Consider the following 1,142,448-nt stretch of genomic DNA (forward strand, 5'->3'; position numbering starts at 1 on the left):
TTCGTACTTTATTTTCATATTTCACGTATATTGACTTTGATATAGAGTATCTTATCAAATTTATTTTTAAAAAATGCTTGATATTTTATTAAAGGGGAGCAGTAGTATTGTTATGAGTTTTCGGAAAAAACTGAAAACTTTTATGATATTATAAAGTGATTTTTGCCATTTCTCTATAAGCATTTGGCATCATTGCATCAGAGATGTTGCAAGCAAACAAACCTGTCCATAGTTCCACGGCATGCTACTTCTAGCCTTTCAATGTTCTAAGGAATAAACACCTTGCGAAAAACTGGGCTTGGGCGACTGTAAAATAGAGATGGTGACGTGTAGACCTGAAATAATAAAAGTAACCTGAGCACACTTATTCCCGTAAAATTAATTAAAAAAAATTAAGCAAAGTCATTAATATGAAAAATATGAATTAATATGTTTTAAACTTGCTCAGTGATTTTACTTTTACGATAACCATTTAATTCATGTTCACCAACATTTAACCACTTTACTTAAATATCCCAAAATTCATTATTCACCAATTTATTACTTTTATCCGATTGTTAAATGTCCCAGTAACGACAACGTACTGATATTGAATGATATACAATCGTTTAATATGCCAAAACGTGAGCCCTACATTACTCACAAACCGTAGCGAAAATGCTACCAAAAACATTATCATAAAACATGAGATTGAGACAGCAATCTCCGATCTAGACCACTTGACGATAACACACTTTGTACTGAGGGGTGCAATGGACACCAAAACGCGAGGGTCCTCTCCAGATACAAAGTTTTGTTAAATACAACGAGCTGTGCAATGGTCCCAGACCAGCTCAGTATCTTAACAAGAAACAATAAACAATCGTCACAACAACACAAGCAAGACAAGCAACAATCGGTCATATAAATATATAGATATTTCATTAATGACATTTTTAATTAAAAAGGTAAAATATCGGCGTAAGATAGAAATAAGCATACTCTGTGAGAACCTACTACTACACCCTTTCTTGTAGTAAGACACTACACCAAACCAACACAGCTTATTTCACGTTGCTACACCCTTTATTGTTTTTATTAAATAACTTAACTCTTTAGTGACCAAAACTCAAATGAATTTTATAAACCAAATATTTATCTCAGACTCTTTTATCGAAACCTAAGTGTAAACCGTATTTGGTTACTTACGGTACCGCTGAGCTAGCTTAAGTTTTGTAAATATCCTGACCCTCTTTTCGGTCAGACCGATAAATTTCATCTTAATGACTATGTTTATTGCTTATGCTTCGGCCTCCGTGGGCGTCATTAATAAGCCTAGAGCTGTTTTTTTTTACATTTTTTATTAACTCATAAATTAACAAATTAAACATAGCGTTTACAACAACACAAAACTTATCGAGAGCGAGGAGAGCAGTGAGCCATGGATGGCGGTATCGAGACGAACGAACGAACTGTCAGAAGTTCTGCTTGCGCGAAGGCTGAAAAACGCACTCGTTTTGTCCAATATTGTCTATCTCTTTTTAACACATGGAGAGGCGCCTATGACTCTAACTAAGAGATGGCGCTAGTCGTCCTTTGTAGTAAATTAAAACATGGGTGTCTCAAACATCGCCCCCGTTGAAAGGAAAGTCTTTCAAAGGTCATCTCTATCGTCTTCAGAAGGAAGAAGACAAACTTTAACGATGGAGCGTTTGACGATCCCGTTGGAAGTTTTCACAGTCACCACTCTGATCTTGCCATCGCTTCCTGGATGCACCTGTGTGATTCGTCCAAGGGCCCATCGATTGTGAGGAAGGTTAGACTCTCGAAGCAGTACCATACTACCAACTTGTAAATCAGGGTTCTTGTCAAACTGCCACTTGGTTCTCTGCTGCATTTGCTGCAAATAGTCATGAGACCAACGCTTCCATAACTGCTGAGCTAATCGCTTCACATATTGATAACGCTTAACGTAGTTTATTTTATTGTTCTGTAGATCTCGTTCGGGAACTGCAGTAAGAGGTTGGCCAATTATGAAGTGAGCGGGTGATAATACGTCGAGGTCATTTGGGTCTTAACTTAAAGGTATTAATGGACGGGAGTTTAACGCCGCCTCCACCTGAGTTATAAGTGTGTAAAATTCCTCGTATGTTGGTAGTTATTACGCGTTTAAGATGATGCTTAACGGATTTGACAGCGGCTTCCCAAAGTCCACCGACATGGGGAGAGCGCGCTGGTATAAAATGCCAGTTGATTTGGTTCTCATTTAAATAACCCTGGAATGAATGATTTTAGTGCTTTCAGTTCATTATTGAGTCCAACAAAATTGGTGGCGTTGTCCGAATAAATATCAGAGCATAAACCTCTCCGAAAAACAAAACGCTTCAAAATGCTGGCAAATCCATTACTAGACAAATCCGTGACCACCTCAAGGTGCAAGGCCTTTGTCGCCATGCAAATAAAAACACAAACATACCCCTTAATTACTTTTCAATTTTTAGTTTTGCCATCCTTCAAATCAAAGGGACCTGCATAGTCGACTCCGCATGACATGAATGACTTCGAAACTACTACGCGAGCTGGTGGCAAGTCGGCCATTTGTCGATAATGAAACGGCGGGTTTGACTTAAAACATGTTAAGCATCTTTTTATGCAAAAAGCAACCATTGACTTTCCCCGTATAGGCCAATAGTTCTGTCTTAGGTGTGACAAAGTACCTTGGATTCTCGCATGTAAGCTACGTTTAAGCTCATGATCGATGATGAGTTTGGTAAATGTATGATTATGGGGAAGAAGTATTGGATGTATTTGATCATATTGAAGTTGGGAATGTTTGAGTCTACCACCGACGCGAATTAAGTCATTTGAATCCAAGAAGGGAGATAACGATTTTAAATTACTTTTATTTTTTACTTCTTTGTTTCGCATTATCTGAGAAAAATCTTCGGTAAAAGAAACTTGTTGCACTAGTCTAATCAGAGAAGTTTTGGCATAGTGGAATTCTATATTCGTAATGAAGTCGTATGTTCTACGAACTTTATTATTTCTACAGTTATGAACAAATCTGAAGCGAAGAGCTACTACTCGAATAAGTTTGTTTAGGTTAGAAAATCTGTCGAATAATTTAAAATCTTTAGTTATAACGTTAAAAATTAATTGAGTTCTAGATTTGTATTCGGGTAATTCGTCAGGTAAATTAAAAATGGTAGATTTTCCTTTTGGCCACTTTTCATTTGCTTCTCTTAAAAATGAGGGTCCGTGCCAATATAAACTAAATTCCGGCAATAATTGAATACTTATTCCTCACGACAATATATCTGCAGAATTTTCACCGGATGGTATATGATTCCAGGTAACACCGTGGCTAAGCCTTTGAATTTCAGATACGCGGTTAGAAACAAATGTTCTCCAAGTGCCCGGTTCGCATGATAGCCATGACCGCACTACTGTTGAATCAGTCCAAAGGAAAATATCATTTATTGGTATTGACATCGCGGATAAGCATTTATCCAAAAGCCTAACAAGAAGAAGCGCGCCGTATAATTCTAATCGCGGAATAGAAATCACTTTAATCGGGGCTACACGAGTCTTAGTGCATCTGAGACCCGTCAGCATTAGTTGACCTTAAATACAAAGAACACGCATAAGATTTTTCGCTTGCGTCTGCAAACCCGTGGATCTGTACAATATTTATTTCTTTAACTAACAAATGTCGTGGAATTTTAATACTATTAATGCTACATAACTGCTTACGAAATTCAATCCACTGAGTCCATAAATCCTGGGGCAATGCTTCATCCCAACCCAATTGCGCCTGCCAAAGTTTCTGAGTTAAAATTTTTACCCTAATAACGATAGGTCCGAGGTAAAGTAGGTAACCCAAGAGGGTCAAATATTTTTGCAATAAATGATAAGATAGTTCGTTTAGTGACAGGTTCGCTTTCGTTAAATGGAGTTTGAACATTATATTCAAAACAATCAAAGGAGGCTAGCCAACAAATTCCCTGTGTTTTGGTATTGGAATCATCGGTTATAACATAACCTTTATGAGTATTTTCAATTAAAATGGAGTCAGATAAAACCCAAGAATCATTTGACTTTAATTTCCGCAGTTCGAAGCCGTAAGAGTGTAAAATGTTGATTATATTATTTTTTAGCTTGACGAGATCTTCAACAGAATTTTGACCGCTGAGAAGATCATCAATATAAAAATCACACTCGATAATATTGCTTTCATTAGGAAACTGTTCGCGATTGGCCAATGCTATTTGCTTAAGGCATCGAGTAGCAAGAAACGAAGCGGGTGCTGTTCCAGAGGTTACCGTATTTAAAACGAAATGTTTTATGGGCATATCAGCATTCTCGCGCCACACAATACGTTGCAAGTTGTGTTCTTCCGGGTGCACGAAAACTTGTCTGTACATTTTTGCAAGGTCACCGATTAAAACGAAATTATGTTTCTGAAAACGCAAAAGAATCGAAAAGAGATCTTGCTGAACCGTTGGACCGACTTTGAGTACATCGTTTAACGATAATCCTGATGTTGATTTCCCACTCGCATCAAAGAGTACTCGAACTTTAGACGTAGTACTGTCCGGCTTCTCAACTGCGTGATGGGGTAAATACGAGACAATAGTTTGGTTACTAAAATCAGGTTTAATCTCGGTCATGTGTCCTAGCTCTTCGTATTCTTTCATAAATTCTTTATACGCATTAAATAAATTTGAATTGTAAATAATTTTCTCTCTATTGCATACATTCTGCGGGGCGCCATGCTATGAGTTTCACCTAAATCTTGATAGTTATCTTTGAGCGGAAGTCTGACTACAAAATGACCGGTTTCGTTACGAGTTAAATTTTTGGTAAAATGTGTCTCACATTCGAGTTCTTGTTTCGTTAAAATACTTTTACGAGAATCCTGAACCTCTTCATAGTTCCAGAATTTTTATAATTGCCTGTTGAGCTCGAAGTTTGTCAACAATGAATTAGAAGAATAGTTATTGGAAAGATTGACTCTAATCTCATTTTGATCAAGAGGAATTTCACCGGAAATAATCCAGCCGAGTCGAGTCTTTTGTAAAACTGGCATATTTTTGCCTAACTTGAACTGGCCTATACACAAAAGCTCATAAAAAATGACAGCGCCCAACAACATGTCAATTCCTTGAGAACAGTTATAATCTGGATCTGCCAATGTTATATTTTCGGGAACGTGTAATTTGGAAAGACTAAATGTGAATTGTGGACTTTTATCGGTTATTTTGTCAATAACGAAAAAAGATAAATTGACTTTAAAATTGTTTGAAGTTGAAGACAACGTGATTTGAGACTTCTTTGAAATATAAGCTGTGGCCTGACTTATGCCACGCACGGGAATGTTGATCGAAGTTGTAGGCAAATTTAAGCTTTTTAAAAATTCAGCCGTGACGAAATTGGACTGCGACCCACTATCGAGAATTATTCGACACTTTAGGGGCTGTCGATTAAAATCAAAGGCATAGACAACCGCTGTTGATAATAAGACAAAAGGCTCTTTAGACTCTTGTGAGTAATTCGCTAAAACAGTGTTATTCTGAGAAATATTATATGGAATAGAAGTTACACGACCGTGCTGTGGAACCTCCGAGTGGTTTCGAGAATAGCTAGTATTTCTGGAATAGTAATCATACGTATCGGATCGTTGACTTTGGGTTCATATATATATATATATATATATATATATATATTTTTTTTAAGAATTTAAGTCCTATTAGCTCCTATAGCAATCTAGACAGAGTTTATTGTCTTTTGTTATATGTGAGGGTATTTTATTTTAATAAGACGTTAAAGGTATTCGTACACTAGCGGATTTTTAATTTGTTGTTTTTACATAAGGTGCTATTTGATTGGATCTCAGGTGAGTAATCTTGAGGAAACTGTGTATTATTTTTTGTTTTTATTAATTTTACATACAGGGTGTTTAATTCATTCTGTTTTGGAAATAAAGAATTTTTTTAGTGTTTTATTTTTTATCTATTGTACCTTGTGTGTTATATTTGCCATTTATTTTGATTTGTATATTTTTTGTGTATTGTACTGTAGTTACTTCCATTGTTCAGCAAGGTTGGCGTGTATTTGTCTTGAAAGATGTCAGATATAAGCTTGAAGAAACTCAAGGCTAAAAAAGGCCAACTAAAGGGACAACTAACGCGATTTGAAAAGTTCTTTTAATATATATATATATATATTATTTTATTCATTATTCATTCATTCATTATTCATTTTGTTGTAAAAACATATATATATATATATATATGTTTTTTTCTACTTCCTGATGCTCCTGATGCTTGCACCATTTTTCATCAGGTATTTCAATTGTTCTTTTATTTACAGCGAAAGATTTTGTATTTATTCCTAACATTATAGTCTTATGACAGGACAATACATATTCTCTAACATTTCTACAGAATCTACTTGGTTTTTGTCGAAGCTCTTTATGCAAAAGATAAGAAAAGTAATGTTAAATAATATACGATAACAATGTCGGATTTAAAAAAATATTTAAATTACTAACACCGCCATTGCACATTTGTAGATTAACTATTTCTCGGATTAAAATAAAATATTAGAAAAAAAATAAAATAAGGATTTTTTAAAAAAATTTTCATACTCATTTGTAAAGAAGTCGTATCCCTAAAATGAGTCCCTAATAAAGTTCTTTCAGTTCCTTAATTGCCTAGTCAAATAATCAGCATGTTTAAAATTAAAATTAGAACTAAACACAATATAATTCGAGCATTCTTCTTTATAATTTCCTAAATGACAAACAAGTTTAAAAGTTTCATAACCACATATCTAATTACAGTTATGATATTTTTGCCATTACTAAGACCTGGTTGTCTAATAATATTGCTAATAATTCCATAAATATTGATGGTTATCTGCTAATCAGACAAGACAGACCTTCGCGAGGGGGAGGAGTGGCTGTTTATATGAAAAGTTTCCTAAAATATAAATTATGTATAAATCAAACATTAAATTTTCTGGAGCATATCTGGATTAAGGTTCTTGTTAATGGCTCGAGTCTTTTAGTAGGGGTAATATACAGGCCACCCAATACCAATTGTAATGAGTTCTTTGCTTGCTTTGAGGATACTCTTTTACAGTTTTTTACGACTACCGATAAAATATTGTGCTTGGGTGATTTTAATATTGATTTCTTGGATGACAGTTCTGCAAACACCAGTACCTTAAATAATATTTTACACACTTTTAATCTAAGTCAATATGTTTCTGAGCCAACTAGATTGACTAAAAAAACCCAAAGTATTATAGATTTAATCTGTTTTGATAGTGATTTTAAAATTAATACTGAGGTAGAAGATCTTAATATTTCGGATCATCTTCTCACAAGATGTAACATTCCTTTTCAAAATGAGGCTCCACCGAGCTCGACAGTGGTTTATAGAAATTAAAAAAAAATTAATTTGGCTGAATTTCAAATGGATTTAGAAATGATCGCTTGGAATGAAATTTATAACTTAGATACAGTTGATAAAAAAGTTAATTTTATTACGTCAAAATTAATAACCCTACTTAATGCACATGCTCCTCTTAAAACTAGAAAAACAAACAATAAAAAACCATACTGCCCGTGGTTCACGGATAATTTGAAATTATTAAAAAAGTTAAGGACTGATGCACTTAATCGCTTTCGTTATTCACGTTTGCCAGAACATTGGGAATACTATAAACAGCTTCGGAATACATTTACATCAGCATTTCGAGCTGAAAAAAAACATATCTAAATATTAAGCTTTCAAACTGTAATGCAAAAGAAAAATGGGCGGAATTAAAAAAAGTTGGCATCATAAATAAAAAAATAAATACAATACCAGATCAGCTAAGAAATCTTAATGAAATCAACACGCAATTTGTCAATGCAGCTAACTCTACTATTTCTCCAAAACCTGAACTCTTGGATTTTTATAAAAAAAAACAAAAAAACAAATAAGGAATTTAATTTTACTCAGGTTACTGAGGAAACTATTTCTAATATTATACTTAACATGAAGTCAACTGCATCTGGAAGTGACAATATTAATAGCACTTTTTTAATATTATGCTGCCCCTTTGTTATACCTTACCCACTTAATAAATTGTTGTTTACGAGATTCAGTTTTTCCAAGTGATTGGAAATCTGCTATAGTGGTTCCGCTTCCTAAAGTGAGTAATCCTGAGACCTATAGTCAACTTAGATCCATTTCTATTTTACCATCTATGTCTAAAATTCTGGAAAAGGTTATGGCGTCCCAAATTTCAGGCTTCGTGTGGTCCAACAACCTTTTGCCAGAAAAACAATCAGGATTTTGCCGTGGTCACAGCTGTACGACAGCACTTGCGGATGTTACGGATCAACTTACTGGTGCACAAGACGAGAGTAAGGCAAGCGTATTGGTGCTCCTGGATATTTCTCGTGCTTTTGATATGCTAAATTATGATATTTTACTAGCCATATTATCTTATTGTGGTTTTGGTGTTAATGCCCAAGCTTTGGTTAAGTCGTTTTTAAGTAAAAGGACGCAAAGAGTAACGCTTGATAGTACATTTTCCACACTTATGTCTATTTTTGCTGGTGTTCCTCAGGGAAGTGTCTTGGGCCCTCTTCTTTTTACCATTTATACGTCTAATTTTATAGCATCCTTAAAGTTTTGTAAATATCATTTTTACGCCGATGACACACAATTAATATACTCGTTTAAGCCGGAGGATGCTGTAGAGGCAAATTTTAGACTAAACATAGATCTTAAAACTCTTAACGCACTATCGGAAGATCATTTATTAAAATTAAATCCCCAAAAGTCAGTGGCTTTACTTTTCTGCAGTGAAAGACTTCGAGAAATAATTTATAATAAATTAAGACTCACTATTGGGCAGTGTAATATCTCTTTTAGAAACTCTTCAAAGAACCTAGGTTTAATAATTGATAATAAACTTAAATTTGATGAACATATAACTTCATGTATTAAAAAATCTTACTCAGCCCTGAAATCCCTTTTTCCCCACCGACATTCTTTAGAAAGGAAAACAAAAATAGAATTGTGTCAAGCACTTGTGTTGTAACATTTTAATTTTGCTGATAGCGTTTATGGGCCCTATTTGGACACAACTCAGGCTGAAAGAGTGCAGAAAGTACAAAACTCTTGTATACGATTTATATGCGGCATTAAAAGAAGGCAGCATATATCACATAAGCTCAGGGAACTTAATTGGCTTTCTATGTACAATAGAAGAATATTGCACTCGGCTTGCTTTTTTTATAACATTGTTAAATATAAATGTCCTATTTATCTTAATAAGAAAGTAGTATACCGTACGGATATCCATAATCTTAATATACGAAGAAAACATATTTTTACAATCCCAAGACACAATAAAGAGTCTTTCAAAAAGGGATTTTCATATAACATAGCCTCCACCCTTAATAAATTCAAAATTAATACATTTAATTTTTCTGTTGTGTATTTAAAAAATAAAATCAGGCAGCAACTCCTTTAGCAATTTTAGATTTTTACCATTGAGTTTAGCAGATCTAGGGTAGATGTAGATAATAATATTATTCGTCCACATTGTTAGTTTGGTTTAATGTAAGTCTTTTTGCCTACTTTATATATAATTGAGTTACTGGCAAGAATTGAGGAATTATTGTGAAGGTTATTTGAGTGCTATAATGAAAAGTGTATAGCAATGCATGGGCTTTAACAGCCCCTTGCTTGGGAGGGATGCTGAATAAAAAGCCTTTTGTTCCAGTATTATATGTATGTAAATATTATAAACTATGTAAATGTTATGGAACAATAAAATGATTGATTATTATTATTATTATTATATGAATAATAGCCACAATAACCATAAACTCCTATGTGTATTTTTCTGATGCGATACGACTTTACATAAAAGTAAGAAAGATAAATAAGTATTATAACTTTTGGCCTCTCAAAACAACATTAATTGAACCACTAGGTAATAAGATATTAGAAACGTTTTCGGTTTTATTAGATAAACTACCAAAGGTATCTGACATGTGTAATTCATTAAAAGAATTAGTAAGAGCAACAAATAGAAATTAAAATAAATAAAAATATATTAAATTAATAATTAGTAACTAAAAAATAATAGAGTAAATAGTAAAACAAAGGAAAATAAAACAAATTTACGTAAATTAAAAGCAAAAGTTAAAATAAAGCGTTAGTTATATAATAGAACACCCGCGTCGGCATCCTTTAGTGTAACGTTTGTTGTTACACTAAAGGATGCCGACATTGCATTAAACCTTAAACATTACGCAATTGCATCAGCCGTGTCTTCGCACACACGGTTGGAATAACTTATTAGCAGGATCTGAACGATCCGCGTGTTTGGCGTAAGCGTCTCAAACACAAAAAAACAATGAGTTAAAATAAAAATTCTGGACAAAAAAATTTCTACTCCGTACACACTTAAGGATTTAAAAAAGAACTTAAAACAGAAAATTTAATTTTATATTCAGAAAATTATACCTGGAGCAAAGGTGTTTTATACCTTTACGTGCTAAATTTAGCAAAATTAGTTCAGTATTATTATCAGCCCTAAAAAAAAATTAATTTTCACTCACAGCAAAAGTGTTTCTTTACCCTCTTCTCGGTGAAACATACCGAAATTAGTTTATCCTTGAATTGAATTGAATTGTCGAAACAGTGGACTGCCAAGGCAGTTGTGCATAACTGCATATAGGTCTCCTAATGGACCCGTCATGCCCCACCGGGGGTTACCAGAGCCCAACGGCCTTAGAGAAACCGATAAGGCTCTCTGGTCTGAAGGACTTAAAATCACTCGGTACACTGAAAGTGTTACCCAAGTATTTGAACCTGGCGCGCGTGAGTGCTGGGCACTTCCCGACTACATGGTCAACGGTTTCATCCTCCTCACAGCACCATCAGCATTCCGGGTTGTCCGCAATACCGATAGTATGGAGATGGCTTCTTAAGTGCCAGTGGCCGGTTAAAAGACCTGTCACTAGCCGAATTTCGCGTCTTTTTAGGCGTAGCAGATTTTTGGTGAGACAGGCAGAGGGGCCATCTATGTGCGCTTTGGTCTGTCTCATACCAGGGGACTCAGTCCATCTTCGGTGGGTCCACTTGTCCAGCAGATCCTTCATTGACGCGACCGCAACGCATTTGGCGATACCAACTATGGGTTCCGGCCCCATCGGCACATTCGCGGATCCCAGTCTGGCAAGAGAGTCCGCTTCCTCATTACCTGCATGGCCTGCGTGGCCAGGTATCCAGATGAGCTGGACCCTGCAGCCAACCTGCACCAGTTTTTTCAGGACTTTTATGCATTCTAGTACAAGCTTGGAGCTTACCTTTGCGGCCGTGATAGCCTTAATAGCAGCTCTACTGTCCGAGCATATTGATACGACTGTATTGCGGTGTCCGCAGCTTAGGATTTTCTGTCCGCATTTTAATACAGCGAATACTTTGGCCTGGAAGACAGTGGCGTGCTCCCCCACCGAGTATGCCCTACTGGTATGTGGGATCCCACCACCATAAAGCCCTGAACCAGCTCTGTTATTCATTCTGGAGCCATCTGTGTACCAGATGGTCCCCCTATTTAGCAATGCAGGTCTGTTGGAATGCTGCCACTCCTCTCTACCTGCAATCTGCGTCACAAATCCCTCGCAGTCCACAGTCACTGGAGCCATGCAGTCACTGCCCATCAGAAGGAGAGGACATTCCTGTATGGCCCGTGACCAAATTTTTGCGTGACCGGTCTCGCCAGCACGTAGTTCGCCGAGGACGTATAGCCTGTACGCAGTCCTCATTGCCTCGAATTGCACAACGAGGTCCAGAGGCGGAAGGCTCAGCAGAGTCGCGAGCGCTCTAGTTGGCGCCGTCCGCATGGAACCCGTTATGCTGAGACATGCAAGCCGTTGGACTCTGTCTATAGTTTCTCCTTTTATCAGAATAAAATAACTCTAGTTTTTTAAATTATGTCGGGTTATAAAGTACCCAAGCAACTATACATGTTGAATTAGAATTCCTAAAAATATTTTAATCCTATACCCACAGCAACGGTGTTTTTTTTGTCCTCCAATTGTCGAAAATACCGAATTTGGTTTATTCTTTTATCATAGTTAAAAAATTGAAGTTTTTTAAAATACATCGGCTTTTCAACATCGGCTTTTCATATAATAAGTATCTATAGATACTGTATTATCATTCTTGAAAAAATCTTAATTTTTTACCCGTAGCAACGGTGTTTTTTTACCCTTCAAATGTCGAAAACTACCGAATTTGGTCTATTCTTTTACCATAGTAAAAAAATTCTAGTTTTTTTAAATGCGTCGGCTTTTTCAAAAGGCATATATAGTAAGTATCTACAGACATTGTAGTATCACCCCTTGAAATATCATATTTTTTCACCGCTAGGAACGTATGTTTTTACCCTCTAATTGTCGAATATACCGAATTTGATATATTTTTCTAACATGGTAAAAAAAATATAGTTTTTTAAAATAAGTTGGCTTTTTCAAAAGGCTTATATAGTAAATATTTATAGATACTGCATCATCATTCTTAAAAAAAATTTAATTTTTCACCTCTAGCAACGGTGTTTTTTTACCTGCCAATTGTCAAATATACCGAATTTGGTCTCTTCTTCTAACATAGTAAAATCATTATAATTTTTTAAAATGCGTCGGCTTTGTTAAAAGGCATATATAGTATATAACTATCTTAAGACATTTTAGTATCATCCCTTAAAAAATCATATTTTTTCACCCTCAGCAACGGTGTTTTTTTACCCTCCAATTGTCGAATATACCGAATTTGGTCTCTTCTTTTATCATAATAAAATAATTATAGTTTTTTAAAATTGGTCGACTTTCTCAAACGGTATATCCAGTACGTTAGTAGAGATATTGAGTTATCACCCCTAAAAAAAATCTTAAAATTTTGACCCTAACAACGCGTTTTTTTTTTGCTTTTTAAATAATAAACGACTTATATCGATTTTAAAATAATTTTTTTCCGATTAAATTTTACATATTTTTTTTTATTGTGCCGACATAACAAAATTATTAAAGAGGAATTTTTTGCGTTGAGAAAATGCATCTACTGGAATTTATAATTCATCTAAAGGTTTGCATGTGTTGAGTAAACTATTAATTTTCATAAGCGCCGCTTCGACATAACGCGCGACCTCGTGAGCCGGCAACCGCCGTTGCTGGTATTCCGTTGCTAACATTACTCCGGTCAAGAAAATCATATTCTTGATATCAGCGTTTGCATCAAAATGATCTTCTGTGTTCCAATCCTTCATAAACTCTTTGATTTTTAAAACACGGCTAATGCAGCAGAGTTTAGGTATGTAAGATAAAAATCATGCTAATTTATCACTTGCATAACTATAAGTTTTATAAAAGCGTTGAATTCTGCTTTGCAGTTCGATGCCTTCTTAACCGGAGGAAAATTACGATATACTAGCCTATGTCATATATTAAAATAAAATAAATAAAAATAAAAATGTCGGCAAAAGTTTTCTATTTTCAAAGGTACTCAAAAAGACCGCCTGATTGAGCCAAACAAAATCCTAGTCTATTGTAAAACTAGAGTTTTCCAACATTTCGACTGGGATATTGTTTGTGGCATGAACTATTTTTGCACGAAGCTCTTCCAAAGTATTAGCATGTTGATGTTTATGGCGATAGATGGTCTCTTTGAGGTATCCCGAAAGGAAAAAATCATTAAGGGATAAGTCTGGAGATCTCGGAGGCCATCGAATAAAGCCTCGAAGTTCCCTTTCTGGCCCCAACTGTCGAATAGGTGGCTCTTCGACATTTGATGGCATTTACTACAATCTTGCATACAGCCATCCAGGGCCCCCGTAACAGGGTGTGTAACGCACGCGGGCGCCATCTGATAGAAGCGGTAAGAAAATTAAAATCCAGAAAAAAAAATTATAATAATGCGCAGGGTGTGCAACTAAACTAAGTTTGTACACCCACGATTTTATTTTTAATTGTTAAATGTTTCAGAGGTCAGGATACCTCAAAAATATTTTTACCTGTACTTTCTATTTTTGGTTCTTAGTTTTTCACTTGAGTAAAATTACCTCTACTCTACGACTACAACATTAAATTCAGGATAAAAAGACCTTTAAGACGAGGTACCACTTGATCTCCTTCTAATTTAAAAATTTGAAGGCACCTCTCACCCTCTCTCAGGGATTGATACTGTGGAGTTAAACCAAGGGTTAAACGTAAAATATGATAATATAATATTTTTACGGAATTCTACTAAAATATGTAAGGAAAGTTTTGTAAGAATAGGTTGAGTAGAAGTAGTTTAAGAAACTATTGCAAGATTAAAAACAAACAATAAACAACTATACAGATCGAGCGATATTAAATAAAATCCATTCTTCTATCAGAGGATCCTGGTATGTGGCCTAGAACCATTAAGAACGAGGAAGTCAGAAGGTTGGTTCTTTAACGAAAATACTTAAAAAAAAACTCATTATTAAGGCTATCAAATTCAAAACGAAATTGTAGAATTAATATCTTCTAAAGTAAAAAATAATATTTAAAATATGGTACGCTCGTACTTTCGTTATTTTAAACTTTAGCCGCAAAACAGAGGCGCGACATAAAATTATTTAATGTTCATGTTTTTAATTTTTGGTCTTAATGTTAAACATTTTTTTATTTCATTTTTTTTGTTGATGTATATATAGGCAGAAGTATCTATGGTTATAATATAATACATTTATTACATAACACCCTGTATAATTAGAATAGAATAAACATAGGTAGTAGGTATACATTTTTAGTAAAAGTCAGTATAATAGAAAAACTTTTTATTACAGACTACAAAACAAAATCTAACCTATGTTTTGATTTTGAAAAACGTATGGTTATATTTTCTATACTTATATCTAGATCTAAATGTACATGAAGTAATGCTAGATCTAAAAGTCTTTCTTGTGACATTCTGTTTCTCAGCCATATCTTCAATCTGCGTAAAGCTGAAAAGGTGCGTTCAGCTGACGCTACACTAACCGGAAGGGTCATTAAAATTTGTAGTAGGATGCTGCAGTTTGGATAAATCTCTTTCACATATAATATCACACAGTTTAAAAATATCTATTACAGAAAGTTCTTTTTTATCTTTTTGGTCGTTGTCGATTTCTCTTAAGAGTTTCATTTTCCAGAGCATAATTTCAGACTTAAATGCCGTTTCACAGGTTGACATAGCCTCATTAGATAAAATATGATGATAGGTTTTCCACAAACTACTTATACACGAATTAATTGTTTCATCATCGGATTTAAGTAAATTGTTTGGTAATAAAATTGCAAGATTAAAAACTGTTATTGCTTCACTACTGAAACGAAAATTTAAATTCGAAATTATGTCATCTAATAATGGAATGTATAAACTTATCCGATAGTATTCTTCAACTGTTTCTACATTATAATTTCATCTTCTTGTTTGCCATGACACTATTCTGGGTTTTTGTAAAGGTATGTCAAATCTCTCAGCCTAAGTTGATATGTCGTTCCATATTCTATTGAAATTAACATCAGCATTTTCTCTTTTGGTTTATAATAACTTCATAAGATCGGTGATAAGATTTTCAGCGGAAACTAGATCCAAGCTTTGTCTTTGAAAAAGATTGCTCAATACTATTGTTGTTGAGAATATCAATCAATCAATCAATGCTTTATTATCATAAAATTTAAAATTTTGTCGACAAAGCTATTATTTAAATAAATCATACAAACAAAATATACACAAAGACAAAACAAAAAATACAAATATATAAAAATAAAAAATACAACAAAACATACAAAAAACTTAAAAATTTTATAAATTGTTTAGGTCACATTTCCTTAAAATCTATAAAATATATATATATCGTCAATACATTTTAAAGCAGCTATGAATGAAGATGTCATTAAACTATTTAATTGAATGTTAGCTTTAGGACTAGAAATATTGTCATTCCAGTTTTTTATATTTTCTAGGACTTCTATGATAAAAACCAAATTGTTTTGGAAATATAAAAAAGTTTCATGCCTTTCTACCCATCGAGTATCACAAAGACTATTCAATTTGGTATCTAAATGTCTTTTCAATAAATAACTTCTTTTTGCGGATGTATAAAAAAAGGCAATAACTTCTTTTATAGTTCCAAAACACTTTCTAATACCTTGAACTTTTATACATTTTGATAAACTTAAATTTAAAGAATGACTATAACAAGGTATTTTACCTGCCATTTTAGCTTTTTTCCTAATTTCGCTGATAGCAACTTTTTGCACAGATGTCATGAGGCTACATGTATCGGTACAAATTCCGACACAATTATTTATATCAAAAAAGTTTTTTTCTAATATGTTTAATACGGACTGCCCCAATCGTATCCCATCGATTTTGGGTTCATTCTCAATACTAAACTCAGTCTTATAATTAAGTTCATGCACATCAGTGAATCCAATAAAACTTTCTTTTATATCTAATTTATAAACATATCTTAAAATAATAGTGATCTGAGATGTAGCAGAAATATCGGTGGTTTCATCAAACATTATAGAAAAAAACTTTGATTCATTGACAAAACTTCTAATTATACTTAAAACTTCTTCGGCCCAAAAGTCAATTATAGAATTTTGGGTACTTTTAGATATATATGTTGCACGTGAACTGGCAGTTTCCAAATGATTCTTAAGATTATTATCGCCCGCGCAGATTCTCATTTTTAAAAGGGCTCTAAAATTACCCTCATTCGTAATTGACTGTTGTAGAATCTGACGGCAAATCTAAGAATCCGTCATCTCTGTGACCCCTCTTTTTCTATTTTCCTGAATTTGTTGTAATCTTGCAGTGGAGAGTTGGTTTTGAATATCAATTTTTGGCTTGTCAAAGTTTCTTAAAAAACCTACACTTTTTTCAATTGCTGCTTTGTGGCAGGCATTATTTTGATGGGTTTCTAAATAACCATCCTTGCCAAGCAGTTTGTCAAATTTTTTTAAAGTTTTTTTTACCAAAACGCTTGCTTTTATCTCACACCGGCTTTCACCTACAACTTCAGATGCAAAAAGGGAGCAAAATCGACAAAATAAGCCCTGTTCACTAGGAGAATAAACTAACCAAGTATATTTCTGCAAATGGCCATAGTTTAAGTACCTTCTGATCACTTTTTCATGTAACTTTTTTTCTGATTATGGCAAAGTATAATTTTTTTTGAGGAGGGAAAGGATTTTGAAACAATTCTTTTTTTATGAAGTCGGTTAAACGTTTTTAAACGTTTGCCTCGTTTTGAAGATGTAGTCCAATATCATTGAAATTGTGAGTTACAGATGAGTCGATTTTTGATGTTTCTTCAAGGGCAACGGCAGCTGGTTGAGGGTCTGTCACACTGGTACTCGTAGTTTGCATCAACGGTAAACTACAACTTGAAAAGGAGCCACTGTGTTCATTATTAGATGTTGGAGGTATCGGTCGCTTTTAAAAAAAAATCCATAGTTTTTTGTTTTTTATTGGTTGGTTCCAATATTCAAAACTACCCCAAAATATAATGGAAATTTACCTTAGATATTCTAAGTAACAAAATTTAATCAACAGATGCAAAATTTAATATTTATAAAAAATATTAACGATTAAATCTTAATATTATTGTAGTTTATAATAATATTTTATTCGGGATATAAATATGAAATGCATCAAGATTACAGAATACAGCCACAGTTCAGCCTAAAATCTAAATACCTCACTTTAACAAGACGTTCTTAAGTGTAAGACTTATCCCATCCAAAATCCAATAATAAGTAGTATACCAAATCGTCTGTGCGGCTGATTCCCCGCGATTCATCTACCGTCGTTAAACAGCGCGGCGCACGAAACTCGACTCGACTTGACATGTTCCCTTCAACAATAATTAAGATTTAGAGTACATAAATACCTAGCCTAAAGAAGAACATGTAATGTACGACGAATTTCTTAGTATTGGGATAAGCGGAGCAGTGAAGCAAAACACCGATTCTTTTGTCACCAAAAGACAAAACAAGCTTCAAGCGGCAATTTAAAATAAGATAAATAAAGGGATAAAGAAGGATGTGTGTCATAATTTTTGAGGATAAGTTTTTAAATTTAAGTCGTCTGTTATTATACCTAATACGGATCTTGTTAATTTAAAATATAATTTTAGATTTGTTAGGCTGCGTTGTATTATTATTTGTCTTTAAAAAAATCATCCTATAAAATAATGCACTGATAAATAAATGTTATTAAATTATTTTTAAATTTTTTTTAGGCCGTTTCGGGATTTTTTTAATTTCAATAATTTAACACGAGATGGATGTAATTATTAATTAATGTGAATGAGATAAACGAATAGGAAAATTACAGTAGGGTTCTATTAAATTATGCCGAGCGAAGAACCAAAATTTAAAGCTTCAAGCTCCAAATATATTTACGTGACAAAAAAACAAACTGCCTTGAAACAACAAATAACGATCGGAGACTAAACTTATCTTAATGCATAGTCGGTATATAGGCGATATTAATTTCGTTGAACAAATATGTAGATACAATGGCCACAACTGTAAAATAATACATGCAGCGAGCTTTTGCGTAAATGCCAACTTCTTTACCATTATTTTTAATGACCATTTTATATCAAAACATAGTAGTCAAGGAGGGGCAATTGCCCCCATTGCTTCCCCCTTGGATCCGCCAGTGGTATCAACCCCTGAGCGAGGTGAGAGCTGCCTTCAAATTTTTAAATTAGAAGGAGATCAAGTAATACCTCGTTTTAAAGGCCTTTTTATCCTGAATTTAATGTTGTAGTCATAGAGTAGACGTAATTCTAGTCAAGTGAAAAACTAAGAACCGAAAAATAGAAAGTATAGGTAAAAATAAAATATAATTAAAAATAAAAACATGGGGGCGCAAAATTAAATTAATTGTTAATTTTTAAAAAGGTTAGAATCTTTAGAAAGTCTCATAATGTGTCCTAATAATTATTTTCACGTTTTTAGTGCATTAGATTTTATTTAAAGTAGTAGTTTAACATCACCTTGCGCATTATTATAAATTTTTTTTTCTGGATTTTAATTTCTTTTTGGCGCCTCTGTCAGGTGGCGCCCGCATGCGTTGCATGCCCGGTTACGGGAGCCCTGTGTGTATCTAGGAATCTGAGCAAGCAAAGAAGACTTAAGAGACTGGCCAGACAAACCCAGCAAGACTAGAGGGATATAACTCCATTTTATTCAGATACGTCAATTTAAGGCTTCACAACGCTATAATAATATTCGCATAATTGCAACTTTTTCATAGTCCTCTATCGACAATGCTTCTAAGTTGAATTCCGAAAATCCACGAGAATTTCAACAACTATTAGAATTTTTTTTTATGATCTCTAAAAAATATTGGATTTTTCACAAATCACTAGAATTTAATTTTCTTTTATTATTTTTTTATTTTTGAATAGTTATTAATTTCAATATTTAAGAAATATTAACTTCATTATAATTAATTCAAAAAGCTCACATCTCAAATTCTATTCGAGTTTCTTTCAAAACGTTGAATAATTGTAATATTAAAAAAAATATCTGTATTACAATAATACTGTGCGTCAGCAAAGGCATATTAAATTTTTACTTGTATGTACTGTCAATAGTTGAAAAATCAATGAATGTAAAAGATATTTAAGTGAACCTTAAATTTATAAATGCTCAGATTTTTCCCCTCCCACCTTAAGCTTATTAAAGTAAAGACTGTGTGGATTAATTGCCTAAGTTGTTCCTATTCTGCAAAAGGATGTCAAATCGCCAAGTGCCTACAGTGTCAATAGGTACTTCAAAATAATGGATTAACAATGTATTATCGTTGATTGAATATTTAAGAATGTACTAGAATTCGATAATTTTTTACCAGAAAACTTTCATTTGTAGAGGTTTGCAACCAACTAGAAACGATTTAGATATCTATTATTAATTGTTAAAAAGTTCAATTCGAATCTTTTGGGAGTTTTGGAAGTTATAGTCGTTTATATCTTTCTACATGTAACAATTCAATAATTTTTTATCAAAAAACTTTCGTTTGTAGAAATTTGCAACCATCTGAAATCGGTTTAGATATTTATGAATAATTACATAAAAAAGTTTTATTCGAATCCTTTGGGAGTTTTGGAAGTTACAGGTTTTAATTTTTTTTGTACATCTGTCAATTTAATAATTTTTTACCAAAAAACTTTCATTTGTAGAGGTTTGCAACCATCTAAAATCAGTTTAGATATGTATTATCTTTTATAGAAAAAAGTTTTATCCAAATCCTTTGGGAATTTTGGGAGTTAGAGCCTTTTTCAGTTCTTTAACATTTGACTTTTTAATTAATTTTCACAACAAAACCTTAGTTTGTAGAGGTTTGAGACCATCGTAAGTCGATTTAGGCATTCATTGTTAATATCTGGACAAAAAATGATTAAAATCCCTTTCAGGGGAATTTTAGGAGATACGGGCATAGATTAAATAACAGGGAGCGCGGACTATAAATTGGTTACTGGCAACCGAAATATCGATCGGACGCTAGCTTCACACACATCGACAATAGCGGCATTTACACGTAACGTTTTAACCGCGCGCCTGCGGAACGCGCGATTGCTCGCATGCAAATTTGGACGGTCAACACTGCGATCAAAACTGTGGTTAAAAAAAAACTCGTAACTTACCAAGAAACTCTTGCGTTTGGTTAAAACTATTTGGAATGAATAGCGAGCGTAAATCCTTACGTGTAAAGGATCAATCGCGCGCGATTACATGGCGCGTGGAATTTGTATTTTTTGAAAAGGTTTAGGAGAGGTTTTCTTTTATTTTTTATATTTGGTTTTATTTCTATTTTTCTTCGTTTCTTTATCAAAATAATATTACAGGTAAGTTATAATGATATTCCATTAATTCAACATTTGCGAGAAAACTATCCTGAAGATTATAAAAATTACCTAAGAATGGACAATAATTTGGTAAAAGTGAGAATATTAAAAAAAGACACAATCATGAGGAAAGCCATTGGTGCCGAAGAAAAACTAGTTGCTACTTTGAGATTTTTGGCCACTAGGCGTTCCTATGAGGACTTAAAATTTTCCACAGGGATATCTGCACCAACTTTAAGCATTTTAATACCACAAACTTGTAAGGCTATATACGAGGCATTGAAAGAAGAACATATGAAGGTAATAATGTAACGTTTATTACTATAAACAAACAAAAAATACAAGAATGACAAACTACAATAATTGTATATTCTCATAATAATGTTTCACGTTATTTTGCAAACTGTGTTCTATTTCTACTTTACTACTATTTGAATATGACGGAAATGTTACTCCACCAGGGGATGGTGTAGGGGTTGGTACGTACTGATTTTGAGACGTTGATGAGCTCGCAGATGAAAAACTTGTTAAGTTGCAAGAGTTTTGGCATATATCTGTATTTTCAGATAATTTATTTCTTAATTCTTTTAATAGTGCAGAATTTATTATGGACTCTGAATATAGTGCTTGATCGGATTGCATTCTTTGTAATTTTTTGGCAATATTACAACCTATGGCCTCAAATTCACTCATATTTTTTTGGGACGTCAATGCCGTTGTGCAGACCTGCATAAATTCATGCTGGGTCTCCTTAATTGTTCTTTTATTTATTGGTTTTTTAATAACGGGTTTGGGCAAGTTTCTTCCCTAAAAAGAGTAAAATATATATGTATATATATATATATATTATATTTGAGTTTCCCTCGACGGAGGAAGAATGCTAATTGCAAAAGGATTTTACGAAAAATGGCAGTTTGTCAACTGTGGTGGTGCACTAGATGAGAAATACATTCGTATAGTACCGCCAGCCCATAGTGGAGCGATGTATTACAATTATAAAAATTTTTACAGTATCATTCTTCTTGCCTTGGTAAACAGTAATTACGAATTTATTTACGTGGATGTTGGGAAAAACGGAAGATTGTCAGACGGGGGAGTTATAAGTTATACTGACTTTTATAAAAAAATATTGACTAAAAACCTTAACTTACCCGATAATACAAAAACTATTAAGAAGTTAAATTTTGTGTTCATTGGAGATGAGTCATTGCCCGTTAATGAACATATCTTAAAACCTTATGCTCAAAGAGAATTAGACAAGGAAAAACTAATTTTTAACTACAAATTGTCGCGCGCCAGAAATGTAGTGAAAAATGAATTTAGAATAATTGCTTCTAGATTTCAGATATTCCATAGACCTATTAATAAGGAACATGAAAATATTTGTTATGTTGTTCTGGCCATTTGTGCCTTGCATAATTTTCTTCGTAATCGCTCCACTTCCTATGTTAGTGCAACAACTTTTGATAGGGAAGACACATCACATAATTTGTTAAAAGATTGGCGAAAATAAGTGTCCATTATTTTTTAGCAGTGTTCCCCATCAAAAAAAAATATTCATATTTCCACGGGTTTGAATCCACTCAAACGGTATTTGATTTAGAATCTGAGATTTAAAGAAACTTACATTATTGTTTTTGTTTCTTTTGATTATGAAGTCCTCTATAAACAACACTTATTTTGATTTGTTGCCAGCATAACTGTGTATATTATACAAGAGAAGTAGCGTTTATTACCCAAAATGTCCACTAAAAAATTAAATAATCATTGAATTACACCTGGCGAAAACATTAATAGATATCAGCTCAAAGCGGCCAAAGCGCCCGAGTTTTCAAAAGCAATGGATGCAAAGCAGTTAGCAGAAAGACGAGTGACTGTTGACAAGCAAAATTCTCGGGTTCACTTCATCCCATTTGCAGACTTTACACCGAAAGTTTTAACTGCGAGAAAAATGCACGATCAATCGCACGCGTAAGTGTTTCTGTATAAAGGTAAATAAATCCGAGAGGTTTGAACGCGTGATTCTCTCTGAACAAGCACGCGCGATTTTCGACAAGCCTTTACACGAGTTATGTGACGAGCCACCCTGTAAACTACACAGAAGCCAAGATGCTGACCCTGCAGTTCTCCCGAAACAAAACCAATGTGTCCGCCATTTTTCAGTCAGTCAATTGTAGCCCGTTATTCATGTAGCATATACTAATTGTAATTTTAATTAATAAATTGTTTTTAAAAAGGAAGTTCGGGAGTTTAAGAATTTAAGTCACGTAAGGTTTTAACTGAGCGAAATAAAAAGATCATGTTTTTATTTTATATACATATTTGTTCCAGTTGAACTGTTTCTTTTTGGAGCGCGTTATGTCGGAGGGTCGTTGTTGGAGCAAAGAAGCTGTTACAGATTTTATTAATATTTACCGAGAATATCCATGCCTTTGGCAAATAAAAGTAAGGAATACAGTAACCGAAATTTTAAAAATGTCGCCTATGAACTCGTTAAATTCTGTAAAGAAGCTGAGTTTCCGAAGGCCAACAAAGATTTTGTTGTTAAAAAAATTCAGAGTCTAAGGGGATCGTTTAGAAAAGAGTTGAAAAAAGTGAAGGATAGCAAAAGGTCTGGAATGTTGCAAGATGATTTATATACACCAGTGCTATGGTATTTTGACCTCCTTCAATTCACCATGGATGAAGAGATTCCGGCTAATAGTGTATCGAATATTGACGAGGAAACTACCGAAGATCTGATAGAATCTGAATATGGTGAAGAATCTAATATTAACGCATCTACTACGTCACAGCCTAATAATAATCAACAGAAAAACGACGTAAGTATTATTTATTTCCAAACAAACATATTTTATTGATTACTAACATTTTCCCAACTTAAACATTTCTTCTTGCCAAGGAATTGCACCTTGAGCGCTGTTAAAATACGATTTAAAATTGTCCCTGTTTTCTTTTGATGCAGATATTGGATTTGTAGATCTACTTTAGATATGCGAAAATTATTTTTTTTTAAATGATATTTACGTTAGAACATACCAAACAAAACTACTAAAAAGAAATGTTGTACGGAAATGTGGTATATTTGAAAGGTTTATATATAATTCTTTGTTTTTTCACTAAATACAGGTTCATCTATGATAGTATTATATATATTAATACAAGCTATTTTGTTTGAATTTTTCTTTTAGATACATTAGCCTTTACAGAGTAGTGCTGTTTGTTTAATTAGTTTTATAAAAGGGAGTTTCGAAAATCGTAATAATATCAATTAGGTATTATTTTTAGGTAGCTTATTTGTGATCTAATCTAGGTTTATAAAAGCAAATTTAAAACTACGTAATTGAGTATTAGATCAATACCTCAAAGCTAGTTTTATAAAAAATGTGTTATAATTATTACAGTCAATTAATGTAGTTAAACATTTATTGATCATGGATTGTTTAAAGTAATTCAAATTTAAATTCTTATTTTTGTAAATTTGGTATTAATTATTTTAGCTCAACTGAAGTATTTAAAAATATTTAAAAAAATATTCACCGGATTTAAGGATTTACTTAAATCCTTAATTCAGTCATTGTTTTACGTGAATATTTGACAAACTCCTTTCATTGTGAATATGTTTTAACTAGGCACCTTAATCAAGATCTGGAGAATTTATTTTCTGTAATAAGAATGAGATGTCCAAAACTCTTCACAATTGGATGACAACTCAGACCAGTGAAGTTTTAATTTCAGATATTGAAGCCAATAAAAATGTAACTTATTTTTATTTCGAAATTGCATCTACAAGCCATATAAGTAGTTTCACTTTTTATAAAAATATTGAATAATTCAAATAAAACCATAAGTTTTAAAATGTATTCTAATGTAATGTTTTTGGATATTTTATATTTTTTTATAAAAATCTTAATAGAGAAAACGAAATGTGAAAACAATTGTGAATTTGTGAACATTTCTTGAAAAAGGATAAATCAGAAATAAGCGACAAGAAATAAATACATTTCAAATTCATAAAAATTACTAAATCAAATAATCTATTTTCTCTATTAAGGTCATAAGACCATTTCTTAAATTTATGTTAAAACAATAAAATCATTTAATAAATTCATAATTAATTTGTAACATTTATAAGACAATTTATAAAATATAATTAGATAAATACAGTGCTTTCATTTCAAAACGAAGCACCCTTAATAACTTTCTTAAAAAAAAAAAAAAAATAATTATAATATAATATAATAAAAATAAATAATAAAAAAACACGTCAAATTAGATATACAGGGGGACGTTTAATTATGCATTTACTGAAGTTCTGTCAATCACCTCGTCACCTCCAGCTAACCTCACTTTAATATTCAAATAGGGACCCCCATCGTGTGATACATCATAGTAAGCAGCGTAATTCTCTATTCAACGGTACCACAAAAAATTAAATCGGTAAATGTGTAAGCAAATAATTATACGAAAATGTCTAAAAATAATGAATATTTTATTTACGCCAAACTTTGGTATTTTAAATGAATACTTTTAGTGTGGTACCTACATCATTTTAAAATTCTTACATTTTTTATAATAGATCATAAAAAAATACAAGCAATTTAGAAGTTAAAATGTGTGGTAACAAACAGTACATTTCAAGTTCAAGCAAATTATTTATTTTTTTAAGTAAAGAATGTGTACCGTTATTTGCGAGAAAATAGAGTGTCTTCAAATTTTTTGCAAAAATCTTTGCAGTCTTTTAACTTTGTATGTGTATTTATTTCACTTATATTTTTTGCGAAACCTACCTAATAGGTACAAAAAATCACTGCAATATAGTCAAAATCGCTCTTATCGTGCGGGTGTATCGGATTATCAACGACAAACTTTTGTAGTTACGTTTCATTTCAATTTGCGCAACAACGTTTTTTAAATACAACGCGTCAGATAAACGAAACAGATATATGCAGCGTTAATGTATCAAAAGAAGATAAAGTGATAAATGTCAGTGGTTCTAAAACAATTACTTTCATAACAAACATGCCTGTCTCGTTTCGATTAATGGATGACATTATTTGTCACAAGATAATTTAAATTTCAAATTATGGAAAAGAAAAAGCCTTTTTGTGGATTTCTAAATCCTCAAGCCAAAAAAATGGTACTTAATGTTATTAATTATTTCGAGAACGAAAAAGAAAATAAAGGGTTGCCTAAGAATGTACAAGAAGAAGTAGCTAAAGCGCTTGGAATTAGTTTAAGAATGGTGCAAAAGGTTGTATATGAAAACAAGAACAATCTTATTCCCAAGAAGGAAAAAAAGTGTAAAAGGAAGAAGCCGAAGACTGAAGATTTAAGTGAATGTGTAAAAATGGAAGTAAGGGATAGGATTTATGAACTATATAGGCTAAAAACAAATATAACGCTGCCATTTCTGAGGGATGTTTTAAAGCAACGCGGCACTTTAGAAATTGGACTTTCTGCTTTATCAAAATTAATTAAAAGCATAGGTTTTCACTATAAAAAAGACAGCAATAGAAGATATTTGTGTGAACTACCAAATATTGTGAGCCAACGAATAGGATTTTTAAGACAATATACACAAAATGAAAAATCAAAGTTAAGCAAAGTGGTATTCTTAGATGAAACTTGGATATTTTCAAACGGGAGTGGAATAAAATCTTGGCAAGATGAATCTGTGAAAAGCGTGAAATGAAAAAAAGGATGTGGTCAGGGAAAACGATTTATTATTTTACATGCCGGGTCTTCAACGGGATTCGTTCCAGGTGCAAGTTTAATTTTTTCTTCTAAGTCTAAAAGTATGGATTATCATGACAATATGAATTACGAAATGTTTGAAAAATGGTTAAAGGAATAGTTAATACCGAACTTGCAAGAACCTTCCTTAATAGTAGACAATGCGTCGTATCATTCAAGAATTTTGAATAAACAACCAAATGGAAGTTGGAAAAAAAGCGAAATTTATGAATGGTTAGTAAAAGAAAATCAGAATCCCTTGCCATATATGCTAAAATCCGAACTTCTTTCAATTGCAAAATCGCTGAAAAGACCAAAAATATATGCTGTTGACGAAATAGTACGTGAATATGGCCACGAAGTTTTAAGATTGCTACTATACCATTGTCAGTTTAATGCCATTGAGCTTATATGGGCAGGGTCAAAATCTTATTATGAGAAGCATGTGGGTGCTGGGCTTAGATCTGACCAGGTTGAAGCTGTTTGGAATGAGGCATTGAATCACATCACAAAGGAGTATTGGCGGAAATCAGTGGATCACACAGAAAACATTATTAGAACCTGGTGGAAGAGAGAAAAAGTACTCGATATCCAAGTTGAACCATTGATCATTGCTCCATTTGAAGAAAATTCGGAAAATGACGAAGAGTTTTCCGACTCTGTTAGTGATAATGATAGTTATAATTAGTTTCTTTTTTTAGTCAAATTTGTTACTTCATTTTTACACATTCACTTAAATCTTCAGTCTTCGGCTTCTTCCTTTTACACTTTGTTTCCTGCTTGGAAATAAGATTGTTCTTGTTTTCATATACAACCTTTTGCACCATTCTTCAACTAATTCCAAGCGCTTTACCTAGGTACTTCTTCCTGTACATTCTTAGCAATCCCTTATTTTCTTTTTCGTTATTAAAATAATTAGTTTTCTTTTTGCATTTCGTTTATTATTAAGGTATGATTAAAAAGTACAGTAGTGATAGTAAAGATTTTTTTTAAACAAAGCTAAGTAAATAAATTGGTGAATGCGCTGGGGAGATAGATATGCCCGGCGCATTCTCCATTTTTAATAGTTAGTTTCAATCTTTTTTCGCCTTGTAATGTGTACATAAATAAATATTCATAAGAAAACGAAATTTTAAAGAACTGTCGTAGCTCCCCTCGTATTTATCTTTTTAAAAAAGCTAAGTAAATAAATTGGTGAATGCCCTGGGAGATAGAAATGCCCGCCGCATTCACCAGTTTTTTTTAGTTATTTTTTATCTTTTTTTGACTTTTAACTGATATAAAAGAAAAGATAACACAACTTTTTTAATTCTCTGTGCATCAACGTATAGATTGAGTTGAACGACAAATAATAAATCATAAAATTAAAATGTCATTTTAAAAGTGAGATTGTAACATGAACTTGCCTTTAAACAAAGAAAGTAGTTTTCTGGTCTCTGACTGCACTGCATCACACACAATACAAATTAATTGTTTGTCATTATACCAAAATGTATAGTTTCCCAATAATTATTACAAAAAAACACAATCACAGATAAACAAAGAAGAAGACAAGATCAAATAATCGTTAAAAATTAGACACTGTGCCCTGAAATCTACAAATTAGTATGTTATGCACATACATAGGGTCATGCTAAATCGTATACTAATTTCTCAAAAATTTAGGTAACAACCATTTTTAAATGAAATATGTACAATTTTAATGAAAGGCTAGGGAGGCATTTTTGCTCTCATAAAAAAAATATAAAATGCTTAGATTTAGATATTATTGCGTAAAGAAAAATTGTTATTGAGAATTCCGTCTATTTCGGACAATTTTTCAAAAAAGAAAAGTAAATATTATGTCTGGCAACTTAGCAGAATATCGGGGATTCTAGGCATATACCGATGAGGCGTATACCCAACGGGCTTTATACTTATGGGTTTTTTCACGTCATGAAAGGAAATAACCAACGTATGTTTTACATGTCGAATCTCGGATACGTAGTATTCCGCCGACATTTTTACGGCGTTTAAAAAGCAGGCGATTTATTATTGTTAAAACTGTCGGTTTGACGCGTGCAATTTTTCAATTTTAGTTAAAACAGTGAGTTAATAAAATGGTGTATACGCTAGCCGAAAGAATAGAAATAATTTTCCTTTATGGAGCTCAAGATCGGTGTGCTCGCAGAACCGCGAGAGCATTTAATGAAAGGTATCAAGATAAAAACGTGATCCATAAATACGTATTAGAATTGATACGAAAATTTGAAGAGACGGGATCGATTTACAATAAGAAAAAATATGAAAATAGAGTTGTCGATGAAGCATGCCAAGTTGAAGTACTAGGACAATTTGCTATGGATCCAACTTTGTCTATACCAAAGGCCGCAAAACTAACAAATATTTCCACTGGTTCCGTACATAAAGTTTTTAAAAAAATAAGTTCTTTCCTTCTAAAATTCATATTCTTCATGAACTCGGAGAAGATGATTTTGATAGGAGAATTCAATTTTGTGCCAGCGACGACGATTGACGACGATCCCCATTTATTGAAGAACATTTGCTTCAGTGACGAATCCGCCTTTTTTTTTAATGGCCTGATGAACAGACATAACTGTAGATACTGGGATAATGAAAATCCGCATGTTTTTCGGGAAGGTTTTTCCATACCCAATATCCCCAAAAAATTAATGTTTGAGCAGGAATTTGTGGGAATGAAATAATCGGGCCATTTTTTTTGGAAGAAAATTTGACTGGCGAAATTTATTTAAACCTTTTAGAAAATGCAATATACCCTTCCATCATCCAATCTATGGAAAATCAAGTAGATCAACATGGTGCTATATTATTGAATGAAAATAATAACATTTTCAGCAGGATGGAGCTCCCGCGCACTACACTTTGGTAGTTCGAGAGTGACTTGATGAAAATTTTCGAGAAAAGTGGATTGGCAGACGTGGTGCAATCGAATGGCCTGCGCGGTCTCCGGACCTAACCCCACTAGACTTTTTTCTTTGGGGCTACTTAAAAAGCAAAGCTTATAAAACCCCACCTGAGAGTATTGAGAATTTAAAAAATAGAATATTTCAAGAATGCAAAGAAATTAGCGGGCAGACCCTTGCCAATGTTCGTAAGGAGTTTGAAAATAGGCTTTTTTAATGTCTTGCTAATAACGGCGCGTATTTTGAACATTTAATAAAATAAATTTGTTAAACTAATTAAATTTGTTTTTCTACCCTACCGATTTACACTTTCATTGCTTCTTGGTCAATTAATTTTATTTTTTTTTTTACAACCATTGATAGCATAATGAATGCCCTTTAAAATAATGTATCACACCATGAGGTAGCCATTTGACATACCAAAGTTTGGCGTAAATAAAATATTCATTATTTCTAGACATTTTCGCTAACTATTTGCTTACACATTTACCGATTTCATTTTTTTTGGTACCGTTGAATAGAGAATTTTACGCTCCTTACTATGATGTATCACACGATGGGGGTTCCCATTTGACATGTTAAAGTGAGGTTAGCTGGAGGTGAGGAGGTGAGGAGGTGATTGACAGAACTTCAGTAAATGCATAATTAAACGTCCCCCTGTATATCTAATTTGACGTGTTTTTTCTTTTTTTTAATTTTTTTTTAAGAAAATTATTAAGGGTGGACGTTTTGAAATGAAAGCACTGTATAATAAACTTATGTCCATGGCAAATTGATAAATATTTACAGTTATTAATTAAGATTCTGATTTATATAATAACCGAGAATGGGAAACTCAAAACCAAATTAGCAAATCTTAAAAAAAAAATTTAATTATACCACACCAAAAATTAATTTTATCTACAAGAACTAAACCAAGGTCTTACAAAAATTGTTTCTCTATTTTTTATGAGAGCCACTTTCTGTTTTTCTTTCTTTTAAATAAAATAAATGAGGAGCTCTTAATTCTAATTAAAAATGCTAAGTCCTGTTGCCAATCACTATAAGTTAAATAAGCCAAAAATAATGATAAGCAGAATAACTTTTACTATATTAAAACAAAACTATGGGATAAATATACTGTATAGATCTCTAAACTCAAATATTAATTTATTATTTGAGGATTTACAGGCATTTTTTGATGACAAATTGCAAAATAATATGAAAACTTTACAGGGAATATAAATATTGACTTGAAGGACGTAAATAGTAGTACAGTAAATGAATATCTCTATCTCATGTCAGATTATGGTTTTTTATATTAAACTAACAACTAGATATGACTCAGACTCCTGCTTAGACCAATTTTTATCAACACCGGCACAACAACAAAACAAATGAACTCTTACATATTAGATACTTGTGTCACAGATCACTATCCAATTATGATCAATATATCGCAACACAACACTCAAAATTCTCTTTCAACAAATAAACAAGATACATATACCAAACAAAAAATTATTGACTTGGAATTATTAAAAATAAACATCATAAACTATGATTGGAGATTACAGAAATTCAGGACTCTGAAGACGCTACAATTATTTTTGTTAACAAAATTCAAAAAATGATGAAGGTATCTGAAAGAATAGAAGTATTTAAAAACACTAAAAAGAGAGTAAGGGAATGGATAACAAGAGGATTGATTGCATCAATTATACACAGCGATAGACTGCAGAAAAACCTATAACAATATTACGATCATGAATTACATAACACTTACAAAGCTTATAAATATCATTTAAATAAACTAGTAAATATAACAAAGTATACATTTTATAAAAACAAAATAATAGTAACAATAATGATATGAAAAAGTATATAAAATCATAAATAATATAACCGGTGGAGGCAAGGGCAAAAAAACAACCCATTGGTTATTAAGGATGAACAAGACCAACCTTTTAACGATTCTCTGGTGATGCCTAATATTTGCAACAAATACTTTGTGGATGTCAGAACAGAACTCGAAAAATAAATAAAAGTGCCCCTACTACCACATATATTATACCCAAACCAAAGTCGGCATATTTAAAAAGTTATCTATCTGGAAAAGCAATGGTGACCATTTTGGGTCAGACCAGAACTTCAAACCAGAATTCTTATAAAGACGCTATCGACCTTTCAATCGAAGAATATGCCAATTCTGAACGTATTATAGATTTTTACATACAGAAACTTCTTTTGATTCCGGCAGTTAAACATGAACGAGACATTTTTGGTTTACGAAAAATGTATAATTCGGCCACGACTACAGTGCGATCTCTTAAGACTCTGGGACTACCTTCGGAACAGTACGGACTGCTTGTAAAGTCAATAATTTTTAAAGCTTTGCCTTATAATATGCGAATCGCATTTAATAAAGATAAGCAACATGTTAAGAAATATGATAAGTATTACGATAATTCTTTTACAGCTGCAGGTTTATTATCGTTTGTGAAAAATAGTTGTTTATTTTGTAAGGTAGATAATCATCAGTCAGCTGAATGTCTTAGTTCTATGAATATTTCTCAACGAAAGAATTTGTTAAAACTTCGTAAAAATATTCGTTTGGTGATTGATGGTGGAAGTCAGAAAACAGAATGTATCACGTACTCTTGGGTTGCCAATTATCGGAAAACATAAGATTTCTGTTAACGGTTTCCGAGCTTTTCATAGTGCACCAGTAACATTGTTTAATCGTGTTCATGTTAAGTTAAAGAGTTTTCTTAATAAGGACCTAATCGAAATTTCGGCGATCGAAGTTCCGCAGATTTGCTTCGATTCCCTTTAACCGCCAGCTATGGAAGATTCCACAATTAGGGAGTTTTCATTAAAATATCGGGTGTTAGTATGGGTGATAGTGACATTAGTGGTATAACATTGCTCATTGGCACAGACAATTATTGGAAAGTTGTCACAGGTGACACAAAATGACTGTCCAGTGAACTGGTGGCTGTAGATACTAAATTTGGGTGGACTTTACATGGTTCTCAGGGTACATCGAATAGTGATCACTTTTTTAAATTTTAATTTAGTAACGGTACTTAATCTACAAACAGACGAACGTTTTTCGGAGAACTTTGATATTGAACGGTTTTGGAAATTAGAAACATTAGGTATCAATTCGAACGAAACTGCAATTAGCGTTTTTACTAAAACTTTTATGCGCGATAACATTGATTTTAAAAACGGGCGGTATGAAGTGTCATTGCCATGGAAATCGAATGCAACATTAGATTCAAATTTTTCTGCTGCTTTGGTGCACGTTAAAATCTTGATATTGCGACTTAATAAACTATGAAAGCAGTACGTGAATATATAAAAAATGACTGTGCCAAACAAATTAAACAGTTTAATTAAACGAGCACCTATTTATTGGGGAAAACTTGGTGCCTGATATGCTTAAAATTCTTTTAAACTTTAGAGTTGGTTCTATCGCTCTTATAGCGGATATAGAAAAGGTTTTTCTGCAAATATCGCTTGCAGAAAAAGATCGTGATTGTCATTTATTTTTGTGGTTCGAGGCTGACTTAGATAGCAGTATCAATGGACTGCCAAATATTGTGACGTATCGAATGAAAAGGGTTACTTTTGGTCTATCATGGAGCTTTTTTTTGTTATCGGCTACACTTAGAAAGCATTTAAATAACCAACAAAAACCTTTTACGGGCTACGTAGTTAACTCGTTCATTTTACATTGATGATGTCATTCTTTCTGTAGATTCATTTGAAAAGGCTGTGGACATTTACGAGCAATCAAAAGAGATTATGTCATCGGCGAGTATGAACTTGAGGAAGTGGGTTTCAAATGATTCAAGAATAAACGAATATTTCAAGAAAAATGATAACGCATCAGAAATTGCCCAAGTAAGAAAAGTTTAAGGCATTACATTTGATTCTTGTTCGGATCAACTAACAATAGGTTTATACAGTTAGAGGCAAAATTCTGCTGCAAAGAAATTGGAAGGCAAATTTAGGATGGGATATTGAGTTGCCTTTAGATTTGAAGAAGGTTTGATTTAAATGGTGTTCTGAGATTCTAATACTTATTGATATGTAGATTGAGAGGTGTGTCGTACCTGATAAAAAAATAAATGATGTTGAACTTCATATTTTTGCAGATGCAAATGTACAGGCCAGCAGTTACTTATGTGAAAGTTCTTCTTTCTGGAAAGGTTATGTATTTATTGTCAAAAAATCAAGTGGCTCCATTAAACGAAAAGGGAAATAAAGAACTTACTTTGGCAAGGCTAGAATTGACTGCTGCTTTATGTGCCGCTCACCTCCAACGCTATATTAGGGATTACGTTAACTTGAATATTTTATCAGTTTTTTTATGGTCTGATTCCAGGATCACATTATATTGGATTAGAGGTAGAGCAACGAAATGGAAACCTTATGTTCAAAATAGGGTAGAAAAAATTTAGCGACTTGTCAAAGGAAATTGGAAATATTGCCCTGGAAAAGACAACCCTGCAAATTTACTCACTAGAGGAGTTTCATCTAAAATATTATTGGAGTCAGGTTTTTGGAAATATGGACCAGGATGGTTAAAAGTCACGAGAATTGGCCACCTGATAAATATCATGAAATTGGTAACGAATTATCAGAAATTAAGAGTTTATTAGTGAATGTTGAGAATAACGCATCATCAGAAACACTTTTCGATTTAGATAAATATAGTAAAATCGAAAAGTTTATTCGAGTCGAGTAACAGCGTACGTTAAACGATTTTGTTGTAATTTGAAAAAGTCCAAAGAAAAATTAAATGGCATTTTGTCAGTGGAGGAGCTTAAAGAAGCCGAGAATTACTGGATAAGAAGTGTTCAAGCCCACGAGTTTTTAGACGAGTTTAGGTCCCTCCAAAAAATATTTCTATAAGTTTTAAATCATCAATCTTATCACTACGGCCGTTTCTAGATGGGAATGGACTACTTAGAGTTGAAAGTATATTAGAGGAAGTAACTCTGCCCTATGGTACTATATATCCTATTATTCTACCGAAAAAGTCATCTCTGACTGATAAGATAATTTGGCAGTGTCATAAAGATTCATAGTGGTGTTAATAGTACATTAGCACAAGCTAGAAGCAAACACTGGATTATTCAAGGTCGTCATCGACCAGTCAAGACTCTTTTGGGCCAATGTTTAAAATGTCTACGACTAAGAGGAAGGGCGGGAAACGAATGTTTTGCACCGCTATCGAGAGACCCAATGACGGAAGCTGCACCATTTAAAATTACAGGGTAGATTTTGCCGGACCATTGTATATTTTGCAGGATGGATTAAGAGTTAAAGTGTATATAATGTTGCTTAGCTGTGCAGTAATGCGTACGGTACATTTTGAGCTAGTCCCGAGCCTAAACACCGAAAGCTGCATCAGAGGTTTAAGGCGATTTATTTCACGTCGAGGAGTGCCTGAAGTAATTTACTCTGACAACGCAAAAACGTTTCGATGGACAGCTCAAGAATTGAAAGAGTTATTTGCGTTATTCAGAACTGATCCAGTTCAAGAATATGCTCAAAAATACAAAATAAAATGGAAATTCATTGTGGAAAGAGCTGCATGGTGGGACGGATTTTGGAAGCGCATGGTAAGAACAGTAAAAGAAGCTCTAAAAATAACTCTTTCAAAAGCTGTAATATGCCAAGAAGAACTACAAACCATTTTAACGGACGTTGAAACCACTGTCAACTTAAGACCTTTAATCTATTTGGATAATCATAGTATAGATGAAAAATGGTTCGTATTACAGAGGTTTATCCAGGTCGCGATGGACGAGTTAGAGCTTGTGAGATAAAAACAGCAGACGGAACAAAACTAAGATGACCAGTGCAACTTCTTTTCCTATTAGAAGTTACACATTCGCCCCCCGGGGAGGATGTTAAAAATCCGTAAGAAAACGAACTGAATAATAAAATATATACTATGCGTAAACTCTCCAATACAAAGTTTTTGAGAACGCCTAATATAGTAATAAAGCGTTCCAGGAACTATTTTGCAAACCCAGGAGTATGATGATCGTGGCGCGAAATTCAGTAAGTCGGCTAATTTTGATTTTGGGATGCATATCGGTCGTTCTATCAACTTTTGTTATTTTCTTTGTCGCGTAATATTATCCTGTAATATATCGTATTTTTATATCTTCAGCTAGACTATTAAATTTGTGTACGAATCAGCCCAGAGTTTTATTTGTTATTTCATAGATAATCAATTTACGGGCGACTGTTAGGTTGCATCCGCTTGGTAGATTCATTAGGAAACTTCCAGTAAGTCTCCGAACTTCTCTCTGTTGGCAACAATTTAACTCAGCAATTACTTTTCGGGGAAGAAGGAGGATTTAGACATATGGTTGATCCAATTGATTGATTATTGGTCGATTAAAACTGACATCGACTTGTGGACATACAAAGGCGTTTACATCTTTTGGGGCTTCAAGCAGAAGAACTTCACAAGGGCTTTGTACTCCAAGGTCTCGCAAGTCACCTTTCTGGCATAGGAAAGTTCCGGGCACCTGTTATTTGTTAAAGTTATTTGCAATGGCATTGGTGAAGTGATTATTCTTACTTACAATACTGGGATGCATAAGCTTAGCAAAAGTAACAGAATTTTCAACATCTTGCAACACCGCATCAATAATTTCATATAACTTTATAATTTGAATTAAAACTAATTTAATAAACAATTCTTTTTGATGGTGTGTCACCGCGTTTTCAACAAGTAAACTTATTTGATTGATTTTTGATTTAATAAGTTTTTGATTTTTGCTTATTTTATTAATAGTGGCATTAAATTTATAAAGAATACTTACGGATACGTTTTTCATATCTTTCACCTTCTGAGGCGTCTAAGTTTCTTGTTATAGTTTTAAAAAATGAACCAGCAATATTTATTAAACCTCTTTTAGACATACTCTTTTTCACATAGGTTTATGTGTAATTATTTCTTTAATTTTATTTTCAGCCCTGTCTTGTATAAAGGTTAATATTTTTAAATAATTACTCGTATTATTAAAATAATTCTGATGGGTCATAAGAGCAGCTGTAATATTTTCTGCCCTGTCATGAAGTTTATTCAGTTCAAGAATGATTTGGTTCAGGTCATAATTAACGTGTGGGTGTAACTTATAAGTTGAGCACGTCCTAATCTGTATGGCAAAAGTCCTGGATTATATGGTACCTATGTTAATGTAATCTTATCTTCATTTCCGACTACGGTCGCGGTTGCCAAAAAGCTGAAAGAAAATTATGTGCTTTAGTCAAAGCTATAAGTATTTCTAAGGGGGCGTTTTAAATTATCCATATGAATTTTACCGTGGCTTGGTGTGGTTATTATTTTTCTATTTTCATTTATTGCCTTAATGTTACAAGGTTTTACAAATTTATCGGATAATTTTTGCCTTTGGTGTTTTTATATATAAATTTGCTGATTACGCTTAAAGATTTCAGGTTTATCAGGTTTTCGTTAATTTTATTAATTAACTTTTCTTTATGCTCAATAAGATATTTATGTAGATTTTCATACAAAAGTCTAGCCTTTTCTTTCTCTTGGAAATTTACATAGTCAGATAAAATAATTTGATCTAATTTTATGTCAAATGGATCGCTGGGTGAAATGTATCCGCTGATTATATCGATAGGCTTCAATTTTGTAAAAGAATGTCGTGAATGATTATAAGCTAATAAAGCATAAATAATTTTATTAGCTCTAGGTTTAATTTTAAACTTCTGATTATTAAATAAGCAAATGTGTTCAGAAAGTCTCGAATGATGTCTTTTAATTAGTCCATTGGATTGAAGGTGGTTTGATGAACAAAAATGTAATTGAATTTTATAGAGTTGAAGCAGTTCAGTAAATATCGTATTTTTAAATTCTGTATCATTATCTACTATTATTTGCTTTGGTACGCCGTGATGAGAAAAGAATAAAAGTAAAATTTGTCAACGATTTCTGTTGCAATAATTAAAGATGAAAGAGGATACCCTTGAGCGTATTTTAAAAAACTGTCGATTACGGTTAAGAATTTAACTTGGTCAAATGTGTAGGTGTCTATGTGTAGTATTTCGAAAGGTTTAGATGCTGTGGGTGTTATATTCGTTTGCATGTTTATTAGCTTACGTTTATATCACATTTTCTGGAAACTTTCGCAATTATTTATAAAAGTTTGAACAGAATTCTTTAAATTAGGCCAAACATATAGGTCTTTGATTTTATCTAAAGTTTTATCGATACCGCGATGATGATTGTTTTCTGGTATTCCAATAATAGGGTTTTCACTTTGATTGGTATGAACCAACATGTTATCGCTATTACCTATATCGATATGTGGCTCGTGATCAGCAGATGGGTCATTGGCCTCTAAAATCTCGTCATTTCCTATTTGAATCATAGTTGATATTTGGTCTATATTTTTATCTTGTCTTGATGTTGCTGGTTCTGATTGTTCTTCTAATTTCCTAATAAACTTTTCAATATATTCCTTAAGAGCTAAATTTTCAGTTTGGTTTGTCTCTTTCGTATTTTTCTATTCTCGCTCTATCGAGATGTTAAGTACTATTCATGTTAAGTGTACCTTTTACCCATACCGGTTACCCATACGATAGCTAACAACTCTTTTTCTGTTGTAGAGTTGTTTCTCTCAGAATCATTAAGCGTTCTCGACGCATATGCAATGGGTAGGTCATGACAAGAAAGTATTGCTCCAAGGGCTACATTTCTTGTGTCGTCGTGAGGTTAAAAGTTTTACTGAAATCTGGGTAATGAAAATCGGTTCATTGCTTAGCAAATTTTTGCAAAGGTCAAAGCATTGTAAATATTCGACGTTGAATTCGATTTTTGCACCTTTTTTAAGCACTTAGTTAAAGGTTTAGTGATCTTTGAGAAATCCTTTAATATTCTTCGTTGTTTTAAGAATTGAGAATTTCTTTATGGCTTTTATTTTTTCTGGATTTGGTCTGACACCGTCTGCTGTTACGATATGTCCGAGGTAAGCAACTTCTTTGCGTAAAAATTCGGCCTTATCCAATTGTATTTTGAAGTTAGATTCCCTAAGACGTTCGAATACCCTTTTAAGTCATTCCAAATGTTCTTGTAATGATGTAGAAAACACAATAATGTCATCGAAATATACAAGAAATTTTTCATTCTGTATTCTTTAAGGATATTATCTATTACTCGCTAAAATGTCGCCGGTGCGTTTGTTAACCCCAAGGGCATGCGCCTGAATTCATAATGCCCTTGTTCTGTATTAAAAGCTGTTTTTTTTCGATGTCAAATACTGGCATTTGCCTAGTTTGTCCAATAGATCGGTAATGTTGCGTAACGGATATTTATTATCCAGGGTTTTGACATTTAGTCCTCTTTGACAACTTGACACTTTTGAGTGCCGATGCATCTTGCGACAACCCAAATTGGGGAGCTCTATGGTGACCTACTGGGATGAATAATTTTTTATCCTAGCATTTTATCAATTTGCTTTGCTACTTCGACTTTGTGAATCTGAGTATAACGATATGTTTTGGTATATACGGGAATTTTGTCTGTCTGATGTTCGAATTCGGTGCTTAATTTTGCTAGTAAAAGTTAAGGGATCATTTACATTATACAAAATGTAGCTGTATTCTTATTTATTAAATTTAAAATTTTATATTTTTCTTCTTCATTAAGATGACTTGTTCGGAATTTGAAAAAATCTAACTTTGAATTTTGTAAACGAATACTTTCATCATAATTGTTTACTTTGATAGTTTCAAAGGTATTTTTATGAAATTTTTCAACTTTAATCTCACGAGAAAAATCTAAAGTTACGGGATCTGTATTGTTATTTAATATTGTTGTTAAAGCAAGTCCATTTCTAGCTATCAGTTGCATCTGGAATTTCACAATTATGAAACTTCTGATGTGGGATTATAATTTCACCATTTTTTACAGACGTTTTAACTTTTATAACCTTCTCGACTCGCGGTGCAATTGTTATGCAATTTAAGTCGTATTTGGTTTGTTGGAATTTAAGTTTTATATTAGAGTAAGGCGTTACTAAGTAACCTTTATCAAAATCAAGTTTTGCTTATAACATTTTAAGATTATCAAGCCTTATTAAACCATTAAAAATTCTATTTAAAAATTAAATTTAAAAAGATAAAATTTTAAATATTTAGGCTTAGGTAAAAATTTTTGAAGCAGGAATTAATGAACTGAATTGATGTGCTGATTTTTGGAAAACAGTTAAAACTATAAAAGGATCATGAAAAATTTTATCGGAATAAAATCTTTCTGCAATATCAGGGTCAATAAACTATTTTGTCGAACCTGAGTCTATTAATATTTTTATATTAGTGTAAGGGCAATTAGCAATTGGGTGAATATTGTTCTCATCATAATGTTCACAAGCTTGATTTTGGTAATATTGATAAGCAGGATAATCAATATTATTTGTATTAGTTGATTCCGTACTATACAACTGCTCGATTTTACATTTTGGGGGTTGTACCTAAAAGTACCTGAATTATTTGCAAAAGGTTTAAGTTGTGTAGATTCTACTCCTGACATTGGGGTAGCTGGAGGAAATTGTTCAATTTGATTTGGTCTACAAACATTTGTTTGAGGTTTAGGTCTACCAAAAACTTGTGAGTTAGTGAAAAATTGCTGGGGTTGTCTACTAGGGTTTGGATTAAAATTTGATTAGGGTTAAATGGTTTAATTATACTTTGCTGAGGTTTTTGTACATTAAATGCATTAGCCAAATTAATTTTTGGAATATTATCTTGCAAATAGTAAACATTATGTTCTTGAGTTATGAACAGTAATGCTTGCATAAGGCTAGAAGGTCTCATGCACCTTGTAGTTCCTAACGGTTCTTTAAGACCCGATAAAAAAGTTTTTAAAGCTAAGTCATTATAAAGATTACGTTTTAAAGCTTTGCATTATCATTATCTTCGTGCAAATCTGCATAAGAACATAATAAATTCAAAATATGTAAAATTCTATCGTAAAAATTATTAGGCTTCTCATTATTTCTTTGTTTCATTAAAACCAAATCTCTATTTAAACAAACTTCATCCCTTTGGTCCGAAAAATTACGGCTTAGGGTGTCTTTTAACTCTTCCCATGTGCTAACATTTTGAATATTAGCTACAAGTCTTGCTTGTTCAGTTAACTTGCTAACAAGAGTACGTAAAATAAAAAAAATTGAAAATTATTAGCATTATTTCTATCTGTAAAAGCATCAATTATTGATTGAAAAGTATCTTAATAACGATTAAGGTCATTTCGGCTACCATCAAAAACAGGAACGCAATTTAAGAATTTCGGCTTAAATTGAACCATTATTAAATGAATTAAATTACTACAATCTAAATTATTACGATTAAATGTTTCCGTAGGTGGGGAAACAGAGTTAGCTGAAGATTCAGTTGTAATATTTAAATTCTATAAATGGTTAGTTATATCTTCAATATCTGACATCAAATAATATATTCAATCAATGGTAAAAACTATCAATAGCACTTACATTACTAGAAGTTTAATCTTGGTCATGTCGATATATAAGAGTGAGATTGGCCGGCCCCGGCAGCGTGGTGGGTATATACCTGCCTAGCAGTCGTGTGGCCCTGTTCGAGTCCCAGACTTGGCATGGTCGTTTGTGATGTTCGATTTAGTTTAAATACTAAAAAATTATATAGAGGCTTTTCGTGACTAAATGTGCTCAGCACAAGGTCAATAAATGAATTAAAAAAAAAGAGTGAGGTTCTGGTTGAGCAATGTAGTCTCTTCAAAAATCCAAATCCTTGCGATAGATGACAATTTTGGTTCTACCCCTCGATGTTAAGCCAGACAGATTGGGAAACAATTGGATAGATTAGGAATTTTCGATTTTCAGAAAGAATCCACTCTGTATAACAAGCCTGCCAATGTCACAACAAAAATATCCTTTACAGTAAATTCGGCAAAACGAAAAAATCGATCGTCGATTCGTATCGACGATTCTATAATAAAGATATTTAAGTATATTATGGGCAACATAAACATATATAAAAATAATAAAATATTCTTCAGAAACAATCACCTAATTTGGTAAATAATAAGAAATAACTAAATATACGCTGGACAAAAGTAGATAGACAAATTTAAAAAATAACCAATACTCTTTTTTTTTCGAAGTATTTTTTGTTTATTACAAACTAAACCATCTACAATATTAGTATTTCGTAAAATACCCATTATTGTCTATTAGAGCCTGACATCTACGTGGCATTGATTCAATAAGATTGTCTATGAGTCTAAAAGCAATATTTTCCATTTTTGTTGCAACCGTTCGAATAATTCACCTTTATTTGAATAGTTTGTATCCTAATATCTATATTTGAATACTAATATCACGATCTACAATTTCCCATAAATTTTCGATGGGATTAAGCGGGTGACTGACATGGCCATTTTAAAACATGGTATTTTTTCTTCTTCGAAAAATTGCTTCATAATTATAATCTTGCTGGAATTGGAATCTCAATGGTAAATTGTCTTCGACATAGGGCAACATAACATCTCTGAGAATATCCCTGTACATAAACCTGTCCATTATGCCCTCTATGGGATGTAACGGGCCCATTCCATAACCTGAGAAGCAACCCCAAACCATCACTGATCCACCTCCATGCTAACTGTGGGTTTTGTGTACTTGGGATTCAAACACTGGCCAGAAGGACGTCTAACATATTGAATTCCATCGGAATTAAACAAATTAAACTTCGATTCGTTCGACATTACAAATCCCTAGACCCTGTAATTCTATCTGAATTTAACGAGAAGTCATGAAAGAGTTATTTTGGCTAATTTGTTTTAAATTGCGTACAGCTCTAATGTCTATTTTTTTGGTCGACCAGATTTATTTTTTGGCTCTAATGATCCTGTCCTTTCATATCTTTTGATAATTGCCCAAACAGCTTTTCTTTTAACATCAAATCTACGAGCAATATCAATTTGACGATCACCCGCGGGATATGCATTAATAATGCGTTGTCTTAAATCAAGAGAGAATCTAATTCCGCGTGGCATGTTGCATCTTAAGTTAAGGAAGCAATACTATACTAATTTTATTTTATAAATATCTAGATAAAAAAATTAATTCCAAAATTGTTTTTGTCTATCTACTTTTGACCAGCTATATTTATATTATTGCTTTATCTGATAGCAAGCAAAATATTTAACTGAAATTTATTGGTATCTTTTTATAGACCGCCTTACAAATAACAATAATTTAAAATCTAGGGGACCTGTGGGTAAATCTTTAAACAATTATATAAAAATAATACTTTGTCTATCTACTTTTGGCCACTACTGTATGTGACAGAACATAATATGCTTCGTAAGGGCTTCTTAGTGATATATATATGGTAGAAAGAAAATATTCGATTCGATAGTGTTTTATATTTTTTGTTATTGTATTTGGCGTGGAAATTAAATAAGGGTGAAATGGTAAGTTTTATATTATATCATACAAAAAATAATATTTATAATTGGACCTATTCCAATAAAGTACCTAATAAAATCCAAAATTAGTTTTATTACAATAGTTAGATCCTACGTAAAACTTAAGGATAATCTCTTAAGATTTGGCTTTTGGGATATTTTAATTTTCATTATTTCAAATAATATGGCTTTTAACTATTAAAAGTTAAATAAAATATTATACAAATTTTGTTATGGCAAATCATTGCCTATAATTCAAGTTAAAATAATAAATGTCTTGATTATAGGAAAAAAATTCAAATGAAATTTTTTAAATAAAAATAATTTTTTTAAATCTTTAAGGATATTAAATATACAAAATTCAGGTAATTAGACGTTTACGTGGTACTCTATAATAGGTAATAATATACAGGGTGTTTCATTCAAATTACCGAAGTTGACATCTCCTTCCGGAATAGCCGGTAGTGCCAAAACTGTCAAAATATTTTATTCGTCTATTACCCAACGATCTCACCACGGTTCTTTTTTAAATGTTTTCTGAGCCTAGAACATCTTAATATATTTTATATTGATCTAGCATATACGTTATATATTAGATTCACTTGCTTAATTCTAGGAACCACAGTAGAGAAAATGACCTTCTGGCGTAAAATTTCGGAAGCAAAAACAAGTTAGAGCCTAAGAACAGGAGAAAATGGCTGGCAAAATAAACGATTTCTTGGTGAAGACTCCAGTTTCCAATGCAGAAACAGAAACTTTAGAAAGTCAATGTTCTGAAGCGGTCGCTGCTTCACCTGTTCCTGCACTTGAACCATCTACGAGTACATCAACTTGAAAACGTAAAATCGGTTGAACCCACCGACTCAACAATAGAGGCTACAAGTGAAGATGAAACCGAAGCCTTGACTGAAAGGGGCCCTGTGATGACAAGCACAATTCTTCTATCAGAGGATCCTGGTATGTGGCCTAGAACCATTAACAATGAGGAAGTCAGAAGTTTGGTTAAGCGAGGACCTCCTTTGATAGGACGCAATTATCAATTTCCTACAAATCAAGACAAAAGAAAATTTTTAAGTATGTACAGTATGTGTCCCATTTTGGATACGTTTGCGGAATATCTCCATTATTTTTAGAGATAGAGAGTTGCGGTTTTCGCGACACTGTGCTACTTTTCCATAAAACTAAAGATGCCGTCAACAAAAATTTCATAGCCCCTTTAGTTTTTAAGATACAGGGCATTTTTGAAAATTTTGCATTTTGGGACATCATATCTCCGTTATTTTTACAGTTTTGGTAAAAGTAAAAACTCATTCTTATAGATTTTTTAGGTGTAGATATATATATATTTTTTGATATAACTATTTTAGGGTTTTGATTGACATTTCTCTGTTTTTGATTGAGTTTATGCTCCAAAACCCATTTACTTTCGTTATTTGTGAATTTTGTCAAAAAAATGGCAGCATTTGAAAATTATGAAAAATATGATATGCTTGTATGTTTTACACAAAGCAATGAAAATGCTGAAGAAGCTTCGGAACTATATTTCCATAGGTAAATTAGAAGCGGTTATATAACGTTTAAACGACAATATATTTGAGCACGGATCTTTTGTTCAGCCGCGTTCTAAAGCATACAATAAAGAAAATAGGAAAGAAAAAGAAATTGATGTTTTAGGTTATATAGAAGCGACTCCCTTAAATTCATGCTCGAAAAATTGAAAAGGATCTTAAAAAAATATAAATATTATCCATAGAAATTTAACATAGTTCAACATTTACATCCTGGCGATGCCGAGCGCCGGACGCTATGTTGCCAATTGTATTTGCAGCAAATTGATGCCAACAACTTATTTGGTTTAATATTTGAAAGGGCACAACAAGGACGCTGTGGAGTTGGAGTGTCTTGTTTTATTTTGGGAAAACAAGTAGTATACCGAATTTTTGAAAGGGGTCTTACAGCACGTAGGTACCTAGACATACTTGAGGAAGTTGTTCCAGAGCTTCTGGAAAATATCCCTTTAGCCCAATGTAACACTGTCTATCTACAGCAAGATGGTGCCCCAAGTCATAACTTTCTAACCATTCACTACTCGATTGCAATTTTTTATACATTTATTTTTTAATTAGTAAGATCTCAAGAACTTCAAGACTCAATTTATTAAGTATTTCAAAATCTGAGAAGAAGACAAATTATTATTTTGAATGCTTTTGTGCCAATTTTGTACCAGAGAAGATGGTGGTCATTTTGAACATCTCTTGTAAAAATCTTGTTTTGTTATATGGTTGTTTTCTTATAGTGTTTATTAAATTTATATATTTATTTTTTATGTTTTTTTATTAAAAAAAAAAAAGAATGATGCAATTCCCTATTCGTCGTTATTAATTTGTAACTTTTTATTTGTCTGTTATTGTTATTCATGACCTACTATTAAATTATGCATTTACTTTAGAAAATTGTTAGATATGTGAGTATTTTTAAAAATAAGTCCATACTTTTATATATTTTTGAAAAGGTAAAAAAAAGGCACATTTTATAAACTATAAATATATAAGTTTGGGTTTAAAAAAAAAACATAAGTTTGGGTTATAACTTAAAAACTATTAATCAAAAAAATATATATCTACACCACTAGATTCTACGGAAAAAATCTATAAGAACGAGTTTTTACTTTTTTAAAAACTTTAAAAATAACGGAGATACGATGGGAGTCCCAAAATGCAAAAATTTCAAAAATGCCCTGTATCATAAAAAATAAAAGGGCTATGAAAATTTTGTTAACAGCATCTTTAGTTTTACGAAAAAGTAGAACAGTGTCGCGAAAACCACAACACTCTATCTCTAAAAATAACAGAGATATTCCGCAAAAGTACCCAAAATGGGACAACCTGTACTTTGTCAGAAAACTGGAGAATGGTGAAACAATAGAGAGAATTTGGCTTATTTATTCAGTTTTAAAAAACTCTATATTTTGTATTCTATCAATACTTTTTCTAATTCAAATGGTCTTTTTGATTAGCAACACTTATCGTTATTTCCTCATTTGACCCTGTGATGAGAGAACATCTTAGTCGAATGCAGACCTCCCAGGAAAAAACTCATTATTTAGGCTTTCAAATTTAAAACGAAATTGTAGAATTAATGTCATCTAAAGAAAAAAATTATATTTTAAATATGGTATGCAATTCCAAATATTATTCAATAATTATGGACTGTACCCCAAATACAAGTCACACCGAACAAATAAGTCTTGTTTTGCGTTATGTGGTCTTAAATCAAGATTGTAAAAAAGTTCAGATACAAGAAAGTTTTTTAGCTTTTAGCCCAATATTCGATTCTATAGGAAAAGGACTATTTAATTTTGTAGTTGAAATTTTACAAAATTTAAATTTAGATATTAAAGACACAATATCCAAGCATTTAAATTTATTTGTAGTGTAATTATTTGGTATGATGTTTTATTTCAGAATATTATTGTAAGCAAAATGATGCAAAGTATAACAATTGACAATAAAGTATGTCAAAATTATTTAAAGAATTTAGTCGATCATTTTAAAAATTATAGAAATGATTGAGATTTAGAATTTCTTTGAGGAAATAAATGCTCAAGCGGCAAAATTAGCCGCCGATCTTGAGATAGAGCAAAATTTTTCCGCAATCAATACTACTAGACGAAAATATATATCAAAGTTTTTTGATTATGAACACAGGGATAAAGCACCTCAAAATCGCAAAACTGCGTTTAAAGCTAATTTTTTTTTGAGAATAATTGATCAAGTACTAAGGTCTATAAATAGTAGATTTGATATGATCTCTAATTATGACAATATTTTTGTTTTTTTTGTAATATTTTTACATTATGTGACCTCCTAAATGATCTCCTAAAGAACTGCCAAGCTCTACAACAGAAGCTTACTGATGCGGTAAAGATGGAGGCTGATGTTGAGGCAGATGTTTTGTTTAATGAGATTAAAGCTTAAAAGTTATTTTCAATTCCTCATTCTTCAAATCCTCTGGATATATTTCAATATATATTTGAACATAATTTAACCTCATCTCTGCCAAATGTTACAATTTCCTTAAGAGTCTCCAGTATCTGGGACTTCTAGGAACAGGACATTTTCAAAAATAAAAATAATAAACAAAATTTTTTCATCAACTATGCATCACGAGAGCAATATTAGCTATAGAGCAAAAGATGGTTGACAAAATCGATTTTGATGAAGTTATAAAAGAATTTGCTGCCGTTAAATCAAGAAAAACACCTACATTTAACATTTAACCTAATAAAAGTTCTAGTTTTAAGTGAGGAATTACAGATGTTTTTTTTGTTATTAATTAATAATTTATTAATTATTATTTCCAATAAAAATAAAATTCAAAAAATGTCCGTTGTTTTATTATAAAATAAAAAATATATATTTTTTTTATAACTGGAAAATAAATGTACAAATTATGAAAGCAAAAGAAGTGTAAAAAGGGGCGTGGCACTCCAAAAAGTTTTCGCCGCTCAGTCTTGCAGGGGCCCTGATACACGTTTCAGTTTATAATTACACACAAAATATGTGTGTATATATAATGTGCACATTCGCATACATTATCATATTCAATAAACCAAAAAAAAAAAATAAACCAAAATCTGAAAACCCGCTTACCGCTTAGTAGTTAAAACAAATGTGTAGACTTAGGGTATCACATTTAAGGTCCTATATAGGGTAATAATTTGAAAACTTATAACGGCTACATCTGAGAAAAATCATCGCTAAAAATAATTTCTTAATAGGGAGGAATAAACAAAGTAATGTAACTTGCGTTTACTACGCTTTTGTTCCTTATCCACCCCAAGTTCAAATTCTTAAGTGAGAATCCCCTGCTTGTGATATCTTATCTGAAAGCCCTTAAAAACCCTGTTCATGATACTCTACAAGGCTATCATCGATCTAGAAGTTTTTTATTTATTAAATAAAATATCATTTAATTAAATTAAAATTGTATATTTTGTTCATTGTTTTCAAAAGCATAATACAAGATGAAATCCCTCCACCAAGAATCCATTACATGGTTTCTTTTATTATCAAAGGTTGTTGTTTTTTTTTCAGATCACAAAAATTAGGTAATGTTTTAGTTACTAAACAAAAAAGTCCATGTATTTATGGACAAAATTAAACATTTGCGCGAAAAACCTATTTATATGCTTAATTTAGATTAAATGATGTTCTTATCAGATTGGGAGCTCTATATTCTAAAGGCATTTTTCTAACGTTTTATGCCATGTAAATACCGTTTATTATGAAATTAGTTCTATATTTACAATTTCGATATCTGCTTTTTCATACTTATATTAACCAGATTAACAAGTTTTAATAATTAGGAAGGAACATTCATTATGCGTAATTCGCTATCTTATGAACTGAGCTTTAACCTTTAGAATGAGATTTTACCTAAACCGAATCCAAGCGGTCTATCGGTAATTACCAAATGGTACTATATACTAAATGGTATTAACCAAACACGTTCAAACGGTTATAGTTATAACCGTGTTGAGATACGTGACGTCACAATACCTTTATACGTCATCAATTTGGAACAGTCCGGAGCTGTTTTCTAAACGACAAATTTCAAAGATATTAAAATAAGTGCGGGAAAAAATAAAAACAAACAACAAATTATTTCCTTTTTAAAGATCACAAAATTTATTATGGCTAATAAGTTTTCTTTTTTGATATTTATGTTTAAGAACTAATTACATATAACATTACTGGCGTCTGGGGTATTATTTACAAACAAACAAAATGATGACAGCGACAGCTGACAAGTTACGAAGTTTCTTCAACCAAACACGTCCAAGCGGACACGATTGGTTATGTTATAAAGGGACTTTTCAAGGTCAACGAAGAGCCTAACCGCGGTTAAAACCGATAGATCGCTTGGAATCGGTTCTATAATAGTGTCATATTCTATTATAGTGTCATGTCCTTCTTGTTATTTGTGAATTATTATTTGTTTTTTTTTTGGTGCTGGATTCTGGATTGATAGTAATCAAATTTTTGAGCAGTCAAGTTAGTTTTTATTTCAACTAGAATGAAATTTAATGATTTACATAAAGATGCACTCCAAGTTATAAATAATGATGACATTGTTCCTGAAAAAGATTTATTAAAAATACTCAATAATTGCTGCCAAATATTAGTGGAAGGGAAAGAAGGTCTGTAAAAAAAAATAAGAATTTTATATATCTTTAACCAATAAATGATTTTTAGATACCGCATATTTGTCTAAAAACCCCCTGATCAAATTAAAACAACTGTATATTACATTAATTTATCTGTTTGCTGAAAGCAGAAGGCACAGTAAATCTTCTGTTGAATTATCACATTTTCTGATTAATGAATGCAATATAAAAAAAGAAAAGGCAATCATAATAGAAAACTACTACAAAACATCAACAAATAATCTAAAATACCAGTTGCTAAATATTGGGAACTATGCTGCACATATTACAGACATTAGATGGAAAACTGACTACACATTAAAAGTAGGTTTATTATCTGCAGTAATTTTTTTTTACATATTTTCTTTTAGTCATGTGTACTGGAACAGTCAGAAGGGCCAGTTTTTAGAATATCCATAAAAACTGAAAAGTGTCTGCCGAGTTTACACGAGCCTATTGTAAATTTTATTAATTTTACTTGCAACAGTCAAGAAATGCAGGATTTGGTATACAAGCTTAAAGATGCTGTGAGGCATTGTCATAAAGTTACTAACAGATCTAGAGATTAAACTGAAAAAACCCCAAAAAATTGAATATTTCTGGGGTTTATTTAATTTTAATCTAAAAGAATTCTAGTATCTGGAATCCTAAAGATGTCTCTAGTTTAGGTTCAAATTGAAACTTTAAATTCTAATAATGTAGTTATCTAACTTGTGTACATCTATACTATAGGTATACTTTTTTCTTTTCTTTTTTCACATGAAATTTTCTATGTCTAGTTTTAGACTTTATGGCAGAAATGTAAATGCAAATGTGTGGTCCATTTTATTCTATTTATGGAAATAGGTTTTGGGTTTCTTTTAAACAAAAATTTTTTAAAGTGCCTTTCTATCCTGGTTGCATTTATGTCAAATTTTATTTTTTATTAACCTATTTGTTATAAAATAAAGCTTACTGAAACTTTGTGGATTTCTTTTATCTCACTTTTACTATTATTCTACTATTTTCACAACTCTCAAGTTTCTGAGTTATCTTGTTATAAAATATGACCAGGTTCTGATTAAATGATTAGTAAAAAATGTATACCAATTATGTAGTGATACCACGGAACTTGTTTTTTAAAAAACTTTATTCAAATAGGAAATTACTAATCTACTACAGAGTTAATTCAGAACTGATTTTTAAAACAATAATTATAAAAAACATAAATCATCTGAAGATGCTGAAATGGTAACTTACAAAATGTTGATACTGCAATATAATAATGTTACTAAGTCGATTTGTAAGGAATGTAACTTGTAACTGTAACTCCTCCCCTCTTAGAATGAAGCATTGTCTAGAAGCTTTACTCTTGAGAATCTTGGTTGAAGAGAAACATACTGAAAGATAGGATCTTCATCATTGAATTTGTACCAGTTTCTGCACATTGTTCTTTTTCTCATGAGAAAAGGTAATACTGCCACTAATAGGCTTATATACTAGGTGATTGTCCACAGGCTTAGGATATGCTATTTGTTTGAGTATGGGCTTTCTTCCTATGCGATTATGGACTGTGTCTGGGTGCAAGTCTTCCTGCACAGACTCTAACTAACTAAAGGAATATCTCTAACTCTAAATACTCTAACTAACTAAAGGAATCTACCTAATCAAGCAGTCCCTCCTTGATTAGGTAGCTCTCACATCCATTTGAGTTAGGCATTTCACTTAAAGGTTTTCAGATTTAGGCAAAACTGTCAAAAATTGGGTTAATTCTGGAATTATTTTCATATGGTTCTCCAGGACCTGAAGTTTGTGAAAGCAACATTAATTTGTTGTTTGTATCAATCAAATATTGGTTTCACAAGACACATTTAATGTTTAATGTCAACTGCAATATGTTTGGATATGGTATAGCTTATTCTCAATACTTCAGTCATTCAGTGGTCTAATCTAATTCATCATTTTCAGATTTCAGAAAATATTTAATTTTAGGTGTTATTATAGGGAAATCTGAATTATGTTGAGTCAGAATTGAAAGTAAATAATAAAGTTAAGAAACATTTGGGTGCTCAATTGGAAGTGAAAAAAATTATATTATTCTGTTAAGATCAATTTGGCAAGAAATTTTTGTGATATTTTCAAAGTCGAATATATTTCCGGGTTTCACGTCAAAGAGTTGATTTTGATATAGTTTCTAAATTTTTTGTAATTCTAAATATAATTCTTTTGGTTTAATTATACTGGGTTGCATTGTACCAAGTTGACAAAAGATTACTGAATTTTTGATGACTTGTACGGTATTTAAAATAGAATTATTTAAGATTAGATAGAGTTTAATATATCTTTGGCAAATAAAATATTCCTAAAATTACAATTCAAATATAGAGTAATGGCTTTAAAAATAGAGCCTAAACCATTAATTAAACCACGCTGTGTGCGATTATGTTTCTGATACTGTATATTTTCGATCTTTTCAGAAATGGAACGTTGGTTGGGTACAGTTAACAATTTTATAATAATTTGTTAAGTCAAAATTGTATGTTACATTGTGTAAATAAATTTTAATTCTATTGAACTGTTCATTTAAGTTACTAAATTTGTTGTAGTTTTGCAGGATACAGATTTATGGGCAGGATGCCTAGGTTGCTGGTAATCGTCCTTGTCGAGGTGCAAGGAACCTGAAAGATTTTAAAATTTGTAAGGTTTCTTTCTAGGTCTTTTTACGTTTGAAAGGTGTATTTTTTCCCACTGTGTTGCCATATCTTGTATTTAGTCTTGCAGTTTTTAACAAGTGGTCCAGAGACTTAATATTTTAATTTTTATATATATTTATCTTTTGCTTTGTTTTTGTCATTATTTACATAGACAGTTTGAGATATTGCTGGAAGTTCTTTATGGTTTTATTAACCTTATTTATGTCTGCTTCTTTTTTCTTTTGAGTGTCATTAATTTTCACATACAGAATTTTAATTTTTTTGCGATGCGATAAAATAGATATTAGCGAGTTGACTATCAATGTTTATATCTAGAGGAGAATTTGGGTCTAAATGACCTGTTATGATTTCGTAAGGTTTTCAGTTAGTTACAGAATGGATATTAGTAGTAGAATGTATGTTTTTGTGTGCAAGAATAGTGTAATTAATTTTTAAATCTGATTATATGGAAAAGCAACTGTGTATTAGTGATGTCAAACCCTTGAAAAAAATTGACGATGTTACTTCCTTCAAAATTGGTGTTAGGGAACCACTTCTTAAGGTATTACTCGATGGCAATCTATGGCCCGTAGGCACTGCTGTAAAAGAATTTCGCCCTCGTCGCAATCCTATATCTAAATTAACAACAGGCGTCGACAAAGCAATAGATAAAGATGTTTTTATCAAAATGTAAAAGGCCTAAGAACTAAACTTAAAGACTTTCTCTGCAACGCTCAGGCTGAAGATTATACTATTATATCTCTTACATAAACCTGGTTAGATTCCGGTATTAATAATGAAGAATTTCTCGGTTCTAGCTATAATGTTTATAGAACCATAATGTTGATAATAGTTCCAAAAGTCGAGGTGGAGGTGTGCTTCTTGCTGTGAAAAACTATATTAAATCTCGTAAACTGGATATTGCTGATCCATCCATAGAAGAAATTTGGATTTTAGCTGATCTGGGCAACCTGCCTTGGCTGTATTTATATCCCTCCTATCGTGGACATATCTGTTTATAAAAAGCACTGTATAACCGTTGATTGAATATTTGGGAAGATACGAACCTTATGGGCTAAAGCGTGACCGCAAATATGCGTGAAAAATAGATGGCGATTCTCTCCAGTATGCGCGAAAATAATTTCGTCCGTCGCTTCTCATTAGTAATCGGCCGATCGTCCCTGAGTCGTGTGCATACCCCTATAAACTGTTTATCTATGGTCGTGTGGGAGAGTTTTTGCACAGGTTCGTGTTTGCCGTATTGCAATTTGGTAGTTGTTAAAAAATTTTCTTGGATATCATAATCACAAATAGATAGATATATGTAAATGTTTAGTTTGTGAGACAATGGCTCCTTTAGGCAAAATTAATCAGTGTGCGTATCGTGGGTGCTATAATGTAAGAAAATGTAAAAACAATGTTCTCAGTTTTTTCAAATTTCGGATTTTAAAACCAGTGTTGCTTAACCAGTGGATAGAAAATATAATGCGGAAACATATGTTATGGATGAAAATGTATTAAAAAACAAAGTCGTTTGCGAGAAACATTTTGACAAAATATATATTGCAGTAAGTAATAAGCGAAAGAGACTTTTAAAATCAGCTGTACCAATTTCATGAAAAGGTATTATTTTTGATATTTTACTGTTTCCTTCCAAATTAGTGTTATAAATTTACTCTAAATTATAGAACCGGCCTCTAGAAACACAATTTCTTTGCCTGATACCTCATGTAACGCTCAAAGCCTTGAGAGTTTAGATGCAAAAGTTTCATCAATAAATTGGGAAAATGGTAAGTAAAGAATATTATAATATTACTTAAACTTGACACTTTATTTTTTATAGGTAGATTTTTTTAACTGTTGTATTAAAAGTACATGAGTGGGTATACTTTTAATGCTCATTCTCGTGCTCGCATTACTGAAAATATTCCTATTTGCCCTTTTGCATATTTTCAAACCGTTTTACAAGTTGGTGTCAAACCTTACCTATTACGACAATAAGTATTATAATATTATAACTATAATTATTATTATATATTACTTACATATAGACAGGATAATTCTTTTAATGCACAAATGTAAATGGACGATAGATCTCATCATTTTAGGATAAAAAGTTTGTTTGTTTTTTAGCAAAATTTGGAAATGCCTATTTATTTTAAGAAAGCTTCGCTTTTCAAAAAAAGTTCTACAGCAAACAAATATTTTAAATTTAACAGGCCACTTAATTTGCTAACTAGAAGATGTTAAAGACGTATCACAAACATTTTTGGGCGGGATAAAGAAGCTTTTAAACGGATTATACCTGAATGTAATTTTAACTATGTCGTGGTTTTTGTTTTTTGTTGTTTTAATTTTTGTAACTTAAAGAACATTTATTTTAATAGTGTTTTTAATGTTCTTGAAATTACTTTGTTTTATCTCTGTAATTACTTGAATCCATTTCAGTGTCCTGAGGATGACTTAATATAAGTCGAAACGTCGACATTTAGGTAAACAGGTTTCTGTTTTATTTCTGACCCCACCCAACAACCCTCCGCAATATTGAAGATATTGGGTCACAAACACGAAATTGAAAATAAATTTATTTATTTATTTATTTATTTATAGTGTTAAGCGTTTATGTACCACCCCCGAAAACCCTGTACCTGAAAAAAAAGAATTATGTAAAATAACAAGCCCAGAACGACAGGCAAATGAACTATGTCAAATATCAAGTCCCTCATCCACAAAATTCGATATAAAAAAACAGTTGGGTGCTGTACATTTTAAAATAGATGTTTTAAAAAACCAAATTAGGGCTAAAAGAATGCAACATATCCGTTTAAAAAGAAAAAGAAATGTAAATACAAATATTTTGGATATGTTTAAAAATAAAAGCCCTAGTTTAAACACGTTTCTTGGTATGCAGTTAGCAACTCGGAAAAGAAATGTTTGGAAGTTAGATGAGAAGCATTTAGCTCTTTCCATCTATTATAAATCTCCTGGCTGCTATAAATATTTAAGAAATAATTTATTTTTTTCTCTTCCATCAGTCCGCACGATTTAGTCATGGTTAAAAATAAATAATTTAAAAACAGGTTTAAAAAATGAGTTGACAAAAAAACTTTTTCTAAAAGTAAAAACAATGGATAAAACTCAAACTGGACTATAATAAAGTGTATGATTATATCGAAGGCGACGAAGATCTAGGTTTCCTTGGTCGCAAAAATTCGTTAGCCAATACTGCACAGGTCTTTTATTTAAGAGGCATATTTGGGAACTGGAAAATTCCCCTATGTTACTTTACATCGAACGGACCAGTTAAGGGTGAAGATTTATCAAAAATAATAAAATATGTTATAAGGACATTAAAAAAATTAACTCTAATACCAGTTGCTTTGGTATGCGTCCAAGGAACAAGCAAAAGATATGCCTTAAATATTTTAGGTGCATCAAAATTCAATCTTTGCATAGATATTGATAATTCAAAAATTTTTACGATTTTTGATGTACCTCACTTGTTAAAGTCATTACGAAATAATTTTATGAACCCCAAATTAAAATTTAAAATCAATGAAAATTTTGTTTCTTGGTTTGATATTATAAAAACTCATAATATTGATAAAAGGAGTTCTACCACCAGAACGTTAACAAAAATAACCGACGCACATATTAAACCTAGCACATTTCAAAAAATGAGAGTTAAATACGCAGCTTAAGTTTTTTCAAACTCAGTTGCTGCTGCTGTTAAATCAGCTGCTCAATTAGGCATTTTGAAAAGCGAAACTGCTTACGATACGTATATGTTTTTAAAAAACAAACTAAAATAATTATTTTGTATTAAGATATCTTTAATAAAATCTTTTTCAGTTGTTAAATATTGATTATTACAAGTAATGTATTTTTCATGGTATTTTCTAAATTGATTTTTGCTATAAGTGACGTAATACCCAATAAAATAAGTAACTTATAACAGATCTGAGGATTTTGTTTTTATCTGCTAGTCTTTATAATGTCTATAAACACTTTAAATGGTTCCTGTACTATTGTATGGAGGTGCACCGCAGACATTTTTTACTATTAATAAAATATAACATAACTACGAATCAATCAAATTAAATTCAATTTCTTGGTATCCTGTTGAAGTAACAGTGAGAAAATGTATGTCTAAATAGCCATAAACATTTCTAATCTGTTTTCTATGTCTTTATAGCAATTAAGATGCTTGAAACTAACACCATTAGTCAATCAAATGCCACTTAATGAGGCAGGATGTAACTACAGGTGAAGAAGAGCTTAGTTATCAAGAAGAGTATCAAATAGGTAGAAATGTACCGAAAAAAAGGACAACTTAATTGAAAGATTATGCTGTTGTTAAGAATGCAAATTCTGGAGGTCATGTGCAAGAAGCAGAAAATAAGTTTACATCAGATTTGGATCTAAGCAAAACAAAAGGATATAAGCTCCTAATGAAATTTTTCCTGATTTTTAGAAATATTATAAAAATTATTACTTTTATTTTTAAAGCAGGTGACCGCTGTGGTATTCAATCTGTTATACCAAAATTTCTAGATACACAGCCTACTAAAATATTGTGCCCATCGAGGAATCCTTGAATATTATTAAGGAAAGCTCAGGAAGGGCACGACCCTTGCTGAACGACTACCAGTTGATGGAGTTATGGGGCTTTTTGAAGTTTGTCTTCGTTTGTTTTTAATTCCTACTTTTAAGTCAAGGTTTATGCTCAGGACGAAGGACTCTCAATGGGAGCCCATTATCTGCAGTCTTTGTCAACATTTACATAGAGTGGTTCGAAGAGCACGCTATAAGAACAGCACATTCTAAACCCAAGATGTGCTTTCAATACGTAAATGACATATTAATCACCTGGGACAAAAGCGACGCAGAGCTAACGGAGTTTCTAAAACATCTCAACAACATTAGACTCAGCATCAAGCTAAGGATGGAGTTGGAAACTGAGTCAAATCTTTCTTTTTAGACCGAGAAATGATAACGGGCGCCTTAAGGCTTTAATCTACCGCAAACCCACGCATCCTGACCCTTGCACTTGTACTATAACTCAAATCCGGCGTCAACAATGATGGGAATCAAGACACTATATAAAAGAGCTGCCATAATTTGCAACAGTGACGACCTTAGATGGACATAGAAAATATCACCAAGGACCTTCAACAAAATAGGTGGTTTAGTGGCTACCCACTAAAGACCCCGTACATCAGGAGAACTTCAGAGAAAATCGCAAGAAGGAACTTCAACGTGAAAACTGCTTTTACGTTGAATACAACCATACGAGGTTTAGTATGGAAGACCAAATCAGAAAGCCTAGTGGACACATGGCATTTTATACAAGAACTCTATATATATAAAATACCATGTGAATGCGGGGACTCATACATTGCGGGCACTTATACTCGCGAGACAAAACGACCCTTGGAAGTTAGGAAAAAGGAGCACCAAAAGTGGACGCCAACAGGACATGTTTCTAGATCAGGAATTGCAGAACACTCTTAGTTTAAGGGCCATAACATACATTAGGCAGAAGCAAAAATTCTATGTAAGGAATTGGAAAAAAAGAAAATTTGTTGAAGCAACGTACATTGCGCAAAATCAAAGAATTAGCTAGCCCATTGTTAAAATACCCAACATCTGGAAAAGCCTACTGTCATCACTGCACGATATAATGCATTTAATCACCCATGACAAAAAGTTCCACATCATATAAGCTCGTAGAAGAGTAGTTGGTCTTAATTTACACTTGATAACGCTTGGAAAGAGACACCAACCGAAACGTCGTGTAAAATTTAAAAATGGGAGCATTGCAGGTTCGAAGATTTAGTTATTAATAATTTTTTTGCCCAACTCTAGTCACCATTTTATGCATATTAATAATGCGCAACGACACTACGAGTTATCCCGCAATACTGCCTGGTAGTTGTTAAATGTTGACACCGGTCAAGGTGATGACCTTATGCTTCCTAGAAATAGTCTAAGATGGTGTGCGGCTGCCGCTTACACTGTTGTCAAGTCTTTTAAACCGAAGTGTTCAACTGAACAAATGTTAAATTACATAAAATTAGAATCGCACCGCGATTTAATGGTGACTAAGTAATTTGATACAATTCTATGTAGCGCCTTAATATCCAGGTTGCTTTAAATAAAACTTGCATCGTCCACAAACACAGGTTTTATTGCTGATATTCAGGCTATCGATATCATTTACACACAGTAGAACCCAAATAGGTCGCAAGAATGAACCTTGACGCACCCCACATTCTCTCGGTTTGCAAGAATACGTCGTCATATCAACACTTACAAGCTGACTTCTGTCATTACGATATCTCTTAAGCCATTATAGAGGCGTTCCTCTAAACCTCTAAAGTAATGGATCTCATCTACAATGGCAAGATGTGGAAATATAAATAAAAAATTATATACTTTCAAAAATATTTATTTGACATGGTAAAAGACACAGCAAAAATACACATATTATTATATACAAAAATCTTAAGAATAAATGTAGCCTTTTATACTCTAGCATTGCACAATCAACAAAATCTTTTGGAATAATTATTATTTAAAAGTATGTAATTATTTAAAAGCTAATTTGTGTAAATGCAGCTTTTTTATTTCTTAGGTATGGCACGTACATTTTTAACATTGCACTTAAAATATTTAAAAAAAAAACTAAATAGTGAAAGAATATACTGGATGTTTCAGAACTGTGGGATCAAACTTCTAGAGGTTATTCAGTGCCACAGTAGAAAACATTTGAGTATACATTCATTCCCGGAAAAGTGTCATTACGGCCCTAAGACGCGTTAAAATTTAAAAAGACGATGAATTGCCTAAATAGGATTTAATGCATTTAATTTTTGCTTTTCACATCGTACATGATATCATCACAATAATTGTTCAAAAGGTCTTCCTCCAACTTGAATACACCGATTTAAATGTCGCAGATGATTTCGGCCGACTTAACTAAAAATTTAATACTCGTTTTGAATAATTTCAAAGTCTGCTATTATTCGTCCAATTAAGTCTTGTTCTGTTCTACTGGAGTTTCGTAGACCAAAGAATTTACATGTGCCCATGGCCTTGAATGGGCCATAGCCCCATTTAAGTTAATGCCCAATTAAATATGTTGCTGATGTTTTATTTAAAAAAATGCATGTAGGCCAGTCATCTAATACATACTAGTTCGCAAAAAATCCGGTAGTTATGAATTTTTGGTATGTTATTAGGATCAATATCAGCTGCTTAAAACCAAGTTTGCAGCTTTAAAAGACTTGTGCTCGCTGCGGGGTGTGATTCAAACCAAGCGAGCCATAGAGGACGCAAACTGCCTTATTGTGTTTACACACAGCTTTGGACATGGGAAATTCTTATGAAAAAGTAATCTTTGTTGGAGAGGATGTGGATTTGTTAGTTCTCTTAAATGAATCGAGCTTAACTGTGGACAAAGTGTTCTGCCAGAAAAGCAGCAGAGGTGAATGAGGTTGTTAACAGTTCTCCTCTACATCATTTAACCGCAAAGAGCTGTCACTATCCCTCAGATTTGAATTGTTTTTGCACGCTTTTACCGAATGCGATACGACTTTTGCTCTTTTCTGGCACGGAAAAATGAAGGTGCGAGACGTTCTTAAAAAACATCCACAGCTCGTTAATTTAGCTAGCATTTTCCTGCAATTTGATGCCACTCCTCCGAAGAGATACGTTCGGCTGGAAGAAAAGCTCCTTGTGGCTATGTATGGAGGAAGAACCGACAGCACACGACACGACCTCCGTTACGAAATCTTCATCCAACCAGCTGCCAACTCCAACCCCACCTGGGTCGTCTGCCGCCAACTGAGGAGGCTGTTGCTTAACATTCTTATTGCACATACCACCAGGTATAGTATTCTGGAAATGGTTAATCGTATTATAGATTTTTTATTTATTTATAGGTGCAGATGTGGCTGGGAAGAGATGTGGATGGTGTAGAGGAGGAGGGTGAATATGCCAAAAAACAGGCCTTAAATGCTCGGCTCTTTGCAAGTTCTCTCGGGGAAAGTCATGTCAAAACGACCCTTGAGATCAGAATCAACGAGTCAAAATCAAAGAAAAATCAAATCGAAAATCAAAGAATTAGACGACGAGGAGGATTTCGATAAAACTATACCTGATGAGATACTGCGTGTAGTCCTTTGTAACCGCGCTGGGACTACCAGACCCACCAAAACCGGGACCGTCCAAACGGTCCAAACGATTTTTTTTGATATTATAATATTTTATAATACATTATGTACTAGAATAACGTTGTGCATTCCTTCTGCTCTTCTGTACTACTTAACAAATCTTCAGGTTCTGATTTTATTTATAATATGAATTATATAGTTGACATTTTACTCGAAAGCAAAAAAATGAAGTTTTTGAAGTCCTGTATCTCGAAACATATTGGTTGTAAATAGCTGTACTTGGTCTCAAAATAAAGCAAATTTTATCGGCTTTAAAAAAGCTAAGCTTATTTTTTTACATAGCTTCCATTATTTACGACTTATAGCCTAAAAACGAAATAAAGGCCAAAAATTTCCCCACCACGCAGCGAGCACAAGTCTTTCAAAGCTGCAAACTTGGTTTTACGTAGCTGATATAAAACCTAACGACATATCAAAAAATCAGAATTACCGGATTTTTTGCGAACTTTGGCCTTTTCGCGGTTTGAAACATGCTCGTCTCGGAGAGCTGCCGATGAATAGCAATAAACTTTTTGTATCCCGGATGCTGTCGTTCGGTATCATATTCTTGATATGATACCGGTGCCGCTCTTGCATTGCAGCTTGTTGCTCCGTATGCCAGATGCATATCCGCCAATTCTTAATTGGTAAAGTTTCCCATTAGCAACAATAATTTTTTGTTAAATTCTTGCAAACTTCATAAATAAGATAGCACGACTAAGGTGATATGGAATGCAGCTACAAAAAACAATCTCTGTTATCGTTTTTAAGATAGAAACACACAAGCGCCGGTTTGTTTAAAATCATCAACTATACATTTTTAAACATTGACATTTTGAACAACTGTTGTGATGAATATCATGTACAAAAGGCAAAAATTAAATGCATTAAATCCCATTTAGGCAATTCACCGTCTTTTTAAATTTTAACGTGTCTTAGGGTCGTAGTTCCGTAGACACTTTTCCGGGCATGGTTCCCTATATTCAATATTTACTAATGTTGCACTGAATAACTCCTAGGATTCTAAAGTTCTGAAACACCTTGCATAAAATTGATTTTATTATATTATAAGAAGTACTAAGTGATATTTTTAATATAACTAATATAATTATATAACATATTTTTGATAATTGCCTAATTTTGAAAATTTTAAAACTACTAAAATAAAATATCACAATTTTTGGGAGAGCACAAATGAATTGTATTTTGTACTTTATAATAGGTAAACTAGGGCGTTTTATGTTAGCTTTATTTTAGAAGTTTTTATTTATATGTAGAGCATACATAATATAACTTTTAAAATCGGTTTTTATAGACCCTAATTTTGTTAACACTGGGACTTTTTACGTAAACTATATAAAAAAATGCCAATGAATATTAAAAAAAACCCATCTAACATATTTCTAGATGAAGACATTGGAAAAACCACTGTATACCATATGATTCTTTCTAAGACAACAAAAATGTGAATGTATTCTGGAAAATTTAACACAATATACTAAATAGAATAGGGCAGTAGTTAATTACTTGTTTAATAAAGCAGATATATGAGTTTTGTTTTGCACTATTTATATTCACTGAAGAACATCTATAAAATATTTACTAGTTTTGCCTACATAAGCATTTTTTAAATCATGTAGACTTTTAAACATTCAAAAAGTAATCAAACATCAGGTATTTCTTGAAAGTGAATATGTTGCTTTTGTTCCTTTTCTTTCGAATATTTAGGTATATGCAAATGTTTTAAAATTATTGGTAACAGCCAGATTCTTAGTTCTTGAAATAAATCACGGATTTATATTGAAAAGAGGCATAATAACTACCAAGAGATAAATAAATGTTAATAAACATATTTTATTGAAATGTACTTTATTGAAATATTTAAACTGTAACTAGTATGCCTAGTAGTAAGTTTTGTTTATAATATCTAACGAATTTTTTTCTAAAAATGTTCTAGTAAAATGTGGCATGTTTACTAATTCATTTTCTCACTTTATATTAAGTATAATAATTTATTTAAAAACATATTGTTAGTAAGTAAGCAAAACATTGATTGAACAGCACAAAAATACTTATCTTTTAGTAAATAGTAGGGGCGTAATAATACTAGTTTTTATGTTGTATTATTAGTTTGCTTGAGAAGAAACCAGTACATAATTAAAAATTAATACTCTAGCTCACTAAACTTCCTAAATTAAAATAATAGTGGACAAATAAAAATATTTTATATTAAATTAAAACTTAACTATGAAAAGAAAAGAATGTGCAAGGTCGTATGAAATTTGGCAATTAAGAATGAACTAATGATGACGAAAATGCCATATGGAAATCAAGAATACCAAGGTATTCTTTATTTCCTGTGGATGGTATACTTTTCTGATCTACGTTGAAGTTTTTTTATTTTTCATTTATCGAGGAAATTATATTAACATTATACATATAATTTGTCATTCCAAATGTATAAAAACATTTTTTATTAATTCCTTGACAGTATTTTAATATCACTATGAAAATACGAACTTTTTCCCACATATAACCTTGCATAACTAGCATTAAAAAATAGTACTAATCTATCGATTAACAAAAGATTATCTGCTTTAAATAATAATCATAAGAGACTTTTATAAGGTGCCAGCTATGATAGACGAAATTTTTGAAAGAATTATCAAGCATGGACTAGAAAAAAATGTATTTTCTTTAGAACTATATTATTATGAAACTTTTTGACTAAAACAGTCATAATTTGGGAATTGCTATTAGTAATACAACATAATTATAAACAATTTTTTACGCAAAAGTTGAAAGCTAAGAGAAATAGAAGATTCTCCAATTCATGAAATGAACTAAAAGTTGTTTAAAAGTGATTTGTTTTATCCAGAACATACCTTGACGGAACACTAGTGAGATCTTCCATGATTTTTTAGATCTTAATTTAGAAAATATAATCTTACTTTTTATTTCCGATATAATAAAGTATAGAAAAAAAATTTTTTTTGGCCCATTTTTTTAGACCAGAGAGCCGAGTGTTTTTCAATATTCCATTTTTATACGGAAATGTGTGCGGAAACGAGTACGTTTTCGCATACCCATAGAAAAAAATTTAATATTATTTACTCGAAAAATGATTAAAAAAGTGAGTTATCGTGATTATATTTTGGACATGATGTGTTTATTTCATCAACTTGACTTATTATGTCTTAGTCACTTACACGAAATAATTAATGCCATTATGAAAACTAGAACCGTTTTAACAAAATAGAAAAAAAATGTAAATACACTACTACTTAAAAAAATGTTCAAACAACAAATTTGTTGCCACAAATCGATACTCAGACGTATGAAATTTAAGTTAAGTATTGGGTTAAAGTGCTAAAGTAACTCAAGTGTAAAATTATAGGGGTATTTTATAGAGGAACTATTGGTGACAATTAAAATTAATTTTTGGTACATAAGTAAAATACATTTTAAATGTTTCGGGTTTGTGTCTATTTATTTTATATATTTTTTATAGAAATATAAAAAAAGTAGGATTTCGGTACAACTTTTGTCTTTTTTAAATCTTTTAGAATCTTTTTTGGATTATCGTCTTTTCCATAATTAATTTATTAGTCAGTTTATACTATAAATTAATTAGCATGTCACTTTCACTTAGCACACACAGTTTCGTCGACCAAAGTTGAAATATATGATTTAGATGTTAGAAAAAGATAATCTAGAGAATGTGTTTATTATACATTTGTATTTTGAATTTGAAAGTCCATTATGTGACTTTTTAAGATCTCACAACACTGAATAAATGTCCAAAGTGCTAAACGTAGATTGCAGTAGACAATGCTTTCAACACTGGAGATAGTCAAAAGAAAGAGTAAAAGGAAAAAATATACACGGCCCTTAAGTCCATTAATGGATTATAGCTAAAAAACTGGCTGTGGAAGCTTAATGGATTATATATTTTTTCTTACATTAAGCTATAAATGACATTTAAAATTATAAATAAAAGAGTTACATAATAAGATTTTAAAATTGCAGATATCTCGTTACTTCCACATTATTTTATTATTATTATTCTAGATTTATTCTAGATTTTTAATAAGCTTTTCATTCCTAAATAAAGAATAACTTTTTTTTTTAATTCAAGACATAAAATGAAAGAGAGAGAGAGAGATTTAAAAACATAGTCACAGAAGACAACAATATTCTATATTTGATTAAAAAAAAAATACAGCCTAATACCAGTAAAAAAAACTGATTCATTTTTGCATTAAATGGAGTTAAGGCTGTAGTTTTACAGTAACATTTAAAAAGGAAAATACCCTATTCTGATACTAAAGTTCTTAAAATAATAATAATAAGAATTTAATACACATTTTTGGTCAAACAATTATTATACCATTACTATATATACAGGGTGGTTTAAATTGGACTGGAATAACTATTAAAAATATATAGAGTATTAGTTAATAAGAGATTAAATTTTGTAACACTTTAAAAAAATCCTCTATATCCTTCTAATAGTACATTCGTTTTGGCCCACTCCTTAAAAAAACAATTTTATATTACAAACAGTCAAACCTTTTCTGGCATTTTTTTAGCATAGAACTTAATTATAGGAACTTATAAATGCAAATATCAAAATAAAAATCAAAATAGTCAACATAAAATATACAAAACAGTTCTGGTCAGAAAATTTTAAAAATACACAAAGACATACACAATCGGATTAGAAAAACTCATTTGATAAAAATTTCCTTACCGCTGTTGATCTGGGATGGTTTTTACTGGCTTTTAGGAGAACTTCTGACTTACTTTTTTTCTTAAAAAATCTCATTTCATCCGAGTGTCCCGGATGTAGCATTTGTTTATACCCATCAGGCTCGCAGAAAGTACTATAAGTCTGATAGAATTTTTTGTATCCTCCCTCTAGGACATAGATTTCTGGATAGTTGAGTGCTGGGTAGTTTTGGGCATTTTTTATGCGGTCTTCCCGTCTGCGGATAAGTAAAAGAACTCTTAATTATATAATTAACTTTTATCCAATAGACTATGAAGGCTACATGACCATGTGAGCCAGTTAAGAGAAATTGATCTGAAGATGATATAAATAGTAGGGGTAATAAAAGTGATTTTAGTGGTGATAACACTATAGCAGACAGACATTATTATCGAACTGAGCGAAATAATGTAATTTTAGTTTGCTGTAGTTTTAAGTAGGCATTTGTAATAATCTAAAAAAAATATTAACATTTTTAATAAGCAATTGGGTTTTCTAGGTGTGCTTAAATAAGAAAATCGTATTAGTTCTATAGATTTTTTTGTAGTTTTATTTATATTTATTAGCAGAACATCGAAAAATTTCTCATTGCGGCTGATAGTCTTTTTGAGTTTAAAGTTATGGAGTACACATTTTTTTGGCAGATCTTTTAAGAAAACTTATCCAATGTACATTTTGATAAAACTGTCCAAAATGTAACAAAATGAAACTGGAGATTCTTAAGAAACGCCAGACAAACACACCTTGTGGTGGGGATGAAGTTGATATAGAAAATAGAGGTAGAGAAAAAAAGCTCTTTAAAAAAATTAATGTGAAAAAATATATTTTTATATAAAAACAAAAACATTTAACTTAGGTGAAGCTAGGTTTAGGTGAAGATAAGTATTTTTAAGTCATATTAATAATCAAACATATGCTAAATAATATTTTTCTTCAGTGTTTCTTGTGAAAGAGGTTCTAAGACGAGTTGATATAAAAGAGTTTGTTTTATTTTAAGAAGAACTCAACTAGATAGAAAAAAATCATATTTTGATTATTTTGAAATATAAATCTGATTTGTAGATTTAACTAAAAGTCGTTTTTCTCGAAAATCACTGTATATTATGTGGCTTATATATATTGTTGCCCCAAATGCTTCATATAATCTAGACCATATAGGTCTGAATATAACATAACAATTATGAATATAAAAAGATCATTACTTTTAAAATTTATAGAAAAAAGGGTAGGTCTACCTACCTTTAAGGGATTTATTCTTGCAAAAAATTTCATTTTTTTTTGTGAATCAGTTAGAATAACTTTCGTACGAAACATTTAATATTTAGCTCATTTACCCACTTGTATCACCATACTGTACTGAAATCGACAAATACGTATGTAAGACTATTGTTATTAAAATTAATATTTTGTAGCTTTAAGTTTTAATATAACTTTTTCATACCTTTTATGATTTCGCAATTGTTAACGCAAAAAATAAAAGGTCAATGAAATCTGATAAACTAGTTTAATTTTTCTTTACTTTTTCCTCCTTTGAAAACAAAGTTTGTATCATAAAACTGAAAAGTTTGAAATTGGGGTAAAATTGCAGGAAGAAATCTACTTGTTTGTTAATTAGAGGTTAACCAAAGTTACTTGGCCTCTGATTTACATATAAAAAAGTAAAAGGTCCCCTCTACTAGGAAGAGACAGGAAATAAGATTGTAGTGCAATAGATTGTGGTTCTCATAGTGCATTTACATACAGTGTGGTGAGTTTAACTGGAATAAATTCAGTTAAAACTAATCAAATTTTATCTCGCAAAATTCCTGAGACCCGTCGATTTTTGTTTATTTTTTTTACATTTCAAGATAGTTTTTGTATTTTTTCACCTACAGGGGGGGTCCAAATTAACCCAAACTTTTTTTTTTCAAATGGAAAGCCACTTTTTTTAAACTCTCATTGAAAAGAGCCCTTTTTCCTGATTAAATTGCCCTATTTACTTTTGTGATTATCTAAAGGAGAAATACGAAAAAAAAATAAAAACTATTAAATTATTACAGGTCGCGAAATATTTTGTGTTGGTAAATTTTTGGCGTGTTTGTTTATTTTATTGGTATCGAGACATTGTTGTAGTGTCACTAAAAAAGTGAATTTCAACCAGTTGTTAAATAAGTTAACTTATATTGAAAAAATGCCTTATTTATCCAAATCCCACAAGATGATCACATGAAATCTTAATGATGATTGGTTATGGGGACAGAAGTCGTACTCAGCTAGAGGTTGTCCACTTATTCAGGCAGAAATATCCAGATTTGCCACCTATTAATCAAGGTACGGTTAGTAAAATCGAAAGCAGATTTCGAGAAGTTGGGCACTCGTGAGGGATGTTTCAAGACAAAGGTCTTCTAAAATCGATGAAAACACCCAATTAAATGTATTGTTAGCGATGGAAGAAAATCCGGTAATTGCAGCTAGAAGAGTAGCTCGCGAAAACTCTATTCATCATAAATCTGTGCTAAAAATTTAAAAAAGTGCAAACAAACGACCTTATAAAATGCAACCCGTTCAAGAGTTATTGGAAGACGATCCAGATCGCAGAGTTCAGTTCTGTGAATTAATGATGAAAATCGCATATCTTCGGAGTGGATCCTTTTTTCTGATGAGGCTACATTCACCCTTAATTACCATGTTATTAAGCAGAACTGTCGCTACTGGTCTGACGAGAACCCACACTGGGTAAGGGAAACTAATACACAATATCCCCAGAAAACTAATGTTTGGGCTGGCATAATTGGCAGGCAAGTTATAGGGCCCATATTCTTCAATGATACTTTAACTGGAGAAAGATATCTAGAATTTCTTGAACATGAACTAGTTCCAGTCTTACGTGCCTTATATCCGAGTCAGTTCGATCCAGATTTGTATGATGAAAGAATCTGGATGCAACAAGTAATGTACGCCAGTATTTAGATGACAATTTTCCAAACAGATGGATTGGTAGAAGGGGTGCAATCGAGTGCCCGGCACGTTCTCCCGATCTCACCCCACTTGATTTTTTTCTGTGGGGACATTTGAAATGTCAAATTTATATGAGCAAACCAGGAAACCTAGACGAACTCAAACAAGGTATTAGGCAAGAAATCCGACAAATATCTCCAGAAGTGTTAGAAAATGTCAGAAACGAATTTTATTATCGTCTTGGGCTTTGCCAACAAGTAAATGGTGCTCATTTTGAGCATCTTATACATTAAACGCAACTTTTAATAATTTAATGGTTTTTATTTTTTTTTCGTATTTCCTTTAGATAATCACAAAAGTAAATAGGGCAATTTAATCAAGAAAAAGGGCTCTTTTCAATGATAGTTTTAAAAAAGTGGCTTTCCATTTGAAAAAAAAGTTGGGGTTAATTTGGACCCCCCCCCCCCCTGTAGGTGAAAAAATACAAAAACTATCTTGAAATGTGAAAAAAAAATAAACAAAAATCGACGGGTCTCAGGACTTTTGCGAGATAAATTTTGATTAGTTTTAACTGAATTTATTCCAGTTAAAGTCACCACACTGTAGTTTTTGTAATGGCTATACCATCTATCTAAATATCTTCATCTATAAATGTGAAAATCTGTTTATTCCGTTATAACTTATGAAATGCAGAATGGAATAGCACGAAATTTGGAGTACTAACTTCTTTTATCCCCGGGAATGCAATGGACATAGTTCTATTTGCAAATACATTGCTAACTTTGCAATAACAAATCACCATAGTTGACGCGATCCAATACCCAAAGTCGGTAAGCTTGTAATCATGCATCATTCAGCTTGCATCGATTTTTATCGATGGGCTAACGCGAGCAGAACCGCGGGTTAAGGCTAGTCTCATTATATCATTGATTAAATATTTGGGAAGATACGCAATTCTGTGTTTTGAAATGTACCCGGTCGACATCGATTGCCGGTCAGTTTCGTTCACCGGCCGAGGCGGAAAATCTAGGAACGATTCATTTAAGCTGCTTGGACTTGGCTTCTTTGAGTAAGGTTTTCAACGACGCTGGAATCTCCGGCTACGCGGTCGTGTTGGTTATTTTTTTAAGACAGAGATGATGCTGCCAGCTATGTTTTTATTTTTTTTTTAACATACAACACAGTGGTGTCATTTAGGTGGTCAAGTTATGTATGTACTCAAGGGTGAAGGCATGCTAAAATTTCTTACAAGTTAAATTTTATAAACCAATAATTAATTACAAAAAGCTATTTTTCACAAAATTACCAACAAAATTTAATACAAGTTATAATTCCAACAACAAACATGATGTTTTTCAAAAGGATCAAGTTCTTAAATAAAAAGCCTGTTGCACTTAATTTACTAAAAACTAATATACAAAAATATGTGGGACAAATTTTAAGATATAAGTAGGTTTCACGTAAATATAAAGAACCATTAAAATAGTTTATAAGACTTAATATCTATGGTAATATGATTCAATATCTGAAAAACTGTGCAACGTAGGATCTGTAAAATATAGCTTTTTCGGATGAAAAATATTGAAAAATAAATACCTTTAACTGAAATTAAAATAAAATTAAAAACAAAAAAGTTAATGGGGTTTTGAGTGAGGATGTTAATAGGACTCGATAAAATATGGGAAATAGGCAACATTTTAAGTTGCGATACAGTCAAATCTTTAATTGGCAGTTGTTACAACTACACTTAAAACTATAGAAAGTTAGTAAGAACAAAAAAAAAACAAAAATTTTGTTTAAAGACCCCGCATCACGGTTATACAGGACGTCCAAAATAAGGATAAACAGTATGAATCTCGGAAACAGTAGAAGATACGAAGTGGTATAATTAGAGGAAAGTTGCACAATATAGTTTCCTTTTATAATAAACTATTATAAATTCCAAATACTTTTCGCTCGGAAGAATAAAAACATTTGTTTCTTGGCTTATTGTTGATACTAGTTTGCCCACAATAACACCTACAATTTAACTCATGTTAAAAATAATTCTGCGTAAAATAAGTGTTTTAATTATAACTAAAGAAACCTAGACTAAGGTAAGAGATGTAATGTATAAAAAATTAATTTTATATTGTTTTTTTTTATAATTTTTTTTTTTTAACGGATTATACCTGAATGTAATTTTAACTGTGTCGTGGTTTTTGTTTTTTGTTGTTTAATTTTTGTACACGTAAGGAACATTTATTTTAATAGTGTTTTTTATGTACTTGAAATGATTGAAGTCATTTGAAATTCAATCCATTTCAGTGTCCTGAGGATGACTTAATATAAGTCGAAACGTCGACATTTAGGTAAACAGGTTTCTGTTTTATTTCTGACCCCACCCAACAACCCACCGCAATATAAAATTATTTATTATCAATGAATCAATCAAACAATCAATTTATTAATGCCAATATGCAAAATAGTACTCACACAAGTCAAGAATTACAAAGTTAAAGTTAAAAGTTAAAAAATAGGATGACTGTTTATAAAAATTGATAATAAAATTTTTCCTAAAACACTACATAAAACTCATTAAAACCAAAACACAGTGATTGATATACATACTATGAATAATACACAATCACAATGTGTCTTAAATAAAATGCAATATATAGGTAGGTACTCAATATCACAGATAGAATGTGAAAAAACTCTGAATGTGATAAACTCTTCAGTTGAACAGAAGGCATTAGAGACTAGAATTTGTTTTATTTTATTCTTCAAACGTTCCAAATCTAAATCCATATAGTCGGTAGGAAGTTTATTATATAACTTAACAGCTAGAAATCCGGGACCACTCTGACACCTTGTTAAGTGTTGGTAAATTGGAACTAGCCTATTTATGTTTCTAGTACCATAGTTGTGTATATCACCATGTACTTTATACCGATCCCTATTACTTAAAGGTATGTCATAATTTAAAAGGGACATTCCTGGAGCGATTTTAAGTCAAAAAGTTCATATAAACATGGGTCCTAAAATGATTAGTTTTTAAGATACAGGGTGTTAAATTTTTATTTTTTGTTCGTTTTTAATAAATTTTTCAAATACGGTTTAAAATATTGAACTGAATTTTGGCACAGAATATTATGGCATAAAAACACATTTTTTAGTAGATGTTCACCTACTTTTTTTTAGCAACCAGTGACGTAGCTATATTTTAGTAAGTAATTTTTAATACAATTTTACAAAAAAAATACTACGCCATTGACTTACGAAAAAAAATATGATTTTATCTTAATTATCAGTCAATTATAAACAAAAAATTCCTCCATGACTTTTGCTGTGAATCTTACCGTTTGGGTGTAATCGTTAATTAAAAAAACGTCTTTTATGCATAAAATGCATCTTTAAAAATTATGGAAATAAATCAAGTTAGCTTTGCTCGTTGCCAGGAACTGTTTTTTTGTTGTTGTAAACATTATGACACTCACATTAATGATTATTTTTGATTGTGTTAAGTTTGATTTTATTTTCAGTTTTTATTAGGTACATTTCTCAAATATTTATTTTCAAGCTATTTTTTACAAACTGGTGAACAAAAAGCAACAACAATTAAATACAATACATACATACATAATTTACAACAAATGTTGGAAATGACCACCTCTTGCCTCTATGCAGGCTTCTGCTCTTCTTCTCATAGAATCACGAACTCTTTCGAAAATTCCAGGCGTGTTTCGTATAGTTTCACATCCGTCAATAATTCTATTTCTTAGTTCTTCTAATGTCACAATTGATGTCTGATAAACCAATGTTTTTAGGTGTCCCCACAAAAAAAATCTAGGCTATTTAAGTCAGGTGATCTAGGTGGCCAAAACTGTGGTCCTCCACGGCCTATCCATTTATTTCGGTAGACTCTATTTAAATGCTCACGAGCCAATATGCTAAAGTGGGCTGGTGCACCAGCATAAACCAAAGTTGTTGCCGTAACTGAAGAGGAACATCTTTGAGAAGCAAAGGCAAATCATTTTGTATAAGGCAAAGCATTGCGTCCTGGTAAAAAAGATGGTCCAATTAAATGATCGGATACGATACCGATCCAAACGTTTATTGAAAATTGTTCCTGAAAATGTGTCTCTGTAATCGCATGAGGGGTTTCTTGAGCCCAGTAATGATTGTTATGGAAATTGATTATTGCATTTCTGGAAAAATTTGCTTCGTCCGTAAACAAGATGTTCGCACCAAATTGAGGATTTTGTGTTACTTTTTGGAGATACCATCTACAAAATTGCGTACGCGGTTCATAATCTCTAAGAAGCAATGCCTGAACCCTTTGTATGTGAAAGAAAGAAGAAATAAGAAAAACCAACTATTATAGTGGAAAGTATGTAGATATGCCTCTCATCGATGTGGTAGCAAAGGCACTTTTATTTCTTTTTCTAGTTCTGTACTGACCTCCACAAAGTATTTGTTACCAATGTTTGCCATCACCAGAGGATCGTTAAAAGGTTGGTCTTGTTCATCCTTAATAACCAATGTATTACGTTTTGCCCATGCCTCCACCGGGTATATTATTTATGATTTTATATACTTTTTTCATATCATTCTTGTTACTGTTTATTTTGTTTTTGAAAAAATGTTTTGTATAATGTAATTGTTATATTAATTAGTTTATTTAAATGATTTCTATAAGCTTTGTAAGTGTTATTTTGAGTGTTGTGTTGCGATATATTGACCATATTTGGATAGTGATCTGTGACTCAAGTATGTAATATGTAAGAATTTATATACCTATATATAATATATTATATATATTAGAATTTTTATTACCACTTGTTTTGTTGTTGTGCTGGTGTTGATAAAAAAATAGTCTAAACAGGAGTCTGAGTCATGTCTTAGTTCATAGTGTTAGTTTAATATAAAAAACCATAATCTAAATATAAAATTAATAATAAATTAATTTTAGATTTCCTTAAAAAAGTAAAATAAAGAAAAACAGAAAATGGCTCTCATAGAAAAATGAGAAACAATTTTTATAAGATCTCGGTTTAGTTCTTGTAGATAAAATAAATCATTTTTGATGAGGTTTATAATTAGATTTTTTTAAAGATTTTCTAATAAGATTTTAAGTTTCCCATTTTCTGTTATTATAAATAGAATAATAAGAAATCAATAGAAAAAATCAAGAAATAAATAGAGAATAAGAATCTTAATTAATAACTGTAAATATTTATCAATTTGCCATGGGCATAGATTTAGTATATTAATTTTTGTTTTATCTAATTATATTTTATAAATTGCATTATAAATATTATGAATTCATTTAATGATTTTATTATTTTGACATAAATTTAAAAAATGGTCTGATGATCTTATTAGAGAAAATAAATTTTTTGACTTATATTGCTTGTAGATGCAATTTTGGAATAACAATAAGTTACATTTTTATTAGCTTCAATATCTGAAATAAAAACTTTACTGTCATCCAATTGTGAAAAGTTTTGGACATATCATTCTTATTACAGAAAATAAATTCTTTAGATCTTGATTAAGGTGCCTAGTTAAAACATATTCACAATGAAATAAGTTTGTCAAATATTAAGTATAACAATGATTGAATTAAAGATTTAAATAAATTGTTAAATGCAGTGAATATCTTTTTTCAACTATTTTTAAATACTTCAGTTGACTTACAAAAAATAACATATAATACTACACAACTTCTAAACAATAACAAATAATACTACAATAATTTGTGTGTGTGTTAAATAACTCTAGTCTGATGATGGCAAGGACACTTACTGAAATGCATCGCTCCTGAAATTAGAGGATTAGCATTTTATTTGTGGAGAAAAGACTTCCCCTACTAACTTTTCAAAACTATGTTTTAGTTTTGTTATTGTTTTTGGTTGCTGCAGAAACAAAAACACTGATAGGTGAATTTTTTGCAATTAGGCAACATGCCCAAATTTGAAATTGATTTGCATGCTCCATATTCTCCTAATAGGCCATTTATAAAAATTTTCCTGTATAGTTTTTAAATCTGCAAAATCTGTATATTATATAAGGTTAGTTACTCTATATAAGGAGCATGAATGTTTAAAATGCCAGACATCTATATGTAGTTAAATGTGTTAATTTAACCTTACCTTAAACTCCTAATCATTTTAGGTCCCCTCTCCTTGGAAAACTCACAATGGAATATTAAAATATGTCTCTCATTTTTAGGTTTTAATGGCTTGTTTAAAAGTTCTAAACAATTTTCTTTGGTATATATATTTACTGCTCCTTTTATATGGCCACCATGAAATTCATATGGATATCTACTATCAATGACCTAAAAATATTTTATAATATAAAGTTATGATTTGAAACAAATTTAGACATGGGATAATTAATAAACTCTCTTTTAAAATTGTGAAGTGGTAACATGTTTTCAATTTGTATCATATGTATCTCCAGTCATTGAACCCCAGAAGCAAATACCATTCTCCAAGACCATAAAGTGGCCAAAATAAAATAAACTGACTTCATATAAATAATGTTGTGTAAAGTGACTACAGCACAATATTTGTTTATATACCTAAAATAATTGATGTATGACTGACAAACTGATTTAATAGATATATAACATACTGAAAATTATATTAGAGGGATAGAGTTGGACTAAAGATTTACTTATAATAGGAATAATACAGAAGACATAGGATTCAGCCCTCAGAAACACTTCCTTAAGATCTTTGACTAAAATGACATAGTCCACAACGATTATATTCAATCTGCAGTTAACATGAAGCATTTTGTATGTTAATAGTACTCCAGTATGTTTTTCCTGTATTCTTTTATAATAATTGGAAACTTGCATTCTAGTATGGTATTCTTATTAACATTAATTATTTCTTAACCATTAACCTTTATTACAACCACAATACCCATGAGAATACCTTAATTTATACAGATGACAATAATATTTTGCCATTCCCTTGAGCTGGCTGCTACATTCAATTTAGGTTGAACTTTTTAAACATTCTGACATAATGTATTGAACCTTCTAGAACATTCATCATCAGGGTAGATTAATAATATAGAATTACTCTCATAGACCAAGATAAATTTCAACAAAGGTAGATCAATTCATTAAAGTTGGGAACAAACTTGTACTAGTGTCAGTTATTGTCTAATACCACAATTTGGACTTTAGACATACACTTGCAACTTGCATCTGTATAATGTCAAAATTCTTAGCTCTATCACTTGTTCAAGTACTTTGTTGAAAGTGGGATTCTCACACTGCAAGTTTTTAAACATTATAAGCAAAAAATTCTTGCTTTCCAAACTCTGCAGTAAATAAAAATATTAATTTCTCTATATAAGCAGAAAATTTTAAATTAAATTCTGAGGCTCTAAAAAATATCTAGTTACTAAACCTTACTACATTCTTAATAGATTCGATTATAATTTAATAGATTCATTAATAATGATAGTTTAACACACATTCTTTTTTCCTCGTTCTATTTCTCAGATAGTAATTTAGTTATCAATAAGAATCCAATTATAATGGGACAATATTTATGAGTTTTTCAAAGTTTTACAAAAACAGCTGCAAATATTTTTTTTGACATTTTTGTGACATTGTAAGTATATGAGGAGTGGCACTTTATTATATTTTAAAGCTACCATATTCATCCAATATTTTAAAGGTGATATGATATTGGAATATTTGGAGACCTCTCTGGCCATACTATTGTAGCCTCTCTATACATTTTTCTGCACTTCCCCAAAATTACAAAACATCAACTTCCACATTGAAATTCACTTTTGTTTTTTCTTTTTAAACACAATTTAGCTGTCAATAACAGCTGTTAGAATGGTTTGAAATAATTTAATTATTTTTAAATTTAATTAAAACATTTTTGATCATAAGTCTGTAATCAGCAGATATTTAAAAAAAAATTGCAAACAGATTTCACATTTGACATTCAATTTGTAAAATAAAAAACATCCATTTAAAATTAGAAAGTTCTCTTGAGGGAGAAAGGGACAATTGTCAAAAAGATCATGAAATGTGATTCCCCATATACATGTGTCACAAAAATGTAAAAAACTCATACTGTATATGTAAAGTTCATTCTCTGATCTTTTAAAAGATAGACTTAGGGACAACTGCAGGTGTCTTTAAAGCATCAGGAAGGAGAGTGAACATATATTAAAGAGAGGAACTTAATCTAACCAGGTGAATACTTATTTTGCCTCTGCTGGGTAATTAACTTTGGATTTTAGGAAATAAATATAAGTGTGATTTTAGAATTATTGGCCCTTGAGAGTGCAAAAGTCATAAAAATGACGATATCAAATTTCTTTGGCTGTGATTGTGATATTGCAGAACTGTTTAATTTCTGTTATTTTAGTGAGGATTTTGATTTAACAGAATACATGAAGCTTTATGGTATTTGTAGATTTATATTGAGAAATCCTTTTTAATTATTGTTGTCCTATTATCAGAAATAAGGAATTTATAAGCTTGGTAAGTGTGATTCTATTCAAGACAATAGAAACCTGAAGGCTTAAATATGGCATCAGATATGTATTTATCTATTCCAACTTTATAGCACTGATGACAGGCTTTTCTATTTGAATTTTACCAGTAAGATATCCAGTTTGGACTTAAATCTAAGTCAATATGATGTCATTTGATGTCAAATATGTTTTTCTGCCCTATGGGCAAAATAACTCTTTTTATCATGTCAGTTATTCTCTCTTCAACTGAGTAAGAATTCTCCATTTAAGCATTATTTAAAGAGAGAAAATAGCAAGCTTTCAATGCATGTATTTATATAAATTTATTTTTTGTTACATTGGTTTTAATATTTACTATAGAAAATAAAAATGTTAAAATCACAAAACATGGCAGAACACCTAATTTGCTTTTTTAAAATCTAATAATATAAATATATGTATAATTTTTTAATATTGACAAATCATTAAAATATAAGTAAATACAGTAAATATTAGAAATAACTTACCATAAATGATGTCAGTATATCAACATACTTCCCCTGTAAGATATCTTTCATTGTATCAATTGAGATGCTTTTTAGATCAGGGTGGCAACCAGAGATAACAGGCAAAGCATAATTTTTTGAAAAATCTCCTATTAAGTTTTTACCTTCACTGTTGTCTACAGCAAGCTTTACCTTATCTTTTAGTTCCAAAGAGGCAACATTGTCCTCCTCATCATCAGAATGCTCTTGCAAAATTTTATCATTGAAATCAAGAGGCAATTCACTAAACGTTTCAGCTGTATTAAGAATCCTCAGTCTTTTTAAACTTCCCCTGATAGCAAATGAAGGGCTATTTGATGGGCTTAGAAATAGTCTCTTTTTATTACTGGAGCCTTTTTTATTTGGCGTAGAATCGGGCACTGTAGGCGAAAAAATCATGGTTGCCTCATGGTCCTCCAATAAACTCAAAGGAGAACCTTCAAATTTTACTAAATGTTCCACTGGATCCTCGGAAAACCCAGAATCTTTTGTGTCTGGATCGAAAAGAGATATTTCGGTAGTATTTTCACTTAATTTTGGGGAAAATCCCGAAGGATTTATGGAAGACATTCTTACTACAATCACTAATCCAACCAAAATACCACTGTGATACGGGCCGAACAAACCAAAGCAGCTGTTTTCGCGCGGTTTTTATTTTGACACAAGACAAAATATATTTTGACAAATGGAAGCTGCTTGTAAACAGTCGAGAAATTAACTCATATTATTGACTGGTGGACTTTGCTACTACTACCAAACGTAACAAGATGCCATATATTCATCAATCAAAGGAACTTTAGGAAGTTAAATCAAAATTATACGAGGCATTTCATTCGATTACTTACTAAGTGTAAAAAGTACAATAAATTTATCCGATAGGTACCTACTTACAAATACTGTTGGCATGCTTTACTAGATTTAAAGATTACTGGCGAAATAAAAGAAAGCGAGGGGAAATGCCCAAAATAGACCGATAGTCGAATGAAGCGCCTCATATAATTTCGATCGAACTTCCTGAAATTCGTTTGATCGTTAACTCAAATTTCGGTGCTTCATTTTTCTTGATTACTTACTATAGGTATAGTTATTCAAAGTCTTATTTTGTTTTGTTAATTCTAAGGTAAATACTCTTGAAAAGAGACATGAGGTTCATGTATATTTAATGTGGTTTGCGGTTTTTTAATTTTCAAAATTAAAAAGCATTCACAACTAAAAGAAAAGTAATAATATTTCCGTAACAATTTGCTTGTCATTATAGAATAAACATTTGTGCTATTAATAATAATAATAATAATAATAATAATAATCTTTATTTAGCATAAATAGCTACATACAAAAACAACAAATTTCCCAAAAAATTAATAAAAATAAAAATACATATATCAATAATAATGTTCATAGAGCTAATTCAACAACATATTTAGTCAGCAAGAGTACATATATAAATAAGCAATAAATATCAACTGCTGGGTATCCCGATCCTCGACACTTGCAACGCCCCGGTTTTACCAGGAACAGCAGCATCCCGGTTAATCCAAGGAATACCGCAATATTCCGGTCCGTCTAAACATTGCCATGTCGGCGACCTAAGCACCCCGACACCAAAACTGGTTCAGATTTTTTTTAAAATTACCACATACATAAACCTAAAGCGCTCTTACTAACTTTACAATAATATTATTAATTAATTAATTATTAATATACCCTTATAAATTAATCAATATACGCTTATTGTGTAAAAAATATAAATACATATGCACTTGAGGTTACTATTACATGTGGATCTAAACAAAACAATTGATGTAATCAAAATTTGCAGTGCTCGCAAATAACCATAAAATGTTACGCCAATAAGTGAATCTCGGTCATGAGGTTAATTACCTATGGGCTGGTGAAATAGATCGAATACAGGGTGTCCTGGTTTTTTTTTTAAAGAGACTATGTCAAATCCCGGTTAATCCATGAATACTTTTTCAGTATCCCGGTTGTTCCATGGATAGCAAACACAGCTCTTCTGCCACCCACAAACACCTCATCATTGTCTTCACTACAATATTTATCTGCACATATATTTACTATAATAATTCAAGCCACATAGTAAAATTAAACTTAAAATAAGTGTTAAACTAAAATCGTGATCCTAAACAACATACTATAAAAAATAAACAAAATGAAAATAAAAAAACAATTAGGCAAAGGTAACAAAATCCTAGGATAATATATGTGCCCTAACCAGCCTTTTAAAATTATTTGCAGAATCACAGTCTCTTATGCTTGTTGGTAATCTATTAAAATCTTGGAAGCCTCTCTGTAGGACAGAATTTAATATCTGGTTACAGTTACACCTATCGATTAGTATGAAATTGTTACAGTTTCGAGTTTGATAATGATGAACATCTCTAAAAAACTTCACCTTCTTACAAATATATGATGGTAACATATTATTTTTAACTTTATACAAAAAAAACATAGATGCTAAACATAATTTTTTGTTTAACAGACAACATATTCAGGACGTTATGCATTATTACGATTGGTGTATATCTATTGCATTTCAAAATAGTTCTCATTGCTCTGTTCTGTACAAGCTGCAACTGTTCAATTTTAAAGTTTGGTAAATTGTATAAAATTGTTGAGCAAAATTCAAGATGCGGAGCTGCAATGCTATTATACAGTAATAGTTTTGTAGCCATTGATAATTGTTTTCCTACTCTAGCAATGAAACCAATTTTTTTTTGGAAATTTTCTAGTTATATAATCAGCGTGTGCATAAAAATTTAAGTTACAATCAAATATTACTCCCAAGTATTTAATTTGACTCTCATATTCTATCTTTTCATTATTTACCAGAATGTTAATATCTTTCACATTAATGTGCATTAATTTCCTCTTTTTCCTAAATAAACAAAATTTCGATTTTGATGTATTTAAACAAAGACTATTACTGCAAAGCCATTTAAATAAATTAGATAAATCATTATTAAGGATTATTTGCCATTCATTTAGATCCCTCCCGATTAAATAAATCATAGTGTCATCAGCAAAAAGCTCTATTTTACAACCACTGATTGACGATATCATTAATATATAACAGAAATAACAGGGGACCTAAAACAGTTCCCTGAGGTACTCCATATTTGTTTATTAGTAATTCTGACACACTGTTTTTAAACTTGACTTTTTGGACCTGTTTTGTAAGTAAGATTTAAACCACAATAAAACTTTATGTTTAATACCCATCTTTTCCATTTTTTTTACAGATTAGCGCTATTTACAGTCTCGAATGCTCTCTTAAAATTGAGAAACACAGCCAGAACAAAGTTGCCCTTATCCAGTTCTTTCAAGAAGGTATCGCATATATTAATTACAGCAGATTCACATGAGTGACGCTCACGAACACCTGATTGATTTATCACGAAAATATCGTTAGAATCACAGTATTCTTGTAGTTGTTCTTTCACAGCAATTTCTAACACTTTCTCATAAGCCTCCACAGTATTTATTGGTCTAAACTCATTGTGGAAAATAGTATTTAATACTTTTGGTACAGGGATTATTGTTGACACTTTCCAAGCCTCTGGAAATACTCCGCTTGAGAGTGATGTATTTACTATATTTAAAAGTCGATTTCCAGACACACTACATACGTCACACAAAACGTTTTTTGAAATTCCATTTTCTCCGCCTCCGACATTCTTCATGTTTTTCAGAATTATCTTTAATTCAGTTTGGGATATTTCTTTAAAATTTGAGAACTCCGGATATTGAATATTAGGGGGATTGACAAAGGTGTCATAAGAGAGAATAGTTTGGAATACTATTGATAATATCAATTATACTATTTATAAAATATTTATTCAACTTTGTTGCAATTTGTAATTCATTTGAAATCATTTGGTCATCAAATTTAATTTCGTTTGGCAATAAAATATTTTTTCCAGAAAGTAACTTTTTGAGGTTTTTCCACATTTCACGCGGATTTTTTTTATTTTCATCAATAACTTCTCTAAAATATTTATCTTTTTTATTTTTAATTTGATTAACAATTAAGTTTCGTACTCTTTTGTATTCCCTCCATACTCCATCATCTTTTTCTTCAACAGCCCTAACATATAAATTATCTCTTACATTCATTCTCTCACGGATATCAAATGTAATCCAATCTTTTTGCAAATATTTTTGTTTTAGAACAATGGTTTTATTTGGGCACATAGAATTTAATATATTTGTGATACTATCAACAAAAATATTTGCCAAAATATTCACATCCGCACTATTATTTGTCCATTCAGTATCATAAAGATAATCATGGAGTTGGTTTACATTGTAGCTCTTCATACACCTACGATTAATACGAACATCGCGGTTTTCACTTATTTTCAGAGCAGGATGTACAGCCAGAATACAATGATCACTTATCTTGGGTGTTAAATGACAAATTATAATCAATTAATGTCTGACTTCTATCTGTAATACGAGTAGGATAGTCAACAATTTGAGAAAAACCATTTGTGTATATGGAAGATAGAATTTTTTCACCATAAAACGAAGGTTTAAGTAAATCAAAATTAAAGTCTCCTACAATAATGTTGACACCCTCAAACGCACTAACCTGATCAAGATAATCATTAAAAAAAGTTCACAAACTTTGCATTTTCAGTTTGAGGTGGATGATATAAAACAGTACAAAGATATTTGACTCTTGATATTGAAAATTCTAGCGATAGACTAATAACTTTGAACACACTGTGCATATTTTAATTTATATTTGAGATCACTTTTTATTAATGCCATGACTCCTCCAGTTCTTTTATTATCTGTCAAGCACTGTTCAATATGGTAACCATCGACATTCAACTCACACAAATCAATATCTGCACAAACATGAGTTTCGGATAAAAGCAAAAGCTGAGGCTGCCAATCACTTACAAATACATTAATATTATCTTTATTATTTAAGTATCCCTGGCAATTAAAATATATAACACTTGAACCTAAGATTTCAGAATCTAATTGCTATTTAATACATTTACCCTTTTGAATATTTTCGATTCTTTTAAGAGTTTCACAATTAGTTCTATCCCAAAGCACATGATTAATATTAAGAGACAAGCCATATTTTTTATTTGACAACATACAATTTGAACATTTAACAAGAGTACTATTATATTCTTTACTGTCATGATTTTCACTACATTTTGGACAAACTTTGCTCTGTGTGCAGTCTTTACTAACATGACCATATTGACAACACTTGTAACACATAATAATGCCATATTCATCGAACACAGGACAGCGATATTAAATTAAATCTATTTCTAACAATATTTGTTCGCCGTATTACCCTCATATTAAAATTTTTTGAACTATTATTTAAATCATTTTGCTTAATTACCTTTGTTATTATATCACTGTCACTATTCACATTTTCATTTTCATTTACACCTACCACTTTGATGCGTCTTTGTAACATTTTGGGTCTATCAACACTATAGCTTTCACCAAGTTTACTTTGAATTTCCGATTGGATGTTGGTAATTTCTTTTTCCGTGCCACAGTTTAAAATTAATCCACCTTTTTGTTGTCGCTCTGCCCAGTGTTACTCCGATTCCGATGTCTGTTGGATTTACTTTTGTTTTTAAATCTTCCTTTATTTTTTTGATATCCTTTGGAATCGCGCCCTTCTGATTAACAACTAGGACCTTACTTTGGGTGATCGATGCATATGATGGTTTCTCAGACACTCGTTTTTCAGCAATATTATTTTTTAATTGCATACTTTTTAAATATGCAATTTCTTCTTTAAGGCTGATGTTTTCAGCCAATAGTGTATCAACTTTTCCATTAAGTGCATTAGTTTTACTGACCAATAGGTCTAAGGTACAATTCATATGATCTATCAAGTTTTGGTCGATGCATAGATCCTCAACTCGGCTTCTTTTCCTCGATCTCTCGGTTCTGTTACTACTGTCAGTACATGTTTTACATTTCCAACTTGTTTTCTTTAAGTGGAATCCTCTTAAATCAACATTTTCACACTTTCCATGGAAAAACTCATTACACTCTGCATACTCGATAATTCCCTTAATATCATCAAAACCTTGTTTACACTTGTAACACGTAGAACGGTGACACTCGCGTGATGCACCTCCGGTCTCCGCCATGGTCGGTATTCTATTCTATACTATTCTATATATTTATACCACTTCGTATGGACACATATTAAATAAATATTAAAAATCCGATATTATACAGATAACTTCCAACATAAATATATATTATAGCTTAATATAGGATAAAATATACTTCTATGATTTTCTATTAGAAAAAGTTGATTATTTTATGCATTAAATATATATATATATATATATATATATATATATATATATCTACTATATATATATACTAAATAGGATTATTGATGTAGTAGATTTATCAAATGTGCTACAGAATTATATGCCTGAAAAAATACTAGTCTAGCCTAAGACTACTAGAAATAATTATGTTACTTATCTACTATAATTTATGTAGAACTAAACGACACACCAATATTGCGACTTATACAGTGAGGACGCGCAAGGAACAAATTCATTTAAAATTCAGGGGTGTGTTCGTAAAAAAGAACGCTCCAACATGTAAATTTTTATTTTTTTGATAATGAATTCATGTACAGGGTGGACCAAAAATGAGCTACGACTATCTGCTACGACTTAATTTTTTTTAAATATTAACACCTATTTTATATTTTATTTATTAATTCTTTATAAAATTTTAAGTATATTTTGTATACCATGTCCTTTACTTAACCTCAACGTTTATTTAAGAAATTTGCGATTAAATTTTTATAAATAACCATGAATTTTTGGACAGTTTATGAAAAAAAAACAAAACAAAAAAATAAAATAAATGTTCAAATTGTTGACCATTAACTTCCTGGCAGTAACCAAGTCGATATTCAAATTCTTGTAATACTTTACTTATTGTTTGAGGCCGGATATGTTGTATTTCGGCTCTAATTCTATTTTTTTAATTCTTCTAAACTTTAAGGTTTATCAAAATAAACTTTAGATTTTAGATAACTCCATAGATAAAAATCGAATGGGGTTAAATCTGCTGACCTTGTTGGCTCTTCAATAAAACCCTCCCCTTCCAATCCATCTATTTGGCAAAATGTTGGTAAGGTAATCTCGTACTGTTCGCGAATAGTGTGGGGGGGGGCGCGTCATCCTGTTGGAACGATATCGAATCTGCCGGTATAAATGGGTTTTCACTATGTATTTGGTTAAAGTGAAATCAAACTAGGTACTAAGTGATTTTAAAAGTAAGCGCGCCCTCAATAAAACAGGGAGCCTCAATTGACGTGCCCACAATTCCTGCCCATAGGTTTAACTTCTTGGGAAATTGTGTGGGACTTTCCATGCTTCAGTATGGATTTCCTGGTGCCCAATAACGAAAATTTTGCCTATTTACAGAACCATTAAAAAAAAACTTGCCTTGTCGGAAAAAAACAATCTTACTTATAAATTGTGGGTTTGCATTACATTTATTCATCATTGTTTCGTAAAACTCTTTTCTGCGGATGTGATCATTTTCAATAAGCTGCTGAAAGGAATTTTATATGTATGCCATTTATTCCTATGCAAATATTTTAGAACACATGATTTACTAACCGCCTGATCTGCAGCAACTTGTCGAGTTGATTAATGTGGATTTTCTTGTAAATCGAACAAAATATCGAATTGTCTGTTTTCTGGAAGCGTGGGACGATCCAGGTCATATTTGTCTTTGACATGACCAAAATCTAAACTTTTTTTCAATTTTGCTTATTACCCAACGGGTAATAGGCCTCTCTGAGTACTTATTGGTAAACAGATTGCAAACTTCGGCCTGTGTTTGAGTTTGGCTCCATATCCTACCATCATCAAAATTTTAATTCTTTGCTTTTCAGTTAAACGCGCCATACTTTTAAACTTTGCAACTGCACTTGATACTTACTGACGTTTACTAAAGTAATACATACTGTTTCCATGCGATTAAATAGTGACAAGGTGTCAACACTTAAATATATCTGTTAAAAAACTCTAAAAAAATATGTTTAAATATGCTCAAATGACCCAAACAGTTAAAAATTTATTATTAATGTTGGTAATAGGTATAAGACATGGTACACAAAATATACTTAAAATTCTATGCAGAATTTAAAAAGTGAATAAAAAATAGGTGTTTCCATTTAAAAAATTATAGCGTTACTTATTTTTGGTTCACCCTGTATACATAAATTTATTTTTAGAAAAATCGCGCCAAAAAATAAAAATCGACGTGTTCGAGCTTTTTTTTTCCGAACACACCCCTGAATTTTGAATGAATTTGTTCTAACTTGTGCGTCCTCACTGTATGTAACTCGCCTCCTAGGCGCCGCCAGAGCTCCTTATCTAGACTATTATAGTTCAAGAAGATTCGCTAACCTTCCTCCTAAGAGATGTCGTGCACACTGCCCGCTTACTTTACATTGATTCTGGAATGACTAAGAATAGCTGATATATTCGTGGCCTTGCCAATATCGTTCCCCTGCTCCCTCCCTAAGCATATTTCGTGTCGAAATGATTCCACGACAGTGGATGCCCATATCGATAGAGTTGCGGTAAATAGTACACAAAGACCACTTCTAACACACTTCAAATCATCCTCCAGTCCAACTTATCCAGTCTTCATGCCAGCTTGGGAATTAAGAGGCTTTTCAGGTCTTCGGCAAGCAACTCCTAGACTTTTAGAGAACACAAAGAGTCCCATACATTCTTATATTTTGATTTCTGTTGTATCGCCTCTTTGGCAACCAGATTGAAAATATGTCTACCAATCTCTTTATCAGTTTTCTTGAATGCTTAACTGACTTTGGAGTAACACAGGCGTAGCTTTTGAATTTTATTCGAACTTTTTGCAGAAAACCTCAGCTATTCGTCCAGACATTTGTAAAGGTATACCCACACAATGTGCCAAAGCATTCTCAGCTGGAGCATTAAACACATCTTGCTGCACTTAACAGGTCACACCGTACCCACTCTTTCAGCTAGTCGGTTAAAATGAATAAATACCGCATGGCGACTTTTGTTTTCCGTAAAAAACATCGTTGGAGAATCTTGTTCCTTCCAGACCAGGATGTTTAAAGTTTCGATGATCCTTCTGTCTTAAGGTCATAAAGCCTAACCAAGTCACCACTGTTGCGTTTGGTCTCTGGCATTAACATCATATGCACCCTTCATCCGATCAATATCATCTTGAGTAGAAATGCTCACTGGACTATGATTTGCCATCACTTTTCAAGCCAAAGACTCTAATGTGCTTTCAGGGATGGCAGATCGATCGAACAAATGAAGAAAGTTATCGCAGTGTCTGGTAGCTTGAGACTACTTACTCCAAATACCGACTAATGGTTCTATTTGGTTTGTACCATCTGACTGCGAGTGTATTGCAGTATTCCTCGTATTCCAGCACTGTTGAAGAGCTTGAATCAGCTGATCTCGGTTTCAAACTTTTTTTGAAACTTATTCTAAACTCTTCGCTGAAGCATATTCTAGACACGTTCTATAGGATTGAAGTCAGGTGATTGAGCTGACCAGTCTAAATCACGAATGTTCTGTTCTTCCAAACAATTTCTAGCTATATGTGGAGTGGCATTATTATGCATTAAAATAAAATTTGCATCAATATTTTCGGTGTATGGGATAACAATAGGTCCTAGAACATTTCTAACGTAGCGATCTAATGAACGTAGCGATGCAGAAGAATGAGCTCAGTTCGACTCCCAAGAGAAATTTCTGCTCATACCATAATTGTGCCTCCTCTATAACTTTGAATCTCCTGTGTATGGTGGATTCCATTTCTTGTGATAGGTCAAATCCCCTTCAATTCCTCAAAAAGTTGCCTCACCACCGATCATCATTGAAATCATCATATCATTGAAAACGTAAAAGATTCATTCAAAGCGCTATAAGCGTTTTTAATACAGAGGAAAAAAATTGATTTTTTTGAAAAATTTCAGTACCCTGTATTTTAAAAACGGCGCTCTTCCGACCATGGCTTTCACATTTCGCTTCTAATGACGTATTTCCATCACAGTGGATTTTAGGTCATTCAGGTGTTAAGAAAAAAAGAAGGATCTATTTTCTATGTCTGACCTATGTGCAATGCACCAAACAGAAAGCAAAAATTCTAAGTAGTCTTTCATGCGAATCCATTATTCACCTTTTCTTCTAGTACTAGCATTCTTGCCAGTAGTTATACCTATTACTTTTTTCTTTCTAATGCTTCCAATGCCAATATTTTTAAATATAATTTTTACCGAATCCAAAAGTCCCTCCGCACCGCGTTTACTAGATTTACTTTCCACTAAAAACACCAATGATAGTTTGCGCTTTTCTGTTATCGACCAGTAACAAATTTGTTACCCATATTTGTTCACAGAGCCATCAATTCTTAGATAAAGCGTAGATTACTTAAGTTGATCTACAATCTTTACTATATGACAATAGAATAATGATGTTAGTTCTATTGTAATAGAACTATTTTGGTAATAAAGCAGAAGACGGATTTAATGAACAAAACTCGGTATCTAGGCTGTTGTCTTTGTACGAAGCTATTTGAGTTGCAGCATGAATTCTCGACAAGGATCTTGAGGGCCAAGAATGGGCAAAAAGAATTAATTAGAGACTATCGTTGTAGACCTCAATTCAATTAATAACTTAACTTTTTTGAAAGGATTTAAGCGTTTTTAACCAGAGGGTTGTGCTAACCATTTTTGTTGCATGTCAATAAAGCTATTTGTAAATTGGTGTCTAAACGATCAATTATTCTTTCTAATTCTGTCAGCTATGAGTTCTAGTGATTTCCTTATTATCTAAAATGACTGGTTCAGGTACACAATTAAAATGCATAATGTTTGTTTTAGAAACTTTAAAGGATAATAGGTTACAATCATACCAGTCCTAAATATATTGAATATCACAGTTTATGGTACGCATTAAGATGTCTCTGTTAGGATGTGTCCATAAAATGGTTGTATCATCTGCAAATAGTCCCTTGATTTTGGTATTTACAATGTCATTAATATATAACAAAAACAGAATAGGTCCTAAAACTGATCCTTGTGGAACACTAGATAAATTGTGTATTAATTTTGAATCAAAATTTCCAACCTTTAATGTTTGCTGCCTAAATTATAAATATAGTTCAAACCAGAGAAAAGAGCTACCTCTAAAGCCATATGTTCCAGCTTTTGCAGCAAAACTCTTAATTTACACAGTCAAAAGCTTTTGAGAGATCACAGACTACTGCTGCAGCAAAGTCTCCCGCATTAAGATCTACATAAAGTTCAGCAAGAAAGTAAAAAATAGTATCAGATGTATTTTTTTTCGATTGGAAGCCGAACTGATTAAGGTTAAGAATCTCTTGTTTTCTAAAAATGATGTTACTCTATTCTTCACTAATTTTTTCAGTGTGGGCAAGAGTGCAATGGGCCAAACGTGTTCGGGACTATTGGCATCGGTACATTTTGGAAGTGGGACCACCCTGGAAATCTTCATATACTCTGGGAAGGTACCAATCAGAAAGGATTCAGTGGTTGATTGCCTCAGAAAGCGCAACCACGGTACAATCGGGCAGATGTCGAAATATTTCCAGTGAGATTCCATCCCAATCACTACTAGTCTAATTTTTTAGTTTCCTGAGTACCTGCTTTATTTTATACTGGTTCGTTGGTGTGAGAAAAAATTAGTCAAGCCATCTCTCCTTAGAAATCCAGGGGATTAGTTGCACTTTTAACATTACTCGATAGTCTTTGTGAAACATGGCAAAAAAATGTATTAAGAACCTCAGGCTCAAGCGATGGCTTAGAATCGCCTTTCTTGGCTTTGCCGCGCAGTTGGTTGACAATGTTCCAGCACTCCCGTTGTCCATTAGAAGAAAATGTTAATTAGGCTTGAAAATTTTTCTTTTTTGAATATTCTATTACTTCTCCGTAAATTTTCCTGTAGTTGTTAAAATAATAGATAAAGAATGCGTTGAATTGAATTGAATTGTCGAAACAATGGGCTGCCAAGGCAGTTGTGCATATAGGTCTTGTAATGGACCCGTCATGCCCCACCGAGGGTTATCAGAGCCCAACGGCCTTAGAAAAACCGATAAGGCTCTCTGGTCTGAAGGACTTAAAGTCACTCGGTACACTAAAAGTGTTACTCAAGTATTTGAACCTGGCGCGCGCGAGTGCTGGGCACTCCCCGACTACATGTTCAACGGTTTCATCCTCCTCACAACACCATCAGCATTCCGGGTTGTCCGCAATACCCATAGTATGGAGATGGCTTCTTGCCAGTGACCGGTTAAAAGACCTGTCACTAGCCGAATTTTGCATCTTTTAGGCGTAGTAGATTTTTGGTGAGACAGGCAGAGGGCCCACCTATGTGCGCTTTGGCCTGTCTCATACCAGGGGACTCAGTCCATCTTCGGTGGGTCCACTTGTCCAGCAGACCCTTTATTGACGCGACCGCAATGAATTTAGCGATACCAACTATAGGTTGCGGCCCCATCGGCACATTCGCGGATCCCAGTCTGGCAAGAGAGTCCGCTTCCTCATTACCTGCATGGCCTGCGTGGCCAGGTATCCAGATGAGCTGGACTCTGCAGCCAACCTGCACTAGTTTTTTCAGGACTTTTATGCCCTCTAGTACAAGCTTGGAGCTTACCTTTGCGGCCGTGATAGCCTTAATGGCAGCTCTGCTGTCCGAGCATATTGATACGACTGTATTGCGGTGTTTGCAGCTTAGGATTTTCTGTCCGCATCTTAATACAGTGAATACCTCGGCCTGGAAGAAGGAGAGGACATTCCTGTATGGCCCGTGACCAAATTTTTGCGTGACCGGTCTCGCCAGCACGTAGTTCGCCGAGGACGTATAGCCTGTACGCAGTCCTCATTTCCTCGAATTGCACAACGAGGTCCAGAGGCGGAAGGCTCAGCAGAGTCTCGAGCGCTCTAGTTGGCGCCATTCGCATGGAACCTGTTATGCTGAGACATGCAAGACGTTAGACTCTGTCCAGTTGAGCACGAATTTTCGCTTTCTCCGTACATGGCCACCAAACGTTAGCCCCGTATGTGAGAAGAGGTCTCCGTCTGAGCGGACAGCTGCCCTCTATGCAGCGATTATCGCACGAGTCAGGTTGACAGTCCCGATCTCTGTGTCGGCCGGAAGTCTGTACCTTGCCGGCATGTCCGCAAGACCACCGACTAGTTCCTCTCGAAGGTACCTTGGGTTTTTGTAGGCTGGGGTATCGCACCGAGCCTGCTTCTTTAATTCAAAAAGAATGTGCCTGTGGTCCGACATTGTGACCTCAAGGGACACTCTCCATGAGCTGAAAAGCTTCACAGTACTAGGTGAAGAGATAGTAAGGTCAATAATTGATCGACCCCTATTGCAGTAGAAAGTTGTGACACTGCCTCGGTTGAGTAGTTCTAGGCCATTTGAGCACAGGAAGTCAACCAGGGAGCGGCCCAATGGGTTCTCATCTCCGCATCCCCAAAGGCCGTGATGTGAATTCGAATCGCAGCCCATGAGAAGCGGGAGACCAAGTCTTCACAGTATTTGACCACCGCAGTGACGGCCGGGGGGGAGGGGTGAGGCGACGTTGATATGGAGCTCAGTGAGCCTTTTGCACAGAACAGTGGTGGACGCTCTTCCATGCTGTAGATTCGCCTGAGCTGTAGATTCGCCTGCAGAAATGTTAAAGGCATGCTGTATGGTGTGGGGCTGGCTGACTGCCAGCACGCTTAGTCCTTGGAGTTGGAAGGGCCATCGTCTACGGATTGCCCTGGCCCCTCGAAAGCTGCGGTGTCAGCAGTAGTGACCTTTTCTAAGTCGGCGGCCGGGGACCACTGTGGAAGTAGCCACCCTGGTGTCATCAGCCGCTTTCTTGCTCTCGATAAGGGAGACAGAGGCCCTGGTGATGCTATAAAATAGCGAGCCCTGTCTGTCCCTTATTGTTTTGGCCGATCCCTCATCCACCCTTACCACCAGCCTGAGGTTCTTAGCCTCTTCCTTGCGCTCCCACACTCTTGACTGGGAGCACGGGAAGCCAGGATTTTGAAGCTCCAGAAGCCTCGAGGTGTCCTTGTCAGACTTATGTCTTATACCCGGGATCCTTAAAATGGCCCAGCGTAAGCGAAGCGTGGAGGGATCCACTGTCGTCAGCGTGACCCCCTCCCAAGGAGAAAGACTTGGGAGTGCCCGACAGAGCCACTCCAGACTTTCCTGGTTCGCGGCCGTTAATAGAATGTGGTTTCTGATCAGCCGCGGTGGATGGCATTGCAGTGACTGTGCCTCACTGCCGGACGAAGTTCGCAGTATGGCCTCAGTCACCGAGTCCACGAATTGAAGCAGCTATTCGCCAGTGAAACCGACCTCGGGCTGTCCCGTTCGGCACACTGCCAGCTGCAGCTTGGCGCTACCGACCAATCGCGCATAGCTGACATGAGGCTGGGTCCGCGGTCTCTTAGCCCCGCCAGCGCGCTCGGTTGGCGTAGACCTGGGTGTCCTGAGCCTTTTGGTACCTGGTGCCTCCTTAGTGGAAGCCCCAGGCTTGCAAGCCTCTGAGGGAGTAGGTGCCAGGGCCGCCGCGGAAGCCGAGCCCAGGAAGCCCTTGGCCTCTTCTGCGCCCCTAGCCTTCCTTCTCCTTCTTTTCTCAGAACCGCAGAGGTTCTTTCTTTTCAGCTGTGCCCTGTTGAGAGCTCCAGCTAGATCGTCAATGTTGACGTCAGGGATTACCGGATTCCCTGCTGAGACAGAGCCCCTCGGGGGTGGGAGAATGTGTGGGCCCATCAGAGGAAGGGCCCGCAACAGAAGCTGAAGGAAAGGTGAGCTCTGATGTATCAGAGCCCGCCATAGTGGAGGGGAAACGAAGGGGAGAGAGAGTTTTTTTGTTTTTTTGATGGTCTATGTTGGTCCCACGAGTATGTCGGAAATAGCGGTCCACCCAGGCAGAGCCGTTTACCTGGGTAAGGCTGGAAGGTCGCCCGGTATTCCAAAGGGAACGTCAGCGACCGTGTTTTGTCCCACGGCCATTCATCCCTCGGCACGTTGCCTACACACCTTGGATTGGGCTAAAGAAGAGAAGAAGACACGCAGGAAAAGACGAATACTAAGAAAGAAGAACAGCAGACTGAGGGCGGCAGATAGTAAGCAGAAAGAAGAGAAAGCAGAGGCACACCCAAGAATAGCGGAAGAAAGGTGTGACTCTAGTCCAACAATCCCAAGTGTTATTGCTGGGGAGTTTATCGACGTCCAGTCTAGATCTACAGTTTCAACAGGGTTACGGCGTGTAGGATGCAGGCTAGACCTGCATTGACGGGAGTATCCTGTAGTCTTGGTAGTTTGATGACTATGGAGGTGCTAGCCAAGAAGAAAAACAAAAAGGTCTCCGTGCAGGTCCAACAAAACTACCCAAGAGGTGTGCTAGGGACCGTTCAGCCTTACGCCGATTAGAGCCCAGACCACCTCCCCAACCCCAAAGAATGCGTTACTGATAAAAAATTTACGAATACAATGAAGGGAGTTCTTAAATTCAAATTAAGGTATGAGCAACATTTTTCATAGTTTCAAGTTTGTGTATTGTAAACCAACTTTAAACTATGAAAAGTGTTCCTCCTAACTTCAACAACATGACTTTTAAATTTTAAGACCGGTTTGAGAGCGCCATACTGGTCGAACAAGAACAACTGAACCTATATATGAACGTTTTATGCAATTACAAGCACAACAGGATAGAAAGATAGCTGCAGGTCAGTTAGCAATTGAGATAAACCGTACACACAATATTGTTATGAGCGGCCAAACTGTCAGAAACAAGTTACATGAGTTCAGTCTAAGTGTTCGTAGACCGCTCCGTGTTCCGCCGCTAAGAAGAGGTAATCGGGCGCTAAGATTAGAATGGGCTCAAAAACTCCAACAATGACGTCATGAAAAATGGGATACAGTATTATTCATACACAAGTCCCGGCTTTCATCCAGATTCTCGTCGATTTCGGATGTGGAAGCGTTCTGGAAACTTAGAACGTCTTGCTGCGGTTCGGGAAATGTACGGCTATCAAGAGGGTACAGTTATGGTGTGGGGTGGTATTTATACCAGAGGAAGTACTGACCGCATTTTGTTGGAGGGTTTCTTAAATGATGTAAGTTACCGAAACACCATTCTCCAACCTGTTGTGTTTGCGTATGCAGCAGAAATTGGACCCAATTTCCAGCTAATGCACGATAATGCCCGCCCACACACAGCTCGTCTAGTACGCTACTTTATAGGATATTCGCAAATTAATATTTTACTATGGCTCGCACAGTCTCCAGACCTTAATCCAATTGTTAATCCCAAACATTTATGGGATTTAATGGGACTGGTTTAACTGGTTTGATGGTTTTTTTTTGTTGAAATCTAGGCAAAAATTGCAATATACTAATGTTGTCATTAATTTTTAGAAACATAGATGGGCGTTTCGAATTTGCTTTGCGAATTTTGCTATTTGCTTAAGAAAAGAGAACTTGGTCACCGGATACATGAATGGCTCTACTGTTGTAATTTATAAAAACCTTCATTTTCTTAACACAGAAGGACTTGTAAGTGAATTCCTTGCAGAACTTTCAGGCCTTTACTGTACTGTAAGGCAGTGGCGGCTGCTCATTAGGTTTGCAGGTTGGCGCAACCCCAAAAAAAAAAGACTTAAAAAAACGAAACATTTTTATTTATATTATAGAATCTTTTGTAAATTGAAATCAAGTATTCATTTAAAACTTTACCAAAACACCCTTAAAAAAACAATCATACTACATCGCGTCGCATCGAGATCGCTGACGGACGGTCGGCGGTGTGCACACAAAACTGCAAACTACTCGATTATATTACGGTGTATTGTAAAGTTGCCTACGTCGGACGAGGCGGCTCTATTGTTTCTTATAAGGTGCGTGTGGTTGCAAGAATAGTGCAAACCTTGTTTATTTTACCGACAAATTTAATAAAATCCGATCATTGATTCAGTTTATGGCGCGGTACTTTGTTGTGTTTTTATGTGTTGAATTAATTTACTGTTTTGTAAACATAATTTATATAAATAAATTTTAATTTAAAGCTTTAGTGGTAAAAATGAATTCGGTGCAAAGTTTAATTGCAAAGCCGTTCTGTAGCCGATCATTAAATGATAAGGCTGAGATAAAAAGACTTGGCAGGCCTACTCCGCCTTTAAAAATAGAACAATCTGTGTCTAGCAAAAAAATGACTTTTATGAGAACGTTTAATCTTGACTTGTACAATAAACATACGTGGCTTTGTGGGTGTCCAATAAAAAATGCTTTGTTTTGTTTTCCTTGTTTATTGTTTGGAGGCGAAGTTTCTTGGACAAAAGTAGGTTTTACTAATCTTAATCACTCAGGAGACCGCATTAAAAAACATTCATCATCAGCAACACATATGGAGAATATCGTACAATATTCACTTTTTGGAAGTGTCAATGTAACGGTCCAATTAAGTGGTGCATATCGTCGAAATATTGACCTGCATAACGAACAGGTAAAACAAAATCGAATATTTTAAGCATTATTATTAATTGGGTACGTTTTCGTGGAGCTTTCGAACTCGCGTTAAAAGGACATGATGAGTCTATGTCATCTTCTAATCCTAGGGTTTTCCGAGGCTTGATTGATTTTAGTGCTGAATTAGACGGTGCTCTAAAACAACATTTACATTTACTTATTTAGCATCAGTATTTAAAGGTACATCTTTCAATCTTGCTCTTTTTTCTCTCACTATTCTCGTATCTGTCACAGTTTTCGATTTACTTCCAATTTGCAATTTATCACTGAAACTATAAGTGCTAGGGCCTTGTGGATGGTCTCAATGGATAGAGAAAAACGAGAAAATGAATAAACTGTGGATTTATGTCGATAGATCGTATAGTTTCCTTATCAGAGATTAGGATTTTTAATTTTTCGGGTACTTTATGGTAGTACTATATTTTCACCAAAAATTAATTTTTTGAAAATCGAACTAACTATACCAGTGGCATAATCTCATTCCATAGACCACGAAAACATCGTGTTACGATGGGATCTGTAGGACTTAAAAATTCAACATTTACTTTTAAAATTCAAAAAATGCCTTTTTTGATTTTGAAAAATGATTTTTTGGCCCAAAAATGGCCTCAAATTTTAAATATCTTGGAAAAATTCAAATCAGCTTCGTCAAACAAAAAAAACTACTTGTTATAAAATGTCAGAATGACAATAACTAGCCTAAGGCTATTCGGCTTCGGCAGCCGCTATTTCGCCTATATTTAAGATGTAACACAAATGTAGCCGATTCAATAAAATGTAACACCCTGTATACTGTGACCAAATATTTTGATACTTTATTGTAGAAACTCGAAAAAATAATCGATGTACCAAATTTGAAACAATTCAAAATACGACCCTAAATACGAGAAGAAAATTGAAATTTTGTCACTAGATCTGAAAATGATGCCTTTTAGACCATACCATGCATATCTTTGCATTTTTTCTATGACATTAATTATGACTAAGTATAGTCAAAAAATAGAACTCTGCAATATATGAGAAACTTTCTGAGGTACATCGTTAGAAAAAAAAATTGATATATTTTTTTTCAACCGATATATCCATTCTCGTGTAGTTTAAAGAAATTGGAGCACAGTTTCAAAAAAATATTCTTGTAAGTTGGATTACCAAATGACCACCTTAATGGCTTATACATTTGAAAATATCAAACTTTCAAATACAAAATTTTGTTATATTGCTAAAAATCTCTTTTAGAAACCCTATATCTATTACGCACTCTAGGGGCAAGTCGAAGGTTAAATATATTTTGGGCATTTTTATGTTTGCGAGTTATTATGAAATTAAATTTTTCAGATAAATAAACCCTTTGTAAAAAGTGGTCTATCTAATTAAAAGCAATTTTATCAAAAGATAAATTACAAATTAATTTATAAAACTTTTGAATATATTTGAACATTACAAATATTTATTTTTGAAATTTAATTAAAGTTTTAAAAAAATAAGTCGTTTTTTTATTTTTAGCACAAAAAAACTATTATCATTCCCCTATATCGATATTGTACCAAAGCTGGCTCACCTTAAAAAAAAATGTTGTCTTAGCAGTGATTTTAAACTTTGCAGTTATATTTAGGGTCAACAGATAAATAAGGTATCATACCATCACCCTTTCCAATTAAAATTTTAGGGGTAGTATTATTCCTTCCTAGGGATTGTAATATTGAAGTATGGCAATAGCTTTACAATATTAAGTGTTCTCACCAAAAATAAAATTTGCATATCCAGGATTTAAAAAAAAAGTTTGGGCCGTAACAGCCTCGGTTTTTATTAATATCGTTACGGTATATATAGTATAGGTATACCATAGAACATTGTTTTCCAAATAGTCACTTGTCATTGTAGACATTGTTTTTCATATAGTTTATATGCAGACGACCTTATAATTTAAATAGAAGAGCTGAATCATTCTATGATCTATTGTTCTTTTAATTTGTATATTTGTAACCAAGAAACATGCAATTGTATTTTGTTTTCTAGAAAATCTTTACAGCGGCAACTGAAATGAGATTTGAATAACATTATTTCTTGACTGTATGAAGAATCTGGATGTAGCGTTCGATTCTAGGATTGTCGTTTGAAATGTCATATTGAAAACATTGTATGAAATGTCATATTGAAACAGGCTATTAAAAATCTTGGTTTTATTTTTCGTGTAACCAAGAGATTCAATAACATTCAATCTCTAATAATATTGTTCAATACGCTTGTACGACCGCTGCTTAAATAATAAAATGATCTGGAACACAATGTATTTTAAGAATATTTATCGACTTTAGAGTGTACAGAGCAAATTTATATATATGTATAGAATAGAGTTTTTCCCGTTCATAAAAAGGGTGTAAATCAAAATAATCAATATCCAAAAATAGTCAATTGATGTATTTACACGCTTATACTACTAAATATGATCACTAACGACTAATATGAATATTTATATTCACCGTATGTATTTTTTACTATTTATGTACGATTTACTTAAATCTCGTGCCAATATTCCGAACCAAACTTTGAAATGTCAACTGATTTCCCAGCGAGGACGCGGCTCCTTATATACTTGGCAATCTGGAAGATTCTTGCTGACCTTCCAGGCGTCTCCAGAGATGTGCGGACTGCGGTATACTTGCATTTGTCATTACAGAATGCCGAAAAACAGCAGCACCGACGCTGTTGCCAACATCGTTACAATTCATTACTTTTCATACTTCTTTCATAACAGATGCCATTATTTGTATAAAAGTTTTTTAAACTCGTTTGCTTAGCATTTTTTTTTAACATATTGTGCTCTTTTGTAATTGGACAGCTATGTTAGAAACTCTCGTTTATAAATAAAAAAGTCATAAATAAAAAAGTTTGGTTCAGACAGATAAAAAAGAACATTGGATCCGGATCTCTACTGAAACGTAGTTATTGTAAAATTTTAAGAATAGTAGGTTTAATTTTAAGCGCATTTGATGCGACAAATTTTAAGGTATAAAACGAGAATTGACGTAAATAAGAATTGCGAAAGTCCTCTAATACTCCAGTATTTAAATCTAAAGGTGGGTATTGACTTGCAATAGAACATATGCACAAATCAAATGCGCCGCGCACTCCAAACAATCGGCAACAAAAAATTTTGCGCGCAGCGTTCTAGTTATTTGCGATGTTCGCTGCATTCCGATCAGTAATCAACAACTGCTACTGAATCATCTGAACAAACAAACAAATTCTCTTTAACCAAATTCCATTTACCGACAAACCTCCGAAAATGTTTTGCGCGTTCTGTTCTGTTCGGCACAACGTATGCACTAGACAAATTTGTTACAGCGCGCGCGGCGCGTTTGGTTTGTTCGTTTCGTTTTGTGACCACCAATACCCACCTTAATAAATTAAGCGCACTGTAACTATTTTATTTCGGTTCTTCTCAATTTGTTCTAAACGTCAATCCTAAATACCATATGGTATAGAGTATTTAATAAGCTAGAAAGAGACAGATCAATTCTAAATTCACTTGGCCTCTTAAAGAAAATTGTGTTTTGTATATGACATGACCCATTAAGTGCGTGTTTTGCGTCAATCGGCTGCGCAAGATTCTCAGATCAAAGTCGCCATATTGGTAACTATCTAATCAAAAATATTAAGTAAGTAAATATAGGAAATTTCCACGTATCACCTGTGACTTTTCTGGTTTTTTCCCTTTAAAAAAAATCTAGAGACTCTGGTGTGTAAGTAGGTGTATAAATTCTACAGGCTGGCCCCTAAATTTAACCTGGAACATCCCCGGAAAGTAATAGTTATTGCATAAAAATCACACAATAGTTTTTGACCCAAGATTTTTTGTGTCTATTAGGAAGGGTTGTGCCCCAAGAATTGAATTTATATGTTTCCGTGGGCTTGTTTCTAACAAACCAATCATTTTTTGCACAATTTTCAACTTTACTGGGTTACACCAATCTCCTGAAAATAGTAATACTTGGCAGTATTTTGACAGATGTTACATTTTTTTGACATTTTAACTAATTTTGAGGTGATTCTTGCCAGAATACAGTTACATTACATTGTTTTCAATTACTTTAACTCTGTCTGAGGTACACATTTAGTATATTTAGTAAATCCAAAAACTTTATTGAAAAACTTTATTTTCATGAATTTTTGCTGTTTAAATTCTTTAACAAAGGATTTGTACTGAAAATTGAGATGACTTCATAGTTCATATCAGCTTTAGGTCAACACTGTTTTATATGTTTAAATGGTAACAAATCCAGGGTTATATCTTATAGACAATTTTTCAGCCAGTTTGTGGCCCACTTCCTAATAACTAAGGAAGTAAAATAAGTCCAAAATATAATGAAACCATAATTTTCACCTTGCTCAAATAAATTGTCATGTATAGTCTTAGTTAATATCTTAATTATTGAATGTTTATTAACTAACAGTTGAGTAAACTTCCAAATAATGAATGCTCCATCTTTTTCAGGCCAAGTTATTAAGTTTTGATAGTAAAGAAGATTAGTGAGCAAGTGTGATGTCTGTGTTAAACCAAAGTGGTGAGGAGCAGGTGGAGTGTCCTTTGTGCATGGAGCCTCTTGAGGTGGATGATTTAAACTTCTTTCCATGTACCTGTGGATATCAAGTAAGTTATTACTTATAATAAAAAATGGATGATATTTGCTTCATATTTAAAGTGTAGAATAATAGATCTGAATTGTTCATCTTTACTTAACAATGTTATCCTTGAAATTCCCACTTATACTCTTAAGAATTAGTTTATTTAAGAATAAAATATCATCTAATATTCATCTAATATTCTATTAACAAGATCATTAACTACATTAAATAATCCAATACTGGATAATTATACTACAGAAGCCCATTACAAGTTTTTAGAACTGGTTCGGATTAGGTTGTTTATGTGAGGTAACAGTTTTGTGTTATTTAAGACCTTTTTACTTCTCTTACTGTCAGTATTACTCAATATTTACTATACCTTAGATTCACAAAACCGTTAACATGATTGCAAAAATAAACCTTTAACAACCACTCTAACACTTTTTTCTGATAACTAACAGCCTTTAGAACCTTTAATATATTTTTAATGATGTAGCCTGGGGGTGCAGGCTTCTCTGTCCTGTATATTTTTTTAAAATTTCAAAATTGTGACCCTGTTATTTACCTAACAGCCTTTAGAACCTTTAATATATTTTTAATGATACAGCCTGGGGGAGGTACAGGCTTCTCTGTCCTGCATATTTTTTTAAATTTAAAAATTATGACCCTGTTTTCAGCTGGATTTGAAGCTATCATTTGTTTTACTGGTAATTAGGCTTTCTTGAGGTTTTTGAAAGAATCTTAAAATTGTAAACATGATATTAATCATTAATTATATATTGTATTGATATTATATTGATGTATTTAATGGATATAATCAATTTTTTATATGTGAGTTAATTGGATAAAAGTAAAATACAACAAATTTGTAAAAAAAATAAATAGTTGAATTTGATATGTCAAATGAGAAGTCCCATTGTGTGGTACATTGATAGATGTTACATTTTTTTGAGCTTTTAACTAATTTTGAGGTGACTCTTGCTAGAATACAGTTACATTAATTTTTTTGAATTACTGTAACTCTATCTGAGATACACATTTAGTATATTTAGTATATCCAAAAACTTCATGAATTTTTGCCTTTTAAATTCTTTAACAAATAGTTGTAACAATAGTTGAATAGTTGAATTTGATATGTTAAATGAAAACTCCCATTGTCTGATACATCATTGTATGTAGCATCAAAATGTCTATACAACAGTGCTAAAAAAAAATTAAATTGGTTGATGTACTAGTGAATAGTGAGATAAAATGTCTGGTAATAATGAATGAATATTTTAGCAACATCATACTTTGCTATGTCAAATGTCTATCCTGTAGTGTGATTTATTTATTTAGTAAAACGTCAAGATATACATCCATTTACAGAGTAGGTGGAACTTAACTAACACTCAAAACTACTCTGTATACTAGCACACAATTGAGAATGAAAGTAATACAATAGAATTTAATACTTGTGACATATCTAGTAATTTTAGATCTATGGGTACCTTTTATAAAATTTGACAAAATTTAGAGAGTATTGTCTTAAGTCTGGCTATTGATGCCACATTCCCCAAATCACAATTGACCAAGAGACCAAATTTGATTATATAATTTGCACATAACAATAAGTAGTGAATTTTTATAATAATTGGTATGAGTACTGTCCATATAAAAAGTCATAGTATTACATGTGATAATATACCTGGGTGCATACAAGTTAATTTGGTAGAGTAAATCCGGAGCATTTATAAAATTATTTAATCCTTTCAGATAATTTACTTTATTGCTCTACATTATGTCAGGTATATGTCAGGAAGTCTTAGAACTTGAAATGAGGCAATTAAGACTTCTCAGCTTTTCGTAAATGAACTAAAAACTGAAATGAGCCAAAAAGACTTATATATTACGCGATTACAGAGAAACTCTCAGGCTTGTCAAGAAGATAGAGAAGGAGTTGTTGAACCAGTTAAGAAAGTATGAAGAATAGAGCTCAAGCTTACAAGTAAAAATAGGACAAAATCTAGAGCTGGAGAGGTATCAGGATATACAAAGAACTGACAATAAAACACAAACATCACTACTTGTGAAAAATGGGTTCGGACATATAACTCAAAAAAATCAAAATCCAATCAGACAAAAAAACTTCTGTTAAACATACTGTTTCCCATGCTTCAATTGAAATACAAACTGAGGAAATTGTGCATGGACACTGAGGTGTAAACTGAAGATGAATTTCTGCCAACATTTTCAACATGTCAACTTATAATTCTTCTTTGATCAAAACTGCCATTAACAAGAGTGAATATGAATCTGCTAACTGATGTTCTTAGTATAAGTCTTTAGAAAAAGCAAACTCATACCAGAAAAACCAGCTACCCACACAGATGTAGGACTGACTAACTTATAATGACAATCTGCCAAGTCACTGGATTTATAATAATGATGATAATAATAATAGTAAGAAGATACTACTACTTGGTGATAAAACTATATTTAGATTTAGGAAAATTATTTATGATTCTCTCAGTTAACGTAATTTTAACATGTAAACAATAGTAAAAGCTAATGCCTTAAGTGTTGAAATAATACAAAGTCTTCCTAACTTAGCAAAATATTATAAGGAAAATGATACAATAGTAATCCTTGCTGCCCTAAATAATTTTTTTAAGACAAAATAATACTCTTCTTTTGGGAAACTAAACTTAAAATTATAGGAATATCTGGATACAAGCATAATCTTGGTGTCAAGCATAAAATTAGTGTCAGTTTTATTTTAGAAAATTTTATTACTAAAATACTATGTAAGCAATCTAAGTTTTATGCTAATTTTAATTTAGATTATAATCTTAATTTTATTTTCTTTTGATACATCCTACACCTGTTATCGGTTATTGTTCTTTTGGATTAATAAAGGCATATTATATTATATATTATCATATATTTTGACTTTACTCTCAAATGATTTTAAGGGAATGTGTAAAAATGTCAATGCTTTCCGGTAGTAAATTCAGTTCCCTACACATTCTGGCTAGGGCATAGTTTGGGACTCATTAAAAAGAGACTGCGAGAACGCGAATTACCCTTTGAGGTACAGAGAGTCCAACAACACCTAAAAGCTCTAGCATATCAGTGAAGGAATTTACAATTTTATAGGATAGAATGAGATCTAAATAAATGTGCCTAGTTGTTTATGTATATAAACTATGTATTATATATTATTATATATTGTTATTGTATTATAACCTCATGTGCTCATTTATAAAATTCAATGGAGAATCAAGCTTTAAAGCAACAAAAAGTAAAAGGTATGTTTGAATCCTTTTTCCTGGATATATAAAGTATTTAGATATTAATAACCATGATGCTGATTTCAACACTATGTTTAAAAATGATTCCCACTTAAAGAATCTTACCTATATTAGAACGATTCACTCAGATGATAATGTCTTTAATAAAAATATAAATATAATTTTGGATGATGAAGTTTTTTTGCCTGAGGCAGATAAAAGTGGCAATTCTATAGTAATAACTTTTCCTAATTTAGATGATGCAGCCCCTCTAATGGGTCAAACCACTAAAAAGGTTGAGACATAGGTTGATATTGCCTAATGAAATAAGAACAAGTATGACTTTTTATTTTTGTCAGAGCACTGGCAGCAATTTCCCCAGCTGCAGGAAGTGTGTTTAATTTTTCTATCTATTATAGTAGTTTCTGAGAAAAAGTTTTAAACACTGTAGTCTATAGCAATACAAAAATGATAAGTTTAGGGAAAATTTTAAGTTTGGGAAAAAGTCCTTATTGTGTAGAAAAAATGTGGGAATGTGCAGGCATTTTCATTGGAACTTTTAAAGTAATTTTATTTGTTGTTTGTAAATCAACTAGTGGTAATTATAATGATTTCCTATTGATTAAATAATCTTCTTGACAGTGTCCTTAAAAACAGCTATTCTGTGATAATGGGAGGTGATTGCAACATAAACTTTCTTGTCCTTTGTCTTAATTTGTCAATGTTTTTTGATCCGATAGGTACCTTTAATCTGTGCCATATCATTAGAGAGCCAACAAGAATAACAACACACAATCTTGTATTGACAATTTTCTTATTCCAGATGTCATGTCTTTTGAGGCTATGCTTATGGATTTGAACCTATCAGATCATTTTGCCCAATTTTTGTGTTTTGACATTCAGAAGATTAAAAAAACTAAAGTAATCTCTGCATCTGTATTGTACAGACAAATTTTTTCAAATGATAATTTTGCTTAATTTTTTATCATTGTTAGAGGATGAGAACTGGCACAATGTTTGTATGGAAATATGCGCTAACCCTCCTCTTGATACTTTTTTAAAAATATTCTGTTATTATTGTGAGATGTGTTTCCAATTGGTAAAAAAATTAAAATTAATTAGATTAAGAGAAAAAGGATCTTTCTGTAATGATATTGGTAGGCATGACTCAAACTATAGGGCAATATGTCAAAAATTAACTTAACATATATATATATATAAAAAATATATATTTTTAAGGGAACAAAATGATAAAAAGATTTTTGGAGCTGCAAATAAATCTAAAACTATGTAAACTGCAAATAAATCTAACAATCTGTGCCTGTCAAGTAAACAAGCAGCCAATGATTTCAACAAACATTTGACAAGTTTCCTTTCTCAGTTTAGTACCTCTATTGATTATAATTTTAGGTTTTGATTATAATTAATCTTCAATAATTTTCTTAAAAAATGTAGATTTGTTTTATGTGATGTTTTAGTGTTTATTATAAATTTGTGTTTGGAGAAAGCAAATTTTCCTGATAAATTAAAAATAGCTAAAGTGATGCCTCTGTTTAAGAAAGGGAATGCTAATGATTACACAAATTATCAAGCTATAGGTTTGTTGTCTAGTTTTTCAAAAGTTCTTGAGTTGCATATAAAGAATTCTTTATCTTCTTATTTTAGAAAATATGAATTATTAAACTCTGTGCAGCATGGTTTTACCTTTTCAAAAAGTATAAAAACAGCTTTATGCCAATTTACAGATTTTTCCTGTGCTTTTGATTTTGGGGATCATAGCATTTTCATTGTCAACATACTATTTTCAGAACAGCAGCCAGATTGTTACAATTAATAATGAGAGGAGCAATTCTTGCCTAATAACTTAGGGTGTGCCTCCAGGCTCTAACCTAGGTCGTTTTATTTTTGTTGGTATATGCTAATGATCTGGTGTCTTTTATAGTGGGCATTGCACCTAACATAAATGTCATATCTGATGCAGATGATACAAATGTCTTGATTGAAGGTAAGAACTTGAAGACTATTGTAGCATTGACTGAAACAGTGTATAATAGCATAATTTTATGGTCTGAAAAAAACAAGTTATTCCTCAACAAGGATAAAACGCATTTTGTGGCTTTTTCACGAAGTAGGCAGGCAGTAAATGATGTTATTTTATTTAATAATACACAAACAGAGTTACATTCATCAAGCAGTTCTAAACTATTGGGCTTTACTTTTGACTATGATCTAAAATTGAATTCTCACATAGATAGTCTTTGTAATAAAGTAAAAACTTGTTGCTATGCATTAAAATTTCTTTCACAGCATTGTGGTGAAGCAGCTTTTTTAATAATCACTGCTCATATTATGCCAATTTTCATTTCTTTATGCAATATGGGATTTTGAACTGGGGAATGAGACCTCTAGCTTCAGCTTCATATAGTTTCTTATTCAGAAGTATGCCATTAGGATCATTAATAATGTTAAATTGAGAGAAGCACTAAAAAGCATAAAATCCTTACATTGATTGGAGTTTACATTCTTGAAATAAGTACTTATGTGCAACTTTTTAAGCAAATAGATCTGTCCAGGTATATAATTAATACTCATAGGCGAGACCTTTTATTGCCAGATGTTCACCAAACAGCATTTTATCAGAAAAATATTATTTACAATGCTTGTAAGAGTTATAATCACTTGCTTAGCTGTCTTGCTTTTTACTAAAACTTGCTCTCTTGATTTTTACTAAAATTTCCAACAGCATTTCCAAAGGTTTGTAGGGTGTGCCATGTAGGCGGGGCTAATACTAACTTTCTTATTTTAAATCGGACTCCCTATATGCTATTATATTTTTGGATTCTGCACAAAATTTCAAACATTTTGATGTATCACATTTTAAGTTTTGATTTTTTATTTTCAAAATGTTTTAAATTCATAAAATATGCGTTTCAGTTAACAGTTTTTTTTCATAATCTATTTTATGAATGTCCTATAAAAAATGTGGCATTTTTATGATTTTGACATTGCTACAAGACGTGCCTTTACTGTTGTATAATCAGATTGCAGTTTCTTTTAATTTTTTTTATGAATATGGGCTATTTAAGTGAAAAGCACAAGATTGAAATCTTAATGATGATTGGGTACGGAGATAGAACAAGAACGCGAAATGAAGTATTTATTCAGATAGAAGTATCCTGATTTACCACCCATATCTCAAAGTACTATAAGCAAGATTGAAAAACAGTTTCGGGAAAATGGTCATGTAAGAACAATAACTAGCTTTTGTCGATTCGCGCTTAATGAAGACACCAAAATTAATGTGTTATTAGCCATTGAAGGAAATCCTAATATTCCCACTAAGGAGGTAGCGCGCGAATTGGAACTGAGCCAGTCTTCAGTAGTAAGCGTTCTTGAAGCAGAAAAATTTCATCCCCATAAATTAACAGTTCTCCAGGAATTCAATGAAGAGGATGCAGGTAGAAAAATGTAGTGAATTTTGTGAACAATTTATGGAATGCAGAATAATAATACAGAAAACATTCTCTTTGCCGATTAGTCGACATTTATGCTGAAGTGAGAGGTAAATCGTCAAAATTGCCGTTATTGGGCACAAGAAAATCCATGTTGGATGAGGCAAGGCCACACTCAACACCCTGAAAAAGTAAATGTTTGGACAGGAATTCTATGTCAGCAAATTATAGGCCCTATTTTCTTTGAAGAAAATTTAAATGGAGGTACAATTTTTACAAGAAGAACTAATTCCACATCTAGCTGTTCTATTTCCTGATCCAATAGAAGCTGATATGCTGAATAGAAACATCTGGTTTCAGCAAGAGGGTGCACCTCCCCATTTTTGAAACTATCTGGATACTATTTTGCAGGCATTGACAGGAGAGGACTTTTTGAATGGCCACCAAGATTGCCAGATTTGACACCGATGGATTTTTTTCTATGGCGATATTTGAAATCCAAAGTTTATGTGACCAAGCCGACAAATATTGAGGAGTTAAAAGCTACAATAAGGCAAGAGTGTCGAAACATTTCTCCAGAATGCATAAGAAACGTTTAAAATAAATTTGTAGTATGTTTAGGGAATTGCCAAATAGTAAATGGTTACATTTTGCAACACTTATTAAAGAAAAGATTTGAAAGAACCCTTTCTAAGTTTATGAAATACGTTTTCTTGAACCCTGTATCTTAAAAAAATCTCCACAAAATGTTTGGGATTTTGATTTTGAAATGTGGATAATCCAAAAATATAATAACATATAGGGTGTCCCATTTAAAATAAGAAAGTTGGTATTAGCCCCGCCTACATGGCACACCCTGTATAAAAACTTTTTATTGTAAAAAATGCGCAAATTACGATCTCAATTGACGTGTCCGAGCGTTTTGCGAACACGCCCCCATTACAAACTCACACTGTATAATCCCCTCTTCATTCCTTTTTCCTTTAGCTATATCAGAAATGAACTAAAAAAAAGAATGCAATAATTTTGTGTGAGACAATCTGAAAGTTGTTAAACTCTCCAAATTATTCACTTTCATTAACTGGAAAAGGCTGCTTCTTTGTAGTGTGCATACCAGAATGCTCGAATTCACGTTGACATTTATTAGGATTTTCAGTCTCTGGTGTTACTTCAGAGCGATTTCTTTTATTAGAATTATTATTATTAATGTTAGAGATAAATAAGTGAACTTTTATTAAGGCTGACTTATGATGAGGCTCAATATTGTTTTAGTTTGCCCTTTGGTTTCACACCACACTCGGTATGGCTCATAACAAAATTGTACAAATAACCATAGAAACAGACTGTTAAACACGTAGCGGCTTTCAACATGCACGCGCCAGGTGGACACCTAACTTAAATAAATGAAGCATAATAAATTAATTGTTTAGTATAAATATGCGCAAACTTATAATAAATTATAAATGCGTTGTGTTCGTCTCGTGACGTCACTGGCAATTTTATTAATTAATTATTGATATTATGGGGAAAATTTTAAACGATTTTTAAACAAATTATTAGGATAATTAAAATAACTATAAATATTAATAAATATGTATATGTTTGCAATGTAAAGAGGGTATTGATCTTTAGGAACATTTATGAGGATAATAATAGTAAAGCAATAGAATTATAATGGAGGTTTTAAGGTTTAGGCCACATACATATCAGAAAAATAATAATTATAATAATTGTAATAGTAGAATACACGGTGTTTTAGAGTTTAAGGACATTCTTAAATAAATTATATTAATACTTTTCTTAAGACTAATTTATTTCCCAAATTGTGAATTTTAGCGTCACATGACCTTCATAACTTCTTTGCTATTTGTCCGATTTACTTGAAATTTGATATTTAGGGTTTATTTAGGTTGCAATGAATAAATTTTGTCAGATATTTGACATATTGAATAAGGTCATGTGACTTTCATAACTGTTTTGCTATTAGTCCGATTTTGTTGAAATTTGGTATCTGGCCTTTATTAAGGATACAATTAATAAATTTTGATAGGTATTTGACATATAACCCACTATATTGACATACAACGCGACTATATAACACATTATGGTTCTTTAAAGCATGATACTCCAAGAACTGGTCCTTTCTTTCCTTTGCATATAAACTTTGGCCCCACCGACTAACTTATGTATACCTGATATTTGTAGTTTTTTTAAGACTTCCTTTAAACCTCTTCACTGACCACCTCATAATTATGTTCCAGTAGAATTGTATTTGTGGAATCATTCTAGGTGAGCATGTGCAAATTAATGTGTTAGTGGACAATACATTGTCATATGCTATGAAATATTTTATGTATTTGCCTTAATAAGTGCTTAAAAATATATGTTAGAATTACTTTATCGACTTGCATTTTAATATATTCTTCTGTAAGGTACAACATAGCGACCATAAACCAATAATTTTTGATTTCCACTGCAAATAAATTGGCTTTGAAAAACGCGTAGGTTTTATTTAGTGAACATAATAGCGAGCTTCTTATTACAATGCCACTTATTGAAAGTCAGTATATTTTGCAATATTTTATTGTATAACATCATTTACATTTTTAATTTGTTAATTACTAGTGCAAACATTCTTTTTTCTTTGTATATTGATACAAATGCAATTTGCATGTTTAATAGGTCTTTTATAGACTCAGATAGCATTTTTAATTGTGAATAAAGAGTCCAAAAAAATCTAATAGAATTAGAATATATAATTATATAATAAATAAATAATACTGGATGGAATGGTTGTATAGCTTTTACGGAATATTAGGTTAATCTTTGTATATATTTTTTAAATAGCTAAATGCCCACTGCGTTGCTCGCGTGGAATTTGAAAATAAAGGACTTCTTTGTAAACAACATTTTTTGTTTTGCCTTCTTGTAATATAAAATGTAATATAAAAATATCAATTTTCAACGCTATAAGTTTAAAATCAAAGAATTTTTGTAGATTGAAATTTTTGAGAATCTGTTTTTATTAAAATGAAGTGTTTTGTGGTTTTTTTCCGAAAAGCAACGAATTTAAGGATAAAAAAAGATGTTAAAATCTTAAAGAAAAAAACAAAAAAATGGAAATTAGTTAAATAAATAAAATAAAACTGATGTGTTTTACCGTTTTTTAAAAAAGTACATAGTCTTGAAGCTATGATACATAAGGGGTGGTTTTAACCCCTTTCCGATGGAATTTCAAAAAATCCCTTCATAGTGGAAGCCTACATAACCATAGGAATGTTGTCCCCAAATTTCATATTTCTAAGTTTTACCGTTTGGGCTGTACGTTGATTATTAATTAGGACAAGTCTTTTTATATATAGATTAAAATTTTTGGCTATATTGTGATAGTAGAAACATTCCATGTCTAAGATTTTATTAGAAAGCTAAACAATAATAATTGCCTTTCACCGTTTTTGGGTGGGAAAGTATTTTATTTTTTCTAAAAAAATAGATATGAGCTATAAATATTAATGGTGTATCACTAAACTTTGGAAATGAAGTCATAAAGAACATATTTACCTATATACATTACAATTCAAACTCAACAATAAACACTATTGAAATCAGTAAATAAATATCTTTGTATGTGAAAAAAAGAAAATGCCCTTACAGACATCAACTTATTGCTTATTGTCAATCAAAATCGAATATGGGGCAAATAAATATTAAAATTTCAAAAATTTACTTGCCTTTCTTTTGGAAATTGGTTTGGTTGATTATGACAGACTTTAATTAAATTGACATAAAGTTTTAAACATGCGCTAAATTAATATATATCTGAAATTAAGTAGTACAAAATACTTGCTCAGTTTGAGTTAATATTACTTTCATGGAATACAGCAAATTACGATGGTTGTTTGTTTATTCCGGGAAACAGTGTTCAACTCACTTGTAGATTATTTAAATATATCAATTATATGATATACAAAGAAGTTGAGCTTTGCCATTATGATTATTTTTCTAAGCACACGTTTGATGGCTATTTGAAGGCATCAAGATTGTGTAATGTAAAACCTCTATTTTATATAATCAATTCTATAGCCTGCAAGATTGGAGGCTATAGGGTTGATAAAGTTAATGTACATAATTCAGTTTTACAAGAAATTACTGTATTAAATATAAAACAATCCTACAGCCTAATATTTGTTTAGTATGGTATTTAAAAAGCTAGAAAAAATTAAAGCAAGATTAGCACTTTTAAATTATTTTATTAAAGTTCTCTTCTGAAGATTAAAATCATGAGTGGTTAAAAAGTGTTATGTAGTAATACAAGATTTGTGGTAAATGAATAATAAAATAAATCAAATATTTCCCATGTTTAAAAGAGATTGCCTGAAACTGGAGGTTTATAAGGAAAAACCTACCCAAAGTGTAGAAAATAACATAACTGCTGGATATAGGTTCAATATTTTAAAAAGTAAAGGTAATAATCAGTTTTTAAATATAAAAGTAAAGCTTATAATGATAAACAAATTATTTCATAGTATTACACAAATACATCTTACCTAAACAAAAACTTATTCAGCTTTTCCGATATAATCCAGTCTAAAATATCATTTTTTCTTTGCAGATCTGCCGTTTTTGTTGGCATCGAATTCGCTTGGATGAGAATGGCGGTTTGTGTCCTGCGTGTCGTAAAGCGTACTCCGAGAACCCGGCCGATTTCATCCCACTGTCCCGCGAGCAGGTATGAGCCACTTCTAGCTATTAACTGTCTTTTTCTAATTCGTCCTTTTCATTACTCAGCTCTAGTTTGACAACTGTTTTATTAAATTTAGTTAAAACCAGTTTTATCCATTTCCCCTCAATTATCAGTAACTGCAGAAAATTTTAAATGAATTACATTTTCTGAGGAAATTAAAGACTAACTGCAGGCGAAAGCATCAGGCGAAAAATTGCTTTTTTAACCCTATTAAAAATCTAATTTTATATTTGTATTAGTCGGGAAAAAAGGAGCTGAAAAATGGGTACCGTGTGTTATAACTTTGAAATATTTTGTTAGGTAGCCAAGTTGAAGGCGGAAAAGCGACAACGTGACCAGCAACGTAAGGCCAAGCTCTCTGAGAGTAGAAAACACCTGGCCAGTGTTAGGGTAGTACAAAGGAATCTGGTAAGCCCATCTTTTTATCTTATAAGTATCCTAATTGATATTCATAAAATTGTTATAATAAACTTGGCCTTGGTGCTATCATAAAGTTCCCAATCTAGACTATTAAACTCTAATACCGGCGAGCTTGAGGGTATTGCAAGTACAGGTCCCGACAGTGAAAAATTTCACGATAATATGAGACAAGTACCACGCGTACAGGTCCCGTCAGTAAAAAGTTTCAGGCCATTCTGTGAGAACGGTTAGAATAAATTAATTCTTGTGGTAGACGAATTTTAACATAAAAAATATTGCTATATGTTTTTAGACAGAGTTTTCACGATTTAATAGTGCAACTTAAAAAATAATATTATTTTTTATGTCAATAATAATGAATTTTTTTTTTCTTTTTGAAATAGGTAATACGTAAATTGGATCAGTTCAACACCTCAAAATGATACATTATACTCTGTGACAATAAAACTACTGTCCTCCAAATAATTCCAAATGGTTTGTGATAGAAAAATTAAACTTGTGAGAATTAAAGAGTGGGATTTTACCGGCAGCGTTATTTTCCTTATTTTTAACTTAATATTAACATTTGTTTTATTTTAATAATACCTATATCTTTACTGCCGTGAGCTGTACAATACGGCAACGCCTCGCTTTTGCTTGCTTCTCTCGCGACACGATTGGCTTTTGCTGCTTAAAACGAAATATTTTCACCAGACAACCAAGTATATTATAGGGAGCAGCAGTATCAAAAAATTTTAGTTTAGTTTTTTTTATTTTAGGGGGTCCAAAAAATAATAAAATATAAAGTGTTTAAACTTGAAATAACACGAAATTAAAGTTTTGTTTTAAAATGAGTTTGTAGGAAAAATATTCTCCTTAAATCCTATTCCAAAAAATAAAATTTTTTTAAACCAACATAAGGCAATATTTGCAATGATTGTGTTTTTATATTTTTATGTTAAGAACCTCTAATTTGGTTAAAAAAAATTTCAATTAATTTGTAGGCAAAATATAAATTTTTTAATCATATTAATCTTTTACTTAGCCAAAATTAGTAGTGTGCAATGATTTTTGCCACAAATATTAGGTTTCCCTCTGGGATACCGCTTTAATTAATAATTTGAGTTTAATTATACAGGGTGTTCCATAAATAGTGAATTATAAATTTCTTATAAAAAGAGGTTAAGTTAAATTTTCTTACTTTCAAGGTACATGGTGATAAACTTAAATGTTTTTATTTAGCATTTATTCTTCTTTTTTAACAACATTTTAGATAGGATTATCTTTATACAGGGTGTGCCAACAAGGTGTACGGCTAAGATAGCGCCTTAACTATACGAGGTTAAAAAAGTTCTACAGCAAAGTTGTAGGGTTGACAAAGACCTACGAACTAAAAATATTTTTATGTATACTGGGTGTGTCACAAAAAAGTTACTATAAAATATGATTTTTTTTAAATAGTACGCCCTGTATATTATGGTACTAAAATGTGAGGCAAAAAGAGTACTTTACTTTGGTATAACGTTTTTAAAATTTCCATGCGGCGTCGCAACGTAATACATTTTTTTATGTTAGTTTTTGCCTTTTAGAGGGTTCGTTTAAAAAATCATAATTAACTTAAAATTTATTCTGCGCTTATGAAACTTGTACCACAGTTAGTCTAGGGTACCTCCTCCAGCATAGTATTTTACAGAAAAGTTAAAATATCTGAAAAAGTACTTGGGTTGGCTATGGCTATAGGACATATTAAATAAAAAATGAGGGTATTTGAGGGACAAACTTAATTAGATACAAATATACAGGGTGTTCCATTTGAAAAATTTGAGAAATTGTGTATTTAATTTCAGCAAGTTTGAAAGTTCTTTAAAAACACCCTGTATTAAAAAATTACAAATTATCATAGTTAGCCTAGAGGAGGTACCCTAGACTAACTGTGGTATTATAAGTTTCATAGGCGCAGAATACATTTTAAGTTAATTATGATTTTTTAAACGAAGCCTCTAAAAGGCAAAAAATAACATAAAAAAATTAGTTACGTTGCAACGCCGCACGGAAATTTTAAAAACGTTATACCAAAGTAAAGTACTCTTTTTGCCTCACATTTTAGTACCATAATATACAGGGCGTACCATTTAAAAAAAAAGCATATTTTATAGTAACTTTTTTGTGACACACCCAGTATACATAAAAATATTTTTAGTTCGTAGGTTTTTGTCAACCCTACAACTTTGCTGTAGAACTTTTTGCTCTACCTCGTATAGTTAAGGCGCTATCTTAGCCGTACACCTTGTTGGCACACCCTGTATATCGCAAATCTTAAAATTAACCTTTTTAAATTTTGTAGTAGAGGGCGCCACCAGCACCATTTTGATTTTTTAAAAATTTCCTAACTTTTTATTTAATTTTTAGTTAATTTAATTTTTTATTTGAAATATGCATTTATCAAACAGTTTTGCTTTAAAAAGATGAACTGTTACATTAGAAGTTTTTAATGCACTTAATAAATAAAAATGCCATTCATAAACTATTTAAATTGCTGTATTACACTACAAATGACTGATAAAAAATACAAAAAATAAATAAAAATTTTGAATGTTTGCCAGTAAATGATCGACAAAGGTCGCCGAATCTTAAAAAATAATTGCTTATTTTGGAATGACTCAGCAGCAGTTAATATTTTTACCATGAATTATTTTCTTGTGTATTTTCGTAAGCATTTAATTTCATATATGCCTATACAGATCGTGTTTTGGTTCGTTACTTATAGGAAACCGCATAGAGGCGAAATTTTGCAACGTCGCGCGTGTACGAGTGCCTGCGACAGAGCACCGCCCCGGCCGGCCCGAGGACGGGATTAGTAAACATCTGACTTTCGTGGGAGCTGCGAAATTGTCTGACAAAATGTCCTAAAATATTACGCGAAAATCCAGGCATTTTTAAAATATTTATTCTAATGCGGGTTTTACAGACATGACAATGTGTAAAACCCGCATAGAATTGTAATCTTAAAATGTTTAATATGCTGTGTTTTGCATAATGAAAATTAAAGCGTTATTCTAATAAAAAATAAAATATCAACTCTGATCAAAATATAATAAAAAATCAGAAATAAAACTCTAATAAACAAACTTAACAACATATAATTTTTTAAATAAAAGGCTAAAATAAACCGCCTTCTTTCGCTAAACAAAAACTTAACCTATCGTAAAAGCTATTTCTCACCTCCAAAAGAGTTTCAGGTAAAATGGAATTGACACCTTCGACAATTTTATTTCGCAACTCCTCTTAATTTGTTGGCCTACTAAATTCATGCTTGTAAATGGTCTGCTTAAGGTAACCCCACAGATAAAAGTCATTTGGAGACAAATCTGGAGATCTAGGAGGCCATTTAATATCGCCAGTCCCACTAATAAGGCGGTTAGGAAAAGTATTTGTTAAAAATTCTTTTACCCTAGCCGCGTTATGAGTAGGACAGCCATCTTGCTGAAAATAAACCGATCCCAGGTCTACATCAGGAAGGATTTGAATGGCAGGAAGAACTTGGTTTTGCACCAACTCAAGGTACTTTTAGGCGTTTAAAGTGCCATCAATAAAAAATGGCCCTATAATATTGTCGCCCAAAATACCTGCCCGAACATTCAATTTCTGCGGATACTGGGTACGGAACTGAAAACTTCTGTGCTCGTTTTCCTGAGACCAATAACGAATAATGGAAGGATTGTGTTTGCCATGTAATGGAAAAGAAGATTCATCAGAAAAAATCTTTTTTAAAAAATATTCGTTTTCATTTGCCTTTTCCATCATGGTTTCACAAAATTCCATTCTTCGCCATTGGTCTTCAGGAAATATTTCCTGAGTTTTTGAATACTTGAAACATTTGTACCCATATTTTTTCCAGATACAAGCAACAGTTTTATTGCTCATTCCCAGTTCCTCTCCAACACTTCTAGTGGACCGTGTCGAATCAAGTTCTAGGGTACTGCAAACCATTTCTTCCCGCCGTTCTATATCCTGGACCACTTCAACAGGTGGTTCTTGACGTTTTGTGTGCCATTTTTTACAATCTTGAAGACAAAAATATCTCAGTCTCAAAATTTGTAAGTAACCACATTTAAAACCGTTTTTGCGCAAAGAATCGGCCTATTCTCAAATGTCACTGAAAACAAATCTCTACATTGTACTGTCGAATTGCCTCCATATAACCATTTAATTAGTTGAACTCTTTCGGAAGGGGTATAAACAGCCATAGTGAAAAAAACACGAAAATAAAGTGAGGTCTGCTGACTCCCGGTTCAAAAAGTAAAAACGAAAAATTCCGCCGCCTGCAAGCCGCAACCAAGCGGTGTTGCCATTATTTTGGGTAATACGTAGCTCACGATAACACGATCTGTATATGCAAAAACCTAATAGGTTAAAGTCGGAATCTCGTGCAGGGCAAGGACTTCCATGTCGTACGCAATAAATAACAATAACTATAAACTAACAGTAATAGAACTAACAATAACAACCCTGACATCGACAATGACATGTCTAGTGTATCTTGTCAGGTACACCCGACTTGACAAATATTTTAACCTGAAGTAGGAAAATAAAATGTTAACTTGATCACATTGAAAACTTTACATGTAAATATCTCGGAAGGGGATAATCGTAGCGATATTTTTAAAGTACACCTTTTTTAAGCAAAAATATTTGAACAATGAATAAAAATAAAAAATTGAATTAAGCCAATCCTAAAACAGTTTCAACAGAATTAAAAAAATTATCAAGTTTTTTGCTGATGGCGCCGTTTATGGCAAAATTAAAAAAAAGGTTAATTTTAAGATTTGCTTTATAAAAACAAAACCATATTCCAAATTTTGTTAAAAACGAAGAATAAATGGTATATTTATGAAATGCAAAATTTAAAAAAATATTAAATTTATCACCCTGTACAGTATTGTGCAAAAAGATAGCAACATTGAACTTTCCTGTTATATATCTTTTAGTATCTATTTTATAAGTAAGGTTTATATATTATTTACAAGAATAGTTAGAGCCTGTTTATATTTTCATATTATCATATTTTTTATATCGTAATAAATAAAACACTTTCAAAAAAAACACTATTATTCAAAAATATAGCAACAAAAAATAGTTTTGATTCTAAAAAATATATAACCCAACTAAATTAAAATCAATTCAATATTTCGTGTAGTACCCCTTCTCCTTTATAACATCTGCACATCGTCTTGGCATGGACTCAATTAATTTTATAATATAGTAATTGTTCACTTCTTTCCAAGCCTTTTCCACTATTTCAAAGAGAATATTTGTATTAGAGCATGTTAGGTGCCTGATTTTGGTGTCAATGTAATGCCATAAATTCTCTATAGGGTTTAGGTCTGGCGATTGAGATGGCCAGACCATTACATTTATTTTTTCATCGGATAGCCTCTTAACAAATTGAGAAGCATGTTTTGGATCGTTGTCATGCTGAAATATGGCTGTTACTGGCATGACTTTATCCATATATGGCACTAAATGTGTTTGCAGAATGTCTTTGTACATGAAACGATCCATTTTGCCCACTATTCTTACTATGGGTCCCATGCCACGGGCCGAGAAACATCCCCATACAAGAATATTTCTTCCTCCATGTTTAACTGTGGGGCAAATGTACTTTTTGTTTAATCTTTGTTCACTGGGGCGTCTGACGTACATCACTCCATCAGTCCTGAATAAATTATATTTAGATTCATTACTAAATACGACTTTCTTCCAATCAGCTACAGACCAGTGGACATGAGATTGGGCAAAGTGAAAACGAGCCTTGACGTTCTTCTTTGAGAGTAATGGTTTTTTGGCGGGACGACGAGCAGGTAAGTTGGCATCAAGTAATCTTCTCCTTACGGTACTGGAACTGAGGTTTACTCCTCCACCCTCTTTTAATTTTGCCAAAATTTGGGAAGAAGACAAAAAAGGATTTTCTTTGGAAATTTGTAGCAGCTGCCTATCCATCCTCAAATTTGTTTTTCTGGGTCTACCAGGAATGGGCGCCGGTGCAGCTGTTCCAGTAAGGCGAAATTTTTTGCAAACTCTAGATACGGTTGACCTGTGAAGCCGTAAGCTTCTTGCAATGTCACTCTGCCTAACACCATTTTCGTAATGCTCCACAATAATTTTTCTTACATCACCAGAGACGGTTTTTGAGCGACCCATTTTAAGTTAATTCAAAAATAACAACTTTACAGCAGGTAAATCGATATTTAACTGATAAAATAAATGCGAAACAAGAATGTTGCTATATTTATGCACATTGTCTAAATAAACAAACATGAAGTTCCTTACTCTGCATTGGCATTCTTATGATATCCCGGTAGATTTGTAAATAATACAGACGCGTGTACTTAAAAGTAAAGAAATAATATGGAATAAATAAAGGAGCAAATAATATTTTTGAAAACATCGCTTGTTGCTATATTTATGCACAATACTGTATCTTGGTTATCTTTAATCTTGGGACAAGGAATTTTTAACCTAACCCAGTTTTTTCTTTAAAGAAATTTGCTGTTAAATTATTTACCATTATTTATGGAACACCCTGTATAAAAACTAGCTTTCATACTAACCTCAAAATAGTTTGCAATAAGGGATAGGGATATTGCAACAAATTAGGATGTTGATTGAATTGAATATGGTAAATATTTATAACATAAAAACAATTGAATATTGTTTTCAGTTTCACCCGAAATGACCTTAACTACGTTATTTCAAATGAAACATACTCAGTCCATTTTATTGGATGACGCTTAATATAAATAGCCGTAAATGTTTATGTTCTGGCCTACTTCGCTTTTCCGTGAGATGTAGTATGAATTTTGGGTTTTTTTTAAATATACTTGCGATACTTAAATAAATATATTAAATTTAGACTTTAGAAATATTCAGAGAGTCGAAAAAGTCAAATATGCATGGTATTCCAATTAAAATAAAGAAGAGATCGCTTTCGGTGACATCCGAAAGACATTTAATTGTTATTTATTCTTTTAAATGTTCAACATACTCGACACTATCAACACACCATGTTTCAATCTTATATCACAAACTATTTCGAAATTTCAATGTTGACAGTATTTTCAATGTCGCCCTGTATAATATATCAATTTTATGTATTGAACTGGTCCAATTTATCCATTACCTGTTTCAGAAAGATGTGCATTATTATTAACATAAAAAATACTAGCATTATTTTATAAGTTGCATCATTCAATTGTGAAAAGTCTGCCTAAGAACCTGCGATATGTTTGGCGGAAAAATTTACCTACCGTAAAAATTAATTTAGATTCTGACACCGGCATGACCGTTATGTGGGAAAAGTGAGCCGCGAGAGCAAAAGCAAGGCGTGAGTCTCAGAGCGACGTTGCTCCTGGCATTCGCCAACACCGTGTCATAGAATGATGGGATACTTTTTCACTGTCGGGACAGTGTAATGTTAAACACGGTTTCAATAATAACTTAATCCATTCGGATAAGGTCCAAGAAAGGTTGATGGATCACTGATAGCCTCAAACTACCTGGCAATGAACATGGACGCTTTACGTAGAACGACAAACTTATATATTGAGGGTTTACTGCTCGTAGCATAAAGATATACATATATCATAAAGATCATATCATCCAAAACATGATTTTACAGATTTTAATAAAAACGATTTAAAAATAGGCTTAAAATTCTTAGATAAAATTTGTCTAGGAAAGGCTGTAGTAGTAGTAGTAGCAACGCCGTATGATTAAAAAATGAGCAGTTGTACTCTACTACCATGTCGGTGGTGCTCAGTTGCACCACTGTCGTAATAAACAAAGTAATAAAAAGGCAGTAGAAGTGTGAAAGAAATTTGAGTTTATAGTCTTCAGCCATATAGTTTATAATCAAGAACACATTTTAGTTGATATATGTTTTAGATATGACTATTTATCTGACCAATTTGGTCAATAGAAGCCCTAAAAACGTGAATTTGTTTATGCGACTCTGGTTTGTTAAATTTTTAGAGCATAATCGAAAAATAAAAGTAGTCAATATACATGTTAGAGCGTCCAAGTTTTTTTTTGTTAAGCGCAACAACGTCGTAAAGTCAGTCTTTTCGTCGGCAAAGAGTATGGCGGACGTTGAGATCTCGCTCCACATAATATCGGGCCATTTTAGTTGAGTAAATAAGTGTTTACAGTCCACTAAGTCTTGATTATAAAACAAGATTTTTATAAAAATTGATATTCTGGTATATGAGTATGGTCTTTGCACAGTGCTTTTAAATCTTCATACTGCTTTTTAGATATTGGGATTTTTTCTCTGTAAGCTTTTGAAGGTTATAAAATAATTGAAGAACTTTTTGCTCACCTTAAGTTAAAGGGAATTTCCTTATACTGATTGCCATATCTGCATTTAACCAACATTGAATTCGTAAAATCTTTGCTAAAGAATAAACATTTAGCATTAGTTTAATTTATTTAACTTTCCTTTGGAACGTTTTTTAGATTGAAGTCAACCTAGTGGGTCAGTGTACTCTTCACGAAGTGATCGTTTGGTTTTTCGAATGGTCTTTTTTCAACTATTACCATCATTGTGTTCTTCTTCATTTCGTTTCCTTCAGTGTGCCCACCGTTAGGTTGAAAGTCTGTATTATTCCTAGTCATCTATATCTTCTGCTTCTTCAGTCTATATATCATGAATTTTAACGTTTAGATCCTTAATAGGGTTATCTTAGCCCTCTGCAGAGTCTAATATAATAATATTTGGTCCTTGACTTCTTATCTAAGGACTAATTAAGATAAATAATTTCCCGACGTATTTGGACAAATCGAGTCAAAATCAGTTATTCTAATATCTAACTATTTAAGAATTAATAACCTATTTAAGATCAATATTTTGAAATAATAATCTATCAGGTTTTGAAAATGTTCACACAGTATTTTAATAAGTCAGCTAACTAAATTCAAAGACGCTCAAGAATATGTTTGAATAGTATTTTGTGCTAAGATGCTGCGCAGAAAGAAACGGAATTATTTTCTATTTATTAAAATATTATAACTGCAGATGTGTTATAGAAAAAATACAGATTTTTGTGACACACAAAACTCACACGAATTCTGCGAAAGACCATTTTACGGTAGTTCACGTGGAGGGATTTCCTCCACGTGCGGTTAATGCTCAAATAGAGGCTTTCTTAGAGAAGCATCCAATCCGTCAATGCGCCCAAATAATATGGCACCAAGATGGAGCTCCACCATACAATGCAATATCTGTTTGAATTGAAAGGTATGAAATAAGAATATCTAGGTGAGGAACCATAAACTGGACACCAACTAGTCCAAAACCTACACCTTTGGATTCATTTCTGTTGTAGTTTTTAAAAGACAAATGATATTCACAAAGAAGTAACAAATAAAAAAAAATAACTTAGGACTAGAATTTTAAATTCTATAAACCAGCTTAAACAGAAAAATTCAAACTATTAGTAATGCAATCTATAAGTTAGAAAGGGACTTTCACAGTTGTATTGATGAAAATGGTGGATATATTAAGTACTTTTGAAATTTTACTATTTTGGTCGTATATAGTTAGGAGTTCATATGTTATAAAGAAAATAAATTGCATTCTAATTATTGAATTAATTTATATGTATTTTCATATCAAAAGTGATATCTGTTGAAAATGGTTTTTAAACCTACTCTACTATACCTTTCTATTGTTAAAACACAAACAAATAATGTTAATAATGTATATATTTTTGAAATAAGAAGGTAAAGACCTATCATTTAACAAATAAAATACATGGTGTTCCATTTAAAAAAAAAATTTCATTCTTTAAATTCTTGCAGCTAAGAGAAAGTTCATTGTTTACATGTGGCTTTTTGGTTTTGAAGATGTGTGTTGATGGAAAATGCTTTTGCAAATAAAATTTACAAAATAAATGTTGATAATTTGTTTTAAAAGCATTTAATAATTAATTCAAGTGTTTAAATTTACAGGTGTTCGTCGTAGGTCTTCCACCTAGGCTAGCGGATCAAGAAGTTCTAAAACGGCATGAGTATTTCGGGAAGTTTGGAAAGATTCATAAAGTGGTGATAAATCAGTCTACATCATACGCGGGTTCGCAAGGTCCCAGTGCAAGTAAGTGAATAGTTTCCAACATATAGCATTTAGGCTCCCTTCCAATTGCAACATTATTTAGGTAAATTTTTAATCACAAAAATACACCACAATGCTTATAAAAGAAATCGCGTTTACTTTTTTATTAGGCTTGTATCTGTCAAAGTATATTGTTATCTCTCCGAAATCCATTTCAATAAGGGTTGAGAAATAATCTTTTAGTTGCCCAATAGCCGTTTAAAATAGTTGTAAGACAATTTGAAGTGACTAAATTATTAAAAAATTGGTAGATTAACTTTATATTTACAAAATATGCACTATAATATTTTTGATATACTATTCAACATTTTAGGTGCCTATGTGACTTATCTAAAAAGCGACGATGCTCTGCGAGCTATTCAAGCTGTCAATAATGTCACAATAGACAACAGAGTGATAAAATCGAGTCTTGGTACCACAAAGTACTGTTCCCATTTTATGAAAAACCAGGGATGCCCAAAGCCAGACTGCATGTATTTACACGAATATGGTGAGTTCAAATATTGGGGTGCTAATCTAACTAACCGAGCAGCACATATATGCTTGAAGTGATATTATAGCACGCTATAAAACATTATATTTTGTCATCGTTCCGTAAATAAGATAACAACGTAGTCTCTACCAATAACGTACAACACGAAATTTAAAGAAAAACAATCCCCTGCTCCCCTGGTCTCAAGGGCTCCCACGATGGTCCGGATTCACATCCAACTCATTCTGTTTTCGTGCCGTACATCGCGTATCGTTATGAGTGAGTTCAAATTTGTTTTTCCCCTGTTTTCACAATGAGTTTCTTTTTTATGTGTAACTATAGTTAGGGTAAGTAATATTAAGGAATCAAAAGACACGTTATCATAGAATATTATATAATTTTAATTTTAACATATAATATAATATTAATCTTAAAATTAAAAAATACAAAAAAATTTATGAAAAATTGCAATTGAGTATTGAAGGGCTGTGTTCCTTTTCTCGATTTCGCACATGGTCTATTTCAAGGTCGACACAGGTCGACGAAATATTGTTTTAACGAGGGATGATGACGATGTGGCCTTTATGCGGCCAATGTTGCCGATGTGCAACCGGCGTTGCCGTCAATGGCACATAAACTTATTTATTTGTTGATTCTTAATTATGATATTGATGACTTGTATTGTAATATATTTGATATTGTAAGATATTATAACATATTTTACATAGAAATAATATTTTCAATTCTCTTAATATTTAGTTAAAAACAAAAAGAATAGTTCTCTTAAGTCAAAGTAATATACTTAAGAACGATGAAAGCAACATATTGAACAGTTGTGAATTATTATGGTATAATTTACATTTGTTGTTTTGTTAAAATATTATGGTTAATGATTTAAAAAATTATTGATAATAAGTTTTTAAAATATTGCAGAAATAAGTTACAATAGATTATTTTTGTTGGATAAGAAGTCAATTAAAATCCAAGCTCTTCAAAACTTTCTTTTCTTTATTGCCAATGTTTTCTCCTACATTACGCCTTCTTCAGGGCGCTTAGCTTACAGGTTTTTAAGTATAGTCAAGTATTGAAGTGCTTCTAATATCCTGGAGAAATCCCATCCTATATAGTTCTTTTGTCAATGTGATCCAGAAATATTTTTCAAAGGTTTAATTGAAAATGTGATATTCAAATTGTGTATACTATTATGGTATACTTTACCAAAATTTTCGTGGATTTTCTAAAATATTATAGCATATTTTACATAGATTAATATTATAATAATAATTTTCATTTTCTAATTTAATTGCTTAGGAAACTATTGTTTCAAAATATTAGGACATATTTTAGATAAGAATAATAAGAAGGGCATATCAAAATGTTATAAAATACAAATTTTTCTAAAATATGCTATATTTTAGATCTACAACCCTTAAATGCCCCATGAAGCACACAATGCTCTCCTTAATATCATTCATGAAGATAATTTATAATTATTTTTTTAAATTTTATGTGATAATAAATGTTATTATTGTTCTACTGCAAATGGCATAATAATACTATAAAATATTAAGATATATTTGACATAAGAAAAATAATGGCATACTAAATTTTGTAATTTATGATGGTATATTTTACAAGATTTGTTGGTGGCTCTCTATGGAATATTTTAGATCCACAACACCTAAGATCATTTATAAAAATGATAGATAATGATCTTTTTTAAAAATTTGACGAGATTATAGACGTTATAGTCCGTTTTTTGCAAAAAAGAATGATATAAAATATTATGATATCTTTCACATAAGAAAATGAAGAGTGGCATATTAAATTTTGTAATTCATTATGGTATATTTTACCAGATTTGTTGTTGGTTTTCTAAAATTTTATGGCATATATCATTTATGCAAGTGTTTGATAAGGCCCTCTTCTTAAATTTTCTATGGGATAACTAATATTAAATCGTTCTGTTGCCAATGATGGATTAATTCTGTAAAATATTATAGTATATTTTACATATAAAAAGCAAGAATGGCATATTAAATTTTGTAATATATGATGATATATTTTACAAGATTTGTTGTTGGCTCTCTAGAATATTATGGCATATTTTAGATACACAATCAATACATGCCCCTCCTTATTATATATCATTTATGCAAATGATCGATAAGGATCTTGAAATTTTGCGAATTATTATGGTATAATTTTGCAAAATTTGTTATCGGTTTTTTGATATGTTATGGCATATTTCAGATCCACAACCACCAAATGCTAACCCTAAATATTTGAAAAGGTCAGGCCTAGTTGAAAACTTGGTCAGCTTAATTATATTCAAATAAGAATTCTGATGAGAAAGATAGCAATGCAAAGACAAAGGCAGCAAAAATATTGTGTATATATTTTAAAAAACTTGTTCATTTTTAAAAATATGCCTTTTTTACTTACTGAATAATGTCTTCTTAGAATTCATAGGTTAATACATACATATTATCCCTCCCTTTCTGCGGAGAGCTTATTGTAAAATATAATTAGAAATTTTAAAAGTTTTTCAGCTTGCTTTAATATTATTAGAGGTTTTATATCCACGAGCATCTATAAAAGGGCCCTCCTTACTCAAAAAGATTTATAATGATCTTTTCATAGATTCTTATTGGATAATAAATATTTTATCCTTTATATGATGCTGAAATTTGCACTTTAGCGCAAACAATACATACAGAACTAGTAGGTATAGTTCTGGTTTTGAGTCCACCTTCTGTATCTTGTTAAATAGGCCTTGAAATAAATTCAGAGGTTGCCTCAATCCTCAATAAGCAAGTGGCTCAAAAATACTCAAAAATACTCAAATTTCCAGGCATTACAAACCCAGATTGGAGCCGTCCTCTCTGCTCTGTATCATTTAACAATAACTCTGATTTCATGAGAAAAAAAGGGGGAGAGACAATCTTATGTGGAATTATTGAGTAATGTTAGCAGCCTGCTTTTGGACTTTCATCATATATACGCCGTTATACATATATAAATATTAATATTGGATCTCCAAAAAAATTGAAAGAGACTCTAGCAAATGTGTGTGCAGATAAATGGTTGTTCTGAAACATCCTTGAAGAGTGACAGAAGATATTATAAGATGTCTGGTTTGGTTTTTAATGCATGCTTAACCCACATATTGTATTCAGCAAAATGTAATTCCTTCTTAGTCGCTCCAGCAGAGGTCCTGCTAAATTGTCGGTCTGCTAAGTTGTCGACATGATTGGCAATGTTCCAAAATCATACAATATGTTCCAATAGTTCATCTACATTCTTTTATGCCAATATAAAAAGAGGCTCAAGAAATTCTTCACTTCTTAAAAAAAACTCAAATTCTAAAGTCTGTTTAAGGATTAAATATTGTCAAACACATAATTTATAAGTGAAAAAAGTTCAAAAAAAGCATCTTTTAGTTTAAAATGTTTTTTACCAATCTTCTCACTAAAGTTGTATTTTCTTGCGCATTAATAAAACCACGGCCATTGGATCTCTAATTGGAATGAGAGATATGTAGTATAACAGAATTATGATTCCTTTGTTATGAAGTTTGACAGTGACCTGCAAATAAAAATGTATATATTTGTTGCTGGTCAAAGAGCTTTATTCAGCAAGGCCTTGAGTAAAAGACGTGCCCCTGGAAACGACCGGTTACAACATTTACTATCAATCCGTATAATTCTGTTTTAAAGCTGTGGAATCAGTTTCGCTGTTCAATGCAAAAAAGCTTTTCTGCATCATCTTCAACCAAATTAGAGTTTCTGCACCAATAATAAAATAGATTATTAGATTATTAGGTTTATTGTGGGTGGGGCATCTTAATTGGGTCCCTTCACTGCTACCTTAGGTCTATAGTGGCTCACTCCTTAAGAGTTCAATAATTTGACTGTGAGATCTTCAAAGAGATTAAGAAAAAATTTCTTATTCCCAAGAATAGAATAACTGATCATCATATGATTTTCTTAATTTCTATCGGTCAATTATAGCTCAGATTTGTAAGCCTTTATTAGCAGCATAGGAACTATTTAAAGTTGCTAAAGGTTTAGTTGTTAGGGCTCTTTTGCGAAAACTAAAAATTAAATTATGATTTATTAATAAATTAAAGAATTAAGAATTCTTGGGAGGGATCATGTGATCAGGTTGAATTATTTGCAAACATTGGTTATAGTAGTATATTAGAGCAGATTTCTTATAAATCCGCAATGTTATTAGCTTTTGCCTCTGCTCAGAGGAATCTAGGTTTTTCCCTTTTAAGATTAAAGCCCTGGAAAGTTTAAAATAATTATTCAAAGTCGTGAAACTTTTGGTCCAAGTTAAATACGGCTAAATCTTTGCTCGCCATTTAAAAAAGAATATGAGAATATAGAAACTACAAAATCTGTATGAAATTCTCTATATACAACACAAACAATTTTAAGTTGGATCCTTAGGTTCGATGATTAGGTAATTGTTTAATATTTTCTTCATGAAATAATTCTTATATAGATGTTTATATATGACACAAACGTGAAATTAATGTTTTGTATTTTAATATCTTTGTTTTAAAGGTTTTTATTTTTCATTCTACAGTTGCACAATAATCTACATTCTTTAAACATCTACGGAATGAGGACGAAATATAATTACTAAATCAAACGAACTTATCTGTAATGAAGTTCGATTGATTTAGTAATTATTGAAGTCCTCGTGAAGTAAATAAGTCCCTCCCACCCTGACTTATATCCCCCATGCTTAATTGCGTCAACTGCAGTTCATTCAAGTCTTGAAATAACTGAGACTTGAAATGACCAGAGAATAAGTTGGATGTGTATTCGGACCATCGTGGGAGCCCTTGAGACCAGGGGAGCGAGGATTGTTTTTCTTTAAATTTCGTGGTGTATGGTTTGAGTAGAGAGACTACGTTGTTATCTTATTTACTTTACGAGGACTTCATATAATTACAGTCGAACTTCATTACAGGTAAGTTCGTTTGATTTAGTAATTATAAAAAAAAACTTTTTTGTAGTTAAACTTGATCTTATAAACTTTCTGTATATTGTGTATAAGCTCAAAAAGAGCCCATACTTACTATACTAATACTAATACTAAACTACTTTTATTGGTTTTATATAAGATTATATTATCGATTCCCGTCTATAATAAAGCATTGATAGAATGATTTTAATAATGCTTTATTAGAAACAATAAAATTTCGCTAATATAACTAAATTATGACATAATTATCCTATTTAAAAAGGGTTTGTTAATGTTATATTATTAACTTATAAGACTCTATACAGAGTGTCCCACAATCGACATCACAGGCTGTAACTTTTTTATTTTTAAATGTAAAAATTTAAAAAAAAATATTTTTTATAGTTATGGAACCACTACCCAAAATTACTTAAAAAATCTACCCCCTAAAAACCACCCCAACTATTTTTTCAAATGGCACCACCATTATTTATTATAATGTTTGGAATTCTTGTGAAATTATTAATTTACTTTCTTTAAAAAATCGTGTGAAAAAATCTAACATCGAAGACGTTCTCGATAAACCATTTCTGCTTCACGATCATTTTTTCTACGCTCTCCGTAAATAAGATGCATATCCACATATTCATTTGGAGTAAAAAGTTGCGGCATTATGCAAGACAATAGCGGAAACTATGGAATTTTTTTATAGCATTTAAAAATACCTTATACCTAAATATTTTATGCTGAAGACCAAGTTAAATTCTTTGTTTACACATTTAAAAATACGCTATACCGCTGATAATTTTTAACTAAAGTCAATAGTGTTTGGAGCGTTATTGGCAAATACTCTTGCTCTTTTTAACTTGTTTGAATGATGTATATAAAATACTAATAACTTATTTTAATAAAGACTTAACTAAAATTTTCTAAGGTTTTTAACAAAGGCGTGAGTGAACTAATACGAAAATCACTAAAAGATATTCTGTGTCTTACGTTTTGACACGATTTTTTTATGAAATTGAATAATTTTACAAGCATTCCAAACATTAAAAGAAATAATGGTGATGCCATTTGAAAAAAAAGTTTAGGTGGTTTTTGGGGGAACAATTCGGGGGAATTTTTTTAAAGTAATTTTGGGTAGTGGTCGTATAACTATTACAAATACATTACCTTAAAAAAATGTATATTTAAAAATAAAAAAAATTACAGCTTGTGAAGTTGATTGTGGGACACCCTGTATAAATACATCAATTTATATTCGGCTGAAAATATTTTACAACACTCATAGAGGTTAATAAAATCAACAAAACTTATACCTTTTATAAAAAAAACACCTATCCTGTTGGTTAAGCTGATCATACCTATAATGTTTATTATACAGGGAAACTTTATTTTAGAATTCCCCAGGCAAATGTTTTCTTGAGGAACGAATTTTACTGTGCAATAGAGGTGCATATTTGAATCTCATTTTTGATGCCCCTTTGGATTATTAATGATATTGGGTGAGCAAAAAGGATTTCCTAAAATTAAGATTTAAAAAATAGCCTTTTTGCTTTGGACTTTGCACTACATGTTTTATACTATATAGTGCTTTCATTTCAAAACAAACCACCCTTAATAACTTCTTAAAAAAATCACGTAAGTCTAGATATACAGGGAGACGTTTAATTTTATATTTGGCAAAGTTCTGTCAGTCAATTGCTCACCTCCAACTAATCTCATTTGATATGTCAAATGGAAACCCCCATCGCGTGACACATCATTGTAAGCATAATGAATATTTTATCGTCGTCATACTTTGTTATGCCAAATGGCCATCCTATAGTGTGATACATCATTTTAAAGGGCATACATTCTGCCACCCGGTGTATAAAAAATGTAAGTTTATAGACTTAAAAACAATAAGAGTACACACAGTAATAGACAAAAGGTATTTAATAAATAAACAATTTAATCAGTCCACAGAATCTATTTTATCAAGCTTAAAAGGTGCTCCGTTATTTGCGCAACAATAATAAAGTCTGTTTTGAAATTTCTCATGAACATTGGCAAGTGTTTATCCGCTAATATATCTTATACATTCGCGTGTAATTCGATCCTTTAAATAATTAATATCTTCAGGTGGGATTTTATAATCTTTCCTTTTTAAATGCCCCTAAAAAAATCTAGTGATTAGTGACCGTACCCGCCATTCAACTGAACAAGATCCACTCTCGAACTGTCTAAGCTTAGTGGAAAGGAGCTCCATCTTGTTGGAAATACAAATTATTTTCGTTTAGTATCCCAACACCATTTTCATCCACTTGGTGTCCCAAAGATTGGACGATTGACGGATATACTGTATTTTCGAGGAGGTCGAAATAAATTTGTCCAGTTAAATTTTCTTCCAAAAAAAATGGGCCGATGATTTCGTTAACATAAACCTGCCATACATAATTTTTGTATGATCCTCTTGAAAAAGGTATGGAATTTTTATCGTCGTCAATTCGCTGGCACATCAGTTCACAAAATTGAATTTTCCTATCAAAATCGTCTTCTCCTAGTTGTTAAAGGATTTGAATTCTTTAGAAAAACTTTTTTTCATTTTGGGAACCTTTTGAATAATTAGTTAACTCTGTGACTTTGGGGATGGATACTGTTGGATGCATTGCGAATTGTCCTAGTACCTCAAATTAGCATGTTTCATTAATAACCCTTTATTCAGTACACATTTTATTGCAAACAGATCCCGTTTTTCCAACTTCCTTACCAATTCGAGTATATATTTATGGCCTACGTTCTTGTCTGGATGTCTGTCACTAAATGCCCTTGCGGTTCAACGAGCGCACCCATCTTTAACGCCATAAAGGAAAATAATTTGTATTCTTTCGGCTAGCGTCTACACCATTTTAAGTCATTCGTACATAAGTTTTTAACTAAACGTCAGAATAATAATTTGAACAATAATAATCAACTGGTTTCTAAACGTTTTAAAAATGCTAGTTACTGTGTTATTTTTGTACCTATTAGGTACTGCAAAAAACACTAGTAAATTAAGTACGCGAAATATTATACTGAAAAAAATTTTGGGAAGAATTTCAAAATAGCATTACTTATTTTATCGCAAATAATAGATTCATATTTAAAAAAAAAAATCGCTTCAACTTTTTATTACTTTGAACTGTTTATTACCATACATTTTTACATATTAAGTATAAAAATCACATCAATTTTTTTTTGGGGAAGTAAGATGGAAAATTCATAAGAAAAATGTCTTTTATTACCACACATTTTTGGTTACTATTCGCTTATACGTCAATCGATTTTGTTTTTTTCGATTGGGGTAGATAGTAAAGTGTATGCCCTTTAAAATACATTTCTAAACGTCATCCCAGGTGTGTGCACGTGAATTGTGAGTTTAACAAGCTGTCTCTTAAAACTGACTGGACTGTTTTATGTGTAAATCGAATAAGTTGCTGTTAATACTTGCGGGTAAACAGTTTCTTGACCACTCTCCCTGTAGGTGTATAAAATTGTTATTTTAAGTAAACCTAAATATAAAATTGACTGCAAGCACAGTTCTACAGTAGCGAATTTGTTTACATGTGTTGGGACTATATTCCCGACAATTGTGCAAAATGGAAGATCTAACAAATAAGCAGCTATTAGCTTTACTAATCCAAAATATGCAGTCTATAAGAGCTGAAATAATACAAGACCTTGGCACCAAACTAAACGAAAAGATGCAAGCTGTTAAAAAACGTGAAAAGGAGAATAAAGCACTCAGAGACAGAGAGTTCAGCAATTAGAATATCAGACTCGTTCTAAAAACCTTGTCCTGTTTATGAAGATCTTAATGCTATATTATCGGAATTTGCACAGACTATGCTACATATTAATATTATATCCCATGACATTGATGAGGCCTTTCGGATTCGAAGATCTGAAAATAGTAATAGAGTAAGATCAATATTAATTAAGTTTGTAACGAACTCTGCCGTTCGTTTCCTGTTAAAAGCGGCGTAAAAACTAAAAAATACTATGCGGGTATGCGATCTCAGAAGACCTACCTAAAGAGTTACTTAAAGAAAAAGCTCCTATTTTATAAAAAGTCTGCCAAAAACCAAGGGTACGCCGTTAAGTTGACGTTAAACAGGACTGTCTAATAATTCATAATAAAACATGGCGCCTGGAAGATCTGCAAAAGCTTGTTCCACAAAATCCTAAACTATCTGAATCAAGCCCTGACCGACCATTGGAACAACGTTCATCGAAGGGAAAAACGTCAGTTCCTGAGACGAAAACTACAAACACAAGATACAACTTTCGTTCAAAAAACTAAAACAACCCAACATGTTCGAGAATAACAGTCCATCACGCTATTATCAAAATGTGCGCGGCTTAAATTCCAAAATCAATACATTCTTTTCTTCAATAAGCGATTGCGAGTACGACATTGTCGCATTAACAGAAACATGGCTAAAATTACTTCACCCCCTTTCACCCATTTCCCCTCAGGGTCATCCCCTTAAACATTTTAAATGGCAAGGGGTATCGAGTAATAGCTTGTTTAAAAGTCTTTTATTTTGACGTTTGATTTTTTTAAATAGGTCGATTCGTTTTCGAGAAAATTAGAAAAATCTTTGTTTATCTTAATTTGTTCAGATAGGAAACAAAAACATGAAAATATCAGTTTTTATTTCAATAAGTGTTCAAAATGTTGCCCGTTTTTGGCCAAACAATGATGTAGACGATGTTCAAATTCCTGAGGGACATTTTCAAAAACATGTTGTGGGATATCGAGGCAGCTGTCGATGATGCGTTGACGAAGTTCATCCAAACTTTCAGGTTGGGGAGTAAACACAATAGATTTCAAATAACCCCGTAGAAAAAAGTCTAGCCATTGCCGAACGGGAAGAACATAGTGAGGAGGAGCGCCGTCTTGCTGGAAATATATTTCAGACGACGAGTTTCCAGATAAATGGATAGGGCGAAGGGGGCCTATAGAATGGCCTGCTAGATCTCCTGATATAACGCCGTTAGTCAGTCAACATGAATTACCAATTCTCGGTTATTGAGATTTAGTATACAAATATATTCTTTTTTAGGGTTGATAATTTGTGGTTGCTTATTTTTATCTAAGTTTGGGATTATTACTATAAATTATTGAAATATAGTTTATACTGTGATGTTGCGGAGAATATATTGGTTTATGTATGTTTTTTACTATATCTTAAAAATTATTGAAACATTATTGAAACCTTTAGCTCTGTAAATGGTTTATACTGCTGGGCTGTACTGCTAAAAATAAATAAATAAAATCAAATAAATAAATAAAATGGATCACTCTAAGGGTAGCCTAGAAGTTAAGTTCAGTAGGAGCATCTCCTAGACAAAATAGTTTACTATGATATTTGGTGAAGAAACTCTGTTGTAATACGTTTATTTTTCACGGCCGTCTGTTGATTCCTCGAATTTCTTATTTTTGGACGGTTTACTAGGACGTACACATCATATCTAGTTTATTTGATTAAAAGAAACACGAACAGCCTTTATTTATTCTAGCTTCACATCAAGCTCTTGGAAAAAACACAGTAGGCGAAGTGAATATTCGCCAATTGTGATACACTTGAGACTAGCATTAAAGTTGCGGTACCTAAAATAAAGAGGTTTTATATTTCAGAAAATACATACATTTAATTCATTACGGTTCCGCTACCTATCCTTTCGAGTAGCTGCTGCGGCCAATGGTGAGAGGCAGGAAGAAATTATTTTACGGCGGCCGGTATAGTAGAGACATTCTTAAAACGATAAACGTTATATTCTAGGGCTGATTTACGGTTTTTGGCTTTCCGACAGCGCAGCGGCAGTGTATGAGATAGGTAGTGATGCAAAAATCCACACGCTGGTAGTGGTCTAAGTTGGTTTGAAGAGATGTCAAATATGGATCGTTGTTATAGAAAAGGAACAAAAACACGACTTAGGTTGAACGCAAAAAGAAAACGTTTAAAAAAGAGAATATACTTACGTTATAGTATACGATTTTTTTAAATTTGAACAATGCCATTGATAAGGGATCGGTACGCGCATCGAATGGCAGCTTAATATTTTAGTAAGGCACTTCCACGTGTTTATATACAGGGTGATTAATGACCGAATTTTTAGATGTAAATGGACATTGAATTTTTCTGAAAATTAGGTTTTTATCGTGGTTTATCAAACCACGCTTTATGATCTAAAATATTTTTAGATGTGCGACGTTTCCGCTTCTCTCAAAACGTTAGCAACTTTGACTTTTTAAATGGAATGCTCTGTATATCACTTTCTTTACTAGTTTTTTTTAAATCATGGCCTTGTATCTGTAGCCGTTAAAGAATAACTTGATTTTTGTTTAATAAAAACCTAGGCGAACTAAATGCTCACATCATCGATCATCTCTATATACAGAGCAAAATACATAAAAAGAGAAAAGAAAATATAGCACAGCGAGTTATTACCTGTTTTGAAGAGATAGATGAAAGCGAAATTAGAAGAGTGACGAATTGACCACCAGAGTGACGAGTGACCACCAGAAAACGTTTTTATAAATGTCTAGAGAATAATGGTAGTCATTTCGAAAATATCCTGTAATAATAATTTTTTTGGTACTTTTACGTATAACGAAGTACTTTGTAGTATAAATAAGCATTTTTTATCCAGTTTTTGGTTGTAAATGTAGATAAAATATGTTAAATTTTCTACATGTTCTTGCTATTCTTTGAGCAAATTATGCATAAATAGTCGCACCAAAACTTCATTTGAGTAGTAATAATATTCATTTTTTGAAAATTAAGTTTACTATAAAACATCATAATAATATTATAACTAAAATTTTCACCGTATCTCACATTTATACCTATTAATAAGAGAATAGATTTAAAATATAAATAATCTGATTTTGTAGTTTTTATTCTTTAAATACTAGCGGTCAAGAATTTGGGCAGGAAATCTTCAGTTTTTTTTTCAGGAGGATCGCCTACGCCGCTCTCTTTTAATCCTTCAGTTCATATTACCATTTACTTACTTGCACTTCCCATATTAAAAATCTACGCACCGCCACTGGATGATACTCCTAAAAATAGTAAAAAAAGTTCCTGTAAGTATATACAGGGTATTTCACCGCCAAGCGGGACATAGGTAATTTTTAATAGGGTCAAATATTGGCTCTCCTAATTATTATAGAGAAATATTGTATTAACAAATAATATTATAATTTAAAAAGCACCAAAATCTGCAACCAACAAAATAACTTTAATTATTTTTGGTTTGTTCGTTTAGCAGTAACAGCCAAAAATCTTTACGAAAATTTGTTTTTTTTATTGCCTCGTATTCACAGATATACCAGCCAAAATTTATTACCTTGACAGGTGATTAACATCAAATAATTTGGAAGAGGGAAGTGACTGTGTTGCTCGAAGAATAATACAAAATAATCAAACCAGATGTATTTAAAGCAATTTATTTTTAAAAGCTTAGCAGAGCGCTTGGGCGTATGAGCCTTCATCAGTGCTAACTGAAAATGAGTTGGGTGTTATATGCGTAAAAAAAACATTAAAGCTAAAGGTGCATAAATGGAATGTACTACTTGTCAGTTAAGCCCAGAAGTTTTCCATGGTGGGAACACATTTGATAGTATCAAAGTTATTCTAAGGAACGATAGTGCATTTAAAAACACTTAAGATTATACAGAACACTAAACAGGACGAACAGTATTTAAAAAGGGGGACATGTTAGTAGTGTCCTTCGTGTTTTGTTTACATTTTATTGTAGTTCTTAGATGGCGGGAAATACTATTTTAAAATATGTTAACCTATAGTCTATAGCTTCCTTTTTCCAATTTTCTAATTAAAAAGTTTGCTTTTATATCGTTAAATAGATAACAATTTCCTTACCCGACCAAAAATTTACTGATCGGTTGCTAACTGGTTAATCAACATTCAAACTTTTGAAAGCTTTTGCGTTTAAAAAGTAATATTTTCAATTATGTGATAAGTAAGATATTCCTCCTTTCTTGTTTACTTTTAAGACTTTCCTATTTTTTTACTAAAAATAATAGCCATTTTTAAAACAATAATGCTTTATATGTATTTACTTAAAAAAAAAAAACATATTCTATTCTAGCAGGTATCCTAAATAAAAGGTTAGCGTTTAAAAAGGTCTTTAACCTCTTTAAATAACAATGTTGTGGATAAAAAAACACATTTATTTTACAAAATTTTTATAAATATTGTATAAATATCATTTTAGAGAGTGCATTAAAATTTTTTTTATAAAGATAATCCTTCAAAAGTTACTGAGAGTGATTTGTTTTATTAGCAATTCTTCGTTCACCTAATATAACTTACTACAAAACATTTATAAAATGATTTTATGTCTTTTCTATAGATAGCTTAACACAATATAGTAATACAACAACAATCTTATTGTTCTATAAATGACTTATACCAACTTACTTATGGCACTATAAAAATATTTCATTTAACTGTCACACAGTTATCTATAAAACATTGTTATAAAACATGGTTCTTTATAAGATTCAATTATTTTAATTAAAGCCGTTAAGTAATATCTTATGGTTCAATATGCCCTTAGTATAACTAATATAAAATAATTTTGTTTAGTAGTAGATTGTCTGTGCTGCTTGGCGACTTCATTCAGGGTTTCAAAAATAAAAAAAATACACATTTTGACAGCTTTTATTATATTTAAATCAAAAGAAAAAATCTTAAACATGGATTTATAAAAGAAGTTAATTATCTTCTTATTAAACAGATAATAAAATTGCTTAGTAGGTTTTTGGAAACAAAATATTAATATTATTGATACCAATTCACATTTATATTTTTAATTATGTAAGTTATAGGGTCCTCATTTCAATTACAGACCACCCTAAGAAAAATTATAAAAAATCTTGTTGATACTAGTGTGCTACAGCACTTACTACTTACAAATATTAGTGGGTATAACTGAAGTTGTGATAAACGTCAAAAAGAAGTATTTATGTGAAAAAAACTAGATAACTAACAATATCAAGAATAACAGTTTTTTGGATTACAGCTAAATGTTTTTCCTGTGATCTGTAGCACCAAAAAAAAAACTATTACTAAACTATAAAATCTGATTGATGATTGATTTGATCTTTTATGTTTTATATAAAATAAATATTAAACCAGTTATTTTGAAACTATTTTTTCTGCACAGTTCTCATATAATTGTTAAAAATGTTTATTCAGTTAAAAATTACAACAAAATTAATACCTGCAAGTCAATTTATACTAGTTATATTTCCAAGTTAGTAAGTTTATAAGTTTGTTACATTAATTTATCCTAATTGTAATATTAAATAATTGGGGTATCCAGTTCAACGGTGAATTTCTTCACTTCTTCCAGTATTTCCGTACAAGCTCCATCTTTGTGTCACCTGATTCACCATAATAGTTCTTTTCTTGCTTTGTTTTAAGGAGACCCTGAAGCTAGCTTTACGCGAGAACAAATGCACGCGGGGAAACACCAAGAGTACGAGAAGAAGCTACACGAGGATCTCCTGGCGCGGACGAAGGCTCAACAACAGGGTGGACAGCAACAGCAGAGCATAGATGTCAAAGGGACTCCATCATCCTCGGCTGTTCAGAGTAATAAAAGCGCGAAAGAAGGGGCAAATGTTGTGAGTACATTATTACAATATGTAAGATAATATAATAAGTATGCAGAGTTATTTAAAGTCGATGCGTTCTTAAGGACAAAGTCCACTGAATCGCACACAACATCAAAATATAGGGAATGGGGGGTTGCTTTGTTAAGGAGACGAAATTCTCTGGCTCTCTACTGAACGTGCAATAATTCAGTATACAGTTTGGCGAATAGATCACTCCACATACAGTATCCCAAGATGAGCGAATTTATAGGTAAAAATGACAAAAAATTTTGTAGTTGAAATCAGATGATCTTGGCGGCCACTCAATTAGGCCGCGTCTCCAATTCATTGATTTAGAAAAGTACTATTATTTAATATATATATTATATATTATATAGTATTAATAGTATATACTATTCAACCATTCTGCTACTCGAATAGTGGAGTGCGCCGGACAGCCGTCGTGTTGAAAATAAAGACTTATTCTTTGATCAACTGGTAAAGGTTATAAGTTCTTCAAAAAATCTTTCCAAAATTTAAAGATACGTTTCTTGATTAAGAGATCCTTCAATAAAGTATGGTCCAATAATACCTAAATGGTAAGATATGGCGCACCATACGTTGACTTTTTGAAAATATTGCCTCTTGCCATGGATTACAAAGTTTGGCGTTTCATTGGACCAAAACCGACAATTTTGGGATAAAATTGCACCATTTTTCGTAAAAGTAGATTCGTCCGAGAATATTATTTTTTTATGAAAATCCCTGTTCTAAAATTTTATCGCCTAACCAAGTAGAAAATAATAAACGGCGCGCTTCATCCCCCTCTTCTAAAGTATGCAAGTACCTTGGGTTGAATGCTTTAATATTATTGGCAAGATAAATTCTTTGTAATTCAGATTTGCTTATGTTCAGCATCGCCGACGTAGCTCTCAATGACATCCGAGGGTTCTCAGCAATTGACTCCAAAGCGAGGATTGTGGCAGCATCATTGTCACCGTATTTCTTTTTCTCCTTTTTTTCATCTCAACACTACCCGTGGCCTCAAAAAGTTTAATTAGTCGTCTCGCAGAAGATATTGTTACTTCGACTTTCGGATATTTTTCACGAAAAAGATTCAAAACGTACTTTAACGACATACTATTTCCACTACCATACGATTGCACAATAAAAATTTTCTGCTCCAAATTTAACATTTTTCTCTAAATTCTGATAATATTAATAACTTTACAATAGGATAATGACATAAGTACGTTTTTTGTGCATAACTTTGACAGTGGCAATGTTTTAAGTTCGACAAAAACTCGTAAATGCAGCAAAAAAATAACCCAATATAGTAAGCGGCATGCATTCCACGAGCAAAAAATTCCTACCGATCGTAAAAAGTAAAATATTTATTTGGTTTTTGTTAATTAATAAATAATTTAAACGTAAAAATCGAAGTAGGCCTATGGTTATGAAATTTGGTATTCGGGGATAATTTTGCATTCTAAACAACTTTTTCTTATAAACTTTTTTTATATCTTGCCAAGAAATACTACTTTACCTACTCATAAAATTTTAAAAATTCTCCTATCAAGGCATGCTTGATTTTAAAAAAATACAAATATGCTAAATTTTATTTTTTAACCAAGCAGGGCTGGATGCCAAATGGTCAAATTTCAACTACAAAATTTTTGATAATTTTGACGTATAAATTCGCTCATCCTGGGACATACTGTATAAAGTTCCTAACAGGCGAGATGTTGCAACGCTGCCGTCGCGACAATACGCTAGTGTTCGAGGTTCGAGCTCGATTATTATAAATTTCATTTTACTCTCTTGCGGCAAAACTTTAAAAAATATTAAGCAACATTGGTATAATATTTTTCTAATTCAGGAATTACATGCGTAAAACCCGCATACATACAATTGTAAGTAATTACAATTTTTTTATGCTATGATTGTATATTGAAGTTATATATTGAAATTTAAGTATTGTTCTTATTAAAATAAAATATAAACTCTTATAACAAAAGAATGTAAACATTATATAAAAACAGAAAATAAAACTCTAAATATAAAACGTAACAAATAATTCTTTAAATAATAGGCTCAAAAAGACATCCTTTTTTACCTAAACAAAAGGTTAGCCTATCGTAAAAGCTGTTTCTTACTTCCAAAAGAGTTTGATGTGTAATGGTATTGGCAAATTCAATAATTTTGTTTCTCTACTCCTTTAAATTCGTTGTCCTACTATTATGATGTTCATAAATAGTCTCCTTATGATAACTCCATTAATAAAAGTAATTTTGTGACAAATCAAAAGATCTTGGAGCTCATTACCGATAAAAATGAACCTTTTGGAAGGAAAAAAACATAATTAAGGAATCTGTTTTATTTTAATCCCTTCAGACCGGATTTTTTTTCACTAACAATTTTTTTTTTTTTTAAAGTTTAAAGTTAGAACGGTACAAAAATGTAAAAACTGACAAAAACTTAAATTTTTATCTTTTGTTTTAAAAATATTTAGTGTACATGTGGTCCAAAATACCAAGTAAAAACTAAAAAACTTAAAAAATTACTTATATGCATACAAGTAAAATTGTTTATTTTCTAGGATTTATATGAAATTTTGTAAAATAATTTCTTCCTTTCATAAGGCTTAAATGACAAAACGCATGTGTTCTTCCTTTGCAATCAACTAATTTGCATCTTTAGATTCATCATACAGTGGAAGATAATCAAATTGAATTTCTGTTAGAGGTCGTTTTTCACCTCATGCATGTGGTACAGGCGATGGAATGGGCGATGAACATGACAAAGACGGTCGCCCTCTTTTACTGACACTAATTGGTTTGCAATAATAAATCAAGCTTTCAGCAACATGCATTCTAAAAGTTAAAAGATCATAAATGTCTTTTTTGGGAATTTTAGCTCGCTCATAATCCTTCTTATATTCAATCCAACTGGCTGCTAATGCAAAGTCTACCATATGCATTATTACTATCAAAGTCCATTTACGAGACCATGGGAAAATTCTATAAAGAATTATTAGCTGGTCTAGAATCTACACCACTCATACAATGATTGTACTGTTTCACAATTTCTGGTCTTTTTACTTCAATATACTTGGACGTCTGTTTATCCCAGCTTTTAACAATGTGTTCCTCACCCTTTCCTACAAAGTTGGAGGCTAAAAACACAGAATTATTGTCCAGCCAATTGACTAGAACTATGCTATCACCGCTTATTATCTGCTCAGAGTTTCCCCGTCCTTTTTTTTTCCCATTTCTTTCTCTGATGAAAGAGGTGGTTTGAAAAACCTATTTACCCGAATAGTGCCAGCTGCGAAAAAAACTTTTTCGTTTAATGCTTTTACTTGATAAAATGAATGTGACTTGTAAAATGCTGTACCTTGATAAAAAACAATCCTAATTTTCCAGTAAATGGAATTATTTGCTCATCAATACAGAACTCTTTTTCCAGTTTTAATTCCAAACACCTTTTACTTACCGCTTCACTTATAGGGCGCACCTTCTGCAGTTTATCAGTGTAGTCGTCAGGTTTATCCAAGGTATTTACAAGGTGCAAATTGGATCTCAACTGGAAAAATCGGTCTCTCCAAAAAAAATTCCTAAAACTCTCTCCCAGTAGGTTCGAACTCTGGAAAATGTATGTAAATTTCCAATAATTATATGAAGACCAAACAGAGTTTGAAATATCGATGCGCTAGCATTTCTAAAAGTGCAATTTTTGCGCAGCATAAATATTTGTGTAAAAAACACTGTGTTTCCAAAGTCCAATTTAGAAATGTAGGGTTCAAAGTATTCAATAGGAAAAAGTAGCATTAAAAGTGATTCTGGTTCTACCAGGTCTTTCACTATAGGATTAATATTCTGATGGTCCATAATTACTGGTGGACTATAAATTGTTTGCTTCCAAACAACTGACTTTTTTTTATTCTTTCGAACTAGAGCTAATGGTATGTTCTCATCTTCACTATTTTCATTATCATCGCTCTATTGTATTGCTTCATTCTCCAAGGTTTCTGCTTGTCTTGAGTTAACCACATTTCCGCCCGGGAGTAAATAGGTTTGGGAAAAACAAGGAGCCTCTACTATTTCGTCATCATTATCCTCTGACCAAATTTCATCCCTAGCTTCAACATAGGTATCTTCCAAGCCGGAGAGATCACTATTTTCAATCATGTCTATAAATTCTTGGACGTGGCTGGGGTCATTCAAGTTGTATTGTTTCTCTTTTTTATCAATTTTTTGGCCTTTTCTGTAAAAAAACATATTTTCTTAAAAAAAAAGGTATTTATAGTACAAAAACAATTAGTACCAAATGTACGTATGAATACAGTAACCGATACCATTTCTACATATGAATGTACAATCTAGTGTTAGACCACATAAATACAAAAAAATCTAATATTTCAAGTTTTAAGAAAAATAAAACATTCTTAGTGCATTTCTAAAAAGAATAAACCTACCTGACTCAAAGTAAAATACTAAAAAAAACACCAAATAAATATTGATCGCGGCCCGCGTGCTTGCGAATTGTAAAACCTTCGGTACGTCACTAGATGGAGCCATATGAATTATTTTTTAAGGTATTCTATACATGGAGATGTAGAGCAGGTCTGCGGTAGGTTTAAATGTAGATAAGGTAAATAAAAAAAAGGCTCGGTCATGCATCAAATATATGTTTCGGCGGATCGCAGGTGGCAAATGGTCTATTAAATCTAGAAGATTGTTCTGAAGGAATTCCAAATAAAGTTCTCCATTCATGTGTGGTATTTGGCCATTCCGTTAATGGAATGGCCCAATAAAAAAATAGCCAATGATTCCTGTCCAGATATTAATTGATTGGAACTGATGTTGATGATGAGAAACAACAGTGGCATGAGGATGTTCATCAACCGATACATGCGAGTTATGTAAATTTACAATATCATTATGGGTAAACCCTTCATCAGTAAAAAGAATAATGCTAATGAAGTTTGGATAAGTTCGCTACTGATCTAATAGCCAGCCCGAAATCCTCAGGAGTTAGTCGATGCACTTTTTGTAGTTGGTATAACAGCTGTTCTTGAAGTACTTTATGTGTTATTGTTCTTGGTGTATTAAGCGGAGCGACTAATTTTCGAGTGTTCGTTGAAATAGTATCAGCTACAGCTACATTCAAAATATGTTCCTCCAATTGTACCGTACGTACTGTTCTTCTCTGACCAGCATCAGTACTTTTTTCCCAAAGCTTCCTTAAACTACAATAAAGAAAGTCAATAATATCTCCCTTAATAAGTAAAATCGTTTCAATTTTAATAAGTAAAATTGTTTTTAGTTTCCCTTAGATGTTGGTAAATTCGTTTAAATTTTTTTTGATTTGGAATACTGCAATTAGGAATCTTTCGTTATACAACCTTTTTGCTTCCAATGCATTGCAAAACGCAAGACCATACATAAGATACATATCTGTATACTCACTCAGTGTGAATTCCATATTTCGACTTAAATTCAAATTAAATTCATCAAGAAATCCAAAAATCGATAAATTATTATCGAAATAAAAGATCAATGTATTAATAACGTCACAGATTACAACTTTTAAAAGATAAGCATTTATTTATTGTGTACCCTAGAAACATTTGCTAGAATGGTCCGTTTAGAAAAACAAAAAAGCCGATAAAAAGATGCAAAAACATTATCGTTTATATTCTTTTTCCGGATGTTTTTTTAAGAACCACACTGCATTTTTAAAAATATATCCTTTTTCAGATTAAACAACTTAAAATGGAACTTCTGTTGTTTGAATAACTGTCGCATCGCTGAAATAATAGAATAGCTGAAATAAAAGAATATATCATGATTCTTTTTAATTAAAATAAAACAGTGATATCTTTTTTTCTCCAAAAAGGATTTATTTTATCGATAATGAACAAGAGTGCCTTCTTGATTCTTTATTTTAAGGTTCAAACTATCCTTATTTATTATTTCATAATCTTTATTATATAGGGTATCAAAAATGTAAGCTTTATAATGTAAAAACTATTACTGCCTCTGGCAGACCACTGTTTTGGCAATTTCAATTTCAATGTACAACCTTGTCCGCCCCTGGTAAAATAAATAAGGTAAATGTGTTTTAAGGAATCCTTTTTAAAAGGTCCTTAGTAGTGTTGATCACGTTAAATTTGTATTAAATTTTACCGAGTACTTCAAAAGTTATTCCGAAAGAAAAACCGATTTTCAGCAGCATCTTTAAGGGGGCGTATCTTCATAGAGAGAGATTAATTTTTTATTTTCTACCTGAATCCGAGAGATTTCCCACAATTTTGGGGACACTTTGTATGTACAAAAATCTGAGGGAATTATTTAGATCCCTCTATACTATTACTTTCAAAAGATTCTTAACTTGCTTGGCAAATAATAACTGTCATCGCTAACGCATTTAAAAAAAAACAATAATTCACCGCTTTTATAGTATTTTGGGATCCTTTATTTCAAGATGAACCACCTTTAATAACTTCTTAAAAAAAAAGTCATTCTAGGTATACAGGGGGACATTTAATTATATATTTAACAAAATTCTGTCAATCACCTCCTTACCTCAAGCTAAACTCACTTTGATATGTCGAATAGGAATCTCCATCGTGTGACAGATTGTAAGCAGCATTAAAATATCTATTCAACCGTGGCAAAGAAAATTAGATCGGTTGACGTACCAGCGAATAGTGACGAAAAATGTCTGGGAATAATGGTTATTTTAAACTTTGGTATTCACAATCTCCTAACTAACCGAAAGAAACAGAATCGTATAAGCGAATAGTAAGCAGTGGTAATAAAAAATATTTTATCAACTTCAACTTTGGTAGATCAATTGGTATCACAGTGTCACACATTGTTTTAAATCGCAAACGATTTTCCATCTTACTTCGTCAAAAAATGGATGCAAGTTGAAGCGATTTAATAGTCAGTAAAAATGTATGCCATACTGCTCTGTGATGGCAATGCAGATATGTAAAATCGAATGAATCAAATCTTCTTTATCTTTTGGAGCAGTTCGTTCCACTTCCATCTTCATTAATTCAAATATGTTTTCAATGGGACTAAGATCTGGTAAAGGTGCTGAGCATGGAATTGTTTTGTTACATTTGTTTTTGGAAGTTGGTGTTCTTACATCTAATATTGAGTATAGGCAAAAGTATGACATCTTGCAGGATCCTGCTGACAACACCACCCCTCTGAATATAAAGCATGAGCCGTTTCAAGAAGAAAACCATTTAAAATAGCACAATACATTACACTATTAATACTTTGCCATCAACTATACAGAGAGGCGTAGCACCACGTTGAAAATTGTTCCCCAAATCATTATTTTAGTGGAAAATTTGAACGGTTATATATAGAGGTGTTATTACAAATATCTTTTTTGGTTTCCTTGATATGTAACATTGTTTTTTTAGTGCCATGCGGACAGTTTCTTCACAAATTTATTTTTCGTTGATTTCTAAATATTGACCAGTTTTCGAATCCCTAGGCTCGGATGTTGTCCTAAATTCACTAAAGCGTTTAAATTGTTTCCGCCAATCTTACGCGATCTTCCCGACGCTGGTTATATATATATATATATATATATATATATATATATATCTGAACCAGTTTTTATCCTCCTAATTGTCTTATAAACTGCACCTTTACTGTGTTCAGTTACTTTGCACTAGTTTTTTAACGTTTCGAACACCCTCTCTATACAAATATTCCACCCTTTTTATTTTTTCTACTCGCAACATTATTTCGCAAAACTCAAGACTGTTTACATTCAACACTATTTGATAGACCTGTTTGTAGATGTTGCCATACGATTTGATCCATAGCCCACTATCGGCACAATCTACTTTGACAAATTACTTTTGTCTTAGAATCTTACGAAAAAAATATATTAAAATTACAAAAAATTAAAAAATCCGGATATTTTTTGGAAGGATTATATAGTAGTAGCTATGCACAAACCCTATCCCTACTTCAAAAATAATCTTACTATCAATTCCATATTTCAATATTGATCGCCCATTTGTCTTTCCTATTTACTTGATTTTAAAAAATCGGACGCTAAAATAAATACGCTTCCTATAATAATAAAATTTATCATTTTACTTAATATGAGCAAAACCCATTTTGCTAAGCAATGTTTTTTTTTACAGTCGAACACCACTTCTTCGAAAGATAATAGTAATGGTGGCAATAAAGAAAATTGGCCACAATTAGACAAAGAAAAGAAACAAGAAAAGGACAAAGGAAGAAAAGGCAAAACGAAAAACAACGGGGATAAATGTAAAGAGCATAATAGTAAAAAAGATGGGAAAACTAGCAACAGTAATAGTGAGAGTAGGTCGTCTCAAGACAGTAGAACCACTAGTACAAGTAGTAATGGTAGTCAGCATAATATAATTAGTACATTAGAAGGTAAGTTAAAAAGATTTACTCCATTATTTTCAGCTTTAATAATCCCCTTTAATTTACGTTTACACCAACATCTGCCAAGCGCCAATGTTTTTGTTATTTTTTGTTATTATGATGGTTTTTTCATGAAATGAAATATCGCACAGTGCTTCGACTATATGGGAAAATGGGACAAAAATCATAGCTTAGGTTCTGGTAAACGGACTTAAATGAAACAAAAACTGTCGAGTAGCTGATTTACTAAGCTACATATAAAGCAAGAAAAAGAAATAATATATTAAACTTTAGGGATACAGGGTGAAGTAAAAAATATCGTTTATTTTCAAAAACCAAATGTTAATTATATTTATATATTTTTTCAAAAATATTATATAACTTTAAAGAAATTACGTACATGCCCAAATGTCTCCTATAAAAATAAATCCATGGTGTCACAAACAAGAAGCAAACATATATTTTTAGTACATTAGTACATAAATTAAAATACTGAATAAATCCAGTGTAACGAAAATATTCATGCATTATGGGTTCAATTCAACAATTTTTCTAAATCAATTTTCTCGGGTATAAGAAATTCCTCTAATTTTGCATCTATAATATCTTTATGTTTTTTACTGGTGATTTGTCTCTTGCTGAATATGTGAGGATCTGAAGTTAAAAGCAAAGCAGTCATTAAGTCCTGATTACTGTTAAGTCTTGAATTTTTTCGTAACTGACCAAGTTCATGTCTTGCCTCCAAGGCTTCTTCGCTTAATTGCCCTATGGGTAGATCAAATGAAGAAATAATGCCAACACCATGAATTAACAATTTGTGGATAGTGAGAGGCATGTAATACCATCCATATAAGTTCAGATATTTCTTTTTTATCTCTCTCACTAAAACATTAAAATTCTTCACATACATTTTTCTGCCAGAAGATACCATTTTCAAAATAACTGAAAACTGTTCAATGAGACTAATATCTATGCCAGTAATTTCAGGGCTTAGTTGAGGACTTTGAAAAAATCTTATGGCCATCATTTTATGATCCATATTTTTGCTTGGGCTTGTCCGCAATCAAGCCCATTTTAATTTTAAATTCGGATTTAATTTGTTTCTTTCATTCTTCCAAAATGGGCTTTTTGTCCTGTCCTCTGACTTGCCAAGTCTTAAATAGTAATTTGTAGGATATGTGGCGCAGGGATTTAAAACTTTTAATCAAGAGATGGAGAGTGGAAAGTCCAACGAAAGTTATCTTGATTTACGGGTTTTCTTGGCACGGTTTTTTTTTTGATTCGCCTCTTTTGGAGAAGCACCGCAAATATAGCATTTTGATGACGACGAATTTTCTGTTAAGGTGTTACATATTTTTCCATCAAGCATTTTACACTTCATATCAAAGTTGATTCCAACTTCATATCAGATTGTTTATCTATTCCAGCTTCATTTCAGATGTTTTAATTCCCACTGGCAATGTGTCTATTTTAGTTTTTCTTAGTTCGTAAATACTTGAAAGCAAGTTCTTTTCAACTGAGCTATTTACAACACTACGATGATTATTATATTTTCGCTCGGATAAATCGAGGTCTAAAACTTGCTGTAGACTTAGGGCACTTGTGTTAACTTTTTTGTTCATTTCTGCAAGGCTAGCCGCAAAAAGAAGTTCTTCAGCGCTGTATTTATCAACTAAATACTAAACTCTTCTCCTTTTTGTTTTTGATGAGCTCTCAGAAAACGTATTATTTTGTAGCCAATATATGTAGTAACTATTGAACAAAAAATCTAAGAGTTCTCTTGCGATCATTTTTTTAAAACTCAATTTAAGTTTTTAAGTTTATATTTTTTTTTATTTTGTACATAAAGTTCAATGAGGACACGTCTTTTTTCCTTATAATATTAAACATATACAAAAGACTGATAATAAATATTAAAGTACCTTCTTTCCAAATTAAAAATACTTTCGAATCAGCACAAGTTGAAAAAGAATGCATCTAAATTTGTTTATTTCTTTGATAAAAATATCACATTGTTCTTTAAGCTTCATAAAAACATGATAAGCGAAAACAAGAACTTTTAAGAATATCTCTGGTTATTCTGTTAATATCCTATATATTTGTTTTGGTCTTGTATAGAGAGAAAAATTATTTTTTTCCATAAATTATTTTTGTCAGGAGGAAGCACTGTGCGTTGTAAGGAAAATCTCTCAATGCCGTTTTGTAAAGCTTAAAAAGTGATTATGAGAAAGTGTGTTTTGTTTATTCATACCTCTTGAAATAATCTAAAAAAACAATTTCGGTTTTCAGGCATTTAAACCTTTTTAAGCGGCATATTGTTAGGCTTGAAAATGCGCAACTTTTCTCTAATTTAGCCAGCTTCGTAACTCTTTTGTTTTCCAAGATCAGCTTGGAACCATTGTATATGAGCCCTAACAACTATATATTGGAACAAGTAGTCATTTTACGAATAAAATTCCAGTTTACCGTAATTCTTTTAATTTATTTTTTTTTATTTAAAAATAATAGATTAATAACATTTTTTATGTTTTAGAGAATTATTTTTAAGGTTTAATAAAATTTTGATGTTAAATAATATTCATTTAATTGTTTGATAATCAAAAAATGTTGACAACTAACTGTTGGAACATGGGTTGCTTTTGCTCAAATTTTTCCAGTTTTATTAGCATGACGCGAACATGGCTTTGAATAAACAAAAGTAAGTAGTGCGTTGTCAACAATAAAAATTTTGATGCGTCACTTGACCATTAATAATCAATTACTGTCATTTTTATTACGAGTAAAATACAATAATGGCTCGTGGAAAACCTACTGATCTAAAAGTGCGAGAAATTATTATCCGGCAGTACCATAAAGGGAAAACAATGCGAGAAATCTCCAGTGAATTAAATGTTGCAACAACTACTATATTTAATATAATTAAAAAATATGGTGAAACTGCCGGTATTGGTGTTCGCGGCAAAAGTTCAGGACGTGGCAAAAGTTCAGGACGCAAAAGTTGTTTCTCAAAGAAATGTAAGGAACTTGATTAAAATTTGTAAGTCGGGAAGAAGAAATACCCTACGAGAAGTAACTGCAAGGTGAAATAGAGAAAGTGGGATAAATGTTTCCAGAGAATGCTGCCGCAAATATATCCACAAGAGCGGTCTTTATAAGGTATGTGTGTTATGTGCTATATTATTTTCATTTTTCTCATTTTTTCGCCTAGGCCAAAGAAAAACCATTGTTAACGGAGACTCAAAAAAGCAAGCGTTACATTTGGGCCAAATCAAAACTCTGGTGGACCAAAGAAAATTGGAGCAAAGTTATTTATAGCGACGAAAGCAAATTTGATGTCTGTGTCGGAGATTATCAAAAGCGTGTGATTCGGGACAAAACAGAAGCATTCCATAAGGATTGTCTTAAAAGGACTGTAAAGTTTCCACAGGGCATCATGGTGTGGGGTTGTATGTCAGCTAAAGGGTTGGGAACGTTACACTTTATTGATGGCATAGTAAATGCAGAAAAATATCAAGACATTCTCGAACATTCGCTTTTACCAAGTGCAGCAAATTTATATCCATCTGGAGATTTTATCTTTCAACGGGACGGTGCCTCATGTCATACTGCTAAATCTACCAAAAAATGGATGGGGGAACATAATATGAAAGTTTTGTCACACCCCTCTAGCAGCCTGGATCTCAATCCAATCGAAACACTTTGGCACAAAATGAAGCAACGCCTAAGAAATAGTCCGCAGCGTACTTTGCCACAAGTACGTGCTAAACTACAGGAAATAGGGGATAGTTTCACCCCTGAATTTTGTGAAGGTCTAGTTGGTACAATGCCTCATAGAGTTCAGGCTGTTATTCAAGCTAAGGGCGACGTTACGCCTTACTAATTGGTATTTTCCTTTTTTAAATATTTAGTTGTCAGCATTTTTCAATTATTTACCAAGTAATTAAATACTAAATAACTTAAAATATATAAGTAATTTATAAAAACAATATTAAACATTATAAAAAAGCTTGTTCATTTCATATTGATTAAAAGAAATGATTGATTATGAGAATGAATAATTAAAAGAAAATTTAATGAAATATTTTCGCTAAATGGGCATTTTATTTCAAAATAACTGCTTGTTCCAACATATAGTTGTTAGGGCTCGTATGTATTATGTTATTTATTCCCTAAAATATTGAATTTTTATACTTGTACTTCAAGTATGAAGTTGGGCGAACGCGACGGTGTTACCGATTTTTATTAATTAAGTGTTTTTAAATCATTAAATTTGGAAAAGCCGTTATGATGCATCAGTCTCAAGTTTTTATCAGTCCCACTTTTTAAGTCTTTAATTGTCTCTAGTTAGTTGGCGTAACATTTATCCTTAATGGCTTCCCACAAAAAATAGTTCAACGGGCTTAAATCGCATCTCTGAGGCGGTCAAATGACTTGATTAGTTGCTGATTAGTCGATTTTTAAAGTCGGAGCACAAAAGTTCACGTTCTGTTACGTTGCCTGTGTGACAAGTTGTGTCATCCAAATACCAACCAATAAGTCAAATCGTCCAAGCCATCCTTTACGATTTTTGTTTAAAAGTTCATGTAGCTTGCTCGGTTCACGTTCGCCAGTGGTGGTAACGGGGGCTCCCCCGAGTATTTTCGAATAAAAATGGGTCGATGACGACGCCAGACCAAAAACCACACCAAGTAGTGACTCGTTATCACACACACTCATACACACTCGAGGTCACGAAATAATTCATGTTATATTGTATCCCCATATGGTTTCATTGTTAATTTGGTAATTTGCCTTAAACCTGGAGCCAATGAGTCTTCTTTCATTTTTTTTTGTAATTAGATCCATCACAGCTTTTATCACTTCACTGAATTATTTTTACGGTGGTCCATTTTTCTTTAGACGTGAAAGATTGGATATTAAATAGATACATTAATTTGAGAAGTAGTTTTAAGAGGTCTTCTCCGCCACAGTGCATTTATTACATCGTGACTCATTTTTCTGTGTTCATTTTTCTTGTGTTATTTGCGTTACCGTACTTATATTTAAATACTTTGACATATAACATATATAATAATGTTTGTTAGCATGATACATTGTAACAGGATATTTGTAGGCGTAAATACCATAATATACGCCTAATTAGCGTTTCTGCATTTTAGCAATATTGAAAAGGGTCTTGCTAAATTTATTATTAAATCATGTAGCGTAATTTACCGTTTGTTTAGAAATTAATAAATCCACTAGATGCTAAAAAATAGTTAACTGATTTATTACTCATTCCTAGAAATATTATTTAAACTTGATTAATTTGCTACTATTTATTTCCATTTATAAAATCGCGTTAATACTTCAATTTGATTCAATTGCTCTCCTAGCGGAAACGTCAGTTTAGATATACAGGGGTCTATACAGATATACAGGGGTATATAAAGTTCTGTCAATCATCAATGACCCATTATTGTAAGCAGCGTTAAAATATCTATTTAACAGTGCAAAAAACATAAGTCGGTTGACGTACCAGCGAATAGTGACCAAAAATGTCTGGCAGTAATCGATATTTTATCGACCTCAAACTTTTGTATTTTAAATGACCATCCTAAGTGTGATACATGATTTTAAAAGGCATACAATCTCCCATCCAACCAAAAAAACAAAATTGGCTGACGTATAAGCGAATAGTAAGCAAAAATGTGTCGTAATAAAAGACATTTTATCAACTTTGGTAGAAAAAAATGATGCAAGTTAAAATGTATGGTCATAAACAGTTCATTGAGTCCAAATATTTTTTTAAAACTATGCATCTTTTATTTGCGAGAAAATAACTAACGCTATTTTGATATTCTTCCCAGTATAATATTTGGAGTATTTATTTTACTAGTATTTTTTGCAGTACCTATAATAAATACACAAATAACACTGCAGTAACTAACATTTAATACATTTAAAAACCAGCTGATTTTTATTTGTAAATTGTCATCTGACAGTCAATAAAAAATTTGGAAGTGCGAATAATTTTAAATGGTGTATACGCTAGCCGAAAGGATAGATATTATTTTTCTTTCTATGGCGTTCAGCATCGGTACGCTCGTCGAACCGCAAGGGCATTTAGTGACAGACATCCAGACAAGATCTTATGCCATAAATATCGGTAAGGAAGTTTGAAAAAACGGGATCTGTTTGCAATAAAAAGTGTACCGAGGAAAGGGTTGTTTATGAAGCATGCCAAATTCTGGTACTGGGACAATTCGCAATGGATCCAACATAATCCATCTCCAAAGTGGCAGAAACAACGAACGAACAGAGAGAAGACGATTTTGATAGAAAAATTGAATTTTGCGAACTGATGTGCCACCTAATTAACGAAGACAATTGGTAAAGAACATCTACTTCAGTGATGAGTCAATTTTTTCTGAATGGACTGGTAAACCACCTCAACTGTATGTTATATTTATAAAAAAAATTATAATTTAATAATACTTTACTTGGATTAAACGAAATTTGAATGGACGGATGGGTAATAACAGGAAGGAAAAGTCGGAAAAGGAGGGTAAAAGTATGGAAAGTGAGGGTTAGAAAATGGGTACAAGGGAACCAATGGAAGGAGGGAGAGAGGAGGGCGACTTACTATAGAGGTGATGGCTTAGGGGATCTTCTCAAAGGGAAGCCGACTAGCACTAACCACTTTGGTAGAGTGGTGTAGATTCCACAAGAATAAGATTTTCAATAAAATATAAGCGCCACCTGTGTGCGCCAAAGTGTTATGGTGTAATTAATACTGTTATACCACATTGAAAGAGCTACATTAACAATAGAATAAATATTAACCATTTACTTTGGCTATTAAATTATATTATGCTATTTAAATTACAACTTTAGTATGAGAGCACCTTAAAACTCATGGGGTCACACCAAAAGTCCCTTGCCTAACTTAGAAAGTTAGGTTATCTTTCAAAAATCAAAATAAACATAAAAGAAAATATTATACATTCAAGTGAATCTATATTAAAAGAAAAGTTAATAATCAAACTTATTCCTTTAAAAACATGTTGTGTTGCCCTTTCTGAATATAGTGTCCATATCAATGGTAAAATCTCATATTCTGTTGTTTGGGGCTAAAAGTTCGCGTGAGTACTTTCGAAATAGGCCTATTTATCCAGTTTACAAGGAGATCTATACGGTCTATTTCAATAAAATAACTAATATGTGCCTAGTTATTATGAAACTATTCAAAACAACAGTGTAGTAGTGAAATCTAATAATGAGAGTGATAACAATGTAATTTTGAGGCTAGTATTCAGTATAATATACTACAGTAAAGCTAATAAATGTTGACAGGACTTTGGTTTACTGGTTAGGTGGTTTACTGACTGCATGGTTCTCTATACATCACAAACATTGATCAAACCTGGCTCCAAGAGGGCTGCATGATTGAGATGGAGCACCTGGGTGTATCGGTTTAACAGTGAATGTCAATGTAGATGTTGTGGACGTTATTGGAGTAGATGAGTGGAGATTTCTACTTCTTACAATAGTGGATGAAAACCAGGAGAAAAAAAAAGCCTGAAAGTGGAAGAATACCCAGATTTAGGAATCGGCAATAGAGTAAGTAGATATAAGCATTGATGGTTAAACTTAACGGTATGCTTGAGTCTACTTATATAAAATTACATGTGTAATATGTAGAGTATCATAAACCAAGATGCCAAATGAAAATATTAGGACTTGCCAATGGAATTGGCCTTTTCTCGGGAACACAAAACTGCACACTTAAACAAAGAACCTTGAAAAAGTTGGGATTTAACTACACCACTTAATAATCCTGCACTATTGCAGTATGACATTTAGTATCCACAAACTAAAATACCCAAAAGGTAAGTTTTCAACTTTTCATTGGAGTAAAACCGGTAAAAATACCAAGAACTCAACCTTCTTCAAAGGCTTGTTCTTCAAGGCTCCTAGAGGTCAAAGATTTTCACGCCAGAAATGGTTTTAGTAGGGATATAGGAGAATGAGCTGGGATCTTATTGGCTAGGATATGACTTCTGACATTAGTGAAATCAAAACAATTAAAAAAAAATAATATTATGATTAATAATGTGAGTTTCATCGTTTGAAGGTTGAAAATTATTGATATCAAAAATAGAATTAACACTGAAATGATAACTGTTTATTTTATTAACTTTAGCACCAGAATAACTTGCCTTCTAAAGTTCTATAATCCAGCCATGCTTTCGCTAACATTTTGGATTTATTTTCCTATTCTTTATGTATTTGAAGAAAATAAACTCTTGACATTTAGATACTGGGATAATAAAAATCACACCTTTTTCGAGAGGATCATAATCAGTATGCTAAGAAAAATAATGTATGGACAGGAATTTATAGTAACGAAATCATCGGGCCATTTTTTGGAAGAAAATTTTGTCAAATATAAAATTAAACATCCTGTATATCTAAATTGAGGTTTTTTTTTAATTTATGAAGGGTGGTTTGTTTTGAAATGAAAACTGGACCAGTGTTCCGGAAATTTCGCTTACCTTTCATGTGTCTCCAGAGATGTCGTTTGGTGTGTCCGCTTGCGTCACTGCGATGATTTTGGAATGACGAAGAACAGCTGATATTCGCGGCGTTGTTACATTACCCCCTTCCTAAGTTTATGTTCTGGAACTAGCTGGCTCAAAATTCTGTATATCCCGCATATTTCGCCCCTGCCTGCTGACAATGTTTACAGTCCTTCGTCTGTCAGACGTATTCTTGATACTAATATAGGTCGACAATCGCCCCTCGTAGCAACTTTTCTTAGCTTGGTGGGAGTGCAACTAGAGCTTTCTGGATAGTGTCTATTTATATGATCTGCTTTGCCACATTTCTGGCACCTCCGGTCCTGGCTTCTGCGTCTTTCAATCGCCTTCCTAATCATCCGCTTCACTGATTCCTCAAAATCGTCTTCCCTTGAAATTACTTTCCGGACACCACTCTGACCCTGGTTCGTGTTCTTGGCAGCTTTGAATTCAAGTGTGCATCTACTAGTTTTGGTTAATGTGCTGATAGTAAGTACTCGTGAACTAAAATATGTAATTATTTGCTAAAGGTGTAGCAATATTTTGCAAAGACCTACAAATAAACTGTGTCCGTTACCAATTGCTAATTATTTTGTGTTAAGCCAAGTCGGGTAGTTTAAAAAAATTGTAATAGTTTTTTAAAGAACGTTTAAGATAATTTAAATATTTTAAGTATATTGGGTGGTATGTTTCGTCCAATTAAACTTAATTGTGAAACGGATAGTGAATTTATTAAAAGAATAATATGGTCTTCTTCTTAACATACGTTGCTCAAACGTTAAGCGAGCTAAGTTTAGTTCTCGCCGGAAAAGTGTTCGTACCACTTCTAAAAAGATGTCTTCCAAGAGACTTTTCAAAAGAAACTTTTTTTAGAATTAGGAGGGGTTACAAGCCCAAGTAATTGAAGTGAGTGATTAGAACAATTTCAGTAAATATACTTCAAGAATTTTAAGATCTGTTAATGTATTTAAAGCTACTCATTTAAAATATAGTAAAGTTATTATATCTTTTTAGCTTTATCTATTAGCTTTAAATCAAAAAACTAATCAATTAGATTACATCTTCGAGAATTTAGTACAGTAACACTTTCATCAAATGTCTTCTGTATAGTACCTCTATGGTGTTAGTCAAAGGATTCTCGGAGCAACGGACAAGTACTTATTTTCAATAATTGTTCTTGAAGACCGGCTTACTCAGATTTTTTTCGAAATATTTAATAACAGATATTTAATTTTTTTCGATACCTTTACTGCTTTACGGCAGAATGGTCACGATTTTGTATAATTATAATTATTTTGGAATACTCGAAATGGCTATTCTTTGACGATCTTTGTGACGATTGACGAATGATGATTTTTTATAATAAACCGAGTTATTACTTTCTATTTGAATAGTATTAATTCATAAAAATACAGAGTTTTTTAATCGATTTAGACTCACTTTTACATAACCTGTTTTCTTTTTTCTCGAAAATCCATTGCCTATTGCATAGTAACAAAGTAGCAAAAAAAAACAAAGTTCACGGTAAACAGTAAAAACCAAAACAGCCGCAGTATTTTATTGGTAGACAGAATTCTATTTTGTAATACGTTAATACTTTCCGGCTTTGTCGCATAAATTTTATTCTTCAAATGCTCTTGGAAAAAGTAGTCTAGGGGTGTAAAATCAGGGCTTCTTGCCGGCCATTCAATTTCACCTCTTCTGCCAATCTAATCTATGATTTGGAAAAGTCGTATCTAAGAATCTTCCTATATTAACTCCAAAATGAGAAATGGCGCCATCTTGTTGAAACCATATTTGATGCAAATTAGCATTAGCATGTTAGCTTATTTCAGGTACTATCTGATTTTCCAGCGAGATATCGGGGTGGCATATAAATTCGTATTTAAATGCCACCCTCAATAAAAAAGGAACCAAATATACTTCCCCGACATTTACTTTTTCAGGATACTGGGTATGTTTCTCACGCATCCAGTGCGGATTTTCATCTAACCAATATGAACAAACTGTAATTATGTCGATTCGCTGTGCCATTCAGCATAAATTTTGACTGATCAGAACAAAACAATGTTTTTTAATAATCGATTTTCTTCACATTTTTGCATCATGATATGACGACAGCGGTGGTCAAACTCATCTTCAAATAATTCCTGTTTTAAGGTATAATTATGAAATTTATTGGGTTTAAGGACATTTCGAACGATTTCGTTGGTAACTCGGCGTAATGATAAATTTGGGTCTTCAACAAAATGTAGTATTTCTAAACCTTTTTGATCATTGCTTACAGTTTTTGCCCTCTCTATTCGTTGACGCTCTTTGCAACTTCCAGTTTGTTCAAATCTCTGAATTGTTCTTATCACTATAGATTTCAAAATTGACGTGCAGCCTTGAAATGTTATATTGAAAAGCTCTTGGATCCTTGAATCATAAGTAGTGCGGTTTTTTTTTTCTCTCAGAAAGTGATATACTTATTAATATATTAAAACTAATTCATGAATGAATTCACATGTTCAGTAAGGCTTTAATTATAAGTAATCCGATACTTACAGGTGTCATAAATAAGCAAAAAAGTAATGAAATCACCTCAACTGATAAAATGTTACATGAAGTTGGGTTAAAATTTTGCGTAAAATGGGAAAATGCATAACAAAATATACTATTCCATTAAAAAAACGGAAACTTTCTCTACTCATATATACTACAACTCTTGTACATGCAAAGTTACCAGTCTCCTAATGTATATCTGAAAGAGATGTTTAATTTTTATTTGGGACACTTTCTTCTTTTCTTCTTCTGGTTCACGAATTATTAAGGAGGTCCGCGAATTTTTTAACTTAATATTTTTTTATGTTGATGTGATGAAAAATTAAAAAGTCAATGAATTATTTTTTTTAAATCTATATCCATGATTTTACTTCCTTTCTTGTTGATGGATATCTAACAAACGTTAAATACCTATCATTATCTAAATCAAAAAGTGTTTTTTATCACTGTATGAAAATATTTTAGGATAGTTTGGTTACATTTACTAAGGTAGGTATGCAAAAATGTCAAACCAATTGCAAAACATTTTAATCGGTGATACAATTATTAAAATTTTGGTAAAACCGACCTGTTTTATTATTTGGTTGAACATAGAAAAAATTAAACTCATGCTATATTCAATAAATAGTATGGCACTTTGCTTCTACGGAAAAAGAAATGGGCTATAATTCTTTAATTTGCCTTATAGGAAAATTTTATTTGTATCTATAATTATACGAGTAGTTCAGACTATTAAAAACAATAATTTTATTATGTTTTTATTTTTAGCAAAAGATTCAGATTCGTCGTATCCCTCACCTGAATTATCGAACGAACCAAGTCCTTCTTCTTCCCCGCCTAGTACACAATCGCCACCGCTCCTTGAACCACGGGAGCCTACTCCCAGCGAATCTTCTGATTCGTCCCTGGGTCCCGCTCAGTTCATAGCCCCGCCCACCGCTTCGTTTTCCGTCAATAACGTGGCGGTTAATTCTTCGTTTGCTAACCAGCTGCCTCCCAGCCTAGGAGGACATTTGGAACACGACAGTAACTCGTATTTTAGTTCGAATGGTTTTAGTAAGTTGCAAAGCAACTTGCACCAAGGGAATGTGATAGATAAGGAGCGATTGTTAGCAGATAGGCAGCGACTCAGTGGCGGAGAGCTGGGCGTATCTAGGAGTTTAGGGGAGGCGTTGCACGATGATCAAGGGCACCAGGTGAGAAATCTTAAATTTTATTCAGTTTACTGATTCCAAGATTCTTTAATCAGGCGCATCCTTGCGCTTAACTGGCGGAGTAAATGATTATTTCTGACTTTGTCCCTCGTGACCACCTCCAGAATGACGAGCACTTTCGCTTGAAAGGTCGTCGAATATCTCCTCTTCTAGCCTCACTTGGACTTGTCCTCGATCGGTGTCACTATGATACACTCCGATTCCGAATGCATTTAAGCACAACGCACCGCGCCTCGGACAAACAATTATTTCCGCTGTTTTGATTGGTTTAGACCGAGCGCAGGTACGTTTTGCTGCACTTGACTAAAAGTGGTGCAATATGCCATATTCTCTTCAGCATCCGGGTCAAGACCGAACACAGGTGCGTTTTGCCATGAGGCTTACTGAAACGCGGTACATTATGCCTTGCCTCGTTTCGCATGAGATGTAGGTACGACAAACGTTTCAAAAGAAATAATACAAGTATATCTAGGAAAACAACAAATACATTAGTACCTTTCACTGAAAATAATTATAAATAAAACAGAATATTTTAAGATCTGATAAGTAGTAGATATGCTTACGATCTAGTGATCTGTACCATGCGATTTTGCATTTGGCAGATTTTGTTTAACATTAGCACCCAAGTTACGCTTTCGTTTGATCGCAGGACGTGTGTCACTGAAAGGTTGACCTCCACATGGCAACCTTCTGCTACCTCTTGTTACTCCAGCTTTTCTTCTGGCGAGTCCGATAGGCTGAACATGTATTGCTGCTCCTGATCGCTGTTTCAGAGCAATATTCGTTCCGAAGGTACTCAGAAATACGTCCTAACTTGCTCTGCTCTTAACTTTATCCAATCTTTTCAAACATCCGTTAACAATTGAAGAAGTACCAAATTTTTGTTGTTTTATTTTTATTTTGTCAACTAACATTGAGAAGGTACTGTCGCTAACATCGCCACTTGCAACATTTTCCCTGAGGGACATATCTTCTCCAACCAGGCGACGAATATTATTTGTTAAGTTTTCATATGCATTTTCTGGATATTCAGGAACAATAATCGAATTATCAATTATTTTATTATTTGATGTCATTTGCGTGTAAAATTCTTTTTAGTTGGCCTTATCAGCTAGTGCTAAGATTGCTATATGGAAACGGTTATCTGCAGTTGGCTCATTAATATCCAAGAAAAAATAATAAACGCCAGCTTGGTGTTCGCACAGAAAACCCATATTTCCACTTTCACACGAACAATAGCCAATTTATAAATCTACATTATAGAGCTCGATACTTTTTTCACTTGGTACTTTAAAGCAATATTCGTTTTGCCGTTCAATGATCTCTTTTGAAAGGTATGATGCCTTATGAATTTGTGCTTCAAGTGTAAGTCGATTTTTATCACAACGACCGTTGACAAAATCTCTAAGATGTTTCACATAGTTCCATAACCGTTGATGAGAAATCAACGAGAGCAACGACATTATATGCCTTACATCTTCTAAGAACATCCTTGTATAATCGAACGGTAAATTATTCGTTTGATTCCCATGTGTTCTAGCATCACGGTAACACAGGGATCAACTTACGATTCCAATAATTTGTTACATCTTTCAAATTTGAGTGATGATTAATATCTGTTTGAAAAATTGCTACAGTACTGGACTATCTTCTTTAACAATGAAATGATTTTTATCACAAGCCACCTGCAAACAACTTGCTCAATATGGAAAGTACAAAGCAGCAAATTCGCTGTGGGAAATACTTGATTCAGGGCTCTCCTTTCCGCTTCGCTATCGTCGGTCATAAAGAGCTTTGGTTGGCTTTGACCAACAAATCCATTATTGCCAATAACATTTTTAACAAGCGGAAACCCTGATACATAATCTATAAAAGTTTGCGTCTTGAATATTATAGTTGCTAATGGTGCAGCACTAACCGTCAACCTGAAGGTTATTCTATTATGTTGTGCATTGCAGGAGGCGGTACTGTCCACAAAAACAATATCTCCTACATTTGATAGGTCATATGCTTCCTTCATTAAAGGGGTGACAATAACAATAGTGAATGGATCTGTTTGAATCTCTAGAGTGATTCCCAACTTACCATATTCATCTTGTTTTTCTTTCAGCTTCTAAAAAATACAAATACAAGATGCGAAATAGCACAATGAAATATAAAAATGTAATTTATAAGCTACTACTGTAAACATACCTGCAGGACACCGACAACATCACGTGGTCCTAGGTGCAGTTTTTTCCAACTGTCGTACCAGTACCTGACTGTACGATATTTTGGATTCAATGATCCTTTAGCCAAATCCGTTTATCCATTTCAAGCTCTATTTTTGAAACATGATAATTGATAGCTTCTGTTATGCCTAATCTATTATCAAAATACGATTCAAAAGTCATTCTCGCATCACGTGAATCAGGCAATGCACCAAATATATCAGCACTGTCTATGCTGTGGCTATGGACGTTATTAATTGTATTTAGACCAGGTAGGTTATTCTGAAAAATATCTCAATTATAAAAGGCGTCCCTAACTAATTTCATCAGCCTTTCTAAGCTCATCAATATATTTTTTTTATAATTAGATACATACTATAATTTTTGACTGAAATTGTTTTAAAGTGTTTACAGTGTGAGTTTTTCCAACTTAATGCAAATTTAAATCTGCTATGAATGTTTCATATCATCTAATACAGCTTCTGACCAAAGCACGACCCCTTGTAAGTTGTTGGGGGTTAGATACACAGTCCTAAGTAGTAATTTTTAACTTTTTTTCGAAAGTAGATGGGTATACCACACCCTAGTGGTTTGCTATACTTAGAAGCTTTATTTCAGGCTAAGAAGCACTTAAAGCAAGTTTGAACATGTAACTCTAATTTTAGGATTTTTTTTAAAGGGATAATATATAAGGATGTTTCACCCCAATGGCTTTTAAGGAGTTTTGAGAGTGTAACTCTATTCTTATTTTTCTTTGAAAATTATCTCTGGCGGTTATTTCATCCCCAACGGCTTGCAAGGCAAGGAGTTGTGCTTTAGTTAAAAACTATTAGATACTAAGAAGCACACGAAAATTTAAAAAAATTGCGAAATTTAAAAAAAAATCTTTTAAATCTTATTATTTACTTTTATATGATTATTTCTTCTTTAGTCACCTCCGTTATTAATTTAACAATAATAGAAATCTTGGCTTCACACTCTAAATTTTTTGACTTTCGAGAATTACTTGTTTTCTTTCTAAAGGAAGCACGATGATAAACATAATCCTTTCTCAAAAAATTGTTTCCTATAAAAAACTCTGCATTATGCAAAAAAAAATGCATTTAAAATATTATACTTTGGATATTCTGGAAAAACTTTTTGAGTGTTTTGAATCGTTCTAGAACCGTCCTTTTTCGAAACTTCAAAAAAGCTGGTATGTTCGCAGAAAGGATCAGAAACTAGTCAGAGCTACTCTAATGTAATTGAAGTTTTTAAACCATTCCACACTGTTTCGGGTCAGTCAAATAGGCGCTGACTAGTTTCTGATGCCACTACGAACGAGTCTTATTTTATTATTATATTACATTGTTATAATTTTTTACCTGCACGTAATACGAGTCATTTATTCACCTATCGCACTCTTCAATGGAATTTAACTCAGCGTAATATCTTTAGTACGAGCTAAATATATATGGCGAAGGATACGGTAAAACTGTTGACAAAATTGAAGAATACGAAATAACAAGCTAATCAAAAACGCAGCACGCACTAAATGGCAATTGACAATATCCACCTCGTTTCAGTCCTTGTTGCCAAATGTACCTGGGCTCAGGCCAGACCTACATCGCATGCGAAACGAGACAAGGCATAATGTACCGCGTTTTAATAAAGCCTCACGGCAAAACGCACCTGTGTTCGGTCACGTTTCAGTCAAGCGCAGCAAAACGTGCTTGCGCTCGGTCTAGACCAATTACAACAGCGGAAATACTTGTCTTGACCGAGGCGAAGTACATAGTGCGCCCCGGATGTACATATGTGACCATTCTTAAACCGTCTTTGCACCATATTTGCATATCTTTTTGAGATCGAACCTTCGTGTTCGATCATTCATCCCTGCTTGTTATCTCTATCTTAAAGGAATCTCCTAGCCATTCACTATCCTCTAGCTTGCATTGAGAGGCAGCATGATAAATAAGGTTTACAGTTTTTTGCAACTACCAAACATTTTTTTAGGCTTGAAGTATGCTAATAAAAATTTTTTTAAATTTTCTCTCAAGAAAATAAATGTTTAAAAAATAATTTTTCTAATGAATACAGTGCTTAAACGAAGTCTTTTGTTGTATGTTTATTTACAGAATAGCCTTACAGCCTCATTAAGGGGGTATAGTGCTTAGTTGCCAGTTTTCCGAGATCTAATCCGCTCTCGTGATTGGTTACTTTTCGCATCTTAGAAAAGTACAAGAAAAAAAACTCATCAGAATGAATTGAAAATTGGTCAAAGTGTTTCTTAGATAGGATGCTCAGACAAATAAGAAACGCATATATTGTTTATTGATCCGTTATAATTTACATTTTGTGGTTTGTTGTTATTGGCTTCTTTCATAAGCTGAGCTGTTTAGGCTGGCTTCTATCTTGGTCAAGAATTTTTACGTGGTTGCCATGGTGTTTTACCAATCGTAATTATTTACAGTTTATTAAATTTAAAGATAACCAGGTCGAATATCAAAAAACAAAATAGGCGCCGTGAGCGGAATATATGAGAAAATCTGTGTTCTAAATTTCAAACATATCTGATGTAAGTTTTCTTAATCTTGTACTTTTCAGGCTTTTTTTTGTTTTTACCGATTTTTTCGAATAAAACTATATTTGATACATTCAAGCAGTTTTTGAAGAACGGCTCCATATCCAAATCAATGAGGTTAGTTTGCTTTATTTTGGAGATTATCCAATTTATTTTGCAATTCCAAAAATGTTTAATTTTCAATCTACAATTTCAATGTTATTTTATTATACAGGGTGCGGCATAACTGTCTCCCTATTTTTAACCTTTCCTCGTAATGCCGTGCGGCGTCGCAGAATAGTGGGGGTACCGCCACTAAGAGTAATTATATAATACTCTTAGTGGCGGTAACATAATAAGGTATGGGAAACAGTTTTGTTTAAACATGTTTTAGTCTGAAGCATCATGTGGACCAACGCACAGCGCGCATTCGCCGTGGAAGTGTACCTCCGCGAAAATCGGTCAGTTATTGCTGCGCAACGAGCGTTCCGGATAAGGTTTCAAATTCCGCGAAATGAAGGAGTCCCGGACCGAAAATCAATTGTGTTGAGGGTCAAGAACTTCAGAGAAACTGGGTCTGTTATCAAAAAAGGAGGTGGACGGCCACGGACAGCTCGGACACCCGAAAACATCGAGACTGTGAGACGTTCATTTTTACGGCCACCTAGACGTTCTGCAAGGAGACACGCAGCTGCCCTTCGTTTATCTGACCGCACTGTGCGAAGAATTCTTCACAAGGATCTTCGTTTTCATCCATACAAGATGGTTCTGGCACAGGAATTATCAGAACGTGATTGGAACAATCGACGTGCTGCATGTGAAATTATGCTTCAAAATTTACCTCAGAGCGCAGTTTTTTTTAGTGACGAGGCACATTTTTACTTGTCTGGCTGGGTAAACAAGCAAAACTTTCGGTATTGGGTCGCTGATAATCCGAGAGAGATACACGAGAAGCCTCTACATAGTGAGAAAGTGACAGTTTGGTGCGCCGTGTCTGAAATGGGGATAATCGGCCCTTATTTCTTTGAAGAAGAAAATCACGCTGTTACTGTCAATTCGGAACGCTATATAGCGATGATTCACAATTTTTTCGCCCCAGCCTTTGCAGGACTCAATGTGCAAGATGCCTGGTTTCAGCAAGATGGGGCAATAGCTCACACATCTCGAGCTTCAATGCAAGTATTGAGAGAAATGTTCCCCGGACGTTTGCTCTCCCTGAGAGGCGATATTTCTTGGCCTGCACGCTCGCCCGACCTAACGCCCTGCGACTTCTTTCTGTGGGGTTACCTAAAAGCTGAAGTCTTCAAACATCGTGCAACGACTATTAGACAACTAAAGGATGCAATCCTTCGCCTGGAAATTCGCAGAATACCCCAAGAAATGCTTGCAAGAGTTATACGAAACTTCAGAAGTCGCTTGCACCCGTTCGATAATGGTGGAGGGCACTTGCCAGATATTCTCTTCAAAACCACATAGGACAAAAATGTTTTAGTTGTACTTTTAAAATAAAAAAATAAAATCTTTGTATTTCAAATAACATTTCTTTTATTAAGCCTTAAAAACAAGGAGACAATTATGCCGCACCCTGTATATTATTTTCAATGTTGTTTTATAAGGTTTACCGAATCGTGAGTTGCGACCCTTATTGTGAACTCTTATGGAACATATGAATTAAAACGTGTTAGTAAATTTGGATATTATTAGGGTTTAAACGCCAAGATATTTCTTCTAGAAAAGATTTTCATTTACATTTTAGCAATGAAACACCTATCTTACATCATTTCTAAGAAAGCAAAATTGCTTGGTCGTCAAAAAATCGTCATGTGCGAAGGGTAGTTAGGGGTGGTTTTCCAAAAAACTATTATTTTTTTCTCCATCTAATTGACATCTAGACAACATTTTTAATAATCTGTAAAAGTTTTGTTTAAAAACTCCCAACGGAAGTATTTTGTTTTTAATTTTAAAATCGTGTGCAACACGCAAAAATATGGAACAAATTTAATAAAAAAATAAATCAGGGCGAAAAAACACTCGCACACGTCGATTAGTGTTTTGCGCGTTTTTTTCAACAGAAATTTTCATATCTCATCTAGCCGTGGTCAATATCAACTTTCTTATTTTAAATCGAGCAGCCTGTATGCTAACACCAGAAAATATTAAAGTGAGATTTTTCCAATAAAATAATGCCAAACTATCAACCCGTAAAGATAAGAACCTGCGATCCGTAGCCTGTTATCGATCTTGATTAATTCTCTCTAAAAACTGTCGGTGCGTGCTTCTTAACTCAATATTAAATAATATTTTTTATGAATTTATGAAACTATTCATTTATGGCTACGTTTCACTCTTTCCATATTATTTTAATGTTCAATATCACATATCAGATCATATTAGATATCAGTTCGAATGTCGAATACTTTAGCACTTTTAAATTAGAATTCAGACTAATAAAGAAAGCTTATCGATTTTGTGGTGATGCCGCAGTCGCCAGTCACTTAGAGATTAATATAAACAAATACCATAATTAAAATCAAAATAATATGGAAAATATTTGGAACTGACATATACAAGGTGTTCCGTTCATCATGTTACAAACTTCTAGAGTAGATAGAAAACGTAAAAAAAGAAAAGCTCATATGAACATGGGTCTGGAAATGTTTCCTGTGTATAAAACGAATTTCTGGAAAGTTTTTTTTTAATATCAAATATCTTTTTTTTTTAATATAAATTTAATAAATATTTGGCAAAATAAACAAAAAAACTCAAAATTTGAATAAATTAAATACACATACTGTCCACTTAACAGAGGATGTAGAAAATAAATTAAACATATCCAAATCATTCAGCTACAACGTTTTAAACAATATAATTAAAAAAATAGATGCATAATAAAATAAAATAAATATAAAGATATTACAATAATAAAGCCTTTACCCGCAGGCACTATGGCCAACGGGGGTCTTTTACGAAATTAAGAATTTAAAAATAACTTGTTAGTTGCTCCATCTGTCGGAAAAAGTCTAGTATGACCGCCGACTACGCTCCCGTAAAGTTTGGATATTCTTAGTAAGCTTTGTATCAATAGATAGCATTGCTAATGCTTTCTTCATTCATAGGACTTCGCAAAAAAGTTTTAATTTTCTTTATTGATGAAAAATATCCTTCACCTTCGACCGTTGTCATTGGTATGCTAATAATTATTTGTAAAAGTGTAAAAGTGGCAGAAAATATGGTCTGATTATTGTCTATAAAAAATAAAAACAGTGCCTTTTCACTACATTTTCCAAAAGTATTATAGTGATTTTACATAAGTATTGCAATGGAAAATTTGCAAATTTGTCACAGGAAAAAATAATAGCTGCATTTATTAAATGAATCGTAAAAATGATTTGTAAAAGAAAATCTTATCTTTTACGTGTATATTTATAGTATCACAAACTTCCTTGGCTGCTACCGTCCAGCAAATATGTGAGTCTTTGTACAGCACCTATTAGTTTCAGCTTTAGTAGTAGTAGTTGTATCGTCAGAAATTTCATTTTCGATTGTTTTCAAACCGTCTGTCTCTTTTTGGATGCAGTTTTCAAAACACTTTGTTACTGTTTTTCTTCGCACTGCGTCAGTCAATGTTTTTGTGATTGATTATTATGATAAAATATTAACATGTGGCAATATTCGATTAAATACAGTCAGCCAGACCAGAAAATTAGAATCTTGTAACATACAACCTAATTTTGTTTTCAAGTAGCTTTTATTTCTTTCATGCATCCTATTAACAATCTGCGATATTCGCATACCGTATTTATTGATCTGCTTTTAAAATTCCATCTGTTAGCAGACGATCTAGGAACTCTTGCACCAATAATTTTATTTTTATTAGCAACTCATGGAGAATGGGAAAGAAATTGAAATTTCACTTAAATTTGAAAAAAAAAAAAGTTAAAATAATAAACTCGCACTTTTGGATTTTGTCTAGTAATAAAATCAAATTTAGCTGGTGGGCATTACAGTGAACGAAAAATGCTATATTTATGCATTTTTCGTCCCGTTGAATCAAGGCTTGGACATCATCGAGACATCCACTAGCGCCGTCATAACTTTGCGCTATAAGTTTCTCTGACCTATTAGCACTTTAACATTAAACTTTAGCACTTTAGTATTAAATAAGTTTTTATACATTTTGAGAGACTAACTAGATCGTGGTCAGGTGGGATGACAAAACTCCAAAAACGTTCAACCAGTCTAAAAAAAAAACCTTTAAACACTGTAAATTTTATAAATGTGTCAAGTCTCATTCGCCAGTAAAATTTATGAAATTTATGAGCCATCTTTTTCGTCGTGACCACAGAGTGCTAATTCAAAAGCTTTGCAAAATTTTATGCAATCAATAATTTTTGAAAGCACATACCTGTTCTTTCTAATTTGATCGTTTTGCTGTTGAATAGTCCGCCTATAGGCACTGCGCTGTCGTATATTTACTTTTGCCAAAAGCTGTATTTCCACATTTCCAGTTGCATATTGATATGAGCTTGACATGACTGTTTTCATGCTTTTTAATCTTTTGTGCTAAATGTACCAAGTCGGCTATTCCATTTTTTTATCGAGACAGGCTCTGCAACCCCGCGACCAAACAACAAACAGCAAAAACAAAATAAACGATAAGTTGTGCTGCAAACTAAAACTACAAACGTCTTAGACTTACCCTTTGTGATTTAAGTTAAATTCATTTCTGGTGTAGGTCTCCCGCTTTGTGTATTTCAATTTTTGCTCCAAATGCAAATAACTAATATTATTTTTTAAATATTCCACCGTCAAATTATTAATTTTGACCTAATACATACATACTTAATATCTAGTGGGAATATTGCACTATGTTAAATTTAACCCACAAGTCTCTTTTAAGAAATTAAAAAACTATTTTAAATTTTCACTTGGACACATTTATTCTTGATACAAATGACACCTGAACGGCGTAAATTACACCTGACGTCCCGTCGTTTGAAGTTTTGCAAAATGAGCTAGGAACTAAAAAATAGTATTTAGGTTGCTAATGATGTGTGCCAAATTTCAAATTTTTATATAAACGCATTCAAAAGATAAGAAGGGGAGGGAGCGAGGGCAATTAAGAGTATACATGTATGATACTGTTATTACCCTAATATGATGTATATTTAGTGATTATTGTTATTATCAATATTATTAAAAAAATTGATTGTTCTGTTGCAAGACAATTTTTGCAATTAAGCCATTCCCTAAATATAGTATCGATTTTTTAGGTACTAACAGATACATTACCAAACATAAATACTACCGAAGACTGGGCGGCAGCATTCGGTTTTATTCAGCCATCTCGGGAACAAGACCATCTGCCACAGAAACTACAACAGAGGGAAAGTAATAAATTATCCGGCTATCCTGGCTTCGGCCCCTTGGGTACTCATGAGACTGCTTTTGGTAAAGGTAAGGATCATTTATATTTTTTGAATCAATAAAAATATAATCTGTCATCATTAAAAAAGTATTTGTTAATTAATGTACGTAGTATTTCATATGTAATAACTGAAAATTCTAAGATTCAGTTATTCACAGAGTATTTGCATTTGAATTTAAAGAGTTTCGAAAAATTCCATAGCAAAGTTGTAAAGTTGCCAAAAATCTACAAACTAAAAATATTTGTACATATATAGAGTGGGTCACAAAAAAGTTTTTTTTTAATGGAACGCCTGTACATTTCACAAAATGATTAGGCACGAAGAGAGCTTTACGTGAATATAACAATTTTAAAAATTTCATGCGGTATTGCCAGGTAATTTTTTTTGTCTTAGAGAATTTGTTTAAAAAATTATATAACTAATCGCGGATTCAACTTAGACTAGTGAAATTTATACCACAGTTAGTGGTATAAATGTGTGTGTTGTGTGTAAATTGGGTACAAAAAATTATTAACGATAAATATTTATTTGCAAACTTTGTACATTGCTATGCACTTCAAATAAACCTTATAATGAGCAACGCAGCTTCAGTTAATTTGTCTCTGTTCAGCTTTTTTTGCTCATTTAACTGAGATTTGTTCCTTTTTTAGCCTCGCCTCAAAGAACACAAGTATTGAATGAGATATCACATAAACCTTGCGATTACGATAACGCATTACCATGCGCATCAGAAAAACTAGATGGAATTTTTAATAATTTTTAATTTAAATACAGTTTATGAATAGCAAAGTGGGCTGATTAACAGTTATGTATATTTTAGAGAACGACAAAAATATTAAATGAAATTTAACTATTGAGCAAGCCGGTGCATATAAACTTAAATTAAAGGACAGAGATTTCATATTTTGGTTAATAGTGTTTACTAAAATCATGCCACATGTTGAAATAATTTTTAAGCAACGCAGATGATTATACTAACCCGGTTAAAGCTAGACAAGATTTTTGATAACCTAGACGTCTTGGAGCTTGTAAAAACCTATGAAGCTATTTCTCCAAAAAGGCGACCTTATCCTCGTTTCGATTTGTTTTAATGAATCAAAAACTAGAGGCTTTGGAAGTTTGTGATTTCATATTGCAACAGATTAGGGTTCGATTTACTTTTACAGGATATCTAGTAGCTATCGCATTATTTGTGAAAGAACATTTTATTGAATATTATAAAAGCTTTCCAGATAAATTGCTTTATGAAACAGTTAAAGTTTATCCATTCTTAAAGAAAACCCGTCTAAAAACAGCATTGCAAGTACTTTATGAAAAGGAACTTCAAATAATTTCTCAAGCCATTGCTCTTTTATCGTTAGTTTCACAGGAAGAAATAAAGATCACTTTTCAAACTATTAAACTATTAAAAAATGCTTCTTCATGTTAAAGAGGATGAAAACTTTTCTACGTAACTCGATGAAAGAAGAAAGCGTTGGCGATGTTTTCATCTGAAAAACATCTGATTTTCAATATTTTTATACTTTCCGCGAACATTTTTTTTCCGCGCTAGGTCAACCTGTGCCCTGCTTCTCTTAGAACCTACTAGTCTCCACTGGTTGCAAGACTTGCCCAATTGTGCAAAACTTGTGGGTTGCCATCCTTATTGTGAATTTTTATGGAAAATATGGATTAAAATTTATTTAGTAAATTTGGATACTTTTGTTTGTGAAAAACTCGTGCAGAGAATAAAGTATCTGGATTAATGGACAAAAAATACAGAACAAATATGTGTGAATTTTAATGATATTATTGATGCATGCCAAACCAAGCAAAATTTGGACTCGGCAAGATTAGATTATTGTTAAAGGTTAGTTTCCGAGAGTATTATTAGCACAAATGTAAACTAAGCAACAAATCATGCAGCAAAATCTACTTTAAGTATTATTGGAAGTGTGTGTTTCTCAATATTTTTTTCGGCTAGATCATTTTTATAATTAACTATCCAAATTGTAGAAAAATACTTGACTATATACTTACTATAAACAAGTGTAGTGTACTATAAGTAAGTATTAAACTACTGTATACTCATTTTTAATAATATGTTGTAGAATTTTTATCGTTGTCTAGGATTGGTCATGAAAGTAGGACACAAGAAAACAACTTACAATTAAATAATATATGTTAATATATTATTTAATTATAACAATATAATATATATGTTACACAAATATCGTCGTCTTTTACAAATATTGTCTTTATTATCGTCTTAATATAAATCACTCGTCTTACACATACCGTCATCGTTTTTATAATAATTCGCGAGTGGCTCTCCGCGTCTATCTTTTACTCAACACGTTGAGGGCGCCAGTAGTAACAGCGTTGTCACGTTTACTTTAAATTATTGTTATTGTCGGCAAAATATTAAAAACATTGTAAATTAATTAAAATTACACCTACACTCGGCCATATCTGACATCTAATCCGACTCGGATTCGCTGCCCTAACTACCATGGTGTCATATGTTCAGAACATGTAGAAGTCTTTGATCCGGGTCATTGGTCCATCATAATATCCGACTTTGACTACATCATATCTTTCATTAGGTTTTGATTTAATAATTTCATAAGGACCTAGGTATTTCTATATGTAGTTTGAGTATAGAGCCAAACTGAGTTCTTTTTGTAGCGACAAGGTCTTCTTTTTTATATTTCTTTGGTGGTCTTCGCCTTAAATTATACTGCTTACGATTTTCCTCTTGCACCTTCTGAATTTGAATTTTGGTGGTTGTCTTTGCTTGTTCCTCTGTTCAACCAAAGAATCTACAGGTTCTTTTTCTAATAGTTTCTTAATAAGTAAATCTTCTTTGTTCCTCATTTTTACTCCAGTTATTATTTCAAATAGTGTAGTGTTGATACTCCTTTGAATGGTACAATTTAATATTTTTTGCACCGCATCCAAGTGTTTATACAATTTCTGGGAGTCACTTAATTTAGTCAATACCGGAATGATTATTCTATTAATTATTTCTACCTGACCGTCACCCCTTGGAACACCAGTTATAATCTTCATATTTTTTCCTCCTTCCAATAATTTATAAATTCCGTAATGGTGAAAGCAGTTACTCCATCGGTAATGATCCCTGCTGAATTTCCAAAGATTTTTTGCTAAAGTTTCACCTTTTCAGCTACTCTGGCTGTCGTCGAATTGGTTGCATATAGCCATACAAATTTAGAAAAATCATCAATAATGACTAAAATATGCTGATAGTTTTTGTTAGTTGATGGTACTGGACCCAAATAGTCTGCTTGGAAAGTATGTAAACTTTATTTACGGGGTCTCCCTTTTTTTGCCTTCTTTCTTACTCCTCAAAATACATGCAACACAGCTTACTAGGGACCTCTGACTTTTCTCTTTTACCTTTTTGTTTTTTATCAGCTCTTATTATTTCCGACTGCATTAATTAAGAAACAACAAATAATTCCAAACCGTTGTCGTATTTATATAAAATATCATTTTTCAAGAAGTAATCATTATACTCCTTTTTACTTAGTAATTTGTTAATTGTACTTGTTAACTGTACTTGTTAATTTGTCTTATAGCCTCGATAGACTCATCATTGTTCTGCGCTAACTTTAAGCGTGGCATCAGTCCGTCTTCATTTCCAAGATTGGCGTGAATCACCATAATAAATGGATAGCGACTCAACGCATCAACATGAACCATCTGTGTCCCTTATCTATGAACAATTTCATAACAGTACTCTTGTAATAACAACGCCCATCTGGTCATTATCGGTTATTGGGCGTTTTCTTTTTTATCCATCGCCTTTTGAAAAGCACAGTAATCAGTCAAAATTTTAAATTTATTCCCAAGTAAATATACTCTAAACTTTTTTACAGCTTGAATGATAGCTAATACTTACTAATAATTTTTTTCTCCTTATGGGCTTATTTATTAACCGATTTAAAAGATAATCATATCAAATTATTGGGAAAAAGAAACCGAATTTCAAAAGTGGTTGTTCCCAATAAGGTGCTATTTAAAAAAATTAACTAAAAGCCAAAATTAATAGTTTGGATAGTTTAAATAGGGGTGTAAAAGATTTAAGTCATAAAATGCAATGAAAACGATTTTTCCGTGATTACTTGATTAAAAATTAAATGAACGCATTGATGATACCCTATTTTAAAATTGTAAAAAATTATTTTTTCCATGAGTAAAAAATAAAGTATCATTCTCAGAATATTATTTTTTATTAAAATACGTAATAATATACCAAGTGTCCCATTTAAAATAAGAAATTTAGTGTATTTTCCTGTTAAAAGTGATGGAAAACAATAGAACGTGTCAAGAGATGCTCTTATAACAAATCTATCGATTAACAAATTTCATTTGTTTATCTTGAAAAATAACAAAGGTATTTAGTGTTCCCTTTTTCCTGTGTCACCCGATATATACAGAGACAGAACGGTTAATAAAATTATATGTTTAAAATGTAATCTTACTCTATTAATCTTACTCTTAAAAAAAAAATAGGAACAAAAGCTTAGTAATTTCAAAAGCAGACAAGAGGGACTGTTTTGTTATGATGAATGGCGACGATTGTATTCAAAAGGTTTTATATTATATTCAATAATTTTATAAAAATTGAAAACAATCCCTTAAAAAAATTATAAACAAAATCAAAACATGTTTTCATACCTTCAAGGAATTTTTTTTAAGAATTTAATGCGCCCAGGACTTTAGTTGCTAGTAACCCTCTCTGTGCCAAGATTATACAGGTTACCTAAAATTCACAAACCAAACATACCTATCCACCCGGTAGTTAGTTTTACTAATAATCCAGTGTGCATTTTATCAAAATTTCTTCTTAACCTTATACAATCTTTAACCCAGTTTAACCTCCAATTTGCATTAAAAAAATACAATAGAACTCATAAACGAAACTTAAAGATTTTCCTATATCATCTGACTCTATAATGGTCTCACTGGATGTTTGTAATTTGTTTACGTCTCTCCCAAAAAAAAGATACAGTAGTTCTAGTAATAGATATTTAAAAATCCAGGTGGCTTTCTGATAATACCGTTAACCAAGTTTTGTCTTTATTGAACTTATGCCTAGCTCAGGAGTACTTTCAATAAAACTTTTTATCTGCAACCCGAAGGCCTTGCCATAGGAAGCCGTTTATCTCCTTTCCTGGCAAATGTCTTTATGCATGATTTAGAAAATAATTACATACTGTCAAATAACGAAATTAAATTTTATAGAAGGTACATTGATGATTGTTTTTTGTAGTATTAGATGGCGACACAAATTAACAAGTAATTTACTCCAAAAATGTAATGATAATTTAATTTATCCTAATATCAGATTCACCCTAGAAATTGAAAATAATAAAATTTAAACTTTTTAGACCTCACTATTCATAGGAGAGTTAATCATGTAAATTTCAGTTTTTATAGAAAGCCAACGCAGACAGATCACGCAATTCATTGTTACTCCAACCATCCTTTTCAGCATAAAATGGCAAAAATTTGATAGGAATGATTTGTTTTCGGATCCAGTTGAATATTTGCGAAATTATTCTAATAAACATCCGTTCTTAAGGCATTAACGTCACTTCCAGTGTCTAACAAAGCAATTAATTCAACATTATTAATCGCTAACCGCACTGCTTACCACGCTTATCGCGACTAGATATTGCCTCAATAATATGCATTCTTTTCGAAGCTTCCTGATTTTGATCTTCTCGATTACCAATAGCTGGTTTCGAACAGATTGTGGAAATATGCACATAGCACCTAGTTTGCCACCAAACTAGAATCAACAATCATTGTTGATATTTTAATTATAATTAAAGAAACCTAGACTTAGTGCCCTGAGGATGACTTCATATAAGTCGAAACGTCGACATTTAAGTAAACAGGTTTGTTTTATTTCTGACCCCACCCAAAAATCCTCCGCAATATTAAAGATATTGGGCCACAAACACGAAACTAAAATATATTTATTTATTTATTCTTCTTTTTGTTCTTTTAGTCACTGATTAATTTACCACATTAATTTCACATACCTATTTTTTAAAAGTATGGGTTCATTACATACATGTATATGTTCGGATTAAACATAAAATGTAACTATCAAAGTAGTTAGACACATAACTTAGAACTTTTAAATAGCCTGCTTAATATTTTTAATAATGGAATGTGAATTTTTCATCCAAGATTTATATTCCTTTTCTGATTTATATAAGAAACTAAGCGAGTAGCCAAAGAGCAAAAACACGGGGTATAACAGTATAAGATGCTGATCGTTAAGGGTTTTAGTCCTTTAGGTAATTTTAAGAAGAACAGTTGAAATAAATTTAGTTTATGGTAAAAATAAAGAAAAATAGGTAAAAGGCGCTTACGCCAAAATTATGAGAATTTCCGTAGGGTTTTTTTTTTCTGCCTTAGCCTCGTGTTTCTAAACTCTTGTATTGACTTCCTTGGTGGGTACAACTTTCTGACGATGTGTGTTCTAAAGGCTGTTCCAAGGTTAGCTTCTTCGTGCTTGAACTGTTAAATAGGCGGTGTATGCGATTTTTCTCTTACCGTAGCACGAAACTTCCGATTGCGCTATAAGGTATTTAGCCAGCTAAATAGTCAGATTAGCAGCGTGAAACGCACATAAAAACTATGTAAATTTGTTACGCAAATAATAAATACTAAAAAGATTTTTAAAAAAACTTATTTCTTATCTTTTGAATGAGACTAAATTATATTGTAATGCGTCAGATAATAAAATTTATAAGTTTTTCATTAGTTTTCTGATGAGTCCATGCCATTTCTTGTTAAAAAGTGTCAATAACAAGTCCTCAAAGTCTTATATCGGTACGCGAACGTAGTATATTTTCGTTTAAATGCATCCTTTACGAAATGACTTAGGGCTGTGTTACGGACTGGCAAATCATAGAATTCTGATTCGTGATGCATTTTACTTTCATGTTTATGTAATTTTATCGCAGTGTGTTATGTATGCTCGGTCATCCTTTAACCCACCAAGTTTGCCGTTTATCATAAGAGTACATAAGAATCGACCAGTTTCTAACAATTCATATCAATATGCGATGTAACCAAAATTTTCATTATTATGACACTAGCAATCCATTTTTTATTAGAGAAATTCATCACTAACACAGGTGGTCGCCTAAAGCTTAGGCAGGATATAGGGCAATACGTTATTGAACCGCATTTTTTTAATGTGAAATATATCTTAACTTCTAATATATGTAACTGTCCGTATTCGAGAAAGGATTTGGTTTCAGCATGTTGAGGCTCCAGCTTATTGCAGTGAAGTGGTTATAATTTTTTTAAATGAGCATTTTGATATTCGATGAATAGGTAGAGGTGGACCGGTAGCCAGCAAGGTCTCTCTCGCTTAACTTAACAAAAGTTAAGATATCTTAAAAAATAAATGGTTTAGGTATAGGAGATATATTACAAAAAATTAATGAGTTTCACAGATAAATTTAATAAAATAAGAATACACCGGGTGTTTCAGTTAAAAATGTTGAAATATTGCATATTAAATTTTGGTAAATTGTAATCCGTAGTTATTACAATTTTTTAAACGAATCCTCTAAAAGACCAAAAAATAAGAAAAAGATTGACAAAAAAACATTGACAACGCTGTAGGCAAACAAAAAAAGTTGTATGAAAATAGTTATCTTCATGCCTAATCATTTTGTTGGATTTATCATAAGAATGGTAAAAATATTTTTAGTTGGTAGGTTTTTGGCAGCCTATTACTTTGCTATAAAAATATTTGTTTTACTTCGTATATAGAAAACCCCTACAAACGAGCTAAAAGTTTTGCCTTCTGGTTATCCCGACAATGCTGAATGAATTTGGTTCAATTGCGACGAAACTAAATAGAGTGCATTCTACCACGTCTCGCAAGCATTTAGTTTGCCTAGTTTGCCCGTAAAATATTTTTAATTTTCAAAAAGAAATTTACAACATTGTATGTCGGATTTGCTGATATTATTTTTTTTAGTCATTTTCTACTTATTTTGCTATAGTGTATTCACAACCAAGAAGCCAGATGTAACCAATGTATCTAAAATGACTGGGCTTATTTTCAAGGTAGGCTGGACAAAAAAAAAATGCATTTGTGATCTTTGATTCTCAACTGAATGATGGCGGTCGCCAAGGCAATTATATGCATATTAGAGTTTTTATAGTAAATGTTTATTTACTTAATTTTTATGTGTTTTTTTAATTTAGAGGGAGGGTAATTAAGCTGGTTTTTATATTTTAACAGGTCTCATATCCATCCTAATTTAACCGAGTTATTTTATTCCCTATTTTAACTATATTGAAGGACAAAAGCAAACGAATATGGTTGAATGAGTTCTTTCGGTCGTCCTAGCCAACGCTAGCAAACGCATGTGTTGGCCTTTGCTAAAGTTCTCTTACGCTTTGACGTATACACTAACGTCTAAAGAATATCTAAAAACGATTTAATTTTTCTAGGAACATTATTTAGTATCGGTTTTGTACGTTTTTTACTCTATATAATTTTTAAATCTCTGCGACAGATAAAAAAAAATGTGTAAAAATCGAAAAATTGTTTTTTTTTTGTACCTTTGCGCCATCTAGCTACGACGCAATTGGGCATACAGCGATGACGTCATGCTGTATACGTATATTTTGTCTAACAAGTTTTTTCTACAACATATTGTTTTCTAAAAAAAAATCGAATCCAAATTTTTTTTTATTTTTCTAAAAAAACGCCATAGATCTCAGCCGCAACTGTAATATTTTTTGTTAAAATCGAGCCTTTTTTACCTTTATCTAATGTAATTTTGCCTGGTTCTGAGATATAAAAGCTGATCTTTCTAGCCATTGTAAATGCTGATCAGGATATAACAATTAGCAATTGGTCAAATTTAGATTTACTTAAAAAAAGTAATAAATTTGTAAAGGGGAAACCGCTTCTGACAGCCGGCTTACTCAATCATGCATACAAATTTAGAAGACTGATTTTGCCAGCTTGGCTCCTATCGTACCACGTCTACAAATGCATTACATCCAGTTTCTCATACAGATATTTTCCAATGTGGTTTTTTAATGGTTTTAATATCAGACTACCTAACCGTAGTACAACTGTTAATCTGTTTCAAAAATTCCTTATCCTAAGCATTCCCTTAAAAGATCTTCCATTTACTAGAGCTTCAAGATTTTTAGAACATGGCTAAAAAGCTTTCGAACCTATCACTTGGTGGAAGAAACCAATACAAAGTTCTAACCATGTTCGTCTCCTGTGTGAGACAGATTGAAGCTTAATAGTAATTTTATTTAATAACGAAGTTCCTTAAAAATAATAAATAAAGTAGCAAAATGAAAATTTATGATGCAATTATTCAAAAATCAGGTTCTTATTAATATTTTTTATTATTGTTTCGAAGTTTCTTGATGAGTATATTAATCTCGTATTAATGTCATCATCAAAAAAGTCTAGCATCTGAGCTGCTTTTTAGACACAGTTTATGGTATAGTAATTGGTAGAAAAGTCATTGTGTTATTCTTGGTAGAAGCCATAGTAATCATTGATTTCAGTACTCGATCATTTTTCCCAAAGTGCAATATTATTGTAATTGCTCTTATACGTTTTACTTAAACTTTAACAGTACTTGAACTGGTTTACGCCGGTTTGCGTAATATAATTTGATGGTTTACATATGGACTGTATTTAATTATTTATTCAAATTAAAATGGAAAATGTCGACGCCATACAGAACAGATTGCAACTACCTTTTTTCACTGTTCTTTGGTATCCCCTGGGATTCCAGGAAGTCTTTGAAAGGCATAGTATGATTGATGTACAAGGTGTCCCATTTTGGGTACTCTTGTGGAGGTATCTCCGTCATAGTCAATAGTTTATCTCTAACTCAATCTAACGCCAAATTGGCAGATCTTTGTAATTCTTTGAACAGCAATAAAAATAATCATTGGCCTCCTTCGCAATTTTCGTATCGTATTTTAAATCATAAAAAATAAAAAATTGAGTGATCTGGAAGCTAACGGAAAATTTTCGTCGGAAGGTGTTCTAAATTCGCTGCTTCTAAATATCCTTCTAAATAAAAATACCAAAAGAATGAAAATAAACTGGTTCTGGAAAATAGACCAAAAGTTGATCAAAAAACCGATAAGATATTTGATATTTATTTTTGTCTCTCATCATAAACCATATGCATACATTTATTTGCGTGTTTATGAAAAAAAGTGTATACTATTGTAGTGTATATATATATTTTTGGAACAGTAAAAAAAAGGTAGTAAATATAAAAAAAATTATTTACACCACTGTATTCTAGAAAAAAATCTATCAGAATATTCTTTTACCTTTTCAATAAGATGAAGGATAACGGAGATACAAGGGAGGTCCCAAAATGCTACATTTTTAAAAATGCCCTATATCATAAAAACTTAAAGGGCTATTAAAATTTTGTTAACGGCATCTTTAGCTTCACGAAAACTGCATCTCTTTAACATTAAAAATAACGGAGACACCCCGCAAAAGTACCCAAAATGGGACATCCTATTACTATTATACATCCTGTACCTATTGTATATGGTAATTGATAATATTTTGAACGTTTTTAGATTCTCTTCTGGGAGAAAGATTCTTTCTTGAATCAAGTCACGTACCGTTCATTCAAACCTACTGTACCTTTTAAAGGATTTTTGCAGGTTTCTTGTCATTGCGTATTAAGTTCGCGCGCATCTTCTTAAATTTTAAATTAGACTTTTTGTCTTCGGGTCACCATCATCGATTGCATCTCTTCAAATACAAACCTAATATTGAAAAATAAAATTGGAGACTTTGGACTAAGCTTAATCTAACCTCAAATATAGGGTTTTCATTGATTATCTGTTAGTTTAAATTATTTATCGTAATCCAAGCAATTGATTCGTCGGGTTAAGGGATCAATAAATATAAGTGCAGATTTATTTAAGTTTTTAATTCAATATTACATTTTATTATTTATTCCCCTGTTCCCGATCCGGATATTCATATGAATTAGCAAATCACCGAATTCTTTGTTGAATTAATTTAGGCCCTATTATAATATCGTCTTAGGTACATTACATATTTATATTTTCTCTCTATCATTTTATTATTATTATTATTTTAATATCTGTGCTTCATGAATATTTCGTCCGACATAAACTTTACTGGAATTGTCCGTAAAAATTCTAACATTTCTCATCTTCCTTCACCTTATTATTAATTATCCAGTTAACTCTTTTCCTTGCTCTGGAAAAAATGCATTGTAAGTTTGAGTACATAGAAATTATTTTCAGTAGATAAAAAGAAGGTCATTCTTTAAGATAGCTTGTTAGATCCTTCGGTGTTAATAATTTATAGGTCTATTCCGGACCTACCGTAGACGCCACGTATATTTAACATGCCTTCATCAAGAGAATGCTGCTCCCTGTCTTTCAACTTTTTGATTTATGAAATAAATATGATTTTAATAATATTAAATTGTGGTTATTATTAAAATATACATTCCAATCAAGTGTAGCTTTTAAATATTTAAGCCATTTCATTCAAGTTAACTGCTATTTAATTTATTTGTTTGCAGGTATAGATAATTTTAGTGGTTTCTACGAAATATCAAAAATACAAGAGAACCTTATGGATGCGTTAGCAAGTAAAACAAATACTTTTAACATTAGGCCTCAAGAAAATCCTCCTACACACATTTCAAATGGTTTAGATCACAATATGTCAAAATTCTTTAGCGATTTTCATAAATTTAATAATAAGGTAATTTCTAGGAAGTATTGGGAGAAGGAATATTTCATGAAGATTGTATTGTAGGAGCCGCCTAGCCCATCGTCTTTTCAAAACGGTCTTAATGGTTTTCATAATGCTTACCATCACATAGTTCAACAGAAACAATTAGAGGAACAGCTTATGAATCTCTCTCTTAAGCAGAATAATTTTGGAGCACAAACGGTAAGATCTTAAAATACAAGAATACTTGAACAAGTATTCTGAAATGAAATATATTCAGGAATTACACATTATGATTATTTTAAATGATTAACACATGAAATTCAAATGCCGCAAATATTTATTACTTCTCATAAATGCCGTCAAATTTGTTTTTTCACAAAGAAACCTAATATAAAAAAAAGTTAATATGAAGTGTGTTTTATTCTGTACAAAATAGTTTTAAAAATTGCAAAGAGACGTAAAATATTCATTAACAAAAGCATAGCAGTATTGTATATTTGAAATTTATTAAATAAGAACTCTGTACTGCTGACATGTGGTGTTCCACAGTTTCGCAGCGTATGACTCCTTTATTGGATACGAGTAGCTTAAATAACTAAGTATGTTTTATCAAATATAAACTTGCGTGTATATAAATCGGCCCAGTGTAAACTTGATTTATTAACTATATTTTTTAAAATTATTGATGAGATCAAATAAAGAAATATGCTGTTTGAAAGGCAATTTAATATTTGTAAGTAGAAGTTCATTCCTGACGAGAAGTGGCTATAGTATTGCGAGTTAGGAAGGGCGGGAAGACTTTTCTCCACAAATGAAAATGCCTATTTTTTAGTCAAGAGTAATGCATTTTGATGAATTCAATCATCATCAGACTCTTACAATACATAGCTGCAATATTTACCTGATTTTTTTTCATGGGAGAAAATAAGGTTTTTTAAAAAGGACTTGGTCAGCGAGCTGTTACTCGACAATTGAATATGACACGCGCAGTTCGAAGAGTGTGCGGACGTTATGAAGAGACAGGCGGAAGGCAATTTACAACCGTAATGAACGCTTTATTTTGTCAACAACATTAAGAAATTAATGCTGTTATTAATTTATAAATGCCGTGTAAGTGCAACGGCAGCTCCTTGAGGTGCGACATTATAAAACTTAGGAGGAGGAGGTTAGTAAACTTAAGTAACTTAAAAATCTGTAAAAGTAAAATCTATGTACGTTTACGTTTAAATAATGAATCCAGTAATACGCGAAAGTTTTTAATAAAATTAGTAGAATTAGAAACTGTTACTTCTGATTTTTCTATAGAAATGTCATGTTATAATTTTAATAGCAGAATCGCAAGAATCGCCCAAAAGAATATGTTTTTGAAATAATAACATTTAATTTTTTTTACTAATAAATTGACCATGCATAAAAATGTTTTAATTTTTTTTTGCGGTAATCGCATGTCGAACGAAAAAAGTTCAAGAAATCAAATTTGCCCTAAAATGAATGGAAATTATAAAAATATTTTTTATTTTTAAGCAGTGGCGTACATAAAATTTCTCCAAAATATTTAGTTTACGTTCTTGTTTGCACGCGACTGGTTAAACTTAAAAAATTTCCTGCACCATAAAATGGCTGTTGATACTCAGATACTGTGTGCTAAATTTCATAAACATATCTAGGAAGTTTTTAAAGTTATGAAGAAACTAATTTCTTCTTAAGATTTTAACATCCTGTAGCTCAGAAATTAAGGGGTTTAGGACATAGCTTTATTTAATATTTTCTTTTTAAAATTACCTAAGGATTAACACCCTTAAAGATCAACTGTTTCTATAAAATCCTGTAATACCCGGTATATATTCAACATGTATTTATACACGTAAATTAAATAATCTAAAGAAATATGTTTATAAGTCTTTTGAGCCAGGAATAATATAACAACAAACAATAAATAATACCAAATGTTAAAAAACAGTAAGTAGGGCACAGATTTTTAAGTTTTATAATGTCATACCAAATAACTTTAAAAATTTTGGTAGTAATATCGGTTTAGATAATTGTTTCAAATATAAAAATATTTAATTTTTTTGAACAGGTAAAACAAAAAAAAAGATAAGTAGATTATAAATTGATGTTTATTATGACGGTTTGATGAATGTTATTATATTTTTTACTGTAAGAATTTTAGGTAGTATAGGTTATTTTGAATAGTCTAGTAATGCTTCAAGGTATTTTGATATAGATTTGATTAATTGTAGATTTTATAAAGTTTTTGTCATTTGTTTACAGTCACTAACATGTGTTTATACATTTATGTGTGTGTCCAATATTGTTTGATTATAACTTAGAATGTTAATTCTAATTTAAAATCCAAATAAAATATGAAATTCGTCGAGAAATTCCAATAAAAATCACTGCAATATAGAAGGCTCATCCACCACCCCGCCAGGAAAATCTTTGGCTTAGTTAATTTTGTAGTTCAGGTTGGCGCTGTAATTCAAAGAGATACGTTACCATTGCTGATTGATCTAGGGGGATATGTTTTGTGAACAATGGGGTCTGTTCTCTTCTCAGACGAGACCAGAATATGCTTCCATGGCTGCGATTGAAAAAGGAAAGTGTACCGAAGGCCAAGAGAGCGATTTGCAGATTGATGCATTCACGAGCGGGGTGCAATTTCTATGGGAGCTCGAACCGATCCTGAGTTCATTCGTAGCGGTTATTGTATTCACGGAAGAAGAGTTTTAACAGCTGCTAGATCTATCAAGGTTTTAGCAATTCATGTGGTACCTTAAGTCGACTACATTGGAGACGAATTTACCTTTATGAACGACAATGCAAGGCCACACCCTGCAAGAATCGTACAGTGTCCCATTTAGGGTACTTTTGCGAGATATCTCCGTTATTTTTAGAGATAGAGAGTTGCGGTTTTCGCGACACTGTGCTACTTTTTCGTAAAACTAAAGATACTGTAAACAAAATTTTCATAGCCCTTTTATTTTTTCAGATACAGGGCATTTTTGAAATTTTTGCATTTTGGAACCCCTCTCATATCTCCGTTATTTTTAAAGTTGTTGTAAAAGTAAAAACTCATTCTGATAGATTTTTTCCATAGAATCTACTGGTGTAGATATATTTTTTTTGATTAATAGTTTCTGGGTTATAACTCAAACTTATAATTTTTTTTTTAATTTTTTAAACATCCCGTATATTTATAGTTTATAATATTGGCATTTTTTTACCTTTCTAAAAATATATAACAATATAAACTTATTTTCAAAAATACGCAAATAACTAACAATTTTCTAAATTAAATGCATAATTTAATAGTAGGCCATAAATAAGAATAATAGACAAAAAAAAAGTTACAAATTAATAACAACGCATGGGGTATTGCATCATTCTAATTTTTTTTTGTTAATAAAAGAACATTTAAAACAAATATATAAATTTATAAAACACTATAAGAAAGCAACCATATAACAAAACAACATCGTAACATGTTCAAAATGACCACCATCTTCTCTGATACAAAATTGGCACATCTTTGTAACCCTTTGAATAGCATTGAAAATAATAATTTGTCTCCTTCTCAGATTTTGAAATTGCATATGAATATGCTAAATGAATTGCATCTTGAAGTTCTATTAGATTGTTGCATTGTCTTTTATACACTTGATCTTGTATATACCCCCATAAAAAAATCTAAAATCAACAGATCAGGGGACCGTGGATGCCATCTAACAGGTACGTTGGTACCTATGCATCTTTGAGCAAAGTTATTTTCAAGAAATGCCCTTACTAGCCCAGAGTTATTACTTGGAGCACCATCTTGTTGTAGGTAGACAGTGTTATATTGGGCTAGAGGGATATTTTCCAGAAATTCTGGAATAACTTCCTCAATTATGTCTAGGTACCTACGCGCTGTAAGATTTTTTCCAAAAATTCGGGATACTATTTATTTTCCCTAAATAAAACAAGACACTCCAACTCCAAAGCGTCCTTGTTGTGTTTTTTCATATATTTTTTTAAGATCCGTTGTGCGTCAGTTTTTGGCACTCCAATTTCTTGTTCGATTTTTCTGCATGAGCTCGAGGGTGTCGCTTCTATATAATCTAAAAGATCTATTTCGTTTTCTTCCCTATTTTCTTTATGGTAAGTTTTAGGACGCGGCTGAACAAAAGATCCGTGCTTAAGTAAATTATCCTTTAAACAAGCAAATATGCCAAAAAACGGTTGCCTTCTCTCTGGATATCTAACAAGGTAGTCATAAAACGGCTTCTAACTTACCTATGGAAATATAACGTTCCGAAGCTTCTTCAGCATTTTCATTGCTTTGTATAAATTATAAAACATACAAGCGTATCATAATTTTCAAATGCTGCCATTTTTTTGGCAAAATTCACAAATAAGAAAATAAATGGGTTTTGGAGCATAAAATCAATCAAAATGTCAATCAAAACCCGAAGATAGTTGACATTTATTTATTTGTCATTTTTTTGTTTCTTTTTATAAATAGCCATGGCCATTAAATTATGAATATTATCATTTAAATTTAGAAAATTGTTATTTATTTGCGTATTTTTGAAAATAAGTACATACTGTTATATACTTTTAAAAAAGGTAAAAAAATGCTAATATTATGAACTATAAATATAAAAGGTGTTCCGTTTAAAAAATCATAAGTTTGAGTTATAACTCAGAAAATATTAATCAAAAAAAAAATATCTACACCACTGGATTCTACGGAAAAAAATCAATAAAAACGAATTTTTACTTTTACAAAAACTTTAAATGTAACGGAGATACGATGAGGGTCCCAAAATGCAAAATTTTCAAAAATACTCTGTATCTTAAAAACTAAAAGGGCTATGATAATTTTGTTGACGGCATCTTTAGTTTTACGGAAAAGTAGCACAGTGTCGCAAAAACCGCAACTCTCTAATTTTAAAAATAACGGAGATATCCCGTAAAAGTACCCAAAATGGGACACCCTGTACAAGATTACATTGTAGAAGTCTGCTTTCGAATTATGGAGAGGCCAGCATACAGTCCTGACCTAAATTGGCTCGAACATTTATGGAATGAACTGAAACGAAAAATTTGTCCTAGCGTCAAATGGGGTGTAAGCACACCCCAAACTCGATCCCAGAGCTTTTTGTATCAATAAAAGAAGAATGGCTTAACATCCCACAAGAAATAATAACAAACTTGATTACATCTAGACCTAGTCGTGTGAGAGATGATATTAGGGCGATCGGAGGTCATATCCATTTTAAAAGGAATAAGTGTTAAATTTTAATTTCTCTATAACCCTAATTTAATTTTTTCAAAACATAAGAAGTAGAAATAAGTATTCATATAAAATCGTGTTAAATTACCTTTCAAACAGCATATTTCGTTTATTTTTGATCAGATGAATAATTTTAAAAAATATTGTTAAAGTCAAAAGGTCAATTCTTAGAAAATAGGTAATATGCATAGTCCAAAACGATTTTAAAGGATATGTTCAAATTTAGACCTTTATTAATTTAGTTTAAATTAATTAAATTTCTTTTTGTAGTTTTTTCTCCAGCGAGAAAAGTGGCTTTCTTGCGTAAAACACAAAATAAAATATCTCTTTCTTTCGCATACTCTCTGGCATGTATAAGAAATACGCTATTTTTAGAATTATGTGTGTTTTTCAGAGTATATACCAAAATAATATCCAAACACCCACATATACGAATGGGGACACGTCATTGTTAAATGGTGGTATTGGTTCTGTACATTGTCTATATTCCAAACCACAAGTAAGATCGCTAATATAAAATTGAATTTCCAAGTCTTACCTTATTTATTTTAAGGGAGTCTCACCACAAACTCAAAACACTAGAAATTCAGAGGCAGAGTTGGACTTCGATCCTTTCCAAGAAACACAAAAAGCATTTGCAGAAATTATGGCAAATGAACCAAGTCACAAACAACATAATCCAGGCCTAAATACAGGTAATTTTGCAATTTATATTAGGTCATACTAAGGATGGTAGGTAATGCATAATTTATTTTTAGGTCGTCAAATAAATGGGCTAGTTCATAATCAAAATAGTACACATATACCTCCACCACCTCCAGGCTTTTTACAACAACAACAAACGCATATGAACTCTTTCGGTAAGCAACACCTGATAATAACTATATACTTATTTATTTCTTATTTTTCTACTTTAGGTAGTAAAATTTTGCCTTTTCTAAATATGTCAAATAGTCAACAACAAATTAATAGTCCATCAAATAATTGGCCTAATAGCTTTAATTCACAAATGCAACAAAAAAGTAAGTATTTCCAATAATTATTATATTTCATATATTCTTTTAAAAATTCGGTATACTATATAACGATATATCATCCTAGTCTAGTCATCCCATCCAAAATTAGGCGTAGTCTAGTAGTGATTCTACTGCATTTCGACAGCAAAAAATCCCGTGTTTTTTTATTATTAAACTGTTCCTACAAAGCACACAGTACCTGTTACAAAAACGTAGCCATGAAAATGTTGTAAAATCCAATTAAAAACATTAGTTGTTGAAAAACAAATTTTTTAAAAGATATACTCAACGAGTAGGTTACATAAAAACGAGCTACGGTCGGAACGCTCTGATAGCGAGGAGGGCCAAAGGAGGTCAAGTTAGTTTAACCCAATTTGTTTACTAGGTTTTGACAATATTATTAATTGAAGATTCGCAAAAACAAACGATGGAAGCGAAAGACGTCGTTTACGAGAAACGATTGCACAATTTAGATGAAAAACTAAAACGAAAAATACATCAAAGTAACAATAAAAAAACAAAAAAACTTTTTTTTTTAAATTTAACAGTAACATTTTTTGTTAAATATTTGTCGTAAATTAATGGTACAAGTTTCATGTTCAACGCCAAACGTTAGCTAATGATCAACTCTTCTTTGTAACATACTATACCGTACATGTTTAAAAATAATAAAACAAAGTTGAATCTTTTATTTATTTTAAAAAACGTGTTTTGCTTGAAATTTTTGGTTGCAGCTCTTTTTATTCGATTACGGGAATTTTTTCCGTCGAAACGCAGATAAATCATACCTACAACTTTTTACTATTTTACTGGACTTCTTGACCTCCTTTCCCATTAAAAAGTTTCGATGTTATGCGATCCAGCTATTGCCAGAACAAAATTACAAAACTATTAAAAACAAAATTAATATTTTTTTTTAAATCCCATTGGAGTGTGAACAAAAACTGTGAAACGAAACTTTTCAACTGTTTCAATGATTTAGTTTTGTGGAAAAACAAACTAGGGGGAGGCGGTATGGAGTGTTAACATTACTACACACTTGCTCGTATTCTTTAAAATAATTACATGCAGATTTTTACTTCAAATAAGCCTTTGGTGAAATTTAGTAAAATATAGAAGCAAAAGAACGAATAGGTTTTTTTTAGTTGGGCTTAATGCAAATAATGAAATTTAATTTTAAAAAATGCCTAATAGTACTTCTGTAATTTACAAAAAAACAATTTTCAGTATTATCTCATTAAATAAATTGATTAAAAATTTCGGCAAACCAATTATTGACCAACACTATTTTTTTAGATATTACAAACACATGTAACGATTGGAAAGTATTAGACCCGGCCATCTTGAGCTCTAGCCGAAGCTACCAGCTACCTCAGATGCCACCTTCACAGGGTGTTCGAGATCCCTATGCCATGTCGCCCCTCGGCAGCCAGCCACAAATCACACAAAACGGCCCTGTAAGACCATATGAGTTTCCGCCGAATAGCAGCAATCCATTTTCGACGTTCACGCAACAAATACAGCAACCCAATTTAAATTCATTTACACACCTGAACACGCCCCAGAACGTGAATAATATAAATTGGTTTGCACCCAATGATATAAATTCACAAATTTCCAGCCCACCGGGTTTTAGAAATAGTCAGACGTCTAAGCAGCAAGAATGTTAAGGTTTTCTGTGGTAGATGTTAGCTATATATGGATCGTATTTATTTAATTTAAAAAAAAAAAGATGATTATTGATTTATTCAAGCAATAAATGCGGCATAACTCTTTATTTCTTTTAATTAACTTGTGCAATATTTCTGTCTTACCTTTTTTTTCTTTATTTGTCTTGACGCAGATCGACACGGCAAATACCTGGAGAGTTTTAGTGGTCCAAAAATATATGTTTTTTTTTTTATTCATATCTTTCAATGGTACAATCTTCCAGCCCATGATTAAGATAGGCCTAAAAGTAATGAATAAGTGACTTCCTAATATTATTTGTACTAATTTGGCATAAACATTTTTAACAACAATCTTTCTTGTAAGAACTCATTTTGTCTCCTTATACTTTTTTTTATCTAAAATGAGTGAAAAAAAAGAGTGAACTCATTATCAACCAATCCTAACAATTTCAAGGGTTTTTAAAGTTATATGAAGCTACTAAAAAAAAATTTTAAAGCTGTTTCGCCGGCATACCTCGTTGAATTCGTACGTTGTTGCAAGAAACTATAAGCATGTACTGTTGTTGTAAAGTTGATGTAAATTCGTCAGTATTAGGTATTGCAAGAAACTATTTTCAAAACCTTGTTCTATAAAGGGTTTTGAAATGAGTTATGATTAGAGTATAAAATATTTTTGCGCCCTTAAAACTGCCCAGGCAAAAAATGTATCAACTAAATTATTTATTTGTGCTGCATGAGACGTGCGATCCATAAACAAGCTATAGCAAAATATTCCTACTACCAAATCTTATCTAAATTTAAAAGATTGCATTATGGAAATTATAAAATACTGGTGCGTGGTCACAGAAAATTGAACTAATATTGTCTATTGATTTCAGTATAATTGAAAGTAAAACAGCTAAAATATAATGTATTACAGTATTGATTTGGGTTTTATTTATTCCCTTTTGAAGGGACTGACTTTACTGTATTTCTGATGTATTTCATTATAGTCAGTTGTCTTTTGTAATATATTTTCTTTTAAATTTTCCCTTAAAAAGAAATCGAGAGGCGTAAATCAACCACGCCTTTTGATCCTGGTTATACTGACTAAAATTTCAGGAGAAATCTTCGCTTAATGTGCTGGCGGCTCCAAGAGTGCATGTTATGTCGAATAACCTGTTTTAAGGTTAGTAAAACGAGATTCATGGGTATTAAATAGAGACAAATTTATATTAATTTAAATTTTAAAGTATTATTTTACGATGGTGTTTTAATCCCAGAGATCTTAATTTTAAAATCTGAAGCAACACGTCGGGTCGAACCCTGAACATATGAAATTATCAGTCGTAAAAGCTGTACATCGAGAGCTTGCGGGTAATGACAACCAGGTTCGTCGTCGACTTTTTTCTGCTTAGGTATTTTTTTCTAAGATTCTTGTTATTCCAGCGTAGGTAGGAGTGCAATTAGATAAGGATAAGGAATGTACAAGGAAGCAGAAAGGAAATATTGAGAAAAGAATGAAAAATTTTAAAAATATATTAAGTATATAAATAAACAGCATATAAAACTAAAAAAAAAATCTTCTGATTCAATTGCAAATTACCGACTGTAGATACCAGAATGTACTGACCTTAGGTTTGTTGTGAGTTAGGCACCATGTGTACTTCACTCTTTCCCACACTCGTAGGTGTTTATACTTCCCTAATCAAATCCGTCCTCGAAGAGTTCGATAATTTGACTGGGAGAATCATTCTTAATATGTTCCATCTTAGGTAAGGCATTGCCTAAGATGGCCTGTCAGATTCTCTCTAGTGCCGAACATCTGCATAGGATGTGCTATGAAGTCTCGTCTTCCTCCAGGCATAGTTTGCATTCGGTGATTTCCTATTAGGGCTTTTAGGTACTTCCTGTTGAGTTCTCTTCTGGTATCTGTTACCTTCCTTGTTACGTCCAGCATGAAAGCCTTCGCATGGTTGTGTCCTGGTAATCCTTCCCAGTAGCGCTTTGCTTTGTTGTGCACCAGGTATGTTTTGCCGTATTTTAGGCAATTCCTTATGCTGGCTCTGGGCCTATCAGGTTGAATTCTGCCCCTTTTTTGGCTAGCTTGTCAGCCGCCTCATTTCTTGAAAGCCTAGCATGTCCCGGAATCCATATTAGGGTAATTTTGTTCTCTTCCCCAAGCAGTATGAGTTCGTTTTTGCAGCTCCATATTACTCTTGATGTGCAAGTAGGGGATTCTAGCGCTTTTAGAGTCGCCTGACTGTCACTTTAGACTTTGATGGCCTTGTTTTTAAGTTGCATTTGGTTAAGCATTCTTGCACAGATTTCAATGACATGTCTTTCCGCCTGAAAAATTAGGTCTTAGGCCTGATACCTGAATTTCTTTGTCACATAATTAATCCCCAATATGGCAATGTTCACGGGCTTCTTGCATTTCAAGCCGCTGTATTTTATTCTTAGGGTAAGCCATTTCCACATAATATATACGATTTTCAGCTTTTAATGCTTGCATGGAAAAAGCTATACTTCTATTTAATAAGTTTAATTCGTCTTTTCGTATCTTTCCTTAATTATGTTACCTTCGTTCTTCAATCAAATTAGAAATGGTCGAAAAATAGATTCCGCAATTCTTTATTTTATTTTTAAGAATATATTATTCTAGATCTTGGTCTCATCTACGGCTTGCGATGCTCTGCAGCTCCATTTTTTCAATGATATCATCTTATCATCCTTTTTGAATTGAATTAGATCAATATAATTGAACAGAAGTAAACGATGTTTTGAGTCAATGTCAAAATCAAAAATTTTTAACATTGTGTTGATAATACTGTTTTTCATCTTACTATAATACTAATCAAATAAATTTTCCGGAAATCATTCATTTTCGTAATTTTCTTGTTTAGAAAAGGAGAAAAAATAAAACAAATAATGTAGTAAAAATCAATTTTAATGATTTAGATTATATTTACAGACTCCTATTGCTAACGTTTTAGCAACCATTTACATTTTAGACTTATTTACAATATAAGGTCAACAAAAAATTTCGGGGTAAGAAAGAGCTCAAACCGCAAGAGTTTATTTGTTGACTTTTATTGAGAAATTATCTCTAATTTATTATAAAAATAGAACTACCTGTTAATTTATTACCCTTCCGAGTCTACATCACATCACATTATTAACTTGATTTGTATGAGAAATTCTTAATCTTATAACGACCAATAGTTTTCCTAATGTTTAAACCTATTGGTGGCACTCAATATTTAAAACTGTACAAAAACTTATTTTCATGAAAATTCAATTTCTCACAAAAAAATTTATTAAACCAGAAAAAAAACCAAAATTGCATCAAAGAATATAGAACAATATTGTTAACCTGACTTACAATATTAATATTTACCCTGATGAAATCGTTTTTAACTGGAGAAAAAAATGTTATATTTGAACTTTTTTGATGCAAGCATTTTAATGTGCAACTTTTTAATGTAAAAAGAGCGACATTTTGAATATTAAATTAGGCACAAAATTTAAAATATGCTTCTAAAATTCTGCTTAAAAAAAAGCACAAGGATTAGCATAATAAAAATTAAAAAGCCTTAAATATTTGACAACCGATTTCTTCTCCAGTCTATTCTTTAGAGATAGTGGGAACATCCTTATGCTTTTAAAAAGTATCGTATAAAGAATTCTATTAAAAATCCATATAACACAAAGTATGGTATAAGCCAATATTATTTTATAATAATGCATACTAAATTGTGAAACAGAGGAGACCGATAATTTTCTAGGCGCAAAAATGTTTTTAATTTCTTGTTGATCTGTATAAAAACATAGTTCGACTATATTACTTTTTTATCATTTTAAAAGTGCTTCAGTCATAATAAAAAATAAACTTAGAAATTCTATACTTAAAGCTAAAGTGATATATGTTACATAGTAACAGTCCTGTTAAACCAGAATATTGAAATGGCCAATATACCATGTTTCTTCTCAACCCAAATAACCTATGAGAAGAATCATAATATTAAAACAAAATATAATTCGCCGCATTTTTCCAAAAGAAATATTTTGAACTCAACCAGCTGGTAAAAAGTGGGAATTGGGGCATTATTGTTTGTGCCGCAAAATCAATAACCTAAAAAACTATATTTGGTTTTTACAAGGTAGATTCTTTTCTTGAAGCTATTTTCTTATGTACAGAGCATCCTGAAAAAAAGAGATTAGAATTAACACTTTTATTTTAGAAATATTGCAAAAAATATAATGGTGTTAAAGTAAAATAGTTAACATTATTATTTAATTACAGAAAATATAATTGGCTGTTACCCGTTAAAACGTAGCTATTTATTGGTTTTAATTCAATGATACTAATGGAATAATTAAACTTAAGATGCAGTAAACAAATGTATGTATTAGTATGTAGTAACGTATTAAGCAAATAAATATCTACATTTTCTATGAAACGCGGTCAAACCAATCTGTAAAGCCAAATTTGAAAAAGAAAAATTTGCATTTCTTTTGAACAATAAAACTTTTTTACGAAATTTCAATAACAATTATAAAATTGACACGTAGAAACCTATAGGCCCGGCCTAAATAATAAGCCCAGCATAATCAAAGCCGTAAACGTTTTGTCTGTTTTTTATTTGGGTGTAGGCGAATTAAGTTTGCTTTTGTTAGTGATGTGCCTTTATAGAGCTTATTTATTTTTCAATAATTATTTATAGGAGCATGGATGCAAAAAAAGACGACTTAAAATTATATTAAAAAAACACTTCTGCCGAGAATGTTAAGAAAATGAAAAAAATAGGGGATGCAACGCTCTGCCAATTTAAACGCACTAGGTCGGAAAAATAGAAATTTAAATCTTTAAAAAATTTAACAGCTTCGATGAGATGCAAATCCTATTATAGACACAAATTCAAAAATTATACCATTAAAGAAAAATAAGAGCAAAACTAGCAGTGCTTAACAAACTAATTCCATCTAAAAAAATATTTCAGAGCACTTAAAGGATGGTAATAAGTTAAACAAGCAGTTTTTTACTAACTCAGGTATTTCCATTTGGAAAGGTGTAGAATATCATTATCAAGAAAATAAAGAAAACTGCTTTTGAATGTTACGGTCTCCACAATATTTTCTTGAGCTTTGTTAGGGTTACACTTGTCAGGTTAATCAATGAATACTTAAACAACTATTTTCAAATAGAAAAAAGTCGTCCATTTTCTCAAAGAGAGCTAGATTTTAAAATCTAAAGAGGACTACACAAACTCTCGGTCTCGTTGTGATGTTGCCCTTTTCTCTAATATACATTATCTACATTCATTTGACTTTGAATACTGACTTCTTTATACAGGGTGTCATTGAAAAGGTGTAAAAAAATCGAAAAGGAAGGGCACTTAAAGAGTTTTGTTTTAACATGTAAAAAATTAAATAAAACTTCGAAAAAAAATCCTCTGCCATAAGTTTTAACTCTAAATTAAATGATGATACTGGCAAAGTTTACTGAATAAAATACAAGTTGCTTCACTCGGCGAAAAACCTTTTATATTTCGATCTCAAAGGCAGGCCGCCGAGCTCCTCGCCGACGGGGAACTAGTAAAAAATGTAAAGGGGAATTCTGGTAAAAAATAGGTATTATTTTACGAGTTTCGTCTAATTCGAACTGTAGGGGAAGACGGAGCACGATTTTATAATAACTTTATTATCTGGCATAAAATTATTATTTAATGTACCTACTTGGGAAAAATATGTAAATTGATAATACTTTAAATTATTTATTTTTATAGCCACCAAACTAAATAAATTTTACATTATCAGAGTTTACGTAATTCAAGAACTAAATGGTTAAATTTTTTTTGTTAATAATTAGGTACTTAGGTAACAATGTAGTCTCTTAAGCTGGATTTATACAGACAAATAAAGAAAAATAAAATAAGAAGTTGACCAAAATCCAACTTTCATATTTTATTTTATGTGAAAACGAAACTGCGCACGTTATTTTGGTCACAACACACCCTCTCAAGACAGAGAGGTACTATAACCTGGCATGTAATTGGTTACCCTTATTTCTTATTTGTTATTTTATTATATATATATATAAATATATATTTTATATATGTATTTTCATTTTTCGGACATCTAAAAAACATTAAACCACTTCCACGCTTTGTAAAACAACTGTGTACCGAACAATAAGTCGACATTTTAATATAAAATTGTAATAGATTATAATAATTTGCCAGTCCACTGAGTCCACCCGGTACAACTAGTAATAAAACGCTCGCACATCAAAACGATTTAAACTCTACTCACTGTGTAACCCAACAGATTCGATTGTAGGACCGTCGCCCGGCAAATGAAGTGAGGGGCGGTGAATAAGTAATTCGGCGCGTGGAGCCCAGTGAAGCAACTTGTATTTTATTCAGTAAACTTTGATACTGGTTTCTGGGTTCAAATGCAGGTTCTTAGGCGCTAATGAATTCTAGCAAATATCCGGTAAAAAGGTGCACTGCGATTTGGATATTTTTGGACATACAAGCGCTCAGCCAAAAGACCGTTTCCGTTCGCACTTCATTTTAATTCAACAACTATACACTATAACAGCACACTTCAACAACAATAAACTGAAAAAAATACTTGTGAATCAGAATTTTTTTTTGCGCACATGTAAAATATTGCAAAATAAGACCGCATATCTTCAATTAATCAAATAAGTATGCATTTAATAAGGAATTTTGGTATTTGGTTTACTTCATTTTTTAAAGCAACAAGATGTTTTAAAAAATCTAACCCTAACTCATGCATTTTCCGCTCTATACTTATAGGAACTTGTTTCACTACTTTTAGGAGTGCTATCAGCCATCGATTCTTTTTACACTATTTCAGTGATCCTGTATATCTTAATGATATTTTTAAAAAAATGCTTGATATATTATTAAAGGGTGACAGTAGTCTTGTTAAAATAAGTGAAAGTTTTTATGATATAAAGTGATATTTTTCGATTCCTACAGAATCAATCAAATCTACAAATCAAAAAATTTCATCTGGCGTCATTGCATCAGAGATATTGCAAGCAAACAAACTGCCCGTAGTTACAGGGTATGCTAATTCTAGCCTTTTAATGTTCTAAGGCGAGAACATTCTTCTTCAACAAATTGAAGAGAGAACAATTTACAAAATTTGTTTTATTTTTTGCTTAAAAATACTAAATTTAGCGCCAAACAGATTTATTTGTCCGAGCAGGCTAGCATTTATTTGTCCTAGCGCTGCGAACCAGTCGAATAGTTGTTTCATTGATGCTGTAGTTAGTGTGGTGAAATGGTATTACAAAACATTCAGACTGTCTGATATTTCGAGAACGAATTCTAAGTTTAAAAAGTTACAACAACTGAGAACATTCTATAGAAGCACTTTATAATTTATGTAGAAAACATAAATCTCGTAGTATTCTTCTCGACTCTGTAATGAATTTAGACTATCTCTCATCCACCGATAGTTATATTCGTCCCTGTAATATCCACTAAAGGCTCTTTTGAATTCTCAAAAATTTATTCTCGACTTTTTTCACCCAATGTAATAATAATGATCACTCAATGTAAGATGGAGACCAAACAACTGATCTTTACTCCAAAGTAAGTCTAACAAGGGAGCAATAAAGCTGTCTGAAAGTAAACCTATACCAGTCAACACTTGACTTCCGAATGAAACCATTAGTTATAGGATTGATGGGGGGTCTCAAATGATAATTTTGAGTCTATCCAGATTCCCATCTTCGAAACTGTTTTAGATCCAATTGGACGATTATTTATTGGGTTCATAAAATATACAGGTTTTCTTTGCCTTAAAAAAAAAAATTTATGGCACTTATTAATTTTAATTGACATTGTGTTAAATTGAGCAAAAGAACTTTTAAGCACTTTTTACGGTATAATTTAATAGACATTTTAAGTGATCTAGTACTAAGGACCTCTTAAAACGGAGTCCTTAAAACACATTTATCTTGTTTATTTTACCATGGGCGGACTAAGTTGTACATTATGATGCTTACAGTTTTAACACCCTGTATGATAAAGACTATGAAATAATAAATATGGATAACTTGACCCCTAAACTAAAGAAAAGGCACTCTTGTTCATTATCGATAAAATAAACCGTTTTGGGGAAACAAAATAATTAAGGTATCACTGCTTTATTTAAATTAAAAAGAACCATGATATGTTTTTTTTTTCAGCGATGCGACAATTATTCAAACGACAGAGAAGTTCCATTTTACGTTGTTTAATCTGAACAGATACATGATTTTAAAAATGCAGTGTGGTTCTTAGAAAGGCACTCTAACGAAATTGGTTAAAAAAACGTAAACCTATGTTTTTCTTGAAACGAAAAAACAACCTGAAAAAGAATGTAATAAATAAAGAAGCTAATAATTAATTAAAAACTTCAAAAGTAGATTTAACATGGGTTCCGTGACGTCTGATATACTCGCGGATACGACGAATCGTGGACTGCTGTACTTGCCACAACAACCTTGGATTGTTTCTTATCACATCACAATGAATCTTGGATTCTCTGTAAAAGTTCGTCCCGAGTATCGATAGTAGTTGAATACACCAAAGTTTTGAGGTGAACCCGTAGGTAAATATCCAATGGCGTTAAATCGGGAGGCCGAGGAGGCCAGGCAATGTATCCTCTACCTAACCAACAGTTTGGAACAACGTTATTCAGGTGGTTCCTTACAGCAACGCTGAACTGTGGTGAGGCTCCATCATGTATAAAATGCATATAATAACATGTTTCGATGGATCGCAAGTGGCAAATGCTCTATTAAATCTAGAAGGTTGTTCTGAAGGAACTCTAAATAAAGTTCTCCATTCAATCGTGGCGGTAATACGAATGGCCCAATCAAAAAATTGCCAATGATTCCTGTTCAGATATTAATTAATTGAAACTGATGTTGATGATGCGAAACAACAGCGGCATGAGGATTTTCATCAGCCGATACATGAAAGTTATGCAAATTCACAATGTAATTTTTGGCAAATCCTGCTTCATTGGTAAAAAGAATAATACTAATGAAGTTTGGATTGGTTCGCTGCTGATCTAATAGCCAGTTCGCGAACTGTACTCTATGAGGAAAATCTTCACGAGTTATTTCATGCACTTTTTGAAATGATATATGTATAACAGCTGTTCTTGAAGTACTTTATGTATTATTGTTTTTAGTGTATTAAGCTGAGCGGTTAGTTTTCGAGTTCTCGTTAAAGGAATATTAGCTACAGCATCCAAAATATTTTCCTCCAATTGTACTGTACTTACTGTTCTTCTCAGCATCGGTACTTTTTTCCCAAAACTTCCTAAAATTACAATAAAGAAAGTCAATAATATCACCTTAATAAGTGGAATCGCCTACCAGTTTCCCTTAGACATTGGTCAATTCGTTGAAATGTCTTTTGATTCGGAATAGTGCGATTAGTAAATCTTTCTTCATACAGCCTTTTTGCTTCCAATGCCAAACAAATGTGTGTGTTCTTTAGTTTAAGGTTCAAGCTATCCATACTTATTATTTTATCTTTATCATAAAGTGTGTAAAAAAATTAGGATGCCAATCATGCATGCATGATTGTTATCTTATATTTATTATATCTCGTCAATTTTTTTTTAAAGCTTTTGTGCTACTCCGTTTTTTTACATCGTCACAAAAACAAATAATGATTTTAGGATCAATGTTTTTAAGCAGAGCAGATAAAAAAATATTGAATAGGAAAATATTTCTGTTTGGATAAAGGGCAAATATTAAATATATAGATTTCCTCCCAAATTGCTTTATTGTCTTAATTTTTTCTTGTTATCTCCATTATTTTATAAGAGGTAGATAATTTCACGAAATATTTAGTGGTAGTTAAATTTTATTAATTTTTAATTCATTTTGAAATAGCAAAACTCATAAATAGTATGTTATAATGTTATATATATGTAATGATTCAACATTGTAATAATGCTAACTTCTAGGTTAGAAAAAGTTTGTAATACTAAAGGCATTAATATACTGTACAGGTTCCAGACAAGGACTCTTTGTTTCTATACCTTATTAATATCTTAGAAAAGAAATAAATATTCTATTCTAAATGTAGATTATAAAAATTGTAGTATTAGCTCTTTACATAGAAAGTATAAAAAAACTCATTTCTCCTTTCAATTGACCAATGCATGATGGTTGTATTTTATTAATTTTTTATTGCGAAGGTATTGTTGCTATAAATTGTTAGAGATTGGGATGATTTAATTAATTAAGTATATAGATGTTATATACTATAATTAATTAAGTTTCATAAGTTTGTGTTGATGTTTTGATATCTATAAGATCCTGCTCAGGACATATCTTCATTATAGTAGCAATTGTAAAACCATAATAAAGTTAAGTTAGAAAGAGTTTTTTAATTTCAACAACTCAAAAACTTTAAGCAAAGTAAGACATAGTATAGTATAATATACTCAGTTATAGTTTTTTTAATAACTATGAGGTATAAATTCCGAAATTCAAACTATTAATAATAAATTTCACAAATGAGAAATGATTAAATAAATAACTTCTTAGATTTCAATCACAAATCAGAGTACCAAGTCCCAACACTCCAACTGAATTTTATTGTTTTACATATCTAAATATTCAATCAGCAATTGGTCAACATTCATTTTAATATTAATACCCTGTGTTATTGCTAACCACTCGATACACAATGGTATAAAAATACTGTGTGTGCACCTTTAAACATTAAAGTTAATAACTCAGTTAATAATAACAACAATAATTGATAAATCGAACCCAAAAAACAAAAGTAAAAATAGCACTCAAAAACAAAGCAATAAATAAACCTCTTTCTAGTCATAATTATATATTATATTTTATATTAAATAAGAGATTGTATATTTATTATCAATTATCCATTTATTTATTTATTTTTTTACTTTAAAATATTGATTGGTCTTAATATTAATTGGAAGATCATTAAATATTTGTGGTCCCACACAATAATTATGATTCTGACAGAGAGCATGCTTGAGACTTTGCAGAGCTACTTTTTGTTGTGAAGCATTTCTTGTGCTTTGAAATGTATCAAATTTTTCTTATAGTAATTAGATTTTAGCATAAATCGAATTACCCCTTTTATATATATTTGTTTAATGTTTAATAAACCTCTTTCTCTAAAAAGTAGTTCCGATGGATACCTTTTGCTTATAATTATCCACTTTTGTACAACGTGTGATTTAGAAATTACTGTAGGTCCTACGTTACCCCAAATGAAATAAGAAATCACAGACTCAATAAGTGCATAGTAAATCGTTCTAAGGGTTACCAATGGTAATATATTCCTCAATTCATAAAACTTAAAGATTAATTTTTTGATCTCTTGAGTAACATATTTTAAATGCTCTTTCCACTTTAAGTTTTCATCTAGTATGTTGTGTGAGGTAGATAGTGAGCATGTAGAGAGTGAAAAAAAGGCCATAAAGGGTTTTCTACACCAGAACTATAAAAGATATGATAGTGACCACGAAAATCCTATAAATCTTTGATTATACACATATATCAAGGATTATAATATATGATATATAGCTCTGAGGATGATCTCTGATGAAGAGAGATTGAAACGTTTGAAATACTTTTTTTGATCTATACCCAACCCAATGCAACCACAAAAATTAAACAAGCTTACAATTTGAGGTCACAAGAAATATTAAATCACTTTATTACTTCATTTATTCTGACACAATGATAGTTGTAATATTTTTTTACAGGTAGTAATTGTAAGGCGTTAATAATTTATAATTTAATAATTACTTATAATTAACTTAATAATTTAATAACGTAAGAATAATCTCGCCATTCTCACTATTATTTTTCCAATAAAGACATTATTTATTTTATTTGAAATTTTCGACTAAAACCCATTTTTGAATATTTGTTAGCCCAATAAACTTAAAAAACTATTAAAATATTATTATCCTGTTAGTAAATAAAACAATAATTTTCACACTTACCTAAATTAATCAGTATAAACAATGTATTCTGGATCTGCCACCTCTACTTGGACAAATGGGGACTGCATCATATGCATATCACTGGCCCTATTTTGACCACTATTTCTTGATCTAAAATTACAATTTAAGTTACAAAAAAAACATAATTTTGAATTGTAATATGCTGTTCAACTTTCTACACTTATGGACATTGCCAATGCTAGAGGAGATATATCCAAATTGTGGCTAAGTGTAATGAAGCTATAGTGTTTATATTAACTTATACAATTACTTTCTTTAGTGCATCCGTGAAATAATTTTAATGGAGTTATAAACAATAATGATAATAATAAGTTTCAATAACGATTTCCCAATTTCAGTTACATAATCTTTTTACCTATCCAAAAAAAGAAAAGAGTGTAAGCAGAAGTGTAAGTAAAATATTTAAACTAGAGAACTGTGATAAAGGCATTTGACAAAGTGACTTATGAAATATTCTGAAAGCAGTAAAAAAATTAAAAAGAGCAATATCTTTACACTTTTTATTGACTAGTCTACACAATCTAGTTAATTGACTATTCATACCATAATTTGTTGTGTGGTATTTCACCGAGAACGATTTTTGATCATGGGTGAGTTTTTGAGGGACATTAAGAGTTATAATATCTTAAAATAGGTCTATTCGGAACAATTAAATACATCACAACAATTTTATATAAAGTGAACAGATCAAGTATAGTGTGAGAAGTATTGAGACGATCTTTCAAAGAATTTAGATCTAAGAGATTTTCCAATTGTAATCAATGTCTTATGTTATATTGTGGTGACCAAATTGGACTAGCATATTCTAATATAGATCGCTCATAGCTCATAGGCTTATGCACTTGATTGACTATTACAGAAAATAGATGAGATTTTCTTTTAAATTATATTATCTAACAATTTTGCCACTATGGACATTTTTTAAATTGGACAGTAATTTTTAATATCATGCTTATCACCATTTTGAAAGACAGGTATTACAAATGACAATTTCCAAAAGTCAGAATAGATACTAGAATTTAATAAAACACATTGACAATTTGTAAAAAACAATACAGGTAGGCTATCGGGACCCGTTCCCAAATTTGGTTTAAGATCACTAATAGAATTAAAAACTAATTAGATTTTGCCCTCAATATCACAGTTAGGATTGCATGTTACAATTTAGCTTTTCATGTACAGAGCCAAAATGATCTGAAAAGAAATCTGCAATTTGATATGTGCTTTCACTAATTTGGTCACCATAAGACATTGAACTAGATAACTCAGAGTTTTTATTTTTACTACTGATAATATTTTGGATCATGTCACTGTGATTTTTGCAGCTTATATTATACATTCCTTTACACTGCACGATAAAAAGTGAATTGTTGATAGTCAGCTACAGAATTAGAAAGTTTCCATTTTTTATGCCTAACTTTTTTATTAATAATAGCAGATTTTAGCTCTTGACTATACAATTCTGGAAATTTTTTGGTTTTAGCTTTAAGCCTGGAAACATGAAACTATAGCTCTCAAAATAACATAGTAAAAAACATTTAGAGCTTTATGGATATTCAGACTATTCAGAATCAAATTCTAATCAATATTTGTAAGATAGAGATTAGGACCTATATAACCCATTAATTTAAAATTATAGTATTTATATTCACTACTAGACTGACTATACAAGGATCATCATTTTAATTAAGTGAAAAATTAAATATAATCGAAAGATGACATATATCACAGGGCAGTAGAGAGGTAACCACACTTAAGGTAACCACAATATCAGAGTTATCTTAGAAAACAAGATCGAGCAAAGAGCCGAGAGTATTTTTTATGTAATTTTTTTAAAATAGGTTAAGAAATCCAAAGTGGTCCACTAAATAAGAGGCCTGGAGGGGAGCTGATTGTCCTTCAATAATACCGTACTCGTCATTGTCCAATGCAATACTGGGTAAATTGGAATATAATAATAATAATAATAATAATAATAATAATAATAATAAGCCTTTATTTCCAACAGGCAACTGGCCCAATAACAGGAAACAGTAAAACAATGAAAAATATAGTTTAAAGAAAAAAACACAAAACAAACCTAAAAGAATGAATGAAAAGAAAAGAAAAAAGTAAAGTCACAATCTCACAAGTTATCCAAAAAATTAGAACAAATGAATTGAACCGTTCCAATAGTTGCCAATGATCAAACCCTCTAACTGGATATATGCCATCCTGCCTAAAGGCCAAAAACTTAGCAAATCTACGCTGAACAGATTCAAGACCAACATGATTCTGATAGAGCGGGTTCCATATACCATAAGAAACTACTAAATTTCTCAAAGACAACTTTTCACAAGAGATTACATTAACCAGGTTATTTTCTAAATCATTTGTGATTGCCTCATCGGATGTATCAACTATCAAATTGCCCACAAGGAACCCGTTACATCCCACTGCTGCATATAGATGACCCAATTTTGAGCTTATGCAACCGTAAACACTCCTAATAAGTATCATAAATTTTGAGATATCATATTAAAAGAAAAAATATAAGTATAAGACAAATTTCCAGAAACTATTATTCAAAATATGTCTTCGAATATAAACAGCATTTGTAAAATTAATTAAAAAAAAACAAAAATCTTGGAAAATGATGAGATATTAAGTAATAAATATATTACAACAGGCTTAATTTATATATGTAACAAAACACTGTGCTTAATTTGTTGCCACACTGCTCTAAGTATAAAAATTGTATAATATCAATTGATACCTAGACATTAAATGGATGGATTTATGCTATCTGGATATTATAAAAAGATAAATGTAGTTACCTCAACACATTAAACAATATATATGTAACTTACTTGGCTTTAGCATGTGTCAAGATATGGCTTTTAAGATTTGTTGACTGGGCAAATTTTTTGTTGCAACCATCAAATGGACACACGTAGGGTCTATCTCCAGTATGAATTCTTACATGGGTCCTGAAAAAAAAAGCATTTAATTATATGAATTATACCTTGTGGGTTTAGTGTAGCTCACCTAAGATTAAAATCAAGGCTAAACCTTTTGCCACAACCTTCGAAGGTACACTGAAATGGTTTTTCGCCAGTGTGTACCAACTGATGCCTTTTTAACTTGCTACTTTCTACAAATGCTTTTCCACATTCTGCACAAACATGAACTCTAGGACCATGTGTATGTAAGTGCTTCCTCATTGCAGAGTTATCCCTAAACATTTTATTGCAACCTTTATGAGGGCAAGCTAAAAATATAATGTGTAATTAGAAAAATGTATAACATTTCTATTACATTAAATTATTTAATTCCATATTTTTTCATAAAATGTAAGTTAAACTATTCTTACCAATAGTTCTTTCTGACATGTCTTGATTAGGTCTTCTGACTCTTGGGCTTTTTAAACCAGGTCTTGCAAATTCTGCAAGTTGTTTGGGGTCAGACAAGTCCAAGCCTGGCATTCCTTCAGTTGCTAGTTTTTTGCCAGTCATATATTCAGTGTAATCTGGGTCAGGCTCTGGATTAGAACCTTCATCTTTTTAAAAAAAGTAAAAAAATATATATATAGTTTATTAAGTTTAATAGAAAGGTTTATAATGCTATTTACCAAACCTCTCAAGTGTTGATCATGGAAATCTTCGAATAACTGTTTTAATGTCTTTTGAACAATTTTTTCAACATAACTCAAACTGATTTGTATAGATTTATTCCTATAGGCAATTTTTAATTTAAAAAGTAAAGGGTATTTTAGAAACTATTCTACAGGTTGCTATTATAGTCACTACACTGCTGACAAAATCCATTTAATTTTCAAACTAAAATAACTTTAAATTTTTGCCAATTTAAAAAAAAGAGAAGTTAGCCAGACATCATGGACACTTATCAGATATACAGTATAACAAGAAATAAGAATGAGTAAACAATAAAGAATAAACTTTTTATTTACTTTCATGAATATAGAGAAAATGACCTGCTAAGTACTTAGCAGGTCACCTAGCTATAAGGTCTGATGATGCTTCATTAGCGAAACATGTCACCTGAATAATTAAAAAGACATTTTGAGACTGAGACTTGGAGTTTTCATTTTTTCTCTAGTTACATAGGTCTCTTTGAGATAATGGACGAGTTCTTTCAATTTCATGAATATATTTTTAAACAAAACTAAGATTTTTGAATAAGACTTAAAAGCTGAAACAAGAAATTTTAAAAATGTAGCAGAAAAAAAATCTTTTAAGACTTAAGTTCTAATATTTGTTAACTTAACAGAAAGTTTTGTAAAATCCTGTATACAATATCAAAAATTTACTCACAAACTTGTTGACCCTTCTAACATGTCTCTATTATTTTTCTTAAACAGTTGGATAATATACAGTATAATATGTATATTTATTAATTATGTGAGGCCCCTGCAGGGAGAGAAATAAAACGGGAGACTCCGAAACTCCTTTATTGTCGTTTTTTATTAAAAATCATAAACATTACTTTTCCGACATCCTATTTTGCCTCCAAACCATTTACGCCATAAATCATAAAATTAAAATAACTTTATATCTACTAAAACAGGGAAAATTTCAAATTAAAAGCCTCGGTCGCCATGATGGATTTCCATTGCAAATCATTCCGCCATTTAAAAATATGGCAGAAATAAAGTATGGCGGCTCGTAAAGCACAACAAACTAGAGTTTCCGGGCTTACTTGTTAAAATATAGTTCGTTAATCAATTTTCCCCGTTAAAATTACACCCATAGTGTCCCTAAGTCGTGACCCTATTGACCTTCAAGCTGACCAGCTAACAGCCGCTTTTATCGACGGACAGCTAACCAATATAAAGTAAAACAAAACACAAGCAAACATAATTTTAATACATCGTTTTTTAACCTACCATCGCTTGCACCAGAAGCCCACATTGTAACAGAAAACTCGCCTTCCATAGTTTTTATCTGCACCTGCTTTTGTTCCCATTTTCTCGGCTTTGACTCTACGTGCATGTCGCTAAGCAAAAACTCGTTTTCTCGTTTAATCACACACCGATTTTTAATATGCTTCCTTTTTTTCGAAGGCCCCGCAGTTGTTTCCACATACAAATCCCCTTGATCGGGCACGGGGACTTCGTAGAGGTTCAACGGGTCCCCCGAATCGTCTATAATTTCTTCGTGCGTTTCCAAAATAAGTTCTCGACCCTCCAGGTCTTGCGGTGTCATCATAGGCTCGCCATATTCGACGATTGTTTCTACGGTATCCGACATATCCACTGGAATTGTCTCTATTTCCACGCATTCTTGGATGTCTGGCTGTATTTCCACTTCACACATAACATTGGGATGATCCGCCATAATTCAAAAAGTTGTTTATAAAAGATGGACGAACAAATATGGCCACTCGTAACCACAATGGCTGCCGCGAACTGACTAATGGTTGCCGTTCGGCCATCTCTTGTGCAGGAACGTATCGGTTTGCCCTCGTATATCGCCCGTCCTATCTTCGTCTCACTCGTTAATCGAAACTTGATAATGCCGCTTACAGGTTAAACAAAGATAGGGCGCTGGACCGACCGTTGTGACACAGTATTTATTGGGAGAAAAAGATTAAACTACAATTCGACGTGACTCTTGCAGGCGTGGCCTAAGGTTGGCATGGTTACCGCATAGACAAACGTGGATATGACAAGGATGGATAATAGAAAAGTATGTTGTATTTATCGTGGCGCCATCTTTACTAAGTAAATACGCGGGTTATTTAAAAAAGATACAATTAGGTAGAGTTTCTTGTTTTGCTATGTGAAAGTGAAAATCAGAAACCCTGAATAGTTTATTACAGACTTTTGGTCTGACAATGCATGCTGCATTCCAACAAGAATAATGAGTAATAGTGACCATTCTAGTACAACCCTAGTTCATTTTTGTACAAATCTGTCCTGAAATAATTATTTGTATTTTGTAAGATAGGTCTTTCAGATCATCAGGCGTTTTGGTTGAAATTTGTTATTTGAAATTAATATTTATCTAGGATGTACAGAAGTCGCTTAATAACTGAGCGCAATTATTCTCAATGACTAACTGGAATAGCCTTGGGGTTGATTGTGTTTTATTTGAGTATTTTCTTTCAAAAGTTCAATAAATGTTTGAGGTTTGTTATACGGTTTTTAAAAACTTTTTCGAAAACCAGATGCTTACTTACATTTCTTTAAAAAACTCGTTCTGAATAACAATTTATTAGAGAAATAATTCAAGCAGCTAAGCAAATATTTTATAATAACAGCATAAACTTTGCTTCAAATAGGCCATCAAGAAAAAAGAGAGAGAAAGTTGTCAATAGTTTTAGAGGCCTTAGATGGCATTGTTTATCTATTTTAAAGCCTGATAAACTTATCGATAAGTAAAAAAATAGTATATCGTATCGCAAAGAGTATTACCACAGATGTATATACACATATGCGGATATGTGCGGAGCTATATACATGTGTGGTACTACGCAATATGCAGTTCTGTATCAGAGTTTTTACTTTAGGCCTGTAAATTTTGAGGAGCTCAAGGAAGTAATTCAGTCAATAAATAACAAAAGATCTTTTGGTTAGGATGACATGACAGTTTAAGAATGCTTTTTGACTGGTTTCTTACATTACAATACGACCCTGCATGAAATCTCCTTACTGATGCAATTAGTACTTCCATTAGAAGGAACAAATTTTTGGCTTTTCTAAAGAAAGGCTCATTGTGTCCCTTTTTATGGGAAGGAACAGAGAAACACCATCTGACTACATACCAATTGCTATTTTGCCTTCACTTACTAAGATAATTATAAGAAGATAACATACCGAATATTTGGCAAGAAGCAAAATAGTCTTTAATTCTTCGCAATTTGGCTTTTCAGATAATAAAGGTATGTTTCGGTTGCTTGCGAAGAATGTAATATCTGAGTATCAATGATGGTGAATGTGTTTCTGTGGTATTTTGCGACATATCTAAAGCTTGCGATTGTGTTACACAGGTCTAGCCTAGTGTATTAGCCCTGTTGCAGATGATACTAGAAGTTTGTATAGTATCACAAAGATATCTATTTCCTAAGGTATATGATTAATAAAGATTCTAAACATATAAAACTCTAGTATGAATCTTTTTACATTTCACATCTTCAAAAAAATATTTTGAACTTTAAATGTAAATATTCTTAGGGGACAAATTCACAATTTAAATGATTGGAAGTTTTTACATATTATTATCGACTACAAGCTGGAATTTGAAAATCATATAGGCAATATATATATCTGCTCCTGTGTCATCAAGATTTATACAATTTCTACTGTGGGGAACGAAGCTGGTGCTGTTGTGGCAAGAAATGTTTATTTTCGTTTCGTCTAATGAATCGCATTTGAGATATGTATGTGTATGCTTTTGCGGCTTATGCTCTACAGCATTATTTAATTTACCTTATAATTCTGTATTGGTTCTGCAGAAGACAGCAGTGAGATATATTTAAAAACTTGCTCCCAGAGATTCATGCTGTCAATTTTTTACCATGGGTAAAGTACTGACATTGGTATGTATTTTTATCATAAAAACCATCTGCTTAATGCTATTCCTATTCCTTCATCTATTTCCTAATGTTTATAGACTTTGTGCATCTCACCTAACAAGATTACCAATGCCTCACATTTACTCTTACTGTTTTTATTTTCATTTATTTACATTACTACTCTTTTGTTGAATAGTAAAAAGATATAATTTGCCTCTTGCCTTGGGAGAACTTAGAAAGTTCAGATTTGGTGACAAAAAAATGTTTGAATTGAAAAATTATTTCATTTGGTTTTTACAGTATTGATGAATATGTAGGTCATAGATTTTGACCAATTTCTACTATTTTAAAAGTTTTTTCTAGGCTTTGTTTTGTAATACTAAACATCTCTTTAAAACCACAAAAGCACAACCAAATACTTCCCACTGTAAGTGCTAAATTCCTGGTCTCACAATTAATAATAATTTAAAATGTCAGGAACACATCAGAGCTCTTTCGATAAAGCTGTCTCCTAGTTATTATGCCTTGAGCGCTTTCCGATCACTTAGACCCACTTCTACCCCAGAAACACCAATTGTGTATCTGTTTACCTCTACTTGCGTGAATTTCACATTGTTTCTGGAATAGCATTCTGGGATTTTTGTAGTCCTACAACCAGTTTTTCTTTAATATTTATTTATCTTATAGAAACGAATATTTATAAAAAAAATGAAAATCTGTCAATCTGCAAAAATCAAAGCAAATGAAAAATGTATAAAAAAATCTAGCAACCCTCAACAAGCTACCAACCAACTTATCAACAAAAAAACTAAAATGAGACGTTTGACCCAAATTCAAAACTGAATACAATCAGTTTTAATAACCAGTATAATATATATCTTACTATACATTTCCTAAAGTTTTCAAAACCAACTGAAAAGATAGTACCTCCCTTCACGAATAAAAACTGATGACTGCAACAATTATCGACCCATATCTCTGTTGACAATATTGTCAAAAGTTTATGAACGTATTTTAAAAAATCAAATTAACAAACACTTCCAACTGAGTCTGACAAACTGTTCGCCATAAATCGATTTGGATTCCAAAAAAAGTTCACAGCTTTAGCTATTGACCATTTCACATAAATCTTAAGATTTTGAGAAATATCTTAATACTCTTGCTTCATTTTTCGACACCACAAAGGCCTTTGACTGCTCACACATAGCATCCTCTTAAAAAACTATCTTTTTACAATTGGCAAGATGACGCCACTCAGCTTCTTGACTCGGTATCTCTCTAATCGTGATCAACATGTCTATTTCAACAGATGCAATTCTAAGAAACGCTCTCTCTGGAGTTTGCCATTTTTTATAAATAACCTAGTGTACTCTGAAGGTGAAGAAGTCAAGACCGTGTCATTTGCTCATGTCAAAACTTTTTATATGAGCTTCAGATCACCAGTAAGAAGTTGAACAAGAATGACATTGTACCCTGTCTCAAAGTAGAATGAAAGCTAAATTTCAGGGCGTACATTTGGATGCTGGATTAATCTGGAAACAACACCTAAGTAAAATAGCAAATGTCATCAAAATGCAATCATGATGGTAGCCATACTTATTTTTTATAGTAGATAATTATTTTCCCAGGTATGAATTATCCGTCATTTGTATTATTTAAAGACATTTATTTGTACATCTATAATACAAGCTATAAAAAGAAATACTAAAAGAATGTATTAGAAATGGTCCAAGCCTGGAAAACAAAATAGTTGAGATATCTCTATAAAATGGCAAATTAATTTTAAGGAAGCTTGATCTTAATATTAAATATTAATGAAAATAGTTATAATTTTGAAGCATTCCTCAGGTAACTCTGTAGGAGTTGCAAAGAAATCTTAAAAATAGATTAAACCTTATGATTATGCGAATACTATTTTGCTCAAAGCGAGGATATAGCTCATTCCAGCCCGTTACAACCCCAAAATACTTTGTTAAAATTAAATAAAAAATAAATTTTATAAGCCCCGTTTTTAGTTCATAAAGGCTCTATGAAAGTATTTTTTACAATAATATCACTACCTAATTGATTTTTTTTTGTAATTAACATTTAAATTAAATCAAATATGTTTAGGACTGGGTTTCTAAAATTCCCAATTAAATAATTATATCCAGGGTTGTAATTCGCGTTGTTTCATTCAAAGAAAATCCAACCTCTATTCGTAAGAGACTTGTACCCTTTTCTGATTTTAAATGCACTGAAAGTGTGTAATACTATTGTGCAAAGTTAATTTGTATTAGTAAGAGCAATATTTATTTATTCTCTGCAAATGAAAGTTGCTCTTAATTGAACACCCTAAACGGAGTGCCACAAAACATTTTTTTAGAGGGCTGTTAACTTCATTTAATGGGTAAATAAATTATTAACATATAAAAAATATATATATATTCTAATTACGAATAGAAATAAATCTCTACTAAAAGCTAAAATTAAAATCAGTAAATCTAATGTTTAAAAACAACCATCAAAAAACACAAATCAAAACTATTTTATTATACTATTTTATTTACAAAGGAAAAAATAGTTTAACCCTAAGAACACACCTCTTTTTACTTCCTGTTATTAAGATATCCACCTTGGCTCATTTTTTGCGATAGTAGAGCATTTACTAAAAAGAGAAATTAGTAAGTTTATAATAGTATTGTTTTATTAACCGCTTTTGTTACTTACTTTTGTTTAATTTCTTAATTTCCTCTTCCATGTCATGAATTCTCTTGTTTGCGGAGAGTAAATCGCGCCGCATGTTATCAAGATTTTCCTTATTAAATTTGGACTTGTAGTCTTGAAATGATTGCAAAATTTGGTTCATTTTGCATTTCTGCTCTATTATGAATTTCTCCTTCTTAGATAAGTCATCTTGCAGTTCATCCACCTAAATAACAAACTATTTAATTACAATTAAAATTGATTTTTACACGCATATTTTTAACTCGAGAAATGTCGTTTCGTAAAAATAAACTATCTTCAAATTTTACCTGTTGTTGCTTTATGTCAAAATGGCCATTGAACTGCACAAGCATATTATTTGCCTGTACTAAATCTTTTGAAAGTTCGCTGATTTTGCTGTCCTTCTGTGTTACGATTATACTTAATTTTTCAAGATCTTTTTCCAATTCAGTCTGAAATTAAAAACTAATTAAAACTCATGGTCCACATACAGAGGATGATCCTAAAATGACGTTTGTCTTTATTTTCTGACCTTAAACTTAAGTCCTTAATTTAAGTAGTCCTATAATTGGAACATTTGCTGAAAACTCTTTATTTTACTCTTGACACGTGTTTGTTATCCTCTTCAGATGTTAGGATTTTCAGGAGAAGATTAAAAGTAAAGTAAAATTATTTACAAGTGGCCTTATATACCAAAGATGTAACCAATAGAGCGAAAAAATGCAATAAAGCATGGTCGAACAAATTTTAAACACTAAGTAAATAATGCAATTGACTATAAGGGATTGGACCTTTATCCCTTAAAAGAATGGTCTTTTTACTTTTGAATATTGCAAAACTTTCGTATGCATCTAATTTTCTATTATTATTAACTGTTTTAAGTAGTTTTAAGTGTTTTTTCAAAATTGGAGGTTTATACTTTTTTACTATTACGTTTAAAAAAATATATAAATACATAGCTCCATTATATCAAGATCAAGTCCTGGATTTGGATTGCAGTCAAAGAATGCAATGAATTGAATGAAACAATCAAATGATGAAATTTCATAAACAGGAAAAAATCAAACCAAAACTTCATAACATTACCTACAAACACAGGATTCCCGGATGTCGCAGAATAAACTCAAGAGTATAAGTATACAAGGTGTCCGGAAAGTCAACGATAATACTGAAGGGGCTGATGGAGCAACTCATAAGCACCCAGAAAAACATAAAATGACCTTAGTAAAAAATCGATGGTTTTCGAGATATTGGCACTTTAGTGGAAGTCACCAAAATCCTACTCTTGGATCAGACTTTCGATTGTCACGCCTTAAAAATAGATATTTTTTAGAATCTCTTTTTAGCTATGCAACACTGAATAGCCATTTTACTGATCAAAGACAAACATTAAACTAAACGGCCAAAAAATTTAATAAGAAATCTATTCTAAAATAAAGTATTACTTATTTTTATTTTTTAAACTTTGAATTTGACTGCTCATACTGGACCGAAAAATTGTACGGCAACCTGGCTAATACCTTAAAAACTTTGCTCATATATATATACAGGGTGTCTCACGACGAATAGACGCGATCAATATTTCGGAAACTAATTATTAAAAAAATTTGAAAATTTGGCAACATGGCACAGTCGATGAGGGCCACACAACTAAAATATTTTGACAGTTGTGACGTTTCCGGTTATACCGGAAGTAGGTGTCAACAATCGTTATTTTAAATATTTTTACATATATTTGTATATTTTTACATTTTTGAGTTCCACATGGAATGCTAGGTATATTTTATGTATAATGTCCTATACCTATGTGTAAAAATTAAAATGAAAAAAATCATTAAAAGTCAATTTTTTTAAATAGAAACCCCCTATTTTTATATTTTTTTCATAAAGATAATTAAAAATGAGGTTAACTTTATATAAGGTTATCTAGTCCAAAAATTAATAGTTTCCGAAGTATTGGCAGTTTAAATTTGGCCTAATATCAAAAGCCGTATAGTAACACGGGTCAAGAATTGTTGACGATTAGTTGATCATGACGGTTGTCATAGTAACCGCTAGAAGCGGCAGTAAGACGATGGATTATATGCATTAAATTTATAAGTGACTTGCTATTTAAGTTTTCTTCGTAAAAGTGTAATTTAATGTATAATTTAATTAAAAAGTGTACATTTCTGTTATAATCCATTATCTTACTGTTGCTTGTAGCGGTTGCTATGACAACCGTCATGGTCAACTAATCAACAATCCTTGAGCCGTGTACAACTATACGGGTTTCTTTAATATTAAGCCAAGTTTAAACTGTCAATATTTCGGAAACTATCAGTTTTTGGATTAGATAACCTTATATAAAGTTAACCTTATTTTTAATTATCTTTATGAAAAAAATATAAAAATAAGGGGTTTCCATTTAAAAAAATTGACTTTTAATGATTTTTTCATTTTAATTTTTAATGCTAGTTTTTGACCCCCCTAAATCTTTTTTGTAGCCAAATATTAAAATAGTCTTTAAAAGTGGCCCTTTCTTTAAAATAAAACCGAAACTAACCAATAAATAAAGGCTACTAAAAGGGAGTAATCGGTAGATATGTTAGGGCTTATAAATATAGTTTTTCACATGAAATTAAAAATATGTCAAAAACGGTTACACTTAGGTATAGGACATTATACACAAAATATACCTAGAATTTCATGTGGAAGCCAAAAATGTTAAAATGTATAGGGTGTTCCATATAAAATATCGAAGTTGACACCTACTTCCGGTATAACCGGAGACGTCACCACTGTCAAAATATTTTAGCTGTGTAGCCCCCATCGACTGTGCAATGTTGCCAAATTTTCAAAATTTTTGAAAAATTTGTTTCTGAGATATCGATTGCGTCTATTCGTCGTGAGACACCCTGTATATATCCACGACATCCGTAGGAATAACGGAAGATAACGAAAAAAATGATAGATCGTTTCGGTTGACATTTGCAACCAATTTTTTAGAAACCGTGTTACATAACCGAACCAAATTTCAGAAATTGTATAGTTACGGTAATCGGCACAACCGGAGGAACCGGTTAAGTTACGGAGCTTACCCTCTAATACATGTGCGAAAGAATGTTTTAACGAAAGTTTGTTTATTTCTTTTAAATAATCTAAGCCCAATTCAAGTATAAAGTATTTCTAATCTATCTTTAAATATTTATTTATTCATAACCACAAATCTCAATATCACACCGTAAAGTTATCTACTAAAAGGTCAGAAACTAAATAAGTCACATTTTCAAATTTTTAACCTTATCCAAAGTTTCTGTTTTCAAATATTTTAAACGTTTAAAGCCTTTAAGGGTTTAAAAAATTAATTTTAATTAGAATTTGTAATTCTCCTTGTAGGGCGATTGTAGATGTACAAAATTTATATATTCGCCATTGGCTGAAGCTTTGAACCGATTATTTTTGAGTGATTTACTTTATATAGCATGTCTGGTCTCTTGATCTTTTTTGCTTGAAGTGCGGTATCTAGCATAAAAAATTAAATCCATTTTTGTGCATTACTTTATTGCTGAGATGTTATTTTTTAATTTAATAGTAATTGCTGCATTTTTTATTTGGAAAAAAATAATGCATTGTAATTAAATCTTTTTCAAAAATAACAATGTATTTAAAAATACTATTAAAAAAACAATAAGCTAATAAATATTAATATAAACAAAGATCAACAAAGAAACATACCCAAGAACCAATATATATTTTCAATGATAACTATTTATAATGTCTGAATTCTAAGGTTCCAACAATATGTGCAAATACTGGAACAAGAATTACAATACATAAACTGGGACGTTTTAGGTCGTAGTGAAACAAGACTAAAGGAAGAATTAACTACCACCCTCAAATCTAGACACTTGTTAAATCAGAATAAATCAGAAACAAACTATATAAGGCGAATAACTGTGAGGAGGCCAATTATGGGGGATTTTAATGCTAAGATCTGCCAACACGCCATTATATCCCAAGCATGGATAAGTTTGGCCATGCTCATAGAAACAAAAGAGGAGATATACCATAAAATTACTGCAGAAATAAAAATATATACTGCATGAATTCCTTTTTTTGAAAGCTTCTCAAAAAAGCTGGACTTGAAGAAGCCTATGCGGTAAAGTTAAGAATGAAACTGACTATATCCTGACCAATAGAAATGAATAAACATAAGATTCGAAAGCAGTAAAGAATTGCAGCAACAAAAATATGCAACAGTTGAAGCTTTGAGCCGGAATAAAGCTACTTTAAAAGTATATAAAGTATATAACCAAATCAACCCATACAAAAGAAATCTAATAAAATGGAAATTCAAAAAGAGAGTATTATATTTAGCGATCGTAGGGAGATGGTGACTGCTGTTTAAGATTGCTACAAAAACCTGTCCAGTTCCAAAGTAAGGAGCCGTCAATATCAGAGGTAAATAATACAAAATTAAGGATCTGAAGAGATCCCTGAAATAAATATCGGAGAAATGGATACAGCATTACATCAAATGAAAGACAGAAAGAGTCCAGGCGAAGATCAAATACCGAGCGAAATTATTAAAATAGGAGGTGAGACGCTGATGAAGCATGTAATTGTTTCTTAATGAATGTTTAACAACACAAGAAAAAAGCATAACTAAGTGGCAAAATGCAGAAGTCATCCTGTTATACAAGAAAGGAGGCAGAAACAATATATCTATCAGCTTATTATGACACTTATATAAATTATTTACAAAAACTAGCACTATAAACCACCTACTGACACTTGCGTACTTTTATTGAAAAAGAGTAAATTATCTCACCAAAACATTTTACGCTTGCCTTGGAGGATGTCCTCAAAAAACTTGACTGACTAGAACACATGATTAATATAAATGGAGTGCGTCTAAACCATTTACAAGAGATAAGATTACAAAGATAAAGATTACGAGTACAGAAGACATCCAGGCAACTACTAACGACCAACCTCTAGAAGTTTTCTCAAAATATATTTACTTAGGCCAAAAAATTCAGCTTGGCGCAAGATTGATGGTCTTTATCAATCTTCTGAAATCACAAGAAGAATAGGCTTCTCCTGGGCAGCTTTTGAAAAACTAGGATTTATGCCTAAATCCTGTGAATTGTCTACAAATTTAAAAAGGAAAGTGTTTGATTGTGTGTGATGGCGGTGCTTACATATCAGGACAATGACAATTACTTGCAAAAATGGAGAAAGCTATAATAGCAATTAGTTTAAGGGATTAAGTTCGCAACGAGGAAATTTATAGAATAACCAAAGCACAACTGAAATAAAGATGGACTGGTCATACAGCAAGGCAGATTGACCAAAGATATGCACATAGGATAGTCATTTGGCGCCCAAGTGAGACCAAGCGAAGCATCAGTAGCCCCAGAGACCATGGCGAGAGAATATCCAAAATGTTACAGGAAGGAATTAGATCCGGGCCGCTAGGGATAGAAAAGCGTGGAAGATTTGGAAGACGCCTACATCCAGGAGTGCATAAACACGGACTGAGAACAAGTAAGAAAGAATATAAATAAGTAAATAAATAATAATACATTTAAGAGATTTATTATATCTAATTTTTTCAAAATTTGGTATAATTATTGTGGCCACTACTTTATGAGTGCAATGACTTCCGACTTTTACTATATCTCATAAACAAATGTCCATTTACCTTTTTATTTTCCATATTTCTGTTTGCAATTTGAAGGGTTTCCAAATTCTTTTGTAAATCTGCTACATTTTTCTCCAATTTAACCCTTAAAATATTTAAGGTACTGTTCTCCTTTTTTAAATCGTTAATGGTCTGATTACTTTCCATATTTTCCACTCTAAGATTTTCCATGGTTCGAATAAGGCGATCACTCGAATCCACTTTTAAATTATTCTCCTCTTTTAACACCTTTATCTTAATTTGTAGCCCTGATATTTGTTTATTAAATATCGAAATTTTGCCTATCAAATGATTATATATTGAACTCGATTTGGAGTTAAAGAACTTTTCAATATGTTCAAGACTCTACAAAATAACGTTTTTTTTTTAAATTTATCTATGTATCTACCGAAAATATAAGAGTATAAGACAAGTATGCGTTAGTATAATATCCACCTTACAAAATTGTTCAACCTCTGCTTTTTTTGCAACTTCAAGATCTTTTAAGTCTGCCTCTTTTTCTTGAACTAATTTTCTAGATGTTGAAAGTTGTTTCTGTAGCCTATTATTAACTTCCTAAAAATCATTATAACAAATATGTAGAAGAAAATTAGTTACTTAAAATATAATAAATATCTAGTAATAATAAAATACCTGAAGCTCATTTATTTCCAAATACATTTCAGATATAATTTCTTTGTGGTCTGTGGGCTTCAGTTCTAAGGTCAAATAGACTATGCTTTTTATTTTTGATTTCGTGAAGAAAACTAAGGTGCACGATTTTTCCGACAATTCACATTTTAAAAACCTAATTAAAACACAAAAATATATAAAAATACATATATGATTCATTCAAAAATTTACTTACAATTCTTTTTTCTGAAACTGATAAAGCATTTCCACAATATTGGTTTTAAATTCTGAGTAGTTGATATCCAAACATTGATTTACTCTCATAACTTCAAAATCCCCCAGATCCACATAGTCTGTAAAGTTGAAGGAATATTCTGACAAATCTCGCAGTTTAATTTGCTACAATACAAATAGTTTTTCCAAATATGCAAATTGAAACACTAGTGCTAAAACTTAAAAGAAATAAAAACTATCTAATAGCTTCGGTGTAACACATATTTTAATTCGATTTAAAATAAAGAAAAAAGGTTTTACTTTCACACGTCAACTTGATTTCTTAAAAATGTGAAAAGTAAACTTAAATAGGATTTCTTTTTTGCGAGAAACAATGAATTTTATATGTTCTTAACCAACTATTAAATGTTCTCTTTGAAATATTACATAAGTGTTAGTATAAATAAAATTTTTAAGAACATTAAATTTTGTCGTTTGAAAGAAAACCCCAAATAGCAAAGCAAAGTGTAAGTAGCATACTGCAGTCCAAAGTGAAACGTAAAAAATCATTCTGAAAGAAGGGTATAAAAAAAAACAAAAAAGCAGAGAAAAGAATTAAATCAGTTCTGAATAATGCAAAAACGTCTGAAGGAAAGATAAGGAAGATCTAAAAAGCAGTTTTTTTTAAATTCATTATTGCGTTATTATAATTTTTAGATATGGGAAAATTAGAACCTTAGGAACAAAACTGAAGGGAAAAGCAGTGTCATTCAAATGTCTGAATCAAACTGGTTAAGCTGGAATCTACCTGGGTTCTGTTGATAAGGTTGAGGTATAACCAAATATGATCAATAACGAAACATATTGTAAGATAGCTCATAGGATAATACAAAAAGAACTTTTAATGATCTGCCTAAGGTAATGAGATCCCAATAAGTAAATTTATTACTTTAAGACAAAATCACATAATTTTTCCTTGATAAAAGTATGTATATTATATATAGTATGTTAAAATGTCTCAACAAATTTATTAATACCCCTTGTCATATACTTTATTTCAGTTTACTCAATTCCAAGTTCTAATAAATCTGTAATTAAATATGATAAACTTCTTCATGTGACTTAAGTCTTTATTTCTAAGAGTTTCTAATATCTTCCTATATTTTTTTAAATAATCTTTTTCATGCTTTTTAATATTTTCTTTAGTGAAAATTGACACTTTAAATACTTATAGTTTACAGCTAGTCGTATTTTATTAAATGTATTACAAATTCCTCAAAAGCAAAAACACATTACCTTTAAATTATTAAACAAATCGAGTATTTGGATAATTCACTGCCTATATGTATATTGAAGAACATTAACTTTAGGACTGTTATTGTGACCCGAGTGTCTTTTAAGTATACTTTAGTTGCTAAAGTTCTTTATGAAGAAATACAGTAAAGAATTTACTGTCTGAAGTAAATTCTATAAATGTTGACTACTATTATTAGTTATTTTGAGGGGGGGAGACTATCCACTTTGAACCATCCTCCACAAACTCTGGCACAGCTAATCCATCGAGTTGCTAGAAATAAGGTTCCACAACCAGTCTTCCATCATCTCACTTTGTCGATTTTGTATATAGTAGTGTATGCAGCTGTGGGGTTGCCAAGCATATTATTAATTTTTTTCTTATTACTTATCTATAGAAATTTTTGCAATTGGGTCATTCTTGCTGTTATTATTTGTGCATTACCTCATTGCCAAAAAATTAAATTATTCCTTCTTGGTGGAATACTTCTTATATCAGTGAGTATAGTATATATTCTAATATAATTAGTAATTGCTGACGAATATTTTTTATGCATTAAGCAAACAGATTTAAGTATAGCAGTATAAGTATTGATGATAAGGTTAACAATTTTTCAGAAATAAAATTTTGTGTCAGTTATTTAAGTGTTAATGTCATAATATTGATCTAAGTTTGACTGAAGTATTGTTAATGCCTAAGTAGCTAAGTAGAAATGATCTAATGACTGCACAATTTTTAATGGATCAAGGACAATTTTATTTTTAATTTTCAGTTCAAGAATGCTATCATCTGTTTTTCTATTTATTATGGATTTAATTATTGTGGAAGACTCTTCCACATCGTTTTAGAATTGCATTTAACACAGTCAATTTTTTATTCATAAACAAGCTTTTTTTCCTCCCTTAATATGCCCTTGAACTTATTTCTACAAAGCTTATAATGTTCCCATGATTCAGGTGTATTTAAAATTTTAGATTTATTGTATTTATGGATTTTATTTTTATAAGCCTCTTTAACCCTTATATTAAACCATCGAATACCCCTCTGTCTCCCCATACAAGAGAGTGTCATTGGTGCTACTATGTCAAGACTACTTTTTAAGTTGCAGAGAACATTTTGTAAAATGATATCAACATTACAACTATTATATTCCCATTTACAGGTCACAAGGTACTTTGTGCATTTATCTATATCTAACCTACTTCTATTTTCCTTAGAGAAAAAAATATTTATTTTATTATTCTTTGACATAAGATTTACGGCTATTGTTTAATGATCGGAGATTTTATAGTTATATAATATTTGAGCCTCTGATTTAAAGTTATTTGTTATAACTAAATCTATGATTGAGCTAGTACTAGCAGTTATATGTGTATTTGTTTATGATTTGAATACCATGATTTGAAATTATAAATTAACTATGTAATTAAACTATGTGATATTTATGTAATTATATTATTAATTATTTATGTAATCATTAAACTATGTAATTACTTAGTATCATGCTCATTTTGTTTTTTCCAATGTATGAAATCCAATGAATTGAAATCTTCCAATACAATAATGTCCTATGCAAAATCGTACTGATGAAGCCAGTGCCTAATTTTGGAATAATCCAAAAATGCACTATGGCTGTTGTTTGGTGAATGGTATAATACGACTAGATCAAATTTGTTTTTAGTAAAGCTTATTTTTATATAGAAAAAACCAAAATTGTAATATATATTTTTTGTAGATAGTACCTGATATTTTAAAGGTTTTTTTTTATAAATGACTAATCCCCCAGTAGCTCTCAATCTACTCTAACTATATTATACTGAGAAATGCAACTCTAAGTCATATATTGCACTAGTTATATGGGTTTCAGTTAAGCATACGATAAGATTTGCCTTTCGATATGAAGAATTCAACAAGAAATAAATATCTGAAAAATAAAAGAAGAAAAAAACACCTGAATTTTCATCAAATGAATGTTCATTGTGAATATACTGTAAAACTACATAAATTTGCAATGTAAAGAATTAATAAATGATGAACAGCATGGCTATACAGGATAATTTTCTATAGTAACTAATCTAATTACTTACTAAACTGACAGGTGCCTTGGAGAGGAAGTAGGTTGATGCCATATTATGACTTCTTCAACGACTTCATTTGACAATGTAAATTACTTGCTGATGGTTAATGTTAATAATCATAGGTTTTTGTAATGGGTTTGCAGGGTAGGGTAGTTAGTTTTAGCAGGGTTTCATGACTGAAAGTTGAAAATAAACAAGAGTGACTGATGTAAACTCTGGAGTCCCTTAGGGAGGCCACTTTTCCCCTTTGCTATCTGGTCTATTTGTGTTTAAAAATTTCATTTTGTAAAAAGAAGAATAAGATTTTATTGGGCATAACGGGTCCATCAGGAGACCTATTTATTTATTTATTTACAGGATGTCCCCATTCTAACAAAATTACAAAATAAATTATATCCTAACCCTAAATGTATATAATTATTCTGCCATCAACAAATATATTAATAAGATATTGTATAATGAACTTAATCTACTAAATATCCATTTTCTATAAATCAACAATATATCTATCTAAATGTACATTAATATGTAGCAGCCCAAGATATATAAATAAGATAAAACAACCAGAAAAATTTAAGCACAAACCAACCAATTGGCCAAAAAAAATATAAAACAACTAAAAATCCACTAAGTCAAAAGCCTGATTAAATCTATTTCTCAACATGTGGAGTTGATTAATTGGAGAAAATTTACCATAGTTTGTATGGTGACATTCAACCAGAAAAAGGGACGCCTTTTTAAGGACTCTAGTATTGCACCTAAAGTTTATCCGCGATAACAATTCAGGGCATATAGGCATCAATCGCATTATTAATCAACTTGTGAAGAAATATCATCACACCTAGTTCGATAGTCCTCAAGAGACGTCATATTTAGCCTTGACTTAAATTCCAAGAAAGACTCATACATTTTATTGCCAAGCACAAGTTCTGAGAAATTTATTTTGGACCTTATCAAGACTGTAAATATGGTTAGCATGATAAGGGGACTAGACTATGGAAAAATAAGATATGACACTACGAATAAGTGTAAGATATAAAACTATGAAGGCAGCTACTGAAAAGTCTTGAGTATTTCTAGTTATAAAACCAAGAGTATGAAAGGCCTTACTAGACAAACTATCTATATGGGGTATGAAAGTCAGGGAACTGTCAAACAACACCCCCAAATCTTTAATTAGCGATACTCTTGAAAGTATATTACCATTTATGTGGTAGTCAAATGGGACAACTTTTCTATATTTAGTAAACGAAATGATAAAACACTTATACTTATTAAGATGTAAGCCATTAGAGACAGACCAATTATATAGAGAATCTATGTCTGATTGTATCATTAGGCAATCAGACAAGTTTAAAATATGTAAAAATAGCTTCAGGTCGTCTGCAAATAATAGGAATTGGCAAAATTTGATAATACTATAAATATCGTTAATAAATATATTAAAGGTGACCTGAGGCACGCCTGAAGTGGCCAAAATAGGAACTGAAAGTGAACCCGTTACATTAACAAATTGTATCTTTTTATGTAGGTAACTATTTAGCCAAGAAGAAACCACTTAGGGAAACCATAGCATCTTAATTTAAAAATGAGCAATGACTGTGTCAAAGGCCTTCGAGAAATCAGTATAGATGGACTCAACATGATGACCCTTCTCGAAAGCCCTGATAATGAAGTTACCTAAACCTATGTTGCTCGTTGATCAAGAGACCTCTACAATGCCAAGTAAGATATTTGTTCAGGATAAGCTCAAAAAGCTTAGGGATAGCAGATAACATAACAATGGGCCTGTAATCATTATTTTTTTACCAATCATCATTTTTTTTATCACTATTTTTGAATACAGGAGTTATTAAGCTGTCACACCATTTCTTAGGGAAAATTTGTAATTATAAAGACAAATTAAATAATATACATAAAGGTCTAGACAAACTTTAAACACATCTTTTTAGGAAATAAGTAGGAACATTATCAGGACCATAACTCAGTTTGTCCTTAAGACCAAATATAGATTTAAAAACCTCAGACAGGGTGAACTGGATAAAAGGCATGTCGACAGAATTTGCTACTGGAGAATTAAAGTTATTATTAAGTGAGATTAAGTGAGATATATGCACAACTGCCTCTGGCAGCCCACTGTTTTGACAATTTCAATTTCAAGATTTTATTGTCTTATGTAGGTTAAAATAGATAGTCTGTTTTTGCAAAATAAAGTACAGAATACTCTTTGATTTTCAAATAAATTTTAATGAACCATGTATATTTGATCAATAATCAGTTCAGTCACACTGGATGCTAGGATTTACTTTGAAGAATTGCAAGGATCTTTTATTGGTAATGTTTAAAGGTGGATTCATAAATTCCATACAGTATGCAGTTAAAAGTTAAAACGTAAGAAGTAAGCTACATGCAGTAAGAATTGTGCAAATTCATAATATATAAACGTAAGAAGTAAAAAAAACGTAGCCAAATTAATCCTATCTCTCTTTCTGAATATTTCCCTCTCTAAAATCCCTACTAGCCTTTTGATTAGTTATATTGGCGAACATTGCCGATCACTTACAATTCTGTAAGAAGTATGACGCAACAAATGAAATTAAACCGTGTCATATATTACCTCTCATACATACTTACCTCTTACAGCTCGCATCATATGGCAAAATATGAATAGCTCCATTTGAATATTAATAGTTTATTTTCCTTGTGTCATACGTGTTACTTCTTACTGCTTACTGTACAGAATTTATGAACCAGGCTTAAGTCAGTCTATGTAAGATTGGTCAGATCCACAGAATAATTCAAATTCAAATATATTTATTGTCTAACAGGAATCTAATCCTAATCACTAAGACAATATATCAAAATATAAGTAATAACAATTCATATATCATGAAAAATAATAATAATCATATATAAAAATATAACTAATAGGTAATCATAAAATATGTTCGAAAAGAAAAAATATATATACCGGGTGGTGCGTCGCCGAGCGGAACATAGGAAATCCCATGTAAATTTTAATGGGGTCAATTATTGGATTCCCTGTACATTTTACAGAAAAAATGTTAAATAACTTTTTGAAGAGACCAATCTGGCAAACCCTCGTGCAAAGTTTCAAAAAATTTTAATAAGCGAATCTTGAATTATTCAATTAAATGTAATTGCAAAATTACCAAATTTTCGGTTCAGAAACCAGACCACCAGCCACCAGCAAACAATTTGTTAAAAGGCTTTGTCAAATCTGACGTACAGCCGAATACAAGAAATGTTTTTTTTTTCGTTTTATTAATGTCACATCCATATATTCAAAGTAAGACAGTCACGTTAACATTACTTTTTTATCTAAACTTTTATGTAATATAACGATGAAGTTAAACCAATAACAATTATTATAATCGGTTATTAAAAAAATAATTTTATCAGACTTAGAATTTAATTAAACCAATAGCAGTATCTGAAATATTTAAAAATATTTTCCCATCAAGCCTATCTGGTCCATTTCAACCATTAAACCTATTGTTAGTAAATTCGAGTTCAAAGCCATAGCAATAAATAATTGTAAATATTAACTCAGAAGATCGAAAATAGATCCCAAAAAAGAGAGAACAGAACTCTTAATATTTTACTAAGTGTGGAAAAATAAAATAAAATACAATAACTTTTTTAAAAATAATACAGAATTACATAAAAACATCAATTAATCAAATGTTCAAACATACCCCCATTAACAGCTAAACAATATCCTAACCGATCATAAAATTCATTTCTAACGTTACTAAGTTGATATTGGGAAATTTTATTACATTCTAACGAAATAGCGTTTTGTAACTGATTTAGATTCTCAATTTTTACACTTTTATAAATGACCCCACAAAAAGAAGTCATTCGGTGAAAGATCAGGTGACCTGGCTGACCAAAGTATCCGGTACCGTGGACCAATAATATTGCCGTTAAAAGCATTTTCCAAGCACTCTCTAACCTTATGGGCCTGGCAACCATCCATTTGGTACCAGATCATTTGATCTTCCTGAACAACTTCTTCCAAGGCGGGTCCAATTTGATTTTGAAATAAGTGAATAAGTTGAATAAGTGAATAAGTGAATAAGTTGATTTAGCAATTCCAGGCAGCTAACCCAACCATTACAAAATTTGAACAGAAAAGGCAAACCTGCACAAATGGTTTCCTCATGAAGGGAAAGCATATTAAATCAAAAGATTATATAACAATCTTTTGATTTTGATAAATCAATTTGTCTGAGCAATTTAGCTCTGTCAACACAGGATGTTTATGAGGTTATTACATCCTCTAAGAATAAGCTCTGCGCTGGACCAAAGAAATGTGTTTGTGTTCTTACAAAACCAATACTGTTCATTTTTAACAAATCTCTAGGTACTGGTTCTTATCCCACTCTCTGGAAGAGAAGTTTTCTAAAACCCATTTTTAAATCTGGTAGTAGAAATGAAATTTCCAATTATCGGGCTGTGTGTAACCAATCTGAGTTGCCAAAGCTGCTTGACTGCCTGGTCAGTCATAGGATTGCCTGGAGTTTTAAATCTTTATTCAATCCTCAGCAATTTGGATTTATAAAAGGCAGATCTACTGATGCTAATTTGGTGCTGTATGTCAACTACCTCTACTGCAGCTTGGAGAAGGGACTTCAGGTTGACTCAATATATACAGATTTTTCCAAGGCTTTTGATAGGGTTAACCATGGGATACTCTTGCAGAAGCTTAGGGCTTTAGGTATTGTGGGGCCTCTTCTTCAGTGGATCTCGGGATTCATCAGAGGTAGAATCCAGATTGTTAATCTTGGAGGTACATGTTCCTCTGAAATTTTGGTGCCATCTGGGGTGCCATAGGACTCTCACTCAGGCCCTGTTTTGTTTTGCTTCTTTTTGATTGATTTCGTTTGGAAACTTGAAAATTGTGGTGTGCTAATGTTTGCTGATGATGTGAAGCTATTTAGGCCTATCACATCCCTTTCCGATGCTGTGCTCCTGCAAAAAGACGTTAATTTTTTCTTTGATTGGTGCCACTTGAATAGAATGTCCCTTAATATCAGTAAGTGCTATAAGATTACTTTTTCTAAGCAAAGAAACCCTATTGCTTTTCTTTATAAAATAAATAATGTAGCAATTGGTGTCAAAACAGAGGTTTCTGACTTAGGAATATTTATTGACTCCAGGTTGTCTTTTAAAAGTCACATCAATCAGGTGACTGGTAGGGCAATAAAAATGCTAGGTTTTATCCAACGGTCTACTCTTGCTTTCTTGTTACGCCCATCTTGGAGTATGGCTCAATTGTGTGGTCCCCATCATATAACTGCTACATTGAGCAGATTGAAAAAACTCAAAATAAATTTTTAAGGGTGGCTGCTTTTAGATGTGGTTACAGGAGACAGGAGTATTACTATCAGTGGGTCAGGGATAACCTGAACTTACCCACCTGAACCCACATTAGAGTCATGAAGAACATTACTCGACTTATGTTTTATGCATAAGCTTTTAAATGCTACTATAGATTGTCCCGAGTTATTGTCTCTTTTTAAACTTAGGGTGCCTTCCAGATTGAATAGACAATCAGAAATATTTTCAGTCCCATTCCACCATACCAATTATTATGGTATTAATGAGCCAATTACATGTATGGCTCGAAGTGCTAATGGTCTGTCAGGACAGATAAGCTTTTTTGACTCTAGGATTACATCTTTTAAGGGGCAGGTAAAGAATATTATTTCATAGGGGCTTTAATTAATTAACTCATCTACACCTTTCATTGATTTATAGGTAGTTTTGTATCTGAATATATATGTTTGTATAGGTATGCTATGTAACACTTTTGTAAATGGATTCCGTAAATAAATAAATAAATAAATCTGCTGAGTAACAAGTGCTGATTGTATCCTTGTTTGGGATAAATTCCATCAGTTTTAAAAGCTATATGTTTCAGAAATTTACATTGAACAAATTCAAGTCTAACAATGTGAACAGTATAGTTTGGATACCAGAGTGGAGCTACATAAAGTAATTGCGATTTTATTAGGGAATTAAATAAGATGATTCTACTTGATATACTGTTGAAGTCTGATGTAGATCTTATAATAAAACCAAGAGATTTTAAAGATGACAATGATATTATCTATAATACAAAAATTAAGCTCTTGTCAATAGTGACACCCAAATCACGAACATAATCACAATTAGAAATAATTGTACCATTTAATGTATAGTCCAAGCTAATTTCATTTTCAGCAAAGAAATGGACATCTTTTTACACTTTTCAATAGACACCAAGCCTATTAATCTTGCACCAGTTGTAGATTGAATTAATATCAATTTGGAGAAGCAAGCAGTCATCCCAATTAGTTACAATGCGAAATATCTTTAGGTTGTCATAATGGATTCAAGATTGCTTGAGAGAATACAAAACAAATTTTTGGGGTATTGTAATTACAGGTTTAATTTCAGTATCATTTCAGAACATGATTATTCTCCTATTTTACACACATTAAATTTGATTACCCTAGATATAAGACATATTTATGAATGATGTTTTCCTAATTTATAAAATTTTAAATAATATTGTATCTTTTATATTTGCCAGAGAACACTTAAAACATTTTAAACTCCTTAAAGGGATTCTACTAAAAATATTTAGTTTATCTGTTGATGTGATGAAATAGAGCTTATTCAAAGTAAAATATTGAGATGAGACCAATATGTAGATAATAATTTTTAATAAATATTTACCAGCTTATCACCAAAATCAAAAATATTTATGTTCAAGTTTCTTTCTTCCAACAGACCATTCCTTTGATATATTGGAATAACATGATCTCCCTTATATACAATCTGTTCATAATTTGGCATCTTAATATAGATTTATATAAAACAAAAGCCAGCTCTGCTAGCCTAGCCGGGCCCATCCAAATTATAGTAAAAAGATATTCTTATGTCGGATGTCGGCATCAATTAATACTTTTTCGTCTGGGTACAGGTTATAAAATAAAATGACAAAAATAAGCATCAAAAAATAAAATAAACGTAAAAAAACTAGGCAACAAGCCAAACAAGTTATTAGGAAATATACGGGAGACAGAGAAAAAGTACAGTTCTCTTTTAAGGTGTGCACACACTATTTTTTTTACTATTACTATTTCTTCCTTTGAAATGTTTATTTAACAAAAAATATAGTTTTTTAAGCGCATCTTATCCTTATATAAGTTTTAGGATTTTTCGTAATTATTATTACTTAAAAAATAATATAAGTAATCAATAATAATCGTGATTACTGTTCAACGGTGAAAACGTCATTTGTCAAGAAATGTTTATTTATCTTCTATATTTATAAGACTGAAATAAACTTGCTACAAAAAGACGTAAACGATTTAACTAACTTAAATAAGATGTTAGACTCCGTAAAGGTGTTGGAAGTTGAAAAAGATACCTGTTGTTCCGACATTTGTGCATTGAAGGAACAGCTACAGATATCTAAATCTGTTGTTATTAATTCTCCAACACAGCTACCATCTAGGCCAAATACACCTGACGATAGTCGACCTCGGCTTCTCTTTTTTGGTGAAAATTGTAGCAGAGTGTTCCCAAAACATTTACGTTTAGAGTTTGAAGCTTACTACAAGGTCCAGTGTTTCCTGAAGCCGGGCAGTTCAAGCAGTGAAGTGATTAGGACAGCATCAAATTTAGTTAAGGACTTTACGAAAGAAGATTTTTTAATAGTAATGTTAAATGGAATTTCTTCGTCATCTGATGTTTTAAAAAATTTAATTCAAAATCCTGTTAATACAAACACTTTAGTGATGACAAGCCCTTATACTTATTTAAACCATAATGTTATCTATAATAATAAGGCCCTTTATCGTATTTTTCATGCAAATAATATTAATCTGTATGGGATTTTAGAGTCTAATCACGCTAGTAACTTTGGTTCAGACTTGGCATCATTATTACATGCACATATTTTCAAATATTTTAAAATTACTATTTCATCGAATAAATTGTCTTTGAATCATCAAATTAATGAGTCTGAACTGATTACTGATCGTGAATTGAATTCTTATTTTTTATAGACATGTCCACGAAGGTTGAATCTCATTCATGTTCATATTCTACTAGTAAGATTGAAATTAGCTCTTCGAAAAGCTTAAGTATCTTTATTCTTAATATACAATTCTTAAGAAACAAGATGGATGAGCTTCATCTTTTGCGGGACACATGTAATTTTCCTGATATTGTACTTCTGACTGAGCACTGGTTGAGGCCTAGTGAATGTTTTTTAATATCTGATTATGTTCCTATATCAAATTTTTGTCGTCAACAATCGATACATGGAGGAACCATGATCTTGGCTAGGCAAACAATTGAAACGATTTTTTGTAATATTGATAAGTATGATAATCTTGTGTTAAACAATGTTTTTGAATTCTCTCTTTCTTTTTGTAAGCGTTTTAATGTATATATTCTTTGTGTTTATAGGCCACCTACAGGAGATATTGCTATGTTTCTGGACAAACTTGATTCTCTTTTATCCCAGTTGTCCCTACACTCTAAGGTTATATTAGCTGGTGACTTTAATATCAACTACACTGATGAAACCTTGCCACGTACTTCTCTTTTAAGTATTTTAAATTCTTACGAAATGCACGTTCTTTCTCCCACACGAATAACTTCTTCATCTGCAACTACAATTGACTATTTCTGTACAAATTTTGATGACGTTTTATGCACAGTACTCCCATCTGGTATTTCCGACCATGAAGCTATTCTTGCTAAAATGCCATATAATACTGTATTATCTTCATCTCATTATATGGGAAGAATTTTCAGCAGCAGAAATTTCAATGCTTTTTCTGCTGCTACAGCTTTGGTAAATTGGAATGCACTTGAAACGGCTTCTGACCCACATCATCAGAAATACCGTAGTCTGTACAGAAAGACAATTAAAGCAGCAAAATCTAATTATTATAGGGTTCGCGTAAATATGTCATCAAATAGGCAAAGAGAGTGTTGGTCGATTATTCATGATTTTAGACATTACCATAGAAAAGTATCTGAACCGGAGTTAAGACCTGACATTTTAACGACTATTATTGTAATATACCTAATATCTTGCTCAAGGGCATCCCTAGTAACATTGATCCCTTACACTTCAACAAGTGTCGGTTGAGCATTCATTTTTCTTTCATCCTGTCGATCTTAACGAAGTAAAAAATGAAATCAAACGCCTAAAAAACCATAAATCATCTGGAGCTGATGGGATATCTTCGAGGTTGTTACTCTTTTTGCCTGATTCAGCCTTAAATGCTTTAGTTTCTGCCATAAACAATTCTTTACATATTGGCATTTTTCCTTTATGTTTAAAAGAGGCAGTGGTTATCCCTCTTCATAAGGGTGGAGATTTGGATCAGCCTTGTAATTTCGGTCCCATTTCTATTTTGTCTACCCTCTCTAAGATAGTTCAAAAACTTGCAAAAAGCAGAATTTTGTCCTTTTTACATCATTATGGCATTTTGTCTGAAAATCAGTTTGGATTTCAAGCCGGTAAAGGGACTCATGATGCTGTTTTTAGCTTTTTGGAGAGCGTCTATGTGTCCTTGAATTCTGGAGAGTCATCGGCGGCAGTGTTTTGTGATCTATCCAAAGCATTTGACTGTGTGGATCATGGAATACTGTTATCTAAGCTCGATAAATATGGTTTAAGGGGCGTAGCGTTGCGGTGGCTTGAGTCCTATCTATCAAATCGTACTCAGAAGGTTACAGTGTCTGGGCGTTTGTCTGCTTCTAGATCCCTAAAATGCGGCGTTCCCCAGGGTTCAGTGTTGGGACCACTGTTATTTTTACTGTATGTGGATGACTTGAGTTCATTGAAACTGCAGGGCAAGGTGGTTCAGTTTGCTGATGATACCACCATACTATGTAGCCATAAAAATTCTGATTATATTAAGACTTGTATCCTTGAAGACCTTCAGATTTTATCAGGGTGGTGTGCTTCCAACAGGCTTGTGTTTAATGTAAGAAAAACGTCTATTATGGGGTTTAAGTGCGATGTTCAGGGTCTGATGTTTGACGAAAATTCCCTCTTGCAGAATAAAGAGTGCTGCAAGTTCCTAGGAATTACTATTGATGGTCGCCTTCGGTTTGAAGATCATATTTTACATTTAGCTGGGAAATTATCTTCTGGATGTTTTGCATTAAGAATGGCAAAACAAGAGCTGGGAGGGGTGGTTGCACGTTCAGTGTACTTTTCACTTATTGAATCTCATATTCGGTATGGCTTGCCTTTTTGGGGTTTAACCAATAAGGAGCTACTTAACATTGTCTTTGTTATTCAAAAAAGGCAGTTAGATACCTGTGTTCTGCTAAGTTAAGAGATTCTTGCAAACCCCTCTTCATTTCTGAAAAAATCCTAACTCTTTTTTCACTCTTTATCTTAGAAACAGCTGCTCTTATTCACAAAATTCCCGAACTACCCTCTGACACTGGCCATTTGACTCGTCGTGTAAATGATGTTCCCCTACCTATTCCTACGTCTTCCCTTACCAAAAACTCTTTTATTATTATTAATTTACATAAGTAAAAAAATTTACAATCATGTTCCTCTATGTGTTTGTTAGACATATATCGGATATTAAGAAATTTAAAAGAGAATTAAAAACGCTTTTATTGTCTAAGGCATATTATAACCTGGATGACTTTTTTAATGATAAGTTTTAACCTTGGACATGTTGGCAAGTTTTTTTTTTCCTTTTTTCTTCTCTAGTTTTGTCAACAAGTTTACCTTTATGTAGCAATTGATTGTTTTATTTAGTTATCTTTAATTCAAGTATGTTCAAAAAGTTTTGTCTTCTTGTGTTTAATTTTGTTCATTGTTTTGTCAATTTTTGAAATTGTATTTTTGTTTTGTTTTTTTTTAGCTTGTAGGATGCTATCGCGTAGGATTTGCTTGTAGGATAGGATCTTGTGTACAAAGATTATTCTTACGTAATATAGCACATTTTCTTTCTTTCTTTCTTTATTATAAATATTTCTAATTTATTTGTATGGAGTTTATGCACGAACTTAATAATATACCTAATGCATATGGCCCCCACACCCAAAAATGACCACTGACTGTGGCCGCCATTTTTATAGTGCTTGTGTCCTTTTGATGTTGGTCACTCTGAACATTTTCAGTGTTGTCTACAAAAAATATATTAAATAACGGTTATGAAGTTGACGACTCTGACGTTTGACGTGTGATCTGTCAGAAACTAAATTTATTTTCTTATTGACAATGCTTATGTTTTTAAACCACTCACATAATAAAATTAATTAATAGAATTAATTCTATTATGTCAGTGTTCTCATTGGGATTCCAAACTCACGCACTAAAATCTCGACACGATCACTCGATATGATCCATTCTAATATCAAAATCCATTGGAAAAACTTTGTGGCACTAGGGCGGTACCGACACTGGTTCGGTTCAGTTAAAAAACTGCACTGTTGCATTGCCAATAGTTTTTAGATTTAGCCTTGAGGGGAAAATTTAAAAATTAGCTCTTGGTTAAGGTTATGTTTTACGCTACTTTCTCTTAAAATTTAGTTTTTTCAGTTCGCGTTATCCTTCATCCCATCAACACGTGGTTGTTCGTCCTTCCTATCCTTTAAATCCCTTTCCCAGACCCTTCCCAACCCCATGCCGGTGGTAGCCGATCCTATTCACGCCGGTAACCAGGCCGGATGATGCCGGATGCATCGTGGGGGAGGCAACATCGTGCACTGAAAAGTTTCGATTGTGATTGGTAATTTAATATAGTGAAAGTGTCCATTCGGGGAACATATCCGACGGTTTTTCCGAATCTCCAAATCGAGCTAACAAATTGCGTCGTAGCAGAGCCATCAATTGAACAGAACAAGATTAAGAAAATTTAGTTTTACTTATCCAGCGAGGACGCGCAAGTTGGAACAAATTCATTTCACAATTCAGGGGTGTGTTCGAAAAAAAAAACGCTCGGACACGTCAATTTTTATTTTCTATCGCGATTTTTTTTTATGGTAAATTCATGTATACAGGGTGAACCAAAAATAAGCAACGACCTTCAACTACAATTTTTTAAATAGACAATTTTTTATTTTTTATTCCATTTTTTAATTCCGCATAGAATTTTAAGTATATTTTGTATACCATGTCTTATACCTAACACTAACATTATCAATAAATTTGCAACTGTTTGGGTTATTTGGGCATATTCAAACATGTTTTTCATAGTTTTTTAACAGGTATATTTGATTGTTGACACCTTGTCACCCTTGAATCGCATGGAAACAGTATGTATTACTTTACGTAAATGTCAGTAATTCTCAAGTGCAGTTACAAAGTATGGCGCGTTTAACTGAAAAACAAAGAATTGAAATTTTGATGATGGCAGGATATGGCGACAAGAATCGAACACAGGCCGAAGTTTGCGATCTGTTTAACAATAAGTACCCGGAGAGGCCTATTTAATGTTCGGTAGTAAGCAACATTGAAAAAAAGTTTAGAGATTTTGGTCATGTTAGAGACACATATGACCTGGACCGCCCCACGCTTCCAGAAAACAGACAATTAGATATCTTACAAGAAAATCCACATAAATCAACTCGACCAGTTGCTGCAGATCAGTCGGTTGGTAAATCATGTGTTCTAAAATATTTGCATAGGAACAAATGACATCCATATAAAATTCTTTTAATTCAAGATCTTATTGAAAATTATTACATCCGCAGAATAGAGTTTTGTGAAATAATGATAAATAAATGTAATGCAAACCCACAATTTTTCGGTAAAATTGTTTTTTCCGATGAGGCAAGTTTTTTTTAAATGGTTCAATGATTCAAAAATACGCAAAATTTTCATTATTGTGCACCAGAAAATCCACACTGTAGTATGAAAAGTCACACACAGTTTCCAAAGAAGTTAAACATATGGGCAGGAATTGTGAGAACGTAAATTGTGAATCCCTATTTTATTGAGGACGCACTTACCTCTGAAAAATAGTTAGAGTTGCTTTAAAATCAGATAGTACCTAGTTTAATTTCACTTTATCCAAATTAGTGAAAACCCATTTATATTGGCAGATTCGATATGGTTCCAACAGGATGGCGCCATCCCACAGTATCATCGCGAACAGTACAAGATTTCCTTACCAACATTTTCCCAAATAGATTGACTTGGCTACTGTCAGGAAGTTAATGGTCCACAATTTAAACATTTATTTTGATTTTTATGTTTTGTTTTTTTTTATAAACTGTTCCAAAAATTCAGGGTTATTTATAGAAAATTTAATCGCAAATTACCTCATAAATGTTGAGGTTAGGTATACAAAATATACTTTAAATTCTATACAGAATTAAAAAATAAAATAAAAAATTGGTGTTTCTATTAAAAAAAAAGTAGTTGATAGTAGTAGCTCATTTTTGGTTCACCCTGTATACATGAATTCATCATTAAAAGAATCCCGACAAAAAATAAAAATTAACGTGTTCGAGCGTTTTTTTTTCGAACACATCCCTGAACTTTAAATGAATTTGTTCCAAATTGCGCATCCTCAATGTATGCCATTATTTATCAAATTCGCTAAATAATAACCGCCATGTTTTCTACTTCCGGGGTAGGGACTAGAGCGGCACGACCTCCCATAGCTCGTGCGGAACTGGGTGCACTCAAGACAAAAAGTACCACCTTAGTGCCCCAATGGATTACAGAAGCCTGCACTAATTACACCAATGGTGTAATTAGTGCGTGCTACATTTTTTCTCTAATAGATTTCGCTATAAATAGCATTGTCAATTGTGGGTATAGCGGATTGCCTAGTTTTTGGCGATTTGAAAACGACACGTTTGGGTATATGTATGGTCTGCATCAGACGATATAGACTGTGAGTAAGTCTCAAAGTTAAGTCTTTAATAAGAAGTCTTTAAAACATGAATAATGTTTCATGTAATGAATTATTGTGAATTGCCAGTCTATGTTGTTTATCATAGAATAATATATGGAGTTTATTTTTTACTATATAAACTTAATAAATATACCTGGACTGCCAATTCAATGAAAAGTAAATGACCACTACTAGGTGGTCGCCATTTTCCGTTTTTCTTCCCGACTTTGAAGTTAGGGTTGTGTTTTGACCGATGTTCATTGTATCTCGCCTTTGGTTTTTCTTTTTTTGTTTTAGTTCTTTAATGCTTGTTTATAAAAAAGTCCATTCGATTTCAATCAATTTGAAAACCATTTGAAATAATGTTGTTTATTATACAATATTCATGAAATTCTTCATTTTCGACAAAGCAGGGATACTTATCATGCAACATACTATTTTTGTTGGTACATATTTTAAAGCTTTTTTAAAACAGTCCGAGTTCTTGGAGTTCTTATTTACTGACTCCATATATCTTTTTCTCTCCTTTCGTTGACCGCCAGCTTAAAACTATAAAACTATTTATATTAAAAATATAATTACATATTATTAATATTATATAAATAATTATTAAAACAATTTTAGCCAGCAAGAAATACTCTCAGTATAACTTATATTTTAACTTTATAAGGCCCAACTAATTTTAGACTTAGCTAACTAATTATGCAACTTAGATTTTATACTACTATATTTTAGTTCAATTAAATATCTTTTAGGGCTGCATAACTAGGAATTTTTTGCTAAAAAGTTTTCTTAGCATTAGGCATTTCATAGACAACGTTTTCATGTTTTTTCATTTTATTTATAATTATTTAATTAATATTATATTTATGTAAAATATTATACACATGTATTACTACTTTTGATTGTACAAGATGTCAGGAGTCCGACTTGTATGGCCGAAATGAGTTCGTATGGAGTAAGTCCATGCGTTTAATTGCGAGTATTGTTGTAACAGATTACCGCATATGGTATACTTGAACAGGATGTTCATCGGGGTTATCGGTGTAGTTAGCATGAATCATTTCGGAAGGGTAGACTTGTGTAAACTTGATATATTTGTGTTCTGTGATGCTTGGTTTGTTGTTGGGTACTCGAAAACGTTGACGTTATCGAGATCTTATCGTCGGTCTTCGGGGTTTCTGTTATAACGGTCCACTCAAGTTTTGTTAGTATATTTCGGTTTTTGGCACGTTTAACAATTTTCCAGAAATTGGTAGACATTTTTAGAAAGATAGGGTCAAGTGTATTTTTCTTTGCTCGGTCTTATGCTTTCGTTGATTCCTTTTCCGCGATGATAATGATCTAGGATTTCTGGTATTTCATCCTTGTCTGAAGTTCAAACTAAATCCCAGCAAGTTCTTATTTTAGTTTCTTTGTCGACAAATATAAAGCTAAATAATTCTAACGGTTGGTTTCAAATTGTCTTCTATACAGTAAGTTTCAGAGTCAATAAAATTTGTGGGTTTAGTAATTTAGTAGTAATATGTAATTCCAGGTTTTAAGGTCCTAAAATTATTAGATATTTCCTATTTATTACTGATTTGCTATGGACGATGTTAATATTAGAAGACATCAATCACGTATCAAAGTGTTTTTCAAGTCTTCTATTAATTCATGAATGCAAGTCTTGTAATTTCTTTTGCCAAAAGAAGGTAATTATGTTTTTATGGGATTTATCTAAGAGTTGGTTATTTGATCTTTTTGTTTTGGAGTAATCTAGTGATGATGTTGTCTCATAAAGTTTTGTCAATTTATTATATTCTCGTATCATATACTCTTCAGTTTCTTCAAAATCATCTGTAGCAGGAAGACAGGGGTTTTTTCCTTTTCTTCCGAGTAATTCCCTCTTGATCGTTGAATACTTGATTTCCGCGCTACAGAGGGTTCTAAAGGCAAATACGATCGGAAGATCTGTGCCAATGGGACCTTGGCAAAAAACAGCATCTATTGCAAATACTCTTGTATCGGTAGTAAGTAAATTAGGATATGCTAAGGTGGGTTCTGAATTTAAGACTTATTTTAATTTGTTAAAAGAGGTTTTAAATTCTAAATCGAACAGAATATTTGTATCTTTTTGAAGTAACGTGGTGAGTAGTTTCGAGATTTTGGCAAGTGGGTTGAAGCGGCGATAATAACTTGTGAAACCTAAAAAAGATTTTCTATTTTTCTGGGGTTTCGTTTTTAGATTTTGGGTACAGTCGACTTTAGAAGGGTTAAATTTAACACAGTCTTTAGTGAGTAGATGTCCTAAGTATGTGATTTGTTTGCAGAAGAATTAATTTCCTCTAGGAAGACGTTTAAATACATAAAATACCTTAAAACTTTAAATACCTTAAGACGTTTAAGACGGTTAGTGAATGGTGGGGGAATAGATAATAATGTCGTCCATATAGACTAGATAGCGTTCATTTTAGATGCCCGAAGGGATGTTGTCCCGAAGGATGATGACATGTTGGAATGTATACGGGGCATTTTTTAAACAAAATAGCATACAAATAAATTCGCCATAATGGCCATTGTCTACTGAGAAAGCCTTTAAATCTATCTCGATCTAACTAGAAGCAGGGTCGAGGGTGGAGAAATATTGGTATTTTCATAATTGATGCAATATGTCAGGTATGTATGGTAGATGTGGAATGGTAAAGGGTATTTGTCATTTACGGTGCATTCATTTAATTTGATGACACGCTATTTTTGTTTTCCGGAAGCATCCACTTTCTTAGGTAAAACCCAAGACCAGGGTGATGTCGTATGATGCCTTGGTCTAACGTTTTTTTAGCATTCCAATTTAATTGCGTAATTTTAAGTAACGTAATTTTCAGCATTTCAAGCAGACTTCTATTGTGACTTCTTCTTCCAGGTTAAGATGTTCAGTTCTTAAATGATCTTTTATAATATGCCTTTTGTCTATTGGTAATATATTGGAAGTTGTTTTATGCCTTAATGCTAGGGTATTGTTTTAAAATTTGTAAAAATTTGTTTTGTATTTAAATCAATTGTGCATTGATAATTATCTAGAAAATCAAGACTTAAAATTCCATCGAATTCTATGTCTAGGTTAAAAATGAAAACTTTATTTAGGTCTTCCGCATTAAAAGGATCTAGAGTAGATTCGGTAATTTGCAATTTTTGCTTGGTTATGCCTTGAATGGTAATATTTTCTTTGGATCTATTGTCTATTAAAAGTTTAAGGATATCGGAAGCATCTTTAATGTAATATAAATTTTTTGCATTGACGGTAAGAACTGAATTTAGAAAAAGTTTTGTTCGGGGATGTTCAGGTTTGGGTTCAAGTCATCTAGGTTCAACGTTTAAATAATATTCTGGACAGATTGTTCTCTCCGGAAAGTGATTTTGATCTGGAAATGCCAGAAAATTTTGGTAGTCGCTTTCAGGGATTCCATTGTCTTGACAATTTTCCTTATATTGGTTATTATGTGAATATTAGTTCTGATCCTCTTCTAAGTAAGATTCTTGGTTATTATCAAATTGGTTGGAACCTGGTATATAAGAATTATTAGATTTCAAACGATGTGCATGATTTTTATATTTGTTTACTTAGTTTGTATTTTTCTACAAAAGAAAGAAACGGTTATTGTGTTGATCTAGGTTGGGATCTAGCTTGTAATGAGTGTGCGTTGGTGGAAAGCGTTGAACTTGTGACTGATATATATTTGGTCTATGTTATTGTTATAAGAATAACTAGATAGTGTGTTTGTGAAAAACGACAGATAATTGGTATAGTGTCATATATGGCCACAATTGGAACATTTCTTCAAAGATATTCAAATAGGTTGTTGTTGAGGTTTTAAAGTATGACCTAAAGGGTTGAACTTTTAAAATAAAAGACTTGCAGTTAAGTTTGATTAAGTATTTAAAAGATCTCTTGGATTCCCAGCACGAATGATTTGGCCGAATCAAGTTTCAAACCCGTAAGAAAGGTACTTGAAGTCTTAGTATCGATTAGATTACTTTGATCAAGTTTTTGATCAATATTTAGTAAAGACGTATGCATTTTCAAGTTTCGAATTTCTAAGCGATTTAAAAATGTAAGAGGAAATTCATTTGGAAGTTGTCTAAGACGTTGTAGTTTTGTATAAGAGACGATAAATCTCTAAAATCTCCAAAATGAAGATTAAGAAGTTGCTTTATTTCATTATACGATTGTAGATGACTGGAATTTATTAGTATAAGTAAAGTTTTTTGATCGCTTAAAGCCATGTTATTTGCACAGTCGTACAAAATAATACAGGTATTTAATGAAATTTGATCACCTTCATATTCAGGGATAATTGAAAATATCTCTGGAAGTTCTGTTATCTATTTTAGCGATTGTTGCTGTACGAGCTCCTTTCGGAGGGATTTTGATAACTAGAATTATTATATTTGAAAATTAGAATATTTAAACATAAAGATTTATAAAATAATTAAATATTAATCAAATGGGTAGCCTATATCAGATTGTCGAACAAATGGTATCAACAAATCACTTTTATATTTAAAATGAAAACGGAATGTTTCAATTACGTACATTAAAGTCAGATAAATGAAGTTGTCTTATTCTCTATTGGTCAGAACGAACAGAGGTTGTCCGACTGCCTGTGCCAATGAGGGAGGACGTCTTGTTTGCTCTCTGAACATTGTCCGTTGTTCGTTAGGAGATTAGTATGCGCCGTTAACTGTTAGAATTATCTTGTTCTATTCATGTTTTACGGCTCCTACTGACTGCGCCAATCTATTTAAAACTCTAGTTCGCTTTTAAAAAAAGGTTTTATTTATTAAAATAATTGTTATTTAGTTAAAATAATGATTAAAATTGAAAATGCAAATGGACATAGATTAATTACACAACCTAAAACTAATCTTACAGCGCTAACTTAGAATTATTAGGTGTGCTGTATTTGTACAAAATAGTATTATAGAGGTGATAGCGGTTCCCATGGTAGGAACATCGAGTGTGGACAATGGTGGAGCTGCGTCGGCGATTCCCATGGGAAAAAAAAACAGGCAAACGGTTTGCCAATCGGCAGAAATACTTATGTGTTCAATTCCTAGGACTGCTGACTCTAGATTGTTGCGAAATCACTCACATGGATGGTTTTGTATTTCAACATATAACTTGCATAAGGATATTTTTATATCTCCTGTAGTCCATATCTTGCTCCGCACTGCAGAGTCATTTTCTGTGTGTCTGTCCATTTTCGGCTTTCCGTTGCTAATCAGGAAGAACGACATTTGGAGGTGCAGTCAGTGCTGCCATTTTATCTTCTTCTTGTGGTCACCATACGCGGGGCGACGCCACATGCTTCACTACTACCTGCGAGAGACTATAACATTCATACGATTAGCAGGAAGCTTATTCTGGAATTATTCGGTACTGGTATCTGATGAAAGACATAAGATAAATAGAGACAAGGTAGGTATTAGTCAATACAGTGTTTATTATTAATTTTTTTTTTGGTGACGGCTCTCTCTTAAGTTGGTGTCTCTTGCTATTTCCATTATGTTTTTTGTTTTTTCTTTTTTGTTGAAGACTACGATATATGATCTATTGCGAATTATTTTCCAATCAATTATAACAGTTTTGCTCGAGTAGAATTTTGCGTTTTTATTCTCCGCATATTCTTTGGGACAAAGATATTTGTATTAAAGGAACATTTCTGTAGTTTTTTTTCTTTACGCAAAGATTGCCACGTCGTTGTGCAAAATTTTGTGATCTCTGGCAGCTAAGTACGCGCATTTTGAGACAAAGTCTACATTTGTTTTTAAGTACTTTTTGATGCAATATATACTTTTTGCAGAGTCTGGTACAAACAACATGAACTTGTATAACTGTCATAAATCCCTCGGTTTCTGGTATTAAGTTGCTGCGCGTTAGGTATATCACTGATAAAATTAGGATCAACTCATTACCATCTAGTGCTGTAGACAACCTTCTGTGAAGGTTGTTTTTCTTTCTATAGTTGTTTAGTTCCTATGTACCCATTTTATTTTTTTGTTTTAACCATTTTTTTTGCAGGTGCTTCGCCTACAGTGCGATTGACACTGTTATTAAGCAAGTAAGTAAGTATATAGGTTTTCTATATCTTTATCATGTGCGTATTTTAGATTTCCTAGACCTTTTCTTCCTAGGTAAATTCTGTAGATCAGTGGGACTTTATTTGTGTATTCTAAAGCTATACATGACTGCTGGCAAAACCCAGGTGTTAATTGATGCGACTTTTGCCCATAAGCACAGATCGTTTTAACTATTTATTTAAGATATTTCTTTAAAGATTCATCTACCACGCTTTTTCCTTTCGTCTATATTTAAGGTTTTTTTTAGATCTACATATTTATATTTTCGTCCCAAGGAGAGAAAACCTCATGGTCTAATAAAATTATATTATCGCTTTTGTGAATTTTTCCAGCTTTAACATGAACAAACGCGTATTTTTCGAATCCGAAAGACATTTGTTTAGATGCTTAAAGCTCGACACTAACTGGCTTTGAAACTGTTGAGCACTTGCAGCATAACATTTCAGGTCATCCATGAATAGAGTTATTTCGAAGAATGAATTTTAAGACATGACCTTCTTGATATAACTAAGACATAGTTATTTAATTTAAAGCCAGCCAGAACCAAATTGGGTTTAAACTATCTCCCTAGAATATTCCTCCTTAAACTGTTATACTTCCTGTTCTGAGGCTTGTGTTTAGCACGTTTATGCTTAGTGAGCTTCCCAGCATGCAATTACCTGCTCTTAGCAATAAATTGGACTCTGGCTTACTTTTTAAATATTAAGCACTTTCAGCAACCATGAATATAAGTACGCAGTTAATTGCCTTTCTATAGTCTAACCAGGCTATTGAGTTTAGGATTATGCTCTCTTTACTTTCGCAAGTTATATGCATTTTATTGCCATGCTCTACCGCCACAGTTTCTTACATGTTTTTTTTCGTGGTAGCAGCTCTAAGAATGGTGTTGATTATCGGCAAGCATACTATTGGCCTATAGTTTTGAGGATTGTTAATTTCTTTGTTTTTCGGAAAAAGGTATGTTATGACATTATTAAAAAAAATTGGAATCCTGTCTATTGACATTGCACTAATTCTCAACTTTATTAAGATTTACCTGAAGGAATTCGCAATAGTCTTCAGTATCTATTTTTGTGTACAATTTTATATCATCCGCAAACAGTAAACTCTGACAAGACAGTAATTTGGCAAGATCGTTTATAAATAATAAAAAGAGAAGCGGGCCCAAGTTAAATCCTTGCGAAACTCCCGAATACACTTTATATACAGGAGACTTAAAGCCTTCATATTTTACAAATTGTTAACGACCTCGTAAATAAGATTTTATTAAGAACTATTTCAAAAAGTTTGGAGAAATTACATAAAATCGATATAGCTCTGTAATTTTGAATGTCGTTCTTCGGTCGGATTCTATCGGATCTTATCGAATATCATTCTTTTTGAATATTGGGGATATTCTTGCAGTCTTCCATTTATCGGGAAATACTGTTGAAGACAAGATAAGATTAAATATGTGCGTAATACGCCCTGACAAAACGCGAATACAATCTTTAACGACAAGACTTGGTACTCCATCGGAACCGGAGGTTAACTTACTTTTTACTTTATTAGATCTTTTATTGTACAATCCTGAAACAGCATTACTCCGGGAATACATGAAATTCCTTTCTTATTCTGTACATGTTTCCAAAAATTGTAATCTACATGAATTCGATTTTCGGCTGTTCGAGAAAATTTTAAAAAACAACTCTAATTTGTTCTTTAATATCGCTTCGAACTACTTTAAATAGATTTTCATAATAATGAGTTCTACATTTCTTGAGTTTTTTCTGAAATAAATTCTTTAGTTTGGTATTTTTTAAGATACCAGAATTAAACCAGACTGGAAATTTATGTTTTTTAATGATTTTAAGTGGAACTGCTCTATGAAATATTTCATTAAGTGTACTATAAAATCCGTCGCAAGATACATTAGAGATTCAAAGAGGCAAACACCTCCTGCCAGTCAGCAGCTTCGATTAAGCTATAAAACATTGGATAGTTAGCACGTCTAAAATTGAAACAATTCTGTACCAGTAAATTGTGTGTGGAATTATTGGTCTGAGGTAATTTACCCTTAAAATTCACTATTAATGAAGATTATAAGAATCACATTCAACAAAAGAAAAACTACTTAAATTAACTTAACACTAAAACAAATTGGTTATTACTAAGTCCAGAATTCTTCCATTAACATTAAGGACGTTATTACGTTGTACGAATTCCATTATATTCTTAAAAATCCCAAGGTTGATCTCACAATAGAGTCATCCTGGTGACTAAGAAAATTGGGGATATCAAAACCACCTATTATAATTATTTTCATGTCACACAAATATTGCAATGTTTCAAAGTAATAGTATACATTTAGAGGTAACATTTTAAACTCCGTTTAACAGCTAACAATACACCTGAATACCTCCACCCTTCGACAATCCAGTTCTGTTTAGATTTCGGTAACATCGGTGTACATCGTAAATGTCCGGAAACAGTTCAGAGTTCGCGACATTATTTTGTAAATTCGTCTCTGTTAAGATAATCGTGTCTATTTCCGCTAAGTAAACTTCGAACGCTTTGATAACAAAAAACTATAGCGTCGGGTTGGGAAATCAGGCGTAGCTGTTCAGATGAATCTACGAGTGGTTTCTGGATCCCCTTGTTAAGCGAAAATTGTGTTTGAGAAGGGACGAGATGAATGTTGCATATAGCTCCACTTCTTAAAAACACATATATTTCCTTGGGCATACGAATATCTCAGCGTAATTACTCAGCTTTAGTAATTACGCTGAGATATTCGTTAGGTATAACGATCTTAAAGGAAATCAAGGAAATCGATGTTACACTTGTTCTGAGCTTAACAACTGTAGCTTTACATAGAGGTATGTGCGCATGAGGTCAATATTATTCCATGGCATTGTGCCGTCGAGGATGATACAAGACTTGGTTGAAATCTGTAATTTCCGAATCGTGGAATCATTTTGTAGTTGTGTGTTGTTATTATTATTATTTTAATTGTTATTATTATTATATTGTCAATGTTTGTTTTAATCTTATAAGATTAATAATAAATAAATAAACGATTTGCCTAAATAACCTGTTTGATTGGATTTGGCGACGGATAATATGGTACGATTTTTTACTAGTGAAGACGCTCCTTTACGTATATGTTGGCGCCGAAAATAAAATAAAGAGATGTCCCGCAAGTGACGCAGTCATCAATGTCATTCTGTTCTTTCCACCTTTTTGCTGACGGTGGTGTGGTGTGCTATTCTCAATAAGCCGTGAGTTTTTTTTTATTTATTTATAGTGTTTTTTCATTAAAACGGAAGAAACTGGCTTCTATTACAAAGAAAAGGGTTTAGAAACGTCACGGTTGATAGATTTCTTGGATTAAATAATTTTTTTCTTCATTTTTTGACATGTAAAAATTCTACCCTCAGATGCTCTTATGTAACAGACTGCAGTAATTTGCAGGGATTATTGTTCTATTTTATAACAAAAAAGAATGAATTTACTATATTTATGAAAAATATTTCCTATTTTTGCTAAGATTTATAGTTTTAATCCTTGGGTTTTACAAACCCTACATATTGATTTGTAGGTTATCTTGCATTGCAAATGTCAGTAAAGCTCTGTATGTAAGTTTCATCCTATTCTGTTACATAATATATAATTTTTATTTATATAATAACCTGTGGTTTATCTAAATTTACCAAAAACTTGCATAATATAACACTGAATCAATATCACATGCTATTGACATTTCAAGGCTATAATCAAACCAAAATTTATTAAATTACTTGGAATTTGTTTTAGGCATACTTAGCTCAGCTCTTAAATTAAAAAAATTAAAATAGTCTATTAGTATTAAGAAGCTATAGTTTTGTGTTATTATCTTTAGAATAGTTGTGTAATCAATAAAGTTAAGTGTAATTAATATTTATCAGTAAAACTTCTTATCTGGTAACATTTTCTTGTAAATCTCTAATTTTCATATTTTTTACGTTTTTCTTTTTCAACTAAAGCAAGTAAATAGGGTTACTTCTCTATATATAAAATTACTGGATGATTGATTCTAGTTTTTTCTGGAATAAGATGGACTTTAATCAATATCTTGGTCATATGGTTCATAATCCTCTCAGTTCTCACAGTTCTTACACATACATTTAGGCAGTTGGACAGGATATTAAAAATTTAAATCTATTATTGTGGATATCATGAAAACAGGGAGCTAACATTATTTATTAAAATATTGAATATGAGAGAGATTGGTTGAACATAATTTTGTAAATTACTAAGTTTACACTTGATGTTAATGCAAATTAAAGAAAAAACCCTTTAAGGATTGAGCAAGGGATTTATATAAAATATTCTAGAATGCCTAGAGTTTATTCTTGGTACCCGAAAATTTAATCCAACCAAAAGGGTGGGACAGTCAATCTTGTTATGAATAAGGTTATATAAGAACTTTATGGAAAGAATTTCTCTTCTTTTTGCTAAGGGTATAATATTAAATTTATTTAAGTAAAATTGACTATTATCTCTAAACCAGAGATACTTCATAAACTTGTGGTGAATGCACTTAATATCATCTATCAGGTAGCTATAATTTGGATACCAAATTAGAGATGAGTATTCTATTTTTGAGTGTATGTAAGAGCCCAAATTAGATCCTTGCAGAACTCCCGAGCACACTTTATATATATGAGACTTAAAGCTTTCATATTCATTTATTTATTTACGGAATCCATTTACAAAAGTGTTACATAGCATACCCATACAAACATATATATTCAGATACAAAACTATCTATAAATCAATGAAAGGTGTAGATGAGTTAATTAATTAAAGCCCCTATGAAATAATATTCTTTAACTGCCCCTTAAAAGATGTAATCCTAGAGTCAAAAAAGCTTATCTGTCCTGACAGACCATTAGCACTTCGAGCCATTCATGTAATTGGCTCATTAATGCCATAATTGGTATGGTGGAATGGGACTGAAAATATTTCTGATTGTCTATTCAATCTGGAAGGCACCCTAAGTTTAAAAAGAGACAATAACTCGGGACAATCTATAGTAGCATTTAAAACCTTATGCATAAAACATAAGTCGAGTAATGTTCTTCGTGACTCTAATGTGGCTAAGTTCAGGTTATCCCTGACCCACTGATAGTAATACTCCTGTCTCCTGTAACCACACCTAAAAGCAGCCACCCTTAAAAATTTATTTTGAGTTTTTTCAATCTGCTCAATGTAGCAGTTATATGACGGGGTCCACACAATTGAGCGATACTCCAAGATGGGCCTAACAAGAGAGCAATAAAGTAATCTGAAAGTAAACAAAGACAAATCAGTTGTAGACCGTTGCATAAAACCCAGCATTTTCATTGCCCTACCAGTCACCTGATTGATGTGACTTTTAAAAGACAACCTGGAGTCAATAAATATTCCTAATACAGAAACCTCTGTTTTGACACCAATTGCTACATTATTTATTTTATAAAGAAAAGCAATAGGGTTTCTTTGCTTAGAAAAAGTAATCTTATGGCACTTATTGATATTAAGGGACATTCTATTCAAGTGGCACCAATCAAAGAACAAATTAAGGTCTTTTTGCAGGAGCACAGTATCAGAAAGGGATGTGATAAGCCTAAATAGTTTCACATCATCAGCAAACATTAGCACACAACAATTTTCAAGTTTCCAAACTAAATCAATCAAAAAGAGGCAAAAAAAAAACAGGGCCCGAGTGAGAGCCCTGTGACACCCCAGATGGCACCAAAATTTCAGAGGAACATGTACCTCCAAGATTAACAATCTGGGTTCTACCTCTGATGAATCCCGAGATTCACTGCAGAAGAGGCCCCACAATACCTAAAGCCCTAAGCTTTTGCAAGAGTACCCCATGGTTAACCTGATCAAAAGCTTTGGAAAAATCTGTATATATTGAGTCAATCTGAAGTCCCTTCTCCAAGCAGCGGTAGAGGTAGTTGACATACAGCACCAAATTAGCATCCGTAGATCTGCCTTTTATAAATCCAAATTGCTCTTTAGAGCTTTGCGCTCAGGATTAAATAAAGATTTAAAACTCCAGGCAATCCTATGACTGACCAGGCAGTCAAGCAGCTTTGGCAACTCAGATTGGTTACACACAGCCCGATAATTGGAAATTTCATTTTTACTACCAGATTTAAAAATGGGTTTTAGAAAACTTCTCTTCCAGAGAGTGGGATAAGAACCAGTACCTAGAGATTTGTTAAAAATTAACAGTATTGGTTTCGTAAGAACACAAACACATTTCTTTAGGAAGAATGCCGGAATCCCATCTGGTCCAGCGCAGAGCTTATTCTTAGAGGACATAATAACCTCATAAACATCCTGCAACAGAGTTAAATTGCTCAGACAAATTTATTTATCAAAATCAAAAGATGGTATGTCATTGACTTGCTCATCCGTATAGACGGATGACTTTCATTCATGACTTTCATATTCAACAAATTTTTTACAACCTCGTAAGTAAGATTTTATTAAAGCAACTAAATCCTTAGAAAAACCAAAAAATGTTGGCTTATGAAGAAGTACAAAGTGGTCAATGTGGTCAAAAGCTTTGCAAAAATCAAGGTATATTACATCAACCTGACCTTTATTATCTAAATGCTGACACAAATTCTCCTTTAGGCAAGCCAGGTTTACTGTACAGGAGCGGTTTTTGACGAAACCAAATTGATTAGGTGCTATGTCTAATTTGACATGGCATATATTCTATTATAAAGAACTATTTTAAAAAGTTTGGAGAAGTTACATAAGATCGATATAGCTCTGTAATTTTGAATGTTGTTCTTTGGTCCCTTTTTGAGTATCGGGGTTATTCTTGCAGTCTTCCATTTATCGGGAAATACTGTTGAAGACAAGATAAGATTAAAATGTGAGCAAGTCCCTGACAAAACGCGAATACAATCTTTAAAGACTTGGTACTCCATTGGTACCGGAGGTCAACTTACTTGTTAGTTTATTAGAGGTGGTGACAATTTTATCTTCCGAAAAATTATAAGAGCAATTTAGAGAGATGTTAATAGTCTGGCTCCCTTCAATACCAACATTAATACTAGATGGGTCTGACTCAATATATACGCTTTGAAAGAAAGTTCCAAATGCATCAACAATTTGCTGTGGATCTTTTATTGCTATATGATTTTGAAACAACATTACTCTGGGAATACCTGAAATTCCTTTCTTATTCTGCACATAGTTCCTAGCTGATTAATGTTAACATTAATCAGCTGACTTTTATTGCCAAGTTAAATAATTTATTGATAAATTACTTGTGTTGAAATTTAAAATGTTTGAAATTTTTGTTTAATTAATAATTAATAATTTAAGTTTGAAATTACTTAATTGAGTAAAAACATATTTATTAAAGAATTTAATTCTTTAAATTTTGGACTAGTGCGTAGAGTAATTTGGTATTTTTGATTTTCTTTGTGTTTTCTATGGTAGTAGAAAAAATGTTGTATGTTACATGTGTTATGTGTGTGTGTAAAGTCCCCTTTTTTATTCATGGGAATTGTAAAATTTTTGATTCATAAAAAAGTATTGTTTAAACACTTGATACATAAATAACTATTTTAAGTTATAATAATTTTTAAAATACTTTATTAAAAAAATTGCCTGTAATAATTCAATGTTAAATATATGAGATTTTCTTCTTACAGGTCAATAAATTATAGCTAAGAATTCAGCATGTTTTCATCTCTTTTTCCCAAAGTTTGGTGTCAGGCGGCTGAAAGCACACCAGAACCAGCAGCACCTCAACAAGGTAAATTTGAATTTAGTCGAGAGTAATGAAACTGTAAAAAGTATTCAGTTTACTATAGTCTGCCAATTTATTTTTAAGGTCTTGTTAAGTCTTTAGTCGCCGGAAGACAGATTGCCGCCGCAGCCGTAGTTGAAGGTGACAGCTGTGAATTTGGTTCATTAAAGTACTTTGCCCTTTGTGGTTTGGGAGGTAAGAATCATCAGATTGAATTTACCTTCTTTTTTTCTGTTACCATACACATTTTATATGTTTTTACTTTAATTTTATATAATAATTAACTTTTAATTAATAAATTTTTAAGTTATCTGAAAGGGAATAAAATATGTCTTTTTATTATTTTTATTTACAGGGTGTCCATTTAGTATCGGGGTGCTCAATTGCGGCTAAACCTTGAAACAGAAGAAATCTTTAATAGGGGGAATGTTAAAAGTTTCAGAGGCTACTTTTTAAAGTTTGGTTGATACAGAGGGTCCCAAAAAAACGTGGTACATAATTTGAATTTTTTAAAAAATAGAACCACTTATATTTTTTTTCCGAAATGGGAGTCCCATTTGACTCTCTCTTTAACCCTAAAATGCGATATTGACTATTTATTAAGAATTTAAAGAATTTTTCACAAAAATCAATGTTTTCCTTAAATATTAGTATTTATATTTAGTCTTTTTTCTTTAAAAAAAATCTATGTATAGTCTTTGGCTAAGTTCATTTTATCTTTCGAAATTTCAATATTTATTTTTTTTTTACAGGGTGATTAAAATCGTTACTCAAATAATGGCATTTTCAATTCAATTTTACACTATTTTTTTTAAATGGAACAGCCTGTATCTAGCAATGCCTTTTTAACAGAGTATTCTTTGATCTATAATTTGATACCAACCAGTTTGCCAAATTTTCTTGTTAAAAGAAGAGTGATACATATTTTTCATAGGCATTAGAACACTTACGACGAACACAATTAATAGATATTTTATGGAATTAGAATGACGAGCGCTTTGTCACTCTGGTCAATTCTATTTTGAACACGTTTTAGTAAGAAAAAAAGTGAATACTTGTAATAACCATAATAGTAGTATTAATCCCTGATGCTCATCTGATTTAAAAATAGGAATTTTTTTCTTACAAGTAAAAAGTTAGCGATAATTCATTTATTTTTTGTTGTGTGATGTATACCAATTATAATGTTTACTTATCATCCATGTTAAGTAAATTTGTGTCAAAATGAATTACTCTCAGTGAGAATTAGTAAATTAAATATGATTATCGGTGATCCCCTTGGGAACTATTTTTTGGCTACAAGGATTTATTAGGAAACGTTTCAAATAACCGACATCCTGATGATAGAGTGTTGACGAAATTAAAAGAGCGATTGGAGCGTATTGGAAGCATAGAGTACAAAAAGCAAACTGGAATGAAAACAGTGTTAAATGAAGAAAACCGATTAATAATCACCATGTCGGTCGTTGCAACACCGGAAATTAGGTCTTTAATTACAACTAAATGAGAACTTAGAAATATCGAAATCGTCCGTGAAACAAATGTCTCAAGGAAAAAAATATAATACTTATCATGCGCAGTTACATCAAGAACTTGCCAAAAATGATTTTGAAAAAAAAAACTTTTTGTCAATGGGCGGCAGAAAACGGGTTTTTTTAAAAAATTGGTACCTTTCAATGACTAATGTACATTCCATAGAGATGATTCTGTGATTCATGATTCAGATTCTGTGATTCATGATTCAGAAAAGCCCCATCGAGTTATCAATAATTTTTAACACAGATGGAGCATCAATGATTGGGGTGCCATTGGTGTACATGATTTTGTTATTGGTCCATACTTTTTTGAAACGCTTCTGGATTTCTCCTTATGGGGAAGTGTGGGAATTTATTAGGGAAGATATGGTGGAGCGCATATAAGAGTCTTTTAGACGTATTATGCCTTCACGCTTCGTGTAGTTAGATCATTCGCACGTACGGCTGATTTGTGTTTGGAGCAAAACGTTAGACATTTTGAGCAATTTTTATGATCGAACTTATTTATAATGTTTCTAATTAATGTTTTTGGCGAATTCTTGATGTAATTGAACTTGATGGGAGTCACATTTATTTTACTCGTGGCATTTTGCTACGGAAGATTTCTGTTTTTGTCCCTGTTTGTTTTACTCTAATTTTCGGACTTTCTACAACCCACTTGGTAAATGCCAATTTGATTTCTTCATTTAAAACTGTTTCTAGGTGGTCTAGTTTGTTTTTTATACTCTACGCTTCCAGTATGCTCTAATAATTCTCAAGTAAAATTAAATGTTGTAATGCCTATATAAAAAAATATTTCATTTTTCTTTTAAGAACAAATTTTGAGAAAACAGATATGGCAATAATAGATACGGCAATACAATTAGATATTGGCAAATTTATTGGTATCAAATTAAAGATAAAAGAATGTTCTATCAAAACGAGTTATTAGATACGGGGTGTTCCATTTAAAAAAATTGCGCAAAATTAAATTGAAAATATCATTATTTAAGTAACGATTTTAATCACCCCGTATAAAAAAAACTAAATTTTGGAATTTCAAAAGATAAAATCAACTTAGCCAAGAACTCTACATAGATTTTTCAAAAAAAGAAAAAACGTCGGTGGTAAATATTTATATTTAAGTGAAACTTGAAAATTTAATTTTTTAATTGTTATAATAATTAGGCAACGTCGCATTTTAGGGCAAAATAATTTTGGGGTTAAAGAGAGAGTCAAATGAGACTCCCATTTCGGAAAAACAAATATAGGTGGTTCCATTAAAAAAAAAAAATATGTACCACGCTTTTTTGGGACACTCTGTATCAACCAAACTAATTTTAAAAAGTAGCCCCTCTAACTCAATTAATATTCCCCCTATTAAAGATTTTTCCTTTTCAAGATTTAGCAGTAATCGAGCACCGCGATATTAAATGGACATCCTGTATAGACATAAATATCAACTTAACAGCAACATTATAAATGAATTAGTTCTGTCTAATACATTTAAATTTACCCAAAACTCTCATTCTTTATTTTAGTATGGGTATACACGATCCAGTTTCAACGGATGCGGTACCGCGTGGCATATACGCGACACACTGCGTTGAAAACGGATAGGCACTAAAAAAATTCCAAAATTTAATTGCTTCGAGACTTTCATCGGGAAATAATGTCTTCATTGCTAAGAATTATTTGGTGGTCTTGAAGCAGATGATTTTTTGCGAGAGTCAGTATAACGTAAAAATTGAAGACATCCATATTTTGAAAGTGGTGTAGAAAAAAAAATCGACAAATTTCATACAAATATTCGGCAGTATCATGTAAGCTTTTCAATTAATACAGAATGTCTAAAAAATCATTTGGCGAATTGTTAACTGTATTAAAACAAGATATTTAATGTAATAAATAAGGTGAAAATAGCTAAAAACGCGCGTTACAACCGGAACGTGTATCGCGATACATTTAAGTACGTGTGTTGGTTAGGGACCATCCCGTCGTCCGTTGCTACCGTAGCAAGCTGCGTTGCTCTTCCGTCGATGCGGTGCTAACGCTTCGTGTATCGCCTCCTATTTAAACCTATGTGTTGTACTAATGCGGTACCGCACCGTTTTTACCGCATCTGTTGAAACCGGATCGTGTATACCCGCAGTAAAAGTTATATTTTGAATTGTGCGCAATATGGGGGGTAATTTGGTTATTATGTTGTACATTTGCTTTCAGTGTTTTTATTGTAACAATACTAATAGTAAAAAATTACAAAACGAACCACCCTTAATAACTTCTTATAAAAAAACACGTCTATTTAGATATAAAGGGAAAGTTTTTAATTTTTTATTTGACAAAGTTCTGTCAATCACCTCCTTACCTCCAGCTAACCTCATTTTGATATGTCAATTGGGAATCCCCATCGTGTGATACAATAAAGCAGCATTAAAATGTCTATTCAACAGTGTAAAAAAAAAAAAAAATCGCTTGAAAAATTGATGCAAGCTGAAGCAATTTTAGCAGTAAAAATGTATGATAATAAATAGTTCTTTGAGTCCAAATATTTTTGTATGAATGTTTGGATACTAAACGAAAATAATTTGTATTTCTAACAAGATAGAACTCTCCCGCACTACCCTTTGACAGTTTGAGAGTAGCTGAATGAACGGTTTTCAAAGATGTGAATTGACTGGCGTGGTGCAATTGAATAACCCGCGCGAGACTTAACACCACTAAATTTTTTTGGAGGTATTTAAAAAGCAAATTTTATAAAACCCTACCTGAAAATGTAAATGATTTAAAGGATCGAATTACTCGCGAATGTAGAAATATTAGCAGACAAACACTTGCCAATTTTTGTGAGGATTGTCTCGCGAATAACGGAGCATATTTTAAGCACTTAATAAAATTAAGTCTGTGAACTCATTAAACTGTTTATTTTTTAAACAGCGTTGGGTGGTCAGTTGTATGGGCTTTGAAATGATGTATCACACTATAGGATAGCCATTTGACATACCAAAGTATGACGTCGATAAAATATTCATTATTACCAGACATTTTAGCTCAGTATTCTCTGGTATGTCAACCGATTAAAATTTTTTTGGCACTGTTGAACAGACATTTTAATGTCTGAACCGACATGTGACATATCAAAGTGAGGTGAGGACGTGATTGACAGAACTTTGTCAAATATAAAATTAAATGTCCCTCTGTATATCTAGATTAAAGGGACTGGTTCAGAATGAAAGTACTGTAATTTTATTTTATTTCATTTATCAAAAACAAATAGGATGTTAACAGGCTGAAACCCAATGGAACATCCACAAATAACAAAGTGTTTCAGGTGTACTTATACAAAATTAAAAAATAGTACAAGAGCAGAAATACAATAAAGTGCTAAGTTTTTGTGTTCTTGTTAATTAGAACGAGGATCTCTGATTCTCTTCTTAAACAAAGAAAGAGAGCGGCAAAATAAATCTACAGAAAAAAAATGTTGAATTATATAAGAAAAGCATACGACTTAACGGCGAATTCCTTGCAACATTGGTTCTATACAAACAGACTGAAAAGAAATAAGAAGTTCAAAAATTTCGCTAAGGTATATGGAAAGGTATTTGGGATATTAGATAACTCGAGTTAATCTTATTTTTAATTATTTTATAGAGAAAGAACATGTTTGTGTGAGAGCGCCGTGTTTCAAGAGAATATAATTGATATTTAACAAAAATCTTAAAAATTTATTTTGTATTGCTTCCAATTTGTTAGCATGCATCGCATATTGCGGAGCCCAGACGACGGAGGCAAAACCCAAACGACTATAAATACAGGCAAAATATACTGCTTTTAGAGAGCTTTTACAGGTTAATAGCCTACTATTTCTTACAATTAATCCCAGCTTTCGATTACACTTGATGCTTAAGTAATTAATATATTCTGCGAAAGTTAGCTTTTGATCATATATGACACCCAGATCCCTCACTTTATCAGTCCTCTTAAGTAAAATTCCATTAAAATTATAGTCGAATTGAAATAAGTTAGTATTACGTGTGAAACTAATAAATGCGCATTTATCATAATTAAGGTAAAGTTTATTTCTCTGACAATACTCATAAAATCTGTCCAAATCATTTTGTAAGAGAAAGCGATCGCCGAGATTATTGATGCAAGCAAAAATCTTAATATCGTCTGCATAAAGTAATATTTTGAAAAACCTAAAACATTTTATAACATCATTTAAATAGATTATAAATAGTAACGGCCCCAAGTAGGAACCTTGAGGTACGACTGAGGTAACTGGATATGTGGAGGACTGGTGGCCATGTACAGTGACATACTGGGATCGATTAAAAATGTACGACGCTCACCACCGCAGGAGATCTCCATGAACTCCCACTCCAGCAAGTTTCTGTAATAAAGTGTTATGATCAATTTTGTCAAATGCTTTGCTGAACTCGGTGTACACAGAGTCTATCTGCGTCTGACAATCCATTGAACAGAGTATATATTCCGAGTAAACAACTAAGTTGGAATCAATTGATCGTTTGGGAAAAAACTGTGCTACTCATCGATAATTATAGGTTTTAGAAAATGTATCAATTTATTATGAATTAATAATTAAAAAATTTTACTGAAGATATCAAGTTTACTTATTGGTCTATAATTTTTCACACTAGATTTTTTCACCACTTTTATAAATTGGCACCACATTAGCCATCTTCCACTTGCAAGGGAACACACATTGCTTAAGATATAAGTTATAAATAATAGACAATGGTTTACAAAGCGAATGTGCACATTTTTTTTACAAAAAAAGACGGTATACCATCAGGCTCGCCACCCTTACTCTCGTCCAAGTCACACAGAGATCCATACTTCCTCTGAATCTAAAAAGAATGCATCAGGAATAGTTGCATCAAATATGGGTGAATTATTATGATTTACTAACTGTATATAGGATTGAAAAGCTCCCCTAAAAAAATTTGAGAATAGTTGGCTGACCTGAGGTCCCTTACTTATACATAAATTTATGTTATGATCTTTAAAAATGTCCCCCCAATCAAAATGATCAAAATGCAAATTTAGACCATCGTAATCACCTTTTTTTAAATTATAGACATTAGGATTATTCTTGCAATTAAGTTTATCCACAGGTAAAAGGCAAATATCAGATTCCATAGATTTATGATGGTGGTGCTCTTGGACCAAAGACAGCTGACAGTGCTTAATATTTTGACAAAACACTTAATCGTTGGTTAAAATTCAATCAAGTATTCGGTTATTTTGGTTTTTGAGATTATTTATTTGGAAAAGACCAAAAAAGTTAAGCATATCATAAAAAGTATTAAATTTAGGGTTGTGATTTTCATCTACATAGTAATAGAAAGTTTCTCTCGGTATCCAATTAATAGTAGCGAAGTTAAAATCACCGCAGATTAAAATTTTGTCCCCTAATATAAAATTTGGTATGCTATAAAACTTATCCAAGAAGCAGGTTAGCGCAATCATTACGTGGTGGAATATAAACACAACAAAAATGGGCTTTACCGCCATTTTTAAAGTAAATCGTAACCCAGACATCCTTTGCATCACTGTCCCACTCTGAACATCGCACAACAGTATATTCGTTTCACGCTCCCAGTCTGTTCTCGGTCTCGTCGAAAAACATGGTAACCATCGAATAGTTCTGAATCTAAAATATCTAAAATACCAGCATTCAACCAGGTTTCTGTTAGAAAGATACAATTAAAGTTATTGGAAAGTAAATTACACTTGAAATCCTTGAGTTTTAGATATTACATTTTGATAAAAAGATGAAAAAAACATGAATAGGATATATTAAGACTAAGAAAATATCACTGCCGCAAATCTAAGTTAAATTTTAAAGAAAAAGCCTACATAGTAAGTAAATCTTCCTCACTTCTTATTTGCTTGACATTGCTTCCGGTCATTGTTCGCACTAAAATATTGCCATTATTAATCCAGACATATTTGTAAGACTTGGCTCGAGCTTGTTCGCGAGTTTTTTTTAAAAGGGAGTTTATTATGTGGGGATAGATGTTCATTTATGAATATTATTATTACCTCTTCTTAGTTTTGAGACCTGGAGAACATTATCTCTTACTTTGCGTGATGCATATTTTATTACCACATTTTTAGGCTGATCTTTGCGAAAGGATTGAACCCTCTGCGCATGCTCTATAGCATCTTCTTCAACTTCAACTCCGATCAAGGTGTGAATTTTTTTGACTATGCTAATAAGATCCAATAACATAATCGCTAAAATAATAAGAAAATAAAATAAAAAGTAACCGTACCAGTTTACCTGTATATTTAATTTATTGTTGAAATAAGATTCTCTAATTTTTTTCTGTCAAAGCTTGATGCTTGCTGGAATCTTGTTGTAAATGATGACAGCATTCTACGAAAAACTTCGCCTGAAATATGGTAAATAATACCGAAGAATGCTTAGTCTATTAAAAAATCTTATGTTGACATTAGGTCTATGTACCAATTTGTTAAACAAATAGAGGGGTGAAGATGTAAGATTAATTCTGGGGACAAAAATATTGAAATACTGGAATAAATTTTTTTTACGAAGCCAGGCAGTTAATTTTATATCATAGTCTCAATCATATTTTCTAGGGATAAATATAAACCTGCAATAGGTATTTTGAAAATTTTACAATCTATAAGCAGTAAACTTATCGAGGCAACTATAATAACCTACATTACAATATCTAAGAATAGGTAATATTAAAGATTCATAAAGGTTTTTTTCTGAGCTTAAAATTTATTATTCTTTTGTTCATATAAATATTCATGTAGATCTTAATGCAAAATAAGTTTTTTTTATGAACTGAAAAATCTAAAATCTCTTTTAAAAAAGGCCTTTTACACCTTTTTTATTTGTAAAAAAACACATAAGAGAAAATTTGGACGCATTATGTTTCAATATATATTGCTGCGTGTAAATATTCTTTGTGTTCAGATCATTATTTATTTTCATTGAAGCTTCTTGCAGTTGATTCATTTTAAATGAATGCCGTATCGTCCGCAAAGCTTTGTATTTTAAAAGTTTTTACAACGTCGCATGTAGAAATATATACCAAAAAATAAAAATTGGCCCAAGGATTTTACCTTAAGGTACTCCTGAAGTAATTTCATGAGAATGTGAAAACTCATATTATATCCATCACCATCATTTGTTTTCTTTTTCTAAGGCATGCTTGAAAGAACATGACTGCATTCTGATCCAGTCCATAGTACTGTAGCTTTCCACACATAACGTCATGATTCAGTATATCAAACGCTTTGGAAGAATGCAGCAGTACGAAGGATGATATATTGCTCTGGTCAAGACTAAAGCTATTATTTAATCTGGTATACATATTTAATATCCGCTAACAACGAAGTAGTACTATAAGTCTTGCAAAAACCAGAGTGTCAATTAGAAATTATTTTGATTTTTTATGAAGTGGTCATAGAGCTGCTAATGTAAATATATTTCTAAAATTTCTGACAAAGTTGGAATTATTGAGATAGATCTAAGCTCTGGCTAATTTTCAGGCTTACTAGCCTGGGACAGGGGTCTTATTAAAGCACATTTCTATATGTTTGGAAAATATCTAAATCCTAACTACGGTCATACAGAGCTATCAGACACTAATTGATCGCATTTTTTACCTCAATTTTCAAGATCAATTTATTTTTAGGGGTACCATTGATTTCAGCTTTTCAGATCACAAACTAGTTTTTTGGCATTTAAAAAAGTAATAATTTTAAAAAGTATAAATATTGAAAAATATAGGCAAACATTTTCATTATATGGTGTTTGGTAGTAAAAAGTATAAGGAATGCCTTCTTCAATGCGAAATTTAGGATTGATCCTTGTTACGGAATTGCGCTTCTCATGACATTTACACATAATATTGAAAAGTTAGTAGGGGAAGTCTTTTCTCCACAAATAAAATGCTAATCCTCTAATTTCAGGAGTGATGCATTTCGGCAAGTGTTCTTGGCATCATCAGACTTGAGTTACTTAACACGTACACAAATTCTAAACAATAACCGTTATAGGGATGTGTTCATTTTATAAGGAACTCATCCTAAGGTTTATCTTATAAAATTTTGAATAAATAAATCATATAAAGATATATCTTTCAAATATGTGAAATGGTTACAATTTAATATTAGCATATGGAAGCATTGAAATAAAACCATATTTTAAATACATATTTTACACAAATTTATTTATTTCATCCTTATGACTAACATACTGTTTCCTTGTAGGTATTCTGTCATGTGGAATTACTCATACAGCTGTAGTTCCTTTGGATCTTGTTAAATGTCGTATCCAAGTCGACCCTGCTAAATATAAATCTGTATTTAACGGTAAATATTAAGTAACCAGGGTGATCAAGTAATGCTAACCAAAATTTTATTACTTTTCTTTAGGGTTCAAAGTCACTCTTGCGGAAGATGGCGCCAGAGGATTGGCCAAAGGTTGGGCACCTACCTTCTTTGGATATTCTGCCCAGGGTTTATGCAAGTTTGGCTTGTATGAAGTCTTTAAAGTAAGTACATGAAGAATACAAAGTTCAAATTAAATGGGCATTTAAAAACCACACTTAAAATGAATAAATCATTTTAAGTGTTAAAATTAGATGCAAAATTATTGTTTAGTAAATTCCAATGTAGGCACTTACCATTTTAAGTGCTTGCTATTTCACCTTACTTACAATAGCTTTAAAGCAAAAAATATTTATTATAACATGTTTTATTCGGACTTCCGAATTATCCTTCACCCAGTCAACACGTGGTCGTTTGTCTTTTCCTATCCTATCTTCAGATCCGTTCCTAATCCCTCGGCGGTGGTAGCTAAACCTATTCACGCCGGTAGTCAGTGCATTAAAAAATCTAGTATTATGAAAGTTTCGATTCGGAAAATAGGGTACATACCCGATAGTTTTCCCAAATCGCCAAATTGTGCTGGCAAGTTGTCTCGTAGCACCGACATTAACCTAACAAAACAAACTAACATGTTTTATTCATTTATGTCAAAATAGAAGACCTGATTACAAACTATTTTTTGGCTTATTTAGTTTTTGTTGGATTTAACGCTTCATTATTTTAATAAATTTTGTAGATAATTTAGGGTTGAAGCAAATTTAGTAAAGAAGTGCTATTGTGTATACTTTTTTGCAAAACTTTTTAAGTGAAAATCGGTGTATTTTTTTTTAAATTTGTAAATTTGAATACTTCATAATCTTCATTTTATTTATTGGCTCACATAAGTTTTCTAATTTTCTAGGTATTTTACACCGATGTTATTGGAGAAGAAAACGCATTCTTGTACCGTACATGGCTTTACCTCAGTGCCTCAGCTTCTGCTGAGTTCTTTGCTGATATTGCTTTGTCTCCTATGGAGGCTGCTAAGGTCAAAATTCAGACTACGCCCGGATTTGCTAACACCTTGAGGGAGGCTTGGCCTAGGATTTATAGAGAAGAAGGTAAAAATTATCTTTTTACAAATATGAAAATTAAGACCTATCGTCTACAGATTCCTGAACTGTTTCATTCCTATCTGTTAAGGTCCTTTTTTTTGTTTACTTTGAAAATATAATCCGCATTATCCAAATGCTTTTATTTTAATTATGCACAACTGTTTTGTTTCGCCTTTGTTAAATAAGTTACCAACATGTTTAGCAAAAGAAGGGTCGAATTTTTAAATAAAGTTTAGTTTCATGTGGCTTTTTTTCATTCCATATGTCATTGTGAAAATTTGTAAGGAGAATCTCGAAAAATTGACGCCTGGTCTATTTTATATTTAAAAACTTGCCAAGGGAGAAAGAGTTCAATAACCGTAAAACATGATAAAAAAGTTAAAAAAAACTTTACAGTTAAAAAAACTACAGACTCTTTAAAACGATAAATATTTTTTACTTGCTATAAATTAAAAACTAAACGATATCTTTAAAGTTAATAGTCTTGTAGTATGGTCGCGGCTTTGCTTATAAACTTACACAAGTCAAAAATACAGAAAAAAAGCATTTACATTTTGCATTAACATTACAATAATAATAAAACTCATGCAGTCACTATATAATACGATAAGATAAAAACATTAAGTAAAACTAACAAATACAAAGCAGCTTTAACAGAAATACAATATAAACATAAAAAAACAATCCTCCTAAAAAGCCACAGTGGAGTGAAGAAATTTTCAAAAGAGTAAAAAAGAAGAAACTCCAGTCTTGATCTGGAAAATCGATGAAAAGGTGGAGTTAAGGAGTCATTATTTCTAGTAAAGTGCCGGTGGGTATCAGCATATGTTGCATAGTCAGTCACATTTTCCCTAACATATAATAGGCACAGTAAAATAAATGCACAGGGTAGAGTGAGAATTTTCAATTTCCTGAAGTGGGTTTACAACACTCTCTGTAGCCCAAACGAGGAATCACCCTCACACATCTTCTTTGCAGTGCAAATATCTTAGACATGTGCACCGAGTGGCCCCAGCTGATAAGACAGTATGTCATTATAGAATGAAGATAGCTGAAATAAGCAATCCTAAGTGTGTCCATTGAGACAGAGCCCGATAAGTTACGGATAAGCAATATGCCTCTTGATAATTTGGCTGACCCTCTTCAACGTGACTCCACCACATTAAGCCACCAAGACTTGACACCAAGAAAATTTACTGTTACATTCGAGAGATGCGGGAAAGAACCAAGATCTCGAAGAGAAAAAATTATCTGCTGGGTTTTGGTTTCGTTCAAAGATAATCTGTTTGAAACAGCCCAGTTTTTCAACTTTGCAAATGACTCTTAAGATATGCGAGAAATATTCACTTCACCAGCATAAGTAACTAAAGAAGTTGTGTTATGTTGACGTAAACCAAGAATAAAAAAGGGCCCCAGAACGGAGCCTTGTGGAACTCCATGTTTCAGTGGTAAACAATTAATTAAGTAAAGTAACATTATAAACAAATACAAATATAACATATACAACATAAACAAATATAACAAATAAATTAAACAATTAATTAATTAATTAGTAAAATAATTTATTTTAGCTGTTTTTATTTCCGTTATGTATATTTTATTCTTATGATTTTATAGCAATAAATGTAGCCAGGAAAAATATTTTATTAAACTTACAGGGATGAATGGTTTCTACAAATCCCTTGTGCCACTTTGGATGAGGCAAATCCCATACACCATGATGAAATTCGCCTGCTTTGAACGTACTGTTGAATTGTTATACAAACACGTCGTTCCTAAACCAAGGTGAGTTTACAAATTCATTCCAACTGTTCCATAAAAGCAGGCTCTAAATAATGTTATGTATTTGTGAAGTTTAGGTATAATTTAGCTTTAATAAAAATTACATCCGAAACAACATACGAAGTCATTATGACATGTATCAATAGTCGAATATTTGTGTTTAACCAGTTTTAAATTCAGGTTGAATTAATAGCTATGGAAAAAAGTATTCCTAGTGATTTTCGCCTCAATCATTAATGTCACTGAAGCTATAAATTACCATTTGAACTTGCGTTCACAGATTTTCATTTTACATACAAAACACGAGAAAACGTCATTTACATCATCTATCCAGTTTTTTTATTACTACGACAAAATCTTGGATGAAATCAAGCAAAATCGTTAAAATAATTAATTCCATGGAAATAGTTAACAATCTTTAAAAAATAACTATAAATTAATTCACATAATAATAATAATATTTTTATCACTCTTCTGTCACAGCAACACATACTCAAATATTCTTATAAAATAGAATTAGTAGAATCGCTTTAAAAAGTTCAAAAGAATTAATAAGAACATAAAATCCCTCCTCTCTATGTAAAAAAATCCAGAGCTTTGTTCATAAAAGAATGCCTACCATAATTCGTTCTGTGAAAACTAATGAGAAATAAATTATTCTAAGTGCTCTCTGAGGATTTGAAAAAATTAGAGAAATGTCACACATAATCCGTCTTTTATCAAGGTTAATAAAATTTAATTTGTTGAAAATAATTGAACCATATTCAAGTTGTGATCTGACTGACCTGACATACGCCGACTTAACCGCTTCCTGTGAAAGATTTTGCAACTGATCCGGGTAAATCCTAACACCCATTGTGACTTGATAACGTGATAAATGATTGACATGCTCATTAAAATTGAATTGAGAATCAAATTGCCAAATTCTCGTCTTGCTATTTATTTTGCAGATACGGATCATCTATTGAATAGGACAATAAAATCTTATTTTTTTTTTACTAAAGAAAAGTTGGAAACACTTATCAATGTTAAGATCTAACAAGTTACACTTACACCAATTAAAGAAACTATCTAAATCTCTCTGAAGTCCTATATTTATTAAATCTACATGCATAATATTCAAAATTATCAAAAATAGTTTATGTTCAGCTGCAAACATCAAAAATTCACATTTTTTAAGGTTGTTGACAAATATACAGGGTGACACAAAAAAAGATATGACGTCATCAATATGTTTTTTAAAAGGAAACCACTCTTTTTATAATGCAGAATCAGAAAGAACGCATTTTTTTACATAGGATGTGGTAGAAATGAATAGGGGTTACATAAGCAATTTTGAATAAAAAATTATGATAAAATGTAAAATTAAAGAAATACCTATCAAAATTGAATGTTGGTATTTTGGTTTTTTAGTTATGTTGTCGTTGTTGTTGTCAGTGACAAAAAGTGAATGTATTTTGGTGAAACTATTTGAAGTATTTTAACATTTGCAAAAGGTGTTTATTCTTTTTGAGAGGCGAAAGCAGTGTCATCCTGCGTTTTATTAGTACCTACTATTATTGTATGAAATATGAGAAAATTAACCGAACGTCAAAGAATCGAAATCTTGTGCATGATTGGTTTTGGAGATATATCGCGTACTCAAAAGGAGGTGGTTCAGTTGTTTAATGCAACTCATCCTGATCGGTTGCCTATTAGCCAAAGCATGGTAAGCAGAGGTGAAGCAGAGTTTCGTGAATTCGGGCATGTTCGGGATACTCAAAAAGTTGGTCGGGGTTCAATAACTGAAGAAGATGAGCTTAATGTTCTGTTAACGGTCCAAGATAATCCAAAGTCACAATCACAGACACGGCTTGTTATGTTAATTTATCGCGATCTACTGTGCATAAAGTATTGAAAAAAGCAAAGTTATAAGCCTTATAAAATATTCTGATTCAAGAGCTATCGAAAGATGATTTGGTTGCCCAAATGAATTTTGTGAACAAATGCAGCAATTATGTAATGATAACAATAATTTTGTAAAACGGATAATATTTTTTTACGAAGCAACTTTTACTCTAAACGGCTATGTAAACAGACAGAATTGTCAATACTGGACGACCGAAAACCCTCATTGGTCCACAGAATGTCATACACAACACCTTCAAAATGTCAATGTGTGGTACGGTATAGTGGGAGGAGAATTGTCAATACTGGACGACCGAAAACCCTCATTGGTCCACAGAATGTCATACACAACGCTTTCAAAAAGTCAATGTGTGGTACGGTATAGTGGGAGGCAGAGTTTTAGGACTTTACTTTTTTTATGACACTTTCACTGGTGAGAGGTATTTCGAATCTTCAAAATGATCTTATCCCTGCTCTGATAACTTTGTATCCGGATTTGGAGGAACCCGACATGCAACAACGTGATATTTTTTCAGCAAGATGGAGCTCCGCCACACCATGCTTTACCCGTTCGCAATTATCTAGATGAAGTTTTTCCAAATCGTTGGATAGGTAGACGAGGATTCATTGAATGGTCACCCAGATCGCCAGATTTAACTTCCCTCGATTACTTTTCATGGAGATACTTAAAAAGTAAAGTATATGTCACCAAACCAGCGAGTTTAGAGGATTTAAAAGAATATATACGCCAGGAAATTTAAAATATTACTTCAGATGTCATTGACAACGTTCAAAAATAATTTTTAAATCGCTTTGGTTATTGTCAGGTTGTTAACGGTGCTCAATTCGAACATTTAATATAGATAGGTATTTCTTTTTTACATTTTATATTTAAAATTTGAACTTTTAATAACAAAGTTGTTAATTTTTTTTTTGCAGTACTAACATAATCTTAATATTTTTAGGGCCGAGTGTTCCAAAGGTGAACAGCTTGTTGTCACATTTGCTGCTGGTTACATTGCTGGTGTATTCTGCGCTATCGTATCTCACCCTGCTGATACAGTCGTCAGTAAATTGAATCAAGAAAAGGGATCCACAGCCCTTGAAGCCGCCAAGAAATTAGGTATGGCTGGTTTGTGGAAGGGTCTAACTCCCAGGATAGTCATGATTGGTACCCTCACCGCCCTACAGTGGTTTATCTATGACGCTTTCAAGGTAAGAAATATTTGTTCAGATCCTTTTTCATTTGTTTGTCTTTTTCATTGATTTGTTTTGTCAAATCTAAGATCTAAGCATAGTATTTCGTACAGCGCCGTTGCACATTAACTCTAAGAATTTGAAAACTTCAGTTTCAAATTTTTCATTTACAAAAATTCAATATTAAATTCAAATGTGGGCTTTTTCAATTTTCCAAGTTGTATTTTAATGGGAATTATTTCTTGTGATCTCAGTATATTAGCTTGCTTATTTTTTTTTCTATATAGGTTAAAAAAACTACTTCATAACAATAACAATTGTAAATAATAAGTACAAAGATTTAGGATTTTCGTGGTCTAGAATTTTTTTTTTCTAACCTACCTTGGGAGATGAATTTGGATAATAGCTGTGAGACTATTGTCTTTCAAGCAGCTAATATTATCAATTATTTATAAAGGCAAAACAGCACAACATTGCTAAGCTGTATGTGGTTATAAATTGTTAGGATAAATATACTTGAGGACTCACATAGTGTAGGATCTTATTCTATGTAAATGATCTTTCTCCATATTTTGACCCATATTTTGCTTTAGTTTTCTCACACCGATTTTCGTCAATATTTATAATTATTGCGAAACTGGTTTGATCTCAAATTTTATCTAAAGTTGATCATAATGTTGTGAAATATTGCTTTAATCTTAGAGATAATACTTATTCATACATATCCAGAAATCCCCTGAATATTATTTTTTACCTTTGTCCAATAGGGTCTCTGCCAATATGAGTAATATCCATTTTAAATATGTCGAATATACTGTAAAAAATCCCTCAAAAGCCTGTTAAATGTTGAGTTATTGACAAGATCTTTAACAAAATATCATAAATGCAAAAATAATATTAACTATGCTGCTAAGATCTTCATTTGAAACACAAATAAGTATAATATTAATGTCAAATAAGCCCTTGATTTGTTTCAACTTTAATTTTTTTTGTTTTTAATTTCTAAAGGTTGCTATGCGTATGCCACGTCCACCACCACCAGAAATGCCCGAATCATTGAAGAAAAAGCTGGCAGCCCAAGGAAAATTGTGAATGAGTCGATAGAAATAGACAAATTTATTTAAATTTTTACGTAATTATTTAAATTAAAAATTCCATTATAAGTCATAACGAGATTTTTTGTTGAAAACTTTATTTCTATTGCTCCTTAAACAGTATTGAAACTCCAAAAAATTTTCGTAGGAAAAACATACATGTACGTGAAGTTTTACTAATTGTTAAACTAAAACTTTCTGTTGTTTTAGATGTAAATAGGAACAAAATATACCTTTGTGGTGAATTTCCACAATATAGTGACTTTTCTTTCAGGGCGCACAAATGCGCTAGGTTTTATCACTAAGGCGATCACATAAGGTGAACTTTGCATTTCGGTTGCCTAAATCTGTAGGCAAAGTCTATGAGCCAAAACCAATATACCGGAAAACTGTTAAATATATATAAGATCTATCTTACAACATTGAAAAACTAGAATCACTAAACAATAACTTTGCCTGTTTCAACATGTGCTCAGGATCAAGGAGGTGTTGTTTACAAAAGTATTCACCGATTCTCTGTTGTCAAGTTTACATACATTTTCAAAATAACTTATAATAATGCAAATTTTTGTTCAATGTTGGAATAAAAAGAAAAAGTAAAAATAGATATAACCTATTCTAAAGCAAAAATAGGATCTTTAAACTAAAAAGAAAATTAATGTTTTTATCCCTAAAACCGCTTCTGAAAAATTTCGAATAGCAAGCACAAGCTCAGTGATGCACTAAAGGTCATCAAACGGCTTTGTGTTTACGCTCTGCATTTGTGAAGGTCTATTTTTTTTTCTTAAATTTTTAGTTCTTATTTGAGTGTTTTTATGAACTGTTCGGTAGCTTTAAACCAAGTATATTTGTATTTATGACCTTTAGTGCATCATCAGCCAAGTCAAAATTTAAGTTAAGATTAAAAGTTAAAATTCATAATTTTAACTGCCACACCTTAAATAATACTCAATATAATTGCTCAAAGTTGAACAAAATGAAATATCTTAGTTTTTTTAGATAAAAAAAAGAAATATATTTTATTAATTTAGAAGTGTCCTTAATGAGAAATTGTTTACTATTCTTTACTGTTCCTTGATTGAATCTAATCTGAGATATTGTATTGTCATGTGTGGTGGCGCAGACAATTGATAAAAAAACATTGAATTTTAAAAATTATACAGTGCATTCATGATGAAAGGAACAAATTCATTTAAAATTCACGTATTTTTTCTTTTATTTTTCAGACACATCTGTTAGTATTGTCATTTGCGTGTTTTGTGCAACAAAAATTTTCTATACAGGGTACCTGAACTAAAAACTATGGCGATGTACATTATTTTTTTTATACGGAATACCAGGTATATCAATCATGACATTCTACAATATATTCTGAATATCGTAGAATTGTAAAAATCTGACGTTAAAAAATATAAATTTATACAATATTTATTGCAACTAATGTTCAATTTATCCTCCATTTACTAAATATATAACTTCCAATTGGAAATGTTCAATAACTTGCGGATTGATTAGTCTAATTTCTTGTCGAATTCTGTTCTTTAAATCGACTTTATTTAGTCTATTCACATAAACTTTGGACTTCAAATAGCCCCATAAGAAAAAAATCTAATGGGGTTATATCCGGTGACCTTGGTGGGCACTCAATCGGTCCTCTTCGTTCAATTCATCTGTTAGGGAAAGTTGCATCAAGAAATTGTCGAACGCCGATAGCAAAGTGAGGAAGGAGACCCCGTCTTATTGAAACCACATCTCATTCCTAGGTATTGTCAGCCTTTTGTGGATCAGGGAATAAAACAGCGATAAGTTTAAACTGGAACAAGTCCAAGTAGCGCTCTTGTGTACGCACCCGGTCTCCAAAACCAATCATCAAGAGTTTTTCAATTCCTTGTTTCTCAGATAAATGCATTTTATTAAAAAATTATGCGTGAAACGACAACTAATATGACAATTATACTCACAAATTCATGACAAGTAGGTTCTAAAATTGGAAACAATTAAATAATAGTTTCTACGTGTTTTCTAAGAATTCAAAATGTGCTTATTTGTTTAACAAAATAAATTGTTGTTTACAAAGCCAATAAAAATACCTAATTTACCTATAAATAATAAAACAGACAGCACTCTACAAATAAGTATACGAAATAAGAAAACATACAAACATTATTAATAAAATTTTTGTCCGTAAATTCAACGTCACATATTAAATTGCAGAAAAGAATAAAAATAAATATATATTATAACATATAATTAAAACGAAAATGAATCTTCACAAAATTTCAATAAAGAATAATATGCCTTCCCCACTAAGAGTGTACGCAGGCGCTATCTAAATATATTAATTGCCTCTTTAATGTTACGTGGTAGATGATTAAATACCTTTATGCCTTCATAGATGATAGATTTCTGCGTCAAGGTAGAAGTGGGGATAGGCAGATGCAAGTTGTTTACTTGACGTGTTGCGTACCTGAGATTTTCTGCTATGAATTTATGATGATGTTCGTATGAGATGCTAGCCACTTCCAGGATATATCTATATACGAGTATCCACTCGTGACGGTAAGAGCACTCTCTTTGATGAACAGAGGTCTACAAGACTCTGGGTTTTGCCCTGGAAATATACTGGAGAGCCCATTTTTGCACCAAGTTCTTCAGTTGTTAACCTTACAGCAAAACAGCCTGAAGATAACGTCTTAGCAATGCCCCCAAGAGATACTCTCTCCAGGGAGCCTTTAAAGCTCATAAGCTTAGTTTTGTCTGCATTTAACGACAGGAGATTCGAATCAAACCAGATCTTTAATTGCTGTAAATCTGTTTGCAGAGAATAGTGCAGACTTGCTGTCTAAGCTGCGCCATAAAATCGTGGTGTCGTCAACAAATACAGTAAATTTCACCAGAATCAAATGACAAATCGCAAAAGACTGCTGCGGAAACTCCACCGTTCATTTGGCTATATAGATCGAAAAGGAAGTTATAGATTTGACAAATCATTGACTTGGCATATGGTTTGCTATACAAAAAGTATTCAGAAATATATCCCAGAATTGTAAAACATTAAACAGGGTGTTATATTAAAAAAAAAAAATTAATGTTGAAGCCCTAGTTTCTACTTGAGGCACCCTGTATAGAAATTTTTTATTTCAAGAAACGCTTTAAGGCAGCTTGAAATTAAGTTAATGCGATCCAAAGACCTAAACGAATATTGATTATTATGCGGTTCGGCTGTAGACATATTTGGCTTAACGTAAATCAGAAAAATTATACAAACAAAATCCCAATATCTCCGGAATCGCAACAGAACAAATCGATTAATATAGATCTTAAGGGGAAAATCTACCTGGCTCAAATTAAATGTGTTTAAATTATTGTTTAACCGAACAAGATGGGAAGCACCATTATCCAACATATTTATATTAAAGTCTAAGATAATATGAAAAAGATCAAAGAAAGCAATTTAATAAATAGTTTGCTGTGAAAACAAAATCTAAAAAATATAGTTTTAGATTTTGTTTATTTTTTATATCACCACTCTCTAAAGTGTAAATTTTATGATGGAAAAGAAATGTAAAAAAATTATAAATTTATATAGCTCGAGAACAGAACAAAACAAAGATAAAAACAGAAATAATTAAAATAATTTCATTCGCGACCATTTCTCAAAATGAAATAAAATAAAACATATTAAATATTAACAAAAAAAAAATAATAAAAATTATACTTAATAAACTTAAAATATTGATACCATGTAGATCATACTCGCTGAGTCTGACTTGAAATATATTCCACGTGCTTTTCCTATACCAATCAACGGAAAACGAATAGTCGACAACATTATCCATAGCCACATTGTAAGTAAAAGACTTTTTAAATAATTCTTTCCTATGTCTTGGTATAGTTATGGTATTTCTATGTCTTAAATTTAAACTGTGAATGTCGGTTCGAAATGTTAATCTATCAAAAAGATACTCTGGAATTTTCTCCTTTAGGATTTTATAGAAGAAGCATTTTTTTGTAGAATAAACCTGTTCTGCATATTTAGTCACCTAATTTCTGTAAGCTTATGTGAAATCGGGTTTGGACGAGAAATTTTAAAGATTAACCTAAGGCAGCTATTCTGAACCTTTTATACTGTTTCGATCAGCATAATCTAAACATGGGCTAAAGATAGGGCTACAAAAATTAAAATGAGATAAGACTAGAGACTCGCAAAGCATGGTTTTTATTTTTTTACTTAAGCAATGTCTTTGTCCATAAATAACTTTTAATGATCCATAGGCTTTCTTTAATAATAATAAAATGTGATCTTTGAATCTCAGCTTTTTATCTAATAAAATACCTAAACTTTTGCAACTTGTCTTAGAAGGAATCGTATTGCCACCAATAGATATACTATGGTTATTATATGGAAGATATTCCTCACCAAAGATCAAAAAAGCTGACTTCATAGCATTAATTTTTAGAGCATGCTCCTTAGATTTTAAATAAATATTTTGTGAATCTGAATTAAGATTTTTAATTGCATTAGCATACTCAGATTTTTTAAAAGAAATATAGATTTGCGTATCGTCTGCGTATAAGTGATAATCACAAAAATTTAGAGAAGAGTAAAAGCTTGCAGTATATAAAAGGGGTCCTAAAATACTACCCTGAGGAACGCCCTGCTCAACCGGAAGTGATAAAGAAAGGCTATTATTAAGTTTGTCTTGCTGTGTTCTACCTGAAAGGTACGAGAAAATCACATCACATGAATTGTCGGAAAAACCAAAAAAATTAAGAATAGAAACTAACATTTATGATTGATAAGATCAAATGCCTTCGTATAGTCCAGCAGTACAAGAATTGAAGCTTTGCTTTGATCTAAGGATCTTAGTATGTCGTCCGTCACTGCGGCATAGCTGTGCCGCATGAAAAGTCTGGAAGCCAGATTGTTTTGCAGGTAATATCGCAAATTTTTGGAGGTGACGTATTTGTGACTCCAAAATCTTTGAAAATGTGGGTAATATACTGATTGACCGAAGATCTTAAAATTCTACAGGAGATGAGTTTTTCGGAATTGGTACAACAAATGCGTGTTTACATTCTGTGGGAAAAAGGAATTTAAGATGCTACAATTAATAATATGTGTGATATAGGGAATTATTTTAGGGCAAAACAATAAAATAATATCAATGTTCAGTTGGTCTGAGCCAACAGACTTAGTTTTAAGTTTTAGAATAATGGAAATTACATCATACCCTGTAATAGTAGCAAAAGTAAATCGATCTGTTATACCCTCTCTTATATTGTTCTTGTAATAATTTAAAAGTTGGTTCATTAATGTTTTGCTCTAAGTTAAACAAATCAAATGTAGAAATTAAGTTAACGGTAATATTCTGGCATTGGTCAAGGATATTTGTATTAAAGTCACCCATAACCAAAATGTCTTTATGCTTAGAATAAATATCTATTAATATACTTTCCATTTGATCCAAAAAAGTAGACCCACTTGCATTGGGCGGTCATATAAACATCCAATTATGTAATGTTATCCTTTAATGTGAAGTTTAATCCAAATGTGTTCAAAAATGTCAGTACTCTCAGCAAGTATGATGTCATACCTAATGTGTCTCTTAATATACAATCCCACTCCGCCCCCCCTAGCCAAAACTCTATCACATCTAGCAAAGGCATACCCATCAATGTTAATAGAATCTGTTGAAATATTATTAGTCAACCAGGTTTCAGATATTCCTATAACATCGGTATCATATTTATCAATATTGTCCCTAACGAACGGTAAATTTCCTGACAATGACCTAACATTAATGTGGGAAACATGAAAGTTATCCATAACAACGATTTCTGACCAACTCTCAAACTTATGTACCAATATATATATATATATATATATATATATATATATATATATATATATATATATATATATATATATATATATATATACTTATAAATGTATCGTTGTTAGGCCCAAGATATTACACGGACGTTGTGTAACCTTTGGTTGTGTAAAATGTTTAATATATATTGTTAGTTCACTGTGTAGCCCTACCGAGTTGACAATAATCCGTTTGGCGGTACATGAAATGCCTTGTTTTTCTTTTGATTATTTGTGATTTATTATACAGCATGTCTGGAAAAATTCGTTGAGATATTTCGTCGAAAATAAAAGCGTAATTGCGTTTTAATACACTCTCGCTATAGTTGTTATGTATGTTATACAGCCCGGTCTTTACTAAGTTACTATTATTGGCTATATCAATTTTGTGTTGTTAATTGACTGACCCAAAACTACTTTAAGAACTAAGGTAAGTATTTTTTATGGTTAAATGGTTAAGGTTATGGTTAAGGCGGTGGCACCTTTAATATTGAAGAAATAAAAGGACTGATGTGCGTTCATTTTAAAATTTTATAAATTTTAGAATGAACGCACTATCCAGCAAATCTAACAATTCTTTTGCTTATTAAAATGTGATTTATATTTTTTATTTCGATTTATTTATCTTCCAACCTCCTGTTTTTTTTTCTGGGGTGAGCCCATGTATACATACAGTGCTTTTCTTGTTACTAATTAAGAGTTGTACATCGCGACTGGGCACCATCTTTGAAAAATAAATTTATAAGAAGGAGGTCATATGATACCTTGTTTGAAAGGATCATATGACCGAAGGAGTACTTTATAAATACAAAATATGATGCCCTTATCTTAACCCGTTTCAACATGGCGGCCTGTTGTCAAGTTGACAGCTAAGCGCCACCTGGAAAAAAAAATTGAAAAAGGAGTCTTGTAATATCTCAATTTGAAGGTCTTAATGAGTGAGTATTTTGAATACAGGAGGTTTCTATTTAAGTCTAAAGATACAACTTTATTTTATAGAATTATTTTCGAGATGGAAAATTTCTGTGCCAAGATACTTTTTTGCTTAAAGATTTTTATTATTATTGCTAAAAGGTACAAAGAAATCATTTTTAACATCTTTTAAATTAAATATTATTATTTTTATTATTGTTTTAGGTAAATTTTTGTTATTCGTAAAATTATTACTAATAAAAATGTTTAAAAAAATATAAAGTTGAATTTTTTAGCCTGCCACTTTGAGACGAATTAAAATAGAGACCTTCCGTATAATTTAATAAAAAATACTTATTTAAACACAAGACCCCTTTTCTATAGTTACTTTTTTTAAGATGGCGCTCACCTGTGAACTTGACATTTACAACTGTCATTTTAACCTTAAATTAAAATAGTCAAGTAGACTTCCGCATCGCCTTTCGCTCAGTCAACTTGTGGTGGTTGGGTTGTTCGTGGACCTTTACTTTTTTCCCAAGCCCGTTCCCAGACCTCTTCCCATGCCGGACCGGTAAACACCCGATACTATTCACGCCGGTAAGCAGGCCGGATGCATTGTGGAAGAAGTAAATTGCCGTGTTCCGAAACTGAGAATCGCTAACCTCGTGGTGAGGCGTGGGTAAAATTTATTGAAAAAGAACCCCCTCCCTCAGTATACATATATTAGAGACGAGGGCATAGAACGCGGTTCGAATAGCCCTGGCAGCTTAAAGCATAACGTCTCCTGAGGGCACTCAGAGGAGACGAAGAAAGAGATGAAATAGTCAAGTAGCGATTTTCGTGCATTTTAAAATGAAAAACCACATTTACATAAAAGCTGCCATTTTAAAACGAGTAAAGATAAGAGCCTCATATGTTGGGGTTATAGAGTACTCATAAATACATTTAAAACGAGGTCACTCTCATGATCCTCGTTTCCTATAATTTTTTTTTCAAGATGGTACCCAGGACAACTGTTAATTTTACATGTAAGCAGGGGAGGGTCAAGAAATATGGTTCTGTGTATATAAAGTTGATTTGATTTTAAGTCAATAAAGTTGATTTAATTTAAGGTTGATTACGTTTGTAAAAAAAAATACGCATTTCTTGTTTTAAACAATAAATTTAACATATAAAAATTAAACAAAATTTCTAAGAATTGAAAAATATTATAATTTATTAAAATGATAAAGCGGATTTGACCAGTTTTCTCTTAATTAATATACCCGACTTTATAGTAAATATTCTATATAAATTTAAACACATGTACTTTTTTTATACACTTAATAATTTATAATGTTTAAATTTAGAATGAATACAAGGGCGAAAAAAATGTTATCCATGGTCATAAGTACGAACAAGAATTTGCTTGATTTACCTAAGTATGAATCAACAAAAGGAACGCGCCATGAAGAAAAACTTGACGCACTTGCGACTGTTAATAAAGAAAAAGTGGCATCTTTTTTTTCAAAAAAATTTTTAGAGAAAGATAAAGAATCTGAAAAAGGTATTGATCAGATAAATAAAAAGAAAAATGTGGAAAATCAGGAAATAGAAGAAAAAAAAATGTTAATGAAAAAGTTAATACTGGAAAAGAGAATGAAAATAAGGATCATGAAAGGACAACTGAAAATATAGGAAATTATTTGGACGAAGAATTATTTTCTTCAGAAACAGAATATATTCCAGATTCAACTGATATAGAAACAGAGGACTCCGACTCAGAAGACCCAAATAAATTTTCATCTTATAATAAACCTGTTAAAATGGACAAATTAGAGTCATTGCCCTTGGGTAGGTACATAAGATACATTGCAAGTAAATTAAACTTTTAGACTGGGAATATTCTAAAACCTTCCAGACTTAAATCAAAATTTATTAAATTTAAATAATTTTACCGACATATTTTTGCTAATAATTTTTTTATTTTGTTAGATAATATTTAGTATAATATGGTTAGTTATGGTTAGTTAATATAATATGGTTATTATTATGGTTCGCGAGTTTACTCATTTTCCTCGTCATTTACAAAGACACCACAAAAATGAAGCAATTGTTCAAAAATTATTATCTATGAATTTGAAAAATCCAGAACGAAGAAAGCTTTTAGACACGATACGCCGACAGGGCAATTTCATCTTAAATTCACAAACAGAAATTGTTCGCCCTGTTAGGAGACCAAAAAGCCAACGAAGTGAAGAAATTACTTCAAACTCAAAAAATAAAAAAGATCAGTATCTTGCTTATCAAAGTTTGGGATTTTTTGCCAGAAATTATTTAAGAAGACACAAGAGAATTTGTCCCTTGGAAAAAGAAAAAAAAGGTTTACGAGAAAATCATTTATCCTCCGATCATTTATCCGGCCCAAATGTTTGCTGTTTGTTCTGGGGCGAATGCATGCTTTTACGGCTCAAAAAGAAAGTATTTCCAATAATGCGGAATGATGAAATTGCAAAAATAGCCATGAAAGATATTATTATTTGTAGCTATGCTGAATCTTTACTTCGTAAACATAAAAGGCGTCAGATAAAAAACGTTATCTCAAACAAAATGAGAGAACTGGGCCGTCTTTTAATAAACATAAAGCAAATAGCTGACGTGCAGTGTCTATTTGAGGTATTGAAGCCCGAAATGTTTGGAACTATTGTTTCAGCAACAAAAGTAATTTGCGGATATAATGCAGAGACTCGTACATTTACGGCAAGCAGTTTAGCTTTACATATGGGAACAACTCTTAAACAAGTTTGTGATATAGCTAATAAGCTAATTATTGAAAAAAATCCGTTACTCCCATGCATAGATCAGGAGCATTGCTTAAAGAACATAAAACGATTAAGGAAATTAATAGAAAGTCACTGGAACTATGAATTAGCAAGCTTAGCTTTAAAAAATTTAAATGAACAAACCTTTATTAAACCTAAATTTTTACCTGTAACTAGTGATGTTATGAAATTTCAGACTTATGTACTAAATGAGGCTAAAGAGGCATTTACTAAATTAAAAGAAAAAAATGGGAATAAAATTGAATTTAGAAAATTATCAGAATGTGTCTTGGGATTAACCGTTTTATTAAATAGAAAGCGGATAAGCGAGATTCAACATTTGACTGTTAATGCGTATAATACCATGACTACACAATCTCAGCAAGAAGAGTTTATTAAAGGGCTTACAGAAAGTGAACAAATTTTAACAAGGAACTTTAAGCGAGTTGTTACTTTGGGTAAAGGAAGCAAGCCAGTACCCATATTATTTTCATCACATTTGCAAGAGTTTATCAATATTATGTTGTATGTCAGACATTTATATGTGTCTGAAAAAAACGAATATCTGTTTGCTAACCCAAACACCGAAAGATCAGCGGCTATAATACTTTAAAAAAACTAGCCAAAAAATCAGGCGTTTCAGATGATGGTCTGTTTACATCAACTCGCTTAAGGAAACAAATTTCAACCATACCACAAGTTCTGAATATCTCGGAAAACGAAATGGAACAATTTGCATCTTTCATGGGGCATACCAAAAAGACTCATGAAAATTATTACAGGTAAGCTAAAAATCCCTCTTCACTTAAGACATTATAAAATACTATTTTTAAGGCTTCCGCAAGACATCTATCAGACTGCAAAAGTCTCAAAATTGCTATTGGCCATAAATAGCGGAAAAGCCCAAGCTTATAAGGGAAAATCATTAGATGAAATTGAACTTTCTGATGGTATAGAAACTGACTCGGATTTGGAGTTAACTAAAGATCAACACAGTAATACTCTTTCCATAATTATGCTCTTTTGTTTAAATGTTTACTTTATTTTACAGGAGGTGGCGAACCGACAGAAAAATGGAACGATTGTTGCGATGAATCAAAAGGTAAGTTATTTTTGTATTTGAACAGTTATCTTTTAGAAAAAAGGGTCCATTTTATCTGAGAAAATGTCAATTTAACAAAAATGATTTAATAAATGGAATCATTTTTTTAAATTGAGAGTTTCTCAGATGTTAAAATCGATTTCACGAAATTTACAGTTTTTGTTTTGATAGAAAGCTTCCACAGGTTACGGGAATTCTATGAAAATGTTAATTAAATACTAATTAAGGTTCTAGAGATAGGGCTTCTGGATTTGTGCTGTGTCGCACGGTTTTTTATAGTCACATTGTTTTTCGTAGTCGCTAACGTTTCACCGATCATCCTGTTTGCATTAGCGACTGGGAGTAATGTGACTACAAGAAACAGTATGACACAGAAGAAATTTAGATTATCAAAAAAATCCAGGAATCTAGACGCTATTTCTACAATTTAAGAGTTCTGCTTTAATTTTTTATAAGCTATTTTATATTTCAAATTTACAGGGTAACCTAAAAAAAGTTTATTTTTGTTTTACACTATAATTGGGAACTTAAAATAAATTGGGAAAATAATTAAAAAAAAAACAGATACGCAATATAATAGTAATGCACTATTACAGAGTGTTCCGAAATTAGACGTTAACATTTTAACCACGTATTCTACGACCTAAAATAGGGATAAACGTTTTTAAAATTTTTTTTTTTTGTTTTTTTAGATATTTCTTTTAACTTGGATCGACAACTTCTTTGTTTTTAAGATACAAAGTGTCAAAGTTGAAAACCTGAAGACGGTTTTTTGTTAATACTTTTGAAACCTGTGAAAATAATTGAATACAATTTGGTACAGTTACTAAACTTTTTACGCCTTATATAACTGAATAAAATTTAATAATTCATCATTTTTATGACTGATTAATACAGGGAGGAATTGGAAAATCTTTTTACTAAATTTCTTGATTGTTATTGCATTTGGTTACAAAATTTTAAAAATCGGAATTTTTGGCATAAGTAAAGTTATATAAACATATGTTTACTAACTGTACCAAATTTCATTAAAGGATTTTTACAGGATTCGAAAATATATACAAAAAATCATCTTCAAGTTTTAAACTTTAACACCCTGTATCTCAAAAATTAAGATGTTGTGGACCCAAGCTTATATTATTATAAACTTTAATTTCTATTTTAAAACGTAGAATATGGTTAAAATATTGACGTCTAATTTCAGGACACCCTATATATTAATAAGCGGTGCCAAATATTTTTCATGTCTTTTTTTAAGAGCCTACATTTTAAATATTTCTTTAAGTATACACAAACTACAATATTATCCTTATATTGTAGAAGAAAGCATTATTGAGAATACTATGGAACAGATAGCTGGATTGCAAAGTCAGAAAGAAGGTAAAAGTAAGTGTAAGTTATTTGTATTCCGATAATATTAATTATAATTATTAATACTCCTATATTTTATTAAAAAAATATACTTTTTTTTATTTGCACATTCACGTTTATTTTTTTGCTTTAATTTTTTTTTTGTATATCACCTTATTAGCTGCTTAAATTTATTGATAATTTTTTTAAGTAACCTCTATAATAGGCAAATAATTAATATTGTTATATTTACAGATTATTCAGAGACAAAAAAGAGTACTCAGGATAAAAAAATCACTAGGACAAGGTGGCTTGAAGAAGATAAAAAAATAGTAAGAGGTTATGTTCAAGACCATATCAAAAACAAAAAGGCTCCAAAAAAACATGAAGTAGAAACATTTTTAGACCATCATAAAAGTTTCCTTAAAAAGACCAACTGGGTGAAATTGAAGCCGTTCGTTTGCAACTGTTACAAATAAAAAAGTGGTTTGTTTGTTTTTTCTTTAGGTTACTCTAAGATAGATAATAATTATAAGTTATTCTATATTAAAATATGAATATAGAGTGTATTATTATAGGTTTTATTAACCCCCCTTTTTGATGTTAAAGACAATAATATAATAACTTTTTTAGTAAATATATTTAAGAAGTACGTAGTTTTTGTGTTTTTATATCTTGACAGATCCCTGATTAAGAATAATATTAAACTTAAATAAGGTAGGTATATTGTTAATAATTAGATTATAGTTAAACTAATTTTACAACTAAAAAAAAATTTGTAAGTTCAAATGGTGAGATGCATGGGTCATTTAAAAAAAAAGAAACTGTTTTTTAAGTAGTAAATTAACAAGTCAAATTCCCTTCGAATAACATATGTCAAATTCTAAATTGTTTTTTTTTTTATTTATTTTTAGTATTAATAAAATGTCGTAATAGTAGGGTATTATGAAATTTGTATAGAACAGTATATTTTTTTTATTTTAAATATTGTTTTTATTTGTCCTTTTTTCATAATATTTTAAGTTTTTTTTCCCGAAAAAAAAAATCAAACATTTTTCATTAATTGAATGAAATAAAATAAAAATAAAATATTTAGCAATTCAATGTATGGCTAATATATATCATTATTAATTTCACTTAATAAAATTAATATTTCAAATAGGAATTAAATAAGTAAACAAAATAAAATATCTTATACTTACCCTAAATTTATTATCTCCTGTGATCCAAGATTAGGATTACAAAAAAAACATTTTATGAATACACTCTTTTTTATTGGTTAAATAAATAAATATAATATTTTATAACTAAATATTTATTTATAATTATTTATTTATTTAAATATATTATTTAGTAATTTTATACAGTTAAAATATAATAACATAACATAAAACAAGTTTCAAAATATCTTTTAAAGTATACACTAAAATGTTAACTACAGTGAACGGCAAAAAAAAAATTTTATACAGGGGGTGTCATGTAACATGGTGCCCAGTAGCAGCTTTTTTATTTTAAATGCAATACCTATATTTCATTACATTTTAAAAATCTACGTAAAACAATAAGAAAAATTATGTATCATATGTTGTGTGTGTGTGTGTATGTGTCGTGACACGGCCTATGTACCTGGACAGGTGGTTTCTTCTCTAGTGTAGCCTGTATAACATGGATGGTAGTAATCGCGTCTTCTTCGTCTCTTAGCTATTTTTACACAATAACAATTCACTAGAAATTCAACCTCAATGTTTTTGTTGTTGGGATCAAGATTAACATAAACCATTCTAATCTCACTTCCTTGAGGGCAATATCTTTTGAAATCCTTTTTTGTGTTCACCAAAAATGGACAATCTGAACGATATTGGTTATCATTTCTGGAAAAATATCCCACCCACCTGTGAGGATTTCTACCAGTTGCAACTCGTGGTTGTACATCGTTCAGAATATAGCCTGGAGGAATTGCGTTTTCTAAAATGTTTCTGGCTAAGTCCATGTCGGCTGGTGTGATGTTATCGGTGCACGGTAACAAAACACCTTCGCACTTTATAACTAACATACTAAACATGCCCAATAAAACAAAAGTAAATATTACACTTATTTTGCTCATATTCGTAATGCGTCCGTTAGTACTTTGTAAGACTTAAGTTGCGTAGGTAGCACTAGGCGGTTACTGATTTGGTGTATGGCCTCTGGTCACTGGCAGGTAGTAGGTTGCAGGTAGTAGGATAACAGGACGGAGAATCCCAACTACACCCAAGGCGGAACACGGAACTAAATCGACTGGGCGGATACGAGCGCAGGAGAAGACTGGCAGGATCAGAATATAGTACACAACACATGGTTCTACATCGTTCAAAATATAGCCCGGAGGAATTGCGTTTTCTAAGATGTTTCTGGCTAAGTCCATATCGGATGTGATATTAATCGTTACACGGTAATAAAATACTTTCACAGTTCAGAACTAACATACAAAACATGCCTAATAAATCGACTTGTCGGACATGAGCTCAGGACAAGACTGACAGGATCAGACTGTAATCTACCGACACAACACACAAGACTGACTAACGGACAACTGGCAAAATAGAACTTAACTAAATAACAACGCATTTCACTATCGGTATTATGAGCTAAGTTGTTATTCGTAATGTTTAGTCTATGTGCTACGGTATGATTTGGCTTAAAGAAATGAGTAATCAATGGTTCTTTGTTTAACTTTATATATCAAGTTACAAAATACGATATGAAAGCAAAATGACCTAATCAATTGCAATAAAATCTTAGATATGGCTTTAAATTTATTTCTCTATAATACCGCAAAAGTTTAAGATTTTTTACTTTTTTAAATAAAAAAAAAATAAATAATAATTTTTAAGCCATATCCAAAATTTTATAACGATTTATTAATCCGTTGTTTGTTGATGTTGTATTCCGTTTTCTTATTATTTTGACCAATATACAATACCATATCTTAATGTCAAAAAAATTATTTAATTTTTTCGCTTGTATTCTCCCTTTTATCCAAAAATATTGGATTTTTAGATTTTATAAATTTTTAAATGGCATTTTAATAAGCATGAAATTACTCAACTTTGCCGAAAACTTAATCGAATTTCTATCTCTTAGAATCTTTAAGATTTTAGTAAATGCTCGAATTTGGATCATTTATTAACAGACATATATGGCAAATCACACTTTATAAACAGACTTACATGGCAAATTACGGTTAATGATTGATATATCTAAAGAATAATACGCAGTTTGATCTTTTAATCTAACTTAGCCATGTATTTAACAAACCATGCTGTTATGAAAGTTTCTTTAATCATATGAACTTTCTTAGCAAAAATTAATAAACGGTCTCCAAATACTTGACTTGGATTTCTTAGTAGTATTCGCGGGTGTTAGCTGCTAAATCGCTTGATATATATTTTCTTTAATTTCTTGACCACAACGGCTCATTTTGCTTGGCACAGTACCGAATACCATGTCGTGTTATATAAAAACTGAAATTTTTTTTTCGCTCATAAATATTTTAATTTTTAAATATATTAAATTTATTCTTCGTCTTCATAATTTATCTCTTCTGGTATTATAACTGATATTTTTTGTTTCTATAAATAAAAATCAAATTCTCCCAAATATTAACAAGTAAAAAGACATCATTGTTTATTATATCTTATCGCTTTGTGGTTTATGAGATGATAAAATACGCGAGGCATTTATTTGGTAGAATTATCGGGCTTATTAACGATCGTAGTACAGTTATAGCGATTAAACAAAATACACCCGATGACTGCGCTACCTACTGAGAACTTAGCAGCACTATTCTGTATATAATTCGTTATAAGTCGGTCGTTCAATCGCCCAGCTAAATTTTGCAAAATGTTCTAAAACATCATAATATGAGTAATGTCAATGAAATACACACAAAACGTTATAGAGCCCAGGAGAGGGCTAAACAACGTCGTTCAACTGGGCTAAATAACGTACGAAGTATATCAAATTTGGGCTAAACAATGACCGTTTATAAGTCTATATATATATATATATATATATATATATATATATATAATTAAAAAAAAGTAAATGAAAATGTAAAACAAACCACACACGCAACAATAACTCTAATACCTACAAAAAACTAGTTTAAAATAGTAAAATGACTAAAAAAATTAGTATATAAAAAATAAAATAAAGAGACATGGAACACTACAGGGTGATTGATGGTTGATGGTAGACGTTTACGGAGAACGGAAAATAATTTTTTTTTGAAAATTTGGCAACATGGGGTTTAGCTGATGATCTAACGATTAAAAATATTTTTAGCGATGCAGCGTTGCCGCTTATACCAAAAAGTAGTAGCAACTTTGTTATTTTAAATGGAATACCCTGTAAATTTTTTTATTTTCCGATCCGCTATCACTTTATGATTGGTTTTGTATAAGGTATTCCTATACCTATCTTTAGTGATTTTCGAGAAATTAATTATTTTCTTTATTTTTTGACCAAAACATAGCTCCAAATAAATTTGTATTACTACGGCACTGGAACGCGCAGAACCTTGAAATTATAAACGTAATTTATGGAAGTATTGTACATTATTTTTCACTATGAAAATTTGTTCTACATCATACAGGGTTGCTCAAAATTAGTGATTTTACCGCTAGATACAAAAATGGTAAAAAGTGCATTTTTTTAAATGGAACACTCTGTATATTATAACATATTCTAAAAGGAAATTAAAATCCCTGTCTAAAGAGGTATTATGTTCCTATATCGAAGTAGTTCGGTTTCGGAAATAAAAGCAATTTTCTGTAAAAATCGGAATATTTTGACATATTTGCTTTAGTTGGCCATGAAAGGTCATGATGAAACAATGCTATGCTATTGATGTTTGACAGTGACATTTAGTTGATTAATAGTAAATACGCTTGGTTGTTTTTTTAAAATAGTAACCTAAAAATTCATTAAAATGGAAAGAAATAGTTATTCAAATGAAGTTTTGATGAATCTATTTATTATTCATGGACAATGTGACAAAATTGTAGCAAGAACATGCAGAAAGTTCAATGAAATGTACTCGAATTTACAAAAAATGGATAAAAGAAAATTTGTGCGAATACAAAATAACTTTATACAATTTGGTTCACAAAAACCCATTGCCAAATTTTCAAAAAAAATTATTTTCCGTTCTCCGTAAACGTCTAAGGTACCATCAACCATCAATCACCCTGTATATGCATATATAAAAATGTTAATGATAGACAGAGAACCAAATCTTTAAAAATCTTAAATGTTTAGGCCTTATATTAGAAATAAAATTAAAATTTAAAAATAAATGTAGCTACTTAAGTAAATTATTATAAAGTGTAACGGAGCAAAAATAATAGTTGTGCTGGTTTCCTCTATTTTCATTACTGCTAACACTACCACTTCTCAGACCTCTTTTGGTTGGCTGGATTTTTTTCACTGCCGTGGGTTGGGGCCTCCCTGTTATTAGTGCCAGATGTTTCTGGGATGGGTCCTGGAGAATTGAAAGCATGTTCTTTTAGGATCTCGGCTTATTTGTTAGTTTCTTTTCTAAGTTCTTTAAGAATTCGCTGTTGACCATTAATTATTAGGGTTGCCCTTAATAAATGCTTCTTGAGAGTTTTGCCTTCCTGCCTTGAGGCGACTGTAGAGAAACCTTTGATCTGAAAGCTGTTCATCTGTGTAATCCGGGGAGATAAAAATTGTAGTTCCCTTTAACTTTCGACTATTTTTGAGAATTTCCTTTTTCAAAAAATAGTTATTGAGGTCTAAGGACACTGGTCGATGTTTTTCTGGTACAGATCTGCCTAATCGGAAGAAGTTTCTTATATCGCCAAAACGGCACTCAACTCCTAGTTTATGATTAATTAAGTCTAAAGAACATTGCAGATCAGGAACCTCGCCCCTTTCGTGGTTCTCAAGACCGTGCACAATAAGTTTAAACCTTTTCGATTCTCGCTCAACTTTCTCCAACTTATTCTTTAAATCCTTTATCTTCTCCTTAAGTGCTATATTCTCCTTTTTGATCTCAGAAACGGTTATGGTTCGTTTTTCGAGAAAACGAAACAAATGTATTTTTGTTAAATAGAATCCCCTGTATTTTCTTAATAAAAATGTTTTCGTTACTTCTAAACTTTCTGTAAAGAAAAGAAGTAAAAAGTATTTTCTGTTTGGGAAGTTGTCAGTCTGGAAACTCTGGTGGTACTCTTTCGGCGCACTGTCACTATTTTTTTGACAAAAAGGTAACATTCTAACATATCACATTATTCAATATGCATAAAAGCCATTTTACTAATAAATATTTTACAAAAATTACAAAGTTGGCTAATGTGTAACTGCCAGTATTTATTTTTTATTAAATCTCTCTTGCTACTATCAATTTATTTTTAAAACAATGATTTATTTTGTTTTACTCTAAAATATTTGCCTAAATTTGGCAAAGTTATTAATATCGCGCTAACTTTGTGATTTTTAGGTTTAGGATATTAGCGCAAATAAACTTTTTTTAAGTATATTTTTCACATTTTGTCGAAAACCATTGTAATCAGCAGAAAAAATCCTACAAGTTTGCTTATTTACCCGACTCTGTATTTTAAATATTAACAAAGATACCAATAGTGCCGACTTAATCGGAGGCACCCTGCATACACTGTTCCTGCATTTCGACGAGTTCAGTATTTAATATCTCTTTTCGGGATGTCGGTCATAGCCATGTATGTCTTGTTCAGTAGTTTTTTCAATTTTTTTTTTAATGTATTATTTATTAAATCTTTTTCTGCCCATCTGCTGTATATATAAGGGGTAATACATATTAAGGGGTGATTCCTTGTAATTTTTTTAATAAAAAAAGTTTATATAAACATATTTCCGGAGACGCTTCGTTTTCAAGATACAGGGTGTTATTTTTATTAAATTGATTTTTCATTAATATCTAAAAAACACTTTTACCGAATTGGTTGAAATCTTTACAGTTTTTTAATAACTTTATAAGGTACCTATCCTTTGGCTTATTTGTACGTCGCTTAATGTTTGTGAAAAATAATAAAAACTTACTTTTTAGTTTAGAGTTTTAAATATCATAAAATTTTTATTAAATAAAATGCTCAAAATGAGAACCACGAGCGTCAATACATGCATGCAACCTTTTTCCATCGAATGTCACACACGTTGGAATATAGAAGAATCTACAATGTCTGTCTCTTAAATTAAATTATTTTCATCCACAACTGTCGTCGCATAAACAAGAGATTTTAGATATCTCCAAAAGAAATAGTCCAGAGGATTCGAGTCTGGCCATCGTGCTGGTCATAGCTGAGTCATCTCCACATTATTGTGGAAGTTTCTGAAAACTTCCCGTGAAAAACTTGTCTTATCTGCGAATAGAATTTTAGACGAAGTTTGAATTCTGCGCATTTTTTTTGAAGAAACCAGCGGCAAAACTCTAATCGTGCAGGAAAATCTCTTGGCAACAGTGCTTCCACCCATTAAATGTAGTATGGATAAAGTAAATTTGAGTGCAAAACTCAAAAAGACTCCAAACCCTTTGGTGGCTGTCAAACTGTAAAGATAATCTTCGCGTACTAGTTGTCGGATTGGCTTCCACTGCTTGCAGAATTGCTTCCCCTAATTGTTGAGTCATTATTATTGTCGGTCTACCAACGCGCTTAGCATTAGCAGTTAAAGATTCAGTTTCGGACAATCGGGCATGGAGTCTTATGAAAGTCCTTTAGGGTAGAATTTAGGTATTGGGAAAGCGTTCGTGTTAAAGTCGATGGGCTTATGCAGCATTTCCATCTGCAAGCCCATAAATAAAATGGTATAGCTATTTTTATATATTATTCCAAATAAAAACTATTTTTCAGCATTTTACATTTTTTTATAGAGGCCAGGGACGTGCTGTGATATGGTTTTTACTTATTTTCTTTAAACGAAGCAAGATATAGAAAATTTAGGGGACAAAAAAGTTCAATTTTTAATTGTTTTATTAAAAAAAAAAAAATTAACACTCTGTATCTCGAAAACGAAGCGTCTCCGGACAAATGTTTGTAAGAACTTTTTTACCTAAAAAATTACAAGGAACCCTTAAAATTAAAGTCGTCATTTATGTTACACCCATTTATTATTAGTAGTATAAGTAAATTAAAATAAAATGTAGTTTTATATTTAACATACAAATACGTTAAAAAAACCAGGTGCTAAATTCCTTTCTATCACTTTTATTTACATTAAAATGTTAATTAAATAATACTCTTGATATTACCCATAACCCTAAAATTATTGCACCAATTTTAACAGCATTAGGAGTGTCATGAATGATACCCATTAAACTGCCGTCCTCGAAATTACTTGACTCTCTCGGCTGCATGATAGGCAGAGGAATGGTATTAGTATATGTTATGGGTCTGTTTAATAACTTACTAACTTCTTGCTTAATCTGTGAACTGAATTTATCGAATTCTTTTCTATTAGTTGCGATCTCTTCTGAAAGTTTTTTATTTGATTCTAACAACTGCAAAGCAAAACCCGAGTTTGCTGGAACATGTACTGTTTGCAAGCTCTCAGATATTATCTCTTTAAGCTGCTGTTTTCTTAAAGTAGTATAAACAAATGCCAAAAATGAACCTGTAATACTGAGGATTATACCGAAGTATTTGGTATACTCCATTTGAGCTCTCTGTTTTTCGTGTGAATCCCTTATGGAATCAGTAAATGCCGTGAACAATTCCCTCTCAGTTTGGTCGTAGTCTTGGAATGTTTTGGAGATAGATTTTTCTAATTTTAGAACCTGCAATAAAGAAACAAAGCTTTATAGTCTAAATAATGCATGTTTTTATCATGTCCCTGCTTTGAGCTAAAACATAATCTATTTCCATCCATATTTGTTCAAGGCTTCGTCTATATGCACCCGATGAATATATAAACGATTTTATTGAGTATTAAGTAAACATATTTTTAAATAAGTAGATGGTTAAATAAGGTGCATAACTATAACACTAGAAATAATTTTATTCGATCTGATAAAATGTAACTATGGGAAACGTCAAACGTGTTAATAGAATTTCAACAAACTAGGTGTTATTTAAAAGAGGTATTATTGCAGAAATATACTCTTGTGCATAAACATTATCAGATTAGATCTTGTCCTGGATTATGAATAACTTTTAAAAATTGTCTTCACTTTAATCAAATTGTTACCTCTAGGTTAAAAAATATCTATCTATTTTCATATAAAGAGATCAATAAAACAAATTCAATCGATGCCTAGGCAACATCTACAGTCCTTGTTTTAACCCTCTAGGAGTAGTAAATGTCAGCTTTAGTATCTTAAAGGGAACGGGTACATGGTTTTAAAGGGCGTTCAATTCGTTTTTCAGCGGTATCCTACTTTGTTGTCTTTTTTCCAGATGTTTCCGAATACGCGTGTTTACACAAAAACCATTGCACTGGGTGTAAAAATACGTCACTTTTTTAAGCAAACATTAAAAGATGTTAGCAAACTTGAAAGATGTAGTCCCAACAAAAATATTATTGTTAATTTGCTTATCCTTATTGGGCTGTTCGGTGATTACTTTTAAGGGCATAAAACGTGAGAATGATTTCTCTTCAAGAAAGAACTAAAATTACTTTCATTAATGGAGAAGTTGGAAAGTGTGAAAGAAAGAAATTTGTTTTTAATGAAAGAAATCGTAATCGTGAAGTAAGGTTCGGTGGGAAATAGAAGAAAAAAAACGAACAGGTAATGAATAAAGGTGCTCAAATTAAGGTTTTGAGAATATTTTGGTGGAGAACCCACCAGTTCCTTGTGACAGTAAGCAACAGTGGCTGCTCATCCTAAGGGGCCAAGGAGCCATGGCACTGGTCGTAAAATGTATGAATTATTATATTTTAAAATTTTTATTATTTTTAAAATTTGTTTCAATTTCAATAATAACTACAATACCCAACCAAAAAACAAAACATTATCGGCATATATAATTTAAATAATTTTGCAGCACATTCCGAAATGGCTCCGCTGCTAATATGTCCATGCATTGGCAAGGGTTACTCGAGGTCACGCCATCAATGCTGTTTTAGAGTAAACATTACTGGGATTGCGCTGGTTCAATGGAAGAAGAAAAAGAGCGTTTTATTGCTTATAATCTAATAGTTTATATTACTGCACAGTGCACACAATACCGTAATTACTGATTGTATCTTTCGTTTACAGATTTAGCTTCGAGATTAAGCGAGAGCGAGAAATTTAAGAGTATTTAGTTGCTTTTATTAGGAGTATTTACTCTATTGCCGAGAGTTTTGGCTTTTAGCCGCGAAACGAGAGAATGAGAAAAAATGTGTCACTGGGACAAGGGACCGAGATTTTTTTTTACACCCGAAGAGCGAGTGGCGGGCAACTGCAATTTTCCGTGCTTATGATCTATTTTTAGATTTTTCGGGGAGGGGCTGGTAGCGAGCGTGACAATTATTTCAATAACAATACAAAGAAATCAACGAGAAAGAGGATTAAGAGATAGGCTTAATAATTTGAGAGAAATGGGTTGTTTCCACAACAAATGCGTTTTTAATACGATTAAATCCGAACCGAGCACGTAAGCGGGTGGCTCGGGTAAATTTTTTGACTACTTATTTATCGTTTTATTTACATTTTAGGTTCGTAAATTCGCAGTTAAAATATTGGGTGGGTATTATCCAAATTTAAACTGTAATTTTTGGTATTTATAAAACGACTGAGACTAAGAAAAAATGAAAAAATTCAACAATTTACTGGCAAAACCTTTTTCTAGACACCCGCGTTGGATGAGAAAATTCAAATTGGATTTTGTGGCATCTTAGAATTAGCCTTGCGAGGCGAGTCGGAAGAACTTCTAAATAAAGGAGCGCCAACAAGAAGTGGCTAAAGAAACAAACAAAAAACAAATTATCTAGTTGTAATTGTTGTTAAAACTACAGATATTGCAAACAACTTAGTGTTAACTCCATTAGTGATTATTTTTACGATAAATTGTCTCCAATAAGCCAGTGGGAAGATTCTGAAAGTTATTAAACCTTCCTGGATATAGTGCCATTTTAAAGTTAGTTTCTCCAAAAAGACAACCCGATCCTCGTTCCGATATATCTATTTAATTAAATTAAAAACTAGAGACCTTGGAAGTTTGTTATTCCATGTTGCAACAGATTGGGGTTCGATTTACTTTTACAGGGCATATAGATAGGGCATCACATTTTATGAAATAACATTTTATTGAATATTAAAAAAAAAATCAGATAAATTGCTTTTTTATGGTAGAATTCTTGGCATTTAAAACACCGCTGTACACTAATATCTTAGATTCTGTATCGTTGCCACTATAGAAAAAACTTTCTGCATTTCATAAATTTGCAAAAAAGCTCAGCCGAGCTTTCAGCAAAGATTGTTTTATTTTTGTTAATTCCCTAATGTATGTAATTGTTAGTTCATCATTTATTTCAATAAATTGGTTTTGCTCCCTCAATGCTTTCTCTATCTCATCCTTGGACATATCTCCCTCAACACCTACAATTTTAATTCTTGGTTTTCGTAATTTGCTGATGAATACTTCATATTCATTACCTAGTATGTTTTTAGCTTCTTCTTGGAATTTTTCGATATCTTTCTTTGTTTGACACTTTATTACTACACTACCTGCTTTCGCTTCTCTTGTATCTTTTACACTGACTTTCAGCTTTTCTAGTTTAATATTTTCTTGTATTTCTTCTTTGGTTTTTCTTGATAGTTGTACCTTTTTAGGCTTTATGATTAGGCTAGGTATATTCTTAATTGGTCGTAGAGTCGTTCTTTGGTTTATTTAGTGTTTTTGCATAAGAAAGCATTTGGGGATTATATTCTTGATTCATTAATATATAATGAATAAAAAGGTTTTGTTATTTTTACATAAATAAAAAGCCCCTGTAGCTTCGTCAATAGTTTTTTTTTTATTTTGCTTGCAAAATCCACAAGTACAGTAACTGTTGTTAATTCCAACGTCCCCGAATCCGATCTCTTTCAGATATCACAATTCGAAAGCGGCGCCCTCTCCGCCTCTTATGTCAACATAACAGCAGTACTTGATTAGTATCTAGCCGTATCCCACTTCAGTATTTGATTAGTCGCAGTTACGCTACCCTGCAGAATGGTGGGGATCACGTAAGTGAGGGGTTCAGTTGCAATAAACAGGAGTGTCGCGTTTTGTTTGGCGAAAGTTGCCATAAACGAGAGTTTACTGTGCAACTAAAGCTAGTTCGACAAACATTTAATTCCAGTATTGGACTAGAATATTCAAAAATTAGTTTACCTTGTAAAAAAACACCCTGTAAATTTGATGTTGTATTTATTAAAACTACAATCAGTTATGATTAGAATAAGAAAAAAATTATAAGGTTTAAATTAGCATGCCCACAGAAGTTGGTCAGCACGTTTAGGCAAGATGAAATTTTTAACAAATGTTTTAAGGCTAATTTCAGTGCAATAGGTATTATTAACGCGGTCATTATTTGCGGCCTGTTTTCTGTTGAAACACTATAGACCTTCTTTTTTAGTTAATTCACAAAAAATAGTCTACTAGGTTTCAGTCAAGTGTCAGGTGTTCTTGGAGGCCACGAAATCGACCACGTCGCTCTATCCAACTACTTGGAATCTGATTGTCTAGATCTTTTACATCAAAATTTGCTGGAGTACCATCATTCTGAATATGCAGTCCTCGTACATTTACATGGTGCTTAGTTACAAGTATTGTTGAAATACATAGGAACCAATTAAGGAATTATTAATAGTCACACCAAATATTGAGTGCAAATGTTGGTTGGGTATGACCCTTCCAACGAATGTGGATATTAAGTGGCTCTTACATGGGAATTGCCTATATTAAAAACAGAATTTTGTTTAAATTAGGCATTATCAGTAAATAAAATTCGAAAAAACATCCTTATATACGCTTGTATCCATTGCCAAAAAGCATCTCTGATCTCTCTCTTGTAATCTTTGTACCCGTTGGATATGATACAGTTAATAAAATAAAATTTCTTTGTGAAGCACACGCTATACAATTGAGCACTTATTCTTCTAATACTTCCTGTTATCGTCCTATTTCAATTCTGCGATCTTTGTCAAAAATAATAGAAAAATATTATAAAAAAAAGAATGATGGATTTTCTTCAAAAGTTAAATTGTTAGCTAATTAGGATCTCTTTAATACTAATAAACATATTTGTCATGCAATATTTAATTTTCTGGAGAAACTATATATCTGTCTGAATAATGGAGAGATAGCTGCGGCAGTGTTCTGTGATTTCTCCGGTTTTTCATTGTGTGAATCGAGAATTCTGCGGAAACTTTCTCATATGAATTTATAATAATAATTATATTAACAATAATAATAAAAATCACATCCTTTATTTGCCAACAAAACTATGTAAGGACGAAAAAGTAACGTTACACAAAGGAAGATCTAGCTCCCAATAGCCTTGATTTTTCTTATATAGAACACATAGAAGCAATAGTCATAAAATTTAAAATAAACACTTCATGTGCAACTAAAGAGGCTATGAGATACTAAAAGTACACCTACAAAAAATCTTTAAAGCCAGCCTCATTTTAGGACACGTACCACTAGCTTGGAGAGAGGATAATGTAATATTCATACCAAAAACGGGGCGTCGTCCTGAAAACGAAGCAAAATCATATCGCCCGATTAGTCTAACCTCCTTTCTTCTAAAAACAATGGAGAAAGCAATCGACCAATACATAAGAAGCGTAACTCTTTCTAGAACACCGCTCCACCCTAGACAATTTGCCTACCAAGCAGGCATATCTACAATAAGTGCATTGCACTGCCTCATAAGAGACATAGAAAAGTCAAACGACTGCAAAGAAATTGCTCTTACTGCATTCATTGAGGGAGCATTCGACAATACCTCACACCTGTCCATAACAAAAGCCTTGCAAGACTGGGGGGTGGAGGCCCCCATCGTAAAGTGGACAGGATCAATGCTCAAGCACCGCTCCATCACAGCAGAAATAAATGGAGCGACAGCAACAGTAACCACAGTAAAAGGATGTTCCCAAGGAGGGGTTCTGTCACCTCTACTGTGGACATTAGTAGTAAACAAAATTCTTAACATATTAAGTAGATCCGGATTCACAGTTCTAGGCTACGCAGATGACCTGGTAGTAATAGTTAGGAGCAAGCACGAGGGCGTAATATCGAATCGAATGCAAAGTGCCCTAAATACTATACAAAACTGGGGCGAAACTGAAGGATTATCTTTAAATCCTAGAAAAACAATTTTAGTGCCGTTTACCAGAAGAAGGACTCAGGGCACCTATATTAAACGGAACTCAGCTAACATTTTCTAACGAGGTGAAATACCTGGGGGTTACCTTGGACCACAAACTAACTTGGAACAATCATCTAGACAAGACCATTTCCAAAGCCATAGTGGCAATCTGGACATGCCGCAAACTCGTTGGCAAGACATGGGGGCTAAAACCGAAAATGGTATACTGGATCTACCAAACAGTCATTAAGCCCATCATCACATACGCTTTGCTGGTATGGTGGCCGAAGACCAAACAAACAAGACCAAATTAAACAAAGACCAAAGGCTGATATGTCTAGGAATAACCGGGGCAATGTCTACTTGTCCTACCACAGCCTTAGAGACACTGCTAAACATGCCTCCACTTCACATAAGCGTGAAAAAAGAGGCAATTAACAGTGCTCACAGGCTTTTCCAAACCGGCAAATTCAAGCCTGGGGATTTAAGTGGTCACCTGCGAATCCTCGAAGAAATTAAACTGGAAAATGCCAGCAAACCACGTGACCACATAACGGCCATGCTGGATCTAGAAATTCCATTCGAAGTGATCATAGATGATCGCCAATCATGGGAGAAAAAAGAAGTACCAAAAGCCGACAATGCATCGCTATGGTACACAGACGGTTCCAAACTAACAGAAGGAGCAGGACTGGGCGTGTGAGGCCCTAACATTAAGATCTCAAAGTCACTGGGCAAATACCCTAACATCTTTCAAGCTGAAGTGGTTGCCACAGACATATGTGCAGAAGAGTGCATCAACCAAGGCCTCCAAAGAAAACACATATTTATACTATCAGACAGCCAAGCTGCTCTAAAGGCCCTGAAAACTTTTAAATGTGATTCAAAGCTAGTCTGGGAGTGCAAACAAACCCTAAAGCGCCTTATAACAAAGAATCAAGTAACACTAATGTGGCTACCTGGCCACTGGGGTATAGAGGGGAACGAAGAAGCCGATCGCCTTGCAAAAAAAGGGGCTCAAACACCATACTATGGTCCAGAGCCATACTGTGGTTTAATGAAGACCCACATCACCGAAGACCTAAACAGGTGGGAAAAAGAACAATTGCTGTCGCACTGGAGAAGAGCACCAGGACTAAGACAGGCAAAAAAGTTTATAACCACTTCTAGCAAAAGAGCTGAATAGCTCCTAGACATGAACAGATCAGACATCAGAACATCAGTCGGACTCCTAACCGGTGATTGCCCAGTGAAATATCACCTAAAGGCAATAGGTATAACAGAGGACGACCAATGTAGATTCTGCAGCAATGCCACAGAAACAGCAGAACACCTGCTCTGTGAATGCCCGACCCAACTCTGCAAGAGGCTCAAGTACCTGGAAGGGGTACAACCAACACCTCAAGAAGTGGGACAACTACCTCCCAAAAATATAGCTTTGTACGGCAGAAGTCTAAGACTTTTTGAGACAAACTAAGACAAGTAGAGTTATGCACAAAATATCTCATAGGTAGCAGTGCTGAGCGGCGGATCAGCCGAAACGACTCCCTTCTCAATCTACAATCTACAATCATGTGCAACTAAAAGCTAAACGGTTTTTTTAAATTGGACTTTAGAAGCCCCTGATATGAGCAGCTAGCATTCTATATGTCCTGGTGGCCATATAATAAATAGATCCCTAAGAGGAGCCCTTTCATAGTAGGCGAAATTATGTAATGAAATTCGCAGATCGTCTCTATGTCGCGTAATCATAGTCACATCCACAGCGTACCTTGCCCTGTTCTTAATAAACAAATGATATATAATAACACCAAGGAAGAAAAGTATAAGGAGGCTATAAGCGAGTATTTATAGTCTGCTGAAGTAAAGTCTACAGGAGATAAACCTTATTTAGGTCCTATAGACCTTCTGTAGGTCAGGCCCAAGAAACAGCGAATGATACGCTTTTGCATTCTAAATATGGGTCAATGTGTATTCCTAAGAATTTAATACTGGTTATAGGTATTGACTACCCACCAAACCGCACAAATATAAATTCCAAGACAACAGTGGTCTTGGTTATCGTTATAAAAATGAATCAACTACGTTTGACAACTTAACTGTGTAGACACCAGGTCCCCACGCGCTCCACTGCAGTTGAGCAGCCCCGTGAAAGATCTAGCATTGTCTTCCTGGCTACTATAATCGATGTGTCGTCGACGAATTGACAAACCGTATCAGAAGGGAACAGCTCAGGCAAACCATATCACAGGAAGAGCACGGATGTCAAGATTAAGCCAAAGCACACCTCTACTGGAGCCTTTCTCTCAAGAAACTCCATTGCACTGTAAATGGGCTTTTCCGTCGAGCTTTTGGGAATGAATCGGTATTGATAATTATTTATTACTTGATGTTAAATAATTCATAATTATTTGATAGATAACCTTTTCAAATAGTTGCGATATGGATAATATACAGTGCTTTCATTTCAAAACGATCCACCCTTAATAACTTTCTTAAAAAAAAAAAAAAAAAACACGTCAAATTAGATATACAGGGGGACGTTTAATTATGCATTTACTGAAGTTCTGTCAATCACCTCCTCACCTCCAGCTAACCTCACTTTAGTATGTCAATTGAGAACCCCCATCGTGTGATAGATACATCATAGTAAGGAGCGTAAAATTCTCTATTCAACGGTACCAAAAAAAATGAAATCGGTAAATGTGTAAGCAAATAGTTAGCGAAAATGTCTAGAAATAATGAATATTTTATTTACACCAAACTTTGGTATTTTAAATGAATACTTTTAGTGTGGTACCTACATCATTTTAAAATTCTTACATTTTTTATGATCATCAAAAAAAAATACAAGCAATTTAGAAGTTAAAATGCGTGGTAACAAACAGTACATTTAGTTCAAGCAAATTATTTATTTGTATTTGTACCGTTGAATAGAGAATTTTACGCTGCTTACTATGATGTATCACACGATGGGGATTCCCATTTGATATATTAAAGTGAGGTTAGCTGGAGGTGAGGAGGTGATTGACAAAACTTCAGTAAATGCATAATTAAACGTCCCCCTGTATATCTAATTTGACGTGTTTTTTTTTTCTAAGAAAGTTATTAAGGGTGGATCGTTTTGAAATGAAAGCACTGTATATACGGATAACGAGCGATAGTTGGCAATATTCGTTTTCTCCTTTCTTAAAAACAGGCACTAGTTTTCACAGTCTTAAGAGTAGGAGCTAAAATTTGAATAACGAGACTTTCATTGATGACATTGGAAATGGGTCCGGGTAACAACTTCAACAAATTTTAAAATACCGGAATTTTATCTAAGCCAGAAAATGTATACGGAATTAATGTTGTTCATCAATATCTTAAATATATCCTGAGAATTAACAGGGTAAAGAAATATGATAGGATAATCATTATGCAAGTCCTGTATATTGAAGTTACCGGTTTGTTGATGGCCAAAAGTAAAATGTTGATTAAATAATTCGGAGATAAAGGCTGGGTTTTCGATGGTCCGACCATCTTCCCTTAAAACAATATTGTTGTTAGTTTTATTTTTACCTGCCTTAGATTTTATGATTGACTATGCCGATTTTATCTATTTTTTTGATTTTGCTGTCATTAATAATCATTAATTTTGTTTCTGTTTATTAGAGGATATGTAACATCCATATTGTTTACTTTCATGTTTGTATGTAATGTAGTGTTCCCTAGAATTAGTATACTCTTACCAAACATACAGATACTTTATGTATTTACAATATCTCTTTATCTCTGGTGGAATTCAGGATGGCTTGTTACTTTTTATCCTAGTTGTTCGCATTGGAAAAGCCAGATCAAAATAATGATAGATTAATTAATGTGAGTTTTAGTTTAGTATTAATCTTCTCTCGTATCGTTAGAGAAACACGTGTCAAGAGTAGGATTAATTTGTTTTTGAGTTTTGAATAGTGGTAAAACCGTCTTGTCATTTAAGTGTCAACTTTGATGAATTGTTTTTCACAGGTGCAAGTTTCCACTAGAAGTTCTGTTTTAGGACTACTACTCTTCCTGTTATACCGGGTAGTGCGTCGCCGAGCGGAACATAGGAAAACCCATGTAAATTTTAAGGGGATCAATTATTGGCTTCCCTGTACATTTTACAGAAAAAATGTAAGATAACTTTTTGAAAAGACCAATCAGGCAAACCCTCGTGCAAAGTTTCAAAAAATTTTAATAAGAGAATCTTGAATTATTCAATTAATTGTAATTGCAAAATTAGCAAATTTTCGGTTCAGGTAAAACCAAACGGGCACCAATAAAATGAATATTCTCACTGACGTGAGGAAAAGTATTGACACCTATACTTGATGAGGCTGAAATATATTTCCAGCAAGACGGCGCTCCTCCTCACTTTGTTCTACCCGTTCGGCAATGGGTAGCCGACGAGTTTCCAGATAAATGGATAGCGAAGGGGGCCTGATAGAATGGCCTGCTAGATCTCCTGATATAACGCCGTTAGACTTTTTTCTATGGGGTCATTTGAAATCTATTGTGTTTACTCCCCAACCTGAAAGTTGGAAATGTCCGTCAGGAATTTGAGCATCGCCTATATCATTGTTTGGCCAAAAACGGGCAACATTTTGAACACTTATTGAAATAAAAACTGATATTTTCATGTTTTTGTTTTCTATCTAAACAAATTAAGATAAACAAAGATTTTTCTAATTTTCTCGAAAACGAATCGACCGATTTAAAAAAATCAAACGTCAAAATAAAAGATTTCAAAAGACCTTTTAAACAAGCTATTACTCGATACCCCTTGCCATTTAAAATTTTTAAGGGGATGACCCTGGGGGGCAGAGAAAAGGGGTGAAGTAATTTTAGGTTAGAAAGTTGTCCCCCCTTGACAAACCTTTTGACGTATTTCGGCGTTTTTTTTTTAAACAGTGGTTTTTGATAAATCCATAGTGGGAAGTTTTCAAATGAACACCCTGTACACTATTTGCATTTTTTTGACTGAATTTGATTAAAAAATATTTCATTTAGGTATATGATGAGAGGTATAGAGATATTAAAATCACATGAATTTAAATTACATATAAGTCTATTCGATGATGACATTATTTTACTATTTTTACTCTCTTGTATATTTTTTCCAAACGTTCACATACTACCGTTGATTTTATTGATTGTAAATTGGACGTAGGACAACCTAACTTTTTAATTTCAGCTTTTTCTTCAAAGGATGTTCAATTTTCTAAAATATATTCAATAGTATTCATTATTAATAGTATTTACATTTAACGCAAAAAAATTGTCCAACCGAAATGACTATACCAGATCCGCAATGAAAATAAACTATTTAGGCACAGCTGAACTCCAAATAGTTGCAAAAACTTACAGCCACAGTAAATGCACGATGCTGCCTGTTGGTATGGCATAGCAACCACAGATCTGTTGCGTGGCCGACGAGCTTCCAGAAAAACCTTCGTTCCACAGGGTCTCATGTGAAACGAAAGTTTAGCTACCACCAACTCCATTTAAACCATACTTATTCACTCTTGCAGAAATTTTCAAAATTATTTCTGGATAAATCTCCCTGCACACTGCCGCAGCTGTCGGTTTAGGCTTGGATGGGGAATTCTGTAGGTTACAAAGAGAATTTAATAGTTTAACCTGTTTAATTTTATTTTTTATGAATTTAATAATTTTACATTTCAGCATCCACCATAGTCTTTAACCAAGAATTCAATCATATGTGAAGGAATAAAAATGTTCAACATTTTCCTCTGGAAATCAAAAGTTTGGGGAGTGGTAAACTTTTAACTAAGCAGGTTAGGATGTTATTGCTGACTAAGGCCTAGTATTCTTTTCATAAACTGTTTAATCATAGATTGTAATTTTATAATAGTACCTATGTTTTTACTTTTTTAACAATTTTACTATCTGTTTTTATCTCTTTTCTTGTGTGTACATGAGTGGTTATGGATGTAGTTTGATTTTGTTTTTCACTTCAAATTCCACTTAGTAGGTTTATTTTAGTTTATTTTCTTTGTAAAATAATTGTTTAATCATAAATTGTAATTTTATAATAGTGTGTTTTTACTTGTTAACAATTTTACTATCTGTTTTTATCTCTTTTCTTGTGTGTACATGAATGGTTATGGATATAGTTTGACTTTGTTTTTCACTTCAAATTCAATTTAGTAAGTTTACTTAATTTTTTTTGGCTTTGTAAATATTGAGTGTTGAGCTCCTTGTACAAGAAAGCATTTTTGAATTGATTTTATATTTAAATAATCCAGTATTATGCCAGCAAAATTTACTAGTAATAAATAGAGAATAAAGTAGAAAAAAACTAGTAATGAAGATAGAGGAGCTTTTTATTTATGCAAAAATGACAAAATTCTGTATTTTTGTAATAAAGTCATATTGACAAATTTAATAGAAATACAAATAAATTATGCATACCCTTCAAAAAACTCAAAGGTTGGCTTTTTGAAAGAGCATGTAAATCATTGCTATACACATTTAGTGGTTATACACATATTTAGAAAATTTATAGTGTAGGGATAAACATTTTGATTTAGATAATAATTGTATTTCTCAATTTTTTTACAGTTTTAGATTTAAATGACATTTATTTGACAAATTCTAGCTATAATAATAATAATAATAAGCCTTTATTTCCAACAGGCAACTTGCCCAACAACAAGGAAAAACTATAACTTAAACACATGGGTCTTAATCCCAAGAGTAATGAGCCACCAAAATATCAAAAATTGCATGAACCGGAGACAGATCCAATTAAATATACCGCATATTGTATTAAAAAAAAGTGAATATGTAAAATCATGGTTTACCTCAGTTTCCTTTTTCATGAGTTCTAAATATTTTTCCAGATCATCTTGTCTTTTTATTTTATGAATTTCATCTTGTAGCTCCATTGATTTCTCCCTAATAGTAGTAAGCTGCCTACTTACATCACGGCGCTTTGCTTGAATTTCTAGCAACTGATCCTGTAAAAGTTATTTAAGATTTTACAATCTTAAAAAAAAGCTTTGGGTAACAAATGCTGTTACTAAAAATAATTATAATGATGAATAAAGTGCAAATAATTTTTATAGTGTCTAACATAAGGATAATATTTTAAATTTGTGTTCATGTAATATTTTGTATATTAAGTATAATAATTTTTTAAGTTATGGAACAAATATTTTAAGTTGAGTAAGAAAATATATTTAAAAACATCTATCAAGCATTTATCTCCATAGCACCATATAAATGCCAAGTTTATACAACTCTCAGTAATGTATAATCTTATTAAATATTACTATAACCTTAATTCACAATTTAGATTACTATGGGTTTATAAAATTTCATAGTGACAACTCATAAGTTTTTATGATTACTATTTTTATAAATTTGAATTGCTATTTTAATTTGATAAGTTCTATAAAACCACTTTTGTAAACAGAGAATGGCACTTTAGTGCATAAGTTATCCATTAAGAGTTATAAAAGTGTATATACTAGAGTACAGAAGCATTGTGAAGCACTAAATATATCCGTGATGTAATAAATGGTAATAAAACAAAATAAAAACGGAATTACCTACCTGTAGAGCATTAACCTTTTCTTGGGCCAAGTTAACTTTGTCCAAACCAGTAATTTTCACATACCAATCATTAAACTGACTAAACTTCTGACTTAGAATCTTTACTTGGTTTGCTTTTGCTGCTTGGATGTGCGGTGTGGCTTCTGCTATAGTTTTGGAAATTGATTTTTTTAAAGCTTCTATGGTTTGATTTGTGGCAATTTGTCTGACTGGCAGGGTGAATCTCATCTTTATTTTATCAATGGGTTATAATCTTGGACTATGAAAATTAAAAATTAAACCAGAGAAATCTTGCTTCAGTTAAGTAATAAAAAAGGATCCCTCATCCCCGAGTTGGAATGAACTGAAATAAAATTGATAAAATACAAAGGAATCGTATAAATACCTTATTGAAAATAATATCATTGCTAATCAAAGAAAACTCACACACAACTACTTAAAAACTTAGCACAGAACTACTTAAAAACTTCAAGCATCAAAAAGCTAATTAAGGTTAGGTCCATAGGATTTTATTTTCATCAAAATCTTTATTATGAAGCATAGATTAATACTTCAAAGATATGAACCTTTATAAAGCGCCAATAGAACACTGAATCGTCTACTGAATGTTGCGCCCTCTAAATGTCGGGAAGTAGTACTAACTGGTAGCAAAAATAGGTCTGACATTATCAGATATATCATATTGTAAAATCTAAAATTTGATTTATCGAAAAAAGTAGGCAGATTAAAAAAGTGTAAAATGAGACTCTTTTTTTGTCTCCATATTTCTGAAAGACCCACACATTTCCTACTAAATTTATAGGCCAGGGTTTCGGAAATTAAATAAAAAACATTCACAAAATCCATTAATAGGGGAGCGAGGAGTAACTGCGAACCTTTAAGGAAAAATAATTGTTCAAAAGTATTCATGTTAGAGGCATGGTATTTGATGTGAATGGCCAAGAAACGTATTAGAAAGAATATCATAAGAGCGAAGGCATTAAAGGTTAAAAAAATAAGTCAAAATATTTTATCAAAAATATATTGCAAGTTCAGCATTACCCGAACATTAAAGGTAATACCGTACACCTATGGGATAATACCTCAAACAGAAACAAAAATTTTCAAAAAATAGTTTAGTTTGAACAAAAGTCGCAAATATAGTTATTTGCTGTTTCTGCACCACTGCAAAGTTTGTGAACCCAGCCTCCACAACCAATACAGCGATACCAAACCTCTGATTTTCCAACATCTCCGCATATAAGACACTATTCACCTCCATTTGGCTCAGTTTTCATAATTTCCAGATCCATATCATCCATTTCGTCATCGTCTTCACTGTACGACTCAAACACCTTTCTGATGACCGTTTTTTTTTTTGAGGTAGATTTTTTTCTCTTCTCTTTTTCTTCTTTTATATTTTGTTTTCTCAATTTTTCTTCCATTACTGGTTTAAAGGGGGTGGACGTGAGAATCTCTGACTTTTGTTTTCGGCATCGTTTTGATTGTTTTGCATTTTTCGGGGCCGCCTTTTTTGGCAAAGTCAACAAAAAAGATACGCAGTGACTTTACAGCGTGTGTTGAGTGCTTTCTCGGGTTTATTTAAAAATGAAAGGAAAGAAAAAATATCGCAGCGCGTTTCGTACTAGCTTTACCAAGTGAGCGAACGAGCTAGAGCTTCTGCTGTCTGCGGAAATTGTTGACCTTCCGTCGGTTAATGTAGCCTGGGAAATAATGAGTTCTAAATATGAGGCTCTCCTAACGGCAGATAATGAGATTTGTAGTTGTTTTATGGAAATTGCGTAGAGAAGTGAAAAGGATTTAGCAGATACCTACAAAAAGCGGTTTGTAGTTTTGAAACTTAGGTTCCAGAGAACACAGAGGTCGAGGGTGACTATGTTACAAAGTGAAGCTGATAATGACACTGACCGGGGATCTATGGTGGTTAGCACAGGTAATCAAACTGGTAAGCGGAAATTTAAATTACCACGAATAGAGCTAACTAAATATGATGGTAATATACGTGAATGGTTGCCATTTTGGGGACAGTTCTGAAAAATTGATTCGGATCCGGATATTGATGCTAACAATAAGATTCAATATTTAATACAATCAACAGTTCCGGGTAGTAGGGCAAGGGAGTTGGTTGAAAGTTTTCCGGCAATCGGTGAAAATGATGAAAAAGTGGTGCATGCTTTAAAGTCGCATTTCGGTCGAGAGGATCTTCAGATAGAGGTGTACGTCCGGGAAATGCTCACTCTGATAATAATTAATGCGATTTCCAAAAATAAAATGGATTTATCATCTTTATACGATCGGTTAGAAACGCAGTTAAGGGCATTGGAGAGTTTGGGGGTTACGTCAGATAGGTGTTCGGCAATGTTGTTTCCCCTCATTGAATCATGTTTACCGTCGGAGTTATTGCGGGTTTGGCAAAGGTCGTGGGTTAGTGTTCCGGATAATCCAACTATAGAATTTCGGGTTGAAAGTTTAATGAAGTTTCTTAGAAGTGAAGTAGAACGGGAGCAACAGATAACGTTGGCTGCTCAGGGTTTAGGGCTTTCTGCTGCGTCCGGAAAAGATTTATTAAATACAATAAAAACGAAATCTTACGAAACAACGCTGCTGTATTGATAAAATGTGATGTAACAAAATGCATTTTTTGTAACGGAGCGCATGCTAATGATAGTTGTTTCAAGGTACAGAAGTTTTCGCTTCAGCAAAAGAAAATGGTGTGTAGAGAAAAGAATATTTGTTTTAAATGACTCAAGGTTGGCCATTTATCTATGAGACGCAGATCTAAAGTAAAATGTATCGTTTGTGGACGAGCGCACGTAGCTTTAATACGTCAGGGCGTTTCTATCAGTAGTACAGTTCCAAATAGTTCCATGACTTCTAATAGTAAGGATAATAAAGAAGCCAAGGATATTGCCGAGCAAACCTTGACAAATAATGCGGATTATTTGATTTTTTTGCAAACTTTCTTTTTCTTTTTTCAAAGAGTGGCAGCGAGGTCCGACGTCGTAAAATACGTACGCTCATAGACACTGGTTCACAAAGGTCTTATGTTTTGGAATCTACTATTTCTTATTTAGAATATGCCTCCAAAAGAGAAAAATTAAAATCCCACGGACTTTGTCACGAGAATAATGCATGTAAGTTTGAGGTGTTGGACCAGCAGGTTATTTGTACTAGTATTCTAGCTGTTGGTTGCGGACCTTGGATGGTTGAGCTCAGAGAACTAAACATACATGTATATGACAGTCAAGATTCTTCACACATTGAGCTATTGATTGGTGCCGATGTAGTTAGAAAACTCTATACAGGGAATCGTCGTGTTTTGAAGTGTGGCTTAGTTGCCATAGAAACTTTATTAGGGTGGACGCTCTCGGGTAAAGTGGCTGATGTCGGGGCTGCAGAGGGCAGACACTGTTCAACTTTGGCGACTACAAGCTTGACCTTGTTGTTAAATGATACTTATTAAACTAATTTGTGGGAACTTGATACCCTTAATACCTCGAATTCGACCTGTGTTCGACGCCTGAGCAAGGGAAAGCGACAGCCCTTCCCTGAAATTATATACTGTAAAAAATATATTTTTATTGCGCACTTCTCAATAATAATATCGATTTTTGGCATTTATACTATTTTTCTAGTTATAACAAAATAATGATAAGCTGGATTATGCGATTTATATTCAACTGAAGGAAGTTAACTCTCAGGGCATCAAGGGACTTGACGGTTGAAGAAATTGAGACCGGTGAAAGACATATTTTTAGGATCGTTCAGCGTCAGAGTTTTTCGGGAATAGATGATGTTGAGCCATTCAGTAATTTTTATTTTTTGTAATTATTTATCGGCAATATGGCAACCCTGCTTTTATAGCGATTTACCACCCGGAGAATCGATCGTTTTTAGTTGACATCCACCGGTATGAAGGTTGAATGTGGCGGGGCGGAATAGTCTGCCACCCAAGATGGCCGATTGATTCTGATTGTCTAATTTTTGACGTACATCAAATATGGCCATAGTGACGTTAATGATATTTTAACTCTCGTATTTGACGATTGTCTTTTTTAAGTTTTCTTTCGGTGATAAATTTGATAAATTATTTTATAAACGTGCCAACATCGAATTATCCTGCACCTTTCAGTGTTTTTTAATAATGTGTTTTCCTAAGTGTTTTCTAATAATGTTTAGGTGTATCTTGTTGTATTATCATTTTCCAGGATATAATTATAGATTTAATCCGATTTTGGAGATATCTATGTCACTGTTCTCAATTTAACTTTTTTTTACAATTCAGTTTTAATTCTTGAACCTTCACTGGGAAAATATCAAGTATTTCTTTTTTCTTGTCTTCATCTAGATTAAGATATTCATGCAAATATCCTTTATTCACTAGTTTGTATATTAGGAATTGCCCAGACAGTCACAGAAATCATAGATTTTTTTAATTTCCATTGAATCCATCCTTACAAAAATCTTGTCTGTCATGTAAGTCCGACTAAAAATGTCACCAATTATTGAGGTTGCGCCAAAACACACTTTTTACAGTCCTATTTTATTTACTGACCCATAATTTAAATCATGTTATTAGTTTAAAGTAAAATTATAGACTAATATAAAATCTTTAATCCTAAAGTATTATTTAAAACCTTAATTGTAATAATAACTAAATGTGATAATCAATAGTTACTAATAATAAAAACTTCTGTATTTTATTTTAGAAGAATATTGTATACACAATACACTGTCTTAATCTTTTTTTTGTTATGTTTCATGTTCCATACTTACTGGAAACAACCCCACTGACTTGTGACATCTTTACCCGATTGTGACTAATCAAAAATCAAATTTTGTTTTTATTTGCTTATACTAAAAAAATTAAATGGAAAAAACATGCATATTAACTTGTACATATGTATTTGTGTTATATCTAGTCATTATTAATGACCTTTTTTACAATGAGAAGCCAGAATTATTTCAAGAGATAGGTTCAGTTTCTGTCTTTATAAGAGTGTATGTTTTCCATAATATGTGGATATATATTATTTTGTTACAATTGTATAGATGGTTAAAAAATATATATGTTTAATTTTTTATTTAGGTATGTTTGTTACATATTTCTTATAATGTTTTATACACTTATGGGAACAAAAAAAAGCAGGTAATTTTTTCTGACTCCAGAAATTAGGATTTTCAGTTAAAATATGCTTTGCCTATTTGATTTTTATTAAGAAAGTACTGTATCGAAAGCTCACTGTTGAGAAAAGTGGACTGTATTTATTGTTTTTTGACAATTAATGGTTGTGAGACCTTACCTGGTTTTCTCTCGATTACAGTTTTTCACTCGCGTTAGCTGGCCAGCTTTTTCTCAGTACGAAATACGGTTTATCCCATTAAGGCCTCAAAACATTCTTTTGGATGCATTTGAATAGAAATACTTTGACTAACTGTTTCTACACAGTAAGCCAAGCGAAATTGAGTTAAAGTTTAAAGTTTAATGAAAATTTGAAATAGAATGAAGAATGAACTACTTGATTAAAATTATTGTAAAATTTAAGAAAACTGAACATACCGCCCACCAAAAATGCATTGCATTTTTCAGTGGCTTGAAAGCGGCAAAGGACATAGCTTGACTACAGGTCGCTTTAAGGTGCCATTACTGGTTTGAACAGTAGCGACTCTGACTACTCCATCCGAACCCGGATGTACCTCCCTAACTCGACCCATTTGCCACTGCAGGGGCGGTGCTAAGTCATTGCGAATTAGCACTAGAGTTCCAGGAGAGAGGTTAACAATAGGCTTATGCCATTTGGCACGTTGATGTAGCGTGTGCAAATACTCACTAGACCAACGGCGCCAGAAATCTTGATGCATTTTTTGGAGCATCTGCCAGCGATCTAAACGATTTACAGATAACGAGGTCACATCAGTTTCGGGGAGAGCAGTCAGAGGCTCCAGTACTAAAAAATGCCCGGGTGTCAAGGCGGTCAAGTCATTTGGATCGTTACTAAAGGGTGTAGGAGGACGTCAATTCAAAAAGGCTTCAATTTGAATTAAAACTGTGTTTAATTCTTCATAAGTTAAACACTGATTACCAATCACGCGATATAAATGGATTTTAACAGATTTTACCCCCGCCTCCCACAGCCCTCCAAAATGAGGAGCGGAAGGTGGATTGAAGTGCCATAATATGCCCTCAGTCGAGGCAGAATTAACCATAAAACCATTCAATTGTTTAGACGCACCAGTAAAATTGGTACCGCAATCGCTATATAAGTGCTGACAACGGCCACGGCGAGCGATAAACCTACGTAAAGCAGCTAAAAAGGCCTCAATAGAGAGGTTAGAGACCAATTCAAGATGTAAAGCCTTGGTGGCAAAGCAAACGAATAGACACAAGTAAGCCTTGGTGGTGCGACTGCCACGGTAGCGTGACATCATTACATTAAAAGGTCCGGCGTAGTCCACTCCGGTGTGAAGAAAAGGCTTTACTTGGGAGACGCGCACAGCAGGCAAATCACCCATTGGGGGCTGAATAGACTGGGGTCTACACCTAAAGCAGCGTACACATTTTGAAATAATTTGACGAATGACCCTTTTGGAAGATACTATCCAGAATTGTTGCATGATAAGAAACTGAACGCTTTGGACACCTGCATGAAAATATTTTAAATGAAAATAAGTTACTACAAGTTTTGTAAACTCGTGAGTACCAGGTAAAAGGGCAGGATAATTATGATTAAAACTTGAAATGAGTGTTTTAAGCGACTACCCACACGCAAGATATTGTCACTATCCATAAAAACGCTTAACCGTCTAAGCGGCTTCGAAGGCAATTGATTGCTCTGAATTAGCCTTATGTCTGAAGCAAAAGCCCGTGACTGAACATGCTTAACCAAAACTATTGTGGCGGCATGAAGTTGGGAAGACGTAAGAGCGCCTGTAAGTTTTTTAAGTGGGAAACAAATTTTATTTTTGTAGCGAAAGATATAAGCAACAATGCGCGTTAATTTATCAAATGATGAAAACTTCAAAATGAGGCTTTCAAAAAAAATCTTCTGAAGTGGGAACCAATAAGCAGGTTTTATTTTCTTCAGGTAAAGAAGCGACATTTGAAGAAACATTTACAAAAGGGATCCAGTTGCGGTTTGAATTAAGTAAAAAACTCGGACCTGCCCACCAAAGCGAACTATTTTTTAACTCTACCGGAAACAAGCCTCTAGAACATCCGCAGGATTGTTTTCAGAGAAGACATGATACCAATAAGAAACGGGTAACCTTTCTTGGATAAAGGAGACCCTATTACTAACAAAGGTACTCCAACGATGTGGAGACGCTTTGATCCACGAAAGAGTAATTGTTGAGTCACTCCAGGCGAAAATCTTATGAATTGCGAAAGATGAGGTATAAATTTTGTAAACATGTGACAGCAAACGAGACAAAAGCACGGCTGCGCATAGTTCTAAGCGCGGAACCGAAAGAGTTTTTAGCGGGCTACTTCTCCATCAGGAGTTAAACAGCATAGGTAAATTACAGCGCAATAGCCCTTTGCGAAGCTATCGCAAAACCCATGAGTTTCTATGGTCTTATAACTGAGAGGGAACAAACAACGAGGAATTTTACATTCCGATATAAAAGATATCTCCGAATAATATTTATTCCAAAGGAAAACGATCTCGTTTGGAGGCGTTTCATCCCAACCTAGCTTTAAGTACCATAACCGCTGAATTAAGTGCTTAACGAGAAAAGTTAAGGGAGAATTTAATCCCAAAGGATCAAAAATCTTTGCTAAATTAGACAAAAGTATTCGTTTTGTGCATCCTTTATCAATTGAACTAACTGAAAACTGAAAAACATCAAGAGAATGATTCCACTGAAGACCTAAAACTTTCAAGGGGCTATCTGAATCGAATTTAAGTGAAAGACTTTCATTATAAAGAAAAGATGGTTAAAAATCAGCTAACAAACGAGGATAATTACTACACCATTTTCGAAGTTCAAAACCACCTTTCTGAAGAAGAGATATCAAATCCCTTTGAAGATTTTTCGCTCCCTCAATGGTTTCTGAGCCACCGTTGACATCGTCAACATAAGATGACCTCAAAATAATTTAGGAAGCTTCAGGAAAATTAATCTTTTCCTCTTCTGCTAAAGCTAATAACGACCTAATGGCAAGATAAGGTGCACAAGTTAGCCCATAAGTAACTGTAAGAAGGCGATAATTAGCGATAGGTTGATCTTTGGAGAAGCGCCACACGATTCTTTGATAATCGGCGGGGTTTATTAAAATTTGCCTAAACATTTGACGAACATCGGCTGTGAAAACAAAACGATGAATTCTGAAGACAAGAAGTAACTCGAAAATATCAGTTTATAATTTGGATTCAGGGAAAAGACACTCATTAAGCGACATATCCCCGGGAGATTTTGCTGAAGCGTTAAATACTACGCGAAGTTTAGTGGTGGGACTGGAATCCTTTAACACACAATGATGTGGGATATAAAATGATCGTTGTGGTATGTCCCCTGAAGGTAGTAATTCCATGTGATTTTGAGTAAGGTATTCCTGCATAAAAGCAGAATAATCACAGTAGAGCTTCGGATTCCTTTCGAGTCTGCGCTCTAACGATAAAAAGTTTCGCACAGCTAATTCTCTACTGCTAGTAAACTCAGGGTCCTGGCTTTGAAATGGCAAGGAAACTACGAATCTCCCATTTTCGTTGCGATAGGTAGAATTAGCAAAGATTTCCTCGCATTTTCGATCCTCTGGAGATAAAGTCTTGACGTGAGGTACCTCCTCAACTTCCCAAAACTTTTGCATTGTATCATTAATAAACGTATTAAAGCAAACGAGAGACTGTGGCAAAGCATGAAGCATGAGGCAAAAACCCTGACGACACTTTACCCATCAAAATAAAGCCGAAGATGGTGTTAATAGCGACAGGCTCAATGAGCCGACCATTAATACGACCCTCCTCCAAAATATAAGGCAACAAAGAAGCACCTATTAGCATGTCAATAGGACCGGGGATGTTATAAGTAGGATCAGCCAGCACAGCATTGCGCAAGTGAGGCTATGTTCCTTTGGGCAAAGGGATTTAGGTAAACTACCACAAATTTTTAGAAGAACTGCTGCTTCCAAATCAACAATAGGGGTAAGTTTGTTACAAGGGCGAATTTTTGTGAAAATACTTTTTGAACAATTAGGTACATGGGTTTCTCCCAAACCCTGAACGGAGCAAGACATATTATAAGGAGAAAGCCCAAGGCGTCTAACACAATCTTGCGAAGTAAAATGAAGTTGAGAACCCGAATCCAATAATATACGAACTTTTTGAAAGTTTCCAGATCTGTCTAACGTATCCACCAGAGCTGTGGATAGTAAAACATTAATCGAAGCATTATCATTAATACTACTTGCGACTAAAGGCGAAGAATTTGAACGATCAGCGGGCAAGTATGACCGTGCATCATTATCTATAGGAGAAGCAGTAGAGTGGGGAGTGGAGATAACATGATTGCTGTTACCAGAGCCAGTGTTTCTTTCGAAATGCAACAAAGAGTAATGCTTCTGTTTACATTTATGACAAGTGTGAGTAGATTTACAGTCCTTAACAGAATGAGTATTTATGCTTAAGCAATTTATGCACATTTTTAAAGATTTTGCGAGTTGATATCTGTCATGTGGACCTTTTGCTAGAAAGCTGGGACATCGATAAATATTATGATTTGATTTGCAAAGACTACAAAGACTTGATTTGGATTGATCATGGGTGAAAAGGGAAACTTTTTGAATTGGGAAATGCTCCTCTCTCTTCGCAAGTTTTTTCTCCTTTCTATGAATTTGCGTGGAACAAACATTATCAAGAGCCGCACAGTGCTTATGCAAATAAGTAGTGAGTTGAACAAAGGAAGGGGTAACATTTAGATCGTACTGAAGTTCAAATTTAGTAGCCACAGAAACATGAATGCGTTTAAGTAACATCTGAACTAGAATGAAATCCCAAGAGTCTACAGGGAAATCAAGATTACGTAAGGCAGAAAGATTATCCGAAAATGTATCCAAAAGCTGCCGTAAATCACTTGAATTTTCTGTGGTAAGCTTTGGAGCATTTTCGATAGCTGCCCAATGCAGAGCTGCAACTAAACGAGTGTTTTGGTAACGTTTTACCAGTGTTTCATAAGCGGTTGAATAATTAAGGTCGGTCATGGGTATCTTTTGAATTAATATTAACGGTTGGCCACGCAAAAAACGAAAAAGATAATTAAATTTCTCTATATTGCTCAAACTGGCATTGTTATGTATCAGCGCATCAAACATATCTTTAAAAGTTGCAAAATGTGTGACGTTCCCGGAAAAGATGGGAATTTCAATTTTTGGTAAAGTTACATGAGATTAAATATAAGAAACTGAAGACGAGGAGGAAGGTTCGGAGCCAAGTTGCTCTCCGAATAAATCCAAATATGTTGATTTAATGCACCAAAAATCTCGTTCAAATGAACTTCTAAGGCGATCCTGTATAATAAATTCCTCATCATCTAAGATGCAACCAATCACAATATTGTGCTGTTTAAAAAATTCTAATTTAATGGACTCTAAAGACCCATAACGCAGCTTAAAAACTGTATGATTAGAGCTATCATTTTTTGCACTTTTAGAGATATCAAGCAAGTCCGAGAGTCGGTTCGCTTCACTCTGTCTAAGAAGTTTGGCCTTTTTTAATTTATCAGACATTTTAAATAGTTTAGACTGTATATATAAAAAAATACCAAATTCATAAAAATTCTTTAGAAACTAAAGTAACTACAAGTAAGGAATATATAGAGAAATGACCACTCATTATTCTTTAATAAAGTGACGATAGTGAATTCGAAGTATTAATTTATGTTTGAGTCACCCTGTAAATATAAATCAAAATACGACCATGCACCAAGCACCAAGAAACGTTCAACAGGTAAAAATATTTGCGGTGTTTATGTTTTTTATCAATTTATGTTTTTTAACTATTTATGTTCAAATTCCAGCAAAACCTGAGCGTAAAACGACCTGTAACAATGAAGGCTACAAAACTTTATTTAAATTATTTGTGATCAACAAATAACTGCGATTTAAGAAAGATATAATAATAAAAAAAATGGTAATCGGGTCGAAGTGACCAAAGAAAGTACTGTATCGAAAGCTCACTGTTGAGAAAAGTGGACTGTATTTATTGTTTTTTGACAATTAATGGTTGTGAGACGTTACCTGGTTTTCTCTCGATTACAGTTTTTCACTCGCGTTAGCTGGCCAGCTTTTTCTCAGTACGAAATACGGTTTATCCCATAAACACGGGATTGTATCGGGTGGTACTAGATGCGTGAGCGATGCGGTTTAGCGAATTTACTTCTTCTGATAATGAGTTTCAACGAACTGGCTCAGTATGTTGGACGCGCACCTTTTTATAAGGCCTCAAAACATACTTTTGGATGCATTTGAATAGAAATACTTTGACCAACTGTTTCTACACAGTGAGCCAAGCGAAATTGAGTTAAAGTTTAAAGTTTAATGAAAATTTGAAATAGAATGAAGAATGAACTACTTGATTAAAATTATTGTAAAATTTAAGAAAACTGAACATGCTTTATATCTGTAAAAATGCAATTTTTTACACAAAAGGTCTAATTAATACCATACTTACAGTTTGGAGTATTTAATTTATATTGTAACTTTTTTATGCATTTTAAAACCCTTTGTTAAATTTATTTTAATTCTTCTTAAAATAAAACATTTAAAAGACAATTTAGTTTTATTTTTTTAATTTAAAATCTAGTCCCATATCTATCGTATTTTTAGTAAGTATCGTATCTATAGCTAAATATCTTAAATAAGCAATGCCTTGAGAACCAAATTTAAATTAAATAATATTTTAGTTGATGTGTTAATTCTTGAAGTGATGAGAGATGTCTGAGATGCAATATTTTAATTTTTTCTCAACATTTAAAATTAACGATTTTAATTAAATGTGGGTATTTACTAACAAGCATATTGTTTTTTTAAAATAAAATAAAATTCTATTTAAATATATCTCATCACTCGTAACTTTCTCTTCTTTCAAAGTCTGTAACTTTTGTAATTCTGCAAATTACTTCAAATCTAAATATCAGGCAATAAATCAGGCTTAAATTTCCCGCCACACGCCACCCAAGATGGTTGCCTGCGTCTTTGTCAACAACGTCAATAAAGCTGTCAACAGAATTTCTGTCTGTTCATTAGGCAACACGCATTTCTCTATATTTGTGTTCTGTGGTTGACATGTAAGCGCGACAGAGTTTGGTTGTACGGAACGGCGGTGTTTTTTGAGGGCGCGGTTTTTTTTTGTATTTTGCCTGTTTGTCCGACGTTCACATGTTTTTCGTTAATTAGTTGTCAGCTTAACTGTTGTTTTTTGTCAAGCGTTCAGTGAGAATCATCTACAAACTATTACCATAAAGCGAATAAAGGGTTTTCAGTTACTTTTGGCCTTTTATTTTCTTCGAATCGTCGTTAGTATGTTAAGACGGGTAGTCTTACCAGAAGGCGACACAACATTATTGGCGGCCGTGAGAGGACGGTAACAGCTTTGTAACGGTTTTTTTCTAGCGCGTTACGATAAGTTTGTTGTGTTTTTGTTGAATTAAGATGCTGATAGATAAATACTGGGTTGCTGTGAGTCTTTTATGTAAAATGCTATGAAGAGCTGTTGCAGAATGCCACAAAATCTGAGGTCGTCAGTGTCAGGGCTCGTCACCAGGTAATAACTCATCAGCCAGTCTGCCAGGTAAGAACCGAAAATTCAAATTACGTACTATCCAGCTTAAAGTTTTTGATAGAAACATAAGAGACTGGTTGCCATTTTGGTCGCAGTTCAAAAAAGTTCATGACGACGCGGACATTGTTCCTGAGGACAAGATACAATACTTACTTCAAGCTACTGTTCCAGGAAGTCGGTACCAAGACAACTAGTAGAGAGTTTTCCCGCAACCGGGCAATATTATTTACCAATAGTGGATTGTTTAACTTCTCGTTTTAGCCGTTAGGATTTGCAAATTGAAGTATATATTCGGGAGTTTCTTAAAATTATTTTGAATAATGCGATTTCCCCGAATAGCGTGTTTTAGAGACTTTAGGTATAAAATCAGATAAATATGCAGCCACGCTCTTCCCACTGATAGAGTCGTGTTTGCCTGAAAGTTTACTGCGTGTTTGGCAACGTTCGCCGCGTATTTCAGAATTTAACTCCTCGCAAACTAATTTGGGGGGTTCAGTACATCCAAGCATGAAAGAGAAGCTAAATAGCCTTATGTCCTTTTTGCAAACCGAAGTAGAAAATGATCAAAGAGTTAATTTAGCATCAGAAGGGTTTGGTTTAAAGAAATTTGGTAGTCAAAGGGAATCTGGGCGGGGGTTATCTAAGCATAAATTTATATCTTCAGATCAAGACTCCTGCAGGTCTTGTTAATTTTAATTCAAGTGTGACAAAATGTATTTTTTGTAATAATTCACATGAAGCCGCCGATTGTTTTAAAGCCCAAGAGTTATCGCTGTATGAAAGAAAATCTGTTTTAAGTAATAAAAAAGCTTGTTTCTGCTGCTTAAAAGTCGGTCATTAAGGACGTAAATGTAGGGTGCGAATTTACCTGTGAGTACCAAGCAAAACAATGCAGAAGCTCCAAGGGTTGTTAATAATTCGGTTAGTAATTCGGTATCATCTAATGAGTTAGTTAGTATCAATAGCCCCAGTAGCCATGTTCTTATGCAGACGTTGAGAATAAGATTGGAAGGTAATAATGGTAGTTGTATCGTAAGGGCTTTGATTGACACTGGCTCACAAAAATCTTATATTTTGCAATCGACTGCTCGTTTTCTGGGACTTGTATCTAAGCGCAGGGAGAAAATAGTACATGATCTTTTTGGAGGTTCTTTGTCCAAACAGTGTCATGAGTGTTTTGATATCAAATTAAGAAATGGTGATTTTAGTTTGTCCTTCGAGGTTTTAAGCCAGTCTGTCATCTGTTTCAAGGTTCCACCTGTGTTTTATGGCGATTGGGTTATAGAACTTAGTTCGCTTGGTGTTGAACTATCAGATTAATCTAAGGGTAACGATAATAGTGCACATATTGATATCCTCCTAGGTTCTGACGTAGCGGGTACATTATATACTTTCTACTAAACTAGTAGCGGTTGAGACATTTATGGGTTGGACGTTGATGGGCAAGATTCCGCTAATGAAGCCTTATAGTACTTCTATGATTGATATAGCCCCTTTTAATAAGGATTTGTCATTGCCTCAGCTTTGGGAAATGGACACTTTGGGTATCAAAGATCCGGTTGAGAGGAAGTCACGCGAAGAATTGGCTATAGCGACTAAAGCAATGTTCTTAGAGACTGTCGACATCAATAATGAGGGAAGGTATGAGGTTTGATTGCCATGGTTAGAGGGTCATCCACCCTTACCCAATTCTTTTGTCCTTGCTGAATCTAGGCTGCAAATTACTGTCCATAAATTAGAAAAAGATGGTTTAATGGAAGAATATGATAGATTTTTTTGCAGGAGTGGTTGACTGTTAATATAATTGAGGAGGTGTTCGAGGGTGAACCTTTGATGGTTAATGTTCATTATTTGCCACATCGGCCAGTAATTAAGGAGGGTAGTACTACTAGAATCAAACCTGTTTTTGATGCGTCAGCCAGGATCAAGGAAAATCCCTCCCTTAATCAATGCTTAGACAAGGGTCCTAACAATATAGAGTTAATTCCGAATATTTTGAAGAGATTTGGGTTAAACGAAATAGAGGTCGTGTCAGATGTTCGAAAAGCTTTCCTACAAATCAGTGTTAATGAAGCGGACCGAAATTTTTTGCGTTGCCTCTATGTCGACAATTGTGTTACAAGTTTATCGAACGAGGAGGAGCTTCAAAAATTTATTAGAAAGTCATCAGTTCATATGAATGAAGCAAAATTTGATTTAAGAGGGCGGTAGTTTACCAGTTAGGTCTGTGATTTATCTGATGCTTCATCGGGTACTCTTGTTCTGGGAATGATTTGGAATAAACAAGAAGACAGTTTGAGGGTAAATGAAGCTTGTCTTAAAGGAGTAAATGAACTTGTGAACAAACTCATTAGTAAGAGAATAATGCTTTCTTTATGCCAGAGAATATTCGATCCTATAGGTTTTACAGCCCTTTCCACGTTGTTGGCTAAGTTGTTGTTACAGACATGGGAGAAAAATTTAACTTGGGATGCTCCAGCAGATGTTGATATCGAGATTGAGTTTCGTCATTGGTTAAGCGAATTGCATGTTTTGCCAGAGATTAAAATATACCTAATACCAAGATGGATTCACAGATCTAATTTTGGCCAGGGAGGTTTTCACGTTCTTTGCGATGCGAGTAAAGATGCTTATGCTGCAGTCATGTTCTTTAGGATTGTTGTAGAGGGTAAAGTTTTCATTAGATTACTAGCAGCTAAGTCTAAGATATCTCCTCTTAAAAAGATTTTAATTCCGCGTTTGGAACTTTTAGCAGCTTTAATTGGGGCTAGCTGTTTGCCTCTTTAAAGTCAGACCTTGATGTTACTGAATCAGAAATTCCAGTTTATTCTTGGAGCGATTCGTCCACCGTATTGAGTTGAAGATAGCGTAAAGACAATTGGGGAATATTTGTAAGTAAACGAGTCAAGGAAATAGACCATACTTCTACAAACTATTGGCGTTTCGTCCCAGGAGTTTTGAACCCTGCGGATCTTCCTTTCCGTGGTTGTTTACCAAAACAGTTGTGTCAATCTAAATGGTGGGAGGGTCCAATTTGGCTTTATGGGGAGCCCCAGTTGTGGCCACAAGATAACGTTGTTTATGACGAGGCTGAGATTCAAAAGGAGAAAAAAAAATCTGTTAGAACTCTAGTTAACTCAGGTTTGCCTATGGATTGGCACCTTTCATATTTTTCTAAGTTTACTAAGACTTTGAGAATGGTTGGGTGAATTTTTAGATTCTTATACAATATAAGCCACCCGACATCAAAGTTACATGGAGAGCTCTCTGTAGAAGAAATAGAAATTGATGAGACTCATATTTTAAAGTTAATTCAACAGGAATATTTTACTGTTAAAAACGATCCTCGATTAAGAACTTTGAATTCTTTTAAAGATGAATATGGACTAATTCGTTCTAGCTCTAGAATTAGTAATCGAGAAGATAGTGAACATTTTCGTTTTCCGGTAGTTTTGCCGGCAAAACATACTCTGGTGTGTAGGCTGATATTGTGTGAGCAGCATGTTAAAGCTTTGCATGTAGGTACCCAAGGTTTGATGTGTCTCTTACGTGAGAATTATTGGATTTTCGTGGCGCGTCGTGTTATTACATCAGCCATTTCAAATTGCGTAATTTACAAGCGACAGAACGGTAAGACATTAATGGCAAGTTTACCGCCTCTACTGCATGCTGCTGCATTGTTTGTCGAGCGGTACATTTTGAATTGTACACGGGATTGCCTACATCTAGTTTTATACAAGCACTCAGGTGGTTTATACCGCGTCGCGGGCGTCCAAAAATTATATATATAGTGACAATGGCACGAATTTTGTCGGTACCGAGAATGCATTTAATAGACTGAAGTGGCAAAGGATAACCACGGATTTTTGTGTCGATAGAATTTTTTGGCGGTGTAACCCCCCAACTGCGAGTTGGTGGGGCGGTTTCTGGGAAAGAATGGTTGGAACAATAAACCGAATTCTACGCAAGGTTCTCGGTAGAGCTTGTATAACATACGAGGACCTGATAACTATTCTGTGTGATTGCGAATCGATCATAAACTTGCGACCACTCACTTATGTGACTAACGATTCTGAAGAACTTGCTCCTTTGATGCCTATGATGTTCTTAAGAGAGCAAATTGGTGCTGGAGTTCCGGATTGCGATAAAGTTGATGGTAAATCCTTATATAAAAGGGTTCAGCACATGCAGAAACTTCGAAATGATTTGAGACAGAGGTTCAGAACAGAATATTTAGGGCAGTTAAAGTCATAGAGTTGCAGCAAATCTGGCAGGCAAGTTTCTATAGGAGAGATTGTGTTTATAGGAAATGATGTTGATAAGCGTCTTCAATGGCCATTAGGACGTGTTTCTGAAGTGATTCCCAGCAAGGATGGTCAAGTTCGCTTGGTGAGAGTTGATACGGCTAAAGGTTCTTTGTTAAGACCGATCCGAAGGTTATATCCTCTAGAATATGACCTGAATAGATCCATGGTGGAAGGTGACTTTTATGTGACTCCTTCACTAATAAAACAGAATATCGGTGTGAAAGAACATTACCCTGTGTTACAAGATAATGAAAACGAGTTATCGGAAGTGAAAAGCAGAGTACCCGTATCTAAACCGTGTGTGACGCGTAGTGGGCGTAAAACTAAAGTGCCTAGTAGGTACTTATAAGTAGAAAATTTAGTTTTTAATGTTGTATGTTTAAGTCTAGTTAGATTTCAAGATATTTGCGTTGTTAAGTATTTTGTGTTACGAGCTTATAACCAGTTTTGTAAAGACTTGGAATGTCTTATTTTGTGAGTCACTTCTTGGTATTAATGTGACTAGGTGGCAGGATGTTGAGCCATTCAGTTATTTTTATTTTTTGTAATTATTTATTGGCAATATGGCAACCTTGCTTTTTAAGTGATTTACCGCCCGGAGAATCAATCATTTTTAGTTAACATGTAAGCGCGACAGAGTTTGGTTGTACGGAACGGCAGTGTTTTTTGAGGGCGTGGTTTTTTTTAGTATTTTGCCTGTTTGTCCGACGTTTCGTATTTTTTGCTAATTAGTTGTCAGCTCAACTGTTGTTTTTTAGCAAGTGCTTGGTGAGAATCATCTACAAACTGTTACCATAAAGCGAATAAAGGGTTGAGTTACTTTTGGGCTTTTATTTTCTTCGAGCCGTCGTTAGTACGTTAAGACGGGTAGTCTTATCAGAAGGCGACACAACAGATGAGATGAAGATAAAGCATCTTGGATCTTTCTTTGATGAAAATGGAATAATACAATTAAAAACAAGAATTTCCAATAGAGAAGATAGTGTAGATTACAGATTTCCTATAGTATTGCTCTCAAAACATCCGGTTGTGGAAAAGCTAATCTTAAAAGAGCATTTCAAGTCTTCTCACGTGGGTATTCAGGGGATGATGAGTAAGCTACGTGAAAGGTACTGGTTTATAGGAGGACGACGTAAAATAAGATCCGTCCCTTCTTTGCCATTGGACCGAGTACGCGACGCTTGTGTATTTGAAGTAATTGGAATCGATATGGCCGGCCCACTATATCTAAAGGATACATATGTATCTAACGATCTGCAGGAGCTAAGTGCGCTTACGCCAGCGATGTTTTTGGTTGATCATCAAGATCACAGGTTGCCAGATTATGACCTTGTGGATCGCTCTTCAATTTTTCGGAAGTTACGGTACAAACAAAAATTAAGAGATGACTTACGTCGTAGGTTCTGTAATGAATATTTAGGACAGTTATGCACGTTTAATGAGGGTAAACCGCGCGGTTCGTTTAAACTAGGTGACATTGTGTTAATCGGGAACGACCAAGAAAAACGTTTTGACTGGCCGCTCGGGCGTGTTATTGAACTTATTCCGGGTAAAGACGAACAAGTTCGTCTTGTTAGACTAGTTACATCTCGAGGTTAACTGTTACCACCTGTGCAACGGCCTTACCCACTCGAGTGTGCTGATTCAGCAACTCAACGGCCTCAAAAAGATAGACCAGAAGATGCAGCTGAACTCTTGGAAGAGCCATGCCTGCCAGATTCAAGTTCTCCGGATGAGGATATAAGTGTGGGAGTGTGTGATAAAAGCAGAGTACCCGTAATAGTTACGCGTAGTGGTCGTGTGTCCAAACCGCCCATTAAGTTTTCTGTCTAAAACTGAGGTGAGTTTGGTTTGTTTAGTAATAAGATTATTGTTACTAGCGTTAATGTTTGTGTTTGTTCAGTTTATATTATCTTCTTTCATTACAGATATGTATTTACTTTTAGAATGGTTGGCGATTCGTTACATTTGGGTGATTTTTCTTAGAATTATATATTTTTTGAGTCATGCTAATTTGAGGATTATCATTTTTCAGGTGGGAGAATGTTGGGAATGCACTTAAATAAATGAATGCCAATTTACGCCAGTTTACTTTGTTTTTTATATGCGGGGTAACAAGAAACCATTTTATTTTTAGACTTAATATTTTCTCAAAATTCTAGCCGTTGGCTGAGTGGGATTCACCAGTTTTCCTGATGATTTTTACGTTTTTTAGTCTTAGAGCATATTTAGTTGAAGACACATTGGTATTGTTTTGGCGTATTTTTAAAAGTATAATAAAATTACCGTCGTGTTAATAATAAACTGTGTTTTATTATTCAAACCGAGTTACGAAAGGAAAATCGGGTAGTTATGCAATGATTAGATAAATTTATTAAATATTTATCTACATTAGAACGCTTTTATACAGCAAGAAAATACAGGTGGGCTAATGTCAAACACTTATTTTTCAGGTGGGGTAACGCCGAACACCTGTTCGCCGTTACCCGAAATGCATCTTGGATTTGTTTAAATTGTAGTTTTAACAAAAAACACATTGTAAATTGCTACGTAAATACGTAAATAATTCTTAGACAATCATATTGGTTGCAAAAATCTTTAAAATAATTAATTTTAGTAATATATTTACCTTAATTTTAAAGCACCAAAAATAATATACAGTACATGAAAACCCAACAGTCGCCATAACTTTTGCAAATGGCCTCCCTGATTGATGTTCGGTTAATCTTTCAACTTTAAATACAGTTTCCTAACATACTCCGTTATACTTGTAAATGGATAGATGGCAGCATAAGCCATAAATTAGTATTCGCCAGTATCCGCTGTTCGCGATTTCCCCCCGCTTCCCTATATTATAAAGAAAGATTATAGCAAAAAACTCACAAGTTATACAATTAAAATTAAACAGGTATAGAGACGTGTTAAAACATTAAATAAAATATAAAAAATCGCCCACATTTCACAACGTATAAACATACAAATTAATTTAATTAGTATAAATAATAAATTAGTATAAAAATAATATAAATTGTATAAAAAACTATTAACCAATAAGTAATAAAAGAGGCAAGAAGCAACACGTATATCTCCAAATTCTCTTTATTTCTCCGTTTTATATATTATTTACAATATAATTAACTGCTTTTTAGACAATTTATTTTATCCGGCGTGTCAGCTTACCTAAATACAAAGAAAGAAACCATAGACATCTAGTGCAGAATATAAGAACAAAACTATTTTGTTAAGTTCTTTTTGCAAAATTTAAATAATGAGAGTTAGTTTAAGTATAAAAAAATTAAATTTAGACAGAAGTAAAAAAAAGCATCTGCAAAATTTTAGAAGCTAAAAAGATTGGTTGCATTTTATATGAGATATTAGAGAGACAGGCCTAATGATCCGACTCGAATAGTGTCGTGGAAAAGAACTATATCTCCTATGCTGCGATGTTTGCTGAAGAACTATGTCAACGCATATGATGTCAATGCTAAAGACTAGAGGAACAACAATGCGACCATGCTTTACGAACTTAAGAGGCGAAATAAGGGTCTGTCACCGAAACTTCAAACATCCTTGGATAGAGCATACAAAGTTCTGAAAGTCATCAATAATGTCGCTTACAGGATACAAAAAAAGCCACGGGGTAAAGCTCAAGTCATTTACTTTAGCCGACTTTGTTTCAGTCTTTTCCCGAAAGATCGTAAAGTTGACGCAGTCGGTAGGATTTGCTGAAACGATTGGACAAAAATTGCGAGTAGTTATGGTTAATTACTATAATTAATTAAAAATAATTAATAGTAGCTGCAGTAAATTTAGCAAATCGAACACGCATCATTGTGGGACAAGCAGATATCGCTCTTGCAGTTATCAGCATTGGTGGAAAACAAGCATTGTGGAAACCAACATAGTAAGAAGACCAGAGTCAAAAAATCAAAGCTGATTGATCGTGATTAACGAGAAGCTTTGATTTTTCTGTTCGCCCTGAAAAAGGCCTAATATAGGCCCAAACGTTGGCAATAAAAGAAAAAAAGTTTTGAAGAGCTTGGATTTTAGTTGACTGATCCATGACAAATCCCTTATCCAACTTAACCGTTAAAAGTTAACACAATTATTAATATTCATGTAAGTAATTTATATAATATTCTGCTGATTTATTAAGTGAATTTTTAACTTTTATATGTTAACTTTATGTTTTGTAATTTTATGAATTAAGATAAGGGACGTTTTATTTAATTAATAACCTAATTTGCGTAAACTGTTGTCTAATATTGACGTTTCTGACGTTTTACTATAAGAATTAATCAGATAAATATAAACTTATATATCAACTCCGCGAAAAATAAACTATTTAATGTTTTGACGTAAACATAAAATATTTTTATAAAGTGTTATACATCATTTTAAAGGGAAAAAAAGATCTTTTTAATTTAGCAAAAAAAACAAAATGGCCGCCATAAGAAAAAAAGAAGTTGAGGATGGAATATCAGAACCGAAACGTCGAAAACAGAAACTGAATTCAGGTATGCGTTGTCCTTAAAAAGTTATCCTAATAATGTTTTTGCAGATTTTAAAAATACGTTGAAATAAAAAAAATACAGCCCTTTTTCAAAAATGCAACTTTTTAATTTTTTCCAAATATTTCAAAATCGGAAAAAGATAAAATCGTTCTGAAAGCGGCACTTAATTGGTAACTAAATGGCCTACAACTTTTCCTATTTAACCAATTTTCTATCTCTTATAGTTTCCAAGATACCCATACATGTACACCCAATTTGGGCCACACTGTATATTTGTGTTCTATGGTATTAGTATTAAAAGCATATTTTGAGTGGTTTCAGTGCATTATTTAAATTAATATTAAAACTAAAAACTCCTTTTGCTGAAAAATGATAAAAAAGTCTGAAATGGGTCACATATATTGGAAAAAAGGAAATTCAGATCGTTCCTTTCACAGGCGAGTTAGGTGTCAATTGGTGTCATCCTTCTAGATCTAAAGTCTGCCCAACCAATCTGTAGCTAAGCGGTATCGGTGCGGGGAACGTGGTTGTAGACTAGACCCGCCTCATTTCATTCATGAAATGGCCAGTGACGTGCGAAATTTTATAAACCGATTACACAGATTTGAATGTATTAAATATTAAAAAATATGGTTTAGTTTTAATTTTAAAATAGGTATTTGTAGGTAAGATATTAATTTGGAAATTAAGGTCTTCTAAAATATTTTATTTGTAAATATGTAATAAAAAAATGACAGACAAGATTAGGGAAGTTTGAGATAAAAGTAAAGTAAAGAAAACACAAAATTTGTAATACACCTACTTAGTTTATTCACTTAAAATAAGAGTGCCGTACACGATGCCTGGATATCGCGAGGGAAAGAGCACGGCAGATAATCCGAATTATGCTGTTTAAACATTGAATTTACTACATAATATGTATAATTTAAATTATTATTTAAATAAGTATAATCAATTTGTACCTGCTGAAGATATATTGCTAACCACTCCGGTAACAGTCTCACTCTACCAGCATTTTTTAAACGTTAGGTCATTGTCTATCCAAGTTTCATCTAAATAGACAATATTGCGACCTTCGGCTCGGTGTTTTTTTATTTCTCTTAGGTATTTATACCTTAAAGATGTTATTTTTGAAAAAAATTTCTTCTTCTGGCAATTTTTGCAACAGCTTTCTGCTAGTAGGCACAACTTTAAACCCATATAAATTTGATTTATTAGGTGTTTAACTATTTGAAAATGAAAGTTTTCGTCTTGTTCCACCTTCGTCATTCGCGGTCTTTTTTTTGCCGGGACTAGAAAGCATTTTGTTGGGGTCCGTCCGCATTCTTTCTTCATCTTCTTTGTGAATTTTTTTCACCATTGAAATGCTTACGCCAGTATATTGAGATACTCTTTCAAGTTTGCGCTTTATTGGTAGATTAACGAAGTTATTAGTAGCTTCTTCATTGCAAACCCTAAAAATTTGTACAAGAAGTATATAATCCTGATATTCGATTTTTTTTTGTCGTCGTTCCAATTCATATTACTTATATTTATAGACATTTTATATTCAAAATAACCAACATTAACTTTAAATCTTTTTGTTTGTAAAGCAATCGAGCTTGGTTTTATTTCATTGAATATGATTTTTATTTATTACAACATTAGGTACATAATTTTTGAAATTTAGTGTCGCATAAATTATGATTTTATTTTAATGTTTTTTTTTCATAACTGTGCTTAGGCTTTATAATTCTCTTATAATCATTTTACTTACCTATAAACATTCGCAATCACTTCCCTTGCCTGGCTATGAATTGTCTTTCTATGAATAAAGTTATTCATTTTAACGTAAATAACACAAAAACTGTTAAAAATTATGAACTTTAACAACAAAAAAACAAATCACACAAAACAACAACAAAACAGCAACAACAATAATAGCAAATAAACTAAACTATGCTACACTACTCAAAAGTCATAGGTCATAAATTAAGTAGGTACCTAAAAATACAACAATAAAAACAGTTTAATAGCTCAAAAGTATTAACATACGCTGCCGCCACTGAATCCGCAAGAAATCGATATTATTCCGAAAATTACACAAAACCTGGTAGGATGCGATCCAATAAGATAGAGAAAGACAGAGAGCTGCATAAAAATAATGAATTAATGGCCGCGATGTCATCAACCAATCACCTGTCCCCAAACAGCGAGATGCTTCCGCGAAAGCACGACGTTGCCGGCTTTGTAAGTTTTATTAGGAATTTCGGATAAATGTTAGTCAATATTGGATTTTATAATATGCAAAACATTAGCAAATAGAACTAAAAAATATGGTTTAAACTGCATTACATAATTTATTATCTTTTTTATGATTAAATAGCTTAATTTTACCATTATATTTACTTTTTATTCAATACTATTTCATTTTTGCAGTAAGACGTGACAACGCTTCAAAATTTCGCCCGCATTCTTTTCGTAGACACAGATCCGATGGTCAAACTATAGGTTATATTATAAAAGACGGCATGTTTATGAAGTAGGTATCTATTAAGTATTGCATACCAAAATATTAATAAAAATTTATAATTAAGAATATTATTATAATCTAGCAAATTTATTATTATTGCTTATTCGAACTCGAAATGCCGCAAAATTAATGTGTGCAAAAATGAAGGTAGTGTCTGGTCGATATCCAGCAACCAAAGTCGCGAACGCAGCATATGTCTTTTGCCAGCGACATATTTATAGTCGGCACCCCATATTATTTAATTAATATCATATATATGATAATATATGATATATATAAAGGCGCGTTTAGACTTTAGAGCATGCACGAACTGATCCACCGTGAATGAGCGTGCGTTCGCGCTCGCAGTTTTGTTTAGATTATACGATCATCCACACACAAATTCTCTATTCGCAGTGATCCATTTGTGCGCAATCATGGTGGACGAGGAAATTGCGGCTGCTGCGTTTATTGTATTTTATAAACTAATTAAGCAAAAAGAAACCAAGAAACGTCAAAGGCGTCGCTGGTGGCAAATGCAGTTGTTTCGTGATAGAAGTGATGTGCTAAGGGATCTAACTTCTGAAATTGGATGTGACCAATTTAGAAACTTTACACGGATGACAAGTGCTGACTTTGAATACTTACTGAGGTTGGTAGCACCAAAAATTGCTAAAAAGGACACGCAGTTAAGAGAAGCTATATCACCGCGAGAACGTCTGGCGATAACTTTACGTTTTTTGGAGACCGGAGATTCCTTTGGCAGTCTGCAGTACCTGTTTAAAGTATCCAAAGCATTAATTAGTAACATTATTCCAGAAGTATGCCTAGCCATTACAGACGTACTTGGAAGGACGATCGTAATAACCCATATCAGCTCTGAATAGCACAGTGTTAATCTATGTGTTCTACTAATGTTTGTGTTCTGCTGGAATAACTCATAAGTTTTTGGCCAATGTGCTGACATTAACCAGAATATTTGTTTTCACTTCCGCTGCGTTTAGAACTGGATTCCAAGATCTCAAAAGCTTTTTGTATTCTTGGGTCCTCTGTTTGCTGTTTTCTCTTCTTTTGTATGTTTACCAAGTTTGGTTGTGAAGCAGTAGTGAACTGCGACGGCAAGCTTTGAGTAGATGAAACCGGACTCATGTCTCTTCCCTCATCCTTCAAATGCGACTGCAGCGGCTCTTGTTGACTTTCCTCTGAAACCTCTTGGTCTGGTCCTGCTTCGTCCTACAAAAGTCCATTTAAGCGTTACAAGTAGTTTATAATAAATTATATTACTATATTATTATGAACTAATAACTAATAATATAAATAATATTTTCAGATAGTTTCAGATGCCAAAAACGCCAGAAGAATGGATGCTGGTATCGGAGCAATTCTACAAGATGTGGAATTTTCCAAACTGTCTAGGAGTCATGGACGGTAAACATGTCGTACTGCAAGCCCCTATTAAGAGCGGAAGCGAATTTTATAACTACAAGTCATCGCATAGTATTGTAATGTTTGCATTGGTAGATGCCAATTACAACATAATCTTTCTTGATGCTGGTACTCAAAGACGAATCTCGGATGGGGGGTTTTCAAGAAAACAGAGCTGCATCAACATCTTGTGAGAAAAACATTAAGACTACCACCTCCCAAGGCTTTGTCAGGACAGACACACCGAAGTTCCGTATGTTATTGTTGCCGATGAAGCATTCCCTCTGGAGGAAAATATATTGAAGCCGTATTCAGGAGTTCATCCTGGAGGATCGACAAAGAGGATTTTCAACTATCGGCTTAGCAAGGCACGCAGAATAGTTGAAAACGTTTTTGGAATTATGTCAGGAGTGTTTAGAGTATTGCGTAAGCCCTTGTTGTTAGAACCGGAAAAGGCACAGATCGCGATTATGGCAGTTGCCTATCTTCATAATTTTTTACGCCGCCATACTTCAAGCAATACCTACACTCCCCAGAATTTTTTGGACACTGAAAATTGTAGGGCATTAGTGGAAGGCCAATGGCGTCGAGAAATAGCCACAAATAGTCAAACTTCGATGCTGCCAATGACAGTTATACCACCGTCTATAGATTACAACAAGTCAGACCACTTCCTATACCGCCCGTGTTAAAGCAAAATTGACCTTGAATCCCGCTGTTTGCTGCGTACGAGCGTTTACCAGGGTTTATCGTAAATATCGATGAAAGCAAATTCTGAGGCGCGCTGATTATTTTTATACGAGGAGTATTCATAAGAAGTATTTTAAGTCATAAAATAGGAACTTTTTTTATAGGACTGGAATAGAATGTGTTTATATGACAGTGTTTCTTAATTATTAACGTTTTTACACATTTTTTATATTAGCTTCACTTCTTTGCCTTTATGTAGCAATGTTTGTATGTATGTATATAACAAATCTAAGAATTCTATTTAAACTATAACTTCTACTTGTCAGTTTGTTTTCAAATTTTGTAGGTGCTTGGCTTTCGATAACAAGGACAGTTTTTAAAATGTTTTTGAGTTTCCCTTTTCTAAAATTGATGTATCTAGAAGTTTTGATCAGTTCAATGAATTTGAACTTTTAAATAAATTGGAAGCGTTTAATATGGCGGATTCAAAATGGCTGCCTTTTAAGTCAAATATAAGTCTATAATAAGCTAGCTATAATCAATAATAAGCGCTAAATAAGTAGTTTTGTAAATTATATACTTTGTATTCATTTGTGGATATAGTAAATATATATAAAATATATTAAAATATCAAAATTTACCGGGTCTTAAACGCCGACATTGGTGGCCGACAAAAAGAAGTGGGGTGTGTTGGTTTGGGATAATAGGTTGTAAAATCGGCTAAAACTATTCCAGTAACATTACGGGGAGAAAATAAATAATAAACTATTTTTTAAGACACAAAATACAGAACAAAATATTTAACATATAGGGATGAAATACATACTACTTTATTATTGGGTAATTATATTTATACAAGTAGTATGTAACCAAATTATTGTCTAAAACGCTACAAGCAAAAACTCTCTCGCGAAACGGATGCACACAAGTTAACGTACTTGCGAAAACTAAACCTGGGCTCTACCCAGCCGATGCATGGCGAGGTGAGGAACGGGGGGTGGGGCAATCGATTTCAGGGCCGCTCGAGTGGTCTGACTTGTTGTAATCTATAGACGGTGGTTATACCTCGAACATCTACACGTACAGCACAAACCATCCGTGACGAGTTTGCAGACTTTTTTGTAACCACCGGGGCTCTCGCTTGGCAAGACACATATGCATAACTAGTACAGAGTACAGGATTGTTTTTAAAATTCCTATGCGCTCGTACAAATATACGGGGTGTCAATTAAGTTCCGGAACGACTAAATATTTCTCAAACGCGCCTTTTACACAAAAAGTGACCCATACGCGAAATATTCAGCCGTTCCGGGACTTAAGTGACACCCGGTATATTTGCTACACGTAGATTTTTACCTTTTTGTAAATGTGTATAAATATCCCTATAATTTGCATAACTGTTTCTAAATTACTTACATTTTCTGTGTTTAATCCTCTCCTTGGTTCATCCCTATCCATTAAGAACTGCATGCTGTCAAACACGAACCATTTCGATATGTAAATATCCTTTGCACCTGACAACAAAAATAAACAATTCAACCGTAGCCGATCGATAGTTCTAGCCTGGACACTTATCCCCGCTTCCATCGATACCTCACAACAGAAGCCGAAATCATGCGAGGCGACGACCGCATCGCGATGGCAAAAATTCCGCGCTTGGGCACGTATTTTTACGTGACGTATTTTATGTTGATTCGAAATAATATTTTACTGCAGTTATTATTGTAGTTTATAGTAAGATTACGCATTTAAAATTTTAAACTACCAAACTATTTTGATACTCGCTTTGAGTTTTAAAAAGAATAAAAATTCGGTATTTAAATTAGGTGGGTAAATTAACAATTTTATTTTTAACTTACATTTTACAATCTTAATTTTATTTAGAATAATGCCTACCTCTTGCTACATTCCTGTTTAAGCTCAGAAAACATTAAAATGGATTTTAAATGTTTTTTTTTGATTATCTTCGGAATCATTCAAACTTTCGATTTTTTAAATAAGCAACAAAAATTTGGCGTAGGTACCTACCTAATTTTGTTTTCGGCATTAACATTTTTACGAAAAAGTAATACAGCAATGCAAAAACTTTCCCATAGCAACCAAGATAACCCACAAAAGTGTCAAGAATAAGTTTTTGAAAATATGTTTTTTTTTTCAATAATCTTCAAAACCACATAAAATATAATATATATTTTTTTATATGGCATATTCTTTTACAAGTAAATAATGTGCAACTTTGGGGTAAATTATCCATTTTCGTATTTTAAGGGTAGACGAATTTGAAACACCGTTTATGTATATTTCTCCAATAAAATAAATAATAAAAAATATTTAAAACATTTATCATATACCTAAAAATACGTAATAATAAAAAAAATATATTATCTTGTAAAATGTAAAATATTAGGTCTCGCGGTATCTCCACTTAGTCGTTCCACTGTACGGCGTGCGCCACCAAATCTCGGCTTCAATTTTGACGCCACGAAACCAGTGTCACGGCTAGAACTCTCGATCGGCTACGATTCAGCAATACGATTTTTGTGTTCAAATTACCCTTTCCTGTTCCTCCGCTGCTCCTTATTTTGGATTTCTCACGTCGGAACGAGCCCAGTAAACTTTTCATTTTTTTTGCGCTTCTTCAACATAAAGCTGTGGCAGATTCACATTCCGAACAAGACTTTCCCATGCGTCATTTTTTTTTAATTTTTTAATAATATTCTGGGTGCTTTACATTCCAAAGTATTTCAAATTTTCTATATTCTTCAATCAACACAAGAGCAGTATCGTTATTCCACTCAGCATGCGCGCACAACAGTTTACATTTGAGCATTCGCGGTGGATCAGTTCGTGCGTGCTCAAGTCTAAACTCGCCTTATCCGCGCCGAGCTTGCCTATCTTTATCTGACAAATATTGACTGTTGAACGGGCCGGGGTGCCCGGGGGTAAATATATACGGGAACCGGTCACTAAATATCGTACTATATTTGGCAGTTTATTTTAATGCATATATGTAGTATGTTGATTGTATTTTGTAAATACTCAATTTTGGAGGTTGACCAAGTAACTTCACCTAAACTATAAATCCTAACGGCTATAAGGAAAAATTTTATCCATATCCTTTGGCAGTTATAGCCGTTTATAACATCTAACTCAATAATTTTTAATCAAAAAACTTTCGTTTGTAGAGGTTTGCAACCATCTCAAATCCGTTTAGATATTTATTATATATTACAGAAAAAAGCTCAATACAAATTTTTTGAAAGTTAACCTTTTAATTAATTCTTACAAAAAAACCTTAACTGTTAAAATGTTAACTTGTATTGCGTTCTATTATTTATAAACGTAATTTTTTACTAGAATATTATATATTATACGACGTATTACAAATTCCTAGCTCACTATTGGGATCTCGGTAAATATAAGAGATACGAAGATGGTTAAATTTAGAGCAAAGTTTCGCATTTTTGAGCCTAAAAATGTGCCATTTAAAAATTTGTATAAAAAATATTTAAATGTATATTTATAAATAAATAAAATAAATATATATATTAAATATATAAAAATATATATTTCTTGTCGGGGCGCTATTGTACCACCCCTTTTGTACGTGGAAATAATGTTTCGAAGAATCGACCATTTCTTAAGATGCATGCCATAATATAAATATAGGTCTGTATATGGTAATGATTAAAACAATTTTGAATTTTGTCAGTGTGTTAAAATTAGCATGGTGCAGACTTGGCTCACCCTAAAATCGGTTTCGCGTTTATATTATACTATAGTTAGTATAGTTCTTGTTGTTATTCTATTTGTTATATACTGTTGATGTTTTGTGTTATTTACTTTCGTCTCAACTTTTGAACAATAAAAATATCATTTTGGCAGCCTTTTGATACTAGTGATAATGAATTGAATAGTTGTGGTAAATATTTTTAGGCATTTTATAATGTGTTAGTTTATGATCGTTTTGCCCATCAAATTTTAAGAAAGTATCAATTTCTTAACAAGTGTCATTTTTGACCTGAATATATTTTAAACCTGAATTATAATTTTTAAATACAATATATACGCTAAAAGATATATCGTTAATATTTGCTTAATAAAAAAGTACAGTACAGTACCGTTTTTTAAGATAAAAACAAGGTTAAATTGAATTTTTGACATTAAAATTAATGAGTCACTTATTTTGGGTATTATGTCACTTATATTAAATATCAATTTAGAACATACTATCTCATACGCCAGTGGCGAAGCGTGAACTTTTTTAAGATGTATTGCGGCCGACCAGAACAAGCGTGTCCATAAACAATAACCCTCAACAGCATAATAAAATAGCTGGTCGACTTCGATAGACAAAAGCTCGAATGTCTTCCCCGCGAGTAAATTTTGCAATTTAAATCGTAATAGGCTGAATGCGGCCGGACCTCTTTAGCCTGCTTGATGCGTATTTGGTTCGATATGCTCCAAATTTCGGAAGACAAATATCAATGTGTCTTCCTGGGGCTCGGATACATTAATTGGGTGTCAGCCCTGTATTTTTATCTTAATCGATGCGGCAGGCGGGGCGCGCCTTCGGATTAATCATGTTTAGATACTATAATAATAATAGTAAGGATAGCGACTACGTTCTGTGTTAATTTTTTTTTAATTTTAATTCAACAATTACATGAAATATTTACGTGATAAATTAATGACAAATAACTGGATAATTTTGGGTACAGTGTCTACCTTGTCTACTCGTACGCTTCGCCACTGACGCTCAAATATTGAAAAGAAAAAGAAAATAGACTTATTCACATATTTAAAAGATATTTGAACTTAAACTTTTAACGAAACCTTTCGTTATATTTACTTTAATGAAAGTTGAATAAGTCTTAAATATAATAATTTAATTGAGGTATAATAGATTTTTGTATATACCCAGGAGCTGAGGGTTCATCTAATAATCGCTGAGCTCCTTTCTTCTTTTCAATATCCTACCTAACTTTATTAGGAATAATAAACTTGAAAACCATGAGAAAAACTTACTTATTTAATAAAAATATCTAATTTGAACCAACGTTTCGGTAGTTATATCTACTACCGTTATCACCGTTATCAAGGTAAGTTAAATTAAAAATATGAAAAAATATTCTTATCTTTTCTAATTTTTCGTCTGCACGCTGTGTAAAATTTGTTCTTAATCCGCGAATAGTCACAATACTTTATTTATAATTTGACGTTTGATTGATAGTTAGAACTGTACAATATAAATTTTACATAGGCGAAACCTGTAGACCATTTCCAAAAAGAATTAGCGGACATAAATCTTATATAAAAAACAATGATTTTCAAGTCCAATTCCGTCATAGTAATGGATAATGCTTCATACCATTCCCGCATAAAGCCGGACACCAAAGTCCCAAATACTAGTAGTAACAAGGCTGATTTAGTTAAATTTATAGCGAGCAAAAACATGCAAGTCTCTTTAAAGGACAAAAAAATATTATTAGCAGTCATAAAAGAGCAAAAGTTCAAAAACGAATATTTTCTAGAGAGTTTTTTCTAATCGTATAGCTACTCCATTTTACGATTGCCTCCATACTATTGTATTTTCAATCCTATTGAGATGGTCTGGGGAGCAATTAAAAAACAGTTGCGCAAAATTAATGAAACGCCGCAATTAAGCGCGTCTGTGCTATACAATATACGAACGGTCATTGAAATCGACAAAACCAATTTATGGAAGAACTGTGTATCTTACATTAAAAAAGTAGAAGGCGAATACTGCATCTTACCAACGAATTAATCCAATTATGATTCATGCCAATAACAAATCCAGTTCTGAAGAGATGGATAGTGATGCTGAATAGGTGAGCATTTTTGGACGTAAAAAAATGTGGGTGCAAAATTATGAATATGTAGTTAACTTCACTTATATTTAATTTCGATAAGACCAAAAAATTCCGCTTAACAATGAAATTTCATTGTTCACTATTTTTTCGAATATATTTGCATTTTTACTCAATTTAATTTTATTTTTTTTGACAATTTTTGTAATAATTAAAAAAAAACTGTGTAAAAAATATGTGTCATTAAATCTAACCATGAGTTTTGCGTGACTTGATAAATGTTTTTGTTGGTTGTAAAATAACATATTTACTATACCGGGTGGTGCGTTACCGAGCGGAACATAGGAAATCCCATGTAAATTTTCAATTTATTTTCCCATCAAGCCTATCTGGTCCATTTCAACCATTAAACCTATTGTTAGTAAATTCGAGTCCAAAGACGTTGCAATAAATAATTGTAAATGTTTAACTCAGAAGATCGAAAATAGATCCGAAAACAGAGAGAACCGAACTCAACTTAATATTTTACTAAGTGTGGAAAAATAAAATAAAATACAATAATTTTTTTAAAAATAATAGAGAATTACATAAAAATATCAATTAATCAAATGTTCAAACAACCATTAACAGCTAAACAATACCCTAACCGATCATAAAATTCATTTCTAACGTTACTAAGTTGATATTGAGAAATTTTATTAGATTGTAACGAAATAGCGTTTTGTAACTAGTTTAGATTCTCAAATATTACACTTTTATAAACGACACTTTTGAACCCACAAAAAGAAGTCATTCGGTAAAAGATCAGGTGTCCTGGCTGGCCAAATTATCCGGTACCGTGGACCAATAATATTACCGTTAAAAGCATTTTCCAAGCACTCTCTAACCATATGGGCATTATGGGCCGGGCAACCAATCCATTTGGTACCAGATCATTTGATCTTCCTGAACAACTTCTTCCAAGGCGGGTCCAATTTGATTTTAAAATAAGTCCAAATAGGTTTCAGCTGTTTATAGTCCATAAAAAAGGGTCCAATGATATGGTGTCCGATAATTCCCACGAAGAATTTGTTTTTTGGGGATATTGTTTCTGGGTATGAACAAAGCGATGTTCATTTTCTTGCCTCCAATACCGGCAATTCTGAACATTTGGTTCATTGTTGAGGGTAAATGTACATTCATCGGTAAAACAAATATTTCTTAAAAAATTCCTATCATTATTTGCTCTTTCATCATTTCAAAACAAAATGCCATTCTTCGCTCTTCATCTCCTTCCTGCAGCTCTTGATGTTTTTCGAATTTATACGAATAATATTTGTGTTTATTTAAAGTGCGTTGTATGATGTTTATTTACCTCTTGCCCAAGAACCCTTGTACTAACCATCTTGTTTTCCTCCACACTCAGTACAATATTAAGATCTCTGTTCTCTCTTTCTTCGGCTCTATTTCCGATATCCTGAGTTGAACATTTACAATTATTTATTACGGTACCTTTGGACTCGAACTTATTGACAATACGTTTAATAGTTGAAATGGACGGAATGGGCTTGGTGGGGAAGTAAACTGAAAACATTTCAGATACTGCTCTAAAACTGTTTGATTGAATAATTCATACTTGTTTTCAAATATCGACTGTCATTGATTTATTGACACTTTTCCTCACGTCAGGGAGAATATTCATTTTACTGGTGCCCGTTTGGTTTTACCTGAACCGAAAATTTGCTAATTTTGCAATTACATTTAATTGAATAATTCAAGATTCGCTTATTAAAATTTTTTGAAACTTTGCACAAGGGTTTGCCAGATTGGTCTCTTCGAAAAGTTACGTTACATTTTTTGTATAAAATGTACAGGGAAGCCAATAATTGACCCCCTTAAAATTTACATGGGTTTTCCTATGCACCCGGTATATATTAAGCCAGAGAAACAAAAATTATATGCACGCCAATCCCTTATAAAGAAAACGCCACGTGCGAAACGTTTTTAGTTTTTATACTTGTCCAAGTAACTTCACCTAAACTATACATAGCCCTTTATATTTTTTAACATCTAACAATTCAATAAATTTTTACAAAAAAAAACTTTTGTTTGTAGAGGTTTGCAACCATCTAAACCATGCGTTTAGATATTTATTATAGAAAAAAGATTTATTCAAATCCTTTGGGAGTCTTTTCCATTTCTTTAACATTCGATTTTTTAAGTAATTTTTACAAAAAAACTTTAGTTTGTAGAGGTTTATAACCACTATAAATCGATTTAGTTAATATCTGGACAAAAAAATATTAAAGTTCCTTGGGAATTTTAGGAGATGCTATTCTACTTTGCCAAGTTGCATTTTCCTTCATTATTTTTTTGTTAGGAATATTTTTTTATTCTGAAAAATTTGTTGATTACTCACAAAGTCAGCAAACAAACGAAACTTAGAGTACTTTTTTTACCTGTTACAAAATACAACACATTGGAAAGTCGATTTGACATCATTGTCTGAGATGATGGTGATATAAACTATGTGAAAATAATAATAATATACTTAATTACACATTGTTATTAATATTTTGGTATCCAATATATTAATAACAATTATATATATTAATAACAATTTACTTAGTAATGAGTCGTAATTAATTTACTTAAATTTTCAATTTTGTTAGTATGACTAGTTTTAAATATTTGCTAGAGGTTCTTTTAAATATCTGATATAATTTTAAATGTTTTCGTAGCAATATATAAAAATGACATGACAAGTCATTTTTTGTTGCAACAACGTTTTACATTTGTGTTTTTTTAGGAAAAGGCCACTATCCGTTGCTGTACTGCTAGAAGAAGCCGAAAAATTTGACGAGGGTGACGTTATCAAATAAATAAAATATTGCTTGAAGGTATATATCTATATCACCCCCTCCCCCAGAAAATGATGGCGAAAATACCGATTGTGACTCAGGGGATGAGGAAGATAACGATCCAAACCATCTTATTACTCGCCAACTCATGGCGGCGCAGATGACGAGATTATGTATAGCAAAGAGAATAGGCACACTTTATTAAATATGGAGGACTATATACTATATATAAGGACAGTAAGGTTATATTGATAATCAATTGCAATCAGTTACTGAAAGCATACAACCTCCTAAAAAAAGAGTAAGCCCGAAATAAAATTTCAATGGGAGAAGGGTGATTTGAATAGGTGAGATGTCTCTTGGAGTAGTAAGAGTGGTACTCTGGTACCATTATTGACGCTATCTAAGGATAGTCATCCTGTTGATTTTTTTAAAACTTTTTATGAGTCAGTCGCTTATCGAAGAACTCGTGAATGATACAGTAAGATATGCCACTCAAAAATAGGTGTTCCTGGACTTGAGCTTTCACACAGTGAATTATATGTATTTATTGGAATTCTTCTGGTAAGCGGTTCCTCTCCCACGCCGAAGAATGAATGAGGAAGAAGCGGAAGATGTACATAATTAACTAGCAATCGGTTTTAGGAAATATGCAGATTCTTTCATGCTGCTGATAACAACGCGTTACCTCAAGGTAATAAAATGGCTAAGTTGCGCCCAATTATTGACACGTTGAACACGAAATTTACACAAATGCACCCTTGCAGCCAAATATTTCAATAGACGAGTCGATGGTTCCTTACTATGGAAAACATGGCTGCAAGCAATTTATACGCAGTAAGCCGATTCGATTTGGATACAAAGCTTGGGTTATGAGTACCAAACCAGGTTATTGCTTACAGTTTGAGATTTATCAAGGACGAAAAAATAAAGAAATGGCCAGTGAAAGTCAAGGTCTAGGAGAATCTGAATACCCCCATACTCTATTGGATGAATGATTTGTGCGTTGCTAATGCTAATCAACTAGCCCGTGCATACGGTTATGAATAAGATAATCTTTATTGGCTAAGAGAAATTTCCCAGTATCTTCTAAATAGATACGGAGTAGGACCAATAATGTCTGTGCCAAAGAGATCTTCGGTATATTGTATCACTTGGGAAGGACGACACTACTTGAGAGTTTGTCAACAGCTAAAAAGAAGATGTTCTCTATGTAAAAACACAACCACAATCGTGTGAAACTTGTCAAATTCCACTTCATGACAAATGTTTTGATGAATTTCATGAAATGTAACTACTTAATAATTTTTCAATTTGAAATATCCAAAAATAAAAAATATATAATAAGGTTTTATTTTTTATTCAACAAGCGCCCAAGAGGTCGTTAACGACCCATCACCAAAAGCCACGTATCTAAAAAAATTTTAAAATTTTTTTCATGTCATATTTTGTCGTTTTTTCATTAAAACAATCATTATAATTAAAAAAAAAAGTTCTTCGTTTTGGGCGTTAATGGGTTTATAGATACCTACTTCACAAATATGTCGTCTTTTATAATACACACCCCACAAAAATTATCGCATCACTTATTATTTCTTAAATATTTTAAATTTTTTGCCTGTTTTTTTAAATTTTATTGATATTGATAATTAATTCACCAAAAAATACTTTTGCAACATTTATTTTAAATCACTTCAATCTACAGAGGACAAACATTTTGATCTACCAAAACATACAAAAATCAAAAAAATTGTACAAAACATGTATGCAAAAAAAATGAACTTTATTTAAGCCAATGAATTTCTAATAGGGTGTGTTACCGACCCTCGCTCTAATTACAGCTTCCATTCGTCTTCGAAGGCTTCTAAACAGGTTCTGGAGGTATTCTTGCGGCACGTTTGCCCAGAAGTCAAAAAGAACATTTTGAAGATCATCTAGTGTTCTTATTGGTGCTGGATGTTGCTGAATTTGCCATCCTAGATGGTCCCAGACATGTTCTATCGGATTAAGGTCCGGGCCACGTGCAGGCCAATTTAGGGTGGGTATCTCGACCTCTTCCAAGTATTGCCGAACAACTCTAGCAGCGTGTGGACGAGCGTTATCATGCATTAGCACAGAATTATCACCGATATATGGCATACAGGGCACTACATGGGGTTCTAGGATATCGGTTATGTACCTGATAGCATTTAGTCTTCCATCATTCACTGGTACTAGCTCCGTGCGACCCTCAAAAGAAATTCCTTCCCAAACCATGATGAGCCACCACCAAAGCTTTCAGTTTGACAAAAATTAACCTGATCGTGCCGTTCACCACGTCGCCTATATACTGGTACACGCCTATCTGATGAATATAGACAAAATCTTGATTCATCCGTGAATAAATATTGGACCAATCTTGAATATTCTAATTTGCGTGTTCTCTAGTAAATTGCAATCTTGCTACTCTATGTTCTCTGGTAAGACGTGGACCTCTAGCTAGCACTCTGGCTCGTAAACCTGCTTCTCTCAGCCTATTTCGAACTGTCTGTAGGCTTATTCGGACATTACGAGCAGCCAACAGATCTGTTTGCAGTCTTCTAGAGGTGGTATGCCTTATTCTAAAGCCGTTAACCTTAAGTAACGATCATCTACTGCCGAAGTTACCCTTCTGCGGCCTTGTCCGGGTCGTCTGGATAGTTGTCCTGTTTCTTGGTAGCGATTAACAACTCTGGATATGGTGCTTTGTTGAACTCCCATTATCCGAGCGACGTATCTTTGACTGCGGCCATCTTCTATGAGCGCAATGATTCTAGCGGCTTCTTCATTACTCACGTGTCTTGTTAAACGTTCAGGCACATCCACTATTAACAATAAATTTACATTTTCACTTTAGAATAACACTATTTGCTTAGAACGTTTTCGATCTCAATGCATTCGCCAACACAGGAATAATCTACGCGAGCATTTTTGCTTCAAAAAAATATGTAAGAAATTCCGATAATTTTTTGTCCATGATAAGAAACCAGAAATATCTTTTAAGTTGATACATATATAGAGATTGTCTCAAAAAATATTTAAAATATCTTAAAATACTAGTGATTAACTAAATTTTTTGATTTTTGAAACAAATATTGACTTTTCAATATTCTTTAGATAATTTAAAATAACTTTTATTACATTTTTTGTTTTTTGCAGCTTAGAATTTTTACTATTAACATATAAATCCTGCATTAGGAGCATATTTAAGGAATATTTGGTTTATAAATTTATAGGTTTTAAAACCATTGCTTAGTTTATCAGAATTCTGTAAATTTATAATGAAAAAATATATGTTTCAAATAGGTGTGTGTATTATTTATTTACTAATGTACAACAGGATTTAAGGGCTCAGCCTTAATGTTGGTTAAATTTAGTCTATTGTCAATATCCTCATCGATTTGTCCTATTATGGCCCTAAAAGAGAAAAATGAGCAATTAAACTTTTGAATTTTAGTGTGTAATATTACTACTATATGCAGGGTGTTTTCAAAGTTGAGTCAGTTGTAAATGATAATAATAATCATTTTTTAATGACACCTTGTAGAACTTGTTGCATAATAAGAAAGTTAGTTCACACTATAGAAAATTATTTTCAAAAATCTTAAAGTGAAATTGTTAGCGTTTTTACAAAATTTACCATTTGCTCGATTAACGCTCAATTTTGCTTGATGAATCAACTATTCTTTACAAGCTTCGAAAATAAAATCCTAGTGTCCAGCAATTATATTATTAATTAGATGTTCATAAACCTCTCATATAAAATGTCGTGTAGCCCCCATCATATAGGAACCCCTTTTTAAATAATTGCCAGTTAGATGTTGTTGGCGCGTAGGAATGTTGCATGACAACTTGACAAGCTATACTATACCTACTAAACTAGATAGTAGACAACATAGTAGATAGTAGAAACTAGGTAAGTAGAAACCTAAATAAACTCTACTAATCAACTTTAACTATAAAATAGTACAAAATAGAAGTATATACATTTGCATAATACTATTCTACACACATGTAATTAGATTTTACTCATTCCTATAAACGTATTATATCCTCATACTACTATATCCTATGTACTATATCCTCATGACTAATAACTGTCATTACATGCTCATTAAATAATACACATACTATTATTTCCTAGTTATTACTTAAACGTTAGGCTAAGCGCAAAAACAGCAAACAAATCTTACACATTATCGCCTCTAATAATATGAAGCCCTAACATAACTTGTTCAATTCCTGTTGTTGTGGAGTACACTCTCTCATGAGATTCATCAAGAATTATGTTAATTGTCTGGTCAAAGCCTTTTAAAGTACCCTAAAAAATTATATTAATATGTAGTTATGTTTTTTAGGACATATTAATACTTACAATAAAGTTTCTGCCATCAGAAGTAATTATTGAGACGGTGTCTGTCAAAGCTAAAGTTACGGATAATATACGTAAAAGACAATAGTAGGGTGGTAAAAAAAAGTATGTTTCTTACAAGTTTTGTCAAAAAAAATTATTAAATTTTAATTAGTGGTTCAATTTTGAATATATTCTTTGTAAAAAAAAGCATTTTTACACCTTTAATTTTTCTTGAGTATTCCTTTATGTTATATGTCTAGCATTCATGCAAGATGATTGTCTATTGCATTTGGCTTGGATGAGATATTGACTTATTACATTACTTAGATAGATAATAGAAGTACAATAAACTATATAATAGAGCTATTATATAACACATAACAGCTCTATTATGTGTTACAAAGCTTTAAAAAGTATTTACCAAAAAAATCCAATCATATATCGGTATGGACTACAGACCTTTTCTGCAACAACCATGGAAACAATTAATGCTTACTTTAGAAAAAATACAAAAGAAATTGTATCAATCCAAAACAGGAGAAAATCAGATTCCTGTCATATTTTTAAACAAAATTCAAATAAAAATAAATAATCCAGGTTTAAAAAAATAAGGATGATCCCTTATCACTTTAGCATTCCATTCAAAGGGCCAAACAACAATTCTATTCTTCTAAATTAAAAAAATCAAGTAACGAATCCCATACATCCTGGCAAATTGTGAATAAATTATGAGGTAGAACAAGCCAAAACTTGCAGAATATTTTATTGGATCCAACTGATCTCAACAACTTTTACTGTTTCATAGCAGACAATCTTACTAAGACTATTCACACTAAAAAGGATCCCCTCGACTACCTAGTCAATGTAAATATATTATTTGCATTCTTTTTTCAACCCACCAACTCAATTGAAATTCGTAGAGTTCTCAGTGGGGTGAAAAATCAGAATGCTTCAGGATATATCATGCCCTAAAAATCGTAAAAGAGCTTCCGGAAAATCTCTTTCTGCACTGGCACTTGCCGTAAGTTTTTAGTTTTCATCTTTTGCTAGAGGAAGTTTTCCCTCTTGTCTTAAGTTTGCCCACCAACTTCATTGCTTTCCACTTTGTCCAAAGTAGTAGAACCCCTAGTTAACATATGTATTACAAAGATTTTTTACTGACTTCAGCATCTTGTTTGCTTTCAACACCAAAAAAGCACTGCAGATGCTGTATTCCACTTTATGAGGACTCTTTTGTTCTACAAAAAACAGCTGTTCGGTCATTGTGTCTGGTACATTTACATACACATTGCAATTCACTATTCATTGAAAATAAAATCCTCACACTGTCAACTCTTTTTTTTTTTAAACAGTGTTGCTCACAAATATCTTTCTAATTTCTCGAATGCCAGAACTTATCAAACATGCCAGGAACAAGATTTATGTTTGCCTATTCCTCCCTTTAGTTACATAAAGGACTCCATTATTTATATGGGCATTAAAATGTATAACCACTTGCCATTGAGTGTTTGTTGTATTGAGAATTTGAAAGTGTTTTGACATAAGTGCAAAAACTCAAAAATCATTTTATTCTGTTGATGAATATTTTTTGTTTATTCTTGAGTAGCATTTAGTCTCTATTAGGCTTTTAAGATTCTATAATTTGACCAACAATTGTATTAGTAAAATATTCCTGTCATTGTTAAATGTTGCTATAAAAGAGTTGAGTTCTATAAAATTTTATTGTTTTATTGTATATCTTATAGAACCTAATATTGTAGGTATTCTTCTAGGGTCTTTTAGGTATTCTTTTAGGGTCTTTCAGGCTGTGTTAATAAGAATTATATATGTTGTAGTTCTTGAACAATAAAGTATATTATCTATCTAATCTGGTGATGAAAAGCATAAATACTAAAGTAATGGAGCAGTTTAAAAGTATTTTTACTAATATCTCTCAGGATTTTTAAAGTCTAAGTTTTAAACAAAACTCATTTAAAGAAAGCATTAACTATAAGTGTAAAGTGTTCCTTATCTTATACTAATAAATACTGTTGTACCTAAAGTAACAACAACAATGAATTGTTGTTGTTGTATAATTAATTCATTATTGTTTTTACTTAGTCACCAGCAGTTTGATATCTTTAAAAGCGAATAAACTGAATGAAATCATCAAAAACATACATCTATGTTCCATGTTTACAATGTTATGAAAAGCTTTGATTTTCCTGTTCGCCCTGAAGAAGGCCTAATATAGGCTGAAACTTTAGCATTAATAGAAAAAAAGTTTTGAAAAGCTTGGATAATTGACCCCTTATCTAAGTTAACCCTTGAAAGTTAACAAAATCAAACTGGGTCACTAAAACAACACACAAAATAACTATCTGTTTTTCTTTAACTTAGAAAGAATTATCTGTTTTTCTTTAGAAAGTAATGAAGATATTGAATGTGCACATGGGAATCTTTCCATCTAAACTAAAAAAGGCGAAAGTTCTTCCAATTTTTAAAAATAAGGGTGATGAGCAGGATGTAGAAAACTATCGACCAATATCTCTCCTTTCTTCAATATCAAAAATCTTTGAGTGAGTCATTTATATCCATATTATGAACTTTTTAAAAAGGCAAACTATTCTTTCAGATAGCCAGTTTGGTTTTAGGCCCAATCATTCAACCCAGTTGGCAGTTTACAAGCTTATATCCTTTGTGATTGAAAATGTTGACAAAAAAGAAAAAGTTGCCGGACTCTTTTTCGATTTATCGAAAGCATTCGACACAATCAACCATGGTCTACTGCTGTCAATCCTTGAAAATTGTGGACTGAGGGGAAACTGTGCCAGACTTATAGCCTCTTATTTAGATCAGAGGGAACAAACAGTTTGCCTTGGCTCTGGTACCATATGTTTACTCAGCGTCATCCTTGGTGGTACAGGGAGTGCCTCAGGGTTCAATCCTAGGTCCAGTACTATTCATATTATATGTAAATGGTCTCAGTGAGTGTTTTCCAGGGTGTTTTATCAACCAATATGCTGATGACACTTCCATAATCTTGTCAGAACATCTGATTGAAGAACTATCTGTCAGAGCTTCTCAGGTGATAGAGAGGATGCAGAAGTGGTGTGACAATCATGCTCTGAAGCTAAATGCTGATAAAACCGGGCTAGTGACATTCTCCAAAACTTTACCTTAAAATTCCCTACTTGTAAAGTTTGAAAAAAAGTCTCTTCAAGAGGTAGCTTCCTTAAAATTCCTTGGTATACAAATTGATTCCTGTCTCACATGGGTCCCACACATAGACACTCTTGGCAAAAAACTAAATAGTTTCTGCGCGTTAATAAGGCGTCTACGAGAAGAGCTTTCCCTAAATTGTCTGAAGCAAATTTACTATGCATCGGTCCAATCTCTAATCACTTATAGTGTGATGTTTTGGGGATCTTCAACTGACGCCGTGTCAGTCTTTATAGCACAAAAACGGATCATAAGATGCATGCTCAGACTCACACCACAAACGTCTTGTAGGACTTATTTTACTAAGCTTGGTCTACTCACTGTTCCAGCTCTGTACATTCTTATGTTAGCTATTTTTGCAAAGAAACACCTGCATCTTTTTCAAACTAATGAAGATCATTATGCTGAGGGTATGTCTATTGTGACAAGGGGGAGAGCTGAACTGAGTGTCCCAACTCATCACTCTGCCTTTTTTCAAAGATCTCCTGCCTTTGCTGCTATTAAAACATATAATAGATTACCTCTTGCCCTAAGGCAAGAGAAAAATATCATGAAGTTTAGGAAAGACACTGCAAGGTATCTGTTGGGCAAGTGTATCTATAGTTTCGGTTTACAATTTTAAATGTGTATTATGATTAATATTAAGGGTTTGCTTATTAATTTATTTATTTTCATAATGTATCATACTTGAGATATATGTGGTAAGGTAATGCACCCAATATTATGTCCAACATTATCTTTTTGTTCTTACTATTTTTATTAGCAGTATGTACTGTGTAGATGTTATCAAATTTTAATTTTGTTCGTTTTGTGACGTTGCTGTTGTCTATTTAAATTAGATCTTGAAAGCAATAAAGAAATTATTATTATTATTATTAAATCATTCATATCTTTGATTGCAGATTCATTTAATTTTTCGATTATGATACATATCTACTTTTGATAATTATTGTGCGATTTAAGACTTCCGGAAAATTGAGGAAACTGTATTATTTCAAATAAGGCTTCTAGCAGAGATAAGTCAACAAATTTAAAAAATCAACAAAATTAAACAGTTTCAAAAAACAATGATCTGATTTTTTTTTGAAAAAAAAATCAGAACTTAAATACATCAAACTCCAAGAGATCATCCACACACATGACTGATTGCCTTTGTTAAGATAAATTTAAGATTTTCAATCACTCTTTAAGAATGGAAAAAAGTGATGCAAGAAACATCCCACAAGGTTTTGGTTATATTATCTGAAACTAATATTTTTAAAGTGAAAAGTCTTTGTAACCATAAAAAAAAATGTTAGTCTTCAAGCCATTTTTAAAAGATACCAGGATTTCTTAATTATATGCAAATGTATTATTACCTTTGACAATACTTTTTACATACATGCATTCTTCAAGAATTTTAAGACCTAATATGTCCCAATATAATATGCTCTTTTTTTGCCAAGAGATATGAAACTATGTTTCTTTACTACTTTACATACTTCTTTACACATAATATCCTCACACAGAACTCTACAATAATTAAAATAAAGATCGCACTGGAAATTAGTCAAAAGGATACGGTTCACAAAACTATCTAATCCTGAAGCCATTCTTGTACAGATTAAAAATTTGGGTTTTTTAAATATATATATACACAAACATTAAAAAGTTTGTTAGGTTAGAGGGCAGCCAACGAAAATAAGAGTTAGGTTAGAAGCGGCGTGACGTGAGGCTTATGAAGTTAAGCCCGGAACATACATTTTGCTTTGACGTGTTGTTCAAATATTTAACCGATTCCAAGCGGTCTATCGGTAATTACCGTTTCCAAATGGTATTAACCAAACACGTCCAAGGGGTTATAGTTATAACCGATTGAGATACGTGACGTCACCAATTAGCCCTTTATACGTCATCAATTTGGAATAGTAATTACCCACGTCCGGAGCTGTTTTCTAAACGTCAAATGTCAAAGATATTGAATTAGGTGCGGGAAAAAATAAAAACAAACAACAAACCCATTTTAATGTTCATTTTCATTTTCATCATTTTCAAAAAGGAAAAACATTTCCTTTTTAAAAATGATACAAAATTTATTATGGCTAATAAGTTTTCTTTTTTGATATTTATGTTTAAGAACTAATTACATATAATATTACTGGCGTCTGGGGTATTATTTAAAAACAAACAAAATGATGATAGTGACAGCTGACAAATTACAAAGTTACTTCAACCAAACACGTCCAAGCGGACACGATTGGTTATGTTATAAAGGAACTGTTCAAGGTGAACCAAGGGCTTAACCGCGGTTAAAACCGATAGATCGCTTGGAATCGGTTTTTGTATTCTGTGGTGACGCCGCAGTCGCAAGTCAGTCATAAACTCGTAAAATAAATACCCTAATTTCAATCAAAATTAAAAATATCTGGAGTCGAGATATATTATGAAAATTGTCTTTAATCTTAAATAGTTTTTATATTACTTTGCGCTAAAGATCCTTTCATATTATTAATACCCCAATATTGTAACGACATTGAAAACGTCAAGAATACCAACTTATTCTTGGACGTTTCGGATTGACACAACACTTCAAGCACGACGGGACGTCTCGGGAGATGTGTGGAAGGTCGGCAAATCTTCCAAAACCATGGTCAGCCGAGTATATAAAAAACCGCATCGCCGCTGGGACTCCACCATACCAGGAAAATAACTATTTCTAGTAGTCGTAATCGTGATCGAGTTGAGTAGTGTCAGTGTGTGTTAATAAATTCGTTGACTATTTTGGTGCAATGGAATAGTTCATTCACACTTTAACTAACGGGAAAATCACTACAATATGTGTTCTGTAAAGTTTCATTTAATTGTATTTAATTCGAAAAAATATATATACGGCGCGATACAATTTTCAGCACATCAGTATACTATAAAAATTGTTGTTTATGTAACAAGTATGTAAAATGATCCTTTACTTATGAATGGAAAACTTGTCAATTTGACAATTCCCATGAATACAATCAGCCTGAAACCACATTACGTAATACGTAGTAGTCCGTTGAGATCACGTGATTGATATCACTCAATGAGATACCTGAAAGGTTTCACGTACCTACGTGAAGGAAAACACGGATAGAAGTTGGTTAATTCAAACTTCATTCTTTTTTTGCGACCGTTGTGCTATTTGGTTTGTATTGTTATTTACAGTTTTTATCAAAACATTTTTTGGTTCAAATCTGCTTTGTTTGACTATTTTTTTTATTAGTTGTAATTTTGTATATCAAGTTTGGGTTGAGACTCCGTATTTTAAATGTGGCTATTGTGGCTTTTTCATTAATGGTCAGTGCCAAAATTATTTGGAATACCAATGTTTCCAAGTATATATGAAGGAGAACCAGGCCTTACTACCTTCGAGCTTTCCGCTAATGAAGACAATATTTTAACTTTAGTTGGGTATATGTTTATTATTGATTTTTTCTATTTGTCAGTTTTTTAATTAGTTTCATTCTACTGTATGTTATAGCTTTTATTAGTTACACTTTCTCTTTTTTTTTTAATTTATTTTGTAGTCTCAACAGGCGATGGCAAAGATTTAAGTCAAAAATATAGGAAATTAGATGACGAAAGGTTGATTTCATTAATTTAAGCCAGAAAACCTCTATAGGATCCGAGAATCCCTTTACAATCAAGGCATAAAAAAGGGTTGAAGCAATTGTGAAAAATCAAAACCGTAAACACGAGTGAAAATATAACTTCATTTTACGGATACCTATATCTCTAGTGGATGGACTAATAGGCTTGACAGCCGTATCAGTAGTTGACAACGTATCCGTAATTATATATCAATGTGGATTCAGGCTTGCACACTTGTAACATTCAACATTTTTCCTACTACCGAAGAAAACATTAAAAAAATCAAAAATACCAAATTACTTTACGCACGGTAGTAGAAAAATAATTTCAGAGACCTGTTGTTGAACATATTTTCTAATTTAATTAACAAAATTTAATAACATCGGTATTATATATAAATTTTTAGACAGTAAAATGTTTTAAAATATGAATTATACATAAGTAACAGTAATATAATTATTTTTATTTAAAAATAATTCTAAGTACAAAATACTATTAAAAACATATGTAGATACATTTCTATGTATTTAAAAATAATAATAAACGAATTAAATATTAAAATTGCTGTATTTGAAAACGGAATTTTGGGTACTTTTGCGGGACATCTCCGTTATGTTTAGAGATAGAAAGTTGTGGTTTTCGCGACACTATGCTACTTTTTCATAAAACTAAAGATACCGTAAAAAAAATTTCATAGCCCTTTTAGTTTTTAAGATACAGGGCATTTTTAAAAATTTTGCATTTTGGAACCTTCCTCGTACCTCCGTGATTTTTAAAGTTCTTCTAAAATTACAAACTCATTCTTATAGATTTTTTCCGTAGAATTCAGTGGTGGATATATATATTTTTTTAATAATAGTTTCTTAGATATAACCCAAACGTATGTTTTTTTAAACGGAACAACCTGTATATTTTTAATTCATAAAATTGTTCTTTTTTTTACTTTTTTACAAATATATATCATATTATTTCTTTAGGACTTATTTTCAAAAATACGCAAAAAATAACAATTTGCTAAATTAAATGCTTAATTTAATAGTATGCCATGAATAACAATAATAAACAAATAAAAAGTTACAAATGAGGGATTGCATAATTTTTATTTTTATTTGTAATAAAAGTACATAGAAAATAAAAATATAAATTTAATAAACACATAAGAAAACAACTATAAAACAAAACAACATTTTACAAGAGATGTTCAAAATGACCATTATCTTCTCTGATACAAAATTGGCACATCTTTGCAACCCTTTAAATAGCATTTAAAATAATAATTTGTCTTTTTCTCAGATTTTGAATTGCTAAATGAATTGCGTCTTGAAGTTCTATTAGATTATTGTCTTCTATACACTTGATCTTATACAGGGTGTTCATTTGAAAACTTCCCACCACGGATTTATCGAAAACCACTGTTTAAAAAAAAAACGCCGAAATACGTCAAAAGGTTTGTCAAGGAGGACAACTTTCTAACCTAAAATTACTTCACCCCCTTTCACCCATTGCCCCCCCCAGGGTCATCCCCTTAAAAATGTTAAATGGCAAGGGGTATCGAGTAATAGCTTGTTTAAAAGGTCTTTCGAAGTCTTTTATTTTGACGTTTGATTTTTTTAAATAGGTCGGTTCGTTTTCGAGAAAATTGAATATCTATGCTCAAGTAAATTGTCCTTTAAACGAGCAAATATACCAAAAAACAGTTGCCTTCTCTCTGGATATCTAAGCATAAAATTACAACATTAGAAATTGGTAGGTAGTCATAACGGCTTCTAACTTACCTATGGAAATATAGTGCTAAAGCTTGTTCAGCATTTTCATTGCTTTGTATAAAACATACAAGCATATCATATTTTTCAAATGCTGCAATTTTTTTGGCTAAATCAACAAATACCGAAAATAAATGGGTTTTGAAGCATAAGTCAATCAAAAACAGAAAAATGTCAATCAAAATCCGATAAGATAGTTGACATTTATTTATTTATTTATCATTTTTTTATTTCTTGTTATCCAGGCAACCACAGAATGACGTATGACGTCAAAAAAGACATCAAAATAGTCAGCAAAATTCCCTTTTTGTGGCGATAAAATAACGTAATTTAAATGGCAATAAAAAAGAGGACATATGACGTATATATTGATGTTTCTAGAATGTCAATTTTGACGTTCAAAAGCAGGTAGGGAATAACTGGTATCAAATGAGTTTTAATGTTATCAAATGATTCAGTCATTAACAAATACAACAAAACAAACAAATTTATGATGTTTATTGCAGTACACTTATACGGGTAAGTAGGTATAACTAATCTGATACTATTGATTTATACCTTTTAAAAGATAAATTTCTTATATTGTGATGTTTTATAATCTATTGCCATCATACTCTTACAGCATTTCCGTTTAACAATTGATAGTTGCCGGTTTGGTCTTTCTAGTTTCTTTATAATGCAGGACACAATCGTACTCACCTTACTTTGATATTGGTTTATACGTCTTATTATGTTTAATATGTATGCTTTGTATTGTTTTAGTTTCTTTTATATAAATAATAGTTGGAACGAGTATTATATTTAATTTTGTTACAGAATAATGTTTTTATGTTTTTTTACTTTTTTAACATGTCATTACACTACCTTTAATAACAAAACCTCTAGTTATGAAAGTGTTACATATTTAACTGCCATTGAAATAACCATTTTATGATCAAAAAATTGATGTATGAATACTTAAAAAAAGAAGAATAAATATTATATATTTTTTATTTTTAATTAAATTTAAAATAATTTAGTTAAATATAAAAAATAATATTTAATTAATTTTAATTAAGTTCTCCTGGTCGTCCTGTAAAGAATGGACGGAGATATGAGTGAAAATTAAATGATTCAATAATGAAAAAGAAATTAGATATAAATAACATTGCATTTTTCAGATTACAGTTTTATATTTACAGAAAGAAGACTGTTACATTTTTATTATAAATGTAAATGACGAGTGAAGTGTAAATGATGAGCCAGCGGATATACCTATTTTACCAAATTTGAGAGCTCTGTATAAAAGATGTAGGCTCTTTAGCGTCATTAAAATGTCGTCAGTAAAAACGTTTTTAAATGGTCAGTAATAGACGTCACCTAACTGATGTTATTTTGGTAGGACTTATTCACGTGAATTTTGTAGTCATTATGACGTCTTGTAAAAACGTTTGCTGACGTTTTTGTCACGGTCTTGAAACGTCATTTGGTTGCCTGGGAAATAGCCATAGCCTCCCAATAAATTATGAATTTTATCATTTAAATTTAGAAAATTGTAATTTATGTGCGTATGTATGAAAGACCATACTGTTATATATTTTTGACAAGGTAAAAAAAGGGCCAATATAATGAATGATGAATATACAGGGTGTTCCGTTTAAAAAAACATAAGTTTGGGTTATAACTCAAAAACTATTAATCAAAAAAATTATACATATATCTACACTACTGAATTCTCCGGAACAAAATGTATAAGAATAAGTTTTACTTTTACAAAAACTTTAAAGATAATGAAGATACGAGGAGGATCATAGAAGCAAAATAGGTGTAGCTTAATATATTCATTTGATAAGATCGTGACTTTGTGTTTTTACCTTTGTTTTTTTAAGATATTTGAACCTAGTGCGCGTGTGACTGCCCCTTGATATTGTGGTCTGTAGCACCGAACAATAACAAGACTAGAAGTCCCACTCTCGGTCGGGTGTTTGAAGTAGCGCTCTCAAATACGAGCCGCCGATCGCAAAAAAACTACGCAAGTGTTCAGCTGTGTCCGCTCGTACGAGGGTAATGCAGACAGTTAACGGCGCATTGGCCATCAAAATAAAATAAAGGTTCACTTACCGGGGTGTTTCAAAACAATCAAACTATGTAATTAATATTATTGTGACCCATTCTGTTTTAGCTGTAGGTATTTAAATAAAAAAGAAAATATTTTAAACTGTTTAATTGATTGAAGATCATAATTATAACATATCCTAAATTATTATATTATACATTACATGCATACATGTAACTAAAAAATAAGAAAAACGACATTATCAGTAATCTTAATCTGTTTCATTGCTGAATAATACTTGTTCTACACTTGTTTGTGTTGCTTTTGTTTCTTTTAATCTTCTAGCCTCACCTGAAATATTAATTTTTTTAGTTTATCTTAACAATAATGTTTAATAACAAATTGTTACAATTCATGAAATAAATCAAGGTAAATTTATCTGTATAAAAAATGAACACACTTACTAGTTTCTCCGCTATTTTGCCATACATTTTTTGACGGGACAGCGTTCTACAGCAGATTTGTTCTTACGGTATTACGCATTAAGGTTTCCTGAGGAAAATGTAATTCGCAGACTCTTAATTTATTACTACATTTTTCTGGAGTCATATTGGTATACCTATGATTATTAACGAATCCCAAATCCTGCTTCCAAAGTTGACATTTAGAAATATCATTTACAATTTCTTTTATACTGATGAATATGGAAAAAAATTAATATTATTATTATTATTGTCTCTCATTTTAATAAAATTATTACCCTCTATTATGCATAAAATATAAATATTAAAAAAATTATCATTCAAAACTATACGATTATATACGATTATACTAAAACAATTCTATAAATTCTTACCTATGTTCATCCCTGGGCCACCGAAACAATGATATTTCTGTCCCTTCTCTAGTCAAACATCCATTAACACAACACATTCGTGGCATTTTATCAGAATCCTTAATAAAATCCCTAATAAAACCAAATCGCAAAACAATCGCTATAACGTTCTAGCACAGTATAGTTCTACCTACAAATAGCTACTCTGTGAGACAACTGTTATACTACTTTAAATATGCTATATCAGACAGCCGGTATATGCATTTTGCCTGAGAGCGACTTCGAGAGACTTAAAAAGAGTAGCGTCCGATATTCGAGTAAGATAGGCATAAGAAGAGGCGGAGCGTTAAGTGAACCTTCTAGTCTTGTTGTTGTTCGGTGTCTGTAGTTTCTTCTCCTCGTAACCTCACCGAAATTCTGCGTATTCCGCAATACCTATGGAGCAGTACGCGGAGATGGCGTCTTAAATGCAAGTGTCCGGTTAAAAGACCTTTCACTAGCCAGTTTCGTGTCTCTTTTAGCGTAATAGTTATCTGGTGAGGCAGGTAGAGGCCCCGTCTAGTGTGCCCGAAATGTGCCTTCATCTATATCATGCTAGATGCTTCTGTCCAAATCTGGAGTATCCACATGTCCAGCAGACTCTTCAACGATGCAACAGCTATATATGTACGTATGTAGTATGTAGCTATATGCCCTTCTAATATGGGAGGCATTATCAGAGAACCATGCACCAGCTCTATTGTTCATTCTAACTTAATGTTATAGTTTCAAATCGATAATCATAGAATAGAATGAACATTAGAACAAAAAAGTGTATTGTTATTTATTCTTAGATGTATTTTGGAACATGAAATTTAATACTATTTATAAGAAATTTTTTTTTCAAACTTTAAGAATCGTTTTTCAACATTTTTAATCAGATGAACTTTGGTTGAATTCGACTGATGGTGCTCAAATAATATAAGAGGCATATCTACAACTGAGGTTTTAGTAGTGCCTTATATAATAATATTAGTGTTTCAATGCTATTTCAAAAAAATGAGTAATGAATTAAGAAGCCAAGAGTTCTGTATGCCTTTCTAACGATTTTCAGATAATGTTAATTAAATTTAAAATTTTTCTGAAAATCTGTGTTTTTCTTCCAATTAACGAGTTTCGAATTAACGAAATTCTGTAATGGTTCTCTATGTATTGTGTTTTTCGATCTACATCATTAAACATAGAAAACTCAAAAAGAATTGACATGATAATGCCTACAGTTTAGCAGATGATCTTTCACTAAAAAAATTGCAAGTAAACTCAGTTAGGCACCCTTAATAAAGTAATCCTTCTTACAGTTAAGCAACGCTATCTGAATCTCATGAAGGTTATAGTTACATGGAGGTTAGAAAATATCAAAGACTTTACCCAATCGGCTTCTATACCAGATTTAAAGTTTCTAACTTTTTTCAGCTCTTTTTTAAATGCGCATCGCATATTGTGTTTCTTTTTAGATACATATATAATTTCTATTCGCTACACTTTTCAATCAGCTTAACCACTGCTGCACTTTTTTTTAAGTTTTGGTCCATACAGTTTTACAGTTTGCTTTCACATCCCATAGATATGGATATATTCCATATTGCTTAATAAATTCCTCCCAAAAAACTTTGTCAGATATTTTTCTGAACCCGACTACAAACTACGCAACAAGAAACAGCGGTACACACGATGAGACAGACCGTAATTATGTAATAGTAATTTGTCGCGCAAGAAGTCTCGGTTTTCCGACTGCGGTGTACTGGTGGAGATGGACGCATTCGCGCCGACAGTATCACAATGGTATATTCCGAGTTCTCTACTTACATCTAAGACTTTGAAAGTACGATATAGATGAGAGTTCGATTCGCTGAGGCTTTTCACATTAGTATGTATTGCCATTATTTTTGTAATCTACATAAAAGTCTTTGACAATCACTAAATGTCAAAGCTTAAAAAACTAAATATTTATAATTTTGAATACTTGAATTTAATAATATTTTTCAAATTTTATTTTTTTAGGAGGTATTGTATAATACATACATTTGTTATAATATATATACATATTGGATTTATTTTAATCAATGTATGTTATGCATAAGGTATGCAAAACATATTACTTAAAAATGGTTAAATTTGGCATCTAATACTCATCACGTATCTTTTTGTCAACTTAGTTAACTTTTATTATTATTATAAAATTTTTATCATAATTAATATTTATTTATTTCAGGTTTTGACATTTGAGAAGGAAGCCAAAGGTTTACCTTATTTGTACAAGTTCGGCGTGCTTACAAATATTGGAAGACACCAAAATTAATAATGTATTTTATAGATAGAATAGCAATAAAATTGGAGGTTACTTTAACTAAATCAGAAAGAAAAAGTATTTGATTTAAAGATAAGGAGCAAAAATACCCTAGTCCCCAGTCATCTTAGATGAGATAAGAGACTCAGTTTCGAATTGCAATTGGAACTCGCATGCATTTATTGACAAAGAAAGACCTGCATATCAAAAATTCATTTAATTTAAAAGCAGAGGAGTATGAGTATTTATAAATACATAGGAGTATTACATCCAAATGATGCTAAAAGTGTAAAGACATTGGGTTAATGTTCTTTTTTATAGGCCCTAAGATAATTTATGTGTGAAACATCCCAAATTTAATTCTGAGGATTTTTTGTTATTGATCATGACACAGGGCCAAGAAGATTTGCTAAATGATTTTCAAGAAGACTGCATATGCATGGATCGTAAAAATTGTCAAAGTTGTCTATTTTCTTAATTTCGTTATATTATGTAATTTAAAACAAAATCATTATAATAGTCAGTATGGTTAATTTGTGGTAATTTTCTGTAATAAAACTCAAATTTCATTAATATTTGAATTTCATGTGCCAATTGTCATTCACCTGAGGGGTGTTGTAGTCTGTTATTATCTTCAGTGATGTAAAATAAAAATGTTGAAATGTTTCTGAAAACCTAATTTTATTTAAAGAATCCTACAATATTAATTTACATTTTGAAATAGGTATTTTAATATTTTATGAGGTGTAAAAACGTGAGATTCCCAGGACCTCCTACCCCGAAGTGTAAAAATAATACTAAGAATTAATTTTTTAATTATTGTTATAATAAAGTTCTATTTTTTAAACATTACTTTGGTGATAAGAAAATTCAATTGTGATTTGTTGGCTTTCTAAAAACACAGAATTATAAAAGAGAATATATCTATACTACTTATTTTGAAAATGGTTTATAATTGATTAGAGGTATTTAAGTGTAATTATATAATTAAAAATCAATAAAATACTGCAAACACTACACTGCAAAAATGCCTTAGGCATTTTTTTCATAAAATGTGTTATAATGGAATTTATAACATATTATTGCTTTAAAAGGATAGACTTGGGTTGTTGCAGTTGCAGTACTGGCGTTTCGACCGAATTCTACGAGCCCGTTAAAATAAAAACTGTTCTATATTTCGAGAATGCAGTAAAATTGTTGGAATCATCACTACGGAAGTATTAAATTTATATTAATCCAAAAATAATTAACAAGTAGCTGCGATCGAATAAGTTTTGTCTAAACCACAAAATAACAAGGTCAATCTCATACATAAGCATCGCTATGTATACATTTTTTTAAGAGGACGTACTAAATCTCCATTCATTATTCCAAAAACTATAAAAGACGATTCACGAAGGCATTTTGAGAAACTTGAATAGAGAAAGGTTATAATTAAAAAAAAGATTATTGTATAAGATAAATATAAATTTATAATTTGATCGCATTACAATATCAATGCGTGTAAAAAATGCAAAAAACGGAAGAAGTAATTTAAACTAAATCTAACAGAAATGATAAATACAATTATGAAACATCAAGAATTTTAAAAATTACCAACAATAATCATCGTCAAATTTATCATATTCCGTATTTTCTTCGTTTATTTCACTAACACCAAAGGAAACTGGAAAATCTTCTTCATCATTAGCTCCCATATCCTAGGCATCTTATGTTCTTTCTAGATGATATATCAGTGCCGGACAAATCTTCCTCAGCATCTGAAATCTTTATGTCAGTATCGCTGTGTACCTCGTCGTTCCAAAAGAAGTTGTTTCATTCTTGTTTTCGCATCTTTTCCCAAAGCACATTTTGCAGATAGGATTGCACTTAAGAGTCTTCTTACAAGAACACAGGTTCTAAGTGCAGTCTGTTTAACACTTGCATAAGATCTAAAAAAATTGAAGGATACGTACATGACTCAAGTGATATGCGTTTTTCTTTGTACACGGTTTTTTCTGGTGGAGGATGAGTAATAGGTTGAATATGAACTCAAAGTACGAAAATAAATTGATTTTAAACTCAACTAACTATTAAACGTACATTAATATTCATTTGCGATAAAATATGATTGTTTGTCAAAGATCGTACAGAAACGAGCTTCTTCACTAAAACGCAAACAAAGTAGTAGCAAAACCTTTTGGAGTAGTTGGTAAATCGTTTTTCTTCACGTAGTTTTACACGACATACAAAGGGACATTTTACCAGCTTTAAATATTGCTTTGGTGCAGGACTTTCGGAGGTCATCACCGGAAGGAAAACTTTATTTTTTCTCTTCCAACTCCAGTCTTCTGGTACTAAACGTCGACCATGCTACGTCTGAATTTAGTAATATAAGCATTTTGCGTGCTCAGGGCATTTAGGGGACGTTGGTGGCAGTGAAGACAGCTTTTTCTGCTTGTCGTTATTGGAGACATAGTTGGTGTATCGCAATTGGCCTTAAGAACGAATTTTTAGTCCTGCACGGTACAATATGAAAACCATTTTTTTTGGCGCTCTGTAACAATTTGTTTGGTGTATAATTAGTCTCGTAAAAAACTTGCATCCTTATATCCTTATATTCGGATCTTTATTCAAAATTCTCAACATTGTTTGCTTCCCTTTTTGAAAAATAGCGCTTGTGGTGTCGCATGAACGATTAGTATATACGGTTTCATATACGAGTGGTCGGTTATTATTTACAATGCATTTTCTTTGCTGCTGTCCAATTTTGTAAAAGTACAAAGAATCCGAAGTGCGAGAAATAAATAACGCGTTTAATATTGTCCGACAATACTTTATTTTTGCGATCCACCCCAGTTTCCATGATTAGAACATACACATCTTCATCAGCTTGTTCTACATTGAAGCATTAAAGATACAAATTCTTTTTTATTGGCAATATTTGACAAAAACTAACACTAACTAACTTCTTCTAACACAATCTAAATGTAAGTCTCAATTTCTGAGTCTTTCTGCTTCAATGAAACGAAGCATTATAATCAATGTCTCAAAATACAATGCATACGTTACCCAATCGTGTTTAGTTATCACTGAAATATCACCCATGCAATGAAAAGTGTTATGCCTATCCAAGGTATTAACGTTTTGATCTGTATTATTAAAGACAAATTGCGTAAAAATCATAATCAATAGTAGGCCAAAGGCGATTCATAATTGTGGATGCTTCATATAATTAAGTATTGTAATATGAAGAGCTGACACCCAAGTTACTATACAAGTTATACACAATACATCGACAAATTGACTGTAACCATTGTTTCTGTGCATATACGCGCCTATCGATAGGTGTAAAGTGGACAAAAATGTTTTTGGATGGACAGCTGACACTAGAAAATGTGCAATCATGTTTCGCTTAACAGTTTGTACGATCGCTGGTGTTGAAGATAGTAGACTGTATATTTTTTGAGAGCCTTTTGTTTTTATTAAAACATTTATTAAACAACTTAAAACTGATACATTACAGGAGCAAAACTGAACTTAAATGTTATCGCGTCGCGTGAACAGCTGGAAGAGAGAGAGCGGAAAATCGGGCGGTAAAACGACCAATATTGTCCGGCAGTACACTTGAGTCTGTCTTATTGGCCTAATAATAGATGGCGGCATTAGTTACAGAATAAATACTTATGGAAATGTACATACCGCCGGCCTTGAAATAACTGGGTATTTCAACACAAAAGAAACGAACAATGATTAATTAATTATTTTGTTCCACGTCAATTGGCAATGGACATAGTTTTGTTATTGCCCTCCTCACTATACCATTTTTTGTGCGGACAGAATCCACGCGCACTAAATTGTCATTTCCGGGATGCACTGTAACTACACGTCCTAAAGGCCAATGCATGGGTGGTTCGTTGTCTTCTTTCAGGAGAACCAAAGTGTCAATTTTAATGTTCGCTTGCTTGACACGCCACTTTGAACGCTGCTGTAAAGTATTCAGATAGTCTTTGCTCCAACTTGTCCAGAACCGTTGAACCAATTGTGAGAGCTGCTGGAAATGCTTCAACCGGTTAGTAGAAGTGTCTAGAGTAGCACGTTGAGGTACAGCAACCAAAGCCTCTCCAATTAGGAAGTGTCCAGGCGTCAATACTTCCAAGTCCGTAGAGTCGTTAGTAAGGGGTAAAAGGGGGCGAGAATTGAGGATTGCCTCAATTTGCGTGAGTAATGTATAAAAACGTTCAAAATTCAAATGAAAATCTTCGAGAATTTATTTAAGGTGTATAGTATCGAGAATTCATTTAAGTGTAAGTATTTAAAAGAACGAACTGCTGACTCCCAAATGCCTCCATGGTGGGGAGATCTTGCAGGGATAAAACGCCATTCAATTGAATGCTCAGCAAAATAAGAATTATATTTTTCATGTACCGTATCTCGGACTATTTGAGTTAAGTTTCCAAGCTCATTGTTGGCGCCTACAAAATTGAGGGCATTATCGCTAAATAATTGAGCTGGCAAGCCCCGACGAGAGACAAATCTTTTAAAGGCGTCCATAAATGCATTGGAACTCAAATCAGTGACTAATTCAACAAGACAAGCACGAGTACTGAAACAAACAAAAATGCATAAGTAGCTTTTAATCAAAATTCTGGAACGCGTTTTTCCGTCCTTTATCAAGTAAGGGCCGCCGTAATCAATACCGCAAATTAAGAAAGGACGGGAAGATTTGACCCTTTCACTAGGCAACGAACCCATTAATTGATAAATATTTTCAGGCTTTACGCGGAAGCATACCATGCATTTACGCAAAACACTTCGTACGCAATTTCTACCAGACACTATCCAAAATTTCGTTCGTATTTGAGATAAAATTATTTGGGGACCAGCATGCAAATGCTTTAAATGGAAATGATTAACCAATAAGGTCGTAAAAGGGTGTTTTAATGGTAATATGACTTGATGCTTACTGTTGAAGGGTAAGTTTGAATTTACTAGTCTGCCACCCACTCGCAGCAAATCATTTTTATCGAGAAACGGATTTAAACTTAAAAGTTTACTATTTCGGTCCAAAGGTTTCTTATTTTTTAGATTTTCGATTTCCCGTGAAAAACAATCTATTTGCACTAATTTACAAATTTTAAAAAGTGCATTTTCTAGGTCAGAAGTTAATAAACTGCCTGTTACCTTGGAAGGACTCTTTGTATTGTTGCAAAAGCGAAATATATAAGCAACAACTCGAATTAAAGTAGTATAAGAAGACCACTTTAAAAACATACTATTCGGGGTTCTAACTTCATTTTGATGAATGATGGGAAAAGATAACTGTATGTCTTGTTTTCGTATTTCGTTAACTGAAATTTTTATTTTACGTAGGCTAGGCCAATTTTCCGGTTCTTGACTTAAAAAAGATGGTCCGTACCACCATAAAGGCGATTTTTCTAAAACATGTGGCTCACAGCCTCGCGAAACAATATCAGCGGGATTGTTTAATGTATCTACGTGAATCTAAGTAATTCCGTCAGTAATGCGCTAAATTTCAGCAACACGGTTTGCTATAAAAATTTTCCACTTGCTTGGTTCTGAACTTAACCAATCAAGTACGATCATCGAATCGGTAAACAGAAAAATATCAGATATTTGACACTTTAAATTATTAACTACGCGGTCTAATAATTGAGCCAACAACAACGCGGCGCATAATTCAAGACGCGGCAAGCTAGTTGAGCTGAAAGGTGCTAATCGAGATTTGGAGCAAATTAAATGTGAATTTAAATTACCTATGTTGTCACGAGAAATTATATACAAACATACGCCGTAAGCGTCTTGTGATGCATCAGAAAACCCACAAATTATTATTGATTTTGTAGAACTGTGCTTTGAAACGACGCATCGCGGAATGTTAAAATTATTTAAATAATTTAATTTCTCAAGAAAATTAAGCCATTCCTCTGAAATCTCTTTGAGTACTTGGTCGTCCCAATCCAATTGTAGTTTCCAAACCTTTTGTAAAATTAATTTTGCCTTGACTATGACTAGATTAATTAATCCGAGTATGTCAAACAACTGACCAATTCCGGCTAAAATTGAACGTTTCGTTATTTGTACGTTATCCTGCTTAAGAGAAAATTTATAGCCGATTGTGTCATTTTTTGCATTCCACGTAGTGCTGAGTGCTTTTGTTTCTTCGTCGCCTTGTATACAGTATGAAGTAGGAAAATCGTTTACTTGAGATGTGCTCTCTAGCACTCGAAGCTCGTTTGACATACATTTTCTAACATTTAGACCTGATTCTGCTAAAATTTCTGAAACCTCACTTTTCAGTTTTAACGCATATTCGATGTTATCGTGGCCAGAGATAAGATCATCAATATAAAAGTCGTTTATAATTACTTTACTCGCGTCAGGATGTGATTTTTTATGTCTTTACCGACTTCATGAAGTACTCGAGTTGCTAGAAAGGATGCACTCGCCGTACCGTAAGTTACCATATTTAATTGGAAATGTAACAACTCTTTGGTTTGTTGATCGCGCCAAAGAATTCGTTGCAACTTTCTCTGCGATTCATCGACTAAAATCATCCGATACATTTTTTCTATGTCGGCAATCATAAGTATAGGGAAAAAGCGCATTTGTAAAACAATTTCAAACACGTCTTTTTGAATTTTTGGCCCTACTTTTAAAACATCATTTAGACTTAAGCCTGTGCTTGTTTTGGCACTGGCATTGAACACAACTCGTAATTTTGTTGTCGTACTTTCCTTTAGTACAGCATGGTGACTAAAATAAACATGTAGATCCTCGGGAGAATCTAAGGCTGGGTCTATTCGCGTCATGTGACCCAAGTACTCATATTCTTTTAGGAATTTTGCGTATTCCTCGCGTAAATTCGGACGTTTTTCTAGGCGTTTTTCTAAAGAATTAAGGCTTTTTAACGCACTCGCGAATGACTCACCAAGTTGTATATAATTTTCCTTTAAGGGAAGTTTGACTATAAACCGACCGCTTTCATCGTTTCGAACATTTTCCTTAAAATGTATATCGCAATCTGAATAATAATAATGATTTAAATAATACTATGACAAAATTTTGGCTTATAGAAGCCATATTATTATAAACCAGTATTATTTAAATCATTATTATTATTCAGATTTAAAAAACATGAAACTGGCTTAGACGAGTCAGTATGTCTGAATTGTTTATTAGATAGGGGTCCTGCAATAATCCAACCAAATTTCGTATTTTGCAAGATTGGTTTATTGCGCCCTAATTCGTTAAAATTCGTTAATGTTTTCATTATTTAAGCAACGGAAAAATATTTCTGTACCCAAAAGAATATCAATTTCCTGTGATTCATAAAATTCAGGATCCGCTAATTCGATATTCGATGGTATGTGCAACAAAGAGGGGTCAAAAGAAATTTGAGGTAAATTTACTATTACGTTCTCTACCACTAGAAACTCTACGTCGCATTGAAAAGAACGGTATAACGATTGTACCTTTGTTTTAATTTTCGATAAAATGTTACAAGATGCGTTATTAATGCCAAAAACTGGCATATTTATTTTTTGTTCAGGCAAATTAAGCTTTTATAAAAGTCGCTTACAGCAAAAATTCGACTGACTCGCAGAATCTAATAAGGCACGGCATTTTACTGGTTTGTTTAACGAATCGTATAAATACACTACTGCGGTAGCCAACAATACCTGCGTTTGGCACGTTTTTATTTTCTCTTTGTACTAGTTTAAATTAATTTTACTGTCTAAATCGACGAACTCGCTGACTTCGCGAAACGTCGAGCAAGCATTTATGGTGGAGAAATTCGAATTATCACTTTGCTGCTCGACCGCTGGCGGCGCTGAAGACGCTGACGTCAGGTGATGCCCGATCGGTCGAAGGTGCTGCTGCTCACAGGCACTGACACTGTTGCCAATGCGTTCCGCTTCATCAGAGGAAAAGAGATTTGGACTTAGATTCGGGGTGGTGTTTAAATTGCAAGTATTTTGATATTGTGTGAAACGGGATTTATTTGGATGCGGATGGGAATTATGCTGAGGGATGTTTTGAGCTGAAAAACTTAAATCGTGTAAGGCTGAATTGTGCTTTCTTTTGCAAAATCTACAATTTCGACTTGTGCAACTCTCGACATTATGCCCTCGTTTTAGACAATTAGTGCATATTCCCGCGCGCTTGACGGCGAAAAACCTTTTGCTTTCAGGTAAAGCAAGCAATTTTGGGCATTTATATGCAAAATGATTATTTTCGTTACAAAAGGAACAATTTAAAAATGTGTTTTCTTGTGGCGCTGTATTATAATTATTATTGACAGGCACGAATTTGTTTTGATTACCCGAGTTTTCAATATTTACATGGCAACGACGCGAAGAGCAGGCGATTTTAAAGTTGTTTGATTTTTACTATCAATCGTTTCTAGTATTTGACATTTATTTTTAAGATATGCTAAAAATTCATCTAACTTAGGTGAATCCTTTTTGTTAAATATTTCCCATTCCTTGCGTGTCGTTGTGTCTAATTTTTGGGAAATCATGTATATAATTAAGGTATCCCAATGATCAACTGGTTCGTGTAATGTTTTAAGGGCACGGAGGTTTCTGATTACGTTATCTATTAATTTTCGTAGGGCTTGATGCAATTCTTTACCTACGCTTTGAGTTTCGAAAAGATTACGAACGTGATTATAAATAAGTACCCGTTTATTTTCATATCGCTCGCGTAATAATTTTAAGGCTTCGTCGTAATTATCCTCACAAATTTCTAGTGATTGTAAGACTTGTAGCGCTTCACCGCGAAGGCACGATTGTAGATGATAAAATTTTTGAATTTTTGATAGTTCAAGATTTCTGTCTACCAATGCTTTGAAAGTTTCATAAAACTGCAACCAACCTTCGTACGAGCCGCTGAATTGTGGCAGTGATATTGGTTGCAATTTTGTGACACAACTTTGTGCCGTTTGCACATGTGTGTTTGCTTCATCGTACTGCTGCGCGCTATTATTTCGAATGTTAGATTTTTCAATAATACGAATAGCTTTAGATGCTAAACTATAATAGTCGTCTTCAAAAGATTCTCTCTCACATTCACGGTTCGGATCCAGCTCTTCTAAACGCGATTGAACTTGTTGAAACTCAACCCAGACTGTCTCGAGTTTATCTAAACGTATGTAATAAATATTAAAAGTACTCAATAAAACCTTTTAAATGAGGTAACACAAGATTTCTATTTAATGCATTTATTCAAGATGGCGCTTATATGTTATTTTGACATTTAGAACTGTCGTTTTTTTGTCAAAATAAAATAGTGACGCATTTATTTTCGTACACTGATTTTTACCTATTCAAAAATCATAAAAATGTAAAACGTTAAAATAAAAAAAAATACTTTTTTATTAGGCCGCCATTTTGAAACGAGTTAAGATATGGGTCTAATATTTCAGGGTTATAAAGTACTCATTGAGACCTTTAAAATGAGGTATCACACGACCCCCCTTTCTATTTAAAATTTTTTCTTAAGATGTCGCCCAGCCGCCATCTTGGAATTTACAACTACCTAGTTTACAGTGAAAAATAGTATCTATAGACCAATTTAGTTATGCCAAGTTTCAAAAATTTTTTTTGACCCGTTCAAAAAATAAATGGGGGGGGGACTTCAAAGAAAAGCACTGTATATGTATAAATAACAAACACACATATATAACGCCGACACATAAAACACTGAACTAAACAACTGGAAAAATTTTATGCGAAATATGAGAATAGATCAATTTTGTTAAGGTTTTTCGGAAAATTTGATTAATGAAAAAGTTTTGATGAGTTTTTTCGGCAGAAGTAAAAAGAAAGCCTGTGCAGGCTGAACACGAACTTAGTAAATATACCTGGACTGCCAATTCAATGAAAAGTAAATGACCACTACTAGGCGGCTGCCGTTTTGCGTGATTGTGTCCTTTCGATGTTGGTCACTCTGACAAATTTCAGGTGTGCCAATTGTAGGGAAATAAAACAATTAAAGTTTTTGAGAGGTTATGTTTAAAAACACAAAATAAAAAGTTACATTTAGTTAAGAATAGATGCGATAAGATAGTTGCGTTATTAGATCTGAGTATTTTTCTTGTACTTCGTTAAAATTTATGAAAGAAAGTAATCCTCACCTAAAATGAGACAAAGTTTCAGTTAACTTGGGATAGATGCATGCACTTTAAAATATACAACTATCTATAAAAATCAAAATATAGATGATTTTATCAATCAATCAATCAATCATCTGCTTTATTGTAAAAAAATTACAAAATTTTGTAGACAAAGCTAATAAAAAAAAACATATAAAAACAAAACAAAACAAAACACACAAAATAAAAATAAATATACAAACAAAATAAATACATGCAAAACTGTGCAAAAACAATGTACCTGGTCAATATTCATCATGATGTATAAAATGTCAATAAAAATAAACACAATAGTCAATAACAGTAAATTAATTAAATACAGAATGAAAGTGCAATTTATTTACTAAAAAAAACTAATATATTCTCTATTTTAAGATATAAAAACAGCCAGTGTGTGTATGATACCCAAAAAGTTATCCTAGAAAAAAATCCTCCACTGCGTACAAGGCTTTTTCAGAAAGTACGCCTTTAAAGCATTATGAAATCGAGGAAAAGAAGAAAGAATAATTGTGAGACGGCCTACTTGGCATTTCTGACTTATGTTTGCGTACTAAGCAAATAGATTCCAATATAAATAAAGAGGGAAGAGTAAGTATCTTGTATTTTTTAAAGATTTCTTGACAGTGAGCTCTGCTATTAAGTCCAAGCAGATACCGAACTGCTCTCTTTTGGAGTTTGATGCGCTCAAATTGAGTCATACCGCATGTGCCCCAGAATCGAAGGGCGTAATGCAGATGTGACTCAAAAAGGGCATAATAAACTGTTCTTGATGTTTGAAAACTTAATTCCCTGGAAACTGATCTCAAGGCAAAACATGCTAAACTTAATTTTTTATATAAGGCATCAATTTTACATTTTAGGGAGTAGTCAACATTAAGTCCCAAGAACTTCACAGATTCAACGACGTCCAAACTGGTGTTGTTAAGTACAAAGGGTTGAATAGTAGTTTTATATGATAAGACTTTAGTTTTTGAGACATTTAGGCACTGAAGATTAGAATCGCACCACGATTTAATGGTAATTAAGTCATTAGAAATAGTAGCATGTAGTGCCCTAGCATCCGGATTGCTCAATGTAAAGCTAGTATCGTCAGCAAAAAGACAGATTTTGCCACTGATGTTAAGATTGGCCATGTCATTTATAAAGATCAGAAACAAAATATGGCTCAGGACTGAACCTTGAGGTATCCCACATTCTATTGGTTTGCAAGAAGACTTCGTCGTATCAACCTTTACAAGCTGATTTATGTAACTGAAATACGATTTAAACCACTCAAGGGGCGTTCCTCTGAACCCATAGTGATTCAATTTGTCAATTAAGATGTTATGGTTTACACAATTAAAAGCCTTGGAGAAATCACAAAACATTGTTGCTGTTGAATGATTATTATTTATACTGGTATACTGGTGTAAACACTATTAAAGAAAGAAATCATAGCATTATTTGTGCACTTGTTACTCAAGAATCCAAATTGGTGAGGAGTAAGAATTTTATATTTAAGCAGAAACGATAAGAGCCTTTTTTTTACCAATCGTTCGATGATCTTTGATAAAGTGGGAAGGAGTGCGATAGTTTAAAGCTTGTTGTTTATCTCTTCCCTTATGCAAAGGAATAATTATTGCAGTCTTAAGGCAGGTAGGAAAGACTCCATTTTGGAATGACTTGTTAATTAAGTTTGTTAGATAGATTAAGGTGCAATTTGGCAGATTGGAAAACATTTTGAGAGTGAGCCCATCTGTACCAGATGATGATTTGTTTTTTATTTCATTTATTATAGTTTGAAGCTCTATTGATATAATGGGGGTAAAAAAGAAGCTGTGTAAATTTTCATTTGGGAGATATGAACGAGGATTGTGAGAAGGTGTTATGGTAGCCATTAGATTTTTAGCTACATTAACAAAGTAGTAATTAAGGTCCTCAGGTGAAGTAGGGATAGTGCTAGATGAAGAAGTCTTATTTCTTAATTCATTTATAATAGACCATGTTTCTTTGGCAACATTACTTGATTCGGTCATCCTTTTATTATAATAAATATCTTTTGCAGCTTTTATAGTCTTATGGTACATTTTTTTATAAAGCTTGACATAGTTATGAAAAAATACGCTGTCTGTAAATTTTTTCAGGTGTGATAATGAGCGCATGTTTTTTGCAGAAACACGTAAGCCTTTAGTGGTCCATGGCTTATGATGTTTAATTTTGATAGGTCTAAGAGGAAACGACTTATTTGCAATACTTGATAAAGACTTTATAAAACTAGAAAATTCACTATTTATATCGTCAGAAAGAAAATCCCAATCAGCCGTTTGGCATAAGTTCTTGAATTGTAAGAAATTATTTTTGCCAAAAACACGGCCTAATTTACGTAACGTGTTTTTGCCTTTAGAATTTATGAAAAATTTAGTTAATGCAGCTTCATGATCAGAAAATCCGGAATTAAAAACCGTACAATCTACGAATTCAGGAGCAAAAGATGACACGACATAGACGATGGTACTATTTCTAGTTATTCTGGTAGGAAAGTTAATATGCATTACTATACCCATTGAGACGAAAATAGAGTGAAAAGATTCTTGAGCAGCACACACACTGGAAAAATTAATATTAAAGTCGCCACAAAATTAATTTACCTTTTAAGGGCAAGGATTCTAGCAAGCTTAGTAGTTTTTGAAGGACAGTCTGTAAATCAGCGTCAGGTGTTCTATATACACAAATAATATTATAGAGGTCGTATGTATTATGGTAAACTATGGAAAATTCAAATACTTTTTCTGATAAAAAGTTATCTATTTTTTTATTACTAAAGTTAGTTACCAGTGAAAAATCGTTGTTTATAGACATAATCATAGTGCCCCCATGAGATAAATTGGTTCTATTAAATCTTGCTATTGCAGTGTAATTTTGAACAAAAAAAGGTTCATCAATGTTTAGCCAGTATAGCAACTTATTTCTGGAAAATTTACTGACTGAATGTTAAGAGAAATACGCTAAGCTTGCCTTCATCCGATTTATCAGAGGGTGCTTGATATTTGATTATTGAGGGTGCGCGTCACGTTATTTAAAAATTTTTGTTCCTAGATGAGAAACCACTGGAAAAATAATTAGATTGACTTTCTCGTATTTTTTGAAGCCTTAAAATTTTTTCTGAAGAAAAGAAGGATCCAAAAGCGGAGAGATCTTCCTCGGATATACAAGCGTCGGAGGGAGTCTATGTTAGTAGATAGGCCCTCCGAAGCTAGCATTAGCTTGACACTGGTCTTGGTGTGGCCTTCGAGACAGACGTTGGAAGGCTGGTCATAGAGGTATGCCAAGTAGAGCCTAAGAGTTTTTAAGATGGTGGGGCCTCTCAATCTAGCCAACAGGTACCGTCCATTTTCCGCATCAGATTTTTGGGATAGTCGCACTACTGGAGGAGTCATCGGGTCCATATTATGCAGTCCATCATCATCGTTGGCCTTCTCCACAAGTTTGAAGCTGACATTTTCTTGCCCAAATGACTTAGATGCAGCTATCGCATCTTTTTCTGAACCAATTTGAAGCATATTGAGCTGATTTGAGACAGGTTTGGGAGTTAAGGTTTTATTAGCTGCCGGTGGTAATGGACCCATCCTCCGTCCATCCACTACAACACCAGCCGGCCATACGTTCGGCTCTTTTAGCTGGCTAAAATGATCCTTGTTTTGGACACCTACTTTAACTAGCTGGAGTTCACACTGTCTTCATTTTGCATGAAGGGAAAACATCGAATAAAAGCATTAGTCTGGAGCTTATCTTTAACGTAGTGAGCGAGCCGGTTTGCTGTATAGTCAGGAGAAATATTGGAGACGATTAAGTAATGCCATTCTTCCCTAGTTATGGTTTTCTGAGGTGAAACCGTTATTCTTTTTATAGGGGGCAAAACTTCTGATTCCTGATCGGTCTGTATAGAAATGGAAATGGATCTTTTTGCTATTTGTGGAATGTATTTAGGGATTTCTTTTTCCTTAACTGTCAACTTTTCCATTTTAAGGGCCATTTGATTAATACTCTTTCATAAATCTTCCATTTCCTTGGCAAGTTCTTGTTTAGGAGAATCATATATCTGGATCTTGGCGGATTCGTCGTGATTTCCCAAAAGAAGTGAAGACAGGTTAAAGAGCTGTTGTTTCATATCCCTGATTGAGTAAAACATTGACTCTTGACCATTTTCAGATCTACTATTGGCAAGCAAGTTGTGAATGTCATCCATTTTCTCGAACAAAACCTTCCATTTGGGATCATTTTGACTCAAGATGTCATATAGTTCTGCAATGACAGGGTAGAGATCCGTATTCTTTTTGAGACATGAACCCAAAGCATCAACAATGTCTAAAAGAATCTGCGCTTTTTGTAACTGTGAAACCTTGTCGTGAAGGTATTTTAAGGTAGGAGAGTCACAAACATTGCAGAAGAATCTAATGTTATGGTACTTTTGATTATACAGTAACTTTGTTGTGGCCTTATTTAAACCAGTACAGGACATGCAAAAATTCCAGCGACATTCCCCGCTACAGCGAAGCTTATATTTTTCTTTCTCCAAGATGGTCTTTTGACAGGAATCACACTTAAATTCAGCCATAATTTCTAAGGATTGATTTCAAAAAGTGTCCAAATATTTAAATAAAAAATATTGTTCCGTGAACGAGAACTATTTGTAAAGCAAGAGTCCGGAACTGTTTATTATCAAATCACACGCACTGCGAAACCTTGATTTTGTAGAGTTAAAGTTCAATAAATCGCGATTTTAAGGTCAAGTTTAGGTTAACAGGTACCTACTAATTTAATCGGAAATCAAAACTCATGTTTATACAGGAAGCAAATCAAAACTATTTATACCGAAAGCACACGTACAACAAAATTTCGCATCGCGTCTGATAAGGTCAAAAACAGAAAGACAAATCTAAACAAATCAAAACAAAACTTATCAACCATCAGAGCCGATGAGCGAAGACACAACCGTCTCGTACGACTACCAATAATCGAATGTGTTTATAAGGGTTTGTAATTAGTAAAAGTTTATATAGTAAAAGTAAACTCTGTATATTATTCTATGATAAACAATACAGACAGACAATTCACAATAATTCGGTTTTGAGAAACAGTGAACCAAATACGTTTAAATAAGGATGCTGATAAACTTGCGTGCATAGAAATCGGCCCACTGTAAACTTTTGACTTTAAATATATATTTTTTTTAATTATCCATCAGATCAAAAAAAGAAATATGCTGTTTGAAAGACAGTTTAATATCCTTTAATGTGAGTGGAAATTTTTCAAGAAGGCTTATCGTTTATATGCGTAGCAACCGGTAAACAAATGAACCGTGTTTATGTGGTGATTGTAACGAATATAACAAATTTGTCAAATAATAACATTATTGCGTTTGCCACTGAAATTTGCATATTATTCGTTTTTCATAACCTCAATAGTGTTCAAGTGTGTTAATTTAATGCATACTATACCACAAAAAGCCGCCCAAGTTATTGCTTTAATCGAAAATGGACTTAGTCAGCGAGCTGTTGCTAGACAATTGGATATGACTCGCGCAGCGGTTCGAAGAGTGTGCCAACGTTATAAAGAGACTGGATCTTTTTTCCAGTGAGACGAAGACTGCAGGAAAATAACCTGACCCCTATTTCATAAATTTATACTCATATTAAAGGATATTAAATTGTCTTTCAAACAGCATATTCCTTTTTTTGATCTGATGTATTTAAAAAAATATATATTTAAAGTCAAAAGTTTACAGTGGGCCGAGTTCTATGCACGCAAGTGTACATTATCCATGTATTAAATAAGGAGAAAACTATATGTGACCTGAATCAGACCAGGCGTGTCGCTTACAAATCGTCAAAAACTAGGCAATCCGCTATACTCACAAATGACAATGTTATTTAGAATCACTCATATCGCGTGATCGTGTCGAGATTTTGGAATCCCAATGATGGTTTAAATATTTAAATGATTCGTGACAGGTCACACGTCAGCGTCGTCAACTTTATTACTGTCATTTAATATATTTTTGTTGGCAACACTGAAAATGTTCAGAGTGACCAACATCAAAAGGACACAACCACTATAAAAATGGCGGCCACTAGGCAGTGGTCATTTTTGGGTATGGGAGCCATATGCATTAGCAGTCCAGGTATAGTTATTAAGTTCGTGAGGCTAAAGAATTATGAAAAATGACCGCATTTTATTTGACATAATTTGATGCTTGACAGTCCGTGCACGCTCGGTAAAAGCGGTAGCTTAAGTAGTTTTGTATTCTTAACGCCATCTAAATTTCGAGGAGTAGAAACTTTTTAGTGTTCGTGTGCGTAAATCTCCCAAGCTTTCAGGGCCCTGGACTGGTGCGACCGAGCCGAGGCGGGAGGCCTAACAGAAGCAGCTTGGCTCTCCTCCCTCACCTGTTTGTGCTAACTGCTGCCTAAATTCAATATGTGAACATATGTGACAAATTTTTTTTTCCCGATTTTTCTTTTTCTTCTTTGTTATGGCTTCTGCACCTTTCGGGCAATTTGCAGGCTCATGTAGTTTGATTCCGGATTCTTAAATAGAAGAAATAGACACACTGCTTGCAAAAAACCGCACCTTTCAGTCTCAATTTGCACTTTGTGAGTTCTTTTACTGGTGTATATAACTTCACCTTAGGAACAAGTTTTATAGTATTTTGTACACAGAAAACAGACCAAGGATTTCCTCTTTGTGTTCTATGATTTTGTAAAACATCGAACAAAACGTGCTATTTGTGAATTGAAACTTAAATATACAGGGTGGCCATTTGAAAACGAAACAGAGCCTATTTTGGGTCCCTCAGAACATTTGCGAAAAAATCCTCGGACCCGTCAATTTTTGATTCAAGGGGGAAACATTTTTTTGCTAGTTTCGCCCCCTTGAGGGCAAAGCCCTAGCGGGAGTGACAAGGGCCCCCAAAATTTTAAATGGAACGGGGGGTCGAGTGATACCTTATTTTGAAGGTAGTTTTATGTATTAGGATTATAACCCTAAAGTTTTAAATCGTTACTATTTGCCTAGTCGATACAGGGGTAATAAAAGTTACAAAAAAATGTTAAAAAGTATAATTTTAAATAAAGGGCTTAAAGATAAAATCAATCAAGTAAATGTTCAAAATGTTGGCCTTCGACTTCCATACAATAATACAGGTTTTGTTCAAACCTTTCCGTACATTTTGCAAAATGTCTGGGGTGATTTGACGACATTCATCAATTATTCTTTGTCGCAAATGGTCTAGCGATGTTGGCTGACTAGCATAAATTTTAGTTTTTAAATGGCCACATAAAAAAAATCTAACGGTCTTAAGTCCGGGGAACGAGGAGAACATTCAATAGCTCCTCTTCTTCCAATCCATTGTCCTGGAAACGTTTGGTCCAAATATTGACGAACCCTTGCAGCATAGTGGGGTGGCGCCCCATCTTGCTGAAATACTAGACGATTTTCCAATTACTCGTTGTTATTTTCTAGTATCTTCACTAATGCTGGATGAATTGTATTTTCTAATAACTCCAGGTACATCTCTCCTGTTAAATTTCTAGGTAAAAAAAAGGGGCTTCGATATGTTTACCAAAAATGCCAGCCCAAACATTTAATTTTTCAGGAGGTTGTGTATGCACCTCACGAAATATTCTGGGATTTGAATCAGCCCAATAGCGACAGTTGTGACGATTCACAGTACTGTTTAGGAAAAAGGAGCATTCGTCAGAAAAACATACATTAAATAGAAAGTGTGGATCATTGGCGGCTTGTTCAGATATAGTTTCACAAAATTGTACTCGCCTATCAAAATCGTCTTCGTTTAGTTCTTGTACGAGATGCATTTTGTACGGATGAAACTTGTTTTTTTTTTTTTAATATCTTCTGAATGCTGCTTCTTTTAATACCAGGCACGGTTGATAACTTCCTTGTGCTCAGTGTAGGATCTTGCACAATATGGCCTAAAATAGCTACTTCTAAAACTTCATTCACCACTGGGTTATCCATTTCGCGCTTCTTATTAGCCACAGACCCAGTTTCCCTAAATTTTTGAACCAATTCCAAAATGAACTTGCGATGGACCTGTCGATTAGGATGTTGTAGTGTGTTAAAGAGCTGGGCAGTTCTATTAGCATTTTCATTGATCGCAAAGAAAAGAGAAATTATTTCAGCTCTTTCAGCAAGTGAATAAACCATTATCACACTCAATGTTGTAACTAACTAACTTTAAAGAGCTATTTGTTTGACACACTATGATCTGACAGCAGTAATTGACAACCACTATTAAACTTCAAAATGTTGCTATAATAACAGTCTCAACAATAACCAAGAGTTCTCTTGCAGAATTGGCATAGATACCTACGGGTATTAAAAAAAAAAACAACAGAAAGTACGGTTCACAATGTAGTAGAACAACATTTTTTGTATTTATTTAACTGCTAAATTTACAAGCATTTTTTTTTCATAAAAAATTTTGACATGTTTTTGTAACTTTTATTAGCCCCTGAATCGACTAGGCAAATAGTAACGATTTAAAAAATAAGGGTTATAATCCACATAAAAATACTTTCAAAATAAGGTATCGCTCGACCCCCCGTTCCATTTAAAATTTTGGGGGCCCTTGTCACCCTTGTTGTTAAGGGGGGCGAAACTAGCAAAAAAATGGTTCCCCCTTGAATTGAATCAAAAATTGACGGGTCCGAGGATTTTTTCGCAAATGTTCTGAGGGACCCAAAATAGGCTCTGTTTCGTTTTCAAATGGCCACCCTGTATATGAAATATTATGAAAACGGAAAATTTCTTTATCATAATTTTTTACGATAATAACTAATAAAATAATAGACAAAATCACAAAACTACAGATAAAATAATACTATTGGTTATGACAAAAAATCGGCAAAATACATATGGATTATCGACTGCCCGCTTGCCATTGCACAACGTGAAATTTTGGATTTGATATCAGAGGCTCTAGCTGGCCACTTGTACCAAAGATGACATGTCGATGTCAAATGTCTGTCTATTTATTTTGACGTAAGCATAGTAGCCAGTGCCAGCTGTTTTAAATTAAAAAGGTATTTACTAATAACAAAACAAGATAAACAATTCTGCAAGAAACAAGAAATATGTTTTTAATTACTACATTTTAAGAAAATAATATAAGTCTTTATAGCCTATGTGTTAATCCACCAGTAACATGTTTGAGTTTAGTTAAAAAATATTAATTCACCTAATTGACAGAAATTGCCAAAGATCAACATCATTGATAAGCTCACAGAGCTTAAAAAAACAAAATTTTAAATTAAAATGGTGCGAATACGGTGGTTTACGAGGACTTCCAGAATTGTCGCATTATGTAGTGCTGCAAATTTCATTAACAGTGCTGATAGAGTCATTATGCCAATAGCTATTGTACCCATGACAAAAGTTTTTGGATGGAGTCTACACTTGCAAGGATGGATACTTTCTGCATTTGCTTTGGGATATTTTACAAGTCAGTTAATAGGTAGGTCAAAATTATTGGTTAAGTTCAGATATCCTCCTGGGACCCGGACATGTTTTTGTTAAGTTAGGGTTGTGAGGCTTTTAAATATAATAAAAAATACCTAAATAAACATTGTTTATCATAGCACAGATCATACCGTTGTACAACTACTATTTCGCCATCTTGTCTTACAATTTGTTCCGAGCTGCCTCTACCTATTTTGGCCATTATTTTTTCCGAAGTAAAATTTGCTGCCGCTGGTACACAAGATTTCATAATGGTTTAATAATTTTAGGCCAGTACAATATTTTTCTTGTTGACGAAGATATTCAAGAAGTGGTATTGTCATGAAATATCAATTGCAGTACACATGACTTCCAGGAAATAATGTCCTTCCAAGGTGAAAAACAGCAGAAGGTCCAACACCAAGTGGTTTTACAGAATCATCTGAAAAAATATCTTTTCCTTGATATAATTCAAAGTCTATGACAAGACTATCAAGGGCAGCAACAACAAAATTTTTCAAGCCCTCTGAATTTGGCTTTCCTCTAACGAACTGCTTCATTTTACAAGTCCCTGTAAATGGGATCATATGTTCATCTACAGCAACCACTTTCTCTCCTAGGTAGCTGCAAACACCCCTGCCATACTGCTTTTATAATAGGACATACTTTCCCAAATTTGTCAGACCTGCGTACCTCTTCAGCGATGCTGCCATCAATGACAACCACAATCACACACTTTTTGGAATAACTCATCTTCAAAGTACATGGCTAAATACGATTTTGCAGTCCAATCATACCAGAGCTCTGCGCTGCATTCAGAGTACTAGAGGAGCTTGAAAATTTAGAGGTGCAAAAGTATAATCTCTTCTCCAAGACTTTCGCTTTAAAGGATCCACAGATTGCTTGGCCATTTTTAAGTTTTCTCTCAGGACACTAAGAGGAATTCTATCTTCTTCTTCTTCCTCCTCACTGCTGCTTACTAGTTCTTCATTAATTATTTCTTCTTCTTTCCCCATTAAATTATTCATAGTTTGAATTTCTTTCTCATCATCAGACATTTCAATGTCAGAGTCATCATTTCCAATGATTTTTAGTATTTGCTCCAATTTTTCGTCATCTTTCCCTGGCCGAAGCACTCTTTGATTGCCAAAAATTCCTAAAATAAATTTTATGAGTTAATTTAAAATGTGCATGAAATAGACCCAATGTCCATTTAAATGGACGCGAATAACTTAGGGTAATACAAAACTTATTTAATTTTTTTATTATTGTAATGTAATTTAAATTTGTCTATTAAACATTTGCAAATAAAAACTTTCACAAAAATCATTACAAAACGTTAAAAAATAGGCTACATACCATCATAACGAGAACCATGTGCAGCCACCATCAAAACAAACAGAAAACAAACAACTGATTCCCAGCACATGTGCACAATTAAAATCGAACCGAAATTACTGGCAGAGCCTCACCCCTAAAAGATCACCTCTCTGAAGTGAGGGAACTCAAGAGAACAGTATAAATTTCACAACCAATCATATTAACTTAGCCTAATTCTTTTTTCTCATTCAGTAATTTAGTAAAAATTTTATACTATCTATTCTTCAAAACACTACAAAATATTTAAAAAAAAAATTAAGAATTATACATAGTTGGTTTGATAAAAATTATTAACTTTCAATTAGTATAGAACTTAATATAGTATATAAAGGGTGTTTTTTTAATATTGTGATAAAATTTAGTGGTTTATTCCTGGGACAAAATAAAGAAAAAAAGTTCCTATGAACATATGTCCTAAACATGGATTGGATGTCCTAAACTTGGATTTTATACTAGAGGGTGGTAAAATTGAAAGAAAAAACTTAATTTTTTGATAAATTTGATGCTTTTTGATTTTTATTAATGAAAATTGGTACTCAGTTTCTAAGCATCCATAGCATTTTTCCTATACACAATTAATTTTTTTTTATTCATTATTGGCTCATATTTTTTTAAAAAGAAAAGAATAGGCCACTGGTTTTCATCTAATAAAAATACTTTTGAATTCTTTCAACAGGCATTTCTCAACAGGCATAAACAGCTTGATCTGCATTAGTTTAAATTTTAAAAATCTAGAAACACAGGTGATACTATGTTGGAATTTCTTTCAGAGTGATACCTCAGGCTCAATACCAGTGCTTCTGCCTTCTGTGATATGTTGAAAGCTTTTGATTGCATTGCACCATACAACCATGTTATACAACTTGACTTTGTACCTAAAGTACTAAATTTACATGCCTCAGATCTCTTCGCCTCGAACTTTCTTTCATGTGCAAAAATCAACTCAAAAATACAAAGATCAAAAAAAGAAAATAACAAACAACTTTTAAAAAAACTATTAATCAGAAATTACTGGCTTGAGTTTATCTTATATCCATCTGACAACATCAATGCACAATGGGATCTTTTTATGGAAAGCATCTTGTCTGCATTTGAGGAGAGCTTTCCTATCAAGACTATTGTGTCAAAAAAAACATTCAAAATAACACTGGCACTGTGCACTTGAGGTTGTTGAGAGTAAGAGATAACTTGATATATTATTTGTTATTAGTCAGAACAATCCCCAATATACAGAAGCATATAAATGGCAAAAAAAACAGTATAATTCTATTCTGGCCAACTCTAAAAAACATTCTTATCAGAATAAAATATTACAATTAGAAAATAAATCAAAGGCAGTCTTACAAGGTCAATGTATACTGGAGAGAGAGCCTAATGTAGTGTGCAATCACAATTTTTATATGCTTTTACATATCAAAAATATATAAAAAAATACAGTATTAGTACTAAATATAGTCTGAAAACTCATTAATATTAAACAAATTAAAATAATATAAACACAGCTTATTACTCAAACATATTTTATATACAACGAATATACACATATCATTAAACAAATATTAAGTAAAAAAGACAAGGCACTAGAAACCTTAAAGATCATTAAAACTATTACTAAGGTATTCCTCAAGAGAATGAAATGACTTTGCAATGAGATAATTTTTAAATTTTTTTTATAAAAAGCCTTTCTGATAATTGCCTGCCTGACATGGACTAGTAGAACATTGTATAGCTGCACAGCTATACAATGTCCATGTAAACATATCAGAGGAAGCTCTTACTAAAATTTCATTAAATGACAATCTGGAACTATATATATTTCCAAACTCTTCAGAACTCATTTTTAGTCCAGTTTCTTTAGAGGAAGTAAATGATAGCATTAAAAATTTAAAAAACAAGAAAAGCTCAGGCTGTGATGGGCTATCTAACAACCTTTAAAAGTATGTGCCATGAAGTATTTTTTTCCATATAATTTGATATGGTTAGTTTTTAAATCAGGTGATAAATAAGCCCATAAGAAGAAAAAAACTAAATCACATAAATAAATGCATCTAGTTAGTAAAAGGCTTTGATTTCTTGAATAGGATGCTGTGTTTTGACGCGTTCTTCAATTATTTTTCAATTGACATAATACATGATCAAGTGCATCTTGTCAAGTGCAATTTTAGTGTTTAGGAAATCTATGCCTTTCAAAGGATCTCCCTGAAGTGGTTCTGCTCTTACCTCATCAGATTGTAAGCGGAGGGTTTTGTTTAATAATTCATGTTCCTCTGAATTACCTATTTCTTTTGGTGTCCCACAGAGATTAGTTAGGGGCTCCTGCTATTCTTAATCTACATTAACGATTTGCCTCTATTGAACATTCACAGACACTTCACAATTTTTGCAGGTGGTAAAACTATACTTTGGCATGTCAGGGATTCTCAAAGATTGAAGTGTGCTGTTCGCGATAGGGAGTGTCTAAAGGAATGGTATAATTGCAATAGTCTGGTGCTCAACAATTCCAAAACCAATATTCTGAACTTAAATGCAACTTAGGTGACATATTTTTGAACAGTTAGAACATTGTTCTATTTATGTATTGCAAAGTTTCTTTGCCTTTCCATTGATGATTCCATAAAATTTGAATGCCACATAATTCAGTTGAACAGAAAATTCTCTTCTCCTTATATTATGTCATTCAACCTGGGATTGGCAGTGGCACTTATGTCATATTTCTCTCTAATCGGATTACATGTTTATGCTATAACAGTTATGGTATTCTATTCTGGGAGTCCTGTTCAGAATACTTGTTTCGTTGATGTGTTATGTTACATGCGACAGTTGTGTAGACCACAGTTCCTTAATCACTCTTTCAAAATGTTGTCCTGCATTTGTGCCTGGTTCACAGAAAGTTCATAGAGGAACTGTATTTCACTCAGCCAAATGACACAAGACATATTTTTTTCCTATCTGTACCTATACTGAGGCCTAAGTGAGTGAAAATAACAAACCTTTTTTCCCCGTAGGGATGAAAACGATATATTTCATGTCTTGCCTAGGCTTGTCCCTGTGAGATTACATCCTTCATTTCAACTATACTTTTGTCGTATCTATCCTAGCCTCTGCGCCGTCTAGTGTCGCCGTACCTTAACCCCCCTATCCACAGTGCCCTGTCAATCCAAACGTACGGAGGAAATCCGCACGGCTACGTTCGTCGTTACCTATAACTGTCGTCTAGGCCTTAAGTGGGGTCAAGCCTAAGCAAGACATGAAATATATCGTTTTTGTCCCTAGGGGGAAAAAAAATTTATTGTTATTTCATGACGTCTGCTTGACCCTGTGAGAGGTTTTTGTTTCCTGAAGAGGAGCGGACTATGAATGGTGAAGGAATTATCTAAACTCAAGATCCATGAGTAAATTAAAAAAAAATAAAACAAAGGACTGCAGTTATTTTAAGAATATATTATGATAGTTAAATCTTTCTTTAACAACAGACTTTAAAAATACATAACAGTTTAAAATAAATGTTCTTCCAACACAACAAAACAGAATATTCAGAACTCCTGCTTCAAACAGCGGTTTAAACTACCATTTACTAATACATTTTGACATTCCTTTCTAGGAAATCGTTGGACTTCTTTAAAGTAGTATTTAAACACATTTTGCTTATTTGTCAGCCGGCAATCCCTCTGGGGTCTTGTAATGTTACGATTATTGTATGTAACATTGTAATATTATGTTTTTGGGCTGAATAAAGAATTAAGAGAAACTGAAGATATATATATATATATATATATATATATATATATATATATATACATATTAATAAAAAAATCGTTTATAGCATTTAAAATATCCTTTTCAGATTTTTCTGGAAAATTATTAAACAGACTTTGTTTTTTACAATTAGGACGAGTTATATTTTTTAGTAAGGTCCAAGTAGCTTTTGTCTTATTTTCTGAGGCTTCAATAAAATGTTGACTAGACATTTTTTTGGCTTTTTTAAAATTTTTTTTAATGATTCCAGTATACTTTCTATAAAATTGAAGTGTGACTTCCCCCCTAATTACTCTTTGATATAGATAGAACCCTTTTATTCCTGCAAGAAACCTTTAGACCTGTTGTTATCCATTTGTTTGATCTGTGCATTGGGTTTTTAATAGTCCTATTTGGACAGGTTAAATTTAGTTTTTCAGTTAAGATGTGGTTAAATTTACCGTATGCCAGGTTAACATCAGTCACATCCAGGACACCATGCCAGTCCACACCCTCTAGTTCCTGCAAAAACTGTTGTATTCTAGCCTTTGAAAAAGATCTTACAGAAATGTAGCCGTCTTCCCTGGCTTCAGTTTCTAGTTGACCTATAGAAATATTCTGGGCATAATGATCAGACAGAGCCGACCCAACCACCGATGGATTCCTAAAATCCTTAAAGTTAACAAATATGTTGTCAATACATGAAGCACTCTTTTTTGTGACCCTAGTGGGTTCAAATATTGATTGTTCAAAATTGAAACAATTCAAAAGGTCAATAAGCCTACTTTTTTCCAGATTACCATTTAAAAAATCTACATTAAAATCACCACAGCATACGACATTAAAATTCTTGAATTGCCTATGTAAAATTTGTAACACTACTTCTAAATTTTCCAAAAAAATCTTAAAATCATACGCATTACTACTTAAAGATATACGCAAATAATAATTAATTTTTTTTCTTTACCTATAACAGCGCAAAATTCACCTTCACCTTCAATGCTACACTCTCTGATTTTTTTAATGTCTTTAAATCCTATGATTTTCTCATTTACTAATATGCATGTCCCTCCATGCTCCTTTTTTTCACGTGCATAGCTAGATACTAAGTTAAACTTATCAATTTTTAAGAAATCTTCAAGATTTCATTACATTTATTACGCACACATTGTATATTTTGATGCAATAAATTAAGGTTCTTATATTTATGGATCACCTGTTCTTGTTGCTGATAGTCAGAGAATCCCTCTTGACTGACCTCGTTTAAATGTGCAGAAAATGGTTTATGACAGTGCCATTTCCCCATTTTTCCGGATCCATTACCCTTTTCTTCTCTCTTTTCGGCACTTCAAGCTTAAAAGAGCCAATGTATTGTTGCTTCCTGGTCTTCATTTTGTAGCATTTTACCTCAATCCCAGTGTTGATTCTTACATGTTCTTGTATCTGTTCTTCCACAACATCTGGTTTAAAACTGGACACAAAGAGGTAGGCTTTGTTTTCAGCCATTCCCAAGGTGACATTTTCATTTTTACCAAAAATTGGGTTTAGCCTGTTTAGTCTGGGACCGCTGAATTTCTTTCGGTTCACCACCTTCCATTCATTTTCCTCATTTTCAATTTTCTCATCCTTTGAATTTTCAGATAAATTATCATTTCCAATTTCTAAATTTCCTTGATTCCCCCTTTGTTTGTTTTTATTTTGATCAGCTTTTGTAGATATGTGAAGCTCTACAATGTCAACAACAGTGTTGCCAACATTATCTTTTTTGACATTTTCATCGTTTGATCCTGCTTTGCTGCCATTAAGCATGTAGCCGCACCTTTAGAGTTTGTGTTGGTTTTGTTGGTAGCCCTGGCGTTTTTCTCAACATTGAGACTGTTGACAGATGCCGCGATTTCCGCCGGTTTTTCTTTGTTTACATTTTTATTTTCCACTTTTTCCTGCAAGTACCTGACCTTTTCCCTCAATAGGTCGCTGTTTTCGTCCAAAAGTCTATTTTTCTCTTGGAGTTCCTTGACTAGCAGCCTCAAGAGCTCGATATCTTCAGCTGACTTTTCTCAGGTTATGTCATCTGGTTTTTGGTTGCAGCAAATTAATTTTAAAATTAAAATTAAAGAGAGCGACAAAATAAATCTACAGTAAATGAAGAAAGCATATGACTTAACGGCGAATTTCTTGCTGCATTGGTTCTGTACAAACAAATAGAAATTTCGAAAATTTCGCGGAGGGTATTTGAGATATTAGATAACTCGAGTCAATATGATAGTTAATTATTTTATAGAGAAAGAACATGTCTGTGTGGGAGAGCCGTGTTTCAAGAGAATATAATTGATATTTAAATGTAAATTCTATTAAATTAGCATGTAAGTTAAATGTTCCAATATTTTTATAGGTTAAAAATATTAAAAACTTATTTTGTATTGTTTCCAATCTGTTAGCATGCATCGCATATTGCGGAGCCCAGACGACGGAGGCAAACCCCAAATGGCTATAAATATAGGCAAAATATAATGTTTTAGAAAGCTTGTAGAGGTTAATAGCCTACTTTTTCTTACAATTAAGCTCAGCATTCAATTATACTTAATGCTTAAGTAATTCATATGTTCTGCGAAAGTTAGCTTTTGATCATATATGACACCCAGATCCTTCACTTTATCAGTCCTCTTAAGTAGAATTCCATTAAAATTATAGTCAAATTGAAATAAATTCGTATTACGTGTGAAACTAATAAATGCGCATTTATTATAATTAAGGTAAAGTTTATTTCTCTGTCAATACTTAAAAAATCTGTTCAAATCGTAACTGGATACGTGGAGGACTGGTGGCTATACTGGGATTGATTAAAAATGTACGACGCTAACCACTGAAGGAGAACTATCACTCTCGGCAAGTCTGAAGCCGATGTACACAGAGTCTACTTACGTATGACAATTCACTGAACAAATTATATATTGCGAGTAAACAACTAAGTTGGAATCAATTGATCGTTGGGGAAAAAATCGTGCTGCTCATCAATAATTATAGGTTTTAGAAAAAGAATCAATGATTCAAAAATTTTACCGAAAATATCAAGTTTACTTATTCGTCTATAATTTTTGACACTAGATTTATCAGCACTTTTCCAATTGCAAGGAAAATCATATTGCTTAAGAGTTAAGTTATACATAATAGATAATGGTTTATACATCAGATGTGCACATTTTTTTTCAAAAAAAGCACGGTATACTATCAGTCCCGACACCATTATTCTCGTCCAAGTCAGACAGAGCTCTCCATACTTCTTCTGAATCTAAAAAGTACGCATTAGGAATAATGGCATCAAATATGGGTGAATTATTATTGATTACGTATTACTACTTTCGATTTGATTCATTCTACACTATGGTTGGTACACTAAGACTTGACAAGAAGCTTGGTCATTTAAATGTGCGGTCTCTTTTTATTAATTTTAATTAATTTAAATTAATGACTGAACTGAATAATTTTGATATTTTGCTTTTATCTGAAACTTGGCTTAATCAAGATGATAATTCCGAGCATTTTAATATACCTAGTTACAGGTAAATTAGAGAGATCGAGTTGGCAGGGGTGGGGGGTGTTGCGGCATATGTGAAAAGTAATTTTATTCTGGAAATGGTAGCTTTCGATTTTAACGTTAATGCACAGTTTGAATATTTAATATTTAAAATAAACGTTGCTAATAAAAACTATGCTTTTTGTGTTTTCTATAAACCGCCAAAATTAAATTTTAATCTCTTAATTTCCGATTTTGATAATATTTTTTCACACCTTTATCACACCGTCGATGAAATTTTTTGTTTGGGAGATTTTAACATAAATTTACTTAATCTGCAAAACCCATTGGTACCCTTATTTGAAAACTATGATTTTGTACAGATCATTGATGAGCCTACACGCATTTCGGGTACTGTTAGCTAATGAGCTAATTTAATGAATTGATGCGATTTTTGTGACAAATAATTCTTTAGTAATAAAATCTGGCGTGATTCCCTTCGGCATTATATCTGATCGTACATTAATTTACTGCGATCTTAATTTAACAAACATTGTAAAAATACCTAAAGTTATTAATAATCGATCTTTTAAAATTTTTAATTTAAACAATTTTTTGAGTGATATGAGGAATTTACCGTGGGATGACATATTTTATGCAACTAATATTGACCAGAAAATATTTATTCTAAATAATTTAATTTTAACCTTATTTAATCATCATGCGCCTGTTAAAGGGTCTTTTATAACCAAGCCTAAGGCTACATGGATAAATGAAAATTTCAAAATATTTATGAGACAAAGGGATGAGGCGTTACAAAAATTTAAAAGGTCAAAACTCCATTTGGATTGGGTAACATACAAAAAGTTAAGAAATTTCACTCTAGCTGCAATAAGAAAAGAAAAGGAAAAGTACTTGGACTCGATGAACGGCAATTCAAAAAAAACTTGGACAGTCTTAAAAAACTTAAAAGTTTGCACAGAAAAAATTTTGAAATTAACTTTTGTTCAAATAATTTTTACGACAATAATCTAAAATTTAATTTCAAAGTATCAGACGAATCGACAGTTCATAGAATATTAAACAATATAAAGAGTAATGGTACTGGAGTAGATGCAGTATCACCACTAATGCTGAAATATTACAGTCCTTACATTGATATGTATATAACCCATATCATACGAGTAAATTGCTGTATAGAGATTGGCTACTTTCCCGATCAAAGGAAAATTTTTGTAGGAAAACCCAAATTTCAGTGGCTTTAATGATTAGATTAGATTAGATTAAAATAAGGGTAAAGTTTCACTGCGACCTAAAAGATCTATTGTGTGCCCCTTTCTAATTACTGCTTGATGTTATTCTCATGTCAAATTACTTCATACAATCCTATGGCTTTAATAAAGGCTAGTAGTTGTGACGGTTCCAGTAATGAGATATTTCCTTCTGGAATTTCATAATTACCGAGGTGCATGGCACGACTTTCGGCAACTGTTTCGCATGTAGTTACTAGGTGTTCTGGGGTCTCTTCTTCTTCCCCACAGAATCTGCATTCACCTGTCTGTTCTAGTTTTAGTTTCCTGCGGTGTTCTCGAAGGTGACAGTGCCCTGTTAGGAATCCTGTTACAATCCGTAGTTTAGTTTTAGTTAAACTTACTAGAGCTTTAGATTTTTTTGGGTCGAGGGTTCCAAGGAACATCTTGGAGTGTCTCAACCCTGGATGATCATCCCAGAGGCTTTCTCTGAGTTGATCCTGCATTTTTGTAAGCTCATATAGGTAAGTATTCTTTCCTATGCCGCAGAAAGGTTCCGGTCCTACAAATTGAGAACCAGATCCCTTTTTTGCCAGAATATTGGCTTCTTCGTTACCTTGCACGCCTGTATGTCCAGGTACCCACAATATTGTGACTTTATTTCTCTTTCCTACCTCATTAAGTTTGCCCAAACAGACCATTTTAGAACTGATGACATGTGAACTCAGTGCTGCTATGGCTGCTTGACTGTCGGTGAAGATTGCGATGTCCTGCTTGAGGTAGTCTTTGTTCAGGATTAATTGAGCGCATCTTTCTATAGCGTGTATTTCCGCTTGAAAGACACTGGTGTATTTTCCCAGTGGCTCTGAGTATTTGGTGCCAGGCCCAAATACTCCAGCTCCTGTTCCTTTTTCGGTTTTAGAACCATCTGTGTACCATTTGATAGTATTCTGTTTAAGTGAGCGGGCGACAGATCCATTTTCCCAGTCACTTTTGCTGTCAATTTTTGTACTGAAATTCCTAACAAAGTGATATTCCCGAGTTATATCGTCCTTGGGAAGATCGAACAGGGGAATGGATCTTGTTTGAGATACCCAGGCTCTCTGATCAATGTCCCTACTGTTCGTTTTATCCCTTGCTAATCTGAACATGGCCCTTTTAGCAGCTCCCTCTACTGCCAGGTGAAGAGGTGCCAGGTCAACTATGACCTCCAGTGCTGCTGTGGGGCATGTTTTCATAGCTCCTGTGATGCATACGCATGCAAGTCTTTGAACCTTGTCAAGTTTACGCCTTACTGTACTTTGTAGTGTCATGCCACACCACTGCCCCATATGTGATTATGGGTTTAACCATCATGGTGTACATCCATCGCAGTATTTTTGGGGAGCATCCCCAGTTTTTACCCACTAGGTTCCTACAGATCATAATGGCTTTAGTGGCCTTGTTTACTGTGAATTCTAGATGCTTGTTCCAACTAAGCTTACTATCCAGTGTCACTCCTAGATATTTTACTTCATCCGATGTATGTACAACTTGTCCGCCCAGGTGGATGTCCCTGGTGGGTTGCATTTTCCTTTTACGAGTGAATGGTACGATAGTAGTTTTCGCTGAATTTATGCTCAGCCCCACTGATGTGCACCATTCTTCCGTGATGCTTAGGCTTCTTTGTATGAGGTCGTATAAAGTGCCCTTATACCTGCCTTTGACTATAATAACGATATCATCAGCATATCCTATGCAGGTGAAACCGAGATTTGTCAATATCTCAAGTAGTTCATCGACTACTAGACTCCATAGTAAGGGTAAGGTCCCCCTCCTTGAGGCGTGCCACGAGTAGTTTTGATGCCTGTGGTCTGTTCGCCCACAGTAGTCTCAGCCGTACGCGTGGCAAGCATTTGACAAATCCATCGGATTATGGTTTTGTTCAAATTTCTTTTTTCCAGGGCATTTTTTACCGCTACATGTGACGTGTTATCAAATGCCCCAGATATATCTAGAAAGGCGCAGATGGCTGTTTCTTTCTTATTCAGGCTTTTCTGGATGATTTGTGTCAGTTGATATAGTGCGGTTTCTGTGGATCTGCCCGCTCTATAAGCATGTTGACACTGATGTAGAGGTGCTCTCTCCAGAATGTCATTCCTGATATGGTTGTCTACAATTTTTTCTATTGTTTTCAGAATGAAAGACGTAAGGCTGATAGGTCTAAAAGATTTGGGGTCAGTCCCATCTTTTTTTCCTATTTTCGGTATGAAGGTGACTTTTGCCCTTCGCCAGCTACTGGGAATGTATCCCGACGCTAAGCTCGTCCTTGCTATTCTACTCAGGTGAGGAAGGACTTTCTCTTGTCCGTTTTGTAGGAGAGCAGGAAAAATTCCATCCACTCCCGGTGACTTGTACGGTTGAAAGGTGTTTATTGCCCATTTCAACCTTTCTGTCGTAAAGACGGTCCATGCAACTTCCCAGTCCTCTTTTTTAGGATTGGTGTACTTTATTGGGACCGTTTCTATAGGTTCGCACCCTGGAAAGTGTGTTTGAAGTAATAGGATGGCTTGCTCCTCTTCTCCCTTCGTGTAGGTGCCATCTGGCTTTTTGAGGGCCATTATTGGGTATGTGCCTCCCTTAGCCATTGCTTTGTGCAGTCTAGCCGCAGTCGGAGTGTTAGCTTATGGCTTTAATGAACTTCGCATTATCAGTATCCTTTCGGCTTTGTCAATAATTTTTGAAAGAATCCTGTAGGAGCAAATGTATGAGTATTGCATGAACAATAACATTATTCCTAACACTCAATGTGGTTTTAAAAAGGGTTATGGCACGTCGGTAGCTTTGATAAATGTACTGGATGATATATTTAGAGCACAAGATACAAAAATGAATACGATTTTGGTGTTGTTGGACTTTTCGAAGGCATTTGACACTGTAAATCACGATTTGTTGGTGGCCAAATTGCAATATTATGGATTTTACAACGATATCTTGCATGCTTATAAAATATCTATCCAATAGATTCCAATCGCTGAGCTGTAATAATATTTTTTCTGATAATAGAGCAGCTATAGCATCTGGCGTTCTCCAGGGGTCAATTTTTTATGCCCCTCAATGTTCCTTATTTAAACTTCAGACTTACGAAAATCATTGAACTTTTGTAAGATTCAGGCTTTTGCTGATGACACGCAGATCTACATGTGCTTGGATATGAAATATTTTAAAGAAATGGAGTTATGCATTAATGAAGATCTTAAACTTTTATGTCAATTTTCTGAAGATCACAATTTAAAGCTTTATTCGGAAAAATCTAATGTTATGGTTTTCGTAACAAAAAAATAGCGAGTTTTTAAAGAATCATTTAAATATAATTATAAATAATTCGAAATTAACATTTATCGACAGTACTAAAAACTTAGGGGTTGTTATCGATATTTAACTAAGATTTCAAGAACATTTAAGAAAACATATACAAAAATAACTTTTTTGAAAAAGTTAACTATGCCGCTGCATACCAGTGCAATCTTCCGTCGATCCTTTTTACATAACGCTGTAAAGCAATATAATTCAATACCGGAATGTTATCTTACTTTAAGCACTAAAAATTTTAGGAGGAAGTACAAGACTTACTTATTTAATCAAAGTAGCCAAATTTAATGATAATATTAAGATTTCTTTAACCTTAAGATTATTGGAATATTTGCATATATATATTTTTTTTTTTCTTATCTAATAATTAATGTTTTAAATATATTTTTTGTGTAATAAAAGTGTTTGGATTTCCAATTTAAAAGCTAATAACCGACCAGCAAGACAATTTCTTATAGGCCAACTTTAACCCTAACAAAAACATAATTTATTATACTTCTTGGAAACCATCATAGGATTATATTTGGAAATTTGGAGCGAGAATATATTTAGAAACAGTAATTTAAATACTGAAGGATTTTATCACAGATGTAAATATAGTAGTATAATAGTACAGATGTAATAGCACTGCGGAGCTATTTACATCTGTGGTTTTTATAATAAATTTTAAAAAGTTTCTCTATTTTTGTCCGAGAGTGTAGGTTACGAGGGGAGTTTAATCTGTTTATGTTTATTTTCAGAGAATTTAGTATTTTTCATTTTATTTTAATTTAATTAAACAATGAATAATTAAGATTAAAAAATGAATAATTTCTCAATGAAACATTGATTTATATTTTGATTTTTTTTAGGAAGTTTTTGGGCGTCCAGACTAGGAGCCAAAAATGTTCTTATCTTCAGTGTCATGATGTGGAGTATAGCTACTTTTATTACACCATTTTTAGCTAGTAGTGTGGCTGCATTAATAGTATGTAGGATAATTTTAGGATTCGCAGAAGGTCTAGGTAAGAATTAATTAAAAGATAGAACTATTTTAATGGCCACTACTAAAACTTTGAACTGGTTTAAGAGATTTTTTAACTATAAATATTTCCAAATATGCTATTTTAATATGAGGTGGTTTTTTGTTAAACCTGCTGTTAATTTGTATCACAGCTGAAAGTCAGTAAGATAAAATTTCACATGTGAAAGCTGCATTTCTGCCAAATTCCTGGGCATATTTAGGTGTTAAAATATTTAAATGTAGTTCAAAGTTCCCTAGTTTCAGTTAATATTCTAAATCCAGGTTTTTCTTTTCTAGGTCTACCTACTATATTTCACCTCTTTGCTCACAGTATACCTGTCGAAGAGCGCTCTAGAGCATTCTCCTATCTACTTGCGTCAGGTTCAGTGGGTCAAACAGTGGCGTCTATACTGTGCCCTCATCTAAACTGGGACTCATGTTTCTTCTGGTTTGGCTTTTTTGGATTTATATGGGTTATTATATGGTACTGTAGCTATCCCAGAGAAGCATTCGAGGACACCATTCCTTTAGTTATGCCAAAGATTATCTCCCACAATATTCGGTGGGCAGACTTTATTTTAAGTAAACCTTTATGGGCCATTTATTGTGCACATTTTGCTATGAATTGGTCCTCTTATATAATCATGAACTGGTTGCCAACTTATATGCATACCTTTTTGGGAGCAAACTCTCATAGTTTAAGCTTAACAGCAGTTCCGTACATTGTCAATTCAATGTTTGGAATTGTATCAGGTCATGTTGCAGATGGTCTTTTAATGAAGAGCTGGAGCGTACTTAACGTACGAAGGCTTATGACCTGTATCGGGCTAATAGGTCCCGCCCTATTTATGGCTATATTCGGTGTAGTGGAACATCTCGCCTTTGCCCTGATACTTGTAAGTATTTCCATGGGTTTGAGTGCCTGCAACTCAGCTGGTCATTTAAGCAACCATGTAGATGTGGCGCCGAATCACGCAGGAACTACTTTTGCTATTAGTAATACTATTGCCACCATACCTGGGATACTTTGTGGTCATGTGACTGCTAGTGTAGTGACAATGTCAGACGGGAGATGGCTTGGCGTATTTTTGGGCGCTACTTTCGTTAATTTAACAGGAGCTTTTATTTATTTCACCAATAGCGTTGCAACGCAAATTTTGTAAATATATAATTTTTGTTTTGTGTATAAATTTGCTTCTTTATTATCTCGCGGGTATATAGTAGGATTCTGTATTTTGTATAATTTAGAAATCAGTGGCATGCAATCCAGAGAAAGAGCGAGATATTATTTACCACATTTCATTATATAATATTAAAAATTTTGAAAAATAATCTGATCTGTTCTGTACTTACCACATTTGGTGCAAGAACATTTTTTGTTTGAAAAGAAAACTACCAAATTGAACTACATATTTTGAACTTTTATGTCAATAAACAAATTTTAAATAAAAATTATTTAAAAAAGAATTGAGGTCCCTTAATCGCTACCTTCATTGTGAGCTGCTAGTTTTTTCAATTCTGGCATTTCTTTTATGAAGTTTTTGTAATCATCTGTAATAATCTTCTTAAAAAAAACAGCACGTACTTCTTTTTTTGCGACACAGGAAGACGGAATATATATTTTTTGTTTAAAGAAACGAAACTCGTCTGTAACATCAATTTCAAAAAAACAGAGATTATGCTTGTATTTAATAATGTTTAGATTTTTCTTCTGACAGCGAAGCCAGTTAACTTGCTTTTTAAATTTTCCTATTTATTCTTTTAATCTTTCTTATTAAACACATTATCTGCTACGAGTTTTTGCAAATAAAAATGTAATAAAAAATTAAATGTCACATTCGTGATGTAATATTCCTTAGGTGCCAGCTTTGTTGTTGGAATTAATAAACACCATTGGCAAGTAGAATAAATTTTATGACGCTCTGCTCTCTGTATCATTCAGTGCATGAAGTCTGACTCTAGGTACGAGTGTATACTTTCTATAAATAAATGTTCAGATTATGGTCGACAAGATTAAGAAAGTATAACATAGCAGCGGAAACAAATTTACCACGATTCTATCTATCGCATGTGTCGGAAAAGACTGTCACGTGTGTCATAGATTCCGGCATGTTTAGTATTTTAATAAATAACTTCCAATTTTAGCAATGCCTTTATTACTATCTCTTTCATCCCACTGTCGAAACAGTGCTTATCAGCATCAGATGCATCGTAAATGGTCAAATTGTACATTTAATTTATGTTTATAAAAAATGTGGTTATTAATAGGGTCAAAAGATATTGACCTTTTTCGCCTTGCTTGTGACTGTTGTATCTTCTTGTAGAGGACCTTTATGTTGAAAGAGTTGCCTAAAGAATATTGATTTTTCTTCTGTTTAGAGAAACACATCCGAGTATCATCATCGTGAAACGTTTTTGGGCAAACAAACTGTTCCTTATAAGGTTTTCTTATTAGGTTATTTATACAAAAAAAAGTTAAGTGGACTGTATGAATTATTTTATTACCCTTTTTTAGTCGGGGCTAACAAACAACTTTACGCTTTACTAGTGGCAGTTATTTTTACCTTCTACCTGGGGCCATTACTAATGCTCTCGGCTGACCACTTATTCGGTAACTGTGACATCGTACGAGTGCACAGCAGAAATGCCTTTAAATAACTAAACATACACCCTCCCCTAAAAGGCTATAATCCTTTTAAAATTAAGAACTAATCTTAAATTAAATAGCGTCTGTTTTTTAAACCAAGTATTTCATTGTCATAGTTGATTCAAAACATCTTGTATTTACCTGAAACGTCATAATTAAATGTTAATCTATCGTCTTATTTCCCCAGCTCGAACCTTTAAGTCTACAACTTGACACGTCGTCTTTCCCTGGATGCAAGGCGGCAATTCTATCCAATTCCCAATCCATTGTAAGAATATTGTTGTTTTTAACCAACACCAAAGATCCCACCTTAACTAGATTGCCATCTGCCCTAGATCTCCATTTTCTGCGTGATATATTCACGTTGTCATCTAGATCCATAATATCATGTAGCCGCAGCAATATAGGATATACCGGGTGATACAGAAAAAGGGAACACTTAATAACTTTTTTACTTTTTAAGATAAACAAATGAAATTTGGTATATCGATAGAGTAGTTATGAGAGCATCTTTTGACATATTCTATTGTTTACCATCACTTCCGGTTTAACAGGAAGAGACACTAACTTTCTTATTTTAAATGAGACACTTGGTATATTATTACGTATTTCGACAGAAAATGATTGAAATTGAAATTGTCGAAACAGTGGGCTGCCAAGGCAGTTGTGCATATGGGTCTCCTGATGGACCGGTTATGCCCTACCGGGGGTTACCAGAGCCAACGGCCTTAGAAAAACCGATAAGGCTCTCTGGTCTGAAGGACTTAGTCACTCGGTGCACTGAAAGTGTTACCCGAGTATTTGAACCTGGCGCGCGTAAGTGCTGGGCACTCCCCAACCACAGCACCACCGGCATTCCGAGTTGTCTGCAATAACGATGATATGGAGATGGCTTCTTAAGTGCCAGGGTCCGGTTAAAAGACCTGCCACTAGCCGATTTCGCGTCTTTTTAGGCGTAGTAGGTTTTGGTGAGACAGGCAGAGGGTCCACCTATGTGCGCTTTGGCTTGTCTCATATCAGGGGACTCGGTCCATCTTCGGTGTCACGGTTGACGCGACCGCTACGCATTTAGCGATACCAATTATGGGTTCCGGCCCCATTGGCACATTCGCGGATCCCAGTCTGGCAAGAGAGTCCGCTTCCTCATTACCTGCATGGCCTGCGTGGCCAAGTATCCATAGAAAATGATATTCTGAAAACAATGCTACTTTTTATTTTATACTTCCGTGATCACCTGATTAAAAATTAAAACTTTCAACGCATTTATAGCACCCTATTTTAAAATTTAAAAAAAATGTTTTCTATAAGCATAAAATAAGTAAATAGAGTATCACTGTTGTCAGAATATCATTTTATATCGAAATACGTAATAATATATCAAGTGTCCCATTTAAAATAAAAAAGTTAGTGTCTCTTCCTGTTAAACCAGCAGTGATGGAAAACAATAGAATATGTCAAAAGATGCTCTTATAACTATTCTATCGATATACCAAATTTCATTTGTTTATCTTGAAAAGTAAAAAAGTTAATAAGGGTCCCCCTTTTCCTGTTCTTCCAACTGAAATAAAAAAAGTATTCAATATTATCAGGAACTTGAAGACATTTACTATGTATAGATTTATATATGGCCATTAACAGCCCTCTGGCTCTCTTGAAGACACTGGTGTTGCTTAAACGGATATCAGCGAGGCGAAGTCCTTGTCCTGATCCATTCCTTTTTCTAAAAATTTATTTTCTACCCGCTAAAAACTACTTTTTAGTCGGTAAATTTCAAAATTGTAACCATTAAATACAGATATTTTTTAAACACTAAAAAGTTAGTATTCAAGCAATTATTAAAGTAATTAAAAGAAGTGTTTTTTTAGTCGCAGCAAAATACTTTTGTTGCTGCCTATTGTAAAAGAGTTTGTATTTGCGGTTATAATATGTTTTTTTTTGCTACCATAACAAAAAAATTCCTTCAGTGTCTATATAAATAAAGTTTTTCTCTTATTTTAAGTTAAAGAAATTGTAGGCCTCTGACGGCGACAAACTTCTAAACTTTTTTGCATTGTTCTTTCAAGTTATTTAATTTACAAGGTAATATACTTATTTATCTTAAAATTAAATTTTTGTTATGTTAGACTAGTGTAATGAACTTAATCTCGGAGTGGTACGTCTCTAGAAGGAGTAACTCTTTAATATTTTTTGAACCTGTGTTCTTTTCAAACTATTCAATTTAAAAAATAGATATACTAGATCAGCGATACGATCTTTAAAATATTACATAGGAAAGATTTGCTAACAGTGGCCACCCTTTTTGATAATTAAATATTTTGACACCTATAAGTACTTACCAGGTTAGTACTGATGTAGTAGTTTTGATTATTAAATAATGTGAAATAATACCATAGGATTATTTAAAAAATATCTAAAGTGGCTATTAAAACAAAATTAAAAGAAAAAACTGTTCATGGGGCCACTGTACCAAATCAGTAATGTACAGTGGTCAACAACAATAAGGAACATTGGACAATTTTTATTATTTATTATAATATGTTCTCTATATGAAAAAAAAAGCGTAACATATTTACACAGAAGTTAAAACTAACAATTATTAATATACAGTAAAACGTGTAAAGTCAATCGATAACTGAAGGTGTCGCTTAATTCTAAACCTGCTAATATTGGAGATAGTAATACTTTAACGTCTTTTGTAAAAACAAGATACTGATCTGGAACGTCGGTCCGGAAATGAAAATTTGAGTTTGTTTTTGTACGAACTATGTTTGTTAAGAGAATTAATTTTTTTTATTTTCCTGTTGCACAATATTTAATCTTACACAATAAGTATTCTATTTTCCTCTTGGTAGGAAATTGTACTAAAAGAAAACTTCAGGTTTTAATTTCTCCTGGATTACTTACTTATGGCTAGCATTTCATGAAAATAATCAATTTTATCTAATCGGCAAATAATAAACTAATAACTTCGCTATCGCCGCTATCCAAGCTTTTACGCTTAACACTTTCTTTTTTACTCTTTGATGGACATATTTTTCTAGACGTCTGAGACTCTCTGAGATGAAGTATTTTCTTTAATCTTTGCCTCTTTTGGTCCATTATTGGGCATATTCTTGACATGTGCATAAAATCTTCGCAAATTTTTAAAGGGATAAATTACTGTACCTCTAAACCTGACACACAATTGTTTGTTAAAAATATCGAATTATAGATTTGTCCTAAAAGAGCCCTATTTAAAGGCTGAAGCTTATGACACGTAAGGCACGGAAGGAAGGTAAATAAAGTAAGATATTATTGCAATTTTCATTAATTGTGCCACAGATTGTTACAAGCGTTCTTCTTTCACTTGAAGTTATCTTCAATAATTTTTACTACCTCTTGAACCACTGTAACTGCAGTTTCTTCCATGCTATAAATTCGATCGCTCCTAAATCTGTGAATATTACTTTTTGCAGGTTGGAAAAAACTTTTCGACAACTGGCTGCGTCGGCTTTATGGATAGAACGGGGATTCCGCTTTAGAAAATTGGTCATCCAGCACTTTCTACCTATTTTATTTTCACGCCAGGATTTTGGGATTCGCTTTTGATTAGCTGCTACTTTTTTTACTGATAAAAAATACTCAAATTTCCTCACATCTTTTGGAGAAAGTAATGACTTGTAAATTTTCCACACCGTTATAAGTATTTAGTTAAAACTTCGTTCTATTTTATTAACTATATCGTTAGGTGAAATTTACTTGAGACGGTGGGAATCTCGTCAATATTCTCAAACTTTTCTCTGTACCTCCGTAAAGTTAAAAACAAACTGAAATTAGGAATAAAGTTCCTGTGTGAAGGGATACCTGCTAGTACTAGGCTATGAACCTAGCAATAATTGAACCAGTTCAATTGAATCACTTTTTCAGCATTAAGGCGCATTAGTAGCTTATAAGAGATTTAACATATGACAAACTTTCAAATTTAGCTCTGTTATCCATTGAAATAGAGTGCAATAAAAATTATCGGAAACCCCAAAATGTTGCAACCTTTTTACATTTATTGGTAAGAGAATAGCCTTAAGTATAAAATATGTGTCAGTAAACTGTTGAAGCTTAACAGAAAATGCTTATGAAGGTAAAAACAATTTTTATGTAGTAGATTCTAAATCATTTATGTATTTTGATGTGGACTTCGCTCATAAGTAAGCAAATTTATTTTCATACCCTCATTAAATCACTTCTTCTTCCGAAAATTGGATAACTATGCACATGTCTGCATGCCACTGCTAGGAAATATCCCATATTTAAAGGTTTATTGATCATGGAACGTGAAAAATAAATCAAGTTCAAAAAATATTAAAAATCGAAATGTATTTTGTCATTTACAAACTTTCTCACATAATTATTTACAAAAAAAATAACATTATCTCTTGTAGAGTATATTTTTTTACTAGAAACATATTAATTTAAGCGAGCGAAAATTTTAAAAGCTATTTTTTTAGCTGTCCATGACTAGTTCCAATTTTGCGTAATATGTAATGTTTTATATGTATATTGGAATAAATTAAAAGGATATACCCGATACTACTGGTTTTTATAATCACGCGGATTGGATACATCTTGGGAATCGTGACGACTTTTGTAAAAAATTAAACTTAATGAGAATATTCTTATTGGTTTGAGTATTTTTTGATTTTGATTTTTTGATTGATAATTCATCCAATATATCGTGTGTGCGGAAGAAGACTGTTACAACTCAAAATTTGCATTTTTTGAGATTTCTATATCAGGCTTAAAAAACGTTTTTATTTAATCTAGAAAAAAATGCGGTGCCAATATTCTTCAATTACTTGTTCTGAAAACGCACGATAAATACATATAAATAATTAAAATGTTTCACAAAAAATCATACTATATACCCCAAAATTCTTGTTTATTTGTGAATTATTCGTAGGTGTTACGTGTATAGAAATTATAAAATGAATTTGAAAAATAAATTTTATTTTAAAATATTTCTTGATTTTCTAATAGCCCTTAAAATTTTACCCTGTAATAAACCACCCGAGAGATATGCCAAAATTAATATAAATTATATATTACGGCCTATGAATATTATACATTCAATATATTAGATTATTTTAACCGTTTTAAAAACCGCATAATGCTTATTTTAAACTTTGGTATTATGGTATGTTTTACTTTTCTCGTAGAATTTTTAGCATACTAATATATAATATTATAATCTCATTATAGTTGGTCATCACGTCATATTGTGTAGCAGCCTCCTATCTTTGTTGTTCGTAATGCCTTATGTTTTGGTTGTCCGGTTGCCCTGCTCTGACGTTCGATTATCCTGAAAAAACTTTCCTTTTATGATTTAACTATCCGTGCTAACTTTCTTTTCATACATCTACTTGTTGCCATTCTTATGTCACTGGCATCCAGTTCTTTAAAGCAACAACTCGTCTCTCTGTTAGCTTTTCTTGAATAAAAATCAGGTGTCAGATCGGGCGATCTTGCAGGCCACTGAACCACTGGTTAGAAATCTTTTCAAATAATTGTCTTCTCTTTAATCAGGGTGCGTACTCTATCAAGAAACAGAGGAAGGAAAAAAAATTAGACCCTTACTGAATGATAAGCCAACTGGCTATTTTTCACTGTAGCGAAGAGATTGCACCATGGCTAAAAGTTATCTAAAATATATCTGGTACAAATATTAAGGCCAGGAAATTTTTAAATTGACTTCAAGCACCATTATGAAGTTATTATTAAAAAATAGAAAGTTTTCATATTTCCACCTATACAAAAGCTCTGAATGGACATCGCATAAAATATTTTTTTAAAACTTACAATATGTTAGGGTTTTCCCTCAAGATGTCTTCAGGGGATGTCGATCCATCCGATCAAGAAAGAAAAACAGTGAAAATTGTAACGATAGTAGGTAGTGTGAAAAATTATACCTGATTTTTGCGCTAAACAGTGCAAAATAGTAAAATATTAAGTTTTAAGCAAGACATAAGTTTTATTATAATTTGTCAATGAAGATATAAATAAAAGTTAGTTGAATTATTTATTTGTACCTAACAGTTTTACCTACTTATACCCTTTTAACCTCAAAATATAAAAATCGGTTCTTAATACCTACAGTCTCATTAATAGATCAAACTACAAGAAAAAATGTTTTTGTAGTTTGGTAACATCTGATGTTTATTCTAATTTTTACTGAGTTATGAAAATCAAACATTTATTATAAATATCTGTTAACACCCATACCGGATGACATAGAAAAAAGGGAACATTTAATAAACTTTTTTACTTTTTAAGATAAATAAATGAAAATTGGTATATCGATAAAATAGTTATAAGAGCATCTTTTGACATATTCTGTTATTTCTCCTCACTTCCGGTTTAAGAGGAAGTGATACACTTTTTTATTTTAAATGGGACATTTGGTATATTATTACGTATTTATGTAGAAAATAATATTCTGAGAACAATGATACTATATTTGCCACTTTTTGTTTTATACTTCTTAAAAAAAAAATAAAATTTGAAATAGGGTTGAAAATTGTAATTTTTATTCAAGTAATCACAGGAAAATGATATTCATTGTGTGTTATTACTTATATCTTTTAAACGCATAAATAAAATTTCCGAACCAGTATTTCTAGCATTTACCTATTTTTTTTTTTAATAGCACGTTACTAAGAACAAGTAGGTACTTTTGAAATGCAGTTATTCAGAAATACAGTCATTAAACATTTCAAATATTAGTAAACACTAAAATTCTTTCAAAACGCTGCGGCAATTTTATTTGAATGACAGATAATAATTGCACTTGACAAGATGTCATGTATTATGTCAATTGAAAAATAATTGAAGATTGCGTCAAAACAAGCCTTTTATGCGATTTCTATTAATTAAATGGTTAGAACATTGAAAGGTTAAAATTGCATTGCCGTGTAACTATGGGCAGTTTGTTTGCTTGCAACATCTCTGATGCAATGATGCCAAATGCTCATGTAGAAATGGCAAAAAACACACTTTATAATATAATAAAAATTTGTCACTTATTTTTACAGGCGCAAAACAATACTATTCCTCTTTAATAAAATATGATAACATACTCATAAAGAAGTCAACATTCAAAATTAAATAAATGTAGATTACGTATATTAGAGAAAGAGGCAACAACATCGCAACGCCGCTCGATGGCATTGTTGATTCCACCAACACAAGTAATCTTTACCGGTGATGTCGTCAAAAAATATTAACATGACATATTTTAAGGAAAAAGTCCATTCTGAAGTGGAGTCAATATAATATTGAAAAGTTAGTAGGGGAAGTCTTTTCTCCACAAATAAAATGCTAATCCTCTAATTTCAGGAGTGATGCATTTCGGCAAGTGTTCTTGTCGTCATCAGACTGATTGAGTTACTTAACACATACCGTATGTGTTAAGTAAATCTGAAAAGGATTAGCATTTTATTTGTGGAGAAACGACTTCCCCTACTAACTTTTCAATAACATGATATATATTTATTATTAATAGATTATGCCTTAAATTATAAACAATATTACCATTTATGAACTCTTTATGCGTTTTTTTAACGTAATTCATTAAAGTAAAGGTACTTATCTAATAAAAAGCATTTTTATGGACATTAAATATTTTATACTTATTATATATTTATTAATAAGTTTTTATTATTCTGCGTTTATGACGACGGTTATCCCTTGATATGATGTTATGACAGTATCGGTATTTACTTGTGAAAAGATCGGCTTAAATCGTCTTTTTTCCATGGTGCGGCACAAATGGCACAAGCTTTTACTATTGTAACAGTTCACAAAAACACTGAAATGACTCAACTTTTTTTTCAACCAAAAACTAAAAAAAAAAACACAGAACTTCATAAACCCGAATGTAAATACAAAGCCGTTTGTTAAGATGGATATCAGCTTTTTCCTGCGTTATTGCCAATTCAAATTTTTTAGGAGCGGTTTTAGGAATAAGAATATTAATTTTTTTTGCTTTGAATATGTTTTTTTGCGCTTAAAATAACATACCGGGCGGTGCGTCCCCAAGCGGAAAATAGGGAATTCCATGTAAATTTTAAGGGGGTAAATTATTGGCTTCCCTGTACATTTTACAGAAAAAATGTAAGATAACTTTTTGAAGAGACCAATCTGGCAAACCCTCGTGCAAAGTTTCCAAAAATTTTAATAAGCGAATCTTGAATTATTCGATTAAATGTAATTGCAAAATTACCAAATTTTCGGTTCAGGTAAAACCAGACACCAGCCAGCAAACATTTTGTTATAAGGCTTTGTCAAATCTGACGTACAGCCGAATACAAGAAATGTTTTTTTTTCGTTTTATCAATCTCACAACCATACATTCAAAGTAAGACACATTAACATTACTTTTTTATCTAAACTTTTATTTAATATAACGATGAAGTTAAACCAATAACAATTATTATTATCGATTATTAAAAAAATCATTTTATCATACTTGGAATTTAATTAAACCAATAGCAGTATTTGAAATATTTTCAATTTATTTTCCCATCAAGCCTGGTCCATTTCAACCATTAAACCTATTGTTAGTAAATTCGAGTCCAAAGACATTGCAATAAATAATTGTAAATGTTTAACTCAGAAGATCGGAAATAGATCCGAAAAAAGAGAAAACGGAACTCTTAATATTTTACTATAAAATGAAATAAACTGAAAACATTTCAGATACTGCTCTAAAACTGTTTCCTGCATAATGCGACTTAATTATGGCTATTTTTTCGTCGATTGAATAATTCATACTTGTTTTCAAATATCGACTGTCACTGATTTATTGACACTTCCTCACGTCGGTGACAATATTCATTTTACTGGTGCCGGTTTGGTTTTACCTGAACTGAAAATTTGCTAATTTTGCAATTACATTTACTTGAATAATTCAAGATTCGCTTATTAAAATTTTTTGAAACTATGCACAAGGGTTTGCCAGATTGGTCTCTTCAAAAAGTTATGTTACATTTTTTCTATAAAATGTACAGGGAAGCCAATAATTGACCCCCTTAAAATTTACATGGGTTTTCCTATGTTCCGCTTGGCGACGCACCACCCGGTATATCTATTTCTACTTTTTCTTTCTTTTTAATTAAGTTTTAAATTTTAATATAGCTGAAAATTTCCTCTTTTGAAAATGCGAAACTTGACAACAGAGAACCGATTTATGTGTTTGTAAACAAAACACCCCCCTTGCCCCTGTGCACATGTTGAACTCAAACAAAGTTGTTATTTACTAATTCTAGCCTTTCAATGTTCTAAGATTAAATGCGTTTATCTATATGACTTAATTTTTTTTTTCTTACAGGCTTAGTTATCAACCGATTTAAAAAATAATCATATCAAATTATTGGAAAGAAAAACGTATTTTAAAAGTGGTTTTTCTCAATAACGTGCCTTTTAAAAAAATAAAGTAAATTTCAAAATTACTGGTTTGGATATTTTAAATAGACGTGTAAAAGATTTAAGGCTAAAAACACACGAGGCGGTTTGCAAGCGGTTTGCGCCGCGACGGCGACCGGTGGACTGCCGCTCGACTTAAAACACACGCGACGGCTTTCGCAACTACGAACGGCACGAAAAATTACAAGATCAGTTTGATGTTGCCAAGGTTTGCGTACAGTTCACATTTTATTATTTATCGTGAGCAAAATGGACTCCGACAGTAAAGATGATTTTTTATTTTTGTTGGCGGCATCGGCACTGGCATTACGCAAAAAACCAAAAAAAAAAAATAGAACGAAACGTAAGCTATGGATACATCCCATAGTTATGGAAAGAAACAAGAAGGGATATTTTAATACCATCTATAAGGAGATTTGTGAAGATCCGGAAAATTTAATTTAATTTCACCAGAATGTCAAAGGAATCATACCAGGAGTTACTTTTATTGATCCAAGAGCCATGTACAAAAGCTAATACCAAAGAAAAAATTATCATCACGCATATCCCAAATCGCTGGCCTCAATTGAACCTCAGTAATTAATTTTTCTATGTTGAATCCCTGGTTTCCATAATAAATGAACAATTTTCAACACTGCACAAAAAAAAACGCACCAAAAAGCCCTACGTGTGGTTTGCAACACAGAAGATAAGTAAATGATGTGCCGCGGTAATGCCGCTAAAGCAATAAAAACCAAGCGGCGTGCCGGCGGCCCATGGTATCGAGCAGGGTACGCGCGACGGACGCCGCGTTTTATGGGATTAGGCGGCGCCGTCTGTTTCAAAGCTCACAAGTCCCATAAACGAGGCGTCGAGCCCGACCACGGCGCGACAACCGTCGCGGCGCAAACCGCTTGCAAACCGCCTCGTGTGTTTTTAGCCTTAAGTCATGAAATGCAATGAAAACTATTTTTCCGTGATTACTCGATTACAAATTAAACCTTTTAACGCAATCTGGCACCCTATTTTAAATTTAAAAAAAATGATTTTTCCTTTAAGTATAAAACAAAAAGTAGCAAATGTAGTATCATTGTTTTTAAAATATTATTTTCTATCCAAATACGTAATAAGATACCAAGTGTCTCATTTAAAATAAGAAAGTTGCTGTCACTTCCGGTTAACAGGAAGTGACAGAAAAGACTGAATATATCAAAAGATGCTCTTATAATAATTCCATTAATACACCAAATTTCATTAGTTTATCTTAGAAAAGTAAAAAAGTATCAAAATAAAATACTTACCATATTTTTTTGAAAAGTTAGATATAAGTATTACACAATTATCCGATTAGATGACCGATCTAGCATCATTTATATAATCAGTTATATGACGCCCTACCATAATATAGAGGCGTGATCAATAAATAATACGGCGTTTAAGGAGTCTCAAGTTCTTCTTTTATTTTTCCTGTTTAACTTCTGATCTGAAAAGTAGTACCTTTTTCTCGCCTGGGTAGTGGTAATTTTAGATTTAGTATACGATGTTTCGGTATCATAATTTTTTTTCATATACGGACACCAAATTATATTTATTCTTTTCTTGTTTTGTATCAGACTTGCATTTTTATTAAACAATTTGCGCAATTTTCTGAATCAATCTGAAATAGTGACTATATCGGTTTGAACCTTTATCCCTGTTAAGAATATTTTTGTGATTTTTGAATATTACTAAACTTTCGTATCCATCTAATTTTCTATGGTTTAAGTAATTTTAAATTGTCTGTCTCTACAAAGTGACCATACAAACGTCCCTACAAAGTATTTAAAACATGTTCAGCTAAACTTGATTTTTCGACCCATCCATATTTCACATGACGTATATGTTCTTTCAATCTAACATTAATTGATCTTCTGGTTTGTGCTATTTAGTTTTTATCACAATCGTTGCAATTAATCTCATAGATCTCGGACTTTTCATTGGTCTTTATTTGATTTTACTGTGCTGCCTATTTTAAAACTTTGTATGGAATGCTTTACACCCTTTGATCCTTAATTGCCCTTATAATACTTCAGAATGGATGTAATAGGTAATACTGGACATTTTTCCGGGATAACATTTTATATTTTGGAAAGCAGATCTCGTTGCTTTAAGAATTGCGATTCAAGCTCTTCAGAGTACTTATCCAAGAATAGAATGTAAGTCGATTGCCTACAGTACTCTTTAGGAATTCCAGAATAATTGTCCCGACTTTTCTGACGTTGTGTTTGTTGAGGAACAGTCAACACGGTATCTATTGATTCAGTTTCGAATATATGTCGCTGCTTCGAAAATTTCGCGGAATGTTTCGTATGCCTTGGTACGCATGTCCTTTATTTTATCATGGACATCATTCGCCTATTTAATGCGTTTATTCAAGTCACAGCCTTCTTTTTGTTAATTTAAACTCAAACTATTAGCTAAACCAAAAACTGGTTTTAGCACTCTCAATGAAATTATATGCGTTCGTTCGAGTTGAAGCAAGAAAGACTTATTTAAACATTATTCGGGAAACCAATATTTCGGAAAGGGTCCGGACCCTCACCCTCTGGATCCGTCCCTGTTCACCTCAACTCTTTGAAACTCCATCGTCATGTGTTTTTGTTTACAGATAATACCACCATTATGTCGAGTCATAGAAATTGTTTGTTCATTAGCTGTGATGAATACCTTCGGAATGATAAAGATTTGGTGTGCCTATTTTGTTTTTAACACTAAAACGACTTAGTTTGCGATTTAAGTGCGATCCTGTATACACGTATAACGTATGACGAATGATGGTCTTACGTTCGACAAGCCAACTATTTTGCAAAATGATACTTCACGATCTCAACAATAGTGAATTTGTTCACCATAGCAATTCGAATTTGTAACAGTCTTTATATGGTTTGTAATTTATCACTATTACACTCCTTATAAAGCAAATAGCTATATTTCTAGGTAAATAAATAAAACAAGGTTACTACATATACATTTATTTTATATCAGATATCTTTTTACAGGACCCTTTAACCTGGTCAATTTCTGCTTTCATAATAATATTCCTACATACATTCTACACAAGAATATCCAGAATTCACTTAACACACTTTCAAGGTATAGCTGAGAAGCAATGTAGTCAAAAAAAAATAGGGAATATAAAAAGAGAATGTATAAAACTCGGCATATTAAGCACAACTATGTACACTGTTTTCAACAACTTTAGATAGTTTTTAGCTACATTAATGTGGCAATACAAATTAAAAATAGATGTTTAAGAATGGCCAGAGTTCATAATTATAGGCGAAACTGAGTTATTAAGGAAACTAATCTACGAACTTGTGCTGGCACAAGTGATTTATGGAAAGTATGGATTATTGTTAAAACTTTACTGAAATTTATTGGGAATTAATACAAATTATATAAGGTGTCTCAGAGTTCCAGAGCATGAATGACATAGCGTATTCTCTAAAATTTTGAGACGAAAAGTCTTTTCCAACTTTTCTATGAAATGAAAATTGTCAGCGTCCACTACCGGCGCTTGCGTTCCCGGCTGAACCTTCGGTTCCTATTTTTGACTCTTTGCAATTGTGTCATGGTAAAATAAATTGTTGAAGATATGAAATAAATCAGCTGACTGTTCTTCGTAATGACTAACACTAATTACCGAATCATGTACTAAAACAGATTATCTAATATGATGAATACATGTGGCTCTGAAAATGTGTATTTCATAGAAATAATTTCTTTTAACATCGCACAATTGCAAATGAGAGTTAGAAAGAAAAAACGCGTGAGATATGGAAAAAAATACAGAATAAAGAAGAGTAACCGGCGGTTCAGCCGACAACGCGAGCGCTGGCGGTTAAACTTCTGATGCGCGTAACTCCGTCACGATCCACTTTACAGGAAAGTGACAACGGACTCACCTTAGAAGTTTACGTATCGTAAATATACGATATTTTATTACTCTCCGCGAACTCTGGATACAGCAAGAGATAACCTGTTATATATCGGTCGATTTTTTTTTAAACTATAAATGACTTTTTTAATTAAATTATAGTTTAGAACCTGCTTAACAAAGTGTTATATGACAAAAATAAAATGCTCAACGACCTAATTTCAATTAAGATTAAAAAAAATAAATGAAAGTTGGAAAAGCACGAAACTGCAGCAATTAGTTAGCAATTTACTTTTCTATTTGTATTAAGAGCATTATTCTAAAGGTAAAGTCAATAAATGTATGTATTTTACGGAATTGTTAAAAAATATTTGGATTTATTTTAGACTATTATATTTAAAAAACACCAAGTGATACTGACCTTACCTTAAGAATATCAATACTTTGTACGACATGTAACAGAAATATTGAAAAATTAAGGTGGTGTATATGTAGCACGTGAGTGCTTTAACCCCCTATGCTAGTCACTTTCATCTTTTAATTTGGCCAATAGCAAAGCGCGTTGTTTCTCTAGTTCAGTTTCGCTTATCTCCCCGCTTCTTGCTCTTTCTGATGGAGAACTCTGATGACAAAAATTAGTGCATTTAAAAAAAGGTAAATATTAATTCTATTAATATAGAGATTATCAGTTAAACAAAAAAAAACTACCTGGAAGTTTTAGTAAAAGATCATTTATTTTACAATTGGGGTTATATCTATTATTTCTTCATTATACCTGTTGCTTCTAACATCGTTAATGAAATTAAAGTTAATCACCAGGTAACTAAAATGAGTTTAAATTAAAATTTATTCAAAACGCGTGATAAAAGAGATTCGGAAAAAATAACTTAACAGGGATGAACGAGCATTATGATCGTATTGACTATTTTACTTAAGGATATCCCAGAAAACACTGGAATAACATTAAAAAATATTATTAATAAGGGTAGGCTTGGAGGCCTGTTCATTATTAACGCGTATTAACGTAAATAAGACGTTGCTTGATGCTTCAAATACTGGCATCTATGGATTATTCTTTAAGACATTCTGAGCTAGTTAAAAAGTCATGATCGGACGGCAAAAACTAACAGAAGATGTCGCTTCCAATTTTATGAATTGCTTTGTTGCAATTTACATTACAATCTATGTAAGAGATTAAATAAATTCACCAGTATATATATAAATCACCTAAAAATATTCAATCTCGATGAACCGGTTTTTTCATTATTAGAAAAAAGATTCAAAATAGTTATAATTTTGTTTGGACAGGATTGAACGAGAATACATCTTTTACAAACTCATTAAAAAAACTTGAATCAAATAATTGGTTTTAAAATAAAAACTTAATAAATTTTTCTAATATAGCCTTATGTCAGTTTTGATTTTTTTGGATAAAACTGCAGGAGAATATTTTTCCTACAAACTCATTAAAAAACTTTAAACAAATAAGAGGTTTTAAAATAAAAATAGAAAAATCTAATTGCAAATATCGCCTTATATCGGTTTTTTCATTACTAAACAAATTATTCAAAATAGTTAAGAAGACTAATTTTCCTACAAACCTATTTAAAGAAAAACTAATTCCCTGGCATTAAATAATTTTAATAAGAAGAAAACAAAATGTTGTCCGGTGAGGTGTTTTTCAAACATAATCGGTCGCGTCGTTGTCGTGCCGAATTAAAGTTGCTGCGGAATGCGAGCGGGGAAAGCAAGAGCGCGCGCCGTATCGTATCGTACGCGAGGCGCTTGACTCTTAGGTTCTCGTGAAACTTTTCATTATCGGGAGCAGTAAATTATACTCATGCAAGATAGTCGATCTAGTTAGAAGAAAAATTACGTCTCGTGTCTCTTTTTCCGCACTTCGTCAACAAGGTGCAGACCTTGGATAAAACATAAAAACTTTTACAGCCTATACAAGTTGAAGGTATTACAGATTAAGCCTCCAATCAGCTCAGTAGGCTCATTAACAAACTACAGACGTATTTAAGCCAAACTGCTTTTGATATCTATAAAACCGTCCTGGTAGTGGCAGGTTATACATCAGCGCAATTATTTTACTAACTTCCTCTTTGCTGGATATGTTCCAAGGCTACTCCGAAAAATATCGATCAGAGGTTGGAAGGTTACACCGCTGCAGTAATTACGAGTTCCTAATATTGCATATATTGATAAGAAGAATTTCCTTGGATGAAAGAGTTCAAAGAAAAATTGCTGAATTCTCCGAGTTCGATAAGTCTGATTATAATAACACACTTTCAAACCCAGTTGAAAAAGTATTTTCTTGTTGTGAAAAGGTGGGATAAATCTCAGATTTGTATTCGTTAGAACCTTTTTTTTGAGAATATTTATGTTAAATTACTAGTGACTAACTAGAATTTCCTTCATTGTAATAGCCATAAATTTAGTATAAAAGACAAAAAACTGGTAAAAGACCTAGTTTCACAATGTCTAATAGCCCTTGCCATTAAAAAAAAATACTACTAAATTTATAAAATCCAAATACTAACGACGAATCTCTTTTCCTCAAACGACCAAGACTCTTCACAGTACCGCTAGCTCTTATCGATTATCATCAATGATTAAAATGTAAATATGTAAATGAAAATTAATAAATAAAACGACCACATAATTCGAATTACTAAATCAGTAATTACACAGAGAAAAACCTGAAAATATACATATTATTAGCAAATAGATATAGTAAAAAAATAAATAAGTGGCTGTAAAATAATAATTATCTATTAAATGTGGGTAAATGGGTACTATTGCAAAAGAAAATGTTAACCGTCTGTAAAAATTTAAACTGTCAAGAATACTTAGCTGCACAGCCGATACATTTCCAGATTTTCAAGCAACCTTAAGTATAGGTCACAACTGCAGGCCCCAAACTTCACCTCTTAGGTTCAACAAAATCCTAGCTCAGGCAACTAGTACAGCTGCACCATCAGACAATTCAAAGACTAACAGTGAAGATCCAAAACTAGTCCAATTAGACTAGATCTCCAGACCAAAAATGAGATTTCTTTTGTAAGGACTTCTTCAAAAATTACTAGCAGGACACAAACAGATTCCAGCCTAATAAAACAAACAAAAAAAAACTAAAAGAAATGAGAGCTTCCGTTTAAAAAAAAAAGGATTTTTTCTACTACCCTGCGTAAAGTGCTCAGTTTACACATTTCTCAGGGTATGTAAAGTTTCACTTTTTACGTACTAGTTCCTAAAAGTCTTTTTACGCACTAGTGATTAACAATTATTTAACGTGCCTCAATATACAGGCTGTCATTATTCACTTTTGTTCGGGACTGTATACATTAAGAGTATATAATAATAATGTTAAAGGTTTCACTTCCATAATAGGCGAGGTTCAGTTCATTTTTTAACATAGGGGTTATATAGTTTTTATACAACGGTAAATATATAGGGTTTGATATTTTTCGATCCAAGAGCAAACTACCTTTAGGACACTATTTATTTCAAATCTGTTATATTATATTGAATCCTCCTTACCCAAGTTACTTAAGTTTTAATTTTAATAAATATTGATACAGGTCTCATTAAAATAAGATATTTTTATCTTTATTATTATTTTTTAAGTACTTGCTTATGACGCCACTGGTTTATATCAACATATTAATCCATTTAAGTTTTCAGATAGCTTTCTTAGTTTTCAACTCTTCTAATGTTCATGGACGGGTTAAACTTTATTTTTGATAGAATCCCACAGAAAAAATCCAGTCCTAGGAGGCTACGCTACAAAAGGACTATTGCGACCACCCTATTATCACACCTCTACATTTCTTTCTAAATAAGCTATCAAAAATAAAGATTATAAAACCCGTCCACGAACATTAGCAGAATCATAAATTCGAGTAAGACCAGCATTTCTCAAGAAGAATTATGAAAAGTTTGCAGAAAGAAGTTTTAAAGAAAAGTTTTCAGAAATAGGAAAATTTATGAAAAATGCATTATAAATTATGGTGGTTTGGTCGAAGATAATGACTTTCAGTTTTTTAATCCAGTGGCGTCGTAAGTATATACTTACAAAATAATAATAAAAATGTCTTAATTTAATGACACACCCTGTATCAATATTTATCAAAATTAGATTAAGTATCTTGGGTCAGGAGTCAGGATTCAATATAATATAACGGATTTGAAATAAATAGTCTCCTAAAGGTTGTTTACTCTTGCATCAAAAAATATCAAATCCCATTAAAACGTATGTCTCTAAGGTATTGTAAATTTCTTACCCTGAGCAGAATGTTCGCCTTATAGCTATCTATACAGCTTCCTACCAAAAATGAAAATGATCGCTCAACAAACAACCATGATATAGGCTTGTATCTATGTTAAGTATATACCTGGTGACTAAATAAGACCGGGTTCCTCGGGTATATCTCGGGAACCGTTCGTCGTATGACTTAAGGGTAAAAAAAAAATTGGCTAAATCGATCATGAAGAATTGAGGGAAAATAGTTTTAAGTTCTAAAAATGACCAGCATAAGGCGAAACTAAACCATTAATACTTCTGAAAATCTAAAAATTATCGCTTTATACATACCGGGTGGTGCGTTTCCAAGCGGAACATAGGAAATCTCACGTAAATTTTAAGGGGGTCAATTATTGGCTTCCCTGTATATTTTACAGAAAAAATGTAAGATAACTTTTTGAAGAGACCAATCTGGCAAACCCTCATGCAAAGTTTCAAAAAATTGTAATAAGCGAATCTTGAATTATTCAATTAAATGTAATTGCAAAATTACCAAATTTTCGGTTCAGGTAAAACCAGATACCAGCCACCAGCAAACAATTTGTTATAAGGCTTTGGGAAGGAAGGGAAGCCAATAATTCACCCCCTTAAAATCTACATGGGTTTTCCTATGTTCCGCTCGGCGACGCACCACCCGGTATATTATTCATTTTTTATCTAGTAATGATTTTACCCTATCCAGAAGCAGAAGACAAAAAAGGAAGCACAGACGCGTGTTCTTTAATTCACCATATATAATCATTTAGATTACAGAGTGCAGATCAGAAACAACTGCATATATTTTGCGATTCTTGTGCAGGACAGAACAAAAATTGGACCGTTTTGCAATTTATTGTCCATTGCTGACTAGACCTGTTAAAGAACTAAGAGTATCAAAGGAAAATCCAAGACTCTTATCGCGTTCATTAGGCAAATATAGATAAATAGGAAAGCTCAAATTTTGTAGTGATGAAACGCAAAAGTACCTACGAAGCCTGCCACATAATTAGTATACCTTCAATCCAAGATAAGACTACTTATTTTAAATTTTCTAATAAAAGATGCTTATTTTGTAACTTTTTCTATTCTATTGAAATCTATATTTTTTAATACAAAACTACTAAACTAAAATTTGTATTTTCTCGAAATCATGTTTCATGGTTTATCATTTTGCCCCCTGGTTCTTCAAATGCTATTACATTATACCAAATTAAAAAGATCAGGGTATAACTAGTTTCAATAAAGTTTATAAGAAAATAATATTAATCTAATTGTACAAAAATAGTCCAACCACATATACACAGAACAAAAAGAAAAAAAGCCCTTTGAAAGTGGTGTCAAATCTTCCATAGTTTAAAAAATACTATAATAGAAAAAGTTATGCATATTTATGTTATAGTTGATATTTATGGAACTTACTTGTATTTTGTTATTGTCTAGTAGAGCAATAATCTTGCTATTAGAAATCCAACAGCGTTTAACACGCTCTTTTTAATAAGCATCAGGTCTTTGTATGAAATTCGCTAATCACGAATTCTTTAAGCTGTTTTATCATTTAAAAAATACATAGCAGTCATCGGTTTACAAATCTGATCCTCACCGGTCATGATTTACAATAATAAATATCGAGATGTCGCTATTTAATTTGTTTTTTAGAATATCTATCACTTCGTTGTGCAGGTCAAACTGTTTTTTCAGGTATGTGTAATACTAACGAATTTGCCTTAGTCTCTCTAAGTATATAGTCCACCTCTTTTTCTATATTTTTAGTGAGAATTTAAATTGAAATAGTCAATAAACTTTGAAATTTTGGAGAAAAATATGAAAAATAACTTTTTTCAGCTCTCAACAGCTCTTTTGTAAAAACTACGACTTCAATTGACACAAATCATATATTGCCGTGAAGAGAATATATGTGCCTTTAAAAATTCACGCACTTAAAAAAATTAACAATTGAAAAACGCGCACTGTTTTCGAGCGCGTTTCGATCTCAAAAACTATTCCGTTCCTTGAAACAAAATGTAATAGTCATTTTTCCTTTCAGCGCTCTCAGCCTTAGCCTTAAAAACCCCTTTTTGTCAAGGTACAAGTTTAAAAGTGAAAATTTCTTATTGCACTTTAATATTATAAAACGCTTTATTCCTTGGGGAAAAAGTAGTTTTCCTTTAAATTTCAAAAAGAAGCACTTCTATGAGCCAGGTTTAGTCTTCAGAGTTCTTAAACTAAAAAAACAAAAACCTGTAAATGACAAAAAATAAAGGATATATCAAAACAGGGCACAAGCTTAGATATAATGTTGATGAGTTTTTTTAACTATTTTATAAATATAAGTATTCATGATTTGACCATTCGAGCATTTATGGCTTTTATAAAAAATTTTAGATGATCCTTATCATCATAAAATCATTCATAAAATAATAAATTTAAATTATATTGCCTGAGATTTTCTCTATTGAAACTATAAAGATGGGATAAACAGAATTTAAATAAGTTATAATAAAACACATGCCATTAAGTTAAAACACAAGCATTAAATACTGGTACCAGCGAAATATCGGAAACAAATTAAATAACAAAAGTCTACAACAATATATTTAGTAAAAAAGTATTAATAAATTAACAAGAAAACTGTGGAACAAATTATCTAAAATCTACATGCAACTATTTGTTTTTCAATAATTTTAAATAAAAAAGTTAAAAATGTATTATGAGAAATCCCTTATAAGATGAAACCCATATACACTTTGCGATAACCATAAGCTCATATATTTTCTTTATTAAAGGATGATATAATATTCAAACCTTTTACCAATATTAAGAAATTACTAATAACTTACAGAACGACTTCTCTTCCTGTGCTTCTTCTTGGACTTCTTCTTTTTATAATCCTGATCATTGTCTGATTCAGGACTTGGACTTTGGGACTTATGCTTTTGCTTCCTGTGCTTTTCCTTATCCTCAGATTCACTCGAACTTGAACCTTTATATTTACTCTTGCTCTTTTTGTTTTTCTTTGATTTCCGTGATCGTGAATGGTGGTGGGAGCACGATTCCTCCATTTCATGCTGGAAGTCCTGTGGAAAAGTTTTTTCGGACATTCAATTCAATGTATACAACTATTTTCTACGTTTTTATGAAAAGATAGTTATATTATGAATACCTATAATAAACCGTCTTTAAAGACTACTTGTACTAAAACTGTAAGGGTTTTATAATTATCCAAAAAGTCAAATAAGCTAACAATCATAAGTTGATGGCTAGAGAAATAAATGAAAATATTGAAACGCCTGGAGAATTCAAGTAACTTTCTCAACTAAACTCCTCACTACTCTGCTAGCTCTAGTCAGAGTGGATTCAGCTTTTATCTTCTATCAACCCTTTTGTCACTAACTTAGTTACCTAACTCTTCTCAAGACATCAAAATTTGGTAAAGCATTACCGAAAGCATCACCCAAGTTTTACATTTAATCCGTTAAATTAAAGGACACCAAAAGAAATATTTTAAAGTGGCAAGGTAAAATAAATAGTTCTTTTTTATTATTATTATTATTATTAAATTAAACACTTTTTTTTTGAAAAAATAAATACATTAATCTCTCCATTTCACATGCACATTCATACCTTTTTCTATTTCTATAAAGAATACTCAATTATTAGTTAAATAATAGGATAGCTCAATTAATCTTTATAATTCTTAAGATCTTTTGCTGAATCGTGTTCATGAAAAATCTTCATAAACATCAATATTTAGCAGATATTTTCTTTCAGTTTTTAAGTTTAGCTATATGAGGCCAAATAAAATTCCAAGCATTTTTAATTATTTCTTTATGTGAACGTTTCGACCGACAATAATATAAAAAATGAAAAAAAAATCCTTTTAACTACAAAAACCTTAATTTCGTAAATGAGACTCTTTTTCTTACGGTGCCTGTTCGTTTCGTATGTTGGCGACTAACAAGGCAATTCTTACTTTGTTGGCGGCTGGACTGGTGGTCATTTTGAACCAATTTCTTAGGTTCTGCAGCCAGGAGTTCCGTCTTCGTCCGGGTTCCCTCCTGCCGTCCACTTTTCCTTGTAGAATTAATTGGAGGAGGCCATATCGTTATTTGTAAGTCATAATAATATGTCCTAAGATTCTTAGGATGGGCCTGTAACACCACATCTCGAACGCTTCCAGTTTTTTCATAGCTGCTTTCGAGAGCGTTCAAGCCTCCGCTGCCTATAGCAGAACTGAAAAAGTATAGCATTGTAGTTCGTAGTAACGAAGATTTTGGTTTTCAGCAGCAGGTCACAGCTTTAGAAGACGTTGGTCATTTTTATAATTGCGGCTCTGGCTCTTACCATACGTTGTCTTATTTGCAAGGAGTGATCCCATTTACTGTTTATCTTTAGCCAAGATATGTGCAGCTTTCAACTTTTTCAATTGGTTATTGGCTGATAGTCAGCTGTGTATTTAAGACTCAACGTTTGCTATTGATTATTGGTCTTGTTTGTGTTTGGTTCTCATCCGTACTGTTGGTTAATTTCAGTTATATATCATCAGGGTTTATACGCCTTCTAGACTTTTTGCGAATACCTATGTATCTGATGTAGTTTAAATGGGCGTTAATTAATATGCCTTCATCATATTCCTCCAAGATTTATTTGAAGACATTTTCGGAGTAAACTTTAAACAATATACACATCATTGCTCCGTTGAACTTGAGTCTATTGAAATCTATCGAAATTGCTTCTGTTAACTCTTTAAGCAGTGGTGTAAGTCCGTTAATACCTAACTCTATCGAATGCCTTCTGGTAGTCCAAAAAGCATTAATGTATATCACAGCGTATGTCTCTACACCTCCGGAACAAGTTCTGAAAAGCAAAAAGTACCTCTTGTGTAACCAAAGCTTCACGAAATCCAAATTGTGTAAGTATTATTTCTTCTTCGCATTTTTTACATACTCTCTTGTGGATGATTTTTAGGAAGATCTTAAGTAGATGGCTCATAATGTCTATAATTCTATCTGTAGTCATCACAGTTTTTTGCATTTGTTTCCATTGCCGGTTGTAATGAAAGATCCACTTATATACTCTGTTTTACTTGTGTCATTCAATCGTCATGTTTCCTCTACATATTTCATACAAGCATCCTTTCTTTGTTCTACTTCTCTTATTAAGTGTCGTCAAGTATCAGACGTCGAACTTTAGGCTTATATAGTGTATATACTTTAACCACGTGTTGTACGTCCAATTTTATCGACAAAAAAAAACATATAAATGAGGTCGCACTTTTCAACCCTCTGAGTGGAAGCCATATCAAAAATTAATGTCTCAAATTTTTACTTCATTGACTCGTTTTTATGTCCTGCACTAGTTCAAGGTCAGAGTAATTTTTTTAATGCAAACCCCTATTTTTATAGCGGATTCGAAAATATCGTAAATTTTTAACCATCTTAACTTTGAGGCCAATGGTCAAGGTCATTTTCTGGCTCGAGTGATTTCATTCATTTGGAACTACCGACGTGGACTTAGTGTGAGCCCCCTTGTCTCTTATGAATTTAGCTGTTTTTCAACAGCGCCTAATGCGATAGATAACATGCAAGAACGGATTCTCGAAGGATATGCTGACATTCCAAGACAAACGTTGTAAATCACCGTACGCGAATTTCATAGGCGTTTAACATTGTGTTTTCAGGCAAATGGAGGAAACTTCGAATACTTGCTTAGTAGTTCAATTGGTAAAAGGCAAGGGGGGTTACGGAAAGCACCCCAGAGAAAACAGAACTTAATACTTTAGAATTAAAAAATCTATCTACTCTATCTACTCTATAATTTTCAACTAAAAGCTGTCGTAATGGGATGAGATTAATATATTATAGTTGCCTCGCCGAATAGATAGAGTGCTCACGCCCGTTTTATGCACAAGGTTAGGTACCTTTTGGCCTGAGATCCTTTATATTTAGTGGAGCGGAATGGGTTATTATTTTAGTTCCTAATTTTGCATTTTTAGGTAAATTTTTCATTGTGTTAATATGTGAAGAATTATTTTTAAATAAAGTATGGTTAATCTTCCTTGCAATACTACGTTGCCACCATCGTAGATTTTACTGCTTCTGAAAAGCAAAGTTTTATTAATATACAGGGTGGTGCGTCGCCGATCGGAATATAGGAAAACCCATGTAAATTTTAAGGGGGTCAATTATTGGCTTCCCTGTACATTTTATAGAAAAAATTTAAGATAACTTTTTGAAGAAACCAATTTGGCAAACCCTTGTGCAAAGTGTCAAAAAATTTTAATAAGCGAATCTTGAATTATTCAATTAAATGTAATTGCAAAATTTGCAAATTTTCGGTTCAGGTAAAACCAAACGGGTACCAGTAAAATGAATATTGTCACTGACGTCAAATTAAAATAAATCAAGATATTTTTTTTAATAATCAATAATAATAATTGTTATTGGTTTAACTTCATCGTTATATTAAATAAAAGTTTAGATAAAAAAGTAATGTTAACGTGTCTTACTTTGAATGTATGGTTGTGAGATTGAAAAAACGAAAAAAAAAAGATTTCTTGTATTCGGCTATACGTCAGATTTGACAAAGCCTTATAACAAATTGTTTCCTGGTGGCTGGTGTCTGGTTTTACCTAAACCGAAAATTTGATAATTTTGCAATTTCATTTAATTGAATAATTCAAGATTCGCTTATTAAAATTTTTTTGAAACCTTGCATGAGGGTTTGCCAGATTGGTCTCTTCAAAAAGTTATCTTACATTTTTTCTGTAAAATGTACAGGAAAGCCAATAATTGACCCTCTTAAAATTTACATGGGATTTCCTATGTTCCGCTCGGCAATGCACCACCCGGTATATAAAACATGTGAAGAAAGCCACCCTACGATAGCCTAAGCTTTACTCTTAGGTAATCCTATCACAAGGGGTCGGAAAAATTCTTTCCCAAGTACAATATGTTTTAAAACCAAAATACATTTTTATCTGTAATTATTAATTTAACCAACTACCTGTTTATCTGACGCCGAAAATACAAAGATATTTTAAGTCAACAATAACTTTTTGTCTGCCGTTCTTTGATTTTATTTGAAAACTTATCTTTCTGGCTTCAGAAAAAAAAATCCTTAATAAACCATTACTTATTGTGAAAATTTATTAGTATACCTATTTATATAAGAAAATATTTAGTCAGACCTTCGCAAAGACCTAAGCAAACTTCGCTAGTCTCGAGAACGGACTACGGACTCGGACTCGGACGATTTCGGCCTGCTAGGCCGAAAACTGGTGGATCAAAATACGGGTTATTCACACATTACTCTATCTGTTCGCCGCGACGACTATAGATATGCACTAATAATAAAAAAGTGATAAATAAAGCTATTTACCTTATAGATCCGGTGCCTCTCTGAATCACTTTCCAATGCCTTATATTCCTCTTCATTCTCAATTTTTGATTTTACTTCTTCCCATGGCTTTTCAAAATCGACATTAAAATCTTTAAGTAAATTTTTGAATGAATTTTCGAGTTTCTTAACCCGCTTCGTCTCTTCTTTTACTCGTTCCTTTTCTTTCATTTCGGCCTACAAAAATTTAATAAAACATTTAAATTGAGCAAAAATACAAATGGTATTTTTTAAATTTTGATGCAAAATAATTTAAAAAATGTGGGGAAAATTGTACCTTTTCTAATAACGAATTATACGTTAACTTGACATTTCCAGCATCCAAAGTGGCACTACGTTTATCTTCGCAAATCACTGTTGCAAACTGATCAAAAGTTGTTGAGGCTCTAACATCAAATTCCTTTTCTTTGAGAATTTCTTTAATAATCTTCTTTTCGTCATGAAATCGAGATTTAAGGTCTTCCACGTAAAACTTAAAAAGGTCTAGTGGGGTCGAACCGGTTTGGCCTGTAAATAGATAATACAGTGCATTCAGGATGATAGGAATAAATCCATTTAAGATTCGGGTATTTTTTCTTCTTTTATTTTTTGGACACGTCGATTAGTATTGTAACTTGTGCGTTTTTTGAAATAAAAGTTTCTACACAGGGTTCCTCAAGTAGAAACTATGGCGTCAATATTATTTTTTTTTAAATAGAACAGCCTAGATATTTTGTCTTTTACAATACTATGATATACTCTGAATACTTTTTGTATGGTAAACCATATGCCCAAAGTCAATGGTGCAACTGACTCTAGATTTATTGGCACTAATGTTTACTTTGTGTCAATTTGATTCAGTGTGGGGTGGCTCAAGTAGAAACTATGACGCCAATATTAATTTTTTATGTGATTTCTTGGAAAGTAAGTAGACCTTATTATTTTCGAACAGTTGCTAATTTTAAAACCTACTTGATAATTGTTTGTATTTTTGAGTATAATTGTAATATTAGTTAATCATTCCCATGTTGCGATTAGAACAATTTTCAAGAATTGGAATTTACCAGTAGGGTCAGTGACAAAAATGCTTCGTGTAAATTAATTTCATCCTTATCAAGTACCACTAATGCGCTAGATGAATTTTTAGAAGACGATTTTGACCAATGAGTATATATTTTGTGAGTAGATTCTTGAGGCAAACAATTACATTTTCGGATCCACCTTTACGTTAAATGGACACGTTAACAGGCAAAATTGCAGATATTGGGCAACCGAAAATCCTCACTGGACTCAATAATACCACACACAGCGCCCTCAAAAAATTTATCATAAACAATCGAATTATTGGATTCTTTTTTTCAAAGAAACCTTAAGCGGAGCGCTACTTAGACTTTCTACAGTTTGAACTTATCCCTGCTTTAGTTGTTTTCTTCCCTGACCTACAAGAAGCTGACATACCTAGTAACGAGATATGGTTTCAACAATAAGAGGCACCGCCTCACTTAGCCATTGCCGTTGAAAAATTTCTTGATGCCACTTTTCTCAACAGATAGACTGAACGAAGAGGATCGATTGTGTGGCCACCAAGATGACCATACGGCTATACCATACACCAAAATGACCCCAGATTTTTTCTTATGGGGTATTTGTAAAATGATATGATACACAGGGTGTTCCAATAAAAAAAAATAACACCATATTTTCTACTTGAGGTACCCTGTATAGAAAATTTTTATTGCAAAAAACGCGCAAGTGACAATGCTTATCGACGTGTCCGAAAAATAAAAGAACTAACACCTGGATTTTTAATAAACTTGTCCCTTTCATCATAAATGCAGTGTAATACACAATATCGGACAAAAGTAGTGTTTCAGAGCGTTAATGAATAAATATTACTTCTACGATCAGGGCATGACGTTTCGGATTGTAATGGGGCCCGTGGGCATCAAAAGTTTGTTATTGTATATTTTGAGATGTACACTTTATCACTTACTTTTGAGTAGTCACTAGATTCAATGGTAAAATATTTTTAAAAAATCATGAAGTGTTATATGTATTACGGACAAATGACACTTTTCTTAAAAAAATAATTATAAAATTGTTGCTGGACCTGGAGTTTCTATTTAGAGTGATGCCTTGACACTATATACAGGGTGGTACAAAATTCGGTGCACATATTTTCAGAGCCTAGTATGGGAGTCAAAATAAGACCTTTTTTCATATAAACATATGTCCTAAAATAATCTCCCTTAGAGCTACAGCAAGCCCAAATTGCTTGATGAAAATCGATTATTTGGAACCGTGACTGCAGTTATGGGTCCAATCTGTTGAAAAATTGCAAGTCCCCTTTTTTTGGGTGCTCTTTTCATTTTCCGTCCCAACAATGGTGTAAATACAATTATAGGGGCGGATTCAGGACGGCTTACCCTTCTAATGGCCCCTTCTCTTAGGTCTTTGGTAAGAAAATTAAAAATTTAGCAATACCATCTAGTTAGCCATGAAAAAATCTGAAATTTTTGTTTCTTGCATTTTTTCGATACAATCAACCGTTTTGAGAAAATCGCTAGTAAAAAAGAGAAGCATCGTTAAACCCGATTAAACAATCAAATTAAAAAAAATAAAGTGGGCTGTAACTGCTTTAATTTTTGTCAAATCAATTTTGTAGCACCCTGTATGGGCAAATATTCTGTCAATAAATGTAATAACTTTCTCTTACAAATACTAGACTACTTACTTCAGAGTACAACATCTACTAGAAAAAACAAATATTTTGTTAAACATGGAGGTTTATTATTCTTGCAGCGTTCACTTTACAGTGTTACTATTTTGCCAAGGGATTGTTCGAAGGTTCACTTATGACTGGCTATTAAAGAATATAATCTTGATAATAACTATTAAATAAGAGGGCGCCACTTAGTTTTTTTTTTATAAATGAAAGAAAACTAAGAAAAACACTTGGTAGATAGGTTTTAATTAACAATTAAACGACCCTAGATAAAGTAGATTTAAAGAGGCAAAAAAAAATATCTTAACAATACAACCAAATTATATTTACATCAAAGATATGTATACACCTCACTTTCTAATCTGTTAAATGTTAATCATTTATTATGAATTAAAATATGATTAATGTTGATATGATTAAATAAAATAAGTTTGTCAAAAGTAACATTTAAATTACGATTAAGCTACTAGGTAGATTTCAGCACTTGAAAAATAAATTGCAATTATTAAAGTTTTTAGTAAATATTTGTATTACGCAGGGGAAAGTTCATGAACCTTTTTACCTAAGGCACATCGGCCTTAACTGAGTTATATCTACTTAACCACCAAAAAAGGTACTGAAAAATACTGAACAACAAATAACTAAAATTATAGATAAGAAATTGACGTATTAAATTATGATATTGATTAAATATTTGTAGCAATAAATTGGAATTAAAGGTGTATTAATAAAAATTTAAATAAGTGAGACAAAGCTATGGCTAATAATATTTAAATAAATGGAATAAACTGGCCTGTATATTCCTCCAAGAAATGAACGGCTGGCCTTCAAAATCGAGGCTGTAAATGTATACCATTTGTAGCTCAGCTATCGGGACTGGGAATCCCTAATACTAGCTCTAACCCTAGCTCCAGCTCCACCGCTTTCAGCAATTTCCCGGGGAAATCAAAATCCTGCAGCCATCAACAATTGAAGAAGAATAAAGACGAAAACGGAAAAGTAAAACCCTTGCTAAGTTTCATTATCTATCCATTAAAATCTTGGGCATCCTGCACCAGAATTATGAAATAAACAGTTCCCTAAAGGAACAAGATTAAGGACTATAAATTATAAACCATACTGGCTACTTCCTGCTTCACAAATTTCGAAAATAAAAAACTGGCCTTTTACGTGCGCTTCTACCTGCGACACGGGAACAAGTCCTCGAAAAATGGATGCAGTACCGACTTAATAAGTTACGACCCCACCTCTCGCCTGAGCTGTCAATGTCAATCCAATCAGAGAAAACATCAATCAAGACCAACCAGAAGAGTGACGGACCGTCAACAGAAAGCATGAATAATAAAACCAGGAGAGTGATGCGTTACAGTAGTAATGCGTCATTGACAGTGTGAATTTAAAGAAATATCGATAAAAGAAGTTGACTGAAATTATTAATATAATTATCGAAATTAATGAAATATCAATGGAGCATTAGTGAAAATAAAAGTAGAAAAATAAAACGCTACAATTACTTTAATAGAACCACAATATGACTCAGGTATTTTTTTAGCATTAATGCTACATACAAAATAACTATAAATATGGTAATCATAGCTAATGTAAAAAAATTCTAATTTACAATAAATAAAGAGTGTAAAAAAACTAACATAAAAGAAAACGAGTATAAATAAAAAATTGATTAAAACTGTGTAAATAAAACTTAAGCAGCTAAGGGTAAAATAATAATAATAAAACAGTAAACTAAATCTAAATAAAAAATATCTTACTATGACCTAACTAAAATGAATTCTCTCAAAAGCATTTTAAATTGGTTTAAGTTATCACACGTTTTAATAATCACAGGTAATTCGTTGAACTGGAGTAAGCCTTTATATAAGACTGAACTAAGCATTTGACCAGTGTTGCATCTATTTATCAGTATGAAGTCTGTAAGGTGTCTAGTTTCATAATTATGAACAAAGACTCTCAACTTATCAAAGGTATAGTTAGGTAACAAATGACGTTTTATTTTAAATATAAAGAAATAAACAATAAACATTATACGTTGACTTTCAGACATCATACTAAGGACACTTAACATAAAATTGACAGGTGTATAACGATTACATTTCAATATCATAGCTTTATTTTGGATTATTGGAATCCTGGATAGTAGTAGACCACCAACAGAGTTAAACAATACTGTAAATGAGCAAGTGTAATTGTGTTGAAAAGAAGTAATTTAATATACATTGAGAGATTTTTTTCCCACTCTCATAATAAATCCAACCTTTTTAAAAAAAATTCGCATTATGTAGTCTGCATGTGCATTAAAATTTATGTTAGCATCTAGAATAGTACCGAGATATTTAATTTCTTTCTCATACTCAATATTTGCTCCATTTACAGTATTACCCATATTGTCTATGTCTGTTTGCCTTATTTTTGATTTCTTAGCGAATACACAGAATTTTGATTTTGCCGCGTTTAAACTTAACTTATTTCACAAAGCCAATCAAACAAGTTATTGAATTCATTTGTTATATTCACTTGCATTTCTTGTAAGTTTTTGCCTACTACGAGTATATACGCCATCTACGAACAAAACAACTTTACACCTTTTAAACACTTTCACCATATCATTATATATAGGAATAACATCGGCCCCAAAACAGTTCCCTGTGGTACCCCAGAATTAACTTTAACAGACTAGGACACTATTATTTTTAAACATAACGCACTGGACTCTTTTATACAAGAAGACTGAAACCAGCTCAAAACGCTACTCCTGACTCCATACAATATAAGTTTTCTTATTAAAATTTGTCTCTCAATAATTTCAAATTCTTTTAAAATTTAGGAACACTGCTAAAAAAATGTTATCACAGTCAATGGCTTTGAGAAAATCATCACAAATATTAACAATTACAGACTCGCATGAGTGATTCCCACAAAACCCCTGCTGATTGGAAACTATTATTGCATTTTTGTCACAAAAATCAAGAAGTTGTTCCTTTACGCATGACTCAAGGAGCTTCTCATAAAGAGGTACAGTGTTAATAGGTCGGAACTCATTGTACTGTTTGGTATTTTGAACTTTAGGAAGAGTAGACAGTTTCCAAGATTCGAGAAATCTACTATTAGTCAGTGAGGTATTAATAATATCTAACAGTCGATTACCAACTACACAAGAGACTTTACAGAGAACTTTCTTTGAAATACCACTTTCACCACCTCAGACATTTAGAAATTTGTTTAGGATTTCTTTCATTTTTGACATAGTAACTTTTTCAAATTTTGAAAATATATGATGTCCAGGTGGCAATATAGGATTGTTTAATCTATCAGTTGCCTGTGGTATATCCCGTATAATCTGTTCCACACTCTCAATAAAATACCTATAAGATATTTCTGCTTCTTCCTGGACTATCTCTGATTTAAAGTTAATTTGCTCGGGTAGAGTTTGCTTTTTATTTGGTAGAAGGGTCTTTAAATTTCTCCACAATTCCTTAGGAATGGAATCTATGCATTCTACAAAAAATGTCTCCTTTTCCACTCTGATTTTATTTACAATGAAGTTTCTTTTTGCCTTATTGTATAGGTTATCTCTTTCCTTCATAAGTTCTCTAATCTCAGTGGTTATCCATTTTTTGTTGACACATTTTTTTTCAATAATTTGAGTTCTTGGGCATATTTGATCTATAATAACTTGAATATCCGTGATAAAAGTGTCTGCTAATACATTTACATCAGAGATATTACTATTCCAATCAATTGCCAGCAGTTCTTTTTGTAATTTATTACAGTTATAATGCTTAAATGATCTTTGATGGTAGGATGTATGTGTCATTTAGATAATGCTAAAATAATATGTCATCTGTTTAAAGACTTTTAATATCTTATTATATTTACCTCGAGAAAAGTGTATTATTTATCTAAAAATATATATTATTAACGTAAAACAGTGTGTAATAAATTAATTATGTCTAAAAAAAGGTGCTTTATTAATATTTTTACTTGTTGGTTTTAGTAGTAATAACAATACAATAAAGTAATTTATGATACAAAAACTAAAAATAAATATATAATATTACCTGGTCTTTTTTTAAATAAATGATTTATATGCCTTTATATTTCATAATATATTGAAACTCTACCTATAATTTAAAGCTAAAGCAAATCAAACATAGTTTAATCAAAATAATTGCATACACCTTTTAAAATAATGTTTTTAAAATGGCCTAGATTTTACTTCCGCGATACGCCACTGTCGGAACAGCTGTGGAGCCAGTCGGTAACACTTTAGCCTCGGGCGTTACGCGTTCTCTCTTTTTATCTCGTCTAAGGTTTCAGGCAAGCACAAGAGACATACGGCTTGCTGCGAGACGATTCGGCTAACGTGTGGTAAAAACTACACAAGGACATACTGTGTTTTTATAAGTTTGTAGTTGTGCACACGAGATCACATTGACAGCTTTTTAAAGTTTTATACAAAAGTAAAGTAAAAACAGATCACTCACCCTGTAGTAGCAAGACTTGAAGATGTTTCAGTGAAAATGTCAAAATTTTTAAAGCAGAAATGCGGTCAAAACTTTATTGCAGACTGCATAGACACATGTTTTTCGGCACGTTCGGTGTGTATATGATTCAGTGTGTAATATAAAAGCTTCGCCCTTAATAATCCAAACTATTAAGGCCTGGCGACCTAGGAGGGCATGGTTGAGTCCCTCCCCTACCTATACAACGATTATTGAAATTTTGGAAGGAAAAGTCACTAGGCAGCAATGCCTGAACTCTTTGACTCAACATTATAAAGATATAACAAATTTTGAAATAAAAATTTCCATACCAGGAAATGAGGAGTATTTAAGGTAAACGCTTCTTTCCTGGTGCTCGTTTCCGGGTGTTCTTCTACCAGATTTACTGCCTCTTCGATATCTTGCGTGACAGGTGACTAGCTTTCTCAAATGTTCATTTAAATACTCATCCGTATGTTAAATGAACATTAACATACATTGGCCAAATATACATTAAAAAAAAATCTCATTTGTTGATTACCTACTACTTAACTGTACGCCAAAATTGTATTTTGATTAAATTTATAAACGACAACATAAACAAAACGCATTAACTAGCCTACTTGATCTTTTTTTCCTTATTAGAATTGTTTTTCATATTTTGTTCCTTATAAGAACTTTTTTCAAATACATGCATCGACTATTTAAAACTATTCCGAAAACGATTGCCCCTAGAGTACCTTTTTCGCCTTAAAATAACTAATGAATTAATTTCTTTGACCAACAATATAATCCAAGGTTGTACAAAACTTCATGAGCTTTTGAAAGTTATAAAAACCACCAAGGTAGCGCCCTTTATAAGTAAGAGCTAAATTAGGAATGAACTCTAATACGTACATGGGTACCAATTTTCGTTTCAGTATTTTTTAGAAAATTATTTAGAAAAAAAATAAAAATAAAACTAGATCTTTGACACCCTGCATCTTGAAAACCAAGCATTTTAGCCCACACATGTATAGGAACCTTAAAACTACTTGAAAAATCACCCTGTGAACTATCACATGCTTATTAAATAACACCCTGTATATACGCTTTTTGAATATTCTACTACTATTATTAAAATTCTTACCTAACATTGCAGAAAACCTAATGTCAGCCGAAATAAGAGGGTAAAGTTCTACCCATAAAGACATTGATGTCAATTTTCCTTCTTCGTGTAAATGATCGAGCAATGATAAAAATTGGTCTCGATTTTTACGAGCTTGTCGTTTTTGTCGGCGCTTTTCTCTTTCCTCAAATAAATTCAAAAATAAAATCTGTTTAAAAGTAACATTATTGTCAATTTAGCTACCTTATCTTCCAAGTATTCTTTTTCCAGAAGTCGTATGTGTTCTTCGAAAACTATTAAGGCATCTTCTTTGTCCATGGCTAACAGATTTACGTCATTTTTAAATGTGGCATTTTCTAATAGCATAACCTAAAATAAAAGATTTATTACAGAAATGTGAATATTTTTAATATGATATTTGTTACCTGTGCTTCAGTCCATGTGGTGTCATACGTAACTTTGGTCATGCATTCCAATACCTCTGATAATTTTTTCATATTTCTCTTTTTAAGAGTCTTTGCATCTTCTTTTTCTTTTTTAGACAATGCAAAAATTACATCGTCGTAAATATCTCGTCTATCAGAATCATTGACGTTTTGCCATACCTGCAGAATTAGACGCATTATAAAAGTGAACTAAACTTTGCTAATATGAAATAACTTAACTTATGACACACATTAAAAGATTTTTGTTACCTCAAGGTCCTACGTCTTCTTAAGAGACGAGAAATTGATATCAATTTACTTGCCAGAAGAAAATGATATAAATCATGTCTGATATCCAGAGGGTACCGAATATTTAATTAGTGTCGAATATTTAAAAAGCATAACGTTAAAACAACATAACGCAACTAAAACCCCTTTTTTGTAATTAAAATAAAGTAGATCCTTATAAAAAAAAATTGTTGGAAAAAAAATTGGAAAACTAGAATGGCCCCGTGAACAACTTAAAATTGCCTATATGAACATGGAGAGTATTAGAAACAAAATCGATCTTGTACAGTATTTTGTGGCAAAATAAAACTATTTTTGATGTATTATATTGTATTGCATATTGTATGTATATTTGGAAGAGCACGATGTATTCATTTTTCAGTTCAATGTTACTAGTAAGTAACATTGAACAGAGTGAATTGAAGTCGAAGTGACCCAGTAAATTCGGTATGTATTAACTAGTAAGTGCTCAAAATCTAAAAGTGTCGTGTACAGACCTCCCTGTCTAAGCATTAACTATTTTTGGCAATATTCAGAATCTCTCATGTTTAAACATCCTGAAACCCACTTAATAGGGATAGATATAAACGTTAAACTATTAGACAATTCTCAAACAACCATTCACTATAAAAATCTTGTAGCATTAAACAGTTTCAAAAAATAATACAGTGGGAGAAGAATATGCAACCCGAATTACCCAATAAGTATTTCAAAGATCATGTTTTTACTAACTATAGTAGTAGACTAGACTGTAAAAATGACGTTAGGAATATCGAAATTCCAGATCAGAGAATATTCCAGCTAGATATTAAAACTTCTTAACAGATTTATAAGGCAAAAATAAATTGTGAAGTTAAATCTATTTGTCTATAAAAAAAATACGGAAAAACATTGCAAACTTCATCGTTTTTCTGAAATATTTTTTTCAAGAGCGCTAGAGAATTTGTCCCAGTTAGAGTCGCCACCCTATATACACAAGGTGTTCCCGTTCAACTGGTCAAAAATGCTTAAATATAAAGCAACCGTAGAAAAGCATTTTGAGGTAAGACCGATATTCGGAAGTGCGTCGTTTCCAAAATACAGGGTGTTAAAATTTAAAAAAGTAAATAGAATTTTTCCATCTGTATTAAAAACGCTTTTAGCGATTTTAATAAAATTTTAAGGTTTTCAATAACAGAAAGGAACTGCATTTCTCAATGTTTATCTTATTCGTCCTATAAAATGTTAACAATTTTCTTTTTGTTCTATGTTTGGTGCGATTATTAAGGTCAAGATAGTTACATTTTCGGACTTTACATGGAAAGATGCACGAATTATAAGTGAGATTGACCATGCAAGAATAGTGACTTTACTTGACGCAGGCCACTCTCAAAGGCTCGTGGCCTATAGAATTGGGGTTTGGCAAAGTGTTGTGTCTCACACTTCAAATCATTATCTTCAGTACAATTCGCTTTATGATAGACCTAAAAGTGGTAGAAGCCGTGTAATTAAGCAATAACATAACCGTTATTTTCAGTTAACCATTCGAAGAAACCCAACTCTAGCAATACTATTACTCTAAAGAGATATGCGTCATATTTGACTTCGCCTTAAAAAACGCCTTGGTTTAGCAGCACAAGCAATAAAGTACGATTGAGTTTTGCCAATGAGTAAGCTAGAAATGTATTGCAACAACGTTGTCTTTTGCGACATCAAAAATTAACATTTTTGGATCAGATAGTCGTCAAATGTTATGGAGGACACGAATTGAGGAGCTTAGGAACAAAAACCTTTTTGCCACTATTAAACATTGAGGTGTTACGCCCTCTTGCGGTTCATTTCAGACAACAAAACTTCCTGGGAACTTGTCAGGCCTTGTAGGTGATTTAGTCAGATAAAAACAATTTGACACCTGAGGAGTTTGACAATTTTTTCTCTAATGTGCTGCAGAATTAGTATCTGAGCTCCCGGATATGTCACAGAATGCTGACCATCTGGTAGCTCATCCTGATAGATTACATTTTTAATAAATTTAGCTAGAGAAGTTAGAGATACCCTTGACTCCTTAAAAAACAGAAACTGCAGAGATATTTATAATGAGAATATCTCTACTGTCTACAAAAAAAATACCTTCCATGGAGTTGACTTGCAGTCTAATTCTCTCTATTGCAAGAAATTTTCTGAAACAAGGAGGATTCAAGTAAAGTGGCGCAAAAAACCATTCGTGATAGATATTGTTTTGAAATTAGTAATTCCTGTCACGTTCTGGGTGATATCACACTTAAATTGCCAATTTCGAACCTACTAATCATGATACATAATCTGATAACCTTGTTGAATCTAGTACTAGAACAAAATATCTTTAAACTTAACGAACGATTCTTCAGACAGTTTGTTATTAAAAAAAATGTCTTAAATTGGACCTTCTCAATCGTGCGAATGACTTTTAATTTTAAATCTTACTTGATTTTTAACAATTGGGCCTTGCGGTCGGATTCTCCTTAAATTAAACAAGTGCCAATTTAAAGCAAAGCTTAATGCTACCTAGTTGTAACACTGAGGTATGCGATTTAATTCCTACATTCGACAAATCTTTTTTTCATTTTTCATATATTCATTATTTTATTTTTTGCTTTAAAACCTAACTTCAACTTGTTTTGATTAAAATTTTTAATAAGTGATAACTGGTCTGGTTCCTCTTTTATTCATTTATATTCTTAACATGTATCATGTACTGTTGTTTTTTTTTGCTTCTTTTTTATTAGTGATAATACAAGTTATAAAGTTATTAGTTTGTAATTTTAATTTATAAAAAACTAGGTTTAACCAATAATTGTTAGTAAAGTTTATTATTCTTGTTACAGTAGATCCTTACAGTAGATCCGATGTTGTCTAGTACAGACAAAACACGTGTAATCCTTTAACCTTACATTTTAATATATTTAAGACTGATGATTCTGAGTGTTAATATTTGATTAATTGAAGAGTTTCACATTGTTACAAGAATAGTTTTACTTTAGGGAGGCTTACGCTTTTGAAGGCCCATATCTTATGTTTCCAATAAGAAATTTAAAAATCTAGAATACCATCTAATTAGCCATATAAAAATATAGTTTTTTGCATTTTTTCGATAAAAATGAAAGCCGTCACAGCCCACTTCGTATTTCTAATTTAATAGTTTAATCGGGTTTAAGAATGCTCTCCTTTCTTTTATCGGCAATTTTTTCAAAAAAGCTAAATTATATCAAAATAATGCAAGAGACAAAAATTTTATTTTTTCATGCAATGAAAAGATCTAAAGAGATGGTGTTAAGAGATTTTTAAATTTCTTATAGGAAATTTGGAACGGAAAAAAAAGAGCAGCCAAAAAACGGGGAACGTGCACATTTTCAGAAGAATTAATGAATAAGTGTACTTACGGTTCCAAATAATCGATTTTCTTCAAGCAATTTGCGCAGACTATAGCTCTGATTTATAGAAAAAAAAAGTTTTATTTTAACTTCAACAATGCGCTCTTAAAATATTTGGTCTGAATTTTGTACACCCTGTATGTACAGGGACAGACTATTTTAACAGAAAACTCGTATTTTTCGAACAGATAGTAAAAAATTGACTTGAATGTCATGAGCTCAAATTTTGTAAAAAAAAATTTTAAGTTATCAAAATTTTACTATGTCAAACTGTTTGGCCGCTAGGGGGCGTTTCTTGAATTTGGTCGATTTCGGTAATTAGCCATAACTTTTTTGCTATTAAAGATAATTGACTTCTGAAAACACTTTCTCAAAGTACTTTTTAATGATAAATATTTTTATCTATATATTTTGATTTTATTTTAAGTTGATATTCCAAAAAAAAAATTCTTATGGAACACATTATTTTTTTATAAATTCTTAAAGCCCTTGAAATCCTCTTTTCAAAAATATATAACACCATATATCTCATTTTAGCTGTTTCCGATTTTTCCGATATTACATTGTCATTTATCCATTTTCCAAGTCTTTTAATTTTTATAGAAGTAGGCTATGGAAAAATTTACTTCACTTAGATTATAAACTTAACATTTTTCGACATATAATAAAAAATAAAGCAATTAACAATAATTTCTAGGCATATTTACAGAGTTTAATAATAATTATAAACTAATATTACAAACTAGAACCATTTTTTTCAAAGTAGGTGTTCAAACTGAACTCCTTCTCGAATACATAATAAACACCTTTTTCTGAACTGATTTACAAGCGTTTATAAGCTCAAAAAGCCTAATAGCACGAAAAGCTAGCTTGCCTAGTCGCTACTTGCAACTCTTCCCGTGTTTCGATAGTCCTTTAAAAACTAAATCCTTTAATCTCCACCATAAAAAAAAATCTAACGGCGTTAGGTCGCAAGACCACAATATAGGTCCCCTAGTACCAATCCAATCATCCCGAAATTCCTGATTTAAAAAATCAGTCGTAATTCGTGCGTTGTGCGAAGGACAACCGTCTTGCTGATAATACGTGTTTCGAACTCTCGCTAATGGTAAATTTTCCAAAAATGGTACAACATATGTTTGTAAAATATTTACATAATCTTTGGCAGTCAAAATTTCGTTAAAAAATGAGGACCCAAAAATCTACCTCGAAAAATTCCAACCCAAATATTGAAGCCCAGCCGTCCCTGTCTGTTCGCGCATACTACAACACGTGGGTTTTCTGTAGTCCAGTAATAGGAATTATACCTATTACATATTCCTGAAGTGTCTATTCGGCTTTCAGCTGTCCAAATAATGTTACTATGGAAGTTCTCGTCCAATCTGCACTTATTGACATACCAATCACAAAATGCAATTCTTCTCTGAAAGTCGCCATCCTGAAGGTGATGAACTTTCCTAACCCTGTAGGGTTTAAATTTGTGGTTTTTAAGCGTTTTTAAAACTCTGGTTTTCTCAACACCTATTTCCTCTGCTACTGCTCGATGAGACTTGTTAGGATGATCTAAAACCTCACCTATTATATTAAGTTCCTGAATTTCAGCTTCAACATCAACAGCATAAGTTTTGGGCCTTGGTTTTTTAAAACTTCCGTGCTTCACAAGATTTAATTTTAAAACTGGAAATATTCTTTTATCTGGTTGACGACGTTTAGGAAAGGTATTTAAACATAATTCACTGGCTGCCTCGGAATTTTCATTAGACAGAAAATAGCACTTTAACATGTCAACTTTTTCGTAATTTTCATACATTTTTTTTTTAAATTCTCTAAATATTTAAGCACTATATAGCTCTAAATACAGCAAATTCAAATATGTTACCGACAGGAGAAATAAACAATTTTCTATCTGCCTGTCACATATGACATGTGCTGTCTTTTACCAAAGCCTACTTCTATAAAAATTAAAAGACTTGGAAAATGGAAAAATGACAATGTAATATCGGAAATATCGGAAACAGCTAAAATGAGATATATGGTGTTATATATTTTCGAAAAGAGGATTTCAAGGGCTTTAAGAATTTATAAAAAAATAATATGTGTTCCATAAGAAAAAATTTTTTTTTGGAATATCAACTTTATGAAACACCCTGTATAAAAATATATAACATAAAAATATTTATCATTAAAAAGTACTTTGAGAAAGTGTTTTCAGAAGTCAATTATCTTTAATAGCAAAAAAGTTATGGCTAATTACCGAAATCGACCAAATTCAAGAAGCGCCCCCTAGCGGCCAAACAATTTGACATAGTAAAATTTTGATAACTTAAATTTTTTCGTTTACAAAATTTGGGCTGATGACATATAAGGCAATTTTCAACAATCTGTTCGGAAAATACGAGTTTTCTGTTAAAACAGTCGAAATCGCACCACCCTGTACAATGTGATTGAATGTGTTGCGAAGAAGCTCCATGTCTACTAAAACCCCTTTATCACATTCCCAAAATTATTAAATCCCTCTTACATTCGATTTCACACCAATAATCAGAGCAGACAAAGTACTTTTTTTCAAGTAAACACTACCACATAACCATTTCTAGTCAGAGTACCAATAATTTATAAATCTACCAACGATATAGCCTGTCGTATAAATCGAGAAAAGCCTTACGTTCACTTTAATTCCCACCTAGAAAACGCTGTTTCTACTAAGATGCAAAGTAAGTCATATAAATTATATATAGTGACCGTCGTAAGAGGGTCTTAGCGATTTAATACCTTCTACACATTTTTAACTTCTCAATTTAAATTGAAAGGTTTTATATAATGGAAAATGGAATATCTCAAATAGGCAATGTGGAATTACCTAAAAACACATGTCACCTAAATACTAATTTAATGTCAAAAGCGAATGGCTATGATTTTTATGATTTGCTCGCTAACGTAGATTTAATTTCATTAGTCTCTGTTCTGTACACAGGATGAAAACTTTCATTATTTTGCGCTTACCTCAAGATGTCCAAAGAGCTCATCACATTTATAATACTTAGTAGTTGAGGACATTTTATTCGAATTCAATAAAAACTCCTCCAGCTGTTCCTTGGACTTCTTAGCCTTTATTCTTTGTTCCTCTTTTTCATCCTTTTGCTTTTGTGTCTTGTAAGCATTAAACACCTAAATGAGAAAAAATCAAATAATCGTTATAAAAATAAGTATGCAATTACTAACCTGTTTCTTTTCATTAAGCTTTTTAAAAGACTCGTATCTTGGATCGTTTTGGATAATCTTAACACACTGATCCCAATTTGCATTTGATGGAACATTTTTATCTTTCAACAGCTCCTTAAATGCTTCCATGGCTTCTTTCTTGTCCTTGTAAACTTTTGGTTCCGGAAGTACAGGTTTTACCTCTTTTTTTTCTGATACCAAATCTTCATCTATAAAATTTGTTGTTTATAATTTCATTAAAAAAACATATTTCACTGATAAAAGATTTACGATTATTCCGAAAACAGAGATTCCTCATTTCAAAAAAGAGCAGCATTTATACGCCGATGATACTTAATTAAATTTATCTTTCTACCAAGCGGCAGTAATCGTGGTCGATTAAAGACATTAAGTATAATTTCAAATATTTTCTAAAATTGCAGAGGATTGAGAATGGCCTGTAGTTGGTTATCTGGTCGAAATCCCCCTTTTTTAATAAGGGGTGATATTTGGCAACGTTCCATATATCTGGAATTTGCTCTATATATAGGATTAAGTTAAATATGTGAGCCAATGGATTGACCAGGACACAAATATAATCCTTAGCTAAAAAACTAGGGATCCATCGACCCCAGATATTAACTTGTTATTGGCTGTTCTACCAGTCAAAAACACCTGGGGAACTTTAACCCAGGATACGTCTAAAAAAGGCAGGTTATCAGAAGTTGAGGAATGCTTGATACTAGTAGACGTTATGAAAGTTTTCCCAAAGAATGAGGCAAATGTGTTAATGCAAATGCTCAATGTTCCTTGAGCACCGTATCGGGCAACCTCAGTAAACCTCAACCATTGCGATATCCAGAGTGTTCCTTAAAGACATGCTAATAGTTAAGGGGGTGATTCCTGGACCCATTTTAACATATACCCTATATCTTACAATGGGTCCAGGTATTCAGGTATTTCATACAGACGTAAAGTATTAAAAAAAAACTTAAACAATATTGTAGACATTTTTATGAAATTTGGCACATGTATTCTATGCATCAAGACGCATTTTTTGATGTGCAAAAAACATATTTTCTCTGCCAGCGGCCTCAGATTTTTAGGGAAGTGAAATTGTTTTTATTTTTTAAGCGAAAACCATACGTTGGATGAAAAAAAACCAAGAGATTAAATTTGCTAAAAAGTGATTGATGATTTTAAAAATAATTTTTATTTGAATAAAAAGCAGTGGCGTAGTAATTTTTTCATTAAAGATATTAGATTATATAGAAGACCTGTAGGGACGCCACTGGCAGAAAAAATATATTTTTTACACATCAAAAAATGCGTCTTGATGCATAGAATACATGTACCAAATTTCATAAAAATGTCTACAATATTGTTTAAGTTGAAAAACTTAGGAATAAAAATAGAACCAGAGAATCATAAAATTACCCTGAAGACTAAGAGAACAAGATTGATACAAGCTAATGAGATATTTAATCTGAATTTTAAAATTCGATGACATTCCAACTTGTAGGCAATGAACGTGCAGATACTTTAGCTAAAGCGGTAGAGGACTTAATATCCAAAAAAAGCTACTTATTGAGCCGAATCATCTTCTTCCCACATTGAAAAAAAAAATTAGAGCTGAACATTCAAATAATTGGGTAACCAATAGGGAGAAGGGTATATCTGGTACAGGCGAATTCAACCCACATTCCCTAACAAATCGTGGTGCAAGACTTTCGAATTTATTGATAGGAGACTAAATAAAATAAAAATAAAGACAATCTCTGTTATTACATTGAGAACGGGTCATTGTTTAACATCCCAACACCTTTGTAAAATAGGTATAATCTGTGAAAGTGGTCAAGTGGAAGATATAGACCACATATTTTTGGGTTCCCCAATTAATCAGATTCAAAATCTTGATATGTATGAATTACCTATAAACAAAGGAATTCCAGCCTCATTAAATATGGCTATAATACTCTTAAAATTCTCTTGATTTGGAAACTGTTTTGATTATTCATACATTTCTTAGTATCAACAAGTTAAAACTCTGATTCAAGATTCAATTATGTTGACTATTAACTCTTCATCAATAATCCAATCAATTAGCTTTTCAATAAAATTGCTAAAAATTATTTTTTGTAAGAAAACTAAAAATGAAAATCTTATCAATTTTAGTCTTTCCAGTGGTGTGTATATCCTGTATTGTCCTGAATTATACCCACAACCCTACTTTGTGTTGTAACTGTCTGACACATACAACAGTAAGAGTAAAATCAAAAACCCTGTTAATCAGAAGCAAAGAGTTATGTGGAGCAAGCTAGGAATATGGTCTAGAGCCAGCTATAACCCGAAGCTTAATCACATGAGCTGGCAAATTGCCCGAAAGGAGCAGAAACCATAACAAAGAAGAAGAAGAAGGATTCCTAGAGGTTAGAATTAAGAGGTAAACACAAAAAAGTGGATGCATCGATTAAAGGAGTTCGTCACTATTATTTTGCATTTATGCGCTCAATTCCACGTATTGATCAAACTACCCGGGATATACTGATAGTGAAAAAAATTTAACCGATATATTTCTACGATACGATACTATCGATATATCTACCTAACGCAAATTTAGTATTGTTCTTAAAGATTTTTACCACTGAATCAGGTTTTTTACCACCAGAGAAGTTCATTTCGAGTTGTGTAATGCTTATGAAATTGCCACAGGAGATGCTACAGAAAAGTTGGAAAACAAGTATTTATAGCAGTTAGAAAAAAAAAGATGCACATTTAGTGGCTATATATCTTTATATACCAAAAATATGCTCATTAACTCATAAATATCTACCAAGCGGGCATAATCAGACTGAAGGCGGTTCTCCATTCAACTATTGAAAAGGCTGTAACGAAAAGTCATCCGGATTTTTATTCACAAAAAAAACATTGCGTGACGAGATAAAAATTAACTACTATTCCAAATACTCTATAACAGGCCTATAAAAGAGAACTTAGCATTAAGAGAATATAGAATTCTATATAGAACCGATATCCCTAATATAAATGTAAGAGTCAGTTAACAATCCCATTGCATTCTACTTCCATATTCTAATGTTCCTTGACGTCTAAATGATTTTCCTGCAGTTTTACTCTCTATGTCTCTAGTTAATTTTCAAAAAATATATAATTAATAACATTAATTTTTGCATTATTATCTTTATTATTAAGTTAAATGCGCCTATGTACATGTATTAATTTATGTGTCACTTACCGACTTTAGGGGGAGGTGAAGGTATAGAAATAGATGCCAAAGTTGCAGCCATTGACGCTTCCAAAGCATTGCTTTTAGGTCCAGGACTTGCGGCTAAAAATGTGTGTAAAGGGTTAGACTGATAATGATACGATTAAATTAAACATACTAAAGTCAAAATTATACCCATTTGTAATGACGTCATTTTTGTTTATCTTTGTTTAGCATATTCCAAACAGCGGCGACAACAAACTTTTGAAAAAAATTGGTGTCTGATGATTATTCATCTTTTATATATTAGGTTATGTGAAATATCCGTCACTGTCAATCAAAAATATTGGTTTGTCAACTTGTTCTTGAAAGTTATTTCGAAAAGTGTTAGATAATGCCTAAAAAAAGATATAATAGGTATAATGAACAATCGCAGCTGATGATTTTAAATATATTGGCTTTTTTTCAACTGGAAAAGGAATAAGTCCGAAACGGAATTGCACTTCAAATTGAAAATATGATACAGCGAGCCGCAGATGCAACAAAATTGAGCACAACAACGATCGCAAATATAAAGAAGAATGGGATAAATAATAAAATCAGATCAGGATTACGCAGCCCGTATATCTTCCAAGCAAAAGACAGCAAAAACCAAAATTACAACATATTTGAAACATAGAATTCGGGACACAATTTATTCTATGTACGCCAGAAAAGAATATGTAATATTGGCAACAATAAGAGAAAAGTTCAGGGAAGAAATTCAATATTTTGAGTTAAGAAGTCCTTAAGAAGATGGATCAATAGTATAGGCTTCAAGTGGAAAAAATCAAATAACAGAAAATATTTGATGGACTTGCCAAATATTGTTCATAAAAGAATCAATTTTTTAAGGTAGTATATCAAAAATAGAAATGTAGGTCCGGAAGGTTTTACTCCAGTTTTCATTGACGAGACGTGGATTTTTAGCAAGGGATCATTTCGTAATAGCTGGTAAGATGACACCAAGCACACGGATTTAAGGAAAAACAGTGAAGGTAAAAATTATCTGGTTATCTTTTTAGATTTTTTTTGAATATAAACTATTGCCCTTGTAAGGGCCCTCTAACTTAATAATTTCATCTGGTTCATAGTTTCATATAATTTCTCTCTAAGACAATCTAAAGGAATTTAACTCCATACACTACTCGTATGTGCATGGAACATTACTTATTAATTATAATAAATTTATGTTCTGGAAGAATGATTTCTAAAAGAAGAGAATTGAATTATCTTTTATTTTTAAGGTCATCGTTATATCGTGGTCCACGCCAGAACCAAAGATGGCTTCATCAAGGGTGCAAATTTAATATTCAAGAGTGGATTAAAGATGGGAGATTATCATGACAATATTAACAGGAAAAACTTCGAAAACTGGTTTAAAACTCCAAGCTGGTTCCAAATCTTCCCCCAGAGTCATTTATAATCATGGACAATGCAAGTTACCATTCTGGTTTATTAGAAGAAATCCCGAGAAAATCTTGGACAAAGCAGAGACTGACCGAATGGTTGAAGAAAAAGAATATTGGCTTTCCAGAAAAAGCTATGAAAGATAAAATATGGAGTATTGCACGCAGAAACTGCCCTAGTGAAAAAAAGTATTTCCTTGATGAATATGTTAGACCTTTAGGACACAAAATTTTGCGACTGCCACCATATCATTGCCAGTTTAATGCAATTGAAATGGTATGGTCGGAATGTAAACGAAAATATGATCAATATATTTCCAATTTTAAGGGGTCACCTTCAGAAGTTCTGACTACATGGGAAAGGGTAATAAACGAAATTTCAATAGATCATTGGCAAAAATATGTTTTTCATACAGAAAAGGTAATTGAAAAGGCTTGGGAGGCAATACAAGTGTGTGATGCCTATGACATTCTGCCACTTGTGATTACGACTGACGAAGACGAAGACAATATCTCTAATTTCAGTTCTGACTCTGACAATACTGACGAGATTGATTAAGCTTTTTTTGTTCTAGCAAATTTTATTTTATGATCGTCGTTTAAGTATTCAATAATATCGTTGCAATTTCATTAACTTGGTAATGCAATATGGCGTGTTTTTTTTTGAGTTTGTATGTTTTATTATTTGGAATGGTATTTTTATTTTAATGTGTTAACATATTCCTTCAAACAGCATTTTTTTCATGAACAAATAAATTAAATTGTCAGTATTTTAATTTTTCCCAGTGAGTTAAAATAATTTTATACCATTATTCACAATTTTTGTAAGCTCGGTTTTGTTACGTCTACTCGTGCCCAATTCTACTTTTCAAATATGTTGTAGATTTGGTTTTTGCGGTCTTTTGCTTGGAAAATATATGAGCAGCGTAATCCTGATCTGATTTTATCCCATTCTTCTTTATATTTGCGATCGTTGTTGTGCTCAATTTTCTTGCATCTGCGGCTCGCTCTATCACATTCTCAATTTGAAGTGCAATTCCGTTTCGGACTTGTTGTTTATGTTCCATTATTTATGATTAATTATAATAATATTTGTTAATTGTTAAGTTTGTTAATAATACAATAAATACTACAAGATTTTTTTTAATTTTTTGGGAATGAAAGTATATACACGAATATAAAAATATAATATGCTGCTAAAATAAATCATTTGTTAATTTCTGAACGTATAAAAATACATAGCAGACTATTAATTTATGAAGGCGATGGTAAAGTTTCTAACCTAATATTGATTGGCAAAAATATCTACGCCATACGTTTTTTCTCACCTGGATGACGTAACTACAAATGGGTATAATTTCGACTTTATTATTTATTTAATACTACAAAAATTTAATAAATTATATTTTACACCTATAATATTTCACCATTGTTCAAAAAATGCCATGACTTATGACACACTGCTTTTTTTTTAACACTGCTTTATCTGCTGAAACTATAAAAAAAATTAACATATACATACATACATACACAAGAGTAACATGCAATTTGTAAGTGTTTGTGTTGAATTTCAACTACGATTCTCCCGGCATGTGAAGCAGTTAAAGTAAAGGACGTTTCATAGATTAAAGATACTCTTTGCTATAGCCACTTTTTTTCAGTCTTTACAGTCTTTCAGTCTTTAACTACTGGAATGTTTTATACTAGTTTGCCTTGATAGAGTCCATAAAAATATAAGTTATGCAGAATTCTTGTCCGCGTTTAATTTGTATTTTAACAAAAAAATTGACCAAATGTTCAAAATTCAATACATTACTGAATTGAAATGGCTTTGAATGGAAACAAGTTGAAAATCACATTTATACAATTTTAGTTACTCGTGATCGCCATTACAATATCTTTACAGCACGTTGTTTCATGCATTCTGCATTCATTATATCTCTAACAATTTCTCGGTACTACAAGCTTGGTTTTTTTGTTATGTTTGTAAGAAAGTTATTATGCTCAATCTGGCAGGGCTATGAGAGTGGTTGAGTAGAACCCCTAGACTACAGTCCTACTTAATAAGCCTTAATATTGCAGTACAAATTATTAGTAACGTGTACTACAATATTCGGGTCTCTAGAGTCCTTAGAACACTTTTTTACAAATTAATCAATCACAGAAATGTATAACATACACTTGCGTGACAACACTATAAAAAAAATTAACTAAATAACTAACAGCTTTCTTTCCTTCACCTCTTACCTTTTTTAAAGGTAACCACTAGGGAGTTAATATTCTTATATTTATGACATTATATCAGTATATATAGACATATGTATGGCTGGTTAAATAGAATAGCGTTTATTTGATAAGACTTCGTCAGTCTTGCATATTTAGAAAAAAATAATACCTTTTCTTTTCTTTAATATTGTACTTTGTATTTCATGAGTAAAGGCCTTGTTTATCTATTTTATTTACATCAATTATATCAACTCGTCAATATCAGGAAGGGGTATTTATGGATATTTAGTAAATATTTTATATTACATTTTAGGATTAATTTTTAGAGACTTACTTGAATTAGAAATACTTGGTGAATTTGCTCCTGAAATTGGAGCAGAAATAGGAGCTGGACTGGAAACCTCTTGAGGTGTTACTGGTTGTGATTTTGGTTTTGCCCTAAGGATACATGAAATTAAATAACATATAACTCTAAATTCAATACCTAAAAGTGAATTAATCAGTGTAAATTATACAGTGCATTTACGATGAAAGGAACAAATTCATTTTTTTTTGGAACACTGTATATTATGGCGTTTTATAATTCTATGATAGATAGATAGGCCTTTTTTTTAAAGTACAAGTAAATAAATCAAACAATAAGCCATAATAAATAAATTATATCATTATCATTCAACAAATAAAAGCTAGACAAATGCCGAAGATCAGGTGTCTACTACACACTTTCATAGCATGTAGCAAAATCCTTTTTATGTAATATTAAATTACATTTTAAGGTTATTATTTTCCCTTCAGTAATATAAAAAAAGGAAAAATAATATTTTTAGATAACAGCTGAATATTTTGAATACTAAATTCAATGGTATGTCAAATATGACGTAACAGCCTAAAGAAACTTATGAAATTTAAACATAAAAAATTATTGTAGATTTATTGTACCTAATATGCGATTTGCTGTCCATTTGATTCAATGCTTCCTTTCTTACTTTTTTCTGATGAGGCCGCCTTTACATTAAATGGACACGTCCACACGCAAAATAAAAATCGTCATTGGGTCCAAGAATACCACACACAGCGCCCTCAAAAACTTAATGTGTGGGCACGTATTGTGAAAAATCGAATCCTTGTACCCTTTTTTTCCAAGAAACATTAAATGGAGAGCGAAACTTGAACTTTTTACAGTTTCAACTTATCCCTGCTATACATGTTTTATTCCCTGATCCACAAGATCTTGACATCGCCGTTCAACAATTACTTGATGCAACTTTTCCTAACAGATGGATTGGATGAAAAGGACTGATTAAGTGACCACCAAGGTCACCGGTTATAACCCCAGTAGATTTTTTTCTTTCGAGGCTATTTTAAGTCCAAAGTTTACGTAAACAGACTAAAAAATGTTGATGATTTAAAGCGAAGAATTCGACAAGAAATTAGCTTAATTGATCCGCAACTGATTGAAAATGTGCAGTTGAGAGTTATTTACCGACTTCAAAAATACATTGAAGTAAATGGACAACAAATTGAACATCAGTCGCAATAAATATTGTAAGAATTGTTATTTTTTAATGTCATATGTCGATTACGTCAAATTTGACAAACCGCCGACTTTCGACTGTTGATATGTTATACAAACAGTATTCAGAATATATATGGTAGAATTGTAAAATATCATGATATACAGGGTGTTCCACTTTAAAAAATTCATGTCGACGCTATAGTTTCTACTTGAGATGCCCCGTATAGAAAAGTTTTTATTGCAAAATAGGCGCAAGTGACCATACTAAAAAATAAATGAAAAGAACACCTGAATTTTAAATGAATTTGTTCCTTTCATTGTGAATGCACTGTATATTAACAGAAAGTAATTAATGTAATAATAAAAGTTTTTTTAATTAATAAAAAAACTGATTTACCTATTACTAAACCCTAATAATCTGTTAGCTTAAATTACAAAAAGTTTGCTTACTCTTCTGCAGCAATTTTTTTCTTAATTTCATCAAGTTCTAATGGAATAACCCATCTGGATTCCTTGGTATTTATATTGTGGTAGTAAATTTTTCCATTATCTGCGGTGTATTCTTTCCATGGACACTGCGATAGTAATAACTAAAATAATGATGGTAAAATAAGTAAAGTTGTCAACAAGTTTTATTTGCTACAAAGATATTTGAATTTATAGTTTGGAGAATGGTGTCCATGTTCTGGGGTGTATTTTATAGGTATTTGCAAGCAAATAGGGTAGAAAATATAGATCTTATTTCACAAGAAATTCCTTTTTTTATTATGACAACCCACATTAACTTTAAAATATTTTTTAATTTAATAAAAAACCCTGTTGCTTTCTTAATATAAACTGGTCGACACATCTGTTTAACTGTTTTAAAAAATATTTTAAAGTTACCGTGGGTACCGCTATCTTCATTATCTTCCTAGTTCCTGCACTATTTTAATTTTGTAGGGATAAAACATGTTTTTTTTTTAATCCTTTGAACAGTTCTATGTGAAACACCTATTGATATGATATTTCACCCAATTTTCTTGCAAAACGAAAATATGGCAAAACTTAAAATTCTCATAGTCAGTTTAACTGATACCAGAGGTAGACTAATAATTAGCCATAATTTGTACAGTGCGGTAACACTTCAACATTCCAAAGTACTATTCCAATAATATTTGGCGTCATTTTGTATAAATTTATGAGTTCTGAAAAATAAAAATTGATAAATTTGTTTAACATTAGATTTCTTATAAAAAATCAGAACGGCTTTTTTACTATTTACTTCACTAAATAACAGCAGGTAACAGAATGAAATAATAAGCATTTTAATAGCAAAAGTGTTAAGCTTAAAGTAGCTTTTTAAAGATTTTGACATGCTGTCATATTAAAGAGGATGATAGTAGGAACTTGAAACTTGAGTATTATAATCAGGATAAAATGACCTTTAAAATGAGGTACCACTCGACACCTATTCCCATTTAAAATTTTAAGGGTAGCTGTCACCTCCTCGTAGGGGTTGATGTTATAGGTTTATATATGCGAGATTATTTTATCCCCCTAAAATCAAAAATCGACTGGTGCGAGCGTTTTTTGATTTTTTACGAAATCTCTGAGAAATTCGGAGTGGTTTTGGCCACCAAAAACTTTCAAAAAACTTTTAACCTTTATTTAAGTAATTTTAAATTATGAATTTAGCATTAAGTGTACTGTATTGGAACTACCCACTTATACTCTATTTTTTAGGTAGCATGGAAGAATACATGTGAATATTACCTTTTACGTAATATTTTATTGTTGCACAATAAACATTTAATTATTATTATTTTTATTTTTTTTCAAAAAAGCATAGTTTCAAGTCATTAAAATTAATTTTAAATGTAAATCGAATTAGGCCTATTCAATTACTAAGAGAAAATACCCAATAGCTCAACCCAATATTATAATAATTACTTACTTCTGCAGATGTTTTTAAGCAATCAGGTTTTTGCCAGGAACTCTGCTTAGTAACATTATTATAATAGTATGTCCTTCCATCTGGAGCCTTATGCTCTGTCCACTCCGCTGTACTTCCTGCAGTCATAGGAGGCATTGTGGGGGCAAACCCTGGTGGAGGTACGCTAAATGCTGGTGGCATCATTGGTGGAAATGCAGTCATCCCAGGAATAGGAACCTTACAAAGGAATATTTAATTTGATAAAAGAATATAAGTATATTTTATTTAAAAATTAATTAGATTATTATTATTATACTTTCAAATGGTGGTTTTACCTTCCAACAATGAGTTTTTATTCCTTTTAAACCACTTTTTGAAAAAAAAGTAAAAAAAGTATGGATGTCCTCTGCCTTACTTTTAAGTAAAACTACTTTATATTTCTATAATAGTGTCAGTATAGAAATGATTATATAGTTTTTTAGTATAACTTAGAAAAATTATGAAATGAAAAAATTGTGAAATGAAAAACAAAAAAAAATTTACTTACTTGGGGCATGAGAGGAGGTGTGGCTATGCCTTGAGACACAAAGCTTGGAGTTGGAACAGTTGTAGGATCCTAGTTACAAAAAAATTATAGGAATGTAAACATTTATTCAACATAATATTATGTTTTATTACATGTTGAGATGTTAATTTAAAATGGACTACATCATGAACATTGTCAACCAGTATATAATATAATAATAATATAAATATAAAAATATCTCACAAAACTTGTTGAAGAAGAATGATGTCATCATTATGCATAGCAAATATATTATATATATTATACATTTTCTATAATAAACTTTTAATACAAATTATATTTATTAATCTTTTCAAAATATTGAGTCCCCCTGAAAAGTTTCTAAGTGGCAATCCCCCTAAGTGATACTCTTGAATACAACTCTGGGTTATAACTAGCACACAAAAAATTCCCTTGCATAACTAACCATTAAATTACCAACAGAGTTAATTATATTTACTCTGATAAAGGATTAAAAAAGGACAAGTATGAACTTACTATTACACTTAATAAATTGAATTCCTTGAATAAAGATTTAATAATCAACCTAAACACACTGAGAAAGAAATTGTAACACATAAATTTAACACAGATTCACAGAAAAATTATATTGCAGACTTAACAACCATAAATAAAGAAAGACTTTGTTCCAGAGTCAAAAAGAAAATTATTTGTTAGAACTTGTTCACTTTAAGGTCAACCTAGAAAATCAGGTCTTTTCTTCAACCCAAAACCAACTAGTAGAGAAGACCCCATGAAAATGCTTCATCTGCAGCATCATCCTGAATACAATTTAAAAAATATTGTTATTCCCACTGACAATTTTGCAAAAAACATAAATCACTATTTAATAAAAGAATTCATAGCCTCTGAAATTGTTGTAAAATCAAAACATTTTGTAAATTTAGGGACTTAGTAGATTATTCATGTGACTGGCTGTTATATTTCTAATTTGTCTATTAATGAATTTATAATTATTTTAGCTTAAAGTTTTTAGTTTAAATGACAATTCTATTAGAAAGTTTGACATAGCTCTCTTAAGTAATAAATGTGTTGGTACCAATTTAATTGTCTGCAGCCTTCCCACTCTTCCAAATTCTTTGAACTACCATTATAGTCACACAAGTAACATAATGTCTGTTGTATTTAGTAGCTCAGATTTAATTAGTGTCGAACGTGCAATAGACCTTTGTTGTGCAGAAAATTCTGATGATATGATATATGAGGAATATTTTTATGATTTTGGTAAGGGAGATTACATAGCAATTAACGATTGTCTTGCTGGGATAGACTGGAATCAATTGTTTTTGGGAGAGACCTCTATTGATGTCATAGTTTCAATTTTCTATAATGTGATCTACTCCTCAATGGAAAGGTTTATTCCTCTAAAGAGGTATAAAAGTTCTTCTTTTCCATGTTGGTTTTCTTCAGAGCTTCGCAGTTTGATCATAAAAAAGAAACAAATTCACAAAAAGTTTAAAATTAGTGGTCAACAGCAGGAATATGATGAATTTGTATTTTTCAGACATCAATGTGAGTACTAGGAGAGTTGTGCTATCAACAATATATTAATAAGGTGGAAATGAATCTCGCTAGCAATCCGAGGTACTTCTGGTCATATATTCGAAATAAAAGAACTGGTTTTAGCCTTCCCTCCAGAATGACATACAATAAAAGGATTAGTATGAATATCTCGGATACGGCAGATATGTTTGCAGAATACTTTTCATCCGTCTATTCGGATGAGCAAGTCAATGCTATATGTCAACTACCTCTACCGCTACTTGGAGAAGGGACTTCAGGTTGACTCAATATATACAGATTTTTCCAAGGCTTTTGATAGGGTTAACCATGGGGTACTCTTGCAGAAGCTTAGGGCTTTAGGTATTGTGGGGCCTCTTCTTCAGTGGATCTCGGGATTTATCAGAGGTAGAACCTAGATTGTTAATCTTGGAGGTACATGTTCCTCTGAAATTTTGGTGCCATCTGGGGTGCCACAGGGCTCTCACTCAGGCCCTATTTTGTTTTGCCTCTTTTTGATTGATTTAGTTTGGAAATTTGAAAATTGTTGTGTGCTAATGTTTGCTGATGATGTGAAGCTATTTAGGCCTATGACATCCCTTTCCAATGCTGTGCTCCTGCAAAAAGACCTTAATTTGTTCTTTGATTGGTGCCACTTGAATAGAATGTCCCTTAATATCAATAAGTGCCCTAAGATTACTTTTTCTAAGCTTTTCTTTATAAAATAAATAATGTAGCAATTGGTGTCAAAACAGAGGTTACTGACTTAGGAATATTTATTGACTCCAGGTTGTCTTTTAAAAGTCACATCAATCAGGTGACTAGTAGGGCAATGAAAATGCTGGGTTTTATCCAACGGTCTACAAGTGATTTGTCTTTGTTTACTTTTAGATTACTTTATTGCTCTCTTGTTAGGCCCATCTTGGAGTATGGCTCAATTGTGTGGTCCCCATCATATAACTGCTACATTGAGCAGATTGAAAAAACTCAAAATAAATTTTTAAGGGTGGCTACTTTTAGATGTGGTTACAGGAGACAGGAGTATTACTATTAATGGGTCAGGGATAACCTGAACTTACCCACATTAGAGTCACGAAAAACATTAATTGACTTATGTTTTATGCATAAGGTTTTAAATGCTACTATAGATTGTCCCGAGTTATTGTGTCTTTTTAAACTTAGGGTGCCTTCCAGATTAAATAGATAATCAGAAATATTTTCAGTCCCATTCCACCATACCAATTATGGTATTAATGAGCCAATTACATGAATGGCTTGAAGTGCCAATGGTCTGTCAGGACAGATAAGCTTTTTTGACTCTAGGATTACATCTTTTAAGGGGCAGTTAAAGAATATTATTTCATAGGGGCTTTAATTAATTAACTCATCTACACCTTTCATTGATTTATAGATATATGTGGATATATATGTTTGTATGGGTATGCTATGTAACACTTTTGTTAATGGATTCCGTAAATAAATAAATAAATAAATAAATAATATCGGTGGTTGAAAATGTAAAAAGATTTTCAATTAATATTGACCTCCTTGATTTGTCTAATAAATTTAAATTTAGAGATTGCCTAAATTCAATATGTGCTTGTCACTCTGATTCCATAAAGTGCCTATTGTTTTCCGTCGGAAGTGCCGAATTGCTTTGAAAAAATTTCTGATACTTCCTTTAAGAACAAATTTTAAGAAAACAGTTTAAGAGGGATAGAACCAAGATCTCGAAGAGAAAAAATAATCTGCTGGGTTTTGGTTATGTTCAAACATAATCTGTTTGAAACAGCCCCCTCGTTGAGATATGCAAGAAATATTCACTTCACTAGCATCAGCAATTAGAATAAAGTTGTGTCATCTGCATAGAGATAAGTTACAGAGCCAGTATTGCAAATAGGCAGATTAAAACATAAACCCAGAATAAAATAGGCCACAGAACATAGCTTTATGGACCTCCATGTTTCAGTGGTATACTCTGCGATTCACACCCCTGCAAACAATACATATTGACTTCTGTCATTCAGATAAGGCAAATGAAGACTACTGGCATCCAATTTGTAGTAATTCAATTTTTGTAGAAGAATATCATGCTCAACACAATCAAAGGCTCTTGATAAGTCATAAAATGAAAGTGTAAGCCACCCTCAAAGCCCTCAAGCACCTTCTCATACAAATCCATAACTGCCAAGCTGGTTAAATGTTATTTCCTAAAGCCGTGCTGTTTTCCATAGAACAATGAATTAAGTTCGAAATACCCTTCAATCTATGTCTTAAACAGAGATTCAAAGATCTTTCCAAGTATAGAAATTAGCAAAATAAGGTTTTAATTTTCAAGAATAAACTTAGGACCCTTTTTATGAATGTGAAATTAACTTAGTAATTTTAAGACAATTAGGAAAAACTCCTCATGACATTGCCAAATTGATTAGCTTAGTGGTACTATAATCAAGTTTTTTATGATTTTTATAAGTCTAGTGTTTAGATCAAAAGAATCTGTACTTTTACAATTTTTTAGACCATCAATCACCTGATGAACTTGATCATGGCTCACCTCAGTCAAAAAAAAACTGGTCCACAACTGCCTATCAAATAATCCGAAAGATTGTTATGAGCCAAGGAAAACAATTCTTTCAGTTTAATAGGAACATGCGATTTTATCACTTTCCACATAGCTTGGGACAGTTTACTTGCCTGATAAATTTATCATTTAAACCAATCTCCCTATGGTATCTGCTTTGATAAATGCAAACAGTTTCAGAGGTAACTATGTTTGGGTGAAGTGTGTTAACCTGTCTCAAGAAACAAAGCATGTCCCTCACATCTCTGAGAGAATTATCAAACCATTTTAATGCCGCTTAGCATTTGGCAGTACTAACTGACTTAGATTTCAATGGGATACAGTTTATGGATGCAAGAATAATGGAGTCGACAAGTAATTAAAAGACAAGTTCACATTGTCATCAATGACTATATTTTTCCCAGGTAAAACTCTCAACCATATGATAAAAATGTATAATATTTTTAATATTTCAATGACAATAGTTCTATAACATACAGTATTGTGCATAAATATAGCAAGGCCATATATAGGTCTGGCCATCAATCAATCGCCAGACCTAAACCCTATAGAGAATTTGTGGCATTACATTGACACCAAAATCAGGCACCTAACATGCTCTAATACAAATATTCTCTTTGAAATAGTGGAAAAGGCTTGGAAAGAAGTGAACAATGACTATATTATGAAATTAATTAAGTCCATGACAAGACAATGTGCAGATGTTATAAAGGAGAAGGAGTACTACACGAAATATTGAATTGATTTTAATTTAGTTGGGTTATATATTTTTTAGAATCATAACTATTTTTTGTTGCTATATTTTTGAATAATAAATTTGCATAAAACAATTTGGTGTTTTATTTATTATGATACAAAAAATATGATAATATGAAAATATAAACAGGCTCTAACTATTCTTGTAAATAATATATAAACCTTACCTATAAAATAGATACTAAAAGATATATAACAGGAAAGTTCAATGTTGCTATCTTTTTGCACAATACTGTATATGAGTAGCATTATCCACTCTGTGGCAAGCCAGTCTGAATTGAAAAGCTATTCCTGAATGATTTGACGAAGAGATGTTTTCATATTATAATTCTGGAAAAAAATATTTGTGAAGACATTGTCCAGACATTTTAGCCCCCCTTAATTGGGGGTTAATTGTTTAACCCCCATTGTGAGCAATGGTATGACTATATTATTTTAACGGAAGATATTAGTGTAAATTTACTCTTAGAAACTAGTCATTCATTCAAAAAATATTTTCTAAATAAAGAGCAGATTTGAACTGCATTTATCTTTATTTCCAGTTAGTAGTAGAACACTAATAGTTTTTTTTTGTAAAAATTTTAACTCAACAGGTTTGTGATCAGAACAGGTTTGTGATATACAAATAATTTTTTCAAGGTTTTGTGACCCGAAGCAGTTTTAGCCAGGCTCAATCTTGCCAAAGTAAAGCCACACTAATTTTAAGTTAGAAGATTTTCAAGGCAGATTTTAATTCTTAATTAACCACAGTTTACTTTTGGTCTAACAACATTGTCAATAAATCTTACTTTTACCATGCCTATTCAGAAACATAGAAATGTTGGTTAAGCAAAGAATGATGAACCACAAAGGGTTAGGAAGGGTTTGGTTAATTGGAATGCAGTTGAAATGGATCCTGACCCGTTTACTTTGTTATTTCATGTGCTATGTGACAAGATCAATCAGTGTTTTCCTAAAAAGAGGCTTAAAATGAAAAATAGAAAACCATGGGTCACAGCAGGCCTCAGAACTTCAGCTAAAAACCTCCATTTTTAGGCTAAGTTGTGCAAGTTTACAACTAATGCAAACATTATTCTTTATCATCAGAAATATCATAGTCTATACAGAAAGATGATAAAAGCAGCAAAGGTTAAATGTTATAGTGACCGCTTGAATATGTCCTCAAATAGGCAGAGAGAATGTTGGTCAATTATAAATGACTTCAGGCATTCTCACAAAAAAGTTTCAGAACCAGAAGTAAGACCAAATAGTTTAAATGATTATTACTGTAATATTCCTCATTGCTATTGTATTGCTCAAGGATGTGAATACTAATATTGATCCTTTCCATTATATTCAACAAGTAGTGTCAGTTCAAAATTCTTTTTTCTTTTATCCTGTTAGCCTTACTGACATTAGAGATGCAATTAAAAGCTTAAAAAACCATAAATCAGCTCGAGCTGATGGGATATCATCAAAATTACTACTCCTTTTGCCTGACTCAGCATTGAATGCCTTAGCTTCTGCCATAAACAATTCCTTTCATAATGGCATCTTTCCAGCATGTTTGAAGGAGGCAGTGGTTATCCCTCTTTATAAGGGTGGAGATTTGAGTGAGCCTTCTAATTTCCATCCAATTTCTATATTATCCACCCTCTCCAAGATAGTTGAAAAACTTGCAAAAATCAGAATTTTATCTTTTTTGCAACATAATTGCATTTTATCTGCAAATCAGTTTGGATTTCAAACGGGAAAAGGGACTCATGACACTGTTTTCGGCTTTTTGGAGAGTGTCTATGTGTCCTTAAATTCTGGAGAGTCCGCGGCGGCAGTGTTTTGCGATTTATCCGAGGCATTGATTGTGTAGATCATGGAATACTGCTGTCTAAGCTCAGTAATTATGGCTTTAGAGGTGTGGCATTGCAATGGCTAGAATCCTATCTGTCTAATTGTACCCAAAGGGTTACAGTAACAGAAGTAACAGTAACTGGATGTTTATCCGATTCCAGATCCTTGTATTTAATGTGGGGAAAACCTTTATTATGGGATTTAAGTGTGACATTCAGGGCCTTATGTTTAGTGAAAACTCCCCCTTGCAAAACAAAGAAAGCTGTAAGTTCCTTGGTATTACCATTGATGGTCGCCTTCGCTTCGAAGATCATATCCTACATCTTGTATCAAAATTATCCTCTGGATGTTTTGCAGTAAGAATGGCGGGGCATGAGCTGGGAGGGGTAGTTGCACGTTCAGTGTACTTTTCTCTTATTGAGTCCCATCTTCGTTATGGCTTGCCTTTTTGGGGTTTAAGCAACAAGGGATTATTAAACATAATTTTTGTGATTCAAAAAAAGGCAGTTAGATACCTATGTTCCACTGGGTTAAGAGATTCTTGTAAACCTCTCTTTATATCTCAAAAAATCCTAACTCTTTTTTCTCTTTTTATCTTAGAAACAGCTACTCTTATTCATAAATGTTTTTAACAATTTTCCCTTACCAATCCCTAGATCCTCCCTCACCAAGAACTCACTTATATACCTTAGCAAAAAGATTTACAACCATGTTCCTCTATGTATCAGACAAATTTTAGAAGTTAAGAAATTCAAAAAGGAATTAAAATCACTTTTATTATCCAGGGCATATTATAGCCTTGACGATTTTTTTAATGATACCTTTTAACCTGTGCTCTGACATCATTTTAGTGTTTTAGTTTTGTTTCCTATTAAATAATTTAATTTACTTCCTCTAAATTCTGTTTTATTGACAGCTTTACTTATTTTTTAATGAAATTTATCAAAAAGATGCTTTTTTTTCTCAATCTGTTTTGTTATGATTCATTTTGGAAATGTGTGTAAATTTTATGGTAAAGTGTTTTAGATGTTATGTTTGAAATTTGAAATTTAAAGTGAATTTGGAATTTTTTAGTTTTTAGGATGCTTGTACACAAGATTTTGTTGTCTTATGTAATATAGCACATTTTCTTTCTTTCTTTCATGAATGATGCCATAGTTGCCTTTCTAGAAGACCTTTTATTTAAACTTGAATATTGTTGACACCACAGCTATCTCCTTTGATTTCTCCATAGCATTTGATTGTGTGAATCACAAAGTATTACTCAGTAAGCTCTTTGGTTATATAGCTATAGTTTCAGAGGTGTTGCTTTGGGATGATTCGATCATTGTTGTATGACAAAAGACAAATTATCAAGTCAATGGAGGACTTATCTGCTAACAATTACTGTGACAGGTTAGACTGTTGTGAACCAGAGAGTATTTAAAGCACAGCTTAAATCTTGTATGTGATGTTGCTGTTAATTTTGATCATGACTGGGAATAAACCATGGTGTGAAAGTTTTTGTTCTTGGTTTTTTTCTTGTCTTCTTGTCAAGTTAATTACAGTAAACACATTATCTTTGATTTCCAGGTTTTCAGGCTATGCTCTCTAATTCTTTTACTTTGTCAGTAAATACTTTTTATACTTTAATTTACAAAACAAATCCTTAAAAAATAAAGCTTGAAAATGTTGCTAAACCACTCATAACCACAAATAACAAAAATTAGCTTACCATTTTTTCAAAGAAAAAAATAGGAGAGGAACAACATAAAAAGGCTCACTGACTAATTAAATTAAATAATTTTCTTTTCATTATAAGGAACATAAATCAGAAAATGTATAACATTTATATTGGATCTTAGGTTTCAGATAGGATTTTCCATAAAGAAAGCGATTTTCACCCAAGACATAAAACAATTAAAACCACAGAACACAAATATATACAGAAGTGGTGATTGCATACAAACTGATCGAAATTCTTCTGACAAATGACAAATCTGCTAGCGTCCTCTCGCTTGACAACGGAAACTATTGTAAATAACTTGACAGTTTGACGTATCTAATTGGATCAATCAAAATCGTAGAAAGGCGTGGCCAAATTAGGGCGGGAAAATTCAAATTTCATTTAATAATAAATCTCATGTTATTACTTAATCGCAATATCCATAGCAAACGCCTAATCATAAAGGTTACTTTTTGATTAGGTGTAGGCATCAGATATTGGTCAGGATAAAATAAAATTCTTTAGCTTTATTTGACATACATATCTAAATGAGTAAATGTACTTCAATAATCAGTTTACAATAGTGTACAACATATCACCAATTTCAAAATGAAAATAAAACAATGTTTTCCCTTAATCCATTTATTATTTAATTTTCCTAAAAAATTATTATTTAAAATTATTTATATAATATACAATAATTTATTATAACAGATATTATATAAATTAGAATTAATCTAAAAATGTTTAAAAGTGTTTTGTTAGGACTTGACTATGGCAATCCAAACAGATCAGAAAATATTGTGTGCTATTTTCTTATCATACATCTAACAGACATTATAATTATAGGTTAATGATAATGTTAAGTTAGGTTAATAAAATGATATATAGGTTAATGATATCCCTATTTTATTAACAAAAATTCAATAGAGGATATTAACGTTGATTGAATATTTGGGAAGATACGCAATCCTGTGTTAAAAAGTGTACCCGGTCGCGTATTTACATACCATACTACAGCACAGACCACCATAAAACTCGGCGGCGCTGTACCGCAGTATAATATGTAAAGTCGAAATTATACCGATTTGTAATGACGTCATTTTTCTTTATCTTTGTTTAGCATATTCCAAACAGCGGCGACAATAAACTTTTGAAAAAAAATAGTGTCTGATGATTATTCATCTTTTATATACTAGGTTATGTGAAATAAAAAAAATATCATTCGAAATAAATAAAATATCCGTCACTGTCAATCAAAAATATTGTCAAATATTGTCACTTTCAAGAACAAGTTTGTCAACTTGTTCTTGAAAGTTATTTTGAAAAGTGTTAGATAATGCCTAAAAAAAGATATAATAGGTATAATGAACAATCGCAGCTGATGATTTTAAATAAATTGGCTTTTTTTCAACTGAAAAAGGGACAAGTCCGAAACGGAATTACACTTCAAATTGAGATATGATGTGATACAGCGAGCTGCAGATGCAACAAAATTGAGCACAACAACGATCGCAAATATAAAGAAGAATGGGATAAAATCAGATCAGGATTACGCAGCCCGTATATCTTCCAAGCAAAAGACAGCAAAAACCAAAATTACAACATATTTGAAACATAGAATTCAGGACACAATTTATTCTATGTACGCCAGAAAAGAATATGTAATATTGGCAACAATAAGAGAAAAGTTCAGGGAAGAAATTGAATATTTTGAGTTTTCCATTGACTCCTTAAGAAGATGGATCAATAGTATAGGCTTCAAGTGGAAAAAATCAAATAACAGAAAATATTTGATGGACTTGCCAAATATTGTTCATAAAAGAATCAATTTTTTAAGGGGGTATATCAAAAATAGAAATGACGAGACGTGGATTTTTAGCAAGGAATCATTTCGTAGTACCTGGCAAGATGACACCAAGTACACGGATGCAAGGAAAAACAGTGAAGGTAAAAATTAGCTGGTTATCTTTTTAGATTTTTCTTGAATAAAAACTATTGCCCTTGTAAGGGCTCTCTAACTTCATAATTTCATCTGTTTCATAGTTTCATATAATTTCTCTCTAAGACAATATGAGGGAATTTAACTCCATACACTACTCGTATGTGCATGGAACATTACTTATTAATTATATTAAATTTATGTTCTGGAAGAATGATTTCTAAAAGAAGAGAATTGAATTATCTTTTATTTTTAAGGTCATCGTTATATCGTGGTCCACGCCAGAACCAAAGATGGCTTCATCAAGGGTGCAAATTTAATATTCAAGAGTGGATTAAAGACGGGAGATTATCATGACAATATGAACAGGAAAAACTTCGAAAACTGGTTTAAAACTCAGCTGGTTCCAAATCTTCCCCCAAAGTCATAAATAATCATGGGCAATGCAAGTTACCATTCTGGTTTATTAGAAGAAATCCCGAGAAAATCTTGGACAAAGCAGAGACTGACCGAATGGTTGAAGAAAAAGAATATTGGCTTTCCAGAAAAAGCCATGAAAGATAAAATATGGAGTATTGCACTCAGAAACTGCCCTAGTGAAAAAAAGTACTTCCTTGATGAATATGTGAAACCTTTAGGACACAAAATTTTGCGACTGCCACCATATCATTGCCAGTTTAATGCAATTGAACTGGTATGGTCGGAATGTAAACGAAAATATGATCAATATATTTCCAATTTTAAGGGGTCACCTTCAGAAGTTCTGACTACATGGGAAAGGGTAATAAACGAAATTTCTATAGATCATTGGCAAAAATATGTTTTTATACAGAAAAGGTAATTAAAAAGGCTTGGGAGGCAATACAAGTGTGTGATGCCTATGACATTCTGCCACTTGTGATTACGACTGACGAAGACGACGATGATGAAGATAATATCTCTGATTTCAGTTCTGACTCTGACAATACTGACGAGATTGATTAAGCTTTTTTGTTCTAGCAAATTTTATTTTATGATCGTCGTTTAAGTATTCATTTCATCATATCATTGCAATTTCACTAACTTGGTAATGCAATATGACGTGTTTTTTTTGAGTTTGTATGTTTCATTTTTTGGAATGGTATTTTCATTTTAATATGTTAACATATTCCTTCAAGCAGCATTTTTTTCATGAATAAGTAAATTAAATTGTCAGTATCTAAATTTTTCCCAATGAGTTAAAATAATTTTATACCATTATTCACAATTTTTGTAAGCTCGGTTTTGTTACATCTACTGCTTGTGCCGAATTCTACTTTTCAAATATGTTGTAGATTTGGTTTTTGCGGTCTTTTGCTTGGAAAATATATGAGCAGCGTAATCCTGATCTGATTTTATCCCATTCTTCTTTATATTTGCGATCGTTGTTGTGCTCAATTTTGTTGCATCTGCGGCTCGCTCTATCACATTCTCAATTTGAAGTGCAATTCCGTTTCGGAATTGTTGTTTATGTCCCATTATTTATGATTAATTATAATAATATTTGTTAATTGTTAAGTTTGTTAATAATACAATAAATACTACAAGATTTTTTAAAATATTTTGGGAATAAGCATATTATGCTGCTAAAATAAATCATTTGTTAATTTCTGAACGTATAAAAATACATAGCAGACTATTAATTTCTGAAGGCGATGGTAAAGTTTCTAACCTAATATTGATTGGCAAAAATATCTACGCCATACGTTTTTTCTCACCTGGATGACGTAACTACAAATGGGTATAATTTCGACTTTAGTTGAGAAATGTGCTTATTTATCACTACATCTATACTACGCTACAGAGCATTAGAAAGAAAAATGTTTTTATGTGATTTGTTTGGTGCGGTAAAATTGGTAGTAACAGAGTAAATAAATGTGTAATTATTTATGTTATTATAATTGGTTATTTATGTTGATGATTTTAATATACAAGATGAAGCGTGTTAAAATAATTTAATGAATACAATGCTACTTTAAAATTTAAAAACAATGTTGTGAATATATGAATGCAAAGTATGTATCTAAATAAGTATATATAAATTGTTAGATTTTAATAAGGTGCTACCTATTTAGTTTAGATTTGAAATTTAAACGGCCTAATGAATAAAAATAAAGCAATTTATTGCGGATTAGAAATGGTAGAATTATAAGCATATTTTTGTGTGTTAATGAGACAGAAGGTATAGGAATATACAGTTTATTATTTATTTTCTTTTTATTTTACTCATCTACCTAATATTGTCTACCATAGATTGGCCATGTTACCTATCTATAGACAATATTACCAAACTTAAAAATAATCAATGTTTATAAAAATCAAGTTCTTATTACTGAAGGTGATATTCATACTCTTAAATGTCAATTTTTACAGATATTTCAAAATACAAAAATTCTAGTAGTTATTCCTAGAAATAATCCAGTTATATTACAGTTCCCAGTATAATTCGATTCCTGAAAGAATTTATAAAACCAAAACGGTTATATGCGTTTTATTTCAAACAACATTTTTCCAAGATATAGAAACTCCCGATTAACAACAAGAAAAATTTTAAACTTTATCATACATATCATAACTAAAACATATCATGGGGAAATCTCCGAAATGAAATCCGCCTTAAGTATTCGATTTTATTGGCCTAAAATAATTGAGGATATTGAATGATATGTCAATCTTTGTGATATGTCAGAAAAATAAATATGACAGAAACCCACCAGCTAAAATTCAATTTAACCCCTTCTACTTCAAAACCGTTTGAACAAATTCATATTGATTCATTTAGATTAAATAATGTAATATTCTTAACAATAATTGATGTATTTTCTAGATATCGACAAGCATATCCTCTTAAAAATTTGACTGGCCCCTGCATTATAGATTGTTTCATGAATTTTATTTCCCACCATAGTCTACCCCTTCCAATAACTTGTGATCGTGGAACTGATAGTTCTATGGAGATAATTTTACATTATACTATTGCAAAAAATAGTAATTCTAATTCCTCAGTAGAACGATTTCATTCATTCTACTGAGTTCATTCATTCATAATAGAAGCTTATAATTGTCTTAAAGAGGAACAAAATCACCTGAACAACTGAACAACTTATGAAACGTGTTATACTTGGTTATAATAATTCCATTCATAGTGTAACCAAATTTACTCCTTTTGAAATTGTTAAAGGTCATCTAAATAATAACAACCCTTTTGATCTTAATTATCACATTATTGAATCCGATTATATTTAAAAACACAAAGAAACTTGTCAAAAGATTTATGATAATATAGCACAAAATAACCAAGCTATAAAAAAAGAAATTATAGACAAAAGAAACTTGAATCGTCACGAAGCTCCAGATTTTGAACCTTCTAAACACACTTATATTAGAGCAAAGCTACGAAATAAAGCATTACCTAAATTTAAAAATTGTTGTAAAAGATCAAACATCAATTAAATTAAAAACTAATTCTGGAACATATCATAAAAACCTTGCTCGAAGACCTAAGACTATACAAGACAAATCTTTACAGGAGGATAAAAATGCAATTGAAGATCCTACTGACGCTGATGCTTGTAATCTTCCAAGCACTTCAAGAGACACGTAGTGACAATGTTTTTATTCAATATGTTAAATTAATTTATTCAATATTAAATTCCTATTCTTTCTATTTCTCTAGGACCATCTAAAATAATATTTACTAAACATACTTTCCTGCATTACATAGATACAACTTTAATAAAACAGCAACTTAATAATACTCAAATACATTTTAATAAATTAAAATATTAAATTAATCAAGAAAAATCTTCAAACCCTGTAAGTTTCATAGGTCTTACTCACAGTTTAATATTAAGAACAGAATATTTAATAAATATCACACAAAATAAAATATTAATAGATAATTTTGAAAATGCAATTCCGTTTACAAAATTTAATACTGTCCATAACTCTATAATACCTGTTAATGAAATTAAAGAATTGATCGATAGTCTCAGATTCATTTATGACTCTAATGCATTACCAAATTTTAAGAATATTCTGTCATAGTATCAATTTCTTGGAACACAAGTAAATTTTCCTGATCATAAAATAATTTTTGCTATACATGTCCCTAAAACTTAAACAGTCCGCCTTTAATCATTTACTCCCTATTATACAAAATAATTCATCATTATCCCAAAATATTCTTATTTGGCACAAGAAAAAGAAGAAGATGACATTCAGTTCGAAGACAACATATGTCCAGAAATTGAATAGACTTTCTATTGCCTCGAGAACTTCCATCCGCAAGACAGTTGTACTACAGAGCTGTTAAATCCACCGACAAGCTGCATACCGATACAAACTCATTCAGTTCAACCAATCATTGAACAAATTGTAGATGAACAATTTTTGATTTTACCGATCAAAAATACACAATTATTGATCAAATGTAAAATTGATTAATACATAATACTAAAAGAACCAACTTTAGTCCAAATTCCTACAAATTGTGAAATCAAACTAAATGACAAGACATATTCCCATAATGTCCAATTAATTGGAGGAAAACCTTTGATATTGCCCAAAATTCAAGAATATGAATTTCAAAAACCAAAATCATATAAGATGTCCAATATAAGTCATGTTAACCTTCAAGACTTATATGAGTTAAGGAGCCTTACAAACCAATTACATCCAATCGAAGAAACCTCACCTGATGTATCGACCATAGCAATATGCAACAACATTTTAATTATTGCTTCATCATCATTGTATTAATATTGGTGGTTATCCAGAAGAAAAAGATGCTTCCAAGATGCCAGAAGCTAAAACCTGGACTTACTACAATACCTCTTCTTGAATCAAGACGCGAATCAAGAAATGGAGCAAACAAATTCCATTATGCTTGCCTCTTAAGGAGGTAGAGTTATATCGTTATATCCGTGAGAACCGCTGACAATGGACTTTTCCTATGGCGTAGTCAACCAAACGATTATCGTGAGAACCGCTGAATCTCCACAAAGTGGTTGGCTACATCATCATATTTTATCTACATTATACCTTACTTTTAAGATCATATAAGATTATTGTGACCTAATAAATTATCGTATTGTACAAGATTTATACTGGTCACTCTGTCAGTTATACGTTTTAAACAAATTACTTTTTAAAAAGTCTTAGTGTCGCATAACGTTCACAATTCGCGCGACTCTGTTTCACTGGCTAATCTTCCCGGCCCGTTCACAATTCAATCCCAGCAGCATAGAGAGGATCTCGTATCTTCGTCTGTTTCACGTTATCCGCGCCGAACTTGCCTATCTTCATCTGACAAAATAATGATTCTTGAACGGGCCGGGCTGCCATGGAAAGACACGAATCGACCGTAAATATATGTATATGGGGATCGATCACTAAATATCGTAATATATTTTGCAGTTTATTTTAATGTGTATATATGGTGTATGTTGATTTATTTTGTACATACTCAACTTTGGAGCTTGACCAAGTAACTTCACCTAAACTATACAACCTAGCCTCTCTAAGTGCTTTGTTATTTAGTGTTTTGGTCTGACGATTGGTGGTAGAATAAAGTCTGGGGCAAAATGATTGGCACAGACAAAGTGTTCTAGAATATAGCTCTATGCAGCCTGGGACATAGCATTTATGTTTTGCCTTTACGTCACCCATAAACATAGACATTTTGTGAAATGGTCTTACTACCAATTCAATGTTAATAATAAAAAGTTAATACCAAAAGTAAAGAATAAAGTTTTAGATAACACAACACATGAGAAAGTACACCAGTGGAGTACCCGAGATTATTGGATTTATAAATAGGTTAATTCCTATTTTATAGACTAATTCCTATTCCGTGAAGAGCACTTATTACTAAATATCATTGGGAATAACAAGTTTATAGTGTTTATTACTTTAATCTCTCAATTAAACGTTTACAGCAAAAAGTACTAAAGCCTTTACAAAACTCGTACTGATTTTCTGGTTTTATTTTATTTACATTACAATATTTAACCGTTTGATTGCAGAGTATTCTTTAAAATATCTTTGACAACACTGGTAGAATGCTTATTATTCTCAAATCCGAAAAATTTGTGGGTTTGTTACATTTAGGTAAGGACCTTTGGCGCTTTTCCAAAATAGGGGAAAAGAATATTTTTTTCTAAACAGCAATTGATTATATGCACAATAAATATATCCAAAGAAATATTATCAGATCCGACACAGTTCCTTTTAAAAGCAAACAAAATTTCATGAACCTCTTTCTCCGTGAACAAGTTAAAAGACAAATTAGCAGTATTATCAAAAAGATTTGAACATTATTTTCTAGTATCTGCCCAGCTCAACAACGAGATTGTCGAAATGTTGGCGGCTAGGGGCTGCCCGCAGGGAGGAGTATTGTCCCCTACCTTGTGGTGCCTTGTGGTCGACAGCCTGATAAATCTTTTAAACAATGCTGGCCTATACACACAGGCCAACGCTGATGATCTGGTAATCCTTTACCCAGGGAAAGACGCCGTCTCAATGCAGGGCTCTATAATGAGAGCCCTGCGTATGGTGGACATATCGTGCCTCTCGGGGGGTCTCAGGATTAACCCAAAAAAAGCAGAGCTCCTACTATTCACGAGAAGACGTAACTTTGGCACGCCCCCTGTTATATCTCTAGGTGGCGTGCATTAGAGGACAGTTCGATTTCTGGGAATCAAGTTGGATCCCAAACTCTCCTGGCACGATCATGCAGACACCAGAATAAAGAAGGCCACCTGCGGGCTATGGGCCTGCAGGCGGGCTTTCGGCAATACCTGGGGTCTGTCTCCTAAGATCCTCCACTGGATCTACTCGCGCATTGCGAGACCTCTTCTCACATACGGGGCTATCGTTTGGTGGCCATGTACGGAGAAAGCGAAAATTCGTGCTCAACTGGACAGAGTCCAACGTTTTGCATGTCTCAGCATAACGGGTTCCATGCAGACGGCGCCAACTAGAGCGCTTGAGACTCTGCTGAGCCTTCCGCCTCTGGACCTCGTTGTGCAATTCGAGGCAATGAGGACTGCGTACAGGCTCTACGTCCTCGGCGAACTACGTGCTGGCGAGACCGGTCACGCAAAAATTTGGTCACGGGCCATACAGGAATGTTCTCTCCTTCTGATGGGCAGTGACTGCATGGCTCCAGTGACTGTGGACTGCGAGGAATTCGTGACACTAATTGCAGGCAGAGAGGAGTGGCAGCATTCCAACAGACCTGCATTGCTAAATAGGCGGACCATCTGGTACACAGATGGCTCCAGAATGAATAACAGACCTGGATCAGGGCTTATTGGTGGGATCCCACATACCAGTAGGGCTTACTCGCTGGGGGAGCACGCCACTGTCTTCCAGGCCGAAGTATTCGCTGTATTAAAATGCGGACAGAAAATCCTAAGCTGCGGACACCGCAATACAGTCGTATCAATATGCTCGGACAGCAGAGCTGCCATTAAGGCTATCACGGCCGCAAAGGTAAGCTCCAAGCTTGTACTAGAATGCATAAAAGTCCTGAAAAAACTGGTACAGGTTGGATGCAGGGTCCAGCTCGTCTGGATACCTAGTCACGCAGACCATGCAGGTAATGAGGAAGCGGACTCTCTTGCCAGACTGGGATCCGCGAATGTGCCGATGGGGCCGGAACCCATAGTTGGTATCGCCAAATGCGTTGCGGTCGCGTCAATGAAGGGTCTGCTGGACAAGTGGACCCACCGAAGATGGACTGAGTCCCCTGGTATGAGACAGGCCAAAGCGCACATAGGTGGGCCTTCTGCCTGTTTCACCAAAAGTCTACTACGCCTAAAAAGACGCGAAATTCGGCTAGTGACAGGTCTTTTAACCGGTCACTGGCACTTAAGAAGCCATCTCCATACTATCGGTATTGCGGACAACCCGGAATGCCAATGGTGCTGTGAGAAGGATGAAACTGTTGACTATGTAGTCGGGGAGTGCCCAGCACTCACGCGCGCCAGGTTCAAATACTTGGGTAACACTTTTAGTGTACCGAGCGACTTTAAGTCCTTCAGACCAGAGAGCCTTATCGGTTTCTCTAAGGCCGTTGGGCTCTGGTAACCCCCGGTGGGGCATGACGGGTCCATCAGGAGACCTATATGCACAACTGCCTTGGCAGCCCACTGTTTTGTCAATTCGTCAATAATTATTAATGAGGTTAGAATCCGAAAGATGTAAGGGTAAATTAGTGCATTATTTGTTGTTGCAATAAACTATTAGATTATCTAAGGCATCCCAAGTTTTGCGAGGATTGTTTTGAGCTGAAATAAAACTTTAATATTGCTGTTTTTCCCTCCTAATAGCCGCAACAGTTAAATTGCGTATTGATAATATGATTGAATATTATCAATAGCTAGACGCGTCCTTCTTGCCGGAACAGCCCTGGGTGGAATCTGGCCTGCCAGCTCAGAGGAGCACTTACCGTGATAATAACGGTAGAATAAACAGAGATCAGCCACCTTTCTCCTGTTCTCCAGACTCTTTGTCAGTTCTGGTTTGTCGATAAGACGAATAGCTCTCTTCTGTATAGAATCCAGCAGGTTTAAACTATGCTTGGGTGCAGAGCTCCAGACATGCGAGCAATACTCGATGGAAGGGCGTATTTGAGCCTTATAAAGAGTCAGCAGCTGTTCTGGCGTATACAGTTTTTTCGCTTTGAAAAGCACTCCGAGTTTTTTGGAAGTCGCCCTGGCGACCTCGGCAACGAGGTCACACTATTGGTGACCTCGACTCCTAGAAGATGTAAAGATGATTTTATTGGCAATGTTTTCCCTGCCATAACTAGCTCCGGGCCACCAAGGTTAGTCTTCATCGTAAATACTGCAGCCTGCGTTTTTTTAGCGTTAAAATTGACCAAATTGTTACCGCCCCACTCCAAGATTACTCTAATATCGGTGTTGGTTGAAGCTACTTGTTGATGCCTAAGATTCTGAGAACTTGCGGCTGTCGTTGGTTTGGCGGACTTAAATGTGGAAATAGGTTCCTAGCAAATCGTTGATATATATCAAGAAAAGGGTGGGGGATAGAATGCAGAAATTTGTCGGAGAGGTATCCATCGACGGCTACTTGGATTGTTCGTTGTTCAAGAAAACTTTTGATCCAATTTAATAATGAGTTTTGTATGCCGATTGAGGAGAGCTTGGTTAGCAGTCCCTCATGCCACACTCTGTCAAATGCCGTGGAAATGTCAAGAGCGACTGAGCGGGACTCGCCGTGCTTCTCCATGGCCTCCGTCCAGAAAAGTGTGACGTAGGCCAGAAGATCGCCGGTGGATCTAAGCTTTCGGAAGCCGTATTGATGATCGCTGATTAGTCCAGATGATTCCAGATATCTTAACAGTTGTTGGTTGACTACTTTCTCCATAATCTTCGATATTACTGGAACTAGTGCAATCGGGCGGTAATTGGAGGGCATCGTCTTCTTACCCTTTTTGTCTACAGCTTGCACTCGAGCAGTTTTCCAGCTTGTTGGAAATTGGCCCTGCTTATACGATGCCGTGAACAGTCTACATAAGGAAGGAGTCAATTCGTCTGCACAACGTTTTAGTATTAGGGCTGGAATTCCATCCGATCCAGAAGCTTTGTTGGTGTCTACGCTTTTAAGAATTTTATTTATAATTCGTTGAAGAAACGAAATTTTCCCATCGATGAATTCACATTTGGCAAATATGGAGGTGTTTTGCCTTGCTTTTGTCTGCTACAATTTAACCTGCTGAGCTACAAGTTATTCCGCAAAATCTAGCGGAAAATTCGCACTGATCTAGGAACACCTATTTTTGAACTGATTATAGTGACATCATAACATTCACCCAATATGTTTTTGAACTGCTTTTGTATCCCTGGTATAAACTTTATCGTTAGATAACGACTTCTGAACGCGCCCCTATATGTGACGAATAAACACTTGAGATAAAGACGATATTGTATTTCTACATGATAAGTAAGAATTTACAACACAAAAAGTAAACTCTTAATTTTGTACTAAATTTTAATTTATTTATAATAAAACATTTTGATGAATTGAATATTTGGTGTTGCTACTTAGTATACCAGAAATGAACAATCTTAGCTCTAAGTTTAAGTTGTAGCAACATTAAGGGTCAATAGCTGTCACCGTGACGTTTAAGAATTTTCACTTCCACTTGAGATTCAATCATTTGTTTTTGCAAAAACTTGCAAATTTCGATAAATTGAACTTTTATTGACCAAAAAATTATTCAGGATGAGTAGCGAGTTTGTCTGGGCTATCAAAAACGGCGACTTAGAACAAGTTAAGGATATTATTGAAAAACAAGTAAGTTGAAAACCAATCCCATTAAAAATATGTTGGGGCTCTGGAATCTCTTTTTGGTAATGTGATTCAGTAGATTTCTTTTTCATACTGTCATTATGATAAACTTTCCTAAACAGATCACGGTTATGATAATTCTCAAACCTATTTTTTCTTTTAATTTACTTGCTTATACATTTTTTCATTAATATTTGTTCTTTTATATTTTAGACCATAGATGTCAACCAAGATGTAGATGGAAGACCACTTATATTATATGCTGCTGACTATGGCCAAAAAGCTGTGATAGAATACTTAATTTCCCAGGGAGCAGATATTAATGTAAGTAAATTAACAGTTATAAACCCTTAATATTTTAAAAATAATGCTATCTAAAATACCTTCAAACTTAGAACTAGAAATATATACAAATCTGATGTCAGATTAGAAGTTGCTTGAACTTGGTGTGGAGCTTAGACCTGTCGAAATTGCAGTTTTCTACTGATTGTGAAGAATACCTTTGTGGTTTTGTTATAGGGTTTGCTCATTGATTGTTATTTACCAAAAAAAAAACAGCATATTCAATATGATGTTACTAAGAAATGACATCTGCAAAATAGTACCAGATCAAATAATAACTACTATTTTGAGTGATCAATTCCAAAACAGGCTGGTTGAGTCCCTCATGGAGAAACTGGAGCCTAAGTTTAATGCAATAATTAAATCACTTCAGGAAAACATTACAATTTTGCAAAGAGAAATGGAAATTGTATGGAGTGATAACTTATAATTGAAGAGCAAAATAGATGTCCAGGAGCAATAGTCTCACAATAATAATATTGACATTTTTTATTTAACACAAGAAAAAAATTAAAGTATTGTCAATGATTTATTTATTTATTAAAATGTGAAATGCAAGGGAATTATTGTTTGCCGACAATTTCAAGTGTTTGCTTCAGATTCAGTGTGAGAATGATTGTTAGGCATTGGAATTTTGCAATGTTGTGAGCTGCTGTGAATTAAATAACTTCAGATTAAATGTCAGTAAGTGTGCTTGTATGTTATTCACCCTAAAGAGTAATCCCATTTTTTATTACACCTTTAATGGTGAACAACTTCAAAGAGTACCCCAGCAGACTCTTTCATTTTTGAAACACATTTTATCTGAAGTAGTAAATGCCCAAGAAGTGTTGAAGTAGGTCTTTATCTTTTTAATAGCTTAGTTTTGCTGATATTGGAACATGGTTCCATTATTTTCCATTGCCACCCAGATACTATACTGGGTGGCAATGGTTGACGGCATTCAGAGAAGGTTTTTGAGGTGCATGTATTTTAGGATATTTGGTATATATCCCCAGAAAGGCAGTGATAATGATCATTTGTTGCAGGTTTTCGATAGACTGTCTCTGAGTAAGAGAAGAATTAAAATATTTTTATGCACTCTGTTCAATATACTGAAAAACAAAATAGATTGTCTTGAGATTCTTAGTCACTTACCTTTTACTTTAAACATAATTAACACTCTCTCCATTTATATGTTATCTGGCTTATCCACAAACCAACCTTTATAAAAATTATCCCATTTATAAACTTTCTGAATATTTTAACTTATATACTTACGATATTGAAATTGTTTCAACTAGCCTGAATTAGTTTAAAAAAAATAATACTAGATAAACTGAACTGAGCTGATCAGTGATGTGTTGGATATTTGTTATTGTATTTTAGTAGTGTGGGTGATTTCTGTGTTATTATGCACATTCTGTATTGGCTCATTTTTGTATTTCCTTCTATTATCTATTACAGTACTTTTTATGGTTAAGTTTTTTTTTTATATTTAAGTTAGTATCAGTAAGTGGCCTTGTAGCTGTTCATACTTGTACTTGTAGTATGTTGATACTAGTTTCATATACACATATAAAAGCTTTAAATAAATAAATTAACTAAGTAAGATGCATAGCTGGTGCAATTTTTCTTTATGATAATTTTCACAGCACTGTTTTTCTCCTTTTTTTCATTGCTTTCTTTTATTTTTATAGGGTTTAAATTGATATTTAATATTAATTTATTTTATTCATTTATCTTCTTTTTTCAAACAGGCCAGAGCCCAAATCACCAGAAAATCAAAATTAATTATTATTAAAAACAAGGGTAAAATATAACACATAAAGTACTAAGGACTAACAAAAAAAAAATAAAACTAAACTTAATTAAATCATTAAATAGAGCCAGCTTTGAAATTAAATTACAAAATTTAATATTTTTTAAAAAAGGTACATATAAAGCAGAAGGAGATAAAGTCAACCCATCCTCTAGGGACTGCCCAACTCACTATGTAATAATCCTTGTGATCATCTGTGAAACTAGGTGCCTCAGAATGTATTGAAAGATATCGCAGGTGGAAGCAAATTTGTTTTGCACATGATAAAAATAGGATCTTTTCTCAGTTAGTTCTGGCACAATCAAGAGCAAAAGTAACATTTATTTGGGAAGAAGGCTGCAAAGAAATATGACCAAGAAGAGTTGGAGAATATATGTGACCATTGAGCAATTTCCAGAAGAATGCCACAAACTGAGTCTCTTTCTCTTCTCAAAATAAGAACTTCTTAGTTGAAGAAAGTAAAAGTAGTTATATAGTGGCTATATCATCATCATGGCAATAGTATAGTTAAATATTATTGAGGTTTTGATTCTATAACAAGACATAACACAGCATTTAGAAACATTAAGATTTAGATGATGAATTTTGAGATAACACATATTCTTAACCAGATTAATATTGCTTTGCAGCTATAAGCAAATAATAATCCAGCTCGTCTGCAACATGCCAGAAGGTTTTCAGATCATCAGCATAAGCTAGTTTGCAGCAAGAAATACTGGAAATCAGATCATTGACATACAGGTTGAATAGTAGTGGACCTAGATTGGATCCCTGGGGAACTCTAGAGGTAGGCATAAAGGATTTTGATTTGTAGCCTTCAATTTTGACAAATTGTTGACGGCCAATCAGATAAGATGATAACAAAGCAGTAAGCATTTCAGAAAAATTAAACACCTTCCTCAATTTTTCCAGTACAATGTACTAATTTATTTGGTCAAAGGCTTTGCTAAAGTCAATATACATTACATCGCCTTGGTTTTTTTTATCCAGGGCAGAGGAGGAAAATCACAGCAAGGTACAAAGAAAGAAAGAAAATGTGCTATATTATGTAAGAATAATCTTGTGTACAAGCATCATACAAGCTAAAAAAACAAAACACAAATACAATTTCAAAAATTGACAAAACAATGAACAAAATTAAACACAAGATGACAAAACTTTTTGAACATACTTAAATTGAAGATAACTACATAAAACAATCAATTACTAAATAAAGGTAAACTTGTTGACAAAACTAGAGAAGAAAAAAGGAAAAAAAGAAAACTTTCCAACATGTCCAAGGTTAAAACTTATCATTAAAAAAGTCATCCAGGTTATAATATGCCTTAGCCAATAAAAGCGACTTTAATTCTCTTTTAAATTTCTTAACATCCGATATATGTCTAACACACAGAGGAACATGATTGTAAATTTTTTTACTTATGTAAATTAATGAGTTTTTGGTAAGGGAAGACGTAGGAATAGGTAGGGGAACATCATTTACACGACGAGTCAAATGGCCAGTGTCAGAGGGTAGTTTGGGAATTTTGTGAATAAGAGCAGCTGTTTCTAAGATAAAGAGTGAAAAAAGAGTTAGGATTTTTTCAGAAATGAAGAGGGGTTTGCAAGAATCTCTTAACTTAGCAGAACACAGGTATCTAACTGCTTTTTTTTGAATAACAAAGATAATGTTAAGTAGCCCCTTATTGGTTAAACCCCAAAAAGGCAAGCCATACCGAATATGAGATTCAATAAGTGAAAAGTACACTGAACGTGCAGCCACCCCTCCCAGAACTTGTTTTGCCATTCTTACTGCGAAACATCCAGAAGATAATTTCCCAGCTAAATGTAAAATATGATCTTCAAACCAAAGGCGACCATCAATGGTAATTCCTAGGAACTTGTAGCACTCTTTATTCTGCAAGAGGGAATTTTCGTCAAACATCAGACCCTGAACATCGCACTTAAACCCCATAATAGACGTCTTTCTTACATTAAACACGAGCCTGTTGGAAGCACACCACCCTGATAAAATCTGAAGGTCTTCAAGGATACAAGTCTTAATATAGTCAGAATTTTTATGGCTCCATAGTATGGTGGTATCATCAGCAAACTAAACCACCTTGCCCTGCAGTTTCAATGAACTCAAGTCATCCACATACAGTAAAAATAACAGTGGTCCCAACACTGAACCCTGGGGAACGCCGCATTTTAGGGATCTAGAAGCAGACAAACGCCCAGACACTGAAACAAAGATTGATTATACAGGCTCTTTTGGTAAAGAAACCATGTTGACTTATTGATTTGATTGTTGAAGTTGAGGAAACATGGAATTAAATAATAATCTCAAATATTTTGGAAAAGTTATATAGAATGGATATGGGACAATAATTTTCAATATTCTGTAGGTCATCTTTCGTGTGTATGGGAAGTACTTTCCCAGTATTACAAATAAAGAGAAACTGGCTGGTTTTGAGGATTAGGTTAAAGAGATGACATAAGGGGTTACACAGAATAAATGCAATCTTTAGCTGTGAAACTGGGAATTCCATCTAGGCCAGCAGTCATTTTGTTGTTTAATATTTTACCTGGATCTGAAATTTAGCAGCAGAAATTGACTGGGAATTTCAAGATAATTAGGACTGAGGGTAAGAATAGGTTTCATCTGCTTGGTTGGAATTTTTATATGCAGTCTAAAAAAACTAAAATGCTGAAACAATATTAACAGTCAAAACTCTTTCCAAAAGAATTGTAGAGTATTGTAATCGTAAGTGGCACCAAAGAGATTGGTTCCTTTGTTCCAATGACATAGATTTTGAAGGCCTCCCGAGCTTAATATTTTATTGTTTGTCGTAAAGAGTTAAATTTGCAGCAATAGATAAAATTACAAATCCTGATATGCTTTCTCCTTTTAAAAATATTGTTAATTAGGTTTTTGGAAAACCACACTGGAAATTGGCTAAACTAAATAATTGGCACAAACTTTATTTGTCTTGTACAATTTAGAAGGGATATCCATCCATAGCCAAAAATATAGTAAAAAATCATTCCTTGATTTCCAGTAAGTGATATTGTCATACCGGTCTTTCCAGATTTATAATAATAATAATGTATTTATTTATTTAGCTTGAGCTACAAAGGTAATACATAATATATAGATAATACGAGTATAATACATATTTAAAAAAAAAACTTAAAAATTTAAATCAATAAAAATAAAAAAAAAAATTGCAAATAATTTGAAGTGTGTGCTTGTACAAAATGGCATACATATACAAAAAATACAAAAAGTATCACATACAAAAAATTTATAAATAAAATTTAAGCCTAAAATAAAATAGCAAAAATAAAACAAAATACGAGTTAAAATTGTAAAATAAAAATAAAATAAATACACATATAAACTACAATTACATAAATAAAGGTAAAATGAATGATAAAACAAAGTATGTACAAATAAAACTTTGTACATACTTTACAGAAAAAGTATAAATAAAACACGAGTTTAAAATAAAACATAAAATAAATATAAATACGAAACAACAACTACACAAACTAGGGTAATAAAGATAAAACGTAAAAGAAAGTATGTATAAATAAAACTTAAAAATAACTAAAATTACTGTTTAAAAGTGTATAAATAAAATGAAAACAACTAAAACTAAGAATAAAATGTTAACATGTATAAAAATAAAAATAAAATAAGACATTCACACACTGATAAATTTCTCAATAGCCTCCTAGACTGGTTTAAATTATCACAGCTTTTGATTTCAGTTAGCAACTTATTAAATTTAATAAGTCCCTTGCTGAGTACAGAATTTAACATCTGACTAGTATTGCATCTATCAAGGACAAAGTCTGTATTATTTCTGGTGCAGTAATTGTGGACGTCTCCGAACACTCTTATTTTATCACAAATATATGTGGGTAGTAGACGTTGTTTTAATTTAAAAATAAATACATACACACTAAACATAATTCTTTGCCTGACAGACATCATACCTAGCACATTTAACATAATAATAACAGGAGTGTATCGATTGCATTTTAGGATTAGTCTCATTGCTCTATTTTGAATTACTTCAAACTGTTTGACCTTGTATTTAGGCAGGTTGAACAATAAGGTGGAGCAAAACTGCAAATGGGGAACAGCAATGGCATTATACAGCAGGAGTTTTGTATGCATCGATAAGTTTTTTCCAACTCTATTAATAAACCCTACTTAGAAAATTTTCTCATGGCGTAATCCGCATGTGCCGTAAAATTCAAATTTGCATCCAAAATTGTACCCAAATACTTTATTTCATTTTCATAAAAAATACTCTCCCCACCTACACTGATGTTCACATTGTCAATATTTATTTGATTATTTTTCGATTTTTGTGGTAAAAAGGCAAAATTTAGATTTACTTGTATTTAAACATAATTTGTTTATACAGAGCCTGCTGAAAATTTTGGTTAAGTCACTATTTATATCAGTTACCATCTGATCAATATTGTTTCCTATTATATAAATCATTGTGTCATCTGCAAATAACACAGTTTTACATTTTTGTATAACTTTTACCATATCATTTATATATAATAAGAACAATAATGGACCCAAAACTGTTCCCTGGGGAACACCAAATACAACATTAAGAACCTGAGAGAGACTATTCCCATACTTTACACGTTTATCTAATATCTTATTTTCCTCTTCTAGCCCCACATCATCATGATGTCTGTAATTTCTTTTATTCTTTCCTTCCAATTTTTTAATGTTAAGGTCTCTAGTATCTAGTAAGTAGAGTATGTGATACCTGCCTGCTTGTTTGTTTTGGTATTGGTTTTGTGCTGGTTTTGAAAACATTTGACCCATACTTCTGCATTAATGTATTCATTTATATTAGTATATATATGTATACAGCGTGTTCCGCGAGATAAGGGACAAAATTTGTATGAAAATACCATGGGTTCTTGAGGTAAATTCGAGTAAAAAATGGTCCACTTTTGCTTCCTTTTAAAGATATGATTTTTTTAAAGTTAAAAGTGTTATTGTACTGAACACTGCAATGCTATAAGGCCGATTGCCATGGATACTTCTTTCATTTGTTATTCTGTGACAAATTGGTGTCATGTTTGTTGTTCCAAATGAAGAATATGAAGGCATTCTGCTAGTGTAGGGATATTGTAATGAAGATGTTAGAGAAGCAGTTGAATACCGCCAATATCCAAAGTGAAGAATACCTGAGATTAACTATACCATTTCCAAATAAATACTTCTCTCATATGTCCATTAGCAGCTGTCTGAGATGTAATATTAGATAGTGTTGAACGGTCACCATCAACTAATATTCACAGAATATCATGTCGTACTTGTTTTACCCAAATGACTAGTATGAAGAACAAAGCATAACTTCAGTTTGTAACCATTTCATCTCCATCTGCCTTCTAATGCAGTTTTGTAATTGGCTCACGCTTGTACGTCGTAATTTGGTTAATAACACTTTGTACACCAATGAGACTAATTAAAGGAATTTCCATTTTTGGCAGCTTGACAATACTCAAAACTCAAACTCAAAAATGCTTTATTGTCAATATAAACATAGAAGTTGTAGACAAAGCCAATAGACTGTACATTAAAGGAATAAAAATAAGAAACTAATTTAAAACAAAACAAAACTATAAAACTTTGAAAAATACTTAAATGCTAATCATTAAAAAATTCACTTAAACTACAGTATGCTTTAGTAGCAAGAAATATTTTCGTCCTTGTACGTAGGCTTTTTTCAGTCTTAAGTTGTCTTATTTCTAGTGGAAGTTTATTAAACAGCTTTCTACCTCCATATATGATAGAGCTATGGACAAGTTCAAAATGAGGAATGGGTAGCCTCAATAAATAATTTTGTCGCGTATTATAGTGGCTTCCTAAGTGGAGTTAAAATATTATGACTTACAAAAAGCGGGCGACATGAGTCACGGGCTTGGCCCCACATAGATATCTAATGGCCCTTTTCTGGAGTACAAACACTGAACTAAAAAGTGAAATTGAACATGAACCCCAAAAGCAAATTCCATATCGAAGGTGCGACTCGATAATCGCGAAGTATGCAGATCTGGCGAACTCTTAGGGCGTAGCAGCTTGATGAGACTTTTCTACATACATTCACAATATGGTCTTCAAATTTAAGGAACTTGTCTATAGAAAGACCCAAAAACTTACTGAACGGTGGCATGGTGATGGCTTCATTATTTAAACATATATCATTTGTATTACATTTAAAATTAAGGATATTTGTTTTGGAAACATTAAATGTCAAAAAATTTGCATCACACCAGTCTTTTATTTTTAACAAATCTGCACATATATTGGCCTCCATTTGAGAAACATCAGAGTCGTGCCAGAGGATGGTGGTATCATCGGCAAACAATGTAAATTTGCCAGTTACCTGCAGTTGTGGCAGATCGTTCACATAAATGAGAAAAAGTAAAGGACCAAGTACTGATCCTTGCGGAAAACCCACATTTATATTAAGTTCCTTAGAGATACCGCCATTAAATTTGACAGCCTGGACACGATTTGATAAGTAGGAACGAAACCACTCAAGGGCAGTTCCTCTGAAACCATAGAGCTCCAGTTTCATCAGCAGCACTCTGTGACTCACGCAGTCAAATGCCTTGGACAAGTCGCAGAATACCGCTGCTGCAACTTCACCAACATTCAGTCGGTTGTACAGGTGCTCTAGAAAGCTAAAGATAGCATCATTTGTGCTCACAGACTCACGAAAGCCAAACTGCTGAAGACTCAATAGGCCAAACCTATTTAAAAATGAAACCATCCTCACCTTAACGAGCCGTTCCACTATCTTGGCTAAAGTAGGCAATAACGCTATAGGTCTAAAGTTAGAAGGACAGTCGCGATCGCCACCCTTGTAAAGAGGAACAATCATTGCTCTTTTTAAGCACTCTGGGAAAACTCCAGACATAAATGAAAAGTTAATTGACTCGGCCAGGACTTGCAAAGCAACAAGAGGTAAAGCAGAAAATATTTTAAGAGAAAGCCCATCCCAACCTGATGAACTCTTATTCTTAATATTAACCATTAACTGTTTAAGCTCTTCTACACTTGTGGGGGCAAAAAAGAAAGATTTGGATACTACCACATTGCTGAGATAGCTCCTGGGATCTATTTTTTGTGACAGATTGGATGCAAGGTTACTTGCAATATCACAGTAGAAGGAATTGAGGACATTGGAATCTAAGGTACTTGGAATAACCAAGACATTATTTTTGCCCCTTAGCTCATTTAAAATCTTCCAAGACTCTTTTGCTCTGTTGGAGGAATTCTTTAACCTCCTTTGAAAGTAGGTCCACTTAGCCATTTTGATTGAGTTTCTGTAAATCTTGTCGTATCTGTTACAATAATTTTAAAATGTTGCATTGTTCATAGCGTATTTCCTAATTTAAAAAAGAGAGCGCATATTTTTCCCAGATACTCGTAAACCCTTAGTATACCAAGGTTTTCTATTTCGTTTCTTAATATTGACAACAGGAAAAGCAGTGTTAAAATTGTTTAATACTATTTGATGAAAGCTATGCAGTGGGTTAACAGTAGTCAATACATTATTCCAACTTGACATATTGCAAAGCAAGGAGAATTTGCGGAAATTAGCTCTAGTATAAAGTCTATCGCGTGCAAACTTATTCTCATTAGCTGCACTATTAAGCTTTACTAATCCCACTATTGCCTCATGGTCAGATAAACCGGCATTGATTGTTGTACACTGATTTTCGTGTTGGTTAAAATTCGTACAGAAGTAATCTATCAGTGAGGAAGAAAATGCTGAAATCCGGGTTGGCTGATCCACGTGCATCTTAAAATTAAATGAGTTTAACAGATTAAAAAGCATTCGATTTGATCCATTAGATTTGTCTAAAAAATTTACATTAAGATCGCCAGTCAGAATCAACATCGCATTAACCGAAATTTCACTTAAGAGGATCTCCAACCTTTCTAAAAACAAATCTAAATTACCAGATGGAGATCGATATAATCCTAAAATATACAAATTTAACTTGCTGCTAAATACAATAGAAAACTCGTACACCTTTTCAATCAATAGATGATCAAATCTGTCAATAGTAATAAACACAAATTTAGTTAAAAAAGCTTTCTCTAACATAATAAGAGTACCACCATGTGTATATTGCTTGCGTGAAAATTTGGAAATTAGTACATAACCAGGGATATCAATAGGCTCGTCAGACCTCAACCAGTGTTCAACAAGAATTAACACACTAGGAAAGTTAACCGATTCTAAAAATAGTTCCAATTCGCTAACTTTTGAACGCACAGATTGAACATTAAATAATTCTAGGGAAACTTGATTATGGTGGGAGTTTCTATTAAAAAAGAAGATCCAATAGCAAGGGTGTCTATAGATTGGTCTAGTTAAGGCGTAACCGAAGACCTACCTTCGATCAAGGGTGTATCGCTGATTATCCCACTATTGCTAATACCTAAAGATGCTAATACTAATTTGGATGACAGAAAAGTATTTTTAACATATAAAGATAAAAGTTTGCACATAGATTTGGCAGAGTGACGGTACCTAAAATTTTGTCTAACATCAGTAATTATTCTCACAGAAAAGTTACGGTTACAGATGAAAGAATTCATAAAATGAATTGTATTGTAATATCTGCTTTTTGAGCACTTATTAAAATCGCATTTAATACAGACAATTACATTAGTTATCCTGCCCATTGATAGCAAGGATTTTATTTGGGAAAAAGATGGCAATGTACAAGAAAAATCAAGACAAACAACAATAACATCATTCTTCGTATAGTTAACAATTAGCGGAAACGCATAATTACATAAGGTCTGGGCCGTAACATTACTAAACACATAACAACAGGTGTTGTATGACGAGCTCAGGATACCTGAGAGAAGAGAAGAGAAACCTCTAGCACTAGAATAACCATAAATTAGTACATTTGATTTTGCTCGTGGGTTGAAACGCGCTTTTGCTAAGCAGTTTGTAGATTTTGATTGAAGATTTGTAGTCGTCAAATCTTTTAAGTTACTGCTACCATTTCTATTTAGAGACAGGATATCCTTCTCCGCTTCAAGAGTTTTAATTGATGTTAACATGTGCATATTAATACAGTTTAAGCTTTCAATCTCTGTCTGCATACTCTTAATCTTGTTTTTGTGATATTCAGTTTCCTTTTCAAGCATTGTAATGGTATTAATCAAATTTTGATTAAGATCACTTAGCTCTTTTATCTTTTCTGAAAGTTCCTCATTTACCCTAGTATATGAATCCACTTGTAGCTGTACTTCTTTCTCTTTTGTTGTTAGATTCTGAATTTCATTCCTTAACCCATTATTTTGTTCATTTAAAGTTGCAATATGCAAAGAAAAATTAGCTTCTGCCTGTGAAACCTCATCCTCAAATACTTGACTATTTCTACGCAGTATCTCTAAATACCTGTCCTTTCCTTCCAGCTCCTTTAGCAAATGTTTAATTTTTTCGTCATATATCCTATTTTCACTCTCTTTCATTGTGACTATTTTGAAATTGCTTTGAACATAAAATTTTGTAAACTCCTATTTTTACCATTTCTGTCATTCTTTCCAAACAACTTGGATGAAAAACAGAGTTGCAGACTATACAAATATAGTTTAAAAAGAGCTTATTTTTACAACACTTAAAACTGCGAGACATCCTGTGCTATTAAAATATTAAATTGATTTAAAACTTAATACATAAATTTACATACAATTTTTGATCTAGTCAGGTCAGTACAGCAATACAGGAACGCAGAAAAGAACGCACTTCGAAAAAACAAACACACGAGTGCGATGAACCCAGAAATACCAAACAGACCAAACCAAAACTATTTAAATGCCAAACAAATTCCCAGCAACTTTGCCCAGTGCAACCACCTACTCAGTTCAGTGGCAGGACAAGGCCAAGTTTCAGGGATGGCAGGTCAGTTTTGAAATACACGAGACAAACGCACGTCAAAAAAAAAAAAAACAAACACACGAGTGCGGTGAACCTCGGAAAAACCAAACAGAACGAACAAAACAAAACAAATCAAAACAAAACAATTGAGCAATTACCGGCAAACGCGTAGAACGAAAACACAACCGTTCAGCACGACTACTACGATACTACTTCTATGCAATAATAAATTGAACGGAGTTTCCAGCGCCATTTTTCAGTTAATGTTTGGTGTGGTTTGTTAGGAGATCAGTTAGTCGACTCTTATGTCTACGGTCGTTTGACAACTGCAATTTACCTTCAGGCCTCCAGAAGAGAAGAACTGTGCGGAGCAGAGTTTGTCCCGCAGATCAATAGTATTTGAATAACATTTGAATATTGAAATTGCTTGCCCTACCCTAAAAAGCGAGAGTTTAATAAGGATGGGATTCAAATAGTGAATAATAAACTGGTTTGCCAATTTTTGTACCAAGTTCGTAAACATTTGTAGTGGGGTTGTTTATGTACTTGCCATATGTCCACCCTCTAACCTTTGACGTCGCAGGGTATCCGTCAACCCCCTCATATTTCTTTGTACAGTTATAGGAGAGAAAGTTGACAAAATGCCTCGGGCGGCACTCTAAGTAAGTAAGACCCCTCTAGCCTCTCAGGTAAGCCTTTAGACAGTGGAGAGACCAGGTAGAGATTGAAAGTAGACTGTCCGGTTATAACGAGATCTTATTGCTCTTAATCTTTATTATTACACGAATACAACAACAGGTAAGTTACAGGTTTGGTTGCTTACAACTAAATGAACAAGTGTTCTTAAAATCTAACAATCCCCATTACCAATTTCTATGATTAAGTACAGGCAGTTGTTTGGGAAAATGTACTGGAAAATTCGGCACTCTATTAATGACACAAATGAGTATGATTTAAGGGAATTTATGATGTTTTGTACAAGCAGTTACGGATGACATTCGTAAAGCAAAGCCAGAAACTCAACACCAATCAAGCGAAGCAATCTCAATCAATCGGTCAACATTTACCTCTGCTGTGTTGCCATACCGATAGTAATTATGAAATCACGGACTCGGTTATTACTTGTCTCTCACCGCTTTGAGAAGCCAAGTAAAAATTAATAAACGCGGCTACTGCCTGCTCTACAAAACACGAAGAAAGATAATGTCCAAATCACAGTTTTAAAAGTTCATAAAGCGGAACGGAATCAATATGAATATTATAATAGCAAATCACAGACAAAACTCGCAGCGGAAAAAATAAAATACCACCGTCTTCCAAGCATGTAAAAATGGAAACTAAAATACCGTAACGCGGATAATTTTACGATTATTTTATTAATATAACCCGCTTACTACCTACCCTACGGGTCCGGTAAAGTTAAAGGGACGTCTAAAAACCGATTTTTTTAAAAAATTTTACATAGAGTGTTGAGTGTGGTCAAAATATTGATAAAAAAGTGAGGATGATGAAAAAAAATACAAAACTTTGGAAATTATGAAGTTTTTTCTATTATTATAATTATTGCCGACTTGCACAAGGTTTTTTAGCTCTTGATTTTGCTATAATTAAAAAATATATATATTGGGGCAATTTTGGAACTGTTTGGGGGCTATTATTGTAAATTTATAGCATTTTTTATCGCTTTATACCCCTTTTAATTACATATTTTGTAATTTACACACAAGAAAAATAAAACAACAACCTTATTGACACAAGTGGCAGTGGCTTCACAATGTCCCCAGTAGTATTTTTTGGTTTTGTCTCAAACACTTTTTAGTTAGATGGGTTGGTTGTGGACTCAATTTTAGATAATAAAGGTAGATTTTACATTACATGAACAGGTGTTAAAAAAATAGGTATTATTTACGTTAATTATTATTTATTTAAATTATTTTATGTAATTTAATATATAATAAATATTAATTTTGAAAAAAAATATAATTTAAGATATTTAATTATTAATAGGTAAATAATAATGATGAGGTTTAATGTACATTAACTTATAGTCAAAACAATTATAGGCATTAGGAATAGGAATAAGGCATAGGAATTATAGGCACAAACACGTGTTTGTGCCTATAATTCCTATTTTCTAACCATTATCCGATTCTTTAAGTAGGGCTCAAACGACTACCTAACCCACTATTTAGCGCCAACCCAAGGTTCCAATCCCTTTTTGCAATCCCAACTCCACATGTGCACCAACCACACAGTGCCATGTGCGCACACGGGGCTACCGCCCCGTGTGCATATTTTATGATTATATAAATAAACAAATACTTGCCCATAATGAGACAGGACAGAAAATTACGATAATCGTACTAGTACAGTAGCCACTCCCAATAAATAATATTTGTTGACGTAAGTGACATTTGACAGTCTTTTTTATTTATGAATAAATCGGTATTTACATATTTGATATTCAACGAGATATATTTGAGACAACATATTTGAGAGTCAACGTGATGCCTAGTCGCAAATAGAGTGTAGTTAAGCCGGGTGTAATTGTGAATTATACGTAAGTAGAAAATCCTTTATAATTTTTAAAATTTTGCATTTTCTTACTTCATCCTCACTTTTTTATCAATAAAATGTTCAAACTCAACATTCTTTGTAAAAATTTTCAAAAAAAATCGGTTTTTAGACGTCCGGTCTCTTTATTTTTACCGGACCCCACGAACAAAGATGGGCCCAAACAACAGTTTCAAAATAAAATAAAACGGAACGGGACGGAACAATATCAATAGCAACGGATTCGATAAAGATCTTAACACGCGAGCTTGGAAGTGACTGGTCAACTGTCAACAGGTCGCTCTTACCTAACCCAATTCACACTGTAAACGTCAAGACAAAGTTTTAATGTAAATATTGAAAATTGAACGGTATTGAAATACGGAAAAGTTACTGGTACTTTGCTCGAAAGGTATGGTACGACCTTACTGCGACGAATGTGTCACCTTGGTGGACCTAGAACCTTTTTATACCCATCGCAGGAATTTGGATGCCGACGACTCACGAACATCCTCGGAATCGATCGTTGAATACAAATGCAATGGGGAAAACTTAATTAAAATAGAGTTTATCCCTATGAAAACAGTACGGCTTTATAGGCTATGACCTTATATGGTAAACAAACTTAGTTTCAGCTCTCAAAACCGGGTATTTCTAGGTGAAAACAGCGGGACAAAAGTTGGTCACATGTGTACAAGAAAACCGGCTTTTCAGGAAAACCGAATCATGATTTATATTATATTTTGCCAAACAAGGCATGACCCTTCATTTAACAGGGCTTCACAAGATAGGTAAACCTTGAAACTTGCATAATAGAACATGTAAACAATGCAACAGCATGAAAGGAAAATTCATGAAATTAACTGGAAAACTAGAAGCATAGTGATGAAAAACCTCTCAGTTTTAGGCATTTGTGGTTCTTTATTATCCTACGAACTATCAGAGCTGAAAACAATGAAGGCGAGGGACCACAACATAGTCAACGGAGAACTAGATATAACCTATAAGAAATCGAACGTTTCTATGGTACTGTCCGGCTAGAAACCTCTTTAAGTTGGTTTCTTTATGTATGTTTACGACTATTAGCCCCTCATGACTCACAGGTGAAGCTTAAAATGTACGTTTTTGTTATGTAAAATATAAAATTAGAGGTTAAATCTTAACGGAGATAAAGACACGGAAATAAAGACAAAATCTTGAAACTTCGTTACACACTGATCCCGACAGTATTTACATCCTGACACTGTCAGGATCAGTATTTACTAGTAACAACCATATCTTTTTAATAAGAAGGTTTTCATGTTTGTCAAATTTAAGATCTTTATGAAAATTCCAAGAAAGTTTCTTTCAACTAAGTCCTGAGACATTCCTTATCTGATAGAGTTATATTCTTAGTAATTTGACCTGTTCATATCATAACGGTGAAGTGTCTGCAGCAAAATATCATGACTAACATAGTTAAAAGTTTTTGTCAAATCATAAAGAACTGCTTCAAAAATTCTTGCAAATTTGTTGAAACATTTGAAGTAGAAGCAGGGCAGAGAAAGTTTTTGCGTCTGTCATTTATAATATTCCCACAGTCCTCCCTAACTATGTGTCTGCTAAGTCTGGATTGTGGATGTGTTCTGGTAATCGTGTTTCATCTTCTTATGAGTTAAATTTTATTCCCTTAGTTGTTGAAGTAAATTTAAATAATTTTTTCCAGGCACTTTGATTCAGTTCACATTGGATTATGTTATATAAGTTAAAAGAAAGGGGCAATCAATATCATGTACAAGTTTGAGGATGAACATTATACCACAGACATCCTTATGACTGGTGAGTGGCATTAATTAAAAGAGCTAAATGATTTATGAGAGACCTATAAGCACAATGTCTTAAAAAATTAATGTTGAGCTTTCAAGAGTGTGAATATAAATTTGGTGATAAGGGGATCATACCACAGAACAGTAATGTCCTTATGCAGATCAAGAACAGTCCTGACCAATGAGTGATATTAACATAGGTATACCCCAAGGCTCAATTCTTGGGCCTAATATTGTTTTTAATGTATATTAATGACCTTCCTTATAGTGACCTAATAGCTAAATATACTGTCTTTTCTGATGACACCACTGTTTCTCTTGCTGCTGATACATTAGGTGAGGCATTGGAGGTTACCAGGTTGGCACAGGAGAGGGCAGAGACGAGGTTCTGCTCTAACAGGCTACTGCTGAATGCAGAGAAGACGCAGATGGTCATTTTCTTCCTTCGAGACATACATGAGACACTGGGTATCTCGGCCGTGTCATTTCTGTGTGTTTCATAGTAAATGAGCAATGTTTTATTTCTACTGAGCTTATTCATGTCTAAGGAAAACCATTTAGGGAAACTTGCTGTTGTATCTTTTCTCAATGGAACATAGTAAACTATATGTATAGAATAAATATCATAGATCTCAGTAGACAAATTTATGTCATTAGGAACCAAAAAATTTCTGCCAATTAACAGAAGCAAGGACATTATTCCTTTAATATAATTGACTTGAAACACTAGAAAATTCAATGTGATATTCACAATCAAAGTGGTGAATGCATTAGTTAAGAAGCCTATCACTTGCTTTAGTACATGGAGAGCTTTTATATGAGAAAATACTAACTCTAAAAATACATTTCTACTATTACGTATGGAATTATGTTGATAAAACCTTAGAAAACCAAATAATTAATCAATCTGTATGACACAATTCATTCAACAGTCTTACAGTGATGGTTGTACAAATCCATAGGCAACTGGTGGAATGCGAATACAATAACAAATTTGTAGTTACCAACTTGGCACAGGACATAGAGCTGCATGAGACCATCCACTTAGTGAAATAATGTGAGTACAAGTTACACATTCCGCTGTAATACTTCTCTCAAGGGATTTCTTTTTGCTGCTTTGTAGGCATCCCGTTGCATTTTTGTTTGGTTAAAAGATATTTTATAATGACATTGGCGTAATTTATTATTTGATTGTAAAGCAAGTCTCTCGTGTTAGCATTGCAAATAATTTTAATAGGTCTAGTCTATCAGTTATACGCTGTAATTGACTATCGGGAGAGTCAAATGGAATAATAAACGTATTTAGCGCAAGAAATATATTAATATCTACCTACCGCTTTTGGTCGTAGGCAATCATCAGGCTTTGACTCTACAAAAAACGTCAACAGTTTAAAATCATTAGGATCATTGAAAATTATTAAAATTAGAAGCTTATTTCTTTCCAGAATATATAAGGTTCCACAAGTGTAAAAATTATAAAAATGGGTATATTCCACTAAGACCGGTATGTATAGGGCATTTTTTGTTTGGTATTTATGTCAAAATTTTTGAATCTCAAATAAAACTTTTAAAACGAGTAAAAAAGTTTTTCTATTAAGTTTAATCATTTTAAGTAATGCTTAGGCATAATTTGTTTACCAATTTGGAGATGCGTGATTTTGAGAGTAAATTTTAATGGACGTATAAATATAAATTTTAATTTTTGCAAGACGCAGGTATTAGGAAATATTTCCTGCGTGCCTAAATGCGTGCTAAGTGTATTATACGATTTAAAATACGATACAAAAACATACAATACAATACAATAACATACGATGCAACTCCAATATCATTATCATTCCTGATTAATTAAAATAAGATTCATTGTAATTTCTGAATACAAAGGTTTTCGTTTTTCTAAACAACTAATTTTGTTTAACTTGTTTTGTTAGGCCAAAGACAAACATGGAATAACACCAGTTTTAGCAGCAATATGGGAAGGACATAAAGCTTGTGTGGAACTTTTGCTTTTAAAGGGAGCTAAAACAGATGGGGTTGCTCCTGATGGTAAATCGTACATGGAATCCGCTGAGAGCAACGAAATTAGACAACTACTGTCGTGTGCCAAATAAAATTGTCTTATGAAATATTTGCTAGACGTGCTGAAATATAGCACTTGTTTGGCAAATTCCTGCATGGTGTGATCTTATGGAGGTTGTCATTTGTATCTGTAATAAACAATTTATCCAAAGTTTAAATTATGCTAACATTTAGAATGGGCATTTTTTAGTACTGAAACTTATAATATGCTTTAGTTATAATAATAATCTTTTATTTTTTTCATCAGCCTAATTTACAATAATCAAACTGCCTAATTATAATAAAAAAGCATTAAGTATTTTGTTTAGATCTCTTAATTTTTTTGTTAATTTTAAACTGTATTTAATACAATGAAATGTGCTGTCCCAAAAACTGTGGAAGAAATTCAGTGTGAGATAAAAGTATTTTTAAAGTAGTATATTGAGCTACAATAGGAATAGGACTTTTTTAGTCATGTGCTTATATAATAAATTATGTTTAGGCATATGCTATTTTATTTTATTATATTATTGAACTGAACTTGTCCATTTATTTATTATTAATTATAATAAACACATTTTCTTATAAATATAAGCAATTTTTTCCACCCTTCCCGTCTTCTTCCTGTATTGCTTTTCAGATTTTAATATAGAAAATTATCAAGACCTTACCCTGGTCTAGCAAAATAAGATTTTATTTTAATTAATTGGACACACTAATCCCGTCTTACTCTCACGTCAATCGATTTGAGAGCAAGCCGGGCAGTTTTATTTCTTTAGCCTTGTTGTTTTTCATTTCATACCTTTTTAGATAAAGAGAATACCTGACAGCGACTCTCATGGCAACTAATTTTAATTCTTAGAAAGTTGCATTGATGTTTAGGATGAATATTTAAATCGTTTTATAGAGGTTCTATATACGTATAAATAAAAGGTTATTCGTTAAAGTACGTAGTTAGCGTCCAATGCTATAATTCCCGAAGAATCTTAAGATAGCATTTTCCTTATGTCAACAGTATTGTTAAGGTAACATAAAGGCAATTAAAAATTCAGGGCGTAATTTCTGTAATAAAAACAGTGGTTTTCTCAAAAACATCCATATAAAAGTTACACATATTACGTCGATAATGTCGCTACAATAAAAAGATCGAAGACTTTATGATTAAGCTAAATGAGGCATTAAGAATTATAGTGGCCTAACCCACAAAAAGTTGATATTTAGATAAACCCATAAAACAATTCCCAAATATCCAAAGAATCGACAGAAAAGTGGCCTAACCCATTTTAAATTTTGTACGTATAGATGTCGCCACATGTTTCACTTATTATTATTATTTACATGTTATTTTTTCATTTTTAAATATTATACTGGCCTATCGGGGGTAGGCTGTCACTGTCACTGGCCTAACACTGTCATGTTAGGACTATCACTTGTTTACTTACGTCTTGCGTTTAGGTTAAAACGTGGCTGTTCTTTTTCTCAGTAAAAGTTGTTTTTTTGAAAAAAATTGGGTTGTGTTAGTATGGAGAGTGTGGGTAAGTATTTTTAATTTATTCCGTTACCTTTATTATTTTGTTAGGAATTTCCACTTTTACTGATAGTAGCACGGCAAAAATTGAGGTTATTAAAATTTTACTTTACTTAAATAGTTTTTAATGCCGGTTTATAAAACTTTTATTAGTGCTTAGTAGGTAATTCATACATTAACTTAAAAATAGCGTTAATTTGTAAATATTTATTACGTAAAAATGTGTTTATACAACTGCATAAATTGGTGCTTAAAAATTGTAAATAAATATCCAAGGTTATATTGTTTTATGTACTGAATTATTGTGTATAAATACCAAAAATGACTGTTATCCTCTTAAAGTTGCTTGCGTATTAGAAAAGGCTTTTCGTATTAGGAATTAAGTATAAGTAATAAGCAATAAATAAATTTGTTTAAACTCAACATAAATATTTTAAATAATGCTTTATTGGTTCATTTCAGATACTTCTTCTGATTATTCTGATCCTTATGCTACAGATGAAGAGTCAGATTATCAGCCTTCAAGTAGTGATTCGGATTCTGAGCCTCAAACGCAAGCTGAGGATGACAGTGCAGAACAAGGTGGGGCTTTAGTAGAAAAAAGGACAAGGAAGAGAGTACGCGCGGAAGAAAATTGAAAATCAAATAAACGAAAGCTAAGAAGAGCATCAGGCATGGATTATATTAATATAAAGGGGCAAAAAGTTAATGCAAAAACATTTATTAAACCTGTTTGTAAATGTATTAATAAGTGCTCTGATAAAATTAAGGTCGATCAATCTAAGAAACCCTTTGAAAATTTTTATAGTTTGGCAAATTTTGACTTGCAGTCGTCGTATATATTTGGACAAGTAAATGTTATAAAAAATCAGGGTATACACTGATAATGCAGGCGAAATATGACAAGGGTTTATAATTTGCCAAATAATGAAAATGGAATTGATGTGAAGGTCTGTAAAGAATTTTTTAAGCAAGTTTTGCAGATTTCGGATGGCAGATTGTCAAGGGATCTTCTCAAAAAGTCAGAGGGAATCCCTCCGATAGATAAGCGGGGAAAACATCCCTCTGCCAGGAGAACGCCCGATTCAAAGGTTCAAGACGTTAAGACCTTTATAGATAGGTTTCCAGTTTTTGAGTCACATTATTCTAGAGCTTGTGGGCAACGAAAATATTTGGCTCCTTATTTAAATATTCAAATATTATACAATCCCTATAAAGAGCAGTACGCGTCACCTGTCAGCAATTATGTTTTTAGAAATATTTTCAATACTCACTTCAACCTCCATTTTCATGCCCCAATAACAGATAGCTGACGCAGATGCGATGATTTCAATAATAAAATTAAAATAAGTAATAACGAAGAAAAAAAGAACTTAGAAATACAAGAGGAGCTACATCTTCGAAAAGCAAAACTGGCAAGAAATGAAATGAAAAAAGATGAAGAAGAAGCATTAGTAAAAGAAAACGAGACCGTTGCTATTGCATTTGACTTAATGAAAACTTTACCCACCCCAGTATTGTCCACAGGAATTACATATTATAAGCGTCAACTATGGACATATTGCTTGGGTAAGTTAGTTTTTTCTAATATTAATGATAAAACTAAAAATATTAGAAGTTTAGTGTTTAATATTTCTTTTTCTTTTAGGAGTCCATGATTTAGCCCATAATACCGCAGTTATGTACGTTTGGAATGAATCCGTCGCTTCAAGAGGGCCTCAAGAGATTGGCTCTTGCCTTATCCACTATTGCAAAAATTTTGTGTCAGAAAAAAAAACTTATCATGTATAGCGATCAATGTGGCGGCCAGAATCGCAATACTAAGATGGCACTCATTTGCGACTATATAACAAATTCAGCGCAATTCTCTATCACTGAAATAAATCACAAGTTTTTAGTATCAGGTCACTCATACCTTCCGTGTGATCAAGATTTTGGCGTTGTAGAAAAAGAAAAAAAAATTTCATAAAGATGTGTTTATACCGGAGCACTGGATGACTGTTAATAAAGCTGCACGAAAGAGAAAGCCATTTCGAGTAATTGAAATGGAAAAAAAAACATTTTTTTTCCACGAAGATACTGGAGGGCGCTATTACTAATAGAAAAAGTAGTACAGATGGCTCTAAGGTAAAGTGGCTAAAAATGCAATATATTAAATTTTCGAATGACACAAAACACCAATTTCATTTTAAATACTCAAACTCAAGGATGGTCCCATTTAATACAGTTTCAGTAGCCAAACGCAATCCTTGTGATCCAGTTGAAAATTTGGATCTGCTGTATCCATTAGGGCGTCCAATAGAAAAAAAAAAGATGACATTATGGAACTTCTTCCATATGTTCCACTAATTTTTCATGGCTTTTACCATAACTTAAAGACATCTGCCTCAGCGATTGACGAACTGGGAGAAAACAGAGATGATGTGGCTGTGTAGGGCTCCTTGAATAGACTTTCCTAATTTTTTCATGTACTATCTGTATTAAAAATATACATTTTTGCATTATAATCTGCTTTTTCATTTAACTTTTAGAGATTTCAGAACTTAGGCCAAAATTCTAGTTCCGTTTATAAAAAAACATAGTGGCCTAACCCACATCAAAATCATTTTTTTAATTAAAAAAATAATAAAATGGCTATACATTTTTAATAACTAACTAAATTTAAAACGCATTAAATCAAAAATATTATTAGAAGTTCACAAACTTTTTTAAAAATCATCATGGAAAAAGCTACTGATTTTAATTTTTAAATTACACATTTATTTAATTTTGGGGTTAGGCCATTATGATTCTTAACGCCTCAAATGAGAATCCGAAGGTCAAACTGTTGCTGAACACCGGTTAATAAGCGTCTCTCCGCATTTCGAAGCAAAAAACATCTTTACCTTTTTTTCCACCGATTTTCCTCGATCTTAACAGTGCCTCCGACACAGCAAAATAACTTTTAACGAGGAAGTTCCTTTCACTGTTTTTTCATTATTTTTGTTCTTCGTAATATTCACTTTTTAACAAACATTAAACGTAAGAAAGTGGTCAAATCCTGAACCGTTCACTCCTCGGTCCAATTTATTTACATGGGTCAAAAGCCTCATGTCTGCGTTTGCGCTCTCGGCGAATGCCAGTCCACTCCATATATTATAAATGCAACCATCACAACAATATCCCACACAGGCGATTCCCTAACAGTTCAGCTCAGATTCGATTCGGAATATTGGCGCTATATTTAAATTTCAAAAATAGTAGTAAATAAATATTTCAAGTAGTCGTAAGTGATTGTGTTTTGTAGTATAAGTGTATAAATAAATCATTGACTATTTTTGTAGATCGAGTGTTTATTAATTCACACCTAACGAACAGTAAAACCGCTTCCCTAAATGGAATAGAATGATACGACTTTTTTTATGAAAGAGTATCAAAATAAAGACCTAATCATCTTCGACTACAAAGTCTGTCTCAATAATAACCGTTCTGCTATATCGTGCATTTTTGTTTAGTTAGTTTAAGTGCAGTTAAATTATTAAATTTGGTGTCCAAATGTGTGTCTTAAAGTTCTTAATATGCAAGCCTGCCGGCAATTAATTAAAAACACTTAATACATTTTTAAAATTAAATATTTTAGACACAATACACGCGAAAATATATTCGTTATCTGAACATTTCGGGCTGATATGAAATACTGACACTGGTATTCATAGTCCGTCTCCAGCTGCTCGCCAGAAGAAATTTTCGAAGATTTTGTTAAATTCGTTTCATAGTCGATGGCCCGCCGAATGTCGCATGCGTAATGTCAACTGAAAACAAGGTGATCTCTCGCCGGCGGGCGATTTGATAAAACTCGGGTGCAGTGTTTTCACAGACAATTTCCCGCCGTGTTAACACTTTCGCAATTTGAATATTCCTCCAGATTTCAGCGTGGCGATCGGATTTTGTAGATAGGTACTTACCGCGACGCGCCAAAAAGTAAACACGTTGGTAAACGATAGTAATGGAAGACGCCTACGATATTGTGAGATTAAATGCAGAAGAAGATGAAATCAATGACATAAATAATATATTACATGGGCCTGTACTTCGTCGAAGATATATAAGGGTCCTTGACAATCCACTTGATTTTTATAATGATGTGCAGTTTAGGAGGAAAAATGTAGTTCTTCATCATTTGACAGCGTTAATGGTCAACAGGAAGTTTCCAGGTATGTAATTCTACATTTTAAAATATCTCATTATTTACTATTATTTACCTATACAATCTTCAAAAATTAAGTGAAATCATTTTTACTTTTTAGCTAACTTGTGGTGATTTAAGAGGTTTGTCGCAGCCAACAGTGTCCAGAATAATAAAAAAAGTTTCCGTAGTTATAGCTCACTAAGCTCGAAATCAAATTAATATGCCTATCACACCTGCAGAGGAACAGCGAACTTATGAGGCATTTTACCGAATCTCTCGCTTTCCTGAAGTTATTGGATGCATTGATGGCACGCATATTCCCATAAAAAATCCCGAAGGACCATTTGCTGAATTATATCTGAACAGAAAACGTACATTCAGCATAAATCTACAAGCGGTTGCAGGCCCAAATTTAAAAATTATGGACCTTGTGGCTAGATGGCCAGGTCGAGAACACGATAGTATGATTTTTAATAATAGTGTTTTAAAAGCCAGATTTAAAGCTGGCCACTTACATGGATATCTATTGAGTGATAGTGGATATCCCTATTTACCTTATCTTATGACTCCATTATTACATCCACAAAATGATGCTGAAAACCGATATAACACCAGCCAAATAAGAACTAGGAATGTAGTGGAACGACTATTTGGAGTCTGGAAAAAACGATTTCCTTGTTTGGCGAAAGGTCTAGGTAATAAATTGGAAGCGGTTTCTACAATAATTGTAGCTTGTGCGGTGTTACATAATAAAGCCATTGACGTAAACGATAATCTCGACGACATATTCATTCAGGACAATGAGAATATACAGGAGGATATACCTGATGTGCGAGGACAAGTAAGAGGGAATGCCCAGGGTCATGGTGTTCGTCGTGCGCTAATAGCACGACAATTTATGGGGCACAATTTTTAAGGAATATACGTATATGCAGGATTCCCAATTTGTATTGAATAATGTGTCTAATTTTTTAAAAATACCCTGTTAAAATTTTTTTTTAACAAAATGTTTTCGCATATTTTAGTGACTTTGATTTTTTTTTATCCTGTCACTTCGTTGGTTTGACAACCAAGTTTTTTTTAATGCCAACATACTTTTTTTAATTCGTATTTCGAATATACTCTTTTTCAGTCATAAAATCTGATGTGATTATTATGAGGTTGCATAAAATAAAAGATGGTATAACATATCTTTTATTTTAGTTTAATTTGTGTGAAGTATTATGTAATTTATAATCATTTAATATTTAATAAATTAATATTAAATCAAACCTAGCTTTTTTCTGATGTAGACTTTTTTATTAAAAATTAAAAGAAGTCAAGTACATAATAATATATTAATCTAAATGATACTAATCTGATAATTTTATTATCAGATTAGTATCATTAAAATATGTTTGTAGAAAATCATACAACAAATAGCACAAGTGTAAAAAATAGCACTACTGAAAGCAATAGCTATTCTGACAAGGTCTTTGTTTTCATTTTTGCTTGTTTTAGTTCCTCCTCCTTAATTAAAAGCTCTATTTGAGCTATCTGTCTTTTTATAGAAGCTTCTTCCCTTCTTTCTTTTGCTTCCTCTTTTCGAATTTCATGGATTTCCATTAATTGCTGTCTCCAGCTTTGCATTTTCTATCCTCTCCTTTAGTAGGCTGTTTACATCCCTATCAGATGTCGCTTTCGGGATCGAAATACGTTTTTTCCTATGTAATGGACTATGGCTGTTTATTATTGGGCATCTCATGTGAGACTGTTGCCTCTGGTCTTGGACTTTCAACGATCACAGAAATGGATGAACCCGGTATATCTTCAGATGTAATCGTATGAGGATATTTTGATATATCTAAAATGAGAATTATTTTATACTAATTTACACTAAACATAGATTCAAATATTAAAGATTTGTTAATAAAATAATTAAATTCAGAAAAAGTTAATCTTGAGGACATTTAAATAATTTAATAATATAGGTAATCTAATACATAATTTAATCTTGAGAGATAAAAAAAGATAAAATTGCAATATGATTATATGGGAATTTCATTTAAATGTTATTACTTCTTGATGTGTTACTTTTAATTCTGTAAACCTCCAAATAAAATATATTACCTTGAAAGCAATATATCTACAGTTAATAGATAATACTTATGATTATTCTTTTAACACAGTGGTGCTTATTATAGCCATGTAATGTTGGGTATAACACACTATTATACTTACCCAAATAATCCTTTTTGCCTTCTCCTTTTTCAAATATGCCATCACTGTCAAATGGATTCGGCACACACTCTGTTAAATGAGGGACAACTTCATCTACACCCGGAATTAACTCCTTGTCAGGTATAGATTCTCCAACCCCCGTAACCATCCTGGAACGTCTCTCTTCAGCTATATCCTCCTTTCTTTTTCTTTTTATTTTATCCCAACAGCGTCTGAGTTGTACTAAAGTGCGCTAAAATAAAACATTACATAAGGAATAAATAAAATCTATACAATCAAATTTTTTTTTATCCTTTCTGAAGTGCGATTTGAATTGTACTCGTTCATAACATTGATCCAAGCCACATTCTTTTTTTTAATTGTTGACGCATCCGTTCTTTTATCCTCTATTATAGAGTAATTTTTTATAATTTGTACCAACACCTCGTTATCTTCTCTTGTATACGGTACTGCCATTTTCGCTCGTTTATACAACTCAAAAATGTGTTTAGAACTATTATAGATACAAAAGAGGTGGACTTCTGAATAAGTACTGAATATAAAAAACACAAATTTTAACAAAAAATTTCACACATTTTTTTACTTTAAACAGGTCTCAGCACGTCGCCGCCGCCGGTCCGTTCGCCAGCCGGCGGTTCTTCAGCGCTCGATTATGAAATACACATTTTGGCGATTCGCCACCTATTCGCCCGCCGAAATATTTGCTGGTGAGAGATATCTCAGCGGCTCTCTCGGAGATGGACTATGAATACCAGTGTTGGATTTTTGATCTAATAGAATAGTTTAGTAAACCGTGTGTGCTTCTTTTTCGATCAAGCCAATGAGTTCAGGGATTTCGAATCATTAAAGAATCAGGAACTTGATTACTGAACTGGAAGGAACTGATTACATGGAGATTACTTTTGGGTGCTGTAAAAATAAATAATTTTTAAATTCGATTTTCAACTGCTATTGTGTGTTTCATCCAAGCTACCTAGATCGCAGAGTTTTTTTTAAAAGCCTAGGAGAGCGGAAGATTCTCTGTTCCAAAAATGTGAGCAGCAAAATGGGGCTTTAATAGACATGGACCTTAAATTGCCCGAACTTGAACTTGAGGTGAAAGAAAACTTTCACAAAAGTGAGCAAAGAAAGTCTCAAAATTTAAAGAGGAAGCAATTGAGACAAACCAGAAGCTAGAGAGTAGTAATTGGTGAGCAACGAGTGTTTTGATTCTTTAAACTCACAGATTGCAATTTGGAAGGAAAATAAAAATGTACTCCAATCAAAACTATTGAAAGTTGAGCAACTTAACAGTACTTTCAGTGTGGAAAATCAGGAGTTAAAGAAAATACAGTAGATTATAGAGAAGGGTCTTGAAGTAAGAAATGAATGGTATAGGAATGACATCCTACGTTATAAAAAGACGACATGAACTGCAACCTCAATTTCTTTACAGGCTGATGCAAGTCTGGCACTGGATCCAGATATGACAGATAACGCTGTACAGCGAAATAAAAAAAATCTTTATGCCAGATCGGTGATAGTGTAAAGTCGAAATTATACCCATTTGTAATGACGTCATTTTTGTTTATCTTTGTTTAGCATATTCCAAACAGCGGCGACAACAAACTTTTGGAAAAAATTGGTGTCTGATGATTATTCATCTTTTATATACTAGGTTATGTGAAATATCCGTCACTGTCAATCAAAAATATTGGTTTGTCAACTTGTTCTTGAAAGTTATTTCGAAAAGTGTTAGATAATGCATAAAAAGAGATATAATAGGTATAATGAACAATCGCAGCTGATGATTTTAAATATATTGGCTTTTTTTCAACTGGAAAAGGAACAAGTCCGAAATGGAATTGCACTTCAATTGATGATACATCGAGCCGCAGATGCAACAAAATTGAGCACAACAACGATCGCAAATATAAAGAAGAATGGGAGAAAATCAGATCAGGATTACGCAGCCCGTATATCTTCCAAGCAAAAGACAGCAAAAACCAAAATTACAACATATTTGAAACATAGAATTCGGGACACAATTTATTCTATGTACGCCAGAAAAGAATATGTAATATTGGCAACAATAAGAGAAAATTTCAGGGAAGAAATTGAATATTTTGAGTTTTCCATTGACTCCTTAAGAAGACGGATCAATAGTATAGGCTTCAAGTGGAAAAAATCAAATAACAGAAAATATTTGATGGACTTGATGGATCGACAAACGTAACTACTACAGATTTGTGAAGTCTAATTGTACTTGGCGCATATTTCTTATCTCTATGCAAAAAACTGAGGTATTGCGCTATAGACTTAGGATCCGGACTTTTGGATGAAATATCTCGGTTTCTTGTCCAAGTAAGCCATTCTTTCCAAGCCGATGAATATGTTTTCAACGAAGATTTCCGCCATGAATTTTCGAGTAATTCCTTATCTTCATTCGACCATGTTTTCACACAATCAGCCCACCCCGTATTTTCCATGCCTGCAAACAAAGTCTTTTCGATTGAGGCAAGGGATACCTGGTTCGAGCATCTATCAGACATCTCTGAAGATCTGACAGTTTCAACGGTGGCGTCAGTGCTCAGGCCTTTAGATCGGCCTTCCATTATACTTTGTCCCAACTGGGAACAATGATAATAAACGTTCCCCGCGCATAATTCAGATGCTGTAGAACCCTTGGAATGAGAGGCGGCGGAGGGAATATCCAAGCAAGCTGATAATCCCATTTTCTTCTGAAGGCATTCGTGTACTGAGCATTCAGATCTTTGGCATCCCTGGACACGTAGCAAGGGACTACTTTGGACAAATTGGTTACAAACTGATACATTTGTGGCACACCCCATTTTAGAAACAGTTTGTTCGTAAGACCGGGAAGAAGGTGCCAATCTGGAAGAACATTGTTCCTCGAGAGGCTGTCTGCTATATTGTTGTAGACACCTGGGATAAACTGTGCTATTAGAGTTATCCCTTCCTTCTGAGCTAGGTTGAGCGACATGTATGCCATTTTTAAGAGATTTGCTGATCGCGTGCCCCCTTGGTTTCTTATAAAAGATTCAACTGTGCGATTGTCTGTTTGGATCATGATAGTCTTTCCCTTTAAACTCAATTTGAGAAGCTGAAGAGCAAAATAAATCACGTACATCTCTTTGCAGTTTATATGCCAGAGTTTTTGGGCTGTCGACCATCTCCCTATTATCATTTGATTGCCTATTTGAGCTCCCCATCCCAAATCCGAAGCATCGGTTGTCATAAAAACTTCTGGGTTTTTGAGAAATATTACAGAACATTTTTCCATATTTTGAATCCACCAAGGGCATTCTAGCATTGCTCTCTTAGGAATTCTTACCAATACTTTTGTTCTTCGGATAGAACCAAATTGCCTTTTGCAGGTACCTGGAATGCAGTCGACCAAGTGGAATGACAAAAGACGCGAAGTTCATTTTTCCTAGCAATCTTTTGGCCAGCGTCCAATTCCAACAACGGATTATTTGAATTTTCGATAAATCCTTCATTGACGAATCTTTCTATTTGTCTGGAAGCACTACTCTGTCTATTGAGGTGTCCCAAATGATTCCCAGATATTCGATTCGCCTTTTCAATATTACAGATTTTTTTCGGTTGACCATCCATCCTAACTTTTCTATGAAATCTAGTGCATCCGTCATTTGAATTTGAAGATCATTCGAATTTTGAGCTACTAAAAAATCGTCTAAATAGACTACCACTCAGAGGCCTTTCGAAGCTGGCCGACCATCCAATTCGTTATCCTTGCAAAGTCCAAGGGTGCACTGAAAAGGCCGAAAGGCAGACAAGTCATCTGATATATTTGCTTGTTGTAAATCAGCGAGAGGAAGCCGCAATACCTGTTTTTCACCGAAATGTGCAAGTATGCCTGGGAAATATCCACCTTTCCCATATAATCTCCCATTTGTAAGAAGTTCGGTATTTTTTGGTGATTGATCAGCTTGAAATTCTTTGGTTAAAGATACCTGTTTAAAGCACGGAGATTGAAGATGGGCCAACAGGACCCGTCCGGTTTTGGGACTAAAAACATTGGGAAAATGAACCCTGTAGAAAAATGATATTTTTCTAAAACTTCTTCCTGAATTAGGATTTTTATCTCCAAGTCCATTCCGGACGTCTATTTTGTAGAAATCGGTTCGACCTGCTTTGAACTGCCGCATGCAGTCAACTTCTTTTTGCCCTTTTGCTCCCAAAAGCAGGCCTATCGGCTCACAAATCTGAGCCTGCAGGCTCCCAATTGGACCTGTCGGCTCCCAATTTTGGGCCTGTCGGCTCCCACAGTTAGTCTTGTCGGAGTTGGGCCTGTCGGCAGATTAAGGCAGAGCCATAGACAAAATATGGTATAGCATGAAGAATACCGAGATTGTAGGAATGCTCGACTAACACGCATAATTAAAATTCATTTGCCCTTAATTAAAACCATTCCGTGTCTGGAGACGCCGAAAGATATGCATATATACATTACCATTTAAACTTCCTAAACAAAACCATGAGTTAAACCTTACCTTTAAGAAAAGCACTTTCACAAACACAATTAAATTTCAGCAATTTCACGTTAACGTAAAATTTTTCGCAAACCAAACGCCGCGTTGAGAGGAAGCGCATTCCAGGTCTGAAAACAAATGCGTACTGAGGATCACAGAACACAAATATATAGAGGATGATCCCGCTTTGCCGCCGGTGGTTTGTCGCGACAGGGCAGTGACGCGTACGGCAAAGTGGGAGAACTGCGAAGTGAAATGAGAGAGGAGATAGAGGAAGGTATTCATAGAGAAGAAACATGATGTGTAATCTCAAATGGGTCAAGCCGACGGCACAGGACTGAAATACTCAGTTTATATCTAGAGCAAAGAGAACAAATAGTTTGTGTGATACATTCCGGCTTACCAACGTTTTCCCGCCCTCAAATTATAGGAAGAGGTGTGCCTCAGGGTTCAATCTTGGGAACTGTGCTCTTTCTATCATATGTCAATAGTTTGCCTAAGCTGTTCCCTTCTGATATGATTTGTCAATTCGCCGACGACCTATCAGTTATAGTTGCCAGGAGGACAGTGCTAGAACTTTCACGGGGCTGCACAATAGCAGTGGAGCGCATGATGACCTGGTGTCTGGACAGTAAGTTGTCTTTGAACTCGAGTAAAACGGGGTTGATTCATTTTTTTAAAATTTTAAAGGCCCCTGTTGTCTCAGAATCTCTACTTGTGTGGTCTGGTGGGCAGGCAATTCCCGTAGCCAATAGTATTAAATTCTTAGGAATACACATTGACCCCAATTGGGAGAAACATACGAAAAACCTTTATTACAGAATAGCTAGCTTGTGCGGATTGATTAGAAGATTAAGGGATGTAGTGTCTGAGGTATTTCTTCACCTATTTTATTTCGGACAGGTACAGTCGACCTTACAATATGGTATTTGTTTCTGGGGATCAGCAAAAGGAGCTCTAGATATATTTAGAATGCAAAAGCGTATCATTCGTTGTTTATTGGGCCTGACCTACAGAACTTCCTGTAGACCTCACTTCAGCAAACTAAAAATACTCACCCTTCCCTCCTTAAACTTTTCTTCCTTGGTGTTATTCGTGAAAAAACACAATCATTTATTTGTTGAGAATAGGGCAATGTACACTGAGGATGTGACTATGATTACACGGCATAGAAGCGATCTCGGCATTCCATTGCATAATTCAGCTTACTATGAAAGGGGTTCGCATTATTTGGCCATCAGGGCTTATAGAATGCTACCTCCTGATATTAAAAGCATTGAGTCTACAGTCCAATTTAAAAAAGCTGTTTACCACTGGTTGCAGATTAAATATTTTTATAATTTTACTTTTAGATAATAATTGTAACTATGTTAGATATTTAGAATATTTATTTTGAATTTTGTTATTTCGTTTATATAAGGTTATTGCCTCTATGAATTCTAGATAAGCAAAATTAATGTATCCTATGGGAGCTAGATCCTCCTTTATATGACGTTGCTTTGTCGTCCTGTATACGATTTTGTTGGCAAATAAAGCATGTTATTATTATTATTATTATTATATAATTTATTCAACATAAGAAATACATGTTTAATACAGGATAGATGTAAACAAAATTAATCTGTAGTACCAATACAATAAAGTACACCTAGGTGCAAGCACCTGTATGTGTATAACTTAAAATAAATTATATTACTATACAACATAATTATATTTACTAGGGGCCCCATACCACTAATTTACATAAACCTGAGGGTAGTGCATTAAAAAAAAAGGGTAAAACAACTATAAGACACAAATATTAAAAATTTCAGAAGAAGAGGAAAACGTTAATAGTTATTTATAGAAGGTCAAGTAAGGCATCATAATTTTCATAGATAAATCTTTTACAACGTTCTGAAAATTTTTGCTTATTTGTAATCTCTCGAATTGTCCGTGGTAACTTATTGAAAATTTTTGGTCCTATTACAGAATTACATCTTTGGCTTCCATCGAATCTGCGAAATGGTACATTAAGATGTCTTTCAGTTAGTTTAGTCTGGTTTCATGTTGGTGACTTATGCAGTTTTTATCTTTAAGTTTATACCAGAATACACAACTGGAGTATAGATATAAGGATCTGATATTAAGTATTTAGGTATCATACAAGAGCGAGGTGGGGTACAATCTGTCTTTTTTATAGATTATTTTGATAATATAATTTTGAACAGTTTTTAAGGATTCAAGAGCATTATTGTAGAGTCCACCCCAGGTCACTATACCATAGCATATCAGAGATTCCACAAATGATTGGTACAACATTATTAAAGTTTTTTTATCCAATATATTTCTAATAGGGAAAAATTTATGAATTAGGCTTTTGAGTTTAGATGTTAAGTTTTGAATGTGTGGTGTCCATTTTAATTTTTTGTCTATTATTATACCTAGATGTTGAGTGTTTTCTACTTCTTTTATAATAAAGTTTTGTTGTTCATCAATTTCCATAAAATTTGGCCGATTTGCATCTGCTAATCGGCCAAAGAAGAAAGGCTAGAAAAGGCGACATAAACAGTTTTTAAGATATTTAAGGACAATTTATATTTATTTAACCACATCATTACCTTCCTCATGCTATTTATGAGTTTCGTTCTTACAAGAGTCCAAGTAACATCCTTAAATACAAGAACTGTGTCATCCGCGTAAGATAGTGTCATGCCACCTATATGCAAGGATAAAAGGGAGTTTATATATAAAATAAAGAGTAAGGGTCCCAGCACTGTGCCTTGGGGCACTCCAATTTGCACAGTGCTAGGGTCACTCAGGGAATCTCTAATTTTTACCATTTGCTTTCTTTCTTGTAGATAGTTGTTAAAGGGCCCCAACACTACACCCCTAATTCCATATCTTTCAAGAACGTGAAGTAACTTAGAATGCGGTACAGTGTCGAAGGCCTTTGCTAGATCCATAAAAACCGCAACACATTTTTTTCCCTGCTCCAATCCATATTTTATGTTTTCTATTAGACTATACATTCCACTATTTGTACCAGTTTTTTTTTTGAAAACTTTATTTTTATTTAGGTAGGTAGTCATATAATCTTTCTTTTAAACATTTTTCAAAAATTTTTCCAAATGTATTTATTAAGCTTATTGGTCTATAGTTAGAAACATCACTCTTACTTCCTTTTTGTAAATTGCTGTAATAATTGAAGTTTTGAGTTCTTCAGGTATCTTTGCTGATGAGAAAATAAGATTAAATATATATTTAAGTGGTTCAACACTATATGGATGACACAGCTTTACCATCTTAGAAGTTATGCCATCTGGATCTGGGGAACTGTTTTTCTTTAATGAATTAATATGAAGTATTAGTTCATTTTTTGTTATAGGCTTTAATGACATAGAGTTTAAGAAAGATGGATAATTTAGATTAAGCTTTGTGGTTGTATCAGGAATTTGACATGCCATACTAGTTCCTATTTTAGACAAATATTCATTACAGAAATTGGCCATCTCTGTATCATTTTAAAGTCTTTATTATTTAGATCTTTTATATAAATGTCTCGGTTAAATTTAACTTTAGGTTCATTAGACGCGTCACTCAGAATTTCATACATCTTTTTAATATCATGTTTTCTATCTTGCAGTTTGTTTATATAGTAGTTATTTTTAGTAGTAGTTATTAATTTCTGTAAATTATTTCTATACGTTTTATATTCAAGTTTCAGTGTGTCATTATTTTTATTTTTTAATAACTTTTTCTTCATTTGGTCTCTTTTTTAATTAATGTAATAATACCTTCAGTTATCCAGGGTTTAATTTTTGTGTGTTTTTTTTGTTTTATATCTTATTTATTGTACATTTATTTTTTATGGAACTAAAAATGTTTATGAAGTTTTGGTATGCCGGGATTGAGTTTTTTATTTCATATAGGTCCTGCCAGTTTTGATTTTGTATAAGTTCTATAAACTTTTGCTTTTCAAGTATTGTATAATGAGTTTTTAGGTTCTTAGTATTATCACTAGGGTAGTCTAGCTTGGAGAAAATCTCTAGGTAAATAGGGTAATGATCTGTTATAGAGATTATATGAGTCTCTAAAATGTAAAGATTAAAATTTAATTTGTTTCTTTGTGGACCATTTTGTCGTATGAACAGATGATCAATACATGTATTACTATCTTGTGTTACTCTAGTATATGAGTGATTAAGTGAGCTGTAACCATAGTAAAGGAGCATACTTATATATCTAGTGCTTATTATGTTTGTTTTATTTAAGATGTCAATGTTGAAGTCGCCAATTATAATACTAATGCCTTCTTTTTTTGGTAAATTATTTAGATAAAGATCAAAGTCATTAAGAAATAAATTTTCTGAGGTGTTGGGAGATCTGTAGCATGCTATGAGTGAATACTGTATAGAGCTTAAGGAGAATGTGAGTTTAGTTAGCATTATTTTTAAAGTAGGGAGAGTTGTATGTTCTATTTCAAACTGAATACCATCTCTTATGTATATAATTAGCCCATCACAAATATTATTTGAACTATTGTTATAATTAGTTATAAACCCTGGGATAGTAATTTATTATATATTATATTATTATATTATTATTATTTTATACCTTCACTTGGCTGGATTTGGATCTTGTATTTATACCCAGAAATTACTTTCTTTGCGTTTGTTATAAAAAAAAAATTATGTAAAATTATTATGGTATTTTGATTGGTTACAATAACTGGATTTAATTAGTTTACATGGAGAGTTTTGCAACCTCTCTTAAATCTCAAATCAACTAAGATGTTTAATATTAATATTAATTAAAAAAGCGTTATCTACAGCTTCTGGAAGCTTTGGAACTTAAAGCCCTTAAATTTTGTGTACATCTAACAATTTTTTAAAACAAAAATAATTTTTTACGAAAAAACTTGTTTGTAGAGATTTACAACCACCTAAAATCGGTTTGGATATTTATTATTAATTATATAAAAAAGTTTCATGCGAATCCTTTGGGAGTTTTGGAAATTATAGACGTTTATATTTTTTTACATCTAACAATTCAATAATTTTTTACGAAAAAACTTTCGTATGTAGATATTTGCAGCCATCCAAAATCGATTTAGATATTTATTATTAATTACATAAAAAAGTTTTATTTAAATTCTTTGGGAGTTTTGGAAGTTACAGCCTTTAATTTTTGTTTTGTACATCTATCAATTCAATAATTTTTATCAAAAATCTTTCGTTTGTAGAGGTTTGCAACCATCTAAAATCAGTATATTTATTATCTTTTATAGAAAAAAGTTTTATCCAAATCCTTTGGGAATTTTGGGAGTTAGAGCCTTTTTCATTTCTTTACATTTGACTTTTTAATTAATTTTCACAACAAAACCTTAGTTTGTAGTGGTTTGAGACTACTGCAATTAAGTTATTCATTGTTAAAATCTGGACAAATATTATTAAAATCCCTTGGGAATTTCAGGAGATACAGGCATTATATTGATTAAATAATAGGGAGCGCGGACTATAAATTGATCGCTGGCAACCGACATATGCTGCGTTCTCGATTTGGCTGTTGGACATCGATCAGACGCTAGCTTCACACACATAATTATCTATGAATTTGCGAAAACTGCATTTTTGCAAGCTGGCATCACTGTCAATGCGCATATCCAGAATCCAGTTTGTTTTCGTATTTTGGTGGGTGAAACAGGTAGGATAATTTTATAGTATTATTTGTTGATAAAAAAACATTTTTTTTTCTTAAATGTCATGCGTTTAACATCATCTTAACGAAAGTTATCCTGAATTTTATTTGTTGTTGACGTTACGGCAAAATTATTAATACATACCTTATCTTTCCTTAAATAATGCCTCTTAAAGTTGGATCAATGAAATCCCTACTTTTTAGGGAAAGAGGATGTTAGTTTATTTTATGGCTGTGACTTTCAGGAAGGCATTTACATAAAATTCTTATTTTTATTGGACATAAGTGAAACTTTATTACTTTATGGATTTTTTTTTTGTGGCAGCTGGTTTGAACTAGTTTCCCAAAAATTTAAATTTGTTGAGGATAAAAAAATGTAATCCTATTAATTCTAATTGAATTAAATGACAGAATTGATTAAACAAGAATACAGAGAAAAACAAAGTTAAAAGATATATTATACAATCTTCTGATTTTTTACAAGTTTGGGCTCAAAATTTGTGATTATGTGAATCTTTTAGGTACCTAATTTTCTCACCAGAACAATCAAACAATAATAGCAAACCAACAACATACATATATGACCCTTTTGATTCTTATGCAAATTCCTGGGTCAAGTTTTAATAAATTTAGTTATCTAGTTTTAATATCATTTAGGATTATTTAGAATTTATTAATTATTATTACCTAATAATTTTCTCTCATCTCTTATGTGATGTATGTTCTTAAAATTATGTATTACTGTTGTGAATTTAAAAGTTTAACACAAATCTAATTGGGCTTTGCCCATAAATAAAAAACAAATTAAACAAATGCATTTCACAAAAAACCAGTTCTGATGAAACTATTATAAATAAGGCGATGAAGCTGTTATTATTTTCTATTTATATTCATTAAATATCATTCAAATAGTTGTTCAAATACTTGTGCATTCTTAAGTATGAACATCTTACACTTAATACTAAAATTATTAATTCTGTTAATATTTCTGGCATTATTAAAGTGGCTATATTTCTCATTTCTCTTTGCTACACTTTTCCTGCAGTAAAGTTAACAGTGGTGGGAGGTTCATGGACCTCAAGATTGCCAAGCCAAGCCCTACTATGGTACACACTTTTATTTTAAAATACACACTTTCATTTTAAAGTAGGCATATTTTTCTTTGTGTCATTCTCACATCACCTATGCCATTGTTGATTGGTCATTGTGAAGGAGCAAGGAGCATTTTCCGAATACAGAGAAGGGCCAGTCATATCTTACCAGTTTTGCCTTCAGAGTGGATTGCAGACAGGGTTTGTAGATTTAAAAATCCTAACATTACACTGCCAGTATATTTAAGCTAATCTTATTTATGTAAAATGCAATATGCACAAATTTCAAACTCCTGAAGATATTATATCAACACACACTTTAGAGAGTACATTGCCCCAAATTTTCATAGTGAACTAGAATTTTTATAGTGAACATAATCAAAATGAAGAATATACATAAGTTTTTGCTCCAAGAAATATTCTGTCGAGAACACCTCCAAAAGAGAACAAAAGTGGTGACATTAAAAATAAGAGACAAAGATCTGGATCAAGCCCATCCTTATTTTCTAAGTGTCAAAAAATAGCAAAACATGCAGCAAGCAATCAAAATGAAATGAAAAGCCTTATTACTGAAAATGGTATAGAAATTATGAAATCTGGAAGCCAATCAGCAATTGTTCCTGAAAGCACAAGTAAAATTGATGTCCTCCTTAGCGCCCTAGAAAGCATGAATAATTTAACTGAAAAAGACTCATTGCAGCAAAATGATTTGTTAGAAATGAGGAGAGCTACTTTTACACTACATGGGATTCACATTATTATACATTACTACACTTACTACACTGATCTACAAAATTAGCAAACTGGAACAAGAAAACTCAATTTTAGGTCAAAATAAAAGTACCTGTTAACATACAGCTCAGTTGCAATATAGACAAATAAAAAAGCAGAAGAAATTATTCATCAAAAATCAAAAACTCCTTAAAAGTCAAGAAAAAATTACATATTTATAAAACCAAAACATCCAGACAAAAGTATAAACATTGTAACATTGTAAAACACATAAAAAGGAAAATATAGGAAACTAGTACAAATGAAACATTGAAAAGTATTTGATATTGACAAAGTGATGGACGGATATTAGAATGTTATAATGATGATCAACCAAAAAGAGTTCAAGAAGTTATAAAAAAACAGGAAAATTTAAAAACAAAAGATCTTCAAAATATAAATTCAATGAATATGATAATGGGTATGAAAAAGTAATGAAATGGAAAAAGGTTATACACCATATTATAGAAATATTCATAAAAGAATTTATATGTGATAATCCAAAAATAACAGAAAACTTCGGACAAACTGCTGAGCAAAATATTAAGTTTATAACAAAAAGATTATGCAGAAATGGTAAAAAGGAAAATTGGATACTTCAAACACCGCAAACATCTTCAAATGGCTATGTTCAGGAATATGTGAATCTGGCTATGTGCTTTAAATGCTGTAATTTTGGACTTTGCGCAAAATTCTGTAAGGGAGATCCATGTTGCCACAAATGTGGTAATCATAAATCTAGTCTATGTACCAACTATAATGTCTTAAATCTGTTCTGTCATCAAACTGCAAAAAGCTTAATTTACAAGAGAGAAGTCACTCAGCTCGAGACCAAATATGCCCAGCTTTCATAAAGAAAATACAGAAACAATGTGAACACACAAACTTCATCAATGACAGCAAAAACCATGAAAACAGTTTTTTATAGAGAAACTAAGCATACCCAAGTGCAATAAAAGTACTGTGTTGCACAATTCTAGGTAAATTGTCAAGAAACTGGTTAGTGCAATTAACAAAAACTTCATTATGCATGAAACTGTCAGATCACTGGGAAAGGGTTTGGACTTAGTGAATATGTTACTGGAAGAGAATGTGAACTGCAACTATATTTGCATTACAGAACACTGAAGGAAAGCAGAACAGCTAAGATTGTTTTGTATACACAATTTTAAACTTGCTTGAAGTTTTTGTAGAAAAGAGGGATACAGGGGTTCAGTAATTCACTTACACAAGAATATAAGTTCTTCTCTCACTAGAAGGTATTTTTAAGTGTGCTTGTGTGGAGTGTAGTTTTGGAAGGTAGAAAACTGTTATAACTTAAGTGTCAACCCACCAAGGGGTGATATAAGAGTGTTCTTTAAAAAATACCAAATCAAATGAAAAATGCTTTATTGTACACAGAGTTAAAAGCTCTTATTTACAAAGCTTAAAAAAATAATAATATATATAAATATATATGTAAATAAAGAAAATAAATAGATTGTTACAAACAGGTAGGTTAGAAACGTCTAAAATGTAAATAATTTTTAATAACTTGCAACATTGTGGATATTAAAATACTCATTATAGATACATTACACAACACTAAAAGTGCTTACAGATTAAATGAAGTCAGATAAAAAGACGCTAACTCTAAACTTAACAGAAATTAAAAATAATAGGTACATTAGTGTGAGTCTTAACTATAAAACATTATTATCGGTTTAAAATTCCTCTAAGCAGTAGTATGCTTTGGTCAATTAAAAATTTTTAACACTCTGTGTAAATTGCCTATTTATATTTTATTTGCCTTTGTATATTTTGGATTGAATTGATGGCGGCTGTGATCTATCCAAGGCTTTCCATTGTGTGGATCACTGAATACTGCTGTTAAAGCTCGAGAGATATGGCTTTCAATCAAGGCCTGGGTCTTACCTGGTTTCGATCTTATCTTGATTGCCATTATCAACATGTTGTGTGCTCCTCATTGGAAGTTCAATGATCTTGTTCAGTTGAATATCTCTGGTTACTTCACCCTTTTTGCCGACGAGTCTTTAATACTACGGCAGGACATGCAGATTGGGCAGCTGAAGCGAACAATAGTTGATGATCTAATTATCATTAAAGAGTGGTTCGACTGCAATTGCTTGTGTTTAAATTTGATCAAGACTCACTTGATGGGACTAAAATGTGATGTCACGGATTAATTTTTAATGGAAATCTTCTTCCTTAGGTGCCTGTGGCTAGGTTCTGAGAATCATTATTGGCTGTGATCTGCGTTTTGAGCAGCATATCCTGAATTTAAGTAGGAGACTCTCTTCGGGATGCTTTGAAGTGAGGAAAGTTAGGGAGGAATTGAGTCACCAACTGGTTAGAACTGTATAGAACTGTGTATTTTTTTTTTAATTTTAATCACATCTCCGGTTTTGGGATGTGACTAATCAAGGTCTTTTAAATATCTTCTTCATTACTCAAAAAAGGGCAATTAGATTCATTGTAAATGTTCCTCAAAGAGAATCCTGCAGAACGCACTTTGTGGAACAGAAGATCTTGACGCTGACTTCTCTCTTCATTTTTGAATTTTGATTTTAATTTCGTTTTTTTTTTTACTTTTAATTAGTTTTACAGTTTATGATATACATATTAGTTTAGTTTTGAAGAAATCTTGATCCCATTTGTTACCCATGATCTCTTTTTCCTTTGCTTAATTGTTCATAGTGGAAAATGTGTATTGAAAAGATCAATTAATATAAGATTAAATTCGTTTAGTGTCGAAAGAGTCCTAACCTTATCCCAATCTATCTTAAGACAATTATTTCTAAATCTAATAAAATTGTTTTTGCTATATATTCTGCCTTTTCTTTTATTTCTGATAGTCCTAGTTTTTAAGTTAATCTCAGAAATTATGGCTTCATGATCTGATAAAGCAGACGACACGACTCATGCAGAAATGATGGTCAGTAAAATTCGCGCAAAAGTAATCCATTAAAGTGCTTGAAACATTAGTTATACAGGTTGGGTTGGGTATTAAAAATGCTAGTTAATGTATGGGTATATTAGCGGCGTCCCGCCGCCATTTTGAAGTTTTGCAAAATGAATATATTTAATTATATATTTGCCATTTTTTGATAAGTGGGGGGGAGGGGACAATTAAGAGCTGCACTGTATATAAATAAGTAAATGACAAGTATTAAGATTTAAAAAAAAGAAGAAAGATATACCGGGTGGTGCGTCACCGAGCAGAACATAGGAAATCCCATGTAAATTTTAAGGGGGTCAATTATTGGCTTTCCTGTACATTTTACAGAAAAAGTGTAAGATAACTTTTTGAAGAGAATTTTTGAAGAGAAGTCAGTGACAATATTCATTTTACTGGTGCCCGTTTGGTTTTACCTGAACTAAAAATTTGCTAATTTTGCAATTACATTTAATTGAATAATTCAAGATTCGCTTATTAAAATCTTTTTAAACTTTGCACAAAGGTTTGCCAGATTGGTCTCTTCTAAAAGTTATCTTACATTTTTTACATGGTGGGTGTCTCTGTCAACAGTCTCATATGAAACTTTGAAAACATATGAAATTTTAAAAGAAAAATTTATAACAAGGTAATTTTTAAATGTCTTAATCAAATAAAATCTTAATTAATAGAATTTTAATCAAATAGACATAAGTTAGGATTCTACAGATCCCGTTAAGATCAAGGTGTCACATCAATCATGCAACAAATAGGGAAATGAACTAATTTTGGAAAATGGGTCAGTTACAGTAATGGGTGGTCTACATTTTACAGTTATTACATTAAGTAGCTTGAAAAAGTCCAGATAAATTTTTGAGAATTGCTGCATTTAGAAGTGTGTAGATAGTCTAAATTTGGTTTACACTTGAGTCAAGTCGACCTCTACTTGATTTATGTTTTCTACATAATGTAAAAAGTGTTTCTTTAGACTGTTCTCAGTTGTCACTTTTTAAACTTCCGACCGAGAATTCCTTCTCCAAATATCAGACAGTCAGAAACTTTTGTAATACCATTTCATCACACTAACTTCGGCGTAAATGAACCAATTACACGACTGATTCGCAGCGCTAGTGGTGTCTTAGGACAAATGAATCTGTTTGACTCTAAATCTAGTACTTTTATGCAAAAACTAAAAAAAAAAATTCTAAATTATTTTCTTTCTTTAATAGTCTTGTTAGCAATTTGTGTTAAATCATTAAGTGATATGATATGGAGTGTGATACTTTTCCTGGAATCAAAATGGATTAATGATTGATGTTGATGAAAGATTGTTATTGACTAGTCGCCGCTAATCAATAACTTCTTTTCTAATATGTATGAAATTGCTATTTGTAAACACAACAGAAAAATTGAAACAAAGGGTAAGGGAGAATATAAGCACAGTTCCACAGATACAAAAGAGACGCAAAAGTTGTGGCTGGTTGTGGAATTAAGATTCTATTGTGATCATATAATTTCCGTAACAAGTAGAGTAGGTAAAGAGTAATAAAATATGAATCCTATTTTTAGCATGTAGATCTGAAATTATATATGATTACCTTTTAAAATTTTAGGCTTAAGTTCCAAATCTGATGATAAGATTGTACAATTCAAATGGGATTCAACCTAGGTTTCACAGGTTAAAATAGGATCAAACAGAGTTAAGAAACTAACATTAAACGCATACGTAAAGAAACAACAAACTTTAATAATAAAATGTTACAGTAATAGTCTTAAATTTAAATAGAAAAAATGTAAAATTGTTAAAAAAAATGAACCTATGGCTATAATGTGATAAAAGTTCATTATATATTTCTAAAAATTTATACCTCCATACATTTTTTTAATACTAAGAGATAATATTTGTACAGCAAATCATTTATTAATAGTTTCTTTTTATAAACTGATATTAAGAATTAAACACAAGATGAAAACAATGATTAATTGCTAAGAAATGTCAAAATTAAAATATTCATAATGTGTATAAATATTCATATCGTTTTCACTTAAGAGATTTCCTTATAGGCAAGTTTATAATTGTCAGAAAGAAGTTCACAATTAAATATGTGGTTAGGAACAGTTGAACGTCTTATAGACTACATACACTTAACAAAATAAAAGCAGTCTTTGGTTTCTATTGACTCCTAAAACCGGATCAAGACTCTTCTCTTTCTGTTTTGTTAATTTTAGATATCCTAGCTTTAATATTATTAGGTAAACTAATGCATTTTCCACCAAATACTTCTTGAGATGCATAGGTTACATAAAGGAAGCCATTGGGCCCCGCATGCTCCGAGTAAACTTCTCCTAAAGTTAAAGAGAGACTTAACATTGATCTATCATTGACTAGCAGGTACAATGCTTGGTTTTGGTTCATTCTCATTCTGTTCCTAAAAATACCAAAAAGTAAATTATAATTTTTAAATTTTCAGTGGTTTTGGAGCTATTTGAAAACAGTTTTTTTGTGAAATTATAGTCCTATCGTTGGAACCTTTGGTGTGACACTCAAATTACAAGACAGTTTTACCACTAACCACAACTCTTTATTTTTACTCTCGACGCGTTTCGTTAAAGATGTTTGCATCTTCGGGAGAACATTAAAACTAACAAGTAACGTGTCAAGAGTAAAAATAAAGAGTTTTGGTTAGTGGTAAAACTGTAATAATTTGTCAAATAATGTTAATTTTTCAACCTAATCAAGAACCTAATTTTTCAATTGTAACTTTTCTTTTCATCATGCATTCATATGTTTATACGATATTTATAAACATTCTGACTTTAACCTTTTGTTTTTCTTTAAAGCACAATTAACCTCAACCTTATTTAATCCATAATCGTTTAGAACTGAAAAAATACTTTTAATTATTGACAACATATTTTGATATTTAATTAAACAACATTTTTTAAACTATTATGGTATTGAAAATACACAATAATAATAATACGTTTCTCGATGGAGATTGCATTATTATTAGTTGGATTGATTGTATATTACTTGGATTAGTCCAATTTTAGAGAGATGGTTTGAAAATACTAGAGTAAAGCTTAAAATGTTATAATGAGCTCTAAATATGTCATTAAAATAAATATTTTTTTTTACATTTCTAGGTAAGTATATATGTTTTAGAAATATTCTTAGAAGGCTCTTATTTATTTTAAAGATGTTTATATAATACCAAATCATATATAAAAATACCTACTTTAGACGCAGTCAACAATGACATCTTAACTAATCATAACTGGCTTTACTTTTCACCACTAAAATCTTCAGTGTTTTTCCTTCGAATGATGAAGGCATTTTCTCACCCAAATACCATCATGAGGATCGAGATATATCAGATGATTAAAAAATTATTAAGGATAACTGAAGACAGTAGTGGCTTAGGCTCTGTTAACAGTTTATTAGTTACGGCCGTGATGTAATTATGTAGATATAATCTAAGCTTTTTTGTATTTTTGTATAATTGGATATAGTAATGAATATAAGATCTCAGATGGAACCCTTGAGGGTTTTCAGAAGGATTGGTATTTTTTTAGATCTGTAATTATTTATTTTTGTAACTTGAAATTTATTTGAGAGGTAATCTGATAACTATTTCAATAATGCGCCCTAAATGCCTGCAACTTTTAGCTTACGAAGTATGAATGTAAGTTTCATAACTTACCCTCTCGAATTGGTCGAAGTCGTTATAAATGGCGTTCACCTCACCGCCCTCATACAAGATGCACGACAGATAGTCAACAAAGGCAAGCTGATATTATTTGATATGTGTTTAGATGTTACTTTTTTCAAGCTACAAGTTTTCAATCTCCATCCTAAGATCATCCACTGCTTTTATCAATTCCTTTCCAGAGCCTTTCTTATACTCGTGACAAAAAAACTTAAACTGACGAGAACCATTCAGTTCCATAACCGTAATCTCAGAAACATTTAGTCTAGAGCAAGGTTTTTTGGTGGCAAAATCTGGCCCAGCTATCACAAGTCACATAATCGTTTATTGATATATTCATTTTTGCAGATATGCGACATTTCAAGTCAGAATTTTATCCACATTTAAAAATCCAAACATATCTAAATTTTATTAGTTTCAATAGCATAGTTTCTGCAAGGTACCGTCAAATGGGGTTAAGTGAATCAAAATAAGTGGTTTTTTTCGTTTTTCTGCCAAAGTATTAAATTAAAAAATATGTAAAAAATATTGTAGATTCTGGTAAACGTCTTATAAGATTTTGTTAAAACTTGTAAGCATTTAAGCATGGGAAGTCCTCCATTTTTTTTGATAAAGTCTGATTCACTTTACCCTCCGGTTTGGGGTAAAGTGAATCATGTATTAGAAGTGCTGTAAAATTCACTTTAAACATAATGTGGGTAAAATGAATCAACAAAAAATAAAAAAAGAAGATTTAAACGGAAAAAAACACTTAAAAAAAACAAATTCTTTATTCTAAAGGTAACAAAAGTAAGATTAAGTAACAAAGTCTTATTCTATAACACATTCTATTACAGAATATTAAGGCTTTATAAAAACAACAAACTTAGGAACTTTTCTTTAAACAAAAATGGCACTCTTGGTAAAAAAAACTTAAGTCTACATACAAAACATAGGAAAATTAACAAAAAAGAAATTACTCCAACTTTTTAAATTCGTCGTTGTCTAAGTTAAAAACAAATTTACCCCTCTTGAAAGACTTTTGACGCAGTTTTCTAATAATTTGGTCTTGGCTTATTAGGCAAAGGTCCTGTATTTCTGGATAAACAAAATACCCCTTTTCCGAGTTTCCCTTTTTTCTCATGGCATTTATAGTAAATTCTTTTTTCTTTGAACAATTCTCGATTTTGCCAACAAACAATCGATCTCGTTTCTCGGTTGGAAACTTTGCAATAATAAACTCCCCAATCCTTGGCTCCATGGATAAGTCTGTGTCGATCATGTAAGTATCATCATTCGATGTCGACGGATTTGGATCAAACTCGTCAAAGTTTTCAACAATATTTTCGAAATCACTTAGGGAAAATTCTTTATCTAACTCTCGATCTAACTCATCATCCGATATTTCCAGGGCTCTTCTTTCGTTTTTTTTCATGTTTTTTTTAGATGATTTTTTTGTGGGTGTTTTATCTATTATCGTTGATAATAAACTTTGACTTGACACACTTTTGCCAGCCTCGATAATAATTTTTTTTCCTCTCTTTGTTGATTGATTCGGGGTAGTTTTTAAATTTTTTAGGTGACTGATTATTGTGTTACTCCAGGCCTGATCATTATTCTCACCATTTTCATCGATGTGTAAATTTCGTGGAATTTTATTTAAAACTTTGTTGGGATCGAGCGGAAAAATTCCACATGCCTTAAAACCAGCAATGGAATTTTCTTTCGACTTTATGCCAACCTTTTCCACACTCTGTCTCAGCAGCCTTGGAAACTCCGTTTTAGGAATGACTCCACGGTGTTTTAGTTTCCATTGTTCCAAGGTGGATCTCCATGCAGCTTTTAAAGGCCTAAAATACGCGACATCGAGCGGTTGAAGCAAATGAGTTGAATTGGGAGGGAGTAAGACAAAATCAATTTCATTATTCTCACATTGCTGTACGACATTAGTGGTAATGTGGCAATTTAAGTTATCGCCTATTAAAACTTTACGCTCAGCAAGCTTTCGAAAATAAGGCATGACAATTGTCTTAAACCAGTCTTCAAATATATCAGAGTCAAACCATCCACTCATGCTTCTGTTATATCTTACTCCTTCAATTCCTCCCTCTGTCCAACCATCATAGGAATGTTTTGCCTTGTATACCGTATATGGAGGCAGTAATGTTCTATCAGCGGCTATTGCAAACATCACAGTTGTGCTGGTCTTTGAGGAGTCTATTAACCTATGGGCATGCTTTGCACCTCTTTTTGTAATTACTTTAGCCGACCCGGGATCATCCACAAAATTGGTCTCGTCGTAATTGATAATATTTTGAGCAGGGACGTCTTTCAACGTGACCTGCAAGTTTTCAAAATATTTTTGAATAACCTCGCGGGTTAATGCACCTCTAACGCGTTTTGTATTTTCAGCAAACTTAACGGTAAGGTCTTTATTTCTGCTCATAAAACTTTTGAACCAGTCCATCCCTGGCATATTTTCTTTAAATCTGGAATCCCTTACTCCTAGTCTATTTAGATATTGTTGCACAATTGCTCTAACATCTGTACTTTTTAATGGGAATCCCCAGTCGGCGCAAATTTTGATTGTCTCCTTTAGTCTTAACTCTTGCTCACCACTTAGTACAGGCTGTCGACCATATTTTAAAGAATGTTTGCCATGATATCTTCTTTGAATGGTACTGAAAGGTACACCAAATCTTTCAGATGCTTGTCTCATGGACATATCACCTCGTCTAACCGCTGCCACTGCTCGACGAACATATTCTTGATCGTAGTTACATTTTCCCTGCGGCCCCAATTTTTTTTTGTAAAAAGACCAAAACTAATAAAAAAATATTTCTTATATAAAAAATTATTTAAAAAAAAAGTTCTAAAAAATTTAATCATAAATTTACAGCGACACTTAAATGATTCATTTTACCCATTAAAGTTACCATCTTAGAAAAAAAAAATGCTAAAATTCAACAAAAAAAAATTTACCAAAAATTAAGCACAAATTTGTTTATTAATGTCTAATAAACACATTAATTACATTCAAGTAAATAAATATTAATATTGATCACTTCCGCAACCAATCGTTTCCAAAGTTTTGTAAAATACAAAAAAATCGTTTAACCGGAACATGTCGTTATGGTACTCACGTGTATTTTTTTGAGCAGCGAAACACACCCTACCACATACAAAGACATACTAACGAGGTCATCTCGATGCAATAATGTCACTATATGGGGCAGGTCTGCGACGGGATCGACTTTTTTGCGGAAATACCCGATTAATTCATTTTACCCACTATGATTCACTTAACCCCGTTTGACGGTACATACCTAATTCCTCACATCTTTGCAGCAGGTAGCCTTATTTCACACCATCTGACCCGAATATGGTGCCGAGTGTGACTCTGATCACAGCACAATCTATTCAATATCAATCAGTAATATTACATAAGTCTACAGTACATATCTTATTAGCATTAGACGGCCTGACGGCATTTGGAGGCCTGATGATGGGGGTATAACTAGTAAACTAGTAGCCATTAAAAAGCTTTGTGAAAATAAACCATGTTGTGTTTGATTCGTAAAAAGACTGTACTCACATATATTAACCATTCAACGATAAATTTAACATACTTAATTTAAAAAAAAAATAAACAGTAAACTATATATTATAAATGATTGCTCAGTATATAATTTTTGTAGTTTATGCTTAATAGCCTTTTTAAGAACACTTTAAATTACTTGTTTGTTTATAATATGAGAATATAATAACTTGCATAATAGGCGCCTAACAACGCACGCCGTTAAATAAATATACTTTAAATACCAATTATATTGAAATATTAACCAGGAAGCTATTTTGGAAAAATTTTAAAACGATTAGCTTAATTTTCAATTGTCATTTTGATAAGAGCCGCTTCGATATAATTAGATATTTAGTGTTATTGCTTGTAGATAATGCAGTAGTGACAAAGGTATTAAATGAAAATTTGGCAATTTATTTAAAAAATATTAAAATCAAACATTCCTGAATTCATTTTAGAAACACTGCAGAACATTAATTTATCAAAAACACAAAAATTCATCATAGTATACCACGGGATTAATAATGTGAGATAATTTAAAGAAATAAGACATCGAAAACTTTAAATCCTTTGTAAAATGTTAGTGTATAAACACCGTTGTTGTGAATTGATTGTTGCATCCGACATCTGTTATCGATTAATTAATTAACTTGCTTTCTTTTTAAAATGATGTAATACTAGCCTAAAATCCTAAATACGCGGCTTTGCTTCCGTGGAAATAGAATAAGTTATCGACTTGGTGTAAGTATTCTTCAACATTCGCGTAATATTATTGCAAAATCGATAACGAATCGACGATTAAAGCTATGCCTATAACCTTCCTTGGGAAGAACACACGCTTATTTTCGTAATATTCCGAAGCACAGTTTAGGCGTGATGACACATTCATGCGGACAGACATTTACTACATTGAAAAAAACTTACTTTTTTCGATAAATTTAATACCCCTGCAGATATGTTCTTGAAAATTGGTTCTAAGCATCCATATACACAACTTAATTTTTTATATTCACCATTGGCGTTCGTCACTCGTTTTTCTTGTAATAAAAAATATTTTTAAATTCGTTATTGCGCTTAGAGCATATCTGGTCTCTAGGTAATGCCTAGCCCGATGCACGGTTGTCGCATAAAAAAATAAAAACCAATATTGTGGATGGCCATAACGTCTAAACCTGATTACCCTAATCAACTATAACTTTTACAGCTCTATTTCACCATAATTTTTTGAAGTTATCCCAGTAAAATATTAGATAATACATGAATACAGGTATCAAATTTCTCGAAAAAAGTTTTTTTCTTTCAACATTATCACCCAGTACTAAACCCAAAGACGTAAAACCTAAGACGTTTAGGACACATATGTTCATAGGAACTTGTTCGCAGTACACCTATATGTCCTGTATATGGATGTACCTAATTATTTGAAGAAGTTATAAATTTTAAATCAAACGGTTATGCAAACAATAGACAAAAAATAATGCTCAATACTTTTCTCTTTCTTTGAAATGAGAGAATTCTGAACCCTTGCAGTCTACCCCTATCCTCATAAAAGTAGAAATAGATACATCTTATTCCAAACGCATAAATAAAATCTTCAAAGTGAAAAAAATTACTAACATAGTTATTCCCAAATCCGCTTCTAAAAAATTTGGAATGACAACACGGCAAGCACGAACTGATGTCATCTGGCAAAATGTCATCTTGTCAAACATTCGGCATTTGTGATTGCTGCGTATTTTCTTTAGTTTTTGGTTAAAAAAGGTCTCATTTGAGTGTCTTTGTGAACTGTTACGACCGTAAAAGCTTGTGCCGTTTGTGCGCCACCCTAGGAAAAAGGCGATTCAAGGCGATGCTTTCACATGTAAATACCGATACTGTCCTAACATCATGATATTAAGAAATCTATAATACATATTGTCTTCTTTATGGATTATCTTATCATATTTTATTAAAGAGGAACATTAGTATTGTTTTGTGCCTGTCAAAATAAGTGACAAATTTTAGTCATTTATACATAAGTATTTGGCATCATTGCATCAGAGATGTTGCAAGCAAACAAACTGCTCATAGTTCCACGGCCATGCTAATTCTAGCCTTTCAATGTTCTCAGGCGCCAACGAATCACATAACAGCTTCTTATTATCGTCACTTAAATAGTGCCTGTGGAAATATAGTGTTACCAGTATGAAAATGGTGGGCACAATTTTTAATTGAGTAGGTATAAAAACTAGCCGTGTAAGTAATAAAAAATAAGGATTCTGGACTGCTACCCTGAGGATAACACTTTTAACTTCCAAGAAATCGCATATTTCGTTATCTACAAAAGATATCCGCTGAATACCATTATTCAAATAAGACGTAATTAAATTAATAGCAGTATTAGAAAGGCCAATATAGTGAAATAGTGACTTATTAAATCTCTAAACGAAACCAAAAACTTTAGTATAGTTCAATAACACCAATGCAGAGATCTTATGATCAGCTCATCGCAATAACATCTGTGATTGCCGCAATGCAACTATAATTCGCTTTAACTCCAGATTGTTAAAGTGGTAATATATCAATACTATTTTTATTTTTGTATACACCTTTTCCAGTTCTTTAACATTATACATTTGCCAGTCAAGGACCAGTGTTTTTACGAAGCCCACTTCCGAATATATTTCAACGTATTTTTCTTTTGTTGTAAGGACTGGATGTCTTTTTAAGATTTTCTCCACTCTACCAAATGATCGGTCCGCAGGAAGAAAGCTATGCCCTCGGACTGGAAAAGTTATTATCACTTTTTTTAAATTATCTGGGGATTTGTTTTTAAGCCAATATATTAGCATATGAATAATATGCGAATTCTTATTCTGCCCCCCACATCCATCGCAGAATAGTCTGAGAAGGTGTATTCCTTATAATTTCAGTTTTGAAGATGACTGAATAAAGCAGAGCCAAACTGAATAGCCCCTCACCCCGCCAAATCTTCGGTTCAGTCATAGAATATCGGATTACGAGAAGTCATAGGAACGCAGCAAAAGGCATATAAACTAATTTGATGCGAATAAAATGCATCCCCGATTGGTGCACGGGGTAACGGGTAAGGTCGAAACAAAAGGTTAAGCTGTTATCCGGGTTTTCTTTGGCAAGTTCATAAAAAGTGTTTGCTCTTTTTTTGTGAACGCGATATTCCATAATAAAGTTTTGTCTTGTCTCAATGTCCGTCGTGTGTTTTACTTGCTCTTTTAACCTGGTGCACTTGAAACATAAATTTGATGCAGGAGATGAGAATCCAACATTAAAATCATTTAAAAATATGTTTCTAAACATATCGTAACTTACAGTACGTCTTCTGGATCACATTGCCTGTTATATATTTTGTGCAGCTTTGCCACAGAAAAGCTTGCAGAAAGGTATATACGTTTTGATTTCTTTTTATTGTAGCGACTTTATTTACCTCGCAGGTTACCAATAAATGTTCGTACTTTTTCTTTCTTTAAAGTAGTTTTCTTAGATACTCTATCACCTCCCCTTTTCTCGCTGAAAACACCTCCTTCCTTCAAAACTTTTTTGTGACGGTGATTAGTCTATGTTTAGTTGGGATCGCGATCTAAATTACATAAAAATTCTACTTGATTCTTATGCTTTTAAGATGCATCTAACCTTACTTCTGCTTGTTACGCACTTCTCTTTTGTTTTCGCGACATTTTCTTTTTCTACTTCCATCACTTCCTTCCTTTACATTTATTTTCTCATTCATGATACACAAAATTCAACTTAAAACACTAAAAGAACACTTTTATTTGCCTGGTCTTACGGGAGTTAAAAGCGCGTGGAATCACAACTCAACGTCCAAACAACAATTACTTGAATAGATAATGAAAAGTTCTACAGTAATAGAATACGCACAACTTGCTTATTTGAATATATCCGCTTTTGTTATCAAAATTTGGATATATCCGGTTTTGCTCCAAATGTCGAAGTTTACTTAACGTTTTAAATGGGATTTATTCCGTTTTGCTTCCAAAAAAATAAATGAACCTATAGAAATGATAAAGAACCAAAAACCGTCAAAAATCGATTTTCGGTGAAAAGTGGATATATCCGGTTTTGCAGCCAAACTCCTCAGATATACAATGACTGTATTGAAAATTTCGATAAAAAGGTACGCACATACCAACAAAGCCGTGGCGGCCATTTAGAAGATATTTTGTTTCATACATAACTCCCAAACGTATATTTTCTAAATCAATAAATATTTCAATACTTTGCTTCAGAAAATCATGTTTTATTAAACGCTGAAATCATGCGCTCGTATTGAAACACCCTTTATAATTTTATCTAAAAGTAAAAATGTTTTAATACAATCAATTTTAAATATTAGGCCCAATTCAAATTATGATTATATTTGTATGGGTTAAAGGGCATGTTGGGATTGACTGCAATAAACTAGTCGATTGATTGCTAAACGGGTATTAACGACTGGAGTATCTATCACGAAACTACATTATTAGGATTTATTGCCACCGAAAACATTTATTTCAAGCAACCTCAGGAAGTTTATTTTTAACCTATATTAGGATTATAACTGGTTATGATAAATTAAGAGAGTAAGACAATACGACAAGAACAGTATTATCTTTATCATTATCAACGGTATTAAAAGTAGTCATTCATTTTTTCTTTAAGACACTTACTTTTCATAACGAATTACAAGTTTGGCCAAAGACTGGAACTTGACGATTTATGATTTATTGGCACACATGTTTCGCCCCTAAAAGCATCATCAGACCTCATCAACAGTTTATAAAATTTACATTTTTAAAGACAGCAAACTCAAGACCTCCACACAACTGATAGACTACGGATACTCAACAGCAACAAGCGAATATCAGCGGGTACAAGCGTTGCAATCTGAACATCATCCTAGAATCTAAGAGTTGTATTTTGCCAGTGACTTTAACAGTTCGGCAGAAATTAAGAGTTTACGAAATTAATTTTGTGTACACACGACACCAGATTTACACGAGATGGAGGGCAAAATTTCCACAATAATCATGTTTGGGAAGTAGAAAAAATCTCCATGCTGTAAAAAGATCTAATTTTCATCATAGATTTTTCAGTAGATGGGCGTGGTAAATGGCATGCTTATTGGATCCTACTTTTTTCCACCTCGACTGACCTGATTGGGAAATTTATTAAGATTTTCTTCAGCACAATCTGCCACGAGAAGTTCCTGAACATCTAAATAATTTCCAAATAGATGGATAGGGGGCAATGAACTTGTTTCTGGGCCTCCTCGTTCCCCAGATTTAACGCCTTGCGATTTTTTTCTGTGGGACTGTTTGAAAAAGTTGGTGTATCATGAAGGAGCAGTAAATACCTACCCTTCAAGTGCGCATTGAAAATCCTTGGGATTTAATTCGTAGACACCAAAATCTTATTTTCGAAGCTAAAGCGTCGTAGATTCGCCGAGCAAGATTGTGTCTTAATCGAACAAATGGGGACAATTGTGAATAATTTTTGTAAAAACAGTAACCATTAACTTAATAGAGAGTTTTTGAAGATAATTTTCAATAAAATGAAGTAGCTCTCTTATTATACAACTTTTATACCTATAGATGATTTTTGGTATAATAAAATTTTGAAATATCCAAATGCTTCGGCAAAATCATATTTCACATGAGCTACATGTTCTTTAAATCTGACATTAATTGATCTTCTGGTTTGCCCTATGTACCTACTTTTTATCACAATATATAGGACAAACCAGAAGATCAATTAATGTCAGATTTAAACAACATGTAGCTGTGGCTGAACATGTTTTAAATACTGGTCGCTTTGTAGGGATGGACAAGTTAAAATTACTTAAACCATTTAATAACAATGGAAAATTAGATGCATACGAAAGTTTAGCAATATTCAAAAATAAAAAAAACATTCTTAACAGGGATAAAGGTCCAATCCCTTATAGTCAATTATACAGTGAGGACGCGCAAGTTGGAACAAATTCATTTAAAATTCAGGGGTGTGTTCGAAAAAAAAACGCTTGGACACGTCGATTTTTATTTTTTGTCGCGATTTTTTTGATGATGAAAACATGTATGAACCAAAAATATGCAACGACCATTAACTTCAATTCTTTAAATGGAAAAACCTATTTTTTATTCCATTTTTGAATTCTGCATAGAATTTTAAGTATATTTTGTATATTATGTCTTATCCCTAATACTAACATTATTAATAAATTTGCAACTGTTTGGGTCATTTAAGCATATTCAAACATGTTTTTTCATAGTTTTTTAACGGGTGTATTTGAATGTTGACACCTTGTCACCATTTAATCGCATGGAAACAGTATGTATTACTTTACGTAAAGTAATAGTAAAATTAAAAAGTAATCAAGTGCAGTTGCAAAGTTTAAAAGTATGGCGCGTTTAACTGAACAAAGAATTGAAATTTTGATGATGGTAGGATATGGCGACAAGACTCGAACACAGGCCGAAGTTTGCGGTCTGTTTAACGATAAGTACCCGGAGAGGCCTATTATACGATCGGTAGTAAGCAAAATTGAAAAAAACTTAGAGATTTTGGCCATGTTAGAGACAAATATGACCTGGACCCACGCTTGCAGAAAACAGACAATTAGATATTTTGCTCGATTTACAAGAAAATCTACATAAATCAACTCGAGAAGTTGCTGCAGATCAGTCGGTTACTAAATCATGTGTTCTAAAATATTTGCATCCATATATAATTAATTTAATTCAGGGGCTTATTGAAAATGGTCACGTCCGCAGAATAGAGTTTTGCGAAATAATGATGAATAAATGTAATGCAAGCCCACAATTTTTAAGTAAGATTGTTTTCTCCAAAGAAGCAAGTTTTTTTTTAATGGCTCTCTAAATAGGCAAAATTTTCGTTATTGGGCATCAGGAAATCCACACTGGAGTATGGAAAGTCAGACACAATTTTACAAGTTAAACGTATGGGCAGGAATTGTGGGCACGTCAATTGTGGGTCCCTATTTTATTGAGGGCGCACTTACCTCTGAAAAATATTTAGACTTGCTTCAAAATCAGATAGTACCTAGTTTAATTGCACTTTATCCAAATGGTGAAAACCCATTTATACCGGCAGATTCGATATGGTTCCAACAGCATGGCGCCTCCCCACACTATTCGCGAACATTACGAGATAACCTAACCAACATTTTCCCAAATAGATGGATTGGAAGGGGGGGTTTAATTGAATGGCCAGCAAGGTCGCCAGATTTAGCCCCATTGGATTTTAATCGTATAAACCATATTAAATTTTATTTTGATAAACCTGAGAGTTTATAAGAATTGAAAAATAGAATTAGAGCCGCAATACAACAAATCCGGCCTTAAACAATAAGTAAAGTATTACAAGAATTTGAATATCGACTTGGTATCAGGAAGTTAATGGTCAGCAATTTCAACATTTATTTTAATTTTTTTGTTTTGTTTTTTTTTATGAACTGTTGCAAAAATTCATGGTTATTTATACAAAATTTAATTGCAAACATCTTAATAAATATTAAGGTTAGATATAGGACATGGTATACAAAATATAATTAAAATTTTTTACAGAATAAAAAAACAAAATAATATGGGTTTCTATTTAAAAAAATTAAGTTGATAGTCGTAGTTCATTTTTGGTCTACCCTGTATACGTGTTCAATTCATCACCAAAAAAATCGCAAATACAAATTAACGTGTCCGAGCGTTTTTTTTTCGAACACTGAATATTAAATGAATTTGTTCCAACTTGCGCGTCCTCACTGTAATAGTTCAGTTAGCGTTTAAGATTTGTTCGGCCACGCTTTATTGCTTTTTCCGCTCTGTTAGTTACATCATTAGTATATAAGGAGATTTGTAAGTAGTTTTTGTTTAGTTTTAATCTTCTCCCGAAGATGCTAACATCGTTAGCGAAACACGTGTCGAGAGTAAAAATAAAGAGTTTTGGTTAGTAGCATAACTGTCTCGTAATTTAAGCGTCACATCAAACTTGCTTGGAAAAAATATAGCCATGACATACATTCAAAAAATAATAACAAAATTCTTTAATTAATAATAAAATTAATACTATTTAGAGGATTTTTCTTAAGCGTTATTGCTTTAATTTTATTTAATACGAACTAATATTAGATTAAAGCATGAATATAAATTTACCTGATTATAGTTTGAAATTGTGACATTGTAATATCTTGAGGTACTAAAAATTTTGACTTGTCCAACTGGGGTAACTGGTTATCTTTCCAATATTTTTGTACAATGACCTAAAAAATATATAATTATTGTAATAATTTTGCATTCTTTGTCATATAAAGAACAAATAATTACATGCACAATTGTTAATTTTGATTCGTTAATTTTTGTGTTTAAAAGCAAAAATATATAGATTTAAAGTTCTATAACTGGTCTCAGAGTTTAAAATTTTAATTAAATTGGAAGTAATTCTCTTTAAATATTAAATTCTGTTTTAATACCGTTATTTTGTTTATTCTTGTGATTATAGGCTTTGATAGTATTAAATTAAACAGAAACATTGTTCTTGCTATATTCAGTTGCGTAAAACTTTTAATTTATTAATTTAAAAATAATATCGATTTAGGGAGTTAAACCAAATCTTTATAGTTTAAATGCTCTGAGAGAATCGCAGATTGCGAGAATTTCTCTTGAGTCTTGTGTTACGGCGTCTATTAGAAATTGGCATCTTTGTGATCATTTAGTAAAACTAATACTTTTTTTACCAATAATAAAATGTTTTAAAGAGAAACTACTTTTTCTTTTGAAGAAGTAGTCCATACTTGCAGTGGAGTTAATAAGTCAAAGTGTAACTAAAATTGTTTCGGTCATCCTCCACTAGATTTATTTGAAAAATCATCTATCCTACATGTTTCGGACATATAAGATGTCCATCATCAGGGATATACAATGAGGGTTTTTGTCACAACATATAAAAGGCTATCGTGCTTCTGGCAACGTCAAAGGTTAAAATAACAATAAATAAAAAGGGCATATTAAGATGCATGAGAATGGGACTAAACAGGGTCTACACAAACATTGTGTAGACCGTGTTTGTGTAGGCCCTGGGTCTACACAAGTTATATGGTTAGTTATATGGTGTTTCATGTTCATATGGAATAGAAAGTTGCTCATTAAAGATCAAATTCCTTCAAAGGATAGAGACCTTCAAAATGCGGATCTTGAGAAAATTCCTCGGATAGAACATATGTGAATAATGAGCGTGATGATGAATAAGTTTTACAGAGAACAAACACCGACTAACAAATTCTAGACGTCGTAAAACAACGAAAAACATCTTACCTAGAACATATTTTCCGAGGTCCTAGGTAAAATTTACTAAAAAGTATACTAATGAAGAAAATCGGGAAAAAAGAGGACCAGAACGAAACCAACATTCCTGGCTACGCAATATCAGGAACTAGTGTAACGTTGCTGATGCTACCACGATCTTCGGAAGAACCTAGGAAGGGACACTATATTGCTTTTTATTTGTAAGGTTGATTAGACTGCTTACAATAGACATATCATTTCAAGCAGTCTAATCACACGATGCGGGTGGCCATTTCACAAATGAAAGTGAGGCTAGCTGGAGGTGAGGAAGCAATTAAGAGAACTTTATTAAATGCAAAATTATTAAATGACTTGTATATTTGAATTAATGTGTTTTTTAAAAATTAAAATTTTAAAGAAGAAAAAATTTAGACTAAATAATTAATTTAAACTATTTGTCTTATTATTTTTTTAATTTAGTTATTAAGGGTGGTTTGTTTTGAAATGAAATTCTTTACTTTAAGCTTTTAAACCAAATATCGCTAAAGACAACTAGTTCAAACTCATTATTTACATTCCAAATAAAGGGTGTTACAAAATTCGGTGCAAATATTTTAAAAGCGTATTGTTAGAGTCAAAATAGGACTTTTTTCCTATAACCATGTGTCCTAAAATGCACCCCCTCAGAGCTACAGCTCGCGCAAATTGCTTGAAGAAAATCGATTATTTCGAACAATGACTACAATTATGCTTAAAATCTTTTGAAAATTTGCAAGTCGGTTTTTTTGGTTTTTTTTTAAAAGCTTTTGCAATTTTTCGTCAAAAAAATGGTTTAAACCCAGATTCAAAATGGCTTACCTTTATGATGGCCCATACTTCAGGCTTCCAATAATAATTTTGAAAATCTAGTTAGTAACACAATCTAGTTAACAATAAAAAAATCTAAAATTATTGTTTCTTGCATTTTTTCATTACAATTAATTTGATTTTACTAAAATTAAAGCGGTCATGGCCCACTTCGTTTTTTTTTAATTTGATAATTTAATCGGGTGTTTAATTGATTTGATTTGATAATTTAATGCTCCTCTTTCGTTTATCAGCGATTTTCTCAAAAACGGTTAACTATATCGAAAAAATGCAAGGAACAAAAATTTTAGATTTTTTCAGGATTTTTTAGGACACATGCTTATAGGAAAAAAAGTCCTAAAATTTTTTTTTTCAATCTTATGTGCTATAACAGGATGTCCTGCGAGATAAGGGATAAAATTTCACGTATTCTTTTTCACGGGTAAATTTAAGTCGAAATTCGATGTCCTATGAACATGGGTCCGCAAATGCTTCCTTACCATGATATGATTTTTTTTTAAATTTAATAGGGTTGTGCCAAAAGCAACAATGCTATAAGAATAATTATTTCTAGTATGTCTTTCCTATAGCATTAAGTAGGCCGATTCTTCTTTCGTTTGTTACTCTGTTACCGTAGCTGCGTCAGTTCGACAGAAATTTGCACAGATTCATGTTTGGTTTTAAAAATGATGAATACGGAGACATATGGCTAGTATACGGATATTGTAACGGAAGTTGTAGAGCAGCAGTGGTTGAATAATGCCGCCGGCATCCAAGCAGAGGAATACCTGAGTGTTTGAAAGAGTTTTTAATTAACGGAGAGCAATAGGATCAGTTCCAAATGCTTCTCTCATATGCCCATCAGCAGCAACCCAAGATGTGATACTGGATAGTGTTGAACGGTTACCCTCAACTAGTGTTCGCACGATTTTACCCGAATGACTGTATGGAGTATAATGAATAACTTTGGTTTGCACCCAACCATTTTATCTGCAACCAGTCCAAGCTCTTCAGCTCACTGATCAGGACTCTCCTATGCCGCTCTGTAATTGGCTCATTGGACGTCGTAATTTAGTTAATAACTTTTTGTTCGTCGATGGGGCTATAGTCACCCGACACGGAATCAATAATTTACGGATCTCATTCTTGGCAGATTGAAAATCCCCATGCAATAGTCGAACTCAATCTCCAACACCGTTTTTCGGTTAATGTGATGTGGTTTGTTAAGAGAACAGTTAGCTTTTATGTTTGACGGTCGTTTGATACCTGTAATTTCAGTCCTTACAAAAAAAAAATGCCTGTGTTGTAAGAGGATATTCCGATTCAATAAAACATAACATATGTGGTTACAGCATGATGGTGCTGCGCCCCATAGTAGAAATTTGAATGAATATTTAAATAACACTTTTTCTGGTTGTTGGATTGAACGAGGGGCGTAGTTTTCTGGCCCCAGCTCACCGGATTTGAATCCTTTGAACTATTACTTGTGGAGACATAGAGAGCTTAGTGTATGCAGAGAAATCACATACCAGGGCTAAACTGCTTGGTAAAATTATTATTATCGCTAACGTTTTAATTAATTACCAACGTTTAATTGAAAAAGCTATCAGCCGCATCATTTTAAAAGGGGTAGACTATGCTTGGAATGGATATTAGATACTGAACAATTATTGTAAAGTGTGGTATTGTAACAATTAAGTGTTGTTATATAAATAAAATTATTTTTCAAAATTATTGTAGGGAGTATTTGGGTCCCATTTTTATACGAAATTTTTCGACCTGAATTTTACCGAATTTTAATGAATACGTTGTGAAATTTTATCCCTTACCTCGCGGGACACCGATTTCATAAAGAAGATGTTCGACTTGTCTTGTCTTCCTATAGACTATCAGAATAGAGAGACGCAAATGATTATTGCAAACAGTTTGGGTAGTAATGAATATTTTTCCGAATTATCACAAAAAATAGAATACCTAAATTTAGTTATAAAACCTACTTCAACCTGATCCAACTCTTTTCAGAACTTTACATTTCATAAAAAAAATATAGACATGTGTATGCCATGTCTATATTTTTTTAGAAAATTAGATCTTTTATTGTAAAAAGCGTATTTTATTATTGACAATGTCATTAATATAAAGCACAAGCTATAAAGCAGTAAACTAAAGGAAAAAAATGTGATAAAGTCTTTATAAAAAATAATAAAAAATAAAGCAAATTTTTTATTTTTCTAAAAAAAAGATTTTTCGCATTCGGGTAAGAGTTAATTTATTTTCAAAAATCAAAACTCAAACATTGTGATTTTTGACAGATGTTAATATGCTATTAGTATATTGCATAGTACATCATAAAGTACGAGGTTTGGAATAAATTTAACTTTACGCAGTCATAGCCAAGAAATGATATTCTATTAATTAGTAAATTAAAAAGCTTTAACTTTGTTTAATTTATAATCAATTGTTGCCGGTTTTTTTGTTCATAAATAATAAAAGTTGATTTTCTTTTGTCGCGCTAAATAATGTAAATAGTTTTCTTTTCAGTCGATTTTTATAAGCGGTCATTATATTGAAAATCTTTAAATCATAATTTAAGGTGAGTCAGAACACTAATATTTACAGATAGCATAATTTTAAAATCTTTTTAACACCCAAGATGAAAGTAATAAATAAATGTATAATCAAAATAAAATTGTTAAATTCGGATGAACAAAAGTCGGCTACTTAACTGGTCTAAGATAAACATGCGGCAATAGCCACAATATTTATTTAGGAAACAAAAATAATATACTTACAGGAATCTTATTAGGAAATCTATTCCGGATAGCCATTACCTCTTCCTTCCTGATTTCTGAAACATAAAGAGAACGAATATCAGAGGCTATCATCATCGTAAACCACGCACTAAAGCACAACGTAAACGATATGATGACCCAAAGGTACTAGTAGTTTTTAAAAAAATCCGATAAATAAAGTCTGTCTTGCTATATTATGCTCAAATTGGTTCACGTTATCGTCTTGCCTGCTGGCTTTTTGGTAAACAATTTGATTTAATATTGTATGTGGATAACAAGAAATACGATATACAATGGATTAAGAGTGCAATTTTTCAAAACAATACACTTCTACATATATTTTTAATCAATAATAATAATAATAACCTAAAATTAAACATTTGAAAAAATTATACTGGCCATAATTAGTGGCCCATCCTGGATAATTTTTAATAAATCTTTTTTATCTTTATGATGTGATGTGTCGTTATCTAAACACATAAATAATTGTTGCTAGGGGATCGACAACGACTCTTAATGTGCTTGTTTACTCTTTGATTTTCTATTATTAAACACAAATCGGGTTCAAAAATCTGCACAAGTTTTTTTCCCAGCAAAACATGTCGGAATGCCATTAAACACTCTAACTAGCCTTAACCTTTATTTTGAATTTTTATCGATTGTTTAATGTTAATATTCGGCAGACTCGTCCGCGAGTTCACGTCAATGAAAAGATGATGCAATTTTACTATAGGTTGAAGTAGATGCTTAATTGTAAGTTTTGATGAATGGTGGTAACGTATGTGCGTGCAATCGGAAATACTAGTTCAATAAACGTAAACTTGAGAGATTACGTCTTGCTGATATAATTTTATCTTCAGAGGAGAAAAAAGAGCAAAGAATCAAAGCCAAGAAGCAGAAATTGACTTCTGTAAACTTTCATGTTAAATAAAAAATATTTGAATGGTCTATAATAGCATTTTTAGAGGTAGTTTTTGGAGGAAGATCAGAGGTCTTCACTATTGTTAACTTGACGTGTTACCCTTCTTCCCGTTATTTAAAAATCTAGATTATTCATTGGAGCTAAATAATTGAAACAGCGCAAACATTTTACTTCCTCCTAAATTCCACAAAAGTGCCCCTCCTACCCATGCTTCTTTTCTCGCCCATTGGACTTATTAAATATATGATATCAATATTATCATATACCAATTATTAAATAGTTTTATAAAGGCAATTCTGCAGTACAATGCAGGGATTTGTTGTCAATTTCATTTGAAAATAGATTGATTTAATTGCGAAAAACCAATTTTAAAAGTGATTTTGACTTTTGAGACATCCTTTTGTCTTCAAGATTGTTACAATTTCACACTGAAGTAGAGGAACCTTCTATCGAAAGGGTCCAGGAGCAAGAATGACTAGAAGAAATGGTTTGTAGTGCTCTAAAAGTGGATAGAAGTGGACAAAACGCAGGAGATGTTTTCCGATTTCCCAAGGTCTGCTTCAGCCTTTTATTAAAATAGTTAATTTTTATTAAGTTTATTTTTATGAGAATAATACTTTAATTTTCATTATGCCAAGACACAGCATCATAAAAATTTTGAGATTACGATTTTATGTGGGTTGTATATTGATGTATTTAAAGCCTGCATCAGAAAAATATCTTAGAATAAATGTCTTGCGAAATCTTAGAACAAAGGGTAGAATTAGTAAACAACAACTTTGTTTGAGTTCAACAAGTGCACAGGGGCAAGGGGGATGATTATAAATATATTCATCGATTCTCTGTTGTCAAGTTTACACGCATTTTCAAAAGAAGAATTTTTAGCTATATATCAACACATATAATAATGTTAATTTAACTTTGGTGTTAGATTTTGGATTAAAAATAAAAAGTAGAAATAGATATATGCTAAGCGCATAAATAACATCTTTTAAGCAAAGAAAATTATGAACATTCTTATTCCAACTGTTTCTAAAAAATATGAAAGGGCAACACGGCAAGCAAAAGTTGATGTCATCTTGCGAAATGGCATCTTGACAAACGGCTTTGTGTTTACATTTGGCATTTGTGAAGAACAAGAAATAAGGTTGAGTCATTTCAGTGTTTTTGTGAACTGTTAGTAATTGTTGAACTGAACGATAGTAAAAAATTATGCCGTTTGTGCCGCACCATGGAAAAAGGGCGATTTAAGCCGATTTTTTTCACAAGTAAATACCGATATTGTCATAACATCATATCAATAGACAACCGCCGTCATAAACGTAGAATAATAAAAAACTTATTAAGAAATCTATAATAAATATAAAATATTTCATTTTCAAAAAAATGCTTTTTATTTTATAAGTACCTTTACTCTAATGAAGTACGTTAAAAAAACAAGAGAGTTCATCAACAGTAATATTGTTTATAATTTAAAGCATAATCTATTAATAATAAATATCTATCAAGTAAATATTTTTTGACGACGTCACGACAAAGATTACTTTTGTCGGTGGAATCAACAATGCGATCGAGCAGCGTTGCGATGTTGTTGCCTTTTTCTCTAATATACGTTATATATAACGTTTGCTAATATCATTTAACTTTGAAGTGTGTTTTTTTTGCCATTTCTAGCGATTTCTACATAAGTATTTGCCATCATTGCATCAGAGATGTTGCAAGCAAACAAACTGCCCATAGTTCCACGGCAATGCTACTTCTAGCTTTTCAGTGTGAAAAAATTTAAGTGTGAAATCTTATTGCAAATAATAAAGTTATCCCCATCAAAGTTGGACGCTTCGAACTGAAAAACAACAACGTAGCGGAGCGCACGAAATGCATCCGTGCGCATTTCCATATTTTGTCTTTAAATACTAGGCGTAATGAATTAGTACCCAACCTGTATATTATATACAATACTCCACAAACATTTGGAAACGTCTAAGAAAACCAATAAAATCTAAAATAATCCTCAATGCAATAGCATACGAGAAAAAAAACTTATTTAGCAAGATGGCAGATTACTTAACATCTTATATAACAAAAAAAACTTAGATTGTTAGTTGAAACTGATTTAGAAATTCTAAAAAATTGGTACCACATAGTTTGGAAACAAAACAAAAAAAAATTAAAATTATATACAATTTTAGTATTTGGGTGGTACCAAAACCTTGTGTTTTTAATACAGCTCTACATCCATTTTGCATGGAGTTTACTTATTCGATACATTTTCCCATTCCAATTTTATTGTATTAAATAAAACATTATTTTGTATGTTATGTGATCTGATATTTCAATATTTTTAATCCCAGAGGTTTTCTCTTAGGTTAAGATCAGGCCTACGGCATATCCGTAACATTCACATTATAGTTTTGAAACCAATTTTTTACCAACCGTGTAGTATGTTTTGGCTGGTAGTACTGTTGCAAGTGCCGTATTAAAGGCATATTTTCCCTTATGTAAGCATAAGACTTCTTAAGATATCTAAATAAACATGTTGAACCATTATTTATTTATTTATTTATTTATTTAGCAGTTTGTTTCCAACAAGCAAAGCCCAGTTACAGGAAAATCTACAATTAATGTTTTGAAAGCGTAAACAAGTATTAAATTACTATAAATTAAATAACAAAAAGAAAGAAAAATAAGGAAAACTTAAATTACTATAGTAACATCATGTATATATCAAAATTAAAGGAGATGTAAATTAATATTAGAATGAACAAAGAAAGGAATTCATGGGACAAGGGAAAAAAGGAAGAGAAAAGGAATTATGGTAACTGTTGGTTTGTCAGAGACAAAACTAGATCCTTTATAGAGCATACAAATATGTCACAGGTTGATGATACTGAATTAAAAATTCTGCACATTTGATATACGGGATCCTGAAACCTAATGTTAGTTCTGGCGCGATCTAAAGCAAAAGTGATATTTGCTCTAGAAGCAAATCGTGGTACATGAAGTAGAATATCGTTCAAGAGAGGAGGAGAATTTATTTGATTATTGACCAACTTCCATAAGAATGTTGCAAAATGAATTGTTCTCCTCATGGCCAGATATTGCAGATTAAATCTACCTAACATCAGATCATGATCATGTCCCCTAACAGGATATATTCCATCCTCACGAAACATAAGAAACTTTAAAACCCTTCTCTGAACACTCTCGATGTAGTCAACATGGCATTCATAGAAAGGACACCACACCAAGGAACCGTATTCCAGTCTAGATCTAACAAAGGAAAAGTACAATAGTTTTATTGAGTTTGAGTTGTTAAAGAGTCGGCTATTTCGAATGACAAAACCCAGAAGTTTCAACGAGGAGGTCACTGTCTGTTCAATATGTGGCACAAATGTGAGCCTATCGTCGAATACAACCCCTAGATCTTTAATAGAAGTACTTCTACAGAGGATTTGATTGTCTATATTGTAATTAAACAAAACAGGATCCTTGGTTCGGTGAAAGGAGATCACACAGCATTTCGAGATGTTAAGACATAACTGATTTCGACTGCACCACCCCCTAATTAGGTCCAAGTTACTCTGTAAGAACAAGGAGTCCAAGATACTATTGATACACCAGAATATTTTCAGATCATCCACATAAGCTAGTCTAAGGTAGGAAATCAATTCTATAAGATCATTAATATAAAAGATAAAAAGAAGTGGGCCGAGATTGGATCCCTGTGGGACTCCAGAAGTTGAAACAAAGGTATTAGATCTGCAACCTTCCACCTCAACAAACTGTAGACGGTCAATAAGGTATGACGAAAGCAACGAAATTAGCCTTTCTGAGAAGTTGAATTGCTTGTTCCATTTTTCCAGCAGAATGCTATGATTTATCTGATCGAAAGCCTTACTGAAATCAGTATACACCACATCAAGCTGACTTTTTCTATCGAGGGCTGAAGAAATAAAATGAGTCACATTACAGAGGTTAGTGATGCACGACCTTTTAGGAATAAAACGGTGCTGATCTATAGAGAGTAGTGATTGAACTGTTATAGACAATAGTTTCAAAAGTTTTGGAAAAATTGCAAAGTATGGAGATAGGTCGGTAGTTGTAGATTCTGTTTATATTGTCTTTTTTGTGAATTGGTATTACTTTAGCACATTTCCAGACGCCTGGAAATTTGCCAGTTTTCAAAATAAGGTTAAAAATATGACATAAAGGCTGACAAAGGACAAACATGCAGTCTTTAGCCACAAAACTTGTAACACCATCTGGACCGGCTGTCAACTTGTTTTTTAGCCTCCGACTAGCAGCAATAATTTCCTCAGTGGTAATTGATGGAAGAATGTCAATGAGGTCTGAGGAATTAGGAGGATAGGTTTTTGCGAAGTTGATTGGATCTTTATAGGCATTCTGAAAAAGTTTGGCAAAAGCTGGCACAATATTTTCTGTTCCTTGAAAAGAATTACCATTGGCATCGCACGTGATAGACGGAAGTGAAGAGTGACCCTTTCTTAGCTCTAACAAAAGACCAAAACGATGAGGGATCAGTGACAATGTTCTCCTCGGCTTGGGTCACAAATGAGTTATAGGGCTCACGGGCTTGAGATTTTACTGTCTGACGAAGCCTGTTGTATCTGGAAAGATTAAATTCAGTTGGAGAGGATCTATTATCACGATATGCTTTTTCCTTCTTAAAGATATTAGAAATAATTTGTTTTGAAAACCATACTGGAAATCGCCGTCGTCTTCGTTGTTTTAAAGGTGCTGAAGCAGCAAAAGCTAAATCAAGTCTTTTGTAAAGTTCCTTGCAAGCGCTGTCAACGTCAGAAGACTGCAAGATGGACAACCAGTCTGCATCAAGCAACAAATTATACATGAGTGGAAAGTCTGCTTCTCTGAAGTTAAACTGCTGTAGATTATTTGAACTTATATAAGGATTAGATTTATGAGGGGAAGCCGATTTAAAAGAAATTGTCAAAGCAGGATGATGCAAATCTTCGTCAATAAGCGGTGATATACTTTTGATGACACTGACGTCGAAATTTGAAAAAACTAAGTCAAGAAGCCTATTATTAACATTTGGAATATTGTTAAACTGCTTAAGACCAAGGATCTCGCATAGGTTGGTCAAAAGCATGCACTTGACACTGCTAGCTGCGGTTGTCTGATAAGACGGAACATTACAATCTTATATGATCTATGCGAACAATTCGACCCGGTCCGGACCTGCATAAACAACCCGTTACCATAATTTCAACTTCTCCATGTTGGCAACTAGTACTTTGGATCAAGCCTTTTTTTGACTGGATGCCTTAAAAATTTTATCCTGTCACTACTAAAAGAACAAAAATTTACTCTCGTCACTAAATAATTTCGGATTTCATTTTTCAGTGCTCCAAGAAAAGCGCTCTAGCGAATTTGATGCTTTTTTGTCGATTTGTTGGAGAAATTAATTATTTCTTTACAACAATTTTCATGTTATTAGTTAACTAGCGTTGATGAATAAGTTTATTATGATTTTCTTTTGCTGATTTTCTCGGGTTAGCTGTGGAATTACACTTTATTATACGATTAGTATGTACTGACATTTTTCGCAGACGGTCACTTTTAAAGACTAAATGTAAAAATATAAAGACTTTTAAGTCTTTATATTTTTGTATTACATGGGAGTTTGATTTTTTGATTACATGGATAGATTTGATTTACATGGATTACTACCAACTTTATAAATAATAGGTAAATGCTTATAAGAAAGAGATATATAAGTATGTTGTGTAAATTTTTCCAAACTTTTGTGGGGTACTGACTACCATATAGATGGTATATACATGTATATGGTATATACGTATAGATGGTAAAGCCTCCTCCTAAACATTTTCGATGAGATTTTTGCGACGTATCTTGTATACTATTATACTACTATTTTGTATATTCTTGTGTACTGTCGATCGACTTGATTTAAGACTATTTGCAAAGAAAGTCGGCATTTCAAGGGGCAAAACAAATAAGCTACCCAACTTTGTGAAATATAGGTAATACAACCATCAAAATTCTAATAACATAAAAAAGAGACAGAATCGGTTAACAAATTAACACGTCAAAATGGAATCCGTACATAGGAAGTTATTGATTTTAACATAGAAAAAATAATTATACAAATAAATTTATAATGAAAATATTAAGAAAAGAGAAAATAGTGTAAATAAAAAAAGCTGTCAATATAATAAGAAAGATTAGTATGTATTAATTATTTCAAAAGCCTTACTATAATGCTTGTTAAAGTTTTCAATGATTTTTAATTAGTAAGTGATTAAACTCAAAAAAATCACGAATAATCAGCAAGTCATTCTCAAGTATATATATTCAGTATTGTGTATATTATATTCAGTATTGTGTATATTCAGTAGCAATGGGTATCTTGTATCTCTGGAATAATTATCTTCAGATTGAACAAATATTTCAAGAAGCGATCTTCACCGACTTTTTAGGCTTTTATTCCTTTTTACTGTTATCTAATATTAAAAATAAAAGTCGTATGGTCTGCTGAAAAAATACACATACTATTCCATTTTAAATTTTCCAAAAAGGCGCCCAATATTTGTTAAAACAGCGTCTACTGTCAAATATATATTATTAATACTAATAGATATAATTAATGCTCTTGTAAATGAGACCTAGATCGTTTGATTCCGATTGTCCAATTCGGAGTTAATTAGCTTTAAATGAAAATAGATTAACGTTCTTCCACTACTTTATTTTAGCAGATAGGACAAATGGTCTAAGTAAAAAAATCGAAATTTACTAAGGATTATAATATGCCCATCTATTATCTATTTATCTACAGGGTGTCCTATTTGATATGTGCGACTATTGCTATTTCCAGAACTATTGAAGATACGAGGACAGTTAAGCTAGAAAAAAGTTGGCAATTTTGATTCTTATAGTAGGTAAATACTTTTACAGCGTTGGAAAATGTTCATTAGTTCGTGAATTACAGGGTGAAAAGCGCCAACTTTTATTTTAATTATTATTTCCAAAACTATTACTTTTAGAAACTTTTTTTAGAACTAATTTTTTGTGCTGTACAAAACCTCACCTTTAATTTTTTTATGACGTTTGGAATCTTGGCAAAAAACTTCTTTTTTTTTAAATACGGAGCTGCATTTTTTATACCTTATTTTGAAAGCATTTTTTATTCCCTTTAAAATGATGTTTCTCATTCATATGTTTCCCAACGTTTCAACGTATTAAGAACCATCATCAGGAATTTTTCCTTAGTGCGGATCTGACTTTTTTAATTGCTTAAAAGTTAAATACTCTTCTTTTCTTCATGATTTAAAATTTTCGCGCCAGTTTTTATTCATGTTAATATTTATTGGATTGGTAATAACGGTCCTATAAATTGGCCCGCAAGATCGCCTGATATAACACCCATGGATTTTTCCATATCGGGTTTTATTAAGAACTAGGTTTATCAAATTAAGCATCAAAATTTAGAGAATCTAAGTTTAAAAATAAGCGTACAATAAATTTCAATTCATTTAACAACATTCAAAGAAAAATTTTAACCAATGCGCTCAAATGATTACAAAATAATGGTGGTCATTTTGAACATTTAGATTAATAAGAATTTATTTTATAATTATGTACATATTATTTAAGAGCCTTTATTAATTTTTTTAACTACCTCCTTTTAATATTGATGTTTAACATTTAGTAGCAATAATGTTATCCAGCAGATCCAGAGAATAAATTGATCACAGCTAAACAAATTGTAGATTTTTTAAAGGTTATTTAAAAAAACAAGTAATTTTGTGTCTAAAATAGAATTATTATTAATATTACCACTTTTATATTATTTTAGCGTTTTTAAATATTTTTAAATAATAAACAAAAAGATAAACTTTTTAGTGTAATAATAAGTAATTAATTTACAGTTGAAAAAAAAATTAGGCTCGCATTAATGAAAAATTTCTGATGATGGTTATTAATACGTCGAAACGTTGAGAAACATATGAATGAGATGTATCATTTTACAGGGAATAAAAGAATGCATTTAACATAAGTTATAAAAAATGCAGGTTCGTATTGAAAAAAAAAAATTGATAGTCGTTGCCAAGATACCAACGTCATAAAAAAAACTTAAAGGTGAAGTTTTGTAGAGAACAAAAAATTATAAACCTTTGTAATTAAAAGTAAGTTTCTAAAATCAATCGTTTTGGAAATAATAATTAAAATAAAATTTGGCATTTTTTATAAATCACTCTGTAATTCACGAACGACAAAATTTTTTGCAACGCTGTAAAACGATATACAATAAGCATCAAAATTGGCAACTTTTTTCTAATTTAACCGAAGAACCATAATACAGAATCGTGTGAAAATTTGCAGTTATTAGATTTTATTTTTTAGCCGGATTATAGATTATATGGTTTTATTCGCAAACTTGCAATTAATTTTCCAATGACAATTGGCTGTTCAACAAAACAGAAATTAGATTTAAAAAAAAAGAGAAGAATTCAAAACCTACAGTATAAAAATTCACATAAAGAAAAGAAAAAAAAAGTAATATAAAATGTTTATAAATAATTTTTTAATATCAAAACGCGTACTTTCTTCTGCGTCATTTCTATATGAAAAGAGTTAAAAAAATTTCGCAAACAATGGCGTGCTTACACAAAACTACTTGTGTATTTGTGACGAAATCTAAAAATATAAATATCTTTTATCTTAAAAATTATTAAAAAATATATATAGATTTGTTTTTGATTTTTATGAAACACAAATATATCTCAGTTTTGATTAAAAGCTTTTTAGGTTAGAAAGGTCAATGAAAAATTTGTTTTTTTTTTACTGTCGAGACATTTGAATTCTCATTTAAAGTTGTTGGTTTTAAGGAAAAGATAAAATAAAGAAAATGCATGAAGAAATCGCTAAAGTCTGGTATAGCAATAAAAGCTTACCACGGTTTTGTAGGAATTTTTAAGATTAAACAAATTTAACACACACACAACCACTATTTTTTGGCTAAAATAATTTAATTAAAAAAGGTAAATAACAGATTTCCAATTTTTCTTTTCCATATTGTGTAAAGCATGGAGAAAAAACTGTTCTCAGCTTCGAATATTAATAATATTGGAACGTTGTCAGTAAGCTGTCATGGTGACAAGTGATACTTAGTGTTAATGTTTGAATTGGAATTTTTATTTATTACTGGGCATTTTATTTATTACTATGTGCCAATCTGTCTATGAAGCTCCGACGATACCCTGAACTTCTTCATATGGGGGTTTTTGAAAGGGTTGCATTCAAAACGCTTACGAGAATTAAGAAATAGAAGTTTAGCGCTGCTATCGGATTTATTATACGACGATGTGAATTATGTGGTCAGCAAAATGGTTCATATTTGGAACATCTTTAAATTCGTATTTGAGTGTGGCTGTTTCCCTAATTTTTTTTAAATACACGTTTCGTTATAAAGATAGTATTATTACCCTGTTCCAAGTCAAATTTTAGCGATTTTTTCATGCATAAGAAGATGTTTTATTTTCTTACTTGGAAACAGTGCCTCGTATATAAAAAATTAAAGGAACCTATTTTGCTCCAAGTTATGAGGATTTCAAGAGTAATTTTTATTTTTGGAAAAACCAGTGGTTTATTTTTTTGTCTAAAAATATTCAGTCTCGATGCAACGGAAAAAAAATGTGCAGAAATCGATTTATTATATGTTATTTGTTATTATATATTTATCCTCAAAGCTCTAAATGTTTTTAATATGTAAGTGCGATACCTTGTTGAAGCAGAAATTAAAAGAACTGTTGAATCTACATAAGATTTCAATATGGTGCCAAAGTGGTTAATAGTTGCCAAAAGACGAAATATGGGATAATCATTCACTAACATACAGGCGAAAAAAGTTGACATGCGAGTCATTTATTTTGCTCTGCGACTTAAGAAACATCAGGAAAAATTAAATTTAAAAATATCAGTTTTATCTGTAAATTTTGCTATTTTTCCATAAATTAACTGATCTTGTAAAATAAGAGTTTTTGAAATACCAATGGTAAGTCGTATATTTACGTATACATATTATATATAATATATAATATATATAGTTTACGTAATACGTATGTTTTGCAATATAAAGTAACATAAAAATCCACAAAAAACAAAATTATGTAAATTTATTAAATTAGTCCAATGATTAATCACGTCCCATAGCGTTAAAATTGGAAAAACGTACATGTCACCTCATGCCGTCGTGAGTGATCACATCCTCCCGTCGTGATAAAATTTAGTTTTCCACTCTTAGTGAAAAATATTCAAATCTATCCATTTTGCAAACAACCCAACCATGTTTAGTGCATTTTTGTAAAAGCCGGTATTCTTCATAATTACCAGTGTTCTAAGGGTATTATTGAAATGGTGTACACAAAAATTCGGAGGGTACTCCTAAAAATAGTAAAAAAGTTGCTATAAGTATAGGGTGGAAAATGCATTATTAAGGGAGTAAGAGTGCCCCTTACTCCCTTAATATGGAAAGGATGAATAAAAAAAAGGTTTTTTTTTAAATTGTAGGTCACTCTGAACATTTATTATGAATTAATTAATGAATGCATTATTTTAATCAGGAAATTTGTTATTTGGTTTATTTAATTTTTTTACACTTATAAAATGTTTTAAAGAAATCATGAAATTAAAAAAAATGTTTGTAAATTGTAGGTCACTTTGAACATTTATTATGAATGAATTAAGGAATGCATTATTTTAATCAGGAAATTTGTTATTTGGTTTATTTTATTTTTTAAACTTATAAAATGTTTTAAAGAAATCATGAAAATAAACCCTCGTCTAAAAAAATTACCTCAAAGAAGTTATTCACGAAACAGCTCCCTACCCTTGCAAAAACTACCTTTTCCGATTTTCCAAATCATTTTACAGTATCACCATTTGATTTAAGGTCAAAATTTATGGAAAATATTTGCAAAGATTGATATGGCAAAGGTTTTTTAAGCCTTCAAATGAAAAAAACGTTTTTTAAAAAACTCCTTTAATATACATTTTTCGCCCTATCCTTATAGGAATTCTTTTTCCTATTTATAGGAGTACTATCACATCTTGATTTTTTTTAGATCATTTCAATGACATTCTATATACGAGGCGTATAAAATTCCGCAAAGAGCAAAAAGTATTCTTCTTTTAAACACATATCTTAATTAAAACGTATCAAGTACTTGGTACAAACCTTTTTGTGAGTTTGTTCCATTTTCCTCCTTCTTAGAACTATTACCATTTCTACCAACAAAACTTCTCGTACTTCTTGTCAATGCTGCTTGGCGCATGTTTAAATTCACTATTTTATTATAAATTTTTTGCAACAACCACTTAACTTTGACACAGTTTCATAAAATATACAAATATGAAAAAAATTAGCTTATCGGATAATGTAAAGAATGTATTTTGAAAAAGAATCGTGTAGTTCGCCGCGTCTCGAGAATTACTACTGGCTTTGGAATTTTTGTAAAGACATATATATTTATTTGTCCTTTTATTGTGATGGTATTTGTTTAGATTTTATCGGGCATTAGGTTTGTCGTCACGTCCGAGATTTTGAATCATATCTGTTTGTTCTCGAGTCGTTTTATTTGATGGATATAGACCGTAATGCCTCAACCCAAGATGTAATTACCTTTGTAATTATTATGACGTATATATTAAGATTTCCAATAATATGCTTTATTAAAAATTTATAAGTTACTCGAATACTAATATCAATGAATATTAATATAATCATTTATGTCCAACTTATAATTAGTCATAATTTTGTCATGAAAATCTTAGTAAATGATTAAAACATTTAACCAATTAATGGATAACTTAGGGATATTTATAATCAGCTTACCACTGCAAAAAATATTGTAAAACCTAAGTAAAATGTTATAAAAGATAGTTTAAATAATAATTAAAAGCTTTAATTTTTAAGAAAAGTTTGACTTTGTATCTTTGAAAGATTATATTACATACCAAAAATGTTACTTGTGATACATTATTAAAAAGTGAAGATTTTAAAAATGTAAAAACCAAATTTGGCGCTTATAAGAAAAAACACAGTTGACGATGGTTGGCAAAAGACAACATCATGTAGCACGAAAAAAGTGGTAATGCAAAAGTACAAATTATTTTAAAACCGGACAAAAAAGCTCAGAAAAAAATTAAATCTATTCATCAAAATTTCGTATTTTTTCGACTATCTTCGGAACCATATGAAATTTAAAATTTTTTTAAACGGCATATTAAGCTCAACATCTCAAACTCAACTTTGCCCTAATTTAAGCATCATCTCTTATAGATTCCGAGATCCCCATGTTGAGGGTCGAATTTGAGACACAGTGTATATTTCAACTTGAAGTATATAGTTGTATACAAGTTGAAATATATAGACTTTGTTTAGACCTTTTGGCGTCTATCAAAGATTTTTTTTTAGTAATAAGTAAATAGATAATAATTATACAAATAAAAAACAAACAGATAACTAAGTACTAGCTAGCCAAGTAGGTACAATATATTAAACGATATTCAATGCTCCAATGGCGCAGGCATAAATTTTCATAGGTGTACGTACCTATTATTATTCTTTATGTCTTCAGATATTGGTTGGTTTCCTTTCTGCACTAGATATTCATGTGTAATGTTTTTTGTGGCCTATTATAAGTTTTTTTTTTCTACCACTGTCTTTTCTTATGAGATTATTATGTATATTTTATTTACTCCAAAGAATCTGTCTTAAATTCTATACAGTTTATTATTTCCACCATTTAATAATATTAAGGTGAAGTTATTTGTATCTTTTACATAAAAATGTTTATAATAAATCATTTAATGGTTCTTCAGCTAATAAATCAGCTTTCCGTTTTTTCGTTTTCCCTTATTCCACTGCGACTGGGGGGGTGTGACCCGGATAAAAGTAATATTATATTTATATAGCGTTTTCTAATTGGTTTAATTTCCAGGGCAAGAGGGTGTTTTGGTTGATTTGATTCAATATAGTCCAATGCACTTTCGGTGGTTATTAACCAATTTGTATTTTTAAAAGAAAATAGATGTTGGATTGATTGATGTATTGCTAGCAGTCCCACTGTAAGAATTTCTGTCCGTGTTAACGTTTTCTCAAAATAAGTGCTATAATAAGATGATCCCACTCTGTTCCATTTTAGACTCATCAGTGTATGTGATTTGGTAAGGTTTGAATGTGATTGTGCTGTTTAGGGTACGTTTTTGTTAGGGTAATTTGTTAGATACGTAATATGAAGGATTATTTGTCTTTTTTTTAATCTTTTGATAGGTTCTAAGTAGTTCTGTAAGTATATATCGCCTGATGCAGACCATATACCCAAGCTCGTTTACAAATCGCCAAAAACTAGGCAATCCACTATACTTACAATTGACAATGTTATTTAAAATCAGTCATATCGAGTGATCGTATCGAGTTTTTAGTGCGTGATTTTGGAATCCCAATGATGGTTTAAAAACAATGTCAATAAAATAAATAAATTTAGTTCGGTTATACGTCAAACATCAGTGTCGTCAACTTCATTACCGTTATTTAATATATTTTTTGTTGGCAACACTGAATGGGAGCCATATGCATTAGCAGTCTAGGTATATTTATTAAGTTCGTGGGTTCCAAACATTAAAATCAACTGACAAACGAGAAACGTCAGATCACAGTCACAATACTGACAATTAAAATCAAAACAACACGATTGACGAATTATTTCTTGCTGAGGATAAAAATAATGCAGAAAATAATAAAAGTGGGAAACAGTTTTCTACAAGAAGAAACAAGGCAAGCCACCCGTAGAAATCACTCAGAGCCCTCAAGGGGGTTAAATGATAACAGAAAGTGTCTTTGTTTCTTTCTGGGCTTGCTCCAAAGATAACAAAAGAGAATGTATCAGTTAAAGTTATTTTATTTTTCAACATAGTATACTTTGAGTTCTATACACTTAGTCCAACGTTTCTCCAATTTTTTATCCCTTCGGAAAAATATGATTTGTCGAGGTCATCAAAATAGGCATTTGAGAGATGATTTCGTCGTTGGAGTCAAATCTCTTTCCGCCGAGCCATTTCCTTAAGTTTGGGAATAGGAAATAGTCACTGGGGGCTAAATCTGGAGAATAGGGCGGATGAGGAAGTAATTCGTAACCTAATTCATGGATTTTTGCCATGGAAACTGCACATGTGTGGACCCTTGCATTGTCCTGGTCGAAAACAACTTTTTTTTGGCCAAATGTGGTCTTTTTTCTTTCAGTTCCTCATTGAATCTATCCAATAAGTTGGTATAATATTCTCCATTGATTGTTTTCCCCTTTTGAAGATAGTCAATGTGGATTATACCGCGTGCATCCCAAAAAACCGTCGCCATGACTTTATTGGCTGACAAACCCACCTTTGCCTTCTTGGGCGCCGATTCACCCCGAGAAATCCACTGTTTTGACTGCTGTTTGGTCTCCGGCGTGTTGTGGTGTATCCACGTTTCGTTCACGGTGACGAAACGACGCAATAATTCGTCCATATTGCGGTTGAATAATGCCAAACACTCCTGGGAAATTGTCGCACGGTTGCGTTTGTGAGCAAACGCGGCACCCATCTTGCGGAAAGCTTTCTCATACCCAAATGATCATTCAAAATTAAAACTACTGAACCATGTGAGATGCTTATGGCTTCCACAATCTCTCTCACTTTCAATCTCCGATCGGCTAAAACCATATGGTGAATTTTTTCGATTGTTTTGGATGTAGAGACCTCGACTGGGCGTCCAGAACGTTCGGCATCTTCCGTGCTTGTACGGCCACATCGAAATTCAGTAAACCACTTCTTTACCATGGAAATGGATGGTGCACATAATATTTATCAAGCTTAGCCTTGGTTTGAGTAATGGTTTTTTTCGTAAAAAATAATGCTTAATGAGCACACGAAATTCACTTTTTTCCATTTTCTTCTCAAAACGAGTGGTAGTCTGCTAGCAACAGCTGTCAAACACAAACTAAATGACGCAGCTTGTTTAAATTTTGACAGGCGTCAACTGGCAGTTCTCTGTTGATAGGAGCAGAGTTGCCATTTCCATTAAAGGGCGGGAAATTCAAAAAGTCACGGACTTATTGACCCGCCCTCGTACCATTAATAGGTCTTGACATATTTAATCATTCAGGCCAAATAGTGAGTCTTTGTGTCTTTTTTAGAGATGCACATTTTTTTCAAACTAAAACATAGTTGTTATGTGTTGTTTTACTGACAAGTTTAATTTTCTTAACTTTTAACGGTTAAGTTGGAAATCTTAAGTTCTTCAAAATTTTTTTTCTTTTATTGCCAACGTTTCGGCCTATATTAGGCCTTCTTCAAGGCGAACAGAAAAATCAAAGCTTCTCGTTAGATTGTGAAAAGTAGAATATAGATATATGTTTTAAATGATTCCATTTGGTTTATTCGTTTTTGAGAATATACAGTATTGGCCATAATAGTTGGAACTTTTGAAAATTTATTATATTTTGTGTCCCTTTTAATTAGCATTTTATTTTCTTTTATAAAGTTGTTGTACACGAAAAACTAGTGTTAATTAATTTAAATGTTGACAAAAATTCAGCACCATTAGCAGTTCGAAATTAAAATTTAAAAAAAGGTGGACAAAATACTTGGAACTAAATGATTTTTATTCAAAAACGACATAAAACATAACTTATTGAAACCATAATATTATAGCATTAACTTAGTATTAATTACTGCCTGCATTCTTCTGGGCATTGATTCAATCAAATTTTCAATTATTTGTCTGTCAATGTGAGTCCAGGCTTCAACAAGCTTATGAAATAGTTCATCAGCATTTTTGACTGTTCCAGATGCCTGAATTTTGAGATCCAGATGTTCCCATAAACTTTCAATCGGGTTTAAGTGTGGACTCTGGGCCGGCCACTTTAAAACTGTGATCTTTTCTTGGTCCAGCCATTCTTTTACCAATTTTAACGAATGTTTTGAAAAATATTTGGGAAATATTTAAAATTCGCCTATCTACACGGGTAGTCGTGGCTTTAGGTCTTCCAGTGCTTTTACCTGGTACCACTTTTCCAAATATACGATATTTCTTAATTATCCCTGACACGGTGTTGTTAGGAACGTTTAGTCTTTGAGCAATATTACGCTGCCTAACACCCTGATTGTAAAAATCTAAAATTCTTTGACGAATGTCGCTGGAATAGGCCTTGCCTTTTCCCATGGTAACACAAAATAAAATAAATAAAAAGAACCCACTTGCACACTGGTGTGTCAAAGACTGCCTGTAAAATACATCTTTTATAAAAAGTTCCAAGCATTTTGTCCAGCACAAAAATTTAAAGTATTTCTTATTGTCTGAAATAAGATAAGGTCGAAATTCTGGTATGCTTTTTTGTTTACTTATAAATATGTTTATTGATTGGATGTACAAAAATAAAATATAAATTTAAAACATTGGAAAAATTTTAAAAGTTCCAACTTTTATGGCCAATACTGTATACATAAGTGCTGGTGTGTAAGTAACAACACTAATGATTTATTGTTGGCAATAAAAGAAAAAAGTTTTGAAGAGCTTGGATTTGAATTGACCCTTTGTCCAACTTAACCCTTAAAAGTTAATTAAAAAAAGAGTTCTAGACGAATTACACAAAGGGGCTTGTTTATGTTTTATAACGATCTTTCAAAAATATGTTGGAATTTTGTTGAGAGCTCAGACGTCATGCTGATAGTAAATGTGAAATGCTTGTAAATATTTTAAATGAAACATGTCAACATTTTTCATGAAAAGCATTTTACTATGCGATCAGAAAATATTTGTGGGTGGTTCAATTCTTAAGGTCAGACCTTACCGAGAGGTACCAGGCTGTGCAGTATGGTGGTATGATATCGTCCAAAGAGGAGATAAAAATTTGGGTACTCTAGGCCTTTATCCAATACTTTTGCCATTAAAAAATGAGAAATCAAAATATATATTTTTTTTGATATTTCCGTTGCCGGGTTCCTAGGAGGAACAGAAAATTGCTAAAAGCTGCCTTGTCTCAAGCTGATTACTGTTAAATAAAAGCAAGGCAGAGATAATTGTTTTTATGCTGAGGGATTTTGAAACTTATGATCAATTTGCCTTACAAAGTTTCTGTGTTCTTATTGATCCAAAAGCACAGTAGGATATACCTGTACATATTGAGGTCTTAAAACTAATAAAAATTTGTACCTACTACATCGCCTTGCAGGTAATGTATCTCTTAAGGTACTAAGAACCTCTTATTTTGCAATTTTTTATACACGTGTCATATCCTCTACTTTTGTGGGGTCATACCTTGGGTGCTGATCGTCTGTTTGGGTTGCAGCAAAGGGCAGTTAGGGTGGTAAGTGGTACAGGGATTTTGACATTTTTGAAAATTTGGAATAAATCTTCACTAGTTCATCCTGTACTTTTTATAGTACAGTAATTATTTTCCATCATTTGTTTTTTTTATATTACGAAAGATTGTAAAAATAATATTTTTGTGTCTTGAATTCTCACTTTTTTGCGTTTCCTTCATCTTAATATGTCCTAATTTTTACGAGCGAAGTTATCCATATCTAAATTTTTATTATCTTGAAACCATTTTTTGACATAGAATAGCGGATATTCTTTAATTACTTCTTTTTTTATGAAGTCTAAGTACCATTTTCTTCCTACCATTTTTCAAAATTAAAAAAAAAAGGTTTGTACTTCCGAACATAAAATACGGCAATTATGCGAAACAAATTTCATTTATGTAAAGTTTCAACTTCCGTACGCAAATGAGTGCCAAAAGCAAGAAGTTAATTTTTATTTTGTTAAATACGCTTTCAAGCGTATTTAAGGGCGAAGGTATTTTATTTTATTGAAATACCTTTATTAATGTTAAAATGATTAGCAAAACACGAGCACAAATTGAAATTAAGTCGTTTGGTGAAATCGTATTTTTTTTTTTATTTTACATCAAAGCTTTTTTAGCGCTGCTGAAAATTTAATGAGTTAGTAAGTTTGCATTGATAAATAAATTTGAATAATATTTACATAATTAGCATATGAAATTTATATTTTATAAGATTTCAGCTGTATTTGTTATCAAATTATCGTAAATACTCCAAAATATCTTGCTGATGTTGAAAGGAGTTGAAACATCTTATTAATGTTAATATGTAATAGTGGGTCGATGTTCCAGGTCCAAAAATAGTTTTTTAACTCAAATAATTAATTACCAAATTTTTTGGAGATATAATATTATTTACACGAGATAAGACAATATAATTCCAAATATATTAATATTATTTGATTTAAAATACTCGCAGTTACCGTGTGACAGTGATTTTAAGCGTAAAAAACCTTTTGTTTAAAACTTTATCGGTTAAGAAAAAGGTGAGTTTCCAAATTATACTTATTCATATAGGTATAAAAGAAGCCTTTGGGTTATCAAAGTTTAGGATATTTTCTTACCTTTTGCCCCTAACTTGGACAGCTCAGCAATTTTCATTTCCATAACCATCATTTTCTTATGCCCCTTCATAACTGTTCGATTCAATAATCGACAAACAATAATAATTGTGCAAACGATTAACCGTATATGCTAACTACTATATCTTAAAGGTTGTTTTGTATTCAATATCTACTACTACACTAAGAATAATAACCGATATAAAAGCGACTGTCTTATTATTTATCCAATGAATTAATTGTTAATTTGTCTTATTGATTTTACAAAAATTCCGTGACATCTTTAAACGATAGCAGATTTTTCTGATATATTTCTGCAGTTAGATATTTTGAAATAATTAGTTTATAGTTCGATGTAGCAGTTGGATCGAATTGTTGAGGGCGCGTGAGAATAATTTTGAAAAATGTTAAAATTGATGTATTAAATTGTTTAGAAATCAATACTTCAAGACCGATTAGCAAGCATCCTGCTGATCATACAGATGTATCATCGGCATATTGACACATTAAACCTTTCGTGTTTCAGTTATATATCGTTAGCATACAAAATAAAAAGCAACGGTCCTAGAATCGAGTCTCGGGCACTGCACAATAAATATCCTTTTCTCCTGAAAAATATGACCAACCCTACCTTAACACAGATACCACTTGCATTCTGTACTCTAAGTAAGAATGCACCAATTTCCGCAGATGCCCCTAAGACCATATGGATGACGCTTAATACAATCCCACTGCTTAACAATTTTTGTCTATATTCTAATAAATATGTTTTAAGTGCAATGTTTTTTTTTTGTAATTTAATGAGCGATTGGCATTATTCCAAATTGGTTCCTTCAATTCAATCGTTAGTTGGATTACATTGCTGCTTACTTAAAATATTATGTTTATTCAAAAAATTTAATAATCGGATGTGCATTTCCCTTTCAAAGACCTTTGACACTGACGGGAGCAAGGATACAGGTCTAAGTAACGGCATGAGTTAGTAATGGTAGAGAAAATAGTTTAAAAACTATTGCTATGACTATTGGGTCGGTGTATCTTGTATGTTGAAATGCTTACCACTAAGGCGTGTAAAAGAGTGACACCTTGTGAAATATGCCGTTTATACCTACCCAGAGGCCAAAATGAATCTTCATAAATAACATCCTTTGAATCAGGATTTACATCAACCATGAAAAAATTAAATTTATTAACTATTTATTTTACCTCAATGTCCTCAATGCTTACGTTAGCTTTTTTGAAACATACATTTTGACTACTTCTTCAGTTATTGTACCTTTTACTTACTTTTATTCACTGTCACGAATAGCTACATTTTCCTATTCTGGCTGTGCATTTTCTCAAGACCAAAATCGTTATATTATGATCCAATTTTTGTTTGCTGTTTTTTTTCACACTCCCCTCTGGTGAGGCAGCTCTAAAGGGGTCTGACAGCAAATCCTTAGCTTGTTTATACCATTCTTGTCACTTGCTAGTACTTGTCCAAGTTGTCTAATCTAAATCTTTCCCAGCCCATTCATCTAGGACTTGCTAAGGATAGGGTGTTACCCACACCCTACCCTTGTATGTATAAGAATGTATTTTCATAGGCTGGTTCTTGGCACTATAGCATAAGACACAAATTATCTGAAAAAATTTCATCTAAAAAGAGTTCAAATTCTAAAATCTCAATGTTCAAATTTTGGGTTTTTATGTGATACACCGTATGTTCCATAAACCTTTTATTAGGTGTCCTTTATTTTGTACACACGTTTGTTACTAATAAAGCTGCTAAAAGGGTCACGATTTGCTTATTTATTATGTACTTATTAGAAAGAGTTAAAAGACTATAATAATAATAATAATAATAATAATAATAATAATACTAATAATAATAATAATACTAATAATAATAATTATTATTATGTATATATGTTGATTGAGGCCTAGTTCTTCAATGTCTTTTTTCAGGTTCTTTGGTAGTCGCGTTATAATTGATATCTTTCTAACAGTATTCATTTGCCATTGCCTCTGTAGCCGTACTTCTAGGTCGCGGTATTGAAATTTTTTCTGCATGCTTTTGAACTACATTGTTAATATTGGGAATAGCTTGAGGACGCTTTTCATTCTGCAGAAAAGTTTCAGTTTTAGAGCGAGTTTTTGATGTATAATTTTTGCTACCGCATCGTGTCTCTCTTTGTATTCTGTGGGTATAAATATTTGGAAACCTCCTGTTACGTACTGGATTGTCACAGATGTTTGGCATCTATATCTACATTCGCAATCTTCAATAGCTGGATCTTTTGCTATGAACTTTAGATAATTACGCGTTGGAAAAACTTGATCTTGGATGGCATCTTGGAAGAGTGAACCCCTCTGTTTCGGGAAAGATTTGTCCTAAGACCAGCCAATAGTTTGATGCACATTTGTCAATTTCTTGCATGAGCCCGCTAATACTATGTCTTCCATGCAGAGGTTTCTGTTTCCAGTTTTGTATTTTGTCGTTTTTTGTTGTTTGATGGTTTATTACATTTTCTTAATTTTTCAGTTTAAGTGGGGTAAATTCGTCTATTTGGCAAATAGTTGCATGGAGAGATGGATCCACACACTTTCCAAAAAAAATAATTTCTTAAATTATTAACATTTTGGTCCAATTGCTTTTCTAGATTGATAAATCCTCTTCCTCCGTCGCATCATGTTGGATGATGAGTATAGTATTTATACTTAGTAAGAAGGGTTCTCATTTTCCTTTGTAAATTGGCAATATCCGTTCTACTCCAAGTAATTACCAAATGAGTAGCCCAGCACCGAACAGGCGTAGGTGTTAATTGCCTTAGAAAGATTTTTGCTATTAAGCCCAGTACTTAGCAACTGTCTCATCTTTTATGATCCGATGGTCGATTCTTTGTACTTGTTTAGCCCCTAAGTACTTATAAGTCTCCCCTACTTGCATTGACTGGATTCAGTTTCCATTCTCCATCAGAAAATCACCTTGATTAACCTTACTTTTTTGGATATTAAGAGTGCAACACTTTTTGTCTTCCTAGAAATGTTATCGATTAGTATTAGGTCAGGCCTATTGTTATTTACTCGTTGGTCAGTAAGTACAGTGTGATCCCAATAAAATTTGTGTTGATCATTTTCTAGAACTGCTGATAAGAGGTTTAGTTTTTCTGCGAGCTTTTGATGCAGTATCTTTGTGACTAAATCATGTCGTTCTTTATATTTCATTGCTGCAAAAGTTTGACATCCACCGGTGACTAGACTCCGAATAGACTCCGTTGTCTCACATCTATACCTTCATCTGTCACTTTGTACCGTCGGGTCACCTACGACAAACTTTAAATAATTTCTTGTTGGTATTACTTGATCTTGGATAGCCACAAGAAATCCTTAATTTTCGGGGAAAAGCTGTCCTGAAGTCAACCAGTAGTTCGACGTCGCTATGTCGACTTACTCTTGTTGAACCTCGTGAACCTGCCTTCCCTGTACTGGTTTTCCCATCCAAGATTTAATTTTTTCTTGCTTGGTGCTATGGTGTATGGGCAGCTCAAGCTCCTGGAGTTTATGTGATGTTGAGTCGTCTGCTTCACATAGGGCACGATGAATGTCTAATGTTTCAGCCTTTCTTTAGAAAAAGGATCGCAAGTTACTAATTTGCTAACAGAGCTGACTTGTATGTTGGCCATTCCTCTTCCTCCCATATGACGAGGTAGTATATATATAATATAAATATATATATATATATATATATATATATATATATATATATATATATATATATATATATATATATATATATATATATATATATATATATATATATATATATATAAATATATATACGAACGATTATGGATATATATACAATATATATATCCATAATTCGTTCTACGGCACTGCGTCGCTTATTGGCTTTCGTTAGGAGTGTTCTAGCCTAAATTAGGGCTAAAAGGATGCAAAATTTTCGACTTAAAGAAAAAAAATCATAGATAAAAATAGAAGTTCTAGTTTAAAAACGTTTATTAATATGCAGCTACCAATACGAAAAGGAACTTGTGGAAAATAAGTGAAAAACATTTAGCTCTTTCCATTTATTATAATTTACTCACTGTTTTTCGTCCCGTCAGTGCGCACCATTCAGTCATGGTTGAAAGTAAATAATTTAAAAGCAGGTCTCGAGAATGCACTAACAAAAAAAGTTTTTATAAAAGTAAAGACAATGAGCAAAACAGAACGCGTGTGTGTAGTAATATTTGATGAAATTATATTAAAAGCTTAATTAGGCTATAATAAATTTTTTAGGATGAGAGTATTTTACTCTCATTATCTCTCTTATGTTGTTCAAATCTTTTCCCATTCCTTTGCTGCATCTGTAAGGTCAGCAGCCCAATTAAATGCTTTTGATAGTATTACTGCGTGACATACCGCTGATTTTTTAGAAAATATTAATAGCATTTTCGATGCGTTAAATAGTAAAATTTTATTTGATGCAAGTTCAAATAAGCGTCCTCTATCGAATGAAAAACCTATTTCATTAAATAATTTAAAACATGGACTGGACTATTTTAAGACGATCAAAGTCTTTGAAGAGGATGGAAAAAAGGAATAATAGTTATTATTTAAATGGATTTATCTGGACACCGACATCGATACTGTGTCTATGGAAGCATCTTGTGGAAACTTATAATTATAAATATAAACAACTGCTCATCTTAATCAAGATCCTCTGGAAATTTTTTTTCGCTTGCTAGGAGTAGGTGTGGATATAATCCAACACCTACAACATCATGTACAACAATTTAGAGTTTCTTTGCAGTCTAATATTAATATAAGATTACAAAAAGCATTAGATACTGGTAACTGTGAGGAGGACTTCACAAGAACTACTAGTCTTGGATGACTTGGGCCCAGATAAAATAGATTTTCCAAGTGAAAATTCATTTACAGACTTCAGTAAGGACAAATTTCAGTTATCAGATGCAGAGTCTGATACAATTTTAGTCATGTCAGATGTAGGATTACATGACCTAAACCCTACTTACAGCTTAGAAAGTACAAATACTGAAGGGGTGACCTTAGAAATTTGCTCTAATCTATATAGAAAAAATAAAATGTGAAAACAATTGTGAGGAATTTTTGATACAGGAATCTAACCTTAATGATGAAAAAGAAATATTTTTGGTTTATAAAGATTATGCCAGACTTAACTACGTTTATAGTTTAAGAATCCCATCAAATAAATTCTTAAAATTAACGCATGTATTGATGGGAAAATTTAATTCGCATTTTGAAAGTTGGAAATTATATAATAAAATATTGAAATCTCTTTATAAATTGTTGTTAAACGAGATTAATATTAACGTTTTTAGCTTATCTCCAGAACGTATTGAAAAACTCTAATTAAAATATATTAAATTAAAATATCTAAATTAAAATTTTAATAAAAACAATGCTCTACAAACAAATATAATGGGAGTCTGAGAAATGTTGTAATGGTATTTACTGGCGCTTACTAATTTTTTTCTATCCCCTCTCGATCTTCTGGGTTATTTATAAAGTTTGTAGTTGGTTATCCAACCATTATCTCGGGCGCCACCCTCAAGTTTAATGTGGATGAGGGACCACGGCCTATCGGGTAGCCTTTAGACAGTGGAGAAAGTAATCCAGGTCTTCTGTGTGAGTAAAACAATAGGCAATATTGTAACAAAATCACATTTATTCATCCCAAAACCTAACATGTCATCTCTTTGCTAACACTCAAAAAGCCTTACATACGGCCAAATTCAATACGGTACGGTGCGGGAAGAGGAGAAGTGCAATGAAGAGAACCCATGTCGGTAAGCAAAATGTAAAAGCGGTGCGGTAATTTATGGCAGTGAATAAACGGATCAGATACAGCTCAGAGAAAATAAAGCATGAAACGGTCGGTATTAATCGGAATGGTAAGCGGTAAGTCACCCACAGGATAATTAAGCGGTCTAGTATGGAAAATAAATGCGGTCGCTCGTAACCTTGGCCAACTCTGTTTAAAATGTCGGTAGACGCGGTCTTAATTATGTAGGTAAAAGATGGCAATGTTGTCAAGTTGGGAATAATGGGTTTATATCCAATGCAGGGTGCTACCTCGTAACGGTCCGACACGTAGCCCCCTAGCACTTTTTAAGGAATACACAGTGTTACCCCGTAACGGTGCGGCACGCAACCCCGTGTATCCTGTAGACACTAGGAATAATGGGTTAATGTCCAATGCAGGGTGCTACCTCGTAACGGTCCGACACGTAGGCCTCTAGCACTTTTTAAGGAATACACAGTGTTACCCCGTAACGGTCCGGCACGCAACTCTCTGGGAAAATTGTTCGGGTACTGGTTGTAAAGTTTCGCGAAACAGGTTCAGTTCATAACAAAAAGAGGAATATTGAAAATGCAGGGTTTCATGAAGCTATGGAGATTGCAGTATTAGGGGAAGTTATGAGTGAGCGACCGTTAAACAATGATAATTTCATATTTTATGTGTGTTTTTCGGACGAGTGTTCTTTCTTCCTAAATGGTTTAGTGAATCGTCATAATTGCCATTATTGGGCTAACAGCAATCCAAGGATTTTCCATGAAACACACACACAACCCCCCAGAAGTGAAATGTATGGGCTGGTATTTTTGGAAATTCCATTGTGGGCCGTTTTTTCCTCTCTGGAAATTTAACAGGCGATATGTACTTAGATTTGTTACAAAATGCCATCGACCCAGCTCTAACAAATATCATAGAAGAGGATCGCGCATACAACGAACAGGAATTGATTTTCCAACAAGACGGAGCTCCTCCACATTTCTCACTAAATGTACGCAACTATTTAAATGACAGATTTCCAGGCCGCTGGATGGGACAAAGGGGCGGAATTGAGTGGCCACCTCGGTCACCCGACTTGAGTCCTTTAAATTTTTTCTTGTGGGGCACATAAAATCTGTAGTTTACATTAGAACGTAGCTACATTAGAAGAGTTGCGAAGAAAAATTATTAACGTATGTGGCGAAGTGACACCGCAAATGCTTCTAAACGTTCGGCAACGGTTTGAAGATAATTTGTATCACTGTATGAACGTTGGTGGACAGCACTTCAAGCATTTACTTGATTAACATGGTAAACATTAAATCGGTTTTTGCATTTTTCGTCACACATTATCGTTCAACTTTCAAGAGCCCATATCTCTTGAACGAGTGACTCGATTTTTAAAAACTAAGCAGCGTTGTATAGGGTACGGCATGACCTTTTTAAGGAGGTATCACTTGACCCCCCGTTCTATTTGAAAAAAATTCAAGGATGTCACCCCCGCTTGAGGCGTTGAGTTTTTTAAAATGGTTTTTATGTCAAAAGTTGTCCCCCTGACAAACATACTTGACGTATTTTTGGATTTTGCCGAAGTTTTTTCCCACCCTGTAATGCCTTGCGGTACGTTTTCGATGGGCCACCCTGTATATTTCTGGTAAACGGTAGAATATATTAATATTATAAAAGCGACGCGACCGATTTTAAAGCGCGCTGCGAGGTGGCACCACAGGCCAGTGGCATCGTAACGGGACGGAAAAATAAGGCGGCACGATTCTTAGCATGGGGCTTGCCCATCTTCCCATATTCTCAATCAACGATAATACCGTCGACTTCTGGATTAGCTTATAGATGCTTTCCTTAAGGTTGAGTAGTTTTATGTTTTCGATCAGACTCTTTGGTTGTTGACTCCTGTTGTTGACACAATAATTGGGATTCTCCACACTTCTCTCAGTGCCCATTGTCCTCGTATCTGGTGTTCTGGATCCCTGTACTTAAAAATCTTTTCATTATGTTTTGCTCTTAGGTTGTTATTATTAGAAATAGGTACATTAATTGTTATCTTCCGATTATTATTTATTATACCCGATTTCTATGGGTCAATCATATTATATTTATTTAAACTTCTTGTAAAAGTTCTATTAATGAAAAAAAATACTTCCAAAATGTGTTTTACATATAAATCCGATTGGTCCACAATGTTAGCATTATAATACATTTTATTACAAGCGTACATGTCATTTCAGCGTCTGGATTATAGCGCATAATTACGCATTAGTAAGGCTTCTAGTGAGGAAATTAGATTATCATTGACGGCAACTTGCATGCATCTTTGCATACTATTCGCTTGTAAGTCAATCGATTTAATTTGAATTGGTACGGTTGAATCGTAAATTTTATTTGTAAAAGTTATTAAGGAGTTATTTTTCAAATAATATTATATATGTTATCTTTTTCAAAAAATAATACATATACAGGGTGTAACATAAGTGATTACTTAATTTTAAGAGATGATTCCTTGTAATTTTTTAAGTAAAAAAGTTCATATAAACGTATGTCCGGAGACGCTTCGTTGTCGAGTTACAGAATACGCTTTATTCCCAGGATACAGGATGTTAATTATTTTTTAATTGGCTTTTTATTAATATATATAAAAGGTTTTTTAATTTTTAATTGCTTAGTTTGATACCTTAGATGACGTACACACAAAACAAATACAATTTAATCAGCTAACATATAACTTGTAGATACAGTATTGTGCAAAAAGATAGCAACATTGAACTTTCCTGTTATATATCTTTTATAAGTAAGGTTTATATATTATTTACAAGAATAGTTAGAGCTTGTTTATATTTTCATATTATCATATTTTTTGTATCATAATAAATAAAACACCAAATTGTTTTATGCAAATTTATTATTCAAAAATATAGCAACAAAAAATAGTTTTGATTCTAAAAAAAATATAACTCAACTAAATTAAAATCAATTCAATATTTCGTGTAGTACCCCGTCTCCTTTATAACATCTGCACATCGTCTTGGTATGGACTCAATTAATTTCATAATATAGTCATTGTTCACTTCTTTCCAAGCCTTTTCCACTATTTCAAAGAGAATATTTGTATTAGAGCATGTTAGGTGCCTGATTTTGGTGTCAATGTAATGCCATAAATTCTCTATAGGGTTTAGGTCTGGCAATTGAGATGGCCAGACCATTACATTACAGTGCATATATTTATGCACAATACTGTATGTCCCATTACTTTAGGGTGCCCCGAAAGTAAGACATAGTAGATTTTTTACGTCAAAATAATGTAATTGAGGTCAACTTGCCTCATCCTAACAATAGTAACTGAAATACAGGATGTCAAAGTATTATTTGACAACGGTTTTTAGTCATAGGTCCTGAAACAAATGACCTACTGACATGAAATTTTGAACATACGAGTCTTAACAAAAAATTTCGTATACAGTTTTTGTGTTTTCGGTAGAGGGCGCTCGTTGGGTTAGTTTTTACTTTTTTAAATCCCCCAACTTTTTTGCAGCTCTGTATATTGGTTTGAAAAGTAAGAAAATAATTTTCTTTTTTAATATGACATAAAAAATTTAAACAAACATCAAAAGTGAAGAAAAACAAACATCAAACAATAAAAAGTGCAAACAAACGACCTTATAAAATGCAACCCGTTCAAGTTGCGAGTGGATCCTTTTTTCTGATGAGGCTAGATTCACCCTAAATGGCCATGTTAATAAGCAGAACTATCGCTACTGGTCTGACGAGAACCCAGGGACCCAACTGGGTAAGGGAAACTAATACACAATATCCCCAGAAAAGTAATGTTTGGGCTGGCATAATTGGCAGGCAAGTTATAGGGCCCATATTCTTCAATGATACTTTAACTGGGGGAAGATATCTAGAATTTCTTGAACATGAACTAGTTCCAGTCTTACGTGCCTTATATCCGAGTCAGTTCGATCCAGATTTGTATGATGAAAAAATCTGGATGCAACAAGATGGTGCTCGCCCACATTATGCCCGTAATGTACGCCAGTATTTAGATGACAATTTTCCAAACAGATGGATTGGTAGAAGGGGTGCAATCGAGTGGCCAGCACGTTCTCCCGATCTCACCCCACTTGATTTTTTTCTGGGGGGACATTTGAAAAGTCAAATTTATATGAGCAAATCAGGAAACCTAGACGAACTCAAAGAACGTATTAGGCAAGAAATCCGACAAATATCTCCAGAAGTGTTAGAAAATGTCAGAAACGAATTTTATTATCGTCTTGGGCTTTGCCAACAAGTAAATGGTGCTCATTTTGAGCATCTTATACATTAAACGCAACTTTTAATAATTTAATGTTTTTTTTTTTCGTATTTCTCCTTTAGATAATCACAAAAGTAAATAGGGCCATTTAATCAAGAAAAAGAGCTCTTTTCAATAGGAATTTAAAAAAGTGGCTTTCCATTTGAAAAAAAAAGTTGGTGTTAATTTGGACCCCCCCTGTAGGTGAAAAAAAAGAAAAACTATTTTGAAATGTGAAAAAAATAAACAAAAATCGACGGGTCTTAGAAATTTTGCGAGATAAATTTTGATTAGTTTTAACTGAATTTATTCCAGTTAAAGTTACCACACTGTATGTATAATCCAAAACAATAGTGGCTAAAATAGGTGCTCCTTAGAACATTGAAAGGTTAGAATTAGTAAACAACAACTTTGTTTGAGTCCAACATGTGCACAGGGGCAAGAGGGGTGTTCTGTTTACAAACATATTTGCCGATTCTCTGTTGTCAAGTCGACGCAAATTTCCAACGGAGGAGATTTTTAGCTATATTTTAACAACCATTATAACGTTAATTTAAATTATTTGTGTTGTATTTTATAGCAAGATTTAAAATAAAAAGTATAAATACCACAATTAACCTATTTTAAGAATAAATATAATATTCTTAAGCAAAAAAAATATAACATTCTTATCCCTAAAACTGCTTCTAAAAAATTTGAAGCGACAACACCGGAGCTTCAGCGCCTGAGCCATATGCGTAGTGTCATCTGTCAAACGGCTTTTTGTTTATTTTCGGGATTCGTGTATTTTCTTTCATTTTTGGTTTAAAAAGGAAAAAGGCCACATTTTAGTGTTTTTTTAATTTGCTAGGATGGCAAAAACTTGTGTCGTTTGTGCCGCATCATGATAAAAGGTGATTCAAGCCGATCTTTTCACAAGTAAGTACCGATACTTTCATAACATCACATCATAGGGTTACCATCATCATAAACGTAGAATAGGGGATCTTATAAATATAAACCTAATAAAAACTTGAATGCGAAAGTGTGCGTAAAATACCAAAATATTTATATTTTTAAATCTAAATATTTTTTTGAACATATTCATCTATCAATAGGCTATAAAAATATAAAACTAGAATTTTGTCCCTGGTTTTATTACAGGATTTTATGTTTTTTTTTGTTGTTTTGATAGAAAGAAGGCATAATACCCATGTACCTATCTATATATAGTTATGTTTTTTTAATATAGACATTAGGTAGATAGATGAAATTACTAATTTTTTATTGTCTAAAGAATTTTGAAATTTATTTAAATATTGATATCTATGTATAAAGTTAATTTTGCCTTTCCTTAAAATTTGGTCGATAATTTTTTTTCTGTTTTACCATATTGCAACTTACAATAATATATATAGTAATTGGCACCACATATTAATTTATTACTGTAATTTTTTTTGCTTTTTGATTAAATATCAAATACTTATTATAGATTGCCTAATCCTAATATATGCCCAAAGGGAACAATGGATTTCATTAATGGAAATCAACACAATTAAAAAGAACATATTTGTTCAGATCACATCCTTAGAAGTGATTTCTTATATAAGGAAGATAATATTATCAGTAGCCAGACTTTATTAAAAAAATCAGCTCTACCTCAAACGTAATTTTTTTTAAATATATTTTTCTAGCATAAAAAAATCGTTACAAAAAGTATTAGTGTTACTCATATAAGCTTTATTTATATCTAATACTTATTAAATTAGGTATGTGTGTAAAACTATTTTTTTAATAGGATTTCTGATGCACTGGTTAAAAACACAGCAGCCGATAATTCGGTTAATTTACCAAGTGATTTACCCTTCAAAGCTGCAGGGATAGTTTTCCTGAAGAGTGCAAAAAATTCTTTAGCTTCCAAAATGGTATATAGTACAAACAGTGAATCTAATATAGACAAGTATGGTTAATTAAAATAGATTAATATTCTTGATACACCAAATTTTGTATTATTACAGATCTGATCATTCATCATCAACAATAACTGCATCTGAGATTAATAGTTACCGTGGGGTCTAGGTCAACAATTACTATTTCTCATCCAAGCCGTTTTTGTTTAACTGCTATACATTCCCTGACTCTGCCAAGGAAAAGGTAAAAATACACTCAAAATAGACTACTATAGTTTTATGCTATGTATCATCCTATTCTATATATCTTATTTAAAAGTGATATAGTATTTTATTGTGTTATATTTGTTTAATTAAAATGCAATTATTGGAATAAATTGGATTATCATAATACATTTTTTTAATTTTTTCTTTTTAATTTTGGTAATACTATATTTTCATGTATATTATTCTAGGGTAAAATCAAAATGATATCCTGAGGACCTAAGCACTGATGATTTTACCGTTTCAAAAGCTAAATCACTTGTCACCAAATTATGGAATAAAAAATAAAGAACAAAAAATTAAAATTCGAAGATTGCAACAAACAAATTTGCGCCAAAGAAATTGAATTAGATGTCTCAAGTCATTATGAAAATACTTAAGAAATAATAATATGATTTTCCAGAAAGCCCAACATACTACATATTTTATTTGACTTGTAAAAGTACTTGTTTGTATATTACTACTAATAAACTATCTAATCTAATCTATTGTACATAGTCTTTATTCTTAGGTAATCCTTGTTTTTTAGTATAAATTAATATGATATAATAATTGGTATTAAGTATTATATAGGTCACTGTTAAATGTCTCAAAACTATTGTACAGGCTAAATACTCATAATAAAAATCTTATAACCTATAAAAAACCTGAACTCCTTCACAATTTGTACATCCTTGTAGTTTTAACTCTTACCGCTGAAGCAATACTGTCCCTTTGAAAAAGTCAGCACCATAGAAGTATATATTATGTGATATAAAATAAGTGATGTAAAACTGAGTTTTGTCCAATATAACAATAACAATAAAATTTTGCGAAATGTTAAAAATGTGTGTCTTAAAACATGATTTATTAAGAAATCTATAATATTATATTAATAAAATATTTAATTTCCATAAAAATGCTTTGACAAAAACGCTGCCTTTTATTAGGACCTTCCTCTAACGAAGTCCGTTAAAAAAACACATAAATAGCTCATAAATGGTAATATTACTTATACTCAAACTCTATAATAATTAATTAAAATTTAGCAGGTAAATATTTGTTGACGACGTCACTGGTAGAGAGTGCTCGTATCCGTGGCATCAACAATGCGATCATCAGTGTGGGTGTTGAGAGAGTTTATAATAAGTGATGAGAGAGTAGGTGTTACTTAGTAATTACTTAAGCCCATTTATTCTGTGGATTAAGGCATTAAAGATTTACTTTTTGACACAAAAGTGTGAAATGTTTTGGTTTGTCTTCAAATTTTATATATTTCCTTTTTTTGGGTATTGAGATTTATTTTATTTAGTGGTTATTATTAACGGGGATTTTGGTTGCCACATTCAATGCTCTTTATTATTGTTTTTTTTTAATTTATACATATTATGATATACATATTACTATAATAACTTACTCATGAAACTCCCATCGCTATATTTAGTACCAACGTTTTTTGATAAAAAGTAATTATGTAGTCAGAAAAGTGGAAGTATATTTTTTAACTTTTACATTAAAAACAATCTATCTGTCTTTATCTTATGCGTGTAAAAGATACAGGTTTTACTTATAAAAAAAACACGTTGCATCCTGAATTTAATATTTATTAATTTCTTTGCCTCATATTTAGTTATTGTGCATAATAGGAGAGATTAGATGAAAATTAACAAAAATAAATGTTTATCCTAAAAACTAAAAATCTTATACAAAACACTACATTTTAAGTATACTGGATCCTAAAATTACAGTGAGGACACTAAATACTTTTATAAATTTAATCACTCATTTGAATCTGACCCAAAGAGTTAATACAGTTTTCTAAACTCTGTTTTTTTTGTCTTTTTTCTTTAGCAGTTGCTTGCGTCAAGGAAAAAAAAAACAATTTCTCTGTTGCCGCTATGAATTCCAACTTCATCTCGCACTGAAGCATATGGATACTAAAACAGATTAAAAAAATATACACGAGTAGCAGAAATAATTTTTAAATTTAATTAATAATAATATATTTATAAAAAATTCTTTTGTAAATAATTTATAACTCAGATGTAAATTAGCCTTTTTTCTTCCAGTGAATTATGAAAGAAGTAATCTTGCCTGTCTGGGACAGAACAAGTGTGACAGTAACTGTAAAAACAAATAATTAAACTGCTTTTATAGTGCCTCTGTAAGACAAATCATGGACAAAAACTGTAAAAAACAAAATTTTAAATTTGTTTTTTTAATAAAAACAGTGTTTTTCTAACCATAGCAAAAAAGGGTTTTTTCCCACAGAATGGAGGAAGAGGCAGACTTTATTGTGTCACTGAAGGACAACAGGGGCAGTAAGCTGAAAAAAACAAAACTTTAAACATGTGTAATTAATAAAAATATGTTTTTTTACTATGGCAAAAAGGGACTTTTTCCCAGAGAATGGAGGAAGAAGCAGTCTTAATTGTGTCACTGAAGGACAAACGGGACAGTAAGCTGAAAAGGAACAAACCAAATATTTTATACCTGACAATTCCATTACAACAGCCCTTTTGTTAACCATCTTAAACTTAAATCCAAGTTTTATCAAGTATGTCTGCAATGTAAGGTTGAGATTGAGAAATGTTTGTCCCTTACCAATAAGGTGTCCTTAACCATCTCTATGGTCAGAACCATATTATTTTTGTATTTAGAATACAAAACTTCCCTTAGCAATTTGGCAATATCGGTGTCAAGTCCCTTTGATTGTCCTGCATCTTTCCTTTTTTTTCTGTCTTTAATCACTTTTTTACAAAATAGCATATTGCACTATTGGGAACCCCTGTTAAAAACGCAGTTTTGTGCAAAGCACTACAATCATTTTGTGAACTGAGGATAATTCCTTAGATTGTTATAGACATTTAAACAAATTTGTTTGGCGTCTGTACTTTTAACAACAATTACGTTTTAAAACTGCTTGATTTTCCCCTGTAGCTTCTACTTCCTTTGCTTCTTACTCTGTTTCCTCAACACTAGAAAATTAACTATTAGAACTATGTGAGTCTAAATCACTGTCCAGATCACTCTTATTGTTTTCATCACAAATGTTATTGTTTTTCTTGTGCACCCACGGTTTCCATAAGCCTGCAAAAACACTTTGCTCTTCATTTGCCAAATTTTCCTGGCTATTTTCCCAGGCTCGAAACATTTTAAGGTCTTTAGGATACGGCCAAAACAAATTCACAAACACAAATAAAAAAACACACTTCCTTACAGTAAAAACTGCAAAAAATTTATACGAACACAGGACAAATTCTAAATTCTACACTTTCATAAACGTGTAAAAAGCAAAACCGGCAATCAAATAATAATAACCTCACATGACCCACCTTCCCAACTATTAAAGGTGATAGACTCATCCAACAGAACTATTTTAAAGGCGATAGAGCCATCTATTAAAGATCGCTTTAAAAACACGACGAAAGTAATACAAAAACATCCCAGAAATTTAATTGGGTACGGCCCCGTAAACCTCAAAATCAGTGGGATAGTTCTAATAGATCTCTGAACTGGACTTTACAAGCTGATTCGTTTGCTAGTTCCTATATTGCAAAAAATTCACTTCAAAAACTGTCACACCAATTTGTAAATGGAATTTTTAAAAAGACAACCTAATGAAAATAATTTTTCATGCAATTATTTTTATATAGTAATTTTTCAATTCTGATAAACTAAAATAAAATTATGAAATTCCTCCATAAGCATAAGCACTTTCATTATTTACATATATTTACACGTTATTAAAAAACCCAAGACTCTCTAATTTGTCATATAAGTATTAATTTTAATTTATTTTTCTCTATGTATTCATACCAATTCTCTTGAAAAATAAATCATAATTTTTCCGTTGGCTATTCCATGAATTAATTTTCAAAGTAGTGGTGAGTGGCTACCATATTATCAACATCTTTTTTTTCTCAACATTATATTTTCTTTTCAAATATGCCAGGTCACCTCTTTTTACCTTCTATCTTACCATCTAGTCTTTAGCCTTTCTATTGTGTCATTCTGGATTTTTCTAGCATCTTGAATTATTCGTTCACTCATCACACCTGCAGTCAATTGCCCAACAACGATATTTTCATCAGCCTTAGGTTCCCTTTTTGTTCTTAACTCGTCTATATGTCCTATATGTGTTTCAAGAAATGTCACATTAATTGATCCTACATAGGATTAAAATTATGAATTAGGATTAGATTTATGGAACTAAAATCCTTGAGGGGCCTTATGTTCCTTGAATGCGTATGCTTCCCCCAGACTTAAAACTTCTCATTTTACATGAGCTATTGAATCCTAAATGTAAACAACAGAATATACAATTATGTCTGGTAACATAAGAGTTTATACAACTTCTGATGTCGCTCCTGTTACAATTGTAAAATATATGTTATTCTCCAGTCTTAAATTTATTTCGGGTCTGACAAGCGTAATCAACTTCTCTATTACCTTGCGCCCTCCAAGTATATCCTTCGAAATTCCTAAAATTTAAAAATGATTGTTTAATCGTTATATCGTGAATATCAAGCAAATGTCTGGATATTGTTGGTACACATTTGACATATAATGTGTTTCTTGTATTACTGGCCAGCAAATTCATTTAAATTCATTTAATTTTTCATTTAACAAAAAAAATGGTAATTTTTTTTAAAAAAGTGTTCAAATAAAAGGTTATTATAATTACTTGTAGAATATTGGAAAGTTCCTATTTTTTTCGTCTAACAAATAGGTAAAAGTTTTTTCAAAAATTCTTAATTTAAAAAAAAATATTGACTTTTCAATATTCTTTAGATAATTTAAGCCTTCCAAATGAAAACGAGTTTTTACGGGTATCCGCGCGGCGACCTCTTAAGGATCCGACTTGCATGTATAAGCTCCCGGCTTTAAATCCGCTCATGTTTATATTTTTTTGTTTTTTTTTTAAATATTAGATGTCTATTAATAAACTTGGTAAAATGTCTACCATTTCATTAATGGTTGCAATCAATGCAAGGCGCCAAGTAATTCAAGTCATATTAGGAGATAGATAAGCGAAAGACAAATTTGAAAAAATCGAAAACAGAGCAGATACAGCATATGTTGCCAGCGACCTCTTAATTATTATAGTATATAGGCTGTCATTGAAATGGTGTTAAAAAATTAGAAAAGGGAAGAACGAAGGGTGATAGTACTTCTAAAAATAGTAAAAATAAAAGTTAAAGAAATTGTTAAAATAAAACTTTAACTCAGTGGAAGCAGCAAGCAGCTAGGAAGTATAAATGATTTCTGGGAAGAATCCCTCTGCATTCCTCAGTGATAAGAACAGATTTAGAAATTTAGATTTTGTCAGAAAAATAAAGAATTTTTGATTTGATTTGATTTGATAATGGACTTACTAGACAGTAGTAGACCTGATGAATGGCAAAATTGAGTTATTATTCAGCAAGAGCGGAACATTTACAGGAGTCTTCGTGAATTTGATAGGATAGAAATCCAATAATCAGTCTAATAGCAACTCGCATAATTGGTTCTTGTAAGTCAAAAATTCTTCGAGTTTTGAAAAAGGACCATCGACATGCTAGTTGCTACCCGTCCAAGGTTTAAGAAAAGGTCATAAACAGTGAATTTTTTTTTTTGATAATAGATTCTTTGTTCAATTGAACAGAACAAAGAGTTTATAAATACCTTATTGTAAACTAATGAATCGTGTTTTACTCGTCGGGATGTTGTAAGCATTTATAACCAACATATATGCCCAGGAAAATCCACATTCCATTCGGCTAAGGAATTTCCAAGCAGTATTTAGTGCTACTACCTGTTTGGACTCTATTTCTTAATAGAACGGGTCAATGATAAACATTTTTTACAATTTATAATGGCAGAGAATGCCAATATGTGCAAAAATATTTAATAAGAATCAAAATTAGCAGCTTGGTTTCAAATTGACGGTTGTCTAGGCCACTTTCAGAAATGTTCGGAACTGGTTGGATAACAAATTTCCAAAAAGATGGATAAAATCGGCGATTCAGTTGGCCTCCACGAAGCCCCAATATTACGCCTTTAGACATCTTTTTATGAAAGTTTTTGAAATAAATCGGATTTGCAACTACGACTCCAGGGAAGAAATCGAAATTTAGCTCCTGCTACTATATCTATTAGCCGTCGATATAAATTATGTCCAGAAAATACTTCATACTTCGAACATCTTTTTTAAATTCGTATATTGATAAAGATAGTCTTATATAACAGACTTTGGCGATTTCATCAGGCATTAGAATATGTTTTACTCATACGTAAAAAAAGTCAAAAAATCGAATTTGCTTCAAATTAAATGAGGATTTCAAGAGTATTCAGTATTTTTTTTTCCTAAGAATATTGAGCCTCGATGCAGTACGAACGCCACTGGATGAATTAAAAAAAACATTGAAAAAGGGCTCCTTGATGCTTACAAGCTATGTCCCAAATTTCATAGAAATATTTCAAGCAGTGTAAAAGTTATAAATTAATTAATTAATAAATGTTAACACCTTGTATCTCGGAGAGGAAACATTTCTCGACTTATGTTTATATGACAAATTAGGGTTTATTTTTGACGTAGAAGACGTGGCGCAAATGATCTGGATCACCATATTAGTCAATACTTTTAGACACAACCAAATACCATGTGGTGGCGTGCGAGATCTACGACCAATCGTCAGTCAAAAATATAAATAAAAAATATAGTTATTAAATAGAAAAAGAACTTCAAAAATCATGTTACAATCCTCATTTCTTTTTATATTTTTTTATGATTGTATAACATTGAATTTTAAATTAAAATAACTTTCTTTCCAGTTTAATTCCTCTTTCGCAAATTAGCTCTTGACAACGTTAGAATTCTTTAATTTTTTTTAAACGTCAAATTTTTATTTGAATTCCTTTCGTAGTCGCAATTAAAAAAACAATAAAGGCCTTATTGAGGCCAAGAAGACTGGAGGAGAGATATCTCCTATGCTTGCCCCATGCATCGAGCTGGAGCCTATCTACGAGAACCTGCTCGTTTCCGCATTCTTGCATGCGTCTCATCGGATGTCTCTTTCCCTCCCCATTTCTCCCGCCATCTCATATTTTGCGCTTGTTTACATGTTGATTTTTATTTACATTTGCCAAACGGCTGTTGCGCATTACGTTATTACGCAAACTGCTCATACGAGCATAGCTTTATGATGGTAGAAAACTTGCCATACAGGATTTGGCCCAACCAGCACAGGCTAGATATATCTCCTCCCTCCAGTCTTCTTGATTGGGGCGCTTAAAATATTTTGACATTAATTGACAGCGTGGAAACCATCGTTAACTTTGTTTCTTGTTAAAGGCGCCATATTTGGTTTTTGCATTTTGAAAATCCTTGCAAAATTTCCTTTTCAATAATGTTTTTTTCAAATATTTTTTTATTTTCAAAAACCTGAATTTTAAAAAAAAAAACAAAATTTACCGCAGTAGGCTGCGCATAAAGTCACAAGACAATATTTAAAAATATCTATAATCGTCAATAAATGTTACAAGTACAATAAATACAAGATGTAATACTAGCAATGCAATACCGTAGTAGTGTACACACATTACTTCAAAGTTACACCCTTATTATTTTCGAAACACCCGTAAATATTTCAAAAGAGACTAAACTAATCTATTTACTCAAAAAAAAACAAACTTTATAGTAATTTTCTGAAAGAATCATGTTATCCAAATAGTCTTCAAAATCTGATCTTAAAAACTGCTAATAAGAATCACCATTAAGAGTTCCATTAATCCAAAATTCGATTTTTATAAATCAAGCCTAAATGTTTAAGCAGGTCAAACATTTAGGCTAAATCGCACTTATATTAATTTTCCATTTTTATTAATTTTCCATGAATTTGAAATATTGTTAATAAGTTTTCGAAATCATTTGACGTAATTTTCTAGTTTTTCTAGGCAATCAAATTTTTTAAAACTTTCTTTTGTCTTCCAAGCACTCTAAATGTTTTTAATTTTTTTAAGGCATTTGGAGTAATTTTAAATGTTTTCTACATCAATGTATGACAAAAAAAAATGTCATTCTCCATTTTATCTTAGAAAATTACGCAAAATTCCTGGAAAATATTAAAAAAAAATTGAAATCTCTGGAAGGCGTAAAAATTTACATCAAATGTCTGAAATAAAATAGAAATATAATCCAGTTTTCTGGAAAACCTACAGAATTACTTTAAATGTCTGGAAGTGATAACTCCAAGCATCTGGAAAATAGAAAACCGATTCTAAAAGCCTGAAATGAAACAAAACTTTATTTTAAATTCATGGAATAATTAAAATATTACTAGAGAAACCTGGAAAGCTTATCAAAAAAGTCTAAAAACTTGAAAATTTCTCAAATTAAAAACGCCAATCACCCTAAAAAAAAACCCAAAACTAAATGAAAAATTATTTTCAAACGCCTGAAAGACGTGAAAAATTACTTCGAATTCTCGGAATAAAAGGAAACCTTATTCCAAATGTTTGGAATAATCAAAAATTATCGAATAACTTGGAAAATTAAAAAAATATTCTAAAAATTTCAAATTAAAAATAACAAAAATACAAAAACTTAAAACCATAAAAAGCTAAAAAAAAAAAAATTGAGTGAATTTCTGACTTTAAAAACTGAAAAGAATAATAAAACTAAAAGAAATTGGGATAATCAGGATACATTTTTGGAGTTAAATTAATTTTAAATGGCTTAATCCGCTTTTTTTAAGTTGTCTCCAAAGAGTTTTCTTATTTTGTAAGATCCCGTTTTTTTCTTTTGTTTTTTTTGGCCTTGTGCTTGGCACATTTAGCCATTTGTTCCAGTAGAAGAACATAAATTAGAACATCCTGTATGCAAAATAGTCTTCTTTAGATATTTTATTTATTTTTAGATTTTACTGATTACTTAAAGCATTCCGCGAATTTATTTTGTTTATTTGATGGCACTACTGTATAATAATAGTAAAATGCAATTCCTAAAGTCAAAACACTAAAAACAGCATCACGACCTTAGCCAATGATATTTCTCAACAAAAAATAGAGATTTATCAAGGTTCTGTCCGATTTCCGAAATGGGTCACTTTTTCTGATACGTAATATTATAAAGACAGTGCCGGGCTATTTTAATTTAAAATAAATAGATATTTTCATCTATTTAATATTCTAAGTATTTTCGTGCATCTAATGCGTAATGATTATATCAAAACTTAAAAATTATACGTAATATTAAGAAGTTCCTTAACGTTAATTATTGGGCAACTTCTAAACCGATATTCTTAGGATCAAGAAAGTGATGTGGATGTGGTGTGTATGGTGTGTGGATGCAGGTTGCTTCTAAAATGTTAAAGTAGTTGTAAAACAGGTAAATTTGCTCATATTTATTTTTAAAAAGGAAAACAGGTGGCGTATGATTTCCGGCTAATTATTCATAGTAACTTCCGGTTCCATGGTAATAATTAATACGATAGCTCTAACGGCTTTTATTACTTTAAGTTGTTGTTATGTTCTACTTAAAAACATGAGAAAGAAACGGAGGCAGCAGCAAACCCATGGAAAATATAAAATGTCATTTTTCAAAAAGTAAACTGACAATTACGCAATATGGCCACAAAGGCATATTATAATAGAATAAATGTGATAAAAAATAAATGGAGGCCAGATTAAAAAAAGAAAAACTTAGATACTATTAATAATTATAGAGTGTTTTACGTAACTGTGCTAAATACCAACATTTTTGTTTTAAATGCAACATCCTATTTAAATATAATAACATTTTTATTTTTGCAGAATTATCTATTAACAAAAAAAATCTTATTACAGATATTCGCTGCAACTTCTTCGCAACTTCCAAATCTTAAATAGAAACTTTTGTTGAGGTCATACAGTTCATCAGGTCTAATCACAAGAAGAAATCACAAAAATCCTACATTAGGTAAGTTGAGGGGTTTAGTTTTAAATACAATAGTTTTGGAATCCTTTTAAATGTCTTCTGATATCTGACCACATAATTGAAGTTTTTATTTTCACATTGCATTGACAAGATAAAATAATACTTGTAAACAACGTATATATAAAATAAATGTAAACACAAATCAAGAAAATAATTGAATATATAAATAGAAATAATCCACGGTATTACAATGCAAAATTTTATGAGCGAGATCTGCACCGTACAACTAAAGCTGACCTACTCCTAATTTTCTTAAGGGTACAGGTCATTACAGGCAAAAATACCATTCTCGGGTCGGCATTCCATGGCTAAATTCCCCGGTGAATTATATGAATTACATGATGTTTTTACACTCATTACGGTATAAAATCATACTCATTGATTTAACTATAGTATTTTCTTGTTGTCTTATTTTTTCATAAGATAAGGAAACAATGAGATATTACAATAAACAGACTTAGTGAGAAATATAAATGGTTTTTCAATAAAAGCTCAAAATTTCAGTTTTCAATAAAGGTTTTCTGTAGCAAAGTAGTAAAATATTTCAAATCAAAAATGTCTTATAAATGGCTACTACTGGCTTTGCTGACATGCTGGCTTGCTTGTTAAACTGCAACAGTATGGATGCCAATTCGGAAAATGATACGACCGAGAGAACACTCGTGCAAGATCGTCAATGTTTCACGGGCGGTATGACATGTGGCACTGTCCTGCGGAAACCACATGTCGACTAGATCAATAGCTTTCAAATGAGGCACAAAAAACTGTATTATCATAGCACGATAACATTCGCCACTGCATAATCTTCGTTTTCGATATGTGGTGGATGTATTGCTTTCTGATAATGATAATGAATTTGTGGATTTTCTGAGCCCCAAATGCCACCGTTTTGCCTATTAACGAAGCCCAAGGTAAAAATGGAGCTCATCACTGAATATTATTTTATTTGCAAAATCAGCAGATTGCTCAAGAATCTAATTGGTGAAATCTCTTCACTGTTCATGGTCTGCTGCCAGAAGTTGTTGAGTGAGTTGAATTTTGCAGGCATGCACCTGTAAATCTTTAGTGAGAATTCGCTAAAAAGTGCCTCTTAAAATGTCTAATTCTTGTGCCCGATGATGAGTTGACATATCTGCCCTTTCTGAAACACTTTCGCGAACTGCCGTGAGGTTATGTTCTGAACCACCTCTAGGAGCTGATATCGTGTGTTTGGTTTGCGTTGGCGTTTTTAAAGAACTCCTGATATGCTGAATAACATTTTTTTTCACGTGAAGAAAGAATGATATGAAGTTTTACATTTAGTTATCAGATTGTGCAAGCTACCACCACCAGAAAAAGCTCTATTTACATGTAGCCCTTAAATTAGATCCTAGGAAAGACCATCACTGGACCACGCACTTAGCTGCGCTACGCATTTATTTTTTCTGAGCATAAACCCCGCCATCTTTTAAACTCCAGTTTTTCGTTGCACAATATTATGTTATGGAATGAATGGAAAATTTATGGCGCAGTCATGGACTTATACTAATTTTAACTGAAAAAATTAACGTTTTTACGTTTAGCGGCACGTTGGAGGTGGCTTTCAAAAGCAGAATGTATCAACAACTAATTTGAAACATATATTGTATAATTGCTGATATTGGCTCACGCGTTCACGAGATGTCGGTGGTATATATTTTATAATAACGAAAATATTTAAATATATTTCTTTGTTCCCAGTCTATCTTTTTTTATATTAAAGACAATTGAGAAATTATTGGATCAGTATCTCAGGATGGAGGTACTATCCATCTGATAACCCATAGTCTTGTCGTCTTTTCGGTTAAGAAGCCTAATCAGGTAATCCACCAATATAGACCATAAAAAGGGAGATAGTACCCTGCACCGTGGGAAACTCTTAACCGCAGTGACGCTGAGATCCGTAGATCCAAGTAAGGTCCTAATCGTTAAGATATTCTCAGATAGCCAATCGGTTTCTAGAGCCCTGAGCGGCTGTTCAGAAGTCAGGAATTGTCCTCCATCCTCCATCTTTTTTGTTGTAAGAGATTGAAGTTGTTAAAGAAGTTATTTCTGCTGGGCCACAAAAGTAGACCTTTGTATTAATTAAATTAATATTTTTACCGACTATAATAAATACAGTAACTTATTAATGAATTTTTTATTTGATAGTGACAATGTAATATTTTATCCCGAGAGTATGCTTTTCCCGGACTTGTTCCTTACACGTCCCTTCTACCTGACCTTACACTCTGTGACGTGTTCGATTTGTTTGGTTTAGGTGCTAGTTTCAGTTTGGGACCACTCAGTGGTACTGGTTCTTCATATTTTCTGTAATTATATAATTTTATTGTGGCTGCTTACTTACCCCTTGGCATTTTTCCCTTGCCTTATTTTGTAACATTTGATCTCGAGGGAATAGATTTCCTTTTGTTGGTCAATGTTTTGATTTCATTCTTGACATTCAGCGCTTGTTACTCTGTTCTCTTGAGATTTGGATCAACTCCGGGCTAGAGATGGCTACCTAATACCAGAATTGATCCTACCGAACTGACTTTTACAGTTGGAACCGTGGAACAACCGATCTACTAGAAAATATATGAGTCAAAGTTCGAGTATGGACTGCTTTGAGAATTATTCGTTCTAGCAAAACCAAACTGATACGACGAAACGTCGCGGCGGCGGTATAGCCTGTTTAGCTAGCTTGTAATAGGTCGAGTGTTGCTTGTTATATGCGTGTATGAACTATCAAAATGATGGACGGATGGACTAAAATTCATTTTATTTTTCTATTTTCCTAGTCCGGAATTCTTTTTGTTTTGTTTTAGATCTTAAATTGCCACTAGAAATTTTCATCATTCATTTTAGTGTTTGTTTTTTAACATATATTAAACACAAACAAAATATTTTATAAAAATATGTATTTAATCGAATAAAATTAATTTAATTTTAATAAAAGGGCAAGAAAAACCGAAAAAAGTGTTCTATAAATATTAAACATAAAAGTGCGTAATTATTAAATGTGTTTTTCGATATTTTGAAAACAACATCGATAAGATCCTTCAAATAAATTATATCAGACTTAACATTTTGTGTTTTTTCTACGAACTTATTTGTGTATTTTTATACGACTAATAAGTATATCGATAATTTTAGTACAATTGCTATACAGGGTATCAATTTGAAAAGGTACCACCCTCTATATTTCTGCCCCTGTATAGAATTTTAAAATTTTCAAAAATACGTGAAATCTATTTTGGAAGGCGACATCTTTTAGGTTAGTTTTCAATCAAATTGCAGCAGCCTCCTGGCGAGGGCAGATATAACCTCTAAAATCTTAAATGGAAAGGGGTCGAATGATACCTCATTTTAATGGTCTTCTAATTAACTTTTCAGGAATATCACATAGTCGACCTTTTGATTGAGAAGTTTGCGAAAACTCAGCATGATAGATTTCCTTAACTAGTACTTGCGTGCTAATCACTTTAGTAACGATTGACAAATTATTTAAAAAGTTGTAAAGAAACCCTAAAAAGTCAAGCGTTGTGCGCTCTTAAGTATTTTTTAAAAAATGGTGTTTAATCTTGAGCAAAGAACGAAAATTATTCTTATTTACGGGGAAAGTCAAAAATGCGCAAAGAAGAACGGCAGCGTTGTTTAAAGATATCCTAATAGTTAATCAATCAAATCATACATATGTTTTAAAATTAATTGCTAAGTTTATGCAAACTGGTTCGGTTGCAAACAAAAAAAGAAGTAATCGTCGTGTTTTGGATGAATCTGAAACAACTGGAAGTTTTAGACACCTTTAATGCAAAGCCCCCTACATCACTTCGCAGTAAGAAAAGCACAAGTTACATCAATTTCACCCGTAAAAAATGCAAATTCTTCAAATTTTTGCTTTTTGTTGACAATTTTGATAAAAGAATTGAGTTTTGTGAAATAATGGCTAATTTAATAAACGAAAACCAAAATATTTTACAGAATATTTTCTCTACTGGTGAGTGTTTATTTTTTTTACATGAAAATGTCCACAAACAAATTGTTGCTACTGGAGTAATGAAAATCCGCGAATTTTTAGAGAAGGTCACACACATTATCCAGAGAAGATAAATGTTTGGTATTCTTGGAAATTCTATTCTCGGACCATTATTTATTGAAGAAAATCTAAAAGCGAAAAATAAAAAGCGAAAATCTAAACTCTACCTTAATCTGCTCACTAAGAAGACACAATAGACCCTAATAACATCTTGCTTAGAAAATCAAACTGATGCAGCGGGTAATATTGATTTTATTTTGTATTGATTGATTTAATATTTATTTTATTTTTTTAAATTGATTTTGCAAGAAAATTTAATACAGTTCCAACAAGATGTAGGACCACACTTTTTTCTTTCAGTTAGAGAGTGGTTAAATGATAAATATCCTGCCAGTCGGCCACTGGAAACAATTGAATGGCCACCACGATCACCTGATTTTTCACCTTTAGATTTATTTATGGGGCATTTAAAGTCAATGGTTTTAAAACACAACCTAGTAATGTGGAAAATTTAAAAAGAAGAAGCAGAGAAATCCAGGTAGAAGTTTTTCAAAATGTTAGAAAGGAGTTTGAGAGCAGACTTTATTACTGTTTGGAAAAGAATGGACAACATGTTGAACATTTTATAAATTAGGTTACCTTTTATTACTTTTTTATGTTCTATTTTATTACAATAGTTATTACTTAAAAAAATAAAAATCTCTACGGTTTTAATTTCTTATAAAGTATTAACAAAAAGATAAAGTACGTGGTCTCTTTAAAAGGGTAACTAGAAGACCTTTAAAATGAAGTATAACTCGGCCCCTCTTTCCATTTAAGATTTTAGAGGCTATGTCCGCCTCCGCCAGAGGGCTGGTGCAATTTGATTGTAAACTAACCTAAAAAATGTGCCCCTCAAAAATAAATTTGACGTGTTTTTAGAATTTTTTAAATTTTATACAGGGGCAGAAATATAGAGGGTGGTACCTTGTCAAATTGACACCTTCTATAATTCTTAAACAAATAATAGATTTATGAAGTGATATAGCCATTTATTAGTTTATAGTCCCGTAGTATATACCTACTACCTATGCGGGTTCAGTTCGGACCTGAACTTGGAACTGACGGATGGAACAGGAATTTGTTTGGACTGGATCGGTTCGGAACTGATCTGTAAAATTTGTTGAATCAACCAACATTACTCCGGACAAGTAAGTCATAGTTGGATTGGATTACATGACTGGGTTTTATTACCTGAGACATAAGGGCGCTTCAGTCTTGCAGCGTTGTCAAGAAATATTCTTAAATCCTACGGATTGGGTTGTCTTGTCAAGCCACGTCTGGAACTGATTCTTTATCACAGGATATTTGGGCGATCAAAATAGATTTCTATGAGATGTTGGTTCAGTAGGATTTGCGAGGATTCGGCTATCTTTTGATATCTTTGCGGTTCAGCTTCAGAGTTTATCTTATATCCTCTTGTTCGTGTTGACCGGGTTCAGCTCCCTTGACAACAGTGTTGAGATTTGTTCTACTGCTCGTCTCTCTTGTGGGAAGAGTAAATTAGTTATTTTTTTACTCTGGTTTTATTTTGATGAGCGATGGAACTAGATTTCCGGTAGTTTTGTCGCCTTTATAAATGGGAGTTTCGGCTCGGCCTTTTTAGTTCAGTTGACTTAGTAGTGCCGAAAAGTGTTTGAGCAGCGTACGGTAATTTTTTTGCCAAGTTAGGTTTGTTGTTGCTATGGTCCTAGTTAAGGGGATTCTCACCGGCGCTTCCAATAGTGGTATTTTCCATTTGGTTTGAGGTGTTCTTGAGGTCAGATCCTCGCTCATTTTCGGAGGATTCGAAGCACTTGCCCAAAATTCATTCCACTGGCTGGTGAGTTAACATCGGCGCACTGAACTCATATTCATTAGAATAGGGCTATTTTCTCCAGGATTTCTTTTTTTTTTTGGTATTATGGCTTAAAGACCTAGGGCGTCTAGGGCTTAGCAGCTCATGGACTTTTTACATATTTGCTCCTTATAGATTCATCAGCAGCTAATGGGGAGAAGAGAATTACTGTTACATTGCTATCTATACAGTAGGAAATGTTGCTATTGCTGGGGTTATCTTTGCTACACAGTAATCTGCCTAAGCGGTTAGAGTTGCTTAGCTGAAGAAAAAAACCCTCCGTGGAGAAGAGTATATAATCATTCCTGATATACATCATATATAGGGTTTCACCATATTTTTTGGGTACAATAAAGATTTGTTGAGAGTGCAAAATAAATATAGTATACGATGACGCAACATTGAAATGATACCATTGGGTTGGTATAATCCAAAAAGTCCCTGAGGTTCGACGCTGAGAAGGCTCTAAGACTGAAAAAAAAAGCCTACGGACGCTGGTAGGGGCGCTCACACTCCACTACACTTGCAACGACTACCTATATAGAATGGGCTTCTCCGAGACAGACATTTGTATTCTGCGGTGACCAAGAGAAATTAATGGAATACTTGATATTGCAAATTGTGGATCACAGGGTCACAAGATATACAGGATTCTACCTACATGTATATACACTGAGTGAAGAGGATCTGCTAACGCGCGTAGTGAAGGAGCTTGTGCTATTCGGACACGTATTGGATAGATTGGTAAGGACAGCGAAACACAATTTGTCAACAATTTAATTATTTTGAAAGAAATTAATTTAATATTGAATGTCTTGATACTAATAGGTGAATCGTACATTTCTCAACTATTGTTGGTTGAGAAAAACAAACAGAATTGAGACAATTTAAAAAAATAGCTCTCTGTTTAATAGAAAAAAAGTATTAATGAAGAGGCAATCAAAACTGGCTAAAAATAACCACTGCCAAAAATAACATTTTTTTTTTAAATTTGGATGATTTCGGTTATCCACATACCCACACCTAGGATAAAAATGCAAAAGAAAGTGGCACGCAGCTGTTACGCTGCTATCAAATTCTATTGATAAGTAAAGAAAATAATAATTATAGTATTAAAAAATACCCTATATTATTGCTTGCTGTTGATAAGTTTCTATAGCTAAAACAGTATCTCCTTAAAAAAGATAACTGTGTTGTATCGAGGTGTAAACATCAACGACTTAGTAGGGGTAAAATACATAATTTTATTGTTTTTGGATATCGATTTAAAAATTATTTGTCCTTGGTTTAGGATCATTTAATATTATTATGACGTGAAAGGCTTGTTTATTTTCTTCAATTATACGCATTTTGAACGAAAAAATTTAACTTTATCGGTACTTATGTAATTTTCGGCGAAAGAATCATATTTATTGACAACAAATTAAAGTTGAACATTGAAAATGAAAATGAAAACAAGTTGAAAATTAATTATTTGTTTTTACTAACTTTAGCATCAATATGTTTTTGTATCCCGTATCTTTTTATTCGTATCTACATAGGATGATCCTCTTAAAACTTCATTGATAGATTATGATTCACTTTATTTATTGATTTTGAAAAATCAGTGATAACAAAATCCTTTAAAAAGATATGATACAGGGTAAAATACAAATTTCACTTCACTTTTAGGTAAGCTTTTTGGTACCTTATATACCTTAAATAGTACCTTAAGTACCTTTTATACCTCAACAAATAATACTTCTGGTGTGTCTGAAGTTGTTAGAAATATTAAATCCACAAGAATCTTAAAACTTCGTTAGAATTTAAAAATTATGGAGTAACAAAAGTTAATCTGTATTATCACAAATAGTAATACTACTTGAGCTAAAGCTAATAAGGGTTTGGATGTCTTTTATTCATGGAAAGGACTTTAAGAAGTTTGGCCATTATTAATAAATTTAAAACTTTCGACGAGAATTTTTGAGAAAAAAAAATAAAATCTTAAAGTAAATTAGATAATTTAAATTAAAAAAAAAACATAGAAAACTATATATCATGATCCTACTATATTCTGGTTATTTCTGAGGAAATAAAGAGGATGCCAGGAGAGATGGTCTGGGACCCACTTTGTCCTATAAGCAATGTTTTACAGATGTCTTTGTACACTATTAGCTAGTTCCTTTAACCAAGGGTCTACTTTCTTTTGGTGATAATAATAATGGTTTTAATTTTTCTGAAATGATGATGATATTTTATAGAGGAATAAAACTTGGAAGCCTAAGAAAGCTATTGGCTCTGACAACATAGCATCATATATTTTTAAGGCTTTGCCAATTTCCTGATGGGTTCGATGAAGTGTCTATTCTTCTTTTCAGGGTAGGATGTTTTTCAGACATACTAAAAGAATCCCTTGTTACACCGATTTTTAAGTATGACAGGAGAAATATCATAATTGATTATTTATTTTTTCAATAGGCAAAAAGCCCAATATTACACAAAATAAATTGAACAAAAAAATCAAAATTGCATGCCTACTCCAAAATGAAGTATTATTTAGAATATAATATAATAGCTTGACGGGTTTGTCTTGATGGTATATGAATGGCAATATTCGGCAATAATAGCGAGCATAACTTACAGGAAAGATGAATATTATAAAAAACTGGCATGTCTTTCAGATTTCTTCTGCTTTCAAACGTTGTTAGATGTAAAACCTCCCTGACCTGATTTTATTTAAGTTGATAGAAATTGGTCCCACCAAGATTTATCCTGTATGACATATGTCTAAGGAATTTGTGTTGAACAGGCTGGATATTCTGGATATGGACATTGTAAAAAGAGGACCACATACATGAACCATATTTCAAGTGAAGACGCACAAGGGAACACTAAAACAACCGAATGGAGTTCTCCGCAAAATCTCTACAAAATTTCTTGATAAAGTGACTTGGCAGTGATTTCAAATATGTGGAATATAAAACTTAGTAATCCTGCAACCTAGCCAATATTAGCGTATTAAATAGTCTGGGCAAGATTTTTGAAAGGATTCTACATAAATAAATATTATCACCTTTATGAAATGGTTTCCTTCCTGGCAGAACGCAGCCTATGTCGTTTGCCAGCAATCTATTTATAGTCCGCACCCGCTTATTTACTTAATATAATGTCCGTGTCTCCTATAATTCCCCGGGAATTTTCAGGATTTTTTCACAGCCGACTTTACTCCGCGAAATAGCAGTTGGCGACGTCGAAGATTCGGATCCGTTTTGGTGGATCCATTTACGATTTAAAAGCGCGGCTCTGCCGAGATGGACGTTCAATTTTGATTTTGATTTATTTACAAATGAGAATATTTTATTTATGTGATTGATTGTTTCAAATATGTATATGCGCCGTTAATAATTATGTAAATGAATTATTAAACTTTTTCCCCTAGAGTCTAGTCTTATTCTAGTTATATTCAATGCGCAAAGGGATATAACATATAACATAAAATACATTACTATAGTTGATGGGCAGGTTTTGGAAGCCTTTTTATTTCCTTAACATTCAGCTTTTTAATTATTTCATTGTTAATATCTGGACAGGAAAGGAAAGCATAGAAAGCACCTAAAAGCCCTAATGGGAATATATATCGGCCACTGCAAACTGCGTCACCACATGAATAGGATTGGTTTGGCGGAAGTCGCCGAATGCAGACTATGCATGGAGGAAGACGAGGCGGCAGAGCACATCCTATGCAGATGTCCGGCACTAGAGAGAATCAAGCAGGTCATCTTCGGCAATGCCTTACCTAACATGGAAGACATTAAGAATGTTTCTCCTAGTCAAATTATCGAACTCTTAAAGAAGGCGGACTTGGTTGGGGAAGTATTAAACACCTAGGAGTGAGCCACAATAGACCTAAAGTCGCAGTGGGACGCTTTGTGTCCCACTCACAACAAACCTAACCTAACTTAATATCTGGACAAACAATTTTTAAAATTCGTTGGGAATTTGAGGAGATCCGGGCATTATATCGATTTAATAACAGCGGGCGCGGACTATAAATAGGTTGCAGGCAAACGAAATAGGCTGCGTTCTTGATTTTGGTTGCTGGATAGCGACTGGGCGGCGGACACTAGCTTCACACAGATTTTTGCGGCTTTCCCTGCTTCGATTAAGCGAAAAATTTGCCAGAATATGACAATATATTTAATTACACATTAATACTAATATTTTCTTTAAAAGAAAGGGAAACAGCTTAATTTTGGAATCCAATACTGAATAGATATTTCATCTTTTATAATATTATAATCTATATCGATGACACCTAACTCGTCTATGAAAGGAACGATTGTGAACGAAAGGACGTCTGTGAAGGAAATTCATTTCTTTTTCCCAATATATGTATGTGGCCAACTTCAGACTTCTTTATCATTTTTCAGCAAAAAGAAAGTGTTTCATTTTATTATTAATTAAAAAACGCATTGAAATCTTCTAATACTAATACATACCTACTATATGAAAGATGTACACCATCCAAAGGTAAACAACGAGGGGAGTTGCCGAATACCATGTCTTGTCTTGTCTTGTTGACTTGATGGCTCTGTTGCAAGGCAATTGCCAGCCCGATTTGTGTGAGATCCTACTTTACCTGGCTGTGGACCATGTAGGAGTCTCATAACACTTTGCTGCACTGTAACTCTTTTGCAAGCAAGTATAACTTATGGCTGGAGCTCTAGGCCTATTCTGTTTTCTATGGCTGTAATACAGGAGGAATATTAGTCATATCTACAACAAAGGGAATATATGACCACACCAATGCACTAAAACGGGTAACTAAGGTAGGGTTAAAGGACAATTCAAGGTTATTGGAAAGTTGAGCTTTAGATTTTAATCTGGTTAATGTTTATGAATCGCATGATTGTCTCTATTGTTTCATCATCCGGAGCAGAGAGAATGTCAGTCATATATAATGGTGATATTCTTCTCTTTAATAAAAAGGTCTTAATAATATAAATAAGTCAAAATATAAATAAGCCAAAATTAATGACGCGATTATGCGTACTCGGTACGTATTACGGCACTCAAACAAAATATAATCCTAGTCATCCAATGAACCACAATTACACAAAGGGCTATCTTTCCTGTTAATTCGGTAAAGATAAGAGTTAGTCAGGCAATGTCCTGTAGGCATTCTAATAATTGTTGTGATATGTCTTCTATCTTTATAGTTTAAGTTAGCGAACCATTTTTTGTTAGTAAATGTGGGTTGTACCGTAGCATAGTTAGGTACGATGATTGTTTAACACTAACATTTTCCACTTGTAATATATGTTTATTATTTCCTGCTTTAAAATGTTAAATATATCCTGAATATCATACAAATATTAATATTATCTGGCAATCGTGACGAGAATCTAGTTCAAGAGTAAATAAATATAATGGGTTTTTACGTTGTTCGTTTCTTTTAATTGCGTTTGTTTAATTTCTTTCCTGTCGTAATATTTACCTTTTTTAAGTTACATTCTATAGTTAGGCCCTCTATATAAGATGTGATAAATTCAATATTGTGATATATGACCTTTCCTTTACGGAAACCTGTCTGTCTATTTCATGTTCTAGTTGCCAATCCAGACGATTCTTAAGCATAATTTCTAAAACTTTGGCACCACATGAATCACCACCGCAATTGATCTATATATGTGATTGGATCCATTGGATTCTTATTTGGTTTCAAAATATTAAAAACATTAATTTTTTTTCTCTTTGAAGGTTTTATTGTAGATATTTAAAAGAATTTGTGTTTCTGATTAACCTAAACTTAACTTACTTTATTTAATTCGACCTAAACCCACTTGATTTTTACTTATGGGGGAGGGGACCCCCCACTCCACACATAAAACAGCTCTTTTATTTTCGCCCAATACCCAATATTGATGTTCTTAGACAAAGAATAAAGGAAGGATTTCAAACAGTTGAAAACAATCCAAGAATTCTTTCACGAGTGCATCTAATAAAAAGATTAGCAGCTTGTCGTGATGCTAAGGGTAATAATTTGGAACTTTTTCTCTACATTTTTTAATAAAATGTTTTTAAATTAATTTTTAACATGTTTTTTTTTCTATGGAAATGCAAAGTACCTAATTTTCATCAGTAAACATACGAAAATTAAAGTTATTTTCAAAGTAAATTTTTTCGTAAATAGAACGCTTTACCGAAATGAACTAAGATCAATAATAGATAAGAATAAGAAGAAGGTAAATAAGATAAGATAAGAATAAAAGGAGATAATAAATCTTTTTTTACGTAAAGAACTCTAAAGTTTTATAATTTTCAAATAAAATCGCAATAAGCCAGAGCGTAAAACAAATAAGGATGTTTTAACTCTTACCGACCCCCGTATGTGACGCCACTGACTAAAAATTTTAATTTTTTTTATTTAGTATTTTAACTACCTAATGATTTAGTACACCAATTTTCGAAATTTTATTATAAACGGTTTTAAAGTTATACAAAAAAATTCGTCGTTAAGGTATCTTACTAAAAGGGGAATAACTCCGTTAGGAAGCGTTTGCGAGTTATAGGAATTTTTTATCTTATTTTTATGTAAGGAATACGCCTGAGAAAGAATGTCGCTTACTTTTGAATCACCCGGTATATTGTGTGTGATCTGAAGAAAAAGTTTCAATTTCCTTAAAAATAAAATTTTTCCTAATAAAGGTGACCACTCCACCATAACAGTCATGTCTGTCCTGCCTGATTGTAACATATGCATTTAGATTAAAGGTGTCATTAGTTTTTAGCCATGACTCATTTATTAAAACAATATCAGGACTTCCTGTGTGCAAAAGGCTATTTGAATTTTTCCTATTAGAATTTATGCTTCTCAGATTCCCGCAGATGATCTTTAGTTTTTTTTTGTTCAACATAAGGGTGAGAAGCAAGTTAGGCTTTTAGGTTGAGTCAGGCTGAAAACTGGGGTCGATTGTCAAGGTTTTGCTTATACAATATGCTTTGGATTATTCTTTTATTACTTTCTGAAGTGTTTAAGATTGCATTAATAATGTGCCTGATGTCATCAGGGTAAAGAGATTCTTGTAAGTTAGAAATGTGAACTGCACTGTTACTAGGCAATTATTTTCTGAAATTTGTGGAAAAATGGGTGAGCTAATTTCTTTTTGAAGTCTTGAATTGAAACACAGTAAATGCTCATTATGTGCTTTTTTGTCATAACTCCTATGGATTATTCTTTTTTTTCCTATTATTTTCATTAACAATGTGTTGGTATAATCTATTTACAGGCACTATTTTTGCATGTGGTATTCGTCTCTGTGATAGTTGATTTTTATTTTCTTGAGGGTCTTGTCTATTTATATTTTCTAAACTAAGCGAATTTTATAGGACGATGTACAAATTCATCTCTTGAGATACAGTTTTTTCATGATTTTACTGGCATCATAAAAGTTAATATTTTCAAAAGCCATTCATTCTTTAACGTTTTTCTGCCTGGTATACTCTGGACCGCTTTTGTCTGTTGACTTATGTAGATTTTTGCAATAGAAGCATTTATAACACTCGTTCGGCGGTTGAAAAATTTCGAATATGATTTTTGCGTAATGTGTAAGAAGGAGAAGGAGTAGAGCGAGAACAAACTTGGCTCCACCCTGGGCAGCTATCGCGTCGTCGTTGCGCTTATCAGTCCGGTTAAAGTTCGGTTGCAATTCCTCGCATACCTATGTACGTGTTAGCCGATCATGTTTACAATTTATTTCAACCTTTGGTACGAAGACGGATACAGTAATAAAATAAAAATGGTTTTCACTGTTGATCAAAAGATTAATATCATTAAATGGTATTGTCATGCGGATAGTGCAGTAGGTATTTGCATATCCTGATCAGCAAATCCCTACTGCTAAAACAATTTATAATATCTAGCATAAGTTTGAGCAGTCGGGATGTGTAAATCGGTGTGCAAAATGTTCTAGTGGCGATCAGGGGCCGTATTTTCGAAACCATGCGAGAATCTTCGAATGCGAACAAAGTCGAGCGGCAAAATTCGCACACGAATTAAAAAGTGCATTTTTGAACAGCATTCGATATTTCATTCGCATGCGAACATGAAATGTAGTGGCAACGTAGCAAAGTCGAGTGCTATTGGAGGCCGTGTCAACCGGGATGAAGACGATAACGATTTTTTAACCTAACCTAAAATTTAAGTTTAAAAACATCAAGGAATTTTGAGGTTTTTTCATGGCGTTTCTTGGGTTTTTGCGAATTGACTTTTTTTTAATGAATTCAAAAAATAAAAAATATTGCGGTTTTGTGTCGAGTGAGCGAAGAAAGAACTAATTTCATTTATGGAAGAGCACCCGGAATTAAAGTCGGGCAATTTCACCCAAAATTTTTCGGCTAAAACTGCACAAGCCTTATATAAAACTAGTGGATAGATTACACAGTCTCAGGAGCACATAAAGATCACATCATCGTAATATGCTTAATCATTCTATCGTAATAGGCTTGCTTAATTTATATAATTTATTAAATTAAACATCTGCATACATTTCAAATGGGTCAAGAAATGAAGAGTACATCCTATTCCTTCTATCTGCCAGAGTTTTAGTCTCTTTCAGTGCATCGACCACGTTTCTTTGCACAAGATTGTTTAATCTTGCCATTTGATTATTGCTATTTTTTTTCAATAAACAATAAAAAAACACTACGAAAATACTTAACCAACTCACAAATTAAAAAAAAAAAACAAAGCTAGTTTAAAATCAAAACAAGACGAAGTGGCAGAATCGCACACGAACTTGAAATTCGAATGGTATATACCCATTCGATCCACCGCATGCGAAAAAGTTCGCATACGAAGCGGTCGAAAATACGAATATCGATTTTTCGTGCGAAATCCTCTAATTTCGTATGCGAATCAAAGTCGAATGGTTTCAAAAATACGGCCCCAGGAACCTCGTCGAACACCTGACGCTAGGATTGAAAAGGAGGTCAAGATGTGTGCTTTTGTGGAAGTAAGTGAACCTTGTTCTAGCTCCCAAATTTCTGAAGAACTTGATATTCCAAGTCGTACAGTGCGTGATATTTTGAAAAGAAATAAGTACAAAGCCTATAAAATTAAAAACACTCAAGAAATTTTTCCAGAGGATCAAATAAAACGCTTAAAGTTTTGTGAAACCTTAAGAGAAAAAATTGATCAAAATGACGACTTCACAAGTAATATTTTATTTACAGAGGAGTCATCTTTTTCTCTTTTAAGTCGACATAATTCTTCAGTCGTGAGATATTGGTCTCGGGAAAATCTACATTTGAGTGTACCATTACGAACTCAATACCCGCAAAAGGTAAATGTTTGGGCTGGTATTTTAGCCAATCACATTGTAGGGCCTTTTTTATTGATGGTACCTTAAACTCTGAGAGATATTTACTTTTATTGCAACATAATATTATACCCGCTGTACGAAACTTGGATGTAAATTTTGAGGAAATTTGGTTTCAACAAGACGGATGTCCCGCTCACAACGCTAGACAAGTGCAGGACTATTTAACAAACACTTTTCCTGAACGGCTTATTTCCACAAGAGGTACCATACCATGGCCTCCGCGATCTTCAGATCTGACGCCTTGCGACTACTTCTTATGGAGCTATTTGACGGAAATTCATTTACCAACACTGACATGAAAGAGCCGTTAATTTGGACGAATTACGACTTAGAATTATTAATATTTCTAGGTCCATTACACCTGAATTTTACGACAGGTTGGGATACTGTGAAGCCCAACAAGGAGGTGTATTTGAACACCTTATTAAATAACCCATTTAATTAGAATTATTATTTTGTTTAAAAGTTATTTTTCATTTTATTTTAGAATATTGTATTTAGTTCACCAAAGGTTTTTGAGATATTCCAATATTTAATTCGAGGCTAACCTACCCAACTCCAAGCGCTTGCTAAACATCACTGCGAGCAAGCCGAAATTAAATTCACATTGCGAGCGGTACGGAGAATCGGCGTCGCTATCGGTGGAAGGTTACCGATGCAGTCTTTCTCTGTCTACTCTCTATCTATTAAGTCTAATACATTAAAACTCAATCCGTAAGATTCAACTCGCCAAACGTGTATAGTTTATAAATGCTTCTATAGTTTCACAAACTTATAGGTTCACAACAGGAGTGCTCCTCTTCATTATTATTTTTTCCTTGGCACAAGTAAAACACCTATCTTTACCTTTGCAATTTGACGAGTATGTCCGTACTGCAAACATCTAAAACAGTGTGTTACTAGGGATATACAGAGAACGGCAAAAATATGGAACAAATTCAATAAAAATAAATAAGGGCGTGTTCGAAAAAACGCTCGTACGCGTCGATTAATATTTTTGGTTGCGCATTTTTTTTCAACAAAAAATTTGGTATACAGGGTGTCTTATGTCTTATTTTAAATGGAACACCTTATATGTGATTACATTTTTTGGATTCTACACACAATTATAAACATTTTGATGTATCTTATGCCATACTTTTATTCAACTGTTTCCAAGATATGCAGTTTTGACAATTACTGTTTTTAGAAAAAAACGGAATCACTTTTCTATTATTACTTTTTAGTTTAAAATTGTAAAATTTTTTAAAGTATCTTTTTTTAAGTATCTAAAAAAAAAACAAGCATTACTTAAGGTATAGAAGGTATATTGTCATGGTAAGTAAATTCTCACATGTCTTGTGTCAGTGCCTATTTAAAGTAAATATGATTCTTTTAAAATTTAAATGAAACTCAACGAATTAAAATTTTAATTTTTATTCGTTGCGGAGATAAACAAAGAATTTAGAGAAACAGGGACAGTGAAAAATTGTATACGGTGTAAAAATAGTGTATATGTAATGGTCGTCCAAAAATTAATGAAAATACAAGATTGAATATTTTATTAGGAGTAGAAGATAAACACCATATTTCGTCTTCTGAAGTAATGCGAAAAATGCCTCAAATAATGCGTTTGTGTCCAGTTTCAAGTTTACCTAAAATTAATAACTAATTACACAGGAAATTAGATCCAATGACCTAATCCAATCGCATCCTGAATGCTAGTCGCCTAACAGTTATGATAAACCCTTTCCAGTATATGTCAATGCGGCGTAGACCACAAAATAGAGGCATGACTACTTAAAGATATGGGAGAAAAAGGCCTTAGTGTGGCGCGTCAGGCCTAGTTTGGAATAAAACTGACACTCAGATCTTTAAAACTCTTGGCCTCTTAGAACATTGAAAGGCTAGATAGTAAACAACTTTGTTTGAGTTCAACATGTGCACAGGGAGTTTCGTTTACAAACATATTCATCGATTCTCTGTTGTCAAGCTTACACGCATTTTCAAAAGAGGAAATTTTCAGCTATTGAATTAAAAATAAAAAGTAGAAATAGATTTATATTATTCTAAGCGCAAAAATAACATTTTCAAAGCAAAAAAAATTCTTATTCCTAAAACCGCTTCTAAAAAATTTGAAATGGCAACACTGCAGGCTAAGCTCATGTCATTTTGCAAAATGTCATCTTGACAAACGGCTTTGTATTTTACATTCGGCATTTGTGAAGTTCTGTTTTTTCTTTAGTTTTTGGTTCAAAATTTGAGTGTTTCTGTGAACCGTTACGATAGTAAAAACTTGTGCTGTTTCTGCCGCCCCATGGGGAAAAGACGATTTAAGCCAATCTTTTTACAAATAAATACCGATATTGTCATAACATCATATCAAGAGCCAACAGTCGTCATAAAAGAATAATTAATACTTCTAAAATCTATAATTATAAAATATTTAATTTCCATAAAAATGCGATTTATTGGATAAGTACCTTTACTCTAATGAAGTACGTTAAAAAAACGCATAAAGAGTTCATAAACAGTAATATTGTTTATAATTTAAAGAATAATCTATTATTAATAAATATTTATCGTGTAAATATCTTTTGACGTCACTGGTAAAGATTAGTAGTGTCCATGGAATCAACAATGCGATCGAGCTGCGTTACGATGTTGTTGTCTTTTTCTCTAATATAAGGGACATTATCTACATTCATTTAACTTTGAATGTTGACTTCTTTATAGAGTTTCTTATCATACTTTATGAAAAGAAAATGCTTCATTTTTATTAAAGAGGAATGGTATTATTTTACGCCTGTCAAAATAAGCGACAAATTTGTATGAAATTATAAAGTGTGTCTTTTGCCATTTCTACGTAAGCATTTGACATCATTGCATCAGAGATGTTGCAAGTAAACAATGCTGCCCGTATTTCCACGGCAATGCTAATAACTTTCAATATTCTAAGGTACACATGCCTCTAAAGTATGATAAAATTTTCAGCTGGATTCTTTGTTTACTTTTTCAGGAGGATCTGTTAAGGCTTGACGTGTTTCTATAGGCTCGGCTATTCTAGTTTGTTAAAAAAAAAATATCAAAGAATTTATGTCAAACTCTGCGTGACAAATTAAATAAAATGTAAGAAAGTTTGTGAAATGTTAACAAAGGCCTATGGTAGTTTGCAATGAATAAAACAAGAGTTTACGAGTGGTATAAGCATTTCCAAGATCGCCGTGAAGACTTTGAAGGTGATAAATGCCCCAGCGAAAAAAAAACGTGGAAAAAGTGAAAGAAATGGTTATGACCGAAGTTGCTGTTAATATTTGGATTGGCTAATGCCATGAAATCTTTTCAAATGTTTTGGGTATGAAGCACGTGGCAGCAAAATTTGTTCCAAAATGGTTAAAACATGGGTTTATGGATATGACGTCGAAACTAAAACTCAATCTATCTCTCAAGAATCCTCCACTGGGACTGGATCCACTCTGGATCGTCAGACCGAAAAAGGCACGAAAAAGAAGTACTACCTACAAGTTCAAAATCGTTTCCGTGAAGCAATCCGCAAAAACGCCCTGGTTTGTGGCAAAATAATTCAGGGTGTTTGCACCACAATAATAGACCTTCATTACTTGTTCGTGAATTTTGGACTCCGTGTGACTTTTTTCTGTTTTCTAAAATGAGGAGAACCTTAATAAAGGGCCGTCGTTTTACTCGTACAAGCATAGATTACAATTACATTATATTAAAAGAGCTGGCATGAAACTATTATATCTAATGGGAACTATTTTCAAGGCTATAACATTAGTGTCTTTCTCAAAAAAACGAAAATTCTCGTTATTTGCTGAAAACACCTCATATACGCTCAAAGAGAGAAAGAATCTATTTTAATTTTAGTGTTGATTAACGAACACCCACAAGTTGTGTGCAATGTATTGCTCTTCTCGTGGTTGGACGCAGCACATCAAAACTTACCAACACCCAAACTATACTAACATCAGATCATGGATGTGCGCTCTAACTTTAGTATTCGCCATATTTTCGAAATCCTATGATATTTTAAGATACGTGTTAAAACATCATACACTTTTAACATGACAGTTCACACAAAACCTAAGGAGTATTTTTTACGAAATACTCAAGAAATCCGGATGTTTTCCCTATATCACCCTGATAAAGTAGTTCAAAAACTCACGAGGCTCCACAACTTGTTACGCTTACCAACTGATGATTTGTGCGATGAATAGGTGCATTATAAATCCGTAAAGCCAAATATAAAGAATATCTTCTTAAAAAAAGAATCTTTTACGTAAAAATCCTAAAGGATTTTTCTAAACTTGGCGGAGGATCCAACGTTCGTCGTATAAATTGAAAATTTTTGAGAGCTTTTTCTTACTTTATTCTCTCTCTTATAACGATCTAAAACTCCTTGCACGGCGATGAGTGCCTTCTATGAACCATATGGTAAAAGAATCTCAAAAATTATTGAAACTCAATAAAATCAAATACAAAGTAACAAATGAGACTTTGAGGTACCGGCTATACTCAATATCAAGAACTAAACACTACAGACAAAGATGTTATGGTAAAGTAAATCTGGTGTACGGCATTTATTTTTACCATAAAAATATTTCATCACAAATGTTTGTATGTTCCTTATGCATTTTTGGCAAACTTTTAGCTTAACAAACTTAACATAATATACAGATTGCAGATATACATAGAAATATAAGAAACCATAGGTGTACGAATTTCATTTTGATTGACTGTATGTAGTACTACTTATAATGTACCTACCTACATAACATATAGGTTCTGTAGTATCTCATTGTAACTTTATTATAGAGACCATAACCATTATTCTTGTTTATGATGTGATGTGTGTGGCATTTGAAAACGCGCAATAGATACTTATTTTGCTCTTGATATTTTGTGCTTTTTCCAATTGTTCTTACTCAGAGAAGTGTGAGCTTAATTATTGTGTCACATTGTATATATTGGAGACCAGTGGATAGTACTAAAATAAGTAAGTACTAAATCTGGCCATATTTTTTTGTATCAGTAATCCAAATCCTAAATACACGCTAAAATCAGCTGATTAGTTACGGTTAAAAACAAAACAACTTCAAGTCAGTGCCTTAAATCAATCACGCGTGAAGAAACCTGACGTGAAATTAGCTAGCGGAAACTAGAGCTGTATCGATATATCGATAGTTTGCCTACAAAATGGGTGGAAAACACGTATGTAAACTTTGCACAGGGTATATATCCAAATCAGTATATAAATTATTTTGTTTTGAATGTAAAAAATGGTTTCATCCGCAATGTGCAGAACTTATGAAGTAGATGTAAAATATTTCCTGGAATATAAAAGGACCTGGATATGCAAAGGTTGCGGAAAAAATGATTAAGTTCCACCAGGCAGTCTCTTCTTGATGAGTGTCCTACGCTCAAGTCAACAGGCAGAAAACCTAAACCAAACAGCCTTAGCCCAATTCACAGCATGGCCCAGGTAGTATTCTTTTGAAGCTAAAAACATCTAACCAGAGTCTAAAAACCCAACTCCAAAAAGTAAAACATTCACTCACCTTTCTTAGTGATAGGTATGAAGAGGAGAGAGCAAACGTGACACAGGAAGTAAAAAAGGATAATAACCCAAAAAAAATTAATGTCTTTAATGATGATACCAACATCAAAAATCTTGTAAGCACAGGCATAACAGACAATAGCAAGGAGAATGTATAGTTTAGGTGAAGTTACTTGGGCAAGTATAAAAACTAAAAACATTTAGCACGCGGCGTTTTCTTCGAAAAAATTGTGGGTGGTTTGTTGTACCACGGGTATAAAATTATGTCGCCGCCGTGCTGCAATAGAATATTGTTATACTTGCAATAGAATATTGCTGAATAATGAAATTTCCTTTCTTTTTGATGATCTATTATAAAAAATGTAAGAATTTTAAAATGATGTAGGTACCACACTAAAAGTATTCATTTAAAATACCAAAGTTTGGCGTAAATAAAATATTTATTATTTCTAGACATTTTCGCTAACTATTTGCTTGCTTACACATTTACCGATTTCATTTTTTTTGGTACCGTTGAATAGAGAATTTTACGCTCCTTACTATGATGTATCACACGATGGGGGTTCCCATTTGACATATTAAAGTGAGGTTAGCTGGAGGTGAGGAGGTGATTGACAGAACTTCAATAAATGCATAATTAAACGTCCCCCTGTATATCTAAGTTGACGCATACACACATTGCAAAAGAAATATTGTGTGTTAGATGTACCTACTATTAATCATTGTACTTTGACCAATGAAAAATAAATATTTTGATATATGTATTTTGTTATGGTTATGTCTATTTGAGATTATTTGTAATTGTATTTAAGACTTGTTCATAACAACGCAACGTCTCACATTGGACTCTCTTTTGATTTGTTAAGCTTATAATTTTTAACATTCAGGAGCAATTAGAAAAAAAATAACTAAAAAGTGAAGTCAAACTGTCCAACGGTTATTTGAATTATCGATTTATTTTTTTTAATTTCAGAAAGCCATGCTTTTAAAATATAAATCATTTGTTTATCCAATATTAACGTCAGGAATTGTTTTACCATTTTTTAATAAGTTGATAAATTAAAAATATATAGAATAAATAATGTTATTTTCCATTATTATTGTTGCTAAGCACAAGTAAGCTGCCTAAAGAAAAACAACAATTTTTATTGAATAATTAGTTAACACAATCGGTATTGTGATAATTTCCTTATTGACCATTTATCTTCATTTATGTCAATATACGCCGTAAATGAGCCATATTGTTAGGACTGAAAGGCCGTAATTATTAATTTTGATCTGAAAAATTATAAATTCACATTTTATGGGTAGCACGAATTTCAAATAATAAATTTTTAGTAAAATTTCACACTGAAATCTTATCTCTCTCCCATATAGACTGACATCCCAGGGCTCCCAGACGTTACTTATTTTCTCCCGCTCGAAATTTTCAGAATATGTACAGTAGTATATGTCTAAGGACACATGCATACCCGCTAACCTGGGTACGAGGCCCTTTTACAGGTAAGAAAGGGACGTAAAAATATGACTTTCCTTACTTGAATTCTTCCTTCTGGTTCTTCGATATGGTTTTCAAAATAGTGTAAAAAATCATTATCCTATATTGCCAGACACTTCTTGTCGGCGGTAACTTCCGCCAGACGCTTTAAAGTTGCACTAAAATGATTTGTATCTTACTTATTTTCTTACTTTTAATTTTTATATATGACAATCAGGGGACTATTTTAATAACTTTTGTATGCAGCCAAACCATGGGCCATTCATCCCCCAGACACCATTTACGTAATGCTGTGTGTGTAAGCGCGACAGCATTAAGATTTGTATCTGCAACATCTCATCCCATTACAATATCTAAGCCAGCTATTATACTTAAATTACAAGAATCAGTTGACAAAAAATTGATCAATGACAAAAATTTACTGTTAGATGATGTACATTGACCCTCTGAAGGTAATGTTTCAATTGAACGTGAAGTAAATCTTAAAAAAAAATGCCATCTGTATAATCATTTTTGATATGGTATTTCTTACAGAGACATGGCTGTCTGATGGTGATGATGTTGAGGTTTTTTCTATTCCTGGTTACCGGTTTGTTCATAAGGATAGGGTAGGTAGAGGTAGAGGTACGGCAGTCTATTTTAAGAGCACTTATTCGCCAGAAATTGTTTCATTGGAGTTTACTGTTGCACATTTTTTAGAATATTTGAATTCTTAAATTAAAAATCAGAAATAAATATTACTGTTCTTGCGTCTTCTATCGACCTCCTAATTCTAATTTTAATTTATTAGTTAATGACTTTGAGAATATTTTTTCATCTATTTATCCTTATTTTGAGCAGGTCATATGTCTGGGAGATTTTAATATTAATCTACTAAATGAAACAAACCCTTTGATATCCTTGTTTGGCAATTTTAATCTTATCCAAATTATAAATCAACCTACTAGAATTAGTCGGAATAGTGTATCACTTCTAGATCCAATATTTGTAACGGATGAGTCTTTAGTCGGTGATTTGGGGGTTGTGTCGTTAGAGGGGGTATCTGATCACGCCTTGGTTTATTGTTATTTAAAAATAGAAAAGGTGTCTATTAAGTCAAAACTTATAACTTACAGAAATTTGAATAATTTTAATGCTCATGAATTTTATAGTGAACTTCAAGCAATTAACTGGCATAATATAATTTACGAGCAAAATATAGACAACAAAATTTCCTTATTTAATGAATACCTTCTTTATATCTTCGATAGGCATGCCCCCTTTAAAACAGCAAGAATTACTAAACCATGGGCGCCCTGGCTCTCACCAAATATTAAGGTTTTTATGCGACAAAGAGACGCAGCGCTTCGAGAATTTAAGAGGTACCGGAATGTAAACAACTGGGAAAACTATAAAAGGTTGCGAAATCTTACGTTGTCTATGGTACAAAGGGAAAAAAACTATATTTATCTAATGGAGGACTCTTAAATCTTTTAATGTTTGTTCAAATACTGATTTGAATATTCCGGATAATTTACTTAATCCTAAAGATATAAACTCATTTTTCAGTGAATTTTTGCAGAATACGTCAGACTGTTCTTCTAAAATTAATTTTTACAATCAAAATATTTTCAACAACAATATTCAGTTTAATTTTAATTTAGCTAGTGTTGCTCAAATTAATAAAATACTAACTGGTATAAAAACAAATGCTTCGGGGTTAGATGGAATTAGTACCAAATTACTTAAATATTGCAGTGTCACACATGGTCAATTGTTGTATAGAACAAAATTATTTTCCTGATCAGTGGAAATTACCAAATAGGTAAGCCACTTCCGAAAGTAAAAAATCAAACTAACTATGGTGATCTGAGAATAATTAGTATATTACCGGCTTTGTCAAAGGTTTTCGAAAGGGTTCTGTATAATCAGTTGATTGAGTACTGCGGTGTGAATAAAATTATCCCGGAGACTCAGTGTGGCTTTAGAAAGTATTTGAGTACTGATGTTGCCCTAATTGGAGTTACCGATGACATAATAACGTCAATCGATAAAAAGTTGTCTAGTGCTTTGATTCTGTTAGACTTTTCGAAAGCGTTTGACACGATCAACCACGAACTTTTATTGGTGAAACTGAAATTTTATGGACTTCTGGATGGTTCGGTAATGTTGATTAAAGCATATCTTCAAAACAGATTTCAAAAAATATTTTCAAATAATTATTTTTTCCGAAGAAGCTAGAATTTTATCAGGCGTACCTCAAGGGTCAATCCTAGGACCATTATTATTCATAATCTACACCTCTGATATACTTAAATCATTAAAGTACTGTAAACTGAGAGCTTTTGCCGATGATACCCAGGTTTATCTTCACTTCAATCATCAGGATTATTTGCATGCATCTTCTTTAATAAACCATGACCTGAATTTACTTAACCAGCTTTCTTCTTGCCATAATCTAAAACTTAACCCTCTTAAATGTTATGATTTTTGGACCTATTAAAGATTTTCTTAAAAATAATTTAAATATCTTATTAAATGATGTTTCTCTTCCCAAGATGGATCGTGCAAAAAATTTAGGCATTGTCCTGGACACTGAGTTGAGGTTTCGGGAATATGTTAAATTGTTAATTCAGAAGTCATTTTTAGCGTTGAAAATTTTATATAATAGTCGTCAGGTTCTTAGTTTTCATTTGAGGAAAATGCTTTGTGAGTCTCTGGTCCTGTCCAACTTCAACTAATGTGATTTTATTTATGGTCCTTGCTTAGACATTGCATATAAAAATCGTATTCAGAAAGTTCAAAATGCTTGCGCACGGCTACTATTTGGATTACGAAAATACGATCACATTTCATACACATTTAAAGAGCTTAACTGGTTGAGGATGGACAGGCGCAGAGAGTTACACTTAGGTAATTTTTTATTTAAAGTTTTATTAAACCCCTCCCTTCCCTCCACTTTACGGAATAAATTTGTTCCTCATTTAAACATTCACACAAGAGTGATCCGATTTCCGGAGAGGATGACACTTCCTCGTCATTCGACTGCAATGTTTCAACGCTCTTTTACGTACAATGCCATTAAACTCTACAATAACCTTCCAACTGAATGGTCAACTTTAGAGCAGAAGTCATTCAAATCAAAATTTAAGAAATATCTTTTACATTTAACCTTCAACCCGTAATTTAGGCCTTTAATTATTTATTTTATTTTTGGCAATTTTTTATATTTAGCTATTTAATATTTATTTAAATTATATATATATTGTTCTTTATTTGGGTATTTAATGAATTTAATAGATTAGTTAATCTTTATATTGTAACTTAAGTTTATGACCGTTGAGTAGGGTTCAGTAGAGTAGCTGTCTTAGCTAGACTGCACCCTGCTCTTCAGTACTTAATTAAAGAATGTTATTATTGTTAACTACATCCGTAAATTTAAAAAAAAAAATAAAAGACATTTATTATTTTTATTATAATTCGTGATCAACAGACCAAAAAAAATCAAAAAGATTAGCACTACTTCGCTCTGACAAAAACTATTTTTTAAATAAAGTAAAAGAAATTTGAAACTGGAGATTCAAATAAGTTAATTAACAAACTAAATAATTATCCACATTCTAATGTCTGTTATCATAAAATTTGTAAATTGGATTTTTTTATAAAATGTCACTCACTAAAAAAAAATAAAAGTACTAAGCACAATGTACGCGAGCAACATAAAATTGGTTTTTATGATATGTGTGCTTTTATCAGAGATATGATGAATGAATGATGAGAAAAGACGATGCTATTTTTTGACCTATCTTCATCCTAAGTATTATATGCAGTTGCTTGAAGACAGTGATGATGAATATGCAGAAGGAAAGAGAGAGAATTTTACACCACATGTATTAGAAATGAAAAAGAATTCGGTGAAGAAATAAAATATCTGTCCCTGCAAAATAAAAAAAATACTAACTCCAAAATGTGTACTAAGCATTGATAAAGAATCAGTTAAACATCTAAAAGATGAAAACCTTTTATTAAAAGCTGCTTTAGTATTAAGAAAATCATTTATGTAAACTGAGAAAAAAAAATTACCTAAAAGAATATTAGCAAAAGATTTACTAACAGGAGAAACATCAGTGCCTGAAAATTGTATAAGAATTTTATTTCACTTTATTAGCAGGGAACAGTTGAACGCAAAAAGAAAATCCGAAAGACATTCGTCACGTTAAATCTTTTTGTGAAGATTTTTTTTTATATACGGTGTACATAATGGAAAGGATAAAATGTCAAAACATATTATTCTAGGAATAGTTTTAAAAAGCTTGACCAGCAGTCGAAAAATTGTGGACATTATCCACATATATGGGCACTGTATTATCTATCCATCAATTGAAGAGCTAGAAACAGAAATACGTACACTTCAATCGAAAAATCAAATTTGTGCCCTGAAAAAAATCACCACATCTCTGCACTGGTGTTGCTTACGATAATTTCGATCGGTTCGTGGGAACAAAAAGTGGCAAGGATACGCTTCATGATACTGTCGGGATCATATATCAAAATTTTGATTTGGATATTCCTGACGAATCAGAAGAATTAAATGTATCTTCTGTCAATGTTTTTTCAAAAATTATGACTTCATCAATATGTTTTTTAAATGGAAACCACAATTTTTTAATGCAGAATCAGAAAGAACGCATTTTTTTACAAAGGATATGGTACATATGAATAGTGCTTACATAAGCAGTTCTGAAGGAAAAATGATGATGAAATGTAAAATTAAAGAAATATCTATAAGTTTTCAGAGCAGGGATAAGATCGGAGATAAGAATTTTGAAGAAAGTCCAAATACCTCTCACCAGTGAGAGTGCCATCAAAAAAGTAAGGTCCCAAAACTCTTATTCCTTTCACTATACCGCACCACACATTGACTTTTTTAGGGTTTTCTGTATGACATTCTGTGAACCAATGAGGGTTTTTTGTCGCCCAGTATCGACAATTCTGTCTGTTCACATGGCCATTTATAGTAAACGTTGCTTTGTTAGGCAATATTATCCGTTTTACAAAATTATTGTTATCCTTACATAATTGCTGCATTTGCTGACAAAATTTGATCTCTTGAAGTAAGAATATTTTATAAGAAAGTGGAACTTTGCTTTTTTCAATACTTGATGCACAGTAGATCGCGATAAATTAACATTAGAAGCCGTGTCTATGATTGTGGCCTTTGGACTATCTTGGGCCGTTAGCAGAAGGTTAAGCTCATCTTCTTTAGTTATTGAACCCCGACCAGCCTTTTGAGTATCCCGAACATGCTCGAATTCACGAAAGTTTGCTTCGACTCTGCTTACCATGCTTTGGCTAATAGGCGACTGATCAGGATTAGTTGCATTAAATAACTGACTGACGAAACCAATCATGCACAAGATTTCGATTCTTTCACGTTCAATTAATTTTCTTATATTTCATACAATAACAAAAGGTAATAAAGTGTAGTTACTACTAAAACGCAGGATGACACGGCTTTCGCCTCTTAAAAAGAATAAACACCACTTACAAATGTAAAAATACTTCAAATAATTGCACCAAAATATATTTACTTTTTGACATATATATGTATACATATACATATACATAATATAGTACATTATATTACGTTAATTTTACATTTTATCATCGTTTTTCGTTCAAAATTGCTGATGTAACTATTCATTTATAACCATATCCTTTGTAAAAAAATGCGTTCTTTCTGATTTTGCATTAAGAAATGGTGGTTTCCATTTAAAAAACATATTGATGACGTTTCATTTTTATTGATTTTATTCGCTTAAACTATTCTAACGTAACATTGGCATGTTACAGAGAATTACATGTTAAGCAATTTTAACAGCTGCAGCATGGAGAGAACTAGAAGAACAAAATAGATTGTCATTTCTTAAGTAACTAACAGACTCTGTTGTCAAGTTTACACTCATTTTCAAAAGAGGAAATTTTCAGCTATATATCAACACATATAATATTGTAAATTTATCTTATTGATGTTAGATTTTGAATTAAAAATAAAAAATAGAAATAGATATATGTTATTCTAAGCACAAAAATAACACCTTCAAAGCAAAAATTATTAATATTCTCATTCCTAAAACCGCTTCTAATAAATTTGAAATGGCAACATCACAGGCAAAAGCTGATCATCTTGCGAAATGTCATCTTGACAAACGGCTTTGTGTTTACTTTGGCATTTGTGAAGTTCTGTGTTTTTTCTTTAGTTTTTGGTTGAAAAAGGAAAAAGGTTGAGTCATTTCACTGTTTCTGTGAACTGTTACGATAGTAAAAACTTGTGCCGTTTGTTTCGCACCATGAGAAAAGGGCGATTTAGGCCGAACTTTTCACAAGTAAATACCGATATTGTTATAACATCATATCAAGGAACAACCGTTGTCATAAACGTAGAATAATAAAAACTTATTGAGAAATCTATAATAATTGTAAAATATTCAATTTCAATAAAAATGCTTTTTATTAGATAAGTACCATTACTCTAATGAAGTATCTTAAAAAAACGCATAAAGAGTTCATACACGGCAATATTGTTTATTAATTATTTAGTTTATAATTTATAGCATAATCTATTAATAATAAATATTTATCATGTAAATATTTTTTGACGACGTTACTGGTAAAGATTACTTGTGTCGGTGGAATCAACAATGCGATCGAGCGGCGTTGCGATGTTGTTGCCTTTTTCTTTAATATAGAAAATCTATCTTAAATATAGGGATGTTATCTACATTCATTTAACTTTGAATGTTGACTTCTTTACAGAGTATCTTCTCATATTTTATATAATTTATAATTATTATATAAAATAATTATATAAAAAATCTTTAGACAAATTTTTATGATGTTATAAAGTGTGTTTTTTTCTATTTCTACATAAGCATTTGGCATCATTGCATCAGAGATGTTGCAAGCAAAAAAACGGCCCATAGTTCCACGGCAATGCTAATTCTAGCCTTTCAATGTTCTAAGTTTTAAGGCAAATTTACATGAAAGAATATTTTTTAACTGTCCAAATACAAAAATATGATGTACGGAAGAACATACAAAAAAATCCTTTTGTAGTAAATTAAAACATTTGATTTTGTGGCAAGATCTTGATGCTGACTCTCTTCAAAGCATCTCAAAGGTGTTTTATTATTCATATTATGGGCTGGATGAATATTCCATGGAAAATCATATATAATCTCAATTCTGTGTTTCAATTCTTCTTTTTTCTTTCTCCAATTTAGCCATTATTATAAATATAAGTAATATATCACATTTTATCACGTTACTTTCAAATCCACGTAGTAATAATATTATATTGCAGTATCCACATTTTGTAGTTACCATTTTAGCATTTACACGATTTAGCTTTTTTTACATATTTGCTTTAAAATTCAGTTCCGAATTAACTTTGTAATAGATTATTCATTTCATATTTGAAAGAAAAAAAACAACTTTTGTGGTATCACTACATAATTGACACAAAGTAACAGCAAATTCATGCGACTTTCACAATACACTTTCTTCAGTGTAACCTCTTATGTCATCTTTTTTACCTAATTCCCAAAACCAGACAGTTTCCCTTTATTTGGAAAACTGCCAAAGTACTTTCCATACACAAGTAAGATGACCTACCGAATATTAAAAATTATCGTCCCATATCCATTCTATGTAACTTTTCCAAAATCGTTGAGATTATTATTCGTGCCTATTCTTTATACCTTGTCCCGATTTCTCTCCTCTGCTCTTGATGAAAAAAGCTAAGTTGATATAGACTTCAGCCAAGCTTTTGACCAAATAGATCACTACATCTTACTAGAAAAGTTGAGGAAACTGTTTAATTTGCTGAAAAGCTTACTGCTTTGTTATCATCTTATTTCATTGGTCATCAACAATTTTTTGAAATTAAAGGCTACAAATCAATATCCTTTATGCCTACCTTTGGAGTTGCACGGGGTCCAATCTAGCTCCACTACTATTCAACCTGTATGGCAATGACCTGCTTTAATCTCTTGGTTCAAACTCGCCTATGCCGGCGATGCAATCTGAAAATCTTCTAGCGTATCACGGACGAGTTGCATTGCTTATTGCTGCAAAACAATATCAATCTTAGTTACCCAGTCAAGGATTGGTTGGACCAAAGTTTGGATGGACTTTTTAGCAATTCATTTTCTTTGATCGTACTCTATTTCTCTTTGGTTCGATCCAAGCTCGAATATGGGTCTCTGGTTTGGTACCCATCTTATGGCACAAACGGCACAAGTTTTTATCATTGTTTTTTATCACAATAAGATCATTTTAACCAAATACGAAAGAAAAACACAGAAATCCACAAATGTCGAATGTAAACAAAGCCGTTTGACAAGATGACGCGCTTCACGCAGGAGGTTAAGACTTGCAGTGTTACCATTCTAAATTTTTTAGAAGCGGTTTTAGGAATAAAAAAGTTAATAATTTGTTTTTTGGTTTAAAGGCGTTATATTTGCTCCTTGAATACGCTTTATCTAGTTCTACTTTTTTACAATTTTTAACTCAAAATCCAACGCAAATAAGTTAATTTAACATTATAATATGTGTCTATATAGAGCTGAAAATTTCCTATTTCATAAATGTGTGTAAACTTGACAACTGAGAATCGGTTAATATGTTTGTAAACAAAAGCACCCCCTTGCCCCTAAGCACATGTTGAACTTAAACAAAGTTGTACTTCTAATAAACAATACTTAGCTAAGCTTAATCTAAATAGTGGGGCTAGGGTACTATCCCAAAATAATAGCCCTAGCTGAAGACATTAATTTATTTAAAGAAATACCGAAAAAGTCAAGATCTTTTGCAAATCTATTCACTGTAGAAGCTATTCTGTTAATAGGACTATTTAGTAAATGGGATGTTCTCCAAAAGGGAATATGGAGAAGCGTCTGACCTCGTGATGTGTAAGATACATGTATAGAGAAAAGGTACAGAGACTCTGGACTTCTAACAATACTATTCAGGACTTTAAATGCAAAGCAAACATCAAAGAACTTTCTTCTGAAACTGAACTTTATTTTGAAAAAGATTTAATACTCAAGTAGGACATGGTCTCAGAAGGGAGGTAAGATAATAGGAGGTAAGATATACTAGGTAAATATATAGTGACTTCAATGCTGACACATTGGTGAAGGCTTTGCAAGATCTCTTGGCAAATCCAAGCAGTTTATTAGCTTTATTTATGGTATACTTGAAGTGGTGGGAAAAAGTAAGTCTCGGGTCCAAAAAGATACCTAAATTCTTGACTGAGTCAAGCTGCTTGAAGGGGATACCTTAAATAACATATTGACAAGGAAGGGAGATCTTTAAATAAGTAAACCTCATGAACTGACATTTCTCGATATTTAATGACATTTCATTCAACTTACACCAGGAAAACACTTTGTTTATATCTCTCTGGAGCACCAAATGTTCTTGAGAGGAAGAAATCCGTCGAAAAATCTTTAAATCATCAGCAAACAGCAAGATCTCCAAGAAGTGTAGGACCCCTGAAGTTGTCGAAAATGGGTTTGACAGAAAATCTTAACACGCCGTTTTCTATACATCAGATAAGACTCAATCCAAAGTAAAAGAGACCCGCTGATGTCAAGATCTGAAATATGAGAGATAAGAATATTATGATTGACCTTATCGAAGGCTTTAGTAAAGTCCGTGGTCCGTGTATATTGCCTGTGTTTCATTACCGTCAGCAAAGGATTTAAAGATGTAGTTGCTAAAAATCAACAAGTTTGTATCCACAGAGCGACCTCTGGTGAATCTATGTTGTTAATTCCCAATTATTTCTGAAATGTGCCAGACAGAGCCACCTCTACACAGTGCTCAAACAGCTTAGAAATTGCAGAGAGAATACTAATGGGACGATAATTAGTTATATCATTTTTATTCCCAGATTTATAAATAGGACATACGTGATATAGCTTCCAATCATCTAGAAAAGTTCCAGAAGTGAGGGACAGATTGAAAATATGAAAAAGTGGAAGGAAAAGGAAATGGCGGCACTCTTTTAAAGGCCTGTTTGGAATTCCATCGGTACCTGTTCTTTTTCGGTTGTCCAGTTTAGCCAATGCTATTTCAACTGTAGTAGGACTAAGGAACGCCTGGTTGATATGATTAAATTTATATGAGGTATCAAAGCTGCCTGAAGCATTAGAATGGTTAGTATTCTTGTTAAATACAGATGAAAAGTGGATGGCAAAGAGGTTTGCAATAGAAATACCGGTATCAGGTCATGAAGGAACATCTCATTTTGAACAGTAGAAGCGCCTTGGTTGGAATGATGCCTTATAAATTTCCAAAAAGTTTTGCTATCGTTTTCTATTGCATTTTCGGCTCTCTCAGTGTAATGTCTATAGCATTCACTAGATAATGTACGACACTCAGAGCGTAGAGCACTACAATTTGAGTAATCAGTATTTGTTCCCGATCGTCTGTACCTTCTGTGTGCTATTTTTTTCTGAATAACGAGACTTTTTATAATATTAATAACAACAATAATAATACAATAAAAAGAGAGACATTAAATTTAGTAGCGAGATCTAGCTTAAACCTACTCCAAACCACCCCTTGAAAATAACTAAAAAAAATAATAATAAAATTAGAAATAGAAAGAAATTAACTAACTTAACCTAAAAAAGAATTTAAAGTATAAGAAATACACGCATTACTAGTGGAAACTGCGATAATATATGAGTATAATACATAATAAAATGTAGTATGAGAAGAAAAAACTATATTTGTAAAAAAAATAAAAGTATTTTTGTTTCAGGTAGCTTATCCATCCATACATTGGGTCGAATGATGCAGCAGGTTTGAAGTCCATCGCCGAACTAGAAAGTAAATCATGTTATTCACGCTCTACTACATGTACGCGACATTTGTGCAATGGTGGAAATTAGGTGCCCTTAAAAATAAATTGAGAGGGACCCTAAGTTCTAATAATGCCTTATTAGTATGCGACGAGAAGGTTATTTGCGATACTAGGAAAAATAGGAGCATTGAGAATTTGCTTTTTAAAGAAGAAAATAGGATTGGTGTTACTGTAGTACCGAAGGTAAGGTTATTTCTATTTATTAAGGAGAATATAATTTTCGTCAGAGACCAAATCTATTTACAATTTCATTTGTTGGAATACCATTATTTTCATTCATAATCGTAAATGTATAATAATTAATATTACTCTTTGTATCCTCCAAATCTTGATGAGAGTCTTTTGTCATTGCTTCTATCGACTCCACACTATCACGAGCATTAGTATATTTATTACACTCACAAGAAGATGCACCAAAATGTAAAAAAGCGTATAAACAAGAAAATAAAATGTAAGTTTATAAAATAAAGCGCAATCTCAATCCAAATTTTTTTCTTCTGTTTTGTTTTGTGCAGTTGGCTATTTATTTTTATACGTGGTTGCAAATATCGTGGTCACACAGCGAAATTCTACTAATTGGGTAAATGATGTTTTTGAGGAAAATGGATGGGTCCGGTAAAGTTAAAGGGACGTCAGATATTTAATTATCAATAGGTAAATAATAACAATGAGGTTTAATGTAAATTAATGTTTTTGTGCTTGTGCGTATTTGTGCCTATAATTCCCATTTCCTAACTATTATCCCGTTCCCTAAATAGGGCTCAAACGGCTACCTAACCCACTGTTTAGCGCCAACTCTAGGTTCCAATCCCTTTTTGCAATCCCAACTCCACATGTGCGCCAACCACACAGTCCCATGTGCGCCCGTCTTGTATCATAATATATAATAATCTTGTATTTAATATATATAGTATATAATATATGATAATCTTATATCTAATATATTATATAGTATAATCTTGTATAATTATAATAATCTTGGCTACCGCCCCGTGTGCATATTATATTATAATTTTATAAATAAACAAATACTTACCTATAATGAGACACGACAGAAAATTACGATAATCCTACTAGTACAGTAGCCACTCCCAATAATAAAATAATCTTTGTTGACGTAAGTGACATATGACAGTCTTTTTTATTTATAAATTAATCCGTATTTACATATTTAAGAACCAAACATTTCTTTTAAAAAAAACTGCCATGTTAAAAAATATTGACTTAATGCATTTTTCCTTGGACAAGTATTATTTAAGTTGTTTAGGAGCTTCCTCTGCTGTATATATTTATTTCTTCTAGAATAGGTAAACCTGCTTGCTTTAACTGTCAGTATTCTCTTGAAATTATTGGTCTCCATCGGCAAAAATAATGTAGAAAATTCTAAGCATTTCCAAATTGTTCGATGGGCCTTTCAAAGACACTGCATTTAATATTTTAGTCCATTGTATTATGCACCTTAGAAACAATTAAACGGCAGCCAACGCGCTTTAAGTGGAAGTTTTGACGTTGTCTATAAAAAGAGTGTGTTCCTGATATAAAAGTGTATTCATTATGATTGTGTTTTTGAATTTTAATTGAGCTACAATATATTTAGAATTTTAATACATTCTATTTATGTATTTAAACCAATTGTGATAATTATAAAGACAAGAGATTGTGAGATCATATCATAAGTATTGATTTATATTAATCTACTGTGTATTTATAAACCCAATAACATATTTTTTAGCAAAAAATCAACCTTAGTTCACAATGGCTGTACTTTCCAAGAGATTCCAGATATTTTCCTATATTTTTTAACCAAAGCAGAGCTCCTATCTACAGCCCAAATATATACGTTTTAATTCAAGCGATCTTAGAGTCCTATAAAAAACATCAAGCCGAAGTATTAGAGGTAAGTTAACTTAGAAAAACACATTTATGCAATTTCGTAATGCCATAATTAATTAAGTTCATGTTTACTAGCATAGGTTCTATTAACAATATTGCCACTTTTCCTCACCTGCAAAGTATTGTTAACAGTTCTTTTTTATGGTATATTTTGCTGCACTAAATATTGCTATAAATACAGTGTATGTATAACAATATTTATATAAAAGAACCACCCTTAATAACTTACTGACTTAATAACTAATTAAAAAAAAACTCCTCAATTAAGATATGCAGGGAGACAGGTTTAACACTCCTCAGCTAACCTCACTTTGTAAGCAGCATTAAAATGTCTGCTAAAAAAAATTAATCAGGGGACGTACCAGCGAATAGTGACCAAAAATGTCTAGGAGTAACGGATATTTTATCGACCTCAAACTGTTGTATTTCAAATGGCTACCCTAACATCATGTGTGATACATCATTTTAAAAAAACGAAACATAAAATCAGTTGGCAAATAAACGAATAGTAAGTAAAAATGTGTGTTAATAAAAGACGTTTTATCAACTTAAGTTCGGTTGATAAAAGTAACTAGAACCGCCAGAGCATTTAATTACAGACATCCAAACAAGAACGTAGGCTATATGTACTAGAATTGGCTTGAAAAAAGTTTGATGAAACGGGATCTGTTTGCAATAATAAGTGTATAGAGGAAAAGGATGTTAATGAAGCATGCCAATTGTTTCATTAACATCCATTGCCATTGAGGTACTGGGATAATTTTCAATGGATCTAGTATTACCTATCCCCACAGCCGCAGAGTTAACTAATACTTCAACAAGATCTGTACACAAAAAAAAATAAGTTTTTCCCTACAAAATTCAAATCCTTCAGCAACTAGGAGAAGGCGATTTTGATCGGAGAATTGAATATTAAGAATTGAATTGAACTGACGTGCCAGAGAATGACCAAGACCCTTAATTTAGTAAAGAACATCTGCTTCGGTGAGTCAATTTTTTTTCAAAATCGACTGCTGAACCGGCATAACTGTAGATACTGGGATAATGACAATCCTCACCTTTTTTGTGAGGATCATACTAAGTATCCTGAAAATCTTAATGTATGGGCAGGTATTTATGGTAACGAAATCATTGGGCCATATTTTTTGGAAGAAAATTTAACTGGACAAATTTATTTAGGTCTTTTCGAAAATACAATTTGAGCCTGTAAATTAATATTTTTCTACGGCAATCTTACTTATTTCCTAAATACTAATAATATAGTTCTCGCCGGATTTAGTATTCCCGGGGCTAGCAAATCATGCGTGTGTGTTGGAGTGTAGTGAAAAAAATTAAATTACGATTTTAAATGGTTCCTTACCATTAGAAATTATTTGTTTTTTTTTTAATATTATCTGGTTAAATATGGAGATTTATGTGCTATAAGGTTTAAGTAAATGGTTTTAAAATATATTTTATTTCCTTTTAATTTAGTTTTAAGCATATAATTGTATAAAAAGACAGTGTTGCAACTATAAAAATGTAGGATAAAAATTTAGTGCAGTTTTTAATTAATAGTAATCTAGATAATGTAATTCTTTTAATGTTTGCTTAGTAAAAAAATTAACAAAATTTATTAAGGGCCAACTATAGGGGCCACGAAATTACAAAGTTTCATATTATTGGCACTCTCCTTTTATTGTCCTTTTTTTGCAGAAAATTTCATTTAATTTAAGTTTCTAACAAATACTATGCAAGTTATGATTTTTATTGACAAATGCATTCCTACAGGATCAGTGTGGGGAATACATTTAAGAAAGTTTCCAAAGGACCTTTATTTCGCAGTATTATCTGACGAAGAAAGTTGTAAGAAAGCGATTTAATGATATTTATGTCTACTTTGAGAAAAAAGGATTCGAGAATATAGAGGATGTCAAACAGTATTTACCTGTAATGTTTACGTGCAACTTGTCTTTTTTAAAGTTCCTAGACTTTCCTTAATTCCTATTAAAATATGTAATGGTCTTAAGTAAATATTTATATGTTTTATGAAAATAATTCTAATCTTTGTTAATCACCTGAGTTAATGATTTATTTTGAAAATTAATTTTTGTGTCAAATCAATTTTTTCAAGTCAATTTTTTTGTTTTTTTTTTCTGTTACACATCATTTAAAATTTTATTATAAATATATTTGACACGATAAAAATGTTTGTGTTTTAAGTTCAAAATATGTACCTATAACTTTTCTTTACCTCAATATTAAGAAGAAATAATTACAAGGCTTAAAAATCGGACGTAAAGATAGAATTTCCTTGAAGTGCCAACCATAGGGTAGTTTAACCTATATGTTTCAATCGTCCAAACTTCGGAAAATCAACTGAATAAAAATGGTGTTACTAAACGAAAATAATTTGTATTTCCAACAAGATGGAGTTTCCTTGCACCAGACTTTGGCAGTTCGGGAGTGGCTTAATAAACAGTTTCCAAAGATATGGATTGACAGGCGTGGTGAATTGAATGTCCCACATGGTCGCTAGACCTTACACCATTAGATCTTTTTCTTTGGGATTTAACACGTTAACGACCATGTGCACCACATTGGTGCACCTAGTTTCTGCACAGACCGTGTGACCCTATTTGGGCACAGTGGATTGTAATGTTCCAAGTCGTGTGGGTCTAACAGAAACGCAGCTACGTGCTTTTTATATACAGATCGTGTTTTCGTTCGTTCAGAGAAAAACAAACCACCGAGAAGCGACAAAACCCGCATTTACCGTTGATTTTCTGGGGTCCAATTTTGGTGCCCTTGAGCGGGCTTAAATGACTGGCGCTACATATAAAGTAACGGAGAAAAATCGTTTTGGCAATTTAATAGTTCCGTACACGGAGAGAAATACGACAATTAATAGATTAAAAATTTTATTGGGAATTTGAAATGAAAATTATTACATTACTTTACTGTTGGTATAGTTAAGTTATAGGTATACCTAAACTATACCGGGTGACATAGGAAAAAGGGAACACGCAACAACTTTTTTATTTTTCAAGATAAACAAATGTATGAAAAAATATACTGGGTGTCCTATTTAAAATAAGAAAGTTCTTGTCATTTCCGGTTCAACCGGAAGTGATCAAAACAATTGAATACGTCAAAATATGCCTTTATAACCATTCTATTAACATACCAAATTTCATTTGTTTATCTTGAAAAATAAAAAAGTTATTGTGTGTTCCCTTTTTAATGTGTCACCCGGTATAGTGCCAACTATAAAAATTACCATTTAGGATAAATAATGAAAAACAAAAAATCTTCTAAACAAACTTTCATTTTTTGAGGAAATAATATTGGCTCATTGTATAATGAAACACAAAAATACATTGGCAATAATTAAATTAAACCTAGGTACATTTATACATTCCGCAAAATTTTTAGTTTTCGAACATTTTTATCTTTATTTGTTTTTAAGACCCTATTATTATATTTAATGGTGTAAAATATTTTCAACCTTATAAATAATTTTAAGATAAAGGTTTTTGGAAAATGTGCACAAGGGTGTTCATAATTAATAGTTTTCATTATGTTAAATAAATTGTTAGATATTCCCTGGTTTATGCACATTTTCTCAAAATTACAATTGAATATTTCCTTTAATTTAAATATATATTATGAAATAAACTCTTCTGGAGGAGATTGTAAGCCACCAAAATTACATATACTGGAATTATAAGCCTTAAAATGAAGAAATAATCTATTTATATCCATTTCATCACACATTTTGCCGAAATTGGTGCAGGTATCACAGTTAATATGAACTTCAAGTGCTCTTTTCATAATATAGCCACAAATATATCGAAAGGCATTTTCTGTGGGAATATGGTCGGTCCTATAACCAGAGAAAAACAAATCACCTAAACCACCAAAAAAAACTACCACATGGTGGTTTGTTTTTCTCTGATATTACCGGACTAACCGACGGCTGGCAGGGGACCGGCAATAAGACAGGTATACCAAATAAGCTCGCACATGCGTAAGAAAAATCGGTCCCGGCTTTGTCCCTTCTCGGTGGTTTGTTTTTCTCTGGTTCGTTACTTCTCTGTGACAGCACCGCCCCGGCCGGCCCGAGGACGGGATTAGTAAACATCTGACTTTCGTGAAAGCTGCGTCGTTTGGCGAGAAAATGTCCCAAAAGATTACGCGAAAATCCAGGCATTTTTAAAATATTTATTCTAATGCAAGTTTTACAGACATGACAATTTGTAAAACCCGCATAGAATTGTAATCTTAAAATGTTTAATATGGTGTGTTTTGCATAATGAAAATTAAAGCGTTATTCTAATAAAAAATAAAATATCAACTCTGATAAAAATTTAATAAACAGACTTAACAACATATAATTTTTTAAATAAAAGGCTAAAATAAACCGCCTTCTTTCGCTAAACAAAAACTTAACCTATCGTAAAAGCTATTTCGCACCTCCAAAAGAGTTTCAGGTAAAATGGAATTGGCACCTTCGACAATTTTATTTCGCAACTCCTCTAAATTTGTTGGCCTACTAAATTCATGCTTGTAAATGGCCTGCTTAAGGTAACCCCACAGATAAAAGTCATTTGGAGACAAACCTGGAGATCTAGGAGGCCATTTAATATCGCCAGTCTCACTAATAAGGCGGTTAGGAAAAGTATTTGTTAAAAATTCTTTTACCCTAGCCGCGTTATGAGCTGGACAGCCATCTTGCTGAAAATAAACCGATCCCAGGTCTACATCAGGTAGGATTTGAATGGCAGGAAGAACTTAATGCGCAACTCAAGGTACTTTTGGGCGTTTAAAGTGCCATCAATAAAAAATGGCCCTATAACATTGTCACCCAAAATACCTGCCCAAACATTCAATTTCTGAGGATACTGGGTACGAAACTGAAAACTTCCGTGCTCGTTTTCCTGAGACCAATAACGAACAATGGAAGGATTATGTTTGCCATGTAATGGAAAAGAAGATTCATCAGAAAACAAAATATTTTTAAAAAAATATACGTTTTCATTTCCCTTTTCCATCATGGTTTCACAAAATTCCATTCTTCGCCACTGGTCTTCAGGAAATATTTCCTGAGTGACTTGAATACTTGAAACATTTGTACCCATATTTTTTCCAGATACGAGCAACAGTTTTATTGCTCATTCCCAGTTCCTCTCCAACACTTCTAGTGGACCGTGTCGAATCAAGTTCTAGGGTACTGCAAACCATTTCTTCCCGCCGTTCTATATCCTGGACCACTTCAACAGGTGGTTCTTGACGTTTTGTGTGGCATTTTTTACAATCTTGAAGACAAAAAGATATCTTAAAATGTGTAACCACATTTAAAACCGTTTTTGCACAGGGAATCGGTCTATTCTCAAATGTCACTGACAACAAATCTCTACATTGTACTGCCGAATTGCCTCCATAAAACCATTTAATTAGTTGAACTCTTTCGGAAGGGGTATAAACAGCCATAGTAAAAAAAAACACGAAAATAACGCTCAAAAATTATTAATTCAACGTGCAGCAACACAGCAAAGTGAGGTCTGATGACTCCCGGTTCAAAAAATAAAAACGAAAAATTCCGCCGCCTGCAAGCCGCAACCAAGCGGTGTTGCCATTATTTTGGGTAATACGTATCTCACGATAACACGATCTGTATATTGTTTGGTTGGTGTGGTCCCTGGGAAACAAAAAATTGCATTGGGTTGAGATTTTTGTAATGTTTTTTAAAAATTTTTATAGTAATTCAAAAAATTATGAATTTTTAACTTTGTCAGCGAAATTTGTACCATTACCACTAACAGTTTATTATTACATTTTTAAGTTTAAAATTGCAAACGTGGCAACAAAATGCTCTAAAAAAATACGGCGACGGATCATCACGGAATTTTTTGTTTTGATTTTAAGGTAATAGTGTAATTTGTTTTATTTTGCCGGCATGTAAATATTGTTCTTCTGTTTACTGCCTGAGTTCGTGTGATTAAGTGGTTGTATATAATAATTTATTTGGGTTTATATATAAAAAAATATGTCTCGTAAATATCTAAATGATGAACAACTTCAACAAATCTTGGAAGATAGTGATTTTGAATGTAGTGAGATCGAAAGCACCTTTGACGATTCAGATGCGGATCCCATATTTGAGGCAGATGGTGAGTCTGTGATGAGGTTATTTTGCCAAGTAAAAAAAGAAAAGTGGAACCTACACCTGGGTCTAGTAATAGACCGGATTTACCTGGCCAAGATTCTAGTGACGACGAACCGGAAAACGAATCTGATTCTCCTGTTTTTGCTCCACGTAATAGTAAACTCGTATGAAGTGATGTTTCTATATCTGATAAATTAAACGAATTTATGTTTTCTGCAAGACCAGGATTGCGACAAGAAGAAATAGATCGCCTTAAAGGCCATAAACCTATTGATTTTTTCCTATTATTTTTTGACGAGGAAGTTCAAAAATTACTGGTTACGGAAACAAACAAATACGCTACACAACAAACAATAAAGGGTATATGTGAAGAGTCAATCACTGAACACTCCATTTTGGCTAAGTGGTATGACACAAATGAAAATGAACTTTTGCATTTTTTTGGTCTTATAATCTGGATGGGACTTGACCAAAAACCTACGATTAGAGATTATTTCAGTAAAAAGATTCTTTATAAAAGTGATGTTCCAAAATTAAGCCATATAAGTAGAAATCGGTTTGAGGCATTGCTACATTGTCTGCATATTTCTGATAATGAAAATTGCCCACCAGGTGACAGATTGTTGATTTCTTGAAGATTTCTCCACTTGTAAAAATGTTAAATAAAAAATTTCAAAACATTTGCAGTCCAAAAGAAAAAGTATGCATTGAGGAAACAATGGTTCCATTTAGGGGACGGTTAAGCTTCCTGCAGTACATTCCAGGGAAGAGGCACAAATACGGTGTCAAACTATTCAAACTTTGTGTTGATGGGGGCTACACTTTTGCGATTAAAATATATGGCGGTGGTGGTGGAGGGCAAACTTTTGATAAGCCATTAGCTACAAGGGTTGTCATGGAACTAATGGAACCTCTTCTGAATACGGGTAGAACCCTATTTACCGATAACTTTTATACAAGTGTTGGTCTAGCACATGAGCTAAATCAAAACCAGACACATTTAGTTGGCACCCTGCATCAAAATCGAAAACTTAATCCAAAGGCAGTTACAAGTGCCAAATTGAAAAAAGGTGAAATGAAGATGCAAAAAAGCAACACGAAAGTCGTAGTTGGAAAATGGAAAGACAAGCGCGATGTTTTATTTCTGACAACGCAAGCTATCCCAGAAATGGTTGAGGTTCCAACAAGAAGAGGTAATATTTTAAAACCATCAACAATAGTGGATTACAATACAGCAAAAGGCTTTGTTGATATTTCAGATCAAAAAGTTGCTTATAGTTCTCCAGTACGCCGCGGAGTCAAATGGTATAGAAAAATTGTCGTCGAACTATTGACAAACACTGTTCTAGTCAATGCCTTGGTCGTGTTCAAGGAAGTAACTGGAAAGAACATGAGTGTGACAGAATTTCGCGAGAATATCGTTTGTGCTTTGTTGGACAACGAATCCAAAAATAACATACAAGTGCATCATATTTTAGACGGGAAGCAAACTCGAGGAAGGTGTTCACTTGTTATAAACAGTTTGCAGAAAGAGAAGGGCGCCAATCAGCTATGAAAAATGCGAAAAAAATACATTCATTTTGCCCTGCATGCTCTGAAAATATTTCATATATGTATGTAAAATGTTTTTTTGAAATCCATACTGCTTCCATTAAAAGCAATAATGGTTAGTAATTATATTTCTTGTATGATTAGAATATTATGTTATATTTATAATGAGAATTGTGAGTTTATTTTGTTAAAATAAAATGCAAAAGAAACATTTCTGGGTGTGGCCCAATATGGTATACATGGTCTGTGTTAAACTTGACTTATTTTTTCTTATGCTCAGACCGCGTGTACCAAATTGGTGCGCATGTTTTTTTTTACAAAAAACTCCTTTCCATCAACTTATTTCTCAAAAAAGTATATTATGAAACTGTCTTTTACCAAGATTTAGGAAAAAAATACCCTGGTTCAGGAGTAAAGTTTCAAATACTAGGGCTGGTCGTTTACGTGTTAAAGGATCGAATTACTGGCTAATGTAAAGATATTAGCGGATAAACACTTGCCAATGTTTGTGAGGAATTTTAAAACAGACCTTATTATTGTTTCGCGAATATCGGAGCTCATTTTGAGCAGTAAATCAAATAAATTCTGTGGACTGATTAAATTGTTTATTTTTAAACACGTTTAAAAATAAACAACCCTTTAAACCCTTACTGTTTATAAGTCTAAAAACTTAAATTTTTTTATACTCTGTTGGCAGGTAGATTGTATGCCTTGTAAAATGACGTTTTACATTATAGGATAGCCATTTGACATACCAAAGTACGAGGTCGATAAAATATTCATTATTACCAGACATTTTAGCTCACTATTCGCTGGAACATCATCAACTTATTTAATTTTTTTTGCATTGTTGAATAGATATTTTAATGCTGCTATGATGAGGGTTCCCATTTGATATATCAAAGTAAGGTTAGCTGGAGGTAAGGAGGTGATTGACAGAATACTCGAATATAAAATTAAACTTCCCCGTTTATATCTAAATTGATGTGTTAGTAAGTTATTAAGGCTGATTCGTGTTGAAATGAAAGCACTGTATATGCTCAATGGATATTGGGGTTTTCAAACATGTTTTATTGCAGTAAATGCCAAGTAAATTATTTATACAAATTATTAAAATAAGCATCTTTAATGTTGTGTCTGACTTGTAGCTCCACTGAGATTTTAATCTTAAAATGTGTGCGGCAGATATATTTTAAAGAGTTTATTAAAATAGCAAAAAAATATTTGCATTTGTTGATAAGACTGGAAAAAAAATCTATATTTCTGGTATATTTTTAATATTAAGTAAAATATTAAGTAAAATACGGTGGTGAATCTTGCACAATGTGAAAACATTGGGTTACGTTAGATGTTTATTTTGGTCATATCCAAGATATGAATAAAATATTAGTTTTCACGTTAACAGTTAATCTTTTTTCTTAAAAAGAAGCTATATTTTTTATTATTAACAATTTTTAGATGTTTTTTTTATAGTTTAATGATCTAAGTAAGATTATATCGTTTGGAATATTGTTAGGTTTAGGAATTATTAAAATAAAAGTCCGTTTTTTTTTATTTTGTCCAATACTGGACTTCGGTGTACTTCAAGAACTGGCATCATTTTGTTTTAAAAATATATGGTACTGCCGAGGGTACTGCAAACATTAAAGAATATTAAGTTTATTCGAGCAAATCCTTACTATTGCTGTCAGATAAATTTCTCCAATTTGTTGTAGAAGAGTGTCGTCTGAGACACTTTTAAACTTTCCTCTGTAGCTTTTGTTAACAAATTAAAAATTAGTCATTTGAAAGTTAAAACGGACAAACCACCGCGCAACATCAAAAAAAATTTATTTAGGGTTGGTGGGTCATTTTTGTTTATTTGTTCAATAATGCTCCTGACGAGGAAACACTGGTCAGATTTCCAATATCGGAAATGACACAAAACTCTTAGTGAGTTTCGGGCACATCAGATGAGCTTCTCTTTGAGCTTTTAGCGTTGTTCGATTTTATTGAATTTACATGACAGTATATGTCTTCCGTCAAGTCTAGCCTAACCAGATTTTAGCCGACACCCAGTGCCATAGGTGTCGCTAGGTAACAACTATTAATGCCAATCTTAACATCATTTTAGGGTAGGTTGAGTGAAAATCCAATTGAGTTTAATACACTCAGTTTAATGGCCGCCCTAAGCCTTATTATGATTTACTTTGCCGCTATTTTTATCACTTCGCCTTTTAGGTGTGGAGATTGGAAGCAATGTATAGCGGGAATAGCTAAAACCTCAAAAACTTGGAGGCTCTCTTTAAAACGAAAATGCTGTATACACCGCAACAGTTTTTTTAACAAGTCCTGAAGAAATGGACGCACTCAAACACACTTTAAAGCTGCTTGATTCCATCCGGAAGAGGATCATCCATCATAAAATAGATCTATATACATACCGAGATAACTAGAAGGTTGGCGGCAATGAAGGAAGGTGGCGGACCTGACTGTGTCTTATCGATACCATCAGGGTTAAATGCTCGTCATTACATCGTGGTCTTAACCTGAACTCAATATACCAAAAAATTTTTTTTTTAAAAATGTCTTCTTCTGAATTGAACCTGAGATACAAATACCTTAATAGCACTGGCGTTACTCGTGATACTCGAGTACTATAGGGTTTGCTCTTTTGTACCAATGTATTCAGTCAAATGTTACATACTGAGCTTTTTTTTATGTTTCAGAGGTGTCACGCTTTTCTTTTTTTCTCGCAATTCGTCACAGTTCTCTGATGATGTTAAAATGGCACTTTTCATTGCGCGCCGTCAACGGTTAGGTTTCGGCAAAGGTTGATTTTCGTTGACGGAGAAAGGTAAAAAAAGCAAAAGTCGAAGGCTTAGAACTCACTTACGTACCGACAGAACTGCTTCCTTATCCGCGCCAACGAAGTATACCTATCTAACAGTAACAATTTAGGTGATTTCTTCGAGGTTTTTGTTTTATCAATGAAAAACTTCATGTACTCAGCTAACTTTGTTTGCTGCATCCACCCAAATAATCCAAAATAACAAAAAATCTCATATTCTGCGGCCTGCAAAACAGTTGCAAAACAGTTCTTCCCCTGAGTGAAGTAAAAAAAGTTATGTGTCCCAACGAAGCACCATTTTACACCTAACACTTCTTCGAAACAAAACTTCGAAACTTCGAGATATGCAAAACAAAACGACAACACAGTAATTTAACCACATTATACATTTAGACACATAAGATGCAAAGTATTTTGTATGAAATATAGAAATATGCTAACCCTAACAAGTTCTAACGCAAACTTATACACGTTTATTAAAATTTGTATGAGCTAATTTATATAACATGGTTGTACCATTTATTGTAGATTGAGAATTTCGGAGAATTAGTAGCTTGGAAAGTTACTGACCATTTTGAGGCCATTCTAAAAACGGATATGGATAAGTTGACGAAACTAATTCATTGTTTCTCTCAAAGAGATTGTGATATTAACCATGAGCTTCAGTTGCTAAAAATAGAAAGTGAGTATCTATAATTTAGTTAATAGGATATCCTAGCAGAGTACACGCGTTTTAAGTGGCCACTGACTACCCTTACAGTTTAACGCACTTAACTTAAATATTTATTAATTTCTTGGAAATTAAAAAAGCATATATTATCATAGAAAACCACGAAATGTAACTGTATTACCCTGTTTTGTTATAAAATTAAGGTATAAAACTACTAAAGTAATATTTAGTTTACTGAATCATTTTACTACGTTTTGCTAGACTTTGTATTTTGATAAATGTGTTACGGTCTGGTTTATTTATTATATTTCATTTAATACATATAAATAATCAATAAACATATAAATTATAATAAATCATAATAAAATCATGATTAGATTAAAAATATAGAATAATTTCTGGTAGATAATATATTTGTAGCTAATATACGCTTAATAATATTATAATTGTCCATCGAAAATAGGAGCTGAAGAAAATGCTGTTTCTTGCCCTGTGATTTTATCTTGTATATATTTTGGTGCGTCTGTCCTTTGTTTATTACTTCTTTAAGTCCGATTATGATGTTCACACACCTTTCTGGTATCCCTGTAGAGTGTTAGTATTTCCACTAGATCTAAGCTGTTATGAAGTATGTTTATGTAAGCTGTATTAAAGTTTAAAAGCAACGTTATTTACCTTGTTTTCCTTAGTATTTAGAGTTTGTTTTGGGGAGTGAAAATGACCAGTTCACAGACTTTGGTTTGCTGGTTCTCTCATCTTGCTCTTTGAATATTTACTGTCTGGATAAGAATCCTCCTAAGGATTATGGATGGTTGTTTATCTTTTAGTCCTCGAAAAATAGCTACAAGTATGTTATTTTTAACATGGGGGAAATGTTTATGAAAAAATGTAAACCATGTATATAGAACTTACCGTTCTATGGGCTGTGCTCTTTTGGCTCCCATCTAATTACAGTGAGTTTCTTCTTATGTTCCTTATGAAAATCGTGGTTTTCGGCAAAGGGATTTTCTAGGCAGCATTTTTGTTGTTGACAGTCCGCTGGCTGCTTGTTGTCAGTTGTGACGTTGCCGATGTGATGTCCGTTCTTTTCTTATGTAATGTATGTAAATGTAAAATTTGGAGAATTATTGTGGTGTTCGCGTTATTGCTGTTTTTGCTGTAAGAAAGAGTATCGTTCTCAAGTGGCCTGAGAATGTAGTTGCGACCGCATGTTGTCTTTAGATTTTTTTGAAAATTTTACCCTTTATAGGGGATTAAAGTTGTCTAATTACATTTAAAATTTCGGTATAGTTGTACCGAAGCCTCAGGTTTGGAAACCGTAATTTTGAATAACAATTTTCAGGGGTTTATTTAAGATCAAACCCACTGTATCACATTTCTTAGTATTGCAATGTTCATAGTACTCATGTGATTTCTACTTACCTAATCCTATTTTAATAAACGATATTTTTTTAAGGTTTTTAGTTTTGTTTTTTTTAGCTTGTTCTTCTTTTTTTGTGGTCTTGGTTTGTTTTGGTTTTGGATTTATCCTGATTTGCCCTTTAGGTAAATCTTTTGCCACTTGTACCACTTACAAGAGGAGTGGCAAATGATTGATTTACATTGAATACACCCGATAGCTGCTCGACCAATAACCTAGCTTTAATTCAATAGTAAATAGACACCTGTTGTTTACTTATTTATTTATTTTGTCTACCGATAATCTATTATTTTTTAAATTTAATATTGTTGACTACATTAAAATTTCTCCTTAGTTGATTACTCATCTTGTAAAATGTTGTTTTTTTAGTGTGTAGTGTACTTAAATTGAGTCTTCGGAGAGTTCTTCTTTATAGACTTTATTATATATCTATAATTTTCTTTTGAAAATCACAACCCTAAACCCTATAAAGTTAGTTAAATATCTTCAACTGAATAACTTAACTTGGTCTAATTTTTATCACCAGTAAGATAGAAAATTTGGATCAGATATTCAAGAGGTAGGTAGCTATTGGAATTTAAGATAACTGAACTGAAAGAACTTTATCTGAATTGACTTGCTTGAATTTAAGGGTATTTGAATAGCACCTAATGTTTCTTGCTTTTATAACTAAATCCTTGGGCTGTAGGTAATCAATTTTTGAATAATTAACAACCGATTAATGATTTTAACGTATTTTCATTTAACGTCCCTGTAAATACAGGGACTTTTTAATATTGCCTTCAAGGTCAGATTAACTTTTATGAATGACTCTAGTGTCTTGTGTTACACACTAACACTTGATCCGATTAATGCATTTGTTGCTAACCGCGATACATTGAGTTAAGTTAAAGATGAAAGCGTTGTCAATTTCTTTTTTTTAAATATTTTAGCTATTGACATTGATGGTGTTGCTAAAAGAATCGTTTATGAAAGGCAGTATTCTATAGAATCTTCCCAAAAATATTCTTTAGCGCCTGTGCACTGGAAGAAGTTTGTTAAGGATGTCAAGGACCTGTACTCAAAAATTAGAGATGCCACCAAGTAAGTTTCATATGTTGCGCCATCAGATTTGTCTTAGAAATTACAATTAAGAGAACTGAATAATAAAAACCAGTCGAATGATCGGCTTTTAAGTTACCTCACTTCTTTGTGCCTTAACTTCTATAATAGTAATTAGTCACTCGACATCTTTGAGATTGTTGTACATAGCAATATTTTTATAGAATAGTTGCAATTTTAAGTAAATTTAATAATGATTCAAAAATATATTTTAAAATATCTACCTTCTAACCATTGCACAAATTCTATTCTATATATGCTATTATATTCTTTAAATATTGCTATTTAAATTGTTTCAGTCCTAAAATAACTATTGACAATGGCACGCCAAAACCAGAAGAAGTGAAAATAGTTCCTGTTTCTGAAGTTAAGCCTATTAAAAAGGATAAAAAAGCAACCGAGGAAAAGAATACATTGGACGTAAATTGTTCAGACTATAGGAGACACAGAAGTACAGAGCATAGTAAGTTGTCGACCCCTATATTTTTTTTAGTAATTCCTTATTAGAACTACAGAATTTCGACCTAGAAATAAATTCTCAAAAATATAATGCATTTAATCTGTTTTAAGAAGGTTTCTACTTTTAGCTATGGAAGACAGATATTATAATAAAATATTTCAGTTATATTAAGGTATGCGATACCTATAGTTTCAGTAAGTTTCATAAGTTTAATTTCTGGGTAAGCTAATACAACTGAACCTCGGTTTCATTATAGATCTTTCATATCTTCTAGGAAAAAAATTGTTGTTCAAAGTGGGACCCGTTTTTGAAGGTGATTAATTTAAAAATAATTAACCTAATTTAATTGATGCTGCTGTCCTGAGCCAGCAAAGTTATATCTCAATATTTTAAGTTTTTTGAGTTATTGCAAGTTACCGTTTTTTTGTTACAGCTCTTACTTAGTTTTTGAGATTTTTTAAAAAAGGTTAATTGCAGGAAAGTATATAAGTAATGAACTGCTTTGTAATTTGAACTGTTTAGAAAATTATATTTTTAATAAAAATTACTTCCTTGTACCCTCCCTTGTTTCCTCCTTTATCTGTTAGCCTTACGATTTTAGTACAAATCTGAGATAAGTTAGAAGGGTTAGTTAAGAAGGGTATTGAGTTTTGCATTTAATATTATTTTATATTGCTAATATTACAGGAAAAATACACAATTTATTACATAGATTATTATTATTTATTACATCTTAAACAAAGGTTTATTGAAAGTTTTGAGTTTAACATCTTTAAGTTCTTTATTACACCGAGGTTTTTATTTTTAACTTTTTCTTTTTAGATTGAAACTCAAAAACTTTTTGTTGCTTTTTTGGCGCGGACAGTATTTTACTTTTCATAATGTTGACAGTAAGAAAATGAAATACACATGTTGGACCGTCAAAGTCCTTTTGGTATGTCATAATATAGACATCCCTATGGACAGATATTTGGACTATTTCATTTAGATATGATGGAGGGTTAATTCTAAGTTTATATTGCGAGGTCTAATCCCCCCAAAGAAAAAAATGCTAAAACTCGAGCTTGTCTTTCAGCTTGATGGTATATATCAAAATTGTATAGTTTAAACAAAGAAAAACGACCAAGTTACGGTCTCACAAATATTTATTATCGACGACACGTGTTTCGCTCTATTAGAGCATCATCAATTGTGTGTTGTTTTTCTTCATTTGGTTATGTTGTATCTGGTCTCTTTGAGAAAATGGATGAAGCCTTTTTATTGTATAGTTTGTGGTTTATCTTTTGACAATTCAAATTTTTGATTAAAAGAATTCGCGGGCATAAATGTATGACCGAACTCAAAATATTTTATAAGAAATTTAGTAGCATTAATTTCTTGAAATTTAACAATCTAGAGCAAAAATTAAAATAAATAAATAATTCTTAATTTGAGCAAAGAAAATCAACCCTTAGTCTTATTTTGACAGCGTTTCTTTTCTCAAGAGAAAACTGGTAATATATTCCTCTTTACTGCGCTGAAATAAGGCATCATGCCAAACAGCGCAAACGTTTTTTTTTGCCAGTTGGTACAAAGCTCTCATCGTAAACTGTAGTCTGGTCGTAAAAATCACAGTTTTAAACGTTTCCAGTCTTGACAGCATAAGAATTCATAATTCATACAAGGTCTTCGCAATATGCAACTTTACCTAATTTATCTACCATCATTCGTGTAATTTTTACGCGGCTGTTGCTCTGTCTATCTGTTGTTTTTTTTAACTGTTACTTTCTGTTATAATCATCACAAGTCGCGATTATCTTTTTTTTAAATTTTATCATGTAGAAAAAAACTCTTCACAATTTTCACACTCTTCGTGTCCCAATATTTGGTATTGAAATATAAATTTTTTTAGCTAATGCTTTTCATAAGAAATTTCTATATGGTGATCTTTAATTAGAAAAGCCTGATGCATTGCCTCAAACGTAAGATCTCGGAAATGTAACTGCCCACAGTGTCTTGGGTTGTAAGAATTAATATGACTACGAATCATTTTATCGTCTATTTTATTATGAGATTGCTTCGTGCATCTGAAATCAAGACGCAGGTATTGCAGAATTATTAGCATTAACATTTCTAGCATTAAAATTATTAGTATTAAATTTTCCAAAATTTATTGTTCAAATATGTTGTTCTCTCTTCCTACATCCTTAACAGAGTATTTAAATAATCTTTTCCACCATCTTTTTTATCACTGTACTTTTTGCAAGTTATTCTTGCTTACCTTTGTTTCTTGAACTTACTGAAAACTCACGCTGTATATACAAAATCGTCAGAATTTGTATGAGGCTCACCTTGAATACGTTCATTTGAACAAATTACGGCTGATTTCGTAATTTGTTAAAATGATTCAGTTTCTTTCTAACTAAGCCTTTCCTACTTCTGTTATAAGGGGAGCATAACTCTGCTACTTCGAAAGTCCAGTATTTTAATATTTTTCTCAGTTTTTTGAGATGCACATTAAATATACAAGGGCTGGCCAGACAAGAACGGTTATGGTTCGGTTTGCAGGAAAATTAAGGAATTATTGTGCTTGCTATTATAGGAATACTTCACAACGTTGTTAGTTCTGAAGCGCTATTGACTTTATCGATATGTCTTTATTATGATGCTTGCCGAAAATCCGATTTACTTGAATAAACAAAATCATAAATAACTATTTTCCTGTTGACAGGGTGTTGTACCGAATATGTCTCTTGTTACAAGTATTTAAAAATAGACTCTGTATTTATTTATTTAAACAGTTTATCACCTCGGTGAAATAAATTTGTTACAGCAACTCGATTACTACAATTGACATAAAGGCTCGTACGGTCTATAACCTACTAACTCATTACACAACTGTGATGTAAGAACGTAACTAATTTCAACGTATCTAAGCGCGTGCTGTATTACTCGCCCAAAGCTACCGAAAATTATAATAAGCAAAATGGCGCATCTTTGAGAACCGTAATACTTGCTTGGAAAACTGATATACGTCGAATCAGATTAGGATCAGATTAATTTACATAATTAATCCAAAAATTTTTCAAGGGTTCTTTTTGGCCAGATTGTAGAAATGTTTCCTAATAGTCCTATGGTTAGAACTTTTGGTGTGACGCTCAAATCACAAAACAATTTTATCGTTAACTATTTATTTTATTCTCGACACGTGTTTGGCTAATGACGTTAGTATATTCGGGATAAGATTAAGCAGTTTGAAGCTCCTACCCTGTTTTTGATGGGAGATGGAGTTACTGCGATAGCTCTGACGTGAGGCATATTCTTGACACCGCAAGAATCAGTTTTGTGAGTAATGTTATTGCTGATTAGTTGTTATATCAACAAAGTTAATAAACACTTACCATAGTATTTAATGCTTGTATTATGTGTAATTAAAGATTTCTAGAGTGTATACCACAGTCTGAAGCTGTATTATTTTGAAACCATATAAATAGAAACATCTGAGTAATCCATGTCATTCGATTGGTATTATAATATTCTATTGGCTTTATGATAGTCCCATAGATTCACATAACTGTGGAAGAAAGAAGAGCGTCCGTATCCTTCATATGAGATGTATGCTTTATCTAATCTCTTTGTGATATGAAAGTTTCAATTTAGTTTTCTATCGAATGTTTTACCCAGGCGCTTGACTTCCTAAGCAAAACTTAGTAAGGTACCTGATAGTTTAGGTGCCTGTAGGGATGATTCTGTAGGTGCATGTAGAGATGTTCTCTTTCTAGTGAGAGAGTATTCCACGCATCATTTTTCTATTATATAAAGAGCGGCTTGAATGAGTTTGCAAAGCTAGTACTCGAATTTACTTTATCATTATTAATTTAGATAGATTTTATATTTATACAATTTATTGGTATAATATATAAAAATTCAGTACTTGCACAAGCACTTGCTCAAACACAATATAATTTAATTAAATATATTTACGACACAAATAAAATTAAGGAACATCAATTAACATTTAAAATAACATTTTTAAAATCATAAAAAAACAGTTAATATATCGCTAAAGGTAAAATTGGATTCTAGGTACTATTCAAATGAAAAGAAGGAATCACGCACGAGAGACCTCTTGATTTGTTTTTTTGAACTGATTAAATTTAGGTTATTCTAGCTAGTAATTAAAGACATTTATTGCTAAATATCTTGAGTCATTTCTGGATCTTTCCAGCAATCTCACTGTTATTATTAAGAAATTTTAGTTATTACTTTACGATTTTGAATTATATAATGATAGGTGATTTGCGAAAAACCATTAATAGATTTTTTCTGGAGTTTAGTAATAAAGATTATCAACTTCTGAGGTGTGATAAAAAAAAGTTAATAACACGATTTTGACTTTGAGAGTAGGCTTTGTGCTACCTCAAACTTTAGAGACTGTTTTTTGGAATTGCATCGATGCATTTGTTAGTATGTCAATTAGCAATTTAAATTTTAGATCGATAATCAAATTATTTTTGTTAATAATATTAAAATTGATGTTTAGCATGTTTTGGTATAGATTACGGGTACCATCTTCTGTTATTTGGTTTAAAACAGACTCTTGTTTAAGAATTTGTAGATATATTAGATTTGAAAAATATACCTTGTGGTTTGAGGTGTGAGTAATATCAACTAGCTTAGTTAATCCATAAGTGTTAGTGAATATATTATCTAGTCATTTTTTCTTTCGAGTGTCTAAGATTAAAAGACCTGAAAAAGTTTTAGAGCACCGCTTTATGTACATCATTTTTTTTAGAACTTTTGTCATTACATGAAAGAATCTGTCTAAATCACTATCTGGTGAACGATATACAGTGATGAGTATTTTTCATTTCTTTAATATATTATCTAGTAGGCTACTGTCCACATTTATCTAATATTAAACACAAAATCTCAACATTCATCTGCGAAATACGAAATGTCAAATTAGCGCTTCTTCACTTTTAAGCTTTTAGTTATTATTAATAAGTAATTAATTTTAAGTAATAACATATTGAATGTAAGCAACTTCACTGTATTTGAAATTCTTAAAAAAAATCATTTGTATCCATTTCATATTCAACGTGCGCAAGTTCTACTACCTATTTTTTTGCCAATAGATTCTTCATCAAATTGCTTAAATTCCTAATTTTTTAAATGGTATTTTGTTTACTGACGAGGCTACTTTTGGAAGACATTGCATACGAAATTTCCATAACAATCACTTATGGGCTGAGGAGAATCCATATGGAATCTTTGAGGCTCATTTTCAGCATCAGTTTTCAGTAAATGTATGGCTTGGATTAATTGACGACCATTTAAGGGGCCCATATTTTCTCCCACAACGCCTAACAGGAGAATCTTACATATTTTACCTTCATTTCCTATAGGAAGAGTTAACTGTTCTTTTTGAAGAAATTCCTCTACAGCTGAGGCAACACTTATAGTTCATGCATGATGGTGCACCAGCCCCTTTTAGAATCAATGTACGTAATCACTTAGATACAGTATTTCCAAATCGTTGGATAGGTACAGAACATTGTCCTGCTCCATCGCCAGATTCAAATCCTCTAGATTTTTGCATTTGGGGTTTTCTTAAGTCATTAGTTTATTCCACTCTCGTCCAAAATATTGATGACCTGAGAAATCGAATTATAGCCGGCTGTGAGATAATAAGAAATACATTAGGAATATTTGCGCGAATACGAAAATCAATGAGGCGAAGTGTTGAATCTTGTGTAAGGTCTGAAGGAGGTCATTTTGAACACTTGTTGTAGCTTTGTGCCTATTTAAAATTTTAGTATTGTTATTTTCTATTATTGTTCTGGTTTAATGTTGTTGTATTAGATAGTTCTTGATAATGTATTAAAGAAATGAAAAATACGCGCCACATACGGAAAAAAGGTGAGAGAGTTTTTTTGTCGCAAATTGAACGAATTCAAAAAATAATTTTTAATTTAAAATATCTCAGTGGCGCACCATTTTTTTCTTTAAAAAAACTTGAGATCTTTACCCGTATGCGTGCCAATGGTGAACATAAAATTCTTAATTGCATGTCAAAAAATGTGCGATAACCTCTTAAAACCCTCTAATCTCGACCGGTTTCAGAGCAATAAATAAATCGTCAATTTTTAAGAAAAACTTTAACACCCCGTATCTTGGAAAACGAAGCATTTGCTAACATACTTTTATATAGCAAACTGTCACATCACACATCATTAGCAACCTAAATACTACTTTTTGGTTCCTAGCTGATTTTGCAAAATGGCGGCGGGACGTCTGTGATGACTTCTGGGTATTGTGTGTGTGTGTGTGTGTGTCTCACCTCATGAGTCTTAGAATCCTTTGAGTCAATCCAAGGTATTTAATGGTGTTAAATTCCGATACAACAAAACTGTGGTCTATATTAAGTTTGTTAAATTCTGGTAAATTATTCATTCATATAAGATGTAAATGTAATAAATTAGGTTTTATTTTTGATGAGGGTCAATTTATTTTCTCGGAGTAATTAATTTATTATCAGCAAATATTTCTCCACTTTGGCCTTTAACAACAGCCAGTTCGATGCTGTGTAAAAAACAATATTATCGTTCGCAAAATTGCTAATTTTACCTAAGCTTCCTAAATTGAGAATATTGTTAATATGTTAAAGAACTAGAAAGAAAAAAAATATGTAGGGATTTACGTCACTCCAATAACGGACATTTTATCTTTGAACATTACTCGGTCATTACTTCGCAGAATTCCATATGTAGATCAGGATCATCTTCTGTCAATTGATGAACCATTTAATTTTTATACGGATGAAATGTATTTTTTTAAGTACCCTTTTCACAGTAGTAGAAGATACATCACACGTGTCACGAATTGTGGAAGTAGACTGTTGTCGATCTTTTACTATAGCTACTATAATATTCATCTGTTTTTCTTCTGGATAGCTGGGATGCCCTGGATTCTTCCAACTGGCAACACTACCCGTCTTGGTAAATTTCTGAATTACCTCGCGAATATACTTTCAACATACTGGACACGTCAGGAAAGCGAACATTAATAATTCTTTCCGTCTCACATTACGATTTCTACCGTAAATGAAAGTAATTTTAATTTTTTAGCAAGGGGCCGTGGATCAGGCATTCTCGATTAAATCAAGGTACAAATAAAATTGCACTCAACGAAAGAGCAAAAATATTCCTTACTTTCAGTATTATTCGCTTTTAAAGGTATTGGCAAACCAAATAAGTTTTTGTATGGAACAGTCACTTTTATGATAATAATGTGACATTGACATTGACCGAAAATATAGAAACTCTACAAACAACAACACACCTACAAACAAATTCCACGTGAACAGGTAGTAAAGAAAATAAAAATATAAATGTAATGACGATTCTTTCTTTCTTTGATTTCAGGAGCAAGGATAGATACAAAGATGGTTTGTTTATGTTTGTTGCAATTTTTAAAAGGTCGTCTGTATTTTCGTCTTTCATGCCATTTGACAGGGCACTTTGCCTTTTTTTCTTGAACAAACAGTTCAAAAATCTTATTCTATTTGTATTGCGATTTGGATCTGCGAAAGTCATATTTTTTTTGTTTTTCGTTATTTACTGCATAGGAAAAAGAAGAGCAGGAAGACGAAGAGAAAGAGAGATTGCTCATAACCTTTAGGACTGTCTGACATTTGACAATGAAAGATAGATTTGGCGGGCTTTTACTCTCATTAGGCAGGAAGAATGGAGGCTCTTTTTACATCTTCCACACTGCACAATACTAATTGGAATTTTGTTACAATGCACACCGTTTATTTTTAATTTTTCGCTTATTAAATCATCAATCAATCAAAATCACCTTCATTTACTAAATAATACCAAGAAGTTGATATGATATAAGAATATAAGAATGAGACTGTATAGAATCATCTTCTACAGTAGAGATGCAAGGAGACTGGAACTAACGACGATTATCTATATTACTGTTTCGCAAATAACAACACTCTTAACTCTCAGCAGGAGGGTCGAGCCATTCACAATGAGGTACATTTCTGACCATTTCTGCGCCGATGTGACTACTTTCTGAAACTAGTTATCGTTAAGTTTATGGTACTCACGCTTAGCATACAGATTGGTTTCCTTACATGTAGTCTCCTTGTAAATATGATAACACCCTTCTTCGCGGACAGCCTTTGGTCACCATGTCCTTAACTCTGTTGATCACTTCCTCACCTGCAGCTGACCTTACTTTAATATGTCAAATGGAAAGCTCAGCGTGTGGCACATCTTTATAAGGAGCATTGTCTATTCAACCAATAAAAATTCGTTAATGTACAAGCGAATAGTAAGCAAATGTATGATAATAATGCATATTTATTGACCTGAAATTTTAGTTTGTCAAACAGCTGCTCTATAGCGGACAAACTTTTGCCAATGTTTGTGAGGATTTTAAAATAGTTAAAATAAAAACTTTATATATTTTCCTGCGCGTTGAGAGTAATATATTGTTTGCTCACATCAGACTAAATACCTAATGGAATGAATATTTCCATTGCGTTGTTGGCGTAGTTTGCATGTTTGACAGAGTTTTGGCGATATTTAATTACTGTAGATGAAACATGGATACACCAATATAGGACCGAAATAAAAATACAGTCAAACCAGGCAACAGCGAAAAGGGATCGATCCAAAAAGGGTAACTGTCATAATCACTGTTGTAGCAAAGAAGCTATGTTGTAAAAGAAAAAAATCTTGTATCGATATTAAAAAGTAAACTTTTCAGATCCCCCTCGTGATACAGTGGCATACATTCGTTGTTATTTTTCCACCACGTTAAACAAAATTGCTTAAACACCTTGTCAACCTCATAGCTGTAAAAGCTTCGACTATGTAAATATAACAGATATATTTTTATCAATAGTGTCATCCACACACATCATAAACAGACATGCAACGAATTTAAATTAGTTAGTAATTATTAGTATTTAGTTTTAATTTAAATTTTTTACTTGTATTATTTATCACCGAAACTATTGCGAAATAAAGCTTAAATTTTATTATGAAAAAATTAAAAATGTATTGGCTTCGAAGGAGCATTTTTACTAGTAGTTATTATTAAGCATTTACATATGCACTCATAAGTCGCATCTACATGTCAAGGAAATCTTGCGTATTTAGCTCTAGGTGGAATGATATCGGCTAGTTCGAAAGAGAATTTACTATAGTGGAATCGATAAAACAGAGTCAGGCCCTCTTTTGTCATAAGTTGTTCTTAAGTCATTTCGACATTTGCGATAAGCAGCATTTTGCTAACTTGCAGCATTGATGTTCACTTTTATTGAACCACAGTTTGCTATCTAAAGAGCTCTTTAATGTGTTTGGAATATAAGCCGTATGAAATCTGAAGCCTCGCTTGCACACGTGGAAGACTTAGTCCTGAAACAGATATCATTCTAAGAAAACGAAGAGAGGACTGTTTAAATGTCTCCAGTTGGCTAAATAATAATAATGCCAAACTTTACTCGGTGAATTCTGAGTTTTTATTTCACATGCTGTGGTTTTTAATTTGTGATTTTTTATATTTCTAGTGGTGCATGTACGGTAATATTGTCTGAGTCAGGATCCATCGCGAAAAACAGATCTAGGAGGCTAGCAAACTTTCCCTGTTTATCAGGGATTCTTGTTGGCCCATATAAGCTGCGTTAGGCCATGACAAATCGCCTCAAAAGTCCTTTGCTTGGCTTTGGATAATCAGTCCTATTAGAATACGTCAGCCAGTTGACATTGTGGACGTTATAGTCTTAGAACATTAAAAAGCTAGAATTAGTAAATAACAACTTTGTTTGAGTTCAACATGTACACAGGGGCAAGGGGGGTGTTTTGTTTACAAACATATTCATCGATTCTCTGTTGTCAAGTTTACACGCATTTTCAAAAGAGATTATTTTCAGCTATAATTAACAAATATAATAATGTTAATTTAACTTATTGATGTTAGATTCTGGATTAAAAATAAAAAGTAGAAATAGATATATGTTATTCTAAGCACAATAACATAACATCTAATATATAAATAACATCTTCAAAGCAAAAAAAAATTAACATTCTTATTCCTAAAACCACTTTGTATTTACGTTCGGAATTTGTGAAATTCAGTTTTTTCTTTAGTTTTTCCTTAAAAAAAGACGCATTTGCGTGTTTTTGTGAACTATTACGATAGTGAAAACTTGTGCTGTTTGTGCACTATGGGAAAATATTTAATTTCCATAAAAATGCGTTTTATTGGATAAGTACCTTTACTGTAATGAAGTACGTTAAAAAAAAACGCATAAAAAGTTCGTAAACAGTAATATTATTTATAATTTAAAACATAATTTATTAATAATAAATATTTATCGTGTAAATATCTTCTGACGACTTTACTGGTAAAGATTAGTTGTTTCCATGGAATCAACAATGCGATCGAGCGGCGTTGCGATGTTGTTGCCTTTTTCTCTAATATAGAGACGTTATCTTCATTCATGTTGACTTCTTTATAGAGTATCTTATCATATTTGATGAAAAGAAAATGCCTCATTTTTATTAAAGAGGAATAGTATTATTTTGGGCCTGTCAAAATAAATGACAAATTTTTATGATATTAATATGAAAATGTAAATACGTTAATTATTCTCCTAGTTTTTGTATTATTTTATTAGTATTCTGTAGTTAAAGTTGATTCGTAGGGTTTATTTAGGGTTCTACTTACGTTAAAAAAAATATGACAATGTGTACCTATGTACGATATAAACTCGTTTTCGAACATTCGCCGCAAGCGCTTCATCGCTTAATGGTAATGAGAGTGAACTATGAACCGGTCGGCCTGGGTTCAGATTTCATCTGTGCCAGTTTTACTTTTTTTATTTTTTTGCGACTAAGAATTTTGTAGTTTTGGAAAAATTATTTAATTTAAATGAAATTATACATAAAACATGACCAAAAAGACGAAATTGTTTATATAACATTAAAAAAAAATTATTTTACCTTTTCCTATAATTAAGTCCCTTTATTTTCGTGTAAAAAAACATACCGAAGACACCCATAATGTATTATTTATTGTTTTGGTACTTTTTAGATTTGTATCCTAATTAAAAATAATATGAAATATAGGCATATTCTATTTAAAATTAAGCCTAAAGAATATTTATTTTTCATATAAATAACAAAAACAAAATTCCCTTCCACCTTCCTTCATTATTCTTTTTTATTGACATTTGACATAACGCCGCGAGGTGACAGCGTTGCCATACATGTTGATTAAAGAATTTTTTATTTCTTCTATATGAATGTTTTTAGTGTTTTGGGCTCGGTTGAATTGCATTGGGTTGATTTTGGGTTGCTTACGCTCCCCGTGTGCTAACGGGGTGTAAGCCCCCCATGTGCTCGCCATTTACGAGCCGTCTCTATATTTTTTCATATGAATAGAATCTCAAAATGTTAGAAAATATGGAGGCTACGAACCTTTGCATAAGGGAACGAATTTTTTGCTTGTGTACAAATGTGTGTAAAAGTGAATCCCATTCACTATTATAGTGTAAAAACACTGCTGTCATTTTGGCAGATAGATTTAGATGTCTTTCATGTTTTCTCTTATATAAGATATGCTTTTTAGATGTGCTTGTTTCTTATTACATATATACACAATTTGGCAACTGCGAGATCATATGTCAAAAATTTGACAATGTAATTATCAATAGCAACGAGTTTCGATCATCAAATAGAGTAGAGTAGACCTCTTTTTTGACATAATTTAATATTATTTTTTAGCGTCCTATGTGAATAATCCGCAAATTTTTTTCTCTTAATCTATACTTTTCAAAGTACTCTTTATGCTCAAATTTTAAAATATTGCAAAATCGCAGATACTTAAAGTCGACGAGACCCAAGGCGAGTTACGTTAGTGTTTTTAACGTTGACAATAAAAGTGTGTTCCCGAATTTCGTTACAATATTATAAAGTGTCTCTTGCAATTAGAATTTCTGCACTTGGATAGTTTGCTTGCAGATCGTTGATTTTATGAGCAAAGTCGGTAAAAATCCTAGTAGTGTATTTCGCTGGGTGGTATGAAGAAGAAGCAGAAATAAGTGTAGTACGTTGTAGATCTCTCGGTTGTTATTTTGAACGAGTCCGAAGTTGCACCTAAATGGGGTGTGGAGGTCGTATCCAGGATAGAACATATGAACCTTGGTCGTTTCCGAGTTCACTTTGGTCTCTGCTAGAGATAAAATGTGAAATTTGTTTGTTTGCAGGGGTTTTGCGATGCCAACCGGACTACCATATTTAATGCTAAAAATGTTTTATGCTATTATTTCATTTGAAATGCAAAGTAATTGAATTTTAAAAATACCTTACTGGAAGCGCCTATAAAACTTTACCAATTTAGTAAATTAACAAAACTTTTCATAATTTTAAACCGAGTTGTTATTTTTCTAGAACACAGAAAACATCGTTCTAAAGATGAGGCAGAATCGCCGAGATCTCAGAAACTTACCGATAAGGACAAGGATGAAAGAACTGAGACTAGTGTCGTAGTGGAGGATGAAGTAGAAGGTCTGATAATCGAAGAAAAAGATATGCAACCTGAAGCTGGACCTAGTAGACAGCATATAGAAGAGGTTGAATTTAAACATGAAGAAAATAAGGAAATCAAAGAAAAAAAACAAAAAGACCATAGGGAACACAAAGAACATAGGCATAAGGGTAATAGTATACTTTTCAAATATTTTTAATATAATTTTGGCTTTGTAGTTTTCTTATAAATATTTACCTATCTTGACTACTTTTTCAGAAAAACATAAACACAAAAAGGCAGAAAGCAAAGACAGAGAAAGTAAAGGAGAGAGAAGTAAAGAGAAAGCGTCAACTGAAGAGCATCAACCTAGTGATTCTGGTGCGCAAAAAAAGTCAGCCGAGAAAATTAAAAAGGAAGGAAGAACCTCTAGTAAGGAGAAAAAGCTTGTCAGAGCATCGGCTACTTGTGATGAGCCTACCGACACTAATAAAGTTCAAGGTAATTTTTGACGCGAACATAATGAGCAATGGTAGATTTCAATTTTGACACCTCGCAAATGCAAAAAATGTGTCTTCTGCTGTTCTAAGAACCTACTCGAAGTTCAGACCGGTCCAGTTTCTGACGTTTCGCACCCAGGACAGTGGCTTTCTTGGCAAATCTCTTTCCTGCCAACCTTCCCTCAATTAGTATTTGGGGTAACTCGTACTTTTCATTCCTAAGTAGGTGGCCTAAGTATGCTGTTTTCTATACTTTTATATATCTACATATATCGCTCTAACTACATAGCTATCGCTCCTCACGTATTCTCTGAAGTACTCATCGTTCTTAGTTCACTCCATCCAAGGAATTCCTCAGCATTCTTCTGTAGCACCAGAGTTCAAACACCTCATATCTATTTATCATGCCCGCTTTCAACGTCCATGATGAGAGGAGTCGCTTGTATATGAGAGGAGTCGCTTATATATCATAAATCCATGCGGTTGCTAGGATTCTATTCCTTATTTCGTTATCGGGGTTTGTGTCTCTTTCAAGCTCGGAACCCACATATATAAAACAATTAAGCATTTCTAGAACTTCTCCGTCGATTTGCAATAAAATCAGGATATTCTGATTTTTGCTAATTACCATTTGTTTTTGTTTTCTTAATGTTGAACTTCATTCCATAGTGTGAGCTTGCTCTTTGAATGCTATCAATAATATTCTGATATATGTATGTTAGCGATTAGTATCGTATTATCAACATATCTGATATTGATGAAGATTTTCCATTTACTTTAATTCCGTTTGAAATATCTAGTGCGGACATAATAAACAGCTCCTCCGAGAAAACATTCGTCAACAAACTTATCTTTAATAATCAACTTTATAATTTTATTTTGTTGCCTGTAAATCATTATATTTGATCTGCTTAAATAGCATAGTGGGAGAAAGTTATATCCACTTTCATAAAGAGTGTTTAGAAAGCAAAATCATTTATTTTAAAACTTGTCAAGTGCAAGCAAAGTCAAATGAAGCAAATGGGTTTAATGAGTCCTATCTATCTGTTCGGAAACTCATTATTAAGATGTTCGTATACTCCTCGTCTAAAATGTGGTAGAGCCACATCATGTAGGAACCACATATTCCGTCTTACATTTAGAGAAACATTTATTAATAATTGTGGCACATTTTGTCGAAGAAAATCTAAATAAATTTCCGGTCAGTCGAGGTGGAAAAAAGTGGGTTCCAATAAGCATGTCATTTACCACGATAGTCCAAACAGTTACTACTATGGAAAATTAAATATTCTTACAGAATGCGAATCTTCTACATAATTGTTGAAGAAATTTTTACTTCATCTCGTGTAAATGTGGCCTCGTCTGTACACACAATTCATTTTATAAAGTTTTTATTTCTACCGAACTGTTCTAAAAGCTAATGGCAAAATACAACTCTTCTAGGATAATCTTCAGGTTGTAACGCTTGGACCTGTTAATAATGATAATACTGTTCTTATCATATTATCTTCCACACTTCACTATGAGAAGCTTTGACTAGAGGTACTAGTTGGGCTCTTTTTGACCATTTCTAGAATGTTTTCTTCAATTTGTAACATTTTTGGTTGAGTAGCTCTTTCCGCGTTGCCTCACGTTACTCTTTTAAATACCCTGTCTCACGAAGTCTAATAACTACATTTACAAACATACATGGAACTGGATGATTTCTTGAAGGAAACCTTTCCGCATACAAGCTGTATGCTGCGACTATACATTTTTAGCATAGATAAGTATATTCACTAGTTAAACGTTTTGGTAAACATAGGCCATTTTTTCGCACAAAATAATAAGGCAAACGACTTACGCACTATTAAAAAACTGATACAACTGATCAAACCAATGAAAAGCGTAAAACGCCAGTAACAGCCGCATTTGGATATTGGTATATAGCAGAAAAAATAAGCTTTTGATTATGAGCATTCTAATTTACTTTATATCTATTTAGAATACCATTATGCCAAATGAATTAGTAGGTAATATAATTAAGATGTCAGGACAGTAAAATGAGAAACGACACCTTAGTGAAGTTATAGCGCAACTTGCAAAAACTAGCTTTTGAACGAATGATGTTATTAGATCTACATTTTGATCCTCATTGAATATTCGGAAACGGTTCGGCTGGCGAACATTTTCAAAGAAAGATTTTTTATAAAGAATTTAATTTCGTATAAATATATGAGCAAACTTTTTTTACCTGGATAATTTAGCAGCTTTGACGTTACAATGAAAGCACAAATAAATAATCGAAGTTTAAGGGGATCGACCTCTTAATATTAATATTTAACTCTAACTTACATACTTCAAAGCAGCCATTAATTTACCAAAAGAAGGATTTAAATGCCTGGAAGAAGCATTTTGTGACTTAGACTAAGTTTCGCTAACTCTTAAGTCGGACCTTTAAACTAACTTAATAAGCTAAAGTTCTTATTATAACTTCGCGAGAATAAAACTTAAAAACTATTCCGACACTTTTAAAATAAATAAATTAAATAAAAGTTGCATTGGGATAAATGCTAATATCATTTTGTATTTTCTAATTAAAAAAGAGATCATTAGTAATTATAAGAGAGTATTTATAACCTATTTTCGCAAAACTTTTTAATATATTATAACTGAGCGTTTTATGTTCACTGTCCTAAATTAACATCTTTATTATTACTCATTTACCTCTCTGGTATTCTGTATATTATCGATATAAAAGTAAGTTAGTTAATTACTTTTTTTCAAATTTTATTAGAATGATAATTAAGAGCGCTACCGATGCCTTGCTTTAAAAAAAGGGCATTAAGCGCATATTTTTCGTATTTATCACTATTTTTAGATAAAAATATCAAATTACCTAAATCAATATCATTTATAATTATCTAAGTCAATTATCAATTATCAACTTTAAAATTATCTAAAATAAAAAATGCTTCAAGCATTTAAAATTACTATTAGTATACTATATGATAAATAGCGATTTTTTGATCGAGACTGGTCAATTTTGATTACCTAGACCCAACCCTCCACAGTCAATGAAATTTAAATGAAAATGAACAGCACTTTATTTCAGCAGAAAAAATCGGGCAAAAAAATCTAAATTTATTTGGATTGCGAATATAAGATTTATAATAAGCCTTCCTAGGAAAAAATTTGCAGTAGAAGTAGCGTCTTCCAGGTAGGTTCTAGGAACTTGAAAATAATTTCTAGCTTCTTTCTTTTAGTCTTCTTGGTAACCTTGTATTCCATATACGACTTGAACACATGGTAAAATCGATGAGTGCAATTTGTTTTTTTTTTAAATAAAATATTGTGAAACCATATTTACCTAAAACGTTCGGTACCAATCTGATATTTATACAATATGCTTAAAAAGATGGTACTATAGAAGTTTTATTGGGTTCTAGAGTGAATACTTAATAATGCGCAGAATTGGTTTCCAAAAAAACCCATCACTTTCGTCTCCGAGGTTTCCTCAGATACAAGTCATTAAGCCATATCTCGTTTAAAAATAAAAAATATTCTTTACCGTAAACCTTCCAACTTATGATTTTTTACTGTTGATGTTTCAACTGTTATGATGATTGACTTCTACACTTTACTATCCAATTTGCGGGTACTTCATGAAGAATGTATAAAACTTGCCTTAAACCCCCACTTCTATTACTTCGTTCCTTATAGGATTTTCAATGTTGCGTTTTGGGGATTGATCCAGGTTCCCGAAATTTAGCTATAAGTTCTACAACATATTTTCCGAGCACGTTACTGTTCTCTTGTCGTTCATTAAATATTTGTGCTGGTCTAGTAGCACACTGATTTTTTCCGAAAAATATTTAGACATTTTCAACCCTTTTCATTCCTTTCTTATCTTTCTTCAATAAACAACTTCTTTTACCACCAAAAACTCTCCAATCGCTATTTTTAACAGCAAAATGGTAAACAAACGCGAGTAGTGAAGAAAAGCACTTTCTTATTAAGTAAATGCTTTTACTAAAATTATTTCTGAAAGTAGTAAAAGTAAAAGAAAAACAAAGTAAAACAAACTAACCTTTTTTACCTATTATAGTCTACTTTAAGCTTTAAATCGTGAATTTTACATCATCATAAAAAGAATTGTAATACCTTTAAAATAAGGTAAATGGCTCTGTTCGTTTTCGATTCGGCACCCTGTATTTATGTTACCATATTAAAATTTAAAAGATGTAGCGAAAATAGGAATGTTATTGTTTATTTTTATGGTTTGAGAATTGTTTATTCTTTAAAAAAAAATTAATTATATTCATTCATGCAGAAGTTGGAAAGTGCACACGAAGGACGGCATTGCTTTTCAATTAAAGAAATTCAAATCGTGAAGTAAGTCACACAGTAGTGCTGGATTTAGTGGCACCGAAATTGGTTCAGTGATCCACGAGTGTTGAATGAAGTAGCTCAAATTTAGATTTTGCGATATTTGATGCAAAGCCCGTCAGCGCCTTGGGAACACTAGCATAACAGACAGGAATATCGTACGAGAAAGTAAGAAAGGCACTGAAAATGCTAAAATCCATAAACTTCATACAAATTGCAGACAGTTCAAGAACTCTATGACGACGATTTTAATAAAACAATAGAGTTTTCTGAAATCATGATTCGGCAAGTCAACGTCTTCCCTAATATTCTGCCAAATATCTGTTTCAGCTATGAATGTTGGAAGGAAACTTGACAGATTATCCAGGATTATGGATCCTCTTATAGCCCATGAGCTAGAAACTTAACGAGGACGGTGCTTTACCTTATTATTTTTTTCTTCCGCTCTGATAGTGGTTGAACGAAAGATTCCCGGATAGATGGATTGGCAGAAGGGGACAAATCGAATGGCCTCCAAAATCACCTGATTTAAACGCCCTTAAACAACCTATAATATAATGCGTTAGCAGATCCCATGTGTATTATTGTAGTAATTTCTCTGCCGCAAATAAAAAGTCATTACTTAAGTTATATATCGAATATGTATGCTATACATATAATAATAATGTTAAGTTATATGTTACCAATAAATAGAAAATTAATTCTTTAAACTAGAACTACTCTTCTGATTATTTGTACTTCAAGAAGACCCAGTGCAATAGCTTTAGTGTAATTAGTAACCTAAAATTAAAATCTCAGTCCTGACTGTACTGTTTAATTATTTCTGTAACTTTGAAGCGCGATTATTCCGAATCCTCTAGGTAAAAAGCAACAAGATAGGATACCACTAAAAAGAAAATTGAACGCTTTTTAAAATGATGTTCTACTTGATCCCCATTCCCGATCAAAAATATTAAGGATGGGAAATTTTTAATTTAACACTCTGTATAGTTTATCTAAATAAAAATAAATCAATAAATTATTATTAGGTAAAAATCTTGGGTGTTCAACTAAAACTATCTTATTGATCATTTATAGATTTCTGTTTGCTTTTCCTTCTAACTTTGATCACTTTTATTTGTAAAAGGTACAACTCAAATACAAAATGGCTCAGTTTCTCAGAAGGTAAACCCTGAGAAATTCACAGAAACTGTGCCTGAAACCGCTAGTTTAAATGATCCAAATATAGAAGTAGAATCACCGGCAGATTCGGACGATTTCACAGGAGACAGAAAAATGTTACAAAATGCAAAACCTTTGAATGTTTTAGTGTATTCAGAAAGCTCACTTGCTAGAACTAACGTTAAGGAAGCTCTTGAAACTATTTTAAATAAATTAAGGTAACTTTAGGTTAAAAATGTGTGCGAACTTTTATAAACTTATACATTTTCAGATATACAATTTACGATCTCCCAAAAGGTGGCAGCCTTGCATGGCGCGAAACGGCTGCGCTAGTTGTTGTGTGTGGCAACGTGGATCCCAAATTGACTTATCATTTAATGAAGTATCTTTTAAATGGCGGACAGTTACTTTGCCTTTGTAGTGACTTACTGTATAGTGTTTTACACAATTTTACTACTGCAGAGGTGCGTATATTAATTGTTTAATTTGTGTTTTGGTCTTTGTGCTTTCCTCTAAAAAACAGAATGCCAAAAGGGCATTGAATAAACTTTTAACTACCTAGAAAAGATAAGAGCATATTATTTTTTTTTTTGAAAAAACACCTCTCCTGGGTCGCTTTTTCCTCCGCTTTAATAGGGACCTTTTTAACTCGTTATTCGCAAGGGCTCTGACCCATTTTTAAATTTATTGTATTTTTTTATTATCAATTCATTTATTGTCTCTATTCGAAAATCTGCGTGGATGTCATTGTTTCTCAGGTAGATAGTCGAATTGGTTATCATACGTAAAACTTTGCTTTGGAAACGTTATTTAAATTTGTTTATTTCTTATAGATAGTTTAGGTTTGGCACTTAAGAAGGAGAATAAGCCCTGGACTAGCCCATTATTTTAATTATTCTGCCTTTTGATGTAGTGGTTAAGATTATTTTTATCGTCGAAAAAGACTCTCAGCTAGCGAATCGCGTTTTTCCAGAGGACCCGTGCCCAACGCCACCAAGTTTGGAATTTTGCTATCTCTTCTTTTTGTTAATAGTATAATTCCATTTTGCCTTTATACATTTTTATTGTCCAGCCGTTTGGCCATACACAGAGCTTATCTCTGTGGCTATCTGGTCCAAGTATTTGAAGCGGGCGAAAGCACAGATGTCATCAGCGAATAAGGCTAAATAAGAGTAGTGGTGATTTTGCAGTATAAGTAATAATAGTGGTCAGAGTTTGGTAATGTCCGCCTGCTATATATTGAATAGTGTCCGTGAGAGCGGGGAGCCTTGGGGCACTTCCGCCCTTATTGGTCTATCTGAAGGTGTTTTATTATTTATTTTGGCCGTGAATTTTCTATCTTTTATGAAGACCGGTGGTCATGCCGAATTTTGCCATTTTATAGATAAATCCACCATGCCACACCCCGTCAAAAGCCTTTTCGACACAAAGCGTCATTAAGGCGGTTGAATGTCTTGCATTGAATGAGTAACCAAGCTTTGGTAAATTCTCGCAAACTGGATTTCTGTTGATAATTTTCTACCCCGCACAAAGCTATGTTGTTTTTTGCGGATAATTTTTACCTCATCTGATTCCTCCTTCAGTTAAAATAATAACTGCTAGTTACTTATATACCTTCTTAAATATTTGGCTTCTAATGGTTTGGAGTGGTATTTTTTCTATTGCTTTGTAAGTATTGTTTACTTGTTCAGTTAATGCGTGGTTTCCAGGTAGATTGTTTATATTAAATTTGTTTTCCGGTCATATGCTAGAGGCCTCGAGTTTTTCTAAATCTGAGTACTCTAGGAAGAGCTAGGGTAATCTATTTTTGTCTTTCCTATCAGTATCTTTGAGACTATCCAATAATTTATATGGCCTTTATCGTCGTCATTTAGCATAGAAACTTATGTCTACTAAACATAGGAACTTATGTCCTAAAACAGAGCGCTTAATTTAAAAATACAATCGCCTTGCATATTGAAATTTGAACTTTAGGTATTTACTGAATTTTAAATTCATTAATATTCTGACAATAAATGACTAAGGATTAGCATTGACGTTAATATAGGCTACAAAATCGATACCAATCCTCTAAATTTAATTCAATCCTTAAAACCACTTTCGTACATAGAAATCTAAAAAATATATATCTTAGTTTTCATCCTTTCATCCTTGATCATGTTGGTTTCCAATTTTTCCTATGCAAGAAGTTTTCATTCGAAGTTTAGATGTTAAAATACGAGCGAACTTTAAAAAAAAATTACTTTAGGTAATTTTTTTTAAACAAAATCTTAAACAAGTATTTCTATCATTCAACTTTTTTTAATAATAATATTCTGAATATCCTACTCTATTTTAAATAATTGGATTTTCTTAAAAAGATTTTTAGCAGAAAAAAAAACATTTAAAAACTGTTTTATTTAACAGGTCAGAGAGCACGAATTAGTTCGTTTTACTTATGGCAAGTGGCGAAACGTGAAAATGATGCACCACGTTTTTTGCTACCAAGCATCTCCTGCGAAAAAACAATTTTCCAAAGACTCAGACGCGTCAAATCAAAGTAGCGGCAACGGATCGAGTCCGATTGCTCCCAAAACTCCATCCACTGTTGAAATTCAGCACGGCGGCAAAGATTATACCATCCAAGTACAAATCTTAGGCGCAGAAGAAACGTGGCAGACGCCTAGTTTGTTACTGGCATCTGTTAAAGGAACAGAAGGAAAGGCCGTCTTTTCGCAGGTAAAATATTTGTTATTATTTATTGAAAATCGTATTAAACTATAAAGTATATCCTGGTGTTTGAGAATTGTACAACAGTAAAATATAGTAAAAACTTGCCGATTTGTGCGATTACGCTATGGATAGAAGAATAATATTTTGACAAAAATGAACACTAGAATCCTGACGCCAAGACCTTTAAATTTGCGACTGACCTACTTCTATTGGTAGCAGAAGAATAAAAACTATATTTTAATACAATTTAAAATTAACATTTTTCCAAAAATCTAGAGTGTCCATGTCACGGGAAATGGGTGTGTCAGTGCGATCTGATTGCACCTGACGGTCTAATTGGCTGATATGGTCGTTGCTCTGGCGAACTTCAACTCGCGATTGGACCTAGATCCCGCGTGCGATATAGTATTTTGTCGTATAGTTGTGTCTAAAGGTGTTGACCCAAGTATTTGTATGGAGAACGTGGACGACCATACAACGGCCACACAACAACACCACTAAAAAAAATCTTATAAAATCCATCCCTCTGGTAGAAATAACTAGTTAACCACTATAAAATCGTATTGTATAACAATCTCCTACAAACGGCGGTAAGATCAACTTATATTTCTTAGTAATTTCTATCCATTTCGTACATATAACATTAAGGTCAGGTTAAGTTGATTAACAGTCGTACATATAACATTAAGGTCACCAAAATGCATAGATATTCTAGAGGGCTCAGAACGGGCTTCCCAAGCACAACACGCACAATTGAAACGAACGTTTCTAACTCGAATTTAACGAGAATAAGCTCACCAAAAAAAGCTAGAGTTAGGCACCCTAGCAAGGAGCAGGAGAATCTGCTTTCGGGTGATAGGGTCGATGACGCACAAGTACCCAAAATCAGTAAAAAGGATAGAACAATGTTTGAATATCAGGAACTTTATTGGACCATTCACAGTCAGGGAGAGAAAGATAAAAATGTGGGAAACCTTCATCCTATGTCAATGACCAAAGCAGTATTCTTAGGTTGATATCACTTTGGGCTACTAACTAGAAAATATGAAGAAACCAATGGGAAAATGTAGAAATAAAATAATAGTTGAATTCAATACCTTTAATTCTGCAAACAATTTTATCAGAAACAAAACGAAAAAGGTTTCCAATCATACCAGAATACAATGTATTAATCAAGAGAGTCGTGAGAGGTATCTCACGGGAAGTGGTGAGAGGTATCTCTAAGGCAAGGAGATGGAGGAACAAGAAATATAAGCCAGAAATTTTTTGGTTGAGGTGTATAAGGCAAGAAGATTTAGTCGAAGGGTTACTACCAATAATCAAACACCTTTTATCAAAACAGGCAATGGCTTACTAAGATTTTAAGTGAAACTCCTTGCAAGGTATATTAGCATTTATTGCCTGAAAATGTTCGTGAGTCTCTACATTAAAGTCATATAACGGGTTTTGGCGCCAAAAATGTAAAACGATCTCGCTGAAGTCGCTGATATTCTGAAACCGGAAAACAAAATAACCTGGATCGTAACTAAGTTTTGTTTCTTCATGCGCTTAAAATATTAACGAAATAAAAAATAGCCTAATCTTAACTAAAGTAAATTGGTGATATTTTGGAAATATCACGATTTGAGTATAGGAACTTATCTCATAAAATAGAGCCCTTAATTAAAAATACAATTTTCTTGCATATTGCTGAATTCCTCCCACTGCAGAGGAAGGGAAACATCCCCAATTAGCATAGGTAGCAAGAAAAGCTAGATAAACCAAGAAAATCAAATCAAGCAAAATTATAGGGAATCATAACTCAGCTATAGGTACTCACTCATAGCTAGCAACCAGAAAGAGGAAGATTAGATCACTAACAGATGGATACAAGATGGAACAAGGAGGTAAGGAAATTACAGTTTCCACAATCCTCAAAAATACAAAATACATAAAAAATATATAAAAATAAAAAAGGTTCAATATTAGACTAGCAGAATGCGAATGACAGAAGCACAACCACTAGCGGAGGACGAATTAATGATGAAGCAATGCCAGGAATATCTAAAACAAATTTATTAAAAACGAAGGAATAATATATGCCTATATCAGCGACAAATTTGAGAGGGAGGCACTAAATTAGTGCTGCAAGGAATGGCAGGTTGGTTTTCTAGGAATGTCGAAACACTAATATCAATTCAATCTTTATTCTATGAACCTAACTTAAAAATTATGGAAATTATTCACGGATTTCTTGAAAAGCACAAAATAAAACCATGAGAGATCCTTATAGCATCCTCATCAATTTCCCTAGACAATCTTGTAAGTATCAATCCATATATACAGTGTGTCTACTTAAGTTAGCAACATATGGAAAACTTTTTTCTTTTTAGTTTTCTGAAAAAAGTTATTTTGCTAGCCATATACTAATTTTGTAAAAAATACGAATTTTGCTCAAGAGTACCTTTATTTTTGACGCTAACGAAAATTGTTGAAAAAGATGTCTAAACTAAAAATTACTAAATCAAACGAACTTACCTATAATGAAGTACGATTGTAATTATAATAACAACGTAGTCTCTCTACTTATACCGTACACCATACCTGGTCCCAAGGGCTTCCACGATGGTCCCTTTCTGGGGACGTAACGGGACGTCAGGGTGGGAGAGACTTATTTATTTTACGAGGACTTTATATAATTACAATCGAACTTTATTACAGGTAAGTTCGTTTGATTTAGTAATTATATTTAGTCCTCGTTTCGTAAATAAGACAAGAATGTAGATTCCACGATGGTCCCTTTCTGAACTCTTAACTGCGGTTGACGCAATTAACCATAGGGGACGTCAGGGTGGGAGAGACTTATTTATTTCACGAGGACTTCTTATAATTACAATCGAACTTCATTACAGGTAAGTTCGTTTGATTTAGTAATTATATTTAGTCCTCGTTTCGGAAATAAGAAGAAAATTCTCTTAACAAGAATGTAGATGTTTAAAGACAGTTAATTATGCAACTGTAGACTAAAAAATAATAAACAAAGGTATTAAAATACAGAATATTGAATTAATGTTTGTGATATATACATCTAATAATTTTTAATTCTTTAATTTAAAAAATTATAATTCTTAACTTATTTAAAAAAATTATAATTTATTTTAGTAAAAGAGTATTATCTAAGGTAGTACTAAACATTTAGCAACTTTGAAAAGTTCCCTTCATTCTAAAATATGCTGCTAATGAAGGCTTTGGCGCACTATGAGCAATAATAGAACACCAATAGAAATTAAGAGTATCATATGATGCTCCGTTATTCTATTCTTGAGCATAAGAAAATGTTTCCTATTCTCTTTCAAGGCCTTTAAGAATGCTTCTCCCAGTCAAATTATAGAACTCTTAAAGAGGGTGGACTTGATTGAGGAAGTATAAACACCTAGGAGTGAGGCACAATAGACCTAGAGTCGTAGTGGAGGGCCACAAGGTGCCCCATTCACAACAAACCTAATAACCTATTCTATTCTTGGTGCAGAGCTCTAAATTGGTCGAAGATAATGCAGAGAAGCAGTCTCCGTGCAGTAAAGGACAAAACTAATCCCACAGCTCTAAAGCAGAATTATACTGATTAATAGTAATTGTTATAAACCGTTGTTTTTTGGGGTACCTCTTTACTCAAGGCTTTGCTGGATAAGACTCTAATCAACAAAATTGTAACTAAGTGAATATCTTAATTAATTATAAAAGCAAATATACAAATTTAATTTTCACGCCACTGACTAATTCCATGAAAAAGGACGTATAATTTTGCTATACTATATATCTTCAATCTTATTTATAGATAAATCAAAGGAGAACAACATAAAGTCTCGGTCTCAAAAATTCTTTATTTTGTTAGGATGGTGACACGTGTTTCGCTCCTAAGAGCATCATCAGACCTCAAGAAGGTTAAAAACACACGACGACTTCTTTCAATTATTTATAGATGTAATGGCTCTGCTTGTTATTTCAACTACAAAATGCTGCCTTCAATTATAAATTATTTATTTATTCCTTCTTTCCTTCTAAGGATCAAAAACCATAAGGTTTATTATTACAAAGAAAAATCTCAGATTGGAAAATATATAACGTTAACACATCCCCTGGATGTATTTTTTTCTTCAATGGCGGCGACAGTAAAAACGTTTCCAGCACCAACACCACTAAAGATTAAACGACAGGTCTTTCAACTTGTAACAGACGCTGAAGCAACATTAACACATCCCGCACCACCAGAAAATGCCATCCCATTATGCCGTCCAGGCTAAAACTTCCGCATTATCACTTCATCCAAATAATGCCATCTTTACCCCTACAGAACCTTCCGAGTATGCTGGCCAAATTACAAATGAAAATCAATTATTAAATCTTGATGATTACCGAATATCGACACAGAGCTACTACCACACTACCTCACAGAATTTTTCAAAATAAATTTTGAAGACAATTTAGTTTTTAGTTTTGTGTGTTTCTGTTTAGTAGTTATATAAAAATGCTCATATTTTTCTATTTGCATACTTTTGTTACATGTTAAGAGAAATAATTTTAAGTTTTGTGAGTTCCTGTATGTTCTGTCCATTACTTTTCAAATAAAAATATATTCATATACAAGGCATTTCTGCTGAAAGTGGATAAAATGCTAGTTGGAAATATGATCGAGTCTTTTTTAAAGTAATAATAGTAAATACTAACCTTAAGCATATCATCAGCCTTTCTTCTGTTCCAACAGATTTGCGAGATAGACACTATTCTTCAGTTATGGATTTTCTTATGGATTCTAATAAGGAATGGAATTTAATACATGTCATTCTGAAGTAATTAAAGAATTTTTTCTCGTCATTCATTAAGTCTGGAAACAACTGTGCATATTCCCCAAAAACACTTATCCTTCGGCATATTTCATGAATCCACACTCGTCTGCGCTTTCTTCGTTTTTGAAAATGTTCTTCTTCCAAAACAATGGCCAGCTCCTCACCGCTCGAAGACATACTCGCAACTGACCACCGACTTTTCCCGCGTTTTCGATAGATTCCGACAAGATATGTGCGATACCCTGATAAAAAAATCCGTCGAGTACCGGCCGTCTCCTCCGTGCCGTCCGTGCGATGCCGTTGTATGTGCGCGTACCTTTAAAAGGAATCGAAGAGATTTTAGAACTTGAGGTTTTTTAACTTGTTGTTGATACGATATTGAACAATATTTTGATACGAAGTTGAACAATATTGCTCATTCTGTCGACCACCATGATCTTGTTCCAAGGTCTCTCTGCAATTATCAGAATTTAACAGAATCCAATGTGCTGGAGCGACTAAGAGGGAATTGAATTTTTGCCGAATATCGACTTCAATTGACTCATTGGTACTCTCGAAGTGCACCACTCTCGAAGTACTACCGAAGTACACGTGTGGGTTTATCATGTTTTGAAAACCAATTCCGACTTTTTGTAATATCTCCTGTAACTCTTCAAGGTTGTTCCGGAACAACTATTTATCGCTATCAGGGTCTACAGTAGGATAACGTATCTTTTGATTCCTTAATATGACTTATTGTTTTTTTTTTTAAATTTCGTGGTATATGGTATGGTAGAGAGACTGTACGTTGTTATCTTATGTACGGAACCAGGACGAAATATAACAACATTCAAATATGCAATTATATCCTGCTATTTACAATTTTTCCCTATTTACCATAACAAATGTAAATGTAATTATGTGAAATGTGTGATGCACTAACAAAAAAATTATATGTTTATAGCAAGAAATGTTTAACACTGAGGTCGCAAATATTTGTATTTAGTATTTGCCAGAAAATATTTATAAAATTTAGTAGAAATGCCAGTAACATTAAGCACTGAATATAAAATTGAATTAGGGTTAATTGTGGGCGACAATTAAAAAACGTACCCAGAAAAAACCTTCACTATGGTACACATTAAGAAAATATTAACCAAATTCAAGACCTTGGTAGATGTAAGTAATAAATTTTATAATGAAATTAATTTATCAAGAAACGACAACAACGGGTTGTCTATGATGACATGGAATTTGAAATAATGCTTTTAATAATATAACATGTTAAAAAATCCTTGCGAACAAGGGCAGCTTCCATGTCCTATCCTTTTAACAACAATACGGTTTCAAAACGTTTAAAAGCCTCTGTTTATTCATACATCAATTCTCAGTTTTTTCGGCTCGCAGATTTCAAATATTTCTCGCACTTCTTCACGAATTTTTTTATCAGTGACATTGCATCAAATCGATCTTGTTAATTTTCGTATCGCAATTAATTTTTCTTATACTCTCTTCATTGGATATGCTCAGAATTTTCATGATTTTCATTTTGCCGCAGGACGCGCGCATTTACGACTGCTAGAAACTGATTTCCAAGCAGCAGCTCGTATTTCATTCATTCTTTTCGTACTACATGCCAACTCACCCGATTTGATCCCCTTAAATCACGTAACATTTTGCAATTTGCCTCACTTTTACTTGCTCTAAATTTACTTAGTGCTTTATTTTCTTCATTCATGAGTTAAAGTTTAAAGGGATTGGCGACAGTTCATGAGGTAATTTTACCCATGAAGGGCTAGTAAATCGTAAAGGATGATCAAGGAACTGCTTGGTTAACAAACTATGGAAAAGGCAGCATTTTCTTCATCACTGAATGAAACCACCTATTGAAAGGAATTTTATTAACTTTAGTAATTCCGAATATTGTTGAAAGGAAATTTTCTTTTACTTACGTAAACTTCACTTACTTTAAAAGATAAAAGATTACATTACTTTAAAAGATTAACATAATTGATTAATATTAATCTTCTTTTAAGATTCATCTAGAAATTGATCCAGTCGAATATGAAGAGGATGAAAACTACTACAAAGCTCTCACAGGCAGCAATCAAGATCGACTAGATATTCTTAAAGATCTTTTGGTCAATCAATTAGGATTAGATTGTAATAATATAGAAGATCCTGTTTTGACCCCCGCTTATTTTTTGGGTTGCCATGAACTTAAATTGGCCATGATGTCGGAATCTCATTCAATAAAAGAAGACGAAATGACTGTTGGTGACATGCACGTTCTTTTTTGTGGAAAGGATGATCCTTATGATGAACCGACAACAAAGTTTCTGCCGATTCTTGTGCATGCGTGTCCACAGAATTTTAATACTGTTAGCTATTTTGATACATTGAACACTAAGTATATTGGGAGACTGGTTATTTACAGTGACGTTATGGCTACTACACATCAACTAGTAAAGCATTCACAGCTGTCACATGGAATTGCTGTAATTACAAGACAGCAATTGGCAGGAGTTGGTAAGTTATTACACTTTTACTTTGGTTAAAATTTCTGTTTTGGTTTCATTATATCAGGCATTCATTTTTAAAGTTTGGATACAGGCTGTATAATTATAATCTCTCTACTAATTTGGGTGAAATTAGAGGTTTAATAGACTAATGGTGGCTTTATTTCTTGCTATCAAGCAGGGGTAGGTTCACTAAAGTAAGAAACGAGATTAGGAATCGATATATAGTATTTAAAAAATCTTAAACAATTATTGCTTTTATTAATTGGCTGCAATAGACTATTAGCGTTGTTTGTTTTGTCCTGTGGCATGGTATGACGTTACAGGCTATATACTACATTTCTTGTTATTTTCTATTTGTGCCATATAACGAATTAGAGGTTTCCTTTTCGCTTAATAAAAACATACTTTTTATGTTTAATCCAATAAGTTTCAATTGTACCTTTTATATTCCTTGGCGATAACATTTTACGTGTCTAGTAACCAAATCGAATTACAGTATTGGATAAATATATATCATTTTCCGGAAAACAATGACACCCGAACCACTATTATTTTACAGGGTATTATCAAAAGGTATTTACAAAATCTTACCACCATAACATATATTTATCACACATTAATGAATACCATAACTCCGAGCTCAAGATCGGTGTGCTCGCAGAACCGCGAGAGCATTTAATGAAAGGTATCAAGATAGAAACGTGAGCCATAAATACGTATTAAAATTGATACGAAAATTTGAAGAGACGGGATCGATTTGCAATAAGAAAAAATATGAAAATAGTGTTGTCGATGAAGCATGCCAAGTTGAAGTACTAGGACAATTTGCTATGGATCCAACTTTGTCTGTACCAAAGGCCGCAAAACTAACAAATATTTCCACTGGTTTCGTACATAAAGTTTAAAAAAAAAGTTTCGTTCTTTCCTTATAAAATTCATATTCTTCATGAACTCGGAGAAGATGATTTTGATAGGAGAATTCAATTTTGTGAAGTGATGTGCCAGCGAATTAACGACGATCCCCATTTATTGAAGAACATTTGCTTCAGTGACGAATCGACCTTTTTTTTAAATGGCCTGGTGAACAGACATAACTGTAGATACTGGGATAATGAAAATCCGCATGTTTTTCGGGAAGGCCATACCCAATATCCCCAAAAAATTAATGTTTGGGCAGGAATTTATGGGAATGAAATAATCGGGCCATTTTTTTTTGAAGAAAATTTGACTGGCGAAATTTATTTAAACCTTTTAGAAAATGCAATATACCCTTCCATCATCCAATCTATGGAAAATCAAGTAGATCAACATGGTGCTATATTATTGAATGAAAATAATATACATTTTCAGCAGGATGGAGCTCCCGCGCACTACACTTTGGTAGTTCGAGAGTGGCTTGATGAAAATTTTCGAGAAAAGTGGATTGGCAGACGTGGTGCAATCGAATGACCTGCGCGGTCTCCGGACCTAACCCCACTAGACTTTTTTGTTTGGGGCTACTTAAAAAGCAAAGTTTATAAAACCCCACCTGAGAGTATTGAGAATTTAAAAAATAGAATATTTCAAGAATGCAGAGAAATTAGCGGGCAGACCCTTGCCAATGTTTGTAAGGAGTTTGAAAATAGGCTTTTTTATTGTCTTGCTAATAACGGCGCGCATTTTGAACATTTAATAAAATAAATTTGTTAAACTAATTAAATTTGTTTTTCTACCCTACCGATTTACACTTTAATTGTTTCTTGGTCAATTAATTTCATTTTTTTTTACAACCATTGATAGCATAATGAATGCCCTTTAAAATAATGTATCACACCATGGGGTAGCCATTTGACATACCAAAATTTGGCGTAAATAAAATATTCATTATTTCTACACATTTTCGCTAACTATTTGCTTACACATTTACCGATTTCATTTTTTTTGGTACCGTTGAATAGGTAATTTTACGCTCCTTACTATGATGTATCACACGATGGGGGTTCCCATTTGACATATTAAAGTGAGGTTAGCTGGAGGTGAGGAGGTGATTGACAGAACTTCAGTAAATGCATAATTAAACATCCCCCTGTATATCTATTTTGACTTGTTTTTTTTTTTTTTTAAGAAAGTTATTAAGGGTGGATCGTTTTGAAATGAAAGCACTGTATATTTATCCGATATATCAACCATTTGATTTAGAAGTTTGATTTTACAGAAAAGTTTAATTTTGTAGATGTTTGAGCTTAATCTTGTGAAAAAAGATGTAGAATATAATTAAAATACAAAATTATTATCGCTGTTCAGGGACTGCTGGCAAAAGTTGCTGAGACACTTTGTAGGCATGATGTAGTAAATCTTTAGTGAGAATTCGTTGAAAAGTTCCTGTTGAAATATCCAATTCTTGTGCCTGGTGGCGACTGGCCTTTCTGTCACACTTTCCCGAACTTCCATGGTGTTTTGTTCCGAACGACCTCCTCGAACGAGTTCGTGTCGTTTGTTTCACATCACTAACGCACGCAGTACTTTCTAATTCTTTGATTATTCTTTTCGCAGTAGATGAATTAGGAACATTATTTTGAGCGAACATGGGACGCATTTTACGAATAGTGGCAGTTTAAACTCACTAATCACGATGCGTTGATCTACCATGTTGCTCCATGTTTACTAACTCTCATCTGTCAACTTTCGATTCATCACCTCATAATCATGTGACACTATGACTGTCAAAAATGGCACGCAATTCAAATCTGCAATCCTAAATTGCGTTCTTATTGAAACACCCTTTACTCTCAATTCGAGAAAAATTGCTAATAATAGAAACAATATTCGGCAAAATGGTTTAGAGAAAAAAGTATTCAGGAAAATTATCGTTCGGAGATTCGATTGTTCGTGAAATGAATAGTTGGATAAAACAATTGTTCGGCAAAATTCATTGTTTAGAAAAAATACCATTTAGGAAAATCGCTGCGGCATTCTAGCATTTAAGAAAATTTCAATTCGGGAATATTAAGTTATAGTTAAAAAAGTATGCCAGGGTGTAATTACTTTTTGCTGGAGATTACCTCTATGGATGGGCTGTTTTTAGAGGTGAATCTAAGCTTACCTTTACTAGTAATAATAGTAATATGGTTGTCCCTTTCCGTGAACCCCGGTAATTCTTATAATTACCACGTCAGGTCAGGAGGTTAATTCTTGTCTAACCATGGTAGTTTGAAATAGAATTTAACATTTTTAGTCTTAGAAGCTTTGCATTGAGTTAAATTCAAAAGGATTTGACAACAGCCTATTTATTTTTTCTTTAGTAATAACCCCTCTGTCAAATGTTTGGTAGAAATGTTAAATCCATTTTTTGTCAGCCTGTGATTTTTTACAGTATTTATTGATTGACTTGTTGTTAATTTTTTTTAGAATGAATTTAATAATAAATGGCTCTTACCATTAAAATTGATTATCTAAAAAAGTGTCTGAAAATTTGAGTTTTTGCTAGGTATACTCAAGATAACTTTCGTCATACATATATGTAATTTTTTAGGTCGCTCAAAGAATAGATGGTTAAGTCCCGCTGGTAGTGCTTTGTTTTCCCTACAGTTACATATTTCAACAATAACAAATTTAGGAAAATCTCAGGGTTTAATACAGCATTTAATCATGGTTGCGGTCGTCAAAGCAGTTAAACACCTTACTGGAAATCATACCGTAAGTTTTTTTTTTATATTCTTAGGTCTATAGTCAACGTATTTAAGAACACATATTTTCTTGCGTTTATGTCAATTTAGAAATGTTTCTTGTGCGAGATTGTCATGTGTAGAAAAATTTCTTAAGGTATTACACCTGGTAACACCGACACCTACGGTTGCCTCAACTAAATTTTAGAACAAACATTTTTTTTAAAATTTTCGAGAACATTCCAATTTAATATAATATACATAGATTCAAAAGTTTTGCATTATCTAGTTTTTATACGAAGAAATTCTTTATCATCCTAAGTTTTTTTGATTTGATTATTAAGGTCAAGAAAGTTAAGAGTTCACGTGAAAAGATGACTCAAAAAGTCATAAGTGAGATTGACTGTGCAAGAGTTGTGGATTTACTTAAACAAGGCCAGTCTCAAAGATTCGTGGCTAATAGACTTGGGGTGTCGCAAAGTGATGTGTCTTGCACTTGGAATTGTTATCTCTAGAATAACTCTCTTTATGATAGATCGAACAGAGGTAGACAGAGTTTAAGTAATCAACAACAGAACCGTTATATTCACTTAACCATCCGATCGGTAACCATCGGTCACTACATTGCGGAAGCAAATTGTAACAGGTTTGAGTTGTCGCTAACCATTAAGAGTAGTCCGACTATAATCTGAGCACAAATTTCGTCGGCTACAGTAGGCGCAAGATTAGCACATGACTTCACCTGCAGAATTTTGAAACTCAGTATTTTTTATAGCAAAACAAGAATTTGTTTGGTGCAGGATAGTCATTGGTGTCGGATACGGGTATGGAGGGAAACAACAAGAGCTGCATAGGTTGCTCATGCACATTCCCTATTTTTACTTACTTAACCGGCGAAACTGTTATAACGCCCGACTTCGCCATTCTAGAGCTGTAAATGAATGTCTGGAATCAGAGAGCATGAATCGTTTGGACTGGCTCGCACTATCCCTAGACATGGATCCCATAGAACATGCTTTTCAGGTCAGTTGCAGCGCGCAGAATGCCCGATGCTCGGACAAGCTGCACTTGGTGTGAGAGGTTTGTACAGGTTGATAGAGTGTATACAGACTTCTCAAAGGCCTTTGATAGGGGTCATGAACATCTGTTTAGGAAGTGTGGGGCTATAGGCTTTGGTAAGACTTTGGTCGATTTTGTCACAGTTTGACTGCTCGCACACAGTTGGTCAGGATAAATAATCATATTTCTAATGGTATTGAAGTATCTTCAGGTGTGCTTCAAGATTCACATATTGCACCGGTCTTTTTTAACTTGTTCATAAGAGATTTGAGTGATGTATTTGTTCATTCAAAGCATCTTGCTCTTGCTGATAATTTTAAACTGTATAAAGCCATTGAGTCATATTTTATTATTTTAATGCTGAGCTACTTCAATTGTACTTAAATAGTGTTGCTGAGTGGTGTAACAGCAATAGTCTGGAACTGAATGTAAAGAAGTGTGAATTGAATATTTTTGTAGCAAATCAGGTAAACGAAATTATTCTAAAAATATAAAATTTTTGCTCGTTTTTGTTCATATTTTTTTACACATTCTGAAAAGTACATACCGCCTACTTTTATTTATAGGAATTATTTTCGAGTCAAAAAGTTGGCTACATGATCATGCCAAGACATATTGCTTCCAATCTCTATATCTAACAATCGAACTGACGAAGAAAGTAATTCGAACATAATAGCTTTGGATGGCAGAGGCAGCCTTCATTATGAATAAAATAGCTAAAAATTTTTATTTTATTTCATTGTTAATAAAATAGGTAAAGTAGCGTTTCAAAAATTTGGGACTTTAAAATGAGAAAACTGTATACACCGTAACAGATTTTAATGTTTTTCATATATCATATTTGTAATTTTCTTTATTAATTCTCTCACATCTGGGGCTCTGAACTCAAACAGACTTCAAAGCTGCTTGATTCTATCAAGAAGAGGGCCACACGGCTTATAGGAGATCCAAAGATAACTAAAAGGAAACAGTTTAAAGCATAGAAGGAAGGTGGCGCACCTGACCCTGTTTTATCGATACTATCACGGTGAATGTTTTTTCGAACTTGCCCGTATCATTCCACCTAGAGATCTACTACGACACACATGCGACTCATGAATATCGAGTGCATCCACAGACGGCTAGAACAATGCTATACCGAGACTTCTTTTTATGAAGAAGTGCAGTCTGGAATCAACTCTCAAAGCACGTCTTTCCCGAATATTGCATCTTGCATTAAATTTAGAGAAATGTCCACAGGTATCTGTAAATATCCACAGAGAGATCGTAGCACTGACGCTATTCGTAATACTCGAGTACCATAGGGTTTGCCATTTTGAGCCAGTTTATTATTCCGGAAGGAAAACAATCGAACCAAAGAATAAGTCAATTTAATTAACTTATTTTCTTTAAGTTAAACCAAAAAAGAGACTCTTTAAGCGTCGATATCCTTATTAAAAAACATTTATAATTGACCATGGAATCAAAAAATGTAATAATAATTAGGGTAATCCATTTAAGAAGCGCAACATCTATGGCCTAAGACTTTTGTTTTTCTGTTTTTCATATAATTATTTTTTTAGTTTACGATTTTCAAATTCTCCAAGCTAACATACATCGATTAGCTTTCTTGAACTGTTTAAAAAATACGGCGAAAGTCAACAAATGGGCCATTTTTTCCCTTTTAAATGGAATATTCTGTACAAGTTGCATATCTATAGTGTAAAAAAAATCGATGAAATTAAAGTAATATTTTTTGAGATATAATGTTGTTAGATAGAAGATATATGTTTTCCGGTTCGCTGTAAAAATATCAAATTTATAATAAAAAAATTAATGTTATTGTATTTTGCAAAAAAAAAGGAGAGGAAGTGGCCTTCATATAAGCTCATAACGAAAATTAGTTGTTAACGTTTACATTTGGAATATTCGAGTATTATTTGAGAAAGCCACAGTGTTTACTCACGTATATTTATTACTAAATTGCACATTGTGGATACATTTGACTTCTGTCTATGAATATATATTTTTCTTTTAGGATATACATTTAGGTATTAAATGGCCAAATGACTTGTATGCGAATGGCATTAAGATTGGTGGAGCTATGGTTACATCAACTATATTAGGCGAGTTAGCTTCAATTAATATTGGTACGTTATATTTTAAATTGGTATTTTATTTCGTTACTTTGAAATCGAGTTTTTCATTTATAATCAGGCAATTAATAGTCTATAGTAGAATAGGAATATCCAAAATAAAGTTTCTCTGTGATAATGCATTAAAACGACAAATATATATTTTTTAGGTTGTGGCGTAAATCTCTCAAACTCTCTTCCAACCACGTGTATAAATGACATTATTAAGAATGTGAACCAACAGAAAAACTCCGGCATTCCTGAAATTAGCCATGAAATGTTTTTCGCGCAAGTATTTAATGAGACTGAAAAATTAATAGACAGGATGCAGGTCGGAAACTTTGATTACTTTTACGACTATTACTATGAGTACTGGTTACACAAGTGAGTAATGTTACATTTCTTAATTGTTATAACTAAAAGAATATTTTTGTAGTTTTTATATGAGGTTTTCATTGTTGGTAAATGAAGTAGAAAAGAAGTTGATTATATCAAAAATCATATAATTTAAAGTTACATTTTAAAAGAGAAGTATAGCACATTATAATAAAATAAAAGAAAAAAATCCATTATTGGTAAAATTAATTTTGTTTTTACAAGACTCAAATTTTTAAAAATTTTTCAAAATTGCGTTTATTTGATTGCAAAGTCTTGTCTGTCATATCAACGACTTCTTACAATTTAAAATCGTAGATAATACCATCCTGATAGACATGTACAATGCGTATAAGGTAGAATAAAGATGAAAGTATAATTTCTGCATGAAGAACAAGTAATGGACACATTGCGTCCTATCCATCAATTGGGAAACTCAATATTCATTATTAGTTGGTTGCACATTTTTTTTTATAAAGCTGTACCACTTTTTTATTAAACTTTTAATGATTTAAGCAAGAATCAGTTTCTCTTGTTTTTGAGATGCAGGTTAAAAATTAGTTATCTCACTTTTAAGGATGAAATAACTTTTTGTGGTCTAAGGTTATAAAAGTAAATATACGTAAAATTTAGTTTTCTTTTTATTACAAAAAAAAACCTAAAAATATTGATGTTGGAAATGATAACTTGCTTAAAGTTCATTAATTTGTGCCTACATTTGTAATATAAAATTAGCTAAGAAATAGTACAAAATATTAATAGTTTTTTCTTCCTTCATCACCATATAATTATTCCCACATCACTTTCAAATGAGACATTCTTTTTCACCTCTATTTTGCTTTAATAATAATTATTTTTCACAGCCGAAAATTTTTAATGTCATACTTTAATACTTTTAATTTATGTTTTATATAAGTGTTTTAAAACTATTTAAAAGAGACTTTCTGGAAAATGAATATATTTTTTTCTACCGCATTGAAATTACAATATCGGAACAAAGGAAGTTAATTTTATAAGGTCCCTAAACCATAATAAAAATATTACAATTCATGGTGTAGAAGAAAAACCATCAACGAATATCTATGATACCATTTTAAACCTAATCACAGCAAAAATCGGATATAAATTTCTGCTAGCGGTTGAGCGCAAGGAATGTCCATCAAAAACATTCTAGACCGATTGTAGTCTCGTTTTGTCAGTGCTGGCTGAGCGATGAAGTTTTTTATGAAAACCGGCTTCTCAATTATTTAAAATTATATGTTTACAGAACACCAATTGACGAATTAAATCTTTACAAGCAAACAAGATAATATTTTTTTAAAGGTTTTTGGATAAGGGATAGTAAAATATGTAATGTGTGAAGGACAGAAAGTAATAGTGAACTTACTGGAACATCTAAAAACTATTGAGAGTGTTACGCAGCAGTAAAGTGGTGTGAATAATAGGATCTATGTATGTGGATTTTAAAGGCCAAATTGCTAACTAAGATAGGTTCATTTGTTACTTGCTGGCTGGTTAGAACGAGAAAAATGGTGTTATTTTATAGTGTTTATCTTCACGAGTCTGCCGAATTCACAGAAATTGATTTATAGGAATAGTTTTGAAAAAAAAATAGCTTCATCAAAAATATCGTGGTTTTGGATGGTAATCCATAATAGGGTTGGCACCAGTAAATTTGTAACATTCATCATATCGTCGTTTTGGTGTATGAATTCAATATTCTATTCATCACAAATTAAATATTACATATTGAATACCTAAATAAAGACATTTTTTGCCTATCTTATATACTCAATTCCACATAATTATATTTTGATTTCTTTGAAATATGTAAACGTTATTTTTATGTCATAAATTTTATCCAAAATTAAACTGTGTGAGAAGGTCTAGGATTAGTGTGATTGTTAGATTAGAATGTTTGGATAGAATAAAGGATAATTTTCCGAAATATTAAAACACATAATTGTTTCACCTGTTTTTAAAACTGATCAGGCTAATGTTATAAAAAATTATCTGCCAATAAGCCTTATTAATGTGATAGCCAAAAAATTTTGAGAAAATTTTATGCAAGCAACTATATGAACACCTTAAATTTAAATTCAATAACAGTCAGCATGGTTCTTACTTGACAAATCAACTGTCACAAACCTATTAGCTCTCTCTAAAAGTGCAGCCAAAGCATTTGATAGTAGGAGTCAGCTTGATGTTACACAGATTGTGAAAAGGCGTTTGATAAAGTCAACCACTCTATTTTGTTGGATAGATTAATTGAATATGGAAATTCTAGAGAGGCATACTTACTTAGCTACTTTATACTACAAAGAGTCAAAATTGGTAGTAACTTTTCAGAGCCTCAGTATGTAGCCAAATCTGGAGTGCCACAAGGTTCAAACTTGGGGCCTTTATTTTTTCTTGTGTTTATTGATACACTTGCAGATGTGGTGAGCAATTCAAATATAATAATAAATCAAATGTTAATTAATGTTAAGAAGTTTGCTGCTGTTCCCTACACGCGAAAAATAAATGCTATCATTGATTATTATTATTTTTTAGATTAAAAAATAAAAAGGTGTGATGAAATAAGGGACCTAGGAGTTTGCTACCAAAGCAGTATGAAATTTAATGGACATTTTGACTACATTATTAAGAAAGCTTATAAGTCACTGGGATTTGTGATTAGAAACAAAAATTTTAAAATTGAAATCATTATTAGATTATATAATGCACTTGTGAGGCCACATCTTGAGTATGCATTGCCATCAACAGAGTCTCTTTTAAATCAGATAGAGAAAGTACAAAAACGTTTTTTACGTTACCTTTATATTAAAAGAATCAATGCATACCCATATTTGGTCTCATATAGGTCAATGCTAAAAACCTTTAATTTCATAAAACTTGAAGAAATAAGAAATATACAAGATGTGTTATTTATATATTTTATTGTCAAAAACCTTAAATATAAAAATTTTTTGCTGATTAATCACATTAACTTTAATGTTCCTAAAGTATATTTAAGACATTTACACCAAAACTTCTTTAGGGTAAATCGTGGAAGCATTTCTCCTATTAACAGAATGACAGATAATTGTAACCAGTATCTAAATAAACTTAATATAGATATTTTTCAACTGTCTACGACACAGTTCAAGGCAGGTTACTGACTAACAAATAGTAATTTAGGTTGTAAATAGTTTTTCTTTTTATTTCTGTTTGATTTTTGATGCCCTGTGGTTCTCGAATGGCATGAAAAGATTGTCTGTCATTTAATGCTAAAATTAAATAGTTGATCTAATCCTTGCATCTAATCCTGGTCTTCCAGATATTCTTCTTCATCATCTGATTCTTCATTTAAATTTATGATTAACCGGTCTCCCCCATTTAACATGATGTGGTGTAAGTTTCTATATTCTTCTTCGAACCTAATTATTTTTTGTTCTGCTTTTGTCCACAGATCTGTCCCTATGAAATTACCTTTTATTTAAATAACCTCTACGACCCTGCTATCAAATTTTGGATACTTATTGCTTCTTCTAATGTTCCTTTTTAGTTGTCCCCAAATCAACTTAATGGGATTAAACACACAATAATAGGGAGGTAATCTTAAAATGGTATGACCATGCTTTTCAGCAATTTGGTCAATCTCATATTGCTTTTCCCATGACTTGCTATGAAGAACTTCAAGTAGGTCTTTTTTGTTATTCATGAAAATACAAATCATACCTTACCAAAAAGTCTTGGATAACCTGCTTCATACTGGATGAATTGGGGATTTGTTCCAGTAGTCTCGAATGATAAGAAGCATTGTCCATGACAACCACACTCTTTTTTAACTTAGGAATAATGCTTCTTTCAAACCATGACTCAAATATGTCTGACTGCATTTTTTATGGTAATCAAAATTGCATTCCTCAATTTTTTTCCACATAACTTAAGGCCCCCTTCTACCCAACCATCCTTTGAACCACAAGGAGGAATTATCAGTCTTAATCCTCGGGTTGGAGGTGCATCTTTTAGTTAACATAGACTAGAACCATCCTTTTTTTGCAGTATCATAGGTGTCATACCATGTCTCGTCCAAATAATAAAATGCTTGAGACTCCTTGCTATTTTTAAATTTTTTTTTTAAATATTAAATGCGCCATTTGACAATCCTACTGCTTTTTATTATGGCCGCCCCTTTATTAATTACTTTAAACCTAAATCCCAATTTTTTCAAATGCCTCCTTAAGGTTGTATCTGAGTAATGCTTCTCCTTTTCTGACGGGTTTTCCTTATTATCTCTATGGTTGGTACTTCACTGCATCTATACTTATCATCGACAACACTCCTAAGCAATTTAGCAGTAGCTGGGCTAAGTTCCTTTAGTTTTCCTGCATCTTTCCTTATTTTCTTCTTCCTAATCCCAGTTCTTGCCATTTTATCTATTGTCGAATATGGGACACCAATTAAAAAGGTTGCTCTTTTAGTTCACATAGACTAGAACCATCCTTTTTTTGCAGTATCATAGGTGTCATACCATGTCTCGTCCAAATAATAAATTGCTTGAGACTCCTTGCTATTTTTAAAAATTTTTTCTAAATATTAAATGCGCCATTTGACAATCCTACTGCTTTTTATTATGGCCGCCCCTTTATTAATTACTTTAAACCTAAATCCCAATTTTTTCAAATGCCTCCTTAAGGTTGTATCTGAGTAATGCTTCTCCTTTTCTGACGGGTTTTCCTTATTATCTCTATGGTTGGTACTTCACTGCGTCTATACTTATCATCGACAACACTCCTAAGCAATTTAGCAGTAGCTGGGCTAAGTTCCTTTAGTTTTCCTGCATCTTTCCTTATTTTCTTCTTCCTAATCCCAGTTCTTGCCATTTTATCTATTGTCGAATATGGGACACCAGTTAAAAAGGTTGCTTTTTGCAAAGCAGAACTTTTGCTTTTAAACTCAGGGTCGTTTAATAAATTTTGGTACACATTTAGACAAATTTGTTTTGCATCCTGACTAAGATTTCTACGCCTAGCTGTTTGTTCTTCTGCATTTTCCACTCCATTCACTTCTTCAATACTGAAAAATGAACATTCGGAATCTAAGTCACTGTCCAGATCGCTAACATTATCGTCTTCTTTTTGCATCCATGGTCTCCAAAAATCATTACTAGAATTTTCCCAGGGCCGAAACATTTTAAAGTTTTTAAAAATAAACACACAATGTCCACAATTACAAATGATCGAAACACACACTGTCATAAAAAAACCAACAGCCAAAACAATCAGTTTGAATCACCGAACACAGTCACTTCGTCGCACCACCCCTCCCCAACGAATACATAAATGCATCAGAAAAAAACAAAAATTGAAATAATCCAGAATTCGGCATTGTCAAATGGTCGCGTGCCTTTAGATGCGGGCAAATTCATGTTGTCTTAGTCCGGTGAAATTTCGCGTGTAGCTGGAGCGCGGGGAGACTCATTAAATTATCACAAAAAGTTTTTTTTTCAAATAATGTTTTTTTTGTTTTATATAATCGTTTTTTCAGATGCTTTAGGGTAGTAAGACTAAGTTTAGTGATAAATATATTGGCGTTTAAATACATGAATTAAACACTGCTCAAATCAAAAGATCAATCAAAATCTTAGAGATGTGGTGACAACTATACCTCAGCTTTCTCACGGCGGGATATTCTAGTTCAATAAGAAAAATTCGGAACTCTTGTTTATCGTTTTTTTTTCAATTAGATGGCACATAAGTCCATTCTTAAATAACAATTGAATTTTATCTATGTCTAACAGATATAAATATCATAATTTTTTTAAACACTACAAAGCTACCTAACTTAAGAAATCTCTTCGTTCAACATTCCCATTTGACTAGAAACAGAGACAAATTTATTTTCAAAAAGCTTTTAGATTTGATGCTGTTTAAATGTAGAACCACTTGTCAGACGGGACCTAAGGTCTTTTTCTCAAAACAATAAAGTTGCTATTATTGAATGGGAGGAATGTTAATATATAGTATGTTTGGTGTTGTGTGCTTTTAATTAATAAATTTAGTTTCGTACCCCTTTTTAATATTCCATTTCATTGATAAGTTATGTATTATCGATTGTAGTTATTCGATTAATTTATCCACACACCGACCTAAATAGCACTAAATCAAATTTAATTTTTGCATTTTTTACGCCGTTTCTTGCATGTTTTTTCCTGCCTCTTTCCTTATCGCCTTAGGCCTGAACTCAATCTACAGTATTATTTTTAAATGGAATTTTTTAATGGAAATATCGTCTTTTGTACATCTTAGTTTTTTTTAGGTTGCAGGTCATTTCGCACCGATTTTTCCTCGTGATTTTCTGTATCGGGTATCCATCGGTAATCGTGAAAGATTCGTTATTTGTCTATGTACATTTTGTATTATCTTTTTCACTAGGTAATGTTTATCTTGTCTTTTGGACAAATAACAAACTTTTGAAGTTGAATTTAAGTTCAATATCGGATAGGTACATCAATTAATCTATGATTTTTGCTTATCAATAATTCTGTAGCCCAAATGTTACATTTTTATATAATATTTTAATATCTAGGCAAAATTATCTTTAAATTAATATAAAGAGGCAATTCTCTCTTTTCATCTATAAGGAAACCTTGAATTTTTTCTACTATTAGTAGCGGGGTCTTATTAAGTCCTTTAACCTTTTATCTTTAGAAATAATATTTTAAGTGTATATATTTTAAAATTTTAAATAAAAATATTTTTTTTATTTAAAATTTTTGGTATTATTTTTTAGTGATGCCGTGGTAACAGTAACAAAGCAAGGTAAGCTTCAACAAGCAAAAGTAGTTGGCATTAGCGATCAAGGCTACCTCAAAGTCAAATCTGCCAATGGAGAAATCGAGGTAGTACATCCGGACGGAAACACTTTTGATATGTTAAAAGGCCTTATTTACCCCAAAGACTTTTAGATTCTTCTTTAATGTAAGTAGTGTTTTATATGCAAGTAGATGTTTTTATAGACCTTCTTAAAAATCATACAAATAAGGCTAATGGCAAAATTCAATTTTTGATATTCAAAACTTAATAAAGCCTTTATTTGTTTATTTTTATTACGTCATCCTAAATTAGTAGCATCTGTAAAAATATAGTTTAGGCAATATAATTGCATATCATTATATTTAGTTAATTATTTGTTATATTTAATTAATACTATAAATATTATATACTGATAAAACCTGTAAAATTTAAATTATATAAAGGGATCATCTATAAATCTCAAAATAATTTTTTTTACTATTTAGTGTTTTTACTATTTAGTGTAATTTTTGTCAAAATCAACTTATTTTGATGATTTTTTTTTAAATAACTCTTAGTATCAAATCTATTTGAAAAAAAAACTCACCCAGCTAGCTATATATATGTATATATATATATATATATATATATATATATATATATATTATTATTATTATTATATATATGTTAAGTATTGTGAAGTCACACAAATTTTTCTTGCTTGTATGATATTTAATTCCGTAAAAATACAAGGAATATATATATAATTTTAAATCAGAATAAATAGATACGTGTCGCTACACGGACACACGTTGAGAGAGAGAGCCTTTTTTCCTCGGCTGATTCACTGCTTGCTGCTTGTGGTTAGCGGTGTTGCCACGCGCTCGGTCATAGGGACTTGATACGAATCCTGAACATGCCGCCAGCCTTGAAAACCAAAAGGTTTCAACGTCTACTCTTCGTCTGGAAACATGCACAGCTTAACTGCTGGACGTTTTATTTCAGTGGTCCCAGTCTTGATTGTTGCAGCTCGAATTACACCATCGGAACCTGGATGCACCTTTGTCACAATACCCATCATCCATTTTAGAGGAGGAAGTCCATCTTCCTTAACCAAAACAAGTGAACCTGGCTTTAATCGCGTTGGAAAGCTCTTCTTCCATTTAGTCCGTTGCTGCATCTCTGAAAGGTACTCCTTTGACCATCTGGTCCAAAAATGCTGCACCATTTGCTGCACCCTTTTAAATTTAGAAAGGCGATTCTCAGGAACATTGGTAAAGTCCTTTTCTGGTAATGATGTTAAGCGCTCTCCTATTAGGAAGTGTGCAGGGGTAATAGGTTGGGGATCGGAAGGATCTGGGCTAAGAGGAGATAAAGGTCTTGAATTCAAACAAGATTCTATTTGAGAGAGTAAGGTAGAGTACTCTTCATAGCTTAACGGTGTATCACCCAAAACCCTTTTAATATGATATTTGGTTGATTTTACACCACCTTCCCATATTCCACCAAAATGCGGAGATTTAGGTGGAATGAAATGCCAGTTTATATTATTAGAACTCAGACTCGAGCAAATGTCAGACTTATTTTCAGATAAAAATTTATAAATTTCATTTTTTGCTCCAATAAAATTTGTTCCGTGATCGGAATAGATATTAGCGCACATACCTCTTCTAGCAAAAAATCTTTTTAAAGCCGCCAAAAACGATTTAGTGGTCAAATCGCCAACAAGCTCCAAATGAATCGCTCGAGTGGCCAGGCAAACAAAAAGACACACCCATGCCTTTATCGGCTTATAACTCCTAGTGGTTCTGTCCTTCAATATGACAGGACCCATATAATCTACACCTGCATTTAGAAAAGGTCTGCTAACAAGTACGCGAGGTTTGGGTAAGTCACCCATCATATGTTGAGTGCCAGATGCATCAAAACGGAAACACCTGACGCACGAGATTGAGGGCCGGCATGAAGCAATCTTAAATGTTCCCTTTTAATTATTAAACGCGTTAAGTTATGCTTAGATGGCAATATTGCAGGATACTTCTTTTCATAAGGAAAAACTGAATGCTTCAGCCGGCCTCCAACTCTTAAGATACCATCAGTGTCAATGAAGGGGTTAAGCTTTAACAATTTACTTTTGGACGACACAGATTTATTTGACACTAAATCAGCAATTTCTTGTTTAAATTCAATATTTTGAATTAATTTTACAAGTGACATTAAACTATCCTTTATTTCTTGTGAGGTTAGATTTTTTTCTTTTGCAAAACTTGATTTTGTACATTTATTTACAAATCGCAGGCAATAAGCCCAAACATTTACTAACTTATTTAAAGATGAAAATTTTTCAACGAATTCAAAGTCAGTACTACTGGATACTAAAGAAGTTATGCGCTTTGGTTTTACTTCTGTTAAGTCAGAATTAACTATATTAAAGGATGATTGAGGCCAATACTCTTTATGTAAAACCAGCCAAGACGGGCCCCTTTCCACCACAATTCATTGCTGGTATAATAATAAAATAATAAGCTGCCGGACCAGTGCCATATGTAAGGGTATTCAACCTGTAAGGGGCAATCTCATTAGATGGATCAGAACGCCAAAGAATTAATTGCAAGTCGCGTTGATCATTTTTTACCAGGACTTGGCGATACATTTTAGTAATGTCACCTGTAAGAAGAACTTTGTGTTGCCTTGATCGCAACAAAATAGAAAATAAACTGTCCTGAACGGTTGGTCCAACCAAAAGAATGTCGTTAAGAGAATAGCCGCTAGATGTCTTCGCAGAGCCATCAAAGACCACACGCAACTTTGTGGTGGTGCTTAAATTATTAATTACGCAATGGTGAGGTAGGAAGTAAGACCTTTTTGTTAATTGGTCAAAATTGGTTTTAGACATATGTCCGAGAGATTCATACTCTTCTAAGAAATTAGTATAATCCTTCTTTAAATGAGGATTTTTGTTAAGTTTTCGTTCCAAACTAAAAAAGCGTTTGGTGGCACTTTCTAGAGAATCACCCAGAACGTCAGAAGAATATTTTAGGGGCAAATTAACCACAAACCGACCATCGGTATTTCGCGTAGTTGTAGCCTAGAAAAGATCCTCACACTGTTGATCTTCAATAGATAATATTTTATCGTAGGGCTTCTCTTCAATCTCCCAAAAGTTTTTTAAAGACTGATCAAGAGGGTCAATAGCACAAAAATGACAAAAAATATTAGATTTACTCTGCTCATTTATAGTCCCTGAAATAACCCAGCCCAAGTGGGTTTTTTGAATAATAGGTAAATTATTTCCCAACTTAATTTGACCAATAGCCAATAAGTCCCATAACCTTTCACATCCCACTAAAATATCAATTGGCCCAGGTTCACCAAACCCTGGATCCGCCAAAACAAGATTAGTGGGAATTTTTAGATTGGAAGTGTCAATGGGTAAAGCCGGTATTTTATTTGTAATTTTAGGCAAAATCAAATAATTTAAATTGGTTTCATAAGAATTATGTCGCGCTTGTATCTTTATTTGTGTCTGTTTTAATACCTTTGAATACATTTGTCCAATTCCAGACACAGAAATATTCGTAATATTCAAACCCAATTTCTTACACATTTCTTCGGTAATAAACGACGATTCGCTGCCACTGTCTAATAAAACTCTGCAGAAATGAATATTACCATCTTTATCAAACACATTTATTAAGGCAGTCGATAATAATATTTTACGTAAGGCATTATCATCATAATAAGTAAAAGAATTACTTTGCACGACAAAAGAATGTTCCGCGCTAGGAGTATTTTGTTGCGCAGGCAACACCGCGGACGCTCGCGAAAGGTGCATGCCGGTATCACCAGCGGAAACGCGAGACGGGAAAAAATGTGCAGCAGCAGAGCCTACGTCGAGCTTGTGGCCACCATCATAGTTTGAATTTGAAACGTTAGATGTTACCTGATCACCTAGAGAAGCAATGGGATGATTTTCGTTGGTATTTTGATTGGTGTTATTAATATGTAGCAATGTATTATGTCTCATTGCACATTTTCTACAAGAGGGGGATCGACACTGCGAAATAGAGTGATTAGTTCTTAAGCAGTTTAAACACCACTTACGTTTTTTAGCCTCTTCTATTCTTTTATTTATGTTAAAATTGAGAAATGCTCTACAATTATACACAGTATGATTTTTGTCACAAAATGAACAAACTGGACCTGATCCCGCATTAGAAATAGTACTAGCAAATGATTGATTTCTTTTAAATTTCTGAATATTTTGTTTAGTGTTTATTTGTAAACTTTCTAAAAGTCTACATTTCTCATTTAAGAAATTATTAAATATATCAAGCGATATTTCTTGCTGTTTAGAATACTCAGATTCCCACTCTCTTCGAGTTACGTGGTCGAGTTTTAAAGCAATCATGTGAATTAACAAAGAATCCCAGGTGTTTACTGGTTGTTTTAATCCCTCGTGAGCTCTTAGATGCTTATTTAAACCATCTAATAAAGCTCGTAAACCTTTGTAGCACTCTGATTGAACTGACTCAAGATCAAAGAGGGCTTTAATATGATTTCTTATTAAAATTTGAGTATTTTCGTATCTTTTAATTAACAGGTTCCAAGCGACTTCGTAATTGTCAGCAGAACTCTCTAAAGATTTTAATAAATCAGAAGCAGCACCTTTAATAGACAACCTAAGGTAGTGAAATTTTTGCACTTTAGGTATTGTAGAGTTTTCATGCATGAGGGAGGAAAATGTGTCCTTAAAGAACAACCACTGATCGTAAGAACCATCAAAGGTAGGCAAAGGTATGGGTGGTAGCTTAATGTTAAAATTTGTACCTGTCATAGCCTCGCCTAACTGATTGTCAAAGTTATTAAAGTTATCATTGTTCTGAGCTTGAGCGGCTGATTTTTCCTCTAAAAAGGTGGCAGCTTTTGACATTACAGTAAAAAAATTTTTTTAAAATTCGCTAATTTCATTCTCTAGATTCGTCTTATCTAAAGACTCTAAATCATTGCAAATCTTATAAAAAGAATTTAAAAGCGGTTCTGCATTTTTTAGTCTGAGTTCTAATTCTTTAACCTGGACATTTTGAGATGAAATGGTAGCATCAATATAATTTTTTAACCGTGTTAACTGACCTTTAGCATTACGCTTGGCATTTTTAAGAGTATTTATTGCTGCGTCAGCTTGTTCTTCGGCCATTTTACCAATAAGCTACAAAGAGTCGACAATAAAATACAAAATTCTCAAATTAAATAAAAATAAAATATTTTGAATTCTGTTTTTATTCAATTTGTAGATCAAGGGAAATATATATAAAAAGGTCAAAGGAAATAAGGATTGCACTAACCTGTATAGGATTGCTGTCTCTACCCATTTAATAGTCTAACTATAGTCGATGCTTCACTCCGCGTCGCAAACCAATAATGGAAGCCGGGCTCGTCTTGCATCAAATCTTGAATAATAACTGGATGTTTTTACTCACTTTGCCGTGGTAAATATCCGCTCAAAGGACCATGTTAAGTATTGTGAATAAGTCACACAAATTTTTCTTGCTTGTATGATATTTAATTCCGTAAAAATACAAGGAATATATATATAATTTTAAATCAGAATAAATAGATACGTGTCGCTACACGGACACACGTTGAGAGTGTCTTATATTGCTTTAAATATACATTGCTTTAAGGTATGCAAGGGAAAAAATACACCATTCTTACGTTACTGCACTTTAATTTTAGAAACAAAAATTAAAATGTACATGTATAAATATATAATTTTACAAAACCTTAGATGTTAAAACTAAAAAATAATTTATTATGACATAAAACTTTCACTTAAACATTCTATACACTTTAAGTTGTATTAATCAGCATTTAAAATAAATACGCTAAAAACTTAACAATGAATGTTACCTCAGTATAATATTATATATGTAATATGATTATGTATATTACAGAAATTGAACCTTTTTGCCTAAACGGATAAATTTGATAGTCTGCGTGAACAAATTGGAAACTTTTTAATAAAAACACACGTTCCGTTTAGCTTCGTAACTACAAGACTACTTTATTTCCAAATAAACCTAACCTGCGTACATTTCAATTCTAAATATAGAACCATTAGGCGACACCTACAGGTATGCACATAGAGATATTTCCCGCAAATAACCATTTTCCTGTACAGCGTGTCCAAATTTGGACACTTGTAGGTTATCTAGGTTGCTCTAGAAAATTGAACTTTGCGGCTTTCGCATTTCTCTGCTACTTTTGTATGAAACTAAATATGCCACTGCAAAAAATTTGACAGTTGTCATAGTTTTTAATCTATAGAGTGATTTTGAAAATTTTGGATTTTGGGATCTTCTGTTATTATTTAACATATTGAAATAGTAAAAAAAATATTTTATTTATTTATTTATTTATTTATAAACGGGCAAAGCCCAATTACAGTTCTATTAAACTTTTAAATTCACAACAGTAATACATAATATAGGTAATATACAGAAAATCATGAAGTAATAATAATTAATAATATCTAACCTAAGCTTATATAAGCTTTCTATAACCTAAAACTTGATGGAGGATTGGGTAATGAAAGCTATCAGTGGCTCTAGTTGTTTTTAGTATGCAATGAATATTGATTTTTTGAAGTAGCTCTAAAGCTCTAGATGTTCCATGTAGGATATTGTAAAAAGTAATAAGATCCCTCCTCTTATGGCGAATAGTGATGGGAGCCATATGTAGCGTATCAAGTATATATGCATCAATTTGTATGCAATATTCAATTTATATGCAATTTGTTTTAAAAATATGTGTTCAACTAGTTGAAGAGCATCAATGTGTACCCCATTGAAAGGAGCCGACATACAAGAGGCATACTCCAGATTAGGACGGGTGAGGGTATAGTAGAGTGTTTTCAAAGCGGCACTACGTGTGAAGTCTTGAGTACATCTCCTAACAAAACCAAGCATGTGGAAAGCTTTATTCATAGCACTATCTAAGTAATGAGAAAATTGCACACTTGTATCGAAAGTGATACCCAAATCATTCTTTCAAGGGTATAGCGACCGATCTTGTAGTCCAAATTAATAGTATTTCTAGAACGACAAACGGTCATTATTTTACATTTAGCTGGATTAAGTTCCATACCATTTCCTTTACACTAAACTACCAAATTATTTAGATCATATTGTAATTTGTCACAATCATCAGGAGACTCGATTATACAACTCAATTTCAGATTATCGGCAAACAACAAAAATAGGCAGCTAGTGATGCATTCATCTATATTATTGATAAAAATATTAAAAAGAAGTGGTCCGAGATGAGAGCCTTGAGGCACTCCAGATGGAACCTGAATAGTTTTAGAAAGAAAATTACCAATTTTAACAATCAGTCTACGATCAGATAAATAGCTCTTGAACCAGGATAATAAAGGTTCATCAATACCAATAATTTTTAGTTTATGCAACAAAATATTGTGAGGTACCTTGTCGAATGCCTTGGAGAAATCTGAGTATATTGTATCCACTTGATACTCCTTCTCCAAGGCATCCAACAAAAAGTCCATCTGAGTAAGAAGGTTCAGCTCCTTAGATTTGCGTGGTCTAAATCCAAATTGCTGATCAGTTAGTAGAGGTTCAAGAAGGGGATGATGATATCACATACTAAGCTTTCAATACATACAAAAACCTTGGGAACTGCACTGAGTATAGTGACAGGACGAGAGTTGGTAGCACTGGTTTTGTCGTCCGACTTATGAATAGGCTCTCTTTCCAATAGTCTGGGAACATTTCAGTTCGAAGGGACAGATTGAATATGTGGTATAAGGGTCTGGAGAGATTAAAGCTACATTTTTTAGGAATAAAGTAGGCACACCGTCTGGCTCAGGACCCTTGTTAATATTCAAGGATGAGAGTTTAATAAATATATCAAATATTCTAATGTGAAGGTGAGTGATAAGGGCATCGGATGCAGATAATTCATGAGTGGGGACGTTAAGACTATGGTGTGAGTATGCTGTAAAAAAATAATCAGCAAACATGTCAGCAATCTCCTCTCCAGAACAACTTGTCCCGTCCAAGTATCTCAGTGTATTTGGAAAAGAGCTATTTTTTGTTTTATGATAAACAAATAACCAAAATTTCTTTATGTTTGAGCCAATAGCTGTCTCAATTATATTTTTTGTGCATTGTTTTCTTTTCGATAATACGATTTTTAAATTCAATTGAAAACCACACTGGCAATTTTCTAGCCTTCTAGTAGAGTGTTTTTTTAGAAGTACAAATATATCAATTACAATAAAGATAATTTCATAAAAAATATTTATGATTGCTTCAAGAGGCATATTCAAAAATAAAAAATTCCAGTCGAAGTGATCCAAGAACACTACAATCTCTTAAAAATTAACAGACTTAAAATGCTTGTAGAGTCCATTAAACCCGAGACCCTCTTCGACCTCCACGAGGCAACTATTTAACTTAATACATAGCGGTAGGTGGAGGAACATATGTATATGTATTTATTCCAACAATAATTCTTTTTCCTATTCGTGGTCATGCAATAGCAGTAGGGACACCTAAGCATTTTTTTTTTGCGAAAACTACATCAATTGTAAAATTGGTCATGTTATTTTAAAATGGAAGCATTAGGCTATTTAGAAACCCATATAGTTAAACGCAAAAGCATAAGTAAATACGAATAACAGCCAAGTGAAAAAACGATCTTGTCATTTCTAAAAACGAACTGAAGGGTCAACTCGGCCACACAAATAAATCCCCATAAACTACAAAAAAAAATCAAAACCTATTAATAGATCAAACGAACTTACCTAAGTGATGTTCGATCTAAATTATATAAAGGCTTCGTCGAAATAAATAAAGTAGTCTTGTAGTACCCTCATTTTTCACATATTGGCCACAAATTTTTAAAGCAAAACCTGACAACATCGCTCCGACCCAACGTTCCCCCTGCCGCTGTGTCATCGGTACCATCGCTGCTCGCTACAGTCATATCAGTCCTTTTTAAAGCAATAAAATATTGTGCAACATGATTTCTTGGGGAGTTTTCTTAGGATGGGATTGGGACTTTATTTATTTCAACGAAGCCTTCATATAATTTAGATCGAACATCACTTAGGTAAGTTCGTTTGATCTATTAATTATACTCGGCTTCGTCTCATAAATAAAGTAGTCTTGTAGATGTTTAAAGAAGGTCATGTTGCATAATTTTTATGAAATGCGATATTGTCTTAAAAATACGAAGGGACATTTTTTGTTTACAAAAATGTATTACTTTTTTCTCTCTCATGATGACACATTATTATGTAATCATTTAAGAATTTCCAACATAAACATAATATTGTTTATATACATATGTTATTATATAATAATAATAACATACCTATATTTAATTATAACAACAGTAACAGCTAAGTATTATCTGCAAAATACTGAACAAACATTTAAATAACATTTAAATTTTAACACATAAACTTAATAAATAGAATATTTCTATATTCTTAAATAAGTTAAATTATCTTAAATACTTTTATCCGCGCCTAATATAGATCTAGCAAATTGTGTATTATATATCTTTAATCTTTTGTTTTATCTAAATATTGGATTAAAGCCCTAGCTACACAAACATCAGGATCACTATTGAAAAAAGGTAAAATAAGAAGGGGTTGAGGTTTGTTTACGGCAGAAGTTTTTATTCTGTTAGAAATCTTAATTTCAACTTTATGGGTGCCTAAAGAAATTTCATTGATATTTATTAGACTCAAAGTTTGAATTCGATGTCCGGTAGTTAGAGCCAACAAAGCTGTGAGTTTTTTTCTTAATATTTCTAAAGAAATTTTATCGGTCTTTAAGTTTCTTACATAACTTAATACTACACTGGGATCCCAAATATTCTCATATCTCGGTGACGGTGGTTTCCTTCCAAATATACCTTTAAAAAACCTTTTTATACGAAAATCAGAACCTGAATCAGGACCAGCTATTTGACCAATAGCACCTCGATAGGAGTTAAGTGTACCATATGTACCATAGGAGGCACCGTTCTTAAACTGGTCAGTCAAAAAACTCAGAACTCTTGGAACTGTTACATCGAAGGGATCAATTTTTTTTGTGAGCTAATATAATATAATAACCAATTATTTTATATATATATATATATATATATATATATATATATATATATATATCAAGATATATGATATTATAGGTTCACTTATCAGTAAATATTTAAACAAAGGGTACCATGGTTGAGAGATCCAAAATGGAACCACAACAATTCCCTGTGCTTGGTCATCGATAAATCATTTAAAATCGTACAAAAGGGAGGAAAAGCATAAAAATAGATTTTACCTCAATTTAAGGTAAATGCATCCACCCTGTAAGCTTCTGGGTCTCTTTTCCATGATACAAATTTCAGACATTTTTTATTTAGCCTGCTTGCAAATAAATCTATTGCAGGATTGCCGAATTTTTGTTTTATTATGTCAAATGCATAATTATCTAGACTCCATTCAGTCTCATTATGGGTTGTTCTGGATGCTTTATCAGCATAAACATTATATTTGGTATTAATGTATGATGCAAAAATATATGTGTTATTACCCTGTCACTATTCCCAGATCATTCGTGCTATTTTATTGAGACCCTAAAATCGAACACTTCCCATACGATTTATTACAGATACGGCTTTCGTATTATCTACCCTACAAAGAATGTTACAATTTGAAAACTCCTTTTCCCAGCATTTTAAACTAAAATATAATGCCAACAACTATAAAATATTAATGTGGTTTTTTTTTCTTCTTTAGACCAGTGACCAAAAGTTGTTTTATTATTATAGAAACTTTCCCAACCACTTTTTGACGCTTCAGTATAAATTTCTACCTGAAAATTATCAGTTCGTATTTCATTAAAACCATCAAATATATTATCTTTCCACCAAGAAATATCTGGAGATAATGCCGAGGGTAAAAACATTTTTGCATCATAGTTGTAGTTAGAATTTTTTAAAGCCAAATACCTCTCCCTTTCGAATAAATTTGTATATAAAAAACTATATTTAATAGCTGGAGCAGCTGAGACTAAAGTACCAATCAATTTGGAAAAATCTCGAATTTTGCATTGATTTAAAGTACTAAATTTATTTAGCATATCGATTATTCTTTTTTGTTTTTCTTTAGGAAGAGATACCCTCATAGTATTACTATTATACACAAAAAACCCAAATACTGACATAAATTACTTGGACTGAGACTACTGAGAGAAGTTTTCATATAATTTATCAGAAAACCCAAATACTCCAGCAATTTTATAGTTTCAACTACATTATTTTTACATTCTTTCTGAGACCTTCCTAAAAGAAATATGTCATCTAAATAAATGACAGATGAATGCCCTCTTCCCTTAACAGGGCAATAACTGGTCTTAGAATTGTTGCAAAGGTTAATGGAGCACAATTTAAGCCGAAAGGTAAGACATTATATTCAAATAAAGGCTGATTGAACCTAAAACGTAAGAATTTTCTATGAGTTTTTCTAATTGGTATATGATAATAGGCATCTTTTATATCGATATTCGCCATAAAACAGTTAGGTGTGATTAGACGAGAAACTGTCCTGTGGTCTTCCAGTTTGAAATGAGATATCCTTATATATTTGACCTTCACTTGGATCAACCACAGAAATTGCACCCTCCTTAAACAGATCTTGAATCAAATTATTTATAATCTGTTTTTCCTTAACAGAATAATGCGGTTCCAAAACCGCAAATTTTTGTTTAGGTTTTTTGATAAATGGTGAGCTAAAACCTTTTATGTATGATAGAATTTTATTATTAATGGAAAGCTCTTTCCATCTATGAATATAATGTCTTAACCGACCACAAGATTTACTAACCTCTAGTATCGTTGACGATGGTTCTCCCTCTGAGATGGATAACGACCTGTTTTCCTTAACTGGTTTGATGATAAGGATCGTTGTGCCAGAGTTTTCCGACCTCTGGTGCTGGGAAAGCGTGAGACTCGCCCACCCTGGTAGGTTCCCTTCTTTGCTGAGGATGGACGTCTGAAGTTTTCCTGTTTTGATGTTGATGGTTGGACCTCTACATTTCTTTTTTGGGCCCTGAATTTTAATTGTTCGCTTGATTTTTCAAGATCCTTGGCAGTCTTGATAGTAGAATCTAGATCCTTGCCAAAAAGCCATTCTCCAATGGGTGTCTGGGTTAAGGTGTCCTTTAGATCCTTATTTATATTTAGGGCTAATAATTCTCTTCGAGAAACTGATTCTGAGTAATGAACGTCACTAAGTAGGCGACGAATGTCATTAAGGCAGTCTACATATTTCATGTTTACCCCCTCCCCTTGTTTAAGCATATCTGTAATCAGCCAAGCGACGGCCGAAGTTGCAGCTCCCACTTGTCCCTGAAGATTGGATAAACGTGTATCACGTCTAATGGTATTTTCTGGAACTGCTTTTATGACTTCTATATTAATTTTTTGGGGATTCAATTCAGAGCAGTTTTCTGGAGGCAAATACTTTTTAACTAATTCCTTTTTAGCTTCCTCTGATAACCCAGAGTGTAGAATTTTTATCCAACGTGAAGCCAGCTCTGGCTGAAAAGGATAAGAAAATTATTTTTCTATGTTATTATCCTCACCCAGAATATTTAGAATATCTTTTTGGGGGAGGCTGATACCTCTCTAACAACATTAGGTTCTCTTTGTGAGGCAGGTGGTGAGGCCAAATGAGCCCAAATGATGGGCACCTAAAAAGAAACCCCTATGTCAATTATAATTTATTTATGCAAAAGTTTTTTAGTAAATCAGTAGTATTTGATGTAATAATAATAATAATATTATTATTATTATCACTCTAGATAACACAATTTTTGCACAATTGCCACCCTAGGCAAATATATCAATTATTTAGTAAGTAGGTAGATAGGTATAATCGAATTTAGTAACCACCCTAGGCTGCTAAACTACCACACTTATTTTCTCTTATAATAATTTTGTTATTATTTCCCTATTAATAACAAGTTGCCGCACTAGGCAGATTATAAGATTGTATTTCAAATACCAGCCACTCTAGGCTGCTATAAAATACCACTAGAGAACCATATTGTGTGATAATCAGTAAACACTTACTGCATTCTGACCACGCCTCGGATGTTTCCCCGGATTCAGAACTAGACGGCGACCTCCGATATCCTTTATTTCGTCTTTCTAAATCGTCTAAGCGTCGGTTTATTTTCTTTAATACTCGAGCGAGATTATTCTGATTCGCATCTGCACGATCATCCCTCCTTGGTGAACAGCTTCTACTTCTATATCTTTTTCTTGATCTTGAGCGTGACGACATTATCGCGACAATAACCAGAAAAAAACACAAAAAAAAGAAAAAAAAACGAAATGCAAATATTTACGCTATCGCGTCCGACACGTGTAGCCAATATCGCACAAAAACGAAGACTGATATGACTGTAGCATATCAGTAACTGGTATGCTGTAGCGAGCAGCGATGGCACCGATGACACAGCGGCAGGGGGAACGTTAGGTCGGAGCGATGTTGTCAGGTTTTGCTTTAAAAATGTGTGGCCAATACATGAAAAATGAGGGTACTGCAAGACATCTTTATTTATGAGACGAAGCCGAGTGTAATTTTAATACTCAGCAAAAGTTAAATATAATTTTAAACAGATAGTGGTTTGTCATTCCTCATCAGCCCAGTTTTTGCATTTATGACATTGAATCCATTCCTCGTAAAATGTCCCTTGACGAATGAGATAGGCTTGACTGTCTTATTTGAACTGCTGTTTCGCTTTAGAAGTAGTCTTTGAAGTATTTCTTCCCTCCAAATTTTTTTTTGCTTCCTTTTTTTTGCTTCCTAACCCTATTTCAAGTTACAGACTCGCACTGTATAGGTTGATCTGGCTGACATGTAAACATATGATCTTAATGGCATACCATATTAAAATTCATCTTTTTTTATTCTTTCTTTTAAATAGAGAACTACTTTTCCTGCAATGAGAAACAAATTGAGCCATAACCCGCTCTCTGGCTGTCTATGTTAAATTTATGGTCAATGCCAAGGGCAGTAGCAAGTTTGCTGATTGAATTTTTCTTAATATGAAATCCCCGGCTTGTTTATTTTCCTCTTTTTGTATTTCGTAATATTGAAGATGGTCCTAGACTTATTTGTCAGTATTATTATTATCTTTTCGATGTTCTTGAGGGAATTCGAAAATATTTGGATGCCTCATTTATACCCATTTTACCACATTTAATAGCCTGTATCAACGCCTCTTGAGTCCAACGAGCTCTCTCTGGGCGTTTGCGCTTGTATTTGGTAGACATTAAGTAAAAAAAATACAAATTTAAATCGTAAGCACGCTTTGAAAATTTTAGTGAGGACTTCTAATTTAGGTTCTTTCAATGTCTTAGTAGAATAAAAATAGTCTTGCTTAATTACATTACATGTATTAGTAGCTACATACATTATTTAATAAATTAAATTTTGGTATTAAGAGTTGCTGGATCCCCAACAGCACAGATACGTATTAAATACATATTTTGTACGTACTCCACGGCATAATGTACGTACACAGTATGTACATACCTTACCGTACTTTTTTAGGACATTTTACGTCATGTATTGGACATAATATGACGGATCTAGCATGTTTCCACGACTCCCTTTTTTGAAGAAAGAAAAAATCATTTGTTCTTGGCAAGAATTGTGAAATACAGTCTTCAATTTTCTTTGTGCTTCTAATCACTGCTTCTAGTGCTGCACGTTAAAATTATATTTTAAAATAAGCAAGTTGCCAAATAATTATCTCACTACTAAAATGAATAAATATGATCTTACCATGAATTGGGCTAGATCGTAGTAGATCCTTCCTATCACTGAGTGAACAGTAAAACTAAATATATTATTGTGACAAAAACTCTAATGTAGGTACGTACGAACTACGTATCCGAAAGTACTAAATACGTTATTTTTTAATAACAATGGACGTATAGGCATAAATATGACATAAAAATTACGTACGTAAGACGTATGATGCTATTTGAGATACTTCTTTTAACTTTTCTAAGGAAGTAAACTTTTTGAGATATAAATTGAAAAATATTTCTTTTATGGAAGCCAGGCCATCTGCAGAAATTGTTATCTTTTCTTAACTAAGATATTTGTATTCCTGATACAACTTCCTCATCAGTTTCATCCTCCAGAAGGCTTAGTATTGCACAGCTCATTTGCAAGATTTGACAAAAAAAATTGTATCCAGATATAAAAATGGAGCCATAATATAAGATTAAACGACTTACCTGTAAGGAAGTTCAATCTGTATTATATGAAGAGCCACGTCCTTATATAGAACACTAGGTAGTAACGTTTTTAGTTGCTACACTACGCACTGTAAAATAAAAGATAAGAGAAAACTACCTGTCCTAACCCAGACCCTTCGCTCTAGGGATCCTCATTACGTTGAAGTGCTAGTAATGAAAAATTTGTTGGGGACTGGGAAACCTTTCGGGAGGGCTGCTCTATATAAGGACGTGGCTCTTCATATAATACAGATTGAACTTCCTTACAGGTAAGTCGTTTAATCTTATATTATATTTCATAGCCACGTCCTTATATAGAACACTAGGTAAATGTTTAAAGTAACGAAAGTAAAAAAAATTTTCCTTTTGTAATAAAATGTTCAATAAATACAAGAATATATGTAAGTTTATTAAACTACAAACCACAAGATAAAGTCTTTAACAAAATTATAACGAGGTGTAAGGAAAATTTTACATAATAACTCTAACAACCAAAAGAAAGTATTACGTAATAAAAGGCTAATATTAACAAAAATATAATAATTCTTCATAATAATAATCAAATATCGAAAATAACAGCATTTCATACTTATAACACAACATAAAGGTTCATATCTAAAGAGTCAAAATTCTCTTTCCATAAGATTCCTCATTACACATAGGTCTGCAATAAAATTTTGCAAAAGTACCTGAATTAGGTGTCCACCCAGCCATCTTTCTAATAGTTTCAATATCAATACCATTTAAAAAACCTGCAGAGGTGGGAGCATGTCTAGTGCTATGGCTAGAAAAAATTGACGTGTCTATACCGGATGAACTTAAAACTGATTTAATCCACCTTGCCAAAGTTTGATTAGATGCTTTGTGATATGGTTTTTTAATTGTTATAAATATACTTATAATATCACCTCTTAAAGATTCAGTCACTTTCAAATATTTTTCTAAAGTTAACGCAACGCAAAGTTCTGGTTTCTCCATAAACCTAGGAATCTTTAAAACGGGCTGAGGGCGATTAGGAGCTGAAGTTTTTAAAAAAGCGTCTATTGATATTTTAAAAAAGTCGTCAACTTCAATAATGTTAGAAACATTAATAGCAGCAATTGTTTGTACTCTATGAGAAGTAACTAGGGCAATTAAAGTTATCAGTTTAAGAGTAAGTTGCTTAAAAGTAAGTGTCTCTAAAGGGTATAACTTAGCCAATAAATCTAATACTATTTTAGGATCCCAAGTCTGGTTATATTTAGGGAAAACAGGCCTTAGCCTAAAAACTCCTTTAAAAAATCTTTTCAGTATGCCATCCTTGTCTGCAATGTTAAATAAAATTTTAAGTGCAGATCTATGGCAATTTAAGGAATTATAAGACGCGCCGTTTGCGAATTCTTCATTCAAAAACGTTAAGATATTATTTAAACGTGGTTCAAATATTGGAAACTCTTTAAGCTTACAAAAATTCCACCATTTTGTGAATGATGAATTGTACTGTTTCATAGTATTCTCGCTAAGAGAATTTAAAAGAATCGGAATATGTTCTATATCTATTTTCCTTTGCGTATAGGCTTGGCGGATAATCTCCCGACAACCAGGGTAATTCTGCTCCATAAGGGGTGGCTTTGTCTACAAGGAGATAAGATAAGATTAGGGCTCGGTTTGAAATATTTTGGTTCTGAAATTAATAGTTTCAGAAACAGGGGATACCAATACTGATTTTCCCAGTCAGGTAACACCACAATACCTTCAGCTTTGTCATCATAAATTTTATTTAACATCCTTCCAACAAGTGGAAAGGGAGGAAAAGCATAAAAGGACAAAGAGGACCAAGAAACAGAGAAAGCATCTACTACACAAGATGCCGGATCTGGTTTCCAGGAGAAATATATATCACATTTGTGGTTTAAATAAGAAGCAAATAAGTCTACCTTTGGTAATCCAAAACAAGCAACAATATTATTAAATGCGTTATTGTTTAAACAATATTCTGTTTCGATATCTTTAATTCGTGACTCTCTATCAGCAATTACATTCTCTTTTGATGCAATATACGAAGCTTTCACCCAAATATTTCTATCTTGACACCACTCCCAAAACTGTTTTGCTAACAAATGAAGATGATAATACTTCGAACTACCCATTCTATTAATAAGAGAAATAACGGTTTTATTATCGCTCCTCAACAAAATAACGCAATTAGAGGCTTCTTTGGCAAAACTTTGTACAGCTAAAAAAGCTGCTGTTAATTCTAGAAAATTTATATGTCTATTTTTCTGAGAATGGTCCCAAAATCCCTGAGCATACTTTTCCTCGCAGGCAGCACCCCATCCGTAAGTAGAGGCATCTGCAAAAATTTCCATTGAGAAATTATTATGATGCATCTTATTTCCAGATAAATAGATATTTTTTCAGCACCATCTTAAATCTTCACGACAGTTTTTTATTTAATGAAGTAAAAGAATTAAAATTTTGACCTGATTTGCGTAAAGCTTCGGATTTTAATTTTTCTAATCGTTTTGTATATAACCATCCTGTTGTAAAAGCAGGACAAATAGACACTAAATATCCGATTAACCTTGCTAGGTCACGTATTTTAACCCTTTTAAATTTTTTAATTGATTTAACATAAGCTAAGGATTTTTTAGTCTTATCATTGGGCAAAAATATCTTTAATTTACAACTGTCCAAATCAAAACCTAAAAATTTACATTTTTGGGCAGGTACAGATTGAGATTTATTTAAATTTATGTGAAAACCTAAATCAGAAAGTAAGTTAGAAGTTATATTGAAATTTTCTCTACATTCCTTTTCTGAATTATCAATTATTAAAAAATCATCTAAATAATTTACTGAAGTCAACCCTCTAGATCGCAAGAAAGACATAATAGGTTTAAACAATTTACAAAATACGTATGGCGCTGTGGATAAACCAAAAGGTAGACAAGTGAATTGAAATAAATCATCTTTAAATTTAAATCTTAAGTATTTACGACTCGACTTAGCAATAGGAATGTAATAATACGCGTCTCTTAAATCGATACCGGCCATGAAAGAATTTTCAGATATTAAGTCTTTAACATTTTTTAAATTTTCTAACTTAAAATGTTCAGTGAAAACAAATTTATTAAATTTCTTTAAATTTAAGACAAAACGGAAATCTCCATTAGGTTTGGGAACTAAAAAATATGGTGATAAAAATTCACCATTTTTATGACTACAGCTCTCAATAGCCCCCAACATTTTAAGGCGATTAATACTGGCCTCTAATCGAGTAACCTCTTTACTAGAGAAACCAGCAGGTAAAATTTTACCCTGATGCGGCCTTGAGTTCAAAGGTATAGAGTATCCCTGAACCCAATTTAAAATTGTGGGATCTCGAGTAATTTTTTGCCATTTATTATAAAACAATCTTATTCTACCAGCAATAGGAGTTGGATTTACCTGATTTAAAACCTGTTTCGATTGTTGTAATTGTATTTCCGAACTTTTATTCTGTCCGACTCGTGGTAGTATCTCCTCTTCGGATTCTGATGTCTGTATTCCGGCGTGTCCCCCTTCTTCTTGAAACGATTTCTCGAAAACGGGCGCTTGAAGTTTAAATTACTGCGAGAAGTAGTGGGTTGTTCCAATTTCTTTTGGTCCATCTTCTGCCTTTGCAAACCCAATTTGAAAGAATTTTTCTTTAATTCATTGGCTGCTCTAGATCTTTCATTAAAATCTTCGCCGAACAGCCAAGAGTCCGGTTTTGCTTCATTAGCAACCTTTAAAGCGACTGGATCTCCAATTAAGGGGTAAATTTGATGTCTTCTGTGCATGGATAGAAGAAATTGGACCTCAGACAATACCTTTGCTACATCGACCAGGCTTTTACTGATCTCTCTAGGGTTAATTATACTGTCATCTTTAATTAGAGAATCCACCGTGTAACCCAATAGACCTAAACCTTTTCCCAGCTTAGTTTGTAATCCTGCCAAAAAATTATCTTTTTTGGCATCCATATTGCTTAAAACTGATGCAATTTCCGGGTTTATTTTTGGTGCGTCAAAGATCTGGCAGTTTTCCGGGATTTTAATCTTTGAAAGATCCTCTCTAACCCCCTTTTCAAAGCCCTTTAAGATATATGTTGACCATCTTTTTAGGATGTTGTTGTCAATTGGAGGTCCATAATTAGTGTCTTCTTTTGAAGGATCTACACCCAGTATGTCGTCATAATTTTTCTCAATTTGCACCACAACTGTTTGATCTACTCTGCCGGTATCTTCTTTATCTGATTCATCGGAAGACGATGAATCAGAAATAATACGCCTACGCTTGCGTACAAAAGGCTTATGATTTCTGGTAGAGCGTCGTTTAGAAACTTCAAAAGAACATTCTTCGTCGCTTGAACTACCTGAAGACAAAGAAAAAATCTTTTGCTAAATTTGTCAAGTGCCTAAAATCTACTTTGTATGGCATTAAGACATTTTAGCTACATACATAGCCAGAAGATAATTTACTTTTGTACTACATACATAGTACATTGCATATACATACATATACATACATATACGTGTGACGATGACATAAAATATAAAAATCAATTGCATACACAATCAATAAATTTCAACAGGAAATATTAACTGTCCTAAACACAATACCGCATACACGGTTGTGAACTCCAATATCTTTAAACTCGATGAACGAAAAACTCAAGCAAAGGGAGTCTATAGCGATTGTTTTTGTCACATCCCCTTCCAAGGCCAAGATACCATGAACTGCATACACAGCTGGTATCACAGATGTAAATAGCTATTTACATCTGTGCCGTAATCTAACGGCAACAATATGCGGTTCGAAAAAATGGGCTTCAAACATTCAAATAAACTGAAAATAATTAAATTATGTACTTACTTGAGTCAGAAGATGAATCATTTTCTAAAAACTGTAATAAACGACGTTTAAAACTCTTATTTTTCGATCGTTTCGGCATTTTATAACACTCTTAAAAGAACTGATAAATCAACAGCGAATCGCGGATAGAAAGAATACAGTGTCGCGTGCGACGCACTGAAACGTAATGAGGATCCCTAGAGCGAAGGGTCTGGGTTAGGACAGGTAGTTTTCTCTTATCTTTTATTTTACAGTGCGTAGTGTAGCAACTGAAAACGTTACTACCTAGTGTTCTATATAAGGACGTGGCTATGAAATATAATTCCATGTTTATATTACATATTCTTATTAATATCCAATAACAAAATATATACAAATTTGAACCTTGTATGATGCTATAAGGATCTCCTGGTCATGCGATAGACAGCCGGGTGTATTAAAAGAGTTCTTTCATCTTTGATTAATTTATTGGTTACAAAAAAAGAGAAGGTCCATCTCCGATCACCTTTTACAAGATTAACCTACTTAGATACCGGTAAAGGCATTGGTTTTGTGCCAAGGTTGTTTAGACACTCATAGTTGCAACGAAACAGGCAGATCGACGCTCTGTCCTTTTACAAAAACCAAAAAAACAATAGTCCGCTGCAAGCGTACCATTGTCATGTTTTGACAGGGGTCTAAAATAGTCCGCGAGCTTAATTAAAGACTACATATTGTGGTTAGGTAACAAGCTTCGCAAATTCATTTACAACTTCTAACAGTCCTCTCTTGGATACCACACATATCATTTTTATTGAATATAACCGTAACATCGAAATTTTACATGAATTTCCTTTACGTGTATTTCAAAATTTATTACGTACTTACATAATATATGAGGCCATTATTTGCAAAACTCGTCCTATGCTTTAAAGCAAATTGTTCAGGAAATGAAAAAAATGCTCACAGAACTACTAATGCATTATAATTTAGCTGTTTTTTTTTACTGGTAGCTTCGTAGGTACAGAAAAGCAAAACCACTAATTAGAAATCTAAAACGCTAAAAATGTTGCTAAAAATAAATAAATAAAGTGCATAGAGAGAGTTTTGCAAATAAAATTAAAAAAATATATATCTTCTAGTTCTTCCCTTTATTAATCAAACATGATAATAATATTAAAACTAGGGTGAAAGCATAAACAAATCCTAATTGCGTTTATTTAACTGCATAAAAAACAAAGAAACATTTTTTCTAACAAAAATAAATGTTGGAAATTCAGTCAAAACAAAATCAAAATATAAATTATTCAAACAGGAAAATCCTCAGTTTGATTTTGGCATCCCTACAACTTATCGTCTTCTTCGCGTGCAGCGGCAGGCTTTGTGAGATGACTTTTATAGAAAGTTAATTGTGGAAGACTCCTCCAATCGTTTCCGTAATGTTGAGCCAGCAACTTGTCAATTGTACTTTTGTCACCCTTCAATTGATTGCCTAATGGTATCTCTTTAGGCGATAGCGAGGAAACTTTGCAATTTTTTTTGCAAATACCTTTAGGTTGCCCAATATTAGTGCGATAATTAGGTTCGCCTTGCACCAGAACAGTACCATTATTCCTGATGAAAATGAAACGTTTTGCTTTATTGAAGGCAAAATGCCACGATGAGGGATTCTTCACTACTCTTTTGGTCTCTGCTCTCCAGTCGAATAGTCTCCAGTCAACCCCTAACTTTCGAACAGTGGCATGTTTTTTAATTATGTCATCATATTGACAAGGTTCGACAATTACTGGTGTCTTCTTTATGTCCTTTTCGACCAAACCAAAAACCCTGTCGGGAGGGATGAAGGAATGTCCAACCATCGGGAAAATCAGTTCCAGACATTTAATGTTTTTTAGCGCCCCTTCTTGAAGCCAGTGGGCCAGCATTGCCATCATTATAGTATTTTTATTTTGGCCGCCACACCCGTCGGCAAATAAATTTATTTTTGTTACGGAATTTTCAAAATTGAAGTTAATCAAAACATCTCGAACAGCCGATGTTATAGCATTAGAATGTTTCGGAGATTGAATTTCGGTCCATAAGTATGAAAAGACATTTGTGACTCTTAATTGAGTCTGGGAGCTACCACATACGACTGTGAAATTATGGTAATTAATTTGCTGGCTAAAGTAGGCAGATTGGTCAGGCAACCGTGGTAAGGCCAGATTCTTTTGACAATCAAAAGAAAAGGTAACTGTTGTTGGTTTAGTGTATTTAAGTAATTTGAAAAAGGTTTTTGCCTTCAATACGTGGATGCGATGTTCCACAATTAATTGATGCCTACCACTCGCGGATGTCATTGATTTAATCTGTTCTTTCGTCCTCAGGCAGAAAGAACAACAGTCAGTCTGTGGGGTCCCAAATGCAATATTGTAATTAGCATTTACATATTTTCTGAAATAACTTATTTTTACATGCATACCTTCCGGGGTTTTTGCCAGATATTGATTGTAGAGCTTTTTAAAAGAAAGGTCACAAGGTAAATACATCCGGACACTTGACTTGCTTCGGCAATAGTGCGATTCAACACACTGAATTGATTCAATGAATTGCTTTATGCTTTTTTGCTTGTCAATATTTTTTACACCTACTCGATCGCCACCTCTGCGTTCCTTTGGAAGAGCCCCGAAAAGCACATAATTTCGCATTACCCTTTGAATTCTATCTTTACTAAAATTTGATATTTCCAAAAAGGCATTTCGGCATACCCTTATCAAGTGCCCATCCTTCAAACGGATATTGTATTGTATAGAAACCTGAGCGTGGTCTGTTTTACCTCTTTTGGGTTTGTTTCCCGTGCAGCAAGCCAGTATTCGCCTATCTTGTTCTATCTTGTCTTTAGATTCGTACAAGTACGCGTGACACTCCTTGACCTGCGCCATCGTTAGTGTCGTGCAATAATAAGGTTGTCCTGGTCGACCATCATGCTTGCAGGTCGGATACGTTGCCAGAGTCTGTGGTAAATGTCTAGAATAGAACAGCAGGGATTAATTAAAAGATTCTATGACACATTAAAAAATGATATACCTACCGCATACGCTTGGCAACATTTCTTTTATAGTTTTCTGGCTGACGTTCTTTCTTACGTCCTTTCCCAGCAGGGCTAGGTAAAACACTTGAACTAGCATGTAGTATTTCCATAGCAAATAAGACGTTAAAATAATAATTGAACACTGAACAATATCAACAATCGTTGAAATAAGACGGACGATAACAACTAATATGACACACGCTGCGACTGCAAATAAGACGTAAAAACACATAAACAGCTGCAAAAAGTCACGTGAATATTCTAACGCGCGCTATTGGTTCAAACGCATTCAGCGAGTTTTGCAACTAATTTCGCGAAGCATAGAGCCAGTTTTGCAAATTACAAGCCTTTTTGATATGATATTTAGGTATCAAAGAGCCTGTTTAGCGCGGAACTGACTCGACCAAACTATTAGCCTTATAAAAATGAACATTTCTGACACAAAAAACAATTTTCGGTAAAAATGTCGATTAGCGAGTTTTGCAAATAATGGCCTCATATATTACATTACATACTTATGCATAGTATTACATTCTTTAGTGTACACATATATACTATCTGCAGTTTTTGACTGAACTTGAATAAAAAATATTTCGACTTTTAGAGTTATATTAAGAAGAGCTTCTAAAAGGAAATTTAAATTACAATAAGTCCATTTGTCGATGACATTGTTTTTTCTTCTTTACTTTCTGGTCTAATGTTTTCCAAACATTCGAGAAACATTTGCATTCTACCGTTGATCTTATTTGTAAATCTTACTCGCCGACGTGCTGCGCATGCTGTCACATCAACTTTAAAAATAAGTACTTAACTTTAAATCCTCTAGCTAAAAAACTTACGATTTATATAATTATTGCAGCAAGGTATAAATTGAATACCTTATCGGTTATTGCCTTATAAAATATAGATTTTTTTCAAGAAATAGGCAAAAAAAATTGCTTGTTTATTTTTTTATGTGATATTCTTTGTATTATTTACAATAAGTGTTATCGGCGTATAAAATTCCTCTTAAACATTCTGAATGAGCGTTTATTTTGGCGAATTAATCTAGTTGCAGTAATTATTTGGCAACGTAGATCTTCCTCGTTATGATTTCCTTGGCGTAACCCGTAAGTCCTTAAAGTAACTCTATAGAAAAGAATCATTTGGGTAGAGGTCAGAAGAGCGCTGTGCCCAACGAATTGTACCTCTCCATCCAAACTTACGAGGGTAGGCCCTATTTAAAAACTGTCTCACTTGAAGACTGTAATGAACAGAGGATGAAAAGAGGTAAGGCTTATTCCAAAAATATTCGATAGATTTCGGTCCAACTAACGGACCAACTAATGAACCGTTAAGAATGCCAACCTACATGCTACCAAATTGATGTTAAAAGTGGTAATTTAAAACCATTCTGGGGCTAATATGCCAAGTGGTGTAAATTTTTTAAACTATTTATTATTTGCAAATTTAGTTTATGACAAAAAACAAGACAAATTAACATTCTACATTTTTGAAACAACATGAGATAGTGGGATCACAACCCACCTAATCAAGCTTGTCGTATGGCATCATAATAACTTTAAATACAATATCTTAACTTTATGTATTATGTTGGTTTCAGTTATGATACCCGAATGAATGCGAAGAGATCTAGAATCTATAGATTTGTTAAAAAAATTAACTTGCTTTACAATTATATTATAAATATCATAAACAGTTGCGGAGGAGTTTTATAGATACCTTTTATACAAAAAGTTATCGTCTTTTAATAAACTTACATTACTAGGTTTGTCATTGGTAAATAACACTTCATTTACCTGGAGTTCATTATATTTAACTTTGTTATTTGTAAATAAATTAAATACATTTTTTTAAATCCTAGTTTCTTCTCAAGTCTTTTTATAATTGGGGTGAATGGCTTAGCAGACCGAATTTAATTTAGGAGTTTGCTGCATGAAGAAGGATGGTGATCCATTTTTGGTTATTATTAAACAATTAAAAAAAAACTTTTTCTAAGATCTTGATTAAGGTGCCTAGTTAAAACATATTCACAATGAATGGAGTTTTCAAATATTCAAATAAAACAGTAACTGAATTAAGGATCTAAATAAATCCGTAAATGCAGTGAATATTTGTTTCAATTATTTTAAATAATTCAGTTGACCTAAAATAATTAAGACCAAATTTATAAAAAATAAGAACTTAAATTTGAATTACTTCAAACATTCCATGATAAATAAATCCTTAACTGCATTAATTGACTGGAATAAGTATAATTACTAAATCAAACGAACTTACCTGTAATGAAGTTCGATTGTAATTATATAAGTCCTCGTGAAGTAAATAAGACAACAACGAAGTATTCCTACTTCATAACGCACACCACGGATTTTAAAGTGAACCAATAGCTCCCTATATACCTGCGCAGACATACCCCTCGGTCCTCCAACGTCATCCGGCTCATTATTTTAAAGACTAGTTAGTCTGCAGTGTCACAAAAAAAGGGTATCTACACTTAAAGACAGGGAGGATGGGACTTATTTACTTCACGAGGACTTATATAATTACAATCGAACTTCATTACAGGTAAGTTCGTTTGATTTAGTAATTATATTACGTCCTCGTTCCGTAAATAAGACAACAACGTAGATGTTTAAAGAATTTGTGCATCTGTAGACTAACACAGGAATCTTTTATTACAAAATTAGAAATAAAAACAAACACTCTAGTGGAAAAAGACTTTTTAATAAGGCATATATTGTTGAATAACCTAAGTATAACCCTAAAGTTTAAGTAGAGACTTTACACTGCAAATGAGACTCTACTCTAAACAACAAACAAAAACAAAAAATTTTCCAAATCTATCAGCTATTATATTCTTAAGTAATGACTAAATGGTAACGAAATAAATCAATCCAAACAAAACAAAAAACAAGTAAACAAAAAATATATATACAAAATATAGAAATATATTCTATACACTAACTTCAATTTGTATTCAAATAATATATTTTAATAACAAGGTCACTTTAATTAATCTAATATATCTCTTGCATAAGAATACGGATCAGAAACAGGTCTCTTATAAAAATTAGCAAATGTTTTTGAGTAATCGGTCCAGCCTGCTGCTGACCTAATAACATCCATCGAAACACCTCTACGATTTGCTAGAGATGTAGATGCGTATCTCGTATTCTGAGATATTAATGCTTGACTTAACCATAACATTCTGGATCCATCGAGAAATTGTTTGTGATGACGCGTTGTGATAGGGTCTTTTAAAGGTTATGAAAAGTCTATTGCAAATTGGTAGCTACACAAATAATCTTATCTTGTTCATAAAAAGGTAAAGAAATGATGGGTTGTTTTCTACTTGGCCCAGAAGTTTTTATTCGGTTACGAATGAATATTTGATTAACCCCCTGGGAGGAAGATTTTATATCTTGACATTCTATTACTAACAGGGTGTGAACGATCTGGCCAGAAGTAAGGGCCAACAACATGGCCAACTTGAAATTAGTTCCATAGAAACAACTTCATTTATTAAAGACCTTAGATAATTTAAAACCTGCAAAGGATACCAAGTGTTAACATATTTAGGTAAACTGGGTCTTAAATGAAAGACACCCTTAAAAAACCTTTTTACACGGAAGTCTTCAGCTAAAGAGGGTCCTAAAATTTGGGCTATAGCAGAACGATAGGAATTTAGTGTTCCACATAAACAGCCCCTGCTGTATTGCTTCTGCAAAAATTCTAAAACGACTTCAGTTGAGGCAGAAAAACAGTTCTTGTTTCTTGAATGACAGAACTGGTACCATTGTTTAAGGCCCGAGTCATACTGTTTCATGGTGGAAGAAGTAATTGATGCCAGGCAAACATCCACCGCGGCCTTTGGTGTCCCCCTCTTTTCTGAGGCCTGCTGGATAAATATCCTGCCACCAGGGTAAGTTGCCTCCAAAGAGGGTGCGATCGAGACCTATCAAAACATAAAAGTAATTCTTCGTTGGGTTTTAAATAAACAGGAGGTATCTTTAGAAGAGATATAAAAACGGGGTACCAAGGCTGGGTGGGCCAATAAGGTACAATTGCAATACCCTCTCCTTTATATTTAATAATTTTCTGCATAACTTTAAGAATTAAAGAAAATGGCAGGAAAGCATAAAATTTAAAATCTTTCCAGTCAAGAGTAAAGGCATCTACCTTAAATGCATGAGGGTCTGGGTGCCAAGAAACAAACAGGGAACATTTGGAATTGATGCGAGTTGCAAACAAGTCTATGTCTGGTCGCCCAAATTTTAGGATTACCTGTTTGTAAAATTTATCGTTCAATTCCCATTCTGTTTCGAAATCTAACCTTCGAAATTCTGAATGTGCAATCACATTCTCCTTAGTATTGATGTAAGAAGCATGGATAGCAAGATTCCTCTCTTCACACCATTGCAAAATTTCCCGACAGAGGGAATTTAATTTAGGGTACTGAATCCCCCCCCATTCGATTAATGTAGGCAATGGCCGTTGTATTATCGATACGCAGAAGAATGTTTTCATTATTAAGATTACTAGCACAGCATTTGAGACCAAAAAATGCACCCCTTCAATTCTAAAAAATGTATGTGCTCTTTCTTTTCTTCTAATGACCAGAAACCATGTGATTTTATATTGTTACAGTGAATGCCCCAACCTGTTAAACAAGCATCTGAAAAAATTTCTAGATGGAAAAAACTTAACTTGATATAGAATTACAACTGTTTTCTAAATGTGTTAACCACCATTTTAAATCTTCATGAATCACTGCGGATATATTCTACGGATATATGACTCTATCATAATTACCATCTGCTCGCCTTAGTGCTAAAAACTTTTCTCGCTCTAGGAGCTTGGTATACATCCAGCCAAAAGGAACAGCTGGACATACAGATACTAATTTACCAATAATTTGAGCAAAAGTGCGAATTTTACAAGTTTTGGACCTTTTTACAAAAAAACAAAAATTTAACACATTTTAAAAGATGAGGCTTTTTGTCATCTGGTATACACAATGTCATATTTAGTGAATTTATAATTAAACCCCAGAGAACGACATGTCTGAGAAGGGGTTAATTGGCTTTTGTTATAAGTAATAACAAAACCCAAATGTTCAAGAAAATTGACAGTTTTTAAAACATTTTCTTGACAGTCTTTGAATGTTTTATCCAAGAGCAAAAAATCATCAAGAAAAAGTACTGAAAGTGAGCCTTTTCCTCTGAGGTGAGAAAGAACAGGTTTCATTAATTTAGTAAATATAAATGGGGCACAATTAAGGCCAAATGGCATACAATTATATTCAAATAATTCACCGTTAAACATAAATCTCAAAAATTTCTTATAATTTTTATTGATGGCAATTAAATAATAAGCATTTTTAAGATCCAGAGTAGACATGACAAAATTTTTATGAATAATGTTGGAAACCGTTCTTTGGTGTTCCAGCTTAAAATATTGTAAAGAGACAAATTTATTAAGAGACTTTAAGTTTAAAATTAAACGTTTAGAACCGTCAGGTTTTGGCACTAAAAATATACTAGAGATATATTCTCCTCTACAATGATCTACTTTACTAATAGCACCGGAAGCCAACAATTCGTCAAGTGACTCCCTTAAGGCAGTTTTTTCAGAGTCTGTCCACTGCCTCACGGAAGGCCTTAAGCTTTGTCTGGGCTTAGTTAAAAAGGGAATTTTTAAACTTTATATCCAGGATAAAATATTTTTGTCATGGGTAATTTCTTTCCATTTTTCCAAAAATTTTGACAAACGTCCTACTAAACTAACCTTATCGTCTATCGACTGTGTCTCGGGGCTGGACGGGCGACGGTGGACGATCGACGACGGTCCTGGTTGGACGACCTTCTCTGGGTCGCATAAGGCCTTTGATGGGCCAACTGGGAGGGAAGTGTCCTGTTCTGCCGTCCACCGCGATAGTTCCCCTTTTGCTGCATTTGTCGAGGTGAACGTTGAGAGTTTCTCTGAACCGGTGCCGGAAACTTTTTGGTTGAGGTACTAGGTCTGGATGACCTCGCATGCTTTAAATCCAGTCCAACCTTTTCGATGTCCTTGGAGGCCCTTATCCGCTCTCCAAGGTTTCTTCCGAATAGCCATTCATCTGAGGACACATTTGTTAAGGTGTCCCTTAAATGGTTCCTAAGATTAAGCAGTAATAAATATCTACGAACCACTGAATATTTATGGTGAAAATCTAGGAGCAGCCTGCTGGTATCACTTGCTAGCTCCACATAGGACCTTTGAGTGCTCCCCCCCCCCTTTTGAAATAAGAGCTGTTGTCAGCTGTCCCAAGGCTGAAATGGCTGTTCCAATTTGGTTTTAAAGGACTCTAAGATTGGAGTCCCTACGAGAGACCTGCTCGTTTAATACAGAAGAGATCTCCGGATTAATTTGGGGTCTCTTCAGGTGAGGACAGTTCTCTGCCGGTGGGTATTTATTGAATAAGCTTTTTACTGTCTCTTCCTTAAGCCCTTTAGTAAGAATGAAGGACCACCTACTAGCAACATCTTCATGAATGTTAGGGCCTCGTAATTCTGGAGGTGGCTGCTCGTCCCCCAAAAGAACTAAGATGGTGGCATCGCATCTAAACCTTCTCGGTTTTCTGTAAAAGAAATTTACTGTTTAGAACTTTGCTAATAAGATTGTTTGTACTTTACCGAGTACTTTTGGAAACCATTTCCACAGTAAGCAAAGAAAACTACTATTACCATAAATAGTAAAAACTTATAAATGGTTTTGTCTGAAATACATCATAATATCGCAGAAAAAGGTAAACAATTTTATTAAAATACATTAGGATTAAAGAAAAGCTAGGTAGGTGACACCACTTTTAAAAGTATAATATTTTATTATACTGGTCCTATTTATTTAGTATAATATACCATAATACTATACATGACCTATTTACTATAATATGCCATAATATTAGAGGTCCCAGGACTAATGTCAAAAGCTCGGTCAAAGGAAAGATATACCATAATATCAATCCAATCCAATCCAATATAATATACCATAATATTATACCGAATTAAACTTCAAAATAAAACCAACGGGGGTTATTCAATTTTTTCTGTCACAATAATCCCCAACCAAATAAAAATAAAATAAACAATGACCAAATTAAGCGAGTACACATCTGAGTTTGACGTTTCATTGGCGGGAGCTCTAATGCCAGTTGCATAAGCGGCCAAAATCGATAATGGTACATCATCATCCTCCGAATATTCTGAAGAAATCAAATATTCGTCAACGGGGTCAGCGTCCTCAGTCTGAGAGCGAGAGCAGCTCGGATTTTGAAATATAGACGGTCACACTGACCTCAACGATCTCCTGATGTCACTCTCGTTCTCGCTCAGGTTCGGGCCCAAGTTCAGGCTGTTCCGACGGTCGTTCTGTGAGCGAGAGCGGCTATGATGGCTTCTTCCACGCCCTTTCTTCAACCGCTTTTTCAATTTCGAAATTTTCCATTGAATATAATCCTCATCGTCCGAATCTGAACTGGAATAACGCCTCTTACGTTTCTCTGACATTTCCACAAACAAAATGAATAAAAATTTAAAAAATTTGGCTTACACACGCGAAAAACTACGAAAAACCCGGGTGCAATAACGTGGCGTACGACACGAAAACAGAGAATGAGCCGAATGACGTTGGCGGACCGAACCGAGGGGTATGTCTGCGCAGGTATATAGGGAGCTATTGGTTCACTTTAAAATTCGTGGTGTGCGTTATGAAGTAGGGATACTACGTTGTTGTTTTATTTACGGAACGATGACGTATTATAATGCATTCTTTATAAAACTATCTCTGAGGTATTGTTCTAATACTCAATTAGATAGTTTTAAATTTGCTTTTATAAACCTATATTTTTCATATTTTTTTAAATCAAATTAGATCAGAAGTAAGCTAATTGATAATATTATGATTTTCGAAACTCCTTTTTTTAAATGAATTAAATGAACGACACTGCTCTATAAAGGCTAAAGTATCTAAAAAAAAAATTGAAACAAAATAGCTTGTATTAATAGGTTAAATTGAATTCAATATTTATAACAACATATTTTGTGAACATCACTTGCGTGGGGCATAAAATAAAGACTGTTAATTATTACTAAACTAGTTTATTCATGAAAAGACACCAAAAAGCGCCCCAACATGAACCGTGCATGTAAACTAACGCCTAAGAGAGAACATGTAATATTATTTACCATTGTATTCTAACACTCCTCCCTCAATGGTAAATGCCTTATTCTAACCCTAACATATTCCTAAACTTACAAAATAAATCATTCCCAAGTGGTTTTGTCATGATGTTATACAGGATTTTTTAGGATTTTAAAATCAATAATATTTCTTAACCAGCACGATTCACTTACAGCTAACGCTAATGAGACATACTTTGCCTCAGTCGATGAAAGAGCCACGTTACACTACTTTCGCGACGACCATGAAACCGCACAATTAAAAACTCTAAAGACATAACCTGAAGTTGACTCTCTGTCCAGTTTATCACCGCCCCAATTGGTGGTCCGCGTACCCAACAACGATGTCACTTTTATCAGTCACTGATTTCCTTTTATATACTAAACTATAATTCCAAGTACCCTGAATGTATCGCATTACCCTTGTAAGTGCCTGATATAAATCTAAAGAAGCACAAGATTGATATCTACTAAGACACTTATACAAAGACATAAGTCAGGTCTTGTGCAAGCGTACATTATCGACCCTATTAACATTCTACATTTATGTTCAATTTCTGTACTCTTAGAACAATCTCTTTTTAAAATATCATGGCTAAAATTCAAGTCCATCGGAGTTTTACAAGGCTTGCAGTTTTGCATTCCAAACTTTTTAAGAATGCCTCGTAAATATTTACTTTGATTTAAAAACATTTTGCCCTCAAGAACATCATGATTCACCTTAATTCCTAAAAAGTTACTAATTCAAATCAAATCCTTTATGTCAAAACTCTCTTTTAACCTGCATTTAACATTTTCAATTTCATTTAAATCATTTCCCGATAATAAAAGATCATCCATGTATATTAGCAAAAACACCTTAGACTTTTCAGTAATTTTAGTGTATAAACAGTATTCAAATTCAGATCTCTTGAAATTTAAAGCCAACATAAAATTATGAAATTTTAAGTTCCAATTTTTCGGAGAACTCTTTAAACCATATAAAGACTTTTTAAGTTTGCAAATTTTTTCCTCATTACCTTTAAATCCTTTTGGTAATTCTATAAATACATCATCATTGATGTCTTCAGCCCGTAATTCCTTCTGACCTCCATTTAATAGAGTTCTAGCTGCCTCAACTAGAGTTCGCATCTCTCTCTCAGCATGACCATTTTGCTCAGGGGTGTACACAACTGACCTCTGATGTACAACACCCTTACATCTCAGAACTTCAGAAAGGGGATGGTTTATAAACGGCAAACCATGGTCCGATCTCAGCACCTTCAACTTACACTCGGTTCTCGAGTTCTCAGCCGAGCCAGTTCTGATGACACTCTACAAAGTTACTTGTAGCCCTATTTGCACCTACAAATCTCAACTTGTTCATATTATTGTCTCTGGTTGCCACAACACAAACATCATTGTCTTTGTTAACAATTTTGCACCCTTTACCATTTGAGCCCATCTTAAAGCTCTTGTCCAAAGCACAACCCACATAAAAAGATTGAATTCCAGTTGCGGTACACCAAACACCTCATTTAATGTAATTTCTCTCCATATATTTTCTGAAGAAGCTTGAACTCTATAATTCCAATGCGTTTAACCTCCAAAAGATCACCATTGCTAACTCTTACTTTCTGGCTACTTTTAAGTTCTCTCAGAGTCTCAAACATGCTTAGATCTTTACACATATGCTCACTAGCCCCTGTGTCGAGGCACCAATCTTCACATACCTCGGTTTTGGAGTTAACTAACTAAAGCAACTGGCTGGTCACCGTCCTTTTTGCCATTTTGATTGTTATTTTTCCGGTGCCAACAATTTTCTATCTTATGGTTTTTGATAGAAAAAACAGTCCTAGAATCACTTTTCTGTTTTACTTGGGCACTCCCTTGCCATGTGACCAACTTTATTGCACGTAAAACATTTCCTGGCTTCGTTTTCTTTAAGTTTTATTTTACTAAAACTAGCAGCTAAGGCTGTATGCTCCTCTGTGGACTTATACCTGTCTTCCTCGACCAACAACCTTGAGGTAAGCTGTGCCAATGTTTGACTCTCTTCTGATACAGACTCCCGAGCACTTTTAAAATGCTTAAATCTGTCCGGAAGGGACATTAACACCTTTGTAATAATCATTCTATCTGATCGGAGCTTCCTCGGCGCGTTTCAATTTAGTCTTCAGCTCTTCAATTTGTGAAATAAAATCAGAAACAGTCTTACTGTCACTAAAAGACATGTTGAAAAATCTTTGTTGAAGTAAATGTATGCTTACTTGAGATTCTCTCTCGAATACTGCCTTCAACTTTATCGACATCTCACAAGAGGTTTCACATGATAGCAGATGAGTTAACGGGTCTTGGTCAACCCTCAATACAATAAGCTCCTGTGCCTTGGCATCCTTGCTAAGCCAACTTTCCAGCTCATCCCCAGAAGCTGGTCTCTTACAATCTCATAAAGTCCTCTGCCTTTTAACATGACCCAAATCTGGAACTCCCACAGAACGCAGTTTTCATTGCCACATAATTTAACCATTGTACTTTGCCCTTTCTCCATGACTATTTACTTTGAACACAACACAACAACCGCCCTTGAAACCAACAGCAAAGACGTACTTTTTATCGATAACTCGAAACTCCTAAACTACCGGCTCGTGCACTTTTTAACTAATTCACAACGATCAGTCTTAATTTCCGGCGATCCGCGATACCTGGGCCCATAACCACTTGCGTGGGGCATAAAATAAAGATTGTTATTAATTACTAAACAGGTTTATTCAAAATGAAAAGACACCAAAAAGCGCCCCAACATGAACCGTACATGTGTAACGTTTAGTTTTCTTAATATTTTATATGTTTTTTAGGAATTTCGAGGGAAATTAAAATCACCTGTTTTTCAGTCTTCAGTGTTTATATTGGTCTTGCTGTTCTTTACCATTCTATGTACAGATTAAAAAAGGGGGAGGGAGAGCCCCCTCATGCGCTTTTATAACTCACAATTGCCAACCAAATAAAACTAAATATTCCTATAAAAATAACTATTTACATTAAGCAAGGTTTACATTAAGAACTAAAGGCGAACATGTATGAAGTTATAAGTTACAATAAATGGTGGAGGCGCTAGAAAACCTTTTACTTTACATCTCCTGTCGATATAAGTGGACTGTATGATTTTAATTTTTTGTACAAAAACGCATATCGTTATATAGAAATGGTTTATTCCGCATAAAACATTAAAATACTTCAACTTATAACGCGGTTAACACGATCGTTTCGGCGGTCGGTGGCAGAGAGAGCATCACGGCGGCTGACCATGCACTCGCTGCTGCTTGTCGATGTTGCCGCTGTTGACTTGCCAACATGCCCCCGGCCTTGAAAGGGATGACTTTCAATCGTCAATGGGCAGAGGACATATTTTCGGAAAAGCTCGACGAATGATACCGTCTGCTGTCTGGATGGAAGCCACACGACAAATTCCATCTTTCCCAGGATGTAAGCTTAGTATACGCCCAAGTTTCCATTTCATAGGACTAACTGTGTCCTGCTTCAGCAGTACCATGGATCCTGACTGCAGCTCGCCTTGCGTCTTCTTCCACTTGGTCCTTTGCTGGAGTTCTGAAACATATTCTTTCGACCATCGTCGCCAAAAGTTTTGTCGCATCTGTTCCAGAAGTTGAAAGCGAGAAAGTCTACCAGTAGGTATCGCAGTGATGTCAGGCTCCGGGATAGACGTTAGTGGTTGGCCGATGAGAAAGTGGGCGGGAGTTAAAGGATTGTCGTCATTGGGATCGGTTGATAGCGGTGAGAGTGGACGGGAGTTTAAAATCGCCTCAATTTGCGCAAGTATTGTCGTCAACTCTTCAAAAGTTAAAATATTATTGCCCACCACTCGCTTCAGATGATGTTTACTTGACTTTATACCTGCCTCCCAGAGGCTACCAAAATGAGGCGAATGAGCCGGAATAAAACGCCAGCCTATGCCTTCAGATGAGCATGAGTCAGATATTTTATCTTGGTTTTCGAACAAAAAACTTCCCAAATTTTGCAGTTCGTTATTGGCACCAGTAAAATTGGTGCCATTATCAGAGTAAATTTGTTGGGGTTTCCCGCGTCTACTTATAAAGCGTTTTAACGCTAGCAAAAAGGTATCAGTTGAAAGATCGGAAACCAGCTCAATATGAACTGCCTTTACAGCGAAGCATACAAACAACGCCATATAACATTTTGAAGTCTTACAGCCTCTACCCTTACGGTCTTTAACAATAAAAGGTCCGCCGTAATCTACCCCACAAACTTTAAAAGGATGGCAAGCATTTATTCGATTTTTCGGCAAATTACCCATTATTGGATTTATTGTTTTCGCATTAAATCTAAAACAAGTTACGCATTGTCGTACTGTTAATTTTGCGAGATTTCTGCCGGATACAGGCCAAATCGACTGTCGCAACGAATAAAGTAAAAGCTGAGGACCTGCATGCAGTAATTTCAAGTGCTCTGATTTAAAAATTAACTTGCATAGAGGATGTTTTGTAGACACTATAATAGGATGCTTCTTATCGTAAGTATAATCCGAGTTCTTCAGGCGACCTCCAACTCTCAGTAAACCGTCTTGATCGAGAAATGGATTAAGGTTGAGGATCCTGCTTTTAGAATTTATTTCTTGGTTATTTAATAAGTCGTTTATTTCTGCTGCATATGACTCGCGTTGAGACACTTTTAAGATATATTTGTATGCCTTTTGTAGCTCACAAACCTTAATAGGGCCTTTTTCTCGTTCAGAACGTTTAATAAGGGCAACGAATCTTAAAATAAAAGCTACTGTCCGAATAAGTTTGCTTAACGAAGAGAAACGACTTATTTCTATAATTGGTTCTAAGCAATGAATCGTAAAGGTTTTTAAAACCGACTTAAGCTCAGGTAAATTAATTGAACCGGATACTTCTTCAGGCCAGTCACATTCGGATTTTCCTAGCCAGCGAGGACCCGACCACCACAGATCAGATTCTTGTAAGTCACATGGACTAACGCCTCTCGACAAGAGATCTGCGGGATTGTCCTTGGTAGGAACATGTCGCCATTTACAAATATTAGTCAAAGTTTGTACCTCAGAGACTCTATTGGCAGTAAATGTTTTTAGTTTATGCGGTTCGGTTTTCAACCATCCGAGAACGATGGTCGAGTCCGTCCATAGAGTAACAGAGGAAAATTGAATCTTTAATGACTCTTTCACGATTTTAAATAATTTTGCTAAAACAACAGTGGCACATAATTCGAGTTTAGGAATCGTTATTGTTTTTAACGGCGCTACCTTAGATTTTGCGCATAAAAGCTTAACTGAAACGTCGTTATTTTGATCTATGGAACGTAAGTAAATGCACGCTCCATAGGCATGTTCGGAGGCATCCGAGAAACCGTGCAATTGAATTAATTGTGTGTTATGCACAATTACATGTCTTGGAATAGTCAGCGAATTAAGCTGAGGAATTTTAGTTATAAAATTAACCCAATCGGTATGTATATTTTGGGGAACGGCTTCATCCCAGTTTAGTCGCTCGAGCCATAGCTTCTGAAGTATAATTTTTGCCTTAATAATGCACGGAGATAATAGACCTAGGGGATCGAATATTTGTCCAACCGCAGAGAGAATGATTCGCTTTGTTATGCGACCATTAATGCTTTGAGACTCGATCTTAAAAGTCAAATTGTCGGTGTCGCATGACCAACCGAGGCCCAAAGTTTTAACGTTTTTATCTTCCCCGAATTGAACTGTGTTTTGCGAAGGTACTTCGCCATGTATAATTTTAAGTACTTTATGGCTGTTTGAGTGCCACTTGCGTAATTTAAAGCAACCTTCAGACAAAATTCTGGAAACTTCCGTACCAACACGCGCTGTTTCGTGAATAGAATCGGAGCCGGAAATTAGATCATCGACGTATAGGTCGTTCTCGATTATTTGAGATATATCCGGGTAATCTTTTTTACAGTTTTAAGCTCAACTATACAACGAATAGCTAGAAACGGCGCAGATGCCGTTCCGTAAGTAACCGTATAAGGTTCATATGTGTCTAGTTCCGCGTTCGGATCACTACGCCAACATATTCGTTGGAAGGCACGTTGATTGGGTTTGATCAGTACTTGCCGATACATTTTCTCGATATCGGCCGTTACAACAAATGTATGAATTCTAAATCTTAGAAGTATGGATAAAAGATTGTTTTGAATTGTGGGACCTACCATTTGAAGGTCGTTGAGAGATACACCCGAACTTGTGGAAGCCGAAGCGTCGAATACAACTCGAAGTTTAGTTGTAACCGAATCCTCGCGTAGCACTCCGTGATGTGGTAAGTAGTATTGAATCGCTTTACTGTCTAATTTATTTACTTTGGTCATGTGACCTAACGCCTTATATTCTGTCATGAAGTCAACGTATTTTTCTCGTAAGTCAGGATTATGTTTAAATTTTCTTTCTAAAGAGAAGAATCGTTTTCGAGCCTGTTCCTCCGAGTCACCTAGCTGACTCACACTTGCCTTAAAAGGAACGGAGACAGTAAATCTACCCGTTTCCACGTCGCGTTTCGTATTTTCAACAAAATGTTGCTCGCATAACCTTTGTTCTTCGGATAAGGCTGATTTTATGACACATTCTTCCAGCTCCCAGAATTTTGCTAGCTGGGTTTGGATGTCACAATTTAAAGACAAGCTACAATGAGTTTGCGCATTCGAATTGCCAGGAATGTTACCGGAAATTATCCAGCCAAAGGATGTTTTTTGCAACACCGGCTGATCGGGCGCAAGATGTATTTGACCGACTAACATTAATTTCCAAAATAGATTTGCACCGATAAGCAAATCTATTGGACCAGGCTTATTAAAATCTGGATCTGCAAGAATTATGTTTTTTGGAATATTTAGCTTAGTAATATCCGCGAACGTAGTTGGTTGAACACTAGTAATTTCGTTTATAATGAGACACGATATCTTTACCGAATATGCACTGTGATGCGACTCAACACAAATTTCGCATTTTTTCTTAATCTGTGATTTATTGTTATTTAGACCTACGACGGCCATGTTAATCGTTTCCGTTTCCAAATTAAGTAGATCGCATAATTTAGACGAAATAAAACTAGATTGGGAACCCGAATCTAGTAATGCGCGTACCGTATGGGTTTTATTAAATTTATCGACAACCTGCACCAAAGCAGTTGCGAGTAAAACGTTTTCTTGCGCAGCGATATTAGAAGAGGTAAGAGAGACACTTGCGTTCTCTGTCGTATTATTTTCGCGTTTATCGTGTACGTTTTCGTTGTTGTATTGAATATGCAACAAAGTATTGTGCCTACCGTTACATTTTCTGCAGTTTGTTAATCTGCAAACCGTATTTAAATGACCTGGACGCAAACAGTTTATGCACAACCTAAGTCTTTTTGCATGCGTATTTCTTTCGGTCGCAGATAATTTAAGAAAGTCTGCACAGTTTCGAATATAATGACTTCGTTTGCAAAAAACACAAACCGTATTGTGAGTCGCATAATCATTTGTATTAAAATTCGCATTATTAGGTTTTAAAGCATTAGCTTCCGTATTAACAAATGATTTAGATATTTTCGTTTGTCTGTTGGGAATATTGCCTGAAGAAGTATCGCGTTTCGATTCTATGGTTTCTAGCAGGTCGGCTTTCGACTTTAAAAATGCTTTCAAGTCGTCTAAAGTCGGAAGCGCCATGTTTGACCTAAAACTTTCCCACTCTCGCGCTGTTGCATTATCCAACTTAGAAGTTACGATGTAAATTATCAATGTATCCCAATATTCGGTGGGCTGATTTAATTGTTTCAAGGCTTTTAAGTGTTTTGAAATTGAATCAATTAAAAATCTTAAGGATTTCGAAGACTCGAAGCCCTTAACTTCTAAGTTAAATAGTGCTTTTACGTGGTTATGAACAAGAAGCCTTTCATTGTTATACCGTTCGCACAGCAAATTCCACGCTACCGCGTAATTTGCCTCGGAAAATTCAATTGACGCTATAACCTGCGACGCGCAGCCTGAAAGAGATGATTTAAGGTAATGAAACTTCTGAAAATCACGTAGCGCACTGTTTGCATGCACTAAAGAACTAAAAGTCTCACGAAATTCCAACCAATCCTCATGACTGCCGCCAAATTTTGGTACCTCAACTGGCGGTAATCGAAACCCATTAAACTCGTTTACGTTAATAACAGCTTCATTTTCCGCGCAAGAACGGCCACTTAGAAGCTTATCATCCCTCAATAATTTGGAACGTAGTCGCTTACCTCGCGCTAACTCGGCATAAAAATTATTCGAAAATTCTTCGCATTCGGCATACAAAGCATCTAACTCACCCTCATCGACTAAATTCTCTAAATCTGACTGTACCTGCTCATAAGCCTCTTGTATTTTGTAAATTTCATCTATCCGCGAGCTTAAATTTAAAACATCATCATCCACAATAGCTAAATCAGAAATCGCATATTTTGATTCTAAATCGTCTAAAAATTTCTTAAAATGTGTAAGTCTGGCTTTTACAGAACCTCGTTTACGTTTAAAACTCTTTATTTGCTCTTCGACATCAGCCATTTTTTTTTTTTTTATAAATTAAACAGCCAAAATCGTATACGACAATACCCACACAAACAGAAACAATCTTACAGACAGGAAATTATCAGGAAAAGAAAAAGGACTTACCCACTTGCAAATTCTGCCAACCGACTAAATCCGGCAATCGCGCTCGATCACCACTGTTCCTCGTTCGCGCCTCGTCTCGTTCCCGGTACGCTTGCACTTAAATATAATTTCGCCTCGGAATGGAAAATTACTGTTCGATTATTCTCGCTTTGCCCTTAATCTGGGTCGTAGGACCAACACTATGTCGATATAAGTGGACTGTATGATTTTAATTTTTTGTACAAAAACGCATATCGTTATATAGAAATGGTTTATTCCGCATAAAACATTAAAATACTTCAACTTATAACGCGGTTAACACGATCGGCGGTCGGTGGCAGAGAGAGCATCACGGCGGCTGACCATGCACTCGCTGCTGCTTGTCGATGTTGCCGCTGTTGACTTGCCAACATCTCCCCTTATGAGATAATTATTTATATATATATTTTTTTTTTTTTTAGTACTAACAAAAAGCTTATTCTAAAAAATTATATAATTCCAATAAAAAAAAAACAATTTATAATTTCTGAAAGAAAGTAAAGTTTACATCATAAATTTAATAACAAACATATACATTTATACAAAATATACAATGAGCAAAAATTATTAAGAACAACGTTCTAAATTTATGTAACTAGTCGGATACCTTATTATTACTTCTTAAAAAATATGGTTCTCTGAAAAATTTTGTTTTATATTTACTATCATTTTCATTATTAGATATATCTGACACACGTTCTTTTTTTATAATAAGGTGTTGTCTAGTTCTTCTAAAACAATTACCAAATTTATCTTTAATTAGATATGACCTGGGCTCCTTACATTTATCCATAATAACACCATTTTCCCATTCATTATTTTTTTTAAACATTACATCCTGATTCACCTTCCCACCTGCCAAGTTTTTTGAATTTTTATCATGGTAAAATTTTTGTTTTGTCCTTCTTTTAATTTTCTTTTCTTTTAATTCTTTAAAATCTACAAGTCCAGGACTAAGCATAGAATCCACAATAGGCAAATTGTCCTTTAGTCTGCGATTGAATAACATTTGAGCTGGTGACAAACCCAGATCAGGAATTGAAATATTTCTGTATTTTAAAAGATAATAATCAATGTCATTCAGATTACCCCTATTTTCATAAAAACATTTTTTTAACATTTTCTTACAAATATTTACAGACTTTTCAGCTAAACCATTGCTTTTAGGGTAATTCGGGCTAGAATTAATTAAAACTATATTACATTCACTTAAAAAATTTTGAAAACTTGACGAGTTAAAAGGGTTATTGTCGGATACTATAAAATTAGGAAAACCATATATGGAAAAAATTTGTTTCAAATTTTTTTATTATGTCATCAGCTGACTTATTCTTAATTTTTTTTAGTTCTATCCAGCTAGAAAAATAATCCATTATTGACAAAAACAAATATCCCTTAAATTCCAAAATATCCATAGCAATTTTTTCCCAAGGTCTTTCTGGCATTTCATGTTGTAATAAGGGTAGTTTTGAATTATTATTACGAAACTTTAGACATGTTTGACAATTCAAAACATACCTGCCTATGTCATTACTTATATTTGGCCAATAAATAGTCTCCCTTGCCCTAGCTCTACATTTATTAATGCCTAAATGTCCCTCATGAAGTTTTTTTAACATTAAAGTTCTAAGATTTTTTGGTATGACAACCCTGTCCCCATAAAAAATTAAATTATTTTCTTCAGACAACTCATTTCTTATTTGATAAAATAGTTTTAGTTCATTGCACATTTTTTTGATATTTTTAGGCCAGTTGCTGTGAATAAAAGATTTTAATGAAATTAAAACATTATCATTTTTCATTTCTGATTCTAACTGAGACATTTTTCTCTCACTCATACATATTTTCTTTTGAATATCATGAACAAGAAAGTTATTTTGTGGGTCATCTTTTACAGGGTGTTTCAAAAAAGCTCGAGAAAGCAAATCTGCAATAAACATTTGTTTACCCGGCAAATAAGAAACTATTAATTGGTATTTCATTAGCCTTAAAAGCATTCTTTGTAGTCTACTTGAGACCTTATTTATGTCTTTTTTAAAAATGCTAACAAGGGGTTTATGATCAGTATGAACATGTACATTTTCTTTGCCATAGATATAATAATTAAATTTTTCTGCTGCATATAAAATTGCACCCAGTTCTCTCTCAATACAAGCCCATCTTTTTTCAGTATTGGTTAATGCTCTGCTGACAAAAGCTATAGGTTGACCATTTTGTAATAAACATGCACCTATACCCTCTTGACTTGAGTCACACTGAATGACTAAGGGTTGATTTACATCATAGTGCTTTAAACATGGTGGAGAAGTTAATAATTTTTTAATTGTTTTTACACTTTCTGTGTGACTTTTCTCCCAGTTCCAAAGAACATTATTACAAGTTAAATTTCTTAAAGGTGCTGTTATTTGAGAGAGATTAGGGATAAATTTACCCAAATATTTTATCAACCCTAAAAATTTCAAAAGCTCTTTTTTATTTTTGGGATTTTCTAATTTTAAAATTGCTTCTATTCTATCTTTGTCGATTTCAGTTCCCTTTGCTGAAACTTTAAAGCCTAGAATTTTAACTTCAGATTTTTTAAACTGAAATTTATCTTTATTAAAAGTAATATTATGTTTTTTAGCCATTTTTAAAACTTCCTCTAAAATTATGTCATGTTCGAGCTCATTCTCCGCAGAAATTATAAGGTCGTCTATATAAATTTTATTGCCAATTATTTCCCCCAAAAACAGTTGTATTTTTCCTCTGAAAAACCTCCGCGGCTGTGTTAATGCCAAAGGGTAGTCTTAAAAACCTGTATCTTCCCAAAGGGGTCGCAAATGTTGTTAATTTTGATGATGATTCATCTAATTTTATTTGATAAAAAGAATCTTTTAAATCTAAAACTGAAAAATATCTTTTATTTGTCAAATCACCCAAAATTTCATCAATTGACGGAATAGGATGGTGTTCTCTTCGTATATAAAGATTTAACTTTGACGGATCTAAACAAATTCTTAATTTTTTGTTTGGCTTTTCAGTAAAAACACAAGGTTTCACGTCATCTTTTAAGGAAAATTTATAAGGTTCCCCTGGAAAAGTGCCAAGTCCCTCAAAAACACATTTATACTTTTTTATGACATGCTCTTTTGAAGAAAATTTTATATTTTCACAATTTTTTTTTTAAACTATTAATTGTTTTAATTAAGTTTAAGTGTAAACAAGACTCCAATCCTAATATAGGTTTGCCCTCAGCTCTTACAACCAAAAATTTAATAAGGTATTTCTTACCACGCACTATACAATTTAACTTTGTAGATCCCATGACATCAATCCTGGCGCCCCCATATGCTGTAATGTTGACATTGGTGGGATTGAGCTGGACGTTTGGTGCTAGTTTCTGTAGAGTCTTGGCAGGCAGGACGTTGCATTGTGCTCCCGTGTCCACCTTAAAAAGCACATCAACATTACTTATCGAAATTTTTTCTATGATTTCATTTTTATTTTTTTTTCACTGTACTTTTTGCTTTCAGAGTTTATTGATTGCAATTGCAAGCAATCCAAAAAAAATTTATCATCCGAGGAATTTGAGCACCCAGAAAAATCTAAATTATTTATTTTATTTCTTTCTAAAATGGCTATCATTTCTTTGTTTATTTTTATCTAAATATTTATTAGCAAGACAACAAGACTCAAAGTGGTTTGGTTTTTTACAAAATGTACAAATTCTTCCAAAAGCTGGACACTGACCATAAGCATGTTTTGTTTGACATTTACCACACATTTTAAATTTATTATTTTTTTGAAAGCTGTAAGAAATTTTGGTATTATTATTATTATCATTATACTTATTCTTAAAAGCGTTTCTTGAATTTGTATTATTAAAACCTTTAAAATTAAAACTGTTACTCCCCTGGTTATTTCTGCGTGCTCCTATAGCGTCCAATGCACTCGTGGAAGGCTCTGCTTTCCCCATGTCCTCCATTTATTTTTTGTCCTGGTCGTAGATCTTACACTTCGCCTCCAACTTCTCCAGAGTGAGCTTCTCCGTTTAAAATAGCTGCTCACGTAAGGACTGGTACTGCATGCCCAGGATTACCATGTCCCTGACCATTTCATCACTTTCACTGTACTCACATGAGGATACCAGGGTCTTTATGAACTGGTCGGGCTTCTGCTTACATGTAAGAAATCTGTATCTTTCATACACTATGTTCTTCTTCGGCTCACAGTATGCAGTGAATTTCTTCTTCACATCCTCCAGTTTGGCCTTTTCCATCTTTATGTTTAGGGTGTTGAAAATTTCGACACCATTTTCTACTACCAGATTCAGAAAGATTGCCACTTTGACCCCTTCTGCAGCCTCGTTTTTTTCAATCGCCATCAGGTAGAGCTCGAATTTTTCCACCATCTTGCCCAATTTCTTGCAACATTGCCGGTAAAGAAATCCATGACAGGTGGTGCTCTCAGAAAATCCATTATCATCCAGTTTTGTACTGCCTCTCTGTGGGTTTTGTCTCTCGAAATACACACCTGACACCATGTAACGTTTAGTTTTCTTAATATTTTATATGTTTTTTAGGAATTTCGAGGGAAATTAAAATCACCTGTTTTTCAGTCTTCAGTTCTTTACCATTCTATGTACAGATTAAAAAAAGCGTCTCATGCTTTTTTTGCTTTGCACGCTTTTATCATGCGCTTTTATAACTCACAATTGCCAACCAAATAAAACTAAATATTCCTATAAAAATAACTATTTACATTAAGCAAGGTTTACATTAAGAACTAAAGGCGAACATGTATGAAGTTATAAGTTACAATAAATGGTGGAGGCGCTAGAAAACCTTTTACTTTTTTTTCAGTACTAGTAGCGTCATCTCTTGAATGGTATACTAAACTTAACACACTAGCAAACTGTAATATTATTTACCATTGTATTCTAACAATATCTATTACCTTAGTTAAATAATTCTCATGCAGAAAATGATATTAAATTTCAATATACTTAGCATTTTTAGTATAGTTACCATATTTAGATATTGCTACAGCACCAGAATTATCTTCATAGACTTGGACTGGATTAAGTTAACTTTAAAAGTTTTTAAAATTTCTCTTGCCTAAATAACATTCTCATAAAATTTCATGACAAAACCTGCGGACCTGCCCAGTCCGCGTCTACAAAGCAGTCAATAACTTTACAATTTTCATTTCTTTTAAATTAAGTTTTATTAGAACTGATAATATTATATCGTTGGCTAATGTTTCGATATAAATTTATTGACATTATAACAACTGTTCGTTGTATTTTATTTCAATCAGTGATGTGTTAAGTATCTCAAGTGTGATGATGGCAAAAATACTTGCCGAAATGCATCACTCCTGAAATTAGAGGATTAGCATTTTATTTGTGGAGAAAAGGCGTCCCCTAGTAACTTTTCCATATTAAAAAACTGTATTGTACTCATCATTATAGCCTTCAGGTTCAACATAAACATAAAAATTACTTGTTATTTTTCCATTTCCAAATTCTGTCTCGACATTCGTGTGCTGTATAAAGAAATTGTTTTAAAGACAAAAAGATAACAAGATTTTAAGAGTTTGACTTTTAGATACGGGCGAACTATCACGTTATCATCTACGTTATTTTTTTATTGAAAACCTTTAGCAACTAAACGTGCTTTAAAAAATCCCATATGGTTTCTTTTTATACACCCATTTAGTATCAATAACTAGCTGGTCTTTGGGTCTATCAACTATTTTCAATGTTTTATTTTTAGCCAAATTTTTAAAGCTCTATGTTCATAACTCTTTTCCAATTTTTCGCTTCAAAAGACAATAGAGTCTCTTCAAAAGTTAAAGGAGTCATTGCATTACAATAATTCACGCAAATTGTTTTATAGACATAGTTCTCATCTTTGTTTGGTTTTGGGTGGTGTTTTTGATTTTCTTAATGCTGTACCCCCGAGTGCACCATCTTCTTGCCTCTCTTCTTGCTCGATAACTGTTTGATCAAGACCTTTTGGAGCATCACTATAATTTAAGCCACTATTTTCATCTTCCTTCTTAGGTTATCTTAGGTCCTTCCTTTAGTTAGTAATCAATAACCTCTTTGGGCTCTTCAAAACCAATGCAAACACTGTTATCCTCTGCTTTATCCACATGTCGCGCTACAATACTACAATCTTATTACCTATTAAAACTCAGTATCCTACATCTGAACATCCAACAAGTATACAACATTCAACCTTTCTATCCCATTTGGAAGTTCTTTTTGCTTCAGGAACTCTAACAAATACTTTGCTTTCATAGATCCTCAAATATTCGGCATCATGCTTCTTCTTAAAAAAGATTTCATAAGAATGACTCTATGGTGTTTGCTAGAATTCTGGAATGGAATCTAAGAAAGCAGTTGTTTTAACAGCCTCGGCCAATATCATCTATAAGATTTGATGGTGATTACAAAATAATAAAACTATAACAATGTATTTTTTAACTCTAATTACTAGTAATGAGAGCTACTACAGCACAGAAACGTAAACCGTGACCCTTCAGAACCGATGATTAAATTATAATACTACTAGCGTCATTTGTTACTCATAGCTCAAAGCTTAATATATTAATGTATTGATGAATATGAAGTAATCAAATACAGAGATCCAAAAAATAAAATAATAATATTCTAGATATTTAACAATCGTGAATCGAGCCAAAAGTACATATGTCTAGAAACTTGTTTGGATTCTTGCCCCAACTTTACAAAATACTTATAAGAACATATACGATAGATACGGTCCTACATCTTTGATTCTTTTACGAATTCTATGAATAGAATTCGTTTGAATCAGACCTCCTAAATAGGTATTTTGCAAATTTCTGTCGCCTAATTTTCTAAGCCTTGCTCTTCTCTGGTCCTCCTTTTATACCTACAGTTGCAGTTTGTACCGGTTAATCTTGGCCCTTTCTCTATGCCTTTCCAATATCTTCTTCCTTCTGCAGTCGCATTTTTTTAAATGTTTCTTTTCCACGCAGCAAGGCTGGCACATTTTCTGTTCTTCATCACAGGCTTTTCTTTTCTTATATTTTTTGGTGAATTGATGTCAGGACCCATCAAAGCTTATCATCAGAGCTTGCACTGGGCACAATGGGCCGTTTTTGTAGAACAACCGGCTTTTCTCTTTCGCTTCGTTTTCTCTGGATGAAGCCAGTTTAGGATCAGAAGTTTCATCTCAACTTGTTGCTGAACCACTAGGAGCAACTGAATCTGACTCAGACTTTATTATTTTTAAAAATCACGAATGAACCACGAAACTTCAGGCCAAAACAAATTAACAGAGAAGGAGATCGAACTACGTAGAGCGCATAACACGTGCTTATTAGTGCGCCAGAGCCTGAAGTACTCACGAAATGCAAATGACGCACTAGATCAGATAATTTACAACTAAGTACAAGGCGAGTCGCGACATCGACGGACATACACGATCACTTGGTACAAAAAAGGTGCAGCAGTTTTCTTTAAGGTTCGAAAAACAAATTAAAAAAAAATCTTTATTCAGTACGACAGCAATTCGACTAACAAATGAGCTACCTTTTTTTTTAATTCTAGTTACATTTATGCGTTTATAAAGCTTACAGAAGCAGAAAGGAAATAATTTAGGGTTTAGAAATTAATTTAGGGTTAAGAAGATTCGTTTGTTCTATGTTAATATCAATGTCTCCTGGATTATTTATATTGGATTCGGTTTCAATTGCTTTTAAGGATATGCGAGAAAGAGCATATGCATTAGTATTTAAAAGTCCTTTTTTGTAAATTATATTGAAATTACATTCTTCTAGTTTGCATTTCCAACGCATTCATTTTCTATTAGGTTCTCGGAGGTTGATCAACCAAACTAAAGGTCCGTGATCTGAATAAATAGTAATCTTTTAACTATATAAATAAGGTCTAAAATATTTGCAGGCTCATACAATGCCTAGAAGTTTTCAATTGTACTATATCGTAAGCAATAGGAAGATCGTTGGGTATTGTTCCTTGTGATAAAATTCCGTCTAAAGTTACATTAGAAGCATCTGTAGTTAGAATAAATGACTTTGTGAAATTTGGATATTTTAGAATAGGGGCAGCCGGCCCCGGCAGCATATTTATATCTATCACACGCTATCGCTCATCCCGAGAGCCGAACTTAGTTTCTTATCTATCACATGTTATGCCAAACGCGCCTTCATCACTATCACCTGTAATCGCTAAATAAACTGTATTTTAATTTCCTAGCGAAAACAAGTCAAGCGCATATAGAAAAATGCTTTAAGATTTATTAATATCATATTTTTGAATTTTGCACTGAATGAGTAATCTTGCAAGAAAGATTCTAATATAGGTAGACATCAGCCTTGCTAGCAGCCAGGTGTTCTCACCTCCAGATTAAAAGAGGCACCTTTTTTAGGAATATTATGAATGATGACATATTATTGGAAATTCGTTATTCCAAACTCGATTTTTGTATTCTATTATACAGGGTGTAAATAAATAGGTGCGAAAAAAATCAGGGGGTGATTCTTGGGTAAAAATATTTGTGAAACCCCTGGAGATATTGTAGTATAATTTGGTATGCATTTTCTGTACATCCACCCTGTATCTCAAAAGTTAGGACTTCTAGGACATACGTTCATATACAGTTTTTTTTTTAAATTAACTTAAGAGTCACACCCCGAATTTTTACGTACTTATTTATTTACACCCTGTATAGTACCACAGTATAAAAGTACACTTATAGTACTATATAGATCAAAATAATAACGACAATAATCTCTCAAGTTTTATTTGACATGAATAGTACATGAAACTATCAAATAAAATAATAAAAAACAACAAAACTTTTTAAACATTTAGAAACATCTGAATCAAACAGCAAAATAACGGTAAAACTTATACAGGTTGTCTCAAAATAAGTACAAAAAACTTAAGGGGGTTATTCCTTGTTCAAATAGAGGGTAATTTGTTGTATAAACATTAGGAAGATATCGGATTAACAAAGGTTAGTTACTTTTAATTACGTTGACTTTTGACACAACATTTATACAACAAACTACCCTTTATTTTGAACAAAAAATTACCTCTTAATTTTTTCGCATTTTTTTTTAATAACCTACATACTACTCGTATATTATACAAATATAAGAACCTGACATTATTTAGCTATTTTTCTAGCTCCTAGAGCTCGATTTTGGGTGACACAACTTTTAATGCTAGATTTTTGTTATTGGTTAATTTTTTCGGTTTTCTTCCAGACTGAAATCGTCTTCTTCCTGTAAATTTGGTCTTTCTCCTTGCTACACTTATGGGTTGGACAGAAAGATGAACAGCAGGGTTTAAATGCTGTGTGCAATCTACTCTGAAGAGACGGCGAACTGTTAATATTTTTTTTATAGTTTTGCACGAATGCCTTCACCCCACCTACAAAGTTCTCAGGATCATCTAAAAGATTTTGTTGAACGTTAAGATCCAATTCGTGTACAAATGTTTTCCATTCGGCTAACACGTCTGTGACCTCAGTTTTTTCAATATCTTGTTGCGCTGGGTGCCCAAAATTAACAACAAAATCGTTACTGGGCTCTACATTCCGACTTTCTTTTATGGGTGAAGGTACACTCTGTTCTACATCAGTTACATATTTTTTTAGTAGAAGGGGTTTAAGCAAATTAGAAGGGGGTTGGTTTCCAGTCGCTATTTTATAGATAATGTGTTTCTGTTGTTCCGAAAGAACATTGCAGGCATTCGTAATATTATATTTTTTAATGACCGCCGATTGATGCTTACAAATTTTTCCTGTGCTACCCTGCGGACAAGAACATACACCAATTTCCATGTCTACAAAGTAAGTGTGTTCCGTGGAAGAACTCGAAACAGTATATTGAAGACCGCTTATCTGTAGAATTTTATCGGGATCGACATCTTTGTCGTCGGCGATATATCTTCTGATGTCAACTCTGTTCATAACCACATTTAGTAGTCTCTGTTTATAGTAACAATTAAAATTAACCACAATGAAATCAACAAGTTGTACAAGATTATATGCTTTGGTCCTCTCTAGCGGTATATCCTTAAATAGTCTAAAAATTAATATACTTTAATAAGCCTTACAGAAGCAGAAAGGAAATATTAAAAGCGAATAAAACCCAAAACGAATGTTTATTACAAAAAAAAGATATATTTCCCACGTCGAGAAATAACACTAAATAAGAATAATCAGTTAAACTATGGCGACCGCGAAGCTGGCTTGCAAATTCGTCGATCCCCCGAAAACGACTGACTCGTTCCTTCTCGCTGACCTCGCGTACTGAATTGGTCTACGTGACCTATTTTGCTTAGTCTTCATTTTTTTCATAAGGCGGCGCCATTTATTGCTAACAGTCGGCCGTCCTGCAATTTTCACGCCCTCGTGAAACTAAGCTTCGCATCACCTCTAAATAGTATTAAACTAATTGTTAGTACGTAAATAAACAACAAAGTCATGTAGAACCACATTGTCGCTAGCGGTTCCAATGCCTCATTTCGCGTTAGAGGTTTTACATTTGATATGTCATATTCTTGTCTTTTGAGATCAAATCGAGTTCGTTACTTCGTTGTAACCATCGTAGTGACGCAATCGTTTACGTCTTCGTATATCCACGTTGGATGGCGCCGTGCACCCTTCAGCAGATGGCCAATCAGCTGGTTGTCTACTCGTTTGACTCTTGTGACACATCCGATTCCGGGCTATATATAGAAAATTTCTTTATTTTCTCGCTGGGTACTCCCCCGTATAAGGTGTTCTAAATCGTGAAGAACCTGCAATACTTTTTACAACATATCTCTCATGATCTAGCACTTCGCTAATCACGCATGGACCATCGTATTTTGGCAATAACTTTCGACTTGTACCATCGTTATTACTTCGATTTCGTAATACCATTACCTGTTCTCCAACATCAAACGATACTTTACGTCTTGTCTGATCAAAGCGTTTCTTTTGCTTATTTTGATCAGCAGAGATTCGTAGGCTAACGTTAGCCCGATTTTTGGATATCTTCATCTGGTGGGATCTCCGTCACTTCAGCCGAGAGAACTGGGTCGTTACATCCACGAGGTCTATAGCCAAATAGAAGTTCATGAGGGCTCTTCCCGGTTGCCTTATTAATTGTGTTGTTAAGTGCCCAACGAATTTGAATAACGTTCTTGTCCCACTCGTCTTCCTGATCGGCTGAACATGTAAGGGCACTAAGTATGGTCCGATTGTATCTCTCGACTTGACCGTTTGCCCGTGGTGTTGCCGTGGCATCGAGAATCTGTTTTATTCCCTAACTTTTACAGTAGTCAACGAAACTTTTACTCGTAAAAGCAGTACATATCTGTCGCATATTAGTCTCGTTGGTATTCCAAAAACATCACAAATATCTTGTAAAAAGTCGATAACAGGTGCCGTTTTTGTATTACGTATAGTTATTTTGTATTACTCTCATGAAAAGATATTTTGTAAATGCATCGATTGCAACAATTAAGTAAGCATTCTTTCTTTTGCTACACACAAAGGGCCCAAGGTGGTCGATGTGAAGCGTATGCAAAGGTACATCATTTTTAGGAATTGGGTTAAGGTATTCTGCCTTCTTTCCTGTTGGCTGCTTATTATACAAACAAGGCAAACAACTACCAATATAGTTGCGAACATACCGTCTCATTCCAGAAAACCAATATTGTTTTGAAATCGCATCACATGTCTAGCCCTAAATGGCCATTTATATCATGATAGTAGGTAACAACTTGCTTTCTTGCACATTTTGGGACAACCCATCTTATACCGTCTGCGGTTTTTCGATAAACTCTATTATTTCTTTAATTGAAAACATTTATGAATTTCCAAGTCTTCTTTGTCGTTAGGCTTAAAGTATCATGAATTATTTTACATAAAAAATCTTCGTGAGTATCCCAACTCAAACCAAGAAGTGAAGCTGTTCAATAACAGCTGTCCATAAATTTCATTCATTAATCAGTCCACAAAAATCTAAGAAAATTTCTATCGGAGGGGTGGACTTTGATTTGAAGAAAGGCTTTTCGAATGTCCGCGATGACACCGATTCTATTCTGACGAAACCTTATTAGAATATCTGGAATCAGGCTATCCTACTCCTTCGCAGACGCATCAAACACTGGACGAATTTTTATCGTACTCCCTTCCTTTAATACAGGACGGTGGGGTAAATAATGTACACAACTACTGCTTCTGTCCTCCAGAGGAACTTGCTCGATTATGCCCTCCTGTTCCCACTCCTGAACAACGGCATCGTACAAACTGTAAAACCTCATGTTTTCCAACTTTTTTAAAGTGCTCTGTAACCTTCTCTTGGCAATATTAAAATTTGAAGGAAGCGAAGGATGGCCTTCGATCCAAGACAACCTATTCTCATAACAATTGTCTAAATTTATCTTTACCGCTTCCAGAAAAAACTGTCTTTCAGCTTCATACAACTGCTCCTTGGGCTTGGTCTTGGCAGGATCCTTAATACCTAATACGTTAAGTTGCCACAGCTGTGTAATGGTAGTATCGTTCCATAAAAGAGAGATTGCTGTCAAACAACTGTTATCGGATTTACTCAACGGACTCCTACTCTACGGAATTTTGTTCTCTTCCTTCTTTAACTGGTTTGCTCCCTCCTGGATCAGGGCACATCAAGGCTATATGTGACTTACTACAAATTAAACATATTAATCGAGCCTTACACCTTCGAGCCTGATGCCCAATTTTTAAACAACGAAAACAAGCCCTTTTCGAGGTCAAAATTTCCTTTCACTTTTCTACGGGATAACTCTGACCTCTAAAAACAATTGGCACTATCATGAGGTCTATCACAAAACACGCATTTTCCAATGTCTCAAGAGCACAAAGCTGTATAGAAATACCATCATACAATAGGGAAAGAAGGTCAATTTTACCAGTAGAATTAGCATTATTAATAATTAATTTTAAGAGTTCCCGCACATACATTTCTATCTGTAAATCTTCCCTACCAAAACGAGCCTTAAGGCAATTAATAATCTCGTGGTAATTTTTCCCTATAGTTGGGAAACTCAACACATTGCCTAGCCTTACTATTAAATATTGTAGCTTGTAACAAATATTCAACTTTATCATTGAGGTCTATACTGGGCTCGTCATGCACTTTACTGAATTGGGCCCAAAATGGCAACCATTCCTTTCTTGCACATTTTGGGACAACCCATCTTATACCGTCTGCGGTTTTTCGATAAACTCTATTATTTCTTTAATTGAAAACATTTATGAATTTCCAAGTCTTCTTTGTCGTTAGGCTTAAAGTATCATGAATTATTTTACATAAAAAATCTTCGTGAGTATCCCAACTCAAACCAAGAAGTGAAGCTGTTCAATATTGCCATCGAAAGTTCTAAATTGTATAACAGGAAGTTTAAAATTTCTCCTACCATGACTTCTGCTTGATATGGATGAACTAGATTCTGCATGTTCACTTTCACCTACGCCTGTTGCCTTGGCGTGGTACTCGTTAAATTGGAGCACATAGCTTTTCCTGTACTTCTCCTTGGTCTCCAGCTCATTAAATAAAACTTCTTCAGTGACCTCATCATCCATGAGTAAAAGAGTGTACACTTGTCCACTCCAGAGCCCTGAGGTTATCGGATTTGGAAGTCAACAAGTCGAACAGGACCTTAATTTTTGTAACACTGTTTCCGTTTTTTAGTAGCTGTTCTAATTCATTGCTATTCTTAGTGAACATAGACCGTGAAACTTTTATATTCTGCTTCAGCTGCTCCATAACGGCAGAAGACAAAATAGACTAAAACTAAACGGTAAACCAGTCCAGTCTAAACCTTGTTCAAAACTCGCACGACCGCGTAATGTTTAACTATAAGTTCACTTCAAAAAATACTAATCCGTTTACGCACGTTTCTCGAAAAGTAAAGGATCAACTTTTGCACGAAAAAACGGCGGGTAATGACTGTATCGGTACTTACTAATGCACAAAATCAACAAGTCACGAAGGGCTTCATAACCTCACAATTTCAACTGAAATGGCCACTTCTGTAGTCCTGTCACGGTCGCCACTATGATAGAGCGCGCCCCAGAAAGCTACCCGCTTAAAGGTTCACGTCGGTTCGCAAAAGAAGAATTTGCAATTAGGAAAAAATAAAACACTTATTTCTCTCGACTATAAAGCACCATATAACGAGTTCAAATGTCCGATCAAAACATAACACAAACTTTGTGAAATACACACCGTAATAAAATTGTAATGAAAAACAAAAGTAAGTTCAATCCGGGTACAATCCACCCTACGGATTCTTTAACAGACAAAATACCAACAAAAAATGTAACGCGAAAAACCTGGGTTAATAGGTCGAATACAGACAATTATTCTACTAATCGATAACCCTCTCTTTTTTACAACAGCTGATTAACATCTGTCAATATTATGGGCGACGTTGCCAAATTAACATATCCTTAAGAAATTCCTAAGACCCCTCTTACTAGATTTTGAATTTGGGATAGTGTTTCATTTTCATCTAACCCGTTTCTACCCTTTGCTCCTTTTCTTGGTGCCATTATGAAAATCTCAACAAGAATTGTACTATTGGAATTTCTTTACAAATTCTAATTGTATACGCTAAGATTTAGCCTATATGCGATAAGATAAATATGAATGTAGCTGATTGTGATTATGTATAAAAAACTAACTAAATAAAACGTCATTATGAATATATCTGCATAGATTCTGGAAAACAGTAGTGGGTATGAAATTACAATAATATTAGAACGTAGCTATGTGCAGTGTGAAATTGTAATATCTGTAAATAATGGCGACTTGGCAACACTAATACGACACTTGGCTACGTAATATATGAATTGAAATGCGATTAATAAGTATTAACGCCTCTTTTAATACTAATTACTGACTATTTTTCAATGCGTTAATGCGGGCGAAGTCACACAGCTTGAACTGCAATCCGATATTACAGGAGCACTTCTTTTCCCGTGATTGACCAATGACATGCAAAGTGATGAACAAAGGCTTACCTTCAATCCTTGGTTATGTTTAAAAAGGATACTTATGGGTAATTTGTCCCTTTGTCTTGTAAAATTGTTTGTTGGCGTTGTAGAGGCGGCCTTGCTATTTGTCTTAATCTGTTGTGGCTACTGACCTCCCAGACTGCACTTTTATCGCCGGAAAATCTTGAAATCCGCTCGATGTGAACAAAATTTATGTTGCTGCTGCTGGATCACCAAATTGTGTTGTGTCTCTGCTGCTGAGAACAGCAAGGGTATTTTGTAGATTGTATTTTCATAGATGAATTAAACAAACAAGTCCATCGTGAACCACTTCTTTATTTAAGAAATGCACTTAATATGGAAAGAAGGTGGAGGGCTTGTTTGACGGCGTTAGCAGGTGACAACAGCGTGCGACGTTCACCTTGACTATCCGCCATGAGCTTCTGACATTGATCCCCGTTTGTTCTGACTCGAATTTTGCAGCATAGCCAATTGCTTTAGCTGCGTTCATGCGGCATTTTTTGTTAAATGCGGGGAGAATATAAGCCAATGTTTTTTCAGTATTGTTGGCATCTTGGTGCCGAAAGTATGGTTAGATTGGGGAGGATTTTTTTCAAGTTATGATAGGTTTAGGATGGGGAGAGATAGATAGGGATGAGGTTTTGATAGAGTTCGGACTAGACGCTATTCCCCAATGAGTGTGCGATGTGTTCAGTGTGAAGTTTTTATTTTATCGTTTTTAATATTTTTTAAGTTTTCTTTGAATTTTATGTGTTTTTTGTTTATGAATTCTTTAATTGTTTCTATTGTAAGATCTGCATGTAGGTCTTCTACTCATACTTCTACTAATAAATTTTCTGCGCCAGTCACGAGTGTTAATGTTTTATTTTGAAAGATTTGTAGTCTCTTTAATGAAGTTTCTGTTACATTTTTTATATTGTAGAGCCATATAGTAGTTTAGGTTTTGCTTATATAATAATAGTTTGTTCTTTAGATTTAATTTACTTTTACAGTTTAGGAAAGGTTTTAGCATTTGGACAATTCCTTGGCATTCATTAATTTTTTTTAAGGTGATTCTTGAAACGTCCTAGGTCTGTCGAAATAAAGTCCTAGATATTTGATTTCAGTTTTTCAGGGGATTGGGATATTATTTATTTTTATGTTAGTGATCTCTCTGTTCCTTTTTCTGGATACTAGAATGGCCTCTGTTTTGAGTTTATTTTTATTTTCCATTTTTCAGCCCATTTTAGTATTTTATCAAGGTGAGTGTAGATTTTTTGTTATGGTTTTATCGTTTTTTCCAGTGGAGATGATGCATGTATCATCTGCATAGAGAGCTAATTCAGAGTGTCGTTATTTTTAGGAATATCTGTTTGATAAATGTTGAAAACGATCGGTGATAGCGGGGCACCTTGGGCTACACCTGCTTTTATTTGGATAAAATCCCCTGAGATCAAATAATTTATGTAAAAAACTCTAATCTTTTTGTAACTTTATATCATTATTTTTTTAAACCGGGGTTTAAATATAATTTTTTTTTGTTTAATAAACTAAAATGTGTCACTGTTTTTGAATATATTGAAAACTTTTTAAATGTTTTTAAACATAATTATGATAATTATATAATAAGAGCTAAAAATGTAATGGAATTTCTATATCAAAAAGACTGTGGTAATCTGTAATGTGTCACTATTCACAAAAAAAATACAGAATTTGAAGCACTTTTTGGATTGTGTCACTGTTCGCGTAAAAATGTACGTGTGCTTGTCGGATGAATCAGAAAACTAAATTCGTGTCGTTTTTCTCGATATAATATTTAAAAAAGGTTCTAACGGAAGGTTTTAACGACATTCCTTTAAAGTTTGAGCATGGAATGGTTATCATAAATGCCACTGCAGATTTTCCTAAATTATGATTATTTACTACGTTCCTACTGTATTTTCAGCATTGTAATCTAAATAAGGCTCAATATGAATTTCATCGAAAAGCAACGCAACGTATTTGTCTTTTTCTGTTAAATATGGATGAATATTATGAGCATAAGTTATAAAACAATGTCTCTCATCAATATGTGGATAGGTCACAAATTTATTACATATAGATTTAATAGTGTTAAATTAATAGGAGCATGATTTCTTAAATATTTGTATGAGATAGGGCTAATAGTTAATAAAATGGAGCATATATACTGGGTACTGACCCAATAGAAGATAGGTAACTCAACAACCCAAGAAGTTACTCACCTCTACCTCTCTTTTGAAGCACGAAGCAAAGTCAATTGTTCTAAAACAAATTAGAGTATCTGTAAATTTAACTGAGCCATTAAGATTTAAAAGAATATCAGTAACAAATTTTAAATTTGTTTTATTTTTCGGATTTAAGTTGATTTGAATCAGGCTCGGCAAGCAATGCGTCACCCTCGGTGCCACCGCTAGTACTAGTTGGAAACTCAGTGGCTAGATTATTATGTACACTCAAAGGGAATGACATCATTGTATTATCAATTGTCTCTATAATGTTGTCTAGTACTCAAAGTACTTATTTTAAATGGATTTTGAATTATAAATTTATACCCAAAAAAATGACTAGCTTTAAATTGGAATCCATATCAATTGCCCATGTTATAATAGGGGCAGGTTTATAGTATAGATTAAACAATATCAAATTTTCAATAGTGTTTTTGGAATTTGTGGGAAAATCCTTTATTGAAAACCGCTCTTCTTTAATATGAACATTTTTGAATACTTTGAAACACTTTTCAAAAGTATAAAACAACTGGTCTTTATAAAAGCAAGGTAATCTTCCTTACTTTTTTCTTATGCCTTAAGAAATTGTAGCTTCTCTAGTTGCTTAGATTTTTCATCTCAACTTTTACGAAATAATTGATTTTTTGAATAGTAATTAGGACAATTTGGAAAAATGATCATTTTCCTTCAAGCGAGGTTTTTTCAAAGTAACTGAAATAATTCAACCTGTAATAGCATCCGTCATGGAATGTATCTATACAATACATCCAGAAGCAAAATGAAATGTACAAACTTTGGTGTTTTTGTAAAGATGCGTATTGACTTGTAATAAAACACACCAAACGCGTCGTGCGCGCTGTTACACATTTGTCTAGTCACTTAACTTTCGGTTCATTATCGTGATTTCCGCAGCATCCCGGGGCACAATCCTTAACCGGCATATTAACGGGGTTCCTTTACAACAACAAGATCACACAGAAACGACCGAAAATTGAATAAAATTATATCAATATTTCACAGCGTTACTGGTAAATACTCTCTTCAGATCTCTTATGGCATTTTCTCCCAGCCAACATTTCATGATGTCACGACAATTGTTATTATATTTTTTTAGCCCAGAGGCCTTACTTCCTAAGGGGTGTCGCTCAGACCCTTTCCCATCAGGACTAAAAGCCAACAAGTAAAAACCAGTAAAGTCAACTTCATCAGGCTTATTTTCTATAGGTTGAAGGCATTTTAAAATAGCCTTTTAGACTTCCTCATCCTTGTTACCAGAAAGTTTCTAAAATTTTATAAAATATGTTAGTAAATAATGCATGTTGACAGAGTATAGTGTCCCTCAATTAGTTATTATGGTGAAAATGTAGGTAGCGGGATTAGAGACAACAAATCAAACCTCAAGTTTTTAATTGGCCGACATTTCGACAATATATATTTTTCGTCTTTATCAAGGCTAATATAACAAATTTAGAGGTTTTCGTAAAACTTATGACTAACAGCCTCCATTGCACATATACAGATAACAATGACCAGGAACATTAATAACATTAACGCAAAACAAGAAACATCAATAAAAAATTTTTATACATAAGGCAATCTGCGATCTTTTTTTAAAGCAGAAATTATAAAATACTGCACGCAGACAATAACCTTACTTGACGCTACCTACATTTTCACCTTATTATTAAAAAAAAAATTAATGTTATTAGGTAACGGTAATTTGCTTTGGCCCTATATAAGTAGCAACGCCAGGGAAATCAGGAATTTAAAGTGGGAATTTCCTCTTTACTCTTAACCTACCTTTAAAGTGGGAATTTCTTACCTATTTTTTTTTTAATTGTATGATTATTGTTTAATACAGATAGGTTATTTTAGAGAATTCAGTATATTCCATAAAATAGTTAGAAAATTTGGATATTATTGATATTATAACTAGCTTTTAAAAACCTAATAAAAATGACAATATCCACAAACTTACTCTTTTCCTTGTTTTTTCCTATCCCTGATGTTGAAGTGGCACTCGGTGATGTCTCGGATGAAACTTCAGGTAGTAAAGTTCCCACAGTGGAAACAGTTCTAAAATAATACATTTAAAAATAATCATCTTTAGAGAAATAATAAGTTGAAGAATAGTGTTAAAGGGCTCTTTATAATAGAAGTATATGAAATGATTGATTATATAAAATTATAATTAATTATTAAATATCAAATGATTAAATTATTAATTATTATATATACTTACCTGAAGTTTTAATCAATTTCCTACCGAAACTTCATAATATTTTAGTGAAGCCCTGGGTCTTTCAGACCCACTAGGAATGAATGTATTTTTTTTTTCACCAGTGTGAAACCACCCTGTAGTTGACTCTACTGTTTTTGAGGTCTTCTACAGGGAAGAAACTAAACAAAAAAGAATTATGATATAAATGTTTATATCTTTAAAACTTTTTTGGTTAATTACCTCCCTAACATCTAATTTTCTGTGTTTTTGGCTTAAATTTTTGCCATTGCTTGTTGATACTACAAAATAGATAAACAAATTTTAAATAAACAAAGAAAAAGTGTAACTAATAAAGGCTATTACATACACTAGCATGACACTAACTAAAAAACTAGAGAGAAAATAATAAAAATATACCTACCTAAAGTTAAAATATTATCTTCATTGGCGCAAAGCTCGAAGGTAAAATCCTGGTTCTCCTTCTAGTACCTAAAAAGCCACAATAGCCACATTTAAAATATGTTTAACCCGAGGTCGAACCCAAACTCGACATTCTAAGGAGATGTTCGAATGAACCAACTTCTATCTGTGTTTTCCTTCACGTGGGTACGTGGAACCTTTCAGGCCACTCATTGTCTGATTACAATCACGTAGTCCCAACGGATCCCTAATTACTTACCGATATGGATCCAGGCTGACAGATGTGAACTTATGGTACGTTTATATGCTGGGTACGGTGTTAAGGCGCATGCACAATAACGAGTTTCTGCATTCATTTCCCAGTCAAATCTGGGGCGAATTAATGTCTGATGTATTCTTATTCGCCATACAATTATAAAATTAACCCTAAATTGCGGCTATGTTCAGATCCCATCATACTTGTCACTAATGGCCTTAATAACGTTAGCTCTGAGTAAGTATACATAAAATATTCTAACAATAGTCAGTTTTTGGTGGTTTTTGAACTACTGGCGCAGTGGTTATCAACATATAATTACCTTAATATGACCAGTCCTTGCTAGCTGGGTTTCTATATTTTCAAGAAACCAAACAATATTTGTTGATATTAAGCATAGAAAGTGTTGTTTTGAAGGCCTTTAAAATGAAGTAAGTCATTAGCCTTCTAACCAAAAAATCCTACTAAAATAAGTTGATGTTCGACACACGTGACTAAACTACAAAATTATCCGAATCAGACTCATTGCATTTTAAAAAGTTCTTAATATTCGCCCTTATTTAGATTTTTTAACTCTGTGACCGTCTCTTATAATATCGGTTAGGCCTGTCTAAAATTCTTAACAGAAGAATTATTCTTCAGTCTTATTTTGAAAATATTAAAAACTAATAGCTAGAATATGACAAAAATTTTGTATGTTTTTTTTTAAGGATCTTATTACTTATTATTTTTTGTAAACTACTAATCCAAATTTGAAAAATTAGGTAATTTTTAAGTTTTAAAAACTAAAACTGTCCTTTAAAAAGATATTTTTATCTCTTTTTTATCTAAAGTTTAAAACACCAAAATAAATGTTAACTAACGAATCAAATCAAAGAGAAGCATTTAAGCGTTTTCGTTTTTTTTTTTAATAAAATTGGTGTTAAAGTTTTTGTAAAGCCATTTTCTTTAGGTGGACTTATATGAGCCATGTATGCATGCATTTAGTTGTGACAATGTTGATACACACATTCATAAGTATTTTGGTTAGACTTTTGATTCCATTTAGATGCGTACTGATATTTGCTTTTGTTGTAAACTTTAGATGTAAAAATTATTTGCTTTTAAAGCGGAATCAGGTGCTGTTAATATCATAATAACACTGTTTTTATTAATATTTTCTGTAATTTTCATTTTAAAAAAGATAGATTTCCAGATATAAAAACTATAGGGATTTTTTTTCATTTCTGATATTTGAGTATGATTTTTGGATACGATTTCTTTTAGTAACACAAGAGACATTTGCACGTACTTAAATGATTAAAATAAAGATTAATATAGATTTCTTATACAATCGTTTAAGCATAAGTAATAATAATACACAATGATCCAACGTTTCCAACTAGGTCTATGGTTTCCTAAAGCTAAAGTGACACACCGTCATATGTGGGGCGGATGATATACGTAAGTCGTTGTAAGTCCGTCACAAGTATCCTGACTTAACCTAGATTAACCTATTTGCGGAGTGTCTAGCGTCATATGTAAATGTACCAATGTCTTTAAGACGTTAGGGTTTCACTAAACGAGAAAGAAAATCTACGAGACAATTGACAAGTTTGACGACTTAGAAATACAATACTATAAGTCTAATCTAATAGGAGGTTTTCTAACTCTGCCTGTTCTAGTAGTATAGTCCTTTTTTGTGACATAACTGGAGTTAATAAAGTATTCTTGTCCAAATCAGTATATTCCTTAAGAGGGGATGAAGCATTGTTATTCGTACATATCGAAGAATATGCCCTTAAATCATATTGTGGTAATAATGAAATAGGGTTGGAATTAATGGTTGAATTGGGTATTATTAAAGCTTGAGTTTTTATTATTTATCAAGACTTCACTGGTTTGATCATTTTTTAAAAGCGCAGATTCTCCATAAAAGCATGTATTGTTTGTTCCTGAAAGAGACTGAAAACTCTCACTGATAGTTGGACAACCCGTAATTCTACCGATGAATTTGGGGCTGACAGAAAGATTTTAGCTGATCTACATGCATACATTTTTGTTCATGCATACATCTCTCATTATTAACCGAAACTAGGTATATTGTTTGACTAAGAGCTTTCTGAATTTTCCCAGGTACCCAAGAAAATTTATTATTTCTATAAACCAAAACTAACACTTTTTGACTTTCAATAAACGTACGAATAGATAAGTTGGTAACCTTTCCTTCCTTAATAAATTCTGGTCTAAGTAAAGAAAGGTGAGTTCTTGGCGCTTGTATCAAAATAATTTCAGAGGGTTTTTGGCCAGTTACTGTATAAGGTCTATAAGAGAAAAGAAAATTATCTAAACAATGTCGTAAAAATAATTTATTACTTAATCTCCTCTGAGAGCACTTTTGTCAAAGTTCTCTTTATAGTAGAAACCTGTTTCTCTGCAGATCCGTTTGATTGTGGTTGATTTGGTGGTGAAAATGTACATTAATTCAATGCGATTGTCAGAACAGAATCTTCTGTATATTTCTCCATTGAAAGGAGGTCCATTATCTGATACTATTTCTTCTAGAAGACCTAAGACCAAAAAGCAGTGACGTAGTTTTTGAATAGTATTCTCTGCAGAAAGAGAAGGAATGATGTAAGCATCCAGCCATTTTCTATGGTTATCAAAAATCAAAAGAAAGTAGGGATTTTCTTTTTGGAAAAAATCAATATGAATTCGTTCAAAATTTCTATTAGTTTTTGGACAGGTTTTGAAGAGGGGTAAATTTGACAGGGTTCACAGCTCCTCACAAATTGCTCTATATCAGAATCTAACAGGGGCCACCAAACTTCACCTGTAGCCAACATTTTCATGCGGACCATTCCAATATGTTCCAATATGTAGTAATTCTAATATAGCAGGGCGCAATTGAAATGGAATTATTATTCATTTGCCCCATAGCAAACAACCATTTTCTGAATTTGTTTAATTTTTTCGTTGATAGTATGGTTTGAGACCCGGTTCAACATTGGCAGATGGCCAATCATTTTTTGTGTGAAAAGCGACGCGATTTAAGAGCTTATCTTGAGCCGTATATTGTTGAATGTCAAGACTTGATATTGGAAGCTGATAAAAATCTGACAATGAACATACTCTATCTGCTAATTTGTCTTTTAAAGGTAGCCTAGAAAGAGAATCTTCTACAGCTATTTGTGAAGGGTTTTTGTACTCAATATCATAGTTGTAGGCTGCTAACTGCAGTGCCCAACGCTACAGTCTAGCAGCAGCTAACACAGGAATACCAGATTTAGAGCCAAAGAGCGCCTTTAGAGGTTGATGATCAGTATGGAGAATGAACTTTCGACCATAAATAAATTTATGGAATACTGTTTAATGTGCTTACAATAAATTGAATGGGTTTTTCCTCACCATTAATAATGTGACTTAACACACCTCCTACTCCATATGGCAAAGCATCATGGAAATTACAATAGAATATTACAATATTAGAATATACAATATACGAAAGAAACTACAATAGGAAGATTTGGATCATAATGAGTTAAAAGACTGCTACTGGATAACATTTTTTTACTTTCATCGAATGCACTCTGACATTCTGTAGACTACACAAATGTAGCATTTCCAAATTTTCTTTTCCAAATCAAAAAGTGGACTGAGGACAACTGAAATCATAGGTAGGAACTTCCTGTAAAAATTAAGTAGACCTAAATAAGAACGTAATTGAGTGAGATCATTTGGAATAGGGGCCTTTAAAATTGCATCTACTTTAAAAGCAGTGGTTTAATTCCCTTTCCACTTAAGGTCAATCCAAGAAAGTCTATTTCCTTACAAAACAAATAACATTTATCTAAATACGAACATTGAATTCAATCAACCTTTGAAATAAACATAGTAAATTTTTTTTACATTCATCCAAGGTTTTTCCCGCTACAATAACATCATCTAGATAACAAGCTGTTTTAACTAAACCTTGGGTTATTTTATCCATAGCAGCTTGAAATTGGTCTGGTGCACATTTAACACCAAAGGGTAAGGTATTATAACAAAATAATCCTTTATGGGTATTAATTACTAGCAATTTTTTTGAATCTTTTTCAACTTCAAGTTGCAAACAGGCATTACTGAAATCAATTACACAAAAATACACCACAATTATCATCTTCAATTAAAGTTAAAGGATAGTGATCCATCTGAAGATATCTATTTAATGTTATCTTAAAATCAACCCAAATTCTAATACGTTTACCATCTTTCAGAGGGCTTGCCCATTCAGCATACCTTATGGGGGTCAATATATTTCTTATATTGAACCATATCATCTCCAGTTCCCGATTTACCAGAGAGTTAAAAGCATAAGGTACAGTATGTATATGTCTTATGGACCACTGGTGTAGTATTTTCCTTAAAAACCAACTGCGCCCTAACACCTTTAATAACTCTATTTAAGGTGAATACATCTGGGAATTCTTTACTTTATCTGGAAACGAAAGAATTATAATTACATAAATTATTACAACTGTCAATCACAGAGCATAAAGACATTCTCCAATTAGTACTCTGTACCATCTTCACAATCCCCAGGACACTGTGGGTCATCGGATGATGACATAACTTTAACTGTGTTTTTATTACGGCATACTCTTTCAATGTGACTCTGCTTACCACAGCTATGACAATTCCACTTCGCTACAGGACAAGTAGTTTAGTTGTGATAACGCCCACATCGATAACATGATGAGTTTTGACTTTTAACTGCATTTAAATTTTAATCTCTGCTCGGCTAAATTCAATTTTTTTAACTCATGGCCTTATAATAAAAACCATAGCCTCCATAGCCACTGCGGTTTTACAAGATTCAGCAAAGTTAAATTTTCAGTGCTTAATAACTTTTTTTGAATGTCTTCCCTAGGGCTAGGCCACAGACCAACCTATCACGTAAAGCTTCATCTAAGAATGAGTTAAAGTTGCAATGTTGTGATGCATTTCTTGGCCTTACAGAGAAATTAGACAGACTCATTTTCAAATTGCTGCAATTTATAAACTTCAAAGCGTTAGGCCACGAGTCTAAGTGGAGAAAAATGTTTATTTAGCACATTTACAACCTCATCATATGTTAAAGTGGATGGATTTCCGGGAGCAATCAAATTCTTTAAGATGACGTAAGTCTGTCCACCAATTAATGTTATGAAATAACTTAACTTACGATTATCTGGGACCTCATTAACAATAAAAAAATGCCTCATCCTCTCCATGTAACTTTCGAAGTTTAACGCAACGCAACTGGGGTCATAAAACTTCTCTTCCAAAAAACTACTGCTAAAACTAAACGTGATAGTATCCTGACTTAACCTAGATTAACCTATTTGCAGAGTGTCTAGCGTCATATCAATGTGAAGTCTTTAAGGCACGTAAGGGTTTCACTAAACTAAAGCTATATTTCTACAATACATGACAAAACTATGTTTAATAATAACACAAATACAAGGTTAGCAAAAGCTATATTTTGATTACAAAATATTGACAAAAAGCAATTAGGTTAAATGCCACGCAATTACACATTCAAGGTGTAAACCAACATTACATTTAGAAGAGTGTTTTCGTACATTTGATTTGCCGACCATACATTTTCCTTGCTTGCCTTCAGGAGTTCCTTTCCCTTTCATATTTAAATATGATCTTCGAAGCTTCTTTAGGTCTGAAAGCGAGTTCACCCTTAAAAAAGCTTTGGCTACAGCTCTCCTGAAGTCTAATATTGGACTACCATTTGCGGCAATACAATAGACTGCATGAACACTTAAAAGCACCATATATTTATTGTACTTAGCTATTGCGCTGAGGGAAAAATAGTTCTTTTTTTGTTTCGTGATAGGGAGCTTGACACCGCTATTGTCTTTCTACAATACCACTAATTTATTGTTGGTCTGCTAAAAACCTTATTCTTAATATCCCCTCTTTTCTTCAAGGTTTCAAAGGACAAGGACCCATTCGGTTATTGCGCACTATTCCAGACGCGCAGATCTCATCAGATAGCTCTCGCATAAGCTCATAACTGGTAAAAAAGTAAACCAGTGATTAGATGGATTGTTGACCATTTCACTTTTTTTTAAGATAACAGAAGACCCTAGACTCGCACTGGCAACACAATAGATTTGTTTCAAATTTTTTGCCCCCAAATACTCCAGTATAAAAGCAAAAAACTGTCTTTAAGCAGCACATTGCGCATCATGATTGAACCCAAATCGAAGAGGCTTTTCCCTAATAAATTGATTCAAGTAAGGATGACCAGTAAACCTATAATTTGTTCGTCAATACTCAGGATGCGACTAAAAGATATCAGGTATAATTTATTGAACCTAATGATGGGTCTTACTTTATAAAGCTTGCCTCAATCTTCTGGCTTGGCCGATATAATTGAATTGTCATTGAAAAGTATATTTCTAGGTAGCGATTTCTAAGCATGCATTTTCTTATGTCCACGTAGACATTTCTATGTTTGTCTTCTGACCAATACATTTGTTTTTGTGGACGGAATAATATTTAGGCAATGCCAGTATGCCTCGAAATTTATTTAGGTACACATTCTCTAGAAAAAGTGAACTCATGTCTGTTATTCTAAGCTTCATAACTTGCACTTTCTCTAACAATGTAGATCATCAGGTCCCCATCAAAGAATAGATCACAAAACTTCGACTGGTAATTTACTGCGAATTTTGTCTTTAATTTTTTGCCAGCAAATATCGCGTACTGACTGGCCCTCAGTTAAATTAGCCAATACAGTAGAACTGGCTTTTTCTACCTGTTCCCAGGCTGGAGATTGACTGCCAGAATTTCAGATCTTTTGGGCGCTTGCGAAGTCGTGTTAAATCTTATCTGTTTTGAAGTAGAATAGCTTGGCTTCGGCTAATCAGATTTGGATGTCCTCTTAGCATCTGCGAGGCCGTGAAGTTTAATATTTCCTGGAAGATCAAGGGGAACGGAATATTGTAAGATATCCCTATCTAGATCTTCAGAATCTGTTAGGCAAACTACGTGCTCTGGTGGAACTTCAACAATGTCGATGTAGGTCTACTCACTTTGATTTTCTGGATCTTCTATATAAGCCTCAAGTTCTCTAAAAGAGCGGAAGCCTTTCTAAAAAGAGAGGAAAAAGTACATAACATGTGCTACGATTCTCATTTGGGTATCGGAACACAAAAGGCCGCTACAACCGCATTTTTATTATTTTTTGTGTAACTATACTTTTTTTATATGCTAAAGGGTCCAGTCAATCCACAATTAAAAAAAAAACTCTTGGCAAAACTGATCTATCAACAAATAGTAATGAAAATATAAGTATTTAAAAAGATCAACCTCCCCGCCACAAATCTTCATAATTAACTAAATACGTTTATATTTGCGCCACTAAAATATCTTAAACCGACAAAATCACATACGATAATGTCTAAGAAAGAAGAAGAAATTAGAATTCCCCAAATCGGGGATCGTGGCAGCAATGGGTCAAAGGAACGATTAGGAACTTGAATATTATTTTTTTAACTAAACTATGCTTTTATTAAATTTTGAATCTGCCATAAAGAATCTAAGAAATATTTAATTTTTTTATTTGTTAAGATTTGCCCTGGTTGTGCCTACCTGAACTATCTTGGGTTAAAGATAATTGACCTAACATGGAAACGTTGGACTTTATTTCTTGAATAGTCCTAAAACCTGACAACATACTTTTTAGGAAAAATAGTGTTATACCTATTTTTGTAGTTAATAGATATATTTGATACTGGAATAGGGAGGCAATACGTTCTGCCGTTTACTAAATATACAAATTTGTTTTTTTTTTCAATATTTAACCGAAGCGAAAAAACTTTATATTACTATGTAACTAATCATAATCATGGACAATTTTTTTTATCTATAGACTAGAGCCGAGACTAAGATCAAATTGTTGTACATCTTAAACTAAATTCATAAAATAGTTAAGTGTTTATTTTTATATCTCACAGTAGATAGAAATTCCAGCGTATTTATTAGGCTGTTTTAAATAAATTTTTAAAGTCGTAATAAACAATATAATTATATGTATTAAAAATATCGATGTTATTAAATGTGAACCTTGTAAAAACTATTGTTGCAAATTTAAATTTTAAAATAAAAATTATCAGTGTTTTGTAAATACTTTTTGTTTTATTTTCCTTTAGTATTCTAAAAATAATATTCACAGAAAAGTAACATCGCTGTTATTTGTAATCCAGTCCGAGAAAGAGGTTATTCTAGTAAAAACTGATGGTTTTCCAGCTTCGCAGCTCTTGTAGCTAAAAGAGGTAATTCCTACTTGAACTCCGTTCGTGACCAACGGACCGCCGCTATCTCCTTTGCATATGCCTCTGATCCCTAAAAGAGAATTTTATAATTAACCATAACATTTAAAAGTTAATTTTTAAAGTAATATGTAGTAATTGTTAATCTTATTGGAAGGTTCGGTATAACTGTTACACTCTTGTTATGTTATCATTAAACATAAATGACAAAAATTTCCTATAGATATTTTCCCCAAATTTTCTTTTTTCCCCAAATTTTGATGTGAAGTTATTAAAACAAAGTTGCTTCCCTTTTGAGATACAGGGTGTTAATTGTGCAATTTCTGGGAACCACACCGGCCTATTTCCTTAAGCGTTGTCAACAAGTATACATGAGTTATATAGTCAAAAACGCCCAGTATAAACACTTATTCATCAGTCACCTCTATTTTGCTAGATCAGCCTATAGCTTTATATATTATAATTATATGTAATCGAAGTTTTAAGCTCATTCTTTATACCTGTAATCTAAATACATCATGTCACTCTGTATTTTTAGTTATAATAAAAAATTTAAAAAAATAAGAATTCCACCACAAAATATATAATTGGCGCAGTCGGTAGGATTGTGTCCGTTGATAAGTGCTTTCCACCGTGGACAAGAAACCCTTCAACGTGGAGTCTCAACCCCTTCAGACACAGTCCAAATAGAAGAACCGTGTGGTCTTGACGTGGTGTACGGGAACAGTAATAGAAGAATCGAGAAAGGTAAGTGCCACTTCCTTTTTGCCCTTATTTCACCCTCTGTTTAAGGTTTTAATAAGGATAATTTATTAAGTTCTTACATATTGAATGTAAATTGATTAGTATTTGTATAGCACAAATAACTATTTTTGCTGCGAATTGGTCGCATTAATTTTAAGATATATCAAATTTAATTAAGTCATTTAAAAATTGTAAAATGACAACCCAAGTAGCCTTAGAAAAACCCAAAGTAAACTTGCATTTATTTAAATTAAAATTAGATAACATTAAACCATATGATGGTGATGCTAATACCCTAAACAAATTTATTTCCAGATGTGATAGTGTTTATAATAGTTATAGTCCTTTAAATGACGATGAATTAATGAAACACATCTTTTGAATCTTTTCAAGAAAAATTAATTGGTAGAGCTGAAGTTTTAGTAGGCAATTGAACAGAAATATTAGCCTGGGAAGATTTAAAAACCTCTTTAATACAATGCTTCTCAGAGAGACGCGATCTTGACTGTTTAATCCAAGAATTAACCAGAGCAAGATCTTTCAAAAATGAAAATTTAATTAATTTTGGTAACCGTTTACAACTTCTAAGAAGCAGTGTTGCTCGAAGAATTAGTAACGATTTTACAACATCAGTTCAAGAAAGGACCTATCAAATTAAACTTCATGATAAAACATCATTAAATACTTTTATTGCTGGTTGTACCGGAAACCTTAGAAATTATATGCATTTAAAGAAACCAGACTCTTTAGAAGATGCAATGGCGTATGTAATCGAATTCGAAAATTTTGAAAGATTATATGGCAATAGTAATATTAATAATACTAACAATCTTTTTAATAAAAATAAAAATTTCATTGTTGATAGACCATATTATAATAATAATCAACCATTTTATAGTAATCAGAATCATTATCCAAACAATAATAATTTTAATAATAATAATTTTAATCCAAATTTCCAAAATAAACAATTCTCACCAAATACACAATGGCCTTGTCAACTATTGATATTAGACCTAAAACTCTACCACTTCAAAGATTACCTACTAACGAACAAGTTTTTGTTAAACCAAAAAATGTGTTCAGACCCAATCAAATTCCAATTCGTCGATTACCAAAACCAATACCCATGTCGACAACATCTAGAAACCGAACAATTCAAAGTTCAAAGTATAATTCCAGAAATTTAAAAATCATTTCACACAATATCTAAAATCAGCAAAAACCTCACTATATTGTAGAAGTTTATAATCAAGATTATGATGAAAATGATAATTTACCTGAGTATTTCTAAAATTTTCAAGAAGAAGAATGTTATAATAATTATGATTAATATACTGATAATTATCACGTCATTTATCAAGATAACGAAGATTTTCAAAACATAAATATGAATAATTCTAAAGCAGAAAATTTTATAAAAGAAGCCTCTCAAGACAAATCAAGCTGACTGAAATAAATATTTTATTAAACAATTCTCTTCCATATGTTAAAATTCATTATTTTAATATAAAACTTCTTATTGATACATGTAGTAATAAATCAATTTTAAAACCATCAATTACTGAAACTTTCTTTCCTCATTGTATATATAATAGTAAAAATACTATTAAAACAGCCTAAGGTAGGCTAAGGCCCAAGGTAGCCAAGAAACTCAATTCCAAGCTACAATACCAATTTTTAAAGAATATGGTATACATAATGAAATAGATTTTATTTTATTTGATTTTCACGATTTTTATGACGGTATTATTGGACTTTCAGATTTACTAAAATTAAATTTAAATATTGACCTTATTAATCAAGTTTTAATAAACCATTCAATGAATATTCCATTTTATTATCGCCAAATAGAAGACGTCAGTTTTTCCTTATCAGTCAACTCACATGAAAAACTTATAAAGAAAATACCAGTCAGTATTTCTGAAGGTGAAATTTTAATCAAACCTAGAAAAATAAATGGGCTCTTTATTCCATACATATTATCTGTTTCTAACAATGGTTTTGCCTTAGTTGAAATTGAAAACCCAACAGATAAGACAATAAACGTTTTGTTTACGGAACCCTTAACAGTGGAACCATTTAATAATAATTATTATGAAATGTTCTCCTTAGATAATATAATTGATAACTCAAACTCTAAAATCATTAAAGAAAATAAAAAATACAACATAAAAGATTTTATTCGAACTGATCATATGAACTCAGAAGAACGGGAACAAATTTTAAAACTATGTCAAGAATTTTCGAATATTTTCTATAAACCAGGAGATAAATTAACATTTACACCTCATGTTAAACATGAAATAAAAACGACAGATGAGATACCTGTATGTACAGGGTGGGCCAATTTAGACGTTTTCTTATGGGAAGTCATGTCCCTGTTAGAGATAAAAACATTTTGACCTCCATTCTCCGGGCTCAAATTTTAAAAGAAGTTTATTGAAGCAAATGAAATTTTGCTATGGTAAACAGTTTGGCCGCTAGAGGGCGTTTCTGAAATTTGGAACATTTTCGTTTTTCGGCTATGGCTGCTGTGTTTTTAAAGATAAATGATTTCTGTAAAGACTTTCTTATAGCACTTTTAAGCGCTTAACATGCTCATGATATTTAAATTTATACAGGGTGCTTCATTATTAATTTCTTTTTTTTTTTTTTTAATGGAATGCATATTATTTTTTTGCATTTTCTTGTAGCCCTTAAAATTCCCTTTTCAAATATATATAACACTTATAATCTAAATTCATTAGTTTAGGAGATATAAATAGATTTCTTAAGTATCAATAAATTATAATGCCGTGCCATTTAAAACGCCTAAAAAACAGAGTAGGCGGGTGACACAATTGCGGGTGAAACAATTGCGTAAAGGGTTGAGTAGGCGGTTGTCAAACTGCTTTGAGTAATACGTCATTTTGACATAAACAAGCTTATTTTCATAATCTATTTTACTTTGTATTTCTTTTATGTGATAATCACAATGTATCAAAACTATGAAAAATTCAATATGATTAAATGTTTTATTGAATGTAATAAAAATGCAAGAGAGGCCTGTAATTTATATCAACGACGATATCCAGAACGGGGGCAGCCACATAGTACGCTGTTTGAGAAATTAAAAAGAAACCTTATTAATTTTGGTTCTTTTGCTAAACCGCGAAGAAATGCTAATAATAATATAAATGACGATCAAGAACTATTGGATATAACAGTTTTGGGCGCAATTGAAAATAACTCTAATCTATCCACCCGGAAATTGGAAGTAGAACCTGGTGTGCCAAGGACCTCTGCAAGAGTCGTGCTCGATCTGCGGATCGTGATAGAAGATTGTAATTCTGTCGGTGGTATTTGCAAAAGTGTGGTCAAGATACAACATTTGGCTACAATTGTATTTGGACGGATGAAGCATCGATTAGTAGTGCAGGCATTTTTAATAGGTATAATAGGTATACCTGGGCTCGAGCAAATCCTCACGCAACGGTGGCTGTAAGAAATCAAGGCCGTTACAGTTTTAGTGTATGGGTAGGCATATTTCGTGGTAGATTTATTGGTCCCTATATTTATGATGGACAGTTAAATTCAGAGCGATATTTACAAATTCTGCAAACGCAAGTTGAGCGCTTCCTAGAGGAATTGCCTCTAGCCCAGCAGAGGCATCCTATATTTTTCCAGCAGGATGGTGCGCCACCGCACAATTCTAGAGTGGTCAGTAATTATTTAAATGAGCAGTTTGGTGAGCAGTGGATAGGAAATCAAGGTCCAATACGTTGGCCGCCTAGATCCCCTGACTTAACACCCTTAGATTTTTATCTTTGGGGAAGAATAAAAGACTTGGTATACCAACAGCCAATTACTTCAAGAGTAATGTTGGAAGAAGCTTTACATAATGCATTTGCAACAATAACAAATATTGAATTAAGAAACGCTGTTGATAATGTTGAAAAACGTAGCCGCTGGTGCATTGATCAGGAAGGAGCTCAGTTTGAACACTTGTTATAAGTACGTAATATATAGAGTTGCAGTTTTAGTTAAAATATCAATAAAAAAATAAAATCTGGTTTTTACTTTTTGTTTGTTAGTTCATATTCTAAGTTTAAAATAAATAAATAAATAAATACTTTTTTTTTTATTTTTTTACAGTATTATTTTGTTTTTATAACTGTATTTGTCCATTAATATAATTAATATTTAATAAAACAGGAGCTATTGTTTAATTTACTTTTGATTTTTAAAAGCGCTTACTGAAGTATCACAAATAAAAAATACAGAACCTATAACGTCCTTTTTTAATCTTTGAGTGTCTTAAATAACTGCACTTATTTTTAATAAGGACGTTGACATCGCAGGCCCTTAAATTCTCATTATATTTGATAAAACATCTAATCATATGGAATTTTTTGAAAAATTGATACGTTTTTGGATTCTAATATCAAAATATAAATACCCAAGAAAACATAGATTATAAAAACAAGTTTGTTTATGTAAATATTAAGCTTCACTTATAACACGCCTACTCTTCCGTTTACGCGATTAAAATGGCGGGTCATTACCTACGTGTTTTTAATATTTAAGAAATTTATTTATATATCGTAAACTATTAAATTTAGATTATTAGTGTTATATATATTTGAAAAGGGAATTTTAAGGGCTACAAGAAAATGCAAAAAAATAATATGCATTCCATTTAAAAAAAAAAAAAAATAAAAAAAAATAATAATGAAGCACCCTGTATAAATTTAAATATCATGAGCATGTTAAGCGCTTAAAAGTGCTATAAGAAAGTCTTTACAGAAATCATTTATCTTTAAAAACACACCAGCCATAGCCGAAAAACGAAAATGACCAAATTTCAGAAACGCCCTCTAGCGGCCAAACTGTTTGCCATAGCAAAATTTCATTTGCTTCAATAAACTTCTTTTAAAATTTGAGCCCGGAGAATGGAGGTCAAAATTTTTTTATCTCTAACAGGGACATGACTTCCCATAAGAAAACGTCTAAATTGGCCCACCCTGTACATACCAAATCATATAGATATCCACATATTCATAAACAGGAAGTACAGAAGCAAATTGCCGAAATGCTAGAAAAAGGAATTATAGGTCCATCAACAAGTCCTTGGAGCTCTCCAATATGGATAGTACCCAAAAAATTAGATGCGTTTAATCAACAGAAATGGAGACTAGTCATTGATTATAGAAAAATCAATGATAAAACTATTGACTATAAATACTATATTGACTATATATACCCAATATAAATGATATTCTGGATAAATTAGGAAGATCTCAATATTTTACGACATTGGATCTTGCAAGCAGATTCCACCAAATAGAAATGTATTAGATCAAAGAATCAAAAGAACAAAAGAATCAATACCCAAGACAGCGTTTACAGTAGAAAACGGTCATTTTGAATACATAAGGATGCCATTCGGATTGAAGAATGCACCCGCCACCTTTCAACGTGCAATGGATGAAATTTTAAAAGATTTACGAAAAATATGCATGATTTATATTGATGATTTAATTATGTTTAGTACAAGCTTACAATAACACATCCAAAATTTAAAACTCGTATTTAAGAAACTAAGAGATGCTCATCTAAAAATTCAACTTTATAAAAGTTAATTTTTAAGAAAAGAAGTTGACTTTTTAGGACATGTAGTAACACCTGAGGGAATCAAACCGAAGCCTAAGAAAATCGATGCAATCCAAAAATTTCCAATTCCTAAAACTCAAAAACAAATAAAATCTTTTTTAGGAATTTTAGGTTATTATAGGAAATTCATTAAGGATTTTGCTAAATTAACCAAGCCAATGACAAATTGCTTAAAGAAAAATGAACGAGTTATTCATACTAAAGAATTTTTAAATTGTTTTCAAACTTGTCAAAATATTTTGACATCTGAACCAGTCCGAGCTTACCCAAATTTTGAAAAACCATTTGAACTCATAACAGATGCCTCATATTTTGCTATTGGAGCTATTTTGTCACAAGAAGGTCACTTAAACCCCGCAGAAATCAACTATTCAACAATTGAAAAAGAATTGCTTGCAGTAGTTTGGGGATGTAAATACTTTAGACCCTATTTGTTTGGTAATAAGTTCACAGTAATAACTGATCATAAGCCTATTCAATGGATATTTTCGATAAAAGAACCAAATAGTCGCTTAGTACGGTGGCGTCTTAAATTGGAAGAGTTTGATTATTTTATAAAATATAAGAAAGGAAAATCAAATACTGCTGCTGACTTTCTTTCAAGAAATCCAGTAGATTCAAATGCATTAGAAACTGCTTCAACAGACAGTAATTATGGTGATGTAGATGAAATAATTAATGAATTACTTCAACATCCAGAAGAACTTCCTGATTTAGATCAAGAAACTATAAATGAACTTTTTGATGAACAAAAACGAAAAATATAATATCTGATATAATTATTCCAAAAAGAAATATTGAACAACAAATACAGAAATCGGATGATCTTGAAACAGTTCATACTTCGCTAGAAAACCCGATTTTTAATCTACCGATTACTGAAAGAGCAATTAATACATATAAAAGACAAATAATTATTACAGTAGGAGATGCAAATAATTTAATATGCCGCTTGGAACAAGTTTTCCAAAATACTAGATTTTGTGTAACATTCCCAAAATTAAACCCAGTAGAGAACATTATAAAATTCGTAAAAGAATATATTAATTCAAAAAAAAAATTTATGCTTTATTCTTTAGAGATGAGAAATTTAGTAAACTCTTCACAGTAAGTTTACTAAATTATTTTGTCAATACAGCATATAAATTTGTACAATGTTCAACAATGCTACAAGATATTGAAACAGTGGATGAACAAAAGATGAAACTCACATTATATCATACCACTAAAACTTGCCATAGGCATAACTGAATTGAAAAAAGCCCTTTGTCATAGATTCTTTTGGCCCAATATGTTATCTGATATAGAAAGATACGTTAGTACATGTGACGTATGTCAGAAAAATAAATACGAAAGAAATCCTCCCATAATAAAATTTATTTTAACGCCAACCACATCAAAACCATTTGAACAAATTCATAAGATAATGAATTATTCAAAAATTTATAATAAAAAGCTTTCTTACTATAATTGATGCTTTTTCTCGATATGCACAAGCTTATCCTTTGATTAGTGTTACAGGAACAATAATAATAGAAAATTTATTAAGTTTTGTTTCACATCATGGAATACCCTTAAAAATACCATGTGATAAAGGCACTGAATTTAAAACTCTAATTCTCCAGTGGAACGTTTACATTCAACATTAATAGAACATTATCGTTGCCTTAAAGATACAAACAAATTAATAAAACGAGCTTTATTAGGATATAATAATTCCATTCATAATGTTACAAAATTCACTCCGTTTGAAATAATTAAAGGACATATAAATAACACTAACCCTTTTGATTTTAATGATCATATAATAATCTCAGACTATATACAAAATCATAAGGAAAATTGCAAAAAGATCTATGCTAAAATATCTGAATCAAATCAAAAAATTAAGAAAAATATTATAGACAAAAAAAATTAAAAACGTGAACAACCCCCTGAATGTGAAATCAATCACCGACTTATATTAAAACCAAATTTCGAAGTAAAGCATTACCCAAATTTTAAAAAACAGAATTAAATGATCAAACATCAATAAAATTATTAACAAAAAAGGGAGTATACCATATAGCATCTGCAAGGAGACCTAAAATTAAAGGAAATATTCCTTTACAGGAAAATGGCCCCAATGAAGACAACTCTGATGTGGGCCATTCTACTTCCTATAATCAAGAGTAAAGATGCCCAACTCACAAGTATTAAAAATCCTATACTACCGATTAAATTAGGAAATGTTAGGATCATATATAACAAACATATATTTTTACTTTACGTAGATTTAGATATCAAACAAAAACAAGTAGAAAAACTAATTAACTCATATAACGTTTTAAACTCTAAGATTTTAATAAATAATGCTACTAACAAATATATATTATCTAATCAAGGTCTAGCAGAAGGTTTATTTCCTAGAACAGAATATTTAATTAATATAATTAAAAATAAAATAAATAATCTTAAACCTCATCAAAGAGTTAAAAGCGGTCTTTTAAATATTGTAGGACGAGCACAAAAATAGCTTTTTGGAACTTTAGATTCAGAAGACGGTAAAAGATTTGATAAAGCTATAATTAATTTACAACAAAATCAGAAAAATATTATTCAAGATTTAAGTATACAAATTTCACTATCAAAACATATTATTGAGCATTTTAATAAAAGTATTTCTATAATTTAATCTAATCAAAAACAACTTCAAAAAGTGCTTGAAGGGTTGCTTTCACAAATTAATTTAGATTGTCAAAATTTAATCACATTCTTTGACAACTTAGAAGAAGCTATATTATTTGCCAAATTAAATTCACTTCATAATTCTATTATTTCAGTATCTGATCTAAATGAAACTTTAAATTATTTAAAACCAATTTACGATGATAGTGCTATACCAAAATTTAAAAATATTCCTTCTTATTATCAGTTTATTGGAACTCAAGTTTTATTTTCAAAGAATAGTATAATATTTTCAATACAAATGCCTTTATTGAAACCTGAAGAATATACTTTCTATCATATTTACCCTACTCTTCAAAACCATAGCCTTATTATTCCTAAATACCCTTATGTGGCAGAAACCAAAAGCCGTTTCCAATATGAAAAGGATTAAAAATATATATAAAGGATAAAATCCTGGTCATTCCAGAACAAGCAGTCCAAATCTTTATAAAATGTGACTCAGAGAAATATTTATCAATATATACACCAACTTTAATAACAATTCCACACCAGTGCGAAATTTCCATCGGATCAAGAAAATTTACCAATAATATAAGAATAAAACATTGAAAACCGTTGATTCTTCGAGAACTTAAAGTAAATTCTAACATTCTACCGCAACATCAACCAAAAATCAACATAAGTTCCATCGACTTTAATGAAGTATACCGATTAAAGGATCTTGCTAGCCAATTTAATCCAATAAATGAAGTTTACCCAGACAATTCAACAAATTTCATGATAATGTTCATAATAACTATTATAATTTACATCATTATCATGATTCTACTACTATTCTACAAATCCAAGATGCCATACTTATTAAAACTCCGAAGCAATAAGAAGATGACATCCATTGAAACTACCCCTTCTGGAGAAGAACTTTAAGACCTAAAGCAAACCAGCCACTCCGTTATGTTTGCTTCTTAAGGACGGAGGAGTTATATAGTCAAAAACGCCCAGTATATATCAAAAATGTAAACTTCACAAAAAAAGGGTCGATCCAGGAATTATCTATTTTGTGGTAGAATTCTTATTTTTAAAAATTTGTATTATAATTAAAAATACAGAGTGACATGATTTATTTAGACTACAGGTATAAAGAATGAACTTAAAACTACGATTACATATATTTATAATATATAAAAGCTGATCTAGCAAAATAAAGGATACTGATCAATAAGTGTAAAGTCCAGTGCAACGATATATTAGAATGGTCACCCGTCAAAACACCAGCATTTTACTTCTCAAACAATGCAAATAGAAGGTGGATGACATTGTTTAACAGGTGGAATGCTGGTGTTTTGACGGGTGACCATTCTAATATATCGTTGCACTGGACTTTACACTTATTGATCAGTCACCTTTATTTTGCTAGATCAGCTTTTATATATTATAAATATATGTAATCGTAGTTTTAAGCTCTCATTCTTTATACCTGTAGTCTAAATACATCATGTCACTCTGTATTTTTAAATATAATAAAAATTTAAAAAAATAAGAATTCCACCACAAAATATATAATTCCTGGCTCGACCCTTTTTTTGTGAAGTTTACATTTTTGATCTTACGCGGCTAATGAAATGTTACAGAAAGGTATTTAAGAAGATTTTTGAGGTGGTCTAATCGTGGCTAATTGTTTGGCTTAAGGTTTTTCCGGCGAGAACTTAGAAAAGAAAATCTTACATGAGAATAGGCTGAAAATTGATATTTTATTCGTTTCCACTTACACCTCATATTTTTTTACGTTGTGTGGCTTGTAATTGACTACTCTCATTTGCTGTTCAGACTGGCTTATATCTTCGTCAGAACTTTCAAATGAAAACCAGATATACGCCAGCTAAAGATTTAAATTTAAGTGTTTAATTATGCCAAATTCGCCTCCAAAACCACTTTACGTCTTATTAAATTTAAAGATAACCAGATTTAATATCTACGAATAAAATAAGAGGTGTGTGCGGAATATATCAATAAGGAATGAAATAAGCAATGAAAATACTGATCGTAGCAAATTACGTACATAGTATGTTAAAAAAATGCTATAGTTGAAGTTACTCTATTGCTATCCGGGTATTGTTCCGCTAGTTTGCAAAGTATGCTGAATTACGATAAGCCGAATTATGTGTGGAATTATTTTTGTCCAAAGATTTTTATTGGGGACTCAGCGAACTAAAACTAGCAAACCTGTCGTAACTGTCTGTCGTAAACCATGTTAGATAAAGATATTCTTCAAATGAAATTAGTAAGAATAAAAAATAATATTTTATCCTTAAAAATAGTCAAATTAAAAAAATAGATGATCAAAATACCAAACAATATCTGTTGTAGAGCTTCCCTAGAATGCTCTGCAACATTTCTGTTATGATATTTAGTATTTCACGGACCTTGGCACGAAGTTGATCTAAATTAGGGACATGTGAGATATACCCAGACGAAAAAAATCATTTGGAGATAAATCTTTATTGGAGATAAAGATCTAGGAGGCCATTCATACGTGCCCTTTGTGGTAAGAATGCGACCGGTGAAGGTAGCTTGTAAAAAGTTGCCTGCCATTTTTGCAGTATGAGCAGGATAAAGGATGATTTGAACCAAATTCAAGTTAATACTTGTCCGTGCCGAGGAGTAGGAATAAAGTAAAGTAAGTTTCATGAATAAAATGTTCTCTGTTCTCTATGAATGTTTCATCCCTGTTCTCATGGTTCCATCTTTTCTTCACAAAATACGATCCGCTTTGATTTACCCTCTAAAAATATTTCTTGGGCTGTTTGCACTTATAAGATTTAAATTTATTAGGCTTAAATATTCCCAACTGTTGGGGAATGAATATCAAATCGTCGTTTATGTTAAAAAAAAAATTATACGAAAAGTTATCTCCGGCGAACCTACAAATAGCTATTTCACAAATTTCCTTTTCATCCTCTTATTGTCGAATAGGTTCTTAGATGTCTATATGGGCACATTTATAACAATTTTTCCAATTTTTCATTCACATTTATTCCAACTTTTCATTCAATATATAATTTTCTTAATCCCTTACATCATATTTTTTTAATATGTTGTATTTTGTAACAGGTAAAAAATGTACTCTTTAAAAGTTTCGTTTATTTGCTAACAAATAATATATATTTTGAGAGTAATCAACAAATTTTTCAGAATACAAAAACAGTCCTGACAAAAAAGGTAATGAAAAAAAAGCAACTTGACGACGTAAAATACCTCTATGCTTACAATGCACGGATCCGATGTTGCCACTTTGTGTTGTTTTTCGAGATATTTTTTCATATCTGTGCGCCATTATTTTTTACCAAACAACTTCAATTTTTAAAGATTTGCAACCATCTGAAATCGATTTAGATATTTATTATTAATTAGAAAACAAAGTTTTATTCAAATCCTTTGGAAGTTTAGAACTTATAGCACAGATGTAAATAGCTCCACACCAGATAAATATTCCAATGTTAAATTTGCGGACCCTAAAAGGGTGCTGGCCTGAGTGAGCTCTAGCATCCCAAGCCAAAATTATTAGTCTATGTTGCCAAATTGAGCATCCCGGTTCGTTGCGTGCCTTTGCGTTACGGCGAGTAATAAAGCATTTTGGATCTTGGGTATTTAGTTAAATTTATAAATTTAGTGTGTCCTGTTTGGGGTATTGACCAAAAGGTTTTTTTACATTTAATGAAGTTTACATTGATACTTGATGAAAGAAACCGCAAAATAAATTATTGATAGAGGGAGCTATAGATACATACTTAATGTATATGTATGTCAATTAAATTTATATTTCAGTTAAAAGCAGTACTATAATAAGTCCTATAGTTATAATAACAGAATAGTTAAAGCACCTTAATTATATTTTTGTTTCTAAAATGTATATCAATGTAGACATTTTAAATAATAATTATAGAATTGTAATTATACAATAAGCATGATCAGGGAAGTACTCAAAATCCGAAATTAGATATTAGGTTTTTCCCGCGCTCACATAACCTGGATATTAAATTCGGGTAAGTAAAATTATAAGTAAAAGTACAAGTTAGCTTCTTATGCTCTTAATATTTAAACAAATATCTTTTCCAATTCCTAAAAAACAATTATTTGTTTCTTTTGTATTTTGTTTCTATGTGCACGTGCACTTTTTAAAAAATCAAAAACTTTAAAGGAAAAATGTACTTATTTGTTGCTATATTTATGACCAATACTGCACTCAATTTGCAGTTTACCCTTTATATATTGTAACAAAGCAGAAGCCCGAATCAAGGCTGAAAACTTTGAACAAAATTTTTTAGATTATTTCTTAATTTCTATCACAGCTAAACTCATTATAAAAACGTATTTAAGTAGATTTCACTATTGTTTTATTTGTCCGTCTATGCTTTATTAACTATTAAGTTTTTTTTAAATATTTTAGGAAACGCTAAGTTGGCTGGATTTCCAGTTGAAAGCTTACGTGGTAAATACATTTGTAGAAACCATTTCAACAAAGAAGACTTCCGGACAGAAAACCAAAAATATCTGAATAGTAATGCAGTTCCTCAAAACTATACTGCTTTCTTTAGCAGCCCTTTTGCTTCAGACAGCGAGAAAACTTTAAACGTGAAAACTCCAAAAAGAAAATATACTGCAGATGAAAACAATTCAGCTTTAGTTAGTCTTACCCACTTATCTCTTCTAAGAAACACCTCAAATTTGAACATGAAAATACATCCTATAAATTTATTAACAACTTAGTAGAACTACCGGATACTGTTACACCAAGAAAATTAAAACTAAACAAAAGTAAGATTTTTAACATATAAAAATAAAACTTAAAAAAAAACATCTAGATTGCACAAAAAAAATTAAAAATCTAAACTAGCTACCTTTACAAAAAAACGCGTTGTGCTTCCGGCTGTATCTACAATTCGTAAATGGATTGCACAAAATAACTTTAAAACTGGAATTGACGATAAAATTTTTAATTTTTTAAAGCATAAGTCTGCTGCAATGACAAAAAAAGAAGAAAAAAAAAGTTTAATCGCGTTCGATGAAATAAGCCTTAAAGAAAACTTTAAATTTAATATAAAACTCGACTTAATAGAAGCATTTCAAAACAAAAAAGCCAACTTCTTCATTAAGGGTATATATTCATCTTTAAAATATCCATTGACCTACGTTTTTTCACATAATTATAATAAAACACAAAAATTATAATCAAATAAATTTTAAACACTCTTTATTCAGTCGAGTTTTCGCCTCTTGCTGTGGTTTGCGATCAGGACATCAATAATAGGGACGCTATGAAATTATTAGGCGTTACGAAAGATACACCTTACTTTTAGTGTGAAGGCAGAAAAATATTTTCAATTTACGATGTACGTCATCTTTTTAAAAGTATTCGGAATAATATGCTATCAAGGACATTTGAATTATTTAATAAAAAATTAGTTTTGATATAATTAAGAAAACTTATGAAATTGATAGAGCATCTCTAGAGTTCTGCCAAAAGTGACTGACAAGCATATTAATCCAAATAAATTTGAAAAGATGTCCTGCAAATTATCGAACACCCATATTACAAATTTTAATTACAAATTTTTTCAAACACAATTGCTGCAGCTGTTAAACGCAATTAAATCTTTATATTAGTATCAAAAGAAAGAAAATAATCAATTTTTACTGACTAATAGATTAAATCAAGATTTTTTAGAAGACTTTTTCTATGGCGCGACAGCGTGGTGGTTGGAATCTCAATCCAACAGCTAGATCTTTTTGGCTGTTTTTTAGAATTAAAAGTACAACAGACTTACTTATGCCGTCGAACATTTCAAATTCCGAGATAAATACAGATAAGCAGCTTATATTGTCCGATCCGACTAAACAAACCATAACTATAATATCCACTAATAGTTTAGATGATAACAATGAAAACTCCGAAAGGAACGTCGAAATTAGAACTTCAGAACTAGAACAGCCCCTTAATCCAAAAGACTCTTTGGAAGATTGTGCAAACGTGTACTATGCCGGACATTTAGTTAAAAAAGTTTAAAAAAATTTTAATTGTCCCGATTGTGCCACTTTACTGAAGTCAAACGAATGTCTAACCGAATCCTCTCAAATATTTGTATTAAATAAGAATTACGGTGGAGACGAAATAATATACATATTTAATTAGCACAAGCAAAGGTGTATATATATATATATATATATATCTATACATAAATCTATGTATATATGTATATATATATATATACATATACATAGATTAATTTACGATATGAATTTCCTTTTTTTTGCGATATATGTGACCCACTTCTTTCGACTTCTTTATCATTTTTAGCAAAAATGAATTTTTTTGTCTTAATAATAATTAAAAAAACACACTGAAACCACTCAAAACATCCTTTTAATCACAGAACACAAATATATAGAGTGGTGGTTGCATACAAACTGATAGAAATTCTTCTGACAAGTCAGCTAGCGTCCTCTCGCTTGGCAACGGAAACTGTTGTAACTAATTTGACATGCCTAATTGGATCAATCAAAATAGTAGAAAGGCGCAGTCAAATTGAGGCGGGAAATCAAATTTCATTTAATCTGACAATCTTATCATTTAATCGTAAAATCTAAAACAAGCGCCTAATCAAAAAGGTTATTCATAGAGAAAGGAGCCTTTTTGATTAGGTGCTAGCATCAGATATTGATCTGAATAAAAATAAAACTTTTCAGCTTTATTTTACATATCTAAATGAGTTAATTTACTGCAATAATCAATTAACAATAGTGTACTACATATCACCAATTGGACAAATGAAAATAAAACAATCTTTTTCTTTAATACATTCATTATTTAATTTTTCTGAAAAAAAAATTACTTAAAATGATATACATAATATGCAATAATTTATTATAACCGACATTATATAAATTAGAATTAATCTTAAAATGTTTTAAACTATTTTGTTAGCATTGAACTACCCTAATTTTAAACAGATTAGAAAAGATAGTCAAAATTTTGGTGCTATTTTCTCATCATACATCTAAAGGTATTCCTAGGTTAATAATAGTTTATAGGATTAGGGCCATTAGGTTAATAATATACTCATTTTATTTACACATAGATTCAATTATAGATCAATTATTATTATTATTTATCAATATATTCAATTATTCAATCATAAATCAAATTCAATAATTATCCTTATTTAATATGTACTTGTACTTGTATTGGTTTCCTAAATAAAAATGAAACAGATTTTAAAAATGTATTCAAAATTCTATAGCAGAGTATTATCTAAAGAAAGAATATATCCATCTACAAAACAAAATAAACTCTTTGAAAATGAAAACAACTTTTTAGTATCAACATATATCACTTAAATAGCATTATATACATTGTTGGTCTCTTATAATACTAACAACATATTTTGGAACTATAATATTAATAAAAACTAAATTTAAGGACAGATGTTTACATAAAATGAAAAGAAACTCTTAAAAAACACAAGTTGTAAGAAAAACATTAATTGTGATCCATTTCGTGCAAACCTTATAAATCGATTTACTAAATTATTCATTCTTCATTCAAAAGATAATATACATGTTTAAACAAATATGTATTGTAGTGTAAAGCCAGTTGTAGTTGTAGTGTATCAGCATTATTAAAATTTGTGGAGAGAACTGATCAGAAGAAACTCTATAGCTCAAAATCTTAATAAAATTTACATTGCATATCGCTCTCCATGTTTTTCTTGTAATGGGAACTGAAGGAACTTAAAAAAATATTTTATTACTGTTTCTCAGAACCTTTTAAAATATAGATGCTCTTACATCAGAAAATTTTCAGGAAAATTATAATCAATTTTTAATTGTGGAATGAGAGCCAAGGAAAATGAGAGGCCAGGCATTTTGTAATATGTATTAAATTTGTAATATTGATTTTAATAAACACTAAAGATTGACAATACAAAATATGATAGTAATAAATAAAATCAGATTTTCTTACCAGAAACAAAGAATTGCTTGCTGCAAATCAATTAAAACATTAAGCCCAATATTGAAAGAGAACTTTTTAGAAAAAGTCATGAATTTAAAATAACATTCTTAAAACAAACAGCTTAGTCAACCCACGCTCGCATTCATCCAAATAAAAAACAAACAAACTCAAATGATTTGACAATGAGAAATGATGTTCAGCATAGAGAAATTAATATTAAAAGAGTGTTCGAAAGGTAGCTTAACCTGATCATCAAGTTCTAAAACTTAACCTAAAAAATTTAGTTCGGCTAGACCGCATCGAGGGCCAACTTCTGTCATAATTGTCATTAGTTAGATTATCGATTTTCTTTCGTCCCTTCCCACCACCCACCTTCGCATCATCGATCGTCGCCATTGCTTTATTGCTTATTCCTTTTTATTTTGGCGTCCATTGGGTGTGTTCTTTTGTTTTTTTCTTAACAAAAAATAGTTAAAAATGTAGCTTAAAGTCATTAAAGTGTAATTTCATTATATAGAAGCTTTTTTGTTGTTTTATTGTGTGGTTTCAGATCCCTAGGATGGGGTAAGTACAATTTTTTTTATCAAATAGTTCACCACGTTGTAGGTCACCTAAAATTGTTGTTTACCGTTTTAAAACTGCCCTAATAATGTTATCACCAGGAAAATTCATTTTTAAATGCAAGGCACCTACTTGTTCTAATACATACTATTGGCCTATTGAGGATTCATACAAAAATAAAATTGTCTTTAAATTTCCTGAAAGTGACATTATTAGGAGGTCCGAATGGTTTAAAATACTTGGTTTAAGCCCAACCTCAACAAGATGTTATTTATGTCAAGACCATTTTGATAATATTTCATTTACTAGTACTATACATACTCGTTTAAAAAAGTGTGCTCTCGCAATTGCTGGCCCAAGTATTATTCAAAATGCTCCAGAATAAACATAATTATCCTAGGCCACTTTTTACTAGGTCTGACGAAAGGTGCTTTGCTGCTAGGAAGTACCAAAAGCACAATAAGTGAAACAACTTCCATTCTACCAGGTCACTACTCAAGGAGGTACCTCACGTGGATAAGATGGGAGTAAGATCAAGGGATTCTCCTTTAATATTTAAGAAAAAGGACCGATGACATCTAGAATTTAGGGTATACATCACTGTCAACTAATTTTTAATATCATACTCTCCATAAAGAATATTTTAATTACAGGGTTAGTTTTTATATATTACCACTCCCCTAACATTTTTGTGTACCCTCTGTACAAAAAAGTAGGTAGTAAACGTAAAATTTTTAGGGCATATTTTTGAGAATTATAGTTCTTATGTCTATAAATAATTAATTTATAAATTTGATAAATTGTAATTTTTGTATCATATCCTCAAAATGTAGAAAAAGCAAAATACATACCATGGACAGTGTTGTGCTAAAGCAGCACAAAAACAAATTATATCAGGATCCCTTTTAAGACAATAAATTATAAACTTACTTTACAATTGACTTTAATTCTACCCCTACCCTTGTCAATTTGTTGATAACAGTGAAATTAACATTGTTAGTATCGAGCATTTAATTCTCAAAATAGGACTTAATATATTATACTTAAATCTCTAAAATATTGTCTTACATAATTGACCCATTAAATCTTTTTTTGATAGCGTATTGGGCTGTAAAATCTCTTTCACATTCCTTAAAAATCAATGAAAAAGTGCATTATTAGCAATTTATTTTTTTGAAGGGCCGAAATGCAAAACACTAAATTAAAAAATGTAAAATATAAACTTAAATTACATACATTATCACTCTTAGCCTCTTCAAAAATTAAATTAATACACTTGCACTATTTCATAATTTTTTAGAGTTTGTGATCGAGATTCACATCCTTTACGCTGTTAAAAATTGATTTAATGGGTTAATAATTTTAAATTTCGCGCCATTCTAAAATTTTGAATAGCACGCCTTTTATTTCTATGACGGATCGGTATTACAGTAGACTATTTTACCGACTGTGACAAATGTCAATTATTTTAGTTCAGTTAGACCGCATCCGTGATGCTGCAATCGAGTTTAGGGTAAAGATGGTGCCTACTTGTTACTATGGGATTGAACCCTCTTATACTTTTCATATTACTCTATATTGATAGGGATTTAATTAAGATTAACTTTTTGGTTTCTAAAGACTTACTGAACCGCCCTCGTATGTCACATTTCACGTTAAAGGTTATTGAAACTTTAGAAACTTCTTTAGAAACCAAAAAGTTAATCTTTAAATCCAAAATTCAAAAATTATAAATTATTTGTATATTATTATTAAAAACGTTAATAAAATCGCAACAGTGTATTTTTTTGGCTGTTACTTTTAGACAGGTCAAAACGGAGTCCACTGAGTCCATGTAATAAATATTAAAAGTACTCAATAAAACCTTTTAAATGAGGTAACACAAGATTTCTATTTAATGCATTAATTCAAGATGGCGCTTATGTGTTATTTTGACATTTAGAACTGTCGTTTTTATGTCAAAATAATTTATTTTCGTACACTGATTTTTACCTATTCAAAAATCATAAAAATGTAAAACGTTAAAATAAAAAAAAATACTTTTTTATTAGGCCGCCATTTTGAGACGAGTTAAGATATGGGTCTAATATTTCAGGGTTATAAAGTACTCATTGAGACCTTTAAAATGAGGTATCACACGACGCCCTTTTCTATTTAAATTTTTTTCTCAAGATGTCGCCCAGCCGCCATCTTGGAATTTACAACTACCTAGTTTACAGTGAAAAATAGTATCTATAGACCAATTTACTTATGCCAAGTTTCAAAAATTTTTTTTGACCTGTTCAAAAAATAAATGGGGGGGGGGGGGACTTCAAAGAAAAGCACTGTATGTGCGCGACCTAACCGAGCTGGAAACATCGGCTTTGATTTTAGGCAAATTAAAATGCATATCTTTGGCTGTATGGATAGCGAAACGATGATTATTAAAAATAAAATATTAATTTGGCATGTGGCCAATATATTGAGCATGATGGATCCGTGGATAATTTATTTTTATACCACCCCCTTCGGGGGCGGTACCATGTTAAAAATAACTAATTTTTAATTTTTTCACGATATCTCAATTTTGATGTACTCAAATGAATTGAAATTTTAAATGCCTATAGGTCGATCGGTATTCAGGTTAAGTAATTGTAATCGAATAAAATTGAGCAAAAAAAAATTCAAACTGGTCCAGAGGCTAAAAGATACTTTTTATAAAAGAAGTGTTTTCGCGCGATTTGACTTTAAGTTTTATTAGAGAAATGACATATTTGAAGCTTTTTAAAAAAATATACATATATATTTTACGAGTTCTGACATTTTCACTTTTTTGCATTTTTCCGCTAAACGGTATGTATTTCGGTAAAAAAGTTTTTCTATAAAACACTAATATTTAGTCCGGCAGAATTACTATTTGGTACTAAAATAGGTGTTTTTGTTCATGAAAATTAGATATAGCAAGTTTAGTGGACTATAACTGGTCAAAATAATAGATGTGAATTACAAAAAGTTAGTGGGAAAGGAGGCGTAAGTAAATTAGTCCATGATCAGTTACGCGATTAAGGGCGATTGGTCAGAGGGTCTATTTTAGCGTTGCTGTTATAAATGCTCATTTCTGGGTAAAGTACAAGCACCTTCTAATAGTCAACAAGGACCAAATGAAGAGGTACTAATTTCTTGTTAGAACTTTATATAAATGTGGTAGCAGCCTAACAGAGCGATAGTTATAAATATTTTTTGGGTAGCCCTTCTTAAATAGTAAGACTACTTAAGCGTTCTTCTACGCGATCGGTATTCTTCCTTCTGAGAGATATTTGTCCAGAAATATTTTTAATAGTCATTCTGCTCAACTCTAAAATTTCTGTTCTTATGAGATCTTTCCGGGGGCTTTGTTTTTCTCCAATTTTGGTTTAATTTACAAAATTTCTCTTACTGTCCTGTTATCGTTACCGATATCAAGTATTTAGAACGCAGCATATGTCGTTTGCCAGCAACCTATTTATAGTCCGCGCCCGCTGTTATTTAATCGATATAATGCCCGTATCTCCTAAAATTCCTAAGGAATGTTAATATTTTGTTGGAATGTTAAAGTTTTTTTGTGAAAATTATTTAAAAAGTCGAATGTTAAAGATATGAAAAAGGCTCCTAAAGGATTTGAATTAATTATTTTTCTATAATAAATATCTCAACGCATTTGAGATGGTTGCAAGCCTCTACAAACTCAAAACAAAAAGTTTTTTGGTAGAAAATTATTGAATTGTTAGATGATAAAAAAATATAAAGCGCTATGTAACTTCTCACGGCTATAAGGAAGTTTTATTATCCATATCCTTTGGCAGTTATAGCCGTTTATAACATCTAGCTCAATAATTTTTAATTTTTAACTTTCGTTTGTATAGGTTTGCAACCATCTCAAATCCGTTTAGATATTTATTATATATTGCAGTAAAAAGTTTAATTTAAATCCTTTGGAAGTTAAAACTTTTAATTAATTTACTTAGTTTGTCGCGGTTTATACCCACTATATATAAACCGATTTAGTTATCCATTGTTAATATCTAGAGAAAAAAATATTAAAACTCCTTTAGAATTCCAGAAGATACGGGCATATTGATTAAATAATAATGGGCGCCGACTATAAATATGTCGCTGGCAACCGACATATGCTGCGTTCTCGATTTTGATCGCTGGATATCGACCTGACACTACCTTCATTTTTGCCTTAGAACATTGAAAGGCCTTTCAATGTTCTAAGATTTTTGCACACATTAATTTTGCGACATTTCGGGTTCGAATAAGCAATTAAATTGCTAGATTATAATAATGACTTAAATGAATATACTTAGTTACACATTTTTATTAAGATTTTGGTATCCAATACTTCATAAATAGGGCTAGGATGACACCTAACTTCCTGTGAAAGGGACGAATTTCCTTTTTTTTGCAATATATGTGACCCACTTCAGACTTCTTTATCATTTTTCAGCAAAGAGGAAGTTTTTAGTCTTAATGCTAATTAAAAAACGCACTGAAACCACTCAAAAGATCCTTTTAATACTAAAATACTGTACGAAAGATGCACCATTGCACCATGATACTATTACTGGCAAGATAAACCCACTTGGCGATGCAATTTCGTGTGACTTTGCGCATGACGTCACTCGATGACAAAAATTCTGTTTGTCGGTTGGAAAAGCAGTATTTTAAAGCCTTTTTTATTTAACATTACTTATTAAGTATTATTATATTTTGTTATATGAAATATGCTATGATTATTATAATAGTATGTAAAATATTTCCTTAATAGTATGTAGGATTCGTGGATCCGTGCAAGGATAGTAAAGCCTTATATAATATAAATGCCTATTATGGTTTTGGATAAGGTTTAAAAAACGATATTTATTATTTAAGGTATTTTAATTTGAAAATAAATATACACAATATGAAACGTCTGAAGGCTTGTTAATTAATAATAAATTAATAATACTTTATAGCCAAAAAAAAAGGATTTATGGTTTTTATTTAACTTTTTTTACTTTAGACGAATGCCTCTGCAGAAAAATATCAGTGATATAATATGTACATATTTTATTATGTTGTAAAAAAAATAAAACAAAAATAGAGGATTGATATACAGCCTATTGTGACAATTAACTTTCATAAAATTGTGTGCACTAAGTATACATATGAGTGAGTACTCATTGGTTGTTGGTAATAATAGTGTTACCAGTAAATGCCAAAAGAAAATGCATGATGCCATTGATGACATACAACCAATTAATTTCACTTTCTTAAGTATCTATAATCTATTTTTTATTGCTTATGGGTAGACGTGTTATTAAAATGGTTTTGTAATCCATTGGCGGCAAACTTGTTTGTCCTTTGGAAATCTAAATTACTTTTTTTCCGAATCCGAATTCGAAACTACCTTACTTTTTTTGTTGTTGTTGCTTGAACAACCCACAACTGCACAGTACACCATTATAAATTTTTTAATTATTATAATTTAATAAACTCTGCCATATTTGTCACACAAAATACACACAAAACAAATAAACCATGCCCTAACCCTAAATCCATCGAACATCTAAAGCAAAAACGAGACGTCATATTAAAATGTATTAAATAAAACTCTGTTCATGTATTAAAAGCTGTTCCTGGGGAAATTTGTCATCGAATCGACGTCAGGCGTGCGAGAGAGATAGGCTCATCTCATGCGCGTGGGTTTATCTTCTCGAGTATTACTATCATGCCATTGACCATCCGAAAGTAAACAACGAACACAAGTGCCAAATACCTCTATCGCAAGAATATTTCTGGGCAAAATCTACAACGTTGCCGTTGTGTGTGGAAATTTGGCGATTTGAAAGAATCCAAATTAAAAAAAAAATAATTATTTTTAGTGTTTAGTGTAAATATAGTACAAAATAATTTTGATTATTAAACGAGTTTCATTCTTTCTTTTGCTTTATAATAAATAATGCTACTTAGTTTCTGCTAATTATAATAATTTATTATATCACTTTATTTCCTTCTGTTAAAATTGAGTAATTACTAGCAACATGGAATACGAAGCATGTTTATGAACAAAATATCCTCTCTGCCCCCTGTGTAGATGTTGCGCTCAAGCCAAAGCAGCCAATGTTTATTCTAGTGTATTCCATGTTCTTCTGTATTCCAAGGACGTAGCGGCCTTTTCACAAGTTATTTTTTCTCAGAACCGGTTACAGTTACAAGGCCACGATTAAAAAAAAAACTAATAAAATAGTTGATATAGAGGACTTCGTCTTCGAGGAAACGTCGCAATTCTACAAGTATTTTAGATGATAAAGTATTTCCATAAACCACCATAAAAACTTACTTTTCAGAAAAATTCAATGTCCATTTACATATAACGCATTAATCGCATGTATATAAACGCGTGTAAGGGCGTCACTAAAAAATCAAGCTGCCATTGGATCCGTGTACCGGTCGCTTATCAATGGCATTGTTCAAATAAAAAAAGTATCGTATACTATACTGTAAGTTATATTCTCTATTTTGGACGTTTCCTTTTTGCATTCAACCTCGTGTTTTCATTCAAGTCGTTTTTTTGTTCCTTTTCTATAATAATCATCCATATTTAACATCTCTTTAAAACAACTTAGACCAATAACTATTAGGGTGAATAATAATGTCGATTTTTGTGTCCCTACCTATCTCATACCCTGCCGCCTGTGGGAAAGGCAAAAACCGTAACTTTATAATAAACCAGCCCTAATCCCCAGAATACCCGGAATATAACGTTCGTCGTTTTAAGAATTTCTCTGCTATACTGGACGCCGTAAGATAATTTCTTCCTCGCCTCTCACCGCTGCCCCGCAGCTACTCGAAAGGATAGGTAGCGGAGCCTTAAGGATACCATTTACAAACACGAATTTATTATAGGCTAACAAATTTTATTTTAAAAAATGCCTGAACTTTCGTGTAATATTTTGCGAAATTTTATTGCAAGTAATACACTTAGCAGTCAGTCGCTTTAGTCGCTTACTACTTGTCGTACTTAAAACAACGACGTAGCAGGCGAGTAGCCGAGCACACGAAATGCATGCGTGCGCATTGCCATATATTTCGCCTTGAAGCATCTATAGATGCGTAATGATTAATTTCCCAACCTGTATAGTTTTTATAACTATACTACTAACTCTATAACCGGAAATGCCAAGCAAAATTGTACTTGTACTAGTACCCCACAGTGTTTCTGCCAAGTTGGTAGTTTTCCTTTATCCATTGTTTCCGGGTTAGCACATTATATAAGCAAATTTAAATACGCAAGTGACTAGACTTACCTTCTCCAGACTGACATAAATGAGTATCCTTTATAACTGAAGCATAGTCGCTATCTGTAGCCTTACATTGCTCATTGTTCATAATCGTATTGGTTTCGTATCGTAAAATATCTGTCACTGAGCTCTGAGAATCTATAGTTTTTCCCCAGCCAGTTGCAATTCCTATAATTTATATAGTACAGCTTAAAAAAAAATATTTAAAAAGTATGCATACCTTGATTATTAGCGTAACTATTACTTCCACTAGCCAACTGGATAATTTGGACATAGCTGTTAAGTTCTGCAGGGGTAGTTAGTTTTACTAAGGCAACGTCATTTGTGAGTGTACTGCTGTCCCAACTTGGATGAACAATAAATGTGGCCGATGTTTGAGTTTGCCTTGAACTTTCTGAGGTATCAGAGATGTTATGAGCACCTAATATAACTTGCATAGATACTGCTCTAAAATTTACAAACAAATTTGTGAAGTTTAGAATAATTTTTTTCTACACTTATAATTGCTTAAGTTCGTAAACAAATTTTATTATAAAAAAACATCTTTTGCAAATAAAAATTATAATCTCATGAACAGAATAAGTACTTAAATTAAAAAACACTTTTAAGTTCTTGAACTTTAACCTCCCAGTAATATGGATTACAAAAAGGATTACCAAAACATCTTTAAAAGATAAATCCATTTATTTTCTTTGTACTTATAGTCATAAATAAAAAAAAATATATTAAATTGAATAATTTTTTAAATTGAATATTAATCATATTGCATCAATTGCAACACTTAAAGATTAATTTAAAATCGTAAGATGGCGTCAAGAGTACTTTAAAACAAGAGGAAGTCATTGTTTTATAGATTAGTCACTTAACGAAGTTAAGTAACTAAAACCCGTGGATTTGTAGCAATTTACAGATACTTAAGTTGTCATGTTTGTCATGTCAAGAAGTTGTTTTGTCGTTGTTGACGATATATTTTGAAAAAAACATTTATTATGATAAACATTAGGGTGTTTCCAAAGTTGAGTTATTTATTTTAACTTCTTGCAGGAAAATCAAAATGAGTTGATATACCAAAAACACTTATATAAACGTTGCATAATAAAAAAGATAGTAAAACATAAAAAGTTAAAAAAAATAAGAATGTTAATAAATAAATTTTTTGATATTCTCGGCGAATGCCCTGAAATTTCTATTGTTTTTTTTTTTGTATCTCTATTGTTACCGTTTATCAAATTAGACTTCGTGATACGGGGTTTTAAAAGAACAACGAGTAGGTCATGCTGGAAGGATGCTTAATCTGATGATGTTACAATTTGGGTAAGGTATTTTAGAAATGGTCTGCTAGGGATTCAGCAAGAGTTAGGCTTTACTCTTAGGTCATTGTATCACAAGGGGTAGGACACAATAGGACTGCTTCTTAGCAGACCGCAGTGTAGGGAGCCACAAGGCACCACCCAACGGTGGAGTTTTAGTGGGTATAGGACGAAACAGACTCGACACTGAGTCACACACTACTGGGGGCGGCGCCGCGTAACCAGTGTTCATAAAGAATTTCTCCACCGACCCAAAAAAAAAAAAAAAAAAAATCACTAGGGGTAGGAAAAATTCTTCACCATCTGTTTTAAAACCAAAAGATATTTTTGTCTGTAATTATCAACTTAATCAACTACCTTTTTGTCTGCCGCCATAACTCTAATTTTATTTAAGACCTTACCTTTCTGACATTATAAAAATGATAATTATTCCTTAATAAACTAATAAAATTACAAGCCGCCTCCGCTAGTCTAACCCGGCCGAAAACCGGTGAATCAAAATAAGGGCTATTCACGCACTTTTATTACTCTATCTGTTCGCCGCGACGACTATAGAGTCATTTGCCAGTGGCTTTTAGAGTTCGGGAGAAATAAGGTATTTATTAAATTAATTTTGTGTGCAGACGAGGGTACATTTACGCGAAATGAAGTGCAAAATTTCCAAAATAATTATTGTCGGGCAGTAGAAGATTCCCATGCTGTAAGAAAATCTAATTTTCCATATAGATATTCATTAAATGTTTGGGCTGGCGTGGTAAATGACATGTTTATTGGACCCCACTTTTTTCCACCTCGAATGACCGGTGAAATTTATTTAGATTTTCTTTATACACAATTATTAGAAGCTATTCCTTTAAATGTGAGAGAGAATATGTGGATCCTACCTACATAATGAGGCTCCACCACATTTTAGACAAGAATTTCCTGAACATCTAAATGATGAGTTTCCGAATAGATGGATAGGACGCTATTTGAAGAGTTGATGTATCATGATGAAGTAGTAAATACTCCGAAAGGAGTTCAAGAGCTCATTGAAAATTCATGTGATTTAATTCATGGACACCAGGATTTCAAAATCAAATCCAAGCTCGTTATTTTTGAAGACTTGACCCCACCATACTACGAGCTTGTAAAATCAGCCAAGAAGAAATATGGTCCAAACAATGTCTGGACAGTAGGAGGGAAAGCTTTTGCGTGGAACAAGCAGGAAAATGTGAAATGAGAGTTAACCAAAATGGCATAATACTGAATTATTGCCAACACCTATTCTTTTTTTCCTTTACTTATTATAATATAATAAAAATTTATTGAGCTCAGTATTTTATCGGCATGGTGAGGTCATACCACAAAGTTAATATTCACTATAATCGGAATTTAAAGTGTTTTTTTCTTTTTTCCTAATGTTAACTGGTCAAAAGCAATGATATGTAAACATTTTAAATATTTTTATATAGTTATTTCGTTTTCTGCATATTTTTAGATAATATACTTATACAATAATAATTCATATTATAGAGAGAAGCTATGAGGACATATGAATAAGTTTTCTTGTTTTTATGGTTAAGAAAAATATTTCGTCATATGCACATTCTATCATGCAACACTGGTTTCGACTTATTTTCGGAATCTTTGGGCACTGAATCTTACGATGTTATTGGGCTGAAACATGGCTACTAGGTACTAGGTATCTGAAACATGGCTAAATTCATCTATACCTGATCTTGCTGTCAAAACTTTAGATTACAAGCATATAAGAAGGGATTGTGATGGAAGGGGGGTGGTGTTATGTTTTACATTATAGGGATTCTATTAAATACAAAGTTTTAGATCTGCCTAGGTATGATGATACTGTGCTGGAGCTTTGGATTACCATCAAGGTTGCAGGCAAACATATTTGTCTGGGGACCTGTTATAGACCTCCGAGTGTGGTAAGATTAAGGAGTGCTTCGACTTTTTAGAGCAAGCTTTTACCTATTTTGCACTGCAATTTAATGTTCTTCTATTTGATATGTTTATTTTAACGTCAACATGTTAATTACAAGTCCTGCTACTGTGCTCTTTTTTTTTTCAAAAGATTGGCCTCTCCCAAATTATCAAGGATTCGACTCAGGTAAGTAGAAATTCGGTTAGTTTGATTGACTTAATCATTAGTTCTACACCAGAGCTGGTAAGTAATATTCAAGTGATAAATATTTAAGACATTTCATCACTGATCATCACCTTGTATCATGTAATATTAAGCTTAAACGGGATAACCCTACTGCAATATCAAATACATACAGAGATTTTTGACAATGATCGCCTCATGGCTGAGTTACAAAGAATATACTATAAATATAGAATCATATTTAGTTACTGGGGGATGTAAATGAAGCTTTGTCTTGTTGGAATAGTAGCGTTATTTAAATTTTTGATCAAACTGCTACTTATAAAACTTCACAAATATCCAAACCGCCAGCTCCCTGGCTAACCGAAAATTTTAAGCTTATTATGCAGCAAAGAGATAGAGCTTTTACTTATTATAAACAAAATAAAAGTGACAGAACGTGAAATTACTTTACGAAATTGAGAGCTTTTACCAATAAATGTTAAGGCTAAAAAAAGCCATTTCCAAATCTTAAATATAGAAATAATCCAAAGGCATTTTGAAAAACTCTAAAATACTTGAATATTGGTGAGTTTAAGTCGGAGTCAGATTTAGAAACTACGCCGAATGACTTTAATGATTTTTTTACAAATAAACCGCCTTCCGTCTCACAATTTGACTCGGATGAAGAAAAGGATATTTTAAATATCTATAAGAATCTAAAGTGTATTAATGAGCCATTGAGTTTTCACACAGTGTCAGAGGATAAAGTCATAAAAACATTCAACTCATTCAAAAGGAATGCCATGGATGTAGATAACATAAATTTAAAAATCCTTTGATTAATGCTTACAACTTTGATTGGACATTTTACTTTCATTATTAATTTATGTCTCACTACTAGTACGTGTCCCGAAATTTGGAAAGCAGCAAATATGATGCCGGTGCCTAAAAAAACGCTGCCTCTGAATTGACTCATCACAGCTTGCTATGTATAGCATCTAAGGTTTTGGAGAAAATAATTGCATCCCAAATTTCTAAATTTCTTTCTCAAAACAACATTCTACCTGAAACACAATCGGTATTTAAACCTGCGCATAGTATCACAACTGCCTTATTAAAAGTTATCGATGCCATCTTTATAGATGCTGATAGGGGCCTAATTACTTACTTAGTCCTGTTAGATTCCAGCAGAGTCTTTGATACCCTTGATCCTGATCTGGTAGGTAGTGTGCTGAGTTCTCTTTTATTTAGAACTTATACTGCGCTTTTTTATAGGTTTTTAAAGCATTGCAGAGGCAATATTGCTGGTCAAAGAATAAATGAAGATTTTAAAAGTTTCGTAAGCACACCTGCTAAACGAGGATAACATAGAAGTGTTGTTATTTGGTAAAAATGCAAGTGTGCTGCTAAATGATAAATCTTTCAATCTAACTCTAAATGAGGTACACTTAAAATTTACCGATTGTTGCCGTAACATGGGACTAATTCTTGATAATAACTTAAGATTTAATCAGCATGTCTCTAATGAATTAATGAATCTCACTGGTTGAACTTAGATGGGCATTTTAAACTACATATGGCCTGTCTAATATTTAAAATTAATGAATCTAAAACTCCCCCATACCTTAATAGTAAATTGATCAAACGTGAAAGTATTAGTGGTATTTGCACCAGATTCACCAGATCCACTATATTCAATCACCAAGCATTACACCGCTTTATTCCAGCGGTCCTTTTCTTACAATAGTATAAAAATATATGATTTGCGATTGATATTAAGTCTCCTTCAAGTTTTCAGATATTTAAGGAGAAATATTGAAACCATGTGTTGTCCCTTAGGAACTGGTAAGAACTTAAATTGTTTTGAGACTGTTGCATTACTATTTATGTTCACCATTGGCGCGCATATGGGTAATGATCTCAATTTTTTTAAAGAAAAAAATGGTACGCCACCGAGATATTTCAAATTAAAAATAATTTTTGAATTTCTCGTCAAGATCTTCATAAATTTTTGCAGTCAGAGATAAAATTGCATCTTCTGTTAATTTGCCTTTTCTAAAGCCAAATTGATTATCAGATATAATATTATTTAAAAAAAAATTAACAATTTGGGATTTAATAATGGTTTCTAAGATTTTTTAAAAATTTGAAATCAGTGAAATCGGCCTATAGCTGTTCAGACTCATTTTATCTCCTTTCTTAAAAAGTGGTTTAATTTTTCCTATTTTAAGGGCATCTGAAAATGTTTGGCAAAAAAAATTATTAAATAAGATAAGATAGGTGCTATTTCATAGACAATTTCTTTTAAAACCTCGGAATGAACTCATGACCTGGAGACTTTTTTATTTTATTTAGTATATGTTAGTTTTGAGGGATAAATAAGTTTCTGAAGTAATAGGATAATTGTTTTTTGAGAATTTCTTGGCAGCATCGTCTCGTCTATTATTTTTCAACCTTTTTCGTTTGCGGTTTTTTAGAGCTATTAGTGATTTAATGCGATTTGGCAGTCTTTCCTCTTTAAGTTCACCGATAACTATGTTTGTTAGTTCGTTTCGTGTAAGTTATATATTTCTAGTCACATTTTCAACCTCTTGCTCTAGTTGTTCAATCGTTTCAGTCTGACCAGAGATATTAGTTATTCCATTTAGTTTTTGTCTGTATTTATTCCAGTCGAATTTAGTGCATTTTCTCTTCTTAGCACATGGAGATTTTTCAGTCTTTTGTTTAGGCAAGTATCAATGTGTAATGGTGTGTCTATCTGTCGATGGATAGTGGCTAGGGTCTTGAGGGAAAATTAACTGAATGTTGTCGTTGTTTTGAACGTAAATGAATAGTTGGTTACCGTTTGCGTTGTTTGTAGCATTGTTCCACGTCGTGTGTCGTTTCCCACCATCTACAAGTTGGTAGGAAAAATGAATCCATGTCTTGCGCAGTAAGACACATCCGGAGTGGGGCATACACACCTGATTATTACATTGTTTATGACAATGCGCTTGACAAAAGAATTTTCAATTTTGAGTTCATCTGTGTTAGATAATTTTGTTTCAGTAATAATAATAATTTCTATCATACGTGAATTTATAAAATCTATAAATTCCCCAAGTTAGTTCAAAATTCCATTGGCATTCCAACAAACAATCTTGAAAACACTAAATTTTATAGCTAGGTAATCCCTTGTTACACAAATATGTCATAATTTCAAATTTATACTTTTAGGTATTGCTTCCCCTCCGAAGGAGTTGTGTAAAGTAAGGCCCTGTGTTAAGTTGTGTAAAGAGACCCTTAAGGGTCTCGTTTAAATTTATAAGTGAATTTAGTTCCTTAAAGGCGCTATTAAGATCCCTTGACAAAGTGAGACCGAGGGTACCCTTGGTCCGCCTTACACTCCGATTGCATTGCAATCGAAACTCTGCACAGGTATTTCCACCCGCATTTTAGGAAAGTCTCTCTTGCAAGGGCATGTCTCTTGACATGCCCTTGGGATCTTGTGGTGTTGGTGGGATTAGAGTAACCTCTCCAAGCTGATCGGGATGGCGGAGAGGCTGGTACCAGATCATCCTTCGTAGCAAAGCGGTTATTTGGCATCTGCCCTAATTTGTAATTTAAGACAGGGCACGTTGTGCTTATTGAGCGATCCGCTCAATTCATTATTTAATACGCGATTTTATTCCAGCTTTCCGATACTCGTGATCCTCGACACACTTGTTACAGAAGCAAAGCCTCCTGTTGCAATTGGCTAGTGAGTGGCCCCAAGTTTGGCAATGTTCACATAATACTTGTTTTTTTGTTTTTTTACATGCATTATTTAGTATTTAGCTGTATTTAATACTGACCTTTTGGCCTATACTTGCTGCTGTACATTCTGGACCAGCAATTACTAGGTAGAGGAAACTTCCTTTCATTTTAAACATTTTGTGGACTTTTATGTTGTGTTCCTGGAAGGAGGGTCTGATCCAGGAACACAACATAAAGGTTCACAAAATGTTTAAAATGAAAGAATCTCGTACGATGTGACATCTGCATCCAGACCTCTTAGGACGTGCGTTCCCCTTCCAGGGAGTAGGTGTGTAGTAGCCCTAAGATTTTTCGCATATGCAGAAAATCCCAAATTTGTATCACCCATTTTTAAGTGCAACCTATCTTCTAGCAGTTTTGTTCGTTTTTCTGTGTAAAATAAAAACATGCTTTAACTACTGCTGGTTTATTGGGGTCAAAATAATGCAAAACCTGTTTATCATCTGCATAAGACTGTGAATCTGAATTTGTGATTACTAGGAATATGTCAAAAACGTATATAAGAAACAAAAGTGGTCCAATTATAGACCCTTGTGGTACACCAGATATTACTGTCATAGCGGAAGAAAAATTGTTATTAATTTATACGCGCTGTTGTCTATCTGTCAGATAACAATCAATCAATGCGTAAGTAAAGATACTTTGGTCATCCTCCACTAAATTTATTTAAAAAATATTAATCCTACATGTTTCGGACATATAATATGTCCATCATTAGGGATAACAAATTAAGGGGTTCATAAAATGTCAAAATTATAAAATTGCCACATTTTTATAAGGCATTCATAAAATCCATTACGAAAAAAGCTGTTTACTGAAACACACTCTTTTTGAATTTAAAACATTTTTGAAATAAAAAATCAAAACTTAAAAACCGATGAATAAAGGTCGCATAAATGGCATGAATTAGGGTTACATCAAATGTTTGGAATTTTGTGCAGAATCCAAAAATATAATAACATATAGGGTGTCCCATTTAAAATAAGAAGGTTGGTATTAGCCCCGCCTACATGGGATACCCTGTATAAGAAAAATTATTGTAAAAAATGCGCATTTTATAATCTCAATTGACGTATCCGAGCGTTTTCACGAACACGATTCCATTTATTTATTATCAAATTTATTCCAAGTTACAGACTCGCACTGTATTATCCCAAGGTTTTTGTAAAAGCTCTTTATTAAAAAGGTTTTTATTAAAATTTTTGTAATTGCGGAGTAATATGATTTTTTGGAGACTTTTTAAATTTGGTACGTGTATATTACAAAATGCCAACTTAGGGTAGCTTATACCGTAGCCGATCGAGAGTTCTAGCCGTGACACTGGTTTCGTGGCGTCAAAATTGAAGCCGAGATTTGGTGGCGCACGCCGTACAGTGGAACGACTAAGTGGAGTACCGCGGGACCTAATATTTTACATTTTACAAGATAATATATTTTTTATTAATTATTTTTTTATTATTACGTATTTTTAGGTATATTATAAATGTTTTAAATATTTTTTAATATTTATTTTATTGGAAAAAATATACATAAACGGTGTTTCAAATTCGTCTACCCTCAAAATACAAAAATGGATAATTTACCCCAAAGTTGCACATTATTTACTTGTAAAAAAATATGCCATATAAAAAAATATATATATTATATTTTATGTGGTTTTGAAGATTATTGAAAAAAAAAACAAATTTTCAAAAACTTATTCTTGACACTTTTGTGGGTTATCTAGGTTGCTATGGGAAAGTTTTTGCATTGCTGTATTACTTTTTCGTAAAAATGTTAATGCCAAAAACGAAATTAGGTAGGTACCTACGCTAAATTTTTGTTGCTTATTTAAAAAATCGAAAATTTGAATGATTCCGAAGATAATCAAAAAAAACCAAAAAAAAAATTTAAAATCCATTATAATTTTTTCTGAGCTTAAACAGGAATGCAGCAAGAGGTAGGCATTATTCTAAATAAAATTAAGATTGTAAAATGTAAGTTAAAAATAAAATTGTTAATTCACCCACCTAATTTAAATACCGAATCTTTATTCTTTTTAAAACTCAAAGCGAGTATCAAAATAGTTTGGTAGTTTAAAATTTTAAATGCGTAATCTTACTATAAACTACAATAATAACTGCAGTAAAATATTATTTCGAATCAACGCAAAATATGTGCCCCTGCACGGAATTTTTGCCATCGCGATGCGGTCGTCGCCTCGCATGATTTCGGCTTCTGTTGTGAGGTATCCATGGAAGCGGGGATAAGTGTCCAGGCTAGAACTATCGATCGGCTACGCTTATACCGGTAGCAGAGATTGTGTCAACATCCACAACAGCATCTGCATCACTAAAAAATATAGTACCTAGCAATATTGATACTCTGTCAGTGACCCTTGGAGCCTCATCAATGGTCTGAATAAAACCAAAAACGTCGGATATTGATCGGTGTTGAAAAAATGAACATTTAAATCCCCCAGGACCGTTACATAGTCGGAGGTTGATATTATTTCTGGTAAAATATTGTCAAGTGCATTTGCACAAGTTCCAACATTATTCATAGTACGATATATGACCACAGCAATAATAGACACTTTGTTAATAATAAGTTTCAGCCACATAATTTCAAAACTATCTATATCTGTAGCATTGGTAAGATTTAAAATCTCAGTCTTTAAGTGAGATTTAATAAAAAATCCTACCCCTCCACCTCGGCCCGTAGACATATCTTTTCGATAAAAATTGTAACCAGTTATGGAACATAATATTTGGCAAGCCGTTTGCAGTCAGCCAAGTTTCAGTTACTGCCACAACATCATAATCATTCCCCATTATCAAGTCTATAAATTCCTAAAATCCCGTAAATATTGACTTTAAGTTTAAATATGACATTTTAAGTATGGCATGTTTATTTCTATTATTAATATTCATATTGAGAGAGATCTATTCACAGTCTGATAAATATTCAACCTTTTTATTATATAAGCATAAGCTAATTAATCTGAGTAAGTAAGCACATTCTCGACTTATGACTAGCATCTAAGTTTACATTTGACTTTTTAGATTCCACACAATTTGTACATTTTTTTTTCATTAGACCTACATTCTTTATAAGAGTGATTTTCAAAACACTTTGAGCAAATTTGTTGTGATTTACAAACTTTACCATAGTGATTAAAGCCCATACAATGAATACATTGTAAAACACTTTTATCATTAAAAATCCGCAAATATGTTTATTCCATTTAACAATTAAATCTATTATTGTACTATCAGAATCTTCTAAGCCTACATCATCATTTTTAATATTAACTATTTTTAATGTAGGTTTTTTATTAAAGTTGGTACCTGCACAGTATATTTTTGAACTGCTTTTCCAATTGACTACCAAGATCCTCAACCTGGTTTTTATTTGAACAGCTTATTACAACAACACCATCCATGTTTTAACTTATCTTCTTTTTGGTTAAGATTCCATCCTGTTTATCAATAGGCTTTATAAGAATAACAGATTCCGATTTTCCTTTTCTTACCACATCAGAAAAGGTCTGCAACAACTGCTCTCGTTCTGTCTATTTTGAAGCTTCTTCTCTAACATCTCGATTTTTTTGTAATAATTTCTTATTTTTGGTTTCCAGATAACTGATAATCTTCTCTTTAGCTTCTATATGTTTTTGTGTCTCCTCAATCAGTGTTTGATAGAGAGAAAATGATTCACCCTTGGTACATTTTTCGCAATAGAATTTCAAGTGCCGTTTTGACTTAAGCTGCAACACCTTGTATTCAGAAGCATTTATCAATCTTAACACTTCATTTTTACATAATCGAGTTTTGCAATCATCATAAGCAAAAATTTGCGAGCTGTTTTTCTTACAAACATCGCATTCCATAATTATTCTGTTTTTTTTCGACAAGCCGGCAATATCGCGAACATGAGATTTGGTTTTTAGAATTTCCCTTTCGAGCTCGTTCCAGCGCCGTGCAAATGCAACTCTGTATATGAGCAGTGTTGCTCCCGGCAACGTTGACATTGAACGCTTAGTTTTTGACTTTTCCTATTCTGGTACACTGGGGTACCCTTACATGCATTAACGTACTGACCTTTTTATATTTTATACTTGCTACTGATATATTTTAGATCAGTGACTACCAGGTAGAGGGAGCGGAATGTGTTTTTCATTTTGAACACTTTGTGGACTTTTATGTTGTGTTCCTGGATAAGCTCCTCCTTGATCTCGTCCGGTGTGACATCTGCATCCAGACCTCTTAGGACAAACCCGTGAGTACGTTCCCCTTCTAGGGAGTAGGTATGAAACTCATGCATACTCTCTCGCGTTCTCATGTGCCAATCGTCTTTTGATAGCTTGGTTCGAACATGCGTCATCATCGTTGTCCGAAGTCATCTTGGGTTCCGCCCGAGGAAACCCGTCGTAAAATTAGCGCGGGACTTTGTTGAAGCTCCAAAAAGAGCTTACTAAACTTGAAAGAAAAAGAGTGAGCAGTAAGAAAATCGATTATGGGATGTTTCAAAACCGGATGGAAAATCCTTGCTCTCCAAACGCAAAAGAAGGCATTGAAATAAAGGGTGTTTTTTTAGAGGCGGAGAACTTTCATTTGGCAACACTGTTTTTTATGACAGCCGACCTGACAGTTCTGGGTTATTTTTAGATTAGTTTGGTTTCGCAATTCATCATGAACAGACTCACGCCAGAGCAACTTTCCAAATTGTTCAAATTTATTTTGAAAGACATGGTTCTATGAGAAACACATCGGGCATTACGTTAGTTTTATGGTGCTCATAATCGTCCTTCAGAGAGATTAATTCGAGAAGCTGTTGATCGTTTTCGCAATACTTTTACTCTAGTCGACAATACGCATCCCGTAAGACGCCGTAACAGGCGATAGCTGCTGTGCAGCATAGTGTTGATAATAATCCAAATGTGTCAATTCGTCGTCGTTCTCAACAAGTGAACTTATGTCCATCCACTTTATGGAAAATTTTGCACAAAGATCTCGGATTGCGATCATATAAAATTCAACTTGTCCAGGAGTTGAAACCCCAGGATCATCTTTTGCGCCATACATTAGCTGAATGGGCGGAAGGAAAGATTGCTGTTGATCCACGATTTCATATGAAAATTTTGTTCAGTGATGAAGCACACTTTTGGTTAAATGGCTATGTAAACAAGCAGAATTGCCGAATTTGGGGGGATGAGAATCCACGAGCTATTGGCAAAAAACGGTTACATCCAGAAAAACTAACCGTTTGGTGCGCTTTATGGGCCGGTGGAATCTTTGGTCCTTATGTCTTCAGAAATGCTGATGGTCAGAACGTTACAGTAAACGGTGAGCGATACAGAAACATGATAACCAACTTTTTTGTGCCTCAATTGGAAGCCGTTGCAGGCGTTGCAGAAATGTGGTTTCAGTAGGACGGTACCACGTGCCATACAGCGCGCCAAACAATTAATTTACTGCAAGAGACATTCGAGCAACGAATAATTTCAAGGAATGGACCTGTAAACTAGCCAGCTCGTTCGTGCGACTTGACTAGACATTGTATTATTTTCTTTGAGGTTATGTTAAGTCGCATGTCTACGCTGATAAGCCCGAAACACTTGAGCACTTGGAAGCCAACATACGACGCGTGGTTGCCGAAATACAGCCTGCAGTACTGGAAAGAGTGTGTGAAAATTGGACCTCTAGATTCCGCCACGTACGCGCCAACCGTGGGGTCACATGCCCGAAATTATTTTTAAATATTAATGCCAAAAAAAATTCTTTAACATAAAAGCAAATTCGTTCATATCAATAAAACATTTTGTGTTTCATTTCAATTTAAAGTTCTCCGCCTCTAAAAAAACACCCTTTATGTTGTTGCTTCTTCCAATGTGTCCGAAATATTGTTAAAAACCGCTTTCTTGAAGAAAAATAATGGTGATATTATGGTGTTTGCTAGGGCATTATTGGATAGTGGAAGTTAAGGAAATTGCAGATCAGAGGATCCGGTAAAATATTGGAATTGCAGCCTTTAAGAATAAATCATTTGGTAAGGAGTGGGAAAAAATTTAACCCACATTATCGGAAGGGTTAATATTGTAATAAACTCATGTAACTATCAGTTATGTTTAAACATTAGTTATTCGGTTTTATCAAAGAAAACTGAAAAGTTGCCCAATATAAGTTTTGATAGAAATCTCTTAAATATTTACTTTTTTTTTTCATTGGGATATTTTTGGTTAAGTTTGAATCTTCAGGTTTGAAGCTGATCCAAAATAATTTGAGGGCTGATATTTTGCAGAACAGTGTATTTGGATGGACTATTGCAGGTCAGATGTGTGTCAAAGTTAAAGAAATTTCTTTATTCATAATTTATCCATTAGCTATTTGGTTACAGAAAATGTGGTATACTCAATACTTCACTTATTCAGTTATAATCAGTTGCTTAATCAACCAATTGTTTTTGAGAATTGAATAAACTCCAAACAAGGAAGATTGTGCTCTCTCAGGCTGGAAAATTTTTTCATGTTTTGACATGGTTTGTTGATTAAGTAATGGTTTTCTAGGCCATCTCGACGGACGATTTATGATGAATTTTTTTTCCAAAACTTGACTTAATAAATTAAGTCTGCAGTAAGTCAAGATTCTGCAAAAATGGATTATTAGGCCCAGTTATAATTATTGCAAATTTGATTATCTAAGAACTATGATCATTAAAATTGTCATGGGGTAAAGTCCTTTCGGGGTAAAATCCTTTCCTAAAGTCCTTTCACGTTTTCTTGGTAAGTAATTTTGTATAACTGGTTACAAAATTCCGATTTGTTATGACATCGACTTTCATTAGGGTAGAACCTCATAGGTAAGATTCGTCAATGAAGGCTTTTGATGACAAACAAAAAATCCCATGAATAAATTGATGACAAAAGATACAGCCATTTCATCCCAGCGCTGGCCCCAAACTTCAGAGGGATTTGGAAAGCCGGGTGAGGTGCAAATTTGTAACGAGTTGCAAATTTCATTTAAAATGTGTTATGGGAAGTAATTCCTTAACGTTTGAAGAATTCTCGTCCATATTTACTTAGATAGAGGCTATCCTTAATTCTCGTGGGTTTTTTGGGGTTTTTAGGTTTATTTGTCGAGACTAAGGTACTTTTCTTTTTCTAAAGGCATTTTCTATTTATCCTGATAGATAGTACTAGATAGTAGTAGATAATCAAGTGTAGTACATATTGTAAGACACTTTCTACGTAGTACAGCAAATAAAAGTAGGCTCTCTATCTATAAAATTAAAACTTACCCTTCAGCACAATGGGCAGCAGTCAAAACATAATTTTGGGATATCAGTGATCCTCCACAAAAAGCTTGATTCATGGCATATGTAACGTAAAGACCAACTTGATAAGGAAACTGATGAGCATTCGCCTCTTGACCACCTACGATTCGAATGGGAGCATTCTTATTTAATGGAGTTTCGTCTTTGGGAAAGATGAATACTGATTTTTTTTGAGGGGTCTGAAATACAATAATAAATTTGTATCTTCTGTGAAGATAGTCAAAATAATACATGATATTACAATATATAATAATTTAACAAAACTTAAATAAATAAATCATTGCAATCAGGAACACACCAAAAAATTTTAACTCGTTTCGTAAATTCACACACTAATAAATATTAGCAATTAGTGATAATATTGTTATCACAATGTAAGCGCGTTATAATTATTTTTATAGTTTTTGTCCTATTTTGCCTGCTTTTTGTAGTTTAGTTGATTAGGTTGGTTAGGTTCATTTAGGGTTCTTCTTAAATTTAGTTTATTATTTTTACCTATAATGTCAAGTTTTTATGGAGTTCATTTTGTTTGAGGGGCCCATTTGGGCCGCAGTTTAGGTTAAATTATGTTATATTATTATACATAGATACATATATTATTATACATTAGATGGCGCTTTACAAGTAAACGAACGCGTTTTAAGTAGCTGCTAAGAAATTTAAGTTTTTTAACTGCAAATAACATTTTTTATATACCGAAACATTACTAAAAAGTACAGTTTTAACATCAAGACGTGCCTGTTGTGAGGAATCTTGAAATACTGTAATAATTTTACAGTAATTCGACTAATACCGATTGAAGAAAATTTGAGGTTAGAATGGTACTGTCAAGAGCTGATCTTGAAAATATCAAAGGAATTTTTACAGAGAACTTCCTACAAGAAATTGCAGACAAAGTCTCCCAGAAAATCATGGCGAAATTCGAGGAAAGACTTAAAAGACAAGAGGAAGCCATCCGTGATTTAAAAAGGGAAGTAGCCGACTTAAAGAGTAAAAATTCTAAATTCTTTGAAGCCTTGGACAATCAGGAGCAGGTATCAAGGTCTCTTAATGTTAGGGTTTTTGGTATTCCACAAACCGAAAATGAAAATCTTCGTGGCAAAATTGTGGATGTCCTCAAAAAAATGTACATCAATGATTTGAAAGACAATCAAATTATAGCATGTCGTCGTGTTGCCTCCAAAAATCCTAGTAACAACCCACCGGCTGTACTTCTCAAATTCTCAGACGATGCCGTGCGGAGTGCAGTTTTAAAAAACCGAAAACACTTAAAATTAACAAACATACAAATCAAAGAGGACCTAACGCAGTATCGCGTTGGCCTTCTAACCGCGGCTATCAAAAAATTCTCGAGTAAAATGGTGTGGTGTTTTAAAGGTGCTGTGTATGTGAAAATAAATAATATTGTGCATCGAATTCAGAATTTAGAGGATATTAATACTCTTAAGGCTTAGAAGTATGTATAATTCTTTGTTATATTTATATGGTATTTAAAAGCACACATTTCAGAATCCAAACATTCCCCTATGGGAATGGGATGAGCTCTGTTTTGTTTATGAATATGTACATATTTTATTTTGGACATTTACACATAATAATAAAGATGAACATCTTATATTACCTGCTAATAATTTCACTATTAACTTTAAATTTACAGTTATAATTACAATTACAATTTAAATTCAACAGTTTATAGATTATATTTATATCTCTTTAATATAGGTACTTTCCTAGGGTAATATGTATAATGTAGGTATAATTCCAAATTTTTAACTAACAATATGAGTTTATTTTTGGACCTTTAATTATTGAAGTATGGTTTTTCTTTTCCTTTTTTTTTACAATGAGTAGGATATGCTTTTGTTCAAATTTCTTTTTCTTTTTATTGAGTTTTTATTGTGTGTACATGGCTATTTAATCACGAGTTTCTTTGTACTTTTGCTTCAAGAATCCAGTAATTAACTCGTAATGATTGGTTTCTCCTAGAGACTTTATCACCTTATATAGATATTTATTCATAATATTTATATAGTGATTCTTTAGTTTAAACTAGCCTTTATATAAAAACAATTAACGATTAATTAATGTTTATTTCAATTCTTTGAGGCAGTTAAATAAATAATAGAGGTTTATTATGTTTGGCTGCTTAAAAAAATACGTGTTTTGTTGCTTTCTTTTTTCTGTAACTTATATATTAGGTATATTTTTGTTAGAATATTTAAGATTTAATTTTTTTTTCTTAAAGATGACAAATTTTTTGGAATTTAGTGATGAGGTTGAGGAGGGTAGCAGGTTGGATGTAGTGTTGGCGGATGACATGGGACGGGCTGGCGAAGTTTTTGGTGATAGTGGTGGGCTTAATATTATACATTTTAATATCAGAAGCTTACAAAAGAATTTTGATGAATTGATAATTTATTTGAATGAATTGGATATCACAAAAATCGATATTGTAGTGTTGTCAGAAACATTTACAATTAGCAATGTTGACACATTCAGGCTTGCTGGTTTTGATATTTTTTATAATAACTCTTTCTTTAATAAAAATGACGGTGTTGTAATGTATATAAAAAATAATTTGCATGCAATATCTCAAATAATAAAACTAACTGAAACTAATCTCTTGCATTGTACTATAAAAATAAACGATATTTCTTTGGGTATTACCGGTGTATACAGACCACCTTCTACAAATTTAAACTTATTTTTAAACGATCTGGAAACACAAGGATTTATAGGAAAGCAAAATATGTGCAATATATTTATTGGGGATATTAACATTAATATTTTGGAGGAAACTGATATGAATGTAACTAAGTATTTAAGTGTTATGTCGCAAAATGGATATATGTCGTGCATAAATCAAGCAACAAGAGAAACTCACAATTCTAAAACAGCACTCGATCATATATTTTTAAAAATAGATCAGTTTGATTTAGGAAAAAACTCTATCTTACCATTAATCTTTAAAACTAATCTAACTGACCATTATCCTATTGGGCTATCTATTAAAAATGTAACAAAAAATATTGCCCAGTTTAATAGCATGCAACGGAAAGCAAATATAAATTACACAAATTTAGAAAATGATCTGGCTAAAGAAATATGGGAAGAAGTGTTTACAAACAACAATATAGAAGAGTCATATACCTGTTTTAAAAATAAAATTTTATATTTTCTAAGGAAACACACGTATATTATAACACTAAATAGCAAAACAAGAAAACGTAAGCCTTGGGTAACCCAGGGTATTATTAATTCTATAAAACAGAGAGATAGCATGAAAAAATCTTTAAACATGAACCATAATATTGCCGATGAAATAAAATATAAAAAATTTAGGAATAATTTAACTAAGGTAATGAAATTGGCAAAAAATAATTATTATAAGCTAAAAATAGATAAATCCAAAAATGACTACAAAAAAACATGGAAATTTATTAATGAGATTACCAACCATCAAAAAAAAGCGCCTCAAGATAATTTTAAAATAAAAGTAAATAATGACATAATAACAGATGAAGTAACAATTAGTAATACCTTTAATGAGTTTTTTACAAATGTAGGTTCAAAAATTCAAAAAAATATCAATAAAAATTCATCGAGTTTTAAAGAAAAAATTAAAATTAATCCTAACTCCATGTTTCTTTTTCCAGTTAATACAAATGAACTTATAATGCACATTAAAAAATAACTCAGCACCAGGGGAAGATAAAATTTCAACTAATTTAATTAAAAGAATACATGTTCATATTTTAAAACCTTTAGTTTACTTAATAAATTTGTCATTTTCAACGTTTAACTTACCCTCTGATTGGAAAGTCTCTCTGGTATCTCCTATATTTAGATCAGATAATCGTGATGAAACTACTAATTATAGACCCATTTCTCTCATAAATAACTTTGCTAAGATATTTGAAAAATGTTTAAAGTCAAGAATAATAAATTTCCTGGAAAAGAATAATCTTTTATATCAAAAGCAATATGGTTTTCGAGATAAAAAAAATACGGAGAAAGCCGTATTTGATTTAGTTAATAATATTAACATTAATCTACAAAACAGAAAAAAAAGTTTAGCAGTTTTTATGGATCGTCCGAAAGCCTTCGATACCGTTTCACATGAAATTCTCTTTAACCGTTTAGAAAAAATTGGTATTCGAAACGGGCCTCTTAACTTATTAAAAAATTATTTATCAGATAGAAAACAATTTGTTAAGATTAATAACACAATGAGCTCTCCTAAATACATTAAAACCGGAGTTCCACAAGGGACAGTGCTGGGACCAGTACTCTTCCTTGTGTATATTAATAGTATAGGAAGCTTATTGGACGACTGCGAAGTTATTTCGTACGCAGATGATACTGCATTATTGTTTTCTGATAATTCTTGGAAGAGAGTCTTTAAAAAAGCCGAAATTGGCCTTAGTAAAATGTATGAGTGGCTCAACAATAGTTTTTTAAGTTTAAACTTTAATAAAACTTATTATATGAGTTTTTCCGCAACGTCAGTAGATCAACCACCGCCCACAGAGATTGTTATTCATAATAATGACTGCTTATCGCATAATGATGCATGTAATTGTATCAAAATAAAAAAAGTTGAAAAAATCAAATATCTGGGGGTTATACTGGATCAGTATCTTAAATGGGAGGAACATATTGCATTCGTTAATAAAAAAATTAGGAATATTTTCTATAAATTGTATCAGGTACGTGAAATCCTAAATGTAAAAATGTTAAAAACTTTATATAACGCACTAATAGAATCCAATTTAAGGTACTGTATTATTATATGGGGTTGCGCGTATAACAATACTATAAAGAAGTTGTTAATCACTCAGAATTCTGCACTAAAAATAATATTTAAAAGACCATATAGATTTTCAACTAGTGAACTATATAATAATCTAAATTTACTAAGTGTCAGAAATATTTATATCCATTCCACTTTAAACTATGTCCATACTACATTATCACCAATTAATAGTGATTCTATCAACTATCTCACAAGAGCAACAAAAGAGATAAATATGTTTATTCCATTTAAACGTACAAATGTGACCCAAAGATTTGTAACCTATTATGGACCAGTTCTTTTTAACACACTGCCTGCTGAATTGAAAAAATATTATAATTATCCAAAAATTTTCAAAGCCAAAACCAAACAATTTTTATTGAAAAATCAAACATTTTTTGAAACGTTCTGAGTTTGTGGATATTGGGTTATTTTAGTGCATGTTAGTCGTAATTTTTACTACCTTTTTGTTCTCTCGCCTGTTTTCCGCCTGCATAGCGGCCGGACTGTTGCCGTTCTTAACCTCTTAATATCTGTGCCATTTTTGGAAGAGGAAATCTGCACACAAGGTACGTCATTAGATGGCCTTAGGCCGATTCCTCTTCTTGGATTTTTACATTAGGTATGTAGGTATTTAACGTTATTTTTCTTCTCTCATGAAATAGGGTTGTTATCTATTTTTATTTGTACCTATTTACCTATGTAACAATAACACTTTTGTATATAACTTTACGTAATATATTTGAATTTGAATTTGAATTATTGAAAATCCCCACATTTTCTAATATGCATGTTATTTCTTATCACAAGTGCCTTAAAAGTTCAAATCACTATAGGTTTGTATATACCGAAGTATAGTTGCCAACACAGAACTGTTCAGACGAAAACAATTTTCACGAAACAAACACAACAATTCAGACGAACGTATCTATAAAGACAGATTTGAAGGAGAAAAACGTTCGTATTTATTTAAAATAAATAAGAATAGCCCATACAGAATCGTAATATAATAGTGAGAGCCTTCAGGAATAGCATCGATCGATTGTGGGAAAACCATAATTAGAATTTGAAAATTTGACAATATACTAAAGTCGAGAAAGGGGCAACTGGCCTAAGATATTTTTAACATAGCGGCTCTTCCGGTTGTATTGGAACTAGGCGTCAACTTTCAGCACGCTAAAATGTAAACACTTTTTGTGTATAATGTCCTATATCTAAATCTAACCGATTTTACAAATTTTTATATTAAAAATGACGTTTGCAGACCATACAATAATTATCAATTTCTTCAATCAGAAAACATTTTTTATTATAATTTGTTACAATTTCTTATACAGGAGAGCCACTTTTATTAGACTTTATGTGAAATTTCGCTCTTTTAAACCGTCCAAATGACTTTTTTCCAAATGGAACCAACTACTTTGATAGTTTAATCGTTATAAGCGTTAAAAATAATGGTAGCTTTGTATAGATACCTATTCCGAAAATTTGTAGTTTAGTAGTAAACGTTTGTAACGTAATATTTATCTTAAGAATAACAATGTGCTAAACACATATTGATGTTATTGTTTAACACATTCAATTACAGCGAATTTTTCCTTACATCAAATCTTGCACAAATTCATTTAATATGAACTTTATTATCGTCTGGTTGGTCAAATTGCGTCGTATCTCCCCACACTGCTGTTCATTCTTTGACATTTATACAAACTGGTTGTGCTATTTCGGGTGTAAATATTTTTATTCTTTCAGTGATTTTGATCATTATTAACTGTTCTTCTAAAAGCAAAACCTTTGTACATTTAATTTTTGATTTTCTATGAAAATGCCGACGCATTTAAATAGCCGATGCAAAGAACTTGTAGCTCCCCTAATCAGTTATTTTGAACGAGAACGTGAAAATAATGGCAGGATAATAAGAAAAGAAGTGTGAAATCCACAATAGTGGATGGCAAAAGGTAAAAGTTCATGTATATTATACCTACTTACTTGAGATTTTTTTTGCAGATACATAATAATTCATGCTGGTAATGAACATGGATTCATTGAGGGTGCTGAGGCTATTTTTTCTTCAAAAACCCAATTAAGTGATTACTATAGAGAAATGAATCAGCAACATTTCTTGAATTGGTTCGAAAATCAATTGTTAAAGAATCTTACCCTTCAGTAATTGTAATGGATAATGCCCCATATCACAGCATGCTGTTACAAAAGAACACCCAATTCTTTATGGAATAAGTCTTTCATTCAAGAATGGTTAATCAATAGTGAAATTGAATTTAATCGCACATTGTTAGAAACCGAACTTCTAAGTGTTGTAGCTAAGTACAAACAAAAAAACTCTTTTTATATCTCAAACAATTTTATAATTGAAGTTACTATATAACTTAATATTTATATAGTAACTCCATATTTTTTTCTTTTCCAATCGAGCTTATTTGGGGTATTGCAAAGAATTACTATAACATTGGTTGAGATGGTGGTACCGAGATTGCTTGTACTCCAGAAATGTGGAAGAACTCAGAAGACGGAAGAAGAAATAAGAAAATGGTACAAAAGAGAACATATACTTGACAGGCTGAATATTCAACTGCTTATTATTAATTTAGATGATAGTGATAAGTGATTCTGAAAATGATTCAGATAGCTAAGTGCTTTTTGGTCAAATTATTTGTATTACTTTGTATCTTATAACCATGGTCAGAATATATATGATATTGATTTAGTCATTATTTTATTCAGTAAATAAATAAAAAACCAAACTACGACATTTTCTTAATTTAATATTATTTGTAAATTATTAGTAACATGCTATTTTTGGTAAATAAAAAAAAACTTATATTTTTGTATTATTACAAGCTGACAACCGTGTCGCCGTTTAAGGGATTTGACGTCAATTGGAAATTGTTTTGATTTGCCTATATTAGCATTTGTGATAAGTTACCCTACTTATTTATTTGTCAAAATTTACAGTTTTATAAGTCAATAAAAATTATAAAGAAAAAAAATTTATATTGATACATAGGACTAACCTAAGATTTTAAAAGAGGCAAAGGCAGTGCGACAACGGACGAGCGCAAGGAAAGAAGAGAGACAAAGTGAAAAAAAAACTCTAAAAAAATAACCTCAAGATGCGTGTATCGGCCTAGACCATCAAACAATATATCAAGAGATCCGGCAACGCTGGTGAGATCCGGCAACGCTGGTGATCGTAAAACATCAAAATATTATTTACTCCTTGAAAATGTTTAAAAGCAGAGTTTTTTGCAAAGTTTAATAAGTAAAAAGGATATTCTGTTAATAATTATAGTGCAGTCTTTACCGGCTATTGAAGGCAAGTTCCATTTTTATGTTTTTACTTGTAAAACATTAAGTGCTTATTTGCATGTTTACTTTTTTCTTTGGCGGTGTTCATGCATATTTGTAATAACAATTATCTGGGATTCCGATTTCCACTGCTTACTGTGCAGCGAAACTTTTGGTGATCGCCTTGCAACGTTGCCAGATTGTGCTCAATTTCCTTGCATTAGAGAGAGCTCAACATGGCTCCGGATGTATATGTGGATACATGCTGCGAGTGTAGCGACAATTTCATTGTTAATAACAAGCAGATTAAATGCAGCGGTTGTTCGGCTAAGTCTCACGTGCAATGCTCTGGTATTAAGGATTCATGGTTAAAAATTGTTGTTGATACACCAAACCTGCATTGGCTGTGCAAAAAATGTAATGAAAATGTTACAAAGGCTTTTAAGGGCAACGAAGTCGATACTCAAAATACTATTTTGGAAATGAAGGTTTCCTGTTTGCAGCAGGAGCTTGAGTTAACGAATAGATTATTAAAAAACTCTGCATATACCATTAATTTGCAGAAAACAATTTTAGATTCCCTTGAGAGTAATGAATATAATAGCTTGAAAACTAAATTATTACCTAATAATAGTAGCACTTCTAACAAACCACCTAACAACAAATATAGCGATATCGTTAAAGCAAATTCTTCTGTCTTAATTGTTAAAAGTAACAACGAGAATACCAAGCATGATGATGTTTTAAATGACATTACACATTCCGTTAATCCGGGTCAGATTAAAGCTTGCATAAACAATACAACGAAAATTCGTGGCGGAGTTGCAGTACACTGTCAAGACAATAGATCGCTGCAAACATTAAAAACTAGTTTAATTGCAAAAATGGGCAAAAAATATAATATTGATCAAGCTAAAAAATTTAATCCAAGATTAATCATAAAGGGAGTGCGTTTAGAAGGGTTAGATACACCGGACCAAATAATAGGCAACATAACGTCTTTAAATGATATCTCAGATTTAGCATCTGAAATCAAATATATTACCAAGTTAAAGCAACGCAATAACAAAATTGACCTTGTGATTGAAGTTTGCCCGGCACTTCGTAAGCGCCTTCTAGGAATAGGATCGGTTTTTGTGGGATGGAGCAAGTCAGTTGTGGAGGACTATCTGCGTGTTATTAAATGTTTTCGATGTTGTGCATATGGTCACACCGTAAAAGACTGTCGCGAACAAAAAGACACTTGTCCCAAATGCGGAAAAAATCATAAATTGAAAGAATGTATTTCTGAAGAAAAAATGTGTATTAATTGTGTTAAATTAGGTTCTCATAACAAACATAATGTAAAGTCTATCTCTACTAACCACTATAGCTTTGATAAAGATTGTCTTTCCTATCAGAAATATCTTTTAAAGCTTGGATCTCAAATTAATTACGAATAACTTTTTTTACTGGGATAAATAGCTATTTTTATAGTTTAATTTATATTTATAGTTTATAAGAAATGGCTAACAAACAATTAAATTCTTATTTAAATGTAGCCAATTTAAATATTAGATCTTTATTGCCAAGTTTTCCGGATTTTCTCAATTTTGTAAACAATAAATATGATATTTTGGGTATAAGTGAAACGTGGCTGAATGAAAATATATTAAGCAGTGCGGTTTCTATGCCAGGTTATAATTTTTTTAGAAAGGATAGATTAGACAGAGTTGGGGGTGGTGTTGGCATCTATGTCAGGTCAATGTTTCAGTGCGAAATTGTAAATATTAATGTTAATAATGTAAACTTTGAATTTATGCTCCTAAATGTTAAAATTGGTATTCACAATATTGCAATACTTATAATATACAGGCCCCCTAAATCGAAAGCGTTTGAAATTATAAATTTCCTGGAAGAAGTTGTTCCACATCTTTTAGTGACCTATGATTATTCAGTAATTCTCGGAGATCTAAATATTGATATGTTAAAACCTAATTCATTATATTCTATGCTTAACTCTTTTGGGTACGTACAATTAATAAATGAACCAACTCGTATAACAAATACTACTGCAACATGCTTAGATCCCATTTTTATCAATACTAAAGATATTTGTCATAAAAGTGGCACCGTTGTTTCAGGTTTAAGTGATCACAATCAAATACCTTTCTGCACTTTAAAATTAGTAGTTAAAAGACAAAAACAAAAATTTATAACCATCCGCAATTTTAAACATTTCAATGAGATATATTTTAGGATCGATTTATCACAGATTTACTGGGATAATATTTATTATCTTGAGGACATAAATAAAAAAGTTCAATATTTAGAACAAAATATTAATTATTTATTTAATATTCATGCACCCTACAGAACTATAAGAGTCAGTAAAAAGCCAGCTCCCTGGTTGACAGACACATTAAGACTTATTTTAAAGGAACGCGATAAGGCTTTGACTAAATACAAAAATCACAAGTGTTTAGAAAATTGGAGATATTACACGGAGTGTCGTAATTTTGCGTTGGCATCAATAAGACGAGAAAAAGCTGCATATCTTGCAAGCTTGGAGAGTGACAAAACTGGTAAAAAACTTTGGAAAGGTCTAGAAACTTTAAATATTAAAACAACCAAGAATAATAACGAGCTGCCGTTTAATATATCTGATCCAAATCAAATAAATGATTTTTTTGTAAGTGTTTTTAATAAATCTGATAAATGTGTAAACAAAATTAACTTCTACTCCAGTAATAAATTTACCGAGGATAATTTTCATTTTTCGTTAGTAGACCAAAGTACTGTCGAAAAAACTATAAAAAATATTAGGTCCAATGCCTCTGGTGTGGATAACATAACTCGACGTATGTTACACTTATGTCTCCCTGATATACTGGATCATGTCACTCATATTATAAATTGTTGTTTGGAGGTAGGATATTTTCCTACGGCCTGGCGTGAATCAGTGGTATGTCCGATTCCCAAATCCTCCAGTCCTGAAAGTATTCAAGATTTGCGTCCGATAAGTTTGCTTCCCGTAATCTCCAAAGTTCTCGAAAGAATTGTCTATATACAGCTGTCATCATTTTTAATGTCAAATAATATCCTCCCTTCCCATCAATCTGGTTTTAGGAAACATCATAGTACAGCTAGTTCACTTCTAAACGTCACCGATAATATCATGCGAGCTCTTGACAAAAAGATTTCAGCCATTATGATAGCCCTTGATTTCTCGAAAGCATTTGATGTCATCGATCATGATTTGCTTGTAGCGAAACTGAAATATTATGGCTGTAGTGAGGTCGTTTTGTCCTTTTTTAAAACTTACTTATGGCGTAGAACCCAGAAAGTGAGGGTGAATAATGAATATTCTGCTTCGAAAAACATTATTTCTGGTGTCCCACAAGGGTCGATCCTAGGCCCATTATTATTTCTTATATATACTTCAGATTTACCCGGTCTAGTTGAAGATTCTGAAATACATCAGTATGCTGATGATACTCAATACATACATTATTTTGACTCTGCTAATTTTGATAACGTGGCTGATACTATTAACGCTGATCTGAACGTAATAAATCTTTTTTCAAAAGAGCATAACCTTGTCATTAATCCTAATAAAACAAAAATGGTTTTGTTTTCAAACCGAGGATCACATAAAAATATAATGGAAACTGTTCACATTCAATTGGATAACGAAACTATTTTGTTCTCTGATACTGTGAAGGTTCTGGGACTTACAATAGACAATTCTTTAAGGTTTAAGGAACATGTTAATACTCTTTTGCAGAGGTGTTATTTACGCATGCGTATGCTTTATACCAATAAACACATTTTAAATTTTAAAACTAGGAAAAAACTTGTAGTGGCTCTTGTTTTATCTATTCTAAATTACTGCCTTATAGTTTATTATCCTTGCTTAGACTAAATAAATCGTTACCGCCTGCAACGCGTGCAGAATACTTGCTGTAGATTTATTTTTAACCTCGGAAAGTTTGATCATGTATCAGACTCTATACTTCAGTTGAGGTGGTTAACGCTACCTTACCTATTCAAATTCTTCACTTCTACTTTTCTTTATCGATTATATGTTAGTCAAAGACCTGAATATCTTTTTGAAAAGTTAATACCAAGAAACCATGTTCACACTCGAAATATTAGATACAATATCTTGACCATGCCGCACCATTCCACGGCTCTATTCGAGCGATCTTTTACTTATAATGCCGTTAAGTTCTTTAATACTTATAAACCAATATTTAATACTTCGTTAAATGTGTATAGGAAATATTATAAACTTTTGTTTTTAAATCAATCCAAAATATAGTCTAGTGTTCTAGAAGATAAATACTTTATATATACTTGTTTCTTTTTTTGTTTTTTTTTTCTCGTTTTCTCCATTTAAACTGTGAATGTTAGGAAGGTTAAGAGTTAAAGAGTAGCTTTAAGCTAATCTTCGCCTTCTTGGCAATGTAGTATTAAGTAATATTGTAAGATTAATATTGCTTTTTTTTAATAAAGACATATTATTATTATTATTATTATTATTATGTATGTTACGGAAAAAGAAAGAAAAAAACTAAAAACGGAATTTTAAAATATAATCTCCGAACATTCCACTGAAAATTAGCATATTATATACACATGTATATTTTATGTTACATGTTAGTATTTCTTGTATTATGTTATTAATCGCATTATCATATTTTATATATCACACTACTTGAATTAATTGACAATTCTTTGTTCCATAAGTAGATTTTATTTGACCAGAGAAAGCTCCCAACCCACTTATACAGTGCGGCTCTTAATTGTCCTCCCCCCCTCCCCTTATCTTCTGAAGGCGTTTATATAAAAACTTTGAAATTTGCACACATCATTAGCAACCTAAATACTACTTTTTGATCCTAGCTCATTTTGTGAAACTTCAAAATGCGGCGGGACGCCATTTTCAAAAATAAAATTAAATAGAAAGGAGGGATCATGCCTGTTAAATGCTCAATTAAATAAAAGAGATACATCGTTTGAAAGCTCTCACTAAATGCTTAATGTTCCTAGAATATTAGGTCATGCGACAATGCACGACATGCATTAATTATTCTTTGACCTAAAAAAAATATAAACTAAATTATTCTTTGACGTAGACTTTTTATTTCAAGTTGCCCCATAAACAAAGGTCCTGAGGTGTAAGATCGGATAACCTGGCTGGTAACTCGGTCACTCGACGACCAATCCACCGAAAACCTGAAACTTAAAATTCACCTGAAACTGTTCCAACTCAAATTCCTCAGGATTGTCTTCAATAATCTCAAGGATCAGTGGTTCTACTGAATTTTCCAACATGTTTAAGTAAAGGTTCCCTGTCAAATTTTGGTCTAAAAAAGAGAGGCTCTACAATGTGATTTCCCAATACGCTAGCCCACACATTTATTTTTATTAGTTTCACTGAAAAAAAAAGTGAAACACGTGTCGAGAATAAAATAAAGAATTTTGGTTAGTAATAAAGCTGTTTTGTCAGTTGTTTTTATACTACGATACGAGTTAATTACACATCACGTAGAAATCCTTAAACATCCGGATGCGGACTGATAATGGTTGAGGGAATAGGGGTCGAGTGATACCTCATTTTAAATATAATTTTATCCTAATAATAATACCCAAGTTTCAAGTGACATACTACTATCATCCCCTTTAATATGACGGCATGTCGAAATCTTTAAAAAGCTACTTTCAACATAAGAAAATATTAATACATTATTTCAATTAAAATGCTTATTATTTAATTCTGTGTTACTGACGTCAAGCCTATTTTTAATATTTGTTTTTTCTGATGAAGACAGCTTTGTTGCTAATGGTATTGTGAACAGACATAATTGCAGATATTGGTCGGATGTCAACCCTAATTTACCCCGTTGGGTGTTAACCCCTTCTTTAGAAAAATACATATCGAAATCATAATATCTCGAAAAATTAAATATATGGGCTTGAATTTTCAGCAACTAAACAATCAAATAGAATATTTTGAAATTCATAAAATAAAATCAGGATTTAAAAATATTTGAAACTTTTATCATTTAATAATTTAAAAAAAAGGTCAGTTTTTTATTCTTTTTGCAGACGGCACCTTTTAAAAATTTTGAAGTAATAGTTTATTTGAAAGGTCTTTTGAGTATCATTTATTACCCTAGCTCGAAATGATTTTAAGAAGCTGTGACAAAATTTGAAAACAGCAAGTTAAAACTTTGTCATTATAAACCACATCCTTTAAAAAAAGACCTTTAAAATGAGGTATCAGTTGATTCCAGTTGCTATCTTTAAATTCTTTAAATTTTATTTCTTAAAATTTTAATGCGTTTATTATTTTTTATTAATAACTTATAGCTTTGAAACTATTATTATAATTAACAAAACTTCGGCATATAAAGACAGACGTTCTAGGTATGATGTTATAAATTTTTTTTCCTTTTTGGATATAGTAGCTTTTGCAATTTGTACTATATTATAAAGTTAATTTATTTATTTATATTTCTTGTAAAAGGAGAAAATTGATCGATGTTGATTTAAAGTGCAATTATAACCGAGGGCAAAATAACTTAAGTGTGATTTAATCAGTGGGGAACTACTAGTTAGATAGAATAGGAGTTTTGAAAGGAAATAACCTCATAAAATATTAAAACATCAAGTATTGACTGTTTAATGTTTACAGCGATAATGGGCAGAACTATAGAGTTATTATGTGAGCCTTGTGCTGTACGATTTCTTTCGAAAAATCAGTAGTGAGCAAGTGATTGAGAAAATGAATGTTAGACCTTTCGGCCTCTTGATGCACGCCATTAGGCATATCATTGTTTATCTGATGATCTGTCTTTATAGAATCTTGCTGAGTATGAGAGAGATGTGTTTTAAAATCCCACTGGGCTTATAAGAAACTTAGTAATGTCTATATTTTGTAGGCTTTAAAGAACATTAAATAGATTTCAGTAAAAATGAAACTGCCCCCGTACCGGTGTAATAGTGTAAACTTAAAGTAAGTAGCCAAAATATTATTTTTATTGATTATGAAAGATGTTATATTTTTGGTTTTTACTTTATTTACTATTTTTATTTTGCAATTTTTACCTAACGGCAATACCTATTCTTTCCACGGACAAAATATATTGTTAAATACGGTCAAAAAGAATTAGATCGTTTTCCAACTTATAGTGTTATTCACTGAAAGAGGCAAAGGACATACATATAAAATTTGCGAGGCTCTTTTTCCTAAATTAGATTTTATAGGTCACAAAAGTATATATTGTGGACTTTTTATATGTAAAGGATGCATCCAAAAAACTTTTTAAGGAAAAAAATGGAAGGAACGCAATGTTGTGATGTGTGACGAGTATGATAAGGTCTCGAAGCTTTCATGTGTTGAAATTAAGAAAAGGCTTCCGTATACACGTACCAAAATCTGGTCACAGAATTTAGTTTGAATTACCATAGTAACTAGTAACCTAGAAGCCAGCAAGACAATAACCGTTTTCCTGATGGAACTCAGGACTACACCATTTGAGGAAAAAGTTAAAATATAGACTTCAATCTCACGAATGGCGCATTTCTTTCTTAGGTGCTAAAATACCCATGCATTAACATAAAAATCACATCATGGACAAAGCCTTGAGGTAAAAAAAGAATAACAATGATTTCTCACTTTCACTAACCGATGAGGGAAAATATATTTTCTGTAGTGAATACCGCAAGCAATACAGCTTAGATTGTTTTACTCAGATACAATTAGATTTGTTATTGCAAGTTTTATATATTGATATCTGCACTTAGACTTGAGTTGGCCAGAACCGCCATGAAGTGGTGTAATTAACTCTTATTGCACCACTTCATGGATAGACTAAAACATAACTCTTTTTAAAAAACCTGAATTTATTAAAATTAAAATTATATGTTTTGCTAGAGTACATCTAAATAAAAACACACAAAATCAATCGCCGCCGCGGGGTTTTCTCAAAAGTACCCCATCGGCATTTTTGGAATCGGAGAGAAGAAATGCAGGGCATGGGAGGGGGACCGGACACACTTGAACGACAGATGTTTTGGTAGATTACGTGGCGATTCGGTTGGGTTTTCGTAAAGACTTTAGACGTAGTATTAATTAATTAAAATTAAATTAAAATAAGTATTGTTTGCAACTTATTATAATCCGGTGTCTTTTGTAACATTCTAAGCATTATACGTGTTGATGTAAGAGTCCGGTGTTTGATTTATTGGCTCTGACGAACATTTATAAAACCAGTGGCATAATTCTTATTATTTAAAAAAAATTAGACTGTTTCTAACATTTTAATGTTTTATGCTTGTAACTAGGTCTACGTTAACTATCTAACTAATGTACACGGCAGTATATAAAAGAACAATAAATGCGTACTTGACAAAAACAATAGTAAGCGACTATGAGACAACTTCATCCCTTGTGACTGTTCTACCGCCAGAAAAGCTGCATTATCTGATGGTCTGCGATAGTGTCCTGTCTTCTTTTTTGGATTCCGCATTTATACTAATACTACATTAATAGGCATCGTCTATGTTGAGGGGGCACTAGTTACTGGAAAGCACTCCAACTACTTTTCACCTCCTAAAGTTCATCTAGTTTAACGGCATTTCACTACAAGACTACTATTGGAAGACTTGTCATCGTTGATAATGAAAAATTCATTAAGTTTTAGTGAACAGCTGTTATAATTCATATTAACTATGTATATATGATTCCAAAAACTTAACTTTTCTTCAGCTACGCATTAAAAAAAAACTTCCTCCTTTGGAAGGGCAGATAACTAGTAAGTGGTTATCTGGTTATTAACTGTTGATAAAGGAAAACTTCAACTTGATTACATTCCAATAATATTCGGAAGTGCTAGATTTCTGGAGATCTTGTATAATTGCTTTGTCACATTTGATTATACTTTGGCACTGTTTGATTATAACAACAGAGGCAGTTCAATGGAACTTGTTTGATTTATTTTTGATCTTCTTTAATTTAAAGATCAAAAAGTCAAAAGATCACTTACTTGTTTTTATAATGCATTATTTTAATTTTGGTAAGAGTTATTGAGTTTTTTTAGTTTTGTAATGTAGAATTAATAAATTCATAGACTCATTTAAATCTTTTAAAACATTAATTAGATGATTTATTTTAAATTCCAACGGATTTTGATATTTACTTGAAATTGTTGAAACAGTGGGCTGCCGAGGCAGTTGTGAATATAGGTCTCCTGATGGACCCGTCATGCCCCACCGGGGGTTGCCAGAGCCCTTAGAGAAACCGATAAGGCTCTCTGGTCTGAAGGACTTAAAGTCACGCGGTGCACTGAAAGTGTTACCCAAGTATTTGAACCTGGCGCGCGTGAGTGCTGGGCACTCCCCGACTACATGGTCATTGGTTTCATCCTCCTCACAGCACCACCGGCATTCCGGATTGTCCGCAATACCGATGGTATGGAGATGGCTTCTTAAGTGCCAGTGACCGGTTAAAAGACCTGTCACTAGCCGAATTTCGCGTCTTTTTAGGCGTAGTAGATTTTTGGTGAGACAGGCAAAAGTTGATATTTACTTATTTGTTTACTAGTATCATTAAACTATTGATAACTCTGATCGCTAGAGTTCTGATTTATATATTGGGATAATTTATTCCTATTCTGTTGCAATTTTTGAATAAGATGATCACAACGTTCGCTATCAGCTGTACCTAGATTACTGATTATAACTTTAAATGCTGAGATTACAATATTGATTAAACCCAATTTAAGCTTATTAGGATGAGTAACGAGTTCTTTAATTTTATTTTTAACTCTATTATGTATTAATTTTAAGATTTTTAAGAGTCAGAGTAGACAGAATAATCTGAAAGTGGCTGCGGATATTTAAATAAGAAGAAATCATAAGCAGAAGTATTTATTAATATCTTATGCAATTTATTTATCTCTGAAATTATCAGGTTAATGTTATAAAAATTAAATAAATTATATTAAAAATTACGAAAGTCAGCATTTTCTAACTTTATTGGTAAAATGACATAATTGTCACTTAAACTAATCCTTTCCCAAGATAGTCCATTACTTGTATGCATAGCCACGCTCCAGACATGGAAATCTTTGTAAGTTTAATAAATTAAGTTTAATTATAATAAGACTAAAAGTAAGACTAAAAATACATGAAGGTCTTAGGATTTGAATAACTTCACACCTACACCAAAATTTAATCGAATCTGTACGTTTTTCGCAATGGCATTTAACATTTTTCTTGTATATTTTTATGAAAACTAGTTGAAATGTTTGTACGGTCCTCATCGATGTTAACAATACATTGTCTAGCTCTACGTCAACACGTAAAACTAAGATTATTTTTGTCTTTTCAAAAAGTTGCGATTCTGTGAATGATTTTTATATAAAAATTTGAATTGTACCATAATTGATATATACGTCGAAAACTGGGAATCGAAACTGGGAAGAAATTGTTTATTAAAATCATCTAAATATTCTTTAAGGGGAAAAAATTCTTTTTAACATGCAATTTAATTCGAAATAAAGCATTTGCATATGTATAAGCTTTTCCTCTTTTATATATAATACTATTATCGTACTCTTTAAGTTTAATTCTCTATCGAAGAATTTTTTAACCTGATCTTTTAGTGATAACAACTACTGGGTTGGTTTATGGCCCTGTAATAATGTTGAATTTTTGCCCAAATAGATATGGTCTTAAGTATTTAGTACGCCATACTATCATACTAATCAGAAGCACTACATTTTTATTGTGGAATAATTTTGTACTCCTTAGTCATTCAAAATCCTAGAGGCATAAGTAACTGGAAAATCCTTTCCTGGAGGCCCTTAATTTCATAAGACAGTTCTTAAGGCAACATTGCTAGCGTCGGTTGTTAAACTAAAAGGTTTGGTCAAATCTGGGTATTATAAAATTGGTATACTAAAGATATTTTTGCAGGTTTTAAAACTTTTTAAGAATTCATGGCCATTTATGAGTTTCGCACTTTTGTTTAAATATTTAGTGAGAAATTTTGCGATTAGTATCTCAATAAACCAAGGAATCTCTTAATTTTCGTCGTTGTTTGTGAAACTCGATATTTTTTAATTGCCATAATTTTTTGGGAATCGGCTTAACCTCTTAACATATTGAAGATAAGACAATTCTCGTCGTTGAGCCTTAAAGTTTGAATCTCTTAATGTTGATGTGGAGAAAACAATAATATTTTGTAAATAGGCGAGGTATATAACGAGGTATCATTTTGGATGCCCCTAAGAATAGAGTCTATGGCTTTCTGAAACGTCGCAGGTGCATGTTTGAGACCAAATGGCATAGTGAGTTATTCGAAATGCCCATTCTCATTGTTAAAAAGCGGCTTGGGGATTTTTCTTTCATTTATTTCTATTTGATGAGAGCCCTGATGCTAATAAGTCTTTGATATTTGGTAATGGAAACTTATCATTTATTGTCTCCTCATTTAGTTTTTTATAATTCACTACTACTCGCTAATTAACCACTGCCCAGATCTTCTTAGAGACAACCCAAATAAGATGGGCTATTAGATTGTCTAATAAAATTTTGGTTCAACATTTTATTTATTTGGCTTCTTGTTAAGCGAGTTGGATCTGGGGTCAAATAAAACTGAAGTTTTAGATTTTAATTCTGCCAACGTTGAGACCATCCTCAGGGCGATGAAGAGTAAAAACCTTTTTTGTCCATAAAAATTATACTTTCCAGTCATAAAAAGGTGAAACTTAAAAAATGCTTATAATCTGCAATGATCATTTTGCTTCACTCTAAAAAGTAGTAGAATCAACTAGACTTAATTTGTAATAATCATAATTAAGTAAATTACTCGTTTTTAGGAATAAATGGGTATCAATACGATTTTGTACATATCGAAACCTCATCAAAACTTTTTATAGAATGATTAATTCTTGTAGTTCGGGGTTGGCCTTCGCTGTTAAAAATATTAGATTTTATATGTACGAATATTCAAAATAATTGTTTTTTTTTACGTTTCAGATGATCAATAATGTTGGAATAGCCTAATTTCGATTTTGCAACATTTTTATCATAAAAATTATTAAAATGTTTAGATAGTTATGAAAAAAATTTCATCTCAAAGCCCTTCAGAGTTTGTTATTTAAAATTTCGGCTCCCGCCTTACCATTTATTGTTATAATCAAACATTCACGAATTTCATAATTCTAGAATTTTTGGTGCGGAATAAAATTTTCTTAATTTTCGATAACTGTTTTAATTCTAATGATTTGTTCCATCTTCAGTTTGCTTTTCTCAAAATTTTAGTTTAATTTTTGCGAATAGTTTAAGTAAATCCCTTTATTAATATATAAGCGTTTCAAGTATTTTAAATTATCTAGTTCTAATAGATCATCAAAAATATTATGAAATTTAAACAACTCGAATTTAAAATCTTTATTTTTAATTTATTAAATATTGTTAATGCCGGCATAGTGGCACTGTGAATCTATGTGAAGAATTATATAAGATAATTCGGTAGCGTTCAAAATGCTTTTAAAAATATTATTAATTATCTCTGAGATTTTGATGTAACTGATCCTCACAATCAGCTGGAGATTCATTATGACAGTTTGTGTTCGGTAACTTGATATTTGTCTTGATGATAAAGCTCATAATAAGTCTCCTGATAATAAATAGGGTAGCCATATGGATTTCAATACATTGCGTTCATAACAATACTTTGAATAATAATTTTCAGAATATTGGTTATTAATTAAAATGTCTGTATTGTAAAAAGCTTCGGAGATGAAATTGGTTTTCATGATGACTCATTGAATCTGGAGCAGGCAAAGGTTAGTTTTTGGAAAAGCCTAAAAATATTGACTTGATTTATCCTGGAAAAAACTCTTGATCCAAAAGCAGGTCTTTGGAAATTATCTCCAAGATCTTAAAATAGATTTAATATATTAGAAGATGGTCTGAAAGTATTAGATCTGTGGATTTGGGGTTACAAATTATTGAAAGGGGAAGATTTTTGGGATCTTGGACCAAATAGTTGTGGCATTTTAACCTGATGTATATATAGGTAAAGGGTGTAAAATAGAATTTATCTGTGCTATTGACTTTGTAAATATATTTTTTCAATTACTTTCTTGACTATTTATTTACTTTTTTTTTACTTTCTATTACTATTTATATTGTTTTCTTATATTACAAATTGTATGGTTTGTACTAAATCAAATGTTCTTATATATCTTACAGTTGTAGAAGCGACCGTGACATAACGTGTGCTAACTTGTTCCGTCTCCATCCGTATATACTGGAATTTTAATACAGTGAAACCTCCCAATACGGACACCTCCAATAGACGGACAACTCCCTTGAGCGGACATTTTTTTTGGTCCCATTGAAAATACACTAAATGCCCATAAGCTTTAACGGACACTCTCTCGGGCGGACGCGGACACCTAAAAGTGGTCCGAAGAACCGCTAAACTTTCTCTTGAGCGGACACAGAAAAAATTTAAATACGCAATCGGGGGTTGCATTGGCGCCAGAGCCTGGGTTTTCCCCGATACGACGGTATTCCTCGCATGGCGCCGGTTTGTCGGGATGTTTTTGTGTTTTGACTGTTTTGTTATTGTATTTGACTTTAGTTTATCGTCGTATTTTCTAGCGTTATTAGTGTAACAACCGATATGTCGTCGAAACGTAAAGTGCTAACTCTTAAAGAAAAAGTTGACGTAATTGAGATTTTTAATAAAGACAAACTAAGCTTACGCGACTTAGCAAAACGGTTTGGAATAGGAATAACACAGGCAGCTGAGATTATTAAAAATAAGGATGTTTTATTAAGTAAGTTCCACTCAAATATAAATGTGAATGAAAAAAGAAGCTTCCTAAGAGAAGAGGGCAGAAATATTGACAGACAGTGCTATGAGTGGCTCATTAGAGCTCGAAGCAAAAATATTCCATTATCAGGTAACATACTTCAATTATTACACATATTACTGTATATTTTACATGTGCCTATTATCTTTTTAAGTACAATTGGTAAAACAAAAGCCAAAGAAAGCGCTGATGGTTTGGGGTATAGAACTTGCAGTGCATCAGAAGGTTGGCTGCAAAAGTTTCATACCCGGCACAACATTGCTTTTAGAACTATCAGTGGGGAGGCCGCAAGTGTGAACTCTGCCGATATCACGACATTTTGGGAGAAAGTACCATCTATAATTAAGAACTATGCTCCTAAAAATATCTATAATGATGATGAGACTGGGCTATTTTTCCGAGCAGTGCCAAACAGGATTTACTATCCAGTATTCAATACAGGATCTACATTTGAAGCGAGAAAGATGTATTGGAGGTAAATTTTTAAAAGAGAGACTGACTATACTTTTTTGTGTAAATATGGAGGGACAAAAAGAAAAACCTCTAGTGATCAGAAAAACGGCAAAACCAAGAGCATTTAAAAATATTAATGTGAAAGAATTGGCAGTTAGTAGAATAAAAAAGCTTGGATGACCAGTGAACTAATGGCCGAATGGTTAAATCAATTTGATAAAAAAATGATGCGTGAAAAACGAGAAATTTTATTATTACTCGATAATGCATGTTGTCACCCAAAGGATATAAGATTGAAAAATATTAAATTGATTTTTTTGCCTCCAAACTGCACTTCTATTGTACAGCCTTTAGAGCAGGGCATTATTAAGAGTTTTAAAACATTTTATAGGACAATCATTTTTAAAAACTTTTATTAGCCATAAATACTGCTGAATCAGCCGAAGAATTAGCCTGAAAAATACACCTCCTAGATGCAATTTACTTTATAAACATTGCATGGGACCAAGTGACAAAGAAAACGGTTCAAAATTGCTTTATTAAGTCTGGCAAATCTGGGAAAATGAAGATGACATTCCATTGTCACTTTTAGCTCAAATGTTGAGAATTAAGGATAATTTTGGAATGATAAACAATAATGATATTAACGAATTTTCAGCAAAAAAGGAAGTAGTGGTATTATCCGATGAGTCAGAAGAGGAACACGTTGAGGAAGAAGAGGAATTGCCTACCTATCAACAGGCTTTTAATATGACGCAACAGTTAAAACGCTTCACTCAGGCTAGGGGTGATCTATCTGCTCTAGATTTACTATCTAAGCTTGATCTTCATTTCCAAGATACTTTGCTCAACAAAAAAAATCGACAAACGTCTTTATTAGAATATTTTAAACATAAACAATGATCTTAATTTGTACATATGTTCCAAAATATTTAGATATTATTTCTTACAAAAATCTCTATATGTATGTATGTATGTACTAGTTTAGTTTATTTTCGGTTTGTTATTTCATAAGTTTTTGTTTTGGTTTGTTTTTTAAGTTTTTTTTTTTTGCAAAATTATAATTATTTTGTAACCCTAATTATATACTTATTGTCATTAAATAATTAATATTAAACTTGTTTAAAAAAATAACAGGCTGTTTAATTTTGATTCTGTGTGGCCTTTTTCCCTTGGACGGACACCTCCGTTGAGCGGACACTTTTTGAAGGTCCCATGAGTGTCCGCTCAAGAGAGGTTTCACTGTACATTAAAAGAATCCAACCTTTTTTAAGCGTCTAAGTAACGAAGTAACACACAATCTAATAATATTTTCATTAAGGATATACGTAATAATTAATGCTAACAATAATTAAGTATATATCTAAAATAATAAACTATATTTGTTTACCTGTATTTTAGCAGACAATGTACTACCACTGCACAATAAACTAATTAAAATAAATACCCACATTTTCAATTATTCTACAAAAAATTCCTATCACAAAATCATACCGTTTTATACTAAAAATGATCGTTCATGTAATCTAATCAATTACTTAATTTTTATTTTCATAATCAAATATCGATAATAGTCGATATAAATATCGCTTCATAAATTTTGAAATCATAAATATTTTAATAACGTAGTTTCAATTAATTTCAGTATTTAAATTTATTGAACTACTTTTTAATTTGCAGGGCCTACTTTGTTAGGCAATTTTGTTGAAAATCCTAATATTTTAAATTTTATCTACTTGCTTTTTTACTTGTAAGTATTTTCCTAAGATGGTTGGTGTCCATCAGTTAAAACCATTAAAATGTTCCCATTAAAACATTTCCAAGTTATTCCTTGTCTGGTCTTCAAAGTTGTATAATATTTTAATTAGTTCTGTTGTTTACTTTAAACATAGTTAAAGATAAATTATTAACACCATTATCAGATCAGAGCTTGGTTATCTGACGTCAATAAAGAGAGTGTTTTCATAACTAAGCACAGGTTACTAAGTATTCCTGGCATAAGTGTGTTCCTGAGTACGTTACAACTGATTTCAAAAGCGGTGTATCTAAGTCTAATTTATTCGACTAGCCCTTAATCAGAAGTCAGGCTAAGAAAGGGAACGAGAAATTAAGGGAGCTGCTAATAATAAGTTTAAGGAGAAGGATAAGAAATAAGAACGAAATAAAGAACAAGACTATAAGAAACTGCCTGAAAAAAAAAAGATGAGAAATATTTATAATATATTTATTTATATTATTAAACAATAATAACTTTTATTATTTATGACCAACTAACACTGTTGACGGTTTATCGAACTCGATTCGCCGAGTGGTATTGACCTCTTGTTTGAGCTTGTGGTCGTTGGTTCTGACTCTCGTTAAGTCAGAAAATTTTTAATTTTTTTAAAATTTTAATTTAAAGTTGCATCTATTTTTTACTTTTTTTTACTTTGTTTACACCTTTTTCCGTTTAAAATTTTATCATCATCTGTTATGTGTAATAATAAAGTGTACGTCTTGAATTGTCAGTCCCGTTTGTAGAGTGGCTAGTCTGGCTGTTGTAGAAAGATAATTCTTGTTTTTACTTTTTTATTTTTTATGTGAAATATGTATTTTATGATACTTTTAATACTGACTTTAGTTTTTTTAGATATTTAATTTAAGTCTTTTTGAGAACGATGGACGACTTTTTCATAAGATGAGAAGCCAAATACCAAAAAGAAAAATCTTGAATGAAAGCATAAAAGAGGACTTACTAAACATAAAAATTAAAAATACGATAAGAGATACAGAGAAGAACAAGAAAAATGAAACTGATAACAAAAAGAACGAAACTCACAACTTCGAGAAGATCTTGAGGGAGAATAAAGAAAGTGAATGATCCAGTTATTTATTTATAATTTAATATCATAAGTTGAAAGTATAACAGTACAACGTATAAAATAGTTTAACACAACTTCGAGAAGATCTTGAGGGAGAATAAAGAAAGTGAATGATCCAGTTATTTATTTATAATTTAATATCATAAGTTGAAAGTATAACAGTACAACGTATAAAATAGTTTACTTAGAACTTCAAAATAAAAGAAAATTACATTTAAGAAACGTTACAGAATGTATTTTACATATACCAAAAATTTATAAAGACCAATATTCTTATGGAACACAACCCAATGTATAAAATTATATTTTGATAAAACCAATTTTGAACCACAAAAATTATTTTTCATTCTTATTTTTAAGGTTGATTTTAGTTCAGCTTCAAGAACTTCTGAAATCCGTGTTCAGGGAAGGACTGTCAGATAAGTCTTTCCCATCTACGCTCTCCCAGGCTCTTTTTAACAATACATTTTGTAGAACCAATGGTTTACCTTGAGTCTACTAAGATATCTTTTTATTCTGCCATTGAAATTTTTCGATATTTCAGTACATAAATAAGACCTAATATTACATTGGTCCTCGATTAAACTAGCGCCGTCCTACTCTTCAGACTGTTAACGCCAATACGATGACAAGTAAATATCTCTGGATGTTATTTCTATTCCTTTTTAAGACAACGTTGACATGTTTCAATGCAGGATTTTCTCGATAAAGCATCGTTATGGTAAATCAATATTTTTTTAACAGTAGATTTCTTCTGGGTAGATAGCTGGGTAAATAGCTGAATCAAAAGAGTTTGTTCCTCTTTTTCTCCAGTTATGGTATTAGCCACCACCTTTTAATTTGCTGGTATGATAATATCCTTAGATAACTGAATGATTTTGATATTTCCTTTATCTTGCTGTAGGTAATCCTAATATGACATAATTCATAATTTCTGCTTCTAGTACTGGCTGTTGGAATGTTGTTAAGTCAATGGTGACTTTAGCTTCTTGCAGTACAGGAATCCACTGACTCCAGGATTACATTTGATAGTGCTGAAATCCTACAGTGAGCTACGACATTCGGCTTCACGATGGTATGACTTGATCCAACAACCATCACACATTGATGGCTGCATACTTTTTCCGGTACTACCAAATTCTCACCAGGACGTAGCAGCCGATTTATTATTATACCTTGAGATTTATTGAACCCAGCCAACTTGCGTCCCACAAAGTTGACTAGTAGACTGAAGTCTTTTTGGTTCTTTGGGTTTGTCAAAGTGTTGGGGCATTGACATTTAAGGTGCCTTTAGGATTTTCCAATATTTATTATGATTTTGCTGTTTTTTGCGATTCTTGGAGCTCATGTCACAAACACAGAAATATGATAAGGGTAGAATGTGCATAGACCACGGCGCATCCGCGACCATACAATGCCATTTGTATGGTCTTGTTCTGTTACAGCTGATAAGCTGTTTTTGACAATTAATTTTGTGTTGTTTTTAAGGCATCGATGTTACCTTTCGATGTCACTATCGATGTTTCATTGCGATGTCCCCGCACTAGACCATACAAATAGCGGTCATGGTCATTAGACAATCGGCGCAGGTCTTTCATTCGGCTTCACGATGGTATGACTTGATCCAACAACCATCACACATTGATGGCTGCATACTTTTTCCGGTACTACCAAATTCTCCCCAGGACGTAGCAGCCGATTTATTATTATACCTTGAGATTTATTGAACCCAGCCAACTTGCGTCCCAAAAAGTTGACTAGTAGACTGAAGTCTTTTTGGTTCTTTGGGTTTGTCAAAGTGTTGGGGCATTGACATTTAAGGTGCCTTTAGGATTTTCCAATATTTATTATGATTTTGCTGTTTTTTGCGATTCTTGGAGCTCATGTCACAAACACAGAAATATGATAAGGGTAGAATGTGCATAGACCACGGCGCATCCGCGACCATACAATGCCATTTGTATGGTCTTGTTCTGTTACAGCTGATAAGCTGTTTTTGACAATTAATTTTGTGTTGTTTTTAAGGCATCGATGTTACCTTTCGATGTCACTATCGATGTTTCATTGCGATGTCCCCGCACTAGACCATACAAATAGCGGTCATGGTCATTAGACAATCGGCGCAGGTCTTGGCCCATTCTACCCTTTCTCTGTTTTTATGGTCGCAAACAATAACGATACCTGTTCAACCAAAAACGCCCATCAAAGCGCAATAAGCATATGCCAAATCGTGTCGCTTGATGACGCCAGTAGAGATAGACAGTTTTCGTGAAACAGGCACTTATAATAAGACATTTACATACATTTATTTACAATACACATATAATTGCAATATCAACATGAGTGTATTGCATACTGAATATTAAGGCGTTATTCCAATAAAAATAAAATACAAACTCTGATAAAACTAGAAAAATCTAAACACTTTATAGGGTGTCCCAAATTCGAGGGTGACCATTGGAATCTCGGAAACCGTAAGAGTTACAGGATCGGTTAAATGGAGGCAAAGTTGCGCAATTTGGAGCTTAATAAAATGACGTTTAAAAAATTTTAAAATTCCGGATATAGTTTTTTTTTTAACCAATTCAATAAAAATGTATCCTTTCATTTTATTAAGTTTAACCGGCTAATATCATGTTGTCATGGCCTACTATACAAATTTAAAAAAATCAAAATATTAAGTTAGGAAAGGATACATTTTCATTGAATTAGTTTAAAAAAAACTATTTCAAAACTATACTAATAGAGTATTTTATAGCTTCAGTTTATATAAAATCAATTTATTTGGATATCCCATTGATATATTTTTCTCTCTTGCACTCATAGCGTTCTTATGGGAAGTACTAGAAGGAGTAATCGGACATGCAAGTGCGATACCTCATTTTAAAGGCAATTAAAAATACTTTTTAAATATGGCGCCCATAAGAAAAAATAAAGTTGATGATGATCGAAAAAAAAACGAAACGTCGGATATTTTTTTTTGGGTCCTGCTATAGACCATTAAAAGTGACAATGAAAAACTGTTTTTAATTTTCCGATATCTCTTTAAATAAACTCAATAGAAGGTAAACACGATTTTGACAAATTTCGGTTTTTTTTAGAAACAATTCTTTAAACGTCATTTTATTAAACTCCAAATTACGCAACTTTGCCTCCATTTAACCGACCCTGTAACTCTTACGGTTTCCGAGATTCCAATGGTCACCCTCAAATTTGGGACAGCCTGTACAAAATAAACTAAAAACTCTTAAGTATAAACTAAACTTTATTCTTTAAATATAAGACTGAAACAGAGCTCCTTATGTGGCTAAATAATAAGTTACCCTTTTATAAAAGCCATTACGTACAACGATAACTTCCAAAAGACTTTCTGGTGGAACGGATTTAGCAAATTCAAGAATTTTCTCTCGCAACTCCTCTAAATTTGATTTTTTATCAAATATTTTATTTTAACCTTAGAAATAAAAGTGCTCCAAAAGTCATTTGGGACCAAATCTGGAGATCTAGGAGGTCATTTAATGTCACCAGTCCAACTAGTAAGACGGTAAGGAAAGGTATTTGTTAAAAATCTTTTACTGTTGATTAAATATTTGGGAAGATGCGCAACCTTATGGACGAAAATGTACATAAACATTTTACCTTCAAATGCACTTGAAAATGGGATGGCACCCGTTGCATTCAGTGAGCCTGAGAATTTTGTCAAAGGCGGGTCAACAGTTGCTGCGTGCCTATGCTTTGCATAATTCTGAAGACTCAAGCGGTTTGAGTTAATATCTCTAATATGGATATTTTTTATGGAGAATACTGCCAAAAAATCAACAAATTTGCGAAAATATTTTTTTTGAAAAATTATATTTACACAAGAACATACAAAACAAAACTACTAGAAAGAAATGTACGGAAGCAGGGTATCTTGGAAAGGTTTATACATGTTTATACATTATGTATATAATTCTTATATTTTTTGTTTTCCTAAATAGAGGTTATTATAGAATTTTCATGAAAGATGAAGTTATAAATATTAAATTCTAAATATTTATTCTATTAATATAAATTATTTTGTTTCAATTTTTCTTTTAGCCTTTACAGAGCAGTACTGTTCGTTCAATAAATGTAAAAATAGGAGTTTTTTAAACTTGTAATATTATCACTTAGGTATTATTTTTTAGATAGTTTATTTCGGATCTAAGTTGATTTAAAAAAATATAAAAGATATAGATTTACAAAAGCAAATTTAAAACCTATATAATTGAGTATTAAATCAATATCTCGGAGGTAATGTTATAAAGAATGTATTATACTTCAAGTCAACTGAAGTAATTCTTGAAAATAATAAAAAACGAAATAAAATTTACTGCATTTACGGATTTATTTAGATTCCCAATTTAGTTCTGGTTTTGCTTGAATACAGGGTGTCCATTTATAAACTGACACATTTTAACTGCTTATAGGTCGAGAACGAAAAATAAAAACCATGTGCGGTTTTCACAGAACTTCATCAATAATTTTAAAGTTTTTTTTGACAGTGTTGCCAAGTTTCAAAATTAACCTGAAATAGGAGGAAAAAAATGATGATTTTCAAAGGCCGATTTCTCAAGAATTTTAAATGTAACACCCTGTACTTTTTAATTTTACATGAAAGCCTGTTAAATCCCCTTTCCGAAAATGTATAAATTGTCTTAAATTAAAAATTTTTCTTACAGAGCCAATTTTAGTAAATGACACCTTTTTGAAAATTTTCTTACAATAAATACCTATTAAATTATATTCTCGATATCAAGTGATAACAATAACAATTGTAGCTTGTCAAGGAGGTGCACAATTTGTTTTGTGGGCTTCAACTACTGTCAAATCTTTTTAACGTCATTCGTTGGGCAGTCCCATTAATTTGATTTCTATATATATTTTTTCATTTTTTTAAGATTTTGAAAGGTTTAAATATGTTTACCACCCGGGAAAAAGCACGTCGCGTGTTATTATTTAGTGAGTGCAAATCAGTTACGCAGACGAGAAGAAGATTTAGGCTAATTTTTGAAAGGGCTCCACCTTCACGCAATTCTATACTTCATTGGGTACGCCAGTTTTCCCAGGAGGGAACAGTTAAAAGAAAAGTTAGAACAAACCTAAATGCACAAGATAATCTGTTGGATGATATTTTGCTGGTAAAAGAAGTGTTGTCCTTAAACAATAACCAAATATCTATTAGGAAGATAGCTCAAACGACAAATATGTCAAAAAGTGAAGTACATAAAATTCTAAAAATAATTAAGTTTAAACCCTACAAAATTCAAACTTTCCAAAAAATAGAAAATCGCGCCCTTGAAAAAAGATATTTAATGTGGGAAACACTACTAGATCTTTTTAGAAATGAGCCGGATACCAATTTAATAATGTCTGATGAGGCAACATTTCACATCAGTGGTCGAATAAATAAGCATAACTGCCGAATTTGGGGAGATGAAAATCCTCGAGTGTATAACGAATTTGAAAGAGATTCTCCTAAGCTGAACGTTTGGTGTGCAGTATCGAAATCTAAAATTTATGGGCCATTTTTTTTTCAAGAAGCAACAGTGAATGGAAACAATTACACCGATATGTTGGAAATATTTTTTTATCCTCAACTTCAGTAGGAAGGAATTTTAGACACGGTCTACTTCTAGCAAGACAGTGCATCACCACACTTCTCCCGGGTCGCAAGGTATTCCTTAGATAATACTTTTGGAAACAGATGGATAGGGCGAGCAGGTCCAATCGAGTGGGCACCTTATTCTCCCGATCTAACCATTCATATTAAGATTTTTGTATATGGGGATATGTAAAAGACTGTTGCTACAATCCAACCCCAAGAAATTTGGATGAACTGCGCAACAACATAGTAAACGTTTTTAACCAAATTACACTGCGAATGCCTAAAATGCCTTCGGCAACTTATTTATCCGTCTGCATTTGTGTTCCGAGCATAATGGGGGTCATATTCTAAATTAAAATTAATTTCTTCAATTTTTTGTTGTTAAAATTGTTGTTAATAGTTGTAATTTAATACGTAGAATAAATACTTTTTATAGACATGGCGATAGCGCAAATTATTTATTTATGATCATGCTAAAGCGATACATAGGCAATTACCAGAAAATGTTCATCAATTACCGAATATGTATTGTAGGAAAATTTTCAAAAAAGTGTCATTTACTAAAATTGGCTCTGTAAAAAAATTATGAATTTATGAGGATTTAACAGGCTTTCATGTGAAATTAAAAAGTACAGGGTGTTACATTTAAAATTTTTGAGAAATCGGCCTTTGAAAATTATCAATTTTTTTCCTCCTATTTCAGGTAAATTTTGAAACTTGGCAACACTGTCAAAAAAAACTTTAAAAATATTGATGAAGTTCTGTGAAAACCGCACATTGTTGTCGTTTTTCGTTCTCGACTTATAAGCAGTTAAAATGTGTCAGTTTATAAATGGACACCCTGTATTTAACAAACTCCTTTAATTATGAATATATTTTAACTAGGCATGTTAATTTACAGACTTTATTTACTGTAATAAGAAATAGGAATAGATACAAAGCAAAGTCAAGTGTTTAGCAGCTTCTAATTGCTTTGCAATATAACATTAATATTAGATTGCAAAAATTGTTGGACAATGAAATTTGTAAAGATGTCTAAATTTTTTTACAATTGGATGATAGTCATACCAGTGAAGTTTAATTTTTAAATATTGAACTAAATAAAAATGTAACTTATTTTTATTCCGAAATTGCATCTACAAGCAAAATAGGTACTTCCACTTATTCTGAACTTAAACTTAGGTTCATGGCAGATTGATAAATATTGATTAGTTATTAACAAGGTCTTAAAAAAATGTTTCTGATTTTCTATGAAAGCCACTTTCTCTATTTCTTCTTCAAGGAAATCTTAAATCAATTTATTAATTTTATGATCTTTAAGTAATAGTTAGTCGGGATTCACCAAGAATATTGCGGCTTAGCAAAACTTACCTTAGTCCCGAAATTGCAAAAAATTAACAATACAAGGTGTCCAAGATAAGGATGAGGTACATGAGGTTTTGGAAGCGATAGAAGATATGAGCTCGGTTAAATTAGAGTTGTTAAAGTAAGTAGTTAAGTAGTAGTAAGTTTTGTATAAAGTTGTGCAAGTTAGTACTTGAAAGTAGAAAAAATAATATTACCAATAATAATTTCGTTTTTTATAATGTTACTTTAAAATCTATGTCGTAACAAGCATTATATTTATACTTATGCAGTGTGACAATTTAAAAACTTAAAAAAGCCATATATTAGCAACGAAAAGCTGAATAAAAAACCGCTGAAAACAGTTTCAATAAAAAACGATGGGGGAACTAAAACAAGCATATTATCTAACCGTTATCTGCAACCCTTTAGACAGGATGAGATACACACCCCTAAAATCTTAAATTAAAAGCGGATTAAAATTGATACATTATCTTGAAGCTCTTGAAAAATGATTTTCAATGATACCAGAGAAAACCACATTTCAGAAAATTATTCTCTATTTATCAAGAAAAACAATAAATAAAAACACTATTTGTAAATGTTTATTCTTATTTAATTAAATGTTGAATACGATTTCCATTATTTTGAAGACAACAGTAAAGCCTACTTTCAAGTTCTTGACGTATATTTACAAATGATTTTCTGCATATAGCACAGCGTTTCTGAACTATTATATGCTGGAGTTGCTCAGTGTGACTCACTGTAGTGACTCAGGTTGCGTTTTAAAAACCACCGATTTTAAGTGACCTCAGACCCCACAAAAAGACGTCAAGAGGTGTTAGGTCCATCCAATAGGACCCTTTCTTTTAATTTACTGGTTAGAATAATGATCATTCAAACATTGCCTAACGGGAACTACATATTAAGGAAGTCCTCTATCGTGTTGGGATTGTAGTATGCGTTTTTCTTAAGATCAATTTCCGTGTATTTCCCTCTGAATTTCTAATTTCCCCACTATTAGTGGTTCGATACACCTTTGTAGCATTTCAGCGTACAGGTTGCCATTTTATTTTCCTGGTATAAATATTAAACCGATAATACCATCTACTAGAATAGCAGACCAAAAATTAATTTTCTGAGGATACTGGTTACGCCCTTCTCTAAGTACGTGTGAGTTCTGGTCATTCAAGTAACGACAGTTTTACTTATTAACATGCCCATTTAAATAAAAGATACACTTATCACTGAAGCAGATGTTTTTAATTCGTGGTTCTGCCGTAATTCTGACATTATTTTACAAAACTTGATTCTTCTCCGGGTTGTGGTCACCAACTTCTTGCAGTATTTGCAGTTTATAGGGATATAACTTGAATGAAATGTAAGTACCTTACTTATTGATTCATGCCAGTGTATTGGAAGTCACTATTTTGAACATTTAATTAAATAAGAATAAAAAATGTCAAAAATGTGTTTTGATTTATTGTTTTTCGTAATAAACAGAGAAGAATTTTTCCGAAATGTAACTTTCTATGGTATCATTGAAAATCATTTTAAAGAGCTTCAAGATGATGTATAAGGGTTATGTTTATATTTCCCTATCGTTTTTTGTAGAAACTGTTTTCAGCATTTTGTATTCACTTTTTCGTTCCAAATACATGGCCATTTCAAGTTTTTAAATTGTCACCCTATATGCAATTTCCATTAAAATGGCGACCTTGTTTTTTTCTTATGCCCGCCATATTAGAGTTTTGCAATTTTAAATAGCCCTTTTAATTACCTTTTTAACAGTGTGTCACATTTGCATTTCCAACAAGTAATTTTGGTAAAAGCTCCGTGAGCGCAAGTGAGATAGGTATATAATTGTATAGGGGTGAATCCAAATAATCATTGGAAATTTAAGATACCTCATTGAATTAATTATTCGGTATTCGGTAATTAAAAGGGCTATTTAAAATTGCAAATGGCCAACATGGCACTGACAAGGAAAAACAAACTTGATGACGGCTCTCTAAAGACGAAACATCGTATTTTAAATTTAAAGGTGCCCTTTTAGAGGGGATAAAAAGTCACAACAATGTATTATTAAATGATTTTAACATATATTTTCAAATAACGCAAATAAAATTTAAAACGATTTTGCCAAATTTAAGTTTTTTCCCAAAATTTAGGTATTTGGTATTTTATGAAGTATTTTGAAGATTTTAAGGTTGCATTTAATCAAGGACTATATTGCGCAACTTTCCGTATCTTCTATCGTTTCTGAGATCTGTATACTGCTCATCCTTATTTTGGACATCCTGTATATCCGTGATGAGGGGAAGGTTTTAAACAAAATTTTTGTTTTTTCTGTCACTAACTTTTTCTAGTTTTATGTATAGTTGTAACAATCGGTAATTAAAGATTTGCCTGCATCGCAAATTAAAATGTGGCCTATTTTCCTTATATTATCATTTACCTTCATTGTTTTTAATTTTATTTTGATTTAAGTTAATGATATTTATTTATTTTTTAATATTTTTTATCCATAAAAGTTGTAGTTTACAGATATAACTACGCTGAACAGTTTTTGAGATAATGGTAGGCTTTACAAACCCGAATTGTCAATAATCACATGACAATACGGATTACTTTTTGCAAAAAAAATTTCAAAGTTTATACGTGACATTAATGCGAATTAGCGGCTAATGCGAATTAAAGCAAAAACGCTTTGGCATGTGTTTACACAACGGTTTTAAAAGGAGGCAAAGTAGGAACGCTAAAACGGCTTACGGGTGTCTACACATGCATTTTATCTTAATTTGCATTTCGCTAATGCGCATTAACGGTTGTGCGTAAACATGGTTATTGACTAAAAAGTTATATTACCGTAAATAATAAGTCTTATGAATTATTTCAATTGTTCGTTATATTTACGTAGTTTGCAGCATTACCCTTGGAATCTTATACCTTTTATCAGAAATACAGATTCCTAATTTATCAAAAAGCTAGTGGAAATAGTACAGGGTGACCCAATAAGACTGTTCCTCGGCCATATCTCGGGAACTGATCGTAAAAAAAATAAAAAAAATAAAAATTATTAGGTAAATCGGTCATGAAAAATCGTTGGAAAATATTTTCAAGTTCTAAAAATTACCACCAGAGGGCGTAATTGCCATCTTAAATTTTAAAATTGCATTTTTCTTTAAATTTCGCATAACAACCAAATTTTTTTTTTACATTTTTAAAGAGAACCAGGTTATCTATGATTTTCGTAAAATAAAAAATCAGCCATTTCAAAAACAAAGATGGTGGAGCGCGTTCAGTTGTTTTTGCAATAACTTGCTTTAACTTCTTAACGGTTTGACCGATTTTAACAAATTTGGTATCGTTAAAAAGAGCATTCCTTGGGCAATAAGAATCAACCAAAATATAGTTGATTTAGTTGAATCCTTTTCCGCCTGGGGGCTAGCTTTGACACCACCACCCAAAATCCTAAAAAAATCAAAAAAATCAAGTGGAATGATATGACTTTTTCTTTATGAAAAAGTAGCCAAATAACATCCAAAGAGGCCAGTGAAAACCGTTTGTCAAAATGTCTTTCCTAACCGCAAATATTGGGAAAATAAGGAAAAAAAACGCATCCCGAACGTAATAAGTCACTTTAATATTATAGGTAGGCCTTGGAAAATTAAACAAATGAAACATGATGCATTATAAAATAATAACAGCTGTCATTTGCTGTGTTGTTGCCATTGTTATTGTCATTATTCTGCTGTGTTACATTCAGAAAGTGTAGTTATTTGAATTTTGAATCTTTTCTGTAATGCCGATTTCTAACCAAGAAGCATTTAATATGCTGGCGATATATTTTGAGTGTTTGCAAAATGCGACCATCGCTGCCCGCGCCTTCTATTTGCGCTATCCGAATCGACCACGATACCATCGCCGCGTGTTTGTGCGTTTGGCCCAGCGCCTGTTAACAACAGGTAGCATCCATAGACCTGCCATGATTAGAAGTAGGCAAAATAACGAACAAAATGTAGTTAATGTCCTGGCATCTGTAGAAATCAATCCCCAAATTTGTACTAGAGAGATTTCTCGAGACTTGGGTATTCCTCAAAGTACGGTTCACCGCATTCTTCGAACCCATAGGTATGTAACCTGCTAAATATCATATCTTAGGGTTTTTTTTTACATTTCTTGCTATTTTAGGCTACATCCCTACCATATCAACTGGTGTAAGTTTTTTAAGTAAGCCCTTTCTCCTCCGGATTTCGACCAAAGGCTAGATTTTTGCCACTGGCTATTAAGCATGATAGCAGAAAATCCTCAATTTCTTTCAACTGTGTTGTGGACTGACGAAGCCACCTTCAATAGCAATGGGCACTTAAACTTACATAATATGCACTTTTGGGCCCGAAATAATCCGCGCTGGCTTGGACAAGTTCAGCATCAAGGGAGATATAGTGTAAATGTTTGGTGTGGGATAATTGGAGGGCGGGTTGTTGGTCCATATATTTTGGACGGCGCATTAAATGGTCTAACATACCTACATTTCTTAGAAAATGTTCTTCCAATTTTAATGGAAGATATTGCGCTGAACGTCCGCCAAAATATGTTTTTCCAGCATGATGGTTGCCTCGCCCATTATGCTCTTGCTGTTCGCCAGTATTTAGATGCCACCTTCCCTGACCGTTGGATCGGAAGAGGAAGCCTATTCCCTTGGGCGCCAAGGCAAGTATTTAACACAAGAATCTTTAGACGTTGCCTATTTGGAATAATTCTGTTTATAATTGCACACGTATTAAAACTTAATGAATATTTCTAGGTCTCCCGATTTAACCTGCCTTGATTTTTATCTCTGGGGAAGGATTAAGGATATAGTCTATGCAACAAGGCCAACTTCCCGCGAGGATATGATTGCAAGAATTAGGAATGCCATCTTAAATATCCCAATAGCTGAAATTGAAACTGCTGTTTCTTCAACTCATCAGCGTCTTCAGATGTGCGTCCAAAATGACGGAGGCCATTTTGAACACCTGGGTCGCCATTAGATCACTTTCTTGTTCCTTTCATGTTTCATTTGTTTCATTTTCCAAGGCCTACCTATAATATTAAAGTGACTTATTACGTTCGGGATGCGTTTTTTTTCCTTATTTTCCCAATATTTGCGGTTAGGAAAGACATTTTGACAAACGGTTTTCACTGGCCTCTTTGGATGTTATTTGGCTACTTTTTCATAAAGAAAAAGTCATTCCATTTGATTTTTTTGATTTTTTTAGGATTTTGGGTGATGGTGTCAAAGCTAGCCCCCAGGCGGAAAAGAATTCAACTAAATCAACTATATTTTGGTTGATTCTTATTGCCCAAGGAATGCTCTTTTCAACGATACCAAATTTGTTAAAATCGGTCAAACCGTTAAGAAGTTAAAGCAAGTTATTGCAAAAACAACTGAACGCGCTCCACCATCTTTGTTTTTAAAATGGCTGATTTTTTTATTTTACGAAAATCATAGATAACCTGGTTCTCTTTAAAAATGTAAAAAAAAAATTTGGTTGTTATGCGAAATTTAAAGAAAAATGCAATTTTAAAATTTAAGATGGCAATTACGCCCTCTGGTGGTAATTTTTAGAACTTGAAAATATTTGCCAACGATTTTTCATGACCGATTTACCTAATAATTTTTTTTTTTTTTAAATTTTTTTTACAAACAGTTCCCGAGATATGGCCGAGGAACACAACGCCGTCTTATTGGGTCACCCTGTACAATAAGGAAGAAATTCAATGTTATCCTCAGTTATTTCATTGAACTTTATTTACCCGGAAAAGAATTATTCATTACAGATGCTTTATCAAGAGCAGTAATTCTTAACCATGTAAATAATAGTGATATAACGATTGAGTGATATAACATTTGTTAAAATGTCTGAAAAAAGATTTTAAGAAGTTATAAAAAAAACAAAAAATTATCTAATCTTAAATAAAGTCATTATTACCTTTTTAAAGCAAGGTTGATTCAAAAATATTAAGCAGCCTGATTGATCCATATTTTCCAGATAAAAGATAATATATGGCATTTTATATACACAAAATAAAATCGTAGTACCTATCTAAATCCAAATAGATTTATTAAAAAATGTGCATTATGCTTACCAAGGTATAAAGCAAACAAAAAATTTGTCGAGAAATTCTGCCGTAATATGGCAAAAGATATTAAAGATTTTCCATTTCGATGTTTAACCTGTCAAAAATTTAAGAGATTGCAAGGTAGGGCGTCTCTAGTATCGCATGGTATTTCAAGTGTTGCTTGGATTAAAATCAGTTCCGATTTATTGAAAATATAAACAATAAAAATTACTTTATTGTAGCAATATTGGCAACGCCACGAATACCACCTATTCCTCGGCATTTCAAAATGACACAAGACAGAAACGGTCACACAGCACGACATCCCTAGAGACACATGGAAGGTTAACAAATCCTGCAGGGAAAATGTTCTGCCAAGTGTTTAAGGAGCTGCGCTATCCCTGCGCAACAATGGCAGCTGCACGCAAACAACCAATAATATTGGCGCGACCTTTAAGTCGGACGTAAATACTAGTAAATAAATAGGCTGAAAATAAATAATTCTAGCAGTCGTAAGTGATCGTATTTAGTAATGTAAGTGTGTAAATAAATCATTTGATTATTTTCGTGCAGCGATTGCTTTAATTCACACCTAACGAACAGTAAAAACGCTACAGTATACTGGAGACTTTACATAGGAAAAAACACCATCTTAAAGTATAAATCTATTTTGGCACAATATGGAATACAAAAAAGTCCAGTTCAGAGATCTATTAGAATCTTTGATGTGCCGCGTCAGTGTGCCGGTATTGCTTGTATTGTTACATGGCATACATGTTTAAATCGCAAAATTTTATGTCGAAAGAGTCACAAAGTAATATTTTGAGAGATATTTAATCATTCCATTAAATAAATAATTGTATTTTTTTTATGCATGCATTTGATTCCTATAATGAATAGATCAAACGAACTTACCTAAGTGATGTTCGATCTAAATTATATGAAGGCTTCGTCGAAATAAATCAAGTAGTCTTGTAGTACCCTCATTTTCCAAGTATTGGCCACAAATTTTTAAAGCAAAACCTGACAACATCGCTCCGACCCAACGTTCTCTCTGCCGCTGTATCATCGGTGCCACCGCCGCTCGCTACAGTCATATCAGTCCTTTTTAAAGCAATAAAATATTGTGCAACATGATTTCTTGGGGAGTTTTCTTAGGGTGGGATTGGGACTTTATTTATTTCGACGAAGCCTTCATATAATTTAGATCGAACATCACTTAGGTAAGTTCGTTTGATCTATTAATTATACTCGGCTTCGTCTTATAAATAAAGTAGTCTTGTAAATGTTTAAAGAAGGTCATGTTGCATAATTTTTATGAAATGCGATATTGGCTTAAAAATACGAAGAGACATTTTTTGTTTACAAAAATGTATTACTTTTTTCTCTCTCATGATGACACATTATTATGTAATCATTTAAGAATTTCCAACATATACATAATATTGTTTATATACATATATTATTATATAATAATAATAACATACCTATATTTAATTATAACAACAGTAACAGCTAAGTATTATCCGCAAAATACTGAACAAACATTTAAATAACATTTAAATTTTAACACATAAACTTAATAAATAGAATATTTCTATATTCTTAAATAAGTTAAATTATCTTACATACTTTTATCCTAATACAGATCTAGCAAATTGTGTATTATCAATAATTGGTCCGTGGTAAAAGTTTGCAAAAGTTTCAGAGTTCTTTGACCACCCCGCTGCCAATCTAATGGCGTCAAAACTTACTCCAGCACGAGCTGCTTGGGATGTTGCAGCGTGCCTGGTACTTTGAGGTTTAAACTGGTTTATGTTTACTCCACTTTTTTCTAAAACATCTTTAATCCACCTACTAATCGTCTGCGGCAATGCTCGGTGGTAAGGTTTTTTAAATGTAATTAGAAGAAATTCACAAGAACTTCTTAAATCTTTTGTTTTATCTAAATATTGGATTAAAGCCCTAGCTACACAAACATCAGGATCACTATTGAAAAAAGGTAAAATAAGAAGAGGTTGAGGTTTGTTTACGGCACAAGTTTTTATTCTGTTAGAAATCTTAATTTCAACTTTATGGGTGCCTAAAGAAATTTCATTGATATTTATTAGACTCAAAGTTTGAATTCGATGTCCGGTAGATAGAGCCAACAAAGCTGTGAGTTTTTTTTGTTAATATTTCTAAAGAAATTTTATCGGTCTTTAAGTTTCTTACATAACTTAATACTACACTGGGATCCCAAATATTTTCATATCTCGGTGATGGTGGTTTCCTTCCAAATATACCTTTAAAAAACCTTTTTATACAAAAATCAGAACCTAAATCAGGACCAGCTATTTGACCAATAGCAGCTTGATAGGAGTTAAGTGTACCATAGGAGGCACCCTTCTTAAACTGGTCAGTCAAAAAACTCGGAACTGTTACATCAATTTTTTTTGTGAGACAAAATTGCCACCAATATTTAAGACCTACTGAGTATTGTTTTAATGTTGAACTAGTTATAGAGGAAATACAGATATCTAGAGAGTCTTGCGGAACTTCTCCTCGGAGTAGCGCTTCCCTGATAACCTCCCTGCTACCAGGGAAAGGTTCTCCGATAAGGGATGGGGTATTCCGCCAAAAGAGAGTAATATATTTGCTGGTTCAAATATTATAGGTTCACTTATCAGTAAATATTTAAACAAAGGGTACCATGGTTGAGAGACCCAAAATGAAACCACAACAATTCCCTGTGCTTGGTCATTGATAATCTTTTGCAAGACTCTTAAAATCATACAAAAGGGAGGAAACGCATAAAAATAGATTTTACCCCAATTTAAGGTAAATGCATCCACCCTGGAAGCTTCTGGGTCTCTTTTCAATGATACAAATTTCGGACATTTTTTATTTAGCCTGCTTGCAAATAAATCTATTGCAGGATTGCCGAATTTTTGTTTTATTTTATCAAATGCATAATTATCTAGACTCCATTCAGTCTCATTATGGGTTGTTCTGGATGCTTTATCAGCATAAACATTATCTTTGGTATTAATGTATGATGCAAAAATATATGTGTTATTACCCTGGCACCATTCCCAGATCATTCGTGCTATTTTATTGAGACCCTGAAATCGAACACTTCCCATACGATTTATTACAGATACGGCTGTCGTATTATCTACCCTACAAAGAATGTTACAATTTGAAAACTCCTTTTCCCAGCATTTTAAACTAAAATATAATGCCAACAACTCTAAAATATTAATGTGGTATTTTTTTTCATCTTTCTTTATTATTATAGAAACTTCCCCAACCACTTTTTGACGCGTCAGTATACATTTCTACCTGAAAATTATCAGTTCGTATTTCATTAAAACCATCAAATATATTATCCTTCCACCAAGAAATATCTGGAGATAATGCCGAGGGAAAAAACATTTTTGCATCATAGTTGTAGTTAAGAATTTTTTAAAGCCAAATACCTCTCTCTTTCGAATAACTTTGTATATAAAAAACTATATTTAATAGCTGAAGCAGCTGAGACTAAAGTACCAATCAATTTGGAAAAATCTCGAATTTTGCATTGATTTAAAGTACTAAATTTATTTAGCACTTATGGGGTCGTTTAAAAGATATTGTGTACCAAACTCCACCTACAACAAGACAGGATATGGAAAACAGAATCCGTGGTGCAATAAATGAAATATCAGCTGCTGAAATCGAAACTGCAGTTTTATCCACCCAAAGGAGGTTGGAAGCTTGTTTGGAATGTGATGGAAAGCAGTTTGAACACCTATCGAGGCATTAAATACCAAATATGTTTGGGTTTAAAATCGGTTCTTTTCAGGACCATAATTTAAATATAAAAAGAAATTCGCTAATAAAATTATTCGCCTTAAGAAAGTCACATAAACTTCCAGTTATTCTGTGATACATAGGTATTATTAATTTATAATTTATCAATCAATTATAACTTTCATAATTTATTAATTATGACAACATTATGGTATCCTAGTTGTGGTAATACTAATTAAAGATTTTTAGGCGAGACACTAGATGGCGGTACGTAAGTTTAGGCTCGGTGCGTAAAAAACTTTAATTCGCTATAACTTTAAAACGAGCAAAGATATCATCGTGCGGTTTTCACAGTACTTTTGAAAATTTTATTAACTTTTTAAATAGGATGTCAAAAATATACCATTTAATTTGAATTTTTGGAGCCAAATGAAAAAAACTGGAATTATTACAAATTGTGCCCTCTGGCGGTTTTATTAGGAACTACAGGGTAGTGATGAGATCAGACTTTTAAAACAGCTATATTTATCTTGCAAATAAATTTTGAATTGCTCAAATCGAATAAGTGGTTTAGAATTTACACCGATTTTAATGATTCCACTTTCAATAGCTTCCCCCACCCCTACTATCGTTCGTACGTCAATAATTCATAAACCAAAATTATAGCAAATTATCTAGGCTTACTAAAAATAATATCAAAAGTATAAGTTAATATTTAAGTTTTCGGAGAAAAATACGTTTCTTTTATTTAATTTTTAGTTGCGCCCTCTTGCGGTGAAATACGGAACTTAAAAATACTTTCCAGAATTTTCTCATGGCCACTTTTATAATAATAAAAAAAATTCCATTGTTGCCAGATGTACAGGTCCTGAGATACAGCCGCTTACCTCGCTTATTTGGCCACCCGGTATATCCTGAGAAAAAAATAGATCAACAAACGCACCCCCAGACTGCACTAGCCGCGATCCTGGAGCTCATCACCCCTGAACGATCCTACGATCCCTGAACATTGCCTGCTACTGTGATGCTCCTTCTCGATACCTGCAGCACCCAACGTAACCCTTGCGCTTCCCTATTGAGGAAGAACTGGCCTTAGACAAATATGAAAAAATGCAGTTTTTTCTTGCACAAATGTAGGAAATGTTTATGGACATGTAGTATACTTGGTTTAAAAAGGCAGCAACACACTTCATGTAGGCAGGCTGGATTATTATAGAATGCAACCGAAAATACCCTACGTAGCCTAACATACCTTACGTTTTTGCTGCCACACAAATGCACTAATCTGCCACCCAGAAATCACTTTTTTAATGTTCACAACCCAAATTTTAATTGTTAGACGATCGAAATCAAATATAAGTAAAGTTAATAATTGGATTAATTCGTGGTAAGATGCAGTATTTGCCTTCTACACTTCTCTACTTAACAAAAGATACACAGTTCTTCCATAAATTGCTTTTGTCTGATTGATTTTAATGACCGTTCGTATATTGTCTAGTACAGACGCGCTTAATTGGGGTGTTTGATTAATTTTACGCAACTATTTTTTAATTGCTCCCCAGACCATCTCAAAAGAATTGAAAGTATAATAGTATGGAGGCAATCATAAAATGAACTGGCCATACGATTAGAAATGTCTAGGAAATATTCGTTTTTGAACTTTTGCTCTTTTATTACTGCTAATAATATTTGTTTTGTGTCCTTTAAAGGGACTTGCATGGTTTTGCTTGCCATAAATTTAACTAAATCAGCCTTTTTGCTACTAATATTTGAGACTTTGCTGTCCGGCTTTATGCAGGAATGGTATGAAGCATTATCCATTACTATGACAGAAGTGAACTTAAATCATTATATTTTATATAAGATTTATGTTTATCAATTCTTTTTGGAAATAGTCTACAGGTTTCACCTATGTAAAATTTATATTTTACAGTTTATTAAACTATCAATCAAATGCCAGATTATAAAGAAATGAATTATAATTAGAAAAGATAAGTATATTTTTTTATATTTTTAATTTAACTTGCCGTGATAATGGTAGTAGATATAACTACCAAAACGTTGGTTCAAATTAGGTATTTTTATTAAATAAGTAAGTTTTTCTCATGGTTTTCAAGTTTAATATTCATAATAAAGTTAGGTAGGATGTTAAAAAGAAGAAACGAGCTTAGAGATCAATAGATTAAACCGCAGTTCCTCGGTACGTACAAAAATCTTCAATTAAACAAAAAATTCAATTAAACGAAAGGTTTCGTTAAATATGTCAAAAAATTTCGAATTCAATATTTTTTTTAATTATGTGAATAAGTCTATTCTCTTCTTCTTTTCAATATTTGAGCGTATAAGATAGTATTTTCTAAATTGATATTTAATATAAGTGACATATATTGTTGGGTATTAACAAAATAAGTGATTCATTAATTTTATGTCAAAAATTCATTTTAACCTTGAATTTTTATGTTAAAAAACTGTAGTGTATTTTCTTTTATTTAGCAAATATTAGCAATATATATTTAACCGTATATTGTATTTAAAAATTATAATTCAGGTTTAAAATGACACGTGTTAAGAAATTGATACTTTCTTAAAATTTATTCGGTAAAAAGGGTCATAGACTATACACATTATAAATTTAACCATCTTCGTATCTCTTATATTTACCGAGATCCCAAAAATGAGCTAGGAATTTGTAACACGTCGTATAATATAGAATATCTTGTAAAAAATGACGTTTATAAACAATATAACGCATTACAAGCTAATATTTTTCTTATATTCGTTTATTTGAAGAAAAATGTAAAATAACAATATTAAAACGTATAAAATAATTGCATTTTCTATTTCTGAGCGCGCGACTCTGTTTCAATGGCCGATGTTCCCGGCCCGTCCACAATTCAATCCCAGCAGCATTAAGAGAATCTTGTATCTTCATCTGTTTCACGTTACCCGCGCCGAACTTGCCTATCTTTATCTGATAAATATTGATTGGTGAATGCGCCGGGGTGCCGTGGAAAGAGTCGAATCAATCGTAAATATATATAGGGATAGATCACTAAATATCGTAATATATTTTGCAGTTTATTTTAATGCGTATATGTAGTATGTTGACTGTATTTGGTACATACTCAATTTTGGAGTTTGACTAAGCAACTTCACCTAAATTATATTGGTTTAAGTTAAGTTTAGGTATTCAGTGCTCTTTCAATTTAAGTTTTCTATGTTGTATGTACCTAGGATAATTTAGCTTCATTGCTATCAATTCCTTTTCGTAAGCTTAAGAGTGTTAAGGACTAATCCGTAGCCGATCGACAGTTCTAGCCTGGACACTTATCCCCGCTTCCGTCGATACCTCACAACAGAGGCCGAAATCATGCGAGGCGACAACCGCATCGCGGTGGCAAAAACTCCGCGCTGGGGCATATATTTTGCGTTGATTCAAAATAATATTTTACTGCAGTTATTATTGTAGTTTATAGTAAGATTACGCATTTAAAATTTGAAACTACCAAACTATTTTGATACTCGCTTTGAGTTTTAAAAAGAATAAAAATTCGGTATTTAAATTAGGTGGATAAATTAACAATTTTATTTTTAACTTACCTTTTACAATCTTAATTTTATTTAGAATAATGCCTACCTCTTGCTGCATTCCTGGGTGTAAAAGCAATTATAAAGATACCGAGAGAGTTACCATTTTTCGTTTTCCTAATGACCCGGATCAAAAGAAAAGATGGTTAGAATGCATTGAAAGAGACGACGTAGTGATAAAAGAATCATCAAGGATCTGCATAAAACATTTTTCTGAACGTTTCATTATTCGTGAGGATATAGTGGCTAGGAAGGATGGAACAATTTTAAAGGTTTCTCGAAAAAGAGTAAAGCTGTCAGAAGATGCCTGTCCTACAATATTTGAGAATCAGCCATTCACAACCCATACCCCTACAAAAAAAAATCACGGGTCTTACAAGAGTTAGAACTTGAGCCACAAATGATAAATCAAGAAAATAAGGAACAAAAAGATTGTATAAATATATTTGAAGAACTAACAGGTAGTATTTTGCATATAGTTCATGTTCATATGGCATATTCTTTTATTTACTTATAATGTGCAACTTTGGGGTAAATTATCCATTTTCGTATTTTGAGGGTAGGCGAATTTGAAACACCGTTTATGTATATTTTTCCAATAAAATAAATAATAATAAATATTTAAAACATTTATCATATACTTAAAAATACGTAATAAAAAAAAATATTATCTTGTAAAATGTAAAATATTAGGTCCCGCGGTATTTTCACTTAGTCGTTCCACTGTACGGCGTGCACCACCAAATCTCGGCTTCAATTTTGACGCCACGAAACCAGTGTCACGGCTAGAACTATCGATCAGCTACGACTAATCGTCGGACACATCGCCGGCGTCAGTAGCATCGCGCATCTCACCGCGCTTGCGTTCATAGGAATATAAGTAAAACGACCAGTCGACGGTCGAGTCAGTCCATACCCTGCGATCTCGGATTACCAAAATTAATTCATATAAAGCTTTCTTCAATCTCCCTAGATGGCGGTAGTAAGAAGGTAGAAGTCAGGCAACCCTCGCGTACCTTTACTACCTGATGACGAATATAAAACTCCGAAGATATGGTTCTATGGTTGTGATTCACATACATTACATTTTGTTTATTTTGCTACGCTACGTTCGAGTTCGCCGCTACTTTTGTGCCTCATTTTGTGTTTGTTTAGTTTATTTAGTGACAATTTTGCTCAGTGTTTCTCAAGAACTTTATAAGACTTATAGTACTGTTATTTGCCACTGCAATTGGAGATTTAAATGTAAGTAGAATGTTTTTCCTTTTTCCATATTTATTATTTTTATATAATATCCATTCTTTAAATGTATTAATTAATATATTTTAACATTTATGAATTTGCCTATATAAAATACAGGGTGTTTGTTAAACATGGGGCAAAATTTCAAAGGGGTTATTCTCTGCACTGCTCTGAAAATATTTTGTCATTTAATGCTTTTTGATTTTGGGTGCTTCGTTTCTAAGATACAATGGCAAAAAGAATTTCGGTAATAAAGACAATTTATGACCCAAAATGTTGACTCTATGCCCCCTGCTCGAATGCAAAAATCCAAATCTTCTCATACATACATAAATTCATAAGTACATAAAAATTATGAAAAAATTTCTTTAGCCATTATACCAGAACCTACTTATTTATTTTCGTTTTTTTATTTTATTACAGTTTAACATATAATATTTAAAAAAAAAACATTATTTTAATATTTTTTTCTAGATGCTAGAAGATAGTATATACACTCACAGACAAAAATATTGCCTATCACTATTTTCATCACAATCAGTATCTTGTATTTATCTTTTTTTCGTTGAAATGTTGTGTTTTTTATTGTTATGCTAAAACGTTTTACGTATATTACAATTTATTATAATTTATTATATTTTTTTTATAGAAATAAAAAAAATGGTATATTACAATTTATTATATTTTTTTTATAGAAATAAAAAAAATGGAACAAATAATTTTGAAATGGAAAAAAATATACCTATCTTTAAAAAAAAACTCAAAATAAAAAATGCAATATTTTTATCTGTAAGTGCATTTTATATATTTATATGTAGGTAATAGAAATTTATCACCAAATTTCAGTCTAAAAGTAGAAAAAGAATCCAATAATTTCCTAGGTACCTTGAATGCAAATTATTTCATAATTATTCCTATAATCCTATAAGGATTATAGATGGCCTGGGTTACTGGGAATTCTCTTATTTCAGTTAAAAATAATCAGGTACAAACAAAAATTTGGGTAAATTAGATAGGTACCTCTTAAATTCTTAGGATCAATTTCTTTTATGAATTAATTTTCTTTTATTATAATAATTTTCTTATATTATAATACCTACAGTATCATATTATTTTTAAAGGTATAATAATTAAAGCAAAATGAAATGAAATTTATTGTAATTCTCAATTATGTACTTTTTATTTTTCTTTCACAATACATATATAAAAATATTGATTTTCATGAATATTTTATTACCTATCTACAGTGTGTCCACCCTAAAGTATCCCCACCCCTGTAAAATTTTTGTTTTTTAACCGATTCAAAAATTCTAATGGAATCTTAATCAAAATCACTGAAACCCCCCTATACGAGTTTTTAGCTCTTTACTATACAGGGGTGTTTTAATAAAATTTTCATAAATTTTTATAAAAATCAATAATTAGACCCCTATATCGAATCACCCTGTAACAATATAATAATTTTAAGTTCAAAAATATCAATACCTTATACAGGGTGGTCCGATATATGGATCAAATCAACAACTTTTTATTAAATTTATGGAAATTTCATTAAAACACCGTGTACATTAGAGAGCTCAAAATTTGCATACAGGGGGTTTGTGATGATGCTGATTAAGATTCCAATGTCAAAAAAAAAAAATTAAAAATTGCACTAATATGATTTAAAAGACTAGTTTCGCAGGTGAGTAAAAAATATACATATGTCATAAAAAAAACCAATAAAATATTTGACCATTAATCTAATATGAAAAAGGAGTTACTATAGAAATTTACATAATTAATTTTACATAAATCGTAATAATTTACTTTTTTTTCTTTATATTAGGGGGTGCCAGAGGACGAAGCTGATGTGAAACTGAGAAAAGGAGGAGGCCCGAACCGAATTTTGTAGCGTACTAGATAAGTTGCCATCGAACAACATATAGTTGATATCCAGCAACTCTGATGACGCAGAAAGCGAATTTTTTTTAAAAGCAAAAGAGTATATTAAAGGACAAAAACATTTAAAGTATGTTAATTCTGAATTTTTGGATAAAATAAAAAATGCTATAGCTTTAATAAAATATATTTTCAATAGAGATTTTCATAGAAAAAAACAAGTACCTTACACATTGAAAACTTTAAATAGTAGGATCTGTCTGACTGACTGTTTATATGATGAAGAAATTAAAAATAACATTTTTAAGTATTTGATAAAATTTAAATTATTCAATTATTCTAAACAATTAAATAGGATAATTAAAGGTGTAGATTTAAGGAAAGTCCCAAAAACTGCTTCAAAAATTTTTAAAATTGAAAATATCACTAAGTTGCGAAGGAAAGCCATTGGGTCACGTAAATAAAGACAAGCAAATGCTTTTACTATCCCTAATAGCACAAAAATATTTATTTAATATTAAAAAGAAAGGTTTATTTTACATTGCAAGATTGTTAAATATTATAAAAATATCTTTTTAAAAAATTTATTTAATATTTTTAAAAAAAATGCCTAAAAAATTAAACATAAAAAATAAAAAAGTGGCAGAAAGTAAAAAAATAAGAAAGTCCCTACCTCTGCCATGGAGGCTTTGATTTAGTGAACGTTTTTTTTTTCATTTTAATTGTAATGACGCTATTATAATCTAACATATTTGTAAAAAATAAAGTGAAATAGGAAAAGAAAAGGCATGAGAAAAACTGTTAAAAAATATTACAAATTTAAATTAATAATTAAAAAACCGATTTCAAGGGGCCCCATCTTCGTAGGGAGGGCCTATGGGAATTCTTTTTATAAGAAAGTTCAATTTTTTTTTTGGTTTTTTTTTACCTGAATTCGAGAGATTTGCCACATTTTCCGAGACACCCTGTATATTTATGTACATAATATCTGTTTTATTTGTAACTTGTCTATTTTGTAAGTATGTACTAGGTTTTTTTATCTCTATCAATCCATGTAGACTTCTCTGGTTTTGCCTAATCTAAAAACTAATATGTATAGTTGCCGCCATCGATATTTTATTTTGTTCACTTGTCAAAAAACCAGTTTTCCACTTGTCAAACAATGTTATAGTAGATAATTCGCATTGTTTTACAAGTTTTTTAACAGGTGACCAAAATAAAATATCGATGGAGGCAACTATACTTATTATAATATATGGTTTTGATTTTTGCTTTTAAAAAAATTTTTGTTGCTTGCAGTATCTAATTTTGCAAAATTTTGTTCATACATAATATTACATGTATTTTACTTGCTAGGAACATAATTATTATTTTTTATAAAAATGTTTTGCAAAAAAATTAAAATGGCTTTATCATGAACGAAAACCTAAGAGCGCTCTCTACTACCATTTATTTGTTGATACCTATATTTATGTATAAATATTATGTTGTATTTTTTAAGCAATAAAGTATGTATTCGGGAAAATATAATTTTCGTTTTATTTATGTAATGTAATATCATTTTTGTAAAAGATATCAATCTATTAAAAATCCCGCCAATATGGGTGTCGTGCGCCATCTAGTATCGAAAAATTGAAATAGTAGTTAAACAGTTGAAGCTTTAATTTTAAGGAGGTTTCTACTGTTCACACGCGTTCATATGCTTTTACTTTTTTTATTCTCGAGAGATGCCGCTAGTCTCGTCTTAATTTTGTTAGCACGTTCGTTTATATGGAAGTTTCCATTCTATTAACCCCTATAAACTGTTTATCTATGGTCCCCCACATAGTAAACAGCTTCCCGAGAAACTTGTGTTTACTGTGCAGTCCCCGTACGATCGATAAAAGGCGAGGGTCTCGCGCGTCACCAAGATCAAACATGTGTGAGATGACGTCATTTCGTACTTCACTCAATGATTAACGTTTTTTGTACGTTTTGTTAAAATGTCATGTTTCTTTCGATGTGTAATAAATATACAGTCCATATCTAAATTGTGTTATTAAATAAAGTCCACTATTATCGAAGGTGATAACAGGGAGTATGTTAGAAATTCTCATACACAATTCTAAAATTTGCGTCAATTACACAGCTATTCTTCCTTAGCTCAGTGCAGCACGCGGTAAAGGGTCAAAGTCAAACGTCGGCTTAATTGAGCTGCATGCCGCCATCAGCATATATAGACTTTAATATATTTTAAAGTTGAAATATATAGACTTTGCTTTGACTTTCGGTGCCGACGGCCGGGCTAGTAGGAATATATTATGAAAAATAATAAGATTCAAGTTCGTTTTGTCTCCTGAGCTGTAGCATCGCGGCCGCTTTCCGTTCATTGTTTTTCACGTACAGCTTTGTATTATACTTTTACATGCTGCCCCAGCATTATTTATTGTTACTATTGATTTAATAAATGGCACTTTTATTCACAATTCACAACGGTTTACTAATTTCTTTTATACAGTCCACTACTCGCTTTCCTATTTTTTACATCATCTGCATTTTGCAAAGTACGTCAAGTCTTCACCAATAGAGATCACTGCTCGTATAAGCAGGGTGTTAACAACTAATCGTTAACATCTAACATACACATTTTTAAACGAGTAAATTCTTAGCTATATATTAACACGTAATAATGTTAATTTAACTTGTTGATGATTTTTGATTAAAAAAATTGCAAAAAAAAATTAACATTATTACTCCTAAACCGCTTTTAAAAAAAACTAGAATGGCAACATCGCCAGAAAACGCTGATGTCATCTTATCAAACGGCTTTGTGTTTACATTTGGCATTTGTGAAGTTCTTTAGTTTTTGGTTGAAAAGGGAAAAAGGTCTCATTGGACTGAACACTGAAAAAACTTCTAGTTTGATAAAATTGATCTCTTCTCATATTTCGCACAAAATATTTCCAGGTGTTTAGTTCAGTGTATTGTGTGTAAGATGTAATTAGTTTTCATTTAGGCGTGCTGACACGTGGGATAAAGAAGAATTTCTAAAAAAGCAGTGAATTATAATGTTGCGTAAGAACAGAGAAATAAACAGTAAAAACGCGGTCTTCGCATCAAGTAACCAAAGGTTTAAGCTTAAGCTTAATTTAATTATAAACGGGTCTAAGATACTTTAAAATAGGCTCTCTATTTCTAGACACTGGAGACCTAAAAAAATTACCCAGTGTAGCTCAATACGCAGCAGAATTCATCTTGTTTTTGTATAGGCTTTTTGACAGCCTCCATGTCAAAAGCGCAACTCTAAAGCGAATGCCAAACCTGAGAGAAGAACAATTTCATCCGTGCAATGCAGTTTTATTGCATGAGCAATTTTGGATTCAAGTCAAATCTTGGAGTCTTTTTTTATTTAATTTTTGTGGTAAGTTTAAGGCAAATGGAAAAATGGTAACTCATATAAACTTTACTTTAACCATATTTACTTATTGCCTCTTTCATTGCTAATTTATTATTATATATTTAATTTATATTTACTAAGGAACATTACTAGTGAATTAAATAGGGGGTAATGCCTTGGTGATTTTATAACATTTTTATTGCCTTTATACATTTATTATAACCTTTTTCAACGCCCTGTATAAATTGTACTTTGCAAACTTTGCTTTTCACACAACAAAATTCTTATTAAACTAGTAGGTTTACACATTGTAAAATTTGGCGAATTTTGAAATTTTATCTAATGTTTTAAATTTAATAAACATGTATTTTATTTTGATTTTGTTAATTTTGACTGTGAAATCTGTGAATTTGTTACTCTAATGTATTCTATTTTTACAATATATTTTGTTTAATTTCTGAAACCCAGATCTATGTATCTAATAGGAAATGTATGGGTCTTTCAGAAATTAAAGTACACAAATAGAAAAAGTGATAAATAGAAGACTTTTTTTAATATGGAGATAAAAAAAGTCCCAATTGAACACTTTTGATATTTGCGTGCTATAGCTTAAAAAAAAAACACACATTTGCCACTTATTTTCAGCGGACGGTATAATAAAACAAAATTCAAATTTGCCTCCATAATCAAACTTTAAATTACCCGCTACTATGACTACACAAACTCATTTTCATTTCCGGTTAGTACTACTACTCCTTGATGTTCAGAGGGCGCAACTGTCAATCAATGGTTCAGTGTTCTATTAGCTCTTACGGGAGTTTCCTATCTAAAAAGTATTAATCTATGCCAGTATGAATTCGTTCATCATAGCTATAACGCCTAGGTAGGTACCATCTATGTTGATCACTCGAATATCTATATGCTGAATCCTTTTCTTCCTGCATCCAAGAATTTCGACTTTTGCCTTCCAGTTGTTGAGGGAGTACAGAGAGTCGGTAAGTTCATCTATTCCTTTGTTCCATGTGATGAATTGTGAATGACAAGTAAAAAAAAATTATCTGCTCTTTTTTCTCCATCTCCTTGGCGATCAAACTATTTTAGGACCGCTTCGAGCAACCATACCGCTTCCTTATACACAGTTGATCCATTGTGTTACAGAATAGCTTTTTTTCACCAAAAAAAATGTAAAAAAACTTCCACATAAACTGAACACACTTCACTTTCTATAAACCCTATTACGGCTTTAGTCTTATTCGTGGAAACAATGAACTTACTGTGAATATTATTTGACGCGTGGACTTATCAGCTGCTTGATAAAACTTAGTAATTTTGTAAAAGTCTTAAACTAGGTTCTGGTATCAACCATATTTTTTTCAAAATTTGCATTAAATGAAATCAGTCTTACTATTCTAACTAGACCGGTAATTACAACACCTCATAAAGTGTAAAGTTCTAAAGATATCTATTTAATTAGAGAAAAACATAGAGTTACGTCTTTCGTTCAAACTCTTTAAGTTGAAGCCAGTTGTCATCGATGGACATTTTTGTTACACTTTAATTTTTGGTTTATGTTTAAGTCGGGTCTAAAAACAAATCTTACACTAAAAATATTTTTAATAATTATTTAATAATTCCATTGGTATTTTAAACAAACAAATATGTCAATGATATTTTTTCACATTTACCCTCCTTAAGGAAGAACATAATATCAAAGATTCATCAAAAATCCAATCACAACTTGACAACTAAAATAAATCACGCTACCAGTCTCTACCAAAAACACATCAGTAATTGTAGTAAAGTAATTGATAAAGTTAACAGGTATAGATATTCTTAAGAATGCAGGTTCGCACTAAAAACTTGGTCATAAAATTGATGGTTAAAAGTAACTAGGTCATTGATTCGTGTGTGGCCATTGCCATAACAAAGAAAATCTTTATAGTGTAGGCCCATTATTAAAAACATGATAACCATATTATGTGATGGTAGAATAGTCCGATTCTGGAAACAATTATAATGGCTAAATGATATTGGGCCATTATTGCGAATAGTCATTGGCCATTGTAATATCAAAAAGAAGCTTAGAGACTAAATGGCGATTACTGGAAACTTAATTGCCATTTTAAATAAAAGCAAAATGGGTGGTTTGAGTCAATTGGGCCAGTATATTTTAAAAGTTACCCCCACTTGCCGAGGAATTTTATTATTAAGTCATCACTCTGTCGTCATGCTGGGTTGGGAACGTTAAAAAAAACCTGATAAATTGGATAAGTATTGTAAGTAAATAAGCCTGAACTTGGTTGACATAGTTGTTCGACAGAGATTTTTTTTTTGTTGAGAATGTTATCATCTTTTTAATATAATTACTGGGACATACTGAAGTTTGATGTTGAAAGTTTTTTAGAAAATAATAAATTCTCCAATTAACTGTAGAAATCTTTGTTGTCGTGAGCTACAACAGAACGCCTTGCAAATATCATAGGCTCTATAGGAGCAGTCCTGTACTTCATCTTACAGCATCTTAAGATTTATGAAAAAGTTGCACACTGTCAGGACAACCACTACCCGTTAACGTTAAAAATAACGGAAATTAAAAAGTACCCAAAATGGGACACCCTGTACATTGTATTGATATAGGCCTTGCTTGTGGAGCGTGTTAATTACTCTTATCTGTGGAATGATCAATTAAGTAGCAGTTGTACTGGTCGTAGCATCATCTTCTACCAAAATCAGAATATTTTAACTTCTAAACCTTGCCGAGTAGCTCATTCAGAAACATCTGTAACACTAATAAAACATTGTTAATACTGGGCAGAGTTCCGGCTTCGCAAACTTTGTTAAAAAGTCTGAGAAATAAGAACATGAGTTTTTTAAAATTATTTTTACGTGTACAATACTCACCTGGAGTTTGGTGCGTTCCTCTTGACTTAGCAAACATTATCGTTTCGAACACAGACTTATTTATAACTTAGACAAGTTAATCAGAGAATATATTATGTCAAATTTTATTTTATTTTCAATGGTTGTCATTGATTGTGACATCTCGACTTGTTTATGCTACTACCAAGAATCGTTTTAATATTTTAATTACAAGAAATTACATTACATATTAATTTTGCTACTATAATATTGCTATGAATCTTCGACTATTAGTTCCGAATTTATTAATATACTTGTTATATCAAATTAGAATGGCTGCATCAAAGAATCAGACAACACTGATTTTTATAAATACCACATTGATCGACTTTACCACAACCGTTACTTCAACGAAACATGAATTGGTAAGATGTTAAAATATAAATTATATTATCAATCAATAAATAACATATTTTTAGTAACCTAAACCCATATAAGATCGCATGGGTTTGGGTTATTCATAATTTTATATATGGTTTTCGTGCTTCAATCTCATTTAGACATTTTTTATTTAATTTTACATAAATAAAACTGTGATGATACTTTTATGAAATCGTAAGTTTTTTTTACTTACGTACAGGTCGGTTGGATAATTTTTGCTTAAATTCTTGCGATCGATCCTTAACACTATCTAAAAGAGACACGCACAAAGAGAAGACAGCAAAGGTGTAGTAATTGTTGATGATATACTTTTTTATTTAAAACAGTGGATTTTCATGGAAATTAAACAATTATGCTTTTATTCACACAAAAAAAACATATTTATGGTTTTAAATCACTTAAAGAGAGTTTGCAAGTGAGTTTTGTGCAAAGCGGATTCCTGATTTATTCATTTGATAATAGAGCTGACCAAAACTACTTTCTTTAGTTTTAATTATTGTTTAAGTTCTGTTCATCAGTGTTGATACGTAGTCTTCTCTGTTGCCACGTGTAATGATGCAACTTTGTTTTTCGGTAGAATTTGCATTGTTTCATTTATCTAACTCCTAGCAGATGTAGGACACGTCTGAATCGGGGATCGTATTTTTGAAACCATGCGAGAATCTTCGAATGCGAACAAAGTCGAGCGGCAAAATTCGCACACGAATTAAAAAGTGCAGTTTTGAACAACATTCGAAATTTCATTCGCATACGAAGGTGAAATGTAGTGGCAACGTAGCAAAGTCGAGTGCTATTGAAAGCCATATCAAATGGGATGCAGACGATACAGATTTTTTAATCTAACCTGAAATTTAAGTTTAAAAACATCAGGGAATTTTGAGGTTTTTCTTTATGACCTCTCAAAATATTGTGGTTTTGTGTCGAGTGAGTAAAAGAAAGAATTAATTTTATTTATGGCAGAGCACTCCGAATTAAAGTCGGGTAAATGCACCCAAGATTTTTCAGCTAAAACTAAACAGCACAAGCCTTGTGGACAAAAGTAGCGGACAGATTACACAGTCTCCCTGGAGCACATCAATTCCATCGTAATAGACTTGCTTACTCTATATAATTTAATAAATTGAGCATCTGAATACATTTCAAGTAGGTCAAGAAATGAAGAGTACATCCTATTCTTTCGATCTGCCAGAGTTTTAGTCTCTTCAGTGCAAGACGACGTTTATTTGCACAAGATTGATTAATCTTGCTATTTGATTAGAGTTTTTTTTTCAATAAACAACAAAAAAACACTACGAAAATACTTAACGAACTCACACAAATTAAAAAAAAAAGCTAGTTTAAAATCAAAACAAGACAAGTGGCAGAATTAAATTGAAAATTGCACATGAAATTCGAATGGTATATACCCACTCGAGACACCGTATGCGAAAAAGTTGGCATACGATGCGGTGGAAAATACGAATATGCGGGCACACCGCACGACATATCTGGAGACGCATGGAAGGTTAGCGAATCTTCCGAACAGTGTTTTGCCGAGTGGTGATAGGATTAACATGGGTTTTTAAATTCAAGGCTGCTAAGAACGCGAATAAGGGCCAGACACGTGTCCTTGAAAGTGATTCCAAGACAGTACAACTTTGAGGATGATTGGTCGGTCAAGCGGATGATTAGGGAGGCAATTGGAGACCATAACCTCTAGGACAAAAAGCTGGAATATTGGAAATTAGAAGCAGAGAAGCAGAAGGGGCTAGTTCCATTCCCGCCAATCGGGAAAACTAAAGAAGGTGGATGTGAAGAGGCGATAGTCGACCTGTATTTAGCAAGCCCGAGTAAAAGCAAATATGCCCCAGGTCTCCTCACTGCAACACCATAGCAAAACTGTTTTCATCGACGCATGTATGAATGGAATCTTCCGCACTAGGCTGGTGGATGCAGATGCGACAAAGATAATTATAAGACACAATGTAGTAAAATCTGCAGCTAAGATTCGACAATCAAAACACATTTGAACATCCTGACTATCACAGGCCCAGATTAACGAGGAAGGAATAATCGGGACGGATATAATGGACACTAAGGGCTTGACGTTGAGCTTTCTTTTTTTATAATAATAATAATAATAATAATAATAATAATAATAATAATAATAGTAATAATAATAATAATAATAATAATAATAGTAATAATAATAATAATAATAATAATAATAATAATAATAATAATAATAATAAAAACGATTATTAATCCTCAAGAAAATATCAGTACATCTATCAGCGAAAATAGGCACGTGGATTAAAAGGCAAATTTCAGCTTCTAAAGAAAGGATAAGAACTGTTGCAGCCTGGTAACTAAAATACTAACCTACACCAAACACAAGTCACAACCTTAAAGTATAGATGTAAAACAAATTTGTAAATCTAGGAAGTAATACAAGTTCAGACATAGATAATAAAATTTGTATAATAGTAACAACTTAACATAACTCTTGCTACTTAATATTTAATTGACTATAAGCAATAGGTATATAAAAATATAAAGTTTTATGGGCTTAACACAATGTTAGAACAAAGTAGTTATAAGCCTTTTCCTTGCATTATTTCGAACAGCATTTATAGATAGCGAGAGGTCCGGTATATGTTTATTCACACAACTTGCAATATTATAGGAAGAGCTGCGGTGGAAAATTTCTTTGCGATGCCGTGGGATCTCCAGAGGATTTCGATGTCTTATATTGACTTATATTGGCTAGTAACAGCCCTGCACTTAATGCTATCTATTAGGTAGAGAGGACATTTATTTTTGAAGATTCTATAGCAAAACACAGTGTAATTTAATTCTCTTTGAGACATATTCAGCCAGTGCAAGACCTTCAATTTGTGTGATAACCCATGTGGTCTTCGTATTCCAAATATGTATCTCATACAGGCATTTTGAAGTTTTTGCACACGCTTTTTGTCCCTATAATCAAGACAAGGACCATAAACAGTATCACAGAAATTCAGATGTGAAAGAAACAGGGAATCACAGAGCATCTTCCTTTTTTCTATATTCAACACATATCTTTGGTAATAAAGGGATTTAAGCATGGAATAACCTTTTTCTAACTTTTTTGTTACATGGTGAGAAAATTTTAAGTCAATATCCACGTATGCACCAAGATTCCTACTCATGTTTTGAAATGAAATGGACTCATTATTGATGTGCAACTGAATGCGATTAAGAAGGTTTTGCCTCAAAGTGTATTTAGTAAATAACATAGCGACAGACTTCTTCGGATTTAACTGCAAATAATACCTTTAGGACTGGTCATACAGCAATTTTACGTCTTCATTATTAGAAGGATCAATGGAAAAAATTATCTGGGTGTCGTCAGCGTAAATATGATGTTTTGAATATTTTAAACACGTAACAAGTTGACACGTATAAATAGAATAAAGAAGGGGACCCAAAATACTTCCTTGTGGTATGCCAGATGAAAGACTCCCATCCTCTGAATATTTGCCATCCAAACCCTCTGTTTCCTATCAGTGACAAAGTTTTCATGAGATCCACTGCCTTAGTAGAAAATCCTACAAAACCAAGAATTGACAACAAGATCTCATGATTAAGCGTGTCGAAAGCCTTGCTATAATCCAACATAATCAACACAGTCGACATGCTTTTGTCCAAGGATCTGAAAATGTCATCGGTTACATCACAAAGTGCAGTCGCACAGCTATAATTGAAGCGAAAACCATATTGTTTTATAGGAATTACAGAATTATTTGTCAAAAATATATTGATCTGCGACTCCAGACACTTTTCAAGAACCTTAGACAAAACTGGCAAAATTGATATTGAGCGAAGGTCGCTATAATCCTTAGGATTTTTCACTTTAGCTAACGGCAGAATGTTAGCTTGTTTCCAGAGGGTGGGAAATTCCCCAGCTAGTATACAAGTATTAATTATATTGGTAATATGCGGTATAATAAATCGGCAGCAAAATATTATAAGTCCCACATTTAAATTATCGCGACCAGTTGCATTAGACCTGAGGTTACTCAAAATAATCATAATGTCGATCTGTGATACCGGAGCAAAATTAAATGAATCCTTTGTTAACCTATTATATCGATAATAATTTAGAAGGTCAAGATCAGTGTTAAAGGAGATTCCGTTTTGTGTAAAGTGAGAGTTTATATGGTTGACAATTCTAAGGTTTCCAGGAACGAAAGAACTTTTGAATTTACAAAATCCGATTTTTCTCATAATATTACATTTTTATTTGATATTACTGTTTCTTAGTTTAAAGTTTAAATAAAACTTACTAATTACTTTTTTGCAGCTCTAATAGCTGTTGTGGTGTAGTTTCGTAGTTGTTTGTAATATGTCCAGTGAAAAGGATTTTTAGTTTGGCATCAAATTCTTTTTAGGGCTTTATTAGGCAGTTTAATGAAATAATGAACATTCTCAGTTATCTAAGGTGAAGGTAAATCCAAGGTAAGACCTTTTCTTACCTTTTACATTTCTTACTGGTGTGTGACGATCGAAAAGCTGAAAAGAATATTTGAGGTGAAGAAATTAAATTTATCGTTAACATTTTGCAAGTTAAATAGAATATTTTAGTTAATGTGCCTTAAGTCGTATTAAAAACTGTCACTGTCAATATTTTTAATATCACGGTAGCTAAAATTGTTGTAGGGCAGTTTATCCAATTTATTAAAATGTAAAGTGCAATAAATTAGAAAATGGTCAGATACGTTTGGGCCTCTAATTCCTACCTCTGTAACGTTTTCATGATTATAAAAAATCAGGTCTATTATAGAACAGCTGTTTGCATCGATTCGGGTTGATTCAGTAATTAGCTGAGAAAAATTAAAACTTTCTTTCTAAAAAAAAAAGAGGTTTAGGAAGTAGCTCATTTTGTTCGATTTTAATAAAAATATCGGAAAAAACATCCCTTTGATCTCTAATAATTGGCTGAAGAGAGAAAGCAATTTCGTGTGGGCTAAGAGGTCCAGAAAGAGCTTGTTTAAACCTAACATTATGTATAAAACGAAGAATATAGGCTACAACGCTTTTAATTTTTGGCAAAGACGAGAACCGAGTAAGTAAATACAACAAAAAATTGTCATTTAGAGCCACGACAGGAAGGGCAGTTTGCCTTTCTCCCTTTTTAATTTCGAAAGATACATTAGTATCTGAGTGAGGATCTAAGGTGGGCCGAGAAGGCCAGATGTCTTTCAACTTGATGAAAAAATAAGGGACCCGACCACCACATAGCTGTATCCAATAACTGGACAGGTGTTTGGCCTCGGCTGGCATAATCTGCCGGGTTTTGTAAAGAAGGCACATCATGCCAGTTTGAAGAAGGTATAATTTCCTGGATGTGACCATCCCGGTTGGCTATAAAAGTTCCATCGACTTGACGAAGACAGCCAGGCAAGAATAATCATATAGTCTAATAATGCATAAATAGCGTTAAAAATTATTAAGCCTTTATAGCTATTCCGAACAAAGTTTATTAAATCAGCCAAAAAAAACTGCTGCCAAAAGCTCTTAGCGAGCAATTGATTGAGTTTTTAATGAAACAACCTTGCACTTAGCACTCACCAGAAAGATTGTGATGCAGCCTGTCGTTGACTCGACTCTAAAATAGACAACGCTGGCATATCCGACTTGAGAGGCGTCGCAAAACCTATGTAGTTCGATACGTGAGATAGCTCTTAGCTCTAGATGTCTAGATATTTTAATTTCAGATAGTCGGGGTAACTCAATTTTAAATTATGTTCAGATTTCGGTAATATCAATGGGTAATAGTTTATCCCAGGAGACACTAAGCTCCCATAAACGCTGCAATAGATGTTTTGCAAGCGGCATACATGGTGAAACAAATCCAAGAGGATCATAAATCCCACTAATTTGATATGATAAAATGTGTCGTTTTGTGCACGATGGATCATATGGAATATAAGAGTATGAAACATATCAGATAAAGGATCTCATTTTAAACCCAACATTTTTATAAAGGAAGGTTCTTCCTTGTCAAAAGGTCGGCAAGAATCCTAGATGTCACTAAGAGGGATAGCAGTACGAAGTTCCGTATGGTTACCTGCCCATTTACCGAGTTCAAAACTTCCTGAAAGCATTACTTTACTTAAGTCACCCTGAAGAGTTAAAGCTAAAGTCAAATTGTTTGCTCCCAGTAATCTATCGTCCATAAAAAATTGTTTTCTTAATGCCTCAGCTACATGAGGAAAATAGGGTTCGACTTGGGAGGATAATTTATGTAACGTACGCAAGACTACGTAAGGAGAAGATGACACACCATATGTCACTGTGCGCAAATAATAATCCTGAAGAGGCTTCTAAAGTGAGAAAAGCCATAAGATAAGCTGGAAGTCCCAAAATGTAGAGATACATTTATTTTTCTATACATTTGTTTTATGTCTCAAACAAACACATAGGCATATGACCTAAAGCGAAGCAAAATAGTAGCAATGTCTTGTTGAAGCTTGAGACCCACTAGTAGTGTGTCATTTAAGGAGACATCCTGTATATCTCGTAGGCTAGCATCGAAAACGACGCGTATTTTCGAAGCTACTTTAGAACTAGAAATTTGATCCTTAAAAATGGCATGATGTGCAATATAGTAGGCCGAAGGAGAATGATATTGATCTGTAGGCACCAGAGATATATGACCTTTATCCAAATAATTTTGCATGAAGTTGCAATATTTTAACTGTAAGTCAGAATTTTTTAAGAAAGGATTTTCTAGCAACGAAAAACGTCGGTAAGCTTGAGAATAAGTATTAAGAAAAACTGGCCTTTTTTGCATAAAGAGCTAGAGGAACCGAGAATCGACCGGTAGGATCTTGGACAGTAAAAGATTCATATATCTCTTCGCACCTTTTATCTTCTGAAGATAGGTGGGAAGGCCTAGGAATTTCCTCTAGTTCCCAGAATTTTCGTAATTGCATATCGAGATGGATACGTGACAATTAACAAGAGTATGAGAAAGGGATAAAAATGAATTGGAAATGCAACTTGTAGTTTTGCCTTGTAAAATGTACCCAAAAATGGTTTCTAGAGCTACCGGTTGATTTGGTTATCCAAGAATTTTCCCTGCCTTAAAGCTAAAAGGAGTTAGCTTAGCACCAATCAACATATCAATAGCACCAGGGATGTGAAATTTAGGATCTGCCAACTTTAGATTTTGAATATGTGTCAAGTCAGAAGGATTTATTTGAAGTTTTGACTGATCTGAGCAAACCTTAGGAAGCACGACGGCTTCAAAGGAAAACGTTGGCTCAATCTGACCACAAGGTTTTATTAAGCAATGAACTATGCCGTTGTTTACTGACATAGCTATTCCATTAAGATCTTCCACAGGAATTGAATAGTTTCTTTTTGAAAGCCCGAGTCGCTTGACACAAGATTCTGACACAAAATTTGCCATTGATCCTGTATCAAGTAGTACTCTGATTTTTGCAAAATTACCACGGATATCCTTTATTTCAACTTCACATCTAGATAACAAAACCGTGGACTGAGGGACAGACAAGGCAGTTGTAATGCAATCATTGTTGTCGTAAGTATTGGCAAGAGTGTTTGTCATGGGTATAGTGGTCTTAACCTTAAACGAGGGCTCAACAGAAGTATCGGTATGAGTCGCCAAATTAGAACTTAAAACTTGAAACTTAAAACTTTCTTGTTATAAAAGAAAGCCCACTCTGTCCGAATTGCGGTACAGGGAAGGAAACTTCATACCACATACTAGGTATCTGTGATAGGTGGAGTCGCCTGAGAAGGAAAACTTTCGGAGCAACGACACTCCAACGGGGAGATCTTAAAGATCTGGACTGGGACAACGTGCAAGCCTTTATTAAAAGGACGGACCGACTCAGTGAAGACCACACATTGGAAGTGGAGGCGTAGGGGTGGGTGATTCTGGGGTTGGCGAAAAGGGACTTTGCTTGCCTACTTGCCGAGCTCTAGCTCCTCCACCCTTACTACTACTACTACTACTACATCCTTATTGTCTTTATTTTTACAATTTTTTGAAACCTAAAATAAAAACCTATTGTTCTTTGTAAAAACGAAAAGTTTGAAAATCGTTCCCAATCGATTTTCGAATCCTGAGCAATGGCTTGCACAAGAACTACCCTTTTCTCATCGGGTCATGGTGTAGATAAAATAATATCAGTTTCATCCGAAATTAAATAAATGACGGCCCTTCCCACTAAAGTTTGTTTAAATTTAAATGCTTAGGAGGTACATGTCAGCTGGGTTTTCTTCGGACCCAATAGGTATCTATTCATAATTCACTGTCAATTCCTGAACTTTAGATATACGATTTGCAACGAATGTAGTCCAACGTGAAGACCTAGTCTTCAACACAAAACTATACCAGAGTCTGTCCATATAACCACCTTTTTAAAATTAAAATTTAATATAGGAACATCCTTGTTAATCAATCTTGAGAGCAACAAAGCTCCACAAATTTCAAGCTTTGGCAAAGTAATAGTCTTTAAGGGTGATACCCTCGACTTAGAACAAATCAAGTTGCAACTTATCGCACCATTTTTGTACACCCCTTTGATATAAATGCATGCTCTATAAGCAGTATTGTACGCATCAGAGAACCCATAAATTTCTATATAAACCAATTCTTCTGAGGTAAAAAATAAGAATTGAGGTATTTGTAAGTTAAATAATTCTGGAAGATAATCAAAGAGAGATTGACATTTTTTTAACAAACTGTATGGAAGTTTCTCATCCCGTTCTACGTTGCTCACCCATATTTGTTGCATAACAATTTTTGCTAACTGAGTAAAGATAACTGGTCCGATCAGACCTAATGGATCGAACATCTGTGCAATTAAAGATAATACTATTCTTTTAGTAAATTTACTATTTTTATTGACTGCAGGAGCCAATATTTTAAAAGAATCCTTTGAAGGAGACCATGATGAAACCTAAAACCAAGTTCGATGCAGCTTCATGTTGGAACTCTACATAATCGTTCGATTCACCATTGACTAAATTTAGTAAAGGTATATCATTTGATGCGAATTTATGCAAATGAAAACCTTGGATTTCAATAGTTCTGTAAGTTCACCCAAAAGGTTAATAGCCTCTTTTTTGGAATTAGGTCCTGCTAAAACGTCATCAACGTAACCTTGTTGCAAAAGTGCTGTAGATGCTAACGGATAGTCTACAGCTTTATCTTCAGCTAACTAAGTCAAACGTCTAGTAGCAAGATTTGAAGCACAATTGGTGATAATATGTGACAGTTAACAATTCGATGCACCTAAAATCATCAGCAGATGATTCCATCCAGAGAATTTTTTGCAGGAAACATTGTTTTGGATTAACCTTAACCATTCTGTAAATTTTCTTAATGGCTGCAATTATAAGATATACAAAAGTTCTAAACCTGCACAAAATCTCAAACAATTCTGGCTGATTAATAAAACCCTTAAGCATGATCTCATTCAAAGAGATGCAGATGTTTTTGCAAAAGCGTGAAAAACAACCCTTAATTTGGTAGACACACTTGACTCATTTATCACACAGTGATGAGGTAAGAGTATATTCATCAATAAGTCATCATCAATATTATGCTCAAAATCATACTTAATATGCCTTGCATGCCCAAGTTCAATATATTCTTCAATACATTTTTTGAAGAAAAAATATCAGAATTTCTTGTAAACCTTTTTTCTAGAGACATAAATTTTTTGATTGCAATTTGCAAGGAATCTTCTAATTTATTAACTTCTTGATCACTACGCAATGGTAAATCTACTTGATATTCACTAATATCCTAACAGACTTTAAAAACATTTTCTCACAAAGATTATTCTCAGACGATAATATCTTCCTATTCCCAACATATTCGAGTTGCCAAAACTTTTCCATTATTCTATTAAGGTCACTATTAATAGAATTTCACTGTCCAAATAAAGAAACCTGAAAATTACAAGATTTATAATGACAATTCACCATGGCCGGAGCTGCTCCACAAACTAACCACCAAATTTGTTGTTGTCCATTGTGTTTCTTGCAAAACTGGTAACCCTGTACCCAATTTAATTAACCCTGGTAAAATTATTTCAAAATAAATATCAGCTGCAATGAGCATATCCACCTGAGCTGTTCTATAGAAATATGGATCTGCTAACTTAAGCCAATGAAGAATGCCTAATTAACAAAACCTGAAAGTTATTACACCCTTGACGATGAAGAGTTTGTTGACTTAATGGCAAATTCACACCCCCATTATTGTTATTATCTTGTATATGTGTTAACCCTTGACCCAAGTTATCACCTTGATTAGAATCTCTAGTACTGCCTTGCCCTTGAGTAAAAAAAAGATTTTTACCTAAACAATTGTAACACAAATTGTGACCTTGTATAAAGTTTCTTTTTTCTTTAAGGTCCTGTTCTTTGAATTTAACATATTTATGTATTGAGTGCCCTTCTGAACTACAAACCAGACAACCTTGATTACCATAAGTCGCAACAAAAGTTGAGCTCCTTTTTTCTAAAGTTCTGCTCGTTGTCAAACTTACCGTTCTCCTTTACTTAAATATTTACTAAGGTTAACGAGCGCTTTTCTAAAATTTAAAAAAATTTAGCAATAGTTGGCAACACTGTATTATCTCTTTCTAATTCAAAAGCCCTACGAGTCTGAAAATCCAATTTCTGACTTAACATATAAAGTAGTAATATATACCACGAATCTACCGGTAAATCTAAAGCCTTTAATGAATTTAAATGTTGTCTTATGTTAGCCAAGAATGACCTTATTTGATCCCCATGTCCTTTTAATATTGATGGTATCTCAAATAACCCTTTAAGATGAGAATTAATTATAACTAAATTATTGTTATACCTTTTCTTTAATTCCAAATGTCTAAAGCCACTGCATAATTTTCATTAGTTAAGGAAATATTATCAATTAACTTTAAAGCCTCATGTGACAGTGCACCCTTTAAATATAAAAACCTTTGCACGTCAGCCAATTGAGTACTATCATGGATTAATGCACTAAACCAATCAAAAAAAGATTTCCACTCTTCATATTTTCCCGAGAAAGTAGGTGCATTTATATAAGGCAATTTAACCCTTGAATGAATTTAATTTGAAGAGAGTTGAGATATAGATTGTTGTAAAATAGGATCTACTACTCTAGATGATATCCTACTTCACCTATTCTGAATAACAGATTTTATATTGGCACAAATACTAAAATATATTCAACATTTTCCCTTTCCGCTAATTCCTGCTCCTCATTTTCCTCTTCATCGCTCTATTATTAATTGAACATCATAATATGATTAAAATGTTTTTTGTAAATGTGATTCCCGAATAATAAATTCATTTCTAATAACATGTAAATTATCTGCATTAAAAAAAAACTTTCCTTTCTAGTAATTGCACCCTTTAGTTTTGTGTGCCTTTTTTTATGCTCCTCAAGTATTTCCGCCATTTTTGGTATTATTTAGAAACAGTAACTTTATAAACAACTCACAAATCCATTATTAAAGTTGGAAAGTTCCCTGAATTAAAGTTGCGGTTGATAAGGCAAAGGTCCAAAGTGTCAAAGATTGGTCAGTGACCAAACACAATTATGAGCTGCGCAGCTTCTTGGGATTATGGAATGGGATATTATTCTGTGGGGATATTTGCCACATCGCAAAATCATTAATCAGACTGATAGAAGGAGAATGAAAATTCCAATAGTCCCAAGACTATCAGGAAGTGTTCGATCATCTAAAAGAGGCTCTGGCAAGCGCATTTATGTGCACACAGCAGCCGTGCTGTCGGTTCGTCCGTACTAAATCCAAAATGGCCAAGAAGAAAAAGCCATTGTGTAATTATTTTTGTTACTCGCTGAGAGTTGTTACCTGTGTTGACAAAGCAATGGAACGCTTCTACAAGTACCTATATGGGAGAAAGTTCCTTCTGTGAAGTGACCTTGCAGTTTTTAAATCCTTTAGCTTAAAAATCCGGAGGATCAAGTAGCAAGAGGTATAGAGAGGCTACAGGAGTTTGATTTTGAGACTGAACACCGAACAGAGAGAATACTGCCCAGACAACTACAAACATTGTTAGCGGGCAGAGGAGAAAATTTGTTTAGTTGTTAAGAATTACCATTATCGATAATACTTGATAAAATAAGGATCTTATATGAGACCAAGAGGAATATCCCGATAGTCCTAACCTAGATAAAGAAACGCATAGAGGAAAGAAGGCAAACTGTTGTGCTAAAATGTCGTAGTTCCTAGAGGAAATCCATAGAGAAAAGGTGTGGCAAAGTAAGGCAAAGAATTTAGTGGGTCAATAGCAAGACAGACCTAAAGGACTGGTGCAAAGAATGAGTTGAATGTACCATCCATGAAAGCCACAATAGTCCTAGGGTCGCAGTAGAGGGTGTCCCACTCACAAGAAACCTATCAATTCATGAAAACACAGGCGAGTCTCCGGTTCGAAAAGTGATGGGACGTAGAAAAGAAAAAAAGGGGTGGAAACAAAGAAAGGGTGAAACAAAGAAAGGGGTGAGTCAAAGAACGTGTTGGAAGCTATCAACGCAAGATAATGCTCGAGTCATTCACTTTAACCGACGGGCTCCTTAGTAGTAGTAGTAGTAGTAAGGGTGGTGGAGCAAGTAGTAAGGGTGGTGGAGCTTGGCAAGTAGGTCTGAGCACTGAGCAGTCCTTTTTCGCTAACCCCAGAATCACCCACCCCTACGCCTCCACTCGCAATGCGCGGTCTCCACTGAGTCGGCCCGTCCTTTTAATAAAGGCTTGCACGTTGTCCCAGTCTAGATCTTTAAGATCTTCCCGCTGGAGTGCCGTTGCTCCAAAAATTTTCCTTTTCAGGCGACTTCACCTGTCACAGATACCTAGTATGTGGTATGAAGTTTCCTCCCCTGTACCGCAATTATGGTCTGGTATTATTTCCTTGGCCTAAGACCTTTTGCTAAGACCGAGACAAGGTTCGGGGCCTAGGGAACCTTGTCTTGCCTGTACGTCGGCCCGCTCATTGCCCTCAACACCTTGGTGTCCTGGGGCATACCTCAGTCTCACTTCCTTGTGTGCTGCATGCCTTTCCAATGCGTCTCTGCATTCCTGGACTAGCGCTGAGCAGGCCCTGGGTTTCTGAATAGCCTTGAGGACAGCTTGACTACCCCTCGTTACCTTCCAATGCTTCTCGTTTGTTCGCTACTTCGAGTATAGCAAACACCTCCGCTTGGAAAACTGTGGTGTGTTTCCTAGCGGGAAGGATTCCTCTGTATTCGTTTCCATCCTGTATACTCCGGCTCCGGCTGAATTGGTACTTTTCATTCATGATCCATCTGTGTACCAGGCCTGGAAACTATTTGGCTCTTTAATTTGGTTCGCCGACCATTCTTCCCTTGTCGGGATTTTGACTTAAAACCCCTTCTTTAACCTTAGTTTGCCACTTTCTGTAGTGCATCTGGATGTCAGAATTGGTATGTTCTTACACATCCTAAGAGCAATCATCATATGGTCTCGTCCTAAGTGAACATTGCACCACCCTCCGCTATCTCTCATCCTGTTATATGCCGCCATGGCCTTCCTCTCAATCCAGACTGGGAGGTCCGGTAGCCCAAGAAGAATATTTAGTAGTGCCGCAGGTGTTGTTCTCATAGCTCCAGTAATTCCCAAGCAGACCAGTCTTGGCAGTCTGGTCAGCTTTTGGGCGTTGGTGACCTTCAATACGGCTGGCCAGCATACCACGGATCCGTACAAGATCCTCGGTCATATGACTGCGGTATAAAGCCACTGAAGAACGTGGGGTTTAAGACCCCATCTTGTACCTATTGTTCGCCGTAATAGCCATATTAGGGCCGTTGCCTTATTTACTGGCTGCTCTACGTGAGTTTTAAACGTGAACACGTGAGCTGTCTTAAATGACTCCCAAGTATTTGACCTGATGCCTCAAAGTTAGGCGAGTCTGATACATAATGGGAGGTGAAGAATGAGCTCGGTCTTTTCGGGGTTGACCGACAGCCCTGTCTCTCGACACCACTGTTCCACTATCCTGCACGCGACTTGCATTTGCTCACAGACTGTTTTCACGAATTTACCCGTGACCATCACTAGTCCGTCATCCGCGTATGCCTGTGCATAGAATCCTTGAAGTTCTAGCTTCCTGAGGAGACTGTCCATCACCAGGCACCAAAGGTGTGGCGAAAGGCATTTGCCTTGCGGGTAGCCGCCTTTCACCCCGGCCTCGACACGACAGTCTCCCAGTGTAGCACTGATCTTCCGGTCTTCCAGCGCTGTTTTGACCCACCTAACAAGATGAGCCGGAGTGCCCCTGGTCAGGAGAGCTTGGCAAATAGTGTCTGTTTTTGCCTTATCAAATGCTCCTTCTACGTCAAAGAAAAGAGCAAGTGCTATCCTTGTTCTCTATGGCTTTTTCAGCTTTGCTCACTACAGAGTAAAGTGCCGTTTCCGTCGACTTCCCATTCATGTAGGCATGCTGATTTCTATGTAGTGGCAATTCTATTAGAATCTCCTCTGTTATATATTTATCTATAAGCCTTTCTTTAGTCTTTAGTAAAATGAAGTCAGGCTTATTGCCCTAAAGGACTTGTTGATGGTAGTCTTTCTTGCCTGGTTTTGGGATAAAGACCAGATTTGCCGCCCTCCATGTTAGTGGAACATACTCCATTGCAATGCTGGCCTCAAAAACTCTCTTTAAGTATTAAGGTATGATTCCGTCAGGTCCCGCAGCCTTATATGGACTTAACTCACCCACTGCCCAAGCTATGGCTTCGTTTGCTACTATGTTTTTAACGAGGTTCCAGCCGGCATTTCCTTCTCCAGGAAAGTGAGTTTTAAGGAGAAGCTCGATGGTCTCTTCTTTGTTTGAGGTCCATAGTTCACCTTCCTTCAGGCATCCTATCTCTGTTTTCCTGTCAGAGCCCAGTAGCTTCAGAAGACGAGCTGTGTCTGAGAGAGATTCCATCTCTCCACAGAACTTGCGCCAGCAGTCTCATTTGCATCATCGGACTTCGTTTTTGAATTTCCTTCTAGCTGTTAAGTTTAAATCCCAGTTCTCTTGAGTTCCCCCCTTGAGAGCGCGGTGGTGCGACCTTCTTACGTCTTTTTTGAGGCGGTTTAAAATGTCATTCCACCAGGGCAATCTCTTGTTGCCAACTCTCCTGGGAAGACATGTGGCCTCGTAAGAACTGATCAGTATACTGTTTAGCCGTACTACTCCTGTATCTAGTTCCTCTTTGGAGGATATGGCTCCACCTAAAGTACCCATGGACTGAACAAGACCCTCTTTAAATTTGGTCCAGTCGGAGCCCTCGGGTTTCTCTTGACAGGCTGTTCCTCCTTATCCGATCCGATTTCGAATCGGATCATTCTATGGTCGGACATTATTAATGTCCTGTGTTACCCTCCAGTTTTCAACTCTTTCCGCAAATGACCGTGTTACCAGCGTTATGTCGATAACCTCTTGTCTAACTCGATTGACAAAAGTCGATTTTGCATTTACGTTTGTTACCTCAAGGTTTTCCGATACGATATTTTAATAATGCCGTACCCCTCGCGTTGGTATCTGTACTTCCCCATACAATGTTGTGCGCGTTGGTCTCACACTCCACGATTAATGGAAAACCACTATCCCTACTGTATTTTATTAACCATTTTTAGTTCTTCCGTCGGCGGAAGTCGTCCATTATCATACGGAAGATACAAACTGCATATTATTATTATTAACTTATATTTTGTGCCACTTACCGTGTACTACAGCAGAGCTGCCGTAGCATCCTTGGAGCTTACTTGTGGTAAAGGTGTTAGTTGAAGCTCCCTGGATGCTAAGAGATACGTTCTGGGCCTCTGGTCTCCTCTAACACACGGCAAGTTTGAAGCCGGTGGCCCCTAGTCCTCTTATTTGTTCCCTAAAAAGTAAGGTTCTTGTATTAATACAATTTCTCCAGCCTTACCAGTCATGATGCTCGCCAATTCGGCAGTTGCGTCTCGACTATGTTGGAGATTGATTTGACTTACACTTAATTGCGCCATGGGGGACATCCATGGGTGTAGGGGTAGCCCTCTTACCTGCCAGTCCGAGAAGAGTGTCTACCTGGCTTCCTCGAGTCGAGCAGCAACCTCCCTGCTCACCATGAGGTGAAGGTTAAACCTTCCAGACTCTCATTCCATCCTCAGGTGTTGCCAGCTGGGGACGCTTAAGGCCCTATTCTGTATGTCAAGAATTTCCCTGACATACTCTAAGTCTGGCCGCTCCGGTGTCAAGTATCCCCCCAAAGGATGCAGCAGAGTCCTATCACAGGTGCCACCTGGCACTACTACATCCATCGAGATTTTTCGCCAGTTGAAAGGGCAGCGCTCTACGCTGGCTAGGCAAGGGTGGGCCCCTATACTAACTGACGGCCCAAGGAAGCCCTAAAACCCTGGTTGGTACGTTGCTACCTCTCCGGATGGCGCCATCTAGGGCTCGGCCTTGTTTTCTCATAGATTATGCCGAGCAGCGGTGCGATCCCTCCCAGCCCCTACGTGTGTTCCCTCCTCCTTCTATGGGCCTGGGACCATCTAGGCAATCGTTTTGAGCCCCATTAGCTTATGCTAAATGGGTCTCTATCCAACGCTTGACTAGGCGGAGTTAACGGGTTCCTTATTAGATAAATCATGAAGACGTTAAGCTGCGGCAAATCCCATCAGAGTGGGATTTGACATTCGATAAATTCGTGTTCCATTAATCTAATGGCAGAAAGAGTCGGTACGGCGTGACCTGTGAGACTGGTAGAAAGATTTTCTACCTACTTTTCATGGAATGCCTCCATACCAGAAGCCAACCTATAACAATCTGCTTTAATATCAAAAAAAATTTACAACTATTTATAACATTTTAACTTTACTTTAAAAAATTGCTTTAATGTATATAATGCTCTCCTCAGCAAGTGTTATTTTAAATCCTTGCAAATAAGAATATAAGAACTAAATAATGGATAAATGCTTTGTTTTCTTATGAAGGGGTTGCTTGCCGAGGATCTGATAATTTTAGCAATGCCTAAACTCGCATGCGGACTCGATAGCCAGAACTGGAGGATGATTCGCAGCATGTTAGAAATTATCTTCAGGTATAAGTACATAAATAGTAGTAAATAAATACGGTGAAAAAAAATATTTCTAGTAATCGTCAGTGATCGTGTTTAGTAGTGTGTGGAAATAAATCGGTTGACTAATTTCGTGTATCGCATGTTTTAATTAGAAATCTTACGAATGTTAAAAACGCTACAATACAGTTGCTAAAGTAGATTCTAGAATGAAAACTTTTTGTATATGCTACTATGATTTGTTATGGGTTAAGATTAGTGATTATGATGATACTACAGTTGCATGGGCCTCTCTAAGCTAATATATAAAAATCTGTACTGTGTTTTTGCGTGCGCCCCTTTACAGTCATATACATGATTATATCTCTTATATTCCTTTCATCTAATTGATAAAAGTATTCATTTTAGGTCTGGAAACGACGCAAGCATCGTTATCCTCCAAGAAAAGGTAGAATTGTAGGCGGAGAAGAGGCCACACCCCATGACTATCCCTATATAGTAGCTATGCATATTTATGATGCAAACACTGATATGTTCTTTTGCGGAGGAAGTTTGATAACTCCGATCTGGGTTCTTACAGCTGCGCATTGTCCATATGGGTAAGCACTAAGTATAATTCTGATAAATTTATTATACTATGTCTTAAAGGGGATAAAGATATATATATTATTATGAAAATGTAAATACGTTAGTTATTTTCCTAGTTTTTGTACTATTTTTATTAGTATTCTGTAGTTAAAGTGGATTCGTAGGGTTTCTTTAGGGTTCTACTTACGTTTGGTTTATTATTTTTATCTATAGTGTTTAGTTTTTAAGTAATTTATCTTGTTCGAGAGCCCCATTTTGGCCCCAATTTAGGTTATTTAGGTTAAATTATTGTAAATCCCTGTAGTTCTAATTTTCTAGAATTTGTATACTTGCTTGCTTTGACTGTCAGTATTCTCCTAAAATTATTGGTCTCTTTCGGCAAAAACAATGAAGATAATTCTAAATATTTTGAAACTGTTCCATCGGGTTTTAAAAAGGACGCGCTTTGTGACAATTCATTCAGTTTTTAATTGTTTAGTCAGTTTTTACCTTGGAAACAATTAAACGACAGTCAAGGCGAGTTAGGTTAGTGTTTTTGACGTTGACAATAAAAGTGTGTTCCCGAATTTCGTTACAATATATATATATATATATACAGTGCGAACGTAAAGGTTGGAATAAATTCATTTAAAATTCAGGGGTATGTTAAAAAAAACGCTCGGACATGTCGATTTTTATTTTTAACTGCGGGTTTTCTTACTATAATTTTATGTATACAGGGTGGCCCAAAAATAAGTTACGGTCATCAACGTAATTTTTTTAAATGTAAACACCTATTTTTTATTTTAGATTTAGGTTCTACATCAAATTCTAAGTACATTTCATGTACCATGTCCTATACCTAAACTCGACCGTTGACGATTGAACACAATAAAAGGCTATTTTTGGAAGAGTTATTTATATGAAGCAACCTATCAGTTATTGTTTGGTTATTTACATTTGTGGTTGGTGTTTTTGATTGTTAACTTGTCACAATTTGTTGACATCAAATAATTTTGAGTGAATTTAGTTTGATTTAGATGCCTAAGCAAAGTTTTGCTTGTGTTAAGTTTATCAAAAGATAAAATTAAAATTTCAAAAAATGGTACGTCTTAGTGAGCGAGGGCGAATAGAGATTTTGATGATGATTGGTTATGGAAACAGGATGCGCACTCAGATGGAAGTCTGTGAAATTTATCATGCCAAGTATCCTGATAGGCCACGTATATCTCAAAGTACTGTCAGTAAAATAGAACAGAAATATCGGGATTTGGGTCATGTCAGGGATAATTATATGAAAGGTCGGTCAAGTATATCAGAAGAGAAGCAACTAAATTTTTTGCTGGCAGTTGAAGAAGATTGCCATAAAACGACTCGCAATATTGCGTTAGAAAATCAGATATCCCAGACATCCGTCGTTAAGTATTTAGGTATAAATAAATGGCACCCTTACAAAGTTCAATTGGTTCATGAACTAAATGAAGATGACCCAGATAGGCGTTTAGAATTTTGTGGGAGACTTATGGACTTGTGCCATGCTAATCCACAATTTTCAAAAAAAATTGTATTTTCTGATGAGGCAACGTTTTATCGAACGATATTGGGCTACTGAAAATCCGCACTAGATGATGGAGTGCCACAGCTAAGTCCCTCAAAAAGTAAATGTTTGGGCGGGGGTGGTTGAAAACAGGGTTATAGGGCCCTTTTTCTTTGAAGGATACTTGAATGGTGAGAGGTATTTAGAGTTTTTAGAAAATGACTTGGTTCCATGCCTTGCCACTTTATACCGCGATCCAGAAGACCCGGATATATTAGATAATTCCTTATGGTATCAGCAAGATGGAGCTTCAGCCCATTACACTCGTCCCGTGCGCCAGTACCTGGATACCGTTTTCCCTGGACGTTGGATTGGTCGGAGGGGTGCAATTGAATGGCCGGCCAGATCGTCGGATCTGACTCCTTTAGATTTTTTTTTGTGGGGGTATCTTAAGTCCAAAGTTTATGTTAATCGGCCAAACAACATTGAAGACTTAAAAATTAGAATAACGGAAGAAATAAGATTGATAGAACCTTCTGTTATCGATAACGTTTTACAAGAATTTCAGCATCGACTGGGATATTGCCAAGAGGTTCGTGGCAGCCATTTTCAACACTTAATAAATTAATTAAAATATTTTTATGTATTCTTGCTTGATATAAATAACTCTTCCAAAAATAGCCTTTTATTGTGTTCAATCGTCAACGGTCGAGTTTAGGTATAGGACATGGTACATAAAATGTACTTAGAATTTGATGTAGAACCTAAATCTAAAATAAAAAATAGGTGTTTATATTTAAAAAAAATACGTTGATGACCGTAACTTATTTTTGGGCCACCCTGTATACATAAAATTATAGTAAGAAAACCCGCAGTTAAAAATAAAAATCGACATGTCCGAGCGTTTTTTTTTTGAACATACCCCTGAATTTTAAATGAATTTATTCCAACCATTACGTTCGCACTGTATATATATATATATATATATATATATATATATATATTATATACATATATAATATATATAGGGGATGAAGGGTCATTATTATTCATATAATTAAGTGGTGCATATTATAAATAAAATTCTATAAAATTTGACAAATTCAATATGATCAAAGAATTGAGGAAGAGAAAAATGTCTAATCTAAACAATGGAAGTTATCAGGAAGAGTTAAATGATTCTATCAGTTAATGCTTTCAATGCACTACTTATGGTGCCATGTTGCGCACATGGATAAGTTTTATGCCATCCTCAGGTGGAAATCAATATTTTCGGCTAACAAATAATTGTGCAAAAGCAGATTTGGCAGCTGTTGTGTCGGTATGAAGGTATTTAAAAAACTAATGTTTATGTTCTTCGTCAAAGAAGTAAAATATGGTAATAAAGTAAAATAAGGTAGTAATTTTATGTTTATTTGTTAGCATTGCTTATTGCGTACAAACTAGAAGAAAAAAAAATATGTTAAGGGCCTGGTTTTTAAGTTAAAGCATAAAAAACTGAAAAATTCACATAATTTTATTACATTTTTCATTAAAATCAAAGTTTTTCGTTTATTATTTTGAGTAATTTCTTAGTAAAATTGGTTTTTAAAGCTGGTAAATTTAATCACCTTTAAAATAAGACCACTTTGATGCATATGGAGAGCATAAAAGAAGGATAGAAAAATGAGTTTCAGTGAACCCGAATTCGAGTAATAAAATTTTGTTATGGCTTCCGTTCAGAGGGGTGAAGAGTGCGACCCCATTTATATAGTTTTTTTTTCGATAAAATTGGACATACAATACGTGGGTACAGTATTGAAAATCGAACCCTTAACACATTGTATAATGAGTGTGGGGATGAGAGCAATAAATTTATGGGAGAAAAAGGATAATAAAAATGAACATGTCATAGGCTGTTGATTCCTTTCTTCTATATACTTGAGCTGCCCGTCACTCCCGCTACCGGCCGGTATTTTCGATAATCGGCAAGGTTTTATGGGATTAGTCACTTAATTTGAGTACTAGTGAAGTATAGATACATTCAAATGTCTCGAATACATGAAAATGGTTCCCTTTTAAGTGAACTTTCTACTCCTCTCACGTCTGGTGCCTCGTTCATTTTTAGGAGGGGAATGAGGAATGTTGGTGTTAGCGGGAAGATATATTTTTAGATATAGGGGTCATTTACTTAGAGAAGTGAGATTAATATAAGTATTTAAACAATTACTGTAAGTTATGCTAATGCCATTACTGAACAACGAGCATATTTGCCTTATGGATTTTGGGTAAACAATATTTGTGGTGTTTTAGGATTCATCGGGCATAATTTCAACTTATTTTGTTTAAAGTATTCAATTGTTAAAATTGTTTTATCTTATATTTTCTTTAAGTTATCAAAAAAGATGCTACTTTGGTCTGTGGTTAAAGGCTCAAAATCATCAGAATTTTTTTTTTTCGATTTAGATCGTAGTTTTAAGGATATTGTAGAAGACTTTAGCTCAAATACTTTTAATAAATTAAGTAATAACTTATATATTTTAAAAACCAAACAAAATGACAGGCTTAAAAGTGACAACATTCACAAATACAGTTATGTATTGGTATAAAAAAATTGTATATAATATTGTATATAAATACATAACTGTATTTGTGAATGTATATGCTCAGTATGTCAAATTTCAGCCACATTTTTCAAGAGAGATTTTTTAATTTAACAAATATTTTCTTTTCTAAATCTGACAAGGACTTACTTTACAAAAACCTAAAATGTACCTTCCATGCGCCAATAAATATAAAGTTCAAGAATCTTTAGCTATAGAAGCTAAAAACATTTTTATAATCTACAGATAGAGATCTTTAAAGAAAAAAATTAGAGAAAACGACATTATATTCACCAACCCGAATAAAAGTTCCAATTTGGTCATGTTGAATAGAACCGATTACATGAGGAAAGGTGACTTTGATCAGAGACACTGCTAGCATCTTCTGTAGCCACTTAAAGAAACCTTTAGATAAAACAATTTTAACAATTGAATACCTCAAACAAAATAAATGTAAATTATACGCGATGAAACCGAAAATACCACTTTATATGGTTTATCTAGAATCCATAAGCCAAATATGCCCATTAGGCCGTTGATAATATTCACTAATTCACCATGTTACAAACTCTCTTCATGGCTGAACAATATTCTTAGAAAATTTTCCGGTTTCTGTAAAAACTGTCTCATTTGCTAAAAGTATTCAGGATAGACAGGGTGGGCTATTTTAATACAAGTCTCCCTTTTTGACTGAGGTATGTATGGACCATTTGGAACATACTATTGTAGTACTTAGCAAAAAGTGATTATTTTACAAAAGATATATATGAAAAGATATCCTTTGGAATGAAGGCGATAAACAGCTGAGAGATTTTTACTTTTTATTAGGACTTACTGCAGGATAAGATGTAATTTATACTGGAACCTAAGAATAATTGTCCGTTGTGTTTAAAACTAATTGTCCCGCAGACTTATGTTTGAAATGTACAAAAAACCATCTTCTAAACATAACATAATAGAATTTGATTCCAATAGTCCAACTAACCATAAATTTACCCGCTTTAACTTGCTATTAACGCTACTACTGCTATTAATTCTACCTTATTTAATGTCCCTTTGTCACAAGAAACGGGCAACAGAAAAAGTTTCTGGTTAAAATTAAAGAGATACTAAGCTCTTTGTTATTTTCTGGTATTTACGAAATTAATTGTTGGGAAAGTCTACTTGGCTGAAAAATTTCACAGAGAATCAATATAATTGTTTCAAAAATCGACATAATTGTTTCCAAATCTGCTTTTACCAAACATTTGTTGGCTGAAGAACATCCAAAGTTTGTACTTTTGAATTTGTTGTTTGTATTTCTTGTATGTGCGGCTTTGTTTCTTAAAGACAATTTTAATACTTCAGATATTATGCCTAAATTTAGGGGACGCTAGTAATTTTTAGAAAGAAAGACAACTCAATTAGGAAATAAAATAACGATCTTAAGCTAAAATTTAATGTATCTAAGTATTTAAATTTATCAAGTATCAATTAAAACCTGTACATCTTTCTAGTTTAAAAAAAGCCATAATTTATTTATTAAGAAACAGGGTTCCTTCTTACCTAATTTTCTTTTTCTCAATGTATTCCTCTGTACTATTTCTGAAATTTCAATGCAAAAATGCTTTGTATTCTCTTTGAAATTTTTATATAATTCTAGTGCTGAGTATATCAAAATATTCTTGGGCGCCCATAATTTAAAAACAGTGGAATCTTCCAGGATACAAATTATTTCAAAGAAATGGTTCATACATGAAAAATATGACCCAAAAGGAATGGACTACGATGTAGCATTAATAAAACTACCTAACAATGTTAAATTAAATAAGTACATTAGCGTTATACCCTTGGAGAAAAATGATAGAAACTATACTCATTTTCAAGGTAGATGTGCAGGATGGGGAAAAACTAACGCAGGTAAGTAACTTATCTCTAATGTTAAATATGTATAATTTTATTTTACTTAAGTTTTCTGATCTAATTAATTATTTTTATTCCAAATAAACTTAAGTATATAGTAATTTTTTTCGGTCAGTTGCCTCATTTAACTTTTATTAAATGATTCGTCCTTTAATTAATTATTAGAGCCAAATAAAATTATTCCGGATATTTCAGAATTATTTGGGATACCTATATTGATAATCCTGAGTTTTTACGCGAGTATCATGAGTAGCGCCAGTACTAGGAAGGTGCCTATATGATGTTGTTCGGGATAACGAATGTTCGGGAAAGACGTGCTCTGGGAGTTGAGTCCACAGATTTGCACTTCTCCATAACAAGAAGTCCCGGTATAGCACCGTTCTAGGCATCTGCAGATGCACTCGTTATTCTTGAGTCGCATCTGTCTGTTGAGTAGATCTTGCATGTATTGCACTCTAGGTGGAGGCCACGAACGATATTTCAAAACTGCTTTGTTTGAACACGATTTTTACGTCAATAGTTTGACAATAATATCTTCCCTTTATAACGGATGCTCGAAAAGGTATAATTTAATATTATAAGACATAGAAATTAACAGTAAAATATATATAAGTATTTCCAAATAAATTATGAAAAAACGTTTTACCTAAACTATTTTAACCATAAAAAGACCTAGCTTTCCAAATATTAGGTTTAAATAAATGAAAAATTGCTAAACATTTAGGCGATAAACACTTACCGCGCCAAAATGAAGGTTTTTAAAGAAAAGAAAGGAAAGGAAAAGAAAAAAATTAAAGAAACACTATTGGACAATAGAGGATATTATGAACAAAAAATTACAAAATGATATGAAATGTTTGCCTAGTTGCCTGGTAAAGGATAAATCGTGACAAAAAATTATAGAATGATAGAAAAATTTTGCCTAATGGCCTGGTAACGGACAAATCTTGAGCACAGGCGTTTTCATTGTCATGTCTTGACCTCAATGACGCGCACCATATCATCCGACCCCCGAAAAATCTCAATAATTCGACTAAGTTTCCAATGTAGAGGAGCTTGTTGATCATCTTTGATAATTACTAGATCGCCCTTAGAAATTGCAGGTAACTGCTTAGTCCACTTTTGTCTTTCTTGAAAATCTTTGTCTTTATTCAAAGAATATATTCTAATGACTATCATTTCCAGAAATCACTCTGGAGGCGTTGTAATAATTGTCGGCGGCTTAATTTATTAAGACTTGTAGCTACTGTTCGAATTATATCGCCACGATGTCCACTCACTAAAAGCGAAAACGGAGCCGTAAAATCATTGCAAATGAAACAGAATGCATTGAATTGCGATATACAAAATAAATCTGTATAAATGCATATAAAGAACATGTGAAAAAGAACGTATTTGGGCTACTCAGTCGAAGATTGGCATGTACCTATAACAAAATTAGATAGGAGTTTTTTATTTTTGAAATGTTTTGTGGGGGAGGGATCTTTGAATTACTTAAGAGAAGGGACAAAGTCGTATATTGAACAGATTCTATTTCAAAATATTGCCTTTCTAAGAAGAAAATTTATTGACGACAAGTTCATCATCTCCTGACTAAGAATATTAATCTCCAGTTTGAACTCTTGCTTTAGTATCTAATTTATTTAAGAGCATAATAAACAAGATATTTTCAAAAAAAAATCTTTAAAAGTTTTCTCAACTCATAATAATCCAAGGCTTTAATCCAAGCCCTTGGGATGCTAAATTTGCAGTTATTAAAGCGTCATGGGGACCTATTGGATTGAAAAGATTAGGTGCTAAAACGAAAAAAAGTTTATGTTAAGTTTTCTATTTTAGTGGGGACGAGAGCATGTACAAATCTTCAAAAATGTAAAGAAAACAGTCACATGGAAATATTCGAGCGCGTCAGACATTCATCGTGTACACGCTATTGATTTCTGATAACCAAGAGATATTAATCTGATGAGTAGTGAGTGGAAAGTTGTCGTAAGAGGTAAAAAAAGGAAAAAAAAAAGAAAAAAAAGGTATTTGGTATTATTAAAAGTTATATAGTAAGCATCCATATACGGTAGGGGTACAGTATAGGGTATAAGGTATTTTTCCATATGATGTTCTGACGCGATCGAGTAACGGGCAAAATCCCCGCTTGGGCTCCCCTACTATAAGAATTGTTTTTAAAAATGACTGGGTCATTAAATATTTTAATATAATAATGAGTCGTTAAAATGCGCTTACTTTGGCAACGTTTTTTCAATTTTTTACAGGCAACGATATAATTAGAATCCGTGAAAGATGGGTCATTAAAAAATTTAGGTGTTTATTTGAAAACACCTTTCATTAAAGCTAAAGGTTCATTATCCAATGAAATAATTAAATATTGAAATTTCTCAACATTAGATAACTTGGTATTATTAAAAGTTAATATTTGGTATTATTAAAAGTTATACACGTTCAACGGTTGAAAAATTTCGAATATGATTTTTGCGTAATGTGTAAGAAGGAGACAGAGTAGAGCGAGAACAAACTTGGCTCCACCCTGGGCGGCTATCGCGTTGTCGTTGCGCTTATCAGTCCGGTTAAAATTCGGTTGCATTTCCTCGCATACTGTACGTGTTAGCCGATCATGTTTACAATTTATTTCAACCTTTGGTACGAAGACGGATACAGTAATAAAATAAAAATGGTTTTCACTGTTAATCAAAAGATTAATATCATTAAATGGAATTTTCATGCGGATAGTGCAGAAGAAGTTGTCGGCCGTTTTATATTTGCATATCCTGATCAGCAAGTCCCTACTGCTAAAACAACTTATAATCTCTGGCATAAGTTTGAGCAGTCGGGATGTGTAAATCGGTGTGCAAGATGTTCTAGTGGCGATCAGGAACCTCGTCGAAGACCTAACGCTAGGATTGAAAAGGTCAAGGTGTGTGCTTTTGTGGAAGTAAGTGAACCTTGTTCTAGCTCCCAAATTTCTGAAGAACTTGATATTCCAAGTCGTACAGTGCATGATATTTAAAAAAAAATTAGTAGAAAGCCTATAAAATTAAAAATACTCAAGAAATTTTTCAAGAAGATGAAATAAAACGCTTGGAGTTTTGTGAAACCTTAAGAGAAAAAATTGATCAAAATGACAACTTCACAAGTAATATTTTATTTACAAACGAGTCATATCCATAAGTATCCATATATGGTAGGGGTACATTATAGGGTATAAGCTATTTTTCCATATGATGTTCTGACGCGATCGAGTAACGGGCAAAATCCCCGCTTGGGCTCCCCTACTATAAGAATTGTTCTTACAAATGACTGGGTCATTAAATATTTTAATATAATAATGAGTCGTTAAAATGTGCTTACTTTGGCCACGTTTTTTCAATTTTTTACAAGCTACGATATAATTAGAATCCATAAGAGGAATGCCTTTCATTAAAGCTAAAGGTTCATTATCCAATGAAATATTCAAATATTAAAATTTCTCAACATTAGATAACTTTGAATTATTTTAAACTGTACTGTTGATTACTAAATAACAATGTTATTCTATGACTATCTTGTAATCATAAATCATTATAAGTGCTTTCAATTGTATTTTCTCGAGCAAGAAATGTCGACTTTAAAGATTCATCATTCATAACCTTAAGACTACACCTATGACTTTTTTGTAAACTTTTAAAAGCATATTTTGCTTAAAGTTTTCCTTGGTTAATTAATCAGACATGGGAGGGCACAAGATACAACAAGACAACCTGAATGGATTGGTTCTTGAAAAAGCATCGAAACAACGAGAGTTAGGGGAACCAAAAAACTGTAGTTTTTGAAAGACGTTTTCATTTCAGACTCTATCGGAAATGCGTGACATAGCCCCAAAGATCGCAACTAGACCTGCTTTTAAAAACCATAGTATTAATGTTGATAAACTCCACGTATTTCTAAATTTGCTGGTTGACGAGTTTCTCCCTTACTTAGGCAATTTCTGGGACTAAAGCAGTCGCACGGGAATTTTGTAATCACACGGTAATTTAATTTTAAATTCATATTCTATATAGGCACCGTTTTTTTGGGTATCGGTTGAATCCGCACTAGTATCCAGTCTCCAGGGAAGAGACTTCCTCTGTATGAAAGAGAAAACAGTTTGCACAACGGTGGTGTCCATACTCCCATACACTTTATTAATACTATTGGGGGTATTTCAACGGAGCCGGTGGTTAGTGGTAAAACCTTTTTCAAGAACTTTCTCAAAATATCTGTGAACTATATGCTTCATGCGAAAATCTGTCCCAGTAAGTCTGCTTTTTCTATTGCAATCATTGCAAATGACCCATCTTCCCTATTCAATAGTGGAATTATTGACCTATAGAAACCTTGAACATCAGCTTTTACTACAGATCGAAACTCTGCTTGCCGGTCTATATTGTCAAACTTTACGCAGCATGGGTGGATGCTGAGTTATCATTTCTAATTCACATGTTGCGGTTATTAATTTGTTATCCGATGTTTCTAGTGGTGCATATACAGTAGTATTATGTGAATCAGCATTCGTCGCGAGCAAGAGATTCAGTAGTTAGTCCTATTAGAATACATCAACCAGTTGACACTGTGGACGTTAAAGTCTCCCGCAGCAACAACTTCTGCACTTGGATGGTTGATTTGCAGATTGTCGATTTTATCAGAAAGGTCGATGAAAAGCCTTTTGTAAGTGAAGCAGAAATACTTTGTGGATTTCTCGGTTGTTATTTTGAAATACATAATATTGAACCCTGAGTATTCCAGAACTTCTTCCAGTTGGCAAGATGTCGTTTCCAATGAAGATGGCGACTTCGTACCTAAATTGGGTGTGGGGTTGTATCTAGGATGCAATATATGAACCTTGGTTGCTTTCGAGTTCACTTTCCTTTCTGCTGGTGCTGAAATGTGGGGTTTATTTGTTTATTTTCAGATGTTGATGCACGACATTTATGTTCGTGCTCAGATCTTTTATATTACAGAGATTCACTTTAAATGTTTCCATAGTTTTTTATACACTTGTGCTGCTCGTAACTCCGACTACCGGCCAATATATTCTCGCGATACTTTCGGCAAGACCCCACGCGACCAAATACTGGGAGTTAGGGCTGAGAACGTTTTTTTTTTATGGTAAACACAAGTACAAGAGGAAAGACCTATGTCACTCTTGGAGCGGTGCTTGCGTGAAGATATTTGTGGGCATCCATCTTGAATTACTGTAGGTTGTATGCGTCGGAAAATATGTGAGGTGGAAGCCCGTTCCACAAAGAAGATGTTCTCCAGATGAATGAGTCCCGTACAGCGACGTCCTTGGGGTAGGCAGGTGGACTCGATGTTGATGAGCCGCAACTGCTAGACGCGTCCTTCTTGCCGGAACAGCCCTGGGTGGAATCAGGCTGCCTGCTCAGAGGAGCACTTACCGTGATAATAACGGTAGAATAAACAGAGATCAGCCACCTTTCTCCTGTACTCCAGACTATCCAGACTCTTTGTCAGTTCTGGTTTGTCGATAAGTCGAATAGCTCTCTTCTGTATAGAATCCAGCAGGTTTAAACTATGCTTGGGTGCAGAGCTCCAGACATGCGAGCAATACTCGAGGGAAGGGCGTATTTAAGCCTTATAAAGAGTCAGCAGCTGTTCTGGTGTATACAGTTTTTTCGTTTCGAAAAGCACTCCGAGTTTTTTGGAAGCCGCCCTGGCGACCTCGGCAACGTGGTCATGCCAGGACACACTGTTGATGACCTCGACTCCTAGAAGATGTAAAGATGATTTCATTGGCAATGTTTTCCCTGCCATAACCAGCTCCGGGCCAACAAGGTTAGTCTTCATCGTAAATACTGCAGCCTGCGTTTTTTTAGCGTTAAAATTGACCAAATTGTTATCGCCCCACTCCAAGATTGCTCTAATATCGTCGTTGGTTGAAGCTACTTGTTGCTGCCTAAGATTCTGAGAACTTGCGGTTATCGTTGGTTTAGCGGACTTAAATGTGGAAATAAGTGTGCTATCGTCCGCAAAGCTGTAGATTGGATTGACAGTGGTTCCTAGCAAATTGTTGATATATACCAAGAAAAGGGTGGGGGATAGAATGCATCCTTGAAGGACTTCAGCGTTAATGTTAAATTTGTCGGAGAGGTATCCGTCGACGGCTACTTGGATTGTTCGTTGTTCAAGAAAACTTTTGATCCAATTCAATAATGAGCTTTGTATGCCGAATGAGGAAAGCTTGGTTAGTAGTCCCTCATGCCACACTCTGTCAAATGCCTTGGAAATGTCAAGAGCGACTAAGCGGGACTCGCCGTGCTTCTCCATGGCCTCTGTCCACAAGTGTGTGACGTAGGCCAGAAGATCGCCGGTGTATCTAAGCTTTCGAAAGCCGTATTGATGATCGCTGATTAGTCCAAATGATTCGAGATATCTTAACAGTTGTTGGTTGACTGCTTTCTCCATAATCTTCGATATTACTGGAACTAGTGCAATCGGGCGTTAGGTGGAGGGCATCGTCTTCTTACCCTTTTTGGGTACAGCTTGCACTAGAGCAGTTTTCCAGCTTGTTGGAAATTGGCCCTGCTTATACGATGCCGTGAACAGTCTACATAAGGGAGGAGTCAATTTGTCTGCACAACGTTTTAGTATTAGGGCTGGAATTCCATCGGGTCCAGAAGCTTTGTTGGTGTCTACGCTTTTAAGAATTTTATTTATAATTCGTTGGGGAAACGAAATTTCTCCCATCGATGAATTCACCCTTGGCAAATATGGCGGTGTTTTGCCTTGCGAGTGCAGAGTAGAATTGGACGCGAAGAGTTTACCCAGTAAGTTGGCTTTTTCCCTTGCTATTACCGCGACAGAACCACCATCTGCTGTTAGGGGTGGCAAGGCCGACTTAGCAAATCCTTGACTAACGGCTTTCGATACCGACCAGAAAGATCTTGTTCCATTTGGGCAGTTTAGCAGTTTGTTTTTGATCCTGTTGTTGTGACTCTCTTTGCATTCATCAATAATTCGCTTACAGTTATTTCTGGAGGCTAAAAAGTTCCTCCGATTTTCGATGGAAGGATGTTGACGCCATTTGCGATATGCTGCGTTTTTAGTGTTTACTGCCTTTTTGCAATTCAGGTTGAACCTGAATGAATTGCTTGTTGTTTGATCCGCATTTAGTAGGAAAAGGGATATAAGCTTCCATTCCTGCTAAGATCGTCTCTGTAATTTGGTTTACACATTCTGAGATGTTATTGGTTCTAAAGCAGACTTCTTTCCAAGGAAATGAGCGATAAAATTCCCGAAGATGGTTCCACTCTGCTGATTTATAGTGCCATATCTTCCGCGGCATCGGAAGATCCTGAGTTTTTACCTCCAACTGGCAAGAGACTGTTATCAATTGGTGGTCCGATGTTCCTAGGGGGGCATGTACTGATACTGTGTACGAGTCAGGGTCTGAAGCCAAGACCAGATCTAGGAGACTCGCGAACTCGCCGTCTCGATCAAGGATTCTGGTAGGTTCCTCCACAAGCTGCGTAAGCCCGCATATAGTGGCAAATAGCTCAGCTTCTCGTCCTTCATCGTCATTCTTGTTGCAGAAGCGCAGCCAGTTGATATTGTGAACGTTAAAATCACCCATGACGATGATTTCTGCGCTTGGGTAGTCAATTTGCAGATGGTTAATGCAATCAACCAGGTTCAAAAAGGGCCGTCTATATTGGGTGTCGCTTGGTGGTCTGTAGATACAGCAGTTAAATTTCGTGGCACCACTGGCTATTATTTTGAACCACATGACGTCGAAGTCCGCAGGTTCAAGCATTTCCTCCCGCTGGCAACTCAAGTCGTTCTTGACAAATACTGCCAATCCAAAGTTTAGTCGAAATCGGGTGTGTAGATCGTATCCAGGATAAATGAGGTGAACATTTGTTGTTGAAGGTTTTACCTTTGTTTCTGCCAATGCCAGAATGTGAGGCTTATTTGATTGCAGGTGTTAGTGTACTGCATTAATATTGGTGTTTAGGCCTCTGATGTTGCAGAAATTGATTTAGGATTTTTGATCCGCCTGATGGACCCCCCGACCAGCCTTTGCCCGGAGATCCGAATGGGAGGCGAGTTTACGTCCGGAAAGTTTTGGTCGTGAAAGTGCCATCATGCATTTACTTTTCTTCTCCATTTCCCCTTTGGAAACCGGACACATCGACATAGCGGCGAAACGTGAGTTCCATGGAACCACTTCACGCCGCCCAAGTCCTATGTGGTGGTATTGAACTGGGCGATGCAAGTGGACAACATCTACCACCAAAACTAGAGACCTTATATACATAATAGAGCTGGTTATGCATAAAATCGTCCCCTTTTGTAAGACCTGTCTATCTACTCCTCCTACTCCTTGCTTCTTGTTCATTTTTAGGAGGAAATTAAAAAATTTAGCATCGTATAGAGCACACATACTTTTAGATATAGGAAGGGGCCATATAAAACTTGCTCGGAGATAGAGGAGTAATATAAACATTAAAATATGTAATTTAAAGCAATAATAATGACATTCCTTAAAAAATTCACTCAATTCAAATAAAGTTACACTTAAAAATAAACAATTTTATATCATTTGAGCTAAATGTATTTGGTTAAAATATCTACCTCTTTCTCGTTCCTCACCTTATGAAGTGTATGTTAAACTTAAACTTGTATCATAGCCAGTAATTTTGAATAATTCACAGAGTATAGGATAATCAAATTTACCAATTTAATTTTAGGTTCAATATCTCCAGTCTTAAGATACGTTGACGCAACTGTAATTTCTAATAAGCAATGCGCTACTTACGAAGAATATCAGAAATATATAACCAATCGTCAACTATGTACTTCAGGTAAAGCAGTTTTTTATAATGATTTAGAAGTAACGATTTAATAATTAACAATTTTTAAGCCTAACCAATTATGGTGCCTGCCTTAGTCTTCTATATAAAAGGAGCCTTACTAAGAAGCAACAGGCTTAAAAATAGAAACGTATCATCCATTTTTCTCTAAGAGACCAAACGTTTCTATTTTTAAGCCTGTTGCTTCTTAGTAAGGCTCCTTTTATATAGAAGACTAAGGCAGGCACCATAATTGATTTTAAGGTCTAGAAAATAGTTTTTTGATTACAGTAGACAAATAAATAAGTTAACTGATACAAGTTTTTATAAATTAATAGGATTATAGTTTTAAGTAAAGTCTTAATAAGCATGACAATAATATTTCCTATAATCATAGCTTTCTAAGGATTCTAGATATTCTTTAAAGATTATTATCTTTTATTTCATTGCATTTATTTAGTACGTATATATTTTTTTTTACCTTAAATTTATTTTTCAGTATTACTCATTTCAAATTTTCATGATATTACAATAATTGTATGTAATATCAATAAGTGTATTATGTGTACTGGGTATTATTTTTATGTAAGCTTACTATAGATTATTATTTCTTAGATAACAAAGCTCCATAAACACCAATAGAACACTCGACTGAATGTCTCGGTGAGCTCATAAGAGCGGAAAATTTGAATTTTGATTATGCGCAAAATTTGAATTTTGATTATGCGCAAAATTTGAATTTTGCTCTACTACAACTGGCGCTTAAAATTAGTGGGCAATGTGTGGTTCTGCGGTACACTACAGTACGTAGATTAAAAATGTGTTCAATTGGGACTTCTTTATTAGGACATTTTTAACATACAGTCCTTTTATTTTAAAGCAAACTTGCCTTAAATACTTCTTAAAAAAAACACGTCAATCTAGATATTAGACGTTTTATATTTGATAAAGTTCTGTCGATCACCTCCTCACCTCTAGCTAATCTGACTTTAATATGTCAAATGGGAACTCCCATGGTCTGACACGTAATTTAAGCATTTTAAGCATTAAAATATCTGTTTAACAGTGCCAAAAAAATTAAATTGGTTGACGTACCAGCGAATAGTGAGCTAAAATGTCTGGTAATAATGAATATTTTATCGACGGCATACTTTAGTATGCCGTCTGGCTATCCTATAGTGTGATATATTATTTTAAGAAGACAATATTCGCGAGATAATAATAAATCTGTTTTGAAATTCCTCACAAATATTGGCAAGTATTTTTACTCTTAAATCTCTACATTCGCGAGTAATTCGATCCTTTAAATCATTAATAATATCAGATCGAACGGGCGATTCAATTGCACTACGCCTGCCAATCCATATCCCTGGAAACTATTCATTAAGACACTCTCGAACTGTCAAAGCGTGGTGCGGAGAACCTCCATCTTGTTGGAAATACAAATTATTCTCGTTTAGTATCCCAACACCAACTTTATCCACACAAAAATATTTGGACTCAGTGAACTGTTTAATATCATACATTTTTACTGTTAAATCGCTTCAAGTTGCGTCTTCTTTTTGGCGAAGTAAGATGAAAAATTGTCTGCCATTTAGTTTAATGTTTAATACTATGAGGGAACCATTTGTCTTACCAAAGTTTAAATTGATAAAATGTCTTTTATTTTCACACATTTTTGCTTACTATTCGCTTATACGTCAAACGTTTTTTCTTTCGGAATAGTTAGATAGGAGATCCGTTATTCCGTGTCACTGTATGTAATCTCCATATTTAATAAAAAATCCTCTGTTAATCACTTTTTCTATTTGCGTACTATAATTTCTGAAAGACAATACCCACTAATTAAATATGGTATTCTGGGATGGCCGATCGATAAGCTAGCAGAATGAAGCAAACCAGCAGGACAAATGAAAAAAACCTAGGTCAGTCTCTTTGGTGGCTGGGGACTACTTTGGCCAAGTATTAAGGGTCCTATTTATTCATTCCATCTTACCATCTGACTGCGTGTAGTTCTAGTTTTTTTTAATTTCAAGCTTCTTTAGATGTTCTGAAACAAGCCGGACTCAAAATTTTCATTCTTTTATTAAGGCGTCGGTGATGGTAGTGGCTTTTTTATTTGGTAGAAAGTGCGCCTGCGCCCATTTGCTGACTTAATATATCACGACCAGAATGTACTTATTCCCTCCTTCTGATTCGAGAAACAGACTAGCAACGTCAATAGCAATCATTCTAAGGGTATGATTGTGCCTAAATAGAGATTAAGAAAATAAGTGGTAACTTTTTCTGAAATTCAGGTCAGCTCTCTGGATATCGGGATTCTCCTCTTGGCCTTTTGTGAAATTTCCATTTTGCCAAGTATTAGCGATGATGATAGTTCTTAGTAACTTAGCATCTTTTTCCTCTACCCGCTGACAATATTAAAGTTCTCCGGACAGGAACTTTATGCTATGGCAAAGATCGACGATCATCTCTTCGCATCGACCTTCCTTAGTTTGACGGGAGTGGTACTAGCGCCTTCTGGAGAGTGTCCTTTTAAAAGACTTGCATTGTCACATTTCTCACACTCCAGCTTCCGGTCCTGGTAGCAACGTCCTCCAGTCGCCTCCCTAATCATGCACTTCACGGATTCCTTGAAAGTCGTCCTTTTCTGGGATTATTTCTGGGATGAAGCCAGACCCTTGTTCGTGTTCTTCGTATTCAAGGGCCCGTGTTAATGCATCTGCCAGCCTAGGTGGATGCGCTAGTAGTAAGTACTACCTGTTTTCATCATCGCGAAGTCCATCCAGGATAATCGACTACTTGGACTGCTTGGACTACCAAACGTTCCATGATTCTTTCCAAAAAATATAAGTATGCCAGTCAATCCAACCGTGCAATGACAGCTTCAAACTCTTGCAAAGACTTTCCTGACTAAGTGATTCTTGAAGAATCTTGTTCTTCTAGGGACATTCTTTACAGGATAGCAGCAAGATCTCCTCTCAAGCCCAACGCAAGCAGCCAGTTTCCTTGTTTTCCTCCATCTTTGCAGAATTTTGCAGTAAATGATTTTTGAAATCTTGACAATTGACCGATATTGCTTGCACCAGCAAAAATAAAGTTGTCCGGGTCAGCCTTTCTCAAGTAATGCTTTACGAAACCGCTCCTACAAAACCATTTTATTTTCCGTTAAATCGTCCTTTTATTTACGTCTCTTTTAAGTTCAGAAAAAAAAATTTAAGTCCACCAACTTTGGCATTTTTACACTCTTTAGTTCGATTTATTTCAGCTCACTATTATTTATTTTTCACCAATGTTTAGTTAACTGACGTCGAATTAACCTCCCACACCTGACATTAATGTATCGTTTTACCGTTCTTTAAAGTGTGAATTAAAATATTCGATGCACAAAAACAACCAAGTGATTTATTTACACACTTACACTACCAAAGTTTACCGAATAGAATACCAGTTGGGTCACTCCGGTCGACGTTCAAAATCCACCCCGCAGTTCCCCGTCGGCCCGGTACACAAGGTCTGGTGTACATTTATTTATCGATGTATACCACCGAACAATAACAAGATATTTCTTGTTATTGTTCGGTGTGTATACCAAGCGCGCTAAGCCGTAGCCGATCGAGAGTTCTAGCCGTGACACTGGTTTCGTGGCGTCAAAATTGAAGCCGAGATTTGGTGGCGCACGCCGTACAGTGGAACAACTAAGTGGAGATACCGCGGGACCTAATATTTTACATTTTACAAGATAATTTTTTTTTTATTATTACGTATTTTTAGGTATATGATAAACGTTTTAAATATTTTTTATTACTTATTTTATTGGAAAAATATACATAAACGGTGTTTCAAATTCGTCTACCCTCAAAATACGAAAATGGATAATTTACCCCAAAGTTGCACATTATTTACTTGTAAAAGAATATGCCATATAAAAAAATATATATTATATTTTATGTGATTTTGAAGATTATTGAAAAAAAAACAATTTTTAAAAAATTTATTCTTGACACTTTTGTGGGTTATCTTGGTTGCTATGGGAAAGTTTTGCATTGCTATATTACTTTTTCGTAAAAATGTTAATGCCGAAAACAAAACTAGGTAGGTACCTATGCCAAATTTATGTTGCTTATTTAAAAAATCGAAAATTTTAATGAATCCGAAGATAATCAAAAAAACCAAAAAAAAAATTTAAATCCATTTTAATTTTTTCTGAGCTTAAACAGGAATGCAGTAAGAGGTAGGCATTATTCTAAATAAAATTAAGATTCTAAAATGTAAGTTAAAAATAAAATTGTTAATTTACCCACCTAATTTAAATACCGAATTTTTATTCTTTTTAAAACTCAAAGCGAGTATCAAAATAGTTTGGTAGTTTAAAATTTTAAATGCCTAATCTTACTATAAACTACAATAATAACTGCAGTAAAATATTATTTCGAATCAACGCAAAATATGTGCCCTAACGCGGAATTTTTGCCATCGCGATGCGGTCGTCGCCTCGCATGATTTCGGCTTCTGTTGTGAGGTATCGATGGAAGCGGGGATAAGTGTCCAGGCTAGAACCGTTGATTGAATATTTGGGAAGATACGCAACCTTATGGGCTAAAACGTGACCGCAAATATGCGTGAAAAATAGATGGCGATTCTCTCCAGTATGCGCGAAAATAATTTCGTCCGTCGCTTCTCATTAGTAATCGGCCGATCATCCGAGTCGTGTGGGAGAGTTTTTGCACAGGTTCGTGTTTGCCGTATTGCAATTTGGTAGTTGTTAAAAATTTTTCTTAGATATCATAATCACAAATAGATAGATATATGTAAATGTGTTTAGTTTGTGAGACGATGGCTTCTTTAGGCAAAATTAATCAGTGTGCGTATATTAATTAAGACTTTGATTTATAACAACCTAATATGGGAATCTCAAAATCTTATTAGAAAATCTTTAAAAAAATCTAATTATAAACCTCACAGAAAATTATCTATTTTATCTACAAAAATCAATCCGAACTCTTAAAAATACTGTCTCTTCATGTCTATGAGAGCCATTTTCTCTTTTTCTTTTTTTTACTTTAAGAAAATTTTAAATCAATATATTATGTTTATGGTCTTTAGTGTTTTAAGTATTTTCAATAATTGTTTTCATGATGAAATTCATTCATGAAAAAGATAAAAATAAAGCCTAAAAAGCCTTTAAAGTTATTGAGAAACTGGTTATAGTACGAATGGTAGCTTTCCTAATTAAAAAAAATAACATATTAAATGAATGTCGAGTAATGTTTTCATTCCTGGAGAGATTATATTTGAGCTTGAAGAAGGTCACTTTGATGCAGCGGTATTCTGCGACTTCTCTAAACACTTTGACTGTGTCAACCATGGAATATTGCTCGGTAAGCTTTCTAGATATGGGTTTAGGGGAGTTGCTCTAGAATGGTTAAAATTTTATTTTGTTAGACAGAAAAAAGTTTGTTTGGCCAAATGGCAGTTTGTCTGAACTTTGTGTAGTAAGCAGGGTTCGTTTCTCGGTCCTATTTTATTTCTATTGTATATAAATGACCTGGGGTCGCTCCAGATAAGAGGATTCTTCACTATTTTTGCAGATGACACCACTATCTTATGGACAATAATAAAAGCACATTAACCTAGAACAATTTCTAAAGATTTATTAATGATTAAACAGTGGTTTGATGCTAATTTGATGTCTTTAAACATAGATAAGACTAAATTGTTAAGTTTTTATGCTCAGAGCAGTTCATGATTCACAACAAAGAATTGGAAGTGAATAATTTTAACAGATTTCTTGAAATTGTTATCGATCATAAACCTAAGTTTTATAGAGATATGTCAGGAGGCAAAAACTGGCTAGACGATGTTATGCTGTTAGAATGGTTTTAAATGAACTGAGATTGATATTTTTTCTGTCGAAAGTTGGAACTTACTTTCATACAAAAATACCTACAGTATGGAATAACATTTTGGAGTTGCATTAGTAAACGGCTTTTTGACTCGATGTTTGTTTTTAAAAAACAAGCCATTAAATATATGTGTCATAAATCTCCACAGGACATGCAGACCCCTATTTAAAGATACTTTCCTTGTGTTGCTTGTTTATTGTTGAGTCTGCTTGACTAATATACAAAAAATATAAATTGTATCTTCAAAATAATGGCTCCTTAAAACATTATAATATCAGAAAAAAATACAATATTCCAATGCCCATCCCGAAAAGTGAACTAAGAATTCTCTTATTTACTTGAGCATAAAAATTTTTAATCATTTTCCAAATGTCATAAAAGTCTCCTCGCTTTAAAAAGTCCTTAACGAAACTTCTTAAAAGCAAATATTTTTATAGCATTAGAATTTTTTGAAGATAGTTAGGAATAGGCCAATAGTATATAATTAGTTTTTAGTAAAGATGTAAAGGTTAGAATTTGTGATGTTACTCTAAAAAAATTTTAAGTCGTCTTGCTTTGAAATTGAAAATACATTTTGTGTTTATACTAGTATGTTGAACCCACTATTGTGTATTGTTTTTAAATTATGTGTTAGTAATATGTCGATTAATGTGCCTATTTTATATCATAAAAGTACCATGTCAACAAGTAGGTACCATGTATTTATGAATAAAGTATGTTTTGAATTTTTTGAAATTCGAAATTGTATTTAAAAGAGAGAGAGGTATATAATATTTAATAGGGATGATTCCAACTACTAGCTAGAAATTACCTCGTTGATAAAGTAATTAAAAGGGTTATTCAAAACTGCAAGTGGCCAACATGGCGTCGACAAGAAGAAACAAAGTTGATTATGACTCTCTAAAGAAGGAACGTCGTATTTAAAAGTTAAAGATGTTAACTTGTAAATAAGAGAAAGTGTTTACAACAATGTATAAATGATTTTATTTTATATTTTCAAATAACGCCAGAAAAAAATAAAAAAACCATTTTGCCAAATTTCACCTTTTTCCTGAATATTAGGAAGTATTTAGCATTTTTCCAATGTTTAGATTGCATTTATTCAATCATTGCATTTATATTGCGCAACTTTCGCCTAATTAAACCATTTACTGCTCATCCTTATTTTGGACATCCTGTATAATCGCGATGAGACCCTTCATACTGTTAAACAAAATATTTGTTTTTTTTCTTATTAACTTTTTCTAGTTTTAAGAATTAGTAATTAAGTGTTTGCCTGTATTGCAAATTAAAATGTGGCCTATTTTCTATATTTTATAGTGTTGTTACACCCTTATTCAAAACCTTTTAAATTTTGCGATTTTATTTTTATATTAATTTCAGTTAAAGGTATCTATTTTTCAATATTTTTGTCCAAAAAAAGTGTACTTCACAGATCTCACTACCCTACACAGTTTTTGAGATATTGGCTGGTTTCACAAACCCGTATTGTCAAAAATCACATTACGGGCTACTTTTTGCAATAAATTATTCACTCTAAAAAACTATAGTATCGTATATAGATATTAAATCTTTAATTATTTAATTTACTCTTTATATTTACGTGAAACCTACCTATATCATCACCTTTATTTAATATTTTTGTTAATTTTCTAATTAATAAATAAAAGCTTATTGAATTTTTCTTTTGTTTTTATTTATTTATTTTTGTCTCAAAAAAGGATTTTGGTAAGTAATTTATTATTTGTTAATAAAATTTAAGTTGTAAGAGATAGCACCTTCCAATACATTACTTGACCACCACATTTATCTAGTTATTTATGCGAGATCACAGCGCATTTAAATATCGGCAATAACAAAATAAATAAAAGCGCTGTTATCATCATCGCCCTTGTCTTAAAAAAATAACAAAACGGCCGGGCGCCCAAAGATTCCCGCGTCGTTAAACTGCAAATGGTCAATATAGCGCCGACAAAGAAAAACAAAGTTGATGATGGCTCTTTAAAGACAGAACGTCATATTTTAGGGTAGGTAGGTGTCATCGTATAGGCGAGAAAAAGTGGTCACAATAATTTATTCATTTAATAAATACTTTTGTCATATATTTTGAAATAACGCCAGAAAAAAAAATAAAATGATTTTGCCAAATTTCAGTTTTTTGCAAAATTTAGGAAGTATTTAGATTTTATTATAAAAGGACACTATATTGCTCAACTTTCCTCTAATTGACCACCTCTATTGACGTCCTGTATAACCGTGATGCGGGGTCTTTAAACAAAATGTTTTTTTTTGTTACTAGGTATCTTTTTATAGTTTTAAGTATAGTTGTAACAACTGGTAATTGAGAATTTTCCTGTGTCGCTTAAAACTTAAAATGTGGCCTATTTTCTATTTCTATTAACATCCTCACTCACAACCCCTTTCTTTACAGATCTCACTAGGCTGCACAATTTTTCAGATATTGAATCACATGACAAAATGGGTTACTTTTTACAAAAAATTATTAATCAAGAAGTTATATTACCATCGGTATTAAGTCTTATGAATTATTTAAATTATTCTTTATAATATTTACGTGAAACCTACTTATATCTTAAAATTTGTTCCACATATTTTTTGTATATTAGTTTTTAGTTAATTAAGTGCAACGGGCTTTTTATTTAAAAACTTGACCCTCTTGAACACAAAATGAAGGAAACATAATGTTTGTTGAAATTATAACTTGTATTAAACTTTTTTGGTAATTTTGTAAAAATAGCTTTTTATATATATTTTTGTATAAATTTTTGTCTCAAAAACATATTTTGGTAAGTAATTATTTGTTTATAAAATTTAACTTTTAAGAAATTTCAATATGCCTCCACCCTTAAGTATATCACTTATCACTTGACCACTACATAAATGACACTGTGTTGTATGTTCAAAAAAAATAATAAAAACATAGTTGGCAGCATCATCCCATATCTTAAAAAAATATCCAACACGGCCGCGTAACCGGAGATTCCATCGTCGTTGAAAACCTGACTCAAAGAAGCCAAAAGCCAGGTCCACGCAGCTAAAATAAATCGTTCCTAGATTTGACGCTTTGCGGCAGCACCACACGGTGCACGAAACTGAACGGCAATCCGATAGTCGACCGGGTACACTTTTTAACACAGGATTGCGTATCTTCCCAAATATTCAATCAACGCTAGAACTATATGTCATCTTGTTTTAAAGGATTTTTATATAGGCCTCCCCAGACTCGGTAAATTAAAACTAGCAACTCTTCGTTTAAAATATTTCTTAAAATATTAAATCGATAAGTAGGTTTACGGATATTTTCTGTCAATTTTATAATGTGGAGGTCCTACTTTAAATGTTTGTCAAATATTATACCCAGATATCAATTGATGTCAATTGACTGAAGTTTAATTCTATGAAAGGTAAGGTGATTAGCAGCAGTAATTGAAAATACAATATAGTTGGTTTTTTTAAATATTTACACTTAATTTAAACGAATCTAACCAGTTTTTAAGTACCTCTAATTCAAGCTATATAGTTTTTTTGTGTCATCCCAAGAAGTCCCAACCGTAAAAACATCGCAACCATATCATCTGCACATGATATCAGTGATCCATTATGAATGTTGAGATTAGTCAGAGCATTAATGTATGTAATAAAAAGTATAGACCCAATAACTGTCGGAATGATAATTCTTGTGGAATTCTAATTTTTATGTGTAAAGATTTACTAAGTTCATTATATTATTATATTTTTTAAAACTGTTCTCGGCCCTTCAAGTAACTAGCAAAGACCCTTAGTAAAACCTAAAGTTTCTAGCAAAAGCCTTTGCTAGGTCCAAAAACCCTGCGAAACACTTTCTATCGGTATCTAAAGTCTGATTGACTTGCGTAGTTAGTTCACAGACAGCATCAGATGTACTGAGCCCCCCAATAAAAGTGAACTGATTTTGTGATAATAAATTATTTATTTGTAAATAGTCGACAAGTCTACCCTTCAAATATTTCTCGAATAGCTTGGCAAAATTATAAATTATGCTTATAGGGCGATAGTTACCTATTTCACACTTGTCACCTGATTTGTAGATGGCAGTGAATATTGATATTTTAAATGGAGTAGGTACTATTCCTGTTTTAAATATTAAATTTATTATATGAACTAGTGGTTCAATAAGATAATTATGAAAATCTTTTATGAATTTTGTCGTAATACTATCTAATTCAGGGGCGAAGTTTAAAAAAATAAATATGTGTTTAATTAATTAATTTGTACTAGTTGGCCTTAGGAACGAATTGAAGATGCACTGCTGTTAATAACTTTTAATTGTTTGTTTGCTTTTTTATTCGATTTAGCATATTTACTCTATCATTTATAAAATGTTGATTACAATAATTTGCGATGTCTTTGTTATTTAAAAAGTCTTTATTATTATTTTTTATTTTTATTAGGTCTTTACCCTTTGTAGTAGTTTGATTTGTAGCTTCATTTATAAGTTTATATATCTTGCGCATATCATTTTTAGATTCATTAAGTTTTGCTCTATAATAGAAGTTTTTACATTTATTTATTATTTTATTTAAAGAATTTCTGTATACATACTTAATATTTTTGTTCTTTCTCCAAACTATATTAATATTAATTTTAACCTATAATATTATTATTTTTTGTTCATTTTGTCCCTATGCTTTATTGAGCAAACAATAGCAGAAGTTGTCCAAGTTTTTATTTTTTGTTTTATTATCTTAGACTCTTCAGAGCTTTCTATAATATTTTCGATAATGTTATAGAATTTTCTTGTACCAGTTTCGACATCATCAATATTTAAAACACTATCTTTCTAATTTTGATTGCTGAGAAAGTTTTTTGGTTTCTCAGTATTTAGGTTTTTTATGGTTTTAAAATTATTATTATTTGAAACCTTACCTGGTTCATCATCTTCCTTACTACAGTTAAGTATAACAGGGAAGTGATCAACAATTAATTGTATGTATTAAGTATTGACTGACTAGTTTTACGTCTGCAGTTATAAGAAGTACTTACCGGCAACGTTGCCGTAGTAACAAAAGTGCCAATACTAAATGTTTTGATAGCTATAGAATAAACCATTATCGTACAGCCGCGTAACAACGATTATTTACTTTTGTCGCCATTCAAATGTAGATAATTTACTGGATTATGTTAAAAAGTCGTATTTTTTAAAAAAATACATTAAACGAATTTCTTTTAAAATTTCAAATAAATATTGTGGAATAATATGTGTTCACAATTCCTCGACGTAAGTATAGATATTTTTGGTTTGCCTATACATTTACAGTACAGCCAACTGACTATATAAATTTTCATTTTCCCGCCCTTGATTCTCTTGGCAACACAAAATAGTGATCTGGGTCATTGTCACACTTTGATTTTGTTATTTGTTTCTTGTCATTTAATTAAAAAATGTGTTTTCTTAAGCTTTAAATTCTTAACTCACGTATAAAAAAAATATTTTTTTTGATTTTTTACAGAAATATTTATAAGTAGAGTAAATATAGATTTGCAAATGGATTTTTGACATATTTTCTTGTAGTTCAAGAAAATATGTCAAGCCGGAAAATATATAGAAGTTATGCTTGATGCCGTGATCCAAATGTATTTGCTATAAGTGGTTAGTGGTTGTAGTTTGTTAACATAATTTTGTGTGACAAATATATATAATATTAAGATTATATTATATATGATTTTTTTTTATATTGAATCTTAATAAAGAGTGCAGTGATTTTCAAAAGTTTGGCAAGAAAATACAATAGAGACAAACTGTGTACAAATGTAAATCGTATTGATTTTAATGGAGCGGCAACACATTTAGAGCAACCTAAGAGCTAAACACAATAAAAAGATTATTAGTAGAGGCATCTAGAACACTAGATACGAAGACAATGAAAAATAAGAGAAGTGAGGATAGTTCCAATTATTGTGTCAATAACATGGTTAATACCAAAGAGCCTGATCGAAAACATAAAACTGTTCAACCTTAAGGAAAGCATCTATAAGCTTATAAGCTAATGCAGAAGTCGGCGCTATTATTAACAACCCGAATCGTTAGAAAGTTCATTGTAAACGCAGATAACGTCAACTATTTTAAGAATCATCCAAAAATAATAATAATAATAATTATAATAATAACCCATTTAGAATTTGGTCTCAATAAGTGCAAAACCTTATACATCAAGAAGGGTGTCATTGTGGGTGGAGACGTTAAGCTCTCAAACGGTAACATAATTCAGGCTAAATATTTGGGATTCCAACAAGTCAGACTGCTCGAAGATAAACAAGTTAAAACCAGAATTAATGATCAGTATACACAACGGTTAAGGTTCTTACTTAAACCCGAATTAAATGCAGGTAATCTGATTCAGGCAATTAACATCTATGCAATACCTGTATTGACTTATTCATTTGGGATTCTAAAACGGATTTGGAAGAAATTCAAGGCTCACACGCACCATTATGACCAAATGTCATTATGTCACCACCCAAAATCATCAATACTCCGAATGACGTTGGCGAGAAGACAGGGAGGATGAGGTCAAGTCGATGTTAGCAATCTACATTCCCGACAAGTAAGTATTTTACGAGAGTTTTTCTACATCAAAGCTCGAACCTCAAGCCTCTATAATACCATTGTGAAGGTAGACAAGAACTATACGCCTCTTAACCTCACTTCGCCTGAACTAATGGCTGAATTAAATCGGATATTACAAAGATGGAGGAATGGGCTCAAAAAGAGTTACATGGTCGACACTCGACACTGTCACGACCTTAACCAGCTTCATATCGATAAGGAGGCATCTAACAGGTGGTTCTCCCGAGGCGAACTCTTTCCTGAGACAGAAGGGTTTATGATGGCAATTCAAGATCAAGTCATCAATACTAACAACTAAAAGAAATTTATCATTAGGGATCCAAACACCGAGTCGGACAAATGCAGGAAATGTCACCAAGTATCGGAAAAAATCCAGCACATAACATCTAGGTGCAGCTTGTTGGCAAATACCGATTATCTTTATCGACATAACCAGGTCTGCAACATCATCCATCAAAAGTTGGCCAACAAGTATGAACTTATTAATAGTTACACTCCATACTATAAGTATCAACCCCAGAAGGTACTTGAGAACGACAACTTTAAACTTTTCTACGACAGGCCCATTATTACCGACAGACCGGTGAGGAACAACAGTCCTGATATAGTGGGGGTGGATACACAAAATCAAATTTGCTACAATAAACTGAATTACATCAAATTTACAAAACAACATTACTGTCCACAATATAAAATAAATTGTTTAAACTTTTTCTTAAACTGCTATCGTGAACCTATTTGAAGATTGAAGAGTTCGAGAGTAAATCATGGTTTAAACAAAATACTTAAAATAAATTTTTCGCTTAAAAATAAAACCGAGTATTAATTATTTATGGAAAAATCACTCATATAATAAGTGGATCTTCCATCCTTATCCATTCCAAACTTAGATACTGCATATATTATAGCCCTTTTATTCAGCAAATGAGCCAAAAATTAGGCAAGGCTAAAAAATTATATATTTTTTTTTCAATATTTAGGATTCTGCAGCTGTCAAAATTACAGATACCAAGAGACAAATTGTCTCTTTAAATTTGTGATTGAAGTCATTTTCCCCGCAGCGTAAGTTTTCATTCGTCATTTGAAAACTATGCCGAAATCTGGTTGGAAATTACTTTGAGCATTTGCTTTGATGTAGAGTAGCTTTTCAATTTTAACCAAAACTCCAAACAGATCTGTATGTACTTGGTGCAACAATAACAGATTATCTCTGAATATTGCCAAGTGTTAAGATATGTCATTCTTATTAAAAACAAATCCTATACTGTACAACTACTCTATAAATAATGTAAGATTATCTATGCCAAACTCGATATAAAATCGATAACAGGGTTGTTTTGAGTCTTTTTACTTGAACTATTGTTTATCTAATAAAATTGACCCCGCAATTGTTTTATTTTAAATATTTCAATTATTTAAAATATATTACACTTTTTTTAGGATTGTTGTATGTTATGTGAATTTGTAATCAACACATTTTAATTATCTTTTAGGAGAAGATGCCGTCGGTTCTTGCGAAGGTGATTCTGGAGGCCCTTTAGTAATAAATGGTATATTAGTAGCCCTCGTCTCATTTGGTGTAGACGACTGCATAGCTGAATATCCCTCTATCTTTATTAAAGTTGCGTCTTTTATTGATTGGATAGAAAACCACGTAAATTCAAATAAAAATATGAGAACTGAAGAGTTAGAAAACTGTAAAGCAATAAGTTTCCATACAAAATTTGTTTATTACATTAAATTTACTTTTCTAATTTATTTATCTAAATATTTATAATGATTTATTAAAAAAAAGTATTGGGTGTTTTTCTTATTAAAAAATGCTCATAAAGATCTTAACCTGAATTTTTTGTTTTCTCTGAACTTATTGTAAATTTGACGTACTTATTTATCAATTTCTATTCCTTTTAGTTTATCATAGAAGTGCTGTGTTAAAATAAACTGCTCCACAGGAGTTAGGGATATCAATTGGCAAAAAATAGATAGAAATTCTAATTTTTTTTCTATTTCTAAAAAAAAACAACTATTTTTCATGTGACCATAAACTTAATTTCTTATAACTAGGAAAAAATTATTAAAAATAAAATAAAATTCTTATTTTTAGTTATTTATGTGCATCAATAACAGCTTGTCAACATCCCTGCATGCGGTCAATTCATAAGAATGGCGTATTTAAATATTGCATATAACGGAGTAACTACATCAGCTTGATTAGAACCTCAATGCTGATTCTCAACTCTAGCTTGAGTGCCTTGAAGCCTGTGTCCAAATTGTCAACTTCTCATTTAATTTGCTTTGATATTGTGGAGCCCGTACCGAACATTTAAAAACCTTTATACGTGTACTGCATCTTGAAATTTACGACTTCGATTGTGTTTTCAAGTGAAATTGTGCTGACCATTTTAAACGTATCTTTGGCAGAATGAATGTAATATAGAATAACTCTTTCCGCTATGTAAAGACTAATAGACCTGTTTAGAGTAAGTCTGTACTATAAGAAATTTGTATTTGTTGCTGACTTCAATCCTTGATCCTCAATGAATTTCCATTGATAAGCGAGGTATAATCACTAGAATATAGTTTTAATTATGTTCATGAGATTATTAATCTGTTCGAGCTAGTATGCAAAGACCTCAACCTTTTGTTGGATGAGAAATCTTGGAGTTTATGTAGTTAATATATGGAAGAGATTGTTAAGCATTTCTGTAAGAATTTCATTTCAAAGTTGTAGTAAAACGGTCCTAAGCTCAGTCATTATTTCGACAGCGGGTCCGTGTTTATCTAGCCTTCGCTGCAACGTATTAATGTTTCTTTTATGTAGACTTTATGCCAGTTATATAAATACTATAGTTTTTACTGTACGATAATAATAAGTACATAAAAAACACTATTAAAATAAATTGATTATATATATATATATATATATATATATATATATATATATATATATATATTATATTATATATATATATATATTTTTATATTATATATATATATATAGATATAGATTGATTTGTAATATACATGTACACGTAATTACAAATCAATCTATATCTATCACATACACGTAAATGTTCTTTACGTGTACAAAAATTAAAACAACAAAAAACAAAAACCACGACACAGTTAAAATCCGTTAAAAAATTTTTTATAAAAAAAATAATATAAAATTAATTTTTTATACATTTCACCTTTTACCTAAGTCTAGGTTTCTTTAGTTATAATTAAAACACATTTATAATAGGAGCATAGAATTATTTTTAACATGGGTTAAATTGTAGGTGTTATTGTGGGCAAACTAGAATCAACAATAAGCCAAGAAACAAATGTTTTTTTTCTTCCGAGCGTTTATTTATTTAATTTTTATGATTCAATGTTATGTTGATAAGTTAAGGATTAGTAGATAAGGAAGATGTATGTACCTATACGTTCAAAACCAGAAAATTAATTTTTTAATACACTGTGAGATCTAAATTTGGGAAATAAAATTTTGTGTTTTAGTTTTATCTTTTTGGTAATAAATTAATTAAATTATAGTAACTTGCACTCAGATCATCGGTGTCTTGTTTTTGATAGTCTTTAGTACTCTGTTTACCATCTCAGTAAGGTTACAATGTTGAGAATAGTTGGGATTATAGAGAATATTAACACCATACGATTTGCAAAGATTGGTGAACTCTCGACCCTTAAATTGAACTACATTGTCACAACGCAACTGTTGACATACCCCGAAGACCATGAATATATTTTTCTTAATGATTTTCATCGCAGCGAAAGCTGCCCGACACACACAGAAAAATCCCGATGGATTTTTTCATATTTTGTTGTGTAAAAAAAAATGTTTAATTTTAATACACAATTGTTAGATAATATTTTACAGTCCTGTATAAAAATTCTCAGGCATTTTGTATATGTTTTAATGTGTATATTTCATACAATTATTGCATATTAAATTAATACACCATAAGTGGATATTAATTATTAAGATAATGTGTATAAATATTCCACTTTTTTTTTAAATCCAATGCAGTTTGGTAAAAAATCTAATAACCAAGTATATTTTTACTACAATTTTTAATTAATTTTTTATTCTGGCTTGTGTTGATTTTATTTACAATTGTGTAGAATAAAAAAGATTCTTGCTAATAGCCCTTCACAATTATAGAATTTTAAAACATGTATTGTGTAGTTATAATACACAATTGTGTATAAAGGAGGACGCGCCCGACGCCCTTGCCTTTGCCGCTAGGACTTCGTTGTTAGCGTCAGTGTTGCCAGATTCAATATTAAACAGTTGTAAAGGTACGCATCAAAATTTGCAGTCGATTTAAAGTTGTTAATTGAAAATAAATAATAAATAAATAAATAATATCTTTATTTAGCAAGAAGCTACATTCAATAAAAACATAGGTGAAAAATAAACTAAAAGTGTAAATTGGCTATAACTGTATCAGGACACTCCGGTTTGTCCATGGATGGTCTCGGTAATCCAGAAACAGCATCCCGGTTCCAGAAATATCCTGTCAGAGGTAGACCATAAATTAAAAACTAGACTTAACCTAAACATTATTTCCTTGCCCTACTAATTAAAAGCACAGTTAATTATTGTTTGCCTTATAGTAATAAAAATAATGTCGACTCAGGTTGATCGAGTCGGTTCGATTGCAATCAGCCGATGACACACATTTGGAACTTGGTTGACCTTGCCGACTAGACACATTGGTCCCCCCGTGTAATACTTAGAAAGGCTTCGGTAGTTCCAAGAAGCTGTAACCAGTATCCCGGTTGGCCCAAAAATACCCAGTCAACAGATAAACCAACAATCAAGATGATGATTGGAGCGGAAACAATGCATACTATAGTAAAACTTAATAAACTACATAATTAAAATAAAATAATAAAATAACAAACATAATTTTACTTATTCATAATAAATTTTCTCAAGAGCCCTCTGAATTGATTTAAAGTAATACAATTTTTGATGTTAGCAGGCAAGTTGTTAAATAGTATTAAACCTTTGTATAGAACTGAATTATGCATTTGGGTTGTGTTACATCTGTCGACTAGTATGAAGTCTATACGATTTCTCGTATTATAGTTATGTATATCTCCAAAAACTCTTAATTTATTACAAAGATAATCGGGGAGCATCTGATGTTTTAATTTAAAAATAAACAAATAAACGTTATACAAAATTCTTTGATGTACAGACAACATATCTAGGACACCCAACATAGAGATAACAGGCGTGTAACGGTTACAATTTAGAATCAGTCTCATAGCTCTATTTTGAATTCTTTCCAGTTGGTCAATTCTATACTGTGGCAAGTTAAACAATAATGTTGAACAGAACTGTAAATGAGGAAGAGCAATGGCGTTGTAAAGTTTTAATTTGATGTACATTGACAAATTTTTTCCAATTCTTGTGATAAATCCAACTTTTTTTGAAAATTTTCTCATTACATAATCTGCATGAGCATGGAAATTCAGATTGGCATCGAAAATTGTTCCCAAATATTTAATTTCTTTGTCGTACAAAATACTTTCCCCATTCACAGAAATCTGTACATTGCCCATGTCTATAGAACTTAATCTAGATCTCTTGCCAAATATACAAAACTTGGATTTACTTGCATTTAAACTTAGTTTATTTCTACAGAGCCAGATGAATAAGTTATTGAGTTCAACGTTCATGACCTGTTGCAGTTGATGAATGTCTTTACCCACCACATATAACATTGTATCGTCCGCAAACAACACGACATTACACCCCCGCACTACCTCCACCATATCGTTAACATACAATAAAAATAGCAAGGGGCCCAAGACCGTTCCCTGCGGTACACCATGCTTTACATTAACACTTTCAGATGAACTATTTTTGTACATGACTCGCTGAACTCTACCACTTAGATAAGATTGAAACCACTTCAATACATTATTTTTAAGGCCTAACTGTTCTAATTTCCTAATTAACATTTCTCTACTCACGGTTTCAAACGCTCTCTTAAAATCCAAAAATACAGCAAGTACTAGATTATCAGAGTCAAGGGCCTTGAGAAAATTATCAACTATATTAATAATGACAGACTCACATGAATGATTCTCACGGAACCCCGATTGGTTAGGCACAACTATTTTATTTATATTACAATGCTCGAGTAGCTGTTCCTTAACACATACTTCAAGGAGCTTCTCATAAATAGGTACGGTGTTAATTGGCCGAAATTCATTACACAATTTAGTGTTTTGCACTTTTGGAACAGGAACAACAGTAGAAAGTTTCCAGGCTTGCGGAAAAATCCCAGTACTTAAGGATGTATTGATAATATCCAGAAGACGATCACCCACAACATAAGCAACATCGCAAAGAACCTGCTTGGAGATGCCACTCTCCCCACCACCAACGTTTTTTAGATTTTTAAGTATTTCCTTCATTTTAGTCATCGAAACTTTATTAAATTGTGTCAAGGTTTTCTGGACTGAAGGTGGTTCAATGAAATATGTTTGGCCATTTGCTGCTGGTGGAATATCTGCAAGAATAAGATCAATACTATTCACGAAATAATTATTAAATTCTCTAATAGGATATTTAAAAATAAGCCAAATCAGCATAAGTTCTATTTTTATTTATTTAAATAATATCGTGATAATAACACGCGTAAGGAAAAAGGAAACGTAACTTTTTTAATAGGCGGTGTAATCTAGATACATTTAATTTGGCAGCATTGCTATAATTCCCACTGCCACAGGTGTTCAACTGTTCATTCTTCAGTCCTTCAATTAACCGGCCGGCATTAATTTGTTTTAAGGTTTTTCGTTTCGTTAAGTGTTAAAAGTGTTAAAATTGCATAAGAAAAAAATGGATATATTCGTTGAAGATAAACTTAAGGAGTGGGGTTTATTGGAACTTTGGAAGAGGAGCATATTATTATTATGTACCTGTAAATAAAACCCTTAGCTTAAAGCTATATGTTGTTAATATGTACCTACATAAGAATTTTCGTTAAGTTCCTAATTACGTTCCTATTAGGTATTTCTATTTTCTTTTAAGTTTTTTCGTTATGTTGTGTCATTTATTTTTATTAAGTGATTTTGAAATAAATTGATGAAGGGCGATTTAAAACGAAATAACAATCATTTTGATTTCCATGGGATATGAAAATCCGGTATATGTAAACATGCCAAAACCTTAGTTATTGTAAACGAACCACCCTATAGTCAACACATTTTTAAATTCTACATAAAATGTTAAAAACTTTCATGTATCATAATGTCATACTTGTTAACTATTTTTTTAATATAAGGTGTTGAAAATGGCGCTTTTTATGACTTTAAAAGGAATCTAAAGCTAATTCTGTTATGCAGAAAAAACAGATTTCAATTTTCCATTTCGTGTTTTTAATTTAAACTTTTTAAATGATTTCTAAGGTTTTTTTCTATTTTTAACAGAATTAGCTCTAAAGCCTCCTTAAGTTATGAAAAGTGCAATTTTCAATACCATGTGTTAAAAAAAAATTGATAGCAGTAAATGATTGTTGTTTTGTTAACAATTACCCGCCTGATACATACTGTAGATGTTAACTAACTACATACATATATATACAGGGTAATTTTTTATATTTGCGAGCCCATATACAGGGGTTAATATTAGTAATAGAGAAAAACTTTTTATACAAAAGTTGCATACTTTTTTCCGTATTATCTTTTAGAGTTGTAAAAAAAGCAAAAGCGCATAGCAAAGTTATTTAAACAATAGCAAGTTGATTTTTTTAAATGAAACACTATATATTTTCTGCCAAATCGAAAAACCTGATTTTAAAAATTTATGGGTTGGTAATATTTGGATGAGCCGTTTTTAAGTTATTTAAGTTTAAAATTTTTATAAATTAAAATCCTGATCGCCGATCATGGAGTGCCGAGACGTTCCGCATACTTCAACGTGACATATTAATTGTTATTATATAGATTTAATTCAAATTAAAGTTCTTACCTTGGAAAATCACGACTAATTTAAATAATTTAACTTAATTTTAATTGACTTCACTTTAACTAGTTTAATTAAAGTTTCTTTTAAAGTTCTCTAAAAACAAAAAACTACTTAAAGTTTTCTTTTCTTAATAACCCATTTTCTTATGAGTTGGGTTGGTAAATTAAAACGACATATGGTCCATGACCAACTTGGCGAACACGATTTTAATTTATAAAAATTTTAAACTTGAATAATTTCAAAACACCCTTCCAAATATAAACAACCTATATATTTTTGAAATCAGGGAAAAAAATCTTTAGATCTAGCAGAAAATATATAGGGCATTTTATTTAATAAAATCAACTTTCTATTGTTTTATTAACTTTGCAATGCGCTTTTGTTTTTTTTACAAATCTAAAAGATAATACGGAAAAAAGTATGCAACTTTTGTATAAAAAGTTTTTCTCTATCACTTACATTACCCCTGTTTATGGGCACGCAAATATAAAAAATGACCCTGTACATAAATGTATGTGTTTATTAGCCTTTAGGTTAAAATCTTGTTTTTACAACTAAGAATTTCCATTTTAAGTTCCTATTTGTGTTCCTAATGTGTATTTGTAATACTACTACTAAAGTTTTTTTGTTTTGTTGTACAGGTTATGTGTACTTTTTTAAAAGGTATTATATATATATACAACTAAAATTTTTATAAAACATAAATGTTAGAGTGCTTGGGAAAAACAGTCAATATGGAAAAAAAGTCATAATTTGCTTAAAATTAAATAAATAAATTAAGTAACACGATGGGAAAAAGTAGGGCCTAATGTTTGATAAAAAGAAAATAAGTAAATAAGTAACATATTGTAACGAAATTCGGGAACACACTTTTATTGTCAACGTCAAAAACACTAACCTAACTCGCCTTGACTGTCGTTTAATTTTTTCCAATTAATTGTCATTATCAATTAACGTATTTACATTTTCATAATACTGCTCTTCTCTCAAGATTGATCGTCCCGATTAAACATGGGACCACCTGAGTCATGATAGGGCGCTAGCCGGACGATGTTTACAATTTTCATCTTCGCTGTCGGATGTTGCTGGATACGGTACACCACGTCGTTGATTCTGGTGACCACATTGAATGGACCTTCCCTATCCTTCTGGAGCTTTGGTGATTTGCCCTTCGTCCTCCGTGGATTGTATAACCAGACTTTATCCCCAAGATTAAAACCGGTAGAATTTGCCTTTATGTCATAACGTGATTTCATTCTGTTACTTTCTAGATGAAGTTTATCCCGTGCTTATTCGTGAACAATTTGTAAACGCTCTTGTAAATGGTCGACGTACTCCTCAAGGGTTTCAGACTTATGGGGTCTTTCAGTAATAATGTCCAAAGGTAAACGAAGTTCATCACCGTAGACAACTTTTGCCGGGCTTTTTCCAGTTGACTTGTGACGATATGCCAATAGGAATGGTTGTATACAGGTATCCCAGTCGGTTTGCTTAGAGTTTACCACCATCCTCAAATAGGTTTCAAATGTGCGGTTAAATCTTTCAACCATTCAATCAGACTGAGGGTGTAGTGGGGTTGTACGGGTCTTATTGATTCCCAGCAACTGGCATACTTGTTGGAATATTTGTGACTCAAAGTTCCTTCCTTGGTCTGAATGTATCTCTCTGGGTACACCAAATCGACAAATCCAGTTCTGGAACAGCACTTCAGCTACTGTCTGTTGCTTCTTGGTTTGGAATCGGATAAACCTCGGGCCACTTACTAAAGTAATCCATAGCAACAAGAGCATATCGGTTTCCGGAGCTACTAGTAGAAAAGGGTCCTGCTACGTTTATGGCAATTCGTTCAAAGGGTGCACCAACAAGATACTAAGACAACTACAACAATCATCTTTATTCTTGTCCGGGTTCTTGGGCCCTTGCTTGACGAACACTGCTCATACTATCGGCACCAGCGTTCAACATCTTGATGACTGTTCAGCCAGTAAAACCGTTCTCTAACTTTTGCCAAGGTCTTACTAACTCCAAAATGTCCTCCGCCGACACCGCCATGAACAGCTTCAAGAACTTCCGGAATCCGTTTTCTAGAAAGGACTGTCAGATATGTCTTTTCTTTTCCGTCTATGCTCTCCCAGACTCTTTTTAACAATCGATCTTTTATAACCAATGAATTCCATTGAGACAAATAAGCTTTTAGTTCTGAAGATTTGTCAGAAATATCTTTCCATTCTGGTTTTGAAATTTCTCGAGATTTCAGTTCGTAAATAAGACCAAATACTGGGTCATCACACTGATCTTGGATTAAACTAGCTACATCCCACTCTTTAGAACTGTGAAGGCCAATACGATTACAAGTAAATATCTCTGGATGCTGTTTTGATTCCTTTTTAAAACAATGTTGACATGTTTCAATACAGGGTCTTCTCGATAAAGCATCGGTAATCGTTGAAGCCACCTTGCTATTTGTCCTTCGGGGTTTTTAAACTAAAACAGCCATTTCAACGAAGCATGGTCAGTTCTAAGGATAAATCGTTGATCACACAAGTATTTATGAAAATGTTTAATAGCTTTTACTGCTGCCAATAGCTCTGGTCTGGTGACACAATAGTTTCTTTCTGGTTTTGATAACATTTTACTAAAATAAGCTATCACTTGCTCGCCATCTTCATATTTTTGCGATAGAACGGCCCCAATTCCAACATTACTTGCATAGGTATCCAAAATAAAAATTTGTCCAGGAATCGGATATGTTAAAATTGGAGATGTTCATAGTGCTTTTTTTAACCGTTGAAATGCTTCTTCACAGTCTGTTGACCAACTAAATACCATTTTGTCCTCCGTGAGCTTATGTAGAGGCTTTGCAAGATTAGCGAAATTTCTTACAAATCTTCTGTAATAGGTACAAAGGCCCAGAATGCTTCTTAACTGGTGTTTGTCAGTGGGTCGTGGCCAATTTTCGATTGCCTCTACTTTATCTGGATCAGTCTTGACACCTTTTTCTGATATTACATAGCCAAGGTATCGAACTTCTTTTTGAAATAAGTGACATTTTTTAGGACTTAGCTTCAGGTTGGCCTCTCGCAGTTGAACAAATACCTCTTGAATATTCTTTAAATAATCTTCAAATGTTTTTCCCAGTATGATGACGTCATCCAGATAAACTAAACATGATTCCCAAGTCATTTCACGTAAAACTGTTTTCATAAGTTTCTCAAAGGTAGCTGGAGCATTGCAGAGTCCAAAGGGCATTACTGTAAACTGCCAAAGTCCTGTTCCAGTCGAGAATGCGGTCTTTTCCTTATCTTCTGGGTGCATCTTTACCTGCCAGTATCCACTCTTTAGATCGAGTGTTGAGAACCATTGTGAACCTGATAGCGTGTCCAAGGTGTCGTCAATTCTTGGTAGGGGATAACTGTCTTTCTGGGTAATATCATCCAGTCGCCGATAGTCTACACAAAATCTAGTGGATCCATCCTTTTTCTTCACTAGCACAACTGGAGATGTCCAAGGACTCTGAGAAGGTTCTATCACTCCTTGTGTCCTCATTTCTTGAAGCATTGAGGAAACTTCTCCTCGTTTAGCTATCGGAATTCTTCGAGGTGCTTGTTTAATGGGAGCATTGTCTCCAGTGTTAATTCGATGCTGCACCAAATCAGTTCTTCCCAAATCATTATCGTGCAAGGAAAACACATCTTGATTTTCTTCAATGTTCTCTCCTTGTTTCAGGTGTTGATCATATCCTTTTAAATTTACCATTCGAATCAAAACAGTAGATTTCTTCTGCGTAGATAACGTCTTGGCTGGAAAAATTCCTTGACCATATAGTTTGCAGTTTTCCATGGACTCAATCAAAACAGTTTCTCCCACTTTTCCTCCAGTTCTAGCAATAACCACCACCTCTGAATTTGCTGGTATGGTAATATCCTTAAATAACTTAACGACTCTGGTATTTACTTTATATTCATATAGGTGGTGCATAAAAATCTCTTCATTTCTCGTCGTCAATATCCGCTTATATACAACCATTTTAAACTGCTGAGCATTTATAACATCTAATCCTAATATGACATCATCAATGATTTCTGCCACTAATACTGGCTGTTGAAATGTTGTTAAGCCAATGGTGACTGTAGCTTCATGCAATCCAAGAATCGGGATCCTTTTTCCATTTGCAGACTCCAGAATTAAGTTGGGTGGTGCTGAAAGCCTACAGTGTGCTACGATGTTCGGCTTCACGATAGTATGACTTGATCCTGTATCCACTACCATCTCACATTCACGGCCGCATATTTTTCCCGGTACTACCAAGCTCTCTCCAGGATGTGGCAGCCGGTTTAGTCTTATACGTGGAGGTTGGTAGCACCCAGCCAGCTTGAAGTTGAAGTTTTCCTGGTTCCTTGGATCTCTTAAAGGATCATTGACGTTTAAGGTGCCCCTCCTCATTGCAATTCCAGCATTGCAATAGTCTTTTAGGTTTCCTCGCTAATAATGATTCAATCTTCTTTAGGCGGTCTTCGAGATCACTTTCTGAAGTTCTGATTTGTCTTATTCGTGTCTGCCTTCTAGTTGAAAAGCTGCCTCATACTCTAGTCCATGGGCCAAAGCTTCTGATATACTTTTATGATGAGCCATCCTTAGAGCGTGGTTAGTATCTGGATCTCGAACTCCGTCAATAAAACAATTTATAGAAATTTGTTCTCGGAACTCTGTTGGGGCTGAAGGGTAAGCCAGATTTACTAATCGAGCAACATCGGCCTCAAACTGTTGGAGTCCTTCCTCGGGTTGTTGTCTTCTAGATTTCAATTGAGCCTGGTACACTTGTTGTAGATGAGCTTTACCGTATCTCATCTCTAAGATACGCACCAGTACGTTGAAATTGAGCTGATCCTTAGATGGCACCATTCTTAATATTTCTGTAGCTTCTCCTTTAAGGCTTAGCTTAAGATTGATTGCCTTTTCTTCGTTATCCCAGCGATTTCCCCTAGCAGCGGCCTCAAATTGATTCAAATAGGTACTCCATGCTTCTTTGCCGTCGAATTTTCGTGGCTTTACTTTCATCATTGTTTGCATTCCAGGATCGGGATGAAGAGGAGTCCGTTTTACTTTCATCTCTAGTTCTTGGATGTTTTTTTGTACTTGCCCCATTTCTTCTTCTACCGTTGCTTCAAAGTTAGTCATTAATTGTTTCTGATTCTTCTTTAAGTTGTAAAACTCGTTCCTCCTACTCCTTTTTAAGATTATCTTTCATGGTTCGAATCAGGTCTTCATTTTCTTTCTTTAAGTCATTTTTCATGGTCTTTATTAGATCTTCATTTTCCTTCTTCAGGTCAGATTTAATTGTCTTTAGTAAATCTTCCTGTTTCTTGTCTCGCTCTTCTTGTTCTTCCCTTTGTTTGCGGTCTCGTTCTTCTTGTTCTTCCTTCTATTTACGGTCTCGTTCTTCTTGTTCTACTTTTTGCTCGTCAAACTTCCTTAATAGCAGCTCCATCAATTTCTCGGTCTCCATCTTGGCCTGACTTCTTGTTAAAGGCATCCACTAAAAGCTTCCAAATATCCTTTACTTCTGACACCAATTGTAACGAAATTCGGGAACACGCTTTTATTGTCAACGTCAAAAACACTAACCTATGTCGCCTTGACTGTCGTTTAATTGTTTCCAAGGTAAAAACTGACTAAACGATTAAAACTGAATGAATTGTCACGAAGCGCGTCCTTTTTAAAACCCGATGAAACAGTTTCGAAATATTTAGAATTATCTTCATTGTTTTTGCCCAAAGAGACCAATAATTTTAGGAGAATACTGACAGTCAAAGCAAGCAAGTATACATATTCTAGAAAATTAGAACTACAGGGATTTACAATAATATAACCTAAATAATCTAAATTGGGGCCAAAATGGGGCTCTCGAACAAGATAAACTACTTAAAAACTAAACACTATAAATAAAAATAATAAACCAAACGTAAGTAGAACCCTAAAGAAACCCTACGAATCAACTTTAACTACAGAATACTAATAAAATTGTACAAAAACTAGGAGAATAATTAACGTATTTACATTTTCATAATAATATTCAATCTGTATTTTTCTAATATGACTTATGTTCGTACTAAACGTTGGGCCTCACTTATTTCCCATTTTTTACAAGACTTATTTTATTTCAATCAAATTATGACCTATCCTGTTTTTTCCAGGCGCCCTAGAATTTATTATTACACAGATTTATGACGAAATTCTCTAAAATGTATTTTGAATTTTTAAACAATTTGTTTATTTTTTTATGCAAATATATTGATTATTTTTAAATTTTTATGAATATAAATACAAAACATTGTAATAAAAAACTCCCTTATGTTAATTTGATATACAAATCTAAAATAAGTAACCTACACTATATTTAAATTTATAAAACAATATATAGTATTATTATACACAATTTGTAATAAAATTTTATAGTTGAAATGAAAGAAAATAACATATATTGTAAAAACAACCTACACTAACGTGTGTATTTAAAATGCACAAATTGTGTTTTTTTCCTGTACATACCATGTTAAAAAAACACTTAGAGTTTGCTTATTTACTGAACAATTATATTAAATACATATAAAATATTGTCGAATTTAAGTACACAAATAGTGTACTATATATACAATAAAATAAATCAAATTGATACACAATTTGTTCATTATAGAACCACAGTTGTTTAATAGCATAGAGAAATTCTACACAAATTGATTCTGTACCATTTCTAGAATCAAATTGTATGTAAAATCTATACAATTGTTGAATTTTTATTCACCTATTTTTAAGAGTGTAACGAGCAAATCACTTTTCATTTTAGGCCAATAGAAAAGATGAGAAAGACGATGAAAGATCTTGTAAGTGCCCATAAGATGTCCGGCAACTCTGTCGACATGATGTTTGCGTAAGAGATTTTCTCGAGCCTCTTTGGGAACCACTAATTTCTATTAATCTGAAGCATCTGGAAGATATTGATAGTCTGGCTCGATATATTTAAAGATCTTACTAGCCTGAATATGCCATTTAGGGTAACTAAGAGAAGATTTCTTTATGAGAAGACGCATTTTGACATACCAAGGGTCTTTGAAATCATTTACATCTATAACATTGGCTTCAATTTCAAAAAGAACAGCTCTAGGCAATGTATCTGGCACAATATGATCTTTGCCACGACGATGAATAACTTCATAATCAAATTGTTGAAGCCGTAAAGCCCATCTACCGAGTCGTCCCTATTAGAAAATCTAATAAAATTTCTAAAATTCCAGATAACATCTTAGTTTTTCCACTGCCCACAATGCTGCTAGATACCATCGCTCAGTGTCGAATAGTTCCGCTCTGCTCGATTTTCTCGATTTTTAAAGATTTTCAAAATCTTTAAAAATTACGAACTCTCGATCGTCGTACTTTTGAGTCAGAACTGCCTCAAGGCCATAAGCTAAAGCATCAGTTTGCACATAAAAAGGATATTTAGAATTTGGACACGCAAGAAGAGATGCTGAAACCAAGGCGTATAATTTTCTTGAAAGATTCCACACAGTTACCAGATGATTTTTTTGTCTTTACGTAGAAGTGCTGAAAGAGGAGCAATAACATCCGAAAAATTATACACGAAACGACGGTACCAAGAGACCATACCAATAATTCTTCGCACCTACCGTACAGTTTGTGGTTGTGGGATATTGATTATGGCACCCATCTTGCCAGGGTCGACGGCAATACCAGATTGATTTACTACGAATCAGAAATAACATCTTTCCCTAGTTAAAGTTAAATTAGCCTGTCTAAGGCGATCAAATACGAGTTTTAAGATTTCCAAGTGTTTTTGAAACATAGGAGCAGTAATAATAACATCGTAGAGGTACCGGAAGCTAAACTGCTCTAGTTCTCGACCAAAAAGACTGTCAATCGAACGCTGAAAGGTACCTGGAGCATTGTGTAATCCAAAAGGCATCCTAGCAAATTGATAATGGACACAGATTAATAATGAACACAGAACCGCCATGTATTATCTTTCATCATCAGAACTGGTGAATACCACTGTTTGAGCTTTCGAATACTCCTAACTTAATCATCTTATCTAACTCAGAATTTATTATTTCTTATTTAAAACATTTGTCCACATTTTTGTGTCTTGCATAAAAATTTGTGTCTTGCATAAGATATAGACAGCTAGATGGTTTTTAATGTAAAAGTTTATTTAAAAAAATATACTTCCACTTTTCTGACTACATAATTACTTTTTATCAAAAGATGCTGGTACTAAATATAGAGATGGGGTAGTAATTTATACATATCATAATATATATAAATTTAAAAAAAAAAAAACAATAATAAAGGACCTTGAATGTGGTAGCCAAAATCTCTGTTAATAATAACCACCAAATAAAAATAAATCTCAATACCCCAAAAAAAAGAAATATAATATTAAATTTGAAAACAAACCAAAACATTTTACCTTTTTGTGTCAAAAAGTAAATCTTTAATGACTTAATCCACAGAATAAATGTGCCTTAGTAATTTGTACTACCTATTCTCTCATCACTTATTATAAACACCCCACTGATGGCGCTAAAAACTAAACTGATAAAATCAAAATTTTTGATTAAACTGATTTTACATACTTAAATCTTATCTTTAACTTATCTTGGTATTAAGTATCCTGAATTTCTAGCTTTATAAAAATAAATCCAAAAATCCCAAATAATAAAATTTTAAGACCTGTGCAACTTTTCACGCTTGAGTGGCTGGGACTGAGGTCAGATGTCTAACAAAATAGTACGTGGGCGTCTGTAGTCAAATTTTATGAATCAAATGTATGAATTTAAAAAAAAAGGCTTAAAACATTTATTTATTTAATGGAATGATTAAATATCGCTTAAAATATTACTTTGTGACTTTTTCCACATAAAATTTTGCGATTTAAACATGCCATGTGACAATACAAGCAACACCGGCACACGGACTATTCGCGGCACATCAAAGATTCTAATAACTCTCTGAACTGAACTTTACTTTTTAAAATGTTCCTTTGTGTTTTGTGTAGTATAAGTTATGTTTTTCGATTGTTTTGTTTAAGAAGGAGTTTTTTTTCTTTAAACAGTAAAGATTTAAAGCAGAGAAATGGCGCAGAAATACTGTATTAAATTTTAATGGAGTTATTTTTTCTGAGTCTCTTTCCTGTTTTTTTTTTATAATATGGGGATGCAGCAAATCGATCTGCCAGTTTATCAGTCAGTGCTAACCCCATTCGAAAATGTTGAAAATACAGATTATCATCAAATTTTAGAACAACGTTTTTCAAATATATAACATTTTTGGGAACTTCGGTAACTTCTAAGAGGTTCTTCAAGTGTTCATTACTGGAACTTAAATGATCACCAATCAATGACTTGGTATTTTTAATATGGACAACTAATCTAGAATAAAATCAATTTCATTAAAGCAGGAATTGCTACAAACTATCCATAAAACTAATAAAAAACAGTAGGACAAGCAATTATTATTTGTAACACAAACTATTATTGGTTTTAAATGTAAAAATTAAATAAAATAAGCACCACTTATCAGAAAACACAAAAAAAATAAATAGTCGACATATGTACATCAAATATGTCATTAAAAATCTACTAGGCAAATCCAGAACTCAAAATTCTAATAAGAGTCCAAGGATCGATTGAACTAGTTACAGATCGATCCTGAATAAGTAACAAAACATCCGCGAACGGCAGGATTTCGAACTAGAAGTTCAGGACTGGTCACCGCGAACGCTCTTTTTAACAATGCGCATGCGAAGTAACTCTGAACTTGTCCAGGACTGCCATCGCGAACAAATCTATTGTTAATGGATTATTGGAGTACATTAACTCATTTAAATATGTATCTGAAATAAAGCTAAAGAATTTTATTTTATCCTAATCAATATCTGATGCTAACATCAAAAAGTAACCTTTATCATTAGGTGTTTGCTATGGATATTGCGATTAAATAATAACATGAGATTTCTTATTTAATGAAATTTGAATTTTCCCGCGCTAATTTGGCTACGCCTTTTTACCATTTTGATTGGTCCAATTAGTCCGTTGCCAAGCGAGAGGACGCTAGGAGATTTGTCGAAGAATTTTGATCAGATTGTATGCAACCACTACTTCTCTATACAGGGTGGCCATTTGAAAACGAAACAGAGCCTATTTTGGGTCCCTCAGAACATTTGCGAAAAAATCCTCGGACCCGTCAATTTTTGATTCAAGGGGGAACCATTTTTTTGCTAGTTTCGCCTCCCTGAGGGCAAAGCCCTAGCGGGGGTGACAAGAGCCCCCAAAATTTTAAATGGAACGGGGGCTCGAGTGATATGAGCCTTTTGAAGGTATTTTTATGTAGATTATAACCCTAAAGTTTTAAATCGTTACTATTTGCCTAGTCGATACAGGGGCTAATAAAAGTTACAAAAACATGTCAAAATTTTTTATGAAAAATAATTCTTGTAAATTTAGCAGTTAAATAAAAACAAAAAATTTTGTTCTCCTACATTGCGAACCGTTCTTTCTGTTGTTTCTTTTAATACCCGTAGGTATCTATGCCAATTCTGCAAGGGAACTCTAGGACTGTTATTATAGCAACATTTTGAAGTTTAATAGTGGTTGTCAATTACTGCTGTCAGATCATAGTATGTCAAAGAAATAGCTCTTTAAAGTTAATTACAAAATTGAGTGTGATAATGGTTTATTCACTTGCTAAAAGAGTTGAAATAATTTCTCTTTTCTTTGCGAACAATGAAAATGTTATTAGAACTGCCCAGCTCTTTAACACACTACAACACCCTAATCGACAGGTCCATCGCAAGTACATTTTGGAATTGGTTCAAAAATTTAGGGAAACTGGGTCTGTGACTAATAAAAAGCGCGAAATGGATAATCCAGTGGTGAATGAAGCTTCAGAAGTAGCTATTTTAGCCCATATTATGCAAGATCCTACACTGAGCACAAGTAAGTTATCAACCGTTTCTGGTATTAAGAGAAGCAGCATTCAGAAGATATTTAAAAAAACAAGTTTCATCCGTACAAAATGCATCTCGTACAAGAACTAAACGAAGACGATTTTGATAGGCGAGTACAATTTTGTGAAACTATATCTGAACAAGCCGCCAATGATCCACACTTTCTATTTAATATATGTTTTTCTGACGAATGCTCCTTTTTCCTAAACGGTACTGTGAATCGTCACAACTGTCGCTATTGGGCTGATTCAAAGCCTAGAATATTTCGTGAGGTGCATACACAACATCCTGAAAAATTAAATGTTTGGGCTGGCATTTTTGGTAAACATATCGTAGGCCCCTTTTTTTACCTGGCAATTTAACAGAGAGATGTACCTGGAGTTATTAGAAAATACAATTCATCCAGCATTAGTAGCATAAATTATACTTTTTAAATTTTTTTTGTAACTTTTATTAGCCCCTGTATCGACTAGGCAAATAGTAACGATTTAAAACTTTAGGGTTATAATCCACATAAAAATACCTTCAAAGTAAGGTATCACTCGACCCCCCGTTCCATTTAAAATTTTGGGGGCCCTTGTCACCCCCGCTAGGGCTTTGCCCTCAGGGGGGCCAAACTAGCAAAAAAATGTTTCCCCCTGGAATCAAAAATTGACAGGTCCGAGGATTTTTTCGCAAATGTTCTGAGGGACCCAAAATAGGCTCTGTTTCGTTTTCAAATGGCCACCCTGTATATTTGTGTTCTATGGTGAATAGCCAATTCGCTAGTACTTTAACCACACAAATATCTTGCAAATCAATAACAAAAGATATTTAAAAAAGACATCAAATAATAAGATTTATTTTGAAAGTAGAGATATTTGATAGTAAGGAAATTAACCAGCAGGGTCTCAAATTATAATGACACAGTTTTAGTTGTGGGGCACTACAGATGAATAAGGTTAAAAAGACTATAAAACATCCAAATAATGTAATATTCAGGGGTATTTCAGAAGCTCTAATTAAGGTAGAAAAGGTAAACACAATCTAAAAGAAGCTTAAGATGCCAAAGCCGAAGTCAGGTAAATTATCCAATGTGTCTTACAGAATAAAACAATTGTTCAATTCGCCAAACTATAGGTTCCATTTATTACTAGTTATACTTTTGTCGTGAAAAATTATTACGTTTGTAACAATGATTTTAGACTGTTACAAATGGAATATAAATTTTTTTGAGATTTATATTCCTTTTCTCATTTAGATTAGATACTAAGATTGAGTAGCGAAAGAACAAAAACACTGTATCAAAAGATAATAAATAGTTATCAGTAGAGCTAGTAATTGTCAAATATTTTTTGAAAATTTAAAAATTTAGTGCCAATATAACTAAGGTACTTTTAATTACACTGTGGACATGCACCTTTATATATTGGCCAATTATTCTTCTCTCTAATTAAAATTCTAAAATTAGTTTTACTTTCGTCTTGCCTTGTGTTAACCAATTTGGTTCTCAAAATGTACTCTATTAGCATGAAATTACCATTCGAAACATGTTATTTGTCAAAATGTGGTTTTTTCATAATTTTAGGTTCACCTTAATTTTTTTTACTATATTTGATAATACTATTGTATAAAATATGTTTATGAAATGAACAAGAGAAACTAAAAACTATATTTATATCTCATCATAATTTTTTTTTAATAAAAAAGATTATCAACATATTTAACTCTGTTCTAAAATAATTCCACAAACTAGATATTATCCTACAGGGTGGCACATTAGATATTAGGTATGGAAATTTCTTACCTCAACGTCTATTTTTAAGCATACATATATTTAATTGTATCAACTGTATTTTTGGGGTATAATCATTTTTTTTAAATTATAACCTAATAGGAACAATTTCTTTTTTTGATATCCTTTAAAAATATCTTAACAGACAGAAAAACACAGAAAGAAAATAATTTAGTGAGGTTAAAACAAATCTGAAAAGAATGTTAGCAAGGAAATTCCGCAATATTTTTTAATTATTTCTGATATTCTTATAGAGTACCTTTTATGCAATAATGATTTTTTTATTTTAAAGATTTGTAAAAAGCAGAACGAAGACTTAAAATTAATTGTTAAAAGCGGCTTTAACTTTTTTTTGCAACATTTTTCCTGTTTAAATATTTTAAATCTAATTAAAAATTGTTTTAAAAATTAACAGATTTATTTTTTAGGATTAAATTATTTGTTTACTTTTCCGAAATCTCCTTATTAAAAAAAATTTACCCATAAACATAGACATTTTGTGAAATGGTCCTAATCCCAATTCAATGTTAATAATAAAAAGTTAATAACCAAAGTAAAAAGTAGATAGTTTTAGATACACAACATACAACAAGAGAAAGTACACCACTGGAGTACCCGAGATTATTGGATTTATAAATAGGTAGCTAATTCCTATTTTGTGAAGAGCACTAATCTTGTTTGACAGGCACTGGACACTTAATATTAATCGGGGGACAAGTTTATATTGTTTATTACTTTAGTATCTCAATTAAACGTCTACAGCGAAAATATTGAAATCGAATGACGTATGAATGGCAATGATTTTGCGAGGTTATGTTGATAAATACAAAATAGAAAGCTACATTTAGTTAACACGTTAAGCGCCAGCAAAAAAAATTGCAATTTTCAATTTTGGACTAACCATAAATTTTGAAAGATATCATGATAATAAATACCTTAACATTAGTAATTGTTGAATTATTGACACATTTTTATAAATATTGACAGTTATTGACAGTTGGTCCCATGGGACCAACGCGGTCTGGCGAATGCAAATTTTTAACGCGGGACCGTTGGTCCGCGTGGTGGGAGGTGAGTTATTGCATCATTCTGTTTCTCGTGCATATTGGTAGCGCATGTGTCTAATTCTTATCTTTGCAATTTTGTTGTACCTGTGCTTGTTATAATGTGAGTTTTGAGTGGTTCATTGGAAATATAAAGGTAAGTGAATATAATATGCTTTTTTTGTGCTAAAGGTTATTTTTACGATCCTATGAACATCGCACATCGGAATAGCTTGAACAATATTATATTTATATTTTACGGTTGTTCTAGCAAGTTTGTTTTTTTCTAGATGTCTGAAAACAAACGTGATAGAAAACGAGCACTAAGGCCCGATGAACTTGAGGCATTAGCTTTGAGGTTGGACATGTCAGATGAAGATTGTAGCAGTTTCTATGACTCTGATGCTGATCCATGTTTTGAGCCGACTGATTCAAGTTCTGAGACTGACTCAGAAGCTGAACGAATTGTTCCAAAGCCACACTCGAAAAAGCTTTGTTTACCAAAACCAACTGAAAGTGAATTTAAACCTTTAACCTCTACGAGTTCAGCTAATTTAACTGAAATTATTCTTCCAGAAAATCAGACTGTTGAGCATTTGTTTCCTAGAAATCCTTGTAAAACTGTTTTACCGTCAGTTGCTGATAATATAACTCAAGTTATTCAACACATTGACAATGATCCTGAAGATACGGTCGATACAGATCAGAATAATGTCAGACATTTGCAAAAGGAATGGGGTCCTCCAACCGGAAATCAGCCAAAACTTCCATTCAATGGAGGCACAGGAGGGGTTGAACCAAACGTAGCAGCCTTGTTAGCACCCGACTGTACCGCTGGTACTGTTTATTCTGCTTTGATTGACGATCGAATTCTACAGATGATCGTCGATCAGACTAATTTATATGCCACCCAACAACTCCTAGAGAACGATGCAGCTCCAGGATCTCGACTTCATTCTTGGAATCCAGTTACCATTCAAGAAGTAAAAACTTTTGTAGGCTTGGTAATGTGGATGGGTCTCGTAAAATTGCCCTCTATAAGAGATTATTGGAGCCAAGACCCATTATATCATGTTCAATTTGCAAGAACAAAAATGACCAGAAACAGATTTGAAATAATTCTAAAGATGTTTCACTTTACAGATAACTCCGCTTGTATACCAGGAGATCGTCTGCATAAAATCCAACCTTTAGTAGATATATTGGTTGAAAATTTCCAAGCACTTTACATACCAGGGGAGTATATGTGTGTGGACGAGACCATGGTCCCATTCAGGGGACGGCTTATTATGAGACAATACATGAAACAAAAACGGCACCGATATGGAATCAAACTATTTAAGCTGTGTGCTGGAATGGGTTACACCTACAACCTAAAAGTTTATTGCGGTAAAAATTTAGAAATAGGAAAAACTTTACCAACGGACATCGTTTTATCTTTGGGAAATAATTTACTGCACGAAGGTCGTACTATGTGCACTGATAATTGGTATACTAACCTAGATTTAGCTAATAAACTCTTAGATGCGAATACACATTTGATTGGAACTTTGCGCTCTAATCGAAAGGGTTTGCCTAAGAGTGTCGTAACAAAAAAATTAAAAAAAGGTGAAATTATTGCTGAAGAAAATCACAGAAGAATTACGGTTCTAAACTGGAAAGATCAGCGCAATGTTCTTATGTTATCTACGAGACATTCCAGTGAAATAGTTGAAGTTGGATGCAGAGGAGGAACCAAAGTCAAACCAAAAATGATAATCAACTATAATGCTGCAAAATCATCAGTCGATTTATCGGACCAAATGGGCGCCTATAGCAATCCTTTACGTAAAACCATAAAGTGGTATCGTAAGTTGGCATTTGAACTTTTGCTTACTACTTCTGTAGTAAATGCACATATAATTTACAAAGAAATTTCCGGCCAAAATATATCCATCGTTAATTTCAAAAAGGAACTGGTTCGTCATCTAACTGAGGTAGTTGATAATGGTGATCGTGAACTATCAATTGATATTTCTAAAACCAGGCAACATGAATTAAAAGCCAAAGAAGGAAAAAAACATGAAGTAAGACGCATGTGCGTAAACTGTTACAAAGAATTATCCCAAAAAGAAGGTAGGAAGGCAGCACAAAATAAAACAAAAAAAGTTATTACTTTTTGTCAATCATGTGATGGAGAGCCCTTTATGTGTCTCAATTGTTTCAATAAGCTTCACAAAAAAAATTAAAACGTCATGTGTTTATTGTTAGCTTTGATAAATAAAACATTTTGTACAAAAATATTTTTATATACATACCTGTCATTTATAATGGACCACATAGGTAACCCGAAAACAAAAATCATACCCCGCATATTTTTTGCAGTCTATATGACCGCGACGGTCCGTTTTAATGATTTAAAGCATATAAAAGGGGACCTACGGACAGTAAGCGATGTTCAAATTTATAACACATTGTAGGTCCCATCGGACCAACAAGGTCAGTTCTGACCCAAATGCCGTAGGTCCCATGGGACCGTCATGGCGCTGAACGTGTTAAGAATTTAAGGAAGTAATCCTCACCTAAAATGAGACAAAGTTTCAATTAACTTGAGATAGATGCATGCACTTTAAAATATTTGTTTTATTATTCTGATAATTTTGAATCTTACTAATCTAAACTTAAACTTGAATCTTATAAATCCTAAGACCATGAAAATGATCTTCATTTAAATTTTTGCTTGTATTTACTTAACAAATTCAGTTAAAAACAATTTTATTTTTTTTCTATTTTTACTATTACGACTTTTACTTTCCTTATGTGTACAGTGTTTCCACATTAATAGGTACAACCATCTATAAAAATCAAAATCTAGATGATTTTATAAGGGTTTGTAATTAGCAAAGGTTTATATAGTAAAAATAAACAACTCTATATATTATTCTATCATAAACACAATCAGACATACAATACACAATAATTCGGTTTTGAGAAGCAGTGAACCAAATACGTTTAAACAAGGATGGTGATCCATTATCCACGTATTAAATAAGGAGGAAGCTATATCGCCTGTTGCAGATGATATACCCAAGATTCGTATACAAATCGCCAAAAATTAGGCAATCCGCTATACTTACACGTCAAACGTCAGCGCCGTCAACTTCATTACCGTTATTTAATATATTTTTTGTTGGCAACACTGAAAATGTTCAGAGTGACTAACATCAAAAGGACATAACCACCATAAAAATGGCGGCCACCAGGCAATGGTCATTTTAGGATATCGTAGCCATATGCATTAGCAGTCTAGATATATTTATTAAGTTCGTGGCCAGAACAGAAAGCCAATCGGGAAAAATCCAAGTTAAAAAATACAGAGTGACTCATCTATCGGAGAATAAATTAAACAATACAGCTTCTGCAACATATCGCAAAATCACGTTCCGCGCCATCTTTCGATCGATCGGAAAACCTCAAAACAACCCGACACGCTCCTTCCATTTAACTTTCTTTTCTAAAGGGGCATTTTCTGTGCTCTCAGTGTTAAGTGTACAGTGTTTTGTTTAGTTGTGTCGCCAAAAGTGCTTTGCGCGTCGTGGTTTATCTGGTTTGAATTTACCTGTGACTGTTTTGTGAGATTTCAACAACCGGACTTTCATTTAACGTTCCTCCAACCCCTAGACAACGACATAAAAACCTACATTACTACGATTTTCTATTTAGCTTAAACTTGATAATAAATTAAATTGTATAAACACTAGAATTTAGTGCCCAAAATTTTTTAATTTGTTAAGAATTTACACTTAAACTTCGCTTGCGGTTTGCTTTTTCTTCTAATTATCGTAAAAAGTACTTAAACTTTTACTTTTTAAACTTAACTTAAAAAAAAACTTTTTTTATTTTTAACACCCTGTAGATACATTCAGGATACACATTCATGTAAAAAAATCTTACTTTTTGTTGGAGACTTACCCTGTAAAGTTTGTCGATAGCGTTCCCGGACACCTGGTATATACTGCTATCTTAATTTACGAACGAATGAGCCAAATGATTATTTAATTAGTCTTAACTTTTTTATTTTGCACAAATTATACAAATAATGTATATTTTAGTTACGCAATATATTTTAATTAGAATTTCTAAACAACAAAATGGCAAAATGCAAATTTTAATTATAACAAGAAATACAAAAATATAATAAAATAAAACCTTGTATGAAGACTTGAACTAATTTTTTTTACTAACATGAAAGAATTGTGAGAAAGTATAAAGGCCAATAAATATAAAATGCCCTCCGTGTCTCCTTGCATGTAAGGTTTTGTCCAGATTGGCTCCCAGATACATGATACGGTTCTCTAATATTCTGGCCCCTTATTAATATTAGCAATAATGGATTATTTATTTTTCTCTTTCTTCTGAAGAGTGTAGCAGCCGAATGGGATGTTGATTACTGAATACTATCATCTTCAAGCCTAGGTTAATCGTTTGACAGAGTATTTCTGAGTGTCTACCATAGTAACTAGAAGTGCATTTTCGTCTTTATATATCATCCCTTTATATCATCCATATATATTTTAACTCTTTTTTACATGACAACCTTGGTTGAATCCAAATTTAAATTAAACAAAATGGGACACAGTAAGGAGCCTTCCGAAAAGCCAAATGTATTTCTAGGCCCTATCAAGAGTACAAGATTTGTGCTTCAAGAAACTATGTGGGGTGGAAAAGTTAACATAATCATATGCGGATTTTATGTCAAATATTACTAGGGCAAAGCAAATATCCCCCATATTTATTTCTGCAATATGTTTGGGTCTAATTTGTTCTTTAAAGACAACTTTAACGTAAACTGTTAAAATTACACTAAACATAAATAATATCATTACTTATAAATTACATAATATTGTCATTGTAATTAAATTTAGAAACAGAATGTTGCTAAAACATTGATCACAACCTTGGTTTTTTCCTTGACATGTTACATTGTCATTTTTCAGTTTAAAGTGTCACCGTCTTGTTTTAATAAAAAAATAACTTACTACCAATTAAGCACTATACCATTAAAAAAAAGAACCATTTCAGCAATTATATTGAAAAATAATGCAATAGTCATAAATGAATTTCAGCGTGCAAGCTATGGCTTTAAGTTTCATTTTATTTCTGGGGTACCACAGCATTAAACCATCGACTAGTACAGATTCTAAAATATCAAAAATAGAAGATAGAAAAACCGAATTTAGATATGATGGAGAAAGATCCGATTATATCATGACCAAATCATCGACAAGAAAGGTAAGTACGTACGGTCATAATATATCTGCAAATAATCATAAGTTAGATGGAAAACTATATGTAACCATCATGTATTGTTTTATACAAAATTATGCAGTAAATAATATTTTATATATGTAGACATATTCCGAATCAATGTGTTTTGAGATGGGGTCGTGATTAAATACGAGGTATTTCATAATGGGCGAGACTTGTTTAATTTTTGTTAAAGGTGTCGCTGGGGGAGATTTATTTGGTGAAGCTACAAGAAACCGCAAAATAAATTATTAGTGAAGGGACCTTTAAGTCGAATCGTTCGAAATAAATAAGCGGGACTTTTATGAAGTATAATACAAAATAGAAGTTGAACTACAACGAAACTGGCACCTATTGCCCATAGTCAACCATTTAGCCTCGTTAGGTTTATGGATGATAGGTTAAAGTTTTATTATTCTATATCTAAAATATGATATAAACATTTTATATAATTAGTATATATTGTGCTAAAGCTTCAGTAGTTTATAGTCTTCAGGCAAAGACTATAAGCGACATCCACAAAATCAAAGTTAACCGGCCAAGATAGTTACATACCATAGGCATATAAATAAATAAATAATCCTTATTTATATGTCTATGTTACATACCTACTTAAGATTTAAGTTAAATATTTCCATTCAAATGGTATTTATCTTATTTATATGTATACACTTTTCGTCTACTTTTTTATACCGACTATATAAAACTAGGCCAGAATGTCTTATTGAGAAGTGAATACTAGGAAACCAATTGCTTAATAATTTATGCCCCATCATTAAATGCCGATTTGCGCGTTCGTTCACTTACAAAAACTGTCAGGTTTTTTAATAAATATAAGCCAGTTTTGGAGGATGTTTCAATGTTTTTAACTAACAATTTAATATATTGTGCACTTGCATAATTTAAATGGGTATGGTAACACCGTTTGTTAAAAACATTAGTCGTAAAGCATTCTTCATGACTTATAAATAGGAATTAATTAAACCTATAAAAACATCGTAATTAAAAATGTTTGGCGTACACAAATCTGTGTACGTTATTTTAAGAAAAATTGTGTGTAATAAAAAGTGTACGTAATTTTTTTTTCAGTAAGTATGATCAATTCGGAAATTAAATAGCTGCCATAAAATATTATCAAGAAACTAATAATTTTAAATAGCGACCTTAGTTGGTCTTTAAGAAGCCAGCAGTTCTGAGAATTGAAAACATCTAATATTATCTCTAATTAGCAATTCAGTGGGCTGATTCTTCCATCATGGAAACCGCTGGCCCAGCTCTACCATTGTGTATACTTAATTAATTCTGAAGACTAGTTTAAGCTTCGTAATTAATTTATATTTATTTAAATTTTAATTTTTAATTAACAGTAAATCCTTTTTATGATTAAAACATTTTTGGTGTGAAATCGAGTTTTTAAGAGCTAATATTTAGACTATTTCTTTTAGACAGCATCATAACTAATTGAAATGCTTCCTCATTTTACGAAATACCTCGTATATTATAATTAAATTTATTAATTTCCCTGTTCTTTTTATTTATAAGAAAAAAGAATCTACAACATTGTGTATCGTTATTGACTATATCAATATACACGTAAAATTCATTTTATAAATTTTAATTTTTGGCTTTATAATATCGGAAGTGGTTTCTTTGTATTTGTCATTGTATTTTTGTGATGATCAAGTCAAACCCGTAATACAACAAATAGACGCTGCATTTATGAGACTCTGAAATTTTTCTCTTTGCTATCTTGTCTCTTGTTATCTATATGTTGTCTGCTTGGTCTAGACTTATCATAAGAAAAAAAAACATTAGTCGATGTAGTTCTATTAGTTGGCCTCCATAATATCCAAACCTCTCACCCTGGACTATTATTTGTGGGGCGGGTTTAGAAATGAGGTGTACTGGTGTACAAAGTGAAAGTTGACACTCGGGAGGCACTTAGAAAAGCAACATGAGTCATTCGTAGGCGAGGAATATTTATTTAAAGAGTTCTATAATAAAGTGTATCTGTTTAAAGAGTTCAATAATTAAAACTATGTTAAAGTAGAACATTTTGTTTACTTATAATTTGCTATATTATATTTGGTGAAGAGATGGCGTTGCGGTACTGACTGTACATACTCGAGCCGCTCCGTAATATATTTTAAAAATTTACATTACAAGTACCAAAAATTATTTTTAAATAGTGGGAAGTGTAGTGCAAAGTACCCGATATCTGGTGTTACAGAAGTTTCTGTTTAGTATGCACACAAGTGGTGAAAATGATTGATTTAAACCGATGACCACGTTCAATCAAAAGATGGGTCTATCAACAACCGATCTAAGAGAAATAAAGTCTGTCATCATAAGTGTTTTTAACGAAAAATTTCTTCAGGAAATAGCTGACCAAGTAGTCCAAATCATCGGAACAAAATTCGAGGAAAGGAATGCTGAGCAAAATAAAAAAATTACAGCCCTTATAACTGAAGTAAGTAACCTCAAACAGGGCTACCAGCAATTAAAAATAGAAGTGAATTCACAAGAGCAAGCGTTGCGCAGTCTTAACGTACGAATATTTGGTGTCAAAGTGTATCAAGGTGAAGATCTACACAACACAATCCTCGACCTGGCCAACAATAGTTGAAATTAAATATTCAACATTCCGACATAAAAAAATGTCACCGAATTGCATCGAAAAATGTAATCGATAAGCCGTCGTCTATATTGGTTAACTTTTCAAATGACGCGATCTGCGTAACTAACGGCGGCCATATACGTAACGGTTTACCTGTACGGTAGGTCTGCGCAGGTTACTCTGCAGATATTCCGGCACAGACAAAAGAGCACATATACGTTACGGTAAAAAGCGGAGGGATTCAGTTCAGTTCGAGATGGCGACCAATCAAGAAGACGACGCGATCGCTTTAGTCGGTTTAGTAGTGGCGACTAAATCTTTTCAAAAACAAGGAAAAAAATGCAAAACCTGGTGTAAGGACTGGCTTTTGAAAAGGAATGACTACACCCACATAAAATTACTACAAGAATTACGCTGTTCTGAACCAAGAGGTTGCTGTATTTATTTGCGGATGAAAGTCTACCAAAAATTATTGTCAATGGTAACTCCTTTGATACAAAAGAACAATACAGTTATGAGAGCTGCAATTTTCGCACATGAAAGATTGACAGCTACCCTAAGATTCCTTGCAACTGGCCAGTCATACGAATAGCTCAAGTATTCTACTATAATATCGCCCAAAGCTCTTGGTAAAATAATTCCAGAGTCATGTGAAGCTATATATAAAGTGCTACGAAAGAACTATTTTCAGGTACGTACAATAACAAATAAATATAAATTAAATTAATTTTTTTTGCTGTAAAGATTTTTATTTAATGCCTCCAACGAAAAAAATACATACTAGCATCTAACTGCGAGAAATAGGTACCTACTATACTTGTCTGGCTCGTACAATCTGCCACTATTGACTGTGTAGCTTGTTAATTATAATTAGAAAATGGCGAGACATAAGGTGTGCTGGTGTATGAAGCGGTGCTGTTCCTGGGACTGCTCAGTGTAGGGTTCGAATACTCAGGATTATTATATGATCCGGCGCATCAAGCATGCCAATTTCCGCGTCAAATAATATATCATTCATTTTTTTCTCAACCATTAAACTCTGACGTTTATCCAGAGATCTGATTCTCATAGCAATGCTTTTACCAAAAAGGTCATAACAATCTCGGCTACAGGAAAGCCGAGACTTCTTGAAATGATCACGTACCAAAACTAAAACATCATTCGACAGTTCCTCATTTCTTTGACAGATCAGGTCTTGACGCAGGAAGTCGCCCGCATTCGTTGGAGTCATTATAGCGTCCATTTTCACTTGACCTTGCTTGTTTTGGACTAAATTCGTTTTTCTCTGTGGTTAATGTTACTTCATTCACGCAAGGTATTGGTGCTGGTTCCTCAAGCATCTCCTGCAACAAATATACATATTATTGGACACAAATGCTCAAAATCGACATCATACAATTTTTTGTATAACAATACAGCACTAATAGCAAGCAAATTTATTAACTTCAGCTTAAATAAGCATATAATGTACGTATAATGTATAACGAATTTAGCAAATTATAATTATAAATTTAGGGAACACAAAAATCATGTTCTTTTTCAGTTTCCTGATTCTGCTGAAAAATGGGAAGGAGTTGCAGGAATGTTTTAGGAAAAATGATAATATGGTTCCCTCAGGTTATACCGGATCGTTCTACTTAAAGGCAGCATGGTACTGCTCGCTATAGTGGATCCTACATATCGGTTCCTCTTAGTGGATTTTGGAACTAATGGCCGAATTTCAGATGGAGGAGTTCTTTCAAATACCACATTTCATGACAGATTGATCAGTAATAATCTCAATATTCCAGAGCCTAGCGATGTCTCCGATAATTTCAAACAAATTTCCTACGTGTTTGTGGCCGATGACGCCTTTCCCCTAGCAACGAATATTATGAAGCCGTTTCGACAAGCTCAGCTAGACTCAACTTCTAAAGAGATTTTTAATTAGCAACTTTTTAGAGCAAGGCATATTGTGGAAAATGCGTTTGGAATACTTGCATTCAGATTTCGTATATTCCATACACAAATCAATTTAGAACCGAAAACCATATTAAAAGTAGTGATGGCAGCGTGTGTCTTGCATAATTTCTTAATGCAACAACAACCAATCACTTATTGCATCCAAATAATACATATCAGGAGAATTATGATGGGGAAGTTATATGCACCGGCTTGGATACCACCGAATCGAACATGATCGCATTGGAGTGTCAAAACCAGGGAAATTGGAATTCTCCCGTTAAACAGTTACGAGATAAATTCAGTTCCTATTTTATGCATGAAGGTAAACTTTCTTGACAGGAAAGTCGTATTCTTAAAAATAAGAAGTGAAAAAATATGTATCATTTGAAAAATATTTAATGAATTCCAGTATTCTTATTTAATTGATTATTTACATTGTCACTTTCATCATCATCCAAATTTAAAACAGACGAACTAGGCATGTCTTGACCTCCCAAAAAATCGAATAAGTTTTAGTACCGCAGTTTCGGTACGTACAAATTGTCTGTTGATGCTCCAAACTTCTTTGACATATCATGTTTCTTCTTCTCTTTACGTACGTTACTTCTCAAATTGTTATTCGTTTTTACTACCGAGTTTCTTGTAGTATCGGGCTTCAACTGCTTTAACTTTGTCACCAATTTTTCGTATGCTGCATTTCTCTTGTCGCGATCATGATATTCCTTACTTTTTACTGGCCATAAATAGGGTTCAAAATTATATATTTCAATAAACTGCTCTATTACTTTATTACTCTTCCGTCCTGATATTCTATCCATATAATTCCACAAAAAACTTAATAAACAACGCAACGTAAACAGACGCACCCGCTCAACAACAAACTGAAAAATAATTGACTGCGCAGGCATTCGATAAGCGGCACACACGCTCCGGAAAGCACAACTGCACAGGTCGAAAGATACGCCCTTGTATGAAGCTTGTATGGTGAAAATCGGAATCGTATGTCGGCCATCTTGCTTGGCAAAATTGACCGGGAGCTGACAGACAGTTATTGACATTGACTGGTAGAACATCATTTGCCATTGTCATACCATTTGAGTTTGTTTTTCATTTCAATGAAATGAGCGTGGATTGAGTTTGCTATTTGTTTTAAGGATGTTATTTTAAATTCGTGACTTTTTTTCTAAATAGTTCTCTTTCAATATTGGGAGTAATGTTTTAATTGATTTGCAGCAATTCCCCGTTTCTCGTAAGAAAATGTGATTTTATTTATTACTATTATGTTTTTGTATTGTCAATCTTTAGTCTTTAATAAAATCAAATTCACTTGCTTTCAAGTTTAATTTTTTAAGTATTTAATTTTTAACTTGATTATTATAAATACATATTACAAAATGTCTGGACTAGCATTTTCTATTCAACAATTAAGAATTGATTTAATATTTTTTTGAGTAGGCGTTTGCTTTAGATATTACGATTAAATGATAAGATTGTCACATTAAATGAAATTTGATTTCCCGCCTTGATTTGGACAAACTTTTCACCATTTTCGTTGGTCCAATTAGGCACGTCAAACTGTCAAGTTAGTTACAACAGTTTCTGTTGCCAAGCGAGAGGACGCTAGCTGATTTGTCAGAAGAATTTCTATCAGTTTGTATGCAACCACCACTTCTCTATATATTTCTGTTCTGTGCTTCTACGGTAGCCTGTTCAGGGCTGGGGTTCTAAAATTACGATTCGACATTCGACGATTCGACGATTCGACACGATTACTTGATATGACTGGATTCTAAATAAAATGTTCAATCCTGAGTGTCTTGCGGATTGCCTAGTTTATAACGATTTATCAACGATACGCTTGGGTATATCGTATGCACCAGACGATATAGCTTCTTCCTTATTTAATACATACAAAATATGTCACCATCCTTTTTTAAACGTATTTGTTTCATTGACTGTTTACCTATAGTCATACCAGGCTTTCATTAGTATATCAAGAAGTTTACTTAAACACAACTAATAGATCTAATTCGACGCTATTTTCCACAACCTTCTGTTAATAATAGAGGCAGAGGAAGTAGAGTCACCATTGAATGAGCAGTTTTAGTATGTTAAGATTTTATGCAACAGATTGTTACCAAAAAAGTATTGGAGAAGATTTTAAATTTGGAATTAGCAAAACTACTTAAAGTCATTGAATCCATAAAATTACTGAAATTATTGACAATCACCTTGCTGACCGATTCATTAATTTTTCAAATATGAGAGATGAGAGATAAATTAATAAATTAACATTTATGGAGAGATCCAATTTCCCTGATTTTATAGGTCCTTTTGATTGCACCCATGTTGACATATTAAAACCAAAAGTGGATGAACACAACAAGTTTTTGTGATTTTCCATGAATTCAGTTATTATTTTCCAATACGTAGTGGTGGTTTTAAACGATATTTCTTTATTTTAAGGAAATAATTTAGGCATATATTATATATGAGAATTTTTGAGAGAATGAGAGAATGAGAATTTTTAGTGTTTATCACTAGAAAAGACAATTGACGTTTCCATCTGTCAGATATTAGGGAAAATAACAAATATATACCAAGAAACCTAAATGAAATCGAATAAAACGAGTTTAGCCGACGATTGAAATTTAGAAACACCATTCTCGTCACGACTGAGTCGCGATCGCATTCGAAGTCGTGATCGTATCGAGATCGAGTCGTGATTTTAGAATCCCAGCCTTTACGAAGTCCCGGTTGGCATTATTAAACGCGGTGAGTGAATTTACAAAAAAAGATGTGTACGTTCTTACATACGTACGACAACATATATGCGAAGTTTAAAGGCAGCCTGTATAGAATTAGTGATTAAACTGTCTGCAATAAAAAAACAAAATAAAAATATCCATGTTAAAAAATAGAACTTTTCAGTATTTTAAGTACATTTGTTTTGTAAAAGAGAAACATAATATTTTATTTTGGTTTAGATGTAGGGGTGTTGATATCTATTTAGTTTTAAGTTCTTTCTGACTGATTAATGATTTTTGAAATTTTATCCAATATACATTTACACCCTGATTTGAATTATATATTTAATATTACATAAATAATATAAATGCTACCTCTTTTTCTAATATGCGTTATGCAACAAGTAATATCATATTACTTTTTCTTATATTATCCCACCATAGTCAAATTAATTAATACATTAACTTTATTTTTGCAGTCTCAAATAAGTTAACAAAAACAATATAGAATAAATTCATTTATTTATTTATTTACATGTATGTAAAGGCACTCTTAGTCAATCTGCTGTCAAAAGCAGGATATAGACTTTTGTGAAATGAGCGGATTTGGTTTGTTTTGGTTGGTGATATTACAAATTTTGGTTTATTACTAGTATATTTTTTTCTTTTTCTATTTTTTAGTTTAATTGTTTTGTTTCATTTTTATTTTGAAAGTATTTTAGCATTTAGGTTATGCTTAATCTTGGATGTTGCGGGGGTGGCGATGCGATGGGGGTGGGCATCAGGTAGGGAGCCTATTTAGGGTATTTGGATCATGGCTAATAACCATTACGGGCCGCAGGTGCCGAATGTCGATGAGGGTGTGGGATTGTGCCTATAAGATTTCTCGGAAAATTTGTCGGTGGGTCATTTAAATATTAGATCCATAAATACGGGCTTTGACAAATTTTCATGCTACCTTTCTCAATATCCATTTGATTTCTTTTGCATTACGAAAATATGGCTTGATAACAGCGCATACACTAGATACTTTGATCTGCCAGGTTATAAATTTATAAGACAAGACAGGGAGGAACATGGTGGTGGAGTAGGGCTCTATGTAAAAAACTCTCTAAACGTTAGTATACTACCTTTAACATTTGATAGCTTCGAGGTTTCAGGAATAACTTTTGAAATAAGAGAAACATCGTTTGCGTTAATTACTATATATCGTCCTCCATCTAGTAGTATACCAAGATTTCTAGATAACCTGGAAGACTTACTTGGTTTAACTCTAAACTTTGATCATGTTATTATGACAGGCAATTTTAACATTCATTTTTTAAAAGAGCACGAATATTTAAATAGACTTTACCAGTTTTCGAATATTTTAATTTATATCAACGTATATCAGAGCCAACAAGGATAAATATGGCAACTGGAAACGCAAGTCTTATTGACTACATACTAAGCAGCGATAGTTTGATTTCTCTAAAGTCACTATCAGTGCTCATCTCAGATACCATATCAGACCATAATATAATTTTTTAGATTTCTAAATAAAGAGAGAATATAAAGACTATAGGAAAACATATTTCGTTTCGATATTATAACACAATAAACATCGCAAATTTATATAATAATGGGGAACTTATTCTCTGGCACGAGATGTACCGCATGACTGATATTAATGAAAAAGTTGACTTTTTTAAGAGAAACAATTTGACAATCCTAAATAGGCATGCACCTATTAAAGCTAAAAAAATCAAGGAAAAACCGTTTTGTCCTTGGATAACACAAAATATAAAAAATTTTAATGAAAGTTAGGGACCGTGCGCATAAAAAATATTTAAAAACTAAATGTCCAGCGCATTTGCAGTATTATAGAAAATCAAGAAATTACACAAAACACGCAATCGTTAAAGAAAAAAATATTTTTTTAAGCAACTGTCAGATAAAAAGGAAATGAGTTTTGGAGAGTAGACAAACTTTATCTAACAAGAAATAAAAATCAAAATTCTTTACCAACTAATCTATTAAATCCAACCGAAATTCATAAATTTTTTAATAGTATTAATGCCCTTCCGGATACAGTAAGTAGAGAAGCAATAGATTAAAAAAAGCAATAATCAAACCTATTGTAAAAAATTCAGTACCTAAAGAATACAAGGATTTAAGACCAATCAGTACATTGCCTGCAGTGTCCAAAGTGTTTGAAGAACATATTTATAACCAGATTTCTAATTTTGTTGAAGCTTATAATTTAATATCCGATTACCAGTGAGGATTTAGAAAGAATTTTAGCAAGTCAACATGCATGAAGAGTTGCATGTTTGAAGAACATATTTATAACCAGATTTCTAATTTTATTGAAGCTTATAATTTAATACCCGATTACCAGTGAGGATTTAGAAAGAATTTTAGCAAGTCAACATGCTTAGTTAAAATATTAAATGACATAAGAGTAAATAAAGAGCAAAATCAAGTGACATGTGTGGCCCTGCTCGACTTCAATAAACCTTTCGACACATTTAACCACGAAATCTTGTTGGCCAAACTAAGGTATTTTGGAATCTCCGAATATAGTATTAACTTCTTTAAAGAATATCTATATAATTGTGAAAGTTGTGTTATGACAGTCTAACAGTTACAAAAACAATGGTCAGAGCTTAGGCAATCAAATCAAGGCGTACCTCAGGGTTCTATATTATCACCCCTACTTTTTTAACTCTACGTGGCAGGCATGTATAAAGCTGTAAAACATTCCACATTACAGCAGTATGCTGACGACTCACAACTGCATATTCCTGTTTCTATTGAAGATATGAATTCATTTCAACATAAGTTTAAGTTCGATTTAACGAATCTAGAAAACTACGTAAAAAATCACAACCTCAAATTAAATGCTGAAAAATCTAAAATTCTTTTGTTGTGTTAATGTGTAATAAAAGTTAGTTAGTTAATGTGTTATTGTGTAAATAATAATTTAAGGCAAAATTTTGAAAATCGTATAAATATTCATATAAAAACACTCCAGTTCCAATTGTCCCAGAGACAAAAAATTAGAGTATTATATTTGACAATTCTCTCTCTTTTGAACCCCATGTAAAAAACAAACTTAAAGCAGGCTATTTACGCCTGAAAAATCTTTTTAGATTTAAACAGAACCTGTCCACAAAACAAAAATATTTACTTTGTGTATGCCTTGTTTTATCTTTGTTCGATTACGGTGATGTGGTATATGGTGGCTCTTTACGTTCAAGTACCAAAAACGCAATTCGCAAGATTCAAAATTCCTGTATGCGATTTGTTTATAATATCCTATATAGAAAACATATAACGCCATATCCTAATGACAAAGATTTATTAAATATGACAAATAGACGAAAGCATCATATGTTTAACTTTATTTATCGGATTATAAAGGAAGACCAACCGGCAAACTTGCGAGGTGAATTTTTGGATTTTGAGCATGAACACATAACGCGAAACAATGATATTTTTGTTGTGCCGCGCCATAGAACCGCATCATTTCAGCGCTCTTTTAAATTTGCGGGGGTTAAAATGTGGAATAGTATTCCATTCAGCATTAAACAACTATCTTTAAACATATTTTCTAAAAAAAATAAATCACAATTGCTAGTTGAACAAAGATTGAAAGATATTTTGAAAACAAATGAAAATCCCTTAAGAACGTGGGTTTTTTAAAATAATAATGCTGAAGTCACCAGCACAGGTGCTCTGAATCGCGCGGAAATCTTACATTTATAATGATATTTCAAATGTTGTTATCTTAACATTGAGAAAAATCTGTACATTAATATTTTTGTTTTAATGAAACAATTTTAATAATACTTTAACAGGTGTATCAAGCACAAATGTTTACACAACCCTTAACCATCTTGACCTTGAGTTATTTCATTCGGCCAGACGTAGTAAGTCGTTTCCTTTGTGGTGCTTAATTAGCGTGCATCTCATTGTGCTACAAATGCTCGAAGTTGGCTCTATTTGCCTGAAGAAACAACGCTAGTCTAGTCGCCTATGAAATTCGCGTGCAGTGCGTAACTTATCTTAAAAGCTCGGCGCATGCTTCACGCATCCGGTCTTGAATGTTATCCCTCGTCGTAAGTCGTTGTTTAAGAACAATATTCTCTGAATAACCCCACAAAACAAAATCTGGAGAGGTCATATCGGGCAAGTTTACGGGCCAGCTAAGCGGACTTTATTCAATCCACCCAGCTCAATTTTCGTACAAAAATTGTCTAGAGAGGAATTTTTTGTAATTTGATCTTAATCTTACTTTTTTAAGGTTTTAATAATAAAGTTTAAAATATTATTTTAAGCGCTAAATTTGTCGCTCTTTCCAAATCCACTACAAAAAGTAGAGATTTAACAAAAATGACTCTCATATTGTAAAACTAATGTCAACCTCCACAGATACATGATCCTTCTTATCTAGAACAATTTTGGTCAAAGATTTTTCTGCATCTTGCTTACTTTTGGAGGCGTTTAGGTGCACATATATTCAAATAGCCCACCCAATAGCTAATGACTCGACTAAATTTAAGAATCAATCAATATTGCAGCCTTCCTGGATATAAAGGGATATAAAGAGAGTATTTAACAATACTTTCTCAAAGTCCACCTATAAATCCGCAAAAGTAATCATCCAACGCATCTGTGACTGGACAGAGAAATACTAGGAGAAGTATTCACTGAGATGATAAATTTCACATAGACGGGTTTTTTCTCTCTCCTTATTTTCCTGTTTTTTTGTGGTCAGTTTTGCTTGCCATCATCTACTTTTGGGTATATTAGGGATCAAATCTTTTCGGTTATCCAAGAGGTTCTGGTCATATTCAAATGAATACGTATCATTACAAATAAGATTTAAATGCCCATCAATCTGGAAAAAACTGGTTTACAAAAGAATACTGGACCTGCCCAGACCGTTTATACTCAAAGTTGAAATTACTTCGTTTCTAATGAAACCGAAATACTCTGGATAAAACGCTAACGTAAAACTCGCATCTTAAGAAAACCACCAAGAAAGCAAATATGAAAAACATGTTAGTACAAAACTGATTAGCCTTCAAAGACTGGACTGAACACCGACGTGTTACGTTTAGAACTCCCGTGCATCAGCCTGTCAGAGACAAGCTCGAGCATCAGATATAAGCTATATCATGTATCAATGGCAATTTGACTACATCAAAATAATTTGAGATTAAGGGAATGCCCTATGATATCGTGTGAATGTTACTCGAAGCCAAAATTCGTACCACACTGACGGCTCCAACACTGACTGACATCAGGGCTAGTATATAAGGGTTCAAACCAAAAGTAAAGCCAGAAGTCAGCCTTGTATGACACGCAACGATATTTTAGGCGGAAATTTATGCTAATACAACAAAAGCTGGCAGACAAGACGTCAAATAAAACCAAATATATTCAAAATTACAAATATAGTCAAGCAGAAACTAAGAAGCCCTAGAGATTCATTATAGACTTAGAACTAGCCTTAGGCATTATAATATACAACACAACTTACAATCTGCACCAGAACGGACGACAATCTAAATACTACTAAAACATTATTATTAATTACTTATAACCATGTCTTTGCCATGGAAAAGCGTTTATTTTGAAGCTTACAAGTCTAAGACACTCCATTAGGGGATTAAGTAAATAGCACTTAAAAGCCTCAATGGGTATATACACAGGTCAGTTTTCATCTTTGTCAAAGAAAATGATACACGACTAAATTTCTTTTCCTTGTAAAAAAGCTTTTTTAATTATTTATTTCCTTTATAGCGTATCTGTGTTTATTACAATTTTTTGCTTAATGCACTGTTTGCTGGCTCTGGATGCCTAGAAACGTATTAATTTTTAGAAAAGTATTTACAGGGATATTACATTTATCGAAAAAAAAACGCAACTTTATCACCCTGTAGTTAAAAATCTAAGATGTTTAGGATATATGTTAATAAAAACACTCTGAATGTGTCGCACATATATTATAATAACCCTTTATATATTATTACAATACGCGAAAGAACGCATCCTGCTAAATTGAGGGATTTTCGGATCCTGCGTCACATAAACGTTAATAACTTTGCTTCTATGGCGATTTTTTTTTTCTAGTTTTCACCGTTTTATGTGGTAAGGTCGAGGCTACGTGATGATGATTTTGGCGTGGCAAAAAACTGCTTTTTTCGCGAAAACAGGATCTTTGGCCGGTGGGGAAAATTGACCGAGCCGAATTTTATGAAACTTATTGACATCAATGACCTCCACGTAAACCTGCTCCCAAAGAGCGCTTTTTAAGATAAACCCTTTTGGAAGTCGGATTTTTCTGTGAATGAATTTTGAACTTTTTGCGCGGTACCTCGCGGACTTAAACGGTTGTGGGGCCTAAACGGTAACGTTCCCGACAATGCGGATAAAACAGCTCTTTTCTACCTAAATGTAGCTTTGTTTTTTGTTTAAACTATTTTTTTCAAAAAGAAACTCCTTCCGAAAAAATTTATTTTTTTCTACTTCTAAAAAATTTTTTTTATTTTTTTTGTTAACACCATTTGATAGCTTAATTCTTTAGGATTAAATAGAGGCATTATTCATGACGCTATGTATTATACAGGGTGAACTGTGTTAACAAATATAAACCCCTTTTTGAGCCTTTGTTTGACCGTTTTTTTCTACTTTTCTTAATAACTCTTTATTGGTAGCACTTAGAGATTTCAAACTTTCAACGTTTTAAGAACTTTTTAAATCCTATTTTTCGACATAGTCTACAATCTTCTACGTGGAGTAGTTTTTGCTCTACACCTTTTTTTAACTTTGACGCTTAATACTGGCATACCTATGATACCAACGACAATCATTTTTTTTCTGAAATCACCGAACACTATCTGGCTATGATCCACTAAAAACCGTTTTTCTTTAAATGTTACCGTTTTTTCGTAACGCGCTGTTATTTAAGAAAAACCCCAAAAAATAAGCCGGTCCAATCAACCAGTCATACCGTCGACACCACGGGAGCCAACGCATGGTACAATATAGTTGGCGGTCCAGCACCAATTGTAAAAGCATACAGACGACGTGTCACTATCGAGTAGCACATAGCCAGATGACGCAACGTCGGGGTTTTCGGTGTCATGGCGGTAAATTCTACGTTCTGGCGGATTCGACTTTGAGAATTAGCGGCTTAAAATGGGTGGAAATGATCAGAAATTGGTAGTGAAGATATCAGGAAACTTTGAATTTTCTGAATATGTGCATATCTTTTATCGAATCGTTTTTATTGCGGCGGGAAAATTCGCCGCGCATCTGACGTCTCATCTTATTTACATTTTTTACGGGCCGACGGGCCCATTTGCGTTACGAGTTAGAGTAGGAAAAGCGGTTTTAGAGAAGGATGGAGGATGTCTGGCAACAATTATTATGAACGCGTCGTGTTCGTCTCGTGACGTCATGTGTTATTTTAATAATTAATTATTAATTGACAATATTTAATTAAATTAACAATTATGAACGGTTTTTTCGATAAATTACTAGGATAAATAAAATGAATATAAATATTATTAAATATGTATTTGAAATATACAGAGGGTATTGATATTACGGAACATTTATGAGGATAATAATAGTATAGAAATAGAATTATACGGGGGGTTTTAAGGTTTAAGGACATTTACAAGAAAGATGATATTTATAATAATAATAAAAGCAGCATAAAGGTATAAATATCTGGAAAAAAAATAACAGTTATAATAGTTTTATTTTAGTTAGGGTTCTTTTAGTGGGGGTTGCAAAATTGGTAATAAATTTATATTATTAGTTTACCAATTTAGAAAAAAAAGGCATTGATGTGGTGTCAAAAAAGGTGTATTTTTGGTATTTTTTTACTATGTTACTGATATTACGGCTTTTATAGCTTCTATTCAATAAGTTGATAAATTTTTTTATTCGTTTTTTTCCCTTTACATTTTTTTAAATTTTATTATAATTCCATTTTAAAATAAAAATACAAAAAAAAAAACAAGAAACAAACCTCTTTTTCCTATTTTCGATTTTCGACCAAAAAAAAATTATTTTTTTATTGAGTTTTTTTACTGGAAATTGTTAGTTTAAGGCTTACTTTAAAATTTGCCAATAATTATTTTAGGAAAAAAAATGTACGGTGGAAAAAAAACAGTTTTCTTTTGTTTTTTCCACATTTTTACTTATATCTCGGTTTCTATACCTTCGATATAATTCGTTTATGGTTTCTTTTATTCCTTATTCTTTTCCTGTCAATTCTTTTTATATCTAATTACTATTGGCTTTCAAAAATAAAACTGAAAAATCAAAAAAATTCACGAAAAACCCCGGTTTTTTTATCCCCAAACATGAATTCTTATGGGACCTAATCTTTCTCTTTATATTGTAGCACTCGTATGAATTGTGGAAACATTTGTCATAAAGCTTTTTTACTACTTTTTAAGTCGTCTTTAAGCAGAAAAAAGAAATTTTCAATTCGGAGCATAATTTGAAAAAATGCTCATTTTGACCCAGATTTTGTTCGAAAATCGAAAAATGCAAAGAAATAGGTTTTCCATACGTTTTAGAGTCAAATCGGTAATAATCTTTTTTAATGGTACTCTGAAGTAGTACAGGATAGAAAAATAAAAAATTGAAATTTTTCCATAGGGCTCTTGATAATTCGGTATTTATGTTTTACAGTTTTTTTCAATTATCTCCGATTCTGTAACAGCTAGAACCGATTCGTTTTAACATGCGGTTACCTCGTAATATTCGTGAGAACTTTTGTTTGAAACAAAAAGTTCTCAGACTTACAGTTAATTTAGAAAAAGATAAAAATCATTTTTTCGAAATTTTTCGTGGGTATACCATGCTTCAAAGTGGACGAACTTGTACTGGGTATAGATAAGTTTGTACAAAGCAATTCTGTATTTACCTTGAAAAAAATCAAGCTTCGAAATAAATAAAGATAAGTTGGAAGTATAAACCTATCTAGGTTTTTGACGATTTCTTTAATTTCTCCTTGGTTAACATCTTTGCATGTGGAAAAATAGTGAGGCCATTCATTGTATTTTTGTCATTAATTACATACCAATGCATGGACTGAAGGTTTTTTATCCATTTGCCTACAAGGAACAAAATTTATAGAATACCTCACTTTAGGTATTAAAAAAAAATGAAAGATTTAGTAAAAATACCTTAGTATTCCTTAGCAGAGATATCAATTTTTCTTTTTCCAGGGGCTCTTTTGGAAATTTAAAGAAATTACAGGTCCGTTTTTCGCTATGATGGTTTGAATCTAGTGCAAACACGAACTTAAAAATATACCTGGACTGCTAATGCATATGGCGACGATACCCAAAAATGACCACTGCATGGTGGATGCCATTTTTATAGTGGTTGTGTTGGTCACTGAACATTTTTAGTGTTGCCAACAAAAAATATATTAAATTACGGTAATGAAGTTGACATTTGACGTGTGAGTATAGCGGATTGCCTAGTTTTTCACGATTTGTAAACGACGCTTCGGTATATCGTCTGGAACAGGCGACGTATCTTTTTCCTTATTTAATACGTGAATAATGTATCACCATCTTTAATTAAAGGTATTTGATTCAGTTTCTCAAAACCGAATTATTGTGAATTGTTGTGTTGTTGTTGACAGAATAATATATTTTTTCTATATAAACCCTTTATAATTACAAAGCCACATAAAATCATCTATATTTTAATTCCTATAATATATGGTTATACCTATTAATGTGAAAACACTGTACATGGAAGGAAAGTAAAACTCGTAATAGGAGAAAATAAGTGTTTTTAACTGAATTTGTTAAGTAAATACAAGCAAAAATTTAAATGAATATCATGATTTTCATGGTATTAGGATTTATAAGATTCAAGATTATCAGAATGATAAAACAAATATTTTAAAGTGCACGCATCTATTCCAAGTTGATTGAAACTTTGTCTCATTTTAGGTGAGGATTACTTTCTTTCATAAATTTTAACGAAATTCTTAAAGAAGTACCAGAAAAATCACAGATCTAACGCAACTATCTTAAATTCTTACCAATATGTATCACTTTCTATTTTGTATTTTTGTAAACATAACCTCTCAAAAACTTTAGTTGTTTTGTTTCCCTACAGTTGGCACAATTAAAATTTGTCAGAGTGACCAACATCAAAAGGACACAATCACGCACAATGGCGGCCCCCTAGTAGTGGTCATTTACTTTTCATTGAATTGGCAGTCCAGGTATATTTATAAGTTCGTGAGTGCAAAACACATAACCTTTGTTGGTGTACTCCACTAAAATCACAAAAACAAAACCAAATATAACAATCAAAACATTATGACATAACCTTAAAATGTATGTATTTTCTTAAATTTCAGGATTATTCACTAAAAATTGGTAATTATGAAACTGAATTTTAAAAAAAAACTTTTGCATGTGTGTAATTGTGATACTTACATTTTATTTTCATATAGAGTCATAATGTGGAGACTTAAAAATATCTTTCAACATCCAACATTTGTTTGGATTTGGGTTGTTGCCGGTGACGTTTATGCATAGAGAAATGAATATTAAAAGAGTGTTCGAAAGGTAGCCTAACCTGATCATCAAGTTCTAAAACTTAACCTAACAAATTTAGTTCGGTTATACCCCATCGAGGGCCAACTTCTGTCATAATTGTCATTAGATTATCAATTTTCTTTTGTTCCTTGCCACCACCCACCCCACCTTCGCATCATCGATCGTCGCGGCAGACGTCGCCATTGCTTATTCCTTTTTATTTTGGCGTCCATTGGGTGTGTTTTGTTTTTTTTTCTCAAGAAAAAATAGTTCAAAATGTAGCTTAAAGTGATTAAAGTGTAATTTCATCATAGAAGTTTTTTTGTTGTTTTATTGTGTGGTTTCAGATCCCTAGGATGGGGTAAGTGCAATTTTTTTTATCAAATAGTTTTCACCATGTTGTAGGTCACCTAAAATTGTTGTTTACCATTTTAAGACTGCCCTAATAATGTTACCACTAGGAAAATTCATTTTTAAATGCAAGGCACCTACTTGTTCTAATACATACTATTGGCCTATTGAGGATTCATACAAAAGTAAAATTTTCTTTAAATTTCCTGAAAGTGACATTATTCCTGAAAGTAACCGAATGGTTTAAAATACTTGGTTTAAGCCCAACCTCAACAAGGTGTTATTTATGTCAAGACCATTTTGATGATATTTCATTTACTAGTACTATACATACTCATTTAAGAAAGTGTGCTTTCCCAATTGCTGGTCCAAGTATTATTCAAAATGCCCCAGTACTGGTTGAGGCACAAGTACCTTGGGAAGAAACATTGACTTTATTACCTGCTATCATAATCCAGCAATCTCAATATAATGTTCAGAATGAACATAATTATGTTAGACCACTTTTTACTAGGTCTGACGAAAGGTATCATCAGTACTTTGCTGCTAGGAAGTATCAAAAGCACAATAAGTGAAACAACTTCCATTCTACCAGGTCACTACTCAAAGAGGTACCTCACCTCGATAAGGTGGGAGTAAGATCCAGGGATTCTCCTTGAATATTTAAGAAAAAGGACCGATGACATCTAGAATTTAGGGTATACATCAGTGTCAACTAATTTTTAATATCATACTCTCCATAAAGAATATTTTAATTACAGGGTTAGTTTTTATATATTACCACTCCCCTAACATTTTTGGGTACCCTCTGTACAAAAAAGTAGGTAGTAAACGTAAAATTTTTAGGGCATATTTTTGAGAAATATAGTTCTTATGTCTATAAATAATTAATTTATAAATTTGATAAATTGTAATTTTTGTATCATATCCTCAAAATGTAGAAAAAGCAAAATACATACCATGGACAGTGTTGTGCTAAAGCAGCACAAAAACAAATTGTATCAGGATCCCTTTTAAGACAATAAATTATAAACTTACTTTACAATTGACTTTAATTCTACCCCTACCCTTGTTAATTTGTTGATAAGAGTGATTAACATTGTTAGTATCAAGCATTTAATTCTCAAAATAGGACTTAATATATTATACTTAAATCTCTAAAATATTGTCTTACATAATTGACCCATTAAATCTTTTTTTGATAGCGTATTAGGCTGTAAAATCTCTTTCACATTCTCTAAAAATCAATGAAAAAGTGCATTATTAACAATTTATTTTTTTGAAAGGCGTTAATGCATTAACTTAACAGCTTAAAAGCAAATTTATGATTAATTTAATGTCAATTCAATTAAAAAATGTAAAAAATAAACTTAAATTACATACATTATCACTCTTAGCCTCTTCAAAAATTAAATTAATACACTTGCACTATTTCATAATTTTTTAGAGTTTGTGATCGAGATTCACAGCCTTTACGCTGTTAAAAATTGATTTTATGGGTCAATAATTTTAAATTTCGCGCCATTCTAAAATTTTGAATAGCACGCCTTTCATTTCTATGACGGATCGGTATTACAGTAGACTATTTTACCGACTGTGACAAATATCAATTATGTTAGTTCGGTTAGACCGCAACCGTACGCTGCAATCGAGTTTAGGGTAAAGATGGTGCCTACTTGTCACTATAGGATTGAACCCTCTCATACTTTTAATTACTCTATACGTTTGTGAAAGTGGGCCGTCTTCTTCTTTTTTTCTTCGATTTTTATGGCTTAAGCCCGATAGGCCGATAGCAACCAACGTAAGTCAGAATTATGCAAAAACATGTTAAGGTGGCTTTACATAAAGGAATTAAGCTGTTTACCTTCCAAACAATACCAAAGTTGTCAATTCGTTTTTTTAGGGATAATTAACAATTAAATTGTAAATAATGGCTGAGAGTTAAACGGTACACTTTATATTTATTATTATTAATTAAAATTAATTTAAATTTAATTAATAATAGACTTTTTTTGAATTATTATTAAAATTAATAATAGACAGAATTTTATAACTTAATTGCTACCGAATAGATGTAACTATTTGGTAGTATAGTACTTTTTTCAATCGGACCAAAGCAACTTTTTTAAATATTTCCAATGTTGATCTGCTTTACGATTTTATTACCGATACATTTTAGAACACTGACATAATTTTGATATATGCAAGTTTTGAGAATATTTTTTACTAAACTAAAATTAAAGAGCGGAGCGTATTATACACATCATGGTTCTCTGAAGCATGATACCCAGAAATAAGTAAGTAATATTTAAATAAAATTTATTTCTGATTATAATTTATAATAGGACCTTGCCTTGTCTCTCTGTATTTACTATAGATGTTTATTTTTTTCGAAATACTAAAAAAAGAAAAAGTTTGGTAGAGCACCATGCCAAGGCTAAGGTTTGAACTCAGAGCCTTATGAGGATACGGCAGGTCTTGTCCCCACTGCGTGTTTAGGGCACTCCTTGGATAATTGTGGAGATTTTTTTTTGTAGTACTGACAAAAATTTTAAACATTTCTACTGGTCCACACGGACCAAAGAAGAGGACCAAAGACGCGAAGCGTCTACTTGTTATAATATATTGTTATATACATGTATTTTTCAGAAACTTGAAATTGACAGTAGAATCATAGGCGGAAGAGAGGTATCGGCACACACTTTTCCCTATGTGGCATCCCTTTATATATACAATTTTGACGACAAAGCTGTTTTTTGCGGTGGAAGTTTGATTAGTTTACGTTTAGTACTTACAGCTGCTCATTGTCCCGATGGGTAAGATATCTATCTTTTTTATACCCGATGGTCTCACATAATGTTTTACTGTTTTTAAACTAAAATATAATCAATGTTTTTTACTGAAAAAATATTTAATTATACTAATGTAACCGCAAAAATTTATTGAGATAAGGATTTTTATTTCTATAAATCAATAAATTATACTTTCCAGATGTTTTCCGTCCTTTGCCAGGCATTCTGCAAATGTAGACCTTAATTTATTAAAAATAGCATTTCTATTGTATCATAGGGATTAGCCGTAGCCGATCGATAGCTCTAGCCTGGACACTTATCCCCGCTTCTATCGATACCTCACAACAGAAGCCGAAATCATGCGAGGCGACGACCGCATCGCAATGGCAAAAATTCCGCGCTGATTTTAAATTTTTTTTTGTTTTTTTTTGATTATCTTTGGAATAATTCAAATTTTCGATTGTTTAGATAAGCAACAACAATTTGGCGTAGGTACCTACCTAATTTTGTTTTCGGCATTAACATTTTTACGAAAAAGTAATACAGCAATGCAAAAACTTTCCCATAGCAACCAAGATAATTCACAAAAGTCTTAAGAATAAGTTTTTGAAAATTTGTTTTTTTTTTCAATAATCTTCAAAACCACATAAAATATATATATATTTTTTTATATGGCATATTCTTTTACAAGTAAATAATGTGCAACCTTGGGGTAAATTATCCATTTTCGTATTTTGAGGGTAGACGAATTTAAAACACCGTTTATGTATATTTTTCCAATAACATAAATATTTAAAACATTTATCATATACCTAAAAATACGTAATAATAAAAAAATATATTATCTTGTAAAATGTAAAATATTAGGTCCCGCCACAGTATAAAGAACAAGACAGTAGGTTCACTCTCTTGCGGCCGTTTGAAGTAGGGACTTCTAAACAGTGCCGACTTTTTTTACGCGGTCGTAAATCATTATTTAGTTTCGGCGGAAATCCTTTACGATACGGGGGGTGTTTGAAACATTTTTAATAAGGAATATTTTCGTACATCGCGGCGGGCAGCGTGTAATATATGGAATTTTTTGAAATTAAAGGCACTTTGTATTATTGTTAAAATGAAATTGAAAGAATATTATTAAGTATCTCTTTTGAACAAATAACTGTAAGAAAAACACTTGGTAGAAAGCTTTAAAATTAAGTTTATTAGAATGTACACAATTAAATCTTAGCTTTACGTTCCTTTCATGCTCTTTTCTCAACTGACCAAGAAACTACCTACCTAATATTACACTTAAATAATAATAACTTCGTAAATATAGCCATTTTTTAAATATTTAATAAAATTTACATAATAATGTGATAACAACACTTAGCATATGGAACTCGGTAACAGTGAAATATAAAAAGGCAGTTAAATAAAAAAAACTTATTAAATGCCTAATTCTTTGCTTTTAAAATAGGGGATGAAAGAACAAACCACTAAAATTAAAATAAAACGAAAATAGGTGTTTTACAACCTAGAATTCATATAAATATGCAATATAAATATAGTTTTACATTGGGGATTATAGTACACATCAATATTTTGAAACTCAAACCCTTAAAAACCACCCTTAATGACGAAAAAGATGCAGTTTTAAGTATGGTTAGACGATATAAGTGGCTAAAATTTAATCAAAAATAATCAAATAATTTAATAAAAATAATCATTCAAATGTTTGCAATACAACTAATAATAAATCGGATAGCTTTCACTATTAAAAACCACCACTAATAACAGAATATTACCAAAAATTTTGCATTTTTTTAGATTAAAATCACGGATAAAAAAAAATATGTACTCTAAATCGCTTATACTTTTTGAACATATTGTTGGTACCTATATATAGTCCATTGTAGAAGGCTATGCTTTAATTTTTGAAATAAATACATAATTTTTTATGATAATTTTTTTTTAAACTGCAATTATTTTTATTTTATTCCTAACTTTTTTAATTTTTATGCTAATGACTTACAATCAAGTTTATTTTTAAAGTTTTTGATAGTACATACTTGAAAAAACGTGCTAGATATTTGTCTAAGAATCGTGATTTTTCAAAATTATTTCAAGTTATTATTTTACGTCATTACATTTTGTTATCTAAAAAAAGGGGTTATGTTCACACAGTTGTATCTCGGCGCCTATAGAGCCATATTGGCTTTATAGAGCCTATAAAGCCAATCTTTTATTTTTAAACCAACTTTTGTTTATTAGATTTTTTGTAGGATCTCAATTTTCCGAGATATTTAAGAAATACTGAAGAAAAGCGTGTATTTTTTTCTGTGAACTAATCCATTTTTATTTTAAAAAAAATGTATATCCCCTTTTACTCCTGCAGCCATCTACGCAACATATCGCCGGCATTTTTAAAGTACAAAATTTCCGCACAACGCTATTTTAGTTCTAATATTGAAGACGCCCCTGTATAACGCAGTCGCCACCGGGCAGCAAAAAAGAGTAGCATCAGAAAGCGAGTGAGAAAGGCAACATTTTGGGCGGCGCTTAGAGTGATCCTTCTATTCTAGTTTATGTTCGGTGGTCCCGCGGTATCTCCACTTAGTCGTTGCACTGTACGGCGTGCGCCACCAGATCTCGGCTTCAATTTTGACGCCACGAAAGCAGTGTCACGGCTAGAACTCTCGATCGGCTACGGATTAGCGTATAACCGGAGTAATGTTATCAACGAAATACCAGCAACGGCGGTTGGCGGCTCACGAGGACGATGTCGAAGCGGCGCTTATGAAAATTGATAGTTAACTTAACACATGCAAAAGTTTACGTACCTTATAAGTTCCATTAGATTCATTTTTTCAACGCAAGAAATTTCTTTTTACTGATTTCGTTATGTCGGCACCATTAAAAAAATTTAATCGGACAAAAATTATTTTAAAATCGATAAAAGACTTAATATTTAAAAAGCAAAAAAAAACCGTCGTTATGGTCGAAATTTGAAGATTTTTTTAGGAATGATAACTCAATATCTCTCCTATAACTTACTGGATATACCATTTGAGAAAGCCAACCAATTTTAAAAAACTACAATTATTTTACTCTGATTAAGATTTTTTTGAGGGGTGATAACACAATATCTATAGATTATTATATATATTATATACTTATTATATATGTCTTTTGAAAAAGCCGACGTATTTAAAGAAACTATAATTATTTTACTATGTCTCCAATTGTCGAAGATACCGAATTTGGTCTCTTCTTTTATCATAGTAAAATAATTATAGTTTTTTAAAATACGTAGGCTTTTTCAAAAGGCACATATAGTAAGTATCTACAAACATTGTAGTAGCATTGCTTAAAAAAATCTTAATTTTTCACCTCTAGCAACAGTGTCTTTTTACCCTCCAATTGTCGAATATACCGAATTTGGTCTCTTCTTTTAACATAGTACAATAATTATAGTTACTTAAAATACGTTGGCTTGTTTAAACGGCATATACCGGGTGGTGCGTCGCCGAGCGGAACATAGGAAAGCCCATGTAAATTTTAAGGGGGTCAATTATTGGCTTCCCTGTACATTTTATAGAAAAAATGTAAGATAACATTTTAAAGAGACCAATGTGGCAAACCCTTGCGCAAAGTTTCAAAAAATTTTAGTAAGCGAATCTTAAATTATTATTTTATATGTAATTGCAAAATTAGCAAATTTTCAGTTCAGGTAAAAACAAACGGGCACCAGTAAAATGAATATTGTCACTGACGTGAGGAAAAGTGTCAATAAATCAGTGACAGTCGATATTTGAACACAAGCATGAATTATTCAATCGACGAAAAAATAGCCATAATTAAGTGGCAGTATGCGGGAAACAGTTTTAGAACAGTATCTTAATAACTTGAATAATTCAAGACTTGCTTATTAAAATTTTTTTAAACTTTGCACGAAGGTGTGTCAGATTGGTCTCTTCAAAAAGTTATCTTACATTTTTTCTGTAAAATGTACAGGGAAGCCAATAATTGACCCCCTTAAAATTTACATGGGATTTCCTATGTTCCGCTCGGCGACGCACCACCCGGTATAGATATTGTATTATCATTCCTCAAAAAAATCTTAAATATTTACATCTAGCAACGGTGTTTCTTTACCCTTCAATTATCGAACATACCGAATTTAGTTTTTTCTTTTATCAGAGTAAAATAATTGTAGTGTTTTAAAATTGGTCGGCTTTCTCAAACGGTATATCCAGTAAGTTAGTAGAGATATTGAGTTATCATCCCAAAAAAAAATCTTGGAATTTCGACCATAACAACGGTGTTTTTTTTTGCTTTTTAAATATTGAACAACTAATAGATCTAATTCGACCCTATTTTCCACAACCTTCTATTAATAATAGAGGCAGAGGAAGTAATGGGCTGTTTTAGTATGCCACAGAAAGTTATTGGATCCACAAAATTACTGAAATTATTGACAATCACTTTGCTGACCGATTCATTAATTTTCCGAATATAAGGGATAGACAAATTAATAAATTACCTTGATGTTTAATTTCCTTGATGTTATAGGTCCTATTTATTGCACCCATGTTGCCATATTAAAACCAAAATTGAAAGAAAGTTATTTCCGAAAGTGTAGTGCTTAGAACATTGAAAGGCTAGAAGTAGCATGCCGTGGAACTATGGGCGGGTTTGTTTGCTTGCAACATCTCTGATGCAATGATGCCAAATGCTTATAGAGAAATGGCAAAAATCACTTTATAATTTCATAAAAATTTTCAGTTGTTTCCAAAGGCTCAAAACAATACTACTGCTCCCCTTTAATAAAATATCAAGCATTTTTTTAAAATAAATTTTATAAGATACTCTATATCGAAGTCAATATACGTTAAATAAATGAAAATAAAGTACGAAGCAACGAGAAAACGGTAATGGCATCGCAACGCCGCTCGATCGCATTGTTGATGCCACCGATACAAGCACTCTCTACCAGTGACGTCGTCAACAAATATTTACCTGATTAATTTTTATTAATTTTTATAGAGTTTGAGTATAAGTAATATTAATAGATCAAACGAACTTACCTAAGTGATGTTCGATCTTAATTATATGAAGGCTTCGACATCACTTAGGTAAGTTCGTTTGATCTATTAATTATATTTGGCTTCGTTTCATAAATAAATAAACAGTGTAGATGTTTAAAGATCATGTTACACTATTTTATTAATTTCGATATAATGTTTAATTTTCTCTACATTTTAAATTTTGTACATACATTAATATATTTCTGGCACTCATCAATGTAAACAAATGCATAAACATATAAACATATTATAGGTATTTATATAAACTAATATGAAAAATATGAACTATATAAATACAAAATATGACAACATCTTTTTAAATATATATGGTATATAAGTAAAAAATATGACTACTTATATTATATTCTTATATTTATTTCTGAGCTGCACTTAGCACAAAGACTGTTGTAGCAAAAAAAGCATTATCTATTATCGGTCTGCGGTAGAAGTTTGCAAAAATTTTTGAGTCTTTTGACCATCCCGCTGCTAATCTAATAGCATTAAAACTCACCCCTGCATGAGCTGAGGAAGTTGAGCCGTGCCTTGTACTTTGGGGTTTAAACTTGTTTATATCAACGCCACTTGCCTCTAAAATGTTCTTTATCCACCTACTAATCGTTTGAGGTGATGCTTGGCGATATGGTTTTTTAAATGTGATAAAAAGGGATTGACAGGAATTACGTAAATCTTTTGTATTTTCTAAGTAACAAAGAAGGGCTCTGGCTGCACATACTTCGGGATCCGAATTAAAAAACGGCAATATTAGAGAAGGCTGGGGTTTGTTTAAGGCAGAAGTTTTTATTCTACTTGAAATTTTTATTTCTATTTTATCAGAGCCACTGATAATATCATTAATTTTTATTAGACTTAAGGTCTGAATTCGTTGACCGGTAGCCAGAGCCAATAAAACAGTAGTTTTCTTTGTAAGTATTTCAAGAGAAATATCTTCAGATTTCAATTTTCTTAAATATGTTAAAACTATACTGGGATCCCAAATATTCTCATATCTTGGCGCTGGTGGTTTCATGCCATATATCCCTTTGAAGAACAGTTTTATACGAAAATCGGAATCCAATTCAGGGCCAGCTATTTGACCGATAGCAGCCCTATGTGAGTTAAGTGTGCCATATGAGGCGCCCTTTTTAAACCGCTCAGTCAAAAAACTCAAAACTTTTGGAACTGTTACAATAAAAGGATTAATTTCGTTAATAAGACAAAATTGCCACCAAGACCTAAGACCTACAGAATACTGTTTTAAAGTAGAAGTTGTAATGGATGAGATGCATATGTCTAAACAGTCCTGCGGAACTTCTCCTCTGAGAAGTGCTTCCCTGATAACCTCCCTGCTACCAGGGAAAGGTTTTTCTGATAAGGGATGTGGTATTCCGCTAAAAGAAAGGAACATAGGTCTCGGTTTAAATATTATAGACTCACTTATTAATAAAGATTTATATAAGGGGTACCATGGTTGAGAGACCCAATATGGAACCACCACAATTCCTTCTGCTTTATCCGTAATGATTTCTTGTAAAACTCTTAAAATCATCGAAAACGGAGGGAAAGCATAAAAATAAATATCACCCCAATTTAGAGTAAAGGCATCGACCTTGTAGGCCTCTGGGTCTTTTACCCATGAAACAAATTTTGAACATTTTTTATTTAACCAACTAGCAAACAAATCTATAACAGGGTCATCAAATTGTTGTTTAATTTTAATGAATGCATGCTCAGCAAGAATTCATTCGGTCTCGGTATGGGTTTTCCAAGAAGCTTTATCGGCGTGAACATTATCTTTTGTGTTGATATATGATGCAAAGATACAAATATTTTTATTCTGACACCATTTCCAAATCATTAGAGCTATGTTATTAAGGCGTTGAAATCGGACACTTCCCATACGATTAATAACAGATATTGCCGTTGTATTATCTACTCTACAGAGAATATTGCAATTTTTAAATTCTTTACCCCAACATTTTAATCCAAAATATACTGCTAATAATTCTAATATATTTATGTGATAAATTTTTTTTTCTCAGACCAAAAACCAAAAGTAGTTTTATTATTGTAAAAACTCCCCCACCCGCTTTTTGATGCGTCGGTGTAAATTTCGGCTTGGAAATGATCAGTACGTATTATATTGGAACCCTTAGATATGTTATTGATCCACCAAGAAAAGTCAGCAGATAGGGTGGAGGATAAATACATTTTTGGATCATAGTTACCTTTAGATTTTAATAATGCTAAATACTTTTCTCTTTCAAATAATTTTGTATACAAAAGCTATATTTAACTGCTGGAGAAGCTGAAACTAAATTACCAAAAAAGTTAGAAAATTCTCTAATTTTGCATTCTTTTAAAGTACTAAATTTTTTGGACATATTAAGTATCTTTATCCGTTTTTCGTTGAGAAGGGATATCGTCATGTTATTAGAATTAAAAACAAATCCTAAGTATCGACAAATATGACTTGGAATAAGAGAACTTTTTTTATAGTTTATTAAGAAACCTAGATGTTCCAATAAATTTATAGTTTCGGCTATATTATTATTACAGTCTCTTTGAGATCTTCCTAAAACCCATATATCATCTAAATAAATAACAGATGAATATCCCTTCTCTATTAAGATGGCAAAAATTGGTTTCATAATCTTTGTAAAGATTAATGGGGCACAATTCAACCCAAAAGGTAAGACATTATATTCAAATAACAACCCATCAAATTTAAAGCGTAAATACTTGCGATGAGATTTTTTAATCGGTATATGGTAATATGCATCTTTATTATCTAAGGTTGCCATACAACAATTACTTGTAATCAGACGAGAGACTGTTCTATAGTCTTCAAGTTTAAAATGTTCCACTTTTATAAACTTGTTAAGTGACTTTAAATTTATTATTAGTCGATGGGTTCCATTTGATTGTGGAACAACAAATATTGAGGATATAAATTGATTTTCACAAGAATTAACCAAAGATATTGCACCTTCTTTTAATAGTTCCCGAATTTTATTACGTATAATAGTCTTTTCACCAAGAGAATAATGTGGTTCCGAAGGGACAATTGTTTGATTGGGCTTATTAATAAAAGGAATGCTAAGGCCTTTTATGTAAGATAAAATTTTGCTATTAACGGAAAATTTATTCCATCTTGGAATAAAATGTCTTAGCCTACCAGAAGACTTACTAACCATTAATATCGTTGACGTTTGCTCTGCCTCTGTGTCTGTCTCTGTGGTTGGTAACGATCTGTTTTCTTCAGCTGGTGTAAGGTTAGATACCGGTGGGCAGGTTTTCGACCCTTGTTGCTGGGAACTCGATATATTCGTCCATCCTGGTAGGTTCCTTTCTTCGTTAAGGATGGACGCTTGAAGTTTCCCTGTTTCGAAGTTGATGGTTGTTGGCTCTCTATAGCCCGTTTTTGGACTTTTAATTGGTTACTTGACTTTTCAAGGTCTTTTGCAGTCTTGATGGTACTTTCAAGATCTTTACCGAAAAGCCATTCTCCGATGGATGTATTAAAGTATCCTTGAGATCTTTATTTAAATTTAAAGACAGTAATTCTCTTCGAGAAACCGCTCAGTTTCAGAAGTAGAAGGAGATCTTCTATACCTCTTACTATTACGTCTTTCCAGGTTGTCTAAACGGCGGTTTATTTTACTTAACACTCTAACTAAACCAACTTGTCCCTCATCGGTCACCTCATCCAGTCCCGGTGAATAGCTTCTACTCATAGGCCTCTTCCTCGAGTGCTTTGATGAACTCATCACCGCAAAAAACACAAACTTTTTTGACACAAGAGACAAATAAAATTTAATGTTTATGCTATCGCGTCCGGAACGTGTAGCCAGCCAATAACGTACAAAAACGAAGAATGACGAATATCTAACGAATGCGGTTGTATCGGGATACCGTAGGTGCATTGTCAGCGCTTCGTTTTTTTTTTGGATTTACTTTAAAAATTGTGGCCAGGTGCGCAGGAAACGAGGGTACTACACTGTTTATGTATTTATGAGACGAAGCCAAATATAATTACCATTTACGAACTATTTTGTTTCTATTCTGTTTTTTTAACGGACTTCGTTAGAGGAAGGTCCTAATAAAAGGCAGCATTTTTGTCAAAGCATTTTTATGGAAATTAAATATTTTATTAATATAATATTATAGATTGCTTAATAAATCATGTTTTAAGACACAAATTTTTATTATTTTGCATAATTTTATTGTTATTGTTATATTGGACAAAACTCAGTTTTATATAACTTACTTTATATCACATAATATATACTTCTATGGTGCTGACTTTTTCAAAGGGACAGTATTGCTTCAGCGGAAAGAGTTAAAACTACAAGGATGTTCAAATTGTGAAGATGTTGCAGGTTTTTTATAGGTTATAAGATTTCTATTATGAGTATTTAGCCTGTACAATGGTTTTGAGACATTTAACAGTGACCTATATAATACCTAATACCAATTATTATATCATATTAATTTATACTAAAAAACAAAGCTTACCTAAGAATTTAATTAAACAAATATAATACAATAAAATACTGTATCAGTTCTAAATAAGATATATAGAATAGGATGATACATGACATAAAACTAGTAGTCTATTCTGAGTGTATTATTACCTTTTCCTTGGCAGAGTCAGGGAATGTGTAGCGGTTAAACAAAAACGGCTTGGATGAGAAATAGTAATTGTTGACCTAGACCCCACGGTAACTATTAATCTCAGATGCAGTTATTGTTGATGATGAATGATCAGATCTGTAATTATACAAAATTTGGTGTATCAAGAATATTAATCTATTTTAGTTATCCATACTTGTCTATATTAGCTTCACTGTTTGTACTATATACCATTTTGGAAGCTAAAGAAGTTTTTGCACTCTTCAGGAAAACTACCCCTGCAGCTTTGAAGAGTAAATCATTTGGTAAATTAACTGAATTATCGGCTGCTGTGTTTTTAACCAGTGCATCAGAAATCCTAGTAAAAAAATAGTTTTACACACATACCTAATTTAATAAGTGTTAGGTATAAATAAAGCTTATATGAGTAACACTAATACTTTTTGTGACGATTTTTTTATACTAGAAAAATATATTTAAAAAAAAGTTACCTTTGAGGTAGAGCTGATTTTTTTAATAAAGTCTGGCTACTGATAATATTATCTTCCTTATATAAGAAATCACTTCTAAGGATGTGATCAACAAACAAATATGAATGAACAAACAAATATGTTCTTTTTAATTGTGTTGATTTCCATTAATGAAATCCATTGTTCCCTTTGGGCATATATTAGGCAATCTATAATAAGTATTTGATATTTAATCAAAAAGCAAAAAAAATTACAGTAATAAATTAATATGTGGTGCCAATTACTATATGTATTATTGTAAGTTGCAATATGGTAAAACAAACAAAAAATTATCGATCAAATTTTAGGGAAAGACAAAATTAACTTTATACATAGATATATGTATAATATATCATAATATATATATATGTATAATATAATATAATAAATTTCAAAATTCTTTGAAGGCAATAAAAAATTAGTAATTTTATCTATCTACCTAATGTCTATATTAAAAAAACATAACTATATATAGATAGGTACCTAACAAATACTATGTTTTTATATTTTCTATAATATTTATATTTTTTAAAGTACAGATTTAAAAATATAAATATTTTGGTATTTTACGCATACTTTCACATTCAAGTTTTTATTAGGTTTATATCTATAAGATCCCCTATTAAACGTTTATGATGATGGTAACCCTATGATGTGATGTTATGAAAGTATCGGTACTTACTTGTGAAAAGATCGGCTGGAATCACCTTTTTATCATGATGCGGCACAAACGACACGAGTTTTTGCCATCCTAGCAATTTAAAAAAACACTAAAATGTGGCCTTTTTCCTTTTTAAACCAAAAATAAATGAAAATACTAGTGATGGGATTATTCGAATGAAAATGAACCGATAATTCGGTTATTAAAATAACCTGTTATTCGGTTTTTAAATTCAAGTATTCGATTGATAACCTGAAGCCCGATGGGCGATGACTAAGACTAAGAGTAAACTAAATAAATTATTTATAAACAAGAACCAAGCCAGTTTTAATTTTATCAGCGCTGTTATCGACTTAGTGATGGGAAAAATCGCATTATTTCGATAATCGGATTATTACTTATTAGATTATGAATGAATTCAATAATTGGACTATAATTCGAATTAAAAATCATCGCTCCTGCGTATATATTGCAACATCGCAAATCACAAGACATATATCAGCTGATCAATTTGTGACAAATAATTTTGTATTTTTTTGTTCCTTGATCATTAAACTGTTGCTGTTTCTTAAAAAAGTATATTTTAAATCTTAATATTTTTCACTTTAAATTATTGATAAACTGTGAGCAGTCAGTATTCCTGTAAATAGTAAATGATGCTTACAATGAGATCCGGAATTTTAAAAAAATCAGTAGTTTGTAATTATTTTAACAAACTCGATGCAAAACAAGCCGTTTGTCACATGTACAAGAAAATTTTAAAATATTCTTAGAATGATGTTATATAACCATTATTTACTAAATAAAATATGTTTATTTCTATAAAAAAAATAAAAGATTTTAAAAGAACTAAAAGAATTAATTAATTCATATTTACTTTTAGGTAAATTACAATCTAAAATTGTATCTAAAAATTGCATAATTTCGTCCTACAGTATTTAATACCAGAAAATAATTATGTTTATTATTATTAAACATTGAATATTTTATAGAAAAAAAATAAAATCCATTACTATCAATCATAAAAAATGAAAAAGAAAGTTCGAATGTTTGCAAAGTAATAAATAATTTCGCCTCGCAGTAACGGCAAGTATTCAAATTCATTATTTCAGTTTATTATTTGTGATTTGTGGGACTGAGCTATATCATTCGAGTTATCATTCAAGTGATTCGGTTATGAATATTATTTGAATACTAATAATCCGATTACAAAAACCATTCGGTTATTCCCATCGCTAGAAAATACACGAATCCCGAAAATAAACAAAGAGGCCGTTTGACAGATGACACTACGCGTATGGCTCAAGGTTTGTTCTCACTGCAAATTTCTTACAAGTTTGAAACTGTTTCCAAACCATTATTGATGCGCATGTGTAAAATATTACAACTTCTGATCGATTTGAAACCGTCTGTGCGAACATCAAATATGGGTTGAGTGGAGAAGAAAAATAACCTCACTTTTTTATCCCAGTGGGAAATGGGAAAATAAATAAAACATAAACAAAACAAAAATTATACTACAACCTTGAAATAGCTGTATATTATTAATAGACTTTAAGATTGTGTGATTATTTGCTACTTCAAGACTTACTCTAAAATGCTCGAGAAATTCTATTCTATTAAATTGGGAGACAGTTTCATGAAAATAGTTTTGACTTTTGGGCTTTATCCGTTCTTCAATTAAATCTTCTTTAAAAGTTTGTGTCGGAATCAACATAATTCTGATCAGATTCTTCCGACGATTCAAAAGCACTTGTTTCCTTAATGTTTATGTTTACACTAATCCAAAAATATAAAATACAATTTTCAAAACGAATATCAAGGACTATACAAAACGACAAAATAGAAACAACAATTTAGAGGTTATGTTCATATTCCGAAGATCGGCGTTGACTGGCTACACGAATTCTCTGACACTTTGCTTGAAATAAATCCGAAAACAAGTCTGACTATCAGATGACGATCAGAACTTTGTGTAAGAACATCAAACTTTTGATTTAAAACCGATCAGAAGTTTCTGTGCGAACGCATTTTACTCTATTGCGCATGTGTATTTGTCGAAAACTTGTTTCTTACTGCTGTGAGAACAAACCTTCAGACGCTTAAGCTCCGGTGTTGTCGCTTCAAATTTTTTAGAAGCAGTTTTAGGGATAAGAATGTTAATAATTTTGTTTTTTTTTTGCTTAAGGATATTATATTTATTCTTAACATAGGTTAATTGTAGTATTTATAATTTTTATTTTAAATTTTCCTATAAAATACTACACGAATAAGTTAAATTAACGTTATAATGGTTGTTAAAATATAGCTAAAAATTTCCTCCGTTGAAAATTTGCGTCGACTTGACAACAGAGAATCGGCAAATATGTTTGTAAACAAAACACCCCTCTTGCCCCTGTGCACATGTTGGACTCAAACAAAGTTGTTGTTTACTAATTCTAGCCTTTCAATGTTCTAAGGTGTAGTGGTGGTTTTAAACGACGTTTTTTTTATTTTAAAGAAATAATATAGGCATATATTTAAATAAAAAAACACGGAGGCGAAAATAAATAACAAAATAAATGAAAATGCTTAGTTTTTATCAATACAAAAGAAAATTGACGTTTCGATTTGTCAAATATTCGGAAAAATAACAAATATATACCAAGAAACCTAAATCAAATCGAATAAAACGAGTTTAGGCGACGATTGAAATTTAGAATCACCCTTCTTGTCACGACTGAGTCGCGATCGAATTGGAAGTCGTGATTTTAGAATCCTAGCCCTGTTATGTTGTGGAGTCAACTGTAAATGTTTGAGGTTGATTGAATATTTGAGAAGATGCGCAACCTTATGTACCTTCAAATGTACCCGACAATGGGATGGTGACACCGTTGCGTCAGTCGAAGGGAACCCGATAATTTTGCCAAAGGCGTGTGCCAACTGTCTTTGCCTGCCGGCTTTGCATCATCCGCCCTAAAAACTCGAGCACTTTGAGCTGATATATATTAATGTTTTCGACAGGTCTATTTCGAAAGATTATTTAATTTTTTTGTGCGAGCTTTTTGTGTGATAAACATTAATTTATTTGTCTTTAGTAGCGTAGTTAAAAGCTGCTTCTCTTGCATAATATACACAGTTATGCTGGCAATAAATCAAAATAAGTGTTGTTAAGGTCCTCATAATAAAAATAAACAAAAACAATAATGTAAATTTCTTTAAATCTCAGGTTCTAAATCAAATACCGTTTGAGTAGTTGATTCAAACCCGTGGAAATATGAATACTTTTTTTGATGGGGAATACACTGCTAAAAAATAATGGATATGCGAAAATAATTTTTTGAAAAATGATATTTGCGTAAAAACATACCAAACAAAACTACTAAGAAGAAATGTTGTATGAAACTGTGGTATCTTGGAAAGGTTTATATACAATTAACTTTTTTTCACTAAATATAGAGGTTCATCTATTATAGAATTTTTACTAAATATGTTGTTATAAATATCGAATTCAATTTAACCTATTAATACAAGCTATTTTGTTTCAATTTTTCTTTTAGATATTTTAGCCTTTACAGGCAGTGAAAATTAGTTTAAAAAAAAGGAGTTTCAATAATCGTAATCATATTAATTAAGTATTATTTTTTAGACAGCTTATTTCTGACATAATTTGATTTAAAATGTTTTAAAAATATAGATTTACAAAAGAAAATTTAAAACTATGTAATTAAGTATTAGATCAATATCTTAAAGGTAGTTTTATAAAGAATGTATTATACTTATTCCAGTCAATTAATGTAGTTAAAAATTTATTGATCATGGATTGTTTAAAGTAATTCAGATTTAAGTTCTGATTTTTAGTAAATTTGTTCTTAATTATTTTAGCTCAACTGAAGTATTTAAAAGTAGTTAAAAAATATATTCACTGCATTTAAGGATTTATTTAAATTCTTAATTCAGTCATTGTTTTACTTGAATATTTGACAAACTCCTTTCATTATGGATATGTTTTAACTAAGCACCTTAACAATTGGATGAGAGTCAGACCAGTGCAGTTTTAATTTCAGATATTCAAAAATGTAACTTATTCTTATTCCGAAATTGCATTCACAAGCAATATTAGTATTGTCGTTCTAATGTAATGTTTCTGGCTATTTCGCAAAAATCTTAATAGAGAAAACGAAATGTGATAAACAATTGTGAATATTTTTTGAAAAAGGATAAATCAGAAATAAGCGATAAGAATAAATATACGATAAATATTTCAAATTCATAAAAATTACTAAACCAAATAATGTATTTTTTCTAATAAGATCATCAGGCTATTTTTTAAAATTATGTCAAAACAGTAAAATCATTTATTGAATTTATAATACAATTTATAAAATATAATTGGATAAAACAAAAATAAATTTACTAAACCTAGGTCTATGCCAAAATGATAAAAATTTAAAGTTATTAATTAAGACTCTGATTAACCGAAAATGGCAGACTCAAAACCTTATTAGCAAATCTTAAAAAAAATCTAATTATAAACCTCACCAAAAACTATTAATTTAATCTACAAGAACTAAAACGAGGTCTTAACAAAAATTGTTTCTCAATTTTCTATGAGTGTCACTTTCTATTTTTCTTTTTTTCACTTATTTAAGGGAATCTTAAATCAATTTAATAATTTTATGGTCTTTACGTAATAACTAGTCAGGATTCACCAAGAAAATTTTGATAAATTCTTACTTTTATTTGAACAAGCAAAATTTAATTTTTGTGATGTGTTTATTTTTTGTGAGTGTCTTCAATTAACAATCTTGTGAATGATTTAATATTGAAGGTTATAGCTTATATTGAATGTAACTCAGGACTCTGAAGACGCTACAATTATTTTTCTTAAGAAATTTCAACAATAACCAACATGGCGGCGTAGCCGGAGATTCCAGCGTCGTTGAAAACCTCAGTCAAAGAAGTTCAAGTAGCTTAAATGAATCGTTCCTAGATTCACCGCTTCACGGCAGCACCACTCGGTGAACGAAACTGAACGGCAATCGAAAGTCGATTGGGTACATTTTAAAACACACGATTGCGTATCTTCCCAAATATTCAATCAACGGTTTGAGAGAAGCTGGTCTAATATAGTCTTATGTCTTGGTACCAATGGGTTTGACCAAGATATAAAATATAGAAAATTGGTGATAAAATGAATCACCATAAAAAATCAAAAACCAAGTAAACAAAAGGCTCAACTTATCCTTCTAAAGTTGCGTCCTAAGTAAGCAGAAAAAGGGAATACTAGTATCCAATCATTTTAAGTGTTTCGACTTTGAGAATACTTAAAATATCAATTCTAATTTGGTACTTAGGGTAGGTTTATTGTGAGTAGGGCACCTTGTGTTCCTCCACTGCGACCTTAGGTCTATTGTGGCTCACTACAAGTGTTTATACTTTCTCAATCAAGTCCTCTTTAAGAGTTCAATAATTTGATTGGGAGATGCATTCTTAATATCTTCCGTCTTAGGTAAGGTATTGCCGAAGATGGCCTGCCTGATTCTCTCTAGCGCCGGACATCTGCATAGGATGTCTTCTGCCGTCTCGTCCTCCACCATGTATAGCCTGCATTCGGCGCTTTTCGCCAAAGGAATCCGATTCATGTGGCGACGCAGTCTGCAGTAGCCGGTACACATTTCCATTAAGGCTTTTAGGTACTTTCTGTTAAGTTTCCTTAGGGTATCTGTTACCTACCTTATTGCGTCCGGTATGAAAGCCTTCGCATGGTTGTCTCCTGGTAATTCCTCCCAGTAGCACTTTGTTTTGTTATGCATCAGGGTTGTGATTGTGTATTTTGACATATTGTAGGAAATGCCTAATGCTGGTTCTGGACCTATCAGCTTGGATTCTACTCCATTTTTGACTAGCTTATCACCCGCCTCATTTCCTGTAAGCGCAGCATAAAATTTTTGTACTAGTTCTGTGCAGCCCTTCATATTAATCCCGCCCCACACCATTACTGACCCGCCATCATAACTAACAGTTTCCTCTATATTGACTTCCAGTTACCGATGAAGTAGATAGTATTATGAATGTATTGGCATCCCTTTCTAAAAGCCGTAAAATATTCTAAAGTTGAATAGATGTGTGGCATTTTATACGACTTTAATCGTATGAATTAAGTCGAAACGAATACGAATTTAACTTAAAAATAAACACGCTGAGAAAACATATGTCAAACCGACAGAACGGACCAAAAAATCGGTACCTGCATTATTTGTGATAAAAGTGGTAATCTATTTAAAATATTTTAATTACGCTATAATTTAAAAACAAATGAGAATCGGATAAAACATATGAGTTTTTTAAAATTATTTTCACGTGTATAATACTAACCTAGAATGAGGTGCACTCCTTCCCATTTACCCTGTATATGTGTTATTTATTATATCTAAATATGTATATGTTATATTTATTATATCTTAATATGTTGCTTATTGTGTTTATTTTAGTGCCTATTATATAGACGTGCTATTGGGAGCGCATAATATAAGATCAATAGAATCTTCTAGAATAAATTATCGTACAAAGAAATGGTTCATACACGAAGATTGGACCAGAGACACCCTAAAACATGATATTGCAATAATTAAATTACCTGAGAGAGTCGAGCTAAATGACTTTATTAGTATTGTCTCCTTCGCAAAGACAATTGAAGATTTTTCTGAAGAAAATGGTCTATGTCTTGGATGGGGCAAAATCAATGACGGTATATTAAAATGAATATTTGATAGCACTTAATTTTAGTTTATCTAGCTCTAAGATGTATTTGTGAAAATTTATGTAGCTTATAGCAATAATATACTACAGACTACCCACTTTAAAGTTTACTGCCAAAATTTGTTATAAAAATTGAACAATATGAACACCTTTTTAGTGATCATTCGTTAGAGTGAAAAAATAAAACGATATAACTATTTATGCTGATGTGTGAAGATAAAGTCTATTTTTTCTTTTCATCCAACCACCTTAGACAGGCTTAATCAAAAATGTTCCAATTTATACTCAAAATTTACATTACGGGTATTTATTCCATTTGAGATAAACCATTTTATTGCATCTAAATCTCTCTGATATGGACTTAATTCTAATTTCAAAAACAATATAGAAACTTCTAATCGTCTCTTAATCTATGGCTTAAAGTGAGCGCGTTTCGTGATATCTTGTTAATCATTTTAAGTCAATGTGTTAAGCCATTGTCAATAAAGAGCGTGTTGAGCAGTTGTGATAAAAAAGTGTATTCCTGGCGTAAGTTTGTTTCAGATAGTAATGTGTTCTTTTCGAGTCTTTTCTATTATAATTAGTGTCAGAAGTAAAGGATATCTGGGAGCCCAATTTAGTGGATGCCTTTAAAGAGTACTCCGGCCTAGTCGAGACCGAAAATTTAATAGAGCTGCTATAAAGAAGTTTGACAAGCAAAGACTAGAACAAAAAGTACGAGACCGTACGGAGAGTAAAGAATAAGAGTAGTGAGACAGGAAATCAAAATCAGATAACACAAAAACATCAAGATTTGATCAAAACTATGAGAGACCACCAGAAGAAAAAAAAAGAAGAGTGAAACAGAACACAAGAAAATCTGATGAAGGCCATGAAAAAAGAACTTATTAAACTTAAAAGCAGATTTTGAAAAGGAGCAAGAAAAACGTGACAAGAATACAGAGAAGAAAAAAGGAACGCGACCAATAATAAGAACGAAATTTAAAACTTGGAAAAGATCTTAAGACAAAACAAATATATTTCATGACCCACTTCGAAGCAATAGTTAAAAAAGAGTTTGGATTGCATTAAAAATAGGAGAACTAGAAATTAAAGTAAAGTGTGCCTCTATTTTTTCCGATCTTAGAATACAATGCGAAAGTTAACCAACCAATATTAGACGGTAAAGAAGAATGGAGTGCCTATTTGAATGAGTTTAAGGCCGCTGACAGGGCAAACCGCTAAGATAACGCAGAAAAGGCAATAAATCTTAAGCTATGCCGGAGAGGAGAAGTTACAGAAATACTGAGAATGGTGCCATTTAGGAATGAGCCTAATTTCGATGTACTGGTACGTATCTTAGAGATGAGATATGGTGAAGCCCATCTAGAAGTGTACCAAGCCCAATTGAAATCTAGGAGACAACAACCCGAACGGTCTTCGACAGTTTGAGCACGATTTGTTATACGATTAGTAAATCTCTGTCTCACCCTTCCATCCAACGGAGTTTCGAGAACTTCAAACTGGATAAAACAAATCCGCTTGAAGAAGATTGAGTTATTTTTAGCTCGAAAATCCAAAGGATATTATCATATCAGCAAATTTGGAGAGTATGGTTAATGCCACTACTGGGAGAAAAGATGGAGAAATTGTTTTCATTGAGCCCGTGGAAAGATGTAAAGTATATGGTTAAAAAAATTTCAGCAAAGACGGTATTATGTAGAAGAAACTACAGTTTTAGTCTCTAAAGTAGTAGCAGTCATGAAGAGTGCTAATAGAATTCGTCATTCAAGCAGATTTTTGCTGTTTGTAAAAGCTTTTTAAAGAATCCTCTACCAATTTGACTATGGACCAGAGTTTTAAGCTGCGACATTGAAGAAAGTCAAAATGTGTTTTTCTGGCACGATAAGTAATGAACCTGAGAAGTAATGATTTGGTGCTACATCGAATTAACATTGGAGAAAATATTGCAATAAAACAGGCACATAAATAGATTCTGATAGATGAGTAAGTTGCCACAATGCTCCAAGAAATGAAGACACACGGAACGATAGAACTATCCCAGAGTGCATAAGATATCTGTAGTTGGAAAAAAAATTAAAATCTACATTTTGTATAGACTTTTGTATCAGCGGCTGAATGCAAGAAAAACAGTTATCCTTTAGCAAGAATTAACGACCCAACATAAGATATCAGGTTTCCAATGGTTTTTAACGCTGGATCTGAGAGGTAAAAATGCACTCACAAGATAAGTAAAAGACCGCATTTTCACATGTGTTTCACTAGCGATGTTAGTATCTTCTAGAGAATATTAAAAATAAACAAAAACTACTTACAAGTGGCCTTATATACTAAAGATGTAACTAATAGAGCGAAAAATCCAATAAAGCATGGATGATTTAAGTTTAAACACTAAGTGAACTATACAAGTGACAGTAAGGTATTAAATATTTATTACGATTTGTTTTCTGATTTTTTGAATATTGCTAAATTTTCCTATTCATCTAATTTTCGCTTAATATTAACTGGTTTAAGTAATCAAGTATTTCTGTGAAATAGCCAGTATCTAAAACATTTTAACAGACAAAACATAATAAATGGGCTTATAAGAAATTAAAGTGTAAAAAGGCGTTAAAAAATAGTTAATGCAGTTTAAATAATTTATTTTATTAAACGCTTGAAACGTTTACTGTTATTGGGGAGAGTAATATAGCCTCTTTTGAATCTTTTAATGGATATTTGTAACGATTTGTCCACTGATTTTTATGCTATCCCGAATATTTCGATCTTTTACATCATCAATATTTTCTATAGAGATTCTATAATTTTTGCCTTCTAAAGACAAAGATTTATTAAGGTATTGAAGATATTGTTATTCCAAATTTGACAACTTGATCACAGGGATAATTATTATATATCCTTCGAAATTATTATATCTTCTGGTAAATAATAAAACTTCTGCACGGCTACCAAACAAATTCCAAATATTAGTCAAACAGCAAGCTTAAAATATTATTTCGGCAAATTTTTTCTTTACCATAAGGAAATTCTATAAGAAATCTGCTTAGCGACCTAAATTTTCTTTCTAAAAAAAATTTCCTGAAATAATTCATGCTGTAGAGATGTTATAAGGATATATGATTCCACATCTCATTAATGAAACTTAAATTTAATTGTGACTAATTGTACTATATTTTGTGTATTTTGTAGTGATATTATAGATACAGAGAAACCATCTAACTCTCCGTCATTTCACAATACATAATCAAGTACGCATTTCAATTTGAGATGCAGGCGATCGCCTGATTATATGATGTCGATGCCAAAGATCAGATGAACAACAACGGTGGCTGGGTTTAGCTGTATGACCTTAACAGACGGCAGGGTAAGAATCTGTCACCGAAACTTCAAGCATCCTGGGATGAGCCATACGAACAGCTGAAAGACATCAACGATTTTCGTTATAGAGTACACAAGCGGACTAGTATAACTCGAGTCATTCACTTTATTCGACTGGCTCCTTGTTATGGAAATCGCGAAAAGCTGCGGCAAATCAAACCAGAGTCGAATTTGACATTTGATGAATATGTAATTGAACACTTAAAAAAGTAGGGCGTAATCTGTGAAGTGCAGCAAGAGTATGCTCTGGCACATTGGGTTGCTAAAGATTTACAAATATCTGGATGAATAGATACATTTTTTTGTAGAAAGTTTTCAAAGATTCAAGAGCTGCGTTGGCCAAATCCCAGCTAGTAGTAATAGTAAGGGTAGGGGAATTAGAGCTCGTCTAGTAGACCTAAACAGCCCCTTTCGCCAACCCTATATTACGCACCCCTACGATTCCACTCTCTAGTGCGCGGTCTTTCCTAATTGTACCCATCCTTTAATAAAGGCTTGCACATTGTCCCAATCCAGATCTTAAAGATCTTTGCATTGCAGTGTCGTTGCTCCAAAAGGTTTCCTTATCAGGGCACTCCGCCTATCTCAGACGCCTAGTATGTGCTATGAAGTTTTCTCCCCTGTAGTACAATTCGGACAGAGCGGTCTTTGTCTTATACCAAGAGGTAGATGCTTGTTTAGACAGTTATGCAAAGTCAGGATTCCCAGCAAGTATTTAATACCCTGCCGAGTCCTGGCTAGCCGTTACCTTGCTTTAGAGCCGTCATGATCCTTCTGTCCTTCTTTAATTCGTCATTCTTTTTTCCTGGTCAAACTTTAAAGTTAGATAACCAATGGTACAAAGATCTTTTATTTGGTTACCAAAGAGACGGCATACCAATTACTTGCCGAGGATTTAAAAACTCGATAACCTGAACTGGAGGATTACTCGTAGCATGTTATAAGTGGTCATTAGGTCTACAGGCGTGTAAATAGTGTGTTGTTAAACTCGCCAACATCGTTCTATGGAGAAAACTGTTGATTTTACAAGAGGTTCAATTATAAGAGGGAACCCTTCAGCTTATACTGACATATACCATCTTTGAAATCAATTTTGCAATAAAATGAGCTTAGGGAAGGGGCAGTTTAACGTTATTGTAAGGACAGAGAAATCAGCTGATTCTCCTTCATTCCGTAATGACATAAGAGATATACCGCACGACATATTGAAGATTAGAGGAAATCTTCTGGAACAGCGCTCTGCCAAGTATATAAGCCGCATCGCCGATAGTAATTGTAAAGTATAAGTAGTCAGGTGAAGTAAAGTTGAGTTGGCATACTGGTGCGAGATTTAAATAGTCTCAAATAAATATAGTCAAAATAAATATTTCTAGCGTGAGTGATTGTTTTAGCTTATACTTAATGAACGGAAAAAATGCTACAATATCTATTAAAATAGCAGCTTTTTTATCTAGTTTTGGACATACTTTCTAATAAAATACATTTTTTGTATTAAGACTATTATTTTTAGGTAGTGCATCGCCAGTTTTAAGATCCGTCGATTTACTGGTTATATCCAATAAAAAGTGCACTAGATATAAAATATATGAAAATGTTGTTTCCGATAGCCAGTTCTGTACTTCAGGTAAGTTAAACACAGTATTAATTTAGAACACTATAGTTTTTGAGAAGCATTTAAATCTAATTGCAACTGATTATCCTATTGTAAATTACTAAAAATGTATTAAAGCATACATTTACCAACGCAGACAGGAGTAAAAATAAACAATCAAGATACTCTTTTCCAAATATTGTAGTATAACCATTTGAAAAATCCACTCAAAATATCTTAAATAATGAAAATAACAGAATCAGATATACGCATTCGGTACCTAACATAAATCTTGAAATAAATACAAAAAGTTCATATCAAAGTATTTATTATACCGGGTGGTGCGTCGCCGAGCAGAACATACGAATGTTGGGAAAAGTTTTGTTAGCCCAACAAAAATGCACAGTACGTGCTGAATGAACAAAATAAGTTTGCATGTGTAAAGCCATTTTTAGTCAGTTATGTGGCAACACTGCAACGAATCGTGTCAATCATGTCAGTGAGTCTATGTGTCACCTTGTCACCAAGTGAGTTACATTTGCTAAGTCTGAAGGCAAGGACGCGTCCTTATAAGCGTCCCTATAAAACTTTGTAATTCCCTTCAAAGAAGTTGTAAATAAAATGTAAATAGTGTAAATATTAAAAATACAGTCCATTATTTCAAGAACCGGCCACAACATGGTCCGTTAGAGTCGGATATAGGAAAGTGTGCTGCTGTTAAAAAATGCCGAAGCCGAAAGCTAAAGCAGCCATTTTTGTGATTTGATCAAATGCTATGAAAGGTACGTTTTAAGGGCATCGGCATCCTGTTCCAGGTCCAATTCCCTCCATTTCAAAATTTCGTTTCGTTTTAATCGTTTTTCGAAATCGGAATTGTTGCCTGCCGCCATCTACCAGCATTGTGTAGAAAGAAGCTGGTCTTAGGATGTTTAGAAGTTGCTGTCGTAAGATGGTGCTGTACCCTAATAAAAAAAAAGAGGTGGTATGGTAAATGGTAAAGTAGAACCCTGTATATCTGTTGTCAGCTGAGAGACAGACAGTTGCCGTTGTTACCGACATGTCCAGTCGTTGACAGTTTGACAGTTGTCAAAGTTTTTATTTTTCTGTTTTTATTTACAGAGGTTTATTTTGGCATGTGAATATTGTGAATTTTTGTAGGAAATAACATTTTTAGAAAAAATGTACGTAGTGTGCGTCTAGGTTGTCTGTTAATACATATTATTTTTGTGTAATTTAAGTATAGATTTTATAAAATGTTAAGGCAACAAAGTAAAATTTGTTTGGGACAATAACAATCCAACAATTGTAAAAATGAGCCGAAAAGAAGAACTAGCAGTACTAAATGGTAAACGAGAGCAATACAAAAGGTCTTTAAACAGGATACATGCATTCCTTATAGAGCAGAAGGATGAACAAGTAACAACATTGTTACATGAGTAATTAAGCGTTCGCAAAGAAAAAGCAGAAGATCTTCTATATAAGTTTTCTGAAGTGGATGCAGAAATTAAGATATTAGAGAAAAAAGATCCTGAACAATTGGACGAGTTCGAGGAAATCTATTACAATGTTATTACTCAAATTAATCTCTTGATTTCTGTTCCCAACCAAAATTTGAGAGGCACTGTAAGGAATGCATGTGGAACTAAGCAAAATGAAGGCATACCGTCAACAAGGTTGCCAAATGTAAATATCCCTATTTTTAATGGTTCAAATTTAAATGAGTTTAAACCTTTCCAAAACTTATTTATAGCGGTAGTTGATAGGAACAATACTTTATCAGAGGTAGAGAAGCTGTTTTATCTGCGGTCCTACTTAAAAGGTGAGGCATTAGCTTTGGTTGCCAACCTACCCTTAATTGACGAATCATATAAAGAGGCGCTGTTATTGTTGGACCAGAGGTACAACAATGAATCTCTTTTGGTAAGTTATCACATTTATAAAATACTTGACATATCACCAGTAACAAAAAGTACTAGCAATAATTTAAGGGAGTTTGTTTCAAACATAAAGCAACAAGTTACTGCTCTTAAAAATCTTGGGAAACCAACAGATAGTTGGAATACTATTTTAGTATGTTTATTGTCAAGAAAATTAGACCCATACACAAACAAATGTTTTCAATTTGATAGGGATAATTCAAAACTACCAACTCTTACTGAATTGCTTCATTATATTGAAAATAGAGCCCTAGCGTTAGAGTCCATGACCACAGTTGACAATGTAAATACCGTAAATAGACAAAAAGAAAAATTTAGAGTGACCCATGCAGCTGTTGTAAATAATAAAAATGATAAAAAATGCCAGTTTTGTTTGACGCTTGGCCACAAGGTGTACCAGTGTCAAAAATTTAAGTTAGAGAGTCTTGAACGTAAACTAGATTTTATAATAAAAAATAAAATATGTAAAATTTGCCTAAATTCACATGTGGGTAAATGTAGGTTTAAGTTTAAGTGTCAAGCGTGTTATAGTGTTGAACATAATACTATGGTATCTGATAATAATGCTTCCAATAACTATCAATCTTTACCACATCAAGGTACACATCAATGTAGGATTAGTAGGAAGAGTCCCACATAATACAACTGTACTTCCGCCCACTGTAAAAGTTAAAATAAAAGCAAAAAATAATGAACATTTAATAGTAAGGGGTCTTATAGATTCTGGGTCTGAAGTATCTCTTATTACTAAAGAATTGTCAGATAGATTGGGGTATAAGAGTGAATTGTCGCAGATGATGCTTATTGGTGTTACAGATGGAGCAAAAAGTATTACTGAGTCGGTAAAATTAAAAATTGGATCCTGCATCTCTGACTATAGCATAGATGTGGTGTGTCATGTTGTCAGTAATATTACCTGTATGTTACCACATTCAGAATTTAAAACCAATAAGCTGATTCCAAGTGACATTCAGTTGGCAGATAATGATTTTAATTTTCCTGGGAATATTAAAATTCTATTGGGGGCTAATGTGCTTTTCAATATTTTGTTAACTGGGACCTTAAAACTAGGTAACAATGCTTTAGTCTTGCAAAATACATTTTTTGGTTATATAATTGGCGGTAAAATTCCTGAAGTTGCCAAAAACAAATTTAATTGCAATACAGCGGTAAGCCTTTTTATAACTAATAATAATGAGGTCTCTAGTTATGGAAGATTGGACAACTTGATTTCTAAGTTTTGGGAGTGCGAAAGAGTGCCAGAAATTATGGCTGAGTATGATAGCGACCAAATTGCTTGTGAGCAAAGTTTTAAAAATTCAGTGACTAGAGTTAACAATCGGTTTCAGGTAGAATTACCTTTTAAACAGAGTCCTGAGAATTTAAATATTGGTGATTCTTTTTCAGTAGCTTATAGCAGATTTTTAAATCTGCTTAGTTTAGTTATTAGTTAGGCAAGATAAGAAAACAACAAAAGTCAGGGTTGTGTTTGACGGTAGCCTAAAATCAAAGAGTGGTGTAAGTCTGAATGAATGCATGTATAATGGGGCAGTAGTTCAACCTGAGCTTTTTGATGTGTTGATTTCTTTAAGAAGGTTCGAATATACTTTGCTGGCTGACATTGAAAAAATATACAGAATGATTAGAATTGACCCGAAGCACACATCTTTTCTTAACATTCTTTGGAGAGAAAATCCAAGCTTGCCAATTAAAGTTATTCGTTTATTAACTGTTACTTATGGTCTTCGTAGTTCTCCTTTTTTGGCTACTCGCTGCCTTGTCGAGCTTGCAAAAAACTTTAAGTATCAATATCCTTTAGGTGCTGAAGTTCTTTTAAAGAGCACATATGTGGATGATATTTTTTGTTCTAGCAATTCCATAGATGATTTGATAGAAACTAAAAAGCAGTTATGCTCAATTTTGGATTTGGGCTCTTTCAAGTTGCATAAATGGTCATCGAATGCTGAAATTGTCCTAAAAGACATTCCCATTAATTTGCAACAATTTGATGAGATTGACCTCTCTCAAAATAATTCAGTAGTTAAAGCTCTTGGGTTAGGCTATGATGTAAAGACTGATCAATTTGAAATTTCAGTTCCAAAATCCAATTTCGAAAATTGCGTTACTAAAAGGCAAATACTTAGTGCAATATCCAAACTGTGGGATCCTATTGGGGTTTGTGGACAATTTTAGTCCAGTCGAAAGTTATTATGCAAAAATTGTGACTTGAAAAGTTAAAATGGGATGAAGCTGTTCCCGCTAATTTATTAGAGCTTTGGAAAAAATTTTCAAGCGATCTAGCTCAGATGCAAAGAATAAGTATACCACGAAATTTAAAGTTTACTGGGGCAAGTAAGGTGAGTTTAATTGGTTTTTGTGATGCTAGTATTTATGCATATGGTGCAGTATTGTATACTCACACAGTTATAGGCAATAATGTGCATATAAATTTATTATGTTCAGTCACGTATTGCGCCAATTAACAAAAAATTAACAATTCCTCGCCTTGAATTAAATAGTGCCCTATTGCTAGCAAATTTGATTAGTAAGGTCTTTCACTTATTGAAAAACGAAGTGTCAAATGTGTATTTGTTAAGTGACTCCAACATTGTCTTGGCATGGATTAAGACTGATCCTATTAATTTAAACTTTTATGTAGCTAATAGAATAGCTAAAATTCAAAATCTGACAAGTCATTTTAGTTGGGGTTATGTTCCATCCAAGCAAAATCCTGCTGATTATGTCAGCAGAGGCGTGTCTCCTTTAGATTTAAAGTTTAACTCTATGTGGTTTACAGGACCTCAATTTTTAAAATGTGAAAATGTTTCTTTAAATTTACACAATGTTCCTCAACTTGAAGGAACCCTTCCCGAACAAAAGAAAAAAGTGATGGTGGTAAATGCCATTCCAGAAGATAAAAATGAATTTTTTAAAGATTTTTCTAGTTTTAGTAGATTACAAAGAGTAGTAGCTCGCATTTCGAGGCTTTCATACAACATAAAAAATAAAAATGCTAGAAAATCTGGTAATTTAACTGTTGAAGAACTTGTGTTAGCCTTAAAAAAAATCATTAAATGTGACCAACATAGCAAATTTTTTCTTGAAATTAATTTGTTGAATAAAAAACAAGACATTAGAACAAATTTAAAAAATTTACACCCTTTTATTGACAGCGAAGGCTTGCTTCGTGTGGGGGGGAGGCTGCACAATGCAAACATTAGTGTTGACCAAAAGTATCCCATGATTTTGGCAAAAAATAGTCATATTACTGCTCTTATAATAAAGCGAGAACACATTAGGCTTTGTCATGCAGGACCAAAGCAAATTGTAAGCAGCCTTAACATGAAGTTTTGGATAATTAGTGCCAATAATGAAATTAAAAAGAATATTTACAATTGTGTAACATATTTTAGATTAAAAGGTCAGGTCGCAAGTCAACTAATGGGATCCCTACCCACAGATAGAGTCACATCTTGTAGAGTGTTTAAGTATTAAGTGTTTAAGTATTTGTTTGTTTTGCGGTGAAGGCAATTCACCTCGAGCTGTTGTCCGATTTATCAACTCAAACTTTTTTGGCAGCTTTAAAAAGATTCTTTAGTAGACGGGGTAAAAGTTCAAAGATCTACTGCGATAATGGTGGCACATTTATTGGTGCCAAAAATGAACTTAAAGAGCTGTATGAGTTTCACCGTAAGGAAGAGTTTCAGAGTAATATTGTAGACTATTCTTCTAATGAGGGCATCGAATTTAAATTCATCCCGAGTCATAGTCCTGTTTTTGGGGGATTATGGGAAAGTGGGGTAAGATGCACTAAATATCATCTCAAGAGAATAGTAGGTAACACTCTTTTAACTTACGAAGAGTTCAATACAGTTTTAATAGAGGTTGAAGGCATTTTAAATTCTAGGCCAATTACCCAAATGTCCTCGGATCCTTCAGATCTTTCTTACCTTACACCAGGGCATTTTCTTGTTGGGGAGCCAATTTCAAGTTTTCCTGAAGTAAATTTAACCAGTATTCCAGAAAATCGCCTAAAGTTTTGGCAGTTATATACAAAAATCAAACAAGATTTTTGGAATATTTGGTATAAGAATTATTTAAGTTCCTTACAAACCAGGCCCAAGTGTTGTGCCCAATAATGTTCAAAACCTAACTGAAAATATGCTTGTTCTTGTAAAGGAGGACAATATTCCACCTTTAAAGTGGCCAATGGCTCGTATTTTAAGAACAATTCCTGGCAAGGACTCTAATGTTAGGGTGGTTGAGTTAAAGACGTCGAAGGGAACTTATCTAAGATCTGTCACTAAAATAGCTCCTCTACCCATAAACCAATAAACTGTAAAGGTAATTTGTAAACATTGTAATATAATACTTATAAGTTTGTAGTATTTTGTACATAAGTTATCTATAACGACAGTATAGATTCGATATCTATAACGACAATTTTATTTTTAACTTACATTTTACAATCTTAATTTTATTTAGGATAATGCCTACGTCTTGCTGCATTCCTGTTTAAGCTCAGAAAAAATTATAATGGATTTTAAATTACACCAAAACCTCACCTAGTTTACACCGGAAACTTAAAAAAAAATTATAACTATTTTGAAGTATCGTAAAGTGAAACCGGTTTGAAGATTTGGCCGTATTTTCTAATCAAACGTCTTAAAACTTGGAGCTATCACGCCCAACTTTACAAACTTTTTACAGCTATAAAAATACCAAAATGATGCACCAGAACTTGATCAAAAGTGTCCCCGAATTACAACAGTAGATGAGTAAGTGTTAAAGTAATAGATTAACAATTAATGCATTGAAAAGTCACATTTGAATTTGCATTTGTTAGAGAACGCATTTTTTTTTTGCTTTGTAGAGTTTGTGGGGCCACAAAATTTTGAGACAATTTTTGTTTTGCTTCGTGTAACTTTATTCTACAAGAAAATTACGTCGGAGCATTTTTATAGAAGGGATTTTGAGAAATAATTCTTATATTTGACTTTTATTATATATTTTATTATTTTATATTTTATTGATTAATTGATATTGCCGCTCTTATATTTCTGTTCAACCACCAGCACTACCAGCTCTGCATGCACTAACGGTGATTATAACCCAGATTTTTACAGGCGATGCAAAAAAAGGCCTATTGATATTTTGATCGGATCTGCTATTTTCAAACTTAGGATCTGAAACTCATAATATTAAAGAAAAATTCTGGATCCTTTATCTGCTATTTAAACCGTGCTAAGATAGAATTTACCACCGTTGCAAACTGTAAATTTATCACCTTGCTAATCATAGCAGGCTCGTGAGGAATGCGAATTGTCGTATCCTTACAAATGCCACCAACAAACTACAGATGGAAAATTGGCAACGACTTTAAAACAAAAAGTAAATAAAAAATTACAAAATTCTAATTGTCAGATTTACAATGTTCCTCTATATAAATATCAGATTATCATTTAGGACGACCAGAACAACCATTTGAACTGTCGATATAAAAACCTTGACGTGCTCGAGTATTTCAAGTTCACATTTTTTTTCACATCAAATATCTGTCATGACTTCGCCGCGTCCAAATCGTAGAGCAATTGAATAGGAGAGTTTTTCCAGTTCACTTAACATTTCCTCTTAATAGCTGACACGCTAGGATAACTTTTTTCTCGGTTATCAAAAAGATATAACGCGTATGATGTATTATCTGACACGCTTGAATATTGTACAGGATCATCTCATTAAATAAAATACCAAACTTAACTTCAGCTAATCTTTGCGTATAATCAACAATCTGATCTAGCAGCGTTGCGAGGTTGTTGCCCTTTTCCTCTAATCCCGTTGTCTACATTCATTTAATTTTGAATATTGACTCTTTTTAAAAGTATTTTATCATATTTTATTTAAAAAATGCTTGACATTTTATTAAAGTCACTGATCTTTTGAATAAAAAGAACTTACCTAAAATCGTGATAGATAATCTGAGAACCCTTTTGAGTCTAGTACTCGAACAAAACTTTTTCAAATTTAACGGACATTTTTTCAGACAAATCGCTGGATTGGCTATGGGGTGTAATCTCTCTCCTTTCCTTAGCGAAGTTTTCATACACAACTTGGAAAGTAAAATTATGACTAGCCACTTTACCAACAATATAATTTTGTATAAAAGATACGTAGACGACATTTGTATCGTGTGGGATGGAGGGGACGATAAGTTGAATAATTTTATGATTTACGTAAATGAATTACACTGCTAAATGAAGTTCACGTTAAAAAAAGAAAACCGGAAGAAACTGCCCTTCTTGGACTTATTATTAATTAGGGATAATGGAAAAATGTCTTCCCTAATTTACAGAAAAGCTTCTTGCACAGATAATATAATACAATTCTCATCAATTTCTTCATATAAAGTCGCTGCTTTCATTAGTTACTTCTATAGACTTTTCAACATCCCGCTTTCGAAAACAGCATTTCAGAAAGAACTAGACACAATAAATATATACATATTGCTGATATTAATGGTTTCCCAATTAACTCAATAAATAAATAATTTTTCAAATTTTACAATTAATATAAATTATCTTACAACATAGTATATAATAAACCAGATATAAACAAATTAAAATTTCATTGTCTAAGTTATTTTGGTAACGTTTCCCTACAACTGGCCAAATTTTTTAAAAACCCTAATTTTTCCATTTCGTTTAAAACTTCCAACACTCTTTATAATCATTTAGTTAATACTAAGGACGGTAGGGATCACTTAAGTAAATCGAGAGTTTATTCGTTGAGCTGCGGGGATTGTGATGCAGTTTATGTGGGCCCATCTGCTCGTCAAATCCACATCAGGGTTTTGGAACACTTAGGCCTGTACAACAAAAATACTCTGACTTCATTCACCAAAACGAAATCGACTTTTACTAATCATCTACTATCTGTGGGACATTCTGCTACTATACATGAGAATATGAGAGTATTGCATGAGTGTCCTAAGGATAAAAAGTTGGACCCTCTTGAGAAATTAGAAATAACAAAAGCCAAGAAAAGTCCAGTACTCAACTGCGTCAACGACATTTTTAATTTTGAACCCCACTTGATTTTTAACAATTTGACCTTGCCTTCAGATACTCCTTAAATAAAATAACTGTATTACACCTGCCCGGTTTAGCGTAAAGCTTAACCTTATCATTCCCATGACACTGAGATACTGGGTTCGATTACTAAAGTCAGCAAGTCTTTTTTATTTTTTTATTTGTACTTAATTTTTTGATATTTGCTTTTAAACCTAATCTCATTTGTTTATTTATATAATTTTAATATGTAGTAAACTAGTCTGCGTCCAATTTTACCAATTTTAACTGAATTTCTACCCTTGACTTATATCATATAGTGTTGCTCTCTGCTTCTTTTTTTCGTCGTTTTTTTATTAGTGAATATACAAGGTATGAACTAGCTTGTAATTTTAGGTACTAGATAGTATTTTTGTCTAAATTAGGTTTAGCTGGTAAGTTTTTAAAAAGCTTATTGTTTCTGTTTCTTTTTACAGTAGATCTGATTATGCCTAGTATGGGCGAAATACGTGTAATTCTATAATTTTAATTTAATAAATTTAAGACTTAGAGTTTAGTGACTTGTATAAAAGTTGATAAATGACAACTTTTTATTATGATTAAGTTTTTTATTGCAATTTCTTTATTAGAATTTGGCATTATTGCATCAGAGAACTTGCAAACAAACAAACTTCCCATAGTTCCACCGCAATGCTAATTCTAGCCTTTCAATGTTCTAAGGGGTTTTCTTTTGATCTCTACAAAAATATTTAGATGTTTTAAATTTTCAATAAGCATAAAATTGCAAAACATGACCTCAGTTCTTGTATCTCTTGTGGTTTCCGAGATCTTGATGGCCACTCTTAAATTTGGGACACCCTGTACAGCCCTGAATAATTTCTGCTTAGGGGATAAAATAAATAAATATTAATACGCTAAATAGCAAATTTAATGAAAATAAATCAAATGTTAACTTTAAATCTTTCGTATACATTAGAAAACTAAAGTAAAAAATACTTACCGGACAATAAACAATGAACACTTAATTCTATTAATATTTGTAAATAAAACAAAATCATATTTAAGTTAAAACCTTAGAACATTGAAAGGCTAGAATTAGTAAACAATAACTTTATTTAAGTTCAAGGGGGGTGTTTTGTTTACCAACATATTCATCGATTCTCTGTTGTCAAGTTTACACCAATTTTCAAAAGAGGAAATTCTCAGCTATATATCAACACTTACAATCATAATGTTAATTTAACTTATTGATGTAAGATTTTGGATTAAAAATAAAAAGTAGAAATAGATATTTTTTGAAATAGATGTACATATGTTTTTTTATACCTTAATCTTCAAAGCAAAAAAAAATTAATATAATTATTATTCCTAAAACCGCTTTTAAAAAATTTGAAATGATCACACCGCCGGCAAAAGCTGATGTCATCTTGCGAAATATCATCTTGACAAACGGCGTTTGGTTCAAAAGGAAAAAGGTTGAGACATTTTAGTATTTTTGTGAATTGTTACAATAGTAAAAACTTGTGGCGTTTGTGCCGCACCATGGGAAAAGGCAATTTAAGCCGATCTTTTCACAAGTATTTACCGATATTGTCATAACATCATATCAAGGGACAACCGTCGTCATAAACGTAAAATGATAAAAACATTAAGAAATCTATAATAATATAAAAATATTTAATTTCCATAAAAATGCTTTTTAGTAGATATTTACCTTTACTCTAATGAAGTACGTTAAAAAAACTCACGAAGAAGCATAATCTATTAATAATAAATATTTATCATGTAAAGCTTTTTGACGACTTGTCACTGGTAAAGATTACTTGTGTGACTGGAATCAACAATGCGATCGAGCGGTAATATTCATTATTCAACATCATTATACAGGGTGTCCCATAACTTTAGTGGACGTAAAGTAACAGCATATTTTTTGGTTACAAATATTACTATTTGAACAAGTTTGTCTAATGCGAAAATTGATAATAATCGAGATACAGGATGTTAAAGATTTAATTTTAATTTCATTATTTCCTAATAATTCAAAGAGAAAAAAACATCATAACAAAATTTGGTAATAGAGGGTATTTGGTGTCGAGAAATTGAAATTAAATTTTAATTTATGTGTAAATCCTAGAGGGTGCTCTTGGCGAGACTCCGATTAGATAAAAACGTGTGCAAGTTTTTTGTGTCTTAGTGTATATATATTTTTCATAGAAATATTAAAATTTCAATTAATATTACTCAAGAAAGGAATACCTTTGTCGAGTCGAGAGCAGCGGTTTTGGAGATAACCATTTTGAATTCTTTAATTTTTGATTTTGTTCAATTAATGACTAGTATAGAAATAAGGTATCATAGTCATAGTCATGTATTTTGTAAAGACATGGTACTTTATTTAATTGTTAAATATGTGTTGCATACAATAATGTATTACAAAATAAATAATATTATTTATTATAATATGATTACATAAAAGAATATGGACAAAAACAATATGGTAATGAATGCAATGAATTTTTTTTTATCTTACAACAAATGCTAAAGGTGGTCTCTTCGATACACTTAGCTACCCTTTTATGGAAAGACTACCTGATATTAAACAACATGTTATTTTCTTGAAATAATTCTGCTGCATCATGGTTTTTCTCCCAAATCTCCTTCCGATTGATTATGTCTTGACAAATAACTGATTTCATGTATGGCCCCATATGGCAAAGTCGAGGGGGTTGAAATCAGGGCTTCGAGGCGGCTAAGGCATTTGACTCATGACCGGTCCAGCGGTTAGGATAAATTTAATCGTAATATTCCCTGACAGGTCTGGAAAAGTGAGCAGGAGCACTATCCTGCATAAAATAATGTGTATCCGTAACCGCAAGGGAAGATGTTCCAAAAGTTCGATCAGTTTATTTCGTAAAAGATCTAAATAGAGTTCGCCCGTTAAATTCGATGTTAACTCTGTTGGTCCTGAGAAGTAATTACCAATAATAGCACACCAAATATTAATTTTGTTTTTGAAAGTTTTGAAATTTGGATCACCATAACGCGGACCCTACATTAATTTATTTCTATAATTTCTATTAAATAAAAAAACCTGCTATAAAAATACTGAATAATTTACGTGTACCCAAAAGTCACGGTTTCAATAATGCAGGATGTGGCGCTTATCTTTTTTATATGGCTTAGTTTTGATTATTACTGCTTAGCTCTATACATATTTTCGAATAATTTACCGCTCGATAAATGAAAAACTGTATTTCTCTAGAAAAAATGCATATCGTAAATGAAAAATTTTTAATTTAGGCCGCATTCAAAATTAAAAATTAAATTAAAAACGGCCGCTCTGAGCGACTCGACAAAGATATAATTTTTTAGAGTAATATTAATTAAAAAGCTGAGATTTTTATAAAAAAATCACATACACTGAGACGCAAAAATGTTGTACACGTGTTTATCACCTCGGAGTCTCGCGGACAGTGCCCTCTAGGATGTACACAAGATTACCATTGAATTCGAATTTTTCGCCCCCAAAAACTCCTTTTTAATAACAAATTTTGTGCTGATATGCTACTTTTTGAAGGACTTGAAGAAATTATGAATGTTTGTGTAGAGGCACGTAAATTTTTAGACCCAGGCTCTGTTTTTCTCCCGGCGGCCCTGCTGAAAATGTTACCATGTGGCTATATTTTATTAATTTAAAAAAAACTATCAATATACCTTTGATAGTTTTAGATCCAATACATTAATATAAATATGTTTTATATTCTAGGTAATGGAATAGTAGGCTCCTGTAACGGCGACTCTGGAGGTCCATTTATAATTAATGGGACTTTAGTAGGTCTTGTCTCATTTGGAATAAACGATTGCAACGCAGGATATCCATCCATTTACACAAAGGTAGCATATTATAAGGAGTGGATAGAAAGAATACTAAGAACAAATAAAAGTGTACGATTAATCATAAATACCGGTATACTATTTTCTTCTATTTTTATAGTTTTTTTGGATAAGTGTACATATGTAATATGAATTTGTTGTTTAAATGTTATAGAATAAAAAACAGAGGTTTTAAGAATTTTGCATTTTGAATTTTTTAAGAAAAACACTAACGGCTGCTAGTTAATAACTCATCAATCAGTCTACCAGGTAAGAACCGAAAATTCAAATTACCTACTATCCAGCTTAAGGTTTTTAATGGAAACATAAGAGACTGGTTGCCATTTTGGTCGCAGTTCAAAAAAGTTCATGACGATGCGGACATTGTTCCTGAGGACAAAATACAATACTTACTTCAAGCTACTGTTCCAGGAAGTCGAGCAAGGCAACTAGTAGAGAGTTTTCCTGCAACCGGACAAAATTATTTACCAATAGTAGATTGTTCGTTTTGGCCGTGCAAATTAAACTTGGACTTAAATAAATTTGGAGTTGCAAATTAAAATTTATATTCAGGAGTTTCTTAAATTGATTTTGGATAATGCGATTTCTCCGAATAAATTAGATATATTTCTCTTTATGATAGGATAGAGACACAGCTGCATGCTTTAGAGATTTTATGTATAAAATCAGATAAATATGCAGCCATGGTTTTCCCACTGACAGAGTCGTGTTTGCTTGAGAGTTTACTGCGTGTTTGGCAACGTTCGCTACGTATTTCAGAATTTAGCTCCTCGCAAACTAATTTGGAGGATTCAGTACATTCAAGTATGGAAGAGAAGCTAAATAACCTTATGTCCTTTTTGCAAACTGAAATAGAAAATGATCAAAGAATTAGTTTAGTATCAGAAGGGTTTGGTTTAAAGACATTTGTTAGTCAAAGAGAATCTGGGCGGGAGTTATCTAAGCATAAATTTATATCTTCAGATCAAAATCTTATATTTCGCAGTTAATAGCCAGTTTTCTGGGACTTGTGTCTAAGCGCAGAGAGAAAAAAATATATGGTCTTTTTGGAGGTTCCTTGTCCGAATAGTGTTATAAGTGTTTTAATATTAAATTGAGAAATGCTGATTTTAGTTTATCCTTTGAAGTTTTAGGCCAGTCTGTGATCTGTTCCAAGGTTCCATCTGTTTTAAATTATCAGATCAGATCAATCTAAGGGTAACGACGATAGTGCATACATTGATATTCTCCTAGGTTCTGATGTGGCGAGTACATTATAAACGGGAGAAAGACATTTACTTTCTAGTTGACTAGTAGCTATTTATGGGTTGGACGTTGATGGGCAAGATTCCGTTATTGAAGCCGTATAGTACCTTTATGATTGATATAGCCCTTTTTAAAAATTTTGTCAATCACAAAGATTTGTCATTGCCTCAGCTTTGGGAAATGGACACTTTGGGTATCAAAGATCCGGTTGAGAGGAAGTCACGCGAAAAATAAGCCCTAGCGACTAAAGCAATGTTCTTCTCTCTCGAAGACTCTCGACATCAATAATGATGGAAGGTATGAAGTTCGATTGCCATAGTTAGAGGGTCATCCACCCTTCCCCAATTCTTTTTGCCTTGCTAACTCTAGGCTGCAAAATACTGTTCATAAATTAGAAAAAGATGGTTTAATGGAAGAATATGACGAGAATATAAAGTTGTTTTAGGAGTAGTTGACTGATAATATATTGGAGGTGTTGGAGGATGAACCTTTGACGGTTAATGTTCATTATTTGCCACATCGGCCAGTAGTTAAAGAGAGTAGTACTACTAGAATCAGACCTGTTTTTGATGCGTCAGCCAGGATCAAGGATAATCCCTTCCTTAATCAATGCTTGGACAAGGGTCCTAACATTTAGAGCTTTTCAGGAGTAGTTGACTGATAATATAATTAAGGAGGTGTTTGAGGAGGAACCTTTGGTGGTTAAAGTTCATTATTTGCCACATCGGCCAGTAGTTACAAGGTTTATTAGGGAAAAAGTTCTTATGAATAATGCAAATTTTGATTTAAGAGGGTGGGAGTTTACTAGTCAGATCTGTGATATATCTGATGCTCTATCGGGCACTCTTGTTCTAGAAATGATTTGGAATATTCAAAAAGACAGTTTGAGGATAAATAAAGCTTGTCTTAAAGGAGTAAATGAACTTGTGAACAAACCCATCAATAAGAGAATTATGCTTTCTTTAGTCCAGAGAATATTCAATCCTATAGGTTTTACAGCCCTTCCACGTTGTTGCCTAAGTTGTTGTTACAGTTGTTGTTAAGACATGGTAAGAAAAACTTGGGATGCTCCAGTAGATGCTGATATCGAGATTGAGTTTGGTCATTGGTTAAGCGAATTGCATGTTTTACCAGAAATGAAAATACCAAGATGGATTCACAGCGACAGCTCTAATTTTGGCCAGAGGAGTTTTCACGTTTTTTTGCGATGCGAGTAAAGATGCTTATGCTGCAGTCATGCTCTTTATGGGTGTTGTAGAGGGTAAAGTTTTTATTAGATTACTAGCAGCTAAGTCTAGGATATCTCCTTTTAAAAGAATTTCAATTCCGCGTTTGGAGCTTTTAGCAGCTTTAATTGGTGCTAGGTTGTTTGCCTCTTTAAGGGAAGACCTTGATGTTGCTGAATCAGGAATCCCAGTTTATTTTTGGAGAGATTCGTCCACTCTATTGAGTTGGATACAGCGTAAGGAAAATTGGGGAACATTTGTAAGTAATAGAGTCAAGGAAATAGTAGACCATACTTTCCCTGGTTTTTCAACGAAACAGTTGTATCGGTCTAAATGGTGGAAGGATTCAACTTGGCTTTATGGGGAGTCCCAGTTGAGGGTCACAAGATAATGTTGTTTATGATGAGGCTGAGATTCAAAAGGAGAAGCAAATCTGTAGTTTAGTTAACTGAGGTTTTGAGGTTGTCCTAATTAACTCTGTCCGAATTGCGGTACAGAGGAGAAAACTTCATACCACATACTAGGTATCTGTGATAGGGGGAGTCGCCTGAGAAATTGTATTTTAAAGTTAATTAAATAGGAATATTTTACTGATGAAAACGATCTTCGATTAAGAAATTTGAATTCTGTAAAGATGAACGTGAACTAATTCGTTTACGCTCTAGAATTATTAATCGAAAAGATAGTGAGCATTTTCATTTTCCGGTAGTTTTGCCGGAAAAACATACTCTGGTGTGTAGGCCGATATTTCAGCAGCATGTTAAAGCTTCGCATATGGGTACTCAAGGTTTGATGTATCTCGTGCGTGAGAATTATTCGATTCTCGGGGAGCGTCGTGTTATTAAATCAGCCTTATTTCAAATTGCGTATTTTGCAAGCGATAGAGCGGTAAGTAGAAAATTAAGTTTTTTAATGTTGTATGTTTGAGTTTAGTTAGCTTTTAGGATATTTGCATTGTTAAGTATTTTGTGTTACGAGCGTATAACCAGTTTTGTAAAGTCTTTTAATGTCTTATTTTGTGAGTCACTTTTTGATATTAACGTGCCTCAGGTGGGAGGATGTTTAGCCATTCAGAAATTTCTATTTTTTTCTCAAAATAATTTATCGGCAATATGGGAATCCTGCTTTTTCAGTGATTTACCACCCGGAGAATAGATCGTTTTTAGTTGACATGTAGGCGCGACGGAGTTATTGTGTACGGAACGGCAGTGTTTGAGGGCGCAGTTTCTTACTGTATTTTCCCTGTTTGTCCGACGTTCACGTGTTTTTCGTTAAATAATTATCAGCTCAACTATTTTTTGTCAAGCGTTTAGTGCGAATCATCTACAAACTGTTACCATAGAGCGAATAAAGGGTCGAATTACTTCGAACCGTCGTTAGTACCTAATTTAAGACAGAAGGTAGTCTGTTCAGAAGGCGCCACAACAGTCGAGCAATGGTCCGCTGAGCAACGTACTTTTGTGATTAAATCGTCCTACAAAAATATTAATTGTATATTCGCCGCCCAGTGGCATTTCCGAATTTTTCCGAAATTATCAATAGGGATATTGATAGGCACGGCAAAGTTCTTTCGGCTCATGTTATAAAGAAATGGGTAAAAAATGGTACAACTTCACGTACTATAAAAGCGTCATTAAACTCTTTGAAAAGATTGGTTCCGACACACGATATTTCAAGACGAGGAGATATTGACTGACCTGCAAGGTCGCCAGAACTAATGGCTTCAGATTATTTTTTGTGGGGTTCATTGTTAAGAATCATTTAGGAGCTTAAAACGAAAATTATTGAAGAAATTGCTTATATTCCCGTTAATATGTTGCATAGAGTTATGGAGAATTTTCACGAAAGGTTTGAAAAGTGTATTAAGAGAAGGGGAGGCCATGTAACTGTTATTATTTTTAACAAATAAAAATGCCATACAACTGGCTTTAAATTTAATTAAAAAAAAGTTAATTTTTTGTTTTAAATACTTCTCTATTTTATTCATTGTTTGTGGCATTCATGCAGCTTCAGAATACAAGTTGGTCTTTAGAAGTGGGAAGTTTTGATTGCTTTAAGATTTGAACGCTAATTTAGTTAAAATAAGGTACCGTAAAACGTACAATAAAAAGCTAGTTGTGTGACATATTTTTTGTTAAAAATAATAACAGTTACATGGCATTATTAATAACAGTTTTTTTATTAATTAAATTAAATTAACTACATTTAATTAATAAAAAAAGTAAGAGGTATAAAGTTGGTAGGATATAATTGTTTAGTTGGCTAGTGCATTCGCTTACTCATTTCCCTTATCTAATACTTAGGCTACAGATAGTTACGTTGATGAAGCTGTGGTCTTTAAAGGAAGTTGAATTTTCCTTGCCAATTTACTACCTGAGTAAATGAATTTTTTCTTTTAAATAAATTCATTACGGAGAAGTGCCAACATATCTTTGTACTTATACAAGACTTAGACACTTGTTTGAATATATTTCTGCTAATATAAAGATATGGACTGGCGATAAATCCAGAAGGCTATCCATTGCTGATATCAGCGTTGTTCTTATGGCTGCGGTAATGCTCTGACGTTTTGAATTTATTTATTCTTTGAATTCTGTTTTTCTGCCTGCTTGTAGTGGTTTATATAGGCCTTATTCAAATTTTTCACAACTATTGTTGCGTTTTTATATATTTATTTTTACCATCAATTGAATTCAAACAAAAGTTTAGTAAATAGAATAAAAGCTGAATAAACAATTCGGCTACGAATGAATCAAAATAAATGTATTAAAACGCAACATAAACCGCCCACCAAAATCCATAGCATTTTTTTCTGGTCCTTCGAGGTAAGCCCTTTGTTCTAGGATTTTGTCCGCAAAATTTATTTTCCTTATCCGCAAAATTTAAGTGAAATTATTTTCGATTTTTTGAACCAGCTTAAAGCTACAAATCAGCTATAACTTCATTTTTTAATTTATCCTTCAGTTTCTTACCTATGATCTTTTGCAGCTGTCCAGTTGGTAGATTTTGCCTAATAATATTAGAGCTACCATGTGTTTTAGCAAACAGAAACCCTCACTGAGGCAACTTTGCGCAAGGCTAGCATCCACTGTATTTCTATCTAGATTTAAACGGATGGTCCTTTTTCTTTAGCCTTAATGCAGCTGCAGAATTAATCTTTGGAACAAAGTTATCTTTTAAATAAATAACAAGTTAAAATTTAAATAAAACCTTAAAGTACTGGTGCTTAAGTTACTGACCAAATTATGACTTACTTACTGTAACATAAACGTTTATTTTCCTACAGGCAAATCCTATATCCCACTTATTTTATATACTTTCCTTTCATTGAAATTAATAAAAATTTATGGTTGTGGCCCAACTACATGCTTGGTTATATTTGGTAATGGTTAGTTATAATTCGGCAAATAGGAAAAGAAACTTGATCTAATGCTCCGAAGAAAAGAATATTTTAAATTAAAGCTAATATATTGTCACGACCGAGAAACCTGAGCTGACTCTCCGTCAATCCGGAATGACAAATGGCACACCACACGACGGCGACATCTAGAAAGTTGGCGAGAATCGCCCGGAACAGCCGGGTATATAAGGAGTCGCACCCGAAGTATTGGCGCGAGATTTAAATACTTGTTAATTAATAAATCAGTAAAAATAAATATCTCTAGTAGTGGTGAGTGATCGGTTTTTTGTAGTGAAGTCTGTAAATAAATTAGTTGGCCATTTTCAATTGTTCCAATTCACACCTAGCAAACGGGAAAAATAAATCAATATGTAACTTTGTTTTTACTCTGCCAAATTACTTCTATTATTATTATTGACTTACAAATAATTAATTTAATATAAGTGGACAATGAAGAATAACCTTAGAATTTCAAGCAGAACTTTAGAAAAATGGTAGCAAAAAAATACTAAATGCTATAAGAGCAATAAACAAAGACTAATCAATAGAATAAGAAATATATTTCTAATCACATTTGATAAATGTATGTATGTATAGGTAATATCTACATTTTAATATACTTCTTTGGTTTTATAAAAGACAATAGAAGAAGAGTAATAATATATTGTGTGATTAATTCATTATTAAATAAAATTAAAATATTCTGTATAATTAATTATAATCTAAATAAAAAATAACGCTATACATGATAATAAAGGGAATTATATAAGAATTATTAAAATAGTCTTTGTGACCAAAACTCTTTAAACCAAAGTGTTTACTTTCCTGAGCATTTTTAGCCCCCTTTTTCTCCACTTCTAAAGGTTCTCCATTAAAATCCTTCTGTCCCTGAAGAAGCTGCTTACTTCTTGACACTTCATTTGAATCTGAATTAGATTCTCTCAGAGGACTTTCAGTATATTTTAAGTCATGTCTGAGTAACTGATTATTATTATTGTATACTGCTTCCGTTCTGCCAACTAAAAAATATTAAATGAGTAACTTATATTAAGTAAGTTATAAGTTATATTTTCTTATTTATAAATTGTAAACTAATTATTCTTACAAGTATTAAGATAAAAATTATCTATATACTTTGTCGTAAGTAATTTGAACCAGTAAAAAAATCTTCTTTCAAATTGGGGTACATTATTGGGTTTGAATTATGTGTGTGCATGAAAATTCCGATATAAAGAATAATTGCGATTGCGTTTTATTTTTTTTTTATAAACTATTTTGCGTTATTTCGATTAAGTTAAGAATCATATGTTGACTAACTTGCGGATATAACAGCCAAATTTTGTTATCATTATGGACAATTATCGTTCACTATTCACTATAAAAAACCACATATTGCTGCTAAGAAATTAAAAATTACTACACTGATAGAAATAAGCACCTTAAATTTTAGAAAGAAACGTATTTTAACAAATGTTCTCATAAAATCGTGACATGAGAATCTTTTTATTTTAAGATAACAAAAATATATTGACTTGATATTACTACCAAAAGAGTCCAATATATATGGAGCTACTTAGTTTCATAATAAGAAATAATATCCCAAGAACATATTTCAAATAAAATAATCTAGATGTCGAAGAGATCGTCAATTGAGGAGAGATTTGCTGTACAGTCTAAGGTAGTACTTTCTATATCTAATTGTGATATTTTATATCATATAACCTGGCATCACCCATCTGCCGAAAGTGAGAATATATCTTTTTTTCAGATTTATATGATATCAAGATAAGACTGTTTAGGTACCAGCAATAAATTAACTTACCTTGATTTATTATATTTTTTACTTCGTAAGCCTTTGTAGTACCATCTGCAAAATGCATTTCCGTTTTGACAGCTATTAGAATTGTCAGTAGAATTAGTCCAGAGAAGAACTTGTCGATTATATAATTTAAATATTTTGTATATTTTATTTTTACCTTGGGCGATGGTACTCTCACTTAAATAATCTTCTTTAATGACATTGACTAAAAGAATCGTTGTTACTGATTTTCTTACAAATGATAGTTTTATATCTTATTACCTTCACTAACAATATTATCCTCTAAATCATTTAATTTCAATAGTGTTGTTGTTGCTAAAAATAAATCAAATGGAAAGAATAAAATTAGCAAATACTGATAGGATAACTTAAGTATTTTTATTTAGTATTTATCTTTATCTAACATGTCTCATAGTTTTGATTAGTGACAACCGCTGACAAGAAAAGAAGCAAGGAATATATAGACACATGCTCGAAGTCTAGGGATATTGAATTATTTTATTTACAAAGTGGTTTTAAATTTTTAAATTAAATTTTTTTTTGTATCCATTATATGTGGAGACACCCCAGTAACAAATTAATTATGACATGATATCCAAATACTGATTTTCGTGAGAAAAATTAAAAAATATTTACAATATATGCCAAACAACAACAAAAATTGGTCAAAATTTTAAAAAATAATAGAACAGAAAAAAAAAAATATGAAGCTCCTCGTGCATTTATTGAGGCTCTACAACATCTTTCCATGCTAAGGAGTAAGTTGTCCAAATTTTCTTGGGGAATTCCTTTCCAACACTGTTGAAGAGCTTGAAACAGCTGATCTCGGTTTTGAAACTGACTCTGGCCCTGAAGAACTCTTCGCTGAAGCATATCTTAGGCATACTCTATAGGACTAAGATCAGGTAATTGAGCTGGCCAGTCTAAAACACGAACATTCTGCTCTTCCAAAAAATTTCGTATGATTCTAGCTATGTGTGGAGTGGCAATATCATACATTAAAATAATATTTACGCCAATATTTTAAGTATATGGAACAACAATAGGTTCTAAAACATTTCTAACGCACGAGTCTGTTGATAAAAAAACGATTTAGATGAATGAGCTTAATTCGACCAAGAGAAATTTCTGCCCATACCATAATTCTGCCTCCTTTATAACTATAAACTTGTGTATGATGGATTCAATTTCGCGTGCCAGGTGCCCTCCACAGATGCGCTTTTCGAGAATCTGGATTCAAGCCAAAGCAAAACTCATCAGTAAATACATTTTGCCATTAATTTTGCTCCTAAATGAGACATTCCTAAGCCCAAGCTATAGTCGACTGCCGCAATTCCGTTGCTTTAAGAGTTGGCATCACCAAGGCCTTCAGCTTACTAGATTACCTTCTCTCAACCGTCTGTAGATGGTATGTCTGGAAACAGTCACACTATGAGCTCTGCGCAGATGACTTGTTAATTGTGGTGGTGTTACTCTGTCATTTCTTCGAGCTTCTCACTGAACATATCGGTCCATATGAGGAGTATAAGAGTAACACACCCTTTGCCGACCCAAATGCCTTTCGCGTGTGGCTCCAGTTACCCGATAATAGCTCCAGAGGCAAGAGATAACGCTCAGAGTAGTGCTTGTAGCAGTGGTTACATCAGTTTAACGCATTCCAGTCTGAAGCATCCCCACAGCCTCCAACATCTCATTATCTGCCAAAGCCTGACGACTAGGCATATTTAAACAATTTAAAAGACGCCTAATAATATTGTAAATATTGCGTGTAACATTCATCAATATATTTTAAGAAAAGAAAGAAATAGTCATCAAAAAATTAATAGTTAAAGTTTTAAATTTCTCTTGATTTTGAGCATGTGTAGAATATAATACTTTTTAGCTTTACATTCTAAGAAAATTTTATTACTGTAATATTCTTTTATAGTAGAACTGTTTATATATAAAAACATTATACATACTTTTGATTTGTTTAATTAGTTAAAATATACTCAGTTTATATACCTTGAGCGATCATCTCTACAGTCTCATCTTCTATATAGACTTCGGTAGTGGTGGAAGCTAAATGTAATTAAATTTTGTGAGAAATATAGAATATAAGTTCGGAATTTTACTTGTACCTTTTTCTAACATAAAATCATCTACATGGGTTTGCGTAGTTACTATAAATAAGAAGCAAGTATATTTATATTTCTATAAATAAAACTATATATATATATATATATATATATATATATATATATATATATATATAGGAAAATATATAATTTTATACAAACACATTTGTAAAATTTTAACTTGGGTGATATTATTAGTATACTAGTATACTAATAAACTGACCGATTTTTTATGAATGATAATTTAATTAATTTTTGACTTTTTTTTCACAAGATTATTAACAATAACAAAACGTTACTCTCTAGTGAAAAAATATATAATTGGCTACTTGCTACTTAACCCTGATAAGGCCACTGTCGTTTTAAACGCCAAGCAACTTAAACCCACACGGTTAAAATTCGGGCGACCCGCAAGAGGTGGCAGCATATTAGTTTGTTGATAAGCGACGTGCATATACATATATCGCATATAAACACACGGTTTTGGTTGCGTTATCGCAAATATCGTAAGTATTTTTTTTCGGCTGACATGGACAATTTGAGGTATATAAAATGAACTTATTTCCTTTATTAAATATAATTTCTTTGTACAGTAAGATAAAAAAAAGTATAAATAATTCAAAACTTCCAATGTTAGTTACGTGCAATGGCTAGGATAGAGGCAGAGTTCAAAAAACTCTTGTTGTTCTTTTAAAAGAATAGTTTTATGGACTTAAACTTAATATTTTCTTAGTTATTGAAAAAGACCACTCAAAGCCCATGAATTATTAGAGGAAATAGAAACATTGGATGCGAAAATATCAGATAATATTTATATATTTCCACCGGATAATGCAAATAATGAAATTACGGACGAAGATTCAAGAGAGGAGGACGATGTTGAGTTGAACAACTTACCTCGCACTTACCTGCGCGCAGATGTAGAAGTAAGCGTAAGAAGTGATGTTGACTAAAAAATAAGAAGACAATAGCGAGTGGGACTCGTAAGACAACTTGCCTTTAGCCTCGTTGGCACGAAAAAAAGAGTGGTCAAAAACAGAAAAAAAATGTGCATATAAATGGGTAAAATATGGTATTCAATCCACTTTTCTTGCCTGTCAAAATATATTGGGTTCCAAACTCTCCTATACTCCAATAGAAGCTTTTTTTTGTTTTTTGGTAATCAAATAATATGTATGTTTTAGAAAATTCTAATATGTATGCTAATTCTCATAACCGCCCCGGAGACATTTCTGAAAATGGAATTTTGTGTCTTTTTGGGGTGTTATTAGTAAGCGGCTATAACTCGAATTCCCGAAGAGATATGGCCATGAATCATAACGATAGGCTTGCCAAAATTCCTCCTCTTGTTGATGTTCTAAATAGGAAGCTTGATTTCGCTCCGATGTGATGGTTGAAAGTAAGTCAGCGAGTCAATAGTTCCGTATTTTGGTGGGCATGATACCAAACAATTTTTTAGGGGAAAACCGATGAGGTGTATTTATAAACTAGGGGTTGGTAGTACTACAGGTGGGCATATTGGGTGGGTTCAAGCCATACCAAGGGTCCAGAACCATGATTGAGGATCAGTATAAAAAAATCGGTCTTGATGCTAGTGTTGTGCTACATTTTTTCAAAATTCTGCAAGGCAGGTAGTTCAATTCTTCTTTTCATCTTTACTTTAGGAACTTTTTACCTCCATTTCACTGTTACAAAAGTTGATTAATATGGGCTTGAAGGTAACTGGTACAGAAACCCGTGTTGGAAAAGACTGCCCTTTGAAGTGTAGTATCTTAAAAACACAGATAGGGGTTTATTTGAATACTTTACAACTAAATATTATAGCATTGTCGTCCATAGATTCAAAATCAATTCAAAAGTAATTTATTTGCCATAAAGAGTCATTGCTAGAAACAAAATAAAGATAATATATTTAATATTTTAAATTACATCGACTCTTGGAAAGAAAGTCAGACTCGCAATTTTTAACAGCCGATACTCTTTAGCTACTGACAGAAGAAGCCAAGAGTGGGACAACCTAAAGTTAATTAATAAGGAAACTAAAAAGACAAACCAAAAAAAATCATCAAACTAAATAAATAAATTATTATAGAAAGAATAACAACAGATTTGCACGAGTGTGCGCTAAGGATCAATATAAGTAATTTATATTTTAATATATATTTATTTATAATATAAAGTTCCCATAATAATTTATTATAAGCCTGAGGCTAGAGAGAGATGGAGGAAACGACGAATGGGAGAGACGGATGATGGATGGTTCATATAATTTTTAATAATGTTTACTAGTATGTATTTTAAGTTAAAAAGCGAATGCGTCTCCATTATTGTTAAAAAAACAAAGAAAAGAAATACCAAAGACAAGAATAAAACAAAAATGTATGTACATATTGTACATATTAGTTAGTTACGAGCCTATAGTTGAGTCTGCAGAAGTATTAATTTCACATGCTTTTTAAAACTATTTAATGTAAAATATTTTATTGTATTTGGAAGGTCATTCCAAATCTTAGACGCCCTGTATGTAAATTATTTTTGAAAGTTTGTCGTCCGGTGAAGAGGAATTCTATATAAATTAATGTTTCTATCTAGTTTCATAAGCAGTGTGTGGTAGTGACATTAAACAGTCATGCAGATACTCCGGTTTCCCAGCCCTGATTATCCTATAGACAAAGCAGTACATATGAAGCTTTCTTCTATTCTCCATGGTTAAAATTTTGTTATTATTTAAATGTGCAGTTATATGATCTCTATTGGGGATATTAAGAGAGAATCTCATGCATGTGTTTTGTAATTTCTGAATTTTTTTTATATAAACTTGTTATAGAGTCGGAGTATACAACATCTCCGTAATCAAATAATGATAAAATTAGGGTATCACAAAGAAAGCATTTAATTTTTGAGGGTAGACAATTTTTTAGGTGATATACATTTTTTAGGCGGTAGTAGGCTGCTTTTAATTTATTGTTGATGTGTGTTTCGAATTTTGTTCATGCGTCAATAATTATGCCCAGGTTTTTTGCTTCCGATTTAAAAGGACTGGGTTTGTTTTTTAACATAATTGACATATTATTTTTCAGGTGCTTCTTGCTTGTTTACTTTGGCTTATAAGAATTGCCTGGGATTTCATAGCACTGATATTAAGATTATGATTATTGGCATAATTAAATATTCTCTTTAAATCTTGATTTATTTTAAGGTTACACTCTGTCAGAGTTTCACGGTTAATTAAAATAATTATAAAGTTGTGAATCGTCTGCATATTGTTGTAGTGTGCTATAAAAAAAAGAACTATGCATGTCTGCTCCATAAATAGAACATACAAGTGGAGATAGAATTGATCCTTGTGGAACGCCTTTTGTTATTGGTTCGTACTTTGATTTATTTACCCCGGATTCGGTTGCAATTGACACACAATACGCTCTATTAAGCAAGAACTTTGAAAAAAAGTTTATTACGGGTTGGGAAACATTATAGCACTGCAATTCCGCAAGCAAAATTTTGTGATTTAAGGTGTCATAGGCTTTACTAAAGTCTAGCATTGTAAGAAGTGTCGATGAATTTTCATCCTCATTATGTTTAATGTCGTTAAGGACTTTAACCAAACACAACGACGTACTAAACTGCTTTCTAAAGCCCGACTGACAGCTTGGAATTATTTTAAATTTTTCTGAGAAGTCACTAATTTGTTCGGAGATGAATTTTTCAATAAATTTTGGCATAGCCGGTAGGATGCTGATAGGTCTAAGATCGTTAAGACTAGCCAGTTCTGCAGTTTTTGGAATCGGCTTAACTATGCTCTTCTTTCAGACATCTGGAAGTACACCCTGCAATAGATATGTATTTATTATATTTGCTAAAGGACCTATTATGTATGGAAGGCATATTTGAAGATCTCTTCCAGAAATTCCATCCTCCCCGACAGCTTTGGTGTTTATTTGGTTTATGAGCCTTACAATTGTATCCAAGCTTAAAAAAGCTTAAGTGTAAAATTAAAACTTCTACCTGTTTTTTATGTTTATTAGAAAGATAGAAATTTATTCGTGACCCCAATATGTATATTTGCTAAAAAATGTTTATTTATTTCAGAAGGCTTAGAACATTGAATACACTAGAATAAACATTGACTGCTTTGGATTGAGCGCAACATCTACACAAGGGACAGAGGGGATATTTTGTTGATAAACATGCTTAGTATTCCATGTTGCCAGTGATAGAAAAAGAAGTGATGAGAAAGTGAAGCAGAAAATAAAGTGATAGAATAAATTATTATAATTAGCAGAAACTGAGTTGCATTCTTTATTATAAAGGAAAAGAAAGAATAAAACTCGTTTAATAACCAAAACTATTTTATACTATATTTACACTAAACACTAATAATAATTAATATTTTTAATTTGGATTCTTTAAATCACCAAATTTTCACACACAACGGCAACGCTGTAGATTTTGCCCAGAAATATTCTCGCGATAAAGGTATTTGGCAACTGCAACTGCGCTCGTTGTTTACTTTTGATGGTGCACTGCACCTTTCGTACGGTATTAGTATTAAAACGATGTTTTGAGTGGTTTCAGCGCGCTTTTTTAATTAATATTAAGACTCAAAACTCGCTTTTTGCTGAAAAATGATAAAGAAGTCTGAAGTGGGTCACATATTAGAAAAAAGGAATACAATCGTTTCAAATTCAATTCATTCAAATCGTTCCTTTCACAGGCAGCGTTAGGTGTCAATGGTATCATCCCTGTTATAATATTAAGACGGCATATTTCTGAAGTATCTATTAAGTATTAGATGCCAAAATATTTAAAAAAATGTGTAATTAAGTATATTATTATAATCTAGCAAATTTATTGCTTATTCGAAATTCGAATCCGAAATGCCGCAAAATTAATGTGTGCAAAAATGAAGGTAGTGTCTGATCGATATCCAGTAACCAAAATCTGAGAACGCAGCATATGTTGTTTGCCACCTATATATTTATAGTCGGCGCCCATTATTATTTAATCAATATAATACTCATATCTTCTGGAATTCCAAAGGAGTTTTAATAATTTTTTATCTAGATATTAACAATGGATAACTAAATCAGTTTATAATGGGCACAGCATAAAGAAACCAGCAGTCGCACTCCGCTCGAAAATGTAAGCGAAGTAATAGCATCCTTAGCCATGTTCTCCGGATGCCGAGCTCACTGTTTATCGAACTGTGTTCATAGGTGTATCGCCTAGTTCAGCGCCGTACTTAGTGACTATTTTGATAGCGTTTTTACAAAGCGTAGCGTTTTTTATAAAAACTTTTGTGTGTTTGTTTTAGGATTTTGATTAAAATGGCTGCAGAATCGCGGGGAATGAGTCGTTGTGCGGCTGTTTTATGTAAGAACAATTCAAATAATTGTGATATTCGAGTAATTGTGAGTTTTTTTAGATTTCCAAGAGAATCAGAAAGGTAAGTACATAGCAATAAGTTATCATGAATATCATGATTATTATAATTTATAATAATTAGTTCGTATTATATAATAGAGAAAAAACAGATCTATACAGGGTGATTAGAATAAAATGAGGTACATGGGGGGGATAAATATAGAAATAGAATAATCGGAAACCTTTAGAAATACAGGGTCGGGTAAATAAAAAAAAAGTTGCGTACTTGTGTGCCCAACAATAATCCGTTTTTAGCATATTTTTAATCAGTCTCTCTATGGATATACAGGATGACAACTATTTTACTACGATGTTGCGCTCGGCCGTAAATATTTTTTTTACTTCAGGGCAAGAATTTGGGCAATTGCTTCTGGCAGAGAAGATTTGATAACAAAGGAGAACCTCCATACTCTTTCTTATAAAATTTGTGGGAGGCATTTTGAAAATAAAATGTTTCTAAACGATTTGCACAACAGACTACAAAAAAATGCAGTGCCCACTTTATTCGCAGCGCTAGAATGCACATCTTCAGATTCAACCAGAAAAATATGCCAAGGTAAAATTTTAAAAAATATTTACATTGAGTATTTTAAACTAATGTTAAACATTTTCTTCAGATTTAGATGAACCTTTTCCACGTTCATCCGATGTGACCTCTGTTATAACTTTTTCTCCAACGCTAGAAGACACATCTTCGCATTCAACGAAAGAATTATGTCAAGGTAAAAATGTTGAAAATATTTACGTGCGATATTTATAATTAACTTTATACATGTTATTCAATTTTAGATGAAACTTTACCACAATCATCCGATGTAGCTTCTGTAAGTACTTTGTTTTCTGCACTAGAAAGCACATCTTCGCATTCAACCAAAGAATTATGCCAAGGTAAACATTTTGAAAAATATTTACTTCCGGTATTTGTAACTAACTTTATTCATTTTATTCAGATTTAGTTAAAACCTTCCCACATTCATCTGATGTGGCTTCTGTTAGTAGATCTTGCCTCGTTACTGCGTAATCCCACCAAACTCAAACGGACTTAAGTTTATCATCAAGCATTCCAAGAAAAAATAGACTGAAAAGGAAGTTGAGGCATTTGGAAAACGTACGGTACAATTTAAAAAAGAAAATAGCTAGAACAAATGAAGTTAGTTCAGACAGTTTGTTAGAATCCATTACTTGGAGGATTATGCAAAATTAACACATAAACTTTGCCCGTCCAAAAAGTTAGCTAATTTTATCAATATTCAAGTTAAACAAAGTTTGAAGAAACCTAAAGTTAGAAGATATTCGAATGATTTCAAAAATTATTGCCTCAGTTTATATTTTACAGGACCAAAATTATACAAGAATTCTTTAAGGGCTACATTTTGTTTACCAAGTGTTAAAATTTTACAGAAATTTATCATGCACATTATTTTGCAGCCTGGGATAAATGATTTCGTTTTTGAAACCCTTAAAAAAAAGGTTAATAGTTTCCAAAAGTTAGATAAATTATATATACTATGTGTTGACGAGATGAGTATTAAAGCAAACCTATTTTATAATACTAAAACAGATAAAATAATAGGTTTTGAAGATTTCGGTATTAAAAATAAAAGAGATTTCAAACCTGCTTTAGCAGCAACTGTTATAATGGTTCGAGGTTTGTGCAACAACTGGAAACAACCTATTGCCTACTATTTCGTTAATTCCACGTGTCCTGGTAAAAACTTAAAAGAAATAATTCTAAATGTCATTTCCAAATTAAATGAAATTACTTTAAGAGTGGTCGGGGTAGTATCAAATATGGGATCAAACAATATCCAGCTGTCTAAATTGTTAAATGTGTCTTCAGATTCGCCATATTTTTTCCACAATGAGTTAAAAATCGTTTTTCTTTTTGATGTCCCTCATTTATTAAAAGCGCTCAGAAATAATTTTATGAAATACAAGTTTATTATAAATGACGAAATCATATTATGGGAATTTATCAAAACATTTTATAAACATGATAAACAATATTCGGTTAGAGCAGCCCCCAAATTGACTGATTCACATATTTCTCCTGGAAATTTCGACAAAATGAAGGTCAAGTATGCCTCTCAATTATTCAGTAATGCAGTTGCTACTGGAATGAACCTTTATATTCGGTTTGGCTATCTACCACCCAGTGCAAAAGCAACTGAACAATCTGTTAGAAAAATTAATAATCTTTTCGATATGTTGAATTCATCATCGTCCACAGGACCAACAGAATATCACAAGGCCTACAATGGAGATATTGCACAAAAGAAATATCTGCTAGAGTGTTTAGACATGTTTAACAATTTGCATGTTTTAAACTGAAAAGGGGATGATATAACAAAAACAATCAAATGTGTTTATGGTTGGACATGGAATTTATAAGACATATTAGAATCTAATGAAATGGGACTTTTATTGACTCGAAGAGTTAACCAGGACTGTTTAGAAATTTTTTTTGGGTCGGTAAGGCAACAAGGTGGGAACTCTGTTAATCCAACTTCCATACAGTTTATAAGGGCATTCAAAAAAAGCTTTTGTTTGGATATGATTCACTCGGGATCAGAAAATTGTGAAAAAGATAATACCGAAATTCTTTTGAAAATTGTGGACATAAGTAACAATGACATAAATGAAGCACCAATCGATCAGCCTTTAATAGATATGCCAACGGATTATTATAACTGTAATGTTCTGATAGAAAATTTTACTCGTTATATTTGTGGATATCTTATTAAAAAATGCCTATCAATTCATTCGTGTGAAAAATATGAAACTTACGCAAGAGAATGTGACGAAATAGATGAGAGCTCATTATTTTGTTATCTAAAAGCTTACAGTCATACTGAAATTGAACCATTTGGAAGCCTCTATATGCCAAATAAAACATTTGTTCGATATGTCACATGCTTGGAAAATTTGTTTCAAAAAAATTTTGAAGGCTTTTCAACTCAAGACAATATTGTGCTGAAATTAATCAATGTGTTTAATACGGTGGAATACACACATCCCTGTCAAAGTTTTCCCTATAAATATTTTGCTAAACTATATGCAAGGATTAGGATATATTACACAATAAAACATATAAATATTCAATTTAAGGTTCCCAATAGAAATAGGAAACTAATTATTTGGAGAAATAAGTAAGTGATATATTATATATTGTTCTAAATATTATTTATTGGAATAGCGTGATGCACAGTTCGTACAAACCTAAAACCTGTATAGATAAAAAAATTCCAACACCTGCGAATTTTTGTTACGTTGCTTATTAAGTACCAACTAAAATAAAAGTATTAGATTTTGCAACTCTTTTTAAGCTCAGCAACACTGTTAAAATGGCGAAAATCTAAATGTATTAATAAATTTGTAAAAAAAAAACATTGCTACAAAGTTAATGGACGCTTTACTATGGTATATTTAAGATATAAAGCCAAAGTTGGAGCTACTAAACAGTATGGCAAAGTCAAATAAATGACTTTGCCAAAGTGTTTAGTGCTTCATTAATATTTTTTTGTGTAACTTTAAAGAAAAAAAATTTAACATTGTTGCAAAACTGTATACTACCTTCCATTATTAATACCAATAGTTATGTAAATTTGCAATTGTTTTCTATAACAGCAAGATATTTTTTTGTCGATTTAGTAGTTAAAAAAAATATAGGTTATAAAATTTCGCTTATGGAAAATCTTACATCTAGTTCTGTTGACACTAAGAAAGATTTATCCAAATTCATCAGTATATATTTCCCAAAACAGTATTAAAAGGGGGGTATGTCAAAAATTATTAATGAAGCAAAATAATTGACTTTGCCAAAGTTTTTAATAGCTGCAAATTTGGCTGTATGGCTTAAATAACATAATTAAGCATCAATTAAAGTTGCAGCAATGTAATTTTTTTTTTTTGGATTTTTAAGAAAATTATTTATATTTCTGCCATTTTAACAGTGTTGCCATATTTAAAAGAGTTGCAAAATTGTATACTTTTACTTTAAATGGTACTTAATAATATAACAAAAATTCGCAGATGTTAGAATTGTTTTGAATTGTTGCCAAATATTTATCTTTGTTTATTGGCCTAAAAGTTTCTATTTGTTTTGAAATATTACTTTATTTGTATGACTGGTTTTAATCCTTAAAATACTATATAGTCAGATGTTAATCTAAAAGCGTTACTATACAGGGTATTAATTAAATATGTACCATAAATAATTTAAGAGGCAATTGTTTGAGTAATTTTAAGACAAAAAGTTCATATGAACATAGGTCCGCAAGTTCTCTGACGGTGTTATTTATAACATTAAGGAGCTAATTTACCCCTAACATGATTAAATTTATTAGGTTCAGTGTAATCTCGAACGGGACCTGAAGAAATATTTGTGGCAAAAAAATTGGGGCACCTGAATTTTGTGCCATTTTTAATATCTTATTTGATTTACTTAAATACAAATACAACTTTTTCGTATCTTGCTTATTTTTCGAGAAAAAAAAAGTCCACTTAATCGCATATCCCTGGATCACACAAGGAATTTGGGGAAAAGTTTCTTTTGGAATTTATTATTAACTAAGCAAGATTCAAGAGACAAAAAAGTTTTATTTTTATAATCCACAGAACATAATAAAAATTGCACTAAAGTCAGTGGCGTATATTTTAGTTGTTGTTAAATTTTAACACCCTGTATATTGAGAACGAAGAATTTCTGGACATATGTTTATATGAACTTTCTGTTTTAAAATTACTTAAAGAATGGTCTCTTAAATTTATGGTACATACCTAATTAACTTCCTGCACGTAGATTCTTCTATATCGTCGTTGTTAGATGTAGAAATGCGATGTTATTGTTATTTTTGTTTAAATATTTTGTTAATGTATGAACTTTATTAATATTAAAAAATCAATATTTGTACTATGTAGGTATTTTTATTTAACAAGATAATAATATCTAAACAAATGTTTAAAGTCCGGCTCTAGCCAAGGCAAAAGCCGCGTGGACCGTAGCGAATGTCAGCGGTATCCCTACTATAAGCAAATATGCCGCGCCTGCGTTAGTACGCGTGCACCGAACTCGCTTATTCAAGCCAATGTATTTTTATTGGAGTGCGACTGCTGGTTTATTTATGCTGTGATAATGGGTATAAACCCCGACAAACTAAGAAAATTAAAAGTTTAACTTGGAAACCAAAGGATTTGAATTAAACTTTTCTGTAATATATATTAAATATCTAAACGGATTTGAGATGGTTGCAAACCTCTACAAGCGAAAGCTTTTTGATTACAAATTATTGAGTAAGATGTTATAAATGGCTATAATTGCCAAAGGATATGGATAAACCTTAGATATTTATTATAAAAAAAACGATTAATCCAAATCCTTTGGGAGCCTTTTTCATTTCTTTAACATTCGACTTTTTAAGTAATTTTTACATACAGTTGTAAAGGTTTATAACCACTATAAATCGATTTAGTTATTGATTGTTAATATCTGGACAAAAAAAAATAATAAATTCCTTGGGAATTTGAGGAGATACGGGCATTAATCGATTAAATAACAACGGGCGCGGAGTATAAATAGGTTGCTGGCAAACGACATATGCTGCGTTCTAGATGGCTGGTTGCTGGATATCGATCGATATGAAAAAATATCTAAAAAAACAACACAACAAAGTGGCAACTTCGAATACGAGCATTGTATACATAGTATAGTGTATACACTGTATACATATATTCTACGTTGCTAAGTTGCTTTTTTTCATTAACTTTTTTGTGAGGAATCTTTTTTTTTATTTTGAAAAATTTGTTGATTATTCTCAAAATATATATTATTAGTCAGCAAATAAAGGAAGCTTTTAAAGAGTACACTTTTTACCTGTTACAGAATACATACATATGTAGTGGATTAAGAAAATTATATATTGAATGAAAAATTGGAAAGTCGATTTGGCATCATTGTCTGAGAGATGGAGAACTCAAACAACCTCGCCTATGGTTTGCAGCTAGGCTTATTCTATGCATTCATGTTCTAAGTCAGAAGGGTTTTTAAAATTAGGTGGCAGATCATGATTAATATTTGTGTAAGTTAATTTTAATTTCTTAACTGTAATTCTTTTCCTTTCTTTACGGAAAGTTGGTCAAAAAATAAGCGGCCTTTTCTCTTAATACCTCATATTTAGTATAATTTCCTAATTCTTGGTAATACTGCAGTTTGGGTTGAGTTCTGTTCTTATTGTAGGCTCGTCTAGCTTTTTCGCGAAATTTTAACAGCCTAATATTTTGAGTAATCCAAGGGGTGAACTGATTTCTAACGGAGCATTTTTGCTTATCAAATTGTTAATATATGTGTTAAGCAGTTCAATCTTATCATTAATATTATTTGGTGTTCTATATATTTGTTGGTCCGGTATAGTTATTGCGTCTTGATTAAATTTATTTAGATCAATATTATTATAATTTCTAAGATACGTCAATCCTGGTTTTACTTTCAGTTTGGGCAGGTTAATAGTTACGTAAGTTAAGTTATGATCTGTTATTTCTTCAGAAATTTCAACAGAGATACTATCTATGACTTCTAGATTCGAGCTTGTAATTATTAGATCTATCAGGGTTGCAGAGTGCTTATTAATCCTGTAGGCCTATCAATTAGTTGAATAAGGCTGAATTATCTAAAATATTTTTTAAATTTGAAGTGTGTATTGAATTTTGTCAGGGATTTATGTTTAGGTCTCCAGTGATAATGATATTTTCGTACAGTGGAGTTAAAATAGTTAGTAAGTCTTCTGGTTTGTGATTAAATTCCGTAATATTATTCGACGGGACGCGATATATACATGCTGAGAAGTATTTTTGTGAGCAAAGCACAAACTCGATGAACATAAATTCAAACAAATTTTCTGAATCAAACAATCAAAAACTCAAGACATATTTTATTGAATGTTAGTTCTTTTTTTATGTACATTGCAACTCCACCACCCCTTGTTTGCCTTTCTTTCCTGATAAATTTGTATCCTGTAATTATAAAAGTATTTGAAGGTTGATCTGGTGAGAGCCATGGCTCTGATAGTGCTAATATATCAAATTTAGTGTTCAACATAGGAAGTAAACTGATGAAAACCGGTATTCGCAGCACATTCGGTTTATTCGCCATTTGCGGAATTCAAAAAGAGAACCGCCTCTACACCATTCTTTCCCATAACACGCTCTGCCCCAAAACCCACCAGAACTACCATGTATTTTAAAACCGTTAAATGTGAGAAGAATAAACTCTTGCAGCACCCACTCGCACTTTTATCTTGCTTTTCCAGGGTCATAGTCCCCGACAAATAAACAAAATAAAAATAGACAAAAAAAACCTTATAGTCCCTATTTGCCTAATGAAATGTTTTCACTGGGCGATCTTGCAATAGCAAATTGAGGTCCCTCTCCTAAGAGACCCTATGCACTATATCGCCGATTCTCACACAAATGTTTATGATTTAACACCCACACTTGTTTACTAGAAAATTTTTGCAGGGCACATTTAAACAAAGTAAGCCGATGTTTCTTAAGGTCTTCCTTTATTTGCACGGCACTTTTAACTAATTTTCGAGCCTTTGACCGTACGGATTCCATCGAAAAATGTACTAGTACAGCATCGGGTTTATCGCTTGGCTTTTTTAGTTTAACGCGGTGGCATTTTTTTTATGTCACCGGGATTTATGTTTGTTTTGAATGTTTTTGTTAGAAGGTTTGTGACTTCGGCTTGAGCACAGCTTAAAGAAACCAGCAGTCGCACTTCAATAAAAATACATTGGCTTGAATAAGCGAGTTCGGTGCATGTGTACTAACGCAGGCGAGGAATTTTTGCTTATAGTAGGGATGCCGCTGACACTCGCTACGGTCCACGCGGCTTTTGCCTTGGCTAGAGCCGGACTTAAACATTTTTTTAGATGTTATTATTTTGTAAAATAAAAATACCTACATAGTACCAAATATTGATTTTTTAATATAAATAAAGTTCATACATTAACAAAATATTTAAACAAAAATAAACATCGCATTTCTACATCTAACAACGACGATATAGAAGAATACGTGCAGGAAGTTAATTAGGTATGTACCATAAATTTAAGAGACCATTCTTTGAGTAATTTTAAAACAAAAAGTTCATATAAACATATGTCCAGAAATTCTTCGTTCTCAATATACAGGGTGTTAAAATTTAACAACAACTGAAATATATGCCACTGACTTTTGTGCAATTTTTATTATGTTCTGTGGATTATACAAATAAAACTTTTCTGTCTCTTGAATTTTTTTCGTATCTTGCTTAGTTAATAATGAATTCCAAATGAAACTCTTTCCCAAATTCCTTGTGTGATCCAGGGATATGCAATTAAGTGGACTTTTTTTTTCTCGAAAAATAAGCGAGATACGAAAAAGTTGTATTTGTATTTGAGTAAATCAAATAACATATTAAAAATGGCACAAAATTCAGGTGCCCCAATTTTTTTGCCACAAATATTTCTTCAGGTCCCGTTCGAGATTACACTGAACCTAATAAATTTAATCATGTTAGGGGTAAATTAGCTCCTTAATGTTATAAATAACACCGCCAGAGAACTTGCGGACCTATGTTCATATGAACTTTTTGTCTTAAAATTACTCAAACAATCGCCTGTTAAATAATTTATGGTACATACTTAATTAACACCCTGTATAGTAACGCTTTTAGATTAACATCTGACTACATAGTAGTTTAAGGATAACTAATTATACAAATAAAGTAATATTTCAAAACAAATAGAAACTCTTAGGCCAATAAATAAAGACAAATAGTTGGCAACAATTCAAAACAATTCTAACATCTGCGAATTTTTGTTATATTAGTAAAAGTACCAACTAAAGTAAAAGTATACAATTTTGCAACTCTTTTAAATATGGCAACGCTGTTAAAATGGCAGAAATATAAATAATGTCCTTAAAAATTAAAAAAAAAATATTACATTGCTGCAACTTTATTTGATGCTTAATTATGTTATTTAAGCCATACAGCCAAATTTGCAGCTATTAAAAACTTTGGCAAAGTCAATTATTTTGCTTCATTAATAATTTTTGACATACCCCTCTTTTAATACAAAAGTTTTTATAAAAAACGCTACGCTTTGTAAAAATGCTATTAAAATAGTCACTAAGTACGGCGCTGAACTAGGCGATACACCTATGAACACAGTTCGATAAACAGTGAGCTCGGCATCCGGAGAACATGGCTGCGGCATGGCTAAGGATGCTATTAGTTCGCTTACATTTTCGAGCGGAGTGAGACTGCTGGTTTCTTTATGCTGTGGCTTGAGTATCCTCGTCTCGAAATACGTAGATTTGAGTTGCGAGAGACTTGCTTTTGCATTTCAGAACAATTTATAAGTTCGTTATTCTTTCGGCTTAAAGCTTCCACTTGGTTTTGTAAGTTAGCGATTTCTCGGGTGTGAGTTTTAAGCTTTTGCCCTATTTGCTTTCCTAGCATTACGGCTACCTTGTCAACTATCTCCCGTAGATACTTTTCATTAAGAGTATATAGATGGCACCAAAATAGTATTGTATCTATTGCGTCAAAGACAAAAACCGTATTTCCAACTACAACGACTTTCTCAAAAAGAAAAGAAAAGTATACCAGTTCAACAGCCTCAAATTATTATGAAATATAATAAATACTTAGGCGGGGTAGATTGAGCCGACCAAAATATTAGTATTTATAAAACATCAATAAGAGAGAAAAAATTGCTCTCCTCTTTTGTCTCATTCTCTTGATATAATGCTTGGCAGGTTTATCGAGCATCCAATGGAAAAAAAATCATTTGCATTTTAGGCAGTCAGTTGCAATTGCTCTATTGGAAACTTACAAAAGTCTAAAAAAAGAGGTGCAGGTAGGAAATCTGCAAATTTACACGAGCATTATAGACAGACCAGATTTGACTGACTAAACCACTTGGTAGCTTACTAAGACAAACAAACTCGTTGCAGTATTGGTCATAGAAAAAGCAATTTTATTTGTGAGTTATGTACCATTGCTCTGCACCCTAAATTTTGTTTTATAGAATATCACCAACGATAAAGTGCTTATGTTTCATATTATAAGAATAAAAAATAAATTATTTATTATTTATTATTTAAAAGACCACCTCAAAATAGGAAATATATATATATATATATATATATACAGGGTGTTCATGTGAAAACTTCCCACTACGGATTTATCGAAAACCACTGTTTAAAAAAAAACGCCGACATACGTCAAAAGGTTTGTCAAGGAGGGCAACTTTCTAACCTAAAATTACTTCACCCTCTTTTACCCTCGCCCCCCAGGGTCATCCCCTTAAAAATTTTAAATAACAATGGGTATCGAGTAATAGCTTGTTTAAAAGGTCTTTCGAAGTCTTTTATTTTGACGTTTGATTTTTTTAAATCGGTCGATTCGGTCTCGAGAAAATTAGAAAAGTCTCTGTTTATCTTAATTTGTTCAGATAGAAAACAAAAACATGAAAATATCAGTTTTTATTTCAATAAGTGTTTAAAATGTTGCCCATTTTTGGCCAAACAATGATATAGGCGATGTTCAAATTCCTGATGGAAATTTTCCAAAAACTTGTTGTGGGATATCATGGCAGCTGTTGATGATGCGTTGACGAAGTTCATCCAAACTTTCAGGTTGGGGAGTCAGGAATACAATAGATTTCAAATGACCCCATAGAAAAAAGTCTAACGGCGTTATATCAGGAGATCTAGCAGGCCATTCTATAGGCCCCCTTCGTCCTATCCATTTATCTGGAAACTCGTCATCTAGCCATTGCCGAACGGGAAGAACATAGTGAGAAGAAGCGCTCGCGTCTTGCTGGAAATATATTTCAGCCTCATCAAGTATAAGGTTTCCATCATCATCGATTTGGTTTTCAATGGATTCAGTGCTAAGCGGATTATATTTTCCAACATATCCAAATAAATGTCTCCATTTAAATTTCCATTAATAAATAATGGCCTAATTACTTTATTTCTTAAAATGCCTGCCCATACATTAATTTTTTGAGGGTACTGGGTATGCCCTTCTCCAAATGCATGAGGATTTTCATTGCTCCAATATCTACAGTTATGCTTATTAACAAATCCATTTAGATAAAATGTGCATTCATCGCTGAAGCAGATATTCTTTACATGAATAGTATTATCATTAATCGCTTCAGTCATTTTTTCACAAAACTCAACTCGCCTATCGAAATCGGCTTCGGTTAACTCTTGGAATATTTTCATTTTGAATGGATGAAATTTATGAAGTTTGGTAACTGTGTGAACAGAGCCTAATGAAATACCAGTGGCAGCAACAATTTTGCGTAATGAAGTATTAGGATTTATTCCAAAATGACATTTGGCAAACCCTAACGGGCAACATTTTGAACACTTATTGAAATAAAAACTGATATTTTCATGTTTTTGTTTTCTATCTGAACAAATTAAGATAAATAAAGATTTTTCTAACTTTCTCGAAAACGAATTGACCGATTTAAAAAAAATCAAACGTCAAAATAAAAGACTTCGAAAGACCTTTTAAACAAGCTATTACTCGATACCCCTTGCCATTTAAAATTTTTAAGGGGATGACCCTGGGGGGCAGAGGGTGAAGTAATTTTAGGTTAGAAAGTTGTCCCCCTTGACAAACCTTTCACGTATTTTGGCGTTTTTTTTTTTAAACAGTGGTTTTCGATAAATCCGTGGTGGGAAGTTTTCAAATGAACACCCTGTATATAATATATATATCTAGCAAAGGATTGTATGTTAAGATGTTGTACATAACTATTTCTCTTTAAAAATCAGCCTCAACGCAAACAAAACCGTCGTTTATATCTGATAAATGTCCAGTGATGAGATGGAAAATATTATGAAGTGTTTTCCTTTGCATCTACGTTAACAAATTAAAAAAAACACCACAATTCAAGGCACAGAACGAAACAGCGCGTAAATATACTCAACACTGACTACTGTTAAAATCCATCGAATAACGTACTTTTTTAGAAATAAATATATTGTTTAAAAAGAAGTTGTTGCGGTCACTAAACATATTTGGCGCAGTCGATAGAATAATGCGGTGAACATTTCTGTCCACTGGATATCTTAACTCTTCAGCACTATCCAGAACTCTTGATCGGGCTAGAGAACGAACCATGCAACTCAAAAGCAAGAAAGGAAAAAACTGGGAATCCATAAAACTCGGTAAGTATCAAGTTTTTCCTTTCGGACCCTTTTTGAACCCTTTGCTTAAAGACTTCTGTAGGGATAATCTTAGATCTGTATATCAAACATACCGTTTTAGTTTTAGCTTTTTTTATTGAACATGCAAATTTAGTTTTAAAACTCTTTTGTTAACATACTTAACTTTTAGGTCACTTTAACTCTAATTTTTTTCTTTTTTATACATAAGGAAAATATTTATTTTGCTTAAGTTAATTTTAAATCAATAAATTTATCGTTGAAATAAAAGCTTCTACAGACAAGGTTTTAAATAGCCTACTTCATGTTGATAATTCAAAACATAGTACATCAAATAACTTAACAATGCCTAAGTACGAATTTGATATTTTTAAATCTCGTAATATTAAATCTTTTGATGGCGATGCTAATAATCTTAATGAATTTATTTTAAGATGTGCTGATCGAATTAATAGTTATAGATTGTTAAATGGTACTATGTTAAATAAATATAATTTTAAATTTATTCACGAAAAACTTTGCGGAGAAGGCAAAATAATGGTAAGAAAATGGTAGAATTAGTCATTTGAGATAAATAAAAAAATTACTTAATCCAATGTTTTTCTGTTCGTTTATTGATTGTTTGATACAAGAGTTAATTAGAATCTGTCGCTATAAAAACGAAAATTTAAATGAATTTGGAAATAGGTGAAAGTTATTTGTTATTCAACGTATTAGTAATGACATCTTCCATTCAGCTTTACAAAAATTTGTCAAATCCAACACTATAATAAATCAGCTTTAAACACATTAATTGCTGGATTCGAGTTGTAATTTAAGAAATAACATTTATCTTAAAAAACCTAGTAGTCTCAAAGATGCTTTTGTTCGCTATTATGAACATTTTTAAATATACTTTCCAGAAACCCAAAATTGCACCAACCACAATCTCACCAATTATAAAACAAAATCAACCCAGGCAAAGGCCACCTTAAAGATTCCCCACAAATAAAGACTTAACTTTTGTTTTGACCAGTTGTTGTGTTGCTTTGCTCCACCACACCACAGAGCCGTAGGATATCGTAGATCTGATGACCTGCCTGTATAACCACCGCATCTATTTTGCAGTCACTCCTCAGGATTAGCCGCACATCCTGCCACAGTTCTATCCTCTTAGGATTGGCGGTTTCAGTTCGCCCATGTTCCGTTTTCTGGTGAATGGCACTATTACCATTTTATGCAAATTATTAGATATTTCCTCCTTCTCGCACCATTAGGAATTATATTCAGCGTTCTTGTATTGCTATTAAGATTGCTTTCTTACTTTTTCCTTTTAACAGGAGCACCAGATCATCTGCGTAAGCTTGGACCTCCCATAGTCGAATTATGGCCAACAGGTCGTTAACGAGTAGCGATTACAGGAGAAGAGATAGTGCCCCTCCCTGCAGGCAACCTCGCGCTCTAAAGTGCACACGTTCACCCTGTAAGGTGGTCGTTATTCTTCTGTCACTTAGCATGGCTTTGATTCAGTTGCAGATAAGAGAGCTGACTCTTCTTGCTGCTGTCGATTCATAGAGTGAGCGTGGCAGTGCCTTATTGAAGGCTTATTAAAGGCTGGTTCTAGGTCTAAGAACATTGCCACTGTCCGTTCCTTTTGTTTCAGCGAGTTACTGATGCTCGTTCCAATATTGTTAAAAGCTAAGTCTGCTGATTTACCTACCTGAGATGCGTGTTGGTGGACATTGAGCGAGCCTTTCTCCAGGGTCTTCAACAGAACGAATGTCAAGCGAAAATGTCTCGACAATTGGTCGTCCGGCTTTCGGTATTTATGTTACGTTAGTGGCGTTCCAGCACATTGTATGTACCTCCATGCTAGACTTGCTCTAAGTAGCGCTAAGAGGTGGGGTAAAAGTAAATCCAGCTTAACTTAAAGAAGTGCTGGATAGATTTCGTTCCCTCCTGGTGATTTAAAGGACTAAAATGATTTAATAGCACCTTTATCCGCACTAGGTGAAATTAAATTATTTCTGGTAAAAAGCCAGTTTTCTTTGGATGGTCGCCGTGGTTGTGACTCAGCGTTTTCCCAAAGTGATGAAGCAATTCGGACCCGGGGAAGTGTGTTTGTGCCAGAACTTCAAGCGCCTTTCGTCTGGTTTGTGTGAAAGTGCCATCGAGGCGTTTTATCGACCCAAGCTCCTGTTTACGTTCCCTTGAAAGCACTACTAGAAATCCTTGCACTGCGAGACGTCCTCGCAGAACGTTCTCCATGAATCCGTTTTACCTTTATGTATAATCTTATCTTCTTATTATAGTCGGTTAACGCCCTACAATATGGCTCTCAGCTGTTACTTGTTTTATTATTACTGGAGTTTGCGTACTTCAGACCGCATTCTATTAAGATTGTTGTTCCACCAAGGTGTGCCGCGATTGTCCCGAATCACCTTCAGTAGACACTTTTCATGATATGCTGTTACATAGCTTTAGACACTTTATCAGCCATGTAATTTGGCTTATCATGTTTCTTTATAGTTTTGTCACAGGATAGTTCTTCTGTATGATCGATAATAGGGAAGTTCTTCTGTAGGATTGATTTATATTCGGCCCAGTCAGTACTTCTGACGTTCCTGTACTCAACTATGGGTCTGTTACCGATAGCAATATCAAACCGGATGGGTCTGTAATCTAAGCATGATGGCTCTGATGACAACACTTAGTTCCTGACCTTGATGCCAATAACTAAGGACGTTAGGTTTTGTTAATATAGACCGATTCCTTGTGAAAGAATAATTTTAAATGTAGTTTTGAATGTTCAGGGATCCTTTGGTCTTCAAGATTGTCTTCCAATTGGATTTGTTCCAAGACTCAGGAGATATTTGCCAAAGACTGGTGACACAGTATGGATTTTCTTTTAGGAAATATTCTATTTTCAGATGACTCTTCTTTTCCATTATATGAGAAATATAATCCTTCTGTTATTTTATTTTGTGCTCGAGAAACTAAGCACAGAAGTTTTCAGTTCCGTATTCAGGATCCTCAAGAATTTAAAGTTTGAGATGAGTTGCTGAAAATCACGTTCTTTCATCATTCAAATCCCTCTCACTTAGACCTAGCATCGGTCTATTTTCAACAAGACAGCTTTTCTATTCATAATGCGGTTATGGTAAAAGAATTTCTAACAAATTTTTTTTCTAACCGTCTTATTAGATACAATTTTGATAAGTTTAGTCTTAAGATTTTTAAATTTATTTTTATATTTCTTTAATTTTCATTATTTAGTATACAGCATAATAAACATTCGGAGATGATGATGTGGATTATACAGTATGTAACCCCTGAATTATAAAAGTAGTTTTTAAATTTTTTTTTAAATTTTACGTGAACTTTTACGTGAAGCAGCCCCCATCAAAGTCAGACTTACTAACGTCGTACTGAAAAAACAATGACGTCGCAGGCGAATAGCAGAGTGCACAAAATTCATGCGTGCATTTTGTGCACTTTGCCGTTTATTTGGCTTTTAAGCACCTTTCTATGCATAACAATCGAATTCCCAATTCTGTAATTATCCACATTCATTGTTCTTACCTTGATTTATTACATCTTTCACATTAGAAGCCTTTGTAGTACCATCTGTAAAGTGCATTTCCGTTTCGACAGCTAGAATTGTTAGTTGAATCAGTCAGAAAGAATTGTTGGTTACATCATTTAAATATTTTAATTTTACCTTGGACGATCGTATTCTCATTTAAATAATCATTCATACTGACATTGACTAAAAGAATTCTTATTACAGCTTATTTTACAAAATATAGTTTTATATTACCTGCACGAACAATATTATCGTCTAAATCATCTAATTTCATTTGTGTCATTGTTTCTAAACATAAATGCATCAAAAGAACCAGATTTTAAAAAAATAGATTTTGTAGTTTTACCTTGGGTTTTCACTTCTAGAAAGACTTTGGTAGTGGTGACGACTAAATATTATTTAAATTTAATGATGTATTATATGGCATTTTAATTTGATATTTACCTTTATCTAACATTCGATTGTCCAGAATCTCTTGTGTAATGACATCCTCTGAGAAGAGAAGAAGCAAAGAATGTACATTTTTATGCATACGTTATAAGAAAGCGTTATTACCCGAATGTTCTCCTATAGTAGAGCTGTCTATATATTAAAAAAAAAGTTATAAAATTTTGTATTTCTTTTAATTATGTAAAAAAAATACTCCGTTTATATACCTTGGGCGCTCTCATCTATAGTCTTATCTTCTATATAAACTTCAGTAGTGGTGGAAGCTAAATATTATTATATATTTTTTTAATACAGCATACAAGGAATTTTACTTGTACCTTTTTCTAACACAGGATCATCCATATCGTTTTGCGTAGTTACTAAGAAGAAAATATGCAGTTAAAATATATAATTTTTTTTACAATTAAAACACATTTATAGCATTTTTACCTTGGGTGATATTATTAGTATTAATATAAATTACAGTAAAATAGTAGTAGCTATTACAGTTACCAATTTTTCATAAAGGATAATTTAGCTTATGTTTAACTTTTACTTTTGGACAAGATGTAAACATCAGCAAAAGGGTACTTTAAAAAAATATACACTCTCCTGTATAAAAAACGGAACACTTAACATTTTATATATAATTTTTTTTAATGTTTTATGATATGTTATTCTAATAACTTAAATGCAAAAGAATAATATATTTTAAGTAAACTCTAACTGTTTTTCTGTTTATTTGAACAAGAAAGAACTGGGTAAAATAAAAATTCCATAATTTTATCATTCAAAACTACATAGTTGAACAGACGTTTTTGAATGAAGAAATTTGACAGGTGCTTAATAAAATTTTGCTGTATTCAATACTCATATAAACGTAGCAAAAGTTTTGCTACGTTCATATGAGCTAAAAATGCTTGCTGTTAGTTCTGAATCGATCGCAGCTATGGTTGCGTTGATTAAAGACAATAGAAGTGAGCCTTATGTTTTCCAACGTTATTATCCCTTATCTAAATCACCGTGTACCGTATTCATATATAAATTTTGTAAACTGGAAGTTACACTAAATGACATAAAACTGGCTCTCAACAAAGGATTAACACCCATGATGATGCATTTATTATCTTACAGACTAACACCAATGTTAGAAGAAGACTTGGTGAAGACAATTTTGCTAGTCATAGACCTGCGACAGGTCGAGAGCTTCTTAGACGGCATCGTAGGGAGTTATGGTGTGGGTTGGAATTTCTCTACAGACACCCGCAGAGTTGTACATCATTCCAAAAGACCCCTTAACTCCTCTCAGGTTATTGAAATTATAAAAAATTTTGTTGCTCTTTATATAGATTTTATTACAAATAATGTTATGCTAGTGCATAACTCCAGGCATCATACCGCGAGGATTACTTAAAAATAACTAAACGATGTAGACATACCTGTTTTGGAATGGCCAGCGTTAAGTCCAGAATCCAATTAGCATGTTTAAGACAGCCTTGGGCAACTACAGACTACGAAGTCGTGTTCCTGCTCGTTTAATTTTAAGCGATTTTTTTACGCTCTTTTAGAGAAATGGGAACATATTTCTTAAGAAGATATTTGTTACTTGATTTTAGGCATACCAAGAACAATGCAGCTAATCATTCAGGCACGTGGAGGTAATACTCTATTTTAATAATACTATTATTAAAAATGCAGATTTTGTTAGTAAGTTTCATTTTTCAATATTTTAAGGTTTCTTTTGGAAACTATAATTTTATCTATTTTCGTAGTGTGTGTAGGAAGAGTTTGAAAGTTCTGATAAAAATGTTCTTAAAAATTACTTAAAAGATAATATTTTATATATGGGTAAATTATTAGAATAAAAAGAATCACGTAATATTTTTCAATATATTAAAAAATAAATAAAATTAAATGTTTGGTTTTTCGTAGCGAGGAGCGCATAATTGACTACTTAAGCTGAAATTCTATCGATAATAGCTAATTGTCTTTATCAATTTAATTGAAATAATATTTTCTAATCGCCGATAAGTGATGATGCATGGATATGGAGTGTAGCCCGCATGCCTGTAACATGTTCTGCTAAAACCTTTCAGTTATAAGTTCTACTAATATTTTCGGCAGATGTACCTACATACGTGTAACAAGAGCAGATTTGATAATACGGAACTTACACTTTTTCGAAAAAAATAAATCAAAAATTCACACATTTACTCCTTATAAATTACCGCTTTGATCGAAAGAACTTAATTGTTTCAATTTTTTTTAATCCTGAAAAAAACTACCTTTTTATCCTTTAACTCTTAATGCTTACTTTCTTTTGCTTCAATTTAAAAGTTAAAGGTTGGTAGTGATACTTGAAGAGTGATAAAAGAAGAGATATTTGAGGAAAAATTATTTATGTTACGATCACAAAGCATTACGCTCAAAAGTTCGTGACCATAAAACGAAAAACTATTTAATTTCGGTGTTTGTACATTTAGCTTAATCTATAACTCGTTGTGTGCATTATGTTTTAGATATTTATACGTGAGATATACAAAAGAAAGAATTTATATTTTCAATAAAAATGCGTAAAATCTTATTTAAATATTACACATATAACCTCTCATAAATATCTTATTTTACTTGCATAAAATAATAACTTAGTAGGCAAGTTATGACCTCGTCAAAAAGATGAAATATTACCTTTACAAGATTAACTTTCAATTAGTCAAAAAGATTCAATCAAAAAACTATTTTGCTTTTAATTTTAGACTAAAACATAGATTTGATTAAAAAGATGATGGGATCTTGTAGAATCTTGCTGCTATCTATCCGTTGTTTAAACATTATTTAATATAAAACTTACCTTCTTCCAATATATTCTCTATTATAATAGCTCTGGTTGTACCATCTGCCAAAAGAAGCAAATAACATTTAAAACAAAATAAAACTGCACATTTGCTTACCCTGTATCATTAAGTTGTTATCTAAAGAAGCTTTGATTATATAATCCACTAAAAGATATAATTAATGTTATACTCTAGGGTAGATTTATATTTTTTTGTCACCTTTAGCAGTTATATTTACATCGGAATTGCTTATTGCCGTTACTACTAAAAAAATGTAGAAATGTAGAAACCTAAAAGAATGTAGAAATTAAATCACCTTGACTAATATTATGATGAAGGTAAACTTTGCTAGCATTAAATCCTAAAGATTAGGAAATTATCGCCGTTAATATTGAAGAAATTTTCAGAACTTTATTTACCTTTACTTGGATAATCCCTGTAGTTTCCTGTTGTTAAAATTACTAAAAAATAAAATAATTATATTAATATACCATATTTTAAGTTTAGGCAAAGCTGGTAAATAAGTAAACTCTGCAAATTAAAAAGTAAAACACTAACCAAATCTACTTAAAAATATGTGCCTTATGATTAGTTGTCTGGTCTTTTATGTAGCGAGAGTCAAAAGTTCACAACACAATAATCTTGTTCACTAGGTTAGCTTAATTGTTAAGAGCACACATAACCTAAGATTGCAAGTTCAAATCTTGCACTAAGATTACGTTAGAATTTTTGTCAGAAATCTGAAATCTTTAAATGATCTTCCGACTGCGCCCAGAAAAATTACGACTGAAGCAAAAAATGTTCTGATAGCGAACTTTAACCATAATCATACATACGAATCGTCATACAAAGAACCTTCGAAAAAACTTACGACTTATTACACACTTGTAACACGCTAAAAACAATGACTTAAGATTACTAGAAAGGCTCACTAACAGTTTATTTATTTCTAGTATTTATTTTGATTTAAAAGTTGGGTCAATAGTTAGACATGAACTAGCCTCTTAGCGGCGAGGGCTCCTTATATATTATGGATGAGCTGTTTCGGAATATTCGCTAACTTTCCACGTACGCTTAGGTATGTCGATTTTGCAGTCGATGTGCAGTCCTCTAAACATGGTTTTCTTGATCTGAATTTGCATCAATTCACCCTGCTCGCGGTTCAGCGTTGAAGTCAAACTCCTCTAGCACGTCTGTCCCTTTTGCCAGTTAATCCTACAGATTTTTAAGCTGAAAGATCCATTTAAAAGCCGTGGTCAGTTCGCAGCAGAACTTCCTTCTATAGAGGTACTTGTAGAAGTGCTCTGTCGTTTAGCTATCGTTTCGCTGGCAGCCCTCGGGCGGATTACGCAAGAGTTACGCTCTGGCTTAGAACTACTAAGATTTACTTTTTCTTCTTGGTCATCCTGAATTTAAGATAGCACGGCTCCTATGACCACGTGCTAGCGTCGGTGTCCAGTACAAATTTTCCTGAGTCGGAGTTCAGGATAGGTGCGTTTATGGCCTCCTTTAGATGATCAGAAGCTTTCTGAGAGTTTTGGGACTGCGAATGGTTTTGCGATATACGCAGTAAGTGCATAATCCCAAGAATCTGCGTAGGTCATGTTTCTTTTGGGAACTGATCAATAGATGATACTCACGACCTTTGTTTTGTCAACCGTAACTCCTTGACTGGAAAAGGCGAGAGTTAAGTTATAGCCGCCGCTTGTTTTCCCGAAATGTTTCCCGAACATATATTTGCTATCCGAAATATTCGCCGCGATTAAGATCGTTACAGTATTCTCTAATGAATCTCTGATACCGCAAATTCTATACTGGGAAAACTAATATCATAATATCGATACAAAAAACTTTGGCAATAGTGAAGAACGCAATTTTACTAAGGGAATTTGATGGTGTTTGAAATTCCAAAAACAATAATCTCTTTTGTAGAGAAGTTCCATAGACTGTACAAAACCTTTAGTTTATTTATCTTTTTGAGCAACCGCTTGTTACTAGTAAATGTGAAGGCAGATTGTACTCTAATTAGTAGTTGTCATTAATTCATTTATATGCTCCAAGCTCTAAGTCCAACATACATCGAAAGTACCAGAGTATAGAAACAGACTATCGTGGAAGACTATAAAAATGTTACCTACCCAATCCACCCTTATTCCAGTGTAATGTATACAAGTGTTGTAATCTTCCAACAAAATGTATATACATGTATATATATATGAAGATTGTTTCAATAGGAACGCAAGATTTGAATTGCGCGATACACATTCATAATGTCACGTTATTATGACGCGACAGATCAAAAGTTGAACTATAAATTGGAGTTATTAAACATGGAACGTTACACGGGAGAACAATACAAACAAAAATTATTATCAAAATGGTAAAAGTTTAATTGCCACTCGTCATAAAGAGCGTCCAATGCTTGATCGAAATAATGTTTGTAATTCATTTACTGGTTCGGTTAGTGATGTGAAACATATGATACAAAGTAAAACATCACGGTAGTTTACAAGAGTGTGACACAAAGGCCAGAGACGTCAGTTTGTATTTGGGCATAAGAATCGGACATATCAAGAGGCTCTTTTCAGTCGATCCTTACTAAAGATTTAGAACTGCATCCCAACAAAATTGAACTAATTCAACAACTTCTGACAGCATATCATGAACATCAAAGAGAATTTGCCAATTGGACTCTTGAGCATCCTGCTGATTTTGAATACAAAGTTATTTTTAGTGATGGGATCCATGTTTATCCATGCTTCATATGGAAGCTCTTGATCTTGATATGTGATATTGATCTTGACGATATGGCGGTGCTACATGTCATATCACTAGCCAACATTAATGATCTTGCATGATTTTGGTGACCACAATTAGCCTCCACCCTCGTGCAATTTAACGCCTTTAGACTTCTGGCTGTGGGGTTAACTAAAGTCACAGTTCTAAATCAATAATTATTTCGAGACTTTGCCACAGAAAACTATTTTTTATGGAACACTCAAATCTTGTGCTCTTATTGAAACACCCTTGATATACCTCTCTCTCAAAAAGGACTTCACCTATCCACGCAAACAAGACAATTGACAACAATTGATCGAAGACACAATGAGAAGAATTTTTTTGTAAAGTAGCTACCAGCTTTTCAAATAAGAAAGGGGCTTTTATCATTATTTATTTAGGTATAATATCAGACCTCTCAATCGGACGGAGTCATATTCCATCACAGGCCAATGCTACAATAGAAGTCTGGTACATTTCAGAAAAAGTCGGCATCAGCATAATGCTGTGGACGCTGCTAATACATACTTAATTTAACATAGTATGATGTATAAGTATTATTTAAGTAATATTCATGCAAGTGAATATTTTTCTCATATATTTGTCATTTAATTAAAATACAATATTTTTTAAACGTAGGATTTAGATGAATAAGATGCTTGTAATAGATAATTAGAGTCAAGAATTAACAGCGCAGCGACAAGTGTAATTAAGAATTACTTATCAATAAATCTTTTCACATTATATCATAACTTTAGTATAGATTACACTAAAGTTACAACTAGTTTAATACTAGTTTCTCTATTGGTAAATTAAATATTGAATTTTGTTAACCTTTGCTTTAAATATATCAAATATACACTTATATTTTTGTTACCTTCCATCATAGTATAATTAATAGCATTGTAGTACTAAAAACAGATAAGAAGTATTTACTATAGATGAAAAAAGTAAACATTTAGCAATAATATTTTCATCTATAACAATTTTAATAATTTTAATTGATAAAGTGTAATATAAAGATACTTAATATTAGGGTAAGTTTATATTTTATATACCTTTGATGTCTTCGTCCTCAAAAGTTGGCGCAGGATTAACTACTAAATCTTTAGAGGTCGCTTAAAATTAAACAAGATGTATCGATATAATTATAATTTAGGGTCTTTGAAATACCTTCGTTGGTCATATCATTTACATAAAGCTTCAAAGTTACATCGTCTACAAAAATTAAAACTTCATTAAAAAAAAGTTTTATAAGCAAGTTTATTCATTACCTTCTGTTGAATTTTCAAAGTAAGCATCATTAGTAATAGCATCTATAAATAAATAAAAAGTTAAAGATTTTGATGTTATAAAGACTTTATGAAAATATCTCTACCAAATAGCAAGTCTTCATCTATACAGTGCTTTCATTTTAGAATAAACCACCCTTAATAAGTTCTTTAGAAAAATCACGTCAATTTAGATATAAGTTCTGTCAATTACTTCCTCACTTTCAGCTAACCTCACTTTTAATATATCAAATGGTGTTAAAAAAATATGCCAACAAAAATTCAATCGGTTGACGTACCAGGGAATAGTGAGCTCAAATAAGTAATAATCTGGTAATAATAAATATTTTATTGGTATGTTCAATCGCTATCCTATAGTGTGATGCATCATTTTAAAAGGCATATAATCTACCACACACACACATTTAGAATTGTAAGTTTATACACTTATAAACAATAAGGGTGTAAAAATCATATTTCAATAGGACACTGGCATTTAGGATACCATCTCTACACCATAGGAATTGCGGAAAATCCAGAATGTCGGTGATGTTGACAGAAGGATTAAACTGATCATGTTACCAAAGACTGCCCAGAAATCACGCGCGCTAGGGCCAAATAACCCCAGCGACATTAATTTTTTGAAACCAGAGAGCCGCATTGGTTTTTTCACAGCTATTGACCTGTGGTAAACTGGTTAGGTACGACGGATCAATTAGGAGACTATAGACAATAATTTAATTCACAATATCATGGGGCTCAATTATACAGTGCTTTCATTTCAAAACGATCCACCATAACTTAAAATTAATTAAAAAATCGTAAAAAAAAAAAACAAAAAAATAAACACGTCAAATAATATATACAGGGGGACGTTTAATTATGCATTTACTGAAGTTCTGTCAATCAACTCCTCACCTCCAGCTAACCTCACTTTAATATGTCAAATGGGAACCCCCATCGTGTGATACATCATAGTAAGGAGCGTAAAATTCTCTATTCAACGGTACCAAAAAAAATGAAATCGTTAAATGTGTAAGCAAATAGTTAGCGAAAATGTCTAGAAATAATGAATATTTTATTTACGCCAAACTTTGGTATGTCAAATGGCTACCCCATGGTGTGATACATTATTTTAAAGGGCATTCATTATGCTATCAATTGTTGTAAAAAAAAAAAATTGATTGACCAAGAAGCAATTAAAGTGTAAATCGGTAGGGTAGAAAAATTTAATTAGTTTAACAAATTTATTTTATTAAATGTTCAAAATGCGCGCCGATATTAGCAAAACAATAAAAAAGCCTATTTTCAAACTCCTTACGAACATTGGCAAGGGTCTGCCCGCTAATTTCTCTGCATTCTTGAAATATTATATTTTTTAAATTCTCAATACTCTCAGGTGGGGTTTTATAAACTTTGCTTTTTAAGTAGCCCCATAGAAAAAAGTCTAGTGGGGTTAGGTCCGGAGATCGTGCAGGCCATTCGATTGCACCACGTCTGCCAATCCACTTTTCTCGAAAATTTTCATCAAGCCATTCTCGAACTACCGTAGTGTGCGGGAGCTCCATCCTGCTGAAAATGTATAATATTTTCATTCAATAATATAGCACCATGTTCCATAGACTGAATGATGGAAGGGTATATTGCATTTTCTAAAAGGTTTAAATAAATTTCGCCAGTCAAATTTTCTTCCAAAAAAAATGGCCCGATTATTTCATTCCCATAAATTCCTGCCCAAACATTAATTTTTTGGGGATATTTTGGTATGGCCTTCCCGAAAAACATGCGGATTTTCATTATCCCAGTACCTACAGTTATGTCTGTTCACCAGGCCATTTAAAAAAAAAGTCGATTCGTCACTGAAGCAAATGTTCTTCAATAAATGGGGATCGTCGTCAATTCGCTGGCACATCACTTCACAAAATTGAATTCTCCTATCAAAATCATCTTCTCCGAGTTTATGAAGAATATGAATTTTATAAGGAAAGAACTTATTTTTTTTTTTAAACTTTATGTACGGAACCAGTGGAAATATTTGTTAGTTTTGCGGCCTTTGGTATAGACAAAGTTGGATCCACGGCAAATTGTCCTAGTACTTCAACTTGGCATGCTTCATCGACAACTCTATTTTCATATTTTTTCTTATTGCAAATCGATCCCGTCTCTTCAAATTTTCGTATCAATTCTAATACGTATTTATGGCTCACGTTTTTATCTCGATACCTTTCATTAAATGCTCTCGCGGTTCTGCGAGCACACCGATCTTGAGCTCCATAAAGGAAAATTATTTATATTCTTTCGGCTAGCGTATACACCATTTTATTAACTCACTGTTTTAACTAAAATTGAAAAATTGCATGCGTCAAACTGACAGTTTTAACAATAATAAATCGCCTGCTTTTTAAACGCCTTAAAAATGTAAGGTATTGCAGTGTTTTTTTTTGTACCTATTAGGTAGGTTTCGCAAAAAATATAGGTGAAATAAATACACATACAAAGTTATAAGACTGCAAAGATTTTTGCAAAAAATTTGAAAATTCTTTTTTCTCGCAAATAACGGTACACATTCTTTACATAAAAAAATAAATAATTTGCTTGAACTAAATGTACTGTTTGTTACCACACATTTTAAGTTCTAAATTGCTTGTATTTTTTTTTTGATGATCTATTATAAAAAATTTAAGAATTTTAAAATGATGTAGGTACCACACTAAAAGTATTCATTTAAAATACCAAAGTTTGGCGTAAATAAAATATTTATTATTTCTAGACATTTTCGCTAACTATTTGCTTACACATTTACTGATTTAATTTTTTTTTGGTACCGTTGAATAGAGAATTTTACGCTGCTTACTATGATGTATCACACGATGGGGGTTCCCATTTGACATATTAAAGTGAGGTTAGCTGGAGGTGAGGAGGTGATTGACAGAACTTCAGTCAATGCATAATTAAACGTCCCCCGGTATATCTAATTTGACGTGTTTTTTTTTTTTTTTTTTTTTTTTTTTTTTTTTTTTTAAGAAAGTTATTAAGGGTGGATCGTTTTGAAATGAAAGCACTGTAGAAGCCTGCACTAGCTCTATTTCATCCACACTTTAACAAGGACATCTAGCCTTACGGTTTCTAATGACAAAATCGTACCTAATACTGTGAGATACAAAGAAAACCTCTGTAATACACCTTATATTTATAATCCTGACTTTGCTCAAAATGATAATGAGAATCCTGTTATAGTGAAATCTCAATATTGTATTGCAAGGCCAGAAATTTCATAGGATCTAGTTACAAATGTAGATATAGAAATTCTACTAATCACAAGTTGTGGCTCAAGTGGTTTAATTATTTATTATTCATTCCATCTTAGGAATATTCCTGAGATCACCTATTTAAAAAATGTTTTTTGGTATTAATAAAGAGAAAAGAAATATTTTTTAAAGATCAAAAAATTTTAAATAAAAATGTTGATAGTGACGAAAAAAAGACAACATGATAGTTAGATCAATTAGTCTGCTTGTCTTCATATTCGGCTACCAAATCTAGGGCAGTTCAATAGGAACCAGGAAGTTTACCAGTTAGCTCATGAAACATGCACTATTCCCATATTAATTACATTTGCCAAAATAGTGATTGCTAATGTTACAATTTTAAGAATCTGAGAGTTTTTGGAATATCTATAATTTTTTAATTTAAATATTTTTATCAAAACGTGATAATTTAGGTTAGGTATAATTTTAGTATATTTGTTACCAGAATTATGAGTTTTGTAACTTTTTTAAAGCATTTTTTTTATTATAAGTAATATTCTTTTCTTTAATTACCTTTTTTTCAGAAAAATTAGTTTTACAATAACAATTACAAAAATAATAAAATTAGTTTTTAATACAAATTTAATTTTGATTTAGGTTTATTATTTTACAAGATTTCTGCCTTAATTTATCTATTTTAAATTAATTAATCATGAAAAGCTTATATACCGGAGCAATTCTTAAAGAACTGATTGAAAGTTCGTTTTTCAGGCAAATATCATGGATGCATCTGCGTGCGCGGCATCGAAATCAGAGCAGACAAAGGTGCCGCACCTCAAGCCACCTAATGCTCCTTACCGCTCACAGGTGGATTACGGATATTAGAGAACTAATATCACAGTCTAACAAATCATAACAGTTGAAATCTATATACTTTACTAATATTATGTTTGTGGCTTTGCTTTGGTTTGATTTTTCGATATTTTTGTTTCCATTATTCGTTTTGTGTTTCCATTGTTATTGTTAGTTTTTAATTGTAGCGTTTTTATTTGTTTTGTTGCTTTTATAATGTAATAATTTAATATTGTATGAAAATGTACTGATCGCGACATAGTGAAAAGTGGATTAATGGCATTGTAAAAAAATAAGAACTCCTAGATGGCGTTAGTGGTTCTTCGCTGGGAATTTTAAGCAATTTACTGGAATCAGGTTGTTTTTCTTTCTCTGTCTCTCTGACTAACGTGATTTTTCTATCTGTCAGTCTTTGTCATTGGTCACGTAAGCCATGCTCAAGAATCAAATTGTTACGTATTGACATTTTCGATATTGGGCTGTTGTTGCCATTGTTTGTCCTGTAATTTGAATACTTTGCCTTTTGGAATTAGACTTATTTCCGGACTCGCTGCAATTTAAAGCTAAGCAAGGCAACGTTGTCTTGTCAATGCTTGTAAAACTGGGCCTACATGAGATTATACATCGAACAGGTACCCAGAATTTGCGTTTTGGCCATTAACCCTTGGCCGCTAACCCTTATAATATTATTCTATGGTTTTGACTTTCTTTCTAAATAGTGTGGTCTTCAGGTTAACAAGTTGAATTGCTCGAGGTTTGAATTCGCCAGTTTTAAACCTAGTCTTTTCCTTTTCCCAGAATTATCTTAAGATCGCGGTGGATACTATGCCGTGGCGTACTTGCAAAGAGACCGCCCGATGCAGGTCTTCGTCGGCATCGGTCCTCAATAATAATATAATATATTTAGATGAAACATGGTTTTATGCATGACGTAATTAAATACCCTTGGGTTGATAATTCCATGTATTGTGTTTCGAATACGCCATGTTCATAGGCAAACTAGTCATTATACTTCATGCTGGAAGTACAGGAGGATTTGTTAAAAATGCGTTACTTTTGTCTGCTGAAAATATTTTTCAATCTCTTGATTCCCTTGAAGATATGACTGCGGCATTATTTGAAAAATGGTTCTCTAATCAGCTCTTACCAAATATTTCTATAAATTCAGTAATTGTTATGGATATTGCATCTAACCATTCAAGAAAGCTAAATAAAATACTAGATACTAGTTTCAAAAAACAAGATATAACTTTTAAGAAAATTTAAGGACATTTCCGTTGACGACAAAATCATATTAAAAAAGGGATTAAGATCTTTGATTAAGATGCAAGAAAAACTAGATTTATGTAACTGGAGAATCGCAGCATATTTTTGCACCGATCTTTTTGGATATTGCATCGCGAACACGGTTAATATTTTGATTAGTGCGCACCTAGGATTCCAGAAGGATGAATAGTTTCAATCCCTTTCTTCAAATGTATTTATCCAAGATTTGATGAGATTGGTACTAGGGGCTTCACTGACGTTGGGAAGAGCATATCGAGCACCCAACCGACGTCGAACTGCTATGTAGGAATGATTTAATTTATAAAAGCTATGAACATAAAACGCACGTTGCTGGGCATCAAATCGATTCATTATTGCATCTGTCAATTTCGACAACAAATTTCGGATTGCTTAATCCATTGCAAAAAAGTAGGCAATTTAATATGAACAGGCTTAAATGTTATAAATAAAATAAGAGGGCAAAACTCTCTGAGCAATCTTGTATAATAGGTGAATTTTTAAACCACATTGTATTTGAAATTAAACTTTGCAGTTGAAGTTAATTTTGTTATTGTAGTTTAGGTGAAGTTACTTGGTCAAGCTCCAAAATTGAGTATGTACAAAATACAATCAACATACTACATATACGCATTAAAATAAACTGCAAAATATATTACGATATTTAGTGATCGATTCCCATATATATTTACGGTCTATTCGAGTCTTTCCAAGGCACCCCGGCCGTTCAACAATCAATATTTATTAGATGAAGATAGGCAAGTTCGGCGCGGATAACGTGAAACAGGAAAAGATACGAGATTCTCTCGATGCTGCTGGGATTGGATTGTGAACAGGCCGGGAATATTAGCAAGAGCTGCGCGGTCATAAATAGGAAATGCAATTATTTTATACGTTTTATCATTATTATTTTACATTTTTCTTCAAATAAACGAATATTAGTAAAATATTAACTTGTATTGCGTTCTATCATTTACAAACGTCATTTTTTACTAGATATTATATATTATAGGTCGTGTTACAAATTCCTAGCTCACTATTGCGATCTTGGTAAATATAAGAGATACGAAGATGCTTAAATTTAGGGCAAAGTTTCGCATTTTTGAGCCTAAAAATGTGCCATTTGAAAATTTGTATAAAAAATATTTATATTTATAGTTCTTGGTGGGACGCTATTGGACCACCCCTTTTGTACGTGAAAATAATGTTTCGAAGAATCAACCATTTCTTAAGATGCGTGCCATAATATATAGGTCTGTATATGGTAATAATTAAAACAATTTTGAATTTTGTCAGTGTGTTCAAATTAGCATGGCGCAGACTTGGCTCACCCTAATATCGGTTTCGCGTTTATATTATACTGTAGTTTTGAACAATAAAAATGCCATTTTTGCGGCCTGTTGCAATCGAATCGTTGTGGTAAATATTTTTAGGCATTTTATAATGTTGTAATAGGTGTAGTAATAAATGTAACATAAATCTAGGACATATTTTAACATTAGTCTAAACAAATTGTATTTAATTATTTCCTAATATATATTTTTAATAGACAGATTTTGTTATAGGTTTACTTTAGGAATATTTATTATGAAATATTATTTAATTTATTTTAGATAGTTTATGTCTGAGTGTGCATGTTTGATCTTTGAATGTATACATCGTATGATTGAGGTAATTAGATTCCAGTGTATTAGTGTGAACTAGTTTTGAGTAGAACTAAGAGAGTGCTACTATTAAAAGTTCGATGTTGGATAGTTACTTACGAACGCTGTAATAGAATGTAGTAAAATGTTTTTTTATTCATTCCTTCCATGCGTAGAACTGGTTACTAAAATATCCCTTAAACTGGATATTACATGGCGACCCTGCCAGTCGTATTGGAAGGATGAATAAGTTTTTAAATTAGAGCAACAAAAAATTACATATTTTTAAAAAATGGGCACTAATCAATCTAAGGAAGAAGTGATAATGGTCGATGTTCCTGTAGGAAAGTCGCGAATTTCTGTGAATAAAGGGTTGGGCATAGCAGCCTTCTGCCTCATTTTGGTCATTGTGGTATGGGTTTTGGTGCGACGAGATAAGAAGATGTTGGAAAAAAAGATAAGGAGAGAAATCAGAGCCAGCCAAGAACTTCTGTAGGCTACGGAGTGAAGGAATTGGGCAGAATAAAAGTATAGTATTAAGTCGTTTAAATTGCGTTGTTATATTTTATCTTATGTTTGTGTAGGAAATTAGATCAATGACTATTGTTAAGGAATTTTTAGATTTAAAGGATATACTTTTAAGTAAATTTTATGATAATATTAAAAAGGAGCCGAAAGATAGACGAGGAAAGCTAGAGAGAATCAATAAGTTATTTTCAGATTTAGCAAAATTAGAACTTAAATTTAATGATTTAGGAGAAAAATATTTTGGAACGGCTGAAACGAATGACTCAATAGAGGATAGTATAGGTTTTATCAGAAATATTTTGAAAAATAGCAGGTTATTATTAATAAGTTGGGTAAAGGTAGTTCTACTAGTTCGGGCCAGGTAGTACTACTAGTTCGGGTAGTAATACTTATGATATGTCATTAGGAACTTCTTATCCGGTAGGTAATATTGTCGAGGAAAACATGTCAGGGAAATTTAATTTAAGGACAGCCGCGTCTCTCTTACCAAGTATGGATGGTACTGAAGACGTGACAAAAAAGTTGGTTGAAGCTATTGACTTATATAACGATTTTCTAGATGCCAGTGAGAAATCACATTTAATTAAGTATGTTTTGAAAGCAAGGGTGTCTACAAGTGCTAAATTACGACTTAAAACGCAGTATAATGCTACTAGTATTATACTGCGATATGAAAAACAATTTGTTGACTAGAAAGGCACCAGCGGCAATTTCACGTCAACTACACAATGTTCGACAAGAACATAGGAGTATTTAAGAATTTGCTAAAGTAGTAGAACAATTGTTAGTTGATTTGACGTTGGCGCAAGCGGATAATGATGATCAGGTAGTTCAAATTTTGCAACCAATAAATGAAAAATTGCCCATTAATTCATTTGCCAATGGTATTATAAAGGCCAGAAATTATGAAAATTTAAAAGACGCAATAATGGGCGCAAAAGAAGCTGAGATAGGGAGATCACCTCAAAATTCTATATACCACGTACGATGTTTCAAGTCGACAGTCACGAGGACGGTCGATGACTCGGGGCTCAGGGGTAGTAAATCGGGGTCGAGGTACGACCATGCATAGAGGCTACTTTGCTGAGGAAGCACAAATTGAGAAAAGTAGTGGAGATCGGTTTTTTCGAGTCTAAGAGTAAATGTGATGTGAATTTCGGTATGAATAGGATAAATTATGTATGTGCAAGATGTAAAGGACGAATGTTTAAATTTTGATTGGTACAGGAGCCAGCATTAGTTGCATTTTTGCTGAATATATTAGAAATTAGAGTAGGGTTGATACTTATAACTAAACAAAAATACAAGGCATTGTCGGGTCGACAATATCAGAAGGTTCGGCAAATATTTTATTTTGCATTGGTAATGAACATTTTTCGCATGATTTCAGGATATATTAGGTTCAGATTTTCTATCGTCAACAGGAAGCATAATTAATTATGAGAAATTTGAAATTAGTTTTAATTCAGAATCGAATATTAGAGTTACCGTGCCCTTAGAATCACAAACAGATGACTATATTATGATTCCACCTCGATGTGAAGTAATAAGGTATTGTTCTGTTAGTATGAATGAGGAATGTGTGATACGGAATGAAGTGTGTGAGGGTGTAATGGTGGCCAGTGGTATTGCTGCACCAAAAGATAAAAAAGTTCCCACAACAATTTTAAATATAAATGAGAGAGAGGTTAGGTTAAAAAATGTTCGACCAAAAACGTTTCAGAAAAATAGTATAAGTGTGAGTCGAGTAGATAAAGTATTGAATTTGATAAATACTAAAGAACTTAATAAGGAGGAAAAGTTATCAATTGAAAAAATTTGTGCAAAATATGCTGATGTTTTTCATTTGGATGGAACAACTGAGTGTGACAAATACGTTTAGCCAAAAAATTCGAGTAAAAGATGGGGCAAGTCCAGTGTATGTGAAACCATATAGAATACCGTATGCGCAAAAGAAAGTTATGAACGAACAAATTGAGCAAATGTTGCAAAATAACGTTATAGAAGAAACTCGCTCAGAATGGTCTTCAGCAATATTAATAGTACCCAAAAAAGCAGACAACAACGGTGTCAAAAAATTAAGAGTTGTATTAGATTTCAGGTTGTTGAATAGGCAAATTATGGATGATGAAAAGTTTCCTTTGCCTAATATTACAGAAATTCTGGACTCTTTATCAGGCGCTATTTATTTTAGCCATTTAGATTTAGCCCAAGGATATTATCAAGTAGAACTTGATCCTGAAAGTAGGCCATATACAGCATTTACAACAGATAAAGGACAATTCCAAATGAAAAGATTGCCTATGGGTTTAAAAATCAGTCCTAGTGCTTTTCAAGGTTAATGATTGTAGCAATGGCAGGTTTAAATTACGATGCTTGTTTTGTTTATTTAGATGATTTGATAGTTTTCGGACATTCCTTACAAAATCACAATATAAGTTTAATAAAGGTTTTGCATAGGTTGCAAAATGTCAATTTAAAATTAAATCCAAGTAAATGCGAATTTTTAAAGAAGCAGAGACTTTATTTAGGCCACATTATAGCTGCAGAAGGTATTTCACCTGACCCAGAAAAAATTGAGGCTTTAAATAGGTATCCGATTCCGAAAAATGCTGACGAAGTAAAACGTTTTGTCGCATTCGCAAATTATTACAGAAAATTTATTAAAAATTTTGCATAAATTGCTCAACCTTTAAATAATCTTAGTAAAAAAAAAATATTTTTGAATGGACAAAGGACTGCAATAAATCATTTAAATTATTACGGCATGCATTTGAAAATCCGCCAGTGCTGCAGTATCCAAATTTTTCAGAGAATAATCAGTTTATTCTAAGAACTGATGCTAGTGGCTTTGCATTAAGGGCAGTTTTATCGAATGGAGATAATGGTCCAGTAGAATTTGCGTCGAGATCTTTTAATAAAGCAGAAAGGAATTACTGTACTATAGAAAAGGAACTTTTGGCTATTGCCTGGGGTGTTAAGCATTTTAGAGTGTATTTGTTTGGCAAAAAGTTTAAAATTTTAACGGATCATCGACCCTTAATTTATTTATTTAACATGACAAACCCATCTAGTAGGATAACGAAATTTCGACTTATATTAGAAGAGTACGACTTCTTAATAGACTACGTAAAAGGCGCAGAAAATGTAACAGCAGACGCTTTATCACGGGTTATTTTAGATTCTGATGAGTTGAAGGGAATGAGTGGTAGATTGAGTGATAGATTATATGAATGTTATGACACGGGCACAAGTGAGAGATAAAGCGGTGGTTGAATCGGATGACATTAATACATCGGTGGATGATAGGCTTGATCACCCTGTTATTGCAGAAATATTAAAACGTCCGACAGAATCTATTGAGTTGCGTTTAATTACCCAAAAAGAATTTCAAAAATATCAACTTAAATTGAATGATAATAGTAATTACAATCAAAGTAACTTTATATATGATATGACTCTAAAAATAATTTTCTGCAACCAGGAAACCCGAGAAATGTCTCACTTAGGTACGTCGTTGAGGGAACTGGACCAAATATGTGCAGATAATTTTATTCCGGAATTATGCATAATAAAAAATGTAGAAAGCGCTGATTTTATTAAATACTTATTAAACAATAAAAAGTTACTAAAAGACATGTCTCTTAAAATAAATATTAATTAAAGTGCAGAGCAAATTGATAATAAAGAAGTACGCCAATTAATATTAAAGGATTTTCACACGTTACCAACGGGAGGTCACGCAGGTATTCAACGAATGTATAATAATATTAGGAAATATTATTTTTGGATAGGTCAACGTAAGGATGTAGAATGATTGTCAGAGGCATAAATATTTAAAAATGGCCAAAGAGCCTATGACGATTATCACAACAGCGAGTTCCGCGTTTGAAAAAGTGTTTTTGGATTTGGTTGGTCCTCTTCCTACGGATATTCAGGGTAATAGGTACATTCTTACATTGCAATGTTACTTAACCAAGTTCGTTGAAGGTTATCCTTAGGCTAACAAAGAAGTGGAAACGGTTACACAATTACTTGTCAGTAATTTCATTTTAAGATATGGTATACCTCAGGAAGTTGTTACCGATCAAGGGTTAGAATTTTTAGCGGAAGTTTTTCAGAAATCTTGCAAAATTTTAAATATTAAACATCTCAATTCCACGGCCTATCATCATAAAACCTTAGGCACGCTGGAAAATTCGCATAAAACTCTAACTGCTTTTCTTCGTCTGCGTGTCTCTAATGAAAGTGTTAATTGGACTGATTGGGTACCGTTTTGGTATTTTTCATACAATTATATGGTTAATGCTTCAAGGCGTTATACACCGTATGAGTTGGTTTTTGGGAAAACAAGTAGACTTCCTTCAAATATTTTAAACTTAAATCGAGAACCAATGACGATTTGATTGACGATTATCCACAACAACTAAAATTTCGTCTTCAAACTGCATGGCTAGATACTCAAAATAATTTAATAGCTTCAAAAAACAAACAAAAGGAATGGTATGATAAAAATTCTAAGAGTGTTAGTTATAAGGTTGATAAAGTGCTTATAAAAAATAATAGTGCGGTGGATAAACTTTATGAACGATTTCAAGGTCCTTTTGAGATAGTGCAAGTGGAAGACACAAACCTTGTGCTAAAGGTAAAAAATAAACTTAAAAAAGTGCATAAAAATAACGTAAAGCTTTATTACAATTAAAAGTGGTATAAACTTTTAGTGTTAAAAAACTGTCATATGGTTAGAAAAATCTTTTCGGTAAACAAAAACGTTTTTCTTTTTTTTACCCGGGAGGTGTAATAGGTGTAGTAATAAATGTAACATAGATCTAGGACATATTTTAACATTAGTTTAAACAAATTGTATTTAATTATTTCCTAATATATAGGACAGCTTTTGTTAAAGGTTTACTTTAGGAATAGTTATTATGAAATATTATTAAATATATTTTAGATAGTTTATGTCTGAGTGTGCATGTTTGATCTTTGAATGTATACATCGTATGATTGGTACCATAATTAGGTTCCAGTGTATTAGTGTGAACTAGTTTTGAGTAGAACTAAGAGAGTGCTACTATTAAAAGGTCGATGTTTGACAGTTACTTACGAATGCTGTAATACAATGTAGTAAAATGTTCCTCAAAGTGTTTTTTTGTTCATTCCTTCCATGCGTAGAACTGGTTACTAAAATATCCCTTAAACTGGATATTACAATGTGTTAGTTTATGATCGTTTTACCGATCAAATTTTAAGAGAGTATCAATTTTTTAACAGGTGTCATTTTTGATCTGAATATATTTTAAACCTGAATTATAATTTTTAAATACAATATACGTTAAAATATATCATTAATATTTACTTAATAAAAAAAATACCGTACCGTATTTTAAGATAAAAATTCAAGGTTAAATTATAAGGAATTTTTGACATTAAAATTAACGAGTCACTTGTTTTGGGTATTATATCACTTATATTAAATATCAATTTAGAAAATACTATCTCATACGCTCAAATATTGAAAAGAAGAAGAAAATAGACTTATTCAGATATTTAAGATATCTGAACTTAAATTTCTAACCAAACCTTATATTATTCGTTATATTTACTTTAATGTAAGTTCAATAAGTCTTAAATACAATAATTAAATTAAGGTTTAATAGATACCGCGTATTAATCCAATTATAATTCATGCCAATAACGAATCCAGTTCTGCAGAGATGGATAGTGATGCTAAATAGGTAAGCATTTTTGGACGTAAAAAAATTTGGGTGCAAAATTATGCATATGTAGTTAACTTCACTTATATTTGATTTTGGAAGACTAAAAAATTCCACTTAAAATATCATTATTCAGCGGAAATTTTTGGGCTTATCGAAACAATTATCAGCGGAGGCAAGTATAACAATATTCTATTGCAGCACGGCCACGACATTATTTTATACCTGTGTTACAACAAACCACCCACTATTTTTTCGAATTTATTTGCATGTTTTACTCAATTTAATTTTATTTATTTGACAATTTTTGTAATAATTAAAAAAAAACTGTGTAAAAAATATGTGTCATTAAATCTAATCATGAGTTTTACGTGACTCGATAAATGTTTTTGTTGGTTGTAAAATAACATATTAAATTTACTATATATATTAAGCCAGAGAAACAAAAATTATATGCACGCCAATGCCTTATAAAGAAAACGTTGCGTGCTAAACGTTTTTAGTTTTTATACTTGTCCAAGTAACTTCACCTAAACACTATTATAAAAAAACTTAATTGAAAATATTAAGATAACTTATTATATTACCCACCCGTTTTCACCCGGTTCAATACATTTTTTTACGGTCGCTTAATATTTGGCTTAATAATTCTAAATAATTCTAAATAATTTTTGTTATATATTAAACAAGATAAAAACATTACAGAAATAGTATGATTTATTTTAAGCCTACTTGCGATTATGGTTTTTGGATCTGCATAAATATTAGTAATTTCTAATGAAATCAATAATAAGACATATTTAATACAGCCTATTTTATGGCATGGATCTATTGTTTTTTACCTTTAGCTGTCTCTTCTCCTCTATAAGTTGCCATAGTATTAGCTACATTTGTTGTCGTTGCTTAAAATTTAAAAAAAAAGTTCATATTTACAACTTTACATTTATAGTTTTTGGTCTTAATTTTACCTTCATTGATTACATCATTTAAATGGTGTTGTGCAGTATTTCGTACAACAGCTAAAAAATGTTTGTTATATCAAACAGTTTCTAACATTTATTTCTCTATTACCTTCTGTTAATGATTCTACAGTGTAACCATTAGTAGAACTATCGTTTCCTTAAAGGAAAAAAAATATTTAAATATATATGTAAACTGAAAATAAAATTTAAAATATATTTTAAATTTTTTTTATATTTGGAGACAAGGTGTCCTGTATCGCATGTGCGATCACAATCCAATTACCATGCAGATTTATTGAATAGTAAAGAGTATGATTTTTTGAGTATTTCGGAGGCCTGGTTAAATAAAAATATACCTTCTAGTATGGTTTGTATAAACGGATATAATCTTGTAAAAAATGATAGTCAGTCAAAAGGTGGAGGTATTTGTTTTTAAATTAAGGATTCATTTTCGTTTAACCATCTATCTACATGATTCCACGAGAGCTTAGAACAGATTTGGATTGAAGTAGACATTAATAAGAGAAATTACGCCTTAGGTTCCTGATACAGGCCACCACATAAGAGTTTTTCCTAATTTATAGATGTTTTCGAGGATAAGTTGTCAGAATTTATATTAAATGTCAATGAAATTATATGTGGGGGTGATTTAAACATAAATTTATTAGACTTAGATAGTGCACATTTCAGCATTTTCTGATAGCGTGTCTTCTTTTAGTTTGAGTCAACTAATTGGTAATCCTACTCGAGTAACTGCCACATCCTATTATCTTATTAGATGTAATATTGATTTCAGAAGGTCTTCAACCTGAAAGTTTTGTCACCGTTGATGTCGCCATTTCAGATCATTTTTTGGTTTATTGCACTCTATTTTTAGATAGTAACAGATCTGACAGTAAAACTGTGAACTTTAAAAGGAATTTTAAACGTATTAATGAAGACTTACTGAAATACTTTTTGGATATTTCACAATTCGATAATATTATTTACTTGAATGATATAAATTTAAGAATTCAATATCTTAATAAAACTATACTTAATATTTTTTATGTGCTGCTTAAGGTAACTTTCAAAAAACCTAAACCACTCTGGCTGACAGATAATATACAAGCAATAATTAAACTAAAGAATAAAGCATTTAGCAAATGAGAAAAAGAGATGTCTTAAATTTACAATTTATAATTTAAATTTTTGTGGAAGAGATTCTCGACACTTCTCTAAGGCATTTGATACTATAAACCATGAACTATTTTCTTCAATCTTAAATTTTATTGGGTTTCAAAGCACGCAATTGTACATTTAATGGATTATCTTTTAAACACATTTTAGATTGTTGAAAACATTATGTGGAAGATCATAATATGGCACGGTCTGTTGTGGTGTTCTACAAGGCTCAATTCTGGGCCCTTTAATCTTTAATATTTATACTAATAACCTCACTAATTGCCTAAAATTCTGCAAGGTACACCAATATGCCGATGATACACAACTTTATTTTTCTTTTCTTCCATCTGAATATATTAATGCAAAGAAAGTCATAAACGAGGATCTAAATACTTTGTTATCATTTTCAAATCATCATAATCTTCTTATTAGCCCATCTAAGTTAAAACTTATGATTTTTGGTAGAAACAAGGAAAGTGTTGAATCTTTTATAACCATAAGTATAGGTGATGATTCTTTATCTTGTGAGAAAGTTTCAAAAAGTTTAGTATCTGGATGTCGAGTTGCGCTTTAAATTCCATATTAAAACCTGTCTACAAAAGGCATATATCGCACTAAAGTTACTTTATCCTAACAAGTATTCACTATCGTAATCTCTAAAAATTAAGCTGACTGACACTTTAGTTTTGAGCCATTTTAACTTTTGTGATGTGGTTTAGTCACCTTGTCTAGATTTTACTGAAGTACAAAAGATTCAACGGGTACAAAAATCTTGTTTAAGGTACATCTATCGAATTAGAAAGTATGAGCCGGTCTCTCATAAACTAAAATACTGTAGCTAGTTAAATATGGCGAAGAGACGCAAATTACATTCTTTGGTTTTATTTCCAAAAATTATACTTAATAAGTGTCCTCCTTACTTCCTAGGGAAGATTAAATACCAAACAGACGTTCATAACTTAAATTTAAGATTTAAAGGGTTAATTACTTCATCACCTCACAGGACCAGTTTTTTTCAGCGATATTTCTCTTATAACTTTTATCAGCTTTATATTGACATTCCTATAGATCCATAAGCTTTATCGGAGGCCTCTTTAAAAAAAAAAGGTAAAATTACTGCTTTAGTAGCATGGTGTTTGGTTACGTCTTATGTGATGCTTCGATCAAGGTTTATAATATGTATGTATGTACATATGTATTTCTTTTTGTACGTTTTGCTTAGTTTAGTTTTTTAGTGCGGGCAACAGTAGTATATAATATTTTTCAATTGTATATTTGTTTTTGAATTCTTTCTTTTTTCGGAGTCAGACTTGATCTTTGTTTTAATTGTTTTTGCCTCCCTTTTGTAAATCAATGACAAAATTAATATTATATATATTTATGTATCGGATTGTTTTATATGATTTATAAAATAAGCACATTATTATTGTTATTATTATATATATTATATTATTATATAATGAAGAAATTGACAATTTATTTTTTAAATATCAAAACAAATTTATCTAAAACTATTACCAACCAGCTAAGCAGTGACACTAATGCCATGAACTTCAAAATGTTCATGACATTAGTATCACTGCTCAAATAATAAGGAATGGCTTACATGAAAATAATATTTACGCTAAACCTCTCATTAGAGTTCCTTTACTATCCGGTGGAAATCGCAAAAGGAGATTAAATTGGGCAGAAAAATATCAAAATGAGCAAGAGCGTGAATGGAACATGCACATTCATTTTTTTTACCAATAAATCAACGTCCCAATTCTAGAATTCGTAGGGTGTAGGAAACACCTTTAAAGTGGAAACGCTTCTTGCTTGCAAATCGTTGCAAAGATATCCAAAGGCGGAACTTTGATAGTTTGAGTTGAAGTTTCGTTAGTTTTCGGAGTAATCTGGTTTCTATTAAAGACTCTCTAACAGCAAACAAATATCGGGATAAAATTCTGGAGCCACCATTATCCATCCACACGCTACAGATTTGGTGAATATTTTTTATACTTACGTACGACCATCCACATTTTATTTGCATATTGCAAGAACCGACAGAAACTTTTTGAAGCAGCACAATATCATTTAGGATATGTTGAAAAAGTAAATGTTTATAATTAATAGGTTAAGTGCTACAGGTTTTTTGGCCTAAACTTTGGCTGAGTCCAATATATTTTGAAATTAGATTGCAAAGATAGAGAAAACCGAATGTGAAAACCGCACGTAAAACTGCATTAATTATGTTATAAGTCTCTATCTCGCTTAACCTGTTAAACAACTATTAACTTTTTTTGCTCTATAAATTAGAGGATTTAGGACCGTACTTAACGTAAAAATATTTGCAAAATTTTAATATTTTATAACACATTTTTATAAAGGCCTATTTTTGTTAGAAATATCACACGCTTAAAATTAATATATCTTTAATATCTTTAGGAATACAATAAGTATTTCTATACTTTATTCACTAGCGCACTAAATTATTTTATTAAAAGGAACTCTATAAATATTTCAAATTTAACAAAATTTCTAAATTTGTTTCATTAGGAAAAAAACGAAAAATAAAAACAGTTCCTCCATACTCAATGCCAAGGTACCCAAATCTTCTCAGAATTGTTGCTTATTCGTAGCGAGATTTTTAACTTTACCTTCTTTAAGCCAAATTACATATTTACATATATATATTTGAAAAAAAATTAATTATGCCAAGTTTAAAAAAGTTACGGAATGTAAAATCAAAATGTTGCTGGTGGCGTCGCGTCGTCTATCATATAATATCAGGTGCCGGTGGTGGCTTGTAACATTGTATCGGGCCAGGTCTGACACTGGTGTCTTCCATCATTTTTAAGAAAAAAAAACAAGAATAACCACCTTACTTTATTTAGAAAAGGAGTTAATAATGTTAGGAGTTAATGATGTTAGGAGCATAAAAATGTTATCTCAAAATATATTGGACTCAGCCAAAGTTTAGGCCAAAAACCTGTAGCACTTAACCTATTAATTATAAACATTTACTTTTTCAACATATCCCAAATAATATTGTGCTGCTTCAAAAAGTTTCTGTCGATTCTTGCAATATGCAAATAAAATGTGGATGGTCGTACGTAAGTATAAAAAATATTCACCAAATCTGTAGCGTGTGGATGAATAATGGGCTCTACAATTTTATCCCGATATTTGTTTGCTGTTAGAGAAGTCTTTAATAAAAACCAGATTACTCCGAAAACTAACGAAACTTCAACTTAAACTATCAAAGTTCCGCCTTTGGACATCTTGAACGATTTGCAAGCAAGAAGCGTTTCCACTTTGAAGGTGTTTCCTACACCTTACGCATTCTAGAATTGGGACGTTAATTAAACCTTGATTTATCGGTAAAAAGAATGAATGTGCATGTTCCATTCACGCTCTTGCTCATTTTGATATTTTTCTGCCCAATTTAATCTCCTTTCGCGATTTTCACGGGATAGTAAAGGAACTCTAACGAGAGGTTTAGCGTAAAGATTATTTTTATGTAAGCCATTCCTTATTATGTGACACTAATGCCATGAACATTTTGAAGTTCATGGCATTAGTGTCACTGCTTAGCTGGTTGGCAATAGTTTTAGATAAATTTGTTTTGATATTTAAAAAATAAATTGTCAATTTCTTCATTATATAATAATATAATAATAATAATAATAATAATAATAATAATAATAATAATAATAATAATAATAATAATAATAATAATAATAATAACAATAATAATAATAATAATAATAATAATAATAATAATAATAATAATAATAATGTGCTTATTTTGTAAATCATATAAAAAAATCCGATACATAAATATATATAATATTAATTTTGTCATTGATTTACAAAAGGGAGCCAAAAACAATTAAAACAAAGATCAAGTCTGACTCCGAAAAAAAAAAAGAATTCAAAAACAAATATACAATTGAAAAATATTATATATTACCACTGTTGCCCGGATTGCCGGATTATTTCCATTTTTGTTTTTTTCTGATGCATTTATGTATTCGTTGGGGAGGGGTGGTGCGACGAAGTGTCTTGGACCCTGAATGTGTTCGGTGCGGTAAGTTAAATTTAGTAGGTCAGTAGTCAGTAATAAGAGCAAACTGATTGTTTTAGCTGTTAGTTTTTTTTGTGACAGTGTGTTTCGATTATTTGTAATTGTGGACGTTGTGTGTTGATTTTTAAAAACTTCAAAATGTTTCGGCCCTGGGAAAAAAGTTAGCGATCTGGACAGTGACTTAGATTTCGAATGTTCATTTTTCAGTTTTGAAGAAGCGAATGGAGTGAAAAATGCAGGAGAACAAATTGCTAGGCGTACAAGTCTTAGTCAGGATGCAAAACAAATTTGCCTAAATGTATACCAAAATTTATTAAACGACCCTGAGTTTAAAAGTTTTTATTCGACAATAGCTAAAATGCAGGAAAAGCTAGAAGAAGAAGCTAGATGCAGAAAAACTAATGGAACTTAGCCCAGCTACTGCTAAATTGCTTAGGAGTATTGTCTATGATAAGTATAGACGCAGTTGAGGTGCCAAGAGATAATTAGGAAAACCCTGTGAGAAAAGGAGCAGCACTACTCAGATACAACCTTAAGGAGGCATTTGAAAAAACTGGGATTCAAGTTTAAAGTAATTAATAAAAGGGCAGCCATAATGGAAAGCAGTAGGATTGTCAAATGGCGCATTCAAGATTTAGAAAAAATTAAAAAAACCTAGGGAGGAGTCTAAACCAATTTATTATTTGGACGACATATGGTATGACACCCATGATACTGCAAAAAAAGGATGAACTGATGGTTCTAATCTAGGTAAACTAAAAGATGCACCTCCAATTCGAGGATATAGACTAATAATTCTTCATTGTAGTTCCAAGGATGGTTGGGCAGAAGGGGGCCTTAAGTTGTGTGGAAAAAAAATTGAGGAATGCAATGTTGATTACCATAAAAATATATAGTCAGACATATTTGAGTCATGATTTGAAGAAAGCATTATTCTTAAGTTAAAAAAAATAGTGTGATTGTCATGGACAATGCTTCTTATCATTCGAGACTAGTGGAAAAAATCCCTAATTAGAAGCAGTATATCCAAGACTTTTTGGTAAGGATTTGTATTTTCATGAATCGAACCCCAAAAAAGAACTACTTGAAGTTCTTCATAGCAAGTTATGGGAAAAGCAATATAGGATCGACCAAATTGCTGAACAGCATGGTCATACCATTTTAAGATTACCTCCCTACTATTGTGTGTTTAATCCCATTAAGTCGATTTGGGGACAACTCAAAAGGAGCATTAGAAGAAACAATAAGTATCCAAAATTTGATAGCATGGTCCTAGAGGTTATTAAGAAAGATGTTAATCGCATAGGAACAAATCTGTGGACAAAAGCAGAACGAAAAATAATTAGGTTCGAAGAAGAATATAAAAACTTACACCACATCATATTAAATGGGCGAGACCGGTTCATCATAAATTTAAATGAAGAATCAGATGATAAAGAAGAATATCTGGAAGACCAGGATTAGCTGCAAGGATTGGGTCAATCATTTAGTTTTAGCATTAAATGACAGAGAATCTTTTCACGCAATTCGAGAACCACAGGGCATCCTGCTTTGTCAAATATGGTGACAAAAGAAGTTAAAATATAATTTCTAATTGCACAATGTACCAAAGTTAATATCATGTAACCTTTTTTATATCGAGTTAAAATCATGTTTATACCAAAAGTGTAAAGAAGTACTACGCAAACGTTGTAGGTTACGAAAACCAATTGCCAAGTCAAATTAAAAGTGTGGCAAAAAATGCTATTTTGATGTCAGCTTATTTCGTTCCCGTTTGTATGTGTCAAAAAAGTGTATTCTCAAAAATAAAATTAAAACATTTAAACCAAAATAATAAACATTTATCTAATAAAGTAATCTAGAGGCGGCACTGTACAACGCAGCGGCGCAACTGGCACGCGTCTGTTGCCTATGACAAGTAACATCCTGGGGCCGTATTTTTGAAACCATGCGAGAATCTTCGAATGCGAATAAAGTCGAGCGGCAAAATTCGCACACGAATTAAAAAGTGCATTTTTGAACAGCATTCGAAATTTCATTCGCATGCGAACATGAAATGTAGTGGCAACGTAGCAAAGTCGAGTGCTATTGGAGGCCGTGTCAACCGGGATGAAGACGATAAAGATTTTGTAACCTAACCTAAAATTTAAGTTTAAAAACATCAGGGAATTTTGAGGTTTTTTCATGGCGTTTCTTGGGTTTTTGCGAATTTACTTTTTTTTTAATGAATTCAAATAATAAAAAATATTGCGGTTTTGTGTCGAGTGAGCAAAAGAAAGAACCAATTTCATTTATGGAAGAGCACCCGGAATTAAAGTCGGGCAAATTCACTCAAAATTTTCCGGCTAAACCTGCACAAGCCTTGTGGATAAAAGTAGCGGACAGATTACACAGTCCCTGGAGCACATAAAGAGCACATCAATTCTATCGTAATAGGTTTGCTTAATCTATATAATTTATTAAATTGAGCATCTGAATACATTTCAAATGGGTCAAGAAATAAAGAGTACATCCTATTTCTTCTATCTGATAGAGTTTCAGTCTCTTCCAGTGCATCGACGACGTTTCTTTGCACAAGAATGTTTAATCTTGCCATTTGATTATTGTTTTTTTTTCAATAAACAACAAGAAAACACTACGAAAATACTTAACCAACTCACAAACTAAAAAAAAAACAAAGCTAGTTTAAAATCAAAACAAGACAAGTGGCAGAATCGCACACGAACTTTGAAATTCGAATGGTATATACCCATTCGAGACACCGCATGCAAAAAAGTTCGCATACGAGGCGGTCAAAAATACGAATATCGATTTTTCGTGCGAAATCCTCTAATTTCGTATGCGAATCAACGTCGAATAGTTTCAAAAATACGGCCCCTGGACTGCGATTCTAAAATTACGATTCGACACGATTACTCTATATGACTGATTCTAAATAAAATTTTCAATGGTGAGTGTCTTGCGGATTGCCTAGTTTTTACCGATTTGTCGACGACACGCTTGGGTATATCGTATGCACCAGACGATATATCTTCTTTCTTATTTAATACGTGCATAATGTGTCAGCATCAGAGAAAGTAAAAGCCATATTTTAGCGAGTAAGCGGCTATAAGCGTCTTTAAGACATCTCATTCGAGCGATCAAGTCATGACACCGTATAAGGCGCTTTAAGCGTTTGTTATTTATTATTTATTAGCGGTCTCCCGAGACCGCTAATAAATAATCTCTAATAAAAATGCAGAAAATAATAAATTATCAAAAGAGCGAATAGATTTGCAAAAAATACAGTGAAGAACGTAAAGGTGAGGTTGGGCAGATATTTTTTTTAAATTGACTTTTAATTAGTTGGTGTTTATTTCTGTGTGAAAAAAATATGAGTGAGGTTATGTTTACGCCAGTAACTTTTTTGTTTATTGCATTTCCTCTTGATCTGTTCCTTAAAATGTATAAGATCGGATTTAGTTAGTTCAGTATTTAGACTCAAAACGTTTTGAAAACTTAGACAATGGGGTGTTTTCATGGTTTAGGTCAGCCTCCAAAGCGAATGCAATACCGATGAAAGGTATAGCTAATATTTACTAATTTAGACTGACAGCTGTTAGACATGACGTCATTCGAGCGCAACCATATGATGACGTAACGCTTAAGACATTGTAAGGCAACCGAGTAAGACGCTTACTCGCTAAAATATGGCTATAGTTACCATTGAATGGGCAGTTTTAGTATGTCCAGATTTTATGCTACAGATTGTTACCAAAGCATTGGACAAGATTTTAAGTTTGGAATTAGCGAAACTACTGCAAGTCGTTGGATCCATAAAATTACTGAAATTATTGACAATCACCGTGCTGACCGATTCATTAATTTTCCCAAAGACAATAGATGAACAAGTTAATAAATTAACATTTATGGAGAGATCCAATTTCCCTTCTTCCAATTTGGTATAGGTGCTATTGATTGCACCCATGTTGCTATATTAAAACCAAAAGTGAATAAACACAACAAGTTTTTGTGATTTTTCATGAATTCAATTATTATTTCTCTACAAGTAGTGGTTTGCACATTCAACATTTTATTATTTTAAAGAAATAATATGGGTATATATTTAAATAAAAACACATGGAGGCCAAAAAAAAATTAACAAAATAAATAATGGTGTTTATCAATAGAAAAGACAATTTGACATTTCTATCTGTCAATATTAAGGAAAATAAATATATACCAAAAAACCTAAATCAAATCGAATAATGAAATTTAGAATCACCCTTCTCGTCACGACTGAGTCGCGATCGATGTCATGATTGGATTAAGATCGAGTCGTAATCTTGAATCCCAGCCCTGTGTTTAGCTCCGCCACAGATGTATATAGCTCCGCTTCGCTCTCGTGCGGAGCTATTTACATCTGTGGTGTGACCTCTGATATATCTTGCACTAATCCGGTGAAATTACGCATTTAACTAGAGCGCGGGACTCATTTCGCGGACTGGAATAATTTTTTTAGATACTTTAGGGTAGTAAGACTGAGTTCAGTGACAAATATATTGGCATTTATATACATGAATTAAACACTGCTCAAATTTCTAAAATGACCGTATTATGGTGGTGCCAGCGGGCGAGATCAATCAGAATCTTAAAGAGATGGTGGCTACTATATCGTATATTTTTATTTACCGTTAAATAAGCTTTTTTTGTGGGAAAGTACACCAAATGAAATATCCTATATACAGCCGATCAACAAAAATCTTGCATGCGGAAATCGATGTTATAATCTTAACTAATATATCTAAGTCACATGTTACAATAAGGACGTTTCTCCTACTTTTCTACTTTTAGGCGATTTCAACATAAAGATGGCCAAAATGTGTGGTGTGTTGCATTTTCCCTATTTGCGACAACCGCAAGTAGGAAACCTGGGAATCAATCGTCGTTCTTTCTTCAACTTAATGCTTAACCTATAATTTCTGTTACATAATAGATATATAATAAATATTACTGTTACGAATATAGCGATTTACGAAAATACTAAACTTAATTTAATTAATTAATAGGAAATAAATTATTCGGTATTAGAAATCTGTAACATCAAATTATTATTATTTTACCTCTACCTTTTTTATCTTCATAGATATGTGAACTAGTTGATAAGTCTTCTGTTGTCTCTTAAAATAAAAAAAAAATCTGTTTATACAAGTACACATTATTAGTCCTAAATCTTAAGTTTACCTTGATGAATTACTTCATTTAAATAAGAGTTTGTTGGTACAATAACTAAAAAAATTAATATTTGACTAATTTCATATTAAAAAGTATATTTTATGTCTTACCCTGGGTTAATAAAGCTTCAGTAGAATCATCAATAGAAATAACAGCTGAAAATAAATTAGATTTAAAGCGAGCGTAGAGAACAAAAATTTCTAATTAGGTTTTAATTAGTTTTCATTGAGGTTTTCATAAGAATAAATGTTCATAATATATGGAGATACAACTAAAGTTGTACCCCTATCTACAGGGTGTTTATTTAATATTGCGGTGCTCGAATGCGGCTAAATCTCTAATCATTCTCAAGTAAAAATAAACATTGTAATGCCTATGAAAAAATGTGTAATTTTTCCTTTAAAAACAAATTTTGAGAAAACGGTTAGAGATAAAGGCTGTTGGTATCAAATTGATGATAAAATGATGCCTGGATGGATTTTGGTTATCCCGTTTAAAAAAACTAAATCTTAGAATTTCGAAACATGAATTAAGCCAAGAACATAGATTTTTCAAAAAGTTAAACGTCGGTGGTAAATATTAAAATTTAAGTGATATAGTGTTTTTCGTAAAAATTTCTTTAAATTGTTAATAACGAGGTAACGTCGCATTTTAGGGCAAAACATTTTTAGGGTTAAAGAGAGAGTCAAATGAGACTCCCACTTCGGAAAAAAAAATATAGGCTGTTCCATTTCTATTTCCATATACAGTGCATTCGTAAAGTAGCGGTCAAATTCAATAAAAATGAAATGGACCGTTTCTGAAAAAAACGCCCGAACCTGTCGATTTTAATATTTGGTTTAGGTTTTTTTCTACGTGGAAATTAAATATACAGGGTGAATTTAAAAAAAAGATATGACGTCATCAATATGTTTTTTAAATGGAAACCACCATTTTTTAATGCAGAATCAGAAAGTATTTTGAACGAAAAATGATAAAATAGATGATAATAAAGATGATAAAGAAATATTTATTCAAATTAAATGTTCAAATTAAGCATCGTTAACAACCTCACAATAACCAAGAGGATTTAAAAAATTTTTTTGAACGTTGTCAATGACATCTGGAGTAATATTTCTAATTTCCTGGCGTATTTGTTCGTTTAAATATTTTAAGCGCGCTGGTTTAGTGACATACACTTTACTTTTTAAGTATCTCCATAAAAAGAAATCAAGGGGAGTTAAATCTAGCGATTTGGGTGGCCATTCAATGAACCCTCGTCTACCTATCCAACGATTTGAAAAAACTTCATCTAGATAATTGCGAACGGGTAAAGCATAGTGTGGCGGGGCTCCATCTTGCTGAAAAAAAAGATCACGTTGGTGCATGTCGGGTTCTTCCAAATCCGGATACAAAGTTATCAGAGCGGGGATAAGATCATTTTAAAGAAAGTCCAAATACCTCTCACCAGTGAGAGTATCATCATAAAAATAAGGTTCTAAAACTCTTCCTTCCACTATACCGCACCACACATTGACTTTTTGAGGGTGTTGTGTATGACATTCTGTCAACAAATGAGGGTTTTCGGTCGCCCAGAATCGACAATTCTGTCTCTTCACATGGCCGTTTAGAGTAAACGTTGCTTCTTCAGAAAATATCCGTTTTACAAAATTATTGTTATCATTACATAATTGCTGCATTTGCCCACAAAATTCATTTCGGCAATCAAAATCATCTTCCGATAGCTCTTGAAGTAAGAATATATTATAAGGGTGGAGCTTTGCTTTTTTCAATACTTTATGATCGCGAAAAATTAACATTAGAAGCCGTACCAGAACAGAACGTTAAGCTTATCTTCTTCAGTTATTGAAGCCCGACCAGCTTTTTGACTATCGCGAATATGCCCGAATTTACAAAACTTTGCTTCAACTCTTCTTATCATGCTTTGGCTAATAGGCGACTGATTAGGATGAGTTGCATTAATCAACTGAACCACCTCCTTTTGAGTACTCGACATATCTCCGAAACTATCTTTCTGATTCTGCATTAAAAAATTGTGGTTTCCATTTAAAAAACATATTGATGATGTCATATCTAAGATAAGGTAAATATACAACAATTTGAACTTTTCTAATTTCCTTTAAACTAAAACAATTTATTATTAAGTTAGAATTTTCATTAAGTCGAGTTTGTTTCTTATGAAAGCTAAACACTTCTTGGGCATAAAGATGTTGGCTGAGAACCCACGTAATCGACTGATTTATTTACACATTTACACTACTAAAGACTATTATTTATGACTACTAGAAATATTTATTTAAACCCTATTTATTTACTACTATTTATGTCGCGCCATTATTCTGAATTGTCAAGTAGCCTCCCCGATGCGGCTCCTTATATTCTCGGCTGACCAGGATTCCGGAAGATTCGCGAACCTTCCAAGCGTCTCCAGAGACGTCGTCCAGTGTACCCCCTTGTGCCATTCTGAAATAATAGAGAATAACTGTTATTCATGGTGTTTCCAAACCGTTACACTGCCCCCTCACTAAGCTCATGTTATTCCGAAATGATTTTAAAGATGGCGTGCGTCGACATTGGTAGAAGGTTCCCCTCTTGCAACTAAACCTCTTGTAGAAATAACAATCAACACTTTTCATCAGGGAATGACGCTGAAGCAGCACACCCGAACTTGCACGCCTGTAGAACACCTTTAACATTCTGCGAATTATCCTCCGGTCCAGGTTATCGAGTCCGCTTGCGAATTGTTTGTGAATTGCTAGACTTCTCAGATCCTTGGAAAACATTTTTTTCTGTACAGAATACAAAGCGTTCTAAATGGTAGAACAATAAAGTAACCAGGCAGAAGATCTTTCTAACAGTTTCTTCATTCGAGGTAGCTCATGAATTTATACAAAGTTTTTACGGAAAATCTCAGCTATTCCTCCAGCCATTTGTAAGTTATTAGCCATATAATATGCCACAGCTTACTGAGCTAGAGCAGTAAATAGGTCTTTTTGCACAAGGCCCGCCATACTGACTCTTTTAGCGTCAAATCATCGGACCATGAATTTATCGAATATCAAATTCGACTCTTATTGACGGTCATGAGCCTTTGCCATCTTTTTATCATCATCTATTCTTTTTTTTTGAGGCCCTTGTTCATCTTTTTAACAGCCTCGACCTTAAGGGCTTGTGCAAGTGCACCTATTAGCTAGATAGGTGCGCTGGTAATAAGTACTACCTCATTTCACCATTGCGGAGTGCATCCAGGAAATCTTGGATTACCAAACGTTCCGTATACTTCTTATTTTTCGGGGGATATCTTTGCACTATGGCAGGAGCAACTCATCTTAAGGCCAATATAAGCGCTGTAATTGTTGTGTCGAGGTTCACTTTATCTTCTTTGAAGGATCACCCATGAGGGAACTAAACTCTCCTTACTTTATCATGTATTTATTTAATTAAAAGTACAAATTGTATGCTTTTATGCTTCCTACAGCCTAAAGTTATAAATTCATTCGTGAACGTGAACGTAACGTGAGAGAAGCGAGAAGAGTCTATCTTTTTGACAGGACCGCTGCAACATCAAACCAGCGCACTTCAGTTATTGGCGCTGTTGTCGCGTTTTTCACTAATTCTTATTTACTGAGACGGAACATGCCGCCCCCGTTGAAAAGTCCTACTTTTCAAAACAAGTATACTATAGTACTATACAATAGTACTAAAGATAGCTAGAATCTATGATAATATAACATGAAATAAACGAAAACATGGATTCTTAATTTTACATCATTTAAGCACTTTAACGTTTATAAGTCTTCCACTGGTAGAACACAAATCTTCGATAAGGATCTTCTTGACGTTGTCCCATTAGCCAGGCGAACTGAAACAACCCTCACGACGTTGTCCGCTCCTGGGTGCAACTCCACAATCCGCGCCATAGGCCAGCGCAAGGGTGGCATATTGTCCTCCACCAAAACCACAAGCGTGCCCACCTTCACCGTGTTCTCGAAGTTTTTCTTCCACTTCCTGCGTGTCTGGAAATTGGCCAGGTATTCTTTCGACCATCGGGTCCAAAACTGTTGATACAGCTGCTGCAACCTCTGATACCTGGGTAATCTGGATACGGGAATGTCTCGTACATCGGCTTCAGGAGAACTGGCTAAAGAATCGCCTATGAGGAAGTGGGACGGTGTCAAAGGAATGTAGTCATTTATATCATTAGAAATCGGTACGAGAGGACGCGAATTTAAACATGCCTCGATTTGCACTATCAAAACGCAGTGACGAATTGCCCAAAACTCTTTTTAAGTGAAACTTCGTTGATTTCACTGATGCCTCCCACAAGCCTCCTACATGGGCTGATCGCGCCGGTATGAAATGCCATTTTATTTCGTCCCGTGCCAAAAATGAGGTAATCGTCTCATTGTGCGCTTTGCTATTTAATAGTGTATAAAGTTCCATAAAATAATTGTTCGCTCCAATGAAATTGGAACCGTTGTCCGAATATATGTCGCTAGGTTATATATATGCCGCGTCGAGAACAAAATCGTTTTAACGCGTTAAGAAAGCTATCTGTCGTCATATCCGTTACTAACTCCACGTGGACTGCTCGCGTCGCGAAACAAATAAAAATACATATGTATGTTTTAATTAACTTACTTCTGCGTAATGTACCCTCTTTGACATATATCGGTCCCGCGTAATCTACCCCACAATTCGTGAACGGTCTACTTGGTGTGACTCCTCGTGAACGCGGTAGAGACCCCATTAAAAACTTACTTGGTTTTGGAGCTACGCGGTAACATCGTACGCACTTGTGAATTATTCGTTTAACTGCATTCTTGCCGTTAATTGGCCAAAATTTTAGTCGAATAACTGATAACGGGTTTTGAACACCCGCGTGTAGGTTTTTTAAATGTTGCTCTAAAATAATAAGGTCAGTCAACTTATGTTTGTAAGGCAAGATTATTGGATGTTTCTGATAATAGTCTATATCAGAGTTTGTCAATCTACCTCCTACCCTGAGAATGCCATCGCTATCTAAAAAGGGGTGTAGACTGAGAATCTTACTATTACTGCAAACATTTTCCAATTTTTTAAGATTCGCGATTTCTTGCGTAAAACATTCACCTAGTGCCTTTCGAACTAAAAGTAAATCAGACTCATGTAGCTCTTCGACGGTTAATACATCGGAAAAAGCTTTTATTTTCTTTAATGTGCGATTTTTAAATCTACTAATATAAGCTACCACTCTACGTAATTTGTTCATAGTCGAGAACTTGTCAAAAATATTTATATCATTTTCTAACGCTTTACTCGCAACATTTAACGATATTGCTTTTATTTTTAACTCAGGTAAATTATCCATCATATCTAAATTTTCATCGAGCACACAATTTTGAAAACCGTGTCTTAGAAATTCGGGTCCGTAAAACCATATTTGGTTTTCGATTAGTTCTTTTGGGTCCAACCTACGTGAGATAATATCTGCAGCGTTTTCTTCACTTTTGACGTGCCTCCAATTTCCTATACTAGAAATTTCTGTAATCTTTGCAACTCGGTTAGCTACAAAGGTCTTGAGGTTACATGGTTCAATTTTAAGCCACGATAACACTATAGTCGAGTCCGTGAAATAAATAGTTTTACCAATGTCAATATCGAAAATTTTCCTAATTTTGTATACTAACTCCGCGAGTAAGTGCGCTGCGATTAACTCTAATCGAGGTAAAGTCTGTTTTTTAATAGGTGCTACTTTAGATTTTGCCGTTAGAAGTTGTATTTGTTTTTCGCCGGTTTCGTTTACAGAGCACAAATACACACATGTACGCCTTTTCAGAACTATCGCAAAACCCATATAGTTCGATTGTCGCTGGATTAGAAACCAAAACTTGACGATTTATTTCGATTTTATTTAGAAGAGGAATTTGTGAAAGAAATTGTAACCAATATTCTTTTAAATTGTTGGGTAATTCCTCATCCCAATCTAATTTAAGTTGCCATAATGTTTGAATAAGCAACTTTGCGTTTATTATGGCTGGGCCTATAAGTCCGAGGGGATCGAATATTTGCGATATAACAGAGAGTACTGAGCGTTTTGTAACTTTATTATTGCTAATTTTAACGTTTACAGAATATTTTAATATATCCCGACTTGCATCCCAAAATATCCCTAATGTTTTAAGTTTTTTCTTGTCGTGAAATATAACTAAGTTTTCTTCTGGTTTTTCGGTTGTCTGTAAAATATAGTTTAAAATTGACCTTTCGTTAGATGACCACTTTTTTAAGTTTAAGTTGGCCTGAGATAAAACATCCGTGATTTCGTGATAAAATTCTATTGCTTCACTAATCGAATTTACGCTTAAATATAGATCATCCATGTAAAGCGAGTCTTCAATAATTTTTGAAATCCTGGGATATTTTTATTTATTTTTTATAGCAAGCTCTTTTACGCACCGGATCGCTTGAAATGGTGCACTTGCCGTCCCATACGTCACCGTATTTAGTTTGTAAACTTTAATCGGTTCATCGGGATTCGTTCGCCATAAAATCTGTTGAAACTCGCGTTCGCTAGGATCGATTAAAATGCATCGATACATCATTTTAATGTCCGCGCAAATAACATATTTTCTAAGTCTTGATCGCAAAAGAATCGAGAATAGATCTGATTGTATCGTCGGTCCGGCTAAAATCATATCATTAAATGAAACACCGGTTTCACTTTTCGCGCTCGCGTCGAAAACTACTCTGCATTTTGTCGTTACCGAGTCTCTTAAAACTGCAGAATGTGACATAAATAATGATTGATTTGCGATCGATTGGTCCGAGTCTAAATAACATTTAAAGGTCATGTGCCCCAAAGTTTCATATTCGTTCATAAAAGCCGTGTATTGATCCTTTAAGTTTTTATTTTTATTTAATCGCGTTTCTAAGTGTCTGAATCGTTTGAGAGCCACTGATTTAGATTCGCCTAGTTCGCCTTCAACATTTTGATTGAACGGGTATTTTACGATAAACGTTCCGTCGGTACTGCGCGTCGTCGTTTCTTTAAAATAGTTTTCGCAATATTGTTCATTTTTTGACAATATTTTTTCATTCGAAAATTCTTCGAGTTGCCAAAATTTCTTTAAAGATTCGTCTAAGTCCCGATTCGTAATTTTCGCAAAATTACAAACTGTTTTTTCGTATTGTTCGTTAAAACTTAAATTCCCGCTAAAAATCCATCCTAAACAGGTTTTTTGTAGGATTGCCATATTATTTCCTAGTTTTATTTTTCCGCTTTCGAGCAATTCAAAAAATATGCCAGCACCGAGTAACGCGTCTATTTCCTTTGGCACATTAAACTGTTCGTCTGCTAAGTTAATGTTTTTAGGGTAATTTAATAAGGACTTATCAAATTTAAAAAGTGGCAATTTTTCTGTTATAACGGGTAAAACTACAAATGATAAGCCTATCTGAAAAGTATTAAATCGCGATTTTATATTTGTGTAAGCACGATGCGAGATATTCGTTACGATTTGGTTAACTCCAGATAAAGGTAAATTTATTTCTTTACATGATAAATTTAATTTTTTACATAGGGATTGGCTAATAAAATTTGACTGGCTTCCCGAATCGAGTAAAACATTGCATTTATGCTAACACCCGATATTGTCGGCAATAAATATCGTTGCAGTCGATAATAGGACGTGATTTTTATTAAATGTCGAGTAAGAAATAGATTCATCAGACATTCTTGGTTCATTTATTTCATTATTATCGTTCCTATTTACATCCTTACAATTAAAACCATCCATACTGCAGAAACTATGAACGCCCGGCCTGATTTGATCCCTCATGACATCAGCTCGTCCATCCGAGTCGCGTGAATCATCGAAGTTTCTTATTTCTCCATCTCTTTGATTTACTTCGCCGTGTCTTGACGGCTGCTGCGCTTGCTGCTGCTGCTGATTTTCCCGCTGCGACGTCATCGGCGTGGCTTCGGTTTCTCTCCGTCCGAAGTGGCGCTGGTAAAAGGAAGTGTTGCCGTTGTGAGGCGGAGGTTTTCTCGTTGCGGGTCGATACTGATCGTTATGTAGAGATGTGTTGTGTTTTAATTCACATTTCTTACACCCGCTGGATTTACAATCGAATTTTGAATGCCCCGGTATCAAGCAATTCGTGCATAACCTGTGCTTTTTTACTTCGTTATATTTTTCGGATAACGATAGATTTATAAAGCGAGGACAGTAATAGATGAAATGAGTTGTTTCGTGGCAAATATAACATTTGTTTTCGAAGGCATTCGGGTTAGGGGTGGAATAAAAACACTTTGGGTTGTTTATATATGTTTTCTTTTGAGGTTGAGGATGTGTATTTTCGCGATTTGCCAATTTTGTACTGTCAAAATTAATGTTAATTGCCTCAAGCGTGAATCTTTTTTTAGTTAAAAATTCAGTTAATTCTTGCAAAGTTGGTAAACTGTTGTTCGATTGTTTATTTTCCCATTCTCTTTTACTTCTGTCATCAAGCTTTTGTAAAACGATGGGAATTAGAAGCGTGTCCCAATATCGCACGGGTAATTCTAACTTTTCAAGGGCCGTTTTATGTTGGTGTAAAGTGTCGAGTAGCTTTCGTAGCTGGGCGGATGATTCTTTTACTACGTTTGGGAGATTAAACAAAATATTATTTACATGGTGATTTATGATTGCCCTTTTATTTTCATAGCGGTTTCTCAATAAATCTAACGCGATCGTGTAATTTACCGCGGTTACGTCTAAAGAATCAATTAGTTTTAGCGCGTCATCTTTACAACAAATCTTTAAGTATAAAAACTTATCGATTTCACTGAGGTCGTGTCTATCATTTACCACCGAATTAAAAACATCTATAAACCCATACCAAGTCTCGTACTTTCCATGAAAACTTGGCAACCCCAGGTCTGGTAGTTTGGCTACAGCGCCCGTGCCCAATGCCAACGTTTGATGAGGTTGAGGCGTTGCCAAGCCGGAAGAATTTATTTTCGCGCGTTGATTAAATTCGGATTCGGATAAAAGTTTCTTCGCGTACGAGATAACCCTGTAAAATTCAGATTCTGTGTCTAAACGGTAGTCTTTTTCTTCTGGCAATAAGAACTCTAACCGTGTCTGAATCCGACCTAATTCCGAGAAGTCCTCTTCAACACTCTTTAAACGCGTTTCGATGTGAAATATTTCGTCTTTATATTCCCGCAAAAAATTAGAAACCCGATCTAATCTTTCACATATTACCTCACGTGCGTGCTTATATTCCTGAATTTCATCATCGGCAATGGTTATACTTTTATTTTTCTTACCCATTTTTGGCTCGATTCTTGTCAAAAATGGCTCTTCAACTCGATAATACTTTCGTGTCAATATGCCAAATGCTTAGGCAAACGAGATACGCCGTGTAAAATCAACAACCGTTTCAAAAATTCGTGTAAATTAACAATATACGATTAATATAAATACATACGTGAAAAATCGAGTGATTTGGCAACGTCGCTTGACGCTCCGATTACGTGTACACACAACGAGAACAAGGAATTTTTGCAAAATGGCCGAGTCAATAAAATTATGAAATATACGAATACCAATTTCTAACTACATAATATACTACGGAAACGAGAATAACTACGAGAAAATACGTGAAAGAAGGATTAACGTGAAGGATAGGCTGGATAGGAAGCATAGAACGATCTAACCTTATTCGTGTGTCGAGATGCAGGCTTCACATTTTTCCATTCGCCGCCAATGCATCCGCTCGATTAAACCAAAATGTTGTGTCGAGGTTCACTTTATCTTCTTTGAAGGACCACCCATGAGGGAACTAAACTCTCCTTACTTTATCATGTATTTATTTTATTAAAAGTACAAGTTGTATGCTTTTATGCTTCCTACAGCCTAAAGTTATAAATTCAGTCGTGAACGTGAACGTAACGTAAGAGAAGCGACAAGAGTCTATCTTTTTGGCAGGACCGCTGCAACATCAAACCAGTGCACTTCAGTTACTCGCGCTGTTGTCGCGTTTTTCACTAATTCTTATTTACTGAGACGGAACAGTAATGCTTTGTTCTTGGATGAACAACCGTTTGCTCCTGCAGCTACTTCAAACTGAGGCTGATAAATATTTTATAACAGTGCCATCAAATTGAGGTGGTTTAAGGCTCATCAGTCCAACAGATTACGTATTGCCACAGACTTTGTTCTTACTATCAACTACTAAAGGCTTACAGCGCAGCGGAGTATACTATGGATTTTATCCCAGAGTATACTACGGTGAACTTTTCTGTTTTTGATAAATTACTTCAGTTTCCAAAATGCGTTTAATTTCAATATTTTCCAAATAAATTTTCTAATTTTCATTTAATTGCCTTTTACTTTCTGTGACCTCTTACTAAACCACTTTAATGTATGTTTTTTTTCCGTTTTCTTTAAATATAAACTTATAGCATACACCTTTTCATAGAAAAATCTGAAATACAATATAAAAATTTTGAAATCGAAATAACACGCATAAAATAAATCGACATCAAAGATTTTAAATCCGATCTGCATCCTATTTTTTGAAAAGAAAATATTTGTAATTATGCTAATATTGGAAATATACAATTTGAATATGAAGCACATAAATATTTTGATATGTTCAGACTATTCCGACCAGATTGAAAAAAAATTGATTATTGTTGACGGCACATATACATTTTCGTTATTTATAATAGTTAAACGAACTTACGTTTATTTCCAGTTTCGGTTGCCATTGATGCTGAAAAATAATTATATGAAGAAACATATCGAAGAAAAAAATATATTCATCTTACTTCCAATTATATCAGTTATAGGGTTTGCAGTTAAAACTTCTAAAAGAACAATGATATAATTAGTAAGAAAATATCAGTTTATGTACAGAGGATTCTTATTGGTTTACCGTTAACCACTAGATTATTATCTACGTAGATTACTGTACCATCAGCTCCTAGAAAACATAATATAATCATTTAAATTTTATTAATAATAGATTTTAAAGACATAATTAAAGAAACTTTACCGACTTCATCTTTAGAGATTGGTAGCACAGTAAGTCTATTAAAACCTAGTAGATCCATTGTCACTTAAAATGAATTAGTTTGATTATATAAATATAATTTGTGCCCTTATATTTATTTACCTTCATCGATATTGGGTTTTGCTGTTATAGCAACTAAAAAATTAAGAATTTTATATTTTTTATAAATTAAATAATTGGAGCTAATTGAAGCTTACCATCGGTCACAAAATCTTCCTCAACTCTTATATCAGTAACTTCTAAGAAATAAACTCAAATAAATTAAAAATAATTATTATAACCCTATTTATTATCCAAGTACTTGTATTTACTTTACCTTTGGCTATTTTATCTTCATAAGGGTGTATAGTATTTGATGGTAAAGCTAGGGTTGTCCCTTAAAAAATCATATTATTTGTAAATACAGTCTGTCTCTAAACTTACTTTCATTTAATCCATCATGTAGATAAGGTTTTTCAGTTATAGCATCTAAAAAATGTAAAAGTTATTTCATAAGACCTTCAAAAAGTCCATTGATTATTACCTTCATTTATTGAATCGGTAGGGTAGTCTTTAGTAAGAGTAGTATCTGTAAATAAATAATGTTGGAAGTGAATGATCTTAAATGATAAAGAATGATTTCCTTCTCCAGGTGTTATAATATCGTTTACATAGTTCTTTGAGGTTACGTCTTCTAATTGTAAGTATAAACATATTATGTCTACGATGCATATTTTCTAATAAAACTTACTTTCTAAAACACATTTTGGATAGGGGCTATCCCATCCATCGATTAGGCACCCAAGGATAGGCTCTCCTCGAAGTTTGTAACCAGACTTGCATGAAAATTTCAAAATACCACCGTTAAAGGTAAGTTTAATATTGGACTTTTTATATAGAGTGCCTACAGAACAATGATTAGGAACTAAAATAAAACAATTATAGTTTAAGCAAGGCAAAACATTTAAAACCCTATTATAATAACTTACTGACACATTTGGGAATATGGTCCCAGTTGCCTTGAACGCAATGTGCATATTTCTTTCCATATAATTTATAACCCTGAGAGCATTCAAATTTTAAAGATAAATTTCCATGGCTTCGAATCATTTTTCCGTTAAACGATGGATCATTACATTCTACAAATAGAGTCATGCAAAAACCAATGAAAAAATATTTAAAAAAGCATTAAAACATAAAGTGTATTAAACGTTGCTTCTTGGTATAAAAACAACTTTCGACCCATTTGTGCCTTTTATTAGACTGGCAAGAATTTTCTTTTTTTTCCCTTAGAATTGCACCGATATTCGTAGTCACATAATGTGATGTGTCTAATTTCTACTAATATTTCGAGAACCACGCTTCACTTTTATCAGAAATGCCTTTTACCCTTCTTTATATAATATACTATATTTTATTTGGAATGGCCTTCTTGATAAATTTAAATAACATTGACATTTCGATTTTCGTTAACTATCTAGCGTTGAATTATTAAAAATATAAACAATAAATGATAATTAGATCGATAATAGAAAAAGAACAATAATTGATCACAACTTAAAATAAGTTTTAATTCAATTGAAAAAGTGTGTAGAGGAGTAGTGAGGTTTTATTACTAAGCCACTAGAAAATTTATTGGAATTCTTGTGACTTAAAGTTTCTTCCTCGAATGTTTTCTCTGAGAACACTTTCAACCACAAATTACAAAACATTTCAGCCACTGTTTAAAATGGGATAATTTCATTTGCTTAAGTAATCCATAGCAATAAGATCATATCGATTCTTATATATGTTAGTGAGAAAAGTATGTCGATGACAATTCGTTCAAATGAACATCCTTTTTCTCCAGGTTTTTGTACTCTTTGTATTCTAGTATTATGTTAACGATTATTCGGTTTTGTGGGCGCCAGGTATGAGCACAAGACTCGCCATTGTTATGGATTAAAGGAAAAAGGGAATAATAATAACTGTTCCTCTAGGCAACTACTTGGTTGAAGTAAATTTGACTCTTTTCCAAAAGAAATTATAAAAAAATTTAAAAAAAATAAAAAACGTTCCCAAAGAAAAAGAGATTATTCTGACTTTTTACCTGTCAATCATGTCAACAGTCAACAGATATATTAACGTATGACAAGCAAAATAGCGTTTTTCCTTTGATATGAGAAGTGTCGTTAACAGTTAATACTAGGGTTTATCACACTTATGACTGTTTAATAAATAAAAACTTTCTCATACTTTTGCTAGGACATTCTAAAATATCTCCTGTGAACACCGCCATGGACAGCTTTACGAACTTCTGAAACATGATTTTAAGAACTGTCAAGTACGTTGTTTCTTTTAAATTGACGCTCTCTTCATGTTTTCTGATTTTCTATACCTAGTTAATTAAAAGTACTTAGCTATACAGGTGTATTAAATTCGAGTCTCATCATTGCGAACTAGAAAACTAGAAGAGATACGAGATCGGTTAACTTTGCCTCTATAAAGTTGTGCAATTTGGTACTCAATAAAACGCCCTTTAACAAGTATCAAATCTAAAAACTCCGATTATCTTCGAATAGTTTTGATAATCGATATAAGTGCTATGTGTTGGAATATCCAGAAAGACAGCAGCTTGCATTACATTTATTTTATAAATATAAGTAAAAACTTAGCTCAATACGGAAGTTTTGGAAAACCAAGTATTAATTATGGAAGGCTAGTCGATCCAGAAAATGAACAAATAATCTTCAACATTGTAAGTTTTAAAACTAATGTAAAGTAGAAATTTATTTTACTAAAATAAAAAATTTTAATTATTTTTTTTTAAGGCAAATAATAATTATCGTAAAACAAAGTTTTTGCTGGCATTCAAATTGTCTCTGACTTAGGCCCGAGATCGGTCTATTTTCAACAAGTTAATTCCCACCAAAGTTAGACGCTTTCTAACGTCATACTGAAAAACAAAGGACACGAAATTAGCATACGTTAAAATACAAATATGCCCAGCCAATCAGAGAAATTGAGAGTGGAGCAGCACTGCTGATCCTTTCGTGAAAGTTCGTATGTCAAATTTCGTTGCCGATTAGCTACGGAAATTGAAAATCAACGGATTGGTTTTGTTTAACTTAACCTATATTCCAGATTTTATTTTCTTTGCTTGCTTCCTAATAATTGATTTAATTATCAACAATTATATCAACTTTGCGACTATTTGAGTAAAAATTCATAGTGTATAGTGTTGAGTGTTTACTCCATTATCTATACAATACATATCTGTGCTGCTTTTGGGCTCAAAAACAAACAATTTAGTGTTTGAGTTTCATTAACTTTCAATAAACTTCCCAGTGCATAATTTCCTTCCACTTAATCCAATATTTGCACTTATCTGTTGCTGTCTGTTAGACAATTATGGCATCACTAAGGTAAAATACATATCATTTTTTTAGTTCTAATTTGAATAATTATTTATTTTGCAGTCAACAAAATGCAATCTGTGAAGTTTGTGATAAGGAATTTTCTAGCAGAAGCACATCTACCAGAAACAGGCATTGGAAAAAGTTTCACCCTGAATTTGTTGGGAAGGAACAAATAAAACACTTTATATGTCCAATGTGTACTAATGATATCCAGACATTTTCACATTTTAACTGTTTAAACAAACATTTGCTTGATATTCACCATATAACTGTCAAAGAATCAATTTTAAATTTTAGGAATTTTGAAGAATTCACATCTTGGAGGGCACAAGATAATAGGGAAGTAGATTATGCTTGTCAGATCCGAAACAAGTTTAAGAATGGGGAAGAACACATATTTTACAATTGCAACAGGAGCGATATCAGAGGTTGTACAAAGTCTTAGTTATCATTATCAAACATACTTAAGTATGTTTCGTTGTGTTTACTTTTAGGATTTAATAGCGCGTGCAAAGTAAGAAGTGAGAAGTCTGGGAGAAGCATTCGCATTCAAGGAACATGTCCCTCAAAGATTTTAGTAAAAGTTTTAACAAGCGGTAGTAATCTTTTATTATTTTTTATATAGGTAGTTACATTCATTCATAATTTTAATACCTATAGGATCAGTTGCTGTGAAATTTGTGGAAACTCATGTAGGACATGCAGACGAGTTAAGAACAAAACGGTTGTCCAAGGCTGAAGAAAATATTGTAGTTGGGCAATTGACTGCAGGAGTGACAAACGAAAGGATAATTCAAGATGCTAGGAAAATTCAGAACAACACAATACAAAGACTAAACCTACTAAGAAGAGGAGACCTTGCATATTTTATAAGGAAGTATAATATTGACAAAAAAAGAGATGAGAGATATGGTAGCGACTGCTTTAAAAATTAATTAATGGAGTAGCCAAGGAAAAAATTATGTGTTTTTATTCAAAAGAATAGGTATGTACATAAATGAATATACACTAATAAAAAATAAGCATGTTTTAAGAGTAAGTAAATATATCGTCCCCTTTGCCACATACCGACGTAAGTGTAAAAAAGCCAAAAAAATTATGTTAGGCCTTTATGTTATATAACTTTAGTGTACTTTTCATATGACAAACAGGCGTATCTCTATTTCTTGTACTTTTTTCATAATAAATATCCAAGTTTTGTGACTATCAATGTCATATTATGTGCTTATGATTTACAAGAATATATAAGAAAACGACGTATCTGATATTTATAGGCAATTTAAAGAACAAAACAATGGCATAAACAATAAAAGATTCACGTTATTGATGTTGCATTTTTTAAATGAAATTGTATGTAATAAATATACAAGTATCTAGTTAAAAAAACTTGTTCTATCTTTAATCGATCATCCTGTATGTATTACATTGAGCTTTCATTTTTAGGCGATAGTTATCCGGGATTGAATAATAATGATTTTGCTGTGGGATACATGAATGGAATTATGGAAAAAAAATTAAGGACTTTAAAAGAATTATTTGCATAGATGGGACACACGGAACAAATAGAAGAAATCTAGATCTAACAATAATTCTCGTTAAGAACGAAAATAATATGGGCTTCCCAGTCGCATTTTTACTTTCAAAGAGGTTAGACCAAGTAATCCAAGAAATCTTTTTTACGGCTCTTCAACTAAGGCTGGGCGAGACTCTTCAGACCGACTATATAATGAGTGATGATGATCCCAAATATTATAATGCATGGATCAAGGTGATGAATTTGGCAGAAAAACCTAGAAGACTTCTTTGTTCGTGGCACATTATCAAGAATTGGAACATCAAAGGAAGATCAAAATTGAAGAAGGCAGAAAATAGAATACATATGAAGAAGGAAATGAGGAAAATTTTAAAGGAGACCAATATTGCCACTTTTATGGTGTTAAAAGAAAACTATTTCAAGCATTTGGAAGAGGAGGGTGAACACGATTTCTTGAGATACTTGCAGACGTAAGTTAGCAGTATAAAAATACTGCCAACAAAAATTATGACTAAATAGTAATATTATTTGTTTGCAGCTTCTATTTTCAAAGTGAAGAAAGGATCATGATGTGGGCCCATTGCCACAGAATAAATGTTGGTATAAATACAAATATGGCTATAGAAAGTTTAAACAAAGTACTGAAATACAATAAAATGGGAGGTCGACGCAATCTTAAGTATAAATAATTTGCTTAATTCAAAAAAATTGAGATTGAAATAAAATACCAATCTTGTAAATGTAGAGTTGAAAAATTGCTGGATTTGTTAGATGAACTTGTGGATGAGAGGATGTGGAAGAGGATAATTAATAGTGAAAGACCAAACTCAAATAGCTATCAGCATAAAATTGTAATAAAAGCCCATAAGAAAGCCGAAAAAATGAATGGTAAGGTAGAATTTTTAGGATTTGGAAAATTCTAAAAATTCTACCTTAATAAAAAAGTACAAAGTGTTTCGGTAAGTGGTAAGTTCTATGTTGTGTCTTGTCATGAACTATGTGATGAGCAATGTCGCACTGGATACTGTAACAACTGTAAAATATGTTTTCATAAATACAGATGTGAGTGTCTAGAAAATTCTGTCAAAACAGTACTTTGTAAACATATACATGCTGTAGCCACTTTTGAGCAGAGGAGCGAGTTTGTTGTAGGTTCCCCAACTGTGAGTGAAGAGAAAGAGGATAATGTTTTGTTTGTTGATGAACCCACAACTAGCCAAATCAATTAACAGGAGGATGTAAACCATTTTATTTAGGAGAGTTCAAAAATGAAAGTCAATAGTTCTGCAATGGACTTTGAAGAAAATCAAGAAGTAGTTTGAGTAAAATATAAGTTACATTTTTATTACATCGTTTATACTTATTTTAAGATTGCATTGCAAGAAATTTGTAGCTATGGTAGAAGTTTAGATAAAAATGCATTTGCCAGATTTATGGCTGTAATCAACAAATTTAAAAATAAAGAGGTGGAGTAAGAAAATTTTAAGGGCATTGAAAAGAAAAGAAAAATTGAAAAACAAATGTACTATCCAAATAAAAAATAAGCTAGATTTCTTTGTGTATTTAATGACTAGATAATATTTGAATTGTAGCTATTTTTCTATGTTTGTATAGCTGTGAAGTTAACAAAAATAGGATGTGGTATTTTATATGGTATTTTGTGTTATAATCAGTATAATATAACTAAGTATATTTTTTGTAAGGTTTTGGTGCAGGTTTCAAATTGTAAATACAAATTTTATGTAAGAGGTCATATACATAACTAGGTATAGTTTTTGTAAGGCTTAATTTGGTGTAGGTTTCAAATTGTAAAAACAAATTTTAAGACGTCATAGGTGTTGGTTTCTGTATAACTATTTTTATATCTTTTATTTTAAGACTAAAATGTTAGCTTTTTTGTATGTTAATATTCAACTAATCATTTTCTATTACATTTTGTTTGCTATGTTTTTAATATTTTTTAGGGTGCTAAAAAGCTAATCGGATTAACTTGAAATTGACATGGAACGAGGGGGAAGATCCTCTGTGAGTATATATTTATTAATTAAAATGTATACAGAGCAGTAATTTTTTTTCATGTTACTACGAAAAAAACTGTTGAATGGAAGTTTGAATGGTTTGGGCTGTATGTACATGACCAGCAGAGATGCCAAATAAGTTAAAGAAGTGCGAGTCTACATACTATATACCAGATTAATACATTTAGCCACAGCTTAAATAATTCTCTTCCTTATATAAGCCTCTTTGCATTTAATTTTGAGGTTGTTGATATTAAAAATACCATAAATTATTATATTTAAATAACAAATAAATTTATAGATTTTTATTATTTGAAATAAACAAAGTTAAAATATAATTTCTACGTTTTTTTTTTGTTTTCTGTTATTATACTTTGACTTTTTAGTTATATTTACCCTTTATCCAGCCAACCATATATATACTTTATATCAACCACTAAAGTATAATGTATAGAATATGTATAGTGGTAGTGGACAATTTAAAATAATATTATACTTTCAAATAACTATTGACAGTTATTATATTACTAAGGTGCATATTAGAATTATGACATAGAGGTATGTAAAAATGCGAACTTTAAAATGTTCACCGTATATTGTTAAAAAATTTAATTGCCATTTATTTTTATTTTCTAACTTTTTTATTTATCCACTCATCCACCTATTAACTAATTAATTTATCAGCTCTAAACACCAATTCAATTTCGTATCATTATGCTAATTAGTTCTCTAAAAACTAAAAAAAAAATAACGTTTTTGTAGGTTCAATCTTATTCAATTTGAATAAAAAACCATAATTTGGATTAGCAATGAAATACTAAGCGTTATCGTAAATAGAGTTGATAAATTTGAGGCTTTTAGTATAATTTTTGATGAAAAAATAGATATGGTAATATAAGTCAAATATTTTTAATTATATGTAGCTTTTTTAATATTATGTTATATGAATATTTTCTAGGATTTATAGACTGTTACAAATAAAATTATAACTCTAAGGATATTACTACTATTGGTTAAATAAAAGGCGTCATTTCGTTTTTAGGACCTCTTCTCAACGAATTATTATTTTAAAAAGATTGACTTTATCCAATTTAGTAAAACTTTGTTGTAATGCTAGGTGGGTGGAACGCCATAAATTTACCTTTAGATTTTTCTATATATTTGAATATGTCTGTCGCTCATATTTGTGCTAGACAAAAATTGGCCAAATGTACGAACCAATGATCCGAAAGATCCCTATTACCATTTACATCTCTAATTTAGATTTTATGATTGAAGACCGAAAATTTCGTTTTGCTAAAGACTTAATTTAATTTAAATTTAAATATTGTCTTACCATAAGGAATTTAAACATTGTCTTATCATTTAAAAAGCTAGATAAAGACGAATTAAATGCATCTATAAAAAAGTAAGTATCTTGTATCATTGGGATTTACAATAGTGGCAATGAAATTAAAATTGGAGATGGATTTATAGCAAGACTACTGCATTGATAATATTGATTCCATATCATGACATTCTTCATACATTTCTTGTAGTCTAGTAGATTTTTATGCTTACAATAAAAACATTTTTAAAATATTACTGCGCTACACTTACGGGCAGCATTTGCTGAAAGAGCTTTTTCTGTATTATAAAGATTAAATTGGCTAAGAACTAATATGAATGAGCCAAGAACGTTTATCTGGTTTAGGGCTAATGCACATTAGTAAGAAGATTAATTTCAACATAGATAGTGTAATTGATATGTTCACAAACTCCAAAAAACGTGCTTTCGTTTAATAAATCAATTTTTTAATACTACATTTTTAATACACGTTTTATCGACAGCTTCTTAAACCAGTTTTATTTATTTTGATTTTTATTGTCAAGATAAACACAAACAACCATGTCTATGCCAGGATTCGAACCTGAGACGACACGATCATATCGACAAAATTTTTCCACGCAAAAAAGTTTTATCAAGAATCTATGTCCCTTGTCAGATAAAGTGGTGGGGGAAGTTTCTATTTTGAGTGAGAAAAATAGCTAAAAATCGGCTCTGAGTGGACCGATTTTTTTGAAACAACTTTTATTTAAGAGTTCCTTTACATTACCTCTTGCTAAAATTCGCAAGAGGGTCGTTGAGTTGAGACTTACTATATTCGAACAGTTTTTGCATTATTAAAAGCAGCAAAGAAAGCTGAACAGACTGGTAAAACCCATACTCGGATATCATTAATCAAACATTATTAAAAAAAATGGGACTCGTAGAAAATAAAAATTACAAGAATCGTCGTAAATTAGTGCCTAATTCGATCTGAAAAAACTCAAAAGTGGTTAAATGAATATTTGCTCAAAGAAACTGAGGATATTCGTTTACAATTATTTTCACCGAAAATTCTAGTTAAAACTTTTTATGTGATATGAATTGATAAAAAATTTAGTACAATAAGAAACTCGGTAAGTAGATTTGATATATATTTTCAGTGGATCTTTAATGCACTTTTTTAATATCTTTGAGAAATTTGTTTATGATGCTAATTGGGTGATAGCTCTATTTTTTTGTGAATAGAAATAATAGCTGACTGTTTAAAATTTGTTAATAATGGTTTACAAGAAAATAATAAATTGATGTGAATAAGCGGATTGGCAATATTTGTTGTTTTTATTGACCCAGTTGGAATTTGATCTATACCTGACAGTATAAGTTTTGAGATAGAGAGGTGTTTAATGATTTTATTCGCATTTACTAAGGTCAGAAATAAGTTGGTGGCATAATCCAGGAATCAAGAATTTGTGGAGGGATATTTCCCTTAATATATTTTATATCATTTTTGTTTTGTAAAATGCGATTTTTATAGTATTAAAATTTAAATTTTTTGTTAAGTAATTAGCAAAAGAATGGTTATTTTTAGGGCTTTAGGGTTGGATATTAATTATGACTTCTTAAGTATACCAGGACACTTAAATTAATGTTTTTGTAAAAACAAAAATATCAATTATCAAATAATTGCTCCAATAGTTTAGTCTTATCTTGAAAAGACTTCGTTACGTCATACTGAGTGAGTATCCAAGTCAGGTCATCGTTAAAGAATATCTTGCTGTTCCCCTTCTGTTTGGGATCCGTTAATTTGTGATTTTTTTTTTGTTTTTTTTTACTTAGATTTTCATTTGTAACATTTTGGGAATTATTTATTTATTTTATTAAGTAATGGCCAAGGCGCCGGACTGCCAAATATAATTCTTTTAATTGTAGCATTTTATTTTTCCATTTAAATTGATTTTTATTAAAATAAGCTAAACGCTCCATTCGCTTAAATAAATCACAATATGAATTGTTTTTAATTATCAACTAAATAAGGCAACAATTTCTTATGATTAATAAAACTGAAATACATTTTTAATGCTCATCTTAAAGTGAAAAACCTGTTCGGTATCCTGGTGGCGCTAGTATCGCTACGCCGTGGATTTGTTGATTTATTGGGTTCTGCTCCCTGCCTTGGTTCTTCATGGGTCTGTCACTTGTCAATATCGATATCGATTGCCACTTCCAATATGCAAGTTATAATATAAAATATTGCTTACTCTTGATTCATTGGAACCTCTTTTATCCTATTAAGACTAGATTTGGTAATTTCTTGGCAGCATGCCTAAGATTTAATTGGAAACTTAGCGAGGGTTTTCTTTTAATTTCTTTTCCGTTCTTATCTTCGATTGCTTCTTAACCTTACGACTGCCTTGAGGGTGTAATAGTTTGGAGTTCTGTGCAGCCACCACTGACACCAGAACAGTCTGGTTTTCCGGTCACAATAGGACTCGGACAGACTGCCCAGCTTGTCCTGGAAAAGCTCCAAGTGTTGCTGACTGGAGACTAGGAGAATTCAGGCCAGTTTTATAACTTTTAAACCTTTTTCTATTTCTAAATCATTTATTATTATTAACTTGTTGTCATAGTTGATTAAAGTTGATTAGTGGGATATAAACACATAGCCGAAGCCACGAACTTAAAAATATACCTGGACTGCTAATGCATATGGCCACGATACCCAAAAATGACCACTGCATGGTGGCCGCCATTTTTATAGTGGTTGTGTCCTTTTGATGTTGGTGGTTGTGTCCACTCTGAAAATTTTTAGTGTTGCCAACAAAAAATATATTTAATAACGGTAATGAAGTTGACATTTGACGTGTGAGTATAGCGGATTGCCTAGTTTTTGACGATTTGTAAACGACGCTTGGGTATATTGTCTGGAACAGGCGATGTATCTTTCTCCTTATTTAACTTTCCGGAGCTCGCGCGCGGACTCTCACTCCGCAACTATTTTATTTTGTCGTTAATTTCGACAATCGACAACCCGCAGCGCTGTAATATTAAGTATCTTTCTATCCCGGGTTCTCCTACAGTCAGTGCTCATCTGTGCATTTATTGCCAAATTATAGCCACTGCGGACTATGAGTCCGCGCGCGAGCGTTCAATTTAAATATTTTTATGCGTTTTTTTTTGTTAAACTTGTTGTGCAATGGTGAGTGTTAGCTTTTATTATTAAAATTTAATATAGATTATTATTATTTGTACACTTTTATAGATGGCGTGCTCCTGGAGTCGAGAGGAGGCTCGTTTGCAAAAGCTCATGCAAGAATGTTTGGAAGAAGATGATGAGGAGCCAAAGAGTGATTTTGAGGACCAAGAAGATGATGGAGAAGAAGAAAATTTAGAAGGGCAAGATTTGGATAGTGATACCGAACAAGAAATTTCGGAGACGGAACCAACTGATGAAGTCGCTAGGGGAAATTACCCTGTGTTTATTGGCAAAGATAGAACTGAGTGGGCCAAACATATGACGAAAAGAAATGTGAAAACCAGGGCGGAGAACTTGATAAAGCATCTTCCAGGGGTTAAATGACCTGCGAAAGACCTAAAAAGAGAAATTGACAGTTTAAAGATTTTTTTTCACACGAAGTACTGAATTCGATAGTCGAAAATAAAAACAGACATATTTCTATGAGTAGAGGCAATTACCAACGTGAAAGAGATGCAAAAGACACGGACATATTAGAAATACAAGCACTGATTGGATTGCTTTATTTATCTGGGGTATTGAAATCGAATCGACTTAATATTGAAGAAATATGGACACAGAATGGTACTGGCGTCGAGCTTTTTCGACTAACGATGTCCCAATGTCGATTTCGATTTCTGCTAGATCATTTACGTTTTGATGATTTGGCAACTAGAGACGAACGAAAACAGACTGACAAGCTAGCCGCCATCCGGACAGTGTTTAATACAGTTGTTGGTAACTTTGATTCAGCCTATATACCTTTTGAATGGCTAACAATAGACGAGAAGCTAGAAGCATTTCGGGGGCGTTGCAACTTTAGGCAGTATATACCTAGCAAACCCAATAAATATGTGCTAAAAATATTTGCTATGGTAGACGCCAAGACTTTCTACACCTGCAACATGGAGGTTTACGTAGGAAAGCAGCCTGAGGGTCCATTCCAAGCGAGTAATTCTCCCACTGCAGTGGTGCAGAGATTGTGCCAATCAATAAAAATAACCTGTCGTAATATTACAGTTGACAACTGGTTTACCAGTATGGAGCTACTCAATTCCCTTCAGTCCGATTTCAAGCTAACTTTATTAGGTACAGTTAGAAAAAACAGAAGGGAATTGCCACCTGAATTGTCGAATCCTTTGGGTCGTCCACTTTTATCGTTCATGTTCGCCTTTCGTCATAACTGTACTTTAGTATCATATACACCAAAAAAGAAAAAAACGTGCTGCTTTTATCAAGTATGCATTTTGACGATAAAATAGATTCTTCTACTGGAAAACCAGATATGATATTGGACTACAACTTATCTAAAGGAGGTGTTGACTGTGTGGACAAGCTATGTGCGTCTTATAACTGTGCACGTAATACAAGAAGATGGCACATGGTTGTGTTCTATTCGTTACTCAATGTATCGGGAATAAACTTTTGTTGTTCATTCAATGAATAATAATGAAAGTATACGACGAAGAAAGTTTTTGCGATCTTTGTCATTTCAATTAGTGGAGGGCTAAAGTCGCCGTCGAATGACGCAAACTATTCCTAAGGCTACGCAGTTGAGAATAAAACAACTTTTCGGACAGCCCCTACCAGCAAGACAATGTGAACGTTGCTCATACTGCGATAGAAAAAAAAATAGACCTTCTCGTTTTTTTTATGTTGAATGCCACAAATGTGTTTGTTTAGAGCATTCACTTGTTATTTGTCATGAATGCCGTTCAGAATGAAACACATTTTTATTTTTAATTTCTAGAAAGTTTTTATGTGTTGTTAAATGTTTATTTTAATTTTTTTGTAGCAATAAGTTTTGTTAAAATGCCAAAGTCAATGTATTCGATGAATAAAATCTTAAAATAAATAAAAATTAACTTTTATTGCCAATAATTTTTAGAAATATGCACATTTGAAGCCTGCGGACTCTGAGTCCGCATGCGAGCGTCCTTTCCAAAATACTTAGCGCGAGCTCCGGAAGATTAATACGTGAATAATGTATCACCATCTTTGTTTAAAGGTATTTGGTTTTGTTTTGCAACACCGAATTATTGTGAATTGACCGTCTGTGTTGTTTATATTAGAATAATATATTGAGTTGCTGACAGAATAATATATTTTTCCTATAAAAACCCTTTATAATTACAAACCCTCATAAAATCATCTATATTTTGATTCTTATATATCGTTGTACCTATTAATGTGGAAACACTGTACATGGAAGGAAAGTAAAACTCGTAATAGTAAAAATAGAAAGAAAATAAGTGTTTTTAACTGAATTTGTTAAGTAAATTCAACCAAAAATTAAAATGAATATCATGATTTTCATGGTATTAGGATTTATAAGATTCAAGATTATCAGAATGATAAAACAAATATTTTAAAGTGCACGCATCTATTCCAAGTCTATTGAAACTTTGTCTCATTATAGGTTAGGATTACTTTCTTTCATAAATTTTAACGAAATTCTTAAAGAAGTACCAGAAAAATCACAGATCTAACGCAACTATCTTAAATTCTTACCTATATGTAACTTTCTATTTTGTATTTTTGTAAACATAACCTCTCAAAAACTTTAATTGTTTTGTTTCTCTACAGTTGGCACAATTAAAATTTGTCAGAGTGACCAACATCGAAAGGACACAATCGCGCAAAATGGCGGCCCCCTAGTAGTGGTGATTTACTTTTCACTGAATTGGCAGTCCAGGTATATTTATAAGTTCGTGGCGGAAGCCCATATAACCTTGGATTAGGTGTTCATGTCTTTCTCGCCTCACGCAATAAGGATGTCCATTTAATAACACGGTGCTCGATTGCTGCTAAATCTTGAAAAGGAAGAATTCTTTAATAGGGGGAATATTAATTGAGGTAGAGGGGCTACTTTTTAAAATTAGTTTGGTTGATACAGGGTGTCCCAAAAAAGCGTGGTACATTTTTTTTTAAATGAAACCACCTATATTTTTTTGGGAGTCTCATTTGACTATCTCTTCAACCCTAAAATTATTTTGCCTTAAAATGCGACGTTGCCTATTTATAACAATTAAAAGAAATTTTTAAAAAAATCAATGTTTCACCTAAATAATAATATTTACCACCGACGTTTTTTATTTTTTTGAAAAATCTTTTCTATTCATTCATCTAATTTTATCTTTCGAAATTCCAAAATTTATTTTTTTTTTATACGGGGTCATCAAAATCGTTACTCAAATAATGATATTTTCAATTCAATTTTGCGCAATTTTTTTAAATGAATCATCCCGTATCTAGTAATTCGTTTTGATAGAACATTCTTTTATCTTTAATTTGATACCAATAAATTTGCCATTATCTCTAACTGTTTTCTCAAAATTGGTTCTCAAAGGAAAAATTACATATTTTTTTCATAGGCATTACAACGTTTAATTTTACTTGAGAATTATTAGAGCACACTGGAAGCGTATAAAAAACAAACTAGAGCAGAAACAGTTTTAAATGAACAAATAAAAGTGGCATTTACCAAGTGGGTTGTAGAAAATCCGAAAATTAGAGTAAAACAAACACGGACTTACAAATACAGAAATCTTCCGTAGGAAAATGCCACAAGAAAAACAAATATCACTTCCATCAAGTTCAATTACATCAAGGATTCACGAAAAACATTAACAACATTAATTAGGAATCTACTTAATTAGAAGTTCTATCATAAAAATTGCTCAAAATGTCTACCAACACAAATCAGCCGTACGTGCGAAAGATGTACTACACGAAACGTGGAAGGCGTAATACGTCTAAAAGACTCTTGTATGCGCTCCACCATATCTTCCCTAGTAGATTCCCACACTTCCCCATAAGAAGAAATCCAGAAGCGTTAATTCTGGTGATCTTGGAGGCCATCCAGTGGGGCCAGTCGAAGTTTAATAAATATGTATACTAAAGTTAATTTTAATAACTAACCTAGCCTTTCAATTCATCTATTACCAAATTGGTGTATGATATGTTCCCTGACATTGTCAGCTAGCTGGTGCACCATTCAACTGTAGCCACATCCGATGCCTTACAAAGTCGGGAAGCACGGAAACTCTCTTAAGAAATTTAGAAAAACTTCTCCTATTATACGATTTTCAAAAAAGTAGGGACCAATAACAAAATTGTGTACTATTGCACTCCAAACATTAATGCTTTATCTGTGTTGAAAATTATTGATAAAAACTTAATGGGGCTTTTCTGTGTTGTAAAAATAAAAGTTATGTCGGTTCACAGAATCATTTCTATGGAACGTACATTCATCATTGAAAGGCACAAATTTTTAAAAAAATCTCGTTTTCTGTTGCTTGATTTTGTGCCCATTGACAAAAGATGTATTTTAATAGAACACTTGAATCTTGGGTCATTTATTACATTAATCACATTAAAATCAAAATGACGGATAGGCACTATCTTAGAAGATGTTTTAACGTATAAATTACAGTTCAAAATGACCGGCATCTTGATGTACCTTTATGAAATCTATGAACTTTCGGTCAGTTGTTAATTGTCAAACTTGTGAAATTATTGCTAATCTATGAACAAATTGCAAGCTTACTAGACTAAGCAATTTTTACCCAGAAATTGGGATTTTTTTTTGTTTGCGAATTTTTTTGTTGGGTTTTATTACTGTATCAAATGACAGTTCGATATATCAAAATGGCGGATAGTCCTTAGAAAGTTATTCTTTTTTTAAAATCATTTTTGGCAAGTTCTTGATGTAACTGCACATGACAGGAATTCTATTTGTTTTTCTTGGGACATTTTTTCACGGACGATTTCGAGATTTCTAAGTTCTTACTTAGTTGTAATTTAAGAACTAATTTCCGGTGTTGCAACGACCGACATTGTGATTACCAATTGATTTTCTTCATTTAAAACTGTTTTCGTTCTAGTTTGCTTTTTGTACTCTACGCTTCCAGTACGCTCTAATTGTTCTTTTAATTTCGTCAACACTCTATCATCAGGATGTTGGTTATTAGGAATTTTTTGAATAAGTAAACATTATATTTGGCATACGTTACACAACAAAGAATAAATTAATTATGGCCAACTTTTTACTGGTATAAAAAAAAAATTTAAATGAGGTAAGCATCATTTCCGTCATAAACGCCGTTAGACTTTTTTCTATAGGGTCATTTGAAATCTATTGTGTTTACTCCCTAACCTGAAAGTTTGGATGAACTTCGTCAACAGCTGCCATGATATCCCACAACATGTTTTTGAAAATGTCCATCAGGAATTTGAACATCGCCTATATTATTGTTTGGCCAAAAACGGGCAACATTTTGAACACTTATTGAAATAAAAACTGATATTTTTGTTTTTCTAACTGAACAAATTAAGATAAACAAAGATTTTTCTAATTTTTTCGAAAACGAATCGACCGATTTAAAAAAATCAGATATATATATTTTAATAACATCAAAGAGCCAAGTAATTAATTTGTAATTGCGTGACAGGTTCAATGAGAGCGAAAAATTTTGAATGTTTGTCTCTTTTTTGTCTTGTTGGCGCTGCAGTACCCATGCAGCGCTGACGCTAAACCCATTCAACTGCCGTAGTACTACGCGAAGGTCGCGAAATAAAATTAAAAGAATTTAGAGAGCCTAAGGAGAAAAACAACCAAAAAATTGAAATGGTTATAAAAAAATTGTCCAGTGTAACAGCCAAGCTGTGCGACATCTAAAGGAGACAAAAGCAAAGTATCAATAGTTTTTCGGCCACTCTCCATACTTCCAAAACGTTAACAATTAATTGCAGATGTCCTTGAAATATTTCAATGTTGTTTATTCCAGAAAAATCAAAAAGCAAGCTGATGTAATAAAATCGTATAAACGATATTCACCAAGGTAAAATCATACGAACGCCTTGAAATACAGTCTCAATTACGGTTTAAAAAAAACTTGGTTTCTAAAAAAGAAAAGGATTCTTGATCAAAATCATGGCGAGCTTTTCCTACACCTGTTATTTTATACAGAGTGAATAGGGAAAAACGCACCAAACTTCAGGTGATTATTATAAACGTGAAAATAATATTAAAAAATCCATATGTATCTTATCCGATTCCCATTTGTTTTTAATTATAGCTTAATTAAAATGTTTTAAATAGCTTGCTGCTTCTTATTACAAATGCGGTACCGATTGTTTAGTCCATTTTGTTGTTCTGAATGTATTAGTGTCAGTATATTTGACTCTTTTATTTTCGAGTTTGGAAAATTAAAGTCGTAAAAAAAAGCCACACATCTATTCACATTTAAAATATGCAAATATGATTTTTCCAAAATACCGCCGACAGTTTCCACACCGAAGACATCTAAACATAACAGTATTTATCAGAGATTTAAACAAACTTTGTGAGAACAAAACTCTGCCCACTAACAGAACATCTGAATAAGCCACTCAGTAAGGTTTAGGAGTCCGGTAAAGTTAAAAGGACGTCTAAAAACCCTTTTTTTTATAATTTTTACATAGAATGTTGAGTTTGAACATTTTATTGATAAAAAAGTGAGGATGAAGTAAAAAAATGCAAAATTATAAAGGTAAAGTATAAGTATAAAATATATAAGTATAAAAAGTATAATTCACAATTACACCCGGCTTAACTACACTCTACAGGGAGTAAATAAATAGATCCGAAAAAATTCAGGTGCTTACTCGGGTAAATTTTAAGAAAAAAACTTTATATAAACGTATGTTCTAAAAGTCCGAACTTTTGAGATACCGAGTGGTAAAGATTGAAGAAAAATATATGTTTTTTTAAAATACGTGTGAAGCCCCTGTAGATATTTTAGTAGTTTTTGATATGCATTTTCTATGCATCAAAAGGCATTCTCTGAGGCTCACTATTTTTTTTTAAATTGTATCAGTGTCCGGTACTGGATATTGATGACTTGAGAAACCGAATCATTAATTCATATACCGTAATTCAAAATTCTCCCGGAATTTTTTATCATCGACAAATGCGGCGACGTACAGACTTGCATAATGGCAGAGGGTGGTCATTTTCAACATTTTTTATAATTATTTAATTGATTTTTCTTTCATTTGGTTTAAAACAAAGATTAGAATCACATCTAAACATTAATAATAAACACGTAATATATTTAGATAGATGGATTTATTTTTTTTAATCGAATACGCAACCTCGGACAAAACAAAATCAAAAGATCAAATTTGCTCAGAAATAAATGAGAATTACAAAAACAAAAAAAATTTAAAAAATGTGGCGTACCATATGTTTCATCAAAAATATTTAGTTTAAACGTTGCACGAACGTCACTGGTACAAATAAAAAAAATTAGTGAGCCTCAGGAAATGCCTTTTGATGCATAGAAAATGCATACCAAATTTGATAAAAATATCTACAGGGTTTTTAGAGGTATTATAAGAAAAAACATATATTTTTCTTCAATCTTTACCAAATAAGAAAAGCCATACGTAGCAAGGGAGGCAAGCCTCCTCCAGCGGTCAAAATCCAACGGGCCGTGCACTCGATTTGGCGCCGACAAACGCCGTTTTCATCGCGCGAAATAAGGCGCCAAGGGAGGCTAGCCTCCGATCATCTGGTTAACCTGATTTTTGTTTTGTTTTGAATTTTCAGCAGTTTTCAGTAGTTTTGATTTCGGTGATTGTCGTGTCTTTTGCCCGCGAATTTTGACAAGGTAGGTGGTTTTGGCTAACGGTTTTATTGATTAGTTTTGATTTTGTCGATTCATCGATTTAATTGTGCGACCGGATTTCCCTCTATGTTAATGTTTGGTACTTAATTTAAGGTATTTATCGTGTTTAATAATTTATTATTATGTGTATTTGAGTGATGCAAGTTAAGATATTTTTATTTAATGGCTTCTTTTATTAATCATCATATCATTTCTATGTTTGTTTGCTGAAAGATGAAAGATGGACAAATTAAATGAAATCAAACAAGCTGAAGATTTAATAGACTGGCTGCTATTAAACAATTTTAGTTCATTACGCTTTGATGCCAAATATTATGTTATTAAGACTTTGGGCAGGCCTCAGCCCCATTTAATTTCATTGCGATCTGCAGACAATCGACAAAAGCGCGAGTTTAATTTGACTTGGTACAGCAAATATGATTGGTTGACCGGATCGGTTAAAGGAGAAAAGCTTTTTTGCTGGGCTTGTCTGTTATTTTCTGTCCAAACTGAATATTCTACGTGGTCGAAAACTGGATATTCTGATTTAAAAAATTTGCCTCGATCAAAGGAGCACATTTCTTCGTCTTGTAAATTAAGGCTTTTTGGAAAACAAAATATTGCTTCTGCTTTAGATAATGCTCAAAAAGAAGCCATTATTTCTTTTAACAATCAAGTGCGTGAAAACCGGTCAAATTTAAAGCGGCTTGTTGACATTACTCTTTATTTAGCTTCACAAGAACTAGCTTTTTGCGGACATGATGAGACCGAAGAGTCGATTAATCGTGGCAACTATAAAGAACTTTTGACGTTGTGGGGTAAATACGATTCAAAATTTGACGAATTTTAAAAAGGTATAGCTTTTTACGCATTGCCATGCCCATGCACTAAACTTAGTTTTAAGCAAGGCATGCAATAATATTAAAGACTGTCGTATTTTTTTCTCCAACTTGTCAGGATTTTCTGCCTTTTTCTCCAAGTCCACCAAGAGAAGTCACATCCTAAATGAAATTTGCGGTAGCCGAATGCCTACTTTTGCTGCTACACGGTGGAATTCTACATCAAGATCTGTGTTTTCAGTGCATACACATAAGGAAAAATTAATAGATGTTTTTGATTTTATTCTAAACAGTGAGGATTTTAAAAATAACGACCAAAGTTTCAGGGAGGCAAAGGGTTTCAAGTATATTTTAACAGACCATAAATTTTCTTTTTTTCTTAAAACATTTAAACTAGTTTTTGAGCAAACTGACGTAGTTTTCTCAATTCTTCAAAATAAATCTTCAGACATTAATTTTTCAAAAAATCAATTAAATAATTTGACTGAAACTTTGCAAAAGTTTAGAAATGATGAGCAGTATGTTAATAGCATTTTTGCATTATTAGCATTTTGAAAAACTTGATGTTAATGTTGAGCCGCCAGTAAAAAAACGAAAATCTAATTTTGACTTACCCGATTTGCGACAAAATTATAGACAAATCTATATTGAAATAATGGACACAATAACTGAACAAATTAAGGTTAGATTCAGCAATCCTACTCTTGGTAAATTAAATTACTTTGATCTATTAATGTTCGAAAAATTTCCATCCTACTCCAAAGATTTTCCCCAAAAATTACTGCATAATTTAGTAAACCAGTATCCGTTTTTTGATCCCATTCAATTAAAAAATGAATTAATTGTAACCTACAGTGACCCTCAGATGTTTCAGAGTTGTAAGTCTCCATCTAAATTATTAAGTTTTATGTTTGAAAATAATTTAAATGAGTGCATGCCAGAGCTGTATAAATTTATTAACATTGCTGTGACTATACCCATAACATTGGCATCTGTAGAAAGAAATTTTTCAGCACTCAAAAGTTATAGCCGTAATTCTATGACCCAAATGCGACTAAGTAATATATCTCTTATTTCAATCGAAAAAGAGTATATAAAAGAAATGACAAAAAATGACAAATTTTATGACGAAGTTATAGACTTCTTTGCTAATATGAAAAACCGAAGAATTTCCTTAATTGTCAAACCAGAGTAGAGTCCACAGAAGACAAAAATTAAAAAAAAAACAACAAAAACTAACTGATGTATAATGACTATAATGTATACATATATGTATGTACATTGTACATAATAAAGTATTATCTTATTTGCTTGGACATAAACATGTATATTATATTTTTATTTTAGAGTTTTAAAACCTATTCCTACTAACTATTTGTTTGTGATATAAAGCAATAATAACCAGTTTTTTCCAAAGAAAATATGTTTTTCTTTTGTTCTATTACTTCTATTCAGCATATAAAACCATAACATGGTTTTGGGTAGAACAGAGTTTTTTATTTATAAAATATTTTTTGTACATAAATATGTATGTATGTATGTATGTATGTATATAATATATTATTTTAAAGCTTATTTATACTATTTACATTATAAGCTACTTAACCAAAGTTTTTACCAAGGAAAATATTTTTACGTTTTTGTTATATTTTGTATATAAAACCATTACATGGTTTTGCTAGAGTCGAGTTTTTTTTTTTATTTATAGAATAATTTTGTAAATATGTAAATATTATTTTTTATAAACTTTTAGAGCATATTCTGCTATTTGCAATATAAGCAACTAACCAAAGTTTTTACCAAGGCAAATATATTTACGTTTTGTTTTATTTTTGTATATAAAACCATTATATGGTTTCAGTTGATGATAGAATTCTTCTTTTTATTTATTATCCTATTTTTCTAGTCCCATATAATGTATACCTTATTTTTGTTTATTTCATAAACCATATCCCTATTTCCTTATCCCTTCCTATTCCTGGCAAGACTTAACTCTCACCTCCGCGCTGGTTCTTGCTGGACAATAAAATATACTTTTAGGTCCAATATTAAATATAACTATTTTTTTTAAATCTGCTAATTTTGTATGACCCAAAAAAAGTATGAATTGTTGACTGAGAAGAGTTTATTATATTTCTTGTTTTTTAAAAAAATATTTCAAAAATAATATATAAAAAGTACCTTATAATTAAATATTTAACAATATTAATTATGTATATATATTTATTATTACATTAGGATACCTAAAATAGGCAATATTAAAAGTAAAATCGAACACGATTTGTAAAACGATTTTCAAGACTAACTTTTAACGAGAATTGGGTAAAAAGTGGTCGTGGCATGCAACATTTTTCTGAATTTATTCCAGTTAAAGTCATCACACTGTATATAGGCGAATATAGGTGTATATACCGTCTCTCAGGATAGAAATACTTAAAGGACTTTATTAGAGAGTAAGTTCCTCTAAACATCACAATGCAAGTATACTATCAGCACCATGGAGCTTCCTCATATTTCGCTCGTCACGTCAAGCAATATTTGGACGAAGAGTTTCCAGGATTCTATGAATTTTAATTCTATGGATTGGTTGCGGGGGTCCTATTAATTGGCCTCCAAGATCTCTAGACTTTACACCGCCGAACGATCTGGCTTAAACATGAGATGTACAAGGTTAAAGTCGGCACTCGGGAGACTCTAGTTAGTAGCGCTTTAGAAATGCGATAATGTTTGTCAAAGAAACACATCAATCACTTAGAAAAGCTACAAGGCCCTTTGCCGTATTTTTGAACATTTGGTAAAATAACGTTAGAGGTAAAACCACCTTAGGTAAGAATAACATGGTAAGTATAACATAGGCAAGAATTAACAGCTCTGCTCGGTATAATCTTAAATTTTATAAATTTTCTTCAGTTTTAAACTAAATTGCTCTTATCTTTGCCATTTATTTTATAATTTAAGTTATAATTCGAAAGCCTGAATCTTAATATCTAAATATTAATATATATATCTAATCTTAAATCCTAAAACAAAAAAATTAATTTGCACACTTTATCTCTTACATGAATCAAAATTTATTCATTAACAGGATGCCTTGTCAGGTCATGAGGCAATGCAGTAAAGATATTTCTCAGAGTCGATTTGGCTAATAGTAATTATGATATATATGTATAATAAGAACAATCGCCTTTTATTAAATACCACAAAATAAGTATACAATAAGAATTTTTTTGAAATATGTGTAAGCAATGGCCAAATCTAACTGTAGTAGCTATTCTACTAATCTAGCAACACTATGTGTTGATTTGGAAACCTGCCTTCTGTTATGCGAATAATTACAAAAATCACATTAAAGTAAATGTTTTCGAATTTGAGCGTTAAAGGCTATGGCAGTGTATACAACCTTTTTGTTTTTTGAGTCCCAAGTTTTTGAGAAATACCTTAAGCTATTCTCAAAAGCAGCGGCAGCCTTATTTGTAAGTACAACAGCCTAAGTCTTAGCTGCATTAAACTCAATAAAATTGTATTCACTCCACTATCTAAAACGACGTTAAGGTCGGCATTGATAGATATTATATGGCGACGCCTATGACACTGGATGTCTGCTGATGCCATCTAGTTGGGTGATGGGGCACTTAAAAAAAGACACCAATGTACTATCAATAGCAAAGCTGTAAATTGAAGTAGAAGTCTTGTTGAAGTCATTGTTGAATAACATAAACCAGGGTAGGGGACAAGATTCATCGCTGAGGAACACTAGCGTTAATCTGAAACTTCTGAGAGGCGTGTCGGTGTGTCCATCGATGACAACCAAGCAACGAGAATTGGTGGCAAGCCATAAGAATACAACAAAAGAGATTTTCATGCCATTTCTTATATAATTCCTTTGAAATATCCAGAGCTATTGCACGAATTTCACCAAATTTTGTCAATAGCCTCGGTTCCAATATACGTGACATCTGCCAACAAATTGCCAGTAGATCTGTGTTTTTGAAACCCATACTGACGGTCGGTAATGATCTTCATAAACTTCAGGTATTTTAAAATTTGCTAGTTGATAAGTTTCTCCATTATCTTGGTGGGACAAAAGCAACCAGACGGATTTCTCAAGTACGCATTTCTCAAGGAAATAAAGTTGACATGATTTGCGATAAGCAGCATTTTTGTTGTTTACTTCCTTGGTACAACTTTTATCGAACCACGGTTTGCTGCCTGAAACTATAAGTTATAGTAACACTTTGGTGTTATTCGGTTCGTTATTATCCATGAACTAAGATTATATAAGTTTCGAAGCTTAAATAAGAGGGACATTGATTACTCGACAAGGAATAGAAATTACAAGATCTGCAGGTTTTTTTTGCGTCTGGGTATTTTAAATCTTAAGCTATTAATTAAGTTAGTTACTCTGGAAAGCTTGATGCTAAAAATAATTGAGAAAGAAATTCGTCGTCCTTATGGTTGCTGAAATGCATGTATTGTATATCAATCCAAGCTTTCAATCTAATATAAAAAATAATGGATGGTATTTTCTTAATAATTAAGTATTTTATTTTTAATATAACGTCCGAAAAAATAGGCACTTATATTTGCAGCATTGTAACTACTTACATCATTTACAATTCGGCTTTGGAAAACAGCTAATAGCTGTTACCAGACCACCGGTCAACAAATAATTTATATGCCGTTACTATCTGACTGTTTCGATAATAGAAGTATCGATAATAGACTTTGAAGAACAAGGTAACCCACTGTCACCATTATTATGCGTTCGTTTTTTATTTCACCAACAAAAAAAAAACCATACGATATTTACTTGCCTTACACAAAATACTATCCATTGAACAAGTCTGACAACGACAGTATGAAAATGCATTATGTATCAATTTTGGTATAAGTATTAAAATAAAAGTAGGAGTGGAAATCTAATATTTATATTACATGGCATATCATCCATTTTACTTGTAATCTTGCTACTTTCTTAATAGATCCCGAAATAAATAATCACCATAAAGACTTATTGCTTTATCTCGAATCAAATGATATTAATATACTTACCATAAATCATCGGTGGAGCTGATATATCGTCATCCAACTTATTACTTGTTTTAGCTCTAACAAAACTTAACAAAACCCAAAAAATTACATGCAATTCCATTTTAGCACAACGGGATATCAAGTTAGCGAAAACTATTACAGCAACCGTAGTATTGCTTCTAAAAATATGGGAAATTTTAGCTAGGTTTCCTAAATAATTGAATATGCACCCCGACCAATCCTTAAATGAAAGTTGCTATCGATTCTCGTAAAATATTTATAATTTTCGTCGTTTTTTTGCAATACAAACTATTATATAAATTAAGCAGCGCATGAAAGGGCTGGCGGTTCACATGGTTCTTCAATATTTAATGGTCTATAATTGTTGGGTTAGATGAGCTGGCCTTTTAATATTTTTAAGTATTTACGAGAATGAGCTTAAACTGAGAATATTATCACTGCATGTCTAATTAAAATAGATTTTTTTATCGTGTTTTCTACTAACATCATTTTTGGCGCTGTATGATTTTTTTCCAATTATTATTACGAATTAGTCAAATGGCTATGCACTCCTTTAGAGTAGAAAATTCAGTCATTCCAGAAGTGAAGAAAAGATGGCGGGCGATTGTTGATGTTAAACCTCTTGGCCTATTTTTTTAAATGCTGTGTAAAAAAAAGGCTTCTGCTTAAATGTAAATCGTAAACTGCAAATGAAATTGGTGCAGTTTTACTATTCAAGTTGTTTCCAGAGAAAAAAATGCGGAATAACTTATAATATAAGAGTTTTTTACTGTGTGAAAACATAACTTTGTGGAAATATTTTTATTAAAAATGCTTATGCAGTCACTATAGGAAAAAAGGCGAAACACTTTTCAATAAGGATATGAATGGGTTAAATAAATACAATGGATAAAATAAAAAGATATACAATATACCGAGTGAGAGACATTTGCACAAGGTTAAGATTCAGAAGCCGGTATCTGTAGTAGTAATGAAACCTAAGCAGAAAGTTCAATAACCAAAAGGTTTATTCAACAGAAAATAAGCAGTCCTGCCGGAGTTAATGTGACAAGGTTCCAAGTGGCTAGGGATAAAATATAATATTTTCTAGAAAATTGAATATATGCCAGCAACTAATACATTTGTTTGAGAATTTCATTTTTAGGGAGGCTATGCATAATCGCTCTTTAGGAGGCAAAAAATATATATTTAACAATGCCGCAATACAGAACTTTTTTTAAACAACTTTTGTTTATAATAATATAAGTTAACACAATTATTATATATTAGTGACAACTTTAACAGAATAACTCTGGAAATATCATTGCATTCAACATCATAAATTAATTAATATCCTGGAAGAGACGGGCTTGAACGATGAAGATATCAGATTGATTTCAAATCTTTACTGGAATTAGACAACATGCTTAAAACTTGATGGAGATCGAACAAAACCGCTGAAAATATAAGGTGGGGCCAGACATGGATATGTTCTTTCACCTTTGTTATTTAAATTATTCTGTAAAAAATGTCAATGAAGTCAATAAAAAAAGCCGATACTCCAATAATACCATGGTGATGCAGATACCTTGAACGGTTAATGAAAATGAAAATGGCTTTGAAAAGATTAACGGACCATATCGCGAACTTCAGTCAATAGCATCGTCTTAATATCAGCGTAAAAAAAGCGAAACAGATGATCATCAATAAAAATATATATATCCTATATGTCAATGGAACTCGCATTGAACGTGTTCAATAATTTTGCTACCTTGGAACCATCATAAATAAGTAATTAATGGGATAGTGCACAAGAGATAAAATGTCCTAGGGGAAAAGCAAAGAGGGTATTTTACAAAATGAGTGCTATTTCAAAAGTCACAACATATCTCTTGAAATGAAACTAAGACACTTAAGATGTTATGTCTTTTCTATTTTATTGTATGGCGTAGAATCCCGGACAATCGCAGAAGCCACCTTTAAAAATATGGAACATTTGAGATTTTACTGAGTTTTATTTTTTTACTCTGAGTAGGAAAGTGCTCAGAATATTAGAGAGAGCTCACATTACAAACATAGAAGTACTCAGAAGAATTAAAACTTATCTAGAAGTCATGTACTTCATTAAAAAAAGAAAACTAGGATACCTGGGGTATTTTATGAGAAATAAAGATTAATATTCCCTACTGCAAATTATAATATAAGGAAAGCTATTGGCTAAAAGAGGGCCCGCAAGAAGTACAACATCATGCTTACGGAACATACGAACTTGAGTGGGGAAAGGCTCAGTGGAACTGTTTCGAGCTGTTACAAACAAATTATAAACTTTGCACTCTTCTACTATATACGATGTAATTGTATATGTAAGTATTTTTGCATTATGTGTACATAAATATACCTTAAAGACGAAATTTATTTATATTATCAGAAGATTTTAGTGCTGCCTGGGATGTAATGAGAATCTAGGGACGTTGGCACCTGCTGCGGCGTTAACTTTACAGTGTTACTATTTTGCCAAGAGTTTGCAGACGGTAGCTCAGAATTATTGGAGGCTTGGGATTGTTCGAAGGTTCACTTATGACTGGCTATTAAAGAATATAATCTTGATTATAACTATTAAATAAGAGGGCGCCACTTAGTTTTTTTTTATAAATGAAAGAAAACTAAGAAAAACACTTCTATAACGGTATATAGGTTTCAATTAACAATTAAACGACCCTGGATAAAGTAGATTTAAAGAGGCAAAAAAAAAATATATCTTAACAATACAACCAAATTATATTTACATCAAAGATATGTATACACCTCATTTTCTAATCTGTTAAATGTTAATAATTTATTATGAATTAAAATATGAATAATGTTGATGTGATTAAAATAAGTTTAACAAAAGTAACATTTAAATTATGATTTTGTCTACTAGGTAGATTTCAGCACTTGAAAAATAAATTGCAATTATTAAAGTTTTTAGTATATATTTGTATTACGCAGGGGAAAGTTCATGAACCTTTTTACCTAAGGCATATCAGCCTTAACCGAGTTATATCTACTTAACTACCAAAAAAGGTACTGAAAAATACTGAACAAAAAATAACTAAAATTATAGATAAGAAATTGACATATTAAATTATGATGTTGATTAAATATTTGTAGCAATAAATTGATTTTAAAGATATATTAATAAAAATGTAAATAAGTGAGACAAATTTATGGTTAGTAATATTTAAATAAATGGAATAGACTGGCCTGTATATTCCTCCAAGAAATGAACGGCTGGCCTTCAAAATCGAAGCTGTGAATGTATGCTATTTGTAGCTTAGCTATCTGGACTGGGAATCTCTAATACTAGCTCTAACTCTGGTTCCAGCTCCACAGCTTACAGCAATTTCTCGGGGAAATCAAAATCCTGCAGCCATCAACAATTGAAGAAGAATAAAGAGGAAAACGGAAAAGTAAAACCCTAAAACAACGGTTGCCATTGTAGCACTGTCGATAAAAATGAATGGCGTTCAAAATGTGACACACCCACCTTGCTAGTTTCATTATCTATCCATCAAAATCTTGGGCATCCTGCACCAGAATTATGAAATAAACAGTTCCCTAAAGGAACAAGATTAAGGACTATAAATTATAAACCATATTCTATATCTATAGGCCACTTCCTGCTTCACAAACTTCGGAAATAAAAAAAAACTGGCCTTTTACGTGTGCTTCTACCTGCAACACGGGAACAAGTCCTCGAAAAATGGATGCAGTACCGACTAAATAAGTTACGACCCCACCTCTCGCCTGAGCTGTCAATGTCAATCCAATCAGAGAAAACATTAATTAAGACCAACCAGAAGAGTGACGGACCGTCAACAGAAAGCATGAATAATAAAACCAGGAGAGTGATGCGTTACAGTAGTAATGTGTCATTGACAGTGTGAATTTAAAGAAATATCGATAAAAGAAGTTGACTGAAATTATTAATATATTTATTGAAATTAATGAAATATCAATGGAGCGTTAGTGAACATAAGAATTAGAAAAATAAAACGCTACACTGCTCCCATAAAATGCCTAATTACAAACTTCCAAAGTGTGCTGTTTTCTAGAAAGCTTGTTGGAATCTATTGCGAAAAATATTGTAAGAAATTATTGCGGCGATAGTCTCAACATTTCTGTATATAATTTATGAATCTTTATCTACAGGAATTTAAAAAGTCATGTCATTAATTAACATGGTCTTATTTTTATTTTTGTCCACAATTACGATATCTGGTAAGTAAAGATTGTAATCTCGATTTTCCAGAGCTAAGCTTTCCTTTTCTTCTTCCTCAATTTATAATGGACTTGCGTCGTATTTCGACGGCTGCCCAACTTTGTTCGTTATTATGGCCCTACAGTTTAACGTGGGCTCCGAATCACGAGTGATAATTTTTATAAGACAAACACAAACAACTATGCCCATGCCAGGATTCGAACCCGAGATCACATGATCGCTATATTCTAGCAACAGCACTTTCGATTTCAACTTAACATAATTCGTGATTTATATCGGGTCATCGAATATAAATCAACTATATATTTAATATATCTATAACAAAAATATCCATATCATATCATATCATAGGGAGGGTGACAATCAAGAGCAATGTTGCAGACAATATTTTTAGGGTTTTGAACGAGGAGCTGAATGATTTATAATCTAACCTTAAGGAAGTTTTTGACACGGCCCGTCAGAAGAACATTTTAATGACCTTCTATATGTATATTATTGTAATGTATCATTCGATCCCTCGAATGTATGGTATAGCAAACGACTCCAGACCTTTGTTAATGTATCTTCGGGCATTAACTTAACAAAACATAAACATTTCTATTATTAGACCTAAGATATTTATACTTAAAATTACGTTCTCTGTTTTTTTTTATTTTACTATTTAAAACAAGTTTAAGGAAATTACGGTAGCTATACCAGGCTCCGATAACTTTTTTCTAACTGCCTGATAAAAAGTGGAATTTAGCAGATATTAAGTGGAAATATCCATATACTAGTTTCATGTTTTCTTAAAATCATTCATGATTCAAATCCCAACCTTACCAAGACTAATCTAAAATAGAGCCAAAAAAGGGCGATTAGCAAATTGTTGAAAGGAATACAATATAAACTCCTGGACAAAACTATCGCAGCACTGATTATTTTGTCAAGAAAGTTTAATTGAAAATAAATATCAGTCAAAACAGTTATATATCTTTTCTCGTACAAAAAGCAGAACTGGAAAAAAACTATGTTTATGCTCTATCATGGAACATGCGGCTCGTGAGGAGTGGGAAAACATTCCTCAGGAAAGTTTTCAAAATTTGATACGAGGAGGGCCGCGAAGACTTCAAGCGGTCATTGCAGCTAGAGGTGGCAATACACGATATTAAGAATTCATTATAAGTCTAATGTTTTATTTTTGTATTTACTTAAATCTTGTTTTGTTGAATAGAATATAATTATTTCTATGAATAAATAATGCATAGTTAACAATACTTATTAATTTTTTTTATCTTTATTAAAAAAAAATCTCTAAAAATCAAGTGGTGCAATAATTTTATACAGGACCTTATATAATTATCAGATATTGGAAATTTTCACTTAATATATTTAAATTAAAAATAAAACTTTAGGGGACTCTTTAGAGTCTGCGAATAAGCGAAACTGCTCAGAAACCAAGTTAAAAAAGCACTCACGTCCATTGTCAAATTACAAAAACCTAAATAGACAAATTTGAGATTTTTTAGAGGTTTAGAAAAAAAATCTTCGCAATTTATATAAAAATTCGAATTTCATTATACAGGGTATCCTATAACTTAGTAAACATAGAGCAACAGCAAATTTGTCTAGTCATACAAATAGAACAAATCTGAAAATAATTTTAAAAGGTTGAGTGAACAAAATAGTTGTTTAGATCAAAAAATAGAATCTTTAGACTTAATATTCCAACATTACATTAATCAAAAAATGCTAGAAGTTTAAGTAGTAAAACTCAGTAAAAACTATAAATAGGTATTTCTTATTTAACTGACCTGAATGGAGTAAAAATTCTTTCTATTTAAATATGAGTCTGGATCATTCTTAGGCTTATCAATCTTTATATGAGTATCATCAATAGCATCTTCTCTGAAATGTTGCTCAATAGTTGTCTTTTCAAGATCAGATGCCCATTTGGTGACATTCTACTTAGGAAATGTATCATCATTTTAAGAACGTAAAAAAGGCAGCTAATTATGATGTCAAATCTATCTCCAACATCTCTAAATAAGGAAGCTTCATGACCAGCAAACCACAAAAAAATTTATGTTTATTTATAGGCTGATAGCTTGTTATTTCCACCAGATTGCGACTTAAGAAACTCACTTTCTTCAAATCTATGGCCAATATCTTAAGCCACGAGTTAGCAGACAACTCGAAAATGCTCAACAAATGCCTGGTTATTGTACAGTGGTACTATAACTTCAAGATAACCTTCATTTTTTGGTCTCCTGTGGCCTTCAAACAGGATATCTACTAATTCATCATCACTCGATACATAAGAATCAAATCCATGATTTGAATCCGAACTTAAAGAGTCTGATGACATTCTGGATTCTCTTAAAACCCGTAATAATAAAAATTAGGATATATTTATATACCCAATATATTATGTTAAATTACACAGAATTTTATTGAATTTTTTATATACCTATCTTAAGATATTTCATAAATACAGTAGTAAATTAACTCTAAAACCAGCCCTAATACTTTGAAAGCAGCAAAAATCAGATTTCAATTATCCTACAATGAAACGCGATCAAACCACAAGATCAAACTCCAAATCTCATATACATTTCTAAATGATTATCTAAATGACAAACAAAATGTCTCAAATGTCATGTCCCAAACCAAAGTCCCTAGGAAAGACTACTTTCAGTGATTTGAAACCAATTTCCCAACTGAACTTTGTTGTTGCTAGGCTTGCTATCTAGTTGACAGGCAGTCAGAATCCCGGAATGGTTGTGCTAGAACGTGTACTTTCATCTGCGCAGATTACGGATCGTTTGTGTATTGGTTAAACTTCTGCTAGATCAAACCTATTAAGAAAGCTTCGAACTGCTAAGCTATCGGGAGCTATACGTGTTAATGTGAGTCAACCATAAAAGATAGATTTATGCTGTCGTGGGATATTTTTTATATAATTTTAAGGAGAACATTTCCGTCATATAAGATTTCCGTGTAGCTTTAACCATTAAGGTTGCACACGCGACGAAAACTTAAAAAATGGAGTAACTTCTCCCGTTTTTCCAACATTTCCCTTCACTGCTCTGCTCCTACTGATTGTAGCATGATAAAAAGGAATAATAATTTTACCAAGTTTCGTTAAAATCCGTCAAGTAGTTTTTGTCTCTATCACGGTTATACAGACAGACAGATAAAAATTTTCATCAGTATCGATCTTAATCACCCCCCGATAGTTATTTTGGAAATATATTTCATGTACAGAATTGACCTCTCTACAGATTTATTATAAGTGTAGATAATATGATTACATAGAAGAATTTAGAACAAAAACAAAACGGTAATATCAACAGCAATAATTTTTTTTTTTTATCCTATAACAAATCCTCAAATGGTCTCCTTACACTTCGTTACACGTTACACACGTTAACTTCAATACACTTAGTTAACTGTTTATTGAAAGACTGCCTGATATTAAACAATATGTCGTTGTCTCGAAATAATTCATTCATGTCTCGAAATAAAGCATTCTGGATTTTTTCCCACAGCTCTTTATTCAAGAAGAGCTTGATTGTGTCTTGATAAACACTAATTTCATGTATCTCCATATGGCAAAGTCAAGAGGATTAGGATCAGAGCTTTGAGGCGGCCAGGGTATTTGGCTCCCACGACCGATCCAGCGATTAGGATATTCTTGATCCAGATATTTTCTGACAGATCTGGAGTGAGCAGGGGTACCATCCTGCATCAAAATCAGGCGTCTCCGTAATTGCATGGGAGATCTTCCAAAAACTCGAAAAGCTTTTTTCGTGAAAAATCTAAATAGACCGTTTAAATTATGTGGTAGATTCATGCTGAAAGTGACGTCCTCTTCTAAAATTAGGGTTTTCAATATCCCAAACATGTTTATTTCTAAAATTGAAAACTCCTCTTCTAGTCGCTTCTGCACTAAACAAAATCTTAATTAAGAAAAATGAATCGGCAGTTTGCTGGTTGCGACAGAAATGAGCGAATTGAACCTCTTCTGTAAAGCGGGGGTAGCAAATGCAATGGTAAGGTTGCATCTTTATGGATATTCGAGAAATTTTTACTTGATTTACCAACCGTTAGTAAGTCTACTAGTGATTTTCAGATTTTCAGCAACAGGAACTAGAATTTCTACCTCTAGCTCGCGTTTTTGGGCGGTCTCCTAAATTCATGAACAACAAAAAGAACCACTTTCTCCAAGTTTGTTGTACGCATTTTTAAAAAAATTCGAAATTAGAACGTCTTCTATTAGAAAATATATCCACATATCGCCGGTGCACTCTTCGTATGTAAACATTTTCTTGGGCATATATGCATATCTCGGTTAGAAAAAAACGTCGTATCATGGCACTCTCAAAGGGGTCTCTTTAACCGAACAATGGCATTTAAGGCTCCAACTTCACACTATTGGCATTGCGGACAACCCGGAATGTTGCTGGTGTTAAGAGAAGGACCAAGTGCTATAGTTTCGTTCGCAAGGGGAATGTCTAGCACTCACGCGCGATAGGTTCAAATTGTTGGGTAACACCTACAGTGTACCTAAGTGACTTTAAGTCCTTCAAACCAGAGAGCCTTATTGCTTTTTCCTAGGCTATGCACGACGGGTTCATCAAGAGACCTGTGTATATAAAGGCCCCGGCTACCCACTAAACTACAAATCAATAATCAAATCAACGCAAATCAATGCCTTCATTGATTTGATTGTTCATTTTTGATTAACGACGGGGTGGAGATGTGTTGCGACGTGAATCGTCGTTTGCAACAATGCACGGCAGAATCCGATTTCTCGAGTGTCTGCCTGCACGACGGCACTGCTACTACGGCAAGCCAGGGCAGTGTACTCTGAGACACTGTACTGGACGGCTACTCAATGGCACTCCAACATTTTCGGTCCAAATTCAAGGTGTTATGCGATCCGTGCCGAAGAGATGACTGGCACCGGACCTAATAGGTGCCTTTTACGAAGCCTCCAGGAAACCAAGCAAAACCCTGAAGTATGAAGCCTTGCGACCCTTTTTCCTCCCTACTCGTGGGATCTCTCATGGACTTAAGTAAAAAAAACAACCACCAGATGCTGCTGGATCTTCTGGACAGGGGGCAAAGCAACCCGCGGACTGTCCAAAAGAAGATCGGATTGGTCAATTCTAAGGTTTCCGGAGCGCAGAAAAAGGCGCATACGGTGACAACAGAAAATGGCGGCGAGCACACACTTGAAAGGCCAAAGAAGTACCCAACGAAGAAGGCATAGGAGAGTGAGAGACGCAAGAGACCACACTCAGACTCGTATAGCAAACAGGTGTCAAAGCAGCGCAGGAGCACCAACGTGCAGACTGGCAGTTATAAGGACACTGTGGCGGGTATCAAAATGGCTGTAACAGACCATAAGCACCTGGAGTCACTCCTGAGCCAGGAATAAGGTAGGCTGTTTCAGGAAAAACCTGGAGAGGAAGTCTGGCGTCAACCAGCCAGAATCCAGTCCAGTTCCTGAGGGCGTCGTTTTCCGCAGGTGTCCTATGGATGACCTGCGTGACCGCGCACACTAAGGAGTGGCTGTCGACGACCATAGGCAGGCTGAAAAAGTTTCAAAAAGGCAAAAAGGCACTCTTGGAGAAAGTACTGCGAGGGACTGGAAAGTGTTCCAGACTGTGCTAGACTCCAAAAGGTTTTTGCCAAGGAGCAAGGCTGCCCGATTGGGCTCCCTTCGCAATGGCGATGGTGAGTATACAATCACAGGAAAAGAAACACTGACCAAACATTTTCGGATACATTTTCCTTGGTGCATTATAAAAGACAACATAACTGGCGTTACTGTTTTGACGCCAGTTATAATATGATATATATTATTATATGATATAAGTCATAATATGAAGCACATCGAGAAGACTGAAAAGCTGCCAAAAAAGTTGTGACATATGAGAAGATCAAATGGGCCATCAACTCATTTGCCCTAAAAATCTGCTGACCTAGATGAAATGATTCCAGTAATGATGTAGTAACTGCTATATTAAGGGCCAGTCTAACTTATGGATGTATCCCTTTGAGATGGAGGCCGGTACGGGTTGCTTTTATGCCCAATCCTGGAAAAACTGACTATTCTCAGACCAAATCTTTTAGACCGATAAGTCTTACGTCTTTTCTTCTAAAGGCACTAGAAAAACTGCTTGACAGACACATTAGGGATGGAACATTGGTTGAAAACCCTCTGCTGCCTGCAAGACTAATGTGCCTAAACTACAGGCAAATCTATAGAAGCAGCGCTGCATAGGCTCGTAACTATGGCAGAGAAGACTCTGAAAACCAAAGACGTGTTACTAGCTGCCTTCCTGCACGTCGAAGGAGCTTTTGACAACACACCATTCGAGTCTATTACAAGGACCGCAGGAGAACTTGAAATAGACGCGAGAATATGCAGGTGTATATATTTCATGCTTAGAAACAAGACAGGGAGGTGTTTTGTCGCCTATCTTGTGGTACATGCTGCTGAACAGGCTGCTATTAAAACTACGGGAAAAAAGCTTTAGAACTTTAGAATATGCAGATTACTTGGTGATAGTAGTCCAAGGAAAATGTTAGACAAGGGTGAGAAAAAGAATGCAAACTGCTCTGAACATCGTGAAAAACTGGACAGAGAAGGAAGGTGTTAAGATCAGTCCCCTTAAATCCGCAATTATACTATTTACCAAAAGACGAAAAAAGATTGAGGACCTTGGACCACTTTTCTTGTATGATAAAAAAATTCCTATTTTGGGAGAGATAAAATATCTGGGACTCCAAATTAAGCTGGAACCGACATCTCGACAACGTAACCAAGCGATAGGAATTAATTTTATTGACGACCAAAGGCATGCATAGGTAAACCTTGGGATTTCAGCCCAAATTGGCACACTGGATCTACATTAGAGTAGTAGTGCCTACTATAAATGGCCAAAAACTCTGCAAGTAGGAACAAGGCCTAAGTTAAGCAAAATACAAAGGCTCGTATGTCTAGGCATAACAGGAGCCATGAAATCTACACCAACCGCATCCATGGAAGCCCTTCTTAACCTCCCACCATTACATCTGGTGATTCAAGGAGAAGCAAAGCTGGGACTGGAGCGACTGGGAAATAGTAGTCAAGTTAACTTGACAGAACACCAGTAAAACAACAAACGGACACCAGTAAAATGAATATTGTCACTGACCTGAGGAAAAGTGTCAATAAATCAGTGACAATCGATATTTGAAAACAAGTATGAATTATTCAATCGACGAAAAAATAGCCATCATTAAGTAACATTATGCGGGAAACAGATAAAAAAGCAATGTTAACGTGTCTTACTTTGAATGTATGGTTGTGAGATTGATAAAACGAAAAAAAAAACATTTCTTGTATTCGGCTGTACGTCAGATTTAACAAAGCCTTATAACAAATTGTTTGCTGGTGGCTGGTGTTTGGTTTTACCTGAACCGAAAATTTGGTAATTTTGCAATTATATTTAATTGAATAATTCAAGATTCGCTTATTAAAATTTTTTGAAACTTTGCACGAGGGTTTGCCAGATTGGTTTCTTCAAAAAGTTATGTTACATTTTTTCTGTAAAATGTACAGGGAAGCCAATAATTGACCCCCTTAAAATTTACATGGGATTTCCTATGTTCTGCTCGGCGACGCACCACCCGGTATAACTTAACTACCGAGATAATTAATCGAGTTTCATTAGTTTCATATCGAGTTAATACCCGAGAAATAAAAATTATTCCAGGGTCGGTAAACAGATCTCGGATTAGGACACAAGACTGTAAATATCAAAAAATCGGTATTTAATAAAGGAAATATACAGTGGAAAGAAAATATACAAGGGATCGATCTTTATGCATAGAGAGGTGTATTTATTAAAAAATTCTTTTACTATTATTACATTTAGCAGGACAGCCGTCTTGCTGAAAATAGAACGATTCTACGTGTAAATCAGCTTGGATTTGAATGGTAGGAAGAACATGGGTTTTCCAGTAACTCAAGGTATTTTTGGGCGATTAAGGTACCATCAATAAAAAATGCCGGCCATTTTAGTACAAACGTATAAATTTAATACCGCTCGTCTCGCATATGCGCATACTGCCGCATATGCGCAGTAACTGCGCGTATCTATAGAACTGCCATTATGTACCCGCCAATTTTAAAGTTAATATCAATCAAGTCCACCCTCTTTAGGAGCTCGATAATTTTACTAGGAGAAGCATTCTTAATATCTTCCGTCTTAGGGAGGTTTAGCCGAAGATGGCCAGAGAATCAGGCATCTCTCTAGTGCCGGACATCTGCATAGGATGTGCTCTGCAGTTTCGTCTTCCTCCATGCATAGTCTGCATTCGGCGACTTCCGACAAACCAACTCTATTCATGTGGTGACGCAGTCTGCAGTAGCCGATATGCATTGTCATTAAGATTTTTAGGTGCTTTCTGTTGAGTTCCCTTATGGTATCTGTTACCTTCCCTGTTCGGTCCGGTATGAAAGCCTTCATTTTGTTGGGTCCTGGTAATCCCTCCTAGATTTAAAGGTGTTAAATGATTTAATAGCACCTTTAACCGCAACAGACGAAATTATGTTTTTGGCGAAGAACCAGTTTTCTTTGGATGGTCGCCAGGGTTCTGGCCCAGCGTTTTTTCCAAATTGATGAAGTAATTCGGACCCGGTGAAGTTTGTTTGTGCTAGGACTTCAAGCGTCTCTCGTCTGTTTCATGTGAAAGCGCTATCGGAGCGTTTCATCGACCCCAGCTCCTGTTTACGTTCCTGCAACAAACCTATGCTATTACAATAGCTTCAGACACTTTATCAACCATGTAATTTCGCTGATCATGATTTTTTATTATTTTGTCACAGGATAGTAAGTTCCTCTGTAGGGTCAATTTATATCCGGCCTAGTCAGTACTTATTACGTTTCTGTACTAAATTATTCGTCTGCTACTGAAAGCAATGTCAAACCGTATATGTCTGGGATCTGAGCATGATGGGTCCGATGACACAAACTAGTTAGTTTAGTACCTCTATTCTGTTTGTAGTGATAAAGGTTGGCTCATAGCCTGTATTATTAATTGTTAGTCCCTCCCCAAGTATATAGTTGAGGAGAGACTCACCTCTGTGATTACTGTGTGGTGAAAGTTTGCATCCCAAGAGCACGTTTTTCTTTTTGCACTATGCAGTTAAATTTTGCACCATCTGTCGAGAAAGTTGTTCGGCTGCATCGCCCGGAAAATATGCAGAGCATATGATTGCCTCCGCACTACCCGGGAAGAAGACGTTAGCCGCTATGGTGTCCTTGTCGCAGAGATCTGAGATAGGAAAATGATTAATGTTATTCCTGATAAGCATACACCCTGGGATTTTTGCCAAGGGGTAAGTCGATTACTTTACCTACTTCACAGACTCGACCCTTATTAGAGTTCATGGTTCTTGGATAAAAGCGATATCGATAGGCGTTTTATCGCCCAGGTCCTCAGTTCTTCGCTCTTGAGACGTCTTAGTCCTCGGACGAAACAGCACCTGACCGAATCCAAAGAACGGCCTGAAGTCATTGACCTCAGCATCTCCATAGATGTGTCGACAGCAAAGATCCAGATTTAACCCGGTCTCGAACACTCGCGATTATCCAGGCCTCGGTTACCCGCCTCAAACGCGTTAGCACATCACCCGGACTTGGAGGCGGTAATCGGTAGGTTCGCCGTCGTGCGGAAGGTATGCCACGCAGACATGAGATCGTTTGTGCGAGCACTCGTGGAACCTCATTTGTGGGCCACTCTTATGCGGATGGCAATTCATCGTTCTGAGTCTGTTTTACCAAGACCAAAACAGCCTTGAATATTTCTATTAAATCAAGACCATAATTTCTTTTATTTTTAGGATTTTTGCAATTGAAGGTAAATCGCAAGCAATAGGCAACTATTCTTTTTTTTTTCAAAATTTAAAAATCTTAGTAGCAAATCTGAAGAACTGAACTGCACGTTATAATAAGAACAAGAATAAGTAGTCTGGATTCTTTATGACAATTATTAATATCAATTGTCAAATATTTCGAGACACCTTTATTTCCATTTGTTACTCGGGTGCTGTCAAAAGTCTTCCATCCATGAATACACTCGAATAATTTATGATAGATTTATGTAAATTTATATGGGCAGATACAGCTGTTCATTCAACTAGGTGCTTTACAAAAAATATATTAAGTGTTAAGTATATATAAGTGTTAAGTGTTCTGTAACCTGTTGATGTCAACAAAAATTTATTAATAATGGTAATAATAATATATAAAATTCAAATATTGGAGGCAAGATTTTCACAATCCGAATTGTCAAAAGAGAGGAGTTGCTGCTGACAATCTGACAAGGGCACTGTTTGAAGAATAGCCTGATGATTCGAGGCCTATTTTCGCAGTTCCAGCGCAGCTCGACCCAATAACTGGTTAAGACCCGATTGCAGGCGTAAAGCAGATTTAATGGAACGTGCACCAGTCACCAAATCATCCACAATGGATTCCGACTGCAAAACTTGCAAAACAGTAGGAAAGTTTGCCTTTTGATCTTTTGTTATTTGCACAATAGTACGTTAAGCGAGATGGTGACGAAGATACGTCATAGGTAACTGTGTACTAAAATGTGGCGATACATCTAACAATCACCTACTTTAGAGAAATCTAAAGATATATGTCCAAGATCTAGATAACCTTTCATGAATTCCAAATAGGCAGCACATAAAGTAGGATTTTTAATTAAAACTTGTTCCAAGGAATAAAAGCGCTGAAGAAAAATGTATTTTGATCCGACGAATTAAGTATCGTTTTGCTTAAAGGGCAATGAAATGACGTACCTTTTTTGTGGGTTAGTAAACACAGTAAATTTTTTCACATAGAATGGCTTCCTCTGAAGGCAAAAGTTTTCCTCAACTTCCCAAAATGTTCTCATATAAGTCATCTCATAAAGAGTCACATATAAGGGTGACTGGTAGATAAACTCGTAAGGTACGAATTCCTGTTTGCTGAACATCTGTGTTCCCCATAACAACCCAAGCAAATATAGTGTTAAGAGCTACTGACTTTCTTCGCCCTGTCTCAATTCGTCCTACATTCATAAACAACATATCTAGAGACCCAGATTGGTTGAATTTGTCATCAGCCAATTTTAAAGTCGTTAAATAATAAATGTCTTCTGTGATAAAACTCGATTGGCTTCCGCTATCCAGTAAAGCCCTGACAGTTTGAAATATATCACGACTATTTAGTACTGCCACTTTAGCTGTCGACAAGAATACCAAGGGGGAAGAAGAGGTTACACTAGTAAATGTTATAAGCTGAGGAAATGTACTGTCCTCAGGAGTATCTTCCAGGGCACTAGGCTGGTTTCTGCTGAGGAAGTTGTAGCGGTTTTATGAAACAGAAAATTGTCACTCAAATACAAAAGAGAATTGTGTTTCTTTTAGCAAATGGAGTATCAACCGCAATTTTTTGATGTAGAAGATTTTTTAAAGTTTAACTAGTAAATAATTATGAAAATCAATTTATTAGTAAATTTTACTAATAAATTGACCATGTATAAAAATGTTTTATTTTTTTCGGACGAAAAAAACCAAGAAATAAAATTTGCCCTAAACTGAATGGCGTACAATATTTAAAAAAAATATTTAGTCTAGTTTCCTGTGCGAACGTCGCTGGTAAAACTTATTTTAACACTATAGCTCACAAGCTAAGGGGTTTAGGACATAGATTTATTTAAACTTTTCTTCTTAAAATCATGTAAGAATGAACACCCTTAGGGATCAGCATCTTATTTGTATATCCATTTGTAACACTCTGTATAATATTTCTTTCTAAGAAAATCTAATTTGAAGGAACCTGCTTTATTTTTATCACCAGGATTTGCTAAATATTCTTGGGCTTAGATTATATAATTCTTTAATTTTATTCATCTCAATATTACGTTGATTTTGCAGCTTTGTTATTTCTTTTTTAATTTTTTCTGCCAATGCAAGAAAAAAGTTAAAAATTCCTCAAAAATATAACACCATTTAAACCAAACTTGAATAATAAAATAATATAAAAACTTTAAGAAAATTGAAGTGTCTAAGTACTCACTTATTTGATTTAATCCACAGGTGGATAGGTTTTTTATCCTATTTTATTAAACGGCATTCACATGTCAATGCTTTACGGCGCGCTTACTTGTGCAAACTGGTTTGTACAAGTAAGCAGAAGTTTTGGGGTAGTACGCGAAAGATGTCCGATGTACGGAGTTATTCGAAACGATTCATAGAGCTGTACAAATTGTTAACTTGTCTTTGGAAAATAAAGTCAAAGGAATATTCCGATCGTAACAAAAAGAATGCAGCGTACCAACAACTCGTAGAAAAATTGAAAGAGGGAAATATTCTTGTTTTTTTTTCGTACCGGTTGGCATGTTAAATATGTTTGCTATTTTAATCGTAGAATCGGTAGAACCAAATGCAGACAAATATTTCCAAACAAAGAAAATAAACTCGTTGCATTCATACCCTAGAGAAAAAAAAATTGCCAATTCTCAAAAATCAGGGGCCGGTGTAGATCTCTAACAACTTCTTCTGTCAGGGCACAGATGTAAATAGCTCAGCAAGTAATATAGCAAGTAAATAGCTCGTGCGGAGCTATTTACATCTGTGTGTCAGGGCACCCTGCCTTCTTTATTGAAGTAATTTAAAAACTGTTGCCTAGTCTATTTGGCATAATATGAATGAATTCTTATAACATCCTCTTTTTATGTCAGTTAAATTTGAATCATTTATTCGTAAACCTAATGTGAATAAGCCTTGTATATTATCTTTTATTATAGTATATACATCAAAATCGAAACTTTAAATTAATGGCGGTGTGAAAGATTCGACAATGCATTAAAAAGTTAGACAGATGCAGTCAATGCAGATGCTTCGTCGCTAATGAAGACGTAATTAACGTTTTTCTCGGAATTTTTTAATTCCTCTGGGTCAGGAATCCATAAAGAACTATTTCTTAGTTTATTATAAAATGTTGTTTGCTCAATTACTCCACCATCGAATATTGTTCCATTTACACCAGATACGCATATAATAAACTCATAGTTTGCATTAACCACTGCCTTTAACCCCAGGCAATCAGGCTATCAGGAAAATTTTATCTATCTTCAAATTCTTCTGTAATTTGCTTCCACTCTTCTTGTGACTTTGAGACCTAAAAATAAATTTAATTTAATTTCAAGACGAAAACACAGACATGGAGCAGATTCACTCTCCCTCTGAGAGTCGTCCATCCTCACAATGCACTGGTACGAATGCTAGACTGAATGAAGCAAGGTTTGAAGACAGGCACGATGCTTTTGGCCGAAATTGCTTCTTACCCATAAGCTCAAAATACCACATTTTCAAAAGAAATGTTCATTTTCATTTGCCTTTTCCATTATGGTTTCATAAAATGTCATTTTTCGCCACTGCTTTTCAGGAAACACCTTCTGAGTTTTTAAATATTTAAAACATTTGTATCCATATTCTTTTCAAATACTCGTCACATTTGTATGGGTCTTTTCAAATGTGAAACATTTGTATGACCATTGAAAACTCCCTTTCAATAGGTGGGTCTTGAGCATTGATGTGATAATTTCTACATTCTTAAAGGCCTAAAGATCTCTCAAAATTTGACACGACATTTAAAATAGTTTTAGTAATTAATAATTTAGTAACACAAAAAATCGGTCTATTTTTAAAATTTACTGAGAATAAAATCCTGTATTGTACTGCCGAATTGCCCCCATAAACCCATTTAATCAATTGAAGATTTTTGGTAGGGGTATAAACAGCTATAATGATAAATATTAAAAAATTATTAAAATAGCGCATCAAGACTCGACAGTGCAGTATGCAATCATACAACAAAATGAGGTCTGTTGATTGGGAGGTGCCGAAAATAGCAAATCAGGCGATCGGAATCCGCTGCGCCGCTTAGCAACCAGAAAGTAAGCGAGAAGCGGTATTGTCATTTATAATGCCTATGTGTAGTCTTATATTCGCCAACCTGTATATATATATATCCTAGCGACATTTTAAAGGAATACCTTTTTTTAAGGAAAAACACTTGCAGAATAGAAATTTATAATAAAACCTTACATTATACAAAGTGTAAAAAAGTTATGGAGTTTAAAAAAGACTAAAATAAGGCCTCTATGAGATGATTTAAAAAAATTTAAAGTTTTATATTTGGCATATAAAGACACAGACCAAATTTCATTAAAAACAAAGAAGAAATGCTTAAGTTATGAGCAAAATTTTAAAAAAAAAACTTAATGTTTATCACCCTGTTGGTTGCATTTCATTTTCGGACTAGGAAAACTTAACCTAACCTCATTATTTTTATGGGAGGAATCTGCTGTTAAAATATTTACCATTATTAATGGGACACCCTGTATATTACAGAAAAAAGTTTAATTTAAATCCTCTGGAAGTTAACCTTTTAATTAATTTCCTTAGTTTGTCGCGGTTTATACCCACTATTTATAAACCGATTTAGTTATCCATTGTTATTATCTAGCCAAAAAATTATTAAAACTCCTTTGGAATTCCGGGAGATACGGGCATATTGATTAAATAATAATGGGCGCAGACTATAAATATGTTGCTGGCAACCGACATATGCTGCGTTCTGGATTTGGTCGCTGGATATCGACCAGACCCTACCTTATTTTTTGCATACATTAATTTTGCGGCATTTCGGGTTCGAATAAGCAATAAATTTGCTATAATTATAGATTATAGATTATAATAATTTTAATTTCATTAAACATTTTTATTAATATTTTGGTATCCAATACTTCGACGACAATACGAAGAGCAATCATCAGCACTCCAGTTTGCCCGAAATGGATTTAATGCGCTTTATCGGGAAGGTGAGCATTTGGTAACAACACACTCTAGAGCGAAGCAGAACGCTGTTCATCTCACAGCAGACGGCCCCGGTACAGGGTTGGGTAATACGCGGCAAAAATAAATTTACTACATTGTTACATTTACGACGTCGCAAATGTAGTAAATTGAAATTTGTCGCAAATTAAAAATGTCGCAAAATCTGCTTCTAAATTTAAGGTTATGAAACTAGTTGTTTACATCGTTTAAATTCATTTTTAACGGTTTTTAGAGCTAAGCTGTTTGTTTTTCGTTCGATTTTTCGTGATAATTTAATTCCCTAGTGTTGTAATTGTACCCCTGTTGGTACCACAGTTGATACCATGATGAATACCGATACCGCAAACTCTGAAAAGGGCAGAAAGCCCCACAATTTATACAAGGAACTCGGATTTGAATCATTACATTTGGACAATGGAAGAATGGGAGCTAAGTGTGACACGTGCAATTATATTCTAAAAATACAGCAATATCTCGCCTTCGTACACATAGGTAAGTAAAACTCTTTTACTATAAATATAGTGCCTATCTTTATATTAAAATTTGGGATTTTTTTGCCTACGCTATAACATAATAGAATAGTTTAAAACCTCTTTTCTAAATAAGTCATTATTGTGTTATTACTGTTATTTACAGAAAAAGATGTTTTCGCAAGAGCAGTAGTATTGATTCTAAAGAAGGTGAAGCCATATCATTATCGTCAGATGATAGTGTGAGGTCTGAAAATGTAATGACACCCATCGATAGGCCAGTTAGACGGGTTAGACCACTTAACAGGGAAATTAATTCTACTGCTGCGTCTACTGGAATAACTTCTGACGATGAAACTCAAGAAGTGCCCCAAGAAGTGGTTATGGAAGTTGAAGTAAACACAAGTGCCCCTCCTCCCCAATCTTCATATAGAGTTTTAGATATTTTAAGTACCTACATACTTTTCAATTGATAAAAATGTTATTAAAACTTTTTTTTTACTTGTATTTATGTATAGACCAGGATCGATAATTTTTGAAACCAAACAAAATTATAGTAGGATGAAACCCAATGTAAAACGAAGAGAATATTACAAATATTAAAGGAAAAATAAATTACGGGCGATCGGACGTCGGGAAGGGGGTGGGGGTGAATTTTTGATTGAAAATTAGGCTGCTTTTTCGATATAAGCCAAAATAAAGTGAAACAAATGTACATTATTAATCAAGAAAATTACAGTGTATTTGGGACATAAAAAGGTAGATTCTCTCTCAAAATTTCGTGAAAAAAACACATTTTTTTGTAAAAAATAAACATAATAAACCAAAAACTTGGTTTTTTGCTTTTTTTACGTAAATTTTGAGGTTATGTGAAAAAAGTGTTAAAACAAAATTTGTAGACCTTATTATTATCTACAACTTTGCTATTTAACTTTTTTCTATCACACTTGTAGTTTTGGCGGAAATTAAGTTAAATTGTTTCTAACCTCAAAAACTCACCCCTCTGCCCCTTCCCGACCTCAGATCGCACGTAATTTATTTTCCTTTTAAATTTTACTATATTCTCTTCCTGTTCTAACATGTTTCATCCTACTATGTTTTTTTACATTTTTTGCTATTTTAAAAGGTACCAGCCCCGCCTAGTAACTTTTATTTTATTTATTAATTTTTAGAATTACCTAATAGATTTATTAATTTTTACAGGAAAACCTGGAGATAATTCCATCCCCTGTATCATCGCCACTACCGATATCATCATCAGAGGTTGATGAGTCGTTGGCCAATCAAAATCAGCTATTGGAACATGGATATGCCAAAGAGGAGCGCCAAGGTCGCAATTTTCCCATCAATTTCGCAGCTTCCATTTCCACTGCATCCTCATCATCATCATCATCGAGGACTGACATATCAAGATCGTCTAAGTTAATTAATGGAAATAAAAATAACAGCAGGCAAAAGAAGGAAAAAAAAACAAAAAACCTAAGTTCCTTTGTTGACAAAATGAATCAAAAAGAAAAAGAAGAGGCAAATATATCTTTGGCAAAATTTTTTTTGGGTGTAATATTCCGTTCAGTGTTGTGGAAAGTGACCATTTCAAGAATTTTTTAAAACTTTTACGTCCGGCATACAATCCGCCTACAAGAAAGACCTTATCTTCTACCCTTTTGGATAAAGTCCATGAGCACGTGTTAATAAACAATAAAAACAGTTTAAAGAAATCAGCCACATTACTTATAGATGGTTGGAAAAACTCATCAAATAATACAAACAATGTAGTAACAATGCTACAAACTCTTAATGGTGAAAGTGTGTTTCTTAAATCTTATGACTTTTCAACAGCCAAGGAAACGGGTGAAGCACTTGCAGAAGTCTGCAATAACGCTCTTGAAACGGCAAAATCAGCATACAACTGTGAAATTTACGCCGTAGTCTCTGATAATGCTTCGAATATGGTAAAAATGGGTCGCCTTATAAATTTATGGCATAGCACTTGCAGCAGTCATACAGGTAATCTCCTTGTTAAGGACATAGTAGATCATGACGTGATGAAAACTGTGACTCTGGTGTTAAAAGAATTTAAGCACAGAACTTTAGAAAACATGATTTTACAGAGAGGGGGTTTAAAAATAGTCTTACCTGTTGAGACACGTTGGTGCTCTCATCGTGATTCTTGTGATTCCTTGCTGAAAAACTTACGGATCATGAAACAAGTCGCAGCAGTCGCAGCTGAAGAACATACTAAAATTAAGGCTGAAGTTACATGTTATCTTTACGATGAAGAATTTATAGAATCCGTAAAAGCAACAGTAGCTTTGCTAGATCCAATTTGCAAAATCATTAACACATGTCAAAATAAATCTACTTCCATTGCAGATTCCACAGAGGAGTGGTTAAAATTGAACAATCAAGTTAAGGAATCAGAAAGTTACAATGATAAGATTAAAAGATGTGTAAAGTCACGAACGAATATGACTTTAAACATATATAGCTTGGCAGCAAACTATTTACACCCCAATTATAGAGGAAATTTGTTAAGCAAAGAACAGAAACAAATGGTTCAGGATTTCCTTATTAATAGTTGGGACTCCGAAGAGAGCTTGGACGGTCTTAATGTTTTTATCAGAAATGAGGGTATTTTTGACACCCTAAAAAAGAAGGCACAAAACATTTCTGTTTCAACATTTTGGGGTTTAGTAGAAACAAAATATGAAGCTCTTTCAACTTTGGCACAAAAGTTACTAAGTATTCCAGCTTCAGTTGGAGAGATTGTTTTCTAACTTGTCTTTTGTCCACTCAGATTTGAGGAATAGATTGACCAAAGAAAAATCAAGCAAGTTGGTTTCAGTTTATTATTCCCTTAAGCTTAAGGACAGCAATGTTTCAGATCAATATTAATATTAATACCTTCTTATTATTATAATAAACGTGTCTTAGTTATATTATTATAAGTTGTCTATCCCGTCCAGAATTAAAACAATTTTTTTTTCTTAAAAAACTGTGTTTTATTGATTTTAAATCCTTGAGATTTTCACTTTCAATAGTTTCAATGTTTTCTTTCATTGAATTTGTTACATATTGTCGCAAATGTAGGTAATAAATTAAATTTTTTGAACGCGTCGTAATATACATTTGCGACAGTCGTAAATGCCGTCGCAAATGTACAATTTGCTACTTACCCAACCCTGCCCCGGTATGAAGCACAGAACACGAATATAGAGAAATGCGTGTTTCCTAATGAACAGACAGAAATTCTGTTCACAGCTTTATTGACGTTGTTGATAAAGACGGGTTGCAACAATCTTGGGTGGCGGGTGGCGGGAAATTTAAGCCTACTATTGCCTGATATTTAGATTTGAAGTAATTTGCAGAATTACAAAAGTTGATACGTTAACTGAACAGTGATGAGATATATTTAAATAGAATTTTATTTTATTTAAAAAAAACAATATGTTTATCAGTTTAGAAATACCCACATTTAATTAAAATTGTTAATTTTAAATGTTGAGAAAAAATTAAAATATTGCATCTTAGACATCCGTCATCACTTTAATCAAGAATTAATACATCAGCTAAAATATTATTTAATTTAAATTTGGTTCTCAAGACATTGCTTATTTGAGATATTTAGCTATAGATACTTACCAAAAATTATAAATTGGCACGATAGATATGGGACCAAATTTTAAATAAAAAAAACAAAACTAAATTGTCTTTTAAATGTTTTATTTTAAGATGAATTAAAATAAATTTAACAAAGGGTTTTAAAATGCATAAAAAAAGTTACAATATAAATTAAATACTCCAAACTGTAAGTATGGTATTAATAAGACCTTTTATGTAAAAAATAGAATTTTTACAGGTATAAGCATATTTTAACTGAAAATCCTAACTTCTGGAGTCAGAAAAAATTACCTGCTTTTTTTTGTATTCATAAGTGTATAAAACATTATAAGAAATATGCAACAAACATACCTAAATAAAAAATTAAAAAATTAAACATATATTTTTTAACCATCTATACAATTGTAACAAAATAATATATATACACATATTATGGAACACATTATAAAACTCTTATAAAGACAGAAACTGAACCTATCTCTTGAAATAAATCTGGCTTCTCATTGTAAATAAGTTAATTAATAATGACTAGATATAACACAAATACATATGTTCAAGTTAATATGCATGTTTTTTCCATTTTATTTTTTTAGTATAAGCAAATAAAAACAAAATATTACTTTTGATTTTTGGTTAGTCACAATAGGGTAAAGATGTCACAAGTCAGTGAGTAATTAAGTTCCAGCAGTAAGTATGCAACACGGAACATAAGAAAACAGATTAAGACACTGTATTGTGTATACAATATTCTTCTAAAATAAAATACATAAGTTTTTATTATTAGTAACTATTGATTATCACATTTAGTTATTATTACAATTAAGGTTCTAAATAATACTTTAAAGGATTTTATATTAGTCTATAATTTTACTTTAAGCTAATAACATGATTTAAATTATGGGTCAGTAAATAAAATAGGACTGTAAAAAGCATAGCATTTACTATCAAAATGTCTCAGGTAATTTAGGTATTTTAAAAAATAAGATATTACAGACTAAAATCTTAGTATCATTAGCTAAAAAGTTAAAAAACAAAATTATTCTGATTATGTATCATGAGTATTAAATGACAATATTCAAGATTTTTGCTTTTTTGAAAACATTTTAGATTGTCGAAACTTTTTCTGTTTTCTAGAATCACCAACGCTTAAAGATTGTTATTGTAGTTATGAAGTTCACTTTTGATTTCATCCTTTAAATATTTATAAACTAACCAAAACCTTTTCTCTAAATTGACTAAATGACCATGGTTATCCATAAATGTATATAACTTAAGGTGGATTAAGTCGATAAGAGAAATCAGTTTTTGAGAAGGATATGTCAATCTGGATGTGTCATCATTTTCTTGAAATTGAACAAATAGGTGTTATGTTTCTACTCCATGTGAATATCATTTCTACTCAAGAAACAGAAAAGTGTTTGGAGCAAATTCAATAATTGGTGACATTTTTAGTCGGACTTAGATGACAGACAAAATTTTTGTAAGGATGGATTCAATGGAAATTAAAAAAAATAATGTCTGGGCAATTCCTAATATACAAACTAGTGAATAAAGGATATTATTTGCATGAATATCTTAGATGAAGACAAGGAAAAGGAAATACTTGATATTTTTCCAGTGAAGGTTCAAGAATTAAAACTGAATTGTAAAAAAAAAGTTAAATTGAGAACAGTGATACAGATATGTCCAAAATCGGATTAAACCTATAATTATAGCCTGGAAAATGATAATACAACAAGATCACCTAAACATTATTAGAAAACACTTAGGTATGTCATAATTGAAATTTACCTGTCTCCTGCTCTATGTAGTTGCACGATGATTCGATGTTGGCACGTTTGTAAAATAATTTATCAACCCAGAACTCAAAAAAACTACAAAAAGCTATAAATTTACTTAAAAACTTTAAATTGGGAGATAATCATGAGGCTTGGCTTGTTTTCCACCACTTTTCCACCCAAAGAAAACTTAAAAAAGACAATCGTCAAATACGACAGTTAAAATGTCATTAACGTCACTCTATTTAGTGTGATTTTCCTTTACAAACTTATTTAGAACAATCATCCGTAATGGGATTCACCTGTTTAATTCGTGGTTTTGGAAACACTAGTGATTCTGTGAAGATGCATTGTTTGCCAAAGGACCCCAAGGTTTGTATATGTTAATATTCATTGATTTTTCGTTTATTATCCATTTGCAATATGTTTAAATAAGTGTGTATACATTATGTATATCTAAATGACCCTTGTTAGTAGGTACCTTGAGTTCAATCATTCTCCCTTATTCTTAATTCTTCAATCCTTTATTGTTTAACAGAGCTTGATTTCGAGCATTGAATGTTCGTTTTTTATTTGAAATAACTTCATGCATTCAATGCTGCATGCAAAGTTATTTTTACATCGAAGTAAACTGGATAGGTAGGTTTCATTGTGCATTGTGTTATCCATTTGGCTTAAATAAATGATTTCCCCATCTTTGCACATCAGCTTATATTTTTTATTTTATTATACAGGGTGATTGATGGTGGATGGTACTCTGCATAGCTCAAAATATTTTTAGTCCACAGTTAGATAGACCACAAGATAAAACCCATGTTGCCAAATTTTCAAAAAAATTTTACTGTCCGTTCTCGGTAAACGCCTAACCTACTATCTAACCGCCATTAGTTTTAATTTTATTAAAATCTTATATTATACATATTGTTTCGCCTAGTATATAAAATACCTAAATTAATATCAATGAACCTTCCAGTCAGCATTATTGCATTATTACGCCTGACCTATATTTATTACTAAAATCAAGTCACCCATTGTAAATTAAAAGTGATGAATCGACTATTGTATTTACTATAAATACGCTAGGTGAAATTAATAAAATTAGCATTAACGATCACGTTGTGTCTCATTTAACATTCTGCAAAACCACGCCATCAACAGACAACCCGCAGTACTCGTCACCATGCTGCCAGTGACGTACTAGCAATAAATCAATCAAGGTGCAAGACACCAGTATTAACATTGGCCCTTCGAGCTAAACATCCAGCTAGCCAGGGTGTATTGTTTGCCTAAACTGAGTAGGGTAATATCGAGAAGATGGCAGTGGATAACAGGAATCTATGGCCACGAGAAAACTGAACAAGAATCAAAGACAAGAAGCGAGTGAGGAAAAGCAAAAGCAATTGATTTGCATCTGTTCAGACTCCATAAACGTCCAACTACACAAATCCGGTCTACCAGTGACACCGACAATTGAACAGTCATTTGAATTCACGGAGACCAACCAATTTCAACGGGAAGGTGCCGCCGTGACAGATCACATACGGTACACGTACCACGTCCACGTACGGCGAACCCGCAGTTAGTGACACCGAAAACAAAACGAGAGCTCACAAAAATCGAAGAATCAGCAGCATTCATAAGAAGACTAGAGGCCAGGTACAAAGAATTATTTGGCAAAGATTAGCGTGAGAAAATTGTGTGATCATTAGTTAACTGAGGATTACATATCTTTCTAGTTGTCCAGTTAACGCTGGCGAGAAAGTTTAATACAATTTCTATGCCCGTTAACGCTGGCGGAAGTGAACATTGAGTTGGTCCTATAAAACCATACACCACTAAGCACAGTATCTTTTCAGCCTATTTAACGCTGGCGAAAAAATATTGTATCGGAATCAAGTGAACATATTCAAGCCAGTTAACGCTAGCGAGTATAGTCACTGATTTCTGCTTAAAACTAGTGGCAAGCAATAAAGGCTCTCATCAAAACGATAACAGCCCAAATTTCGGTGGTATTAAGTACTGGAAATCGGCTGCAATATGACGACAGCGATTAAGGAGATGAACAAACTTGCCCTAGCTCAAGAAGAATTAGGAAAAAGCATTATTCAAGTAGCATCAAACTTCAAAAAAGATAGCGCATTAAGAACGACCGCCAAAAACGTTACTGATCGATTAGAAAAGCTTGATGACATATGGCAAACAATCATCAGAAATCACAGCAAAATGCTTAGCTTTGAAAATACAACAATCCCGTATTTAACAACAAATTATAAAGATCAAATAAAAGTAAAATACGAAGCTTACAGAAAAATGTTAACAGAATGGCAATTCGGTGAATCCGAAAAAGAACAGCTTCTTAGACTAAAGAAGCAGTATCATAAATTTGAATATTTTGCAAATGCAGGAAAACCTCAAGGGCAAATGGGAAGCTATCGAAGAGCTGAATGAGGAAATAATGATCAATGTAGTACTACACACTGATTAATACTTCACCGAAAACTGGTTCCAAGAAAGTCGTAAAAAATATAACACAGCCATGGAAAAAATAAACAGGATCAGGTTAAACACACCTGCCACGCTGATGGAACAGCCTATACCAGCCATCAGTTGGCAAAGGATACAATTACCATCCATATCCTTACCCATGTTTAATGGAGGATATGAGCAATGGACTTCATTTCATGATATGTTCTTGCGATTAGTTCATGAAAACGAAACAATCACAAACGTGGAAAAAATACAATTACTTAAGACCCATCTTCGTGGAAAAGCTGCCAAAGTAGTTCAACATTTACCAATAACAGATGACAATTATGAAGCAGCATGGAAAATCTTGCAAAAAAGATACCAGAACAGGAGGCTTCTGCTATACACCCTCATTGACAAACTACTTGATCTACCACGCAGCACGGCAGAAAATGGAGAGATAATAAAACAGCTCCATGACACTACCAAAGAATGTCTGCGAGGCATTCAAAATTTAAAAATAGATACCAAATCCTGGGGCCCTTTTATCATCCGTATAATACATACAACGAAAATGGGACTCAGAAACCAATAGGATGTACGAGCAAAATCTTATAAATCCTCATGAAATTCAAGACTGAAGGGTTTATGGAATTTCTGGAGAGAAGGTTCCAGTCGTTAGAAGCAATAACAAAGGAATCAAAAACCAAGAGCATCAGCAATCATGGGTGCACCTTCTGTAAAATGCAAAATCATGGCATATTCCAGTGCCATAAATTCAAGGCACTATCTCCAAATGAACTAAACAATGAAATTTACAGCCAAGGAATATGTGCTAATTGCTTAAGTCATATTCGCAGCAAAAAATGCCAGAGCACTGCAACATGTACCATCTGTAAAGGCAATCATCATACACTTCTGCATATGGACAGAGCTCCCACTAACGAAAGGAATATTAATCAACATCAAAATCAGATAAGAGGGTCAGGAAGAAGATACGGGGACAATAATGCCATACGTCAGAACACCAGCAGCCACTATATAGATAACCAACAAGAAAATGTGCTGCTAGCAACGGCATTGGTTCAAGTTGCAACTCAAAACACCAACCAGATACTTCGACTGCTGATTGATCAAGGGTCACAATCGTCATTGATCACCGAAGAAGCCGCACAACGGATAGGCCTTCCACGCAAGAAAATTTCAGCACAAATATCAGGAGTAGGAAACGCAGATCATCTAAAGTCAAAGTGGTGCATAGATGTCCCTATCAAACCACGATTTCCAAGTGACTTTGCATTGATAGTCAACATGTTAGTACTTCCCAAATTAACTCAGTCAATTCCAAATCAACAAATCCAAGTTGAAAAGGAGTTGTTAAAGAATGATATTCTGGCTGATCCAACCTTTATGCGACCAGGTCCAATTGATGCCATACTTGGGGCCAAGGAATATGCATCTATAATGTTAGATGGTATTGAAAAATTCAACAATGGCCTATTGAAACAAAACACCGAACTAGGCTGCATGATCTCTGGCTCTGTACTCTCAAGCATTCGACGAATTCAAGTAATAAGCATGGTCGCTCAATGCGAAGAAGAAAAGCAATTGACAAGATTTTGGGAAATTGAAGAAGTGCCATCAAGAAATCAGATGACAGATGATGACCATGTCTGTGAAGAATTCTATGACAAGACGACTACTCGAGATAAAAATGGAAGTTATATAGTAAGAATTCCGTTTAAAAAGAATACGGAATGCTTAGGTCGGTCGAAACCCAGAGCAGGCGCCCGACTAATAAACTTAGAAAAGAAAACATTAAATAATCCATCACTCAAAAAGCAATACACTGATTTTTTGAGCGAATACCAATAGCTAGGTCACATGAGAAAAGTATTATGTCCAGAAGTAAATCGTGATAAATACATGATTGATGACCACACCAAGCAGTCATAAAAGAATCAAGCTCTACGACAAAATTAAGAGTGGTATTCGACGCATCAAGCAAGACATCCACCGGTATCAGCTTAAATGATACAATGCATACTGGTCCAAGGCTACAGCAAAACTTTTTCGGATTTGAGCGGATATTCTGTTACGATGTAGAAAAAATCGAATAGCATTCACAGCTGACATTGAGAAAATGTACAGACAAATTCAAGTGCATCCTGAAGATCGGCTCTTTCAACGAATTCTGTGGAGAACAAGAAGTTCCCAGATAATGAGTGAATATGAGTTGTCAATAATAACTTATGGGACTGCTGCGGCATCATACCTTGCAATCAAAACATTATAAAGATTAGCACAAGACGAAATGAGAACATACCCGATAGCGAGCCAACGTACCCTCAGAGACTTCTATGTCGACGACATACTCTCTGATGCAGAAAGCATAGAATCTGCAATTTACCTACAAAAAGAACTCCTGCAATTAATGAGTTCGGCAGGATTACATCTTCGGAAATGGTCCAGCAATCATCCTTTATTGATGAACACAGTATCCGGAATGTCCTGTGAGCAAACAATACAAGATCGCACAGAAGATGGTATTCAAAAATCATTAGGAATACTATGGTCACCCTTAGATGATACCTTTAGATTTAAGGTACAATTATCATCAGACAATACGGCAACCAAAAGAAACATACTGTCGGATATAGCAAAACTATTCGACCCGCTTGGATGGTTATCCCCGATAAAAATAAAAGCAAAATTGATAGTCCAAGACTTATGGAAACAACAGTTAAGTTGGGACTTCGATATTAAAGGAGATTTAGCCCAACGTTGGAACGAATTCAAGGAAAAGTTAAAACAAGTTGAGGATATCTGAATACCTCGATGGATAAAATATACAAAGTCGATGGAACAAACCGAGCTACATGGATTCTGTGACGCATCAGAGAAAGCATATGGAGCAGTGATCTACAGTCGTATTATATCAGATGGAAAAATCAAAGTTACACTGGTGTGTGCCAAGTCCAAAGTGGCCCCAGTTAAGATAAAAACCACCTTGCCAAGGCTAGAATTATGCGCTGCTATACTATTAGCCAAGCTCATAACAAGAACAGTTTTTACAATGGAAATTGAGAATATGCCCATTTTTGCGTGGTCAGATTCTATGATCACATTGGGTTGGATCAAAGGTGACATATCGCGAAGGAAGACATTCGTAGCAAACAGAGTATCCGAAATCAAACGAAACATATCACCAGAATGTTGGAACCATGTTAAGACCATGGATAATCCGGCAGATGCTATATCTAGAGGGACAGATTAAAGGAAAAGTTAATAAACAGCAATCTTTCGTGGAATGGTCCGACATGGCTGAATTCAACTGAAACGTTGCCCATTCAGACCAAAACTTACGAAACAGATTTAGAAGCAAATCAACGAGTTCAATGCTTTTACAGCCAACCAAAAGATGACATCGACATAATCAACAAGTTCTCCGGTCTGAGGAGACTTATACGAGTACTGTCAGACTGCCGAAGCCTTATGCATAAAAACACACTGTGACGTTAAGCGCCATTGAACTTAACAACACTTTAATTCAAGGAATAAAAATAATTCAAAAATAAGAATTCAGCACAGAGTATGAGGATCTCCTCAAGAAAACGCCGATTCCAAAGACAAGCAAACTGCATAACTTGGATCCCTTTTTAGACGACAATAAGCTTGTTCGAGTGGGTGGAAGGCTGCAGAATTCACTATTATCATTTGGGCAAAAGCATCCGATAATAATGCCATATGACTTTCACATAACTAAACTACTAATTCTGGATGCTCACGAGAAGATACTGCATGGAGGAAATCAAACAACATTATCATATTTGAGGAAGAAATACTGGATTATAAATGGTAAAAGGGCAGTAAAAACCATCCTAAATAAATGCGTCAAATGCTTAAGATACAAAGCAAAAACAGCAGAGCAACAAATGGGTCAATTACCAGCTGCAAGGGTAGTACCTAATGCTCCATTCACCCACACCGGAGTAGATTATGCAGGGCCAGTTCAAGTGAGGACTGCAAAAGGAAGAGGCTATAAGTGTTACAAAGGATACATTGCTGTATTCATCTGCCTTGCTACAAAGGCCATCCACTTGGAAGTTGTAAGTGACATGACAACCGACGCTTTCCTAGCTGCATATCGCCGATTCACATCAAGAAGAGATCAGTGCTCACGTATCTATAGTGATAATGGTACAAATTTCGTTGGAGCTGCTAACATTATCGAGAAAGAAGTTATGGACATAACCCAATGTACAAAAGTACAGGACTCTATTACAAATGCTGGTACTGAGTGGCATTTTATACCCCCTGCGTCTCCACACTTTGGTGGAATTTGGGAAGCAGGGGTAAAGTCGATGAAATATCATCTACGAAGAGTAATTGGCGAAACCACGCTCACTTTCGAAGAACTTACAACATTAACATGTCAGATCGAGTCATGTCTAAACTCAAGACCACTATGGCCTTTAACAGAAAATATTGAGGACCAATTTGTCCTAACTCCAGGCCATTTTCTGGTCGGGAAGGAACTAGTTTTCCCTCCAGATCCAATTACCACCAACATCAACTCCAACTTATCACAAAGATGTAGACTGATTCAAAAAATTAAGAAAGACTTCTGGAACAACTGGTCCATGGAATATTTAAGTCGACTCCAACAACGGTACAAATGGGCTTCACCATAGGTCAACCTTAAACCAGGCACCTTAGTGTTAATAAAGGACAATAATATTAACCCAAGCCGATGGCCTTTAGCTCGCATCAGTGAGGTTCATCCAGGAAAAGATGGCGCGGTACGGGTAGTATCAATTCGCAAAGCCGACATGTCTACAACGAAGCGTCCGATTCATCGATTGATTCATCTACCTCTGGAAGATGATTCACCACAGCACGAAACATTGAAAAGGAAACCGGCTAGATATCAAGGATTGTCATTGACATCGCATCTCCTAATTACGATGCTATGTTTATGTTCGACAATCATACCATGTCAAGCAAACTACACTATCCACAAACCAAAGGAAGAAACTTATGTAGAACACCTCGAATCAGTCCAAATTGACAAAGGTCGATTAAGAGTCGAATCTTGGTACAGCAAAGAAATGATACGTCGTGATCTGAATAAATCTAATGAAGTAGTTGATGACTTTGAGAGGCTGTGCAACGAAACTAGAAAATTGACGGAAGACACACATTGTGAAATTTTTGGGCATCACTTAGCAGAATAGCAAAATCACCTAAATTGGATAACTAACACGCTTCAAGATACTTTAACCAGGGCAAAGCGAGGACTGTTGGGCAATTTCTTAAAATCAGTATTTGGGGTAAACGATGAAGTCTATCACGACATTGAGTCTCTAAATAAAAATAAAGAAATGATTATGAAGGCCACAAATTATCAAACAAAATGTATGGTCAACGCATTATCTACATTTAACGCTACAGAGGAAAGTATAGCAAACCAGTTACAGCGATTTCAGACTAAACTTTTTAAAGGACTGCAAGCCATCGAATCGATGAACGGATGGGTTGCAAAAACCAACACGAACTTCCTAAGCATACACATCCTCAGTACTTATCAAATAGCCACAAACTACCTTACAGAAATTAATCACCATTATACAAAGATGTTGGATATTCAGTTTAACAAATGCACCTTATTTCACATACTGTCTTCAACATATATAAAGAAGATAATAACAGACACCAACAATAAGTTACCAAACAACTTGGAAACATCCTTGTCGCCACTACTGCAGACCACTATGACACAGAACGTTACTCATATTTGCATTGCTGGGAATTTTTCAATAAACGATGTCTCTAGCTTCCAACTTATACACTTAACAGCCATACCCTTAGTAGTAGGAAATGGTACATACTGGAGCATCGACACGACCGATGCGGACATAGCTGTTGATTAAACACGCAGGAGTTCTTCTATGTTACAAGAGAGGAGCTGGAAAGATGCACTAGGTCACATCGACACCATTTTATCTGTTCCCCAACTGCAGTTCGGAATCTTGAAACAAACCCCTGTGTTATAGATGAGATATTTCAACGACCACAGGGGATACAGTGCAAATCCATAAAGCATGTCGTGAAAACCACTATATGGAAGCAATTGAACAATCCAAATACTTGGTTGTTCAAAACAAACAACTCCGCAAATGTAGCAATTATCTGTGATGGCATGCGTGAAGACATCGTGATCCAGTCAGCAGGCATCATCAAATTATCAGACGACTGCATGATTAAAACAAAGCAGGTCACTTTAACTCAAACAAGACGATCTAGCATCTCGGTGCTAGCCAGCTACTCCAAGGCAGTATCAATACCCATTAACCACACTATTGGTAGCGATAATGGCGTTCCTGACCTATCTTTAGAACCAGTCATAGGTTTATCACCCGGACTAGAAAAGCTGGCGACAGATGAGTCTGACATTCAACGGGAACTACAAGAGACAACATGGCAAACTATCAGGCAGCATTCTGGAACCATCAGCGCTGCTACCACTATCTTCATAATCGGACTAGCAATCAGTGGCTGGTGCCTATTTAAATGTATAAGGCCACATGGTCGAGCTTACATGTCCAAGAAACGAATACAGAATAAAACCAGCGAGGAACAATCTGAGGACGAAGACAAAGCAGTGGAACTGAGCTCTCTAAGATCTACTATTGAGAGAGGGCAGAATGTCTAACCGCCATTAGTTTTAATTTTATTAAAATCTTATATTTTACATATTGTTTCGCCTAGTATATAAAATACCTAAATTAATATCAATGAACCTTCTAGTCAGCATTATTGCATTATTACGCCTGACCTACATTTATTACTAAAATCAAGTCACGCATTGTAAATTAAAAGTGATGAATCGACTATTGTATTTACTATAAATACGCTAGGTGAAATTAATAAAATTAGCATTAACGATCACGTTGTGTCTCATTTAACATTCTGCGAAACCACGCCATCAACAGACAACCCGCAGTACTCGTCACCATGCTGCCAGTGACGTACTAGCAACAAATCAATCAAGGTGCAAGACACCAGTATTAACACCTACCATCCACCATCAATCACCCTGTATAATATTATGTCACACATAATAAATAATAAAACTAAATACTTTTATTATCCAAACTTCAATTTATTGCATGCCACTTTTTTCCTCTTGGGTACCGGGGCGTAGCTATCGTAGGCCAAACTGGAGCAGAGCCCTAGGACTCCGGCTACAGAGGACCCTTGCTCTCTGGTAGAAATATAGTTTTTAAGCATTGGCAGTAAATACTAAAATGAAGAGTTTTGAAGTTATAAGCCAATTTTTTTGATTGCCAACTCATTCTCCGACTTTCATAAAAGAACCATTTTGTTTGAGAAATGAAGACTCGAAGACAACACAACTCACAACACAATCTATTCTATGATTTTTCATATTTCTTAACCAGTTCAATTAATACGTATCTCTTTTAGAACATCAAAATTACATTTGCAAAATTACATATCAGTGTCGATAATTTGTTTAACGTTAATTTATAACGTAGTTTCTCTGCCTCCCAAACATTTTGGAAAAACGTTTATTGAGTTTCTTTAAATTAACGTTATCAAACCTTAAAATAATGTTCTTTGCTTAGTGGTATATTTTAGATTGGTTTGGTTTGGCCACAAAACAGTTACATTTTGGTTTACAGCAGAACTAAATTTTTAGTCTTAATTTATTTCTTCACAGTATTTTACTGGAAAAATATTAACTAATATTCTAAGCACAGCACTTTCTAATAATTATATAACATACCTAATACACATTCTTGAATTTTTGCTACAGTCAAATCTGCTTTTATAACTATAATAGTAAAAATAATTCTAGACCCATTTACTTTGTAGGAGTTTTTTGTTGCAAATATGAATAATTAATAAATTTAAAAGAAATTAAGACAAATAAAATAGGTATCTGAAATAAGAAAAAATATGGTTCAAGATAACAAAACTCTTAAAAGACTATAAATATAGTGTAATAATCATTATTTTTCCTTCCAGACCAAAAGAATTTGGAAATTAAGGCGTCAGGTCTTCCCATTCGCAGACCAGCTACCATTTAGATTCTGTTAAGTCTTTATGTCTCCAAGAAGAAAGTGAATTTGTTATTCAGGAAAATGATGCAAGCTTGTCACCTGATCAAAGTCAAGCCATAAATAATATTGAGGACTTTAGAATAATTTCTACTCATGCGTACATCGCAGGATATCTTGCCAGAGTAATTAAAAAAACTATTGGCAATTGTCCCACTTGCATTAATCAGTTACAAGCTATATCAAGTTTCAAATTTCTCTTCATAGCCGCATTTCTATTAGTCATTTAACAATATTAGTGAAAACCGCACCTCATTACCTTAAAAAATAACGAAGTTATTTAGGAATTGAAAATTTATCGGCTAGCCTAATCTATCGAGGAACTGTATTCATTTGCCACCACTCCAAATTTCAAAATTACCAATTTGCTTGTCAGCTCCCCAAATTATAGGTCTGGGTATAATACGTCTTGGTTTTTTAATTTTTTGGTATTGTTACTGTCGTATTACTTTAATTTTAGTGTGTTTTTTACTGACAAAATCCAATATCTTAAAAATACAACTTAGATGGTAAATAATTTAGTTGTATTGGAATTATTACATAAATTGCACGAAACATATTTCATACAATATTATGTGTTTGTATTATAGTTTTTAGTAATGTATTTTGGTAAATAAAGGATTCGTTTTTTTCTATAATTTGTGATTTTTACTATTTATTAACTTTGACATAGCTTTGCCATTTACACAACATATTTTCAATCACAATACCACACACAACCTACAAAGTAGAAAAAAGTTTTAGTACAAAAGATGTAGGGTTTGTCTCAAATAGTCAAAAAAACGTTTTAAAATTTGCAGCGATATTGAAAACTGACTAAAAAACACAAAATTGATTTTTTTTTAATGCAACAGCCTATATTTTATTCCATTTTAATATTCTACATAAAATTTTGAGAATTTTGATGTATCTCATCCCGTACTTTTGTTCAACTGTTTTTAAGATACAGGATGTTGAAAATTACACGTTTACCATTACTCATAATATAGACACAGCTGATAGATATTACTTAATTACTTGAAAGCAAATTTTGAAATAGGTTTATTTGGATGGGGTTAATAAAGGAAAATACAGAAAATAAATTTGTATTTTTATATAGACGTTTTGATATTTTTTGTCATCGTCAGGATAACATAATCACTTAAGATTTGCTTAAATTTGATTTAAATGATAAATGGCCGATTGCACCGTAATCATAACGGTGCGGTGGTTTAAATTTTAAATTACATATTTCTTGACATATCTACATGAAAATGTGTTTAAAAAAACCTTGTTTAAAATTTAAACCACCGTTATGATTAGGATGCAATAGGCCATAAAAAAAACAGAATTCCTGAAGATTACAATAGTATCAAAACGTCGATATGAAGATGCATTAATTTTCTGTATTCTCTTTTATTGACACAATCCAAATAAACCTACTTTAGAATCAATTCAAATATTTGAATATGGCGCGAACCATAGTCCGTAGTTACCGCACGGGTCGCGGGCGGCGCTACTAACACGAATTGACAAAACAGGCAGAGTGGCCTATCTATAGTAGTTGAGTTATCTATGTAGTTCATAGAGAAATGAATATTAAAAGAGTGTTCGAAAGGTAGCCTAACCTGATCATCAAGTTCTAAATACATACATACTATTGGCCTATTGAGGATTCATTTCTTTAAATTTTCTGAAAGTGATATTATTAGGAGGTCCGAATGGTTTAAAATACTTGGTTTAAGCCCAACCTCAACAAGGTGTTATTTATGTCAAGACCATTTTGATGATATTTCATTTACTAGTACTATACATACTCGTTCAAGAAATTGTGCTCTTCCAAGTGCTGGCTCAAGTATTATTCAAAATGCCCCAGTACTGGTTGAGGCACAAGTATCTGGGAAGATACATTGACTTTATTACCTGCTGTCATGATCCAGCAATCTCAATATAATGTTCAGAATGAACATAATTATGCTAGGCCACTTTTTACTAGGTCTGACGAAAGGTATCATCAGTGCTTTGCTGCTAGGAAGTACCAAAAGCACAATAAGTGAAACAACTTCCATCCTACCAGGTCACTACTCAAGGACGTACCTCACCTCGATAAGATGGGAGTAAGATCCAGGGATTCTCCTCGAATATTTAAGAAAAAGGACCGATGACATCTAGAATTTAGAGTATACATCACTGTCAATTAATTTCTAATATCATACTCTTCATAAAGAATATTTTAATTACAGGGTTAGTTTTTATATATTACCACTCCCCTAACATTTTTGGGTACCCTCTGTACAAAAAAGTAGGTAGTAAACGTAAAATTTGTAGGGTATATTTTTGAGAAATATAGTTCTTATGTCTATAAATAATTAATTTATAAATTTGATAAATTGTAATTTTTGTATCATATCGTCAAAATGTAGAAAAAGCAAAATACATACCATGGACAGTGTTGTGGTAAAGCAGCACAAAAACAAATTGTATCAGGATCCCTTTTAAGACAATAAATTATAAACTTACTTTACAATTGACTTTAATTCTACCCCTACCCTTGTTAATTTATTGATAACAGTGAAATTAACATTGTTAGTATCAGGCATTCTCAAAATAGGACTTAATATATTATACTTAAATCTGTAAAATTTTGTCTTACATAATTGACCCATTAAATCTTTTTTTGATAGCGTATTGGGCTGTAAAATCTCTTTCGCATTCTCTAAAAATCAATGAAAAAGTGCATTATTAACAATTTATTTTTTTCAAGAGCCTTAATGCATTAACTTAACAGCTTAAAAGCAAATTTGATGAATTTAATGTCAAAAAACTAACGAATTCAATTAAAAAATGTAAAAAAATAAACTTAAATTACATACATTATCACTCTTAGCCTCTTCAAAAATTAAATTAATACACTTGCACATTTCATAATTTTTTAGAGTTTGTGATCGTGATTCACAGCCTTTACGCTGTTAAAAATTGATTTAATGGGTCAATAATTTAAAATTTCGCGTCATTCTAAAATTTTGAATAGCACGCCTTTCATTTCTATGACGGATCGGTATTACAGTAGACTATTTTAACGACTATGACAAATGTCAATTATTTTAGTTCGCTTAGACCGCATCCGTGATGCTGCAATCAAGTTTAGGGTAATGATGGTGCCTACTTGTTACTATGGGATTGAACCCTCTGAGACTTTTAATTACTCTATGAAAACAGTACATACCCTAAATCAATAACGACCCCACCTGTCGCCTGAGCTGTCAATATCAGCCAATCAGAGAAAATATTAATTATGACCAATCAGAGAAGTGACGGACCGTCAACAGAAAGCATGAATAATTAAACCAGGAGAGTGATGCGTTACAGTAGTAATGTGTCATTGACAGTGTGAAAAATACAACGCTACATTCTTATCTACTATACTTACATGATGGCCAGCAGCGGCAGAGTGAAGGAGGTGGCGACGGCGGAGCGATGTACGGTACCGCATATTAACATCCTTTACAGACGACCAGCACTATTATGAAATAATGCGCTCTTATTGGTTGAATCACCGGTATGAAGGTTGAATGTGGCGGGGCGGAATAGTTTGCCACCCAAGATGGCCGATTGATTCTAATTTTTGATTTTGACGTACATCAAACATGACAATAGTGACAATATATATGTGTTTAATTTTTTATTTAGGTATGTTTGTTATATTATACATGTTTCTTATAATGTTTTAAATACTTAAGGAGATAAAAAAAAAGCAGGTACTTTTTTCTGAAAATCCAAAAATTATTAGGATATTCAGTTAAAACATACTTTATACCTGCAACAATTCAATTTTTTACATAAAAGGTCTTATTAATAAAGTACTTACAGTTTACTGTATTTAATTTATAATTTATTGTAACTATTTTTATGCATTTTAAAACCCTTTGTTAAATTTATTTTAATTCATCTTAAAATAAAATATTTAAAAGACAATTTAGCTTTTTTTTTTAATTTGAAATTTGCTCCCATACCTATCGTGCCAATTTATAATTCTTGGTAAGTATCTATATCTAAAAATTTTAATGTCGTAAATAAACAATATCTTGAGAATTAAATTTCAATCAAATAGTATTTTAGTTGATGTGTTAATTCTTGAATAAAGTGATGAGGGATGTCTGATGAAATATCGCCCAATAAATCATGCTTAAATTTCCCGCCATATGCCACCCAAGATAGTCGCCCCCGTCTATGTCAACAACGTCAATATAGCTGTCGACAGAATTTCTGTCTGTTTATTAGGCAACACGCATTTTTCTATATTTGTGTTCGGTGGGTTGAATATTTTAGATGTTATGCTATTTTCGTTCATCGCGCATTTAGCATTTACCCATTTGTGTTCGTTGTTTGATTGCATCAGCGTCAGCCGGCAGTTGACAGCTGATAAATATTTGCATTTGTTTATTGTTTCGTTTTGGAATTAAGTTTAGGATTTATGCAATAATATTTTAGAATAAAAATTAATAACTATGTTTGTACAAACAATTGGTGATAGTTCTTTGCCAGGGGAATATAAGAACGTTATATTGTGCTAAGACGTAAACAAAGTTCAAATTCGGAGCAATTTAAAAACCATGAGCGATATAGATAACTGGGTTTACTTCTTTGGAAGAAATTCAAATACACAATCGAACTCTAAATCATCTTGTCCAGAGGGGAAACAAATTGTTTGTTCGTAAGTATTTAATAATAGGCAGAATAAAAAAAATCCATTATTGTTTATTTAATAGAATGTAATCTTTAGTTAGGCATATAAACTTACAGTTATTATTACTTTAGGAAGAAATTTGTATGCCATCACAGTCCCTTTATGAAGGTCGAAGCCAATAAAAATAAACGAGGACTCTCAAAAAATGCGAATTGTCAAGCTTCTATTTTCATAAAAGTAAAATTGGACACTGTTTACACAAGATAAAGGGATGCATTTGTTAAGGTAAAGAAAGACTTGTTTGAGTTATTTGTATTTGAAATGTCGCGGTATTGTGAATAAATTAATGAGGTTTAGAATTATCTCTTTTCAGAAAGGAATGCAAGCTGTGATTTTAATAGAAAATGGGCATAGTCATACTCTTGAAACAGCAGAGACCGTTCGTTTTTTGCAACCGCCATCAGAAACAAGAGACTTGTTTTTCGAATACTTTAATGATCGAATGACAATTTCCGAAGCAAAGAAATTCCACGAAAAATTATATGAATTTAATCCAGATAAAGAATTGGCTTTAGCAAGCAGAAGTAAAAACCCTACTTATAGAACAGTTCAGTATTGGTATCATGCTTGGAGAAATTTAAATTTAGGGCCAAGAACAGGCGATCAGTTAATGGAGGTATGTATGTAAATTATAAAGAGAAAGACTTTTCATCATAATTATAATTTTTAACTACCATAATCAGGTGTGTTTTACAAACTTGCAGTTGAAAATACATTTAATAATTAGGATGTACAGGGTGGCCAAATAAGAATGCGAGGTACTGTATCTGGGAAACTATTCATCGTAGAAGCTTGCGATAAAAAAATGTATTACTAAAATGGCCAGGAGAATGACCTGGAAAATATTTTCAAGTTTCTGAAATGGCCGCTAGGGGGCGCAACTGCAATCTTGAATCTAGAAAACTGATGTTTCTGTAAATTTTGCTGAATTAACCTAACAAAAAAATAGCTGATTATTAAAGTAGAGACTAATCCGAACCTTTTTTATTTGAATAGTTTTGCTGTATCTCTAAAAATAAAGTGGTGGGGGGTGTTCAAAAGTTGGCTTAAAACACACCCTGTATACTAAAAACGCCTTAGCCGATTTTATCAAACTTGGGCTAGTTGAAAAGAGCTATTATTAAGCTACGAATATTATTATATTTCATGTTTTTTTAGTTTTACATCTCGCCGCTAGAGGGCTTTTTTCGGCTTTCTGACACAAATGACAAATTTTCTCAAAAAACTTAAATGCAATGGTATAAATTTTTTTATACAAAAAAATAGCTTAATGACGCCTAAATATGCTTGCGAAAACCGCATCTTAATATCTTCATCCTAACCTAAAATTTAGGCCAAAGAAAATTTTATATGGAAATCCCTTAATATTTATAAAAACTACAAAATAATTTATTTCGAATTTCTTTTATAATGTAAGTTGTGGCCCTATAAAGGACCGATTTTAAAAAGAAAGGGTTTTAATGCCCCCGTAAATGCTCGAAATGCTGACCATCACGCTCTATGCATTGCTGAAGCCTCTCATGGATAGATAGAACTGCAGCTTCAATTTCGGTTATCGGTATGGTATGTATTGCATTACGAATGCGGTTTTTCATATCTTCTCTAGTCGTAGGCTGAGTCTGAAATACAATGTCCTTTAACCGCCCCCATAAATAGAAATCAAGACAGGTTAAGTCTGGGGATCGCGGAGGCCATGGAAACAGGCTTCCTCTTCCAATCCACCGCTATTGAAAAATGTTATTAATATGCTCTCGCACATTCCTAGCAAAATGTGCTGGACAACCATCCAACTGCAAAAACAAATTTTGCCGGACTTTCAGTAGCACATCTTCCAGCAACAACGGTAATTGATTTACCAAAAAGTCGAAAAAAACATTGCCATTTAGAGATTGCTCAAAAAAATATGGTCCAATAATGTTGCCTCCAAGTATACCACACCACACATTTAAACTCCAGCGCCCTTGGTGCTGAACTTCACGCAACCAATGCGGATTTTCTGCAGACCAATAATGCATATTATGCAGGTTGACTCTACCGTCACTATTAAATGTGGCTTCATCGGTCCAAAGAATTTTAAATAAAAATCTCTGTCCTCGCGTATCATGCCTAATATCCAATGGCAATAGTCCAACCTACGGTCAAAGTCTGCTTCTTCCAATGCCTGATGTAAATTAACATGATATGGGTGCATTCTATAAATATATTTAAAAAAAGCTGAACTTAAATAAATCCATATATGGCGATGGCTATTAGAATTTACCTATTGTCCTTCAAAATATTTTGAATCGTTGTTCTTGATATGCCTAATTCAAGGGATAATGCTCTTGTGCTAACATGAGGATTTCCTTCAATATATCCCAGTACGCTGTTAATATTGTCCACATTTCTTCTAATTCTTGGCCGTTGAAACCAAAAACTACCATTGGCTCGTAAGTTCGCCACTAATCGGGGAAAAAATCTAACATCGCAAGGACTTCGATTTGGATATCGAGCAGCATAAACTCTTTTTGCTGCTGCAGCATTTTGAAGACATTCAAAATAAACCGCAAGCATATCAACAGCTTCATCGTTCGTAAAACGCATTTTGCAAAAACAAAAAATGCTCAAGTAACGTAAAACTTTTGAGAACTTACTATTGACAATTTGAGGAATGTTTATAATTTGAGTAGACATTTGTTTTGTTGCATTCCATGGCCTGCTTTCTAATAATTATTTTTTTCGTATTATATCCATAGTGAATATATAACATAAAATAGGTCTCATTTTTGATATAAGCATTATTAATACTTACCTTTTAGTGATATTAGGTAATATTTTCAAAAATGGTAAATTTTGTTTTCAAAAGTAGTGAATTTTAAAAAATTCCAAAATAATTAGTATAAAAAAATTAAAATTTAAGGGTATAAAATATTCTTTGGCCTATATTTTAGGTTAGGAACAAGATATCGAGTTGCGGTTTTCGCAAGATTATTTAGACATCATTTAGCTATTTTTCTATGAAAAAAAAAATCATATCAACGCATTATTTAAGTTTTTTGAGAAAATTAGTCATTTGTGTCAGAAAGCCGAAAAAAGCCCTCTAGCGGCGAGATGTAAAACTAAAAAAACATGAAATATAATAATATTCGTAGCTTAATAATAGCTCTTTTCAACTAGCCCAAGTTTGATAAAATCGGCTAAGGCGTTTTTAGTATATAGGGTGTGTTTTAAGCCAACTTTTGAACACCCCCACCACTTTATTTTTAGAGATACAGCAAAACTATTCAAATAAAAAAGGTTCGGATTAGTCTCTACTTTAATAATCAGCTATGTTTTTGTTAGGTTAATTCAGCAAAATTTACAGAAACATCAGTTTTCTAGATTCAAGATTGCAGTTGCGCCCCCTAGCGGCCATTTTAGAAACTTGAAAATATTTTCCAGGTCATTCTCCTGGCCATTTTAGTAATACATTTTTTTATCGCAAGCTTCTACGATGAATAGTTTCCCAGATACAGTACCTCGCATTCTTATTTGGCCACCCTGTACAATAACCCGCTCATTATCTATATGTACGAACAACACGAAATACAGTTAAGGGTATGTGCATAATAAATTACAATTTATAGATATATCTAATGGGAGTGGTCATAGAATCAAAGGTGATGGAAGTGTGAAAAACTATATAGGTAAAGCATGAAAATGTAAATTGTGCTAGAAATTTGAATAATTAAAATTTAACAGTGATGGCTATTCAGATGTAGTAGAAAAGGTGCTCGTTGATATTAAACTCCAATTTCAAAAAGTTAATAGTGGTATCATGAAAAAAGTAATATATTTCATTGTAAGCCCACCTTTTACTAGTGTGATAATATTTATTCGACGGAGCTAAATTTTAGCTGGCAACTGGCAAAAGAAATGGCATTAATGTCAAAATGGTTTAATAAAAATTTGGTATTTGGAAAAAAATAATATTTTTAACCTTTTTATTGACAAAATGGTGAATGTATATACATATTTTCCTCTTCATCTATTTCTAGAGTCACAAGTATTATAACATTTTCCAAGTTTAACATGTTCTTTTTTTTAATACTGTGACTGGTGCCCGGTTCTATTTCAATGGGACTAATAAAATATCGTCGCATAAGATGCAATAGCTCGTAACCCACACCTTAATTTTTTTACAGGGCAGCAAAAAACACGTACGTACCACAAATTTTATGACGTATAAATCTGATTTTGCCGAAAATTGTTGGTTACGAGCTATTGCATCTTAAGGGACAATATGTAAATATATGTTAGTACTGTTGCAATGCTTAGTAGAAATATAATAGGGTTATGTATCAAGTGTGTATAGATAGTTGCCAGGTTCTCTTTTTATTCATACGTTTATTATCTAGAATTTTGTTTTAATTATTTTTTGTCTTTTTAGAAATTGAAAGAAAAGCAAATAATATACAAAGAAAAGGGCACTGAAATCAGATTTTCTGAAGATTTGTTTGTTGTAGCAATCATTACACCGGTTATGGCAAGGGGACATGCATCCCAGTTTTCTAAAGAAATTTGCTTTGTGGATAGCATAAGTGCCTGCGATGCAGAACAACACTCCATTACCTTTGTTATGGCTCCATCTGCTGCAGGAGCAGTACCTCTAGGTATAATTATAACGAGAGGTCAAACATATGAAGCCTATTGCAGGGGGTTTCAGCTTTTGCAAGATATTGTGTCTAATACTTTTAACCCAAAATATTTTTAACTGACAATTCTGATGCAGAAATATCTGCTTTAAAGACTTTTTTTCCAAATAGTGTCAGCTTGCTTTGCATTTTTCATGTACTCCAAGCCATTTGGAGATGGTTGTGGAATTCTAAACATGGCATTGCCAAAGAAAACCGTCAAGAACTCATGGAAAATTTTCGAAAAATTTTATATTCTCGTACGGAAGTTGATGCGCTTGATGCATTTTGTTATTGTATTAATAATGCTAAAAACTATGAAAACTGAATAAATTATGTCAAAAGTTACTGGGATATCAAAGAAAAATGTTGCTTGGCATGGCGCAATAGTGACACGAAAGAGCATCATTATCTCTTTAAAGATAACGTTTTATGTAGAGTTAAAGCATACAATGTTATTGCTCTAAAGATGTTATAAGTTCAGTTCTTGAAGAATTCTATCAACGGAAACTCAAAGAATTTGCTAATAGTCGATCCTCAAATATATTTTTAAGTTTATTTTTTAAATTTGGTTAAAAAAACTAGCTATGTTCAGAAGTCAGACATAATTTGTTTAAATGAAATTTATTTTAAGGTTCCCAGCGAAAAAAATAAATCTGAATTTTATATTGTTAATGTTGAACAAGGTTGCTGTTCCTGTATTCAAGGTATTAATGGAAAATTTTGTAAACATCAGTGTGCTATATATATTTTTCTTGAAACAAAAACTGTATCTTTTCCTAAAATAACTATGATAGATAGATATAATATTGCTAAACTTGCTCTTGGAGATGATGCTCCACAAATGTCATTTTATGAACCTTTCATTGATAATAATAATGACCCTCATTTATCTTGCAAAATTAGCACAGACACAGATATTTGTATTAAGAACGAATCTCAGGCAAGAACTGACCTTGTGCATACTAACAAAATTTCCACCCAAATCATGTCTTCAGCTTTGATTGAAAACGATAATAATGATAATATAATTGCAGACATTTTTGAGATGATGCAATCATATCATACTTGTTTTGGTTCCTCCACAAGTGGTCTTAAAATATTGAAAGATAGATTAAGCGCAATAAAAAGTGAGAGCCAATGGGAAACTTTTATCCATACAACTGATAATACTGGATCCATACGGAAAAGAGCAAACGCGACCATTAAAGTTCAGCCCACTTCATTAAGCCATAGAGCACCTGGAGTAACTCGGGGAAGTAAACGTTTGCCATCAGGAAAAAGGTTTAAAAGCGAAAGAGAAAACAAAACAAAACGTAGAATAAAATTTAGGTTTAAACATTAAATTTAATCAGCCCAATGCGACATCGCATGGATTTAACCATTAGATCGTATATTTGTACAAAACAAAATTGGAAAATCAACCAGTTTTCTAACTTTTAGTTTAGTATTAATTTAGTTAATACTGTAAGCGACGAATAATTATCGAGATAGGATGGAGAGCATTTGGAGAGCTTTAGCTTTATTACTTATTAGTTAATTAAATACGCTGTACACAGAGCTTAAACCCAAAAAATAGTCTAAAACATTATCTATTATTTGTTATAAATAATAGACATATTATATCGAAATATTTTTGAAATACTTTTGCAAGATTCATTTATTGATCTGAACAAATTACATACATTTGCTTTCATAAATGGCATAGTCTTTTTATTGTACTGGCCGTAGCTTTAGCAAGCGATAGAAGTGATGCTGTTACCCGCGAGGTCAAATTCAACCAATAAGAGCGAGTTATTTCATGATAGTGCTGGTCGTCTGTAAAGGATGTTAATTGCGTACGGTGCTGTGGGGCTTACCTCGGTCGGTTATTGCTGGCTCGGTCAGTACTCAGTCTTCTCGGTAGGACTGTTCTCAGCGGACTCCCTACTGCCGGTCAGTGCATCCCGTTATATAGAGCACGGACATGCGCGGTACTTAGTAAACGCGGTAACAGTAGTGGTGGTACGGACACGAACGGTGCTGAGGTATTAAACGCGATGATAAATTAATAATTAACCCGGTCGCGCGTTTATTAACAAAATAGAGACTTTTCTAACTTTACTGGGCAAAGCTTAGTTGTCAATATGAATCTTGAAAATTATTAATTTAAGTTGGAAAAAGAACCGAGTTATTCTATAGATAAATAAGAGAATTACAGAAAATTTAGTAACTTCGTTCCAGTAACCACCGAAAAGTATTCTTTTAAATTTTCATGAGCATAAACAATGCATAATTTTTGTTAAATATTGACTCACTATATGCAATCCTTAATCCCTGAATATTAAAATTCTTGACATTATCAAGAATAAATGTGAAATAAAATGTTCAAACTAATTAGGTTTAAATATGTAACTCGTCGAAATTCTTTTGTAAACTACGTATTTTCTTCTTGCTCCTCCACCAAATTGTAAACGCAAAAAATTTGGTGGACCGTCGCATATATTCAACAGCTGCTTTAGTGTTCTAGACATTTTCGCTAACTATTTGCTTACACATTTACCGATTTTATTTTTTTTGGTACCGTTGAATAGAGAATTTTACGCTGCTTACTATGATGTATCACACGATGGGGGTTCCCATTTGACATATTAAAGTGAGGTTAGCTGGAGGTGAGGAGGTGATCGACAGAACTTCAGTAAATGCATAATTAAACGTCCCCCTGTATATCTAATGTGACTCAAATAACTTAAAATGTGGCCTTTAAAACCATATAACTTTTTTATTAGCGACAATAAAGTTACGATTTTTGAAAAATAATATTCCCTAATCTATGGTATTTAAATAGTTAACAGCTTTTGTTTTGACTGATTGTCCTAAAGGGACATACGAGGTTTTTTATTTAACAAAGTCAGTAATTGTTTGAAAAAAATAAACATCAAAATTTAATTTTAAAAAAAGTAGCAGGAATTAGGAGCTTCATTTCATTTTAATAAATTCGCTAATTATTGACCTTTCTGACGGTGTGCTTATTATTAATAAAAAAATGTATGGTTCAAAAGATACAGTATTCTGTAACAAGAACGGAAATCGATTAGAATTAAAAAAAAAATCAGCTATGGTTTTTGATCGTTTATTTGACGAAAAGTTTAACTAAAAACAAACATTAAATACCTAAGTAACTATTTTCTTGTTATAAATTTTGTTTGAACTGTTGTCCTCTATTCCTAATGCACGCTCGACATCTCTTTTGTACTTCAACGGTAGATAATAATATTCTCGCATTGTTTCAAAAGCGGCGTTTATCCTTTCGATTAATACCTCTCGCGTAGGCACCTCGGTAGGATAAACTAAAGCTTTAACCTACCCCCAGACGTAAAAGTTTAAGGGAATTAGGTCTGCAGGTCGTGTTGGCCTTTAGGACCCAATGTATTAGGGTAAAAAGCTTTCAGATGACCCCAAGAATATGCCAAAAAATTTTGTATTATATGCCGAACCCCTGTATAATATATGTAGGGTGTCTAAACAATATACCGACAAAGTTCAAGCGGTGGTCGGGGACATGAAAACAAATATTTTTGTCCAGTAAACATATATCCGCAAATAGGCCGTCTGCGTTTTAGAGCAAAAAAACTGTATTTGGTAGTATTATTTTGCTCATTAACTGAATCGAATAACTATTTGCACTGCAGTTTAATCATTATTTTGTTTATTTACAAATGAATTATTATTGTTCATGATTTAAAGCTGATACGCGTTGTAAATGAAAAGTGTACAAAAGTTGTTCCTGGAGGAGTCGATGTAACGAAATGATCCTATTTGGTGTGCAATTGCACCAACACTTGTAAATTGGTTATCTTCCACACGGTGTAATAGTTCTGCAACCTGAACTGTACGATCTGGTCTTGGGCGACTATACATATTTCTATATAAGAAGAAAGGAACCTAACTCCACTTAATTAAAAATTTGATATCAACTAAGGTTTCGTTGATTAAATTTATTACCATGTTGAAGTTTAGGAAAATGAAATAATAAATTAAAAAAATTTAATCCAAACAAAAAGTTTTGTCTTGTTCAATTTATTTACAGGTGATATTAAATATTATTTACCTGCTTAGATTAGTAATTCCTCCTTCGTTTAAGGCGGAAGACAATTTTCTCATCAATAATTCAATTAAACCAAAACAATTAAAATAGGACAATAAATTTTTTAAACAGTTTTGACTTAAATCTAAGAATTATAGTCAGTTACCTATCCAAATAATCTAACTAGACTCCCATTCAGGTGACTTCACAGTTTGACACGTCTTGTAGCTACCCAACTAAATGTTGCTTTGCATATTCCCAAATAAAAGTAGCTCCAGCAACGTGAACATTTAACGACCTGGTTTGTCCGAACTGTGGGATCTCAAGACACTTGTCCAGTAGTGGGATTACATCTGCAGGAATACCAGTTTTTTCATTTCTGAAAACGTACAAATATTTATATAGGTATTTTATTCAGAAAGAAGTCAACACAGTTTTAATACGTTAATTAATAAAATTGTAAATTTTAAGATATGTTTTCTTCTTTGATCTTTATTTAGGATATATTTTATTGTTCTTCATGTAGTTGTTGGAAGACTAATTTAGAGTCTGAAAAACAAAGCTGCGTTTACCGAAGAACAATGTTCTTTTTGCTTGAGCGTTTTATCAGAACAATAACTCAATCGTGATCACACTTCGCCCGTTGTATAGTGCAGCACAAATGTGCTTGAAATTATCATATAGTTCGCTATATAATAGTATAAAAAAACTTTATTGTCGTTAAGCTTGCTCTTATAAGCATTTATAAATCGTGTGTGAATTTAAAAAGGGCCAACGCTAATAAAATATTTTTATGTCATTAAACTGGTTTAATAGTTTTATATAAGATTATAAAATCACTTCCAGTCCGTAATAAAGAATTTGCAAAATTACTTTATTAATGTTAGATTATTGTTTTATTACTAAGTTATAAGAGTATAAAGTGTAATAAGTATAAAATGTAAATAATTGAATCAACACAATTTGCGGAGGGTTGTTGGGTGCGGTCAGAAATAAAACAGAAACCTGTTTACTTAAATGTCGACGTTTCGACTTATATTAAGTCATCAGTCATTGTTGATTCTAGTTTGCCCACAAAACACCTACAATTTAACCCACGTTAAAAATAATTCTACGCTCCTATTATAAATGTGTTTTAATTATAACTAAAGAAACCTAGACTTAGTGTCCTGAGGATGACTAATATAAGTCGAATCGTCGACATTTAAGTAAACAGGTTTCTGTTTTATTTCTGACCCCACCCAACAACCCTCCGCAATATTGAAGATATTGGGTCACAAACACGAAACTGAAAACAACACAATTTGTATTCGGCTGAGATTATTTTGTCACACTCATAGGGATTAATAAAATTAACAAAGTTTATAAGTCCCATACGTATTGCAAAAAGAAAAGATAAATGGCGAAATTGAACACAACACCACGCCTATCATGGCGGCTTAGCTGATCATATCTATAATGATTATTATACATTACATTATGTATGTAAGTAATGTAGAAATGTAACAAACTTAATCGCAATTCAAGTATGTTTTTCTTATAATTGGATAGATATTTAATTTAATTTGTAAAAGTCAACAGCGGAAATAAACCTAATTCAATGGCATTAATAAATGGCGTCATTAGATAACTCTATTTAATTTTATAAGAAACACTAATATAACATAATTCTTTTAAGTTCGTTAACTTTATTAGTAGTATTTATAACTTCTAATACCTACTTCATCATCATCGATATCTGATATGACGAAAAAAATTGTGCTTTATAAGTATTAGCAAAAAAAAAAACAAAACAGATTCTATTCTATATCATAAATTAATTTAAAGCGTAATCTTCAAAAAGTTATATAATCTTCTTAAACAACAATTTTGTGGACAAAAACACATATTTACTTTATAAAACTTTTATAAATACTATATGAATAAGATTTTAGAGAGTGTAATAAAATATTTTTATAAATTTAATTCTAATAAAATTTATAACTATAAAAGTTACTGAAAGTAATTTGTTTTATAATAACGTTTTCGTTCACCTAATATAACTTACTACAACACCTTTATAAAATGATTTTATATCTGTTTAATAGATATATTTTACAACAATTATAAACTAAATAAAAAATTTTGCTTCACACTATATAGTTATATAAGAGTGTTTTATAAATGCTTTATACCAAATTACTTATTGCATTATAAAAATATTTTATTAAAATGTCATATAGTTATCTATAAATTTTCATTATAAAATAAGGTTGTCTATAAGACAGAATATTTTAATTAAATCCGTTAAGTAACATTTTATTGTTCAATATGCTCTTAGTATAACTAATATAAAAAAATTTTGTTCAGTAGTAGACTTTGTGAAGTTCTTTTACAAAAATTTTGTTTACTAAATTTTACAAAATTTAAAAAAAATCATATATCATATCAGGTCTACCCTATATTATGATCCCTTAATAATCCTAATAAACACTAAACTTGTCTTTTGGAGGGAGTTTTCTCATCAGCTTGAAAAAAAAAGTATTATTAAGCCATTGTCTAAGAAACCAGATCCTGAAAAGACGAATGACCTCAGACCGATAAACATTTTTCAATCAATATCAAAAATCATAAAGAAATTCATTTATCAATAAATACCTCTTTCTTCAGAAGAAACGCAGATAATACCAACTTGTCATTCAGGATTAAAAAAAAAATCAGCACGTCAACATGCTTGATAAAATTTTTAAATGATATTTGGAATAATAAAGAAGATAAAAAATCGAAATATGTGACATTGCTGGCTTTTAGCAAAGCATTTGATCCCATGGATCATCGAATGTTCCTAGAAAAATTACACTTTTATGGTATTTCTCATAATGCAATAGGATTTTTTGACAATTACCGAAGGAATAGTTCTGGATGTGTCTCTATAGGCAACTAAACAATGGAACGTAAGTCCAGCAACATGACCATATCACGAGGTCTAAGGTATCAAGCGCCAATCTTGTCTCCTCTATTATTTTCTGTTAACGTCGGAGATATGAATAGTCATGCAATATTCCACCTTACAGTAATATAATAGGGTTTTGATTAAATAAAATTGCTCTTCCCCTTTTTGAATTTTTGCCTCGCCCCGCTCTTGTTGGATCATCCCTTTAATTTCTTTTTTGGAGTTACCTATAGTTTTCTCTTATTGTTTTGACTTTTTGTTTGTATAGTTTAAACTATTATGTCATTTTCATTCGAATATCTTTTTGACAAAAAGATTTTCTCCTTTTTGTTTAATTTCTTAATCTTTTTTTATAGGACAGGTTTTATGACAACTATTTTTGTACAAGAAATATTTAATAGAAAAAACATACTAAGGCGTTTCAGGCATATAATTTATTGTAATTGAATATAAATTATTGAAGTTTTTTTAAATATTAAAGTGTGGTCCCTCGCTGAGTTTTTATGTTAACGGCTCAATGCTACCGGTTACATGAAAAAATTGAGGAACTGTTCAATTTGTCATTTTGGCTAGCTACATTTAGGCATTTAGAATCTAATATTTGTTTTCAGCTTTGTAAATTGACCCATTTGGCATTACACTTTTTGGCATTTGTTAATGTTTCTTAAACTGCGATTTACATATTTTAAAGAATAAAGTTTCGTTAATCTAACAAATGACCTAATTACATATACTTTGGTAGAATCTGTACTTTAATCTGCATTTTAAATATTTAACAATAATACTCAATTAATAATTTATCAATTTAAAAGCTCGAAACCATAGCTTAAAACCCAATTTCCATTTTCTTGTCATTCGCTACAACTTGCCAGCCATCATCGAAATTGGATCCAAAAAAATAGCCACATACCTACGCACTAATCTGCCATTACAAATTACAGGCAATACACGCTCGCGGGGACTGCTGTAGTATGCAACAAGACGCGACGTCTTCTAAATTAATAGGCACGACTTAAAGATACTTTGAAATCAGCGGTTTGGCTTTAGTTTCGCATCTGGTTATATTTAATCGGTGCTTTTAATTTAGCAGCTGTATTTTGCTTGTTTGTAAATACAACTTGTTTAAAATGTCGTCACTTAAAACGAATATTTGCATTTATCGTGGATGCAATAACGTAAAGAGAATGATAAACAATGCAAGTTCCATGTAAAAAAGCCAAAAATACTCGCTGAGGGGAATATACATATGTTATTGATAAGGTTTTAATAAAAAATAGACCTATTTGTGAAAAACATTTTAATAAAGACTCTATTTATATAAGTGGCGGACGAATGATGCTGCGTAAGATGGCTATTCCCAAATTTGGGATAGGTAAGTAATCCTTGGTGTGTGTAAGTGCATTTTTTAAAAGGTAATCCGGGTGACACAAGAAAACAACACTAAACTTATTACGTTTTTTACTTTTCGAGATAAACAAATGAAATTTTGCATATTATCAGAGCATATTTTGACATATTCAGTGGTTTTCTGTGTGACACTAACTTTCTTATTTTAAATGGGACATCGATATTACTCTCATATGGAGATGCACCCAAACACACTTTGAAGCTGTTTGATTGCAGCCAAAAAAAGGCCATACATCTTATAGGATATAGAATTTTGAAGTTTGAAATCCTCGTTTATTTAGGAGCAAATTTGGTGCCTACACTCACTGTCGTATGACGTACCGTTTTCGCATAAAGAAATAAAAATAAAAAAATTGTTTTTCTTCAGTTCATTGACTGAACAAAACGGACAAACGGTACGTCGTACGAAAGTAAGTCTAGGCACCAAATTTGCTCTAAAATAAATGGTGATTTCAAAATGATTTTTGTTTTAAATAATTGTTCTAAATCAGTGGCGAACCATTTTTCGTACAAAAAATTTCAGTTTAAACGTCACTGGTGAAAATTTAAAAAAATCTTTTACGTCAAAGCTGCTCCTTAATGATGAAATTTAGTCTGTTAGGAATAGCATATCTTATATTAATTTAAAATCTTAAAATTTTGCGTAGAATGCAAGTCCGAGACTTTTTTAACGCACGAGGTAAATTGAGTACTGTTGCTATATTTTCTTTAATTTAAATCTACTTCTTTCACGATTTGCAGTAGCTGTTTTCTTTTAGAAAAGTAATATTATCAACGTAGTAAATGATTTAAGTGTTTATTTTGTTTATCAGTTGTTTACTTTGTTTATCAGTTATTTAATGACAAAACTGATAAACAAAGGAATTAATAAAAACCGTTTCTTCTTATAGAGACTATGACCAGAAGGCTATAATGAAATTAAAAAAAAAAATACTTTTTTTTTTTAAATATTGCTCGGCGACTGGTTGATGTTCACATCTGCCGTGCAATGTGCAATGGTAATAATAATTATTTTCAGTTTAGTGTTTGTGACCCAATATCTTCAATATAGCGGAGGGTTATTGGGTCAGAAATAAAACAAAAACCGGTTTACTTAAATATCGACGTTTCGACTTATATTAAGTCATCCTCAGGACACAAGGTCTAGTTTTTTTTAGTTATAATTAAAATACATTATAATAGGAGCATATAATTATCTTTAATATGGGTAATGAAAACCTTCTTTGAAAATTACTACGCCTTGTGGCTCTTGGATTTTGATCTGCCCAAAAATGCATATTATGCATGTTAAATGAACCATTTCGTGTGAAACTGGCTTCGTCTGTCCATAAAATGGAAGGAATTAAGTTTAGATTATTAATTACCCATTGACAAAATTGGATCCTCAACGGAAAATCCTCTGACTCTAAATCTTGGACCCGCTGGTAATGAAACGGATGTAACCCTTGGGATCTTAGCATTCTTCCAATCTAATAAAAATTAAATTACTATCGTAACAATAAGTAATTTTTTTAATTACTTACTATAGAGCGAGGGATATGTGTGGCTCTTGACACATTTCTTATACCTGCCCCCGGATTTTTTTCAAAAACATTTAAAACATTTTCTAAATTATAATCTTCTTGTGGTCTGCCTTGTCCGCGAGCTCTTTGAAAACTTCCGTTATTGCATAAATTTCGGTGAGTGTTTATAAAAACTTGACGATCTGGGACATGTCTTAGGGGAAATCTTCGGCGATACTTACGGACAGCCGCTAAAGAACTGCCATTACACAAACCATAAACAAAATGCATGTCAGCTAACTCTTGATTTGTAAATCTATCCATAATTTTTGAAAAATGAATCACAAAAAAGAACTAATTTACTTTGCCAAAGCAAATTTAAGAAATGTGAAATGTCAACAAAACGTTAAACAAAATTTAACAAATAAACTAATTGTCAACAAACACTGACAACTATTATTTTACAAGATGTTATTTGTAGTTACTTTTTGAAATACCAATTCATGATTTATTAATAATTGATTTTTTCGAAAACGGAAGCTCCTATCGAAATTAAACAAGAGCACCTTTTTTATGTAAAAATGTTTGTTCTTTTCAATTCTAATACCAAAATTATCACGGAGTTGCTAGAAAAAAAGTTTTAACAATTTAAACTTTACCGACCACTTATTTTACACGACCCTGTATACATTTTGGCAAAAATCGTTGCAATATCAGTTTTTAATAAAACCAGTAGTAAATGTTGAAAATTTCAAAAGATTACAACTAGGCGTTCCGGATATATTAACAAAAAACCATCTTTAACATGATTAATAAAACACCCTGTAACTTAAAAACTATGCACTTTTGAACCATACTGTATATGGAATTTTTGTCTTATTTTTAGACACAGATGCGGCTGTTAAAATATTGCGATGTAATTTCGGGACACCCTGTATAATAATTATTATTGTACGTAAAAAAGACAAAATTTCAACTCGTACCCAAATAAAAACTTACCCCAAAATCAAAGCCAGCTTTCGTGGAAATTGAAATTTATTTAACGGTTCACTCCCCGCGGTTTGCTCCGCCCCAATCACATAAAATCCTTCACTTCGCAGGCTCCCCACATATTCCCTTAAATCCACTTCTTTCACTTCAATAGCATTAATCCATCCTTCAGATGACATGCTCAGACTTTTAAATTCTTTATCGTTTATCACTTTGGCATCGTTAAACGTTATGTCTCGAATGCCGAAGACCTCGCAGGTTCTGGACAAACCACCTAAATTTTGAGGTTTACTTATCAGCGATGCTATTAGTACGAAATCGGAGTTTGCTTGTGAGTTAAGATTATCTAAATTACTTTTCCATGGAGTGATTTTCTTTTGAATATGAATCAGCTCGTTGTTTGACTCTGCTAACGCTTCACTATAATTTTTCAATAGAGGATCAGAAGTTTTTAAAAATTTAGCCACATCAGTAGAGAATAGTTGAGTTAGCGGTTCATTTTGCTTTGGAAGTTTTACTCTATCAATAATGAGTTTTACACAGTCCCACTCTGATGGATGCACCTTATTTAACATAGGTATCTCCACCAGTATAATTTGCTTGGATATATTCTCCAAAGGGTTGAATTTTGTGAAAAATACTAAATCAGTCTTTAAAGAATTTTTGTATGCATCCTGTGTCGAGTTTATAGTATTATCTATGCAAGTTTTAAGGTATTCGTATTTTTTACAGAAGTCAGAATGTTTTTCTTTGGCGTCCTCTAGGATTTTTCGAATTAATTCCTAAAACAAATCAGCATATAAATGATATAACTGTATAACCTAAATAGGGAATTAAGTGAGCTCTTAAGAAAGATGAGAATTACTAACGTTTTTAAATTTTATCCTACTGCTAATATTATTAAATTAAATGTAAGTAGAATCTTTCCAAACAGAATCTTGTACTCTTTAAGAAATATTTACCTGAGCATAGACTCGCAATCGAAATTGAGATCCCATAGTCCATGGCAAAGTCATAGAAATAACCCGCTCCAGAATACTTTCATCACTCTGTTGAACCAAGTGATATAGAGCTGGAATTATATTTATTAAAGTAGACACCGGAACTGCAGAACACTGCATACGATCTAAAACTATGAAAATACTTAAAAAAATATATTCCTATAAATAGGATTACAGTAAATACCTTCTGACAAACTCTTAGAAGCTGCTACTACTAAGATCCATGATAAAAGTTGCCTTACACAATTCTGATTAGTTTCTTCGTAAAGGCAGTAATAAGAAAATGATTTTAATCTTTCGCACAATTCGGTATTTGTTCTGTTATGTGGATGAGATAACAACAACAAAATCATTTGAACAATACGTAGTTTTTCATAATGCACCTAAATGATGGAGAATAAATTTGCATATAGCTTATAGACAAAATCAATAAATAAAATTACCTTCGAGTCTGGAAAATATCTCTTTTTAAAATGTTTCATGTATCTTTCTATTAGATGATTTACTACAATTTGACATTCGTTCTGAGAGATATGTACCAGCTTTTCAATTGCTAATAGAGTAGCTGATGAAGCTACTAAGTTTGGACTAAAAAAGTATGGAGGTATATAGAATAAAAAAGCTGCCTATCTGTAGAAGTTTGATTCAAAATAATAAAAAATCTAGAAGAGCACTTTTCAAATATTGTTGAAAAAAAAGAAGAGTCTGTGGTTTGAGACATCGGCGGCACTGTTTTGATAATTACTTGAACCCAGATGCGAAAGTTTCGACCCGATATGTATTTCAATTCCCTACTGTGATACCCACTACTGTTAGGTACAGAGCATTCGATATTTCAGCATGTAATTTCGTCTAGGTCGCATAGATCGCGCACTTGTGTTTTATTTAGTACTGTGATATACTCTGTATATAAAACAACACAAATACTTAACAAATATCCAGAGAATGTAAAAAACGTAAGTTCCGCGCTCCTCTGTCTTGATGCACTGAGAGTATCAGTGTAGATTTACCGATGCCATGCCATCAGTTTATATTAATATTATTAGTATTTCTTTGGTCTTAAATAAATCGTTACTATGATAACCTATAAGCAGTTTTCCAATTATTTAGGTATATTACAAAGTGGCGCCGAGGATTTTAAAGTTTTTTCATGTAAGTGAACCCAGAATTGGTGCATAATTGAACAAGTGGATCTGATTTCAGTATCGGGTGTGCTCATAAAGTCATAAAGAAAGTAATCATTATAGCAACTACAGTTAGTAGGATTACAGTTGGAATATGACCGAAAAATCCATGACTTAGTACATATAAGTCGCCTTGAACAGTTTTTTGTTGCAAACAGCATCACCGATGGGTCCATTTTTGACATTTAAGAAAAAATATAAATAACATTTACTTAGCCAAGTTTAAAATGTTTAGTTGGTAAAAGCAATACGGGGTGGTGCGTCGCCGAGCGGAACATAGGAAATCCCTTGTAAATTTTAAGGGGGTCAATTATTGGCTTCAATTGGTCAATTATTTTACAGGAAAAATGTAAGATAACTTTTTGAAGAGACCAGTCTGGCAAACACTCGTGCAAAGTTTCAAAAAATTTTAATAAGCGAATCTTGAATTATTTAATTAAATGTAATTGCAAAATTACCAAATTTTCTGTTCAGGTAAACCCAGATACCAGCCACCAGCAAACAATTTGTTATAAGACTTCGTCAAATCTGACGTACAGCCGAGTACAAGAAATATTTTTTTCTTTCGTTTTATCAATCTCATAACCATACATTCAAAGTAAGACACGTTAACATTAGTTTTTTATCTAAACTTTTATTTAATATAACGATGAAGTTAAACCAATAACAATTATTATTATCGATTATTAAAAAAATAATTTTATCATACTTAGAATTTAATTAAACCAATTTATTTTTCCATCAAGTCTATCTGGTCCATTTTAACCATTAAACCTATTGTTAGTAAATTCGAGTCCAAAGACATTGCAATAAATAACTGTAAATGTTTAACTCAGAAGATCGAAAATAGATCCGAAATAAGAGAGAACAGAACTCAACAGAACTAATATTTTATTAAGTGTGGAAAAATAAAATAAAATAAAATACAATAACTTTTTTAAAAATAATAGAGAATTACATATAAACATCAATTAATCAAATGTTCAAACAACCCCCCATTAACAGCTAAACAATATCCTAACCGATCATAAAATTCATTTCTAACGTTACTATTTCTAAGTTGATATTGGGAACTTTTATTACATTCTAACGAAATAGCGTTTTGTAACTGGTTTAGATTCTCAAATTTTACACTTTTATAAATGACCCCACAAAAAGAAGTCATTCGGTGAAAAATCAGGTGACCTGGCTGGCCAAAGTATCCGATACCGTGGACCAATAATATTGCCGTTAAACGCATTTTCCAAGCACTCTTTAACCATACAGGCATTATGGGCCGGGCAACCATCCATTTGGTACCAGATCATTTGATCTTCCTGCACAACTTCTTCCAAGGCGGGTCCAATTTGATTTTGAAATAAGTCCAAATAGGTTTCAGCTGTTAGGTTATAGTCCATAAAAAAGGGTCCAATGATATGGTGTCCGATAATTCCCACGAATACATTTGTTTTTTGGGGATATTGTGTCCGAGTATGAACAAAGCGATGTTCAGTTTCTTAGCTCCAATACCGGCAATTCTAAACATTTGGTTCATTGTTGAGGGTAAATGTACATTCATTGGTAAAACGAATATTCCTTAAAAAAATCCTATCATTATTTGCTCTTTCCATCATTTCAAAACAGTAATGCGATTCTTCGCTCTTCATCTCCTTCCTGCAGCTCTTGATATTTTTCGAATTTATACGAATAATATTTGTGTTTTTTTAAAGTGCGCAATACCGTTGTATGATGTTCATTTACCTCTTGCCCAAGAACCCTCGTACTAACCATATTGTTTTCCTCCACACTCAGTAGAATATTAAGATCTCTGTTCTCTCTTTCTTCGGCTCTATTTTCGATATCCTGAGTTGAACATTTACAATTATTTATTACGGTACCTTTGGACTCGAACTTATTGACAATACGTTTAATAGTTGAAATGGACGGAATGGGGTTGGTGGGGAAATAAACTGAAAATATTTCAGATACTGCTTTAAAACTGTTTCCCGCATAATGCCACTTAATTATGGCTATTTTTTCGTCGAATAATTCATACTTGTTTTCAATTATCGACTGGCACTGATTTATTGACACTTTTCCTCACGTCAGTGACAATATTCATTTTACTGGTGCCCTTTTGGTTTTACCTGAACCGAAAATTTGCTAATTTTGCAATTACATTTAATTGAATAATTCAAGATTCCCTTATTAAAATTGTTTGAAACTTTGCACAAGGGTTTGCCAGATTGATCTCTTCAAAAAGTTATCTTGCATTTTTTCTATAAAATATACAGGGAAGCCAATAATTGACCCCCTTAAAATTTACATGGGTTTTCCTATGTTCCGCTCGGCGACGCACCACCCGGTATACTTACGCCATGGAATGTTAAAATTGTTTAGGGATTTTATAAAATGTCATTACTATACGCTTGTGTTATTTTCTGTATACCTTTATAATGACCAAGGTATCATTGCTTAGTTAGTACCTTAACTTGCCAATATGTAAATTTAACCATATGTATTTATGCTCGGTTAATAACAGCTATGCTGAACTTCGCTGAGTTAAAAATAAATGTCTATTATTATTAAGAAAGAAAGATAAAAGAATTTATAAAAGAAAGCAATTTTGTTAAATGGCTTGATTGAAAAAGTATATATTTTGCTGCATAATATACGCCTACTAAGTAAACCTTCCGAAGCTAAAGACAAATCCCTTGTCTATCATTTAACCAGCTACTATGAAGGGAAAACTATAGTTCTTGCCGAGCGATATAAGTTTTACTCATGTTACAAGTCTATTAAAGTGTTCAGAATTCTGAAGATCTGCTAGATCTGCTAGAAAAAAAAGCCGTATTACATTTGATAAAGCGCGTACAGTGACAATATTGAAACCAGTGTTATGAATCCTAATTCGGACATCCAAAATTCCATGGTAAAATAAGAATCGCTCGAAATTTTTCCTCTCGACTCCAAGAACAACTAAAAGTGGTTCTGATAATTGCTTCATTTATCACAAAGGTAAACATTCTGAATATAAATGTTTTTTATAGGAATTCTAAAAAGTATTGTAGTATATGTCGTATTAAAACCCATTATGCAATGCAATGTAAAAGTCTAAAGATAATGGGTACACCTAGAATACCTATTTTAAAAAAGGATGGTTCTGTACGCTTTTGTGCGTACTATAAAATTATCTTAAACTCATTTTTGATTGCTGACAAGTACCCTATTCCGCGGATAGATGATATTCATGCTTAATTAAGTGGGGATAAAACATTTTCAAAAATCGATCTTAACTCTACCAATCATTAACGACTATCTCAACCCATAAGGATTTATTTTATTATTAGTAGTGCCCAGGTCAATTTCAACGCAAAATGGATCAGCTCTTTAGAAACATCAAAGGGTGACAACTTTTCTCGGCAACATTTTAATAACAAGGAAAATTTCAGAAACATATTAAAAATCTAGAGATTGTTTTAAAAATATTGTCAGATTTGGTTTTACTGTAAGGATTGATAAATAATAAATACTTTTTTATTTAGGATTTGATATTAATTTCAGCGAATTGCATAAGTCAGAAAACTAATTAGACGCTATAAAACAAATGGTGTATCAACGTATCAAACAAAATGTTGCGATACATTAAGGACTTTCATAGGCGCAATTAAATACTATAACAGATTTATTCCTAATATCCCTATAACTTTAAACCCGCTGTATAATTTAATAAAAAAGTCACTGTATAGAATTGGACAAAGGAATTCCAATTAATTTTTGAAAAAGTAAACAATATTTTGCAGTTTTTGGTACATTTTAATTCCAATTTTCAATTAAATTTAACAGTATACGCTTCTGAGTATGGTGTAGGGGCCAGTTTGTCTCATGTGTTCGAAAATGGCATAGAACGATCTATTTGTTTTACCTTCAAAACACTTAAGGATCAGCAAAAACATTGGAGTTAGGTAGTCACAGAAGAATTATTTTTATTATCAAAAGATTTTATCAGTTTTCATATGGACATGAATTTACTTTAAATACAGATAATAAATCACTTGCTTCTATTTTCGAACCAAATAAAAGGCATTCCAGTGATGGCGGCGAATAGTCTGCAAAGATATGCATGTTTTTAAGAGGATTATATTTCGTAGTAAAATAGAGTAAAATATTGCAGATTTGTGTCGCGTTTGCCGGTCGGAATTCCAAATATACATAAATACCGATAATTTGGATAATTATCGGTATTCTAGACAGGATGAAATTTCAATTGTAAATAAGGTACTGGTTTGGTGAAAAATCGTATCATAATTCCCAAACATATATTTTAATATTCAGTATAACAAATAATTGACATATGAGCATAAAACAAATGAAGTCATTTGCGCGATCGTATGTTTGGTGACAAAAAAAGGAAGTAGTAAGAACATCCAAAATCTATGTAAATCTTGTTCTATTCTCCAAAAATGGCACACAGTTTGTATCTCAGAAATTTAAGCAATTTTTAAAAGTTAATGGTATTAGGCAAATTACTTCTTACTTATCCTGCAGCGTCTAATAGCGCTGCAGAAAAGAGGAATTACATTTAAACAAAAATGAAATAAATTTTAATAGCGCTATTTAGGTATAGATTTTTGATGACATATAGTATAACAGAATATTGTTCCACTGGAGGAACACCTTCAAAACTGTTTTTAGGAAGACAATCGGTCTAGGTTTGATTTGATAAACCCTTCTGATATTAATAGCGGACAACCTAAAAATACTTCTGTAGTTGCAATTGCGCAAATTTCATCATTTAATTATTTATCATTTAATCATATCATCATTTATCTCTAGTAATGATGATACCCTTCATCATCAAAGATCTCCTTGTGAAGTAAGAAGATTTTATTACTATTAGAAGATGATGTTGAAGCTCAAAATTTGTCAAATCGATTTAGGAAATTGCTTAATGAAACTCAAACAAGTATGTACTTCGACGCCGTACTTCAATACTTATAGCAAATAGGCCACAACGTAATGGGAAAATTACAGATAGACTTACATATGATTAATATAGATTTGTATAGTCGTACAAATTTTATTGGCCGGATTATGAATTATTAGGTAATATTTTCTACTAGTGCAATTGTACGTTGTATCCATAAATGATGTTAAGTTTTGTAGTTTTCGATTAAGTAGGGCAGTGTGTGATAAATCCTATATATTAGACAACAAAAACTTGTTATTGTTAACAATTGTACAGAGGAATGTAAAAACGGGAATTCCGTAATTCTCTAGTTTATCTTGATGTCCTGAGAACAATATAGATTTAGGTATGACATCAGTTTTTATTAATTTTATTAGTATTTCTCTGATCGTAAATAAATCGTTACTATGTTAACCCGTAACCAATTTTTTTATTTATTTCGGTATATTACAATTACCTAATTTATATTGAATGTGTGTATAGTTAATTAAGTAGTTTTTTGTACTACCGTGCGTAAAGTACTCACTTGACACACGTCCCAGGGTTAAAAAAAATGTTTGCTTCTTACGCACTAGTGCATAAAAAAGTCATTTTACGCACTATAGATCGCATGAATGCTGAGTATCGTTTTTATTCAAATATATTGTGATTATACAATTGTTATTTATGTCACAAGTGTGTAATATGATCAAAAATACCAAATTACTTTACGCACTAGTGAGTAAAAAATAATTTGATGTTTATTTTACATTTAATTTTAATTTGTCAAAACAAATTTTTACTTTTTCTACGCACTAGTAATTGTTAATGAATTATTAATAATATTAGCCAAATTCTTTAAAAGCAAAGTAGGTTACATTTTATTTATTATAAACATTAATAGTTGGTTGCAATATTTAGTCGACCTAGTTTATAGCTATTTGCAAAATAAGCTATATCGCGGCTCGTGTCTAATTAGATAACTGTGACTCTGTTCAATTGGAAACTTGTCAGCAATGAATTTTTTATTTAGCTGGCAAAAATCAATGACTAATCTCCATGCTTTTTGACCGTTAGGAGATTTTTTGGGTACCAGCAAAACTGGGTTACTATAGTTGGAGATTGATGGCTCTATAATATTTTGTTCCCGTAATTTATTGATTTGTTTGTTTATTTCTTCTTTTTGAGTATGCGGAATTCTACAATTTTTAATATACACAGGTGACCTATCAGTTAGTCAGAGTTCTTGTTGATAAAAGATGATATATTATTTTATCTGACTTAAGGGCAAAAATATCTGAAAATTCGTTGCATTAGTTAATTAATTTTTCTTTGACAAACTCAGGTACATCTTTAACATTAAGCTGCGTCATGAGATTAGAATTTCTATCGTTATATTCTGTATCGATTTTATAGATGTTAAATTCTGCTAGGCTTGTCGTTTTTAGCTGAATATTATGAAGAGTAACGTTTTCACTTGTTGTATTAATAATCTAACGATAGGGGAATTTTTTGAGACAATAGTTCTCGCAATAAAGATACCAGGACTTAGCTCCGCATTTTCTACTACTGAATCTTCTTTAAGAAATTGTAGGCTTTTAATCTTTCTTAGTACCTCACACCTAGCTGGAATAACTATAGAGTCATCAGAAATATTATTTTGAATCGGTATAATAATATTATTGTTATTCGGCCTAATAGTCATAGTCCAATCCGAATAGTTTAAATTACATTTGGATTTAGCAATAAAATCTCGACCCAATATTGCATCTGTCGGGATCGGAAATGAGGAATCTACTACGTGAAAAGAATGTTCGACTTCGTGTCCATTAACAGAAATCACCGTTCTTGCAATACCTAAAGTTGTGATAACTTCATCTGTTACGCCTTTAATTTGACTAGGGGTGTGAGAATTTATAATTTTGTTTGGACTAATTGTGTCATTTTTAAATATAGAAATATCTGCACCAGTATCGATTAAAAAAGTGTTTTTCTGACCAGTCATTTCTGTAAAAAATACAACAAAGTTGGAGAAGGAGAAGGTTCATGTTAAACACGTTATTTACGAGAACCCAATCCAGCCCCCCGGTTTGGGAGTCCATTTCGTTACCCTGGTCAGGTATTGTGCTAACTGCCCCACCTGACCTGTGAAATAAGTTGTTGGCTCTATTGATATTAGTTTGTCTATCATTATTATACCTGTTACTTGTATTATTGTTAAAACAGCGATTAAAAAGAAATGCTTTACTTTTAATCGGGCCCAGAATAATCTTTTTCTTCAACAAAACTTATTATTTCTCCATGATTCGACTGGCCAAGGTTAGCCATGTAATAGCTGGATACTTAGGACAAGTAAAACAAAGAAGATTCTCCATCTAAAACTGTTTGTATTTCCATACAAACAGCGTCACAGTTACCGAATTAGACACGAGCCGCGATATAGTTATTTTGCAAATACCTATACCTGCTATAAACTAGGTTGACTAAATATTGCAACCAACTATTAATGTTTATAATAAATAAAATGTAACCTACTTTGCTTTTAAAGATTTTGCCTAATATTATTAATAATTCCATTACATAATTTGGTATTTTTGATCATTTTACACACCTGTTACGTAAATAACAATTGAACCATCACACTACATTTGAATAAAAACGATAGTCAACGTTCCTACGATCTATCCGAGATCACTTTCTTGGGGTCACAGAAATTAATTCACGTTTTTACTAGAAATTAACATCTGGGCTTAAGTAATTTCTCTCACGTGCGGTAAAGGTAAGTTTTGAGCAAAGAGTGTTAATAGTTATAATAAATCCTATTTTAATTCCGGCTCTATTCAAGTCTTAATTCAATATAGAAAAGCTAGAAGGGTTAAAAATTCCTTTTTTTGACGTTTGGTCACTATTAGGCAGATAACTAAACGTGAAAATATGTCTGACTAGTGCAAATACTTGCCTTTGAACTTTCCTTTTTGCTTTAGCCTTTGAAATACGTACCTTTTCTGTTAAAAATATTCACAAAAATATCAATGTTGTTACATTTTTAAATCCATTATCGGTATAGCTTTTTATTGTGCACAATTTTTATTGTTTAATATGACGCATTTTCAGGACACTGAGTGTAGAGCGTTTTTGAGGAAAGAGCATTTTTGTAAAAAAAATCATACTTACTTTGAAAAACTTAAACCTTTAACAGATAGCTCATTTTTGACCAAAATTTGACAAAGATTATATTCGGTTCTGAAAATAACAAAAAAAAATGAAAAAAAAAGTTGCGATCATAAAACTTTGATCCCTTACTTTTCATCTTTGGTAACAACCACTCCTTGAAGATAGAGATCCACCAAAATAGATAAATATAGATCTAGTGAGTGTTTAGGAATGCAATTTATAAAGTGAAACCGAACTGAAGGATGAATCTCAGCAAACTTTAGCAAATCATTAGTAATGAAGTTAAAATTCTTACTTTTTTTGGCGTTTTTGCAGGTGAGTAAAATTGAAATAAATGTGATTAAAATATGCCTAAAATATTGGTCTTTTTTTAGTTTTGCAAGATGATTATATAGGCAGTCAATTAATCCAGTGTATTTTAATGGTATGTCTTGTACAATTTGATATATTTGTAGCATGTCTTTATTATTTGTTTGAAAATCTAGCAAAAGGAGTACCAACTCTTCTAGTAAAAGAGGTTCGATCTTCTGAGTTTTCATCTTTTCGAAAATTAAAACAGCAAATATTCTTGACATTATAGCGTGTTTAGCGTATAAATCTATTGAGGAATCCGGTTTGTATTTTATAGTTGCCATAGGAACTCCTCGAGAACACGAAAATAAAACATCTATGTCATTAAATCTGCGAGTTAATGATAAAGCCACTGCTTGCTGAAGAATGGTATGATCGTTGGGTGATAATAAGGGTTTTCCAATTATTTCTTCTCTAATATTAGATATATTGTTAGACCAAATCGGGGATATATAAATTAATTTCAAATATACACACAAAAATTCCTCACATAAATTCATTTTGAAATATTTCAACAAAAAATTTGTAATTTTACTTTTCTCTTCTATGTTATCACTGGATATCAATTCTCTATTGGAAGTTATCTTCTCATACCAAATGCAAAGTGCAGCATCAGGATCTATACTTTCTAACTTGCCATCAAATATTTTCCACACTTTCTTTCTGAGACATTTCAAAATTCTCAATCCTAAATGAATATATTTACCTTCAGCTACATTTGCTAGTATAGACTCAATTAACCTTTCCTCGTTGTATGAAAATTCGGTTATATCGAGACGACTTTCTAGATCTATTTTACACACGGACACCATTTGAGCTAATTGGTTAAAATCATTTCCATCCCAGCCTACTTTTATTAAATATTTGACACATTCGGATCTAATATATATATGAGGCAATTGTAAAGTGCATTTTAACATATCTTCAATTAATACCTTATCAGCATTTTCTGGCGTTAAAACACTCTGAAGAATCTGGAAAAAACTCTCGGGATTCCAAGAAATTTTTACTATTTCTTCCACAACAATTTTCAACTCTATATTGTCTAACTTTAAGCAAAACTGATGCAGTTGCTGAAATGTTTCACATGATAATTTGTTGTATTCATTTTTATTGATTGCCACAAATATCATATGTATTATTTCCTGTAGATGATTTGTAAAATAATTCTCTTTCAAGAGTTCAATAGCTACCTTGTATACTATGCTACTCTGCGAGTGACACAGATACATCTTGAAAATACATTTTTGCCAAATAAATGGTAAATTAAAAATATGCTTTAAATGCTTTAGGCCTGGGCTTACTAAATGAAGCTGTTTCTCTTTGCCTATATCAAGTAACATAAAAAATACTTGCCACGTTTTCTCAAAATTTTTACAAGTAAAAAGGGCATTACTATGGTATAATGCTTGGGTATAATTCTCTACATATTTCGCCAAAATATACTCTGCCTGTCTTTTTAAGTGATGCTCGAGGCCCGATATACAAAACTCTATGTGATTCCAAAATGTTTGTTGCTTAAAACAAACGTTATCACTGTAAAATAATCTTGTTGGTATTTGACTTATTAACGCACAAAAAATATCTAAATTATTTTGTTCACAACAGAATTCATATATGTTGCTAATACAATCCACTAATTCAACGTCTTCAAGTAATTTTATATAAGAAATTAATGTTTCATACGCCACAGTCTTAGTTTCTTGCGAAGCCAGGGCTGTTAATAGGATGTGGGTTACAACCTTGGACTCTATGCACAAGAGACATTCATCTTGTTTTGGATAAATATTAATAAGAATATTTAGGAGTTTGATCAATTTGCCTTGATACTTTGTATCTTGGGAATATTTTGAAATATAACTAGAAATGTCATTAATTAGTTTATTAGTGTTTTTGGTTAATAAAGCCATTTTTTTTAGAAAGGTTAGAGAACATTCAAAAATATTTTCATATTTGCCGAGGAAATACCCTAAATCAATATTTGTTAACGGTGAGTAACAACTGGCTTTTATATCTGTTAACATATCTCGAATGTGTTGATCTTGAGTTTTATCTAATTCAGTATTTATAAGCCATATCACCTCCTGTTTATCCATTTTGGCAGTTGTTATTCTAAAAAAATATAATAATTAATATTTATTGTGTTATATAGTGAATAGTGAATATAAAATTAAAAATTAAAAAATGGGAGACACTAAACCTGTTGGCATAGGAGAAAGAGAACATTATAATTTTTATACTTTTGGTGTTTAGCGGAAACAAATTAAATTTGATATCTTATAAACCTAAACACGTATTTTATAACGTACGCAATTATTGTCAATTCCAGTTTAACGGGATCGAAAAACAATGGTAACCCACTTTTTATATGTTTGTTGGCATCACAACATATATTGGTTTGAGACATATAATCAAAAAGAAACCTATGTAATATTTTTAATTTTGAAATAAACTACTATAAATAATTTCAAAAATATTAAATTTGCATCAAGTAACTTGATAGGAAGAAGTGAAATTACGTGGTCCGCCGATGATTCCGTTCTTTGTCTATAAAAGTGTTCGATTTTGAAACTGTTTAATAATAGAAAACCCATCATTAATTTCGCTTATTAAAGACATTATTTCTAGTGATACTGACTAATTGCAGAACTTTGATAAGCTTACCAAGTTACCATTGAGCTCCCCGGTGAAATAATAAATATTAGCATAACTAAGAAAATTAAAATTTAGTAATAACACTCGATCCACATTTAAAATGGAACAATCACATTGAACATATAATTAATAAAGTGAGATTATTCATTAACAAATTTAAGGCATCGAAAAAGTATATTGCCTATTTAAAAAGCTTGACACACTTAACATATGGGATTCTGGTAAGGTGATGGTGCTCTTAAAATGTTCATAAGACAGCCAAAAATTGTTCAAAAATTGTTGTTTAAATTAATTTTAAATAAGAATAAATTTATTCTTGGATGCACTTTTTCAAGAAAGTAGTATACGTGACATAATGTAATTGTATTGCCAATCCGTAGCGATAGGATAATTTAAAAAGCGAAATACACTTACAGTAGCTTTAAGCTTAGCCACACCTACTCCTGTCAATTACAGAAATTGACTGATTCGTTGCCAAAAATAAATACAAGTTTGGTACAATGCTTTTGTTTTAGAAAATTCACAATCCTTCCCGTCACAATTAACAAAATAAATTCAGTCCACCTTTTTAAAATAAAATTAAAAGGATGCAAAGTAAGCCAGGAAAATACATTGAAGATATACAGTGTGTCCCACTTAAGAGTTAGCCAGCCCTCTAAAATTTTTGTTTCTTGACCAATTTTCAAAAACTTTTTTTTGTTGGATAGATGGTCAAAAATGGCACTTATGAGCCAAGTTCGACATTTAGAGAAAGCAGGTCATGGCCTACGGTATTCAAGTTTGAAGTGCGAAAAATCGAGAAGTAGTATTAGCGATATTTATTTTTGAAAAATAGTACTGGATTATTGTTCAGGACCACTTCTAACATAAGTGTACCAAGTTTGGTTATGATAATATACAGGGTGTTAAAATAAATTGGAGTCAAATTTTTAAAAGGCGCAATAACATTCTTAATCAAATACGAATATTTTAAAAATTTTTGGCTAATTGGCATGCGTCTTGAGAACACAAAGGTTGGAAATATCCTTCAATAAACAACAATCGATCATATTATCATACTATTTTGGGCACAATAAAAAATGAAGTTGTATAATTTCACAATTATACAACTTCATTTATAAATTTTTTAGTTTTATTTCTTTGTTAGGTTGCAATTCACACTTCACTAGTTACTTAATAATGTAATGTAGGCTAAGCAGCAAAAACTGAAAATAATTACCTTAAGAAATTACCTAACACCAAAGATAATAATACTACTAGTATTTTATCTTTGCTAACACTCAAATTTAAAAATTAATGCCACAAAACTAAATATTAGTTCCTTCAATTCTTATACATTTTTCTATGCGTCTTCTGTTGTTTACTACCACCCTTCTTAACTGTACTCTGCTTATTTCATTACACTCTTGTATAATGCGCTCACAAAGATCATGTAGAGTTTGCGGTCTTGATTTGTAGACTTTGTTTTTAAGGGTTCCCCAAAGAAAAAAATCTAAGGGAGAAAGGTCAGGGGAACGTGCTGGCCACTGAATTAATAAACTGTTTCGTCCTATCCATCGATTCGGATAATTCTGATTTAGCCAATTCCGCACTACCACTGCATTGTGGATAGGCGCACTGTCAAATTGTATGTGTAAGTTTCTTGTTTCGGCTAACGGCAAATCATCGATTACGTCACTAATATCACCTTCCAGGAATCGAAGAAAATTAAGTCCATTTAGATTTTCATTAAAGAAAAACGGGCCGATTATACGTTCGTTCAAGATACCTGCATTTTACATTGCATCACCCAATGCGGATTTACGTTACTCCACCTTCTAATATTTTGAGATGACACAATGCCGTTTGTAGTAAATGTTGCCTCATCGGTGTATAAAATATTTTTCAAAAATGTAGGGTTAGCCAAATACTCGTCTTGTAACCACAAACAATATTCCATTCTGCGTTCTTCATCCCCGTGTTCCAAAGTGTGAAGGAATATAGGCTTGAAAGGCTTCTTGTTATTTTTCTTTAAACACCTCCATATGCAATTTTTGGAAATATTTAATTTGGCACTAGTAACTCTAATGCTAGTTTGCGGATTAGCATTAAAGTATTCAAGAATTATTTGGTTATTATTATTTGCTCGATTACGATGTAAATGAGGACGTACTCCGCCTACTGAACCAGACTGATCAAACCCTTAGTTTATTCTGGCTATTGTTGAATGGTGAATGTTTTTACCAGGATGTGTCCTGTTAAATTCCGCCGCAGCTTCACGAAATGTTCTAACTCCATCGCCAACTAGCCGCACTACTTCAACTCTTTTGTTTAAATTATAATCACCCATAATTGTTCGACAAGTAGTCAAAATAAACTAAATGCATGAAAACTTTGACAAACTGTCAGGAACATTTTCTTTCATAGCATACTTGGGTAAAATTGCCCCAAAATAATTTTTAACCAGACACAATCATATCTTTGGAATTTAACAAACTCATAAAAAAAAACAAACAAATTGAGCCCAAAATAGTATGATAATATGATCGATTGTTGTTAACTCCAATTTATTATAACACCCTGTATACTATCATAACCAAATTTGGTACACTTATGTTTTAAGTGGTCCTGAACAATAATCCAGTACCATTTTACAAAAATAAATATCGCTAATACTACTTCTCGATTTTTCGCACTTCAAACTTGAATACCGTAGGCCATGACCTGCTTTCTCTTAATGTCGAACTTGGCTCATAAGTGCCATTTTGACCATCTATCCAACAAAAAAAAGTTTTTGTAAATTGGTCAAGAAAAAAAAATTTTAGAGGGGTGGCTAACCCTTAAGTGGGACACACTGTATAATTTACTTTAAAAATACGTCATTGGGAAAAAAAGAAATTTAAGGAAGTAGGAATAAAAGCATTAATGAAATGTTTGCACTTTTTTGAACTTTAAGTTTAACAGTGTGATTATAAATTTTACAACATTAATATCATTAATATTACGTATCATTATTTCGTATCAATAAGGTTTAAGTTAAAAAGATTAAAAAAGTTTAAAATAAGAAATCTCAGAGAAAGTGTCAATTTAACACAAAACAACAGTTACAAAATATATTTGTATCCCTTTCTTAAATAATATTCTCATTAAAAATATTTCCCAAGCAATTAAAGAACATGTCCCTAGTATAAAATTCTCTCACAAGATAAATAATAATTTAAGCAAAATTTTAGTAAATTCTAGGACAAAGTTAACAAATTAGATAAAAGTGGTATATACCTAAAAAATCCTAATAAATCCCTATTTGGAAACCATATAAAATTCTTTAAACACAAATCTGATTCGTTCAAAGATTCAAAAATTTTAGTCAATATCAAGAGTAAAAATTGTATGCGTTTGGATTTCTTGGAAGACATAGAAATCAATAAAGAAATGTCCTCTAATTGGAAGTGCCTAAATACACAAGCTGAACTAAGAAGAAGTTTTGTCCCTCTGCACAGGAGATTAAATAGACATTCACTGTAATCTTGAAATTTGCACACCCACATTGGCCCATCTGATATATTACTTTCTTTATTTAGCATCCATTCCTATAAATTAAGAAAAACAACAATTCCAAATAATGAATATCTTTCATCAGTTTATCATTAAGAAACATACACAACTCATTCTTATTACATTTTAAACATATAATTTTATTAATCCTTCTGTCTCTGTATACCGGATGACACAGAAAAAAGGGAACGTTTAATAACTATTTTACTCTTCAAGATAAACAAATGAAATTTGGTAGATTGAAAGAGCATCTTTTGACTTATTCAGTTGTTTTCCATCACTTCCTGTTTAAGCAGAAGTGACATTAACTTTCTTATTTTAAATGATACACTTGGTATAATATTACGTATTTAGATAGAAAATAATATTCTCAGAGCAATGATGCTGCATTTGCTCCCTTTTGTTTTATACTTACTTTATAGAAAAAATCTTTTTTTTTTTTAATATTAAAATAGGGTGCCATGAATGCGTTAAATGTTTTAATTTTCAATCAAGTAATCAGGGAAAAATAGATTTCATTGCATTTTATGACTTAAATCTTTAACATGCCTATTTAAAATGTCCAAACCAGCAATTTTGAAAACGCATTTACTTAATAAAAATAGCATAGAAGGCTTTGATTTCTTGAATAGAAGGGAGGCTGCGTTTTGACACGTTCTTCAATTACTTTTCAATTGACATAATACATGAGATCTTGTCCAGTGAAATTTCATTTTTTACTAATGGCGTTTTCGACTGGCTGCACTAAGCCGCACTCAATGCGAACTCGTACAGAATTACAATTTCGACTGGTAGAAACTAAGAAGGAAAAGTATTAAGTGCATGTTCAACTCGCTTTGCACTCACCCAGTACATTAGTTTTTTGTTCGGCTGCATCAGAGCATATTCGTAAACTAGCACTCAGTGCAATTATTTTGGAACTCTCATAAGGTCGTTTCTGGGTAACCTAACCTCAAATCCACTTAACCGAACAGATCTCAGAATGGCCACTTGATTCGAGCGAATTGAACGAAGTTTGGTCTTTGGAATTCCTCTTTCGAGCTCGCTCCAGCACCGTGCAAATGCAACTCTGTATACGAGCAGTTGCTTGCCCCGAGACCATTCGAATAGTCCAGTCGAAATCACAATCATATTTTAGATGTTTATTGACTATATTGCTGCCAAACTGGATTTCAATAGTGGTTGTTCATAATAAGGTGCTATTTAAAAAAAATAAAGTAAATGCCAAAAATACTAGTTTGAAAATTTTAACTAGGCGTGTAAAAGATTGACGAAATAAAATACAATTAATACTATTTTTCCATGATTAAAAATTAAAACTTTCAGCGTATTCATGGCACTCTATTTCAAAATTTTAAAAATTAAAACAAAAAAAAATGTTTTTCTATAAGTATAAAACAAAAAGTGGCAAATGCGGAATCATTATTCGCACAATATTATTTTCTATCACAATACGTATTAATATACCAATTGTCCTATTTAAAATAAAAAAGTAAGTGCCACTTCCAGACAAACCGGAAGTAACGAAAAATAACAGAATATGTCAACAAATGCTCTTATGAGTTATCGATAGTTATCGATAACTATCGATCTAGTTATCGATCTTAACAGTTATCGATATACCAAATTTCATTTGTTTATCTTGAAAAAAGTGTTATATAGTCTTTTAAATGGTTATTGTCTTCTATGTCTGAACTTTTAAATTGTATAAATTTTGTTAATTTTAATAAATTGTGACGTATTTGTTTATAAACAAAAGTCATGGTATTTTATGTTTTGACCCCTTTAGGGAGAGTTTTTTTTTAAATCTGACCCGTAAGTGATAATTCTAGTGAGGTTCTGAACTTATATTCTCTACACCTTTTAGGTAGCACAGATGATGGCTATTTGTTACCTGAAAGCGCTTTGCTAGTAGTGGCGAAAAATATATACACGTTATACAAATTGCTTCTCGCATTTTATTATTGTCTACTATGCATATACAGATATAATCATTCAAACCTCGCCTATAAGACTATTTCTATGAGCGTAAGCGAGAGCGGACATATGGAGTCCGCATGAGACAGACAGAAAGCACAATACATGCCGTTTCCAAATTAATACGTTTGGCAACAATGATATTTTTGCCACACGGCTCTCCGCTTGTTCATCGAAAAACGAGACAATCCCCACCACACTGCACCGCCAATATGAGATTGCATTTTAAACGTTTAACGTTATTTTTATTCCTAGCTTCCTGCTTAATCAGCAAAGATTAAATTTAAAACCGCTCACTATTTTCTTGTTAAAATGTGTTCTTTTGAGCAAAGAAAGCAAATTATTAAGTGGTATTATGCCGGCAGTTCTGTCAATGAAATATCAGGCAGAATTGCATTCACGTTCGAAAATCGGCCCATTCCCGTACGCAGCATAATTTTTGCTATCCATAGGTTTGAGACCCTTGGGTGCTTGCAAAATTGCAGGAAATGTTACGCAAATGAGCAACCACCTGTTGTTAGACCACTAGGCGAAGAACGGGAGCTTCGAGAGGTTAATGTTGGTGCTGTTGCTGAACTTTCCTTGCAATAGTACAACCATTGCCAAAGAAACGGGTATTGAGCCTTTAAGGGTTAGAAGAATTTTAAAAAGAAATAATTACAAGTGCTATAAGTTGCAAAAAATCCAAGAAATTTTCCCACAGGACCATGAGAGACGGATGGAATTTTGCCATGAAGTATTGGAAAGGGCAAATCGGGACGAAATTTTTATTAGTAATATTTTGTTTTCAGATGAGTCCTCTTTCTCTATTGTAGTAAACATAATCCGTCCATTACAGTGGGTTATTCGAGGGAAAATAAGCACATAAGCATACCAACACGTACACAATGCCCTCAAAAGGTTAATGTATGGCCTAGCATTTCAGGTGATCCAATTATAGGCCCTTTTTTATCGATGAAAACCTTAATGCCAACAAATACCTTAATCTTTTGAGGGATAAGGTTCTTCCTGCTATTCGAGGGCTTAATATCAATTGAGAACAAGTTTGGTTTCAACAGGATGGTTGTCCCGCTCATAACGCATTAGTGGTACGCCAACTTCTCAAAACGTCTTTCCCTGATCGAACAATCAGTGGAATCGATACTATTAAATGGCCCGCCAGAAGCCCCAATTTAGCCCCCAATGATTTTTTTCTTTGGGGATACCTAAAAGAACAAATTTATAGGCACGAAAATGAACGGGCTACTAATTTAGAAGAGCTTTGTGTTAAAATTAGGCAAGCATTTAATAGTATCTCCATTGAAATGTTGTCGAACACGAGAAGGTTGTTTTATGATCGATTGACGTACTGCACTGCTAAACAGGGTGGCTTTTTTAAACCTGAAATCGAAAGAATCGAATAAGAAACACTTTGACCAATTTTCAACTCATTCTGATGTGAGGTTTTTTTTTTAAGTACTTTTCTAAGATGCTAAAAGTGATCAATCACGAGAGCGGATTGGATGTCGGAAAAGCGGCAAATGAGCAGGACTACGACGCCTTAAGAATACTGAAAGGTTTCGGGTTTCGGGCTTCGGCGGGGTCCGCTGCTTCGAGTATGTTGTCACAACGTTGCCAGACCTACCGCGATATATAATTCCTATAGGCGAAGTTAGAATGATCATATCTGTATAAGTCCCCAAGCATTGATAAAAAAAAATTGTTCAAGATTTTTCTTAACGTCTACAAAACACAAAACTTCTAAAGTAACTAAAGATATAAATATTGATCTTCCTTCGGATTATGAGACAAAGGAAGAAAAACATAGTAGCAAAAAAATATATAGTATCGTTTTTTGTAAATACAAATCTTATATTAAGGACATTACAAGACCGGCTTCAAAAATATTTTGGAGAAAAACGCAACATTTTAACACTAATGGACACTACATTAAAAAAAACATTTATAGACTGTGGCAGATTAATAAACAATTGAATGAATGCAAACTGATGATCTGTGTAGAATCCGAAAAACGTAAATAACGTTACAAATAACTTTTTTTAACAAGAAAACTTTATCCAGAAGGAAACACACAAGTAAACAGAAAAAATACAGGAAAATAAAACTGGATCAATAAGACTATAAACAAAGCAATTAATTAAAAGAACAATCTAGTTAAAAAAATTATCGAACAGCCAAGGAATCAAAACTTAATAAAAGGTATAAAAAATGCGAAAAATTACTAACAAAATAAATAAAGAACGCACGAAAAGACTACATTTCAATATAAAAAGCGAAAGACTAAAATTCAAGCAAAGGTTTACAGAATACCATAAACAATTTATGTAATAAGCAAAAATATAATACAACTAAAACTAAATACAGGTAAAATAACAGACAAAACAAGAATTTCAAACTACTCTTTCAACGAAATAGGGAAGAAGCTTGGTTCTAAAATAAATTCAATAAATGTAACTTTTAAAGAAAATGAACTCAATGAGCACTCTTATTAACACATATTTAATACTATATTATATATATAATTTTATATATATTATATATATAATTTTATATAATACAAGCACACAAGAAGTAGAAAATATGACTACAATTAAAAACTAGCAAGGCTCCTGGATATCATGGCCTAAAAGCCGAAGTACTATAAAAAATTAAAAAGCATATTTCAAATCCCATTGGTCATATCAACCTTTTTTAGTAGTGGTACATTCTCAGAAGCTGTTCGCAGAAGCTATAATAACGCTGCATAAAATTAGATTTGAAGACGACCTTATTAATTACAGATAAGTGTCACTCATATCAAATATTTCAAAAATCATTGAAAATATAATTAAAATAAGGATTGTGTCAATATCAAGCCTGTAGGATTCCTTTGAGGAAAATCAACCAACGCTCTATATTTTTGTAGACTTGTGAAAAGCATTTGACCCAGTGGATCACAAAATTTTGTTAAAGAAACATCATATCAACAGTTTACACTTGTTAACAGTTAGAGATACTTCGCAGCCGAAACTTCATGACAAATATTGAATCAAGACAATGGAAATTCGAAAATTACAGTTTACTACTTTACCAATGTCTACCACTTTTAAAAACAGTTTAATGGAAAGTTATAGTATATCGGCATTGTTTGAATCGTCGTTTATTTTTTAAGATTTTTTTAAAGATTATTTATGTGATTTAAAAAAAGTTAGTATTGAAGGTATGTTTTCGACTCGCTGCCAATCTAATCTAAAAAAACTACCAGCTACCTGATTTTGCTAATGATTTACAAATTATGATTTAGTCCTATGGTTGGAGTCTTTGCTGTAACACTCAAATTACGAGACAGTTTTACCACTAACCAAAACTTTTTATTTTATTCTCGACACGTGTTTCGCTAACGATGTTAGAAGAGCTAAAAAAAGGACTTTATTTTAGCATATCCACAGACTGTCCTAACCATGGTAGCGTTTTTTTCTTGTATTGTAACGTTTGAAAATGTTTTTTACTATTTTAAGATATTATAGACCCCACGCGAGGTGAAAACTATGTCTTCTAGAATATTTCCAAGATTCTGATGAATCAGCATTGGCAATTTTAAATAATTTAAAAAATAAGTATTAATACTTTAATTTTTAATCTGAATAATACATATTTCTAGCTTTTCTGCAGATAATGCGAATGTTTATCAATTTCTGCTAAAAGCAAAGGAATACCAAGTATAATATAATGTCTTGCGTAGATGGTAAATAACGATGTAAAACATGCATTAGATGTAATTTTGACGTAGAAACTTTTGTTTTTAAAACATACATTTTTCTTCTCAGTAAATATTTGAAATCTTGGATGATAGCCTTTTAAAACTTATTTAGAGAACTGACGTTAATTTTTTGTGGTTATTTTGTACAAATTTAATTAAAACTCTCCCAAAAACTGTACAAAATGCAATCATGGCTTACTATATAAAACCTCCTTATATTCATTATGAGATTATTTTTTCATTATTGAGAAAGGAGTCAGGTTATCTATCATACACAATTAGAAGAAAATATTGACATAGGCTTTTAATGAAGAGTTTAGTACTATTAAACAAGTACTTCATATTAATAGTTCTTCAGATATGCCATCCATAGAAAAGTGGAATATGATTTTTGAACAAAATAATAATTTACCCAAGTTTAAGAAAATATTGCAGCTTAATTAACCATGTTAATCAGAAGACAGTTTTACCACTAACTAAAACTTTTTATTTCATTCTCGAAAGGTATTTCGCTAACAATGTTCACATCTTAGGGAGAAGATTAAATACTGGATTAAAAGGGGGAGAAGATGGAACTGCACTAAGTTTTGGTTAGTGGTAAAATTGGTTTGTAATTTGAGTGCCACACCATAGAGCTATGACCAAGTTAAGTCAATATAAATAAATATTGCGCATTTTGATTGTAAAAGTGTGTTATATGGGTTAGAAAAAATAAAAAATTAATATTGGAAGCAAAATCTCAAAAAAAGTATGACTTTAAAGAATAAAGAGTAATTTTTTTCTTCTTATTTATTAGTCTTGAATTTTTATATATTTTTTTTACAATTTTATTTCTTTTATTTAAATTTGTTATGGTATTATAGCTAATAAATAAAATATTTTTTTTCTTTCGGCCTGAATGTTTACTGTCCTTCATAAAATTTACCTTCTCTAAAATTATATTAGAGAGGGCGGCACCAGCAACATTTTTTTAGATACCATAACTGTTGTAAGCCCGGCATAATTTAATATTTTATTTTCAGTTTCGTGTTTGTGACCCAATATCTTCAATATTGCGGAGGGTTGTTGGGTGGGGTCAGAAATAAAACAGAAACCTGTTTACCTAAATATCGACGTTTCGACTTATATTAAGTCATCCTCAGGACACTGAAATGGATTCAAGTAATTACAGAGATAAAACAAAGTAATTTCAAGTACATAAAAAACACTATTAAAATAAATGTTCTTTAAGTGTACAAAAATTAAAACAACAAAAAACAAAAACCACGACACAGTTAAAATTACATTCAGGTACAATCCGTTAAAAAAATGTTTATAAAAAAAAACAACATAAAATTAATTTTTTATACATTACACCTCTTACCTAAGTCTAGGTTTCTTTAGTTATAATTAAAACACATTTATAATAGGAGCGTAGAATTATTTTTAACATGGGTTACACAATAACACCTACAATTTAAGGTGTTATTGTGGGCAAACTAGAATCAACAATAAGCCAAGCCATAGAACAACCTATGCTACAAAACAAACAAAAAAATTCAATCCAAAATTCCTCAGCAGAAATTCAAAATTAAATTTTAATGTCAGTAATAGGGTGAATCATGTCAATCATGTAATATTATTATGCGAAATATATGTGATATTGATTAAATGATCTCTTTACCTAACTTTAAATCTGTGACCCAGATAAAACAACTATTTATACATCAAAATTATAATATTGTTAAATAACTAGTTGCACATTACATATTTGTATATATGGTGTCTTTTACTGTAGTATTTTTTTAAATTTCATATAGAACTTGTCAGCTTTTACATCTTCAATTTTTTGACCAAAACAAGTGCAAACTACCTCCTCAATAGGAATTATATATTTTGTTTATGTAGACTTTATATCAGTATAAAAACAATACTATAGTTGTTACATATATCTACATTGAGAGTAAAATTAAACCTCTGTAGTCATAATTCCTGTATGAAGAACTAATTTATGTATTTCAACCTTTCAGATATAAACAGAACATGTCCAAGACTATTATTATGATATTACAATTTTTCTTGTATTTTAGAGTAATAGGGCTAACTATATACATATTATATTAGAATACCTGAACTCTTGTATTTTTTTCCAGATGATTAAATACCTAATATTTTTCGGATTACATAAAATTATACAGTTGTGTTTTATTTTTTATCTGTAATTTAAATTAAACTAAGCCTCTTTTTGCATATAACATAAAAGTGTTAATATAACCTGTCGAAAGTGGAATATTTTTGATGGGCTAAGGATTTTAATTTTCCTGTGCCTAATTGAATTTAAATTTTATGCTGGATTTGATTAGGCTTTCTTTCAAATCTGATTCTTTTTAGAGCTATGACTTACAAATATCAAAATTAGAAAGAATTATTGAACCTTCAGTAAAGGCCCAAAGAATTTCTTCCCCAACAAGGCTACTCCCACTGCTCTATATTTTTATATTTTGTGGGGTACCATTGGACTCTATATAAACTTACGTTAACTATGTTTTAAGACTTACTAAACTGCTTACTTACCTTAGATAATATCAATAATTTCAGTTACTCATTTTCATTATTTTAATACTCGGTTTCAGTGATAAACTAATCCGTTTCTAAAAGGGAAAAGAAAGTCCAAGATTAAAATATAATCAAAACAAAAGACATAACCTAAACCTAATGTTGTGTGGAGCTAAGCTTCAAATCCGAGAACGCAGCATATTACTGTTTAAAATTTATTCAGTTAGATCCAGGAGTATTAGTCCGCGTCTCATGACATGATTTTTAGGCTACATTCACTGTACATGCGAAAACTTTATTATATTATTTAATGATGATACCGATGGTCTCAAATCAATACCTCGTCCAAGTCCAAAATGATACATTTTGAGAAATCAAAAAAAAGTATTTTTTTCTTTTGTTTAACGTAAAATCGTTGTTTAATTTACATATAAGTGTAAGAATATAATAGGAAATAGTTATAAAAAACGAATTTTTAAAAAACACATCTTTTCTTTGTAAAACCAAACTTACGTGCTATTGGAACACAAAAAATAACACTTACGTGTTATTGCACTTTATTAATTTATTTTATTACATTGAAAAGTGAGTAGAGGTATACAATCATATTATTTCACATTAACAACGAAAAAATCATAATTAAATAAGAAACCTAAAAACTATTAGTTTTTATAAATGAATAGTTTCCAAAACACAAAAAAAAATTAAATTTTAATTTAAAACAAATAAATCAAATATTTTAGAAACACAAACCCTATAAGAGCAGTCTTTAGGTAGTCTAAAAAAACTAAAAAACCAATGTGCTTTCTACAAAGAAATGAGTTCTAAAAACAGAGAAATTAAAAAGAGAAAAGGAGTTATTGAAAAGGTAAATTGTCATAGAATAACCAACAATCTTCAGGTATCACTAGTTTTAACTACTGAAGGTGATCAAATTTGGTTTTGGCAATCTTAATCCTTTGAGTATGAAGTTGTTGGTATTCACTGTTATTAAGATGCGGTTTTGTTCGTTGAGGTAGCTCTTGATATTCTATATTATCAAAATTTATTTTAAAATAAATTTTTTGATCTTTGTATTTCAAAGCCCTTAAGTCCATAACAGTGGGGTCTCCAGGTTTCCTTCCTGGTCTAATTAAAGGATAAATCTGATTTTTATTAAAATTCTTAAAAAAATCATATGTTACCAATTTTGCCTCATATTTTTCGCCACACCTTCTGCTCTCTTCGCACGCTCGGACGTAGTCACTGAGTAAAAAAATTTTCCGGTTTTTTATTTTTCTCTCAATGTTTACGTGAACGCTGTCACACTCCATTTAAGTGTGACCTTTAACCAAAAACTTTTGTTCGATGGTAATATTGAGCTCTTGTGAGAGATGTAAAAGAGCGTTTGATATTATGTTGTTCTGGTTTTGGTAGGTACACCCATCCGAATAAATGACTATGGGTTTACCATCATTAAGGAATCTTTTGATGTAGTCTATGACAAACGATACAAATGTTGAGGCTTGAAGGTCTGCTTGCGTCTCGTCAAACCAATAACAAGTGCAGTGCTTAGTAACTATATTATAGACTGTAAAATTATGAATCCATAATTTAGTTTTAAAATATAAGGAACTAGGCATCAATGAAGGACAAACTTTTACGGCCTGAAGATCCATTGTATGCATATGTTGGGCACCTAAAACACCTTGTTCCTTATCTTTTATCTTTTCTTCTCTTGCTCTATCTTTTTCTTCTTGATGTCTTCTCCATTCTTCCGGTGATAAATTTTTTTCTTCGTACTTTTTCTTCGACAGCAAATGTCACACTTGTCTTTTTTGGGCTGATAGAGACAAATATTCATTTTTTTTAACATTTTTGTTAAAGAATTTTGACTCATTGGTACTTCACTATTTTCCCTGCAACTTTCTTTGTATGCCTTATAAAGATCAACAATGCTGAAAAAAGTCTGCTCCAAATAAAGCTTGTTTGTGTCTTTTCGACAATAGTGCGAAGGTAACTTGTTAAGATTTTCTAAAAAGGTCTTCATAAATTTATTTGGGGCCCGTTCTGACAAAATGCCTTCAACTTTTGGTCTTTCGTTTTTTTTATCGTTTATCCCATGTTTACTTCGATCGACCCAAAAGCGAACTTGCCATTCTCCTAATCCTAGGGTAGCAAGGAACATCTTTTTGTATACAGGATAAATGGAACTGTCTACTTTCTGAGTATATTTAAGGATTCCTGTTTTTTGAAAAATTTCTCCTTCTGATTTTCTCTGTTGTGGTGATACTTTATTTACTAAATTGCGCAAACAAAAGTTTTTCTCTGACTCCACGTTAAATCATGCCAAAACTTTTTAAAAATTTCTTCACGTTTTAAGTCATCAAGTTCATTGCACTTTCTCTTCTTTGACTTCCTACAAAAGTTTGACTTACATGATATACCCATTTTTCTTTCTCCCCTTTGAATATCCTAAAATGTTTTTGACTGATGTGGTGGTCTTCTGTATCCTAGGTAGGCTTGTCCCTTCATCCGCAAATCTTGATTATTTTTTTAAATATTTTTACCAAACTCACGTTTCGTTTTGGTTTGTTGTTGAACTTGCTCATTCAGAGATTCGGATGAGTCTAACTCTGATTCTAACTTGTCCTCACTAGGATGAAAATCGCTGTCCTGGTTTGCCTTGTCGTCTTCATTTTCCGAGACAACAGTGTGGATATCTGACTCAGTGTCTCTAATTCTTGGTGATAGCTGCTCTTCATTCACAGGTAAATCCTGGCGGACACAATTAGAAAATGTCGGTGTTAAATAAACGTCCTTTTCAAGACCAAGTTCATAACAATTCGCCTGAGTGTCACTAGCGGTAGACTCTAAAGTCTCTTGCAAATTAAGCACAGCGCGTTCAACTTCGTCATCTACAGAACCAGGAACCATTTTTTCTAAATCCTCAACATCAGTAATAATATCTATTGGCAAATCCATGATATTAAAACCAACTTGATTTTCGATGACTGGTAGACTATCAGGTACTTTGATTTCTCTATCTTCTTTGCCCATTTTATTTGGTCTATTTTCATTACTTTGGCACATTTCAACCAATCTTTTTGATCTTGAACTCATTGTAGTCTACTAAAATAAAAAAGTAGAAATCAAAAAAAGCCTATTTAAGTGAATAAACTTTGGCAAATATCAGGCAAAATACTTTTAGTTTTATCCTTAGTGTTGACTTTTTTACGAGAAGAACTGCTTAAATGTAACCTCAGTATGCTCAATACTTTTAATATTTATTAAAGTTTTTATTCTAAACACGCGTTTTCTCATAATATTATTTATTATTATTTATTTCTCTAATTACCTGCAACAAGCCGTAAATTTAAAGTTAATTAAAAAACAATACCACGTAAATCACATCCAGTGCATAATTTCAATACCGCGTCAACTGAGTAAAAAAATAGTCTTTTAAACATAGATAATATATATTAATGTAAATTTAATTATTAATATTTACTCACATTTATTATAACGCCATACAACACTAACTTTTTTAACAGTTAACAATCTTTATCCGCTTTAGAATGTACTAAAACATTTTTGAACAACACCTCTAATGCTAAACTGCTGACTTACGAGGTATTGATTTGAGACCATCGATATTACTCCTATGCACCATATGAATTCAATCTCGATTAGGTGTTTAATCCCGCTTAATTCGAAAATTTGCGATGCACTGCACAGAAATTGTGGGTTAATCTTTCGATTTTATAATTTATCAAACAACAGTGTTTAATCGGGCGCTCAGATAAAGTTCTTACCTATTTTTTTTTTTTGAGTTTGAGCTCAAGTTGTATTTTCTTGTCTTATGATTAAAGAAATAATTATTTAGGTATTTATCTTCGCAATTATAATAATAAATTTTTTTGTGCCATATCATTTAAGACTAATTGAAATTGCGGTTATATATATATTATCATGAATACAGGGTGTCTCCGATTAAGTCGGCACTATTGGTATCTTTGTAAATATTTTTGATAATTAATTGATTTTTCTCTGTTGATTAGAAGGTGAAAAAAGAAAAAAATATATTTTCGAGAAAATGTGAAAAATGCGCTTTTATTAAATGAAATCCTCTGTATATTATTAAATGAACCAGAAGATAATTTTCTTTATTTACAATAATAGTCTAAATCTAAAAATAACAAAGTTATAACGCAATACTAACATTTTTAGCAAATTTAGTCAAGTTGTACTTTTAAGATTGTTCTTTCATTTATTGACTCAATTATTTGCGTAATATCTCATCATGTTTGGGGGGCTCCTTTTGGAAAGGACAAATAATAGGTATTGAAGGACCAGCGTGAACTTCACACGCAAAAGAAAATAAGAAAAAGAAAACAATTACAAATTTACGGCGTCAATAACGACTTACCTGACACTCGATGAATTGGTATACTGTAGAACTGTAGATTAGATGGTTGGCCGGCCAGTTTTCTCAACACACACGCTATTCTATGTTTCGATGCGTATCGTACGATGGTACCGATCAAAAAGCCCGTCTCTCGCGGGAGGAAGCGTGCACCTGTCCAAGCCATCATTGACGCATGCACGCGGATATGGATTGTTATTGGTCAATTAAAATAATCAATACTTCTAACAAAATTGGCGGTGCATTTAAATACCCTTTAAATTTGCCAATTCCAAACATTCCGCCCACCAAAAAATACAATTTTTTCTCTTAGGCAACTTAAAAGGTCAAGTGTGTAATCACACCTGATAAGGATTTCCATAGCAAAATTCCTCAATAAACAACAAAATAAAAATGGTTAGCTAATTCAAATTATAATTTCATCCATTGGTAGAACAACACACAACCGAGAAAATAATGAAAAAAGGAAAAAAAAAGGAAATAATAAAATAAACAAAGAATGGTCTCAAACTTATTGAGATGGCAAAGGACAAACCTTTATTAGGGGTCGGTCCAATAGTCCTTTCGTTGTACGAATTTGCACAACTCTGGGAACGTTATCGGGACTGGAGTAAATCCTTTCCAGCCTACCAATAAGCCAATTAAGAGGGGGTTGATTATTGTCTTTGATTACGACAAGAGAGCCAACTTTTGGACAACGGTCAGGGAGAGTCCATTTAGTGCGTTGTTGCAATCGATTTAGGTATTCCAAAGATCAACGTTTTCAGAAGCTTTGGTGCAATTGCTGAATCAATTGCCAACGTTTCAGTCGATGAAAAGGGATATCGATTAGTGCCTCATCAGGAGGGGCAGTAAGAGCTTCCATGGTCAGGAAATGACCAGGAGTCAGACACTCTAAATCATTGGGGTTGGAACTCATCTCACAGAGTGGTCTGGAATTCAAAATGGCTTTACATTGCGCCAAAACAGTGGACATTTCCTCAAAGGATAATACTTGTTGACCTATCACTCTCGCAAGATGCGCTTTAACCGATTTAACACCTGCCTCCCACAGGCCTCCGAAGTGTGGTGCGGAAGGCGGATTAAAGTGCCATTGAATATGCAACGTTTCCGCCGAACCCTGCAGATAGGACAAAAGCATTCGGGAAGCACCTACAAAATTGGCGCCTTGGTCACTGTACATATCAGAGCATCTGCCACGACGTGAAACAAAGCGTCTAAATGCCGCTAAAAAGCATTCAGAGGACAAATCGGACGCTACTTCTAGGTGTAGGGCTTTGGTAACCATGCACACAAACAGACATATATAGCCCTTTTGGCTTTGAACACCTCTACGCCTAGACATGGTAAGTGGTATGGGGCCCATATAATCCACTCCACACTGTGAAAATGGTTTAACTTGGGAAATACGAACTTTGGGTATATCACTCATGAAGGGGGAAAACGGAATTGGTTTCACTCTATGACATCTAAAACATTGGGATAGGACAGAATTTACGGCTCTACCAATAGATAAGAGCCAAAATTGCTGTCTTAAAAGATATTGTAAAAGACGTGGACCAGGATGGCCATGATCTTTATGAAACATTTCAATAATTAACGAGGTCAATCGATGATCTCTGGGAAGAAGCATGGGATGCTTGGCATCAAATGGTAAATCAGAATGGCGCAGACGTCCGCCCACCCTGACGACTCCATGGGAGTCCAAAAACGGGGCAAGTTTTCTAAAGGGTTTAGGGGTAGCTAAATTGGTTTTTAGGCATTTAATTTCCTCAACAAAGACTTTGTCTTGGACAGATTTAACAATGATACAAGTAGCTTGATATATCTCATCAGCACTTAAACTTTGGGATAAGGGAAGTGATCTTTTCTTTAGACCTTTATCCCGGAACCGTATGCAATATGCTACGATGTGTTGAACAGTTTTTAAGGAAGAAAACCGCTCAAGCAGCCTAATTACAACACATGAATTTTCTGGTATGGTTAAATTACAAGTAACTTTGCGTTCTTCTTGAAGCGCAATCGGATTATCCTTTGGATCGAACTCTAAAGGGGTTGGCCAGAGTTCGTGAGACAACTTTAACCATGGGGGGCCATTGAAACATAACGGATGGTCAAGCAATTGCTTGGACAACAAACTACGAGAAAGGCAATCAGCAGGGTTTCCTACACCACTGATGTGAAATCACCTATTGGGAGGAATTCTATCTTGGATCTGCTGAACACGATTGGCTACAAAAGTCTTAAGCCGGGAAGGATGACTTTTAATCCAATACAAGGCTACACTGGAGTCAGACCAAGCATAGATTCTGTCAAATTTAATGGGAGAATTGGTGGTAATCACAAAATGCATCAAATTGGAAAGAAGCAAAGCTGCACATGTCTCCAATCGGGGAACGGATAGAACCTTTAAAGGACACACCTTACTTTTTGCGCATAGTAAATTTACATGTACGTTACCTTCAGAATCAATTTGTCTCATGTATAAGACACCACCATAGGCTAACAAAGATGCATCACAATAACCATGTAATTCAGTGCAAACAGCATCAGAAATAGTTACGTGACGTGGAATCGCAAATGAGGATAATAAAGGAAGTTGGGAGACATACACTTGCCATTGGCTAACGACATCTGAAGTAGGAACTTCATCCCATCCAACGCCTTGAATCCAAAGACGCTGAATAAGGCACTTGGCAACTAATACAACTGGAGCTACAAACCCTAATGGATCATAAATCTTGGCTATTTCGGACAAGATAACTCTTTTGGTGCAGTCACGCGCGATTGGTTTTACTGAATAGGAAAATACATCTAACACTGGGTTCCACTGTAACCCCAGAATTTTTAAGGTACAATTGGCATTGTCATTAAAGGAGATATTGTGTTGATGTGATTCAGGCACTAGGGATAACAACTCCTTACAATTAGAGGTCCACTTTCGAAGCTCAAACCCACCGCAAAAGAGTAAATCTGTTAATTGCTTCTGAAGTTCTAAGATTCCTTTAACTAAATGACCAAGACCAATTATATCATCCACGTAAGTTGACTTTAAAAGAATGTCACGAGCAAGGGGGAATTCTTTTCCATAATCCTTGGCTAATTGGTGTAAGGTTCGGATTGCCAAATATGGACTACAATTTAGACCATAAGTGACAGTACACAAGGTATATTCTTGAATAGGGTTTGAAGGATCAAACCTCCATAAAATCTTTTGGTATTTTAAATCTTGTTCATGGATGCCGATCATTCTATACATTTGGCGAATATCGGTGCTAAACACAATGGGGAAAAATCTAAAGGTTAACAAAATGGTAACAATATCGTTTTGGAGTTTTGGACCTGGCAATAAAACATCATTTAAGCTAAGGTTATTAGAGCCTTTTGAGGATCCGTCAAATACAACTCTAATTTTAGTAGTTCCACTGTCATCTTTGACAACACAATGGTGAGGAAAATAATATGAAAGATTGTCAGCGGAAGTACAGGGTATCATGTGGTTTTGATCCAAATAATCTTGCATAAAATCGTTATACAAGCTTCGAAGACTTGGATTTCTAATCAATCTGTTCTCCAACAAATTGAAACGTCTCAAGGCTTGATGTCTGGTATCACCCAAGTCAATGTCTGGTTGCTTAAAGGGAAGACGCACTACATAGCGTCCATCAGGTTTTTGAGAACAAGTGAAAACAAAGAAATCTTCACATTTCTGTTCCTCAGGACTCAAGAGAACCTTATCTGGAACATCCTCAAGCTCCCAAAATTTATGCAAATTGATATCAAGAGGACTTTCAACTGGGATGGTACTTGGCACATAGGTACACAATGACACAAATTCATTAGTGGGAGTATTATTTCCACCTATTAAAATCCATCCAAATATGGTTTTAATAGCACATGGACTACCATTGATACTTTTCCTAAAACCTGGGAGAATAATCTCGGAAAACAAAGGAACACCTAGGAGCAAATCTATACCATGGGGTACAGCAAAATTCTTGTCGGCTAATTCAAGACCTCTCAAATGTTTCCACTTGGAGGGATTAATTGGAAAGGTTGGGGTATTTTCACAAATGGAATGCACAACAATTGCTTCAAACTCCAAACATGGGCCAGTTGTGGACAAAACCTTTAGCTTAACCGAACCTAATGACGAAGCTGTAGACATATTGTTTATGCCTTCAATAGGAATTTGGCTAGGTGTAATGGGTAGAGCAAGTTGCTGCACACAAGATAAGGTCACAAAATTAGCCACACTAGCACAGTCAAGCATAGCACGACAAGGAAACAAATCTTGAGAAATATTGTACACTGATATTTCAGCTGTAGCAAACAAAGTAGGTTCTTCATGGGAAAGCACACTTGTCAAGCAAGGCACTACAGAAGTGGCATTAACAGTAGGGGGTTCCTTGAGTTCACTAACATTGGGAACATCATTGATAGGTTGGAAGTGCAGCAAAGTATGGTGTTTCTTGGAACAAATTTTACAAACCTTGGTTCCAAGACATCTAGGAACACTATGAGTCCTGGAGAAACAATTGAAACACATATGCTGCTGTTTAACAAAGGAATATCTTGCTGAAACCTCTGCTTCAATAAACTTGGTACACTTTACAAGGGGGTGTGAACTTAGGTTGCAGAACAAACATTTCTGCTCGGTATTGGTCATATAAGCTTTGGTTGGAACCACTCTTTTAGATCTATTAGGGTCATAAGATTCCTTTTGTTTCGAATTGGATTGAGATACTACTTTGGGTTCATTAAGAAGGACACTATTTTCCAAGGCTTTACATGTTTTGTTTAAAAATCTAGTTAAATCTCCATATCTGGGAATGGGTTTATCACTGCATTCAATTTCAAATTGGGTTTTTAAGGAAGGGTCAATTTTTTGCAATAGCAAGTTTAATTTGGTAAAATCCCACAAATCAATTCCTTGCAAGGAATTTAAAGCCTCCATATTTTGGGAAAAGGTAGTGATAAGTCTTCTCAGATCACCGGCAGAGTGAGTTTTGGCTGGAGGTGCATTATATATAGCTAGCCAATAGTCAGTTGCTAGGGCTCTCTTATTCTCAAAACGCTCAATTAAAGCATTAAAAGCCACAGGATAATTAGCTTCAGTTAAGGCAATGTTTCTAATAAGCTCAGCTGCTTCGCCTTGAACAGCCATTTGGAGATGTTGGAATCTTTGTATATCAGAAAGGGATCTTTTCTCATGGACAAGGGTTCGAAATAGATCATAAAAGGCAGGCCAGTCTCTTCTGTTCCCAGAAAAGACAGGGACTTTAATTCTAGGTAGGTCAAGATCATGATCATGATCATCACTCGGCAATTCACTATTGGTTAAGTGGTTGTTGCTTTTGCAGCCACTTTTTGGTACATTGGTTTACATTGGTTTACAACATCTACTGGAGGGAGTAACTCTCGAAGCAAGGAATGAACAACATATTTCATTTCATCAAAGGTATTTCCAAGAGAATGTTGCTCATCCTGTTTGTCATCATCAGAGCAAGCTAAAATGTCTAAATGCAAAGTCTCAAAAGAAGAACAAATACTAGGGAAATCCTCAGCGCGGGCTCTCAGTAAATTCAACTTGGAAGGATGGTTTTGACACTCAATAGCCAAATTATATATGGCTTCTAAGCGTTTAATATAGGACTGACGCTTCTTTATTAATTTAGCTACTACTGGCTGATTTGTAGACATGATGGTAACTAAGAATGGTAAATACTAAATAAAATCTCCACAATATGGAATTAATGGAAATTGGTATCCAGACAAATCGTTAGGTTTGTGTATATAACACTGGTATAGACAACGCCGGAATAACGTTGAATATCACAAAGGAATGAAGCACTAATAATTTAACGTTCCACAATAAACGTTAATGGAATGGGGTATCCAAACAAATCGGAAGATTTGTGGATAAATCACTGGTATAAACAACGCTGGAATAACGTTGATTCACAAAAGGGTATATTGGTCGGTAAAAATGAACTTTTATCAATCCAAGAGTTAAAGTTCAAATTTCTATTGGGCAAAATCACAAAGGTAAACAATCAAAAATTGGGTTAGGTAAACAATAACAAAACATTGACGTTATGTCTTGTCACCTGTCACAACAATGGGTTAAAAACTGACCGGTTATCGGTTATTGCAACCGCACATTACTCGGACAAATGGAAATCAACACCAGTGTCATAGGAATGCTACTTGGTCAAGCGTTGCTATAAAAAATGGTAAACAAATGTTTTTTTTTAACGGAAATATCTGCGTCTTGCCATAGCAAGACTTCAAAGACTTCAAACCAAGGTTGCGATTAAACACTTTTGGATAGTTAAATAGACTGTAAATTTTAAGGACGATTCGATTTATTTGGCTCGCAAGGATCAAATGTTTGGGGGGCTCCTTTTGGAAAGGACAAATAATAGGTATTGAAGGACCAGCGTGAACTTCACACGCAAAAGAAAATAAGAAAAAGAAAACAATTACAAATTTACGGCGTCAATAACGACTTACCTGACACTCGATGAATTGGTATACTGTAGAACTGTAGATTAGATGGTTGGCCGGCCAGTTTTCTCAACACACACGCTATTCTATGTTTCGATGCGTATCGTACGATGGTACCGATCAAAAAGCCCGTCTCTCGCGGGAGGAAGCGTGCACCTGTCCAAGCCATCATTGACGCATGCACGCGGATATGGATTGTTATTGGTCAATTAAAATAATCAATACTTCTAACAAAATTGGCGGTGCATTCAAATACCCTTTAAATTTGCCAATTCCAAACACATCACGTGTGCAAAATCCCCTTTTCTAAAATCATGGAAACTGTAACCGTAGGGGAATGTACTTAATACCGTGTATATTACCGTTTATAAGTTTCGATTTTTACGCACTTGTGCCTAAGATAATTATTTATGTAACAAGTATGTAAAATGATCTTGATGATTCTTTTGATAAAAGGGATCCTTTTTCTATGAATAGTAGAAGAAACTTTTTAATGGGCTCAATTAAAACAGTTTCTCTTTCTCTTCCTCCAGTTGTGACATTAACCACTACCTCAAAATTTGCTGGGATCGTTATATCTTTAGATAACTTAACGACTCTGGTATTTCCTTTATCTTGGTGTAGATGGTGCATAAAAATATCTTTAGTTCGCGTTGTCAATATCCGGCTAAAAACATCCATTTTAAACTGCTGGGAATTCATAGCATCTAATCCTAATATGACATCATCCATGATTTTTGTCACTGTAGTGGCTTTCGGAATGTTGCTAAGCCAAAGATAAATGTAGTCTAAGAACCGGAATCGATCAAATTGTCAATTTCGTTCTTCTTGTTTTTCTCTGTTTTTCTTACCACGTTCTTCTAACTGATTTTTAAGATCTGATTTGAAGCTTAGCAAGTCTTCTTTTAATACCTTCATCAAATTTTCTTGTTTTCTATCTTCACTTCCTCTATTCAGGTCGTCTCTAAAAGTTTTAATCAGGTCTTAATGCTTGTCGTCTCCTTCTTCTTGTTTTTCTCTTTGATTCTTGTCTCGTTCCTCTTGTCATTTCATAGCTTCTTTAATTTAACTTCTATTAATAGCAGTAACATTAATTTCTCGGCGACCATCTAAGCCTGACTTCATGTTAGAGGCATCCACCAAATTGGGCTTCTAGATATCTTTTACCTCTGACACCAATTGTAACAAAATTCAGTAATACACTACTACACTGACTTCAGCAATACTCTTTTACGTTTATCCACAACGTCAAAAACTCTAATCTATCGCTGAATGCAATCTATGAAATGGTATGTATTTAAACATTCATTTTTTTTTAATTCTTTTAATAACCTATGGGCATAAAAGTATTTTGTTATATGAATATTCTTTATTTTTGCTTTTAAATATACAAGGTGTTTGGAAGGTGAGCAGCCAAACGGAAATGGTGAATAGGTGAGGTTACTGGCTATTTAAAACACATAGTATTTTTTTTTCCTCAAATTTATAGGAATAGTATATTTTTTCCTTTTTTTATTATATTTTCCACGTTTTTTTACTTTAACCATCAATTTTTTTTTAATTTTTGGCCAAAATGGCGCACAATTAATTTTATTCTAAAGACTAATGTTGTCTTATTCAGATTTAGGTAATAACTGAGAAAAATATTTAAAGAGAAACTAATAGTGGAGTAACAAACTTCCTCAAATCAAAAGAAAAAAATGTTACGTCAACTTTACAATGGAAAAAATAATAATACAAAAAAAGTTCTGTGGTTTTAAAATGTGTTAAAAAACTTCTCTAGTTAATAGTCTTTCTAACGATGTGCCACATGTAACAAAAATAATTAGGTAACTTACGAAAAACAAATAAGTTTGTTTTCAAGGACGCGTGAACCAATTTCTTGAAAGCAACCTAATTGAGCAGGTATAAACTTATGCCCAGTCCAGAGTCCCAAATATTTAACAAAGTAATGGAGGTGCAAGAAGAAAAATTGCAAATACAGGTAAAATCTCGAAATCCAAATGTATCCACTGAGATACAGAACAAAACCTATTATGTCTCCCTTTCGTGCTCGTTGAACTCAAATACTTTCGAAATTGAAATTTGTGAATTGTGTTCTCCAAGTAGTTTCAGCTTTAAACTCCCCTCAACTTTAAACTCTCACCTTTTTCAATATACTAACAACTTCTCTTCAGGAACCAATGCAAATCAGACGTGCAAAGTTACTTCATTGACAACGGCACATACACTTATATGTTATAGATTTTAATTTTAAATAAAGTTTTGGCTCAAGTGGCTTATATTTGTCTGCTTTAAGCTTACTTACATACCTTAAAGTAACTGTCAGGCGCTCTGTTGAACTTTCCCGCATATTCGTATTTTTTTTCTTGATATCATTCTTTATTAAATCATAAAATTCCAAAAATTTAGTTTTCTTCGATCCGGAAATAATTTGTTTTTTTCGTTATTTGAATTTTTCGTTACTTAAGTCTTTAAAAAGTGTAAATTCGCCTCGTGATTTTCGAAATATAACATGATCAGATAATCAAAATCTGCGATTTTCTTTTCGGATCGCAGAGATCACTGTTAAAATAGTTTGCCATGACAAATATGTTGGCCATGACCACCGTTAATGGGATAAATACCTCGATAAATACTCCCGCCATGAAGTCACCGATTTTACCTCCAATTTTGTAATGTTCGACAATTTGTACCGCTTTCACATAATTGTTCCATTTTCCATCATCCTCACCTCCTGAGACCACCCTCTAAGAATTTAGAATAGTTCCATTATAATGCTCGCACTGTCTGTTGGCACGTGGCGTCGATACTGCATTTAGAACATGTCGGATATCGTAATTTTGGCAACATTTTTTAAATGTAATCGAAGTGAAAGCATTCCCTCGTCTAGAAATTATACGATTAGGTGCAGCAAAAATATACATAACATTAACTAATGTCTTAATTACTAAACTAGATCTAATATCCTTTAAACCCTCAATAAAACAAAATTTTGTAAACGCGTCTACTATTACAAACATATATTTATTTCCTTTAGAACTTGTTACAAATGGACCAACATGGTCAACATGTAAAGTGTGAAACGGCACTGGAGTCTTGTCTATAGAATGAAGGAAGCCATGTCTTTTTCCAGTTGTCTCCTTGTAGAACAGACATTTAAGGCGCGCCTCGACCTATTTTTTTACAAACTGTCTCATGCCTGCAAACCAGTTTTTTTCCTGGATTTTTTTAATAGCTCTTTCTACTCCAAAATGTCCATTTTCATCGTGGCACAACCTACAGATTTGCCACCTGGATGATTTAGGTACTACCCATGCTGATTTGTTGTTCCCTAGGTTTCTATATAATTTGTCTTCTTTTAATTCATAATATTCTGTAAATGCTCTATATATCCTATATTCTCTAATATGCTCGTAATATTGTTCAATAGATTTATCTCTGAACTCTTCCCTAAGAATTGTTATTATTCGACTTATTTAATCATCTTGCAGTTGCGCCGCTAAGATTCAATCTCCTTCCGTAACGTTGATGATATAATCCTTATATTGATAATAATCCTTCACAGGGTGCCTACTGAGGGTATACACATACTCCATTTGGGTCCCGGCTTTATGCACCATGTTAAAATCAAAGTCTTGAGCTTGAAGCCACCATCTTACATAATAATACCCTTAGAACATTGAAAGGCTAGAATTAGTAAACAACAACTTTGTTTGAGTCCAACATGTGCACAGGGGCAAGAGGGGTGTTTTATTTACAAACATATGTGTCGATTCTCTGTTGTCAAGTCGACACAAATTTCCAACGGAGGAAATTTTTAGCTATATTTTAACAAACATTATAACGTTAATTTAACTTATTTCTGTTATATTTTATAGGAAAATTTAAAATAAAAAGTATAAATACTACAATTAACCTATTTTAAGAATAAATATAATATCCTTAAGCAAAAAAAAAAACAAAATTATTAACATTCTTATCCCTAAAACTGCTTCTAAAAAATTTGAAGCGACAACACCGGAGCTTAAGCGCCTAAACCATACGCGTTGTGTCATCTGTCAAACGGCTTTTTGTTTATATTCGGGATTCGTGTATTTTCTTTAATTTTTGGTTTAAAAAGGAAAAAAGGCCACGTTTTAGTGTTTTTTTAAATTGCTAGGATGGCAAAAACTTGTGTCGTTTGTGCCGCATCATGATAAAAACGTGATTCAAGCCGATCTTTTCACAAGTAAGTACCGATACTTTCATAACATCACATCATGGGGTAACCATCATCATAAACGTAGAATAGGGGATCTTATAGATATAAACCTAATAAAAATTTGAATGTGAAAGTGTGCGTAAAATACCAACATATTTATATTTTTAAATCTAAAT

General features: G+C 32.6%; 20 protein-coding genes, 9 long non-coding RNA genes and 1 pseudogene across 55 annotated transcripts; 15 read left to right on the forward strand and 15 right to left on the reverse strand.

The window, feature by feature from the left end:
• The first annotated feature begins 18,356 nt into the window (after positions 1-18,356).
• On the forward strand, positions 18,357-60,119 carry LOC126750123 (uncharacterized; annotated as a pseudogene).
• A 2,099-nt stretch (positions 60,120-62,218) lies between these two features.
• Positions 62,219-77,588, reverse strand: LOC126749066 (M-phase inducer phosphatase-like). Its single transcript, XM_050458685.1, has 3 exons — positions 76,902-77,588; positions 74,028-74,215; positions 62,219-65,170 (listed from the first exon to the last, which is right to left on the reverse strand). Exons 1-3 carry the CDS (start codon positions 77,487-77,489, stop codon positions 64,903-64,905), a joined length of 1,044 nt encoding a protein of 347 aa, XP_050314642.1. The 5' UTR covers positions 77,490-77,588; the 3' UTR covers positions 62,219-64,902.
• Positions 77,589-98,038: 20,450 nt separating this feature from the next.
• On the forward strand, positions 98,039-187,909 carry LOC126748961 (uncharacterized protein DDB_G0283357). 5 transcript variants are annotated; one of them, XM_050458520.1, is made up of 17 exons: positions 98,039-98,199; positions 99,036-99,191; positions 110,503-110,619; positions 110,935-111,042; positions 121,042-121,183; positions 121,515-121,691; positions 136,136-136,338; positions 144,494-144,755; positions 156,620-157,047; positions 167,091-167,274; positions 178,865-179,049; positions 179,104-179,241; positions 184,695-184,799; positions 184,854-184,995; positions 185,059-185,160; positions 185,218-185,322; positions 186,613-187,909. In XM_050458520.1, the coding sequence occupies exons 2-17, from the start codon at positions 99,084-99,086 to the stop codon at positions 186,984-186,986; spliced, it is 2,880 nt and encodes a 959-aa protein (XP_050314477.1). In that variant the 5' UTR covers positions 98,039-98,199; positions 99,036-99,083; the 3' UTR covers positions 186,987-187,909. The 5 variants fall into 5 exon arrangements, with proteins under 5 accessions (XP_050314477.1, XP_050314509.1, XP_050314495.1 ...); XM_050458552.1 differs by having other exon boundaries at positions 136,139-136,338; XM_050458538.1 differs by having other exon boundaries at positions 98,197-98,283.
• Positions 162,802-264,001, forward strand: LOC126749002 (phosphate carrier protein, mitochondrial-like). Of its 2 annotated transcripts, XM_050458606.1 has the most exons (9): positions 242,315-242,431; positions 246,863-246,966; positions 247,045-247,155; positions 256,752-256,853; positions 256,917-257,035; positions 257,773-257,971; positions 259,624-259,750; positions 262,600-262,849; positions 263,840-264,001. In XM_050458606.1, exons 2-9 carry the CDS (start codon positions 246,891-246,893, stop codon positions 263,921-263,923), a joined length of 1,068 nt encoding a protein of 355 aa, XP_050314563.1. In that variant the 5' UTR covers positions 242,315-242,431; positions 246,863-246,890; the 3' UTR covers positions 263,924-264,001. The 2 variants fall into 2 exon arrangements, with proteins under 2 accessions (XP_050314555.1, XP_050314563.1); XM_050458598.1 differs by lacking the exons at positions 242,315-242,431; positions 246,863-246,966; positions 247,045-247,155; positions 256,752-256,853; positions 256,917-257,035 and adding an exon at positions 162,802-163,125.
• Positions 189,898-204,476, reverse strand: LOC126749059 (transcriptional repressor protein YY1-like). Its single transcript, XM_050458675.1, has 6 exons — positions 203,914-204,476; positions 202,381-202,566; positions 202,056-202,278; positions 201,878-201,997; positions 199,008-199,118; positions 189,898-191,171 (listed from the first exon to the last, which is right to left on the reverse strand). The coding sequence occupies exons 1-5, from the start codon at positions 204,362-204,364 to the stop codon at positions 199,013-199,015; spliced, it is 1,086 nt and encodes a 361-aa protein (XP_050314632.1). The 5' UTR covers positions 204,365-204,476; the 3' UTR covers positions 189,898-191,171; positions 199,008-199,012.
• Positions 209,055-654,477, reverse strand: LOC126749023 (structural maintenance of chromosomes protein 2-like). Of its 3 annotated transcripts, XM_050458635.1 has the most exons (9): positions 654,467-654,477; positions 225,886-226,094; positions 215,786-215,949; positions 215,572-215,725; positions 215,374-215,493; positions 214,939-215,283; positions 209,558-209,701; positions 209,253-209,454; positions 209,055-209,190 (listed from the first exon to the last, which is right to left on the reverse strand). In XM_050458635.1, the coding sequence occupies exons 2-9, from the start codon at positions 226,003-226,005 to the stop codon at positions 209,132-209,134; spliced, it is 1,308 nt and encodes a 435-aa protein (XP_050314592.1). In that variant the 5' UTR covers positions 226,006-226,094; positions 654,467-654,477; the 3' UTR covers positions 209,055-209,131. The 3 variants fall into 3 exon arrangements, with proteins under 3 accessions (XP_050314592.1, XP_050314585.1, XP_050314600.1); XM_050458628.1 differs by lacking the exon at positions 654,467-654,477 and having other exon boundaries at positions 225,886-226,143; XM_050458643.1 differs by lacking the exons at positions 225,886-226,094; positions 654,467-654,477 and adding an exon at positions 225,211-225,250.
• On the forward strand, positions 269,966-276,522 carry LOC126749100 (uncharacterized). Of its 5 annotated transcripts, XM_050458746.1 has the most exons (6): positions 269,966-270,230; positions 274,157-274,295; positions 274,348-274,508; positions 274,565-274,615; positions 275,936-276,007; positions 276,221-276,522. In XM_050458746.1, the coding sequence occupies exons 2-6, from the start codon at positions 274,237-274,239 to the stop codon at positions 276,442-276,444; spliced, it is 567 nt and encodes a 188-aa protein (XP_050314703.1). In that variant the 5' UTR covers positions 269,966-270,230; positions 274,157-274,236; the 3' UTR covers positions 276,445-276,522. The 5 variants fall into 3 exon arrangements, 3 of the variants coding, with proteins under 3 accessions (XP_050314703.1, XP_050314695.1, XP_050314709.1); XR_007664878.1 differs by lacking the exon at positions 269,966-270,230 and having other exon boundaries at positions 273,165-274,295; XR_007664884.1 differs by lacking the exon at positions 269,966-270,230 and having other exon boundaries at positions 273,165-274,295; positions 275,936-276,001.
• Positions 284,196-298,334, reverse strand: LOC126749116 (uncharacterized). The gene is made up of 4 exons (XM_050458766.1): positions 298,312-298,334; positions 297,884-298,226; positions 297,130-297,285; positions 284,196-284,780 (listed from the first exon to the last, which is right to left on the reverse strand). The coding sequence occupies exons 2-4, from the start codon at positions 298,109-298,111 to the stop codon at positions 284,229-284,231; spliced, it is 936 nt and encodes a 311-aa protein (XP_050314723.1). The 5' UTR covers positions 298,112-298,226; positions 298,312-298,334; the 3' UTR covers positions 284,196-284,228.
• LOC126749154 (uncharacterized) lies at positions 322,406-325,595 on the reverse strand. The gene is made up of 2 exons (XM_050458829.1): positions 325,503-325,595; positions 322,406-323,204 (listed from the first exon to the last, which is right to left on the reverse strand). The coding sequence occupies exons 1-2, from the start codon at positions 325,554-325,556 to the stop codon at positions 322,938-322,940; spliced, it is 321 nt and encodes a 106-aa protein (XP_050314786.1). The 5' UTR covers positions 325,557-325,595; the 3' UTR covers positions 322,406-322,937.
• LOC126749161 (U6 snRNA-associated Sm-like protein LSm8) lies at positions 336,070-342,100 on the reverse strand. The gene is made up of 4 exons (XM_050458843.1): positions 341,892-342,100; positions 337,151-337,191; positions 336,969-337,096; positions 336,070-336,192 (listed from the first exon to the last, which is right to left on the reverse strand). The coding sequence occupies exons 1-4, from the start codon at positions 341,920-341,922 to the stop codon at positions 336,102-336,104; spliced, it is 291 nt and encodes a 96-aa protein (XP_050314800.1). The 5' UTR covers positions 341,923-342,100; the 3' UTR covers positions 336,070-336,101.
• Positions 345,992-351,559, forward strand: LOC126749165 (uncharacterized). The gene is made up of 3 exons (XR_007664914.1): positions 345,992-346,218; positions 349,091-349,235; positions 350,821-351,559. It is a non-coding gene; the product is annotated as an uncharacterized LOC126749165 (long non-coding RNA).
• LOC126749040 (uncharacterized) lies at positions 370,093-386,252 on the forward strand. The gene is made up of 3 exons (XM_050458654.1): positions 370,093-370,568; positions 384,634-384,786; positions 385,083-386,252. The coding sequence occupies exons 1-3, from the start codon at positions 370,370-370,372 to the stop codon at positions 385,946-385,948; spliced, it is 1,218 nt and encodes a 405-aa protein (XP_050314611.1). The 5' UTR covers positions 370,093-370,369; the 3' UTR covers positions 385,949-386,252.
• Positions 399,860-447,597, reverse strand: LOC126748988 (pre-mRNA-processing factor 40 homolog A). Of its 2 annotated transcripts, none has more exons than XM_050458563.1 (15): positions 447,370-447,596; positions 438,953-439,021; positions 438,427-438,642; positions 436,941-437,080; positions 435,309-435,412; positions 431,331-431,423; positions 428,099-428,307; positions 427,880-428,044; positions 421,200-421,379; positions 421,018-421,143; positions 420,796-420,958; positions 412,741-412,970; positions 412,446-412,640; positions 407,906-408,142; positions 399,860-401,402 (listed from the first exon to the last, which is right to left on the reverse strand). In XM_050458563.1, exons 1-15 carry the CDS (start codon positions 447,370-447,372, stop codon positions 401,301-401,303), a joined length of 2,232 nt encoding a protein of 743 aa, XP_050314520.1. In that variant the 5' UTR covers positions 447,373-447,596; the 3' UTR covers positions 399,860-401,300. The 2 variants fall into 2 exon arrangements, with proteins under 2 accessions (XP_050314520.1, XP_050314527.1); XM_050458570.1 differs by lacking the exon at positions 399,860-401,402 and adding an exon at positions 406,942-407,290 and having other exon boundaries at positions 447,370-447,597.
• Positions 459,357-478,734, forward strand: LOC126749147 (myotrophin). The gene is made up of 3 exons (XM_050458820.1): positions 459,357-459,646; positions 459,854-459,964; positions 478,014-478,734. Exons 1-3 carry the CDS (start codon positions 459,575-459,577, stop codon positions 478,191-478,193), a joined length of 363 nt encoding a protein of 120 aa, XP_050314777.1. The 5' UTR covers positions 459,357-459,574; the 3' UTR covers positions 478,194-478,734.
• On the forward strand, positions 479,284-482,175 carry LOC126749176 (uncharacterized). The gene is made up of 3 exons (XR_007664917.1): positions 479,284-479,675; positions 480,131-481,237; positions 481,317-482,175. It is a non-coding gene; the product is annotated as an uncharacterized LOC126749176 (long non-coding RNA).
• On the forward strand, positions 496,091-723,244 carry LOC126748915 (biotin--protein ligase). Of its 8 annotated transcripts, XR_007664835.1 has the most exons (19): positions 496,091-496,237; positions 562,743-562,854; positions 596,012-596,296; positions 597,846-598,010; positions 609,064-609,217; positions 611,558-611,708; positions 612,026-612,189; positions 624,642-624,908; positions 624,997-625,218; positions 630,712-630,964; positions 631,018-631,210; positions 633,153-633,464; positions 640,297-640,789; positions 644,294-644,457; positions 647,503-647,614; positions 647,770-647,983; positions 654,752-654,939; positions 719,334-719,434; positions 722,689-723,244. XR_007664835.1 is itself a non-coding variant. In XM_050458459.1 (18 exons), exons 3-17 carry the CDS (start codon positions 596,087-596,089, stop codon positions 654,924-654,926), a joined length of 3,249 nt encoding a protein of 1,082 aa, XP_050314416.1. In that variant the 5' UTR covers positions 496,091-496,237; positions 562,743-562,854; positions 596,012-596,086; the 3' UTR covers positions 654,927-654,939; positions 719,334-723,244. The 8 variants fall into 8 exon arrangements, 7 of the variants coding, with proteins under 7 accessions (XP_050314416.1, XP_050314435.1, XP_050314451.1 ...); XM_050458459.1 differs by having other exon boundaries at positions 719,334-723,244; XM_050458478.1 differs by lacking the exon at positions 719,334-719,434.
• Positions 502,756-540,860, reverse strand: LOC126749137 (microtubule-associated proteins 1A/1B light chain 3C-like). Of its 2 annotated transcripts, none has more exons than XM_050458809.1 (4): positions 540,674-540,860; positions 521,244-521,299; positions 516,478-516,584; positions 502,756-503,457 (listed from the first exon to the last, which is right to left on the reverse strand). In XM_050458809.1, exons 1-4 carry the CDS (start codon positions 540,741-540,743, stop codon positions 503,223-503,225), a joined length of 468 nt encoding a protein of 155 aa, XP_050314766.1. In that variant the 5' UTR covers positions 540,744-540,860; the 3' UTR covers positions 502,756-503,222. The 2 variants fall into 2 exon arrangements, with proteins under 2 accessions (XP_050314766.1, XP_050314757.1); XM_050458800.1 differs by lacking the exon at positions 540,674-540,860 and adding an exon at positions 533,405-533,653.
• On the reverse strand, positions 676,071-678,508 carry LOC126748995 (uncharacterized). The gene is made up of 2 exons (XM_050458585.1): positions 678,005-678,508; positions 676,071-677,940 (listed from the first exon to the last, which is right to left on the reverse strand). Exons 1-2 carry the CDS (start codon positions 678,112-678,114, stop codon positions 676,278-676,280), a joined length of 1,773 nt encoding a protein of 590 aa, XP_050314542.1. The 5' UTR covers positions 678,115-678,508; the 3' UTR covers positions 676,071-676,277.
• Positions 723,242-786,799, reverse strand: LOC126749122 (brachyurin-like). Its single transcript, XM_050458774.1, has 5 exons — positions 786,670-786,799; positions 762,807-763,021; positions 748,555-748,781; positions 748,341-748,502; positions 723,242-723,462 (listed from the first exon to the last, which is right to left on the reverse strand). The coding sequence occupies exons 1-5, from the start codon at positions 786,730-786,732 to the stop codon at positions 723,287-723,289; spliced, it is 843 nt and encodes a 280-aa protein (XP_050314731.1). The 5' UTR covers positions 786,733-786,799; the 3' UTR covers positions 723,242-723,286.
• Positions 747,004-748,334, reverse strand: LOC126749186 (uncharacterized). Its single transcript, XR_007664921.1, has 2 exons — positions 747,374-748,334; positions 747,004-747,320 (listed from the first exon to the last, which is right to left on the reverse strand). It is a non-coding gene; the product is annotated as an uncharacterized LOC126749186 (long non-coding RNA).
• Positions 786,800-818,117: 31,318 nt separating the features above from the next.
• LOC126749074 (brachyurin-like) lies at positions 818,118-865,293 on the forward strand. 3 transcript variants are annotated; one of them, XM_050458696.1, is made up of 5 exons: positions 818,118-818,366; positions 835,898-836,088; positions 841,818-842,074; positions 850,813-850,926; positions 864,942-865,293. In XM_050458696.1, exons 1-5 carry the CDS (start codon positions 818,217-818,219, stop codon positions 865,223-865,225), a joined length of 996 nt encoding a protein of 331 aa, XP_050314653.1. In that variant the 5' UTR covers positions 818,118-818,216; the 3' UTR covers positions 865,226-865,293. The 3 variants fall into 3 exon arrangements, with proteins under 3 accessions (XP_050314653.1, XP_050314661.1, XP_050314670.1); XM_050458704.1 differs by having other exon boundaries at positions 841,878-842,074; XM_050458713.1 differs by lacking the exons at positions 850,813-850,926; positions 864,942-865,293 and adding an exon at positions 843,914-844,091.
• A 24,952-nt stretch (positions 865,294-890,245) lies between these two features.
• LOC126750179 (brachyurin-like) lies at positions 890,246-947,246 on the forward strand. Of its 2 annotated transcripts, XM_050459708.1 has the most exons (5): positions 890,246-890,546; positions 911,450-911,616; positions 928,937-929,193; positions 934,093-934,206; positions 946,941-947,246. In XM_050459708.1, the coding sequence occupies exons 1-5, from the start codon at positions 890,370-890,372 to the stop codon at positions 947,198-947,200; spliced, it is 975 nt and encodes a 324-aa protein (XP_050315665.1). In that variant the 5' UTR covers positions 890,246-890,369; the 3' UTR covers positions 947,201-947,246. The 2 variants fall into 2 exon arrangements, with proteins under 2 accessions (XP_050315665.1, XP_050315666.1); XM_050459709.1 differs by lacking the exons at positions 928,937-929,193; positions 934,093-934,206 and having other exon boundaries at positions 946,941-947,089.
• Positions 920,847-922,707, reverse strand: LOC126750180 (uncharacterized). Of its 2 annotated transcripts, none has more exons than XR_007665633.1 (3): positions 922,485-922,707; positions 921,490-921,651; positions 920,847-921,431 (listed from the first exon to the last, which is right to left on the reverse strand). It is a non-coding gene; the product is annotated as an uncharacterized LOC126750180 (long non-coding RNA). The 2 variants fall into 2 exon arrangements; XR_007665634.1 differs by lacking the exon at positions 922,485-922,707 and adding an exon at positions 921,785-921,857.
• Positions 947,247-953,615: 6,369 nt separating the features above from the next.
• On the reverse strand, positions 953,616-955,086 carry LOC126750545 (uncharacterized). Its single transcript, XR_007665753.1, has 3 exons — positions 955,020-955,086; positions 954,762-954,963; positions 953,616-953,958 (listed from the first exon to the last, which is right to left on the reverse strand). It is a non-coding gene; the product is annotated as an uncharacterized LOC126750545 (long non-coding RNA).
• Positions 955,087-962,914: 7,828 nt separating this feature from the next.
• On the forward strand, positions 962,915-963,341 carry LOC126747721 (uncharacterized). Its single transcript, XR_007664358.1, has 3 exons — positions 962,915-963,021; positions 963,089-963,187; positions 963,250-963,341. It is a non-coding gene; the product is annotated as an uncharacterized LOC126747721 (long non-coding RNA).
• A 14,674-nt stretch (positions 963,342-978,015) lies between these two features.
• Positions 978,016-1,050,089, reverse strand: LOC126750124 (uncharacterized). The gene is made up of 36 exons (XM_050459631.1): positions 1,049,656-1,050,089; positions 1,046,148-1,049,586; positions 1,022,103-1,022,252; positions 1,021,865-1,022,038; positions 1,021,658-1,021,702; positions 1,021,558-1,021,602; positions 1,021,451-1,021,510; positions 1,021,332-1,021,373; positions 1,021,237-1,021,269; positions 1,021,117-1,021,179; positions 1,020,997-1,021,044; positions 1,020,890-1,020,928; positions 1,020,805-1,020,834; positions 1,010,202-1,010,246; positions 1,010,101-1,010,145; positions 1,009,986-1,010,036; positions 999,754-999,801; positions 999,651-999,701; positions 999,525-999,584; positions 985,414-985,455; positions 985,313-985,357; positions 985,198-985,257; positions 981,787-981,822; positions 981,678-981,722; positions 981,581-981,625; positions 981,479-981,526; positions 981,379-981,423; positions 978,866-978,907; positions 978,755-978,811; positions 978,654-978,680; positions 978,543-978,590; positions 978,445-978,486; positions 978,333-978,386; positions 978,234-978,281; positions 978,095-978,166; positions 978,016-978,038 (listed from the first exon to the last, which is right to left on the reverse strand). The coding sequence occupies exons 2-36, from the start codon at positions 1,046,245-1,046,247 to the stop codon at positions 978,016-978,018; spliced, it is 1,908 nt and encodes a 635-aa protein (XP_050315588.1). The 5' UTR covers positions 1,046,248-1,049,586; positions 1,049,656-1,050,089.
• On the forward strand, positions 1,024,601-1,027,549 carry LOC126750251 (uncharacterized). Its single transcript, XR_007665652.1, has 7 exons — positions 1,024,601-1,024,939; positions 1,025,006-1,025,107; positions 1,025,172-1,025,496; positions 1,025,955-1,026,515; positions 1,026,584-1,026,724; positions 1,026,791-1,027,358; positions 1,027,416-1,027,549. It is a non-coding gene; the product is annotated as an uncharacterized LOC126750251 (long non-coding RNA).
• A 20,584-nt stretch (positions 1,050,090-1,070,673) lies between the features above and the next one.
• Positions 1,070,674-1,082,439, forward strand: LOC126750671 (uncharacterized). Its single transcript, XR_007665787.1, has 2 exons — positions 1,070,674-1,071,563; positions 1,081,710-1,082,439. It is a non-coding gene; the product is annotated as an uncharacterized LOC126750671 (long non-coding RNA).
• A 3,685-nt stretch (positions 1,082,440-1,086,124) lies between these two features.
• LOC126748594 (uncharacterized) lies at positions 1,086,125-1,092,882 on the forward strand. Its single transcript, XR_007664771.1, has 4 exons — positions 1,086,125-1,086,494; positions 1,086,599-1,086,752; positions 1,086,841-1,087,143; positions 1,090,936-1,092,882. It is a non-coding gene; the product is annotated as an uncharacterized LOC126748594 (long non-coding RNA).
• A 2,309-nt stretch (positions 1,092,883-1,095,191) lies between these two features.
• Positions 1,095,192-1,127,325, reverse strand: LOC126748576 (probable methyltransferase TARBP1). 3 transcript variants are annotated; one of them, XM_050457910.1, is made up of 8 exons: positions 1,127,172-1,127,325; positions 1,112,492-1,114,825; positions 1,112,363-1,112,431; positions 1,103,521-1,103,665; positions 1,103,262-1,103,460; positions 1,103,039-1,103,208; positions 1,102,086-1,102,858; positions 1,095,192-1,095,624 (listed from the first exon to the last, which is right to left on the reverse strand). In XM_050457910.1, exons 2-8 carry the CDS (start codon positions 1,114,807-1,114,809, stop codon positions 1,095,474-1,095,476), a joined length of 3,825 nt encoding a protein of 1,274 aa, XP_050313867.1. In that variant the 5' UTR covers positions 1,114,810-1,114,825; positions 1,127,172-1,127,325; the 3' UTR covers positions 1,095,192-1,095,473. The 3 variants fall into 3 exon arrangements, with proteins under 3 accessions (XP_050313867.1, XP_050313876.1, XP_050313883.1); XM_050457919.1 differs by lacking the exon at positions 1,112,363-1,112,431 and having other exon boundaries at positions 1,114,682-1,114,825; XM_050457926.1 differs by lacking the exons at positions 1,112,363-1,112,431; positions 1,112,492-1,114,825 and having other exon boundaries at positions 1,127,172-1,127,306.
• Positions 1,127,326-1,142,448: the final 15,123 nt, after the last annotated feature.

Source organism: Anthonomus grandis, chromosome 2, assembly GCF_022605725.1.
Source record: "Anthonomus grandis grandis chromosome 2, icAntGran1.3, whole genome shotgun sequence".
Taxonomy (NCBI): Eukaryota; Metazoa; Arthropoda; class Insecta; order Coleoptera; family Curculionidae; genus Anthonomus; species Anthonomus grandis.

What these genes read in the sequence shown, in the direction of transcription:
- LOC126749066 (XM_050458685.1), bottom strand. Translation starts at nt 77,489, where the DNA reads ATGTCTTCCATAAATCCTTCGGGATTTTCCCCAAAATTAAGTGAAAAT. An exon ending in ATATACTGACATCATTTATG is followed by an intron (nt 74,216 to 76,901) that starts GTAAGTTATTTC and finishes AAATATTTTTAG; the next exon opens with GTCATTGATAGTAGATATCC. An exon ending in AAAATGATTAGGAGTTTAAG is followed by an intron (nt 65,171 to 74,027) that starts GTAAGGTTAAAT and finishes ACTTATCCGCAG; the next exon opens with ACGGGAAGACCGCATAAAAA.
- LOC126748961 (XM_050458520.1), top strand. Translation starts at nt 99,084, where the DNA reads ATGTCTGTGTTAAACCAAAGTGGTGAGGAGCAGGTGGAGTGTCCTTTG. An exon ending in TCCCACTGTCCCGCGAGCAG is followed by an intron (nt 110,620 to 110,934) that starts GTATGAGCCACT and finishes ATATTTTGTTAG; the next exon opens with GTAGCCAAGTTGAAGGCGGA. An exon ending in GTCTATATTCCAAACCACAA is followed by an intron (nt 184,800 to 184,853) that starts GTAAGATCGCTA and finishes ATTTATTTTAAG; the next exon opens with GGAGTCTCACCACAAACTCA.
- LOC126749059 (XM_050458675.1), bottom strand. Translation starts at nt 204,364, where the DNA reads ATGGCGGATCATCCCAATGTTATGTGTGAAGTGGAAATACAGCCAGAC. An exon ending in GGCTTCTGGTGCAAGCGATG is followed by an intron (nt 202,567 to 203,913) that starts GTAGGTTAAAAA and finishes TTTTTTAAAAAG; the next exon opens with ATGAAGGTTCTAATCCAGAG. An exon ending in TTGACACATGCTAAAGCCAA is followed by an intron (nt 199,119 to 201,877) that starts GTAAGTTACATA and finishes TTGTAATTTTAG; the next exon opens with ATCAAGAAATAGTGGTCAAA.
- LOC126749023 (XM_050458635.1), bottom strand. Translation starts at nt 226,005, where the DNA reads ATGCCAAATTATGAACAGATTGTATATAAGGGAGATCATGTTATTCCA. An exon ending in TGGAAATAAATGAGCTTCAG is followed by an intron (nt 215,494 to 215,571) that starts GTATTTTATTAT and finishes AATGATTTTTAG; the next exon opens with GAAGTTAATAATAGGCTACA. An exon ending in AGGTTGAACAATTTTGTAAG is followed by an intron (nt 215,284 to 215,373) that starts GTGGATATTATA and finishes GTTATTTTGTAG; the next exon opens with AGTCTTGAACATATTGAAAA.
- LOC126749002 (XM_050458606.1), top strand. Translation starts at nt 246,891, where the DNA reads ATGTTTTCATCTCTTTTTCCCAAAGTTTGGTGTCAGGCGGCTGAAAGC. An exon ending in TGCCCTTTGTGGTTTGGGAG is followed by an intron (nt 247,156 to 256,751) that starts GTAAGAATCATC and finishes GTTTCCTTGTAG; the next exon opens with GTATTCTGTCATGTGGAATT. An exon ending in CACGTCGTTCCTAAACCAAG is followed by an intron (nt 259,751 to 262,599) that starts GTGAGTTTACAA and finishes TAATATTTTTAG; the next exon opens with GGCCGAGTGTTCCAAAGGTG.
- LOC126749100 (XM_050458746.1), top strand. Translation starts at nt 274,237, where the DNA reads ATGGAACAATTTGCATCTTTCATGGGGCATACCAAAAAGACTCATGAA. An exon ending in TTGTTGCGATGAATCAAAAG is followed by an intron (nt 274,616 to 275,935) that starts GTAAGTTATTTT and finishes CTTATATTGTAG; the next exon opens with AAGAAAGCATTATTGAGAAT. An exon ending in GAAAGAAGGTAAAAGTAAGT is followed by an intron (nt 276,008 to 276,220) that starts GTAAGTTATTTG and finishes TTATATTTACAG; the next exon opens with ATTATTCAGAGACAAAAAAG.
- LOC126749116 (XM_050458766.1), bottom strand. Translation starts at nt 298,111, where the DNA reads ATGAGATTCACCCTGCCAGTCAGACAAATTGCCACAAATCAAACCATA. An exon ending in AAAAGGTTAATGCTCTACAG is followed by an intron (nt 297,286 to 297,883) that starts GTAGGTAATTCC and finishes TAACTTTTACAG; the next exon opens with GATCAGTTGCTAGAAATTCA. An exon ending in TCATGAAAAAGGAAACTGAG is followed by an intron (nt 284,781 to 297,129) that starts GTAAACCATGAT and finishes TCTTTATTGCAG; the next exon opens with GTTCTAAAATTAGAAAAATC.
- LOC126749154 (XM_050458829.1), bottom strand. Translation starts at nt 325,556, where the DNA reads ATGCAGTTCTTAATGGATAGGGATGAACCAAGGAGAGGATTAAACACA. An exon ending in GAGGATTAAACACAGAAAAT is followed by an intron (nt 323,205 to 325,502) that starts GTAAGTAATTTA and finishes GGACTTTTGTAG; the next exon opens with GACGAAGCAGGACCAGACCA.
- LOC126749161 (XM_050458843.1), bottom strand. Translation starts at nt 341,922, where the DNA reads ATGGCTTCAGGATTAGATAGTTTTGTGAACC. An exon ending in ATTAGATAGTTTTGTGAACC is followed by an intron (nt 337,192 to 341,891) that starts GTATCCTTTTGA and finishes TAGCTTTGACAG; the next exon opens with ACACCGTCTCAATAATTACT. An exon ending in ATTATTAGAGGCGATAATGT is followed by an intron (nt 336,193 to 336,968) that starts GTAAGATTTGTT and finishes TTTCTCTTTTAG; the next exon opens with GGCCATAATAGGACAAATCG.
- LOC126749040 (XM_050458654.1), top strand. Translation starts at nt 370,370, where the DNA reads ATGGTGCGAATACGGTGGTTTACGAGGACTTCCAGAATTGTCGCATTA. An exon ending in TTTTACAAGTCAGTTAATAG is followed by an intron (nt 370,569 to 384,633) that starts GTAGGTCAAAAT and finishes GATTTTTTTTAG; the next exon opens with GAAGTTTTTGGGCGTCCAGA. An exon ending in AGGATTCGCAGAAGGTCTAG is followed by an intron (nt 384,787 to 385,082) that starts GTAAGAATTAAT and finishes TTTCTTTTCTAG; the next exon opens with GTCTACCTACTATATTTCAC.
- LOC126748988 (XM_050458563.1), bottom strand. An exon ending in AGCTTAATGAAAAGAAACAG is followed by an intron (nt 428,045 to 428,098) that starts GTTAGTAATTGC and finishes TTTCTCATTTAG; the next exon opens with GTGTTTAATGCTTACAAGAC. An exon ending in ACAGGAAGAGAAGTCGTTCT is followed by an intron (nt 401,403 to 407,905) that starts GTAAGTTATTAG and finishes TTTTGTCATCAG; the next exon opens with AGTTCTCCATCAGAAAGAGC.
- LOC126749147 (XM_050458820.1), top strand. Translation starts at nt 459,575, where the DNA reads ATGAGTAGCGAGTTTGTCTGGGCTATCAAAAACGGCGACTTAGAACAA. An exon ending in AGGATATTATTGAAAAACAA is followed by an intron (nt 459,647 to 459,853) that starts GTAAGTTGAAAA and finishes TTTATATTTTAG; the next exon opens with ACCATAGATGTCAACCAAGA. An exon ending in CCCAGGGAGCAGATATTAAT is followed by an intron (nt 459,965 to 478,013) that starts GTAAGTAAATTA and finishes TTGTTTTGTTAG; the next exon opens with GCCAAAGACAAACATGGAAT.
- LOC126749137 (XM_050458800.1), bottom strand. Translation starts at nt 533,501, where the DNA reads ATGCGCCAAGCAGCATTGACAAGAAGTACGAGAAGTTTTGTTGGTAGA. An exon ending in TGGAACAAACTCACAAAAAG is followed by an intron (nt 521,300 to 533,404) that starts GTTTGTACCAAG and finishes TTTATGTTTCAG; the next exon opens with AAATCAGGAAGGAAGAGGTA. An exon ending in CAATTTCAAACTATAATCAG is followed by an intron (nt 503,458 to 516,477) that starts GTAAATTTATAT and finishes TGGTATTTTTAG; the next exon opens with GAACAGAATGAGAATGAACC.
- LOC126748915 (XM_050458459.1), top strand. Translation starts at nt 596,087, where the DNA reads ATGTTATTCACGCTCTACTACATGTACGCGACATTTGTGCAATGGTGG. An exon ending in GTGTTACTGTAGTACCGAAG is followed by an intron (nt 596,297 to 597,845) that starts GTAAGGTTATTT and finishes CATATTTTTTAG; the next exon opens with CAAAAAATCAACCTTAGTTC. An exon ending in ACACAGAAGTACAGAGCATA is followed by an intron (nt 612,190 to 624,641) that starts GTAAGTTGTCGA and finishes TTATTTTTCTAG; the next exon opens with AACACAGAAAACATCGTTCT.
- LOC126748995 (XM_050458585.1), bottom strand. Translation starts at nt 678,114, where the DNA reads ATGGAAATACTACATGCTAGTTCAAGTGTTTTACCTAGCCCTGCTGGG. An exon ending in AATGTTGCCAAGCGTATGCG is followed by an intron (nt 677,941 to 678,004) that starts GTAGGTATATCA and finishes GTTCTATTCTAG; the next exon opens with ACATTTACCACAGACTCTGG.
- LOC126749122 (XM_050458774.1), bottom strand. Translation starts at nt 786,732, where the DNA reads ATGTGGGTATTTATTTTAATTAGTTTATTGTGCAGTGGTAGTACATTG. An exon ending in CATTGTCTGCTAAAATACAG is followed by an intron (nt 763,022 to 786,669) that starts GTAAACAAATAT and finishes ATTGTATTTCAG; the next exon opens with ACCCCTCAAAAAAAATCAGT. An exon ending in TAGTTACGCTAATAATCAAG is followed by an intron (nt 748,503 to 748,554) that starts GTATGCATACTT and finishes TATAAATTATAG; the next exon opens with GAATTGCAACTGGCTGGGGA.
- LOC126749074 (XM_050458696.1), top strand. Translation starts at nt 818,217, where the DNA reads ATGAATCTTCGACTATTAGTTCCGAATTTATTAATATACTTGTTATAT. An exon ending in CTTCAACGAAACATGAATTG is followed by an intron (nt 818,367 to 835,897) that starts GTAAGATGTTAA and finishes TATTCATTTTAG; the next exon opens with GTCTGGAAACGACGCAAGCA. An exon ending in GCTGCGCATTGTCCATATGG is followed by an intron (nt 836,089 to 841,817) that starts GTAAGCACTAAG and finishes ATATAATTCTAG; the next exon opens with TGCTGAGTATATCAAAATAT.
- LOC126750179 (XM_050459708.1), top strand. Translation starts at nt 890,370, where the DNA reads ATGAATTTCAGCGTGCAAGCTATGGCTTTAAGTTTCATTTTATTTCTG. An exon ending in CCAAATCATCGACAAGAAAG is followed by an intron (nt 890,547 to 911,449) that starts GTAAGTACGTAC and finishes TGTATTTTTCAG; the next exon opens with AAACTTGAAATTGACAGTAG. An exon ending in ATGGGGCAAAATCAATGACG is followed by an intron (nt 929,194 to 934,092) that starts GTATATTAAAAT and finishes TATTATTTTTAG; the next exon opens with GTAGTGCATCGCCAGTTTTA.
- LOC126750124 (XM_050459631.1), bottom strand. Translation starts at nt 1,046,247, where the DNA reads ATGGAATTGCATGTAATTTTTTGGGTTTTGTTAAGTTTTGTTAGAGCT. An exon ending in AACCGAAACTGGAAATAAAC is followed by an intron (nt 1,010,247 to 1,020,804) that starts GTAAGTTCGTTT and finishes ATTTATTTTCAG; the next exon opens with CTGTTATTTCTATTGATGAT. An exon ending in TACTATAGGAGAACATTCGG is followed by an intron (nt 978,591 to 978,653) that starts GTAATAACGCTT and finishes TTCTCTTCTCAG; the next exon opens with AGGATGTCATTACACAAGAG.
- LOC126748576 (XM_050457910.1), bottom strand. Translation starts at nt 1,114,809, where the DNA reads ATGGATAAACAGGAGGTGATATGGCTTATAAATACTGAATTAGATAAA. An exon ending in GATATTTTCCAGACTCGAAG is followed by an intron (nt 1,103,461 to 1,103,520) that starts GTAATTTTATTT and finishes TCCATCATTTAG; the next exon opens with GTGCATTATGAAAAACTACG. An exon ending in TTCTAAGAGTTTGTCAGAAG is followed by an intron (nt 1,103,209 to 1,103,261) that starts GTATTTACTGTA and finishes GTATTTTCATAG; the next exon opens with TTTTAGATCGTATGCAGTGT.